Source organism: Lutjanus erythropterus, chromosome 11 (genome assembly GCF_056507025.1).
Source record: "Lutjanus erythropterus isolate fLutEry1 chromosome 11, fLutEry1.hap2, whole genome shotgun sequence".
NCBI classification, from domain to species: domain Eukaryota; kingdom Metazoa; phylum Chordata; class Actinopteri; order Lutjaniformes; family Lutjanidae; genus Lutjanus; species Lutjanus erythropterus.
The window spans coordinates 9,104,795-10,258,227 of NC_139327.1; the positions used below are offsets into that span (position 1 = coordinate 9,104,795).

Here is a 1,153,433-nt window from a genome sequence, read left to right on the forward strand (position 1 = left end):
GAGTGAAAGGGATGTCACACCCCAAATATTTCCACATTTTTAACAATGCAGTTAAAAAGTGTTCATCTTTCAATTCACTAGAAATTATATCCAGCTACAAAAAAATAGTCAGACAGCAGTTAGAATGGAGGTAAAGAGAGTCATTGCTATAAAGATGATACACCATTCAAGTCCTCTCGTTGCAACTGACCCTTCGCTCCAAACAGCAACTGTCCAGCAACTGTCCGTGTGTGGTGAATGGATTAAACTCTGTCTTCATCTGCCTGAACATAAGCTGCAAATGTTAGCATGTCTGGCTTAGTAATGCTAGCTTACTAGCTGCGGTAAGTTTACCCCCAGACAAACTTGTTAGATACCACTGCATTTGCATTTGTTCTTTGGGGCTTTGAGAAAGAGGATGTGGGCTGATGCAGAATCAAAGTGGGTCAACGACGATGTATCCCACTCTGGCTCGCTGTCTCAAGTTTAATCTGGGTTAGTTTAGCCCTTACCCTGGCTGTTTTTTACACTATCACATTCTGGCTGGTCTGGTTGGGTGACCTGTCTCAAGGTGTGCTGCACTAATTGAGTTCCTGTGCTTCCTTTTCCCACGAGTGTATTTCTGTCATCAATTGTGTAGATATACCTGCTGTATTTCATCATATATATTGCCCCAGTCTGCCAAGCCCAAACTACAAACTAGCTGTGCATATGTGTTACAATGTGATGTCACCACAAATAATGAAGTGTTTTTCTGTAGGTGTGACTTACTCCCTTCTGCATGCACTTCAGTCTTTTTGACTTTGCAGACCTTATACATGCACATAAAGCTATATAACACATTAAAGAAAAGTGAAAAACATAAAAAAACAGGATATGGTCTTTAATTGCAGTGAATTGCATTGCACTGTGGTTTGATTGCCTAAGGGTCTAGTCCATTTTAAGAACTTCAATGAAAGCATTTGGTCTCTGTCTGAGAACTTAAAAGCCAGAGCAGGATGGAATTCAGCTAAGCTAATGCAAATCTGTTACAATGTGATGTCACCACGTAATGGCACAAAGGATGGATTATAAACGAGGAATTTCAGGAGCAGTGTTTTCTGTAGGTAAGAGTTACTCCCTTTTGCAGGGACTCCAGTCTTTGTCACTTTGCAGACCTTCTACATGCACTAAAAGTCATATAAGACTTTAAAGAAAAGGGAACAACACAAAAAAGCATAATGTGGACTTTAATTCAGTGACTAACATTGCATTGTGATTTGATTTCTTAAGGGTCCACCCATTTTAAGAACTTGAATGAAAGCATTTAGTTTCTGTCTCAGAACTTAAAAGCCAGAGCAGGATGTGAATTCGGCTAAGCTCCGGGAGTCATGGTTAAAGCAAAACTCCACTCAATTAAATAAAATCCAATAAGCTCACTGAATAATGTATCACCTATGAAGCAGCTCTAGATCCCAGCTCCATGCATTCAGATGGTTTAAAATAGTTAATCTTTACATAATTATGCTTTATGCCATAGTTATTTCTCAGCCCTTCAAACATTTTTATTTGCATTTGTGTATCCCTGTATACATGTGTGTTTTGCTTTGTAACTGTGTCACTGCAGCAGTTTTGGCCCAGAGGCTTGTTCCTTTTGATATCATAAAAATACATGCACACACAAAAGACAGCTGTTGGAATTTCTTTTCGGATTTACACTGGGAGTGTCGCCGTTTCGAAGACTTTGTGTTCTGTCGCTCAAAGCACATTTATTGGCCTTGGATGAAAGCAGAGAGGACTGTGAAGGTTGATGGCTGTCAGCTCATTAATCATATTTTCAGGGGGGAGAGTCCTCTTGGAAGATGCTTCACTGTTCTGGCACGTCTCCGCACAAAGCAAATTCACTGCCTGAGAGATCGCGCGCAGGGCAAACCAATCTAAATACATCGAATCAGATTTTTTTTTCTTCCCCTCACATTGCCTCCGGTGGATTGAGACAATGAGAGTGACTCTCTGTGTGGATGCTCAGCAGGCTGTGAGGCTAATTTGGCCACAACACTGCATCTAAAGGTGTCAACAATCAGATTTTTACTCTCAAATGTCACACAGATTGTAGATGTGTTTGGACAGTATTACTGAATGACACCTGAATATGATTATTTTTGAGAGATAAAAGGGCTTACTGCAGTTACTTTAAGTGAATTGATTGTAGAAGGTAACAGGCCTTTATTTGAAGCAGGCTTGTATTAGAGGCATTTATTTCTAATTCTTTGTTTAATGAGTGTGATTAGTCATGTTATGGCCGGCAACGTGGACTGAGAGGCAGGAAGCAGCCCTTAGCACTGTCTACCCTTTCATAACATTCAACACAGGGGACAAGAATTCTAGTATAAAATACAGCTGGGGTTATGAAATGTAACAGCCACCTCGCTAATGGTTACAACTACAAACCAATATTTTAGTAACAAATTTCATTTTGACTTGCTTGCTTTTGTCCTGTAAGTTAATGGATTATGCCATTAATACAAACTCAGAACTTCCTGCATCAATTTCAGATTAAAAGCCCTCTAGTGTTTCAGTGCACAGTGCAAGTTTGTGAAGATGTGGTGGAAAAACTTACATTCAGCAATCATTGCTGATGTGCTTTCGTTCCGAAATAAATACATTTCATATACATTTTAAAAGCATGGTTTGCTGTGTTCTTTATCAGTTTATAATTGTAGATGTTACAAAAATTCACATGTTTTTGGAAATTTTGATCCAGGGGAGACACTAAATTTATCCTCTGGGTCTCGAGATGGAAAAAAAGTTGTTTTTTTTTTCTTTTTCAAGCTGAGTGAAAAGTGGAAATCTAACAAGATCTAGGCCTAATTGTGAATCGGAAAATGTGACATTTCTCTTTCAGTTCTGAAAAAAAAAAAAAGAGTATGGCAATAATGGCATGGTCATCCCAGAAAGTGGCAGAGCGAAATGAAACTGAATCTTGGTGAAATACTTGGTTTTAAAGGTTTTGTGACGTAGTGATTAGTAGGTGAATTGGCGAACACGCTTACAGTAGTCTGGCATTAGTGCTCCCTGTGCTTCCCTACTTGCCTCTGGCCTTTTCTGCAAAGATTGCATATAATTCTCTTCAGTAAAGACTGTCATTGAAGATGGAAATAAGATTTGACTTTTGCTAAAAAGCTTTCTACGACAGCTATCTGCACTTATTTATCTTTTTGATTACTCAGTTATGCCATGTCACTTGTCATACGTTAACATGTTGGCTTCCACTAAGGGGTAAGCATTGCAATAAAAGATATACATAGATAATATAAGAAGCAATAAAATACATGGTTTGTTCTGTTAGTGTGAACTTAAATATGTCCTTCCTCACTGCAGCTTTTTCTGTTCCCTGACACCAAAAACAGCAATGCTGTACTGATGGAGCAAACATTCATCTGTTCATAAATATGAAAGAATAATAATAATGAAGTACATGTATCAACTTGAGTTATATACACAGGCAGCGGTGTGATTTCTTTTAATAAATCATAAAGTTGCTCTCATAGGCAGCAGTTATTCTCTTACAATCATGTTATCTCATTATGAGTTTTAATCCTCTCTTTAAAAAAAAAAAAAGAACTTGTTTCAGACTGCTGCCACTCTCACTTACTCACAATTTTGAATTTCTGTTAAAGGTGTCATTTAGCCTGATCATATTTCTGTGGAAGGTGTCATTTAGCCTGATCAGTGACATTAATTATGCCTTCTTAATTAGCCACCCACGGTTTCTCCTGAACACTATAATATCAAACTTTCACAGATGCAAAGACGCACAATTTTACAAAAAAGAAAAGGAAGAAGTTCCCCTTAAGAGAGACCAGAGAGGATTCCTTCAGACAGACAGTAAGGGCTTATCACAGGCTGAACACTGCTTTAATTTAAACAGAGAAATGTGTGAACACATGCTTTTTAAAAATACACATGAAAATTAATACAGTACAAAACTGAGCAGTACAGTGAAAATAGCAAATGAGTTCTCTGAAATACCATCCAAATGTCTTATTTTTGTAATTTCACCAAGTTAGCAAGGTTCATCCTGTCTTTTATTTCATTTAGCTTTTTTTTTTTAGGATTTTGAGAATGAAGTGTTTTGTTCCACCAGGTACGGCTCTGTGACGTTAAATCTGCAGCACAGTGTTATTCCATCCTCCCCACGGCTTCAGGCGCCAGGATTTCAATTTTGGATGAGACAAAGTAATTTTAGACGGACATTTATTGACAGAAGTTCTCATTATTGAGAATTGGGACATAACTGTATTTTGAGGGGGTTTTGATTTTTACTCTTGTTGTTTGGAAAATAAATATAAAGATTAAACTCTTTATTAAACTTTTTTTTTATTAAATAAAGATATCAGCTCTGTCAGATGGACAACCTGATGGAGTCAACATCTTACAGAGTTCACATTTTTTATATCACAGCCTAGTTGTAGTGAGTAGCCATTTTATTTTTTTAAAGTTGTTCAGAGTTCTCTTAATGTTAATCAAAACATTTTCATTTTCAACCATAATTCTTATTTAGCTTTAATTTAAAAAGGCTACAGAGTCAACATGTTATGGTTGAGACACATCTAATAACAAAATTATTTAAAGAATTTGACAAAAATAGAAAGCTTGCAAGTGCTCAGGCAATATTCCCACCATTTTTAAAGCAGGAAGTGAGACAGGGGTCCTTAGAATAGCCAACCCTTTTTATGCCTGATTAAATCATGTTTTTGACTTGACAAAAATGTGGGACACAGCTTTAAAGGGCCAACATTTTCATGAAATCAATTTATGGTTTCCAATATGGTGGTCATAGAACATATATGATATCATGAGGGCAACTAGCATGTATGGTTGATTCTGATACTTTTAAAATATTTTTCTGAAACATTTTAATGCAGAGAGAGTTTATTATTTACCCATAACAGTTTGCATTCAGTACAGGTAGCACACACACGTACGTAGTATCTTATCCGTCATATATGTCCATATTTTTTGCTGTGGATTGTGCTGACCAGGCCTGTTTAGGCGGCACCCTCTGATCGTTAAAAAAAATACAAATAATAATAATAGTAATATACTAAAAAATTACTTCTTCAAATGAGAGACAGGATATGTAGGTCATTCATTGCTTCTGTCTGTCGTTAAAAGCACAGAGATGCTTCTTGTTTTAAAAAGTTTGAACTCAGTCTGTTTACACAGAGTTATTTTAGGAGGCAAACTGATTAAAAAAAAGAAGTTAAATGCCTCATTGTGTTTATTAAAACATCAAGCGACTTCTAATCTAGGATTACAAAGGTGCTCTGTTCTTTCTTTTGTACATAATGTTGCTTTTCCAATTGTGAAAACTAATAAAGTGGAGAAAAAAAATAAAAAGCTGCATTGTTTTACACATTTAAATTACTAATTTTAGTGGTCGGACAGGAAATATAAATGTCCAGCCATAAATCTGGCCTTTCTAAAAAAGTAATTGAATGATCTGGTTGCATTATTCTTTATTTAAATTGATTTCAGGGACACAGAGATCAACTACTAGACTGACTTTAAACAAGAGGTGTTGTCTCAACATCTGTGCTTTCAAGGCAAAATAGCAACAGTGAGACCAGGCAGGAATGTTCAGCTGTACACCTCTATATTTACCATCTCGCAACCATACACCTTCTCTTTCTCACTGCACTAAGACAAGCTTAAACGGCGTAACTCCTCATAACACGCACTCAACAGAACAAAATAAAACTCGCCTTTGTGTTCCGCTGATCCAATAATGCTAACTCTGGTTTGATCAAAATCACCTTTAACGCACCAGTGTGGAAGATTTAGGGGGATTTATTGTCAGAATATGTCATAAATGGAATATAATATTCAGAAATACGTTTTTCATTAATCGTCTGAAAATAAGAATCACTATGTTTGCATTACCTTTGATTGTACTGAAAGACACTGTGGTGTTTCTGCTGGAATTACAAGCGTTGTCAGGAGCACTGGTTCCCAAAATGGGTTCTGGGCTTCCATTAGTGGGGGCGGCAAAAATCACAGGGGGTCCCCGAGGCTTTGTCTGCTCTGAGGTTGTCAGAATTAGATCTGCACATGTTAACTAAAACCACAATTTGTACAAAAGTCTGTAAACCAAACTATTTAAAAAGATTGTTTTTTGGTTTTTCTTGGAGGCTGCTTAGTCATCCACACTTCTGTGAGCTCTCCAATTTTGTGATAATGAATCATTCTTGTTCTTTTGGTAAAGATAAGTGTGTATTAGCTACTCTGTTAAGTTGTTAAAGGAAAAAAAATGTTAAGCTTATACTAGAAATGACTAGAAAAGAGATATTTGGCCAAGGTAAAGGTTGGAAACAATGTTGAAATTGAAGTAAATTTGTGACAATGAGGCTTTCAATGAATGAATCACTTATTGTTTTGGTCTGTGTGTTCACATGCTTTTCTTTCTTTTCTCAGCTAGCTCCAAGGAAAAACAGGTTCAATTGGGAGTCTGTGATCCCTTGGGGGTCCTCAGAGTTACTGCAGGGGGGGCTATCAAATCATTGCTTGATAATAATTGCTTGATAAAGTTCCTTTTTTTTCTTTCAAAATTTAAAATGTCTAAAAACACACATTTAAATGAATCCAACATATTATTAGCAAAGATAAACTATTTTACTTGTAAAGAAAACTATTTAATTTACATTTAATTTACATAAGCTTGCTAACATACTAGATTACTTCGCTGTACCTATCCATAATGGTGAATTAGTTAGCTACATATCACTGTAACATAATGGACACAGCCATATTATTACTGGAAGTGTAGCTTGTAGACATTAATGTGAACCACAATGGATAGTTTTGTAACTTCACAAGCAAGAGATCCTGACTCCTCCATCTAAGAAACACCCCCAAAAGTGCAGAGGGTGAGGCTAACGTAGCTAACATTAGCCACGCTACTGATACAACTCTGGGTGAGCGCACACCTCAAAATATTCAATGCAGTGTATGTCGTAGCAGGTTTCCTGCTTTGTGTTTCTAACAGCTAAGAGGTCAGTAGCCTAAAGAACATTGCAGACTTGAGTGTACATGATCAGATCTGGCGGCAAAGTTGCAGCCACACCAAGTTGTCAGTGAAAGCAATGTGGAAATGCAAAAACATCTAATTGAGAATCTGGAAAATAGCGTTTGATCTGAACTGCAGTGTGGTTTCTTTTTAGCACAGATGTTCTTCTCTTTGGTTCTGATAAGCAGCGAGTTCTTCCTGCTCAGTTTCTCTCCTCTCCCCTCAGCTACAGTACACTCACAGTCCTGGGAGACAATCAGACAATCAAAAGATGTTTACCAGCCATTAAGAGCTTCTGCTCGCCTCGATGAGACGAAATGAGGAGAGCGGGAAAGAAATCAACAACTTTCGGAGACAGGTCCTTAATTGTTTTTACTCCATTTTGACATTAATTAGGTTGAAATATAGCGAGGAGAGCGTGAGGGAAGAGATGCCTCCAACTGGGAGTTAGGAGGTAGACGGCGAGACTTTTCTCCGGTGCTTAAACGTCTATCATGGGCCTCTAAGTGGGCGCTCTGCAACACAATACAGTACTTACCGTCTGACAATTAGCATTTACAGTAGATCTGCTGGCAGCTGAGCCTGGTTCTATCACCACAGGTATCTGAGCACAGTAATGAATGCTGGCCCGTCCATATCCAACAAGACATTTATTCACACACTACCAATTTGCTTTGCCAACTGTATTTTGGAGCAAATGGATATGCTGACTGACTTGTCTATACTGGCAGTTTTTTCCCGATTTAAGACATTTGTTCAACGTTAAAACATGTATTCAGAGCTATCGAGGATGGATGACTGAGCAAACTCAGCACTTGCATCCTCCTGGATCCTGCCCAAGGTTATGTTTAGGTTTAAGCTATTGTTGGTGTATGGAAAGATGGAGATAAAGGTGAAAGACTTACAAAATCAAGTTCCCCCCTGGCCTATATTGCTTATTGTTTTATTTATTTATTTATTTTGGTGAGAGTTGCAGAGCTTTGGGACAGTAACGGTAACGCTTCAGTTTCCAGATCCCATAATCTCATGGTAAATAGATGGTAAAGGCCAAGTAATATGTTTGACTTTTCTTAGAAAATGACCCCCAAATTTCATGGTTAAGTATGTTATAATTAGCAAGTACCATTTTCATGTGGTGGGTGGTTAGCTACCAGGTAACATTTCTCTGAAAGTTACCCGCAAATTATCCTCAGGTTTCATGGTGAATATGTGATGATTCACATGAAAACAACACTTGGAATTCGGGGTAATTTTCAGGTGAATTCAGAGAAATTTCAAATATGTTGCTTTGTATTTACCACCAACTATATGAAAATGGTACTTGATAATTATACCATACTCAACCATGAAATCTGGGGGTACTTTCTAATTAATTTCAAACCTGCTACTGCTGGACTAAATGCCACTTGGCTCATGGTGCTCAAATGGATGAACCATCTGTCAATCATGTCAAACACGTGCCAACTTAAGCCAATCAGATCAAACTCTTTGCGAGGCTGGCTGGGTTGGGAGAAGAGTGAAAACTCCTTTTCCGTAGAGAAAAGCCTTTAGTGCCGTTCTTTGCCCTTCCTTCAATGAAGAAATACTCTCCAGTTCTCATATAACTGATGCTATCACGGTGTCTATGCTCTCTCTCGTCAAGAAAGAGATGATTCGTATCCATGGATGCTTCTTGCTGTTGTCATACCTGCCAGTTGTCCCCCCTAGGGTGTTGACTGGCTGCACCACTTTTTGTACGGACGCAAACGCACAACCTGAAGCCTGGAAAGATGGATTCTGGTATGATCTCGCAGATCCAGCTGCCCCTCAAGGTAAGCTGAAACCATCAAAAAATACATTTGAAAAATTCAAAACCAGTGTCTCTTTCCAGAGAGCATGACCTGGTTACTCAAGGTGATCCACAGACCTTGTTGTGAGCAGTTTCATTCAGGAACTAATTTCTCTCTGCAGTAAAAGTTGAGTATGAACAAAGGACATTGGAATTACATGGTATAGTGTGAGGAAAAAAAAGTCAAAGTGCATCTTCATGAGCTCTACCTTAATAATCAAAAACAGCTTTCACCTCATCAAAACATATAGTTGAAAAGGCTATCATAACAAAGAATAACATGTTTGCTGCTAATGTCACATGCTAAAATGCTCAAAATGTCAATATTAGCATTATATCAGTTCATGTTTAGCAGATAATATTTGTAAGCATGCTGTCACTTATTAATCAGCACTAAATACAAAGTAAAGGTGAAGCTGATGGGTATTTATTGAGTTTTGCAGGTGTTAAGTTATAAACCAAAGTATCAGAAACATTGAAATTTGACCTGATGATGACGATCGATGAAAAGTCAGAGAATTGTCGAAGTAATTACCGCAGGCAGCATCAGCATCGAGCTTACGAGGCATTAGCCAGGAAAGCTTTTTTAATTCCCGACCACCAACAACTGTTGCTGTTGCCTGTGTGTGGATGTGGAGACACTGAAGGAGCAGGTGGATGATGTCCTCTAGTATACGAGCTCAGCCTGGACACAGAGCGTGTGACTCTGCTTCTGCTGTGCAGAAAAGGGAGATAGTGAAAACACCCGGAGCATTAAACTCAACTAAAACTGTGTAATGCACAAAGACAGAGATATCCATATGCATCTGTCAGATTTATAAAGTTGTATGTGTCTGATCCTGTTTTAGAAATTTCACTCATTGTGGGAACAAGCACGCATGTAGTTATCCATAAACTCATGTCTAAATCAACCATTTGCATATCAAAACTTGTGCCTGCTCCTGTGTTTCATCAGCAAGGTTCTCCGACAGCATCAAAACAGCTCTCATTATAGATACCAGTGGCTATTTATAGCTCCCGTGCCACTTATTCATGACAAGATTTGCCATCATTTATGATAAAACACTTTCCCGCCACTGACAAGATATTCCGGCAATCTGTGTTTTCACTGGGTAGGGGTAAGGACGGGGGGTGCTGTTATGGAGCTTGGGAAAAAGGTAAGGCAGTCCGGGGTCCAAAACAAACAAAGAACAAGATAATGCACAGGAAGCAACAGCATGTCTAATGGACCCCCACCTAGTGTTAAGTCTAGGTAGTGCAATTTTGTGTCTGTGTCTCACCTGGAACGGATCAGACGGCTGCAGCAGGAGGTGGTGACAAAATGTTGCAGTCAAGTCGGACAGTTTCTTTTAACTGAAAAAAATATACAGGAAATAACACAACCATCCTCTTAGATCACCTGTAGGCTATCGGTAGTTTGCAGACAATGTTCACAGCTGAAGAGTGCATGACGTCAGAGTAAGTCGGGCACAAATCTAACAGCCATGCATTGAGCGGCGATTGCCGGTGATTGATTCTGCACATGGCTGGCTCATCTCGCATGCACCTAATAGCGCATGTGACGGGAAGAAGTATTCTTCTTTCCCTCTTCTGTGACAAGATGGCTCTGTTCTACGAGAGGGAGCGTGCAAGTTAATCCACATCTTTAAGTTAATCCACATCTTTCCTGCATTTTCTGGCCTTCTGAGTGACAGTGGCAGTGAGTAGAATTTACTTTTATTTCTTGAAGTGCTGTATTTTTATGAGTGTTTATTTTGTTAGACTGGTGTAATTAGAAATGACTTTGTATCACAGTGACTTTTAGTGAGTAATTTGTACATAAAGTAGTTGCTAAAGTGTTTGCCTGTAGAAGGGAAATTAATATATATATTTGAATGTAATACAGTGTTAAATCCCTGTTCAAAAGTAATATTTACTTGTATATTATTTGACTATTTTGTAGTTTCACACTTTGTCTTTGACTTTGCCAAAGGTAGAAGAGGGAAGACACAATCATTTATGTGATTTATTGAGTTTGATATATGCTGTGATGTTATTTCAGACTTCCTCCTCTTTCATTCCTACCTGCCAGAGGTGATAAATAAGTGATAATTAGATGTTATAAGATACAAGCATGTACTAATTACTTGCTATATGTCGACGACAATTTTTCATTCTGAGCCCAATCTTAATGTCCTGATCTTCTTACCCAACAAAACTTGTTGAAAATAATCATTTAACTATCAAAGTCAAGATATCAAATCAAACACTAACCATCACAGAAACCAACAAATATCTTGGATTATTCCTCGATTCATATCTCATTTATCGAAATAATGTTCATAATTTAACAAAGAACTGAGTCAGGCCTGGTTGATTGTAACTGACTTTTTTTTTTTTTATCATGTTACCTTCTTCTCTCATTTTGTGCAGCTAATATTTACCAACCTGATATGATGATATTATTTCAAACACAAATCAAGGGAGTCAATGCTCAGGTCTCCTCCCTCATTAGGGCTTTTATTTATTTATTTTTTTATATATACAGTTTAAGTCGCCATATGGAAGTGAGACAGCAAAAAAATGTAAACCATGAAATCAGTTTTTCACTTAATTTTGTCTTGTATTTTTGCCTGAAATGTTTGTGGTTTTTACGAAACAGGTCTACATTCAACAGATTAAAAAAATGAATAAAATGAGCTAGAATAAAGCTTCTTGCATATAAAAACTGAAGTTCTTTCTTTTGATATATTCACTGTTTACATATTCATATTCACAAAATATTTTGGGGGTCTTGAAAGATAAGTGAATTTGATCAAAAATGCTGGTCCTGGCTGGCAACTGCAAAATAATACTCTGGTGGAGAAAAACTTTAAAAGGTTGATTAATGATTAATTTAGAGCACTCATATCAAAAGAGACTTTACAGAGTGCTTCTCAATTCAGGATGAAATGAATAGACCATGATAATAATAATACGTGAGCTGGCAAACAACCTAACCTTTTTTTTTTGTGAAGGCATCTTTATACATCTGGTCCCTGATTTCTGTCCTCACTGAATGTTGCCCCAAGAAATGCATATACTGACCTATACAGACAAAAACAAAAATCGAGCACAGAACACACTGATGTGTTGAATATTGTTTGTTTAATCAGGATTAAGTGTGAAACTATGGACAGAGTAACAGGGATATACAAATAAACGTGTCACTGTGCAATATCACACAAGGCTTAGCATAAGGGCTTTATGACATAATGCAGCACCATATGATTAATGAGCAATGTTTTAGGCTAAGTAATAAAACCAAGCAAAAATCACTTACATGCCAGTGTGACAAACTGTATGAATTTACTGTAAAAATATGATAATGCAATGTATTAAACAAAACAAAGATACTACCATAGTGAAAATTAAAATATAGTCAATTTCTTGCATGAGAAGATTCAGCCTCATGCATGAATGTTTTCTTACTTTTCTCTTTTTTCTTAAGCAAAGAAGAAAGAGGAAAACATGAACATCCTATGAGGGATTCATGAAATGTGCGCCAGCAGCCCAGTCTGTTCTTACCCACCTGAGTGTGTTGATTAATCGGGTTTGATCTTAAATTGGATGCATGTGTCAGGAAGTTTGCAGTAAGCATAAGGAAACTCCCCAGTAAATCCATATAAAGGCAGCAGAGTTAAGTGCCGCTTGCAAACAAGCAAAGCAACAAGCCGCTGACATCTGACAGGGAAAAAAAAGAAAGGAAAAGGAAATGACACCGACGGACAGCAAAAAGAAAAAAACTCTGAACAGACATTATAGTGATTTCTCTGTGGCTGAGGTGCAACAGGTGCAGCCATGTTCGTATCTCCCACGTTTTCATTAAGCAAATTACTTTTTCTTCATAATTATTCATATTTCACAGCAGAAAACACTTATGCTGTTGACTTTTGTGCGTACTGGCTTACGAGTGGTCTGGAGCACTCCTAAGGTTTGTTCTTACCTAAGAACAAATAGGAAATATTCATGTATTGATAAATGCCCAAAAAGTTATTAAAAGTATTTTCACAAAAAATTTAAAATCAGCTCTATGAATGCGAAAAATTAATGTATGCGGCCTGTTGACTCCACAGAGCTATAGATGGCAGGCAATTACCTTAGCTAACAAAGTATAAATTCAAGCATTGCAAACAAGGCAAAAAAGGCATGAAACTTTTTCCAGCAAATAATAATGCACTTATGTCACCTTTGTGCTACTTACATATGAAGCCATGTAAAATTCTGAAGAAGACAATGGCATTGGATCAAAGGCAGCAGTAAGATGTGGCTGACCCTGGCAAGGTGCTGAAGGGAAGTGATGCATGCCCTTCTTCTACTTCTTCTTCTTCTTCTTCTTCTACTTCTTCTTCTTCTTCTTCTTCTACTTCTTCTTCCTCTTGGTGTTTTATAGGAGTTGGCAAACAACATTATGTTGCATTACCACCACCAACTGGTATGGAGTGTGGATCCAGAATCTAATTTACAATTATTAATTCTGATTTAAAACAAAAGAAAATAAATAAAAACAAACCAACATATAAAGACAAATAAATAACGAAATAAAATCAATGTATATCCTCACTATCAGTTTAATGACTTCTTTGTAAAATGTCTCTTAAATTAAAACTCAACTTCATTTCTTTAAGGTTCAGTATAAATTCCCTCCTCTCAGCATCATATTTTGTACAGTGAAGTATTACATGTTCTACAGTTTCCTCTTGGTCACAAAATTCACATTTTCCTGGATTATCTTTCTTTACTTTAAATAATGTGCTGTATTCAGTCCTGTATGATGAAATCATAGCCGTGATATTACTGTTTCCTCTCTGCGGGATGTCGTCTTTCTCGTCACACTTACTTTTCTTTGAATTCTGCAAAACCATCTTCTCTCTTCTTCCCACTGTTTTTTTCCAACTTCCTTTTAACTTAATTGTGGTCTTCATTTCTGTTGCACTCAAGGGAACTGTTATGTCAGTATGATTCATGCTTGCAGCTTCCATTGCACACGTGTCAGTTGTTTCCATTTCCTCTGACTCCTGTATGTGCCGGTATCCATGCAAATGCCATGTTTGGTCCCATCATTGGAAAACATCCGGTCTGCTGACTGAATGGCTGTTACTGCTTTTCAAAGGTCTCACCTCTTCAATCTGCTGTGATGCCAACAATATTCTCTCCAGTATACACAGATAATCCATCACTGATTCTTTTGCAAAATGTAAGAACTACAAATGAAATACCAATTTTGTTAGATGAACTCTTTGAAGCATCTACATATTTGAGCATAATCATAGAAGTTATTTTCTTTGTAAGCCTTCATTAGCTGTGGGTTTTAAGTAAATCTCTTGTCTTTGTTGTTGTTATTTAGCAATGTGAGTTCAACATTTGGTTCAGGAAGTATCCAAGGTTGAATTATTGCGAGCGTACCGTTGGACCAATGTTTATTTCAGTTATTTCTAGTTATTTCACCTTCTTCTCAGTTGTCCATCCAAAACATTTTGTGTCTCTCTTCTCCTTTTCCCAGCAGGGCTTCAGTGTATCTTGTGTTAGATTGTGATGCACTTTCCTGTTTCAGGATTACAGAAGTAAAATACAAATAAAATACTCAGAACAGCCATTAGGGGAGGCAAATGCAGTACAGAACAGACCTGGCTCCGTAACACCTGATATTCCCTCAATGGTTGTACAGATAAACAAGTGTTTCAATTCAATCTCAGCCCCTGATGCTCTGGGGTTAGTCCCAGACCTTGCCAACTTCTAGAAATGCCCCTGGTTGTTACAATTCAACCTGAGGGGAAGATAAAATTTCACAGCAATCCATCCAACATTTGTGGTGATATTTCACTCAAAACTAAAAAAATATCAATTTGCTGCTGGTAGAATTCATCCTCTGGGACCATGAGAATCTGAACCAAGCCATTTAATATTACACAATACATACAGTATTTTCTTTTGGGATTCCTGTCCGTGCTTCCATTGTAACTCCACTGACTGCTAAATCCTGATTTTGTGTCCGAACATTTTCTTCTGCAGTGGATTTTAAAAGCACAGAAGATTTCAGCAAGTCACAACACTGACGCCATCATGTTGACGTAAACAGCGATGCTGAGCAACCACACAGAGAAATATTCATCATAGAGGAGGCCGAGGCTCATACTGCCCCATGCCTCAATAGAACGCCTCAACAACAGAGCCACAGCCTCAGGCTTTGGTCCAGGCTACCACCAGCTGTGCAGAGAGCAATCAATTAGGTCAGACTTCCTGAAACTGGTGACGATGAGTTCAATAAAAGTAATGAAATACTTATGAGAGGATGAACTGGACTGGCAATTGAGCATAAACATTTCTGAGTGATAAAAAAAAAACAATCCTTATGGTCATACTCATGAACATCCAATGGAGAACAACCAAAGTAAGTATTGATTTCTCTTTTTTTATTCTTTTCCCAAAAGACTTATGCAAAAGAGATGTGTTCTCTATCGGGCCTCAGGAGGATAGAGATATTCAAAAGTCTTGTGGCTGTGTAAAATATTTATAGCTGAAAACATCACGATTGCAGTAAAATAAACAAGACATGGAAACTTTAACAACACAAACATGGGCAGAAAAATAAAGAAAAAGACTTTTCTCAAGTTTGAGTCAGGTCACCTTACCAAGACGACCTCTGGCTACAACACTCTTCCTTACCAGCGAGCACAGTGCCTTTTCACACACAGCTGACCCTGGACTTTTACTGTGTCCACACAGTATCCAGAGTTCAGAGGTTGAGAACCAGATAGCAAGGTAGACAGACAAGTTTCAGAATGGAAGAAAAATATATTGATGTCGAAACTGAGGAAGGTACTCTTGGAAACTGTGCACAGGGTTAGGGCATACTGTACCTACGGCTTGTTGACTTTAGTCTGAACTATGGTTACAAAGTTTATTTGCGTGAACTCAAGTAGCTCACTGGTTGGATTGAGTTTTGGCAGAAGAGAGAAAAGTTTAACCACACTCAGATTCTTTAATTTAACTTAAGGTTCCCTCCAGACACTTTTCAAAGTATGCAAAAAAAATACTCAGCTATGATTAATATTTGGTTCAAAGATCCAGTGTGTAAGATTAATGGAGAGCTGTTGGCAGAATGTGTCAAAACTTTAATATAATCTTAATATTTTCATCAGTGTATTATCAACTAAAATTACAAATTGTTGTTTTTGGTATCTTAGAATGAGCCCTTTATATCTACAGAGGGTGTGGGTCTTTTTCCACAGATGCCACCATGTTTCTCTGCTGTAGTCCAGGATGGACAAACCAAGCACTGGCTCTACATGAGGACTTTGGTTTTTGGCCAGTTTCGTGGTCAGTGTAGGTTCTGCTATATGCTTGAAATGGGAGGGTGAGACAAGGTGTTTGCAATCTGCAAACACAACAAAGAAGATTATGATGTATCAGAATGGTAAGTGTAGTTAGAATCTTTTATTTTGTTGTTTATGAACTTGTAACTGACACAGCTAATGCTAACTATTGCTCGCTGCACTGACAAGTCTGCTCTGTGCCGGAGGCTTCAGGCAAAACTCTCCAGCTGCTCCTGGGGGATCCTGAGGCATTCGCAGGCCAAATAAGATATGTAATCCCTCCATTTCTAGGTTAACCCCAGAGTCTCCTCCCAGTTGGACGTACCCAGAAAACCTCCGATGGAAGGCACCCAGGAGGCATCCTGGTCAGATGCCCAAACCACCTCAGCTGGCTCCTTTCAACGCGACGGAGCAGCGGCTCTACCCTGGGCTCCCTCCAGGTGCCTTAGCTCCTCACACTATCTCTAAGGCTGAGCCCAGCCTCTCTATGGAAAAAAAACACATTTCTTATTTCACGTATGCGCAGTCTCATTCAAAACCCCAAGCTTATGGCCAAAGGTGAGCAATGCAACATAGACTGACTCGCACGCTGAAATCTTTGCCTGCTGGCTCAGTTCCCTTTTCAGTACAATGATCCATCATATTACTGCTGACCCTGCTGTCCAGAGTAACAGAATGTTCATATGTGATCAACACTGTCTAGTGTCACAATTTGATCTGAGTTTCCTGGGTTGCACTTGGTGGACTCATTTGCATTACATTAAGGTCAAGTTGTGATTAAGCTAATTCGGATACGGCAAGTGGTCTGTCAGCTCAGTGTGCAGTATCCATCATGTAGGTCTACTGCGCGGTGGGATCTCTGGCTCTCAATAGAAAATGAATAGGATTGGTTGATTTTGCATCCGTCAATGGATCTAGTGTGTCTGCACCATTGTACAGGGTTCAGCTGACCCTTCGCTAAGAAGGTTGGACAGCAATTATCCAATTATATATTAGCCACTGTAACTAGGGCCCCGCAGGCCTGTCCAGCTTTGCATTTCTCTACATATTGAGGCAGTGTGCATGAGGCTCTGAGAAGAGCGATACTCAGTATTTCATGAATCTGGATGGCAGCATTTTAGCTTAATCCTGGCTCCCCTCCTGGGGCAATCACAGTCCAGTTGGTCTAGCTGGGTAACTGTCTCAAGGTCCGCTGTGCTAATTGAATCCCTGCACTTCCTTTTCCCATGTTAATGGGTGAATGTCTGTAATCTATCATGTAAATGTCACACGTCACCATCTGACTAATGTTTGCTGAGATGTAAGCTAGCTTTGGTTAGTCTACTTTAGTCAGTTCTTAAGCATTAATGTTATACGTCATTCATGCAGCTGTTAGGTAACTTTACATATGCATTTTCACAGCATTCTTGTTTTAAAACGTCAGATGGAAAACTTTAGCGAAGGGTCAGTTATCTTAAACTTTGACCCAAAAGTTTTAAGCTGTTGACTAGTTGCAAAAATTGACAGTTCTGACCTTACATGGGATGGGGAGAGCCCAAAAGAAGAAAATGAGGCAGGCTGCATCCGATTTTACATAAACATGAATGAAACAAGCAAGAACCAATGGTAGCCTCTTAAAGAGTTACCATAAGTCACCAAGCCTATAGCTCCACCTGCTTTTTGATGACAAAAGACTGCATTTCGCACACAAAGGTCAAAGCATCCAAATACTCTCAATCCAGACATGCTAGGTGTGAACAGTCTTGTCTTGCTGCAAATTCTGAACAGATGGTTTTGCTTGTTTCAGTGTTTTGTCCTCAACTGTCTCCCTTCAATGATTTATCAGTTCCATTGATCTTAAGTGACGGTGTAATTAAACAGCACAGCCTTCAAAAAGCATGCAATCACATAGCCTGGGATGGCCTCAACTTGCATTTCTGTGTTTCCTCTGATTTTAGGGACACTAGCCTTTAGCATAAGGCAAAGAAAAATATGTTCTCTCTCCAACAGCATCACTATATTCAGTCTCTGGTGTATGGAGCAACTCTCAGCTGCAGAGAGCAGATGTTTGCATGAATTAAATATTTGTTGAGGCTGAAGTAGAGCGGTGGGGTAGCAACTGCAAAGCCATTTTTCTGTCACTGCTTAAAAAATGCAATAAAAAGCACAAAACCTGAAATGCTGTACATATTATAGACGTGCTTTACATTATTTATCACATAGTAAAGCATTGCCCCGGGTCACAAGCATCACTGCCAGTGACAAGCTCACAGTGGAAACCTCCAGATTTGTGTTACATGTATCATCTATACAGCAAATGAATGAGAGGAGGAAATTGCTTTTGCATGCAGCTCCAGTATGCAATTAACATTCATGGTGGAAGAAGAGAAACAGGTTCAGAGCGTTGTGGCAGACCCCCCGCTGTGCTTGTACATAATTGATGTACCAGAACCCTTAAAAATACACTGTGTTCGCTGCGTGTTGAAGACATACTGGTGTCATTTAGAGAGCTGCAGTTAGCGGTTGTTGGTAATGTAGCGGACAGACCACAATGAGCTCAGTCCAAGGTCAGGACTTCTGAGGGATCAGAAAATCAATAGGTTTGTCTTTTTTCTGGATCGGTGCCACTGTCGGCAACTCTGCTGTTTGTGCACAGTGGATAAGTCTGTTGGCAGTGCACTATAGCAAAAGATTTGATTTGTTTAGGTGTATAATTAGCCCAGTATCCCAGCATTTTTTAAAATAGTCACTAAATGTATATTGTATGCATTCATGTTCACAAATTATCAGTATTTTTTGTGACAGCACCAATTTCAAAGTAATAACAACAAATGTAAAAGGGAGCAGATCATACAAGAGACCAGGGTTCAATTCAGTGTGAAACCAATAATCAATGTTTAATTTTTTAAAGAAGTAGTTATTTTAACCCAAACCATGATCTTTTCCTCAATCTAATAAATCTCCTCAAGTTTTGATGCCTAAAACTAAGTATAACCAAACACTGCATATTTATTATTGCTAACTCAACAGAAGTATGACAAATAATACATGAAGTTGTCAAAAAATACTGACAGACACAAACTGCACTGAGACTCTCCTGGTAGGGTAGACTGGGGGCGGTTGCAACAGGCATAGTTGCAACAAGTCTAATTCCTCCAGTCAGGAGTTACATCCTCTTTCTACCAGGAAGAAACATTCAACACCTGCAACTGAATTTCTTGAAAAAAAAAATGTTGAATCTTTTTTTTTTGGTTAAATTCTAAGTGGAATAGTTAGCCTGTATAGCTAGCTTTTTTTTTTTTTTTTTAAATAAATACGTTTAATATTTTTTGCATTGCTAATGGTTCCATTCTTCATGTCTCCTGCTGAAATATTGACTGAATAGCATCTGTAACTAAATAAATATTATTAGAATATTATAAATATATGTTGCAACTGTAACCAGGGTTGGGGTCATCTGTAACATCTGGCTTCTTCCTTTAAAATACATATTGTGAACAATATATTATGTAATAATCTTCAAATGGTATGGGTAGTTAGCAGACAGATGTAAGTTCAGTAAATAAGGATTTGGTTGGTCTACTCCTCATAGTCTCTGACTAACTGAAAGAAATGTGAAAGGGGTTGCAGCTGTCCCCTGTCTCCCCTGCTGTACGTTCAACATGCATAAAACCTGAAAAATCACCAAAAACACCACACGATCTTAAGATACAACATTTTATTATTGTCAGTCTTAAATATGAGCACACACTTTTCATCAAGAAAATACATATGAACCAACAATCCTTTACAATGCAGGGAGTCGAATAGCATGATGTCCCCCTCCACTTGGGAACAATCCAATCTGAAGAGAGTCCTGTGAACTTGTAGCCAGGCAAAGGGCAGATTTTTATTCATGTGAATCATCCAAAATAAACCCCGACAGATCGTGAGACTACTTCATGCGTCTGCTATGATAAACCCCTGGTAGCTGAGACAAAGGTTTGACTTCTCATGTCAAACCAAAGTTCACATCCAAAAATGATCTCTTCTAGACTCCGATGCAAATCACACAAATGTCACAAAACACCTAAAAATTAATAGTACTATCTGGTAGGTGCAAAAACAAGCTCAGTCATTTTTCTGAAATTGTATCAAACTTTCCTCAAAGACTGCTCTCCTGCCTTGCACATATGGAGACAAAGAAAAGAAATTCGCCCATATTATTTTTTCCTCAACTCAGCCAACATTCCAACTGGGCCCGTGTTTGCTTGGGCTGAGAGAGAATATGAGTCCTGCAATCCGTATGCGGTCTTCAAACAGACAATGGAATTGGTCATATCAACATAAATATGCAGCGCTACTGCCAAAATATAAGCCTTCATGGGCTGTGATTTAGAATTGGCTGACTGGAGTCAGACAGAAACAGGGAAAGTTGTGTGTATCCAGGCCTTTCTCACTACAGTTTCCCTCACTGAACTTTTAGGGGTGGATCAGAAATATTTTACTAGTGTATTTCCAAGATCCTCTCCCCGGGTTGCTAGGTTTTATCATTATAAGTTTGGCTTGAATGGGACTTGCAGAGTGTCTTGCATATCCTTTTTAAAAGTCATGCTTGGTGGGAGTTTGGAGCATTTGCATTTGCTCTAATAAGACAGCACAGAGGCTGACTTTCTTAATGCCATGCAGAAAGAAACTGCAGCACGGCTGCCTACTGTTTGAAAGATGGTGACTTATTTTCAATTATGGAAGTTGCTTATTTTCCATTGAAATAGGTATGTCAACTCCTGCTGGGTTTAGTTTGCCCGACCGTGATGCATGTTATATGCGGCCGTTGGAAGCGTACAGCGTGGGGAGAAACAATCAATGTTAATTTTTTCTAACTTTTTTTTAACTGCTAAAGAGATTGGTTGCATAAGCAGGGTGTTACTGTATTTAGCAAAGAGCTGCAATCATCACACTGGGTGAGACTTCTACAGCTTTCAGTTTTATAATGCAGGATGAGTCCAGTTAACAACAGGACAGTATAAGGGCCAACTGAGAGCTTATTAGTTTTCTCAACTAAATGAGCCATAACATGGCAAATAGCTGTGTTGCGCAACACAAAACATCACACTGTCTTGCTAAATGTAATGTGATTGTGTTTATTTAACTGCTCTGCAAGCCAGCTTGTCTAACCTTGAGGCTACCAGTGCCCATACTGCATCAGGAACTCTGGTGCTAAGTAATACAAAAGGGCCTCAGGTCAGAAAACACTCCAAATTAAGCCTTTAAAGTGGCAGCCTGCATAGGTCGTCATCCTCCACATGCCTCCGCTTCGTACACGTTTGGAGCAGCGGGGATTTAAGAACAAGGAAACGAAGATGAGACTTTTTCTTTTAGCTGCACGCAGCTCAGACCAAGGCCAGAACTTAAGGAATATGATTTAACTGGATTTCCTGCAGCGATCAGACAGGTGCCAACTGCTCTCCACCTGCGTCCTCAGATCAGTTCAGGCCGCTCTCTGCCTCCGTGTGGCTCCTTCAGCTCGGCGCTGTGATCGCCGATCTCATCAGAGCTAATAAACAATATGCTCGTTTGATATCAACAATTAGCAGGGTTCCTCTTAATGATGCAGCTAAAGTCAGAGGATGAGTGTCTGTGATTCTCAGTGCAGCCTCAACTCTGAGTCGCTGCCATAGTGACCATATGGCGATGCTATTATTAGGCGGATTATTACATGAAGCCAGCTATACAACCACCTCCTTACCTCTGGTTACATGGGGGAAAAGCGATCATTTTCATTTCATCTACATATTATATTTTGACAGCAGCCTTGCCGGTCTGTAGAGATCTGTTCTAAAGGTAAGGGCTTGCATGGGTTTTTCCTCAGTGATAGTGTGCTTGGCTTGAGAAATGATGCTGTATATTTGATATGACTGAAAAAAAACAATACTACAATTACTTAAGACAAAGCAATAAACTGCAAACATTCAGCTGTCTGCACTGTCCTTTCAGAAAACTGTGGAGTGCTGTGAATCCTGACCATACAGCAATGTGGTTTATCAGAGGTTTGTGTGAATGAGCCTTGCACACAGTGCACACAGATACACATCCATGACCAGGTCTAAATACTGAGTGGTCGTTGACCCTTCGCTAAGCCCCTCCTCCAAACAGCAACTGTCCAATCATAGTTTAGACACCTGTTAAGATTTGCATTTCCTTACACACTGAAGCAGTGAGTGCGGGGTTTTAAGAAAAGCGATACCCGGTGAGTTTGGCGGGTAGCGTCTTTTTTGTAGTCTTTCAGACAACAGCAAAACAAAGCGATTAAACTTTGTCTTCATCTGCTCTAGCGTAAGCTTCAAACTTAAGCGTGTGCAGCTAACTAGCTTACTACCTGCAGTAACATTATCTCCAGCCAAACTTCACAAGGGTACACATACATATACTATGTGGGGGTGTTTGAGAAGAAAGATGTGGGCTGGTGCAGAAAGTAAGCCATCGATGCATTTCTCTCTGGCTCGTCTCTTTGGTCTGAGCCAGGTTAAGGTCCTCTGCGCTGAAGCTATCATATCAATATAATCATATTTCATCGCTCATCGCTTTCTGGGATTTTTCTTTAGCCTCTGACTAATGACATGACACTAGCATTAATGTTATATCATGCATGCAGGGTTCTTGTTTTAAAATGTATCAGATGGAAATATTAAAGTCAATTTGAGAGGAGTTTTAGCATTAGCTTGCAGTAGCCAGCCACACTTATGAAATCTGCTAGCGGGAGTCAGCGTTATAACAAACAAAATCCACAATGAAATACGCTTAATGTAAAAACCCCAGCAAAACTTGTAGCACATCGAACAACTTCATTCTCAGGCCAGTGCGTTTCAGCTTTGGCCTTCATCAGGGTCATCATACTACAAGTGCTGCAAGAGTTTTTTACAGTTCTTGAGCTGTTTTCTCTTGGGAGTTGGTGAAGCTGCGCCAGAAAGCCCTACTCTGTGAGCTAGAAATGAAAAACCTGCTTCTGTTTACTTCTCTGTGGAATCGAAGACCATGTATTTCAAAGATTACTGGCAATTTCAATGTTAAATCTGTCAGTGTTATTACTGTAAACTGCGTGCAGTTCAAGAATGGAAAGCTTGACAGATGTAGTAACAGTCACTAAGGTGGGCGGGGCTTGGCGAAGGGTCAGCTGCCGTACCGTTAAATAACTGGGCAAATCGCTGAACAGTTGCTCAGAGGTAGTAAAAAAGTAAAACCAATAAGCCAGTTTTTGTGTGTGCTTGGCTGTTATACAAAAGAAATGTAGGCAGAAATATACACTAAACTGTCTCAGCTCACTAGAATCTGTGGCGTGTGTGTGTGTGTGTTCTTGTGAGAGGCAGAAAGGAAGTGAGCTGTGTGTGTGTGTGTGTGTGTGCGTGTTGCTGATTGATATTTCCAGGCAAACTATTAAGCAAACATTTTCAACCTTCTAAATGAACTCAAAGCAATGAGGCTGTGATTGTTTGTACATTATTGACAGCACCACCACTTCAATGCAGACCCATCTGAAGGGATCCCAGCAGAGACCTCCCTGGGAGGTGATCTGACTTCAGTTCGTCTTAAATGTGGTTAATCTTGTGGCAAAATGACTGTGCATAACAGACGTGAGATCAGTGGCGCCATCCTTCAAGCCAGGATGGAATAATTACCGTGTAATTTCCAAACATCACTGTGCTGGAGATGAATAATAGTCTGCAGTGTCTGTCTCTCTCTCTTTGTCTCATGTGTGAAAACAAACCATGATTAGCCTGTCAGATTCAGCTGATGATTACCCTGATCAATTTCAATAATGGCCCTATCTGTTTCATGCTGTTTGGATTTGGATATCGGCTCTTTTTTCACACTGAGGAGCACAAACCTCGTTATCACTGAGGGCTACAGAGGGGCTGAGTTCAAAAGAAAAACCGAGGTGCGCCTTGTGGTCGAATCAAGACCTCACCAGAGCTGAGGCGAGAGAGGGGGAAAGATCTGGATTTACTTTTAATGGTATAGCTTTTATATTATTTGAAGTGGAGTTGTATGAGGTACTTATCCATGTTCAATGTACTACCCACAGTAGATGGTGGTCGGTACGCCTCCAGTTGGGAGAAGCAGCAGGTGTACCTGTGTAGGAAGTTAAGCAATGTACTACTGTGGACAGAGTCAGCAGCAAGGTGTATTTTAGCCACCAAAAAAATAAATAAATTGTGTAAGTGTACGCTATATTTAGAATATTTTCACCACTTTATCTTGCTGTCAGAGAGTCTTTTCCAATGGAAAACTGTTGTTTTATAAGCCAAACATTGCTCGCTCCAAACCAACCAGACTCCATTGACAAAACCAGCCATTTTGCCTTACAGATAATAAGAGTTGCTCCTGGTCTACTGCTGCCTCAATCAGTTTGGTAGTTTGTGTTATTGAGTGACTCTGGTGTTTTAAAAGGTTAGTTTGGATTAATCAAAGTCGCACAACAGCACAGACAAACTAACCAATCGAGCAGCAACTCATGTATTCTGAGAGATAAAATGACTGATTTTGTCAATGGAGTCTGGTGGCTTTGAAGTGATTGATATTTGGCTTATATAATATCAGTTTCCAACTGGAAAAAGCAGTCTTACAGCAAGGTAACACGGTGATAATATTCTAAATATAGCATACTCTTGCACTGATACAGATGTTGTTGATTAGATGGGCATTTTTGCATCTAAAATAAATTTTGCTGCTGACCCTGTCAGAGTTTTGGAGTATTTGAAGGGTCTAACGTTAAGAACAGAGGGTCTGTACAGATTGTAAATCCCCCTGAGACTAATGTAATTTTTGATTTTGGGATACATATAAGCGAAATTTGACTCAACTTGCTTGGCTCAGCTTGAAAGTGTGCAACACATTCCAAAGCTAAAACAGTATTAAGTATTTAGAATATATTACTTAACGTATTCTGTAATGGAATGGAATACATTTAAAAGTAACCTTCCCAAAACTGGACCCCGTCCACAGCAATGCTACCTTGCTTATGTCCTGGTACTCCTCTCTGCCTCTCCAAACACTGACTATAGATAAGTTCCTCTTTACAGCCTCACATGAAATAATCCAAACTCTTCCTTCAAGAGAGTAAAAGATGAATGTGAACTGAGCAGAGATCATCAGCTCTGTTGCTCTCCTCCCTTCGGGCCTGCTCTGTGTCGACTGAGCTCACATTAATTTAAAAATAACCATATGTGAAAAACACACTCAATCAGGGCTGTGGGTTCATAAGAAGCGCATCATTGCCCCGCCACTAAACAGACACACACACTAATTTGTTTAGAATCACTGTTCCTGTTTGATGTCGTGTTAATGGAATCCTGCAAATCCTTTCGCGCTGCGCACAATCCAATGATGTGGGGTGCAGTTATCGTGGAAACCAACAGTCGAGAGAGGCGTGATGTCTAAAAATTCCCTTCCGCGTTACAAAACCAGTAACCTAACACCAAACCTCGCTTTTTTTTTTTTTGTTTTTTGTCATCACTCTTTTCCGCTGCTGGGGGGGAACCTGAGTGTGCTCTGGCAGTTGGTATGAATTTGCCAACAGAAGAGACGTGAAAAAAGGATAAATTACTGGCTTTAATTCTCGCTGCCATGTTGTGAGAGGTTTCTGATTGTTGCATAAAATCCTCACGCTCGCAACCGGAGGTAACTGAGGTCCCATCTCATCTTTGCTGCCTCTCACCTGCCTCCGCGCTGATCTCTCTCCAGAAAAACACAACGCGACACACAAATATGATTTTTTTTTCTTTTTTTTTGCACACTTCCTGTCTTTTCCGATACTGCGAGCTATATATCAAGTGACAAGAACAGTTATAGCCTTTTTGCTTTGATCAATCTCGGTTATTGCAGTTGGCTTGCATACTGTGCAGTAAGCCTGCAATTCTTTTCAAAAAGAGCCGAAAATGTGATAAACCACATACTGTACATTTTGGTTTAAAGGTATCAATGAATTTAGATTTCTTTTTTCCAAATTTCCCCCATGTTGAACTCATATTAAAACACATTAAAACATGATTCCCCTCTTGTTTGTGAAAGGAAAACACTATGGAACAAGTGTCAATGTGTTTTGTTTGGTGTTAAAGGCATGGTATTATCTGAAGTGAGGTTGTATGAGGTACTCATCCATAGTCAGTGTTTTACCTATAGTAAATGGTGGTTGACACGTCCCCGGTTTGGAGAGGCAGCAGGAGTACTGGTGTAGGAAGCTAAGCAGTGTACTGCTGTGGACAGGGTCAGCAGCAAAATCTATTTTAGCCACCTAAAAAAAACGGTGTAAAGTGTAAATGTATATGCTGGACAACAACAAAAAAAACAGTATCAGGTTAAGTGCATGATAAGTTTAGAATATTTACATTGTTTTACCTTGCTGTCAGACAACCTTTTCAGATGGGAAACCGCTGTTATATAAGCCAGTATCACTCTCTCTTGCTCAACCAGACTCCACTGGCAAAATCAGTAATTTTACCTCACAGAAAATGAGAGTTTTTGGTCTACTGCTGCCTCCATCAGTTAGTTTGGTTTTGTAAATGTGTGACTGTGGTGAATCTCAAATAACCTTTTATAACACAGAAGTCACACAATAACACAAACAAACTAACTGATCAAGGTGGTGGTAGACTAGCAAGTCCTGTGTTCTGCAAGGTAAAATGACTTATTTTGCCTATGGAGTTTGGTTGGTTTGGAGAGAACACTATTCAGCTTACATAACGGTAGTTTCCAGTTGGAAATGGCTGTCTGGCAGCAAGATAAAGTGGTGAAAATATTCTAAGCATAAGGTACACTTAAACTGATATAGATTTTTTGTTGTTGACCGGTAGGTAATACACTGACTCTAACTTCCTCATACAACCCCCCCTCCAAATAATTCTAACAATTCCTTCAAGACTAGAAAAGAGAAATCATGTGAAGTACGGTGCTGTATAAACTGCTAAAGTCTTTGGGTTATTGGTGTCTAAATACATGCAAAAAGTGTTTATTTTCTATCCAGATGAGTTTACTGAGCTGTCTCCAACCCTCCTGTGCTGGTTTGGAACATGAACAGGAACATTTTTTTTTTCTCAAATAGCTGTGTCGTGTAGAGATGGCAAGATGTTCAAACAAGTAGCAACAGCATTCATAAATTTCCATTACTTAAGTCAGACATGAACTCCACACAAGCGGAGTAAACATTTCCTCCATTTTTAACTACTTAATTATGACATAATTATTCTTGACACCATTTTTGTGTACAACTGTACTGGTAAAGAAAGAAAAAGACAACAAAGACATAAAACTAGGATATTTGTTCTAAATAATTACAACTTCATTATTTTCCCTTCTCAAAAAATATTTAAAACTAAACATAATTGAAAAAAAAAATAAAATTAAAAGATTAGCATAACACAACTGCAAGTATATCACTATAATGCTGAGAACAAAAATACTTGAAGGTCAAAAACAATTCTGCTTTCAACAACCAGACTGAATGATAATTATTATACATTAAAATATGATAATACCAGGCTTTCAGCCTCAGGGTAACCTAAATTCCTTCTGCTTCACTGTCTCGGTTTGACTTTGAGGTATTTAACATTCACCTCTCGTACTCACTGTAAATTTGCCTTTTCCTGGAGTTGAGATGAATATGCAATGCGGTTTAAAATTAAGACAAATCAATTTGAATAAGAGACATCAGATTGAACAGAAATCTTTTTTTTTTTCCCGAGACATATACATAAAAAGAGACAACCCAGAATAATATAATTTAGAGAGAAAAATATCCAACATAATTCAATTAAAATGTGAAACATTTGTTACATCCTTGAAATCTAAAAAATCAACAGAAATCTTTGTTATGTACTTATTTAGTGGGTCAACATTATTACGTAGCAGGATACTTCATGCACTCACTGTGCATCAGTTTATGGTTCCAGTTGGGAAAAAAAAAATATCACACACACGCACGCACACGCATACACACACACATACACACACACAAAATACTTGTGTTCAAATCCATTCCTCTTCAAAATCGGAGCAGGAAGGGCAGAAGCGCTATGAAGAGGAGACAGGTGTGTGAGTGCACCCCCATCGCGCCGCCGCTGCCATCCTGAACTGCTCTCGGTCCTGACAGGGTTAAAAAAAAAAAAGGAAGAAAAAAACAGCAACTTAAGTTTCATGATGAAGATGTTTTTACCTTACTGTTAGCACGACTGGAGGGTAGTCATTAAATGAGCCTACTATGTGCTAATGACAATTCAGAGGCTCAAAGTAAAACCCTTCCACTAAGACTTGATTGCACCAAAAAAGATTCATTCAATCTGAGATTAGTTATAATCAGATTTTAGCAAAACTGGGTTCAAATGAGTATATCCAGATTTAAAATTAAGCAGGGCTCTGTTGCACAGTCAGAAAATAATCTCCTTTTTTGTAAATCCAAGTTTGATGTTAACTGAAATTAAATGAGATGAGTTTAAGCATTACATTGTTTTCTAGCTGGCTAAAAGGTTAACAAAGCATAACATAGTTTGCTAGCTAGCTAAAAAGTTAACAAAATGTTTAAAATTATTTGCTAAAAAGTTTGCAAATGCTAGCCTACTCATGATGGTTCCATGTAAGAAAGGATGCATAATGAATTCAATTGGCTTGAGTTTGTCCCTCAACTTTCTTTTTTTGCTCAATCCATGTATATGCATATGCAGCTATTTTAAAAGTTAGATTAAACCTCCTCTAGTGTAAGTTCAAAATTAATACTGGATCACATTTTAAGTCAGATTTAAAGCTTTGGTGCAGCAGAATTAAATTTAATTCTAGGCTTAGAGTAAAATCTTTAAACTGAGGCTTACATAATAAGTTTAACCATGATTTAATCAGGTTTAAAAAATGAATCCTTGTTGGTGCAACTCAGTGTCAATGTCTGACTTTGTGGTTACAGTGACTTGTACAGTGCAAACCAGTACTTTTGTTTGTATTGACACACAGAGTGACTTCACACTGTAAACTTCATGTCATGCAAATCAGTGTACATAGAGTGATTACATTCATCACAGTGATTACTGTTCATTGTTTAGAATTAATGGAAATGAGGAGGTGTGGAGGTTTTATTAGTGACATGGCATTAACATTGAGTTCATATGTGTGAAGTGTCTGAGACTGAGTGAATCTAGTTGCACTATGAGCCATGAAAGCTGTTACAGAATCTGTGGATGAAGTCTCCTCGACATTAGATTTACATGCAACTAATCTGCAATGGAGACAAGATGTGGAGAGAAATGTAATGAGGCCTGGAATACTTCTTTTTTTTTTTTTTTAAATCAACATAAATAGTAAACATTTTTAATGAACATGTCTGCCAAGTTGCAAAACATTCATACTGAATATATGTGGAAAATTCATTCACTTTAATGACCACAGAGCTAAGCTGCTGGAATTTGATAACGTGTGCTGATGTTAATGAATGCTTAAAATGTTCACTGGCAACATATTCCATTTACTGAAACATGATTCATGTTCTTTTTACTTGTGTGTTGGCATTAAGTGTCTGGTTGAGCTCTGAAAAAATAACACTGCCACTGAACATAATTCAGGGGACAATGAATTTCCCCACAAAATGCAATTTTTGTTGTGGTTTGTTGGGTGAAGTAAATTTGAATTGAAGCCAATTCCGTCTGATGCCAAAAAGAGATTACATCAGTAGTAGGGAGTACTTCAAGGTTATATTAGGATATAACCCTTTGTTCTAATGTGTGTCCCTAAAATATATGTTGATATCACTAGCAATATTTAGCATATGCAGCCAAATACACCTGTGTTGGTAAAATAGTTTATTTCAGATAAGTAGTATGTGGTTTTGTTTATGGTTTTTGTAACCTGCTAAAACATTTGTGATACAGTCAGTGAATAATTGATAAGCATCATGTTGTTAATACTCAGGCAGACATGGCTGGATATGGATGTGTAGTTTTTTCTTTTTTTGGATGATAATAATGGACGGAAGCAGGAAACGGGAAGCAATTTTTGCTGGCGACTATAAGTGATCATTAAATCACAATGATACATACAGTAAAAGCTTCCATTAGTGAGGCAGGGAATGAACCAGTGCTGCAGATAGCACCCATTTTTGACTGTTCCGATCAAAATGACATGGTCTGCAGCATCAAATGCTACAGTAAGGTTTAAAAGGATTAAAATTGAACGTTGCTCAGCATTTATTGCTCAAAGAAGGTCATTCTGTCTTTAACAAGGGCATTCTTAGTACTGACAACTGCTTTTAAAACCCACAAGGTTTTGCTAAAATGAAGCCCTTCCTTTCCTTTGGACAGCTGTAAGTCTGTCAGCAACCTTTAACGCTCACTTGTCCAGGTCTGACAAGAGCACAAAATTCTACTTATGGTACATAAAATATAAAATATGCGGACTAGTGTGATAGCACACATGTTGGAAGTATAATTTTCAGAATGTTGCAATTTTTACCAGAATTGCAGGAGAAAATTCTTCAATGAGGAGCCAGAAATAATCTAGGGCTCTATCTTACACCAAATGCAAAGCGACAACTGTCACTGCTAGTTACTAACCAACACACCAACACCCAGGCTGTGTAAGCTGCAAATATGCTTGCCCCCAATGGCATTTTGGTCTTAAAATGAGGTGTGCTCAGGTTAAGGCATTGCTATCTTGATGCAGCAGAAAGTGATTAACTATAGGCATGTTTTTGTTTGTCGATGGCGCTGTATTTTCCTGCTATTTGAAGGGCACGTTATTCAGAGGCAGGTTTTCAGTCATCTGCAGTTAATCCATGGGTCAAAAAAAAAATCGTCCCACATTAAGAGCAGATGGGTGAAATAGAGTGAGATGAGAGATGTTAAGAGAGATGTTGTGTACGTCTACATACAAGGCACAGCAGCAGTAACTTCACTGATTGTTTGAATTTCCCGACACATCAACAAGAATGGTCAGGATCTAAGGTAAATTATGTTCTGTGTTCTTCTACACACCCAAAAAGTGTCACACATAGAAATACAGTAAAACTGTTCAACTGTCTAAAAAATATTTCCCGTTTCCTAAATCCTGTCAAGTTTATAAATACAGTTTTTAGTTTTTTGTTTAGATAGTCATGATACTTGGAGCAGTGACATTACTTTGTGCATGTAAATATTTAAAAATGATCGCCTGAATGATCATTAAATCATCTATTAAATGATGTTGAGCTGCATAAGCTTTCCAGGTGATTTCTTATTTGTGTTGTGTTGATGTATGAGTGTTTTCTTTAACCATTTACTTCAGTGATTTCGAGAGGCTGTCTTCAATCAGTTGAATGTTTCCATCCACATAGTAAGAAGTCATGCTGGTGTGCCTCATGCATGAATGCACATAGCGTCTCTCTTAATGGGGAGCCCTACTTCACCCACCTTTAACCGAACCACAATTAATAAGAATGCTCATTTTTACGACCCGGCCCGCCCCGCCCTGAGATTAACTGCAGTAAACTGTGGTCAGTGCATCAATACAAGTGGGTCCTTGTGTTCACTTTTCCAGTGTGCATTTAAGGGGAATGGGAGATTGCATTATGACTGGTTTCATTCATGTTATGTCCCAAAATACACATATGATTAATAAAGAGACAAAATACAACTGGTGCCTTGCGCTTTACTTTGTATCCACATTATGCACTGTTTAACCAGCAAAAGTCAAGTTGGACACACCCCAAATACACTTGCCATGTACTTTAGACAATATACTATAGATCACCTGAAAAGGCCCCTAATGTGAATAATCAATCTTTCTAGTTTCATTTATCTAATAAAACTGGTTAACCTGATCCTTATTCGTTTGGCTACAATCTCGATAAATTCAAAATATATATCGGAGACACATGCTTTAGCCTATATTTTCCTTAGATTTAACAAAAATGCGAGGCACTGGCTCAGTAATGCACCTGTAGAATTCTAGTGTTACTAAGTGTTGCAGTGATTGAACTGCTTTCAGGAATCTACTGCTAAAGTACAATACATTTTTATGATGCAAAAACTGGAACACATTTTAATCGTGCTCATTTCAGGGATGAGGCAAGTTCCATCTAAATGAGCGCATTGTTATGAGGATTGAGGACAAATTTTAACTTTGAAGCCTGTAACACAATGACTACTCATTTCCCCTGGATTTCCATGAGTTCACCACAGTTTCCTTTGGGGCATCTATCCAATTACTCTGCCACAGTGGATTATCCCTAATCCTGCATATGGCTAATTAGAATAATGACGTTCACTCGTAGCCAAAATCAAAGCCAATAATACAATCGTGTTAATGGAGTGGGTTTGCTTACAAGATGCTGTAACCACCAGTCACAAGGACACACGAAATGACAGGGTGGGTGAGGTGTTTATCCCTGCAACATCACCACCCCACCTGCGTTTGCTTATCACGTTCATCACTAGTTTGCCGATACAAGAATCATGTCAGCCTTCAGTGAGGCTCTGCAGCTTTCTATGTTTGCTTTCACTATTTTCTGTAAGGTTGAAATACAGTAAACACAGGTACAAACAATCACACACAAGCACAAAAATTAGAACAATGAAACATGAAGAATACTTACAATGGGGGGGGAAAAAGCATGCAAAAATCAAAATGAAGCCACATCACACAGAGAGGCGGTTAGGGTTGCAAAGGAGAAAGATGAAACACGGTTAATGAAACAGGCTGCAATGACCATTTTCACAAAGATTCACATGACATTTGCTATGCCGTTCCTTTCGCCAAACAACAGCTTTAACACGTCAATTCATGAAGAGAACAAAGATTTGTTGAAATGTTACACTTTGACACGATCAAAGAGCCCGGAAATAATTTGTCTGTTCCGTGACACTGCAGTCCAGCTTCCGGTTTGTGAAAATGGCGATGTTTGTCATGTGCCAGCATGCAGTTAATGCTTTCGATCATCCATGACAGGTGAAGTGCATGCTGGTGCAGAATACTAACCTTGCAATAGCGTTGAGCTAGTGGGTTCAATTACCACTACACCAGGGGGAACAAATGGAACAGAGCAACATATCGGAAACAGAACAGCAACACATCATTGACAACACTTGTGAAAAGCATGAAAAGTAGGCTGCTGCTGCATGGACTTTCACATTGTGGCTGCACAGTTACATCCTTCAAACTGATAACAATGCCAACAGCCATTCATCAAAGTACAGGTGGTGGCAAAAGTCCATTTCAAAGCTGGAACACTACAGTATTCTAATTCTGACAAACACTAAGTGCTGATAAAGTGATAATCTGCAACATTCCTCACATCGGTGACATGTTTGGTTTGTGAGGGAGTGTAGTGGACGCCACTGGAATTGCAAATGCAGTTGACTCCCGCTGGCCCAAAAAAAAGCCTTTCTGATGTTGAATACGTATCAAAGTGATGGCTTTTTGTTATTCAGATGCTATGATGCTGTTGGTGCTCCTCTAGTGTCTGTTTTGTGTCTGTTCTGTTTAACGTAATGTAACATAACATATTAATCTTGCAACAGACAACTTTTCAACTCTGCCTCTAGCATTTCCAGGTGATGTTATTGTTTGTGCCGCTGTTGCGACATCAGATCACTTTCCAATTCCTCCAAGCTAAGTCTGGAGAAATGATTAATACTACTGGAAATAAGAGAAAAGAAATAAGCATGAAAGCCGCTAATGTAATGATGTGCATTGCATGGTAACAACATAACTTAAGTAATGTTAGCTTATTGTTTTGCATAAACAGGAGAGTACAGTGAGTGTTGGCATCAGGATGGAAGTGGAGCAACAAAAGTGTCAATTTGTTCATTAATTTCATCCAAAATGAAGATATAATTTTACCAGAAAAATCCAGCTCAGTGGCAGAAAGATAAAAGTAAAAAATGCTATTAAGGCCAGACATAAATAAAAAATGAAAAGAGGATTGTCAAAAAATAAAGTCAAAATGTCGAGAAAGAGGTTGAAATGTCACAAATAAAAATTAACTAAATCTGAAGATTTCTTTTAAATCTTGCATACCGAGATTTTAGTCAAAATGTTGAGAATAAAGTCAAACTAAACCTTTTTTGAAGGTTTCTATGTCAAGAATAAAGTCGAAATGATGAAAAAAAAAGTTGAAATAAAGTCATCCTCTTCTTCTTTTTTTTTCTCATGCCTTACCCTAATACTCCTCTGTATGAAAGTGAGGCTTACAGGGATGCGAATGGTATTTTATAGCCATTACACTGTGCAATCAGCATTTATTTCATAATGAAAAGTTAAAGCAGAAAAGGTTTATTTCCATTTTAAAGAGAGTTCAACGTTGACTCTTTGGGTTCATACGGGACATGGACCCCAGACTCCTGAGTAAAAGTTTGAACCATCCATCCACCCCACCTCCTCCTCCTGATTCAACAGAACATTAAAACATAATTCCAGAGAGGGACCCCCAGAAATGACATCAGAGAGGTACCAACAGCATCACAGTTTGAAGCATGGGGACACTGACCGAGCTCTAATTAAACCAACGTGTTAAAATTGCCATCACGTTTACGTAAAGAGATGAATGTCTGAAATGGGCTGAAAACTTTTTCCCATTTACAATCGCTCAAAAGCAATCGCTGAAAAACGGTGAACACTTTTTTTTCTAAGCTTCACAAATGACTCTTAATATTAGCATAATTTGAGCCATCAGTTCCAATATCAATTAAAATGTATCCATGGGCAGTATCAGTAAATTCTTTTTATGCCTCTCATCTATGTGGGGAACCAGCAGGAAGTCAGCAGCCTGAGCCAGAGACGGACTCTGAGGCTCAAACTCTGCAGGCTCAAAAACCGCAGAAGCTTCACAACAGTTAAGGCGCATCAGGCATCACTGCAGGCACAGAATTATGTAGGTGTAATAATAAAATTGCATGAAAGCACACAGAGGCTTCTTTACGTATATTTACTCTACACAAGCACATAACTTTCTGTGTAATACAGTCTTCTCAGGCAGGAAAAGGCACTTATTTTTGAGAATTGGGAAAAAACTAGTATTTTGAGGGTCTTTTGATTTTTTTTCTCTTCAGTTATGCTGGAAAATGTATTGCAAAGGATCAAACTCTTGGCTATTAAACCTTGTAACGGGACAACCTCCTCTGTGATTTAGCCTAAATTGTTTCTTATAGCATTTTTTGCATCTGAGGATTTGAACTTTGTCAACTCCATCAGAGACACAAAAAGACAGCGACAAAAAGTCATAGATTATGATATAAATGGAAATGTTTGCAATAAATACAAGATTATTTAATAAGCTGTTTAATAGAAACGATTACATTTTTTGTTATAAGTTGTTTTAGTGATAAACAAATTGGGATCACTTAGAACACAATGAAGACACATCAGGTGCACTACAATACTTTTGTTGACATAAAGTAATTCCATAAATCCTAATGAACATATATTTAATGAATATGACATCCAAAACGTCTTTATGAGTTCTCTATGATGTCACAAACAGGGGCGTGTCCAGACTTTTTTTGACTGGGTGACCTAAGTGGGGCCTTAACTTTTGTTTTGTTGTTTTTTTTTGTATTTATTTTTTTTATTAAAATGAAAAAGTACTCATTTTAAACGCATTATTCAATTATTAAAGAGAGCTATCTACTCTACAGTTATAGATGTTAACTCTGTCAGAAGGAAAATCAACCATTTTATTTTTTAAAGTTGCTCAGAGTTCTCTTAATGCTAATCAAAATACACTTTTTTAAACCATAATTCTTTTTTAGCTTTGATTTAGAAGGGCTACAGAGTTGAGACACATCCGATAGCAATGTTATTGAATGAATTAGTCGTGAAATAGAAAGTTTACTAGTGCTCGAGCAGTATTTCCGTTTTTTCTTAAAGCAGGGAGTGAAGTGTTCCCTTACATTGTTTGGGAGACTCCAGCAGTGTTTTGCGGACTAATAAAATAAACCCAACCCTCAATTGGCATGAGGGTGAGTAGATAACGACTGAATTTTCATTTTTGGGTGAACTATCCCTTTAATATCTGATTAAATCATGTTTTTTTTGTAAAAATCTGACGTAGTTGACACAACTTTAAAGGGCCAACATTTTCATAAAAATATATATTTTAAAACAAAGATGATTATAAAATACGTTTTTATACCTATGTTATCAGTAGATATTGTTAGTTTTAGATTTTCAAGGCTTTTAACATTTTTAAATTGAAGTTGTGAATTCTGGACAGCTGTATTATCCGGCAAGTTTTGAAATAAAAAAAATAAAGCAAACCAAAACATTTAATGAATTATATATATTTCATATATATGAGTCATTAAATAATTTTTGGTAGGGCACGAGTTGTCCCAATTCTCAAGAATGGGTCGATAGAACAGTCAGAATGTAGAGTAATTCATACGAAAAAGAGTTGCAGATTATGACTTCTAGCTCAGACACTACAGCCGCATCTTAATTCTATGTCCTTTCCTGTAGTATAGAAATAAATGTAACAGATTCCTGTACTCACCATACAGGAGGAAGCTTGTGTTTGAGCTCCCAAGTTTGTTGATGGCGACACAGGTGTAGTTGCCGTAATCTCCGTCAGACACGTTAAAAAATGTCAGCTTGGACAGCGATCCGGTGTTCACAATCTCCATGCCATCAAAACCATTGAAGATCCTGAGAAAAGAAATGCATGAACAGACAGTGAATGCAACTCTAGGGCAATAAAAATAATTTAATCTGTAATTAGGACCAATTTTTAGTAAACTGAATGCCTGGCAGCTGATCAATAACCATCAATAGCTGTGAAAACTAAACGCCATTAAGCATACACACACACACATACACACACACACATCTTCCAGTGCCAATGTAAAAAATGCAAATGTAAAAGCCGTTACCTTCTGTCGTCTTTATACCACTCAAAATCTGCCTCAGGCACTGCATCAGCCTCGCACTCCAGCACTCCTCTCTGGCCCAGAGTGACTCCGACGTCTCTGCCCTCTGACACAGTTGGAGCATCTACAAGCAGGCAGCAACACATGAGAGCACTGGGATCAGGGCTACAAGGCAGCACAAGTCAAGGATATCAGGAGAGGGGTCATGGCGTTTGCTCCTCCTCAGAGGACTTTAATTCGTGGCTGTGATCTGCACCGCGACCACAAGTGAACGGAAATTAGGAGTTCAGACCATGTACAATATTCATATAGGCAAAACGGTCCTTCAGTTTTCTAACAAATTAGCCACAGCACGTCATAAGCTGTTAGAATATTTTATCAAAATATACTGGGGGACGAATATATGTGTTAGAAATATTGAGGGGGACCTGTCCGCTCCATCCCCGATAAAATCTGTGCCTATTCCATTTCTTTCAGTGCAAAAGTGGTTTCAAAAGAAAAGCAAATTCAAAAACATAATAACAGAAAATTGAATTAAAATTTTAACAAAAATTAAGAAAAAAGAAATACTCCATATTCCATTAACTCTTTATATTAAGGTGCTTGTAATTGGTGTTAGTTAATAGGTAATAAGGCCTTGTAAGATGCTTATCATCATTTATATGTATTCAAAACACTATGTCTTAGTTGTTAACAAGTGCTAATAACATGTTTATACTGAAATTATAAGGCAAAGGCAAAAAGCCTCAAAATACTCATAATCAGGTACCCCCAAAATTCATAGTTAACACTTAATGAGGGCATAATACAGGATTAAGCATCATTCACACTTTAGATCCAGTACCCTGAAAACACATAGTTAAATGTTAATAACTGCATTGTTAACCACTAACAACGACAGCGACAGATCCTATTGTGTATTTTGTAATTATACACAATTATAAGAAGAGGCTTTTATTAATATTCTTAAGCAGTGTTAACAAGTTTCTTATAAGCAATTACAAATGTTCATTATGCTGTTATTTACACTTATAAAGTCCTGACACACAACACCTATTACCCCTTTATTACCTATTAACTAACACTTATTCCAAGCACCTCAATATTAAGTGCTACCACAGAGGGTACAGCACTAATACTTTTCTTATTAGCAGGGTTTAAAGGATTGTTTAATTGTTTCTGATTAATGTCTGTGTTATTCTTTTTAATTAACAACTCAATGATATTCAGTTATTTAGCTAAAAAAAAATAAACGTATTAGTATCACGTTATATCAAAAAGATTTTTTGATGTTTTCACCTTATTACAACACACAAATGTATCACTTTATATCAAGAAACTTTTTCTTTCTAGAACACTGATATTTTCTTGTTATAACCTGATAACATACAGTATGTTGTTAAAACACGACATTATTACAGGTTTTGGCAAATTTGTTTGGTAAATGATTTAAATCATTAATCATCATGTATTTTTTTTCTGCCAATAGACTAATTGATAAATTGACTAATTGTTTATTCAAATACATTTAAATTTTTATTGTTCAGCTAAAGCAGTGGACTCACAGTTGACGGTGATGTCTACAGTCTGCACATCTGTGTCGATGTCGTTGACAGCTGTGCATTCGTACGTCCCCGCTCTCTGTCTGGTGATAGACGGGATTTCCAGGTACTCATCGTCTGATGCCAGGTCTCCTGTGAAAGGTCGCACACACAAAGTGGGAGAAAGTGGAGCTGGTCATTCAGAGTTGATGCAACAACTAAGTCAACAGCTGTGGTCTCAACTGACATTTCCACACTCTGCATCGCTGCTTGACCTCTGGGAAAGTAACTGTCACTCTGGTGCACCGACAGACCTGCATGAGCAAATTACAGTTTAAAAATGTTTCTCAAGACACAATTGCAAGAAATTTAGGGATGCAGGGATTTGAAGAGATTCAGAGAATCCTGACAAATCTCTGCACGTAAGTGGCAAGGCTGAAAACCAATATTGAATGCCTGTGATCTTTGACCCCTGAGGCGGCAGTGCATTAAAAACTGCATTAGAAACTTGCAGAATATGAAGGATTTTACTACACGGGCAATAAACAACACAAACATTGTCAGTAAACACAATTTGCTGCTGCACCTATAAATAGTTTGGACTCTATCATGCAAAGAGAAAGACGTATATATCAACAACATCCAGAAACACTGCAGACTTCTCTGGGGCTCAAGCTCATCTGAAATGGACTGATGAAAAGTGGAAAGTGTGCTGTGGTCTGACAAGTCCACATTTCAGAAATCATGGGCATCATGGCCTCCAGGCTAAAGAGGGGAAGGACCATCCAAATCGTTACCAGCGCTAACTTCAAAAAACAGCATCTGTGATGGTGTGGGGGTCTGTCAGTGCCCATGGCATCATGGGTAACTTTCACATTTGTGAGGATGACATTGATGGTGAAAAGCACGTACCAACAGCATGGCTTGATAGTAAACAGCGTGGCTATTAGAGTGGCCTACCTGCAGTCCAAACTGTTAAGCAACTGAATTTGTGTATAAAGCAAGAATGGGGAAGAATTTCGCTTTAAAAACTTTAAAAACTGGCATCCTCAGTTCCCAAATGTTGTTAAAGAAAAAGGTCATGGAAATCAGTGGAAAACTCCACTGCTCCTGTCCCAACGTTTTTTGAAAAATGTTGCAGGCGTCATTTATAAAATGAGTATATATTTACAAAAAACCCCAATAAAATTTAAACATTACATATCTTGTCTTTGTGCTGTTTCCAACTGAACAGACGTAAAGAAGGATTTGCAAATCATTGCATTGTGTTTTTATTTGCATTTTACAAAGCATCCCAGCTTTTTGGGAACTGGGGTTCTATGTTTTAATCAGAATTATTTATGACCTGCTAATTTCCAGAGTAAGGGATCAACAGATGATTGATCTATTATTGACAAATGGCAATGATGAATGGCATTTTTGTTTTGATTTTATTTCATATTTTTGTAAGTCATTTCTTGCCAATGTTGATTAACAGCAGTCTTCTGCATTTTTTTTTTTGGACAAATGTAGGACTGATTCCTGCAGCGATCTATTCTCTGTTTGAGAAAGAATCCATCCAAAAAACACCAGTCAATACTGTCTGGAGTGTGGCTTTAAAATATTTATAGTCTACATGAGTGACTGTGTCGATGAAATACCAGGTTATCTTGAAAATAAGGCATTTTTCAAGGAGCATATTCAAATTCGAGCATATTCAAACATAACGGTTAAAAGTAAGCAAAACTTTCCTTGTTTTTGCAAAACAACAAGACAGAAGTTCAGTCGTAACTCCAAAACAGAAATCAAAGATCCAAGTTCAGCAGGAAGCGGCGACAGATCCTGTAAATTCTCGCAGCAACCTGATCTGGTGCGACAGGCAAAATCCACACAGCTACACGTGTGTCAAAACTTACACGAGTAAATATCCTGACATGTGCCCGATTCTGTCTCCGTCTCTGTTGTTTCTTTCAGCACTTACAAAGAGCGGTTCTTGAGCTCCCTGACATCTTTCTGAGGACGTTACAACGCTTGGTGATTAGTGCTTTGTTAAGCCCCCACTCATTATCACTTGTCTGTCAGAACTTTCATATTCTGCTCGTTTGTGTGTACCCCTTAAGCCTGCGAGCTCACCAGGACTGCTGCTGAGATATGAGAATTTGAAGAGGGGGAAATGCCAGCCCCGCTACTTTTTCTTGTAACAATTTGACACGCTTGACAGAGACACTTAACACAGCACTCAATGTAAAGAACAAAAGACATAATTGACTTCAAGCTTCCTCCCAAGATGTTGGTAGGTGACAGTAATAAATTGCGCATGGATACACTTTACTGGGTTTAGACACATTAGTGAATTGCACCTGGGAAGGTTGTTCCGGAGAGAAGTCCTCGCTGACACGCCGATCACCTGACAAGGGGTATCAGGAGGACTCATAAAGGTGTGCAAGTTTCACTCTGTTCCTTTTCTGCTCAGAAGGGGATACTGGGTTTCTCCAATAGAGACGGCAGTGTCAGCTGAAGCCACGCCGTGATACTCTGAGGACAGCTGATCAAGACGGGGCTGCCAGCTGACGCGCCGTCTCAAAGTCCTCACATCAAGCTTCAGTTTTATGGCGAGTAGTGTCACTTTAGCAGCTGTCCTCCAGACTGACACATGGAATCAATGTTTCTTCAGAGTTCATCACCTCGAACATAAAAAACTTATAGCTTTACACTCATTCTTGAGAATTGGGACCAAACCGTATTTTGAGCAGGTTTTGATTTTTACTCTTCAATTATGCTGGAAAATATATTTCAAAAGATCAAACTCTTGGCTATTAAACCTTGTAACGGGCCAACCTCCTAGTGATTACATTTTTTATTAAGTAGATGTCTTGCAGAGTTGAGAAAATCTTTCTTTTTTTTTTCATTTCACAGCATAGATTTGGTGAGCAACAATTTTATTTTTTACAGTTGCTCAGAGTTCTCTAAGTGCTAATCAAAATACACATTTTTAAACCATAATTCATCTTATTTAGAAGGGCTATTGTTGAGACACATCTGATAATATTATTTATTTTTATTTATTTGTCAAAAATATTCCCACCTATTTAAACCAGGAAGTGAGACAGGGGTCCTTAGGGTATAGCTAACCCTTTTTATGCCTGATTAAATCATGTTTTTGTAAAAATCTGCCAGAGTTGACAAAAATCTGGGACATAACTTTAAAACTTTTTCACAAAAAAGCAATGATTATGATATGATGAATGAATGAATGAATATATGATACGATGATATGATGAACCCTACACCTATGTTATCAGTAGATGTTTTAGATTTTGAAGGCTTTTAACACATTTTCAAATAGTCTGAAGTTGTGCATTCTTGAGTGTTTTCTGGCACAGAGGAAGTTTAAACATTAAAAAAGTAAAGCAGACCAAAACATTATATGAATTACATATAATAAAATAAATAATGAAATCCATGAAAAAATTGGACATGTATACCATGAATAGTAATGTTTTAGATGGTTGCTGATGTTAAAAGCCTTGTTTTATTCGATCCATCCATCCATCTTCTTCCGCTTAACCAGGGTTGGGTCGTGGTGGCAGCACACTGAGCAGGGTATTCCACACGTCCCTCTCCCTAGCAATACTTTTCAGCTCCTCCTGGGGGATCTTGAGGTGTTCACATGGGATATGTAATCCTTCCAGTGAGTCCTGGGTGTAACCCTGGGGTTCTCCTCCCAGAACAGAAGGAACATGCCTTGAAAACCTCCAAGGGAAGGCGACCAGGAGGCATTCTGTTCAGATGCTCAAATCACCTCAGCCGGCTCCTTTTGATGCAAAGGAACAGCCGTTCTACGCCAAGCTCCCTCTGGATTTCCAAGCACCTCACTCTGTCTCTTAAGGTTGAGCTCAGCCACTGTACGAAGGAAACTCATTTCTGCTGCTTGTATCCGCAATCTCTTTCTTTCGGTCACTAGTCAAAGCTTGTGACCAAAGGTGGAAACTGGAATGTAGTTCGACTGGTTGATTGAAAACTTTCCCTTCTGGTTTAGCTCCAGTCCAGTAAAACGCCCTGCTGACAACGGCCAGTGAAAACATGTCTGACTTTGTGTAGTAATTGGTTGGTTATACAAGGATCAGGTGGCTCATACCATCGACTCAGGTACCCTATAACTCCAGCAGTACCTCCACAGGATCCCCCAGGGGACATGACTGTAAGCCTTCTCCAAGTCCACAAACCGCATGTAGACTGGATGGTCAAACTCCCTTGATCCCCCCTACAACCCTGCAAAGACAAAGAGCTGGTCCACTGTTCCACAACCAAGACAAAATCTCCATTGTTTCTCCTGAATCTGTGGTTTGACAATCGGTAGAGCCTCCTTTCCAGCGCCTGGAGTAAACTAAAGTTTCCTACACTGTATTGTAATGGAGGCACAGCACCTAGCATGAAATATAAAGTTCCTCTGCTAAGTAAAGAATTTATCAAACATATTGCTTTTATCTAATGCTTGGAGGAAAACTGGCAGATCAGCGTCACATGCATATATACGTACACATATATAGAAAGCAAAAGCAACGTATGTAATGCATGATATGTTTTTTTTAAACTGTCATCTTCCACATGAATAGATAAAGAGACAGGCTGCCTCAGGATCTCAGCTCAGCAGGTGATTGAGTTGTGTGTTAGCTTTGCAGGAACTAATCAAAGCAACATGTCACAGTGTTGAGGAAAAAGAAAACCCTGTCAGTTTGTAAAAGCTGGGAACAAATGGCTAAATCCACCATATTCAGGGGGGGATGTGAAACCCAGTTCCATTCTGGATCTTGTTCCAGGTTATAAAAATACATACTAATATCAGCTTAACAGTCAAGGCAAACTTTTTCCTTACTTTTCTTACTCTTTTTTATCTGCACTGTGCAAAACATTAGGTAGCAGGCTTCTCGTTTTTGTGCAACCGTCTGTTGATTTTGTCAGGTGAAACAATAACTGGCAGCTCATTATATGAGCTGTGGCTAATTAATGCCAACTCTGTGTTTAACTTGGCCTAACTCAACAATTAAACAAACTAAATTACACTCGCTGCAAGCCGGTGTCTGTACAAAAGAAAAAAACACCATTTTGTAACACTGCAGTCTTCTCTTGGGAGATGAACTCACTAATCAGGTCAATTTTAGTTGCAATCAACCAGTTAAACATCATGCATTTCATATTAATGTGTCGGGTACATTTTTAAAGCACCAGTGTGTGGGATATAGTTGCATCTAGTGGCGCGTTTGCAATCGCAAACACCTTGCCTCACCCTCCCCTTCCAAGCACATAAGAGAATCTATGCTGGCTGCAAAATTATGAAAAGCCATTTCAAGAGCCAGTGTTTGTTTGTCCATTGTGGGCTTCTGTAGAAATATGGCAGTGCAACACTGCAGGAAGAGGACCTAGAGCCTCATTAAGAAAAATTATGAAAAAAGTTCTTGTCCTATCTTAGCTTAAGTTTCCAACATGGGAAAAATTCTCTCTTTATATTACAGACACAGTTCCTAAACTGTGTCCTACCTGATCTCAGACCTCATATCTTATCTTATCTGAAGAATTCCTAAAAAACCTATAAACTTGATTCTTCAATCAGTACTCGTGCTGTCATGTCTTTATCTGTGTTTAAAATGTACACAAGGCGGGATGCTCCTGTAGCTCGGTTGGTGGAGCATCAGACCTCTGCAGCCGCCACTGGTTCGACTACCGCCTGTGGCCCTTTGCTCAACCCCCTCTTCTGTCTGCTCTTCAGCTGTTGCTATCCAATAAAGGCAAAAAAAAAAGTCCCCAAAGAAATGTCCACCAGACTGCCTGTATCCATGACAACAGCTGTCTCACTTGACTTGTCACTGGCTGGCTCGTGACTGGACAAGAAAGGACGGGCGTTCAATTTTAGCCTGATGAGTCAGAGGACTTAATTGTGTCTTAGAGGAGAGGAAACACCACTCATTTTTTATTTTTTTTGGGGGGGAACTTTTGAGAAGTTTTCTTGCCAGTTATCAACCCATGATAAGGATTTGACGGAGCATGTTGATCAAATTTTAAATTAATCATCTTGGCAGATCATACATACTCATTAATACACGGTCCGGGAAATTCAAAGCATCATCATAAGGTTTGAGTAGCCTCTCAGTCATGATATTTTATGTTTATGTTGGTCTCCATCTTCCCTGTCATTTCCATACAGGCCTGTCACCAGTGTTGCTGCCATTTCTGACAATTATTTTGAATTTAGGACAAGGTCTGTACCATCTTCACATAGGATTCTTGACTCAGGAAATTCTTTAGGTAGGATGCTTCTGTAAAAGCTAAATTCCTGTCATAAGATAAGATAGGATGTTTTCTAAATGCCCTCTGTAATTCCAAAAACCCTGAATGTCATCCTAAACTGAGATAATAGACGATTTCAGATTTAGGAAGTTTCTGCTCATTCTAAGGTAACAAAAACACAACAATTCTTATTTTCAGGTGACTATACAGTAATGACAACATACATCATACTTCATGAACTTATTATTATATAATATATTGCATTTATTTGAAAACAGGTCCCCCTAAATCAGACACAAAGGCCTTTAACTAACATTTCATAATTTCTGTCATCTCATTTTCAGCTTGTAGCAGTCTAAAGTGCTTCTGCCCTCTCAGCCAACAAACAGCGGCCACTGATTGAGTTTTAACGCTTCGGGTTTTAGTCATTATATGAATAGATTTAATTAGGAATTCGAAAATATTTGAAAGGATGCAGTGCTACAACACTGTCGGTCAGTGACTGCCACTAAACATTTCAATTTTACTTCCAGTTTTAAAACAAATAAATTGCAAGAAAGTATGTGTCTACTACTTTTGATATATGCAGCCCACATTCCAGTCCATTAACATACAGCAGTATATCATCCTATCCAAACACTGATAGAAAAACATGTTTTACAGAGGCTGACAAAGCTCTAGAATGATAATGTCACAAACAAATTCTTTTCAGATCTACTATCTGCTTATGGTAGGATCGGCACAAACAGTGAAAGATAAGTATTCATTTAGTCACTCAGTTTTGCATCATCAGTTTAATTCACAAGCCTTCACCTGCCCACGTACTGCACACCAGTACTCTATCTTCATCTGCAAGATTCTTTTAATCAGCAGGTGACCCTGGTGTTTATTCATTTTCCATTTCCTTCAGTCAGCGTTGGTTTCTTTTGTATCCATTACAATGATGATCCTTTAACCAAAATGAAGTACTCGTTTTAACAGCACGAAGTTTTTCCCTAAACCTAACTGAGACTTTTCGTGTCCAAACCTGATTAACCACAGCAACGATGGGGGGAGGTCATTCTTGAGGGCATGGACAAACTACATATTTTAAGGTTTAACTTGGAGCTAAGTTGGACTTCTTGATCATATTATGTCACCATCACCTTATGATTCAGTCAGTATTCTCCACACTATTTCTAAATGTATTCAAAAACCACTCAAAAAATACATGTGCATATTTCTCCATGGTTACTCCCAAATCATTTAACCAACCTCATCATTTGCATTTCCTCCTGAGGCCGCTCCGTAGTAAATCATGACCTCGCTGTCAAACACAGAGTACACCCCGTCATCATCATATTATTGTCTTTCAGAACGCACAATGCTCTTCCACCTCTGCCAGCTTCCAGGGCCTCGGCTGGCTCGGCATCAGACGTCGCAGCCAGGGATGCAGCGGTAAAAAAGGAAGTTGGGGTTTTTTGGAGGATGTTGGAAAAAAACTGCTGGTGGGTGTTCGCGCATGCCACAGCACTTTGATTTCATTGGCCTGCCAACACTGCTGTTGACTAAGGAGAGGGCAAGACATTAAGAGAGGAGAGGGCTGTGCTGTAGTGGAGGGGGGGCAAGTGAGGTTGTGTTCTGACCTGTTATGTAATGCTCAATAAAGAATGGACTCGAATTTGACTCAAACTTTTAAAAGCCGCAGGATGGTAAGTGAGTAAACCATAGGCTGTATAATAAACAGTGGACACAGATTCTCAGTCTGAAAAGTGAAGCCAATGAAGAGGCACCTTAAACCTGCATTCCTTCTAATGGCCAGCAGGGGGCGACTCCGCTAGCTGCAAAAAGAAGCCTGATTGAATGTAACCTTTGCAGCAAAATTACCCTACCTTAATCAAGCCTGAAAGTTGAACCTGACAAGGCCCAAGCGCAACAAAATTCTGTCCAAAAGTGACCCAAACCCAGCCCTCATTAGCATATATCTCAGCCCAAATCTGATTATTAACAAGCTCCTGCCACGCATCATAGGACAGGTGACAAAGAAAACAGACAGCCTATCTTCCCCTGATTAAATTATTTAGAGGAAGGATGGGTTATTAGGAATCATTCTACCGTTTGTAATGTTCTATATTTAAAAGAAAAAAGTCTACAGACTGTCTCAAAATGTCTGACGACAGAACATTTACACACTCTCACTCTCTTACACATTCAAATAAAATGCCCCTTGGCTAAACACTAGGCTAAAATATTCTCTGTTCACTGGATTGGTTCCTTAGGGTTATGATGTCATATACCCAGTCTGACTAAATGAGCTTTTTTGAGACTGCCTTTGCTCACTGCAGTTTCAAAACAAGACATGCTCAAACATGGAGCTTACTGCTTATTTCATTCCTGATATGTCTTGGAACACATCAAATACATCACATTGGCATGATAACAAAGTTACAAATGTGATTTTAATTGGAGGGGGTCTAAAAGCTCATGAACACAGCCAATTCGGAAGAACAACTTCTCAACTTAGTAAATGGGAAAGTCTGAAGAGCATGTGAATGCAAGATAAATCGTCAGTTTCCAGTCTTCTTCAATGCAGAACAATGCTCATTTTGTAAACTATGCTCTCATTTAAAGTAAGACAAACCATAAAACAGGGTATGCTTCAGGATGGGGCTACTTTGTGACCGAGGTCATTCTCAGCGTGTCAACGCACAGGGCGCATGAAACTCAGATCAAACCTTCAAACCAGGAGGTGTTGATCAAATACAGGTCAGTGTTCTGTTACTGCTTTCCCTATTTCTCGCCTCAGATGTTTTCAGAAACATATTTTAGTGATTATTTAGCTGTAATTCAGGAAGGTTTACGGCCCTTTGAACGAATGAGTCAAAACCAAGCATTGCCCAACTCACAGTGAGTCACACTGTTGTCTAAATTTTGTCATTTCTGGTTCCAAAAAACAAAATGGCAATGGCCTTAATAGTCTACTGGAAATTTCTTGGACCTAGTAATGGTGTGTCCTTCTATAGGCCTGGTGATTTAAAATGAACTTGGTTGCATAGAAATGCACATTGGGCACTTTGCAAAGTTAGCTTAATTAGCATAATTAGCTCAGATAAAATAAAGAATAAAAAAAGAAAAACCTTAAGACTAAAGAGTTCCCAGAGTTAAGTTTATTTTAATGTTAATGAACTACATAGAGGTTATAAAATACATTAAAAACATACTAGCCCCATTCTTGTGCCATTATTAGAATATAAATCATTAATAACAATGAAAAAAAATGAAAAAGGTCTTTATTAGTATGCTAGCAGTAACATAATAGTATCAAACTAAATCAGTTCTATTTAAGTTACTCATGTTGGCCAATCAATTCAAATTGAATAGTTAACTTGTTCTGAAAAGTGAATCAGGTAGCTAACCTTTAGCTAGGTGGCTATTAAGTTAACTAGCTAAACTAAGATTAACTCTTAGATCACCTTTCTATGTTCGCAAAAACATAGCTATTTCCAGTTTTGGGAATTGATTGGCTCATTCTGCTAATCAGATACATTTCCTAACATGCAATTCTTAGCAACCAAGTTGCTAGAGAGTTCATAGAAAACAACATTGCTGTTTTTCATAGGCCACATAGGGATTTCCAGTAGGTTTATAATGCCAGACTTGAGGCTTCAAAGCGGTAGTCCACAAACCAGTGGGTGGGCTTACAATTGGCATAAACCACCATAAAAACTCTATTTAAAAAGCCTTTGTATTTAAATTGTGTTCACCTCCTCACTTCAGCCCCAGTTGCATCTCTTCAAACCCATCATCTCATTTCCATAAACTCAACTGCACCATCACTCATTTAAATGTAAAGTGTTGCACCAGTACCGGGCATTATCTTGATGGTCTGTCCCCTCACGGCTGCAGTGCCGAGCCACTTCATAGTGCTGCTGCTGTCAGTTTGACCACCAGTCACCCAACTGTGCAGGAGAAGCCAATGAAAACAGCACACGCCATGCGCCAAAGAGCGCTGTTTAGCTTTACAAGAACTAGAAAGAGAACAAATGTTGTCTCAGCAGAAACAATGAGTTCACAGGACACTTCAGTGCCCACTACACAGCACTGCTCAACCTCTGAAAAACACACAAGGAAGCCCTCATTATAGCGTTCTTCCATTTTAATGGTAGCATCTGCAAACAATTCTCGTATTTTACAAGTTTCCACCTGAGGCAAATCACATTTTTCTTGCCTCTACAAGTGAGCTGCCTTTCTAATTTATGAGTCTTTGTTAAAGAGGACTGCCGGGTTTGTGACCAAGTCATTAGTGAGATAGTCCTGTGTCCTCCCGCACTGCCATCAAAGTGACACGGCGGGACTTTTGGGAGACCAGACCGGAGAAGGTGGTCGGGAGAAGAAAGCGAAAAGAGAGCGAGAGAGTCTCGGGAGAGGCCGGCACCAGATAATGTACCCTCTCTGTGTCCCTGAAATGCCATCCTCCAACTCAAGGGCAAAGAAGAAAATGGGGTAGAAAATGGAAAGGGAGGAAGATATTTGTGTGCAAGTGCAAGGGGAACAACTATGGAGAGGCGAGGGGAGGGGAAAAAAAGCAGGAGAGCAGATGCTTGAGGGATATAGGCATTTAAGGAGAGGGAGCAAGGGGGATATGGTGAGGTAGGATTTAAATTGATGAATCCAAGCAGGGGGAGAAAGAGAAGCAGAATGGCAGATAGGAGCTGTTAACAGACAGAAGAGCACACAGAGCGTGTGGGAGTGGAGATTGTGTTACCGGTGTTGTCTTGAGGGAAAGGTAGTCAAAGTGAAACGCGTTGAAGAAGAAGTGACAAAGCTTTTGTTACTCCGACAAACTGAGAGAGAAGCGCTTATTTAAAAGACGTTCGAGGAGACAATGAAGGAGAGCAGCCGCCTGCTGCTGCTGCTGCACTGCAGCTCCAGTCTTAAACTGTGGCTCTGCTGCTGCCGCCGCCGCCTCTCTGCGAGGTAAATATATAGATAGTTATTTTTCCGCCGATCATCAGCCTTCGGCGTATGAAATTTCTTAATGTGCCAGGCCTCCTTTGATGCATCATCCTCTTTGAAGGAAACAAACATAAAAGGGACGAGCGGAAAACAGAATCATAGAAATACAGTAGCACGGGGTCTTACGTATTGCCGCGATGCAGTGAGGCAGCTTTACTTCTATTGAAGAGGTTTGCCAGCGAAGAGAATCTGTTGTGACAGTGTGGCTGAGATTTGACCCGTCATAGCCTGCGTATTTCTGAGCACACAAGGAGAAATGAAAAGCATGGCTGCTGCTAATCTCTCAGGCCACAAGTCCATTTGTGTTTCAGATATATTACAGGAGAAACAGCTGTGTCTGAGAAGGGTACAGTACATAAGGGTTATTTCTGAAGGGCTGATGTTCTACACAGAACCATTTGCTTCTGAGGAACCTTTTTTTTTTTGAAGAAGTGTTCATTAATTTTTGTAAGACTAAAGGCTCCATTGAGAACCCTTTTCATCCAAAGAGCCCTTTTTAGAAGACATAAGATGAGGTTTTTAAGTAGAACCCCCTGTGTTGGTACTAGATAAAACCCTTGGAATTCAAAAGGATTCTCAATAGAACCCGTTGGGTATGTTCTAGATAAATTGCTTGGACTATACAGTTTTATTGGTAGAACCTCCTGGGTCAGTACTAGATAAAACCCTTGGAATATAAAAGGATACCCGGTAAAACCACCTGGGTGGGTTCTAGATGGAACCCTTGGAAGAGTAAAAGGTTATTGGTAGAACCCTCTTAGTGGGGTCTAGATAAAACCCTTAGAATGTAAAAGGGGTAGATAAAACCCATGAAATATAAAAGGTTCTTGGTGGGTTCTTGTTAGCACTTTTAAACGGTGGATGAAACCCACATAGAGCTTCCTGGGTGGAACAATTGCACCATAGACAGGCTCTCCTTTAAAGCCTCTCACAGGGGGCTCTAGCTGGATGGTTCTAGGTATAACCCTTTATGTTGGATTCTAGATAGAACCCTTTGGGTCAGTACTAGATAAAACTTTTGGAATATAAAAGGGTACTTGGTACAACCTCAAAGGTGGATTCTAGATGAAACCCTTGGAATAGAAAAAAGTTCTTAGTGGGTTCTAGCTAAACCCTGGGACTATAAAGGGGTTCTCCATACAACCCCCTCAGTTGGTACAAGATAAAACTCTTGGAATATAAAAGGATACAACCTTAGCAATATAAAAGGGTCTTGGTAGAACCTCCTGAGTGGGTTCTTGCGAGCACCCTTAAAAAGTGGAAAGATTCTGGATAGAACCCCCACAGAGGGTTCTGGGTGGAACAACTGCAGCATAGCAGGGTTCTCCTTTAGAACCTTTTGTAGGAGGTTCTGGGTGAAAAGGTTTATAGGTGGAACTCTCTTCCAGTGTTCCAAGTAGAACCTTTATAAAAGGCTCAACCATGAACCAAAAAGATTTTCTTATGGGGAAAAGCCAAAGAACACTTTGTGGTTCTGGCACCTTTATTTCTAAGGGTCAAATCTCTGCACAATGCTGGGAAGTTCCTTACATTCAATTCCAGCATATAAGTGAATTACCTTGCAGTATGTAAGTAAATGTGAGAAGATGAATCACTTTTCTCTTTCTGTTACTGTCAATAAAAAAGAACACACTCCTCTCGAGACTTGGACTGGATTTCCTTTCACTCTAATAAAAAGAAGTGATGACAACTAAGTCCTGTTAGCCTAGTTGGTTCAATAAAATAGAGAAATTGGTTTATAAATCATTGATGAAACTTCTGTTATAAAAGCAGCAACTGAAACTTGTGTTCGTCTTTGTAATTGTGTTTTTAAGTGTTAGTGCGTATCTATCCAGGGACAGCAGATGGAAAGTAGTGAGTGCATAAAATACCTGCTACAAAGCATCAAAGGAGTTTGAACAACAATTAGAATTCATTTAGAGAGAATTAGAGAACAGAAAAAAAAATCTTTTTATTTAATGTCTCAGCATTTAATAGCAAGGTGGTAGAGATTTGGTGAGACCAAACTTCTTTATGATACAAATATTTTTTGTTACAATTATACTGATACTATTTTTAAAATGGATATATAACTTTTCAAAATAATGGTTATAAAGTAAAAAAAAAGATTGGAAAATCACATGAGACGTACCACCATTAATAACAAATTTATTACAAAAGCAAATATGACTATAATTAAGGGAGCAATATGTAGCAATTGCTCATGCAAAATTAGTACAGCAGTCCAAACAGCAAGTTAGAGGCATAGATAGGTTAAAAATCCTTCCCAGAATCAAGGAAGCTCTGCAGGCTGCAGGAGCCCTGCAGGAACGCAGGACACACAAAACATCATAAACTGACAATAACAAGTGACAAGGCATCATCCACTGTAAGTGTATCAGCTGTTTATTACTGTCAACTGTTATTACTGTCAATGTAAAGTTATGGATGGATGCAGGGTGGTTTATTGTTTTATTGATACAAACATTATGCTTAAGTCCTGGAAACATTTGGAAGTGATGCAGCCACCCATGTTTTGCATTTATAGAATTTTATTATTGACAGTTTTTATTTTTTTAAAGGGATCGATACTAAATGAGTAGCTTGTGAGAATCAATGTAGTCCCACAGAATTGATCTGCCCATCACTAGAATGTGCATATAATTTAACAGGTGACATAAAAATGAACCATCTTTATGGTCAAGTCATCATGAACATTTATAGCCTTGCCATCATACAGCCCACGGTATATCCTATAAGATATGATGCATTATAGATTTCTTGATTAAATCTGTCTTCAAGCAGTAAGGAGCAGCACGGTGGATGTAGCAGAGAAGCTCTGATGTGTGGATGAGCAGCATACGGATTGTCTGGCAAGGTAGTGCAGCTATTACTCTTACTGCTGTGTACAAATGCATCAATCAAAGCAGAGAACATTGTGGGTATGTTGTCAAAAACTATAAATGACAAAAGAGCTCAGGTGTACTCTGTAGTTTTTGGGGGGGGTTTTTGGATCATTTTTCAGTTTCCCTTTCAGTTTGGTGGGGCTGTCTGGACATAAAACAACCAGGACTGAACACCCTCATACAGAAAATCTCATAAGGAAACACAAGCGTCTAAAATAAAGGAATAAAGTAAATTAAGAAACTTCAAGTTGGGCAGATAAGCAAAACAAATAAAGATCCAAAACCCAACTACCTCCTATGTCCTATATGCCTGTGGTTGCAGAAAAGACTAAAAAAATAATCAACAAATTAAAAAATCATGATTTACATGTACAATATGTACATAAAGCAGTTGTGTTTTGCTTTTAAATCTGTTAAAGGTCACTAGAACAAGTGAGGGACCAAGTGAATGAGGGGAGGAGAGACTGAGGAGAGATTAAAGTAACAATTTCAACTTTTCAGCAGCCTTTAGAAGAACTTGAATGGATTTTATTTTAGCTCCTTGTGTTCAGATACAAGAAGCTTTAAGTGACAAGACTTTGTGAAAAGACAGCTTCACTGATCTGTTCTGTGGAGTTTCATGTTTTAACCAGAGTGTTTTGGCAAACAAAACTCTCTTGTTAGGCAAAAAAGAGTTTTAGAGAACTAACTTGTGATGCAGTAATTGATGGTTATCATTGCGGGAGCGGAGGGCGACAGCAGGCTCGGAGAGGCTAATCTGGAGAAACGGGGAGATTCCTGGTGGGCGGGTTTGGTTGTTGGGCCACAAAGACCAATGAAAGAGTTGGTAAACAAAATCATTTTATGAATAGATGTGTAGGCTACACTGGCAGGAGCCCAGAAGGTTAAGATTAGTCATGTGATTGTTGACATAATTATGCTTTACCTATGACTCGACCACACTGTACACTGCCCCACATTGCACAATGCAGTGAGGGATACGTGTTGTAAGATGTGATGTTTGTGTTCGCATTGGCAACCGGCTGCATAGTGAAGTGAACTGTTCATGATGCAGCCACTTGTCTACGCGTGTTACTGCAAAACACCACTAGAGGGCACAACAGAGAACTCAGACCATAAACCATCAGTAAAAACAAAAGAAAGAAGAAAAGGATGTCAGTTTTTCCATCATCTTTTGCTGTGCACGAGTCTGTTTTCATTTATTTCGACATGTTTACCTGTTGCCAGCTGTTGCAGCAACGGTACATCGTAAAGATGAGGGTAGTTGCGGACTTGTTCAACCAGCCCGTCCTCAAAACTTTCCGCCATTGTTGTCGCAGGTGACGCATCTCCTGACCCCTGACCCTGTCACTGCATTCTGCCCCTACACTGCCACTATTGGTCATGTGTGCACTGCATCTTGCGGACACGTAGCGTTGATTTTTGAGGATGTGCACAACTGATTCTCCAAACGGGCGCAGAATACGCGAGGCAGATGTCATGCGTACCTGAACGCTTAGTTAAAAGCACGAGTATCTCTGCCCACAGACATAAAAAAGGTAGAAGGAGAAAGAGAAAAGGGGAAGCTGAAAAAGCCAGAGAGCAGTCAAATGAGCCAAACTCAGCAACTTGTGTGGTTGGTGGAGGAAGGTATGCTTGCTTTGGCTACAGTGCCAAGAGAGAAAAAAAATAAATAAATAAATAAATAAATAAATTAAAATGTGTATATATATATATATATATATATATATATATATATATATATATATATATATATATATACACATATATATATATATATATATATATATATATATATATATATATATATATATATACACACACAGTCATTAGGGGTACATTATGATGGATGAAAGTGTTGACTAAGGGAAGATTTTGACCTGTTCTTGAAGACTCAAAGTTACCCAGATCATTAGGAATCATCCAGAGGGAACCAGGAATTAGTGTTAATTTTGTCTTTTTCTTCTCAATATTTATGAAAAGCTAATGTAAAAGGAACATTATCATGGGATGTGAATGCATTTTAATCAAAAAAATTAGGACAAAAGCTAAGCAGGTGCCAAAATAAACCCTGCCGGGAAGATCTCAAATCATATTGATGTGCTGTTACGGTGCTTAAGTGATTCCTTTCACCTTCAAAAGGGTCAAAAAGGGAGCAATCTCCTACGACTACCAACTCCATCAACTCCAACTTCAAATGAATCTTTCCAAGCAGCCCGGCCTGTGCAAATCTGGAAAACTTTTATTGCTCCTGGGCCAAATTCAATCATGTGCATGTTCATTCCGGCTGCCTTAATGCACCGGGGCGTCGGCCGGCCGCCTGGGCTGACAAACTTTGCAGTCAGGTTGCGCGGTCTAGTGGGAGATACCGAGGATCACTTTTGATCCGCCACAAGCCCCTAAAGCCATCTATCTATCAAAGGTGAGGGGGAGCTGGGTCACGGCTGTGTGAGAGCCCCAGCCTCAGCCTGAAATCATCAATCTTTATGCACACACACACACACACGCAGACACACACACAGGATCTTTATTTATTTAATTCAGTCTTTTTAACACCCCGGAGTGCTTGCAATAGCTGGGCTCACACTGAATGGCCCCAGGCAGGAGGAGAGTTGCTCTGCAGCTGGGAGATACTGGAACAGAAGTTTGGACTACACCAAGTACTGGGACATTTTCTGCTCTGCTCTGCTGCTCTCTGAGTCACAGGGTGACAACTGAGCAGTGTGACTCTGAGGATTCTTACCAAGCTTGCTTATCAGGCTCAGTCGACTCCTGGAGATGAAACAGATAACTAAAAAATAGCCAGGATTCAGCACATTGAAAGTGAACAATTTGAAAGAAAAACAACCAAAACTGACGGAATAACTGTTGTCTTTTATCTTGCATGAGGAAAATCAAAACGACAGCTTCTCAAGCTGACGCTGGTCTATTTACATTTTCATCCCACACTAAACTAAAAGCCAATAGACATCCCTGAATTGTAGTTTTGTTGGTGCCTGCAAAAAAAACAGATCTTCACTATGAATTTCAATGCACTTCCTCAGATATGGATTTTAAACAGATAAATAAACATAAGCCACCAGTCACTGCATACATTTTGATCATGGAGAGTGCTGAGATGAGCACGGAATAAGGAATGCCTTTGAATGGAGCTGTCGCTCTGGAAAATGGCTTGTTTTACATAAAGATTCTCAATCAGTTTGGTGCTGCACAGAAACTCAGACTCAGTGTAAGTGTAGCCACATGCAGCACAATCACAGGGACACACACACACACCCTCAGCTATCTCACAGTGCACAGATGCACTGCAGAGATCAGAGTTTGTGATCTGAACTGTCTCTATAAAAGATTAGTTTTAAGGCCTTTGCTTTATTGGAAAACACACCATGAAAAAAGGAGAAAGATGCAAGAGAGATGCAAAGAAACCTGATTTAAACCACTGATGTCAGAAAATTTAAAGTCGCCAAGGCATCCTCTACACTGGCACCCTGTAATCTATAAGTTTTTTAGTCTCTTCTAGAAAGTAACACAGGTTCAGAGCAACAAAAACACCCACTATGCCTTATCATGGAGATTAAGAATAATATGCTCTGACTATTTGTGCTACTTTTCAAACGTCACTGGAATTCATTAATCAATTTTACATCTTATTTTTTCCTTTTGGATTAGGTGTTTACTTGCCTGTGTTTTTGTTACCTTAGAACAAATCAAACACTGGCTCTAGAAATGACATTTGCGTTGTTTTGTAACCATCAGCTGTCCTTAAACATTTGAAAAGGTGAGGGTGAGGCTGGGTGTTTGTAAGTACTGCTATTTGCTACTAAATCCTACACACAGATCCTTTAAACGTGCATTAAAATATGTATATTTTTAGAACAAAATACTAAGGATAGGAATCCATACATTCATTGCCTCTACTCGCTTATCCTGGAGAGATACAAACATTCATGCTCACATTAACAACTGCGGGGGTATTTAGAGTCACAACTCACAATCAGAAAGATCTTTATTGCCATTATACTCGGGTACAATGAGATTATGAATGGCTTCTCACTATGCATTCAAAAGATATAAAACACAAATAAAAGCAGAAGCAGACAACCAGCGGTAATAGCCCAGAATGAACAAATCAAACGCTGGCTCTAAAGAGATGTTTGCATGTTGTTGAGAGATGTTTGTTGCAAGTTTCACAGCCACTGTCGATTGCCCACATTTGAAAGGTGAGGGTGAGGCGGAGTGTTTGCAATTCCTAATATTGGGCCCTTTAAAAATCTGCAAAAAATATGTATATTATATATAGAAAATACTAAGGATAGGAATCCATACATGCATTTGCTGTACCAGAGTCAGAAAGAGCTTTAATGTTGTTAAACTTGTGTGCAAAGAAATTATGAATAACTTCTCCCTATGCATTACAAAAATATAAAACATAAATTAAATCAGAAGCAGACAAACAGTATAATAGCAGCTGTATTAAAATAGATTCAAACACAGATTCGATGGATTCAATTAACAACAAAATATGTTGTTAATACTGACGCTCTATAAAAACTGTATATGTTACTCCCATTTAGCATATAAATATATGTCAGTAATAGTTTGTAGTTTTCAAAATAAAACTTTATAATTTGGCCCATGGATGACTCAGCTTCCTCAATCTCCTTTCACATCAGAATGTATTTATAGGCAATTATAGCAGGCTGCACCTTCAGGAGGTCTGACAAGAAAACAGCTCTGTTGGACTCCACACACCAGAGCCAGGAAGTTAAAGCAGCAATGAAACCAGCTGTTGGATCCAGTTAATGAGATTTCGCACAGCAATTTCAACAATAGTTCCCTGAGATAGCTCAGCAGTTCGGTCCCATGCCTCAGAGACACATGTTGCCACCTCTGGCCCAGCAGCTGATTCTGTCAGACCTTTCACCAATTCACTGTTAGTCTAATTAAGAATAAAAATGACTAAAGTGTGTGGAAACTGCGCTCTCCTATAAAGCCTCTTTAGGTGCACTAGTCCAGTTCAATTCATGATATCATATTAGAGTGAGCTCATCATCATCTGTTGTTTTCATAGGCTATTGATTGTCTGCTCAAGAGAAAAAAAGCTTAATTAGACATTATTTTTGCTTACACATACGCTCATCTACAACCTCTGAGCACTGAAAGAGAAAATCAATGCCCACATCAATTTCATATAACCATGCAAGTGTCATTTTCTATAGACATGATGTAATCAAACAGATACTCAAACACTGCTAAATTGATTATGGGCTGTTATGTTGTATTTGCTGTCATTTCTTCTCGGTAACAGTACGAACCACTCACACTTCCCAGCTCAGCTGCCACTGTTCATTTGGCACAGTCAAGTGAATTTCTAAGCAATGCAATGTTAATTTGTGAAACTGTCAAAATCTTACCGACAGCAGTGAAACAGAAAGTAGATACAGTCAAACAGCAGGTCACTGAAATCACTGAACCATTGCTCTGATCATTGATTAGGTCCTTCAGAAAAACCAAGTTCAGTCAATTTCGTAACTACACTGGAGAAATAAATGATTTCATACTGAGTACTGAGAGTCTAAGGTGCATTACTGACAAATAATGTAGATAGATGGACAGAAAAAACAGGCATCAACACAAGCCTTAGATCATGAATCCATCGCTTTTCCAGACCAAGTAAATTTTGAGGGATGAGGAATGAGGTGACACATGCCTTACTGCCCATGGCTGTACAAGATAGCAAGTACGATCTCATATGATAATGACCACAATCATGTCATCTGGTTATCTTTGAATGCAAAGTGTTGATAGATGTTCTCAACGGCCAAGTACAGACTGAAAGGCCTCCATCACAGAGTGAGGTGGCGGTTTAAATACAGGTGCAAATTTTTAAGGCAGTCTCTCCACTTTCTGGAGAGCATCCATAGTGTTGCCCCCTTGGATGTTTTCCCCTCTTACTGCTTTTATAAATGCAATCATGGATTATATAATTTGGCATTTTGACAATAAAAAATTACAAAAAAAACTGTCAACTGTCAAAGTGAAAACATTTCTACAAAGTAATGTCAATTAAATAAAAATAATAATACAATTTAAGTGATTGCATAAATATTCACTCCCTTTAAAGTGACTGACCTAATTCAATAAAGGTTCAGCCAATTGGTGCTAGTAGTCTCAAAATTAGTGAAATGGAGATCACCTGAGTGCAGTGAATGTGTCTCAAGTGATTGTAGCATAAAGAAACTGTGTCTTGAAGGTCCAGTCCCTGGTTAATCAGTATGCCTGGCTACAATTACACCATGAAGACAAAAGAACACTCCAAGCAACTCCAAGAAAAGGTTACTGAAAAGTAAAAGTCAGGGGATGGATACAAAAAAAAAAAAAACAAGTCAGTGAACATCCCCTGGAGTTCATTTAAATCCATCATTAAGAAATGGAAGGAATATGGCACATGTGTAAACCCACCTAGAGCAGGCCGCCCTCATAAAGTGAGTGACAAGAAGGAAATTAGGGAGGGAGGCCACCAAGACACCTATGGCTACTCTGAAGGACTTACAAGCTCCAGGAGCTGAGATGGGAGAGATTCTGCATACAACAACTGTTGCCTCGGTTCTTTACCAGTCAAAGCTTTATGGGAGAGTGACAAAGAGAAAGACACTGTTGAAGAAAGCTCATTAAATCTCAACTAGAGTTCACCCAAAAGCATGGTCTATAGTCGAAGATAGGAAGAGGGTTCTATAGTGTAATGACACCAAAATGGAGCTTTTTGACCATCAAATTAGACGCTCTGTTTGGCAGACACCAAACACTGCACATCACCACAAACACACCATCCCCACTGTGAAGCATGGTGGTGGCAGCATCATGTTATGGGATGCTTCTCAGTTGCCACAATACAATGAAAGTAATCCTTATTTGCAGCCCTAGAGCAAACTGTTACCTTTAGGGCCCTGTAATTGTCCCTAGAGATAAGGCCTTGCAGTGGTCCCTGTGGATAAGACCTTGCAGGGGTCCCTAAAGAAAAGGCCTTGCAGGGGAATCTGATGATCAGGCCTTGAAAAGATCCCTGTAGATAAAGCCTTGCAGATGTCCCTTGAGATAAGGGCTTGCAGAGGTACCTGGAAATTAGACCTTGCAGTGGTCCCAAGAGCTAAGGCCACACAGAGGTTCCTAGAGATGAGACGTTGTAGTGATCCTTAGAGGAAAGGCCTTGCAGAGGTCCCAAGAGATAAGAACTTGCAGTGGTCCCAAGAGATAAGACCATGCAGAGGTTCCTAGAGATGAGGCGTTGTAGTGATGCCTCGAGGAAAGGCCTTGCAGAGGTCCCGAGAGATAAGAACTTGCAGTGGTCCCAAGAGATAAGACCATGCAGAGGTTCCTAGAGATGAGGCGTTGTAGTGATTCCTCAAGGAAAGGCCTTGCAGAGGTCCCTGGAGATAAGACCTTGCACTGGTCCCTCGAGCTAAGGCCTTAAAAGAGCTCCCTAGAGATACAGCCTTGCAGATGACCCTAGAGATGACAACCTAGTATATCCAGAAGCATATAGTGTCTCAGACCAGTTGGGACACAACAGATTACAACCTCTTGCAGAAAAGGATCGGTTTTGGTCCAGCTACTGGCTCAGTATGCTCCATGATTAGGCCCCAGCACCGGAGCTGACTGACCAAGAGCCAAGAGCAGAGTGGCAGCACATGTCAAGAGCAACTTAACATGTCATGAATTAACTTTTGAGCCTTTGTTTCAAGCCAAACATCTGGAATGCACAACACCATCAAACATCAAATATAATATCAGCTGCAATATGATCAATGTCTATATAATTAGGGTGAAAAGTATTAACATTCTAAAAGTTGAAAGCCCAAAACAAAGGTGTGAGGTGGAGCATAAAGAATGTGAGAAGTGGGAGGCGATGGTTTCTAATGAACAAACTAATGTTATGTTTATCCACACGAAGCAGCAGGCCAAAATTCACCAGGGATACGATGCATCACCGCCTTTCAATGAGTCAGCAGTCCTCACTCCTCTGACTCCCTGCTGGTAAACACTCCATCTCCGCATCAAACCATTATTACAGCTGCCATATGAGTATAAAAAAAAAAAAACCTTGCATACTCACCATCCTTTGACAATAATATTACACAATAACAACAAAATTTTGCACCTTTCGAACAAAACACAGCAGTAGGCTATGTCATATGTTCAGTACCCTTTCGTAAGAACTGTCAGGAACTGGTTGACAGTATATTAATATCTGGCATTTTATTTTGCTAATGTAATGGTCTGCAGAGTGTCAGCCACTGCTCTGCAACGCTCTTATCCGAGGGCACAACACATACCCACTCACTGGGATCATGAGTGTGCTGAGCTGGGTGAGGAGTGAGAGGTAAACAGCCTGCAGAGCCAGACTCTTTGCACTCTTTGCACATGGTAAATTAAGGATTTAATTTGACCAAACCAGAGTTAGTGATTGTTGGAAGAGTGGACAGACTAACAAAGATTGTTTAGATGAGTTTTACATTTTTTCCTGTCGTATTTGAATGGAGAGTTTTTTACAAGGATTTAACAAGCCAAATAAGCTGGTTTTCATTCGGTAAAAGAGAGGACGACAGATAAATCAGGCTCTAGTGGAACGCTAAGATTCAGTAAATTAGGGGTATTGATTCTTTCACAAAATATTAACGCAATGAAAGTTTGGATAAATAATCATCAGTAATTTGGATATAGTTACTAAGTGGGTGAGGGCAAATAATCAAACTGTTAGAACAGTCTGGTAAGTTCAAAAATTAGATACTTTACCATAATGTGGTCTTTAAAACCAGGAAAAGACAACACTCATTATATGACAATATCCAAAATCTAAGATAATAAGTTGTCTCTCATGTCACAATACTGATATAATATTAATATGTTCCCCAATCCTAATACTACCACCACCATTAAGATGCCATATTTGCAGTTTGACTTCTGTTTGTTGTACTGCTGAAGGACAGAAAAGACAGCAGGGTTGAGCCGATGATCCCTTTCCTTATGAAATTTAAGTCCAAGGTGGACAAGTGGGGAAAGTGTCCACCTCACACAGTAATCTTAAATGTAGGGGGGGTTGTTACCAGGCTACAGGGCAAACACCTTCCACTTTTCTAGCAGTTGGGAAACAGTAGACAGGACTTTCTTGAGAAGCTGCAGCATTGATTAACTGACACTCTTTAATCTGTACGGTACATTTACTGCCACATTGACATCTTACTGCCAACCTTTTTCCTTCCCTCTGAATGCCCTTCATAACAGTGCACTTGCATGGGGATTTAAAATCCTCACAAGTAGTAGGAGAAAGTATGTTGCACTCCTTCATCTCCCCTCGACATTTTTATGGATAAGCCATAAAATACTGCAATGTTTTTTTATGTAGTAATGACAGGACAATGAGCAGGTGTCTGCAGCATCTTTTCATGCTGGAAGCCAACGATAGAGGATCCACAGTCTGGTGGGAGAGGCAGTGGTTAGATGTCTATCCCTGGCTGAGACGACAAAGCACAGAAATAGATGGTAATGTGTGTAGGAAGCCTGTTTTTGGCCAAGAAAGATATGCAACACAACAACAGCATGCATGATCTAGGCTGCTAAGAACATACAGTAACAGAGGGGATGCTAGACATTGTTGGGACTAATGTTCACCTTGGGCTTTAAGTGCAGATGGAGTACTTGGTGTTAAATATATCTTAGCTCTCCAGTGAACTAATATGATATCTTTAAAAGGCTCCAAGATAGGTCTGTACTTCCAGGCCACACTAAACACTGATATAGTTTGACATTCCCTATAATAAAGTCAGTGCCACCAAAGGAGCAATTGAATGGATTGCCATTGAATTCTGTATAGACATTCATGCTGCCCAAGGGATGAATCTTGATGACTTTGGTGCTCCCCTGACTTTTTCTCTAGCGCCATCAGCAGTTTGACACTTGTGGGTCAGAAAGAAATGCCTCAACACTTGTTGGATGGATGCAATCCAACCATGCCATTTGGGGCAGCCATTCACGGTCTGTTTGGTTTGTTTCACAATTTATAATAGCTTGCAATCATTCACAACTATTGCACACAATAACACCAGTGCTGCTCATTTGACTTATATGTATTAGACTTACTTACTATAGGCACCTTGGACAGATCCAGTTTCCAGCTCATTCCTGTTAACTTTACCCTTGCAAATATTAGCTTGTTCCTCCCAGGGCCAGGTCTACAAGAGGAGTGCTTTTTCCACAATCTCACTGACAACTGACTGTAGTGTCAGATGTCCCGTGTAATGGAAGGTACTACAAACTGACTGACAATCGCAAGACCATCTCCAAATATGATCCATTCCATGACATTTCTCCAGATATGCTATTCTGAGTGTCTGTCATACAGTTCAACTCTTCTCCGCTTCTTCTAGTGGTGTGTCTATCCAAAGTAAGAGGAACAGTGAAAAATGTGTACTGTTCTGTCTTCCCAGAGCTCTGACATATTCAGATGCTTGTTAAAAATACTGTGGTGTTGTTTTCTGTCATCGCTCCATAATTTATAAATAAAGGAAAATGACAAAGCCAAGGAGAAAAGAATAATCCACTAAATCCACTAAGCTTTTAACAAAATTGAGTCCAATGTGTTTTAACTGCTGGACATTAATACAGCATAACAGAAGATAAAGGAAAAGGTGAAATGAGAACACTGCTGGAGTTAAACATATTTGTAGATAATCCTTTAATATACTGTATAGTTAACAAGCTTGATTGATTAAACATAATTGAGGGCCAACTGAACATAGAACTAACTCTTTCTCTTCCACATGTCAACAGTAGTTGCTTGATATTAAGACGGCAACTTCACCACTAGGTGTCATTTGTGACATGTGAGTGGATGAATGACATGGCATTTATTGCATATCGGACTCATGACATCAATCCAAACAAAAACATTACATTACAATACATTAGAAACACCAATAAACATTATTAACATTTGCTTTTTGTAACATAAAAATGAACATAAAAAAATAAACTATCAGCAATGCATCATAGGAAATTGTGCAAGTGAGAGCAATCTCTTAGCCTATCAGCTGCACATGTGAATATCACATACAAGAATCCTACAGCGCCCACCAATGTTTAAGGACGCCATTACAGATGTCACATTTCACAAACTACACAAGCTTTCCAGGCTGAAGGTCAGTTTCAATCAAATGTATTCTTACTACTACTATTACTACTACTACTAATAACAATAACAATAATAATAATAATAATAATAATAATAATAATTATTATTATTATTATTATTATTGTTATTGTTATTGTTATTGTTTGTTTGTAATGTTTCTTTTCAGAAACATTATGTATGGTAATTGGTAATTGTCATTTTAGTACTGGTTTATAGTTTCAACCACAGCTGAACCACAGCTTGACTAATGTTTTAATGAATTCTTGTTCCCTGTAATGAATGTCATTAAAAGGTCGGCATTGCTGTAAGCTACTTGTGTCTAGGAATGTTCCAATATTATTTTTTCCTTCCTGATACCAAGTCCAATACCAAACTATGCATGCATCAGCCAATATCGAGTACCATTTCAATACCAGTGTGTTAATAGACATATATGTTTGATTATTTTTTTAACAAGTGTATAGTCACAAACCTGTATGGATAAGATATGATTGCTACCATTGTTGTATGGCCTGGCTCAGGTTAAACCTTTTGTACATGAACAAATACAAACTGAATGACAGAACATGACTTGTACACACTGGGGGACAAAAATGGCATATGGGACACTGGAGGGAAGTAGCAGGGTCCAGTTTCGAGCTAGTCCTAGAGCTAGGGTTAGGGTTATTTGCATGGTATTGCATCAGTGTATGCATCAGACTTGAATACTCACCAAATACCAGCATTTTAGTCTTTATTGAAGGCATTTAACAATCTGGTATCAGTAGCAGAACAACCCTACTTGTGTCTATGTTTACAGTATCAGAATGTAAATTATGGAGTCAGTCAGCATAAAATTATACCCGTTTTAACTCAGCAACCAGACCAGACCAGCAAAACTGGAATCTGACCTGACGCTAAACATTATAGGTGTCTTTACTGCAATACTTTTACGTAAGCGTACTATTCTTTGTCCTTTGTAATAATGTAGCGGTTAAGACTCCAGTCTCTAACGGGAGTCACAAATATTCTGCTGCACAACTACACTGCAGCACTACAAGAGCTCCCCCTGTTAGATCTTCCCACCCCAGTTGGCAGGGTTTCCTGCTGTCTAAAGGTAATATACTGTACCAGAAGAAGTGTTACTGCATTCTTGGCTTAGTATGCTAGGCATACAGCAGCAGTGTAGAAACCTGAGACAGAGCTGAACAATGTGCTCTAACGCTCGCTCATTAAACATAAAGTTTTATTAGTTGCTGGAAACTGTATGTCAGTCAAACAGTGGTGGGCAATGTCATTAACTTGTTGAACACCAAGAATTTATGATGTACAGCGACATGGGCAACATAAATATTGATGTTCATCTGGTGGACCGAGCAGTGAATCTGTTGTTCATGCAGAGGCTGCAGGGTGCTGTTACTGATAAATGCTGCACAGATGACAGAGGAGCCTATGGGACCTGAATCACAGTCTGACAACACAAGTCAACAAGAAGATACTCCAATCTCTATAACAACCGTCTCAACGGTGTCACAGTGTTTGTAGATATCAAGGTCCCCAGGTTTTTGAGTCTTTGCCCTAAAGAGTGCGACTGGTAGCAGGCGACAGCCTTCTCTCATGAAAACAAAAGACAGACAACAAAGCAGTCCAACAACACTGGTGATAGCTCTCCCAGTTTGGTCTACTCGGTTCTGCGTTTTGCAGTTTAACAAACTGGAGCCAATCAGTGCCTCCTCTCCCTGCTTATCTCCTTACAGACAGGTCAGTCACACTTGTGTCATATTAACATTTCAATTCCCAGATTCCTGCCTCAACACAAAGGCCGGCGCAGATGAAAGCACAAAAGCTCTGGCTTTTAAATGTAATTCATTATAAATGCAAGCATGTTGCCTGATAAGGTGAAGCAAGGACACAGTGGGATACTGAAATAACAGCTCGCACTTGGTTTCCTTCAGACTTCAATAAAGAATAATTAAATAAATGCCATTGAGCACGCACAATGCAGCTAACCCGATTTTGGACATACTTGCCGTGGCATGCTTGTATATCCACAATGCTCCACACTGTGTTAATGTTCTCCGCATTAATCCTGTCATTCAAAGCCCCTCCACAACATTTACATCCATCCTATTATCCTAATTAATTAGTCCAATAACAACAGGGTCAGTTTATTTTCCCACAAACAATTACGTTGTAATGATGATCTGGAAACAGGTAATGATGGGTAATAAGTGGAGCGAGGAATCCACCAGGGGTCAAACAAAGTCAAAGATGCAGTGATAAACACAGAGGGGTGAGGGGAAGAGAGACAGGCAGAGAAGGACGGCTGGGAAACGTGATAGAGTTGAGAGTGAATATAGCAGAAGACTGGTCCGTAGCTGATTGACTTATTTACAGACAAGTTACCTGAAGAAGAGATGAGTTTCCAGCTGATGGAAGGCTCTGGTTTACCACTGGCTTGGCACATCAGGGTGACGTTGTGGCCTTCATTTACCACAATATCTCTCGACAGGTTGATGATTTTCGGTGGTACTGTGAAGGAAAATGAAAAATGGGAAAATTTAATAAAGAGGAACTCCAATTTTACACATCAAGCTCAGTTTACTTGTCGTGAGAAGTGCTACTCTGCATATGAAAACAAGTGTAGAGGCCGTTTTGAGATGGCAATTTTATAACAGAAAAGCTGCGTTATAAAGCAGGTGAGGAGTCTGATAGACATGGACATTTACCAGCCAGGGGAAACTTAACGAAATCTAATGAAGAGCAATGATCGTGGCAAGTGTAAGATCCAGCAATTTTCAAGCTTAAAGGGAGAGTTCAACCCCAAAATAAAAAATACATATATTTCCTCTGGCTTGTCGTGTTATTTATTCATAGACTGTTTAAGCATGAACCTGCTAAAACAAAGGCATTGCAGGAACGTTGCTGCAACAGAATTTTAGTGATCTTATGAGTTGCTGGAACATCACATGTGACGCTGTAGCAAACCACCAAATGAAAGTTATATTGCATGCAATGTCCTTACTAAGACAGGGTCATTGCCAGAACATTATGTTTTAAGTGTAATGTTGCAGTAATGCTGTTGCAACTTAAAGTTTTAAGGGTAATGTTGCAGTAACTTTGCTGTAAAATAACATTTTAAATGTAATGTTGCAGTAAAGTAATTTTAGTAAAGTAATTTTGCTGCAGCATAACATTTTGAATGTAATGTGGAAATGTTACATATCACCTTTAGTGTTCGCCTGCAATGTTGTGCTGTGGTCCTAGTAGTATTTGTTCATAAGATATACTGAAGTAGCAGATCACATGACATGGTTAGGGTACATTTGAATAAAGAATACAAGATGTTTGGTGTGAAGGACTATGACTCACTCTGTATTGAGTGTTTCATCAGACTGACTGTTACTTCGGGGCTTTAACTGAGTGCATACAGTAGATTGCTGCTTTCTCTCCTGCTCTGCTCCATGCTTGACTGTTACAGTGCGTAACCACCGTCTCTGCTTCTCACAGCAGTTGGCTTTATGTTGTTTTTCAGTTTCATTCCCTCGTGGTGAATATCAGGTATTGTACTGTAGCTGTGCCTTTTGTGCACATATGATGTACTGTGACGCGTCCTTGCACGGTGAGGTGTGGACTGGTTATTGATTTCTCATCCAGTTTGTGTAGTGTGTGCAGACCCATTTTGTTTCCCTTTCTTTTACACAATTTAAGTAATCGTGATGTAAGAAAACATACCACAAAGATTTTTTTCTCATAAAGGTAGTTGTTTATGTTCTATAAAATGTCCCTTGCAGTCGTAAGTAATCAACTGTAGTGTCTTGCCTTAAAAGTCGATGGAAGGTGAAGGATCGTAAACGTCATATGGATTGTAAAATTTTCAATTTACAAATGTTGGTTTTGGCTACAAAAAGTGTACCTTTGTCAACCAGTGACCTACATGACTTAATTTTTAGAATATATGTGACAATGCCCAACACTGTCAAAAGCTATGCGTATATATACCCATATTTTATACCCATAATTTATTTTATCTTCTACAGAAAAATTAAAATGCTTCATAAGGCAAATTACGCTCTTTGTTTAAGTATCTGGCCCACAACTGTTTCAATTCACTCTACCTGCTTTTGTAACATTGTTTTTGGCAACATAAGGCAGCTTTTTTCTGTGAAACTGCTCTCATTAACCCAGTGTACACTACCTGCTCAACACCAAACAGCAGACAGACACAGTTAGAGGTGCGCTGGTAAACACAGTGGAGCATTTAGCAGCTAAAGAGCCAGATATTTCCCCCAGGAGTTGGTGGAGACCAAAAACAGAGAAGAAAGAGAGTAAATATTGGACTTTGTTTTTGCGATGTGGACACAAAGACGACTCCTGATGAATGAGAACATGTCCCTTGGTGTGGACATAGGGTCAATATTTTCCACCAAAAGCACATTGCTAGGCGTCAATTTGGTAATGAACCACAACAAACATTTTTTAACTGTTCAGTGGGTAAATCTTGACTGTGGAGATGAGTTAAAACACATGACATGAACATGCTTACATGTCATGAGAGACATGCTGCACTTTGCATCCTTTCCTTCTGCATCATTACTGGCAAATAAGATGCATACTGCTGCCTCAATTTTGAAGGTCTCCCAAAGGCCTGGTGGTCTGACCTGTACTGGATCTAGCTGTTTGTGGAAGTCAGATCAAAGAAATCCAGGGTGGTGCAGAGAGTCCACTTACTCATGGGACCTGACAATGGATTTAGGCTGATCATGTGGCACACAGGACTCACTCAATGCTCTGTTTCTTGATGGTTGAAAATGAGAAGAAGAATAAGTCCCATTGTCCCACAGAAGGGAAATGGGTTAAAATGTTGGCTACGAAAGGCTTAAAATTAATATACACTTCAAAAATCTTAATTTACTATAGATAAGACTCTCATAAATAAAAAACAACAATATATCCAGATAAATTTGATCACTTCAGCCCCTTACTGCCACAAAATGTCTTTGAAAAGACAGAAAATGAGCTCTGTTGGCCACAACCCCTGTGTGTGTTGCATTAATGAAAAGCCCAGGATGTCCTTTTTTGAGGACAAATAAACTACACGCATGGTGTTTGAAAAAAAATGAACAAAAACGTTAACGCTGCAGGTTAAAAATGTTCATGGGTATTAAGTTTAAAGGAACAGCGCAACCCTGGGAAGAGGACCTGCTCCCTCTGCAGATAATAAATGGTTCATTCTAAAGTAATTGAAACACAATTTCAGGTAATTATGCACCAATGAAAACATGAATATTATATTATTATAATTTCTGCCATATCCTGCTAATGAATCCTTTATATACTTCACTAAAGTATTAACATTTTTTCTTTCATGTTGTCTCAAATTGAATTGAGAGAAAAAAAAAGCAAAAACAGAAAATGAAGATGCTTATGAAGATAATTTAAAAAAAGAAAAAAAAAAGATGACGATATAATGAAATGATCTAAAGTCTGCACTCACCCTCTACTTTATTAGGTACACCTGTTAATGCAAATATCAAATCAGCCAATCACATGGCAGCAACTCAATGCATTTGAGCACATAGACATGGTCAAGACAACCTGGTGAAGTTCAAAAAGGGAATCAGAAAGGTGATTTAAGTGACTTTGAACGTGACGTGGTCATTGGTACCAGATGGGCTGGTCTGAGTATTTCAGAAACTGCTGATCTACTGGGATTTTTATGCACAACCATCTCTCATCTCAAAAGAGAAAATATCCAGTGAGAGGCAGTTTTCTGGGTGAAAATGTCTTGTTGATGTCAGAGGTCAGAGGAGAACGGCCAGACTGGTTCGAGACGATAGAAAGGCAACAGAAATTCAAATAACCAGTCGTTACAACCAAGGTCTGCAGAAGACCATCTCTGAACGCACAACACGTCGAACCTTGAAGCAGGTGGACTTCAGAAGGAGAAGACCACACAGGGTCTCACTCCTGTCAGCTAAGAACAGGAAACTGAGGCTACAATTCACACAGGCTCACCAAAATTGGACAATAGAAGATTGGAAAAACATTGCCTGCTCGATTTCTGCTGTGACATTCAGATGGTAGTGTCACAATTTGGCGAAAACGACATGAAAGCATGGATCCTACCTGCCTTGTCTCAACTGTTCAGGCTGGTGGTGGCATAAAGGCATGGGGGATATTTTCTTGGCACACTTTGGACTCCTTAGTACCAACTGAGCATCCTTTAAATGCCACAGTCTACCTGAGTGTTATTGCTGACCATGTCCATTCCTTTATAACCACAGTGTGCCCATCTTCTGATGGAGACTTCATGCAGGAAAACACACCATGTCACAAAGCTCAAATCATCTCAAACTGGTTTCTTGAGCATGACAGTGAGTTCACTGGACTTCAGATGTGCAGCCGACAAATCTGCAGCAACTGTGTGATACTACCATGTCAATATGGACCAAAATCTCAGAGTTATGTTTCCAGCATTAGTTGAATATATGCCATGAAGAATTAAGGCAGTTATGAAGGCAAAAGGGGGTCCAACTCAGTACAAGCAAAGTGGTCGGTGAGTGTATACCAATTGCAATCTGGGTACTTTTCAAGTGTCAGGCGACTACACCTTCAGTGTGCTGCTGGCAGGTAGAGAAGAGATGACGCAGTTGAAGGAGAGCCAGCCCCAGAGAACCAGGAGCTGGTCCCTCTGGGAGAAGGTTTGCAGCAAGAGCTCTATGTTGGCATTCTGCTGCGAAAGTTAAAAGCTTCATGCCCATTTAAATGTGAATGAATCACTGATGAGCGCTAGTGATGTGTAGAGGAGGAATAAGTCATATTTTGGTAGAGCTGTTACATTTTAGAAACAAGGAAAAGGCGTCAGTCACATTCATTTATGAGACAATCCTCATTCCTTCTCCCCACTGACGGATGCAAAGCAGTTTCTAATGAATAATGCAGGCACTTCACCAGAGCAATTGTTTTTGAATGTATAAGGATATGAATTACACCCTACAACTAAACAGATTGCCTTTAAACAGCACAAACACAATATCCTCGCACAAATCGATAAAGGGAAACGATGTTTATATGAAAAAGGAATCAGTGTCATGTTTAATTCACCCCGCGTTGTGACGTAATGTTTTAATCCCCCGCGGACGAGTAAAGCTTTTTGTTTGCGAGCTCTGAATCCAACAAGCAGACAGAGATGGGAGATGCTCTTTCCTTCCTGACGCCAGTGGAAATGAAGTCCACGCAAACTGTTTAGCCAGCACTTTGGGTTCATTTCAGGTCACCGAAGCACTCGGAGCAGAGCACACACCGCTGACCAAACTGTTAATTCACCTGCAGCAACTTTGCTGTGTTGTACACAGACCACACAATTATTTCCTATCTTTAGTATCATTACTCTATCCAAATACTTGCCTTAAATGATCAGGTTAAGCAGAACACTCCTGTCAAAAACGCTGAATTATAATGCTGTTAGTTCAGATTTCTCTTTTAAAATTCTAAGCAAATTAGAGCATATTTAAATGGATGCATCATTTGTATAATTCAAACACTATTTCACAGAAATTGTAACACAAGAAAATACTGCCTTGATGCAAGTAATCTACTTGGAAGTTTCACTGTGATTTTTTTTTTTTTTTTTTTTATCAAGCAGTAGTGTCTTGCCTTAAAAGCTGATGGAAGGTGAAGGATTGTAAAATTTTTAATTTACAAATGCTCCTTTTGGCTACAAAAAGTGCCCCTCTGTCAGCCAGTAACCTACATGACTTCATTTTTAGAATATATGTGAAAACAGTAAATGTCAAAAACTTATAACTATATATTCCTTATATAACGCCTATTTTTTTTACATGGCTATAATAGACAATGTATCAAATGAAAATGTAAAAAAACGGTGTTTCATGAGGTAAATTAGCAGCTGACAGAGCTGTTCCACCCACATCTGTTTTAATTCACTCTGCCTGCTTTTCTACTTTTCTGGCTGTTTTTAGCAACATAAGGCAGCTTTTTTTCTATGAAACAGCTCTCATAATAAACCCACTGTACACTACCTGCTCAGCACCAAACAGCAGACTGACACAGAGATGCACTGGTAAACATACTGGAGCATTTAGCAGCTAAAGAGCCAGATATTTTCCCCAGGAGTTGGTGGAGACCAAAAACAGAGAAAAAAAGAGAGTGAATATTGGACTTTGTTTTTGCGATGTGGACACAAAGACGACTAATGATAAGTTTGCCATATCGACTTTATAGGTTATAATGTGTCAGTGTTATGTATACGGTTAAAAGTCTGAGGACGATCCTTTTTTTGTTTTGATTTTTAAACTTTCTGCTTCCTTGCTTTAGCTGCTCTAACAAATTCTAAGAAGTATCTGAATGAGCTAAGCTTGAAATAATGACCAAGTGAGGCAAGGCGGAGCTAAATATCTACATTCAAGCAGGGCTGGGCAATAAATCAATATAACATCATATGCAAGTATGTCATAAGTGTTGTCTTTTCCAGGTTTTAAAGGCTGCATTACAGTAAAGTGATGTACTAAACTTACCACACTGTTCTAGCTGTTCTATTCTTTCTTCTTACCCACATAGTCATTATCAGTGTTGAGCAGTAATGCATCATGCAGTAATATATTACTGAAACATTATTACTGTACCCTATAATAACAACTTCCAAAACAGTAACTATATTACAAGTAACTTTGAGTTACTTTGGGACCTATAGGCTATCTTATGATGAGTTATATGTGTGGCACATCAGGTCATGTCAGCTGGTAGTAAAGAGCTACACAAAGACAAAAACAACCTTTTCCACTGGCACTTTTTGCCATTGCGAGCCAAACCATACCACGCCGAATCGCATTTCTCTCATCACTTTCCCCATCTGCATACGCATGCACACACACACTTTTTAAAGGAGTTATAAGTAAAAAGCAACTTATTACACTTTCTGAGTAACTTGCCCAGCACTGGTCATTATACACTACACAATACTGATGATTACATGTTAAAAATCTCTTTCTGTTCTTATTTTGTGAAAGCACAATCCTTACATTATTTTTGCAATATCACCAAATATCTATATCCAGGAATTTGGTCAAACATATTGTGATAGTTCAGCTACAGGCCTACACTCAGGTAAAAACACAGTGAACTGGAGAGGAGCTCTGAATGGGACATGTTGAGCTTGTAGCTGCTGGTTGATGTTTGTGTTAGGGATTGGAAGGAGTTCAACGGCGCTTTCCGAACACTGTGAAGGCTCGCACCTCTTAACTGCCTCAGCAGTTTTTAAAAATTCTACGGCAGAAAAGTTGGTGTAGCCATAAAGCCTCGAAAGAAAAGCTTTTGTGTAGGGCTTTGACACCTTATTAGCCTGGATCAGCATTATTGACAGCAGCGTTACAGCTCTGTCTTGGATTTAATGTCAGCCTGCACGGTGCCAAAATGAGGCTCTGCGAGCGATATCCAGAACAACACTGGAGACATGTTCAGACTGAACCCCTGCGCAAGGCACGGCATATCTGATGAACTTCTCACGGTGCTTTGTAATCTAAAAATCTTATTTCCCTCAAACAAACACAAAGAATCTCTGAACTGGCTGAGATCATTTCACCTGTTTCCAATGTTTCACTTGTTAAGAGCTCCTCCTGGATGTCTGCACCAGTAGTGAATTGATTCAAAATAAATTCTTAAAACACAATTACTTGTATTGTGTTTGCACATTCTGCTGTATAAACTAGACCTGCAAAAACGTATTGATTTCTTAGCAGCCAGACAATTTTATGGCTACCAGTCTTTTTCTCAAGGCAGGCTGCTTAATCAAGCTGTCTCCTCAATGAATTATTGGACAAAGATGCTCTCGGGCAACCGCCTTAACTATCCACAGCACATGAGAGTGATGGTGCTGTGAGAGGGGGTTAAAATAAGCAATCTTTCAGTAACCTATCTGGATAAAAAGAGTTTCATTTCCAGGTTCATTGTGCTTACATGTAGCACTAACCAAGCAAAAGGAGAACCGTTTTCTAAGGCAATTCACATGGATCAAAGCAAGCTGTAAGGAAACAAAACTATTTCAAGTACTGTAGATGATGTCAAACAGTCTCAGTGTTAAACTTTATACAGCAATTTTTGGAGCACAGAGCAAATTGCCTCTGAGCAAGCAAAGGATGGATCTATAATACGGAGCACTTTGTTCAGGGAAAATATTACCAGCTCCAGTGGGAATGCTGCTGCAAGCTGGAGACAGGTGGTTACAGTCAGGAGTGTAAACCAGCACGCGTGGACGCAGTCGTCGCCGTGACCTTTGGATTTTTATGAATCACTCTAGTAGAAAAGTAAAGTAGTTCTGGTGGATTCTACTGCAGAAAGAAAGTAGGTTCCTGCATGAAACTGCTCACAGCAAGATCTGTGGATTATCTTGAATAAGCAGGTCATGACTTTTGGAAAGAGACGCTGGTTCTGAATTTTTCAAATATACTTTTTTGGTGCTTTGAGCACCACCAGCCGAGTACCATTTAGTCCCTTTATATCTCTTTTTATCTCAATCTAGATAGATAAATAGCACTACAGGCCAAGGAAAAAAAACATACTTTTGATTTTGGGGTGAACTGTCCATTAGTCAAAAAGTTTAGATTTTTGAGTTCATTTTACTAAAATATATGTTGATGTTGAATGAAAAGCAGCAATTTCCTGTGTTTTTACCGACTTATTATTTTCTTGTACACACAGTTTAGTGAAAATTAGTCAAAACATTGCAAACACAGCATTGCAGATTTCCCAACATGCTTGTGAGTTTCATATTTTTTAAAAATGTTTATTCAATTTAAATTGATATAGCCTAATTATTCTAAGTTAAACTGCAACACATACATTAATAGTGGTAATAATGGTTGTAAAAATATGTATTCAATGTTTTTATTTTCATATGACATGTGGTCAATTTCTTGTTCAACATAATTAATAATTTGTATTCACATAACATAACAAAAACAAATTTTTACAAGTGGTGCAGTTTTATCCTGAACACTTTTTTCTTTCTTAACTTAAAACTGCTACAATTTCCTGTTTTTTAAGGTGATAGTTTGAAGAAAACATATATGAAGGAAGCTTGATGCGTGTCTGATATATTTTTCAGGTAAGTCATGATTGAACCATGATGAAGGTTAGTATTGAATCCATTCCCAACTCTCCTACACTCAAAATGTAATACATTCACTAGGAGCACTTTCACATATTGTCTTTGTGTCAATGTTGGAACAAAGTGTCTCCAACAGGAGCAGCTGCAGCTGGAAGTCATCTGTGAGACGTGAAGAATGGATCAAATGGAAAATGTTAAAGGAAATCAATTTGGTTCAACTTAATATCTTAAGCTTATTGAACATGATCTCTCAAGTTAACTTGACTTGACTTTATTGTTTTTTACAAAACTCAAATAAGACTTTAAACTAATTATTCAAGCTGAGTTCAGTTAACTTACATTTTTAAGTTGAGTCAGCTCAAAATTATGTTTAAGTTGATCAGAATTGGCATTTACAGTGGTAATATCATACTTGATGAACTTATAATTGTAATATTAAAATACTAAGTTACATTAGCCCTAATTGATTTGACTAATTTATTCAATCTAAGTTCAGTTAACTTTAACTTCAGTCAGATCGAAATTATTTACCACAGACAAGAAAGTTCTTGTGTGCAAGCCATTTCAGCTAAATCTTTTAGTTGAGCAGAACTGGGGTTTACAGTGGTAATATAATAATAATAATAATAATGTTAAAATGCTTTCAAGTTACATAAGCCCTAACTAACAGTGTTAACACATGGTGAGTGAAGTTGAAAATATGACATGTTTTATTCCCTGTAAGACACATTCATCTGTGTTAGATGCACAGTGAAGCTCTCATGAATTTGACTGTATCACTTCACAGATGAATGCATTTTTTTTAAAAGCAGCGATTCAGTTTAAATTGATTTTCAGCTGGATATTATGTCCCCACTGATCCAACGGTTGTTGTGATTTCTGCTGCAAGGAGACACTTCATTGCAGTTCAGAGTAAACAAGGTCCTCTTGTGCACAGCTCAGAATACGCTTTACATAATAGAATAGAATAGAAAAAAAACAGATGGAAAACACACAAATAAGCTGCTTTTTTGTGCAACTCTTCCTCAAGGAAAAAAAAAGAAATGTAAAAAGAAAAAGATTAAATCAGAGCGTGCAAGTGCTGTTAGGGCATATTTAAGCATGATTTTAATGTAGATACTTATGTTGTTGATTTTATGTAGATTATTGTTGATTTATCACTGAGAAACTCCCAGATATTTTTCAAAACAGGAAACAAAAAGATTTAAATATTTATGATATAACAGTGTAAATAATTCCATGACTATATTCCAGCTTCATTATGTAAATGCACAAATGCCCTCCTTTATTTTCTCTTCAATATTTTTTAGATAAATTTATCAAATGCATCTTTCCCAGCTGCTGGTTGAGCTTTATTATTTTGAAAAGAGATAATATTTCCTTTTTGTGATTATGTGAATGTCAACATGGAGAACATCAGTACATCAGTGTTGATAATGTTGTACAGATCAATGCTGATCAAAAAACATATATCAGACTATGACCTTGAGCTTTGAATAATTTAGACAATGCCCCTAAAGAACAGTTTGAACATATTAAGAACATTCATAAATACACCTTAAAAGATAGGTTAGACTGAAGCTAATTAAACAGTATGAACTAACTTAGTTGCCTAAGTTAGTTACCCACTGGATTTCTCAAGCTAATACAGTTTTAACACCAAAATTAGCGCGTATATGCAAGTTTTTTAATTGCAAAACACATTAAAAAAAATAAATAAATTGGCAATGTGTGCTGGAAAGCCTTGTGTGTGCACGCGAGCAGGGAGAAAGAGGTTTTTAAATGTTATTGTAGGTTTAGTCCTCAGTACTTTTGTAGCTTCTAACTGAATGTCTGTGGTTTGAAGTTTAGTTTCTCTCTTCCATCCATGTTTGTGCTTTCTGGTATCCGGTGTTGTGCAAGTTCAAACTTAAAAAGCTGAAAGATCAGTTTACACAGGTTAAAAGATCGATTTCATGTTCATAGTTCATTTTGAATTTTGAATGGAGTTAACAGTTCAGTGGACAGTTTTTTTTTTTTTTATCTAATCAGAGAGAGTGGAGTCTTTATAATGATGGCATGCTAAGTGGTGCATGATATTCATGTTTTATGAGCCAAGTCCCATGATTACTCACCAACAACAATTCACAACAATTTGAGGATGTTTCACACTGCAGCAGACAGCAAACTTCAACACCAGCATACTGTTAAAATTTCCAACTGGAGACTCGAAATTCTGACTTTCCCCTGCAAATTGAACGCTCCATAATACATGAGAACTGCAGGGCGATGACGAGTGAGACGAGACAGAGGAGAAGAGTGAATATAACACGCATCTATCGTCTGTTTATCATTGTAACAAATTCTATTCGTCAGTGTCGTTCATACACTTCATGCTGCATGATCAACCAAAGTTTTTACACCACACTGACATTTCTGTCCATAATCGCACGCTCTGTCTCTCTGTCTCTGCTGCGATCTCACTTTTTTTAATCAGCTGACAATTTGAGCACTGTCATCTCTCTCATAAGGTTCACGTTCATTAGCTGCAAACAATGAACGTCACTCTTTTAGCACATTCAAGTACAACACCGGTAACTGCTTTTCTTTACTTTCACGTTCGTTGTCAGCTGATAGGAGTCGTCTTAAGTTGTTGATGATGACAACCCACCATTATTTTAAATGTCAAATCAACGTTGGGCTTTTGTTGTAAAGGATTATTTGAATGTGTTTGCAGATGCTCAACTGAAGACAAGTGGATCTGCAGTAAATACACACCTTCACGTGTCAAACTCTACTGTACTGGGCTGATGCAGCGAGTCAAACTGAGTCAAGCCAAGCAGCACATGTATCAAAAAGTGGAAAAGGAATTGCTGAAGTTACCATCAGAGATGATAAACCTTCATGGCAAAAACATCTGTGTCCACCTGATGTCATGTTTCCAGAAGCAGAGTGTATAAATACCCTGCACAGTCATTTAATTCAGGATTGAATGTCAGTTGTACTCTTTCCCATCGAAGACAAAACCCAGATGTTACTGGGGCGTTAGTGAGCTTTTTTCCGGTGTAAAAGGGGCTTATCTCAGACTGCTGAAGCCCAACAGTGTGGATTCTGTCCCCATCTCTCCCACTGCAGTCACATTAGAGCAACTCTATCACCAAATAAAAGAACGCTGATGTCAGTTGACTCTGCAAAACCCCAGATTACGCTCAATGACAGTGTTATTTGTATGTCAGATGCCAATGCCTCACTTCAATAACTGAGCATGGGAATTTGTCTGGTTAAGGTTAGACAACATGATTACTTGGGTAAGGTAAGGGATAGATCCTGCACTGTAAGAATAGTCTGTGCAAATACAGGCAAATGTATCCTGTTGCTATGAAGGAATTTTATATATTGATTTTTGACAGGCACTTTAACCTTATTTTAGAAAATGCATTGCATTGTGGGAGCAAGAACATCCTCAAGGTGCTAAAAGTGAAAGGGAAGTGGCCATTACACACTCAAAGTCAAAGTTTCATTTGGATTTTGGGTATGGAGTGACCTTTTCTCATACATCTGTGGTAAAAAAAAAAAAACAATTCAACATTACATTTTTGTGAACTTAAGTGATTTATGTAGTGCCAGTATTGTTTTAGTTACAAAAAGTTGCTCAACTTTTGTCAACCGGTGTGTCAATAATGTTACAAGCACGGTATATCATTTAAAGCCATTTTGGGACTCTAATGCAAGTTTTGTATTTGGAAATGATTGCTAACTTGAAACTTTCCCTTCCATTGACCAGATTTTCCAGCAGTTGCTGTTTTCACTGCCAAGGGTAGAGGACACTCTGACAAAAGCTGTCACAAGAAGACAAGAACCATCGGAATTCAGCAGCAGCAGAAGAAGAAGATGATGCCACACTGGTATCACACACACAAAGTGATAAACAAAAGTAAACAGTGGTGTTGATATTCTGCTTAAACATGTCTGTCACAAAAACACTGCTTTCTCAGTATTTTTTCTGAAAAATACATTTTTTGATGCAACTAACCATCATTCAAGTGCTGATAAAAAAAAAAAGAATGATGCCAGAACAAAATGTTTTTGTGTCTGAAACTATCAGATCTGTTCTTACTTTTGATATGATCAGTGTTAACATATTCCTAGAACTGAATACTCTGTGGGTGTTGAATTTTGTCAAAAACAGTGGCGAGGGAAGAGTTAACTAAAAATACACTGGTAGTTTTCTACCAGGACATTAAAAGATTCTCTTTTCTTACAGTGGTATGACAGTCAGACTTGTTATACATGCATTCATCAATCCATTGCACACACTAAACTTCTGACAAAGGACACAGAATGGCAACAAATGTTAGCATTGCATGACAAGTAAAATCTTCTAATATGTACAGAAGTTCTCAGATGCGAAGCCAAGGTACGTTTGCGTCATTCACACTTTTAACTTCTGGTCTGTTTGTGTTCATTAAGCCCAAACAGCCAGTGTTGAGACGTCAGCCGTAACCCTGTCTGGGGAAGCATTCCTGCGTTTTTGCGTTTGAGCTCAGGCCCTGAATGATCTCGATACTCAGCAGAAACCGTTGTTGACTCTCGCTGCCCACTTCTTTCGGTTATTTCCTCTTACATCCATCTCTTTCCATCTTTACTCTCATCTCTGAATGCTTCTAAAGCAGATTGATAAAGCTCCAGGATTTTTTTTTTTTTTTTGTTGAAACATTTTCAGCTCATGTCTTTCTATCAATTCATGCCACCTTGGTCAAAGTCGTATCTAATTGTGTCTTTCCATTGACTTTTGAAAAATCACACCACATCTAAAATTGGCTTTGCGTTCTGCCTGAACACACAGGTATACTGAGCTGCATTACAAAAGGATCACTTTATGGCTGGTGTGGAGAGGAGGGATGAATATAATGGTCACAACAAGTAACTCTTTCAATGTAGGTATGGGTGTGTGATTAATGTATCAAAGTGGACATAAACCACAGTTTTTACACTGTATAATATTTATTTACAGCAGTAGTTCCCAAACTTTTTAGGCACATCCCCAACAGGCTGACACACCCACAATCCCCCACACCGTCAAAACATAGCCACTATTTACAGGCTTGGGGCTTGGGGAGTGATGGTTTACATGTAACAGGATTAGGTAAAATGGATTTTAGAAAAAAAGGTCATTTTATTCCATTAGAATTACAGATTAAAAAAAAGATGGATTCAGATTACAGATACAGAGAATATTATTCAGGAGAGTCGTATTGACCAGAGGTGGGGAATTACCCTCCATTTCCTCCAGCAAATTGAATCCTAAACCCTGTATTTGACTAAAATACAGACTTTGCTCATCCAGTGCAAATGTGCTGCACAAAACACAGATGTGGGAGGGTAATTTATAAATTACACAAGATCCCCTGGTAATACTAGTCCCATGTGAACGGGGCTTATGTTGCATTATTAGCTGTGCATTATTATTTGCGGCGACATAATGGCATTTTGGTCTTTTTGAGGTTCTTAAAACTAGTATGATAGGCTCACCATCCTCCCTCGCCATCCTCAGCCTGACCTCTGCCCATGCAATACACACATTATATTAGCATTAACATTCTGATGTGACTACCTTTATGGACACATTTTAGAGTGAACTGTCCCTTTAAATAATGATACTCACATTCAGACACTGCTCACATCATAAAAACACATCAAGACGTCTCAAGACATATAAATAACACATGTCTCAGGACATCAGAGGACATAGCTGAAGGCTGCTGAAGACTGTAACGATTTATTCTGGATGTCTGTCTCTTATTCGGTTTTCCTGAATAAATATTGCCTTATCCCTTTTTTTTTCCCTTCGCTCCTGACAGATCTGTCCAAGAATCTTTTTGTCATTTCCATTTCAAAGTAACAAGGACACATCTGTATTATGACATTTGAGGATCATCAACTAAAAGCGTATGAATGGAGTGTCAGCAGTGCTTTAACTTGTTTTAGTCACATCAGACTTGTTTGTAAGACAAAATCTCTATGAATAATTTATTGGATGTCAGCTTAATCCCCATTTACCCTTCATGAATGACAAAAGCATACAGCGAGTGTGTCAGCGTCATTTCTGTTCAGCTGTGGTGTAAGAGGCCAAGGCTGAACCTCTGTTTGTGGAAGAAAAACAAAAGGTGGAGTTTCAGATTTATTCAATGCAACCTGTCAGGCTGTGAAATTGTGGAACGCTTTTGTGGTAAAATTGCTGATTATAATACACTGTGAACAAAGTGGAATACTGTTCATACAGTAATCCTTGTTTGCTCTGGAACTGTGATGTTTTTAAGTCAAATATGTACTTATAAACCCAAACTTGTTGCTATATTAAAATTGAACAAATGAAAAATGCATCTAATGTATTGCTCATGACCTAAAGTTGGACTGCTACAAGCAATTCAACAGAATGTTTAATCTAAATAAATTAATTACAGGGTGTCCACTTGCACCTGGCTGAGAATAGTCACACAACAGCTATTTTGCTATTTAAACCTAGTTATTAGGTTTAGCTATAAAGAGTGACAACACATCTGTAGAGAGGAGGTTGTGGTGGATGAGGTTGGGTTGGGATGGGTTAAACACTCTCTTAAACCCTAGTGTAAATAGCCACATCAGCTATTTACACCCCATGTTTCTTATATAAACTCAGGTGTAAATAGCCACATCAGCTGTTAACATCCTGTGTGCAAATAGTATTGTTGGCTATGGACACCTGGGTGCTTGTCTCTCCCATGTTAGGCTATATAAATAGCTACATCAGCTATTTACACCCTATGTGCAAATAACATCCTGGGTTACAGACAGTGTTGGACAGTAACAAAGTACATTTACTTGATTACTGTACTTAAGTACATTTTTTGAGTATCTGTACTTTACTTGAGTATTTGTTTTTTTGGAAACTTCTGACTTTCACTCCACTACAAATGCTGTCATTTAATTTTTAAGCAAACACACATTCTGGATTTGAAAGACTTGCTCATAAACTGCAGTAAATGAAAAATAAAAATCCTTATTGTTATTTTGACTTTAATACTCACAGGCCTACTACATTTATAATTTTAGAATAAACTGCATAATAGTTGTGGATTAGATTTCAGCTTTCAGAGATAGTTATTCATTATTTAATTATTACAAAAATGAATAATACCAGAATGGAAAGACTTGCATTTACAACCGAAATGCCGATGTGTCTTGAGAAGACAGTGAGTTTGAAATCCCTACCCTTCTTTACTGGGCATTGTGCATATTGAGAGTGCATATAAAGTATATATGTTTGTGTGAATGTGTATATGTGTTGAGCCATCACATTTGTATTCTCTGGCCTCCATTTCACAGAAAGCATGTAAAATTTCCTCATAACAGAGGTGTACCTTTACATCATCTCTGAGGGAGCACTGCAGTGCTTCAGTCAACTCGCAGACTATTGTAATGATACAGTTTACCCACCATGTGGGCGGTGGAATGTTACAGCATCTGTCAAAAGCAATATGTGGCAGTGCAATAATACAACAATTTTGCTTGAAATACAGACATGCTGATACAAAAAAAAATGTGAGGCAGTAAAACATGTAGAATTGCTGTAGAAAAATTCTAACAACTAGAGAAGGCAATTTATGAAGAAACTGCAGGTGTGAATGCTAGCTGTTGAAAACCTGATGCTAAACTGCATTGCCACCCTGAAAAATGAATAATATAATGATTGAATGACGTGAAATGTTTTAATATTTGTTGAAAGGCTGACAATAAACTGAACTGCTGTTGAATTTTGCAAATGATGCATGTATGATGTGGAATATTTGATATTTGTTGAAAAGCTGATGGTAACTGCTGTTGAATAATACCAAGTATGTGGGAATTATTTAGAATATGTTAATGTTTGGTGAAAGGCTGACACTAAACTGAATTGCTTCACTCCTCCCGAGTTTCCAGTTAAGATACAGTTACTGTCTGAGGCTCTTATTTTAAAAACAGTGGTAGGAGGTGGTCCTGGGATTTTTTTTTTTTTTTTCATAACAATCACAAGTGGACCTTAGGTTAAGAAACGTAGAGAACCCCTGGGGTGAGTATCACTGAATCAAAAAAAGAAGTGTTTCATGCGTGTGTTCAGATTTGACCGAGTTATGACTCAGAGAAGGAGTGCAGATTTTGAACCACATCACAGCCGTCAGGCAACTGCAGCTGCTGACCATGTGAATGGGCCAAGTCTAACTATAAAAATATATATATATATATATATATTTCCAGCATGTACCTGCTCCTTTCACCTCATGCCAACGGGTGTTTTGTCCTCAGATAACATTTCAAATTAATAACTTGACAGAATTATCTGTTCCATATTACCTCAGCTGTACAGCTGTATTGAGCTGAACACAGTGAAACTGCTGCTCTTGCTGCATCTGTCTCCTCACCTTTTCACCTTGGACATTTGTCCTTTAACCCACACTAATATGCTGTATGCTATATCTGACCAGCGAGAAATTCCAAAGGAATGCTAATGCTGCTCCATGCATATAACACGCATGCATGATAACACGTTAAGCGTAACTTCTGTAAGCTTTGCATATGATGGAGGCTTTTGATGTTTTTCTCCCCTGTGGTGGCCGAGGATACAGACCCAGGGGTGGCAAGGTGTGAGCTCTGTCTGTACTTGTAATACCATTTGTGCTTAATGTGCAACCTTTTACTATGCGCCGAGAGAAGAAGAAAAAAGGTCGCGTTTTAGCTCCACTTCCTATGTTACTGCATGCTGTTTACAAGGTTCATTATTACACGTAAGGTCAGCTCAATATATCTGAATTATTAATGTTAAAATACCCTCTGCTCCAAGTGGACAGACTGCTAAACCAAACTCCATTCGAAAAGCAGCTGTTTTATTGTAGGGCAAATTTTTTTCACAGTAAAAACCCACTTACACCAGTGCTAAGGCTCTTTTCTGATTCCCTTTGATGTATAGACACAATCAGCACACATGTCATTTACTTAGTAACATCCTTAACAAACCCATGACTACTGGATGTACATATATTGACTGGACCAGCACTACAGCGCTTGTTTTCATCCCACAACATTTAAGTGATGTATGCAGTTCAGACCACTGCGCAGGAAAGACAGGGTGGGACATAAACAAAACCCTCAAGATGTTTATGTGAAGTCGGCTTTAAATGTATGTTTTTATTTACATAATTTATTTAGAAATTATTTTTTCCAGATGGGATGGCTGGCGTTGTGTTTTTCAGAAGTGGTGAGAGAGTATGAAGCATCTGTGTGCATCTGTTTGGGAGTATAATTGAACCTTGAACCTACACAAGGACGACAAGTCCTCCACAGTATGTTGATGGGTTGTTTATAACTGTCAGTTGCCTGTCGATGTAAAGCTAAGCCAGTTATTATGAAAACAGAAGTCCAAATGAGTTCAGTCACTGCCTGTCTCACTGCCTGCCAAACTCTGTTAACATATTGCTCAACTGAACCATCATAAACATTTACTCCCTCTAAGAGATTATTAATGATTTCCTACGACTCATAAACAGACACTTGCTCATTCAGCGGACATTCAGCATCAACTTTAGCTCCATATAAAATAAATAAACACGAAATGGGCACTGCGGCCAAACCAAAAACAGATGTTCCACACCAGAATGGAATTTCAAAGGAGAACATACAGGGTGCAACATTGTTGTCGGAGAAGCCAGTATTTTATTTCAGCATGTTTTCTTACTCTGGGATGACATATCATGGTCATTTCATGATGTAGTGCAGGAATTAAATTACATATTTGTCCTTCAAATCTCCATTGAAGCCCATTTCTGCCACATAATTCAGCATACCTTCAAGAGTTATATTGGTGCACATTAATACAATTCTGACTGATTTCTGCTGTCGCCTTGTGTTTTCATCATATGGTAGTTAGGTAGATATATAAGGATGTACTGATACTGATACAAGCATCCGGTATCTGTCCGATACTGTCATCACATACCCATATTCATACTCATAAAACTACTCCGATACCCCACATCATGAAAAGAAACCGTATGACACATGCAAACATCCAACACGACGTAGAGTTCACAAAGTTTGCTAATGGTCACTCTTCTTTTTTTGTTCCTGCCGTCATTATCAGGGAGACTCGCTGTCATCAACAACAAGTCCGTGTAAAACTGAAACAACCTCATAAAGTGCACCTGTAGACTGCAGCCAGTTTCTGTCCAGCGTGCATAAACTAGTTCACTGCCTTGACTAATTGATCCAAAGACGAATAGAAAACACGGCTGCCACCGGTCTTCTTTTCTTGGTAATAAGCTGCAACAACTTCTCTTTATATACTCTTCTTTATTTTCTTTTTCATCTTCAACAAAACGGCATGACAACACAGTGTACCCAACTTCACTGTTTGGAGTTCACAGCAGGGTAAACAAAACTGTGTGAACACACAAGGTACCACACTCATACCTGTCCCCCCTAAACAATGGCAGGTAGGAACTAATTAGCTCTTAGAAAAGAGGGACATGAAGAAGAAACTTAAAATCTACACCTGTGAATGTGTAATTAAAGTACTAGTTAAAATGCTGTAAATGATGTTGAAATAATTATCACATGTACCACTATTTGTAACAATAAACTTTAGTCTGCAAGTCCATAATAATGTTGTGTAATTATTATACTGAAATATATCATGTACACGTTAAACTGCACAGCTTAATAAGGAACACAAAATTAATAAAGTTACTTCAAATAACCCAACAATGTAAAGTGTACAGTAACTATGGTTACACTAGCAGCAGGAAACAGCAACATTTTGATTTTTGATTGACACAAAATTGTGTACAAATTACAGAAATAAATTGGCAACATTATATTAGTATTTATTTCTTGGATAAAAATATATAAACTGTTTTAATTATACAGTTAATTAAATAATCTTGTATTAAATGCAAGAAAAAACATTAAACATTTTCTACATGTGTTATATTAGAGACTTTTTGTGTGTCTCAGCCACAAAAAATGTGATTTAATAAAATAAAATTTAAATCACCAGGAAGCTGACCTGATACAAGGTTTAATAGCCAAGACTTTGATATTTCAAAATATATTTTCCCAGAAAAGTTAAAGAGTGAAGAAATCAAAACCCTTCAAACTACAGTTTTGTCCCAATTTTCAAGAATGAGTGATATTTCCTTCAAAACACTTCACTCTCTTAGCTAACGATCTAGCTGAGATAAGGTCAGCTTGTTGAAAAGTTTTGCAGTTTTCACAATAACAACTCCTGAAGAGCTTTGTGCGGATGTCTAGACTCAGGACCGACAAAGACAAGCAAACAGAAAGCTCTCCTTCAGATAGAGCTTCACCCACCCACTGCAAACATGTGTCAGCGACACAGCCAGTTTATCTATTGTGGTCCGTTAGACACTAAAGTATGAGATTTCTCTCGAGGGTTCTCAAACATTCATTGAGCACAAGGACACAGTTTCATAATCCTGGAAGACAAAACAGCCAGATAAACATCTGCTGTATTTTACACATCTTTGACAGGAGAAATGAAGGGAACAAAGGTATCAGAGTCATACCACAATCGTCAGAGATGGTAGAAATACACACATTCTGTACTCAAGAAGAAGTACAGATATATGTGTAAAAAAGAAAAAAAAAAGAATGGTAAAAGTAGAGGAAGTCAACTTCTTTACTGCAGTAAAAGTGGAAAAACTACAGGCTCTGAACTCAAAGTATAAAAGTAGAAAGAAACCCTCTGGTGGACATTTCAACCAGCTGCTTTTGGACATAGCTAAAGGAACCTCACCTTTTTTCTGAAGTCAAGTCTCCCTCTCTGTCTGTTTCGTCATTTACATTGTTTTTGCCTTGTTACATCTTTTATGTCAATTTTGTTGGTACATCTTGGTACATCGTGCATCTCATTTTTGTCTTGTTGTGTCTTTCATGTCATTTTCATCTGGTTACATCTTTTTCATCTTGTTACATCTTTTACGTTGTTTTTTTCCTATTACATCTTGTTACGTCTTTTCTGTCGTTTTCAATTTGTTACATCTTTTTTAATGTTGTTTCTTTTACATTGTTTTTGTTTTGTTGTGTCATTTTTGTATTGTTATGTCTCTGTCTTGTTGCATCTTTTATGTCGCTTTCATCTTGTTACATCTTTTTCAACTTTTTATCATTTATGTTGTTTTTGTCTTATGTGTTTTATGTTGTTTTTGACTTGTTATGTCTGTTGCATCATTTTTGTGTTATTACATCTTTTACAAAATATTTGTTTCGTTACATTTTTCACATCATTTTGATCTTGTGATGTTGTTTTGGTTTTGTTACATCATTTATGTCGGTTTGTCTTTCCTATGTTTTGTCTTTTCTATGTTTTATCCATTTAAGGTGAAAAATCTCTGGATGTTGAGAAGGCGATGTGTAGCAATGCAAAATAAAAATAATCAATTATTCTCCTCAAATGCATTAAAACTTAAGTAATATGCCTGTTGTATTTATTTTTTTAAGAAAATATAAGGAGTCAAAAGTGCAGATATTTGTTTTATGATGTAAGGAGTAAAAGTAAAAAGCTGTTAGAAAAATAAGTACTCAATACTCAAGTACAGATACCTGAAAATGCTACTTTAGTACAGTAGCTAAGTATGTGTCACACTTCACTGTCTTTCAGCTGGATAACCAGAGGTTCAAACCTGTGTGTAAGCACACACTCACCTGGCTGAGGTGCTCTCATCCAACAACTAAATCTCTATCAGCTCTGACACTGCTGCTCTGTCTGACCCTGATCTCTGAACTCCCACAGAGTGGACCAGCTTCCTACAGGGACTGATTGAGTATCACATATTAATAGTAGGAACAAAACCTATACTGTCCACATGGATCAGAGTTTATCCAAACAGCTCGGCGCGGACGCTCCGGCAGCAGGATTACCAAGTTTACTGTAGCTGTGATGAAAGGATTCATCAATGCGCCAGACAAACATCTCTCTCATTATGGAGAATTTCCCGAATGGATACAGAAAGAGGAACAAAGGCTTTCATCTCAGGTGTACAAAATCACAGTGATGACAGTCATGTCATTTATTTTAATGAAGCTGTCGAGAGAATTTACGTTAAAAGCTGCAATTATAGTGGAATTTAAATACAAGTAAAAAAAAATCAGGCATTTTTCAACTTAAAAAGAGATGATTCTACCAGTGTGATACAAATGTGGAAGTGAGTGTTTGTAATATACAGTACTGTAATTATTGTAAGAATGTGTATAGCAGTCCTTTTATTGGTTTATAAAGCCCTTAAATGTCTTAGTCCTATCTATTAATCAGATTTGCTATTATCCCATTAATCATCTAGAACCCTCAGGTCTTCTAGTGGTCTAGTCTTCTAGTCTTTTATCACTAGAAGTGCCAGAATTCCACAACTATTGAAAGACCCATAAGCAATCATTTTGACCTTTGACTTCCATACTCTATTATTTTTCTATTTATCTGTTCAAACATGAAATGACACCAAAATATACATTTTGTCAGAATGATCTATATATTTATCAACATGCATGCCTTCACATTTATCTAACTGTAATGATTGCATATATTCACAGCAGCATATTTCTGTAGGATAATAACATCAGTGATCTGATTCAAATTTTAGATTAATCTAGAATTACTCAGAGTGAAAAACAGTTAAATGTATTTCATAAGATTATAAACATGTTATTTTATTATCAATAGTAACAGATTTCCACCTAGAACATCACAAAAAATAAAAATGAGTACAAAAGCTTTGAGAGAGCTTTGATACAAACATTCAGTGAGTTATAGCCGTCCCTGGTCTCCCATACTTTTTTTTTTTTTCAATTGAGTCAAAATTATAAATTATTTGTATTTTAATGTCAGGAAATTGGAAACTGAGACCACTTGTGAAGTTTTATTGACAGAGATAGACAGTTGCTAAGCAACCAAGATGCATCTCCAGCTGTCCAAACAATATCACAGTGGCAATTTCCTTTGGTCGATATGACCACCTATGGCCAAAATAGGTTAAAAAAAATGATTACATTTTCTTTGCCTTTTGTGTAATTTAGACATAATTATTTTAAATGAAAGTACAGCCACAAATAAAGGGAAAGTCATGTTGTTTTATTGTGTGAAAAGCGCTCTAATTGATTGATTTTATGACAAGGAATGACAAAGTCCACACATGGTGGAGGACATGGGATGGATCGATGTCAAGCACAAGACTTTCACCCAGGAGACCGGGTACAGGTCCTGTGTGGTACAAAAATTAAATGCAGAATTAGTTCTAAGTAACTTAGAGTTTTGTTATTGACGTGACGTCACAACGTTGTTATTTTAACCTAAACCACGATCTTCTCCTCACCCTAACCCAGTAGTTTCTGTGCCTAAACCTAACCAAACTGGAATCATTTCACAACAAGAGCTACGTGTGTCACACGAGTTATGTCATCACCCATGTGGCGTCATTTCCGTTAAGTGACACAAGTAACAAATTTATTTTAACCCAAAACGACAATCTCTTCCTAAACCTAACCAAGCAGTTTTTGTGCCTAAACCTAACCAAACTATGACAGGTTTATAATGTAAACCACATGTGTAAGACCATGTGAGTTATGTCACATGACCTAAATAATATAATTAAGGTCTGGTAAGTCTGTCACTACCAGTATTCTCCACCAGTAATATGTTTTGGGCGTTTTGGTATGAGGATGTGTTTGATCTGTCTTAAGCATAAGTAGCACATATTAGCTCAGGGGGCTCCTTGACTTTTTTAACTATATTACATGACCGTCCTGTCAAACCCTGTTCAAAAGTCTGGGAGTTCAATAATGTTCTGCTTGACAGTCTATATGAAAAAATAGTCGGGTAAAGCACAAGTTGACGGTATTTGATTTGAGTTCTGGCTTCTCTTTGGTGCACATTTCCAGTAATCTCTACAATTTTTTTTTTATAGGCACTTGGTGGGTTTCAGCAAAATAAGTAATGTAAGATTACATGAGAGAAGAGTGGATGAGTCCACAATATATCTGCTTTTAAAGACAATAAAGCTGCAGGCATCGCTATATAAATTGAGTGCAGTCTGTGGAGAATATCTGCAATGACAATAACAATATTATATACTGAATGTACTGCATGAGGGTGAACTAATATAACCATCCAGATGCGCCCAAGGGCTACAGTGGCCATCACATACAGTATATGGCTCATAATGTTTGATTTCTATTGTTTTATTTTTGACAAAACAGATTGTGATGTTTGTGTTTATTTTGATTAGACCATTTTAAAGAAATGGGTGCAAATCTAATAATCTCAACTCATGGTCCACTGACTGAGCTTTCAAATGCTCTGCGTCCTCTCACAGCAGAAAACACAACACCATGTGGGTGCATGGAGACAAAAAAAACAGGTGAGAATTGTGAATGTGAATCTCAGTATAGTTCAGTAAAAATAGGGAAATAATGAAAAGGATGCATGTTAATTATCCATGAAAGCAAGAAAGGGTTAAATGTAAGGCCACATATTCTACACTGGCAATCCACTAAAAGCGTTAAATGTGAACGTCATGGTGGAATGGAAATGTCAGGGGATCATTAAAGTCATTAGGCTTTAACCTGTGAACTGTTAATGTCTGTTCAACACTTCCTGCCAGTCCATCCAGCACATGTTGACATATTTCACAGGGTAAGTGAAAACGGTGACACGCTGGCACAGCGGCGCCCTGAATCACCGGTCCAAGACCCCTCAGTCTTTTTTTTGTTGTTGTTGTTGTTGTTTTTCATTTTTTTTTGTCAGTCAGTGTCTAGTGTCCTGCTGGGGACATTTCAGTCCCCAGTAGCAGGGTCAGAAGTAGCAGCTCCCTGGTGCGACCCTTTTGGCTGCACACGTGACCCTGCGCCCAAGCATCACGTTCTAGATCAAGCCGGGGCCGTTATATAATAAAGAGCTTTAACCAAATCACATTTCCTCTTGTAGAACTTGTCCACTGTACCTTATGTACCCAACTAGAGTTGATGATAAGTGTCCTGATGACTGTTACTTGGATTCAGTGGGACACTTGAAAAAGTCACATCAAGAAATTTAATAACGGAATAATACATTTGAAAATAAACACTACCACTAAGTTTAGAGAAAGATAGTTATCTTTGTATAATTGTGTTTTTCAGAGTCAGAGTTTGAGTCCATATAATTTAATTAACTGTAATTACATTTATAGATATTGTATTCTGCTCTGTAATTTAGATCTGTAGATCTGTATGGCGCTCCTTGCATCCAGTTAATGTGAGTTATGATTAAAATTGGCGGAGTGATATGTAAGATGTGAGATGCCACTTTTGTTGTAAGTGTTCAGTTGTCCTACGTTATTATTGAGACATTAAAGTAGATCGAGTTACACAGACAAAGCTGTCTCTGTGCTCTTGCTGTACCCACAGCCCTTCAATAGTTTCATTCAATAACAAGTCAGTTTATAGTTGAGACAGAGAGAGAAGCTTGTCTTATGATATCTAAACTTTTTATTCCATTTAAAATTCCTAAAGTCCTCTTGAAGGCTACAAGATTAATTTGGATCAATTTAGTTTTTTCAAGATTAATTTTATGGCCTGAAATTTTAGAAAAATCCTGTATGATCTCCATTGCCTCTGGAAGAGTTAGGGTTAAATATTAAATATTCATTAAATATAAAATCAGAAAATAAACTCAATTTATATTTCTCTTTATCAACATTTATGTAACTCTCTTCCTCCATTTTCTGAGCTAAAGGTTCATTTGCCAACACAAATGTGCAATGTTGTAAAGTGCCCCGTCTTAATGTATCTCAGATAAAGTTCCATTGACATAACTGAAATTTGAACTGAAATATTTTTGTGGCAACATTTTCATTAAAAAAATATATTTTAAAACGATGATTATAATGACACATTTGTATACCTATGTTATCAACAGTTATTGTTAATTTTAGATTTTTAAGGCTTTTAAAACACTTTTTATTGTTTGAAGTGGTGAATAATTGTCCGGGACAAGAGTGTTTTCTGACACAGAGAAAGTTTAGAAATTCAAAAAAAATAAAAAAGACCAAAACATTTAATAAATTAACATATACTGTATATAACCCCTTAAAGACCCCTTAAAAACCCCTCATTAGAGTGTATAAATAATTTTTTTAAGTTTTTCTTGGTGGGACATGGTTTGGGTGAGAATGGGTGTTAAACATGTTTATCCAAATGGGCCACCAGGTCATTAACATCTAAACAGTTTTGGAACATAAATGAGCTCAGTTTAATGAATAGCAACCAGCCGATTGTTGACATTTTAATATGAGGGTGGCAGCTGAAGGCTGAAAGCCGAAAGCTTGCAGAGCTCCAAAATGGAATGTGTTGATCCTCTGGAGCAACTCTGTGCTTCATTTTATGGAAATGTGCCATGATATTCTTGCAGTGATTTTTTATTTTTTTTTGGCTTGGTGGTGGCACTGTTGAAAAGGTCACTGGGTCAACAACATCATTATGAATCATTCTCTGGGGTCATAAATTCTTTCATGGCATTCTGTTGCTCGTTGACATATCTTGCTCTGGACCAAAGCGCTGGATAAACCAATAGACTGACATCATTATCATCCTCTGGCTCCGCCACGAGACTGCCAAAGTCTGTTTTTTTTTATATTGACTCCACAATACAGTAAGCAAGTGTTTTGATAAACAAGGTTTGTGTGTGGGCTGAGAAAATAGAAAACTTGTAATAGACCATCCTGGAGGGCTTTTCTTTCTACACCACCTGCTACAGGACTCGAAGACGGGCTTCAGTCAGATGGCAAATACTTTCATTCCCTTTGTTGTCTAGTAGAGAGAGGCAGCAGCAGCACATACAGTCACCTTACACATTGTATTGTAGTCTTTACTGTTCAAGTATTTCCTGCCTGCCTCAGTGAATCTACTTTTCTCCTGCTTCTGCCGTCGCCAAGGCAACAGTAAGTTAAGACCATATTTAAGTTTTCACTCATTGTTTGAGCTTATTTGCTGTTTTGGGGTGTGGGAAGATGTTTATACGCAGATCACGTGCACGTAGCTGTGGTTGCAGGTATCCTTCAGCTTGCGTTGAGAAGACACGCAGCATTCAACCAAACAAGTAACAAGCAGTCAGAAATCCTATAACACATTTATGAGAGGAAAGAAAGCCGTGACCCTGTTCACACAGCATCGAGCAATTCTGCTGGAGAGCGTATTAGTAGAAACCCAATGCATCTGCTGCTATGCATTTTTAAAGGTGTTAGACTCTGATGTAATTTGAAAAAAAAAGTAGAAAAATACTAAGAATAGTGTACACAGCCTCATTCTTTTTTTCCCCAATACAATATTTTTTGATTCTGACGCAAGGCAGGTAGTGTGTTTTAATGTTCCATAAGTAAAAGGGCTCTATTGTCCGCCCGGCGCAAAGTGGCGCACAGTGCAACGCAGCTGTCATTGCTATTTTTTGACTGTCACATTTGTCATTTTCACGCCCAACGCCCACGTTGAGCAGCAAATGTACTTGGGCCCATTTGTGCATGCATGGTGTTAAAATGAGGTGTGGTCGGGCACGTCGTTGTTGCATTGCTATATTGTTGCAGCACAAAGTGTTTGCCCTGCTGACCAACAAAAACCTGGTCTAAAGTCAATGGTGTTTTTTTGCTATTTTCTTGCTATTTAAAGGACGCATTATTCAAAAAGAAAGATGTGCCAACATAGGTGGGTTTACACCGTGCTGACACGCTGTTTCTAGAGCACTGCAATTATTCCAAGGGTCACACAAAATAACATTCTGATTCAAGAAGATGGGTTGCAGGTGGGAGAAGTAGCGCAAGGCATCTGCCCAGTAGAGAGACAGTGCACATTTACGCACAAGGCACAGCAACTGTAACTTGCAACAACTGTTTAAAGTCGACAGGATCGGTCAAGATCTAATAATTGTGTGTTCTTCACACATCTTGTCAAAGTTCATACAGTGCAATTGTTTGTAGCAAAGCATCCTGACTTCCATAAAAACTGTATTAAAAAAAAATCCCTCCGTCAAGTTTAAGACTATAGCTCGTAGTTTTACTGCTTAAATAATATTTAATAATAACACATGGAGCAGTAACATTACTGTATGCACAAAATCGTTCAAAGTGACTGAAAGCAGCCTCTTTAGTCATTAAATCATCTTTAAAATTATGTCGAGCAATGCAGGTGGTTTCTTTACTGTGTGTTGCACTGATGTCTGAGTGTTTTCTTTAACGATTTACTTTCAATAATATACTAATTCTCTATGTCCACAGTAATATCACAGCAGTGATGGTGCTGCTTCTCATGCGTAAATCCACACAGGGAGATGCTTCACCTTATTTCATCCACCTGCAACCCATCAAAAATATGAATTTTATTTGACCTGGCCTGAGCTGCATATTAACCACAGTGCATGTATCACTACAAGTGGGACGTCTCAGCATCTCCGTCCAATTCTCCAGAATTGAACAGGGATGCACACGTGGCTCTTAAAGGGAATGGGAGATGACACTCCAATTAGTTTCATTCCTGTTAGGCCTAAAACACACCTGTGATTAATTATAAGACTAAACACAACTCCATCACAGCTTACACCTTACTTTGTTCCTAGATTATGTGCTGTTTGAATAGCAAAATAGAGCTGGACACACTTTAAACACACTTGCACCATTCACTTTAGACCACCGTCTAAAGATGACCTAAATAGCACACACACAGGGATTCTGTGGCATAAATTCTATCTTAAAATATAAGAATTAAAATAAAATATGTTTCAGGCCTTTGCAGACTTTGAAAGGTAAACCCGGACACCAAGGAACCAGAATCATCACCGGTATCACACACCTGGAGACACTCCGTCGATTATGAATTGAAGTCTATCAGTATGGACGATGACATTTGCAGCCCACTTTCATATATTCAATCTGAAAATCTCTGAACTGCCGTCTGGTCTCAGGTCGTCTTCGGACATCGTTTGTGCGACATTAATCATTCAGCTGACATTCTATCCAATAAAACAACACCGTTGCAATATTCTTTGCGGGGTTTATTAATACAAGCAGTGGAGAAGTTGAGAATTAATTTTGGTGATTCAAATGGCACTGTGGTGTCGCTACCACATTGTCATCACAGATGTCTTATTTTCACATGATAATTTATTCAAAATTCACTTCGATTTCTTTTTTTTTTGTAATGTGTATAGATCATAATTAAATTACCCTCAAACTGAGACACCACCTAGATGAATGTATTCATGTATGCAGAGTCTTATAAAGTCATATTGTGCTGTCACTGCTCTATGGAAAAAGATTATTTTGCTTTTATGGAGTGTAAATTAACCAGCAGCTCTAATGACATGAAAGTGAAAGCGGCTTCATAAGCACCGTGATGTCAAGTTTTGTGAAGGAGATAAGTGCTTGTTTGTGCTTTTAAAGAGCGCTCATTATATAGAACTGGCTCTCCTCCCTCCCTTTTACAGTATTTGATCAGAGGGTCTTGATGGCTCTCCAGCGTGAGCAGTCAGTCCCTGGAACTGTGCCTGATCACAATGACTCATCTGATGTAGAGCAGCAGCATCTGATTCACATGACTTCATAGATTATTTACGAGACATTAGATCTCAGTGGAGAGTTAGTTTAGAGAACCTTGAACTGGAATATTTAAAGTTTAATCACATCAGTTCCTAGAATTTATGCAAGGAAACAATAAACACGCATCAGTTTACCTCACTGAAATCCTTCTGTTTTGCTTGATTATGGGTCTGTTTCATTTGTTTTATGTGTTGTCTTAACCCATTAATTTCCACAGTGGGATTTTATAATTCCCTTTTGCCGCAATTAAAATTCTAGCTGAGCGAGCACAAATCTATTGAAATGTTTAAACTTGGTTTCCTCCGTATCCTTTTTTGAGTCTGTAATCCCATAGCAATCATTGGAAGCTGGAGATAAACTGATGCATCCACGATTTCTTTGCGAGAAATGATAAAATTAACAATGAAAAATCATAAAATGAGTAATCCCAGGTAATTAAAGACTTGATATTGTATGATTATATCAAATGCTCCATGCCATTAGATTCAAAATAACTTCAATTTCAATAATATGTGCTGTAATCCAGTGTAAATCTGATATTTATTTTTGTGAATTTTTATGTTTTTAAAAGAAAATCAAATTTGTCTACCAATTGACCCTTCGCTAAGCCCCACCTCCAAACAGCCACTGTCCAATCATAGCTTAGCAACCGTAACTAGAGCTGGTAAGCTTTCCATTTCCCTACGTGTTGATGCAGTGTGCAGGAGGCTCTGAGAGGAGCCTTCATGAGTCTGGAGAGTGACGTCTTTTGTGTGGTCTCTCGAAAATGTGAAACACAAGAGCATGCATGTGGTGAATGGATTAAACTCTGTCTTCATCTGCTCTAACAGAAGCTGCAAATGTTAGCATGTCCAGCTAAATAACACTAGCTTACTAGCTGCAGTAACTTTGCCTCCAGTCAAACTTTTTAGATACCATTGCATCTGCATTTGTTCTGTGGGGGTCTGAGGAGGAGGATGTGGGCTGATGAAGAATCAAAGTGGGTTGACCATGATGCATCTCACTTTGGCTCGCTGTCTCAGGTCTAAGTCGAGTTAGCTTAGCTCTTATCCCAGCTCTCTTCTGCAATCATGGTCTGGCTCGTCAGGCTGGGTGACCTGTCTCCAAGTCCTTTTCCCACGTTAATGAGGGTATTTCGGTCATCTGTCACGTAGTCATACCTGCCTTCTTTCACCATCCGACCAATGTTTGCTGAGATGTAAGCTAGCTTTAGCCTCAGGCTTTGTGTTACCTGGAGACTTACTTTTCTTCAAGGACTTAGTAGTAGCTTACATCACCCACCTACACTTATAAAATCCGCTTGTGAGTCATTATTTTAGCCGACAAAATCCACTGTCGTCAGCTAGAAATGAGAAGCTGCTTTTATTCACGTCTCTGAGGATTCAAAGACTTTGTGTTTCAACAATTACTCACAATTTCTATGTTGAATCTGCCACAGTTATCAGTGTAGACTGCATAAATGCAGTGCGAGAATGGAAAGATCAGTAACTAAGGAGGGCGGAGCTTAGAAAAGGGTCATTTAAGCCGTGACAAATCAAAGTCAAGAAGTTCTTAACACATTGTGTAATCACCTCTAACAGAAGAAAATATGTGTGGCCTTTCTTTAATATACTAAATATTGCCATTAAGTCGTTAATGGGTTAAATTTGTTCAAAAAAAGTGAATAAGAGAAAAACCTCTGCTCAGACCTCTGATTTGTTCATACCCATGTTTGTCAAGAGTGAGGACTGTACCCATAATTTGTTGTGTATTCCACAAGATCAGTCTTCGGAATAAGGGAAAATGAGGAAGTCAGAAAAGTTATTTTATACAGCACCTTTCTAGATAAGCTCAGAAAACACTTTACAATAAAAGACAAAAGAAAGGCATAAAATGGGGAAACAACATAAAAGTAACAGCAAGTGTTTTTAATGGTGTCCACTGCAAAGGCACAGTCTACTTTAGTTTTGAGGCTGGAGCGAGGAACACGCAACAAATCCTGGTCAGAGGACCTGAGAGATGTGCCGCTGATAAACGGCTGCAGCAGCTCTGATAATGCAGAGTTCTTAAGGTGATCCTTTGAATCTCGAATTGGATTCTGAGTCAGTGTAACACCCTTTCCTTAACCGCACGCAAGTGTCAGCGTTGCATCGCGTCACATGTCCACGCCGAATCCGTTTGAACATGCGGCACACAAGATGATCAAACGTTTAACTGACTTTATCGATAGTTTCATTACGTTGAGAATATTGCTGTCAGCTGTCAGACCACATGAGCGCTCCCTCTGTCTGTCTCTGTCTGACTGCTGCGGATCAGAGTCTGCAACATCAAAAACTTACCGGAAAGGACACCTCTTACTCTGTCTGGTCAGGGCCAGACACTTTAGTGACGATTGGACCTTCAGTCACTTAAAAAAAAACTGCAAATATTTTATTTATTTCATTCCCTCACCGAGAGAAAAAAAACAAGAGGTGGAGGATCACTCCAGAGCGCTCCAGCAGCACCTGGGTTTAATCAAACCGCATACAGGGTGGGAAATTAGGATCAACCACCAGCAAATATGAAAGTGAGTAGATTTCAGATTTCAGACACAGACACTGATGATGATTTTGAACATTTATCTGTCTGGCTGGTAGATGCTGACATTTTAGTAAGTTAATTTCTCATCCTACGATACTGATCAGCTGGTGATGTAAGCATTCAAATGAAAGGTGGGTGAGTGCCTGCCCACATGTTTGTACTTTTTAAACGGAAACACAGGTTTTATATTGTGATATTTAGATGTTTGCTAATGGAAATGGCATACAGTTTAGCCAGCAGCAAGGAGCTGGGTATCAGCGAGGGTAATTTACCATGATAGGCATTTAGATTTTTCTTCCAATGCCAGCGACAGGAATAAGTAGAAACACACTGTGTTGTAAACAGAAACACACTGTCACTGACCCTTGGTCACGTCACATGCAGTTAGGACAACATCAGTTACTGGGGAAGCCTCTCAGGGCTTCACTGTTTAGCAAAAGATGGAAAAAAAAAAGTCATCAGGACTATTGGGATTCTTAAAGTGGGTTTTTAGAAGAAGAGAAAAATAAATATTATTAGATTGTCCTTAGCATTAACATTATGTAAGTCCCCCCTTTTGAACTGTAGTGACCCCTGTGTCAGCACTAGTCAAAGTGCTCTTCAGCAAGAAGCCTGCAGGCGTGTGCATCTGCTCACTGCTGCACCTGTGACCCGACCTGCTGCTACACTGCATACGAATGTGCACGACTTAAAGGAACACACACGGCAACTAATTGGGAGCTGCAGTGAAATTAAGATGCAGTATGTCTTTATTACTTGGCTCTTAGTGATATTTTTCTGTTGAGGATAAAGCAACTGTTTTCCATCTATTTGGAAATAACAGGCATGTTTGTTTGGATTCTGTGGTATATAATGGGCAGGTAGTTCAAATAAAATCAGTAATCACACGAGAATAGGAGATAATGGGCGCCCCCCCACTCGTGTGCTGAACCCTGAGTACCAGCTGGTCTCCTTAGGCAGGCTCTCCACATCCAAACAATTCAGTCTGCTGGTCCATTACAGCCAAAAGCAGCAGCCTGAGGTCTGAGGGTTGCGACATAAACTCTTGTTCTGCATGTTTTAATGTGTATCTAAGCATAATGCTGATCCACTGTTGTTGAACTGTTGGGTCTCTGTAAATAATATTAGAAAGATTACAGTCCAGACCTTCTCTATATGGAAAGTGCCCTGAGATAACTTCTGTTATGATGTGGCATAAAGTCTTATAGAAATAAAATTGACTTGCTTTGACTTGGAATGCTTGGCAGCAGATCTACACAGCACCAAAACACTCTGATGCTGGGTAGAAGACTTATCATGTCAGAGCTTAAAAGTGCTTACCGCTTCACTGCCCATGACCCTGTGATAGTATCCCCTGGTGTCCTGCAGATCTGCTGACTGACAGTTAAGAGAATATTCTCCAGACTTTCTGGCTGGTGGTGTATGGCAATGGACTGCATTATGCCTTTTGGCAATAAAATGTCGGTATGTTCATTTATTTACGGTGTTTTAATCTGCTTGACCCTCATCAAGCGTATGGATGAACATCACAACAGTCTCACATATGCGTGTGAGCGTAAACATAAATGCTGGCAACATAATCAGATCAGAGGACTGGATTTATTGGGAATAAACACCTTGAGCAAGTACACACACACACAAACTGCCAAACAGGTGACTGTGCAAGGGAGACATTTTCTTTAAAAACATTAGAAAAATATTATAGTTTCTGAAGTTATCAGCATCCATCAATAAACTCAAGAACATTACAACATCCACATAACTCTTAACTGTCCAAAGGACAAAGAATTAAATCAAATTATGGACAAAAGAGTGAAGGAGGGATCGCTTTCATGAATGTACTTATTTTTTCATCACAACACAGTTTCTATGCAATAAAAGAATATCAAGTAGATAAGGGAAAATAAGAAAGAGGGGAAATTGCTTATACATGTAATTATCTGATTGTCAGTGTGTGTTCACTCAAAGTGTTTCCTTTAACTAAAATCTTTTCCTCTGACTGGATAAAGTCCGCTAGTTCTTACAACATAACTGATGGTGGCCTATATCTCATAAAAGTTGAGCAGACTAGGGGCCCTTATCTTCTTCTTCACATAGCGCAGCACAACTGTCATTGCTTCTGACCTACGCAGTTGACATTTCCACACCCATGTTGTGTAAGTGGCAAACACACTTGTATGAATCTGTGTACCCATGAACACATTGGTCTTAAGATGCACATTGTTGGCACATTGCTATCTTGAGGCAGCAAAAAGCGACTTCACCACTGACCAACTGGATTAAAATGAATGCACAGTAGTTACCACTTAACAATTTACTTTTATAATTAGAGAGGCTGCTTTCAGTAAATTTAAATGGCCGTAGCCTAATGTCATTGTTCCAGATATTGTTAATATTAAAGCAGAAAATGATATACAGCTGCTGTGAATGTATAAAAAGCGCACACATCTCTCCTCATCTGAGACACTTCAGTCTATTTCAATCCCCTGCAACCCATGCACTATTAATCATAAGGTTAATTTTTATGACCTGGCCCAAGCAATCAGCAGATTAACTGCAGTACCTGTGGTTTTAATTGTGTTCCCGTTATCATGACAAGTGGGTCATTTCAGCATCTCTGTTTGTGTCTTGAATCTGCCATTTAAATACCAAAGTGCACAAGACAGGAACACCTGATTTTTTTTTTTGTTGTTGTTTTTTTAAAGGAATGGGCGACATACTGATTGGTTTAATTCATGTTATGCCCAAAACACACCTACGATTAATCATAAGACTAAGTACAACCTATTTGCACCTTACTTTGCACCAGATTATGCACCGTTTAAATATCAGAGTGGAGAAATGCATTTGCACAATGTGCTATAGACTGTGGTTTAAATAGAGGCCTTGGAGTTTTTTTTATTTATTTATTTTTTTTAATTTAAGTTGTTATTTGTATAAAGACGTGATGACAACTAAGATGAGTTGTATTAATTTGCATATGTGAATGTATGCAGAACCATACACAGTGAAACATAATGTGAGATATTTGTGTTCCTGCCAGCAGATGTATTTTCAAGAGAAGGTGTTGTGATTTTGTGTGAAAGAAGGTATAAAATATGACAGCTTGATCTTGTTGTCAGTTCCATCAAAACATATAGAATAGTGAAGGTGTAAGCTATAGATGTAATCATGAAAACAAGGTTGAGCTTTGGTCAGATTTACAAGAATACGAACTAACGTGCAGTTTCTCCTCTGCTGTCTCAATTAAAGGTGTTGCTTGAAAATTAGACATGCTGTCTGGATTTATGGTCATCATGGGAATAAAAATAAACACCACATGTCAGGAGGCTGACAGCTCACATAAGGGTGCAAGTGGCAATGAGTGAGATTTTAAATTTGTACAAAATAAAATGAACAGACAGACATTATGCTTTGAAGAAACCAAAATGAGCTCACTGCTTTCCTAAATTCAATAAAAAGTTCATTTGCTTGAGGAAGAGATTCACTTTTGATCAGTCCAGAAGTTATAAATAAAAGAAATCCTAAGTCAGTTAATGGAAATGTGCTTTTAAAATGCAGGTTGTGTCGGTTGAACACCATTCTGTGTTATTAGTGTTGCACTTTTGTTGTTTGGCATCGTGTTGCAGAGAAAACTGAGGGCACAAGAAATCCAAACTTGGCCATTTTATAATATATTATCTGTTTCTTTATCTCCCATGAAGCTGAGGATGGCGTCTTATGAGCAGCACTTTATGCTACACGGATCATCTGCATATCAAATTGGTCGCATTAAACTGCCCCATTATGCTATGTGTATACAGCACAGTGCATCTCTATGAGGACGCTATCGCAACTCCGCACATCATTTTAGCCAAAGCATCTAAACATCTGGTACTCCCCATTAACCTCACCTAACAGACTGAATGAGGAACACACTCCCCTCCCTCTCCTTGAGCAAGGCATTTAGCCTCTAATTGCTCCAGTGGAGCAATGATCGAGGAAATGAGATTGAAGAAAGAGAGAGAGCTCACGTCTGCTTTTACTCTCTGGTTTGTTCACTTATGCCCTCGTGTGCTGGTGCTCAGGAATAACACAAGCAGCAATAACACAGTGTAAATCAGCACCATTTGCATGTGTGTGAGTGTGATGCTGATGATTTTGTCTTATCACAGACTCACATGTTCATTACAGGGTTTTTATGTGCTGTGAGTCAGCAGGTAGTGCTTTCCTTTCTTTTTTTCGTAACAGTTAAGTATAATGCATTACAAGCACATTTATCTAACATTGTAATGCTTTTTTGAGGCTTGAAAAAACCCTTTATATATGTTTATAATCATACATGGCATGCAATGTTATATAATATTTACATACAAGATTTAGAAATAATATTAGAAGTGTTGGACATAATGTATTACAAGTTCAGCATTCATAATGCTTTATAGCTACATACCAAAGTGACAACAGTGCTTGAAAGAAGAATCTGGGCCCTGGGTTACATTTCACATTATAACTACTATAACTTTAGCCAGTTATAATGACACATAGAGAGCTGCTCTAATGTATCATAACAGATCATAAATTCTAAGTGTCTGAAATGGAATAATGCCTTATAAACATATAGCATGACTTTGTGAGCTTTAAGTTTAAAGCACTGTATAAGGTTATTAGCAAATGTATAATGCTACAACACAAATGTGAGGGATCTAAATGTTGTCATACCTTATGAATGCATTATAATGTCTTATGAATGTACCTGTAATTACATACTCACATGCTCATTAGCAGGTTTGAATGTGCTGTGAGTCAGAAGACAGTGTTTGGTTTGTATTTTTTGTAACCCTTTCCATGAAGGTCACATCTATAATGCATTTTAAGAACATTCATAAAGCATTATAATATATTTATAAGGCTTTGAAAAAAATCTATAAATGCTCATAATAATGCATGACAACACTGAATTTATGACAAGGTTGATAAAGTGTTGTGAGTGGTGGACAATGTATTATATGCTTAGGATTCATAATGCTTTATACCTCCATGCCAAACAATAAGGCATGGAATGTGCATTTATGAGTCCTGAGTTAAACAGCACATTATGATTACCATAAATCTTGTCATGCATAATTTTAAACATTTATAAAGCATCTTACAAAGCCTTATAGATGCATTAAAATGTCTTATGAATGTACTCATGATTACAGACTGGCATGTTCATTAGCAGGTTTGAATGTGCTGTCACTCAGATTGTAGAGGTTTTTTTTCTGTAACCCTTCCTATGAAGGTCACATCTATAATGCATTATGAGCACATTCATAAGAATTATAATGTAGCTTAAAAAAACTATTATTTACAACGTAAGTTATACTATACTTATACACTATAAATGTGAATTATAATGCATGACAACCAATGACCGACCAAAGTTTCATAAAGTGTTATAGGTGGTGGACATAATATATTTTAAGTTCAGTATTCATAATGCTTTATAGAATAGTGTTTGAAAGAATGTGGGTCCTTGGTTACAGTGCATATTATGGTTGCCATAACGAACCAGTTATAGACACACAGAGAAGTGCTCTAACACATCATAACAGATTATAAATTGTAAGTATCCGAAATTGAGTAATGTCTTATAAACATCAATAATGTGTTATAGCTTGACTTTGTGAGCTTCAAGTAAAGAAACAACAGTGCTTAAAGTTTTTAGCAACTGCATGATACTACAGCACAATTATGATGATCTGTCTTGTCATACATGAGCATAAACATTTATGAACAGTTTTATAAAGCCTTATGAATTTATTATAATGTCGTATGAACATATTCATTGCTGATCATACACTGAAAAGAAATAGCACTTAAATTCTCTCAGGCAGTTTTTAAAAGACCATAAGAATGCTTTTCATCATTTAGCAGTATAGCAGCAGCAGCAGCGGTAACTGTAACAGCAGCAGCAGTATATTTATATATGTTACCTTGGACGAGGATGTGCACTGAAGTGGTTCTCGGTCGACTGCTCGTCTGGACTGCACACACATACTGCCCCTCATCTGTCATGTCCACGTTTTCAATCTTGATGGTAAACTCCTCTTGATTAAGGGTCACCAGACTCACTCTGGGGTCCACCGACCATTTGTCTTCTCCAGCATACAGTATACTTGACCGGTTTAGCCATGCTGTATGTGTGACAACGTCCCCCTGTGCACACCTGTGAAAAGACAGAAATAGCGTAAAAATAGAGCTTTCACTAACGTGGACTCATCGTTGTTTTAAGATTAACTGAAGTACTCATATAATGGACATATATGTCACGTTTACATCCAGTATTGTTGCTTGTCATAATGTAAAAATCAAGCCAAATAAACAATTCAAGTGCCATGTTTGTCAAACATAACAATTACCTCCCTCCCTTACAGTAGATTAGAACTGTTTATTGTTCATTGTATATTTCTAAATGATTTTTTTGTGTCTGGCTTGGGTGGACAATCATCACACTGATTAGCAAACCTTCAACCAGAGAGGAGGAACTAATCAGTGAAAGCAGCTGGTGTAGTGTTGCAGGCTGCAGACTCTGGGCTCTCCACGACACACAGCTTTCACAGCTGCAGGAAAGGCTCACTCATACTTCTTAAGTTTGAAAGTGTACCAATACACAGTGTAGTGGATCGGGCATGAGGCAGCTGAACATGCTTATTCTGAGATAAGTCTGAAAGAGCCAGAATCCATAACTACTAGAATGCCCATGAGCAGTCATTCTGACCTTTTGACCAAACTCTATTATCTCTCATGATGAATACCAGACTGAGATTTATGCATTATTCTGTTTTGTAAATGTAAAATTTGTCAAATTTATTGATATATTTTTCAATAAGCATGCAATTGTGTGTAGTAAACTGAATAGTTTGCATATATTCACAGCAGTATCTTTCTGTAGGATAACAACCATCAGTGATCTGATTCAAATTGTTCATAAATCTGGAATTATACAAAGCACTTAAATGTATTTTATAAGATTTTAAATGTATTATTTTAGCATTATAATAACAAATTTCCACCTATAATTAACACAAAAAATATTCATGCCCCTGGGAAAAGGCTGGAAACACGTACAAAAATAAAACCCCAGAAAGTTGGAAACATTGCTAATTAAGGGTAAATTAGAGAGCTTTAACACAAACATTCAGTGAGTTAGTTTCTGTTGGTCAATAGGACCGCCTATGGCCATAATAGGTAAAAATGATCACATTTCTTTGACCTTTGTGTAATTTATAGAATATATATATATATATATATATATATATATATATATATATATATATATATATATATATATATATATATATATATATATATATATATATTTATATATACATATAAAAATTGCATGACACTTAGGAAAAATCAGGTACCAGCAGGATTGTATTTTTTAGTCCTACAAAGTTAATGCACATACAAATTTGAAAACAGGCTAAGTGAGAAACTTGACTTGCTGTCAGGGCACAGGATAACAGGCAGGACGGACAAAAACAACACATGTACAAACAATCAAAGTACAGACAGACAAGAAGAACAGAAATGTCTCTTATACAGAATTCAATAACAACACAGCCTTCAGTCAGTAACATGCCAAAGTACATGTGCCAATCTAGCAGGGTTGTTGCACAAGGCACAAAGGAGATTTTATTTTTACTGCACTTGAACCAAGGTACACAAAATCTGCAGCCTGAGGAAAGGGTTGCAAACTCATCATGAAGAGGGTGGTTTTTGCAGTCTAATATGGACGTGGCTGGTCAAGGATGTCTGAGGGACACCTATCACTCTACAGGCCACCTTGACAATATGGCTCAGGTTATTTTTTATCCCTGAAGTTCAAGTTATCATATCGGACAATCATAGAAAAGGTGAGAGCTGATTCAATAAATGACCAAAAAAGTTGGTACAAAAATGAGTATAGCAGTCAAAATAGTGAACTGGAGCCATATGTTTATGTTCCTGTTTATAATAAAATCTGTGGTTGAAGCGAGTTGCTTTCACTGCCCTCTCCTCCCTATACATGGCAGAGACAGGCAGGCTGCAGAAGCTCTGCAGGAGCTCTGCAGGAGGTCTGAAGGAGTGCAGGAGGTGCATAACCTCATAATTTGGCAATAACAAGACAGGATGAGTCCTCTGCTATAAGCTGATCGGATGATTATGATTGTCAATTGTCTGTCAATGCAAAGCTAAGCTGTTATCCTGAAAACAAAAGCCCATTGCTCTGAAATAACACACTCTGGATGAGTTAAGTGGTTGCATCTCACTGTATGCCAAACTCCATTGACATTTTGCTCAATTTAACAGTTAGAAGCACCTACGCCTTCTACAAGATGATTAATGATTTCTTACAACTCATGAACAGACACTTACTCATTCTGCAAAAAAATCTGCATTAATTTGAACTCATATTAATGTGAAACAGATGTACAAAACAGCTATTCTGCCATTATATGGTAGAATCTGTTCTGCATGTACAATTGTTGCCAATTTTATTATATTATTATGGATTTTTTTTTGTTTGTTTTATAACCAAGAACAAAAGTACCATGAAACAAAATATATCATGGCATCAGTTAGCTAATGCATTGTTTATCTTCTTCTGTTTCATTTATAAATAGAAGAAGGCTGTGCTGCTGAAATTTGTTCAAAGATTATCCAAAGATACATCAGTTTGTCATGGTCAGCCATTGTTTTTTGTGTACATTTGGTGTCATGCACCTGAAACACTTGGAGGTTGGAGTTTGTAAATTTCAACTGGGAAATTCTGGCCGAAAACTTTGACGGGAATACAGCCTAATACCATCAGACACCAAATCATCTTTATTACAATTTTGAAAGGCAATAATAAGGGTCATTGTACAATATGAAGCATAATTGCAGTTCTCAGTTCGCTCATAAGAAGGAAGACATTTTTAATGTATCACAATATTCTGAAGTACAACATGGGAATATTAATAGCATTTGAGCTGTCAGCAATCATGTTAACAGCTCGCTTGGAATATTGACAATTTTTCAATAAGCTTGCTAAGTAGACACATTGTACATATGCAAATTCAGCTCTCAAGCAGTCATCAGGTTTCTTTTGTTGATCTGCCCACACACTCGGCTTGTGACATTCAAAAGTGATTGAGACAATGAGCCGAAAGCTGCACTCCTGTGCTCTGCCGCAACCGTAACAGATTGGTTTCACCAGTGACAACACGCCGCTTTGATACAGGTGCCGGGTCACCGATCTTTGACTGTTTCCACGGAGCAACACATCTGCTGTATTTTCACGACAAATCTTTCGGATCCCGCTGAGAAAACACTGACAGAGCCGTAGGAAAAAAAAAAAAAAAGTCACTTACAAGAGAGTGTGCCAATGGAAGAAAATCATACTTAGTATAAACTGTGCTTTTGGCTGCCAAATGCCTGTTTATCATCTGGCTTTATTTAACGTTCAAGCAGCCTAATTTCGAGACGTACAGAAGCTCAGGGCATTTCGGCATTAACAGTTGAGAATGGTGGCGATGTAACAGGAGCTCTGCAGCTGAAAGACTCTCAGCTCCATTTACGCTGTCAGAGCTTTTGTTACAGCATCAGTCACTTCCACTTCAGTGGCGGCAGGAGGGTCAATGGCATCCTTGGGGCATTTGTGGTGCTATGGTGGGGAAAGAAGACGAAAAACTGCTGTGCAGTGTGTGTGTGTGTGTTTGTGTGGAATCAATACACGGGAGCAACAGCCTTCAAAAATAATGGATCACAGTGTATGTGAGAAGGTGAAGGATCAATTTACAATGACAAAGTGGATTCAAAGTAGGGTTTTCATTCCTAATGGCTACAGTTAATTAATTTCTCTGAGCTGAATGCACTCTGCACTGGTCTATGCTAACCTCTATAAATAACAGAGCAAACAGTGCTATATTTTACATATCCGTTTTATATATTGCTGTATGTAAGTCATTATTGGGTCTTTGGTGTCTATCCATCTTATCTTACACCAAACAGTACATTGTCTGAACTGTGCTGTCCTTGTAACTTTACTTTTAAATAAATGTAATACCGCTGGCATGTCAGTTAAAGAGATTAGTTGAAGTGAGGTTGTGTGAGGTACTACAGTGGATGGTGGTCGACCGGCCCCCAGTTTGGAGAAGCAGCAGGAGAACCGGTGTAGGAAGCTAAGCAATGTGCTGGTCAGCGACAAGACATACTTTAGACACCTAAAATTTGAGTGAACACTAGATTTAGAATATTTCCACCGCTTTACCTTGCAGTAAGACAGCCTTTTCTGACAGGAAACTGCGGTTATATAAATCAAATATCGCTCTCTAAAAATCCAACCAAACTTCATTGGTAAAATCAGTAATTTTACCTTGCAGAACACTGGACTTGCTGGTCTACTGCTGCCTTGACTCGTTTTTTATTTTGTTACTGTGTGACTTTGGTGCTTTAAAAGGTTCATTGGCTTTACAAAAGTCACAAAACAACTCAAACAAACTAATTGATCAATGCAGCGATAGACCAACTACTATCTTGTTATGGGAGGTAAAATTACTGTTTTTTAAAATGGGGTTTGGTTGAGCAAGAGATAATAATATTTGGCTTTTAGAACAGAGGCTGTCTGTCTGAAAAGGCTGTCTGATGGCAAGGTAACACAGTGAATATATTCTATGTATATTGCATAAACTGGCCCTGTCCACAGCAGTACATTGCTTAGCTTCCTGCACCAGTACTCCTCCTGCTTCTCCAAACTGGAGGCACGTCAGCCACCATCTACTGTAGTAGATGTACTATTTAATTTAAAAAAAAAAAGAGAGAGAATTTAAAGAGTAACTTATTTCAGACCAGAACCACCACACCTATCAGTGATACTGGGTGTCGCCAAAGGTGTAACAGACTCGAGAGGGCAGCAACACGCCACTTTCATCCTGGTGTTGAGTTCCTGTTTGAGGTTTCCTGCAGATTTACAAGGACACAGGTTTGCATGTACACAGATGCTCACTCAAGTATAAAAACTGTAAGCTGAAACTTTTCTTGGAAGAGGTCCAACACACACATACACACACACAGACACACACACACACAACCTCTTTGGTGAGTGGCATCTCTACTGTCAGCCTAAATGTCCTTGTTAGACCATTACCTTGAATGACATGTTGTCATCAACACAGAAGGGGAAGCTATTTTTGATTGTTGAATCAACTTGTCCCCACATCACCGCTAAAACACAGGAAACAGGGAGCACTGATGCGCATGAACTCAAGGTTTCTATTCTATTCTAAAAAAAAAAGCATAGAATCCAGAAAAATACTGAACTCAAATAAATAGTGAATGCATGCAACATATTGATAGTCCATCTCATTCCATTTATGAATTGTGCCATTTATTTTCTAACTACGTTTCCTAGTCTGTTCTCTACGCCCCCATGTTTGAGTTGAACAGTCTTCATTTTTAAAACAGTCTTCATTTTTAATGAAGGAAGCAAAAAAGAGCGGAAATTTACCATGGCAACAGTGGAAAATATTTAACGTATGGTAGAACTATTATTATTATTTTTATCAATACATCGCATTTGTGAAAAAAAGACTAAAAAAAAGCGTGAAGTGGGAAAGAGCATCCTGAAGTTAGGATGCATCATTATCACGATCACTTCTGACTAAGGGCTAGAGAGCAACAGAAACTAGGACTAAATTGGTGTGCAAGATTTAACAAAAAAAGTCGTGATGATGTGACTTCTGAAGAACTCAGCAGCCCTCATGTTTACTCGCCAGCCTTGAAGGTCGAGACCGCGGTCAGCGCCTCCTGCAGAAACACAGCCTTCAGTGGTTTTCCTTTAATTTGAGAGGGTCAGTGACACAGTTGAAGGTATCCTGGCACCGTGTTTACACTGCCGTCCAATTTCCAATTCATGAGAAACTCGGTGCAGTCGTGTTGTGTGAGTGGGAGTGCTACCTCTTTGAGTGCGATGAAAGAGTACAAAACAAGCCATAAGATATGAGATTGCAGTTGCTGGTCTTTTGATGGTCATTAAATGAGGAGAAAAGAGGAGGGACGAGGGAGTAAAAGCAGCTGCAGAGCCTCTTTTGTTGAGTTTTGTGGGGCGCACTACATTAGCAAAGTTTCTCAGTCACATCTCTGCATGAGTGTCTATACTTTCTCTTCTGCACTTATATTCTGACAAATAACCGTTCCAAAAGGGTTCTTCCTGAAAGACAACTGAGGTTCCGCCCAGAACCATTTGCTTCTGGAGAATCCTATTCTGAAAAAGGGGTTCATCAAAAGTTCTTCGTAAGACTAAGGTTTACACTGTTTCATCCAAAGAACCCTTTTTAGAAGAAAGAGTTCTTCAAGGACTTTGTTAAGCATTTTTGTATCATTACATTATAAGGTTGTTAGTAGAACCCCCTGAGTGTGTTCTACATAAAACACTGGCATATATTTATATAGATATCTTCAGAACCCCCTGACTGGGTTCTACATAAAACCCTAAGACTACAGAAGGGTTCTCGGTAGAATCCCATGAGTGTGTTCGACATAAAACCCCTGAAATATACAAGGGTTCTCTGGAGAACCTCCTGATTGGGTTCTACATAAACCCATCAGAATATAAAAAGGTTCTAAGTAGAACCCCTGATTGGGTTCTACATTTTACCCTAAAATGTTTCCAGTAGAACCCCCTGGGTGGGTTCTAGATAAAACCATTGTGATATTAAAAGTTCTTGGTGGAACTCCCTAGGCGGATTCTTGTTGGAACCTTGGGTGTAAAGGTTCTAAATAGCACCCCCAGAGACGGTTCTCAGTGGAGTTATTGCACCCAAGAGAGGTTCTCTGTAGAACCTCTTATAGGGAGTTATCGGTGAAACCTGTGACAGTTGGTTCTAGGTATAACCCTTTATGTTTGGTTTTAGGTAGAACTCTCTGAAAGGGTTCCAGGTTAAATCTTTATAAAAAGATTCTTCCAGGGACCAAAAAGAGTTCTCCTATGGATGCAAGGCAAAGAACCCATTCTGGTTCCAGTAAGCACCTTTATTTGTAAGAGTGTAGTGTTCCGTCCCTGACACCAAATATTTAATACTAGAAGTCAAAATGTTGAGCAGCTAATTGGAATGATCCTCTTCAGTATATATTTTTAGAACCATATTGAAAAGAAAATCTGGTTGACTTGGGTTGTTATTGTAATAAAAACTATATGCCTCACCAGCCAAATCCCCCCAGAGAGCAACGAGAAGAAAAACGTAGGGATAAATATTTTACATACCATATATTCCCCCCCTTATCGCTCCCGCACAGATGGCAAACAAAATTTAATCCCAAAAAAATTGTCAATCCTCTCAAAAGCATGAAAGGAGGTATATACGGGAGGGAAAGGGGAGAGATGCGAGATTGGGAGGTGAAACTGTAACCGTAAGCAAACAAGCTTCTCCACTCTCCTCCCCGCGTGCTGTCTGACAGCAATGTGTGGATCATTAAAAATACATGACACCTGTTGCTCCACAATTAGATGTCGCCAGTGGACTTTGTTTACACTGTGGATCACTTGAGTTAATGTTTAATACTGTGTCATCAGTGGCTTTGCTTCCAGGAACACAAGCCTCATCGCTTTCAACACGCGGTCCCTGAAGAGATTAACATTACCTTTAATGACTCACAGACACTTCAGCTGAAGATGCTCTGTGCTTTTAACTTCCAAAACAAAAGAAAAAAACATATTATTTTCCCCGTTTCCCTGTTAATGCATACCTTAATGGGATATATGGGATCACAAAATGCTTGACAGAAAAAAAAATCTAAATTATGTGATTGAATATGATGTGTTTTTTCAAGAATTGCATAAGATAAGTTTAGGGTTAATAAGCTCATAAATTGCTCTTTTAATGGTCAAACTTTTTCTAACCTGCCTGTAGTCTCTGTAGGGTGATTTAGTGTGATAATAATTAAGTATTAATGTGTGTTCTCTATCTTTCCACTTACATGTGCTATTTATCCACTCAGACAGTTTTGGTGTGAGTTGCACAGTTTTGGAGATATTGGCTGTAGAGATGTCTGTCTTCGTTATATAATGTGACTAAATGGCACTTGGCTTGTGGTGCTTAAAGCACCCAAAAAAAAAAAAAAAAAAAAAAAATACATTTGAAAAATTCAACAGTGTCTCTTTCCAGAAATCATGAGCAAGTAAATCAAAATAATCGACAGATCTTGTTGTGAGCAGCTTCATGAAGGACCTACTTTCCTTTTTCTGCTCCCATTCTATTAGAAAGAAACTAGTTCGTACATGAAACTGCTCACAGCAAGATCCTTGGACTATCTTGAGTAACAAGGTCATGATTTATGGAAAGAGGCATTGCTGTCCAAGTTTTTAAATGTATGTTTTAGGTGATCTAAGCACCAAAAGCCAAGTGCCAGGCAGACGTCTCTACAGCTGATGTCTCCAAAATTGTGCATCCAAAACAAACCAAAACTATGCTGGTATATGTTGTATAACTCTATATGTAGAGTTATGATCTAACTCGGTGTCCTTGGGGTGGGTCAACGTCATTTACTAGTGTTATTCTACAACAGGAAATTTATTTGGAACAATCCTATTAAATAAAACAAGATTAACACTAATAAATTTAGTGTATTACAGTTATTATTCATTGATCAGGGTTGGGTTTGACCTCATTTAATTGGGTTGGTGGAACTAATTTTCTAGTGGTAAAAGTAAATTAATTTGATCCAATGCAACTAATTTAAGTTGGCCCAACAAAGTTGCTTAATAGTGGGGAGGGGAAGCCATTTAATCACATGGAAAATTCTTTTATTCAAAGAATAATTTTGGAGTTTTAAGTTTAACTTAGGCCTACTTTAAAAAAAGTACAACACAAGTTTACATTCATTTGTTTTCACATCTGGCACTAACTGATGCATTTGTGTTCTTCTGAGCTCTCTTTTTTAACATACCTCAACATGCATTTCAATACTATTGGTATGTTGGCTCCACTTTTAACATCCACTGACCACATCACATCATTTAACAGCACTTGTATCATACACCAAACACGCTGTGCAGACAAACGTAGTCAATGTACACTAGCCAGCATGTGATTAATTTGCTGCTCTGAGGAGTTGAAAGAAGAGTTCAGCTACAACATAGTCTTGCAATAGCAAGTCAAGTCTTCTCTCCACAGCACTTAGCTGGAGAAAGGTCTGGCTCAACACACTGATATTCTGCTATAAAGGACAAAAGGTCCTGCCTTGTCATCATCTTGGACAGCGCTGGGCCCTGGATGCTGACCAGTTTCCCTTGCAAAATACCACCGGGAGGAGCTTGTTTTGGTGGAACATTTGCACGCTGGGGGGCAAGTTGCAAAATCCTTGCAAAAGGAAAGGAAACAGCTGCTAGCTTGTTTACGTTTGCACCATTAGCGTCCCTGGTGCTAATTTGTCATTTTCAGCTTGTACGTTGCTGTTGTTCCCTGGGGGCTTTGAAAACGTAGATAGCAGATGCCGCAATGCCGACTGAACCCTAGCAACAAAAGGCAGACTTTTACACGAAGTGTGCATCCAGTGAGTCAGACTAGCTACAAAACTACCCATAGCCTTTAAATTAATAGGGGCTTGTCTCATAGTATTTAGTGGGTCCACTGCTTTTGTTGAGCAGCACAAAACTAAAGCCAGTGTTACTGTAGCTCAGTTAGAAAGCAACATTTCAAGCAAAAACTGAAAATAGAACTGCTAGTCAGTCATTTAAATATGTGGTCGAATCAGTAATTTGTCCAAACATTTACATGGGGCACTGTTCAGAAAAAGAAGGAACATTGAAGAAGAAAAAAAAAGATACCAAAGGATACCATGTGTAAGTGAGAATCTAAAAAGTTCTGAATGACTTCACAGCTGACTTCTCAACACACTGACTAAATTCCTTTAGAAGAAGCAAATGCATGATCTAATTAACAATTATTAGACTTCTTTTGGGGTTTTAACATCTGAGTGTTTCATGCCGTATCTCCCTGTTCAAGTTTCAGAGCAAAACAATGAGAAAAAGTTGGTGAATCACATTACTGTCATGCCTGCAGCTTAAACCTGGACACGACTCCTCGACTTGAGCAGGTCGCAGACATGCTATTATAGGAAATGAGACAAGAAAAATGAAACGCTGCACACAACAAGACTAATTAGCTGACAAGTTTGTAATTATAGATTCAAAGAGTTCATCAGCTCAGTTTTTTTTTCTATGTCCTCAGAAGCTTCTTCTATAGCTTTCAGACATGCACCTCATTACATGAACCGCGATCGCAATTAACATGTCAGGCTCATGGCTGTAACCACTGGAGTCACTTTTAAGCAAAACTCATATATAGGTCAGACCTGAAACATTTATGTATCACTTTCACAGATCAAATGTGCTGCATACAGCATGTGACCTAAAAGAATTTATGCAAGTCTAACAGTCTGTCAATCAGTGCTTGTGCATGTTTGGCTATAAAAAAAAAAAACAAAAAAAAACAGAATTCTTAAATGAATAATGAAAAAGAAAAGAAACTGTCAGGAGATTCACTGAAACAAGAGAGGGTGATCGCCACTTGTGCTCATGATAATAATTGACAAAAGCTTAAAAAATATATTCCTGAAAACCTTGAAACATGAAAAACTGTAGAGGTCAGAAGTTAGATGCTCTACTTTGAGCTCTCAAAGCGCATACAGTAGAGCAATTAGCATGATGGTTTGTTAGTGCTGGCATGAGCTTGGAGCCCAGCCACCCTCCATTATATACTTTACACACAGCCTCTGAGTGAGCTATACACAGAATCATCATTATCAACAGAGATAAAATAAAACACAAAAATGCTTTCATGACATACTTATTGGAGAGGTAATGAGTAAGTTATTGTTGATTGTATCACAGCAGAAAATAATTAGAAAATACTTGTTAGAGTTTCCTCAACTAGCAGAGAAGCCTAGCTTGTTTTTTTTTTATTTGAAACAATGCCGTCAAGAGACACCACATGGGAAAGGTGGATGACACAAATGTCACGGTGAAGGAATATCTTTGTTAAGTTGCGTTAAATTGCCTGTTTGTCGTGTTTTTACATAACTTTAAATTTTGGCCACCAAAATTGCAGTTTGGCTACCAGATTTTGGGGTCTTTGTTACCTTGCGAGGCAGCTGGATTCACAAGGTCATCACCAGAGAATTCATGTTGCCCATGTTCAAGTTATCATTTTGTGCCCACTCCAAAGGTTGCGCAGCCAATCAGCGTCCTAGGTTTGACTACTGGCAGCTACGGGGGTGGTTTTGGGTGTTGCAACAGCAAGAAGCATCCAAGACAACCTTGATCTGATTGGTTGAAATTAGCCTGTGTTAAATGTGATAGACAGATGGTTCATCAAAACACCTGCTAAGTGTTTTTTTAAGTGCCTGCCCTTTTCCAAACAGCTTCTAAGGACAACTTCCCAGATAGAGACAGAGACAGGAACTTTGTGCATAAGAGGAGCAGTTTATCTGACAAATAAAAAGCCAGAGTAATAATGAGCAACCTCCTTTTATACTCTCATCTGTGTATGTGTGTGTGTGTGTATTTGCATGTGCATGTGCTTAAGCATGTATGTGTGCGTGCGTGTCTGTCCTTGATTGAACCCAGATTTTTCCTCAAGTGGTCATTTCTGAGAATCCCGTCCTCAGATACTTCATTGTTTTGGTGTTCCAAAGAACCCTATTGCGCCACAGATGTTCATACACAGAAAGAACAACACTGTTTGTGTTAGAAAATGAAAGCATTATAAAATATATTTATGAGACATATGTTGACACTACCATATAACAAACCATTTGTGTGGCCAGGTGTTTTCTATATTGGAAACACTTCAGACAAGCGGTGCTCAGTCTTATCCACTGCGGCTGACAGTCCTGCAGGTTTCGTTCGAGCCATCTGATCAAGAAGTGTTCTACAGCCCGGCTGTCACGTCAAGAAAACGAACCCCCTACTAGTCCAGGCCCGACTGCACCTGAACTCTCTGCAGTGAGGAACAGGACTGAGATCCACCGACGGACAACATATCAAAGTTACTGCTCGCAACTCGAGCCAAAACTTTGCTGCGTGGTGTCATAAGACTGTCAGATGCCTCACAGTCTGTTTCCATTTGAATGACCTGTCAAAGCACATCAGAAAGTGCTTTGGGCTTTCTGATGTGGTGTGGCACTGGAGATTGAAATGTGGTGGGATGATATATGCTTTTGTTTATTGTCCATTTCATAATTTTTTCATTTTTTTTCCCAGGATATAATGTAAAGATAAAATACAGAGTTAAACATGAGTCTTCTCTAAATGATTGTGGCAGCAGACGGAAAAGATTTAACTCTATTTTCTGCAAGAGTAACCCCAGACAGAATGTTTCTTGCAGTGCAATCAGAACAAATGAGGAATATATGGTCTGTTAAAAGTTTTGCCAGATTTTCCGCAGTGTTTCAGGGTAATTTTCTGCCAGCAAATTATTTAGAAAAGCAGAAACTAAAAGAAAGAAAAAAAATGACAGTAATTGATGATATTACACAAGTGCAATTACTCTACTCTGAATATTTCATAAATGTGAAAGGTGTGACTTTTAACTGAATAAATGATATAATAAGTGGCCTCCAGTAAAATACTTATCGTATTCCAATACGGGTCGTGTGCTGTCTTGCATAGAACACAAATTAATTAAAAAGTTACTTATCACTAATGTGCATCAGAGTGACGCAGTGTTTACCAATCTCAGAACATACTTTTTTTAAAAAAAGATACAATTGTGCTGAAGTTATTCCATGCAGACACATGCAGACTGCTATTCACATTATGTATGTTCCACTGTGATGAGTACAAGTCATTCCTGTTGCCTTAAGAGCCTTGAGGTAAGAGTCATACACTCACAGTACTACAGTTTAGGTAACACTTTATTTGAAGGGTTGTGCATAAGAGTAAAATTACACCTGTCACAAATATCAAGGAGTCTCTATCAATGTTTAGAGCTGTTATCATTGAGTGTTATTCATTCAGTTATGTCATTTTTATGACATTGTTTGAGATGTCTTTGTTATGACAACTTGACATCGATAATTAGGTCTGCAATGGCATGTTTATGACATATGGTTATGTCTTGATCAGCGTCATGTTGTCATAGAAACACTGAGGTTATGTTATCTTGGTTTATGTCAAGTTGTCATAGCAAAGACATTAACAGGTTTTGTTTTCATGGTTAATATTAAGCTGTCATAACAAAGACGTTGATGGGTTATGTTATGGTTAATGTCAAGTTGTCATAAAGACATTAACAGGTTATGTTATTGTGATTAATATCAAGCTGTCAAAACAAAGATATGGACAGGTTAAGTTATCTTGCTCAATGTCAAGTTGTCATAAAACAGACACTGACAGGTTATATCGTAGCGGTTGATGTCAAGGTGTCATAACAAAGACAGTGACAGGTTATGCCATTGTGGTTCATTTGAAGACGTCATAACAAAGACATTGACAGGTTATGATTTTGTGATTAAAATAAAGCTGTAATAACAAAGACACGGACAAGTTGTGGTGTCGTGGTTAATGTCAAGTAGTCATAACAGGCATTGTCAGGTTATGCTCTGAGGTTGTCGTGAAAGAGGCATCTCAAACAATGTCAACTTTGCATTAAAAATGAGACCTTTGACCAAACTAACACTAAATGACAATAGTCGTAAACATTCATAAAGACTCCTTCGCGTTCGTATCATGTCATGGTTATAAAGGTGTTATGTCAACCATATGCACAACCCTTCAAATAAAGTGATACAGAATTTTAACACCCCACAGAAGACTATACTATGCTATGATGCTTTGTGCAAAAACGTAGTCAGTTATCATCATCATCTTGTTTCTGCTATTTGCATTCAATTTGATGCATATTAAAAAAATACACTACAGAATTATTGTCTAGATGAATATGTAATATGTACATAAATAGCTGTATATATTGTTTCATTATATTTTATCTAATATATTCTTCTCTATTCTGAATTTAATGATCTGTATATGTTCTAATTGTGTGTAGCATAAAGGGACAATGACCTTAATTTTATTGTGCAACCCTGTGCTGTATAAATGCTAATAAATGATACTTTGATACCTTGAAAATTATCTCAGTAACAAACATCCTCTTACGAGAGAAGTATTTGTATTCATTTACCATGTTTAATGCACTCTCATGTCATTCCATATAAGAAAGGTCAGTAAAAAGATGAATATAGCAGAATTATATGTCCATCCTCACTCCCTTGACCCACAATAACAGACCTCTCAAGTGAATAATTAAATTCTGTTCATGACACAACACGCCTTGTGTAGCCTCAAGTGAAAGAACTGAATCACTGCAAAATAACCCACATCTAAAAGTATTGCTATAGGTAAGAGAGCCAGTAAAACTGATCTTACTCAAGTTCACTCATTTTACAGCCTCTTAAATGCAAATATTACCACACAGAGGACAGAGTGACATTCAAATCAGAAATTAATCCAGTAATGGTTTGCTCATCGTGGTTGACACAGAAATAACCAGCTTTAGCTTTGTAGTTCTGAGTGTGTGTCCCTGCGCTGTGAGTAAGTGTTCATGTTTTCCATGTCTGTGTTGAACAAAGCAGATAAACAAGCTGTCACAACCGGATGGAAAAAAGAGCCACTTGAGCTGCCTAATGTCTCGCCATAATCACAATGATATATTAAGCCTCACCAGTTTTGCTGATGGGGCCATTAATTAGCCCAATCCATGCATTCATTAGGGAAACATTTCTGTGTCAACATACTCGTCCCCACGTAACATGTGGGTGGAATAAATCTGCTCTCCCTATCTTCAAGATCTACAGTGGTGTTCTCACTAGGACGGCTCTACTGTTCATTTTCTGACAGATAGACAGACAGACAGACAGAGAGACAAAGATGGCCATGACATGCGTCATAAGGAGGTAAGATAGTGAATATCTTAGTAGCTGTGTGTACAGGGGCTTCACTGTTTGCTTCGTATTTCTTTTTGGCTGTGCTTGTTAAGCTTTGAAGCACGCTGTGTAACACTTTATATTACGGTGCTTGTAATAAGTGTTGGTCAATAGGTAATAAGGTCTTTATAAGATTCTTACTATTATTAATACATGTAAATGAGAATACATAAGAGTTTAAAATAGTATAATATAAGTGTTTATTGTTATATTATAACACATGTATAAGCAGTCTTATAAGAAAAATTGTTAACAGTTTAAAAACTGGTTAAGAATGTAAGTTTCTCATAATTGTTTATAATAACATTACAAACACATTTATATAGGTCAACTAACTAACCTATTACATCACTGTGAAACTTTTTCTTAAGGTTTTGTTGATGCTTTATTAAAATCTATACATACTTATTTATGCATTTATTAGCATTTAACTGAGCATTTTGGGTGCCAGATCTTAAGTATGAACAATGCTTATTAAGGTTAATTAATCATTTATTATGCACTCATTAATAGTTGACAACAGATTTTGGGGGTGCAGGATCTATAGTGTAAACAGTGCTTATTAAGGTTAATTAATCTTTTATTACGCACTTATTAACAATTAAGACATTTGGGGGTGCTGCATTAAAAGGGTGAACAGTTCTTATTAAGGTTAATTACACCTTTATTATGCACTTATTAACAATGGATGTTGGGGTACTGGATCTAAAGTGTGAACAGCGCTTATTAAAGTTAATTAATTAAGTCTTTTTTTTATGCACTTAAGAGTTAACTGCGATTTTTCTAATTTTTAACATTTGATTTTTTCCTCTGCTAAGAACTAATAATAAAGCATGTAGAAATCTTAATAAAGCAAGAACAAAAGCTCAGTTAAGGTTAATGTGTTTGAAATGCTATTATACAATTCTAAGAAACTCATGAGGCTTTTATTAACATTCTTAAGCACTCTATAAACAGTTTTCTTATATATAGGTGCTTATAAATGTATCATAATCTCACAATAAACATGTTTATTATGCTATTATTAACAATTATATAGTCTAATTAACACATGTTAATGCTAATCTGGTAAGGGCCTTATTACCTATTAACTATGTATTATTACAAACACCTTAATATAAAATGTTGTTGTTCCCCGAGTTTGTCTTCAAGGCAGCTTTTCTCCCAAGACTTGGTACCAATTTAAAGACTTACTTACTTGTATGTTCCCTGGGAGGAAACAGTGCCTCAAAGGCTTACAGTAAGTCAGGGACTGAATGTCTCCTGTGCACAAATTGCATGAAAGACTATAACATGATTGCCTGCAGCTTTACTCTGCAAGATGTGCGCTGATATGTATTGTGTGGCTATTTATAGGTAGGTGTGGGCATGGGTGTAGTGGGAGGTAAATCCAAGTAAATTCAGTTCATCTACCTCTTTCAAATGAGGGCGAGTGTAATCATCTATTTTCAGATCAACAATATCAATCACGCCAATTATAGTTTACCGGACTCTGTATTTGTATTGTATGGGGTAAATCCTCCTGATCAGAGGTGGGTATAAGAACCACCACACCTCTGGATTCAGCTGTTTCTCTTAGAAATTAATCCTATATATCACTTATTTGCAAAAGTAAATGTGGTTAATTAGGCCTAACATATCTGGCAAGTCACAAAATGTTGATACTGATACTAATTAGTGTTTACTGTTGTTGTATTCCATTTGTTTTCAACCAGAGCCTTGGAATACAATCCCTGCTTACATGCCTAAAGCCTCATACAAAATCCTTTCTTTCGCTTTATTAGGGCTGCAACTAACCATTATTTTCATTATCGCCTGATCAATTAATCTTTTTGTCATCACAATTTCCCACAGCCAAAAGTGACTTTATCTTCAAATTGCTTCTTTTGTCCAACCAAGAGTCCAAAACCCAAAGACTCTTCATTTATTGTCATAAATAACAAAAGAAAAACAGCAAATTCCTCACATTTTAGAAGCTGGAATCAGCAAATGTGTGACATTTTTGCTGGAAATAACTGACCTGATTAATCAATTATCAAAATAGCTGATGATTAATTCTATTTCAACCGACTCATTGTTGCATTTCTACTTTCTATGGTAATCTTTAGGCACTAACAGCACTTGCGTAGGGTTACACAAAGGTGGTAGTTACAGTATCACATAAACAAAGCCTCACTTACAGTAATAAGATAACGTCCTATATGGTACAGTCTAAAGAAGCAAAGCTAAAGTGAATTGTATCATGGGGCCGTGTGAAGGTCACGCAGTGTGAGATACATTAAAAAGATTGCTTAAACTGCCGCTGGCTTATCTCCAGTCTCTTTAGCTGAGCGTTGGCTCGAGGACTGAATGAGGATGCGTTTGTTTTGGACTCCGGGCATCTGAACCTCCTTCCAAACGGCAGACATGCCAAGTCATGGTCGAGATGGAGGGAATGACAAACGACAGTCAATGACAATCTGTTGTGTCTGTCAGGGTAGAGGTCCTCTCCAGTCAGCCAGGTGTGTAAACTATATTGTGCAGCTACGCTGCTATTTCATCATTAGTATTGTGACACTGTTTGTCTGCAAAGGACACTTTTCCTTCCTCTCCTGTCATCCTGATCGTTATTTAAGTGTTTGAGTTTATTTAAATAAATGGTTTATTACACCTACCCTTCACACAACGCAAAATTACCATCTATGTGAACAAAGTAACTTTGTATTCAGTTTCTATAATGCACCACACTTTAATCGTACAAGCCCACAGTTGTGAAACTGCAACATGCAGTTGAAACTGTCTAGTACCTGAATTGTATCATTGTAAGATTTTTTTGAAGGGAGATTTTCATAGTGTAAGACACCACATTCCAACTTCTATTCCCCAGCTCTTCTGGACCAGTTTCAACACTTTTACAAGTAGGGGTATGAAATATTCATACACTTGAGTATAGTGACATATGTTTTGCGATACTGTATCGATTCTTAAAAACACTGTTGGTGATATTGTGATACATTGCAAAGATTTGTGGCAGCGGTTCATTTTGTGTTTCGTGTTTAAACCCCTGGTCACTACACTCTAAAATAAATAAATAAATAAATAAATTGTTGAGATGACTTAAGGCAATGCACTGTAATAGATATGAGTTTGAGATTTGAGCCCAACTCAAACTTTTAAGTTTTGAAATATTTTTTTTTAATGTATTTTTTTGACCGATAATCTTCAAAAGAAAAATTTGGTCACAGTGAGCTGCCAACCTGATTTACCTTTTTATGTATGCATATATAGAATTATAATTTTAACATTTACTTTCACTTCAATGAATTGACTCAGTATTTTTTTTAAATACTATGGTTTGAGTTTGTAAAATTCACAGCTTTAAGTTTATCTAAAGAAAAAAAAAGCAAATTATCTCAACAAAAGATCAGTAGCTGGTAAAACTTTTTCAAAACTTAAGAATTGGAGTTGGGCCCAAAACTCAAAAATCTATCATGGTGCATTGCCTTGAAATTTTGAGTTTTCTCAACTTTTTCATTAGGGCAGCACGGTGGTGCAGTGGTTAGCACTGTCGCCTCACACCAAGAAGGTCCTGAGTTTGATCCCCCAGCTCCCTGGCTGGGGCGGGGCCTTTCTGTGTGGAGTTTGCATGTTTTCCCCGTGTCTGCGTGGGTTCTCTCCGGGTTCTCCGGCTTTCTCCCACAGTCCAAAGACATGCATGTTAGGTTAATTGGTGACTCTAAATTGCCCGTAGGTGTGAATGTGAGTGTGACTGGTTGTCTGTCTATGTGTCAGCCCTTAGATGAACTGGTGACTTGTCCAGGGTGAACCCCGCCTCTTGCCCAATGTCAGCTGGGATAGACTCCAGCAGCCTGTGACCCTTACGGACTAAGCGGTTACAGAAAATGAATGAACTTTTTCATTTTTACAATATAGTGCTGTTTTTCATTGGCTGCTACAGGATTACACTCACTCCGCACATTCACTCAGTCAAGCCTTACATTACAGTATATGCACTCAAACTTGTAAAAAAAAAAAAAAACTAACCCATTTGAAAATTAGTCACCATCATTTCAATTGTTTGGAAGACTCTGCAACGCTGTTTCCTGTGAAACTCCAGCAGTGTTTTGTGGACTAAAAAGCCTTGAACCCTCAATCAGCATGAGGGTGAGTAGATAAAGACTGAATTTTCATCGGTGGGTGAACTACCCCTTTAAATGCAGTGTCAAAATGAGATCGGTGAATCTTAATTTAAAAAGAGCCGGTGAGATGAGCCTCCTCCAGCACCCTCTGTGTCACACATTCTCTCTCAGTTCTTCCTACGGTATTAATCATATTCACAAACATGAATAATTAGCTTGCTGTCGCTGGACCTTGACAGTGAGAATAAGCAGAGAACGGATGAAGAGGAGAGTGTCACCCACAGAAACTCAGACAGGAAGGACAGAGAAAACACAGAACTGGACGCACTTTGATAAATGATAAATGCACCTGGGAGGTAGAGTCCACAAACAAGTGAAGACGCAGACACAAATAGAGAATAAACAAAAATCATATATTACTACTTTAATTGACTCTCTCGGGTGTCTCAGGATCCAAAGCAAACGTCCTCCTCCACGCATCCAAGAGCAGCTTCAGACTTTGCATTTCTGCGATAAAATCACATCTTAATGTGTCAGAAATGATTAACTTAACCGTGCGGCCCCACAGGAGTAACATATGTGAACTCTTTAACTGAGCAGTAATTCCACTTCACAAGCAGCAGCAGTCTACTCTTTATTTAGTCTATGCAGCCATGATTAAGAGCCCAAACACTTGAGAGTAATAAATAGTTGTAATATATAAGCCTGGACACCTTCCAGGGAGCATTACTCTCTCAAACAGTCAACTCATCACTTGCTGCGCTGCATCCTCGTAGTGTAACCGCCGCTGAGCCGTTTATACAACTGCTGCGCTGCCCCATGTCGCCAGTTACCCCACATTTGCAGTTAGTTACCTGTGTCAGCTCAGCTCAGAGTGGTGATTGAGCCACAATGTGAAAGAGACCGTTGTGCTGAACGAGGCTTCAGTACGAATTACATTTTGTTTATCGGGTCGTGATTTTTTTTTTTTTTTTTGCAGGCGCCGGGGAGGCTGATTGAGGAAAGGTCTGACTGTGTCAAAGAGAGTGATTCTGTGGCAGCACCATGATGTAATTGCACATTTCTGTGGTGTTGTGCTGTTTGTCGAGGTATTTTGAACCACCTAAAAGCCTGCTGAAAAATGTACACTGTAAACCCAAATAAGTTAGCAGTATTAAAAATAATTTAGGTGACTGTTTTTTTTGAGTTTGAGTTGATAAACTTAAAAGTTGGAGGTTAAATATCAGAGCTTAAATATCATTAGCATTACATGCACTCATTGATTACAGCTCAATTTAAATGGTTGATTAATCCAACTCAAATATTTTCAGTAAATGCAACTCAGGATTTTCATTCATTGCAACCAGTTAACACTGCAAAGATGAGAAACTGAAGTCAAAATTTCAACACAACTTTCTTCAACAGGCTTTTAAAATTTTGGGCACAACTCAAACTCTTTAGTTTTACCAACTAATAATGTTTTGTTGAGATAATTTACCTTTCTTCTTCTTCAGTGAAACTAGAATCCTTGATCTTTAGAAACCAAACATAAATAAATTCATTAATTAATAGAATTTGCATTACAAAAAAATTGTTGAGTAAACTTGTGGAAGTGAAAGTGAAAAAGTTTTACCAAGTAATATTCAGATAATTTACTTGTCTTCTTTAGACAAACAAGAATCATTGTGTTTTAGAAACCAAGTATAAAAAGAAAATTATTTCTTGTTCAATAAAGTTCCTATAAAGTTCTCTACTTATTACAGTTTATTAATGTGAGCATTTGGTTTTACAGTGTTGGATTTTGTGTATGCAAGAAATCAAGTGGATCAACTTCAGCTGTACTTCATCGCTGAAACCTTACAGAAGGGTTGTGTTCCAATTAATCCGAACAATTACGTGTTAGTTCAACCTGTGACAGCCTTGATCCTGAATACCCGACATATCTGAATGCTTTCACTTCTTTTATTGTGTTCATTCCAGGTTGGACCGACTCGCAAAATAAAGTTTTGAATTCTAAATGAAATATCTAAAGCAACACATGCCACCAAAGGTTACATTCAAACACGAGCGCTACAAAAAAAGTGTTACAGATTTAACCTTGTAGTTCAAATTTTTGTATTGTTCAGTTACTTTGAAAGCTGTTGACTGGGTGACGAGGCGGTGAATTCAATACTCCGAGTCTTGATATAAAACTAACAATGAAGTAAAGACAGAAGAATAAGTTTGAAGAGCTTGAAAAGGGACAATAATCAGTGCGCGTCTAGAATTTGAGTAATGCGTCACACTATTGCTGAAAAAGCTTGCAACAGAAGTAGAGGCAGTGTGGGAAAGATGTGTGGACATCTGCACAGATGTGGCACATTATTATATTTACAGCAACAGCTGAGACTTCCAACTAGCTGCAGTGGCAAGTAAACTGAGACAACACTCCTGCTTTTTATTGTGCTTCGATTATCTCTGAAGGGTGGAGGCATAAATGCATTTAGATACTATTTCAAGATTACAATCTTATAGGGACAGTTCATCCCAAAATAAAAAAAAAAAAAAACAGAACATATTTTTCTTCTGGTCTCTAGTGCAATACTTCAATAAAGTTGGAAGATTTATGACAAATCCATAAGAAAATAAAAGAACTGAAGTAGCAGAGACTGATATGGCCTGACTTTTAATCCCTTTATGGGTCAAGCTCCAGATGGGGCACTCTGGATCCTACCTTCCTCATGTCACAATAAAATGGATATCATCTTTTGAAAGTTTATCTCTGCTGGTAAATATACTTTCAACTCCACCCCTTCAGTTTTTGACATAGGTTTTCTGTTTGAAAAAAGAAGAAGATTCAAACTGAAATCTTATGGCCATGATGCCACAAATGCATAATTTTCTTGAGCTTTAAAATAAAAATCCCTCTTCATGCAACAGATGACATTACACAGGCTGAGCAGCAGCAGTGCTCCCCTTTAAAACATATTCAGAACAGTAAGTATTTCCCTTTGTGGTGTATGATCAAAATTCATACTGTTATACTGTATAGCAGCAGACAGAACAAAACACATTGTCCCAAACTAATTCCACCCACTCTCTCTACATTAATCACTAGTCAGATTTGTTGTGGTGCCTGTGTGGACTTCCTTATGTGGATGTTTTCTTTTGTTAAAATCATGATGAATTTATAAGAACTGATCGTCTATTTTTTTCTAATCATATGGCTAAAGTATACAATAAAAACAAGGGTTCATAAGCTTTAAGACCCTTGTGGTCACAGATAGAGCTGCAAATAATGATTGTTTTCATTATCAATAAATGTGCAGATTATTTTTTTCTAATTAAAATTTAAAGATTAACCTATAAAATAAAAAAGTGACATCACAATTTATCAAAAGTCTTAAAGGGACAGTTCACCTCAAAATCAAAAATACATATTTTCCCTGGCCAGTGATGCTGTGTATCCATCTAGATGTTTTTGGCGTGAGTGGCACAGTTTTGGAGATATTGCCCCAAGAAATGTCTGCCCTCTCTCCAGCATAATGGGACTAAATGGCACTCAAAAAAAAAAAAAAAAAAAAAAAGTACAGTTAGAAATTTCAAAACCAGTGTCTCTTTCCAAAAATCATGACCCAGTTACCTAAGAGATTCCACACACCTTGTTGTGAGAAGTTTTATGTAGGAACTACTTTCTTTCTGGTAAAAAAGTAAGTAGTCGCAGTAGATTATAAAGTAAATACAGTCGATTCTACTTCAGAATATCCACTGGATAAAGCAGATTGATTTTGGGGTTAACTGTCCCTGTTTTACTTGAAAAGTGACCAAAACTATTATATGATTATCAAAATAGTCTGCAATTATTTTTCTTTCAGTCAACTAATTGAATAATTGGCCAGTAGTTGCAGCTACCGATGACTTTTTCCTGTTTTGATAATGTACAATATGCTCTTCCAGACTCTGATAATAGAATAAAAAACATTTTACCAGGAGTTTGATGATCAAAGTTGCTGCCACCCTTCTCTGATGAAGTGTTAGCACATTCAAATACTGCATACATGTTCGATAATAACCTGCCGTGTGTTGTAGTGTCACCTGCTGTATGCTTGAGCCAAATCAAATCAGACCTCTTACATAGTGTATAAGTCCTGTGATCTGGGCCCGTCCTTTGAACACATAGGGACATGCCCTTTAATTCTAGATGATACTAAGCAGGCCTGTTATCATCTTATTGAGAGATAAGCTGTCTGAGCTAATTTCCATTCGACTCATTGCTTATGCAGAATGAGTTGGCTCAATATATGTGCATCTTTAGAGCAACGGCCTGTTCATAGTTACATAGTTTGAGGGAGCGGGTAATATAAAAGAAGCATTCAAATGGGACAAAATAGTGAATAAACAAGAAGAAGAAAAAGCATATTATGTCAGTAATGATGATAATGTCCAGTAATAATAGTAGTAATAGAAGGGGTGGAAGGAACTAATTACAAATACTCAAATTACTGTAATTAAGTCTTTTTAGCTTAAAATGAGTTTAAAAAAAAACATGTTTGTGTTTTGTCAATTATCAATCATTATGATCTAAGCATTTGCAACTGTCAGCGAAGAAAAATGCGTAAAATGTGCAACCCTAGTTTGGAAAAGAACAGTGCAGGAGCTGGATGTAAATAAGAGTGAAGATTTGATTGAATGCTACCATTGATGATTTAAAAAGTAACTAATACTCTGAGTGAAAAATATACTTTGTACTTTACTAAAGCATTTTTCTAACACCACTCGTAATATGGATGGATGTATAAAGGATGCACAATTTAAGCAATTTGTTGCAAGATATGGCTCTTGCATCAATTCAATCTGAATGCACTTATTGTGAGTCACTTTGGATAAAAGTGTCTGACAAAACAATATAATGTAATGTAGTAAGTGCACACTTTAAAAGCAAACTAAATGTTTCAAAATGTTGGAGGGACATTTATGTACTGTCAGCAAACACATCAGAAAACAGGACAGAATGCAACAGAATGTTAAACTTATTTTAAACTAGAACTGATAGGTGCAGTCACAGTGAATAAAATGAAGGTAGAAAGTATTGAACTGAAGTGGACCAACATTCAGTGTGTTGTGGATGATTTTGCAGGGAGCAAAGGGCCTGTTTGGGACAGAACCTTTAGGCATCCATTCATGCCCAGGGACCCATTGTCTCAAAATTCACCCATGACCACCCGGCTGCTCCAGTTTATCTCCCCACAGCTTGGAGAGGTCGCTCATGGGTCATGTGGCAGAGTCATATTTTGCTTCTTCTCGTCCTCGGGGGGGACCCTTAAACAAGACGAGGAAACACTTGTTTGGGGAGTACAAGATTCGTCCCAGAAGGAGGTTTCAGCCGGCTCGGAGCAATCGACATGTCCAAGAAATATCAACACACAAGGCGCCCACTGTGTTTCCCCACTGTGTCCTGGACTGACACATGAAAATAGGCCAGTTAGACCCCCACCACCTCCCCCTCCCTCCCTCCCTCCCTCCCGCCACCACCCTGTGTTTTCACAAAGCTGAAAGGGAGCGAGGACACAAGCTGGTGGGACGTGGCCAGCAGCTCCTCTGATGATAATCGAAGCTCAGTGTCTGAGAAAAGTGTATGAGCTTTGCTTAATTGAGCTGGACACAAAGCTAAGCCAGGGATAAAAGTACCCCTGTGAATAATATTAACGCTCTCACAGCTCCACACATCAGGCCAAATTTGCCGGAGCACTCTCTTCCACTTGTCTTGTCTAAACGTTTCCGCACAGCGTTACTGTAAATGCAATAAATCAGGGAGCACAGGACTTCCATCCCCCCCCGCAACAAAACCACAGAAAATGAAAGAGGCTCATTTAAAGTATTAGGTTTGCTAATGGCCTGGATGTGAACATTTTTCAGTCTTGGGACGTGCAGCGAGTAGCCCGGTCCACGCGAGGGGAATCACTGGCTTCATTTATCAGCCCCGCTCCGGCCAAAATTCATTAAAAGTCCGATACTTATCTCCAGCGCAGCTCTGTCTTGTCTGATGAAAAGAGACAAAACTTTCAAGACCGCGAGTCGTGAGACACGAGTCTCACAATGTCATCAAGAAAAACATCCTTCTGCAGCAAAGGCAGTTAATAGAATTTACAGTAGACAATGCACGACAGGATTTTATAACTTCTAAAAGACCTTTCATGCATTCTTTGAGTTCACAACTCGGACTCTGAAGTAGCAGACTTCTGACTATATCACAGAGATGGGGGGCTTTGTTCTTTGGTTTGTAGCTTTGGGAGACAAAGTCATGTTCACATGTGCACTGTCTGAACCGTCTACTCTGTGATCACAGCAATAACATACAGAATATTAATTTTTTTAATGTTTGTTTTATAGAGCGAAGAGACTCAGATCAAACAGATCTTTTCTTAACTCTACCTCAGAGTTTTTCAGTCTGATGCCTTTATATGGAGTCTTTAGTCTTTATATGGATCTTTTTAAATATTTTATAGTTGCAGAAAACAAAAAAAAGTTTTTTTGTTTACATAAGAGTTACATAAATCATCTAACTGAAGAAAGCCAACTGTAGCCTGGTTACTTAAGTGAATGTAAATGCACTGTTTAAGTATCCAGTATATACATCATTTCATAGTGAATTCAGATAAAAACTCAGGTATACATCCTGTCTCTGATGCATTAAAATCTGAAAGGATGCAGTAAACAAAAGGATGTTCATTATCATGTGCAACCTTATTTGTATTACATTTAATGTTATGTTCTAAAATCATGCGCAATATTACTTTTCATCAATAGTCATTTCTATTACACTAAATATCATGAGCAACATTATATCATGGGTTATATTATGTTAATTATCATGTGCAATATTACTTTTCCTTATCGTGCTATTTTGACATTCATTATCTGGTGCAATATATTTTCTTTATATTACTTTTTTTAACCATAACCCTTATACACTTTATATTTTATATTTCACTTATCTGTAATCCTGTATTGTTGTTAAACTTATGTTATTGTAATTTACTGCAATCTGGCACAAACATTTCCTTTGGGGTTAATAAAATTCTATCTTATATTATATTATATTATATTAAATTATGTTGTACTGTCTTACCGATGCTTTCAGGGGACAGACCTTGTTTTTTCAAGTAAATATCAGTTAATATGTGATACAGGAAATGACTAAAGACAAAATGCCTCCAAACTGCTCGTCTGGTATAATCCAAGTCTTCTGAAGCCCTGACAAGCCAAGATAACTTGAAAGACAGTCATTTGCACCATGTTTTTTAGTTTTTTAAATCTTCACTGTAAATCCCTGGCATGGAGCCACATTCATGTATCTATACACACCGTCTGAGGTGTATCTGGTGTGACAGTGTGCGAGCGCAAGTGAACAGTATATCAGGGATTTAGGAGACCTGCATTATTATTGTAAAAATATATAAGTATTTAAGGTTAATTTACTCAAAGCAGTAATTGTGCATTGTAAAATACACAGAATTATAACTGAATAACACAAGTTTAATGCTACAATTTGTCAAAAAAACACAAATTTAATTAGGAAGCAACTCAATTATCCAGGAACCCACTCAGATGGCCAAATGTTGGTCCCAGGGACTCACTACTTTGAAAACCCATCAACATCACCACTCACCTATTGCTAAGCTTCCCAAAATCAGAGTTGCTGCATCCTGCACTAAACTTTCTAACAGTTTGCTTTGTATCCAGTTCTGCTTTTCAGTGCTGCACAGAAATATCCTTTTTCTTTGTCGGGCGGAACGAGCTCCATGACAATACGTAGACATGCACGGCGCCTGCACTGTCCAGAAGTTAATACCCGTTGGCTTACTGACTTTAGACCAAACCAGGAAATAAAGAGCTTCAATTTTGAGGAAAGAAAAAAATATAGGAGCAATAAACAGCCTCTGATGCCATTTCTAAGAGCAGATAGTGACCCAAAACACCTTTTGCTAGAAATACACAATGTTCCTGTGCCTTTAAAGCCAATACTCACAATTTTAGCTTCCAATACATCTTTTACTTCCTTACTACAAATATACTGTGCATATCTTAAGCCCTGCTCCACACAGCCATATGAGCTGTGTACAATATTGACAGCTAATAACACAGAGGATATATAGTGTGTTATGCAAGAGGGTGAGTTCACACACACAGTACAAAGTGACAGTTTTATTGTTTTGACATATATTCCCTCTGTACTACTCTCAGCAGTAGAACGTTGGCTTTAGTATCATCACTTGTCAAAATAACATTTTGTCTGTCTCTTTTCCGACAAAAACTTGGACAAATCTCAGGATATCAGCTGCTACCAGCCAAACATGTATCATTTCATTCAGCTGTATTCATTAGAAACCTTGAAATACCTCAAAACAGAGCCTCAAAACTGCAAATAACTGAGGAAAAAAAAAAAAAAAATCAATAGCTATGTTCTGAATTTGAACACTTCACCAGAGGAAAACGAGTGTCAGATTAATGCATCACCTCCAAACCACTGGACTCCGGACATCTACACAGACGCGTAGAAATGAAAGGTGCCTTTTGCAAATAATACCCGCCAGCTTTCTATCTACTTATTCAGTCACACAGTTCAAGGAGAGTTGTGGGACTGGAAAAAAACAAAATGTGGGATCACGTCATGCCGGGGCATTTTAAGACCTTCAAATGTTTCCTCATGACCCGTCAAGAGCACATGCCAAATATCATTCAGCTCAACTGTGACTGCTGATGACTCTGTAGTTTTGTCCCCAGCTCTATGTGTACTCAGAAGAACATTCTGAAAGACACAGACATTGTCACATTATTTTTTTCTGATGTTCTGCATATTCCAGGCATTTGTGAAAGAAAACTGCAAAAGAATCACTGTATGAATGGTATGGAAATAATGCAATATGAACCAATGCCCTTACAATCTGTTTGCTTCAGAACATCACGTCCTGTGTGGGCAGAAATACAGATATTTCACAAAAGGCTTTATTTGAATTAATAAGTTTAAGTAATGTCATGTTGCTTACACTTATCATTGCATTTTTATGTATTCATTTGCAAGAACTCAATTTGTGCAGGAAGGGGAAAATACTATACTATACTAAAAAGACTAAAATATTAAAACCAGTTTAATAAATTTAATAAATAAAAGATTTAACTGTCCTCACCAGAAAAAATGGCCATGAAGGTCATCAGTGCATGTAGCTTATTACGACCCATATTTACATTTATGTTAGGCAGCGTCCTCCTGTCACCATGCTCATTACGAGGAAGTAATATAAAGAGTGAAATCGTCTGCATATGAAGGAAGTTGGGATGATGAATGGGTCAAAGACAAGATGTTCACCAAGGAGACTGGATTTTGTGTGGCTCATTTAAAGTTAAGTTACTAAATTCAGATTGAATCATATGACTTACATCACCTCACTTAGATCACTCACATCATATGACTTATGAAACACAGCATACACACAGATAAATGAAGGCGCTAATGGGAACAATAAATGGTTTTTCGGAGTGATACAACAGAAGGACCATGTTTACTTCCGAAAAGAGCCTTTTAACAAGAGGTTCTTTACAGAAGTGCCATCAATAAACTGTTCTTTGAGGCACCATGTCTGATGCTCCAAAGAAGTTTTGCAAAAGTAGGTTCTTTAAGGGAACATGTTTATGAAAGTTATATGTGGACGATAACTTTTAAATGGCTCTTTTTTTTTCCAAAATAAATGGTGATTTGGACATTTCAAATTAAATTATTATGGGTAAGGTGAAAGACAAATACATAAACACTGACATGACATTCCTTTTTAAAGGCCACCTAAAACCAACTTGTTTGTTTGTGACATTCAGTCTTTGCATTTTTTAGCCAGCACCTTTGTCAGTCAGGGAGAAACAGGCCAACTCAACAGAGAAAACCCAGGCAAACAGGGATTTAAATCCACAACCTTCTAGCTATGAGATTAAAAAAAGCTAACTACTGCACCACAGATCACTTCATTCAGTGACAGACAAGAACGGTATTACAAGAAAAGTCAGCTTCAGAGAAGCACAAAGTAAGTCCATTGACCAAAGAAGAAGGAACATAGAGCCCTAAAACTTTAAAATAACACACGGATCCAAACTGAAAAATCAAGAAACGCTGAAGGAATTTGTGAGCTACAGACACACTGTCATACAGACATCGTTATATATTCCATGCAAAACATGAAATGTTTCTGCAGGGTTCAAAGCTAAAATATTTTGAGACCTTTTAAATGCCACATATACCCCATCAAATAACTTCAACAAAATGAAGAACCTTTTGTACTTCAAAAGAACCACATTAAGTAGACAAAGAACCATCCCCTAACCAAAGAGGTTCCCCAGAGGAAGAACCACTACTTTTCTGAGTGGACTTATTTTAACACAGACATGATCTTTTCCTCAAACCTAACCAAACCGTTTTATGTTTACCACATTTTTAACATCACATGACTTACATAATGTACTTCGTTTAACCAGGTATGTTGAATTAGTTGAATCTTTAAGTGCATTAAGTTTTTTCAAGTCAGTGTTTGGCAGTGTTTTATATCGAACGTGCCCCACCACCTCTGAAGTAAAGAGAGCCTCTTCAACCGTAACCTGAAGAAAATTATTACACCGACACGTATACGATGAGTGTTTAATGCATGATTTAACATTTGAGATGTTTTAATCTTCACAACACCGAATGAGTCAAGAGCTGTAAACACAACATCAAGAAGCCAGCTCGTTTAATGAGCAGTTTTGGTCGTCTCTCATCCACAGATGCAGAAGAAAATCAAACCAAACATTATTCCAGTGTGTGACATCATGTTGCACTTAAAATGCACTTGTATTGATCCTCCCTGGAGGTCGGAGCAGCAGAGATCTGACAAAGAAATAGCCCGCTACGAGCTTCGGTTGCAACTGCAGCTTGGATTCAATCGTCATAAATAATTAAAAGTGGCCATTAGAAACACAGAAAGGAGATGATGCATCTGCTTACAATAAACAATCTTTTTTTTCTAGGTTGTAAGGGGAAGAGTGGGGCTCGCTTATAGCCTAAATGTGCCTCTTAAAAGGTCATGTAGTCCCTTTGATCGCACTCGCGTTGCTTATCTTCTCCAGGATGTTTGCTACACCATCCCTCCCGGGAATATTTGACTGTACTCCAAATCTATGTATGAGTGGGAAATAAAGGGAAGTGAGGAATGTGCCTATACTTTTGAAACACTGTGTTTAGCAGATTCTTACTAGGGTAGATGGTTTTTTCATTGTTCATTAATTTTTTGTTTTCAGGAAAATATCACTCTACAGTATATATACACATACACTGACAAGGCAAAACATTACAACCACTACCAGATGTGGGAATAATATTGATCATCTCATCACAGTGACACCTGTCAAGGGGTGAGATGTATTAGGCAGCGAGTGAACAGTCAGCTCTTCAAGTTGATGTGTTCAAAGCAGGAAAAATGGGCAGCTGAAGTGTATAAGCGACCTTGACAAAGGCCAAATTGTGTTGGCTAGACGACTGGGTCAGAGCATCTCCAAAACAGCAGGTCTTTTGGGGTGCTCCCAGCATGCAATGGTTAGTACTTATCAAAAGTGGCCCAAGGACGGACAGCCAGTGAACCGGCGACAGGTCACGGGTGGCCAAGGCTCATTAATGTGCGCGGGGAGCGAAGGCTCTCCCGTCTGGTCCAATTGCATGGAAGAGCTACTGTGGCAAAAATTGCTGAAAAAGTTCATACTAGTGATAGTAAAAAGGTGTAAGAACACACAGAGCTGCATGGGGCTGCGTAGCTGCAGACTGGTCAGAGTGCCTATGCTGACCCCTGTCCTCCACCAAAAGAACTACAATGGAAAAAGGTGACCTGGTGCTGACAAGGTGTTGACTGGACATTATAATTTCCCAGATCTCAATCGAGCTGTCATAGGATGTCCTGAAACAACAAGTTTGATCCATGGAGGCCCCACCTCACAACTTACAGGACTTGAAGGATCTGCTGAGACCATCTTGGAGTCAGATACCACAGGACTTGTGGAGTCCATGCCTCAATGGATTAGAGCTTTTTTGGCTGCACAAGGGGGACCTACACAATATCACAAGATTAGGCAGGTGGTTTTAATGGTGTGACTGATTGATGTACATATAACAGTTTTTATTAGGGTTGCATTGATGAAAGCTGACAGTCATCACTGACACTTCTACTATCGTAACGTTGTGATTTAAAAGCCTGTCTGTATTTTAACATGTAGGAGAGAAAATAAAAAGAAGCTGTTGCTGCTGATCATTTGCACTAATGTTATGTCTCCATGTCCGTCCTGTTTATTATTTTCGTATTAAATGTGACTAGTTAGGCAATTCCAAGACACTTGGTTACATTGGTGGCAACTGTGTATCTTTTCTTTTTGGTGTGTTTCCTTCGATCATGTCATTGTTATTTGCACTAGTTTAGCTTCCTTAGTGTAGCTAGCAGCTAACTTTGTTTTAGCCCTCAGAGGCTGAACGTAATTAAGCTTCAGACTTGTGGTGTGGACATGAAGACCCTTTTAAGATGTCACAGGGGGTAATACTTTTAATCCCAGGATGGCGAAGACATGGCTTGCACTACTCTGGCTGCAACTGGCTTACCCTGATTATCTTACCCTAACCCCAACCAATCACACTCCTCACGCCTAAACCAAACCAACCCAAACGACCCAAACCAACAACGACAAGAAGTACTAGCCAATCAGAAAGACAGTAGGGCAGGTCATGCCTCCGTCATCCTGGAGTTTATCTGCCTGCTCCCTTCACTGGCGATGGAAGCCAGAATTTTCTCGGCTGAGTGGGACATTTGGAAGTTGCATAAGAGCAAAAAGAAGATCGTTCATCCAACAATATCATATTGAATCACCATGACAACAAAAGTCTATTCCTTTAACAAATGTCTCTATATTTAATTTTTTATTGCACACGTAACCTTCATCTATTGTATTATTACACAAGGAACAACCAAATACAGACTGATCCTGTACTCTACATTTTTTTGTGACTGTGTCTCGACAAATGTTTTTTTTTCCAACAATCCCACTTTGCAAGCATGGTCCATCCACATGTGTGCAACATTTTCGCCATACAAAAAAAAACTGTTGGTTCTGCATCACTGCATGTGGTTTTGTAAATGGTCTGCTACCGCCTGCCTCAAAATTCAGACGGGTTCGCTGTATCATCGACACCGGAGCCCAGAGTAAATTTAGTGTGGATGGAGATAAATGAAAAGAATGATTCCTACAATATGGGCTGGCTAGCCATCCTCAATCTCCAATTCTCTCTAGTCTGGCACACAGAAACAGTCAGTGGCAAAGGCTAAGTGGATAGTTGGGTCTAATGGCCTGGTGATCCTATAAATAATAGCTACACAGTTTCCTCCCCATTGATCACACAGCCTTGGCTGACTGATACTGTGGGTTGGTGTATGTTGGATGGAGCTGACCTAAGAGCATGCTTGGCTGCCTTTCCCTCCACATGCTTCTGGTGCATGATCTATCAAACTGGGGGCCTGTACACCTCGGAAAAATGACACAGCCTAATTGGCTGCTATGAGAGGCCCATCACTTAAGGCCAGCGTGGAAGAGGGGGAGAGGACTGACTCTGGACAAGGTTAACTAACTCCACTGCTAAATCTCTGGCCTTGAAAAGTTTTCTTGGCTTTAAAAAAGACTATAACGTGTGAAGTGTATTTCAGAGATAATACTTTAACATGAGAGGTTCAGGCCCGACACTTTTGGCGCAACAAAGAGAGAAAGCCCTTCAGATGACTGACTTTCATTAAACTGGTGAAAAGATTCCCTCATCAAAAAGAGCTTTAGCTTTTTTTTCCCACGGACATCTTAATTTGCTCACATGGGTCAGGTGTCGGGGTCGGAGGCCCTTGCACAAATCTATCCGAGGTCCGGTGATTTCCATTTAGAAATCACAGGGGTTGAGGAGGCAGAAGGGCAAAGGCCACACGCTCGTTTTTAAGTACCACAGTGTGTGTCCTTCAGGGTGGGGAGAACGCAGCAGGGCGTGACTGTGGGGAAGGCTTCACATTGAAAGAAAGTGGAATATTAATCTGATTTATCTGCTTGTCTTAGTCACATGTCACAAAGGAAGGAAAATTAGAGCAAAACATTGAATATTTTTAGGTGCTATGATTTTTTGACATTTTTCTACAGGCTCATCCTACAAGATTTTTCTGACACAAAAGATTTAAGTAGCTAAAGGGCAGAGATTTATTGATTTCAGTTATATTTCCCCTTATCTTCTTTCTCATTGCTGACGTTGTGTTAGAAGCAAGTGTTTTCCGAGTACTAAGAGTCACTGTCATCTTATGAGCGAAAGGGAAGCTCACTTAAACTGAAAGGTGCAAAGGCACTGCAACCCTGGGATGATACTAATAAAGACAAAGGAAACAAGCCATCACTGATATACAGACTGCAGTTAAAACCACTGATGCTAAAGTAGATCAATGTAAAATTATGTTTGAAGCTTTAAGTGATTGCCACGCCTAGTATTTTGACTTTATTATACTAGTTAAGTTTATCGTACTAGTCTATTATACTTTATAATAGCCGTTTGACTGTAACATAAAGTCCCCCTGCTCTCCAGAAAAGTATTACACCAAACACCTTTTAAGAAATAAGACATAAACAATGTGTCTGCAAAAATACAAGTCTTCTTATCAGATCAGCATTGATATAATCCAGAGAGAGAGGGAGAGAGAGAAAGAGTGCATCAGAAAAAATACTGTCCTTATAAAGTACTGGTACAGAAAATGTCACTGAACACTGTCTAGTTTTGCTGCAAGACATTTTCAGACAGGACAGTAAAGACTGAACTGAACTGAGGTCTGACATGAGTCTTAGATTTTGAATATCAGTGTATTGTAATGGCATGAGTCTTTTCCTGTTTTTAAAGGCTGCATTTCAATAAAATTATGTCATTTTCTAAACTCACTAAACTGCTCCAGTTATATAGCCATAGTATTACATAGCTTAGTTAAATACTTGATTCTGATTGGTCACATATAGCACTCTAAGATCTGTTATTTCTATATAGCAGATGGAATAACAGATGGTTGCTATGACAAACACATCGTTGCTATGGATGCAGCTCTGGATGAGCCTATGTGTCAAACTGCTGACTTTTTTGGTAATAACCATGTAATAAGCAGAATAATTTACAGTGAGCAGGTCATTATTGTGAAATAAACTCTGCAACATCCTGCCAGGGTTTATTTCACAATAATGACTTGCTCACTGTACATTATCCCTAACTTACTATTGATTATTTATCAGAATTCTCATTGTGTCAATATTCATTCGCATAATAGTCTGTCTCTTGTCTTACTGGTTGCAGTATTACAGCGTTCACTATCTATACTTTCAGCAACCTCCAAGCTGCAACATAGAAGCTGAAAATGGCAAATTGGTGCCTGGGACACTGATGGTAAACAAGCTAGCAGGAATTACTTTTTCTTTAGCAGTGACATAACCATTATAATGCCAGAACTTGCCCTCTGAAGTGCAAATGTTCCAATGTTCTGCAGAGGCACCGCCGCTGCATCCTGGGCTTTAGCGCCAGCCAAAGATGTTTGTGATTGTTTTAAAGAAATGTAAATAGCGCAGGGTGTTTTTTCACAGTCACAGTCAGTCTAGTTTTGCTGAGAACCATGCACACTATAAGGAAGGAGATATTGAATCTATTGATGAAGTGCTGCGCTGTTTACTTAAGCTGTCTGGCTTCTGCAACGGATACGCCAGTACCAATACCAGCATCGGGTATCAATCCAATACTGTCCTCATGTACTCGTACTCATAAAACTAGTCCACCTGATACCACTTTATGAAAAGCAGCCACTCAACACAAGCAGTCTGATAAAACATCTAAAGAACCAACACAATGCAGCGTTCAAAGACTTTGCTAATGCTTATCTTCTTTTCTTGGCGAGAGACTCGTTGTCCTCAACATCATCAGCTAATGACTGCATCGATTTTGGCGACTGTCCATAAAATTGCTTTAACAGTCCGTGTAAAAAACTGAAACAAACTCACAGAGTGCACCTGGAGACCGCAGCCGCTGTCCAATAAGCCCCACCGGGCGTAAGCTGGGCGAATGCCTTGGCTAATGAATTCAAACTTAAGTGCATCCTTGCTGCAATCTTGTGCAGGGAAATTAAAAGAAAGACGTTCTGCTATGCATACGTGCTGCAGTGTGTCCCAGGCTTGACCGCTTTCAATGAGAAAATCCTTTACTTTGTTTTAAGGAGACAATGGCCAATTTAAAACAAGGCATTCTAACAGGACATCCCCAGCACTGGCTGTTGGACCTTGGCATAGTTCCTGTACTGTTTATATCCCCAAATGCCCCAGCTGGGAACAGGGGTAAATTTGGAGCAAATAGAGCATGATTATTCCCCCAAAGTAAGAGAAAGACTAATAATAGCAATTTAAAAAATATGTTAACATTAACCTTCTTCATGTTGCACTATTTACATCACTGAGACTCAGAATGATCCACCATCAGAATGATCTGAGAGGGATACATACACTGATTTCACCAAACCCAGGCTATTATATGAAAACGTAAGTCTAATGGAGCACAGAATGACATATTAACACTTTTTGCTCTTATACCAGCGACCTTTAATGAAGACTAATTGTACTGCTGTTGCAGTGATCTGGAGATACAGAGATTTGTTATTAGTTCATATTTGGACGGCACATTCTTCCCTCCATGAGGGGAGAATCACAACGCTGCAGCGAACAATAGCCTTCAGTACAGTTACAGCTGAATAGAAAAGCAGTCTGTTGTGTACAGACTCATTTAATGTCCATAACAAAGAAACAGTGCCGGATTCCTGCTGATTTAAGAGTCATACGCGTAGGCTTTGCTTTCACCTACACTACATCTGTTTGGAAGTCAGGCAGCCTGAAGACAAAATGTTCCACCACATATGCAGCTCACTGTGCTATTATTTGTCTCCAAAAGGCATTTTTAAGACTAGTACTTGTCCGCTCACATGTAATGCACGGGCCTGAAAGCCTTGTTTTAATAACAAGTACACTTTATTGGCTTCACATACCAAGTGATTTTAAAATAATGATAACATGCTGCTTGTTTTGCAGGCTGTCATGGAAGGAGGTGAGTGTCTGTGTGTGTGGAATATCAAAAAACAATATAAAACATAGTTTACCATGTCTAATGAGAGTGTTAAGGTCAGGTGGAAAAAAAGAGGAGAGTAGAAAGATTTTCTTTTTTTACTTTGAAATTCAAAAATGGAGTCAAACTTGTTTTTGAGAATTAAGTTGAAATACAGCTTATTCTTGACCTCTGGACTTGTTTCTCAACATTTCGACTTTATGCTCAACTTTTCAACTTAATTCTTAAAATGCAAAATTAAAAAGAAAATCGTCCTTCCCTCATGCTTTTTCCTTTAGGCCTGGCCTTACGCTTTCGTACTGGACACAGGCTTTGTACTGCTGAAAGAGTTCTGAAACATGCTTGGAAAAAAAGATTGTTCACTGGAGTCAAGGGTACAGTATGGTTTAGAAATGAAGTCAAAAACACTTTGTATGTGCATATGAATACAGTTTCTAAAGCGTTCAATGCGCTCAAACGTTTGCACATTAAAAGCAGCATATTAACATTAAAACAGAATATGTTAGTGCCAACTTTACTTCACTTAGCAATTTGTGTTACCTCAGAACCTCTTGACTCAGTGAATTGTGGACTGTCATACAAGTCTGGAACGAGGTCATGGCCAGGACCTTAGTTTGCAGTCCACAATGCTTATCTGCAGAGTATGAGACAAAATTTTTAATTGCTGAATGGGACATCTTGTCTCGCTTTTTTCCTGCCGAATGATAAGCTAATTATTGGATTGGTCCTGCCATTCGATGTAATATGAATAGATTGAAATGAGTAATGTCCTCTTATGCCTGTCATACTCTAAGGGTGGAGATATGACGTCTGCCTTGCATATCCTGTGTCCATTTGGTGCGTTGGTTGTGCATATCCTTAAAGATTAACACTACACGTCCGCAAGATGCAATACACACATGACCGATAGGGGCAGTGTAGGGGCAGAATGCAGTGATAGGGTCAGGGGTCAGTATATACATCACCAGCAGCAACAATGGCGTAAAGTTTTGGCGACAGGCTCATTGAACAAGTCTGCAACTACCCTCATCTTTATGACGTATTGCTGCCGCTACACAGCGACAAACATGCCGACAGATAAGTTTAGTTTTGGGAGGTCGATGTTGAAACATGTCAAAATACACAGGCTCAAGACTGCTATGTACATGCATGGTGGAAACCCAGAATTCCTTTTCTTCTCTCTTTTGTTTTTATGGGCGGTTTGTGGTGTGTGGAGTGTGTCTGCACTGTGGCACCCGGTTGACGCACGGTCGTACAGCAAGTATACCTCCAACTTAAAAGATTTTGAACAGCCTTCTAAAAGTCTTCAGTCTGACACCCTCTCACATTTAAAGGCAATTTGTCAGATGTCACTGAGTTTTCAGTCACAGACTGAGATTTTACAAAGTCTGGGAGACTTACAGGGTTTCTATCTATAAGGCTACAAGAGTATTTTGCTCTTGTCTTGTATTTTTTTGGTAATAAGTTGATGCATTTATTTCCCAGTAACTGAACAACTGATTCTTTTTCCTTTGTTAATGTATTGTTTGACGTTTTTACATATTTCCCTCAAATCAAATCAAAGCAAGTACTATATCATAACTTTAAAAATTTAATATCCATAAATCAAAATTATTTTTTTTTTGAAAAATACATGAATCTGATAGCATATTCCAAAAACAAGAAAGCCGTTAAAACATTAAATATATATTCCCACACATTTTTACAGTGTGAGCTGATTAATGATGTCTGTCTGTTCTGATACATATAATATATAAAAGGTAGACACAGAACTACAAGGACATTATAGGATATTTGAAGTAAAAAAAATCTACAAAAAGAAGGACAAGATCAAATGAATTATTTGCATATTTACAAGATCAAACTAACTTTTAAAACATTTACAATATCAAATAAATTAATTAATAAATAATTTACCATATCAAACTAATTATCTCCACACTGTTTTTGTAATTCTTTTGCTTTTTTTTTTTTTTTTATATGCCACTTCTGTGACTCCACATAGGAACACCCAAGATCTGCAGAGAAAGAGGGAGAGAAGCTCAGACAAACTATTTACAACCTTTAGGATCCTAATCCAGAGATATTAAGTGAGAGAAGCTCACTTGCGCTTCACGTGCAAATAAAGTTTCAGAAAGTTGCTACAAAAACTGGACTCCCTCTCCTGCAGCGACCATGCTCCGTCGTAATGGGGCAAAAAACTGTCTAAAGACAGCTCTTTTTGGACCACCTTACACCAAACAATCGGGATGACAGGAGCGCACCTCAACTCCTAATTTTACTCCGACGTTGGAACTGTGTCTGCGACAGAGGGATCGCTTCCAAAGTCGTTAGGTGTACAGCTGGCATTAATTATTACCAAAGAGTAAAGGTGCAGCATCCCTCAATGACTGTTCAGCCACAAACTGTGCAGCCAAAACCCACTCAAGTTCACTTTTCATCCAAGACTGCCCAAGGATATAAATTCTGTCAGACTGAAAAGTGTATAAAATGTTGCGTAAGACATCTAGAAACAAATTCTATCCATAAAAACATGGATATTTCACTTAGTGTAAACAGCATCTAGCTTTAATGCAGAGCTGGAATAATCTGACACAATACAGTATTTGATATGAGAAATCAAAGGGAAAAACCTGGATGTTAAAGGGCTAATCTCTCAGCTACAGTCACAGATGCAATCTTAGAAAAGTTAATTAAGATTATGCGTGTCCTTACGTCTCAGTTCTTCTCAAATATACACTCTGGAATATGAAGTCTCGGCTCCCCGTTTGCATGTCTGAGATTTTTACAAATATTAAAAGCACATCTAAAGGAAGCTCAGGGCTTTTCATCTCCTGCAGCTCAAAGAGGAAACAAACCGAGAGCAGCAGACCCTGATATTTGGTCACTGAATATTAAATATCAATGAATGAAATGTGATCCATGCACAGATCTTCCGTCCTCTCAAAATGTGCAATGAAAGAACCGGGCTTTATCAAGCACGATGTATGAAGGGCTGCTGCGCTGACTCAGAGAACGTCTGTGTACAAAGAACACAAGGGTCTTTTAGAATATGATAACACAACCTTTAGGTTATGTCTTTTGTTTGGCTGCAAATTCAATCCGATGTCCTCAAATTCACTTTAAAATTGAGTGCAGTCAGGGGCGGTACTAGAGGGGGACCAATGCCCCTGTAACACTGAGTTTGCCTCCCCGTGCCCCCCAGTCCAAGAGACTACAATAATAATAAGAAAATTATTGTTTAGTTGCAATGATATGGCGCTGAAACCCTGTCACTGAAAAACAACCCGATCCTAGCATGATTGTGACCTTTATCACCATGATAACAAAAATAAATATGTGGTAAAGGTTGTAAAAACGTTGTAGTGATCAACCAAATTATGCCAAAATAAATGATAAGAAATATAATAATCTGTTCTTTTTTTTTCACTCGCCTACACATTACCAGCCCTGACAGCCAGTGACATGGCTCTGATTTACCCACTTTTAGCTGAGTTATGATGAGTCACATCATATCACATCATGGCCCCTACAACTTCACAGTGAAAACAGCAATTGACAAGATATCTCAAGATCCATACACTGATCTCAACATGAGACTCAAAATAAAATCGGCCGGCAAATTAAACAAGCCTAAAGGACAGGTGACATACAATAATATTTGAAGTGCTGAAATCACAAGAAATGCACAACAGTTAACAAACTTTTCAGACTCCTACGGGATCATTTATGAAAGTTACAAGAAGGAAATCAAGTGAGCAAAGTAGAGAAGGAGGTATTGATACAGTGGAGCTTAGGTGGCATCTCTTCAGAAGTCATTATCACTTAGTTATCACTACTGTGACCTCGTAATAATTACTTTTCACCTTTCCAACTTTAAAATCAGCCAGAAAAGCTTGGCACTACAGAAAAAAGATGAGAGAGGCATTAAAGGCAGCACAATAGGCCAGCATATAAGTGGTAGTGGAACGTTTAAAGAGGATTATGAGCAATGTAGAGCCTTTGGATCTAAAATTGCAGCCTCATTCAGTCTGATAATTGCCATCAGGCATTCGGCTCCGACTAACACTTCGCATTTAGGAGAGGAAATGGAATTCTGGCAGTCAACCTCAAATCTACTGTACATGAGAGGGGTGTTTTTCTAGTTCAGAAACCATGATGTTCCAACAATCCTACCAATTCAATTAACCAAATGTTATAACAGGAAAGCAATTTCTCTCATTTGCTGTTTGAAGTATCACGAAAAAATAAATTTAGAAATTAAAAAGGGGAACAAAATAATCTCAAAAACTTTCTGACTTTAAATATTGTAAATATCAACCATGTCCCTAGTTTGGGGCCCCACGCTACAAACTATGATGCTGTAGGTACCCCTCTAGTGTACGTTTTTCACATGCTGTGCTCCATGGTCAAGTTAACAATAAAACATTTAACATCCAGGTAAGCTTTAAAAATAAAGGCAAAAACCTTCTTAAATTTAGGCATCAAAAATACCTGGTTAGATTGAGGAAAAAATAATGTTTTAGGTTAAAATAAGTATGTCAGTTTTGTTCGTGCAAGGCTCACATTAGTAATGTTATGCAATGTCTGGGTAGATCTTCAAAATAAAGGCACAAAAGCTATTTAGTTAGGTTTAGTCAACAAAATTCTTTGTTAGATTGAGGAAAAGATCATGGTTTGGGTTAAAGCACAAAAACTATTCGGTTAGGTTTAGGCAATGGAAATTCTTGGTATGGGTTTAGGAAATATCATGGTTTGAGTTAAAAAAAAGATAAAAATATGTCGATTTTGCAAATGCAGGTTTCTGTGGTCAAGTTAGCTATGATAAATGTACAATGTCTGGGAATACTTTCAAAATAAAGGCAAAAAAAAAACTACTTGGGAAGGTTTAAGCAACAAAACTACTTGGTGAGGTTTAGGAAAGGGTCATGGTTTTGGTTGCAATGAGTATGTTACTTTTGCACATGCAGGGCTCTGCAGTCAATTTAGCATTAATAAATATGCAACATCTGGATAGATTTTCAAAATAAAGGCACAAAAACAATTTAGTTAAGTTAATGAATAGATCACGGTGTGGATAAAAACAATGATGTCAGTTTTGCACATGTAGGGCTCTGTGGTCAAGTTAGCTACAATGAATATACAATATCTGGGCAGACTTTCAAAATAAAGGTAAGGTTTGGACAAAAAATACTATTACTAAACTAAGGTTTAGGAAAGTTCATGTTTGTGCAAAATGAGTATGTTAGGTTTGTAAGTTAACATATGTAAAGTAACAAACATAAGTTGTGCTACATACATGAGCTGATGTAAATATGTCACTTATGTATGTTGTTTAAGTTAAAGTCAATGGAGTCAATGTTGACTATTTGTTTTACATGGGACATGAATCCCAGTCTCCAGGATGAAAGTCCTGTCCTGTGCTTCCATCCAATGGACTTTCCCACTCTTTTCTATGCCACCTTACTTTGACGGCACCCAAATATAACGCTTGAAGGGCGCCTCCAGAAAATGACCCTAGAGGGTCACCTACAGCATTGTTCTTTGAAGCATAGGGGCACTGACCAAACTGCCATATTTGGCGCATTAGGAGTGATAACGAGCTGCAAAGAGACACCAAGAAAAATAAATGCCGCTGGTCTCCATTCATCCTTGTGTTTTACATTATGACCTCATTACCCAGCAGTCCATTATGGAGGAAGAGTTCAAACAAACAAGCAAGCAAGCAAACAAAAGGGCTGCTGGCACATCGTATCGTCAGGGATTCCACAACTCTCTGTTGTAATTACCCAGCATTCAGCCGCCTCTCGCGCACTGCTCCGCCTCTCCGCCGCCCTGACTAGCGCTTCCTGAATAGTAATATAGAATCTGGGTCAGTACCAGGTATTGATAATGCCATATGCAGTTTAAATTAGTCTGGGTGGATGCTAATCAATAGTGCACAATTGTCAGGCCTTTACAGTCACCCCTGGCCCCTGCTGATGAACATCGATTCAGACTTAAGTGGAGCTAAAAGCCGAGGGAGAAGAGCAATGGTATCTGGGGCGGGTAAACAAAACTCCCAGAGAATAAACATGGAGGGATGGGGAAGAGTGCGTGCATTTATCTGTCTTACAGCAGCGTGTTCCATTATTACGAGAATCAAAGGGAAGCAGGCAGCTGCGGGGATGGGCAGCAGGCAGCTTTCTAGGCCACAGCAGACACACAAAAGGAGTGGGTGGCTTTGTTTAGTGTTTTTTTCGAAATTCACTTTATTTGTTACCTTATCTGGCAAAGATGGATACAAATGAAGGGACAACTGGTGCATGTCAGTGGTGACAGCAGGATGAAATGAATGACACACAATGGGAGCAAGTAATAGCATGATTAAAGCTTATCATGCTTTTAGATTTACAGCTGGCTGTCAGCGATGCCGTATCACAGAGATGAGAGTTGTCCATGTGCTACTGATCACTTCTACACTTCTACAAGTCCACATTTAAGAAGAGGCAGGCAAGTACTACCAACAACATGCTTTCTCTCGCCTCTTTAATTAGAGGAAAAACCTGTAATAGTAATAGTAATATATCAGTGATCAAAGACATATTTGCTTCACTCGACATGAACACTCTTCTGGACTGTAATAACTGTTTTGTATGTTTGTTTCACTTTAATCACAGTTCAAATCAAAGCAGAATTTTTACCGAATGAGTGAGTGTCTGTTTATGACTTCTAAGAAATCATTCATAATCTTGTAGAAGGCGTAGATGTTTATAACTGTTAAATTCAGCAAAATGTTAATGGAGTTTGGCAGGCAGTAAAACAAGCAGCCACTAAAGTTATCGTCTAGAGCGCGTTTTATCCGAGCAGTGGGTGTTTGCTTTTAGGATATGGGGCTTACCTTCATATCGACAGACAACTGACAGTTATAAACAGCTGATTAACTCACAGTGGAGGACTCGTTATCACTTATTATAGTCAGTTTACTGTGTGAGGTTGCACACATCCTGCGCTCCTGCAGAGCTCCTGCAGCCTGCCTGTCTCTGCCATGTCTGGGGAGGAGGGGGGATTGGAGAACAACTTGCTTCAACCATAGATTGTATATTACACAGGAGCACAACCTATTTCATATACAGTCTATGGCTTCAACTTTCTATTTGGACTGCTGTACTCATTTTTGCATATGCAAATTCTACATATTGCTCCTTTAACTATTGGCTCACTTAAATGAGGTGCACAAGTAGTTAAAAAATCATATTGGAATCATTTTCACACTCAGAAGGAATGATAGTTTTGCACCACAATTTTCATTTCAACGACAAAAACTATTAAAATGATAATGATGTGAAATTTGTTGGGGCTTGTACCAAACAAACATGTTTCCTTATAGATTTGCAGGCCAGGGCATCTCTGCAGCACTACGGTACTTTATTATAATGCTGTTTTGTCACACATTTTTCCTTTATCAAAAAATTGCAGCTTCTGCGATTTGGATACTGTGATTTTGATAATATTTCGATTAACTGTGCAGCCCTAACCTGAATCCCACAGAAAAAGATGATTTTTTTTTTTTGGTATCTTGTCATGCAATAGTTGTTTTATTTGAGATTTCTGCCTCCACCCCGGTACAATGGAGGTTGAGGTGGAGGTGGTGTTCACAGCATTGAAAAATCGCTTTTAAAAAATGCAAGAGCAACATCTTCGAGAAACAGTGTCCCCATTATAATCAACAGATGCTGCTCTGATAACTTTTTACTGGAACTACTTTCTATGGAAGAACTAGTTCCTATGAAAACAGTTTCTGTTGTTCTTCCAGGCTGTTGTCGAAAGGAGCTGTTGTGTTATTTTTCAGTGCTGTGAGCAACACTAATGAATCACATCCATTTTTATAGCAGCGGAGGCAGACATCTCAGTATCTGTTTTAACCAACCGGGTTTTACTGTGTTGGCTGGTCAAAACACACACACGGGCTCGTGGGTGGCGGTGCTGTGCACTGGAGCAAGCATTGTCTGCGGCGCACAGTCCCTCCCCCTCTGTATCCTGTGCATGTCATGTTTTACTGAATATTCTGTTGAGACGCTTAATACTGAAAATGTAGTGTCTCATTGTGTTTTTTATAAAACATGCTCAGATACAGACTGTGTCAGGTGTGTGTGTGCTGTTACCTTGGCATTAAAGGCACATTATGCAGGATTTTCCACAAAACAACCTACCACAAAGACTTATACAATAATAATAATCCCTCTCAATCATCACCCACGACCCAAAAGAAGGGTGTCACACCCCGTCTTCTAATGTTGTTATTATTTTGCTGTGATCAGGATGCTTTCCTACCTCGAAACTAGGGTTGAGTACCAAACTTAGTGACCAAATTTGTGCTGCATTTTGATATCTGAGATCACATCTGGGTGAGGGAATAATAGAGTATAGAGAAAGGGAGAAAGGCAGACTGGTGTTAGTGCATCTAGAGCAGCTTGTTCATGTCAGAGAGTGAAGTAAGTGAGTCAGAACAAGAGTGAGAGAAAAGCCATCACAAGTGTGGTTAAACTTTCCAAAACTCAGCAAAGACAACACTTGCTGAGGTCTATGTAATGTGAAATGAAAGCTGGCGAGGTCAACACATCTAACAAAACACATTATACAGTGTAACTTAAAAGCTATACAGTGCACTGTTTTCATAGCCTGAAAGCTAAATCCCCCGCAGCAGCTGTAGCTAACATTAGCATGCCCGTAGGCAGCGTCTAAACAGTGTAATTTAACCCTCAGGGTACAACAAAACTTTACGTTAGGCATAACCAACTTCATCGACAGCTTCAGGTGATTAATTTGCTTGCTGGATAAGTTGTTTTTTGAGATAACTTAGCTGTTTTATTATGTTAACTGCCTTGGTTGGATTTGCATTTTTACACTTTGAGATATTTAGTATGTCCAAAAATCAATATTTGTGACTTGCAGACTATGGGGAAATTTTACAGCGGGAAGCACAGTAGTGCTAACGATGACAACATCAACATAACAGGAAGGAAATCAGGTGTCACAGGAAACAGTGACGCCCTGGTGACTGACTGACAGGCTGCAGGAAGTGGGAGGGACTTCGCTTTGTATGGTGTGTAAAATGCTTAAAATAACTAATAAAATATTTGATATAAATAACAATATCGAAAGTGAGAAATTCTGACTCATTTTTTACAACTGAGATTTCATTTTAAAACAGTGTCGTTGAGCACCGGCACCGAATTCCAGAAACTGGTATTGGTATCATATCAACCCTACTCAGGACGTTAATATTTGACATTCTGAGAATCTTGTGGATGTGGACTGTCCAGCACTGTGAAGGAAAGAGAGCAGACTGTGATACATCATTTGTGTAATTTTAACATCAATTTCCATGCATTTCAATACAATGGATATTTATATGATTATTTTTGCATATGATGGGCCCAATCCACCTCATTATCATATAAACTCTGCTTCCATAAGTAGGAGTGAATCATTTTAAGTCCCTCCTCCATGCTGATTTACTAATGCATCTCTTCAACATACAGATCTATTAGAATGGATGTAGACAGCTCTCCTGCCAGATGTTGACCCATTTAATACAAAACAACTGTGGATACTCAAGTATTGTAGCTCACAGAAACCTAAAATTAGATGCAGGCACCAGCGCGATGCTTAATAAATACAGTCCAAAGTGTTTGTTTGATTGCTAGCTGCTGGTGTTAGTCATTTAACCAGAGCAGCAGAGCAGCAGCTGTTCCTTCATGCATCACTTTGGCAGGCAGAAGCTTCACAATTGGCAGTTCCATTTATATTGTAAACATGACTAATTTCTTGATCTGTTTTCAATATGCCAAAGCTCTGCCCTTTGAGAGGTGAACAATTTGTTATTGTGTGTGCGTGTTTCTTTTCCGCTAAGTAAAAGCCAACATTTATCTGAACTCCATATCCCACGCGACCCGGGGCGCCGCTATCACCATGAAGGATTGATTATGATATGGCGGCAAGTTGCACTCGGTGCCTCGGGCTCATTGGATCCACCGGTGAAGAGAAAGCTGTTGTTCTGGCCATTGAGATTGGAGACAGGGATGGTCTAGAGGGCCAAAGTGTGCAGACAGCTGATAGTGTGCAGCAGAGTGAGGAAAGAGTAATGTCATCGGCGGACTGAATCTCCTGCAAGGTCCACAACTGATTCTACATGTTGGATTTTATACAAAAATATATATAATATAGACAAAACTTGTAGCTTGTATCCTGTTGTAAATTATTACAAAATTGTAAATTATTTTTTCTCAAAAACAAGACTACATTTCCCATAAACCTTACAGTTTACTGTCACAAACATCTTTATCTCTGTTTGTTTTAAAGGAACACCTCCCTGCTGTTGTTTCTGTGCTGTAAGCCAAACCAGCTGATGTCCTGCCAGATGTGACCTTGTGGCTCACAGTGCAAAACACACATGAAAGCTGCCAGTCCTCTGAGTGATGCTTTCCTTTGTTTATGGTAATTAATGTCCTGTCTCAAACTTATGTGACAATGATTTATTGCTCTAAAATCTCCTCAGAGCATTTTTACTCTCCACCGTATGCTTTTTCCTTGTTTGTATAAGAGGATCATGTTGTATTTCTTACACAAATATCACTATTAATTGTGCAACACGACAGAATAGGTTGAATGCCAGCGACTCTGAAAGCAACATCTATGACCAGTGGAGAGTTCTGGCAGGAACTGAACTTTAACACGTGGTTAAAGGTGTAAAATGGTTGGAGTTTGGTTAGGTTTAGTCACAGAAACTGCTTGAATCCCTGTTTTGTTAGTTTACCGCCATCTCAGAAGGCACATTCACAACAAAATGGACTGCAGCTCACTTAAGTCTGAACCGATTAACGTGATACTGGTTACTTGTCAGCATTAAATTCAATTGCTAGAGGCGGTCTAAACTAGAAATGCACTGATTAAAATTTTCTTGGCCAATTCCGATTTCCGATTTTTTTTTTTTAGGGTCTGACCTGCCAATTCCGATTTTGGCGGATTCTGATTTTCAGTCTTTCTAAGAACTATAATTGACAGAATTCACAAATATTTTTGCAACTTTTCTTTTACAATTAAATTGGATGTTCATAATAAAACACTGACAATTAAATATTCATTAAATACTATTTTACATTTTCTCCAAAAGTCCTCCAGGTTACAGCCAAGCCTTATTATATTAAGATTATGTACTAGAGGGAACACGATCTGGCGAGATCTCATGGAATCTTGTGAGATTTTGCAGGATGTGATTTCACATGATCTCATGTGGAAGCAGATGTACTGCAGTAAAGCTTTGCAGTGAGGAAAGCAGAAGCACAAGTTAAACGAGTCTGGGTGAGAAAATGATTGAGGAGACGCATCAACACAGACTGTTTATTCTTCAGCCAGAAGAGGAGGTGAGATTTTAACTGTCCCTCTGTGAAGAGCAGCCTGCCGCTGGCTAACATTAGCCTGAAGTGCTAGAAAGTTTACAGCTGTTCTGCAACATTGTCAGCCGCTCATCTGCTGCGTCTCCTTGTAGACTGCCTGTCTTCTCTCTATTCTGTTCTTGGAATCTATCGCTGACACTGACTTCACGCAAGCATAGATTTCTATATCTATCTTGTTGGAAAGACACTTGGTTTCTTGTAAATAAATCACAAAATGTTCTAAAATGATTACCAAAGTAGTGGGCTGTCAAGGCCCTGCGGGTGGGCCTTGAAAGGTTCTGAAAAATAAATAGAAATAAATAAATTTAAATGTTCTAAATAATTAAAAATGTTCAAATTTAGAAGTTTGTACTTTCTATGCATCTTACAGAAAACAGACTATACTGTACAAGGACACTTCATTAAAAACTTTGGAAATCTCTGCTGGTTGCATCTGGCAGTTGGGGTGGCATTGCAGTAGGTGCTTTACCATCTGTCACCTGGCAGAGGTCTGCACTCTCTTGAGTGACCTTTTCCAGTTGTTCCTTCTTCCTCTGCTTAAGGACTATGGTCAGGAAACACAGGGGAGACTCTTTCGCTGCTCCACGGCTCAGTCCGCAGCCATAACTTTGAGGTTAACCCCGTCACCGTACTCAACTGCTGCTAAACAAAGCGTGGGACCTCTGCTTGGTTGTTGAACTGTAGCATTTAGTTTGTGACAAGCTGTAGGTCACACAGAACATTCACTGTTATATTAATGCCTTGCTGCTAACCTGACTCTGCCCACCAGCTTGCCTTTCTCTTGCCTCTGCACACTCACCACGCACATATGTTTTTCTAAAAGTACACAATTTTCCTACAGTATTTCAATTACATCTGTTTTTACTGAAGCCGTAGTGGTGGAACTGACCAGAGGCGGTAAGATAGGATATTACCACAACATTCAAATCACAATATAGTGTTACTGTGATTTTTTAAATATTTTGAGCATTGTAATAACATATACTGCATTTCATTACCTTTTTTCAACTAAACTACAAGTGTCACCAAAGGAAGCTGTCAGCATCTTTTGACATCCATCATCCATTTCCAACCACTTATCCGAAATTGGGGCATAGAGTTAACAGTTCCAGCAGGGGACCCCAGACATCCCTTTTCCTGACTACAAGAACCAGCTCTGACCAGGGGATCCCGAGGCATTCCCAGGCCAGGGCAGAGATATAATCCTAGCTCTTGGTCTGCCATGTGGCCTCCTCCCAGCTGGACGTGCCTAGAACACCTCCTTCCCGAACCACCTCGACTGGCTTCCTTTCTATGAAAAGGAGCAGCGCCTCTACTCCGAGTTCCTCACGGATGACTGAGCTTCTCACCCTATCCTTAAGAGAGATGCCAGCCACCCTCCTAAGAAAACCCAATTGAGCTGCTTGTATCCGTAATCTCATTCTCTCAAGCTTTGCCCTCTGGCTAAGCTCTCTTTTCGTCAAAACGGTGCGGTAAAGCCGATGCAATACCGCTCCCGCTGCTCTGATTCTCCGGGCCATCTCACGCTCCATTGTCCCCTCACTCCAGAACAAGACCTGGTGATACTTGAACTCCCTCACTTGGGTAAGGACACATTCTCTACTCAGAGTAGACAATCCACCAGCTTCCTGCTGAGAACCATGGACTCAGACTTAGAGGTGCTGATCCTCATCCCAGCCACTTCACCCTCGGATGCAAACCGATCTAGTGAGTGCTAGAGGTCACAGACCGATCATCTTTTCAATGTTGTTGATTATGTATAAATACAATATCACACAAAATATTTTGATGCCATGCTCTATCATTTCTCCCCAACCCCTAATACCAATAACAATACAATAAAGTTGACTAGATCTGATATTTCTCTGATATTTTATCTGATTTCAAAAACTTCCTGGACTTTCTGGTACTTTACACTGGAAACTTGTGGCTAATTATTTTGCCAAAAGCTGATGCCGATTTGAAGTCTGTTTGGAATGAGGCCACACAAAGCTGACTGACAATGATTGGTGGTTTGCACTTATGGTGAGATGTGATTTGTTGTAGTTTCAGGTGCAATATTAGACCTAAAATGCCTGATCCAAAGCAGATTTCAGGTTAATTAGAGGGTCAGTTCAGCCACAGAAGATTTTTATTATTTTGTCCATCCACAGCCTGTTGAAGCCTAGTAAGAAAATGATTAAAACCTGCCTAGCATACATCTCCTCACCCCAACATCTACTCTTGTATTGTTTGCCTGAGCTTCAGTCGCATCATCAGTTCCGTCCTGCAGCCCGTGATGAAGTGCTTCTCACTTCACTCTGCTCCGTTTCCAGACTGAACGATGGCTGACCACAGAGTAGCTGACAGGCAGCGCTTTAAAGTTTTGCTTCGCGTGACAGCTAACGCGGCTAAATGCAAAGAATGTAGAGAAATGACTTCCTGAAAGGCAGACGACAGCGCAGAAATGACAAAGCGTTTGTTTGAGCAGGGGAGGATGCTGCGCTGCCTTTCTGACACGCCGCAGTCACTCACATTCGGAAACACAGCAGAGTGTGGCTCACACTCAGGTAATCCCATCTCACTCTCCACATTACTGACTGAAATGAGTTTGTGCTGTAATGTAGCATTACTTGCAAGTAAATCACTTCATATATTCCACATGGACAGGATTCTTTGCTCCTGCTGCTTCTTTCAGCTATAGTTTCCCTCATCAATGAAACCCAAAACTCATTTAAAACAGCAACAAAGAGACAAGGCAGTGAAAGAATGTCTCCTCATTTAAAAGAATAAGATTATTGTGAAGGATAGTCATCCATTTAGTGCAGATGAATCATTCATTTCAAGACAGAAAATTACTGATCCTTTTCATTGTTATTCATTGAGGCTAATTTGGTGCAGATCTTAAAAGAGATTTCCATCTTTTATGAATAGAGCAGTTGAAACTGAAGAGCACAAAACAGACAGCTGACAATGTTAGAGATATTGTTTCATAGAAGCAGCTCCCTTTTCACAGGACAGACTTTACATATATACATACATATGTATGGGATGAACACTTATCTGCCTGTTCAATACTATCAAGATACTTACTGATATAATATGTACTGTGATTCTTAAAGGGATAGTTCGCCCAAAACTGAAAATTCAGCCATTATCTACTCAACATCATGCCGATCGAGGGTCAGCACACACCACACACACCAAGTTCAGACTGTGTGGACGTGACCTTGAGCTGAGAATCTATAGTGAAGATTCAGGCTAAAAACATGGTGTAAATGTCATCTTTCAAGTCAACTTGGGTTATTAGGGCTTTAGGAGACTTAGATTACACCATTATGGTCAGGTCACCATTCACTTCCATTGATTAGGAGATTCTGTAATGCTGTTTTCTTGTGAAACTCCATCAGTACTCCGTCAACTAAAAAACTAAACACAACCTTCAACCGGCATGAGGATGAGTAGATAATGACTGAATCTTCATTTCTGGGTGAGCTATTCCTAAAATTCAATATTACAATTTATTGTATTTTTTGTTCATTTTTTTAACAGTAAAGCATGTGAAAAAGTTGAATCATACATTTCTTGAGATTGTATAACATAATTCATATCTCTAAAAACAATGCACATGGCATGTCAGTATTATTGTTACACTGCATATAAAAGTGATAAATAAAATAGCTTTTGAAGTCAAATGCTACATTCAAGCTGCTGCCATAAAAAAACAGAGAGAAAGATTGAGTTTGCAATGTGAAGTTGAGCATGACAGCATGACACGGGTGGATTTTCACTCCTGTCCTGCCCCACACCCGCAGAAATATTCCCGTCCCATCCCAATCCCAACTATCCAGTCAATTGCCTACAAAGGGAACTATTGCTATTACGATTCCTGCTCACAAATGATCCCGTTGATTTATTATTTTTTTTCCTGTCCCATCTCAGTCCTGTGATCACTAGTGAACTTGACTGATTCTCATCCCCTGAGAATCCCACAGGAATCCTTTTTTTTTTTCCGGGGATTCCCGAAAAAATGTAAGCCTCTATTTCCACAGGGCTGAAGAAATATATGCCTCTAAGTCTGAGCACATGTGTTGTTTTATGTTAAACGTGAAGTAAAATGGATCCTTAATTTCCATTAGCGCATTAATGGGAATTCCCATTTTGTGTTAGCATCGAGCTAATGGACTAAGTGCATGTGATTTATATACTTAAAAAATCCATTCCGTAATCAAAACAACGATTAAGAAATATATATACACATAATGTGTATATGTATTTTTATGTATGTATGTGTATTTATTTCTATTTTTCTATTTCTATTTGTCATTGTTATTCACGGTTTATTCATGGTTATGTATAATTATTACCCTACTCTAACCCTAACTGACTGAAAGTTTATTTTGGACAAAAAAGTTTATTGTAAAACTATCCTAGATCCCAGGGATCATTGCAAACGTGTGTTTGTTTATATATTCTATATTCTGTAATAAGAATATTTGCTGATATATCAATATCCAAAGTTTTAAACTCCTTAATTTTGGTATTGGCATCAGTCACCAAAATCCAATATCAGGTCAGACTCCAACAACAACAACAACAAATTTTAGCAGCTCATAATTTAGAAGTGCTACTAAACACTGTTGTTACAATGTTTGGATTTATTAACTGATATAAACATAAAGATGTCAGGTTTGATCACTTCCCCGGGACTCCTCTGGCAAGGTGTTGGAGCAGCTGGATCCATCTGAATGAATCGCTCTTCACAACAAGCACAAATTAAAATGAAGGTCAGAACACGCGGGGTGATGACTTGTTTTATCTTTACCATTTTATATCAATCCACCTCGCACTGATCAAAGTTTTTATGCCGTCTGGAGGAGGCTCCTTAAAAAATCCTGAATGTCATCGTAATAGATAATACATAACCGCCCCTGTCAGTGAAATTACTGTTATTAAACCCTCTCAGGCAAGGGTAAACTACGGCAACAGATTTACATTCACTGCTGCTGCAGCATGAAACCTCCAGATCTCGGCAGATGACATTTTTTGAAGAAGCAACAACAAGCAGCCCTGACAGCTTGACAACCATGAAGTTTTCAGTCAATCCGGCGGGTTTCTGAAGCGGTCAGAGACCTTCCTGAACCCACAGAGGGTCTGCAAACCTGGAAGCTCGAGGCACGTGTTCTCTTTGTCTTCTTTCCATTTACATTCTTTATGTTACTGCTGCACTGCCGGCGTTTGGAGTTTGCAGGAAGATTTGGCAACACTTCAGTGGAAAATTCTACATAGAGTGACACTGTTATCATCCAGCTGTTGTCCTGATCATCCAATCAGGACACAGGTCAAGTCGACCTCCTATTGAACCACAATCTCTTACCAAGATAAAACAAAAACATCTTATTTTCACAGTCCACTAATTGTATCACAAGGAAAAGAATATTTATATATTTCTAATTATTATTCAGCATTTATAATCATAACATAATCATACCAATCATAAAATAAACTAAAATATCTTTAGCTTTATATAGTAATCCAAAAAAAAAAGTATTCATTGTTTCACCCAGAAGGACACCTTTAACAGTTAAAGGCGCCATATTTTACAAGTCCTCCTACGTCTATTTCCTGCTTCACACATTTGCTGCTTTTTTATCTGTTTCACATCATCTTATGTGTAATATTTTAGGAGATTTAGACTCTTGGTTGGACAAAACAAGTAATTTAAAGATGTCTATGGAACCCATCAACTGACATAATGTAAAAAGGTTATGAGATCAGAAATATAGCAAAATGTGTAATTTAATAAATAATACTGTTTGTGAAGTATCTAAAAGTGTAAAAAGAAATATAGAGATTTTACTTTAAGCTCCAATCAGTTGGTAAAAAGAACCAAAAAGCTTTTAATTTATTTTCCTTTACCACCAATCATATTATTAAAAAAAACTAAATGGATTTAATTACTTAGTTTATTTATTCTCACTACTGAAACAGCATCTTGATAAGTGGTTTACACTCCTGTTGAAGTTCTTCTTACAAACTTTTATCATGTTGTCTCATCAGTTCTTGTCGTGTTTGCACGCAGCACAACACCTACTCTTATACAGTGTGTAGGGGATGTTACCTATGCAAATAACAAACATTAGGCCACACCCCTTCAGTTTAGGGTCAAGTGGGACTCATTATTCAGCACATCTGGGTCAGAGCACATTTGGGTGCTTAAGAACTGAATTTGGCTTCTCTTATTTTTTCTCTCAACAGAAAATTAAGAGAAAATATGAGAGGATATAAGAGAATGTTGCTGCACAAGGCCCATTGTGTTGCAAAAGCAAATACTGCAGGAAAACATGAAATACATCTGTTAACATTGTGCTTATACAGTCACAATTATTAGAATATATCACAATATAGTTATCACAATATAAATTTAATTCCCAGAAGAGGATTAACTAATTTTTCTCCTAACTTTCTGCCTTTCACTGGCCGTGGGAATTAGTTTCGCTGTGTAGGACGAAATCTGCTGCTTGTGATCACCTTGCGGCTGCATGACGGCAAATATCTGACCAGCTTTACAACATAAAGTTCAACATGAAGATCTGACTGCAGAGCAGGAGTTGCAAACATTGTTCACCTAGTTAGTCTAAGTGATGTCCCATGGTCCAGGCGCCAAACAAAGATCCAGCTCTAGGGAACTTCCTCCCCCTCACTGTCAGGTCAGCTCAGGCTGCACCACAGGTTTTTATAAGTTTGCTGCTTGCAACTCCTGTTGGGTTTATCTGTGTTTGAATTTTGTTTTGTTTGTTACACTGCTTTTATTCTTGAATATCTGTCCGTTTTATAAATTGTTTTTTTTTAATTGCTATTTTAAGCTGTGTACTTTCTGCAATAAATTGCTTTTAAGGCTGAATATCTGTTTTCATTTATAACTTGTATTTTACTCACTTTAGTAACTGTGAAACACTTTGAAACAGCTGCTTTGAAAATTGCTGTATAAATAAATCTTACTTTCTTACTTACACACTTACTTACTCACAGTCCCGTTTTCTACTACATGGATTTATTGGGTAACAAATTAAATATTCCAAATTCTGTGATTAGTAAAATATATATGTTACATACTTTGATTAAAATATGTGTTTTAATTCATGCTGCTAAATCAGATCAATTCCGTAACAATGAATTAAAATGGTCATGTTTAATGATTGTGACTAGGCTCTCTCTTTTCATACCTTCCTGACGTCTTACAAAGGTAAACCATATTATGATGGTGTTTGTGTAAAACTTTACTCCTCAGCAGATAGTACTACTTCAAAGCAGGTGTGGCTGGTAGTCATAGCAATGCTATTCCCACAGTTGAGGAACAACAGATGCTCAGTAGTTCTGCTTCAGTCTGAGAAGCTGCAGCTTTTATTCACGTACAAAACTGAAACCTGAACTGTACATTTACTGCCAGGCCGACAACTTCACAGCTCACTCAGTACATCACTCTCTCACTCAACTAAAGAAACACACTCACTGCAGTAGCTTCCCTGACCAGTCAGAAGTCTGCAGGTTTTATCATCAGATGTAAATCCAAAACACTCCAAAAGGCAAAGGTTTTTTTTTAACTAGCTAGTCCTATAATTTTTTTACCCAGACACGACACTGCTTTGTCCACAAGTGGAGAGACTGACCTCTGCTGACACGTGTTGCAAACAACAACATATTATCTCAATGCAGCAAAGAGGAGCGTCTGTGTTTTTGTCGATATTGAAAAGCATACTGATTTCTTAAACACACGACAGAAACACACAGTTTCAGAGACAAAAAACAGAAGTAGAGCCCAACCAATATAGAAGTTGCCCAGTATTGACCTGATAATGGCCTATCACTGATATTTTGGTATCAGTGTGTATGTTTACAGATATGTGAACTTTTTTTTTTTTTTTTACAGACTATATAATGCACAAAACATTGTTTGGCATGATTTAGCACATTAGAAAATATCTTTCTAAGTAACTTTACATGGTCATACTGGTGCAAAATCAGTCAAGAATCAACATAGAAAAGTTTTTATTTCTCCAGCTAAAAAAAAATCACTACATCAGCCACCATATTGGATGATGTAGTAAGGTCAATAAAGTCAATTTCAGTCCAGTTTTCTTCAGGAACACTTGAGCACATTCTGAGATTTGGCCACCGACAGCAATCACTCTGCAACGGTGGCTTAACTGCAGCTTTCAGAAAAATCCACCATCATCCCCTGTTAGAAACATACATGAAACTGTCATCTTTATCAAGGCAGAGACCTTATAATCACATTGATGGAAACCGCAACTCAAATATAGGTTTGACTCATCATCTGTGATGCACTGCACAAAACCTAGTGCAAAATTACACAATACGTTCTACTGAAGATGTTCTCTCAAGCTCAGTTAGATTTCTTTAAAAATTAAGAGTCCTGACATCAAGTGATTTAGTGGATGTCAGGTAAACTGCAGTGTCTTACTGAGGAGAAAACAGAGCGCGTAGCAGCTCAGATGCAAACGTGAACTCAGTCGACACTGATATTTCTCTGCTAGTCTGGTTATGTGAGAAAAGGCTGCTTTATTTTTTTTTATGAGCTGGTTGTGTAACTACAGCATGACAGCTGACAGCGGCTGTAAAATAAGATAAAGAGAGCAGGAGAAGAAGAACTTGTGGGGAGAGACAGCCAAAGAAAGACATTTTACAACCTGCACTTAAAATATTGCATTGCTGATGTCCTTATTGATATGCAACACCGAGGCTCCTGGAGTCTCCCACGGAGGAGTTTGGGTGCTGTGTACTGTAATGACAGAGTGTGTTAACTGTTCCTCTCTTCGACCTGCACTGCCACACAGTGACGAGAAGGAACTGAGCAGAAATACTTTGTTACTGTACTTAAGTAGATTTTTCAGATTTCTGTACTTTACACACTTTAACATAAATGGCTGTACTTTGTACTCCTTACATTTTCAAAACAGGCTTGTACCCTTAGTTTTAATGTGGAAAACAACATATAAAGGCATAACAGGACAAAAACGACACAGAATGAAAATGACTAACAAGACGGAAACGGAGCAAAAGTTGTAACAAGATGAAATGATGCAACGATACATAACAAGATGAAAAATGACGTAACAAGACAAAAACTGATGTAACAAAACCTTACAATAGGAAAATGGCGCAAGACAAAAGTGAAGTAGAAAACATAACAAGACAAATGATGTGACAAGATGAAAACAACAAAAGACTTAAGAAGATGAACACAACTAACAACTGAAAACACTGTAAAAGACAAAACAATAAAAAAGGAGTAACAAGACAAAAGTGATAGAAAGATGATGTAAGATGTAACAAAAATTATGTAAAAGACCTAAAAAGATCAACACAACTAACAAGACCAAAACAGCATAAAAGACGAAACAAGGTGAAAACAACAACGATATATAACAAGATGACAAAATTACGTAAAAGACATAAGACGAAAATGAAGCAACAATGCATAACAAGACAAAACTGACTTAAAAGACGTAACAAGACTAGAATGTTGTAACAAAATCTAGCAATATAAAATGATTTAACAAGACAAAACAATGTAAAACATGCAACAACGAACAAGATGAAAACAGTGTAAAAGATGTAACAAGACGAAAATGACCCAGCCTTACATAACAGGGTGAAAAACTATATAAAGGACATAACATGACAAGAAACCTGTAACAATATATAACACAAAACCTACAAAAAAGATGTAACAAGCCAAAAATGATGTAACAAAACCTAACAATACAGGAACAATGTAAGAAGTTGTAACAAGACAAACATGGTGTAGAAAATGTAACAAGACAAAAAACACAAAAAAGACATGACAAGATGAAAATGATAGAAATGATGTAACAAGACGTTACAGAACATAACAAGATGAAAATGATGTAAATGTAACAACACAAAAAATCACCATAAAAGGCAACATGACAAAACAGACAGCAAGGGAGACTCTGGTGGAGAAAAGGTGAGCTTCAGTTAGCTTTGCACAGAAACAGTCAGTAGAAATCTCCTTCCGAGTTTTTAACTTTTATACTTTGAGTACATTTCAGAGCCTGTACTTTTTCACTTTTGCTGCAGTAAAAAAGTCGAATCAGTACCTCTACTTTTTTTAAAACAAGTATCTGTACTTCTACTTGTATATAGAATCTGTGTACTTTTGTCACCTCTGCTGGCAGCCACTCTCTGTGCCATGTAACTGCAGGATTTTACTAAACATTACATCTGCCCTCATCCCTGAGTGAATTTCGGGCAAAATGATGCTAAACAAACCAGTTGTCGAACACTGATGTACACAATGAGCTGTGCAGGCTTTTCTGTTTCGCCGGCAATGCTAAAGATTAAGGAAGATGGAACTGATGCTGCTAAATTGTCGTGTTTATAAGCTCCTGAATGGCTTTTATCATTCAGAGGCTCTCCCACTATGGTCATAATTGAATCGCTCCCCTTTTGTCATGTGCACGGTTTATCTGCCTGTGGGGAAACACAGCTCTGACAACCATTTTGCTACATCCCACTTGCCATTGCCTGATTGTGGGATTAAATTAAGACATAATTAAATTATGATTGCTGGTGTACTTAACTCACAAACCTCAGCAAAAAACATGCCCACGCAGACACACAGGAAGGTAGCACTGCTGAGTGATTTCACTTGTCTTCAATTAAGACTTTTTTTTCCCAGAAGCATTTGAAAATGATGTGTCCTTCCTTTAGAGAGACAGTTCACACCAAAATCTTTTTTTTTTTTTCCCCTTGCCTGCAGTGCTTTTTATCCATCCAGTTTTGGTGTGAGCTGCAGAGTTTTGGAGATGTTGGCTGGAGAGATGTCTGCCTTCTCTCCAGTATAATGGGACTACATAACACTCAGCTTGTGGTCCTCAAAGCACTAATAAAAGACATTACCAGTGTCTCTTCCCAAAAATCATGACTTGGTTACTCAAAATAATCCACACACGAGCAGTTTCATGAAGGAACTACTTTCTTTCTAATAGTAACCTTCTTTCTCCTTAGTGGAAAGAAAATAGTTCCTATAGATTCTAAAGTAGATCCACTAGATCTACTGCAAAAAAAAAGTACTAATAGACCCCATGAACCGATGTATGAAGAGCTACAGAGCCTTGCCCAGAGGAGGGGAACCAGAGCACTCTCCTAGAGCCAGACCTGGGGGGCGGGAGCTCACCAGTGAGCGTCTGGTGGCCGGGCTTTGTGGCACGGGGCTCAGCCAGACACATCACAAGAAAGACAACATGGGGCTGCTGCCCTGCGGGGGTACATCACTAGCAAAGACTGGCATTAGGGCTGGGTGCTGTGCAAACAAGAGGGTGACACAGGAGTGGATTTTCACTCCGGTCCCACTCCTGCAAAAATATTCCTGTCCCGTCCGAATCCCCTGACAGGGTGAAAAAAAACTGATGCAACACAGCATACACAAGACAAAACTGATGTAAAAGATGTAATGAGACAAAAATGATTAAACAAAACCTAACAATACAAAAACAATTTAACAAGATGTACAAAGACAAAAATGAAGTAGAAAATGTAACAAGACGAAATAATGTAATAAATGTAACAAGATGAACACGACTAACAAGACGAAAGCAGCATGTAAAAAGTAAAATCTGCCTCTATGAAAATGACTCAACAATACATAACAAGACAAAACAAATCATGTGAAGGATGTAACAGGACAAAAAACAATGTAAGAAAACAAAATTCACATAAAAGACTATTAAGACAAAAATGATGTAACAAACCTAATAATATGAAAACGACATAACAATATGTAACAAGACAAAAATGCAGCAGAACGAGACAAAACAATGTAAAAGACACAACAAGATGAACATGACTAACAAGACAAAAGTGACAGGTAAAATATAATGACAAAAAAAAGACGTAAAAGGACAGTACATAGTATATGACAAAATCATGTAAAGGACAAGATGAAAACTAGGGATGTTCCTGGAGACTAATTTCCCTGTTAATTGAATGAAAAATTTAATTTAGACTAGTCGACTAGTCTAACAGTAAATAAACACTCAAAATGAGCACAATTTATTAATTGATAACGTTAAACTCTGCCAAATCATATTTTAAATGCCACTGAATGCGTGACTTTGCGCTGTGAAATAAAAATAGTACACATTAACCTACAAAACATGACAGCTCACTAAATGCTTCACCTTTTCAGACTGAAGAGGATCAGTCTCTGTGGGTAAACAACCCGGAGCTGATGTTAGCCGCCATCTTGCTACACAGTGTGGCTAACGTTAGCAGCTTATTCTGTCACAGTCTACATTCAATGTTATTTCCATTTTCTAGATAGAAAACACTGCCAAACTGCCAAAAAAATTATCACAACTAAAGTGTCTCAGATGAAAAAATGCCGCACCTCTAAAGAGCTCCCAGTTGGACATTTCCAGAAAAGTGCCTGGTGTTTCCAGCTGGGGGAAACAGTCAGTCCATAAAGAGTTAATATGAGCAGAATTTGTGATAATCAGAGCTTTTAATATTTGCATTTTACTCACATGACCTCCAGTCACATGAAGTGTTTGAGTGCAGTTCACAGCTCGTGAAATATGTACTCTACAATTCAAACAGAGGTGCTTCTGCAGCCGAACCTCTGTCAAACTTTCTACCCAACTCTGTTCTGTGTCTCAGCAGTTCCAGTTCAGTCAGCCATCACTAACATCTCCTAATGTCTGCTGTCTGATTGTTAAATTGAACTCACGGCACTTATATTCAACTTGCAGTCACAGTTTCGTCAGTTCCCAAAGCTTTGTCAGTCCCCTAATCACTGACTTTCTTCTCCCTCCAAGTCTGTGACTGACTGCAAATGAGCTGCGGTAAATACGGCATCAAAATATTGACGTTTTGATTGAGAGAACATGATTTGACTCGGCTTAAAGGCGGCAAAAAAATCATGTCATACACCCACAGCAGACGAATCCTCGGCAGCAATCAAAAGCTCATGCAGCCTGACAAATTAAAGCTTCTTGAGAGGTCCTGAATAGTGCTTTGATTTCTTCTCCAATCCCACACAAGCAATTTAGCATGTATACTGTGGGCTGAACATCAATTCCAAGTGACAGCAAAAGTAGCACTGCGTATACAAGTCAATATAAACCAATATTAATATTGGGCGGATTTCTGATTTGTGGTCAGGAAAAAAAAATTGTCGACATTTGGAGTCTGTGTTCCAATCACAGTCGTATTGTATGTGCTGTTATGTAAAAAAAAAAAAAAAAGACTAAAAATGTTAGCTTGCATGATAAAATCACTTGGTTCTGCCCTATAATTCCCCACACAGAAACAAAGGAGCAAAAAAATTCAAATAAACTGTAGGAGGAGGAGGAGGAGAACTTTTTATGACTTCTGTGACTTCTATAACTCATTATTTGACATAAGCAATTATTCCAAGCAGAGTATTTTTATGTCTGAAAGCATCTCTGGAGGGGACCATAAATGTTATTGATAAAAATGAAGGTTAAAAAACAAGTTTTCAGGGGCAAAATTTGACTAGTTCTGCCTGTGTGGTGCATCCTGTATGTGCTACCAGAGTGAAATACTGTATGTCAAGTGATGCAAAATGATATGATATATGTCCCAGACAGAATAAACAACAGATGTTTGAACATGCATCATTACCCGATGCGGTATGTTGCCCGTTTCTGGGGGGGAAAATAGAGTAAAAAATTTAGGAAACAACACAACAACACTACAATAATTAACCCCTCTGGCACAACAAAATCTTTATGTCTATGCTCAAGCTTAACAGGTTATTATATTTCAAACATTTAATAAAATGTGTTGTTTCCATCTGTCGACACATCAGGGGTCGACCGATATGTTTTCTGTTTTTTTTTTTGTTTTTGTTTTTCTTCTGGACTGATGCAGATTATTATTAATCAAGGAAACTGAGAACTGGGAACTGATTTACAGTTGCAGTAAAAATGAGAATCTTGTGTAGAGCCAGTCAGTTAATTTCAGATTCAAATCAATTTCCTTGATTACTGATATGCCATGAAAAAAAACACATGGCTCGACCCCCTTGTCTAAAAATTTAGAATAACACAAACTCCCACAAAAAACTTTGTTGAAAAAACTTTTTAACATTCAACCAACCAATCAGTGGTGGTGACTGATCTGTCAGGCTCTACAACTTTGAACATATTTCTAAAATTGTTGTCGACAACAAGATGTGCTGTCAAAATGGACGACTGCAATAGTAAAGTTAGAGAGACTGCAGGTGTGAAAGGTTTGGCAAAGATTGAACGCAAAGGCGGAACATATGACAGGGTAAGAAGTAGGGTTGGGCCAATTGATGATGTTGTCATCCATCGCAGATCTACAACTGCGCCCTCTTCCATGGTAACATCCTGATGTAAAAGCTACCCTCTGGTCCACACCGGTGCCAGGATCCAAAATAAAGACCCGTCAGGCGCCAAATGTGGGTAGATTCTTGTAAAATCTTGTTACCGAAGAGCAATTTATCAAAATAAATGGAGTGTCTGGAACTATAGAACTAACGAATAAGGAGCATCAGCCAGAGAGTGCAAAAAAGAAAGCATTGCTTTATTCTAATTATTAATATCGTAGCTCCTTGCACCTGATCCTATAGGAAAAACTATGTAATTAATCACACTATTTACTGCTTAGTAAAGCAAGTTTTAATTTAGGTTCAAACATAAAATTTACTCACAAATGCACCACCTTTTTTAATGGGTTTATTGCTGAAGCATTTATCAGTTATGACAGAAATGCAACAATGATATCATCGTCCACTGTCATGTCTCACTGTGGACATTGTCATATGCCAGTTTGGTAGATATCGGCCAACCCTAGAAGCTTTATTAGAATAAACTAAAGAAAAGCCTAATATTATTAACAATGCCAAAAAGTTAGAGACTTTCTGTGGTGGTTAATCCTGAGGGCTTTTTACACCTGAAAGTCAGAACCAAAGTTCATGTTTTTCTTACATTGTAATTGGTCTGAAAGTTTGAACCGTCCCAAAAAATGTTTTCACACTAGAAATGATCTGAACCATGGTCTGATTTGATCCCATCAAAGACACCCTCTTTTGGTCGACTGACTGATCCGTGTTCTGGGGGTAAGGTTTCACAACTGTAATTTTGGTGTTGATCAAACCGGTCTGAAAGTTTGCAGCACACGCGGCAGGTGTGAAAGCACCCTCAGGGTCCTTAAGGCCTTTTGAGTTGTGTATATAGATGGAATTATTGTCGTGACTGCCTCAGTCCTTAAACGCACCTTCCACCTTCAATGCAAGGGCCATAACCATTAGCAGTTTGATATTCTCCTTCCATAACACCATCACTATGAAAGTGGAATAACAGTCACAGCGAGGTGATGAGTGCAGCCTGTCAGCTTTCATAAAGCGGGAGCAGAACTACAGAGGCTCATTGTCCCTCAGGGATTCTCCAAAGCCTTTCAAAAGATTAATATCATATTCAATGTAGTAGTCATTTCTCATATGTAGTTTAAAGGCAACATATAATTCACTGTCCAGACTCATACAACTCACCTGGGCTGATGTGTTCTTGTCTAAAGTAAGAGATCGAGACATACTGTGGATATTTTATGCTGGGAGATGAAAGAATTCCCCCACACATCTTATTAAATTATGAGCTTCAGGATTTTTTTTTCTCAACACATGAATAAACTCCTGTATTATAAACAACACTAAGTCTAATTGTCACAGATCACAGCTTTCCTATTTCTGTGCTATGATTAAAATACTCTGCTTTAAGGTTTTATTGTTAGTCTTATTCTTATTATTTTGGCTGACAATAAAAAAAAAGTGCTTCACACCTTTTTTTTTTTTTTCTGATTGGAAATTACAAGCTGACACGGGGATTGGATTGGAACTTTCTGACTCACTGTGTTTGGCACAGAGCCTAAATTAATACAGATGACATTTCTAATTCAAGCAATGCCTTGAGTGTTAATAATAACATATCGATCGTGCAGGGGTCTTCATTGTGTCTACTGATGGCATCAATAGATATTGGAATCTCAACATCAAAAAAAAAAAAAAAATCAGGACACTAAGAGATTGGATGCAGCATAACAAAATGTTGTTGCAAATCTGACATCTAAGTTTGGCTCACTTTAAGGATGAAGATCCAAGACCAGAAAACACTTTAGTAAGTTGATACTTACATGACAGTCATTACCTGAGTGTAAGTGCAATGAAAGCTTCCCAAACACAGTAATCTGTTAATGCAATTTGTCTAAAAGCAAAGACAGACAAATGTCTGATTCATTCAGACAAAAATATCTATGTCTTTTAAACGATGCCAACCTAACAGTGATGAGGATGCCAGAAGCTCTTGCTGCTGGGTTTTATCATGCGTCCCTGATGACAAAATGCAATTCTTTCAACATTCGGACCTGACCTTTCCACTTTTACTTTCATTCAAACGGAACCAGGAAAGGACTCAAAACATTAATTAGTCGATCGAAAAAAATTAATTGGAATTTTGAAATACAATCATCATTTTTCAAACAATCACTGGCTCCAGTATCCTAAATGTGAGGATTTGCTGCTTTGCTTTGTCCTTTATGATAATAAATGAAGAGTCTCTGGGTCTTGGACGGTTCGTTGGACAATAGCTTTGGGCAGCTGGATAAATATATTGGCGATTTGCGACTGGCTGAGTCCACTGCCAGTTCTTTTTTTGGAAGGGCGTTTTATGATGAGTTAACTAGGCAATTAAGCTTGAAAAGAGAGCAACTTGAACTCTGTCTGGTTGTTTTTGTCCATTTCTTGATATTTTATACGTTTATTTTGTTCATTTATTGGACAAAGCGAAGGTATGTAGCAAAGACATGTTGCCTAGCAAACTTTAAGACATTTTGTAGCTGTAATTGTAATGTACTTGTTTCATTTTGGATCAATTTAAGTCTTCAAAATGTTTTGTTGTCATTTGTACAGGATGCACTTTCTCTCCTCTCCTCTGCTCTCTCACAACACACAGACACAGAGTGGAGCATGGGAGAAACAGGTGAAGTGAGGATAATGTTATTCTAGTTGATGACAACTCATTACATGACTCTAAGTGCAATAAAAGCTTCCCAACAACAGTAATTTATTAATGTAGTCCGTCTAAAAGCAAAGATAGACCAACGGCAACCGAAATTCAGTCCAAAATATCTATCTATCCTCTGGGGCCATGTGTTTCAAAACCTATAATCTAGATCATAATTATCCAGATTTTGTTATCTTGTAGGTTTGGTCCAGGTTTTTCAAGTAATTTTCTGACAGGATAATTCTGATTCAGATATCACAAGATCAGCACTCAACACATAGGCCGGAATTACAGATTTACTGGGGCTGGTTATAACCATCTCTGTGGTCTAACTGTAGCACTTTGGGTTTGTGAAAAGTGCTGCATAAATGTTTTATGTAAATGTATTATTTTTTTAGTAAACTAATTTTTCACCAGATCATTTCTCATTGATCTGATCCATCTGGCTGCAGTGCCGCCATTTGTATGTCAGGGCCATTGACCTGGGTCTTTCATCACAGTGAGGAACTTTGTGTTTTTTTATTGATAATATGTAGTGAGATACAGGCCAGAATGTTGCACACTGCACTTTCAGAGGGACAAATATTACATTTTGTTTAAGCATTTACCCATTTTGATTGAACTGAGACTTATGTGGATATTGTTTTGCCTTTATCTGTTACTTTATTGTGCAAGAACTGAATACAAGAATGATAAAAATACACCGTGTGTCCTACATGTCTCTATATTCACCTTGAATCCATGCTGAATCCTTCTGGTGGGATCAGGATCATCCTGACTTTTAGCATTAAAATGATCCTAATCGGCACCTGGAAACAACAGTTGATCTGGGAAGGACTGGATTACCAAAATCCATATCCCAGTTTTGTAGGATCAGAATCACATCTCCTGGTTTTTGAGCTACCCAATTCTGAGATTTAACCCTATGTGGATAATTCTGATCGAGATTAAAGGTTTTGAAATACTGGTCCCTGGTGACAATGCCAGAAGCTGGGTTTTATCACGTGTTCCTGGTGCAAAAATGCCATTCTTTCAACATCTGGACTGAACCTTTTCACTTTTACTTCCAAGCAAACAGAACTAGAAGTGCACTCAAAACATCAATTGGTCAACTGAAAGAAAATTAATTGCAATTTCAAGAACGGATCAAACAAAAATGTCAAACAGTTGCTGGTTCCTGCTCTTAAATGCGACTTTCTTTGTCCTTTACGAAAGCAAATGAAGAGACTTTGGGTCCTGGACTTCTGGTTGGACAATTGGGTTGGGCAACTGGATGAATATATCTACTACTGGCAACCGGGGGTTGGGGCTGCACCCACGTGAGGAAATAATTGCTGGTTGTGTGGCTGACGTGGTTGCTTAGAAAACTGGACAAAAGACTTTGAGCTCTTGGAAAATCGTGATAATGTTTTGACATTTCATAGACTAAAAAAAATCAATTCATTAATCATGGAAATATCAGCAGATCAATCGATGTTGCGTTGCAGCCCTAGTATGAAAAACAAATAGTCTATAGAACCTGCAGCCAATGCATCTTTAAACTTATTGACCACCAGTCTATCACAAGTGATTTAGTTCCAATAAAACAAATTCCTTTGCTCGAGGGATTCATATCAAGGTTTAATTAGGCAACATATCATCTACAATAAACCTCAGCAGGCTTTTGAATATGATCCTATCATGTGCACATCATATAATGAGCCACTAGAGCAAAATCGAGTTTAAAAAGTCATTTAAGCATCAAACATGCGCAAGAACAATAAAACAGTGTGTGTGCAACATGCCCTCAGGTCGCTGCATTCACTGTCCTGACAGTGGAGCCCATACACTCCAGCAAAGCTCCTCTCCAGCAGTCTGCCAAGTGCATTAGCAAGCACAGCTGGTAGTGTGCTGTGTTCTGCCTGTGAGCTGGAAGAGGAATAGATTTCCCTCCATTTCTAAATTATACAAATCACTTTATTTAAAAAATATTATATGGTAGATTTAGTGCTCACGTTGCCCCAGCGACTCTTTTGAGAATAATCAGTTAGCCTGAATTAAATGATTTTTCACAATTACACATGTGAATCGAAGGTTTGTCTAATTTTTGCGATGAGCACAAGGCCTTCATGAGTGACTGATGGGTTAATTAAGGCTCTGGGTAAACAGGTAAACACTGTGAATCTGTGAACCACACGTTTGAAAGGTAACTTCAGCTGCCCTCGTCTGCAGTAATTTCACAGAGAATTGTCTCCACATGCTAATTCTACCCTTTAATACTTCTCTCTCAGTTTCATCCCTCTTTTTTAATAAGCTTGAAATTAAAACGGCAGCACATGCTGGCCCATTTTTACAGGAGGAGCGATAAGACCCAACAATGCAAAGCGAGAGGAGTCAGGGGGTTACATCAAACAACAGCCGTATCAAAGCAGGAGGTGTAAAGGCGCATACCATGGGTGTGAGGACTGAACCAGAGGTTAACTAGATGCTGCATCACTCCTGTTCCAAATCACTGTTTCATTACATTCTGGTACAGCATCCTCACGTGGAAATTACACCGACACACTCCTCTGGGATTTTTCTTAAAACCTGCAGAGATACTGTATGTCTGAAGACAGGAGCAAGCCAAAAGAGGGCACACATGCAACACTCTACCAAAAGACTGAAAAAAATATTGAAAATTAGCAAATTATTATTATTTTTTTTTACCTTTTAAGCATCTAAAAGGGACGCTGGGGCGGCACGGTGGCGCATTGGTTAGGTCCTGAGTTCAAATCCCCCAGCCGGCTGGGTGGCTCAGGAGTTTGTGGCTGGGGCAGGGCCTTTCTGTACTGCTGTCCATCTAGATAATAGTTGGAGATATCGCTGTAGAGATGTCTGCCTGCTCTCCAATACAATCAGACTAAAGGTCACCTGGTTTGTGGTGCTCAAATGCAACATTGAATTTACAGAAGATTGGCAAAAAAACCAAAAAAAAACAAGCAAATAAATGTGCATGTCCATCCACTACCATAATGCTAATATTAAAAAGTTGAGGGTGCTAATTGTCCAGTCTGGTGTCATTAAACCATCGCAAAAGAGGAGGGTGCGACAAGATGGCATAATTCAAACTAGAAGAGCGCACTCAGTGGAGTGTAGATCCCTGCCAGACAAGGACCTGCCAACATTAGCATGACCTCGAAGATCTCAAACTGAAGCAGTCGTTGATCACTTGTGGCCCCTAGTGGCTGGTTAAGAAGAGAGAGAAGTCAGCTGTCAATGGTCGTATAAATCAGAGCAGTCAAAAAACTATAATGACAGCCTCACAGCTGTATGTCTCCACCAACCAGTCAAGTTACAGTTTTCATCCATGTCTGTCCGGACTCATAATGTCTGGAGTGAAGCTTTGAAGGAATTTAATTAAAGTAAGTATTAAGTGTACTTTTTGGAAAAATGGAAGTTCTCACAATACATGTATAATTCCAGTGAATTATTTCCAGTGTCTTCACTTACAGACTATTTTTACAGAGGAGGACAGAGGACTGATAGAGAGCTGAACATTATGTCACAGTGAAGTTGACCCTTGACCTTTTGGATCATTAGCATTTTAATTCTTGAGTTATGGCCAAAAAATGTGTTGAGTGAGGTCAGAGTGACCTTGACATTTGACCACCAAAATTCAATCATTTTATCTTTGAGTCCGAGTGAACATTTTTGCCAAGTTTGAAGAAATTCCCTCAAGGTGCTGTTGAGATATCGTGTTCACGAAGCATGGGATGACCTGAAAACATAATGCCTTCGGTTATAAAAACATAAAGGCATGAAAGTCATTTTAAAAAAGGTTTTCATGAATTCTGAATCAGAGAGGTCTTTCAGCATGCAGTCATGAATGTGCATAAATAAAAAGAGTCTGATCGGTCCAGCAGTATTGGAAATTAGCTCCAGACAAGTTGTAGGTCCAGTGATCACACACACACACACACACACACACACACACACACACACACACACACACACACACACACACACTCACTCACTCACTCATGCAGAAATGGATACAATTACTTGATCAGGATAATAATAATATTAATATGTGCCTGACAAAGCTCAAACGTTATGTTTAATTCATGCACTTGGCTTCACATTCCCTTGTTTTTGGAATCTAATCATTTTGCAAAATAATGGTGGTCAGCTGAAATAATTATGATCAGAGGATCATGTAATAATTGCAACAAGCCTACTCAGTGCTCTCAATTATTCTAGACAAAACACTGAGACACATTTACCAGCTTATTGTCAAACTAATTTTAAATATTACAGAACTTCACTACAAGGGGCAGCTGTGTCAAGAATATTAAATTTAAACGGCAGCCCCTCACTACAAGGAAAATCATTCACGAGCGTATTAACTGTGTTCTAACATAATAAAACACACACTGTAAGGACTGCAGATGTTAATTGTCCCACTTCACATCAAATATGACTAATTCTTTGCAAAGTCATGAGCAGGAAAGTTTTTTTTTTGTTTTCTTATCATTTACAGTAAAATCCAGCTAATTTGTGTCCCCATTATGTTTATCACTCTCTGTGGCTTGATGTTTTTAAAATGCTGCAACTGTTCCGTTCCAGATAATTCTGTCTGACGTGTGTAAACGGCGATAATGCTCAATAGCGACTTGATAGCCTCGTTTTCCGAGGCGATTCAGACTTTTTGTGCTGTCCTCAAATTTATTTCAACTTTTCCTAAGTTCCCTTTTTTCGACTGCTGACTGGACTGCGGCCAAGCTGGCATTCAGTTGAAGGCTGCTGTGAGAAATGTGTCTGACCACAGGACTCTGCAAATTATGATAACAGTGATAAAATAATTTGATACCATTGTGAAACTGTTTTCACTCCCACTGCTGTTATTAATGCTCAGTCCACTGTCCACAGGCTATCGGGGTCTCTGTGGACCAAATCAGACTGTCGTCATGCAGTGCACTGGTGATAATGGCAGGATAATGATCTGTCATTACTACCATGAAATAAGATGATAATGGACACTGTTGTTAGGGTGTTGTTGTTGTTCAGTGATATCAGTGTGCCAGGTTGCAGACGTGTCGTGAAAAGAGGCAAATATGGAAATTTTGTTCAGATGATGCTTAGATATCAACACCAAGAAAATAAGAGTGTGTCACAATAATTGAAAAACCTTGAAAAACATTTTAATGACTCATCGACAACTGCTAGGCTAAAAGCAAAGCTTACCTAGCTTGTTGCTAGTTACATTTTTCCCATTTTTTTATCTTAAACCTGAGCATTATTTCTAATATGTGATGATGTGCTAATGTTAAGTTTAATAAGAGATGAAGGTTCCTTCGTCTGCGTAGTCGTCAAATTGTTGCGTTCAATGACCACGAGTAAACAAATGAGAGACGCAAACTTCACTGCAAAATTGATGTTAACTCACTCAATTCTGAGGTGATTTAAATCAAATTTGGTTTGTCACAAACCTGAGAGGCTGAACATGACAGTGTTTACTTGTTGGGATTAAATTCAGTCACTGGGGGCGGTCGAATCAGCTCTGTGCCAAAACATGAAGCTTCTGAATGACTTCCACTGGGACATGAAGGCTCTGAGCGATGACAAGACAACAAGTGTACATATTTATTTATTTTTTTATTTCACTTTTGATGAGTTTCTCCATGTAGATGTATATTTCAAAATCTAATATATTATTGTAAAGCCATCTGGTTCCTTGTAATATTCTAAATAAATAAGAGTATTTAAATACAGAAGTTTGGACTCATCTTCCAGTTCATATTTCTTTATTATATTGTGTTTAATCTTTGCACTTCATAGATTTCTTTGATTTGTATGTTGTTTTATACTGTTGTAAAGCATTTTGTGGCTCATATCTGTGAAAAATGCAACATAAATACATTTCTTCTTCTTCTGTTGTTTCCTTATTAAGTTTATCCTGTTAGATGAACCCATGAAGCTCAGTTAAAAGTTCATTACACTATTCGATCATCTTAAAGAAAACTGAGACTTTCTTATGCAAAAACACTTTGTTTACATCTATAAAAGAAAACTTACAGTACACTATGGACGAATTTAACTGCTATTGTCACTTGTTATCTTTTGGGATGATTTTTGTCATTTTGTTTTGCTAATTTAATCATCTGCATGAGTGAGAGCTGCTGCTGCATGATGCCTTCCCACTGAACACACCCACTGAGCATGAGTGAGAGGAAAAAAGCCATATTCTCACATCTCACTTGTAGAATTATGGATTCATTTCAACCAAACCACAGCTGATGATTGTTGGAACAGTGGAAAGTGAAGCAAGGTATTTTTTTTTTCTAACGTTTTAGTTAGTTTCTCTTGAGTTAACAAGGCAATTAACCTTCTTCAAAAGAGAGAAACTTGTCATCAGAAGGTGCAAGGTTGTATTTTAATATGTAATAAAAGAAATAGGTATGAGAATATATTCTTTCTTGACATTCTGTGTGATCATTTTGTTTATTTATTGGATGTAGTATAACCATAATAGAATACAAAAAGGAAATCTTCAAAATTTGCAAATCTCCGCTCATTGCATCTGGCAGTTTTAATGGCATTGCAGTAGGTGCTTCACAGAGGAGATCTGCACTGAGTGACTTCTTCTAGTTTTCAGTGTTCTACAGGACTAAGATACCTGAGAGAAGCCAATTAGAGGACTGTAATTTCTGAATCTCAGTAAACCAAAGATTAATATAATGATAACTTACAGGAAATTATTCAGGGACAAAAAAAAAAGGCAAAGAGTGACAGCAGCACCAAAGCTGCAAACAAAATGATCAGCAGCGGGCTGGTTCATGCATAGTACCTTAAGAATAAGGCAGCACAGTGGTGTGTATTTATTAAGGACCACAGATAAGAATCTACAGACCACAATAAAAAGGACATACGGTGGAGAGTGGACTGATCAGTGATCTGAACACTGAAGGAATGGTTCAGGCAGTAATGATTGGCAGAGGCAATCCAGCAGGATAATAAGCAGCAGCTGAAAACAGGATTTGGAGCTCCCAGTAAAAACTGCACAAGACAGCTATCAGGGATAATTTTTGTAATTTTGTGTGACCGCTCCAAAGCTTCTTTTCTATGTAAGAGAGACAGGAGGTTAATGAAAAAGTCCTAATCTTTTCCCTATATAATTGAAAGAGCGGAAGGTATCACTTCCAATAAAGTATGATAATGGAGACCCGGACATGCAGCTGGGTCCTCCGTGACCTTCTCACCACTCTGTTTTTATCATCCGAGCTGTGGTTAAGGTTACAACATTTGTTCGGCAGGAAGAGCAGCTCTGCCCCGCGCTGTTATTGGCCTTTCAGCGGAGCCTGTCAGCAGCGGCACGCTGTCACCGCCTGAGGAAGACGTGACCCACCCCGCGCTGCTCTGTGTGGTTCTGTCATGGATGGCCAAGAAATTAAAATGTTAATACTCGCTTGATGTCATCTTTCATATTCCAGTTCTCTGTCTCCATCTCTTGATATCGTGGTGCCATCAGAACCTGGAATGACGCAGACTTATAAGGCTGCCAAAGTCCAGAGTTGTGTCCTTGCGAGTCCGACTTGTCTTGAAAAACGGTCCACTCGCACTGCTGCAATTTAAGCTTCATAATACCAATCCCTGCTGGAATTAATCATGCATTCTTTTTTTAAATCACCAGATAAGTGCCTTCTAACTACCCAGGTTTTGGCAAACATGGTCCCTAAACTTGCATCCAGAACTCAGTTCAATCCCTGTGCATCACTTTAAAAAAACTGCACTGGGGGGGACAAAAATGTCTGTGTTGAAAATCAGCCAAAAAATATTATTATCAGTCCTAATAATAAGTGGCAAGTGTTCATTCATTTAACCTTTTAAAAGCTAGTTTGTATATTATACCATTTTTGTTGCTTTTTGTGAAAAAAGGTGGCAAAAAGTTAAATTAAATTAAATTAATCCATAAACTGATTGCAAAGACGATTCTTTTAGGGTGAGGTCAATGTCAGTGACAACACATCAAATCATTTTTGGATGCATTCATATATTTCAGTGGTACAGTTGGAACACTGCATTATATTTGGGCCAAATACATGGAAATGGCCTCGATCTGGTGGAAAACAGTAAAAACTACAATTTTGAAGCCATTGGTCCAGAATGACGGCCTAAAACAGAGGGATGCATGCTTCATATTTTGGCAGAGGGAAGTTTTAATGGGTTTCGTATGTACTGCGTATTGGAACTGGGGTTGACATTTCAAAATAAGGAAAAAAAAAAATCAACAAATCTTTGGAAAATGAATGCCATATGCATTAAAACTTAAATATAAAAAAATGGAAAAAGACAAAAATATCCCTAGTGATGAACAGTGGTTAACATATCACATTAATAATGTTCTTTAATCTTGTTTTAAGACTCATCTGTACAGGTTGGCACTCTGGTTATAATCTACATTTACTGTGCCCTCTTGTATCATCGTCAGGGTTTGATGTTTCATCGTGTTACATAAAGTGCTCTCTTACTTTGACCTCCCTGCACCCCAATCATCCTCCACAATCCAGGGCAGGACCACTGCTGTTAGCTGGCTGAACATATAAGCTGAATCGAATTAGTCAAACTACAGATCGGCTGTTATATGGTCAAAGCACTGTAAATAATTTAGTGTTCACCAGAGTGTTGCGTCTGTCGGTCAATAAACGATACAGCATCATTTTCCAGCCTGTTTCGTTGTAGCTGCAGTAGACAGCAGTTGAGAACTGACTGACAGCTCGCAGTAGCAGATAAGAGTAACAGAGTTGTACTTTTAAGAACATCCCATTCATACTTTATCACTTTAATCGATCTCTCTGAACGTTATGTAGCAGCTTGACCTGTCAGAACATTAGAGAACGTACCGTCAGCTCAGCAGCCTGAATATAGATGATATCTGACATTAGGGCTGCAACTAATGGTTATTTTCATTATTGATTCATCTGCTTTAGTTATCATTAACCCTATAAAAAGCTGAAACATTGCAAAAAAAAAATGCTCATCGCAATTTCTCAAAGCTATAAATTGCTTCTTTTGTCCAACCAACAGTCCAAAACCTAAAACCTCTTCATTTACTGTCATAAATGACAAAAAGAAGCAGCAAATCCTAACATCTACAAATTGCAAGCAGACAACATTTGACATTTTTAGCTTGAAACATGACTGAAAAGATTAATCTACAATGCATTATCAAAATAGTTGTCGGTTCATTATATTTGGATTGACTAAATGATTAATCGACTAATCTTATTAGCTTCAACTGCTGGGTGTAAACAGTTTGTCATCAAATAAAAATGAGATTATAATGTATAGAATAAAGCAGTTGACCAGTCATGCTCTGAAAAGTACAACATAACCCAATTTTCACTTTTCAGTTTCACTAATTAATACAATTTCCATCTAAACAACATGTTACTGGCTAATATAATCATGTGTTGTATTGTAATGTGCATAAATTAATGGGATTATAGCAGCCACCCTGCTCCCTGAATATGTCACCACTAAACATTATGCCACTTTTGAATGTAATGAAAAAAGTCATTTTCATATGACATAAAATGGGATACTTGTAATGAGTTACTAAAAATAGATAAATATACAGTATACTGTATATTAAATATGTAGCTATTATCACTAAATGTGAGCTACAGTACATTGTTTTCTGGCTACAGATGGACTTTGTTTAAAGTTCTTTAAAGTTCACAAATAACTTTTTTATTACTGATAAAATTAGTGGTAGTAGTAATTGAAATTTGTGGTTTTAATTAATTTTACAGGAAAAATGCACACATACATATATATAGAGTCTGACATTCATGGCATAATCACTACATTTGAGACATATCTTTGATGTAATATGTTAAGGATATGTTATGCTACTCAGCAATATGTATGCTAGGGCTGCACCTAATGATTATTTTCACTTTTCATTAATCTGTTGATTATTGTCTCGATTAATTGATTAGTTGTTTAGTCTTTAAATTGTGAAAAATGTTGATCAGTGTTTTCCAAAGCCCAAGGTGATGTCCTCAAATGTCTTCTTTTGCCCACGACTCAAAGATATTCAGTTTACTGTCATAGAGGAGTAAAGAAACCAATAAATATTCCCACTTAAGAAGATGAAATCAGAGAATTTTGGCTTTCTTTTCTTATTCAAACTGGTTAATCAATTATGAAAATAGTTAGGGAATAAATTAATAATAAATTCATCACCGCAGCTCTAACCTCTACATGTTTGACGACGCTTTTTTATTGTAAGAGAAGTGTTTTGATGCAATTTGCATGGTGAGGTTAAAGAAAGTGTCCAACTCTCCACCTCCGCTAAATACCAAATTAACCCAGAGAGGATTAAAGTGGCTTTGTGTTTGTTGGAGCTGCTGCAACTTGCACCTTCTCCTTTGTTCTCGTCCAGATCCTCGGTTGGCAAATAAACTTCAGAGATATCCATCTGTCCTCACTGTTCTTTTCTGTGTTAAATGTCAAACATAGACACACTCTTGAGAAATACTCCTTTTTTTTTCCTGTCCCTACACAATAAGAGCCTGAATACAAATCAAACCGGCATCTGCGCAGGAAATTAAATTGTAAACTCGTACTGTTCGCGGCATAATCAAAGCTAAATATACATGAAACAACCTGTAGCCTTGTATAGAATGTAATCTACATTTGTCATGGAAAAATGAGGCAGTGCAATTTTCAAAGGGAGGCATAACGAAGCATAACGTTTCTCATTTATAATTATTTGATTATCTCTCTGGCTGCTTCATCAGTGTTCTGCACCGCTGGGCTTCTGCACAGACGCTACGGCGGAAAACGCTGCATTTCAGATAGGTGGTGGAAAACTACTGTGCAATTAATGATATTGCTCTAAAAATACAGCGATTCAAGAGTCCTTCAGACTTAACCAGACACCACAGTTCGATAACAATATCAGTGGGAATTTATTTGAATTGTCGTATGGCTGAGGAGAACGCTTTCATCACTTTGTCTGTTAGTGTGTGAAATGTCACCCTGGGATTGTGCTTCTAAAATTGGCTCTGAGGCTGAGTCATTGAAGGGAACAGAAGAGCTGCTGTTGTCAAACTGCACTTCAAAATAGGCGTCAGTCCTTTTAGGCTACAGTACACTTCAAATGCATTCAGACTCCTGCTGGAGAAGAAACAAGGACTGTGTAAAAAGCACAGGCTGAGAGTGGACCTGAGTTACCAGCACAGCGTTTTCCTAAAATAAAACAAAAAAACACTTTAACTGGGAGCTGACCTGCCCAGTGGGTATTAATCAGCTGCTCTGAGTGAGGTACTGTCTGAAAGACCAGATGGAGGAATCATGGGAGGTTTTTATTTTTTTGGAGTTGTACTGCTTTGACATCAGCTGGTCTGCTGTAGCAGCCAACCCTGTTAAGAAAGCAACCTGCAGCAACTTTCAGTTCTTTAAATGTTCATTCAAGAAATAGAGACACATTATTTATGCTAACAGACACTTTTTCACTTGAATTAAGTGAAGTACCTGAACAGCTAACACAGACTGATGTGTTAGCTGATGACTATACTCTATATTTGATACAGGGCTTATACACCAGATGGCTTCCTCCGCAGAACCATCTGGAAAGTTGTTCTTAGAAATTGTTTGGAAAAAGGCAGGCACTTTCAAAAAGAAAAAAAAACTTGGCAGGTGATTGGATGAACCATCTGTCTATCATGTTTAACCTATGAAATCAAACTCTTCAGTGCCTTTCATTGTTCTTCTTTCAATTTGTAGTCCTCCCTTAGGGGGAGCTCATAGCGACGCTGCCTCCACAGCTGGGAAACAACACACACGCACAGGAGCTCTGCTTCACTTTTGAGAAGCTGCAGCTTTTATTCACTTACGACTTCAACTCTAAACTGTACATTCACTGCCACTGCTCAACTTTTCCTCCACGCTGCGCACATTTATTCCTGCCACCACAGACTGTAATTAGTCTGCCACTTGCTCTATCACGCTCGCTACAGTTACACACTCATTATGATACATTATTTGACTAGTTAGTCCTGTACGTTTATACCCCAGATGCCATGTTTCTCAACTCAGCTACACTGCATCACAGAGAGTGAACCCTGGTGGCATTTGCTGCACACTACAATACAGGATCTCCCTATCAGTTTAATAGAAAGAGGAGCATTTTTATTTATGACAATGTAGAAAATCATACCGTCAGGAAGTAGACATACGTTATTGATCCCTAGGGGAAATTATTATTTTTTTTATATAACCCACACATACATCAGAGAGATGTATGTTTACATATAGTTGGGCGCCTTGAGCAGGCAGGTTTAGTGCCTTGCTGAAGGGCACCTCAGTGGTGCTCAGGAAATGAACTGGCACCTCTTCAGCTACCAGTCCACACTTTGTCTGTGGGACTTGAACTGGCGACCCCTCTGTTTCTCAGCCAAGTCCTTATGGACCGACCTACTGCCATTCCAATGCCAATACTGAAATATCTTTATACTTCCTAAGCCCACTAATATGGAGGTGGTATCAAAGCCTTAAAAACTAGCAACACAAATTTTAAATGAATTCTCAAAGGGACAAGAAGCCAACATAAAGATGCTAAAATCGGTGAAATTTGCTCTCTTAATTGTTTTTAGTTAGAACTGTGGCAGCTGCATTTTGTAATGGTATTACTGATCCAGTTAAAAGCATTGCAACTGTCCAGACAAGAGAAAACCAATGCATTGCTCTATTTCTTTGCATCAGGAAGAGCAAGATCTGGTCTGACTGCAATATCCATCAGGTGTGAAAATGCAGATTTACTGATAGTTAGTTTTCCTTAAATCATCACTGGATTTAGTCTGTTTTGCCAGAATCTTTAGTCCAGAAATGTGAGAGCAGTGTTAGCAAACTTCAATTCTGTGTGTCTCTGCTGTGTTAAGAGCATGTGTTTTACAGTGTTTTCTGCAATATTTTTTTTGTATTTCAGGGTATGAGGAAAAACCTCAAATTGCCCCCAACCCCTTTAGATCCCATCAGATCTCCGTGAGTCACATACAAACTGACGCAGCATCAAAACATGAGTCACGCGTGAGGACGTGAGACGTGACGCGGCGCCGCCTCCATCCGGAGCGAGGCAGCTGGCCGATTGCAGCGGATTATTATCCGCTTGCTCGAGGCCTCGGAGACCTAATTCCACAAAATGATGACAGTAACCATGCATGAGGTCATCATGAGCAGTAGAACGACGAACGCCAAGAGAGCAGATCAGCAGCTGCACTCAGAGAGCATGAACACAGCCTTCACTGTCTTCTTTACAGAAGCTTTAGCAGCTCTGAGGAGGAGCAGACTGGAGGTTCTGCTTCAGAAATGACACGGCTGTGAATAATATTATGATTCATTGAAGTTAGTACTTTAATTAGCACTTTGTTTCAGAGCGAGAACATAAAAAATGTCCTGTTGCCTGTGATTAAATACCATATGTACAAATGTGTGCTTTTTATTAGGCTTTTAGGTGTTTTTCAGCGCTGTCTGTGTGGGTGTGTATATAGCAGCACATAATAAATACAAAAAAGGAGAAAAAGGGAAGCGATCACAAATTAATGGACACAGATTTGTTTTTGTAAACTGGTACACACTTCTGCTCTCAGCTGTCCACAGTTTGGGAACCAAACTAGCAGGAGTTGCCAGGTTATCACGCTCACATAATTGATGCTAAAATCATCTTTAAAAACGGTGTAATATTACTGTAAAGAAACAGCTTGATACAAGCTGTGATGTTAAAGAAAAAGCTACAGTACCACCATGTAATCAGTAAGTTCAAATCCTATAAAAATTAAAAATTCAAGCAATTTCCTTAATTCATTGTAGGACATGTAAACGTGTGTTCTGTGAGTCATTGCAAAAATGTCCTGTGTTGTATTAAATGTCGTATTACATTAATAATATTTTCTGGTTTCTTTACTCCGCTCTGACAGTAAACTGAATACCTTTGGGTTGTGAGCAACACAAGACATTTGAGGACATCATCTTAGGCTTTAGGACACACCAGTTGACATTTTCAAAATAATTGACTGGTTAATCAACTATGAAAATAATTCTTAGTTGCAGCCCTAATTCACACCCAAAGAAGGAGGCGCATCACTCACAAACTTAATTACTTGAGTTTTGATTTTGTCTCCGGTGCGCCGAGCGCATCACCAGGACTGCGCTGCCCCGCGTCCAGGACGTCGATGCCAGGCGGTGCAGGCCCAGGGCAAACCGGATCATCAGTGACATTCACCACCCCAGACACAAACTGTTTCAGTAGCTGTCCTCTGGCAAGCGTCTCCGCTCCAACATGCCAAAAAGTGAGAGACAGAGAAGAAGCTTCTTCCCACAGGCCCTACAGATCATAAACTCTGATGGAAAAAAAAGACGCACAACACAATCCCTGCACCTTTATGCTCATATCATTATGCTGTACCTACTCTTACCCTGCTTTCATTTTATTTTATTAATTAACATAAGACTTCTGTGAGATTGTGTTTTTCTTTGTATGCACCTCTATTATCATTATTTTTTTGATATATTGTATATTGTATATTATATTGTTATTCTGCCACTTTTCTTGTACGTATTACTTTATTTCCTCTTTACATTCGATATTTGTACAGTTATCAGAGTTGTTGTAATCTCATTTCACTCAAGTGACAAACACACATCTTGAACCTAGCATTGTAGTGTCCATAACCGTGTTTCCATCCAAACAGGATGTCACAAATTTGAACCAAATTTCAAGTTATGTGGCAAAAGAAAATGACACTGAATGCTTGATTCCCTCCACCATTAATGTAGCGCCAGTTCTCCAGTTGGAGTTTATCCGGTTTGTACCAGAGCAGAAGAAGACGGCACAACAAGATGACGTAATTAAAAGACCACCAGCTGAACCTTAAACTGTGAGGAACAATGTAGAAAACAGGATGGAAACATTTCTGTTGTTTTAATGTGGGGAAGGTTCCATCAGATCATGTTTGTATTATAGAGTCATGGGGTCAATAAGGAGACTAAACAACTGATCAGTCATGTGAGTCACATGGTCACTATGTCAGAACTTATTTAGGAAGTGCTCCCATCTCCCATTAAGTGCATTAAGTCTTTTTTGAAAAGGGAAAATCCTCTTCAAGTGAGCCAAATACAGGACATTTTGCCATTTCCATCAACCTTTTCTAATGGGAAATAAATTGATGGACACAGTTATTGATGCTCCCTGGCCACTCACAGCAGCTTGTTCTGTTGAAGGTAGTAGTGTGCATGGTCCTCCGTGTAGGTAGCTAACTAAGTAGCCACCAGACAACAACCAGATGTGATTTTTGCAGTGTCCACTTTTCATTTATGGATGGCAGGGGACAGTGTCTCCAGATGCAAAAAACTGTTGTCTGTTCTTACCCGTCAAAATAAAAGCCCCAGTCTGTGTCGCTGCACTACCACCTGCTCGATCAGTGTGGTGCTGACGTCATCAGTTGCTCTTCAAACAGGGTTTTGTTTATGGAAATGTCAAAATGGTCATGCATTCTTTATTTTGGAATTACTGATCCTATATTATACAGCAATATTTATGGTGATTACAGTAAATATGAAAATTATCATACATATGGCAACACTGGCAGTGGATGAGGTTTATTTATTCTGCATCTGAGACCCTCACAGATGGTCAGCTTGCCAGTAATATACTCTCTTAGCTGTGGATAAATATAATTTTGCAAAAAAAATTGACATTCCAATTTGACTGTAGACAAATGTAATAAATGTAAACAAAACATCACCATGGGATGACTAGATGTTATAAGTATTGGCTGACTGGTTATTGAAAGTGAAAACAAGTGGTATTGTTAAATCCCTCTGCTACAGTGCCTCTTGAAAGCAGCAGCACCCGTTGGAATACTGCTGATGGTGTCAAATGCCAAACTTCATCTAAACTCTGCAGCCTCTCTGTGGACTCCAGTTCACTTTCTTCTGCAGACTCTTCATGATTTCCATATTTCTGAGGCAAATGTTCTGGCTGCCATTCTTTTTACCGTCTGAAGCTGTACAGGCTGATTCACTGTAACTCTTCCACCATTATTTCTAGTCTGAGAACTGACTCTTTTATGATTTCAACCTCACACCGCATTACACGAATAAACACCTCAGAAAAAAGACGTGAAATGAAAAAGTGAAAATTATAGGGTAATTGTAGAGAAATGCAGGAGACAATGAGATGACAAGAAAATCCATGAACTTTATGTCAGCTTACGTTTGAACAGACACATGCAGAGGCCTTAAATAACTTCAAAGAGAGGAGAAACATAACGGTGGTGGAATAACACAAAGTTAATTCCTCATTTAGCCAGTGTCTGCTTCTACTAACAAAAGCTCTTATGAGACATCAAGAGCAATAAAGCCCTCTGTATTTCAGCATATCACCTGAAACAACTTCTCAAACACACAAAAAAAAGAAGAAGATGAGATGAGTCAGAGTCACAGCTCTTCATTTTCACTCTTATTCAAAGATGACGATCCATGATTTGTCTTTTGTGTCACATCCATGCCTCATGCCTTAATTCACCTATGGAGTGACATTTCAAACTTGATGTAGAGGCTGTTTACACCTGGTATTAACATGTGTCTGGAGTGATCCGATCACAAGTTGACAGCTCTAAGTAGAGGTGTGAATGCACCACAGATGCACTGAAATGCAATCGCTCAGTGCACAGCAGTGTGTTTCCAGTGTGTGTCCGTGGCCGCATTGATCGACTGCCTACTCGACTGTCCTGCAGGGTGTTTTTTTTTATTGTTTTGTTTGGGCTGTCTTACCTGTCAAAATTAGCAGCAGATGTTTGTGAACATACTGTCTGTTTCAGCTGATTTCACCATTCAACTAGAGACTTTCTGAGTGAGGAGAAACTTAATAAACCTTAAGAAACGGATATGGCAAATTCTTAATCGTTTGTGTCTTCTTGTAAATTCCGCATTAAATGCAACAAATTAAGTAGTTTCTTTCCTTGTAAAAAACTGTGGCTACACCTGTCTACCTGCTGACATTTAACAGAACACACCATTTCAACTGATTTCACCATCTACACTAAATTTATGAAAGAAAACAACATTTAATTTACAGTAAACCTGTACAATCTTACCAATACATTCAACAGTAACTAATATAGCAGCTAATATAGGCTGTTTCTTAATCACCTGTCCAAAAATACCCCACATTTTCTTTTAAAAAGTGGATAATTTTGTGAGTTGCTGTAGCTCAATTAAATAAAAGAAGGAAAAGGGAGACGATCACAAAATAATTAGCATGTTCAGACTTTTTTGTAATCTAGGACACATTTTGATCTCAGGTGTCCACAGTTTGGGCACCAAATTAGCAGCAGTTGTCAGATCCAAAAGTCAACTTTAAAGAACACACATAGATAATCCTGCTCACATCTTTTATGATAAAACCTTACTAAAAGTCTAATATTGCAATACTGCTTATGGATTGTCATTGTCTGAAATGTCTTAACACAACTAGAGATATTATAGGGATACGTAGAGTACCACAGCATAAACAGTATGTGTAAATCCTAGAGGGAAACATTTTAAGCAATTTCTTTTATTCGTTATTGTACATGTAAATAATATATAGTCAATAAAATATTGAAAAAAAAGTCATGCAACAGAAAGAAATTTTTTCATATGTCTTTGTACATTTCACATGGAGCAACACATTGGATTTACAGCCACAGAGGGGGCTACATAGCTCAGAAAGTCAGTATCTTTAGTTTTGATGTTGTCTCCAATTTCAGCGTCAGTAGCCGTTTCCATCCAAAAGTAGGCTATCGCAAATTTGAAACGAATTTCAAGTAAGTCGGCAAAAGGAAATGCGAGCGAATGCTTGTTTCCATCCACTGCCTTTATGCAATTTTTAGGAGCTGGTCCACTGAGATTGAGTTTGCAGTCAGAGAATCATGAACTTAATTGACGTCCAGTACATCCACATAAAACAGCTGTCAGATTTCCTTTTGTTTCAGCTCCCTTACCTGTCAAAATAAGCAGCTGATGTTTTTTAAGCCAAGCTTGAAAAAATACACCAGATTTCCTTTTAAAAATTGTGCAATTTTGTGAGTTGTTGGCTTAGAATAAACTTTATAATTTGAAATGCTGTTTTATTTGGGCCTTCTTGCACATTTGACAAATATTATACAATAAGTCTGTTCTATTGTGTGTGTTGGCTGTATTGTTGGGCTGTTGGTTGCAAACAACTGTGCATTAGGTCTTTGCAAATGGAAATGATGTAGCTATGTGTTTATTTGCATACAGAGTAGGGAAGTGAGATCCGGTCACAAGTGGTCACCGAGCCGCATTCAGAGATGCATCCTGCTGCCAGCTGTGAGCTGATGTACTCAGAGCAGTCCAGCTGTGAGGAGTTAACAGGGCTCCGGGAAGGAGATTTGAGGCGGTTTTCAAAAAGCAATAAAATTTAGCTTTACAAAAAAAAAAAAAAAAAAAAAATCTTAATCATTTCAGTGGTTGTTTTCAGGTATTTTCAGCTTTTCTCTTTTATTAAAGTTTTGGCCTCAGTGGAATGTTACTGCAGTGTGGAGTGGCCATGCCATCCATTTCATCGGGAGCTCAATACTCAATACACAAGCCAGTGATGAGATTTCCATCAGCAACAAAAAGGTGTCATGGCAGATAATAGAGAAAGTGACTCAAGATTGAATAGGTACAAAAAATAAATAAAAAAAAAAACATGTTTTTTTTAAATGCTCAGTGCTAAACTGAACACGGCAAACTTAGGCAGCAGCCTTTACAACGCAGGCAGAGATGGATGCATAGAGACGCAGAACTGAATAGACAGATAGAGATAAACAGGCAGACAGACAGATAAAAAAAAAACAGTAGTTTGCAAAATAACCTTGATTCAGAGTTAGTTCTCTTCAGTGTGGGTGAATATTTTACTCCTGCAACACTGGAATGCCAGACCTTTCAGCTCCAGGTCAAATTATCACTGATTTACTGCTATTGATCAATAATAACACCAAACCCCTGAAGACAAATTATGCCTATTATGAGCTCTGGGGCAGTAATAATGCTTTCTTATTTCCTCGCTCACATCTTAAAATAGAATCCCAGTTCCTAAATCCATTTTTCCACCTATTGAAACAGGTTTATTAACATGCAGTAGTAACATAAAGCTGAAATGGTTTGTCAACTGCAGCCATCAAACACGCATTATCATTGTCAGTAGTCATCTAAGAGAGATTACATTCAGTTAAGGCACGTTCATTCTCGTGTTTGGAATGTAAACCAAGGCTCTGTCACACTAACACAAAGACGGCAAAAAATAAATGTGTCTGAAGTCATTTTGCACCGAATACTTATCACCTGTGTTATCTTTACACACTCAAGTCTGTGATGTACCAGAGTACTTTGTATGCTGAACGCTTCCTCTTTAGACAGACTCATCTGTATAATCATTTTCAGCACAGAAATGTATTCAATGTGTACAGGTTTCAGTAAACATTACTGTCATAAAGCCTGGAGGGGATCATGTAATTGCTTCTGTGTGTGCGTGATCGCTGGGCGTACAGTTTGTCCGGAGCTAAGCTTGAATACTACTGGAACAATCAGCCTGATTTTCTGTATGCACATTACTGACTGATGCTGAAGGACCACTGTGATTCAGAATGACTTTTTCTATGACTTCTATGCCTTTTTGTTTCTTGATGATCATGGGCATTATGTTTCCAGGTCATCCCATCCTTCTGAACGCAGTATCTCAAGAACGCCTTGAAGGAATTTCTTCAAACTTGACACAAAAGTTCACTTGGACTCGGGGATGATCTGATCAGATTTTGGTGGTCAGAGGTAGAAGGTCGAGGTCATGGTGTTGTGTGAATCAGTGGGTTAACAATGTGCGTGTGAAAAGGGGCTAAGTCATCCCTGGGTCAACTCTTATCCCAGGTCTTAAGATAGCCTCAGACTATATATGCAGTGTGAAAGAACCATTTGAAAGCCCCATTTTAGCACTGGCATCTTTGTTACGCTAAATTCAGGGTTTGCCCACTTTGGAATGTAGCCTGTGGCTGCAAAGGTTCTAAGAATGCTTTTAGCCCTGGGTGAAGTGCGGTTTAAAGCACTCTAGGTGGCTATAGTTGCCTCTGGCTGTAGTGAATTCAACAGCTGCATCTCTGAGTGTGCAAAAAGAAATAAGCTTGGTGAAAGATTGGTGAAAATTTAGGTTTTTGTTAACAAATACCAAAACCAACAACAAATTTATTCTAACAAGTGTTTTCTTTGTATCCGAACTGTCCAAGTCATGGAGCACCACTGTACATCAAAAAATTACACTGGGTGACATGTTCCTTTATTGGGATTAGCCCTGGCACTAGTATTTATTTTGAGGCAATCCCACATAAACCATTCTGCTCCCTGCAATACTCGCTAGAGCATCAAATGTGGATTAATGCCCTGCTGAAAACAGTCAGGAACAAATGGACAATTTCCACCAGTTTGACCAACGTTTGTTAGAAACTACAGTGGCTAGCTGTTTAAGGACATTGCTGGGCCTTTTTAAAAAAATAATCAACAATGTGAGTTGCTTTAAATACACATCCTCAGTAGGCACTAATGAGAAGAAAGTACTGAGAGATATATCTTTTAATGGAATTTCTTTTGACAATGAAAAAATTGTACAGCCAACCTTGAATCTTTAACTTGCTTCTGTCAAGGGAAACTCAAGGCCGTCCTCACAGACAAAAGACAACAGTGACAAACTATTGAAACTTGCATATCAAATTAATTTAGTAGACTTTTTTCTGACATGTATCATGCAGCGATGCACATAATAATGACTATCAACTCTTAAAGGGAGAGGCAGAAGTAGTGTGACATTGTTCCACTTGAAAAAAATTCTCAAGTACAAGAAAGGTGATTTGCAATATAACACCTTCGTACAGCAAACCTAAAGCTGATGGCAGGAGATCTATAGAGAATTTCTTGACTGTTGTGACAGTGATGGTTCAGCCTGATACAACGCTGGAGAGTTTGCAGGCTCAAGATGTCAAAATGAGCCACCCAACGGTCAGCGTAAAGAAATGACAGTTTTTCATTGATGTCTCCCAGCTACGCTGAAATTCAAAACTGTTCTTAACTGCGCTGGTCGCCACATGCATTATCGTAAGAGGTCTTTCAAGGTATCTGACATCTGGAAACAGCAGCTCAAAGTTGCTGAACAGCGAGTCTGCCATAGAAACCCGTGGAGGCACAACGTCAGCGGGCACGGACGGATCTGTTAATGAATTCATCTCAGGGAAGCGCTGAGAATAGAAACATTTGCTGTGTCAAAGCGGCTTCAAAGGTAAAGACACCTTTTGTCACTGTAAATATTTGAGTCTAAATCATCATAGCTGTGTTCCTCTGGGTCAGCTCCACTACTGCTGTGACGAGATGATAGAACTTTTATATCCGTGCTAATCAGCACCTGATTATTTAAAGGCACACCTGATGGCAATCAAGCACCGAGTGAACCTGATGAAGCCACACATAGCTCGCGACTTTTTACTTTTAATGCAGCCTGTTAATAAAACAGCTTCTGTCTTAGTATTGTGGTGTGTGCTGGAGCTTTAATTTTTTTTTTTTGGTAGACTGATTTGGGATTTGGCAGGGCCGTGCTGCATAAAAACTACAGCCAACACCAGCCACAGATACAGAGAAGACTGTGTTTTACTATGTTTTGCGGCTTGGGGTGTAAGGCTGCACAATTAAATATGCCATATATATTATAAAAATTGCAACATGGCTGAGTACAATGAGGAAAATGTGCATTATAATGAAATACTCTAGTGCTGCAGAGATGCACTTGCTTTCAAATCATGCTTGTTTGGCTCAGACCTTGAAACATGTCACATCACCACAACTTTAATAATATATTTTCAGTGAAAACTGTAGTGCAAAAATGATCACTCCCACTATGTAAATGTAAAACTTTCCACTTTATTATGTAATAACACTCACATTATGAAATATGATACGAGGTGATATTAAGTTTGCCTTCTATTCTGGGTGTGAAAATAGCTCAGTGTCCATTAGTCTGACTCTTAGACACAAGGACAGAAAATATACAGTCACAGCTTAAGCACTGCATTACTGCTATATCTTTTATGTCAGTTAAATGTAGTATCATAATTAACTGTAAATCACACAAATCAAATTGTTTTAATATGAATAACTGGTTAAAAGACTTCACACACACACACACACACACACATGCCCGCCATCTGTTATGTTCTGTTTGATTTTGTATAGCTTCATTGTCTAACAGTATGTACCCTATATGTAGGAGTTTTGTCCTCTGCCATGTCAATTCAAAATTAAAATAAATAATAAAATTATAAATTGATATAATAAAGTATACTACATTATTAATAAACCAATAAAAAATCTTTACTACTACTTTCTATACTACATAATAAGCAACCAAAATGAATGTCCTAATTCATAAAAATAATAAGATTCCAACATTATTTTATGCATGCTAGCATGAATCATACTGACTCAAAATTCAATTTAAAGTTTGTTAGAGAATTTGTTCAGTAGATTAGTAGTAATTTTCATTGGCAAAAGCTACACCAGGTGTCAGTGTATTCCTTAGTTTAACAGAAAATGTAATTAACTATGATTTTATTTTTCAAAAGATGTGCATATACCGTTTTTCCAAATAAACCCTCAAGCTAACTGGCTGATAATGATGAAGCAAAATCTACACTGAGGTAATCCTCTATACATTCTTTACATCTTGATGAAGTGTAGAAAATCATTACACATATGAAGAGAGACGTTGATTTGACAGTTGGTGTCACTGTTCATGACATGAAACTATATTTCCTGTGTGCATACCTTATCTTTTGTTTGCGCGTCACAGCTATGGGGGAAAATAATGGAAACGTCACACAAGCACATCCAGTTGAAAAACAGACACTTAGCATGAAGCTAGCACTTGACCTTGGCGATGAGATCAGGTATCGCTCAAATGAAAATGCCGACATGCTTGACTTCGCTGCCCGCCAACCACAGTCCTGCCGCCGATAAATAATTCTCAGATGTACACTTGGAGCCCGCCCGCCTGAATTACACTTTCCAACTGATAAATGGTTCCAATGTGAAGAACTGCAAACTGCACCTTGGTGCAGCAGAGGGAGAGAAAAAAAAATGATTCTCTGCAAAGACAGATGCCTCATACATATTTAAACACAGGTAGAACGAGGAGAACAAGAGGTGAGAGCTAACCCTCTGGTGGATCCCAAATTATTCCAACTAATGTAAGGTTCTCGCTCGGAAAATATTTAGATAATGAAACAGAGAACAGAGGAGCAGTTACAGAGCAGAAAGAGAAACAATGTCTGGCCTTCCTCAACAGAATACAAAGACACCAATAGCCTGTGATATTTAACATGATTTTTTTTCTTTCTTACTAACCTACAACGCACACTTTTACTACTCATAACTGTCCACTTCTTCTAAGATTAATCCCACACCAAAAGCGATTCCTGGTTTTGTAGAAAATACAGCAAGGTTAAAGGGGAAATCTGTAATATATTTACTGAAATTAATCATAAAACAACCACAGTGTGTGATTATAGATCAAGGAAACATGTTAAGTTTAAATGCTTTATATTACTGGAATTAGTCCTGGAATAACTGCTTTTACATGCCCTCAGGGCAACCCTTTCACATTAATTAGAGTTCAAATTTAATGCTGAATGTTTGCTGAATGAGTTAGCGTTTGTTTATGAGTTGTAAGAAATCATAAATAATTTTGTAGAAGGAGTAGGTGTTTACAGTTAAACTGAGCAAAGTGTTACTGGAGTTTTGCAGCGAGACAGGCAGCTACTTGACTCGAAGTGTGAAGTGTTATTTTCAGAGCAGTGGGCTTTAGGTTTTCAGGACAACGGGCTTAACTTTACATTGAAAGACAATTGGCAGCTGATCAGCTACAGCAGAGGACCCACCCTCGCTTGATTTTGTGTATTTATGATGTTGCACGTCTTGCACTCCTGCAGCCTGCTGGAGCCTCCCCAAATCTCGAGAGGAGGTGGCAGGGGGAAACAACTTGCTTCAACCATAGATGATATATTAAATAGCATTTCAACCTAATTAATGTAGCGTCATTGGCTCCAGCACACTACTGAGATTTTTGTACTAATTTCTGCACATGCAATCGCTACATATTGCTCCTTTAAATACACTCATGATGAAATGTGCCACATGTTGGGTGAGCACACATTGAAGTGATATACTATCAAGCAAACTAACTGGCCTTTATGGCAGTTAACACCATGCAGTAGCCTTGATCCAACCTGTCTTTGAGCTGCCTTTAAATCCTGCTCTCGTCCAAGCAAAAAGCAGATACTTGGCTGTTTGTCCTGGCCTTATATCTACATTGTACCTACTAGCCTTACAACTAGTTACATCAGAAAACTTTTCCACACCATTCTCTGACCTAATGCACCTCTAAACAGTTCTTGAATCCTACCCACACCCAAGCAAAAAGTAGATACTAGTCTTATATCTATATTCAGCTTATATAACCAGTTGAATCCACCGGGCATGGCATGTCTGCGCCACGGTTTCGATCCAGCCTTCACACGACTGCAGCCCGGACAAGCAGCCTTTCAGAAGCATTTCAGCACCAGAGCGTTTTGCCCACTACACCATGTTGATTTGCTCAGATTTGGTTGATTTCGTCCTCTTTCCTTGCTTTTTATGCTTCTACCATGGATACACAGGTAATGCAGTTAAATAGTTTCTTTTCTGTCTGTCTTTATGATCGCAATGTGCACAGGGTCTTTGATTTTGAAAATCGATGGGCTTGCTTTGCTTATTCTGCGTCTGACTTCCTGCCTGGTCGATCTTTTCTGTGCAGATTGACGCAATATCCTTCAAGAATAGACGTACATGCGTATTTGAAGCAAAGCAGAGAGTTGGCTCTGGGACGTGCCAAGCGCTGCTGGTAGAATCGCAAGCATTCAGTAGAATGGGAGCAATCACCTCCAGCTGACATGGCGCAGCCATAACGCGTCATAACCATAACACGATGTTGCCGTGTCTGGTGGAATCAAGCCGTCATCCAACTTTTCTACTACAGCAGAAAGAAAGTAGTTCCAGTAGATTCTGCTGTGGAAAGAAAACAATTCCTGCGTGAAACTGCTCAGAACAAGGTCTGTAGATTGTCTTGAGTACCTGGATCATGATTTCTGGAAAGAGACATTGCTGTTGAGGTTTTTAGATGTATTTGTTTGACACTTTGAGCACCTCAAGCTGAGTGCAGTCCAGCTCTGTTATATGCAGGAGAACACAGACATCATTCTAAAACCTGACAACTCTCACTGAAGAAATCTAGATGGATAAAAAGCACTACAGGTGAGAGGAGTGTGTACTTTTAGTTTTGGGGTGAACTGTCCCATTAATCTACTCTCATTTCCAGTCCCTCCTTATAATATGAAAGTGGACCAGATCATAATTCTGTTTAACTCCCTATTGCTTCAACAGATTTGATGTTTTCTGATTCCTTTGTGAATTTTCCCCATAAAACATCTGTGATATCAAACTCAGAACTGAAGCAGTGCACAGTCAGCAGTTTGCTTGTTTTTGATGTATTTCCCCAGAAGAGGTATGTAGGTGGAAAAACTCACGTAATGAACTGTTAATGCAGCAAATGAGAAAGAGTGCAGAGTTTGCAGAAGCGAGATGTTCTGACAACGATGAGAGAGCGGCGAGGGCATCGATGATTAGAAGCATTCTGCTGGGGCATCTGGGCCCTCATCATCATCTTCATCAGACACTCAGTTGGTGTCTCAAGAGCCTCTGTGATGTGGAAATGCCTAGATTGATTTTTTTGCTTGTCAACTCTCCCTTTTTACTGCCACCTCCTTGAGAGATGCTTGACTCAACAAAAGACTCACATGGTACTCAGATCTGAGGGCTTCATTTGCGCAGAGTGTCAATAAAGATGTTTGTAACAAATTGTGTTGGGGATCGTTAAGTTAATCTGAGGTGCCCTCGCTCTTCACAAACTTTAGTGACTTTCAAGAACATAATTAAACTGAATGGTATTTGAATTTAGAACAAGGTTCCCACATAAGCTGGTAAAGAACAAGCTCACATATAGTAGCTGTTAATTGGAAAAATGTAGTAGAAGTGATGTAAATAGAAACTGAATTATTATGACTGTAGGTTTGCCATCTGGTGAGGCACTAATTTGATTAATTCAACATTTATACATGCGTGCAAGCGTTAGTGATCAAGGAACCCGCAGCTTCTCCGCAGGTAACCTCTAATGCACATTCATGACTGTATGCTGAAGGACCCCTGTCATTAAGATATTTTAAAAAACACTTTTTTTTATTTTCCCGAAGGCCATTTGCAACTTCAGTAACTCACACCAAAAAAATCTAGATGAATAAACAGTACTACAGGCCAGGGGGGGGATATGTATTTTTGATTTTAAGTCATATTTGTTCACATACAGCTCACAGCTTGCAGTTCCAAAAGAGTCTTCTACAGCAGAAAACACTTCACATGTACAGCACGTGTCAGACCAGCCCTGCATCAGCTCTTACTCAGCCGCACAACACGACTGCAGCTGGACTCATTTACATGTGTACTCTTTGTAAATAGTCCATTAAATTAAAAAATTGCAGTGACACAAAAGTTGGCTTCTGTGATGCTAATTTGAAGCAGGCTCACAAATTATCCCCAACAGACACTTTTAACATCTTATAACTGAAAAAGGATTTTGCTACAAGGGAACCGAACAATACATCTAACAAAGTAGGAATTGTCTGAAGTAAAACAGTTAAAAATGGGCTTAGAAGCCTAAAATGATCAGTTCAGCAGGGATAGTCACAAGTTGTTCTGCCTGAATTATGTGCTAAATACAAATTCAGTCTAATCTAAAACAAAACAGTGATTCATATGGTAACACTTTACATTAAGGTGCTTGTAATAAGTGTTTGTTAACAGATATGAAGACCCGCTAAGATTTTGTTATGTATATATTATTTGTTTCTATTGTGAAAGAAAGACAAAAAGACATTTATAAGCACTCGTGGGAAAACTGTTCACAGATCATAGACTCCTTAAGAATGTTAATAAGAGACTTACACTTGTTTATAATAGCATTAAAGACACATTTATAGAGTTTAACTAACTTATTATATCATTGTTAACCCTTTACAAGGTTTTTCTTGTTGCTTTAGTTTTCTACATATTTTATAATGTATTTATTAGCAGTTAACTATTCAGTTATTAACAGTGAACTACACATTTTGAAGGTACTGGATTTAAAGTGTGAACAGCACTTATCATGGTTAATTAATCCTTTATTATGTACTTATTAACAGTAAACTATGTAGTTTTAGGGTACCAGATCTAAAGTGTAAACAGCGCATATTAAGGTTAATAAATCCTTTATTATGCACTTATTAACCATCAACGATGCATTTTAGGGCCCCTGGATCTAAAGTGTGAACAGGGCTTGTTAAGGTGGATTAATCCTTCATCATGCACAGCTACAGAGAGAAAGTAAAGGGCGAGAGAACCCAGGACACATTATCAGTCTGAATATGAAGCATGTTCTCTACCAGATGAGCTACTGAGGAAGTCCATTAATGTCAAATTCTGTTTATTATGCTATTATTAACAATTACACAGTCTTATTAACACATATTAATGTTAACAAACATTTTATAAGGTCCGTATTACCTATTAACTAATGCTTATTACAAGTACTTTAATATAAAGTGTTACCATTCATATGAGTATGTATTTATGTATGTATGTTTTATAACTCTTATGACAAGACAAAATAAAAGTATTTACAAAAATAGCTGTAGGGTTATCTTCCTGTTTCTGCACTACACAACACCAACAATCCATTTGGGTAAATGTAACCAGGGCCACTAGTTATGAAACACCAGTACTCTGAGTCTCCATTAGCAATATCTTCCCCCTGCAGCAACCTTCAGTCTGAGACATATTTACAGCTTCTTGTTCATAATATAAATGATGCTTCTAACTGCCACAGTTATTGAGCTACAGTAGCATATCATCCTGCTATGTTGTCTCTTCATCACTGCCCCTAAAGTAATTCCACTGCAATTATAGTAGGTTGTGACACTTTTGAAGCGGGTTTAATGACACGGTCAAGTTTGGTCAAGGCAGCGTGGAATTTAAAAAAGAAAAAAAAATTAAATTCCCTCTGCTGAGAAAAAAAGAAGACTTGTAAATGGGAAAGTTCACACAACATTTCACACTTCTTTCCCCTATCCATCAAGTGACTCAACCACACTCTTAGAAACAAAGGCTTATCCACACGGGAGAACCCTATTTGGTCCTTGGTAGAACCATTTCTAACCCCTTTCAGAGCCTTCTACCAAGAACCCAGCATAATGGGTTTTACATAGAACCATACGTGAAAGGAAAGAAGGCACCCCCCTATGAGAAGTTGTATGGTGCCCTTTTTCACAAATCCAGATCCATTCAATATTCTTGGAACCTTGGTACATTCTAGTGAACCGGTCTGTGTTTCCACCAGTTTGAGACATAACAACTAACATCTGTAATGTTGGTGTAACTTAAAATCTTATCTGGTTGCATCCGGCAGTTGTGGTGGCATTGCAGTAGGTGCTTCACCATCTGTTGCCTAGCGGGGATCTGCACTCTATTGAGTGACCTCTTCTAGTTTAACCTCTTCTAGTGGATAACCACAGGAATCTTCAGTGGAATGCTAGTCTCAGCTAACCCGTCCCCCAGACACTACGACATTACAACAGCAATCCTGTCTGACCCCTTTGCTGGGTCTTTGTTTTTCCATGCACAACTCATGAACACACCAAAATCGGGACAACAGAAATGCGATTATCCCAGGGCATGTGGATGCACTCTTACTGCTGCATGATATTCTCAACATGAAACTCTTCATAAAGTCAGTCTAACTTTTGACCACCTGGGCAGTTACAGTCGTCAGTCACTGTCTATGTTGCTGTGTGCATGACATGAACCACTGTGCAGCACACTGTGCAAATTTGATCAACACATAAACAGATTTATCTGATACTGATCAGCCGCTTCCCGGTCACTGCCGATCAGGCAGAATACTGGCTGATTTCAGTCTGCATCCAATCAAGCGGTACATTTTTAGTATGTTGCAGCAAACCAGGGCTATTTAACTTAAATAGGAAGTGAGCAAAACAGGAAAAATCACTCAGGGTTCACAGACCACACAGAATACATGATCAATTGATGACTATGAATAATTATTACAGTATAATGTTAATAAATGTATTCTTTACTTGGCCAAAAAAGCTGATTCTGATCCTCAGAGCTCAGGAACCTGGCAGAAAACTAGCCATAATGTGACTTGCAGTGCCTCTTCACTTTATATTATTTAATTGAAGCAATGCATTTGTTTTACAATAAACACAGCAATTTATTAGTTTTCGCAATCAATGAACTTTACACCTCTTAAGCTTCAAGTGAGTATTTTGAAGTTTGTGTTTAGCTTCTTTTGTGTTGAATGTCGAGTAGGTTTGATCCAGATCATATTGTCTGTGGTTTGATGTCTCAAAGTAGCTCAGAGATATGTACCTTTTATTTATCATGTCACACATATGCCAGACAGGCTCTTTGGATCCATAGAAAATTCAAAAGGGCCACATCCAGCCCACGAGCCGCTAGTTGACTAGGTCTGCAATAAACTGTAAATTGCCAAGAGAATAAAAAATCACCCTCTCAAATTTATTTCATAGTGTATATTAGCTTAATAATGTGTACTTTATGTACTTTAAAAACCCTGCTGTTCTGGCTGGTACAGGATAATTGCAGAAAAACATTTTCTTAAGTGCAAAACAACAAACCCGTCTATGTAAAAAAGAAAAAAAAATATTTTCCTGCCGTTTTAAACAGATTATAATAACACTCACTAATGGCATTCACAGGGAGCGCTGACAAAAAGCACAAGAAACAACATCTCAGAGTTAGCTTTCCTCAGCCTCCCTCTGTCTCTCTGTCTCTCTCTCTCTCTCTCTCTCTCTCTCTCTCACACACACACACACACACACACTGACGGACAGGTACAGCCATCAGAGACATGCTTCCACTCCACTGACATTGACAGCTTGTCAAACTGTGGACCGGGTCTGAGAGGACACACCTTGCAATCAGCCCAGCATGCGAAAGTGAGGAATCAGAATGCATTATGGGAGACCACGCTGACAGAGACACTGAGCTGGTCCCTGATCCACCCCACGGACAACATCAATTATTAAAATATTAATTATAAATATGAAGACTTGCATCAAGTGTCAGCCTGCACTTTGTGTGTGTTTCATGTCTTTGTCCTGTGTGAAGCTCTGAATCAAACTGTATTGATTGAAATGATGTTGTGTGAATCTATCAAAGCTGCAGAGCTGAGCAGGAATCAGGAGTTTGTTTTTGAAGACATCTGTGAGCAGAAACTAGAAAGTAATGATACAAAAAACTCACAGTACGATAATACTATCTCGATAATAAATCTCATGTGTACAACATGCTTTGTCTGTATGAAATTTGTTTTTCCTTTTAATGAGGGATGTCAATGATTAATCGTCAACTGATTAATTGCCATTAAGAACTAAATAAATTAAAACTGTATTTTATCTGATAATTAGTAGTATGGAAATGGGAGAAACTGTGCCTCATTCCACTTTGTTTTGTCTGGCAGAGCCATTTGTTCAATGACAAAACTTGAAATTCAACTTGAAATGAGAATGAAAACAAATTAAAATGAGGAAAAAATAAGAAAGTGTATTTTGTTTATTCAAGTTCAGTTTCAACTGTTTATTCGTAATTTCCAAGCAGAGTATATAGGAATGAAATTGCACTTTTCATAGCCAAAGGAAGAATATAGAAATATAAAAAAGGAAACAATAACAAAACATCTTGCACACAGGAAAAAAAAATATTGGTAGTGTTTTCCAGGGGTGGAAGTAACTAATTACAAATACTCATATTACTATAATGAAGTAGTTTTGGGGGGATATTTGTACTTTTAAGAGTAGATTTTCAAGTCTGTACCTTTACTTGTACTAGATTACAAGATCTACTCTACTTAGTTACATTTAAAATAATAATTAAGTACAATTTGAATTAATATCCAAACCTTTCATCTACATTTTAGTAGCCAATCAGGTAATCTGATCACAAATGATAGTAATGAAACACTGCAGCAGCACACATTTGGATGTTAATGATTAATCACTGATTGATTAATTGCCACTAAGAATTTAACCAATTAAAAATCTATTCATGGACATTTAATCAATAGTCATGGCAGTAATTGTACCTCATTTAACACTGTTTCATCTGGCAGAGACATTTGATGAATGAGGAAACTTAAACTTACATTTAAATGCTAAAAAAAAACAGAAATAAAATAAAATGAGGAAAAAAACATGTTTTGTATCATTTAAATTATTACTGACTAATTGATTGTTAGTGTTTTCAACTATTAGCTAAGGAAAATGCACAAAATTTGCAACCCTAGTTTGGAGAGGTGACTGTGACATCACAGTTAAAAGTAACTAATACTTGTAATTGAGTAATAATTTAGCAATGTAACAGTAACAGTACTTGAGTAGTGACTTTCAATACTCTTTACAACTGGTGTTTTCAGCTGTTAAGGAAACTGGACAAAATTTGCAATTCAACTTATAACTTTACTCTGTATTTCAGTGACTAATTGCACATTTATAGAATAAGTCTATATCTTATTTATGCACATTTATGTATATGTACATTTGCATTTATTGTATATGTATACTTATTTTGGATTCTACCTCTATTTCATTTTATCTTTTACTACATTTCCCGTTGTGCTGCTACTTTTCATGCTGCTGTGTCAAATCAATAAAGGCACAACTTATCTTACTTAATCTTATCTTAGTGCTTCTGCTTCCCTTCTTTAGTACAATAAAATAAAAGTAGCAGCCACGACCTAAGCACGCCAAAAATGAAATGCTTTGGCAACGGATGCTTGAATTATGTATGTACAAACTGAAAAACAAAAACTATGCAGTCCTTTTTTATAATGAAATAAAACAGTTAACCGTCTAATATCACGCTAGATAGATTATCTATTAGAGATATCAAGATATTCTATATCTTCTTATATCCCTTGAAACCAGTCATTTTTTCTGTCAAATCCACAGCTCGTGCACACAAATTATTTTATTTGTTCCTTCTGATTCGACTGCAGACAGAGGTTACTGTGGTGAGTCACGGCATCCTGTGACTAATTGTTCTGCTTTGCAGGATAAAGCTTGACTGATGTTCCACAGGTGTTATTTTCACTTCTTGATCAGATAATAAATGCTAAGTGACTCCATTTGCTTCTTAGGTCAGTGCTTTGCAAAGTGCGAGTAGCAATTTGGGGTTCAGTGTTTTTGCCCAAGGACACTTTTGGGCTTCTGGTGCCTCATAAGCTGCACTCCACTCCAGGAGCCTCCTGGTTTAATAAAGGCTGCGGCTGGAATAATTAGACAATTAGTTAACCTAGACAAAAAACTTTATTATGACAATAGATTAATTTAAATATGACACACAAATGACAAATAATCTCTGGTTCATAGGGAGCTTTTTCCTGCAGTTTTGGATTGTTGGTCGCACAAAACAAGAGATTTGATAACATCGTCCAGGACATTCTCCACTATTTTCTAATATTGTATGGATTAAACAATTAATTGATCAATCAAGAAAATAATCAACTTTAATTCTACGGACTGGCAGAGCCAAGAGGTCTACTTCAATTCATTCAAATTTTCATTGCGTTGTCAATCAATTTCTTTCTGATGGCTTCATTTTGATGATGGAATAAAGAGGAAAGTGTTGACAGTAACATGAGAAATATTATAAAACAACAGAAAAATAATATGTACAATATGACAGTAATGAAAAAGCTGTGCAGATTGTGCTGGAATGTGCAAAAGTTTACAGAATTAAGTATGAAGAATGTAGCGCATGATACATACAGTTAATGTGGCATCTGTTTCTGTTTTAATTGGCTCTTTTTAAAAGCAGAAGTGTACCGGTGTCCCCAGTCAAAAGCACAACATTTGTCTCTGCAGTTTTAACAGATGGAACAATTTACTGAGTTCATGTTCATGTCATTAAGGAAAGAGAAGACACAGATGTAGAGACACAGATTTTGTTTTTAATTTCGGGGGGTTGGTTGGGCTGGGTTTTGGTTTTGGAATTGTCTATTTTTGTATTTCTGAATTATTATTTTTTTAATCTTTGTGATTGTAAATATTCTTATGGTATTTTGGCAACACTGTTCTTCATTATGGTCAAGCCAGTAAAGCTATTTGAACTGGGATTTGATTTCCTCATGTGCTGTGAGTTGACAACCCCAAATGTTGCTCTTCCTGAGGTAAGCTGATGGTGTGTGTGGGGGGGGGAAAGCACATGTAATGATTTTTGAGGCTGCAGAAAAAGAAGGCGAGATAAAACACAAATAATGTTTAGTTGAAATTACTCAAAACTAAATGATTTTACCTGGTTTACCCGATGAAGGTCTGAGGACTGAAATGTTGTATCCTTAATAAAGTTTATTCAAGTAAAAGACAGTGAGCGAGCATTCTCTCCTCTCTTGGACATGGATTTTCCTCCTACACACCTGACCACAAGAAACTAAAGGTGTGCATGAACTTCTAATTCTAGTATTGAAAACTAAATGATGCCAGATAAGGTCATTTTGACCCTTTTCAAATGCATATGTGCAATAACTTTGTTGGTATCTTTATTTTCAATTTTTACACACAGAAATATATATATAAATTACACAAAAGGCAAAGAAAATGTGATCATTTTTACCTATTTTTCACCATAGGCGGTCATACTGACCACAATGACATGCAGAGTTGGAGATGCATCTTGGTTGCTTAGCAACTATAATTGTCTATATCAATAAAACTTCACAAATTGTCTCAATTTCCAATTTCCCACAATTACCATTACAAGTAATTAGTTAATTAGATACAATTAAAAGTAAAGTAGGGGAGACCAGGGCCTGTTGAAACACACCCTTACTTATTACAAATGGCAATATAACCAATTTTTTTTTGAGTTTATGTTTTAACTCATATCCAGCCTTTTCCTACAGGCTACAATGATTTTTGGTGATGGTTCCAGGCGAAAATGTGTTATTACAAATGTTAAAATAACATGTCTATAATCTTATAAAAAAGAGAAAAGTAAATTTTTTTTGTTTAACAATATACGTAAATCAACTACCAACACCTATCTTTCCTAAAATGATAATAATAATACTTTTTTTCAGGTTAAATTAATTACAGGACCAACTTTACAATAATGGGTGTTACAATAAAGTACTACTACTTACAGTAATTTATTTTTGGAGTACCTGAGGACCACAGTCAATAGTCCTTGTATGCATATGTTACATATGTTGGTTGAATGAGGATAAATCAATAATGAAAATAGTTGCAGCTCCAGTTGTGGCTCACAGAATAGCCCGAAACTTTCTCAACATTCTCTGGAAATGTAACAGTCCCCAGAGGATTCAGCATACCATCATCATGAACGCCCACACACGTATTTGTTCTTGAAATATTGACTTTAAAGTAGGCTGTACATGAAATGGGACGAAGCTATTACCTGGACACAATGGGAAGGAACTGTGCAAGCAAGTCCTGTTATGTGCGAAACTATGTAGAACTTTGGTTTCGAACGACAGTTTTTCACAAACATTTGGGCAGAAACTTGCAGGAAAATGATCGATTTTAAATGACGTTGTGCTTCACAAAGTCTACAGCAGAATACCAACATGAATTTGCTTGGCATTCAGAGAACTCACTACATTCTTTGTCATGCTGTGCTTACCTGCTCGTTGCTGCCATATTTTTACTTAGGTTGTTTTCCAACAAAAAAAAAAAAAAAAGAAAAAAAAGAAGACAGATACTTTTGAAGGAAGCAGGCTGAACTAAACTGCTCTCTAGGACTGTCTGTATTTCATTTCATTGTGCATTACAAGGATGAATGGAAACACCAGGAGAGAATCTCTCCCTGAATGAAGCCGAAGCTGCTGCAGCTCTACACCTGCACCGCTATAGTGTGTTCCACGGTGATACAGGCGCTCTCAGACATGACCACGGATCCTGTGAAGAAAAGTCATGGTGAGCGGGAAGAGCCCAGCCTCAGCTGCTCTGCAGAGCTCCCCGCTGCATTAGCAGTGAAGAATTTCTTAATCTCCAGTACAGTAGATCTGTGCTCCCCACTATAGAATCACACATCTGAGCGCTTTAGGTAAGTGAGGTGAACCGCTGCTCAGGGGAAGATAATCTGCTTTGAATACCACCTGATTTGACTTTATCCTCAGGAAGATACCTAGCTTTGCCTCTCTATTTGGTTAATAGAGCAGAGATGCCCGGGAGGAACAGAGCGTATTCTTGTTGCAGCTTGGAAACAAATCATTGGCTTATGAACTGCCCTAAATATAATAAGGAGCACTGTACATAAATGGTATGTGTGAGTATCCAAGTTGATCTGCGACAAGCTTGGCATTTGGGAACAATCAATTCAAGAAAAGAAAGCAAAATAGATATTTTTTAGGGTTTCACTGAGCACTCAGCAACACAACACTCTACTCTTCATATCACCTATAAAGTTAGTCCTTGCTCTCATCTAGTTAAAGTAGAAAACTTTAACTGTAATTTAACATAATATGATGTGTCATCAGAGATTAAGGAAAACTGTTAAGTTGAAGTACTCACTTCTGTGGCAACAACACTGCAGCCACGGTGTCCTTTGAAACTTCTATTCGGGCCGGAATAACTGTTTTTGCTAGCCCATTTTGCTTTAATGAGAGCTCAAATGGATGCAGAATTTCCGCCGAGTGAGTTAATGTCGATTTATGAGTTGGAAGAAATCACTAACAGTCTCGCAGAAGGCACAGATTTTTATAACTCTTAAATTGAGAAAAATGTTAATGGAGTTTGGCAGGCAGTGAGATGGGCAGCCACTTACTTTAATACTCCTAGCATTCTTTGATTTAATTCGACATGTGATTGGCAGCTTCAACCCAAACAGTCTGTGGTCTGGTTGAGTTGAGCACGGTGCATTTGACAAAGTTGACAGTAAGTGCATAAAATGTGGAAGGATCATTTCAGGAATGGTATATGCAATAATTTTAAACAATACCCAGCTGTTCTCGTTTGACAGTACAGTATTCTAGACAAAATAAAAACTTCCTGCACCCATTTCAAATTAAAAGCCCCCTATTGTTTCATTTTTTAACAAGACTTTTATTATGAAACATTTGCAGGAATGCCATTGACTTGCCACTCCTCTCATTCACTCATAATGCCGAATGTTTACTGACGAAGTGTGTCTGTTTATGAGTCGTAAAAAAATCATTAATAATTTTGTAGAAGGAGCAGACATTTATAACGGTTTAATTTAAAAAAAAACAAACTCCAGAGTGTGTATTTTCAGAGCAGTGGGCTTTTGCTCTCAGGATAAAGGGGTTACTTTTACATTGACGGACAACTGTTATAAACAGCTGATCAGTTGCGTTCGTCTTGCGCTCCTGCAGCCTGCCTAAGCTTCTTCATGTATGGAGAGGAGGCAACGGCGGAAAACAACTCCCTTCAACCACAGATTGTATATTAAATATGATTTCAACTATGTTAACTTGATCTGGTTGACATGTGTCATGGATCATGTTGAATTCAGTGAGAAGAGAGTCTGAAACATTTTTATTTATTATGAAATTATTCCATTCATCCACATGTGACATTGACAATCCCAGTGTGCTGGGTAGAAACTACATTTGAATGAATAATATTTACAAAATTCCCACTTCCCTAATACGTTTCGGCAAGTAAATTATTTTCTACACACACTCTCATTACATCCTGGGTTAAATTATGAATTGAAAAACAATATATCAAAAATGTTGACACAAATATTTACATATTGCTGCCAAAATGACTCATCGTCAGTCAGTTTCTTGGCAGTCCACTAATAATTGAGTTTTAATTGGTCTCTATGCAATATGAATACAAAATACATTGGTCTAATTGTGTTACTGATGCACATCAACTAAAGACTAAGACATGAAGAAAAGACAGAGAAACATGAATGTAATTTCAATATACCACATGTTCTGTTATGGACGTAATGGACGTAAAGTGTTTGGTTCAGAGGGTGGTGGTGTTAAATGAAATGTCAGTGGGACTCGACAAACCAAACTGTTGGACGGACAGACAAGACTGACAGACATCCTCATCTTTAGCCCCTAGAATTAGCAGTGGAGTAGAACTTCTCTGATGGGGGTAAAAACCTCATGACCATGTTTCCCCAAGTTTGATTTAACACGCTGAGCGTATTACATGTCCACACAGCCTTAGTTAAATTGCCTGTCAAATAAATCTTGCTCTTTTACGATGGTAAATAACGCTCGGTACCTGTTGTTGACCTTGTCCTACCGCCCTCTCCCCAACACATGCACACACACACACACATACTCATATCCACTCTTCCCATCACCCATAACCCTCAGCAGAGTACACTGAGTTCATCGCATCCAATATCTGCATTGACCTCTGTAGTGAAATGAAACAGGAAGCGCTCACACAGAAATGACAGTCAGTTCATGCAGCAACCTTGCAACCTTACAGTATAGCCCTGTGAGTATGCAGAGACTTTGTTTTTAATAAATGAAAAAACTAAATGATACTTAAGATAATGTATTATTTTACTGCACACTAAAAGTTAAAGTTCCCATGACCTGGCAAGTGGAGTGCTTATCACTTATGCATATTAGGTATTTCCTGTAAAAGCAGGCAGCTATGGAGGGACTTGTCTGGGATATGGATTGGCATTGACCCCCCAGTCCATGGACGTGTTAAGGAAAACAGTCCTACTTGCGCCTTCAGTGAGCTCTGTTCCCAACAGCCAGAACAGGGCTGAAAAACACACCGATGGAGGCAACAGTAGAAGACAGTACTGAGATTCTAGTGGGGAGGCCAAAAGGGTTTAGACTTCCCGTGTAGCCCCTCCCCTCCAAGAGTTTCAATAATAAAAATCATCACTTTCTTGTAATGACATGGTGCTGACACCATGTTATTGAAAAACTATACTACTGTAAACCTGAATAAGTTAGCAGTACTCAATCAGTTGAGTTTATAAACTCAAAAGTTGGAGGTTAGCAGAATTTAAATATTTGGAGTTACTGTTACATTTAAACTTTGACTGCAGTGAAATTAAAATTATTGATTTGACCAACTCAAATACTTTCAGTAAATGCAAAAGTTAATAATTGTATTATTTTCATAATTTTTAAGTCAATAGAACTTTTAAACAAATTTTACTTTGTCACTACTTATTATTCATTTGAGCATTTGGTTTTAAAGTGTTCCACTAATTGTGTTTTGTGTGCGATGACTTTGTTTACTACCCAGGTAGAATTTGCCCCTCTGACAAAACAGCTGGCTCCAGCCTGGCTCCACAAATAAAACTGGTCTAGAACTACCGGTGCTGAGATGTTTTTTTTTTTTATTTCTGGGTTCCTGGGGCTGAGTTAGCAACAAGTAAAGCTACCTTTCCATCTGGAAACTCTGTAAATCAATTAATGAGGGACAGGGGAGGAGGTGGGGTGGGGGGATGAATATATCGTCAATTGCTAGTTAAAATCGATGGCCCTTTGGAAAAATTTGAACATATCACCTGACCCTAGATAACACCCAGGCCTAGTTATTACTGTTTTATTGCACTGCATTGTTTACCAGTTCCTGTAACTGTAAGCACATGTCCTGATGCCAGAATATTTCAGCTCTACGTCAGAATGCTTGCAGGGTTGGGCAATGTTAACCAAACTGGCAAATGACGGTGAAATGTTCACAGTGAAATAATGATATCGTTGTTGGTTCTCCAAGAGACTCTGCTTTGGCACTTACATGTCCGTAACTTAGTTGGGTTAAAAAGAAGAATAATAAACATGACATGGAGACATAGCCAATTATTTTAGAGCAAAACTTGAGCGACAACTTCCTGGCAACTGGAGACACAAAGCTTTTAAATCACAATTTTACAATGGTAGAAGGCTCAGTGCTCAATGGCTGTAGCCACTGAGATGGATGATGCTATCGTCCATTGGTCCAACCCTAAATGCTTATCCTGTTTCTAATCATAACATTAAACCTGAGTCCTAACTCTTAAATAACCTTCACTGAACCGAATCTTAATCCCAGACTTCAAGTAACCACTTGTAGAAGTGAGGACAGGCAAAACGCTCCCACTCTGTTGGATATCCCCACTTGTGTATACTTGTGAGGACAGTTTTCAGATATAACCACCACCGGCACACACACACACACACACACACACACACACACACACACACACACACACACACACACACACAGGCAGGCAGACAGTGTCTGATCAGCCATGAAGAGTGTGTTGGAGTTTTTCGCCCGGAGCCCTGCCTGTTCTCACTCCACTCTGCCCGTCTCACTTTGAAGTGTAAAGTCAGTAAAAACTTATTTTAGCCAGAGGAGGTGTTTGTTGGGCACAATTACCGCTGAAGAATAAATAAAGCTCTTTGTTTTCCACCTAAAGACCGGCTGTCTTCTTAGCGAAAGCAGAGGAGAGGTGTTCACATCAATCGGACGCGCTCACTCGATCACTCATTTGTTCCCACCAATCGCTCATGGGAGGGAGAGCTGCCAGATCAGCTTCAGTGTGTGTTTACTACTGATGCTGCGGTTTATCATCCAATGACACGTTTATGGAACCCTTCACAGATGCAAAAACATATGCATCTGGAAGTGCAAGTGTTTTTTTTTTTACTTTTCATTTTCGGAACTTGCATTACTTCTGCTACCAAACTCTGAAGAAAGTAAGTTTTCATAAGGTGTTTTGATTGCTGGAAACTGAAATAAAATGGACTGGGTATCGTTAAGTCCCACACTGGCCAGCAGACATTGTGTTCCTGTGTGTGTGTTTGGTTGTCTGAAGGAATAAACTCAACCTGTACCTCTCAAAGGTCCAATTCAGCACAATCCACATCTCAGACAACGTGTCCTCAGATAGCTTGTTTTATCCCACAAACAGTCCAAAACACAAAGATGTCAAATTCGCTATCAAACAAATTGAGAATCCTCACAACAGACAAGTAAAAACAAAGAAATGTTTGGTATTTTTTGCTGGAAAAATTATAAATTGTGATAAATAACCAAGGGGTGGGGCAAAATATTTGATTCATAGGTGCATCATGATGCGGACGTGGAAGATTCTGAATTGATTCGTAAAGGTCAAAAATCGATTTTCTGAATGTTAATTAACATGATGTTGATGGAGCAAAAACGGCGGAACTCAGCTGTGAGGGCAGCGCAGCGCCTGGACTGTCTACAGCGCTCACACGCCAGCGTTATCAGAAGCTAACAGGGAGATTTACTTCATTTTCTCAAAAGGCAGCGGTTGCAATCATGTTTTAATTTTGCGTTTCAAGATGAAGGTGAAGTGTATTGTGAATGCTATTTACCATCGCCCAGAGACGGTAAGTCGTTCCCGGAGCGGAGCAGCGATCAGCTGCAGCAAACGGGAGCGGCTAAGCGACGCACACCGCCGCAACAACTTCAACCAACTCTGTGATGAAAAGAAATCCCTCTCTAGTCTGATTCACCGTAAAAACTCTGCCTTTCCTCAGAGCTCACGGTGCAGCAGAGAGGCTGCTCTCCCACTGCTGGAGACTTAGTGTAACGTTAATAACACCACACACACCGAAACACTCCACCTCCACCTCATTTTATTATCCTCATACAGGCAGGGGGCTGCAGGAGCCTTTCGAACTGATTAATTCATTAATTAAAGCAGTTAATTAAATAAAAAAGGCTGTAGACCATTTAATTGCCAGTTATGTTTCATACTGTATTCCAGGGAAACTGGAGCAAGAGAAAATGAAAATTGTGCCCCCCTTTCTATTCAGTCAAAAATAACTTCTGTGGCAAACAGACAAAAAGATTCCACCCCTAAATGTATCATATGCATCATGTTTACTTCTAAACTGGGCTACCTCCTGAGTTTTGCTGAGGATAACTAAACGTGAGCAGCTGCAGATAAATAAAATCCAACCGGTGCCCCATGGCTTAGAAATTTAGGATTTTGATGCATCAAGATGCATCAAGAATCGTTTCATCATCAAATCATTGCCCTCTGAATCATAATCTATACCGATCGCGAGATACCCAGAGATTCCTGCCCTTACAAGTTATGATAAGTGAAGTAATGTGCTAAAACAAACAAACAAACAAACAAAAAAAGGAGCTAATACAGCATATGTACTGTTAAGCCAACCTAAATAATTGCAGAGGAAATCCTTTCACAACAGCACCCCATTAAAAATTAGGCTACTTGATTTGTCAAATAATTGATCAATTTCCTGCCGATAACGAGCCAATCAGCTCCAAACTGTAAATTAAAGTCTAGTCGACTTTTATTTATACAGCCCAGTATCCCAAATTACAATTTGCCTGAGGGGGCTTTACAGTTTCTTTGTTGAATTCCATACTTTGAGCCCTAATTATCCTACAAGTTTAAAACCATTAGCTCTAGGCTACTTATCTTTGCGTCTTTGGTGCAATTAACGTGGATTTTGATCCAGTGTTTTCAGATGATTGCTCAAACCTTTTTTCCCAGAGGAACTATTTGTTTGTTCGTACTTTAAGAGACAATCAATCTCATATCTTTGCAGATTTTATGACCTCTATGGGAGCTCTCTATATTGCACTGTGCCGCCAGTCTGGTCCGCCAAAGCAATGGTGAGGTATATCCATAACTAATCCTTGTGTTGGTAAACAGCTCGTGTGTGTGTGTGTGTGTGTGTGTGTGTGTGTGTGTGTGTGTGTGTGTGTGTGTGTGTGTGCGCATGAGCACGGTTGCCCTGCAGTATTGATATCTTGGCGCTAAAGGGGAGGTGGAGCAGAGAATCTTTTAAGCACATAATCCCGAGCACTCCACCTCTCTCCCACCCATCTCCTCGTCTAATACCCAGACAGGACTGGAGCCCTCCTTAACTCGACGAGACGCTGCTGCAGAGCTGCGCTCCTGCTGCCCACGGGTCAGTCTGTTTACTGCAATCACACATCGAAATGAGGCCTACTTTAACCACGCTGCTGGCACAAGCACAGCGAGCCCTGAAATGTTCAATATTAAATAAATAAATAAATATTTCTTGATCTCATTTCATTTTCAGATGCATACTGATATGAATACATAAAGTCAAAAATATAAAAATCAATTCATCATGATGAAATGGTATTTCATTAGTCTTATTTTCATAATAACAGAGTTTTACTGGGGTTAATTAAATATTTGATTTCACTGTAGAATATTAAAAAACAAACTTTTATAGCAAACTCTTTCAGATTTTATTTGCATAATGGCACATTAAAAGTGGAGTCAGCTGTCAAGTGTAATAAATCCCTGCTAATCCTTATCTTTAGTACCTCTTTTGACTTTCTGATTCAGAATAACTTTGGCATTGGTTCACAAGAGCTAACTCATTATTGTTGTTGAGCCTGCTGTGAAGCTGAGGGTCAGGCTGAACGATATGAAAAAATAAAAAATCTTATTTCAGTTATTTTGACAGATGCTACAGCTGCAATATGAGTTCCAGTTTCAATGGGAATATTTAATTATTTTCATTTTCACTGAAAAACAATAGATAATAATTGTGATTTTTGCATGGGCCTGTGCACTGTAAAAAAAACTTAAAAATGTTGAGTGCCAGTAGAATTTTTTTTTTTCTTTTATTAACTGCAGAATTCTCAATTAATGAGGGAAATGAGGTCCTAAAAAACACAAATATTTTAAGATTGGAAAAAAAGGTTTTATTTTTTCACTATATTGAGTTTACTGAACATCAAATAATGGGTTTTTATACTTCCTATATATACTAATTCCATACTCATAAACTGTATTATTAAGTTCTATTAACTGATTGCAGTGAGAGAATGAACTGCACTGAACTGCACTTAATATTTTTTAATTTAACTGTAATAAAAGATCACACGTGACACTAGCCTCCAACTTTTGAGCACTCAAAAAAATTATGGGAACTGATTGCTTCATTTTTTTTGAGTACTGCTAACTTATCTGGGTTAACAGTGTACCACATTTGCGATTTACACTTGTGCATTTTTTGATTTTGATAATATTTCGATGAATTGTTCAGATCTAGCTGAGGGTAAGGGTGAGGCCTCAACTAACTGATTATTTTCATCACTGAATAATCTGCCAATTATTCAAAACATTCTGAAAAATGCTCATCCCAATTACTCAGACCACAAAGTGACTCCTTAAAAGTTGCTTCTTTTGTCCAACCAACAGTGCAAAACCCAAAGACTCTTCATTTACTGTCCTAACTGACAAAGAAAAACAGCAAATCCTCAAATTTAAAGCTGGAACCAGCAACTCCTTTTCTTTTGATCTACTAATAACCGACTAACTGTTGGAGTTCTAGGTGAGGGGGCATGTTAGTGGCAGAAAAGTGAGGGCAGAGGCATTGGTCACAACACAGAAAACATAATAAAAACAAGAAGCTGCATCATGAAAAGTCATATGAAATGTAATTTGTGACAAAAAGTGTCACTGGAAAAATACATATTTTTCCCCTGGCCTGTAGTGCTATTTATCCAGTAGCAGAATCTACTGGAACTACTTGCTTTTCTACCAGACAGAAAGTAGTTCCTACATGAAACTGCTCACAACAAGGTCTGTGGATTATGTTGTCTGTAAAGAGACTCTGGTTTTGTAGTTTTCAAATGTTTTTTCTTCTTTGGGTGCTTTGAGCACCACAGGCTGAGTGCCATTTAGTCCAATTACATTGGAGGGAAGGCAGACATCTTGATTTCTCCTAGGCTGCAGCTCACACCAAACCGCACTACAGCCCAGGGGAAAAATATGTATTTTTGATTTTGGAGTGAACGGCCCCTTTAATGATGAACTCAGTAGCACACGACAGGGGCAGGTTTTATTTCAGAACATCAGAAATAACTTTAAAACAACAACTTTTACATGGAACAGTTTATTTGGAGGCTTGAGCTCTTGAAATGACTGAAACATCAGCCTCAGCGCGGTTATTTGGACCGCAGCTCTATCAGAAGATTATTAACTTTACAGAATTGGTAGCAGAAAGCTTCAAATTGCTGGGGGTTAAGGCTATAAAAATCCATCTGCGCAAGCCAACCTGCCCAGTTCTCATTTCAAAATTCCTGGATAGCCGAAAAATGAATGTTCACACAAGGGCACTTGTCCAATCAGCCACACTTCATTACAGTGGCTTTGTAATTTCCTGGACACCATTCAAGGCGGAATTAAATCACTTCAAAGCAAGACAAGTGTAAGAGGGGAGACGGAGGGAAAAAAAAAAAAAAAAAAAGATATCTTCCAGAAATTACTGACGATGAAGCGCCACTGTTCCACAGTTCAGCAAGTCCTCACTCTGTAATCCACAGGAGATATGAGATTATTCCCATCAACAATACGGAGAGCCTGTAAATGTAGGCCAAGCTCTTTCCCAGAACATCTGCACGAGCTAATGCCATGAAGTACAACACCAGACAGCTACTCCTTGGTCTTTTTCCATTAAGATTTGTTGATGAAATGTGTGATTGCAGCACCTGACACGACCTCACAGTTCTCAGCCTGCTGCCTTTTAGCTGTGGGACGCCTAATTATACAAGTCAGTCTGATTTGATAAATCGCACTGAAATTAATGACCTTTTCAGCCTGTTTCAAATTACTTTAACTTGCTGAAGTTGGAAAACTGCATCTTTAATATCGGCTGCATTATAACCCAGCTCCAAATAAGTACAAATGTTATCATCAAAATTCAGTTTAAACCTGAAATTCATCAAATTAAAGGAGCAAGATTATATCAAATACAGAATGACAGAAACTTTCTTCTATAAAGGACTTTCTTGCCAATTCATCATCAAGTAGAGGTCACCCCACATCATTTGCTCCACACGACTGTCTGTAGAATTTGGGTGACAAAGGACAAACCGACATTAAGTGTCATGTCATTCAGTGTTCCACCACTTTGCCATGTTTTCTAATTAACCCCTCAGATGTTTGGTAAAGGTGTCCCACAAAGATCAATATTAAGAAGTCAAATTATCTGAATATGTACTGGAAACAAAATCTGTTTCTGGCATACTAAATACAGTTGCATGGGTATTGGAACACACCCAGGCCCGCTGACTGGTGAGCATAGTGTAGCATTTAGCAGCTAAAAAAACAGATGTTTATTTTGGGAGGGGGGTGGAGACCAAAAACAGAGCAAAAAGAGGGTGAACACTGCACTTAGATTCACCAGGTGGACACAAAAACCACAACAAATGAATGGTGGGCGCATAAATATGAAATGGTTTGTTAATATTAACATAAAATATGATGATACGTTTATGTTCATTCACAATTTTCCTGCTACCCTGACACTTGCCAAAAAATTGATTTAAGGTTCTCCTTACAAACGTTTTTAATAATGTCTGTGTGATGGCTGCTTTGTGTGACTGACTCGTCTTGATGTGACGTTATACTGATGTAATTTGTCCTCTCTTGTCAAAGGGATCTTAAACTCGATAAAACTTCCAGAATAAATAGAGCTCAGCCATGAACCTGTCAGTATCTGTACGTTCTGAATGTCAAAATACATCTGTGCCATTTTGATAACATAGTGATAAAGGAAGTAAAAACTATGTGAATATCTCAGGAAGAACTACATTAACCAGAGCCGGAGCAATATATGATACTGGCCTATCACACCAAATATCAGCCTACAATCTGTATCGGTGTATATGTTGTCCAACAATGAAATGAACATAATGCAGTTTGTTTTTATCTTGACATTTTTATAAGTAGCAGGGATGATTAAACTTGTTCCATGGAGAACAAAGCCGCACTCTGTTCTGAGTGTTCTAAGTAACATTACCATAAAGGCTCAGAATTACAAAACTTTTTACAAAATATGTTTTGTTCTAAATGAAGAAGTGCACCTGAGGAGTGTTTCACACACTCAAAGACGCAAAAAATCTTTCTGGAGCTCAAATTCAGCCTGCACAAAATTACAAAATTAAAATGCACAGAGCACTGATAATAATGACAAATGTGTTCTTTTCAGCACCCATGGCAAAATAAATAAATACAGATGCAAAAACTGATCGGTGGAACTCGCAGGAAGCTACGATGGTTGTTCAAATTTGTGGAAAAGTTGCGGAGTTTGGACAAAATTGCAATGTTGCACGGAATTCATGGATATCGGCTGAATTCGCGTGAACTGTTGCGATCGCAACTTCACAACTTCTTGGAGTGACAGTATAATGTCCTATGACAAATTAAAAAAACAGCTGAGTATTGCATTTGGGCAGGTATAATCATCACTCATCTTTAACTGTTACAATTTTCAAAAGTTTTTAAAGGATGTGACATTAAAGTTTGACAACAAGTCATGACAAAAAATAGTATTTTTCACAACTTCATATGAAATAAATAACACTATGAAATTAAGCGTCAACCAAAAGAGATAAATCTCTCTAATATCAATCGCATATTGTTCAACTTTTTTTTCATGTCACACCATAGGACACATTTACAGCGCATGAATGAATTGACATTTTTTACTTAATGGTGTTTTACCAAAAAAAAAAAGGATTTCTTACAGCATATTGGTCAACTTCCCATATATAAAGAATATCAGCCTCTATATTGATAGTGGAATATTTTTGCTCCCTAATTTCAGTATCAACATCAGCCCCAAAACTCCAATATCAGTCAACCCTTAAATCGACTCTCTAACAATCCCCCTAATCCTGAATGATTTATGACTGTGCATGTTTATGCTCGTTTTACTGACAACACAGACAGATTTCAGTCTCTCTTTACCACTCAGGCTGTGTGACAAATGCAAAAGAGAAAAGGCAAAAAAAAAAAATCCATCTACCACTGCCTAATTAAATGAGAAAAAAATACTCTCAGCTATATTACAGCTCTATTAGAAAGGACCCTATAAAACCTTGTTAACTGATGAAATTGTATTTTGATCCTATTCTGGTGTCACTCAGGCTATCAGTGCCTCTTTATTTTGACGTTGAAAACCCCCTTTCTGGGACAGTACCGCTGAAGACAATAAGTGAAAACGTGGGACTGATGGACAGCGGCCTGGCTAGACGACGCAAGGTGAAAGAAAATGGAATTACAAAGAGAATCGTTAGCATCCCTCTGTGAAATCAAATTATCAGCTTTCCAATCTTAGCCCGTGGCATATGAGGAATGAAATGAAATGTAGCTTTCAAAAAAAAAAAGAGAGAGAGAGAGAGCTACTTGAGCTCAGAGCACGGACTGGATAGAAAAATCTTCACAGCTGACAGCAGAGCTCTGGACACTGATGGCTCCATTCACAATAAACAAGCTGGAAGCCACGTGCAAGAATACAAACTCATACATTTGTCGAGCAGACATTTCTACATGCAAACTAAATACCAAAGCAATTAAAAGCTCGGAATAGAAGCCCCCCATCCCTGGAACATTTAACCTGAAACCTGCGTGCATTCATCAGCCAGCGAGGAGAGAAAAGAATAAATGTTAACATGATGTGTCTCTGAGAACGGCGTGCTCTGTGCAGGTAGATAAGTGTCTCAGGAGGCTGTCGGCCCACCTCGGCCACTGTGGTGACATTCATTAATCGCAGTCTCAGGAGGCGGCATGTCTCTTTTGTCTCTCTTTTTTTTTTTTTTTTTTTTCCATTTGAGTGGAGAATTAATGCTCTTCTTCTTTAGTCCAGTTATAGCCTGTTTGATGTGAGGCGCCGCTGACGATTCGTTAACATACATGACAACAACAGAGTCTTACAAAGGTCAGCCTTCCACTGTCAGTGTGATAAATATAAATGCTCCATCTTGCTTATAAAGAAATCTTACATTATATTAGTATGCATTTGACTGCAGTCTTTACATTCCACGGAGACACTCATCAGCCAGGACCAAAAGAAGGAGCTGATAAACAGAATTATGGAGGAGACAAAGAAAAGCAGACGCTTTGAATCAAAGGACAGCACAGGAAGAATTTCCCTTTATCGTTACGCTTTGAAAGGTTTTACTCTACAAGGCTATATACACAACAAATACCTTCATTCCATTTCAATCAAACAGATACTTTCCTCAAACTTGCAGTAATCATATCTCTCATAGAGTCTGCTAATAAAATGTGTCTTGGGTGATCAGATCACGAGTGGCGAGCGCTGAACCAAGACGCATTGTGATCCAATCACTTGCAGAGATGGTCCTTGACTCATTTGACCACTAGAGCTCCAAATAACGATTATTTTCATAGTCAGTTAATCAGTCGATTATTTTCTTGATCGATCAATTAAGAGTTGTTTGCCTATAAAATGGAAGAAAATGGTGAATAATTTCGATCAGTGTTTCCCAGATCGCAAGATGACGTCCTCAAATGCCTCGTTTTGGCCACAACCCAAAAATTTTCTGTTTACTGTCTGAGAATACTAAAGAAACCAGAACATTCTCACTTTTAAGAAGCTGGATCAGGAAATTTTGAATTGTTTTTTTTTTAAATACTCAAACCAATTAATCAATTATGAAAACAGTTGGTCATTAAGTTAATAACCTATTAATAATTAATTACTTGATCAGTTGTTGCAGCTCTAGTAAGCAGTAATGTGTCACAGGCCACACTGAAGGGCCACCTACATATCTGTCCTTTGTGTAACTGAGGCACAAACTCATTTGAGCGCCAGTGGCATCACATATCTACGTACAAAATGAGAAGAATAAGCCACAAAAACAAGTAAAATGTTTTCTCGTGGATGGAGTTCATATGGACAGCGCTGTCTGATGTGCTACAGCTGATCTGACTCAAGTCTTAGGGTGCGTTCCGATTGTTCCCTGTGAAGTGGACTGCAGGGTATTCAGCCATGGTAAGCAACTGGAACGAACCATTCTTAGCTGATTAATCGGCCGAGTATTATCCTGATTAATCAATTCATAGTTGTTTACTTTAAAGTGCCAGAAAATGGTGAAAAATATCGATCAGCGTTTTCCAAAGACTAAGATGACGTCCTTAAATGTCCTGTTTTACTCACAGCCCAAAGATATTCAGTTTACTGTCAGAGAGGAGTAAAGAAACCAAGTCACATTTAAGAAACTGCAATCACAGAAAGACATTTTTTCTTAAAAAAATAAAATAAAATTACTCAAACCAATTAATTGATTGTAAAAATAGTTGGCAATTCACTTAATAACTGATTAATCATTGCAGCTCTGTTGGTAAGTAAGATTCCAAACTACAAAGACCAAAACATGCTCAGTTCAAAGACAAACTGTGAACTGTGTAGGGAAAAACTGAATAACAGCTCTTCACTTTGCAGGAAGCTGACAAGCAATATTACCCATCAGTCATTGCACCAAAATCAAACAGAAGAGTTTTATATGTTTTTTTTTTTATATTTTATATTCATTTTTTAATTTAAAATGATTCATTTATTTAATTAAAACCTCATTAGAAATTTAATAGTATATAATATGCAATCATATTTAATGTAATCAATCATATTCATCAATCATAATTGCTTTAATTAATGAATTAAGTTTTATATATACAATATAATAATATAAAATAATCTAATATATATTTTTTATATATTTATTTATTTTTATATAATTTACATTATCTCTGTAAGTGCTGTCATTGTAACTAATGGCCCCAGTCATAATTATCAAGTAAAACAAATACATAGCAACTGTCTGTAAATGACAGTATACATCTTGTTAATTAATCAAATCACATTTATTTTCATATATTTCAATAGACAGTTCAGTTTTGTAATGTATCAGCTTTATTTGTTGTGTTTCATACAATATTTTATTTCAGTTATGTAAAATTTCCAGTGATCAGAGAAATGATGTGTGTGCTGGCGATGCTGCAGGGCGTTCCAAACAGAGGAATTTTGTCCCTTGACTGAACTTTCATTGTGGACAGATAGCTTTCCTTGTTACTGAAGTAACCATTAACTCCTGCTATCTGTCGACACCATGAGCTAATTAGCGAAGTTAGCCATGCAGCTAGCCGTCCTATTAGCTGACTCCGTCCAGACATTGTCAAAGGGCTGTCAAAAGTATCAATGCTTAAAAAGCTTTAGTAGCGCGTCCAAGTCCCCAGGTTAGTTCAGTTTGTATTGTGGTGCCTGAAATTTGGCAAAACCAGACAGTGTTCAGTTCTGCACGAGCTTTGTGTGCAAAAAAACAAAACAAAACACAAACAAACCACATTACATTAGGTCTCGCCATTGCATCTGGCACACCGGGACCCTGGATCCACATTTTTGATTTGGCATAGGCTTTTTATGCTGGATGCCCTCCCTGACACAACCCTCCTCATTAATCCGGGCTTGGGACCAGCAATTTAGGATTGCACTGGCTGGGGAGCAAACTGGGGTACAGTGTCTTGCCCAAGAATGCTACGACATGTGGCCAGGGTGGCGCTAGAACTGCCAACTCTACGATCCACAGACATCCTGCTATATTATGGCCTGATGAGGAGGTTCAATAAAGCCAATAAAACTTTATTCAAGCTTCAAAACTAGATGTTTCCCATATTGTAAGGCGTCATTACATCTTGCACTGAATTCCTTGTCTGAATGGAAATGTAGAGTCAATAACTGAAAATAGTTCATAATTTACTTTTGCTCAGTCAATCAGACAGAAACACATTGCCCATGTCTGTGTGCAATCAAACTGAATCACAGTTTGATAAAAAATACATTTTCTTTAGACGCTCCCTGCTTCTAGTTACATAAAATGTAATCAACAGCTGCATTTTGTTCGAACATCTAACTAGAATCTTGTATCTTGCTCATGCCCTGGATTCTCACATACGCTCCACACTGAATGCTGTCACACTGCTGTGTGCTGCACTCTCTCCACAGGAGGCTTCAGCAGCGGATCGACTGGGGAGTCGGAGCTCAGATCACATTGCGATAAACTGATAATTAGTTATTTATACGTCATCTGCACAAATCAGGCCACAGCGCTAACAACAATGCAAGCGCAAAGGGAAATGGCAGCTCTGACTTTCTTTAATTTAAAATGTGATACCACCCTCAGTTTTGGCAGTTGTCAAAAAGGGCAGTGGGGAGCTTGTTAGCACAGAGCCCAGCAGGGGTGGCGAGTCCCACATCTACAACATCATTTGTGCCAGAGCAGCGCAATACATCCAAATTTCCCTGGGACTATAAAGGTAATACAAATTGGCTCAGCTAGCTGATGGAGGGTGGCCTCCCAGCATCACGTACATACTGCTAATACTCTGGGCTTTTAACCTTGCTTTTTATTTCCCATGTGCTTCAAATGTGCTGTTGAATTTTCATGCTCTGTTTCTCTTTTATTTTTTTCTGTTTTGTAACCGCACCACTCTGTGAAAAACTTAAGTAATCACTTTTTTTTTTCTTTTAAAGTGCTATATAGAAACAGCAGACAGAATAAAGATAAGTCGGCAGTGAATGTTGAAGACAATTAGACGCTGTCCTGGGTGGTCTTGATTAGCTGGCAGGTAGCCTCTAACTCAGGTACTGGACAGTCCGTTGTCCCACTTATTGTACAGAACTGGCTGCAGCTTGTCTCAAGGGTATATGGAGTAAAAGAAAAAACAACTGATCCTTGGCAACGGCAATGCATGCAGATTCTGTGGCTTCAAACTTCGCTACATTTTTTTATTTTCTGCTTTATTGCTGAAACCGAGCTCACCTATGACAGAAACGCACTCGTGGGTGTTGGAAAAGGAAGCATGGGGTTTGGATTAAAGAGCAGCAAATCTTGAGACGATGGACAAATGCAGTTGGCATCTTTCGACCACCCAGTCGGACCAACTACCGCCTCGGGTTGTGTGAACGTCCCGGGAGGAGTGGAGGAAAGCGGGGATAAGAGCCACGCTAACCCAGCATGGACTTCAAGGCTGCTCCTGGCTAATGTCCAGTCAGGGAAAAAAAAAAACTGATGAAATGGAAACTCAAGCTGGCCAAGAAATGGAAAATCAGAGTCTGTTGTGCCACCACAGAGAGACCAGCTCCACAACAACATCACAGATTAAGCACTCAACAGGAGGACCGTGTTCTGAGCCGACAGAGGGTAAGATTCCAGCAGTGTGAGGTGGACTGTGTTTACATCGATGATAGGGTTGGGTATCATTTGGGTTTGTTCCGATATTGGTGCTAAAATGTTACTTTTAAAACAGTGCAAATGCCTAAACTGTGCCTGAACCAATACTTTTTTTTAAAAAAAGGAAGCACAAAATGACAGTCGAGAACAGCATTTTTCATTGCTAAATTTGAAACTGAACGATATATTAACTCTTAACAGTTTCAAATGTACTTAAATGTAAACAAATATTAAATGCATAACAAAACTACATAAAAAATTTGCTATTTCAATACACAGCTCACACATGGGGCACCAAAACGAGGCACCATAATCCGTGTTGTGAGTCAGTCCCGCCGGTTTTTGCCATATGGTTTGGTCCCAACCCTAACTGATGCTGCTTTGTGCAAAAATGCAGTCAAAGTTGGACAGTTTTTCCCAGGTGTTCAACTCTTTAAGTGAAGATGTCGACTATATTATCGTCGCTGTCTTGTTGCTGCTGTTTTACATTTAACTTGTCACTGGCTGCCTGTTTCACGTCCAAGCTAGCAACTTACATGAAAATGGTAAGTTAGCACTAGGTGGCTAATGGTACGAATGTTAACAATTTGGCAGGTCTTACCTTTCCTTTAACAGAGATTTAGCCATTTTAATGCCTCATCTAACCATGTGCAAATGTTCCACCAAAACAACTACTGTTACCCGGCAACACTATTTTGCAGGGGCACCCCTGCTGCATCTTGGGCTCTGCACCAATCATGATTCATGACTGGTTTAAAGAAATACAAAAAAGCCAGAGTGATTTTTTTGCCTGTAGCAGAATAATAACGCATGGAGCGAGACCTTTCTCCAGCACTGAGCACCGTGGAGATGCATTCAACCAAATGCAAATTCAAAATATGCACTACGGAATTATTTCCTGGGTGCATACGTGTATATGTATATAATTGTCTTGTTGCAAATAATTTCATACTATATCCTATTCTACTATAAATTTAATTTTCTGTACATATGTTCTATGTCTGTGTAGCATGAAGGAATGACAACTTTCCATTTCACGTGCAACTTTGTCTTGTATAATGATAACTAAATTATATTGATACTTATTAGTGCTGCTGGAAATCCCAGTTGTCTTGTAGCTTGAACAAATGCACTATTCCCTACTGTCACAGCCATGCAAAACTGATCTGTGCTATTACTGAAATCAAAATGAGACACAGGCCTCAAATGAAGACAGTTCAGGTATCACAACTGCCTGCTTACTCAGCAACTGCAGTTGTTATCCATCGTCTCGATCCCTTCCATGTTTGAGACCTAAAGAGCCTGACTAGATGGACAAATCATGAGCTGCAGAAGAGCGAATTTATTTTGAAGCAGCCGCCACAGACAGCTGGACAGTATTACAAGTTGCGCGTCCAGCCCCGTAGCACCACACGCTTTAGATTCAAATGCCTTTTCGACCCATGTGACTGTGTGAGTGGGCACTCACCAACAAGATGAAAGCAAAGACCGGCCGCAGAATGTGTGAATCAATTTCAGACTGAAACAGCCATTACTGCTCGGCCTGCACGATTGATGCGCATCTTGGCAAGTTCAGACTTGCCAGTCCCATTGACCTGCGTGGGGATGAACAGTGGAGTAATAATGGCACTGCATGCCAATTTAGAGAGCAAAATTGCAATGTGTTTTCCATCTACAATACAAGCTCTATTTTGTAGGCTGTATAGTAATATGCAATTGATCAGAAAAAATAATGAGCAGCAGAAACGTGGGATTGTTACTGACGTGCTCTCTGACTGCTACCGACTTACAGCCTGCAATTATGGACATGGCAGTGTGCTGTGTTGTCTGTTCGTCAAGGGGTCAACAGTGAAAGCTGACAGTCAGCAGAGTACAGTAATCAACTGGAACCGTCAAGTACTTGAACAAGAGTCTACTAATACTACAGTTCCTCATGTGCTTACAGTGTGATTATTTAACATTTCTATTCATGATTATTCAAGAATAAATATAAAAAGTCTTGCCTAAAGGGATAGTTTGGATTATGTGAAGTGGGGCTGTATGAGGTATTCATCAATAGTTATATAATAGTGTATTAGCTATAGTTGATGGTGGTCAGCACTCCTCTTTTTAGAAGAAGCATAGTGGGGCACCAGTAGGAAGCTAAGCATTGTACTGCTGTGGACAGGGTCAGCAGAAATATGTATTTTAGCCGCCTAAAAAAAACATTATCAGTTTAAGTGTACATTGTATTTGGAATGTTTCCACCACTTTATTTTGCAGCCAGTCAGCCTTTTTCAACAGGAAACAGCCATTACATGTAAGCCAAATATCGCTCTGGGCCCCGTTTCCCAGAGCCTTCGTAGGGCTACATGCGTCCTGAGTTGTATTTTAAGGTCTCCTTTAAGGTTGCAGGCTGTTTCCCAGAGTTGGGACAACCTTAAGGGAGACCTTAAAATACAACTTACGACGCACGTAGTGCTACAAAGGCTCTGGGAAACAGGGCCCTGTCCAATTATACCAGACTCCGCAGGCAAAATCAGTAATTTTACCTTGCAGGATATGGGAATTGCTAGTCTACAGTTGTCTTAATCTGTTACTCTATTTGCATTAATATGTGAGTTAGGTGAGTCCAGACTAACTTTTTAAAACACCAAAGTCACCCAATAACATAAAAGAAGTATCAGATTGAGGCAGCGGTAGACCAGCAACTCCTTTATTCTGCTAGATAAAATTACTGATTTCGCCTATGGAGTCTGGCAGGTTTCAAAACAGTGATATTTAACTTGATCTTTAGAGTGCTTTCACCACTTTACATTGCTGTAAGACAATATTTTCTGATTAGAAACCACTATTATAAGTCTAAAAACCAGACTTCCTTGGCAAAAACTGTAATTTTACTCCACAGAATATAGGAATTGCTGGTCTACAGCTGCCTTGATTGTTTAGTTTGTTTGTGTTATTGCATGACTTGGCTGTTTTACAGGGTTAGCTCAGATTCACAGGAGTCACACAGTAACACAAACAAACTAACGGATCGAGGCGGCAGTAAACCAGCAACTCATTGACTGCTGGGTAAAATTACTGATTTCCTCTGTGGAGTCTGGTTTGGACAGAGCATAATTTGGCTTCCATAACTGCAATATCCAGTCAGAAAAGGCTGTCTAAGTAAATATAAATAAATATAAATGTAGTCTAAATAAAACGCTTTCTACACCAGTACTCCCCTGGTGCCTCTCCAAACTGGGCACATGTCGTCTACCGTCCATCTACCGTACATAATACACTGACTATGGATAAGTACCTCGTACAACCCTACTTCAAAAAATGTGTACTATCCCTTTTAGATAGGTGAGTATAAATTACACAGATATTCATCCAAATGCAGCTTCCTTCTGCCACCTTCCTCCAACGCCCTCCCACCACTAAAGCCTGCCGCCTCCTCTGCAGGCTTTTTAAGGCCACTTCAAAGGACGTGAATTAATCAGAGCAGATCTGTAAAGGCACTAGAGTTTTTTTTTTTTTTTACCTCACCCCTGACTGTGTCCCAGTAGGCTGTTAACAATGTTTAAGCTGAAAACCAATGCAATACATCGCATTCATAAAACATTTATAAAGTGAATTGGCCCCCTGTCAGCCTGACACAGGTAATTATCAGTGTTAGCATGCTGTTAGACAGGGATTCTTCCATAGAAAAGAACCCAGATCAGCACACTGCTGACCCTGTCTCATTCGGTTTGTCTTGCTGAGCTGTTGTTGGAATCCTGAGCAGTAACAAAGTCTCATCCCCTCGCTGTGTGAGCTCACAGTAAATGAAGCAACAGCCGAGTTGAGCTCCGGCTCACCTGCTGGAACCCAAAGGACCCCTGGAGATCCACAGACACCAGTTTACAAATCAGTGCGAGGCAACAAAAGAATTCCAAATGTCCACGTTCTGAGATACAACATGTTGTGTTATCACAGATATTTGGTCAGAAATGATATCAGATAAGACTTTGGGTCATGATTAGCTTTTAACTAATCATGCCTCAATATAGAGACGTAATATTGCAATAAAAAAAAATTGTCTCAATACCGTACCTGACAATACATACTGTTACATTACATGGTTAATTATTTTAAAAGGACTGCTGACAGCTGTATTGTTTTTGTTGTGCAAACTTTGCATTTTCCTTAAGTGACAGCTAACAATTGAACGCATCTTTTTTTTGTCTGTTTTGTTTATATTCTTGTTGTTTTTGTCTTTTTTTTCATTTTAAGGTGAGGTATAAGCTTCCTTAGTCAATAAGTGGCTCTGCCAGACAAAACAATGTCAAATGAGGCACAACTGCCTCATCTATACTATTGATTAATACATTTTTAACCTCGTAAATTCTTTGTGGTGATTTATCAATTAATGACTAATCATTAACATCCCAATTTAAAAGGAAAAACACATTTTATTAAAAAAAAAAAACTGTACAAATGAGATTTATTGTTCAATAATGGAGAATTTTTCTTTGTCTTTAATGTTATATTTTATATCTTTATCATGGTATTTTTGTACTGTGAGCTTTTGGTATTGTTACATCTCTACTCTGTACCACTTCTTCCAGTCTGATGGCGTACTTCAAAGTCGAGTATCTGCTGATACCAATGTGCTTTTATTCCTCTCTGAAACAACTAAGTTGTTAATAATACATCTGTATGGATGCTCTTTGCTTAACCTCTCCGTCTAAAAACATTGTGCTCAAACTTTTCTACTCCCATGAAGGAAGAGAAACACAGTCTGCAACATGACTCAACACTGCTGCTTCTTTTGATTTCAGCCTTTTCCCACAGAACTTTTAGCAGCATTTTTGATTGGTTAGCACCAGCCAAGCATTCAAAATGAAATTTGGTGGATGAAAGCATAAATTGCACACATCTGTTTTGCTTTATTCGTCCTTGGGTGCACGCAGCTGACATGACAGCAGGCTGCTGACAGGTCTCACTCATGTTCTAGCTGCTGTTACTGTGACACCTCTCTTTACAGGGTGTTGCTCGAAGTTTAGTTAATCATTTAATTGAGAGTTCGCACTTTTCTTTCCCCAGTCCAATTGAGTGACTTTGCCCAGCACGCCAGATACCGATGCCGAGTACCAGACCGGTGCATCCCTCCTTTTGCAGCACTGTGGATGGGTGGTGTAAGAGCCTGTTAAACTGTTAGCCAGAGATTACTGATATGCACGCTGTACTGGGTAGATCTCCTATTGTTATACCACCTATTCATGAAAACATTTGATGTACTGTATGCCAGCTTTCAGGACAAGAAAGTGATTCAGGAAATGCTGATTTTAAGATTTCTTGCATGGTCATCAATTTGGCTGATTTGCTCATTTCTAAACCCATTGCCAAGGAAACAGGACACAGCTCTTTGAAAGCTCTGATTGGACACAGTAACCTCAGCCTTTGCGTCATCGGAGTATTTTTGCAGTTGACCGGAGAGTTTTCATTCTGACCTCGAGCAAAAATACTGAAAATTACAGTCAACGGGAAAAGCCTGAAGAAAATGTCAATCATGGTGTCAGGAAGACAGCCTCAGACAGACTCCCCTGTCACTTCTTGTAAACTCATTCCAACAGTCACACATGTGTACAACTTGAATGCAACACCATAGCTGTTAACACTGCTCCCGTGCCCTCCGCCTCCCACGCACACCACACCTTGGTATCGAAGCAAATCCCTTCCTTTGGCCACTGTGATTATTGCTCATGTTACAGTGGACATTCCCGACAGCACTTGAAAGCATCATAAATCCTTCTATGTCCAGTAAGCCTCTGAAGGCGCAGAGAGGAGGGGAAAGGTCACCACAGACAATCTCCCATCTCGGGGAATTGCTAGTCAATCCATTTGTACACCAGTACTATTTATTGTAGGGGAGAGCGGGGTCTCTTGTGTCACTTTTTGCTTTTGCTTCAGTTTCTCAGCACATCACAGTCACTTATTTTCCATGTTAAATTAAGTCATACATTCTTATGCACAAATATATCATCTTGAGATTTTTACTTCTCACTTTAATATAGAGTTATAAATGGTTGAGTACAGAAAGTGTACTTGAGAAGTTACTCCATCTCCGGGTAAGTTGTCACACCGATTTGGGGTAAATTGTCACATTTTTCAACAAAGAAGAAAATGTATAAAAGCAGAGGCCTTCTCCACTAATTTTGGCAGGGGAAACTCTGATTTATTTACACAGATCTTTTGTATTTAACTATTTTCCAGCTTTAGCTGCCTCACTGCCCTTTACTTTTCCTTAGCATTATGCCATTGTTGCTCTTTCAGTTATAATTTCAAACCATTTTAACAGGCTCCTCTTCCTTTTATTTGCATATTATTACAAAAATATACTTTATTATTAAAAATCAATCAACTAATTTTGTTTAATATGCACCTACTGTGTATTTTAACCACTTTTGGCCAAATTATTGTATTTATTTTACATAATTACTACTTCTAATATTGTGTGAGGCAGTACATCAACACACTTTCTTTTTTTTTTTACATGTTGCATAGCAACCAGCAACTTTAGCAACTTGAAAAGTCGGGTTCTGCATGGCTGTACCTTGATATTGCATATTGGGGCAAATTGTCACATAAGACAAAAACAAGCATGAGGCCTTCCACATGGCTTGTTTTCTGCTTTTGAATAAATAATAAGTCATAAAAATAAACTCTTCAGTCTGGTGGTACAGCAGTGGATACCTCTGTATCTCTTGCCAGGTGGCAGCAGGGTGAACAGGCTGTGGCTGGGGTTGGTACTGTCTTTTACTATTCTCCCACTTCCTCCTTTTTCAGCACTGCTAGGGTAGCTTAGCTTCATTTTGCAACAGTCTGTGCACCCAACCAAGCTTTTTCTTTACTGCTGTCTTGCTGAATCATCTCCATGTAAGATCATTGAACAATACAAGTCAGTGAGAGATATTTTACATTCTGATGTCTTTGCAGCATATAGATTTTTAGAAAGACATAATGAGCAAAAAGTGAAAAAAAAACTGTCTTAACCATAAGTTTATAGAGTGTTTTATGGGGTCCTTGGTAGCTTGGGGCCTAAGGCGACTGGCGATGTTGCCTGATGCGAAGTCCTCCCCTGCCCCAGAATGACATACTTGTGCTATCGCGAGCTATACCATAATCTAGTTTTAGTTTAGGACTTTGATTTAGGTATCAAAATACACGTCTTCTCTTCTGTATTCTGTGCCAAAATAAAGTAATTGAAAATACTTACTAATCAGAGTTTTATAATATAAATATTGCAGGTTTTTTTCTTTTATGATTGAAACTATGAAAACTGTTTTCACTTCTGATTACAGTGATATTCATTGCATATCAAGATGACTTCTAAATAATGAGTTCCACCTACATCTGATTTTATCAGATAGTTCCCTCTAGTGTTGGATATATAACCTGTGTGACAACTTACCCGTGCGACATGATGCCCCACTCTCCCCTATGTGTTTCTTTTTTTTTTTACCCCCTTTTTCACCTGCAGCATCCTCCCTCCCCTCAGTCCTCAACACAGACTCTTCCTCTCCTCCCTGAAACACACTTTTTTTTCCCTCCACCACCTTTAGTTCTGCACCGTCACACAACAATTAAAAGCACTAAGTCTGTGGTTAACAGCTGCTGCAGATTAGCAGAGTATCGCTTCTGGATTGAGTGTTTTCCAGAGACTAATCCTCTAAAATCCCTCTTTTTTTTTCCAACGGCGGGAACACGATAAAACAGACAACACTTCAGTCAGGTTTCTGTTTCTCAGCACACTAAATACTTCAATTACCAGAGCCTGCAGGCAGCAGCAGCAGGCAGCAGGCAGCAGCCTCAACTTTGGGAACAGAATGGGGAAAACAGCAGCAGCAGCAGGAGGAGAGGATCTATAAAAAGCAGCGTGTTGACTCACCTGAGGAGGACCGTCTCTCCTTGTCGGACGGTGATGTTGTCCATCACTTTGTTGTCGGACTGAGAATCCCCTTGGCTGCGGACCGGCAACCCTGCAGGCACAAGAAGCAAAATCCTCAGAGAGACCAGAACTGTGCATTTGGAAAAAGCGACAAAGTATCCGCGGAGAGACATCGTCTTCAGTCTGAAGAACAAGAAAAAAAAACAAATCCCACAGCGAGACAATGAGGCGCTGTTCGTCCCGTTCAACGGTCCCGTGGAGATTATTTACCCCCAGTTCATTAGTCTTAATCCAAATCTTCTCGCCAGGTATCCGCGGTGTGCAGGGGAGGAGAGACACTCGACCCTATCCCTATCTGACTGACTGCACTGTAAAACATCCACTGTTTATTGTGTTTCAAAAAGGAAAAGAAAAAAAATAATCCCTTCCTCCTCTGTTTGTCGGGTCCGGCGGCGGTTTAACCAAGTTTTTAAAAACAAGAAGTCATAAACGTGGGGGGAAAAAAATCCCCAAATCCTTAATCTGCAGCCGATATAACCCTAAATAACAAGCGAACTACAAAAAGACCCGAGAATCATAATCCAAAGAAAAGACAGTTTGCGATGATTTGCATCGCTTGACAGTGAGTTGTTAGTCTGTGTCGGTGCTCTGTCTGTATTATTATGAGCACTTTGCGTCTGTCTACGTCACAGACGGACAGTCGGGGTAGTGGTGAGAACACAATGGATTCACATTTGCGTTATCATATACCCCGTGAAAAGAGAAAAAACGAAAAATTAATAATGTAGGCAGTGGTAGAGGGTCCTAACAATGATTTACAGATTATTTGAAATGAACTATGCCTCTGGCGCACAGAGATGCGCAGTATTTCAATTAAATGTATTTAAAATACATATTTAATTGCATGAGTATTTTGTAATTAAAACTTTGCTTGGGCAAAAGTAACATGTAATTTGTAAGAAAATACTTTGAGAGCTTTTATTTGTTTGTTTATTTGAAATACTCAAAATACATGATATAATATATTAGGTTTAAACTGGTTTAACTGGTTAAAAACTTGCTGCCTCTAAGATCTCCTGATTGGCCGCTTCAGATCTACCCACTGAGCAAAGATACATCCAAATGATGTCTTTTGAAGGTCTTCTCATGAGTGGAAAAGACATCCACCGAGGAGCTGGAATTTAAGTTTTTATGACGTTTTCTGAACCAGGGCTGTCTCTAGTTTTTTGGGGGCCATGTGCAAGATACTGTTTGGGGCCCCTGTTTCGTGAAAAGGTATGTTGGGGGTATGCATTTAACATTTAAATGCATCAATCATGTTGCTCTTTAAGAGGATCTGTGAAAAACTCAACATCTCTTTTGCTCTCAAATTAAAGTCAAACGTCTCTTATACAATTTCCCAATTTATCTAATTCAGGCTACTTATTTTACACTGCAAAAATGGCACACATGGCATGTGACGGTGTCCTTGCTGACCTACATTACACTGCTCTGGGCCCCTTTGATGACTTCTGGGGCCCTATTAACCACATAGTCTGCAAGTAGCGAGAGACAGCCCTGTTCTGAACATCCGATATTGTTGTCAAAGGATGTTAGCTCTAATTTAGGACATAAGATTACTCTCTCGTGTTCATGCTGTCCAGTAATAATAAATATTTTAATTAACTGTTTTTAATATTTTTTTTGTTTGATTAATCACAAATAAAAAAAATCCTCAGATGATGTCCCCTCAAATATTGAACTGCATGTCAACATCCAAAAGAACCTGCTCTGAACAGATTTACACATACGGTGCTGGACTGACCGACGCACTAACTATAGAAATGATCTGGACGTCTTGCAGATATTTTATGTTTGCTGGGTATGATGTGGGACATGAGCAGAGCTCATCTCTTCAAATGGGGGTCAGGTCATACCCATATTAAGGTTACTAAATGCCTCAAATGTGAAAAAAAAAGTTTGTATAGGATTTATTTTGTATTTTCAAATTATAAATGACTTCCGTATCAGTATTTTGTACCCCTCACCCCCAGTGAAAACATGAACATAAACGTGAACATGAACATGAAAGAATACCTACACTATTGTGCGTGATGGCAGTATGCAACCTCAAAAAGTAATGATTGCAATATGACATTAAACAGAAAGAAGAAAGCAACCTTGCACGGTTGATATCCCTGCAGTAGCCAGAAGGGAAAAGGTCTTTTTCTTTACATCACAATAGACAATTTGACCATAAAATTGATGCAGAAAAGGCACAAAGCTGGGCATAAACACTCACCAGAATGCAGGAAATGAAACAAACCCCATGCCCTTGATCTTTTAGAATACATTTCTATGTTATGAAATCCACCACATGCTTTGAACAGTGTTTATCATAAAAAAAATGGACGTCAACCAATGCAGAAACCTACAGAAAATGGTCTGGAAGCATCTGTAATAGGACTGCAACTAATCCATGTATTTTCTTTTATCGATTTGTGTGTGTTCTCTGAGGTGTTAGAAAATAGTAAAACATGCAGGCTATATTATAATTTCCAAAATCTGATATATTCAGATTGTTTGTTTTTGTCCAACCGACAGTTCAGCCCCGCCAAAAGAATGTAGCCAGTTGGATGGACCCAGTCGTCTCGTTTGCACACGACGACTGGACCAACTCATGGATTCATAAATAGATCCAAGATGAAACTACACAACGGCAGGACTCAGAAGGCACAATTATCCATCTTCTGCTTCAGCACCATGGACAGCACCATGGATTTATCAATACAGAAGCCCAGTTAGTATACAGATATTTCAGAGCCATGGTCGGGGTCATAGAGTCTAACTTGCACAAACTTCTGTCAGATACAGGATCAATGAGTCAGGCAGACTAGACTAACATATTCAACTAAACAACCCCTCTGCCTCTGAAATCTCTCTGCTGCTGGGAGATGGAGAGGAGGGGTGCCATTCCTCCTCAGACTACTTACTGAATGTTTTAAAACATTATCCAAGATCAAGACAAACTGCAAAAATTCTCTTAAAACATAATTTAAATGATTAACCAATCCTCAAAATAGTTGCTGTTTAATTTTCCATTGATCAGCTAAATGAGGACTAATCTCAAATACTCTCTCTGAATCTGTATTAACACAGAATAAAATGAATATGAAAAACAAATGCCACAAAAAAAGTAATTAATCATGCAAACTGCTTCTCTAATTATGCAAATGTTTGCATTTTTTTTTTTTTTACCATGGAAATCCTTTCTTTTAGCTAATTTACAATCTGCATGATGTGAAAACCAGAACAGTCACTGTGATTTAAATGGGGACTACATAACTCCTGAAAGAAAAAAATGACTCATTCTTTCCTTTACAAATGAAAAGTTTAAAATTCATAAAGCAGTAAAGGACACTCTTGTTGAATGCTTGAGCCTGAATGGCTGCTTTGTGTTATATTTATCAGGGACATAACTGAGATTACTGAATGAGTTGTTTGACTCTTCTCTACTTATGCGACGATTTCACTGCATTTGAGAACTGACCATTATCCCTATAACTGCGGCCGCAGTGGCTGCGGTCCAGCAAAAGTTACAGATGAAGTCTCACAATAAGGCTCGTTTTGTAACAGGCCCTCATCAGCTGAATAGGCCCTTTTCATGGTGGATATTCTGACGTGCGACAGTAGGAAATGCACAATGAATCATGGCTGAATCCCATTTAGCTGCATCAGCTTCAGGGCCACAATATTATTCATGTTGAACAGAACAGACCCATCATTAATGTTAACTGTTACACCTGTTTTTCCTACTGTGACAAGTGAAAATGTCTGCTGAGAAAAATGCCTGTCAAGGAACACTGTGGATCCTTTGCAGGTGGAGACGTGGAACCATGTGACCAAACAGGGTTCTAAAGGTACAGCTCAGTCTTAAGGGTTCTTAGTGATATATCACTGACAGTGAATACAAATTTATAATGTATGAATGTAGAAATAGTAATACAGTTACTCTAAGTTATAGTGGGAGTTATATAGAGACCACTTTATTCCAACACTGTAAATGTACTCCTGAGATAGAACATAAAAGCATGCATAGCTATGCTAAGATGAGTGGTAGTTGAATTGAAGCAGGCATTTATGTCAGATAACTCTGTCAAGGAGCTCTATGACCCAAGCTGTACTGCTGTGGACAACGCTGCCATGAAATATGTACACTGGTTATTCATATCTCTATTCTATTATTGACAAAAATGATTTTTCTGGGAAAAAAAAAACTTAGTATGGCTGAAATTCTTAACTTTTGTGTCATTCACACACATCATATTATGTTTTATGGCTTGCATTTTCATTCCCAATTCCTGTTCATGTTCAGTCTGAGACCATGTTGCTTGTAATAGAGGCAGCTGCTAGCCTGAGATGAGCCTGTTTAACATTTACAGATTCATGTTGTGATGTCTCTCCACTGATGGAGTTAAAGAGGGGGTGGGGATGCAACTATGATCGATAAACTATGACAGCAAGCATGAAGTGTCCTCTAGAGTGCCCTTCCAGTTGAGAAAACATGATGAAGTGTCCTTTAGATTGTCCTTCCAGTGGACAAAATGTGATAAAGTGCCTTTGAGAGTGCCCTTCAAGTGGAGAAAACGTTAAGTCTCCTCTAGAGTGCCTTTCCAGTGGACAAAAAGTGAAGTGCCCTCTACAGTGCCCTCCCAGGGGAGAAAACATGATAAAGTGCCTCTAGAGTGCCCTTCCACTGGACACAACACAATAAATTGCTTTTAAGACTGCCCTTCGAGTGCACAAAACTTTAAGTGTCCCCTAGAGTGCCCTTTGAGTGGACAAAACATGATGAGTGCCCTCCTAGCAGAGAAAACATGAGAAAATGCCTCTGGAGTGTCCTTCCAGTGGACAAAACATGATATAGTGCATCACGACTTTCATCGCACTGGTGCCCCACCGCCCCTGCCCCTCAGCCAGCCTGAGTGCACCAGTGTGAGTCTCCTTTTATATCTGTCAGGTATTTGTGCATGGTGCCTTAGACTCTCTGTGGCTCTCTCAGCACAACCAATGCTTGATTAGTCTGATTTCATTTTAATAACCTCTGAGGATTCTGTCATCTACAGTTCATAAAGTAGGCAACAAAGAAACTTTGGTGGTATAAAACGGGTTAAAAATCTGAAAACAGGCTGAACCTTTTTTCCCTGAAACAACTGGATCGTGACAGTGTCCCATTTTTAGAATGCTGATGTCAAAGTGGCACAAGGGCCCCAGAAAGACAGCATTCGGGCGTAAAACCAGGCAACATGAAGAACAGAGGCTCATTCGCACAACCTCTGTGATCTGTGTTCATTCCAGCTCAACTGTGCCGCCTGCTCTCAGATTTACACAACACAGCCGCAGACCAACACTGGCAACACCACCTCTGATTTGATACATGTACCAACATAAACAACACATACTGTAAACGGGTGTAAGCTGTGCATCCGGATGATGTTGAGAAAAAGGAGAAGGAGACCAAATGGTTGTCATGGCAGCACTTGGGAACAGCACAAGAGTGAGGTGTTGTGCTTCATTATATGTGTATTATAACCAAGGTGTGATGCTGTACACGAGAAACAGAAAGTGACTGCGGTGTATGGCTTATAATTGAAGAGACATTTCTAAGACAGTGAGTCACAGTCTCTATATAGGGTCTTTGTTTCATACCCATATGCTGCAGCAATTCCAGTTTCATTCTAAAATAACTGCACCAGCCTGGAGGCTTGTAAGCTTATCTGCTGTACTGTAAACAGAAGATGAGCCATATTCCATCAAGTCTGTCATGTAAATTGTAAAACTTTGAGGCTCTAACATCAACTTTATTGTCACATACACAGTTACACAGAGTACAGTGTCCAGCGAGATTCAGTCTCTACTTTTAACCCATCATCATACTAGGAGACGATGGGGACAAACTTCAGTTCTAAGCCAGTGACTTGACAGGAGAATTAACTTAGCATAAATGATTTTGATAATGGGGGTGGAATCCACACAAGTGAGGGAAGAACATGCAACGTTCGCACAGACAGACCGTACCCGGACCGGGATTTGAAACCTGGACCTTCTTGCTGTGAGGCAACAGTGCAGCGTCAACAACCCTGATATTAACACTCCAAATGATCAAGAACACCAAAATCAACACTCCACAATATCAAGAACCCTCATGTCAACACTCCAAATTACCAAGAACCCTAACATCAACACTCCAAATGATCAAGAACCCCGGTACCAACATTCAAAACAATCAAGAACCCCAATATCAACAGTCTAAATGATCAGGCACCTCAATATCAACACTCCAACTAATTAAGAACCTCAATATGAACACTCCAAATGATCTAGAACCCCAATATCAACACTCCAAAATAGAAATAACTCTGATATCAACATTCCAAATCATAAAGAACCCCAATATGAACACTACAAACTCCAACATCAACACTCAAAGTAAGCGTAAGTAAGTGGTCTGGAGGATTCATCTCTTCATCATCGTCATGCAACTATGTTAATGATATGTAATTGTTCAGGCCATTGCTTGATCTTATTTTTAGTTTGGTTTGTTTGTTTGTTTTGTTTTTGTTTTTTTTTAATTTATGGGTTAATTTAACAGGGATAATGCACATTAATTAAGTCATAAATGTGACAGAAAGGCTGTTTTACATCTTTAGTTCCTGCACAAATGTTTCAAAGTCACCTTAAAAACAGAACGCAAGACTAAAATGACAAAGTTGATCATTTGTAAGCATGCAGAGCAACAATAAAAAGAAAAGAGAATATTAATGTCATAGCATTATACTACATTGTCAGGCACAGTTTATAACATGCAACAAGGAGACACAAAATACAATACATGCAAAGCAGTGTAATCAATATTAATGTTAATATGGGTTTATGATATAGTGTTGCTTTATTAGACTTTAACTGAAACATGCACGTACAGTGAGTGAACCACACAAATCATCCTGACTTGATAAAGGCAAAACAGCTATGTAAGACAAGCATGCGGGGACATGAGGACAGACTGGCGATAGTGATAGCTGACAGCAAGTTCACAGAGCAGACAGACTGAGGACAGCAGGTGCAATTGATTTTTAGTGCTGACAGAGCTGAGTGCTGATTAACCATGTCTTTAAATGAGCCCTAAATAAACTTCTCGAATAGTTTGCTGGTATGGAGTTCTATGCTGGTGCAGCTTTAACAGAGAACATGTGCTGAATAAAAGCACCTTTTCTCGGTGGAGCATGGAGAAGTCAAGCCATATATAATCTTGTAAATAAGACAAACATCTACATATTTAATCAAACTCAGCCAGTTAGACTTTTTTTAATAATGGACATTGATTTACTAATTTCTTTTCGAGCATTCTGAGTGTTTGTTTGTAGAAAGACTGTGCCAGTTTTACAGTTGTGTTGCTCACCTGTGACCATATTGTTAAACAGTTAATGACATGGGAAACGACCATAGAATGCATGTATATCTTTGCTGCCTCTGTTGACATGAAATGTCGAATGAACCTGAAATTTCGAAAGATTGAATTTCACCCACTTACAGACCTTTTTCACCTTGGACTTGAGAGAAAGGTTAGAATCAATCAGAACTCCGAGGTGCAGTACTTGCATTCTGATATGACCTGTGGCCTCTCCCGATACAAACAGATCTGGCTCTACTCTCGAAGAACTGTTTGTTTTGGTGAAAAACACGAATGCTGCTTTGGACAGATTTAGTTGTGAACAACATTCCTTTTCATGTTGCTGTTAGGTGAACTCTGGAGTTTGTAAGTTCATGAGCAACTTGTGCCATACTGCTACCGTGTACTGCATAGAAATGGTGTCATACATATACATTTGGATATTGGTGTGATGACGCTCCAATGGAAAATCTTTTACATGTAATGTAAATAAAAGTGGGCCCAGGATACATCTTTGTGGAACACCTGAGGCCAAACAGTAAGACGCTGACTGCACATTCTGGACTCGGACGTACTGACACTAATTTAACAGCAAACAAATTTGCTTTAATTATGCTGTTAGATGAACCACTCAGTTTGTGAGTGAGCAACTTGTGTTTTGTCATAGACATATTTGGATGTTGGTGTGAGGATGTACAGATGGCAAATCATGTAAATAGCAGTGGGGTATAAGGTATATTATTTAGACATAAGAATTACATGATTAACAGTGTCAAATCCTTTCTTAAAGATTTTGTAAAGCAACAATGTTATTAACCACCCAGCCAAATGATTTTTTAGAAAAGAATTGGGTTAATCATGAAAAAAGAGCAGCTTTTTCTGCTCTGAAATGCTGGAGGTGCGTCTTAGTGTCAAACACCACTACGACCTTAGAACCACCAGAAACACGCACTGTCCATTCAGCAGCTTTATTGGACATGTCTAGACATGTTTGAGCCACCAGAGCCAGAGGACGGTGACAGGATGCTATCTTTTTTTTTCTTCTTCTGTGTCAAGGTGTTGGAACTGAAGTGAGCTGAAGTGAACTGCTGGGCTGGTTTGGGCCAAGAGGGTTGCTGAAGGTACGTTTGTAACTTATTGGTAGGGAGATTGAGTAGGCGTATGGTGTAGTTCATGTGACGGTTAGTGGGGCTTATATTGTGTCGGGGGACCACATCTCCAGCATGTCACCAAGCCATGATTCAGGTCCACCCAAAAAATCCTGAACAAAGACAACATTTGATGATCTAACTTTCTAACATATATAATAAGTTTGGAAGAAAAACTCCCTTTTCTCTCCTGTGCACAGACTTTAAGGTCAAGGAACACAGTTTTGAAAACACCACCTTTATCCAGACTGACTGATTTTTTTCTGCTGAACAGTTGGCTGTCCCAGTTGAGTAATTGGCTTTGGCACAAAATTGCATTGCATGGCAAATGAGCTAGTTTTCAGATGGCAAATGATTTACTCACTTACCAATTTTTCTGCAATGAATGTTAATAGACATGTAATATCTCCACTCTTTGTGTTGCCAAACACTTGAAAATATTCCCTGAAAAATGGAGAGTTTTGTAATTCGGTAACAGGAGTGGTTAGTGTTGTGCTGAGCTCTGAAAGCATAGCCGCATCCATGTCAATATAACCATCGCTCTGGATGGTTGAAGAGATCGGACCATGGTCATGTCAGCTGCCTCTACTTCAGCTGCTTTGTTTCTTTGGTAGCTCTCTACTTTAATTCAAGCAGGTTCCCTTCTTTATTGTGATCTCCTGTTAGGTTTGTTTTTTTTAACCGGTCGGATCATTTTAGAATCACCTTTTGTCAAAAAAAAAAAAAAAATCTTTCTAAGTTTTTCTAAGCCTGTTCACCACCTTCCTCCTTATCATAGCAAAGAGGTGCCTGTCACTGCTCATTTTAGTTTGGATCACAGATTTTTTAAGACCTTGTTCTTTTATCAGTTTCAGAATACCTGCATTTATGCAAGGGAATATGTCTGTTATTCCTGCACCTAATTTTTTTTTTTTTCAGAATGTTTGACAGTATTCCTCAAGGTCTAATCCCAACAGCAGATCATCCTATTTAATCTGATAATCTGTGCTCCAGTCCTTTGTTTTATGGGGATTTTAAATGACTCCCTGAAAAAAAAAGGCTAAATCACTTAAAGTTAGTTTTCTGTCTAACAGAGTCAAATTGTGGTAGGTAAGAACAATCAAAACAGAATAGTTTAAAGTTATCTCAGGTCTATTACTAAATATTACATCAATTTAAACTCTAGTGGGAGTATTTTTCTTGTGGGCCCACTGAGGTCAAAGTTATCTGTTATCTGTGTGAGTTTCTTTGCAGATAATTTGTCATCTCGGTCGGTGTCAAAATCTCCCACAATAATGAATTTTTTGAAATTGCATTATTTAAAAACAACCTCACCTCTCTGCTTGGTGCATGCAAATAAATCACAGAGAAAGAAAGGACAAAAACACAAACACATAAATCTGTCATGAACTTTCCTAATTTGTGTTCATGTGGGACTTAACGGCCCTTAGAATTGATAGGGAAGACGGACTTTCTGAGCCCATAAATATATTACATTAATATCATGTTTTGTGTGATTAAATTACAAGGGTTAGATGAGTTGTTTAATCTGACAAAAACAAGCAAAAGATCTGAGACAAACAGTGCACTTTCAATGGCCGATCTCTCTACCTGCAAGATTTAAGCCTTTTCTTTCTTTTTTCATTTCCTCCTCCTCTGTTTTTTCATTGACACGGAAACTGAGTGCTGTTTACCAGACAGCTTAAGTGCACTGCTGAGTCAAAATGATGCTGAGACGACTGAGCTTTTGTTTTCACAAGTTATGACTCCGCTGCCCATGAAAATAATTCCAATACAAAGTTTAGCTCGCTTAAGTTTATCTTCAACTTTGTTTGCTGCCACTATGCTAAAGCATCGGCTCACACACTGGACAAGGCTGTCTTCTTGAGACAAATAGATTGTTTTGTTATTGATCTACTCATCAGATATCAGCTTTGTGAGCACTGAGCCACTGTACCTAGTATCACAGTACCCACTGACTGTTACTGTCGGAAACTGGAAACATTGCAGGGCGGCAACTGCTGTAAGCCCCAAGGGCCCCATACAACACATCATAATCTCATGGTACATAAAGTTTCTTTTCTTTTCTTTTGACTTTTTGCTAATTTATTATGATTTTCTAAAGGTTCATACACTAAAGTGGCATCACAATTGATGTGTCCCAGGGTTTCCCCATTAACTTGGACTCCATGATTTTACTGTATATCTGTGAAAAATGATCCAGCAAGACTCAACAAATGGCGTTGTGTTTTGTCCTGAAAAGGAAGATACCAGTACCCACCACAGCCACAGCCTGTTCACCCTGCTGTTGTCTGGCTAGAGATACAGAAGTATCTGCTGCTGTACCATCAAACTACAGGACAGTTTCTTTCCTCAGGCTGTGGGAAAAAAAAGGAAGCGATGGGAGGATACTAAAAGATAATATCCACCCCAGCTATAGCCTATTCACCTTTCTGACAACTGAAAAGAGAGACAGAAGTATCTTTTGTCATACAATCAGACTACAGAACAGCTTCTTTCCTCAGGCAGTGAGAAAAAGGAAGAAGTGGGAGCATACTAAAAGACAATATCCATTCCAGCCTTTGCCTGTTTACTTTGCTGACATTGGTACAGATACAGATGTATCTGCTGCTGTGTCACCAGGCCACAGCCTATTCACTCTGGTGATATCTGGAAAGAGATACAGAAGTATCTACTGCCATAAAACAGCCTGTTCATCCTGCTGATGTCTGGAAAGAGACACAGATCAATCTGCTGTTGAACCACCAGATAACAGAACAGCTTCTTTCCTCAGGCTGTGACACTGCTTAATTCACCTACAAACTGCATCAAAAATATTTTTTTTGACTTACTATTTATTCAAGGATTGAAAAAGAAGGAGAACAAGGGATGTGGAGGGCCCTATGTTTGTGTTTGCCTGAGGCCACAAAATGACTACAGCCACCCAGAGTTTCTTTACCTGGACTACCTTGTCATAATCACTCCAAATGCTGCATTTCTTCTCATTTAGTCTTGATATAGTAAATGGTAAACAAAAGTATTTTTTCAATAAAGAAGTAAAATACAAATCACAAGATGTGTTGTTTCTACTTTTGATCCATACATAGAATTCCTAATGTAATAAAATGTGTATGGCTGGAGACGCTGCCTCTATAATAATCACTAACGTTTATGCTTGCTTGGTTTAGCCTAATTACTGCAGGCTCTCTGTCCATCAGCAGCCTCATAGCAGCCTCCTGACATACAACAACTCCACTGAAAAAAAAAACTCAGCATGCAATTATTCACTCCTGTGCTCACGAATGCTTGCACCTTCCCTCATTTAATCCCAGCATTCACCAGTGCTTTTCAATACCCAATATTTCTGCCTCTCAGCACTTTTACCTCAGTTTGTCACACTGTGGAGGTAATGAAGTCATAAAAAATCAGAATCACAAGAGCTGCAATCGAAAACATATTACTCGTGAGTATACAATTTGATTTTTTTTATGGCAAACCGTTTTTTCATAATTTGCATACATTTTAACCAATTTAACAGTCATTAAAATCTGAAATAATCTACTTTATGTCCATGTTTCCTAATCTTTGGCTGCACATGGCAGGAATAATAATAAGTTCTAATCAGTTTGACTCTCAAGGTGCAAGTTAGTCATTTGTGTCTGTGCCTGAAAGGCCTCAACAAGCTCTGCCCGGCCAATAAATGTCAAAATCCATTATATGTGTTAATATGACAACCTGCATTCATTATTAGATGGAATTCAAAGCCTTTATGACTTGAGAGCACTTGACCACTTTTCTCCAAAAGCAAAAAAAACTGTCTCATGTTCTCTCAACTGCAGACTAGGGACGTGAAAACATGTCATGTTTAGTTTGCAGCAACATTATATGGATAATCTGGATAATGTACTGTACTGATTCCCTCCCCACCAGCTCTTAACAGCATGTTATGAGGCCAGGGGAAGTGGGTGTGCTTCAGGCTTGACAGCATCTGAGCTATTTTATAGTCCAGATCTTGAAAGCGAGAGAATGAGATGTCACCACCCAGAACAACGAGCCTCCAGGCAGCACATTCCCAGGAAGCTATACAGTCACGTCACTTGACTCGCTCGGAGCTCTGCGGCTCATAATCGAGCCTCCACCTCCACACAGACTATAAATGCCGCCGCTCTGCAACCCTCTCCATCTCACCTGAATGAAGTTGTCAAGTAAATGAATGAGCGAAGTGAAGCCTCCTGTAGTGGCATCTAATGTTCTCCATCTGAAACACCTGTTTAGTCAATCACTCACTATTGCCATTTGGATCAAAGCATGATAAGTCAGTAGATTAGAGATGGCATGTCACCTGAACACATGAAAAGAAAGGTCAAATATACAGGGTTATTTATCGCATATAATTCTTCAATTCTGGTGAGAGTCACCTGATTATAATTTAAAGATCCCCTCCAAACAAAGACGTGTTTTTCTCATGTTTACATCTCCTAAAATGTGGGGTCTTGACTATACTGAGCACAGTTTGCCACTGGAGAGGTGTTTTCACTGAGATGCAACAAATTCAAAATTGCTGTACTGCAGGCAAAGAAACCTGAAAGCACAGAGTGGACAGAGGGCAAGAGTTAGCATTAGCTGCGTTAGCCACTGTCAGTTACAAGCTACCAAAAAACAAACACTGGTAAAAGATGCTAACTACACTTATCATTCTGATGGGGAATGTCTGGAGGGAAACTTTACAGAAAAGGCGGTTTTAGAGAGTAGAACTGCAAAATATCACAGTTGGGTGGAAACCTAGTCTGTCCGAAACCTTTACTTTTCAGCAAGGGTGGGCATTTCATGCCACGGTTGGTGGGGACAATAAACGTCACCCAGTTGGAGCCACGACGACAGGGCGGGGGATTCATGAGTTGGTTCACTTGTGCAGAGCAAATGAAATGAACTGGGAAACTTACTTTTCATTACCACCACTTTTCTTTTGTTGCCTGTTGTTGCAAAGTCACAGAGTGACAGAGACACAGAGTGTCCCCATAACTAAAGTAAAAGCTGTCCTACCTGAGGCACTGGGCTGCTGCCAGAGAAGTGCTGACTGACATTATACCATGCATGATTTATGGGAATAAATCACAATATAATGGTGGTCTGAATACCTCACTTGACTTGTCACTATTATTATTGCTTGAAACAATTAGGTAATTCCTGGGTATTTGTAGGAACATGTCCCTACTGTCCCTCCCCAATTCTATGCACTTGCTAAATAAAAGAAACAAATAGGCAGAAAGCATTCTTGCAGAAAGCCCCAAAGAGTAACTTCTGTACAGCACTTCATTTAAAAAGGAGGTGGGGCAGACTTTTGTTTAAAGTTTTAGTAACAAATGGAATTACAAGGTTTTAATCACAAGCTCTTTTACTTTTCATTGGTTAAATAGCTGTAAAACCCACATACAGGCGGTTGACCAATGATGTTGATTTATGAAAAAATACAAATAAAAATGAAATATGGAGTTACAAGTTTTCTCCATCATAGCAACAAAATTAAATCTTAGGGCCCAATTTGGTTTATTTTATGAACAGCCATGTGTTTGATGATGCTAAAGCTGCACTAATCAATATTTTTATGTTAATGTCATGTAACGATGGATGAAATGATTATGTATCCCATGGCCCACATATGAAGCTGAAGGTGAAGATTGATTTTATTGTTACGTAGACAATCGTACAGAGTACAATGTACAGTGACATTAAGTCTCTGCATTTAAACCTTTATTCGAAGCAGAGGGCAGCTACTATTCAGTGCCCTCGTCAACCTCAGTTTTAAGCCAGAGCCTTGGTCAGGGCCGCTGACTGGAGAATCAATCTAACATGCATATTTTTGATGGTGGTGGAAACCAGAGCATCTGGACCAAACTCATGCAAGCATGGAGAGAACATGCAAACTCCACATGGAAAGGCTATGCTCAAATTGAGATTTAAACCAAGAGACAACATCAGAAGTCCTGATATCAACACTGCAAAATGTCAAACTTCCTGATATTAACACTGTAAAATATCAAGAACCCAAATATCAACACTCCAAATTACCAAGAACCCCAATATCAATATTGCAAAGTATATAGAACCCTTATATTAATACTCCAAAATAGCAGGAACCCCAGTCCCAACTCCCCAAGTCATCAAGAACCACAATATCATGACACCCATAATCAAGACAGACGCTTTTCTAAATCTGGCTTTTATCCAATGGCTGTGAAGAAAGCAGGGAAGGCTGTCTTCATGGGGCTCTGTCTGATCTGATCTGTCAATCAAACTGCGCACACAAAGGTCAAGCGCAGGTTAACCTGTCACCGTCTTTGTTACCCTCCTCCCGACGGGGAAGACTGCAAGTCACCACAAAGTCACAAGCTATGCGGAAAACATTTCACTTTACAAGTGTAACATCCTCATTTTTTTGGTGGGTTTAAAAAAAATAGGCTAAATAAAGACACTGTGAAAAGTGTGTCTGCGATAGCTGTCCCCAAAAGGAATGAAGTACTAATTGTGGGGTAAACAAAGACCACAAGAAGAGAAAGAGTGAAAATGAGCCCCCATCTACTTGATGATGATGTCTAAGTAAACTAATGGTAATCATGCGAGCCTAATGGGCTGGTTTGAATCAGAGGACCTCAGGGGGGAAAAGCTGGGTGAAGGTGGTAAGTGACACTGCTTCAAATACTGTCGAGGTGTCATTGAGCAAAGTGCTTAACCTCCTTCGACTCCGCTGGAGCAGGCTGGACAGCTTTCTGGCATGACCCGGTGTGAAGCAGTGCGTCGCTGTAAAAACACATTTACTCAGCACAGGCTCACTCTCTACCTTGAGGTAAGCTGACATTCTGATGGTGAAGCAGAAATTGGGTCTAAAAAAAAAACAAAAACATGAGATTCCAAATGAGCCTGAAGGCAACAAAGGACCTTTTATCTGTCGCAAATTGGGATGAACGACGGTGTTAGAAAGATCTACATGCAGAGCGTACGTGAGAAAGAGTGACAGATGAATGTCATCGATGTTCGGTGTGTCATGATGTCAATGCTCATCAACTCTCCATAGGACTGACATGCTAATTAGCATAATCACTTAAATGGCCACTTAGGCAATCCTCCACACATGTCAATCAAACTGTGATGGTAAATAAAAGAGCATACTACAGCGTACTCTCAGCAGAGGACAAGTGATGGGTCCAATGTGATGCTACACAGCAATCAAACCCATTAAAACGGATCATAAAAATCACTACTTTTCAGCATTGACCAACAACGACCGCCCAATCCAGTTACAAGATTAATTTATTGATCATTTTACAGCATATCTCATTCATAATGAAATGCTATTTGTAATTCCCTTTACGCTACTCACAAAAACAATATAAAATTATATACAGTAAATGGGTGAAAAGAATAATAAGCCATAAAAACAAGCAGAAAATGTGGAAATGCTGAAGATGAATTTAGGAGGCAGTGGATCACTCTGTATCACAGAAGTGTAGACTGGAGTGGCAAATTTGATGACTTCAGATTGGACTTGCAACCCAACTTAGACTTAAACACCAATGACTCATGACTTAACTTGGACTTGAGCCTCCTGGCTTGAAAATACTTTCTACCTTCCCCTCAGTCAAAAAGATTAAAAGTCTGATTTTCAAAAAGTGTGAATCCACAAATAAATTCATTTCCCCTTATTTCCTTAATCTGTGTTAACACTATGAATTCCTATCGGTCAACACTTAATTCCCCTGATTCATTTTGTTTGTTTGAGTCCAACAGCATCCAATCAATTTCCAGGACAGAACTGTGAAGAACTAACACTGTAAAAGCTCCAGGTGGAAAAAATAATTTACACCAAAGACAATGTTGTTCACGTACAAAAACTGAGAGTTGGTCAACAAAACTTAATTGCAGGGTGAAAATTCCAGATGGAGATGCGACAACTTCCACTTTTGGACAACACTGACGTCTGTTGTTAAAATGATAAGATGTTTTAGTCTATTCAGTCTAAAATATATTGCCAAAATTTAACACATTGACAAAGCTGATAGAAAACTTTAGTGAAAACGCTCCACCGTGAGTTGGAATGTTGCAACTTGCTGTTTAATCTACCATTTATAACATGCCAATGTTGTCCAAATTATCCAGTAGTTGCTGAAATATTGTGTATATCAGTGATTATGCTAATTATTTACATTTCCCAACACAAACGGGTTAGCATCAGGCAGTTGCATAAGGCTGGGGACCCATGTGTGACCTCTCTGACATAAAGCTTTAGGGTACTCAACATTTCAAATTGCTGGCAGGCAGACCATTTGATTAAGAACTCATTATGACTTGTTTAGGACTTGCAAATTAAAGTTGGACTTCAGCTATAACATGAACTGCCATCTCCAGAAGTTCTCTGATGTAGCCATTGTTGGATGTGTATCAGAGGGGAACGGACAGGAATACAGGTGGGTCCTGACTTTGTTAGCTGGTGTGAACTCAGCTTCCTTCATCAATGGCAGTAAAAAAAAAAAAAAAAGGAGTTAGTGATAGACATCCACAGGAAGACGCCCCAGACTGCACCAGTGAACATGTGGGTTTTGGACATTGAGATGGTTGGAGAGTACTAATACCCAGGTGTTCACCTCAACAACAAAGTGGACTGGACTACCAATGCGGATGTCCTGTACAAAAACCCTTCTACACAGTGGTCTGCTGGGGCTGTGGACGCACTGAGACTCAACAAGCTGGTCAAAAGGGCCAGGTCTGTCCTAGACTGTCCTCTGGATTCCATCGAGGAAGTGGGCGAGAGGAGGATGTTCGCCAAGTGGACATCAATCACGGACAACACCTCTCACCCCCTGCATGAGACTGTAGGTGCACTAAGCAGCTCCCTCAGCAGCAGACTGCTGCACCCACGGTGTAAGAAGGAACGCAACCACAGGTCCTTATCCTAGTGGCTGTCAAATTGTTTAATAACACTGTTCTTAAGTCTGTCACATCACTCATTACGCACAACAATCAGCTGATTTGCACTATTTTCTGTCTCGGGTTGTATAATGCATTTACTAATATTTACACATATGCTCTTACTCTGTTACACATTTCAAACTAAATATGCATATTATTATATACTACATGTTACATATCTTTTTATTTTTACACTAACCAATAATATCTTCATACTGTGAATCATTCTGTGAATCTTTGCTGCTTGAATTCTTATCTTACTTTACCTTACCTTACCTTACCTCATCTTACCTAATCTTATCCTTAAGACTTCAGACTTGACTTGGAACTTGACTTGGAACTTGACTTGGGACTTGGGTACAAAGCCTTGAAACTTACATTTGACTTGGGCCCACCTCTGGAAGTCATTTCTTAACTTCTTAACTATGGTTTGGAACTGCTGATCTAGAAAGGTAACATATGCCAGTCATTCCCAAAGACTGGGTTGGGACCCACAGGTGGGTCATAGGAGATTTTATTTGGGTCACCAAATAAATAAAAGACAATGGAAGAAATGCAGCGAATTTAGGATTTAAATTGTGTAGTGTTTTACTGATGAGAGTAAAAAATGAGAGCCTGTTAATTCTTTCAAAATGCACTTATTTTGTCTCATTTATGAAGCAAGCTAAAATGTCCCATATTTTTTTTTTTCTTGATGAGAAGAAATAAAACTAAAAAGATGGCCAGGATAATATATTCTGATGCCATAATGGCAGCAAATGTTTAATTATGCACAAATTAACTTCTTCTCACGATTTATTGCTAGGCCCTAAATTGGGTCACAGTTGTAAAAACAGGGTCCCCAGAAAAAAAAGTTTGGGAAACACTGACATATGCATAAATAATTACATATGCGGACGCAGGCTTTGTGGATGGGGTAACAAATGCATTACACAGCAACATCAACCATTCATGAATTGAGGATGGAGATCAGAGGATTGACCACAGAATACATGTTTTCTTTTGTGATTTTATAACCTGATTTTCAGCCATTTGCAGCTGAAATGCTCCACAAACTGAAAGTCAAAGCATCAACTGACTTCTATAAAAAAAATTCTCAGCATGCAGCCTTGCTTCGCATAGCTTATTGTTGCAGTGCAGCGATGTGACCATCCAATCACCCTGAAAAACAACAAGCTGTGAGTGTTGACCTTGACCAAATAACCATAGCTCAAGGGGCTCTCAGAAGCATCTCATAGTCTTCATTAGTTGTCATGGAAATGGCTCAGTAGTCATAGTCATGTCAGTAGACTTTCAAAGATGGTCTTTTGTGTCGGATGTGAAGGTCCTCCTATTGTTTCTTCAGTCATCAGTTGAATCATGGTCAATGACTTCGACCTTTTCGCAGTCGGTGCCATGATGCTGGTGTTGATGATCTAATGCTTTGATCTAGTGTTCACAAACAGCTGAGCCATCTCCATGACAACTGAACAATCTCCATCTCCACCAAATAGTAAACTAACCTTGAGTTGAGATCATCATGTTCTGTAATTGGAATGAATTCAGTGACCGTTTCCATGACTTTCACAACTAGAAATGACAGATTTGTACATGTGATTTGAATTGTCGATTGGATTTAGTTTGGAAGTTGTTGCCTGCACTAAGTTTACGATCAGTGTTTTGGCACAGTGAAGGGAGTGCTGCATTTTTACACCATATGGAAGAACTCCAGGTGGTCAAGTCTTGCAACATGCTTCATGTCAAAGTTGACTTTTTAGCTGTGACCAGGAGCCCTATAGTTTGCTCAGCTGGTTGGTTGGTTAGTTGGTCCATGGAAATTTCCCCAGTGTTTAGTGGTCACGGTCGTTGCCCTAGGAGGCTGGAATTTGGCATGGAGGTCAAGAATCTGTGTGTGAAAGTATGTATTTGTGTTAATGCCAATTGTCTAAAAGAGGAGATGGTAATGAGAGTGGCCTATCACAAAATGTGCATAACCTCCGAATGGATTCACATAAATCTTGTATTAAGACACTCCAGGTTTCAGCATTAATATTTGACAAATCTACTTGCCCAAAGTCAATTTTTTTCTGGCCCCTTCACAAATTGTTTTGTTTATTTATTATTTATTGCCACTTTGGTTGCCCTTGTAAAATTGTTTTATTTATTAGCAGTTATCAAATAACAGCAAAGACACAAAGATGCAACACAACCACACCAGTTTTTCCAAGTCCAAGGTGATGTCTTTCAATGCCTTATTTTGTCAGTCCCGAAGATATTCAGTTTAATATGATAACAGGTGGAGAAAAGCAGCAAATATAATATTTGAGAGGCTAAAAGCAACATTTTCAGCTATTTTTGCATGAAAAATTACTGCGATGATTAATTGATAATCATCATTTTATTTTTTTCACTTCTTTCCCAGTTTAGCAAGAGAATAGTCAGATTTTCTTGCCTGACTTGTCATTTTACTTTCTCCAGGCAAGCAGGCACTTATTTGTGGAGTCTTGCGCCCAGGCACACACAAAAAAGACACAATAATGACCACAGCTGCAACTTTCTAAGTATGAGATTGATTTATGCCATGGAGGTCAAGTGTTTGTGTGTGTGAATGGATTTATGTATGTATGTTGTTGCACCTATCGCTGATTTGCTCAGTGCTAATATTTTGTGAAATGGTTGGTCATGAGCCAAAGGACAGCTGATTAATTGTTCACACCAACTGGCAAAAACGGGGCGTGTCAGTCAGGATGATCAATAATAAAAAAGTGCGTCACTTCGAAACGGATTCCTGTAAAAAGTCTTGTACATAGATACAACTGCAACTTCCTATCTACTGAAACTGAAATACGCCATGGAGGTAAAATGTTTTGCAAATTCATGCTCGTTCTGTTTTAAACAAAGGCCGCAATCTCTCACAATCAAGTTCTGTAAATGCATATTGCTAGTAAATGGAATACATTTTCCCTAAATCTTTTGCAGATATGCTCAGAATGTATATTTTGTGACTTGGCAGAGACAGCACATTGATTAAGAATGTTTTCCTCATTATGTTAATAGAAAACATAATCCGCACAGAATTATGTTTCTCGCAAAACATATGTGCTGTAAGAACTCTGTCACAGATAAACATAATTTATAGGAGACGGCTCTGGCATATACTGCAGTGTAACTCCAGATTAACAAACATAGTCTTCTTTTTAAGGCAAAATAATTAATTAAGTGCTGTCAGTCTTTTTATCCACTTCCTGTCTACCTTCAGATATGGTTCCTCTTGAGAAAACAGCAAATATTTGGTGCCTTAATTAGCCCATGATGCTTCAGACAGCAGGATCCCTTCCTTTCTAATGTTCTAACCTGTTTTCTTGCAGACCTATCAATTAGGATTTTATATAACAAATCTCCTCTTTATTTTCAGTGAAAGCCTGGCATCATAACAGTGATTTTCAGACATAGTGCCTGTATTTATATAACAGGTGCTTTGCAATCTTTTCAAACACCATATTATCATAGAGGACTAAACTAGCTGAACGCTCTATAGACGATATTGCCACTGGTTGTCTAGACAACAAATGAATGCAAAGTGGAATAAGTTGTCGGATCGCCTGAAAAGGAACCCACATGCAGTTGGTGCTGAGAAAATGACATGAGCAAACTCAATACAGCATCCAGCAACAACAATCAGCAGCCTCAGCTCAGCTGCGGTCTGCAGCACCTTTCAAAGTGTAATTTACTCTTAACTCGGGAGCCACAGGCCAGATGTGCATGAAATGGATCATGCTGGTGCTCTGGACAGCGAGTTAAACGGTTATCTCTGCTGCTCTGCACTGTGATCCCTCTTGATGACTTCCAGATGGTCATCCTCCATCTTTAAGACTCTCTCTGTCCACAAGGGAAGCTGGGGTAATGAGGTCTTTGTCATTGGCATTAATGAAATATCACCTAGCAGACTGGAGGGAGCAAGGTGGCAGGAGAAGCGAGGTGGCGGGAGGATCTCAGTGAGGAAGCCAGCTGTAGGCTCGGGCAGTATCGAGGGATTATGGTATAGTAAGGTATTTAGAAATCCCAAAGATATGATTTTTAATACCATGAAAAATATAGGCACTCCTCTTTATGTTAAACTGATAACAGAGATGCTGTAATGAGGAAATATACCGCTGTTGTGCCATGCACGGTACGCACCACCAGAGATTAGTCTCTATTGGCCTGGGCAATGTCTACCAATGATGTCATCGCCAGTTTATCACTGCAGTCAACACCACTTGTTACTGCTACTCTAATAGCAACTTCCAAATGTGTCAGGGTGCTCACACATGATCAGCGCTAAAACTGCTCTGCGCTGGCTGTGCGATTATTTTCTGGAGTTGCCAGATGTACACTAATTACTTTATTTGTGGGTATGGACAGAAGGGTATGAAAGGGTATGAAGGACTGATTGTGTAGTTGGCTGCGATTGACAGAGCTGCTACTGTATTGATCACATGACCAAGCCTCAGTGTGAAATGGTGTACATGGCATAGTTTTGCCAATCCATTTAGTATCCTGGCCGCTTACCAGGCTGTATTAGTATATACAATAGTTTTTGTTAAAATCCCAGTACAATATTGCTGTATTTTCCATCTGGCAGTCAGTAACACATGGCGAAATGTCAGCAGTCAGACAGATTTGCAATTAGGCATATAGTTTACAAACTTAACTCAATCTAAAGCTAAAGTTTCCTTGGCTGTTTATGTACGCTGCAGATATACCATCCAGTGCTGCGCCTTGCTTACGCAAGACTCTGTGCCCTGATTTCAATGTGAGCCAAGAGCAAATTCCTTATTATCCGAAGGCAGCTTCAATCAGCAGAGAAAACTCTGACTCCCATCACCAGGAGAAGGGAGCAGCCCAATCAACTCTCATATCCCTGACAGGCGAGTGCCAGACATACATCCTCGTGCCAAGTTTGAGAGGGTCTTCATTGCTGTATCACATGTCCATAACTTTGCCATGTTCAGCCACTGAAGCTTGAAATGAAATTAGCCTGCTAGCTATACTGAGGAACTTAAGCTAATAATGCCTACAGACACAGATCTAATCAACAAGGGTACAACATCAAGTTTAATGTATGTGGTCCGTACGATGATCACACCAACTGAACTGTGGGCCACAATGCAAATCAGTATACAAGATATAAGATATATGAGCAGATACATCATCCATCTACACCACTGTATTGGTAAACACTGAAGCTAAGCAAGAATTGAGCCTTTGCAATAGTGGTATTTATGCATATATGGAAAAAATCCAAAGAAGAGGAGGAGGATGTGTGGCCAGATATGTCGAGGGAAAAGGTGTCAATTTGATTTAGCCTGAGGTAATGTTACACATTTGTAGTGTGCTGAGTAGGCTTGCGCTAAAATAGCATACATAAATGTACACTCATGCATTCCTATTGGTTGGTTAGAAGACATATGTTCTCAGAATTTTTTTTAAAAAGTGCTAACCAGAACCAAAAAGACTTGTCCCCTTAGGAGATTCCAAGAGTTTTATTTAGAATCCACTCAGGGAGATCTACTCAAGCACTTTTTTATATTCCAAAGGTTTTATCTAGACCCTATTGAGGCGGTTCAACTGAGAACCTTTTTACATGGTACTTAATCACACACTTGTTCTCTCCTGACTAGATCCTAGCTTGTGTTGTATCAGCTCTCAGATGTACGTCGCTTTGGAAAAAAGCATCTGCTGAATGAAAGAGTAAGATTGTAAGATTATGTTCCAAAGAACCTTTGATGAAACAGATAATTTAAACAGTACTTGACATATCCTTTCTTCAAAAATGGTTCTTCAGAAGCAAAGGGTTCTGGGTTGAACCTCAGTCCTTCAAGATGAACCCTTTTGGAACCCTTATTTCTAAGAGTGTAGGTTGTGGCACCAGTCACATTGTCAGATATTTATTGTAATTATCCGACAAGGACCACAAAAATGGCCATCTTTAAACCTTTCTTATAATAGAACAGCCCAATATCGCACAGTGTAAACCTAGCTGAAAAAAAAACAATAACCAAACATCATGGTTTAAAGACACACTATCAGCAGCCTGCAGAAAAGGTTTACAGTATAAAAAGAGTTTTTCTTCTAAACACATTATACATATTAGATCATAGTTGCTGAAAACGTGTTAAGACCGATAACTATGGAGTACTGACTTGTGGAGTTAGACCATTAAACTGTTGTCCCATGCCATAGCCATGTTCCCCAAACACTTTATAGGGCCCATGAACCGACTCTGGAACAACACCACGTCCCCCTGCCCTTAGCCTCCCTAATGGTTGGTTACAAACATACCACTTCAGCTCACTTCAGTTCCAACAAACCGACACTGAAGAAAAAAATACCATCCTGTCATGGTACTCTGGCTCTGGTGGCTCAAACAAGTCCGAACGTGTCCAATAAAGGTTTCGGGTCATTTTTGAGACCTCTTTTTATATACTTAGCGATCTTTTTGGCTGGGTGGTTAATAACACATTTCTGTGGTGGTACAAACTCAGAACACACATTTATTGTTGTTTTACACAAGCTTTAGTAAGAAAATAATAAACTGGACATGGGTGTGTAACATTAGCCTCTTTTTATTTTCTCAATGTAACTTCGCAAACAACTCCTGCCTCATGGCGACTCTGAGGAGACACACTACCTCAAATAGAGAAGTCTTTTAATTTATGAGGGTAGAGGGCTCAGAGGGTTTTTGTATAACTTTATACACCCAAGTGAAATGTCAGGATGATATGAAGGTATAAAAAAATAGATATAACCCAAGCCTTGTCAGCTGGACACCTCAACCTACTGCATGTGGGTCTCTGGAAAATCTTGATAATTTAAAATGCATGGTGAATTGCTCACACATTAATCACACACATTCCTCCTAGTGTAGAATTAAGCTCAGAGTATAATTGGATCTCGAGAGAGCCTGGTGAGAGAAAAAAAATGACAATGTGAATGTGTTTTTGCAAGAATTCCCTATTGTATGCAAGTGATTGCATGTCTTAGTAATTGTGCTGGAGCACTTGCAGATGCGCGGACGGAAAGCACTTGACTCTGGCTTTGGGCTCAATAATAATTACAATAATTAAGAGTGAACAAACAGTGGTGATAACAGCTGTGGGAGAGGCTCTGCGGTTGAGTGGCTGTGAAGCTGGCTGCTTGTGGTCTGGGAGAGGTTTTCCAATTGGCACCGAATCAGAGGACAATCGCGCCTGGAGGCCCGTGCTCTCGCCGCCCTCATCGCCAGCACTCACCAAGAGCAAGCATTTGCCAAGATCTTAATCACAGCCGGCCAGAGCAATCAATACCAGAGTGGCCTTTAGGTGTTCGACATCCCCAAGAGGAAGTGACCATTACTTTCTAATAAAGAGATTGATGCCGGCAAAGTCGTCTTCATCGCCCTTTGGCGTTGGCTTGCTGACTGCGAGGTGTGTTAAGTGCACTTTTGCAGTGACACGTCCCCGGCTAGATGGAAAAACACACTCAATCGAGACACGCAGGCAGCAGCATTTTCACAAACATCTCATTTTGTCCTTTTGTCTCCGTACGAGAGCTGAATATGGAAAGAAAATGGATTTGAGACCATGCATCATGCAGAATCATATCCATGTAAACAACTGCATGGTCACCCTGAGCAACGGTAACAAAAAAAAAATCTCACTTGGACTCGCTAATTCACACAGGTCAAAGCAATATGAGGCATAAACGCAGCATATGAAGAAAGCACTTTATCTTCAGATGTCTTAATAATGTGGAGAGCTTGGGAACAGCTCAGTAATTATTAATGGCAATGGTGTGGGCATGTTTGTTTATTCATCTCAGCACTTTTTTTTTTTTTTTTTCGAATGGGAGACACACACACACTGATACAACAGCTGGTTTAAAAGAGCTGCCCACCCCCTCTACACACACAAACACACACTTTGCTTCCCTTGAGTAGAGGCACTTTAATAAACACATTTTTTGCTGCTCTATGGAGTTTTTTCAGTAAAGCTTTATAAAAGTGTCAGCTTAAGGCAGAAAGGTGCACACATCTAATTATTATGTGGTTATATTCTTTTTGTTGACAAAATCAAGCCTCTGCGAGTTCTCCTACGGGAGTGGAAAAAGGAGCTTACTGTGACTAATAACACATTAACTGAAGAAATATGCAAAGCCTTGTGGCAACCCAAACTTTTCTTTTTTTTTTTTTTTTTTTTTTAGGCAGAGGGGGTTTCATGCATATTCAAGACGAGAAAGTTACTGAAACATGTGTGAAAATTACTGTACTGAACAGTGAGTCAGGCATTTTGCATGCTTTTGTTTATGACAATATCATAAGGCTGTGTCTGTTAGCGCAGAGAGACAGACGGGCGGCACTAATCAGTTCAGTTCGGTTTAACGCACAGCAGGGCTGCAACTACAGATCTGTCAATTATTTTCTTGATTAATCAATTAGTTGTTTGGTCCATAACATGTCAAACGGTGAAAAGTGTTAATCAGTGTTTCCCAAAGCCCAAGATGACTTCCTCAAATTTTATGTTTTAATAAATCAGTATTATTCTTTAAAATTTTGAAAAAAGAATGACAACAACCATAAACATTTTTTGTGTTCAGAACTAATGAAGACATATGATTATATACAGCATATAAGGGATAATCAATGAGTAGGTGTGTGTCAAACAGTTTGAGGGCACGACACAGACCATGGTCATTTGCCAACAATATGAAATAAAAGCATCTGGTGTGGTTTGGTTAAAGTTTTGCACTCAGAATCCAAAGTTATGAAGCAAGAGTTTACCATTGTCATGATGCATCAGCTTTGTTGCTACATAATTGAAGAACAGTTTGCTTTCTTGTAACTACCAAAAGTTCACTTTTTCCCTTCAGAACCATGTCTTTTTCAGAATATTCCTATAAAAAGGCTGCTGTGGATCATATAGAAGATGCCGCTTCTTCTCAACCATGTTAATTAGTCTCTTGCTGTCCCTTTCAACTGCTTTGATGAGGGGAAACAGAAATGTCAAGGATGTCACATCGATCTTCACCAGATAAAATAGGTTGAAGGTGCGTGAAACGTGGCTGAAACCATTTTTCCAAGCAAGCAACACATACCTCAGCCTGCTTGCTCACTCTTTGCACCGCCCTCAATTAAGTTGCAAGGTGTTAGGTGTTAGGAAGTGGTGTGAGCTTTGACAGCTGTGCTCCAATGTTGCTATGGTTACAAGTTTGGTAGTGGATGAATCTCAAGTGGTGATTAAACTTGAGCTGAATCACATGTGCATCAAACAGTTTTAGCTCACACCTGCTGGTCAATCAGGAAAGAGTATTCACCCAGACCATGGTAATAAATAGGTTATTTGTTAAACTTTCACAGGGATGATGGTTTCAATCACTCGTGATGAGGGAAGCAACCAATAAATGAATGTTTTGGTTCTGTAGTTTTTATAGAAGCCTGCTCCCATTGTAGTTGTGTAGTTTATTTAATATTAAAAATCCAGGATAAAACTGACAGACAGCAAGACATTTTCAAATCTTTCTGCTACTTCAGCACCACGGACAGCGCCATGGATTTAACAATGTAGTGTGTGCAATATACATTACATACCTATTATATGCAATACTGTGGTATCCATATAGCACGGTTAGACTACTGATATATTTGAGAGTCATGGTCGGGGTCACAGATTCTAACTTCAGTCAGATAAAGAATGAATGAGTCAGGCAGACTACACTAACATTTTCAACTACTCTGAAATCTTTCTGCTACTAGACCAACCTCGTCTCCCTCAAGACTGTTTTTCATTTGGAATCAATAACTGGCTTATGGACACTCAAGAAGACTAGCTACTGTCAAAAGTTAGATGAAAAGGTGGTGTACAGGCTACGTATTTATACAGTTGGCAAATGTAAGTATCACTCCACACTGTGAAAAAAAATAGCTGAGACAACTAAAGATTTCAAGGCAACATACTTTGAGTTTTGAGCCCAAGCCAAACTCTTATGATCTGAAATAAACTTGTCGCCCTGTAATCTTCAGTTGAGATCATTTACTATTCTCCTTTAGATAAACATGAAGCCTTGAGCAAACTGTGAACCTGATTTCTCACTATTTTGGTTCCTGAAAAAGAAATGGTTTTAACTTAAAATATTAAAATTTTAACCACAGTTTACTTCCACTTAAATCACTTGAACTGTTCAAATACAATTTTGGGTGTGGGGTTTCTAAAACTCAAACATTTAAGTTTATCTAAAGAAGAAAAGTAAATATTCTCAACTGAAGATTAAAGGTTGACATTTTTTTAAGTTTATTTCAAAACATATGAGTTTGGCTTGGGCTCAAAACTCCTATTAATAGCAGCATGTTGCCGTGAAATTTTGAGTTGTCTCGACTTTTACATAAACCTGCAAAAAGGTTTGTTAACAAGGTGGTTGGTATGATCGCATGTGTGTTATACTGTGTTCTAACATACATACACACCAATGATGGATGCTTCATAGGAGTAATAATCATTACACATTAATAAACACATTTACTTATAGTTTGTTGTAAACCATTTATTAATTTCTTTATATGCTGCTTGTCAATGCTTGTCTCCTCCTGTTGACTCTGAGGGTATAGTGTCAGTATTCTGCAGCACTTTAAGCTCAGACGGATAAAATATTGCTTTGGTGCCGGTGCAGCAGTGTGTGGTGCAGCAGTGTGTGGTTTTTGACCTTGACTACAGTTCACATAACACACTGTGTGCTATTAATGCCTTCCCCTCACATGATATATCTGATTGTTTATCTTCCACGGCGGCTCAGTGAGGGCCGGGTCGGCGTCCCTGGAACCTGCTGCCCAGTTGCAGGAGAAATTATGAACTCCAAATGCAACGCGCCATCAAAACAAACCGAGATGAATAGACCTTAACTGCCCCTTGATCCAGTACTGAGCGCGCAATACTTCACACAAACAGCTCCTCTGTTTACTGTTAGGTGATGTAACGTCACCACAGGTAGGCTCATAATGTCACCGTTGCTTAGTCAGGCTCTGACAGTCAAACAGAGTGTGGAAATGAAACATATGCAGAGATTTCAGTCTCTTACATTACAGTCAAACTGATATACAGAATAAGGAGAGAGGGGAAGGAGAGTGAAAATTGCAGTTGCAGCGTATGGATGATTCTGCATTTTTTATCATTTTCATATCATCTTATCACAGAGTGCTGCAGGGATGATGCATTTTTGTAGGCCAGCACAGAAGTTAGTATAGCCTTGGCCCCCCCTTTCAAAAAGCCAGTGGGATTTTTCGACTGGATTTTGGATTAGAGCAGAAGATAAGCTCTGGGGCCATAGGCGGGTTTACCATATGGCATAGGGGGGTCAACTGCCTGGGGCCCCATCTACTGAAGAGCCTCATGAATTTCTCTCAACTTTTCTTATTTATAGAACATTTTTTCTTTTTTTTCATGTTGTATTATTTGTTTGTTTTTGTCCTATTTCTTCTTTTATATCTTGGTCTACTTTGTATAATCTCATTTGCTGTTTATGTACTGTTCTGTACTCATTTGATTGCACAATAAAAAGATTTTTATTTTTTTTTCTAATCCTAAAAAAGCTGAAGGACAGAAATGTATTGACACTATCTGATGAATATATGTTATTTATCTCCCCCTTGGAGTTCATTTATTTATTTATTATTTGGTTTATGCTTCTTTGATTTGTTGTTAAATGTGTTTAAAATGATACACCTATTCTTTATTTGAAGATGTTGAATAATGGCTGGAAAAAGGTTATATATACCACAGCTATAGTGTTCAGGTCAACTGAAGTGAGTATTTCAACATAACATATTTCCTTGATCTCTGATGACACATCATGCTCATTTTATGTTTTATTACAGTGAATATATTACAGATTTCAGCTTTAATTAATGTGTTCATCACTTTACTGTCATAGGTGCAGCTGATTTTGACTTTTTAAAGAGTATGTTGCTGGGTAGTTTAATCTTAATTTTAATATAGTAATGGAGCATAATTTACTATTATTTCTATTTTAGATTGTTTATTTAGATTTTGTGTTTTATTTAACATTCAACATCATCTACTGCAACTGCAGTTTCACAACAGTGAAGAATCATCTGCCACTTTAATTAAATACTGTGACATGCTCTGGCTCGCCTGTCTCAGCAAGTTATGGCCGTTTTTGACTTTACTGCTAAAGGTGGATGCAAGCACAATAAAAAAAAAAGAGGTGTCAGCTCGAGGGCTGCAACAGCTCCACGCCTCCGGGTCAAGGTCATGGATTCATTTTTGCCTCGTGGCTTGCCTCAGCGCTCCGGATTGTCTTTTCCGCTCCGGCTTAAACTGTTGCATTTTTCGGTAGATTGGTGACAACTGGGCAAAACGCGGACATATGCACCCAAACAGCAGTCACAAACCCAGAAACCCCTGTGAACACTGGAAGTAAAAAAAAAGAAAAAAGGAAAGAAGTGCCAAATGAGAAACTGGGAATGAGATGATAGTAGGAGCATGGCAGCAGAGCACCCCAGACCACACACACACACACACACACACACACACACACACAAACCTCGACACTTCTAGGTTAGCCATCAATTCTTCTCTCCTATCTAAAGATGATACAGCTGCTGTGTTACTTGCATCTTGTGCAGTGGCAGAGGGGTCATTGAGATTAAATGCCAGCCTCAAACCTGCCTCTTAGTTGATGAGGCCTGTCAAGGCGGTGGGAGTGTGAGGGATTGTGCTGAAATAGAAGCACAAGTGTGTCAGATCCCCTCAGCCTGCCAACAAATACCATGGCTTTGTAGTGTGGAGTCAGGGCAGATGTTCCTCCAGCACTCTGGGCTCCTCAGCAGCGCTGGATGGTGCTGGTGCTCAGTACGATTAAGTGGTTAATTAAAATGGAAAGTATTCTGGTTAAGGGGCTTTGAATCAACAAGCATCTTTAATCAATCTTGATTGGTGCAATATGTTCCCACTGACTTTCACTCTGACTTGTACCCACAAATTGCAGGGCTTATTTAACAATTCTACATATTCCTTGACTTTTTTTATAAATTAATTTGATTTTACTGATTAAAAAAAGCTGCTGCCACACCTTGACTTTTGGTTCAGTTTTGGATGGTTAAGGCTTAGGTTAAACTGATTGAGCACTGATTGGGTGCATGATTTAGTACAAAAATTACAGTGACTAAGAAAGCGGCATTTGGTTTTTGCATAAATTAAATCATTTCTGGTGCGATCATGCAGGTCTGAGGCACAGTTAAGGGTAGGCTGTAATGTTCATGTTAGGTTGTTGATTTTTTTTGGTAACAGTTTACAATAATAGTACATTAATGTACAATTACACATTTAAGTTAAGTGATATGTCTAGCAATCATTTCCTGTTGGTGTTCATGTTAACCAATGCATTAATTTATACTTTATTTTAAGTGGAGTGTATTGGTTATGTGTTTCCTGTAAAACAGGCAGGTAGGGAGGGACTTGTTGCAGACATTGCCTGGTATTTTTTACAGTCACTGTTTGTTACACCCAGCTGCCATGCAGCTAAAGCAGTCCATGGATGTAACGCTATGAGGGAGAACGGTCCTGTCCTATTAGCTAACTCTTCCAAGACTGAGAGCTCCCTGAGAACACATCCAGACTAGAGCTGAACCAGCACACCAAGACCAACGGAGGCCAGTTTGATGACAGGGAACAGACGACTAACGCAGGGTTTGGCTCCTGACACACCAGGGCTGAATCAGATCTAACCAAGCTAATGGCAGTTAGCAGTTTGCTAACTTACTGTACGAAAGGCTCCCTGTGCAGTGACATCGCTGCTCCTCCTCGTCATCTGAGTGCGGGTCTACTCACCCCATTCAGATCAGTCTCCAGTGATAAGTGTTGTTCAGAGTTTTTCTTTATTCGCTATTCGTGTGCCTTGCCTGAATTGCCGGGTGCGTCCCTGAGGATAAGTATGTACACAAATATAGTTGATTTAGTTGATATTTAGTGTTGGGAAGCTGCACAGTGTGTGCTAGTGCCCACATGCTAGCATTAGCAATTAACATGCTAGCAGTTAGCATGCTAATAGTAGTGCTAAACAGATATTATATGCAACTGTATTGTTTCAACATTTTGATTAATAATGGAAATGAATGCACCCTCATTTATCTTTGTTGTGTTCACAGTACATGTGTCTTATTCCATCTATATAGGTGTAATTTGAGCATGTTATGTATGCTATAAGTGTGGTGCTGTGCTATGTCTCTCAGCCAAACATGTACTCTGTTGAAGAAATAGGAAAATAGTGGCTATATTAATACAGAGACAATGTTATACTGTCTTTATTATTTGCTGCAGACCATACACACACAAGAACACATTCAACTGTACACACTGGAAAATAAAGAAGGCTAAACAACACTCACCATCCAAGTCCAGCAGTACAGTTTTACCTGGTTATCACCAACACTTACTTCAGCAACAAGTAAAGCCATCTTTCCATGAAGAAACTCTGTACACAACCTCAGTGCTATATTCCCTCGGTCTCACAGGCTGTATTTGTCCCAGTGATCAGACATGTTTACAGCTGAGTGTGGTTCTTTTGGCCGCTAATGGCAGCTAACAGTTATGGTTAGCTACTTTCACGACATGTAAGACAGCGCTATCTGTCTACCAGGTTAGCTAAAGGTGAAGCAGAGGACATCAGAACCAGGAAATATTTTCTCCATAAAATATGATCCAGCTTCACCAAAATCAGTGAATAAGTTTCTAAAGTTGTGCTTTTGCACAGGGAGGCCCTCAAAAACACTGCCAGAAAGAATACAGAGCACGCCCCTGAGTGCAGGATGAGTCATCAACTTGTTTTGAATTGTTTTCAAGCCAAAGACAAACTCTGACATAACATAAAAATACCAAGATAATACTAGATACTACTGATGTACAGCACAAGACACGTGATAAAACACTCAAATATCATTTTTGACTTCATGGGAATTTTAATAGCTTTTAAGAATAATTATTATATTTGAATAACAGAATAATTAATATTAGTTAATACAGTAGGAAGCATTTAAGCATTAACTAACAGTTAATTATTACAACCATAAGCATTAAGTAACTGTTAAATACTTTAAGTGTTAAAGGTCTTGTTAACATTTATTAAGGGCTAATGCTAATGCTAATAAAGGTATTAAGTAATATTACTATGGTTGTTGAATTTGCTACTTAACATTATGAGAAAACTGCTTCATGCTTGTTAAATTAAGGGTAATTATTGTCCACTTATTAATTAATGCTGTTTGTTGTCTTTATTTAAAGGTTGAAAACATGCATCCAATGCATCAGATGCAGGTAACAGACATTTGTTTACACTTAATTAATGCTTATTAATTGTTAGTTAATGCTTATGACTGTATTAAGTATAATTTTAATAGCATCTCTAACTATTAAATAATGTATAAATTAATACTCTAGTCAACAAGAACACAATTAGTAAATGATTACATATTCGTTAACTTTTAATTAACTGTTAGTCAATGCTGTTAATGAATGTACTACCGACTTTTTTAGCTAAACCAAAACACCAACAGCTTCTGTCAAACCGTAACAAATTTGGATGAAGAATTATGGTATGAAATGCTAAAAATGAAACAGCTTAATTCCACCGTGACACAAGATTGATTATGTGTTGAAATCTGGGGCATGGTTCCTATATACTTTGAGAGGGTCACGCTCCCTCCACAATACTTAAAGATTGTCATTCCTCCCCCACTTTTTGCTGTGTCAGCCAGCTGTCATCATATACCCCCCCTCCGAACACCCCCAGAAATAATCCTCTTGCTCAGTCAAGCAGTGAAGGGCACCCGGACACCTCTAGACAGTCAGTCCGGATGCACATATGTAGTGCATTACTTTACTGCCTGTATGAGTGTGTGTGTGCAGATATGTGTATGTGTGCCATTGCCCTTCTCTATACCCTGCAGAATGGAAGTTTTGGAGAGTTTCCCAGTCAGTAGTGGGCCAACACCAGGTCCTCATTTTCAACCTTGTATTCATACATTTAAAAAGGACCAGTGTGTATGACTGAATGGCATCTAGTGGTGAGGTTGTAGATTGCAAGCAACGGTTGTGTAAAGAGAACCTACAGTGGCTGCAAAACATGAAAGACCCTCTCTAGAGCCAGTGTTTGCCTTGTCTGTTCAAGGCTTCTGTAGAAACATGGCGGTGCAACGTGACGGCCTCCGAGAAAAAGGACCTGCTTCCTCTATAGATAGACAGGAATCATTCAAGGTAACAATTCTTGATTTCAGATGATTACAAAACATACTTAATAATATTATATTCGATTTCTGCAAGATTCTGCCAATACATGACTATAAATCTACTTTTAATTTGCCAAGAAAGCAAGGGAATCTGTCTTACTTGATTTTAGAAATTAACAAAACTAACAGTCTGCAGTCTGTGAGGCTGGACCAGACACAGCTGTGCTTTGAGCTAAATGCTAACATGCATGCTGAGGTGCTTACAGTGACGGTGCTAACATAATAAGCTGAGACTGATACGAATGTTTTAGCATTGAATTAGCTTTGCAGGTATTTGATCATAAACTGATGTCTTGGACAAACTGAAATATTTACCTGATGATGGTCATTAGATGAAACATTAAGGGATCACTGAAGTCAGAGGATTTTTCCTCTAGGAACCTAAATATGTGACTGAGCTATTTCAGTCTGGACCACAAATGTCAATCTCACTGAGCTCATTTACACCTGGTATAAACATGCTTCTTGGGTGATCCAGTCACATGCAGACAGCTCTGATCAAGCCACAAATGAGACAAGAATTTGGTTGGAAAAAAGATGCCGCTGAAGCGCATCTGTACAAAAAACAACTTTATCACCGATTTTGGTGAAAGTGCACTACTTTTTATGGAGAAAATATTTTCTGGTTTTCCTTTTGATGTCCTCCGGTGGTTCAGCCTCAACCGTTGCTGATTTACAGAGCTTCTTGCGCTGCGTTCAAGACAATGTCGTAGGTCAGAGTTTCCCAGTTGAAGTTTCAAACTTCTGACCTCAAAGCGCTCTAGGAGCACGATGCCAAAAGTAAACAAAATAATGGCTGACCCTGGCAAATTGATCTGTTTCTTTGTCAAGTCTACACTCAACTGAGCCCTCAGCAGTGCAGCCTTCTTGCAGAAACAACACAGAGGAGGAAAAATTACACCATTAGACATTTAATTTCATGGCACTTAATAACAGCGGTGGCATATTCTGACATCGGTTTACATGAAGAACAGATTTTTACTATATGGTAATATATAGTATTATTTAAGGCTTCCATGAGTGCTGCCATTGTTGTGTGACATCAGACGGCTCTTCTATCATGTCGGACAAGTCAGAGTTGATTAATTTATTGCATTTATTTTGTATTTTTCAAAAAAAGTACATACTTTGACTTATGCATGCTGCCCAGGACACATTTGCATTCACACTACAAAAGATATGTGGTCAAATGCGTCCCAGACAACCTCGTCAAGTGGTTTAAATGATCGCATCACAACACGTCTTGGTGGTAGTTTGCACTTGTATTTCATAGGGCTGTGTATTGGCAAGAATCTAGTGATATGATACGTATCACAATACATGGGTTACAATACAATATACTGTGATATATTGTGATACTGTGAGCAAGGTGGTATATTGCTAGTTTTTTATTCGAATTTTAGGAAAACTGTCATACTATGAGTCTAAAGAACACAACCATACACCTGATACTTCAGTTCAAAATAGCTAGATAAGAACACTGCTATTTAGTGGTCGTGGGTTTAAACACCAAACAACATTAACCTCCACCACAAAGTTTTGCATGCATCAAAATATCTTGATAGAATTATTTAAGAATCAATACAGTACCACGAAACATGCCGCAAAACCTTTATATTTTCAACCTTTTTTTTTTACACCTTAGTATTTAGCACTGTCCACTTGTGATCTGATAAACCAAGACACATGTTAAGGCCAGGTGTGAACAGGCTCATTGTGGCTTTAAGCAAAAGTCAGGGTATCACGAGTCAGTAGGATTCATGCTGTGGGGATCATGAATGTCTGTAGGAAATTTCATGGCATATTTTAGTGGAACTGAGTGACTGACAGACCAATATTGCCATCCATTATACAATTAATTGCATGATGTTGGTTTGTTGATTTGTTTACTATTCTTGCAATCACATCCCACTCAATCAGCTGCAGCTCTGAGCTCAGACTGTCTTTCCTGATACATGTATGGACGGGAAATAACAGCCACTTTAATTCTGTTATTTATATGCAGGCTGGTCATCAAATTCATATTTCCAAAGTATATTGCACAGTAACCTATGTTCGTCCGTTGGTCCATCACCAGAATGTCCACAAAGAAGATGAGTGTTTCAATTTAAAACAATAACCTTCAAATTAAAACTTGCAGCATTATTTGCGCATTAATACAGTTTATGACTCCCCCCAGCTTCCTTGACATTTAGATTCTAAAATTGAAAGTGCAGTTTTATTGCTACCAGATGTTATCAATGGAGCCAAAACAAGAGAAAGGGCATCGCCTGGATTGGTGACATTTTCTTTCAAACTATTCAAAGTTGATTAAAGAAGGGCCCAGCTCCTGCTGATAGTGCTGTCGGTAAAAATATATGAGAGCTGTCCTTTATGTAATTGAATTAGCATCCGGAAAACAAATCTGGTTTATGATTTCAGTCGCACATAAAGCTGTTTCTATTCTGCATACATACATATGATGAGATTGGAAGTTAAAGGGACAGTTCACATATTTTACCTGTAGTGCTATTTATCTATCTAGATAGTTTTGGTGTGAGTTTCAGAGTTTTGGAGGCATTGACTGTAGAGATGTCTGCCTTCTCTGCAATACAATGCACCAAAGCACCCGAAAATTACATTTGAAAAACTGACTTACAAAAAAAATGACTCTTTTCAGAAGTTATAATCCAAGCACTCAAGATAATCCACACACCTTGTTGTGAGCAGCTTCATGTAGGAACTATTTTCTTTCTAGCAAACTACATCCGCCAACTGTCTGTATCACTGCACAGAAGGAAGCATTCATCTACTCATGGACAACTGGCTCATTGTTATGGCAGCTTAGAATATTAACATAAAAGGCAACTTAAATTAACATAAAAGCACTTGTCTTTGATCTTTGTCTGTCTGTAATTATCACCATAGTTATGTAATAAAATAATAAAAAATAAAATAATAACAAAAAAATAATAATGATAATGGTAATAATATTAAAAACTTCAAACTTATACAGTGCTGTACTATGTGTATACTATACATATTATATCATTATACACTGTACAGTATAATACACAATTACGCTCTGTAGTCTGGCTCAATGTCCCGCCTACAGCACAGCACATCTGATTGGTTAGAAGTCATGATCAATCAGCAGACACACTGTGTCACAGACGGGGTGAGACAGAGCTGCATCGGTGAGCAGAGAGGAGCTGTGGAGAAGTTAAGACAGCTGATATCATCAAAGTTTCAATAAACATCACAGTTTTATGATCTGTTTCTTTGGTGATAGCAGAGTTACATCAGTGAAAAAAGTTACGGTCTTGATTTCACTCAAGGCGATGTGACGGCTTTTAAATCAGAGATGTGCTGCACATCTCTGAGTGCACATCGAATCTTCAAACTTAACATCCACAACAAGTGGACACAAAACCTTTGGATAGAAAAAATACTCACAGTAAAACATCTGTCTAAATGAAAATGCACGATACATTTATGCTGCCTACAGGCATTAGACTCGGACGTCGCTTTGAGGTGGAGGCCTATCTTGGACAGGACGGCTTTGGTTTTATATCCCAATGCTGCAACGTTCAAACAGGTGAGAGGGTGGCCATCAAGGTTAACAAAAGTACCCCCAATGTTGTTTGTACCGCCAGAACAGAAATTGCCATTCTGAGGTGGCTACGTTGTTTGGATCCAGACACTTGTAATATTATCAAGTGGAACGGATTTTTCTTTGACAAGGAGCAAATATGTCTCAACTTCGAACTCCTTGATCAAAGCCTACGTGATTACTTACACGAGCATAATTACGGGGGACTTCCTATGACAGAGCTGAGACCAATTGTTCATCAGCTGACAACAGCCTTTTACCACCTGCACTCAATGGGAATTGCTCATGCGGACCTCAAACCAGACAATATTATGATTGTGGATCGTCAACAGCAGCCATTGAAGGTCAAGCTGATTGACTTTGGCCTGGCGCTGCCATAATCAGAATTCCAACCTGGTCTCAATATGGGGACCACCTGGTACAAGGCGCCAGAATTAATACTCCTTTTTGGGAGGCTATAGACGTGGTCTCTGGGCGTAACAATTGCAGAACTGTCAACAGGAAGACCCCTCTACGCTTGGGACACAGACTATGATGTTCTAAACTTCATAATAAAGACTCAAGGCCAGCCAGAGGATGAGGTGCTGGACCTGGGAAGCCGTACTCCCTTGTATTTCAAATCAGAAAACAACAGCCAGCAGCGCTGGAGATTCAAGATGCGAGAGGAGTTTGCAGAGGACACAGGCTACTATGGCATGGAATCGGAGGACTTTCTTAGCTGTCTTGATGAACTGGAGCAGCACATGGTGTGGGACACAGAGAGCCAGAGTGAGTGAGAGTGAGTAATTAAAAGGATGCTGACCCTGAACGCTGACGATCACATCACACCCCAGGAGGCTTTGCAGCATCCTTTCTTTGCTCAAAGCGTCCCACAGAGCTCCCACACTGCCGACTTGGACAATATTGAAGAAGCTGAAGATGTTGAAGAAGTTCAAGACAGTGAAGAGGAAACCCCTGACCCCAGTCAGCAGGGCTCTGGGAATCTGAGCACAGGCTCAGAAAACTACAGTGGTGCACCAGACAATGTTCACTGCAGGTTTGAGAGCTCCCCTGCTGACACCAGACCCCCAAGAAGGAACAGCGGAACACAGTGGCCAATCTTCATCAGATGAGACAGTAGAAAGGGAGAATTTTCATTGCAGGATTAAGCACCCTCTTTCCAACACCTGCAAAGAGCTACCAGAAGAAGGAAAACCAGAACCCAGTCAACAATGTTCTGGCTATCATACAGCAGGACCAACCAACAGACACTGCAGTGTCGAGGGCCCCCCTCCTGACATCTGGATTGAAATACCCGACCCTGTAGAAGCATCGGAACCCAGTCAACAATATTCTGGCTATCATAACGTTCATCCACCTGGATCAGAAAAGGACAGGATGTCCAGCCTAAGACCAGTGCTGACAGATGGTTATGGTGTCTTGTCAGATGGACTTCGGACACCGTCTATTACTACCTCCTCCTGCATGGCTGAGCGGCCACAAACCACCAATCCCCAAAGTAGGCCTCCACCCCCCCTTCCCCCTTAATCCAACAGATCACAACTTTCAGAGCCACCACCACCCCAGTGCTTACTCATGGTGGGAAGTGACTTGACTAGCACTGTCACCTTACAGCAAGTCTCTTTAACTACTTTCCGTCAGTTATGCTGGCTCACCAATTGTTACCACATTCAACAATTATTTACCCTTTTCGCTTTGATATTGAAAATAAATTGGCTTCACAAATCAATCGTGGCAAAGACCTAAAAAACTTTTCTTTCCTCAAGATGAATGCCATCAATAGACCTTTCTCACAGTGGGCATTTTGTGTTCCATTTAGGTGTCTATGAGCCACATCTGACAAGTCAAACTGTCCACTGTGAGAGACGTTCAGCCACACGGAAGCTCAGTGTTTTATCACTGGGGCCTCACACAGCAGTGGTCAGGGTTGGACTCCCAGCCTCAATCTATGCTGTATGGAGTTTCTATACTCCACCGTGTTGGCGTGGGTTTTCTCCGGGTGCTCCGGTTTTCTCCCATAACAAAAAAAAACCAACAAAAAAATCAAATAAAAACTAACTCTAACCAGCCCCTTCAGGTCTTGCATCGCATGCAACTGCGACAATTAAAACACCATCTACCACTTTTTCACTGGCCCCTTAGAAATGAATGAAATCCCTTCACATGGCAGACATCAACCCCTTTTTCACTGTGCCACCCTTCTTCACATCATGAGCAACTGCCATGATTAAATGACCATCTATCTATCTCCCCCCGACTTCTTTTAACATCTTGATACACACCACATTCATTCAAGCTCAGTGTTTTATCACTGTGGCCTCACACAGCAGTGGTCAGGGTTGGACTCCCAGCCTCAATCTATGTTGTATGGAGTTTCTACACTCCACCGTGTTGGCGTGGGTTTTCTCCGGGTGCTCCGGTTTTCTCCCATAACAAAAAAAATAAAAAAAATAAAATAAAATGAAATAAATAAATAAATAAATAAATAAAATAAAATTTTTAAAAAAAATTAAAAAATGTTTCTTGTATGTTGTGTTTTAAATAGTGATAAATACTAAGCTCAAGTTGACTCTAAAAAGAAATGTTGGCTTGTGTGCATTAAAGCTGACAAACCCCTGGGCTGAGCATGCTGCTCATTAGCTGAACTCTTTTTAAGATTCTTTGTCTGATAATTCCATTTTATGGCAACTTTTTCCCACAGGAGTTTCTGACACTGAGTCATGGTCTCACAGACAGAACATGCATGTGCAGCTGCAGTAGTACACTAGTAGAACAGCCAGTAGGAACACCTGTTTGAGAAGACCTGTGACTGGTTTAAATCTACCGTCTAAAGCAGGCGTCCCTAACTGGCGGACCGTGGTCTGAGTCTGGACCCACACGCCGTCCTATATGGACCCGGACCTATAACCAATAAATTATTAAGAGATTTTAAATTTTGATGGGATGCTTCTATTTTAACTGGCGTGACTTTTCTAGTCTTTCCGACGCTGGTTTAGCTGATCAGGAAACAAACAGACCAACTGCAGAGAAGCTGTGTGTGGAGGAGACTGTTGTTAATGACGGAGTTTATTACAACAGAAACTAACGTGATGGTTAATGACATCAACACCAACCAGATGCACTTATAAAATTAAACAATTGTATAAAGAGGCCTAAACGTAAAACAGGAGAGTCTGTGTTTCTCTGTGAGAAACTTTCAGATCTTCTCACAGCAGAGTGAACAGGTGAGGGAGGAGAGGAGGACAGACTGATCACTAATCAATCACTGATTAAACTGATTATTAGACTGATTAAAAAATAAAAATGACAAAATTGGTGACAAACCAAACCTGGGTGTCCACACAAATAAAGTATTTGTGTAAAACACCGCAGAGTGAAACATTGTGCTGTTTACAGACAGTCTGCTGTCTGTAGTTTGACAGAGAGACAGAGAGGGTCGTGTCTAGAAGGGAACCCTAGACCTGCAAAAGATCGCGCGAGTTTGATTATTTTAGTAGAAATAACGAACACAAATCTCGCGAGAGTTGTGCAAATAAAGAGTTACCTTCTAGACACGACCAAAAAAGGTGCAAAAAATGAAAATCATGTCGTGGTGTCAATGTTTTTAATGTGGCGGGCCGCCATAAATAAAACACTATTCACTGATCCACAGAGAGTCACTGAAACACTGATCACTGACCTGCTGTGATGGAAAAAATACTCACATTCTTTATTTAGGTATTTTTACATTGTGGTGTTAGTGTTTTTACTTAATTACAATTTAAATATTTTGCATGTTATTGTTTCCTTTTTTGAAAAATCAACATTTTTATTGCTGTTGTTGTACTTTAATGGTATTCTTATTGTTATTTTTTGATGACTAAATACAGACCTGCAAACTCATAAGAGGAGAAAAAGGAGTCATGCTGGTAAACCAGAAATCTGTCCTCTGGGGGTCTGGGAGAGTCTGTCCTGCTCCAGAAGAAAAATGTTGTGATTTTAACATGTTAACAAAACATTCTGGTTTTGTATATTACCATTTTTCTTAAATAAAACAAAAGTAATGTAATAGAAAAAAATGCAGAACACACAATATTTCTTATCTGATTACTTGATTAATCGGCAGAATAATCAATAGATTATGCTTTAACTTTACTGGTTTGACCCACTTGAGATCAAATTGTTCTGTATGTGGCCCCTGAACCAAAATGAGTTTGACACCCCTGATATACACGTTGATACAACTACGACACTACTTCAGTATATATCACTGTAAATCATAACACAAGTTAGACATTATGATGTTCCAGACCTTTGCTTTAGGAAATTTTCTCTAACTGGACCTCTTTGAATTTTAGTTGAATACTCCTGGAGTAGAGCCATATTTTGCTCATTGAACTGCGCTTTCTGGCTGTCTGACAGCAAGATAAGGCAGAGAAAATATTCTAAATAGAGCGCGCACTAAAGCTGATATTGATATATTTAGATGGACCTTTTTTAAGTGGCAGAAATACCTTTTGTTGCGAACCACAGCAGCTCATTGCTCAGCTTCCCTTCTGCTGCCCTTCTCTGCTTCTCCATACTGGGGACACGGTGACTGTTTCTTTAAATTATGATTGTAATGCTCCAGCAGAAAATCTTCAGTTTTTAGATAAGCTATTTTATAAACAACAATGACGAGGTCAGGGGTGAGAAGAAGGCGACAGCAGCCAGACAATGCTCACGTACCCCTCGTACGCTCAGATAAGTGTCAGCAAATAAATAAGAGCTGAGCAGAGATTAAGAGCAGACAGCAGGTTTTTATTGGAAAGATAAACTAAACAACAGGCTACAGTAATTGCCTGATTCACTGCCACAGCTGATTGGCTGCTCTACTTTTGACACACTATAGTGCTTTATGGTTGGCTGTGGTAGCTATCTTAATGCTCAGATGTATTCTCTTTAGTCATCTTTAATGGGCTCTAAATTTATCTGCGCTGTGTGGTGTCCTTGGGTGTTCACACGCCATCTGGGTGAAGCAACGCAGTCTGCTGCAAATGACATTTCCTTTTTTTTTTTTTTAAAAAAAAAAAGAAAAAGTAAATAAAAGAAATCAACACTAGCTTATCCAACTGTTACACTTTTACACCTTCACAGCTTAATTTATTTCCTTAACAAGGCGACTGTAAACATGCCATACTCTAAAAATGATGCAGTGTCCCTTGGGGCCCTGCAGTAACAAATGTTAGCCCATAATTATAACGTCCCTGTCAGGTCATTCAGTGTGATTCTGTTGAAATAAGGATTATATATCAATTTATATAAATGAATAAACTGATGCTGCATTTCCTCCTGTGTGCCAGAACTGTGTTTTCTCATTTTAAAAGCCTCACTTAACAGAACACTCATAGAAATTGGGGTTCCAAAAAGGTTCTTCCTAAACAGATACGGTTCTACCCAGAACCATTTGGTTTCGAAGAACCCTTTTTTGAAGAAAAGGTTCTTTGTAAGTATAAAGATTCCATTAAGAACCTTTTTTATCCAAAGAGCCTTTTTTTTTTGAAAGAAAGAGTTCATTAAGGATTGTTGAAATCCTTAAACATTTTCATGAAGGGTTCTTCATAGTATGGGTTCTTGATTGAATCCCCTGGGTGGGTTCTGGATAAAAAAGGGTTCTCAGAAGAGCCTCCTAGGTTGGTTCTATAAAACCTTGAGAATATAGAAGGGTTCTCAGTAGAACCTCCTGGATGGGTCACAGATAAAATCTTTGGAATATTGAAGGGTTCCCAGTAAAACCTCCTGGATCAGTTCTAGATAAAACCTTTGGAATATTAAAAGGGTTCTCAGTAGAACCTCCTGGGTGGGTTCTAGATAAAACCTTTGGAATATAAAATGGTTCTCAGTAGAACTCCGTGGGTGGCTTCTAAATAAAACCTTTGGAATATAAAAAGGTTCTCACCAGAACCCTCTGGGTGGGTTCTCGATAAAATATTTGGAATAGAAATGGGCTCTTGGAAGAACCTCCTGGATGGTTTCTTGTTAGGACCCAGAAGGTGGAAAGTTTCTTATAGAATCCCTAGAGAGGGTTCTGGGTGGAACCATTACACTATAGGAAGGTTCTCTGTAGAACCTCTCATAGAAGGTTCTGCATGAAAACTTTCTGAAATGGTTCTATGTATAACCCTTTGTGCTGGGTTTCAAGTAGAACCCTCTGAAAAGGTTTCAAATGGAACCATTATAAAAGTTTCTACAAGCAACCAAAAATGGTTCTCCTATAGGGACAAGCCAAAGAAGCCCTTATGGTTCTAGCTAGGACTTTTATTTCTAAGAACATATAATGGATCGTTCTCCTTATGTTTATGCTAAAACTGAACTGCATTATTAGTCTAACAGCACTGTGTTAAATATGTATGAACAAATGAATAAACATCCAGACAAGAGTCCATTAATTCCACTGTACCTGTGTTAATGAACCAAACTCTTGTCTCTTCAGCAGGACACAACACACAGTACTCGAAGTAGAAACCAGGTTTGAAACAAAAAAAAACTGTTTAAAATTCTACTGATACGCGCACAAACACTCCCACCCTCCTCTTCACGCTCCTCTCTGTCTGCCCTGGTTACTACAGACAGTGTTTGTGCACATGAAGAGCAGAGCTGTGACCCAACTCAAGTGTAGCTGCTGTAAGCCAATACTTATGTAATATGTAACATGTAGTGTGTGATATACTGGTAGTGCTCAAAAGATTTTATGCTTCAGTCAGAGGAGTAAATATTAGTTCTCACATGAAAACAGTAAATAATGAGGCTACTGAAACGAAAGTCTGTTTTTAGATTCATTACATAATGCAACTATTTTGCATCTCTTTTTAACTCTGTAACTCCTGACACATCAAATAACTGCCAAAATATTACAGCCTATTTGACAGATAATAAAAAATAAATAATTAAATAAAATAAAATTAAAATAAAAGATAAGTTGAGCATTCATTAAATCTCATTAATCACAATAGTTTTTATTTTAGAAACAAAACAAATATTATTTATTTATTATTATAAACTTATAACATTTCACTTATTTTGGTTCTCTTTTTTTCCCCACGCTGGATCATTTTTATGTCACACTGTGGTGGCCAAAAACATTATAATCAATATAATCTGAATTGGTCGATGTAACGTACGAGCCAAGGAATTGATTTAATTAAAAACAATTAAAACTACAGTTTTTACCACGTGCTAAGTTGCTAATAATTGTTTGCAACATCCATGTGAGTATAATGAGAGCAGGTTGCATTTATGTGTCTCAGTTTCCACTCTAAATTTATCTTAAGATGACTTTTTATTTAGTTTATTTAACAGTGTATTTGTGATTGTGGTGAAATAATGCAGGTAGCATCATAAAAGTCAATATAATAATGAGTGAGGGATTCACAAAGAAATTATCTTATATCTCTTTTGTGTCAAATCTGATACACACATTTTCAACATGATTTTACTATAAAATAGGGCACAGAATATTAAGGATTATAGGATTTTTTACTAAATTAAATATTCATATTGAAATATTAGTAACAGTATAATGTATTCTTACTGTAACTTTTTCAAAATTAGCAAAGATTTCCCTGTCAAAAATATACAAATCACTATGTGAAGGCAGCCATGTTGGATTTTGCACTCAAAGCCTGGCTGCCTACATGACTGCTGCACACAACAGGATTTTCAGTAGTTAAAATCGTGGTAACTCTGCACATAGTTTTAGTCTTCATTAAAAGACACATAAACCAAAATAAAGCATCTGATTCATTTTCAAGCCCATGTTCAGTCAATGCCAGAAGCCTTTTTTTTTTATAAAACGGATAGTTCTGGTCCTTATTTATGATTGGCTGAGCCATGTTCAGAGCTCTTGTAAAAAAAAAAAACTCTGAATGAAAACCTGTAACCTTCACATTACATCAGGATTCCTGCACCAAACAAATGAGTGGCTAAAAGAGATAAAGAAAGAAAGAAAAAAGAGAAAAGAGACAAGACACTGAAATGAATGAGGAGCTGAAAAAGTAGAAACAAAGGCAGGACTGTTAAACAAACTAGTTGGGGATAACGTGTTATCAAGGAACGCAAGTATTCAGATTACTTTTTTGTTGTAACAAATAACATAAGCCATTCGTTTTTCAATTCAAGTGCTCAATTATTGAGTGAAGTTTTTGTAAAGGCAATCTGTTACAACTTTCACAACTGCAAGAAGTAGCGCTGCTCGCAACTGTCACCCGAAGAAACTGAGAATGACCTTTTGCCTTTACAGACAGAGCAGACACTGGAATTGCTGAATCTTTCTTCAAGCCAATACTCCAACACCATCGACCGTGCCTGCTGAGAGGTTTTTAGCCTGGGAAATCTTGTTAGATGAACCGACTATCTGAAAAACTTCCCCTGCATTGTGAAAGAGTAAACTGGACAGAACATTGGCTTGGTGAGTCTGCATGATTTGAAAAGCCAAGACACAACAAGCTGTAACAGACAAAGCAGGCGACTTTTTTACTTTTACACTTTGAGTGCATTTCAGGGCCTAAACTTTTTACTTTTATTTGCGTAAAGAAGTTGAATCAGTACTTCTGCTTTTACCAGAGTCTTTTTTTGCGCAATGCTGTCATTCAATGAATGCACAAAAAAAAAGGAAAAACACAAATAAGCCTGACATGCATGGAGGAGAAATCATGTTAGTGACAAATTGTATCTACAATCTTCCCGGTGCCAATCTACAACAAGAGAAGACACTGGAGCAAGTATATCCTTCTTCTTGCACCATGCAATTAAAAAACATCTTGCAGAACAACGCTGCAGAAGCAAAGAGGAGTGCTAACATAATGGAAGACCATTTCAGCGTTTTCACAGTTAATGGCAAAACCCAGATAAATGCTGACAATCATCCTGGTCTTAAGCATGCTTTCCACTGCGTCTGTGTGTTGCTTTGCAACCGTTCTGCAAAATGTCACTTAAGAACTATAGCTTGGAGGAAGAATGATTGTTTGTTACTGATTACATTTTTGCATTTTTCTTTGCTGTGTGTTTATTTTATGAAATCTTGCCAGGCATGTGTAGTAAAGGTGTTAAAAAAGCAATGGACGATGAGTTAAGTGGTTGCCTGCCAAACTCCATTAGCATTTTTCTTAATTTAACATTTCTAAACATCATTGCCTTCTATAAAATCATTAATGATTTATTACAACTCACAAACAGACACATACTCAATCATCAAAAAAATCTGCATTAATTTGAACTCTGATTAATATTAAATGGACACTCAAAACACATATTCTGGTCCAGAATGGAGATTTCAAAGGCATCACAGCTGTAGCCTTCATGTCGAGTGAAGGGAGTATTTTGACTTGTGTTTCCTTGATCTCTAATGACTCATTGTGGTCATTTTATGATTTATTACAGTAAATATACTACAGATTTCTCCTTTAAGCATGCTGTAATCGGCATGTGTTGTAACTGAGCATAATTCTTCATTTTGCATTCTGCCTGGCAGAAACTGAAAGCTGTCCATTAATGCATTAGGGTTGTGGTCGTGAGAAAATAATAAAATTTGCATGACCTGGCCAGATGATTTCATCTTACTTACTTCATACAATGTTTTCATGACTTGAAATATCCAAATGCAAATCTTAAACAATCAATGACTGATCAATGGAGCTGCTGCACCATAACTATAACAGTTTGGGGAGCAAATCTGTGTTTTTGCACCCCCACTTTTTTTTTTACTTTGCTATGTGTATTAAGATTTTTAGCTATGCCAAGGCAAAATCAAACATCACAAATAAAACCCAAAATGCTCTGCAATCAATCATCTGTCAGGTAGTCATGACACCCACTCTGAGCTGAATAAAGACCAAACAGGAACGAGCAAACTGGGTAGTTACTTTGGTAACGGCCAAAAAAGCTCCTCAAATACAGTCACACACACACGATAGATGGTGAATTCGCAGTGTTATGAGTCAGCATTGAATTCAGCATGTATCTGATCTACCAACCAGCACTTATTTTAGTGAGACATAATTTCTGAAACTGTTCGCCTCTCAATCTCATGGTCTTCTCCCTCTAAAACAGTGCAACTAACGGAGGCTGCTCACAAGTTGAGGAAAAAAAAATCCAAAATGTACAGTTTGTATAGAAATGCAGTTTGTTTTACTGACCTGCACTGATGCCGAATTAACAAGAACACAGTTAACATTTAACAGCTTTTATCTTGTGTTTCTGGAGTGATGTGTTTTTATAGACATGTCAGGAACTGTTTATATGTCATATTTCTTAAAGGGAGTTTGGTGCAATATTTTCTCCAGACCTTCCTGTCCTCTTACACTGCCAATTCAAACTGATAATATGTATATTTTTTAACATTTTGTCACCACTACAGAAACACAAGATAACTGGTAAAGTATAAGAAGGTTGTCTGATACTGATTGTTGTCAGTTCCTAGTTTGATTAATGGTTTAATAATATATGCACTGATTACTGACAGTGGCTGATCAGGCTAATTATCAGCTAATTGTACTCAGTATCTAAAACCAGTAAACAGTAAATGGTTGCCTTTTGAGAGCAAATATCTAAAAGTACACAACAAAACCTAATATTTACATATATATAACAGTGCAATGTACACTGAGGTGTTATTTAAATGAAAAATGTCCTGCCATACTTAACATACCTGGTCATACTAATTATGCATCGAATCACATGATGACATTTCCTGATCTGGCTGGCTTTTGATTATGCAATCAAAAACGGAGAATCCACAGCACATATGGAAAAAGACAGTCGAAGAGAAAAATAAATCAACAAGAATAAAACTGTGCTGTATTCTTCTAATAACTCACCCTAATAACAACCCTTGACGGCTCCAGGCTTTTATTTATTTATCTTACGTCACCGCAATTTGCTGAAATTATCTGTAATTATTACCTTGCGGTAACTTTCTGTGGATTTGAAGGCGACTTGGCGGCCTTAAATTATGTGGTAGGAAATGTTGAGCAGCGAGAGGCCACAGCAACGCCTCCTCTTTAGCTCTCTGCCTAATCACCGAGACCCTCGACAGCAGAGCATAGAGACGCTCGGCTTTAACAAGCTCCGACTGTAACATTTGCAGCTTTCACTTAAAAAGGCTTGTCATCAAGGATATTCTCCCAGACAAAACATATCTCAGCATAATCGCTCCCTAAACAAAATGTGACAACACCGAGTCTTCTGTTTCATTTGCGTCCCTTCTCTGGCTTCCTTTTACCCTGTTACAGATTGCATATGACATGCAGCCCCCTCCATTACCACACATACAGAGACACGCACAATCCAAAACAATTACAGCAGAGGCGGGTTGGGAAAATTGCCATGCTGAAAGGAAAACAAAGTAAAAGCAACCAGTTTGATCAAATTTTGACTGTAGACATTATTGTGATGCATCTACAGGACTGGCTTCTTTTTTCTTAACAACACACCTCAGATTTGCAGGGAAATGCCAAATTTTGACTAAAACTGGACAGGGATTCATTTTTAATCCCAATTAAGCTATGGTTTAATTTTAAGTTATGTTGCACCTTTTCAACTATCTCCAAAATTAAGAAAGATAACATTAAACCTCACTTTAAACCTTTGGTAAGTTTTTACTCTAAACCAAGATGAAATAATTCTGTGGCACCAAAACTTTAAAGTCAAACTTAAACTATTGACTTTAAACTAACACTCGAAGGGGTTTAAATTATAAAATGGCAGCTTTTGGAAGATGGATTGAGCAAAATAACAGTTTCCAGTTGATTTTTATGATGCGTCTCTTTCTTTTCCTCCAGTTGATCCTTTAAAACAGTCCAACACTTCTTTTGTCCTTCACTGTGCTGTTGTCAATGATTTGACTTTACCGCTCCAATAATTTGGCCAACAGGTTTTCCTCTGTGAAGAAATCAGAGCTTCTCTCGAGTCATCATCATCATCATCAGCAGCAGCAGCAGTAGCAGTAGGCTAACTTATTGGCTACCCAGAAACAATGTTAAGTTTTGTCAACTTTTTAGCTAACTAGCAAATAATGTAACATTTTGTTAACCACTTAACTAGCTAACAACGTAACATTTTGTTAATTTTTATCTGGCTAACAAACAATGTAATGTTTTGTAAATTTTTTTTTAGCTAATTATCAAACAATGTAATATATTGTTACCTTATTAGCTAACTAACTATGTAACCTTTGCTAATCATTAAATAGCTAGCAAACAATGTAACTTGTTGACTTTTTTAGCTAGCTAAAAATGTAAACTTTTGTTAATTTTTAACAAGCTGATAAAAGATGTTGTTGTCAACTTTTTAGCTAACTAAAAAACAATGTAACATTTTGTTAACCTCATAGCTAGCTAACAACATAACATTTTACTAATCTTTTTCTAGCTAGCAAACAATGTAACATTTTGTTAACTTCTTAGTTGTAATAATGTAAAATTTTTCTGATCTATATCTAACTAGTAAACAATATAACTTTTTATTAACTTTATAGCTAGCTAAAAATGTAAGACTTTGCAAATTTTTATCTCACTAGCAAACGACATAATGTTTTGTTTATTTTTTAGCAAACAATGTAAAATTTAGTTAATTTTTATCTAACTAATGAATAATGTTCTATCTCTGGTTTCCCACTTATAATCTCAGGTTTTTCCAGCCTTATCAAAATCACAAACAAAACAAAAACGAAACACTAATAACACAAAAAATGTGCTAAAAAAAGAAAATAATTACAATTAATAATTAAAGTAAACGAATAACTAGCAAAGGAAAATACTACCAATCCAATTTAAATAAAGCAAACAAATAGAACAATACTAATTATTATTAATAAAACAACAACTAAATACTAACAATAAACCAATAACTGGTCCACTGAACATTAAATGAATGTTTGTTTGTGTAACCCAGTTTAAGGCTGTCTAGGAGGAGGAGGACATTCCTAACCGCCTTCATTTCTCCTTATCTTATTGGTATATAGTTCTATATAGGGAATAACCTTAACCCTAACCCATGAAGGAGCAGTAATATGATTGCATCCTGTGATTGGCAGTCAGTCCGTACTGTAAAACACAAGCATGAGCCCAGGAACATCCTTTACAAACAGGCTGAGAGCTGCAAAAAAAAGCCCAGATATGCATGTAGGGCTGATAAACTGGGGGAACTTTTACTACAGCATGTAATTAAATTCTTCCAGTGAAAAATAAAGATAAGGATTCCATTAGCCCCTTAAAACATTCCGGGATAATGAATTTTTGTGGTTGATGGAGCACCTCATGTGGGACAGGTGGGATTTACTCCCAGGCTCGGCTTGGCAGTGCGGCAGACAGGCGCTGCACCCAACCGCGGGAGCCAGCGACGACATTTGATGCACCATTGGCACCAGAGGCAAATGAGATTACGGCGGGGGGAATGGAATTGACTCTCTCCTTGACAGATTTACAGATCCCCACTGGATAGAATACAGGCGAAAAGGCTGTAAAACCCATCATCTGTGGGGTGAATTACACACGGCTTGGAACAACTTGTTTGGTTTAGGAAATCCACACACCCGCCTCCGTTGATTTACCTGCACCCACTGCCCCCCTCGCTCCTCACCCACCCTCCTGGGGAGCGTGCATGGGTGGTGGTGTTTCTGCTCCAGCTGTGATTCGGGGATCTCATCTTTTCATCAGTTTGTTAAATGGCTGTGCCGAGCTGTCCTTGGCCTTTGATCTATTAGCTGCTTACAATAGAATAATTCCACACTGTATTAATAACAGGACCTGGAAGAGCATCGATTTCTCTGTTGGCCAAACAGATACAATCTGAATATGAGCGTGTAAGACCGCTGGCGGCTCCCGGTCCCAGAGCAATAACACGTGGAGGTCAAATAAAGCTGCACAGTCGATTCCACAATAAAAGCCTCTTCACTCCACTTTGGGAATTCTGAGACAAACTATAAAGACGCCCTATCAAATATTTATCTCTCAGCTCATGTTGCAGTCAATCCATCACCTTGATCTCTGTTATATTGATACACACATCCACACTTCTGCTTTCAAAAGGCAGGCTGTGTACTGAAACTGAGGTTGGACTGATGTCAAAATTTTCTAACCAACATGATACTGAGCTAAATACCAGATCAGTCCAGTAATGCCGGATTTTACCACTATGTGTCAAATACAAGCCCATGGCTGTGCTCGGAATCACATGCTAGCATGCTGCCTACTACATACTCAATCAGTATATACTGCATACTTTAAATCAGGGATACTCAACTTTCTTTGCCTGGGTAAGTAAATAAACCAGGCCAGGCTGTTTTTTTCCGTTTGAAATTGGTCACCATTCACTTACACTGGGCCACATGCAAGAACATTTTCATACGAACACGCCACGTGAGATTCAATAAACGCTTGTAACTTCAGTAAACTGTGTATATTCTCCACCTGCGCGTATTTGAGTGCACGTGCACGAGATTTGGAAATTACCATAATTAACGCCTCATTAATAATAATAATATGGCTGTGCTTCCTGCCTCACATGCCGGGAAGTGTTCATTCATGAAAATGGCATCAAAGAAAAAAGAAGAACTTTACGAGTTTGGACTTTGACGTCCTGCTTTCAGAGATCCATAAAGGAAAATATGTCATTTTAACAGTGTAATGAAAATAACAGTGTGGAATCAAAAGACCTGCTAAAGCAAAGAAATGGGAAAACTGAGTGCTGTTAATGCCATGTTACTTGAGGGTCAGCCTGTCACTGAAATAAAAGAAGAAATGTCTCATTATGCAGGTGGTTTTGGAGGAAAAAAAAACAACTTGCCACAGCCACAGTAAGGAGCAATCAATGACTGCAACCAGAGAAAGTGGCATAAGGGTGAGTAGATAATAACTGAATTTTCATTTTTGGGTGAACTGTCCCTTTAAGCAATTTGTCCCCTGTGCATCACATGACTATCACAATCAAAAAGAGGTTTGGTGCTCTGACTGGACTGACAAACTACCTCGCCAACACAGCAAACAGATGTGATAAGCGTTAGCAACATAGCATAGTTAGCATCTAACTGACCCAACCTGAATTAAAACATCCAGTTTGTATAGAGAAGAAGCTGAGCTCCAGCTGGGCACAAATGCAAAATTCCAGTCCCACTTCTCTGTCAGCACACAGCTCCACACAAATGATTTCAGCTGCATTCGCAGCCCAGTCAGTGTAGATCATAAAACGTCAACATGTTGTACAGTGGCAGATTTGCAGTTATGGGATAATATGTCTTTAAGGATCTGGGACTGCATTCACAAGCATTTTAAGAAAAACTCTCAGAGAGCCGAAAAATGTCTAGCAAAGAGCCGTAGCTTAGGAGTGATTCAAGAAAACTCTCTCTGTTTTATCTTTGTGAGGAGGTGTAGCTATGACTCATGCTTTTAATGTGAATGAATGGATGTGATTGATTCATCTGGAAAAGACACAAAACAGAAAAGAAATACACTCTTCGTGAAAATGGGCACAGATTGGACAGTAAAATCAACAGAATTTAGTCTCTATTAAGAAATGGTATAATTATGAATTCTATTTCACAACATCTGTGTTGAATAAATTTCAAGCCAGACTTTAAAGCTAGTCACGACAAAGTTAAAAACGTTGTTGTACTTGCCCAGCAGCCTTTTCACACGCTGACAGTTATTATATTTGTTCATTATTATTTAACATGCTGGTAAATTTAGTACTTAATGTATTTGATATTAACAGGGGACGCCCGTTGTGTCCATGAATGCTGTTTAATTTTCTTTTGTAAAAAACTTTTTAAACTTGCTGCATAATTATAGTTAATTATTGTTGTTGTTATTATTATTATTATTCTTATTGTGAGCCCAGAGGGGTGTAACTACGAAGTGAGATTAATGGGTTAGCGAGGTATGTTGAGTCTGTCATGTTAGAAATAAGGCATTAAGATGGCATTCAGTCGATCAGTAATTTTCTGACAGCATTCTTCGTCTTCTGCCTAATTTGCAGCAACAGTGATGCTTTTTGAGGTAATATATTTTGCATATTTTCCACAGCTCTTAATTATAACAGCTTGATCATTTTGACTGAAGTGGGCGGCTCGCGATCACTTTATTTTGTGCAGAAGGAGAGTCAAAATGACGCAACAAGCGCTCCTTTTTATGTGAGCGCACAGAGAGCCTAAAGAAGACGGCCTCGGTTAACAAAGGAAGTTGATAAACCACCGTCGTGATACCCTTTTATCTCTGACTGGGGGTTCAGGTTTTGTCGAGCCAGATCATGCAAAGAACGCGTGGCTTGAGCTTCCTTCTTATTATAGCCCTCATCTCTAATGAGATCGATGGTTGAAGAATACTTCTCCTTCTTCTGTGTTTTTCTGCCACTTTCTCCTCTGTTTAAGAAACTCTTCAGCCTGCTAAAAGTCCTTCACCCTGCTCCTAACAGTCTCTTGGAGATCTTTTAACTTTTATCTTTACTAGAATCAACTCTTAACTTTATTTATTGATTTATTTACTTATTTATTAATTTAACAGGGACAGTGCACAGCTACTAGCTATAAGCTAATTTTCATCTGTAGTCTCTGGGCAGGAAACAGAGAATAATGTCTCTGATAAGAGACTAAAGAGATTATAGACTAAAAAGATTATATAAGAACATAATTACAAGATAGGACATATTCATGAAACAACACAGTTAAGATATTTCATGATATTAGATCAAGTGTTTGAGTTTATGTGTGATGTTCACATGACTGTGTTGATTTTAGCCATGATTTCATCTTGAATTTAAAACCAACAAAGCTGTTGCGCTCTCTTATTTCACTTGGTGCTGAGTTCCAGTAGTTTAAGGGGAAATTCTTAGCAAACATCATAAATTACAGAAGGATACTTTTTTCTTTTTTAGGAATTTCATCTCGAGGAGACTTTGTGAATCCACCCCCTGATTCTGTATGATCATCACATCTGCTCCACGCACAAGAACCAACTGATCTCAAACTTATGATACATTAATTACCAAAATCACAGAACTGCAGCGTGAAGCATGTTTATTACCTTGATCTTTTGATAAAAGGAGAAAAAAAAAAGTTCTATTAATTGAATTAATTGAACAAAATGTGAAAGAAACACCGTCACAAAAACATCCAGGAGTGCATTATTCATGACATTGATTAAAAAATGTTTTGCCTCAGTTTTTTTTTTTTTTTTTTTTTTTCAGGCGAACTGAATGCTTAAATGAGTGCGAGCTTTTTTCATCAAAGATACTGACGGGGGGTGTTAGGTACAGAGGAAGCAGCAGCAGTAATCAACAAAACAATGACAGATTGTTGTCATTGTCTATGACTATGGGATTCATAATAATTCACAGAATGCATAATTCATAATGCATGCACTCATTACAATTATACTATTTCAATCAAATTCCCTTGATTCAGGGGATTTCCAACAAAGGGCCACATGCTTTTGGAAATGTTGTCCCGCCTAAACAAATTTCAGATATGAAAGAACAATCTTTTTTTTTTTTTTATAATAATAATAATACTGGAATTAAATCAACTAATTAAATGTTGCGACGGCCAACTTCGCCACAAAAGCTGCGTTTCTGAGCAAGTGTGGCAATCTTATACGTATTTAGATTTAAAAACTGACCTGCTTTGAGTATGGATTGGATTATCTGGTGCTGAATGTATAAGACTAAATTTAAATATCACTCGCCTGGTAATAATTAGAAATGTTATCTTGTAGTTATTTTTAGCCACGAACAAGAGAAATGCCCATAATCCTCCAGCATGCTCCAACACTCATCTTAAGCTCTGAAGTTTTGAGACAAAAACAATACATCCAATATCTGAAAGACAGACTAATTAAGAACAATAAAAAAATATATGTAAATTATTGTGCATGACTTGTAAATAAAAGATAAACATACATAAACAACAGCTTACCTGGCCTTAACTATGTTAAATAGGTCACATGACGTAACTCACCTGACATTACAGGCGTGATATACCTTTAAAATGGTCACACTTTAGTTAGGTTTAGGCACAAACTACTTAGGTTTTGGAAAAGATTGTTGTTTGAGTTTAAATAACTAGGGTAGGGCGATCAGATTTTGCAGGCCTCTCTGACTCTTAGAACAGATTCTTCAAATATCTTAGAATTCAACATTTTACAGGATCTCTTTTAAAGAAGAATGAGATCCGTTTGAAATTGTCAGAGTTGGAAAATACATTGGTCTCTGTCATGTCTCTCAAGGGTGTAATCTCAAAGGTATGTCACTCTGACTCCTATGTGCAGGGTTGGGGGGGTTACTTTAAAAATGTAATCCAATACAGTCACTAATTACATGTTAAAATATGTAGTCAGTAACTTAATCCAAGTATCACAGCGTTTTTAGGGCGGCAACTAATGATTATTTTCATCATCATCGATTAATCGGTTTGTTATTTTCTCAATTAACCAATGAGATCTTTGTTCTATGAAAAAATCCAACTCAAATTTTTTTATTCTAATGTCAGAAACCAGAGAATATTCACATTTAAGAAGCTGAATTAAGCTGACTAATGGATCATCAAAATAGATGCAGATTAATTTAATGGTTGATTAATAATAGATTCACTGTTGCTAAGAGTTTTAAGTTCGTTGTTATGTTGTGTTTATAATTCTTTTAATAATTTTTGGCTAAAAAGTGTGTCTTGCTGTGATGATCTGCTCTGCAGGTCCCCTCAGCTGACATGTGGTTATCACAGATATCTGCTCGTCTCCCTCTGGAGAAACTGACTTATTGATCTCAGTAATAAATTGGACAGATTCTGGCGACTTTGGACACCCCTGCACTCTTTCCTTCAGAAACTCTGACTCATGTATTCCTGGAAGGCGATAATTGATTTTTTTTCCATCTGTTGGTGCTACCATACAATTTATTTACTTACTGCAATACTTTTTCACAGTTTATGTCAATAAATATACTCTCTAGTTTAACTTTAAAGAAAAAATACTACAGCATTTGTCCTTGTTGGGGTGAGATTTTTCTCTTTTGCATTTATATTATGTTATACTTACGGTTTTATTTTTTGTTGTGTTGTTTATGTTGGATGGATCTGTTTGTTTGTTTATATGTTATATTTGAAAACCAATTGAAAAACAACTTAAAAAAACTAATTACACATGATGAAAGTGATGTCACTCATGCAATGACATAACACATGTGACACATGTAATTTATACTGTAAAACGGTTGCAGTTTGGTTAGAATTAGGCAATAAAACTCCTTGGTTACTTTTATAGAGTTAAGTAAAAGATCCTGGTTTGGGTTGACATAACTACATTACGTGAGGTTGGTCGCACAACAAATGTGACATCTATAATAACATTTTAAATTACTCAAAACCTTATAAAGCTCTACATTTTACTTTTTGATCCACACAGGACTCAAACCTCGGTTTCCTGAGTGAAAATCCTGTGCTTGTCACACTTTTAACTGGACTGTAAGTGTGCCATACCGATGCCACAACATACCTGACAATCCTTTCCAGTACAGTATTGTGGAATGTTAACATGATCTCAGTTCCCACACCAAACAGTCTGAGTCTGCAGAGAAGCTGAAGTCTCTGAGCAGCCAGACTACAATGGCTACAGCTCTGTGGTTGGTCTATATTCCTCCAACTAGAGGATCCATTGTTTAAAAATTGATAGAGTCTGACACCATACAGGTTTTCCATATGTGGATTTCTCCAAGAAGAAGAACACCAATCTTACTTTAAATCAGGGGTTCCCAAAGTTTTAGATGCACATCAGACAAAGGACCCTCGGTGTAAGAGGAATATTTTATTTGTTGTCTTAGTTTTGAAGTCTTTAGAGTCAGTTAATCAATTAAAACAGCCAACCCTATTTCTTCCTTTGTTGTTGTTCCAGCATCCAAAAAAGTTAAAAATATTCTATTTCTTCTTTTCCTGTGGACCTCCTATAACCCTCTTAAGGACCCGTTGTTCCCCCAACCCCAGAAAAACTGCTGCTTTAAGTAATTTAATTCCTTAGTTTTGACTATTAATTGCCTTTGAATTAAATTAACCTTGCACATATGTACTGCACTTCTGTAGTGCCCAAGGGAATAAATTTAGTCAGAGCAGGCAGAGCAGCTGCACAGGGGCCCGTGGGGTGGGGAGAAGGCCCTGCAGCAATGTCTTGAGCAGAGAACAGCTCCTTTTGAATGACTCAGACTCCCATCTCAGAATAAACTTGTTTTCAAACAGGGAATTCAAATGGTGCCATATGTATGTAACCGGACACAGCAGGAGGTTTGTTACAGAGAACCATCTGGAAAGTCCTCCTTAGAAACTGTTTGGAAAAGGGCAGGCACTTTCAAAAGGTGATTGGATGAACCATCTGTCTATCACATCTAATAAAGGCTAACTTTACATCAAATCGGATCAACAACCCACATGACATAGTAGGAGAGTTTCTTTGGGAGGCAGTTGAATTAGTGAGATCATATGAGAATCCTTCAGTTCCATGTAACAACCCGTCTAGCGTGTCTGGTCGCCACTTGGTAAATCAAACTCCTGCCAAAGACGGTCGGGAGAAGAGTGAAACATCTCTTCCATGGAGAAAAGCCTTCAGTGCCTTTCTTTTCTCTTCTTTCAATGAAGAAATACTCTCCAGTTCTGATAAAAACTGATGCTATCACAGCATCTACGCTAGCCTCTTCAGCAGCCGCCATTGTTTGTTTGAGTCGTCACGCCTAAAACCACGCCTGTAGATGCCAGTTGTCCCTCCTAGGATGCTGATTGGCTGCACCACTTTTGGTGTGGACACAAACAAATAACCTGAAGCCCTGGAAAGCTCTGGTACAGGCAAATGTTCGTCATGGTTTTCTTTCCTTTTTTATAAAATAGTCAGTTGCAATCTATAACAAAATGATGGTATGTGCTTATTCTACATAAACTATAAAAACACTACTCAGTTGAATGAGCTGTGTACATCTAGACTGTAGTTTAGTCTTTCTGCCTTCTTTCCACTCACATGCTCACTTTGCCTGCTGTCCATTGTGTTATCAGCTGTTCTATCAGCTGGTTACCTCTATCCAATAGCACAGTGACACACCATCGTGAGCCTATCATCTTGCTGCCATCCCTCTTTGCCTGTAGTCCTTCCTGAGGCTGGTTTTCGCCCCATCCACTGCCGAGTCTTTCATTCATCAGCCTCATCAGTCCCAGGGTCGTCAGCTACCACCACCACCACCAGTGTCTGGACTCCATGGGGGGGATTTATCTTGCTGCTGCACGGGGCAGGCGCCCTCGATTACAAAATCTCCCTGCAGAGTCTAAGCGGCAAAGACCCTCTGTCAAGCCTAATAATCACATATCATAAAAATATATTTGAACTTCATTTACTTGTCTCTCTTGGTTGAAATATTCATACACCGAAGGCAGAGGCTGCCGTGCAAGGTGTTCATCAGAGGGAGTAAATAATGTTCATTCACTCGCACACTCACAGCCTTTGGGAGCAATTTGTGATGTCTTGCCCAAGGACACTTTGACATGTGAACTGGACGACCTGGGGATCGAACAGCTGATCATCTGATTAATGGACAACTCACTCTACCACTGAGCCACAGCTGCCCCTGACAAGAATAACCCAAAATTCCTTGAAATCACTTTTTTTTTTGGTCTTATATCAAGACTAGACATCATGACTGTTTAACCTTTTAACAGGCTGCATGATTGATCCATTTGCAATCAAATTGTAAAAAGTTTCCAAGAGTTTCCAATGATGATTATATCCACTCAGCAGAAATGTTGTAAAAAGATCTTGTGGTCAAAAAGCTGAGAAAAAAACAAAAGTTGACTGGTATGAGGCTGCTCTTCAGATATGATGATATGCAAGTAATTTTAGTGCCTAAACCTAACCAAACTGTGACTGTTTCATAGTTTGGTCATAGTCAGTTTGGTTTTAAAAAGGTTCTCTGATTTTGTCAGATATAGTCAGAAAAGGGAAATTTGTGCTTGAGTATCAGACGCCAAGGGGTCTTGATAAATCATCAGTATGTGGCAAGTTTGGATTAGAATGTGTTGCCAAATCTGTGCCTGCTGCAGCATTTTGGGTTGTTTTAAAAGTAACTAAGTACATTACATAGTGTATTGAATAATTAAGTGCGAGTAAAAGTACAGTACCAAAATAAATTAATTACAGTTAATATAGTATTTGTAATTAGTTACTTCCATCCCCAGTTACTATAAGAAAATGTTTTTTTCATGTATTTATTTATTTTAATATACAGATTGAAGATTTAATATTTTTAATATATTTTACTCTCTCTTTTACTGTTTTACATGAAAAAGTTTAGTTAAAAAATAAAAGCCTAATTCTTGCTCGGTCATACCCAGAATCACCCCAAATTCTCCGAGATGTGATGTATTGACCTCCTGATTCAGTCTTCTGAGACAAAAAAAAGAAAAAAGAAAAGAAAACAGAAAAGTTGCTATGTGCGAAGTCACGCATAATACAATCAGTAACACAGTTTCACCAGAGAAACTTTTTTTTGCCAACGTATTAGTTCGTGTGCCTGTTAAAGAGTTAAAAACCTGTATCAAGTGAACTGCGCTGACAGCCAAATGAATCACATCTGAATAAAAAATAAACTTTAAATAAGCAAAATTAATAGGGCATTGTGGCATCAAATTTAATATACAGCATTGGTTATGTTTCACTGACCTGCTGGCCTCTGGTTCTTTATACCAAAGAGAAGCTGCCAAAGATAAAGTCTGGTTGTTTCTCTTTGGAGAGTTTGTTCAAGCTGTTACAGTTCACGCTCCTCTCTTCTACAGTCTCTTAATAGTCTTCAAATCACTGCCTGAAAATAGTGTGGGCAGCCAAAGTCTACATTCTTGTAGTGTCGTCTAATGCGGCCGCTTCTGCATTTGTTTGTTCTTTCTTAACTTTCTTCTATGTGCCCTGAACTGCTGTGCTTCATCTAAGAGCTTCTCTTCCCGTCTCAAAGAGCAGTTTGCCTCTGAGGTCAGAGGTTTTCTCCTCGGCTTGTCAGAAGAGCCGGTTGTAGAAGTGGTTGCGAGCGAGTTTCCACCCTTCCAGTGGCAGCCACTGCCACGAATTTAGACTGATTTAACTCCATTTACAGTGCAAGGACAACACCGTTTCAGCTTTTGTGCCATTAAAGATATAGAATTACTCAGAGCAACAAACAGTTAGATGTATTTTAACCTATTTTTAACATTATAATAACAGATTTCTACCTAGAAACACCACAAACCAGGAAACCAGGACAAAAATAAAACCAAAAAAAGATGGATGTAGGGATGTAATTTATAATAAGACAAACATTCAGTGAGTTATGCTGAAGCTGCTGATACAAAAAGTGGTACAACCGTCCCTGGTCTCCCCTACTTTATTTTTAATTGAGTTTAATTAATTAATTATTTGTATTTTAATGTCGGGAAATTGGAAACCACTTGTGAAATTTTATTGACAGAGACAATGATAGTTGTTAAGCAACCAAGGTTCATCTCCAACTGTGCAAAAACAAACAATATAACAGTGGCAATTTCTGTGTGGTCAGTATGACGACCTATGGCCAAACAGGTAAAAATGATCACATTTTCTTTGCCTTTTGTGTAATTTCTATTTAAAAAAACATTTTAAATGAAATACAGGCACTTTTAGGAAAAGTCAGGAACCAGCAGCATTGTATTTTTTAATTCAACAAAGTTTTGCACTTAGAAATTTGAAAACTGTCAAACTGACTGCACCTCAGGTGTTCTGTTGTTATTAAGATATTTCTGTGGTGTGACAAACTCAGAACACATATTTATCGTTGTTTTACATGATCTTTAACAGATTTGGCAGAATTTCCGCGACATTCAACCGAGCAACATGCAGCGACGGAGAAAAAAAGAGGTTTTGTAGGAGCTAAATAGGCTGCCTTTCCAAGCAATCAGCATGTTTGTTTACAGTGGGCCTATGAACAATGATTTAGTCATTTTTGAAATGGCATAAGTGGCCACTTTAACTAGTAGACAGCTCTTGTGTATGGCAAAATCAAGTCATAATTGGATATTTTTCATGAAAGCATGATAAAAGAAAGTTATATATTTATTGAAGTTAAAAGCAAATCACATAAAAAGGTGTGTGCTCAACATCAGACATGAAACAATAGGCACAATACAGCTCTTTCACACTGTAGAGTGCTTCCAATGGGCTGTCCTGCCATTAAACAAACACATAATTACAGGTCTGATACATCAACAGAGCTGCTACCAATTTCCTGTCATTACTTCATTGATCCACGGCTCTCTAGCTCAACATGAACTTCACATTTAACCACCTTTCCAGAATTGATCCGAGCCACAGAGCTGTCAGCGATCACCTCTCATATGAAGGCATTTACCCATAAACAAATACCACCCCCCCCCCACTCCGCAATGATGGCGCTGATGATTGCCAAGCAATAGCTGTATTAAAGCGCAATCTAACCTTTTTTTAAACTGAGAGCTTTGAATAAATAAAGCAGATGCTGCATAATGAGCAGGTTTGCATTGACGGGGGAAATGAACACTGAGCTCTCAGACAGCGATCGAGGAAGATGGACGGATGCATTTTACTCTCACTGGGAAAATATTGATTCTTCCTTAAACCTCATATATAAATATTCTACCAAAGCCAAAAGAAAAAAAAGATATTGTGTGTGCAAATCTTAGTCCAAAATAATATGTGAGATAGCAGTAATTTTGATATTGTCAAGGGGACAATTTTGTCATTTGTCAACATTGTCAAGGAAGTGAGAATAACAGCAATATTGTGGAATACAGAGCGTGTGCAGGCTGAGGGAAAGTTATCTTGTTGCTATGAAATTACAAGTGTGGAGAAGACTGGGGCAGAGCTGGGGGACAGAGCTGACGGACAGCTGCTGAGAGCCAGGGAGCTTTTGGGGGAGAGAGCCGGGGACAGACCGGAGCTCCTAGCGGAAGAAACACAGCAGTCACACTGATTTTACACTGATGCCGACTCCTTTACCGGCAAGAGGAAAACTCAAGTTTGTTTTTTTAAACTTTTGGGATTAAAAAGTGGATTTAAGGTCGCCCTTGCTTCCCAACCTGTCTGCAGCAGCGACCCACGGAGGAGCTGACCGCGTTGGACTGTTTACTGTAAGCTAATTAGCCTCTCTGTCCATGCTGACTGCCGACCGGAGGAGAAATGTATTTTAAACTTTTTTTGTGGACGTACAGCGAGAAGAGATACAAGAGGGACAAAAAGAAAGAACTGGCTTTTTTAGTGAGCGCCCTCAGAGGCTGAAACACAAACGCACAAATGAAGGGGAATTGGATTAGAATAGCACACCCCACTTTTAACTGTATAATTACTAGAATGTGTACCTTGGCTTACACACATAAAAAGTTCTGGGAAAAGACTCTTTTATTTTAAGATGTTTACCACTCTGACTCTAAGCCAGTTCTGTAGAATGGGCTGTATTTTTATCATTGCAAGAAGTGCATCTCATGCCGCGAGTTAACCATAACCGTTAGCGCCCTGATCGAAAAGCAGTCAGACTAATTAAAGCTGTTCTGTTGAATGGGCCCTTTCGGTGAGGAAGGTGTCGATCATGAACACAGCAGTGGGGGTTTGGAGACCAGAGAGACAGACTTATCCTGACAGGGAGCTATAGTCCCAGCTAACACGAGAGACTACAACAAAGGCCCAGCCAAACGTTCCAGTCAAATATTTGTGACAGTGGCACTTAAGTCGGGGTCTGGCATGCAGAACAGCAGAGATGGAGCTGTACCAGGAGAGCTGCGGTCTGTTATAATTCAAATGGGTCTAACACTTGAGAAAGAAAAGAGAAAAGAGACTTTGTCACCATTCACACAGTCAGTTATTAAGTGCAGATTGTAGCAATTTCCCCACAGAAACAGGCCCTTTCAGGTGTCAAAGGGAAGGAGCTAAATGCAGTAAAGGGGCATTAGTCTTAGAAATAAGGACAAACTAATGAGGGTTCGTCAAATACCACTGCAGTCCCTTATAAAAGACCTTGCTATGAAGGTTTGAAGGTGTAATGTTCCCTTGGGATAGTTCTGTCAAATACTCACGTGGACATAGAAAATGAGGTTGCCATCACTGGGATGAATTAGGCCAGCTTAAAAAAATGAGTTACAAATTGGAGAAGAAACGGTCATAAACTTATTGTGACCTGCAGATAAGTTGTGTGAGGCAGACTAAAGCTGCAGTACGTTACTGTACTTCATTTTCCTGTTTTAAATGCAGGGTTGGGTAGTAATGGATTACATGTAATTGGGATTACGTAACCAGATTACAAAAAATAAGTGTCAGAACAATGTATAATTAGATTGTAGTTACATTGACAGGGACTGCTTGATTCTATTTTTCATTACTTCTGTCTTTAAACTCTGGCATCTGATAACTAATGATCACTCAACTAATAAAAAGTGCATCTGACATACAAGGTTTCTTAAACAGGTGCTCCACAAAAACAGAACCATTTGCAAAAATGCATTTTATAAAATGTTTGGAGATGTTCAAACAGAAAAGAGAATATTTGTGGCCATGTGCAGCTTTTTACGTAAAGTGCAATATTTTCAAAGTTTGATTTTGAAGAAACCAAAAACATATTCAAAAATATTCTGATTAGGTTACATATTTTGTAATGTAATGGATTACAATTTGCCATGTACTTTGTATTCAGTAACTGACTACATTTCAAAGTAATATGGCCCAACCCTGTTTAATTACAGTGTTGTGCAAGTTTGTGCGTTTCACAAGTGCTCGCTCAAAGTTCAGTTCACAACATGGACATATATAAAATATCACAGAGAGTCACAGAGCCACTGTGAGTCTCAGTGTGGTGGCCCTCGCCATCGCCATCTTGCCTCACTTTTGGCTAATCCAAAACTGAGCAAAGAGGTGGACTGTGAGTGGAGCTGGGTTGACTAAACAAAGTGGCTACCTAACAGCTAGCCACCTGTGCAGACACCAACATGTCACTCAAAGCAGGCGCATCCTTAATTTTGCAGAACTTTAAGGCTTGATATAATTTAAACGGGTAAGTTGTATAGAAATTCAGTCCTGTAAATTAGGAAATTAGCTATAGAGAGCAAAACCGATACAGCAGGCTGTAAACAGGTTTATTTCTGCTCTTAAATTGGGCATTTTACCATGGGGGTCTATTGCGACTGTTGAAGACAGCCTCAAGTGGCCATGAATTTTGAAGTCAGTTCATAGTCTCAAAAGAAAGTCCTTTACGAAATGTTGTGAGCTTTTGCTGCAAGCTCTCATGGTCTTACCCTTTGTAATAAATGTGTTTGTGATTATTGCTCATATTTACCCAGACTGGTTGAATGCTTCAGCTCAGTTTGGCTGTGGCTGATGTGCATAAAGATTTGTATTTCCATTGGAATCTGTACTGAATTTGTTCATAAAACTCCTTCAAATATTTATATGAACTTACTTTAGCAGTCACAGCTGTGACTGAATTGCAAGTTGCACTAACCATCCTATACTGACAGTTCATTAGTTGCAAACAGATGCGTTCAGTTCACTGTGCACTAAAAACACGAGTATGTTCAGGAACAGGAACTTTATTGGACATGTCCAGGCATGTCTGAGCCACCAGAGCCAGAGGTTGGTGACAGGATGACATTTTTTTCTTCTGTGTCAGGTTGTTGGAACTGAAGTGAGCTGAAGTGAACTGCCAGGCTGATTTGGACTGAGAGAGTCACTGAAGGTGCCATTGAAACTAATCGTATGAGGGTGTGGGTTGGGGCAATGTCATTAGTGTGTCAGTTCGTGAGGCTAATATAGTGTTGGGGGACCATGGCTCCATCATGTCCCCGGGCCATGTTTCAGAACCACAGAAATGGTGAACAACAGTTTAACAGTCTAACTCCACACCTCAGTGCTACATAGTACCCAGTCTTTTCACATTTTCAGCAACTGTTTTCTAGCATGTATGTGTTTAGATGTAAAACACACTTTTCTTTTACACAGACTTTAAAATCAACGATTTTTTCAACATAATTAAGATATGTCTCAGTGCCTTGACAGACAGTCTTTCCATTTAATTTGCATTTCTGCAATGAGATAGAACTCATGTCCTCAAAGACTTGAATGCTGCAATGACTAAAATGCTCAGTGGTAAACTTAATCCCCATTTTGTCTATAGCTTACATTATTGCACTACTTGTCAAAAGAGCAGCACAGTTAGACTACTAATTTACAAATTTGTATTGCAAGAGTGACAGACAGACTGGTCTATTGTACTGCAGAAGGTTGCTGCTGAATGCAGCAGAATAAATTATTATGAAACCAACATATGCCATATATTTGTTCAGTATTTGTGGTCCTCGGATATTCTCTCCTCTGTTTTGTAATGCAAAATAGATCCCAAATAATCCCTGTGCCTCTCTTCATTCTCACCTACCTCCTTCATATTAATTAACTCAGCAAACAAGAATTGACTAGACAAACACAGACAGGCCTCTTAGCAAAATGGCAAATACCAGGGACTTGCACACATGCACAATTTTGCCCTCGTAAAGTGAGGCAAAGTGCTGGATATGTAAGAGCAAATCAGATCAATCTTCATTAAAAATGCCTTTTCAGGTTTGTGCCCAAAGTGGCATCTCGAGAGGGCATCTTTAGATCACCGCAGAGGAGCTTGAGCAGGTGAGCCTTAATGCGTGTCTCTATGTTTAAAGTTCAAACAAAGCATCGGAGTCCCCGCTGACCTCCCGCTGGATTCCGCTATATTCTGATAAATCACAGACCCTCCCAATGAGATGCTCTCCTTGGATTTTCAAAGAACAGAAGGTAAATGCTGATGTGCAGAGTTGTACCGGTGTGCTTATTGCACGGCTCGTGTCAAGGCCGGGCATTTTCCCTAAACAGCAGAATGGCTTCGAGCTGAATGTGAGAGCACCAAGGCCTCGGAGCTAAAAGCATAAATGCTGGCACAACACTGCTGCATTACATTGTGTCAAAAAGGTATGACCTATCAACAACAATGCGAATGAGTGTCCGTTTCTATAAGCAGACAGCAATGTTGGCAAATACTAATAATGTGAGCATACAGGCCCCTGAGCAATGGAGCATCTGCACTCTTGAGGAAGACTTGAGGAAGCAAACGTGTGCTTTTGCAAACCCACTTTTGAATTCAGCTTTGCTATTTTATTTGGGGTGAAATCTTTGCCACAACAGCAAAGAAACATAAAATCAAACATGCTTAATATTATCAGAAGTTATGTGCACTCTCTCCAGAGACAAACCAGGTAGTGACATAACAGCAGAATAAACTGTCACGTTCACATGATAGATGGAGAAATATCAGTGTTATGAGTCACAAAAGATAAAATATATGTTCTGGCGTAACGTAACTGGCCACCAAATATGACACCTGAAGAAAAACCAAGAATAGCACATCATATAATTCCCATGGCTTTGTTTTATTAGTTCTGATTACTTAAAAAAACGTAAATATTGTTTGGTAATATCAAACATAGACAATTAAAACTTAAAAACATTTTTACATGACCCTTAAGATGTGACCCTGTGTGACAGGAAAAGGAGAAAGTTGACCGATGTACCAAGTTTGCTCAACTGTTATAAGACCACAGAGCGAAAAGGGGGCAGGACTTATGAAAGATGAACTGTAGTGAGAAGAATTCACCTTTGTAATGGTTTGCCTCACGAGTCCAATCCAAAAAGTAAAGTTTGTGTGAAAACACAGTTTATCTTTGTGGATGATATTGACTGACAAGAAGACTGTTGACATATGATGCCCTTTTTCTTGTGTTTCTGTGGTTATATAATCTACACCCGTTAAACTAGGTCAGATAAATAATGAATATCACATAATTTAAATCCCATTGCTTTGTTTTATTCGTTCTGATTACTTTTTAAAAAATAATCATAAATATTGTGTGGCAATATCAAAGAGAACTGAAGCTTAAAAACATTGAATCTATTTTTCATGACCTCTCAAGGTCCACCTGCAGGGCCTTCATGGCCCACACTTTGGGAATTACTGTATAAATGGAATAATACTGTGTGTATTGATTCATTGGTCACGATGGAAGACTCTATATTGGCGGTAAATGGCACTTTCAGGTGTAGCATCCCCCTGATTATGAGGATTTTAATGTTTTCTCTTGAATATTTAGTCCCGGTAGTAAGACAAGACAAAATGCAAGTGCTGCAGATTTTGTATTGCTCGTAAATGAAAGCTAAATGGTTTGTGACACCCTCCTCCACAACAAAACAACCTCCTTCCCTTCCCTACCAGAAACAACCTCTAATTTCATACTACAGTCCACCATATTGCGTCAGGGGCCACTGGGGTCAGCAGTGTCTGTCTCGCTCTGTTGCCTGTTGTTGATAAGCAGCTTCAAATATCTCCAGCAGGGAGAAATGTTACCCTTGCTTTTTCCTGTTTCTGCTCGAATTGATCTGGCGGCACAAGTTGGCAGGATGATCAAGTGGCTCGTTAAGCAGAAGAGGAATTAGGTCTGAGTGTGTCAGATAGGAGAAAGTCGCGGCTGCCCCCGGGGCGTCTGTGTGGTTTCCCATCGCATGACACCTGTGCTTTGGAAAGGAGCTGTGCCTTGTACCCCCGCCCCCCCCCGCTACCCGCCGGGACATCTTTTCTCAAAGGCAACTGGGACAACGAGCGAGCATTCAATGGATATTGTGAGGAAAATTGAGCTCTGCACCTAAAGACATATACGCTTGGAAAAAAGGTCAATTTTTGCATGAGAAAATATGCAGAAGTCCTAGAGGGAGAAAAGATTCACTTATACACTGTAAAAATAAAGTATTTGTTTTAACTTAAAAGAGTTAGTGTTCAGGGTGCTTTAACATTTTAAGTTGCCCGGATTTGAAAAAAAGTTGTGTCAATCTTGTAATGATTCATGAAACAAGGACAACATGTGAAACTGCTCCCAGTGAATTTATTACATTTTGAGAATATAATTCAATACTACACTGCAAAAAATGTATTTCATTCATAGTCGACATAATGTTTTAAATGAGTCTTGTTCATCCGTCTGCTTTAGTGATTGCAGTCTACGTGGATTAAAACAACTTGAAATGACCCCGTTCCCTTACCTTGCTTTTCTTATTTCAGTAAAAGCACATCAATTTGGTTTCTCTTGGTACTGTGCGTCTGATGTCATCCCTTTCCCAGATTTTTGCCCTGCAGTTGAACCACCACTTTTTCTTGGTGACTCAGAACAAAAGTAAGTTTAATTCAAGATAAAATTATATCTTGTGATCAAATATTGCCAGATACATGGTCCATGTGCATTGTTTTAATTGTGTTCCCATAAACTTACTGAACCAAACTAGCTATACTTAGGGCTAACATTAGTAATTATATTAATTAGTAAACTAAAATAACACACGACATGTTACTATTTTTTTTTTCCTGAAACCATACTATTAGGTTGTTAAGGAGCAGTATTGTACTTTTGAGTAAAGCAAATAATTGAGTTGGAAAAAATTAAGGTTATTATTGCAAACTGTTGATTTGATAACAATCTGGGCCGCGTTTCCCAGAGCCTTCGTAGGGCTATGTGAGTCGTAACTCTGGGAAACACCCTGGGAGACCTTAAAATAAGAACATCTGACTTAAAGCCACTGCTCAAAGCTCAAACTTGTCAAAAAATACTTCATTCATTTATACCAATTGAAGTAATCTCTTTAAGTCGACCCAATAATTCTATTTATCCACTGTAACCTTCATCATGGTTTGCATTATTATGAAGAAGTAACAGACCTATCTTAAAGGAACTTATCTTAAAAGAGACACAACGGAAGTTTTCAGCATATGTTTTCTCTGAAGTACAAAAAAGAAGAGTAACAGGAGAATTTTAAGTCTGAATGCATGCTGGGAAAACTGCTTGGAGGCTGACTGTGTTTCTTTAGAAACTTCAATGCGCTGATTGAACTCTGGACTGTAGATTGATTCAGCTCATCATTTCAAGATTTAAAACTTGAAGAAGTTTTTATAAGTGTTTTGGAAATAAATACAGTGTTTTTACAGTGCAGAGGCACTGTAGCCATGAACCTTGGCTCCTTCTCCGTCTGTTTCCCAGCTAACTCTTAAGGGTTAAAAGAAAAGCAGAAAAATACGAAGGGGAGGGGGGATTAATACAAGATTAATACCGAGCTACACAGCAGGTCACAGGTCTCCAGCATCCTCTGTAAGACTCATAGAACTCGATTTCGAGGAGAGAACTCGTCTGCAGGTACTCCCGTTCAGAAGGCAACATCCATTATTTCTCCTCCCGCCGTTATTGGTAACATTAACTGTATGGTCTGTACTCATCTGCTATCTCCCAACACAGATACTGAAACAAATTCTCCCGGCAATAAAAACATCAGTAGGACTTTCTCTTTTCTAAGTGCAACAATTGCCAGGGCGATAGCACCACTGTGTTAGGAGTGAAATAAACAGACATCAGTGTTAGTGAAGAAATGCTGTATGGGAGAGCTACCTCGCCAAGCAGTCTCCACTGAATATTTGGAGAATAATTACTCTGTTCACTTTTCGAGCATCAGGGCCAGAGCTGCGCTGTAAATACACTTGCTACATAATTGCCCGTCTTGAAAAGGAATATTTCTGAAGTATTTGGCAAATAAACACAATGGTCTCTCTTTGAAGCGGGCCCTACTTGGCGTTAACTGTGACACACATAGGCTCGCGCGAGAGGGAAAAGACGTGGCCAGACAGCGAGGACAACAATCCCAGAGTGTTCTTCCAGCTATCTGCCCTCAGATACGGACACAGAGGCAGGGGATGGCCAGCAGAGTCTGGTGCACAGCCATCCGCGCTCTCTGACAGCCTGTCTGATGTCGGCCCAAGATCCACAAAGGGTGAAGAGGCCCTCAGCAGATGGGGGAAATCTAGCTCTTGGAGTGCAAATGCTGCTTGAAGCAACCCAAGTTTTACAGAAGTTATACAACTCATTAACTCACCTAAAAGAGCTTAAACACCAAGACAATCTAGATCAGCATTTTCCAAACTTAGGATGGTGACCCAAATTGGTTCATGGACACATTTTTAATGTGTTGCCACGTGACCCTTCACTAAGCCCCGTCCTCCTCAGTTACTGTTGCTACACCTGTCGAGCAATTGTTGAAACACAACTCAGATTCCACAGACAAGAACACCTCTCATTTCTAGCTGATGATTGTGGATTTTGTTGGCTAAAATTATGACTCTTGCTTGCAGATTTCATAAGTGTAATTAGCTAATGCAAGCTAATGCTAATGCTTTAACTCCTTGAGTCAACTGAGAAGTCCATCTCCAAATGACTTTTTAACATTTCCATCAGACACATTTTAAAACAAGAAACCTGTAAAAGTGTATTAAATGTACAAGATAAAAGCTGGGATAAGAGCTAAGCTAACCTGGTTCAGACCTATTACAGCAAGCCAGAGAGATGCATCATTATCAGCCCAGTTTGATTCTGCACCCACACACCTTCCTCCTCTAACCCCTGTATAACAAATGCAAATGCAGTGTTATCAAACACGTTTGGCCGGAGCTAACGTTACTGCAGCTAGTAAGCAAGTGTTAGCAACACGCTAACGGTGGCATCTTGTTCTAGAACAGATAAAGGCAACGTTTAATCCATTTCCCATGCTTGTGCCTGAAAAACTGAGTAGTGCTCATCTTAGAGTCCCATGCACAGCACTTCAACATGCAGAGAAATGCAAAGCTTGACAGGCCTGTGGCACTTTAGTTACGGTTGCTAATGTATGATTGGACAGATGCTATTCACAGGAGGGACTGGTGGAGTGAAATGCATACCGCATTTCTTCAAATAATGACCGGGGCCTTTATTTACCTGAACTGCAGCAGACTTGTATTAGAGGAAGGTATTTACTTGTAATTTCCTCTGTTTGATGAGAGTAATTACTCATAATGTGGCGAGGCAGAGCAGAATGAAAGACAAGAAATTGCTCTTAGCAAACACCAACCCTAGTGACATTCAAAACAGGAGACAAGAACTGTAAAACATAGTAGCAGACGGGGTCAAGAAATATAACAGCCACCTCACTAATGGCTATCACTCTAAACCAGCACAAAAATGACAACCAAGCCACTTTACAATCACTAACACCCACTAACATCTGGCCTATGTCTTCATGGACTATGACTTTTTTTTGTAGTACTGTGACAATACATGCCATGATATTACATAGTTAATTATTTCATTTTACCATTTTTGTTTTATTTTGACTGTTAGTGACTCTGCATTTTTTTGTATCAAAGAAATAAAAGAAGAAGAAGGCATACTTTATTAATCCCTGAGGGGAAATTACATTTTTCACTCTGCTGTAATTAAGAACATACATAAACAGGCCCGAAATACACACACATGCACGAACAGGACCTACAGACATGCATTGGAGAGATGTCAGAGCGAGGGGGCTGCACACATACATATATATACATATAGTCAGGCACCCTGAGGAGCTGGGGGCTTGGTGCTTTGCTCAAGGGCACCTCAGCAGTGCCCAGGAGGTGACCTGGCACTTCCCCAGCTACCAGTCCACACTCCGTACTTTGGTCCATGTGGGACTTGAACTTGTGACCCTTTGGTTCCTAAGCTTCTGCCGCGCAATTTGTACATATATATAGTTCAAGCATTTCTTGCCAATTCATTTTCTGCATGCTTATGTCAAGGAAAAATACAGTTGCAAATTTTATGTATTTTCTTCTTCTTTCTTTTCCTTTCCTTAAACTTTAACCTTTGATCTTTACTAGGGCACAAAATGCACATTTTTCTCCTCTGATCCTTCATTTTCAGTTTTATTCTTGTTTACTTTCTCTTTTATTTCATTTTAAGTTTGAGTCTCAGTATTCAATCAAACAAAAAAATGTACACAGGACATTTATTACTCAATAGATGACACTTTTTCAAGTTACAATTGTTCTTGATTTTTTGATAACTGTGGTATTATTGTAAAGTGAGTCTTTGGTATCATTACATCCCTACTTGGCTGCGATTTCCTCATGAGTTGAACCACAGTTATGGGCTTGCCAGAATGTGTACTAATAATACTGTACCAATGGAGAAACTGCTTATATTTCCTCCAGCATTCGAATGCAGCCACAGGGCATAATGAGGGATTCTTCCCCAGCACCTCAGGAGAGACTCAATAACAGCAATTTGTAATAGATATGTTAGATTGTTTTGTAAGGTTAAGTGTTTACTGTTGTCTAAATGCCACTATTACTCATGCTAGTGTTTGCTAGAGTGTTAGAAAAAACCTAGCCAATGTCCTGTGGGTGCACCAGTGGGAGCGTATCCTACATCTGATTTTAATGTCCTATTTAAAATCAGTGACAGATTTAGGCCAAAATTCTATCACCTTTGCACACTCCTGTGATAAAGGTTTTTAGAAGAAGTTTTTTTTTCAGCCAACATTGCTTTACATTAGAGAACAAAACAAAGCAACTTATTATTTACTATTTATTTATCATTTATATCTTCAGAACAGCAATTTCCGTGCAATAATTCAGCAGTTTAATAATTATTTACTAGTGCAATACACTGGTTACACTGACATCTTTACTGCATTTATTTATTTATAGTGTGCATTTCAGCAACCCTATACTCTTACTCTTGCATTTAACACACGTATTATATCCTCCATCTTCACCATTGTTGATTTTTTACACTGTTGTAGATGTACATGTACTGACATTTTCTCATTGTTAAAATACTTACTTTTATTTATTTTTTCTTATACTTTCTATATGCCCATATATACTTATTTTCTTGAATGGGAGCAACTGTAAACCAGCAAATTTCCCCCTTGAGATCAATAAAATATATCTGATCTGATTCTGACGTGATTCTGAATATTAAGTTCCATATGAAGTACATGGACAACTGAGCCTTTCAACTGTGTTTCTTTTTGATTTAAACATTTGATTGACCTTTGTTCACTTAATTTCACTTAACAAATGTAGAAATGTACAGTGGCTACTTTGATTAATTTCAATTTATGCGTTTCAGTTCTCATTCATTTAGCTCAGCACATGGCCACATGCGGTTGCTGAATGGCCCCTATTCTTTGTCTGGCAGAGTATTATCCTGTGGACCTGTCCTCATAATTAAAGCTGCGAGAAAGCCTGATAATGGTGCAATGAATTAATAACTTTAAATAACCCACTGGAACTTGATATGCCATTTGAAATGGCCCTGAGAATGATTTTTTTTAAAGGTTACTAGAGAGTTCAGACATAGAAAATTAGAATATGCAGCAGAATCCAACAGTTCACTGAATGAGGTCCACTGTATGCTCTGTAGTCTGAAAATTCATAATAATAGAAGTTATGCCTTTGCCTTTGTGTATAGTGTATTCCCACATTACTTACACAATAGGCTGAATATAATAACTCTTGCACACTGGCACAACAGGAAGAGTCAAAAACAAATTTAATATTTAATTCTAAACCATATTCTCCTCAGGATTCAGCCAGCATGGCAGACAATATGCCAGCTCTTTTTTTTTGTGCTACTAGCTAACAAATATAAATTTCACTGCATGGGGTAGGCACTTAATCTTAGTAGATGGGAAATGATGAGAGCCAAATGAGCCATTATACTGTATAATGGTTGTAACCATGAGCATATCAACATCATGGCTGCTCAGATTATCTGCCTGACAAGGACTAATGGAACGGTTCAAGGGCAGTGCAATTAAAAAGATATTATCATGAGCTTCAGGTATATAAGTCAAATCTGAATGAGCATGCAAAGTATGCAAATATGACTGTGCTAAGCATTTATTAAAAAAACATTGCGGAATAAGAAATAGAAATATGTAGCGGAATTGCAGCAATTATTCTCCACCAAATATCCTAAGATGTTATTTAAAGCTACCAACTCACTAAATTAGTCATTACCAAAGACTTGAAATTCCTCCGAAACCAATAAACTCAACCCATTATGCATTAAATGAGGGAGAGAAAGAAGGGAAAAAGCGATTTAGTCCGTCCATAATTTGGCATACATGTGGCGAACTATCAAGGATACATTTCAATCCCCGGAGCGTACACATCGTCAGTAGTCATTACAGGGCGAATTTCCTGGGAGAGGTCACACATGTTGCAGAGATAACAAGCTCTCCTCGCTGTCCCCAGCAGTAATAATGCATAAACCACAGAGCATCTACCTCTGGGTACCGCAACTGATACCCGACACTGGGCTTTTTATTTCCAGCTTTAGAGGAGAAAAAGACACTGCAATCCTTGTTTGACAAGGAAAGCAGCTTAGGCTGTCAAAGCTCCACGGCATCACACGCATAACATCCATCTTTTATTACTCGCAGTCGCAGGGAAGGAGAAGACTTTGTGTTACTTCTCAATACACTAAATACATGCTCCTTTTCCCATAACCTTGGCCCAATTTATTTCTTTCTCCCTGCTTTGCTGGCTCCTGGCATTTCAGATGGGGTGAGCCGGGTCACGGTAGTGCTCAATTAAAAATATGAAGTCATGTGCAATCTCTCTGCAATCGATCCAAAAACAAAGTCAGCCCAAGGTGACGTCCGACGCCCCCCAAGTTGTGTTTCATAATCACGCTGGTCTTTTTCTGAGCTGATAACAGCTCCTTCCAAGTCAGTGAGCTGGCTTGATCTCTGACAGAACCCTCAGTAACGGGGGCACCCCTTTACAACAGTTGTTAAAGTGACCGTTCGCCTCGATATCACAAATACATATTTTTCCTCAGGCCTGCAGTGCCATTTATCCATCTACCACTTTCATGCATGGATTATGACAACTTTTATTTTCCCTAATAAGTGTTTTTATTCCTCTTTAGGCATGAAAAACAAACAAACTAAAAAACCCAACTGAACTTCTTTTTTTAAAAAAACAAAATTTTCAAGCAGTTTTTCACATCTGCTCAGGTGGACAGTAGGCGTTTGAGTTGAGTTTATTTTATAATTGTATTATTTTTATTTATAATGCAGTTAAACCAAAGTTGTTACATATTCAATCTTGATGTTTTATTATGCACTGAACTGAGCTCTACAATACATAAAGACACTAACTGTAACAAATAACACACAAAATATAGTTTTTGTTGCAAAAACTGCTAATTCCATTCTAATAACATAAATCAATTTATTTACAGGCAATGTATTTTTAAGTGGAAGTAACAGTATGAATGGTAGTTAAAACAGAGCCAGTGATGCATGATGTCTAATTTGGTTTGCAAATGATTAATCATAATTTCCTCCAAACAAAAAAATCAATACTTGGGATTTTTTACAGCTCATTTCACAGCTCATTACTTGATGTCAAAATATTTTATTTACCTGCAAGGGTCTCCTACTATAGAAGGACCGGCAAGATATTCCTGAGCTGCTCAGTGGTTCTGGCCTTCTGTCGACCATCTTGGTTTTAAGAAAATTATGTTGCAATTACAACGACTTGCCAGTGGTTGGCGGTGTGTGAGATGATGTAGTAGCGTCCACTGTGTTGGCTGGTGTGCAACTATACCATCAAAACTCATGCATATATTTCTTTTATGAGCTGCCCACTGTAATGACCACGATTCATGTAAGAGCTCGGTCTGAGTTGCAGATTTTTTTTTTTTTTGAGATATCAGTCGTGGAGATCTCAAGGTAAGGTATTTGACTTGTGCTGCTTAAAGCACAAAAACTCAACAGTGTCTTTCCAGAAGTCATGACCCGGTTACTCAAGATCATCCACACACCTTGTTGTGAGCAGTTTCATTTAGGAACTACTTTCTTTCTGGTAGAAGGAAAGTAGTTCCGGGAGATACTACTGCAGAAAGAAAGGTGTTCCTACATGAAACTGCTCACAACAAAGTCTGTGGATTATCTTAAGTAACAGTGTCATGATTTCTGGAAAGAGATGCTGTTTTTTAAATGTAATTTACTGGGGCTTCAAGCAGAACAAGCTGAGTGCCTTTTAGTCCAATTAAATTTGATTGAAAGCAGTGCTCTCAGTGACTGATGCCTCCCAAAGACTGCTTATAAAATAGCACTACAGGCCAGGCATAACATGCATTTTTGATTTTGGGGTGAACTGTCCCTTTAAAATCCATTTAACCTTCGCGTCTATTGCGTTTAAGTTTCTTTTTCTTCATTTTTAGTCTTTTGGACGTGCACTTCTGGACTTGTATATTTTTGCTCTACATTACTTGAAAACGATTTGAAGTCCGTTGCATAGCGGGCTTTTTTGAGGGTTTCTTTTGAAGAGATCAAAGAAAAATATGTCATCAGCATGAGAGACGTGGACCGGTGCACGTTGCAGGGTGGCTGGGCGCGGTAAGCCTCGGATTCCTGATGGATCACAGGAGCCGAGGTGAAGCGCTTGTCCCCTCCAGACACATCTAACACCACAGCCACTGCCTCAGTCGCTAATTGAATTTGATGTTCCTTACTCGGTAAAGGTTTCCCGCCACTGATAGATACCAGTCCAGCCTCTTCCTCTGCCATCTAAACTCAGAGCGGGAGCCCATTTACATGAAACAGATCCCCCTATACATGGTTATTAGACGATCCGCAGAGTGAAGGTGGGTGAGTCAAGGTGACAGAGAGACAGAATTACAAATTCAAGGTGCATAGCAACACAGGCGGCCATTTCGCAGATGAAGAACTTCTTGTATGTCAGAAAGTCATCAGGGGCTGTTGCTGCTGCTGCTGTGGCGATGGATCGCTGAACGCAGCCATGCAGAGGAAAGTCACCTGCACTAAGTAACAAGTCCAGGAGCTTCAAAGGTCATTGGGACGGAGTGGCACACTAGTGAGGACAGATGGATGTGATGCTGAGGTTTATTGCTTTATCATTAAAGCAAAGAAAAAAGAAACTTACCGCTGGAAAGCAGTTAAAAATGGTTGCACTTTATTGACAGTACACTAATAAGACTTAACAAGCTGTACTTTGTATTAAATAAGATAAAAACTAGAAATAATGTGTTTTATTAGACAGTAGTTATACCAAAATTAGACACCGTACACCTAACGGTACACTAATAAGAGTTAACAAGCCATACTCTGTAACAAATAACACAAAACTAGACATAATTTGTTTAATTATACAGCAGTTACACCCTAATTAGACACCACATACCTAGCAGTAAACTAATGAGACCTAACCAGCCATACTTTGTATCAAACTAGACAAATATGTTCTTCGCTCTAAAGTAACAGACTCTTATTAGATTTCAATAGAGGGACACATTACAACAACATTACGACAAAACTGCACTATAAACTAAATTAAATACACCCTTATTAGATTTAATTAAAGGGTAATTAAGGCACATTACAACAGAACTGTACTGCAAACTAAAGTGTATTAATTACATCCGCATTAGACTTAATAAGAGGTAATGAAGGACATATTATAACTGAACTGCACTGCAAACTAAAGTGTATTACTTATAACATTATTAGATTTAATTATAGGGTAATTAGGGTATAACAGCACAACTGTACTGTAAACTAAAGTGTACTATTTCCCAATGTTAGTGCCATATTAGACTGTATTATTAGTGTAATTAGGGAGAGATTAGAATGGAACTGTACTGTAAACTAAACCGTGTATTTTCCCACTGTTAGACCCTAAGCAGACTTTCATATATCGTAATTAGGGAGACACTTCAACAAAACTTTACTGTTAACTAAAGTATTATGTTTCCCACTGTCAGACAAAATTGTACTATCAGCTAAAGTGAAAATGCATATCTGCTTTTTGCACACTGTTTTTTCACACACTTTACTTGGTAGATCTTGTTCACTTTAGTTCACAGTACAGTTCTGTTGTAATGTGTCCCAAATTACCATCTTAGAAAGTCTAATAAGGGTCTAACAGTGGGGAAATAATATTAGAACAGAACTGTACCGTAAACTTAAGTATGTGTCCCTAATCACCTTTACTTTATTAGTAAAGACTTGGATAATGGTCTAATAAGGCTCTAATATATGATAAAGATCATATTATTTCTAGTTTTTGTCAATTTTGATAAAAAGTACAGCTTAATAATGTATTATAAAATAAAATACAGTCTAAAATAATGTAATTATGACATTCTGTGATAAGTGAAAACACACTGAATCTCATGCAGTTTCCTGAATTTGAAATCTGCCCTCTGTAATATATCTCTTAGAGCATTGGATGCTGCGAGTCTTGTTGGTAAAATGCAGCACAGCAGTGCACTGTGAACTCTCGTGTTGTCTCATATTCAACTTTTGGCTTTGGAATCAGGATAATGTCTCACTTCTCCTTTCCAAAATCGCTGGATTAACATATTAATACTCCATGACATTTGCTCTTTCTCCTGTTTTGCCAATAGCGGATCATTTTGTTCCACCATTCAACCGTAATTACTGTGAAATCATTCTGTTACATGAAAGAAAGAGCCCTGAGGCATGGCGCCTTTGTTCAGCATTTACATAACAGCTCCTCATTACAATCTCCAACTGTAAATCAGAAATTCCTCATGTCTACACAGACCACAGCCACTGAGGAATTCATCAATACCCTGTAGCTTGTTGTGCTTAGAATTCTGATTTCAAACAAATATTCAATTATGAAATGAGACACACCATATGGCACAGTGGGCTGCAGACGGTCCCCATAATGCTGCTGCCTATGATCCACACAACATGTTATATCACGAATCCTCACTATGGACCACTTAGTTTCTCCGAGCTAATATTGGCTCATTTTAACCTCTTTTATTGTAAAGAGGTCAAACAATGATTGGCCACCGAACTGGTTTGCTCTAGACTTTCCTGTGTTGTCGCACGCTCTTGATCTGTTTAACTGGTCTTGACAAGCAGACACAGATTAGCGGTGGACCAGTTTCTTTGAAGGCAGAAAACTGGATTTACCAACAATGGCTCAGGCTGTTGCCAAAGATCCTCAACGGCCACCGACCAAGCTTTGGTTGTGGTTTCACCGCTGCAGGCTACGAGTATCAAAGCCACAATTTCTTTTGGAAGTGGTAACACTGTACTCACCGAGTCAGAAGCAAAGGCAAAAAAGGAAAGGTTCTGCAAACCTTGACATCACTTACCTGAAAGAAAAAAGAAAGCAAATGGTTAAATTATTACCAAAACCCCTTAAATCATGGTTCTGTACACACATTTTCTCTGATTTTGTAATGTGAGTATTACAAACTGTGTCTTGTTTTAGCCTGGTATGGTTTGGAATTCCCTCGATATTGGATGATTCATCGCCTCAAGATTTACATCCAGTGCCAGTGTTCGGTGCCAATGCTGGAAAAAAATGTGTCCTTAATGTATCAAGGTGCAAAAGTAAGGTCAAGTAGTGAATGGATGTGTAGCACGTCAGGCTTTCGTCCAAGTGACCAGAGTTCACACCCCATCACAGACCCACAAACTACATTTTCCTTTTTATTAACTGTAACTACAGCCATTCCCTGACCTTAAAGGGACAGTTCACTCAAACTCAAAAATCCATATTTTTCCTCTTACCCGTGATATTAACTATCTACAGTTTTTTTTGGTGTGAATTGCAGAGTTTGGAGAGTTCTCTCCAATATAATATGGCACTGGGCTTGTGGTGCTCAGAGTACCCAAGAAATAAATTTGAGAAACTTTACGCCAGTGTGTCTTTCCAAAGATCGTGACCTGCTCGCTCAAGATTATCCACAGACCTTGTTGTGAGCAGTTTCAAATACAATAGGAACTACTTTTTCTGTAGTAGATTCTACCAGTCTTTCTAATAAAAAGGAAATAGTTCCTACATGAAACTGCTCAAGACAAGGTTATTGGATTATCTGGAGTAACTGGGTCATGATTTTTGGAAAGAGACACTGGTTTTGAGTTTTTCAAAATGTTTTTTTTTTTTTTTTTCAAGTGCTGTGAGCACCACAAGCTGAGTGCTATCTAGTACCATTAAGTTGGAGAGAAGGCAGACATCTATACCACCAATATCTCCAAAAACTCTGTAATGAAATAAACTTAAATTTGCCATTGCCACAATTTTTCCTTCATGTTCAAGCGGCTACATGGACCTTTTGATGCCTCTGTGGATGAAAAACCACATAACCACAAAATATGTTATCAATATAAAATTCTCCAGATAAAAATCTCCTCCTACTTCTCTTTGACATAACACTCACTGTGACTTTGCCCAGGAAAATGTAAGGCTCTTCCAGTCTGCATAAGGTAAATTGTTTCATCTGATTTCAAGGAGAATGCGACCCAGTGGCAGCCATTAAGAACAACTTTATAGAAATAGCCAATCTTCTCGCAAATGGTTTTGTTTGCTTATGTGGGTCATATAGAGGCATCAGTATTAAACTGTGACCATTTCATAGCCAGTTAATAACTCCTTGTGGTGCGTTTAACCATGCATATTTGCCATTTGTCAACCCCGTCTTTTGAAAAATTACATTTATATGTTTCTAAATTGTTAAATAAATAAAGAAGTTGTCACAGGCAGGGTTTTATTGAGTGAAAAGTGAGTTTAATAAAGTGAATGAGGCGCATCATTCATCTGCCATGGGATTTGCAGTAAGATGGGTGGGATGGATAGTAGGTGTACAAAGTGCAGAATATTGACATGAGGGTTTGCATCCTGGGATAATGTGTGGTGAGGTTTAGGCAACAAAACAACTTTAGCTAAGGTTAGGGGAAAATCACAGTTTTGGTTAAATCATGTTGTGTTTCGTGATTCAAGTCACTGCTGACCTCGTCTGTATCACAGCAGACCACCATCTTTCCCTAACAAGTGCTGTGAGAACCTGAACCAGGGTTCTGCAACCTGCAGCCCCTGAGCCACATGTGGCTCCTCTGCAACCTCTTCAGTGGCTTTGATAAAAAATTATATGGAAATGAATAACACTTTTTCTCATTTTGATTTTCAGTAATCGTTGTTGTAGGGCTAAAGTAGGGTTCCAAATAAACACTATTTAAATCGATCACTGGTGACATTAACAATCAATGAATTGATTAATTATTATTTTTAAAAAAATACACATTTTGCTTAAACCAACAATACAAATGCTTTTTTAAAATTTCGTCTGACAACATTACATTGTCTATGAAACATATAAAGATTTAAAGGCCTACATATTTACATATATTTACCTGCATATACTTGAATATCAGCTAACATGTGGAGCGTGCTTATCAAAATAATCTTCATTATATTTCAAATCTTTATTTGATAGTAGGCTCATGACTGATTCATTGATCACTGGTTAATTGTTATCATTCCTGATCTAAAGTATCTTACATTTTCCAATTGTAAAACTGTGCAGTCTATAGCTGCATGATAGCCTTCGTCTACATCTCAGTACTTTTTCCGCTAATTTTTTTCCCGCTTGTCTTGAACCAAAAAAAAGCCTGGGATTTTCCTCTGAGACTTTTCTCTAATAGTTGTGGATCCAGATTAATTTTTTATTCTTTGTTTGGTCAAAAGTGGCTTTTTGTATACTAAAGTTGCTGACTCCTGCCCTAAACATTACCATAAAAAGGTTTAATAATTCTACAGTCAATTTGAGTGGATACTATATTTTTGACTGAACATTTTACTCTTACATTCAGCATCAACATTCTTGCAACTTGCTATTAATTAACAGCATTCACCATTCTTTCAAAATGTATTTGCCGTTTGAAATTAGTTATGAATAAACGTAATTTCAGGGTTGTATTCGCAGAGAATTTAAAAAAATGTTGGCATTGGATGTAACTGAGGGTTTTGCTGATTTGTCCAGTGTCAGTGTTCCTCTTTGGTGATAGGGTTGTCTGATTGTCTGCCTGCTGATATTTCTCGCCCCCTTGGGTTTTTGTTGCAGTGTCATTGTGTTCCCAGTGCTCAACATTTTGCCTTGTGAGTATCACAACCCAAATAATGGCTAAAATGTGTCCTTTAAAACGAGCAACATCAATATTGATTTTTGGAAAATGTTACTAAATTATTTTGATAAGGTACTGTAAGGAGAATTTAGACTTGAACTTGCCATATGAAAACTCAGACTGGCAGGGAAACACAGAAATACAGTTCCTCTTTGCCCTCACTGCAACACACAAAGAGACAGAGCACACACACACACACACAAAACACATTTCTGCAGCTCACAGTCGGCACTGGTGCCGGACGTCTCGGTTCCATACAGTGTTTGTGACAGTGACATGACAGCATTCTTTTATGACTCCCTTATATTCCCCTACAGTGACAGCGGGGGAATGGAGAGAGCTGCCAGGAATCATGGAGAGGACTCCCTGTCAAGCGTTACCCTGAGGCTTCCCCTCCCTCATGTCAAGATAGATAACCACTAGAACCTCATGGGAAGCAGAGAGAGAGAGATCGAAAGAGAGAGACAGATGGAGAAAAACACAGACAGACAAAAAAAGTGCAACAGAAAAGAAAAAAAAAGCCTGCTTTCCATGAAAGCCAGATTATGTCATTTCCTCAAGATGAGATATTGTGCCCTAAATGTCATTTCCCATGCAAAAATGAATAAAAATAAGATGGAAATTTGGAGATAAGAGTGTTGTATTTGCATCCCGTCTTTGTGGTGCTAGCGACAGTTAATGGTAACTTTTTAATAGCTGTCAGCATGTCCTTGACTGTGTATTGAGAATTATATCCCCTGCCATATAAATAAAGGCTTTAATCTTTTAAGTGAATGAGAAACTCTAATGGAGGGAAATTCAATGGTTGTAGTAAACCCATGTCCCTGAATGTATTGGCAAAGTCTTAAAAAAAGACATTTTATTACTTTACTGAAGACTTTACAGAAAACCTCTGATAGAGTTTCTTTTTTGCGTGAACAAAGCATTACTTACACATTTTTGGTTAAAATTTATTCTTTAAGGATTTATAAATATGAAATATATGTAACTCATGAAATGTTTCGGTTTGCTTGAATTTTTTAAATTTCTAAACTTGCTCTGTGCCCAAGAAGACCCTTGTCCCAGACAATGGAAATGTTGACCCTTCAGAGATGACATGATTTACACATGATTTAATCAGGTATAAAAATGGTTAGCTTTATCCTAAGGAACACTGTCTCACTTCCCGATTTCAAAAAAGGTGGGAAAACTGCTCAAGAACTGGTAAACTTTCTATTTTTCAACAAAGTCATTAAATAATATAATGCAAACTCCGTAGTCCTTCTAAATCAAAGCTAAATAAGAATTATGGTTTAAAAATGTGTATTTTGATTAGCAGTAAGAGAATAAAAAAAATAGTCACTAGGAGGCTGGCCAGCTACAAGGTTTAATAGCCAAGAGTTTTAGCGTTAAAAATATGTTTGCTAACACAGGAGTAAAACTCTAAACCCCTTCAAAATATGGTTTTGTTCCAATTCCCAAGAATGAGTGAAATATGTCTTCATTTATGGTCACAAGCACATAAACAGTAACCAGACATCATCCTTAGAAACTGTTTAGAAAAGGACAGGTAATTAAAAAAAAAAAAAAAAAAAAAAAAAACACTTGGCAGGTGACTGGATGACCCCTCTGTCCAACTCATGTAACACACTTTTATCAATCACATCAAACCTGCCAAAATGGATTGTCGCCTGTTCTTATGTTCTGGCAAATCCAGCTGCCTCGCAAGGTAACATAAACTGTTATTACAACATTTGCATTCTGTGTTTAACGATCAAAGTCAGCTGCATGCCAAACGGTGGTAAGAAAAAAGAAACTTGTCCATAATTGTTTTTAAAATAAACAAAATATGCAAAAGACAGGGAGAGGATGGTTTAACCCAAAATTTAAGAGAGGATTACAGAATTGCACAAATACACCAATTCCATTCAGCATTACTGCTGGCAAATGTTTGCAGATATTTGTTTGGCCATTATCAGGCAACCAAACTATCAATTTCAGTTACATTACCCTGAGCACCAAAGAGCCATCTGAATATCACATGGAAAAACAGGAACTATCCATTCAGTTTGCCTCTGTCCTCGTTGCCAAACAGCAAACGGGTCAATAACCCATCATTATAGAGCTTCACACTTCGCTGGCTGCAAATTGACTGCCTGAAGGATTAAGGAGAAAGGCGATGATGCCAATGCTGGAGATGAGACAACATTGCTCATCTTCTCTACCTACTAAAAAAACCCAGGGTGCTCTGAAAATACTGGAGTTTGGCTAAAGAAGGAGAAGGCAGCGTGACAGGACATAATCCTGTCACCCAAGGTATTGTTGGCGTAATGGGAGGGCATAGACTTACTTGGATCGATGTCCAGTCAATGTACACCAGAAAGTAGAGCAAAGTAATAAGTGGATTAAGGTCGCTTTTGAATTGTGGGTTTCAATTGTCCTTGATAACATTTTTATACATTTTCTTGTGTGTTTGGTATGTGAGCACACTTTATGAGGAATACATTATAATACTTTACAAAAGATTAGTTGTAAGGTGCTTACAGCAAACACTGTGAGGCTGCTTTCAATGACCTACATGTTTTTACATTTACATGAGATCTCTTGACTCTTTACTGTTCTTCATATGTTTTTCATACTTTCTCTTTGCTAGGTTCATATCTATTACAAATGCTAAATAAATTTTTTATTTTATGTTAGGGGCAGTCTCTGGTGGTGTCCTTTTAGCTTAGTGCCAAGCCTAGCCTAGCCTATTAGATTAGCCTCTATTTACCCACATGTAATACAACCTTGCTAATAGGGATGTTCTTGAAGACTAATTCCCGCATACAAGAACTCCAAGGTGGTCAACAAAAAAAGTAAATTACAGTATGCAAATCATATAGGTCAAAAATTACAGATGGACAACAACTTTTGGAGTGGCACAAAGAACCTTTATTCCAAGTTTCCAACTCCAAGATTAGGACATGGGACTTGACTTGGAACTTGTCAGAATTGATTTGGGACTTGACTCTGGACTTTTCAGTCTTGATCTGACCCTGACTTGAGTTATGACTTGAATTTATTGAAGGATACCCCCTTGAGATGTAGCATCTCATTTTCGAGGGGGTCCTATAAGCACAAATACAGTAAAAGAAAAGAGCATACAAACAAAACAGCCTTACATAACAAACATACACAATAAATACATAAACATTAATAAACATCTTGCTCACCCTCTCCACAACCCACCCATACCCCTACCCAAAGCTAATGCACAAGAGAACTGAAATTAGATATCATGACCAAAAGCAATCATATCAACGCTGAGGAATTTTCAGTTACTAGAAATTAAAAACATGAGCAGGTTGATTTTAGAAGAGAATATAACAAAGTCCTGAAGCAGCATAAAGAGGTAATAGATCTAAAAAAAAAAAAAAAAGAGGAAGATTATTCCAATCAGATGGAGCTTTGTGTTGACTTGAGCTGGAACTTGTAAGTATTGACTTAAGGCTTGACTCAAGACTTGTCAGTATTGAGTAGGGACTTTTCAGTCTTGACTGAGAACTTGACTTGCAACTTCTCACTATGAACTTGGGACTTGCCTGTCTTGATGTAGTGCTTGACTTGAGACTTGACTTGGGGTCGGTAAGTTACGAGGGTTTGTGTTTTGTCTGTTGTGTCTTTGCAAATAGTGGCTAGAGCAGTTAGAACAGATTCTCTCTGTTAACATTACATTGAAATGTTAGGCATTCCAGATAACTTCAGTAACAGGCTTGATAGCAGGACTGTTAGTGATAGTGCTAGCATAGTCTGATGCAGAGTTTAGTTCTGTTGAGCGGTGTAGGAAGGCTTGTAACCAGTTATGTGGCATAGCTAGTCTGCATTCACCTCTCCCAACGGCAATCCTGTAAACCTTTCCAGCCCTGTCGGTTGCCCTGTTGGCCTGTGTGCCTCATTTATCCCAGCAGACAGGATGAAACAATGCATGCTAGTAATAGGGGACTCCATTACCCAGTAAGCTAGATTAGCATTGCCAGTCTGTTCACTGCATAGCTGGAGCCGGAGTTTCCAACACAGAGGCTGATTGTAAGAATCAGGGAACACAAGCACACAACATCAGTAGCTTAAGCAACATCAAAATCCACATCAGAATCCGAAACATACGGATGAAGCAGAGATTCACAAAAGCAAGCTCAGCAAGGACATTTAGATTTAAAGATGAGACTGCATCAACTGATTGTCTCTGGTACCCATGATGGATAATGATGAGATGCACAGTAGTCTGACTTAATTGAATTGCTGGCTTGTTTTTGTAGTGAAAGTTACTGGAATAGAATAAGTGTCTTTTCCTATTATGCCCACTTCCTGTGGAACAACCTTTCTGTTGACATCACACAGTCAGACTCATATGAGGCCTTTAAATCCAGACTTATAGTTCATCTTTTTGCCTTAACTTTCTGTTTGTTTGCTTAATCTTTGATTACATCAGGTCTTGCTCAACGCACAGCAACTTAAGAAAACACATAAACATAGACAAAGACCAATTAAGAAAGCATCTTAATCAAATTGACAACACATGCACAGCATTTAGAAGAGACGCTGCAAACACAAACAACACAGCCTAATATAGAAACACACAAAGTAAACACCAAGTGTTTGCCAAAGACACTAAAGAGTGCTGATCGCGGCTTGGACACGCTGTGGTTTGTGGCTCAGGAAGTTGCTGAAGTCAGGTTTGTGTGTCATCTGTTCATTGTTTTTCTGTCTTTATTTCTCTGTTTCTTTCCCCTCTCACTCTCTTTGTCCTCTTCGTCCTCGTCCTCGTCCTCTCTCCTCACTCAGGCGTCTCTGTGCCGCACCATCAGCTGTGCTGAGACCTCTCCAACACCTGGCTGTCGGTGCCTCGTTCCAGATGTTTTGGATCTGGATCTTTGTCCTCCAGGAGGTTCAGCCTCTCCTCTTGTCTCTTTGTTTTTGTATTTTTATCTTTTTTTCTCCTCTCTGTGTGAGCAGCGTATGCCCTTCCTATCTGTTAACAATCTATCTAACATTTTGTCATCCTGATTATCCAGACTGAATGCAAATCATATGTTACCCATTTTTAAAAACGGGGACAAATCATAAGAAAAAATACTCCAATTCCACTTCAGTTTTTTTGGTTAAAATGTATTGTTTAAGTATATATATTTGGTTTATATTTTCATAATTATGAAACGTGCCAGAAAACAAATTCTTTGACAAAAACATGATTTAATCAGGCATAAAAAGGGTTAGCTATACCCTAAGGACCCCTGTCTCACTTGCTGGTTTAAAAGAGGTGGGAATACTGCTCAAGCACTGGTAAGCTTTCTATTTTTGGACAAATTTGTTAAATAATATTGGTATCAGATGTGTCTCAACCATAACATGCCAACTCTGAAGCCCTTCTAAATCAAAGCTAAATAAGAATTAGGGTTTAAAAATGTGTATTTTGATTAGCTTTCGGAGAACTCTGAGCAACTTTAAAAAAAATAAAATGGCTCCTTACTACAACTACGCTGTGAATATAATAAATCGAACATGACAAGATGTCAGATTTTCCATCTGACGGCGTTGACTTGCAACATCGCAGATCAAAGCATATATGTCAAACCAATCATATGTTAATTCCAGAGGAAATTTAATTCAAAGCAGTGGAACTAATTGTATGAAATGTTAATTTGACTAGTTTATCCGACATATCAAGGGTTCACAAAAACATATATTTCCATTTAGATTTACTTTGCCAAACCTTGTTTTTTGTGTACTCCAGTGAATATACTGTGCTATATTGATATTGAAAAAATATTCTTATTAATATTGTATGTTAATTTCATTAAATTAGCCTTTTTCTAGTTTGATCATGTATAAAATAAGATGTCTATGTTGAAACATCAGCTGTTAGCAGCTTCAGTCATGAGAAATCAGTATCTTTCCTTACAGAATAGTCTCAGCGGATCCTTGACTGTAATACCAGCATTATGATTCCATATAACTCAAAGTACAGTCCTCATATGTGTTCATGATTACAGAAAATGTGTTCATTACATCGTGGAATGAAGAGGCAGCCCAACATCACAGACAGGGTCAAAGAGCAGCTGACAGCTGTTGATCTCTGTGCAACCGTATGATTACAAATCCTAAACTCCTCCTTTTCTGTCATTTTTCTCTTTCTTTGCACAGATCCAAAGAAAAGTGTTGATGTGGGGGAGGGGGGAGTTGGAAGAAGCAGAAATATTTCATTTGGGAGAGAAAATGTGAAAGAAAAGTAATGTCAGTCAGCATATCCCTCGGGAAGTCGGAGGGAGTGGCAGCGGTTGGAGGCAGACGGGAGCTGTTTCTGATTCGCTGATACGGTTTTATTATCTCTTTGAGTCCCGAACAAGGTGCTGGCTGGCTGACTGGGCTGCTTGGCGGTATAGCCGGGGCTGATGGGGCTAATGGAATTCGAATGCCGGGGCCTCATCTCTCAGTTGTGATGGCTGGTTGACAGGTCCTGATGGATCGCTGGAGCTGAAGGCTCGCCTGACAGTCACGCTCGGCTGATGAATTGTGAAATGAGACAGACATACAAAAGCTGTGGGCAGCCCAGACCTGGAGTGACCCCCCCCTCTCCATCCCCCACCCTCCCCCTCCTCCCTGGTCAACCGGTATGACAGTGAGCGCTGCGACGCTCGCATCCATCTTCCAACCTGACTGAGGTAATGTGGGCGGCTCTGCTGGGCGCCATGGAGACACATCGCCCAGCCTTGGGACCTGGCCAAGTTTTGAAGTCTTTTAATGACGGACTGTGGGCATCTATCACCCTGACATTTCTCCTGAATGTAGTGCTTGCAGTGTATCCCCCTAAAGAAACCTCTGACAGGAGTGTATTATCTGTTTCACACAAGCATCTACATCAGGAGCTGAGCCAAAATGGCTCCAGTTCTCGCAGTTGAGAAAACTGAGGCAGAAGCAGGGAGTCAAGTCACAAATTTAATTACTTTAGACTTGACTGAACAAATCAAAAAGTACTTGCAACTTGACTTGGACTGTACTGCCCGGGTTTTTTGACTTGAAAATACTCTATACCTTCTCCCAAGCCCAAAGACTATAAAGTTATTTTAAAAGTGTGAATCTACCAATGAATTCATTTCCTTTAATTTCCTGAATCAGCTAACATTAATGCTAATTCTGAAAGTGTGCAGAGAACTTGAGGGTGAGACTATCATTTAAAGGTTTTATGTTGAAGAGCTCATTATGACTAGAAACTCCAAAATTAGGACTTGTACAGTCTTGACTTTGGATTTGTCAGTTTTGATTTTGTACTTCAGTCAAGACCTTCCTATCTTGAGTTAGTATTTGACTTGATTCGGGTCTTGTTACTGTTGACTTGGGACTTGCCTGTCTTGACTTGGGACTTGATTCAGGACTTTCCAGTTTGAAGATAGGACTTGACTTGAGACTTGTACAGTCTTGACTTAGGACATGAATCTGGACTTTCTTGTCTTGAGTTAGGACTTGACTTGGCGCTCATCAATCATGACTTGTGACTTGACTTGGGACTTAAAAAATCTTGAGACTTGTGACCTGCAAAACAATGACTTGGCGCCTCCTCTGGTTAGAGGAATCATCATTTAGCGGCAACAGATGATCTCAAAGCAGAACCCAACATGACGGCTCGGTAATGAATCTTACGAGGCCTAAATTGATTGAGAAGAAAAACATTGGACGAGGAGACAGAGAGGACTCAAACATGATAGTTATTAAAACACAGAGGCAGAGAGCGAGTCCACCAGAGGGCTGTCTACAGCAATAATTACAGAGTCTCCCATCATAATCATAAAAGACATAATTTAACAGTTTGATGGTGTTGTTTTTATTAGCCAATCTGAGCAGATGGCAGCTGAAGCATCCGGGATGTTTTTTCAGGCTGAGGGCCGAGGATTAATGGAAATAAGCAGAGAGCTGGGGGATGTCAAGAAAACTGCTGCCTGTGGACATTAAAATGACTTATTGCATGTTTATATGACTGCATATTTCTTCCTGTTTAATTATGGCTCTCCTTCCTTCCTCCTGCCTCTCTGTGTTAATCAGCACGCTGACACCTTTGGATATTTACCTGACCTGGTCAAATTTCTCAAGGAGCTCAGGTAACGCTGCACCTTTCTGATGTTAAGAGCTCTCCTGAGTGTTTACCATGTCTCGCCATCTCTCCTTCACATGTGGCATTTATTTTAACTGCTTCCCCGAGTCCTTCCCTCGCAACTAATTGATATCCGATGTTTTAGGCATAATTTTCCTCGTGTGATTTCTATGAGGCTGTGATGATGATCAAGTCTTCTATTATCCTCTAGAGAGGTTGATATCAAAGAGTGCAGAGTTATAAGTAAACAAGATGAATGGGAGCACTCAAACGTTGCCTACCTGCCTTCGGAGCAGTTGAGTTTTATGAAGCTTTTTTCGTGAAGTGAAACCCCAAGGTTTATTCTCACATCATCAACATCAGGCAAGAATAGATGTTTTGAAGTTAACCTTGATTTCGTGTTTTTTTTTTTTCTTCTTTTTCTCTCCTCAGTCTGAAGTGAATGCGCGCTGAGATAAAATAAAATCCATCATAAATTGAGCTTCATTTTGTGCTAAAAAATTTGGCAGCGCTTCTGCAAAAGTCAAACCACTGATGCAACATCTTTAACCTCTCTGTTTTCTTGCAGATTTACACATCCATGAATAAATACATTAATGCCTAATGTTTGGCCTTTAGGTTAAATTCTTAACAAGAAATCGTGTCCAGTAAATATGTGTGCATGCAGATTATGAGTAGACATATTTTTTATGAGAGATAATGTAATTCTAAACGTATTTTGCAGATGCTAATTTGTCAGAGCTGCAAAAGTTAATAAATCATTTGTCAAATAATTTGATAATCAATTAATCGGTGGGAGTAATTTCTTCAGAAAAAAAGTAAAATGCCATGGCAGGTTAGCAAATCTAGTGAATCACTTGCCAGATCTCACAAGTGTAAAAAAAAAATAAACACAGTTTTTGCAGAGTCCAACCTTCTGATGGTAGTAATCCTTCTGCCATCACCTTCCACTGCTGCCTGAGAGTGTGGCTTCAGTGCCATGAAGCTCATGGATTGAAAATGGATTGGTGGAGCAACCTTTAAGTTGAAATGCCATGGTAGCTGCTATACATTAGCCCCGTGGGGCCAGCAGTTGCCAATTCCAATGCTGAGCTTGTTGTTACAAATGTGGCTACAGACAGGGCAGCACAGCCTGGCTGTAATTTAGACTTTTATTTGTGTGATTTTCATTAGGTTCTTAGATGCAAAGTATCTGCTGTAACATGTACACACTCACTCACTCATATGAGTCCATCTCTGGGAGAAGGAGGTGGGATTGTCTTCCCATTTTTGATATGTAAGAATGTGTGTTGCTTCAAATCTTTGATATACTATCCTTGTAAATTAATGTAGACAGATGAAACATAACAATTAAGTCTTTATTGTGTGATAGTTTGTGGGGCTTATATAGTGTTGAGGGACACATGGCTCTGGCACATCACCGAGCCTTGTTTCAGGTCTGTCCAAAAAATCCAGAGAAATCATAACAGTTTAACAGTTTAACTCCACAAATAAGTACCACATTGTTCTTAGTCTTTTGACATGTTTTCAGCAACTATTTTCACACATATATAATATGTTTAGAAGAAAAACTCCCTTTTTCCTGCTATGACAACTGGTACTGTTCTGTTTTGTCTTTGTGATCAGACAGACAAAATGAACACAGAGTCGGGACAGAAGGCTCAAGCCATATGTGCATCTCAAATGACCCTTAAGTTTTACTAGCATAATTATGTTTTATACATTATCTTTTTTTTATGAAATTAGCAGTTGCTTGACTCAATGTAGGTTGTTTGCCTGAAAATATTACATATGTATGTAAAAAAAAAAAAAACCTCTGAGGAAAAGAGTGAAAAGTGAAAAATGACAAGTCTCCCTGACTGATGCTCTGTTCATGATTCATGGTCAAGGTTTTTGATCCGCGCTTGAAAGATGAGTTTTACCCACATTTAACTTCTTGGAAGAGGAGTCAGCCTCCACTCAAACACTACGTGCGATTTCATAAGGACAGGGAAATAGAAAGTTGCAGCAGTTTTGGCCGCTGACCTCAGTGATCATAAAATGGCAAAAAGCACCGTGTTCTTTAAATGAAAGGAAATGAGTAAATGAAGCCACAAAACAAAAGCCCACTGAGCTCCGGCATTACAAAATCATTGGTTTCCCCCACCGGAGGGCGTACTCATTTTTGTGAGATTAATGAGATCACAGGTGCGCAGTAATCCACAGTTTTACAACGCACACACACCATTAGAAATGTGTTTATCCAAGGATCCAGCATGTAGTACAGGCAGCCGCTACACCGACCTTTCTGTGCTGAGCAGAAAGAAAATTCCTTGACACTGAATGTTTTCCAGAGGAATTCAGATTCCGCCTTTGCATCATGATGTTATCACACCAAATTGATCTACCACAGCAGCAGCTAGTGAATCGGTTACCTTGAGGTGTCATCCACGCTCTGAGCCCACGATATAGAACAGCTGTGATCCGTGTGAGGCATCAGGAGCCGAGCGGCAGCAGAGTCTGGTTTAAACGGAAGGAGGCGACTAAAAAAACAGGTGGGCTGTCATTTGCTCACATTTATAGGTTGAGTGCCTTGATCTCGCCTGAACTGCTCTTTCATCAACATGTAGCTTTCATCTGATAAAACACGGCTGTAGATCTTGTTCTCTGTCAGCAAATCTTCAACAGCGTTCAAGTTAGCTGAGTAAATGAAAAGAGGGAAGAATTCCTCACTTGAGCTGATGAAAATTTCATGAAATATACAGGAAAAGGGAAATACAAGAAGGCAACTGGGAAACATGGCTGTTTCTGATCAAACCTACTATAACCCTTCATCTGCATAACAGCAAAACGATTTTTTTTTTTTTTTTTTACCTTTTTTATACATCTTTTGTTGTTTTTGTGTTGGTACTTTTTTCCATCATTTATGTCTCATTATGTCTTTTACATAGGTTTTGTATTGTTATATTTTTATCTTGTTACATCTTTTTTGTAGTTTTGTCTTGTAATGTCATTTTTGTCTTATGTGATTTTGACTTGTTGCTCCTTTTACATCATTTATGTCTTGTTAGGTATTTTAGATAATTTTTGTCTCTTTTACCCCGTTTTTGTCTTATCTCTTATTACGATTGTTATGTCTTTGAGTTAGGACCTGACTTGGGACTTCTAAATAACGATTTGGTACTTAAATCATGACTTGTTGGTTTTGACTTTAGACTTAACTCGGAACTTGTCAGTGTTGATTTGGGACTTCAATTGAGACATCCATGTCTTAAGCAAGGTCTTGACTTGGGATTCGTGGGTATTGATTTGGGATTTGTCTCGGGACCTGTCAATCTTGACTTGGGACTTTACAGTTTAAAGATAAGACTTGACTTCGGACTTGAATTTCCTCTTCTGAGTTAGGAACGTACTTGTCAGTCTTATCTCTTGTCACGCTTGTTATGTCTTTTATGTTGTGTTTGTCCTGTTACATCTTTGACATCGGTTTTATCTTGTTATGTTTATGTCTTTTGTTGTTAAAATCGATTTTGTCTTGCCACATTTTATACGTCATTTTTACATTGGTTTGGTCTTGTTCTCTCTTTTATACAAATTTTGTCTTGTTAAGTCTTTGATGTAGTTTTGTATTGTTATGTCGTCTTTTACATCCATTTCATCCTGCTGCAATTTTAACATTGTTTTTGTCTTGTAACATCTTTTACACTTTTTTTTATCTTCCTACATCTTTTCTGTTATTTTATTCTTGTTACATCTTTTATGTAGTTTTTCACATTTGTACATCTGTCATCATCATGTGCACTGATGGACACACCAAGGAATTGTCTTTTCTGTGTGTTACTGACCCATATATTTAGGTTGAAATCAGTCTTAATGTTAGGAAGGCAGCATGCAATGATGCAAAATAACAATAATCAATAATTCCTCTCAAAAGCATTAAAACTAGAAAGTACAGATATTTGTTAAGTAAAAAGTTGTCAGAAAAATATATACACAAGACAAGTACAGATCCCTGTCAGTAAGTATTTGTACTTAGTTGCTTCCCACTTCTGGTGATTGTCATACCTCATCTGTCAGCAAAATTTCTGGGAACAGGATTTGTTATTTGCTACAACTCATCCAGACTGCCTGTCCTGGTTTCACAGCTGCTCTCACCTGATCAACCCCGTGTGCAAATAAGGAAGGACAAATCTGCATCGATGTCTGATGAGGACAGGACTGGGATGGGACGGGACGGGACGGTGGGAGAATGATATCTTTATAAGAGGATTTGTCAGAGAGGGTTTCTTCAGTACGAGGACAGGAGAGGCTGCAAAGACACATGCCCTCCATCCAGGCACAATTAATGAGGATCATCTGCTCTCAAAAAGTCCGGGGACAAGGATGAGGACATTTAATACCCGAGAAGGAAAGGGAGAGTTTAAAGGCTCTGATGATGAGTCATGCCTGGGGAAGAGGGCACGCACACTCACCTACCAACAACCCTTCGACACACACTGCAGACAGATCAGAGAACATGAGGAAATGAGGAAGAGCTCTGAGTCTTTTCCAAAAAAAATCCCTTAGGCGCTCACCCAAAACCTGAGGAAAATTACTTGAGAGGTTGCAGAGTTCAGAGCCATTTATAGAATCCCTAAAATTAGAATGTTTACATGCCCACTAGAAACCTGATCATAATTTGGGACATGACATATTTTTTAACACTTCGTTGTTCTTATTCTGTACACATGATGAAAATACTGTCACAGTTTATGGTGCAGGTATGTCTGACTTCTCCAAAACTGGATGCTCACTGAGGCATAATAGGGTCATTGGGTCATGGAGGTTGAGGAAGAGGTTCAGATGAAAATAAAGCTGGCTTTAGGGGAGAGAAAACGAGAAAGCTAAAAGCTTTCCGGCCCATTTTGCATGCAGTTTTGAGACTTCGGCTCATAAGCTCCTGTCAACTGTCGCACAAAGTGTCCAGATTCTGTATCAGACCAGCCTGTAAAAGTAACAGCTGTGCAACATCAGTCAGACTTTCCTCTGCACTGAAAACTGATGAAAAGTTATTGAAGATGAGTCTTGCTGCATGTCTGCAAATCTGCATCATGAGATCGCTGACAATATCTGAATTTGATTATTATAATGCAAGATCTAAACTGAGATGTGGACTCGAGTCACATTGGACACGTAAACATTTACAAATTTGATGACTGCAGACTGGGCTTGAAAAAGACTTGAAATTCGATTTGAAAATACTTGATACCATCCCCCAAGCCCAAAGATGAAAAAGTCTGTTATATAAAAACTGTGAATCCACAAATCACTTAATTCTCTCTCATGTCCTGAATCAACTAACATTAACACTATTTATTCCCAGCCAGCTTACACTTAATTCTCCAGATCCACCTTGGTTAAACCAGTCCAACAGCATCCAATCAAATTACAGGAGAGAACCATGAAGAACGTTGCGTAACAATACATGACTACAATCCAGTTGGAAAAAAATGACACCAGAGATAACTTTGTTCACAAACAAAAACTGCAGTGTGCAACACAAAAACAAACAAACTGCAGTATGAAAAACCTGCAGGTCGAAAATTACAGGTGGAGATGCAACAACTTGCGACTTCATTCAACATTTGAAGCTGTACAAAGATGGGTAAGTTAAAGCTACTTTGGAAGGGACAGTTCACCCTAAAATACACCTACAACATACACATTTTCCCCTTGGCTTGTAGTGCTATCTATCCATCTAGATTTTTTAGGGTGAGATGCAAAGTTTTGGAGATATCGGTCATAGAGATGTCTGCCTTCTCTCCAAGATAATGGGACTAAATGGCTCTCAGCTTGTGGTGCTCAAAGCGAGAAATAAGTACATTTGAAGTCCATCTACACACTTTGCTGTGAGTAGAAACCACTACTACTAAACAACTTTAGAATTTACAGGAAATACTTTTTTATTCTGGAAAGAAAGTAGTTCCTACACAAAACTAGGCCTGTGGATTATCTTGAGTAACTGGGTCATGATTTTTGCAAAGGCTGGTTTTAAAATTTTCTAATGTATTTCTTTGGTGCTCAGCTCACACCAAAAGTATCCAGATGGATAAATAGCACTACAGGACAGGGCACAATATGTGTTTTTGATTTTGGAGTGAAGTGTTCCTTTAATATAGTTAGCAGGCTAATGCTTAGCTAACATTACAGCACGGTAAAAGCTAAGTAACTTTGTAAAGAAATGAGTCTGGCAACAGAGTTACATAATGACTTGTTTAGGACTTCAAACTGAAAGTTTAGCACTTGGGACGTAATTTAGGACTTGTAATTCTTGACTTGGAACTCAGGACTTAAGCCCTAAGACTTGAGAGGTAATTCTGTTTTGCAAAACAATGTCTTGGTCCCACCTCTGGTGGTGACTAAGCTATAGTGGTGTGACATTTGCGGTAAGTTGTGTCAATCAAGTGGGAGGTGTGCAGACATGAGGGCAAATGAAGCTGTCACGTCTCATCACTTCTTTGTATTGTGGAAAATGTCAGTCAGGTTTCGTGGCTGGTGTCCAGGATTCTGTTTGAACAAGATGGGCATACAGAAGAGAAACCAGATCTTGTGGGGTGTATTAGAAAAGCTACGCAGCAGGAGATTAAAGCCCCTGAAACTTGGTTTCAAAACGTCTATATCTATATTATATCTAACTACAGTAAAAATCTCAATTAACCTACAGTGAAATAGATCAGCACTTCTTTGCAACGTATTTGGTTCTAAAAGCTTGGTGACATAAACACTACTAGCCAGTCAAGTTGCAGAAGAGAACCATGAAGAACATTACATATTGTTACATTACTGACATCTGCCTGGAAAAAATGATACCAAAGATAACTTTGTTCATGAACAAAAACTTCTCTTCTTAAATAGGTTTTCATCCAAATGTAACGACCTCTTACAATCCTGTGTTTAAAAATTGTTTTTAAAAGGTATAGTCCTACCAATTACAACACAATGCTCTATTTTTTAAATTTTGAAAAAAGAAATTGTAGCTCCATAATACCTGTTATCTCTGGAGAATCGTGAAAATTTAAAAAACATAAAAAAAAAAATCAAAAGTGGGCTACACACAAAAGAAAACATTGTATATTTAAAATACTCCTCAAGCAGCTGATTCAAACTAAGGTCCTGTCTGTCACTGAGCAGATAACCAATAATAAGACTCGAAATTTATGACCTGACTCAGGACCTGAGTGCAAAGACCTGAGACCTAACGATGACTTGCGAAACAATGAGCTTACGACTCTAAAAGAAGTGGTGTGACATTTGCAGTAACTTGTGTCCATCAAGTTGGAAAATATCACATTACTGCAAACATTTGGGTGCTATTCTTATCTGCTCAGAAGTCTATACCTGTTCATTGCTGAATAATGTATTCATATATGTTTACCATCCTAGTTTAAATGCACAAATACTTCAAACACCAACAAGATTACGCCAAAAACCTGATTATGTATGGAACCATAGTATAAATCTCAAATTGACAGAAAGTCTTATTCTCATTTCCTGCGCTTACACTTCTCAACTAAGTGCAAAAACATCCCATCTTCCACTGAAGGTCTCTGCAATGTGGAAGCACGGGCATCTATGCAAAACCAATTAATGCCGCCTGGAGCTAGGTATTCAAAACGTTGTGTTTGCTTCGAAATCACAGGATCGAGGTTCATACCATTGTGTACCTAAGTCTCCCCCAACTGTGAGCAGCCCACCCCAGAGGGATCAATTAAAAACTTGATGCATAATCTGTACGAGCACTGAAGAAAGACACAGAGAACAGTGTGGATATTCATGAAGAGAACTCGAGTGGGTGGCGGCGGTGATGGGGGTGGGTGGTGGGATGAGGAAAGCTCGTCGTGTCTCTTTTGCCTCTTTTCTGTCTCTCACTGAGACCTAACAAACTGGCACCTTTCGCGGAAATGCGAAGGGGCAAAGGACACTGCTGACTGATGTAAACACGCTGTTACATTCCTTCAAATGAGCTCCTATTCCATTTGCAAATTGCGAAGAAATCATTTCTATTCAACACAAAGAATTGATACCCTGCCATTTCAATTTCCGCAGCAATTTCACTCTATATGTTGACCCTTTGAACAGACCTCAAACCCTATTAGCTTGGTTTGTTAGCTTGTCTCAGGAAGAGAAGCATATCCATGAAAACTTTGGCAATCTTTTTAAGCAGCTGCTGCTGTCAAACTGAGGCTTCTGAAGGATTCACTTAGTTCTGCATTGGCTATCCACATCCAATAGCAGCCAAAGATGCAACACACGAGCAACTCCTGTGATTTCACAGTTGTTCAGATAAGCAAGTGGAAATACACACAAAATATCTCACCCCGCGCGCTGTTTGGAGATGCTGGCTTGTTTGCAGGAGGTCCTTTCAAGACAGATTTGCCTCCAGCAAACTAGAACACAATGCAGAGGTGTGACTAATTTCAGAAATCACACCGTACCTGCGGAGCGTGGCAAACGTGGACAAACAATGAGACCGGAGTGGACGTTTCCAGACGAGAGAGAGATAGAGAGAGAAAAGATTGTGTGTGGAGAGTCTGTTCAGCAGTCGAGCACCCACTCTGATGAATCAGAATTCACTCTAAGTGGATGCAGACAATGCTGCTGCTTCAAACTAGTCCAAGTGGACATGCTGAACTATAAAATTATGGTCAGCATGTCAGCTTGACCTGCAGACGTGAGGGCAAATGAAGCTGTCACGTCTCATCACTTCTTTGGATTGTGGAAAATTTCAGTCAGATTTCTTTGGCTGGTCACCAAGATTCTGTTTTCAACAAGATGGGCATGCAGAAGAGAAACCAAAACCTGTGTGTTGTATAAGAAAAGCTACGTCCAATAAGACCTTAGAAAAGCATCACAAAGAGGTTAAAAATCTAAAATTGTAAAAATCTAAATTAAGGGCTTGTCACATTGGAAAAAGTTACAGTGACTTAAATCCAGTAGGCTAAATCAGATACAATTCCATTCAATTAATGTATTTTGTAAATGGTTGCTGATAATCATGGATTCTTGAGAATTGGGACAAACCATGTCCTAACAAAAAGCAAACAAACAAAAAGAAAACAGAAAGTCAGTTTTATTAATTACAACTCTCTAATTCCAATTTTTAGGAGAAATTTGTTTTTAAAGGATTTATAATTCATGAAATGTTTTCCACAGCCTCAAACACTTAAAAAAATTTATTAAAAGCCTTCAAAATCTAAAACTAACTCTACGCACAGCTAACATAGGTGTAAAAATGTGCCATTATAATCATCTTTGTTTTAAAATATATTTGTATAAAAATGTTGGCCCTTTAAAGTATTGTGAAAAAAATGATTTAGCAAATTCATGAACTAATATTGCAGCAGATGTGTCTTAATCCTGACATATTAACTCTGTAGCCCTTCTAAATCAAAGCTAAATAAGAATCATGGTTTAAAAATTGTGTGTTTTGATTAGCATTCAGAGATCTCTGAACAACTTTAAAAAATAAAATGCCTGGTCACCATGACTGTGCTGTGAAATGAATAAATGTAACATTTTGTGAACTCTGAAAGACGGCAGCTCCGTCAGATTTTCCATCTGACTGAGTTGATGTCTACATTTAATAAAAAATTTAATCCCTACGTTCTTGGCCTGTTACAAGGTTTAATAGAGTTTGATCTTTTAAAATATATATTCCAGCATAATTGAAGAGTAAAACTCAAAAGCCTAGTTTTGCCCAAATTCTCCAGATTGAGTTATTACTAAAGTATCTAAACTAGACATGAGACATGGGGACTACTTAAAGAGCTTGTTGGTGGAAATTCTCCCCTTGCTGACATTTTGTTCACTCTTTTATATAATTTGAAATGAATAAATCTTTCTGTGCCACCAAGCAAGCTAATAGTCATTTAGCAAACTCATTAACTTCCTTAGTTATCTTAGTTCATTTGCAAAATTAAACATTTGCACAGATTCATGTTGTCCTCGCAGGGGAATCCACTATTTCTTTAAAAAAATTAAATTTACATTATGCAAGTTCTGTAACTTGAGGTCTCTCACATTAAAACAATAACAAAAGATGTAGTTTGATGATGTTGTGAAGTAGTGTGGGACCCTGGGAGTTGTTGTCTTCATTGGTACACAACCAGCATTGTAGATGAAAATCTATTTGTGGTGACTCAGACACAAGTCATGTTGACAGGCGAGGTAATGTATTAAAATTTCATTCGTTTTACATTTAGTCACATTTATCGACAATCGCTCCCTCGCTCTCTGAGGCCTTTCTCCGAAATTAGAGCAACTAGTGGCTAGTAGGGAACACACCTTTACCTTGAATAAATTATTGAATTCTCTGGGTTTGACCAGTGTTGGAAACATTTCAGATAATGTAAGTGTTCAGCTCATTAAAATACATACAAATGTAAGGGGGGAATGTTACATTAGCTGCATCAGATTGTTACATAATTTACATTGACTTTAAATCTGCTTCATCAGGACTGAAAGTGCTGTTTGATGTGACATGACTGACCAGGCAACAAACAATCCCTCAACTGCCATCAGATTTTGATTCAAGAGTTACTAAATTCGGTTTGGTGCAGGCAGGATCCCACCCACTTCAAATCAGTGAAAGGAGCAGACAAAAACACAAAAAAGGATATCTCTCATGTGAAACATCCAAGACTGTTTGGAATTTGTCAGATTATTTTGTGTTCATGTAGGACCCACTGATGAAGAGGCCGACTGAGCAAAAAGGATGTCAGGATCCTTAAACTGCAGCCAACTAGACTTTTTTTTGTCATTCTGGGCTTAATTCCTTAAGGTCAAATCTCCAGGTTGCACAGCCATAATGCTCCTGTAATTACAGTAAATACAACTGCACACAGATCTGATGAATGCATGAACAAGCACACGTTTCTGTCTCACCATTCCTGTCTTCCTATCACGTGGGGTATTAATTTAAATACCACTGTCTTAAAACATTATGGAGACGTAGTGGTTGCATGAAAATATCATTTTCTTCTTATTTATATGCTAAATAATGCAGAAAGGTGAGCAGGAATTAAATCAGATCATCTATGAATTATAGTGGGAGGAGACAAGACAGAACTCCAGTGACACTCCGTGTGCCTTGTTAACATCGTAAAACTAAAAGACACTGTTCCTGGTGAAAAAAAATTTGATTTTAATATACCTTCTCAATAGGGCCATATGCTAGTCCTGTTATTGCTGTGTGGGTGCGAAGCAGCACAATTCAGCAGTCTACCACCCACAGTTTCCTTGAGAAATATGAAAAGAATGCTATTAACAAGAAGCATAACAAAATATGGCAAATGAAAAACAGTTTATTTTATGTGCCCACCGTACCTTATCATCATTCTGCAAATGAACGTGTTGAAGGTAACAAAATCATCTTACAGTGATTTTATTAGCAATTTGTGCAAAAATTAAAAGATTGGTTTTGTTTCAGTTAATTACAAGAAGCAAGTTAAATTGGTTTTCATCCAGAGTAACAACCTCGAAATCACTCAACTACAAAGAAAAACTGTGCCGCCAACCTTTCTGCTTTGCTTTCCTGTAATGTGGATTTTAAACTGTAAGCTAGAAAGATGAAACTTTGCAGGAAACGTCCATTTATGACCACATTCCACTAATCCCTAACCTCCAACTTACAAAGCAATTATTTCCTCATTTTCTTGGCATTTGGTGCAATGTTAAGGTGTTTTCCTCTAAACACTGCTCTGTGTAGAAAGCAGCTGCTGATTGAGATCAAGAGTAAAGACCAGCTTGATGCTGTTATAGTGCAGCACCACCAGGTCGAACCGCCGCATGTGCAGCATGCTACAAAACCAGAATACAGCCGATGTTGCAGTAAACTGCATATGCGGGCATATGTTGGATATTCCCCAAGAACCCATGTGGATTCCCAGGAGTTCTGGCAGGCTGATCTGCTGCAGGGGAGTTAGCCAGCTGCGGCTCAGCCATATGTTTTGATGTCACTGAAGGGAATGCCCTCCTGGTGTACCACACATGGATGATGGAGATGGTACAAAACATCCCAAATTCATTCTCATTGCATTCAATAAGTGTTTACATAGCAGTTATAGATGCTTCATAAGATAAGTTAGATACATACATTAGTATACACCTAAAAATTTCTCTGTATCTGCTTACACATACGTTATGTGTTATAAACCATTAATTGTCCATATAGATGATAAATAAGAGGGTTAAAGTTAATGTTGCCTGATTCTCACTATGCAGCACACGATTTGATTGAACATACAGGTGCATTTATAAATCCTGAAAAATGTGTCTTTCTGATTCCTTTCTTTCTGATGACACTCTGTATAAATGAGGGCATATTACAGTCAAGAACTGCAGCAAAGTATTGAGCCCAAGGCACACCAAAGAGTGAGCTAAAATCTCAAAGCACACCTGTAGTCAAACCCATGAAAATAAAGCTCTATAACCAGCTTAATCGATGGAGGCAACAAGTAGCCTGCTAGCCAGTCAGATTGTGGATGGGAAAAAATATGCATCAATCGATCAGGCCCTTAGATGTGAACCACTCACCATTTTCTCACCATATGGCATTTTGTATAGCTGTATATTGAAATAACACAATGTATGATTGTCAAAAATCCCAAGACACACCAGGTCTTACATCACATCATACCAGTCTGCCTCATCACACTGTTTGGGTATAGTCTTTGTCTAAAGTATAGTCTTCATTTAAAGTAGTCTTTGTCTAAATTATAGTGTATGCCTAAAGTACAATCTTTAAATAAAGTATTATAGTCTTCATCTAGTCTTTGTTTAAGGTATAGCCCTTGTCTTAATTATAGTCTTTGTATGAAGTATGGTCTTTATCTAAAGGATACTCCGTCTAAATTATGGCTTCTGTCTAAATTACAGTCTTTGTCAAAAGTATGGTCTTTGTCTAAAGTATGGCTTATATCTAAAGTGACATCTCTGGCTAAGTTATAGTCTTTATCTAAATTATAGTCTTTGTCTAAAGTATAGTCTTTGTCTGAAGTATGTAAATAATTATAATCTTTGTCTAAAGCATAGTCTTTGTTGACAGTATTTATTTCATCTCCAGCATATTTTTCATCTGCAGTATTTTCTTTGTCTACAATACAGACTTCTTCGACAGTATGTTCTTCGTTTACAGCATATTCTTGTTTTTTTTTTTTTTTACCGACCCGTTGTTAACTAAGTTATTAAGCGCCTCCTGATCTCAGCAGTCAAATTAATGGGAAAAAAATGTTTCCCTGTATAGTACACACTAGACTGCTGACAGAACACAAAGACCTGTCTCCATAAAAACTAGAATTACGAATATTCTCCCGTGAGCTGTGTTGCTGCCCACCGCACATGTCTGAATGCTGACTCAAGCTTGTGTTACACCGTCCAACTGAGGAGGGGATTTCATAGGTGCTACTTTTCTGGTCAGCAACGTGTCCATCTGAAGCTTTTTTTATATAAGTACATGGAGGCACAAAGCCCCAGCAGCGCGTCTGTGCAGCCTCCACTGAGCTTCTCAGAAACATTATTAGGCCTGAGAGGTAAGTGTCCTCAGCTAGTCTGAGGGCCTTTTGGCCGGCAAACCTCCTGCTGTCACTGTTTGGTATGCAGAAGCTGAGATGCATGTTGTTCATCTGCGGCTCCCTTGCTGCCTGGAAAGCTCTCCTCTGTCTCACTCTCTCTCTCCAGGCTAATTGACTGTAATGAAATTGCCGGAGACAATCTTGAGAGCAGACTTAATTGATAAAGGGAATCATGGAAATGGAAAAAAAAAGAAGAGAAGGTGACAGAATGTGGAGGCTTTTGGAGAGTCCTGATGACATTTCTCTCTATCTCTGTGAAAATAATTGCATCTGCTGCTGTGCATATGAGATTGGAGGCGTTGAGGGCAGCATGGGGATAGTGGTGTTGACTGTAGGGGTAGTGATGGTGTATGTGTATCTGCTGAAATCTCCCTCAGCAAACAGGAAAGAATTTTAAGCAAACAGCAAGATTTCAACCATGAGAAAATGACAGCTGTTTAACTTATAATAGATCCTGTAACCCCACCGTCATCTGATACATTTTTTAAAATTAATCTCCTCTCATTGTCAAGTGATTATCATGGGCATCCTGCTGTGAGAAACATTATTTAAAATGCACATGCAGCGAAGACTGTGAGGATGCAGCAAAATGACCCCCTGCTGTTACAGTAAGATATATGCTGTGTTTGTATATACGATGTACGATGCAGAGCCCCTGAGAAGTGATTGCAAAGACACCGGAACACTCAGCAGATATGATGTCTTGCTGTAGCAATCTAGTAGTCACATGCAGCGCTGAAAGAATTAGATGATGAGTTCAGTTTCCCAACCTGGAGGTCGTGGCTCCGACTTGGGGTCGGAATTCATTAAAAATACATAAAAATACAGAAGCGAAGAGTGGTCATACAGAGGAAAAAATGCATATTGAGGGCACCTTTTTACTACACAGAGGGCTCAAAATGCTTTTTGCGCGAGCACAAGATACAGTTTGTTCTGAGTGGACTACATTGGTGAGCTCTTGATGAGCAGTTTGGCACCATGCCATTAGTGTATGAATGTGTGTATGTATGAGCGAATGCTCACATGTAGGGTAAAGTGCTTTAAGTGGCCAGAAGACTGAAGGTGCTGTACAAGTCAGGCCTGGTTCCACAACAAAATGAGTGGGGGTGCACTATGTATAGTGCATAGCGATCAAAAATAGTGTAGGTGTTACGGTCTGAGTGTGGTCCCTGATGAACATATTATGCAGGAACACGGTTAAAAAAAAAAAAATGTTAATAAATCCACAGCTTCTTAGCAGTGCCATGTCAGAGTTCACTGCAAAGTGATTTAGTAGGTTAGCTAGTGCACACAATTGCACAAGGGTTCATGGGTAGCCTTTTGTCAGTACTGTGTAAATCAAATGTTTGTTTGTTTTTACAATAACAACACCAACAACAAGAAAAACTCTGTGGAAGACCACTGGACTAAACTATAAAGTCAATGATCATAATTAAGCCTACGTTGAATGCATAGGAAGGCTATCGGCACAAAACTACAGCACATCTTAACAGTGTGCACGAAAACAAAGACAGTGTTAGCTATCCCTTAAATGAGAGCGATGTGCCACCTGTTTACATATGCTATTAAACCTTTTCTAAATCATTCAGTGACCCATTGCCTGTGGCCTTGCTCTGTTCCACTTCGTACATAATTAACAATTTAAATAATACAGTTAAATTAACCATGGTCATGCCTTAACCTTGGAAATTTACTCTAATTTTTGGTTTCATTTCTGCTGTTTTTAAATAGCCCTAATACGCCTTTAGAGCAGAGGGCTGGCAAAAGCTATGATTGTCTGGCAAGCTGTCAGAAAATGGTCTGTTTGAAGCAAACTGGTATGTTCAGCAGGGTGGGCAGACTGTGTGTTGGTAGCGAGTTTGAGAGCTCGATGTAGTAAAACGTGGCCTTGATATTTTTTTCTCTCTATGGCTGCTCTAGGGCATCTAATAAATCCACAAATGTTATTTTTTATTTCATCTCAAATCTTTGATTTTTTCTAGTGAAACACCGTACATCTTTACCTTTTCAGCCTTCTATACATTTTAAATGAAACAATCCAGGATAATCAATTTTTAATTTAATTCCTCACTCTTACTGCAGCTATCTAAGGTACATAGAGAGAAGCATTTAATAGAAGGCACTGACAAATTTACTGGAAAAAAAAAGGTCAGACACCTGCCAGTTGCCATGGCTACTAACACTTGACATATGCTAATGTGTTAGCAAGGGGCAATACAAGGGACACATGCATCATGTTGGTGTCTATGTTCTCTTCACTTACTCTTTCCCAGACGAGCTAATCTCCCATAAACTCAGTATATTCCTTTAACAGCTTCACCGACAGCGGCAACATTCCACTTTTCATCCGTGGCTAGCTCTGCTCGTGAATAAGGTCAACACAAAGGGCTAGATGCTGCCAATGTGGTGGCTGCATGAACATCTGTGATGAGGAGCTGCCGCAGTTGGCAGGAGCGGATGCCAGCTGTGTGGACCCATGGATCTGCCTGTCCCACCGGAGGGCCGGGCCACAATGCTGTGCCGCACAGCAGAATTGCAAAGCGAGCTGACTGTCATCTCATCAAAATATCACTTTGCTGCCATGCAAGCTGCTCGCTGCCAACACCTGGGCTCCTCGGTGCTCAGGGAATAAAGGGAAGAGAAACACAACCGCGTCAGCCAATGGCAGCTTTTAACAAGCCAAGTGGACTTGAGAAAAGTTTGGAATAACACTTGGCATTGTCAGACAGCCCGGCTAAAGTTCAGTTTTTATGTGACACTGAATGAAGAATGAAGCAGTGGGGTGTTGTTAGGGGTTATTAAGGCTGAAAGCACAGACAGATGATGGATTTTGTGCATTCTGACAAGCACTCAAATGTAATTACATATTAGGAAGACTGCTACATGTTCAAATTACTCCTTTCTAAATGGAACAATGTTCAAATGCAATTTTTGTTGTGGAGAAAAAGGGGGGGGGGGGGGGAGGAAAAAAACATCTCAATCGGGACCAGAGTGCTGATTATGTGGAGTGCTGAGATTGCCCTCATCTTTTCAGCGGATGCAAGAAATCATCACCACTGTACTATCAACTCTCCATACATCACGGCCTCACAGAGAATGAAGTGCGATGGCTCACCTTAAGGGCCATTAAACGCAGCTAAGTGATTGCCACCCGGAAGTCATTCATTTTCAACAAGAAACGAACAGGCAGGAGAGGAGCCGCAGGCGGTCTGACGGTCGGCGCAGGGCTCGCTCATCAAACTGAAACACTCACACTGCGGAGTTGTTAGAAAGGACTTTGCTTGACCGCTGAAAGTGACAGCTCTGACTTTTCAGCTACGGTGGCGGGCAAGTGGAATCTTGCTGTGTGGTTTCCATGAATTATAACACCATCACTGAAATTATGGCAGAAATTTGCACAGTGAGGTGAGTGGGTTCATGAACCAACAAATGTTAAAAATGTATTGTGTGTCAAGTTGGTACAATACCAGAATATTAAACTTTGATACAACACTAGTATAAGAAAACATCTGATACCTTGGCAAAAAGGAAAAAAGCCCCAGGCAAGCAAGATAGGATAATTATTTATTTTATTTTTATTTTTTTAATTAAAAACCTGCACACAGTGCTGGTATTAAAAAGTCACAGAACAAAGTCTGGTTTTGTTGTGCTGCAAGCAAAATTTCAGGCAGAACCAAGGACAGAGTATTGGGTAGGGACAGTAGGGACATGTCCCTGAAAATAATTTTGATCAAACAATTAAAATACAGCTGCTGTCGTCTGTTGGTGTCTAGTCAACATTAGTTAGCGAGATTCAGTATCGTGGCAAAGCACCTGTGCTAATTACAGACGAAAGCTTTATGCCTCATTTCAGTTTGGTCCATCTTAACATTGTGATTTAAAAGACCTCTGTATTTGAGGTAGTTTGTCCCCTCTGAGTTGCCATTCAGTTGTTCTCATTGTTCTCATGTTTCTCATTTTCTTGTTAAAGACGACTAAGACAAGTGGTGCAGAGATGAAGACCCAAGCAATGGCATCATGTCTCACTGTAGATATTGTGATATTAAATCACCCAACCCTTTTTACTGCCAGAATACTTAATAAATGAATTAAGTGACTTGAGACCAATGTCTTTAATTGTTGCCATCAGGGAGAAAGACAGAAATATAACCAAATTTATTATTTAGTAATTTATTTCCATACATTCTGTAATCTCGGTCAGCCCTCCTCTGGCAGCAGCACAGTGTCTCTCCATCTCCCGTCTCGCAGTTACTAGTAACATTTAAAAAAAAAAAAAAAAACTGAATTACTTTACCTATTACTGCTTCAATTCACTTAATAATGCACACATAGCTATATTATGGTAGTGCAGCTGTCTTATTGTATTTTGTTGTAGCTGTATCATATTTATTGTAGCTACATTAATTTATTTTAGCAATATCAGCTATTTTTTAGTGTAGATATAATGTGGCAAACCAATTCATGAACCCCCTTTATCATAGCTCCAGCTGGGACATGTTTATTGTCCCCTCCAAGTGTGACATGAAATACCTGCCGTTGGGTAGGGCAATAAAGACTGAACTGAACTGATGTTGGTACTTTCAATATTATTGAATGTTGGTTTTCTATCATTTTAAACATGTGGTATACTTTTTACACTCTTAATTGTATGCATGCTATTCTCTTTTGTAATAGTGAGGATTTTCTAGGTGCTTCAGATTGCTGAGAGTAGATTACTAGTTGATTTGACAGGGACTAGTAACCATGGCTCAGTTGGTAAAGCATTTGCCCAATGTAAAGTGGCCATGGATTTACCATGTTTTATTCATTCAAAATTAGAAAAAGGCAATATACAATCATAACCAACAGATATAACACAATCCGCTCGGCCAAAAAAACGTGTAAGATCAGGTAAGATGACTAGATCCTGGTCTTTCAATTTCTCAGCACACCCACAAACCAATACCAGGCTCCTTAACTCCCAATTACACGAGCGGTGGACAACTCCAAGTAAATAACATCAAGAAATATGAGAATCCAGTTACTCACTGAGAGCTTCTCGGGGTGTTTTCGCCTCGTAGCAACCAATTTCTTGGCTGCGGCAAGGCCGGCCAGAATAAGTCCTCTCTGGTAGATGCCAGCAGCTGAGATAAATCGTTCAGGAGGAAGGCAGTTTACAGATACGGGCTCAGTCCAACACCTGTGGTTACTAATGATAATGGCAGGTATGTGTTTATACTGGTGGTTTTAGAGGTTAACAGCTACTCTGTCAGGGATGAAACAGAAGAAGAGCAACAGGTGAACCAATTTATACTTCATCTAAGAGGAAAGGTAACAGGACTTGCTTGAGGTTCTTGAAGATGTTTCATTTCTCATCTGAAAGGCTTATTTGAGCTGAGATGTGAAACCTATTCAAGAACCTCAAGCAAGTCCAGTTATCTTCATATAGCTGCTGGGGATACAATGACCTGGATCTGAGAATCTTCACAGAATTTACAGCTTGCCTACTGCCAGAAACATCAAAATTTGACAAATTTGCAAAACCATGGATAGATAGTGCCAACAGAGTACAAATTTCCACTTTCTACAACATTTGCACATTGCACCAATGGTATTGATAAGGTTAGGGAAAGATCAGCGCAAATAAGCTATGGTTAGGGTTAGACAACAAAGATACTTGATTAGTGTTAGAGAGAGACTGTGGTTTGGGTTAAAAAAAAGAACAAGATTAGCAAGGTTTGTGTCAGGATTTGAACTGTCCACCACCTTGCCCTTAACACTTTTCTTCTGCCTTGCTGGTGGGCGCTACTTCTTGCATTTGCAATGAATGTTGACACTGAATTGTCGAAAATAAAAATGAATTCTGTGTACACTGGGCTGGTCAATGGCACTCCTACACAAACTGTTGAGTCTTAAAACAAGGTGATGACTGAATCCTCTCAGGCGACAAAGTCATCCAACACAGATGACTGAATGTCTTCCGCATTACAAGAAATCCAGGCACATTCCAGGTTTTGTTTGCATAATTTGAGGTTGGATTTCATGACAACTTGAATTGCATAATGTACATACAATGAATAGCAGTTGCTGAAAAAAATCCCAGCCATAGATAGTATCAAGAAAAGTGGTTTTATGTAGGAAAGTCTTCAGGTTTCTAACTTTAAGAAACAGACTGTTATCCTGGCATTACATGGTTTGCCTGTCAGTTTTACAGTTGATGTAAGATTATACTGATTGCTCTGAAGACTCGTCCGGGCCTCGCTCCGAGCTACATCTCACACCTTTGAACCCACCAGGAGCCAGAGTGCAGCCTGAGGACCCAAGGCTGCGCTCTGTCGGCTGTTCATAAGTACAGACTAAAGACAGCAGGTGACCTGGCATCAGCTGTGAGGGCCCCAAGGCTTCAGAATGACCTGCCTGAGGTGAGGATTCTTAGACTTGTGTTATCAGTTAAATAACTTCTCAAACCCGTGTGAACAGAAAGGTCTTGTCAGACTTTGACTACATATTTTTTTCACATTTTTATATCTGTCTCCTCTGTATGTGAGCCTGCCTCTGAAAGTTTGATGAAATAAAAAAAGATCCAGAGTCATTATAATGAGAAACTTTCTAGAAATAACTAAACTATCTTAAGACACTAAGTCCTTATTCTGAGATTAGTAAGTCATTATTTCAAGATAAACCACTGTATTAAGTTAAGGAAGTCACCATTTCAAGATAAGTTTTTTTTTTTAAATAAGCAGGGCAATATTTCAAGATAAGAATAGTCATTATTTCAAGATAAGTCTTTATTTTGATAGAAGTCAGTCAGTATTTGAAGATAAGTCAATCATATTTTCAAGATGATAAGTCATAATTTTGAATTTGTCATTATAAAGACTTACAGGATCTTATTTCATCCCACTGGCAGAAATGGGCTTCCATTACTCTCTGATGGCCTGGCAGTATATTCATGATTTAATTCTACCCAGGCCCTTTGAATCCTTCCCAACTTGTCACTTACTCTGGCTTTCCATCACACTACACAGCGACTTTTTAGTACAAGCAGTGAGCTGAGGATCCAGAAGTGAAAAAAAAAAACATTATTTTGTAAAAATGTGCAACATCATAGAGGATATAAAAATAGAAGAGGTAATATCTGGGACGAGCGAAAACAAAATCTAAGCCCTGCAGATTGACATTCATTATCATGAAAGCAACTGAAGCTTTTTGTAGCTCATAAACAATGTCATGGTGGGTGTGGGACCCACAATGCATCTTTACACTCTGGGAAGAATTAAGCCTCCTCAGTTTGATAAGACAGCTCATCAAATGTGCTCAGAGTGGATGTGGTTCTTAGATGCAGATTTTAGAGAGACTCTTCGCTTCTAAAGTTGAGGAGATTTGAGACAAGCAGCTGCATCTTAAACACACTGTGCATGCTTGATTGTAAAATCGAGCCAGCGCAAAGACAATAGCATCTCTTTATATCCATCCAGAGCCACGGTTGCAGCAGCTAGCTGAGCAGCCACATGGGGTTAAACAATGGGGCTGTAAACCCAAATGATCATCGTCGAGTAATGGACGCCACTGCCATCCCAGATGTGGCTCTGCTGGGTGGCGAGAAGCAACTGGGTCAGAGGCAAAGGGGGTGCGATGATCAGATACTGTGGGGAGGAAATTAGACAAGTTCAGACGTTGGCTTGGTCCACTGGGTCCTTTTGGAGCAAGGAGGGGAGGAGTGTTCAAGGATGCTAGTTAGAGTGATGGAAATGGCTCTGTGATCCTCCATTATCTGTCTTCCTTTCCTCATAATGTACCTTTCCCTCTGCCCCATCGATTGCGGCCACTGGATGTTGTCATTAAATCAATTCCTCCTGGAGGAGAAATGGTTTGTGTATGAACAGTCCTTGCCCTTACTATCAATGACAGCACTAGCAGCTGCATTGAAATGGATAAGGATGAAACCAGAGACAACTGGAGTGCACGGAGCAGGAAATTTATTTTCTGCTTGCTCGAGCCATTCTATTAGGCATGCATGTTTGTTTCCAAATAGGACCGCGTGCCACATGCACGTGGGCCGCCAAGCACAATATTATCTGACAGTCACTTATTCTTCCCCTTTTCAGGGATGAAAGTAATTTCAGAAACATTGTATCCCCCAAACATAAAAATCCACTGAGGTAGGGCTTTTTTTATGTTTGTGAAAGAACAACTTTGAAGTGCCACAGCAATATGACGGCAGGAGGAGATGTGGAATTTTGATGGGCGACACACTTTCTATAAGCCCAATAATTTGCTCCTGCCTTTTCACAGTGGCCTAAATGGCTGCTGCCCTATGATCAAAATGCTTTTAACGTATGACACAGATTACTTGAGGCTTCCAGTAATGGCAGAGTACTTTTAACCCTACCGAGCACCGTCGCTGCAGTCACGTACACTTATGTTCTTCAAGTCTTAAATGCACTTGCTCTTAAACGCATTTCAAAAGCGGCATTAGAACTAGCTACAGTCATTACCTCTGTACTTCAAGTATCTTAAAGGGATAGTTCATATATTTTGAAGTGGCGTTGTATTCTCAACCATAGTCACTACATCACCTACAGTAGATGGTAGTCGGCACGTCCCAGTTAGGGGAAGCAGGAGGACAGATTTTAGTGTCGGCATGCGCTATATTTGTCCTGGGAGATATTATATTGATATTGTGATATGAAGGGTTCAGTCAGATTATTTACTTAGTTTTGTAGTATGTAACATATTCAACGGCATTATAAAAACATATGTAATCAACCCTGAATACTTTTGGATTACTTCAAAATCAAACATTAAAAGTATTGCATCTTATACTAAAAATATATATATATATATCAAGACACAACTAGTTCCACAAATATTCTTTTCAATGCAAAGAAAATGCACAGGGTTATTTTTTGTGGGGCACTTGTCTCAGAAACCCTGTATGTCAGATATGGTTTTCATGAGTTAATAGAGCAACTGACATTTATATTGAATATAAATTCATTTGTTGGTCACATTCTCGATTAATCGGTTAGTTGTTTGGTCCATACAATGTCAGAAAAATGTTGATCACTGTTTCCTAAAGATATTAAGCTTGCTGTCAGACAGCAGTAAAGAAATCAGAAAATATTTACATTTGAGAAGCTGAAATTTGGTGAAATTTTTCATAAAAATTGACTCAAAACAATTACCAATTACCAAAATAGTTGTTTAATCAACTAATTGATACAGTTTTACACGTTAACATGAAAAAACTTTATTAATTTTACAATTGCCGTATTTTAAAGATGTAATCATGTAACCTGTGAAAATATAACTAATCTAATTACACATTTTTAAAATGTAAGGTGGGCTGATTAAAGTTGCTTTAATCCAGATTACAATGTAATCCACTACTCAACTATGGTGATATGAGACTAGATATCATGTTAGATTCTGGATATCGTTATAGCATATGTCATATCTGGTTTTGAAGGCTGCATTACCATGAAGTGATGCCATTTTTCTGAACTTAACAGACTATTTTAGCTGTTGTATTGTTTGCTTTTACCATTTAGTCATTAAATCCAGATTACTGATCATTATTTATGGGAAATTTTATTGTGTTCATATTTTGTCAAAGCATCACTAGTCACAATATTGCTGCAATATCAGTATCAAAGGTATTTGGTCAAAAAATATTGTGATTAATTTTGTCCTCATCACACAGCCCTACTTTGAAATAAATACATGTTTACACTATTTGACAATTTCTGGCATATATATATATATATACATATATATATTGTATTTCAGAATAGCTTAAAAATAGAGATATAATTTATTAGCCAAATCACCCAGCTCTACACTATATTTAGAATATTTTCACTGCTTTATATTGCCATCTGACAGTCTTTTCTGACAAGAAACAGTCATTATATAAGCCAAATGTTGTCCTCTCCAAAACAGAGCTGCAATGATTAATCAGTTACTATATTAATCACCCACTACTTTGATAAAATGATCTGATTTCAGCTTCTTAACTGTGATTATTTTCTGGTTTCTTTGCTCCTATCTGACAGTAAACTGAAAATATTTGGGTTGTGAACAAAACAAGACATTTGAGAATGTCATCTTGGGCTTCGGGAAACTTTTTTCATCATTTTCTGACATTTTATAGACCAAACAACTAATCGATTAAACAAGAGAATGAAATGAAATAATAATTAGTTGCATCCCTACTCCAAAGGCACCAGATTCGATTGGCAAAATCGGTCATTTTAACTCACAGAACATGGGAATTGCTCCTCTAACTCTGCATCAATCAGTTAGTTTGTGGTATTGTGGGACATCGGTAGTTTAAAAGGTTAGTTTGACTTTACTAAAGTCACACAATAACACTAACAAACTAACCGATTGAGGCAGTGGTAGATTGGCAACTCCCATGTTCTGTGAGGTAAAATTACAGTCTTTTCTCAAGGACTCTGATTAGTTCAGAGAGAGCGATATTTGGCTTATATAACTTAAGTTTCCCAATGGAAAAGACTGTCTCACAGCAAGGTAAAGCAGTGAAATTATTCAAAATATAGCAACTTAAACTGATATCGATTTTTTTTTTAGGTGGCTAAAATACATTCTGCTGCTGATGATATCCACAGCAGCACCAGTGCTCCTGCTGCATCCCATAACTGGAAGTGTGTCGACCGCCATCTACTGTAGGTAATAAGATAATATTAGCACACTTCATCTAAGATGAACTATGCCTTTAAGGATTAATTCAAGAACTTATATTCACAGTGATCCAGACAGCAGCACCCACATTAGACAGAACACCTCTCTGAAAAAGAAGATGTCATTCAACGTGGAACTGCAACATCTTCTCTACGGTTTTCTAACATCTTGTCATGAAATCCCAATAGGAACATTTCATTTTCTCCCACCGCAATACATCATCAACTTATTTGACACAGTGAAAACAGCAGAGCGGGTATGTCAGTCTGTACAGAATCAGTGTGATACTCATGACATCTACAACTGATTTCCTCTGTCTTCCTACTTCACCGAGTCCTCTTTTTTCCCCTCACTGCATATGTCGGGAGAGAGCAACAAATACAGTAGAGCTCTTCTGCCACCAAGTGGGCAACTGCATCCAAGCTCAGATTAAAAAAAAAATGCACATTCACACACACGTGCCTTTGATAGACACACACACAGAGAAATCTAATTTGGCAGGATCATTGTGCAAAGTCACCCCTTTTTAAATCTTAATATGGCCAGCAGTAAGAAATACCTGAAGCACCCTGGCGAGGTGCGTCGGGGCAGACACAAAGCCTCACACAGGAGGCGGCCAGATTAGACAGGCTTTTGTTTCGCCGTGAAAACTTAAAGTTTCACTGACTGTGTCCAATTTGCTCACTCTGACACCCCCCCCCCCCCTTTGCTTTTAATTAGCGCGTCTCAGGGGGACCCTTATCAGTAATGGACTACTCTCCTTATGAGGTTGTTATTAAGTCGTTTTCCTACAGGCTGATAGACTCACAGCCACCTATGGCATGTAGGCTGATAATACCGAACCTCAGTTAATTCCTATTCCTTTTCTGCCCCTAAAGGTGGACTCAGAGGTTTTTAATTCCCAGCCAAACAGCGCATGTAGATAGTCATGCTGTCAGAAGAACAAGGAGGTGTGTGTGTGTGTTGCAAGGGGGGGAGGCTGGATGCTGATGAAGATTAGGTGAGGAAGAGTAATGGGTTTTGCTCCTTTGCAGAGTGAGGTCTTGTTCTAATAAGTGAAGGAGGGGATGCTCAGGATGGCTCCCTTGGCCTTTCAGAGACCTGGCTGGCTGGCTCGTGGGGTGGTATGATGTGCTCTAATGAATGGGACTTGAAGTGAATGGGTGCTTTCAGGGATGGAGGAGAGGCAATCTAGGGTGGGAGGGTTCTGCCTCAGGGCCGACGTGGCGGGGAGGCCATTTGGTGACGGAGGATCATGCTCAGAATTTGAGATTTAGAGAGTGGATCTCAGCGCTGAGAGGACCTGACTAATGTGAGCAGCATTTTTTTTTAACGTTTGTGTCAGTAAGTGGTGTATGTGTGACCTGTTTTTTTTTATGTCAAAGCTTTGAATTCAGTCTGAAATCATTATGGTGGGTCCTTTCAATGGTTCTCTTTATGATTTGAAAGGTGATATTGACATACAACAAAGACCACCCGCAACACCCACACAGGATGTATCTATTAACAGTATATACCATGCATAGGATGCAGTGAAGTGGCTGAGGTCAACCTTGAGCTCTTCAGAATAATGTACACAATAAACAGTGATTTTTAGAGGGAAAAATGGATGAATGGGAGAAAGATGGAACTGTAAAGCATAGATGTATTCTCCTGTGTGTGTCTGATTATCAACAAAAATTAAAATTATTTAAAGGAGCAATATGAAGCCATCGCATGGGCACAAATGAACACTTCAGTCCAAAAAACGAGTTGGAGCCATAGACAGTGTATCAAATACGTTAAATTTATTACATTTTATTAAATCTTATTTATCTATTCTACTGTTATCATTGATCTTACTCTGGATTCTAGTATTTTATGTATTAGTTAACCTCAGTTACTTGTTCTTTTCATTATTGTTTGCACATGTGCTGTCCTCCTTATGTACAAATATCCTAAACAATGCAATAAACACAGTCAAATAAATTGGCTGTTACCCTGTGTAATATATTATCTGTTGCTGAAGAATGAGAGACAGGCAGGCTGCAGGAGTTCTGCAGGAGCTCTGCAGGAGCTTTGCAGGAATGCAGGATGAGTGGAACCTCATAAATTGACAGGCGATGATGAATCATTCACTGTATTTGATCAGCTGTTTCTAACTGCCACTTGTACATTTAATTTTAACTCTGATCAATGTGAAACAGACATACAAAACAGTTTATCTGTCCCGGAATGGAAACTTTAGAGGGCGACCCCGTGGCCGCAGCGTTAATGTCAAGTGAAGCAACTATTTCTCTGATGTGTGATGACACATTTCTCCTTCAGAAATGCACTACTGAGTCAGCCACTCTGTAGTCTAGCTCAATGTCCCACCCACAGTACTATCTGATTGTTAATTAGGCTACTTTATGTATACTGCTGGGTAGCTCAGTCTCTAATAATACATCATAATTGTCCATAATAGTTGATTTCAGGGATGAAAGGATTGCCAGTCAAGACGATAAACTAAGCTAAGTTAAGCTAAAGTAAACTAAAAAAAAAAGATAAGATTGAAGAAGACAGAATTTTATTAATCCCAAAGGACGTTTTGTAGCATAAAAACAATAGAGTAATGACTATTAAATACATAATGAGTAAATGAAAAAGTTTGGAAAGTACAAAGCGCTATTCAGCTTGATATTGAAATTAAAACTATTCTGAGGGAAGTACATTATTGCCACAGTATGACCCTGGAGCTCCTTGCTAATTCATTAGACTCATTTAAAAATGAATACAGATTTAACTCAAATTATGGTTCAAATTAAATTATGAAGGTACCTTTAATATGAAGATAATACAACAAAATGTTTTGCTGTGGGGAGATTTACAGGCCAAAATCAGGAACCAGCACGGAACTGAAGGGACAGAACTCACAACAACACCATAATATACAGGCTACAAGCTAAAGGCAACAGAATGCAGAACTTATCAGCAAAAATATTTGATTATTAGATCCTCACTTACATATGAACAAAATCCAAAACAGGAGCATGCTATATCTTGGAGTAAACCACCTCTCAGGGCGGGCACTGTGCTGGAAGCTAACAAACTACAGCTCTTAGTCCAACTACAGGTGCAGTCCATCAAATCAATGAGCCAGTGATTTAAAAAATAAAACAACTATGATGAAGAGGTTTGAGTGGTCGGGTCTAATAAATCACCCTTTACAATGCCCAGTTCATTTCATTTAGAAACAGTTTCTGTACAGACGAGCACACGTGGGAAACTACACTGAAAACTTTACCTCTTCAGAGAAGCTGAGCTGTCTGTCAGCATGTAACGTGTGTGGGTGGAAACTCATCACGGTGCTCCAGCTGACCACATAATGGTCAACAATCATATGCAATTATGATAGACTGTTTTTTTCTCCCCCTCAGAGGCTGGATCCAGCTTCCGCCTTGACCTGCGGTACTGACTCGTCTTGCTCAAACAAAGGGTTAAACTGAGCTGAGACGTTCTCAGTCTCTGCAGGAACGCTATTGATGTTCAGCAGCCATAAACAGCCAGTACTGACAGCATGTTTTGTGCAATGGATGCTGCAGTTCAACTCCAACAACATCAACAACAACAATTTCTACAGCATATACAGTGCGCTCGCTTGGGGTCTGACTAATAAAGCTATTTCAGAGCCCACTGCAGTCTAGATGGATAAACAGCACTGCGGGTAAGAGGAAAAAAAATATATTTTTCCCAATTTTGGGGTGAACTGTCCCTTTAAGTGTGTGCATTTCAAGACAATCAGTACAGCTTTCCTCCAGCATTGTCTTCTTGTTAAGGTGGAACGGCGTCTGAGACAGCATTTTTAAGGCTTACTGAACTGTGTACATTACTCCTTCAAATTGACAGTAAACACATCATCTGGCTTCCTCCCCATCCACAAATAGCCTGGCAATCCATTTTTGATGATGATGCTGCAGTACCAGCCAAGCTCAGCGCTGCCTTCCTAACGCCTGCGTGTGCTTCCTGGATACATTTGTAATCGAGTTTAATTATGCTTGTACTGTAGCTGTGGGTTGATACAATGCTTTGGTAAGCACAGCATTGTTCTATATTTGTTTTCTGTCTGTAAATACTGTCAAAAAAAGACCAAAACCAACAATGTGTTAGTCCATCTCTCAATTCTTGAAATGCAAATCTTTAAAAATGTCTAAAAGTATAGTTTCAACTGCTGATTATTGTTATTTCTAGCGAATGTGAATTTAAAAGCATTTGCTGGGGACTATTTTCAGAGGTGGATTAATATATTTAGTGCTCTTGTCGGTATTTTGGGCAACAGGGCGGTATGTGGGATTAACTGAAAAGAATCAGTGTGTGTTCCAGGAATGAGAGTCACGAATTACATTTCCTCTTGTTATGCTTTGAGAATAAATGAGCAAAGAAGCTGAAAGTATAGCAGAGTGTGGGAGAATTTGCAGTGAACAAGACCTGCAGGACATCGAACACCAGACAGGTGAGACCAACAAGAAATTCACTCACATCGATGAAACTCAACAGCTCCTGCCTTGCCTAGAAAAATAACAGATAACATTAAGATAATATTCAGACTTGCTGACAGAAGTATGTCACACCATTGCAGCAAGCACGGCTGAAAGTGAAAGCGACACTGCCACTGGCTCCACGGTGGAGGAGTTCCAAAAAGGGGAGTGGCTTCAGCTGTGCGGAAGTGGTTTGATTACAGAATATCAGATGTACAACATAAAATACAGTGATAATTAGTAGGTAATTTCACCATCTCAAGCAAAAACAACCAGCTGAATACGAGCCAAAAATCCCACAAGGAGAGCTCAAGCATTCTTCAGTATTTTGTAATACCATTAAAAATATTATCATCACAGAAACATCCTGACTATTGTGATAATATTTTGTATTTATGATGGGTCATTTCGCCCACCACTAATATACAGTATCAGGCTTTTGATCAAAGGTGGGAAGTAACTAAGAACAAATACTTTGTAACAGTATTTAAGTAGCTTTTTCAGGTATCTGTGATTTATTTGAGTATTTACTTTTCGGAGAAGTTTTTACTTTACCTCCTACATGTTAACACAAGTAAAAATAGAATTGTTACTTTAGATTTAAGGAATTTAAGGGGAATTAATCTTTTTTTTAATAATTGCATGCTGCCACATGTAGAAAAGCTGATTCCTTGGCCATCCATCAGTGCATATCACACACGACATATTTACGAAAGAATGACGTAACAAGAAAAGACATAACAATGACGTGACAAGATGTAACAAGACAAAAATGACCAAACAAGATAAAAACAACCAAAAAGACATAGCAAGATGAAAACAATGTGACAAGATGAAAAAACGTAAAAAGATGTAACATGACAAAAATGTAACAAGGAGTAAAAGATGTAACAAGGCATAAGAAGACGGAAACAATGTAACATGATGAAAATGATGTAACAACAAAACAAAACAAAAAGAAAAAACAAGATGAAAACAACCTAAAAGTATGCAAAAAGACAAAAAATGATGTACAAAATAGAAAAGGACAAAACTTGCAGGACAAAAATTATGTGACAAAACGTAACAAGACAAAAAAGATGTAACAAAACTGATGTAGCAAGAAAAAAACAACATAGCAAAACTTAAAGGACGAAAACAATGTAGCAAAACATAAGACTAAAACAGAGTAAAAGGCTTTACAAGATGAAACAGACAAGAGAGGAGGACTCGACCACGGAGAAAAGGTTACATGAGAAACATGTTATTGTTTAGAAAAGACGATGGACGTTTACAGCAGGATGGCCTTCCAAAAAAATCACAAGGTCAAACACTAACATCGTTCCACAGCAGCTACACTGACAAGGCTGCCCAAAAATGTCTGCACACATTTTTTTTGTTGATCAGCCTTGTGAGTGCAGACATTATCTGATGCCAATTTTCTCAAAAAGACCAAGAATTGGCCCGAGTAATCAATTTATCAATATTCTTTTATTATTTCACAAAACTTTTCTGTAGTTTGCAGCTTTGAAAAGTTGTCAACAAAAGCATCAAGAGCCACAGAGAGTCTGATTATGTACTGATTGCCATACAAACAGAGATTTTAGAACCATTACCTGGACCAACAGCACCGAGACGACGAAAAAGAAATCTTAGGAACTTTCTATAACGTTCGAAGTATAACTCGGCTCATCTGCTCAGCTTTAATAGCCACTGTCTCTGAAATCTACCACTCCAGTTTCACATATTACCCACTGGGGCTGTTGTCTGTTGTCTGTTCCCACCCAGTCTGTACTGAACTCTGTCTGAACTGAACTGGCTTCATGTTCAAGCTGCATGTGCAGCTTGTAAAAAAAAAACCAAAAAGGGGGGGAAAAAAAGGAGAACACAGGCACAGCAAACACAAGCTTTCAGCTCGAGTAAGACCAGAGAGGATCCCACGGCGACCAGCTAACGGGCCACTGGATGAAACTGAAGATGGATCCGCAGGGTCTGATTAGCCGATGCCGAAACTGGGACTGAGTGCTCTGCTGGCAGAGGATGGATAAACTGAGTGCTCCGTCTCAATTAAATGTGGATATGATGTGTCCTCTCCACATTTGAATAAAGAACAAATCACATGGTGTCAGCACTGAGTGATTAAAATTTAAATGAGATGTTTGAATTAGAATAACTGAATCAATATTGAGATGCTATGACACTGACAATGAGACAAAGAGAGGCTGGCATAAAAGGTTTTTTTTTTTTTTTTTTTTCACTCTGTCGCTATTCTGCCAATCATTAAATATGAAAATTTCTCCTTCATCCCAGAGAGACTTTGTGGAGACAGAAGCTGTAATGATTCGTTCGCTTGTCCCAGGCCTGATGGATGCTAATAGTCTCCACGTCATTGAACTCCACTAACCGGACCTGTTTCTCTCAGGCGAAAAGTAGCTGGTGGTTTAAGAAAACTTCAGAGTTTTCACTATGATGATGCATGATGGGAGCTCTAAGTGTTACAAACTTTCCAATGCCTCCCACAATGCTAACCCACTATACATCTTCATAACCATAAGCTGCTCCCTCAAGCTGAGGCTCCTCACATGAACAAGCAGTTAATTTAGTGGAAGACTGCAAAGCAGTGTGAGTACATCTTGTATTCAGCTTATCACACTCACACTGCAACAAATATCCATCAGAACGAGCCGTTTCTTTCTTTCTTTTAAATCTCTGTCTTTTAGCTTAGATTGTGGAAACTCATTCTGGAAGGGAAAAAAAGACAAAGATTCCACTTATTTCCAGATCATTTACATAGAAACTTGATATATGAAGTGGAAAAGAGGTGAAACAGATGAAAACAACACTGGACAGTACTTTTTTTTGGGAGATTTTGGGAAACAAAACCTGTTATTTGACTTAATTTAATATACATTTATTTCCTTCATTTGGACAACATTTAGAATTTCTTTTATGAGTAGTTTGTTTAGTTTATTTGGTTAATTTTATGGTTTGTTTTGTGAGAACTGGACAGCTGGTTTAAATAGGCAGGCATGTATAGGACCAGCATGCACTTGGAAGGGTCTATGGTTTAACAGGCAGAATGAGCCATCCCAGTACTAAAAGTATTTTTTATTTTATACATTATGTGCATGCTATTATTACAAGTACTGAACACTATGCTGACATAAACATCCCACAATGCAGTGCAGTAGTGATGACAACAACAACACAACAGACAATGGCAGACAAGCTAGCTAGCTAGCTAGCAGCCAAGACAGCTCTAGCATAACATAAGCCTCGGTTTAAACGTAGTTAAGGTTTCACAGGGTTTCACTCGCTAGGTCTAGTGTATTTTTCAAAATCAATTTGTCGTTGGTACAAGATGTCAACATAGACCAGGGGTCTGCAACTTTCACTTAAAAAAAGAGCCATTTTTTGCCAAAGATACAAACTTAAAGTCTGTCTGTCTTTGGATTTGGCTTCCACAGCCAGCTTAGAAAGACTTAAGTAAAGCAAACAAAATTTTAAATTAAATTGAGGTCCTGAGTTCGAATGAGTGGCTGGGGCAGGGCCTTTCTGTGCAGAGTTTGCATGTTCTCCCCGTGTCTGTATGGGTTCACTCTGGGTTCTCCGGCTTCTTCCCACAGTCCAAAGACATGCATGCTAAGTTAATTGGTGACTCTAAATTGCCCATAGGTGTGAATGTGAGTGTGAGTGGTTGTCTGTCTATGTGTCAGCCCTTAGATGAACTGGCGACTTGTCCAGGGTGAACCCTGCCTCTCGCTCAATGTCAGCTGGGATAGACTCCAGCAGCCTGTGACCCTTACGGAATAAGCAGTTACAGAAAATGAATGATTGGGGTATGATGCACATTTTAGTTGACAAAGTATCTATATTTTTTAAAATTTGGTGTATGGGCTACACATATTTACAATCACAGAATCTAAGAATCACTTTAGGCCTACAACAATGATATGAAAGTTAAAATCTTTAATAACCGTTATTTATTTCGGTATGATTTTTTTGTCAAAAGCCATATGAGGAGCCACTGAAGAGGGGCAAAAGAGCTGCAGATTGCAGACCCCTGGCATAGACATACTGTATAGACATAGATGCCACACTGACCACTTCGGCCTCTTGCCACGATACGAAAATGTTGACGCCATATTGGACCAGGTGAGACTGGCCTGTGATCAAATACACAGGACCAGGAGAGCTGTGGTTTTTTTTTCCCAAAAAAAAGCAATAAGTATCATTTACCTTTCTCAGCTGATTTCAGTGAGTCATTTTATAGTCAAGGGTTTATGATCCACATGTAGCAGGGGGAAAATTTGTTTTTTTCAGTTAAGTCTTACCCCAATATTATGGTGACGTTGTTATAATGAATCAAATATGCAGTGAACACCTTGTCCAAAAATATACAATAGTAGCACACAGTACACATACTGGGGACTGCGTGCCCTACATCTCTATGGTGCATCAGTGGCTGCTTGATTTGAAGTTTAATTTTGCTTATGAATCAATAACTACTCCAATCATTATTATGTCTGGTGTGCATTAGACCCAGATTGTTTTCCTGTTTACATTACTGTCTTATTATCAGCCTGTCAATCATCTTTAAAGCAGATTTAATTGCACTAACCTGTATGAAAGGTGCACATCAAGTTTGATTGATTAAAGTGACAAAAAGTACAAAAACAAAAAGTCCACTGTCAACTGAGAACATGAGCATTCCCAGCTCCAGGATCCAAACCAATCACTGTAATCATGTCCTCATACTACATGCAGGCCTGGCCTAACTGTTGACTAATCATTGGAATTGCTGGTGAGACTGAAATACTGCAAACCTCGAACAAATCAAACACGGCAAATCATGCCGCAGCACGTTCACATAATGCTCCATTAATTCAGAGAGTGACAGAGCTCACGTCAGGCTGATTTTTCTCTATCTGCGCAAACGCCTGCAAACATACAGTATGATTCACAATCATGTCAGAGAGCCTGAGTGAAATGACACTGTATTGATCAGTCATTGATTAATGGAATATGCAAACCGAATGGACGCTGAAATAACACTCATTTTTCCTGCTTCATTCCCAGACAGTCCTGTTTGTGCTCCTGCGATGAAGATAAATAGCGTTGCCTTTGCCCAGCAGAGACAGAAGATGGGGCTGGTGCTCTATAAGAAATATCTCCAGCTTTGTCAGAGCCACTTTCCTGCAGAGTTTCAAACAGTAATTGTGTTTTTTTGGCCCCAGCATTCAATCAAAGCCTATCAGAGTCTGTGACAGGCAATAACAGTCTGCAGACTATAACCAACGGTCAAATTCTGCTGTTTTTGTAAGGGAGGCCTGAATGGATCTCCCTATCACATGATAACTAGACTTAAAAAAACAGCATCTATTCGGCGGTGTCAGATAGCTGCAGGGGGCCGGAGGGTGCTGTCTAATCCATATGTACATTATGAATAAAAGAATGGGTGCACGCACTCTTTTGCTCTCGCTCTCACCATCTTTTTGTTGGGTGAGGGAAGACAAACAGCATTTATTAACATAAAATTCAGCTTACAGAACGGTGCCCTGGAGGAACTGGTAAGTAAATATTCCAATAAACAGACACTTTGAAGTTTGGTACGTGTGGAGATGAGAAGCAGGAGAGCAAGAGGATGGAGGCTGAATTGTAAATACATGTGTTTTTCTAAGTGTGGGCGTCAGCTGTGAGCCCAGCGTGACTATGTTCATATGAAAAACACCATGAAAGACAACAAACAGGTATCTTTTTCTAAAGTTAGACGGTCTATTAAAACACAGGTACCTGCTCTTCTGGTGGCTTACAGCATTAACAGTCAAGTCTTTTAGGGCAAGTCCAAGTCACGTCTCAAGTCTTGGATTAAAATTCAGGTTTCCATTCTTTAAGGACAAGTTCCACTTAAGCCTCAAGTCATTTTGAAACAATGTAAGTCCCATGTCTGTCAGAGCAAGTATCAAGTCAATTCAGATTAGTCTAAGTTATTCAAAACAAGTTAGAGTCTCAAGTATTGTATTAGTAAGATTCAAGTCCCTGGGGACAAGTCCAAGCCAAGTCTCAAGTCATTTGAAACAAATCCAGTTAATGTCTCAAGTCAGTTCAGAGACTTTAATTAATTGTCAAGTTATTGCAATAGTAAGTCTCAGATCAAGTCTCAAGTCCTTAAGGACAAGTCCAACACAAGTCTCAAGTTGGTCAGAGCAAGTCTGACAAGTCCCAGTTAAGTCTCAAGTAATTTGAAACAAATCCAGGTAAAGTATCAAGTCAGTCAGGATGAATCTCGAGTCAACTCAGAATCAAATTACTCAGGTTACTCAAAACAAGTAAAGTCTCCAGTAGCTAAGTCTCAGGTCCTTAAGTAGGTCAGAGCGAGTCTCTAGTTGTAAATAAAGTGTTGCTGTATTTGTCTGTTGTTCTTTGATTTTACCAAGTCAGAACTGTTTTCATGCCTTAAGCTCTTATCGTGTCTCTAAAGTCTGTCTCGAGTGTACAGATCTGGAACTAAAGCCTTCTGCATATTGGGGATGTTTCTTTCCATCCACGGCTGAAACTGTACACCATTCAGTTTAATCCACTATTGTACTGTCAAAATTACACTATTTCTATTCAACCATTTGAGGGCCATTCATTGCAACATTACAGTATTTTATGTCTATGCGGCTCACAGCTACGCAACTATGTGAACAATTTGTCTATTGAAGTGAACTCGACATAAAGCATTCACTGCATATCCACCTCCAATCCAACTTCATCCCCTTCAGCCCAGCCACAGGCTGAATCTCAAGCTTCCCCACTTTTTTTTCTTTAATGGTTCCAAGTTATTCGAATGGATATAAATGTTTTTGCCGCACCATTGAGCAAGCTGAAAAGCGGTGATGGAAATGGCTTTAAAAAAGAGAAGAAAAAGTGTTCCTCATGATGCCTCTGCCAAGACTAGCTGTGCTCTCTGCTGTCTTTTATCACCTGAATGCTGGTCGGTCGGAAAAGCCATCTGAGGGCACGAATATCTTCATACAGGAGTCACATCAACATGACTCATGCCAGTAACAGGTTGGTGCCCTCTTGAGGAAGAGGGATGCAACATGAATCCCCAGAATTATTTAAATATATTGTGAAAATTCTGTGAAAAAAAGGTTTTCTTTGAAGTACAAATATTTTTTGTGCTTGTTTGAGTGTATGCTCAATGACCTCTCATGGTGGCGGTGGTGAGTCACAATTTTTTAAAAAACCTTGACACCTAAAAACATTTTATTGACTGCTCTGCTTTGTGATCAACTACTGCTTCAGTCTGGAAACTACACACCATATGAGAGGCTGTTATTTGGCTGTAAGGGAGCTAGGAGGGACACTTGAGTGAGATTTTACTCCCTTGCCAGGGAGGACTTTTATTTTGTACGGTGTGTTACAACAAAATGTTCTCAATAAATAATAATGTTTATTTGAGATGTTCGGACTTAACATCCCATTTATTGTTTCCTTATTAAGTTTATACAGTTATTTACATCTTAGATGAACCCAGGGCAGTCGGTTACAATACCCTTCATGTAAAACATACATCCAGGTTTGAGAACTTACACTACTTACATAACTATAAACACAAAAATTTTGCAAATCTCCAGTGGTTGCATCTGGCAGCTGTGGTTGCATTGCAGCAGGTGCTTCAGTATCTGTTGCCTCACAGAGACCTGCACACTCTTTTAGTTGTTTATAAGCTTCCCATGGTTATTACAGGTTAATTATTATATTATTATAATTTTATTATAGGTTTTATAGGTTGTTTGGATATTGGACATTGGTCACCTTACTTGCACAATACCTGATGTGTTTAGTCAGATAATGGACACTATATACACTAGAAACTAAGTTATAGTATAACTAAGTGTTCGCTTTGTGCATCAGCAGCAGAGTTGCAGCACAGAGTAGTAACGGCTAAATTCCAGAAGTCCGTATTACCACTGTGCCACATCAGCTAGAGATGATCACAGCCATTCTCGCAAGGGTGAGCAATGCTTGCGATTTCACCAGCAGCACCTCGGCATGTCCCAGAAACAGTTCTCCGCTTCGCTTCCAATATGCACCAAGTCTATTTTTGATGGATGCCAATTAGCACAGAGCAGATTGAATAGGCAGGAAGTGAGATGCAAGAAAAGGCAGGGAGAATCCAGTTAATTTTCAAAATAAAAGACCCAGTGCAGACTCATGATCTTAAAGACAGACAGAAACGAAACTGTTTAACCATGTAGCCTGCTTATCCATGGTAGAAGCACAAGGAGCAAAGAAAGAGAACCTAATCAACAAAATCTGAGCAAGTAAACGTGATCAGGGAGGCAAAACGCTCTGCTGCTGAAATGCCTCTGAAACACTGCTGGTGGGGCTTGCAGCCATGCGGAGGACAGATCAGAACCGTGGCGCAGACTGTGATCTGTGGAATCAGTACGTAAGAGTCAGATTTCAAATGTAATGCTGTAGACCACAGTGAGATTAGTTTTCAGTTGGATATTTGACAGCAATTCACTCCAGATCAGAAAGAGTCTAATATCCAACTTTAAAGTAACTTCACAGCAGTACACTGTAGGTTAATCACAGAGGTTTCTTACTGACACCTGGATATGGTTGCACAGACTGAAATCTGCTATAAAGGCAAGTACACAGAGCTCCAGTATGACCAAACAGGCATGATTCCCCCGCAGACACACAAAAAAGTACTGTTGTTCAGTACATTAGCATGAAGGTGTTAGCTAGTGCTAATTTTGTATTTTAATTGTGTTTTTTTTTTCATGCAAATAATGTGAATGTTGATACTATTTTTCCAAACCTATATGCATCCATTGATCAACATATGAAGCATATAAATAAAACCTTCACATCAACAGCAACATTTCTCTGAGCGATATTGTAGCTTTTACTTATTTATTTAGTTTTGGACCAAGGTCAAATTTTCTGAAGTTGTTTTATTTGATGATTGTTCAAAACATTCAACATGGCGAATCACTTGTTTCACACGTTTCAAACTCCAATTTATATGATAAAAGGGGGAATAAACCACAGAGGCAACAACTTCAAAGACAATGTGTGGAGAGGAATAGCAAATGCTCACCGAGTTCTCCACTCTGTCTCTTATTGGCTGTGCCCAGGTGTGTTGTTTATTTCTTCTTTTCATCAAGTAAAAGAAGCCCTAGGTCATGTCCACTTGATGTTGATTACATCTTTTTCACTGCAGTGTGATTTATTTTAGAAGACTGATAAGTTAATTGAAAAATCGTACACGCTTGATGCTAATAGTCAGGTGGGTTGAAATTTTGCCTCTGAAATATTTGCAATTTTGCGTTGTCTATCCATGTCGCTGTTTGTGCGTAAAGCCCTTAATGCTCCATTGGCTAAACCAAGCTAGCCTTACAACTCGCATGTACTTAATGTTAGAGTTACCTGACAACAGCTACAGTTGCTGAAGTCAGTGTGAGGGAGGTTTGATAGACCCGCAACTCCAAACTTAATAATGAACCAACCTTCTAATCGTTTGTTTCGTCCATAGTGAAGGGAAGCTCTAAATATGCAACTTTAAAAATGAAAGTAAGCGCTCTAACAAACATCATCACTCATATCTTCTCTTGTCCGGTGTAATCAGTAACACCACTTTTGTCATCAGTTTATTACATAATTAATTAATTGGTAAATTTCCTCACCCTAATATCAGTGTTTGGAGACCTGCAATACTCAGCAACTCAGCAGAGTAAGTCCTTCGAGTTTGTGGTCAAATTAGGAATGTCATTACTTGTCATGACTTATTTCATGTGTCAAAATAGATTATACAGCCTGGGCCCCGTTTCCCAGAGCCTTCGGAGCGCTACGTGCGTCGTAAGTTGTATTTTAAGGTCTCCCTTAAGGTTGTCCCAACTCTGGGAAACAGCCTGTAACCTTAAGGGAGACCTTAAAATACAACTTACGACGCATGTAGTGCTCCGAAGGCTCTGGAAAACGGGGCCCTGTTCAGTTATACAACACTCATCACGTCATATATTCATTTATATGTAGGACACTGACTGCACAATGTAGTAGCCTGAATCTATCACAGTGTGCTCTCAGAGGTGGCCTGCTGGTGACGAACCTTTCACTCGCTCTTAAAATAGCACTCTCTTAGTGTTACACTGACCTAGAGCATCTACTCATTGTGTTTATAAGTAGTGGTATTAAAGGCTGGAGTGTTTGTATGTGCGTGGATGGGGTGGGGGGTGGTGGAGCATCAGTGGCATGGTCTGGGTAAAATAGTCCAGGGACATTTTTTTTTTTTTTTTCCGTTCCCGATTCCTACAAATGTTGCCCATGGAAAACTTCACACCCAGTGGCAAAACAAGCTGTAGCGAGTGTAAATGACTGCAGTGAAAATGGCCTTGCGTATAAATTCGCATGTCTCCCTTTATTTGCCTGTCACTGAATCAGACACAGATTACGGCAGTCCGGCGAGATAAGAATACTTTTTCAAACACAACGGGGGAGTTTTGGGCAAGTGAAACCCATTACTCTCAGTTCCCACAGGGGCTGCTTCTCTGGACGTCGCGTGCCGTCCGTCTGCTGCGTCTTTCAAACACTGCTGCTCCACAAAGATGCACACAAGATGTGGTAAGAAGCACTAAAAGAGGTTTTTCTGAGGTAATACAGGGTTGCCAACACTAATGCGGCTGGCTTTTCACGCTTTTAGCCTTTGCCTCACACTCTCCTGTCTCCAAAGCAGCAGATGATGATACCCTGAAGAGGATGATGGATTTTTAAAAAGTAGAATTATGATTGATCCAGTGAAAAGGGGAAGAAACTTGAAGTAGGGATTTGATTTACTCCAGAAAGTATAGGCAAAGACAGTCTAGACAAACTGCTGGACCTGATACATATAAATGAATAAAAAGTCTCTGCTCTGCATTCACTGGTGCTCCAGTCTTATCATAGGTCAACTGCTGGAGGTATAAATAAGTCTTGCTCTGGATTTACAGAACTACACAGCGCTTTGATGTTACATTTAATGCCACCATGCCTACAAACAATCTCAACCCAAAACTTAATATCTTTTTTTTTTGGTACAATTGCTGGGAACCAAAATGGATTTATGTGTTTGTGATCAGTCTTGCATTGCCCCCCCCCCCCCCCCCGACTCAGCCGAATTTCTGCCCATATTCACACGTGGCGACGGAGCGAACCGTTGCCTTCGATTCATCTCCCGCTGATCTCGCAGCTTATCAACACACACGATTTACTGAATAATTTCAAGAGGTGCATTCCTGCCTTCCACAGAGTTGTGTGAGCAGGATCGAAGGCCACGCTCTGGCTCAGTGACCAGATTTGTGCTGTGTCGAGCGAACGCGGCGAGGCTGGATGTAATTGCAGGACATATTATCAATATTTTTTTTTAATGGAATCACACACTGCTTGGGAAGTGGCACTCTGATGCAAAAACAAATACTTTTTTCACACAATTCATCTCTTGAACAGTGAGAATCAGATTATGGTTTCAGTAAATATGACATATTCAATATATTGAATGTTTCTACTGTATGTTTCTTCCTTTCTTCCACTGGTAAAAGACTAGTAAATTCATCAAACGTGCAAAACAACAGTTTCCTATCAGAGATATACATATAAAACTGAACAGAGGTGGAATGTAACTAATTAAAACAATATACTGAGGTATTTTATACTTAAGTGCTTCTGACTTCTGCTACTTTAAACTTTATAATGCTCTGATAAATTAAGAAAATTAAGTAAAAAGTATAATTATTTTACAGAATAAGCTTTTCATTCAGTCCTATCAGCTTCTACACAGAAGCATCGATGATGCAGTTTAGCCTCTAATGTAGATCTCAAAATGTTGTTTTCTTTAAAAAGTTGAAAATGTCTGCCAAGAAAATCCCAAATGTGTTCAATCAATGCATTCTCTTCACAATTCCTGCGCAGAAACAAACCTTATTCTTACTAATTTCAGAGAGCTGATTTTATTTTATTTTAGAAACTGATTTCAATTGTCGTTCTTTTTTCAGGAGGACCAATATAGAAATACCAGTGGCGGATGACTAAAGTACGCTGCACCAACACATTGGCTCAATTAAAAACAGTGCATGCTTACGTATAAAACTACACAGCAAAGCCAAAGAAAATAATATATTCCTTTCTATCTATAGACCCTTTTACATGCTGCGTCATCGAAAAAGCTGCATGCGCATTTTGGCAACAGAAGTCTCCCTGACTCATCCAGATGAATTACAAGCTGCAAATGTTGAATTAAATGTTTTACCTATGCCAAAAACACCAAAAATGTCTAGTTGTTGCATGTATGGTATGTCAGAATCAATATTCCACTGGTCGACTTAAGTCTTACAGAGTTGAGACAGGACAGTGTCTTTGGCTGCAAGCTTTTAAACGTGTTGACTGGACTGAGGACGCGATCAAAACTGCTCCTGTTTTCATGCCCACTGACAAGTTGTTGCTTGACAAGCCTTACTTCTTTTGGAAAACTGCACACGCAGCTTGCTCATTGTTTGAAAACTGTAAAATGCACCTTGAACTGTTTAGTATTTAATTTTACTAGAAATCTGACCCACAATCTTGTTGTACAAATACCTACAGACATTCCATTTATTACATCAATCCACATACTAACACTCACAACATTCATGCTTAAATATATGACAGGACTGACTTGATTTGAGCTCTTCTGGAAGTCTGTTCAACTCTACCATGACCAAGTACAGAAAAATAGATCATTAAACAGATCATTAAACCTACATGGAACAATGTCTGCAGCCCTGCCTCCAGTTAAATAGCTATGTGAGTCCCTCACTAACATAAAAAATTCTCATAAAAAAGTATGTTTTCTACTGTCAACCATGTCAATTCCTTCAATAATTAGCTGATTTAAAGAAACAACTCATTCTCGTTTGCACTCTGATTATTCATTACAGTTTATCATTATTTCCACTACAGTTGTCTTTACAGTTTGTCTGTGTTTTAGTCACTTTTGAGAACACTGCAAAACTGCTGCTAATTACCCATCCTGTGGATAAAATAGTACTTGTACATCTGTTATGTCTGTATTTGTACTGTTCATTCTATTTGCATTAGAATTATCCATTGCCATTCATATTTTTATCACAGGTGTCATTTAGGCTTGGGGTGGTATAAAGGTCAGCGCAGCTCAGCAAACAAACAAAACTTTTATGAGAAGAAGAAGAAACATGCCATCTTGCGGGTTAAAGTTTCATGAATAATTAGTAAAAAAAAAGAAAAATGCCCGTTTTGGATTATGCTGGATTTAGTCCCGAGGATAAAGGTAAGCTAACAAACAGCATTTCATCGTGAATGTCTGACTTTAGCGGAGGGATTGGTGCCACTATGTCGATTTGCTCCGCCTACAGTGTGGAATACTAAGTGGAGTACAATGTAGTTTAGCAGTTTTACACAAGTTTTGCACAAATACTGCCTAATACTGTATTCCCTGTATTCTTACCTGGTAAAAGGTAAGAAAAAGGTAAGAAAAAATGGAGCATTGTTTTTGATTTTGCCACTTGTTTCAATAAACTTATATTTAGGACTCAAATATTTTTTTATAAGACTGGAGTTTTGTAGATTAAACTGCTTACATCGCTGTATTTCTACTTTTACTTTATATATACTTTTTCCATCTTTGCAGTTGAGAAATGAAGCATTAAATATGAGTAAATGAATTACTGAGTTGCTAATAAGATCTCAGGCCCACATTGTGCACCAAGGTGTGGAATCTATTGATTTACAGCACCAAGTGTGATTGCTTTACAGAGTACAAGCAGGAGGACACTGTTCTTCCACTGCAACAGCTCTACTGTTTCCACACATGGAAGGTGGAAGGATGGAAAGGCTATTAAAAATATAACCTCGAACACATTTCTCTTCTTTAGTAATGGGATGGGATTTTTCACATTATTACTATCAATCTGGACCATGTCTGAGTACGATTGCCCCCCGCCACAATCAGTTTTCACATAAGTAATGTTTTCTAATGTTGTTGCTGTGGTGTCGAAAAGCTTGCCAATCACAGGATCCCAGTAGCAGTCCACTTCCTTGTTTAGGCCAAGGAAAATTACTTTTTTCAAACTTTTGAACTTATAGTTTCCTTGGTTTAGGTTTGGTTAGTTGTTACACTATATCGAGACCACCTTTTTCCTGATGTTCAAGCCTCCTAAAGACAAATGACTATTTATAGAAGATATGGCATAAATTAGAAACACTGATACAGAAGCTACAGTGTTATAGCTAATGTGGCTATTTACACATGGCAGAGAAAAAACATGATTTTTTTGGTAACCTAACCAAGTATGGACTCAAACCAGTCTGTCAGGTGAGAGTCCTGAATTGAATCTACCCATCCACTATCCTGTCCTCTCTTTACAGAGACTTTATAGCTACAGAAGGAGGTCAGGTATAAATAGCTGAATAGCTGCTCTGTGAATATTTTCACCCAGGTGCAAATAGTCACCCAGTTTACATAATTCTAGTTAAGGGAAAGTCAGGAGTTTTGAATGTTTCTATTAACAGCATTGACAGTAACTGTTAGTGAAAAGTTATCAAGTCTCATTCTTGAGAACCGGGACAAATCATGTCCTACCAAAAAAAAGGTAGAGTTGCTGTGTTCCAGAAAAGAATTCACTGAAAACTATTTAAAAATGTGTAAAAGCCTTTAAAACTTGGTGTACAACTTTAAAATGTTTTTTTTAATAAAAATATTGCCCCAGATTTCAGATTTTTACAAAAACATGATTTAATCAGGGATAAAAAGGGTTAGCTATACCCTAAGGACCCCGTCTCACATCCTGGTTCTAAAAAGGCGGGAACACTGCTCAAGCACTGGTAAACTTTTGATTTTTTGACTAATTGATTAAATTATTTTGCTACCAGATATGTCTTAACCATAACATGTCAACTCTGTCACCCTCCTAAATCAAAGCTAAATAAAGATTTAAAAATCTGTATTTTGTTAAGCATTAAGAGAACTCTGAGTAAACAGCTGCTCACTACGACTATTCTGTGAAAATGTAACATTTTGTCAACTCTGTAAGATGTGAGATTGTCAGATTTTCAATCTGACAGCGTTGATGTCTACATTTCATAGAAAATCGAATCACTAGGATCTCTTCAATATATTTTCTAGCAAAATAAAAATAATAAAAAAAAAACACATTTTTGTCCCAGTTCTCAAGAATGAATGTCTTAAAGAGTTATATGATGCTCCAGACTATCAGGCAACAACATAAAACCATTCAACTGCTGTATGAGCAGATGTCCTGTAACAACACAGCAGCAGAAGAAAAAGGAAAACTTGTTGTTTTACTCCCAATTTTCTTGCCGATTTAGCTGTTGCCACCTCCCACTGTGAACCACAGTCGCCACGGTTTCTGGCTCCTCTGTCAGCGTGTGGACTTCACTGTTAATCCTGATCACTCTGAGCTGCCAGTTGCTCTTTGTCACCTGTCGAGTTTACCGTTTTCTCACCTGCAAACACAGCAAATTGCTGGATGTGCCTCGGCTGGCAGCTGGATCCGGGTCTCTGCGGTGGTGGATGATTGTTTTCCCTTCTGCCATGAGGAAACAACTACACCCTCATGCAGTGAATAACCAAATTTAGATATCACAGAGGTTGAGAAAGAGGTTGAGACATGATACCTAGTGGCTAGAGTCTGACAGACAGGTAATTGTCTGTACCCAGCTAGAGCCTAAAGGAGCTCTGTGTCTGTCTGAAAGTGCGGCAGTAAATATTTACTAACGCTATAAATATAACAAATGTATTTGTGTTCCAGTTTCCCAAATGACATGTGCTATTTAGCAGCGGTGACAAAAACAATGAGATGTGGGCTAAATTTAAATAGGCCACAGGGAAATTACAGGTTGCACCTCTGCGGTACGAAAAGTCAACTTTTCTCTCCCGATCGCCGAACAAAAGCCGTCCTCTCCAACAATAAACCGTCACCACTACTAAAGGCCACGCTCATATTTGTATTTGCTCGCTGACAGGATGATGTATGTGTCATTAAGACGCGGCTACACGATTAAACTGTGTCAAATTAGAGAGACAATAACAATGGGAGGCACGTGGGAGCAAGAGACTCGACATGCCGGTCCATTAACCCTCCCTCCTCCACCCTAAAGCTCTGAGCCACTTACCCAAGCTGTTGCTAAGCTACAAAAGCTACGAGAGCAGGGGGGGGTTCTGAGGCGGTAAGGAGCATTGTTCTGTAAAGTCTCGTCCATTGATCTGTCAGGGAATTTTAAATATACTGTACATAAATACAATGTGTCTGTGCAAAGATAAGATCAGCCGACTGAGCAGCAGAGCTGCTGAGACATAAAGAATCCTCGGAGGCAAAGATCTGACCTGTGAGGGATGACTGCAGTGACATTTTCACCAAGATATTGCAGAAGATGTCGTGCTTGTGCTCTCTATAGTTATATATGACTCACAGCGCTTACATAAGCATTTGTATAGTTTTCAAAAAACAAGTCATAGCAGGATGCTAGGTATCGTGCCGACATCCGCCACTGGGGACTCAAACAACCTGGGAGTCAAGAGCAGGACTGGGATGACAAGAGTGGGATTATACAGAGTAAATGACTGTACACTTGAACCCAACTTGATCTATAAACAGAAGGACAGCAGCCTCCTCCAAACACTACAAGTTGATTAAAGTGCTACAGCATGAAAATGTTACTCAACATTAGTCTGCAATCCGGGTCTGACCGAGTCTTCAAAAACAACAATACTGCAGCCAAGAATACAGATTTTGTGCTACTTCATATTTGTAACAAAGAGATATGATTTTTGCTGGGCTTTAAACAGCCTGTCCTCACCAGAAAAAACTACTGTTTGTGTCCCATGAGAAAATAAAAGTCAATGCTAACTGACTTTAACTGATGTACCTAAGGCAACTTGCGTTACGTCCTTAACTTAGGTCGTGCATAAAGTAACTTTGAAACATCTGAAAACAAGGCTAGACAAGTTTTTGCTTTTAAAGAGCCTAAAATATAAGAAAGACTCTCACAAGACAGTGTGAGACATACTTTATTTATCCCTGGAGGAAATTACATATTGTCACTCTGTTGTTATTTTACAATCACAGGCCCGAAATACACACAGGCACAAACAGGACCTGTAGACATGCATTAATGGAGAAAAGCCAGAGCGAGGGGGCTTCACACATGCATATAGTTAGGTGCCCTGAGCAGTTAGGGGTTCAGTGTCTTGCAGTGCCTCAAAGGCACCTTGAATTATCCTTTTAATAAAGTTGTCACATTATAACCAATGCAATATGTGTTATATAATATATAATTTAATACTGTGAGTTCTCTATTATAACAAGAAAAGACTATATCTTATAACATAATAAATTTATATGTACAGTGTATACAGTACCAGTCAAAAGTTTCACATTTCATTTTACGTTTTTTCTTCATTATTACTATTTTATCTTTTTTTTTTTTACATTGCAGATTATTACTGGAGAAATCGAAACTATGAAATATGGAATTATATGTAATTATGTAGGACACAAAACATTTGAAAACAAGGCAAATTTATGGTTTTGCTTTTAAAGAACCTAAACTATAAAAGACTCTCACACACTGTCTTCTGCATGCACAGTCAAAGATCTAATAACATCGTTATTAAACTGAACATACCTGTGGCCCAATCACACACACAAACTTTAAATCTTTAACAAAAGACATTTTCAGTTTGGTTAAGTTAGTTTAACACAGAAACTTTCTTAGAAGTTAAAACAAACAAACAAATAATAATATAAAATAGAATATAAATATGTTAAAAAAAAAAATTATAAAACGTCATGATCTTTACCTCTTTGCTACCTCATTTATCTACTGCAGACCATCAAGACTCTGCTGCTGCATCCATCACATTCTATCTTTGCAACGACCTCCAAAGATCTGGTTACAGTGCAATTTTGTCACCCAGATGTTGAATCTCATATTCATGACTGATCCAAATATAACGGCTATGTTATGACTGGACCTTTATAGCATCATACTGTAAAAGAAATGACTAGACTTATTAATTTGCATTTGAATTTTCTTAGCTGTCTATCTGCATTATCCGCACCAAACAGCACATCAAATCCATGCCACATCTCATTATAGGCACATAAATGGAAATATTACTGAATTATATATACTCTGAATTAAAGCAGGATTGGCTTGTCAGTTTCAGCAGGTTGTACATGCTCATAGTATTAACTACATTAATGAGGTTCCCACATGCATCATTCAGTGCATATGGTCTACTGCATATACAGGCAGTGTATGGATTTAACATTCCCATAATTCACATGCAAAAAAACTCTAGATAGTTTAGTTTAAGGGCAAAACCACAGGCTAATATTTCCCATCTCCGCTGTCACCTTGAACATCTACAAGGCTGCAGGTTACAGGACAGTTGAAATGACATATATTACTGTCATCATTGTGACTGCATAAGGTGTCTTTAGCCAGCTGTGCAGGGATCCAAAAGAAAAAAATCGAATTTAATTTAAGCCTACAGGATCAACATATTTGAGACGTCCAAGTGTAAATGTGAAAATGTGTTTTTTAAAGATTCTTCAGTGGTTGAGCAACACTGTGCAGATTGTCCGCACCACCGCTGCAGGCGAGGAATACCCAGCGAGCATTTCAAACACAGACACATGCTGTGACCAATAAACTCCAAATAATGTTACACTGTACAAGGAGCAGACTGCTCATCTCAGTCCAGACGGCTGCTTTATTATATTAATACGAAAGCAGATACTTTATTAATCCCCCCGGGGGTGGAAACTGAGTGTCCATACACAGGACACACAACAGGCAAAAAAAAAAAAAAGAAAAATAGACATCTAAAGGCAGAAAAATATAAAGGGAGAGCACAGTGGTGAAATGAATGGAGCAACATCAACGTCAACATATTCGTGGATACCACAATCCTCAGTACAACCACCTTCCTATTCAACATCAACATCATTGTCATCATTCATTGTTATCATTCAGTTGTGCAATACTTGCTTCATATGTGCAATGTTGAGTCTGTGTACTGTTTATATCTATTATATACAATGTTCCTATTTTTAAATAGACTCTTGTTTCTATTCAGATATTTTCATCTTTCTTTGTCTATTGTTCCTATTTTTATTTTCCTGTTTATATTCCTATTTTTAAGTTTCTCCTGTTTATATTGCTCCTATATTTATATTTCCTCTTGTTTATATTCCTTGTTTACTTCCTATATTTATTTATTTTTTTATTGATGCTCTTTCTGTTTTGCTTTTTGACTTTGTTGCTGTAACACTACAAATTGTTTTAGGTCTCATAAGGAAATATTTTATCTTATCTTATCAACAGTGACAGTCAGCGACAATGATCATTTAAAAGAAAAAAACTTCACTGTAGCAGGTACAGTTTATTATATTTTATTCTCATACAATAGTTTTAAGCTCAGAATAACTATTGGCTGTTAATTTTACAACACTGAGCCTCTGCTTTCAAACAGTGTGAGCATGATGATTTTTCTATTATCCCTGCCCCACATGCTCTATATCAATATATGTGTGTGTCCTGCTGAGCAGAGAGCCGAGATTTATCACCAGACTCTGACAAATATTAGCAAAACAACTGATGACAAAACACATTCTGAACTGCGCTGATTGCACAGACAGGGGACAAACGCATTAGGGGGGCTTCTTCGGAAAACACTGTAAAAGACAGGCAGCAACAATTTGACAATGATGCTACGAGTGCTGCATTTTTCAGACACACCACACAGACTTTCATGGGCTTAATGAATGAATGAACATTTGCCTGGTAATGTCATATGAGAAAAATATAGGCTCTGCCTCAGCCTCACACTGTAATTTTACACTTTAAAATATCTCACAACTTTTGTAATTTTTACCTTTGACCAATTATGCAAACTAATGTCTGATTCACAGTATATGTTCAAGTATATTTATTTCCAAGGGGTGGCAATGATCTGTTACTAAGTATCACATTGGTCTGACGCGGATCAAAATCACTGGATAAAAAAGTATAAAAAATATAATCTGGAATAATCCATTATCCTAAATTATTACATAAATGCTTAAAGTTCGTGTAAAGGAACAGTAAACGTGTTCTGAGTCAGGTTGTTGGAACTGAAGTGAGCTGAAGTGAACTGCTGGACTGATTTGGACTGAGAGAGTCACTGAAGTGACCGTGAGGTGGGAGGGGTTATTGTATATAGTGTCGGAGGAACCGTGGGTCCGGCACGTCACCGACCCATGTTTCAGGTCAAAAAATCCTGAGCAGCTCTTGGTCTTTTCACATGTTTTTTCGACATGTTTTTTCTGACATGTGTTCAGAAGAAAAAGAATTCCACAGACTTTAACTAAACTTTGCGCGACATGCTGTAAAGAGAGAGGATGCCGGGAGTTGCAGAGACGAGCAGCATGTGTCATGTGAACAGCAGCTGGAAAGTGAAAGACCTGTCATCATGTCAGCTGTTTGGAAATATTTTAAACCATGTGCACATGAAACGGTGGTATTGAGCCCTAGTTTTTCCACATCATACATTTTATACATGGTTTACATTTTTGTTTATCCTCTCCTTGAGTAATTTTCTCCAACTTTAAGTGCAATCAAGTGTCATTTACCACTCATACATAATATGCAATAACTCATAACATCATATACATCTATGAATAGTGTATATGATGGAACAGTGGCATTAGAATCTGCCACCAAATTTGAACAGTCTTGGAGGCCATGTCCCCAGATCCCCCAAGGTACTTTTTCTCATTTCCTGGCAATTTCATATCCTTGTGGAAACCCCTGCTTATTGTCAACCAAAACAAGTATGAAGTTAATTTAAATGAATGTGCCATTTTTACAAAAAGATCCAGGGACTAACTTCAGACAGCTATAAATGTCAGCTCTTTATCATCCTGCATTTAAATTGCTTTTCCCTGTTCTGCAGTCTTTTGTGTCAGCATCAAAGCCAAAATACACTCGTTTTCTATATTTAAATGCACGCTCCAGGCATTAAAATTTGTCGATCGTTACAGGCTTCTAAAGTATGTGTGCCACGTGCCACCTTACGTGCGCCCCTTCTCCGAAAGGTCAGCAAGCCGTGCTCTGCGCTCAGGTAAACACTGATAAAGCCTCAGCATTCAGACGCGGTCAAAAGTAGATGGATGGAGCAGATTAATCTAAGAATCTCTCAGAAAACTTCAAACCTCGGTGTCTGCAGTCACGCCGCGGTGATCAATGAGTCATCCTTGTAAAATTTGTATCAACACATCTCGCCCCGCATTGTGCTGTCTGTTTGATAAAGACGGTTGAGCACCTGAAAGACTTGAAATGTCCAAAGAAAAAGTGAATAAAGGAGGTGAATGAGAGATGCAATGAAAACTTTGAGAGATAGGAATGTGAAGGAGTCATTTTCCAGTGAGTAGCTATTCTGCCCCCACCTCTTCTCCTCTTCAAATGTCCTTGGGCTGTCATACAATTTTGCTTTTGCAGCCACTGCAGAGGAGTTTGTAATGTGCTTCATTTTCCTCTAGAGGACAGTAGAGCTGCAAATAATTCAAGATTGCTGAGCCCAGGAGTGCTCTGTCAAGTGGCTACTGCTTGCATCTTTCTTGTTTTCTCATCCTCACATTACCCATTTAAGAATGTACCTCCCAAATTGTCCATCAGGAAGATTGACCTTGAATTTTTCTTTGAATTTTTGTGTCATCGCCTTCTTCAGTGACACTGAGGATGTCTTAGAAATCAGCCCACCCACAAAGCAGCTCATTCCTCAACTCACACAGGGTGGAGTCTATGAGAAGATCAAAAGAATCAAAGACGGAGATGGAGAATGACTCATTTTCACAACAGCTTCTGAGAGTCTGCACTGTTCCCTGTTTGCAGCAACATACCACCGCCAGCATTAGCTTGCTTGCTAATGTTGTGCTACCAGTTTTCTATTAATCCACCCCACAATAGGAGGGCAAGGGCGCCGGTCTTAATTCTGTGCCTCTGCCCTCTACAAACTGAGAGGATTATTGCGGCGCTCTGCAAAGGTTCACCCGACGCCAAACCAAAGAAAGGTGACAAGACAGAAGGACAAAAAAAAAAAAAAGAAGAGAGAAAAAACAGTCTGTCAGTCAGTTTTATTCCTTCTAAAGACAAGAAAATGGGAAAGCTCAAAGGATGCATTTGTTCAGTGACAGTGGAGAAAGACCAGGAGACGCTACAAGCGAAGGGATCAATTTTCTCCCCTAAGGGCTTGCGCGGTGTCCCCAGCTAAATGCAGAAAGATTGTTAGAGTGGAGGGCTGGAATAGCTGTATTTTGCCATCTGAAAGAGAGCTAGATGGAAAAGGCCGCCGAGGCTTAAGTATGGATATTCGCCTCGAAAGCAGAGGAGTAGATGACATAAGCAGGGCTTAATTTGTGCTGGACGCAGCCAGAAGGAGAATCACACATCATTCAGCTCTTTTCAGGCTCTGAGGCCCCTCACAAGTAATAATCACATTTATATAAATCCTCAGACAGCTAACCTGTGCTATCATCCCTTTGCTCTCCTTGCATACATCACGCCTGCTGATTTCCTGTCTGCATTGTGCTCATAGTTGATTTGGGCGCACTAAAGCGCACACTGGCAAACAGTGAAGGAGGTTCATAATATATAACTATAGAGTCTGACCCTCTCATAAGGTCTGGGGGAACTCATGCCCATCAGACTAGAGCTGGTGTTGCTGATATGTGCTTTGCCAAGGTTCAACACCAACATGATTATTTGTTCCTTTAGATTCTTTGGCATATGAAATAGTCAAATGTTGCTCACTGCAGAGCCAAATGGGTGGTGCTTGACTTAGTCCTGTTCCACCTCACTGGACCGAGTCCAGTTCCAACACTTGGGGGTGTTTGCTAATTCTGCATCAAATAAAAGACTTTCTTGCTTTCTTTATTTTTTAATGACACTGCTGGAGCATCAGAGGCTGCTCGCTGCAGAGCCAATGGGTGGACCTTATCCTAGTCCAGCTCCACCTCTGGGCAAACCCCCTGGAGGAGCGCCAGGGCTGAAGCCAATTTGACATAGTTGCCACAGTGTGTAATGACAATGGGCACCAGAAGTGGGCTCAGCAGCCTGCCAGTGAACATGGCTGGACCAAACACAGTCTCTGAAACCGAGATCCAGTACAAGTGATATAGAGCTTAACTGCTGCCAACTGCTAAGTCAGCTAGATGCATAGCTAACTAGCTAACACCACTACAGTTAGCAGCAGTTAGCACTTAACTACTTTTGCAACAAGTAAAGCTATCTGTCCATCAGGAAACTTAAATCACCTCTGTACTGTATTTTCTGTCCCTGAGGCTATTTTTGGTCCTGGACCAGATGTGATCTGTGGGAGACTGACTCCCCTCCTTGGCACAGCTGGACCATCGACTGTTTATAGATGGACTCCATTTCCTCACTTTCTCCCACTGTATAAAAATGAAGCCAAAATACCCCTGATTCAAGTGCTGTGTGAACTACCTAAAATGACATAAAACATATTTTAGAAAAAAATATTTGATGTGTACTTAGCCCATCTCCTATCTGCTAAAATGGAGGGTGGGATTAACTTAAAATAGACTAACAGCCTATTCAGAAAAAAAATACCAATTAATTAAGTTGGTCAGTTAAACCACTTCCAGATCCTCCATTAAAGTTAATTAAAGTGTACATCAATAACGTCATGTTACTAATGGTCTGTTCATAACACCGTGTGAGCCTACACAAGTCAACTTTAACACAAAGCCCTAATTTGGCGGCGCTTGTCGATGTACTTCAGATCCATTAATTCAAACTGAGTTCTGCAGCAGCAGCACAAGCACAGCGTTGTCTCAAAACACTGGCCTGTGTATGCACTGGCACGAGGCAGGAGCTTCTAATCTTTGACATGGCACATCAGCATGGAGATTATCTGTGTCTGATGTCCTTATGTTAAACAGCGATCTCACAAGTGTTCTGAAACCTGCACACTGCCTCCCGTCCCAGCGGATTATCTCCCTCTCTGTACTCCAGCACCTTGTGATTTATAAGTAAATTAAGCATAGAACATAAAGTGCAGATTTGACACAAAATGGAGAGTTTGTTGGCAGTTGAAGAAATACACAGATGTTTTGAGAGCTTGTGTTAATCTTTTTAGCATACAGTCAGCAAGTGCAGATGAGGGGGAAGGTTAATTAATGATATGTAACTGGCAGGTCAATTATACAAACAGCAAAAACGGAATAATAATCAATTCAAACTGTGTTATTTGATTAACATTTTGTTTTCGAGCCATAAACATATTGTAGGAAAAATGTAGAAAATGTTGCTAAGATATCTGGATATAATCACTTAAAGGATCAGCCTGGCAAGTTTTATCCTCATACTGTGAGTCTTTGCCTGCACATAATTCCACAAACATCCTGATTCCTTTGTGCCTGTAAGTTCAGCATTGTACAAAAACGGCAAACAGTGCTCATTGCCGGCTAGCTACCATTATGTTGGTGCTACTGAAGTGTCAGTTTACTAAGCCTACTCAAACTGCTAACATGACCATTAAAGAAGAACATAACACAAAATGCGGACTATGAATAAAACAAACCGCAATAGAAATTCAGGCATGAATACAAGCAGGAGTTGGGAGAATCTGACACATCTAAGGATATAATGTGCTGTGGCATGTGCCGCCAGTTTCCTCAACTACAGCCAAGAAGTCTAGCTTTGGTTTCATCAGAAATAATGCCTTCAGGAAACACCACATCACAAGTCATGGGAAAAATGAACAACAAAAGTGTTAAAGTTAAGGAAGGATGTATTAAAATGTATTTTCTGTATTGTTCTTACGCAAGTTTAAATTTGGAGCACCAAAAATATACTTTGGCTACCATATTTAGGGGCTTGATGGCCTTTGGAAGCAATGCCAAAAAAAATACCTTCCTTCCTACCCTTGTATTTGTGAGTCATTTTGAAAGTTTTACATCTTCACTGAGACCTAATGGGCTTCAGGCTGGGTTTTTTATGGATTTGTTGACAACCAGAAAAGACGAGAACAATGACAGTCTTATCCTTGAATGACTCACTTCGGTGTCACACTTAAGTGTTTGCATCTTAATAAACAGAGATGAATAGGGTGTCACAACTTTCATCAGATATTGCATAAGCTGACAGGTGGGCCAAACTCCCAAAACGTTCAGTCTTTTAATTATAGACCTTCAACGTTTTCCATCATGAAAGCAATTAAACACTCAGTCAAACAAGGGTCTGGTATAAACAGGATGTAATGTAAATGTAATGTGCTCTGCTGTTGAAACACTTTTCCATTCTGTATAAATGTGTGTGGACCTTGATAAATGAATCCCAGTGTGGCTGTTGTGTGTATCTAGATGAAGAGTGGGGGACTGCGCCACTCTGATACCAGCCTACTGTACTGCAGCCTTATTAATATAATGGAACTGAAAGCAATTGCAATTTATGTAAGCAACGAACAAGTTATAAATATTATGAAAGTCTATAAAGAAGATTGACTACAGTGCATTTTATTGTACCTTAATCTAAAAATGTTATCATCATGAGTGAAGTACCTTTAATTAGCTTATTATGCTAAGCACTGTGCAATTGAAACGGAGTGTCTGGTGTAAACACTTATTGAATTTCAAGTACAATGGAAGTGAGTGGAGGCAATCGGCTGCGAGAGTGAGAACGCTGTATTCTGAGGCCAGGCTGCAGAGATCAGCTTACTGCAAATGAAAGTTATTCTTCATCTTAACCAAGAGTGGGCAATAAATACAAAGGAAGTCAATGGTCATTGATTTCAGTACATCTTAGTAATCAAACCTCAAATGCTACCATAGTGAGCGCCACTAAATATGACTAGTTAAAGGGAGAGTTCAGATTATTTCATGAGGGGTTGTTGGAGATATACTCATTGATAGGCAATGTTTTTATTACCTACAGTAGATGACTCTAAGCAATATATTGCTGTTGACAGGGCCAGCACTGAAAAAATCAATCAGTTCAAGTGTACACTACATTCAGAATATTTTCACTGCTTTCATTTGGCATCAGACAGACTTTTCTGGTGGAAATCTGCGCCAATATTAGCCAAATATCACTCTCTCAAAACCAACCAAACTCCATACACAAAACGAGTCATTTTAAATCACAGAACACAGGATCTGCTGGTCTACTGCTGCCTCAATGTGTTTTTTGTGTCCTTGTGTGAGTTAAGTGTTTTAAGTTTGGATTCACTAAAGTCACACAACAACACAAACAACTTAAAAGATCAGGGCAGCGGTAGACCAGTATCTCCCGTGGCCTGCAAGGTAAAATGACTGATTTTGCCTATGGAGTTTGGTTAGTTTGGAGAGAGCAGTATTTGGCTTATACAACAGCAGTTTACCATCAGAAAAGTTGGTCTGATGGCAAAGCAAAGCAGTGACAATATTCTAAATATAGCATACATTTAAACATTGATTTTTTTAGGTGGACCTTTAAGTGCCTGAACTACGTTTTGCTTCTGACCATGTCCACAGCAGCATTGCTTAGCTTCCATGCTAGTGCCCCTCTTAGCTTCTCCTGACTGGGGACATGCGAACCAGCATCTACCGTAGGTAATTAACTGACTATCGATATGTATATCTCATCAACGCCACGTTAAATAATTCAAACTAACTCTTTAAAGATAGGGGCTTCTTAGTGGAAATAAATCCAGTGATACACAGGATTTTCCCATTCTTTACTAAAAAATACCACTAAAAAGGAGAGCTACAATCTTTCCAAATACTAATCATGTCATTACTGCACTTACTGTACTGTCACTTATTACAGACGGTAATGTGGCAGATTTTCCTTTATTCAAACAGCCAGAGAGAACGTCTCTGAAGCAGCTGTACGGTATCTACCCGCGGAAAGACGTGACTGTCTTGTGCAGAGGTAGCAAAACAATTACCATCACGCCTGCTGATCTCTCATGTTAATGCTGAGAGAGTTAGATAATGAAAGAACGAAGCCGTCCATTAATTGCAATGTATATTTAGAATTCAGACTCTTCAGATGCTGTCACGGTGACTACCTGACACTCTGATTAATCTGTCAAAGAAAGTTGATTCTTGTCCTAATTGATTTTTCAGAAACCAAAGAAACAGCAATGTTGGAAATCCTCCTCCCTCCCTCTGTTCGTCCCAAGGCTGATACACTGACTTGCAGCCAGTAGCACAACTAAATTCACCTGCATCTTAACAGGATTTACAGCACACATACACACAATAATATGTACTTTGTATTCATTCACCTGCATATCAGTACAGAACATAAGGTAGACTCAATTAAAGCCAGCAGCTCACTCAAAATGCACCAGTCTAAACCACAAATAAGAGACACATTTAATCTCTAATATTTAATAGAAATAAAGCCTAAGAGACAATTGACAGCAAGCTATGGTGTCACATCCATAGCTTATATAAAGACTTCATTAGCATAAATTAATCATCTTACCTCACGTAATATCATTAACATCCAATACATTGGTCATTTTGCTCTCAATTGCATATGAGAAAGTTGCCTTGCAGCATTTGTGTCATATTAGTCCCCAGCTTTTTAATTTTTAATAAAAACTGATTGTCCTCCAAAACATGACTGTATCGCCCCAGTTTATATACTCTGCGTCTACAGTTGCTTTTATCTGGATCAAACAGCTATAACATGGAATTACACATAACGTCATGTCGGTGGTAACAGCAAAGATGAGTTAAAAGGTGCAGCATTTCTTTTTCCATTTTCTTCCTGACCTTTTCCCCGCCGCCTCTTCGCTTTTTCTTTCTGTCTTGATTTCATTTGATTATTTCCCACTTGACCTCTGACTTGAATGGATGGATGGATCCACTTGGAGGGGTTGGGGGGAGATGACTTTTACATCTGCCTCACAGTATAGTTTGGTGCAGTAAAGGGAAGCTACTTCCAGCATCTATACTAGGAAAAGTGAATAAACCTCCCTCCGTCAGGGTTAATGAACGCGTGTGACAGAGGAGTCCAAATGCGCAAATTGTCATCTAAAGGAGTCACCCGCTAGACAGACCTCTGACTTCTTCACTAGCAGTAAAAAAAAAATATGGAAATGAAGAGCTGAACCGGCTCCAGCGCTGCTGGAGAAGTGTGGCACTGAGAGCAGGAGGAGAAACATTTGGCATTTCTAAAGGGACCGGAAGCCAGTGGATATTTATTCACAGTGTCACAACAGCACAGATGTTTCTTCCCAACTCGGATGGGCTACATTAGCATCAACTTACTACACAAATTACAAACCAGATACTGTAAGAGTCATTTAGGTTGCCTTCAGTACAGTGGTGGAAGAAGCAGAGTATATTTTACTTAATTAAATGTAGCAAGACCGCAGTTTAGAAACATTCTCTCACAAGTTAAAGTATTGCAGGTAGATACAAAGTGTTACTTAGTAAAAGTAAATAAGTATTAGTAGAAAAATATACTGTAAGTACCAAAAGTAAAAGTATCCATTATGGATATTAAATTTCCAAATTATGAACATTATGTATGAGGATTATAATTACTGATATATTCATTTGTGCACTCTGGAATCTTAACCTATAATAATCAGTCCCTCCAGGAAGTTGCGATATTGCAGTCGCAACAATTAACACAAACTCAGGCAATCCTCCGCCTTGCAATTTTGTCCAATCACTGTACTTTCCTGCATGTTCCAGAAATCATAGCAGTCCCCCATGCTGAAATCATATATGTATGTCTCAATGAACAACTCAATGTTTTTATTATATACTATGTTGTAATATTTTTCTTTCTATATTTTGTCATGGTTAGTAAAGAGGTCCATCATTGTTACTGGCAATTTTTAAAATTCTGGAGGGACTGAATAATACGTCCTAAGATATTTGTTGATTATATTTTGTGTTATTATCTGAATTTGCAAAGTAACTGCTAACTGGAGTTATCAAATGAATGTAGTGCAATAAAAGTAGTACACTGTTTAAAAAAAAAAAAGTCAGATGGAAATGTGGTTTTATTTATTCAAGTTAATTGAATTTGAAGTTTGTAGTATTTATTTTCAGAACGCTTCAAAACTTAGAAACATGAGTTCCTCTAACTTGAGAAAGTTGAAATAATGAGTTGAATGAATGTACCGTACTCAATAAATTAAGCTTCTAAAGTAAAATGAACAGACTTCCTAGCATGCAGTTAAAACTCTCAAGATCCATGCGCCTTTAATACATTTTAAGATAAGTCATGGTTGTTATTTTTGACACTAATGAGAACACTGTGAAAATGATGAAAGTCCTACAGGAGCAGCAGCTGGAAGCTTGAATGACGAAATAACTCTTCAAACTAAAAAAAAAAAAAAAAAACAAGGAAATGAGAAAGGACGTCAAATGTATTTGTAATGTTTGTCAGTGTGACTGAAGACTTGTTGGTTCAACTTAATATCTTTAGCTTATTGAACATGTGTTCTCAAATACAACTGAATTAATATTAAGTGTATCTGACCAGAAAAGTTTGTTTTGAATCATTACAAAATTACCTGGTCATTTCAAATTCAGTCAAGTTAAAATTTAAGGCAGCCTAGACTAACTTCCATAAGTTGAAACAAATAGTTTATTTCCACGGTGTATATTTGCCTCTGAGTTGAAGTATAAAGCAGTATTAAATGGAAATACTCAAGTAAAGTACCTCAAAATTCCACTCAAATACAGTGCTTGAGTAAATGTACTTAGTTACTCTCCACCACTGCTTCGGCATAAGCTAATGTAGCTACAACGAAAGACTTTTAAGTCCATTTCAGAGAGAAGTTCCTTGTTTCACAGTGATAGCAGACACTAGACCTCTTTATCAATCCGTCTAGCTGCCAGTGACATAAAACTGTTTAAACGTTGCAAATTTACCAGACTCCTCTGCAACAGTACATCCTGTCATGTTATATAAGATAATGAATGCTAAGAGTTGTATAACACCCACTCAATGCATGGCAAATGAAATAACTCAGCGCTGTGGCTTCCTCCTGCAAGACAACACAGCGAGATCATTACATCAATCCAAATCTGGGGGAAGACAGATTGTCTGTGTCAGCTGTGCAAATCTGTCAGAGGGAACACCTCAGCCCCGGTCGAGCGAGCCTTGGGAATCCGGAGCGAGACCGAGACCGAGAGGGAAAAATCTATTTATTTGTGTGTGTTGTTCCCACTCGGGATGGACAGAGTCACCTCCAGCAGATCCGCTGCTGATGTGGTCATACCTGTCTGCAGCGAGCAGGCCGTCCCCAGTGATGCCCCTTCGATCAATTCCACATCCATCGCTCAGGTGGGTTAAACTACAATTGATTTGTGGGATGAGATTTTCTTGTCCTTTTTTTAACCTTTTCCATCCAGCAGAAGTGGAGAATAATGAAGTACAAATACTTAAGGTATCTTTACTTTACTTGAGTATTTATTTTTCTGACAACTTTTTACTTTTACTCCCCACTTTTTAATCCAAATGTCCGTACTTTCTACTCCTCACATTTCCAATAGAGGCTCGTTACTTTAGTTTTGATGCATTTGAGGGGAATTACCGATTACTTTTATTGTGTCATTGTGCACCATCATTCATAACATCAACCAACCTAAATGGATGAAACAGTACCAAGATGATTCTTGTGTATCCTCGGTGTATCCATCAGTACATATCAAACACGACAGAGGAAACAAGAAGAAAACAATGTAACAGACGTAAATAAATCTAACAAGACAAAAAGGACAAAAGTGACAAAAAAGTAACAAGTTGAATAAACTCAACATAACAATGAAAACTATGTAACGAGACCAAAAAAGTTAAAGACAAAGGGCACATAAAAGACAGAAGATGTAAATCGCATAAAAGTAACAATGTAACAAGGTGAAAACAACATAAAAGATGTAATGAGACAAAAAAAAAAAGGCGTTAAAGACATAATGGCGAAAATAACATTAAAGACGAAACAAGATGACAAAGACATAAGGACAAAAATGTGATAAGACATAATGATGAAAATAACGAAACAAGCCTAGAGTGACATAAGTCAAATTAACCAAACGAAAAAAACGTGAAAGACATAAGAAAAAAAGATGTAAAACACGTAACAAGATGAAAATCACATTAAAGACAAAACAGAAACAACAAAACAAGATGAAAACAATGACAAAGAAGTAGCTAGATAAGAACTTGACTGGACAAAAACAACATAAAAGATGAAACAAAACGCAAACAATGTAAAAACATAACAAGATGGAAAACTATGAAAAATCCGTATCAAGATAAAAACTTAACAAAACAAAAACAACGTAAGACTTTGGACAGAAGGGCTGAATTTTACTTTTGTACTTTGAGTACAATTCAGAGCCTGTACTTTTTCACTTTTACTTGAGTAAAGAAGCTGAATCAGTACTTCTACTTTTACCAGAGAGTTTTCTTTTTTACACAAGTACGTGTACTTGTAAAAAGATAAAGAACGTGTGTACTTTGACCATCTCTGCTGTCCATATAGACTGCAGGCAGATAAGCTAGTCAGCGATCATTTCAGGACTACGTTTAATTTTTCATATCTAAGGAAGTGCAGGAAACCTAGAAATGCTTTTTCAGTAGAGCAGATAAAATAAATGAACTCCTTTGATAAAGTTAAGAACATTCCTCCATGTGGCAGGGATTCAAGGCCTCAGGAAGCAAATCACATTACATTCTCCTCTCAATTATACTATCCAACATCTTGAGAGAGACGTGCGTTTTTCAGAGAAATGCTGTCAAAGGCTGTGTGGCACGGGCTATGTGAGGTACGTGTGAGTGCTTACTAACCTGGACACTCACTTGTTGTAGTGATGCTCATTCTGTCACGGCCACTCTGATGTACTCTTTATTGGGTGATAAAAGTATATGTGTATATTTGCAGGTATAGGGCAGGAGGTGATATGGTCATTTGCTTAGAATAAACAGAAGAGCAGTATTGACTTAAAGTGTTCCAGCAACAAGGAAGTGCTTTGACTCTGTCTTGTCACTTCTCGTCTGCACTGAAACTTGGAATGTGTTACGTTGTGGAGGTGGACGTCTGCTGCCTGGCATCACCTTGTGTCTGCAGTTTAACAAATATCTGACCAGTTTCACAATGTATCACACTGTGTTAAGGACTGCCAGAGCTGCAAGAAAACAAGAGCCTGAGAGACGCAGCCAAACATCGAAGCTATTTAGTTATACACTAATGAATTCTCCTGCAGAAAGGATTAGCAAGCTAGATTCAGTGTGTGTGTATATGTATATGTATATGTACAGATACATACATACATTAGGGGTATCATGATTTCAATTCTAAATTGAAAATAGGTGGAAATGAGTGAAATTGAGATCAAAAGCAATTCTTGGCTTGTGTTTTAAGAAAAAAGATACGACACAGTGAAGTATCACAATTCTTTGATTGACCCTTGCTATCAACTACCATTGTTTTAATGCATACTCATCCTGACTTGTCAAATACCGTAAATTTGTCTGTGTCTCATACTGGCGCACAAGGTCCCCTTTAGTTTCTCTATGAGGCTTACTGAGGCGTCCATTCTGGGATAGCGAACACAATTCACAGCTTTTCAGTAACTATTATGCGTATCCATGTCATGTTACAGCTGACTAAAGTAACCTAACATAAAGAAGTTTTCTGTGACTGTGGCAATGTGCTGGCACAGCGAGAGACTTCCCACAACAAACCTGCTAATCTATGTCACATGCTGGAGTTCAGGTTACCCATAAGGCCACCCTCCTTAAAAGAAGGCTGCTGGCTTTGAGAGAAATCAAGCTGTTGCTGTAAAGTATCCTTCTGCCATTTAAAAAAAGGAGCAATATGTAGCCATTGCGTGTTCAAAAATAAGTACAGCAGTTCAAATAGCAAGTTGGAGCTATAGAGTGTATGTTGAGTGTATGTATACCATCTGTGGTTGAGGACAGTTCTCGCCACACGCCCCCTCCTCCCGAGACATGGCGCAGACAGGCAGGCTGCAGGAGCTCTGCAGGAGCGCAGGACGCGCGCAACCTCGCGAACTGACAATAACAAGCGACGACGAGTCCTCCACTGGAGTTCAATCAGTTGTTTATAACTGTCAGTTGTCTGTCAATGTAAGGAAGAGCCTGTCATCCTGAAAACAAAAGCTCACTGCTCTGAAATAACACACTCTGGATGATGAGTTAAGTGTCTGTATGTCTCACTGACTGCCAAAATTCATTAACATTTTGCACAATTTAACAGGTATAAACATCTACACCTCCTACAAGATTATTAATGATTCGTTACGACTCATAAACAGACACTTACTTATTCAGCAACAATTCTGCATTAATTTAAACTCATAACATGTTTGCTAGATCTCTGATGACGCATCTTGGTCATTTTATTATTACAGTAAATATATTACAGATGCCTCCTTTAAACTCTATGACCTTGCTTAAAGGGCTGTGATGGTTATTTAACACTTGACAACCTATCTTTTTAAAGAAGAATTAAAAAAATGGAAATGCCAGGACATAAAAACCAATTATGTGATGAATATTTATATAAGAGCCTGAGCTAAACAAGCCGTCTACCAAATCACAACTAGCTGCAGATTTCATAACCAATCAAGGTTGACAGTTAAGTTAATCAGAGCATCCAAAGAGCTGTTGCATCACTGCAATGCGTCACTGATGAGACTTTAAGCGCTGCTGTCAAACATGAATGCAAGGTGTTCAATAACGGTAAGAAAGAAACAAAGAAACAGATAAAAGCTGCAAGATAAACAGAAGACTAAGGACATATAGTGGTAGCTGCAGCCAGACAGTTTCTCATAAAGAAGAATTAAAGCCTCAGGTCACAAAAGCCCTGACCTTATTAACAGCGATTAACCCCCTTGTTTTGTTTTCAGCTAAAACCTTTTATCTTTCAATATCTTCTTTGCAGGAAACCACGCGTGTTCAGGCTGCCTGTAGGATATTTTTCTTCCCCTCCATGTTTGCCGAGGGGAAGCCGGGCTGCTCCTGCAAACACGCTCAGCTACATAAAAGGCAGCATGGACACACAGGGAAATGTATACACTCAATCACATGTACAGTACACACTGGGGATACAGGGTGATAAATTGGGACGATTTTGTCCGTTTATTAAAAATCCAATAGCGGCCAGTCAATACCATCTATCTCTGATGCTGTGACCGTCTGTACGGCTCTCCATGAAACATGTCTCTACTTCCCCTCAGGGAATACAAAGGGAGGAACTACGCCAGCATATTCATGTGGTACCAGAAAACATGCATGGATGACTTTATTGTCTGTGCTTTTATCCAACCCTGCAGTCTCCAATAAAATGATACTCATGTATGACTAATTTCTATCACTTTTGTTCCATGTTTTGTATCAAATGTCTCCCACATTATGTTTTTCTTTAATCATTATAATGATGAAATTGTTATACCGAATAGAGATATGAAAATATTCACTGCCAACACAAAATGTTCACATTGAACATATCTGCAAAACAGCCTGAAGCGGTAAAACTAATTATTTTTTAAGAAGCAAAGAGCAAATAAATATGCAAATGCAAAATTTCCAAAAAAAAAAAGAATCAATTAGCAGACTCTTGAAACTCGCTTGAGCTGTTTAATCCATCACAGTGAACATCAATCAATTTTTGTCAACGGTACATTATCATGAAGGAGTAATGCTGTGCACACTTTTAAACTCAATCTCAGTTTACAATTAATAGGAAATTATGTTCACTTTACCAAACTCACACCGAGTTTCAGGTCTGCTGAGGGATTTTCACAGTCAAAGAATTGCTGTCTGGAACAGTGAACGCAACGGAAATCTAAAAAAAAAAAAAATGATAATGAATTCCAGGTGGATTTAGTAGAACTTTTTTGAAAGGCAAAGAGAGCAACGAGAATTCATAATTTATTTATCCATGTTCCGCTGTAATATGGATGTGATGCAGTGTTTGTAATTACTGCTTAAAAACAAAAAACTTGTTAAGAATGTGTGAAACTGTTGCTTGATCAAAATGTAACTTTATTCATACAGGCCAGAAATAATATTCAGGGAGTATCTATCTATATCTGTTAACCAATGAAATTATCTGTATCTGTACTTGGAATGGGTGGGACTTAAATTGGACGTGGTTGATGCCTAAACTGGAAGTGGGAGTGGGTAACCAGAAGTTTCTTGATTTAAACCTGAATTTGATATGTGTTGATCAGAGGTTGATATAGTTATTGTTACAAAACTACGGAAGAGACTCAAAATTGAGTTTTTGAGCAATATTTGTGATCGCAGAGTAACATTTCACTCTGATGATACTTGTACATTATTCATACTGGATATTCATTCGGTACGGTCTAATACGGTCTAATTTATTTCTCCAGTCCTTATTTGTTTATATTTGGCTGTTATTTATTATGTATTTGACTGTATGTATAGAAATACCTATAGCCTTGCAGTCTTGTGCCCTTGCTGATAGTGAACATGTCACAGTATGTACACAACTGAAGTCTGCAATTTCAGAGGGTACACATTTGGATTCAGCCCCTGTGAAAGCTTTGTTTTTCTTCCAAAGCATGCTGCTGCCATGTCAGTCCCTTGCAAAATGTCAAAAGATAAATGTTGCAGCCTCAGTGGAGAGTTTGGGTTGTCCACGGTGGCTGCGGCCCCATGAAAATGTTGTAATCTCATGGAAACAATCAAACAACTATGAATTCTTGTAGTATTCAGCAACTAAAATCCAAAAATACTGGTATATTTAGACTTATCCATTCTTGAGAATTTAAATAAATCATGTTCTACGAAAAAACCTTTAAAATTATTTAGATCAACGCTCTAATTCCATTTTATTAGTGAAAATATTGTCTTTAAGAATGTATATATATGAAATAGATGTTATTTATGAAGTGTTTTAAACTTGCTCTGTGCAAGAAAACGCCCTTGTCCCAGGCAAGAGAATTTCAAACAATTTAAAAATGTGTTAAAAGCCTTCAAAGTCTAAAGCTAACAATACCTACTGATAACATGGATATAGAAATGTGCTATTATAATCATCTTAGTTTGTAATATGTGTGTCATGAAAATGTTGGCCCCTGAATGTTGTGTCCCCTGTCTGACCTCCTGGTATAAAAAGGCGGGAATACTGCTCTGAATGAAGCACTGGTAAACTTTCTATTTTCTGATGAATTCATAAAGTAATGTGATCAGATGTGTCTCAGCTTAACATATCAACTCTGTAGCCCCTTTTGAATCAAAGTTAAATAAGAATTATGGTTTAAAAATGTGTATTTTGATCAGCAAGAGAACTCTGAGCAGCCTTAACAAATAAAAGGGCTGCTCTATACGACTATGCTGTGAAAAGGAAAATTAAACATTTTGTCAGCGCTGTAAGACGTCAGCTCCTTCAGATTGTCCAAATGACGGAGTTGATGCCTATATTTAATAAAAAGTTTAACCACAAAGAGGCTGGCTTTTGTAATATGTTATAAGAGTAAGAGTAAAAATCAAAACCACCTCAAAATACAGTTTTGTCACAGTTCTCAAGAATGAACAGACTGAAAAGCACTAGCTGCACCCACACTCATGAGCTACCGTACACATTCCTTCCCCTGTTGATGGCCAGTCGTCTGTCTGGCCTGGATAACAGCGTGTGTGATATTCAGTGCAAATCACACGGCGAGCGTCTGAGTGCCTGAGGGCCCCCTGACCTTGGGAAGTGAGCTATGGAAGCAAACAGCAGCTGATGACTCTATTGAACCCAATCGAGGCGGAGGGAGACGCTCTTTAGAGGCGCCGGCCGGCCAGCTGCTGCTGAATAACAGGGCGCGCGGCAATAAAGACACACAGAGCTGCTTTATCCACAACCTGTCACGAGCAGAGCTTTAACTACCAGCCTCAGGTAACACAGGCGCAGAGTGAGCAGTGAGGAAATCGGGAAACTTCTTCGTATTACCTTTTTGACAATTTAACTTTTATCTTCTTTTTTTTTTGCAACAACAAGAATTCAAAGTGATGGAACAGTGACAGTGTCCTCTTTCTTTTTTTTTTTTGGTCCGGTTTATCCCAAAAATAACGGCTTTGCTTTTGAAGCTACCCAGTGTGCACCCTGTGCTGTTGCATGGCAGCTGAATATATTCAACTGTAATACCTTTCTTGTGCTACTTAGATTTAGAAGCAAACATAGATCAATATGTCCTTGTCTGGCAGATAAAATTGGGAGCATGAGTGGAGAAATGCTATTTGCTCCGTGAAAGCTATTGGAGAATGCACCCAAGTAAAGAGAGAGAGAGAAAGGAGCGATAACATGCACACTCACATCATCAGCGGGCATATTTTCGGTCTAACACGTCGGCTTGGTCATTAAAAAACAAAACCCTGAATGGTACATGAGCAGATGAGATTTTCTGCAATGCTGGCTATTCATGGTTTATTCAGGTTGACACGTATCACGCTGGAATTAAGCTACTGTGATGCGTGCTGAGGCCATCTAGAAAAAACATAAGAACTAATGGAATATAATCTCCCTCTGCAAGTTACAATACCATTCCGCTCTCTCCCATCAGAATAAAGCAATCTGCGCATAATGGAGCGTGCTGGAGCCAACAGCATTAGTGAGAATTTGATTCCTTTCTCAGACTTTTCCACATCGATCATCCACAATCCACACTGTCCTGCTCGGTAACCATTGCTTTTCTTCAAACTCCCTAGCCTCTTTTTTTCTTATGGTCTATTTATTGCAATGTCCTCATAGTGTGACAACAAGCACTCAACCGGACTGTCTTTTGAGGACTCAGAGAAAGGTTGATTAGCTGAAAATGGCCTCCTTAAGCCAATGATAAAGAAGGTGAAAGCGAAGAGTGGCCAACTTGAGTACATGTTCCTGTTATCGTGTTAGAAATTACACTAATATTAGTTTTGAGGTAGGAGTTGGTTTGACCTTTAAAGGTAAAAAGGTCTGTGGTCAGTCGTGTGTAGACTCACGAGTCATTCTCTTAATGCCTCCATCACAACCTGTCACCAGAAAATATGCGTGGCTGGACAGAAATGCAAGAAACTTATTCTAGTGGACGCTGTAAACATGATAGGGGAAGAGGAAGGACTGAAATCCTTAAAATGTTGTTATGGACGTGATATCCGCTGTGTCACTTCTGTCATAAGACATACCCTAAACCACGATCTTTCCTAACCCTAACCAAGTAGTTTTACTGTCTAAATTTAACCAATCTTCAACCAATGTACAACGCAAACTATGCGTATCACGTAAGTTATGTTATCCCATGTATGACCACTTCTGTCAAGTGACACGTAACAAAGTTCTTTTAACCCAAACCACAATCTTTTCATAACCCTAACCAAGTAGATTTTATGCTTAAATCAAACCAAAGTGCGACTATTTTACAACATAAACCACGTGTATAATGTCATGTGAGTTATATCACATGACCCATGTGACGTAGCTAAGGTCCGGTAATTCTGCTGCTGTCAATACTCTCCATCTTTAATATATGTTATTTGAGGAGTAATTGACAATTGACCTGTTCTGGAGTTTAGGTATGAGGATGTGTTGTCATATCCATAAAGACTGAGGACAATCTCCCAGCATTCATTGCTAAAACTGGGTGGAAACATCAAAAGAGGTTTAAAAAAGAACTGTGGTGCATCATATCGTGTCCTCGCTTCTGAGGAGAATGGGAGGCGAGCATCATTTCCAAGGCATATCTATGAAAAAATGTTACGGGCATAGGTTTGTTTACAGCTATACCTCCCACTGTTCTAGCAACAACCTTGCATTTACAAATCCCCAGATGATCAGTAGGTGGCAGGATCTCTGATTGTCTGGTATCTGAGACTAGTCCTGTGTGGAATCATGGCATTGCAACACATTCTCACTTCCAACAAGTTAAATATGGCAGCTTGGTCAGTGGACTGATGCTTCAAACTACAATGCTGCAAGTAACCCTCTTATGTCAGTGTTGCACATGCAGAAGGAAGTTGTACCATTGTATGAGTGCTGCATGCTTTTAAAAAGAAGCCAATGCTGACTATTGGTTTCACAAGGGGCACGAACCCCTGTCCCCTGTGTGAAAGTCCTGTTTGTGTTTGACTTGTCTGTCCACCACACCTGCTCCATATGTGGTCTATCTTGCTCTTTATACTACATCAACTGACTTTGACAGCACATAAAAACACATCGCCAGAGGGACGCCTCCAGCAATGACGCTCCAGGGGTACCTACAGTTTCAAAGTTTGAATCACAGACACTGACCAGGCTGCCATGTTTAACAGGTTGGGAACATAGACTGTATAAAACATGGACATAGACTCTGTAACATGATCCATAGGTTTCTGGAGACCCCTTGAAAACCTTAATGCGGTGGCTGGCTGTTGGCATCACCTGAATTCATTTAACTTCTGCCTAATCCAAAAATTGGCAGAGTGTGGATGGAGCTGAAGCAGCTGAATTAAGTGGCTACCTAGCAGCTAGCCATCTGTGACAGCACCCACCTGTCACTCAAAGCAGCCACTCCCTGAATTATGCACAAGCCTTAGCCTAAATATAATTTAAACAGCTGGGTTAGAGAAAAAAAAAAATCACCCCCTGTACAGCTGTCTGGAACAGGGAAGTAGAAACCAAAACCATTTTTCTTACTGGGGCTGTAAACATGGTTTTTCTGTTGTAAAACTGGGAATTTTGAAGTAGGGGTCTATGGAGCGAGCAAGTGGCCACTCAAAGCACTTAAACATTGGCTTCATTTATGAGACCAGGAGGTTTGCCGGCTGGTTGAGAGTAAGAACAGGCTGGGCGTTACCATGACACTGTTCATCTTTATTGATTACTGGGCAGAGAAGATTCTGTGAACTAACCTCTTACAACAAGGCAAAAACAAGTTACACATACTTACAAGTCTAAAATCAATGTCCCACATCCTTAAAGAATTAAGTCAGGTCCCGGATCATTTGGAGGTGGGAACAAGTAACAACTGTGGCAGGCCATCTGTCTCACAAAAACTTATAGAACACAAGGCATCATTTCCCCTGTGTTCATTTCATACTCTTCATCCAAATCACATCTACATCCTATTTCATGCTTCGCAATTACCAACAATCTGTCCAAGACCATAGCAACCCAAAAGGATGAGGTGAGGTATACCTCATTAGAAAGGGTGCTGCCTCATCCATTAGCAGCAGCTACAGAAGCAAAGATTCATCACTGAACAGGAAAAATGGGCCCCAAGTTTCCCCGTAATTAATTTCTGTCCAAGAATGTATACTCCGCTTTTGGACCACGCCAACTGGACAGACAAATGAGTCCAATTTATTCCTATTAAATGGGCTCTGCTGTGGGGGGCGGGGTCCGCGCCATATGGCAGTCGGGGTACGCTGTGACATGAAGCACACAGCCGCAGTCGGCACAGCTGTTTAAGGAAGGAGGCAGACGGATACCTGGCTGCTTTCCCCAAATGGCTACATGGACGTGCTCCATTTGCTTTAGAATGCGAGCGTGTGCACTGGATGTGTCGCAGAAGTGTGAGTGTGCTCAGATGTTTGGGTGTATTTCTGATGTTTAAGTCTGGCTAGACAATTTGCATTCGATTGGCTTTGATTTGTAAACTGTTGCAGGCTGTCAAATATATTTTTATATAAATATATGATCATATGGGCAAAATGTATTTACTCAAAATGATGAACTCAATGATATGTACAATATATGCAAAATTAAAGTGTTTTTCATAAATAATTAAGATGTGGGACCAAGTCATAAGTAAGTCTTTGCAATCAAATCCCAAGTCAAGAGAGGCAAATCCTGAGTGAGGTCCCAAGTCAAGAGAGACAAGTCGCAAGTCAAAAGAGGTAAATCCCAAGTTTAGTCCCACGTCAAGACTAACAAATCCCAAATCACAAGTAAGTCTCAAGTCTTTGCACTCAAGTCCCAAGTCAAGACAGGCAAATCCTGAATGAGGTCCTGAGTCAAGGAGTCAAGGGAGGAGTGATGTGGAGTCCCATCTCAAGAACAGCAAGTCCCAAATCCCAAGTCAAGAAAGACAAGGCCTGAGTCAAGTCCCAGGTCAAGAAAAGGAAAATCCTAAGTCAAGTCAAGACTGACCAGTCCCATGTCACAAGTAAGCCTCAAGTCTTTGGACTTAAGTCCCAAGACCTAAATTTTGAGTTCTGACTCATAAACAAATCATATCAGTGAGTTTTTAGCATCACTGATTTACAAAGTTACTTAACTGTTAAGCTGTTAGCTCAGCTTTAGTTCACAAACTATGTTAATATTAGCCCTGACTTACCACTCTTTGTGCAACTAAAGATTTTGAACAAAATTTGCTGCAAAAGTTGCTGCGTCTCCGTTTGTAATTTTTGAGCATTTGCACACACCAACACATTTTTTGTGGCCTGTCTTGTAGCTTTTTCACACGTTTTTTCCAACTGGAGCTCAATAAACATGGCATTAGTTCTTTGAGGTTTTCTCCTGTAACTTGATTGGATGCTGGTGGATCGGTTGAAACAAAGTGGATCTGGGGAATTAAATGTCGACTTGCTGAGAATTAATAGCAATGTAAGTTGATTCAGCAAGTCATAAATTATTGCTGTTAAAGTCTGTTGCAAAGTTTTGTTTTGATTTTGTCAAGTTAAGTCTAAAGTGATCCAAATATTTGACTCAAGTCCACATCTTTGATTATTAGTAATACTGAGGACTATTATTGTGTTGAAATAATATTATCAAGAAAACAACTTGCATTTCTCCTCTCACTTAACATGAGTTTTTAAACACAAATAACACACAGCTCTCATATACTCACACAACAGCGAGAACCTTCTAACATGTTCTTGACTGTAGTTTTTATTGATGTGTTTGCTTAATGAGCTCCTGTTTTTCTTGTTCTCCCTGTCAAAACATGTCTACTGCTGCAACACAAAGTGCACTGCATGTGATTTTGTTGTCTGCATAAATCTTGCAAACCTGAACCATGAGCAGCTCCATAATCAGACCGAACTGCAGTTTCATTTCACTTCACACATTAAGCCTGACATCGTGTTTGTGTTTGTTTTGCACTAACCAAGTGACGAGTAATGTGTTGCTGCCACGAATGCTGCCGTAGTGAATGCTACAGTAAGAACAGTTAACGTTTTGCACAGCAGTCAGGGAAATGTGCCAACTTAAGACTTAATATTTCTGTAAAACAATGAACCATAAGTTGTGTCTTTAGAAGTGGGTATGCTCTTAATTAATGTCCTTTTTGTTAAAGGTGGCCCGTGCAGCAAAGTATAAACTCTCTGTGTTACAATCAGTGACTGTGGTATATTTAGTTCACTCGAGTTCCCGCTTGAATTGAGGGAGTAACGATCTTTATGAAATTAACATTAGCCACAGAAGAGGTGTAGATGTCCCACAGAGTATCCGGTGAGACAACTAGATAATTACGCTTGTTGAAAAAATTCACAGCACTCAGGAGGGCAACAATTATGAAAAGCCTTTTTTTTTGAAGATGTAGCTATTTACAGGCTTGAGAGGGTTACTTTAAAAATGTATTCCGATACGGCTTCTAAGAGGTCACTTAGTAGAGTGCAGATCCCCGCCAGACTACTGCAATGCCACCGCAGCTGTCAGGTGCAACCAGCAGAGATCTGCAAAAGTTCTGTGAATATTAACATGACGCCCAAATATGTTGTCCTGAGCTAGAACAAAATATCAAACTGGAGCAGTTGCTAATCACTTGCGGCCCCTAGAGGTCACTTAAGAAGAGTGAGAAGTCAGCTGTCAATGATTGTATAAAACATAGAAGTCAAAAAATAGAATTACTGCCTCACAGCTGTATGTCTCCACCAACTAGTCAAGTTACAGTTTACATCCATGTCTGTCCAGACTCATGTAATGTATGTAGTGAAGACTTTGAAGGAATTTAATATGGAACGTACCACTATATTGACCTGTAACTTTGAAGGAATTTAATAAAAGGTGTTAAGTGTGGGAAGTTCTCACTATAAATGTGTGATTCCAGTAAATAATTCGCAATGAGAAACATGCTGTCCTCATTTAGAGACTATTTTTACAGAGGACAGAGGACTGATAGAGAGCTGAACATTATGATGTCACAGTGAAGTGGTTCTTTGATCTTTTGAAAATAAAATGTCATCACCTCGTCCTTTTATCCTATTAGATATTTGTGTGTAATTTTGTCATAAATAGTGTATGAAATCTGGAGTTATGGCCAAAAATGTGCTTGGTGAGGTCACTGTGACCTTTGACCACTGATTTAATCCGTTCATTTTTGAGTCCAAATGAACATTTGTGTCAAGTTTGAAGAAATTCCCTCAAGGCGTTGTGGAGATATCGCGTTCATGAAAATGGGATGACCTGAAAACATAATGCCTCAGTCATAAAAACATGGCAAACATAGGCATAAAAATCACTTTAAGAAAAGATTTTTGAAGGTTTTTTAAGAATTCTGAATCACTGAGGTCCTTCAGCATACAGTCATGAACGCGCACAAAAAAATTAGACTGATCGCTCCAGCGGAGTGCGAGATAAGCTGCAGACAAGATGTAGCTGCAGTCATCATGCACTCACTCACACATACACACAAGGCAAGATTACACGTTCCCCTCTGTCACAGGGGACTTAAAAGTGGGTATACGCAATGCCAGTTGAAAAATAAATGGTTATATTCTGTGTACCTGCATATTCCCTGCACTACACGGTCACTGGCTGTGTTGATCTCACTCGAGCCCGTTGCCACTTTTATGAAAATTTGTCCAACATAATTTTTCATGGATGTAGCTATTTTCTGGCTCTGGCTCAGGAAAATGACAAGCCCATTCCTTATCCCGTCTACAAAGCTCTTATTTTTTTTTCTGTAGTTTTCAGGGACACATCAGCAAACAAGACCAGACCTATCTGAACCGCTGAAAGATTAGAAATAGCGTAGGTCATAATGACCAACAGCAGAGCTGCCACAGCACTACAGCGTTTACTTTATGTTTGCGTCGATGATCGTAGCGTCTGCAGCCCTTTCCAGAAAAACTGCCTGCTTGCAATTTACCTTCCTTTAATAGGTTTCTTTCTCATTCCAACACGCCCTGAATAGAGATATTTAATTCAGTTTATCGCCCCCCTTCAAATTTCAATTAGTGCCTCTTAAACTGCAATACAAGATATTCCCAAACAGTGCACTTTTCATGCCATTTGCTGTTAAGTCAGCAAATCCCTGCTCGAGAATGCCTAATAAAGTGTTATGTGCTTCAGTAGAATTCACATGAAAATAGAAAAAACACTTTCTGTGAACTTCTCAAACACTGCAAACACTCAGACACTCAGACAAGTGCGCGGTTGCAGAAATAGACTCTGGAGGCTGAGAGCCAGTGAGCCCGGGATGCATCCGTGACCGCGGTGAGGATGATGATACGCAGAACATTAACAGACTTTGTCATCTGTTGTGCTCCACTGTTGCCTACATGAGATACGCCCACTCACTTTCTCTTTAGCTTTGACCTTGACAAATCCTCCTCTCAGAGAGATGACGGCAAATGAGCTCGAGTGCATGTGGATGTGTGACAATTAATTTCCTTGTATATTACGGCTATAAGTGCTAAGGCAAAGGAGGAAAAGAGCCCCTCACATAATTTGCCAGGAGTACCTGCCTTCTTTGTTATCTGTGATTGGAAAGGAGGCTCACGCGGCGCCCGTTAGACGATAGATTGCTCCGATGGAGTCACGGTGGCAGCCGTAGCGGTTGTTTAAAGGGCCATTCGGATGCAATCTGAGAGATTTCAGCCTGGATTTATGCCTCCCTTATTGCCGGAGCTCCTCGCTCCGGAGCTATGGTAAACGGAAATGAATTATTGTGTCAGGAAGCAGACTTTCCCCCCTTCTCCCTCGCAGCCAACAGGGCCCTGAGCTGAGCAGTCTGGCTGCTGCTGTGCATTTCATTAGCACTCTGCAGCACTTCACCTGCGCGTGTGAAGCCCATTAACACTGTCATTAGAGTAGCTCGCCTCGTGTCATGTTGAGGACAGAGGTGTCCCCTCGCTGAGAAAAAACAAAGGGAGATTTATTCAATCGCCATGCTGAGAATGATACAAAGTGTTGTGCCAACTGTTGGCTATTCTTTAACAAAATGACAGCTTGGCCGCTCACTTTTCAATTAAAGCGGAATTTTAATATATGCAAGAACAAAGTGTTGGCTTTTAAATATAGATGTAGGTGCTGACAGTGTGTCTGCAGATTTCAGCAGAGTTAATTTAAGTTTTTTTCAGACTTTTTAAAGGCCATTATAAATGCACTTTAAGACCTGTTTCATGTGCATACTGGCATACTGTGTGTAAAGTCCAGAACACCTCGACTTTTAATGCTGGTGTAGATCCAAACGCTGTGTGAACGTTGCTTAGATAATGCAGTCAAAAAAAAATTTAATCGCCATGAGACAGGGCCCTGAGTGTATTGTTCCCAACTAAGACGAATGCCATGAAAAAAACAAAAAAAGACACCTGAAAACACACCACCCCACAGTGTCTGTCAAGGTAATTATCAGTTGCGTAAGTTGATTGATTCATGTATGTATGTATGAAAAGTCAGTCATTATCTGCTCACCCTCATGCTGACTGAGCGACTGAGTTTAGTTTTTTAGTCCACAAAACACTGCTGGAGTTTCACAGGAAAACTCCCTACAGTTGAAAACTGGTCACCGTTCACCTCCATTGTTTTAGAGATTCTGCAATGCAAAATTTTTAGTACATTAAAAAATTAAAATGCCAAAATGAACACTGTTTAATACTTTAAGGACCTGTGGAAACCCTGCTAGATAAAAGCCCTTTTCAGACAAAGAGGAGAGACAGAGTAGTGGTGAGTTAAATATTCTGATAGGAAGAAGTCTGCATCATTGATGTACAGTGCCTGGCCAAGAAAAAGTCTCCACCTGGATTTAACCAAGAAAATAGATAAGAGCTTTCCATTGGATAATTAGTGCAGTGATTAATTTGGTTCAGCTGGCAACAAGTTATTGAACTCTGACTGATGCAGTGAGGAGCTTCTCATTTCTTAAACAACCATTTCAGAAGACATATCCTGTGGTCATGGAAAAAATGTTACTCTGTTTCAGAGTAGAACTCACAGCTATGTTTCATAGTGAAAGTAAGAGCAATGGAAAAAGGTCATGTGGTCTGATGAGTCTGGATTTACCCTGTTCCAGAGTGATGGGAGCATCAGGGTAAGAAGAGAGGCAGATGAAGTGATGGGAGCATGAGACATTATTTTCACACATGGATCGGCCACTACAGAGTCCAGACATTAACCCCACTGAGAATCTTTGGGATGTGTTGGAGAAGACTTTACGTAGCGGTCTGACTCTCCCATCATCAGTACAAGATCTTGGTGAGAAATTAATACAACTCTGAACAGAAATAAATGTTGTGACACTGCATCGAACTGATGCCATGGTGAATGCGTGCTGTAATCAAAGCTAAAGGTGGTCCAATGAAATATTAGAGTGTATGATATATATATTTTTTTTTTTTTTTCAGGCAAATTTTCCTGCCTGTTTTAAAAAGTCCAAAAGTGTTTGGACCCTCCTTCAATTCCTGTTTGCTCACACACTGTACGTTTGCTGTATATTCATGTATTCATCCACCTAGTGCAGTGGGTGTGAATGAAGAATGAAAGTAAAGGATGAGAATGTTGGTCAGATTATTAGCCTCTGAGTTTTTGTTTAACCTCTTTTGTCACGGTCAAACTCTGGGGATTTTTGTCCGACACGAGAAGAATCTCCTCAACAAATTAAAATGGGTTCTTTCATTCATTAATTTCCATTGTGCATAAATGATGAAGATTGAAATAATAAATTTGTTAAGGCAGAATTAAATGAGCATTTAATTTCTCTTCGTGTTTGACCTTGTGTTGCTGCGGATGCCTCCTGATGCTCAATTCAGAATTGTGTAATACTGAGTGTGTTACAGACATGTTACTACATCTGACCTTAGACTGCTGTGGTGATTTCTATGTGAAAGCAACCAAATTAATGTAGAGGGGTGTATGTCCAGCTCATTATCACTGCAGTTTGTTAAACAGTCACAAAATGTATATATCTATAGATTCATGTACATGTACACGAATTGTCAGTGTTCTTTATGACGGTCAGCACGACTTTCAAAGTAATAAGGATGAATGTAGTGTATGTATGGAGAATATCTGCTGAAGGAGGAGGTCAAATGGAGGACTTTGAGACACAGGAGACTGGAGTTCAGTACCTGTGTGGGACCAGTGTCCACCATGATCATTTCTGAAAACTAAGTAGCTTTTGTGCCTAAAGCCAATTTCTTTATTTTGAAAATGTAACCAGACATTGAATATTTAAAATATCCTGAGGACAATGGTGAATAATGCCCAATGTACACAGATCTAAACATTTAATTTCAAGACTTTTTTACAAACTCTGGTGAGACTGTGTTGGCATGTCTGAGCAGACATACATATATATCACTTATTCTTGAGAATTGCGACCAAACCTTATTTTTAGGGGGTTTTAATTTTTAGTCCTCAATTACGCTGTCTAAAACTTTTAATGGGCCAACCTCCGACTTGACAAAATGTTAAATTTTTTCACTTCACACCATAGTCATAGTGAGCAGCCATTTTATTTTTTGAAGTTGCTCAAAGTTCTCTTAATGCTAATCAAAATACACATTTTTAAACCATAATTCTTATTTAGCTATGATTTAGAAGGGCTACAGAGTTGATGTGTCATGGTTGAGACATATCTGATAGCAATATTATTTAATGGATTGTAGTGCTTGAGAAGTATTCCCGCCTTTTTTAAATCAGGAAGTGAGACAGGGGTCCTTAGGGTATAGCTTACCATTTTTTTTGCCTGATTAAATCATGTTTTCATTCAAATCCGACAGAGTTGAAGCAAATCTAGGACAAAAATTTTCTTTTCATTTTCAGAAAAATTTATTTTAAAATAAAAATGATTATAATAGCATAATTTTTACACCCATGTCATCAGAATTGCTAGTTTTAGATTCCGAAGGCTTTAAATTGTTAGAAGTTGTGAATTCTTGTCTGTGACAAGGCTGATCTGTTGTTCTGGCACAGAGAAATTAAAAAAGTGATCTACATATATTTCATACAGTATATATAAACCCTTAAAGGATACATTTTCACCAAAAAAATTGGAATTAGAGTGTTAGTAGAACAGGATTTGTCCCAATGCTCAAGCATGAAGTGGATATAGATATAGATGTAGTAAAACATTAAAAATTCAGGTGAGGCAATGTCCACAAAAAAGCCTGGAAATGGCCTTTAATGACATTTACATCCCCCTCTATATACTGTACATACAGCAGTTACAACATATAGATCAGGAAATAATGTAAAATAATCAACATACTGGCATAAAAAGTGCCCTAGAACATGTATGGTACCACTCCCATGCTGAGTGATGGATTTTCTGAGTGGACTGAAAAGCCTCTGTATAAATGGAGTTATAATAGCCTAGGAAAAAAAATGCAATTCAATTTTATTTGTCAGAGCATTTTGAGGCATGAGTTAGAAATTCTTTTAATCCAGCGGGCGCTGGGTTCAAGGGCACGGGAAGCCAGCCAGCAGCAAGGTCAAGCAGAAAGAGAACTAGATGCCAAATTGCCATTGTGCATTGTTTAAATCTGTACCTGTCAGGAGCGTCCTGATGCGAGGCAGCTCTCCTGCAGAGCTCGCTGGATAAACACTCGGAGCCAAAGAGCAAGAAAAACACGGCAATCAGAACTTCCAGCCAAGAAACTCATTTCGCTTTCACGTCTTTGTTAAAATGCGACCGCACACACAGCAAGACGGGAGACTGGAAACGACGCAGGAGGCGTTGATTCCTCTGAGCCGTCAATAAAAATCGATATGTTTTTACAGAAACGTTCAGCTTTAATTTGAGTGATCTGAGCTATAGAACATCGTATCTGGGACAAATAAACTCAGATGACAGGACGAAATTCATAAAGAATCTTAGAGGACGTCTGCAGTAGATCAAACTTTGTTTGAGAATAATGCAGCAGCACAGACAAAAAGGGAACTGATGTTTTCTTCACAACATGTCTGTCTGTTTGCCTTTCTATCAATAACCAGCCTCAAAACAGACAAATATTGCATTATTAAAATGTCACTGGAGCTCAGTTAATATAGTTTAGCTCCTGGCGTGTCATGTGAAGAATGATAGAATAAATACCTGCACATTCAGGGTATTTGTCTCCTTGCCAGCTGACAGGGACCATACTTAAACCTTTTGTCACATGCTCATTACTCAAAAAAGAACAGGCCTCATGTTTAGTACTCCCTTTGCACTGTGGTACTTTTCACCCCATTTTAATCATTAATCAGCCACAGAGCAGAGCTTTACAATGAAGCCCGTTTGTTTTCACTTCAAAAAGACTACCTGCCATACCTGCCGCAGCACCCCAGCATTACAGCTGAGAGCCACTCATTCGGGACCAAATTATAGCCTGCATGTATCGACTGAATTCTGTGTCGGAACAAATTTCAACACCTTTAATTAATAGCTGCCTGCGCAGACCCATTCCTGGCATTGTATCTCAGCAACAAGATGTCTCCAAAAAGTCAATATCAGCAAAGGAGATGCATCAGGAGATCGCTGAGCTGAAGAAAACATAAATTGGTCACATCACACGGGACTGGGCGCGCCGAGCTCACGCAATGATCTGAGGCGGGGTTGGACGCTCATCGATACGTGGGCGGTAACCTTAAGATACATAACCAGCTCTGAATCTCATTTGCTTGTTTGTGATATTGTTTTATTCTCCTTCACTGATGTTACAGATGAAGTGATTTTTTTCCCCACGCATTTATGACACCATGTAGCCCACCCTGAGCTCTGCTCATTATCTGATACAAATTGAGAAGTGAACACATTTCAGCATTAAATCACAGAGAATAGCCTCTTAAATAGCCGTTGTCAGTGATGTTTGAAGGAGATGATAGCTCTGGTGGGTTCATTCACTGGTGGACTTGTTCGAAACAACGCTGCAAAGGTGCCCTTTTTGTAGATAAAACATGATGTGGTGTCCTCTAGGGTGTTTTCCAGTGGAGAATATGTGATGCAGTGCTGTCTGGGGTAGCCTACCAACACAGAAAATATGACGTAGTGCCCCCAATGTTGCCTTCCAGCTGAGGAAACGGAATAAAGCTCCTTGTAGGGTGCTGATAAAAAATTGAGAAATTGCCCCCTGGGGTGCCTTCTAGCAGACGAAACAGGATTAAGTGCCCTCTAGGGTGCCCTTAAGGTGAAGAAATTGTGATTAAGTTCCTTCTAGAATGCTCTAGTAGTCAAGAAAATGTGTTGAGGTGCCACCTAGGGCGCCCTGTCAGTGGAGAAAACATGATCAAGTTCCCGGTGCTCTTCCAGTTGAGAAAACAACAAGGTGAATTGCCCTTTCGGGTGCTCACGCAATGCAGAAAACATGATGAAGTGCTCTCTAGGGTGCATTCTGGTAGAAAAAATGTGATTAAGTGCCCTCCAGGGTGCCTATTCAATGCACAAAATATGATGAAGTGGTTTTCTTTAATATGAGTAGCTTCCAGTGGAGAATCTATGATGAGAAAATGTAATAGGGCCCTCTAGGGTGCCCTCCAGTGAAGAAAACATGATAAAGTACCCTGTAGGGTGCCCTTCCCATGGACAAAACATGACAACATGCCTTCTAATGTGCTTTCCAGTGGAGAAAATGTGATTAAGTGTGCTGTAGGATGCTGTTCCAGTGTAGAAAACATGATGGAGAATCTTTGGATGTCTTCCGAGTTTCCTCCAGGGTGCTCTTTCAGTGATGATAACATGGTGAAGTGTCCTGTAGTGCGCCCATCCAAATCACAAAAACATGATGATTTTTATCTAATTTATCATTTTCATCAGAAGTGGGACTTCGGTTACAAAAGGGCTGAGAACCCCTGCACCAGAGGGGACTTAATCACATTTTCTCCAATGGAAGATCACCCAAGAGGGCAGTGCATCATGTTTTAACTTTTAAAAGGACACCCACTGGGGGCACGCCATCACATTTGCTGTATTTGTGCACATGCTACAGGGCTTGTAATCACATTTTTTCCATTAAAAGAAGGCACTTTATCATGTTTTCTGCATTGGTAGGGTCCCAAACAAAGAGGGCTTAGACTTTGGGGTCCAATGTCAAAAGAAAATGTGCTGCACTGCCCTGTGGAGTCCCCATCCAGTGGAGAAAACATGATGTAATGCCATATGGGCACACAGCATGCTAGAAAATGTTGCCTCTATGTGCCTTAAAATTGCACAACAAACAAAACAGTTGCAACTGGACTGGTGTGTCTCAGGTCATGTGACATTAGCGGGGGCGTGTCCTCTCAATGGCGGGACTCAGAGCCTTCAGAGCAGCCGCACGTTTCTTCAGCTCCTTCATCACCTGCAGACCGAGAGCTCTGACGGGCTGCAGACTGACCTGGGTCCTGCTGGGACCGGGGCTGGGACCCGGAGGAGGGTCCACCGGGTCCTGCTCAGTTGTGACCCCTTGACTTGCGTATCTACTCTTTATGATTGTCAGCTTAGCGGAATACGGTTGAGATGAAAGGACTCGCTGACGAACCCAGCTACATCATCGAACTCCTGGAGGGAGGAGTGACCCTTAAAGACGTCACTGACAGACTACAAAAATTAAGTTTAATTCACTTAAAAATAAAATATGTACATTTTTATGTTAAGCTGATGATAAACGATGAGTTGATCTCACTAAATTTCTATATGATTTTTTACAGTGTAGGTGGTTTAGCACTGCAGGAACTGTTCCACCAGGAATGCATCACAACCTGCACTGGTGCTCCACCACATGCAGCTGGTGCCCTTTTTACTTTTACTTTTACATTCCTGACCCTCAGACAGCCTGCATCCACCACCGGGCTCAGCATTGCCAAAGCAACACGTATTTATAATATTGTTGCCAGCAGCCAAAATGTATTCAGATGTCCACACTGTACTGAAGGCTTATCTTGCAGACCACACAAGATGGTATGAAAATATTGTTTGCTGGAGCGAGATCATACAATGGCAGCGATGCACCATTCTGCAATCCCTACATCTCCTCCAGTAAAGCAGCAATGTCAACACCAAGCTAAGTGAAGGACACACCTGCTGAGAATTCCATGCCTTCTGCTCCACTGTGTTTCACTTTAAAGTGGCACATTAAGGAGCCCTAAAGGGGCTCACCTCATTTTTATGGCACATATATTTGGATACATTTATGACCCCAACCTTCAGCCCTGGAGCTTTGGGGCGGCTTTTGATGTGAAGACGTCTCATAAACTCTGATGTCCCTCTTCAGCCAGTATTGAGCCCACTTAATAGCAGAGGAACAAAACAAACAAAAAGCAAACTGATTTGCCTCTTGCTGGTGGCGCATCTATTTTCCATTTAGCAGATTTTTTGGTGAGTGTGTGTGTGTGTGTGTGTGTGTGTGTGTGTGTGTGTGTGTGTGTGTGTGTGTGTGTGTGTGTTCGTGCGCCTCGTGTGTGTGTCTGCTGCATGCAGCAGATGGAGAGAGAGAATTATCTGAATACCAGTATGGAAATGTGATAAATATTCCTGGAAATGAAATCATCTAAAGCTTTCCAACACTGCAAGTCTAATTAGGAGATGGTAATTAATCACATGTTGCTATGCTTGTTCTGAATAATGAGACCCCCAAAAAGTGTAATTTATGAATCTGAGTGGGACTAAGTGCTCTGTTTATTATTGATCACTGACATAACTTGCTGATCACCCCAAAGGATAATCCTCAGAGAGGATAAAAAGGAGAAATATTAGATTATCTTCCACCCTTTCTTCTCAAGAATTCCCATTTTTATGAGCTTATAGGACACTTCCAAGGAAAAATAATCTACTGTGTTGTCTTTCTTCCCCCCTATGAACGCTGAGCTTAAAGCGAACGCGGCGCGTTATGAAATTTTAATTAAGCTCCAGCTGATAAAACAATATGTTGATATCACATCATCAAATGGCATATGCTAATTGCGTATTCCCGGACTTCATTAAAAACTCTGCTACAGTAATTCCAAACAAAGTTGTGGCGGCGCTTCATCAGGGCAGCTTCCTCAGGGGCCTGGTGTAATTGTATCATCAAGTGCAGCAAGTCGTCTTATCCACAGTTTCACTGCACCTCGTTGGGGGACGCTCCGAGCTCCTCTCTGATAAGAGCAAGACTCCTCCTGAATGGAGGCATTGAGGAACACTGATGTAGAACTGTTGCGGAGGAGAGAAACTAGGCAGCGCGGCCTCCACAGGATCGTTGGCTTCTTCACGGCAAGATGGAGAGTCCTGCAAGAACGTGACAAGATCTGTTGTGCCTTAAAGTGTAGAAAATAAAATAATGACTGCATCTGCAGGGGGAGATTGGACTGTAGGTTAATACCAATATCTGAACTGTTATTAATGTGCTGAGATTTCTGGCTTTCTAAAGTCTAATCTCTGATTGCGAACAGAAATGTGATTATTGGATGTTTTTGCAGCAGCTGTATCACCAGGCAAAAACATCAATATAAAATGATCCTGCAAAACCCAAGATTACAACTTTTTTCTTTCTTTTTTTTTTCACATCCAATGCCACAGTTTTTAAAAACCATATCTGCTCATGGCCGCTGCATCACTGATGATGTTAAAGCCTCTGGAAGCGCGGCTAAAAATGCATATATTCCAGAGGTGGGGGACTTGGGTCAATGACTTAAGTCAGACTTAAAGGGTTAGATCACCCAAACATGAAAACTCGGTTATTATCTACACACTCTCATGCCAATCGAAGGTTGGGTTTAGTTTTTTGGTCCACAAAACACTGCAGAAGTTTCACAGGAAAACAGTGCTGCAGAATCTCCCAAACAATGGAAGCGAATGCCGACCAGTTTTCAAAAACAACCAAAAGAAAACACAAAATGCCCCCCGGCATCATACCCCCCGTAGCGAAATGAAATATCTGCTGGCACAGAAACTAAGCTATGTACTACTGTTGAAAGGGTCAGCAGCAAAATGTATTTTAGCCACCCCCCGCCACAAAAAAAAAAAAAAAATCAATATCAGTTTAAGTGTACACTATATTTAAAACATTTTCACCACTCAATTTTGCCGTCAGACAGCCTTTTCTGACAGAGAACTGAAGCTGCCATCTACGCTCGCTTCAAAGCCACCAGGAATCCTTTGACAAAAGCGGTAATTTTACCTCACAGCATGCTGGAGATGCTTGACAACCACTGGCACCGTCAATTAGTTTTGTTTGAGTTACTCTGTGTGTGTGTTTTAACACGTTAGTTTGGATTCCAAACTCAAGTTACTTGCTGTGGATCGAAGTAGCGATAAAAGCAGCAACTCCCGTGTTCTGCGAGGTAAAATAGCTGTTTTTTGTTTTTTTTGTCAGCGGTTTCAGTACCTGTTGCTGAGCTGGCTCAGACTCAGAGAGGCAGATTAATTGGGAGCAGACAGGTTTTGTTCCCATCTGAGTGGGACAACTGACAAGGATTCTTTTATGGTTTGCTCATGGAAACACACCAAATGCAAACCCACTATCAGGACAGTGTACAAAACCTTCAGACAATATTTAGAATATGGATTAAAATTAATTTCTAATGCATTTTAGATGCTTACTAATAAGTACATTATACCTTCACTTACATAGTCCAAAGGCTATTATGGATTTGCTTGTCCTAAAGATTGCAGTTATGTTTAATAAAAAGGTCGACATTGATTGCTGGTCTGTGACAGAACATGCACTCTGAGCCTCTGTATCAAAGTCTGACTCTCTTCACATCCATCCAGCACCCCGACATCCACCGCCGTCTCTGTCCACCGTGCTACATCCATGTCTACGGTACACAGAAACTGAGGAGCTGAGCTGTGTTGCAGTTACAAGCCACAGTAGCTCAAAATGATGGAAGTAGTGAGAGGCGTAAGGATTAAACAAAAACACCTTGTCCCGATTGTACAATCGAATCTAATTCTAGCTGTCTTTTTTTTCTGAGAGGAAATTACTAAATGGAACATACTTAAAAAGCAGGCGGACTAAAACTGCTTGATTTTCGAGTGAGGTTTGGTTGATGGAAAGTATTATCCCACAATGCAACACACAAAAGAGAGCCACTCACAGTTGGAAAAACAGACAAAGAAAAAAAAAAGAGGAGCGTGGTGCGACAGCTCCAACAATTTGCTCAGATAACAAAAAATAAATGAATAAATCCAAAGGGGAAAAAAAAGCTGCTTATTATTCAGTCTGTAAATGGAAAGTGGCAGCAATGTTTCAATGTCACAGTTTGATTAAAGTCCTTCAGTGCGTTGTTCTTACAATAATAGTGTTTGTACAAAACAATAAAGGACATTTATTTCTCGTATATTGCCTGTAATGACTAAAAGCAGCTCATTGTCAGCTGCAGTGCATCATGACATTAGTGTGCAGCAGATAATGAACTGACACAGACCGTCAGCATATGCATGTATAAGCTCCTGTTAGTATAAAATTGATAAATACGTTTGATGTTTACCTGAGTATATAAGGCAATTACTGTGGTATGAATACAATCAGTGTATGGAATCTCAACATGAAGTGTTAAAAGGGGAACCATGTATTTGTCATTTCTTCATCAATGCAGTAGAGGTCACATATTACTCGTACCTACACTATAACTCGAGAAAATCACAGGTGCCATATAGTACATAACACCCAAATTCAAACCTGAAAAAAAACTTTACAAATGTTTAAAGGGACTGTTCAGATTTTTCTGAGGTACTTATCCATATTCAGTGTATTATCTTCAGTAGGTGGCGGTCTGCATGACCCCGGTTTGGAGAAGCAGCAGGTGAGGGACGGTGGACAGGGTCAGCAACAAAGTGTGTTTTAGTCACCTAAAATTAAGTTTCAATGTAGACTAGATTTAAGTGTTAGCTATATCCAGAATATTTTTTCAAAGCTTTACCTACATTACCTTTATATCCCTTTTTTTAAACCAAACTCCATAGTCGAAACCAGTCATTTTTCCTCTCAGAACAGGGGAGTTTCTGGTCACTGCCTCTATCTGTTTGTGAGTTTGTGTTATTGTGTGACTTCTGTGTTTTAAAGAATTAGTTCTAAGTCACACAATAACACAAACAAACTAACTGATCGAGGCAGCGGTAGACCTGCAACCCCTGTGTTCTCTGAGGTAAAATTGCTGTTTTTTATCAAAGGAGTCTGGTGGCTTTGGAGAGAGCGGTTTAACAAGCAATATTATTGAAAATATTCTAAATACAGCACTAATATTAAGTTTTGTAGATGAGCCTTTTTTTGATAGCTGTAGGTAATACACTGATTACAGTGTCACGTGTCATACAACCAGGGGTATTTCCAGACTTTTGTGACTGGGATGACCCAAGCGGGGCACCGACTTATGCATGAATTTACCATTTCTCATCTCATCTTATCTACTTTAATTGCTAACCTCACAGTTTATAACCATTTCTTACATTCCTGTCTTCCAATCACATCACAACAAGGTAGCACAATACAATTATAATATAATAATAATATAAAAGCTTAACTTAATTGTCAAGTCCTCAAAAAGAAATTGCACCTCTATTGTAAATCTTTCCTCAGGCTATGAGACTCCTAAATTCATCCACTACAGTCATGAAAAAAAAATTGTTTTGTTTATTTATTATTTAAATAAATGAACCTTGTAAAAATTAAAAGTAGGCTGCGCACAGCTATCCAGCCCAACTATCCCTTTAACGAATGATCATTTCCAGTGTTTACTGCATGCTCTTATAAGCTTCACATTTCGCACACTGAGGTATAATGCACAAAAGATCAAACTATTACTTACTGTTTAAATTTAAACAGTTTGTCAGCAATTTAGCAATTTAAAATAGATGCCCCGGAGGCAGTCGTTTGCCATTTAATGTACAAACACATAAGTCCTCCAGCGTGAGTGGCACTACCTGTATTTATCCAGGTGAATAAGTTCATTAAATTGAAAAATGCTAACAAGCTGTTGACAGTATGTGGGACAGTAGCAGTCACTTTAATTGTTTCAGGGTAATTAGATGCTATTTTCCCCACACTCAGCTCATTTATGTATTCAGTGATCCATTAGCATTTCTGTGCTGCTCTTAGGAAGACGTAGTGGGAAGGCCGGCGGCATTTCTAAGCACTGAGATAGTGTTGTTACATTTAAAGGAGTATAAGGTGTTCTCATTTGAACTCTGCAGCAGACCAGGTGCACTGTTCCTCCTTTAATACACAATGCAATGCCATCAAGCCCTATAGATAAGCTACGGAAAGTAGTGTTTACTCTGCAAACTCTGAATTCAGTTCAATTTAAAAAAAAACATATTGACTTTATTGTCTTCTGCCACAATAACTTGGACTTGTGGCCCAAGATAAGAATTATAAATCACAGTAAACAATAAAACACAACGGCCTGACATTGCTTGGAGGTGAGGCTTTACTGTAGTGCTTGTGAATCTTTATTTACTATCAGCCTGGGTGGCGAAAATCTGTGTGGGCTGCCATTAAAGGTGTTTCAATATGCTGTTTACCCCATCTCCCCATTTAATTAACTGTCATTGATTTGTGTTGACTAGGTGCGTTTTATGTACCTTTTCTCCTCTTGTAATTTCACCATGTTTCCACACTGAGTGATTGGTGCACACCCAAATTAATCTTGAATTTAAGAGCCATCTTCTCACTCCCAGAACCCCCCCCCCCCCCCCCCCAAGCAGAATGCAACAGCTAAAATTTGTTTGTTTTCCACCAGGCTCAGACTGAGCAAATGCAAACTACCAATAATTTTCATTAGCAACGCCCGGGTTGCAAGTGCCCTTGCGCCCTCTTGATAGGATATCTTATTAAAATTAAGTTAATGGATTGCTCGTGATTTATTAATGCCTTCCACTGGCCAGATTTTCGAATATAAATGGAGAGGCGACCTGAATTTTCATTTAGCTCTCTGATAAACGTAGGAAATGTGCAATTTGGAAGACAATTAAGCATTATCAGTGCGAGACCATCATGTAGACTCTAAATGCCACAGAGGGAGTCAGACAGCCCAGAAACGAGCACAGAGATCCCCGTTACAGGATATGGACCCAAATGATATTCACGCCTTTTACGCGATCGATTGCCCAAGTACCATATATGTAGAAGGAAACACCACCTGACTCAACACTAGAGCTGTGATTTTAGTTCAGTTAAAGCAGAAATTTGTCTATATTTTTATTATATATACATAGAAATATGTATCTACACACATGTATATGTAGCACCTATTTCTGAAAACTGGGACAAATTGTGCCTTCAAACTATAGATGAAAATATGAACAGATACAGAGTAGTGAAGTCCCTCCACTTCTGGTCCAATCATCTCCTACCAAAAAAACCCATAAAACTGATTTGACTGTCCACAGTCGAACAGACAAACCCCTGCCAAAGTACTGTTGTAGTTCTGCCAACAGTAGGTGTCTCCAGGACCACGTTTTGCCATGATGTCAGAAATACACACATATTCACAAGGGGAAAACAAAACCATCCACACTGTACACCCAAAGTTGCAACAACTTACTGATTTATGGTAATTAATGCATCATCATGGAAACGACATTTGATGAAAACTCACAAGCTTCTACATTTAGTATCATCGAGGTCTTTGGACTTTGTTGATCATTTATGAGGGGGGTGTGGTTAATATGTGAACATAAACCCTTCATTCTGATCTCAACTACACACCTGTCAAGTTTCGTAACTGCATCTTGCAAGGTTGTGTTGCAGTCATATTGATGAAACCGGTCCACAGACAGACATCTACACACACACCAATATTCAATTAGGATGAAATACAAATATACAAAAAGTTATGATTGAACTTTTAAATTACTATATCAATACTTTGTGAGCACTGATTTCCGAGTAGAGAGGCAAACTCTATACCCTAAAGGATTCCTTAACGCAAACCCACAGTTCGACTGAGTTCATGCAGTTGCCAGATGGTGGGAACTATTAAATTGTGACACATCAAAGACCCAAATTGATTGAAACTTTTTTTTTCTCACCCAAACTCCGGGAACTCTGCCTCTGATTGGCTAGTACTTGTTGCCACTGTTGGTTAGGCTGGTTATGGAGTCTATTTTTCATGGATATGATTACAGGTGTTGCCTCTAGATGTTGGCTTGCCCTTTGGTGTACCTTGGGCGCCGAAAGTGTGAAAACCACTGATCTAGCACCACAACCTGTCATGAAGACACACACGCACAGAGATTCAGAAGGTGAAAATAATACCAGCAACATGCTGTCACAGCTGGTAAAGATAGCTCATCACTTAGTGATAAATTGGATTTATTCACAACTAATTGATCACGCTGTGGAAAAAGTGTTAGCGCAAGGTGTTTCTTCTTGTTTTGTTTTGTTTTTTTTGTGTGTGTATGTGTGTGTGTGATCAGAGGTGTGTTGCAGAGAACAGCAGGAAGGCATTCACTTGTTCCTTGCACTGGCAGCAGGTGCCGCTTGGAGACAGTGGGCAGGAGATGGCCATCTGATAACGTCTTGGCGGCCTGGTAGCCAGCACTGTGTGGACCGGTACCAGTTTGCATCCTGATCATTCACTGTGAACAAATCACTGATCTTTCTGGCATCAAATCCGCACACACACACACATACACAGAGTACCAGGCAAAGCAGCCAACATCATAAAAACACCCTGCACATGCTCAGACCCATTGTATTATAGTTCCAGGTCTATGCATTACAATGCAATGCAGGACTTTAACTTGTAATACAGTATTTCAATAGTGTGGAATTACTACTTTTAATCAAGTAAATTATCTGACAAGTTCCTCCATCACTGGTTATCTGGGTGCTTACCAATTTAATACAGTATGAGTTGTCTTACACAGTCACAGCTGTATTCTGTTGCTTTGCTCAAGGACACAACGGCAGTTCGATCACAACCGAGCACTTTTCCTTCACCTCCTTCACATTGATCATTTCATACCGTGGTGAGCCTTCCAGCAGGTTTCCGTAACCTTCGGGCTAAATCCACAGAAGACGTGATATGTTACATACCAACACTGCAGCGATTTCTCATTATGTTTAATGTCATCCCGTGCTGCCAAGCGCCTTCCTCATGCCTGCCATGTCCGCGAGTGAGAAACATATTAGTACATGTAATGGGAGTGGGAACTCCAATGAGGTATGAAGTGGGAGGTAAAAAGACCAGCAGTTATAAGATTAAGTCCTAATTTAATCAAATACATTCATTGATTTAATAATGAAAGTCTGTAATATTCATATGACTAAGAACAACCAAATAATTGCATTTGAGTCAAGTGGTCATTTATCTTTACAGTATGTCATAGTTGAAGGATGGCAGATGGTAAAAGACTCTAATTTTCTTTATCACCAAATATAGAGCTATTAGTGGCACAGGGAGAGATGGAAATGATATCCTTCCATGAATTAGATTCATTATAAACCACACATTCTTGGGAACCGGGACAAATTACGTCCTATCAAAAAAAGAAAAAAAAAACAATAAAATACAATTTAGTGTGTTTTGTCAGTCAGTGTTTAGTTTTTATCTCTAAACTTGCTCTGTCCCAGAAAACACCCTTGTCCAAGACATGTATTCACAATTTTACAAATGTGTTAAAAGCCTTCAAAATCTAAAACTAACTACACCTACTGATAAATGTGCTATTATAATTAACTTAGGTTTAAAATAGTTTTTTTTATGAAAATTTTAGCCCTTTAAAGTTGAGACTGTCAGATTTTTACAAAAACATGATTTAATCAGGCATTAAAAAAAAGGGTTTAGCTATACCCTAAGGACCCCTGTCTCACTTCCTGGTTTAAAAAAAGTCGGGAATACTGCTCAAAGACTGGTAAACATTCTATTTTTCGACAAATTAATTAGATAACATTGCTATCAGATGTGTCTCAACCATAACAAGTGGACGCTACAGCCATTCTGAAAAAGAATTATGGTTTAAAAATCTGTGTTTTGATTAGCATTAAGAGAACTCTGAGCAACTTTAAAAAATAAAATGGCTGCTCACTGTGACTATAAGCTATAACACCTAAACTCCATCAGATAAGATTTAATAAAAATATTTAATTATTAGGAGGTTGGCCTGTTATAAGGTTTAGCCAAGAGTTTGGTCTCTTAAAACATATTTTCCAGCATAACTGTAGAAAAAAATCTAGTTTTGTCCAAATATGACTGCTTAATATGTAGATTTAAAAAATAGAATATACTGTATAATAATATTAGTCAGTAATAGTGAAAATACACTAGAATATAGAAACTAATGTTGCTGAAAGTGCTCTTTATTCACTGGCCATTTGCTATCTATTCATATTTATTTCATTATCCTGCATTTTGCATAAAATTGAAAGCTTTCCTGAGATGACTAAATAAGCAGACCTGTCTGTGTTGATGTGCCAAATCTGCTGGAGCTCCCTCCTAATGCCTGTCAAATGTGGCCCACCTGTGCTCACTTAGTCATCCTCCAAAGACCGGGCAACGGAGGCAAAGCATTTGCATCGACAACTGTAATAACGTTCGAACGAGAGAAACATAATCCGTCATTACCTAAAGATAAAAAATGGAACCTGTCAGCTTTTGTCTCTTCCAGCTTCCTTTCCTTTTACATTTTTAAAATAGGACTCTGCTGCAGACAACAAATGAGTGCAGCGCTGTAGGAGGACCTTCGGATGACTTTTTACATTTGTGTGCTACATGAAACAATGGCCTTCCAACAGCACAGTGTGCTTTGTTGTTGGAGCACAAAGGGCTGATTCAGAGCTTCACATGGACCAAAGGCAAACAAAACCAAGAGCTCGTAACTTAGCAGCCATCACTCCTGGCAAACATGAATATAAAACTGGCATACATGCATGCAGACGGAGATCAATGAGCTCTGCACAGACAACGTGATGACTGAGTGTTTGGCATGATGGTGGGCAGGCCATCAACATGACACTCCATTATCACCACTCTGTCTGTGATTATGAGTCAACTGACAGGCATTTACACCTTTAACATTTTTTATTCATAAATGGATAAAATCAGGCATTAATTACGCTCAACGTGACTCCTTTCATCAAATAATGACAGCGGCAAAGCATAAAGAATTTAAGATGATTCAACTCAGTTCACACATCATCCATCCATCTAGCCATCCATTAGCATCACTTGCTTGTCCTTCAGAGCAGCGTTTCACACATATATTGGCACAGACCTGTTTGCATGAGGTCGCTAATTGCTAATTGAGTAAAATGCAACAACATTTTATATGAAGGTGCTCAGCTTGTAATAAGCATTAAACAGGTAATAAGGCCCTTATAAGATACTTATTAACAATAAGAGGGGTCGTCCTGAGCTGGGACTCTGAATATGAAACATACTTTACCTTGTGAGCTACTGAGGGACTTCGTGAAGCCCAGCTCACCTCAGCTCAACTTTATTTATAAAGCACTTTTCATACAGGCAGCAGCTGTAACTGTCCAATAAAGGCAAAACTACTAATCGTTTTTAAAAAGAAGACGTCATGATTAACGAGTGAATAATAAAGGATTAATTACCGTAATAAGCTTAAAAGCACTGTTGACACTTTAGATCCAGTACCCCAAAAATGCATAGTTAACTGTTAATAAAGGATTAATTAACCTTAATAAGCATTTTGCACACGTTAGATCTGGCACCCCAAAAACTCATAGTTAACTGCTCGTAAATGCATAATAATATGTGCAGAAATCTTAATAAAGCGATAACAAAAGCTTGTTAAGAGTTAACAATGACATAATAGTTAAGTTAATTAAACTCAATACACTTGTTTGTAAGGGTATTATAAACAATCATAGGAGACTCATGTGGCTTTAATTAACATTCTAAAACAGTCTATGAACTGTTAACAAGTTTATTAAGTGCTATAATTAACACAAATGATTAATGAGACTATACTGTAGTCTCATTAACACATTTTTGTTAATAAGCATCTTATAAAGGCATTGTTGCTATTAACTAATGCTTATTACAAGCACATTATAATATAAAGTATTATCCTTATTTCCTTAAGTAGTGGCACGGGCCTTTATTTACCTGACCTGCACAAAGTAACAGACCTTTGTTTGAAGCAGCCTTTGATTTAAAATTCCCTTTCATAATTAGTATAATTAGTCATGTTGTGGCAGGCAGCGCAAAATTAAAGACAGAAAGCAGCTCTCAGCCACGCCACGCTGGAAATGACACTCAACAGAGGGGACAAGAACACTGAAACAGAGCTGCAAAATACAGCTGGTCTCAAGAAATTAAACAGCCACCTCACTAATGGTAAAAAAAATATAAAACAGCACAACAATGACAATTACCAAAACAACAGGTTATGAATAGTCAAAAGTAACACTGAAATTATGGAACATAAAAACAACAAATGAACCTGACAAACTACTAAGTCAAGCACTTTGCATGATTGGAAATGTGGTACGTCATGACAACATTTTAGTATAAAGCCTTTTCATTTTATTACACTGTTAATATTAACTCAACTCTGTTAACACAAACTCAAAGTCTGGCAACTTCTGCTTCAGAGGTTCACTGGGGGCTGTAGTCCATCCCAGCTGACATTGGGTGAGAGGCAGATTACACTGTGGACAGGTTCACCTGTCAGCCACATCGCTGACATACGGACATAATTTCACATTTTCATACCTACAAGCAATTTAGAGTCACAAATTAACTTAACCTGCATGTCTTTGGACTGTGGGAGGAAACTGGAACACCCAACAAAAACCCACACATGCAAACTCCACACAGAAAGGCCCCCGCTTCACGGTGGGTGCAAATCCAGATCTCTGAGCACCACCGTCCTGACCCCAATCTATCATATAAAGTATGTAATGTCTATTGGATTGGGGTTTTCACCTCCTCCGCTCTGGTGCTCAGCCCCGGAGCCCCTCAGGGCTGTGTGCTCAGCCCCCTCCTGTTCACGCTGCACACCCACGTCTGCAGCCCGCGACATGGAGAGAACTCTGCTGCGAAGTTCACAGATGACGCCGCCATCAACAGCTGGATTTCAAACAATGATGAGACTTTATATTGGGAGGAAATGAGCAGTCTTGCAGAATGGTGCACAGAAAACAATCTACTGCTCAACGCTGATTTTCGGTGAAGAGAGGCACAGACACACAGCCTGTCTACAGCAGTGGAGCTCAGGTGAAGCGGGTAAACAGTTTTAGTTTCCCAGAAATCATCATCACAGAGAACCTCTCACAGACATCACATCATGTCATGGGCGATTAAAACTGCCCAGATCATCATGGGTACCCATTTTTTGAAAATCAATGACACTGGGAAGGTGAGGTGATACAAAAAGACAGTCTGTTCACCCTGCTGCTATCCGGCAAGAGATACAGAAGTATCTGCTGCTATAGCACCACTTATTTATTCAACCAATCTACTGTATATAATCTTTACATATTTGTGATTAGCATTAAGGGAACTACAACAATCTTATTATGCAACCCTATGTTGTACAGTGATGCATAAATTGCCTTGTGCTTTGTATTTTGTTCTGTTGAATTTTTCTTTAAATTTATATGTTGTTAAAAGACACATTGAGGGCCTGTCTGTTTTTAATTCCATGCAGATCTACCATGTCTGTATTCTGTCAAGTAACAATTTCTGCAAATAACCCATCATATTGTGCTGAGCCCACGGTCATTTGATAATATGAATCAGCATGTCAGTAATTTTGTGTTTTTAGTTTTCAAGCATTACTTGTTTTACCAGCATTTTTTTTTTTTTTGAGGTCGAGATAATGGCGGCGGTGGAAATGATTTGCTTTGATACCATTTTGCATGCAAATTCCAAAGGCTCGTCTCAGCATGGAGACCCATTCAGAGATGATGTGAGCTCAAATCAGCAAATTTGAGTGAAACACAGACTTCATTAATCCTGTAAATGCGCCAAACAAAACACACATGGGACTAAAATCCAAAATCACAGGAGGTCCTTCACTGCAAAGACAAGGCTAAATTCTGGTTTCTGCTAATTTTTGACAATCCTCTCTGCTTATCCATAAAAGTAATATCCTTTAAAGAGGCAGTTCACTTCAAATTCAAAAATACATATTGTTCCCCTGGCCTGTAGAGCTGTTTATCCGTCTGGATATTTTTGGTGTGAGTTGCACAGTTTTGGAACTATCGGCTATAAAGGTGTCTGCCTTCTCTCCAGTATAATGAGACTAAATGGCACTCAGCTTGTGGTGCTCCAAGCACCAAAAAATACATCTGAAAAACTCAAAACCAGTGTCTCTTTCCGAATATCATGACCCAGTTACTCAAAATAATCCACACAGCTTGTTGTGTTCAGTTAAAGAACAGGGAATCCCAAAGTCTTGGCTGAGAAAAGGTGAATGATATCATGCACTCCATTTGACAGAGCATACAACAGTTTTTTTTATTTTCAAATTCAACCAGCAGCACCACGAAATGAGACAGGAAAGGTACCCATGTTTATTTTCAGCCAGGCAAAATATAAGAACAAAAATCTGTGTGTAGGATGTCATTTTAAAGCGGTTTTATATGTGTTTAAACACTTGTTTTGTTGTGCTGCAGCAAGCTTGCAAACTGTGTAAAATGGCAGTAAGGCAAGGTAGCAATACAGTGTAGTAAGTAAAAATATTAGTTCAACATATGTATTTTATTTTTCCCCTGGCTTGTAGAGTTAGATCTTTCTAGCAGAAATAAAGTAGTTCCAGTAGATTCTAAAGTGGTTATAGCGCAGAAAGAAAGTAGTTCCGACATGAAACTGGTCACAACAAAGTCTGTGGATTGTCTTCAGTGATAGGGTCGAAGAAACACTGGTTTTGAATTTTTCAGATTTATTTTTAGATGCTTTTAGCACCACAAGCAGAGTGCTATTTAGTCCCATTATACTGGAAGGTAGACATCTCTACAGACGATTTCTCCGAAACAACAAAACTATCTAGATGGATAAATAGCCCCACAGGCCAGAGGGAAAATTGATTTTGGCGTGAACTGTCCCTTTGAAGAGATAAGAGTGAATAAAAAGAGCTCAAGTAGAACAGATCGTAGTGTGAACATTTTATAAGCAAGCGTTAGATTATAAAAAATAAAAAGCTAAGATGAGATGTTTACATATTATTTTGTCCTCGCTCAGACCTGTAACTACCACACATACAAACACACACACAAGTGGCTTCTACCCAAGTCATTAAAAGCCACTCCGGAGTTCCAGAGGAGCTTATTCTTGTTATACTGTGATCACCTCAGAAATTGTCAGCACTTTTGCAGTAAACCTGTATCAGCTGTGGCTGCTTTTCACTTCTCCTCCGAGTTAAATTGATCCATTAGTGTAACCAATTGTTCGGAGAGTGCACTCATTCATTTCTCTGGTCTGCGGCAGTTACCGTTTCGAGGAGTGGGAAAGGCGACGAAATAAACATCACTCCACACTCTAAGGGACGCGCTAACTCGTTCTGGCGTCCTGTATTTTGCCCTCGCATATAAACGTTAAAACGGCCACGCGCCAAATTCGGTCAGGTGTGTCTGGTCAGAATTGACGGCACATTACCTCAAAATCGGGACCCGTGAGCTACAGAACACCTCTCTCTGGCGATGCATGATATTAGCTTACAGTAATATCCAGCATAATACATCACAGGAGAAGAGCTGGAGAGGCAACTCGGAGCAGCTTGTGACATGGTGACTTCGCTGCAGAACATGAAGGCCTCATCTTAAAACTCACTCGCTCTCTAAAAAAAAGTCCTTTGATAAAAGCATGAAATAGTAATAATAATTATAGAAATAGAGAAGATCAGTGCACAAGTGTCATTTGATTTCCAGTCAAGGAGGAATGAGAATTACAACATAAGCAGTGCAAACTACACAAATGAACATGACGATCATCCATATTCATGGCTTTGCGATGTTGCATTTCATTAACATCTACAAAAGCCGAAGATGAATTTTTGATCAAACTGCAACTGATTCCAAGGTGAAAGAGGCTGTGCCCATACCTATTCCTGCATAGCAGAGATACCTATACACAAAGAAAAAGAATCTTATTCTGTGCTCCCCTTGATAATAGCAGGGGAATGTGACAGCTTTTATTACAGTGAGACAGCTGATATGAAAGCCCAGTAAATATTTTGACATTGAACAGATGTGATGGAACAGTCGCACCAGCATTGAAATCCTGTGTAAATACAGCAGGGGAATATGCATAGCTGCTACCTGCATGATGCCGAGGAGGATGAACCAATGAAGTGTTTATGTAATGAGTTCACAAAGGGTTTGAAGAGAGTATGCTGTTAAAATCATGAGTTTTTAAAAGTTACTAAAATCATACACATTTGTTCAGGTTGAATTTGAACATCTCCTTGACATCACCGTCAATCAAACGCCCACTGGGAAGGCAGGCAAAGAATATCACACCCAAAAGTAAGAGCGAAACTAGGAGAGATCACTCAGCAGAGTGCAGATCTCTGCCAGGCAACAGATGGTGAAGCACCTACTGCAATGCCACCAAAACTGACAGATGCAACCAACGGGGATTTGCAAAATTACGCCTAAATTAGCATGACACTCACATAAGTTGTCCCGAGCTGAAACAAGATTTCAAACTGAGGCAGTTGTTGATCACTTGTGCCCCCTGGTTGCCGGTTAAGATGAGCGAGAAGTCAGCTGTCAATGGTCGTAGAAAACAGAGAAGTCAAAAAATAGAATCACTGCCTCACAGCTCACCAACCAGTCAGGTTCCAGTTTACATCCATGTCTGTCCAGACTTTGAAGGAACTGAATAAAAGTTAATTAGGTGTATTTTTTAGACAAAATGGAAGTTCTCACTATACATGTGTAACTATTTTTAAAGAGGAGGACAGAGGACTGATAGACAGCTGAACATTATGATGTCATAGTTGAGTTGACCTTTGGGATATAAAATGTTATCAGCTCATCACCATTTAATCTTATTAGATATTTGTGTGCCATTTGGTCAAAATTATCTTATGAATTGTTGAGTTATGGGAGGTCACAGTGACATCTGCCTTTGATCACCAAAACCTAATCAGTTAATTTGAGAGTCCAAGTGAACTGAGAGAGATACTGCGTTCACAAGAATGCAATGACCTGAAGACATAATGCCTCTGGCCATGAAAAACATGAAGGCATAAAAATAAGTAAATAAAAAAAGTTTTTCAAGAGTTCTAAATCACAGGCGTCCTTCAGCATACAGTCATGAATGCCACTTACACACATATTGAGTGGTCGCTTTTACAGCGTTTGTTTTCACCCAAAACATTGTGGTCATGGAATGTGACATGGCTGATTTCATCCATTCCCTTCAGAATACTTTGCACATTCCTGCACAAAACTATACAGCACTCTCATTTATATATTGCACATAGTTTCCTGAAGTTTTTCCATATTTTGTCAATTTGAGTCTGAGCTTGAGTATGTACTAAAAAAAAAAAAAAAAAAAAAAGGCAAATTCCTTTTCAGTGAAAACCTTGGCGAAAGAAAGTGATTTTTTTTTTTTTTACCTTTTGTTCAAGTATTTGTTAAGAGAAAATAAAAGTTTTATCACCTAGTCCTGATATGCTCTCAAGAATGCATGTTCCTGTGTCCTCCTCAGGATGTTTTTTAAGTCCAGATGCTGTTTGAAGACTGCCAGAATGCCTTCAGAGAGGTCTAAGCATAATTTGATCAGGTTACCAAATGCAATTATGCTTGATCTTATTTTGGGCGGTGCAGGATAGCGCGCAAATTCATTTATCTTGAGAAGTAGCCTACACAGCATGCTGGTGCACAGGTCAGCAGGTAGCTATGATGTGCGTTAAAGAGACATTATTTTATGGCCTTATTGTTGAAAGGAAAAGTTCCCGGTTCATTTCCTTTTCTAAATAAGAACATGAAACCATGTTGCTCAAATTTAGAGTAAAGAGTGCCACTGAAATCAAATGTTTTGCTCTGTTCCTGTCCTCATCTGATTTAATATCAAAGGACCAGTGTGTAAGATTCAGAGGTATGTTCAGGCACGGCACTGAACAGCCTTCCCCTCAATTCTACCTTTTCAAGCATGCAGGAGAAGCCACAGTGGCTGCTCCTTCAATGTAAAAGTGCAAAAGACCTTCTTTAAAGCCAGGGTATCTATTGTCTACTCAGGGATACTGCAGGAACCAAGGGCACTGAATTATTCTATCCCATTTTATGTTTGATTGCTTTATTTTGCTTAATGTCCTAGAGTGGATGGGAATGATTGAAAAATCTTTTTACAGTGAGCGTTGTGACCATGAACTCCTAGTTATAGTAGAATGCGGGGGTGCGGGATTAGAATGGCAGGAAATTTTTCATTTAATTAATACCTGAAAGTGCAATTCCCCGCAATTTAGAGCCTTCGGTCATGATCACTAAAGCTCTGTTTATATTGCGCTATTATGTACAGTACATTATAAAATATTAGTTTTTAATTGTGTTCTGTACTTTCAGCGGCGAGTGACAGATAAATGCAGACACACGACAACCACTTACTGCATACTGCTGTTAGAGGATGAGTACAATTAGCTGATAATTAGCCTGATCAGCCACTGTCAGTAACAAATACACACATTATTAAACCATTAATCAGACCAATAACTAGCAGCAGTCAACTTCAGACAACTTTATTATACTCAAGCAGTTACCTTGTTTTTCTCTAGTGTTGGGAAAACATTCAAAAATGTACATAGTAACAGTTGGAATTGAACTGTGCTGGAAAAAAAATAGAAATATGACATATTAATAAATCCTTACATGTCTGCAACAAGATTTAACTCTAGAAACAAAAGATAAAAGTCATCATATGTCTACAGTCTTCTTGTCAAGTCAGCATCAAGATGATCCATCAAGATCACTTGAAAACTTTATATTTTGGATTTTGACGTCTAAGTTTGCTGACAGCATCAGTTAGTAAGCTGTGCTTATAATACTTAATAATATTTAGCAAGAGAAAACAATGGGAATGAGAGGCAAACCGTTTCAAATATTAAGATTTCTTACTAAAATAAGTGCTGGTGGATCAGATACACGTCTAATTAAACACTGAAGCTTTACACTATTAATTCACCATCAATTTTTTTTTTTTTTTGTGTGTGTGTGTGTGTGTGTGTGTGTGTGTGTGTGAGAGAGAGAGAGAGAGAGAGAGAGAGAGAGAGAGAGAGAGAGACATCATTCGAGGAGTTTTGTTGAATTCCTGTTTGGTGCTGAAGAACAAAGTACAATCTGAACTTAGCTGCTTCCCACATTAAACTTTATTCGTTATTAATTCGATCTCCATGAGTGAATAAATGTGATGTTTCCAGATAATGCTTGTCTGCCTTAAAGCTATGCATTTATGCAGAGAAATGCAGAGAAATCTACAATTTCTTCAACGTAATAGTGCATTTCCTGATAGCTGTTGTATAGGGAAACACAGTATATGTTGCACGTGACCAAATGCAACCTGAATACAGCTTTAATATAACCTCATCTGTATACATGAGTCATGTCGGATAGATTTTGATCAGCTATGGTGGTTTTTGAACAGTGAAGACAACAACTCCCATGATCCCACAAATTGTCATGACATCAAACTACATCTTTGGTTCTCCAGCAGCAGCAGAACTTACCAACTGTGAGTGCAATAATGCAGTTTACACATTTTTGTAAATGCTCCTTTATTAAATCAGAGTTCTACTGAGTGAAACATGACACTGAATTTAGCAGAAGACCTCAGTAAAATATAAAAAGTCTGTTTTTACAGGTAATAAACATTGTAAGTGTTTGAAAACCAGTAAGTAAAGTAAAAGTGCTACTAAGGTGAGGCATCCTGATTAGGTTTCTTCTTTACCCTTAATATGTGGTGAGACAGAACTGTTACTGATGAACACAATGACAAAAATCAGACTAAAAGACCTGACTAAATGAATAAATCTGGACTAAAACAAAACAAAAAGCTTAAATGTGACTTTAAATTAACCACAATCATCAGTATTTTACTCAGACCGGTATCTCTGGTGGGTGCTGTGATCCACCACACCGTGCTGCGCTCACAGTGAAGTCTCAGGTCTTCTCCCCTCTTTAAAAGGGACAAGGGGCATCAAGGAGGTTCTCAGGAAAAACTATTGAAGTTTGCCTTTGTGCTCTCGGCCTTTCCTGTGTAGAGCTTGCATGTTCTCCCCGTTCTGTTGTGGGTTTACTCCGGGTGCTCCGGTTTCCTCCCACTTCAAAAGACATGCCCAACTCCAAACTCTGAATTATCTGGACTTCAGTAAATGCTGATTATTAAATATAATTCATGGCTGTGCATCTCTTTTGTCATCATTTACCCTCAGAGGCTGAATAAGAGTCAGAACACCTCTAGAAAGATTTGCTCGGTTAAAGGTAACAGAAATCCATCAAAAATAACGAGGAATTTGAAGTTGACACAACATTAAAGTGTTTTTTTCACATGTCCAGTTGGGCAAGTGTGTTGGAAATCTACTTGTCCGAGGTTAATTTTCACTATCTGCTGTATTAATTGTTTTATTTATTAGCGGTTATAAAATAACAACAAGGTAACTTGTGGACCTAGTAACTAGTATTTATTGAAATATGATATGCTGTGGTTACTTCGCGAGGCGGCTGGATCCGTGAAATCACAAGATCACGTGAGAATCCATCTTGCCAGGCTTCACATTATCCATTTGTGTCTGCACCAAAAGTACTGCCGCCAATCAGCATCCTATGAGGGACTACTGGTAGCTTCAGGCATGGTTTTAGGTAGCGTGGAAGGGACTCATTTCGAGCAAACAATGCACAACAACTGGAAAGCATTTCTTCATTGAAAGAAGAACAAAGAACGGCACTTTCTCGATGAAAGCGATGTTTTTGCTCTTCTCCCGACCAGCTACGGCAAAAGTTTGATCAGACTGGTTGAACTAAGCCTGTGTTTGACATGACAGACAGATGGTTCATCCAACCTGCCCTTTTCCAAACAGTTTCTAAGGACAACTTCTGAGATGGTTCTGTGTAACAAACTTACTTCTGTGACTACCTGACTTGCCTAAAAGCTGTGAAAACTGCAAAAGGTCCTATCTGAAGCCATGTCTGGTTTGTCCGTTATGGGCTACTGTAGAAACATGGCAGTGCAGCATGGCCTGCTAGACCCTCTGATAGACATAAACAGCTCAGTCTAAGGTAACAAAAACACTTATTTTCAGGTGATTACAGCCTAATGAAAACGTACTTATAAATATTATATTCCATTTCAGCCAGTAGATCCCTCTAAATCCTACACATCGGCCCTTTCGGTGCAGGCTGACAGCCTGATGAGTCTAAAATCCTATGATATGGTTAATACTCAGCTCTGACTTGTGGTTATCCCTTTATTTTCATGTAAACAGACATCTCAAAAAAATCATTTTTTTTCTTCTGCTCATTCTGAACGGCTGCGCCCGTGCACTCTACCCTCTCGCCGCACACTGGAGTAAGGCTCTGAACAGGCAGGGATTGAAAAGATGATTTAACACAGGAGCCCTCGCAAATGAAAGCGCTCAGCTCCGGTGTCACAAAGAGTGCAGCCTGCGTTGATCCTCTGCCTCTCATGTCGGGTGCCACAGCTCTCTCACCCTGTGTTTAATAAGGTATCTGGAGAATCGCCTGAAAATGTCTCTACATCCTTTAGTCCTCAGGTACTATTTAATCCGTAAATTAATGTTCTGCACAATCGAGTGGTGTCCTTGTCATCAGAAAGCATTCTTGCAAGTAACAGGTGAATGGATTCAATAGGAGGCCATGTGTGTCTAACAAATGTGTGTCATTTCAAGGTTGGGTAACATGGACTCCCAGGAATACAGCACACACTGTAACTATATCTCTATGATCACACTTCTAGAAGCACACACAGGCACAGTGTAATAAGGGTAAACTTGCATTATTCTCAAATATAATACCTTGGTTTTAGTAATAATAAAGTGTGTAATTATTCACAGTTAAGTGATGTATTCAGTTTAAAAAGTCAATGAAGAATCAGCTTACATATTCTGATAAGAAACAGCAGTATTATGAACAGACTCTGAATCATGCCTGAAAATTTTGGAATGGATGTATTTAATTATTAACCTCGCACATTTTAAAATTTTGGTAGCCAGTGCTGCCAATGTGAAAAAGTCATGATAGTGTGAAAGTTTCTCAGAATAATGACCTAGTATGTCAAAATTATGAGAAATGTTCTCAAAATAATTAGTTGGTATGTTAAAATAATGGCTTTATATCTCAAAATATAAAGTTATTCTGTCAAAATAACATCCTTCTGTCTCAAAATTATGAGAAATGTTCTCAAAATAATGAGTTAGTATGTCAAAATAATAACATAATATCAGAAAATAATGAGTTAGTATTCAAAATAATGAATTACTATATCAAAATAATGTCAAAAATAATGTTATTCTCTCAAAATAAAATCCTTGTATCCCAAAATAATGAGAAACCTTCACAAAATAATGACTTATTATTATCGATCTTATTATCTAATAATGAAATAATGTCTCCAAATAATGACTTTATAACTAAAATAATGACTTAGTATCCTAACATAATGACTTATTATTTCAAAATAAGAACTTATTATCTAAAATGAGTTACTATCTCAAAATACAGTTCTGTCAAAATAACACCCTATATGTCAAAATAATGAGATTTTCACAAAATATGTATCTCAAAATAATGTTATTGTGTCAAAATATGGACGTAATATATCAAAATAATGAGTTAGTATTTCATAATGATGGGAAATGTTTAATGAGGTGGTACATAAAAAAATGACTTCATATCTCAAAATAATCAGTTGGTATTTTAAAAAAACTGTCTGCAAATAATGACTTATCTCAAAATTATGACTTTAGCTCTTAAAATATAATGTTATTCTGTCAAAACAACATCCACTATCTCCAAATAATGAGACATGTTCCCAAAATAATGAGTTATAACATAACAAATCACTATCTCAAAATATTGTCAAAAATGATGTTATTCTGTAAAAACATCTTAATATCTCAAAATAATCAGAAACCTTCACATAATAATGACTTATCTCAAAATAAGGACTTAATAACTCAAAACAATGAGTTGCTATCTATGTGCTATTGTGTCAAAATATTGACTCAATATATCAAAACAATGACTCAGTTTTCATAATAATGAGAAATGTTCACAAACCAATGAGCTCATATGTCAAAAATACTAATGATCATGACAAATGATAAAGTTTAGAATGTTTCAGGATCTTTTTTTTATCCACAATGGCCAATATGGGCTTCCATACCAAACGGCCTGTGCCTGTTAAAATCTTTTTTTAAACCAGGTAAAGGTGCTTGCATTTTTAATTGGGGTTTATTGTCACTAAACCTGGCTTTCTTGCATGTTTATCTGTTTGCTCAAACAGTGCCCTCTCACAGAGGTTTACCACTTCACCTCCTGCCATGACAGTAAGCCACATTAGAAACCTGATGACCTGCAGACCATGAGGCGGCAACAGGTCAGTCGGAGACAGCCTGCTCCTCTACAAAACAAGCAGAAGGTGTGGGACACTGTTCCTCCTGTTTAACCTTCTTGTCAACAGGCAGATGGTCCTCACACCTCAAGACTCGCAGCACAAAAAACACGCCTTCAATGATCCGTTGTCCCTGACATGTTGAGTGGGACACGATGCCACTGCAGAGATTACCTCCACAATGCAGTGCATCCTGCTGAATAGATCACACATACTTTGCTTTAAAATGGCCTCTCACAAAGTATAAAAGAAAGACCCACGTACAGAGGTAGGGAATGTAACGTGCACGTCATTAGAAGAAGACCTTGAGGCTTGATTTTGTGTTGTGTTGTTTAACAGCAGATGTTATCTACTTTAATGTTTCCTTATCCGTCTTCGCTATTCAGCTCATTCCTGAGCTGCTGTCAAGGTTTCCGATGCCAAGTGCTGAGACACTTTATTTGTGTGAAGAGACGGAGCTCTAAACAGTCATTTCAGGAGAAGCTTTGAATGAGGAAATCTTGTGAATGTGCAAACAGAAGGGAGAACCTTGAATGCGAGTACAAAAGGGAAGACATTCAGACCTGAGGAGAGGTCAGTCAAAAGTGTAATGGCATATCAGTGACAAGTCACGTTCTTTTGTTCAAACTAGAATGGAAAATCAAACTAAACAAGTCTGAGTCGACAGGAGGGTTGTCAAACTCAGACCGGCTTGTGGCATCGCTGGTATTGTCATCATGTACAAGGGCCACTTCAACATTGAAGTGCTACAAGAAAGCTCAATATTTTCTGAAAATTTACTTTATATTACTATCATATTCACACATCATCACACATAAAAAAAAAATGCAAACAACAGTTTCTAGTCTTTTTTTTTTTTTTGCTTAACTGTGTATTGGACACAAACTCAGCAACTTCTGTCAATCTGAACTGGTCATTAAATCAGATGAAAATGCTGAGTATTGTGCGTTTGTTAATTGCCAACTTGTTTGGTATGAAACAAATAGAAAAAGTAATTAAATAAAAAAATGTGTGCTGGATTATATCAGATTTTTATATCAGATTTTGGACTTGTCACAGTCCGCAGGGAAGGCAAAACGGGAGCCGGAAATAGTCTACAGCCATGCGGGCAGCTCCATGAGGCTGTACTTAGGCACAGTGGTGCTTTGAGCTAAATGCTAACATTACCATGTTTAAGTGCTCTAAATGACAAGACTGCATACTGATGCTGGACAGGTAATTACCACATTCACCATCTGGACGTTACCATGGTAACAGCTGACTGACTAGCACTAAACACAAAGTAGGCTACAGCTGAGGCTGTTTGGGATGTCAAGTGCAAAAGTTTTCTTCTAAATGAAGAAATGCATTTGTAACCCCTAGATAGCATCCCTGGTCATATTAACAATATGCCAAAGAAAATAGATATTTTCTTCCTGTAAAACAAAATTAAGGGTGCTTACGCAGGCTTCTGGCAGCACAGAGCTAAGATTAATTTGTTAGCTACCTAGTCTCATGTGCTGTATTTAGATTTACCTGCCCGATTGACAGTGTATAGCTGTGTATGCCTGATGTTCAGTTAAGTTAATTTGATTCAGTTCCTGTAAGTTTTTTTCTGTTTTGTCAATAAAGCCATTTTTATCACTTGACCAACCTCAAAGTCTGCCTCTTACTTCAAACTCTGGCTACAAGTGTCTCACAACCAAATTCATAAAAAAGATCTGTCCTCTGGAGAAAATGGGAAACACTGTTGTCCCAATTCCCCAATACTACTGTATCTTTGAACTCTATAACCAAATCACACATATGTAGACTATTCTGTGTGATCTTTTGATAAATATATGTAATATTGAATGTAAAATTTTATTTCGGTTTGCTAAATCTTCTCTGAAACTGTTTCGAGCCCCTTGAGGAGGCCTGCTTCCCTGTTTTAAAATATGGCTATGTATGCCTGTCATGTCCAATAAAAATAAAAGCATAACATGCAGAAGGATTATCTCAGGATGGCTACTTCGCTGAACTTGCAGATGGTGGTTTTTTACCACACTGACAGCATTACTTCTGCAGTGCCGCTACTGCCAGCCCTTGCTTTCTACACCGAGTTTACCTTTGATAATTCATCAATTACCCTAAACAAATGTTTTCTCATTATGATTTATTTTATATAGACTTTGAAATCAAAGGGACACTGTAATAAAAGGTGTCCTGTTGCTGGAATGATTTAAATATAACAATCAACAGAAAAAATAGGTGTCATGCAGAGTCTAAAAAGTCTGCTGCTGCAGCTGCATGTGCATCATGTGAGCAGGGTTGTGTGGAGCTCGAACATGTTAACACGGCCGCCGAAATGAAAAGCAAGACAGATGCACATGCGTTGCTCACATAGGCAGGGTGTCGCATTCCTGGCAAGGTGAAGTGTCATTTTCCATTATGACTTAAAACCTGTCTTCAAAGCCCGGTATTAGCTCTGTGATGCAGCTTTGTAAAGTGTAACTGACAGCTTCACTCTCGCAGTGATGCCTCACTAGCTGTTTGAAGCTGACTCTCTATACACTGCTCACACTGAGCTGATGTTTACCAACTGTGATACCTTCTACCAAAGGGAGAGGAGAGGCCAAAGAACTGATGAGTCCGGCTCCTCTCTGGATGGTACGCTCATCAGCTACTGTTCAGGAGACTTATTCAGTCTTTAAATGTCAACTTGTCACTTCCTCTGAGGGATAAAGTGCTCGTACCAAACACGAGAATTTCACCGGGGCAAAAAGGCTGATTATACGCGGTCTCTTTTAATAAGGAGGGCATTTTCTTCTCTTCTGTTCTTATTACAGCCTCACCATTAAAATTAGCCCAGAATGGATGGCTGGACTTTTACATTAAGAGAAAATCTTGCCTGATGCAGCTTGAAGCATTTTCCTTTTTTTTTTTTTTTGTGCTACAACATAATATACAAAATCAAGATTCCTGAGCCGATCTCAGTGGATTTTAATGTTAGACTACTTGACCACTCATACATTTCCATCACCCGCTAGTGGATTTGTATGAGGGGAGCAGCTTCATCCGCATCCAAGTTACATTAAGCCAAATAGTAAGGTGCTTGTGTTACATTATCTACTGTATGCTGTGTTGTGGTTACTAAACCTGTATTTTTTCAAAATAAGGTTATGATAATATACTAAAAGTAAAGATTTTGCCTTGTGTAGACTGACTGAAATGTTCAATATAGTCTGAAAACTACAAAAGACTAACCATTTTATACTGAAACTAGACTAAAGTACGGTTTTCTTTGCCTAAGATAAGACTAAAATGTCCAGACTTTTGGTCAACTAAAAAAAACAAAGAACGGAATGATAAAATAGGGGAGAGCAGGGGTGAAAGCATTTTAGGGACAGTTGCAACACAGACCTTTTCTCTCGTAATTTGGAAGTTGTTGAAACAGGTTGTGAAAAGTAAAAAATACAAGTGCTTTCTTTTTTTTTAAGGTGCTGTTTTAAGTGCTGAAGATTGTAAATGTGTATTATCTGTTAGCCTATCAGTGAAGGTTTTATTTATCATGCTAGCCTAGCTCTGGCTAGCCAGTGTAAAGTTGACAGACACAGTCAAGAGATCAAAGTAACATAATGTTCCTTTTGTCTTCCTGTTATCACACGTTTCTTTGCTCATTATATTTGCAGGAAACGTCCAGGGTTAAGGTGAGGAAGACCAACAGATGTCTCATCAGTCCAGATATGCATGTCAGGCTGTTTTATGTAAGGGACAGTCTGTGAGAGGTGACTATACACTAAGGTGAGTTTGACTCATTGGACCAATTTTGCGACTTTTAAGATGATTAATTGATTTGATAGTAACATGGTCATTTTCTTGGAGGACTAACTGAAGGATTAATGAGTGTTATATTCTGGAAATATTAAGTATTTACTTGTTTTATGGTTGTTTTACCCAGCTGTCTCTGGGTGGAACCTCACCCCTTCCCGTCTGGAAGAACCCTTTTGGGACCCTTATTTCTAAGAGTGTTGCTCACGATGAAATGTGTGTGCCAAGAGGAAAATGTTGAAAAAAGTTACTTTCGTCCCCGCTCCCCCCTATGCTCCCAAGGACATGACTAAGACTAAATTATAAACTAGCTGACAAAACTGACACTGTGACAGTTTTTACATGCATCTTTATTAAAAAATACTCTGCTTTGCACAGCCTCCCATTCAGCTCCAGCCGACATGCTGCAGATAACAACCATGGAGACTGGTAATTCAGTCAGGACCACAGTGAATGAGAAGCCCAGATGAATCAGAACAGTAATATCAGGTTATGAACTTTTACAATCTGCACGAAACTCAAGTTATCATTTCACATTAACATGCACATTTGGAGTGCCTTAACTGTATTAAATGAGTGGAGGTTCCACTGGTGGTGTCTCAGCACTCCGGTCCTTCAGTGCGCTGTCTGTCTATCTGTCTGTCTGTCTGGCTGCTGCGTCAACCAGCTGAAATACTTCAGAGGAGGAATTTGCAGCTTTCACTTGCTTGTTTGAGCCGTGATGGCAGCAGTCCTCCAGCTGCCAGACTCTGATGTAGCTGCATTCACACCTCTCAGGCCCGACATTTTGTTTGATATCAGCAAAAAACGTGAACTTTTGCCGCATTGTGTTTTACTTGGCTGAACCATACCTATTGTGTTCCATTAAAGCTAATGCATCCACTCCCCTGCTCAGCCCTCGGTGAGCTCCACCGGGCTGTTGTGTCAGCCGGTGTGGTGAAACACTCGGCTGACTCCTGATGACATTAGAGACATATTTGTGCAGTCGGTATAGGGCTGACTCTACAGGTATGTCTTCTATTTTACACTGAGTGACAGCGAGGGGATAGAAGTATGCTAATGTGACATTATCCAGGGTGTACACTCTCTCAACACACCCACCCACCCACACACACATGCTCACATACACATCCAGATTAGGGTAGAGAAAGTGCTACTGATTAATCAACACTGCTCTTTTGCAACAAGCATTAAAGGCTTCTGTGTAAATGAGCAAGTTATTTCGGTAAAGTCTGAGGCATTTGCTTGACACGCTGCATACTTTCTCAGAGCAGAAATCATCTGGATCGTTTGTCATCATGCCAGCTTTGTAAATGCCATCGGCTTGGCTAGTATTCCTTAAACGTTCTGGTAGAGCAAGTTTGGAGTCCATATATCTTATTGAAAAATGTGGTGAACATAACTCAACCCGCTGAGCCATCTCCAACACTCGGTTTGGGTATGTGGCGCTAAAAAAAAAACCCATCTAGATGTAGCCGTGTCTTTAAATAGTACACTTTTTCAGCTCGTCTAGGAACAGGAAGTTAGAAACACAAAAGTCACTCATGAGGACAGTGTTTGGGGTTATTCAGGGGCGTGTCCAGACTTTTTTGACTGGGGTGGCCCAACTGGGGCACTGACGTATGCAGGGGTGGACATGTGTGTGCGTGCATGTGTGCATATCTACTTCAATTACATTACAGTATCTTACAACACAGTATCTTACATTCCTGTGTTTAATTTTTTTGTTTAAAAGATAAACGGTCCAACCAATCACAACACAACAAAGTGACACAATACAAATATAAAGCTGTCATACTTCAATCTTTTAGTCCTCAAAATTACACTTTACTTCCGTTGTACCTCTTTCCTTGGGAATCAGACTTCCACCATGACAGTTTTTTTTATGATTTATTATTTTTTGTTTATTATTTATTCACCCATTTCCTATATAGTTTTTTGTGTATGGTTATTGTCATTAGGATTAACCAGTGGTGGAAAGAGTACTATAAATCTGTACACAAGTACAAGTACTGTTACATTGCGAAAATATTACTCACATACAAGTAAAAGTACTGGTGTTATATACTTCAGTAAAAATACAAAGTATTCGTCTCAAAAACTACTCAGAGTATTAGTTACTTTTAACCGTTGATGTCATCATCACCTCTCCAAACTAGGTCTGCAAATGTTGTACATTTTCCTGAACCAGTAGTTGAAAACACTAACAACCAATTAATCATTAATAATTTATGAGATACTTTTTTCCTAATTTTCTTTTTTTTCTTTTTTTTCTCATTTTTGCCATTTTTTCTCATTTCATTTCATTTTCTCATATCACATGTCAAATGTCTTTGTTTTCATCGGCTCATTTGTGATCAGATCATCTGATTGGCTACAAAAATGCAAATGAAAGGTTTGGATATTCATTCAAATTGTACCCAGTACTCTGATTTACAAGCAGTACAAGCACCCCAAAAAACTACTTAAATACAGTCATTTGAGTATCTGTAATTAGTTACTTCCACCCCTGGAATTAACCTTGCAGAATTTAAAAGGTGGCCAGAAAATAACACACATTTAACATAGAGTTGCAAATTTTGTGCATTTTCCTTAACCAATAGTTGCAGACACTAATAAACAATTGATTGATTAATCATGAATAATTAATAAGATACAAAACTTCCATTCTTTTTCTCATTTTTATTTTTTCCTCCTCATTTTTTTCTCTTTTTGAGTCACAGTTTAAGTTTTCTTCATCAACAAATGAAAAACAATGTCAAATGAGGTGCAAATGAGTGCCATTTCTAGACTATTAATTAATAATCAGTCAATAAATTTTTGATCAGTTAAATGCTGAAGGTGATTAATCTATGAATGATTAATCGCTACCATTTAAAATTATTCGTCAAGCAGACTGTTCAGGCTAAAGCCCCTCTTCTTATGGCACAGGAAACATTCCTGGTGTTACTTTCAAAGATAAGCATACTGTATTTTTTTTGATTATTTATTATTGTCAGTATGATACATATTTTGTTATTCCATTTTATATATAAGCTGAAATGACTCTAAAATCATGCTCAACAAAATGGTTTGCTGATCATTTGAATAAAGGCAGAGATGTTAAGATAATAAAATTGAATTTTTCTATATTTGTTGGAGGGTATTTGTTGATGTATTTGATACTTTTATCATGAAGCAGCATCTCACCCACTTGAGGCCTGAATTTGAAAAAAAAAACGTGGTGGCTGTTAAAATAAAAAGCAGTGCCTGTTGACATTGTTGCCCCAAGGAAATAAAAAATGCAAAGAAAAAAAGTCCCATGGCTTTTAACAGGGTGAGGACATTAAAGAGTTAAGGATTAGCCACTTCCTGCATGTGACTGCCTGGACTGATAGACACGCCGGGTTTTGACTGTTGTGCTGTATCGCCACTGAGAGAGCTGCTCAGTATTCATGTCTTTTTTTTTTTTTGCCATCTCCCAGTCAATTCCACTCTAAGATCTTGTCTGTCTCAGAGCAGTGAGCACCTGTGTAGCACCGCTGCTCTAAATGGAGTGCCTGTCATAGGTGAAGTGCAGTCACCCTTCTTGTAGACACCTCTGCATGTGTTTGTGCGAGCGTGTGTGTCTGTGTGTGTGTGTGTGTGTGTGTGTTTTCGTGAGTACATCTGTACCTGCGTATGTATGTTCACATCTGACTGAGGCTTATGGCGGACGATTAACCACGTCTGGTAATTTGGCAAGAATTCACTCAATTAGCTTCTTCCCATTACGCTAACGAATCATTTCAACAGCATCGCCTTGCGCATTAGCATAATAGCAGTGCCAATGGAGCATACTGTATTAGAATGGAATGATTGTGTCTGTGTACTCAGATACCTGCCTCTCATTTTTTCTGCAGAGTTGTTTCTAGCAATTTCTCCTCGTTTGAATCTACATTGAATCAGCATGTAAGGATTTCAGCGCCAGACCTCCAGACACAATATTTACGGCTGTGGTAAGAACAATAGAGCAGGGGTTACAATGCTTCCTTTGTGCTGTGCAGCAGAGGCGTCTGACTCATGGCTCAATCATATTCTGATGCCGATATAAAGCAAAACAAAGTGCCCTTATTACATGTCCAGAAGCAGAGCCAAGGCAGCCTCTTTGACTGAGGAGGTCATATTGCCTGAGAGAAAACAGAAGCACAAGAAAGCACAGTACGGAGCTGCTTAAAAACTGAAGGCTGAGGAGAAGAAAGTGAAAACTGACATGTTCTGACATATTCTGAATCTCCCTGGCTGATTTAATGTTCAATAGCCTGTGTTAATGTGATATATTATTGAAGATATTTTTAGATTTTCCACCCGACACCGTTTTCCATTCATGTTGGCTTATGCAAATTGAAAAATGCAAAGCGTGATGTATGCATGGAAACAAGAGCGGTGCTTTTCAGTTGTTTTCAAATGATTCCACCATAACCAGCCAGCAGTAAAAACTGACCAGTGTCAGGCCGAACAGTACAATACAATAATGGCAGCTGTGAACTAAAGCAAAGAACTGAAGTGCTCAAGTAAGTAACCATTTGAAAAATTACCTATTTTGTCTTTCAAAACGGTTTCTCAAGTCTTCCGCCATCACTCCAAACCATTGCAATTACTCTGATAGAAGCAATTTTGTTGTGTTCAAAAAAACGGTGGCACAGAATTCAGTGTAAAATTAGACATAAAAGCTGAACAGAGAATGAAAAATTGAACTGATAATTACAGTCACTGTGTATGTCTAACTACACAAGGCCATTCCTTAAGAAATTGACATGTGAAAGCTAATGCCTGCATTGCCGGCCGGATAATACCAGTAATCTATGGAGGGAATGTTCCAAGTACTAGCGTTAAAAGTTCTAATTAGTGTGAATGGGATTGTTGTATAAAAGTTGAAGAGAAGCCGTAATGTATGTAAGATGTGGAACATTTTAAGGTTAGAAAGGGCATCTGAAAGTATAAATGAGTAGTTGGAAAAGTGGGAAATGCAAAATGCTAAATATAGTGTCAGCTAGAAGTGGAACTGAGGTTGAGGTCTGTCTGAAAAGTGACAGACTAATGAAAAAAAGTTCAAACTGGCCAGGCCAGCTTGCCAAACAGTACAGTGTGAGAACGGCTGCTGTAAACTACAGCAAGTAAACCTCAAGTGCGGTAAGCAACCATTTGAAAGTCCTGATCTTTCAAAACCATTTCTCAAGTCTTCATCGTCACCCCAAATCATTGCAATTACTATAATAGAAGCAATTGTCCAAAATTGGTGGCACAGAATTCAGTGTAAAATTAGACATAAAAGCTTAATAGAGAATGGCAAAATGGAAGTGCAAATTAAAATCGCTGTGTATGTATAACTAGACGAGGCAGGTTTAGAAGAAATCGCCGTGTTGAAGGCTGGATGCTGAAGAGCTGACGCATCGCATTGCTGGCTTTAGAGGCTGAATAATCTGTGAAGGATGTGGAATATTTTAAAGTTTGTTGAACTGCTGGCTTTAATTTGCATGAAAAAAAAGCATTTGAAGAAGTGTGGATATCTGGAAAAGTGCTAAAAAGGTTGAATCAAAGTGAATGGGATTGTTGAATAGAAGCTGAATGCTGTATGAAAGATGTGGAACATTTTAAGGTATGAGAGGGCGTCTGAAAGTATGAATAAGTAGTTGAAGAAGTGGGAAATGAATGAAGGATGCAAAATATGGTGTAAGCAGGAAACTGAACTGCATTGCTTAATTAATGGCTGGGAGCTTCAACATACCAACAGCAACATAATGAGTCTCTAAAGTACTGCATGCTGTATGCTATTATTGAGGACAATACATCAACACAAAACAGAAATTTGACAAATCATTGCATGGAACCTGCTGTTTGGTGACAATAAAAATCTGTTTGCCTGTTTTATGAATTCTAGAGGGTTTTCTTTACTCTGCATTACTGTGTTTTAGGTTGTTTAGTGAAAACAAGTGGGATCAACTGTTATGTAATGTTATGTAACCCCAGCTTCCTGGGTGAAAGTCCTGTGTTCGTTTGACCCATCCATCAACCCCACCCTCTCCATACACAGACTTTCTCACTCTTTGTACTGCTACACCTGATGTAGATAGGTTTGTGCGTCGCATCCAGTTACTAAAGAGTACTTTGTGTGTCCCTATGGGACACCAACGGGCGTGACAAAGCATCTGTAGTCAATAGAAATCATAAATGGAGTTAAAGTGCCTCCAGTGCCCTGAGTTCTTACCACTTTAGCAAGAGAAGCCCCAGTGATGAAATCCCTAATCTACAGTGTTTGTGCCATATTCTATATGAGTAAACACAGAGGCACGAAATATGTCACGGCATATTTGTGAAGACACGAGAGCCAGCAGCTAGAAATAGACAGTTCAAGAAAAGTCTAAATAAAATGGGAGGAAGTCACCAAAAACAAGTCAGCGTGTCCCATTACTGTTTGTCTGCCACATAAGAGCATGTTACAGAGGGTGAGCACATGATTAAGGGCATTAAATCTGGGTCTCTCCAGAATAAAAGCATAAAGGAATGACTAGGAGTGCATGAAATGTCATCAGGGTATCCAAATCACATCCTGCCGGAGCCAAGGTCTGTAATTAAAAACTCCAGGATTGTAGGAAACTACAGTAGCATGCCAGGTGGCAGCACAGCCACTGCTGGATGGATTCAGACTGAGATGTTCTCTGGGGTGACTGCTCATTAGTCATATAATATGATGTTTATTGCTCACTAGTAATTTTGAAGTCATGAATTACACAGTACTTGTTTTATTTTAAGTAACATTGTTCTTCAAGGGATGGAATACCAATCCTGAAAAGCTTTTTTGAGGGGAGAGGGGGAGACTGATGGCAGCACCAGGGTAGGGCGCTACATCTGTGATGACATCATGACGGCCTGAATCACAGGACTGAGGATGTTAAAAAGCCATAAAGCAGATTTCACAGGACCCTACATCAAGTCAGTGCTAAAAGATGTCTTCAGATTCGGAAATATTGCTGTGCGATGTGTTGTTATAAATAATTCAACACACATTCAAAATTCAAATATCAGCAACTATAGGAGAGGAAAGGCATAGAATTGGGTAGGGGATTCAGGGATTACTGAATGATCCCTTGCAATAATTTTGATCAAAACACTTAAAAAAAACCACTGTTGTCTGTCAGTGTGTAGTCAGTATTGATTACTGAGATTCAGTATTGTGATCTGTGTTAATTATAGATGTAAAGCAATGCATTTTCACTGTTTGAATGATTGCGTGGTCCCCTTTATATACCTCACACTGGTTTGATCCAGTGATTTTGATCCAAATCTATTGACTTATTTAAACCATCAGGAAAGTCAGGAATATACACAAATGTAGAGCTGCAACAATCAATTGATAATTAAATTAATCGCCAACTATTTTGATAATCGATTAATCGGTTTGAGGAATTTTTTAAGAAAAAAGTTATCTGATTTAAGCTTCTTAAATGTGACTATTTTTTGGGTTCTTTTGTCTTCTGTGACAGTAAACTGAATATCTTTGAGTTGTGGACAAAACAAGACATTTGAGGACGTCACCTTGGGCTTTGGGAAACACTGATCGACATTTTTCACATTTTTTTAAACATTTTATGGACCATACAAGGATTAATCAATTAACGAAGGGGAAAAATTAATCGACTATGAAAATAATCGTTGGCTGCAGCCCTGCACAAATATATGCAAATCTATTATTTTTTCATTTATTTCCATGCATGCTACAATCTCAGTCAGCACTCCTCTGGCAGCAGCACACTCTCTGATGGCAGCACTATATAAGGCCATATGCCGAATGTTCACTGAATGAGTTACTGTCTGTTCATGAGTTGTGAGAAACCATCAATTATCTTTTAGAAGGAGCAGATGTTTTTCAGTTAAATTGAGTAAAATGTTAATGGAGTTTGGCAGGTTGTGAGACAGACAGACAATGAACTCAAACTCCACATTGTCTTATTTCAGAGCAGCGAGCTTTTAGTTCATGGAATGTACAATAAATAAATTAAACAACAGGATATACATGTATTGACTGTAATCAATTTTATGGAAAATAATGATACAGGCAACAGGGAGCCATTCGTCTGCTTGCTATGAGCATGACCAATCTGAGGAGTCACTGTGAGCCTGTGTTGGTGCTTAGGTATTAATGTCTGAGGGCTGTGGAGATTTGTCTACCCCGTGCCCTCACAAGACACAATCCAATCCTCCATTAATTGCACTGATTGGTAGCTCATATTCAATTTGAACTCAATTAGGCTGCATGACACGCAGCCAGACGAAGTCAAACACAAAATGCAGTGACTTCACCTCAGAGCCTGTGGTTGCGGTGTCGACTGAGAGATGGCTGTGTTGATGCGGCGGGGACACGCACCGCGAGTGGTTGCCAATTAAAGCCAAGCAGTTAGAAGGCTACAAAAGAGGAGAGCCGGCTCATAATGAAGAGGCACGGCATCATTGGAGTAAGTTTTATGGTGATAATTTGTGCATCGCTAAATAATTTTTTAAACAATTAAGAGGCAACTTGAGCTGCAAAATGCTTTGGCTCAGTCATCAGAGAATGACCCAAGTTCATTACCAGCCTGCTCATCATTAGAAAGTTCCCACTTTGTTGGCAAGTTTTTAGATGAATACTAAACAAACTGCCAAATACTAAACGCTTAAAAAAAAAATTATATGAGAAGTTAAAATTTGTTATCTTCTAAAGTATTGATTGCTAATGTGGTGCTGACTGACAGAGATTATGTGACAGAATGGAATAGAATAGATTGTGTTATAAAATAAAAAAACAACATCTTTTGTTGAAGTAATGTTCTTTTCTTTTTTGAAACACTTTAATCTTTGCATTTGAGAAAAAAGCAATGAGTAAACTCATTAAAATGAATGTGAAAAAAGCTATTGTAGCTCACTCCTTTTATTACTCTTAGCAAAAGCAAAAGAACATATTTGGATTTCTTAAGGATATGGATGTTACCATCACCTATCTCTAATCTGTCTTGAAGTTCAGTGCCTGATGCTGTTTTTGCTACATTTTTCTTCCAATTTCAGTTTATTTCAATGAGAAAACCAAAGTTTACAAAGTTGTTTAGCTCAGTGAAATGATAAAAGGCCAGTGTCAGCTATCAGATAAAAGTTGATAGCGATGATGGACTAAGTATTTAGGATTTCCTAACCTGAGATAAGATAGGATGGAGTAAGAAAAGATTCCTAAAGGTAGTAACGATTTGCTTCTGTAATACCAAATTGGGAAAAATCCTATCTTAGACTCTCCCTATCTTAAGACTTCAGATAGGAAGTTTGTGTAATACAGCCCCTGGTGCTGCTTATATTGAATTAGACGTCTCTTTGTGAATTTCAATCATTGCTGCAGAAACTGTGAGCTCTCTGTCTCGTCTGGCTGCTGATGTTTTGGGGTATTTTTAGAATATTGATGTGTGAGTCTCATTAAGTTCTTGTTTTTGATTGCATGGTCTTAATTATTTGTATGGTTTAAGGAAGCTACTGGCTTCTTTTAAGTTGTATTTACGTTGTTGCTAGAATGAAACCTTTTCCATGACTGTATTAGACATTTTTATTAATGATTTATAATCTCATTTCTGTTCAGCTCTGATTTTGTGATATATCATGTGTTATCTGTTTAATAATGTTTGTCCCTAACTCCTTTTAATTACTTTTTATCTTGGCTGGGACACCATTAATTAAATTAAGAGTCGCTGGACTTTTTTTTATTTTTACCCAAATTAAGTCCGGGCACCTCTTACTGCACACTGCTAGCGCTAATGCCAGGGTTTTACTGTTCAGTGTATATCACACCTATGGTCCTTTTCCATACACAGAGCTGGCCTGGCTCGACTCGGTTGGACTTGGTCTGTCAGCCCAGCATAGCAGGGGTTTGCTTTTCCATTACAACAGGGATGCCCACTTAAAGGTGTGTCTTGAGAGTACACTCAAGTCAAGCAGCTGTATATTGGTGGATAAACCGTTTGTACACATCTCTGGAATAAACACACTGTTTCTTTAAAATCTTCATAATAAAAGTCCCCTGTTATTTTATTATTTAAACACTTTTATTATGAAGCAGCACAAACAGGAAATGTTTTCAGTCAGGGGTTGCATCAATAGTAACTTAAAGTGACTCTGTCACATCTGAAAGCCAAAATGAAATGGTAAAATAATGCAGATACCTGAAACTTCAAACAGTGATACAAAACATAGATCCTGTTTGAACCTACTAAAGTACTGAGAGCTGAATACAAAGAGACTTTAAGAAATGTCTTCCTCTCAGCTCTGCTGCACACGCGTGAGCTCAGTATCACAACACTCGTCATGTGTCGCCCACGTCCGGCAAGACGTCACCGCAGCCCACCTGGAGGCGGGACGGGCTGGTTTTGCCCCCACCCCAGAGTAGGTCCATCGCGCGCAGAGCTCAGCACAGCATGATGCACTGAAAGTCATAACGAAAATGCAATTCGATGCAGTGCGGTTTAGCTTAGCGCGGCCAAAAGTGCCTGTGGAAAAGACCCACTACAGTATAGGTGGTAGAAGCTGGGCTGAGCCTAACCCCTTCCTCGTGGACATACAGTAGAATTAAGGTGACAATAAACTTGCATTTGCTGTTGAAAAAATGTCCCAACAAATCCCAGTATTATTCAGTGCAGTCTTGCTCACTCTGCTAAACTCTACCTAAACTAACTAAACTAACAAACTAAAATAAAGGTATCCTATCTACTGTGTATCTCTTCACCTCTACAGGGATGCCCTGTCTGTGGCCGACATTACAATTACAACACACTGTTACTATATGAAACTAGATTTAGGGTGAATGATGCTCCAAATGAACATAATGCTAAATTTTGGCGAAGGAAAAATTGGCCTTTGACCTCTCACCTCAAGATATCTGGATGGAAATTCCTTCTGTGGCTACCCAAGAGTCTCCCTTTACAGACATGCCTAATTTATGCAAATCCCATGCAGTTTGGAGCAAAAAACATGCAGTTTTTTGGATGTAGTATGAATGTTATTTTCACCTATTCTGTTTCAATATTTCTGCATACTGGCTCCCTAAACAGCATTGGAATCTGACTGGAAACCTTCAAGCCATTTTCAAGCCAGATTTTGAAACTTGACACTTTTGTATAAAATGACCCATAGTGACCTCTAGGATAATCACAGCCTCTTGAAACTTCCCAACCACATTCAGAGTATGAATGGCTTTACTATGTGTACTCACCATAAGCGGGTCTCTGAGCCGGTGTTGTGCATGAACGCGCTAAAGAAGCAGCCTTCACTGAACACGCTCATATATTTGCTGAACGGTGATTTGAATGGATCAGTTTGCAAATGATGAACGTGAAAGTGAATGTGAGTGTTGCTCACTCCTGAGAGACAACACCGCTCACATTGTCAGCTGATTAAAACAAAGTGTGATCACAGCAGCAGAGAAAGTGCTAATAAGTGTCAATATGATATAAAAACTCTGGTTGATGATGCAGCATAAAGTGTGTGAACTACACTGCAGACTAGAATCTGTGCTACAGCGAGAAGCAGACAGATAGATTCGGGTTATATCTGCTCTTCACCTCCGTCTCATCACCCTCTTCATCTCAATGCAGTTCTCATGCATGATGGTGCGTTCAATTAACACTGGAAAGTCAGAATTTCAAGCTCCCAGTCAGAAATTTTAAAACAGCATGTTGGTGTTTAAGTTTGCTGTCTGCTGTGGTGTAAAAAGCTAGCAAATTGCTGCAAACTGTAGATCACAACTATAGATAAACGTATAGTCCTGGCCATTCAAATTAATAACAAAAACATACATATCTGTTAGGAGGAGGCTATATTCCTTTTTTCTTTTTTTTAAGGACAAAATGAAAGTGAACTCGTTCATTTTTGAGATTGCAAACTTTAAACTCAAAATTGTGAAGTATGAACATGAAATAGTTCATTCTAAGCTTTGAGAACTTAACTTTGAGCTTTTTAAATGTGAACTTGCACAACACTGGTCTGAGCAAAGGCCAGAACAGAAGTGCTCCCCATCAATTGCTGAAAAATGCAATTCTTACAGAAATCTCCAAATGTCAAATATTTTTGATCCCAGTTCCTTTTTCTACAGTGATCCTCAAGGTCTCCGTGTCTTAACGTGCAACATTGAAGGATTTTTGACAATTTTAGAAAATCTTCAGTGCTCAAAATACAGTTAAATTTTGCACCAAATCTATGATAGAGCATGACAATGGCCAGTATATTCTTCCGTGATAAGCCCTCACACCGGGGTTCAGCAACCTTTAGTAACAAAGGAGCCATTTTTGACAAAAAAAAAAAAATCTGTCTGAAGCCACAACTATTAAATGACACATTTTCCTCTGAGACTTTTTTTTGATTTGGCATCTATAGTTAGACTAAGGATACTTAAGACTAGCCACTGGCAAAAGTCAGAGGAAAAAGAGCTGAGACATAGAAGAGGGCTTCTATGACAAAAATATTAAAACATTTTTTAATTTGGTGTATTGGCTACAAATTTTTTACAATTGGAAAGTATTACATTACCGTCAGACCTACAACACTGACTAATAAACATGTAAAGAACGCCTTTCCTTTTCATTTTTGTCAAAGCTGGGGGCAGATCTAGAGGGGTGGCATGGGGAGGACTGTTTGTGATTAAATTAGCATTTTTAACTATTTGCCACCTCTTATAGTCTCCATGCCACCCTCTTGCCACCCCATGAATCTCTCCGTAGATCCGCCCCAGGTCAAAGCTACAGGGAGTTACAGGTTGCTACACTTTAGACTTTGACTAGACGCCTAAAGAAAACACATATTACAGATTTCTGACTTGAAAAACAGTACTGTGCTGCATCTCAACTTTATCTTCAGGTTCCAGATTTTAGATGGTGTATACACATGTACTGATGATCTGCTACCTCCCTCTAAAGTTCCCCTTTTCCTCTTAAAAATGACAAAATTGTGTCTGTAGGAAGGGGGAGGAGAGGAAGAGGTTAAGTTTCAACTGTGAAGAAAATTAAGAGCCACTAATTATTTTACAAGTAATTTCTTGCATCCTCATCACACAGAAAGAGAGGTCATATCCATTTCTAACAAGTTTCCAGGACAAGTTGGAAACCATCAAGGCCCCTGCTTCAGAGTAAACTTGATTTTTTCCCACTTCCAGCACTGTGCAAACTCACAGCAAAACTGCAAATTCGGCATGTCATCTGCTGCTGCAAACGGCTTGAGCCTCAGTACTTCCACAAAAGACAAAAATAGTGCACTTCACTGCGCAATCACGCACCAAAACCCCTGTCAGAACCACTGAAGTACTTCCAAAGAACCGCCATTGTAATCAAGATGTACCAAAAAAGAAAAAAAAAAAAGAAACAGTGTGTAATTTTCACCCATTTGATTTTCAGTCAGTGTGTGAGTGTTAAGCAGCGGCCCAGTCAGTATGAATGCTGGGTACTGTACCAGAGCTGGGTGTGTTGTTGAGTGCGATACCCCCAAGGCAGTCCACTTTCAATCAGCCCGAGCAATTTGTTTCACTTACCTAGAGAGAGAGAGAGAGAAAAGAGAAAAGAACAAACAATTAGATGATGCATTCAGAGCGTACGCCACATTAGCATGACGAGTGCATTCATTCATCCGCTCATTGTGATCTGCTTTGGCGCTGACTGGCCAAGAGGGACTCATACTTCGATTGAATTGAAATATCAGTCAGGATGTGATGGCATGTGACACGCGGCTATTTGAGCCTGAATAAACCGATCTGTACGTGTTAGAGAGGTTATTTAAAATGCAACGCGGCAAGCAGAAGGCAACAATATCCCCTGTGTCCTCCAACACCTCAGTCAAGGTCTTCAGTCAGACTTCAGTCAATTCATTTATCGATGATAATATCTTTGATAAACTTCAGAGTGGCATTTCAAGCAACTGAAATCTTCATCGCTGTTGCATTAAAAGGACCATCACTGGAAAAAATATACAGGAATTTAGTGGAATTAATCTTTTCTCATTAACATAAATATTCACAATTTATTCAAGTTAATTAAACATACAACCATTCATGAGAACTGGACAAATCATGTTATCTTTTAAGGATTTACATATATATATGAAATATATGTAATTTATGAAATGTTTTGGTTTGCATTAATTTGCATAATTTCTAAGCTTGCTCTGTGACAGAAAATGTGTGTGAAAAGTCGTCAGTCTAAAAGTAATACTGATGACATAGGTCTAAAAATGTGCTGTTATAATCACCTTTGTTTTAAAAATGATTTTTTATGAAAATGTTGGTGCTCTAAAGTTGTTCCCCTGGATTTCTGACAACATCTGTCAGATTTTGACAAAACACGATTTAATCAGGCATAATAAAGGATTAGCTATACCCTAAAGATCACTGTCTCACTTCCTGGTTTAAAAAAAGGCGGGGAAACTGCTGAAGCACTGGCAAAACAGCAAAAACTTGCTGTGTGTCCCTAACAAAGTTTAAGACCAATTTATTTGTTTTAACTTGCAGAAAAGTTTAAAGGTGACTGAATTTGTTGACCTAATTTTGCAATGATTCAAAACTAATAAACTTTTCTTGTCAAATAAACTTGATATGAATTTCACTGTAGTTGAGAAAACATGTTCAATAAGCTTAAGATATTAAGTTGAACCTACAACTCTTAAGTCACTCTGACAAAAAGTACAAACAAATTTGATTTTTTTTCAGTTTGAAGAGACAGTTTCTTCACTTCATTTTCAAGAACTTCCAGCTGCAGCTGCTCCCGTTGGAGACACTTTGTTCCAGAGACACTGCCTGAGACATCAGACTGTAGCTGTCCTATTTGGAGTTTTATTATCACACATTTAGTCACTGAAGATTAATAATGGGCCTGAGAAATGGCCATTTTTACTTGCACAATAGATGATCGACAGTCCTCGTGTTGCACACAGCAAAAAACTGCAAGCTTTCTCACATCATTCACAGCCTGATACAACAGCTCTGACCCACAAAAGATTCTGACAAAAATGCCAATACATGAGTCATCCAAAATCATCGGCAACCCCACCTTCCATCAATAAAATCCTTCTGCGAGAGAGCAAAAATGACCTGAGATCAGTTCACCACCTGCTCCGGCCGTTACCCTCTGCAGGGAGCTATAAATCACATCCCACCAAGACAAACAGCTTAAAAATAGGTTTTCCCCAACTGCAGTATGGACTCTGAACTCCTCAGCTCCTCAGTCAGCGAGTGTCCCTGAGTGATTCACACTACAGTGTGTGTAACATTCTCAGACACTTGCACACATATTGCGTTCATGAGCTTGTATTTGTGCAATGGTATTTATACAGTACTGGTAGAATTAGTTATCAGTTCTGTTGCACACGGTACTGTCCACGTCTGTGGTTGACATTATTCACATTCAGGCACTCAGGTTTACAGCAAAAGAAAGTCAAAGAAAGCCAAATTTTGGCGAGTGAGAAACTGGCATGACCTCTCACCTCAGGAATAATCAGGTGCACTACCATCATTCTATGTGCAATATGTATATTCCCGCCATGCAATGGTGTAAATTCAACTGCTGCATCATCTTATATTATATATACTGTTCCTATTATTATATTTCCCCTGCTTCTATATATTCCTGTTATCCACTTTGCTGCTGTAACACCATAAATGTCCTTGTTGTGAGACTAACAAAGGAATGTCTTATCTTATCTTAGGATATCTGAATGACAGTGGGCTCTGTGGATACCCATGAGTCTCCTCTATACATATGTGTCAACTTTATGCTAATCCCATGCATTTTTTTGCACACAGAATGAATCTTATTTTTGTCTATTCCAATGGTGTTTTTTCATATTTCTGCGTAATGGGGTCCATAAACTGGAATTTCATAAATTGGACATCGGAGACTCTTAGATTCAATAAGCCCAGTTGTATTGATTTGTGACTATGCTGGTCCCCATAGTAACCATTTCATTTAACTGGGACTATTTTTTGAGGCTTGACCTCACTGTATAAAATGACCTATAGTGACCTCCAGGATAATCACAGCCACAGGAACTTCAGAACCACAGACTAGAGACCTGGAGCATTCAGAGGATGGGTGATTTTTCTACTGACAGTAAAGGGGTCTGTCAACAATTCCCAGAACAGCAAGCACAGAAGAAAATTGGATCGCAAGCACAGAAGTGCATGTGATCCATCCAAAGCACAGAAGTGCTTGCGATCCAATCACCCAAAAAAAACAATTCTTACAGAAATCTCTAAATGTCAGAAGTTTTTTTTTTTTTTTATCCCAAATAAATGAATATGAATTTCTCTATGGCATGCATGTCAAACTCAAAGCCTGTGGGCCGAATCCGGCCCAGCACTTCATCTTATGTGGCCGGCGAGAGCTTGCAAAGAACACAATTTGCACAATGCAGTTCTAAGCAGTGTGACTTCAGTAAAGTGTAAACTACATGTCCCAACATCCCGACTTAGTTATCCCAGCATGTATAGCATACACTAGATAGCATCACAGTAGGGCAACCATAATGCTGATACTGCCCTGGATGAAATTGAGTTTGACCACCGTTCTATGGCATTCTTAAAGATCTTGGTGTCTTAATGTGCTATTTTGGAGAGATTTTTCAACATTCTTTTTAAAATTCAATTCTCAAATCATCAAAATCGTTCAGTTTTGCACCAAATCCGTGTGATAAATGGTATCGACCATAAATGCTGCTGCAACAACTTATGAGACATGATAGGGGATCATGAGAGTGGCCTTCATATACTTCCATCATAATGTACTAGGGCCTTATATACTCTGAACTTCCAAATTTTAAATTGGCTGGGCCATGAACCACTTGTTTTAAAGCTTTAATCCATAGTTTATATAAACAAAACAAATGTAAAAGGGTCAGTAGCAGTGACAAGAGTTATCACCTGATCCTCAACTCTTTGGAGTGTTTCAGTAGTCACTGATGCAAATGTTGGTTTAATGTAGGTGTTTAAAATTTGCATATTTCTCCTCAACTGACCAACAAAATCAGTTAAAAACCTCTGACTCTGCAGGCTGTTCCAGACTGAGGCACCACATACTCTGTATATTTGCACCACTGAGCATTTTTAGAGGATGTTTTGGACTTTTAGAGTTGGGAAGTGACCATTTTAACACTCCCAGTGGCTCATCGATTGGTCTGGGACACCCGGTATCAGGTTGGGCTTCATCGATTCTCAGAGAGGATGTCTTCAGACTTCTAAACTGAGCTTGTGAACCTTTGGGTTTGCGAGGCTGAGACTTCACAGCCGCACACATGATTTCACAATAGATTTAAATGTTATTCATCCCCTTGGCTTTATCTGTTCTCAATGTGAGTGAATATTTCTGGAGTTTGGTGTTTTTTCTTGGGCAACATCTTTACACAGCTGTGTATTTTCTTATTATCTGCGGCATACACACACAAATACACACAATAACTGGAGGTGTAATGGTTACTCACTCCGTCATGGGGTCATGCTCGAGGCAACCCTCCAGCTTTGCAGTAGTGTGTATCTGGCTATTTTTAACATTTATAATGGTGCGGCTTCAGTGTGCTGCAATAAGCAGCTTTCCTTGTGTCATATTGTTCAGGTTGCTACTGAAGACGGAAAACAGGAAAAAAAAGACATCTATATACTCTTTGGCTTCACACTTGATGTGATGCCATCCTCACAGCAACACAAACAAAAGGTTTAAGAGTTCACACACTCACGTTATTATATCACATGCTACTTTCATTTGTAGTCACTGAATTTACATAAAAAGCAGCTAGTTTGGTTTAGAGCTTGTTCATTAGCACCTGATAATGCACTGTTTTCTAAATGCCACGTAGCTGGTAGGTATCACTGAAGGCAGAGTCAGTAGGATTTATCTGAGCTGCTCCTAAATGCACCAGGACATCAAATACCAACATTTTCGGTTGGTGAAACATCCCAAGCAACAAAACAGAGAGATAAAACAAGGAAGTACAGGCTGAGGGCTGCAGGGCCTCTGCAGATACAGACACCACCACACACTGCTACATGGTCATAAGTAAAGATTCAAAGAGATTAAGTTAACTTTACATTGTTTTGGGTTTTTTCGGGGAAAATGTTGCAGATTATGCCGCCATTTCTGCTTGCTTTTGAGTCACCTGCTGCTGAGTCCTCTTCCTGGTCTAACAAAAGATGAGGCTGGGGGCGGAGCCTGGTTTTATGCAGAGGGGCCAAGCTAAAGACCGTACCAAGAGTTTTTAAGCATGGGGGGGTAGGGTTTCTTTATGTTTGGGCCTTTTCAGTAAAGTTGTGTTTTGCTGACCTGTTTTAATGGCCCTATAAGTCTGTTAATTAAGTTGGCTTTAGTTAGCTTTATTGGGAAAAAAAACAACTTTTTGAACTTGCCCATGCCACAAAACTTTCTCTGCCATAGCTTAGAATATCTGAGATAAAGACAATAAAGAAGTGGGCCTGTCTTAATAAATGGTTGAGGTGAAAGAGCTAAATGAACAATAAATAAATGTATCTTAAATCAAAATCAGAAAAACAGCAGCAGTCACTAATATCAAATGACTTTTGTTTCATAAGATGACATAGGATGGAATAAAAAATCTCTTAGAGCTGTTTCTCATTGCTGTGGGGTGTTCCTGGAGGAAGCTTTTCAAAAATCATAAACAAAGCATCCTGAATTACTACTGCTCCTTTTCCACTAGTCTCTGTGGTGGTACAGCTCCACTAACCAGTGATGGTGGGTGACTCGAATCACATGACTTGACTCAAATCTGACTCAAGTCACAAATCCGTGACAAACACTGACAGAAGAATCAGCTTGACTTTGACATGGCAACCTACTAGACAGCAGACCTCTCCAGTGACAGCAATAAAATATTATGTATTATATATTTTTGTCAACGACGGCATCTGCCGCTCAAATATCTGGGATACCAAAACATTCAACTTCATCTGTCACTACAAAATCCACAAAGACAGGTAATGTTACCTGTCCTAAAAAGTCAATTTAGTGGACAAACTTTCTTCTTCAACCACTTGCCACAGAGTGATGCAGCATCCATGACTCCTCTTTCAAAACAGAGAAATTTATGCTGGTTGTTTTTTTTGTGATACTACATTTTGTGTGATCATACACGGGCTGAATGTGTCCCTCTGAGAAAAAGAAAAGTGGACCTAGTCCCCCCCCCACCCTCACCCCCCAGTAAAACTGGTCTAGAACCATTACTTTCTGCGTATGTCTTTTTAGCTAATGTATTGACTGGTCAAACTTTAGCAAAAAAGCTAAAATTAAGTTTGACTTGACTCTGAATCAATAATGCATTTAATTGAGAAGACATATTGTCAATGTAAAATACAGTCGGGGGACTGATTTTCATATAACCAGTTAAATTATGCTGGCGCGCTACTGACTTACTTTGAATTGTGACTTGCTTGACCTGAGCAATGACTTGACTTTCTTTGCTTGACTTACAGCGGGAACTCGACTCGACCTGCTTGATTCTTACCACCGTAACTTGAGACTTGCACACGTGCGACTTACTCTCACCTCTGCTACTCTCTGGGGGTTCTGTATAATCTTGCTGCTTTTTTTTCGGAGCTTGAAACCAACAAAGCTTTAAAGCTGCTGTTTGACTCGTCCATTGTGTGTCTTGAAAAGGCAGTGGGCGCACTGCTGTTTGACGAATTAATGATCCTGATGAATGAAACACGTCTCCGACTGCGTGCACAGAAATAATGACAGCGGCTGCTTTGGACTGGGCCGCACTCAAGCATAAATTATCACACTGCTTCTATAGTTGATCATTGATGCATCGATTGGCTTGTGGCAGAGCTGAAAGAACACCGTTGATTCTGTGTGGTTATTTTTAGCCTGCTAGATTTTTTTTTTTTTTTTGTTCTTTGAGATTAAATCTGACTCTCCAAGTCTGCCTGTATTGTTGGTCCTGATGGAAATTGGACATCATCCTGATATAAAGACTCAAAAGTCAAATGCAGCCGCGGCTGGGCCCTTGAAGATTGTCAGATTACAGAAGCCCTCGTTGACTACTTGACAGTTTTGTCAAACGTGTAGAAAAAAAACACCTCCACCCACCTTCTGTTGCTTCACATAATCAGTGGGGAGAAGCTTGTGATGAGGTGAGTTGGAGGTAAAAGCATTATTATGCAGCAAGTATTAACAATTGCAGCTCTTTCATATAATTACGGTGTGATTAGACAGGAATCAAGTGTAATCAAATTTGCCATGCTGATTCTATTGTTACCAAGAGGCCACGGATGAATTTTCACTGTTCATATTGCCAAGGTCACAATTGATGATTACATAACAGATGATATTCTCTAACTGTCTGAATGCATTATGGTTACAAAGGTGAGGCAGTCCACACAGACGCAATTTGTAGGGTCAGACGAAACCCTTTGTGCTCATTTAAAGGAGCAATATGTAGCCATTGCAAATATGAGTCCAACAGTCCAAATAGTGTGTTGGATACATAGACTTTATTTTACATAGATTGTAGATCCAGTTTACTATAAGATGTATGGTTGAAGCAAGTAGTTTCCCCGCAGGAGCTCTGCAGGAGTGCAGAATGTGCGCAACCTTATTAATTGACAATAACAAGTGAGGACGAGTCCTCCAGCGTAAATTGATCAGCTGTTTATAGCGGTCAGCTGTCTGTCAGTTGAGCCTGTTTCGCTGAAAACAAAAGCCCACAGCTCTAATATAACACACCTTTTACCGTGAGTTAGGTGGCTGCCAAACTCCATTGCCATTTTCCTCAATTTAACAGTTATAAACATTTGCACTTTTTACAAGATTATTAATGGTTTCTTATGACTCATAAACAGACACTTACTCATTTGGCAAATATTCAGCATTAAAGGACAGTTCACCCTCAAATCAAAAATTCATATTTTTCCCCTGGCTTTTAGTGCTATGTGTTCATCTTGAAATTTTTGGATGTGAGATCCAGAGTTTTGCAGATATAAATGGCTCTCAGCTTGTGGTGCTCAAAGCAGAAAAAAAAAAACTTTGTTTCTGAAGTAGAATATACCAAAACTACTTTCTTCCCTTGTAGAACAAAAGTAGCTCCTACATGAAATTGGAGTAACCAAGTCATGATTTTTTCAGAAGAAAATACTGGTTTTGACTGCAAATCAAAAAAGAATGTAGTTCCAGTAGATTCCATTGCAGAAAAAAGCTGTTCCTACACGACACTGCTCACCACAAGTTGAGTGGATTATTTTGGTGATGATTTTTGGAAAGAGACACTGGTACTGAATTTTTTAAATGATTGTTGTTTTTTGCACAGTTTTTTTAATTTGAGCGCCACAGGTCAAGTGCCATTTAGTCCCATTACACTGGAGAGAAGACAGGCATCTTTATATGGCTGATGACTCCAAAACTCTGCAACTCACACCAAAACTATTTCGATTCATAAATAGCACTACAAGCCAGGGGAAAAATATGGTTTTTCTTTTTCATTTGAAAGTGAACTGTCCATTTAGTCTGACCTCTGATTAATTTGAAATGGACCTAAAAAAACAGTTATTCCAGTGCAAAACAGAAATTTCAAAGTGGGACACTGTGGCTCTAGTAAATATTTCACTTAACATGTTTCCTTGAACTCTGATGACACATTGTGGTCATTTTCTGATTTATTACAGTAAATATATTACAGATTTGTCTTACAGAAACATGCTGTGGGTTGTAATGCAAACAGCAGCTGCTCACATATGATGTGGTAGCCCATGAGTGGATCATGTGCACTGAACTAGCATTTTAAATCCCCCCATCTGTTCTTTGTTGACATTAACTCACTTGAGTAAATATTGTTTTTGCTGAATACATTCCCTCCATATGTCTGTATAAAGGCAGCGAGCTATGAGTAATTGCGTAGACAATCTACAGACTGCAGGAACAGGTGTTAATATATCTACTCCTAAACACTTGAAGTAATTGAGGCATGTTAAAACATTACCAGGATGAAATTACAATGACTCCACATTACAGCCCATACTGTTGCTGCATTACACTTTATGTTCTGCACCACTAAGGCAACAATGTAAGGACATAAAGGTGGCAGCGCTGCCTTAAGCTGAGGATGCAAAGAGAGCAAAGTTAAAGCAGTTGCTGTTGTTCACTTCACACTCAGACATTGTTGGGGAGTAACTAGTTACATGTAGATTAAATATGCAGTTAAATTACAATTATTAATCAATGGCGATTGTAAAGAGGTTACATGTGAATATATTTACAACATTCATTCTGTTGCTCTGCATGTTTCCCCCATGCAGGAACGCCTTTTTAGGCATATTTCCAACAAAAAGGGCCAGCTGAGCTGAGTTTGAGTGCAACACCATCAAGGGGCAGGATGATTTGACAGGCTCTATTCATTGGGCAGTATGCACTCCAATTTTTGAGTGTCATTTTTTGTCATCTGTCAAACAAATCGATGCACATTGCTTTCGGCGACCCGCCTGCAACCAGTCAACCGCATCAAGGCGGGTGGCCTGGTCACTGGACAAGAACGCCTTTCAATGCTGGAAATTCAAGAATGTTTTCCTTAAGAAACCAGAAAAGGGCTCTAACATTACTGTACAGTGTAAAGCGTGTGTGTTTGTTTGAACTGCTCAATGTCAAACCTGAGGAAACATCTACAGGTAAGGTTCAGGCTCAGCTGCATAACAAAGTGGGGAATTGCTAGTCAACCACTGCCTCGATCGGTTATTAAGTTTGTTTTATTGTGTGATTTCGGTAAATCATAACTTACCCTTAAAAACACCAAAGTCACACGTGTAATACAGGTTGAGGTAGTGACATGCAACTCCTGTGTTCCCTGAGGTAAAAATACTGCTTTATTTAAAGGAGTCTGGTTGCTTTGGAGAGAGCGATATTTGGCCTATATTACAGTGGTTTCAGAAAAGTCTGCCTGTTGGTAAGGTAAAGTGGTGAAAATGTTCCAAATATAGGGTACACTTAAACTTGGGTATTTAACACTAGAGCCCAAGGTGGTCATTTTGACCCTTTTCAAATTTATATGCGCAACAACTTTGTTGAATTAAAAAATACAATGCTGTTGTTATCTCACTTTTCCAAAAACTTTTTTTTAATATATCAATTAAACAAAAGGTTAAAAAAAAAGTGAATTAAAGAAAAAAATTCAGCCATAGGCATATTGACCCCTGTCATATTGTTACTTTTTGCACAGTTGGATGCATCTTGGTTGCTTAGCAACTATCATTGTCTCTGTCAATGTCTTATTTCTAGCCTTTTTCCACAGGCTATGATTATTTTTGTGATGGTTCTAGGTGGAAATTTGTTATGATTAATGTCATATAAATTAAATTAAAATGTTCACAATTCATGACATGGAGAAACACGTAGTTTCCAACTGTCAAAACATCAGAAGGAGCAGAGCACCTCACATTAAAGACATTATTATGAACACGTATATGAGTGACAAATTTAGTTTTGACAGGATGGATATTGAATTAAAGAGCTGGAGGGCTGTTGTTGGTAGCTGTGAGGGAGGCGCACATTAACAAATTCCACATAGAGACCCCGAAAGGTCAGAAACAGCCCCGCGAGGTATAAGAAGGAGAAGAGATAAGGACTCGTCTGCTAATTGCATATGCTGTTCAGGCTCAGTGAAAATGGGGCCTGACAGCTGTGAGATATTAAGCTTTGAGAGGGAGAGGGAGACGGCAGGTACTGTAGATTGAGAGACAGTTTAGATGGAGGGATAGAAGAGGAGGAGGAGGGAGGGCAGATCAACAGAGGAGAGGGGACAGGGATGAGTGATGAGAGTGACAGAGAGACCAGGCAATCATGATCACTGTCAGCCGGGAAAACGCTCTCCCCCGCTCTCCTATGTTTCCATTTTTAAATGCTCAGCTCGCTAAGAACAACCAGAAAAATGTTTTTGAATAATTGCAGCACTCTCTAAGACACCAATTAAAACAATCTAATAAAAAGATTACTTTGAACAGTGTTGGTGGGAGTGAGCTGAGTTTGGTCCTTGGTCCTCAGTTGAATTGCTGTAATTATACAACCACCTAAAAAAAGAAACAAGCAAACAAGTGGGCCTCCACAAATGAAGCATCCCTCAGTGAGTATCAGCAGTGCTGTGCCTGTTCACACTTAAAAAGAGCTGGCTCAAACTTCAGTTCAAAGAGATTACAATGAAGAAAAATGTATGTTAATAAGTCTCAATTTTGAATTAGAAGTCCACAGACCCAAAAATAAACTAGTTAATGTTCATGTTGTTTTTTCGTTTGTTTTTGGGTTTGTTTGTTTTGTTTTGTTTTTTTGGTGATGTACAGGTCACCCCAATGTGAAACATACATATTTTTTCCCCTGACCTAGATGGATAGTGCTGTTTATCCATCTAGACTGTTTTGGTGTGAGTTGCAGAGTTTTGGAGATATCAGCCACAGTCTGTATTCTCTCCAGTACGATGGGACAAAATGCTGCTCAAAGCACCAAAAAAATAAATTTGAAAAGTGCAAAACCAGCATCTTTTTCTAAAAATCATGACCCCATTACTCAAGATAATCCACACACCTTGTTGTGAGCGGTTTCACGTAGGAACTACTTTCTTTCTGCTGTAGAATCTACAAGAACTACTTTAGAATCTCCTGGAATTACTTTCCTACATGTAATTGCTCATAATGAGGTGTGTGGATTAACTTGAGTAACCAGATCATGATTTTTGGAAATAGGCACATTTTTCAAATGATTTTTTTCTTTGCTTTGAACACGACAAGCTGAATCCCATTCCCATTATACTGGAGAGAAAGCAGACACCTCGATGATATCAAAACTCTGCAACTCACATCGAAACAATCTAGGTGGATAAATAATTTCAAAGAGAACATCTCCTAACATGGACACTGGAGTCTATATAATGATGTCATACAGCAAACTGAAACACCTACATTTTGAAATTTCCAAACGGAAACTGACAATTCCAACTTCCCAGTCATATTGAATGTACCATAATGAATGAGAACTGCACTGAGATGAAGAGGGAGACTAGATGAAGATTTATCTGTCTGTTTGTCATTGTAACAGAGACTCCAGTCTGCAGTGTGGGTCTAATGATGTGTTCAGGCTACTGGTGACACAGCATCTGGCTACAAGTCATTTTCAACTGAAGCTGCCGACATAAAGCCAGGAACGGACGGCCGACACTTGTTGCTGTGTGTCAGGCGTGACTTGCTACAAATCAAAGTTGAGCTGGCCTCAACTTGACCATCTTGTAGCTGTGTCATCAGGAACGTGAACACACTGATACACGTCATGCTGCACGATCAAACAGTTTTTATATCACATCAACACTTGCGATCACACTTTTCTTAATCAGTCATGTCCATTAATTGCAGATGGATCCGTTCAGTTCACCGTATCTGATCTTGTTTTAGCCCTGAACTGCAGTGGCCTCCTGGCACCAGCATTCATTTCTCTGACATCACTGTGGCACAATATGCATCAACCTTTCCTGTGACGAGGTGAAACTGATGTGAGAAAATGAATAAGTGTGACTACATCTCAGAGTCGGTGTTGTTGATAAAGACGAGACAACAATGGATGTGTGAAAATACAAACTGAAAAAATCTTTTCACATTCCTGTTGCAAAAATAAATGAGATGAAAATACTCAATACCAGTCTTTATCTCAGCCTCCATTATCAACCATTTCTGTTCATCCCTTCATTATTTACAAGGGCTCTCTGCCACTACTGCAAACACGTTTCCTGTGTTGTCTATATGTAGCCAATCCAACTTCCAGTTTGAGTCAGTGCATACAACACCAATGGTACAGTGAATGATGTAATGTGATGGGAATGTCAGTTTTTTCCATAAGGTATCTGGTAATGAATCCAAGTATTGGATAAATCCAGAATTTAACCTGATAATAGCGTTGGAGGAAAGGAATTAGTTACACCAAAATCAAAAATACATACTTTTTCCATCTACCTGTAGTGCTATTATCCATCTACATCGTTTTGGTGTGAGTTTCCAAGTTTTGGAGAAATTGGACCTTCCTGAGAGCAGAATCATGTAGGAACCACCAACCGTTTCACTACACCAGAGGAAGTGCGCATCTACTGATGGAGTCAAAGCTCAGCGTGGTGACAGGGCGGGACGTGGCGTCCTCCTCACCTGAGCTGTGACCTCTCTTCCATGAGTAGATGCACGGTTCCCTCTGCACGGTGATTCGGTTGGTTGGCAGCAGTGGTGGACAAAGTACTCAACCCCAGTACTTGAGTCAAAGTATAGATACTCCTGGTCAAATATTACTCAACTACAAGTGAAAGCTGCTCAGTCAAAATTTTACTTGAGTTAAAGTACTAGAGTACTTGGTTTTAAAAATACTTAAGTATTCAAAAGTACATGTTTTTAAAAATACTTAAGTATTCAAAAGTACAAATTACAAAGTACATTTTCTAATATCAATACATGCTGTATTGTTTTCATGATGCATTTACAGAAGCTTGTAACTCTCTGAAACCATCTAATGATGCACTGACCTGCTTGTAGAACCACTCTGCTACACAAAGTCTATAGAAACACCTATGAAAACTTCAGCATAGAAATACAATCAAAAACAAAAAGAACAGTTATTGTCATTTTCTGATGTAACTGTATTAAAATCACTGCATAACATTAGATTGAAGATAACTGTGAGGAGTTCTCCAAGTCTGTTAAATAACTGAGATTTCTTTCTGTCTTCAGAGGCAGTATACACATGAATTATGTGGTATTTTTCACCCTGATAAAAACAATCCAACTTAAAAAGCTTCCTGGAATAATTAACAATTATAATAACATCTTGAGATTTAATTTTGTCTTTCTCCTGCCGTCACCATTGCTTGTGCTTGTTAGTGCGCCTGGACGTATTTCTGCTTTTACATCAGTCCCATTTGAGAGGAGCTACTGTGATTGGTTTCTTTCTGTGAGGAACACAGCATGTGACCAATTACATTTTAGAAAAGAAAAAACACCAACAGCTGACTGCAAATCTCAGTCAAAAAGTAACAACAACCTTGCTAGAAATGTAGTGGAGTCAAAAGTACAATATTTGTCTTTGAAATGTAGTGGAGTGAAAGTCAGAAGTTTCCAAAAAAAACAAATACTCAAGTAAAGTACAGATACTCAAAAAATATACTTAAGTACAGTACTCAAGTAAATGTACTTCGTTACTGTCCACCACTGGTTGGCAGATATGGCAAAAGTACCCACATTCTTTACTCAAGTAGAAATACTGATACTTGTGTCAAAAAAAAAGACTGGTAAAAGTATAAGTGTCCATTTTACTCAAGTAAAAGTTAAAAAGTACAAGCTCTGAAACATACATAAAAGTATAAAAGTGAAAAAAGTAGCTTTCTTTTATTTTGTTTTTGGTTGTTATGTCTTTTTCATCTTGTTAGGTCTCTTTTGTCCTCTTAAATGTTTTACGTTGCTTTTTACCTTGCTACATTTTATGTCATTACATCTTTTACATTGTTTTTCATCTTGTTACATCTTTTAAGTGTTTTTTGTTGTTGTTGTTGTTTGTTCTTTTTTGTCTTGTTACATCTTTTACTTAATTTTTCATCTTGTTTTGTGTTTGTTGTGCATATGTACTGCTGAATACACCAAGGAATTGTCTTTTCTATATGGTATTGTTCAATCCACTAATGCAAAATGAAAATAGTCTATACTTCCCCTCAAATGCAGTAGAAAGTACAGATAATTGTGTTAAAATGTAAGAAGTAAAAAGTTAGAAAAATAAATACTCAAGTAAAGTACAGAAATCTACTAGTATTTATACTTAGTGTCGTATAATATTTCTTGACACATTACATTCCAAACCACAGGTGTGAACCTCATGAATGTCATAAAATTTCATGACATTTAGTTTTGGGGGACATTAAAGTCATGACTGCAGCCCTCAAGCCATGCTGCTAGCATGACAAAAAAAAAAAAAAAATCAATTAATCATTCTCCAAATCATGTTTAAATCATTCATGATGCAAAAATGTTGATAGTTAACCCAGCCCTTTCAAATTCATTCATTCATTCATCCTTTATTTAAAACTTGAGAAATCATTGAGGGCATGTACTCATTTCCAAATTTGTCAAGAGAACAATTAAAACTGAATAAATAGGCACAAAATTTCCTGAATGCAGTGTTTGCATATGGGACTTTGAGCACTTTGAACCAATTAATTAAGAGTCAAATAGCCAAATGGGTTTGCTGCTTTTCTCCATTATTTATATATGACTTCAGGCTCTGATAAAATGTGATTTTTCCAATGGCATTTCCAGCATTTTCTCACATTTTATAAGGCTGAAAGATCAATCACTTAATTGAGATCATTAGTAGATACACTGATAACCAAAACCAAAATTGTAATGGACGTTTTCCTCAAAAAAAAAATATATGTAGTCAGTGTGAAAGAACCTCCAAAAATAGCCCTGTAGCATCAGTGTATTTTGCACTTAAGAGGTTGTCAGAATCTAATCAGCAGCAACTGTGATGCTAAACAGAGGAACAAATGAAGCAGCATATGGATGCTAAACCATAGTCCTGCACCAATCTGGCAACACACACATAAAGAACCACACACACACACACACACACAAAGGGAAAACAGCAGTCTGCCTCGTCATTACATTTACACGTGTGCATCAAAAGGAGCACCTCTCTGATGGAGATGTACAACAACACCTGCCGATTGTGAAAGACAAATCAAGTGACAGATCCCCTCTGCAGATGACAGATCCTCACTACAATGGGTATTGGCTTTATTACACAGGCCCCTGTTGAAACGCGGGCTGGAAATTAATTTTATGCCTGATTTAGTACATGTTGGTGCTTGAATGCACCTATGGCTGATATCATCAACATCAGAGCCACTTCATCTCGCTCCGAGTCTCACGACGTGAAAGAGGAAATAACAGTTTTTTCTTAAGGTGACATGGAGTCAGACGCTCAGACGAGTGGCGGGTTCAGCCTCATGAGCCTTTTCTCATACGGTAATTTGTCATACCAGGACACACAGCTTCCTGTATGTGTCATCGGTCTTTTAAGGAGGGCGAATGAGGGGAAAGAGATGGCACCAATCTCATCTGATGGGAACCTGATAACTTGGGCATTTCCATATTTATCCCCACCTGGTGTAAGCATGGAGGGGATCATGTGATAGGTTGTGTTTGTACTCAGTGACCTCTTGTAGTTGCAGTGACTCACATTTTTTGAAAACCCTTTTTTTTTTTTTTTTTTTTTACAATTCTCGACTCCTCATTCCTCTTAACCACAAAGTCATCAACAACTGCTAGGCTAAAAACAAGGCTTACCTCGCATATTGCAGGCCACATTTTGGTCTTTGCTTTTCAAAAACTGACATCCAAACAAAAGTTTGGTCTCATTTTACATCAGAGCATCTGCAGATTAATTCCGTATTCCATGGGTCTTCAACAAGGGGTCTGCAACCCTATAAGGGGTCCTCAGAGTTACTGCAAATTATTGTTTAATATGACTCTTTTTCTTTCAAGAATGAAAATACACAGTAACATAAATCCAATATATTATTAAGAAAGATAAATCATCCTACTTAAATCTTTTAATTTACACAACATTAACAAGAAGTTACTGATGAACACTTGCATAATCATGTGAGCTAGCTAACCTACTAAATCACTGAGTGGCACCTAATCATAATGGCTAACAAGTTAGCTACATGTAATGGAAACATATTGGCCAATTAGCTGTATTATTATCTTTAAAAATCAACGGCGAAAGTGAGGAGTAGAGGATGATGCTAAACACATCAAACATTAGTCGTGCTGCTGACTTAGCAGCTACAGGTAAATACAAAAGAAGAGTTAGCTAAGGGAACCATGACCTTAAAAAATGTTAAAGACCCCTGCCACACCCAATATGTTGTGATCCACTAGAGTTAGATATGATACAAGTTGAATAAATCTGTGCCTGCTATGCAATTCCACGGGCGTCATAATGGGGCGTTCATGGTCTGCTAGAAACAGAGATGCAGACTTTCCTGTAATTCTGTTTGTTATTATTGTGAAAAATTGAACATGATAGTGGTTAATTGTTGGACTTAAATTCAGTAACTGGGGGCAAACTAATCTCTATGTAAATCAGTCAGAATTTCATCATTTGTGAGTTTCTCTGAAAATATCAATTTCTATATCTGTTATATAATTGTAAAGCCACCTGGTTGCTCGTAATGTCCTAAATAAATAACTATGTTTAAATGGAGAATTTTGGATTTTACAACACCACTATTTCAATGAAGTGTTTTATGCATCTAAAAGTGATAGTTAACCCAAATATGAAAATTCAGTCATTATCTACTCGCCCTCATGCCGACTGAAGGTCAGAGTTAGTTTTTTAGTCCACAAAACACTGCTGGAGTTTCACAGTGTTGCAGAATCTTCCAAACAATTGAAGTGAATGGTGACCAGTTTTCAAATGGAAAAAAAAACAACTGAAAAATGCCTTTATGTGGCTCATCTGGTGAAATCCAAGTCCAAGTTGCAAATCTTCGCTGACTGTATGCAGCAGTTGTGGTGGCACTGCCATAGGTTTCTCACTATCTGTTGCCTGGTGGAGATCTGCAGTCTACAAGCTGAGCTCTTCTAGTTTAGTAAGGGATATATGTCCTGTTAGAGGTCAATAGCTTTCATCTTTTGAGTACTAAAGGTATTTAATGCTCTGGCTCCTTTTACTAGGGAGACTTGGTATTGATGTGTGCTTCTGTGTAAAATACAAAATAATCTGTAATAGTAGTTTGAGGGTTCTACTCTTTACAAGATTTGCCAAAAAGAACTCATCCAGCATGCAAACACACATGTGGGAGTCATTTTTAGCTCTTCTCTGTAGTGTACTTTCATTTGCAGCTTCAGATCTTTTGCAGAGCGTAGGAATTTCTTGTCTGCATATTAATGCTGTTTAATAGCAAAGGGGTACCTTTTCAGTTTAAACTGTGCATAAAAAGCAGTCTTAAGCTTTACAGGGGAAATGGAGCAATAGTCACACACTTTATTTTTCTAATATTCTTGTCAGATGATGTTTGAATTTCCAGAGCGGTGTTAGCTTTTTGTCACTGTATCATTCTTGGAGTGTACACATTGAAATTCAGATGAGAGTATATCATTCCCTGAATTAGGGGATCTGAGCCATAAATAAAAAATAGTTCAGTCTCATGGGAATTCAAAGCAGCTCATAAGAGACTCGGGTTGAGTTTCACACACCATTTGCAGTCAGTCAAGCAAATCTCTAGATGAAAGGTTAAATGATGACAGGTATCTTTCCCTCTTTGATTCCTTATAGCTCCAGTCGGCAGAGGAACTATAAAGGTCCTCTGTGTGAATTCAGATTGGAAATTTGCTTTGAGCTTATCAGTTTCACGTATATCTGAGACAGATTTTGGGGGCAAGGTGATGAAAACAATGTGTTCTCAACTTCAGAGCTTGACAGAGAAGAATATAGCTTTATATACAGGTAGTGTTTAGTCTTACAGTCCTTTAGATATCATCTACTTAACTTTAATTAGATCATTTTAAAACTTCTTTTGTTAATTTAAAATATGTCTGCTGCAGGCTTGGGGAGTAATGCATTATTAGTATTATTCTTAATTTTGGACAGTTAGAAATACAAAATATACAATCAGATTACAGATACATTTTGTAAAAACAGAGTATTTGCAGGGTAATTTAAATATAATTATAAATATACTTCCATGTGTAGTGCACACATATCAATGTCTCAGAACACCACTGGTCACAAAAACCATAGCAAATTTTTCAGTTGCCAAATCACTGTATTAGTATTAGCTACACAGAACAACTGCTAACATTAGCAACAAACACCAACCACTAATGTTAGCTACACAGGCCATCCACTCACATCAGCTAAACAGACCAACTGCTAATTTTAGCTACACACACCAACCACCAATGTTAGCTACATGGACATGCCGCTAATGTTAGCTACACAAAAAGACAGTTAGTTAGAGTGTCAATACTATTACTACAACTAAAACAAAATATTTTGCCAGTATACATGGAGGCGCAGTTTACTTGAAGTTTGATGGTGTAGGCCTACACTAAATGTGCATAATAACTGCTGGTAATCTAAATGTGCATGTGCACACAACAAAAGAGAGAATATCTAAACTGACAATAAACTTCAATTCAATCAATCAATCAATTTTGTTATTTAGGTAATTCAAAAGTAATGGAAGGCAAACAAGTTCCATTATTTTAATATTGTGATACTTGGATTAGGTGACTGGCAATTTTTTAAACAGGTAGTTAGTAAATGTACCAAATACATTTTTAAAATAACCCTCCCAGCCATGGTCTGCTGTGTCTTTGTATAGGCTTTATTTTGTAGCACATTAAACCAGTGAAAACAAACTCAGATGTATTCATCCGACTGCAGCCTTCTACCCATCACTTGTTCAGGGACGTCAGTGAACTACACACACCAGAGTTTCCTCTGTTCTCCTCACAGCCAAGGTTAAACTGAATGGAACATCCACTGCAGGTGATTAATGCGTGGAATAAATGTCAAGCTAACTTATTAGCCAGTCGAGAAATAATATGAACCTTTAACATGAAGGATGAGTCCATTCAGCTAATGCTACATATTAATGACTGGTGCACAAGCTCCGCACCACAGACCGAGAAAGATTCATGGAGGAACCTTTTTGACTTCCTTCTTTATTTATTCTTTATTGTAAGGAGAACAGTCTAGAGCGACTCTATATGAAAAGGGCCCTGAGATAACTTCTGTTATAATTTGGCACCATATAAATTAAACTGACTCGACTTGACTCTTTATGTATGAGCAACGGATTTGTTCTCATTTAGCACAAAAACTTATTTTATTGTTTTTTATCTCTGTTGAGGAGGTTATGTTTTTGTTGTCATTTGGTGAAGGTGGAACGCGGGCCAAGGGAAAAACCACTAATTTGTGGAGTGGATCTGAATCATAGGGCAGATAGGCCCACTCTAATTATTTCTCACTTTTGTTAACATTTCAAGATAAGGCATGGTACTGAAGTTCAAAAGTGACAGAACAGCCAGTTGTAGTAATTGGGTGACTTCATATCATATTCCACATTTATGGGTACCAGGAAGGGTAGCCTTCGCATGTAGCTGCTCAAATTTCATACAGAAAGCAAGCATTATAGAGAACAGACAATGTGGTCTCATGGGACAACCGCCGCAATCATGACATCACCACGTAAAATTGGGCATACCCCTATCAAATTATAACCAGTGTTGTTTGTCAGTGTCTAATCAGTGCTAGTTAGTGAGATTTGAATTTTGAAAGACTGTCTCCCCAAATGCCTGTTCTACCACCTACCTATAAACATGTCTTTTTACAGCCAAAATATTTAATATATGAATTAATTATACAAATTAAGTGACTTATTCCCATACACGCTGTTATCTTAATCAGCAGTCCTCTGGCAGCGCCACAGCATTTCTCCATCCTCTGGCTGGAGACTGACCTTGTATGTGTTTGGGGACACTCAAACTGTGTCTGTTGGTCTGAAACTTTGCAACAACAGGCAACAAAAGAAGAGAACAAGGTCAGGTGGTAGAGTAAACACTGTAGTTGCATCAAACTTTGCAGTGATTAGAAGAAGTAACCGAGTATGATTTGTCACCACAAAGGGAACTGAATCTCTTGCCATCTTTACTTCCCCCTATACAAACTGCTTTATTTGTTAGCGGTTATCTTCAGCAAGCCAAAAAGCCCCCTGGAGCCGTAGCCTAGCATAGCATCATACTTTGAGGAACTCCTAGAGAATTATTCCAGTCGACTTCAAATTGGGTCGGTGCAATCTGAAGACTTTTGTGAGTGTGTCCATGTCATGGCATTAGATTTCCTTGTTTTGCCGTAAAATAGGAAGTTTCACACCTCACACTGTTTCACCTTGTCACGTGAAATTCAGTGGGCACGTGTAATGTCCAGATGTACAAAAAAGCCTCTTAGAGTTTTGCAATTACCTCACTTTGTTCATGTTTCATACAAGCACTGGCATGGCCCAGACTGAGATGCTGTCAGCTGCTGATGACACACATTTTTCAGAAATTAGACATGCCTTTGTTAATAGACTTTGTTTTTTTATCTGCCTAATTGTTTAACTTGCAGCAAACTAGGCAATACATAGTTGAGGTTTCACCCACATCCTCTACTTTCACACTACTTATCCAAAATAATTGAAAAGCTTGTTTGCGGGTCATAATTTTTGTTATTACCCGCTGCTGTTTTCTCATCAGTGCTGATCAATAATGCACATGTGCAAATGTGCTGATCCAGCAGGTCAGTTTCTGGATTTACTAGCCGGATGTGGAATCTTGCTTGCCCTGGGCAATCCGGCAGTCTTTATGGATGAGCCCTGCCCTTATTCACATCCAAGTGTGAACTGCAATAAAGTCAAACAGATACATTAAAATAAGTGAAAGTCAGAACTTTACGCTTCAAGAGAACAGGAAATAATACTGACTGCGAAGTTTGCAGATTTGCATAACAAAGAGAGAACTATTGGCCTTGGTGTCCTTCTAGTTCTGAATATAACTAGCCAGTAATTCATGGCATTCAAACTTCACTTTGGAGTAAAAGTCTCTGTGGCGCAAACCTTCTTCACCTCAGAAGCCAGGAGCTGTTTATTCTCGCTCAACCTACATGTCGACTCATAATTGATTTTGTACATTTTCTCCTCAGAAACACCAGCACTTGAGGTGATTTTGACAATTAACTATGGAGTATCAAACCCAACTTTGTTAATATTTAATAAGCTTGTCAAAACCGAGTCATTTCCCTCACTGAGAGAAACACAGATACTGAGAAATGCTGATGACAAGTCAAATTAGGCTGAAACGCTGTTGATGAACAAAGGCAGGAAGCTGCGGCATTGTCTGTGATTATTATGATGTATGACACTGCACACACTGATGAAGAATCTCTTCCTTCGGTTGAGACGCATTTCCCTCTGCCTCCCCCTGGCTATATTTTATTCATGCTGGATCTACTGTACTTTCATCAAGCAATTACACCACTATTGTAATTTCACTGCATTCAATTAGCCCGCACCCTAGCAGTCTAAATCTGACCTCATACAGCCTCTCAGATCCTGCAGCCAATTGTCTTAAGCTGTCCTCTGTGGGTGTCTCAGAATGAAGTCACAGCTACCCATAATCCTTTAAGTCAGACGCATCTCTGAACCACAGCAGCAGATTATATCAAACAATTACAACTTTCAAGAATGTTTGATATCATCCCTTCAATCCAGCTCCACCATAACATTTGATGCCGCTTAATATCGTGTCCCGAGGGGAAGGAAATTAACTTCCATTAGAGGCTATTAGTACTTTAATATGCAATTGCTCATTACGAATTAAAAGTCAATTTCACAAAGAGGGTAGCAACATGCCTGCAATCTGTGCCTCGATACATTAAGAGCTCTAACTGCTCCGAGAGCAGCCGGGAAAACGTGGGCTTCTCAAGTCGGAGCCCGACGGACGGATCGATCTTTTGAATTTAACCGTTTCCCACAAGGTCACACGGCACATTGAGATCTTTGTTTATCCGTCTGAATTAAGACCTCCGTGAGCAACTTACTTTTTAATAAAAATCCAAATTCTCAGAGAGCGAGGGTAGCAGGACAAATTGTTGCAAGGGGCATTCAAGGGCAGAATTAAGTCCTTGATTTCTTTTCTCCTCTCTTGGTTGTTTCGGTTGAACGGGCAGGCTTTAGCTTCGCACAGATACAACCAAATTGCAGGGCACAGCCTAAAAATGTAGGAATGCAATTCAACAGTACAGGTGGTGTACGGTGAAGGTGTGAGGAGTGGATTTGGCATCTTCCTGTATTGTGGAGTCAACATTTTAGAATTGGAGAGCACTCCTCATGTAAGAGCTATGCTTTGTCAGGGAGCTGTGTGTGTCTAATTCATTTGTAATTATACAGTTTGATACTTAATTATTAGAAATTTATCAGAGGGTTGCACAGTGATATTTAGCAATGCTAGCACATTAAAGGGTGCAGCTACACTCTCAGAAATAAGGGTTCCAAGAGGGTTCTTCCTGAAGGGCTGAGGTTCTACCCTTTGGAAGAACCCTTTTTGAAGAAAGAGTACAAATTCTAATTCAGTTGTAGAAATCCTTAAACAGCTAATTCTTCAAGGGTTCTTTGTACTATACTATAAAAAGTTTCTCTGTAGAAACCCCGGGTTCTTAACAACACCCAGAAAGTGGAAAAGTTCTGTATAGAACCATTAGAGAGGGTTCTGGGTGGAATGATTATATCATAAAGAGGGTTCTCTGTGCCACCACTCACAGGCAGATCTGGGTGAAACCTTTCACAGATGGTTCTAGGTATAACCCTTTATATTTGGGTCTATTTAGAAAGAGTTCTAGTGAAACCTTTTTAAAAGATAGCAGGGTCCAAAAATGGTTCTCTTATGGGACAAGCTTGCCAGAGTGTGGTGTAAAACCTCACATAATAATCTTTATTTGTCCCATGACTCCACAGTTGCAGTTTTTCAATAAATACTGTAGGTGGGGGACTGAAGTCACATGACTTGATCTGAGTCAGATTCTAGCTGAAAATTTGAGGACTTGCTTGACTAAACCTGACAAAAGACTGGTCTTAACTTTGACTTGTTATTCATGACATGAAAATGATTGACTGAGACAGATGACTAGGAAGGACTTTGTTTGTTCTGTTTAATATTTGCAGTTTTCTAGGTATTGATGTTTTGTTTTTGAAACATGACTGGATCATTTCTAATTCAATGCATGCAAACCTGGCTACCCAGGACACAGCATACAAGCAGAGGCTAATGCACAAGGCAGCTGTCATGGAGGAGGCTAGTCCAAAAACAGAAAAAAATGGATTGAAAGTTGATGTTGGTGATGTTGGTAGCAAGAAAAGAAAAGCAGTATGCAAGGTCACCAGCTCAGAAATCAGTGACACAACCACCACAACATACAAGTCCATCCATCACAATGAAACCCACAAAGAAAGGTACCTGAATGTGTCTTTTTAATGAACTGGCAGGTCAAATGTTAACTAGAAGGCCAGCATTAAGTTTAAACCTAGACTTGGCTTCAGAGTTATTATACATTTTATTGAGAAAACACATAATTATTGTATTTAAGAAAAGGTGGGGACCCATTTGGGGTCTGGTTACAAGTTAGACTATGTGGGCACGTTAGCTAACACAGTTCTTTGAAATGGTTTAACCTTCTCGTGACATATCCTTTTCTCCTGTGTTTTAAATGTACAATAGGTTAGCTCTGCCACTAGGGGTCTCTCACATTCAAACAATAACAACAAATATTTATAATATACAAATATTTGGAATAATGTAAGTACACAACCCCCCAAAAATATGTAACATCTGTCTTGCATTTTATATATTTTTATGCAGAAAAAAGTGCCTCTTAAATGCCCCATTGGTTTGAACTGTGTACCTGCTCTGTTAAAATCATTTTCCTGCCAGGGCTGTTACAGCTGTGCAAAAAACATATCCGTTCAACAGCTAACATCATATGCTTATAATGCATCATGGTCACTGTTGGACTAGAATCTGAAATGGCTATAATTACAGAGCAGTGGAACGTGACGAGCCAACATGTCACACTAGTGGTGCTTTTAGTAGCAACAGTACCTAAAACCTAGCAGTAGTAAGTCGCCAAGTGCAACTCTCGCAAACCCACTCTCCATTGTTGTTCATTTTAGATGCTTGGTATTGATTGCTACATAATACGTTGAAAATTAATCTCAACTTTTCATGGTCACTGTCGAAACTGAGATAGATCATCACAGTTTGACATGACTTGAATTGACTTGCTTGACTTACAGCAGCGCCTCGATTAGCTTGATTCTCAGCACAGTAGCTTGGGATTTGGGACTCTGAGACTTGAGGGTTAGAACTTGTGACTTACTCCCACTTCTGATCAATACTTTACAACACATGACTCAATATTCTCTAGGCTTTTATTCCAAGGTGAATCATGCTCTAATAAAACATCTAAGCCTTATATCTCCTATGAAAAAAAAATCATTCACATTACTACACTTCTGACAAGACTACAAAACAACTCCAAATGACCTTTTCCAGCCAATATCAGGACCCAGTGCGCCACATTTTCCTGTACCTCAACATTTTGACAACTCAGCCCACACTCACAGGCAAGAAGCCATCTGCATTCCTGCTTTGCAATTACTGCACCCTATCCTCTTTTATCCTCTTATTTTTTCATCCTCTTTTCATATTATAATATGGATGAAAAGCTCATTTTCAATCAATTGATGTACTGACCTGGCTTCATAAGTCAAAAGAGACAGAATTGCTAACTCACTGCTCTTTGACTGCTTGGACTATCTCCTATTTATCCTGCTTCCAGACACACACAGTAGGTACATGATAAATTGGAATTCAGTCAACTTTGTGCCACTGAGAGCTGCGCTCTGTAGGTCATAATTACAGGCAGGGTTTCTCCATACCACTTACCTGCACTGCAGCAAGCTTTGATTATGTCTGTATTTCATACCGTCTTGTTTCAGACCCAATTTCTCATTTCTGACATTCATTAAATTGGCAGTAAAACAGGCCCATGGAGCTTCCTCACTTTACTGTCTTGTTTTTTTGGCTAAAACTTCCACATGTTTTTATTTTCTTTGTGCGATACTGCAGTAGATTACTTTCTTTGTCTGCTGTATACAGAAATAGTTACACTTACACTGCCAAAGGTGATCAAGCAAAAGTTTGAAATGACTTTGTAGACGCTTTAATAAAAAGTATCAGAGGTACTGTCAGGTAACAGACAGCGAGATGCAATCTATGCTGTCATGTTTATAGCAACATGTCACCACAGACTAGAGAAAAAACATGGTAAAACACAAGAATACTATATGTGACATCAACAGCAGGTTTCCTAAATGAAGCAACAACCACCGTGGCATAAATGTGCCCCAACCCAGTCTGGTATCTTAGGAATTACATTCATATTGGGTAATTTTGCATCTTATGAGGTACGTCCAATGCCATTATTCAGTAGCAGTGCTGCAAGTTTTTGTGTGCAATTAAAATAGACCCTTTAAACCTATCTGTAACCATTGTTTTTTCTAAACTTAACCATACTGTGGTTGCTATGCGCATTTATTAAGAATTTAAAAAATGTTAGCATTGGACATGAAAAAAAGAAAAGTATGTTATTATAAAACATTCTGTGGTGTATAGTCAAATTTGTACGTTGTCGTTGTTCTTGTTTGGCCAATTCCCTCAAACATTAAACTTAAACTTACATTAGCTGTTTTTTTATTTACACAGATAAACATTAGCATTCATTTGGAGTTGCTTTTGTGTCCACCTGACAAATTTCAGTCCAATAGGCTATTGTTATTCTCTTTTAGCTCTGTTTTGTTCTCCACCACCTAAATAGCTTGCATTTTTGCTGCTAAATTCTCCACCATGTTAACCAGCTAGTTGCTAACTTTGTTTGTCTTTGTCTGCTGATAGGAGCCTAACAGTTAGTGTGCATGGAGGATTTAGAGCGCTATTGTTGAAAACAGCTGCCTGCTTCAGGGCTGGGTGATAACTAGGAGGAGTTTATATTCTTTTTTTTTGTGTGGTTGTTTGTCTGTCAGCAGGTTCATGGAAAAAACACTGGCATGATTTTCAGGAAACTGGTGGGGGGGGAAAGGTGAACCGTGAGCCAAGGAATAACCCATTAGGCTTTAGAGAGGATCCGAAACATGGGGCAGATACACTTATTATTTTTACTTTTCTTTTTTGCAAGATAAGTCAGTTGTAACACAGGTGTCTATGGCAAAATGCATTTAATTTGTTGGCAAGTAACTGGTGTGCTCTGACTAAAAATAGGAGAAAACATAATGGCCACTTCAACCCCATCACTGTAAAAACAAATATAGCAGGTATATAAGAAATAGCACTGTCTAAATTACCTTTACTGTTCCCTAACAAAAATATGCCTATTTAAAAATCCTTTTTGGCTAGTATAACATTCTTTATCGCATGTTATAATTACTAAATTATTTGTGTGAGCTGAGCTCCTGTATAATGGGTATAGTAGAGGATGTTCATGTGTGTTAAATGATGCAGCTTCATCCTATTGTTTCATCTGTAGATATATTTGTAGTTTAACACATGTTTTCTGATTTCTACACAGTGTAACAGATACTACAGTTCTTTCACTATGTGTGTATTAAGGTGCTAAATCATGCTGAGTTGTGTGATAAGGTTTTTTTTTCTATATGCAGATTTATCTGACTCAAGTAAATGAACATCTAGTTTTTCATAACAACTGCCATGTTCATGGTGTTATTTCAGTCTAAGCATTTGATATTTGTACATGCTGCATGTACATAATAAAGTGTTTTCTGGTTTTCACAAATGTAGGCTGAATTAATGCCCAGCTGAGATGACGAGCCTTCAGGCAAAACCATATTTAGACATAATTTAAATAGTTTTGGAAATATATGCTGGTTGCACTTGCAGATTGAAATATCATAGAAGACTGAACTGTTGGCCGTGAAGAGGTCTGTGCTCTCAGACTCACTATGGGTGACATATTTCACATGCAAGTTGTCATTTGATCCAAAGTTAATAAAAAAATGTTTCCTATAGCCCCTTTGTCATGTTCCTAATTAAACAAACCACACAGGAGCTCATTAGAAGTGTAATTAGCCATTTAAAGTCAAACATCTTAAGGAGAAAAATGTACATTTATATTTAGAGTTAATTAATAGCTAAAATGAGCAAGCAAAGCCCCCGCACTCACTGAGAATAAAAGTTAAAGACAGCATCTGTAACTTTTAACTGCCCTATAGCACAAAATGTCTACAATATATCCACAGGGGTCGTCAGGATTGTTGTCAATACCAATGATTCAACTATTAGGTCTCCAGCTGCTGAGATCTGATTTTTGAGATTTTAAACTTTCAAGCTGACTTTTCAACCTGTACTCTTTTTTCACAACAAAAAAAAAAAAAAAATACAAAGAGGAAAAGAAAAGCACTTCATACACTGACTGGCATTTGCTCCAGAGTGCTGGGATGTGTACCAGAGATACCGAATGCTGACAGAGGTCGATGGAAGTCACGCATTACTTAATGCATCTTTAAAGTGCACAAGGAGTGTTGCATGTCATTTCCCGTCGTACACACAGACAGACTTGTTGACCCCATCATCTTTTCAAGGACGGTGCCTCTCGTATGAGTTCTCTTCACCGTGGAGCGGCAGAGAGGAGAGTGGGCATGGAGGAAGTGAGGCAATGACACCCTCGACGTTTTCACAATCATCCCGCACACCAGGCCAGAGAACAATGGAGTGGAACCAGCCACATTAGCACTGCTCTGACTCACAGTCATATCATTTGGTTCACATTTGCACTGGAAGCATTTTCTGGCTTTTATTTGCTGTGCATTACTGTTGTTTGATTTTTGACAGTGTATATTTGGATCATCTGGGAGGTTTATCATAGCTTTAACTGTTTTGGCTTGGCGGCGTTCCACAAGGGTGAAAAGCAGGGCTTGAAAAGAGGAGGCAAAGACGCAGACCCCTGTCTACATGAGTGGAGCTGTGGTGGAGCAGGTGAACAGTTTGAGGTTCCTGGGAATCAACATCACAGAGATCCTGTCACGGACATCACACATCTCCACCCTGGTAAGGAAGGCTCAGAAATGGCTGTATTTCTGAGGGGAACCTAAGACGGCAAAATTCCAATTCCACTGCCAAGTGCTTGTTAACGTCTACAGAGGAGCAGTAGAAAGCAACCTGACTGGAAAAATCACAAACCGCCATGGGACTCTGCAGCGGGGTCATCACTGGTACCCATCCACCGAGCATCACTGATATCAGGGGGGTGACATGCCTGCAGGGCCCAAAGAATACCAAAACCTGAAATAAACAGTGAGCCTTATAGTGAAAAGCCTCTTGACTGAGTCAGACAAACCAAACTAGGATTAAATTGTTTTATAACACCAACTCAGAGCTAACATGTTCAGACTAACCAACCTCTTGTGCAGCAGAAACAGTCTCATTTTAATCCGTGCTGCTGTCTGCACTAGCTCCCTGTGCCTTGCATCTCACGGGGGATAACTGTGTCCAAAATTGCTTATACATTTCAAGTCCATTTTTCAACAATGAGCGTGTAAATTGTATGCCCAGTAAAAAGGCACTGAGTACATATATTTATCTACATTTTCCAACCAGACAAAGCAGCTACGACAGGGGCCTGCAACCCTTATGATTAAAAGAGGCTTTTTAGCCAAAAAGAAAAAGAAAAAAAAATCTGTCTGGAGCCGCAACTATTAAGTTCTCTCTTTTCCCTGAAGGCCTATCTTTTGATTTGGCATAGCTAGTTTATCAAGACTCAAGAAGATTAGCTGTCATCACAATTTAGAAGAAAAGGCCCGAGCCATTGTCGTAGGCTATGAGGCACTTTTTTTTTATTTGGTGTATAGGCTCTATATTTTTACAGTAAATGGTTAATGTTTTGAAATAAACTTGACCTGTAATCTTTAGTTGAGATAATTTACTGACCTTGAATTTCTGTGTTTTAGAAACTCAAAAAAAAAACAAAAAAAAAAAAACTGTAATTCAAAATTTGGTCACAGTGAACTGTGAACCTCATTTGTCATTGTTTTGGTGCCTGATTGAAAATTGAAATTAAATTGAAAATATTTAAATTTTAACCATCATTCACTTTCGCATTCACTTTTACAGTTTTCAAAATCTATTGTGGTATGTTGCTTTGAAATTTTGAGTCTCAAATTTTTGATAAACCTACAACAATGATAAATGAAAAGAATGAAAGAAATAAACCATTAAGAAATAACCATTATTCATTTCCATATATTTTTTTTGCCAAAAGTACAGGGAGCCACTGGAGAGGAGCCAAAGAGTTGTATACGGCTCCAGAACCGGTGCTGGAACAAGGGTACTTCTTGAGCTTCTACAGTATTTGTTCATTGGCAAACTGTAACCTTCACTGTACATTTACTGCCACTAGACGTCACATACTTGCCACACTTTAATCTGTGATCTTCAACACCTGTCTGCTATGAGCGCAGCTACCAGCACTTTCTCTCTTCTGCTCAACCAACCTCATTATGCACACACAAAGCTTAGTTTATGCCATGATCATATGCATTTTGATGGGAAAACAGATCTGGAATATTCACACATATCAAAGGAAAACTGCACAGAGAGTGAAGAGTCTGTCTATGTCGGTTCTGCTTTGTCTGTGGTTTTCAGTGTGGCGTGAACGCTGTCGTCACACAAGCACTCACTCACATCTCTTCCGAATGTCTTAGCCTCTGCCAATGAGGATGCGAGACAGACGCAAGGATGGAGGAAAAATTACATTCTCGCTCAGCCCATTCTAATGAAATGAAATAATTTAGTCCTGAAAAAGACCTGACATCTGATCCTGCCATGCCAATACTGATTAAATATCTACAATACAACAATATGTGTGTCATGTGGCTGACAGAAATACTGTAACACCAATGAAGAATTAAAATGTATTTATTGCTGAAATACGTTGTAAAATAACAGATGGGAGGAAGCAGTAAAACAGCTATAAACGTCAAAATTAACAGCTTTAATAACTGCAAAAATTTCTGAATGAGCCACGATGCACCAAATGAGAGTGAAGACTGAGGAAAGAAAAGGCTTTTGGCTGGAAAACTGACAAAGTTGCAAACGTGTTTTTGTAATTCAATTATTAATCAGATGAAACAATGTCAACCCCTGCCACAGCCTGTTCACCCTGCTGCCGTCTGAGCGAGACAGAACTATCTGCTGCCGTACCACCAGACTACAGGGCAGCTTCTTTCCTCAGGCTGTGAGACTTCTCAACTCCTCCATCACACTCCATCATAAAAAAAAATATCTTGTGTAGCATGAAGGGACTACAACTTGTGCAACTCTGTGTTATAAGAATGACAATTAAATGAACCTTGAACGTTTTTTTGAACCTTGAACATATTTTATGAATAACATTAATAAAGTTAGTGCTATTTATTTGAGATTGTTGTGCAAGCTGCTACAGTATATTAAACCACTCCGAATACTTTGAAATAAAATGAGATAATTAGCATTTCCTTGAGAATAAAGTTCAGCTGGACTTTGCTCCTTACTTACTGAGCCCACAAATAATTACCCAAGTTCATTACAGGTGATTTCTTATCCCATATCTGATGCAACTGCTCCACTGTTGAAGATTTAAAATAGCAACACAGTCTGTATCCTTATGCTAATTAGCTTCAGGCAACAATACCATTATTGTCTTGTCAAAGAAACGTGTATTTCCACATACAGGGGGTCAAGAGAATATCACAAACAGCTTCCAATACTGCAAGACGCAGCCCAACATAACAGCTCTATAAGATACAGTATACCACTGTGAAGCTTAAAAAAAGACTATGATAAATTCCACATCTTTAGTCAGTGTTGATAATGTGACTTGTGATCGCCGTTCTTGGTCAATGTTTGCAGAATCGGTTTTGTTTGATTGGCTGTTTTTGCAGTTTCTCTGAGACCTCAGGTAAACCTGAGTTTTATATATTTTGTGGTTTGAAAAAGGTGGAAGAAATACATTAATAACACATGAACTAAAACAATAATAATTCACGAGTAACCTGCATGGATTTTCCACTTGCCCAGTTGTAGGTACAATCACATTATCTTCCTAATATCCCAGAACAGATGTGATATCACATTTAGGGCTGCAACTAACTGTTATTTTAATAATCAATTAATCTGTTGATTACTTTCTTGATAAATCAATTAGTTGTTTTATCCATTAAAATGGTGGAAAATATTGATTTCTGTCCAATGTGATGTCTTAAAATGTACAAATGTAGGATATTTAGTTTACATTCATAGAGGGTAAATAAAACAGATAATATTAACATTTGTGAAGCTGAAATCTGAGAATTGGGAAATTTATTTATTAAAAATTATTTCATTAATAATTGATTAGTTATTGCAGCTTTAATAACATTTTTGATGTGGCTAATAAATTGAAACAAACATGCAAGTAAATGAATTTTATCTAATATTCTTTTGAAATCCAAGGTGCAGTCTGAACGTGTCAGTTTTCAGTCTGTGACAGAAGATGTGTAGAGTTTCTGCTGTCCTAAACAGGAGCTTGTTCCAACATTGTGGAGCCAAGAATGCAAAGATCTGTGATTTTGTGGTGAGGCCAGTTGGCAGCTGCAGAGCAGAGTGGACGGGTTGGTGTATGGTTGGACCGTGTCCGGATCACAGTCTATAGAGTGATGCTACAGTCTGCAGTCTGGCAGTGTGATATTAGTGAGAAAACACCCCTGAATAATAGCTTATTCATGTCCAAACACGTGTTTCTATTGGCCAAAGGTGCACATTCACTTGGTCAAAGCTGAATAGATGTGAACTCTTGACCTGCAAATTGAGTTCCCTGGCCTCCACAACATTAAACACAAAATAATCTTGCCAAGGAAAGTAATGCATGCAGAAATGTCAGCAGTCAGATGGTGCTACCAGATTTGTGATTATGCATATAGTTTACAAACTTAGTTAAATCCAATGCTAAAGTTATCTTATCTGTTTATATATGCCAGGCAGACATGATGTATAGTGCTGCCCTTTGGCTCTACAAGTTTCTGTGCGCTACCTCACAATGAGTCAAGAGCAAATTTCTTATCATGTAGAGGCAACTTAAAGGAGCAGTATGTAGCTATTGTGCCTGCAAAACTGAGCCCAGCAGTCCAAATAGCAAGTTGGAGCCATGGACTGCATATTAAATACGTTGTAATCCAGTCTATGTTTGAAGAGTTGTTTACCCCAGTCCCCTCCTCCCCAGACATGGCAGAGACAGGCAGGCTGCCGAAGCTCCACAGCACACGACGCACACAATCTCATAAATTGACAGTAACAATTGAGCGCAAGTCCTCCAGTGTAAGTTGATCAGCTGTTAATAACTGTCAATTGTCTGCCAATGTAAAGTCAAGCCTGTTATCCTGAAAACAAAAGCCCACTGTTCTAAAGTAACACAGTATGGACGATGAAGTAAGTGGCTGCCTGTTTCATAACCTGCCAAACTCCATTAACATTTTGCTCGATTTAACAGTTATAAACATCTACTCCTTCTACAAGATTATAAGGGACTTCTTACAACTCATAAACAGACACTTACACATTTGGACAAAAAAATAATTAACATTAATTACACATTAATTTGAACACTGATTAATGTGAAACAGACATACAAAACAGTTATTCTGGTTCTGAATGGAAATTCCAAGGGTGGAGTTTTCATGTCAAATGAAGTTTAAATGTATTTCAACTTAACATGTTTCCTTAATCTTTGATGAGACACTGTGGTCATTTTACAATTTATTTATTGCAGGTTTCTCCTTTATGCATCCACAAGTAGAGGAACGGAGAGCGTTCAAATGATTTTCATCAGGGATTACATAAAAAGGTTGAAGGACCAGTGTGTAGGATTTAGTGGCATCTGCAGTGAGCTTGCAGACTGACACATAGCGGACTCCCTGGAAGACAGATGTCGGTGGATATAAACAATGATTCTTATTGTCAGGCGATTATACACAAATGAAAACATAATTTTAAATATTATATTCCATTTCTGCCATATTCTGCCAATAAATCCCTCTACATCTAACACACTGGACCATTAACTATTGGCCTTATTTCACTGATTGCTGACGGCTTCTGTATCAACTGTTATTCTGCACATAAAAAACCATTGGCAAACCAGCGAGAGGCTTTTATTGAAAGCGATGTAAAAAAGAGTTAAAACAACTTTGTTAGTGATGTGACTCAATAAAATATGGTCCACACAATATGACTTGGATCAGCAGATGAACACGGTGGAAGAGTACAATAGCAAACAGCCACAGTGAGCTGATGATGAGCTGCAGATGACTGTGCATCGTGCCAGACAGCACACCTCCAACACATCATTAACACCTTTTACCTTTCGACTTCGCCACGTAAGCACAGCAACAGCTCACGTCTCAGCTTGACAACAAAAGCATAAATTAGTTCACAGACATTCTGCTACGCCTTGTTGTGATTCATGACACAATCAACAGTGTTTATATAATTTTCTCCATCCTTTGCACCACAAGCGATACATCTGCAACACAAAAACTTCAAATTTACTTTCTTTCAAGTTACACTTTTTACAGAAAACACTGCAGCATCTCCTCAGCTATAGGTCAACACCCAAAATAGAGCTTCTGACCTGTTCACTGTTCATCCACGCATAAGAAAAGTATCCGCTGGTTTTAATGAGCCTGGTTCCCTGGGTGCTGCTAAATTAATGCTTTCTGGTTGCTGGGATAAAAAAAAAAGTTGAAGTGCCTCTGCTCTAATGCCCGACGGCAGTTGTAGCCCAGCTGGCTGCTGGGTGAACGCATTCATTCATAGCACCTTAACCACATACCCCAGAGGATGCTCACCTCTTGCCTCACACTAAATAAGCCTCGCTGTTCAGCCACTGCAAGCTAATAGCAAAACAGAAAGGTGACATCGCCCCCAGGCAGAAAAAATGACTGCTCTTTTTCAGAACACACCGTGGTAATCTGTCTTCCCAGCATTGCAAATCCATTCCCCAGGGGGCAGAGGAGTGGTGCAGCTATGTCTCCACACCTATGGGACCGATATCACTGACCAATCAACACATGGTCTTTCTTCCCTGCTTGCGGTGGTTGCACACGTCCCATTGATTGAGTCTTTGTCACACCATGTAACAGTGCATGCACTGTACCACAGGCATGACGTGATGTGAGAAAACTCTCGACAATTAGAAATAAGAGTTCCTGAAGGGCTGAGGTTCTACCCAAAATCATATGCCTCTGAAGAACCTTTTGTTAGGGTTAGTCAAGAATTCTAACGTGGCGTCCAAAATTACTTACTATGTACTACATGACAAAATGTGTTCTGCTTGTCAACATACTTTATACTTTTGAACATACTACTAAGTCAAATCAAGTCACTTCCTGAGAGCCTCTTTACCAGTTAGATGCATGTAACCATGGTAACATGTTCCAACGACACACAAATTTTAAAAATATATTAGGCCTAGCAAAGTGGAGCCTTACTTTCATTCAAACTGAAGTTACTGCTGCTTTGCATTGTGTGATATATTTGCCAGAGGAGTGTCCAGGGCTTGCCTACTGTAATATTTCACCAGAAATAGTATGCACCTCATGTGCTACTAGTTCCTAAGGGTTCCATTAAGAACCCTGTTCATCCAAAGAACCCTTTTGCAAAGATGGACTCTTCAAGGATTGTTGAAATCCTTGCACAACACTTTCGTCAACAGTAATTTGTACCATAATATAAAGGGGTTCTCAGTAGAAAAGAGAGTGCTCTGAGTGGGATCATTACACTATCAGAAAGGTCTTCAGTACATGGTCACAGAAGGACCTAGGTGTTTATGTTAAGTCTAAGGCTTTTCTTTTTACACCAGATTAGCTCTAGTTCTTGAACTGGTTCTGTTCAAGATTCTTGGAACCATGCTGCTAGCTAATGAAGCAGCCCGCATTTCCATCACTTTTGAGTGGAACCTTTGTAGTCAAGGATGTAATCACCAGAGTACATTGCACAATCCACAACGACCTGCAGAATATGACACATCCACTTTGGTCCCCATTTTTTGGTTCCAGCTGGAAACCAACCTTTCAGGCTCCGAACCAATTTATGTTTGATGGAAATGCTGAGAATGGTTAGAAAAATTTGGTGTTTTAACCATAATGGGGTCAATTCCATGTTGGTGGAAAAGGCCAATGAAAGTTCCAAGTGGGATCTTTATAAAAGCCCTTTTCCACCAAACTAACTCTGTTGAAGGGTCTTGGAACCTAGTTGCTTTCTAATGAAACAGCTTGCTTTCCACCAGTTTTGAACGAAACCACTGTAGTCAAGGATATCATCAACAGAGAACGTTAAACAGTCTGTATAATATGACATACCCACTTCGGTTCCCAAGGAAAACCTGCTACTTTTTGGCCCCAGCTGGGAACCAACTTCTCAGGCTCTGAACCAATATATTTTTTGGTGGAAGAACAGTTTTAAAATTTGGTGCTTCAGCTGGAACGGAGTTGGTGGAAAAAGGCCTCTGAAAGGGTCCCAAGTGGACCATTTATAAAAGGTTATACAAGCCGAAGAATCCTTTATGGTTTGTGTTAGCAACTTTATTTCTAAGAGTTTGGCTTTATGTCATCTGTGTATTCTGCTCTCCAGACTATCTCTGGTATATCTGTACCTTCTGGAGCGCTGACAGTGACTGTAAAACGAATGAGCTTCCTCTTCCAGTTAAGATGCATAAATAGCCTACTCATATCCAATTTCCTAAATCCTTCATGCGCACAGATATTATTGCAAGGAGAGAATTGTGACAAAGTGAAAGTTAAAGAGCTTTCTGCAACAGTAAGTAAGGGAAAGGACGTGCCAAATGTAAAATTCACTCAAAACTCTACAGTGTCTGTGCCCTGCAATCAATCAGCTGTATTTGCTTGTTTGTAAAGTCAGCTATACAATATAATTGAGAAATCAACAGGGGCGAGGGGGGGTCGATCTATTATTAGCCAGGATGGGTTGGAAAAACAACTTGACATTTGTGTATCCAAATTAGCTGACTTCTCAGCTCTGTCGCATTATTATTCAGGTGTTTGCTAAATAGCTAAACTTCCTGAATTTTGGCATTTGTGTGTCATCGCACCAGCAAGCCCACACTCGTTTAAACCTATTATACTGCAAGGTGAAAGACAAAGAAGAAGGAAATTGTTATAATAAGGGCTGTGCTGCAGAGCTATTATTTGTTCCATTAGGATTTATTTTCAGGTTAAGAGCACTGTAATGAAGGACAGTGTTTAACTGTGTAGAGCCATTACTTCAGGAATTATGCAGAACAAATTAAGAAATAATTTCAGTGTTTGGGAAGGATTCTCATGCTTACATCTTGCTTCACATCATCAGACAAGTGAGGACTGTGTGAGCTTAAAAATACCGCACTTTGACAGCATAGTGCTATATGCACGGCATGGCTGACATTATGTCCGTGCAAAAACCTGCTAAAAGCTCTGAGACATCCAACTTGGAGCTTAATGATACAAAAATGACCGGAAACTAAACAAACAAACTGGTTTTCAGACACTAAGCAAGTACAGAGATGCTGAAGCTGACAGTTCCTTCAAATGTTGCTACATTTTTGTTTTAATCACCTATCACCTGGGGCAGAAATACACTCAGGCATTAGGAAAGGAAGCGTTGGATTCAGCGGACCCTGAGACGATCAACAACGCACGCAGCCTCTTTCAACCACGCAGTCAGACAGACCAGCCGGCCAGACGCTCCAGGTGGAGAGCTGGGACCAGAGCCATTCTAACCAGGCCTGGACTTCAGGCTGCTCCAGGCTAGTCTTGGGGAAAATGAAATGAACTAAATGAAACTCAGGCTTTGATGTGCTAAAACACAGCCACAGTTCTCAGGCAATGTTTCCAAGATACGAAACCTTTGTTGTGAAGATGTCAACCATATTGTCATCACTATGTTGTTTACAATTAATCTAAAGCAAATTTTAAAAATGCACTGGAGAATCATTTTCTTGGGTGTATATGTGCATATAACTGTTATATTGATTTATTTTAGATTTTATCCTATCTTATTCTATTAATTCTATGTTTGCAGAAAAGCATGACGGGACTAAGCTGTTATTTGTTGTGTAACCCTGTGTTGTGTAATATTAAATAAATTACCTTGATAATTTAATGGTGTATTTATCTTAGCTTAGCTTAGCATAATGACTGAAAACTGGCTGGAACTACTCTGTCCAAAGCTCAAAGATGCTTGGTAATACCTCTACAGCTGAATTATATGCGCTGTTTTCATCTTTAAATAAATCTAAAAACAACAATTTGAGATTTTAGTTATGTGTGCAGAAGAAAGTAGTTTTGGTAGATTCTCAAGTAGTTCCGCTAGAGTCTACTGCAGAAAAAAAGGAGTTACTGCATGAAACTGCTCACAACAAGGCCTGTGGATTATCTTGAGAAACAGGGTCAGGATTCTTGGAAAGAGACACCAGTTACCTTTTAGTCCCATTATAATGGAGAGAAGGAAGACATTTCTACGGCCGATATCTCTGTAACTCTGCAGCTCACACCAAAACAATTTAGATGGATAAACAGCACTACAAGAAGCAGAAAAATGTGTACTTTTTATTTGTGGGTGAGTTAAAAAAAAATACGTCTCTTAGTCAGACTGTGGCACTGATAAGGGTATTCCTTAACTTCACCCTGGCCACACTTTCTATGCTAAGCTTAGCTAACCACATCCTGATTCTATCTTCTCTTATTAAATAAGCCTTTTTTCCCTAAAAAAAATTCCTGTTCCTTCAACTCCATGTCAAGACTAAAGCAGGATTAATCTCAAACTGCTACTCTGAGAGGACGCTTGTAATTTTAAAGACCCCTGTTTACGTTCTGGACCATAAGACGGTGAATTAATTGCTCTTGTGCCGGGTGAAGAAAATGGTGTTTGTGGGCTGAAGCCTTTGAAAACATTCCTCTGGGACTCAATTCGGCCCTTCAGTGGCGTACCATGTTTTCGCTTGACTGACTCTGCAGTGTGGTCAACCCCTAGTCCTGTCCCGGCTTTGTCTCCACATCATTAAAAGTGATACTGAGTGGCCATAACAGCTGGCCAAAGAAAAGCAATCAAAGTTAGTGGAGCAAGAAGGGCCTTTAAAAAGCTTCACATTTTGCACTATGCTTTGAAGAAATAATGCATAGAGCGGGAGCGCGATTAATTTTCAATCCTCGGGCTCTGTGCTCGGACGATAACAAAAGAGACTATATATAAATGACGGGTTTGCAAGTTGTTTGCCATCCCCTGAGTCCCTGCCTGTAAAATATCACACCTCGTCCTCTGTAACAAATGTAAAAGCAGCGGCAGCGAGATGAAAAACCCTCTGTAAATCAGACTGTGTGTGAGGCTTCTCTTCTTATTCATGATGATTGCAGCTTTGACCCGTGCTCGTCTCCTGCTGACAGCCACCTTATTCTAACTTCGCTGTTACTGATCTTAACGGCAGCGCGGTTGAAAGCGGGCTGAATATAACGCTGATGATTCAATTAAAAAGAGGCTCGGAGAGGAGCACGAGCCTGACCAAATCAAATGAATTTCTGAGACCGAGACTGAGCTCCGCGTGACAGTGTTTGGCGAGCGAAAACCTCTTTTTTTTTTAATGTGTGGCACAAATCCACAACCCCAACGAGTGATCAATAATTAAACAGATCTAAAATCCTTTACTAATTGCTTTTTATCGATCATATTCCAAACTTGTAATTATCTTGTGAGATATTTGCCAGAAGACATCTTGATCAAAATGAAAAGCGCAAATGAATAATTGCACAGGCTTAATTACCAAGCAACTGCTTTAACATTTATCATAAGTTTGTTAACTCTGTGATTACAAGAGAAAAAAGAGAGTATTACAAGAGAGAAACAGCTGATTGAAGGCAGCCAAGTGCAAGAAGTGTTTTTTTTATCAGTTTACTCTATGTGTGTATCAGTCTGGAGGTTTAAGCCTCTGAGGTGAGGGATCAGACTCCATAAGACCAGAGTTTAAAACAGCTGGATTCTTCTTTTAGCCAAGAACAAGCCCCTGTCTTGTTATAGATTGAGGGTCTAGGTGCCCTCGCAAATCCTGAAATTATTGTTTCCTTTAACCTCAAAATTGCAAATAAACCGCTGCTTTTTTTATTTTTTATTGATGTTTCACCCGAATCTACACTTGAACCAGCTCTTCCTGGTCATACAGTAAACTTTGGCGTCTTACATTGTTTTTCAAGCCTTTGGTGAAGCATTGGGAATGATCCACTCAGCCATTCTTGGAGCAGCTCCTTATCTGTTGACAATAAGTATGAAAAAATGGCCATTTTGTTTGGAGTGGTGATTGCAAAAAAAGTTAATCTTGAGAGTGTGGAGATTGGACTCTGTACCCACGTATGATTTGTGGCTGGGAAAAAAAAAAGGGCAAACACTCTGCATCTGGGGAGAGTGAGATCGTATAATGAAGATAGAGGAGGTGGGTTTGATGAGATCTGGGAACCTAAAGTGCTAAATGTTTTGCAGGGTAAGAACTAATGCTGGGGTCTTCAACTCAGAGTTACTGCAGGGGGCCCTCTAAAAAGTAAATTATGTTTAAAGGTAAACATTACCTTATTGTTGGCAAAAATAAATCAGCCTAATTGTATAAATACAAGAACAAAAAAACATTTAATGGTTAATGGCTACCTATGAATGCTCATGCAATCAGAACTAGCTAACCTACTAAATCAAAGTAATTAGCTACATATTATTGTAATATATTGGACAAATGCATAAAAGCTAATATGATGAGCCTGTTTTGAAAAGGATAGAAGTAAAAACTACAGATATTTGTGTTAAAATATAGAGTAAATGTAAGAAGTTGTCAAAGAAAGAAATACGCAAATAAAGTACAGACATACTACTTAAGTACAGTAACAAAGTATTTGTACTTTATGCCCCACCTCTGATTGTTAATACAACTTTTCTCTTCTTTTGTTTGTTCATATTCCTGCTGTGCTCTCAAAAACATATATATGTGTATATATATATATATATATATATATATATATATATATATATATATATATATATATATATACATATATATATATACATATATATATATATATATATATATATATATATATATATATATATATATATATATATATATCAATTACTCACCACTTAAATTTGGACTCATTTAATCCTATTTTAACAGTGTCCTTACAAAGGTCATGTCCGGGGCTGATTGGCACCAATTTTACCCAACAGTCTCTCTGTGGCGTCAAAGTTGGCTGAGCGCTGGTCCACCTTCAGCTATCGCCTGCCAAGCAATCACTGCCCTTAGTGGTGACTGATCTCAGCTAAGCAATGAATGATAACTCAATTTCCCCCTTTGAAGGGTCACAAACATCACGACAGGGATATGACCTTCAAGCCGGGGAGATAATGCTGAATTTTTCAAAAACCTCTTCAATTATTCATGACACTTTGCTCTCAAACATTTCCTTCACCAGCTTTCTTTCCCTTTTTTTCCCCCTACTCTGTTAGTGCTAGGTAGCTAAGCTCATTGGAAGCCACTTTTGTGAACTTGTTCTTTTATTCATCAGAGGATGTCCCCAACCACATTCTAATGCCGCTCAACGCAGCCCCAATGCAATTACATGACAAATATCTTAAAATGTACTCGGCAGCTCAGACAGCATGCTCATATGTGTGCGCATACACTCTCTCTGACACTCGCTCATAATCATATGCAGACGATGTACGATGCACACGTGTTTGATGCCGTCCGTCAGGGAAATAAAGAGCCATTATTCTTTGACAACCTTTGTGAAACTGAGAGTGTGGTTCCACAAAGAAGCACATGGAAACACATATTTTTTCATCTTGAATACACAAGTGCTCCACTGTCAGAGTCACCTGGCAGGTGCCGCTGCAGCTTTTCATTTCAAGCTTACCTTGAGCTCTGGGAGATGTATTGTCATTGTGTAGCAGATAGAAAGCCATCACAGACGAGCAATATCCCCGTTTCTTTTTAAGCTGTCACCATATTTGATGGTGAGCTGCCATCGCTGTGCTGTTTTTGCATCGCACTTCCAAGAGCTCAGCCGGCATCTCAACAATACGACCACTGATGTAACATGAGATTTCTTGGATGTGCTGTTGATGTACAGCATTGTCTGTTTCTTGTCTGTTCAGTCTTTTGTGGTTTTTGCTACACCAACTACGCTGTAAAAAAATGATACAGTAATTTAATGTAATCGACTATCATTTTCTCATTAACTTGACAATAATATAGAAGTTTTATTCATTTGTGTTGATCAAATTTCAAATTTTCAGTATTTACTTTCAGAAATTATAGTTCTTCTAGCTTGACATCTTTTGACTTGAAACGATGAGTTCAATGAATGTACTGTGCATAGTTCAGTCAACTTGTTAAATTACGTTTCTGCATTTTAAAGACAAAAAAGTTGAGAAAACTCAAAATTTCAAAGCAATGCACTGCAATAGATGTTTGAGTTTTAAACTCAACTCTTAAGTTTTACCAACTGCTAATCTCTTACTGAGATCATTTACTTTCCTTCTTCAGATAAACTTAAAACTTTGAGTTTTAGAAACCCCAAAAATGTATTAAAAATATTGAGTAAATTAATTTAATTGAATGTCAACGGTTAATTTTTTTTTTTTTTTTTTCAATTAAAACCATTTAATTTTCAGGCACACAAATAATGACAAATAAGGTTCAGAGCTCACTGTGACCAATTTTTTGAGTTTCTTAAACTCAAAGATCAAAATTTATCTGAAGAAAAGTAAAGTATTTAAACTACACAAGTCTGCAAAACTTTTCTGCAAAAATTAAGTGTCCAAACGCAGTATGTTGCCTAAAAATTTTGAGTTGTCTCAACTATTTTTTATAGTGTAAACTTGATCGGCGTCTTAGCAGACTTCCCAGCATGCATTGTGTAAGAGTTAAAACTCTCCTGACATGATTCTATTTTTATAGTTTAAAGAAAACATTGAAAACTTGCTGTGTGTCTCTAAAATACTCTAAGAGAAGTCATGGCTGCTTGTTTTCACAATGATGAAAACACTGCTAACATGTTTTCTCCAGTACAACTGAATTAATATCAAGTATATTTGGCTAGGAAAGTTGATTTGTTTTGAATCATTGCAAAATTATCTAGATGGATTTGGACAAACTTTCCTGCACTGAGGTGGGCGGACTGGCGCCGCTGATGTTTTGCAGATCAGGTGGCGTAAGTCAATTTTGATGTTTGAGTTATGAATGTGCTTTAATCTGCTCTGACCTCAACTAATGGCAAACATACCAATGCAGAGAATAATTTTTTAGTTTTTCTGCTGTTGCTGGAGAACACTGACCTCTCCCAAGATCACTTTTGCTTTCGCTTTCACTTTGACAAAATGAATTTCATCTAGTATAAACATGTAAATACACAAAATGATTAGATTTTAAATGCAGAGGTTGCACTCGGTGAGATTGATGTGTGTTTCTTACAAATAATCATAAAACTCTGCTTGAGGGATGTGTAAAATCTTCCTCTTTCAGCTGATTAAACAGGAATGAGATGTGCCATCCAATAGCTTCATAATTTCTGGCCCTGCTGTACAGTATGATGCACAACACTGCACCAAAGTTGTTTTGTGCCTCTGGTCACCAAAATGTAAAAACTTAGTCGAGAACCCTTGCCAGCATCAAGGGCCCCCAGTTTCACAAAATCAGAGCCACAAGTGTTCTGAAGAGAAGCTCACAGCTCTGATGAGCTGATTTTGCTCTAGTAATCACTTGACTAGCAAACATCTTTTACATGAAAAGATAAAAACAAAGGTCTTTCATTTTACCCATTATTATTCAGTCACTCTGCTTTTGTGTCCACAGTTTTCTTCAGTTTGTTACAGAATAACTTAAAGGGACAATTCGGCAGTTTTGCACATGAAGATCAGTTGACTAGTTCTGGTTAGAGCTACTCAGCCAGCACAGTTGTATAAAGTCTACAGCTGCAACAATTAGTCAAGTTGTTTGACAGAAAATTTCAGACAGTAATATTTTTGATGATTTCATAATGATTAAAATTATTTTTCAAGCTACATTTGCTTAACATTTTCTGCTCTCATTTGTCTGTTTTAGGTTAGTTGAATATTTCTTGGGTTTTGGACTGCTGTTTGGACAAATGACAATATTTGAATATTCACCATGGAAACTGTGATGGGCACCTCCACAGTTTTTGATGTTTTGTGAATCAAATTATTAGTTGAGAAAATAATCAGCATATTAATTGATAGTGGAGTTAATAGTTAGTTGCACTGTAGTACAGAAACATTTTAGAGGGAAACTGAGACAGTCAAATTTTAAAGGTGTCAGCATAGAGTAGCATTATGGGAAATGTAGGATCAAACATTTTTTTGTGTGTGTTTGACCTACATTGGGAACTAAATATCAGAATATCACCTTCAGTCATCAAACTTTTTGAGAGTGCAATAATAATTTGCTGGAGTGTCCCTTTAAGACCAGGCTGAAAAGCAGTGTTTCGCCACCCTCTCTGGTTGAAAGCCTGTTTCTCCTCAGACCACACCTGGCAGCAACCCGTAACCACACCCAACAGTGCCTTCATGTGGACCTGAAGTATCATCCTCAACATCGCTGCAGCAAGACTTACTTTTCCAGCATGTGTTCTGATACACTGCTGCAGTTCTCCAAAAAAGTAAAAGCAATCATCATGTCTGCTTATACTGTGCAGCACTTTATTTCATTTGCACTGCAAAAGGCTGTCACTGACTCAAACAAGTGTCAAGAGTTGAATTCTCTGTAAAAGGAGCAACAAAGGTGCATATTGCTGAGAGAAACTGATGTAAGGACTGGAGGATTTCACACAGTGTGCAAAAGGAACGGAGAAAAACAGAAACGGATGATTCTTACAAATGATGTTGTGCACAGCTACTTGAAGGTCAAATAAACAAGAAATAAATATACCTGTTGCAACAGCCTCATGCACTAGGACTGTGTTCGTACATCTGGTCACCAAACAATCTGTTACTCCCCAAGCCTGTGTGACGTACAAAACTTTGCATATCATTGCAGTAGGTGCTTCACCATGTGTTGTCTGGTGGAGATCTGCACTCGGCTGAATTACACTACTAGTTTACAGTAAAACATGCAACTTCTGCTGTTATTGTAAGCAGAGAAGGCCTGAACATGTAGAAAATTTTTAAGTGTCAGACTTCTGAAGCACATCTGCTGCTCACATCCCACTCTCACACACCTCCCTGTCTCTCTCATGCAGACACATTCATTTCACTCCACACATTACAGCAGAAAGACACTCTCTCTGTCTGAGCCTGTTTTGAAGCGGCCTGCGTTTGCCCGAGCCGCTGATTGACTGCGCCGAGGAGATCCTTGTCTCAATACTCCCCGTCAACTAGATCAAACAGGTAAATATTCTCATCCGGAGCCTCGCCGTGCCCCCCCTCCCGCCCCGTGAGCTCCGCCATCAGTCGGCCCCGGGTCCTTCGGCTTCTAACGTTTGACATAATAAGCTTCATCGCTGCTATGGCTCCTGTGATCATGACAATGGTAATGCCGGTGGTAATATGGTTTTATGAGGCCTCTCATCCTCCCATCTGCTCTGCTCTGCTCCTCAGCTCTGGCTGCCCAGGACTCCATCTGAACTCCCTCCCTTCGCCATCTGGCCTCTTCTGCTAATCCCTCCTTCGCCCCAACTTCCCCTCCCCCCGGCACAAGATATGACTGGTGTCTTAATGGGCTGAGTCTGCAGCTATTTTCCTAATTTCTGCTTGATTATGCAACTGATATGTGTTTCCTGTATGTTTTTGTAGATATTTTGGGATTACATATGCAACCTTATATACATAAAACTACTGTTCAATGTTAAAACTTATCTTTTTGGAAATATACATTCTGAATTTGATGCTTGCAACACATTTCAGGACAGGAAGAATGCAAGACCGATAAAGTTGTGCAATGCTCCAAAAATTGGGACATTCCACAGGTTATTGGTAACAGGTGACAGTATCACAATTGGTTATTAAATGGGCATCCTCAAAAGGCTCAGTTGTTCGCAAGCATAGATAGGGTGAGGTTCATCATTTTGTGAAAAACTGCATGGGGAAAAAGCCCAACAGAACAACATTTCTCAACACAAAGCTGCAAGACTTTAGGGATTTCACCACCTATAATCCATCCAGATAGCATTAATTGTTCATGACCTTTAACCCCTCAGGCAGCACTGCATTAAAAAAGTATTTAAAACCCACATAATTGCGTAAAGGGTACTACATGGGCTCAGAAACACTTTGGAAAAACATTGTCGGTAAACACAGTTTGTCGCTGCATCTACAAATGCAAGTTAAGACTCTAGAGAGAGAAAGACATCTATCAACAGCATCCAGGAAGACTGCAGACTTCGCTGAAGACGAGCTCATCTGATTTGGACTGACGCAAAGTCAAAAAGTGTAATGGGGTCTGACGAGTCCACATTTCAGATGTGTTGTTTCTTGGAAATCATGGACGTCGTTTCCTCTGAGCTAAAGAGGAAAAGGACCACCCAGATTGTTACCAGCACTAACTTCAAAAGCCAGCATCTGTGATGGTATGAGGGTGTGTTAGTGCCAATGGCATCATGGGTAACTCACATCTGTGACGGCCCCAGTAATGCTGAAAGGTACATACAGGTTTTTCAGCAACATATGCCGCCAACCACACAGCAAGACAACGTCAAGACAAATTCTGCTCATGTTCCAACAGCGTGACATTGTAGTATAAGAGTTCAGGTACTAGACTGACCTGCCTGCAGTCCAGACCTGTCTCCCATTGAAAATGTGTGGTGCATTATGAATCACAAAATACAAAAACAGAGACCCCAGGCTGTTGAGGACCTGAAGTGATATAATTTCACTATAAAAACTTCAACAGTTAGTGTCCTCAGTTCCCAAACACTTTAACTGTTGTTAAAATGAAAAGGCGCTGTAACACAGTGGTGAACATGTTCCTGTCCCAACTTTTTTGAAGCATGTTACAATGTGAGACACCAAGGGGCAGTGACAAAACATCTGTATGTGAGGTGCTGGAAATGGGACCAGGCTACCCAAAATCATCTGAGATGGACCGATGGAAACAGGAAAAGTGTGCTGTCTGCTTTGCAAATTGTTTTAGGAAATCATTGTCCTCTGGGCTTTTACACAGCATTCAAACTTTTTGTGGAATTCTGTAATTGTGTGACGCTGCACAGCCGAGATATTTCCTTGAGATGCTTTTTGTACCATGATAAACATGATAAGCGTCTGATAGCATTGCAGCCCTACTGTCAGGTAAATAAAAAACATTCTTAATGAAATATGAATATTGGTTTTATCTAATAATTAAACAAATTCACTGATCTAAAAATGTTAATTTTCTGAAACAAAAAACAAACCTAAGCAGGACTGACCTTGAATCAATTTAATAATAAGTATCTTTTTCAAAATTCAGCATAATGTAGAATTTTTACTATGAGTCTCTCAGTACTACACACACCAACACTGTTTATAACCTGCAAGTTTTATGCTCTCTCTTTTTGTTTTTTGTTTTTTTGTTTTTGGCGGGTGTTTTACATAGCCTGCCTTTGCTTGGAAATGTATTTACTGCAGCAATAACAATTCAGCTGTGGCAGTGGATGTTTTAATGAGCACATTGCTGGGGGGGGGCGTTGAAAGAAGCGGGTCCCGCTATGGATGGCAAGCCATGTATAGAATGACTTCATTAGGCGCCGAGCAGCCCGCCAAGTTACAGGATGCAAAAAGTTCGTTAATGTCTTTAATGAGAGTGGAAATACACATCCAGCGGTATTGACATGTGGAGTGATTGGTGAGCGAGTGGAGCATCTCAGAGTGACGACAGACACTTTTTCCTGCAGGGAGAGCTGAAGTACAGGAGGAAGTGAGTTTGGTGTTTAAAAAACAACTCAAATCCCTGTTCTTATGATGCGGATTAAGGAAGCAGAGATATTAAATGTCACTAATCTACATAATCAAGTCCTTACCTTGCTGATTATGCCTACAAATTTGATGTCACAGTCAATTTTTGTTGTTTTCCAAAATGAAAAACATCCATAAACATATTGGTAATCACAGTGCATCGTGTCAATACACGGCTTCTCAGTCTAATGATATGTGGAATAAAGTTCTGTTTTTAAAATGCAAAAGTTCCTATTCACCGTTTTCTCTTGATTTACAATATGAAAGGTATCCGTGAATAATCAGTTTCCTTTTGTAAAAAAGTCTGCATGACTGTTTGCTCGACAAGCCGCTGTCACAAACAGTCTGAGAGCATAAGCCACACAAACAAATCCCATATGACTAAATATATTTCAAAGCAAATGCAAGTGTTTGCCAAATACTGTAGATGCTCTTTTCCCCATGTCGCATGTGAGACACCAATAAACACTTTAAATGCTTGTCAGCCACGTGTGCACAGCCAACATGAAACTGATCAGCATGCATGGCTGTGCGACTGCAGCGTGCTGCATGAATCACACACTGATGTGTTATAATCACAGTGAATGGGCTTTTCAGTTTCAGACAGAGCAGATTAGATAAACACAGAAGACAGAGACGGATTAAAAAGGCAAATGACTGTCGTTTTTTTCATCCTTATTTTCTATTCATTTGGAATCATAATGAGAGCTAATAGATTTGTCCTGTTAACCTGGACTGTCAGAGTTCGTCCGTGGCGCCATGATGTCCATCAACAGACTAATTCAGGTTGGTCAGTCAAAGGTGAGACATTCCTCTGTATCTGTGTGCTGTCAGAGATCATTATGGTGTGGAGCATGTGAAAGAAACCACATCATTACGGAGCACAGATAGAATGTGAATTGTTACCAGAAGTGGGAAGTACAAATACTTCATTACAGTATTTAAGTAGAGTTTTCAGGTATCTGTACTTTACTTGAATAGTAATTTTTCTGACAAGTTTTTACTTTTACTTCCTACATTTGAAGACAAATATCTGTACTGTCTACTCCTTACATCTTCCTGTTTTAATGCTTTTGAGGTGAATTATTAGTTTTTATTTTACATCACTGCATGTTGCCTTTCCAACATCAAGACCAAACACAAGACCATTCCTTGTGTATCAGTCAGTGTATATCATGCATGACACAATGAGATGAAAACAACGTAAATGTGTTACAAAACAAAAATTACATAAGAAGAAAAAAGATGTAACAAGATGAAAAACAACGTAAACAAATGAAAAGGATGTAAAAGACATAAGATGTAAACTATATAACAAGACATAACAAAATGTAGCAAGACAAAAACAACATAACAAGACAAAAAAGATGCAACAAAAAATGCAACAAGTTGAAAAACATTATGACATAATGGAAAAAACATAAATGACATAGAAAACGCAAAAGATGTGACGACGGTAACAATGTAACCAGATGAAGAAGACATAACGAGACGAAACAACGTAACAACACGAAACAACGCAAAAACACGAAAAAGACACGACAAGACGAAACAGTGTAATAAGATGAAAACAATGTAATAAGACGAAAAAGATGTAATAACAAGACAAAACAACTTAACAAGAAGCAAAAGACATAATGAGACGAAGCAATGTAACAAGACGAAAAAGACATGACGAGTTGAAAACAACATAACAAGATGGAAACAACGTAACAAGATGGAAACATCGTACAAGACATAAGGAGAAAAGGTGAGGTTCAGTTAGCTTTACCCAGAAACAGAATCTTTCAGAGTTTTTTTTTTTTTTTTTTTACAGAAGTGTAAAAAAAACTGTACTTGTACTGGACAAGCAAAACGTTGTGGGGCAAGGGGAACAGTTAGGCTGGGCAGTATGACAAGCACAGCTTTGTGGGTGGGCCTAATGAGCCTGGGCCTGCCCACTTGTACAACTGGCCCGTCCTAAATGAGTGGGAGAGCATGTATTTTCATAACTTTTATTTTAAATTGTTAAAATTGACAGTTAAAAACATAATAACAACATAAAGTAAAAGACAGCATTTATTAGGGCTTCTATCATGAGTGATATCTGTACCAATCACAAAAGGTTACTTTTTGTTTTCAATAAATTTTGTCTCTGGAGGTATTGGAGGTGCCTGAGCAGCGGCAAGTTTCACATCTAGCTCGATGAAACTCAAACCATTTTTGGTGATTGGTGGAACAGTGGAAAGATGATCCAAGATGGTTTTGGTGAGTTTTATTTTCCATCTTGAGTTTGATTGAAGTGACGAGTGAAGGCACTTAAGTGTCTTAGTTCGGTGAATAAGAGAAACTTTGATTCAGATGGTGTTCGATTGCAAGGCGGCATGTAGAGCTGAACGTTGCCGCCTGTCTTTATTGTCTTCATGTTGCCCTGACAGCAGAGACTGTTCCTGTTGAGACAAGCACACTCAGCAGTCGATCTCTTTCTCTCTCTCTCTGTAATCAAACAAAGAATAATCCTGCCAGATCATCCAAACAAGATGGTGTTTCCCTAAATAGAATTAAAATGTCAGTGCTCTAAATGAATGAATGTATTGCCTACACAATCCCCAGCAAAAAATAAACATGATAGATATACTATGGTTCATTTGAGCAATGCATCTGCTTGTGCCACTTGCAATAAATACAAACTGTCGTGGGCGAAAAAAAAAAAAAAGCCCTCTGTTTTAGAAAAAGGTTTTTTAAAAAAAGGCATAAGCTGCACTAGTTGAGTCTTCCACAACAAATTAATAATTTCTGTTTTAGCAAAACTACCAGTTAGAAAATGTCAGAGGCAAACCCTATTAACCCTATTATTTCTTTCTAAAAATTTAAATCCTGCAGCTGTGCCTTGGGCATAGGGGTCCTTCCCCAGAATTTTCCATCTGATGGAGTTGATGTCTGTTGCTGATGGAGGGGACTTAACTCTCAGCTCTCTTTAATATTGAATAATGTGTTTGAAATGAATATTTTTTCAGTTTAATGAAGATAAAGTCAGTCAGTGCCCCACTTGGGCCACCCAGTCAAAAAAGTCTGAAAGCGCCCCTGTGTATGACATCAACGCATCACAGAGAAGTTTTTTTTCTCTTATATTCATTAAATATGTGTCCATTAGGATTTATAAGATGAGTGTACATCAACAACAAAAAAAGAAAATCATGGTACGCTATTGCATATTTCCTATATGTGTTATATTATATTACTGTGACTTTTTTGTGTCTGACGGCGTTGACCAAATTCTGCAAAAATGCTATTTACTGGAAAAATTAAATCACAAGGAGGTTGGCTCATTACAAAGTTTAACAGCCAAGAGACTGACATTTTAAAATGTATTTCCCCAGCTTAATTAAAGACTAAAAATCGAAACCCCGAGGATGAGTGATATATTCAAAAAAAATTTGGGGGGATTATTTAAGACTTCACTGAATCAGTTTTTGTGACTCAATTATCTCCCACTTTTTATCAGGGTAAATAGAGTTTGTTTATTAAGAGATTTTCATGTCAGTTATTTGGGCTGTCATGGTTATTGAAAATGACACCCACTTATTCACTCACTTCTACACTGCTGCCACTATTCTTGAAAAGGAGTTAGATATTGTCTGCTTCATCCAAACATATACATTAAAAGACAATCCACAATGCAAATGAAGATGGAGGACATGGATAATAAAACCATAGATGATAGGAACCTACAAACATGGTGATAGCTGTAATAGCTGCTCTGACTTCACATAGCAGTGTCTGCTCTATTGTCAATAAAAGCTCAGGCTGAGCAGTAACCTCTTCTGCAAACTGCTCAGCCTCCTTGAAAGCTCCATCATCACCACCAGCCTGAGTACATATTACTCCAGTAGGAATCACCACCTCTCTCCAAGTTCACCTCGTGGGTGCTCCCTGCCTCGACTGCAGTGACCGTCAGATCAGCCAACCTTTCATGAAGGCTAAACAACCAGATTGAAGGATGGCTTCAGCTGCTACTAGCCAACTATCCTGCAACTGTGCCTATATTTCTCTGATACAAATACAAAAGTGTGTGTAACTATTTGCATTTCATTTTCACAAGTTTGAAAAGGGAATTGATGCTCTACTAAGCACTTGGGCAACACAGTGTAGCTGCAGCCGACAGCTGCTCCAGCTCTGATGAGCAGCAGGGTGCTGCTGTGTGAGTGTTAGCTCTGATTTCATCCTGCAACTTTGACTTGTTATTACATTTGCTGAAGGTATTATTTTCAGTTTTCAGTTGGAGTTTGGTTTGTTTTAGGCAACAAAATTACTTGGTTAGGTCTAGGGAAAAAATAATGATTTGTCTCTGCCATGTGGCTCCAAATAGCCACACTGACTAAATACCCACAATGATCATTCCACCCTGCGTGCAAATATCCATATTGACATATTAGCTTTGCCATATTGCCATATTAGCTATTACACCCTATGTGCAAATAGCATCTGCCTAAAACAAAATTCCTTATTTATTTTTAAAAGCTCAAAATAATCAGAATCTGCATTTTTTTAATGCATGCAGTGTATGCAATAAGAGTGAAACCCACTCATGAGTGCATGTGTGTAAGATGCATTTTATTAATACATAAAAGCCATACATATTTTAAAACATGTCAAATATTTCTTTCTGTATTATATATCATATAACGAGGCTATCTCATACATTAGGGGGGTTCTGGGTATGTTTTCTATCTCATATGGGGTCCTTGGTTTAGGAAAAAAAAAAAAGAATAGATATAATTAACAGAATACATTTGACTCAAAACTCTGTAACTCACACCAAAAAAATCAAGGTGGATAAATAGTAATAAAAAAATAATAATATATAATATATAAAATAAAATGGGATGAGATGGGCATGATGCCTTTAAGAGATGTTATTGCGCTCTTCATAAACCACGTGGCAAAATAAAAAAACAACAACATAAAAACATCAACAAGGTGTGAGGAGCAACCAGAGCAGGATTACTGCAGCATTTACATGATGTTTCAGTGTCACTCACGATGTCACACATTAAACCCTGCCTATGAAGCTGACTCAGATTAGACAGACCAGACAGGAACTTCAAAAGAAAAGAACTTCGACTATGTTAATCCTCTGCAAGAAAAAAGAAGAAAAAAAAACAAGCAAACATTAACCCAAACACGATAAAAGCTCTCAACAAGCAGCCCCCTCCCACCCTTCCCATGCAAGATCAGTGCTCCTGCTAAAATGTGATGATGAACACATGCAGGGAAACATGGGGAATGTGTCGCCGCATACAAAGACGTTCTCTGACATCTCGATCGACATTTCCTGAAAGCGTAAAGAAAATCCACAAATATGCCATGAATAAAGAAATAAACATAATGTTTGTTCAACCAGTGGATCAAAGCAGAAGGCTGACATGGTCGCCCTTATTCACTCGGGAGTCTAATAATAGAGCAGTCCCTGTAATGTCTGCTTGCTTAAGCCAATAAAATGCTTTTTCACTCTGCCTCAAGTGAGGGCCGATAACTACTGTCATTTCGTCCTGAACCCAGCAGCAGCGTCTCTTTGAGCACTTTGTTAGACACTCTTTCCCTCCAGTTGCTTAATTTAAACATAATTACCCCTCTTTTTTGAATATTACTGAAGAGCAGCCCACATCTCTGCTGGGTGTCGGAGTTGCTTTCTGTTGCCTCGGTGCTAAAAGCATGAAGACAGACTGACTTTTGCTGCTGTGCTTAATTAGAAACCACTGGACACATGTTCAACAGATCTGCTTAAAATCCTATAATTCACCTCCATGACACATGAATTAACTAAATAAGTATGCAACACGTTTCCCCTCGCTGCAAGTTATTCAGCATGTTATTTTGTTATCATGCAGTGGTGGACTCAGGCTATCTGAGGGGCACCAGCGTGTCAAAAGTCATGATGCATTTAAAGTGAAATGGTTCTAGTCCCTGGTTTGGATTAAAACTGTTTTATTGTACAACTACTTTGACTCTTATAAAAACATTAAAGGGTACATTATCATGTTTTGTGTGCTAAAAGGGCACCTTCAAGGGCACTTCTTTACATTTTGTCCATTGGAAGGGCACTTTAACACATTTTGACCACTGGAAGGGACTTTAAAGGGCACTTCCTTACATTTTGTCCACTGGAAGGGAACTTTAGAGGGCACTTTATAGCATTTTGTCCACTAGAAAGGCATCCTGGAGGCCACTCTAACACATTTTATCCATAAGAAGGCACTTTAAAGGGCACTTCTTTACATTTTGTCCACTGGAATGGCACTCTAGAGGGCACTTTACCATGTCTTGTTGACTAGAAGGGCACTTTAGAGAGCATTTACTATTATTTGTCCACTGGACGGGCACTCTAGAGGGCACTTTACCATGTTTTGTTCAAGATAAGGGCACCTTGGAAGGCACTTTATCACATTTTGTCTACTAGAGGGACACTTTACCATATTTGGTCTACTGGAAGAGCACTTTAGACTGCATTTTAGCATGTATTGTTCACTAGAAGGGCACTTTAAAGGGCACTCATCATGTTTTATCCACCACAGAGCCATCCAAAATGACACTTTGCATCGTTTGTTTCAAAAATGGGAGTCAACCAGTGCTGTATTTCATATCATCCCTCACCTCTCACATTCAGTTGTCCTTTTTCTCCCATTTCCTGACACCTTTGCTTCATGACTTTGTCTGTCTGTCACTCTGCTCTCCTTTATCTCTTCCTCCTGCTCAGTCTTCAAGAGTTTTTGCTTAAGCTGAAAATATCTACATCACAGCAGTCACAATGTTAAAGGAGCCCTTGGTTAACATTTCTCTAAAAAAAAGAAATTCAAATTCTTGTAAGCTTGAACATTATCCAATAGTTGTTTTTTTTTTCTTGAACCAAGTGTCTCTAACACAATAATTAGGTCTGTATCCGAACATCCAACAGTGAAGGTTAGGGGTTACCATAAAGGTTTCCGAGCCTGAGAGCAGTGTGGTTTGGGCTGGGACCTTTGCCTTTTTGACCTCCTCTCCGTGGATCTCTGATCCACAGATCTGCATTCTCTTCTGTGGGTGTTGATGCTGCACCAGTAGTCACACACTGACCTCCCAAAAACCTGGTGGTAATTCTTTGTTTTATTAACTTATTTTGGTTTCTCTTTTAACACTAAAAATGCACATACAATTGGTTTCATTTCACATACTCAGTTATTAGCAATTTTTGACATCACAATTATCTAATGCACACATTAAGGTAAATTCCTTTGTCAGTTTTGCCATGTTGGAATTATTTAGTTGTCATAGAATTAGTTCAGCCTTCTTTGAGTTACCAGTTGCTGGCATGTCTCTCTTGGCCTACCAGTTCAGTCCCAATACTGGGGTAGAACTCCACTTCTACAGAACGTGGTCATCAACCAAAGTCAGCTTTGCAATGTCATCATGGTTGTTTGTCTCGCCCTCTATTAGTGAATTATACTTATAACTTGATATCTTGATAACTCCACTTCCAACTCTCCACACAGGAGGATCCATAACATCCATAACGTGGCTTATCAACTCCCAGCATCTATTGGTGGGCACAAGAAAATGCGTTTCATTTAGTCAGTCTGACCAGAAGCAAGGATAACACGTAATTTTACCAGCGATAGAAAAATGATTAACCACGAGGGGGACAGCAAAAGCAGATAGGGGGAAATCTATCCTCAGCAATTCACATTCTAAGCACAAGCTTAATAAGCCTCAATCAAATCAATAAACATTTAACTGATGGTTATGTGTAGACTAACCAGGCTGAAATATTCCCAGTCTGACAGTGATGGCTGAAACCTGTTTGAGTGCAGAGTCGTGTTCAGATTAACAGATGGATGTTACTGGCCAGTTTTGAATATTTTTATTCACTAAAACTAAGTGATCTCCTACAGTTTTAAGGTTACACTCCCTGCCTGACCCTTAGTAAAACCCATTCACTTGATGCCACTGATACAAAAGTTAGCTGTGATGCCTATTTGACATCAATCAAGATGTAGACTTAGTAAACCGTACAGTCTGACATCTTATGAACACCTTAAAGGAGAAGTCTGTAAAATATTTACTATAATAAATCATAAAATGACCACAATGTGTCATTAGAGATCAAGGAAATATGTTAAGTTGAACTAATCACTTCACTTGATATGAATGCTGCAGCCAGTGTCCCCCTTTGACACTGTTTTGTATGTCTGTTTCACATTAATGGCATTCAAATCAATGCAGAATTTTTGCTGAATGAGTGAGTGTCTGGTTGTGAGTTGTAACAAATCAGTAACGATTGTGTAGAAGGCGCAGAAGTTTATAACTGTTAAATTGAATAAAATGCTAATGGAGTTTGGCAGGCACTTAACTCATCGTCAAGAGTGTGTTATTTCAGAGCAGCAGGCTTTTGTTTTCTGGATAACAGGCTTGACTTTACACTGACAGACAACTGACAGTTATAAACCACTGATTGACTCAGAGTGGAGGACTCATCGCCACTTGTTAGTGTCAATTCACAAGGTCGCGCCCATCCTGCTGAGCTCCTCTAGCCTGCCTATCTCTGTCATGTCTGGGGAAGAGGGGGCTTGAAACAACTCGCTTTAACCATAGAGCATACAGTAAACAGGATTACAGCCTATTTAACATACAGTCTATGGGTCGTACTCACTATTCTGATTGCAGTGCTCGTTGGTTACATATTGCTCCTTTAAGCTGCTTTGAAAAATGGTTAGAGATGAATGCATCAGCTGTAGAAAGCAACAGTGGGATGTAAGCGCCACACTAGGGGTTGGCAGCTGCCTCCCATGCACCCCCATAGATCCGCCCCCTGCCGGAGGCCTAGAATTTCAGTGCACAGTAAGGGGCATCAAATATTTGTCTACATATTGGATCAGTATGAAGAAACAACTGACAGTCATCTCTAGACTGAAGCTTTCTCTGTGTAGTGTTATCTCTGTAGGTGTCACCTTGGTCAGGGTTAATAGGTTAACAGTATTCACTGACATTATCATAATAGGTGAAGGAGCAGCAGGCTGTGTCAAGGTCAACAGAAACTGCCTCTTACTGTTATTTATGAAGCGTTCTGTGATGCAAACCGTCCACAGAGAATGGTAATGGAAAATAAGTGGCAGCTACCCAGAAAACAGCATTCAAGGAAACGTCCATTCATTGTTTTTATCCACTTATTCCTCCTCACGGCCCGCAGGGACCGTAGCCCATCCCAGCACGAAGTGCATGGACAGCGGGGAGACATTTGAGACAGGCTGCCAGTCCATCACAGTGCTAACACGGACAGACAAACACTCACATTCCGATCTGTGAGCAACTTAAAGCCTGCAATCCACCTCACTTAAATGTCATCAGGGAGGGAATTTGCAGAAAAACCAAACAAATATCACACAGACGGGGCCGCCACAGTAACACAGTTTTACCAGGACATTTTGTTCAAACATAATAATGACAGGACAGATGCAGGGCTTAATGCAAGGTGCACATAAATCTCAATATCTGATGGACATAATTTAACAAACTTCAGATAAAATATAACAAAGTGAGACGACACTCTGTTCTGAGCTTCATGTAACAGTTGGCTACCACAGATGTGAAGCGTTAAGCGTCCCTTGATGGCATACATACATTCTGCACAAATTAATTAGTTCTACTAACCTAAACATGCTGAATGCCAGCAGAATTTTCTTTCTTTTGCTTAATTACAAAAGTAATCATTTTCAATGAATATGAACTTTACTAAGCATGAAATAATGACTTTTTATACTTAAAATCATTCAGTTTTGTTAACTTATTGCTATGAAAGGGGTGAATGAAAGTTCTAATTTGAATTGACTTAATCATTTTACTATTACTGTAATCAAAGAGTACATGTAGCACTAACTCCAAATATTTAAGCTCTGATAACCTGATTGCCTAAATTTTTTGAGTAGTGGTAACTTATTTGGGTTTGCAGCATCACCCATGAGCCAAGTAAACCATTTGCCCTTGCCACACATCTGCCACCCCTGTGCTCCCACTACAATCCTCCCTCCTTTAACCCAGTTTGCTCCATCAGTCAGTCAAACTTTATATCTTAAGATTATCTAGAAATATATAAATGAAAAATTGTAGATAATATGACACTGATCTTTGGCTGTGCTGCCTAGTAATTAATTCAGTGAATGAGTTCATTCAATATTGAATGAATAGTTAATTTTAATCCATTGCTCTCCATCTTGCATTACTCAAAGGTTGTAACTAAACCTTGACTGGGAGAGTAGATATTCATTATGTTGTTTTAAATTATGTGTATCTATGAGGAGTAATATGCCCATATATTGTCTGTGCTGGTCTCAGATGCTGGAAAAAGCTAGACGTGCATATGAACACATGCCAGCTGACATTTATCAAATGTATTAAATATGTATTTCATCATCACTTTTGTGAGGTACAAAGAACAACCCTGGAGGTGTTGCCTGGGTCCAGACCACAGCCTGGTATCATATCATGTAACAGCAGTTTCTCCATTGAAAAATGACCATTGAGTGCCACAGGGGCACTAATGATTAGCCAATCAGCATGAAGGAACAGCAGCTGTCAAGGGATCGCTATATACAAGGTAGACACTGCTATTTTATATCAGCTCAGGTTGAACTGTTATAGTTATTGAAAGGTTGTGTGTTGTTCCCTGCTTATGCAACTGCAAAGTTAGCATATTAGCAGCTACGAGCTAACTTGATCGCAGTCCGCATCCAAAAGAAAACGTGATCAGTCATCTGATGGGGTTTGTTACTCACTGCTTCCAAAGATGCACTTGTGTCAACTTAAAATGGTGTTAGAATCAGGTGGTGTTTGATTCATTGGTCTCTAGTGATCGGTTAGGGAAGACCTAATCCCCCTCTCCCAGGGAAGCAGTTACAGTGGAAGTAATCTCAGACTAAAGATGGAAATGGAGTGTAATGAGTTATCAGTTCAGCCTGATATCTGGCAAGTGGTTCACGAGCAAAAAAAGACACAGACAGACAACTGCCCAGCTAAATTAGCAAGACAGACAGACTAGAGAGAGAGAGAGATGCGCTGCAAGCTAGCACATCAACTCCAATCAAAATCAAACTTAAAGAGGAGACACAAGTTTACCTAATTGCTGTTCCCACAATTTTCTCTAATGTTGTTTTTTGCTTCTCCTTTCGTGAGCAGAAAGATAGTTCAGCTTCATCCTCTCATCAAAGTTGTGCCGATTAACACCCAATTTGAGACAGGAGTGAGACGGGGCGCTTGTGTAATTTGCAGGACCCTACATTACTTGCGTAGTGAGTGTACACTGCAAAAAATCATACAGGATCTTAGTGGAATCAACTAATCTAAATTTTAACTTTTAACTTAAATAAACTTAAAATTTCTATTATTTATTTTCAGAACTTATAATCATGAGTTCTTCCAACTTGAAGCCTTGAGGAAAAATGACTGTACTGTTCAGAGTTCAATCAACTCATTAAAGTTTTTAAAGAAACATGACAAGCATATTAGCAGACTTCCCAGCATGCATTGTTTGGGAGTTAAAACTCCCCCAAGAGCCTTCTTTTTTATAGTTTTAATGAAACGTATATGGTGAAATCTTGTGTCGTCTGCACAATAGCGCTGCAACTAATGCTTATATTTATTGTTGATTAATCTGTTGATAATTTTCTTGATTAATCGATTAGTTCTTTGGTCTTTAAAATGTCAGAAAATGTTGTTTTGCCCACAATCCAAAGAGTTTACTGTCATAAAGGAGAAACCAGAATGTTTTTTTCTTTAGTGAAACTGATTAATCAATTATCAAAATAGTTGAAGATTAATTCATAGATACTTGATTAATTGTTGCAGCTCTATTTCGCAGCAATGAAAAAAAATGCAAACTATGATGAGCGATATTGATGACTGATCAAGTGCCTGAAGGCTTAGACTTTCCATGAATTTTGAAATTTCAGATGTATTGTAGGATTGTTGGCTCAACTTAATATCTTAAACTTGTTGAACATGTTTTCTGAAGTACAGCTGCATTAATAACAAGTTTACCTGACTGGAAAATGTTATCTGTTTTGAATCATTACAAAATTACCTCAACTTATCTTTTAAAATTCAGTCAACTTGTTTTTATAAGGCAGCCCTGTTTCTAACCTTTACTGTGTTTAGGGCCGTCCATCTCTGTAGAGCTCCGGACAGCCACAGCCCAATGTAACCCCTGGATATATGGTTTATTGTTAGCCTGAGCCTCTGTGTGACCCTGGGTGCAAATCCTATGTGTAAATCCTCTGTTTGCCTGAAATTGGCTTTTCATTGATTCTGGGGATAGCACTCGGTTGGAGGTGGCCAACTGTGAGCTCGGTTGTGGCTAACAAGCACAGAAAGTCACAGCAAGAGCAGCAGAAAGTCTCTTAATTTGACATTTCTCTGTTCCTGTTGTCTTCTCCTTCGATGCTGGACTGAGAGACGGAGGAAGATGCCACTCAGGTACTGCAACATTGACCAGGATAAGCAACGAGAAAATGGACGGACTGGACCAACAACAAGAGACGCGGGAAGTAGGGCGAAATATTTGATTTGCAAGCATGTGATAGAGGGATGTATAAATAAACATGAAGTGAACTGACAAACTACAGACACGCTGTCTCGAGAAGTTACAAAATGTGTCTCTCCTCTATCAGTGGGGAGTGCAGCAGCTCAAGAGAGTGGATTTTCTCTCTGGCTTGTGCCACTGCTGTGGAAGAGAAACAAACACAGCAGCACACACACACACTGTAGCTTAATTCCCCTGTCCTCCTGCTGCCAGGCTGCAAGGTGAATCTAGATCGCAGGGCAAGTGATTTCCCTTTATTCAGCTGGCACTGGGGACTCCACGGTGGCCTTCAAACCAAAGGTTTACAAAGGAAAGAACAATACAGCAAAGGTAAGAGATCCCCAAGAGTGTTTTGCACTTTGGAGCACTGTGCACAAGTGCTGTTCGCCTTTGTTCACGTATTTAATATTTATGTGTGGTTCAAGGGGAGCGTGTGTATCATATCATCTTTAAGAGCAAGAGCCAGTCCGGTCTGGTCTGTGGCGCTCCAGAGACATGGACATGAATATCTATTGGACATCCTTTTTTTCCGGGGAATGTTATAAACACCTCTGTGAGACAGTATGGCTGTTGGGGTTGTGTAAGGCTACATTAGTGCTGTATGGTCAACGGTGTTCACCATGTTTTCCATAGAAACTGCTGTTTTCTGTTGTTGTTTCTTACTTGTTTTGAGAGCCCATGAAGCTCAATCATACACCACAATCATTACACACCTCTCATGTGTGGACCTGCTCTGGAACCATAAATGAAATAAATAATAACCACAACATATATTTATCTTCTGAAGAATAAAACAAGTGCTGCTAGAATGATTCAAATCTTAACTAGGTCTTTCCAACCAAGCAATATCCAATCCAGCCCCTCATAAACACACTTTGAGTATTGGGTAACTTATTTGAAGGGGTGTTCATAAGACTGACATAACAAAATCATAACCATGACATGACGCCTGCCATGAACCTGAATGTTTATGACTTTTGTCATTCGGTCATTTTTAATGTGAAGTTGACATCGTTTGAGATTTCTGCTATGACAACTTGATATTTACCATGATAACACCAAGACAACAGTGACTTTTCTTATGACAACTTGACGTTAACTGTGACCACAATGTCTTTTTTTTTGACAATTTGACATTAGCCATCACCACAATGTCTTTGTTATGACAACTAGACATCAAACATGACAACACCAAGACAATTATGTCCTTGTTACGACAACTTGACAGTAACCATGACAACAGCAAGACAACAATGTCCTTGTCATGACACCTTGACATAAATCATGACCACAGTGTCTTGGTTATGACAACTTGAAATTGACCCTGGCAATAATCTCTGTTATCATAACCTGACATTAACCACAACAACACTAAGACAAAGTTGTTGTTATGACAGTGTGACATAACCATGACGACACCAAGACAACTGTGTCTTTCATATTACAAGTTGACATTAACCATGGCCAGGTCTTTGTTATTTCAACTTCACACTCACCAAGAGAACCATGTCTTTATTATTACGATTAACATTAATCAAGACATATCATCAAATCATAAACATTCATAAAGACTCCTTCACGGTAATGTCAGTCTCACGTACACTCCGTCAAATAAGCTGTTCCTGAATATTATAATGTTGTATTCTATATCCTGGAGGTGTGAATTATTTTCCTTAAATTCTAACTTTACTTTTATTTGACCTGTACTGACAAAATCTTCATTTTAATAACTATCATTAGTTTTTTTGCATTTTATAATGATGTGAAAAGCGAAGTCATAGTCTTAAAAATGTCTGCATATTGACAGACATTATTACACACTTAATGAGAGTCACAAAATAGCGGAGATAATCAGGCTAAAAGCAGAAGATAACACCCTTCCTAACTGACATGGCAGCTGTTTAATATTTAATGAAAAAGGGCTCTTGTGTTATTTCTGGTCTCACAGTATTCTGAAATAGAGCATGTATACAGTCGTCTGCGCTAATATAAAAAAGAACCTCCTCATATCCTTTGAAAACCAGGTTAAACCAAAGTCAAACACACTGACATGATCAACAGGCTCTTCTCACCGTCACTGTTTAGAAATGTCAAGACCTCGTGATATCTTACGTGAAAAATGTCAAGTAAACTCTACACTCATTCATGTATCAGTAGTGTGTATACTTACCTATGCATTAATGTCACCATCTCTGCTATAACCTGAATAACCACTCATTTAAACACTGCTCCACTCCCCTTGGTGCTATTTATGTCAACATTAACAACAGTTATGTCTACATTTACAGCAGTTTACACCTATTATATTGATCCTCTTGTTGTAATTGTGCACAGTATTGCAAATTCTCTACAGCTGTTAATGATATCTCTTACAGGAGTTACATTTACTGCAGTTTCAACTATTTTTAACTTTTTTTTTTTAGCTTTGCACTATCTTAGTAACTTTGCACAGCCTGGTGCTGCCTGCCAACATCTTGTGTGACCCAGACCCATATAACCTACTGGGACCAACCCAAAAGTCTTACAAAGCTGCACAAGTGCACTTTATGTAGTATTGTGTAGGTTTATGTGGTTTATTGTGTTGTTTTATGTGGCACCACGATGTGTTAGAGTTGAAATCACAATAAAGACAGTCTACAGTCGACTGTGAAGTCTCACAGTACATAGGAGATCATATCAGAGGTTGAAGACAATGAACATTTGACAGAACTATCAGCGCCTGCATTAATATAATAGCTGCTATTGTCTGCAGTGGGTCTTCATTTGTGAATGTGGGCGCTGGAAATCATGAGACCATACAGGGTCACTGTCAGTTGATTAATTCACAGTCAGACATCAAATCCTATCTTTGTCCAAGGATTTTTCTACCTTATTCTACGGTTAAAGAGCAAATTCACCACTTTAAATATGGATGTCCAGACAGCCTTAATGTAAAGTCTACCTACACCATTCAGTACCACATAGTTCTCAGTCTTCTCACATGTTTTCAGCAGCTAGGTTCTAACACGTATAATGTGTTTAGTGCTGAGTATTGGAACTCAATACTTTTAAGGAATTGATTGAAATAACACAGTAGCAAGTAGTATTGAAACTTCTCCAGTCAATTGATACCTGCATTCAATCATTCTGGTACCCACATCTTGAAAAAATGACTATTTATATGGCTTTGTGTCAGCCAATCACTGCAAGCATTATTCAGAACCTTCAAAAAGAAATATCGAATGAAGTACTCCATTAGTATCGTTATCACTGTAAGAGTACTGGTATTGGTACTGGTACCATAATTCTTTAAATGATACCCAGTCCTAAATGTGTTCAGAAGAAAAACTCCCTTTTTCCTTTACCCAGATTTTAATTGTTGTTGTCATTTCTTGTCTGGAATCATTTTTTAAGAAAATATGGTCAAACCCTCTGATTTCATCTACTCAAATGTGAATATTTTCTGTTTTATTTTGTTCTCTATTACAGCAAACTTATTAGGCTGCGGACCAAATGACACATTTGGGGACATCACCATGGACTTTGGGAAACACTGGTCAACATTTTTCACCATTTTGGACCAAATGATTAACTGATTAACTGGAAAATAATCAACAGAATAATCGATAATTAAAAGAATCATTAGTTGCGGTCCTAGTGGGTATACACAGCAACATGGGCGTGACCATCAGAAGCTCTTGTGCAGTGCATTCTGGTACATGTAGGCACTGCCAGCACAGGTCTATGATCAACTGAACTCAGCTTTCTTGGCCAGTATCACACACACTGAGGAATTTATTGCTTTGATTGACTGCACTTGCCATCAACACTGATCATACATCCACATGAGAAGTGGTGAATTTTCCCTTTAAGGTATGGCCGCGGTTAAGGAACTAGTTAAAGTCAGAGAAAGGTTGAGGTTACGGCTAATGAAAAGGTTGCTGTTATGTAAATTGGGTGTCTGTGATATGATGTGATGTGAACAGCCTCCTACATGGAAGCCAGACATGCTGCTCGCCTACTCAAAATGCTGTTGTTATGACAACTTGACATTTGCCCTGACAACGCCAAGACAACAGTGTCTTTGTTATGACAACTTGACATTAACCATCACAATAATGTCTTTGTCATTATAACTTGGTATTAACCATGGCCACGATGTCTTTTTTATGACAATATGGCATTAACCGTGACCACAATGTCTTTGTTACAACACCTTGACATTAACCATGGCAACACCAAGACAACGATGTCTCTGTTATAACAACTAGACATTAACCAGTGCACACTTAAGTGACTCACAAAATAGCAGAGATAATCAGCCTAAAAGCAGAAGACAACATGCTTTCTATTGACATGGCAGCTACAATATTTTTAATGTTATTATAGTAGGAATACTTAATATTTAATGAAAAACGGCTCTTGAATTTTTTATTATTTTGGCCTGAGCTCAAAGTATTCTAAAATAGAGCATGTATACAGCCATCTACACTAATATAAAACAGAAACTTCTCTTATCCTTTTGAAAACGAGGTTAAACCAAAATCAAATACTGACATGATCAACAGGCTCTCTGGACTGAAAATTGGACCACCCACATTTAGGAGGAATTTATTGCTTCAGTTGGCCACAGTTGACATCAACAGTGACTGGACATCCACATGAGAAGTGGTGAATTTTTCCTTTAAGGTACGGCCTTGGCGAAGCAACTAAAACGCTTAGTTAAAGTCAGGAAAAGGTCGAGGTTACGGTTAATGAAAAGGTGGATGTTATGTAAATTGAGGTCTGCGATGCAATGTGAACTTCAGCCTCCTACATGAAAGCCAGACATGCTGCACGCCTACTCAGAATGCATTTAGAAAAAGATGCATTCTGGGTCACAGCCGGCAATGGCTGATGGTCTCCTCAGTGATGATCGTGAAATTAATGCAGTAATGATTCACTGATGTAGAAACTCTACAAACATGAGTGATCAGGGCTGAGGATGGAGCAAGGAGCTTGCGTAAAAACCTGAGTTATGAAAAGAAAACGTACTTGTTGCTTAACTTGTTGAACTCCTCAAAATCCCTTTCATACTCCCATCTTTTTTCTATTCCATTCCAAACCAGCACCCAGTAATCATTTTCCCTTAAATAGAAGCCATGCAATTGTACATTCCCCCCTGACCCAGTTTCCTGACATTTTCTAAAGAAGCCTTCACAGCGTGAGTTCTGTCTCCCATGAATTTTTCCTCAAATGCAATTTATATCATATACACTCAGGCCAGCACGGTTGGTTACATTTGAAAACCAGCCTGCAGCTACTGAACCCTTTTGACAGAGATCCCTTTAAGAAGTGCTTTGGCCCCAAATGCTGAGGCCAGTGTACCCCAGAGGAAATGGATGAGACAGATGCATTGTTCATCACAGAATGCTTTTCAGCATGCTGTCAATTCTACATGTGGAGCTGACGGTGGTGCACCGGTGTAGCACACATGCACTTTGCCAGGGAACCTTGGCCCACTTCGGCTGTTATCCAGAGCACTTCAATGAGTTTACGTAATTGAGGACTGTGGAACTTCTGACTAAAAAGGCCTCTGAAAAAGTCCTCTTGAACAGCCAAAGATTGGCAGAAGATGAGATGAATAAACTAAGTGCTTAACTGTAGATTGTTGATGCCTTAGGGGCTATTAAATCACAAGTTTAAATAGAAAACGGAATCAAAAGTGTCAAAAATCAACTCTTTGAATATCATTTCCTCTAAATGAAAGCTGAACATGCCTAATGAAGTCATTAAAAACCTACAACATCTCAGATAAAACAACCTTTGCACCTGCAGTTTGGGGATTTGACAGGAGGAATAATAAGACATGTGGTGTGTGTTAGTGAACAACAAAGATTTTTTTGACAGCTTAAACACACTAACGATTAGGTCACATAAAGTCTGCAACAGGCATGAACGATTTAAGAATGATAATCGCTCAACCTTCAAACCAGGAGACGTGCTTACCGAGCTGCATTTATGCTATTTTAAAGAGCGTGCATATTTAATGTTTGTTATCTGCGGTGCAAGGTTTCTGTATTTTCTATTCCAACACCTTTCACTCACAGAGGAGAGTGAAGAAATGCTTTGTTACATTTTATTTGGGCTTGCTGCCTCTGGCTGTACACAGTGGTGTACCAGAGCATGGCTCACTGCTGATAAGCACCTATGCATTTCCTTCAGTATATCACATATCTGTGGCCGAGCTCTCACCGCAGCAGGGTGTGTTGGTGCCTACTTCAACTCTGCAGAAAGACTTTGAATTCTGCAATAGCAATGGTCCACCAGTGTTTTGGGGGCCCAATGCAAAATGTCATTTGGGGGCCCCGAGCCCTCTGAAGGTGGTCTAGATGCATGCATTTAACATTACATGCATGTATCATGGTGCACCTTAGATGGAAAGGAAAAACAAATCTCAAGCTGATCCCAGCAATTTAAACCTACAAAATGCTAATGAATGGGAAACACTGGGGCTCCTCTGCATCAAGAAAATCATGAAAACCTACAGAATTTATAGAATCTGCATTATTACAACTGCCAAAATCAAACAAAATGTTAAGAACAAATTTGGTTTCCACTCCACCTCTATATGCGGACTGTCTCGCTCTTTATACTGACATGACTTTGACAGCACTTCAAAACATAACCCGAGAGGGTCGCGGCCAGAAATGAGGTACCTGTGGTGTCATCGTTTGAAGCACAGGGGCACTGACCAAGAGAACGGGGCTGCTATTGCCTGTCTGTCCTTCCTGAAGAGTGATCTCTCCTCTGTTGCTCTACCTCAGGTTTCTTCCATTTCCCTGTGGCTTTTTAGGTTTTTCATTATCTGAATCAAGCGTCTAGGGTAGGTTTAGGGAGCTGTAAACTGTGCAGATTGTAAAGCCCAAGGAGAGGCAAATTTGTGGTACTGGGCTATATAAATAAACTTGACTTTAAAACACACAAAAAACCACCTCTTACGGTTATTAGTTGTGGAGAAACTTGTGTGTGTAAATCCTGTTATCACACAACACTGCATTACTTGCTAGAATGCTCTCAGATGCATGAGGAATACTGTTGCCTTGTTTTGGCTTCATTGTCAACTAATTTGGATGCAAAACCGCACCGACTGTGGAGTTAAAGTGCAGACTCTAACACGAATGTTGTTCCACTTGTATCAAAGCTATAAGTGAAAGGTTATATGAAATGAAACAATTGTGTGCGCAGGCTGTCGGCTGCACCCACTAAACCTAAAACACACAGAGCTTTCTCCAGGTCATACTCTCGTTCCTGACTTTATGCATGTCAATGCAGCTTCATCAGGATTCAGCTCTGCTCACGCTTGGCTTCAGCTCCTCCGTATGAACAACACTGTTGGTCAGATGACAGCTAACAAACAGAGCTCCAGTTTCAAGTCATTTTTCTGTTGCTTTCTTCACTTGTTTTATATTCAGCAGTGCTGCAAATACTTAGCAAACTTTAATTAAGTAAGAAAAACTAACCAGAGGATGATCAATTCATAACATGCTGAGAGCAACACAGACCAAACCAATCATCCAGGAGGTAGGCCCATGCCAAATGGGGCTACTTCCTGGATGGTTTCAAAGAATAGCTTGGGAAGCAGCTGTGTGCTGCTCTTGATGTGGGGACAGATAATCAGACGTGCATTTGCCAAACCAACAAAGGCTGAGCTTTTCAAAGCGGTCTGATATTGAATCCAATACCTGACCTGACGGGTTACACCAGATTTTAACACTGCATGTTAGATGTGACTCAGCTGCTAATAAATGGAGCATAATGAGAGTCCATGAATTAGAGTGGAGTCGAGTTTTCTGTCCAAGGTCTCTGTCCATTGAAATCCTGGAGGACTTTTAATTTGAAATATACAGAGGAAGCTGCCGATTTCCAGGGACAGGGTTATATAAGAGTTATACTGGAAAGGGAAAATAATGGGGTCACTGTTTATTAATTTATTTCACAAACTAGTCACCACCATCTGCTTAGCTGTGATGTATACTGCACTTAAGAGTGTTGTAGCAACCACCCACATTTCCCATCACAAGTGTTGGAACACAGCAAACAGTGACTTAACAAACTCCTCAGTGGCGTAGAAGGTTAATATACGTTCCAAAATGCAACTGTTTTTGCATTTGTTTTTTAACTTTTTGTTTAGTTATTGTAAAGTGTGTGTTCAGAACACAGTGGCTTGTGATGTTAATGTTCACTTTAGTTGATTTTTAGAAATTCCCTGTAATGAACCTGTGATAAACATCATTAAAGGGTCGACATTGCTGGGATCTACTTGTCTCTATGTTTTTTTTTCTTTATCCTTGAAGTCTTTTCTCTTGTAAAACTAAAAAATACATGAGGCATTTCTTTTCATATACTTTGCACTTAATTACATGCATGTTTAGATGCAATTTTGATGGTACTACAAAAGTCTTCATTATTTGAATGATCATTGTGCACATGCACACAACAGCAGCAAAGTTGCGAATATTGCAGCATTAAGAATACTATTCATTTTTTTGTATTGATCCTACTGATGCTAGTACTGACACTTTGTATTAGTAGTATTGTTTCCTTAGTGATCAATTCACCCACCCTTATTTTGGGGGGGGGGGGGGGGGGGGGGGTGGAATAGGCTCACTGTTGCCCTCTGGCTTCAAGTGGCAGTAATATTCCCATTACAGCGTAAAGCACCACAATTAGACCAAAAAGACACGGCACTGGAAAACTGACTTGGACCAGAGAAGCAAAGCTGAGATTTATGTTTCATCTGAACTGTTTTTATACAATACTTTTACTTTTAAAATACTCCCCATCTCTGATTCAGAGCAGCACAAAGCTGCTTCCCTGAGCTTTTCTATGGAACCATTGAGGGAAAATTATCATTGAAGATTCACTTGTCATGAGAAGGCAAATTACGCTTTTTTTTAACACTTCGGTTTTAATACGGATCTAACAATCAACTGATCAATATGCAGTGGCATAGCTTATCAAAATAAAAGCCCACATTTAGCCAGCGATGAACATTATATTCACTCAACCATGTCTCAACATCACTATAATCATCTAGTGTGTAATGATCCCTCTTGCTATCAGCTCAGCCTGTACAGCTGAAATAACTTAAGCCAGGGCTACTGGAGCACAGCCCATACAAAGTGCCACTTGCTCCCAGTGCAGCTGATTGGAAGGATTTGCGTCTAAAAACTTGGCCACTACACCAAAACTACTCCAACTCCAACACTTTGTTAGCGAGCTCAGAAAGCGACAGACGGAGGCAAAAAAACGGGGCCCTCAGCACTGTCGCGGCTGCACTTAGAGAGATGAAGTGACAGTAACTGGCAAGCCACTTAGGAAACTCACATGCAAAACAATCCTCAGACAGCACCAAATATAAATCCGGAGAGCTGAAGAGCTTTGAGTGTGGAAGGTGAGAGACACAGGCACAGACAGAGGGAGATTATCGCTGGATGGATAGATGGACAGATAGACAGACTGGATAAGGAGGAGGAGGGGTAAAGGAACCTATTTCCGGAGGGCTGCAGAGCTTTTTAATTCTGGCTTTTCTGACTTTTCTGTGAGAGAGCCTTCCGCTTCTTGGTCATCACTTAAAGCCATCTTTCAGCAGGGATTTGGACAGCGATGCCTCTTGGCAGGCCCAGTAAACCCTGGCTAAACTGCCACTGGCATTGAGCTCCGAATGCGTTTCACTTGACCCTGAACACACAAGTTGAGTTTCGCTTTTTATTTATGTGACACACTGCAACAACACATGCTAAGACACAGCAGACATTACTACTACACATTCCCGTGTATCCCATCTGACACACAGCTATACAGTCACATGCTCTATGGAATTTATTTAACGTATATACACAACAAGTGATGCAACATAACACTTCTGGCATGAGATTGTATCTTCACAGACTGCAATCATGATATGATATCAGTCTGTTCAAGCCAGACAGGAAGCACAAACCCAACAACACAGCATGCTGTTCACTTGTATTTTCATTTCAAGGGGTCTGGGCATTTGAAGATGTGACAGCTCCTGACATATCTACTCATTTCATAAAGATTTTGTAGTTGTGTCTGTAGATAATTTTCCTGAATGGCTTCCAATCAAACCAAAAGCTACAAAGTTCACATGTAACTGTTGTTCCAGCTGTATTTATGTATGTACATTTTAGTGTGAAGCAGGTCCAGACTACGCATTAAATTTCTGTCCTGTCTATTTTGCGGAAACTGTTGCATGTTTGCCATCTGAGAATATTAGATCTACAATGGACTGGGTGTTAATGACATTTTAAAGGACCAGTGTGGAGGATTTACTGGCATGAAGTGGTGAGCTTGCAGATTGCAACCGACTCGCCTCACCCTCCAGCTCCAAGTGTGTAGAAGAACCTACATTAGCTACAAAACTTGTGAAAAATAAAATAAAGCATTGGACTTTAATATGGGAGGCCACTATTTTTTTTTTCAGTTCCCAACTGACAGTCAACATTATTTTTTTTTATTGACCCTTCCTAAGTCCCACCCATTTTTGCTCCATGGTCCAATAAACGGTGAGCGTGCCTGCTACCCTGTAGAACCTTGGCCAGCTTTCTCTTTTCCTGTTTTTCTTAAGTTACTTAATGTTGTCAAGATGTAAGCTAACTAACTAATGACTGATTTATATATGCTGGCATTTAACTAGAATTTTGCTAACATTGCAAATATATGTTGCTTTTATACATCCTATAAAATAGAAGGAAATTTTGTATTTCTTTTCAACATAGACAAGCCTGGAACATAGCATGTCTAAGGACCGGGGTATCAAGCTTACTCTACTGTTAACGGAGAACAGAGCAAACAGAGGCAGGGCTTTTAAAGGGTCAATTAAACATGACCACAACTGTTTGCAAAATTATAGTTATTATTGAAACCACTGACAGTGAAATCCCCTAAACTAAAAGGACTGGTCTGTAGGCTTTAGTGGCATCTGGTAGTGAGTGTGCCACGATGTCTCACCCTCCCCTATGATGAATATTGTGTTCCATTTCTGCCATATTCTGCCAATAGAATCCCTGTAAATCTTATACACTGGTCCTTTAACTAAATGCTGTGCCTATTTTAACCCAAATCATGATCTTTCCTTATGTCATTCTGGAGGACGTGACCAAACAAAGCATTTCATTGTTTAAATTTAAAAACATCCATCCAGTCGTCCAAAAATTAACGTTCTTGTTTAGCAGCGGGGATGGACGACACATATGGCACGTAAAGATCTGCAAATCACTAGACTGTTCTCAAGGCAATGACATAACTCCAAAAAATGATTTGCTTTTCTATTAAAAAAGAAGATGCAGACACCAGGCAATTACTTCAAGGTAATGAAATGTGAATGAATGTTACACTTTCTTTGCATTTTTGGACCTTGTAAACAAGCATACCCCACTGCAAGATTAGAAAACTGGGTCATAAATTCAGTTTTATAGTTATGGCTAAAATAATTGTTTAGTCGTGGAACATCTAGCTGCTGTTTTCTTTTGTGGTCCAGCTTTTATCTGTGCAGCACGCAAATACAACTGGGTTATGTTAAGCTCACGGACACATAGACAAACTAACATGAGCAAGAATACAAGTACAGTACCTTCCTTACTGGAGGTGATAAGAAGAAAGACATGAGGTGAAGTGCAGCGCATTTTACTCTACATAATACAATACAACCACACACTACTGTCTGAGCTCCACTGCAAAATCTGACGGCAGTTCTGTAGTATAAAAGAGAGAAAGACACTGCACCAGCATCGTGCATACATACAGCATACGCAAATGAACAGAAAATGAGTGCGACCGGTCTAAAGTGGCACTAAACATCCCCCACAGCAGAAGACTTTAGAAAGGTGCCGTGTTTCCACCGAATCAATTGCTTCAGCACCTTGTGTCTCCTCCAGCTTGTAGGAGGACACTTCTTGTTTGTTTGCAAATGTAAAAAAACTGACAAGGCTGTACCACAGCACAGCCTGTGCTGCTGAATATTTCCATTTTAATTTTAACAAGTTGTGAGATGCGAGTTTGCTCAAGCTATGCCCAGCTACACATGGGGCACAGTAATGTGTCACACCATCTGCTCTCCGCTCAGCTGAAATCCATGCAGCGGATGAAAGCATCCCGCGCATGTAAACTCGAGAGTTTATTTTTTCCTCCTTTTGTTAAACTTGTACCATACCTCTATTCCCAGTGTTTAACCTGCAGATGAAAACTTATTTTCTACTTTGAAAACTTGGAAACGAGCCCATATGGAATTCATTTGACAGGATCAGTATTGGATATGCTTGAGTGGGTCCTAAAGAAACAGTATCAGGCTTAAGGTTTCGGAGCTTAAAATGAATGAGAGGAATTGCGAATTGATAAAGGATTCTTGGTGAGAAGGAATGAACTAGAATGACAATTGGAATTTTCCCTAATTCCACATACTGATATACCTTCACTGAAATGTCAACATTCCTTGAAAATCAGCTCTCTAGAATATAGCGAAATGTTGGTAAAGTTTCATAGAAACTTCCTTCTCATTTTAAGTTCAGGAATCTTAACTTGTCTTTCTTCATCTTATCCTAAATGCTCAATCCAACACCATCTGTTACATACTAGCCAAGCTAATTTTCCTAACTTGCTGGACTAAACAACTTCATAATCTTCTTCTTTTTTCTCATTTAAACATACAGAAATACAAAACAAATGGAGCAAAAACAATGACAGATACTTAGCTTCATACAAAGGAGCTGACATGCATCATATAGCATGCGTCAAGTTCTATGGCCCCAATAGGAAATGTTGCGCTGCAGCGTGTCAACCATATGCTGCATACTGCACTTAGCTCAAGATGTTTCTCAAACTTGCATCCATGAGCACTGGAATGCACCAGGAACGCACCTGAATGCCCCGCCGTATGGGTCGTCCTGCATGGGTCCAACTTTGCAAACACGCCCCCACCCCCGAAGCTGAGATCCAGAACTGACCTGTTACCCGCAAATCCGCACCCACCCGCAACTGTGAATATAAGCCCTGCGACCCAGCTTGCACTTACTTATGACTGAACGCACATTCAAAGTCACTCATTTGTGTTCTCAGCTGTGTGCTTCTGCAGTTGTTGATGTGTTTCCATAGTGACAACAAGCCTTGCTTGTGTTTATCAAAGGCTAATACTCTTTGAAACTTTTTACAAGCAGCAAAGCCACCGACAACTTTATTCTCACAGTCTTTGACTGCACCAAAAACCTCACAAACGTCCGATGATGTATTCGCTAGCCTTTATCATTGTCAAAGTAAACAGTGACATCTGGCAGGACATGGGTCAAAGGTTGTGTCACAGGCTCTCAGAATAAAATCCTGCTGGCTGATTAGGCTTGATATAACTATATTAGTGGATATAAATGTTTATGCAATCATTTGCACTTTGATTTTCACCAGGGGAAAAAAGAAAAATATTATTGTATCCTATGTGTTTTATTATGGTTCTCTTCTTGTCTGCTGCCACTCCACAGTTATTTAATTTTTTACCTGTGCCCACACTCGTGAATTATATAAATATATTTTTTTACCTGTTACACAACATTTTTTTGGGTCACCCACTGGATAATGGATCGGATACCCCTCGGCATCTGATACATAAGGTACCCTTTAGAGGCTATGAGACGCTGCCAGAAAGCCTTTTTCACGTGTGGTTAATGGTGTGAAATGGTTGCAAGGTGGCTGGATTTAGACAAGAAAAATACTTGGGTAGGAAAGTTTTGGGTTAAAATAGATGTGGCACATTATGTATGAGTGAAACGAGTAGCAAGGTGAATGTCATGATGCAAGTCACCTGACTGACACTTTTCCTATCTTAAGTTAGAATAGGAACAATGGTCTGGTCTTTTTCTCTTGAAACTTGCAAACAAGCCTGTTAACCCCCTAAATATAGCTTAAAAACATGCACAACTCATTTTCATTGTACATATTTAGTCAGACTTTGTAGTACAAGATACCATAAATAATTTCAGTGTTATAAAAATTAATTCCAGAATTTACTTTGTCAACAAATCATTAGAGGGCTGTGAACTGTGAAGAAGGTAAATGCAGTATTAATGCGCACTAGAGACTGAGTCTTGATCACAGCTTGATATTCATTGAGATGTAATAGGCTTGAGATATTTTGATTTATTTTATTTCATCAGATGATGCATTGTTCGAACAGTTTGAGAATATTGTGTTAATTAATAATGCAGGGCATAAAAAAGTCAAGAGAACATCAAACTCAAGTATTTTTATCACAATTAGGACGGGGATATTTTTGAGTTATTTAATAAAGTGCTTTGCTGCATGCAAAAACAGATACTAGTGGCTATTGACAGTGTAAATGTGTGTGTTTGTGTATGTGTGGGAGCAGGGATCAATACCAGTGCAGATGCTGTTATTTGTTGTGACTGCCTGAGAGATGGCAACAAATAAATAAATAATAACTATAATTACACAACTCGACGGACTACAAGTAAAAAATTCTCCATACAGCACGGAAAAACAGACAGCAAAGCAGGATCTGTGAACTTTGAGGGCTTTGAACATGCAGTCGCCACACACTAACAGAAATCAAGGCATGTGAAGGTCTCGCCTAAAGCTATAGTATGTGCGCTTCCCCAAGGCAATTAGAAAAATAACACAAATAGAAAACTATGTTCTGAAACTATTGACAAGGAAAAGATATAACACATACAGCGCTGGAATCCAAAGCGCTATGGACCCTTTCAGGCTTCTTAAAATCGATATAATAAAGCACTAAAGCCCTCTGACTGCAAACTGTTATTGGAAGGCTGAAATGTCTTTTAAACTCCAACTGATGCAAAAATAAAAAGCAAATGGACGAAGGACAGCCCTTAAGCCAAAGGAAAGCAATGATTTTTTTAAGACTAAGGACAAATGGAATTAAGGCAAGGACAAATGGAATAGAAAGGACTGAGCATTCGTCCTTTCCTTGAGACAATATTTTTTAAGCGTGACTATTGAAAACTACTTATTTTATGTCCCATAGTGCTGTAAGTTCTATAGTTTTTTATGGGAAACCATTCAGTCATTTTTCTTAGGCATTAAACCATTATAGATTTTCCAGCTTTCTGATATTTTTAGAAAACATGAGGGGTCACTGGTGGAAATGTTTGGTCTTCATTCCTTTGCAGTGAGAATGTTCAATAAATAAAAAGTGCTCATTTAATTGAGAGGTTTTCTAAGACATGAGGAGAGCATAAATTAGTTGGTTAATTGCATGGTTATCTCACATAGATAAATGCCTATCTTCACAAAAGAACAGCATCTTTCCTGTAATAATAATAATTCAATATTTTCTGACATGAAATGTAGAGTCCCTCGGGGCTCTGTTCTTGGCCCTCCTTTGTTCTCCAGTTATGTGCCATTACAGCATAATTTTTCACTGCTGAAGATACTCAGCTGTTTGTACCTGTAAAGGCTTTTCCTGCTCCTAAATCATGATAAAACTGAGATGCTGGTAAGTAGCCCTGCCTGTCATTAGCCCTTCTTATCAACTGCATGGTTTCTCAAAGTTTAAAAAGCCAAAAGTCTTGGTGCTTTGATCAGCACATTAAAGAAACCACCAAGATTACCCTTTTCCACATATGCAACATGGCTAAAATTTGGTCTTTTATGTCCATGGCTGATCCATCCATCTGTCCAGACTATATAACAGTAATAATTTGCCATCTGATCTGCCACATGTTGGTACCAAAAGCCTTCAAATGGTTCAGAATGCTTCAGCTCGACTCTTGAGTAAACCAGGAAAATTAAACCATATTACACCAACGTTCGCTTCACTTCGTTGGCTCCATATCCATGTCAGATCAGACTTTACGGCGTTCCTGACGACTTATAAAATTGTAAATGATTTGGCTCCTTCATGTCTGTCTGATCTCATTATACCTTGTATCCCACCCCGTGCGCTACCCTCTCAGAAGACATGGCTCCCGTCAGTCCCCAGAGTTAAAAAGAAGTCGGCCAGCTGCGGGGCCTTTCCCTATCGCGCCCCTTTCCTCTGAAATAACCTTCCGTTCGATATCAGACGCTCTGACTCTGTTGAGGCCTTTAAATCTCAATGAAAAAAGTCATCTTTTCACCCGAACTTTCAATTACTGCCTTTGATACCTCAGGCCTTGCGTGGGTCAGTCTCAGTCTCAATCAATCCATGAACTTCAGTACTTATGGTCCAATGTTTACCCTGCTGAGAAGAAATTAACACACAAATGGAACTCTCTGATAATCGCTGAATTTCAGTCATGCCTAGAAGGGATTCCCAGATCTACAAGACCCTAGATCTTACAAAAGAGATCATTTTAACCCAAACTATGATCTTTTCTTAACCCTAACCAGGTGGTTTTTATCCCTAAATCTAACCAGATTGTAACTACAGTGTTTTTGTTTGTGTTTCCCACAAGCCACTGAGTTCTGTACATCTCTCTTTCTCTTCTTCTTCATCTCTTTTTCTAGTTTCCACCTTCCTCTCCTTTCACTCAGCCTTCTCAGGACTGGCCATCCAGGAACCTCTCTTTCTCTCCCACTCCCTCTCTCCTGGCTGTCCTTGCCTCATCCAAGACGTTTGGATCTGGATTATCGTCCCTCAGGAGATTCAGCCTCTCCTCTCGTTTCCCACTCTCTCCCTAGTTTGCATGCTGGCCTGCCTCTCTCTCCCTCCGTGTGGTTGTCTGCCTCTCCTATCTGTGTGAATGCTGCGCTGCCTCCTCTGTGTTTGTGTGGCCTGTCCTCCTTCCAGGTCTCCATGGTTGAGAGGAGGTTGTGTGGCTTGGGTCCTACCTATCTGGCAACACACCGAAGCTTCTCGACATCCTCTTGGATCCATAATCTTTACTTATGTTTTACAATCTGCTTATATTCTTTTTTGTCATCAAAATTTACAGAGCCTATATTGTGACTGTATGTTTACTCCGGATTTTTATTTCTGATTTATTCTGTACACATATATGCATGTCTGTTCATCCTGGGAGAAGTAACCTTCTTCTGTTGCTTTTCCTGAGTTTTCATCCATTTTGTCACTCATTAAAGGGGTTTTTAGGGATGTTTTTCCTTATCTGAGCTGAGTGTCTAACAACAGAGGGTACTGTGTGCTGCACAGATTGTAAAGCCCCTTGAGGCAAATTGTGATTTGTAGCTCTGGGCTGTATGCCCTGACACAGTTGCATGCACTTCAAGAATTCATTTTTTTCAACACAACATATATCATCATATTACTTATACTATACTGTATATGCTCTCAGAACGTTTTTATGCTTTCTGTTCATAACACCCGGACAGAAACTGGAAAAAGAGCTTTGGGGTATCCTGTACCCTCTGTGTGGAATTTGTTGCAGCATGACTTGAAATTCAAAGAGCTCGTCTCCTTAAATGCTTTTAAATCCAAAATGAAAGCCTTAGAAACAGATTCCATTGGATGATTCCACTGGATTTTAAGTAGCTGGGTTGCACAACTGACTCGTAGAAAGTTCTGTTTTATTGCAAATTTCGATGCTTGTTAATTGTATTTTGTCTCCCTGTGTGTCTCTGTCTGCAACTTCTTGTTGTTGCTGCTGGCTGTCATGACCAGGTCACCCTTGAAATTGAAAAAGAGATTCTTAATCTCAATGGGACTCACCTGGTTAATTAAAAGTTACAATAAAATAAAACAAAAAACAATATATTTTGCTTGGTTTCTAAGACCTTTAGAGTTAAAATAAAAACATAATTCTGTCAATTTGTCATACAGTGCTGTCTTTGAATAAATGTTCAGTCCCATAAATCTGTCATTTCTCACATCACCTTTCGTGTTACTTTTTATAGGCGTTATTCCTTTTGTAATGTAAAATTAAGCAAATTTTTACATCTCAGTACTGGACCATTGTTATTTACAGTATCTGTCTGTGATTTACCATCCCTTTTTAAAAAAAAAATTATTATGACCATGAAGAAACATTTCATTTCAGTTTAATGTAATACGCACAGGTAGAAACTGTTAATATAGATTATTGCACTGCTTTGTTAAATACTTGATTCTGATTGGTCAATTTCAGCATTTGAAGGTCTGTTTTTTCTGTATAGTAGATCATAGGACAGACCGTTGCTATGGACACAGTGCTGATCACAAACTCTGGAGGAGCAATAAAGTAATTTTTAAATCCATAAACTAATTTTTAAATTAATATTTTGTGTTAGCATTATTATTATTATTATTATTATTATTAATGGTAAGTGACCATGTAATATGCGGGATAATGTATAATAAGCAGGTCATTATTGTGATTTATTTCACAAGAATGACCTGCTCACTTTATATTATCCCTTACAACAACAATTTACAGTAATTCACTGTTAATGTAAATTACAGCTGTGACACTAAAATAACAGTATAATGTTGGCATCAACAGCTGCCAGTGACTTGACTTGATAATGGAGAGCTGGAGTGTTGGAGGCTTTTTTTTACTAACAAAAGTTTGTGTGAGCATAAAGTGAAATGCAGACTCTGAATTTGACTTGTCACGAAACAAATGGTGATAGAGCGTCTACAAGACCAGGAGAGACTCGAGCTGCAAACAGGCTGCAAGAGAAGCTTGGCGGAGGTGAGAAAGGCCGCTGACTTGGTATGTGATGCACGTTTAAGCTCTTGTGGATAAGCTAAATACCTCTGATTTGTGTGGAATCTTCAAAAACCTGAGCATTACAAGCCTTGTGGTGAGGAAGGCACGCTCTCATGGAACAAGTGCTTCACCTATAACCAACCCAGACTGCTCTTGCTTCAGTGTTAGTGGAATCATGGCCGCTGGGAAATGAAGGTGTGTGGAGCTGTACATCTGACTACCCACATGGCAAAGTGAGGCTAAATACATTTAAGATGGGAGGTGACTGGGGACAGAGGGGAAGGAGAGGTGACTTAGCAGCACCACATGAGGCGGTTGGCGGCAGGGTTAAGAATAAATTGTATTTAGCGGTGTGAAGAATCCAGACTGAGATATGTAGACTGTTTTTACCCTCTGAGCAAAATGTAAAGCCATGATATCTCACTTGAAACATTCCAAATCAGCACAAATTCAGCAGATTTACCACTCACATATCATTTTAAAGCCTGAAAAAATGTATTTTCCCTGAGAACCTGAGAATGTGCACTTCCCATTCTCACCTGCCAATCAGTCAAGACCCTCTGGATAATAATTTGACCAGGTGGGTTGTGATTTCGTGCTCCCAGCAAAGCAAACAAAAAGCAGAGGAAAAGAAAAACATCAGCGCCGGCTTATGAAATTCTTCCCAAACCTAATATTCAGCTTTAAGATGGAGCATATGAGGCATGTGAGCTCGCCCTGTTCAGATGAGTTAATTCGTCATTGGGAAAATTCTGACAGCTGTGTGGTAAGAGATTTCCTCTGACAATCTCCGACTAAAAATAAATATGAATCTGTGGCCCCTGAGACGGAGATGGGTTCATTTGAAAGAATTAAAAACAGATTCAAGACAGGTTGGAGGCTGCTCGGTCCCATAATGAGACACTGCAGCATCTCCTATACCACGTTTGATCAGCACGGGGGTAGCATCGCAATGTCCATGGTAAAGAAACATGCTGCATTTGCTGTTGGGACCGAGGCTTTGTAGAGCCAAGACCACCAAACTGGGGATGTTGGGAAGTCAGAGAACTAATTGGGTTATAAATTGAACAAATAAACATCCAACATGCCTGACAGTGGGTGTTTTTATGCTTGCCATATGGGTAATAATCTGCATGTAATAATGTCACAGTGGGACCGCAAAGTTTTATTAGATCCTTGTCAACTTGCCATCCCAGCTAACCAATTAAATTATATTTCCACGGTGAGACAACAATGTGATCGTGTGAGCAAAGTTTCATTTTCTCAGCTGCAATAATCATCAGCTATAATTTAATGTAATCAGCTGTAATTATACAAGTTCTGCAAATGATCTCACACGCATAGGCTCGCTCGTGTGAGAAAAGCATACAAAACTATTGTTAAATTTTGGTGTCATGTTGGATGATTTATGTAATTAACTGCAACAGACCATGAAGCACCTACTGCAATGCCATCTCCACTGCTCGATACAACTAGCAGAGATTTGCAAAGTTTTGAGGTTTTTTTTGTATAATCTAAGTTTTCTTATGTAGATGTATGCAAGCTTTTTAATAGAGTGTTTTTTTTTTTCAGTCATCTTTCAGTTATCAGTTATCTTTCAAATCTATAGGTTAGTGTCACTATGGGACTAAAAGGCAGGGCAAGGGAGGCAATCGTCTTGGATGAAAACATGATAAAGTGCCCTATAGGGTGTTCATCTTGTATTGTAAACTTTAGTAGGTCATAACATACCAGGTATGGAATTTATCTGCAGAAACTCTGGTTTAAGATGAGACCAAACATGTGTACATCAGTTTTTGAACCATGATGAAGACCTTGCAACAGACAAGGTAAGCGTTTTTTAGCCTAGCAATTGTTCATCACTTGCAGCTATCAGTATAAAATGAAGCAGTAAATGAAATAGATTTTTCAAGGTTTTCCAAAAATTGTGACTCACAGCAACCACAAGAGATTATTCAGCATACAGTCATAAATGTGCAGAAAAAATATAAGGATGATGTGTCCAGTACTATGTGAGACTAGCTGTGGACAAGCTTCAGCCCCGCTGGTGATTTAGAGATACCACATTTATTCTAGAGCAGCTTTACAAAAGTGGATCTACACAGGACTCTGGCCATTTACATTTCACAAAATCTCCTATCAGTAACGCCATCACCACAAAATAAATGTGTTTTCAGCAACAGTAACATGAAAACTTCCATGGCGCAGTTCAGAGTAGACTTCATGCTGCTCATGAGTGGAACACGGGACTTTGATCAGTACACAACACCGTCAAGGTACAATAAAGGATTACATGGCTCAGGCATTACTGGAGGCATAACATCAGTTGTTGCAGCCTTAATAAGTCATGTTCAACTCGTGTCCACAAACTGAGGACAGCAGCGACTACAGTGTGAAACCAAAGAGACACGTTTATCATATTTCCATAAAGAAACAGTCAACAGCTGGCCTCAAACCGCCTCCGCAAACAGTCAGCAGCTGAGTCAATTCGCACACAGATCGACAGAGGGTGGGAAGGTGGCAGATTTATTCTAAAATCTGTGTAAAACGCCTTTAAAAAAAGAAAGAATCACCACATTAATATGATCTGAGTACACAATATACAATTAGGGTTAATTTTTAGGATTCTGTGTTAATACACAGCAAATTACTCCTCAAATATGCTTATTATCATTGACACTAATCTAAGTTTGAAATCTTTTATTCATGTAGTATTTGTAGGCAAAAAGTTTTGCAATAGTCACATGAAAGCTGAACACTTTGCATCAAGTGGGAAACGACCATGAGATGTTGTTGCATCTTCAACTGACAAATCAGGAATGTACATTAGTGTCATTCAGCAGCACCATTAAGCATCATGTGTTGATTGAGACGTGTGTGAGGTGTGTGTGTGTTGGTAACCTTTATATTCCAGCTGCTGCTCCATCAGTTAGAGCTCCTGCAGCAGCTATCAGTGCCATTCCACTGGCAGATTGATTTACCCATTTCACATTTGTGGCCAGTCCAAACTACTTTGGAAATGTTTGCTTAACAGAAGTCTCTCTGTTTGCTGATGAAGCAGGTTTGGTCTCTTTGCATGTTTTATTTATTTAGGTTCTTATATTGCTGGGCTAGTTCATAGTACCTGGCCGTGGTCTTTCTCCTGAGGGTGGAGCGCTACTAGAGTGCTTGTTGTGTGTGTGTTTACCGCAATTATTTCTCATATCCCTCTGTGGTACAGTGTTGCTTCTGTGGGTTACATACCCATTTTTGGCCTTCTGCACTTACATACTCTGACACACCAGATGTTCTCTGCGGGTGTAAAGCTGCGTTTCCATCCTACTACAAGGAACTAAAAGGCTCCTTCAGCCTGTTCCACTACGGTCTACAGACCTACAAAGATTAAGTAAATTATTCCACTGACATATGAAAATACCCACTTTTCATCCTCAGTATAAACGCTTAATAAGGCCTGTGCTTGTCATCATTGGTCCAACTGTCTTATGCTTTCTTCTGTAATTCCATGTTAGCAGCCATGGTGGAAAGAATACTGAATATCTGTACTCAAGTACAAGTACTGTTATTTTCATCTGTTATATCCTGGTTTTCATTGGCCAGTTTGTGATCAGATTGCCTTACTGGCTACAAAAATGCAGATGAATAATAAACCAGGCTGTAATCAGTACTCAATTATGATTTTAAAAGTAACTAACTAGATGACATAGTGTAATGCACACTTAAGTATGAATAAAAGTACCGACTTGAAAATCTCCTCATAAAAATACAAGTGCCCCCCCAAAAAACTACCTAATTACAATTTGATTTGAGTATTTGTAGGTACTTCCACTCCTGGTTAGCAGTGTTTTAATTTGTCACATGACTCTCTGTTTGATTCTTTTTTTTTGCTTCCTCACATGATTCAGCTCCATCATCTCTTTCCACAAAAGCTGAAAATGTCTTTTTCTGTCATTTTACAATCTGGAAAAACTGATTTACAGTAAGATGAGTGGTGTTTAAATGATCGGCGCAGTTTGTTTAATAACTGATTGGTGGAAAACCGATAAAATGCAAATGTTGACTTGAAGTAACAACATGCCATTGTGAATTCCCACCATGCCTTTTTTTGGTATTGTGAATTTAAGTTCATATACTGTTCAAAAGCACAACAGTCATCATAATTATATCTATTTTTAGCACCGTACAGTCTACTACAACAGCGCACTTTGTAAATCCTCTCTGCAGAGCACATGCTTCCATTTACAAATTGAAAACAACATTATTCAACCTCTCTTCAAAAAAAGAGAGTGGAATTAGCACTTGTTGATGTCAACGAGAATGAAGTCGTGAGGAAGACAAGGAGTTGTTATAGCAACGCTGCAGGGAGAGTGAGAGAGTGAGGGTGTGAATGAGGACAATGACGGTGAAGGTGCAGTGACAGGTATTACCAATATATGATAGGGTGTAACCATTGATAACCATTTGATTTTAGCTGAACTCACTAAGCAGTGAGCCAACGACGGCAGGAGAGTGTGACAACATATGTCTGCAAAGACACACTGGGAACTGAAAACCATTTAAATGTGGTAGAAATGATCAGTCACTGAAATGTGACTCACTGTCCTGCTTTGAGGAGGGTTATGATAGTTTTGTTGAAATATGCTGATACTCTTTGATTTGTACGTGCCTATAGGCTCCTCCACACAGGTACAACAATGCCTGAATGTCCAGACAAACAAACTTATAAAAAGAGTGTGTTATTGTCATGTACTTGCTTTTGTGTGTATGATCACTGGATGTTCAGCTTGTATGCAGTTAATCCTACTACTGGATTGATCAGCCTTTTTTTTTCTTTTTTCTTTTATGTAATAATTTTTTTTTTTGGTGCACATTCATGACTGTATGCTGAAGGCCCTTTGTGATTCAGAATTCTTAAAAAAAAACCTTCAAAAAAAAACCCAAAACATTTCTTATTACTTTTAAGCCTTTATGTTTTTATGGCCAGAGGCATTATCATTTCAAGTCATCCAGTTCTTGTGAATGCAATATCTCAAGAATGCCTTGAAAGAATTTCTTCAAAACTTGACACAAATGTTCACTTTGACCCAAAGATGAACTGATTAGATATTGATAGTCAAATATCAAAGATCGTAGTGACCTCACTAAACACATTTTTGACCATAACTCAAGATTTCATAGCCTAATTATGACAAAATTTAGTACAAATATCTAATAGGATAACAGGATGAGGTGATTATATTTTATATCCAAATGTTTAAAGGTCACTCAGCTTTCTATCAGTCTTCTGTCCTCCTCTGTAAAAATAGTCTCTAAGTGAAGACAGCATGTTTCTCACTGGAAATATTTACACTTAACAGCTTTTATTAAATTCCGTCCAAGTTACGTGTCAATATAGTGGTAAATTCAATTCAATATTAAACATTAATATTAGTGGAAGTTTACAAATCACCACTGGTTGCATCTGGCAGTTGTGATGGCATTGCAGTAGGTGCTTCACCATCTGTTGCCTGGCAGGGATCTGCACTCTAATGAGTGACCTCTTCTTTTCCAGTTTCATGTGGCATAAATTGTTCTTTTAATTATCTGTACTTGGTTTATTTTATGACAAAAATCATCACAATATGAAACATGGAAGTTGAAAATGTGACATCTTGCTCTGCATGCATGTTTACCAGCTTTGTTACAAGCAGTTTTATCTGGTCACCATGTTTGTTGTTTGGCCTTTGTCATGATGGAGACAGCTGTTTCTTGAATGCTCACAGATGGGAAGCATGTCACAACAACTAAGGCAGTTTTTTCTAATTAATAATACATAAAAATAACTCCACATGAGCATGCCGTAGCCCAACGGTAAGCTATGTCATTACATATGTTTCACCTATAAGGGAAAGCGTTCCCATCAAGCATCAACATAAGCTTTTCTAAATGCACCACATCTAACTAAAGTAAGTCAAACTCGATAAAATATTCTCTTGAGCTCACTCAGGGTCAGGGCTGCGGTTAAAGAACAACCACTGCTGCATTGACAAACTCATATAAGAGAGCTCCGTGCTGCACCTCGCAACTGCTTCCAAGATGAGATTCTGCAATCTAATCAAAGCTGGCAGTGCATCCCTCTGTTGTTTTGGGAGCCAAGTGGGTGACAACAATCCCCATGCTTCTTCAAGTGTTCTTGACCGGCGGGGAGCGGAGCGGTGTTACCCAGGGTCATATGTTACAAGACAGCCGACAAGTCATTTTGTAATATATGGCTGCAATTTAATCCATTTCCAGGTGAGGACCATGCGTTGACCTCATTTACTGGAAGGGTCCTCAGGATGGCAAACACACATTCCACATCAAATAAGGAATGTAAGACGTCCAGCATAATAATAAGGCCTGAGGCGAATTGACAAAAGGAATGAGGTCCTTGCTATCAGCTCGTAAATGACTAACGATTAGCTTATAATTGCCTTGTACCTGAAAAAAGTTTCAAAGAGCAAAAACTTACTTTCGCTAAGATCCTTGAAATATATTTAATGTCTTAGCAGCAGCCGTGCAGAGACAGAGTGGAGCAGGCTGCTCGAGTTTGGCTTGCTAAGCTTGAAATCACGCCAGTCTGAATTTCCCTATGGCAACATGGGAAGGATTTATTAAAAAATGATAATCCTTGGCATTATCCAAGTGACCTGCTCATCCTGATAACTTAATAAGCAGAATATGTGATATGCTTTTAGACACCTTGTGAAGTCGTATTATTTGCTGATAGGCTCCCGTGGAGATTTTCACCTGACCCTTACATCTCATACAGAAGTAAAGACTTTTTCGTTTATTACAAGATACTTTCACTCTCTTCTTTTCCTCCCAAATGTCTGTTCTAACTCATGCTATGGATTATAATGACAAGAAAGGCTGTCAAACACTGTTCGCATCAGGTATAAAATTCTTAGAAAGGAGGACTTTAAAGGAAAGTAATAATTATTTATAGTCAGTGTATCACCTACAGTAGATGGCGGTCGACACGCCCCCAGTTTGGAGAAGCACAGAAGAGCACCAGGGAAACTAAGCAATGTACAAAATGCATTTCAGACACCTAAAAAAAATCAATATCAGTTTAAGTGTACACTATATTTAGAATATAACAGTAATTTTACCTCAAAGAACACCAGAGTTGCTAGAATACTGCTGCCTCAATCTGTTAAGTTTGTTTGTTTTATTGAGAGAAAATTGCCAATTTCACCTGTGGAGTTTGGTTGGTGTGGACGGAGTGATAGTTGGCGTATATAATGGCAGTTTCCTGTCAGAAAAAGCTGATTTGGGTGAAAAATGTTGAAAATGATTTTTTTAGGTGGACCCTTTTTTTCCAATGGGAAAATGCTGTTACATAAGCTAAGCATCACTGTCGCTAAAGCAAGCAGACTCTACTGCTGCCTTGAACTGTTGTTTTATTTGCGTTATTGTGTGACCTCTGTGTTTCAAAAGATGTATAAGAATATTCTGAAAATGTTCTTTTAATTTTTCCCAGACATTTTCTGCTCCTGTGTAGTAATTCTGTCATCATCACACAAGACCAACTAAAGTAGAAGTCAATGAGTAGAAAGGTTAAGTTATCTCCTACCTTACAAAACATTTACTATATTGTAAAATTTACAATATTACTTTAAGAAAGAAGTCTGAGACAGATTAGTTAATACTGAAGCTGCTCTACTATGTTTTACACTTTGCAAAGTCACCCAGTAGGCCAGATTGGACCTTTTGGTGAGCCAGTTCTATGTATGGTTTGTCTTCTACTGTAGAAACATGGTCGTGCAACATGCCTATTTCCTCTATAGATAAAAAGGGCTCATTCTAAGGTAACAAAAACACAATGATTCTTATTTTTAGGTGATTATATGTTAATGAAACCACATTTTTTGAATATTATGCTCGATTTCTGCCATATTCTGCCAATAGATCCCCCTGAATCTCACACCATGGATCAGTTAAGATTCACAAAAGTCACAAAAACTAACTATCCTTTTAAGGACTTTTTTGCATACTCAGCAGGAACTGAAAGTGATAGTGAGTTTGGATCTTTAACACTGTTTGCTGTGGTGTTACTGTAGTTCATTGATGTGCTCGCCTAATTCATTCTAGCAGGTCAATTCTCAGTTAGATCATTAAGATGGAAAGGCAAAGTAATCTGCACAACACTAATGGCAATTCAATCATGAGGACGGAGACAGAGAGTGATCTATATGCTACAACATAATTCTCGCTGCTGTGGGAGAAGAAAGCTGTAATGACGCAGAGGAAACCCTATTGAGAAAATGAGGCCAGTCTGACCCTAAATGTTCCAGATCATAATGAAAAAAAACAAAACATCTGCCCTTCATACACTGTGCAGCTGAGACGTGGGAGTGAGTCTCCTTGTGCAGTTCACAATAGCTGTTCATCAGGAGGGTTTTTGTGTTTTGTGTGCATGCCCGCATGAACACAAGCATTGTCCTTACACGTAAAAAGGTCAAGCTAATTTTACAAACAATGTCCTGATAGATCCACTGCTGGTCATGCTTCAACTGTTCCTTTTCCTCTGTCTTCCTACATAACCCGGCACAATAGAAAATGAGAGGGATTGTGATTGTCATTGGATTCTTGGTCAATGAGCGTTTCTGTCCTTTTTTCTTTTGAAGCTGCCCCACAGGCACAACAAAGTAACCTGTGTTCCCACACTGCTTTAATATGTTTACAGAATTGCTACAGTGGGTTTATAGACCCTGAAATCCACCACTGCTTTCATACTATAGACACCTAATGCAGTGGGTGTGTTTTATGATTACTACTTTCATGTTCTTTCACTGGAACCTAAAAAACGGTGATGGAGGAACGTTTGAATTGAAGTCACAGGTGCTGCCATGTTTGAAAAAATGCAACAAAAGTGCCTTTTTAAATACCCATATGGTAGGTACAACATGATAAAATGCCCTCTAAGGTGCCCCAGTGTCCAAGACAATGTGATAAAGTGTCATCTACGGTGCTCTTCTAATGGACATAACATGGTAAGGTGCCCTCTAGTGGGCAAAACATGGTATAGTTCCCTCTTAGGTTCCCATTTAGTGGACGAAAGCTGGTCAAGTGCCCTCTAGAGTGAGCTTCCATTGGAGAAAATAGTTCCCTGTGTGTTCTTACGATATGATACAATATGGTACAATATGAAATGATACGATACGATATGATACTATACGATACAGTTTCACCATAATTGTTATATCATGATTTTGGCATGCAGGTGCCCCACCACATACAGCCAGTACCCTTTTTATTTTTCACCTCTGCCTCAAAGACAATCTGCCACAGTCCTATTTTTTAAGATTTCAGTCATTAACAGCACATTTTATTTCTTTACTTTTATTTAACCAGGTTTTTCAGTTGTGATCAAGGTTCTCCTTTACAAGTGACACCTGGCCAAGAGTAGCAGCAACACAGAGTTTCATCTGTAAATTCACAGGCAGAAACATCGATCTGACTGGCATTAAAATGAGCTGATGAAATATTTCCACACAGGCTGTGGCTTTTAACAAAGCTTTAAAATCATTCAGGGTTCCGATGTTTTGAACTTTAAGGTCATTCTGTAGATTGTTCCATGCATTAGGTGCCATTAAATTTGGCCAAGAATGGCTTTATAAATAGAAACATACCAATGGCTAAGGAGCCGAGCATGCAAAACAGACCAGTTCATATGATACACAATGATGAATAAGATGCCCACAGTTTGTAATGACTCTAAGCAACCCATGATACATGCTATCCAGCATGTGAGGACATTGAGCAGTGGAATTCATGAACAACACATCTCCATGATAAAAGGTTTCACACAGAACAAAAAGCAAGCAAGCTAAAAAAAAAAAAGAAAAAGAAAAAAGCAAGACTTGTTTCTATAGTTTCCAAGAAATAGCTTCACCTTTTTTGTAACACACTGGATATGCACCTTACAAAACAAGTGGTCACAAATTAAGACATCAATTGACCATTTTTAGCAACAGTTTTCTTGGGCAACGTTGATCTTACTGTTTTTGAAGTACATTGTACATAAATAGTATGACATAAGGAAAATACTTATGCACAGTTCAGTGCATTCAGCTCTACCTTCACAGCCATGACTCTGCTCTCTCTCTCACACTAACCAAAGGAAGCCTCTTGGTTTTGTTATTTTGCTGTTAAATTGCAAGCCACACCCAGACGAAGCTGACACAGTGTTTCTGCCATTGACCTCACACAAAATAAAATCAAGAAAGAAAAGAAAATCTCAATTCAATCATGATGACCAACTTCCTAAATACAAAGGCTCTGCAGTTGCAGTTGCTTCGCAACACAATGGTTAATCTACCAGCAGGCCCAATTAAGTAATTAACATGATTTATTACTTTTCCAAATCCCTCGCTCTAAATCATGGTCAGGGGACCTTTGGTTTTAGGCTATTTTAACTGACTGTAGGAAGACACTGCAGTGACTTTGTGTTTTTCTTCCGTAGCAGCAAACACAACACACTTTGAGTTACTGATATGCAGTGGCCTGAGCTCCTATACACATTTAACAGTATAGTTATTTAACTCAAGCACTTTTTTCTGAGTCTGTGTGCTGGTACGAGACTCACTGACACTTCCTACAAGAGCCTCACTTACCCACAAGGCCTTTCCCAAAAGCTACACCTTTTTTTCCCTTCTTTGAATCATGGGGGACCCATCTTTGTCTTTGGGGGCTGCATAAAACCCAATGCCCCCCCATGGATGTCGCCAGTGATCACTGTTGATCACTGCTCCCACCAAAAGTGAATGGAGTTTCGTATAACATCCCTGTTGTTGAGTATCATCAGCTCACTGCTACTGATGTGTGTTTCAAGATACTCACTATGATGTTGACACACAGAAACCACAACAGGATGACTTTTGCACTATTTTCCTTGACACAGCTATGAGTTCATCTTTGATATTACCACATACAGAATCTACAATGAGGGTATAATCCACTTTGAGGCTCTAAACCCAACCTGACATCCATTAAGTGGTGTGATCACACACCGCAGGTATCACCTCTGTCAACATGTGAGCATATGTACCACATGCAGGGAGTGATATCTACCGCGTGGATTAAGACAAATTAGCCAGCGCTCGTTATTTCTCGAATGCTTCTGTCTGGAGCCGAGATAATTCCTCTGAAAAGTGCTTCGTCCCCCGCAGTTTGCAAAACACGGGCTGCATATTTTTCAGCTGGCGAAAATCCCCATGTGTAGGACAGGGTTTCATGTGAAACTTCAACTTTCACTTTGTGTTTTCTCATTGCATGCAAATGATTTCAGGCGGCGGGGATCCTTTCATGCAGGCGCTGTTTACTCGTGAAATAAGCGTGCCACAGCGCGTGCTCTATTGTTTTCTTGATGCATCCTCTCGCCACTAAAGCATATTGATTGAGACTGAGGTCTTGGAAATTCTTGGTAGGGGACGAGGCACTCCAGAGATGCAGTGGGGTAACAATGAATAACGAGCAGGTGGCACACAGAGCAGCTTGCTCAACGCCAGTCAAATAATTGGTGGTGCTTGAGCGGAAGAGGGAGGGAGTGGAGACAAAAAACGAGTGTAACAGGAACAGTGGTATTACAGTAGTTATTTGAATCCCCCCAATGAGTCCCATTCCGCACAGATGAAAAAATCCTGAGGGGAAGTCACATTGTTTGTTATGCCCTGCAAACCCCCAGCAGGCCCCACACAATGCATATTAACATCACTTTCAAACAGAATGGAAGACGAGAAAATAGGAGGAGTCTTTCATCTGCTGAAGCTCAGCCAGGCTGTGTACATAAGCTATGAGCTGTGCTATCTGTGCCACTGTCCTGATGAACCAGGCTCTGGCTCGTGTTTCAGCCAACACTGCATTGATTTCTTCTGGTTTCTGCTTTGAATTCACAAGTCAAGGGAGGATTAATTATTTGCGAAAACACCTGACTGAATAAATTACATTTAAGGGGCAGTTCACCCTAAATACTGATTTCGCCTCTAACCTGTAGTGCTACTTACCCATCTAAACAGTTTAGGTGTCAGATACTGAGCTTTGGTCAAACCAGCCATAGAGACTTCTGCCATCTCTCCAATATAATGGAACTAAATGTTGACTACACGTTGAAAAAGAAAACTCAAAAACTCAACAGCAATGTGTCTTTCCAGAAATTATGACCTGGTTGCTAAAATTAATCCATAAACCTTGCTGTGAGCAGTTTCATCTAGGAAGTATTTTCTTTTCACCGAACTACATCTGCCAACTGCAACGCCATGCAGAAGGAGGGATGCCATTAACGTTTCCATCCTGCGCCATCGCGAGCACAAGCCTCTCATCCATGAGTCGATGCACGCTCCCATCTGCACAGTGGTACAGTTTGATGTAAGTAGTCTGGTAGAAAGAGGTCAAGTTGAGTCAGTTTAATTTTGTATAGCGCCAAATTCCAGTAGTTCCCACTGTGAGCAAGGAGTAAGGCAACAGCGGCAAGGAAAAACTTTCTTTTAACAGAACCAGACTCTATGGTGGGCGGCCATCTGTCAAAACTTTTTACAAGGTCCGTGGATTATCTTGAGTAATTTGGCCACGATTTCTGGAAAGAGATATTGTTGCTGAGTTTTTCAAATGTATTTTTTTTGCAATCTAGTTCTATTATATAGAGGAGAAGGCAGACATCTCTATGGCTGATATCACCAAAACTCTGCAACTCACACTAAAACTATCTACATGGATAAGCAGCACTACAGGTAAGAGGAAAACGTATGTATTTTTTTCATTTTGGGGTGAACTTTCCCTTTAATATGAAGAGAGACTGAAGCCAAAATACTAGTTCTCCACCACTGACAGATCCAACCGGTCAGAGCTCTTTCTGCAGCACTATCACAGCTTGAGCTGCAAAAGTAGCACAGCCACATTTGGAGCGTGTTCCATATCTCTGCATGCTGGGCCAGTGGTGGGTCAGGATACATTTATGGGTCAAGATGCAAAAGAGGGTGCAGCGAAGAATAAAACGGGTCTCGTAAATTTCATGGAACTCTATGGTATTGTAAGGCAATGCATGCCAAAATGTAGAATAGCAGTTTCACAAAGGGTGTACTGAAGAAAAGAAGGATGAATGTGGAGAGTATTTTGAACATTCAAGTTCTGAGCAGGGCTGAATTAGCCTTTTACTGAGTCCTGGGGCAAAAATGATTCACTATAGAGCAGCTCAAATCATTTCATTACTGGATTAATTAACATATTTGATCATGTTGTGGTGTGATATCTGTACTGCACTCATCTTTGCTTTTACCCACACATCTGTATTGTTGCACTACTGTCTGCTTTTTGCTGCTAACTCAGACAACTGAGTTTTTTCCCAACTGACTGCTGTCAGTCACTGTAAGACAAGTTCATGCAGTCTATATTGCTCATACTTGTCACTTAATTACTATTTTATTTCAGCTATTTTTATTGCTACTATTATACTGTTTGACCCTGTTGTTTACACTGTTTGGTCTTACTTTTTATATTATTTAGTGTCTGATAGCACTGTGGAAGTCACAAACGTAATCTTGTTGTCGCTGTTTGGCACAAACCTCGTATATTGCCTTTTTTTTTTCAAAAATCAATGCTATTGTGTCTATTGTCTTTGGATTTTTACAAATATTTAACCATTAAAAAGTAAAAAAAATGCAACTAACTTTGACTAAGCAGCATTCAATTAGTTTTAAATGTTTTTTTTTCTTTTTCATTTCCTGAGAAGCACCAGTTATCAAACTACAAGGTCTCTGCCTGATTTGATTTTATTCTATTCTTCTAAATCAACCAGCATATTGTCCCGCTTCAGGTTCACCATGTCACATATCGTTATTATCTGATTAAACACAAACCGCTCGAAGAATAAGTTTATGTAAAACTATTGAAATATTGCCTGTTTTAAAACAAGATTTTGAGATTCTAAAAGTAGCTCTATACCGAATAGTGTGAAGTTTTGTTCATAACATCAACATTCACAGTCTAAATCTAAGTCTTTATTCTATTTCAACTAGTATTTCTGCACATTATTATAATAGAGTCAGAAATTTTATATACCAGTCAAAAGTTTGGACACATCTTCTCATTCGATGCTTTTTCTTTACTTTTTATTTTTCCACACCGTCGATTAATACTTGACACATTAAAACTATGAAATATATACAATTATATGGAATTATGTAGCAAGCAAATTGTGTAAACAAGGTAAAATGTGTTTAATATTTTTCATTTGTTTACACAATTTGCAATTTTTTTTAGCCTTTTACCGTTGACCCGTGGTCTTCTCCTGCACACCTGTCGACTTACAAGTGTGAAAAAGTTTTCTGCTCTTTGATATTTTTTTTAGATTCTATAGACACTTTAAATAAATAAAAAACAATGAATGACACCCATTACGGGATGCATATTTGGGTATAATATACAGTGTGTTCTATATATACAGAACAATGTTGGTATACGATTCAAATTTACAATTTGTTTCTTAACAAAGAGGATCTATTCTCTTCTCCCAGAAGACTGCATCAAAGACATAAACTGGAACTCCTCCGAATGTGATTATAACAACTGACACCTAATAACGTTTGCTCCCATTATTACAAACCTGGAGCAGCGCTATAGCAAAAGTTATTTCACCTGTTTAGATTTCTTACACCTGAGGAGTTTCATTTAATAGCACTGAACCAGATAATGCTGTATGTGAGTATGAAGCAGGTCCTGTGTCTAAGTGCTGTACTGTATATAATGTCAAACATTTCAACATTAGACATGTTTTTCTTCTTTATAGCTTGTGACGCAGTAGGAGTAATGCATTTGAATTTCAATTTGAATGTGTTTTCTTTTAATGATGATGCTTAATTAGAGCCCTTTGAAATTGACTTCTCACATAACTGCAGATCACTTCATATAGCAGTGATGGATTATGCAGAGCTAAATTGCCTTCCTGTATTATCAAGCACCTGTTAAAAACTTCATTTTGAGAAATGCAGGTGAATGTAAATCATCCATGTGGTCGTTTGTTTGCTTTTCTTTGTTTATCATCCCCCATTTTTTCTGAGTTGGTCTCCTCCAGCTGTTTCGGCTGTTTATGACAATGAGTTTTTTGGCTTGGCGCTGAGCGAGAATTGGATTTCATATGGATCTCCAACGTTAATGCTCTTGTGAAAAAATCATAAGTGGAGATTAAACGCAGTATAATAAATAACCCATGCTCTCTCTATCCTATCCTGTGTCGTCATCTGTGTGTGGTTTTTCACATTGAGCTGTTGTGTGCGAGAAGTGCACATCTGTTGCTTATTGAACATCTGGGCTTATTTGCATATTAATGAATAATTATGTTAATTTGATTGTCATTGGCCCCAGCAATGTGAAAGATTAAAGATCTACCCAAGCGAGAAAACTCCACTTTCTCCTATTACTAAGACTGCTTTTGGCTCTCTTATTTAAGATAATGAGTGAAAAACAATTGGAGGTCCTGCCAGGTGAACCATTTTACAGCATCAGCAGAAGAAGAATGAATGAAAATTCAAATTGCACTGTCTGCGTCGTGATGAAACAGGTTTTAGATTACTGACTCAGTTAAGGGTTTGTGTACACTACGTCTAAAGCTTTGTTCAACGTGTTTGAAGACAGACACTTTACACACGGATAAAGGCAAAGTTAAGTTTTCTGCAGAGATGGGAAGTAACTAAGTACAAATACTTAGTTACTATACTTGAGCAGATTTTTCAGGTGTCTGTACTTGAGCGTTGATTTCTCTGAGAACTCTTTACTTTTACTTCCTACATCTGAACACAAATATCCGTCCTTTCTGCTCCTTACGTTTCAATTCAGGGTAATTATTGATTATTTTTAGCTTGCATCACTGAACGTAGCCTTCCTGGCATCAAGACTGATTTCAACCTAAATGGATGAGACAGTTCCACAGAGGAAAAAATGATTCCTTGGTGTATCCACCACTGCATATTATGTATGCCAGACATGACAAGACAAAAAAACTACATAAAAGATGTGACAAGATGAAAAAGATGTAACAAGACATAATCGACGTAACAAGAAAAACGTACATAAAAGACGTAATGAGGTGAAATTGACGTAAAAGATTTAACAAGATGAAAATGCCATAAAAGACATAACAAGATAAAAACAACATAAAAGGTGTGACAAAACAAAAATTACATAAAAGACGCAACAAGACAAAAACTATGTAAAAGAAGCAACAAGACAAAAATGGCGTAACGACAAAAATAATGTGAAAGACATTACAACAAAAATGAAATAACAAGGTGAAGATGTGACAAGACAAAAAAGACGTAAATGACATAACAAGAAAAAACAACATAAAAGACATATGGTGAAATTGACATAAAAGATGTAACAAAATGAAAATAACACAAGACAAAAACTATGTAAAAGAAGTAACAAAGATGTAACAAGATCTTAGACAAAAACGATGCAACGAGACAAAAATGTGAAATACACAATAAGCTGAAAATTCCATACAAAAACGTAACAAAATAAAAAACAACGTAAAAGTCTTTTTACTTTTATACTTTGAGTACTTTTCAGAGCTTGTACTTTTTCCACTTTTACTTGAGTAAAAAAGTTAAATCAGTACTTCGACTTTTACCTTTTTTAGACAAATATCTGTACTTCTACTTGAGTAAAGACTGCGTATACTTTTGACGCCTCTGGTCATTTAATGTACATAAAAAAAAACAAAAAAAAACAGAGGTAGTCATGATACACTAACTGAAACGTGCCTTTGCATCTCGATAGCAGTTGTGTGTGGGCTTATATAGAAAATAACATAAGCTGGGTATTTTGATGCATGTTGCATGCTCCTAGCGTATGTTGCCCTTGATCCTCTTACCTCTGCCTAACCCTTCCTCTCAAGTGTCTAAAAAATATATGATTAGCGAGGCAGTCAGATGACAGCAGCCTTGTTTAGGCACAACAATGCCGAAGCCCGTCTCAAACACACAGCATTCAGATCAGAGCCTGTTTACACCTGGTAATAACATGTGTCCTGGGTGATCCGATCACAAGTGGACAGCTCTAAGTACATGTGTGAAGGCTCAGCTGACATCCTGCAAGTCCACATAAAACAGCTGTCTGATTTCCATTTGGTTCACTGTAATGCAAATGACATGTCTGAGCTCTCTCACCTGCCAAGATAAGCAGCAGATGTTTGTGAACACACTGTCTGTTTGAGCTGATTTTCCCATTGCACTAGTAACCACAATATCCACAGATTCCTTTAAAAAAAATAGCTTTTTGAAAAGTTTTGAGACTTTGAGAAAGTTAAACTTTACAAAAGAGCTGTGACAAATCCTTCATCATTTATGCCTTCTCATAAATTAAGTTGTTTATTTCCCTTTAATGAACACTGTGTCATTTTGTTGCAGCTTTGTTGTACTGGTGGTGTCTAGTTGAGAACTTTTGACAGGGCCGAGGTCAACTAATGTCCCACAGGGTTCATATGGCAGCCATCTTGAATTTATGTCCACATGAATGGTGAAAAACAATTTTCAGAACTCCTGAACCAGACAAAATACATAGAAACACAAATAAACCCATTTTTTTCAAACGATATTGAAACAGGAATCAAACGAAAAGGTCACTGACATGATGAAATCACTCTTTTATTTCTTGTTTCCTCTTTTATTTCCATGCCATATTCGATGATTTTAATTCCACATTTACTGTAATTCAATATTCATAGATTTTTATTTTATATATTCTGACTTTTTTTTCCCATATTCTCAGGCATTTTTAGTCCATATTCTATAACTTTCATTCCATGTTCTTTATTAACATCCATTTAATTATCTTGCAAATGATATAAGAGAATAAAACCATTTCCTTTGGCTAATGTAAACTGTAAACTATTGTGACACAAAATAGCAAACTTTACATTGCAAGCCTAAAATGTGTCATCCTCCTATTTTTCTCCAATAAGAAGTGTTTTTACCATGTCAGTGACATTTCCATTTGATTCTTGGTCAATACTGTATGAAAAAGTGGGTTCATTTGTGAAAAGCTGCCTACTATAAATTCTTAATTATTTGGGCCTTCTTCTAAATTTGGCAAATGTTACAGTTATTTCTTTATTTATAAAAAAAAAAAAACATGGTGTCCATTTGTCCCAGCGTGTTGGCAAATACTGCTGGGCTGCTGGTAAAACCAACCATCATCTTTGCAAATACAAATGATGTTGCTACTTGTTCATTTGCATATTGCATATTGAAGTGAGAGCCAATCGCGAGTGCTCATGTGATGCACACGTGGGGACGCATGTGGAGACGCCGTCCGCTTGTAAAATTTAATTCCAGGCGCAAACAGCCTCAATGATACACTGCCGTTGCTTACAGTGGAGCAATCTATTATATAGCTGTTTTTAAAAATGTGCAGATTGTGATTTCAAATATTTCTGTGGGGTGGATTTCTTCTGGAAGTAACCTCGCTGCAGATTAAACTTCAGCAGGCATTGTAGTTCACTTACTATAATACTGTCAAGTAAAACGCACTTGCTGACTGAAAACTATAGCAACATATAGCAAGAACTATATTCATATTGGACAGGTCTGCAACATGCTGGCAGGAAGTTGCATTTATTAACCATAACTATGATCTTTTCCAAACCCTTAAATGAGTATGTTAGTTTCCTAACCCTATCCATTCATCTAGATTGTTGTTGCTTAGCCGAGTTTTAACTATTCATAGTAAGGTGAGCTTTAGGGTTGGGCGATATGTTCCCACCCTGCAGTTTCAGCTGGGAGATGTGTGCAAGTGGTGAGTTGCTCAGTCAAGTACTCTATGTATGTTTGCTACGTATATTCACTACATCCAGTAAGTACAGAAGATAAACGCACAAAGTGTCAAGAAATGAAATCTTCTCACACCTATTTTCCTTAATAAACAGAAAAATACAACCGTACACCTTCTGATTTCAAGTTTCTTTCTTTAACTGAACTAAGAGAAGTTTAATTGCCTTCATCCCAAAACAACACACTTCACAGAGGAACAAAGTAAAACTCATCAAAAGCATCTTGGTCAGTCTTTCCACTGTTGCACCAATCACCAGCTCTGGTTTGGTTGAAATAAACCCTTGATTCAGAGTTAGATATAAATATTTTAGCTCTACATGCTGTTTTCCTCTCACTCGTTCTTTAGCTCAGTGGGTGTGTACTGTACTGCAGAATTAGTCCATTGCTGAGAAGCATCTCTCACTATTTCTTTGGAAGCAAGCCATTAAATTAACAAAATCAAATGACAAAATTCGCCCCAAAAGATCCCCCAAAACAACCCAGCAACCAGCAACGGACCGGTATATTCATCCAATTGCCCAAGCCTTAAACTTTTTACATTTCAAGTTTTTTTGCCACCTAACTTGTCCCTCCTAAGTGCCACGCTCTCTGTTTGTTTGCATTCTGTGTCATCCATGATGCAACATTACGTTGTTGAAGCACAATCTGAGGCAGAAGAATGCAAATATGGAGAGCAGATAAACATGTCAGAAGTTTACCAGGAGGGATTCCTGTACATACATCAAACGCTGACTCGGCCAACCCGAATGCACAGGAATGCCCATGGGAGGCCCTGGCATTCATTCCAGGAATATTTTACAGCCAAACAAGGTTATAGTCTTGCACAGAGCCATCCAAAACAGATGGGAATATAAGCAGCGGTGAGTTTTAATTGATCACATGTTGCTGCGAGCGCACAGCTCATCTTACAGTAAAACAGCAATCTTGGAATTTATATGTTGCCTGCATTTCTCCAGTGCTGGCAATTAATATTTAACTCAACCAATGAGATTATTCGTGCCACAAGGGAAGCTCGTCCAGGATAAATCATTTTCACGAGTGAAACACCAGTCTCCAATCAAATCTTTGCCTACCTTCGGACTCCCTTGATTGGATTTGCATTAAATTTGGTTTTATAATCTTTAGCAAATTTGCCCAAAGATATAAACATTTATGCAATTCACCACACTCATCATGATGAATCAGAGGTTACTGTATGTTACTGTGGAAGAACTACATGGCCTGGAACCAGGTTTGCTATTTCACTGAAGCTTTTCTGGTAAGAATAACCAAGATAAACGAGCAGTGAAATAATAATCAGGTGAATACAGGGCATTTCAGCCAGTAATCATGACTGATTCTACCAGCTGTTAGGGAACAGATATTCTTCTCAATTGTTCAAAGTGAACAGCTGTGAAAAGTTACAAATACATCGGACCACTGGAGTAAAAAACTTTAGGCAACACACCCTGTGGGCAGACTATTTCTTCCAGCAGATGAGGACCAATGCAATATATATAAAGAACAACCAGTATTTTGAAAATTCTGTGTATGAGAAATCTAAACTGCTTGTAGGAGAAACAGCTTTTAGTAGAATGTAGAGACTTTAGTGATTTATAAGCTTGAGATCTGTTGAACATTTACATTTAATTGAATGCATTCAGTCTTTATCCATATTGATTCAAGGAAGTATTTTTTTAAGAGGATTCGTTGGATATTCTTGCAACATGTTCTCACTCCCAACTCATCGAAAAGGGCAGCTTGGTCAGTAGTCATACACCTCCAACTATGATACTGTAAGTATTCTTCTAGTGTCACTTTTGCACATGCAGGGCTCCGTGGTCAAAATCTAACCTAAACCTAAATCTCTTTAAAATACGTCAGTGTTGACTTTTGGTTTCACATGAGACATGAAACCAGGCCTGCTGAGTAAAAATTGTTGTTATGTTTGATCCAACCATCCACCCTACCACCTCCGGATACTGAATTTCTCACTCTTTATAGATAGAAATGACACCACAGGGATACCGCTGCATCAAAACTCAAAGCATCTGGGCACTGAACAAGCTGCTGTATTTGACGTGTGGGGATTGAGAACCGACTGACTCTTACTGCACTATTACAGACCGCCCTGCTGCAACTTAGGCAGCTTAACAAACTGCAAACCTCTAATCAGTCCATTGATCATCACTGAGACAGTATTCGTTGATAGTAAGTGTTTGCTGAAGAGAGCCACAGCTTGTAATAACAGCCCTGAGACGTGTGAATAATATGAAAGCAGTTATGTAATATTCCTTTTCCCCAAACTCTGAGATTGAATAACCATAGGCTTCTGTCTGTCAGTTCATTTATCAAGCGACACAAAGTTACTTTCTGAATCATATGTTTTGCCAAAATGTTGTAAACTCATTAAAGTTGAGCTGCTAAACAAATGTATGCTGTAACCAATTTCCTGTTGTCAGGAAAGACAAATGTAAGATTGATGGCAGTGATGATGTCACTCATTATTTTTAGCTGACTGAAGGAGGAGAAAATGAGAACATTTTTACCAGTTCAGTGTTCTAAATTAAAACTACTCCTAATCATGCAGCCTTAACCTTGATATAGTTTTATTTTCCTGATTAATTAAAGTACAGCATTTTAATCTTGTAGCTGGTCCAAACAGAGCAAATTCTAACTAGTTACTGTACTGTAGCATAACAATATAAATGCATCAAATTTTACACAATGATCATATATTCTGTATGTAAATTTTAAAGCCCTTGTACATCTGCAGTCCATCAACACAGTGTCTTTTCAGCTATGTGTTTACTGTAATGAATCATAATTGACCACGATGTGTCAAGGGAACACTTCACTTGAAATGAGTGCTACAGCCATAATATCCCCCTTGGAAATTTCCATCCTGGACCGGAATAACTGTTATTTGTATGTCGATTTCATGTTAATTAGAGTTCAAATTAATGCAGAATTTTCAAAGAATGTGTAAGTGTCTGTTTATGAGTCGTAAGAAATCATTAATAATCATATAGAAGTGGTAGATGTTTATAACTGTTAAATTGAGAAAAATATTAATGAAGTTTGGCAGGCAGTGAGACATATAAACACTTAACTCATCATCCAGTGTGTGTTTTCAGTGCAGTGCGTTTTTGATTTCAAGATTTTAACTTTACATTGGCAGACAAATGACAGTTATAAACAGCTGATCAACCTATGGTGGAGGACACGTCCATGCTTGTTATTGTCAGTTTACGAATTTGCGTGCATCCTGCGCTCCTGCAGAGCTTCCGCAGTCTGCCCACCTCACAGTCTTCAACCCTAGATCGTACATTAAACAGGGTTGCAACCCATTTAATATACAGTCTATGGCTCAAACTCACTATTTGTACTGCTGTTCTAATTTTTACATGTGCAACGGGTACATGGTGCTCCTTTAAGGAGGGACCACTTAGCCCATTTCCATTCTTATTAGTCCAAAGAATTTGCTCCCCCTTACACCTGACTACAGGTCTGAACAGCCAGAGTAGCTAGTAGCTGTCAAATAAATGTAGTGGAGTAAAAGTACAGTATCTCATCAAGCAAAGACTCCACCATAACTGTCCCCACTACAGACTGGGAAAAAGATATATAGATTAATATTGATGCAACCTTCTGGAAACAAATTTGCAGTACCATCTTCTCAATGACCAGGTTACAGCTCATCCAATATGAGACCACAGCACAGAACACACATAACTCAACACAGAATGTTCTTTCCCAGACACCAACATATGTCCCCGGTGCACTCTCAGCACCACGGAAAAACTGCCTCTCACTCTTGTTTTCAGTCAGCATGGTTTTGTAGACCAACGCAAAACTGTCGGAATAACGTAACCACTCCCAGTCATCTCATTTCCCAAATTCTGGGTCACAACATTCGTCCCTCATCAGCCGCCTACGTGAGTACCAAAATGCCATACCTATCACCTTGACCGCAACGTCAAGGCCGCAACTCTTCGATTTGTTGGCAGAACATCTCTCAGTGGAGAAAATCATCACATCTAACAAAAATCAAACAGCTAAGTGTCATGACACCTGGGCCTCCTCTCTAAAAACTCTGAATCTGCAAGTGAACTAAAGTCTCAAATCCTTTTTTTCCTTTTCATTTAGTTTCTCTATATATCAGGCTACCCACAGAGTCATAAAAAAAGTATTGAATTAAAAAGTCTAAAATTATGAATCCTGAATCCTGTTACGTTTATATTCTTGGCTTTTGCTGTTGTACAAACATTACTGTTGCTGCTATAGAAACAACATTAAGTTAATTTTAAAATATTAAACTCAATTTATACTTTTCAAAACTACTAGATTTTTTTTTAGAAAAAGCAAATATTTAGTAATGAAAAAGAGCCTAAAAGTGTCGTTTTTAAAGTGCCAGCAGAATCCAATATATGAGTGGGTTAAGCCTATTCCAGGCAATATGAATATGAGATTATAATGATTTACTAAAGTCAAATATGTGGTAAATAATTGTTTCCCGGGGCTTAAAACCCATATTGATTTTTCATTATATTTTTATTACTTTTGCTAATAGGGTTGTGAAGTTGTTTAATTCAAAAGTGGTATTAAAAAGGTGTTAAAAAGTCTTGAATTTCACTTGAAGAACCCTGGAGGTACCCTGGTTTACAGTATACATAACGATGCATCCTCATGTTGTACATCAAGACTTGTTTTTTTGGCAGCACCTTTTCTATAAATGCACAAACTGAATTTTTAAAGAAAGTATGATGTCTCCTTTCGGAGTGTAGTCGAGTTGAAGTATAAAGTTGATCAGTGCAGTGCTTGTGTAAATGTCTGCAGTTATTTTCCATCACCGTAATTTCATTCAAAACACTTGTATGCTGATTTTCATAAACATATAGCCAGTCCCAAGCATGCAGTACGCAGAAGTGATTGTACTGATATTTGCATTAACACAGGTTATTTTCATTTATTTAAAGCTACTACAAGAAATTTTCATGTTTTGCTTATTTTAGAGCCCAATGTGGACAAAAGTGGTAGTGCTTCCTTCACCATAAACACAAAATAATGTAACGTCCAATTTAAAAAAAAACTATGAAAATAAAATTCTCCCTCTTAATTTTAGTAGACTTTAGTAGTAACGTACTACTAACTGTAGCTGGGGAAATGTAAACATGGGTTTGTTTCTGATTTCAAGGAGAATCCAACAGTGGCAGAAATGAAAAATAATTAGCTGATCCTCTGGCTGATGGTCCTGTTCATACAGAGGGATCAGTAATAAATTGAGACTGTTTCATAACTTGTTAAACTCTCCTTGTAGTAGCTTTAAAGCTATAATATGTAACATTTCCACATTGAAATGTCACTAGACTCATGTTATATATTTTGTTGAGTTGTTATCGCAAATGTTTCCAACAGTTGTCAGCCAGAGAAACTGGTAATTTTCTCAAGGTAAAAGTGTGTTTTCTGCTAGCTTTTGCTCGCTAGTTGCTAAAACTGGGAAAAGTATATGTCCGGATATGTCGGACAAACAAGATTTCTGCTGAGTCATGTCAGATACTTTTTTTTTTATCGGGTATGGCGGATGTTTAACAGTGAAGACAACAGCTCCCATGATCCCACACTCCTTCATGATATTATCAAACTGCTTCTTTTGTAATTTTTTAAAATGTAAAATAGACCTCTAGTGGCTGAATTTACATACTGTGTGTTTAAAATAAGTTGCTTCGTACAGCAAAACACCATGCTCTTCAGTTTATTCACTGGAGGCTTCCTAGAGAGAAAAATGACTTCAATATTTATGTTATTTCACAACCAAATGTTTCAGAAGATGAACTATTTAGTAGCATTCCTGGATGTAAGTTGTCTTGATATGAAACCTAAACTTGATTGTTGACCTTAAAAATACTCATATAAACAGACTCGGAGCAGTGCTGCTGGCCACTGGGAGCTACCCAGTGCCCACTATATCCACATCCTCCAACTGTTATCCACTGCTCAGCTCCGCCAGAGAATTTCAGGGTTAAATGCTTCAAGGCATTTACTGACTCATTTTTCCCACCTACATTTTCCTGACTGTTGCGGTGGGCAAAAGTTACATCATAATGTAAAGCTTCAATTATTCATATAGTATGAATGTTGTATGCTGAATAAAAGTGCTTCTGCTCAGCCGCTCGATGCAGAGAGATGCAGCCTGTCTTATATACTAGGCTCCCAGCACAATGTGAGCTTAACTGGGGGTACATGCAGTGGTAATGACTATCCATCCCTCTGGGCCACTGTCCTCAAATGTGTGTTTATTAAAAATTCATAATTCTTATTTCACCTCATATTTGCTCTGTTTGTTGTGCAGAGCTCGGTACAGATCTGCAAACATGCAAACAACACTTTTTTTTCAGAGTATAATACAGCAGCTGCTGTGATATCTGAGAAGCTAGAATGCGTAGGAATGAAATGTATTGATTTCACTTATTTCTGTGGGATTTAAAAGAAACCGGGAATAAGGGATGCTTTGTGAAAGAGTACTCATGGCCACTGCACACAAATACACAGATATACTGAGAATACACACGTATTTTTCAGCCTGCGTTGCATAAACCCAATTCTAAATGCCTTCTGATGTGCGTCATTCAGAAGTATGCTGCAAGCAGGTATGGGAATCAAGAACCGGTTCCAGTTGAGAACCAATTTCAAATTATCCTTTCTATTGGAATCGTATGCCTCCAGGCTTATCAGCTCCTTTTAGTGATGGCAGCTTTTTTTTTTTGTGTCAGTTGGACATTCTAAAATAAAGACATCAAACCCATGTCTATGCTGCCAGAAACCTGCGTGAAGGAGTCATGACAGAGAGGATTTTTTTCCTACTTTGTTTCTACACTGTTCAGACCCATAACAGAAATAAGAAAACTGTTGTGTAGGTGCTGAAAACTAGTGCAGGCCTATTTTTTTGCAAACAGAAAACTGATCAGGAATCAGTGTGGGGATCGATAATGACACAGCAGAGCAGAATCAGTAATGCAGCTGGTATCAATAAGTAATAATAAGTCGTATCAGTTTCTATCACTATGCAAGCCTTTTCTTTAACTAGGAAGACAAAGGCATGATCCGCCCTACTCTGTCTGACTGGCTAGAACTTGTTGCCTTCATAAATTGGGTCAGAATAAGTTTGACTATCAGGGTAAGCCAATCAGGGGCAGAGTGGGGCGGTCAAGACTTCACTTCGCCATCCTACGACAACAAATATCACCTGAAAAACTAATTTTGTTTGCCTCATGTTGAACATATCTTTGTGTAATGTTAATGTTATAATGGTGGCACTTACGGATGTAAAAATATAATATAATAATTATAACAATAATATATAATACAATATATAATGCATTCATTTGTCTTGTTAATTCTAGATAATATTCAGGCAGTTTTTCATCATGATTTTAAGCAATTACTGGGCTGGAAAACATCAAACCAATCTGGCAGCAGTGGGCATTTTATCCTTTGCTGGATAGGTTTCTTTAAAAAAAATAAATAAATTAAGGGTATACCCACTTCTCCAGGCACCATTACACAGCTGTTTATAACATCTGGTTAGCAGTGCAGTAGCTGATTAGAAAATAAATATGCCTAAGTGCTTTTAAGGTGTGGTTGTGTTGACACTGATGTTTTTTTCATGGTGGTAGAGGGGAGAGTTATGTGGTGGAGGATCTAGACTCCCGGGCACTGCGTCTATAATTCCTCGCTGCAGCCCTGCGTAGAAGTGCGGCGTTGAAAAAGAGCCTAGTCTAGTCTAAAATCTCTACTCAGCGTTCCCTGGATAAATAAAGGCTGAAAAAGAAATTGCTGTATGCATTTATTTGCTGCTCTCTCGGGGTCGGGTGTAATGGGAAGCAATAAAGATCTCATTCATTCATTTATCACTGGTGGGAAGATTGACCTCGTTGCTTTGCTCTGAGGGCTCGGGGGTGTGGACCAAGTCGAATGGAAGCATTGATGCAGATTTCACTCGCTGCTTGAAGGTTTCTGATTTTGCCTTCAGCCGAACCTCACACAAATACCAAACATTTTTTAACATCTGCCACAATTTCCGCAGTTTCATAAAAGCACCTGTGAAATGCAAGATTTCCAGTCTTTACCAAAAGAGAATTAATGTTTGGACAGAGAAGTTTTGTTCAAGGTAGTTCTGGCTTGTTTGTTCAGCATGATGCAACTCACACTGCTTATTGAAGTCAGCTGCTGTTGCTGTTCCTCACGCGGCCTCAGACAGTACTTTAATAGCACTGCGTGTTGTGGGATGGCATAAGAATATGGCAAGAATGAAAATATAACTGACATCTTTTTCCCGGCGCCGGGATCTGGACAGTGGATTAAGATAATGTCACATCTATAAGACAAATCCCTTCCCCCTCACTGCTGTGGCGTGGCAATGCAATTTGAACTTTCTTTCATGGTGGAAGAATTGAAAGAACATTTTCCTCTCCCTCCAGCAGTGTTCTGGGAAGGGAGCAGCTGTCGATGCAGAGATGAAAGTTGAAGGTTTTCCTTTCTAAATGCTAAAAAAATCCACTTTTTAAAAAACAAAAAAGGCTACACCTGATATTAACCGCTCTCCGCTTCCAAGATATTACTGTCAGACATAGGCATTCTTTCAAAATGTATTTAAAATGAGTATTTAATTACTATTTAGTTTGTATTTTGTTTGGCAGCAAAAAAATTAGATGGAATTTGTAACAAAATACTTGAAAAGCTTGTAGTTGTGTGTCTGCATTGTGTTGGTTTAATAGGAAGAACTCTCTTTAAGATAAAAGATAGAACTTTATTATTAAATTTATGTTTGACCAGTGGTACTGTTTTCTGTCATTTTGCTTCTTGGAGAACTTATAAATGTACTTATTTAAACTGCACTTACATTTGTCATTCTTGGAAAAGGCATCTGCTAAATATCCAGTCCTATTGTCATCTGAAACAACAAGTGCATCATCGAGGCTTAATCAGTCAGTTTCTCCAAGTTGCATTTCAAATGGCTGTTCAGTCAGGCAGTCAGTGGTCACTTTGGCTAACAGAAATCACCCAGAATGCACCCCTGAACGTGCAGCGTCCCACCTCCGAGATCTCCTGATTGATCACAAATGTGGAAATTAGAGCTCATCTCATCTCATCAGTGCAGCAGGTCAGAGTGAAAATAGCCTATAGCTATTACTTTGTTGGAAATATAGTGTTAGGTGACAAAAATACTGATCTTGTACACCCCCTGACTATCCAGAGCAGGAGACTAGAAGTATTTTCTCATATCAGTATTTTGTATTTTGAAATGTGTGATAAGCGTGTATTTGAAACAAGTTAGTCAGACTCAAGGCATGACTTTGATGACTTTAGACTCGACCTGACAAAATCAAAACAGAGCAGTGCAACTCGTCTTGGACTTGGACAAATAACTCATGACTGAGACTTGAGCCTTTTGACTTGAAAATACTTGATACCGTCCTCCCAATCTATAGCTCTTTTATTTCCTGAATCAACCATGAAGAACTAATGCTACGTTACTGAGCTCCAGTTTAAAAAAAAAAAATAAATCAAAGGTATTTTCATTTGTGTACAAAAACTATGCTGGCGGATGCACAACAACTTCCAACTTTGTCCAGTATTTAAAGTCAAGACTCTGACACTGGGTATCGATATTCAATACCCTTAAAGTATCACCTGAAATTACCCAGTACCAAATAGTTTCAAAACTACTCAAGTCAAATACCTGCATTAAATACTTTTGGTACCCAGATCTTTAAAAAAGAATACTCTTTGTATTGTTTTACTCGCAGCTAATCACTACAAGCATTCTTCAAAAAGAAGATATTTTAAATAAAGGTATCAAATGAAGTACTCGATTAGTATCAGTATCACTTTGAGGGTACTGGTATTGGTACAGGTATTGAAATTTCTTTGGCAATACCCAGCTCCACAAGACTCAGGCATTACACCTGGAGAAAAGTGCAGTATGACTTCTTTAGGACTCAAAACTCAAAGTTTAGGACTTGGGGTTTGTCAGTCTTGACTTGGAGTTTGACTTGGGACTTGGGTGCAAAGACTTGAGGCTTACTTGTGGCTAGCAAAACACCAACTTGGTCCCACCTCTACTGTGGATAAAATTTCATACAACAGTGTTTCATAAACCAGGTGTTATAATATATAACAAACCAGGTATAACTTTTAGTATAATTTTTCTGACCTAAAAATTGACGTAGGGTTTGTTTGTTCTTTCAGTGTGTGTCTGAGTACATATTGTGTGTTTCTGAGTGTGCTGTCATCGCTGCACTAAGAAGATTCCCTTTGATCATGTATACTAAGGACTTCCAAATTTCCATTGTTTGCAGGCAGGATATCAAAGCTTTCTTAGTGTGATACGGAGTGTTTTTTAAGGGCAGCCACTGCGGAATACAGAAATAAGTGAGTAATAGACATTCATCCTAAAGCATAAAAATAACCAGACAAAAAGAGAAATCTAATTTCCTTATAACAAATTATATCTGTCACTAAAAAGGTATGTCTTGTTCTATTTCTCTGCTCTTGACATTGAGAGGTTAGGCTGTTGGTAAATTGAATAAACCTGGTTTATTTCCAGCACAGACTGAGACCATGAACTGAGATGCATTGAATTTCCAATGTGTCCCACAGATCTCATGCTGCATTTGCACAGACGAGACAGAGAAATGTTTCCAGTGTTTTGTGATTCATTCTATGATACTGAGAGACCTCTGGGTCATTCCGCAGAAACGAGCAAAGAAATGAACCTGAAAGGGGACCTGGAGTACTATAAAGCCTCTGAGGTGGAACATCATTCGTCAGAACAGGAGCCTTCCTGCGCCTTTCATTTTTTTCCCCCTCCCGTTTTTGTTGTCTTCCATTTAGCCAGTGATGCTGTGTTGCTTTCAAACTCCAGTGTCAGAGAGACAGAAAACATGGACTTCCAACATGTGCTCCGTCATCCCTCCTGCAGGCTCTCTATCACTCAGCCAGGCCGTTCGATTGGCTGCGTGTTCGATACAACCAGGGGGTGTGTGCGCGCATTCGTATGACATTGTAGCATGTGCATCAGCCGGTGCCGAACTCATTTGGCATGATGTGCAGCAGCCTAATCTCCTTCTTAACACCCTTGCAGTGTGATGGCAACCCCTCCTGCCACCGCCGCCGCCGCCACTTTAAACCTAGATAAGTGTATCAGCGCAGCCAGGAGGATGAATCCCCAGCCTGCCAAGAACACAAGCTTGCCTCTCTCATCAATCAATTTGACAAGGCCAGCCACAGAGCAGAGCCTTCCGGCAACCTGCCCCTCCCCTCACCCTCCACCCCGGCAGCCCCCCGCAGCCCCGTCCTCCTCCGATCCATTTCTGAAAGTGCTGCACCACCCTGCTGTACTGTAGCACGACAAACGTGCTGAAGGAGAAGGAAAACAGGAAGGGTGGAGGTAAAAAGAAGGTCCAGAGTGAGAGTTTACACAGCTTTTATAAAGTGGATGTTAGTGACCTCGCAGAAGGGGAAGGAAGAGAAGGTTAAAGACTTGAGGAGCCAAGAAAAATGTCCCGCAAACGGAACCACTGTCCGGAAACACAGTGGCAGCCACCTGGTCACAACCTTTTTCATTATTACAGCTAAAAATACACTTTTTTCACCATTTTAGGTGAGAAATAGGCAATATAGTAACAGCATTTGATCAGTACTGCCAAAAGATGGGAAGTAACTGAATACAAATACTCAGTTACTGTACTTAAATAGATTTTTGAGGTATCTGTAGTTTACTTGAGTATTTCTTTTTGTGACAATCTTTTACTCCCTATGTTTTAATACAAATACCTGTACTGTCTACTCCTTACATTTTCAAAATAGGCTTGTTTTAATGCGAGACGGAAACAGCGTTAAAAGACGTAACTTGACAATGTAACAAGATTAAAATAACATTGGATGAAAACGACTAAAAGACGTAACAAGATGAAACAATTCAAAAGGTGTAGCAAGATGAAAATGACAGAACAAAACAAAAATGTCGCAAAAGACATAACAAGACAAAAACAACGTAACAATACATAAAGATGAAAATGGTGTAAAAGATGTAACAAGACCAATATCATGTGACAAGATGAAAATTCCATAAAAGACATAGCAGCCCATAACAAGACAAAAATGATGTAACAAGATGAAAACTATGTAACAGTGCAATGTGTGAGATGTAATAAGATAAAAACTTTACGGGACATTATAAGACAAAAATGACATAAAAGATGTCACACTACAAAACAGACAGAGAGGGAGACTAGACTGCGGAGAAAAGGTGAGGTATGGATAGCTTGCACAAAAACAGACGATAAAAGTGTCCTTTAGAGGGCGACTTTTTACTTTTATATTTTAAGTACATTTTAGGGCCTATACTCTTTCACTTTTTCTTGAGAAAAGAAGTGCTTCTACTTTAACCAGAGTCGATTTTTATCTAAGCATCTGTACTTCTACTTGAGTAAAGAATGTGTGTACTTTCACCAACTTTGACACTGCCTAGTTTGACAGTTTGGTCTGAGTTTCATGAAGAAGAAGGAAACAGGAGGGTGGATGGAGAAATATACACAACGAACATTTACACAGCTTTCATGAAGTGGATGTCAGTGACCTTGCATAAAGGGATGGAAGAGAAAGTTAAAAGCTCATGGAGCCATGAAACATGGCCCATGAATGGAACTCCTGTCAGGAAAATCACAATGCCGGCTGCCCGGTCGCAATCTTTCTCATATTACAGTGAACGAGTACACTGAAATATGTTTCAAAAACTATTTCAAGCAGTAGACTAGGTTTGACAGTTCGATCAGTTTTTCACGAGCAGAAGTCAAACAGGATGGGTGGAAGAATAAAGAAGATCCACCAGTAAGAGTTTACACTGCTTTCATAGAGTAGAAGTCAATGACCTCACAGAAAGAGAAGGAAGAAGAGGTTTAACACTTGCGGAGCCATGAAAAATAGCCCGTAAATGGAATTGCTGTCTGGAAACGCAATGCTGGCTGCCTGGTTACAATCGTTCTTTTATTACAGCCAAAAAGAGCACTAAAATGTATTTCAGAAACCATTTTAGACAAGAAATAAGCAATGTAGTAACAGAATATTCATTCATATTTTTGTTTGACAGTTTGATTTGAGTTTTGATCAGAGAGCAGAAGGAAAAAAAAGGAAGGATGGATGAAAAAAGAAGGTCCACAAGTAAGAGCTTACAAAGCCTTCATAAAGTGGAAGTCAGTGACCTCACAGGAAGGGAAGGAAGAAGAGGTTAAAGACTTGAGGAGCCATGAAAAATGGCCCGTGAACAGGACCGCTGTCGACCCTGTTGCATGCTGGGGACGGTTGAGTGCTGAGCGTGCCTCTCAGCTTGTGAAGCGTGCTGTTGCAGGATGCTGTTTGCTGCGACTGGGTCTGTGCGGTGACAGAGAGGCAGACAACCCAAACTGAGAGTGATAACAAGACACGCTGACTAGAGCGACACACAGGCACACTGTATCTGATCCTCGGTTTCACCCCTTTGTGCAGCAGCGAGGAGTTTTTCTGGACGGGCGCTGGGATTCTATCAGCCGTCCTGTGATATTTGCTCAAGTAGAGACATCACAGATACGTGCACCTTTGGGTAGATATGAATCCAGGATGAAACTGCTATCAGATTGCATTAGATCCGGTGTATTTATTTTGACTGCTCCGGAGTTTTAAAACTCTAGGGCTGGATGAGATGAGAGTACACATCTGTAGAAGATGAAACTGCATCACACAGAGGAGACTGCTGGCAGGACTGTGTGCTTTGGTACCCACAGATGATTCAGAGCATCTGGCTGTAGCAGCAATATAGCGCAGGAGTTACCTAACAATCAATGAGAGGATGAGAATTCTCCGGGGCCCTGTACTACAAAGCAGTGGGGGCTGGCGATGTAACTTCAGCAATAACCCTGAGTTTTCAGTTGTTCATTTCTTTCCGGGATACATCGCCATGGTAACCTATGCTGGATGCCTAATCTGTTCAGGCGCAGGTTATGCTCAAGATAAGAGATCAATATGCATAAAAGCACCACCTACTGACCAATCAATGCTCTCTGAAAATCAATGGTGCTGGAGAAGAAGATTCCAGAGCTCGGTGCACAAATCACGAGACAAAGGGAAAAAATGTAAAAAATAAAGTTTCATTTATAGGCTAAAATGTCCTGTATTGTTTTCTCAATGAGAGGAAATAAAACCAACAAGATGGCTGGTTGACTCAGCCTAAACAAATTTATCTCTCATTTATAAAGTATTTAAAATGTGTATATGTTTTATACATGGGATCATATTAGGTGATTCTGATGCGGAAATAGCGGAAAAAATGGTCAGAAATGTTCATTTAAACACAAATGAACTTTTCCCAAAATTTATTGATAAGGTCTATTTTCAAATGGGTCATGATGGCATGTCATTTTTAAAAAGTGGGTCTCTAGAAAAGAAGTTTGGCAAACAAACAAGTGAACAAAACATAATGAAGTCTTGTATAGGCTGCCCTGCATGCTAGAAAATTAGTTGGCCTGTATGTGCCCCTAAATGGCTAAATATTTAGTGTTCCCTGTGTGTTTTTATTTCAGAGGGTAGTTGCTATTGTACTTTAATAACTTTAACTTTAACGCAATAAAAAGTTTTAATCTACACAAGGGATCGCAACAACTTCACCATGAATGCATCAGAAATTCAATGTATATGTCCTGAAGCTTTTGTAGCAACATGTCCTTTGGGCAAGTGGCAGAAATATTTTCTTTTCATTGCTGAAATTAATAAATCATAAGAGATTTGGACAATCGTGTTACACCAAAATACTCCTGTCTTGGTAAGGTTTAGGAGGCAGAGCTTTTATTTGTAGAGGAGTCTTTCGAAAGCGGGGCTGGTACTTTTGCTGAAGGGACATAACCTGTGAGTGTGAGTCTACTGGGTTTATGGTTAAAGTGAGTTTTTCCAGTGTGTGAGGAGTAGTTACGTGACTTTATTCAGACACAAAGAGTGTAGATCACCTCAGGTCACAGTATAACGGTTACTGAAAGGCTGTTTGCTGCCACAGAAAAGAAATAAGTCCCTTTTTATGTAACGTTTCTGCAGCGTTTTCTTGGTCCAGACAGTGAACAGCTAGTTTGCTAGTTAGCAGCTATGAGTCAGGCTAAAGGCAATTTTAAAAGCCTAAATACATTTCGGAGCTGCATGATCGATTGCCTTTTCTCTTAAGATCTTTTCCACCGTGGCAAAAAAAAAAAATTTCCACACTCATAGCTGTTAGCGAGTTAGCTTTGAGCTCAGTGGAACAGACAGCACCTCACTGGCCAGTTTTAGGTGGCTGGAGGAACCTTGTAGGACAAAAATAAAACAGTCGCTCATTATTCCTCGCCTTTTGCTGGGACGCCGATGTAAATAAGAACTTTCCTGGTTACATAAAGGTAAAATGTGAATTAAAAAATGAATTCCTTTGCACAGTGCACCTGGTACAGAAATAGAAACGTCACTTTTTTCCACATAATTTGCCCAAACCACCATCGTGTGACCACTTAGCATAATTGCTTTTGTTTGGTTTAGTGAAGCCGGATAACCAAGTGATACCCTGGGTATGTTGATCTTGCCTCAGTGCAGGCTCCCAGGACATACAGCTGAAAAGACCAATAAATAACATATGTAATCTCCATAAGAGCAAACATGGTCCGATTCTCCTTGAACACACAGAGTGAGCAAACTCAGACGGATAACATAAGTTGAGGCTGGGATTCATACCAAGACAAGCATGCAAAACCAAATGTAAACATACTATAGCATATCTACATGTCTGCCAAGCACAGCATTCACTGCCTGGCAGCCCAGCTAATATCATAATCCCTACACAGGCAAATGGCTCCTAATCTGCCAATCATGGCTGCAGCTGGGTGACAGCACAATGCACAGCTAATAATCCTCCACTAATGTGTTTGTGTATTAATAATTCACATTCATTCCTGGGGGCTGCAGACTAATCTTTATTGCAGCCACTTCCACAGATGTAAGACAACACACACACACACACACACACACACACACACACACACACATACACACACACACACACACACACACACACACACACATACACACACACACACACACACACACACAAACACAAGGGGGTTAGAGATGGGTCATAAAATACAAACATTGCTTCATGGAGATTAGTGTTTACTATCATCATTTGGATGTTAAAGTTTACTTGAAGTAATTCTCGAGAGTGTAAGAACTGTATGTGGACATTCAGAGGCTTAATTAAGGTTCAGTGTGGGAACAGTTTTAACTGCGCATCGGTGGATCACAAGGACAGAAAAATGGCTAGAATGACAATTTTGCTTCATTAACGTCCTTTACAAAAAATGCACGGTTGTATGATGATGGTAATAGATGGCATTTTCAGTTTCTCCACGGGACTTTCCACGGTACAAAAGTGTACAAGGGTACAACAAACTAACAGCTGCACGGTACAATTTCACATCACACTTGTAATAAGCAGTGAAGTGCATAAATAAATAAAAAGTAGCATGGATGTCTGGCATCACAGACAGCAACTAAAAAACAGAACATTTATTCCCACACTCACTCATCATCTCTGCACTGATTTATTAAAAAGTGCAGATGTTTCGGTCACAAGGAACTTTCTCAAGGCATGGCAACCATAAAGTGACAATAGCGCTTAAATACAGCTCATAACTGCACAATCCACAGCTGTGTTGGGAGGCATCTCTGTGGTCACATACAACAGCCCACTCATTTAAAATCCTCAACTACAACAAAATATTTAGCATCCACAAACTTCATAATATTGCTAAATAGAGAGAAAAAAAAATAAATGAATGAAATAAAATAATTTAAAAATGTATACTAAAATAAAATAAATGAAAAAAGAATTCTGATTCCCTGCACCATGAAATAGACCAGTGGTGTGCATGCTGCCTCCTGATAAAATACAGTATACTCTCAAATGAAAAATAAGAATATTGGTTCTACTGAACTGAGGGACAGTGGAATTAATGAAGCTGTAAATTAATAGTCTTGGATTATATGCACTGGCATCTCTGTGATATGTGGACATAATTTATTTTTAACATCTGCATTCAGTTGTCAGACAGTGGTGGACTCAGAGGGGAGGCAGGGAGGAGGGCTGCCCCACACAGTGGCCTGGTGTTAAAAAAAAAAAAAGAAAACACATCAAAACTGCCCTGTGGGTTGCCTTTGTGGAGTGTAAAACATGATAAACGTCCCTCTAGTATGCCCTTCCAGTGGACAGACTGTGGTAAAGTGCCTTCTTATGCGCCCCTCTTTCTTGTAATTACAGAAGTGTAATAGTTTTGTACTTTAAGGTACATAAAAAGAATCGAAACCAGGGACATTTTCAACATACATGCATCATGACTTTCAGCGCACTGGTGCCCTTTTTAGTTTTTTGCCCTTGCCTCTCAGACAGCTTGAATCCACCACTGTTGTCAGCTGTAACACTTGCAGAAAGTGGTCAGAATAACTCTAAACTATATTATTAATGTAGCGGCTGAAGAATTGACACTTCACCTCTGAAACACTGATGTTACACAGAGACTGGACATCATATCTGGGGGATAATATCAGTAAATTTGAGTGAAATACAGACTTAGCTGTGTGAATGCGTTGCACCAAACACAGACATGAGGCTAATTTTTGAGCCACACGAGGTAATATTAGTCCCAAGTGAATAGGGCTCTCTCCAACTTCAAGGCTTACTGCTTGTCTTAAGCACACATGACTAGTATTACCTGGGGACCTCGAGTAATTTGTAATAATCGCAGAGGTCATCTGTAAACTTATGTGGCTCTGCCATGTCTGTAATTTGTAAAGTAAAAAAGTGCACCACAAAATTGCCAAACAAATTTCACCAAACACAGAGGACACCAGATTTTTGTGCGCAGCTTTTTTCTGCCTTATGACAAATATGAAGGCTGCTCAGGCAATTATAAATTAAAGTTTTGACAGCATTTTAAGCACAAAGTCAGAAGGTGAATTTTGCTAGACAGCATGCAAAACCTTTGCTAATGTGTAATTACTTTATTTTTCATATTCTCATGGGGAGGTCATAATTTTCTTCAACACATTCCATGTAATGCAAGCCAGTGACTCCGAGTCAATATCAAGAATTATTACAACACTTTCCAGAGCGCTTAGAGGTTATGACCTGGACCATTTGCTGAATTATATTAGCTGCCTTGACAGCTGCTACGGCCCACTGTCTAATTTTGCAGGTGAACCAGAACATTTCTCTCAAAAACTGCAGCTGAACTTCGTTAGCTCACACTTGGAATGAAGAAAGGCTGTCTGACTCCTGTCTGAGCTTTCTGCCACAGCGGATCCACACTGACACCCCTCTGCACTGATATTACACCAAACACTACAGCAACACGTAGAAACTCTTATAGCAAGCTATCAAAGGCATTCAATCTGTTTTCTCAGAGCAGAGCTGTTCTGCTATCAAACTGATTTAAAGGTATAGTTCACACAAATATGAATTATCTGCTCACCCTGCTGATTGAAGGTTGTGTTTAGTTTTTGTAAATCCACAAAACACTGCTGTTGTTTTTGAGGAAAACAGCATTTCAGAATCTCTCAAATAATTTAGGTGAATGGTGACCAGTTTTCAAACGCAAAAAAAGCCTAACCACAATAAAACATAAAATTCCTCCATACTGCTTGTCTGGTGTAATCAGTCCACTAAAGCTAAGACATGCTAAGTTGAAATCATTCACGCCATGTTTTTGGCCTAAACCTTCACTGTAGATCCTTAGTTTGGAGCTACACCCAGTGTTGTTGTTTTTTCACATTTGAGAACTAGTCATCATTCACTTACATTATCATGGAGATTTTGCAACTCGGTTTTCCTGTGAAACTTCAGCAGTGTTTTGTGGAATAAAAAAAAACTAAACCTGAGCTTCAGTCGGCATGAGGGTGAGTGGATGATGACTGAGTTATCATTTTTGGGTGAACTATCCCTTTAAATTTTTTTGCTAATTTGACTGTTTTTGATGAAATCTTCCTCTGACAGAGAAAATTAACAAAACAAATGCTGGATTGGATTTAGTTGCGGATACTCAATATTAAAAGATTCCAATAAAACATAAAAAGACCATCACTACTTTTAACTGAGCTCTGTGTGTTAGTCACTTCAAACAAAGGCTCTGGCTTCAGGGGCCAGATCCCTTTGGCCCCTTGGCTTGTGACAATGACTTTATGTATGTATTTATGTATGCTTGTCACTGTTACACTCCACAAGTGTAAGCCCTGTGGAAGCAATGGTGATTTAACATATAGAATAAAGAACATCAATCAGTCCCCACTGCATCAGAGAGTTGTATGAAGTAGAAAAAAGAAATCATCTCGCTCAACCAGATCAGTATGTGCACTACGCTGCTCTTATTTAGTTTCCAGTTTCTAAATTAAGCACAGGGGGAAATGTGTAGACATTTGGGCTTTGTCCTCCTCTGAGTTTAATAGTCCCTCTGTCTCATGACTGCGTCCTTTTAACTTTTCCCCCAATAATGATTGTCAGTCTACTTAATACCAACCTCACTGAAGAGCTCACAGGAGCCCTTCCAACATTAAATCCCATAAGTACATACACAAAAATGATTCTTACATGCACGATACTAATGTGAGTCATTAATGTCAGTCCAGAGTCCAGGATTTAGTGACATCTAGCAACGAGCTAACACCACTAGAGCTGAGACGATTAATCGAATAATCAACTATTAATTCATTAATTATCATTTTACTTATTAAATAAATCACCAACTATTTTGATAATTGGTTTGAGTGATTTTTGAAGAAGAAAAAGTCAAAATTCTCTGATTCCAGGTTCTTAAATGTGATTATTATCTTGTTTCTTTACTCCACTATGACAGTAGACTGAATATCTTTGGATTGCGGTCAAAATAAGTACATCTCAAGACCTCACTTTGAGTTCTGGGAAATACCGATCAACAGTTTTCACCATTTTCTGACATTTTCTAAACCAAACAACTAATCAATTAATCGAGAAAATGACTGACAGATTAATCGACTATAAAAATAATCATTAGCTGTAGCCCTAAGCACCACATCACACTCTCTCCTTCCACGTGTAGATATAAAGGGCTCATTCTAAGGTAACAAAAACCCTATGATCCATATTTTCAGGTGATTATATATTAATGAAGACACACTAATGAATATTCTATTTCATTTCTACCATATGCTGCCAATGAACTCCCATTGATCTTACACACTCATCCTTAAATTGTACTTTTTTAATAATGCCCTGTGGCAACATTTAAAGGATCAGGTTTTAGCAATGAGCTTGCAGATTGCAAACCGCTCTTCTCACTCTCCCCATTCAAGATTGTAGGAAAACCTAAGGTGGCCAAGAAAAAAAAGTCTGTATCTAGAACCAGTGTTTGGTTTGTCCATTCTGGGCTACTGAATGATTTTAAAGTCTTTTGTCACCCACTGGTATAGACCACATTTAAAACAAATACATCTCTATTTGATGGAGAAACATAGAGTCAGCAGACCTGTAAACTGAGGTCACTTTGTGTTTTATACTGATAAATGTGTGGTAAAAGGAAATTCTTTTCCTTCCTAACATTGAACACTCTTTTTAAAAGTCAAATCCAATATTAGTCCGCTGATTAATCCAATAGCGCAGCCATTACTGTAAGTACAGAGAAACGATAGAACTCCATTTGGACAGTCCTTAGTGTATTTTATGATTTATGGGCGCTGAAATTCCGAGTATGGTTCCGTTTTTGAAGGCAATTTCTCAGAGTTTCACAGGATGATGGAATTCTCTGATGGCAAGGCTGCAGATGTGCCAGTCTTAGAGAAGTTGTTTCATATGGAAAAACATTGATTTTCTTTTTCTCTTTCGGTGGGTATAAACTTTGAAAACGCTCTAAGTCAAGTATGCTACCTCGCCTGGAATGCTGCTGTATAGATTCAGACATCATCTAAAGCATTTCCTCATTCTTCTCTCATGTTCTCCTGCTTGTGATGAGTTTGGATGAGTGTAGGCTTTATGTAATACCTGCCATAACAAACTTTCTGCACTTTCCTTCCTCCAGAAAGAGACACCTTCTGAGCTCTGCTCACCTAAATCCCTGAGCAGTTTGCATTTGGATATAATATTTACATAATTACTCTGAGAGACACTAAGCTAGATCAAAAACGTTGCAAGAATTATGATAATTTGAATTATCATCTCTTTTTTTGCTGGAACAAACAGCAGGTTTTTTCCAGATTCATTTTAACTGTAAACCATGTGGGTGCCTTCAGGGGCATTTCTAGAGAGTGGGAATGGAGGTGCACTGGCCATATACTCAAATATGATTGCTTATTTGTCCAGTGGGAGGCGGGACCTTAGTTTTCACCCAGTGTTTGATAAGTATTTTAAATATGCACTGTTTTCTTTTGTAAGTATCCTACTTTTATTTTTTTTACAAGGTTAATTTAGCATACTTAATAAATTAATAAATGATTCAAATAATAAATCATTCAAATAAAAGTTTTTTTCAGATGGAGTGCAGAAGATTAATGTAAGAGTCTAACAGCCTGTATGTGTGTATGCATAATGGAGGTACAATTTCCTTTTAAGGACTCAAAGAATAAAGTATCTAGCTTTGAAATTTAAATCTTAAAGACAGGAATAAGACATTTTAAGATACTGTACTGTTAATTAAAGTAGATGTGGGAAATGGTATATTAATGTGCGCGTGTGTGTGTACATGCACACGCTTAATGCTACCTCTGCCCCACGTGGGCCACCCCTGTGTGAATTCACACGCTCGGAACTGACTTCCAAAGTAAAAACCACTCCCCATGCTTAAGCGTGCATTTGTCAACGTGTGCGACACAGCAGTGCTGCTAATGTTGGAGCAATATCACCAGGACCTCGGGAGAGGTATGTCTAACATTACAGCCGACAGTCAAACAAGTTCCTTCGGCGGCATGCTGGGAAAATGCAATGATCATCCATTCTGGCCTGAGAAAGGAAATAGCCCCGCCATGTCTCGCAATGCATCAGGGCAGCAGCGTTTGTGAAAAGCAGCAGGAAAATATAATATGTGTTTGAAAGAGTCCCAGCTGGGCAAATAACAGTGCATTGTGTTAAACGAGTACTTTGGTGGTGGCTGAAACCCCCCAGTGGATGTGTTGACATTGATTTGGTGCGGTGCCTTCAGGGAGCACCCTCAGCCAGGCATTTGTGACTATTCAGCACAGCACTCACACTGCGGCACGACTCGCAGCAAGGTGAGGCGGCTGAATGACAATACACACTTTTCCATTACAGCATTTTCATACGGAGGAGAAACGAACAGGTGTCATGTTGACTGACCCCAACATAAAACACGGACAAGAACAAATGAAAGACAGCGAAAAAGGACACAAGGACACACAGAGTTGTCTTTGTGGGAATGATGAGATGGCTGTACTTCATGCTGTCCTGTGGCCTCTGAATGTGGTTGAGTGTCTCTCCATGACAACTCACAGAGACTGAATTGTCTAGTTTGTATGTTAAGATGGGGAAAGGAAGAAAACGCTGCCAGAGCGTTGCAGTCCTGTAAAGTTAAACAAATAAAATTGCTGCTTAATCATTTCACGTGTTCTACTTCAAAATTATGATAGTGGATGATGATGGGGATAATGTGCTGCAAAGTAACTTGTGATAACACCGTAACAGGTAATGTAAGCCTGTGTGGTTACAATTTTACCGTATTTCCACTACTGTCTGAAGAATTAAGCCAATAATTTAGTGCCCTAAAATCTGGTTTCTTTCTAATGGCCAGCAGGGGGAAACTAAAGTGGTTGCAAAGAGAAGTAGATTGCATGTACTCTTATGGCAAAATGAGCTTAATTCTCACTTAATTTATGACCCAAGTTAATTGCGTCCTATAAGTTTATGGTCTCAACATCCGGCTTCATAATCAAAGAAAGTTTTTATATCACATTGACACTTCTGTCCATATTCACACGCATATCTCTGTCACTCATCCTGAGCTCTCTCTTTCTCTAAGATAAACTTAATTGATCCCACACCGGGGAAATTCACATTGATGATATGACTGTCTTTAATTTTATCAAGCATCATGAGAACATAACTAAAAGGAGAAATCTGTCATATCTTTACTGTAATAAATCATAAAATGGTTCTGATGTATCATCAGAGATCAAGGAAACATGTTAAGTTAGAATACTCGTTTCACTTGACATGAACCCTGCAGCTGGAGTGTCCCCTTTGAAATTTCCAATTTGGGACTGGAATAACTGTTTTGTTAGTCTGTTTCACGTTAATTAGAGTTCAAATCAATGCTGAATGTTTGCCGAATGAGTAAATGTCTGTTTAGCAGTCGTAAGAAATCTTGTAGAAGGCGTAGATGTTTATGTTACTATTAAATTGAGCAAAATGTTAATGGAGTTTGGCAAGCAGTGAGACAGACAGCCACTTAAGTAACTGTCCAGAGTATTTTTCAGAGTAGTGGGCTTGACTTTATATTGTCAGACAGCTGACAGTTATAAACAGTTGATCAACTTGCAGCGTTGGCATCCTTGTCGTTCGTTATTGTCAGTTTACAAGGCCGCACTCATCCAGCGCTCCTGCAGAGCTCCTGCAGCCTGCCTGTCTCTGCTGTGTCTGGGGAAGAGGGGATGGTTGGAAACAACTTATTTCAACCACAGATTGTATATTAACAGGATTTCCACTTAATATAAAGTCTATGGTCATAATTTGGACATCTGTACACATTTTTGTGCACGTGATGGCTTCATATTGCTCCTTTAAAAAGGGAGAAGAAAAGGGAGACTGACAGAACGAAGGAGGCATGAATATCCTTTTTATGGATATACTTGGTGTCCCTGCACTTGAATAAAAAGAGTATGACTTCTAATGATGCATTCAGTTTCATCAGCTGTACTGTAAATATCTGATGTCCCACTACATTTCTGTCAAAAGGAAGAGAACAAAAAAATGCAGGACTGTAGATGTCTGAGTCAGTTCTAGCAGGCGGCCTCGTAAATGGTGCATTACGCAGGCACTTAGACCAATTTCAAAGCTGAGCTATTGCAAGCGAATGCAGACAGATGTAACCAATGTGCTTTTGGTTAGAACGAGTGATGGGCGAGGAGGAGAGGAGGAGGAGGGCACGTAGAAGTGATGGAGACAAAGCGAGGGACGAAAGATCTGGAGAAAGAAAAAAAAGGGGGGGGGGGGATTGGCTGATTGATGGCAGCCTATGAGCGCTGTTAGAATTTCCATCAATGCGGCTGCAGCAACTCTGATGTATCTTCGCCCTCCGGTCGCGGGCGTCGGACCCACACCCACACCAGCCTCCACTAGAGGAAATGAATGCAACCTGTCTGCAACTTATCACTCCTGCTTAAAAGGACAGCGTAAAGCAGCAAGATAAAGGTCCTGTTGTGTAATGTGGGGACAGATGTAATAACAGATGAGTCAGCATATGGCAATTGCAGACAGGAGACGGGGGGCTCTTGTAGGTGGGTGGGGGACCATAAAGTGCTTTGTAATGGTGGCCAGTGGCTTTCTGGCTCACCTTCCAAGGGCTCATAACTAAAAATAACCCAGCCAAGAACCTTTTGTTTATGCATTTATGGCTTAAACATTTAAAGGGACAGTCAACCCCAAAATCAAAAATACATGTTTTTCACATAGTCAAAAGAAGGCCATGGGTGAAAGTAGGCCAGCCGGCTGGTGCAGTCTGGTACTATGTTCCACCAAAAGATCAAGTGCCAGTATACAGTATCAGGAAGAGGTTACGACTGACTGCCGAACCCCACATACAACAACCTGTCACATTTCCCAAAAAAACTACTGATAGCAAGCAGGTTCACGCCTAAAGGTCCAGTTTCTGAATTGAACCAAGGCAAGATGATACACTGTGTCAGTTTTCCAACTGGTAGTCCAAACTTTTAAATACAGGTCACAACAGTGACAGTCACTGGATAAAAAGACAACGGACATCCCAGTTTCTGGATATTGTTCATCATGGAGCACTGTCAGGTTCTGTTCATGCTGGTTCATGTTGATTTGGAGCACATATCAACACACTTTAAGGACCACGCATATGAACGTCTCGTAAATAAGTCCAGGTTTGTCCCCAGCCAGCCCATATTCTGGTAGAAAACATGCTGCAAGTTCACCAGTCACCAAAACAGGAAATGTTTTTTTAACCAATGAAATGACACACACAATGGTACATTTCTGGGATTGGTTTGAATGGTGAATGGTGTTTGAATGTGAAATGAATTGCTCCAGAGTTGACTTGACCTGTTTGGCCCGCCCCTCTGTTTGGTCAAGCGTTCACACAATCCCCACAGTACAACACCAAGGGGCATAAATGCTCCAGGCTTCGGTTCAACCCCAGGCCGGCATTAACACACCCTTATAAATGGCTTCTAAATCGTTTCAGTGTGTTTGTGGCCAGTACAGACCTGTGATTTTTTAAATCATGTTGGATCTCCAAAACTTTCTTGCTGACTAACGTCAACTTCAGCTGTCTGATATTGAGGCAGGGGGACTTGGGCTGGCAGATGTTTCCCGGCAAAATTTCCAAGAAAAATTACAAACAAAATACGTTGTGATGTTTCATGATGTTCAGTTTTATCCCAGCAACACGGACAGTGGGTCAAACATATGCAACTCCCATGGCTTGGCAGTGCGGGTATGCATCTTAACTCCCTAAACACACACAGTGCCTGGAAGGTTGCGTTTGATTTATTGTACTTAAGATTTTTTTTTTTACAACCAAACCAACACCAAAGTATTTTGCTTTGATGGAAAGAAAATGCTTAAAAGTTCTCCTCCACTTTAATGTGCATGTGAGAGACACTTGATACATTTTACTCATCATCTCTTCTATTATTTATGCACCAAAAGTTCTGAAAATTCCAAAACAGATACTTGTAAAATGTTCAACAGTCGGTGAATTTGGTTGTAATTCTTCTAACTACAACTAAAACAAATTGTATTGATTTTGACCATTTTTTGCAAATGATTATGTAGCGCTTAGACCATTTAAATAAATCTTTTGCTATACATGAGGTTCGCTCTACAGCATACAGTGTTTGAAAAATGAATGTATGTTCAGGGAGGCATGAAGCTCAGAGCAGTAGGAGAACAATATTAAGCGACGAAGGTTGGAGTGGCATCACTTGCATCAACTTCAATCTACTCTCACCGGTGGAGGAGAAAACTCAGCACCTTACACTAAAATAATCTAGATGGATAAACAGTATTTCAGATAAAAGGAAAAATATCACTAATTCTTGACAACTGGAACAAATCATGTCTTACCAAACAAAAATGTTAACGTCTTTCTCTTTACTATATGAACTATATGTCATTTATGAAACATTTTGGTTTGCTTTAAACAGCCTTGTCCCAGACAAAAAATCACAACTTTAGACAGTTAAAAATGTGTTTAACTTACGTCCTGGTGAGGTGGGAATACTGTTGAAGCACTGGTAAACTTTCTGTTTTTTGACAAATTATTTAAATAATATTGCTATCAGATCAATCTCAACCATAACCATGTGTATTTTAGTGAAATCTGATCAACTTAAAAAAAAAAAGGATACTCATTACGACTATGCAGTAAAATGAAAAAAAAAAAAAAAACATTTTGTCAACTCCACAAGATGTCCTGTTAAAAGGTTTAATAGCCATCAGTTTGATCTTTTAAAATATAATTTTCCAGCATGATTGAGGAGTAAAAATCAAAACCCTCTCAAAATATGGGTTTGTCTAAAGAACGAGTGCTGTATTTTTGATGTCGGGGTGAACTGTCCCTTTAATGACGCGACAAGAGCAGATTAAGTTTTCATTCAAAGACTTTCAATCATCTCCCAAATGGATCCATGATGAAGTGAATTCACATCAGTGGATTCTCAGGCACGGTCTCACACACACACACACACACACACACACACACACACACACACACACACACACACACACACACACTTATTCAAGGTAAAATGCTCATATTTTGATATTAATTATCAACTAATATCTGGCCAGTTAAGCATTGAGGCAGTGCAGAAACACAAGACAATCATTTTTGTTGGCAGCCATGAAAACAGGCAGCCAATCAAGAGCCTTTTTGATATGAAGCCACAGTTTTGCTTTGCTTTGATTGGCTCACAATCAGAGGCTGAACGCAGTGGTCAGAAGGGAAAAAGTTTAAGAACAAGACCGGGAGCCCCAAGGCCAAAAACTTTAAATCACTGAGGCATTATAATGAAAAAAAAAAAAAAAAAAAGTTAGAAAAACCAGTGGAAAAAGTTAGCAGCTCGTGTGGCAGGTGACACTATTGATTTATCTGCCAAAGACACATTTTGTCGACATTTGGCGAGCACTGATTTCAGTCCCCGGTGGAGGGTGTATTGCAGGACACTTTTAGAAAGTTGTGGCTGCAGTGCAGAAGTCCTGAAAACACCATGAGGAGAAAACAAGAGAAGGAAGGCCACATCCCGTTGCCCTCTCTCTGCCTTTGGCTTCCACACACCCCACCGTTCCCCTCTCCTCCCCCCAGCCCCGTGTAACCCTTCCACCTCTACTGTTATTTTGCCCAGCAGGGCTCTTAATACTTAATGTTGATGCACCGGCAAGACCCCTGGGAACATTGTAGGCCGACACACACACACTCACACACCCACATACACATACGCAGGCTACATCCCTCGCTGAGCAAATAAAGGTGTTCTGGAGCCTTTTTCTCAAATGACAGGTGACAGTGCTATTCAGGGGGGGTGCAGCCCATGACATTGTCCCTTTTGTCCCCAAGCCAAGTGAAAGGGATGGGAGGGAAGAGGAGGGAGAGGCGGGTGGGGGGAGGTGAGTTACATCTTCCACAGGCTTCTCTAACCAACAGACCGATGATAGGTAGATAGAGGACAGCGTGACATGGGCGGGGACGTGCACAAGGTTTGCATTTTAATCTTGCAATTTAATCTGAGCCAAAGATTAACAGTAGATGTCCTTAGAGTGTTCGCAGCGCTCTTTTCTTTCTCTTAGGAAGAGGAGCTCTGACTGGCAAATTTTCAGATCCTGGCCATTAAGAGGCCACGGCAACATGTTTGCAAATGTGGCCCACAGATTTTTGCTCAGCGTAAAATTTGGTTGATATACTTCAGGAGCACCTCAAATATGGCTTAGTCAGGTTGGTCTGCTTGGTTGATTTCTCTTTAAGAAGCTAATTAACCATTTACCATGACCTTTTCTTAAACCTACCCAAGCAGATTTTTATATCTTTATTTGGAACATCTACCTGAATATCAAAAAAATAAACACTTAAACAAACATCAGCGTGATCAGAACTACCTAAAACATCTTTGAGAAAAACTTACTTGATATGTACTGCGATGTTTTAGTTTGTAATATTTCAAGTTCACTAAAATGGATGGGGCTGGGTTTATGGCCTATACTGCAGCCAGGCAGCAGGGGGCAATCAAGATTCTTTGGCTTCATTTTTGGGGAGCTGTCATGTCATCTTTTTCCACATATATCAAGGGACTCAGCCTTCAGTAAGTCACTCTACTCCAATCTACTTAACAGCTCCTTTTATTTTTATTTTGTTGATTTCTGTTAACATTAGGAACATGCGGTGAGTGTAAATGTTGTCTGGAGGTCAGAATAAATTATCATAATAAAAGACAAACTCAGTTCTTTTGGGAAAGGTTGTTTGTGCCTGTCTATAAACACACTGCACTCGCTCCTCTCTTGTGCTGGGTCATGGATGTGGTTGGGTCAAACACTTAGCACTGAGGTTGCTCCCTCACAGAATTACAGATGGGACTAAAAACGGCTAGTCTATGTATTCTGCACAAAAAAATCCAAACATTTACTGATTAAAGCTTCTTCAATGTGATGATTTTCTTTTCTTATTTTTCAGTACTGGGTTCTGAGTGTCAGATAAAATGAGCGATCTGAATACATCATCTTGCCTTTTAAATTTATAGTAGGGTTTTTCACTATTTTTGACAACTTATAGACAAAACGACTTGTCAAGATAATAACTGGCAGCATTAATCAATAATGAAAATAATGAGCAGGCCTACGCATTTTTGCAAGATAATATTTATGTATTACAAGACCACTGTAAATTAATTCAGGTAAGAATCACTGCACAATAATCTTCCATCCAAAATACCAACATTAGTAAAAAAGAACAAGTCCTTGCTCTGAGATTCTTTGTTCCAAGTGACCCACGGTGAGTAAAGACCACCCACAGCACTGACCGGCAACAGGAGCCTGGCAACAAGAAAGTGTTGCAGAGCTTCACCTCCCGGTGAGACCCAGTAATACTTGCTTGAGGATACTAGTATGGCACTTGTATTTTTCTCCACCTTCTGCTTGATCAACCAGCCAGACTGCTTGCTTTGATCTAGCAACCCCCTGCAGCAACTAACCAGACACCCCAAACAGTTCTCTCCCCGCTGGGCTGACTGGCTCTAACTGGTGCAGACCATAATTTCACCTGGTTGTAAATAACTTCTATAGACCTGCAATCATTTGCTCGCCAGTGTTACCAAAAACAAAAACACCCTTGAATTTCCAAATTATTTAAATAGTCATAAATAGTTATTAATAACATACATTATATATTAATAACAACAGGGAGTTTTTTTCCTTCCTAGCCAATATCCTTAATTTGATTGTCCTGGAGCAGGATTTCCCAAACTTAGGATAGCGGCCAAAAATGGGTCAGACACCAAGCATCTGCGCCTTCTACAAGAATATTGATGATTTCTTGCGAGGCATAAACAGACACTCGCTCATTTGGAGAAAATTCTGCATTAATTTGAACCCTGATTAATGTGAAACGGACGCACTAAACAGTTATTCTCGCACGGAATGGAAATTTCAAAGGGGGACACCGCGGTTGTAGTGTTCACAACAGTAGAAGAAAGTATTTCAGCATAACATGTTTCCTTGATCTCTGATGACACATAACGGTCATTTTATCATTTATTATAATAAATAGATCACAGATTTCTCCTTTAAATTCATTTAACCAATCAGAATCATCAAGGAGGGGACTAGATTGCTTACTACCTGACTTATGATATTAAGTCTTGGGACCAAATTAAAAAAAAGTGAGCATTCTCTGGTTTGGGTCTACCTGTCAGATCTCAGGCGATAAACTGTATGTATCTGACTGATATGTCCCTCTGTCTTTCAAGGCTCAGAGTAGGTTAGAAGATAAAAACACCTCATTCTGAACAGGTCAACAGATAAAGGCAGCTGATTTATAATAGGTTGACAGATAAAATCAGCTGATTGAGAAAAGGTGAACAGATAAAGAACAGTGCAGCAGCTCGGGCTTAATAAAACAGAATGGCAATTAGTGTGCAGAGCCAAGTCTCCTCTTTTAAAGCAAAGCTGTTCTGTCTATAAAACTTAGCTAATAGCAACATTTCACATCAGGACACTTTTGTCCTGCTGCCAGCACAGTTTCATGTTGTGCCAAGATGTGTGTCATTAAAGCATCAATAACGGGACGGCTCCAAATTCTCGTTCTAAAACAAGTGCTGGATGTTCAATCCAGATTCTACAGATATTAATATTGGTGCACCCCTCAGTCGCCTCACAGTCACTCAAAATGTTGGCCACTATATGGACCAAATACACAGAGGTGGGAAAAGTCCATATATCTTGTACTCAAGTATAAGTACAGAGACTTGTGTCTTTACTGAAGTAAAAGTGAAAAAATTAAATATAATCAAAGTATGAAAGTCAAAAGTTACCTTCTGAATGTAATTTCTACCAGCAAAGCCAGCTGAACCTCACCTTTTCTCAGTCGAGCCTCCCTGCTCTTGTCTGCTTACTTTTGTTAGAATTTTTTCATCTTGGTACGTTGCTTTTATGTGTTTTTTTCTTTCTTTTTTTTTTTTTTTTGTATTGTTACATCTTTCGTGTCCTGTTAGTTTTTCATCTTGGTACATCTCTGTTGTTTTTGTCTTGTTCTATTTTTCAGTCTTGTTGTATCTTTTATGTTGTTTTCATCTTGTTATGTCTTTTACACAGTTTTTAGTGTTTTTCATCCTGTTTGTTTTTTTGTCTTGTTACATCAGTCGTTTTTCATCTTATGTGTTTTTTGTCTTCTTACATCTTTTGTGTTTTGCTAATTGTTTTTGTCTTGCTACATCTTTTACGTCATTTTTGTCCTGTTACATCTTTTATGTTATTTTTAGTCTTGTTACATCCTTTTATGTCTTGTTATATCTTTTATGTAATTTTTTGCCTTGTTACCTTTTTTTTTACGTTGTTGTTGTCTTGTTACATCTTTTGTGTCTTCTTGCATCTTTTACATCACTTCCTGTCTTGTTACATATGTCACACTTGATATAGACTGATGAACAAGTAATTACGTTTTTCTTTGTGTTATTGTCCCGTTCATTTTGCCCGAAGTCGGTCTTGATGTTGGGAAGGCGGTGCACAATGACACAAAATTAAAACCGATCAATAATTCCCCTCAAATTCATGAAAACTAAAGTAATGAGCCTGTTTTTAAAATATAACGAGTAGAAAATATTGTACCATTTGAACATTTGAAAGTAAAAATTTGTCAAAAAAAAAAACCTCAAGTACAGATACCAAAAAAACCAAAGAACATTTAAGTACAATAAGAAAGAATTTGTATTTAGTTACTTGCAAATAAATCATCTCTCCAGCTGAAATGCTCCTTCTGAGTTTCTTTCTGTAGTCAATTTATGTTCCCCTTTGTGCTTTCACACCACATCAGGCTTTGTAGGGCTGCTCTGCCACTATGGAGATGCCCTAATCTGGCGCTAAGAGTTCAAGCAGTCTTAATCATGCTCATGAAATTATATAACCATGTTTCATTTGAGGCAGAAAATCACCCACATGCCTCCCCAGAGGCTCCGGGCCCCAGATACACACCAGTTGATTGTTTAGATAATGAAGAGCCTTGCATATGTCTCAGCAGAGGAAGGATCTTTGATGAGGTAATAGAATACTGAGCGAATGGCCAAGCAATACCACCAAGCTCCCAAACAATGTACAAGGACAGATAAGGTTTTATACATGAGGCTGTTGGAGCTGAACGCCCAGAAGAATATGAAACATGTAGCTTATCAAGAACATAATTTTAAAAAATAAATAGCAATTGTCTTTTTATTATTCCATTTATTTTGTGATCGCTTGCAAGAAACTGTCCTACTGAGATTCAGCTCCAAAGCTGATCATCATATACAGTATGTCCCTGCCAAAAGTTATTACTGTTTGAGTGTATGAAAGGAAAAAAAAAAATTAAAAATTACTGCATGGTTGTCACCAACGCACGCACACACACTCAAGACCACAAGCAGCATCTCCTGTGGTTAACTTGGTTGAATTTCATCTTTCATCTTTTATTCATTATTTGTGTCTCAGTCAAAGTCCTGTCATTTCACACTGAGGGTGTTTGGTTTTAATCTTTTTATCAACAGAAAAACTTCACTGCATTTAGACTCCAAAGAATGTTGAAATATTGAATCAAAATTTTGAAAAAATAAGAAATAAATTCAGACACACTGTAAAAGTGCCGCTGTATTTGAGTGCTAACTGGTCCACCCTCGAGCCAGTGTCCTTTTTAGCCTGTATACAGCACTTCCTCTACCACTGCTTGTAGAGGGTCCACCCCCAGGAAAGTATAAATATTTTATGTATGTTAAGCTATTTATGCAGTTTATATGCACTCATTACATTTCATCTCAGTGTGAGAGTCTTAACAGCGTTTTGCTGTCATGTACGGTTATAGTATTTCTCTTCTATCCTCCGTTTCACCCACACAGAGTGGAGCAGAGAAAAGACAGGTGAGTGACTGAGAAAACTCAAAAAATCCTATACTTACAGAGAGGGCTCAAGAGCAAAAATCGAAAATAAAAAAAGGAAAGCAAAGTCCAAAATGCATGAAAACCCAAAACACAGAAAAACACAAGGGAGAACACTGGGACACTTGACTACAATGGCTGAAGACAAACTAGCAACTAAGGAGGGAAAGACACAGGATAAAATATACTGTGAGGGCAACAATGGGCAGGTGAAAGTGATCAGAAATCTAAAGGATGGGGAAATAACAGGAAAAAGATATACCAGGGAAGACATACCAGAATAAAACAGGAAGAGACTACACAAAACCCAAAGAATGTGACAGATGTTGCATTACGTTCACAACGAAGAAAAAGACCTCGCACTCAAACTTTTTTCGCTCTTATTTTCCTCATTAAGCAGAAGAATACAACTGATCATGTTCTGAATTCAGGTTTTTCCCCTATACCAAACCAAGATGAGCTTTAACTGCCTCGTTGTTAACACGAGACATTAAGACCTAAGTCCAACTCAACAGACAGAAACAAAGTCAAACTCACTAAAAGCATCTTGGTTAGTCTTTCCTCTGTTATAACAATAACCAGTTCTGGTTTGGTCAAAATAAACCCTTAATTTACTGGTTTAGATATGAAAATATTCTGTCTCTACAGGCTTTTTTTTTGCCTCTCACTAGATCTTGTGGCCAGCGGGTGTGTACCATTGAATGCTGAATGAGAGTGGGTCTTGGAGCAAAGGCAGTCAATCATGGAGATCACTGTCATGTCATCCAAAAATAAAACAGCAAACAGCCTTATAAATAGCCTTTCAAATACAAAATTGCTTAATAGCAACCAGTCAATGGTAACTTTGATACTAAGCAAAATAACCCAGTAACAAGTTGAATCAAAACTTCACATGACACCTGCATTCAATTCATTTTGTACCCAGATCCTGAAAAAAAACCCATTTGTATGGTTTCCGCCAATTAGATGCAACCTGATGGCTGTATTACACACCTGATGAAAATAAATCCATAAAAGAAAAGATTATTTCAGGAATGTTTCCATTCATGACAGGTGTTGAATGAAATAATAAAAAAAAAAGGTTATCAAATAAAATACTCTGTTGGTATCACTTTAAGGGTACTTGTGTGTTCTCGAGGCAAGTTGGCCTTGTGTACTGTGATTAATTTGGCATGCAGTTAACACACTAGTCATAATTTTGTTTTACTCAGCTCCTGGCATTTGCTCCTGCTGTGCTTCACTACTATTTGGAACAAGGAAATAACAGGAGTCACAGGGGCACCAGCTTTAAAAGTAACATGTTCTCTCTTTAAGTAAGTGCTGTTAGAAATGTTCGGATTCACGGGTGAATGGATTCGATTCTCAGTTCTGATCCAATTCTGATATATGAATTATTATGTATCTGCAGATACATTACTATACCGATACCACTACTCTGTTTTCTTGATGTTTATCATCATTATTATTATTAACATCAGCAGTAGTAAGATTACATGCTGACGTTTATCTTCAGTCTGGAAAGCTTGTGTAGTTTGTGTAATGTAACCTGTTTAATGGTATCCTTCACCCATTGTTACATGCTCGTGGATTCTATCTTGCGACATTCATATGTGCAGTTAATAAGCTGGAAGATGCCTCTCATTTGCATAATATCCCATGATGCATTTCTGCGAATTCAAGTTTGCTATTTCATGTCCCAAAATGCAAATGTTGCTCTTTGTTAGTGCGTGCAATGTGTTTGTTCAGAACGTGGTGGTTTGTGGTGATTGTCAGCATTGTGCTGGTTTATTGTTACACCACAAGTGAGACGTCTAGTACATTTCTCCAGCTGCATCGTAGCACAGCAATTTGGAAAATGTCTCCCTGATATTACATGTAAATGCAGAGAAGAAGTGGAAAACATGATTCAGTTCTCAATTTACACTGCTTAGCATAGTATTTACAAATATAAAATGTGGTAAACACGTGGCGTGGTGGAATTCAGATCATAATGTGGTTCAGTGGCACATGTGCAATACTTAATGAATTAATATCAGATATCATTATTGGATTGAATTGATCCCTTCTCTGAGTGCTGTGTGGTGGATCTAATTTATGCAGATTTAAAGAGCAGTTCATGTGGATGTAGAAAAGTAACTGATAAATATTACACTGGCATGTAAGCAAAGATACTTTAAAATGTCAGAGTTGAGAATGGAATTTGGTGTGGTGGTAAGTGATAAAATGAGGACGCCCCCCGCCCGCCCCCAGGAGCAGTCATCCTAGTGGAAACACTGTGTATACAAGCGTATGTGTGCCCGTGGATGGTTTTTCAGCCATGTGTTTCAGGCCTTGATGATAAGAGGACGCCTACCATGGAGGTGTGAGGCCAATACCCTGACAGGTGAGGAGGATTTACAGCCACTGTGTAGTCGTGAACTGTCAGCTCTGCTCTGCATTTCATAGTCACAGCACAGAAACAAGCCTGATGTCAATATGCAATATACACAGACAGAATGTGCTTGTTGAAATCTTAAGTTTTTTGGCTCATGAATCCTCAATGTCAGTCTGGGGAAACAACTCAAAAAGGAAAGAAAACCAGAGACTTCTTTCCCAAATGGTGCCTGACAGTTAGTCTTACTGTAGATTCTGTAAGGTTGCCTAGGATTACCTCTTACAAACAGACTACTAGGCTATGCATTAGGACTCCCTGGAACACAAACAAATATGCACACTCACTCTCTTCCCCATCTTCCAGCGAAGGCCAGAGCAGCAGGTAATATTCAAGACACACGTTGATGGAATACACTGGTCATACCACTTGAGCTGTCTGGCGGAAATCACAAAAATGGCCATGTATTGTTTGAGGCACCGAATGGTCTCTATAATCAGTCCATTCAGTTTGTTTGAGAAATGAAAAACAAAGTAATCACAGGCTTATTTCGATCAGAAAATCCAAGCTCTCAGTGTATGAAAACTGTGTATTTGATACCCAACTATTAGCCACTGATGATACTGGCTCAGTGCATCCAAATAACAAGTGGTATCATATATTTATCATCTCCACAAGCGATGTGTGAGTGTCTGTTCCGTCCACAGCTAATCTCACATGTAACTAACCCTAAGGATTGGACTTAGGACTTCTTGTGGTTGTGGTGATTCACAATTTCTGAAAAACCTATTTTATTGACTGCTCGGCTTTAATACTGACTGCTGGCACCTCAATCCTCTTAACTAGTGGTATGGGGCAACAAGTCATCAACAACTGTGAGGCTAAAAACAAGGCTTACCTAGTCTTTTGCAGGCTTTGTTATGGCTCAGAAACTCACATCCATACAAAAGCTTTGTCTCATCTGAAACCGTGGCATCTGCACATTAATTCCATACCTTATATGTTATGATCCACTAAAGCTGGACACAATATGAGATGAATCCCCATGTCTGCAAGATTGCTATAATAGAGAGGCCAGGATCTGCTAGTAAACAAATACAATGTGTAGTGAGAGATGCAGACTTAACAACAAAATTGACTGTAACTCACTTAATTCTGAACTGATTTGAATGAAATTTGGTTTGTTACAAGCGTAATAAACTGAACATGATCGTGGTTACTTGTGCTTGTGTACTTGCACTATGGCCAAACATGAACTCTCTGAACAGACACAACTTCCACTTGGACATGCAGGCTCTGACCTGTGAATGAACAACATCAAGTGTAAATTATTTAGAATTTCAGCTTTTGTCTGTTTCTCCAAAAAAGTAGATTTCTGTATCTATTTTATTGTTGTAAGGCCTCCTGGCTGCTTGTAATATTCTAAATAAATAATAAAATGTTCTAAATAAATAATAAATCCATTGAGGTTTAACCATGCAGGTGCGTATCCTGCCTACAAAGCCAAATTGATGAATTAAAACCTCTGGTTTCTGGTACATCTGGTCAGTCTTCACTTTGATGAACAAAAGACTTGATGAGTCTCAGTTGTTCGTACTTGAATATATGAGGTTAATAATATGCATGTCTGTGCACAGAGAATTTATTGGTACAGTGTGTACACAAGGATTCAGTTTAAATATACAATAGAAACACTGTTTTATATCACAAGTTTTACATCATACAGAATCACGTATCAGCAGGACGCTGTACAGGAGGGAGCTGCATTACATGAGCAACAATGTCAATGTCACAAAAGCTGTTAGGACTCCGTCCAAGGCCTAAAAATATCTGTAGCTCCAGACACCCAGAGTCTACATAGCAAGTGTGAATGAACATTTAAATTGAGAAGTTTGGCCTTATCATCCTCTTTATTGTTACTTATTAAATTTATACAGTTAGGTTAACTAAGAACACTTGGGTAGAATACCATTACACTATTCTGTGCATTTTAACAGTACTGATACAATACTATATTAAAACACTTTTTTAAAAAACTTAAAAAAAAATACATTATACCATACAAAAAAGTCTCTTGATACTGTAAATTTATCTGTGGAAGCTCTGCCTCCACCCCAATACATACACTGTGACTGAAACCACATCTATGGTGCTCAAATCATGATAGAAAATTACATCTTAAAAAAATGCTTCTTTTCAAAATTAGTTTTCCCATTCGTCTGGAAGATCTCACAGAACACAGTGAACAAAAACAAGTCCAGAAAGTAGTTCATATGAGTGTTCTTCAGAGTGAGGTCTGTGGATTATCCTGAGTAACTGGGACAATGCTCATGGAGAGAATTTTCTTTATCCAATGCTGTGAACACCACAAGTGAAATTATAGACTGGTGGCACAAATCTCAGAGACAGATGGGAACAGAAAACCAAAACCAGCTGCATGGATAGTAACAGTTTACCTCTGCTGAAGGACAAGGGGAGTTTTTCTTCTGAACACATCATACGTGTTAGAAAATAGTTGCTGAAAATGTGTAAAGACTGAGAACAATGTAGTACTGAATTGTGGAGTTTAGACCGTTAAATTGTTGTTCCCAATTTCTATGTTCAGGTTTTTTTGGGCGGCACTGAATGTGCCACAAAGTCAAAATCAGCCCAACAGTTCACTTTAGCTCACTTCGGTTCCAACGACCAGACACAACAGAAAGAAACGTACCATCCTGTCACCGTCCTCTGGCTCTATGTCCAGTAAAGCTGCTATGGAGTATCTATGTTTCAGGTTGTTGTGTTTCAGGTCATAGCGGTGTTTGACACTGAGACACCTGAGTGGACATGCCCCCAGAAAACTGCTCATTTTTTCATGATTTTATACTTTTTTTTTTGGCAGGGTGGTTAATAACACATTTCTGTGGTGTGACAAACTCAGAATACACATTTATTGTTGCTTTATATTATCTTTAAGCCCAGGCTAGTGGGCATCCAGACTGTCACTGTCCTGACACTGACATTATCGTGCAATTTTTAAAGACTGAATTATGTATAATGTAGCAAAAGCCTCCACTAACGAGACCCATCATTTATCCAGGTTTTGTCAGAGCTGGATCAATATTTTAGAAACCTGTGCGAATGTGAAACCAGCCCAAAAATGAGCACTAATCCATATTCCCCGCCCTCTTACACTCATCTTAACAGCAGAGAAACACCGACAGGAGCTGAAGCAGAGAACGCGGTCCAAAAACCTCACCTTTACAAAAAGGAAAGGCACTCATTCATTTACTTTATGAGGACAGAGTAGGGATGTGATGATGGATTGTTCAATCTTTGTAATATACTTTGTTAAAGAAGACTGATGGTATTGGCTTGAGAAGGTAAGTGTTTCTCCTTCCCACTTCCCCTAGTCCAATAAACGTTGCGAATACCTGGAGGGCTGTTCCTCATAATGACACATTACCTGCTGTAATATTGGCACCACATGGATGCCATTTCAATTTCTCTGTGATCACATGACAAAGTGTTTAGAGGGTAATCATGACTTTCCCATTTTCTCTTTGGTCGAAATGTTTCGAATGTGATCCTAGTGGAGCTACAAAGGTGACGGTATACAGTGTTTTCATGGCTGGGTGTAAGGTGATGGAGAACTCCAGCTGAGAGAGTGGCTCAGTGGAAACATTGAGGTTGCTACATATAAATGTTTTATTTGGCATTCAAACATCAAGAAATCATTATGGTATTAATTCTGAGAGTTCTTTATCATGTAAAACGAGTCTGTTAGGATTCACAGCTTTACGAGCCTCCACACAGCTTCTTCCATTATGCACCATGGAGTGTGATTTAGTAAGAAATCAAGTTGATAGCTTAAATTTGAGTATAAATTTCAAAGGTAACCGGTGGAGCAAGTGAAAGTGCTATGTAAAAATTACTTGACTAAGGTTTATCTTATCTTAGGACGACACGGTGGAGAGTTGTAGCAGAGGTGGTAACAAGTCATTGTTCTGAAGTATTTCCCAATCCTTTGCAGTCAGGTCCCAAGTCCAGTCCTGAGTTAAGGCAGACAAGTCTGAAGTCAGTTCCAAAGGTAAGACTGAGGGTTCTAAACTTTGAGTTTCGAGCATACTTGCCCACCAAATTTTCCCAGAGGACATTTCACTGTCTTCTCCTGGTTTCCTCCCGGGGGCACAATTTAATGAGCTTATAGCCATTTCTAAAATGCTTATTTTCTACTTTATTGTAATCAAAATTGAAATAATACTGCTAGGTAAAACAAAATGCTGTGGCCCTATTGTGTTTAGCTAATAATTGTCCATTATAAGCATCTGCAGGCACTTGTTCACAAAATAAATTGGGCATTGCTGCTTTTGTTATTAACATTCTTTAAAAGTCACCAGAATGCAGGAAAAAAGAGCTGCAAAAGTGCTTTGAGGGGGATCACCCCAGACCATCTATTTTTGACGTTTCACATCTTAAAAAAGTCATAATGAAACAGAGACTTTCCAGCCTCGCTGATTTACAAAGCTACTTCGCTGTGAGGCAAATGTTAGCAAAGCATTCACAAGGAGTTTCACAAAGTTCTTTGCACTACTTCAAATTTTGAACATTATTTAAAGTTGCATCTCTGTAATTTCCGACCTGCATGTTTTGTGCACTGCAGTTTGGTATTTGTTCACCACCTTGTAGTTTTTATACGTTAATGAAATTATCTTTGGTATCTTTTTTTCCAGCCGTCTCTCAGCCTTAGCACTAACGGTTCTCTCCTGCAACTTGTTTGGATGCTGCCAGACTGGTTGAAACAAAGAGGATCTGGGGAATTAAGTGTTGACTTGCTGAGAATGAACATTAGATGATTCAGGAAATGAAGGGAAATGAAGAGATTTGTGGATTCACAGTTTTTAAATAACAGATTTTTAGTCTTTGGCTCAGGGGAAGTGATATTTTTTTCCTAAGATGGCAGCAGAATGACTTGTCCTACTCGACTCGACTTTCTATTCTTTGTACAACTTCAAATGTAAAATGATGTAATTTTTGACCCGCACATTTTGCATACTGCACTTCAAGTCAGTCAAGTCACAGATGTTAAATTCCAAGTTGAAATGCAAGTCCTTTCTGATTTTATCAAGTCTGGCTTGCATCTAAATCATGTGACTCCAAATGAGCCCACTTTGGGTTTTAGTGCAAACAGGGTGTAACAAAACTACGGAAGTGTAAATAGTAAATGATTTTTTTCTGTTGTCAGTTGCTTTTTCAAGAGCAGGCTTGAGGGCCTCTGCTGAGTGGAAAAGACTGCTTTATATGATCAAAGTGAACAAGAGGGGAAAAATGGGAAAACTGCGAGAGAAAAGATGGGAAGGATGACACACAGTTGGGCCGACAAAGTGCCAAACTTCGCTCAGCAGAGAACATGGAATCCGGCTTAGCTTCCTGAGCCACCATGACACCTCTTGAACGGTGTGGATGAGAAGTCAGTGAAGAGACAAAGTAGGAGTCTGGTAAAAAAAATAAAAAATAAAATAAAGCATCACATTTTCAACTAATGAGTACTGTAAATGCATTTAGGATTACTAAACTTCCTAAAATTCCTTGTTCAGGAGGTTTTGAAATCTGAGCCTAAAGTCTGAATTCATATGCTGTAATACCCCAAGAACATGCAAAACACCACCAACGGTGCTGATTCAGTTATTAATCACGATTAAAGCTCCTCTGAATAATTTAAGGCAGCCTTGCATGCTTCGGTCCAGTGTTAACAGATATGAAAGACCACTTTATTCTCGTCAATCTGCAGTGAATTGCCGCCATTATTAGTGCTATGAATGTCATTTTCAAGGACATCATGCAGCCTGCTTCAGCATGGTGGGCACATGAAAAGCATGTGGGTGGAGTGTACAGGATTCTTAATGAGGTCCAGGGACAGTCTCCTGCGGAGGAGAAAGAAGTGCTTTGTTACTTGGTTCCAAACTGCGTTTTTCAGAAAGGATCTGACAAATTTACAAGGTTAGCGAGACGTCTAAGAAGTACGTAGAGCTGATCATCTGACGCATCAGAAGGTCATGTTTTAATTCACGTTCCTCAATGGAACTGAATCGAAGTGTGTATCAGTTAGTGGGAAAGGAGGGCTTCAGGTTAATGGTGCCTTGACACTTAAGAATCAGCTTTTGTCGCACTGTCTACACAGCACAACTGACGCCAGATGAAAACACTTCTAAACTTTTCATGAGACTTTTCATAATAAATCCTTATTCTTTCCATTTATCTGATACTGAAGCTTTTCAGAAGTAATATCATCGAAGGGAAGATCTGTGTATGTGCAACCCGCTGGTGGACTTATAAGGGCGGGTAGATGTTCACCCCCTTGTACCCCCATGTTCTAAAAAGCGACTCCAAAAAGTGCCCCCGTGGATGCCTCTATGGTAGATAAAATGCAATAAAGGATGCCCTTCTAGTGAACAAAATGTGGTAAAGTACCTTCTAAGGTGCTCTTCCATTGGCAAATCAGAATAAAATGCTCTCTGGGATGTCCATCTTGGGGACAAAACATGATAAAGTACCTTATATCTACATGCTCTTAAGTAGTTAAATAGTTCCTTATGTGTTTTACAATAAAACAATTCTCATATAAACCAGGAATGGGAACTTTTTCAGCTTAATAAATGCCTGACGATTTTTGCCTCGCTGTTGCCGCACCACAAAGAAGCTGGTACTCTTTATTTTTTCGCCCCTGCCTGTCAGACAGTCCACCACCGGTGCAACGTTAGGATTTTGTATAATTGAATAAGGAAATGTGTCTGTTTTGTTCAGCACTGACACAAGCACAATCTTTTCACTATAACTTCATTGTCAAGCTAATCAGCTTCTTATCATATACAGATCTGAGATGGAGAGCTGGCAATTAAACTAAGAGAAAGATATGCATTTTTCTTCTTGAATCTCAGCTCCTGCCTACTCTCTTCTTTCATCTGCTTTTCTTTTCATCACGAGGCACTGAAGTAGCCAAAGGAGTCTGGTGTTATAAGTTCATTCCCTTTACTGTTGTCACTTGTTAAAAAGTTAGCGGATCATCTTTTCTTTTAACTGCAGAGCTTATCCCACTAATGCTAACACAAATCCTTGGTTGTGCTTGGATTCTATAATGAAACATAACATCAAAGAAAATTATAGTCATGGGTAGTTTACTGAAACATTTAATTAAAAGACACAATTTATGTGATACTGTGTTTTTAAAGGGATAGTTTGGATTATTTGAACTAGGGTTTTATGAGGTACTAATGAAGAGTCAGTGTATTACCTACAGTAGATGGTGGCCAGCTTGCCCCCAGTTTGGAGAGGAAGAGAGGGGCACCAGTCCAGAGGTTAAACAGTGTACTGCTGAGGATGTCAAATATCAGTGTATGTTAAATTTAGAATATTTTCACTGCTTTACTTTGCCATCAGACAGCCTTTTCAAGGGGGAAAGCACTAGTATTTAAGCGAAATATCACTTTCTGCAAAACAACCAAACTCCATGGATAAAACCTGTCATTTTACCTCGCAGAATACAGGAGTTGCTGGTCTACCACTGCCTCTGTCTGTTAGTGTGTTTGTGTTACTGTGCAACTTGGGTAAATCCAAACTAACCTTTCAAAACACCAAATACACACAATTACACAAACTAACTAACAGATAAAGGCAGGGACAGACCAGTATCTCCTGTGTTCTGTGAGGTAAAATTTCTGATTTCACCTATGGAGTTTGGCTGATTTGGAGAGAGTGATATTTGGCTATTATAACACTGGTTTCCTCTCAGAAAGGGCTGTTTGACAGCAAAGTAAAACAAGTCAAATCTTCTAAATGTAGTGTACACTTTAACTGATATTGATTTTTTTTTAGGTATGTTTTGCTAACCCTCAATGCTTCTCCAAAGTCGGAGTGTGCCAAGCATCATCTACTGTAATAAACTGACTAGCAATAAGTATCCATACAACTCCACTTTAAATAGTCTGAATGATCCCTTTAAGTAATTTTTTTAATTGTATAATTCAGTCTTTGTGAGCCACAGCAGAGGGAGAAAAATCGCAAACTCCTGTTAGGAGAAAATACAAATTTTACAATTTGGCAGGTCTCGCCAGGTCGCACTGGGCAATATTCTGAGCTCTTTCACAGACCTAAATTATTGCTTTGTGAAACATTCAAACTGTGTTTTGGAAGGCTTTCTGTACTGTGCCAGTGTTTTCTCCTAAGAAGATAATGGGTGTTTTGACACACCTCTCCCTGTGGCGGAGCTGGAGTTGGTCTCCATTAGCAGAGGAGCAGAGCCCCCGGGAGAGCTGACAGTTGGGGGTGCTGGGTTGTTTGACAGGGTTATCAGTAGGCGGCCTGCAGCAGTCCCTCCGCGCTCATACAGATACACTGGCTTATTACAAATGAAAAGCAGCAGAAGGCGAGTATGAGCGAGAAACATTCAAGAAGGTTGAGAAAAAGGCAATGGGATTGTCGGGTTGTTAGTTTGCCAAGTCTTATAGGAAGAATTCTACAAAGTGTGTATACACATACAGTATGTTTGTATTAGTGTGTGGGGGGATCCATTGCAATGTGCATGAGAAAAAGAGAAAAGCTATCACTGTACTTGAGCAGCACATTTTGTGCAAGCTCCAACAATACTCTGCGTCATAGTCACAGTACAAAACTACATGAATAACACAGTATATTACCAAACCCATTAACCTTAAAGCAGGGGGTCTCAACCTGGGGGTCGGGAACCCAGAGGGGTCGCAAGATAATTTCTGGGGGTCTCAGGATGATTGTGGAGAATGAAATAAAATATTGTAGCGAGCAGCACAGAATGAGAGTCAGGAAACAGCTCTCAGCAGCATCAGTCTCTTAATGGGAGTCAACATGAGGGACAAGCACTCAAAAATATGTTAAATTAAAAACAATAAACTAGCACGAAAATGACAATATCCAAAATAAACCACTACATTCTGAACAGACACAAACACTAACAAAAAGTAACATGTGCATTTAGGGTGCCATTTATATTCAGGTGCTTGTAATGAGCAAAATAGGTAATAAGGCTGTTATAAGATGCTTATTAACATTACTATGTGTTAATAAGACTGTATACGTGTTGATAATGGCATAAATAATAATATAAATTACTTTATACCCAACAAAATCTTGAAGACTTGCATCTCGACTTGAAATTTAACAGCAATGACTCCTGACTGGACAAGCGTATTATTTTAAAAGCGTGTCATGAATGATTCATTTCCTGCAATGTTAACACTTTTCTTTCTCACCAAGTTGACATTTAATTCCCCAAATCCATTTTGTTTCAGCCAATCCACCAGCATCCAATCAAGTTGCAGGAGAGAAGCATGAAGAGCAAATGTTACCTTATTGAGCTCCAGCTGGAAGAAAATTATACCAAAGATAATTTCAGTCACATTCAAAAACCATGAGAAGTATGCAGTATGCAAAACATGCAGATCAAAAAGTACAGATGGACAAACTCCCAAGTTAGTCTGACATTTGAAGTTGCAGGCTCTGTTGTTAAAATGGCATTACATTTGGTGAAGAGCCATCATGACTTGTTTAGGACTTGAAATTTAAAGTTTTGGACTTGACCCTAGACTTACCTTCCTTGACTTGGAACTTGAGTGCAAAGACTAGTATCATGTGATGTGATTAGTTGCAGGAAAAAAGTAGTGACAGAGTATTATGTTATTGTAAGAGAGTAAGAAGATTTGTGGAGGACTGTGTTTTCTGAGTAACTTCCCAAAGACTGCCTCAAACTCTCAGGTATTTAGGCACTTGCACAATAAGAGACCTGAAACCGAACAGCAGGGATCTAATTGAATACCAGATAAACTACAGGGCAAGAAACCGGTGTAAAGTATTCTCGCCCTGTGGTCCTGTTCAGCATACTTGCATGTCTGTATCCTTATTAGGCACAGACAGACTACCTGCAGTCCTGAGGTGACACACAAGCACTGGCCGCTGCCATGTCCACTCATGTCTCGTCCCGTTCAGCCCTCCACCTTTGTTTTATATTCTGTGGGCAACACACTGGGAAATACGGGCAGCCCAAAGGTGTCTGTGCGATCAGCGCTGACTTCTGTTTGAGGATCAAACCTTGAGATTATATCCCCGGAGGACAAAAGAGAGAGGGCCAAGAGAAGGGAAGGCGTATTGACAGCAAGAAGTTTCTGTCTATCCTGCCTTTGGATTCTTTCTTCAAAAAGACACTAAAAGTGAGATAAAATCTTATCATCAGCCAGTAAATAATCAGAGGTGGCAAAAATACACACATTCTTTACTCAAGCAAAAGTACAGACATTTCTTAAAAAGACTGGTAAAAGTAAAAGTACTGATTCAACTTCTTTACTAAAGCAAAAGTGAAAAAGTATATAAGTACAAAGACGTCCTCTGACGGACATTTCTACTGGTTGTTTCTGTGCAAAGCTAACTGAACCTCACATTTTCTCCGCTGGTGTGTCTCCCTCTCGTCTGTTTTGTCTTGTTACATTTTCACATCTTTCTTTTTTTTTTTACCCCTTTTTCCACCTTCTTATGCTTCTTAAGTCTTTTTACGTACTTTACATCTTATTATACTTTTACGTCTTTTCCATGTTGTTACTCAAGTACACATACCTGGAAAATATACTGAAGTAAAGTTTTTGTACTTTGTTACTTTCCGCGTCTGTAAATAATAGAGTATCCGTGAGTGTCATTTTATGTGTGTGTCCAGGGGAGATGTGTTGGGCACTATTTGATTATCAGCATTGTTATTTTATGCCTACCTGCTCACTGTAAGGTAATTTTTCATTTTTCACATGTCGATTATAACACAATCAATCTTGACAGTGACAGGCAGGGCACACTTTTGCTGAATACAGTGTGGCGGTGCCCCCCGCACAGGCACATACACACATGCACTCAGCTGTCAGTTCATATTCAGCGACGTGACACTTCAGCCTATCTCGTTCATGACACAGCATTGATTGATAGGTAGCCTCCTGGCCCTCTGTTTGTTTTGCTGTTGTGTGTACGTCGCTCGGGCAGATCCTCATCTCTCCCGGTCGCCGCTATCTCCAGCTCCCCTCGCTCTCTCTCATTTGTGTGATGCTAGCTTTGGCACGCGAGGAAAGCCTCTGACGGCACGGTGCTAACCGATGCCAGGCTAATCGCCAGACACGATGCCAGCCTTCACAACTTATCATCCCTGCTCTACTCCTCAACACTTGAACTGCAGCTGACTGATCTGCTGGCTGACTGCAGCCAAAATGTGTGTCTCTGTGTGTGGTACATCAGATTTTTGACACTTTGTCAATCGTGATATGAAAAAGACAGAACTATGATAGAATTAGAAAGCAAACTGTGGCTGGAACAAGGTACTGTGCATTGACTGCACCCTATTTATTGTCTTTTCTGAAGCTTTACCAGTGATAAAGGCAGTGCCAGTAAAGCTCTGATTTCTGGGCCTCCCACTATTTTCTGCTCTGATTCATGATCCTCTCATTGTGCTTGAGGAAACATCTGTAAACATTCCTATCTCTGAGAATGTTGGTCTCAGTCTTTCAGGTACACCAAACCACAGAACTCCACAAATCAAAAAGTGTTAGAGTTTGTGATCTTCAGAAACGTGACCGTTTTACCAACTTGAAAACCACCAGCCGATTCCATATGTAGGCAGCTGGCAGGATGTTGTCATTCATCTCCTAGCAACAGTGACAGATGGGAAATGGTGTATTCCAAATCAATTAAACATACAGATTAACTGATATGGCACACACCACCAGGATGATAAGTATGTGGCAGCAGGGGAACATGGACATGAACATGGTAACAGCTCAGTCAGAACCCCACTAAGGCATCTGTACTTTAGTTTTCCGACAACTTTTCTCTTTCACTCCCTACATTTTAACACAAATATCTGTACTTTCTAGTCCTTACATTTTCAAAACAGGCTTACACTAGTTTTAATGCATTTGAGGGCAATTAGTGATTATTTTTATTTTGCATCACTGCACACCACCATCCCAACATCAAGACTGATTTCAACCTAAATGGATGGAACAAGAACAAAAGACAATTCTCTGGAGAATCCACCAGTGCATACCACACATTATGCAACAAGACAGTTACAAGACATAACAAGGTGAAAATGATAAGAGATGTAAATAGATGAAAGTATTAAGAGAAGGTGGGGTTCAGTTAGCTGTTCACAGAAACAGACAGTAGAAATGTCCAAAGAAGTTGAACCAGTACTTCTACTTTTACCAAAGTCTTTTTTTTACACAATTATCTGTCAGTCCATACAACCTCGAGGGGCAACAGCAAGGCAGCTACAATACATGCTCCCTTTGCCCCAACTAAGGAATCTTGAAGCACTAAGCAGCTGCCCAAAAGACCTTGAAAGAAGGCTGCTAATATGGTTGGGCAAACAAATTGGATGTACAATTGCATTTTTCTGTTTAACATGGAAAAATGCGTAAGATATTTCCTTTATTGATATTTTGTGCATATTTTGTTTATTTATTCGATGTAGCAAACTTGCTGCTCGCTCACGTCTCCCAGCCTTTGCAAAAATATCTACAATGGTAAAACGACTGCTTTTTATGTGGTGTCTTTCTAATCTATTGACCACTAAGGGCGGAGATATACTTGCTTTTAACTACTACCAACAAACCCTCATCTTAACAACGTATAAACAGCGACAAACACGCCTGCCGCAACAGCTGGCGACAGATAAGTTCAGTTTTGGAGGTCAACATTGAAACATGTTAAAATAAATGAAAACAGGCTTGAGACCACTATGTACATGCACGGTGAAATTTGATGGAGAACCAGAACTCCTTTTCTTGTTTCTTTTGTTTTTACGGGTGGTTTAGGATCTCAGTTGTGTGTTGTTCCCTCTAGTGGTGTTTACAGATAAGCGGCCACATTGTTTACAGGTAGCTTCACTACACAGCCAGTTGTCTATGCAAACACATGGTCAAACAGCAAATATATCTCCATCCTAAAAGGGCTTTACAGCTACATATTACATTCACCCATCCATACATACAATCAAACACAATCACACACTGAAGGGACAGCCTTCGGGGGAAAATAGGGGTTCAGTATCTTGCACAAGGACATGTCGTCATTTGGACTGGAATCGGAGATAAGAGCACTGATCTTCTGATAAGTGGATGACCCGCTCTACGTCTTGAGGCATAGCCAGTTGTTGGGCCTACAGTGGCCATTTGGAAAAATTCAGCAGATTGGCCAACTCTGGCTGCTAAGGCTGGTGAAATTACAGGAGGCTGAAAGCAGAGGCACAGCACATCATATCAGCCATCGACAGCGGCAAGAACCTCCTCCCAGCCCACTGAGGAAGCATATCGTTTTCTGAAAACCAGTCCAAACACCAATCCAAGATGTCACCCCGCCTCCGCTCTACAGAGACTGACTGGCAGCTGTGGCAGCTCAACTTCCCTGACACCATTACACCAGTATCACTGAGGCCTGATGCTGTCCTATTGTCAGAAGACTCAGACCTGGGTAGATGGGCTCAAGAAAGCCCATATGAGGAAGAGAGCCAGAGCTGGCGGAGCAGTGTCAGAGGCACGCGTGGAGATTCTCCTGCGTACCCACAGAGGTCGGATGAGAAGGCTTTTCTGGCTGCTCGCTCTGCAAAGCATTCACAAGGCTGGGCATCAAACAGGCTGCTGAAAGAGCCTCCAGATGGCTGCAGATCAGAAGGAGTGATCCGTGGGGTAGTGCTGCATGGGACGCAAGTCAGGGGCTGATAAACCCTGGCTTGGTCACCTGTATACAAGTGTCTGATGTTGAAAGATCCGACAAACCCAGTGACCCAAAGTTACACTGATTACGTGTTCCGGTGTACCTTAGAGTGTATCTCAGGTTTCTATGAAGTTTAAAGACATCACATCCATATTACTAAATTATCTTTTGAGTCTGCGAGCACCAGCTACACACAAAAGGTTTGTATCAGCAGCAGTATGCCTTTTATCTACCAGTCACACAATACTGCCTTTCTATCAATTGCTTTCGGTATAGTTCCTTTGAAACCTATACCTACATGTACCTAAACCCTAGATCTGTCTAGACAGTACTCATAAATATAGCCAGGGTTGTTACTGGGGATTTGGGACTAAGCTCTTTAAAAAAAACTGCTGTAAAAAAGCAGGAGACTTTGGGAAATCCTACATCAGAGCACAGACGATGAGACGGCAATGGTAGCTCTGATTCTCTCTGACCAGTTAGTGTTCTGCAGTGTTTTAACGCCACCTTTTAGCTTCAGCTCAGCTCACTTGGGACCTCACCAGAGGGTTAGTAGAAAAGATGGGATGGAATGGAGTGGTTCTACTGGGATCGTCCACCATTTTTGCCAATGGAAACAGAAAAGTAATCTAATATATAACAAACGGAACTGAACTGAAACCCTGCGTGACTCAATCCATTTTTTTAGACTGCCTTTGCTTACTGAGGTTTCAAAACAAGAAATGCTCAGACATGGTGACACTGCTTATTTTGCTCCTCATATGTCTTGTAACACGTGAAAAACATCACATGGACTTGTTCTTAAGGTGAAAAACGTGGTTTCCACTGGAGGGGGTCTTTAAGTAAAGCTAAGTTTGTGCAACTGCCAGGACAACTTTGTTTGTGTTTTTTGGCTTGATTTATTAAATGAACAAGAAGCTGAAAACAAGAAAAAAAAATCCAAGGCTCTCTGACTGCTAAGGATAATAAAAAAGCCTTTCACTCAGCATAGCAGGATGTTGGCTCAACAACTCAATGAAGCCTTTTTGCTTGTTGGGTTTTACTTCAAAAAACACTTGTTGCTCACAAAGCAAAAGTACACTGCGGCTTTTGTTTTTCTTTCCTTTTTTAAGGTGAGCACAAAAATGGGTTTAGGAAATAAAGGTATATAGTTCTCAAACTACACCGAAAAGCAAGTACTTCAGAAATTAACACAAATGAACTAAAGTTCTTTCAAATCAAGTTAACAAGTTGTATGAATACAATTGCTTTAAGACAGATATAACAAACTTAAAAATGAACGGTTTGCATTAATGCAACTTAAATTTAAGGCATGTCAACTTTTCATTTTTCCAGATTAATTATTTGCTTCACCTCAAAGTAAAACACTGCCACTCAACAACCTCATAGTAAGGCTCCAGGAAAGGTATTTTTCTAGTAATTTTAGTGTGTTATTTTAGTTTGTTAAATATTGTTAATGTAACGTTAACATGACTTAACATTATCTTGGCATAATGATAGCTAGTTGGTTCGAAAACAACACAATTTAACCAGTTCAGGTGGACAATTTTATATCTCACATAATATATTATTTGATCGCAAAATATAAATTTGCCTTGCATTAGACTTATCTTCTTCTTGAAAGACCTAACTGACACACTTTTACTGAAACAAAAGAGCAGGTTAGGGAAACGACGAAATTTCAAGTTGTTATAATCCACAAAAGTAGACTGCCATCACTAAAGCAGAAAGCTGAATGAGACTCATTTAAAATATTACATTTCTTCGGCTATTAATGAAATACACATAGTGTGTAAGTTATCAAAAAAAGGTATACTCTCTGAATGTGAGGAGGTGACTACACATTGCCACACCCAGACTTACTAACTTATAAATACCAAAATGTACATGTGTGAAAAGAAAGAGCAATTTGAAGGCTATTTTTCTCCTACTTAAGGCTGATAATATTTGATTTTAATATTGTAGCCATGTACAATCAATCCAATATCAAACTGAACGTAGTGATACCGCTGGAGTGCAGTAATTATATCTAGAGGGCTTCAAACAACATGATGGCTCCTCACCACTGGGCTGAAAACATCAAGCATACCCTCAAAGAGCCTAATTTACAATCATAGCGCGGATGCTCTCAGCAGCAGTGTATTGTGAAAAACCGAGTAATCTCCCTCGATCCCTGTCCAGTATGAAAAAGCACAAGGCAACAGGAACATCAGCCTACTGATGCAGAGAAATAGGCCTCGCTGAGACAACTTGAATTCCAATGTCCGAAGTCTAATGCCCCTTGAGGAGCAGGGATGGAGCGGAGGCATTTATGAACAACTATCTGTGTTTAGTGAACTCCCGGGCAGCAGGACAGCTCAGCACGACAGACTCAAACAGACACAGCTCTTTGCTAATGAGCCTTATAATCAAAAGCAAATAGTAAATCAGATCATAAATCTCACTGGCTTAATTGCAGTGAATGCTCAGTCTTTCATACCACAAGGTCAGTTTACAAAAGGTATTGAATTTCACAAGTATTGGTGTTCTATTAGCTTTAACAGCTTAAAATGACAGTGTTTAAAACGTATGGCATAAATTGACAGTATTCTTTGCAGTCAGTCGAGCTGAAGACATCAGGGATTTCATCCTTTCAGAAGGAGCCATTTCTCTGCAATTAATTCTTGTCGAAAAGGAAAAGAACTCTTCACAGAAGCTGCAGTAGAAAACAGACCATAGATCATAGCAAAAAAATGAAGCCTTACAGTTAAAGTTTCTCAAATTTTTATTGGAACTTTGTGAGTCTGTGTTCACAAATCACCTTGAACATTTCATTATGCACTGCTTTCACCTGACACACACAGGAATAAATGTCTTCTCCAGGAAATATCCCCTCAAAACACCTTGTACCTTGCAGGCCTTACTGTCACATGCATGTCTTCTTATTTAGGGAATTTAGGGAATAATACCCAACCTAAAGGACAGATGTTCCTGGTTTCTGTGGGTTTCACAATTTAGATTTATGTTTGCTGTTGAAATTTTCAAATATGTTGAATACTGATATTGATATTGAAAACACCTGAAACCCCCAGCTGCACTGTAGCGCAGAGATTTGAAATACCACCATCAGTTTTGCCCGTTCCACATTCACATATTTTTAGGCTTTGGTGTTTATTTGAAGTGGCAAATTGTGTTGCACTTGTGACATGTTTTTCCACTGAAAATTATTTCTCCAAAATACTAATAATCCGTCACCTGTGATCTTGCAGAGTGTATGTGAGACTAACTGGTGAGTTGAGACACTGATGATATCATAGAAAGACAAATTAGAGAGAGCTCCATTATGACAATAATCCCTGAGAGGTTTGAATGAGTCCATAATGTAACGGTTATGGAGCACTTGGAGTGATACATGATGATTCAGCTGTGGGTGTCATGCATTGCACTGCAGAAGCTGTGCACACATTTTGCTCCAGAAAACCCTGTGCTGTGGAACATCTTCTTAGGTGTGAGCGCCTACAGGGAAGGTTCACGGTGAAAGATTTACAGCCCGGGGTCCATCAAACAGTGGCTTTGCTGTCCATCTTACTGGCAGCTTGTTGTCATGACTGCACACTGCACGGGCAGATTCATGACTTCTTTTGTGGAGGAGGGAGGGACACGAAGCGTGAATTGGTTGCGGTGCTTTCGACAAGTTGCCTTAATGTCCCACTTTGAATTGCTAGATATTGAACCACTGGCTGAAATCCCAAGTGGCCAGGGACATCCTTGTGGCTCAACCACTTAGTGCAAATTACTGTGTACACAGTACTACTCAGCTTCTAATCCTACCCCATGGCTGTGTTTTCTGTATCTCTTAATTGCAGTGCCACAAAACCATATGAAAAGGCCTGACAGACCATTAAAAAATACTGGACATGCTTACTGTGTCCCCATGCAAAAATCCATTCAGAATCCAGGAAAAGAATCTGGGATTGTTAACTGTGAGTCTTTTGGTTTCTTTCTGCTGTTATCAAGTAGCTGGTTCACTAACTCCAGCCAAGCCTTTCGATCCTTATAGCAATGTTCATGATACAAGGCTTAGCTTGAAGTTCACCCACTCTTGAGAATTGGGACAAATCATGTCCCACCAAAAAAAAAAAAGAACATTAAAAAATATGAATACCAGTACTCTCCATTTTTGGTGACATATTTGTCTTTAAGGATTTATATGAAGTATATGTAATTTGTGAATAATTCAATTTCTAAACTTGCTCTGTGCCAGAAAACACGTTCTTCTTCTTCCCAGACAGGAATTCAGTACTTCTGCAATTAAAACAACACCTACTGGTGACATAGGAGTAAAGAAGTGCTAGTATAATTATCTGTGTTTTAATATCTATTTTTCTATGAAAAAACTGGCCCTTTAAAGTTGTGTCCCAGATTTCCTTCAACATGCTTTAATCACGTATAAAGAGGATTAGCTATACCCTAAGGACCCTTGTCTCACTTCCTGGTTTCAAAAAAGGCGGGAATACTGCTCAAGCTTTCTATTTTTCGACAACTTCATTAAACAATATTGCTATCAGATTTGTCTCAACTATAACATGTCAACTCAGCAGCCCTTCTAAATCAAAGCTAAATAAGAATTATGGTTTAAAAATGTGCGTTGTGATTAACATTAGGAGAACTCTGAGCAACTTTAAAAATAGAATGGCTGCTCACTCCGACTATGCTGTGAGATCAAATAATTTAACATTTTGTCAACTCTGTAAGACGCCGGCATCTACATTTAATAAAAAATGTAATCACTAGGAGGTTAAGGCTTATAAGGATTAATAGCCAAGGATTTGATGTTTTAAAATATATTCCCCTAGCTTTATTGAAAAGGAAAAATCAAACTGCTTCAAAATTGTCCCAAATCTCTCATATTAGTGAGAGTTATGCCTTACAATACGCACTTTATTTGAATCCATGAATCCTTCAGTGTATAAAACCCTGTTGATAACAGTGTTGGTATCATTTTTGTAGTTTTGACCAGTATTTCTATTGGTTAGTATAACCCTGTACTCACCAAAGCAATTGCTAAAAACTGCTAGAAACTCAACCAGACAGGCTTTAAAGGAACCAATAATTTATCCACGTTTATTCTGACATCAAACTGAAAGTGAGTAAATGTACAGGAAAGCTGCACACTACTGCAGTAAGTGCGATGGGTCAAAGTTGAATCAGGAGGTCGGTGCATGACTTTGACTGAGCTCAGGCTTTGTTTATAACCTGTCTGACTGTCAGATTCTGTTTCTTGGTCAGTCTGGTGTATTCTTAGCAATGTCAGCAGCTTCCCAGATCTCAGCAATTAACTCAGCAGCTTATTAAGTTATTAGCTCCACCAGGCGTAAGCCTGCAGTGCTTGACCTACTGTCCGTTCTGTTAGCAGTTAATCTTGCATACTACTGGACCTCTCATAGTTGTGATGAAAACTCTATAAATAACTTCTGTTATACCAACCGCTGACTCCTCCTTCCTCTTAACCAGCAGGTAGGGCTGCAAGTCATAAACAAGTGCTAGGCTAAAAACAAGACACACTGTTGCAGGTCACATTTCGGTCTTTGACATGTCTCAAAAGCTGAAAGTTTGGTTTCATCGTAAACTGGAGCATCTGTAGATTAATTCCATACCTGATACGCTATGATCTACTAAAGTTAGGCACAGTACGACATTAATAAATACCGTTTTTTCTTATCCTTGTGGCCATCTTGACTGTAAGGGAGCTGCTATGCGTCTGCAGCAACGACATATATGAGAAATGGACAACATCACAGCTCCACAAAAGTGAAGCCAAAGCATCTCGCTCGCCCCTTGGTGGCTGGCTACAGTACAAGTTTTACATCCTGCTTTCACACATTAATAGACAGCACATGAGCCAAACTAAAACACCAAAACGCACATCAAATAAACTGGTCTGCACAGGTGCCATATTGGTGCAATCAGGGTTCACTAGTAAACAAACACAGCACTATGGGAGCGATCTTATCTGCACTTTGCCAAACCATTAAGCTTCTGCATTGCCACAAACACAGACTCTGACTTGTCAAAATCAAGTGTCAATTATTTAAGATGTGAGCACAAATGTAGATTTCTGTTACATCTATCTAATATATTGTTGTAAGGAAGCCAGGTTGTTTGTAATGTTCTAAATAGGAAACTAAAACTTCTAAATAAATAATAAAATGATTTAAGTAAAGAACAAAATGTTCTAATTACATAACAACATTTGAATTGAAAAGTTTGGGCTTATCGTCCCATTTATTGTTTGAAGTTGATACAGATAGTTGTTACAATACCATTACACTATTCTATGCATCCTAAAGAAAACTGAGACAATACTGTACAAAAACACATTACTGACAACTCTGCATACATCTTGGGGCTGTCAGAAAATACCAGTATTTTTAAAGTATCTCAATATTATGTTTTGTGATACTGAAACTGACACATGTAAAGATTTGTGGCAGTGATGTTATTATGTTTATTGACTGTTCTGATTGCACAAAAAAACACCAATTTTTTGACTCGTTTTTATATATGTAGCAGTGTGTTTTTTATACTATGACAGGGTTCCTAAAATTAGATTACAAAATAGCAATATATCATCTTTCTCGGTCACACAATATATCCAAATATACTGAATTGTAAACAATGCATCTTGATACTTACCATATCGGCAAGTTATTGCCAATACACAGCTAATTCATCTAGATTAGAAAACTTACACATTAGGATAAAAACTTCTGCAAATCTCCACTGCTTGCATCTGACAGTTGTAATGGCATTGCAGTAGGTGCTTCACTACCTGTTGCCTGGTGCAGATCAGCACTCTATTGAGTGAATTCCTCTAGTTTTTTTTGTTTTTGTTTTAATGGCCATAACTACAAAAAAAACCCCATAATACTCAGGTTGAGAAAATCCCTTTACTCTTCCAAAATATTCTAATATTCCCAATGTCTTCATGACATGTCTGTGATCAGATCTTCAAGACACTGGGACAGGACTCTGTGTACAAAGCTGCCTTACAATCCCTGACGTAAGAAGCACAGTGCCTCATTTTAACCGTAGAACATTACAGCTCATACTGCACGTTCTCTGAGCTTCACATTTCAACAGTTAGGCTAATGTAAGTTTTTGATCCCTCCCGGGCAGTGAAAGATTTTAAGTAATTCAGCCTCCTCACCTCACCATATAATTATTTCACACGACAAACAGCACTGGTGCGTCTCTCTTCTTTTATTGAAATATGTGGTACAGTTCCTCTCCTCCTCCTCCTCCTCCTCCTCCTCCTCCTTTTGCTTCCTAAGGTTTTAAAAGACGTCTTAGGATATTTTTACGGTAATAATCCCATTAGAATGAGGTGAGCGCTTAATTACTGCATATTTTTAGAGGCCTCCTGGGATATCCCACTGTGGTGGCAGGGCTATTTGAGACAGTGCAATACCGTTGCTGATAACTCTGTTGAAAAACTGCTCAGTCTTTAATCTCCTCATTAAGCATAAAACTAACTGCTCTCACTCCAGCCGTCGATACAGGCTAGAATATTAAGCATGGAAGCAGGTTCTGGTTTTGAAATGATTAATAACAGCTGGAACTCTGCTCCACCGCCGTGATTTAGTCCTTACTTTGGATAATTTTTCGACAAATCATAGCTTTGAAGCGTTTAAGGTGAAACGAGTTGCACTGCCTCTCCAGTCAAGCCTCTGTGAACTTGATTCTTTTCTCTGGTTGACAGCGGGGAGGGCGTGAGGGGGAGGGGGAGCCAAACAAAGCAGAGGCTCACAAGGGTTTCATTTTGTTGCAAAGCGCGCATGCAGCAGACAAACATACTGATGGCTTGAACCATGATTAAGCTCACTCATCGCTAAATGCGGCTGCAAGCAGTGAGTCAGAAAATAATATTATGGCGGGTGTGGGTCGGGGGCAGGGGGGCGGGGTTAGTCACAGTGCAGGGGTTTTTGAGCTAGAGGTCAATTAGGTATGCTAAATAGTCTGGGCATCAGTTCTCCCCGCCGCTGATCTGTATTCAGCGCCCGACTCCTCGGCTGATCTCGAAGTCTCCCTGCATTCCCCGCTCTGAGGATAACACGGAGTGAGTGGGGGGAGGTGGCAGGGGGGGCGAAAAGGAGGAGAGTGTTCTTTTATCCTCTGTGGCTTAATGGGGAAAAAGAGACAATATTCCCCTCCCATGTTAGCTCTCCTCAATGAAGCGCACATTAAGTCAGTGTTGGAGGTGCGAGGGAAATAAACGGCTGGCAGCTGGAATGGGATGGAGAAAGGTCAACAACGTGTCACACAGTCAATCTATCAGGCAAAGCCGAGCGACTTGTTCAATCCCGCATCGCAGCAGCCGCGGAATTTGTGCACAGACAGAAGGAATGTGACTATAAACACTGGCCATGATTCCCCATTACTCTGCTGAGGCTCTGTGATAGGGCACAGGAGAGGAAACAGTGTTGACAAGAGGCTGTAAATGCTTCTCCTGTTGTTATTCACTCAGGCAAAAGGCAACGCAAATGTGGGCTCCCCCCTGTGCTGGCAAACAGGAAATGGACATTGCTTCTCACATTACAAGAGCGACAGAAACAATTCAAATTTGTATGTATGATCTGTAATCATACATCAAAAGCAGCGCCTTCCATTTATTTCCCCAGGCGGAGGTAAAATTAGCTATTACCTTGTTTTCCATATTCTATTTTTTCATAAACCACTGGTCCAATATGCTCAGGTTTGGGGACTCGTCTTCAATTTGGAGCTATTTAGCCAAGTGATGGGTGTAATTTGTTTCCCCCGTCAAGTTGCCATTTGCATTTAAATTCATCATTACCAGCCATGTTTTGCGGAGATTTCCCCAGATCGTAGGTGTCAGGACACTCCAGCAACTTGATGCAAACGGCCCATTATGAGTCCCGCAGAACAATTCTCATTCTTTTGCCAAAGAACACAGGGGGCTTTTTTTAATCCGGGAGGTGGGCTTCCCCTTAGGTGAGCGACTGCAGAAAGAGGATGACCCGCAACACATCCTGGATCACCCGACTGCCTGTGCTCTGACTTTGCCTCTTGTGAGAATTGAGTGATAAGTATGCGACTTGTGAAACAGGCGTAATTCTGCAATCACCAAATGAGGAGAGGCTCCCTGTGAGGAAGAGAGCCAGCCCTTACATTTTAACGCCTAACAATACCACTTGCATTGGAAGGCACTTCTCTCGAGTGCGGACTTATGTCAGAGGAACGCGAGCACAGAAATGAGAGATTAAATCGAGAGCACATGATTGTGAATTCAGAACTTCAGGAGCAAAGGCCCGAAAACTATTCCTGTGTGGGAGCCAGTGTGGTTTCTGTTTTTATATAGAGCATTAAAATATTGTGCACATGCTGCAAGTATGATGGTAAAAGATTGTTGTGAGCAGATAATTTGTAAATACTGTAATGACACTGTAATGTCAAAACATATCTAAACACATACAACTTATATTATTGTAAATATACACAAGTATTTATTATAAATACATATATCATTGTAAAAGGTTGTGACTAGCTAAGGTGTAAATACAAATAAAATGCATATATAGTAACATATTGCATTGTGTGAAAGAAGAAGGACACTAGAGAACAGCAATTCCCACACAGAGATCTCGGGTTCGACAGTCACTGTGTGACATTAACGCTGGTCCAGGATATTGAATTAAGGCCACAGGCAGCACAGTGGTGCAGAGGTGCATGCTGGTCCCATAACCTTTTGGGTCGATGGAACAGACCATCCTCTGTAATGCTTATGTGGTCATTAAAATTTCATGTAATCTTTGTTTTTGTTATCATAAAACCACAGCTTAGTATCTCCCCTGGAGTCTAACGGTGTGGGGCGTTGCTACAGGGAGCAGCAGCCTCCATGCAAAGCCATTTCTGCAAACACTAACTTTACAGAAACACAGGGAGGTGCTTGCACAGAATAAGCTTCACCTTAACAAACCCTGGATGAGGAAATGCAGCTGGCTTATGAAGAAACACAGCAGTTCACCTTCTGTAAACCGGCTGTTTCCTTACCACTCATTTAATTCTCATGATCTCAGCTCGGCTATGTGCATTTATCTCCATCATGACTTGGGAAAGATTTTAATCAATGCCACCGCACAGATCTGTGGGAGGGGAGGAAAACAAGCCTGTGGTTCAGATTGTGTTGCATGGGCCGACTCCTGGCAGTTTAGAAGAGAGCAGAGATTAAAAGTTTATACAGTTTCTCTGGGAGCAGACTTTGGCACGGGTGAGCCCAACCTGAGCAGGTTTTCTGTCATGTTTTACTTGATATAACTTTTGGCTGCAGAAGCACGGATCCTGTTCAAAGTGCAATGGCCTTTCAAGGGTTTAGTGTGGAGCTCCTTCACATAGATCTAAATCTTGATTTAAGAAAGTCCACAAGCCGATTTTTCTGCATTTGGGAAGACATGCATTGATCTTGTTTTGGTATTGGAGTAATTTTTCACCAGACCCATAAACTAAAACAAAAATAGTGATACTGCAATGCGACTGATCAATAATTACCTCATCTAAGACCTTTGAATGATATAAGAGGGTTTCATCTCTTCATACCAGACACATACACACTGTATGTGTCAGCTTCTTTAAACTTTGAAAATTATAGGGAAACAACACATTACAGACTTCACACTTCCTTTAATAATACTGAATTCAAACATCAATAATGACAGACTTTTACTCCATAGTCAAATGCCAAATACACTGGCTCCTGCATTTCACATAATGCAATGTAACAACAACTAAAGTATATCTAAATAATCAATGTAAACATCTACTAATTTCATAGTAGACAAGAATCCTAAGCTATTAAGACATCATTACTTCAATAAATATAAAATTTATCAGAACTATTCAACACATCATAAACAAAGACGTAACACAACAATCAACCAATGAAACATTTAATAAGACAGAATTATCGCCATCTGTTAACGCAAAGAATATTATTTTGCAAGCCTGTCCTCAAGTGTGTTGTCACTAGGGGCATCAAAGTTAGGGATTTTCAAAAAATAAAAATAATACAAATAAAAAATACAATAAAATATACATATTTATCCCCTGGCCTGTAGTTTTGGAGATAGCGGCCGTAAACATGTCGGCCTTCTCTCCAATATAACGGGACTGGTACTTGACGTGGTGCTCAAAGTGCTGAAAAAAATACATTTGAAAAATTCAAAACCAGTATCAAAAACTTTCAAAAACTCATGACCCAGATACTCAAGATAATCCACAGACTTTGTTGTGAGGAGTTTCACATAGGAACAACTTTCTCTATAGTAGAAAAGACAGTAGTTCCTTGCAGGTTGTAAACACCTCACCTACGGTGGTGAGGAAACTCACATAAAACATAAAAAACTTGAAAGGCCCAAACTAGAGCCAGTGTTCTGGGCTACTGTAGAAATATGTCACTACAACATGGTGGCCTTTGTGGAAGAGGACCCGCTCCCTCTGTAGATATAAAGATATAAACAGATCCCCATAAATCTCACACACTGGCCCTTTAAAACGTTTTAGAGATAGAGAGATATTCTACAAACAAACAGGAGTTGGACTAAACTTTCTTGGCTGAGATAATAAGAGACCTGTTGCAGCCTTTATTGTTGTGTTGAATTGTCACCTTCACATCCCACAAAGTGGGCAGCCAACACTATTTTCACATTCAAAGATGTGCAATAGAATAGCAGCGAATACCATAATTCACTTTATTTGGCCTGTTTTTTACTCTAATTACTGTGAGAGCAGAGAGACGTGCGGATGCTCACACACATTGTGAAACTGAACATCATAATTGGACGGTGAAGGCGCTGTCCTTAGAAGAGATGTGTGCTTAAAAATACATTTCCATTTACAAACTCAGAATAACTTTGAAAATAAAATCAGCATGTGAAAGCAAATGGTAGAAACCCAATTTTCCCTTAATTTTCATGTGTTGACATGAGTTCACTGTGAGCAGTAACTCATTTTCTCAGGTTTCTGAAACTTCTATTTGTATAGATGCGTTTGTATTTGGAATACCAATGTGAGATTATTCTTATTGGGAGGTATTTTTAGACGGCTCAAGAGCCTGAATCCAGCAAACGTTTATGCACCAGAAAGTCGGAATTAAAAATGTAAAAGTATTCAAATGTTTGTTGGAGGGAGGTTGATGCGTCTCTCATCTTAAAATCCCATAAGTCTTCCATCTGGTGAAGTAATTAAATGGAAAGACTAATCCGTGAGTTTAGATTTCATAATAACAGAGGGATTCTGGCCTGATAGCGGCAAATAAATGGTAACATATCTTTGATGTATTGGTAATAAAATTTGAATGGATGTCATATAATACTGTCAAATGTGCTTCATAACACAGAGTCAATGACGACCAGCAGAAATAGACCCATTCTTTCCGAGGAAAACTGTGTCTTCTGTCCTCTGTTGGCTTCGGACTGATTTATGGCCCACTCGGGCAACGCCATTAAACGATCATCCTTCTACAGAACAGGACCATATGGACACTTGTATTAAGGACAGCAGCACACATCATATAATAATTATGGGTGTTTGGCATTTCTTCATTTTATAGCACCATGTTATATTAAACATCCATCTAAAGCCCAATTCAAACTGCTGTTTCAATAAGCTGCCCTCAGTGTGAAGGGAAACATAACTCAATTGAATATTTCCAAAAGTATTATCCCACCAGTATCTCTGGGACAATTCAATTATCATTTGTGAACTGAGTCCACACTCAATGAGGACATCTGAGCCAGACAATTAAGACTTTGATCTGTGATGTCATCAATTAAAAGCCTGGAGTTGGCACATTTATAATGAAAGGGTATTATGAAGACTGAGTTTATTTAAGACTTTACATCTAAATGAGTTCTGGTTTCATAGAAGTGATTAGTTCTGAGCCAGAAACTGTCTGAAGCAAAATCTACCATCGTAAGGACATTTTCATATTTGTTTCCGATCTGTTCCATTGATTCTCACTAACAGCTTCATGCACTGGTGATCGGGGCTCTAAATTAACTTTATTCTTTTGTGTCCCACAGCTGCCCAAAAATCCTCTTTCAACTGTCCCAGACTTAACAACCATTGTCCCAAACTGAAGCTCTCTTTTTAATTGCTGCTCATTAAACCTTTCTTTTAGACAACTACAACAGGTTGTATGCAATGACACTTTCATACACTGTTCATTTGATGATAGGTAAGAGAACATGTCCTGACAATCACCAATATGGTGCAGTTAAATGAACACGTGTAACTTTTCTGGCACAGATATTAGGACAAAGCGACCTTGAATAACTCAATTTTGCATGTACACACAGAGCCACATGTTACATACTTTGCTGCACTTCCCAAAGATGCAACATGTGGGAAAAAATGCTGATCTCTATAAGCAGATATCTGCATATCAGTGCAGAATCTGTAGCCATATCAGAATGCACATAAAAGCTCAGTCGTCATCAAACGACTGCCAGTGGGTTCAGGGACTGGAAAAGCCTTAATGACTAACTTTACATTTATGTTCATATGATGAACTTACATGTTACACAGATGTTTACTGATGATCTTGGTCTTTGTGTGTGTGTGTGTGTGTTGTACATTGAGGGCTATTTTAGGGCTTTTTAATGTATGTATGTTATGTAAGTGTATGGTGATATGTGATAAACGTGTGGTAATGAGCATGATACATGTTGTGTCTGTAGTAGAGATGTGTGCAGTTAGTCAACTACACTCTTAAACATTGCCACCCTTGCTAGACGGCACCAGAAATACTAGTTGGTTATACTGTTTAGCAATAATTAATTGATGCACAATGCCAGTTAACTGTTGCCTCTAAGATGTTATGCAGCCACCCACCACTAGTCAGTGCTGTGGCCCCATCAGACAGCATATGCTGTGAGTGCGTATGCCCCGATAGCCCATGTAAAATCCGGGTGTTTTTATCAGCAAAGTCAGACAGATGACAGCTTGTAACACCAGCCTGGTTTGGCAGGGTTTTAATTTAGAAAATGGAAATGATGTTGAATGTAGACAGTGACAGAATAAACTGGTATATAATCTCTTGACTGGAGCAACATGTGACAACATTCAGCACAGACACGGACATTAACCTGCAAGGAGAGCAGCTGCTGCTGCTAGCACTACTAACGTTAGCCACACTGTGTAGCAGGCTGGCAGCTAACATCAGGTCTGGCTCTTTTACCTGCCGACACTGTGATCTTGTTTAATCTAAAAAAGGTGAAGCATTTACTGAGCTGTTGTCATGTTTTTTGGGTTAATGTGTAATGTTAGTATTGCACAGCGCAAAGCGACATGCATTTCAGCAGCATTTAAAATACAGTTCGGCGACTGTAGACTGTGATTAACAGCTTCAAATCACTCTTAATAAACACAGTATTTTTTCAGACAATGTTAAACATTATCAATTAATAAATTGTGTTCAATTTTAACTGCATTCTGAGTGTTTATTTACTGCTAGACTAGTTGACTAATCTAAATTAAGTTTTTCGTTTGACTGACAGGGAAATTAGTTGCCAGGAACATCTTTAGTATGTAGATATGTGTGTGTGTGTGTGTGTGTGTGTGTGTGTGTGTGTATACATTACTTATTTATTATGCATGTCAGTTGGGACATTTATTTTTTAAAAGTAGATTGGACTTTTATTCATTTGTCAACTGTGGGCATGAATACAAATAAACTCAACTAAGCATTTTGTGGGGCAAATGAAAATTCAGACATATGTTTAGCTATACAGGTTAGTGGGCTTGTGTCATGACAATACACCTACTTGAGTAAGTGACCATGAATGACTGAATGAGGCAGTGGTCATTTACATTCAGGAATGTTAATACTGTAGGTAGGTTTAACTGTTTTTCAGGATATAAAATGTCCATTCAGAATCCTAATATGAGGTCAGTTTATCCAAATAATGCTTATTTGACATATTTGTAATAAAAAGTTTCTCTGCTGTCCCAGAAATGTACTAGACACTATGTCTTTGTCCAAGGTGCTATTTTTATTGTCCCTGGGACAACAGGGCATCTTCCATTTAAAGCGCTGCTGGTAATATTTATTTCTCAGTGTGTAGCATTTATTTCTAAATTTACATTTACAGCAAAATTTGCATAGTGAAAGGGTACTGACATTTCAATTTAATAAAATCTGATTAGTTTGCCTTCCTTGCAGGCACCTTATATTTCCAATCAGTCTGGCTGAAGTAAAGGAGGAACAATCCAATAAATGCAAATGGTACTACAGGCCAACACAAGTTCAGTTTCTAAAGACAATGCAGAGAACTCAGAAACGTATCCTCCAAATACGTTCCCAGACAAATGCTTTAACAGATAGGGCACCGTGCTGTACACACTCACTGCAGTTTGTCTTGGATACAGACACAGAGGTAAATTTTGCAAATGATCAGCAGACTGATTTACAATCATGACTCAACCAAAGTTTCAGATGTGATCATCTCAGTTCATTGAGGCAGGAGAGATAATCCCTGGTAAAGCACTGTTCAGCTCCCTGATCCAGCAGCTGAGACTGGACTGACATAACTTAACAGTGTATACAGTGTATGAATGCATAAAGATGAGACACTGCAGTACGGAGTATGGAAATAAGCTTTTCATGACCACACGAGCCGTCTATGAGCACATAAGGTTCCTGACGTTCCTCCCTCCATTTATCTTGTTTGTAGTTCTCTCAGACTCATTTTTCATTCTTCTTCTGGCTTTTTTTTTTCAAACCCTCCTTTGACAAGTTGCTGGAAACTCATCAAAACTCCTGACTCCTGTCGAGCCACATCCATCACGGATCCCCGCTGGTCTGGCTTAGTGCCTCTGCAAAGCAGCCAGGTAAGGAGTGCTGGATGTGGAGGCGGCGAGGTGGGTCAAAGGGTCACGAGATTTAACAAGAAGTATCTGAGAGCTGAGAGCCAGAGAAGGCAGGGGCAAAGAAAAACCACCAGTGATTTTTTTTTTCTTTTATTTGTGTCTGCGCGTGGTCATTTAGTCTGCGGTGTCAAGAGTCATTGAGCGTATGCTATCACTGCACTGAGGACTGTGTTAAAAGCAGGTCAGGTGATGCATGACAAAAAAAAGTGTGTGTGTGGTTGCTTTTATGTTTGTCTTTGAATAAAGGGACTCTGCACTTCTTAAATGTACATGACAAAAACTACAGCTGAACATTTTTTAAAAAAAATATGTAATTACTATTATTTTGATGATGTTAGAGGAAATGATCATTTTCACATCAAAATCATTGAAAAGCATATAAAATGATCGTGGTGTGATTTTTTTTGCAGGGATTTGTACTAAACAAAGATCTTTTCTTTAAGAATATAAGAGGAAGACAATATTTAATTTAAAATGTTATTCTGACACACATTGCACCTTTAATAAATACAGCACCTCCTGCCATCTGAAAATTGTAGCAGGTTAAGTTTTTGGTTTTTGAGTTCAGTTTTGACTTTTGAGTTCATTATAACAAAATCCATAAAGCTGATATGGCCTAATTAGTTCAAAACCAATTAACAGTGCACTGTGCACTTAGCATATGCTTTAATAGTTGAATGCATAGAATAATGCATGAATGAATAGCTTATTATTTTCTTATACACATAATTTAGTGCTGCATGTTATCAGTCTTCCCAGCATGCATTGTGTGAGGGTAAAAACAGCTGTAGCTGTTAGTTCTTTGTGTGAAATGAAGAAGTGATCCTTCAAACCGAGGAGTTAAATCTGTTTGTCAGTGTGACTGAGCAGTTGTTGGTTCAACTTAATATATTAAGCTTACTGAACATATTTTGTCAAGTTCAGTTAACTTAATTGGTTTTACAAAACTCAATTAAGACTTAAAACGGATTATTCAATCGAAGTTCTGTTAACATTTTGAAGTTGAAGCAGCTCAAAATGATTTACAGTGCACATGTGTGAAAACTGTTTGAAATTTAATTTTAAGCTGAGTGAGTGAATTGGTGTTTACAGTGCAGTGAACAACCTCTCAATTAAAATCAACAACATCTGACAAAATCAGAAGATTTTTTAATTGATTCTGTATTTTCAGATGAAACATTTCATCACTTTTCAATTTGCTTCCGCATGCAGTCTTGATAAATTAATAAAAATGCAGATGCACAAATTGTGAACAGCAGAAAAGGATGGGAATAATAATTAAAGACAACAGCTCCACAAAGGTCCTCTCGTTCCATAACATAGGCCAGTGCATCTGGCTTAGTCATGAAGTAAACAAGTAGAACAAATAATGTTATTAACGGGGAGCATTGATTATTACTTTATCTAATTAGTGCTGCTGTGCTGCGGCAGCATGCACCTAGATAACAGCTTACAGCTAAGTGTTTGTGTGTCTCTCTGTAACAGAAGATGCAGTCATTGCAGAAATAATGCTTTGCGATTACACCAAAGCCCTATTTTCTGCAGAGCATTGATCTATACTTACCGTTGACACTGAATCACTGAGCCCTTGTAGCAGGGTCGGAAGCACAATATTTGTATCTACAATTTCCTCTAATCATTGGTTTTTGAGAGCAAAGCTACAGATCTGCCACTCACGCTGCCTCCCCCTCCTAAGAGCCTCCCGTCTCTTCTCCTGAGACTTGGCAATCCACTGAAAGATCCCTTGGGTGTTGCAAATGAACCCTGCTGTTACCCCAAATGCAAAAAAAGCCTGCGGCTATAGAAGTGAATCACTCTTTGAATTCAGCATCTCATCTCTTTTTCTTTGTGCTGTGCTTTACCCTCCTCTATTTTTGGGTCCTAATTAGGCTCAAGAGGTACCAAGAGGTACAGGAGTTATTATATACAGGAAAAAATTTGGAGTTTTTCCAAATGGTAACCAGGAAGAGAGAGGAGGAGCAGGGGAGGAAAAAAAAAAACATACATCAAAAATCCTATCTGAAAATATTTTGACATTTCGGAATTCCCCAGAAATCAAGCAGCGTTTTTTTCCCCCCTCCGACTTTGGTAAGAGGTTCAAAAAAAGAAGTGACTTTCAACATAAAGCGTGAAATGTACAGCTTTCAAGTCATCTGTCACAAACTTTAGCTCAAAAATTCAAAAGAAAAATCTGAGAAAGTTCAATTTGACAGCCCAATTTCAAGTCAGAAATCACACGCTTCAAGATGCAGCCCAGGAGTTGTGCTTGTGCTTAAATTACGCCAAGGAAGTCATGTCAGCTAATGACAGACTACGTGTGCGATCATACAGACATACATATTTAATGAGGATCCCAAATCATCTAATGGCTATACACTCAGGAGGGAGAGGACACTTTGTTGCTTTGAAATCAGAGTAAATCTGCAGCTTGATGTTCCTGCAACACTTCAAACCTCCTCCTCCTCCTCCTCCTCCTAGATTCCCAATGCAGTTTGTGAAGTGGGACTCTTTTATCCCATATGCTTCTTTAATTCAAATTCTTTGTGGCTTATGGTTTGGCTGCCACTCAGTGAATAAGATATAAGTGAAAATACAGCTCTATAGAGACAGTACAACATGCTAACCTGCAGCACTGTATATACCTCCATCCTGGAAACTTGTTACAAAGCAAAGAACAGATTTCCAGAGAAGTGCTGATTGACTCCCAGCATGAATTCTAAGGGTTTTCAAAAAGCCCATTTCCTTGGGATGGCCCCGACATGTGAATGAAGCCCCACACAGTCAGGTGTGATAAAAGAAACCACTCCTGCCGCTAATTTATCTGAATAACTCTCCTGACTTTGGGTGCTTGCTATGAGTAATGTATGTTAGGAGAATTATCAGCGGTGCATGCAAACCTTGTGAGTAGGTGTATTACATAGACGAAGGCTGATAAGTGGAAGATACAGAAGAGTAATTAACATCACAGCTGAGTGCTCGCATAATTCATACAATCTGCAGGAGAATCCTGCAGTCAAAACGAGGCACACATCTATGATTTATCTTGAGCAAATTATAAAATCCAATCAAAATATCATACTTTTGTTCACATTGGTAAAACCTGATTAACATGAGGTCATATTGAAATATGTAGATTTAACTGTCCTTGAAGCTGCTGTCAGCTCTTTACACTCAAAACTACAGCACCAATAATAATTAATGGTGCTATGAGTGACACAGAGGGCTGTGACGACAACCACACTGCCGCAATACTGCGGTCACGTGATGCTTGGTGTGGTAATACACCAAAGGATCAGCACTATCACACACAAGTGAGGAACATCACCTCTGATTGGTCAACAGACTCAACCCAAGGCATCTTTGGATTGCCTATGGGCAGCTGACAACATGCTAATGTCTAGTTTAATGTTAGCCTTTCCTACATCAGGGCTAACCCTGTCACTGTTTCAGCAGTTGGGAAACAACAGACAACACTGTTGCCTGAACTGTACATTTACTGCCAGGTTGACAACTTTGTGTTATGTTAAGTTTCTACTCCTATTAGCAGCATTGTCATGGTGCATGCTCTCTCTCACTTAAACACCACCAACACTTATGTATTGTCCTATTCCATGCCATGATATGCTAATGATAGTATGCTTCAATTAAGTCCAATAAAATGCAATTAAGGAATTTGCAGTAAGCCGCCATCCCACGGTAATGTTGCTTTGTCATTATGGTAAGAAAAAATGAAATGAAATCAAATGACACATTGACAAATCATTAGTTTGTTAGTTTTAAAACATAAGTGTGAATATTTCAGACATACAAGCCCTTGAGCAAGAACATCAATAGCTTCTAGCAGTATCTACAACATTTTTATCTAATATAATGTATTATTGGCCAGACAGCTCTACATTACAAAACAATAATTATTTAGTTATTCAGTTAGTGTTATATTAGTCCAGCTTTAAAGTTTGAATCTCACAGTACTCAATTTTTATATGCAAAGCTATTATCTATGCACACTACAACCACAGGAATCTGGTTTAATCTATTATAATAAAACATTTTCAGCATTTATTAAGTAGGTTGAGATTCCAGTTTGTGACTTCATAAATAAACCTTTGTGGCTGCAGCCTAAGGTTTCAGCCTCTCGGAGGCTGCAAGCTGCTCCAAAGGAACAAATTATATACTGCCAATTAGAGCTGGGCAGTATGGGCAAAATCAAATAACATTTTTGGTGCTGTCACAAAAAATTAATATATGAGATTTTTGCTAAATAATCATCACTAATGTAGATATAATGACCTACTGGGTAAATGCAAATAACAGAACAGAACAGTCTGCTAAGTTCAGAAAAGTATGTCACTTTACTGTAATGTAGCCTTTAAAAACAGGAGCAGACAAAACTTATGCTTTATCCTGTAACAAGATCCAATATCTAAGACCATGCCAAGTTGATATCACTGAATTGCCCCTGTGTCAGCAAAATCATTAGGAATTTTAGGGTTATAAAAATGTAAAATGAAACATAATCTAGCAAATTTGGCAAAAATTAGGCATTCAACATAGTACAATTCAGAACAGACAACCTGTTTCAAGCTCCACTCTCCGTTTGTGTTTTTGTTCTCTCATGCTTCTGTTTCCTTGGGGTGTACATCAGAGAAGCCCCTGGCTGGTCTAACCGCATTGGCATTGTGGTCAGGAAAGCATCACAGCAGCTCTTTATCCTCTGCAGACTGAGCACGTTCATGCATGGACTCCATGATACTTCTACAGAAAGAAGCAACTTTCTGGCACTGTGGCTAGAAACCAAGGCGCTGCAATGTGCGATGAAAGCAACACACTGGGACTGATCAGTCCTCCACAGGATTGTTCAGACCACTGCAGCCACAGGATCCGGGTGAAAAGTAGGGAAGCCCAGATTAATCAGCTGCTGAATGTTTCTGCAAAAACGTGCGATCAGCAGAACTGGAGTGATGCTTTATAGCCGTTGATCGTGAAAATTGATCTATGACAACTTTTTGCTGAGTAGGTGATAGTACAAATTCAACACTTCCTGCATCCATTTCAAATCAAAGCCCTCTAGCATATCATCGGACAAAGACTCTTATTTTGTACGATGATTTTGAATGGGTCACCTGCGACAGATGGCGGTAAAATTTGGTGTTACCGTTACGGTTTGGCTTGATATCAAACTGACCTACAATATACTGCTACACCAGCTGCTATAAAAAAACAAACAAACAAAAAAAAGGTATTGGCAGTGCATCAGACAATATGGCTCATGGACGATGGGTAATCGTATTAGTGGCAAAAAAAAAAAAAAAAAAAACGTGATCGGGGCATCCATAGGAAAAGCCAGCCTCCCACTCATGTACAGTTCATTCTTTTACCATCTGACAAATAGTAATGGAGCACAGCAGCACAACACACTAAGCCATCAGGCTCCTGAACGCCTCACTCAACCCACTGTAGCAAGCCTGTGCATACCGTCACGTACAGCACAGCCATAGCTACACATTGCTAATTACCACGTAACAGACTGCAATGCAACACTTTCTACTGAGCCACATGCCATTATACTGACAACACTAACAGATGGCATTACTTAACCAACTCTATACATAATGCAAACAGTATGCAGACACATTATACTATCCAATTTTATCTACCTCATGATAATAGCCCCTTTACCTGTAGGTTTAACCTTGTTCGTAACCTCGTGCAGAAACCATATACTGTGCACAGCTTGAGTGCTCTTACATACATTTTATTCAGTCCTATAGGATTATCACAAGTTGAAGCCTGTCTGCAGACAGACACAAGTACAGTAACACAGAGGTCTGTGGCTGCAGGATGTTAATGCAGTATTTGATCAATCATATGAATGTGGTTGCCAGTTCTGCTAATGCTGCTTGCGTTTTCAGGCAGCCTTCTGAAATGACCCCTTCGTGGCTTTTGAGCTTATTGTAAATTCTCCGAACCTGTTTTAGTCCTGAGTTGGGCCAAAATAATCGACACCCAAGTAGAAAAAGACAGCTGGATCAATACAATTAAGCAACTCAGACTACAGGAGTAATTTGCTGAGAGGTGGTGTATAAGGCTATGACCTGAACTCTCCTGCTGTTCATTGGACACATTTACTACAGAGGCATTTTAAAGCTAATGACATTATTTGTCCTCCTGTTTCCTTTTCTTCTCATCTCAGTTTGGAAGTGACCTCCAGAGAAAGTTTGAAGACACACACACACACATACACACACACCTGTCCTGAAATACTAATACAGTACACACACTCAGGTAATAATGGACCAATATCAGACAGGGTGGTACACTGAATTAAAATGCTACCTCATATGATCCAGCCACATTATAATGCAGTCTGCACATTATGGTGAACAATAATCTTCACTAAGTCATCACACTGTCTTTCCCAAGATTGGAAAATCAATGCTATTTCAATACTGAGAGCCTCTTTGCTATTCAAGGAGCACAGAACCTTTATTTTGACAGTTTTGTATGGAAATCAGTTTCTAGTCTGTAACAAAATGAATTAGTCCTGTTTTATTTAACAACACAAAAAAGAAATTGTTCTTCTTCTCACCTCAGATAATCTTTTATCATGTGTTGGTGCACTAATTAACGGTAACTCTGGATTATAATTGTAAACTTATTGAGATCATACTGTTGTCTAAAAGCATATGTTTCAGGTCAAGAGTAAGGCAGAGTTTGACGGTGAAGACTGCCCGACACCTCCCAACTGACAGCTTCCAATAACACGATGGGAGTGGGCCTCTAATTACTAATATTTACTTCTGGGACAAATTTGAAATTCATGCACATCTGGAGCAGTGACCTGCGCCGACACGCATCCATATGCTGCGTGCAGACTGACCTCAGAGCAGTAAGTGACAAGCAGCAAGGTTACAATGAAGAGCAGTGGAGGAGAGTTGGTCGGCTGATTAATGGGTTAACCTGAAAAGGTCTTGTTACAGTTAATGAAGAACTGAGGGATAATATACATAAAAGAAAAAACACAAAAGAAGAAAACTTTACTTAATTGGGAGATCACAGCACTGACACGCCAAAAGCACCCACAGTGGATACAGATAATACTGGCTTAGGAAATGTATCCTAAAATAACAGCAGGGTGTGTTCACACTTGAAGGGTCGAGCCAATGCTTTATTACATTGTCTACATTTTATCAAGGTAGTTTTGGTTTCACACTGCAATAATGTGAAAGCATAAAAGAACTATAAGCTTTACTTTCTGATCCAAAATCATAGCTAAGAAATAAATATATTCTGTTGAGAACAACATGGACATAAAACAGTATTAAACAAACAGAAAGCAGTTTAATAAAGAAGAGTGGAAGAAATTCACAAAACTACAAATTCTAGATATTGAAGAGAATTTAATTGGAAATTCTATTCACATGAGTGGTGTCAAATTGTGGCGAGACAAAGGCAAAACATTCACACATTTTCTTCTTCTGTCCTGTATTAAAATTACTTTCGTATTCTGTTACAGTAGCTATTATGACTATTTTTAAAATAAAAATAAAAATCATTTAATCCCATGTATGTTATTCTAGGAAAATCTCCACCAGAGCTATTACAGGAAAAAAAACAACAAATGAGGAGATGAAGCACAAAAGGCAGTGGTTTAAGTGGATGAGTAATGAGGCCTTTAATGAATTTAATAATTCATTTATGAAATTAAATACACTCACTATATCAAAATAAATTACAAAAGGACAGAGGTAGATCTTGAGAAAAGATACAGACATGCTTAGAGTAATAGTGTCTGTTTCTCTTAGTGGAGAAGTTTATTTTGTTTCTTTCTTGATTTTGGTTAAATTAACTGTTACGTATGTCAAGTGACAGAAGTAACTCAACATAACTCACATGACACACGTAGTTTAGTTTGTAAAATGGTCAAAGTTTGGTTTGGTTTGGTCAATACATCTACTTGGTTAGGTTGAGGAAAAGATTGCAGTTTGGGTTAATATAACTACACCATGTTTACTTTTTTGTTCCACAAGACTCAAACTCCGATATTCTGGGTGAAAGTCCTGCACTTAACTATGTTATGTATGCCATGTGACTTCAAATACTCTTCTGTCATGTTCGACCAACACACTTGAGGTGAGGACGGACTGTTTTAGGCAGTTGGCACCCTGTGCCACCCCTCTAGATCTGTCCCTGGTCAGACCAAAGTTCAGCTGTTTGGTGTAGACAGTTCTCTAGGGGAGGTTTCACATCTGTAATTTTGGTTTGGACCAAACTGGAAAGTCTGAAAGTCTGGACTGATCACGGTAGGTGTGAAGGCATGCTTAAAATCTAAGCAATTTTCAAAATTATATGTATAAAAACAGGTTTCTTTACTTTTCTGTGTAACTTCATAGGCTGTGACTGTTTGGGTTTTGCTGTGATATGAAGTGAGTCGGTAATCATCACTTTAATGTACTACAAGCAGAACATGGCGGCTAAATGAACCAACAGAAACTTAATTGAAGTTTGTTGAAGTTTGGTTAAACAAGCATGTGAATATAATTTCTTGGATAAGAACAAACAGTCACTGCTGAAAATCTTCTGCCTAGATGAAGCTTCAGTAGTAGGAGTATGCATGTGTCTTGTGTGCTCTACGCTCAACAATAGTTTGTTCATAATTGCTGTGCTAGCATTTCAAATCAAAGTTAGGTTGTGTAAGTTACAGTAAGGGCACAGCATAAAAAAATCTGCCACCCCGCAGCAAGTTTTGTTCTCTAAAGCCTGTAATTTCTTTCATTTTTGTAAGCGCAGATACTTAAAAGCACTTGGCTCTATGGCCTCAGCCTGCACTGTTAGAGAAGTTTCTCATTATTATTAAGAAACTTTGTGGAGTTCAGCATGCACGGCTGTCACATCCAAACCACCATATATTGTATTATTAAGTAACAATAGTTGAAACGGCCACAATTGTCTGTTTTCCTCAACTTTCTTCCTCTTAAGTCATTAATTACAGACCAGAGAGGGGTGAAGGCAAATAGCAGCAGCAGGCTTTTAACTAAGCTGACTTTGAAGTTTATCATTATTTGTGAAATCTGTTGACATGTGACTTACAGCATGTCACTACATGAAAGCAAAATGCAGCATAATGACAGACATCCCAGTATTTTATATGAAAAGAATGGATAAGTGAGTGAGCCAACAAAATGTGCACAGTAAAAACTCCTTTAATGACAACCCTTCAGGTTCAAGCCTGCGTTTTCGGTGCTGTTATCCACACAAATATGCTGTCAATAGCTGTTGCTATTATGTGTTATTTGAAGAGCAAATGTGTTTAACAAAATGAGCTATTTTGCAGGGTTTTTTTTTTGTAGGATAGGTACTCGTGTGTCTAGTGTTGTAAAAGGTTAGTTTTCACCAAAGTGACAGAATAACAGAAACAAACTAACATATTGAAGCAGCGGTAGACCAGCAAATCAAAATTTGCAGTTTCTTATTTCCCACAAAGTAAAACAGTAAAATTAAATATAACTTACCCATAAACTGATATAGATCATTTGGCGGCCAAAATCAGAATCAGAATCAAAAACAGTTTGTTGATCCTTGGGGAGAAATTGGTTACATCACATGTGCTTCCATTCAAGAATAGAAAAATATCTAAGCTTGGAGAAATGATAAGAATAGAAACTAGAAAATATTAATTATGTAAAAATGTATACACTCTTCTACAATACATAACAAAATATATAAAACAAGAAGTGTGTAAAGAAATATGTGCCTTATTCTACAACATACGCCAGCAATATATAAATATAAAAAGCAAAAACATATAAGAAGAAAAGGGAAAAATCATGTACAAAAATGAACATCATGCTACAATGGCATAGTACAGTGTAAAAAGCAATGTAGGTTTTGCACAGGAGAGTTTTTGAACATTATTATTATAATGACATCGATTCTTTTGTCTTATTGGACAATGAAACAATATTTGCTGATATCACAAATTCTGCCACATTATGATTTCGATTCAACTAAACCAAGAGGCCTGCGATGCCCATTTAATACAATCAGTTACAGAAGAAGCTGTCACCCCTTTATTTTCTGCTTTTTGCCATAAAAAAAAAACTACACACAAATAATGAGTTTTTGCACAGAATTATTGCAATGACAAAATGAAGTTGACCTCATCCAGAGCAGTACATTGCTGAGCTTCCAACGCCTCTTGGCTCTTAAAGGTGTGCTGACCACCATCTACTGTGGGTAACACACTAACTATGACTAAGGACCTCATTCAACCCCACATCAAATAATGTGAACTATCCCTTTAAATTTAAAGGAAAGCCTAGGAAAGAGGAAAAGTTCGGGGACAAAGAATTAGGCCAGAGAGCCATGAAAGAATGAGGATGTCACTTCTTGTTAATGGATGTAATTGTTCATATTTCATATTTGCAGCAGTGTTGTTACTGACAGAAGCACACTTTGAAATCTTTTAAAAAAAACTTGCGACCCAAACATTTCACAGGCTGGTGAAACTCAGTTAGATGTTTCCCCTGTAGCCTTCATTACACTGAATGTCACAACCATGTGCTCACAGATCAGAAAAGTTTATTCTGAGGCCTACTTGCATATTCTTCAAGGCTGTGATGGAGTTGTATATTCCCGTCCTGACACTGAGGACACAGCTGAGATAGCCTGTGTGCTGCATGTGTGAAGCTCCAGTGTGCCAGGGCGTGACCTATATCTGTTAGAGTTTGATGTCTGTTCTTAATTATTGATTATTATAAGAATTTAACAGGAATTGGTAAAGGATGGGAGTCAACATGTGAATGATTGATTATGTGGATGGCCTAATTCCTTATAAATCCTGTCATGCACAGTGAGACACTGAAGTGGAGCGTGCAGCTCTCTGTCTCTCTGAAGACGAAGTGTGAGAAAAACTGCAACACACTGAATTTCTTCATGGCAATCGCATTGATGTGTTTGGGTGATTTAACATGAACAAATGAAGTTTTTTTTTTCTGGCAGCAACATCTGTTGCCCGTCACTGTGGCTTAAGACTTGAGATGTCTTTAATTGTCTTTATTTATGGCTATGTGAGAGGCAGAGTTTATTTTCAGCTGAACTTTTATGTTTTGCAAATTTTCTGAGTGAGGATCGGAGGAGTTGATGAGCAGAGGTGTAAATCACAAGTTTCATAATGATACAATGCTGTATTGATTCTTTGGAGAATGACACAATATTTGCTGATATCACAAATTCTGCCACATTATGATTTCGATTTGACTAAATTAAGAGGCCTGTGATCGATAAGAGACCATATCAGGTGCCCGTTTAATACAATCAGTTACAGAAGAAGCTGTCACTCCTTTGTCTCGCTACTCCTTCCTTTGTTGTGTGCAATTGATTGATTGATGAGGTCTTGGTGTTGAGACTTATTAATTTCTATATTGTATATCATTCTTTATCTTAATTTATTATATCTGTACTCTGATTACGTCTGTTTTATAACTATAATGGGACACAGTTTGTACCCAGATTACGTAATCCCATTACATGTAATCCATTACTCCACAAACCTGCTCATAAAGCATGGCTTAACAACAACAGGAACACTTAACAAAAGTATGCATTTCAGCTCAATAATAACCGTCAAGGTTCATAGACAAAATTATCATTATAAGCTTAAACCTTTGGAATTTTACATAATGCATAAATTAGCCTAGCGGTTAGCAGACTTCTCCTCTCCTCATAGTTGAATAAATTATGTGTGTGTTTACACTTCTTCTTACTTGCCGCTGGTTTAAGTCTGTCAGAAAACCACAGTTGAATTTCAGCCTAACACTGATAAAACAGAGCAGCTCATATTGTCGTAGTGAGAGCAACAAGCTAACCTAGTGGACCGCCGAGTCAGATGCCAGGTTCGTCATGTTTTCCTGAGTATTTTATCCTATAACAGCATTGTTTGCATGCGGCATGTGTTTTGTCTCTTGACCCACCTTTTTTTATCCCCCCCACCCAAAATCCAACACTGCTGATTTATTCCCAAGAGGGAAGTAAATAAAAGCATTGTCTTTTCCTTGGCAGCTTGCCATTATCTGTCTTGTGCTGCACTGTTTGAATGTTTAGGAAGGAGGAGCACTTGGACAGAAACACTGACACGGACATGCCATGGGAATTTCAAAATAAAAGCATATCTTAATGATGATATGAATTGATGTTTTCACTTTGCATCAACATTATTGGAATGAATGATTAGCAAACTGTCCCTACAAATGAGCTGCAACAATAATAATACTCCAATATTATTATCGCATAACAGAAAAATAAAATCCCTTTTTTTCTTTTTTCTTGTACTTACTTACAGCTTGGACTAAATATAAAGGGGCACTTTTTTGCCAGTTTTTTCACACATAAAAAACCATCATGTATTTATCAATTCCAAATATTCCACCTTCAGTAGAAGGTGAAAAGGTGTTTCACTCTGGAAGTAGGTTCTTTAGTCGCCATTAATTTTCCATGAATGCAAAGTGAATATTTGTGGTGCAAATCCACCAGCTGTTCTATTTTCTTTCTGGGACACAGAGCCTAACCAACCACATTTTATTTAGAATAATGAAACCCACTGTTTCCACTCACTGCCGACTGTATACTGTGAACTGTATGTGTATACATTGTGCAGAATTTGAGGGATGAGGCTCGACCTGCTGAAATAAGACCTGACCTGCATGACCAGTAATCACATGTGGGCTCGGAGCTGCTGCTGAGCAGTGAAGGCGAAAGCTGTGGGCACCAGGATACTGCCGGGGCGCGCAACTGCCAGGGGGAATCAATAAATGATGAAAATAAATGAAAACGCATTGACACGTGCAGATTGCAGAGGCAAAAACACCCTCTATGTTTTCAATGGATTATGCTCACTTGTGTTTGTGCTCAGACCAACTCGTTGGCAGTGGATAACACTCAAACCTTTCAAAAACTCTGCACTTGACACACTGCTGGTCCAGCTGGATAACTCCATTTATTATTTAAATCATCCAGTACATTACCAGAAAATGCCCATGTTTGATCTGCATAACGATAACTAGCCAATCTCCAAACCCCCTTTTCTACTTTGCTTGTTTAGCAACTAAAGCAAAATTCCAGACCATGTTTTCCACTGGAGAAATAAAGATTTATATTTTTAGAGTTGCAACAATCAATTGATTATTGAATTCATTGTCAACTACTGTGATAAACAGTTTGAGTATTTTGTTTTATGAAAAAAAATGTCTGATTGAAACTGATTTCAGCTTCTTAAATGTGAATATTATTTAGTCTTTTATTACCATAAACTGAATATATTTGGGTTGTGGACAAAGCAAGGTATTTGAAGACATTATCTTGGGCTTTGGGAAACACTGATCAACATTTTTCACCATTTTCTGAGATTTTATACCAAAAAACTAATCATTTAATCCAGAAAATATTCAACAGATTAATCAATGATAGTTACAGCTTTAGAGATTTTGCATACAGACTTGTTCAGGTACATTAGCACAGAGCCGCAGAGCTTAAAGGTACTATGCAGGATTTGTTGGTATAAACACACCATTCAGAGTTAGTCCCTCCTCCTCAGCTCAACAGGCCAATAAGAGACATAGAGCAGTGGTACCTAAAACATTTTATTCTGATTGTTTCACAGCAGTTTGTGTGTGTGTGTGTGTAGCACAGTCCCACCCTCAGTCAAGTAAACACACAGACCTGCAGTTATTTATACATCCGTGAAATAGATAGCAACGAAGACAGTGATGTAAGCTGGGTACTATGTTTTTATCAAGTCTACCCGAGTTACAATTTTCTCAGTCAAATTGAATATATATCTATATGTAAAACATTTTACTGAAGTGCCAGATTTCTGACCAGGGTTCAGTGGGATACTCTGTTAAAGTTAAAGCCTGAATCATACTCCTCAATGGATGTCCCAAGATAATATGCGCTAACTATGCTAACGATGGATCGGAAATCTAATACACATCAAAGAAACACCAGAGATGATATTGTATTAAGTTCCTGTGTGCTGTAAAATCACTAATTCTAAGCAGCTGTCCAAGTACAGGATGTATTGATTTGTATATTCAGTTCAAGCCTTTAGGCTCAGGGTCCAGGTCTGCAGCTGTCTGTACTCATTGCAGGCATGTTCAGTAAGTTGACAGGACAACTTGATGCAGTGGAATGATTTTACCTCAGTCTACACGTGAACTCGGTTTTACATAGTCTGAAACAATTTTACAGACAGTTGCCAAAGTCACTGTGGTCATTAGCGGATGATGTTGAGAACAATGATAATGACGGGGCTGAAGAGGGTAAGTATTAACAAACTCATGGAACTCTGCAACATGTTGGTTCTTTAGATGTTTTATCAAATTGTGTGTGTTGAGTGGCTTCCTTTTATGACATGGTACTGGGTGTGAGGTATCGGAGTAAATTCATGAGTATGAGTACATGAGGGCAGTATCGGACCAATACCCAATGTTGGTATTGGCATCGGTGAGTCCCTTTAAAGATTTATTAGTCCCTGATTGATGAGTCTGACCAGACTGGCTGCTAAAGAGCTAAATAAGAAACTACAGACAGATAACAGGGTCTCTGCAAATGCAGACCCCACTGCACACTTCTAATGGGTCATAAGGGAGTATTTTTGTGTGTGTCTATGCATTGTTGTTTTAGGAAAATCCTGCATAGTATGCCTTTAAATATATTTATCAGCTTATATTTAGTTTTCACAGCTAAACCTGGCAGCACCGACAGCTGCAGCAGCAGTTTTCTGCCTGCCTGTAGGCTGTTAGTCACCTTTTCAGTGTTGATCCAAGTATGCAGCAGTCCAACATGCTAATTGACTCCAGAGTATGAATGGAAAATAATTAACTTAGTTTTGAGGTAATTGTGTGAATTATTTTTCTTTCGAACCTGACCTAGAGTTGATTTAATGACTTGTTCATCATTTAAAGACTTCACATAGAGTTATTACAAAGGGCAATAACTATGTGCATCGATCAAAAGTCACAAAATGAGACACAAAAGCCTATTCTAAGTGACCGAAGACCTAAAGAGACATTCCATTTTTAATCTTCTAAGAGAAGTGGCCTTTGTGAAAGAGCATCTGAGTATAGTACAACACAAAGCACTGGGCATGTAAGCTGCCACTTGACTTAATCCAACGTCTCGCAACAAAATACCACAGATGATGAGTACAAGGGAGCCATCATCAGCGTATTGAAAGATGGAAGCTTGTTGCTTGTAGAAATGTCTTTTTCTCTCCCTTTGACAGATTAATGGAAAAAAAAGCAAAGCCAGAAAGTGTGATGAAAGTGAAAGTGAATCCCCCCCACCAATCCTCCTCAGCTCCACCACTCCCTTCCCAAATTTAAGAGCCTTAGCATTCACAGCCAAGGGTTGAGCTCACATCTATGTTAATGGCATTTCAAAGTGAATCGGAAGTGTCATGGAGCCTCTGAAGATTAAGAAAGAAGGAAAGCCATCTCTGACATGGACTGAATCAAAGTTCGGCGTGATCTTCAGCAGAATAGGTGAAGATGCACTTTATGGGATGAAAACTGACATTTCAATCGGATCAACACCTATCATGTCACATTCACAGTTCTTAACACTTTTTTGTGAATAAGGGATATGTTAGAATTTGTTGTGTGGAGCTGTTTTCAGGCTTATTGGTTTGCTTTCAAATCCCATAACTGCTTATTCTTGTTGATGATTACATTTTATCCACTCTATCTATTGTACATTTAAAGTCTGTGTAAAGGAAAAAGGAAGTTTTTCCCCTAAACATGTTAGAAAATAGTTGCAGAAAGCATGTGAAAAGACTAAGAACTATGTAGGACTGAATTGTGGAGTTACACTCTTAAACTGTCGTTCACAGTTTGTGTGTTGAGGATTTTGGGGCTGACCTGAAACATGGCTCGGTGACGCGACGGAGCCATGGTCCACAAACAACACCACCTTCTCCTCCCCTCACCGAGTCAGTTACAAACGTACCTTCAGTGACTCTCTCAGACCAAACCAGCCCAGCAGTTCACTTCAGTTCACTTCAGTTCCAACAAGCCGATACAGAAGAAAAAAAAATCCTGTCACCGTCCTCATGGTGTATGGGAAAAAAACTGTTCCTGGTATACAGAAAAAAACTCCCTGCCTTGTTTCGATTTCTTTAAGCTAATCACAATTGTCTTGGGTGGAGCTAAAGTCAGGATGCAAACAATGGTGCTGCTGAAAAACAGTGTCAAGAGGACACTTGTTTTGGTGGAGTATTTGCGGGAGGCGAGCTCTGGCATTAACTGCATCACTCGTTATAGCTGATAGCTTGTTTTCGTTGGTACCATCAATTTTCTGTTTTCAGCATGTAGGTTGTAGCTCTTAAGTTTTTTGTTGTTTCCCGGTGGCTTTGAAAAACATAGATGCCCCATTGCTTCTTGGAACAAGTGACTAATGGCAGGACTTACACCAGAGTGCATAAAGTGGGTCAGACTTGACTGTGTTAGATATGATAGACAGATGGTTCATCCAATCACCTGCCAGGTGTTTTATGAAAATGCTCACCCTTTTCCAAACAGTTTCCAAGGACAACTTCCCAGATGGCTCTGTGTAACAAACCACCTGGTGTGTCAGGCTACATTTTTGCATCACAAATTTCATTTTCACTGAAAACAAGTATTAAAATCATTATAATGAACATTTGTTGGGGTACTAAACAAAGATGTTTTCTTTTTCCTGTAGGCCTGGTCATCTGTGTAGCACCTTGGGTCTTCATTACTTTTCTTTAAGAAAACATTGCAGCTTCTACAATTTAGATATTGCACATGACCATATTGCGATTTTGATTCATCCTCCTCCTCATCTAAACCACTCATTCCCAGTTATTTAGCATTTTTCCAAAGCAAAAAGCAATTAAATATCTGTCTGTCTCTCTGTCTCAGCTTGGACTGTCACATTTATGAATCCTCCCATCCAAGAGACTGGAGCTAAATTAGCGCCTACAAAAATGTCATTTGTAACCCAAAAATGTGTCAGCTATTATTATCAAAGTATTACAGTGTGTTGCAACAGCCCACTAATAAAACAAATACAAACCACTGCTATTAGTCTGCATTTTGAAAAGGCCAACACACAACATAGAGACAGGATGTTAGTTGGGTTTCATCATGTTGATTCTAGACATGACAGCACTCTAGGTACCAATGCACAGTGGGATGCTGGGTTTGGACTCCACTCATCTCTGTCTTGTCTCTTAATGACAGTTTGAGGCTGTCATTATGAAGCCAGACATAAGTTCCACAAAGAAACACTAAAAGGAATAGATAATTTCCAGCAAACTCTTTTTTTTCCCTCTCTTCTTTCATCCCAGCTACTTTCAGTTTGAAAGGAAAATTTTTAACAATACTTTGAAGGGATGATTTTACCCCTGTCTTCACATGGCCACATCAATTTCAGCTGACCTAACTTGAATTCTTGTATAACTCCAGAAATACTCTTAAATGAGGATGAAGTCAAAAAGAAAATACAGGCTCTGATGTGCACAAAATGTCAAAAAAGTTGTTAGTTCTCTAACACCCCCCATGAAGCTGATTGGCAAACTGAACAGAGTACCACACTCCGCAACTGGATGTTGGACTTGCTCACAAACAGACCCCAGAAAGTTCAAATTGACAGTCTCACCTCCTCCACTCTTGCACTCAACACCGGAGCCCCCCAGGGCTGTGTGCTCAGCCTACTCCTGTTCACATTTGCCACCCACAACTGCACTGACACCGCCATCATCTGCTGGATTTCAAACTATGATGAGACTTCATGTTGGGAAGAAACGGCCTTGCAGATGGTACACAGAAAACAAAATTAATGCTTAACATCAGCAAAAACAAGTAGCCGATTGTTGATTTTCAGAGAAAGGAGGCAAAGTTGCACACCTGCATCTACATCAGTGGAGCTGAGGTGGAACAGGTGAACAGTTTCAGGGGAATCGACATCATGTGACAGGACTTAGAGTTTTCATAAGAAAAATAAATGTGAAACTGACACAAGCACTGGCACAAGAATTATTTTTAATGAACTATGAACAAATAAACTGATCTGTTGATGGTTCACTTGGCCAACACTGAGGACACCTAACTGAAAAAACAGAGCCTGAAAGAACCATCTTCAATTTGCACAACTTATTATTCTTAGTGCTCATCTCTGAAAATGATAAATGGGCTCAAGTTCGGTCTGATGAATACTATCCCAAGTTATGTTACAATAATTAATATATGGATAGAATAATATAATAGTGGCTACCTCATTATTAATCAAGTGATGGGTTTTGCCTAGTATAACAATATTCTGGGTCATTGTTGTGGCTTTTGTGGTGTGAATGATGAATAAATCTACCTTATACCTTGTATAATACTAACCTTAGCCAGATGTGTTAGCAATTAACTAACTTTCACACATCACAATGTAGAAAGTTAGTCATGAGAAAACTTTGCAACTGCACATATTTACATAATGTGTGTTAAAAAAAAACTCTTTCAGCATAGGAAAAAAAAACTGAAGCCTGAAACCTCTGACTGTTAATCAATTCAAATCCCCACAAAAGCACAGGTAAATCCAGTCTGCATAAATCTGACAGACTCCACTATCACAGCTCCTGATCCTCAGTGAATCTTTCCTACTGAGTCGACCTGACTTCCTACATTAAGACATAACAGCCCTCAGACAACCCTGATCAATGGATTGATTACATAACAGTGAACACAGCATCATCTTTGGAAATAATTGCATTTTAATGTGTTACATTCGCACCAGACAAAAGGAAATTGTTTGCTGCTTCTGTCTAGGGTATGTTTTGGCGTCGGCATACACACACACAAAAAAAAAGTTATTTAAAATCTCCAGCAGAGTCGCTTTTCAACCTGGGAACAATGCTGTAATAACAGGGAAGGAATGAGGGAAGTAGTTCACAGATCTCCAGAATCAGAATATTAATGATACTTTGAAGCCCCCAGCTAGCAACAATGATGTATGAATTCAATATGCTCAGATAATTCCCTTAGCTAAAGCCCAATGGATAAAGCAGAAGGCATATGCAGTTACATTTATTTGTTCAATGAAGTGCCACCCTGAAACAGGGCTGCGGAAAGCAAACAGCCAGAAAGACAAAAAGTCATTAGCCAGTTAATAATGCCATGATAACCATCTGTGTTGTGGGAATATTTTTCTAATCCATATCACAGTTTAGTGGTGGCCCCCTCTAGAGAACAAAACTGTCTCCTTTCTCATTCTCTGCAGCCTTTGTTCTCAGGCTGATATATATCTTATTTAACAGTTGATGATTATTTCTGCGAGCATATAGCGGATTTTTATTAATATTTCTTCCCCTAGTTTAGAGACACTTCTTACTGTCCTATTTCAGTATACTCACTGCAACATTAAAACTGGAAAAAGTTGGGAAATATAATCTTTTCAGTGGCAGTAGCGGCATTGTCATTCCCGAAAGCAAAGAGATTGCATCAAACCTGCTTTAAAATTACAAAGTATTGAAACTACGGCCGGCCGAGGCTTTTATATAATATATAAATGCCAGTTCAAATGTTATGCTACTCTCCACTGGGAAAATAAATAAAGAAAATAAAGAACAAACTGTGCAGAATTTACAACAGCTGCCTCAGAACAACCAGCTGGCCCTTAAATGTCAGAAACAATCAGATTCAACCTGTCATACGCAACAAGACATGCAGGGCCTTTGACTTATACTAAAAAGGACAGACTGGTGCTGTAAGAGCCCCGACACGCAAACACTGAATCAAACTTCACTGGGCAAATGAAAAATATTACACTTACAACACTGCCAAGCATGAGCGAGCCTGAAGTGGGTGATTTTAATGTTGCTGAAGTGTGTTGCCTTCCATACTGAGGGCTGTTACACTATCTCCATAATGGGAAAAGGGCCTAAAGGTGGCATTTGATATGCAGGGGAAGGTGAACAAGACCAGAATTACCTGACACAGCTTGTCCTCCAGACCTGAGGGGAACAGCGTTAAAGCTAATTATTTTCAGGCTAATCGCCAGTCGCAGTGATTTACTTCCCCAAAATACGAGGAAAAATGACACAGTTTAGACCTTCAAAACTGTTGCAAATGTGCAGAGAAGGAGAGAGCGTGGAGGTTAAAGCCCGCATTACTCAACAAACACACTCAGTAAGCCTGTTAGGACTGAGGCTCCTCAAACATGCAGTGACGAGGACATAAAGCTTAACTGCTTTTCAAAAATGCAACAGTGAGCAATAAAAAATACATATTTGTTTCCTCTAACCCACAGTGCTATTTATCCATATAGACAGCTGTGGTGAGTGTTTGGCTGTAGAGATGTCTGTCTTCTCTCCAGTATAATGGAAATAGATGGCACTTTGGTGCACTAAGCACAAAAAAATAAACAGAAATCATGACCTGGGGTGTATTCCATCAAGGCTGATTAAAAAAAAAAAATAACTGAAAAAGCTGGGCTTGACTTCAACTCAAAGTTTAAGCCTCTATACTAACACAATTTAACCTGGTCTGGTCAACACTAACTCAAGTCAGAGGCAATGGAAACACTCTAACTTCTTGCATGAAATCTAATATATTAATAATTAGTGCACATATACATGTTTCTCATAGCAAAAGATGAAATGTTACAATTGCTCCTGGTCTCCCCCATCTTTGAATATTGGGTTAGTATCTCAGAATAATGAGAAACTTTCTGAAAATAATGACTTAATATCTCAAATGACTTAATATCTTACAATACTCACTTAGTATGCAAGTAATCTTGAGACAGTTTCTCATTATTTTGAGATGTATAGTCAATATCAGTATTTAAAATACAGAATACTAAGTTCCCCCTCCTATCCTTTAGTGTGTTATATAGCTTTTTTTGTGCCCTAGAAGTAAGTAAGCAAAGTTTATTTATGTAGCACCTGTCACAGACACAAGTCACAAAGTACTTCAAAGTCAAAGAAATCAATTCAATTAGAGTCAAATTAATAAAACAAAGATAAAACAGAAGATAGAATATACAAAGGGAACAGACATAAGGTCCGAGATTAAAACATAAAATAACATATGCTCCCAAAATGACTCTCTGAACAGACAGGCTTTGAGCTGCTTTTTAAAAGACTCCACAGAGTCCAAAGATCTCAAGCTTATTGGGAGAATATTTCAAAGCTTATAGAGGCTGCCGACTGGAGAAAAATCACCCCGAGTCTCAAAACTTGTCTGAGGTACACTGAGAAACCCCCGATGAGACTCTGGAAGACCTAAGTGCTCAGCGAGCAGTGTGGGCATGCAGAAGGTCAACAATACACAGTGGAGTCTGACCATGTAGGGTTCCATAAGTGAGCACCAAGGCTTTAAAATAAATTCTAACATTTACAGGAAGCCAGTGCAAAGAGGTTGAAACAGGTGTAATATGTGAACATCTGTTAGACTGTGTTAAGAGCCCAGCAGATGCATTTTAGATGGATTGTATAATGAGGATTTATTAAGGCTGGTGAATAGAAAATAGAGTATTCAATTTATTTAGTCTGGCAATATTTAACAGAAAGAAGCATGGTTGGGTCAGTGTCCTAATATAAGTACCAGAACTACTGGACTGATTAAAATCACGCCAAGACTAGGCAGACTAGATCGACAAGATGAAGACGAGGCACCAAGGTCAAAACTTAATTTTGATCAACTTTTAACTTCAGAAATTATTCGCCATCCAGTTCCATTGCATTTAAACATTTGTGCATAAAACAGGCACAGAAAAGCTGATGAAGTTCATCGGGTTTAAATGACAAATACAACTGGATGTTGAGGGATGAAGTTGTTGCTGAAATGACTAATTATCTGTCCTAGTAGCAGCATGTAAACAAAGAAACACTAAATGTGGACTAAATGTAAACATCATCATGAGAAATACAGCTTGACTGTCGCTGTAACTTACTAAAGTAACAATTCACAAAATCTAAATGCAGACTTGAAAAGAAAGATGGATGTATGCTGCGTTTTACTCTTAGGTGCTGTGTTTAGCACTGGGGTCTAAAAAAGAGGCAGAGCAACTGACTTCACAGTTGCTTTCACCTCCATCCAGTGAAATCCCAGTCAAGCCATCAGGTATTTTAAGTGGTGTAACTGGGGAAACTGGGCGTGCTTTTCATGATAGAAACAGATCATGAGATTGAGGTGCTTATTACAATTTTTCAATATCTGCTGTCTTGACTTTAACACACAACTTTGCTCAGCTCACAGGTGCAGCTCTGTGTCTCTGTCTTCAGTGTTGATTGGCTGTGACTTGGGACACTGAGAAAAGTAATATTATTATAATATAATAGTGTATTTCGCAGGGCAACCCCCCCCCACCCCCACACAACAGACACCATGCCAACAGGGTCCCCACACAGAAATTGAAGTTGTAGATATCTGATTTCTTTACACCTCCCCGACAGTAAATCTTTGGGTTGTGGACAAAACAAGACATTTGGGGATTACATTGTGGATTTTGGAAAACACTGATCAACGTCTTTCACCATTTTTTGACATTTTATGGACCAAACAACTAATTGATTACTTGTGACAATGATCGTGAGATTAGTCAACAATGAAAATAATCAAAAACAGGTCCAAACGTTGCGTGTGCTCCACGTTTGGATGTTTCGAGGGAATGATTAAGAGATTAATCTGTTAACTGTCCCTTTAACTATACAATTATTCTAACAATTTCATTTCTGTCAGATCACCAGTCCAACACCTCAGTGCATTAGCAACAACTAATGCAGGAATAAGAGGAATTAATCTACTGCAGAGTGGTACCACAGTGCTTCACAGTCATCACATGGCAACATGTTTTTAATCAGCATATTAATAAAACGGTGGGCTCTAAATCTCTGCTCATGGGAGACCGAGAGATTTCTAAATCCTTGCATCTGTGATTTACAGCTGGGAGTTGTTAAGAACATCTCTTGAATATCAACACTGTACAACAGAGGCGTCTCGCCTCACATGCTCCTCCTTTTTATCTGCCATACTCGTATTAATCCCACTCTAATCCTCAGCTAAATTTTAAAAGTCCAATGTCCTTCGCTGCAGGATTCCGCCAAGGAAGACCATTATACTCCTCTTTGTTCACTTAAGCTCTGCTCAGAGTGAACCGATGGCCACTCTTAGATGGAAAAAAGTTTCTGGATCTTCTTTTCTGAAAGTCTCATATCCTCAGAGATCCCTCAAAGTGATTTCATACACCGGCTTTACTTTGAAGGCAGCCATGAGGAAGATTTTATGATATTGTGTGTGTACATAGAAAGTGGCTGGAATGTGAGAGCAGCAGCAGGTTTCAACAAATAACATTAAATAATAAAAAAAATCATAGTCAACATGAGTCATATTCTGGGCATAAACAGGTGCCTTTGAAAGCTTTGAATAAATGTAAAAATGAAAGACAAAATGATGGATCCTCCAATTCCAAAATCCACCACTCAGAAGTCACATGTGCTGGATGTTTTGTGTTGCAATCATAAATGAGTGTCAGATTACAATGTTTTCCCCATGTGGCACCTGGTCTTCACTGTCCCAATTTGCCAGGCTTTTGAAAGGGAGAGGCATATTTCACAGGAGGTCTGCTATCCTGCTGAAATGAGATTTTTTTCCTCACTGGGATTCTACACCCACTGAAATAATTACAATTTTTCTAGGGCACTGATGTATCTTTTTTTTTTTTTTTCTGCTTTGCATAGGACAGGCAGAGACTTCCCTCGTGAACAGGGTGCAGAGTGGAAACCTGAGTCCGGGGGTCACTGTGGCATTCATTTATCTTGCTAGCACTGCTGGCTATGATGAGCCCCAGCTCCGGCTGATACTGTAGAAACCTACTGCATCCCAGATTCTCTCTGCTAAAATTCCTTCAAGCTGCAGTATGCAAGGTCTTTATGTAAGAGGTGAATTATCACCCAGAATCACAATGTGTGGCTGGAACACAGAACACTGTCTCGTCCTTGCTAATTCAAACACTGAGGAATGACAACATCTGCATATTTGTCACATCTGTGTTAAAAAAAGAAAAAAACAAAACTGCTCCTATTTTATTTCAAATTTTTTTGGTATAGTAATCATCAGCCTTATTTAGACAGCCAGCCCAAATCTGTTTTGAGGCACATCCAGATTGATTTTAGAAAGTCTGGGCAGCTTAAAAAAAACACATGAAATACATTTTTTGCAAAACAGATCCAAGCCACATTTGGAGGTGGAATAAAAAAATATTTCAGTTCCTGGACTAAACTTGAGTTTGGCTAGGCACACATATGTAAGGGATTCTCTTTTAAAACATGGTCATGGGCATGGACCAGCAAACAAACAAGCAAGCAAACAAACTTCGACACGTTTCAGCATTGGGTTTTCATCGGGAGGAATGCGATTCCAATTGGATTTCTACAGGCGCGTCTCAGTCTTGATGCTCAAAATCGTACTCCGAAGTGATGCTTTGCATCACCTGCAACCTGACACACGATGATCACGTCAAATCCAGAGTGGCTGAGTACCGCAACATTCTAGGGCTGGACTTCGTTCAAAACTGTTCAATACCGGTGCAGATACAACAATACAACAACTTTTAACCATACCGGCTTTAAAAAAATCCACCTCAAGAAAAAGAAACTTGCATCACTCACTTCTAAGGAGGAAGCTGTTCAAAGAACTGGGAGCAGCAGGAGAAGTTGTTTTTACTGTCACTACTCAAACTACATAACTTGAATAAACTGAAGAAACTGCTAAAATATTTGTATAATATTAGACTATATAAAAATATATAAATAGGCTGTGTGATGTCTGTGGTGCTGGGAAACGGTGGCAGAGTGAGACTTCTTACTTTCTCTGGGTTTAAGAGCAGCTGTGTGCCGAGGCTTTAATCTCGATGGACAATGTGGTGAATGGACATCACCGACGAGCTAACAGGTTAGCCACCCTAGCCAGCAAAATGTTCACTTAGTAGTCTGTGCAGATAAGCAGCTGGCAGTCAAAACACAACAATGATCCACCTCTCTGAGTGAAACATTAACGTAGTGTTTTAACCGCAAGCCTCCATGACATGTAACATTACAGAACCAATCAGCAGCATTATTAGATCTTGGTACAAACATGCTGCATGCTTAATGGCTCACTGACACTGATGAGATTCACTCGTTGGTTACTGAAATTTGGTAATGAATGACAAGGCATTTTTCACTACTCAGCAGGATCAGAGGAATTCAGTCGGTGCCCTTAAAGTTTCAAGATTCTGCAGCATATGTAGTTAGTGACACCTGAGTTGTTACCACAGCAACGCATGCATCAGGTTGGTGATGCCTGGACACACAAGTCCAATCTGATCACTTGCAAATAACAGAGTGGACAGTCTGTCTTAAAGAGGAACAAAGACAAACAAATCTGATTTTCCTGCAGTCTGGTCAAAGCCATAGTTTGCGGAGTAATATTGATTTGTGAACGTTTGGTTATACTACAGTATTTTTGGAGGGGATGGTGGTTTTATTCCAAGAATATTTTGCGCATGTTAACTTGCAATACATCAAATAAATCTTTTCATCTTTTTTTTGGGCAGTTACAATGATTTTTTATTTGAAAAGTTTGCCAGTGGATCGTGTTTATGTCCTATCTGGAAATGACTGTATGGCAATAAAACACACATTATGCTTCTCAAGAAATACATGTTTGTCACTCTTTGTGATTACTGCTGTATGCTTGATGTTGCTGAGAATGTAATGTAATATAATAGCTGACTCTCACATCAAGTATTTGAAACTTTTCTTCCACAGATGAACACAGTGGAGCAGCAGACTCTGCAGCATGAACCAATAACAAAACTTTGACAATAACAACAGCATGGTGTTCACTGTGATGGACTATATATTTCAAATAAGTCTCAAGACTCTGCAAGTTGATTTTATATTTTGCACAGAAATGAACAATAGCTGACTGATAATAATGAAAAAAAAGCTTTTTTGAGTCTCAAACCCATGGCACGCTTTGAAAAATGCTAAAAAGTAACAACAGTATATGTGATATTCAGGAAATATGCAATAAGACTGCAGAATTACTGACATAAGCTTTTACATGGTGGGGCTGCTGGTTGTTAACAGCTTAAATGTCACTGTGATTGACAGTAAGTGCCATTTGTTGTGGTTTAGTCTGAACAATGAGCCACCTGTAAAGCCGAACCTTTCACTCTCCTACTGCAAAAGTCTAGAAGGAATTTTCTAAATTATGCATCAGAGGTCATTTCATGATCCACCTTTGGTGCACCGAAGATCAATACATCATTTTCTTGTGAGATTAATGTCTGTAATATGCCACAATGCTGCTAACCTTACGGTCTGCATGGAGGCTCTGTGGTGAATGCTTATGAGCAAGAAGGCACATGTTGTGTAAGGGCTGTAAAAATGACAAAGACATAAATGCACGCCTGAAAGACAATGTCATTTCAGAACATTAATATTTGACTCACACCCACATCAATCTTATATGTTTAATGTTCAGTCACATTAATATTGACAAAGGGCTGAGCAAGATATATACCATTCCTTATAATTCAGCAAAAAGAAAGATAATTCAACAGAACAACAAACTACAATAAAGCCTCAAAAATGACCTTAGAGTTGAATCAATGCCTCTGTGGCACAATGTCAGCAAAAAGTATAGAAATATGTCTATAAAAAGAATAGTCTTCGAAAAAAGGCAAGATTTAGCTAATAAACCAGTGTTGTCCCATACTGCCTAAAATGCTGAATAAGGTATCAGCAACTATTCTGTCTATGTGCAGAACCGATTTTTGTTTTTCTAGCACTGGTATCAGTTCAAAACTCTGTATCAGCTGTTGGACAAACTTCAGTTATTGAAAATGGTACCAGGAAGTGGTGTTGGGTTGGCTTCTGATTTTTATGGCCTAATCTGGTTACGTTAACTTACACTGGTTTGATTTTATGCTAACTGTCTGCACTGGCATTTGTTTTAAGGTAAAACAAAACAAGACAGAAACTAGCTTTAACAGAAACTCAAGGCACCATCAATCCATCAGTGATGTGCAAATCACAGCTGCACCTACTCATGGTTAATACAGCACAAAAAATGACAGTTACCAACACAGTAACAGGACTTGCATTTGTATAGAGCTCTTCTAGACTTCCAATGACTCAAAGCACTTTTTCACCCATTGACACACACACATTCGCTAATGCAAGGTGTCCTTAGAAGCTAAGACGTTCACACACTGAGGGATATGCCTTTGGGAGTAATTCGGGGTTCAGTATCTTGCCAAATTATAGCTCGACATCCAAACTCAAGGACCCGAGGATCGAACTCCCAAACTAGTCAACGACCCACTCTACCCACTGAGTAGTTTGTTAGGTTTGCTTGTGTGTTTGAGAACTAGTAGGCCTCATGGGAACTGCAGCATGTTTGATACATATGTTAGTGAAATAGCTGCATAGCTAAATGGTGCGTTCCATTTGAACTGGGAACTCAGAGATCCTGCCTCCCAGTTTTCCCAAATTTCCGATTTGGAAAGTTGAGTGAACCTCACCAACACCTTCACGCATCTACAGTGGTAAAGCTGTTCATTAGCACTTGTTTCTCATTAAAACAGTTTTACACATAGCGCTGCCTGTGGACATATTGCTACACAAAATGTTGTGGAATGTGTTGTTATCAGGATCAAAAAAGTTTTTTCTGACTTGCACTGGAACACGGTTAACTTGGGTGTGATATCATTCCCAGGTCCGACTTCCAGCCTCGGAGGTAAAATTGAACACACCAGTAGGCTGTCGCTACAGTCAATTACGTAGCAGATGGAAAGGTAAGTATGGGCCTTGTTTTGATCAGCTCCCACATGCTATGTTAACGTTACCGCAGTTCATTCTTAAATCTTTAATTGTGAAACTGTCACAAGAACGACTTGAAGAATGACTTGCACTCTATTTCATTACATCTCTATTACATCTCTACTAATAAACTGTCCAGTGGATTAAAACATTATTTCAAATTTTGACCATGGCTGGTAGAAAATCAGAATAAAACTTTTTCAAACTCTAGCTTGAACATGGAGGCACCACAGTGTGTCTCTATTTTCCTGATCAATTTTCTAAACTAATGGAATTCTCAAATTATCTATCTATTGGGATGGTCCAGAAATATTTCTGTCTCAATGAGACGCCAGGATTACATGAACTAAAATTGACTCTTGGGGGTTTAACAGCATTCCTAATTTGTTGGGTTTTGGGTTTAGTTAATGGGTTTTGTATTATGGGGCATATGGGGCCTAGAGGCAGTGAACACTGATGAGGCTCTGTCCTTGCTTTGGAGAATAGTTTTTAGACTTTCCCACTATGCGCAGCCAAAGCATGCAACATTTATTTGATATCAGCGCTGGACTGCTTCCTCACTGCCACCAATACAAACCAAAAAAGCTCAGAGATGAAATTACTTTCTGAACGACAGCGAAGTCCAAATATGGAAGCCATCTGAGCTCCCCACAGACAGAAACACAACTGACACAGACGCTGTGGTCTTAATGCCAGCTACATCCGTCCTCTGCTACCTTCTGCTGATCGAGGCAGCCAAAGGATTTAGCAATTATCTGCTGAAGATAACCTAGCATCAAGAAATTCATTTCATTTCATCAAGCAATTTGTATTCTCCCCAGTAAGTCGCTGCTCGAGTCTGTTCAAAACCAGCCCAGGATTAGATTAAGAAATTGACTGCTGCGGGAACTTTTCAACGCCTCTGTTTTGGTTACGTTTCCAGGGCTGTGTGCTTCTCACATTGGTTCACGGATAAAAAACGAGAACCTCACCCTAATCCGTTTAGAAACCCACCCAAGTATTGGATAGTAAGAGATACTGCTCCTATTTTCTAATGCTGCATATCACATAAGGATCTTTGTGCCGTTTAATTAAGGTGAGCACCTACATAGTGAGCTAATCTGCATGCTAGAGGGGAGAGGGTTAGTGCAGGCTGGTGTTTTCTATCACCTCCAGGGTACATGATAGGATATTGTCCTATTCCAACTGCCCTCTAAAACATCACTGACAATGATCAGACCAATCTGCATCCAGGAGTATAATGTGCAGCTTCCACAGCTGCCACAGAAAGAAAATGGAAACAATATGAGGAGGTCAGAGAAAGTGTTTCAAAAAAAATATACTTAAAGCTTAATTTGTTTTATTCAATGACTGCTGCAGATTATATTTTACATTTCAATTTGTAGTTTGCAAATGTCAGACATCTCATTTACAAAGAAATAATATTACTAATTTTCACCACGCAGCGCAAACGGGCCTTTTCACTTGAAGGTAGGGTTGTTCTGAAACAGATACCAGTATCATAAAACGCCTCTGATACAGCCCAGAACGCTGGACCGAGTATCACGAGCCCCAAAATGGGACTCTGCTGATTCCCACAAGTGTCCTTTATACCTTTGAAAAAAGCTGAGCCAGGACGCACAACAATGATATCACATCCATACAGGGTTAGCAGACGTACAGCTCATGGTACTGAAATTGGGTAGGAAAGAAATTCTACATATTTTCTGAACATCTCTACTAGACAGATGTTGGACCTCTGCTTAGGTTTGTACACTAAACATCTTTCAAAAAAGAAATATTTGGTAACACTTTCTGTGATGCCCATGTCTATAATGCACTAGTGTGCATTATAAACATACATATGATGCATTGTACTCTGCTTATAACATTTATAATTATATAAGCACTCATAAATATGTGTATTTGTAAAAATCATATCACATGATTAAGTTTTATGATACTTGACCTTATAATTGCTGGTCACTCACTGACATTTTTGGCAAGTATTGTAGTACATTATAAGTGTCATAGTTGTAATACATTGTAACCACCTTATAATACATTATTACGGTGGCCGACAAGTGCAAACGCGCTGCATATACAGACAGGGGCTGCAAATACAGAAACGCCTGCATATAAGAAAACAGATGCAAAAGGAAAACGCTGCAAATACAGAAACGCGCTGCAAATGAGAAAACAAATGCAAAACGAAAACGCCGCATATACAGTCACACAACGGAAGTGCTCCAGGCCTCTAGGGGCAGTGCTGAGCTTTCCCCCGAGAGACAGACAACGGACGAATCATGTAAATCAGCTGCACTTTCATAATACAGTAAAAGGTGAGGGCCACATGTGGAAAAAAGAAAGAAAGAAAGAAAAAGGAAAAAGAATACGTACTTTTTCATGCAGCCTCTCCCGCCTCCAATTTTCCTCTCACCAATAACTTTCTACTTCTCAAGAAGGCCTATTCCTCTCCTCCGCAGGTTGATTCGTCCGTTGTCTGTCTCTCGGGGGAAAGCTCAGCACTGCCCCTAGAGGCCTGGAGCACTTCCGTTGTGTGACTGTATATGCAGCGTTTTCGTTTTGCATTTGTTTTCTCATTTGCAGCGCGTTTCTGTGTATGCAGCGTTTTCTTTTTGCATTTGTTTTCTCATTTGCAGCGCGTTTCTGTATTTGCAGCGTTTTCGTTTTGCATCTGTTTTCCTATATGCAGCGCATTTCTGTATTTGCAGCACGTTTCTGTTTATGCAGCGCGATTCTGTATTTGCAGCGCCTGTCTGTATATGCAGCGCGTTTGCACTTGTCGGCCACCATACATTATAAACACAGTTATAATGCATGGTTATTGGGTGCTTTAACTAAAGTAATGTAATTCCTGAGGTATACGTTACATCTTAAGTTGTTATAAGCGGTCATTGTTTGCTTTTAGCAAAGCGACCAAGTGACCAAGCGATTATAGAATGCTTTAAAATGTGTTATGATTGTTTTAAGACATTATAAAAATGATGTATCCTCATAACTATAATTGTAGATTGTTATAAGCACACACTATAAGTATATTTATGATGCAATATAATGCATTATAGACATGGATGTCAAAGGAAGTCTTAAACTCAGAAATATGTGGCTCATTCACAATGCTTCCTTTGAATTTTAAGACATATCAGTGATCTTGTAGGACAGTATATCACTGGCACTCTGTGATGCAATTACATTAATTTTTAAGAATAGTTCTCAAGAACTGAGTGCATTGTTTCAGTATGTATCAAAGGCAGCCATTAGTAATAAGGATGAGAGAAAATAAAGAGATGAGTGTCTATCTGCTCCAACCTTCCTCTGATGCTATCTGCTCTGCTCTAATTATGACAGGGACAATGAGAAGCCGGGGGAGATTGCCACTGACATAAATTTATTTCTCTGCCCGCCTCTTGTCTGCAGATCGCCTTTCCTCTGCCATCTTGGAGGCTCCCCTCACAAACGAGCCTATTCATAATCCAGCCGATCGCAATCTCGCTTCTTCTTTTTTTTTTTTTTCCAATACAGTTTCCTCCTCTGTTATGACATCAATTCATCTCCGCCTCTAAACCTTCCTCTGGGGGGTTACGAGCAGGAACGAGCGGCGGGGATTCTGAAGATGAGACGTGGAAAAAACTTTTTAAAAGTCAGTTTAGATGCAGCTTCGTCAAACGGGAACAAAAGCTTAAGTGGATGTAGAAGCTGACAAAATATGCAACACAAATTTGACAGCGTCTCTATTGCAAAGTGTGTCGAAGACACTGGTGGAGGCAGGGAGCTGCTCTGTGAAACCGTTTTCTGTCTTTCAGTGTCGGAACATAAACCGCCGCAGCTCACTCATGCCGAACTGCTTCATTTGCTAGTCTGATGCATATAAGCACAGACCTCTGAAGCACTTGCTGATCTTAGGTCCCTGCAGTGAGTGGTCTGTGGAGTACCGGCAGCACTTAATGTAGCGTCCATTGAGAACCAGCTTTCAGCGGATGAGATGCAGTCTGCTGTGACCCGGACCACTGAGGCCCCAGGGAGCAAGCGGCAATTTCCACAAGGTCAACAGTTAAAGAAATAACTAGGACGACCAACACAGAGCAAAAAGCTGAACGAGTGCTCGACATTCAGCCGGCTGTCTTCCCAAAGCCATTTTCCCACCGGCTTGTCACTCACCAGTGTGTCCATCATTGAGTTTTTCAATCGAGAACGACAGGAGGAGGGAAGTGAAAGGACAAGATATGACCTCCAGAGAGTACTGTGTTTGAAACGGGGCTTGTGATGGAGCGGCTCGATGTTCACAGAATTAAACACTGCAGTGACTGTCGCACCGAGGTGGAGAACGCAGCATGTCATCTGTGGCTTCATTCTGTGATGGTGGTGTTACCAGCTTTGAGGCACCAGCAGCACTAGAAACAGGCCTCATCTGGAGAAATGAAAGCACTGGTTGTTTGTTCAAAAGACTCGAAATGACATGTTACATGTTCACGACAAACAGCCTCTCAGGGTCGATTAAATAAAGACGGCACTCTCCAGAAAAACAACAGCATTAGCCATTTGTTCAACAAGGTTAGCATGACCTATGTTCAGTTGCAGAGCAGGAAGTATTGCAGCATTCTTACTCTGACGTGAAAAGTCTGACAGGGTGGATGGGTGGCTGTACAAGATCTGACTTCAGTGCTGGAGTACCATTCCCTACAGTAGTTTCTTTTACCAATGGCCACAATGTTTCTGTTACAGTCATTTGTTGCAGAATGACTTGAAACTCAAGGAACTGGTTTCGCTAAATGCTGTTAAACCCAAATTGAAAGACTTAGAGGCAGATTCCACAGGATCCTGATGCTTTCAACGTGCCTGGTTTCACAAACCGACTCTTTCATTGCAAATTGCAATGCTTGTTAATTATATTTTGGCTCCCTTTGTGCCTCTGTCCACAACTTTGTGTTGTTGCTGCTGACTGTCATGGCCAGGTCTCCCTTGAAAAACAGATTCTCAATTTCAGTGGGACTCACCTGACTAGATACAGGCTCAATAAAAGAAATAAAAGAGAAACAGACTGTTTCTTAGTTTAGGAATGAGGTTTGTTATGTATCACTGGTACTGTTATCACTCATTACACCACAACCACTGCTGTTACTGCATTGCAAAAACAATTTGAAAACTGATTATAGCTCAAATTTCACTTTCCATGAGCTGCATAGTCATGGAAATGAATACGCATCTGGTTTTATTTACAGAACCACTATGATTACTGTTTAGCCTTCTATGCTCAGCCCTTTTAACATTTAATCATTAGGGCTAAGTAGCAGCAATCAAGTCTCTGCAGTGGAAATTACATTTCTACATGTCAAAATATCATTTTGACATGTCAAAATGTTAATTTCATATATCTGTAAAGCAAATTTTACATGTTACAATATATTCAATTCTATTTTCACATGTAGAAATTACATTTCAACAAGTCAAAACTGATTTGCAGACAGCATAAATTTAACTCCAGTCATTTTTCACCAGTTGAATCAGAATACTGTGTCGCAACACACATCTCTACAACTGATCTTTAAAGCAGTATAAAGACAGTCAAATGTGCAACACTTTGTGGAGGGAAACCGCCAAGAATTTGGAAAAACTGTGTGTTAGAGGAGCGACTGAGCGACTGTGCATGCATTTAACACGTCCTCCAAGCAGACTGATGCTGGTGCCATAAAGTAGTATAAGTAGTATAAATAGAACTACTTCTGTTTACTACTCAGAGTTTTGGTTTTCCAGAACCAAACTTTCCCTTTTATCTCCTGGTTAAAGTGCAGTGATGTATTTGTCTGCAGAAGGCAGATGATTTCAATGAAAAAGCTCTAAAAACCCACTATGCACAACCTACCAAGCATCAAACAGCAGACTGGGAAACTTAGTGATGAGCTGACGGACGCAGTATAGAATTTAGCAGCTAAAGAGCCACATATATTCCTCAGGAGTTGGTGGAGACCAAAACCAGAGCTAAAAGACAGTGAATTTTAGACTCGGATAAATATTGTCCTGTGTCTGACATAGTGAACTTGTTAGCGAACAGTTACTTATTACACATGCAGCAACTGGAAAGGTCAAAATTTGTTATGTTAAACCAAAATGTCTACTGTTGCAGGTTTAACTGAAGTGATTTTGTTGCCTAAACCTGACCACAGACGAGACTGTCCAGGACTGGACATGAAACCCGGTCTACGCGGCAAAGTCCTGCACTCTATGTGACTGTCACCTACAGCGACTCCTCCCCATGGTCGCGCTTTATTTTCACATTATTTCCCTTACACTGAAAGCAATTCCGGGGAGAAATTACATTTCTCTCAAAACATAATTTGCAAAACAAATTTAAAGGAGACAGGGTTGGTTTTTGAGTATATCAGAGTCTCCATCCTGACACTGTTGGGAAATTGAATGTAGGCAATCTGTTAAAAAGTGCATCCTTTTATATGCCACAGCACTGCCCATTGTCCAGCAGGCTATTTGTGGATGACTGCACAAGTAGCTACTGGGCTCAGAGATTGTTACCATCTACTTTAAATTACTGCAAATAACTGCCACAACCACAGTACCACTAATACTACTGCTTCTGCTATAAGTCTAAGTATTTTTCCACTGCATGGGTTTAGCAGCGGTGGCCGCTCCTATGGGATAATATTCAATCTCATAAACAGATGCTTTCAGGTGCTTCTTTTTCTCCGCAAAAAAACACTCTTTCTCATCAGCTATGCAGCGGCGTGAATACAGATCTGTTATGGAAATCAGAGACTTATCTGAAGTTTGCAAGCAAAGTGGCGACACAAGTGAAGTTTCAGGCTATATTTTCCAGTTCATTTACATTCAGAGCAACCTCTTATGTGCTGAATAACAATACAATTAGTTCTGTAATCAGCTTCCATTTTTGTGTCTTTTGTAGGTGACTTTAACTGCCACTTTTCCACATTTAGTGCTTCTGCCAGTGGGACGATCTGCATTTCTTTTATCTCTATTCAAATAAGAGAAAAATCTTATTTACATTATTACCTTTATGTCTGGTGTGTTTATTGTGACAGTGGAGGCTTTCAACAGTAATAGATGTGCAGGCTTGACGTAGGAGGAAGCTGCTGCTACAAATGTACTTAGTGCTATATTATTATTATTATTATTATTATTATTATTATTATTATTATCATTATTATTTAGTATATTAGTTTATTTGTAAGGGACAAGTACAGAAAACATTGACAGATGCAGAAGCATCATCTGATGTACAGCGTAAAAAAATAAAGTATTAGTTAAGGAGACATATGTAAGACATTTACTGTAATAAATTATAAAATGACCACAACGTGTCATCAGAGATCGAGGAAACATGTTAAGTTGCTCTCTTCACTTGACATGAACGGTACATCTGCAGTGGTCCCTCTTTGAAATTTCTGTTCCAGCCCAGAATAACTGTTTTGTTTGCCTGTTTCACACTAATCAGAGTTCAAATTAATGCTGAATTTTTGCCAAATGAGTAAGTGTCTGTTTATGAGTTATAAAAAAATCAATAAGATCTTGCAGAAGTCATAGATAAATTAAACTGATAAGTTAAATTGAGCAAAATGTTAATGGAGTTTGGCAGTGAGACATGCAGCCATTTAACTCATCATGCAGAGTGTGTTATTTCAGAGCAGTGGGCTTTTCTTTTCAGAATAACGGGCTTAATTTTACATTTACAGACAATTAACAGTTGTAAACAACTGATCAACTTAGGGTGGAGGACTCATTGTTGCTTGTTATTGTTAATTTATGATGTTGCCCGCCCTGCACTCCAGCAGATTACAGCCTATTTAATATACAGTCTATGACTCCAACCCACTATTAGGGTTGTTGTACTCATTTTTGCACTCATTGGCTCCATATTGCTCCTATAATGAGCTGATTTAAGGTAGAAGATGTTTCTGTATAAATAAATTAACTTTAATTGATAAAACTTGTATATGTGTTAAGTTAATGAGAAAACATTACTTGATTCCACTGAATTCCTGGATGAAATATATATTTTTTTACAGTGCCTAAATGTGTTTATAGCTGAAGGTAATTTCTCTCCCCTGATGGGCACAGACAGTTCAAGTAATCATTAAATGAATAGCAGTAATACTGTTTCACCACCTACTCACACAAGGCCATAAGTTAAAGTTTAAAATAGCATCATAAGACTCAGCAGAAAGCAGGAATAAATGCATTCATGATAAAACAGAGTGCTACAGATATCATCCGGCTTGTCATACGATGCCTCACAGGCAGAGTCCTCCACTATCTTAGGCTTCAAGCGTGCCCTTCTGCCTTTCTCCATCCCCCGGCAGCTTTGGAGCTGACATGGACCACCCCTTTCCTCTGACAAATATCAATTACAGGCTTGGCTGAGGCGAATTGCTGAGAGCTCAGGCTCCGGTGGGATCTCATTGTGCATTGGATTGCCTGACTCTCACCATTGGTAAGGATCTGTAGAAGCATGGCCCTGCCTGTCTCCATGCTAAGCCCTGACACATCCTTTATAGCAGTTTGACCCTGACTGACATGGCTGTGAACCCCGGGGGAGATCAAGCGCTCGTTTGATAGCGCTCAGCCTACATTTGTTACATAACACACTGATGTTCTTGGGTTTCTTTCTAAGATGGAAATTTAGTGGAAATAACTACTTAAGATATATTTCACTAGCAGATATGTGCTGTCTTTTACAGCTGTCAGTGCATCACTCTGTCTTCCACTTGACTGCTGATGATAACATGAATCACAGTTTAGCATTTACTTTCCAGTCTCTCATATGAATAAACAGATAAAACCAAACTTTTAACATGTACATGACTAACGGTGTATTTCCCAATTCTTCAGGTGAATGGCTAGCCATAGCCACTAATGTGCATATGCATGTGCAATATGGTTTCTTTCCCTCATCATATTCCAGGCTCATTTATATTACACCAAAGTCTGACATACTCTGTACCCTCAGGCTATATGTAAAACCACTTCATGTGAGACCATAACAGCTTAATAGCCACAGATTACTTTGTAATTTGAAAATTTTAAATATTTTTGTGCCCAAGAAAATTATACTAAAGAAGCTTGTGTAATACAGGGGTCACATAGACATTATGAAGCATGTGCTTCAGAATATGTTGCAATTCATGTTTTGCAATACATAACTGATACAGTTCATCTGTAAAGGCTGAGGGCCCTTAATCTTCTCATTCAGTCATTCAACCTTTTATTTTTAAGACACTGAGGCATGGATCTCATTTAAATGCAGTGGAGAATCTTATCAATGTCATCATGAATGTACAAAAACCCTGAGAAGCAAGTAAAATCCATTCTCCATGTCTGATATGACTTGTTTTTTCTTCTATGTTTAAGAGTAAAGGAACATAAAGATTTTTCAAGGTAGTATTCATTTATGGAGAACCAAAGGGGGCAAAGAGGGGAAAAAATGGCCACCCCAGAAACTAGCCCGTACACACAAGAAAGTCGCTTAGGTACCTGAACCGCAGTTACAACCGCAGGTGCTGTGGTTAATCTGCGGGTCGGACGGGTTGAATCATTCTGATTAATAGCGGCTGGGGTGTAGGTGGGTAAAATATGGTTTGGAATACATTTGTGATGTGCAGACGGCCTTCGAATTCATCCAAATCTGTATGTACGCATGAATCATCCACCCACCACAGGAGAGTTTCTCATGAACGCCAGATAGTTTCTGGTGCACACCAAAAACTTAAAGATTTTTTTTGCCCATGTCTCCACAGGGACTCTGTATTAATTATAAAATAAATCAATAAAAATAATAGTTCCTTATTTTTCCCTTTTGTGAAACAAGTAGGGGAAAAAAAGAAAGACAGAAAAAAAAAAAATCATTTTGCCAGGATCTGTGAAAACTGGGGTACACAGGGTGGTGGCGCACTTCAGCCTTGTGTGGCCAAAATGAATGTTACAGCAACAAACACTTAGAAAAATGATCCTGGAAAAAAAAAAAAAAAATCACCTGCCAAAACCTTTTAGAAAGATTACCTGGCCACCTGTCCCTGAGTCATAAACACATGAGCAAAAAACAATTTATATCAGACTTAGAACATGGATCACTAGAGTCATTTTACATCACTCTCTGGTCTTCCGTATGAACGTATCCATCACCATTTAATAGACAGCAACCAGGTTAGAAGAAGAGAAAGAGAAGAATAGACAGGACAGTGATGATCAGCTGTAATATTACCTGAACAGAGACTTAATATCAAGTATTCCACCCCTGTTCCTTCTCAGAAAAAGAAATTAAGCATATATATATTCAGTTATGCTGATGTAATAAAGTTCTGAGAGTAATCACGCCCAGTTGTTATCAGCTACTCTAACAGACGGCTGCAGAGGGCAGAGCTCCAGTAACACCACCTGCAAACAGTGTGTTGTGTTGTGCGAGGAAGTAATGCATCTGTGCAGGCCGTGACAATGCGGGGAAACGGGGACCCTGTGTGCTGCTCTTGAAGGGCATCTGTTTTGTGCTGAGTGTGCAGCAACCATTACTGAAAGGTCAACACAGCCTCTTAGCGGGAGAGCTGTTGAGATATCTCTATCACTCAGCTGTCCTGCCGGCGATTATCTCACTCAAATATCATGAGTCGTAAAGTGCGTTACGTGCGATCTTATGAGAGATGTCCTTGTCGGCTGAAGTTGTGATCCACCGCATAAAACGCTTGCAAACTTTGGAAAGGTTACATCTATCAAGGTGTCCTGGGTCTCACTTTGTTGTGGCAACATATGCAGCACACTTCAGCTTAAAAAAAAAAAGAAATCCAGGCCAGGTCCATCAGTTCCTGGGCCCTGCTCTCAAACACACTTTTTTTGAGGAAGAGGAAGGAGAGGAGAGTGGAGAGTGAGGCAGCTAAGACTTTCTTCATGATGAATGGATGTGGTGCTCCGCCGCCGGGCGCAGCAGCCTGAACCTACAATGAGAAAATATCAGCACAGCTGCTTATTTTGATCCCTCGCCTCGGTGACCGACAGTGTCACTTCCTGCATTACCAAGAGTTTGTTATGTAGCCTCTAAGTTAGAGTAGCCGTGCACTCCCTCTCCACGGCTGCGCCTTGCACCCCCTCTAGCCGTGACATATTTTGCTAGCGTGTTTGTTCTGGCAGCTTGAAGCAGGAGCGTCTTCCAGTGAGACCGCTGTGATATCCTTTGACATTAGCACTGCAAACATGCATTGGCAGCTGGGTATTCATTTGAATTTCCCTGCAGTAATAGCTGGAACACAGAGGGGACACTTCTTCAGGCGCTTTAGATTAACGAGCACTGTTCATTTGTTTAAGTTCTTTATTGATGCAAATTTAGATAACAGCTCAATTACGGTGCTGCAGCGGCGACTCATTTATGTATACAATGAGGCTCAAGTGGGGTCTGACAGTTTTGCTACCCTAGGTGTGATTTCACCATAATAGCTTTTATAGTATTACCAACTATAATACTTAAGCAGTTATATGCAGCAACAGATCAAGACCTGATAGACTGACAGAGCTAAAACAGATAAGAATAGGCTTTGAAGGGCCTTATGGATATATGTACACCTGGTATATGTAAAATTCAAGTTAAGTAGGATTACAGCTGTATACTGAGATCATCATATAGTGTGGTATGAAAACTGACAGTTATTATACTATGTACATTAGATTATCTACAGTACTGTGTTCCGTGTGTGTGTTGTTTTCTACAGTGTTGTGTTAAATTAATCACCAACTATTTTGATAATCAATTAATCGTTTGTGTATTTTTTTCTGTCTGAAAGCTGGTCACCATTGACTTCTATTGTTTGGGAGATTCTGCAACTCTGTTTTCTTGTAAAACTCCAGTTGAGTTTTGTGGACTAAAAAAAGTAAACCTGTCCTTCAACCAGCATGACGGTGAGTAGATAATGGCTGAATTTTCTTTTTTGGGTGACCTATTCCTTTAAATCACAATAAATCTCAAATAACCTTACATACCCCAAAGTCAAAACATTTAAGTATCATCATAGATCATCGTAAGCATCACCCTACACTGAATACGTCTACCCCCGGAGACCTGAATGTTTGAATAAATAGAGTAAGTGTCAATACATCTGTGAGCATCTGTTATAGTTCAAATGGTAAAATGAAGGATAAAATACAATGACTTACTTTATCACAGAATATTCTTCAACAAAAACAGTGAAAATGCAAAGACACTTTTAGTCACTTTAGACATTTTAAATCCAAGCTTTGCAGAAAAAGGAAATGTAATTTATGATATTTAGCTAGTACCCATCTTCAGAGTTCTGGAGGTTAAGAAAAGATTAAGATACTACTGTCTGGTTGATGATGCATTGAGCAGCTTCAGGTGATCATCAATCTCAGCAGTCCTCTGAATGGGTGGAAAATTGAGGCAGCCTCTGTGTTTGTATATATATGGAAATGTTTTGATGCCGTCTACATACCTGATGAAGGTCGGTTAGACTGAAACGTGGATATTTAATAAACATCGCAGAAAGTGAGACAGTGTGCGGGAGTTTCTCTCATTGTCTTGAAGCTGCATGTTCCTCTGACGCACCTGTCTCACCTTCAGGTGTGCAGAGTTTTGTTTTTTTTTTCAAATAAAGATTATGTAATACCATATATCGTCATACCACAGAGTAAAGAAAGCACTGAATAGCAAGAATATTATCATGAAAATATTTCACACCATCTTCCCTATCTTTGAGGTGTTACAGCATCATCATATCCTAATGTTCAGCTAAAGCCAGATAATAATATTATCCTAGTCATTATCTTAATCAGCCAATCAAACTCAGACAAACAATAAAGAAGAGGAAATTTGCAGATATAACTTGCAGCTGTTACAAATTACCAGCATTTGATTGGTGTACTATTCAATTAAAAAATGCCATAATGATCTGTACTTTTTAGCCCTGTTAGCACCATTACTCTACAGGTTACAATGTAGAGGGAGAGTAACTATATGCACATCACGTAAGTGCAAGACTGTCAAAAAACAACATCAAAGAAAACAGGTAATGCCTACACAAGTACTCCATGTCCAAAAGTTTAATAATGACAGCGTTTCAATCCCACTTTGGATCCTCGTCAGGTCAGAATGTTTGAACAACAAAAACTGAACCCATACTTATACATCCTGCACCTCAATAGGCTGGCAAGCTGTGTGAGGACAGTTGTGGTTAATGGTAGGTTTTTCAGGTTAGATCTCAGAGAAGAGGAGGTCATAAATATCCTCTTATATCTTCAAACTCCAGACTCTCACACCCAGAGGTCTGAATCAGGAGTATGAGATAAAATATTCCCTCTAAAATAAAAATGGTGGTAGTATCATGATGACTATATAAATATGTGTTCCAGATCCTGACACACATATCTGTAAAGATGTTAGTTTTAATAATAGGACTGCCTTTTCTTCCGTGCTGTAATGTGATCTGGCCAATCATTTATAGAGGACTGTTACCCAGGTTCTGTAAATGAATTTGATATTTTTTTTAAAATATACAACAATCTCCATCTGTGCAGCCTTACTAGATTTAACCAGAAAACTTAGGCATTTACACAAAATTAAATCACCAGTAAATAAAAAGAACTATTGAGACTATGGTGTGCGCCAAGCACAACATCATGGGTGTCTTTGATTTGATTCACTTTGCATGCCCGCGGGGTGGTGCATTAATTGATTATGGTATATATTTTTAATGCAGCCCAAGATGCAATAGTGCTCATCTTAACTATCACGCATAATGATGTAATTATCCTGAATTTTATTGCCTCGTTGTGCATTTTTTGTTCTGTTCTCAAACCGGCCCAGGTGCGACCGCACTCCTCATGCACATTTATGTCATGTATCTGCTGAGTGTCTCTGGACGTGGAGCTCTGTGGAGCTCTGCTCTCCTGCTGCTGCAACACACACCAGCAGCTTCTTCTCTGCTGGGGCTGCTGATTTAACACCTTTATTCTGCTTCTTTGTCACACTGTTTATCATGACCTTCTCATGTGACTTTTGTTATCATTGTGACAGATGCAACTAGAAAAGTAGCAAAGTACAACACTGAGATAAAAAAAAGATGCTTAATTGCAAGTAAAATAACTGATTTCTTTTTTAAATATTCAGAATACGAGTTCACAAAAGCAGTTTTGTTTCATCAGCAAGAGCAAATGTGACTCATTACTGCTAACACATCCTCACTGTGATCTGGCAATTCACAACAACGATCGCTTCACTGTAACCTGCAAGTCCACCTCAGCGAGTCTGGACCTGCCCGCAGTGGTGGGAGTCATGCCCCCTCCTACAATGGCAATCTTGGCCCTGGTAATAGAAAAAGGATGCACCTCAGCACACTGTTACATAAAAAAGCTCCTGTCCAGGCTGCCTTAAAATTTCAAGCTGGGAGATAATTTTGTAACGATTCAAAACAAACTTTTCTAGTCATAAACTTCATATCAATTCAGTTGTACTTGAGAAAACATGTTCAACAAGCTCAACAAGTCACTGAGGATTACACACAAATTTGATTTCAAATTTGACTGAAATCATTTATCTTAAAGTGTATCAGAGACAACCAGCAAGTTTTCATGTTTTCTTCAAACTATTAAAAGAAATGGTCTCAGGATAGTTTTAACTCCCAAACAATGCATGCTGGGAATGCTGCTATGCTGATCATGTTACTTAAACTGAATTGAATGATTTGACTGAACTCTGCACGGCACATTCATTCAACTCAACATTTCAAGTCAAAAGACTTCAAGTTAGAAAAACTCATGTTTATAATGTCTGAAAATAACCACAATTTTTTTTTTATTTTAAATAATTTGAATAAATAAATAAAAGATTAGTTGATTCTACTAATTTCCCCCATGATTTTTTTTTACCCTGTAGTAGTTGCATTTCTGCTGTCTATATTATTAAAATTAACAAAAGTTAGCATGCTAACACACTGAACTAACGTCGGCTTGTTAGCATTGTCATTGTAAGCATGTTGACATTAGCATATAGCTCAAACTAACACCGTGCCTCAGTGCAGCCTCACAGAGCCTTTAACATGACTGTAAACTGTCCTGTTAGAAAAAGATTGCAAGAAATCTAAACTGTGTTTACTGAACACCATATGCTCAGAGTGTAAGTCCTGCAGCCTCCTACTTCTAATAAAAACTTGGTAGTACATCTTCAAAAATAACAGATGGTTTTGTTATATTTATTAAAATGTGATGATTTTAGGCCAATAGTTGCACATGCAGACATTTACTTGATTAGCAGGATAGCAGCAGCATTAATATATTTAATGAAGGCACTGAACTTGGCAAGGGATTGTCTTATGGGCATGTCAGCCCAGGGCTCAAGGACTGTAATTGGAAACAGACAGATAAAGCCTGCTAAGACTAACAAAAGAAGCTTTATTTTTTCCTGTAGCGCCACCAAATTACAATTGACTGTGTTGGGTTTTACATCCCAGCGGGGATTAGAGGTCATCTGTTACCACACATTTCAATAGTGGGTGTTGGGAGCATTTGTAAATGAGGACATTGAACTTAGTAACCGCATCCTAATGGAATACCCAGGGATCCTTGCTGTTTTTGCCACCAGCTTCTTTGTGCTGCAGTAATTTTATTATTTCTCTTTTCTTTCCACCTTAAACTATAGACCACAATAAGAGCACACACTAGATTTTACTGTCATGATCATGGGTGACATTTCCACACAGTCATAATGAAACAGTACAAAACCACAGTTCAAAACTGAAACCTATCTATTTTCCTACATTTTATAAATTTTGTTTTCAGAATTTGTTAAGGTTAAATTAATTTTCATTTCATTTTTCATTGCCCCACCTGAAAGAAACAGAATATTTTATTATTTATCATATATTTATGTTAAGTCTCCACACACACTCACACAGAGCAGACCAAAGCAGAGAGAAGACAGGTAGTGAACTACACGCTGATGTCACAAAGGATCCAGAGCTTTGTGTTTTCAGCTGAGCTAAAACAGATCAGTGATGCTATTTTGCCCTCATTGTTCTCAGTGAAGTTTGCTGGAGGTGATTTAATGCAGCTTGGTGTATTATATATGGAGTGAGCAGCACTGCACCAAACTCTGCTTAAAAAAATCACCTCTTTAATGCTACATTGCTCGTCAGTAACCAGTAACATGCTAACTTAGGAGCAGGGCTGCACAATTAATAGAAATTTTATCGAAATTGCAATATGGCTTTCTGCAAATTTCAAATTGCAGTAGGTGCAATATTTGTTAAAGGGAGAATGAGTGTAAAAAGAACTTGTCCTACAAATCAGATTCTCAAAACATCTTCATTTGGGACAGATTCCTGCAAAAAACAACAACAAAAAAAAAAAACACCATAGTCATTGTAACATCTTTTTCAATCAAAATGAGAATAATAATTTAAAATTATCAATACCTCTAATATCACAAATCATAACGGAATCACATTATCAGTCAAAATAATCACAATTAGGTTTTTTCTTCAAAAACATTCAGCCCTCCTCAGGAAGCAAGTTGACTCTGCAATTAACACACCAGTCATAATTTTTGAAAACTCTTGCTCTTGGCACTTGGAGTGCCATTTAGTCCCATCTTATAGGAGAGAAGGCAGACATTTCTATGGTTGATATCTCCAAAACTCTGCCAACTCACACTAAAAAAATCTGGATGGATAAACAGCTCTGCAGACCATGGGAAAAAAAACATATAAAAATGTATTTTGATTTTGAGGTGAACTGTCTATTTAAATAAGTACTGTGCAGTGGATCTAATTAATGCCAATGTGAAGAGTGGTTCATGTGGATTTGAAAAAGTAACTCTTAATATGTACTTCAGTGACTCTACATTGGCATGCAAGCAAAGAAATGTAAGTGTTCAAATTGAGAATGGAATTTGGTGTGGTGGTTACAAAGCTTAGCCGAAATAGGGTTACATTTGTTCAATTCAATGAACTGAATCACAAACACTATACTTACAATACTGGAGCCAGTTAAATGGAGGCTCTCCAAACTGCACTGACTCGATAGATTTTTAAATGTTAGAAGTGCCATTAAGGATCAAATCCAGCCTTGATGCTTTTACAAGACATTGTACAAAACTTCCTTTAAAAAAGGACCAGTTTTACAAAACTAGCCACCCAAACAAAGCCTGTGTTTACAGACAAAGGGACATTTTAATTCATACCATAACAATAACTCAGGAGTTAAATAAACGTCTGCTTAAGCAGAGATTTACTCTCCTTTGAACAGTTTGTCAAGCTCATTCATTTCCAGAGGGTTCATGGCTATCGCACAATATCCAGAGTGCTACCTGGGGAGTAAAATAATTGGACGACGCTCATCAGGTGAGACTCTAAATGGGATCTGTCTGTAGTAATTGCGTTTATTCGATTAGTCCTTTAATGCTCATTGCTCTTATTGTGCCGTCTTTGGCATTTTGCATTGTTTTTGCAACTTCATTTCAAGCTGAATACCTCTCAGATTTGATTAGTTTTTTTGTTTGTTCTTCGGCTTAAACTGCTGGAGTCACAATCTCATTAAAGTCGACATTAATACAATGCATGTGCATGAGCATACGCACATACCAGCATGCACACAAAGGCTGTTTGTCTCCTTGTTAATCGAGCGGATTCACAGCCACTGGCCATCATAACTGATGACACTCCAACCTGATGAGCTTCTTAGAGCCAGAGATACCACACCTCAAATTAAACCTCAGCTGCTACATGTTTTTAAATTACCTTGTTACTGCTTTCTGATGTTTTTTTAATACTTATAATCTTTTATTTATCAAGATGTAATCTTGTACTTTTGGAAATAGTGGAAATAGTACAATAATCACTTAGATGACAGTTTGAATCCAGCCAAACAATGCATGCACATAAAAATACAGTTGAGTGATAGAGACGGTCTGGTTTGTGCTTCAGGCGATGTGTCATGTCTGATATCTCAAGTCATGTCTAGTCATTGAAAAGTCACTGGAGAAAGAGAATAGCTCTTATAAAACCTAATATGAAGCAGAGAATCATTTTCAGCCTTTCAGAGAGCTCTTGTTTTTGCAGTAAAGATACAATGAAAATAGAGTTTAATATTATATGAAGAATGGTTCAACACGAAATGCACATGTTCATCTTCTTATAAACCTTTACAAGACGGATGCATGATCCGAATCTTTGCAGGCAGTGGCAGCTGATACTCATCCCCAAACTCCCGCTGATTTGTCCCACTTTGTCATCTGATGATGAGTTGTTTTTTTTTTTTTGTTTTTTTTTTCGAACAGCAGCCACAAGGTTGAATCCAAGGTGATACTTCTTCAAGTGCTGCATCTGTATTCCCTGTACTGTGGTCATTCTCCATCAAAGTGGCTCGATGGTGAAGCAATTCACAGTGTGAGAGGGCCAGAGGGAGTCTGGAAGCTCAGTGTGCCAAAAAGGCAGTTGTGCAAACCGTCACTAGCAACCCAATTGCGCTTATCTGCTCAGTGATGGCCTGCCTAAAGCAAGATCTGCACGAATCTATACAACTAAAACTAAAAGTATTTCTTAAAGGTCCAGTGTGACAGATTTTTGGGGGGACAGTTATTGTCAGAATATGGCACAGATGGACTTAAAAATTTACAAGAATGTATAATAACCTGAAAATAGGAATTGCTGTGTTTTTGTTACCTTAGAATGACCTCTTTATAACTGCAGAGAGAGCAGGTCTTCTTCCACGTTGCAGTGCCATGTTTCTACAGTAACCCAGAGGGACAAACAAAACACTGGCTCCAGATACAGCCTTTCATGTTTTTCACAAGTTTCGTGGCTGCTGTAGTTTCTCCGACATGCTCAGAAGGTGATAATGAGGTGAGGTGTCTGTTAGGACTGAATGATTTTGAAAAATATATAATGGCAGTCATTTTGACTGACACTTCAACTGCAATATGATTTAAAATATTACAGGGAATGAACATTTTTACACCATTATTCTCCTTTTCATGGAAAAACAATGATTATGGTGTCATTTTTATGGGGATCTGTTCGAAGCAAAGATGTTTTCTTAAGTTTGTAGAATGAGATGTGCAGGGATGGGTATCATTAGGTTTTTATCGATATTCCCGATGCTTCTTTTTAATACCAGTACTACTCGATGCAAAAAATAAAGACACGTAAAGATGTGAAAAGATTTAGCAGTCTTTAAAGTGGTGTAACTGGTAACTGGGTTAAGGGCTAAAATGACAATAGCTGGCCTAGTCCACCTTAAAGGTCAGTCCATCTTAAGTGAGCCTGTATCGAAGTTGTCACTAACTGAAGAGCAGACCTCCTTGGGTCTTGAGGTTTTCTAGCATTTATGCTGTACTGCTACGTTCACAGCTGAGCAAAACTCAGCTTGTCACTAAAATGGGATTAGCTGATTCACCTTAAAGGTCAGTCCACCTTAAGTGAACCTAGGTCAAAGCTGTCGCGAACATCAACACTAACCTCCTTCAGCAGCATGCAAGACACTGAAAATTGGACTGGATCTTGAGGAGTTGTGGCATTTATTCACCAAGAAATAGCCTAAACTGTACACACATCATCACGAACACACACTCTCTCTCTCTCCCTCTGTGTCTCTCTCCACTGCACACTCACTAACGGCTGCGTTAGAACAAATTAATGTTACATAAATACCAACAGCAGAACTGTTTGTCCAGGAGCTTATTAATATTTCTGTACAGTCCAATCAGGAACTGCTGCTAATTTAGTTACGGCTCACAACACCCAACCCTAATGAAGTGAAAGCCAAGACATGTCTGCAACACGAAAACTTTAATGTTATTTTGACTCACATTTTGCTTCTCCTGCATGAAAACTGCACCATGCCATATTGTGATTTCAGTAATATTTCAGTTAGTTCAGTCTTCAACCTGCAAACTCAGATCTTTCACACTGGTACTTTAACAGGCACGCAACACTTTCTTGAGCGAAACTCTTGATTAAAGGGAGAATCTGGAAGCTGCAGGCTATTCTTAATCATCTTCTACCAGCACCAACACTGCAGCACACGAAGGTGCAGGGTTACAGTAGTGTGGTGTCTTAAAACGTACATAACATTTTAACACACGACACATTCCATATATTCAACCACATGCAAATATGAAACCATGAGGGCAGTTCATGCAGTCTATCTTCCTCTCTGTGAAAAAAACTTTTGACCCAATTACATCATTTTTTAGAACAATGGTTTACATCAAATTGCGCACCCTATATTACAATGTCATGAATAATTTATGCAAACACACAGAGATGTAATCTGCATCTCTAACACGATTAATGCACCACCAAAGTGGGAACCTATTCATATCCATTTATCCATTTACCAGTGACAGAAAGACACAGTTGAGAGCGATTTACTGCAATGCAACCTATTTGTATAATCCACTTCTTCCCCACAGCTTAGAGGGTGAATAGCACAAACATATTGACAGAACACCTCATACTTCATGCACTTCATGCATATCCACCAGTTAAATAGATGTTTTGTCAGAGACAGCCTATGTGAAGCATCTGCTCAATCACTGCAATATTTGCCGACAACCGAGGGGGCAAAACGGCTGTTCCCATGATGCACTGTGACTCGTACACCTTGACACAAACAGCTCTGGATGGAGCAGAGTGCTGCCATCCCCTGTGTCACGCCTTCAGCATCCAGTTAACTGAACTGGTGAGATCAAAGCGGGGGGGGGGGGGGGGGACCCCAGCCAGTGCCAAACCAAACTGAAAAGTCCTCCGGTGAAGAAATCTTGCCCACGGGATTTCTGAGACACAGACATTTATGAGACCATTAACCTTGTCAAGACAGTTAAAATAGATGGCGGGACATAAAATGAGGAGGATCCCTGAAATGGCTGAAAGGAGTGAGGCGGTAAGGAAAGATGCTCGACAAACAAAGATAAATGTCTGCTTGTGGCTGGATGTTTACAAAGGGAAGAGATAACTTTAGAAAGTTTAGGTGACATTCATAAAATTGTGCAGGTCATATCCAGCCCTGATGGAAGCGCTGTTTGCGAAGGTGTATTGATACTCTCCGTGGTATCTGAGGACTCATCGGGCAACTGACACCGCTGGACAAATAAGATAGAAAAGCACCAAGCCCCGCTGATGAATCTGCAGCTGATGAGTTTCTACAGTTTTCCTTGTGAACTATAAAAAGCACAGATGCAATAATATCCACTGGCATATATGAGACAGCACATTGTTTTGAGCAATTATACCTCCTAGTTTCCATGGCTGCACTGTTTCCCAAAACAACCATTATCTCATGCTCTCATTTCCTGTGAATGTCAATATGCCTTCTTGGTGAAGCAATCAGTGAATCACTGGAGTACCTCTTTGAATTTGAGTAGAACAAATGAACTACAGAGAAATCATTACACTTATGGTTTCCTTTATTGGGGTAAGGGGCGGGGCGTCATCATCTAATTTCAACGCTGAATAACTGCTGAAATTTGTAGTTTAATTATTGGAGCAAATAATGAGCAATGATAAAGAGCATGCAGGCAGACCACAAGGATCTGTCCATTTATTCTTATTAGCGCCAGTGAGAACATTCTCAGATTCAAACCTAGGAAGTAATTATTAGCTTCACAGGGTGGCTTAATATTGATGGACAACATCTGAGAGCTCTCTTGAAACCAAAAAATCGCCTTTGTTGTTGTTGTTGTTGCAGAAAATGAGCAGCATTCGTCATACAGTACTGACACTATCAATCTGCAAGTAAGGAGTAGATGAGTCCATGTCCATTGCAATGAATGACAGCTGAAGCAACAATGTCTCCTAGAAATTATGTCTGTATATTACTAAATTTTTCTCAGAGTTTGACATTAAATGTGGCCTGATGACCCATGGCCACCACCAAAGTAACTCTGTGGCCACCAATTATTCTATGTAAGTGAGGAAGTTTTATTCCCATACTGCGAGCCTTTGGCAACACAATGATACAGCTCCACAAACATCCCGATTGCATTGCATCTTTTTGTTCAGCATTCTTACAAAAACAGTACTCATTGCAGCTAGCTACTGATATGTTGGGGCTACAGAAGTCTGGGTTGAACGGGCCTACTCAAACTTTTAAAGCAATATTTACAGAAGAACCACAAGGCGGGCTATGAAAAAAAAAACGAACCGATATAAAAGTTTAAGAGCGAATGGGACTCGCCAAGAAGTTTAGCTTGTTTTTCTTCAGAAACACATCACAATTCATAGGAAAAGTGGAGAACAGTTAAGGCTGTGTTGAGTTGTGTTAAACTGCCTCTTCTGTATTGTTTTTACATAGGTTTACATTTGACCATCAGATCTAGGGTTTGAAGGTGCATGGGGCCAGTGCTTAAAAATATTGGAATATATTACTGGTTTTCATAATTACATCTTGGTCACAACGTAATTATTCACTGGATTATGTTCCCAGATGGCATTTCATTGAGATAATACATTTATACAATTTACTAGATTCACAAGGAGGTGGTTGGCGGCCACATAATATGCAAGACTTCAACATCACAGTGTGCATCAGACAAATAGGGTTTGGGAAAGATTGGTGTATTGACTTAGGATTAGGCAACAAAAGCATTTTGTTTAAAGGAAGCGAACAAACAGCATTTCGTCATTAAAAAAATCTTATGTCTCAAGTGACTGCTGACATTTGAACAATGCTGTAGTCGCTATGATTGGATAGTGTACTGTAAGTACTGTTGTAGTACTTGATCAGTTTTAGCCTCGAGACCTGTCTCAAGAGCACTTTTTGAAAATCTTGGTTTGGTGTCGGAATCAGCCTCTTTTTTAGTTGGTCTTGTCTCAGTGTCAGACAAAGAAAGCCAAAGACTGTGGATTTTATTTCAAGACCGGTCAAGACCTTAACTATATATATCACTAAATTGCCTGTCATTACTGTGATTGCTTCAAATGCATCCAGTAACTTGACCAATTTGGTCGCCTCACTTGACATGAAAGTGAATGCTGGAGACAGGAGAAGAAGCTGTCAGACAATGTCTTTTGTAACAAACTTTGGCTGCCTAAACCACCGACAGTTCATCTGCAAAAGACTGTCAAAATACACACAGCAGTGTGTAAATTCTGCAATGCAACACTGACTGAGAAGACTTTTAGCAGCACTAAAAGGAAGTATAAAAAAAGGTGAGCTAAGCGTAAGAGACACTAGGAAAGCTTGTTAGCTAACATTATGTTTGTGCATGTGATATGTTAATAATGTATAGTTAGGCCAGCACAGACCTGCATCAACATTTGCTAATGTCAGTTCTGACCTTAAATGCTACATGTCCCTCTCTTGAGTGACAGAGCTGTGACAGAGATGTAACACCATTTGGTCTTGACTCAGCCTTGTCCCGCCTTGGTCTTGGTCTTGTCTCAGTCTCAACGCACTCTACACTTGGTTTTGAATACAACACTGATTGCCTACTTTGGCAGAATACAAATGAATACACTACAGGTGAACATACTGATTCAGAATCAACTTTTTTGCAAGTTGCCAGGTACACTGATCAACAACTTTTCCTTTTATATTAGAAAATGTATTTCGGTTGCCACTGCATTCCCCTCAAAATGCATCTGCAATTGGATATTGGTTGTATATAAATGTAATTTCTTGGAGGCAGAGCTGGCTGAAGAGGATTTTAGACATCCCAGGATGTATGGAAATTCAGTCTCCTTGAAGCCCACTGTTACACAGAGTTAAGGGTATTCTCTGCTATAATACCTCTATGAGCTGGCTCCTTTATTCTTTACTTCCCTGGGCCTTGGACAGTGAAGGGGAGAGAACTGACAGTATCTCCTTGCTACTATCTAACCACCCACCCTGCTTTGACCTTTCCATTAATAATAGGCTTTCAGTAAGGGCTTGCACTGCGCAATCTGGAAGGCTCCTCCAAATGGTGTACAGCAAAGGGCTTTGGCCAATGCTTCAGAGAGATTGGCCGGAGTGGGAAAATTAGCTTCTTCTTGCACTATTCCCCCAAAGCCCAGCAATCCTCAACACAGACATTAAAAGTTTCAGGTGACTGAGGAGCCCGAGAACATGAAATAGGACAGGCAATTCAGCGGGAATGGGGGTCCTGGCATCTTTGAATGGATTACATTCACTACAGTACTCTGGATTTTTGGTTAAAGCCAACACCTCGGGCTTATACCAGCAAACAGTTTGGAATTTCATTGTATACCGTCTGCATGATAGAGTGTTACACATTACGACACACACATTTGCACATTAACAGTGGTTGAAATGGCTGCCTCTGTGCTGTTATTCAGTCGCATTGATTTGAGCAGTGGCTTGCTGTCTTTCTGGCTGGAAACGCCAATAGCGTCTGCATAAACTAATGCTGCTGCACATAGTGCTGTACATTTGCACTAATTCGCACAAAGTAAAATCTGAGCAAACTGTGAGGGATTTATCATGAAAGGTTAAAAAGAATGTACCTGCAATGGCCGACCACCTACCACCCTAACTTGCCACTGTTCTAGTGAAACACTATGCAGTCACTCATTCTTGAGAACAGGGACAAAACTGTATTTTGAGGGGGTTTGATTTTTATTCTTCAATTATACTGGAAAATATATTTTGAAAAATCAAAGTCTTTGTTATTAAAGCTTGTAATGGGTCGACCTCCCAGTGATTAAATGTAGATGTGGACTAACTTGTTTTAGCATCAATAACAGAAGTGAAAACTGCTGAACTGCAGCAACTCTTAATGTTCGACCATTGTTTTTTTAACATAAGTAAATTGACCTTAGGCAGCTGTATAGTTTTTTCTTTGTTTTCTGTGATAGTTGATTATATTTGGGTTGTAGTCTAAAGGTCAGTCAAAAAAAGCTATCTGAATATATGAAATTGCCTTTGAGGAAATTGTGATGGTCATTTTTGACAATTTTCTGATATTTCATAGGAAGAGAAGAAGAAAAGGAGAAACTAATCAGTAATAGGAATAATCTTTAGCCGCAGTTGCACAAGGGAAAGGTAAAAGGTAAAGGCCAACTTTATTGTGATCATACAGAGTACAATTATACAGTCAAATTCATTTACTGTATTTATCCCATCCTATTAGGAGCAGTGGGCAGCTCTTCCACTCCCCATGCAGGCATGCAAGAGAGAGGCTGTGTCCCAACAGGGATTCGAACCCACGTGACGCTGTTCAGCATTTATCAAGCTGATAAAGATTTTATTTCAGACATGTTAAAGAAAAAATACAAAAAGTAACAAACTAGCAAAAGTATCAAATAAACTCAACAGCAATAATTCAGCAGAAATAAATCATTTATATCTGAAAAGGAGCTGGAGGAAATGATACCTATACTTATCAAGTCCTACCCCTTTCTATAGTCTGAAATGCTTGACTATTCTTATTCTCTGCCTGAACTTTTACCAAACACAACTCAATCAAATGTTAACGTTCATAACACAGCAAGAGCAAAGACGCAGAACAAAATCAACAAAACAGCACAAATCAAAATCAACAACTCATCCTGTCCTTTCTTACTTTGCTGGTTCCCTTGTCTGATCATCCATCCCATACGCATTCAGTGTGTTATTTTTAAGCATTCCTTTAATATTCAACGTTGCACATGTTTCCATTTTGTCATTTTATTCTATAGAGCAACTCCTTCGATTTGAATGCAGCGGCTTTTAGTGTTGCTCCTCACTGGTTTCTTTTATTAACAGTAGAATTCCTCTCAGATTGTGTTGACTGTCTCTCATTTGAATCAGCTTCTGGATACTGCTGCAGGTTAATAACTGATTTTTGCTTTATTCATTATTTGACTTGTTTTAAGGTCGACCAGGTCTTTAAAATTTTGGTGCTTCAAATTTGATAAAGAGTGGGCTGGTTGATTCTCTGTAGGTGGTTTTATTTAAAATTCTTACAGCTCTTTTTTTGCAGGATGAACATTGGATTAGTGTTTGTTTTACAAGTATTTGCATTCACTTACACACAATAGGTCATGCATGGAAGATTTAGTATATTTCTAACTTTATATAATGTTGAAATTGATTTAGAAATTTTAGTTGTAGTACTGATGACTTGTTTTGTTATTGAAAACAGCTTGTAGCATTGCTCATATTTGATTAAATAAATATATTTTTGCAAGAGGTAAAAACATTGCTGCTAAGTAAAGCTCCTGTTGCCATCTCATTCTTTCATTGAACAACATTGAAAACACCTTGGTACAGCAGCCTTTTCCAACTTAGTGTTGTTTCTTTGCTTATGAAAACTTTTTTTTCTTTCACTTCTAAGTTTGTTTATCACAATGAAAGGTTCTGAGTGTGGAGTAGGATGTTTTAAAAAAACCTCAGGTCACAGTTCCAAACATCAACTGAGCTGTGATAGAACAATGCGGCAAGAGCAAGCGCAATCATGCTTGTTTATCTTATAGGGTGCTGCTTTTGAGCAGTGGAACCTTAATATCTAACCTACTCCTGGCCAAATGTAATCCAATTTTATGCGTGACATGACATTCAACACATGCCGCATCCCCAAACATCCTGACAGCAGCGTCAAGGTGCTGCCAAAATTGAAAAATGATGGAGGTAGAAACCATAAATGTCACAGCACGTAAAACCTTGTTCCCTGACTTCTCACAATAGATGATACTTTGTGTATGAAATGTAAATTTCCACCTGCGCTATGCATGATATTAACCTCCGAAAACCCAGGTACGTACAACCTGACAAGGCACCTTGCTTTGTTTGTGCTACAATTTCCACTGATTCCAGTTATGTCTCCATTGCATTTCAGTCAGCTGAAGCCTGTTTTTGTTTTTCTGTCGTAATTAGGTGCAAGATTCTTTCAATTTTCTAGAACTAGAAGCAATATTTTACATGGATGCTTACTTTTTAATTTAGTAAACAGATCAGAAAACATCATTACTGTCTCGACGTGGAGACAGCTTGATGGAACTGAAAGAAAAACCTCATTTTTCTTTGTACATTTTGAGTTAATCTTTCCAACATCTCAATTTCAAAAACGTAAGAAAGCCCATTCCCATCAGTGTCATGAAAAGAAACAGGTTCTGCGAGTCATTATAATGAGAGTCGTTCTGAAAATAATGGTAGTATCTCAAAATAATGACTGACTTATCGCAAAACAATGAGAAATATGAATGTTACACTATGTTGAACACTGCAATAAAAAATGTCTCAACACTGTGATGATATCTACCATGATATTATATGGTGTATTATTTCATTATTTTTATTTTATATTATAAAAGGACTGCTACTGACTGCATGCATGTTTAAGTTTTATATTAAGTAAGTTGTACAAACACAAATCAAGCATTCATGGCAATTTTTTGCACATGCTTGGGGCGCTACTGCCTACTTTTATTTATTCTTTTATTTGATTCTATTTTACAGAAGGAAAGCAGAAGCACTTAAAAAAGTGTGTTACCTTGAGTTTTTTATATCGTTACATCTCTAATTAGATTAAGAAAAAAGTTAGCAACCAGATCTTTTTTTTATTTTGAGAAAGTTTGTCTTTATTTTGATAACCTAAGATTTTTTTGGATAAACAATTGTTATTTTGATAAACAGTCATTATTTTGTTGAACCAAGTCACTACGCTGATAAACTAAGTAATTACTTTGACAAAGTTTTTCATTGTAATGACATTGAGGATCTTTTTTTCCATCATATTGGCAGAGATGGGCTTCCATATATGATCAGTCTTGAACATGTTTGGTGTTTTTTTTCTTCACCTCATGTTCTAGGCTTCTACAAATTGAAGCTGAAAGCAAGCGTTGAATATTGTGTCCGACGTGGTCATCCATCACTGGTTCTTCGAACTACTTTCAAAGAGGCACCTCAACTTTTTGTGCCCGGGTTTTGTGTTCATACAGAAAGTGTTTGCAGCTCTCGTCACCAGAAGCGAGGGCTTGTTAATTCAGGTTCATTATTGAAGGGCTAAATAGGGAGAAGGAGAAGACATTAATCACCCAGCGTCTGCAAGAGTGGGTCTGTGGATGGCTTAATGGCACATTGTCAAACCAGAGTGCCTCCCTCTACCCGGCATTTATCAGACGAACAAGCAGAGTGCCTGATGAGGATATGCACTATAAGTGGGAGCCTCTTTTGCCTTTATGAATCCTCTGAGTGATCATTGAGCAAAATATTAAATTATGTCACGGAAGGCTGGAGTGACAGGAGGTAATCATGCTGCCTGAATGATATGTAATTGTTTTCTGAATTGTAATTATAGGGTGAGAGAAAACATTGGCCTACTGTAATTAACGGTGAAGAACAAAGTTTTTCAGTGGAAAATTGGAATTCTCTGGGGATGTGAGCCCATAATATGAGTACGAAGACAGAGCAGTGTGTGGAGAAAGCAAACCAGCGCTGAGGTTTTATGAGGCAGAACAACACAGGCCTTAACATTATGAGTGTTTATCCAAACTGTGTATAGGGATGATGAATATGGGTAATTCCACACAAAGGTAGAGCTCATTCTCAAAGTGCCAGCGAGGGCCAAGAAGTTAACTGCATGGTTACACGATCATATTGTTTTATCTTCAAGCCAGCAACATCGACTACAGGCCACTGTGTATGGCTTCTTGGACTAGCAGTTGATATTGTTATAGTTGGTTTTCTTTTGTCTTTTCAAATTCTTGAATATTGTTGGGGTAGAACTAGACAAGCGTGCTGCTTCTTACTACTCCTTTTCGGTAAACTGACATGCAAGACGGTTTGTTACACAGAACCATCCGGGAAGCCATCCATAGAAACTGTTTGGAAAAGGGCTGGGTAACCCATCTGTCGTGTCTAACACAGGCTAACTTCAACTAATCAGATCAACTCACTGAACCAAAGCCAAAGCTGCCCAGAGGTAGAGCGAAAATATCTCTTTTTCTGCCGATAAAAGCCTTCAGTGCCACTCGTTTCTCTTCTTTCAATGATGACGTACTCTCCAATTCTGATATAACTGAAGCTATCCCAGTATCTATGCTAGCATCTTCAACAGCCGGCATCGCTTGTTCGAGACCACGCCAGTAGCTGCCAATAGTCCCTCAGAGGACGCTGATTGGCTGGCATTACCGCTGGTGCGGACACAAATGGATAGCTTGGAGCCTGGCGAGATGGATTCTTGCATCATCTTGTGATTTTATCATTCTTGTAAATTTTATTATATTTTTTGGAAAAAATAAAAAATAAATCAATAAATATGTAGCCATTGTATGTGCAAAAAGAGTACAGCAGTTCAAATTGCGAGTTGGAGCCACAGACTATTAAATAGGTTGTAATTCTGTTTAATATAGGATCTATGGTTGAAGCAAATTCTTGCCCTCCGTCCCCTCCTCCTCAGACATGGCAGAGACAGGCAGGCTGCAGCAACTCTGCAGGAGCGCAGGATGAACACGCATTCATAAATTAACAATAACAAGTGACAATGAGTCCTCCACTGTAAGTTGATCAGCTGTTTAGAACTTTCAGCTGCCTGTCAATGTGTAAAGTTAACCCTATTATCCTGAAAACAAAAGCCCACTGCTCTGGGGTAATGAGTTAAGTGGCTGCCTGTATCACTGCCCGCCAAACTCCATTAACATTTTACTCAGTTTAACAGTTGTAAACATCTACGCCTTTTGCAAGATTATCAATAATTCAATGAGGGTGTTGCATATTGGGTATAGAACAACTTGAAAGTTATCACCTGTTGTAGAAGAATATTGTTGAGTTTGCAGATTTTTTTGTAGAATTTTTAAAATCTACCTATATAGAAATTAATGTGATATCGTGACGATTTTAGCATCTAATTATTAAAAATGCTGTATTGAAAGAACAAGAAAGTAACGACTTTCCCATTTTTAAAAACCTTTGCAGGCATTTGTGTGTAGATTTCTACCTTTACAACATGCACTTGCAGAATGCACTGTGAAATCCCTGTTGACGCCCACACGCAATTAATCATCACAGTTTATACAAGGTGAAAGGTATGAGCATCACTTATATTATGGGTGTAAGCTGAGAACGTATTTCTGTTTGTTTTATTGGAGGATGTGTACTAAAGGAATACTTTATATAGTTAGCAGGATTATTAATAATGCTGTAGGTTAATAACAGAGATTATAGTTGATGTATGCAGCATCAGAGACACATGGTGTCCATTCCTCCCTCAGTAGCCTCTGATTTAGTCTATTGGAAAACCCCTCACGTCCTGTCAGCGGGGTTCCTGTGGGCAGAGCTGTGTCTCACATCTCAGTGTTCACAGATGCATCTCTCCCATGGTGTGGTGAGGCGGGGGGGGACATGCTTAACGCATGATGTGGGGGGACGGTGGGCTGCTCACGTCTCTGCATAAAGGCGCTGGAGCTGCTCACCGGATGGAAGGTGATTCAATATTTCACTCTGCTGCTGGAGAATCATCACCTTTTGATCCGTACAGACAACACAACAGCAGCAGCTTACATTAATAGCTGAGGAGAAGTGCGCTCAGCTCAGCTTCAGACAGCCATTGTGCTGGACATGCACGCACTTACTCTCCTCGCGGCACATGGAGAGCCCTTTCCTGCTCTGCTCTGTGCTGGACTCTCAGCTCCACTTCTCACAGCAGCAGTAGGCATTATGTTTTTTTTTTTTTCTCCCCAGTGTCATTTCCTCTTAGTGAACAGTGTAGAATTTCTGTACCACCTGTGCACACTGATCATTGCACTGTGATGCACTGACAGAATATGGACTGGTTGTTGATTTCTCTTGGCGTGTCTATGTGTTTGTTCTTGTGACTACTGGACAGACCCACAGCATCTCAGCTGTGGGCCTCGCTGGATTTCTTTAACTAGCCGAAGAAAAAGCTAATTACAAGCCGATTGTTCTGTCTCAGCCCAGTTTATACACAACAAGAGACCAAGGTGGGGCCCACGTTACTCCAGATTGTGTGAGCGTAGGTGCAGTCCCCTGAGGCTATCGCTAGCGTATCAATCCCTTCTCGCATCCACGCAGCACTGAAGAATCCACACCCATGTACTACACAGATCTCACTTTGGTCTCTCACTGCATATAATTTGGACTGAAACCAGACATTTTTTGGCTAGTGAAAGGAACTCAGTCGGGCCCACAGCTTTGAGGGCGGTGCCTGTACCCACAGAATCTGGAGTTTGGGTAAGAATTGCTCAGGGGATGGGAGGTATTTCCCCCTCTCTGCTTACACCCTTGGAATAACACAATAAATCTGGTTCCATAGTTGTCCCTGCCACTGTCATGTATCAGTAGTAACCAGCTTAATAGTGATGTTTGTTAGATATTGAAAGTGAAGACCAGTATGAAACTGTAACAAAGTATTCTCGTGCACAGAAAAAGTCACAATATTAATTTTCTATTACATTATATGAAAATAGTATTGAGAATAATGGCTACTTTCTTCATCTTTTTGTTTTAAGGCAGTTGGCACTCATCTTAAGGGTCCATTACTGCAACGCCCCCTGTTTTTTGTTTTGTTTTGTTTTTTATGTATCACATGCTGGTTACAGTACAGTATGCACCTACTCATTCTGAAAGTGCAGTGGCTGATGGGGAAGCTCTCAGTTGTCTAATGCAATCACTCACTCACTCAGGAGGTCAGGGACAGATTTTCAGGTTTATAGGACTGACCTGCTGTGCTGCTGCCCAGCCAAAAACATAGACATGCCACATCTCAGACTACATGTCACTTTTGACTTTTTAACTATTTAACCCACACCACCATTTTCCCTAAACTTAAAAAAAAAACAACTTTATTTGCCTAAACAGAACATGTTAACAGTTACTATGAACATCTTGTATGAATCATTTGTATCTTTCTGAAAACATATATGTTGTTACAAATTAGCAGCATATAAAGTTGATATATATAAAGTTTAGCAGTCAGGGTTGATTTACGAAGCATTTCCCCCCACAGGCTATTGAATAAGGATTAGGAGGTAAATTTGAAATGTTGATTTATGACACAAATACAGTGATTTCACACTGTTCTACTTGCACAAATGGAGGCCAAAGAGTCAGTAAATCAGCTTCAGGAAAGTAAAACAAATGCAGACTGAGGATTTTTTCCTTTTCTGTGTTTATCCATGGTGTGAGCTGCAGAGTTTTGGAGATATCAACCATATGTCCAGATGTCTGCCTTCTCTCCAATGTAATTAAACTAGATGGCACTAGTCCTGTGGTGCTCAAAGTGCCAAAAAAAATACATTTGTAAACCTCAGCAGCGATGTCTTTTTCAAGAAATCATAACCCGGTTGCTCAAGATGATCCACAGGGCTTGTTGTGAGCAGTTTCATGTAGGAACTACTTTCTTTCTGTAGTAGAATCTACCAGAACTACTTAAAAACCTACCAAAACTACTTTCTTTCTAACAGAAAGAAAGTAGTTTTTTTCTAATAGAAAGAAAGTAGTCCTTAATTTGTTGTTGTTCTTAACAACGTTTGTGAATTACATTGAGTCATGATTTTTGGAAACAGACGCTGCTTTGGAGTTTTTCAAATGTATTTTTTGGTGCTTTGACCACCCAAGCCAAGTCCCATGGAGTCCCATTAGGCTGGAGAGAAGGCAGACATCTCTGCAGCCAATATCTCCAAAACTCTGCAACTCACATCAAAAAGATCCAGATAGATAAACAGAACTACAGGCAAGGGGGAAAATATGTATCTATATAGATATTTGATTTTAGGGTGAACTGTCCCTCTAAATTAGGCCTGAGTAATATGGACAAAAACAAATACCGTAATATTTTTTTAGCAACATTATAGGGTTAACTATTGTTGCTTTCATTAAATATTAACACAGTCAGGTTTTTAATAATCATCAGTGATATGGAGATAGTGACTAAGTGGGCAAATTAAATAATATAACAGCTAGAACAGTCTGAGACATTCAGAAAATGACATTATTTTAAAACCAGGAAAAGACAACACTTATGACACATCACCATAATATGATATCCAAAATCTAAGATGATATCTAGTCTTGATACATTTACCCATCCCAAGGTTAAACAGCAGCATTCACATTGTAAGCAAGAAATGAAGGGTGTAGTGGAAATTAGTGGAAAACATTTTGAGAAATACTAAGAATACCAGGGGGGTGAGATAAAGGCAGCCACCTTTTGATTTGGCAGGTCAATAAATTAGTAAAGTATAATCTGTTAAATTGCAATGATTTGCAGATTTAACACAGCTGAACTCTAAATAACCTTCCAAAAATCTGTTTGTAACTTTCATATTAGTTTTCCTATTGTGCATGCCCAATTCAAGGCGGTCTGTGATGGCCATATGCTAATCAACATAATTGGCTTTGTAGGACCTTGTACTAACTGACAATTAATACCACTGCCATAACCTGCAAAAGGGAATTTAAAACAGCATGAAAGCGTCACATAGCCCGCACTTCAAAGCCCAGCACACACGGACTAAGTTGATAGAAGCAGCGTGTGTGAAGTCTGGTTAGGGGGGAAGGAGGCAGGAAGGCTCAAAGGAATGCTGATATCCACCTTTTGGTTGGCAGCCCAAATCTGAGCCCTGGTCGCTTCAGGCTATTGGGAAGAGGAGCCATGCGAAACAGCATGGAGCATAGTAATCATAACTCTCCCGCTCGCTCCTGCCTTGCTCCATCCCATTTTGCCTTTTCATTCTCGTTGCTCTCGTACTTCCCCCCCTTTTCCTCCGCTCTCCCACATCCTTTATCTCCTGCATCTCGTCCCTTTCTCTCCTTTTCTTCTCCTCCAATGCCTCTGTTTCTCGCCGGCCTCCCTCTAGAGTGGTCCTATAAGCACCCAGCGAGCTGCTCTTTCCCTCTCTTTCCTCTGAAGGCAGACATATAAAAAAGCAGCTTTATTTTTCTTAGGAATAAATAGGTTGGGTCCCCTGTGTGAGACAAACAAATCAGCGTGAAACACAGATGGGCTCTGTATCATGTGAAATAATATCATGTTTGTGGGCTTTTGGAAGGAATGCTTCCTCTTTTTACCCCTTTTACCAACTCATTCTTCCTCCTACAAAAAAGATTAGCCCTGTCATTGAAACTGTCCTTCCTTTATGTAAACAACTGGGCATGATGTATCAACTGACCTTTATTTACTTTAGGGGTGGAGACATACTTGCCACCCTTGAGACCTCAAAAATAGGGGGGATTTCAAAACCACAGTTGGGGTAACCTTGCCAAACAGCTGGATTCTCAAGATCACATGAGAATTCATCTTGCCAGGCTTCAAGTTATCTACTTGTATCTGCACATTCAGCATCCTAGGAGAGGCTACTGGCTGCTATGGGCGTGGTTTTAGGTGTGACGACAGCTAGAAGCGTTCATGCAGTGGCTTGTCTTGACATACAATAGCGGCTCCTAAAAAAGGTGAGCGTGGCAATAGCATCAATTATATTAGAAAAGAAGAGGTTTTCTTTTAATAAAAGAGGAGAAATTGGTTGAACTTAGCTTGTCTTAGACATGATAGACAGAAGGTTCATCCAATCAGCTGCCAAGTGTTTTTGATTATTGCCTGCCCTTTTCCAAACAGTGTTTAAGGACGACTTCGCAGATGGTTATGAGTAGCAAACCATCCAGCATGTCAGGTTAGTCTCCTACTGTTTTTTCCAAAAACTTTCTAGAAATATTGCCACTTTCTAGAAACAATGTCATTTTCTAGAAATGGCCTCACTTTTCAAGTAAGTCCTCACTTTCTAAACATCCTCACTTTGTAGAAACATCCTCACTTTGTAGAAACATCCTCAAACGTTGCCTCTGTCTTGAAACACCCTCGCTTTCCAAAAATCCCCTAACTTTCTAGACACATCTCGCATTTTTAATCTCTCTCATACTGTATTGAAAACACTATTGTGATTTCTTGATACATGAAAAAATTGGTGGCAATGGTTCATTTCCTGTTGAGTTTAAACTACTGTCCGCTAGATAGCAATGTTAATGCATATGGTGGTGTGTTCCTTATACTCTGACAGTTTTCCTAAAATTAGATTAATAAAATAGCAACATATCACCTTGCTTACAAGGAGCATATCTTATCGCTACATTCTTGCCGACACACAGCCCTACTTTGTATCATGCAAAAGAACATGATGTTTGTGGGCTACCGCTTCCTTTTCACCTCTTTTACCAACCTCCTTCACCATCTCACTGTCTCACCTCTACAGCTGCAATAAATAAATTGGTCGTGTCATTGATACTGCCCATCCTTTCTCAATGCAAACAACTGGCATGCTGTATCGACTAGCTTGTATTTCTTTAGGGGTGGAGAGAGGATGTTATATTGTAGTAATAAAGCTATCCCTTGGGGAGGGAAATCTCATCATATATAACCTAGTAATTACTTTTCAAAGTCATGCGGTGTGGGAGATCAATAATGTTAGAGTTTCTCTGGGTATTAAGAAACAAATGGCACCTCCACCAGGACTTCTGCCTCTGACCTTTGAGTCATTACCATTCTGTATTTTATGGGTAGTGAGTTATATCACAGCCCAAATAAATGACTTTGCAGCACACAGGCAACAAATGAGTCCTCCATGACACAACGTAATATCTATTTACGTCTTTAATCAAAGGTATATTGCCACTTTTGATTGGATATTGGTTATCATACAGCATGTGTCCAGCTGTACAAGAGCAGTGAGGAAGAAGTCATGCTGGTTTGTCATGATGAAAAGTTGTCAAACAATCAAGGCCGTTTAATTTTGTGTCCTCTGGTTTGATCACATTCAAAAGCAGATTCCAGTGAATATAATGAGTCAATTTTCTGTTGAAAAAAACAAAAAAAAAACAAAGCCACTGTCCTCACAGCCAATTACATGGCCGCTTTTTCCTTCCAAGCTTTCTAGCCTCGACCTTTCTAACCTCTCTCTTGAGGACGGGGAAAATCAGTGAGCTTGCCAAGAGCACAGCGAATGTTATTTACCAGTCCATCAAGTGTTAAACGCGTTCCATCGGCCCACTCATGGCGAATCAGCTCGGCATGTGGAAGCCTCCGCTGAAGGACAGCTGACTGTGGGATACCATTTTACCCGTTCAATAACACACACACACACACAGATGCACACCCGCCCGACCAAATGCAAGGCACACATAGTGAAGCAGAAGGTTAAGAAGACACATGAGCACAAAACACTGATGTACACTGACACACATAACAATACGCATTTGTGAGTCCAGGATTGGCTTGTTAAATGACTCCAGTGTTGATGTGGTGGGAGAAAATCTACATGCAGCGCAATATCGATTTGTATTCTTGCCATATTATGTGTAAATCAGAATTTCAAATGAATTGCAATCACTTTTTTGTACATTTGGCATTTGGTACTTTTATCGGTTAAGCCATGGCTTTGACAGTTCTGATTTTTCATGCCTCTTCATTATTATTGTTATTTGTCTTATGCCGCAGGTCAAATTGCTGTGAGCTGGAATGAGCTAGAAACATGAAACTAGACAATAACTGGACATGATGTGCGTGTGCTTCCCAGGAAACATGAGCCCAATCGACTAGACTGTAGAGCCGTAATTAACGCCCAAATATGATATTTTGGAAAGGCCATGCCCCTCAGACCTTAAGTACAATTGACTTGAAACTGGACACACAAGTACAGCTCAATGTGCGCCACAAAAAAATCCTCTTGGATGGATCTGATTGCTATCAAATTGTCTGTGGATCATCATTGGACCAAACTTATAGGCTTGCCTTGGGCGGATGGCTGCCCACCATACATCAGACCAGCAATACTTCATCCAGCCCGAGTTGGCAAGGCTGTGCCCCCTTCTGGAGGAAAACTAACAGTTTCATATCATGGGAGAGATAGGAAAATGCCAAAAAGCTGCTGTGTAGCAGGTTGTAAAACAAATTAACACACAAATCCATCATGATCGTTCCTCGTCCATCCTGGACAGGAAATGAAAAATGGTAATTGTTACTACTTATGGAGAGCTAACATTAGCTTAAGTGTGAGGCTGGTGGAGTTGAGTCATAACATTATAATACAGCAGCCTCAGACTGTTGTGTCTGACCAAATCTCAGTCTAGCTTAGATCAGCATCTGTATTGGCAGGTTTTGTTATTTACAGACAACATTAAGCCTAACAATACCTGGTAATTCAATATTAGCATTGCCTGGCCACTGTGTTGGCTCACTGACGCACTTGGAAGAGGGAAGACTGACTGACCTGAATTTATGAAGGTATCGCAAACGCTCAGATTCAGGCAAGGTCACAGACTAATGTTTAAACATGTTGTTTGACTAAACAGAAATTCATATGAGCTTTAAAAATTGTAATCCCAAAACACAGAAAACTGCATTGTTGTCTATTGGACCTTCTGTTTTCTATGCCCTAAAAGGGGGCACGGACTGACGTTTTGGCAAAACACCCTTATGTGCCAGTCTGATGAGTCAGGTTCTGCTTGATGTTTCTGACTGTTAAAAGGAACTTTTTCCTCACCCCTGACTCTTGGTGGGAACTATTGGGTCTCTGTAAATAATATCATTAAGACTAAAGGCTAAACCTGCTGTATGAAAAGAGTGGCCTGGGATAACTCTCATTGAAGATAATTACAAATTGGCTTCACTTATTTAAGGCTGTACAAAACTTGTTGATATCTTTTTATTTTTCAAGATGTTGACCAATGAACTTCACAAAGTGGAGGGCTTAGCAGAAAAACTGTGGCCATGTGAGTGTGTTTTGAAAAATGCCTACGAAAGTATTTTGAGCCTGACCCACTGGTGGGACCAAAACTGCCAAAAACCTGTAGGCTACCTGAAAACCCAGTGGACAGAATTTCACCAATTTTGACATTTGTGCTCTGGCGGCAAGTATTAACCAAAATCTTAAGATCTGTATTGACTGGTGCAAGTGGGCGTGGCCTATCACATATTTGCTTATAACTCAAGATGCCTTTGAACAATCCTGATTAAACTCACTCGAGCCATCAGCCTGTTGAACATACTGAGTTTTGTTCAAATCTGATGAAGAGGAGACAAATTTATTGGAACGCTGCAGGCTTTTTCATCCCTGTCAGATGTCAGCTATAACCCATAATTAATTCACTATACACTACTAACTGACATTATTATTATTATATATTATTACTGTGTAATAACTCATCATTGAAACAATCTGTACAATAATTAAACTGTGCGCTGCAATTTGTTCATGATATTTACATTTCTTTTAGAATAAGGTGACTTCTTTTTTGTATATTTTGTTACATTACTGTTTTTTTGTTTTGTTTTGTTTTGTAGTAGAATGTACATATTTCTACACACTACTTATTTTCTATTATTTAAAAATATCTGTATGCATATATATTGTCTGATTTTGAATGGAAGCATCTGTAACGTAACCACTTTCCCCTGAGGAAGTATTTCTGACCCTGATGTTTCTGATTTGTGATGAGGAAAGAAAAGTGTGATTGGTTTCACTCCTTTAAACAGAAGTAAACTCGCCAAAGTGACTTTGCTCAGCGTTGCAGAGCCTGAAAACCCCTCGCTGCTGCTCGCGGCTTTAATTCTGGCTGATTGAGCTGCTTCCTTGTGTTACGCAAAAGGGCTTGAGCCTGCAAATTGCTGCTTACTGTATTTATAAATGTCTTTGTTTTTTTTTCTGAGCTGGCATCAGCATAAATCATTTTAAAGAAGTTCTCTTTTCTGTATCTGTCAGGCCCGGTTGCTAGGGCTGCACGATTAATCAAAATATTATCAAAATTGCAATATGGCCAAGCACAATATCCAAATCACAAAAGCTGCAATTATTTGATAAAGAAAAAAATGTGTGACAAAACAGCATCATAATGAAGCGCTGTGGTGCTGCAGCGATACAGTGGCCCACAAATCTTGTTCTCCAGATGTAAGAAAACATGTTTGTTTGGTACAGAGCCCAACAAAAACAGTTAAAATGAAAATTGTGGTGCAAAAATAATCCTTCCCACTAACTGAGAATCATATCACAATCACAATATCTGTCACAATAATCCGAATGTGATTTCTTTACTATTGTGCGGTCCAGGTCGCTGCGTCTGTTTTTGTCTCAACTACAGAAACAACATGAATCAAAATGCAGAAAAATAGTCACCTGGCAGGGGACCATCTGAACAACCAGATAGCATGTGCCACTCTAAGCAGGATGGTCAGATAAACCCTGCTGTATAAATCACTGGCTTCAATGGAATAGAATGAGCAGACACAACCCTGTTTACTTTACTCCACCTGATCCACCCCGACTCCCATGACATTACGAGCACGTACTGTAGAAACAATTTAATATGCCGCAAGCGTCTGAGCTGCTCTCATTTCTTCATGAGACCATACACATCCAGAGCACATCGATATCAACCCCCTGCAAACACGCACTGAACTCTGCATCAGGTTCTCACCACCTTCCAACATGTTGATTCCATTGTAATAAGGCGTCTGTCCATCTCGCCGTAAACATGCAAACCGCACCACCGGTGTGTCATTGCCGAGAAGGTGAGGGATCCCCTCCTGGGCCAGTCAAGTGATATCTTAAAAGTCTCAACAAAGGAGCGATGGGGGGGGAGCAGGTAGCACCGGGCGAGAGGACGTTATCGGCATGATGCAGTAAGCACCTCTCTGCAGCCTCCTCTGAACGGCTTTAATTTTTCTTTACTCTGACAGGCACCAGGAGAGCACACAGAGATCCATGACCTCAGCTTGCCTGCTGAACTAGGGGGAGATGTGTTTGTTTGTGTGCTTGTGTGTGTGGCAGTGAGGATAATTTAAGGACACGCTGGAGGAGCTACTGTTGCTATGTGCACAGTGTCTGCTTGTTGCATACAGATGCCCTCAGTCTGATGCCAGTAATCCAGTTCCTTTAGTCTGAGAGGGGGAAACGACAAACACTGGATTCATTAGGCTTGGATTGCATTAACCACAACTAGAGATCATAATGATCATACTGTATGTAGACATCCCAATAATCTCCTTCTATTTTCCTTCTTTCTCTCTGTCTTTCAAGTATGAAATTACACAGCCCCGTTTTCAATTTGTCCAGCTAATCCCGCTTTATTCCACTGTGCAGTGAGCCGCTGGCCAACCTTCTGAGCAAGAACTGTATTTCAAGGGCTTTCCAAGATAATGACAAGAGATTGTATTTTTGATAGAGGGGATTTCACTCTATATTCTTCTTCACATTGGTAAACAAACCTAGGTCATGTCACACTGTGCAGAACAGCTCATCGTTCAAGCTGCTCTTTTGAAATGTGAAGGAAAGAGGGCATGCCTCAGTTTGGTCGAGGCATCGCATAGCCAGACCTTTCTCCAGTGCTGCACACATTATCATTTTGCTATAGGGGAAAAAGAAACCGCTCCAGCTTGTTTGTATTTCTTTAAAGCAATTACAATAATTTTCAGTGGTGTAAAGCCCAAGATGCGATGGCACGCATGCAAAATAGTGTTGGGGGGGGGGGTTGTTTGAACATGGGAAGGACAGCCTCGGTATTAAACTTGCTAAATCCCTGCAAAAGAAAAGGGGACAGCTGCCTGTTTGTGTAACACTAGTGACCAGGTTAGAATTCGGGTAACTTGTCATTTTCAGCTTGTAGGCTTATCCCCACAGTCTACATCTGGTGAGTCCAACTAGTTTGGTCAGAAAAGTAAAAAATGGACTAAAGATCAAGAAATAAATTATTTTTGAGGGGATGTGTAGTTAGTAGACATGAATGGAGGAAAGAAACATGATCAACATAGATTTGGGGGACAAATCCACGGTGAAGACAGCCATACTAGTTCACAAATGTGAATCAGTCTAGTACCTGTTCATTTTTGATTTCCAAGGGGCTTTATCAATGCCTGCAAGCCAGAATGCCTATGGATGCAACTGGATGGACCTAAACACAATCTGAGCAGGGAAACGAAACCAACAACAAATCAAAGTAAGGATGTATGTGACGTAGCGCTGCTTGGTCCTGGTCACGGCCTTTCTTGTATTACAGCTAAACAGAACACTAAACTATGTTTCTGAAAGCATCAGGGCAAGAAATAAGTAATGCATTAACAATTAGTTTCACAGTCGCCTCAGTTTTGGGAGCATGAGCCACTGGACTGAACAGACCTGCTGACTTGACGCAACTGGGTAGAACAGCAAAATATGTGACATGTGACTTTTCCCATCTGGACTGGTGATGCTCCTCTGTATATTACTGTATAGAACCTGCCCCATATTAAATAAAGAGTAGTGATTGGCCTGACTGGATCCAAGGCTGGTGGAATTCTGTCTAAATGGAAGTGGGCAGCAGATGTATGCCAAATGAAACATGAGCCTGGGAAATTCGGCTGGCTCCCAGGCTAAGGCGAAGACATTATTTCATTTAATAACTGCGTATTCACATAATTTTGTCATGTTATAATCATCCTCAAGCAACAGGCCTTGAGTGACCAACCCAAACCTGCAGGTGCAGTTCAGATCATTAACTTTATTCTAGAGAGAAAAGATCAACTACCCATCCTGTCACTGTCAGCAAGAATTTATAATCTCTTTGACAGGATGTATCTTTAGACACTTGATAAGAATCACCTGTGGATGTCCAGCAGTGGCAGACTAAGGCCATCTGAGGGGCAGGAGCAAAAAAATAAATAAAAAGGGCACAAGCTGGATGCAGTGAGGCACTAGTGCACCGTAAGTTGTAATGCACTTTATCACGATTTGTCCTTTCGAAGGGCATCCTAGTGGGCACTTTATTACAATTTCTCCACTCGAAGGGCACTCTAGGGGGCATTTTATCACATTACCTCTCACAGTGGGCAGCTAATCCCTGAATTCTGCTTGGTAAAGTATAAAATAATAACAAATAACCCCGCTCCGGAACACACACAAATCTTGAAGATTGGGGGCTTTCCTGAATGTTGAGTCTGTGGGGTACCAATTCAAAAGATAATAATATGGTAATTCTGTGACTTTTGCCTCTTCATAAACGCTGATGTTGATGGGAAAAGGGAACATAAAATGACACTAAAATGTAACCCTATATGCTAATACGGTGCTACTTGCCAGCAGTTTCATCAGAATGTCGGAAGGACATAATTGAGGAAAATGTAAAAGCTGTTGACAGAACGCAGGGCAGACAAAGCTTTTTTATGGATTGGAAAAGCCTTTGGACTCATATTTTACATTGCTGGCTACTTGGCAGCCGTTGTCTGTGGCGTAAGTGGATCTATCCCACATAAAAGAACTGACAGAGAGAGCGAGGGACATTGTGTGAATTTTTTCAACAAGAGATGGGGCAGCGGGGGGAAAATGCTGTCGGCCGGCCAGCACAGCGGGCCTTGGTTAGGTGAGAGAAAAAAAAAAGTGCTTACTCTCCAAACAGAGTGGCCTCTATTAGATTTGCTGGATGAAGTCTGCTCATCTATGTGTCTTGTAATAGGATTACAACATTTGCTGCTCCCCGCTGATGCAGACAGATGCTCTCCTGGTTTGCACACTGCCAATTTCAATATTATCTTTCATATTTTTCTTAGGGTTAAGCTGGTCTCTCTTATTTGATGACCATTTCATAATAAAAGGTAATATCAGGATGTCTATTTAGTCAGTAAACAACAACCTACCAACACGCTTAAATAAAGAGTATTTGCCAAAACAAGACAGACACCTCATATCACCAGGGTTTGATATTCTGCAAATTTGCATTCACTGCAATAAACACTTCTTCATTGTCAAGAAATGTTCCATTGCTATTAACACCTGATCAAATGACTGCGTAATGTGAAAGCAGCCGCTCGATGCAGAGAATTATCACCCGACTCGGCACTTTCCTTAAGCTTTACGGAGCATTTTAGCCTCTTTCAGCTCAACGTTTTGTTTTTATTGCCTGTGACCACACTGTTGTGGGTCACTCTTATGTTGACATCTACCTGGTTTCCAGCAGCAGCAGGCAGCTGTTTTCAGTGAAAGAGCTCTGAGAACCCGCTGTGCACCACCTGCTCAGCACCAAACAGCAGACAGACAGTTATCAGGTGAACATAGTGGAGCATTTATCAGCTTAAAGCCAGATATTTCCCTCAGAAGATGGTGGAGACCAAAATCAGTGCAAAAAGGAGAATGAAAATTGGACTTACATCGGTCAGATTGTCAGTGACACTGATCCAAATGAATGATAATGTTGCTCTGCATTTGCTGCATGTGAAAATAAGCAACAGTTTGCTGACCCATTCACTTTAACAGCTGAATAAAATATCACTGATGGGTTGAAAGCTTATCCTGCCTCAAGTTGTGAAACAGAGTAATTAATGCTGTTTGAAGTATTTTTCACTATTTGACAGTTAAATCAATTTAAAATTTCTAGTTTTTTTCAGACCACTTCAGAGGTTATACACATGATTTGTTGTGACCTGAAGCATTTTGAGTCAAATGGATGTACTGCTCTGAGTTCACCAGACTCATTAAAGTAAGTTTCTCAAAAAACATGATGAGCATATGAGCTGGATTCCCAGCATGCATTGTTAGAAAGTTAAACCTTCCCATAGCCCATTCTGCTTTGCTGTTTAAAGACAGTGTACATGATGGAAACTTGCTGTAGGTCTTTAATACACATTAAAATGAAAACACTGCTGAGTATGATTAAGGTTAGTATTGAATTAAACCCGTTCCTGTACAACTTAATATATATTCAACCTGTTTTCTTAACTTCCATTAAGTTAACCCAATTGGTTTTACCTTTTCATATCTCAAAGAGGACTTTGAACTTAGCAGGGGATCTTATAATTTCCAACAATTTACAGTGTTCTGCATACAAATATATCAAGGTGAATCATGGAGTACAATCCACTACCTGTGTCAATTTCTCTTGTTATATAAGATGAAGAAGCTTTGAATCTTTAATGCTATTGAAAGTACTGCATGTGTCTTTGATAGAGAATATAAAGCTGGAGAGAGCTGGTGTGTGTTTATGTCAGGAATATGTGCAACGGTCACCATAACCAAAACTTAATGAGAATTCTCTCTCCCAACCTTGTGACTTTTTGCTGTCTTGCAATATCGGAGAAAGCAAAAGCTTTCTAACTTCAGAAGACTCACATAATCACCTGTGTGCAGTTTCTCCTTGAGCCTGAGCAAATAAATACGTTTCTATAAGTGTTTTTACTTATCACATAACCACCAGAATGAAGCTTCTTTTTGAAATAAAATGAATGTTTCTCAAATATTCTGAAGTTCAAAAGTGGAAACATTAACCTTGGTAGAGGTGGGCTTACTTCTAAAGCTGACCACTGAATACCTTTAAAGAAATGTCCTCTGCACCACTTTCAAAAGTCACCTGAGCTTTTGCATTCTTCTAGTCTGCAAGGACTAAGACTACGGGTGGTTATCATTTAAATGTTTCATTTGTAGAATCTTTCAAGGTTTTTGCAAAGTACCACAATCATCAGGGGTGACTTTAGGACACAATGGTTCTCCAGAAATCTCTTTTAATATTTTATCATAGTGCTAACAGCAATTGTATATATTAACACTTGCTTTTAAAATGATGACTTGTAGCAATTCTAATAAAAGATATCTACAATTCATTTCTCACTAGTCAAAATGTTCATTCTTGACTTCAGCAATTTGTTTCTTACTTTTAGAAATGTTCATTGTATATATCTTTAAATTAATTGCTCATTAACTTTTACCACTGACTTCTATTAAAACTCAATTGCAGACGTCTGTAATTAAATTTCAACATTTATTATTTTGACTCGTAAATCTAATGAATAATATCTACACCTCAGTTCTCACTAGTGAAAACTGTTGATAGCAGTAAAGCAGCTCTTATAGTGGCGATGTTGACATAATTGTTCTTACAGATACCAGATAAACAGATATCATAAATGGAATTCTAGATATCTAAAATTCAATTCTGACTACTCAAAATTAAATTATTGATCCATCTGCTTGAAATTCTATTCTAGTAAGAATGTAATTTCAGATATCTAGAACTGCATTCAGATATCTGAAATACAAATGATAATAATAATAATAATAATAATAATAATAATAATAATAATAATAATAATTTATGCATCTAACATCTTACAGTTCATTTTATAACTATCCAGAATTGAATGTTAGACATTTAAGATGGAATTTGATATTGTCTATAATTAAATTTAAGATACCTTTAATGTAAACATATACAGTATATTGCAATATGTCAAAATTGTTTTACAGATATCTTAAATTAACATTTCAACATGTCCAAATGTTATTTCCACAGGGAGAAACTAAATTGCTACTAGTCAGCCCTGCTGATTAAATGTTAAAAGGGCTTGCCATCTAAGTCCTTGTTCATTATTTCAGCACCACCTTCACAGAAAAGGCTACATCCTGAGAGAGAAAAATGGGGCAGTTCAGTGTCTCCACCTGGGCTGAATGAAAAAATAGCTCTCCTGAAGAACAAGTGCTTACTGAGTTACTCCGAGCTGGTGTTGGAAATGGAGAAACTCTGGGATGTTGCTGGCACCATTTACCTCAACATGTTCTGATAATTGGTGATATCGATCTGGGACCCTCTGCAAGAAAAAAGTACCAACCTTCAGCATCCTGCCCTGATGAGGACTGTGTTTACCGTTCTGCACGTTTGACAGTTTTCTCCTTCATTCTCGGAGTGCTGTTCACTGGGTGAAGCCCTTTTATGTTGGTTAACAGTGGAAAACGCTGGATTAGTCAGAGTGCATGAAGGACTCGAGGGCTGTACCCAACCCAAGAATTTACTCAGCTGAATTGAATTTGACTGTACGATACAAAGATTCAACTATTCAAGGTTTTTTGTTTGTTTTTTTCAGTTCAGCGACTACCTGAATTTTGCACGTCGGCCGATACAATGCAAGGGCTGTGATGATAACCACATAACTGTAACACCGCGGTCCTGTGATGCCTACTGCGTGGTTGAGCTCATTACCGTCTTCACAAAGAAAGGTCACATGCAAGTCAGAAACACAGCCTCTGATTGGTTGACAAGTCAGGAACACCTCTGAGAGCTCAACAGGCTCGACTCACGGTATCTTGGGCCAGTGAGTGTCTAACGACATGACTCGAACTCGAACCACTGATTTTTTTGGTGGTAGGCCTGAATAACTTGTCTGACTGCCACCCCTAACCATACCAGCCCATTCTCAATCCTAAGATACTTCAGTGTAAAAACATTCTCATCACGAGTTGCGACGTGAAAGTCTGAAACTGGAGGAGGTACGATGGATGGATGGATCCAACAAAGACAGGACTTTCAACCTCAATGCCAGGGTTCATGTAAAAAAAAAATGTCTAAAACTTTAAGTTACATAATGTTACATGTGTCACATGACATTTAGGGCTGAGTATCATTTAAACAACTACAACAGCAGTGTCAATACCAGTGCCTCCAATTAAATACTTAATTTGATTTTTTTCTACTTCAATACTTTTGAACCTTTTGGTGGCATCTCGGCATGCTGTACTGCTAACTCCGTCAAATGTGTCATGCTCGACATCACCATCACAGACGGTTTGTAGCTGCCAACTTGGGCTGCAGTAGTGGACCAATCGCATGAGGCATTACAGTAATGTTTAAAGTGACTGACTGTAAGCAAAGTCATGGAACAAATAGTCATTGGGTTATTTCGGTCGATACAGGTACTGATACCAAGCTCTAGTGACATATGTAATTTATGTAACATATGTAATAATTTGAACCTAAACCATGATAATTTCCTTAAACTAATAAAGAAGTCTTTCTGCTTAGACCTTCCAAAACTTTCACAATGTGAAAAGAGGTTGGTCATAAATACACTGGGAAATTAAAAAATAACTAACCAACTTTGTCCACTGCAGATATTGTATGTTTGACAATGTATGTATAAGGCCCGCTCCATCACAAACAGACACAATGAAAGTTAACACCTGAGGCAACATGCTGTTCAGCTCTCATCTGACCTGAAGAGAGCTCTGTGTGTGTGCGCATGTGTGTGTTTGGTCAGCGTGCATGGCCAGAACGCAGCATCAGTTGGAAAAAAACAACCCAAACAAAGCCCTTCAATCCCAAAAACAAGAAAAAGAGAACAGCAGGTTTCTATTCAGGCTTGACAAAGACAGCATGTGTGCATGTGTGAACACAATGAGAAAATATTGATCATATTATGCACTTTTCTCCAGCATTTGTGAAAATGAAATAATAGCTGTTATTTCAGAAATGATAAAGAGGCTGTAATGTTATTCTACCCTGTACTTTAGTTTTTTCTACAGTCTGGGAATTCAGCGGGCAGACAATCCCTGCTTATTATGCTTTATTATATCATTATTTAAAACGTGTGGTATTTGCTAAACAAAATATTTACACCAATGCAAGAATCTCCAGTGTCTCATTTTCAGTGCTGGGAGACTTATTTCAGAGGCATTTTCAGCAGAATGCGTGAGATAGCAGGATTGATCTGATGCTGAGATTGTAATTACCGACAGAAAAACAAACTGGCTGGCTCTCCCTCCTCTCGTCTGTATCTAAACAAGATAATCTCCTGTTTCAAACATGACATTACCACAGCCTGCGAACATCCTTCAGTGACCTCCCACACTGCTTTAAGACTTAAAACACGACTCGCGATGGCAGAGAGCCCCTGAAGATGACCCCTACTGCTTCACCTGCCCTTTCTCTTACATATTTTCCCTTCCTCTCTCCTCCCCTGCTACCATACAGCTAAATGTGTTAAATTAATGGGACAAAGACAGACACACTGACCTCTGATTGTCTTTACTTTAATGTCTCTACAATACTCAAGACAATTAAGTTCGATTTTCAGCACTGTCTGACCTTAAAATTTATTCATTTAAGCTTTTTTAAAACCTTTTCTTCACAATATAAACATCAATCAAATCAATTTACAAAATGAAAAACAAAAGAATACATATTTACAACCAAAGGGAGAAAGGTCATATAATTAAAGAACAGTGCAAATAGAAAAGACACCACACGTTTGCCACGTTTCATTCAGTGCGTTTCACCCTTTGAATAAACTGCTATAGATCACTGGGTCCCAAGCTGGGGTCAGAGGCCCCCCTAAGGGGGGTGGCAAAAGTCAAGGAGGGTCCCCAAGGCCTTGTCTGCTCAGAGGTCTTCAAAATTGGATTTGAGCACAGGGTGACCCGATACAAATGGGTGAAATTCACAGCAGGGGAGTTGTGGGAATATATAGAATAATTTAGAGTAACATCAGACTGTATTTAATGTACTTTAATTTGTTATTAATATTATGTAGATCAGTTACAGATTCTGAGGATGATATGAAGCACAGAGGCTATGTTTACAAGACATATGGATAATTATGCAGAGGTGACCGGTATGTTACAGCCATTTTAATCATCTTTTCCACAGCTAAGATTGTCATTACCTGCAGGAGCTCACAGATGCAGTTTTTAGATATTTATTGTCACAAATTCCTCTGGCAGTGGCGGCCACTTTCTCTGATTCAGAACAGGTCAAATGACATCAATCAAACAATCTGCTGTTTACGATAGCAATCAGTGCAACAGACAAGTGAAACATATTAACAATACTCATATATTTTAAAAAAAGGAAACAAGGACAATTTTCAAAAGCAGGAATTATAGCCCACAGAAGTGATTTGATCAGAATATTTTCATGGATTCATTCATTCATTGTTTCATTTTCAGGACTAACAGGATGGGCTTCAGGATTTGGGACTTTCCTGATTTTTTCAGGATGCCTGGTCACCCTGTATGAACATGACCAACTATGCAAAAGTCGGCTACTTAGTAGGTCACACCTCTCGAGCTCTGCGATAATGAATCATTATTGTTCTTTTGGTCAGGATGATAAGCCGCTCTGTTGTGTTGTTAAAATAAAAATCATCACTTAAATCACATGTGTAGTTATTTTTTACCCAAACCATGATCTTTTCCTTGCTGTAACCAAGTAGTTTTATACATAAACCTAACCAAAATGTGACCATTTCAGCAACTAAACCATGTGTGTAATGTCACATGTTGTATAGGTATGAGGATGTATTGGTCAGACCATGCAACAGTGACAGTAATCATGTCACGTCCATATCGTGTTAGTAATATACAGCTGTTCATAAATAATAATATATATATTTTTAACGCACTATTATCGGAATTGGTATCGGGAAGAAAAAAACGGTACCGTGCTACCTCCAAGTTCAGTGTTAATTAATGGAAACTAGTAATGGCACTAATGTTGCCACAAATAATGATGAGGGAACTCATAATGCACTTTAAATTCAGGAAACATTTATCTCGAATGTAGAAGCTGGCAGTACGTGGTGTCGAATAAATATCTGTCCAGGCTTTGTCAAATGCAAATGCAAAATGTATCTGTAAACAGTATGTGTTGTTATCAGGGCACTTTTTAAGACCTTTTGTATGTAATTGTGTTTTTTCTGTGTGTATAACAAGCTGCTCCAACAAATAGCTCCTACTGGGATTAATAAAGCCGTATTGTATTGTAGGAAACTGCATTCAGACTAAAACTTTAATTAATTCTAATAAATGTAAAGCTTCTACATATGGGAAGCATTTTATCAAATGCTGTACATGGGTGGGCGGTAAAAAAAAAAAAAAAAAAATACAACTTATAAGCAGCCATGTTTTTTTCATAGGTTTCTGGAACTTGATGACCTGAAACCGTAGAGGTGGGAATTTGCAATTTCCTACTTTGAACAAGGCGCAGCATTAGATCTGGTGGGTCCACTGCTCCTTATCTAATAAAGCAATTGTCTGTCTGGGACAAGACCGAAGTGGGGAGGGGAGGCACAGAGGGGGAGAGAGAATATTGATGGCCAAGCTTCCACCTCTGGCTTGAGCCGGGAAACAGACAGAGGAGTGATTGCCAGGCACTACACTAAAGCCACTTCTACTTTATCCCCTTGATGGAAGCCGGTGACATGACTTTACAAATTCACTGCGAGAGGGTCCAGGCTTTACCAATAACATGCAGTGGCTGTGCTGGAAGATCTCATCATATCTGGGAGGATGATATGACTTTCTCGAGCTTATAATGTGATTTTAGTAATGCAGATTTGCCCCTGCACAGTTCCGCCTGTGTAGGATTTGATGTGAAAGCCAGAATGATGCAGTGATTCATGTGAGCACGTAGGCGGGAGAGCCACTTAAGAGAAATCCTAATCACAAGCCTCCCCTCCGGCTTGCTGCAGGGGGTTTGTGGGGGATTTAAAATCACAACCACTTAGGAGTTACTGTTAATTAACTTTACAACTAACTTGCTTGGCTTAGTTAAGCACATGCAAACAGCCCTACCTCACAAGTAGCCCACATAAAACCCCCACAAAACAAAAGGATCACCATTTTAGCCATAATTGTGCCCCATCATTATTAAAGTGCCCCATTATATTTTACAATGAAAACGTGACATAGACACAAAAGCATGTAGCACACCAGACAGGAGCTACAGAGTTTGCTAAGTGACGAAACCACACAGAGAACAGAATTAGAACCAGTACAGACAGTGTTTGAGTTGAATAAATGTAAATTTGTCATGCTGATGGTGTCTCACTCGGAATAAAATTTATTTTTATTTGGTGAATAAATTAAATCTAAGTGGAAATTTGGTAAAAATCAAAGGGATAGTTTGGATTATTTCATGTGGGGTTGTATGAGATACTTATCCATAGTCAGTGCATTACCTTCAGTAAGTGGGAGTCAGCACACGTCCAATTTAAAGAAGAAGAGACAAGTACCAGTATGGAAGCTTGGCAATGTACTGTGGACAGGGTCAGCAACTAAATGTCTTTCAGTCACTTAAAAAAGGTCCACCTAAAAAAGTCAATTATCAGTTAAGTGTACACTATATTTTCACTGCTTTACCTTGCTGTTAGACAGCCTTTTCTGATGAGAAACCCTAGTTACATAAGCCAAACACTGTTTTCTCCAAACCAACCAAACTCCATAGGCAAAATCAGCCATTTTACCTCTCAGAACATGGGAGTTGCTGGGGCTGTCTCTGCCTCAACCAGTTAGTTTGTTTGTATTACTGTCTGACTTTGGTGAATCCAACCTACCCGTTTAAACCACCAAAGTCACACAATAACACTAACTAACTAACTAACAGATCAAGGCAGCGGTAGAACAGAAACTTCAGTGTTCTATGAGGTAAAAGGCCTGATTTCACCTATGTGGACTGGCTGGTTTGGAGAAAGTGGTATTCATCAGTTTCCAATCAGAAAGGGCTGTCCGACAGCAAGGTTAGGGGGTGAAAATATTCGAAATATAGTGTACACTTAAATTGATATTGATTTTAACTGGACCTTTTTAAGTAGCTAGAATATGGTTTTTCAGGCTCTACTGTAGGTAATACACTGACTATCAATAAGTACCCCATATAACCCCACATCAAATAATCCAACATTTTATCAGCACCAAAATCACCAAAACATCTGTTTGTTGAGTACATGATACTTCAGAATCGATATTCCAGTGGTCGATATAAGTTGCACAAACTTCCGACAGGATTATGACCATTTCAGAGCAACCAGTGGCGTCTATGGCTATAAGCTATTAAATGTGTTGACTGGACTGAGGACGTGATCAAAACTGCTCGTGTTTGCAGCGCCCCACTGATAAGCTGTTGTAATCCGCCGTACTTCCGTTGCCAAGATGCGGCTTTCTCATTTCTCATTGTTTACAAAAAAAGGGTCTATTTGTTTTTCCCAGTTCAAATGAATACATATGCTGCAAGACTACCACTGACAAATGTATAGGTTACGCCCTGTAACAGGCATCCATATTGGAACTGTTGCTACTTATATTGAGCCATCACAAAGTACAAGTGAAATCGATAGTAGGAGCAGAACTCATTTGACTTCTACTTAATAGAGCAAACATTAAGGGCTGTAGCGTAGAGGCAGCTGTCTGAACAATGAGGGACAATGAAATTGGTTGGCACTGGGAAAAGTATTTCCAATAAATAGAGCCACATTAAACACTTTTCAAGACCAACTCTTAAGAAGACAAGCATGAAGGCCTCCCTATCATTACCTGATTGCAGTCTATCTGTTCTGACCTTGAGTTCTTAATGACGTCCTCTTTTTTTGCTCAGGTTGGAGAGTCTAAAAGGTCAAACATGTCGGAGTCTGGCCTTAATAATAAGCCTGTCTGAGGGATCCTCAAGCACTGGTTCTGTCTCTTCTCGCCAAGGGCAATGGGGTGATTATTTTCATCTATTTAGTGGGCCGAGCTGGGTGAGCTTCCAGCATGATACTAGTGAACTCAAATCTAGATGCATAATTAACACCACAATAAAACTACCTCCAGACTTCCAGATCTTATAAAAGAGAACAGCCGTGATATATTAGCAGTTTTAATTCATTAAAGGCTGAAGGGGCAGATTTGATCAAAGATGGAGTTTGTATTTACAACTTTAGGTACAACGTGAGGCAACTACAAATTATGTCTTAGACAACAGTACAGGTGTTTACACTAGTGGCCAACTGATATGAGTTTTTCAATGGCTGATGATGATATTTAGAGAGCAGGGAGGACCATGTCTGATATTTAATGTCAATATCAAAAAATGAAAAGTCAGCATAATTTCATTTTTCCATGCACATGACAAAAGGGATGTAATACCAAAAAAATCAAGGTACAGATATATGAAAGCAGGCTGTCAAGAAGCAACATCATTCAGTTGCATTATTTCCACAGTATATCGTATCCTGTATAATGACAGGAAAAACAAAGGGGTGGGTGGAAAAAAAAAACAAATATAGCATATATAGCAGTATTCTCTGTCAATATTGTACTGATACACTGACAGAAATACTAGATTAATACAATTTAAGTAAAATTAAAGTAAATTTAAGCTACTATTTAAGTAGCATGATCATATTGTATTGTGAGGTAATTATCACAACAATATTGTATCATGATAATATCGTATTGTGACTTAAGTAGTATGATAATATTGTATCGTGACTGAGTATTGTGCTAATATTGCACCCTGATAATATTGTGGTAATATTGTGGGGCTTGTCATATTTCCCACCCCTGATAAATACTCTACTCTGATATTCAATTTTCAGTACTTTACGCTGAGATATGGAAGTTGGACAAAAACCTCAAAAAGTCACTCTGTTCATCTGTTGTCACTTGTCGAGCAGTCCTACAGCATTTCATTGTTCTGTCACTTCCTGCCATCCCTGAGCCACACAGACAGTACAGTGAGGGCCTGTGATGCATTTGTAACAGTTTGGGTTTTTGTGGCAATTTTGGCTTTATTTGAAGTCTGACAGCCGACTGTGACAGAAGACAGGGAGAAAAGTAGGATGAGGGCCGATATGGTTACACCGTGTGCTTCTTAGACCACTGATCCACTTAGATGTCCAAACAATTTGTAATCAAACCAGAATGATGAAACCATGGATCATATCATGTGTAAATACTCCGACAGGAAATTCCTTTCCCGATCCTTCCTCGGTTCATGGACCATGTCGCAATTTTTTTCATTTTTATGCAGACAAATAGAGTTTCCATCAAAATGATTGCTGGAATTGCTTTGCACAGTGCAGGCGGTGCTGCCAAAACTGGCTCAACTTGCAGAAACTTTTAGCCTAAGGTACAGTAAATGTAAGGTTGTGATCTTGCAGAAGCATGTGTGTTTATTTTCATGCTCATTAAAACATTTGCGTTTTAACTCTTTTCTCCCTGTGCGGAGGCGAACGTACACTCTTAGAAATAAAGGTGCTAACTAGAAAAATACAGGGCTTTTTGGTTTGCCCTCACTGGAGAATCCTTTTTTGGTTCATGGTAGAACCTTCCAACACTTTCAGAGAGTTCTACCTAGAACCCGATATAAAGGATTATACCTAGAACAATCAGTGAAAGGCTCCACCCAGAACCCGTCTCTGGAGGTTCTATCAAGAACCTTTCCACCTTCTAAGGGTGCCAACAAGAACCCACCCAGAGGTTCTACTGAGTACCTTTTAATATTCCAAGGATAATTTAGAATACACTGGGGGTGTTCTACAGAGAACCTATTTATTTTCCAAAGGTTTTATTTAAAACACACTAAGGATGACAAACAGAACCCACCCAGGAGGTTCTACAGAGAACATTTTTACGTTCTAAAGGTTTTACCTAAAACCAACCAATGGGGTTCTATTGAGAACCTTTTTATATTACAAGGTGTTCCATTTAGAACCCACCAAGGGGGTTCTACTGAAAAACATGGAACCGCCCTTGTTACAGTTTAAGCACCCAGTTTTGAACAGTTACAAAAAATTCCACCAAAAATAGCCTGTTTCGGAAACTGGGTTCCAGCTGGAACCAAATAATGGCAGGTTTTCCTTGGGAACCAAAGTGAGCATGTCATATTCTACAAGTTCTTGTAAATTGTGCACAAGAACCTGCAGAATGATACCCTTGATTACAACGATTCCATTCAACCCTTATTTCTTAGAGTGTACCGTGTGGATCGAAATGCTTTACCTTAAAATCAAGGCACTCAAAAGAGATATATAGCATTTATTGGTGTTTATTTGCCCTCTGAGGGGTAGAGATGACCTAAACCATGACAATATAATACAGACCTCCACATATTGGCTTAATGTTTGTTGACCACGATATTGGTTTTCTTGCTGTAATCCCTTGCTTTCCTTTTGTCCCTGTCCTCCTCTCTTCTTGTGTTTCTGCAGCTTTTGACAGTGAGGCATGCCATTAGAAAAATAACATAACAGACCTGAGATTAAAAAGAGTTTTTCTCTCAATTTCGTGCACAGAAAAACATCTCTCACCGGACTGTTTACAAGAAATACATTTCCATACACAAATTGCTGTTGAACACCGCTTCTTGCCTTCTAATTCCAGTAATTTTGTATAGATCACACCTTCACACACTACATATTTCACATTGAATGTACAAGTCTCCTGGGATGCCAGATACACCACAAACACTGGGACCGCAATAACTGCAGATATTATACAGTATTGATTGTAATATTGCAATTTTTTTTCCCCATAAGAAGGCCTCATCTGAATTACTCACTTCGGTCAGGCAGAAATCTGACAATGAGTCAGAGCAAACGAGCCCAAGGTTTATGAAAAAAAGGGCCTTAGCATCTCTTTGCATACTAATGGCAATATTATTTCCCAGTGCTTGTGGTACCTAGTTGTAGAGCAAAAAGAACCCCTGTGAAAACAACTTCCAAGAGGCCCACCATCTGGCGGGAGAGATACAGCGTGTCAGGATTTTCAAAGAGGTGCTGGTAGAAAATGCTATGAGACAGGAATGATTCATTTCAGTCTCACACTTCCCAGAATTTCCTGATTTAGATATTATTTTAACCTCTCAGCTCCACCACCCCAACACTGTGTCAGCCTATTGATGATCCCAGTGTGGGCTTGCCTTATTTTAGAACACTCTGTACATACCAATGAACTTGTCCACCGTATCTGCTTTGCGTGGGAGTGCGTACACCGCGCGGGGAACAAGCGGCACAAAAAGCATGCACCATGAGGATGCATTACGCCGTTTATGATAAGACTATGTGCCGTTCTGAATGGGTTTCAGCTGACAGTTGCTGATAGGGAGACATAGGAATGCAAGCCTATTGTGGGAGGAAATCAGACACGCCGAAACCTTTAGCCAATCAGCCTTAATACAGCAACAAGCAGCACAGCTATTACCATGAGAGCAAATAAGCCTCTGTCAATCTCTAGTATTGAGCATGATGAACACAAAAGGAGAGTGCCTCCGCCTTTTTCCCCCCCGTGCTGTCTGGGACACTCAAGCAGAAAAAAATTATGGATGGCGCCGGCTGGTGTCCACCTTCCCAGAGGGCATTACCAATGCATGGCCTTCAGAATAGCCGCAGGCAAGCCTAAAGGATATGACTGTCCCAATCTGAGACAGTTCAGATCAGATTCTGCATCAGCCTTTTCTGAAAGTTATTTTAAATATCCTTGTGAATAAATTACTGGATCAGATTTATCAATTTTTTTTTACCCCACTTTCAGAAAGAAATCCAGGGATTCCTCAAGAGAGAGCCGAGAAGACAGACGAGAGCTTCGGCTTTGTATGTGCTGAGTCCCTCATACCATCACACGAGTCCATAAATCCTTTATTGTACATCTCTGAAGTAATCGCAGACTGTCTTACTGTACTGCACAGTCAGTGAAAGTCATATGGAGTGTGAGGACTCATACATGTATGCCTACGATTGTTCCATTAAACTTTATTATAGGCTCTGAGAATTGATAACCTAGTATTTTTCCACGGGTTTTGCACTCGTCAGTGTTTGTGATTCACAGCAGAAGTGGAAAATTGTACTGTGCTGTTTGGCCAAAACTCTGTTTAGATGTGTCTTTTCTGAAACAATCCAGTCAGAGCGCAGACGGATGGTGTAGAAAGCAGACTCTACCAGAGTCAACCAGCACTTGGATTGAGGTTAATGACAAAATTGTTGGAAAAGAAAAAAGAAAAAAAAATGTTACACCAAGCTGTTTCAATTGTACCAAATTGCATGCAGTAAGAGGCAGAAGCAGATACAGAGCGGATGGCATGAAACACAAGTGAAGACTTAAATACTGTGAATGTATGCTTTACACAATTTCATGAATAACTCATTCAACAGCTGCATTTACAGCTAAATTTAAAAAAATAAATAAATAAATAAATGGGTTGGAACATATCTAACACTAATTTTGGGAAACAAGGCACACTATGAAAAATTAAAGAACTTCTATTCAATGATAAGCCACCCTGCTGTGGATAATGAATAGGGTTGCCCAGTACCAACATGGGTACTGAAAATGCCTCAAATCAGGCTTTCAGGTCGAGTGGCTCTATCCACAGTACTAAAGGGAACGCAGCAGGACTTAATTCTAGCATGTTAAATTTGCATTTAACCTTTTGTTTTGTTACATATGATCACATCTCATGTGTGTCCGGACGAGGACAAAGAAATGACTACCAGTGCTGCGGGACGCCACCTTTCCTTCTCCAAGTGAGGAAATAGAGGCAGTCTGCATAATCATTTTTTAAGCACTTGAAGATCAGATCAACACTAAAACAATGATAAAGTTACTGTTTATATAAACTGAGTTTGCTGGCTGTGACAAAAGCAAAAATATAAGGGCTTTTTCTAGTTCAACAAAAAAAAGATCTTACTCTTCAACAAAAAGGTCTCTCACTGTAATTCACTGTAATTATTCTCCATAATTTTGTCAAACATCTGCATGCATGCACACATCATATGGTGCGCTCTGGTACTTAAACAAACAGCACTACACCTCTGCTTATACGGATATTACAACATATGCCCTCTGGTTGTTCTATATGGCTGAAATTCTGGAATATTACTGGCCACATTGGCCTTAAAAAAAAAGAGTCTAGCATGAACTCTGCCTCAGATATTGAATGCTGGTGTCAGCAAGGATGAGAGTCCAATTCGACCCACCTGTGTATTCATACTACAATACATACATATTTGAGGTCTGCATTATTGCCATGGCGAGCTTGTTTTTCTTTTTTTGTAACCAGAAGTGACCCACTTGCTATGCCTCTATCCCGACTGAATCTGATTGGGAACTCAAGGACACACTGTGGTCGTGACTTGTCCGTCATACACTAGCCCCGTCCTGAAGCATCTTCTTTATGATCTATTTTAGTTTAAAGAGGACTGTAATTTACTAAATGAACACCATGCTGTATTAAAGAAGACTTGAAGCAATCGAGACCATAAACTCATTAGGAAACTGTTTACTAAGGTCATAAATCAAGTGAGAAGTAGGCTTATTTTGTCAAGCTTAAATATGAGCTTCTTATTAGCAACCAGTGGAGTCGCCCCTCACTGGTCATTAGAAAGAGTGCAGTTTAATGCAGTCTGCACTGGATATAGAAAGATATCAGGTTGCAGGGCTGACGGCTGGAGAATTTTAATACATAGCACAACCATATTAAACAGTGCATGTTGCAGAGGCACACTGCTGAACATGAGTTATAAACACTCTTTTCAGGTTGGTGACCTTGAAACTAAGAAGAGACAGAAAACAGCAGGTAGTTTAACTTCATCAAATGCGTGCAGGTGCATCGACTCTGACAGTGACAGCTACTGTGTGTAATGCAATTTGACTCTGAATTTGCATGCTAATTAAAAGACTATACCAACATTTTGAGAGTTTCAACCAAAGGTCACCTAAACGGTTAAAGAAAGAAAGGAAGGAAAGCTAGTTCAAATTACTGCGGGGAACTTATTTCAGCTCTTTCAACTGCGTGGTGCATAGTGTTAGGATGTAAGACAGACTGTTTTTGGTTGACTGGAGGGGATCATAAATCCTCTAACCAGTGGCTAAGGTAACTTTCAGAATTTAAGGTAAAAGCTGATAAATACATCCACAAACACTGTATTTTTCAGGCAGATCTCAATTCAAATAAAGGCCTCTCCATTGTAGAGTCCTTACACCTCACCCTCATTTTTGTACTTGGTACACACACACACACACACTCACAAATCTCACTATGCTGCAAAAACGAACAGAATATTTAACTCATTATCACATGAAAAAAGCATTGTTAGTTTACATCATTATCATAAAACTGTGCCAACTTTAAAAAATAAGCTAAAATGTAGATAATATAAGACCTAATATTAGCATTTTACACTCTATTCAAACATCCTTTATTGAAACTTTAACAAAAACACTATTCAGTGAATAGTTGACCGTCAGCGTCTTTCAAAGGAGCTTTGTGAGACTTTCTTCCACTGCTCTATGTCTCCGTGCCTCTGCCTGTGCTCTTTACAGGAATCAGACACTGTAAACAATGTGCTGCACCCAATATGAAGCTTCATTTGTAAAGCTACATTAACCTTCACTAACCACAGTCAACAATTAGTCTATTACAGCGTTAAGCAACTATGAGCATGGTATCTATTTTGCAATGTTAAAAAAGTCAGTGATGAACAGTTTGAATAGTGTGGCCATGAATACATGAATAAAAGCTAATTAGCAGATTGATAATTACCAATTTAGAACAAAGCGGTCACACAGCTTAACCTTTGTTTCAGGCAAACATGCTAACCAACCCTACTGTCTAAACAAATTACACTTCTTATAATGAATGTTAGAAAAAAAGAGTGAGAGAGTTTAGGATTTTTTTTTCTAAACTCCAGCCTTGATGCAATAAACACAACAAATATGCAAGAAAAACAGCAGCAGCAGTGGCAAAAAACACACACATATTTTCACTCCTTTGCCAAGAGGTAGATAAGAAGAATGATGTCACTCATGTGTATGGTAAATATAAAGAAACAAGTTTTTTATACCTTAGTTTAGCATAAAGAGTGAAAGCAGCTGGCTGGACTCTTCTACCAACGCCGCTAAAGATCACTAATTAACCAGTTATATCTTATTTGATTAATATGTACAAAAAACAAAGTATAAAAACTGTTTTATAGCAAGTTAGATGGTGGAAGTATTTCTTGACTGGGCCATGGAATTGCTGGAGTCTTGGCTGGTTTTCTGGCAACCTCAAGGTGACAGCATGACTCCAGAAAGTCACTTTGTCTGGTCAGGAAGTCCAGCACAGACAATGTGTTAATTAAACCCATTTTACACTGGAGGAAAAATCCACTAACATCTGGCTTTTTTTTGTGTGTTTTTTTGACTCTGCAGAAGTAAAGGGTATTTGTCAGCTCCAGCTCTGATCGGCAGTAATGGAAACATGACACCAGGGTAGACACACTCATTTTCAGCGGGAGGCACTGGAGGGTTGTTTCATCCTTCTGAAACTCTTTGTCATCAATGCCACAAATTTTATCCATCTCCTTGCGGGCTGCGTTCCAACATTGTTCCAAATTAGACAGCCTTGAGTTTGAAAGACAGACTGAAGTAAATAAGTAACCACCATAACATTATCTTCATTCTGCATTCTACTGTTTGCTAACCCTGTCAATGAGAAAGGAGTCAATTGCCTATTTTTAGTAGGTTTACCCGCTATGAAAAATCCTGCATATAAACACTGATTTTGGTGTGAAAACTGGTATGCTGCTGGAGTATTTTTTTAACCTCTGGACAGAGCCAGCTTTGTTGTTCCCTCCTGTTTCCAGTCTTTATGCTAAGTTAAGCTAATGCCCTGCTGGCTGCGACTTCAAATTTCAGTCCCTCCAGGAAGTTGCCATTTTGCGATCGCAACCATTAATGCAAATTCAACCACTCCATATGAATTCTGCACAATTTTGTCCAATCACGGCAGCTTTTCCACAAATTTGATCTTCATAGCTTCGCACGAGTTCCACTTATCATAGCCGTCCATCGCACATGTCATACATGTAGCCTATGTCTAAATGAACCAACTCAATGTTTTATTCATCATTCTTTTGAATTTTTATTTTTTTGTCCTTGTTAGTGACATTTTTCAATGGTCTGTGCACTTTTTTGACTGGGTTGAAGCTCCAAAAAGATTTGGTTTCTTTGGGGAATACCCTCCATGTGCACTTCATTTACAAATAAAACACGCTGAGTTAATCTTGTTAATCCTTAACCTTAACCTTTGGTAACATTACTTAGAGCACTTTTAGAACAGAGTGCGTTTTTATTGTCCCTACAACAAGTAATTTCCACTTACTCTCACAATTTCATTGTAAAAGATGACTAAAAAAATTGCAACAAGCATCACAATGTTTTAGAAAAGCTGATGTGAAAGCCATTTTAGGCTGCAGCTATCCCCCAAAAAGCCTGTGAAATCCTGGAGGGACTGATATTTAACATGCAGACTTGAGTATTAATCTTCTTGTCTAAGTCTTACCAAAAAAGAAAATAAGCTTCATTTCCAAATATTTTTTTGGGGGAAAGAAATTGTAAACTAATATTTGGACAGAAGCCAACATTTCCAGGCTGGAAATTTGTGAAAATCAAGGATTCTGGCACTTTTTCACTTCATGACAGTTGATTGACTGAACAATGAAACACAAAAATAATCAACAGATTAATTGATAATTAAACTCAGCATCCTTTTCAGGCAAGACAGGCACTTCAAACTCAGAGAGCACTCTGCATGTCACTGCTGAATGAGGAGATTTTCCGTTCAACCTGGCAACACATTAAAAAGAAAGAAAAGCCCTGAAGGTCAGATGTGAAGATTCTATCGCTCCTGTCATTGCTGGTGGCAGTGTTTCACCTACAGACATATCCACATCAGACATGATGCCACGAGCAGAATACACACTCCACTCTCTCGGCATTAATCTGTCTACATTCACCCTCCTCCAGCACGCTCCTGCTTTCATTGTTAGCTGCTAAAAACTTAATTAAGCTGTTAAGAAATGTAGAATAGATCGGAGATTTGGGGAAAAGAGAGTATCTAGATCACACTGGGTGTGTGAGCGCACAGTGTGCAATTAATACACTGCAAAACAAAGAGATGAAAGAGAAGACAGGCTGCAAGAAGGAGTCTCTTATTGGTCTTTTGCTGCCTCTCGACAGATGGCTGCAGGTAAGCCAGAGGAGTAGGTGGAGCAGTTGGAGGCCAATATTGAGGCTGGATTTTAGATTGCATCTGCTAAGTGGCCAAATAAACTAAGTCACCCATTTAAAGGAGAATACACAGCTCCCCGTGTCTCGAGGATGGATGTCCTTCACATGTCTTTCAGAGAAAGAGTCAGTTATGAAATGTTTGGTTCAAAATATTTCTGTTTGCAAAAGAAAATATGCAAAAATCCTTATGGGTGAGTTGTTTTTCAGCTGTGAGTCAATCACAGGAGGCAGGTATGAAATATTAAAAACATGTTGTGATCTTACTGTGGAACAAAAACACAGAGGAAAAAAGGAGGAATTAATTGTGAGGCAGCGCTGGTTGGCTGGTCAGTAAAACCCGACTGATGTAAGTCTGCCTCTGCTCTTAACATTCTCCACTGCAGCGCTCTCTTATTCTCTGAAATTGGATGTGTGTTTCGCTTTGTTTTTTCTCAACAACACACTTGAAACCTGGCTGATACAGTTGAACGCACATAGCACAATATGTGAGTGAGAAGAACAGGTTACGGGTCAACAACAGCTTATATGTTGTGTCTTAAGCTGTGGCCAACTAAACTTATTTTTCTTCTGAATCCGAGACAGTTATGTTTATACAATATGGTGATGAGAAATGATGAAAAACAATGAAACCAGTCATAAGATAAAAAACAGCGAGATAATAATACAAATACTACATGCAAATACATGTTTGTATTTGTAATTTCATGAAAGCATACACTGAATGGCACTTAGTCAGCCTCCTTAGGGAGCTAATATGGTCAAATTATTGCTTTTCTGGAGTGGTGACACAAACTGATGCAAGTAAATTCAGCAGTGAAGAACACAAGCGATAACGGTGTCCAGAGCTGTTTTCACAAAACGATCTCCTGAGAATCAGGTCAGGACATTGTTTGAATTTGCCCTTTCACACATGCAGGAGATTGTCCTTGTCAGACGTCTTCTCACATGTTGGAAATACTCTGTGTTGTGTAGGCGAAGGGCAGCAGCTGCAGACCATGCAGGAGGAGGAGGAGGACTCATTCATAATGATGAGTGTATTTGTGTTGATATCAATACTACATTATCACTGGCCCCCGAAAGATGATGATTCGTGTCATCAATCTACTTTTTGTCAATTGAATCAATGAACTTTTGTTTTTCCGCTGGGTCATTGTGCATAGAGCAATGCAGGAACAACAGCATGGAAAGCTGTAACATACGGCTCGGGGGCCAATGGCAGTGCTCAGAAACATTTTGCATGCATTATATTTTAATCATCCACAGTTCATTTAAGGGCTGGGCGATGCATCGATTGTATTTGTCGTATCTGGGTATAAATTAATGTGCTGTATAATGGATGACCATTGTCATATTTGAGCCACACAGTGTGTAGATCAGCTCAGATCGCAGGATAATAGTTACCGAGCTGCTTCATAAAAAGCTAACCTAGCTAGCTGGAAGCTAAGGGTAATTGTGATTTTTTTTCACTGTGGTGACAAAAAATACTTTGAGAACCCTTGCTGTAAACTTAAACTTCACCTCAGCCAGCAGAAAAGACGCTCCATGGTGTGCTGGGATGAACTATGAGCAGGATGCACACTTGTACTTTCTCTGACAGTAGGGAAATCTGATTTAAGTAATAAATAAATAAAAGAGATATACAGGAAAGCAGAGAGTGTATGAAGCAGCTGCACACCGTATAACGCCATCAACATGTCTACTCACTCGCTCCCTCGTCATGTGAGCCTGTCACACACAGGCTCACATGACGAGGGAAGGTTAAACACATTAACCACCCGGTCCATCAGACTCTGACATTTGCGTTCTCACATACAGATAATATCTAGATAAGTTCAGGGTTGCAGTGCATATGTGAAAAGGGTTTAAGATGGCCTGTATGCATGTCCACCAGCACTAAAACATGTGGCATATCAGTACACCATGCTAACCACAAAATGTTTACCGCTATCTTGCTTTCATCAGGCTGGTGTATGTAGCTGCTCTGTTCTCTCAGTATTTTATCTTGAGATATGAAATGCTGAGTGAACAGCTATTTACAACCTGTAGCAGTCCTACACCTGAAAGTTCTGTCATACCAGGATTTATTGTTTTGTTTTGTTTTTTTTCCACTGGAACACAATGGCAGAAAAATATACTGGGAACACTGCAAAAGTTATATTTCAGATGATCTGATCATGTTTATTATAGCTTGGCAAAGTTCAGTGACACAGCTTCTACAGGTCTGATAACTTGTGGCTGGTTGGATGTAATTTGGCATGATTCATTCTGAATTTCCCTTCTATTGAATATACCTCAGTATTGCATCCTGATCTAATTTCATGCAGTGGCCCTCGGTCCTTAATGACCAAAATTCTTCTGATGTCATGCTAACAGAAGTTATCTTGCAGGTACTTAAGTCTGTGCTATTATCTACCCCCCTGCAGCTAAATCAAGAATCATTTTCCTTCATCAAACTGAGACGCTGTAGATGTGAAATTAAAATGGATTTTTTATATTCCAGGGCCGTGTGACTCTGTTTCCAACTAGATGTCTTCACTATACAATAATCATAATGATTCATTCTTATAAAGCTATTACAAGTCCATTTGTGGTCCAATTTAGATGTAACTTCATGTGTAATATCAAAATCTAAAGCCAGATAGAAGGATATATATATTTATTTATTTAAAGCCCCCCTTGGCTCAGTTGTCTTTTGCTTATTGTTACATCAGTTGGATGTTTGAGCAGAATGACATCATTCATGTGCAGAGCTTGGGAGACTGTTCCTCTTCATCTACTGAGGAGGAAAGTTTGTCTGTGCTCACTTTAATCTGGGCGTATAAACAGGATTTTGTAACATCTCAACTAGTTTGGAAGCCAATCAAAGTCCAGTTAGTAACTTGGCAACACGTTCTCACTCCCATCCTGTCAAATACGGCAGCTTGGTCAGTGGCCCTATGCTTCAAATTACGAAGCTCCATGCACCCCTCTAGCATCAGTTTTGCATACGCAGGGCTTCATGGTCAAATTAGCTATGCAACATCTATGTAGAATTTCAAAATAAAGCTTGCTGAGTGACATTTCACATTTTATGAGTTTTGGATGGAAAGGAAAAGGACAAAGTCAGCTGGTCTTTGTCATGATGGTATCTTCATCTAGTGTTGTAGAACCAGAGATTGGTCTTGGACTCAGTCGTCAAGACCACTTTTTTGAAAGTCTTTTTTGAAACATCTCAAATATTTGCCTATTCATATTTCTAGATTTAAATTAAGGAGAATGCATAGATAAATTCTGAACTTTTTTGTGGGAGAACAGCAAATTAGAAATAAGTAAATTTTTTGACAGTCCAGAGTATTTTCCAATGAGGCTGACCGATGCCTCAAATCCTGTGGAAACGATGGGTTTGGTATGCAGCTAGGTCATTTGCAGACTAAACTTTGTAGCCTCTCATGCTGTTTTGTGTTGCTCTGTGTACAATGACGCAGCAGGAGAAGAAGGTCTGATGCTTCGACTGACGGCATGAGGTTAGAGCGACCCGTGGTGAGTTTGTTCAGATGGTTCATAATTTTGCAGCAGAATGAAATAATAACTGGATCACACAAAGAACGGCTCGGTTATTTTTGAGGATAATAGCTGCTAATACATTGCAGGCAGATGTCATGTGTACAGCTTGCAAGCAGCGCTGCATTAGTTATCCCAGTGAGGCTACTTTAGTTTTTGTGTTTTCTCTTCACAGCCACCGAAAAAAGGGGAACACTGTGAGGTTTGCTCCAGTTCAAAACCAGTGTCACATAATACAACTGCTTAACTGGCTGCATGTCTTTCCCAGTTAGTGTGGTCAATGACATTTGGAAAAAAGCTTTTTGTTACAGAATGGGATGTTGTTCTCTCATACCAGGTGGAATAATGAGCAGTACTACTATGAAATTTATTGAGTGTCTTGGCCTTGGTTTAATGGCACAATCACAAAGTAGTCACTGATTTTATGACTATTTTAATTGCACTCCCATTTTGGAATTGTAGGATTCCTGCAGATTTGGAAACTGTCCAAGGAGCCTTTTTTTAAAGCAGGGCTTGATCATTAAAGCTTATTTTCACTCTGAAAGCATGCATTGGTTTTCCAGGACAAATACTGTCGTTTCTAACCCCCACAAGATTTCCACATTATGAGAAAGCAAAACAAAGTTATTTTTTCAATTTGGGACAATGGCCTAAATGAGTAGCGTGTTATAGCGACACTATGGAAATGGCTTAGCAGAAATCACAGCAATGGGATTTTGATTAATGAGAAACATTCATTTTTGTATTGACCATTTAAAAGACTATTAAGATTGCCACTCAAGCGTTAAGCATTAATTATAAGGCAGGCCTACATAAGCTTCCATGAAATTTAATGAGCATTGTAAAGTCTGAAGTAATGCAAGGAGCTTTGTAGAGAATTAGGTTGTAAATGAAGTCCTGAAACAACAGTCACATTCAACTTTTCCTGCTAAGTTTGCTCTCAGTTCACATACTAATGATATGTTCAGCTCTTTTTTCTGAGAAAACATGTTTCTTATATACACTCAATGCTCCCACGTTCTCATAATAGAGCGGATTTCAGCTTTGGTGAGCTCCGAGTGGAGAGTCACATCCTCAAACAACAGCAAAGACGTGTGTGTGACGTTCACCTCGGCATTTGATGGTCACTCCCCTGCATGCATGTTACAGTACCGTAACAAATAAAACCAGCCCGTCCTAATCCAGAAAACAGGTGTATAGGTTGTCTATACAAGCAGCTTATTACGACCCATAAGTACATATGTAAGGTAATGACCTCTAGTGGCCACAGTAATTATGACGTGAGCAAAGGAGGAAATCAGGTGATGTAGCATTAAAATTGAGAACTCTTGTCTGAGGAAGTGGTTTGGGTGGATGGTTGGGTCCAACAATCACAGGACTTATGAGATCACAGTCATGTCCTAAAAGTCAACACTGACTTATTTCAAGTTTTATGTTACTTACATCTTTTGTTTCACAACAGAACACAACATAATGTGAGTAATGTAACGTAACATAACTGGAGACCAGTGTTCAAGTGTGGAAAGTCAGAATTGACTCATTTAAAGTTTTTATGTTACGTTTCCTTTTCATGATGTGACCTTTTGTTGCGTTATCTTACGTTACTTATCTAAAGTGCAGGACTTTAGCTCAGGAGACTAGGGTTTGAGTCCGAAAAGTCAACAGTGATTCATTTAAAGTGTTATGTTATGTTAAGTAACAAGCACAGGACTTTTACCCATGAAACCAGGGTTTGAGTCTGAAAAATCAATGCTGACTAATTTAAATTTTTAAGTTACTTACATAACATATGTAACTTCCGTCATGTGACTTTTCATCACACTTGTCACATATATTTTAACCCAAACTATAATCTTAAATTTCATTTTGGTGCCTGAACCTATCCAAACTGCTGTTGTTTCAAAATGTTAATCACATGTCATGACTTAGGCCGTATGATATATATTAAGGTCTGAGCCGCCTGTCTGATACTCTACTGGTCATGTATGTAATTTTGAGAGTCACTGGCAATAAATTCTGTTGTTTAGGTATGAGGCAGAATAAAACATCTCTTTTTAACATTTACACATTATCCGAGATTAGATTGTTGACAGCAGTTGGCAGCATCTGTGGCATTTAAAAGAAATGAGGGGGAAAAAAATCTTTCTTGAATTTCTTACCTCATGCTGATGTAAAACCCAGATAAAATGGTCTCCTGACAATTTTTGTAAAACCATGTCAGAGTCATTAGGAGAATTGAATTAGAGCAGTTGCAGCACAGTCAGGTGTTAAAGCTGCTGTAGGTCATCAGCGATGCTTCACCACCGGGAAGCCCAAACAGACTGAACGTGGCACATTCACCGGTCCATGCGTTCGCTGTGATCAGTCTGTTAAATGGGTTCATCTTAGACAGCTGCTGCTGATGTGATTGCAATTAAAAAGCTACTTCAGTGCAGACTCACGACCACGACACATCAGCCCAGATGCAAAGACGCACCATTTCTCAGATACCAATTGGGGATGCAAGCTAGTCTGATCATTCTGTCTATACTTTAATACAGTGGGCCTCCTTTTCTGACCAATATGCCATAAATATTCATGAACACAGGGTGAGCCTATAGAGACCATGTCCTTTGTTTCTTCCTCTGAATCGCTCAGGACTGAAACATGACTGCCATAACATCCATAATATGGAAATCCTACTACAACATCCTGGTTAAATTTTCATGAGTTTACATATCCTGAACGTGAACCTGCAAATTCATGCACTCATGAACAACAAACAGAAACACAAAGGGTCTTAAGGCTCATAACTCCTCTCTGCTGTCTTTGTTATCAGGTCTATGCAACAATGTGAAAGCCTGTGGGTCCTTCCAGGGGTGCTTTAACAGCTGTATTGATCTGTTAACTTTGCATTCATCAATCACAAGGTTAGGGGGAACGATTCAGATAACATCGGCATGCTCCGTCCTCCCCCAGTGGGAAATTTAGAATTAATACCTCTATCTCCTAAAGCATTCTCCTTCCATTGGGAAGACTGTGTCACCTCAGTTTACAGATCATTTCAGCAGCAGTGTTGTCATAATACCACAATACTTGAGAACACAATTACACTAATTTGACACTCAATAACTAATAGATCAGAAATAGAATGTCCAGTAGGTTTGTGTTGACTTTTGGGACTTGCATCCGAGCCTCCTGGGTGAAAGTGCTGCATCTAACACGTTACATTACATTACGTTATGTTATTTTCATGTTTCATTAAGTTAGTAAAAAAAAAAGAAAACAATTTCCATTATGTTATGTAATTAACTTAAAATTTTAAATAAGTCATTGTTGACTTTTAGGACTTGAACCCTAATCTCCTAAATCCTAAATTATGTTACATTACGTTTCGTGACGTAACATTACATTACGTTTCACAACATCACATTATGTTACATTGCGTTACGTCCTCCCCCAGCGGGAAATTAAGAATTAATACCTCTGTATCCTGATGCATTCTCCTTCTTTTGAAAAGACTGTCTTCCCAAGTAGTAGTCTTGTCATGATGCCACGATACTTCAGACTGAAATGATATGGATTGGATCCTCAACAACTACAAGATCAGAAGCAGAAAGTCCACTAGGGACCCTGTGCGTACAGTATTCTGTTACAAAACCATGAGACCCACAAAATACTTTTGCAATAAAAACTATTTAATTTGATTTTGTACATATCAGGGCAAATTGCTGCTCTCTGGTTATATTTATTTGGTCAAATGCTAATATATTATTATCTATTACCTGCCCTGCACAATGTCTATGTATTATTTTACTTTGAAAACGACAAATCGTAATTCTATTAACAGGCAATTTTCAATTTAACATTTTGCCAGAAACACAATTACTTTTTTTCTTCTCAGTCAGGGTCATTATGTTCCAAAAGCCACAGTAGTTTAGAAGTGACATGAATTGTAGCTTGTAGTGGTACTCGTCCTATGTTGGGCAACATTGTGAAATTTGCATGTATTAGGGCATTTGGGGAATTTGCAGTGTTGTGTGGGAAGGACCAGGAAGAGCGGAGCGACAGAGCCACTGCTCACCGACAGACAGCTGCTGTGCTCCGGGGAGCTCTGGAGGATAGAGCCGGGGGCAGAGCTAGAGCTCCAGAAGGAATACGTACCACCCCAAGTCACATCGGATACTGCTCTGATCTGATGTACTTCATGAACTTACAAAGGGGAGAAGGGAAAAAAGGAGAGACTGGAGAGAAATAGCAGCAAGAACCGGAGTCTCTTGAGTGTGCAGTTCAGAGAATTAAGGATTTAATTCAACTAAACCAGGGCTGGCGATTGTTGGAACAGTGGAAAGACGAAATAAGACACGAAATAAGAGTTTAAATTTGCTTTTCTGTTGATGCTGAAGTGAGTTATACAATAAGTTAACAAGGCAATTATAAGTACAGTTGGGTACCACTCACATTTGGTGAGTGAGTACAGTACTGATACTGATACTGGTTCCTGGATGGGTACCTTTTTTCGGTACTTCTCTTTCTCTCTGTAATAACAAAAATGTGATTTCAATTTTTGAAATTCAGTTCAAACTTCTTAATTTCAACATTGTTATTTATTTTAACTATTTTGTCATTTATATTTAACTATTTTGTCATTTATTTACACCATTTTACTCATCACACAAAATAAAACACCTCCTTCTCCTGTCTCAAACCTGTCTTGACAACCTCCAGTCACCAGAGCAACGCTGCTGTAATATCTCCCCGGTGACAGTTCCCAAATATTACTTTCATACTGAGGTTCCCAACATACAAATAGATCTCACTTCTGTGGAGGATTTAGCTTTCAGGCTATGAAAACGGTGCACTTTTTAGCTTTTAGATGAACTGTACTTTGCGTTTATTATACATGTTGCCTTCCCCAGCTTTGCATTTCACATTGCTAATGTAATTCAGTCTGTATCCTTAAAAGTACTGAGTTCACCACCCTACCCTAAATATAAGTGCATCTTAGTTTGGTAAAAGAGAGAAATTTCAAATCAGTAGATGTACTTTTTTATTTTTCTGATTGATAAGGAAAATTGTAATGTATTGTAATATTATTTCCTTTCTTGACACTTAGTGAGTTTACTGGACATAGCAAACTTGCCGCTCACGCACATCTTCCAACCCTGCAGGACAATTCCAATACCAAACTGTATTTAAACAAAAAGGCATAGAAAAAGCACCTTAATTTCCATATACCGTACAACTCTACTCTGTCAACACACAGAAACAATAATGACATGACGGGATGGCGAGCCACTCACAGTTTCGGAGTTGGCCGAACAACTTTGCAGCTCAACTCAGCTCAAAAAAATGACAACTATATCTTTAATGAAGCTTCTTTCTCTCAGGAGGCTGCTTCCTATTAACACTCTCTCAGATTCCACCACAAAGGCCTCTGCCAAGGGGCTTCCAGCACAATCAATGATAGCACTAATTGAAATATTATCTCTCGTGCTTCACACAAATGCCCAGGCAAGCCCTCAATAATTGCGCATAGATTATTCCACACACCATGTGCTTTCTAACCACTAACTCTGCCATCTGCTCCGGAATTACAACCATACCGCTGCACTGGTTAAGCGCCCCCTGCACACAGCAACTCCCAAACTGTGAGATGCCTCACTGCTATTAGTGCATGAGGGCTGGCCGAGTCTCCAGTGGCCATCTTATCAGTGTCGATGTCAAGGATCTGGGCAGGTGATGGTGGAAGATTGATGTGGGTATCTACCGCCTGCCCACCTAAATTATATATCTGTTTGCCTCCCTCGAGATTTCAAATCAGATAAAAAGAACATACGGAAGATTTAGTTTGCTCCTGCAACCCCGGGAAGTGTGCACAATCAAGTGGGTGAAGAACAGTCACAGAAACAGGTTGATTGTATCAGGCAGGAGAGGGATATGTGGCACACAATAAGTGGAAACTATTTACCACTCAAGACACGAGAAGTACAGGTAGGGTGATTATAATACAGACAATGGAATTCCCATATAAAGGCCAGGTCATTCTGAGCAGGAGGAAAAGGAAAAAAAAAAGGGGGGGAAACAAAAGAGTAATTAGATTCAAACAGCAAGCTCATTTTGTTCATCACAGAGTTCAAGCTGGGGATATCATTCATTATTTAGACTGTGCCCCTTTTGTTTCTTGCCAGATAAATTGTTGGTTCAACTTATTTCATTATCCTCTGGCCACTCAGTCTGGCTGCTTCCTTCCTTCTCTCTTGATTTCCGGGATCCTGAAATAGGCCGCCAAAATACCATTTTCTGCATGACAACCCAAGTTTTCATGTGCAGCCCCATAACACTCTAACTCCCACGGCGCAGGCATCGGCTAGGGGCTTCAATCAAAAACACGACTGCAGTGGCTCCGGTGTCCGGCGGCCAACACTGCAACACTGTGGCTTGATGTTCTGGGCTTCTCCCAACTGCTCCAACATGTGTGAGCTCTGATGAAGGAGTTCTGGCCAAGCTGAAACAGGCAGGAACACTTAGTGCTCAGACTTTGCTGGCAAAATGTAAAGTGAAGGTTTAAACTAGAGTTACCGCCTCGTGGTTGTATGCCTCCACCAAGCAGTCAAGTTGCAGTTCATGACTCGTATATGGACTAAAGACTTTGAAGGAATTTAATAAAAGGTGTCACCCATTCTTGAGAATTTGGACAAATTATTGCCACTACTACACTCCAAGTACAATTTTTGATGAACATTTATTCTTTAAGGATTCATATACAGTATATGAAATATAATTGTATGTTATATATAAAATGTTTAGGTTTGCATTAATTGTATTTACTTTGTAAACTTGCTCTGTGCCAAAAAACACCCTTGTCCCAGTCAAGACGTGACAATTTCAAATAATTACAAAATGTGTTAAAGGCCTTCAAAGTCTAAGACTAACAATACCTACTGATAATATAGGTATAAAAATGTGGATGAAGGTTGCACTGGGACAGCGTGTTTGTGTATTTTGGTCATTTCCGACTGAGATGTGATGGCTCTCTGGAACACATTACTTTAATTTTTGGGGGTTTTGAAACTCCTGGTTCATGTGCAGCAAGTTCAGTGACCTGACAAATCAAAGTGTGCCTTTTCTCTCATTACAGGTCTGGAACAAATAGCTTGCTGTGAGCAAAATGGCAAAGAGGCTTAACACATGACCTGTAGAAAGTTAGAGAGACACATGCAAGGTGGTGTAAAGAATGCAGCAAAGAATAATAAGACAGAAGATTCACAGTTTTTGTCTTTCATTTAACAATGAACGCAACTGGGGTCACAGAACTTTACAATTCCTGTCAGGGATCATGTTTATGGCTCCACGCTGGTGACAGCCACGGCCGGAGGCATTCTGTTTTCGTGTTGTCGCCCCCCCTTTTTTTATGCAATATCTCAGGAACGCCTGGGGGGATTTTCCTCAAATTTGGCACAAATGTCCGCTTGGACTCGAGGATGGAGTGATTATAAATTGGTGTTCAAAGGTCACTGTGACCTCACATCTGTCCCATTCTTTTGAACGCAACACATCAGGAACGCCTTGAGGGAATTTCTTCAAATTTGGCACAAATGTCCAGTTGGACTCAAGGATGACCTGATTACAGTGTGGTGGTCAAAGGTCACTGTGACCTCACAAAACATGTTTCTGGCCATAACTCAAATACCCACACACTGACTGTGACAAAATTTCACACAAATATCTGCTAGGATTAAGTGGTGATGATCATCATGTGTCATTGCATCAGTCCTCTGTACTGTGTAAAAACCATTATACATGTGATATCTTCCATTTTACCAAAAAAATACACTATGTACCACTCATTCTGGAGAATTGGGACAAAGCAATATTTTGAGGAGTTTTGATTTTTTGTCTCTTTAATCATGCTGGGTTATATTTTAAAAGATCAAACTCTTGGCTGTTAAGCCTGAGGCCAACTTTGTAGTAATTTAATTTTTCGTTTAAATAGCTTTTTTGTTTTCTGGCAACTTCATCAGACACACAAAATGTTTTATTTACTCTATGACTTCAGTTCAGTTAACAGGCAACTAATGGAGTTGATGTCATATACATGGGTGTGTCCATACTTGTTTGACTGGGTGGCCCAAGTGAGCATTGACTTTTTTTAAATTTATTTATTTAGTTTTATTAAATTGACAAAAGTAATTATTTCAAACACATTATTCAATCATTCAATTATTAAAGGCAATAACAAAAACTAAAAAGTCATGTCACCTCCGTCAGCATGGACATCAGTTCCATCAGATGGAAAATCTAACAAAGTTGTCGTCTCACAGTTTCCATCTGACAGAGATGACATCTACATTACAAGGTTTAACAAACAAGAGTTTGACCTTTTAAAATATTTCCCAGCATAATTGAAGAGTAAAAGTCAAAACCTCTTCAAAAAATGGTTGTCAAGTAGCAGTAGAAGTAAAACACTTCTTAGTTCCTCTTGTCTTAACGTTACGTTAGAGTGGAAGAGTCAATGGCTGAAGACAGATTACAACACTGCCTTGAACCTTTGCATATAAACTAATAATTGAACCAGTGTTTTTACGCTCAATACACTATCACCAACCATAATCTAGCAATACTCAAGTGTATAAATATTTTCTTACACCTAATGAAAAGACACAAAAGAAGCTCTTAAAATACAAATATCTGTAGGAAAAGTGTTTTCAGGAACCAGTGAACAGAACATGGTGGCAAAAGCCTTCTAATGCTGTAATTGAGTAAATTCAGTTTAGCTTTGGTACAATTAGTGCTTCACTTTAAACATTTGCAGTAATATTTTATTATATTTTGTCCAAAATTGTGGTTAAAGTTTGACATTGATTCAGTCTGTTCTATAATTCTTTTTAGAGGTCACGAGTCTGCTGTCTCCTCCTGGAGGATAAAGGAATTATCATTCTGATTACATTTCCACAAACATAAATTTACAATAAGATTTAAATTATGCAAATAAGATGCAGAAAGTGGCCATAAAATCCATAACTTGCAGCTGCATATACTGTAACTGCTTCATAAAGAATGCTGCTAACAAACAAGAGTAACTTGTGAACTGCCTGGAATCTTCGCCTTTCAGCGATTTCCTCTTTACTTCAGCTCCTCTAAACTCTTCAGAAATTTAGTTCCTTTGTGTCAAAAGTCAAAAAACATCGGAGGAGTTTGAAACTCTGAGTGCTTCATGTAACACTTGGAAACAGCCTTTGGCATTCCCTCACCCTAAAGGACACAATACTGTATATACATCCAGCAGTGTTTCTAGAAAGATGCTTACTTGGAAATAAACGGAACAGAGTGCGAGCTGTGAGTTTCTCAAGGAGCTCGGCAGCATTCCTCTGACACGACAACCTGGTGAATGGACACAGTCTGAAGTCACTATCCCCGTTGCTTATTAATCAGCCCTCCCTGGCAAGGTCCCTTTTGGCCACCAAAGTCACATGACCACTTCACTGGGACTTGGCAAACCACATTGGGGAGGAAAAGCTTCTCAAAAAGCTTCGCCTTTACTTTTATGCAACTGTAGGTATTGCTACATCGTGATGACGGGGCATTATTTGATATCCAGGAAGTGAAAGTATAGCTGTGTGCAAACTAAGGGCTTTATTCAGCACATTTCCATCACCTGCAGTATGAGAAATAAACAAAAACTGATTCAGACGGCATTTTCTGCCCATGACAGATTTACCCGTCAATGTTTATCTGCATTTCAAATATCAACATCTCAGAAGTTTCCTCCAGGAGAAAGTCTGTCTGTGTCCTTCTACCTGTAGGTCTCTCATCATGTCTTACGTTAGGTTATTACTGTATGCTCTACCTTTCACTCCTAATTATATTCAAGAAATATGTTTTCCTCAGCATCTCCTGAGATTTGTTGTTTTCCTTCTTTGTCTGCTGAATTGTCAATGCCACACACACTGCAGCCTCACTCCTGAAAGCCTTCAGTGAAAATTCCAGTGCTGCAAATTGATTGTTGACCCACACTGAGTGTGAGTAAATCAATCAGGCTTCCATTAAACTCTTAGAACAAACTTTCCCCAACCCAGAAATGATTCATTTGTGATATGAACCTGTGAAAATACAAAACACACACAAACAAAAAAGCATTACTGAATACAGAAATAGAATGCAATGCGGAAATTGCTTTCCACCGCAGGAATGAAAAAGACAACTGGATAACAATTACCTCCAATTTGCAATTTGCTTTTTCAGAAAACAAACAGGGCCTCTTGTTGTTTCCATGAAAGAGGAAAAGTGGCAGTTTCACATCTGTGGAGCAACGATTCTCCGTTACAGACACTCATCATGCTATAATGTGCCTAATTTCCTTAATATTACATTACAAGTTTAATGGGAAAAGCTTCCCGTCCAGGCCGACCTCTTGATTACAGCTGTGGAACAACAATATAAAAGTAGCTCTTGGTGATCAATCTTTCATTTCTGGGTCTATATTGCTGCCAGGGCCTATATTTTTCTTATTTCATGGATGTCACGTCCAGATATTTCCAACTCATACAGAAGAAGCAGAAATAGCAATTTTACCTGTAACAGCAGACTCAACAGACCAGAATGCAATGCAGCCGTGAGACAGGTTCTATTTTTGGATACAGGGAACGTAAGAAAAACAGAATTGGTGGCTTGCGATTGTGTGCTTCCACCAACCAGTGAAGTTCCAGTTTACATCCATGTCTGTCCAGACTCTTATACGTAGTAAAGACTGTGAAGGAATTTAATGATACTAAGTGTTTGGGGTTTATTTGCAAAATGGAAGTTATCACTGTATTGACTTATGTTTCCTGTGAATAATTTCTAGTGAAAAATATGCTGTTTTTATTTTAAAGACAATATGTAGACAAACAAAACCGTTATATAGGTCTGGAACGTTTCAAACGGGGACACCGCAGCTGTAGTGTTTATGTAAAGTGACACAAGTTTATCTACTTAACATGTTTCCTTGATCTCTGACACATCATGGTCATTTTACTATTTATTACAATCAATATATCACAGATTTGTCCTTTATAGACTATTTCTACAGAGGAGTACAGAGGACTGACAGAGCTGAACATTATGATATCACTTCGTCCTTGAGTCCAAGTGGATGTTTGTGTAATTTTAAGAAACTACTCCAAGGAGATTTTAAGCTACTGCCTTGACAAGAATGGGACTTGAGGTCACAGCGACCTTGACCCTTGACCACTGAAATCTTGTCAGTTCATCCTGGAGTCCAGGTCTGAAGAAATTCCCTCAAAGAGTTCTTCCGGTATCATACTCAAAAGAATATGACAGCGGGAAAACATAATGCCTCCAGGCACAGCTGTTGCTGGCACGGAGGCATAAAAGACACCCTCTCTTTCTCATTTCCATTACTATGTTTATAGCTGTGTCCAACCACAGGGCTGTCACTTTGTATTCCAAAACGTAAAATACTGGGTCTGTGGTTATCTGTCTAACTTGAAAAGTCACATAATATTAGAGAAACAAGCTCTACCGTCTACTTCAGTAAGGGGGCCCAAAGAAAGTGTCATCCTGGCCTATAGTTCACCCTGTAACTACTTTGTAAAATGCAACTGCCTTGTTCAATAATTCCCACCGGAAAGAGCCATCAGCAACCATCAGCAGTAATCCTGAGGCATCCATCAGCTCAGATCATACAGGCTGGGCCCTGCATTCAGCTGCACGGTGTCACCGTCCTAGAGGACAGTTCAACTGGGGTCACGGCTCGGAACACTAATCAGCTAACTGTGTAGCCCTGGCCTTGTAGAGGGGCCCTGTGTACCAAAATCACTGTGGTTTATATTGTGCTATTTCTAGAACTGTTGCGCAGCCCTACTACATGTGTGTGTGTGTGTAGAATAAATTATTCATGGGAAAACAGCATCAATTACTTACTGTTGTTGAATCAGTTGTGATTAGACTGGTACAGTTCAGATAAATAAAAAAAAACATGTTCACCTGTTAATAAGTTATCAGATATGGTGCTAATTAATTTTATGTTCAACTTTTTAAATCTGTCACAGAAGTGTGATATAAACAGTAGGACATCAAAGAATATGTCAAGAAAATCATGACATGAGAAAGCAGAGAAAATAAAAAGGGAAGAAATACAGAGGAAAAAACAAAAGAAGAACTTGACGTCAAGAGAAGCAGCTGTTGTGCAAAGTTGAATTACTGCTATGAAGAAAACTGGGGTATGTGTCTTCATATGTCTGCATGCATAAAGGCGAGTGCATTGATATGCGGTGGAGGTGTGAGGGAGGCTGTGCATTGTGTGACAATGACAATAAGAGAGTTGAGCTGTACTACATAACAAAAGAAGAAGAAAGAACAATGGTCAATACCACAATACCATCACCACTCTAAGTCCATTTCTCTTGTTACCTTATGATAATAATAATAGTACTGATAATGCCCAGCAGCAGAGTGACATGAGGTGGAGGGATCTCCCAGGAGAGCAGCCTCAGGCTCCCAGTCCAGACCTCAAACAGCACAGGGAGCTCCAGAGGACGGTCTAAACTGAGGTCAGCCCTGACTCTGTTTATTCATGATTATGTTTATTATAATCATTATTATTACTACTTTTTTAAACGAGGGATCAACCACTGCCAATCTCTCTTGGGCTGAACCCAGACCCATAAAAGAAGGCTTACCCGCAGCAAATATACAACACCTTGTCTTGCCTAACAACGCCCTCAGCTGAAAATCTCATCTAAAATCACTGTAAACCACGGCCTCTTGGGGCTTACTGCTTATAGGCTCGCTCCAGTTCAGAGACGACTTCACTCAGGGCTGTTTTCAACTTACTGGTGGCTGAAAAAGACAATAAATCCATAACACATGCAGTGCACAGAAACCAATTGAATGAGATCATCAATAATCAAGCTTGGGAAGTTAACAGAGTACATGTAACAGGACTATGTAATTAAGATACAAAAAAGCAACTATTCCATTACAATAACAGAAAAAAACAAGGAGTAATCAGATTACAAATATGTTTAGTAAAAATGGGGATTATATTTTGTCTTCAGGAAGACAAGTCAATTAATAAACGTAGCAACGAACATAAAACATTAAATTAGGCTAAAGAATTTCACCATATTTTTTTATGAGGTAATCCAAAACTAATGGAAAGTAATCAAGTTGCATTACTTTAATATTGTAGCACTTGGATTAGATAACTGACCATATTTTATTACAGGAAATTACTAATTTTATTGGAATACATTTTAAAGTAACCCTCCCAACCCTGTCAATAATGATACACTACATTTGTAGATCATGCGGCACTTGAGATTGTATAACTGTACAAATTAACTACCTATCATCTGCTAAAACAATTCGCAAAATAAGTGTCCCAGGGTTCATCTGTCTTTATTAGATCTTCCATCTGATGCAGGGGGGTTGAAATATCCAAATCTTTATTGGTATTATTTGGCAGCACAGTTAAGTAACTATAATGTTCTATTTTTCTACTGGAGAGATAGCGTCCATGGATGGATACTGAATCGTGCTTTACCCAGTTACCATTACATTCATACCTGTATTCACATGAGCTAAAATACCTGAGAGCAAACACTGCCAACCCTATAGATTTTAATAGCATATTGACTTTATGAAAAGTTGAAGATGTTTCAACAAAAGGCACCTGATATACCTAAAAAGACAGCTAACCAAACATTACTTATCGCATCTCGACCGTCTTCTTTCTTACCGCTTCAGCTGTAGAACCTTTGAACTGGTAGTCTATAGCTGGGCTCAATGAGTTGCTCCTTCTGCTCTGTCTCCTCTCTGCTGCCAGTGCCTTCAGGCTCATCAGGCTGAGATGATTGACTGGTAACGGCGCCAAATGAATAATTTGTTATTTTAAAACATTTGGCAGCACCAGCCTCAAGGGATATCAAGCTCTTATCTCTGTGCTTTTCAGCACCACCTTTACATTTTTTTCCCCTCTCTTTTTGTTTGTCCTTCCTGCTAAACTCAACTATTCATCCAAATGTTTTAAATGTACCAACACAGATGGGAGAGGGGTGGGATCCGGGTAAAGTAAGTTAGAATGGACTGGGATCAAAAGTAGGGAGACAGGCTGACAGTCGTAATATATATCAACCACATTGGACTGGCAGTCGACATGCCTGGGCCAGTCAGCCACACAGCACATGGGTAATTTTATTTAAGTGGGGCCTGGAGTTATTTAGAAATACATGTATTTTGCATTGCATTGGCCACAATTGATAACTGGCCCAATGGGAAAACTCCAGGTGCTCCAGTCCGTCACCGCACTGATTGCATACATACCCTTCCTGGATTCCAACTGAAAGCTCAAAGCTAAAGAAATCTTTAATCCCTGGGTCCTGTGAAACATCTAACCTGATATGCCAGATGAAATGTTACACAGAAACATATGGGAAGTCCTGGAAACTGTTTGGAAAAGGACAGACACTTTCAAAAAAAGAAATACAATCTATGTAATCCTGCGATAACAGACAATCAGAGGTTGCAACGTAGTTGTTTCAACACCAGAGAGTAAAGCCACTAACAAACTACACCCTTTACATTTTTTCAAGGTCACACCCAACCAGAAACAATACTCGCCTCCCATCGGTAGTAAGCACACAATGCCAATGCCCCAGTGTGATGGAGCACACTAAAGACTTTGGATTGGTTCAATAATGGAGGTTTTTTTCAGCTCTTTATTTGTTTCCTAAAATGGGGGGATTGTCCTCAATCTCTATTGAGTGTTCAGAGACAGACTTGTGAGTCTACCATTTATCACAGCCTGACTTCAACCAATCAGAACAACTTAACATAGGATGTTTGCCAAAGCCGATCAAAAACATATTTTCTATTGAGAAAAGCTTCAGTACTCTTCTTTGCTCCTCTTCCAACAAGGAAATGCTCTCCACTCCTGATATAACTGATGGTATAGCAACATCGATGCTAACCTCATAGGAGTCACAATTGTTGTTTTAACTGATTTCACACACAAACCACTACCTACCAGTAGTTCCTTACAGAATGCTGATTGGTCCGAACCACAGTGCTTCAACCAAAGCCACAATAGCTTGAAGCCTGGAAAAAATGGATTCTCGTGAACACGTTTTCTGGCTAATCCAGTTGCCTCGCAGGGTCAGTGAATAACAATGTCTTTTCCACACTGTAGTTTAGGGTTACAGGTTTGACTTTTAACAGTGACAGGCCAACAATAAACAAACTGTAGCTCACAGCTGTATGCGACTGGTTCTTTGGGGTGCATTCTGGACAGTGTGATACCTTGCTACCAGGGGTAAAGGCAGATCCATTCCAATGCTTCGTGTCCAAACAGACATATCAATACATCTTAATGTAGCTGTGTCTGAGGGTGAACTCTTGCTCTCCAGCCGAGAAGCCACCTGGCTTTAATAGCATTTCATGGCAAATTTACGTGACATTCATTTATCACGTTTTGATATCAAGCCACTGTACACAGGTGGCAATATCTACCTGCCATTGTCGGCCATCTGCCTGCTATTCCTCTACATTCTGCTCCCAGGCTTTATGCAGACTGTGCACTGGGAGATGGACAAAGACATTTTTTTACAGCGACAGCTCTGCCTCTTTTGCCTTGAGATCCCTACTGAGTAGCTGTAGCCCTGCGATAAGAAGAGAACCCACTCTACCCATCAACAATGATCTCAATGTCTTTAACAAAAGGCTGCATACAACGAGCACACCACGGCTCCCATACCACCAGCCCTATCAATCTCCGCTCTCTTAGCTGGTCATCCAATAACAGCTGTTGCTCCAAATTTCGTTCTAACCGACTATAATTCTCGTCTTTGGCTGACACGGGCTGATGGACGAAGGACAAGGGCACAATACACAGGCCTGCGAGGGTCTCGGCCAAAAAAACCACAAGAGTTTGTGCTGCATCCTGGCAACACAGCCGGCACTGTCTTCTCCCAGCCACATACAGAGAAAGAGGGAGGGAGGCAGCCCGCTTAGACAATGAGGCTGCCTCATTACCAGTGTTTATCTTAAGCTGGATTAATACTCCAGAAAGAAACGCTGTTCTTTTCTTTGTTCGGAGAAGAACATGTGCTACTTCTTTAGGGGCAGTTTGATATTGGGATGTTTCACTGTGTTCTTGAGTTTTTGTTGTTGTTGTTGTTGTTGTCGTAGTTTGCATTTTTTTGCAACTTCTTTTCCCTCCAGCCGAACAACCCAACGCCCACTGATGTCAGCATTTGATTGTTTCCCACCTACCCTTCACATGTTCGAGTCTGCTCATTTGGTTGTCGTGGAAGATGATCAACTGTTGGGGTTCAGATCCTTCCTGCTTTCAGCCAGGAAAAAATTCTGCTACTTGCATATTCAATCGTCTGACAGAAACAGTCAGACCAGCTGCAGAGAAGCAGGAGCTCCTCTTTGTCTGAGCTGCCTCACCTTACAGAAAACATGAACAGATCTGTACAGCTGATTCCAGGCACACACTCTTTGTACTGCTGCTTTTTTTATGTGACTCTGATGTCAAGTGTGAATCAGTTCTGTCATGGTGAATGCATACAGCTGTCTGTGCCAAACGTATTAAATGGTAGAAAATAATGTTAGACTGCATGCAGTGAAGGATACTGTGAAGCTGACCTTGACATATTCACACATATTTTCCATTTGCACAAGAGAAAGCCGAAAGAAAGCATGACACTATGATCTACCATCTAAGATGTCAATAGTCTCCTGGAAAGCTGCACGGCAACTGCGGTTCATGCAGATGCTGTGGCCCTAACTCGTTCAAACTTTGCTACATTTTTGTTTTAATCTGTTATTTTTTGGCTTTATTGCTATGACACGTGTCACCTATGATAGAAAAACACTCAGGCATTGTAAAAAGGAGGCGTGGGTATTGGATAAAAGAGCTGCAGATCCCGAGATGATCAGCTGGATGCTCCACCATGGGCCACGCCAGGGAGGAACGAGGAGAGTGGCGATGAGAGAACTCAAACAGTCATTTCTAGAAGGGAACCTCTAATCTTAGATTTGCTAAATTCTCACAAGATTTGTACACGTTGAACAAACTAATTATGTTTTATAATGTGATAACACTGGGTGCTTAGGTTTAGAGACAAAAACACTTTGTTAAGGTTAAGGACAGACCATAGTTTAGAGAAAAAAGATTATTCTCGCAAGATCTTTTACAGGTCTAGGGTTCCCTTCAAGACACAACCATGCTAACTCAGCTTCAATTTAAGGCTGCTCCTGGCTAATGTCCGGCAAGGAAATGAAACTAACAAAATGGGCTGGTCAAGCAACAGGAAACCACAGACAGTTGTGCCCACATTTGACTGGTAGGACAAGGAGAGGAGGTTTTTACATCAGTGATGCTTGGTGGTCAAACACAGTCAAAGTTTATGAATAGTATTTCCCAGATGTTAAACTTTTTATGTGAATATGTCAACCATACTTGCTTGAACGGCAGCAAAAACGACCACTAACAAACCTAGGAATCCTACATTTTTTGAAGGACACACCTTACCAAAACAATTCTTGACCCTTATTGTCCTCAGTAGTAAGCACACAATGTCATCGCCCCAAAATGAAGGGCCGTCCAAAAGACTAGAAAGAAGACTAAAGATTGGTTTACAGTTTTTTAAAAGTCCCTAATTGTTTCCACATATCTTATTCTATTCTGAATTTAATTATTTAATTATTTATTATTTTATATTATATTTAATGTGAAGGAACAACAGCTTTCTTTTTGTTGTGCAACTCTGTTTTGTTAATGATAATAAATTACTTGATACCCTGAAATTATTGCAACATAAAGAAGAAACAAAAAAACAGAATGCTGCAAAATACACCAAGAGCAAACTGAACTGATCTTCATTTTGGACAAAGCCTCCCACCCTCTCTCCAGTGAGCTGACGCAGCCCCACAGCAATTTTAGCCCGCGGCTCATCCCCTCGAGGTGCACCGAGAAGCGCTTCAAGCACTTATTCGTGTCGACTGCCATCCAGATGTACAGTGTTTCCTGCCACAGTGGCTGCAGCCTCAGCCAGCTGAGCCAGGTGCCTCTCTCTGTCTCTATCAATCGCTCCGGATTGTTTCTCTCTGCTCCTGTGATCTGCCCCGCTCTCGACATCCACCCCCACCAACCTGGATGGTTCTGACCTGCAGAGTCCTCTGTGTATTCCTCTACACATCTGTATATGAGCCCAAATGGCATTATCTCTCTTATGAGCAGTCTCGAAGTGCACAAGCTGCTTCCATGTGTGATTATAATCAGATCAGACCATAAGAGTAGCTACTGTAACAGCTACTTTCCATTTTAAAAATAGACCCACAGTCCTGCATGCTAAAACAATGATGACACATACTTGGCAGCTAAACCCATATTGATACAAAGGGGTCTGAACTGAGGAATGGAAAAGAAGTCGTTATAATTACTTACACTATAAGAAACGTTCACTTTGCAATGTCACTGCGGTTTAGTACTGATTAGAGCTGTGCTGATTCGTTGATTTAATCAATTATGCCTTGTCAACTGAAAGAAATTTAACTCCAAACTATTCTGATAATCAATTAATCATTTTTCAAGAAAAAAAAAAACATTGACTAGTTCCAGCTTCTTAAATGTTAAAATGTTGCTTTTCTTTGTCATTTATAAGAGGAAATGAAGAGTCTTTGGGTTCTGGAGTGTTGGTTGGACAAACTTTGAAGAAAATAATCAAAACATTAATCAATAATGAAAATAATCATTAGCTGCAGCTGTAGCTCTGTTGGCTGGTTCTATTTTTTTGTATTTTCTGATTCCTGGTTTGTCTATTCACCTTCTTTTTAGCAAAGAACAATGTAGAAAATATTAAAGTGACATTTTTTTTCTAGCAAGCTTTTCATTTTTTTACGCCTGCTGACTGACACTTTTGCCAGTTAAAATGACAAACATTGCCAGCACCGATTAACCTTAATTCTGTAAGTAACATGCCCAAAGGCCAGGCTGTTGTTGGCCAAAGATCATCTGTCTGAAAAAAAGAAGAAAAACTTACTCAAAATGAGATGTCTCGACTGAATGGCACTTCTGTTTTCCATTCCATGTTTCTGCTTTCACAGACAACAAAAGGCGATTAGATTACAGATCTCAATTGAATGTTTTTATTCATAATCTAAGTTACCATTATTTGCAAACCTTAAAAACTAAATCTAATTAGGTTCAATAAAGGATTTGAAAGGATTCTGTTTCGACAAGCACATTCTCAACCCTATACATGAAACCTTTTCAAGCCTTTTATTGTGAGAGGCAGTGATGTGTTCATGTGCTGCTGCTACGTCAGAAAAAGAAAAACAAATCGGGATAACATAAAAAGTTTTTTTTGTTATAATAAGATTTTTTCATGTTATAACAAGAGTTTTCATATTACATTTTACAAACTTGTGTTATAACCAGAAACTTCTCATTATAACAACATACTATTTGTCTTGTTAGAACGGGAAAAGATTCACGTTCCAGCATGATAACTTACTATTATAACAAAAAACTTTTATTGTTCTAACAACATATTTGTCTTGTCGTGATATGACATGTTCAATGTTAAAACATGATAACTAATTTTTATATTTTTCTAGAATGCGACTACAATGCGACATTAAAGTCATTTTATCATGTTAATTGTCATTAAACATTTCATGTTAAAACAATAAGTTGTCATGTTTTATTACATGGTGTTGTTAAATACTTTTACTTCTGCACAGCAGAGCGTTGCTATGTGTAACACGCCGTTGCTATGGAAACAGTTCTGATCGTAGACTCCGGCAGAGCAGTAAGATAATTTTTAAAGTAATATTTCGAGTAATTTGGTTTTTTGTCAGGTCCAAGCCTAAGATGACATCTTCAAATGTCTTGTTTTACTCACTTTACCAAAAAATATTGAACATTTAAGAAGCTGAAATCAGAGAATTTTTACTGTTTCTTTAAAAAACAAAAACTCTCACACTGATTGATTATTAAAATAGTTGGTGATTAATTTAATAATCAGTGAATCATTGCAGCTCCAGTGTCAAAAGCTATGGTGTGTTCTTCATTGTAACTGTCTGTTATACACAGTGAAGGTCTATACAGAAATAACAGATGTTAAGAATGCTGAAATTGACCAATCAGCATCAAGCATTTAACAAAGTCATGTAATAATACAAGATAAATGCTATATTGTTATAAAGAGAAAAGTTTCTTTCTATAAAGTCACAAGTTTCTTTGTTCTGGTGCAATACACTGCTCTATGTACTGTATGTCTGCTCACCTGTAAATCTGCCTTCATCTTTATTATTCATTTATTTTCCACCACATGTTCTTTTGCTGTGTTTATCCAGTCTGATCTATATTAGCCTTGTCCTTATCTGTGCCCCGTGCTGTTGCTGCAATGACCCAGTTTCCCTATGGGGACCATTTAAATTTCATCTAATCTAATCTAACATATCTCAGATTCTGCAAGAGATCTGCTGATATGCAAATGACTTCAGCACAATCTTGGTGCTGTCTAGAGAACGGATTGGACTTGAAATGGGGGGTAAAGGGACAATTTCTCCAGGTGTATTAAAAGCAGACATTTTTAATAGTGTAGCAGTATGGCACAAAACAAAACGTTATCTCCCAGGCTGCCTGTTCCACCAGTAATTTGTGTATTTTTCAAAATGTTGTCAGGTATGCAGAGGTTTTCTTTCTCTTGACACCATTCCCTGCCTGCAAAATAATGACTATACTAGTATGCAAGATAAGTAATGATATTTGGTATTAACAGTGACAGTATGCGCTGAATTTTATTAAGTAGAGGGTTAAAACAAGCTCTCTCTGGTCTACTAAACCACACAGAGTGAGTCACTTGATTAATTCCATCGTTTTCTTACCAGTGACATATCTCAAATGTATAATTAGGTTGAAAAGTGCGCCGCAGTTTTCTCAGAGCTTTACAGTATATGCTGATTCTGTTCCACATAACATGAGTTTAGCAGTGGAGCTCATAGCTTTCAGTGCAAACTTCATTCAGTGCTGATGATGGTATTTGACACAAAGAATAAAAGCAGTTATTTTATATTTGCTGGCGTTAGTCTGAAGGCAGAATTTTGAAGCATGCATAAATGTAACAAACTCATTATCAAGCCTGTGACCTTTTTTAAATATGCATCTTTACAGTGTTTAAATTATATCTTGGCTATAATGGGAGCCCTATTTTTCAGGGGTGGGAGTATAAACACAATGCTGTAATTTCTCATTTCGATATGATACCTTGAAAAATATCAATATTCTATACCACAGGGAAAATTAGACTCAACACTGAGGGCATTAAATTTGCGATTTTTATCAAAAGATAAATATCACAATGCTATTAGGATTACGGATATAACAAACAACATGCGTGATGAGAAGAAGACAGCGAGAAAGTGCAGTTGGTACAGGAGTATTGATACTGCAAAAAGTAGTACTGAAAGCATTTCAAATATTCAGTATCAATATTTATCAGTATATCAATATGTTTGACTACAGCAGAGGGTGTAAAGTAAAGCATTTCAGTCGCAATGCAAATACACCATCGCACAACATATGTTCATTCCAAAGACAGCGTACAGCGCAAATCATGTGTCATCACACAACCAGTACTCCCCCACGCATGGGTGGTCACAACAGGAGTAGACGGCACTGACACAACTTATCATGAACTGTGAGCCTCTTATTAATTTCAGGAACCTAAATACACAAGAAAATATAAAGTAATACAGATAAGAAAAAATATATTTTAGGGCTCCCTCTCAATTTCTCAAATAAGGCTTTCTGGGTAGTTCAAGTCTCTTTCAGGGGAACCAAGCTCCCCACAGCTCCCCCCACATTTCCAACCCTGCATCTTTTTTTTCTAGTACTTTATGCAAGAATATTCAGCTGCACGTTCTTTTTTTTTCTGTGCAGGGGTTTGACTTTTCACATAGTAAATGGGCTGGGCTGGACTTTGGTCCTGGAGCTTTTGGTGCAGCAGAAGACACAGCTATGAAGATCAAAGAGGCTGCTGGCTACATGAAACAGTGCTGATGAGGAAAAATGCTCCTCCATCCTTCCTAAAGCCACTGATTCATCCACTTTGAACCATTTATTTATGTAAATGTTCACCTCTGAAAACAAGGGTCATTATCAAAGGACAAGGGAGATTAAAGCTCGACTGATACTCCATGTTTGGCGTTGATGCCAATACCGATATTAGGGAGTGAAAAATTCTGATATCAATATATCAGACGATATTCTTACAGAATGTACACATTAACACACATTTTTTGCGATGATCCCTCAAAAGTGGTTAACACCTGTGACAAAGAAATGTAATCGAAGCAGGAAACTTTACAGTTCAACAATAAACTTTATTGTCCAAAATGATATCAGGGCACTGAAACAGTATTTTTTTTACTGGCATTTTTAATAATTATAAATTCTAAATAACTAATATTGGGTCAATAATATCGGTCGGCTGATATATTGGTCAGGCTCTAGACTTCTGAGTCCCTATTTCATTTTAAAGCCAGGCTGATACATCAGTCAGCTATATCGGTCTACACAGATATGAGTGTATATGTTGTCAGAATTTTTAAATATATTTTCTACAGAAAATACAGATCATTTTTATTTAGTTTTTAGTTTTTACTTTTATAAGTTTTATAAGCATCATTTTATGCAAATTTGATCCTTAAATTCAGGCTGCAACTAATGATCAGTTTCACTGTTGATTCATCTTTGGATTATTTTCTCAAGTCATCAATTAGTTGTTTGGTCTATAAAATGTCAGACAATTGTGAAAAATGTCAATGAGTTTTTCCCAAAGACCAAGATGATGTCCTAAAGTGTTTTGTATTGCCCACAAACCAAAGATATTGAGTTTACTGTCAGATAAGAGAAAAGAAACCAGAAAATATTCACATTTAAGAAGCTGAAATCAGAGAATTTTTACATATTTCCCCTCATAAATACCAGCCTTGGTATCAATTTATAATTTATATAAATTTATAAATAAAGAATATCAGCCAATATAGCGATGTCAGAACTTGTTTTTTACAACCTAATATCATTATTGGCACCCAAAAAATCCAGTATCAGTCAGGCTGTAGTTGTTGCAGACTGCTGGTAGCGCCTGAAGAAGAATAAATGTAAATACACAATAGGTTGATTGGAGCTTATAAAGGTGAAGTTTTCATTTTGCTCAGGTGGCCTTTCTTTGCATATTTTTAAGCTCACCTCTCCATCTAGCCACTGTCTAGTTGTTATTGGATTGCATTTTTAATGTCAGGTGTAAACAAGGTCAGAAAGAGACTGAGCTGCTTCACTGCTCTCCCCTCCAGCACCAGTACCAGCAGCAGCAGCACAGCCCTCTTGTCTGCCTGCTCGCCTGCCCAGAGAATACATGGCTTAACTTGGATGACCTGACCACGCAGTCGATGTGGATTAAGAACTAATACTTAATCAACTTTGCGGCAAAGACCTCCCGTCCGTGAGATTTACCATGCGTCAAGATGATCCGCGGGCACAAGAACAAGGAGCCACAGGCGCAAAAAAAAGGACAAGTGCTCAATTTTAACCGCAGGTGCATCCAAAGAAAAAGCTTAAAGACTGAAGCATGATGAACAGCATATTAGTTCCGATTCTTTCTTTTTTTTTCATTTGCAAAAGTGCACAACCAAAGCAAAACTAATACAGCAGAGAATTAGTATCTCACATTGACAGGATTAAAGTTTCGGAGAAAAGACTGCAGCCTAATATAACTGGTGTAAAAATACATTGAGAGTATCCACTCGGATACTTAGAGAGTCAAGCCACTGGCACCAAGACAGCTCAACTGCACTTCACTAATCGCTTAATTTAAGCTGCGGCTTAGATGACAGGCAGCATCCTGATGTCAAATGTTGGCGCAAACACTGCCCGCGGCGTGCACACAGACAACTGCTCAACTGACAAGCAGTCACACACAAACAGAGTCGGGCACAGCGATAACAAGTGCTCCCAGGAGAAATAAATCCATCACTTACCTTGCTCCATCAGCAGGATGGTCATGCCGACCAGCATAGCCCAGTACAGAGGGTTCTTCATGTTTCTCGGGGTGTTGTTAGTCTGCTGTGTGAGGTGTTCTGGGAAAAATAGCCTGTGAGTGTCTGAAAATCCCGAAAAGTGCTTTTCTTCAAGTCCCCGCTCCTCCTGTCTGACTGTACAGCATCCACCAACGCAGCGCTCCACAAAGTCCCTCCTTCAACTGTGAGGTTATTGGCAGCGGGGCTGAAGGCAAGCTCGCGCCAATCAAACACACCGCTTCCTGTTTTGCTTGTCAAAGTAAAGTACGCCTACAGCTGTTCGGTTATTCCTGTGGTACCCGAGCGGTAGCGGCGCTTTTATTTTGAAGATAAATCCAAGCAGCTTCCTGTCCTGAGCTGATTGTTTGTAGCTAGCTTAGCTCGAAGCGGCTGTTAGCGCCGACTTCTTGTGGAGGCGCTGCCGTCCGCAGTCCGTCAATATGTTGCTGATGAAAAGCAGCTTGTGTACTCATTATCGTCCTCTGTTTGTCTTAATTCCGCTTATTAAGCAAAGAATAAAACATGGAAAGCAGAGGAGCGAGCAAAAAGAGCAAATTCTTTGCAACTCAGGATTTTTCATACTTTTCAGGGGGTTGCCTTAAAAGACCTTTTTACAGCAGCCACTTTGACATGAAATAGTGGTGTAAATATAACAAATTCCAGAAAAATGTAATGTGTGCGGTAATTACGGTTACAATAGAATAAAGCACCTGTGAGATATGACAAAAAGTATTCCTCCATTATCTGCTGGCACCCCAGTTGGTAGAATAGACCTTCTTCACAGCAGACATATTGATATGAAAGTATCAGCACAGGTGTTACCAGTGACACTAATTAAGGTTCTGTTCCATTCAGGTCACACAGAGTCAGGGTGCTGCTGTTGTACAGGTTGGCTCACTGGAACAGCTCTGCTCCACTAAATGGAATTGGAACTTAATTAGAGTCATTGGTAACACCTGTGTGTACCCAACCATTTCATATCAATATGGCTGCCTGATAAAGGTCTGTCCTACCAACTGGGATGAGACTCTAGAGGTATACTTTTTTTCATATCGCACGCGTGCTTCATTCAGTTGCAATTACTGTGCGTGTTAGATTTTTTTGGTTAAGTTTATGACTTAAATTATTATGCTAATTTGTGTTTCTTTCTGTTTGGTTTAATTTACTGTGTATATTTGATATTTCAGAAGGAATAATTCGGGAATAATAAAAAAGCAGTATTATGTACCAATACAAAATTAAAGGAGAAATCTGTAATATATTGACTGGAATAAATCATAAAATGACCATAATTTGAAATTTCTTCTTCCAGACTGGAATAACTGTTTTAGTTTGCCTGGTGTGACACTAATTTGAGTTAAAATTGATGCCGAAATGTTCGCTGAATGAGTAAGTGTCTGGTTATGAGTTGTAAGAAATCAGAGCATTTGCTTTTGTTGCTTTTGTTTTCAGGATAAAAGCCTTCACGAGCCCCTCCAGTGAAAATCATGGGTTTTTTTTTACCTTGCTAACATGTCCATTTGGTGTTTTTCATGTATATATCAGGAGCGAAATAAGCAGTAAATGTCATGTCTGAGCATTTCTTGTTTTGAAACTGCAGTGACAGGGACAAACCTAAGGAACCAATCCCTTTAATTGAGGAGGTGGTAGATACCATTAGCAACAATGCTGAGCCCACAGGAGAAGAAGCTGGTTGTAGCTAGTTACCATGATTAGCTAGTAAAAGAAAGGAGAAGTCGGAGGAGAGGGTGAAGACTATTTGCATATTCATGAACCCTTGACCAGTAAATGAAGGTGTAGAGCAATATGTAAGCAATTTTAATAATAATTTATTACATCTCACAGAGCATTTTGTATTCTTTAAAACATGGCTGGAGGTGGACTTTAACTTTACACTGACAAACAATTGACAGTTATAAACAGCTGATCAGCTTTCAGTGGAGTATTCGTCCTGTTGTCAGTTTATGAGGTTGCGTGCGCCTTGCCAAGGGGAACAACTCACTTCAAACCATAGATCGTATATTAAAGAAGGACTTCAATCTATTTAATTATACTGTCTCAACTCTAACTTACTATTTGGACTGCAGTGCTCATTTTTGCAAGCACAATAATTGCAACATATTGCCCCTTTAAGTTTGCTGCTACATGCAATAACTATTTAATTATCACTTTCAGCAATTTATACAATTATTATACTATTTCTATCTACATTTTACTGCATAGTATTAAGTTGTCACTTTGCGCCTCCTGACAATGAGTTAATTAGTTCCTACCAGCCATTGTGTAGGAGGGACAGGTTTGAGTGTAACATAGTAAAGTGCCATGTGCAAACAGTAGAGTGAAAAGCCTGGGAGAAAGGTTGGGTGCACTGCAGTTTTTTTTTCCATATTGGTGTTAATAAAAAGAAGAATAAAAAAGAGAAAAAAAAGAAAACCCAGAAAGTCTGGAAAACACTAACTAATGCTGGAAATATACTTGCTTTTAGCTACACATTTGCATATGCATCCCGACGCTTCATGGCTGCCTTGTGTATCCTGCGTCAATTTGGAGTGATGGTTGTGTGTGTCATCAGAAATTAATGCTACGTATCTGCAAACGCACGGTTAAACAGCAAGTGTATCTCCAGCCTAAGAAAAGAAGGTTATACTACAATTTTTCACGTTGTCAATCAGTTTGTTTCTATAACGTATCCATATCTTTGTTATCACTTTCTGTTTTATTAAGTACTTTTTAAATAACTACTGGGGCTTTGAGAGACCTCAGTCAAAAGCACCCAATTTGGCCTATGCATTTTTAATAGGTGGAACAGGGGAGCTGCCGTTTTTTTTTTTTTTTTTATAACGTTACATTTCTCAGCCAGTTTCAGTGAGTCATGTTATATTCAAGGTCCAATATGCTGATGTGTCACAGCAACAGGCCGCAGCTGTCAGTGTAGCGTCTATGTATATTTGACTGCGAGGGGCCCTCTGTCAGTCATTTTAAAGGAGACAGACACTGTTGCAACAGACGCAGGTTTCCTCATGTGCTCTGTCTGTTTTTATTTCATACAATCTGCAAATTGTAACTTTCCTAACATAACAATAATAATCAGTTTTTTTTTCTTCTAGAAATAAGTTCACATTTTGCCATGGTGGTTATTTTACTCGTGGGCTCCTACGGACCACAGTTGGCAGTCCATGTTAAACGGTAGGAAGAGGGTTAAACAAAGCAAAAGATTGGCAGCCTAAGCGTTTACAAAAAGAGAGCAATTTCTGTGTGACTCAGGATCTTCACAGGCTGATCGTTTGAGGATTTTTCATAGTTTCCAGTTTTTTAGTTTCCAGCAGTGAAAAGGAAGGTTTATTAGCTGGGCTAATTTTGGGTTGAACTGCTCCACAGTGCTTCACTTCAAAAGGTCACAAGCCAAACTGATTGTGTATCAGTTCAGATGTCTGCAGTTTGGAGCTGGAAAACAGCTGAAAAATCTTGCCTTCATCATTTCAGTTGATATTTATAATTATTGATAATTTTTAATGACCTATTTTGAATAAAGACCAGGAGGGAAAAGGTTGAATTAACCACCTCACTTTGAATTTCAAGAGACAGTACCCATCAATACCAAAAATACATATTTTTCCTCTTCTTATTTCTTATCAGATATCTGCTGTAGAGATTTCTGCCTTCTCTCCAGTATAATGGAACTAGATGGCACTTGGCTTGTGGTGCTCAAAGCACCAGAAAATACATTTGAAAAACTTGAGCAATGTCTCTTTCCATTAATCATGACCCAGAAGGCAGACATCTCTATCACCAATATAAAACTCTGCAACTCACACCAAAACAATCTACATGGATAAAAAGCACTCCAGGCCAGAGGGAAAATATGTATATTTGATTTTGGGGTGAACTGTCCCCGTAAAAACTTTTTTAACAAGGCACACAATCATTTTAAAATGCATGAATAAATAAATTTACACAAATAAATTTAAATAAATAAGGATAAATGAATGCTCTCACCTTGATACACTTAAATACTGGCAAGGTGACCTGTTCTTTTTTGCTGACAATTTTCTCACCATCTGCATTTATTTTCTCACACTGTTTGTTGTGTCACATGTTGATAGCATCGCTGGACAACACACGTGTTAAATGATTGGCTGTTTGCGTGTCATTCATAGCACGCTTCATTATCAAGGGATATGACAGGCTGTTTATGAGCCGGAGCGCATTCATTATGTGCTTTTGGTTTGCATTGATTGCATTCAAGTGAAAGTATTGTACTACATACTGTTCAGTCAAGTGGCTGAGTCCTGAACTCACCCCTGTTCTGTTAGATATTCACTTGTTATTAGCAATCGCAGCAGAGCAGACTTAACATTCGAGAAACAAATACAATAAAAAAAATAATGCAATTGTGTGTTCAGCTCAGCATCAGCCTCCTGCACAAATTTACCTTCACTGATCAAATGCCACAGTCTCAGAATTGACTGTAAAAGCAAATAGCAGAGCAGTTGCTCCACATACAGAAGAAATCCTGATTTATTCTTCAGTTAAGTCCATGTTTTGCTGATGTTAATAACAAGTAACTACTGGTGACACATTTAAAGGACAGCAGAAGGGAATAAAGAATAACATCAGATTGTTTTTCTGTTGCCATCAATGCTCGCAAAATAAAAGTTCTAAACTTAAGAGTCCAGCCGTCAAGGGATATCTCTGCCTGTAATAAACTAGAAACAGCTCACAGAAACACAGAGACAATCCATCACCAACTAAGTGAATTGAATTAGCATTTTCTTTTCTTAGCAATGTGACTCCATCAAACCAGAGTCACTGCACTGCCACTTTTATCAAAGCAAAAGTTGCCTCTCTTCTGTCATTTAGTCCAACATCAGACATGACAGACTTAAACATGCTATTTATATGCTCCATTCATCACATAACAGATTTTATAAAATACAAGAGGAGGTCACAGGCAACAGATGGCGACGCACCTTCTGCAAAGCCACCACAACTGCCACCGGAGACCTGCAAAGTTCAGACAACATTAACATGACGCTCACATACGTTGTCCCAAGCTGAAACAAGATTTCAAACTGTAGCAGTTGTTGGTCACTTGTGGCCCCTAGTAGCGGTTAAGAAGAGTGAGAGGTCAGCTGTGAATAGTCGTATAAAACAGAGAAGTCAAAAAATAGAATTACTGCCTCACAGCTGTATGTCTCCACAAACCAGTCGAGTTACAGTTTAAATCCATGTCTGTCCAGACTCATATAAAGTCTGTAGTGAAGACTCTGAAGGAATTTAATATAGAACTTACCACTATATTAATCCGTCTTCACTTAAAGACTTTTTTTTCAGAGGACAGAGGACTGATAGAAAGCTGAACATTACGATGTCACAGAGAAGTTGACCTTTGACCTTTTGGATATAAAATCACTCATTGATATAAAATCACTCATTGTTTGTGTGAAACATCATGTTCACAAGAATGGGATGACCTGAAAACATGAAAATGTAAGGGCATAAAATCATTTTTATCTTAAATCCTGAATCAAAGAGATTGTCTTCAGTTGTATTCGAGAGCTGCGGACAAGATGTAAGTCCACTGATCTCACGCACACAAAGAAACGATTGCACGATCCCCTCCCGACCTTCGCCTGACGAGGTATAATTATGAGTTTGAACTAAACTAAAGTAAGGCTAGTTTTTCAAAGTATGATGGTCAGTGTCCTGGTTGCATGAGGAGGAATCCTTATACAGTGTTAATCTAATCAGTGTTGTCCAACAGGACACTTCAAGTCAGGAGTAATGCTGTGTGTCAGCTGACAGCTACAACACCCATGTCACAGCATGTCACAGCATGTCACAGCATGTCACAGCATGTCACAGCATGTCACTGTATGTCACTGTATGTCACTGTAGTGATGACCTACTGTATTTAAATGAGTGCAAGCGTACAGTCAGTCCTCAGCTGTCTTTTCTCCTGCTGCTGTCTATAATAGTTGTGATTCTGCTCTGTGTATCTGCACCCTGGAGACTCTTTATTTTTCTGATTTAAATCCCATCGGGGAGATTATTTGCAATGCTCCCTGAGCTTATGTGCACTCGATCAATGTGTAGTACAGAGTATTTGATATGAGAATGGAGTTTGTACTGTATGCAGTCACTGAGATATAAATACAATGGAGTTCTATGGGATCTTAAAGCCTCTGGAAACTCAAATCCACAATAGGCTCTAACTGTGTAGTTTTCACGTCTCATATACATAATAGTAAGCATCTAAAAAGTATTGGACACTAGATTTAATCCAAATTCAAAATCTTGTCCTTAAGGTTTTTGCTCACTTTCCCGATACTGGGTTTGATTTTGGCTTGCTTGTGCTTGGACATTTATTATGAAAATTAGACAATTAATTCCACAAACCAATTATTTAAAAAGTCCACATCAGTTGCTTAGTTAACTTTGTCGTCACACAGCCGAAGCCATTGATTATGCTCTTCTTACAGCCACCAAGACTCCTTTGAAAATGCAGTCATTTTACCTAAATTAAAACACACAGTAACACAAACTAAAAGATTGTGTTACTGTGTGTATTAACGCACTGGTTTGGGTCTGAACTAATGCTACTTGCTCCTGTGTTCTGTGAGGTAAAATGACTGCATTTTCAAAGGAGTCTTGACTCCAGTGATCTGCAAAATAAAATTACAGTTTTTTGCTTTGGTGGCTGTGAAGAGAGCACAGATGGTGGCTTCCGTTTCAGACAGCCTTTTCTGATGGAAAAGTAAAGCTGTAATAATGTTCTAAATATATAGTATACTTAAGCTGATATTGACTGTTTCAGGTAGTGCTATTTTTTTAAGGTGGATAAAATATGATTTTTCTGCTGACTCTGTCTACAGCAGCCCACACAGCAGTGCGTGCTCAATCAAAGGACCTGCATCTTGGTCGGCGCTAATCTCGCATACTACTGAACTGATCAGCCTAATTTTTTGTGCACATTCATGACTGTTTGCTGAAGGACCTCTGTGATTCATAATTTCGGATAAACCTTGAAAATCCTTTTTCTTTTTTTCTTTTTTTTTTATGGTTTCACGTCAGCAGCAGCCATGGCCACAGGCATTATGTTTTCAGGTCATGAGACTCTTGTGAAGGCGGCATCTCAAGAACACCTTGAGGGAATTTGGATGAAAGGTCAACTCCATTTCAACTACATATATTCACATTCACTACATACATTAGACAGACATGGATGTAAACAGTAACTTGACTGCTTCGATCTGAAATCTTGTTTCAGCTTGGGACAACATATATGGCGGTCATGTTGAACTTTGCAAATCTGCTGGTTGCATCTGGCAGTTGTGCTGACATTGCAGTAGGTGCTTCATCACCTGTTGCCTGGTGGGGATGTACACTCTACTGAGTGATCTTTTCTAATTCAAGCAAGTTTTGTATACAGGCTTTTGTATGAATTGTGATTTTAGTGTGTCGCTTGTTGACATGTGAAAATCAAATTTTGACAACCTTAGGGCAGACAAAGCCTTCAGGACCTTCTGTGACTTTTGCTGTCACCATTAAGGGGGTCCCAGACTCCAGGGTGGGAATCAATGGTCTAAATAGCAAAATGTGCTGTTTTTAACCAGGTCTTCTAATAGTTCTAATAGCTTTCACTCATATATTTGAGGAGGCTTAATGAGAGACTCAACTTCGATATCATATATGGATTCTTACCATTTCAAACCACAGCTCCAGAGGCTTTAGTGTTTTAAACAGCTATCAGTGTGAAGAAAGACACAGATCAAATATGTATTTAAAACAGTTACATGGACCTTTCATTTTGTGTTGATCTCTGCAGCCTGTGTGGACTGATGAGCACCATCGCCATGGGGCATTAAAGTCTTGACATAGCTAGCACATGCATTTATTTTGGAAGTGAAAGTGAAAGAAAGACACAATTTATTTTCAATACTATTTTTGTGGGAAACCAAAGCCTGGTCATAAACAGGTTTGCGATCACTGTCCATTTCAGCATTTTAGGTTCCGCAGTCAATTCTTTTCTTTTTCTCTTTGCTGTTCCTGCCCTGGTATCACCCACAACCACAAAATATGTTGTCACAAATTAAATTCTCTAAAGAAAAATCTACTTCTGCTCTTTTTTTCCTGGAAAAATGTAAACATATGCTCTTCTGGTCTGGGTGCCATAAATTGTTTTGTCTGATTCTGCAGAGAATCAGACAGGATGGGCATTAGGAATAAAGGGTATGTGCTATTATGAGGTGACTTTCCCACTGGGATACACCCCCTCCATTGGACTGAATGATAAAACATCCTGCAACATGGCTGGTTTTTAGTAGAGAAACAATGAAACCAGGAGTAAAACAAACAACTGTCTGCATAAATTAAATGCAGTTGGACACAACAGTGATCCTTACGACTTAACAAAGACACAGTGGTTCATAGACACTGACATTTGGACAGGAATCAGGTTTCCTTACATTTATATGTACCTGATTTCAACATCGGGGAAGTACACAAAGCAAAGAAGGAGTACAAATGCCAGGTCACCCGGTCATTACGTTACTTCAGAGTAGAGTTTGATGGCGAAACTAAAATGCCAAAGATGCCAAAGGATATTCTGGTTGTATGTAGGGACAGGTGTCTGCAGATATTTTTATTTTATAATATTATTGGAAAGACATGTTTCCATGCAGCAGTGATGAGGGCGTACAAGGCATGATTGTAGTACAGAATATACATGAAATAGGCTAAATATTCAGTTCAAGTAACATTAGTGAATTCAATATATAATTCAAGGTATGACTTTGCCTCAAACTCCAACATACCTGACACACAATATGGCAACTGCAAATCCAAGTTTCAGTGCCTTCGGTTGTTTTTGGGTGTAATCGCAGGGACTCCGCCTACTGTGACATCACACGCACACCCTCTATAACTACATAGAAATAGCCTGTCTTCTTGCTGATGGTCTTGTTTTTTTGTGTAGGTCATATAGAGGCATCACAAAAACTGAGACCAGTAACCAATGAAAAAAGTTCCTTTTTCACAAATAACTAAATAAATATACAAATGTCTACAGCATCGTTATACTATATTGTTGTACAGGAAGAATGACAAAAATGACAGTCAATGTCTCCAGTCAGACACATTGATATAGCTGGTATAGTCTGCAGAGGACACACTAATGCAGCGGCCACTACTGCTGAAGATTCACCATCTACAATTCTGTTACTTGATTGCCTACATTTTGCAGCAGGTTACTAATAATTTAAGTGCATTCAAATGATCAATGATTAAGAACTTAAGAATTTAGTCTGAATTTAGTCTCTCTTCCTTTTATAGTATCCATCTACAGCTGCCAGGGCCAAACTAGCCTTAAAACATGTCCTCAAGTCTCATTCATACAGCCTGATGCACTGGATTTTGGAGGCCAATGTCATACAGCGAGTCGTCTCTCAATGAAAAATTGTTCATCAGTGAAGCCATTAATTTTTTTTTTTTCGCAGCACTTATATTCAAGTTCACGTTGAAGACTATTTTGAAAACATCACATTTACGAGCATGCCCTTGTGAAAATGTGCTCCCAGTTAATAACTCGTCTTTCAGTAAAACCTTTAATTTTCCTGTAATTCGTCGTGTTTTAACCTTTGTTTGCACACACCCACATGCACACATGAAATTAAATTTGAAGCTCAGTTGTGTAATTGGACCCTTTTTTAATAACATATTGAGGAGCTTGTTGCAGCAGAATGGGCATAATTAATTGATGCTTCTGAGCTCCTCTGCCTGTGTTCATGTGGAGTGTGCAGTGCTGTGCAGTCACTACTTGGGTCTAAAAGTACATCATGAATCCAAGTTTGTGCATGACATTGTTTTACGATTACTTTTAATGCTGGCAATATGCAGCCTGGCTACCTGAGGAACAATGAAAGACAACAAAAGAAGCATCTCACCCTTTAAAGAAACATTCTGCTCCAACATTTGTTGTTTTTTTTTTTGTTTTTTTGGACGTCAGAAAAATACTTTTTGCTCTAGCGGTCCAGACTGTTCATCAGATCTTCTTCTTTCATGAGGCAGGAGATTAGAAATGACTTCAAATGCAAATGATTCAACAAGTCATTCAAACTTGAGGAGAAAAAAAACATGCTTGTTATTTCCTTCTAAAACAAGATCTATGATAAGCTCTGGCTCCGTTTTGGGGAAAAATAATACGCCTGTTTTAGGTTAGAGAGAACAATGCTGACTGTTGGTAAGAAACAAGATGCAAGCAGAGAACAGATGTTATCCCTGTGAGAACTCGCTGTATTATAAATGTCATGCGCTTCCATCTTGGCCAGCATTTAAAGCATTTAAAAAACATGTTCCAAATACAGAAAACACTACAAAATACACAAATGCAGCTCAGGTGACAATGGAATCAGTTTCCAGAGGAAATTTGAATTTGAAATTCAAGGTACCAGTAGTATTATTTCCTTTTTAAGCACCTTTATATGTCCAGTCTACATCTCAAGTGGCAATATTGCACTTTATATTCCACTACTTTCATCTGACAGATTTAGTTACTACTTACTTTTCAGATTACAATTTTTATCCTGTCCCTGTGCAGTCAAAACCATGTCCACACTTACTGATTTTTATTTTGAATGTTCCTTTACAATAGGTTCCAGACTGCCCTAAAATGCAACGTTTTCAAAGTTGTTTTCAAAGTGTACACAAGACGCCCACCACTGTCTTCATTCGACCACTCTGCTAGTTAACTAGCCAACTAGCTAAAAACTTAAAACCTTTGCCTGGCACTCAGAAATCTCTGTGGCATTAATCGCTGAAAGTTGAGGCCACTGAAGGACATCACAGGGAAGACCAGAAAATATATTCTCCATGAAAAATAACCCAGCTTCACCAAAATCAGTGAATAAAGTTGTGTTTCATACGGTAATCAGTGAGGCCCGGCAGCCAATAATCCGCTCTGCGGTGTCTGTCGTTGCAGAGCGGAGCTCACGCATCTCAAGCACGGGTTGTGGCCCTCAGCAGGTTTCCAGGAAGTTGGCCAATCAGAGGAAATTGGGCTTTTAGTGTGGGAGACCTTGGAGACACAGGCGCTAAAACGGCTTGTTTCAGAGAGTGGGTGAAGACAGGGGCTGCACAAAGGATAAGGATGTTTTTGAAATGTGAATCATACATAGCTGCTCTAATGGAACCCCAGAATGAAAATGTAGATGAGCATTACAGGCCCTCTAGAATCATCTGGAAAATGCATCATCATAAGGCTGAAAACATTTTAGAGACTCAGGTTGCCCACAGGACAGCCATGCTACAAATGTGATGATCCTATAGACCATGATGCATTGCTGTAGATTAAAGCAACAGCATAATGAGCTCAACCACACACAGCTAATAAAATAAAATACAACACACACAGTAATGCAGCAGTAATATTAACCCAAAAACATCTGACATAATAGTAAAATACTGACAGGGACCATTTTTTTATATAATGACAAAGTATTACTGTTGATACTTTAACATTTTGCTGATAATATTCCATACTTTGACTTAAATTTCACCTTGTGGTGTCAGTACTTTTACTGAAGTAAAGTATCTGAATACTTCCTCCACCACTGTGAGCATCGCTTGTTGTCTCTGTGGTTTGTGACACATGAAGTTATGAAGTTAAGTCCAATCTGTGCATTTCATCCAATCCAGAAAATGGTAAAGCAGGCCAAATTTCTTGCAGTGTTTTGTAAGCTTTTAAAATGTAAATGACTCCCTTTGTTTTTTCTTGGCGTGGGTAATCTAATAAACAAGTCTCATTTTGTTATTTCTGTTATTTTGTTTTGTACCGTTGTCTGATCAGCAGTATGCACTCACCTCACAGGAGCATGCAGATACAAACAAAAGGTCTTTAAAGCATTTTTGAAACTGAAAATTTAAGGCACAGTTCACCCCAAAATCAAAAATACATATTTTTCCCTTGACCTGTAGCACTGTTTTCCCATCTAGACAGCTTTAGTGTGTGAGTTGCAGAGTTGTAGAGATATCAGCCACAGCGATGTCTGCCTTCTCTGGCACTTCTCTGAGCGTCTGAGTGCCAGTTTGTGGCACAGCAATTAAATACATTTGAAAAATTCAAAACCAGAGTCTCTCTCCAAAAATCATAACCCAGTTAATCAAGATAATCCAGACACTTTGTTTCATGCAGAAAGTAGAAAGAAAGTAGTAGATTGTCAAGTAGTTTCAGGCGATTCTAATGCAGAAAAAAAAGTGGCTCCTACATTAAACGACTAACAAAAATGTCTGTAGTTCATTTTTGTAAAGATATGCCAGTTTTGAATTTTTTAAATATATTCTTTTGGTGCTTTGTGCACCACAAGCTGAGTACCATGTAGTCTTATTATACAGAAGAGAAGGCAGACATCTGTAATTCCCAAACTCTGCAACTCACACCAAACAAATCTAGATGGATAAACACCACTACAGGCCAGTGGAAAATTATTTGGTTTTGATTTTGGAGGGAACTGTTCCTTTAACGCAAACTTCAAGGCATTAAGAAAACTTTAATTCTAAATTAACTTTAAATTACTGTTAATTAGAGATAATAAGCAGGTTCATCAGTGAAGGCAGACAGACTGCAGCTTATTATGAATGTAGGAGTGCACATTAGCATCAGTGAGTAAGACTTCCTGCATTAAACCTCACCAGTGAAATGATTTCTCATTTCTCATTCGATAATTACTGCCACAAAGAACTTTGCTCAAACAAAAATGTTGTTTTTTTAAAACTTGAACTAGATATCAGCTGATACTGCAGTTAACATTATAGACCATGAAGGTCTGTAAAGGCCTCTTTTCTCTCCACGCTGTACAAACATGCTACAAAGGAGGAAGATGGTTTTATGGACTGCACTCCACTGATAAAACTAGGGCATGGACTAAATCCACAGCATTTTGAGGGGGATTAAGGGGCTTGCATACCCACTGTTCAAACAAATTAGCTCTGAACTGATGCAAAGCCCCCTTGTTGTAGTGTTAACTTAGCCCTACAGGACATTCGGTCCTGAAAGTTACACATTTTCATGGAGTCAGAGGGATCAAATAAATATTAAAGCCATCTGCCCTGAGGAAACTAAACTTATACTAATGAATGAAACATTGAATTGATCCCAATAATGTTTTTATACATTTATAATAGAAAACAGAGAAAGGACAAGAGAATAAGTGAAGAAAATAAGGCTTTGCATGTAGCACCATGTGTGGATGTGATCATGCACCATATGGAATGCAGATGTGCTGCAGGTTTGCAGTATGATTATTTTTAGATATGTTAAGTTAAGAGACAATAAGATTTTTGCTGTTCTGAAATGACCAGTATAAATCTGATCGGCTACAGTCTGATGGTTCTGGCCTTGGAAAGGAAATATTTTATTTTTGAAAAAATAAAGACTGACATACTCACAATGGTGTAGGACAGTGTTACAATTACAGTAAGTCACCCAGATCACATTCTTTCTTCAACCATAAAGCAGGTGATGAAGCTGTAGTGCTACTAGACTATTTTACTTTTATAGCTAGTCATTTGTGTGTGTGGGGGGGGGGTGGGGTGGGGTGGGGTGTGCACTTGCTCTCTGCATCAGTCTAATATACAAACATGTACATACTATACATAAACTGCAGAACTTTTACTTTTTTGAATCTGTATTAGGTTACATCACTTGCCCAAAAATCAAACTTTAGATTTTTACATTTATATTTGATGTTATATTATTAATGTAATGTTAATATTAAAATTCATCTAAAAAAATCAACCTACAGGTGTTCAAAATAAATACCTAATGGGATATAAAATAAAACAATACCAACAGATGATGTTTTACTGCTTTAACCAGCTGTCTGAAGCCTGGAAAATACAACCAACATGTAGAGCTTCTCTACAATACTAGAAGAGTCCAGATCCCCACCATGCAACAATGTGGTGAAGCACCTACTGCAATGTCATCACAACTGCCAGATGCAACAAGCAGAGATTTGCAAAGTTCCTCCAACGTTAACATGACCCCATGATATCAAAGGCTTTGAAGGAATTTAATGTGGAACTTACCATTATATCTGTAACTTTGACAGAACTTAATAAAAGTGGGTTTTTTGGCAGTTCTCACTATAAATGTGTGATTCCAGTGAATCATTTCCAGTGAGAAACATGCTGTCTTCACTTAGAGACCATTTTTACAGAGGACAGAGGACAGACAGAGAGCTGAACATTATGATGCCACAGTGAAGTTGACCTTTGACCTTTTGGATAGAAAATGTCATCACCTCATCACTTTATCCTATTAGAAATTTGTGGGCAACTTTGTCATAATTAGCATACTAAATCTTGTGTAATGGCCAAAAATGTCTTTAGTGAGGTCACTCTGACCTTTGACCACCAAAATCTAATCAGTTCATTTTTATATCGCATTCACACAAATGGGATGACCTGACACCATAATGTCTGCGGCCACAGCTGTTTGGCCATTAAAAAAAAAAAAAAAAAAGATTTCTCAAAAATCTTTCTAAATTGGGAATCACAGAGGTCTTTTAACATACAGTCATGAATGTGCACAAAAAGTTAGGCTGGTCAGTCCAGTGGTATATGAGTTTAGCTGCAGGTCTGTTGATCACTTACACACACACACACACACACACACACACATCCACACAAGCAATCACATGATCCCCTACAACAAATCTAACCTTACATTAATGTCACTATAATATCTATAATACAAAGAGACTTTATCTTCTGTTTTATTATTTTTATTCTATTTATCTAGACATGACTGGATGTGTCTTTTATGGCTGCGTGCTTCTTTCATTTGTTTTGTTTTCTTATTAATTATTCTGTGTGGACAACAGTGATGACCAGGCTGTAAAGAGGTACTGAACTGTGCAGCGTTGCATACGCTATAACACAGGGAACACAGGTTAATATTTCTGAGTGGTCTAAGTGGTGAGAGTGATTTATTTTTCATGTTTTGTTTTTTTAACTGCATTGAACTGCACTGTGATTGGCGTTCGGCTGTTTAAGAGCGATGAAATGATGATCCCGATGTATATTCCTGCTCTTTGCACGGTGCCCTGCAACATGAACCAAAGCAGGTGTCCTAGGAGATGCCCACACGGTTCAATAGTCCAACACCTACAACTTTGCCTCTGTTGCTGCACCGTTGAAACAGGACTTAAAGTGCTATACCAGCTGTGTTTTTGTTGTACGTTTGCTGTGTAGTCATATGTCCCTGCATGCTGTAAGCACACCTTGCCACCTAACATCTGTTATGTTTGACCACTAAATTGTAGCATGAGGCGCTTGCTAGTGTCGCCTATGTGTGCATGAGGCCTACATCACTCTATATCACTGGGTGCAATGACACAGTTACAGTGGTGAATATAATAAAACCACAACATGGTCCGATCACTTATATGATACTTCCTTCCAGTGTAGTAATAGTGAGATCAACAGATGAACCCCAACGCTGAACTTTAAGTCAAACACATCTACATCAGGAAACTGGTTAACTCTGTTGGATCAAGCAGAAATCTGGAAATTGTTGCAAAATTTTACACAAATGTTCATGTTCAATTACAACTTGCTATTAAACCTCCTGGACTTACTCTACACTAGGACAGCACTCCAATTTGACTTGTTAATATTGCCACATGTTCAGATGACCCATCACAGTTTGCTAATTACTGATTAGAGGACGCTCTGTTTAACTAAGCTGTTTCTTAGACTTTGATTCTTGCTAAAACCAAAGGGCCTGATGTTCTCCCTTCTTCTCTTTTTACTCACATCAAAAAAGCTGGCTCATACTAATATGTTTGAGCAATGAATACAAATTAGCAAACACCTTATACTTGAAATGATTAAATTAACTGAGTGAAAATAAGTAAAGACGCTATTTAAAATTGTATGGTGGTTGAATCATTTACACCAGACGAAACTTAGGGTCTTGTATCTGTTTTTATTGGGTCACCAAATGGCAGAGTAACATGCATATATTGTGTTTCCTTTACTTACCTCAACTGCAAACAGAGATTCAGTTAGAAGCTATAAAAGCACTAAGGGGTGAACACATTGTTTAAAACCCTTTTCTCTCTGCTCTCCCACACAAACGTGAGTTGAAATGTCACAACACATGCTATTTTAAGGGTGAGAAAGCCCCTCCAGTTTCTCTTTTGGGTCTAGAGCTGAAACCGTTTGGGATCGGCTGATTTAGACTGTACAGTAACTACCAACAACTGCAGTTCACTGACGTTCATTCATTTCACTGCCTGCAGCTGGCCGGCAAGAACTAGTTCATTCTGAAGGTTGATGTAATATCAATTCAGGTTTACACGCTACAGTATATCTCAATTTTTCACTGAGAATCAAAATACCCCACGTCTTAGAGCAAACAAAAAATTTAACTCTACATAAACACTTCACTACTGGAGTTAAAACAAAAATGTTGAGATTGTTGAAATATTTGTAAGGACTATTTCGTAGAACCTTGACATTTGGAGGGTCAAATTATCACATATAACAGACGCTAAACTAAAAAAGAATACTGATAAATATTTCACTTGTTCTTGAGAATTGGTACAAAATTGTAGTTTCAGGGTGTTCTGATTTTTACTCTTCAGTTATGCTGGAAATTAAAACTCCTAGCTATTAAACTTTCTAACACACCAACCTCCTGATGATTTTTTTATTAAATGTAGACATCAATGGCGGCGCTGACGCCTTAGAGAGTTGATAAAAAGTTAAATGTTTTCATTTCACATCACAGTCATAGAGAGCAGCCTTTGTATTTGTTAAGGTTCCACAGAGTTCTCTTAATGCTGATCAAAAGCCACATTTTAAAACATTTTTCTTATTTAGCTTTGATTTAGAAGGGCTACAGTGTTGGCATATTATGGTTGACACACATCTGATAGAAATATTATTTAATGAATCTGTCAAAAAGTAGAAAGTTTACCAGTGCTTGAACAGTATTCCCACATTTTTTAAACCCAGAAAGTGAGACAAGGGTCCTTAGGGTATAGCTAACACTTTTTATGCCTGATTAAATCAGATTTTTTTGTAAAAATCTGATGGAAATCTGGGACACAACTTTAAAGGGTCAACATTGTCTTCAAATATCAATTTTAAAACAAAGATGATTATAATAGTACATTTTTAAACCTTCTCTCCTTCTCCTCTTATCAGTAGGTATTGTTAGTTTTAGACTTTGGATGTTTCTTAACACATTTTTAAATTGTCTGAAGTTGTGAATTCGTCCCAGTTCACAAGAATGAGTAATTTTCAATCTCAGTCGACCTGTAATCAGAAATCCAGCCAGGGTCGGCTCACGTTATGTCATATGTGCTGGGTATTTACAGCTGTAAAGGGCTTTCTATCCAGGAGTTAATGGGAAGTCTTTAACAACTTAACAAAGGAAACAAAATCAAAATAGGAGGAAAACACGCCTGAGGGTACAATACTACATGACTCCAGCCCTACATTTGTCAAATCAACATTTAAACTGATTCAGTATCCATCAGAATGACGAATGCTTTTGCGCGAGCTGCCCTGCACAGAATGTTCCAACACCTGCCTGTTAAATTAAACGGAGGCCGAGCCAATTTCTGCAAGATTGAATCCAGACAGAAGCTGACGATCCTTTTATTAATTCATTGTGTAGTAATTGGCCACTTCTGTGCCAACATTTACATGCTCATTTCTGTTGAGTGTTGTTGATTATCCAGTTCATTACTACATGATTCACACCTGTGCTTTAAATTCAATGAATCGCACACTGAGTCATTGTTGTGAGGACAGCTGGGCATCTTTCTATCATCATCCCATGATGGAAAAATCCATACAGGGCTGAGTTTGAAAGGAAAGTTGGAAGTTTGAAATCAAGTGACTAATTGCCACAGTGGTTTTTCAGTTGGTCCAGTATTGATGGAGAGCGATGCAGCCGAAAATCGATGCATCCTTTGCAAACAATGCTATCATCACTGTTCACATACTTAAAAGCATCCTTTAAGCTAGCATGGATGTTAAGCAATATATCCACTAGAGGGCGCCAGTTGCAGTTAAAAGTTACCGGAACAAGAAGAAGAAGATTCAAAAGTTTCTGAAAGAAGTAGAGAAGTATTTCACTTTTCAACTGTTTGATGATGAATTTCATTTTGAATACTTTTGGATTCTCAAAATGTCGTGTCTTGCTTGAACTGTTGGCTACACTTTCCTGTGGTACTGCTTGGTTTTGTCCATATCCGTAAGCTTCCAGAGAACATTTAAGAGTATTTTGGGGGCCTTATTTGATAGGGACAGCTGAAGAGCAGACCGGAAAAGGGGGTAGAAAGAGGGGATTAACTGCAGTGAAGGCAGCCGCTGCAGAGGACTGATAGTCTCTGTTCATGTGGCATATGCTCTACCAACTGAGCAACAGGGGCACCAGAATCTGATCTTTTCAATTCTGATTTGGTCCACTTTCATATCTGGTCCTGTTGCAGTGCAACCTCGGTGTGAACAGTCACATCGGAAGTCATGCAACTTTTACATCACCGTGGAGAGGCTGACAGATGTAGTTCAAGGTGAATCTCTGTCATGTGTTTCTGTGAAGTCATTCACATCATGACCCCACCACTCCTGGCTCCTCATCCACACACACCTCCATACAGATGTAGAGGTCACCTCCGCAAAAAATTCCTGTCTTGTCGCAAGGAGTGCCTCTAGTCCCATCCCGTTCTCATCAATCCACGTTCCACATATCATGCACTGGTCAGGTGGGCGCCACCAGCCACCAGAGCAGACAGGAGAGAATTAAAAAATAATTAAAAAAGACAACAGAATGACTCAAAATACAGACAAGAGTGTTTATTCATATTAGAACTACACTTAGACTTAAAGCTATAGTTCTTATAATTCCTCCCTCCTGATTTTTTTTTCCTGTCCCGTTTTAGTCCACTGATGAATAGTGACTACCATCCCTCAGGAATTCACTGCCAAACTACATCCACTAAAGTGCTTGTTTTTGCCACTGACAGGCTCAGATTGTTATTCCAAGAGTCTGACAACATTATCGGCGAGGATCCCTACAGAGATTTAAAAAAAAAAAAAAAAAAAAAAAAAAGATTAAGATACATTTTGTTTAACCTGAAAATGTGAAAATATTGTGAGAGAAGGAAGAGGAATATTAGACATCAGTATAACAGTGGGAGAAATGGTGTGTACAGGCAGAATATTTTCATATCTAACGCAGTGAAATAAGGGTTCATTTTGACCAAACTGGAGCTGGTGATTGTTGGAACAGTGGAAAGACGAACCACAACAGTTTAGGTGACTTATTGCATTCCTGTTAGGTCTGAATGAGAATGTTAAAATGACAGTTTTGCAAAGGGAGCCTGGTTAGTTGGTAAGAGCAATAAAACAGCTGTTTCTGGTTTAACAAAAACTTTTATCTCTGTATGGATCCTGTCCACAACACTGTCAGACACTTAGAATAACAATCAGACAAACAGAAAATTAGAGTTCAAGTTGAAAAATAACAAAACGTCCCCTTAATAGCTGTCAGATACAGTCAGTCAGAACTACTTTTTTTGTGGGTCATTGTGTTACACTGCTTTACAGCCCAGTCACATATCACGCTGTCTATTAGCTGTTTGAAGAAGAACACGGCACTCCGGTGCTCCGTAAACTGTCACCACATCCATGCTTTGGTAACATGCCGTCCTTCAAAGACTTTCCAGCTCTTTAGTCAGCGTCGTCACAAACAGCTTTCATTTGTATGCTTGCTTACTTTGGTCCCAGAGCTCTTTCAAAACACTCATAAGCATCTGTCACGAGCGCCGGCCTCATTCCCACATGAACCAATCCTTCAAAGTTCCTAAATGTTCCTGAGAAATCGACTGATGTTTCACACGGACCACTGGCAGGGATGGAGCAGCGATTTTCAAAGGGATCAAATAATACTGAGTTCAAAACATGTAACATTATGTAACATTATGTCCTTTAACCCAAGATACTATAGTCACAGTTTCAAAACTGACTTTTCACCGTTCACCAAAAACATAAGTATGCTCAATGGACAACACTGTTTGAGCATGTTCATGAGCAACGAGTATTTATTTTTCTTACAACTTTTTACTTTTACTCCCTACATTTAAAACACATTTCTGTGCTTTCTGTTCCTTATATTTTATAACAGGCTTGCGACTTTAGTTTGAATGCAACATCAAGACTGATTTCAACCTAAATGGATGGACAGTAACACGTACAAATGACAATTTCTTGGACTAGATGTAAACAACTTAACAAGATGTAACAGGACAAAATAGAATGGAATAAAAAATATGTTATTGTCCACTATTTGTGTGCAAATAGCAGAAATTTGTCTTTGCTCGCAAGTGCAGAAAATGGCATTAAAAACACAAAATATCACATCCAAACAAAGTACTTTAAAAACACTTACATGTTGGCACTATAGACACTACATGAAAAAGAGCACCAGGTGCTGGATGGACTGAGTTGAGGTTAGGAGAAACAGTAAATAGATGTAAAGTGCTGAGTGCTGAGGTAGTAGGCTGACTACGAAAGGTCCCTGTCCTTACTGATTAAGATAATATATGGCAACAGAAATAAATGATTTTCTGTAGATGTTTTTCTTTCCACGGGTACCTTTGCTCTGTTGGCAGTAGCTGGAAGTAGTGATTTAGAGGACGGCTGTGGTCATCTAAAATTTTGCTACTTGGATGTTGGACTGTTCTGCAGTGGTGACAGGACAGTTGGGTTTGTTTGCCAGCCTGAAATTGATCTGCCCAGTTTAACTACTTTGGAAAGCTTTGTCTTGCTTTTGACACTTAGGTGCTCAAACCAGGGCACAGGATTAAAAGTGAGTATACTTTCAATTAGGGATTGATATACGTTGTTTAAAGTGCACTGGCTGACAGAAACAACATAAAATGTAACAAGGTGAAAATTATGTAAAGACGTAACAAGATGAGTATGATATAAACAAGGTGAAAATAATCAAGAAAATGATGAAATAAGACATAAAAATACAAACATGACATAGAAAGGCACAACAAGATTAAAACAATGTAAAAGATGTAACATGACAAGAATGACATAAAACACGACAAGACACAAACAATGCAACAAGAGCCAACAAGATGAAAAGGACATAAATGATATAACTGGACAAAAATGACGTAGCAACAAGATTAAAGTGAGGTGAAAGATGGAACAAGGTGAAACAGACAGAGAGGGCGACTCAAACGCGAAGAAAAGGTAAGGTTCAGTTAGCTTTGCATACTTTTTACTTTTATACTTGTCAGAGCCTGTACTTTTTCACTTTTACTACAGTAAAGAAGTCGAATACCAGGGTCTTTTTTTAAACTCATGTATCTGTACTTTTAGTTGAGTGAAGAGCCTGTGTACTTTTGCCACCTCTGGTTTTCACACATTTTTAGACAGTTTCATTTCATATCATGAAAAAGTAGGAAGGTTGGAATCACGATTGCAGCACCCATAACTCCTGGCGGTGCGACGTGCCTGACCTGGCCTAAACCTGGGTAAAGATGCATGCTCATCTCTATGAAGACACAGCTCCAGGAAGAAGTGGAGTCTTTAAATTGCAAAGAATTATGATGCTCGGATGTATGCAAGAAATCAAATCAATAGCATCTGAGCTGGCCTCCCGCGGGGGATGAAATGTGTCTGCCCTTGAGAAGACACAGCTCCCCCTCAAAACAGCGGCCTGATGCCGTATAATAACTCTCCCTCTCAAACATTTCGAGCCCTTTTGGATGGTAGATTTGTCATGGCTCTCGGTGGCCATGGAGGCCGTACACACTGATTTGTGAAAGAACATTAATTTGTTCACGAGCCAGCGCGTCCAGCCCGCTCCCTTCAAGAAAACTCAGACCAATAAAAGAATTCATTTTGTTCGATCTCTTCCCTCTGTTTGCCTTGGATGTCTGCTTCTCTCCGTTCTTCAAGGTGAAGCACCTCCTCAGTGATGTTGCCGTTGATAAATAGCTTCCAAGCATCTTTTGATGAGACGGTAAAATGCCCTGCTAGAGATATCGAAGGGCTCCTCAATATGTTATGGATGGCGAGCTCCCCAGCTATCACTTGCTTCAATTACTGGAGCCGCGGGAAGGAGTCAATAAAATGCTCGCTTTCCTGAATCTGGCACAAGTTATGAATGTGTCCTTCAGGTTCAGGTGCCTTGTTCAGAAGACCAGAGCTTTTACTGCACTTTTATACAGACACCACTGATGTGAGTGTTGGTTCAGTCTGCAGACAGAGTCAAGAAGGTCAAGACGTTTTGAGAACAACAAAGAGCAGAAAACTGCCCTGACTTTTGCCTTCAGTGAAAGTTTTATGATCAATATCTGTCTAATATATTCGGTTACCAGAATTGTGAAATAACTGCAAGTACAAATATTTTGTTATTGCACTTAAGTAGATTTTAGTAATTGTATTTTACTTGAGTATTTATGTAACTTTTTACTTTTACTCCCTGCATTTTAAAGCAAACATTCTGCTCCTTATATTTTCAAAACAGGCTTGTTACTTACGTTTTAAGGCATTGCAGGGAAATTATTAATTGTTTTGATTTTGAATCATTGCTCATTGCCTTCCCAACGTCAGGACTAGACAAAGAGAAAAGCCAATTTCTTTGTGTATCCATCAGTGAATATCACACAAAACAAATACAGGTAGACAAAAACTCTGTAAGAGGTAACAAGAGGAAAATGACAAAACAAGATTACATATAAGACATAAGATGACATAAGATGAAAACAGTGTAACAAGACAAAAAAGCACATAACGAGACCAAAAATGATGTAACAAGACAAAAACAAGATGAAAAAGACATACCAAGACATAACAGGACAAAAACAACGCAACAAAACATAATAAGAAATAACAAGATGTAACAAGACAAAAAGATACAACAAGATGAAAACGATGTAAACAATGTAACAGGATGAAAACAACATAAATAGATGTAACTGACGTAGCAAGACGAAAACAAGGTAAAAGCACAAAAGCGATGTAACGACAAGAAGCTGAAAACAAGACATAAGAAGCTTTTTAGTTACCACCTTTTTTGTCACCACCGCAAGTTACAAAAGTCAGCAATCCAATTCTAATAAAACAGGTTTGATGAACAAGTTATGATCACTTGGGCTCTGACAGACTTCATGTAACCAAGTTACATACTCAGGATACACAAAAAGAGGCTATACAGACTACATAAATAGTTCTGGTAGATTCTACTTCAAAAAGAAAGTAGTTCCTACATGAAATTGCTCACAACAAGGTCTGTGGATTATCTTGAGTAACCAGGACATGATTTTTGGAAAGAGACACTGGTTTTGTATTTTCCAGATGTATTTTTTGATGCTTTGAGCAGCATAAGCTGAGTGCCATTTAGTCTCATTATACTGGAGAGAAGGCAGACATCTCTGTAGCTGTTATCTCCAAAACTCTGCAACTCACACAAAAATAAACTAGATGGATAAACAGCACTACAGGTCAGGGGAAAATATGCCCTTTTGGGCTGTTATAGGAGAAGCACTGATATATTTTTCCACATCAAACATTTTATCCACGGTTTATATTTTTGGTTATTCTGTCACTGAGTCATTTTCTCTGCCTTTGTGTGCAACACAGTAAACGTTCACTCTTAAATCATACTGCTGCTGCTGCCCATGGGCAAACCCATTAAAATATGCAATAATTAACATCAGTGTATATGATGGAATACTGGCATTAAAATGTAAACGGTAAATGGACTGCATTTATATAGCGCTTGTCTAGTCTTCCAGCTTGTCTAGGCTTTGTCTGGGTAGCAGGTCGGGTGGGGCTACCTGGAGTACTCCATGCCGAGGCATCAGGCCTTGTGCTGGAAGAGCCACAGTACTTGTACATACGGATATTTGCCGCCATGCATAACGATGATTCCTGATGATTTTCAAATTGTTTGTGACAAATTTAATCAGTCAAAATAGGATCACATGTAGTGGATGCTGTTGCAATGAGTTACTGCCCGTGGACCCTCCTAACTGACTGTTCCATATCCTTGTGGAAAGTCCCGGCCTGTGCCTTCATTTAGTCTCCTGTGGGACGGCAAAATATTTACTGCTGCACTCTGCAGGAGTGAGGGATACTAATGATGTTTTAAAATGTCAGGCCTGCAGCAATGGAGTTAAAAGACAGAATAACTTCCACATCAGAATTCAGGAAGAAAACAAGTGCGCAGAGACACTTCAGTACCCACAATTGATACATATACCTGCACAATTCAGTCAATAGTAAATCATTACAAATGCATACAGCTACCTGCATACACATTCACTTCTGTTGCAAATTAATCTCGAAAACGGTTGAATAAAAATGTATTTTTTCATTAATACTGAGTTCCTTTGAATTTTAAGCTGGTCCTCACACTCTGATTTGTTCTGCACCCACCACTTTTACTTTTGTAATCTGCTGTGTTAATTTGAATAACAGTGGGTATCACTGTCAGCCCTGAAAGCTCCGAGCAGTTTTGTAATTTACATGCATAAGTGTTCCCGACTTGCTCAACGGAAGGCAGTGGGGTTTCTGAAAAATCTGTCAGTCATCAAGTCTTTAGTGTCAACACCACACCCATCAAGCTAAAACCTGTCTGGACTTTTATTTCTTACTTCACTCGGCTCCCTCTGTTCTCCGAGATCCTGCTTTCATTTTTATTTTAGCAACATTTTTTTTATGTTTGCTGCGATGCTTGTGTACTGCACTTCTCAGAGATCAGCTGTCAGTCACTGCGAGGCTACCAAGTAACATGACAAAATAATTAAATGCTTAAATATGCTGCCCCCAACAACAAAACCAAGAAGAAAAGATCATAATTAATCAATTTCACCCGCAAAAAGAGTAACCTCTGCAATTAGTCATTAGTCATACAATGCAAATTAATTTCCAGCAGAACAGTGTGTTTGGCAGAAAGCATGAAGGAACAGAATTATGAATTTTCACCGCAAAAATCCATCCATGAAGACACAATATTCAAAGCTGTGTCTGGAAACAAAATAAGAAAATAAAACCTAGTGAGAAACAGGCTGGTGAGAAGAATACACAGCTCTCTACACAGGAATTAGTTTTGCTTAATGAACGCCTGCTCAGTCACACAACATGGTGGATCACCAGGCACTCTATACTGACAAGGCAATTTTTGTTTAGTCCTTGAATGAGACATGTTGTAACCTCTATGAATAACACAGTCAGAAGTTTACCCATGGTGCACTCCTCTGTCTCCTCTCTTTGCCTGCTCAGGACTTTTTCTCTGTTTGATGTCTGCATTTACAACCAGTGTGATGCACTGACTCACAGTGGCTTTAGGTTGTGTCCTTGCACAAAGTAAAACTTAGAATATCAGAGCAGGAACAGGTTGGAACGGATAAAAGTTGGGGTTTTCAAAGTGCAGCTCACAGGCCGGTGGAACATTTGTCGTGTCATGAAATGCATGCATTATATTTTAATTAGGCATGCACCAGTCTTCATGCTGAAAACCAGCCAGTTCAGGTCTCTAGCTGGTTTTCAGCATGACTGACCCTGACTGGTGACTGGCTGATTCTGATTCCGTACCGATCATATTCACACACACGCTCCATACCACGGTCACATCACGCATGCAGTGACACACACACTAACATCACAGCCACAATGGCAAGAAAATAACAGTCGGTGCATCTCTAGATTTAATCATTTCAATTTCAATACTTTGACTTCAGTGAGCTAATGTTTGAGTCCATGCATTTAATGCATTAAAAACATAGGACTGAGTAGCAACATATAGGCTAATTTTATTCCTAAAGTATGGGAAATTAAGTAAACTAGATATATTATATATATATTTCAGCAATATTTAGTTGTTGTGGGGTGTAGTGGGTGGTAAACCCAAGTAAACTCAGTTTATCCACCTCTTTAAAATGAGACTGAGGGTTTATGTTTTTTCTCAATTAACTGTATCAATCAAATCGATCAAAGTATCAATCTATATTGACCACTACACCCCTGATTTAGTTAGAGTTTATAATGTTACAATGTTATGATGGTCAATTGGAACACTCAGTGGACAACAAAGAGAGAAACCCATCACAGGAAAAACACTGTGTGGTTCAGAATAAATGGAAGCTTCAGGAAAAATGAAGTAACTCAAGCAACTTCATCAGATCTCAGGATCGCCTTATCTGCAAAACAGGTGTCCAATGAATTTTTAATGTTGAACACCATTCATCATGAGACCAATCATAAATTCCTGCAACAAGTCAGTTCAGTTTTCCAGCACGACCCTCAGTTAAATGCTGAGGCAGTCTTCAAAATTTTAAGAACTCCAAGATTAAAGGTACAATATGAAGGTCATTTACATATGTATTAATCACTTCGTGTTGCTAATGTGTGAACAGATTGTAAGGCAAGTTAAAACATGAGACCTTCCCTATAAATGATTTCTATGTAAAGGCCTCAGGAAGAGTTTTCTGTGAAAATCCAAAGGATGTGACATTTCCAAGTGCCACAATAGCTGACATTAGCTTAGAAATGAAGTCCGCTAATGTCAAAAAACACCCAGCACCCAACACAACACAAAGTCCAAATAAGTCCATAGTCAATGCTAACATTACCAAAGACACTGACACCAAGTCAGTGTTTATGTCTTGTAACCTTGACCACAGTTGTTTCCTAACCAAAATGCCTATTTTAATGACTTATTAACTGGAAAACAATGAAACCACAGCATTCAGCCTTGACTTGTCTAAGTTCAAGTTTGATAACAGGACCACAGAAAATTCATATTTACACATGCAGGGTATGTCTCAGGCTTTTTTCCCCCAAAAAAAGGCCATTTGAAGACCCCCAAAAAGACCCAGAGTACATAGAATAAACACATTATGGTGCTTTTTACCTTCTTGAAACTAAACTTGCATATAAAGGCATCAAAACAAGTGCTATGGTGGAAAAACATATAGTTCATATTAAAAGCAACTCAGAGCAAACTATTTAACTATTTTGAAATGGCTCAGGGCTGTGTTCGGTGTTGATAATGAACTGTATCTTTTATATTAATCTGTAACTTTATTCACTCAGTGCTGTACGTCCATGTTGTTTATGCTGTTCTTACCATTGCAACCTGTATGCTGCATGCATTTTACACTGTAACACATCAGGTTTTAGACACTGCCACCACAATATTAGCCCACAATTCATCACATGGCAATTCAGAAAAGGTGACCAACAGTAGAAGTGTGCTATACAGAGGGCACTCTATATAGTGCCCTCTGTATAGTGCACTTATTAGGATATAGGTGATAATAATGGCCAAATCTCTAGTGAAGACCATTTGGCCATTATTTGGACTTTATATCGTGTGTGTCTGGCCCACGGCAGCCTGATCGATTTTTCACGTTCCCCCTGAAAAATAATTGTCCACCCCTGTCTTAGAAGCAGAAGAGTCCACTAACGTCAAAAAACAACCAGAATCACACCGAGTCCAAAGTCAAAATTGACATTACTCCAAAGTGGGGTTGCAAATTGTTAGCACTTTTCTTATCTGATCACTGGTAATATTAGGGATCAATTAATCTATTAGTCATTATTTAAAAAAGATAAAAATGTGCTTATACCAAACAAGATAAAATGTCCCCCCCCCCCCCCCCCCCCAAGTCAAGCCTAATTTAGCCTATGAAACATAGACAGGAAGAGCTACATATACTTGAATATTGGATAACAATTAATCATCAGTTAATCATTATTATCTCAGCAGCAATGCATGCAAAATATATTGCAACACTGTGTTTTTAGTTAGCTGATGTCAGCTCAATACAGAACTCTAATATCACAAGGACTCAGTAGTTAAAGGACAAGTAAAGAGCTTGTTTAATCATCATGACATGCTTAGTGTGAGACAGGTAGTGGCTTATGGAATACAGCTCAGCAGCTGAGATGAATGCAACCCTGTGGTCATACTGGTGGTTTTGCATGTTTCATTTCAGTAAAATCACACTGATATCACTGGTAAACATTTTAAAAGCTAAGCAAGTGTTTTTTAGCTTCATTTCCTACCTTCCAGGTGGGTTCTGGTGTCAGGTAACGTCAGCTGGAAATCCATCACAATGAACATTTGATGGCATTTGAGTTTTTTCCCCAGTGGCCTTGTTGTCACATGGTGGAACAGCTGCAAGCAGGAACTCTTACTTTTGGTGCTTTCAGGGACAATTTGACGTGTGAAATAGCAGAGATGGCTGCTGAATTGCAACATTTAAAATTTAGTCAACAACTATCAAACCAACATGATCCTGTTCAGACATTATTACTGCAGGTCCTACAGACACAATTTCCCAACAACATAAACATGTAACTCATCATTTCCTTGCTTTGTGGCAGTAAGTTTCTGGATGTGTGACTGTCCCTGAATGCACCATCAAACAATATTTGAGTGACAGCTGCAGCAATCTTACTTTGTTCTTTTTGTTCTTCATTTCACTTTTTATACTTACAATTATCATTCTTTTTCTTCTTTGCGACTTTCTTTTTAGATTCCATCTACTCACACATTTTTGCAGACGGATGCATCATTCCCATTTTCATATAAAGCACAGAATCTCATCGTTGCTATTACTTTTTTTTTTTTTTAGATCTGTTACAGTTATTAAAATATGAATATTTTACAATAATAATTTTTTAAAGGCTGTCTATGGAAATGTGCATATATTCAACAAAATCTCAACTATACTTGCCAATTATATATGTAAAGTCATCATGTTGGGTACTGATGTGCCCTATGGAGATTCACTGAACATATTAAGACATTCAATAGAACCGCCATGTGGTTAATTTAACATTTTAGCTAACAGCTCATGAACTGTTGGGAGTAGAAGAAATATTTTGTACATTTTGTTTTTATTTTGTTTTTTTATGTAGACATGGATCGCTTCTTTTTGCACGTTTAATTTAATCTTCACCAAACTCAGTGCATACCATAGCAAAAATGAGTTGCGTTTTGGATATCACTTACCGTTTGCAACTGTAATTATTAAACTTTTTGGAGGCGTGGCCTGATCCACTTAATGGGCCATAACTCTTCAATGGTAAATTGTATTGTAACCAAAGTTGTGAATATTGTACATACAACCACAGCGCATGAATGTATAACATTTCATAGATTTCTACCCACAGAGGGCGCTGCAGTAACAGTTAATAAAATACCATCATATCTCCTCAATTTTTTATTCAATTACCATGGAGGCTGTGCCAGTAACAACAGTAACATGACAATAACAAAGTAAACATTTTAAAGGGACAGTTCACCCCAAAATAAAAAATACATATTTTTCCCCTGGTATTTCGATATGTGCTGCAGAGTTTTGGAGATATCGTCTGTACAGATGTCTGCCTTGTCTCCAATGTAATCAGACTATATGCCACTCAGTTTGTGGTGCTCAGTATAAGCCATAGGCCTTGTTGTGAGCAGTTCCATGCAGGAACAACCTAAAGAAAATAGTAAATGAGATCAGTTCTTCTGCAGAGAGAAAGTAGGTATGTAGATTGTAGTGTGTAACTGAGTCATACTTTTTGGAAAGAAACACTTTTGTTTTTTGTGCCTTGCCATGGAGAAAAAGCAGACATCTCTACAGCCAACATCTCCAAAACTCTGCAACTCACAGAAAAAAAAATCTAGATAGATAAACAGCATTACAGGCCAGGGGGAAAATATGTATTTTGACCTGTCCTTTGAAATTGCTTTAAATTTTTTTCCCTCATGCCAGGTAGCAGCAGTGCAGCTTCACAGTATGACAGCCTTTCCCTTGATAACCACAGTGATTGATTCATCTGTATTTCAGTGAATGAATGCATGTGATATCATATATCATATAGTGACAACATGTTATCACATGTAAAATGTAATAAAGAAGTGTAGAAATGTAATAAAGAAGTGTAGAAGACACCATCAGAACTTCAGATGTAAAGCTTTCATGACTGACTCACCATTGTGGCATATGAATTGGTAACAGAACAAAACAGATGTTTATTTCTGTGGAAATATTATGAATTATTAGTTTTAATTGGGCCCTTGCATTCCCTTCACACTCTTCTAGTCACTCTGCTGGTGTCTATCAAACAGTTCATTTGTGAGGCCACCAGATACATTATTGATGCACTATTAGTACCACTCTGCTTTGAAAAACACAGCCATCTCAGTAGATAAATATGCAACGAAAGAAATCATTAAGCAGCTTGGCCAAGCTTGACTGCCACGAAGTTCAGCAAAGTGCAACAGCAGTCAAGCCCATGTGTCTATAAAATCCCCCGGATCAATTGAAGAAATCAGAGACAAATCCCAACAGGACTGGCACGGCTGTTTGGCAAAAAGTAAGTCACTGGAGTGAAATTGATTATTTGACAATCCTGCTTAACTCCGCACGTCAAGCCAAGCCTTATGGATTATCATTACACTCATGGACAATCACTCACACAAACAGTGTGCCGGCCAGCCCAAAGATCAGTAACAGTTATGTCTAGCACAGCAGATAACACAGGACCGGTGGCCAACAATCTGATCTCTACATGTCGAATTAATCACCAACAACCAGCTTAATCCACAATATCAGCCTTCTTCCAGCCTCTCCGCTGCACACGGCACATTCAGAGCTGTTTGAACAATTAACTTGCTATCTTTCATTTGAGCCTACATAGAACTGTTGTATAAGCCTCCCCCACTTTACCTCGCCCACTCTCACACAATCTATATTGCTACTGAGACTGTCAAAAAATGTGAGCAGTTGGCTGGGGTACCAGAATCCTCAACATTATACTGTTTTTTTTTAATTAACATATGAAACAGTTGAATGGCAATTATGCATTCATCTAAATGTGTCTATTTTAATGTAATTCAAAGTCAGCTACTCAGTAATGGGAGGGGAGGGACCTTCTCTCAACAGGCATTCAGAAAAAGTCATTATGGGAGAAATGTGTACAAAAACAAAGCTATCGGATGTGAGGCTTTATAAATGAGATTGTCAATTTATAAGAGTATTGTTGTTGCAATATTCAAATCAAAACTTCAGCCAGCACTCAGTCGAAGTGCAAGAAAAAAAAAAACTGCAACATATTTGATTTTCAGGCTGTCAGCAGAATCAGGTGTTTCAGCGAATGTCCAGTGACAACATGTGTTTATGTTCATGTGACAAAGCCGCCTAGCAAACATAGAAACCACGACTGTTGCTCATCAAGAGCAAAGGAGGGGACAGCGTGACATTGTTATTGAGCCACAGAGTCCACAGAGGGAGGAGGTCAGGGTGGATGGATGGGACGACAAAACACCTGACTTTGACACAGGAGACAGCTGTCTGCTTCCTGTTTTCTACCAAGTTGAAGATGATGTCCTTTAGCCTTTTTAACACACTTGTTCCCTAACTTTAAAGGCTAACTTTAGCAATTTTCAACCCTGACATTTAGATTTTTTTAATTACTCTTTTCCTTATAAACTTCCAGCACCATTGTAGTACAAAATATAAGCCAGACATGCAAAACTAAACAAAAACTAAAAGCAAATCCCACAGCACAGCATGATAGGACAACCACCTTCACAACACACAACACCCCACATGATATAACTGAAGGCTTTTCTGTCACGCATTACTTATCTAATAGTCCCCCCTTGATAAATTGGAGGAAGCTACCCCATGTGTCAGGACATTTCAGCACAGAATCTTTCATTTTTGCCAGCAGTAACTCAACTGAGGCTGTAACTTTGCCTTGTTTTTGTGTCTTTGTGACTAATGACAACTAGTCCGCAATTTTTTGAAACAGGTCCAGCATTGAATGGCAACTGGGCATCATCAAAGTACGTCCAGTTGTCCAATAAAGGTGCTTGTTTTGCCACCGACAGGCTCAAATAGTTGTTCTAAGTATCTGACGACGTTATAGAAAGGATGCCTACAGAGACAGAGCTCTGTTTTAACAGTAAGATCCAATTTACCTCTCTTGCCAAACTAACCAGACTCAATTTTCAGGAACAGTCATTTTATCCTCATAAAACACACTTCAGACTTGACAGAAAGACAATTAAACTCATCAAACACATCTCGGTTCATATTTCCGCTGCTCCAACAATCGCCAGCTCTGGTTTGGCTGAAATAAACCTTTGATTCACAGAATTAGATGTAAAAAGACCAGGAGAGGAGTGAGAAGGGGGTTGGATATCTTTCAGCGAAGTAACCAACAAAATGATCATTCTCACATTAACCAAATTGCAACCGCACCTTAACTACATTTTGGAAAGCTCTACTAAAAGATATCTTCCTGAGAGTCAGTTTGGAAAACGCTTATGTGCTGTAGTAGTGAGCAGTTATAAACAGCACACAGTATTTTGCTGTTTAATTCAAAAGACTTTGTTGTTTTCTGTTACTTTACAGCTACTTGGTCTGTCTGATACACATAATTAGACCATACACACAGGCAGGGGTGGAAACAGTACTGAAAATCTGTACTCAAGTACAAGTACTGTTACATTACTAAAATGTTACTCAATTACAAGTAAAAGTACTGATGTTACTGATGTTCTAAAAATACAAAGTATTTGTCTCAAAAAACTACTTACTTACTTTTTGACGTTTAATACAGTATCAATAGCAGCACAATCAAAGGGAATTTCTGTTTCTCCAAGGCTTCAGTCTTTATTACTTCCACCTCCTGCTTTGTTCTGCTCAGTGTTGACTGTCACCTCTCCAAAATAGGGTAGCAAATTTTTGTGCAATCCTTACTCCAAACCTGTGCTGCTGCAGTGTTTAGTTTTCATCCATATGTCCTGGTTTTCATTGGCCTGATCATGTTTTGGGTTAAAATAAGTATGTGATGTTACATACATCACATGTGAAGCAATTCGTGAGACAAAAGTCACAGGATGCACCCAATGTTAATGAACCTTAAATCTTTGGCTTGGCAACAGACACAAGGTCCTCCTGGGTGAAAGTCCTGTGTTTGCTTGACCCATCCATACACCCCACATCCTCCATGCACATACTTTCTTGCTCTGTATACTATGATGAAAGCCCGGCTTGTTGCCAAGGGGCATTCCAAAGCAACCCTATTTGTTGACTTGGGAATGAGAATGTACTGAAACTACAGCATTTTATACTTTAGTCTTATGAGACCCTTAACATGATCAGCGTTGCTGCTCCTTGTTCTCCAGTATCAAAATGTAACAGCAGAGACCCAGTAGGTTGGATGTGATCGTTAGCTCTGGAAGTCAAGTGAAAGGTGTCAGGTTGGGGCCCGTCTGCTCAGTGAACCATCGATTTCATTTCTGACTCCACTCATTTGGTCCTCTGTGTGAAGATCCTGCCTCCATGCATATTTCAGCTGTCTCCACTGATGCTGTCTTTCTTATAGTAAGTCAGCCTCACCTGCCATGACAGTCACAGAACAGACAGAGGCATATATTTCATTCAGCAGCATTCAAAACTGAAAAATAAAATAGCCCCTGCACCTCTTATGATTCATGCCTGCGGGCCTCCCAGAGAGTAAATTGCACCGTGTCAAATTATTTGCTTGTATGCCAGAAAATAGCAACCAGATATATATTCTAGCAATTCTTCCAGCAGCATTGCTATAGAACGAACAATTGTTACAATATTTCAGCATTCTGGTAACCACACTGAAATCTAGCTGGAGAAAAAGGGCTCGGATGATTTTCAACAGACTAGTTTTGTTGCGAGCAGTGAGAAAGAGAGCAAAAGATGAATATGCCAGAGGCTCCAACTCCGGGGACCTGGGGGGGAAGAGGATGGCATATTTAATGCCAGCATTTTCATGCATTTTTATTCACCAGCAGCATCTCTTGTATTGCATACAAAAGCGACCCCCCAGTCATATTAATCCACATGTAAATTTCAGTGTCAGTTTTCTTTCATAGGGACTGCGCAGGGATTTGCGATGACTCCGGGAAGAGAATGGCAGATGTGAGTGTAGGGAACTGTAAAAAATATGTGGGTGTTGGGGCTTAAAGTAAGGGAAATCCCACAACCATGAGCCGCGTAATGTTTAAGTTGTACAGTTTAAGATGTACGATGCACCTGAGATGGCAGGTGGGGATGGGAGGGATGGTGTGGCGTTGGGAGCAGTGCTGTGAAAGTACTGCAGAGCAAAGCAGAGCAGAAAGCCTGCTGCCTGCTAATGAAGCCCCGAATTGCGTTTGATGAGCTGACGGCTGCCGCCTTCACGCGCTTGAACGTTCTCCAGTCATAGTTAATCTTTTTCATGGTAAATGACGCTTCTGCCCGAGAGATGGATGAATGGCCTGACTTTTTCTGACATTTATTTGTGTTGCCGTTTGGCATGATAATCACCGCTGGCCATCTGATAGGGTAGTTGTCAAATCAGACCTCACTAACCGCAAGGTCAAGTAAGGAAGGGTTTCATCTCGCTGTGCGCAATCGTGTTCATCTCAAAGCTTCAGCTTCATGTCTAATTAGCTGGTAAATACTCTGATTGCAAGAGCAGACGGCAGTGGCTGACTCAGGCTGTCTGAGGGGCAGGGGTGAAAAAAGGGCACCAGCTGTTTGCAGAGGGGCACTGAAGGAAACACCTTCAATCCATGGTTCAGATCAAAATTGTGTGACTTAAAGTACAACTACTACATCTCTATAATAAAAACACACAGGTGCAGGCGTTGCATCATGTTTACATCACTGAAAAGGCCTCCACTACAAGGACACTCTAGAGGGCACTTAATCTTATTTTGTCCACTACAAGGACACTTTAAAAGGCACCTTACCACATTTTATCTACTGCAAGGACACTGTAAAGGACACTGTGCCACATTTTATCTAACACAAGGACACCCTAGAGAGCATTTTACCACATTGTACCTACTACAAGGACACTCTTAGGGGCATTTTACCGCATCTTACCCACTACAAGGACACACTAGAGGGCACTTTACCATTTTTTTTTTTACTACAAGGGCACTTTAGAGGGCACTTTACCACGTTTTGTCCATTGGAAGGGCATTGGAACAGCCTGGATACATTTTTTATCTACCGTAAGAGGCATCCAAGACTCTTTTGTGCTGTATTTTTCAAACATGGGGGCACCAGGGGGGCAATCACCAGTGGTGGATGTTAAGAACACAGACAGCTCAACAGTGTTCAAGTTTTAGCAAGCCCGAACAAGAGATTAGTTGACACTGCCAGCTTTGTTCATATAAGCACAGCAGATCACAACAGGGACTAAGGGACCAAGTTCAATAAAACTCATCTTGTCATCTTACTGTGTGTGTAAGTCATTGTTGTGGTGAGGACAGCACAAGCTCCTAAATGAAAGGTAATAATAATCAGTTTAAAACAGGATATAAATGCTGCCTTTCCTATGTCCTCAGGCATCAGGTTGCCTCAGAGGCTCAGGACCCAGTGGCTAATAGACATTCAAACATATCATCAAACTAGGGCTTTGATTGTAGAGCCGAAGGCAAGAAACCTACAGTTTACTCATTTCAAAAGGAGCTAAAAAGAGAAGTAATATACAGTAGATTTGGGTCTATCCACATCTCACTTAAAAGTTTAAAAATATTAATTTACGATGATTTCTCATTTGGATTCTTGTGAAGAGCCCCGGTGCTCTATTCTAAAGGGAATGTGAAGATGAATACAGGGTGAAAACAAAGCAAGTATAGTAAACAGACTTTTTGTTTTAACATCTAATGTTCAGTATAGTTTTGTTCTTCATCGTCCTCTATTTGTTCCTCTTTTCTTTCTTCTTTGTCTACCTTAAGATCATTTGCACCTGAGATGATGCACATTTGTATTCAAGTGACAGATTTTATTTGATCCCCACCATTAATGCAACAAAGGCAAATATACTGTCACTGTTATTAATTTAAGTCCAAATCACAAATTACAAATTTATCTCCAAGGACACAGACTATCCTTAGATCCCAACACCTCTTTCCTCAGGAGGAAGGGGATGGATCTGTCTTCCAGCAAAGACATGCAATAGATGTTATGTGTACAGATTATACAGAAATAACAACAGTAAATTAATATGGAGACACAGAATAACATTATGAGGTAGATAGATTTTAATAAACACTATATGAAGAATAAATGACGGTTAGAGCCAGACATTCTCCTCTGTACCACAGAGACCTGAAAAGAGGACGGACTACAAACATGTAAGACAGATTCAAAGACACCATTCAAACAGACAGACAGAGACAAGGACAGCTCAATTGTGATCTCCTTTAATTTTCACAATGTTCTTTTCTATGAAAAAGCTTTCTTGCTTTTTTTTCACTATTTCTCTCGCAAGGCTGATTCAACCTGATAACATTCTAGGTTGGTCATGCATGCGAGAGAAGTTAGCCTTCAGGCTTTCTGCTGGAGAGGTCTTTAACGGGTCTATTTGATCCTAAACCACAGCCGTTTTCTTAATCCTAGCCCAGAAATTTCCTTAATATCACTGGTCATTCTTTAAAGCACCATCAGGCCAAACTTACATTATTGTTAGAGGTTTACTGTTAAAACATGCAAAGAAGAAGAATGCACAGTTCTAAAGAGCTCTATAGATGTGTGTGCCAAATTAGGAGTTTTTCAAATAGCAATATGTCCAGACTTAAAAGAGCAATATGTTACAACTACCGTCCAAAAATTAGTTCTGCAGTCCAAATAGCGCGATGGAGCCATAGTTGGTGTATCAAATAGGTTGATATCCTATTTAATATACATATGCTTCCCCACACCCCCTCCTCCCCAGACTCAAGGAAGCTCAGGCAGGCTGCAGTAGTGCAAGACATTGCCTGCAACATCGTGAATTGACAATAACAAGTGAAGGACAAGTCCTCCACTGTAAGTTGATCAGCTGTTTAGAACTGTCACTTGTCTGTCTATGTAAAGTTAAGCCTGTTATCCTGAAAACAAAAGCCCACTGCTCTGAAATAACTTGGGATGATGAGTTAAATAGCAGTCTGTCTCAATGCCTGCCAGACTCCATCATATTGCTGAATTTAAACATTATAAACATCTACTCTTTTTAAAAATCAGAACAACTTATAAACACATAGTCATTCAGCAAATATTCAGCATTAATTTGTACTCAAATTAATGTTAAACTGGCAAACAATAACACAAGTTATGGGCTAGAATAGACATTTGTTTTTTATTGTCGTTTATTGTCAGAGAAGCAAGTATTCCAACTTTACATTTTTCCTTAAACTCTTCATTCATTCATTCATTCATTCATTCATTGTCCGTAACCGCTTATCCTTGAAGGGTCATGGGGGGCTGGAGCCTATCCCAGCTGACACTGGGCAGGGTTCACCATGGACAAGTCACCAGTTCATCGCAGGGCTGACACATAGAGACAGACAACCACTCACTCTCACATTTACACCTACAGGCAATTTAGAGTCGCTAATTAAGCTATTAAACTGCATGTCTTCAGACTGTGGGAGGAAGACGGAGTACCCAGAGAGAACCTACGCGGACATGAGGAGAACATGCAAACTCTGCACCGAAAGGCCCTGCTCCAGCCACAAACTCAGGACCTTCTTGCTGTGAGGCAGCAGTGCTCATCACTGTGCCACCATGCTGCATGATTATGATTTATTACAATAAAAATATTAGCTGATTTCTCCTCTAAAATATAATATATGTATGGTTTATGTATCCTGGGGGTTACAGTCCTTTTCTTTAGAAAGAATGTCTTTTTAAGGATGATTTTATATCTTCTTGTTTAAAATAATGAATCACATTTTCAAAACTTTGATAATCAAGCAATGAAAGTCTGTATCCTGGAGGATACATTGTCCAGACAGGGGTATAAAACAGGGACAATCACTCACAGGTTCTGTTTTGAGCCCTATACTCTACAGATAATCAATAATACTTCCATTGCCATTGGGGAACCACAGGGAAGATGGTTGGATCAAAACAATAATAAGATGATTTATTTATAACTCATTGTTTATTCAAAGGTTATATTTGTTTCCAGCATTCAAAACATTTGTATAACCATTGTTCAGTGTTTTTCACAGTTGAAAATATTTTATACAAAACACAACAAAGTATTGTTTGTATTATTCATAAAATGTTCTAAAAGTTGGCACATGAACAATTAAAAAAAGGGAAATGCAAAATGTTGAATTCATGCCAAAAACTGGCAATGTAGCTCACGATATAAATTGGAAACTGAAGATCACATTTTGAGAAAAAAAAAAATGTTATTTCAGCCAAGAAACATAAGAAAATAGAAAATAATTATCTTTCCAAAATATTTATATGTGCTTGCCCGTTTAAGGGTCAAGATGTGGAGCTTTAAAAAAAAAGACAATAAATCATGCAAAAGCAGTGTGTTACATAATTTTCAGATCAGTTAGGTTTTGAGTCTTTTGGTGACTGAATAATGATCCATATTTCTAATATACGCCTCAGAAAAAGCTACAGTCTTGCACATTTATTGGAAGACAATATGAAAGTGTCAGTGCTATTCCATTAGCTCAGTTCTCCATATAAATATAACCCTGTATGTTCAGTTGATGGAATGAAAGCAATAGCTCATCTGAAAAACTGGTAATTCATAAGCTGAGAACAAACTTGCACTCAGTGACGAGTCTTTGCATCAGTGGCTGTAAACCCGTGCCGGGCAAGATTAAACACGGTGTGGTCACTGTCAGACTACTGATGGTATGGAAAGTGAACGGAGGGTGAATGGAAAGTCAGAAAATTGGATGGAAATGAGAAGCATAGATATGATTCATTATGGAGCATGAATAAGATTAAATGCTGGCTAAGGAAGTGTTTTGACTGAGGAGAATAAATGGTGGACAGTTGGAGGTCAAATGAAACACTGATGGATCTGATGCATATGTGATGGCTGGGTGGAGCCATTCCAACACCATTTAACTAACCTTGGTGAGTTCACAGCCACTTTGGAGCATCAGTTCAAATCAAAGTTGCCCACAAATTCCATATAACTTTGGCACTATTCAGACTTATTAAATTGTGCCCCCACTTATACTGTTCATCTTTGTGATCAATAATTAAGTTGTCCCTGCTAGTCACATACTGCACCACTCAATGGAGCCATTAACAAAGGCTTCTCTGTTCAGAGCAGAGTATTACGATGTGCATAATGGTCCACTGAATCCTAATGCAGGGACAACTCAGATCTACATGCAGCAAATGAAAGTAGAGCAGCGTTAGAAAAGCCTCCACCAACAGGGGGGATAATGGAAAAAGCGACGGCGTTTCAGACTGAGCATTCAGCAGTACGAGGAACCAAAAGCTAATAGAGCTGCTACAACTTTCCCTTTGTCATGATTTTAAGTTCGCCTCCAGCCATGTTTCCTCTCTGACTACTCTGCAGGTTTTTCCCCTGCAATATCTAGAAGTAAAAAATATACAAAATCATCCAGTGTAAAACAGGAATCCATCCAGTTATCACTTCAGATCAAAATGACCAGTTCCCTCAAGTGAAGTTTGCTTTGTTTTCACTCAAAGGTAAACCTGCGGTGGAGCCGGGCTCCGATTAATCTCTGCAAACACATATCTGCATATGAATGCACAATCTATCAGCAAGGGACAAGATTTTGCTATCAGAAGCGTTCTGCTTTCCATTTGTAGTCTGAGTAGTATTAATAGGTTATAATAATAATAAACTTTAATTTTATAGCACCTTTCATAACACAGAATGCAGCTCAAAGTGCTTCACGAGAGAAAGAAATCAATAACACAGGTATTAAAAACCAAGCAGGGAAAATGATAAAATAATAAAGCTCAAAATAGATTTAAAAAGTAGAATAATACCAGTAATAAAAACAAGTCAGTTAGGTAAAAAAAATATATGTATAGCTATAAAGCCAATGCCAATAATGTCAGAAAAAAGTGGAATTAAATGTATTTTGGTTTATTTGAAGCTTTTTATCTATATTCATATGCACATGTCTTTTTATGGAGGATTAGCCGAAAAGTCATGTGTCATCCATTCTTACGTCTCAAGTTGATAATTGGACTGTAAACAGTGACCAGCGAACAGAAGAGGAAGCCTTGGAAGTCTTGCCATCACTCAGACATCAGCTCGCCACACCAGAAGTCCCAGAACATTGACCCCTAGAGGCTAAATTGTTATTGTGCAATATGTCATGAGTTCTGAGACTGGGATGTGACCAAAACTGGGACTGATTTAAATCTCTGCAGTTATATACCTCTAGTATCTGTGTTATCACTTGTAAATTGACAGATTGAACAGCTCAGAGTGCTACATGTAAACCACAATATCTTAATGGTTCGGTGTGTAAGATTTAGGGGGGTAATTGGCAGAATGTGTCACATAGGGAACATAATATTGATAAGTATGTTCTCATTAATATATAATCACCTTGTGGTGGTGTATTTTTCTTGTTGGTGAAGTTAATATGGTTTTAAAGGCCTTGTGTAATTCAATTATATTTTAACTAAGAAATCCCTGAATATATTGATGGAGTGAAATGTGTGAATGACCAGTAGGGGGAGCTATTACTGAACCCCACCCCACTCCCAGGGGACGCAGAGCCACTGCGGGGGGTGGGGGGGGTGGGGGGGGCGGAGTACCAGGGGAGAAATAAAGAGTCAAACAAAGTTGAATAAATATGATATGATTTTTTTTTTTTTATCAATTCCATCCTCAATTATTGTAATAAAAAAAAAAAAAAAATGTAGGGTGAAACGGGGGCATGCCAGAAAATGTTTAGGAACCACTGGGCTATGGTGTATTAGGACAGTGGTTCCCAACCTTTTTGCCTACTTGTATCTAAGGAAAGCTGAGCCCCCCCCCATCCCAAACACAGACTTTTGTTTAAATTGCAGCATTTGTAAAGGTTTGAAAAGTGCCTGGTTTTTGGATAAAGTGCTTGGAACTGCTTGAAATTGCACTCACATTATTTTCATAATAAATTGCTACCCGACTGAATTAGTTGGTTAACTTAACAAAGAAATAAAATCATTTATCAATTCATTTCAAAATAAGAATTTAATTGATTAAAAAAATGCATTAACTGATATTAATCAGCAAACTAGAAATGGCATTAACTGCACCTCATTTGACATTGTTTCATCTGGCGGAGTCATTCATTGAATAATGAAACCACAACATTGAAATGAGAAAAAAATATAAATGATTAATTAAGTAGTCATTTGTAAGCATTTTCAACTCCTGGTTGAGGAAAATGCACAAAATGCATCACCCTCATAGGAAGTTAAGTCTACTTACAGAAAAGTGACACATTTTGAAGCATCAAACCTTCCATCACAAAACATAATTTGGTTGATAATAGCAAAATAACATCTGATTTAATGCGATGAAGAGGTGATCATTTTGTATATAAATATGTCATTTATCAGCTGTAAGGTGCTGGAAAATGTTTGAAAAATGCTTCAATTTGACTTTGGAAAAGCTGTAGAAATTGTGATTTTAGTTAACATGTGCAAAACAAAGTAGACAAAGTCTTGGGGACCAGCTGTGATTTCTGGCACCCTCTTAAGGGGGGCCCAGACCCCAGGTTGGGAACAATGTATTAGGACACAGAATTAATGGTACAATAAAATCCATTTTGATGAACGGTGTCAAATACAATGGTGTCAAACCCTGGATTTGTGATATAGGATGAAGCCTTAGAAAACTGATAGAATTTCAGCTCCGCACTGAGGAGAGTTCAAGACTCCTGAACACTTTCTCTTCAGCGTGCTCTGTTCAGACCAGCCCTCAGTTGACTTCAGTTCTCACTGAATAAAGTTGGACTGGACTGTTTTTTTCTTTTCTGGAGGACCTGAGGACTACGACCTGTCTGAAGGTTTTTCTGAATAAATAAAAATAATAATAAAAAAACCTGAAAATAAGAATCACTTTGGGTCTTTTGACATAGTAATGGGTTATTATATCCCAATGTTTTAATGTTTCAGCTTTGACATTTCTTTTTTTCAATTCCATTAAAATTAAAGAATTTAATTTATTTAGATTGTTTGTTTCAGTGAGCTAAAGCTATTATTTTAATGTGTGATATTTCACTGGTCTGCTAAGGTAACAGCTATCAATGGACAAATACGGTTTATATGCTATAAATAATAATATTCCTGCCTCTCTGACAAGGTCTCTGCCAGTCATCTTTGTCTCTGTGTCAGAGTGTGGATACTGTGCCATCCCCTCCTTCTCCTCCTTTTCTATCACAGCTCTCACTTCTCTTTCTTGTGCTGTTTTATGTGTTTGAATAAAGTTGTAGCGAACAGCTTTCCTAAAAGCACAACATGGACGAGAGAAAAACAAACTGCTCCCTTTTCTGGCATTGATCCTGCTGACGCCAAGACTCTAACAGAAGATGCAGTATCGGAAGTATTGATCCGCTCTCCCCTAGTGACGAGTTGTTGGAACTGAAGTGAGCTGAAGTGAACTACCAGGCTGATTTAGACTGAGAGAGTTAGGGAGGGTGAGGGGAGTGGGCAGCGGTGTCATTCATGTGTTGGTTCATGGGGCTTTTATAGTGTTGGGGGACCATGGCTCTGGCATGTCACTGAGCCATGTTTCAGGCCCGCCCAAAAAATCCTGAGCACAGAAATCCTGAACAACAGTTTAATAGTTTTACTCTACAGTTAAGTACGACACAGTTCTCAGACTTTTCATGTTTTCAGCAACTATTTTCTAATGTGTATAATGTGTTCAGAAGAAAAACTTTCATCCTTCACAGGGATTTTAATGTTTTCTTCTTGATTGCCAGTTCGAAAGTCTAATCTCACTCATCTCACTTGATAAATTGCTTTTATTCTTTAACAAACTCCCCCTAAGCAGAGCTATATATTGTATCTGGTGTGCAAATAAATCCACTTCGGAGCCGCTTTTATCAAATTAGAGCATCGCACAGGGTACCAGTGTTTCCACCGAGACAAAGACCAGTCCAATACTGTTTCTCTCATCAGATCCCACCATAACACTAAACAGAGTTTGCTGCTATACGCCCACAGGAGCAGTCAGTGGAGCTGATTAGAAAACTGTCTGATGAGGGTGAAGGATGAGCCTCTAGACCTCCATCATGTGGATAGAGCCTGCAGACGAATCCACTAAACTTCATAAACAAACCCAATCAATCGCAACGATGAGACCGACTGAGTGAGCGTGCGAAGGGGGAGACTGGGAGCTGTTTTCCATTCAAGGCCTTGAATATGGAGGATGGGATAACATTTCTGACCAGGCATTAATGTAGTGAGAAAAAGTGAACAATCAAAGATTATGAAATACAGGGATCTGGGAAGAGAAACAGAACTTCAGACAGCAGAGCTAAAGAACCAGGTGTGACTCAGACGGGTAAAGAGGTCTGGGTGTAAGTCATATGTCAAAGATTTAATCAGATTGGTATTTTAAAAGATATTGATGCTGATTCACAATCACAACATCAAAAATGACAGCTTGACTTTGATTCTAAAATGATGGTTGAATCACTTTTTTGCAGCCTCCCTCGCATGGTTCAGCTCCATCATCTCTCACCACAAAAATGGTTTGAAAACGTCCTTTTCTGTTAATTTAGAATCTGGAAAAAAAGACAGATGACTAATGTTTAATTTTATAATGAAGTCATTAAAAACTGCTAAAATCAAAATGTTGCCTTGCAGTAACACCATACCCTTATGGATTCCCACCATGATGTTTTTCGTGCTGTGTTTTTAGGTTTCTATTCATCGTATTAATAACTTTTTAAATTTTATTTGGACTCATAAGCAGTGAGCAGCGACACAACAAATTTTTGCAACATACTGTCTGTCAGGAAAGTCACACACTAGGAAACAGAAAAGAAGCATTTAAATTGATCAAACACTGAAATGTGACTCACTGTCTTGTTTTGAAGAGGGTCTGATAGTTTAGTTTGATTGACTGTCGATGTAAAGTTTGCTGAAATATGCTCACACTCTTTAACACGTTAATTTCAAAAGGCGGTTCCACAGTGGTTCAATGTTGCCCAAAGGTAACTTCCAGACAAATGAACTGTGTTTTTCAGTTTCAAATGGTATTAATTTTTTAACTGTATCTATTACTGCTGTAGTAAATGTTATCCAATTTTTTAAAGTTTTTTATTTACCAGCTAACATCATATGACCAAGGACGTAGGAATTAGTTTAACATTGGGGGAGGGGGGGCACATATCGGAAACCTGACAGATCCATAAATAGTTTGAGCAGAAATATGTCATAAATTAACTACACTGCAAAACATTCACAAAATGCTATATGATGTTTTAGTTTCGTTCTTCTTTTTTCAAATGTTTCCTGGAAAAACAGTGTTGTACACACCTATATTAATGCATGTATAATATATGTATGTATATGTTTTATGATCTTAAGACGTGGGCTAACCACCCAGAAAAATCTCTTCTCCCTCTTCCTCATGAACAAAATGGCTTGAGTCTTTAAAGCATAATGATTATGTCATTCCAGGGCTGTACTCTTACTTTATCAGGTGGCAGCACTGGTACTAACAAGCTAAATATTTCAGCAGCACAAAGACAAATTTAGTAGCACACACAGGTGCACGGTTTAACATGTTTTATTGGTCAAAATCCATTTGACATTGTTCAAAAATGCATTTACTCATACACTGTCAACTCTGTTTATGGCATAATCTAACCCTTACAGTAAAAGTTTTCACTAATTTATTTTAAGACCTCACCTCAAGCCCTGTACCATCCTCTCTTTTTCCTGTCTCCTTTGTGCTGCTGCATTGCTGCTCCTAAACATACAAAATGACTTCAGAGATGCAGGTTTAAGGTTCAGCTCCTGAGCATAAAGGTGGACCATTAAAAAAAAAAAAAAAACTAAACGGGAAAAAATCCACTTATTGGTCACTATGGAGTAGCATTTCACCTTATAAATGTGCAGAAATAATGAAATAATTATTGAAAATTTATCTTTAAAAAATCAACTTGACATCAGTCCTCACCTGTTCTCCTTTCTGGATCTATTATAATCAGTAATATGATTTTTAAACCTTACCTCACACTCTGAAGCTCCACCTGGCTCTCCTATCTCTTCCCTGAATGGATTACACTTCTTCTCATGATAAAACTGTTTATGTTTAAAAAGTAATAACAGGCTAATACATATTTCACTAATCAATTTAAGACCTCACCTGAGCTTCATCAGTCTCTGCACCTTTCATTGCTTTAACTGCCTCACTACTCTGTCATTCTCCTGATAAGACATTATTGCACATAATATCTAATATAATGTCATACATGCTGATAAATGGTCCAATATGATTGGGTGTTGTCTTTGTGTTGTGTAACTGTTACTCACACTGATGTTACTCTTTTTAAAAAACAAAGTCCTGCTGCTTTTCTTTGGTGGTGACGTTGTGCTGAAATGAGATGACAAAACATTTTGGCGAGCGTTGACGTTACTTGGGAACACTGACAAAGTTAGTTAAATAATGGACGAGTGACCATCCCAGGATTAACATGACTTAACTCAAAAGATATGGTTTCTAAATATGAATGTAAACTAACAACAAGACGTTATAAACAAGACATATTCATGACAACGTTCCCTACAGACCGTTTTAACTCGTTCAAAAGAGTTTCAGTCATCAGACCGTCTGCTGTCACCTGTCTCCTGCCTCCCAGTCGGGACAGTGACATGATGCTGTGTTGTACTTTCAAAATAAAAGCACATGAGTTAATGATTTCTAAACCAAATATTTTTCTCCTCCGCGGTATACTTTTTGGGTGGGACAAATGCGCCTGTCTCCAATATTGGAGGGGACATGCCCCCCCGGTTCCGGCGCCTATGCATATGACAAATTTGCCTCATAGGGATTTTTGTACAGCATTCAACACCCTGAATCCTCAGTTCCTACCAAACTGGCCGCGAGCAAATCAGTGTTCAGATCCAGAAGTCAGACTCTGCTCTCGGAACATGTATGTATGAGTACTTAATATGATATTAATATGATATAATATTATTATTATATTAAGATTAGCTGACCTTCCAAGTTTAACACTAGTTCAGTCAGACAACTCACATTATTGAATGTTTATTTCAGCAGCAGAACATATTTAGAGTTTGGAATCTAGGCTCCGCCTTCATCACCCTCCTCTCTGTTCGTTTATCTTTTTAAAAATGACATAACTGCAAAATGTACATTTTGTGAAATTTCTTTATCTTTTTATCAATATCCATGCCATCACATATCATAAACTGTAATGACTGCATATATTCACAGCAGTATTTTTCTGTAAGATCATAACCATCAGTGATCTGATTCAAATTTGAGCTTTAATCTACAATTACTCAGAGCAAGAAACAGTTAATGTATTTTATGAGATGATAGACATCAGTAATAACAAATTTCCTCCTAGAACCATCACAACAAATAGCCTATGGGAAAAGGCTGGAAGCGAGTACAAAAGTAAAACCAAAAAAAAGTAGTAAACACTGCTATTTGTAGTAAGTGAGGGTACTTTCTTTAAAAACTTGAGACCTTTAATACAAAAATTCAACGAGTTACAGGTGCTAAGACAAAAAGGGTTACAACTGTCCCTGGTCTCCCCTACTTTTTTTGTCTTATTTATCTTTTAATATGAGAAAACTGGAAATCCAGACTACTTTTAAGTTTTATTGACAGAGACAATGATCGAGATAAAATGCATCTCCAACTGTACAAAAAGTAACAATATAAAAGTGGTAATTTTTGTGTGGTCAATATGATTGTGGCTGAAATGGGTAAAAATGATCATATTCTTTACTTTCTGTGTAATTTGTGTAAAACATAATTTACAGTTAAAGTACAGATGCTTTTAGGAAAGGTGAGGTACCAGCAGCATGCCATTTTTTAATTCAACAAAGTTACTGCACATATACATTTGAAAATGCGATATTATTATAGTCACCAGAGCCTGGAGGAAAAAGTAAAAGACAGCAGCATCTGAACTCACACAGCAGTGCTGAATATGGATTAAGATCCTGTTACTACACTGCTTTTTCTCATCTAAAACATTTTCAGAAACATATTTTAGTGCACGGTTTAGCTGTAATATGAGACAGTCACAAGGATGCTGTGTTGAAAATAGACACAGCGGACAGAGAGAGACTCACATACACACTCATATGCACTAACAGAGGAGCTGTGGATAACATCACACGCAGAGGGAGTGTGACTTCATTCTTTGCTCAGGATGCCATTACTCCACAATATCTTTACTTAGCAAACAGGTGTTTGCTAGTGAGACTGCATGCTGTGTATTGCACCTTTAACACTCTTGTTTGTTGGGAGGAGGAAATAGTGTTTCAGTGTTTTCTTAAACTCAACCAAGTGATTTTTTCCCCCCTTTTTTTGGCAACACTGATTTGAAGCCGTTTTTGAAAGCACTGACAAACACCGCTATCCTGCTGACAGAGGCATCAGATCAGAAAATCTAGTATGAGTCATTCTGGAAAGCAATAATAAACCATGTATTTTCTCATAGAAAGGCAAACGTTTTTCAGACACTCTCGGGCAGAGCGAGTAGAGAGGATATATAAGCCTTTACTTTGTCAGGCATATTGGTTTAAAACAGTTTGCGTTTTAATCCAGTATGCCGAAATAAAAGCTTTTCATGTGACTTATCTTTTATCTTTGACCAGGTTTTCTTAAAAATGAACAAAAAGTTATTAACTTTTTCCCACATCCTTCTACTCTCATCCATCTCCTTTCATCCCGCATCCCATATCCCTTTGCCCTCATCCCTCAGTCCCTCAAACCCTGACCCCTTCCCTCCATCCCACATCCCCCCTCCAGACCCCTACCTCATCATCAACGTGCTCCTCCATCCTTACTAACCAATCAACTGTTCAAATGCATATCTATGTTGGTGTGAATATTTCCTTGTGTTTATATTCCTATATACTTCTATTTACATACTCATTATTTACATACTCTAAACACAACCACAACCCCCCCCCCCCCCCCCCCCCCCCCGCCATTCATACCATTCATATTTTTCCAGAAATTTGGTCTAATGCAGCACGTCAGAAGGGGCATGACTTCACCTCTCTACAGCTGCTGAAAATCTGACATGACTCAGGCAGAAATCATGATCATGGGCAGGGTAATATTAAAGTTTTATTCATGTTGGGTCACGTTTGCTGACTTCCTTCCTCATCTCCTGATGTAACCAATGTATTCTGGGTTTTCCTAGAAGCGACAGCAACTAGTAACTATTGATCGCAACTGCTAGCAGAACATACACCATTACCTTGAATGAGATTTGTGATAATAAGTAAGTACACAGCGCAGCAAAAATATTAACATAAATCTAGTGTTTTAGACATTTTAACGTTGAAATGTTACATATTGTACCTTCAAGAGAACATTAATGGGACCGGCACCCCCAAATCAAAAATACTTAGTTTTGGAAATGGCACTTGTGCTCAAAGGACCAAAATAATCCACAGACCTTGTTGTGAGCAGTTTTATGTAGGAACTATTTCCTCGATTCCTAGATTCTAACAGAAATACATTAAAATCTACCAGAACCATTTCTTTCTAAAAGAAAGAAAATGGATTCTGGACAGAGACACTGGTTTTGAATTTTTCCAATCTATTTTTAGTGCTTTGAGCACCATTAGCCATCTAGTCCCATTACATCAGAGAGAAGCCAGACATCTCTGTGGCTGATATCTCCAAACTCTGCAACTCACACCAAAATGATCAAGATGGATAAAAAGCACTGCAGGCCAGGGGACAAATATGTAGTTGAATTTGGAGTGAACTGTCCCTTTAAGGCTCCCAGACTTACTACCCATGAAATTGACTGAGCACTTGGCCTCTCCATTTTTTATTTTTTATTCTTTATTTTGTCATTTAATTTGGAGAACTTGTTGGACAGATGCCTCGCTCTGATGTTTGATTATCAGTGTGATGGTCATGACTTGATGAGAAAAACTTCAAACTTAATTTTCCTTTCATTTGCTTTTTAGATTTGTCATTAAACTTGTTAACAGGAAACACAGTTCAGTCTTTGGCTTGGCATATGATAACTTAACTATTATTTCACCTGCTACAGCAGCTCTGCCTCCAAGAAATAACTGACCACCTAATCACCCCCGACACCCTGCACACCCACACATGTACGAGACAAACCAATTTTCACCAGGATTGCCTCATTTCTATGCAAACGGAAACTTCTGCCAACAGAATAATTTGAAAGATGCTACAATCACATTAAAATTCGACATGCACTGACTTTAACAGCACTGTAGTCAACTCCCAAATATGGAACATTTATGTGTAGATACAATATATGTATAGTAGTTGACTGGTTGAATGCGTGAGTGGCTGAACGCATGTGTTTTCCATGCATTAAGTAGGTGTGTGAAGTTATGTGTGTGGGGGCTAATGAGACAGCTTTGTGCAGCAGACCAGAATTGGGTTCAAACAGACTGGCTGGGAGAATGTGAGTGAGAGAAGTGGGTGAATAGTGTTCTCTTTTCTCACAGCGGCTGGGCTCCAATTTCGACACTGTTGAGGAAAGACTGTGAACAGTGTCATTACTGTGACAGAAAGAAAGAAAGAAAGAAAGAAAGAAAGAAAGAAAGAAAGAAAGAAAGCTCGTTCTTCAGTGTTTGGCTTTCATGTTGCATACATGAACTGAAGGTCCCCTCATCTTCCTCAGGAGAGTGGACTGATGATATTTCAATCCCCCCCTGTTAAAGTTTTACTAATAATGGAAAAGGTTAGGAAGAACACCGGTAACACTTTCCATGAGGGTCATGTCTATAATGCATTATAAATACAAACTCTTTATAAATGTTTATGTATGACACCTTATAAAAAGGTTTATAAAGTATTAGAAGTGGACCTAATGTATTACAAGTTCTGCATTCAAAATGCTTTATAGCTCAATGCCAAAATGACAACGTTTTCAGAAATATAGAATTTATAATGTGTTAGAGCAGCTCTCTAAGTCTCTTTGTAACTGGCAAAACTGGTTGTCATTATGTGCCGTGTAACCTAGAACTTGGATTCTTTTTTCAAACGCTGTTGTCACTTCGGCACACGGTTATATAGCTCTATGAATACTGAACTTATAATACATTACGGCTAACACTCCTAATACTTTATATAAACCATGTTATAAAGTGTTGTGCATGGTTATAAATATATATGAAACTTTCATAAAGCCCTATGCTGTAAATGGATTCTAATGACTTCTGAATGCAATTTATAAACCTAGTTATAAGGTGTCATATATAGTCATTTATAAAGAGTTTTATAAAGCTTAATAAATGTATTATAATGTCTTATGAATACACCTATAATGCATTATAAACATGACAGGTAAAGTTCCCTATGACTCTTTATAAGTGGCTAAAGTGGTGATTATAATATGCTGTGCAACCCAGGACTCAGATTCTTCTTTCAAACACTGATGTCACTTTGAAATGGAGGAATAAAGCATTATGATTGCTGAACTCATAACACATTAACTTGTTATAATTTAGCATGTATGATTATAAGCATTCTTCTTTCAAACACTGTGTTGGTTTCATTTCACTTAAAGGTCACAGTCATGCTATAGTGGATTATTGATATTTATTCTTCTTTCAAATACTGTTGTCACTTTGGCATGGAGTTATAAAGCATTACGAATGCTGAACTTATAATACGTTAGATGCACCACTTCTAATGCTTTATAAACCTTGTTATAAGGTGTAATGCAGGTTTAACATATTTATAGAGTTTCATAGAGCCTTATAAAGTGATTCTAATGCCTTATGAATGTCATTATAATGCATTATGGACATGACGTTACCAAAAATGGAGTATTTTCTATGAAAATCATGTCTATATAATATGCAATGATAGCTTAGGTTCTCTATTTGTCTGTCATAAAATTGAGTAGGGTTAATGCATGGTTATAAACATCTATAAAGAGTTTTATAAAGCCTTATTAATGCATTATAATGCCTTTAGAATGCACTTACAATGCATTATGCACTTGACATTACCAGAAAGGTAACACTTTCTATGAAGGTCATGTTTACATTATATGCAATGATACATTAAGTTTTCTATGTGTCTTTATAACCGGCTAAATTTCTGGTAGTTTTAAAGTGCTGTGCAACCCATGACTCCATGATTCCATGTGTTCAATGTCTACCACTTTTGCTACTTTATAAACTTTGTTATGAGTTGTCCCACATGATTATAAACATGTATAAAGCCTTGTAAATGCATTACAATGTCTTATGAATGTGCCTAGAGTGTATTTTGACCTGACCTTCATGGAAACTCTTACCAAAATATTGTTCAACCTCTCCTGAAAGATTTTGTTTACAATTTATAATCCCATAAAGCAGCACTCAGAGCTATAAAATGATAGAAAGTCCTCTTTATTGAATCCTATTCTCCTGTCATAAAACTAAAATGGCTGCCACTTTTATTTATCTGAAACATAACTGCCATAAAATTGAGTAGTGTTTCATGTCTGAATGCCGTGTGCCACACAGTGAGAACAGACTATACAATAGGCAGCAGTATTTAGTATAACAGTGGGGCCTTGGCCATCGGGAGGACTGAGATAATTTCCCGTTCAGCCTGCTGAATGAGACGATGCAGAGAGAGAAAGCACTGTGGTAATCTGTCTTTCCTGCGCCAAGCCATTTGTGAAAATAATTTAAGAGAAGGACCTGCGGTGATAATCATTCCTTATTTGACTACTGATGAGCCACACCACATTTAGGAGGGGGGGGGGGGTGTTTATTTATCTCTATAAACCAAGGTGTCAAGCAGGATTTAACACAGGAGACTGCCCTTCATGAGCTCACCAGGAGTCCATTTTTAAAGGCTGCTTTTTAAGTTATGTTCTCTATGTGCGTCTTCAGAATCGGTTGTTGTTCAGCAAAGACAATAGCGTGCAGGACTAGCACACAGTCTTACGTGGTGAAAATTATAAAAATGAGTAATGAGGACTGTACAGATGGAACTAGTCAGAAACAGAGGAGGTATTACAGCTTTCAGGTCCTGCAGTAGCTAAGAAGTAAAATCATGTATAAAGTTGAGGGTAGTTTTATGTAAGTGCCAAAGCTCAGGTGTTTCTTAACAAGATTAAGCCTAGAGCCACACAAGCAGCTGTGTGGCTGTGCTGAGGTACAATGGTGCATTGAGCTAAATGCTGAATGCATGCTAATATGCTCACAGTAACAAGTACAGGTACAGCTGATGCTGATGGGAATATCGTTAGTTTTGGAGGTTTTTGATCACCAGACGAAGGAAAATTTTAATGTGATCATGGTGCTAGCTTAGCCTGGCATCATAGTCCTCTCAGTGCATTGTCATTGGACATTATCAGCGCACACAGACAGATACTATTGCATAGACCTACAACCAGTCAGGGCAACAAAACGTGACCTTGGTCTGTTTTCAATCAGTGCAAAAAATGGCAGCTTGTTTGAAAGCTGGACATGTTGCGTTGAATGGACCTGCTGACTGGAGACTCAGTCAATCAAACTGAACCTGCTCCATATTAAATAAAGGTTGTGATTGGCCCCGCCAGAGCAATGGCTGGTGAAAGTCCCTCTCAATGGAGGATTTGCCAGAGCAAATGAAAAACGTGGGTTTGGCATATTTGTCTGTGCCCAGCTGCATAAAGCACTTATGCTAAGGTTTTCCTTTCTCATCTAAGGTTGAAAATGAGCTTAAAATCACCGTGAAGATTTCCTTAGGAGGTGAAAAGTGAGGGTATCACCAAGATAAGTAGGATTCATCCTCTGGACACCATGAATGTCTGTAATAAATTTCATTGCAGTCCATTCAGTGGTTGTTGAAATCTCAGTAACTTATCTTTCAGGGTTGGTAGAATGTGTGAAGCTGCACCTGGTGAAGGCTGTCAACAGGCAATCATGCATTTTTTTTTTTTTTTTTTTTTTGTGACTCTGGTATTACCATAATGCCAAAAATTGATGCATTCCCATTTTTCTGAATCTTTTTGGAATCATTTACCTGAGTCTTTCGAATACAGGTAATATAGCACTGTGGCTGTGAATGGCTAGTTTTTCTGGTTGATCAGCCTCATAAGACCACCTGCCACTTACATGACATGTTTCTCAGTTCCTCTCTTCCCCGTCACTTCTCTCATGCAATAAAACTTTCACTGGCCTTCTCACCAGTGAGGAAAACAAGACGAAGTTGGGCCTCGGGGTGGGAGGAGTTAGAGAGGACCTGGACTTAAAGATAGATGATGTGAGGAAGCGATGCAGTGCTGAGCAGTAGAATTTGGACCTGGATCAGTCGTGAGTCATTGAGTTCGCTCAACTGCCGCAGGAAGAAATCTTTTGTTGAGTTTTCTTGATTAAACAGATGATGTTCTCATTTATGGGTGCTGGTGGTGTCGGATACTTAAAAAGTCTATGACTCTGCTGAAGTCACAACTGAGCAACTTTAGCTGTGCCAAGCACCTTTTTGACCTCAGACTTCCAAACTCAAAAATCACAAGTTGACCTAACCTAGCCTTGTTTTCTCAGGGGCAGTCCAGCTCTCACAACGGCACCCCTACAGTTTCAGTGCAATTCACTTTTATAACAGTGTTGTAAATATTGACAATGCATTTGTTATGATTACATTCATGGGCACCTAGTTATAGTTAAAAGTGGAGGTGCAAGATTAGTGACAGACAAGGTTACAAAATATTAAAAAATATACATATTATCAGAGTTAAATAAAGCTCCCTGCACTCTCCAGTGAAACTCTCATGCCTCTCAAACTCCTTTTAAGAAATATGACATATTATCAATTCCTTGTGTGTCCAGAAAAACCACATAACTCTAGAAACACAAGATAAGAGGCTTAAGATAAGAGATTAGTGGGAGTGGACAGAGGGAATGAAACTGTTTCAAAACTCAAGATTTGTCATTACAATAAGTGCTGGTTGGTGGATCAGAATTAAACGTGCAGATTTAAACACAACTTGTAATGCTGTTAATTCACCATCTTTCACATGTTTGATGGTATATGACAATTTCTTTGGCCATTAACTACACAGTTTGCTGATTCCTTTTTGGTGCTGGACAGAGCACACCCACACCCATCACCAATTTCCGATCCAGAATAGCTCAAATGTTCAAAATTGTCAAAGTTGTATGGCCAAAAAGCGGGGATGCAAAAGCACACGGTTGCTTCCCCAAGTGGTCGTTTGCTGCTCCATTTGCTCCATTGTTCAGATGCTTGTGATTACATTAATAAAAAACTAGTGAGCCAACAACTAACACAGTTAAACCAACCAACCAACAACCAACCAACTTATCCCAGTTTGTTGACTATTGCTGCTGCTTTGTCGTTGCCCCTTACCATCTCATACCGTGCATCATGAAACAGTTTTCGGTTTAGGCACCAAAGCTAGTTAGGTAGGTTTGGGAAAAGACCACTTTTGGGGTTGAAATAACCATGTTGTCTTATGTATGCCAAGTAACATCAGTTAAGCAACTCAAAAGATTAAAGTCACATGATGCAAGTCAATATATCTGTAAAACTTTTCAATCGTGTTTTGTTTTCACATGGGACATGAACCCCACTCTCCTGGGTAAAAGTCCTGTGTTTGTTTGAACCATCCATCTCATCTCCTCTAGATCTTGACTTTCTCAAAGGCCTGGTGTGTCTCATTCAGCTGTTAACGTGTCTGTATGAGTCGTCGAGGGGCATGACAAAACATCAGTATTTGAGGACTTGGGAATGAGAACAGGCTTGCTAAACATCAAGAAAGTGCAACAGAACAAGCCATTGAAAGCCTGCTAATATTACTGACAAGTCTAACAGCAAAAAAGACAGCATACCATCTGTCTGTCAGCCTGTTATTTCAAGAAACACTTATCAATGGCTACAGCCGAAGTACCAGGAGTTAACAAGCCACCATTGCTGCAATGGTGTCTCCCTACAGTATAAGTGTGAATGAATGCAAGCTGTCATAAGAAGTTTATAATTTCCTTTTACACTTACTTTTTATATAACATTACTTTTGACAACAATGATAGGAACTCGGGACGAACCTGTACAGTTCGGCTGCTCCAACAGTCATGTCAAATTTCAACTTTGGAGAAAAAAAGGAATGCAAAATACACAAACCTTTACTTCATGAAGGGAGCTGCTGTCTAAGACCAAATACTCTAACACTAACCTACAGAGACTCACTTAGTGTGCAGAGGGTCATGATGTATCATAGTGGATCAAAAATATTAACAGAAAGGAACTTTGGTCCTGAAAATCTTCAATACCTGATGAAACGTGAATTCATATATATTTTTAATGTATATATTACACAAATCTCCATCACTTAAATGTGATGGAGGTATTTTTTTCTTCTCCATGATCTATTTCTAGCTATTGTCACAACCAACATCTAACTACATTGAAAATTTGAAGAATGTTGATATCGCCATCCCAAAAGGTACCTTCATCAGTTACTGGGGGCCGCTGTTTAACGTCGTCAATCCATTTATCCATCTTCCACGGTCAGCAGGTAACAGCAGTGTCTAGAAGAGAACCCCAGACCCACAAGATCTTGCGAGAATCTCACAAATTTTGAGTTGCCTTCTAGACATAACCAGCAGACACCGAGAGAGACGGACATGACGTGTCACTGCAGTAATGGCGGCGCCACCAAATGGCGGAACACACAAAGAGGTTGCCGAATTTGTTTATAAGCAGTCTGTCATTTACTCTTGTCCCGCTCCTGCTCCATTGTCTGCTTGCCTGGCACCAGCATTCCCTCCACCTGGTGGCCTAAAGCTCCTGTGCTACCAGTATAAACAGTATAACACTCTCCCAGTGCTCTGTGCCCATTCCAGGCAGTTGAGCTAAGCTTACCACAATCAGCTTCATTTAGCAGCAGTTTACTTCACAGTCCACCAGGAAGCTCTGTAAATCACAGTTGACTTGAGGTGGAGCAGCTGGAGGACATCAGAGGGGAAACCAGAAAAGATTTTCTTCATAAAATATGATCCAGTTTCACTGACATAGCTGGTGGTGTGTGATTTAGCACTGTGAAGCGTGTCATGACCTGGACAACAAAGTTACACAGTGTGAGAACATGTGTACGGAGAGCAGAGAGAGAGATGACAGAGGCATCATTCATCTTATTATAGGTCAGTGTGGCATCAAATTATTTTGAAGCTGTTATTTTAAGGTAGAACAGTTACATAATGTTGCTGTAAAGAGAAAATTAATTTCTCTTTTGTTCCCATTCTTATTCTTTGTGACTTTGGTTTGCTTTTGCAACTCTGTGCTTTAGACTGACAAGACAAGTTTTGTCAAGGTTTTTTTTTTTAAACTAATCTCTATGGAAGGACGAGCAAATGGGTTTGTGCAGACGTCAGCCTCGCACGCCACAGTTTGGATATATATTGATCTCCGGCTTCAGTCTGTCTTCTACAAGTGCCTTTAGTCACTGGTGATGAGACCTCCGGGGCGCTGCTATCCTCCAAACTTAAATTTTGACGGACAGCTGGCAGGAGGTACAGTCACTGATGTATAAGGAAGCTCACATCCATGATGTACAGTACAGGACATGAGCTCCAGGCTTGGAAGTGAACTGCTTCATCCAGGTCTGATCCTGGATTTGATCTCCAGCTTCAGTCAGAGTCTGGGTGAGCTCACATACATTCTGTCCTGAGACATGCAGGTTTACTGCAGAATTGCAAATGTATATGTGAGTGTATGCAGAGTTCTCCCTGCAGTGGACAGTCCAGAGTCTTCATGAAAGGTACATGAAGCAGGTAAATCAATGTATAAATGTAGCAAGCTTCAAGAGCAATAAAAATAAGCCCTCAGGTAGAGAAGGTCTTTCATAATTGGCATCCCAGGGTTACTCATTTCATCCACTTTCCTCACTGTGTCTGTGTGTGTGTGTGTGTGTGTGTGTGTGTGTGTGTGTGTGTGTGTGTGTACAGCAGAGGGCTTTGTCAAAACACTCTCTGTAAGATAACCACACTTAGATTATCTTTCGTTACTACAGCCGTTTGCCTTCATTTGTCATGTTGCATTATTTATAGATCCCTTTTCATGCAGCAAGGTGTGCTTTTTGTGTGTATGGAGTGTGTGAGGTAAAATGGGGCTGGGGGGATGGGGGGGGGTATCCTATATCCTCTTTGTTAACAAGAGAAACATTTCTGCCGTCTCGCCTCACTCGGGGTTTCCGTTGTGTTGTGCAGAAACACTGCCAGGGTTGTTGTCTTGTAATGTTTGAAACACGTTTAAAAAGCCTAATGAGATGCCTCATTTAACTCTGTCTGTGTCTGGAAGGAGTGGAATATGATCTCTCTGACTGCAGTAACAAATTCTAGTCTTTTCTATTGTATTAGCATAACAAGGCAAGAGTCTCTGTTTATGCATTTATTTATTTATATCTCACAGGTCTGAGTATGTGAAGCTCTGTGCAGGATTTTTCTTGCTGTTATTTTATTATGCTCAGCATAAAATATCCACTCTGATTCACTAATTTAGCCTGTTATTTACATGAAGTAAAAGAGTTTATGTCGACTCTGATAATGTACTAATGAGCATCGGTGTCCAGTTCATTCTGTTTGTGGTTCTGTTTGAATTACATTGTGTTTTTTTTTTCGCTTCCACAATTTTTGCTTCCCTGCTTTATCTTTATTAATTCAGTGCACTGCCTCTTTTATTTGCTGATGACACATCATACAGCCTCACATTAAAAGTTTCGGTACTATATCCGAGAAAACAAATGAAGCGCTATCATCCATTTAAAAAATTGTTTCAGGTGAATAAACTCTCTCTATATTAAAAAGAAAAAAAAAAAACATTTTATGATAGGCCTATTTTGTGACAAAAATAAAGAGTACAAAAATGAAAAAACCAAAGTACTCATAGACTGAAATTATTCAGGTTTCTCACACTGAAGGAGATAGATGTAGTAATTGTGTGTGCAAAAATGAGTCCTGCAGTCCAAACAGCGAGGTGGAGCTATAGACTGAATATAAAGTAGGTTGAAATTCTAATTAATATTTGATCTATGCTTGAAGTGAGTTATTCCCCCACCCTCCACCCCCTCCTCCCTAGACTTCAGGAAGCTCAGGCAGGCCGCAGGAACACTGCAGGAGTGCAGGACAAGTGCAGCATCGTAAATTGACTGTTTACTGTTTACTGCTGTCACTTGTCTCTTAATGTAAAGTTAAGCCTGTTATCCTTGAAACAAAAGCCCACTGCTCTGGAATTAAACCACTCTGGACTCTGAGTGAGTGAAGTAGCTGCCTGCCAAACTCCATTAACAGTTTGCTCAATTTAACAGCCATGAACATCTATGCCTTCTGCAAGATTAATTATTATTTCTTATAACACATAAACATACACTCACTCATCTGGCAAACTTTCACCATTAATTTGAACTCTGATTAACATGAGGACACAGCGACTATAGTGTTGTTATCAGATATATATATACATATATATATATATATATATATATATATATATATATATATATATATATATATTTCAACTTAACATATTTCCTTATCTCTGATGACACAGTGTGGTCATTTTATGATGTATTACAGCAAATATATTACAGATTTCTCCTTTAAATTATTGCTGTAGGAGTCATAGTTGATGAAAAATTTATATGGAAATACCATATTGAATTTGTCTGTAAAAATCCTATCAAGTCAATATGTATTTTGAGTTCATTCCTGTATTTTTTCTTAATTTATCCTCACGCTGTCAAAACTGTATTTGAGCAGTTGCTGCAATAATGTAATAATAATAAATCATACAGCTTTCTGTTTTAGTGATGGCAGTCTGCTTCTGTGGATTAAAACAACTTGAAATTACATCATGTTCCCTTAACCTGCTGTTCTTAGTTCAGTACAAACGTGTCAGGTGTTGGGTTTCTCTTTCTATTGTGTTTTGATCTAATGATGTCCACGTCTTTTCCAGATTTCTTCTCTGCAGTCTGACTCGACATTTTCATTTGGTGACTAGAGAAGAAGAGGTGCGGCATGTCAGAACAGTGGTTAGCACTGCTGCCTCACAGGAAGAAGGTCCTGAGTTCAAATCCCCCAGCCAGCTGGAGCGCTGGGGAGTTTGTAGCCGGGGCACGGCCTCTCTGTGCGGAGTTTGCATGTTCTCCTCATGGGTTCTCTCTGGGGTCTCTGGCTTCCTCCCACAGTCCAAAGGTTAATAGGTTAATTGGTGACTCTAAATTGCCCATGTGAGAGTGAGTGGCTGTCTGTCTCTATGTGTCAGCCATGCAATGAACTGGTGACTTGCAGTTATATTTATTATGTGCAACAAACTAAAATAACACATTAAGTTCCTATAAAATAATAGTTTTCCTGAAACCATAGTAGGTTGTTAAGGAGCGGTTCTGACATTTGGATGAAACAAATAATTGAGTTGGAAAATGGAAAACTCTTAAGTTGACTTGAATCTGAATTTAAGCTGCATTAATGCAAGATTGATGATTTGGAGGCAATAAGATTATTAAGTACATCTGACTTGAAGCAATTGTGTTCATTTAACTGGAAAAAGTTAATCCATTTCTGTTATTCCAACATTTCTCTTTTTTCAGTGTATATTACTTATTGTAACACGGTTTGGGCTGCCATGCATCACACTTATTTCCCACAAGATTTTGCTCATCCAAAAGAAATTTTTGAGAGTGATTAGTTTTGTTAAAAGATGTGACTCATCTTCCTCAGAGATTCAGTCATATTCTACAAGACACTCTAAGGACTTTCATTTACCATGTAGCACACTATTCCTTAATCGATATACATTGAAATACACCATCTCTTTACTTCCATCAGCATCATTATTTAAAAAAAACATCTGAGAAGATCCCTAATTAGCAAAGGAGATACTTCATTTCACAGGTCCTGCATTTCGTGATAAGTAATTCTCAACAACTGGGAAGAAAGACTCTCCGTCTAATCTTATTTCTTAAAATCTTCTTTTTTTATATATATATATAGAAGCTGTTGTCACCCAGTTCACTCACAGGAGGGAGACAGCAGACTCCATCATGTTCAAAGATTTGAGCTGTGCGCCCTCTGCTGCCTCTTATTGAAACAGCACCTCTGAAGAGGTTTTATCATATGATCATCCTCATCCATCAGCAGCCAAATTACAACAAACGCCTTTGTGTAGCTGTGGGATTATGAGAGAGGAGACACACCTGTGCCTGCAGTGACTGGCAGGAATCAATTGTCCCCCTCCATTTTTGCATAATGTCCCACTGATCTGCTTGTAATGTGAATGTTGTGCATGTTGGTAAATTGTCAAATGTGCTGATGGGATCACAGAAGGTGGCTTTACTGTGGCTCCTGTGTCAATCTTTGCACTTGAAATGGAGTCTTGTCATTTCGCATGATCTGTGCTCCACTGCTTATAACCTTTCTTCTGCACTTTCTCCTCAGATTTGATGTGAAAGTTATTTAACAGCAGCAGCGAGTGATTGTGAAGGAGGAATCTGCGTGCATACATTTAGCCGAGGCCTCTCGAGGGTATTTTTCTTGCACTTTAGGAGCAGCTTGGAGTTAATGGTTGCTGTGAGGCAGGCATTACCTAAAATAATGACTCGCAAATGGGTTGAAATAGTAAACAGTATATCAAATGAAAGGAGACAGAGAGACATGAGGAGATGAGGTAAAAGCTTTGTAACAACAGAATGATGCTGTCTGATTCACAGGGGAAATTATGGCTGAAATGCCCTCTAAGCTGAGGCTGAAGTTATTAGCGTTGTTTTGGATGTTTTGGCTGTGATTGGCACCATGCAGGAGCTCAGAGAAGAAATTTAAAAAAGGAAAAAATCTGTGAAGAAGAATTTTTATCTTTCTGTCATGTGTTTTTCCTCTTCCTGAGCACACAGTTATACACACTGCCCCTGCTACTAACAATTGTTGTAATTGAATGTCAAAAATGGTGAAAAATTCTCAAAACAGTTTCCCAGAGCCCAAAGCAGTGGTTGACTCAGGCTGTCTGAAGGGTAGGGACAAAAAAAAAAATAAGAAAAGAGCTGTATGCGGTGTCACCATCATGCCAAAAGATGCACTTTTTCCACATTTTCTACTGGAATGGCACTCTAAAGGACACTTGATCATGTTTTGTCCACTGGAAGGACACTCAAGGGCAGTTTGTTACATTTTGTCCACTGGAAAGACACCCTAGAGGGCACTTGATCACTTTTTGTCCATCAGAAAGACACTCTGGAGGACACTTTATTACCTTTTGTCCACTGGATGGACACCCTATAACGCACAGTGGCCCAAAGTGACATTGTTTAAGAAGCTGGAACCAGCAAATGTTTGACATTTTTGCTGAAACGATTAATCAGTTGTTGATGATTAATTCTCCTTTAATCAAGTATTAGATTAATGAATAGATTAAGTACTGCGGCTCTAGTACATACGCAAACCCACTGTTCTCCCAGAAAGAAATCTCTGAAGAAATTCAGCAGATTTTAAAACATTATTTCTGCGCCATCTGTTTTCCTGTTTTTCTTTTCCAAACCACTTACATCAGGATAAGCTATAGGAAAAAAGAGGGATTAGAGGAAGTGATTAGATATAGCTTTAATGACCACCTGGAGGACTTGCTGCAGCTGCGCAGGAAAGAACATCAGTGAGAAGAAGAGAAGCACAGAACTACAGAGGAGGATTAAAACAATAATTACATTAAGAGACATACCGAAGATATTACGATAATGTCCCATCAGAGACAGTTTTATAGGCATGTGAGGATGTGAAGAATGCAGTGTTAGCCAGTGCTGAATGTTGAGACACATTCAACAACTATACAGACATATTCTCAGTGCCAGTTTATTAGGTACACCTGTGCAAATACAACAAGTCAACCATAGAGTCTATGATGTCAGTAATGTTCATGGTGTTGTATTGAACTACATTATACTGAGAGGTGTAGTGGTGGAAAGAAAGTACTCTTACTCCAAGGTACTTGTACTTTACTTGACTATTTCCATTTCGTTCACTTTTACCTCTTCTCTGCTACAATTCATACATTTCAGAGGAAAATATTGTAGGTTTTATTCCACTACATTTATTTGACAGCTGTATTTACTAGTTGCTCTTCAATCGAAGATTCTACATTAAGAACACATGGTCATTCTATCAAATATAATAACAATAATAATAATAACAACAATAATAATAATAATAATAATAATAATAATAATAATAATAAATGTCATTTGACCCTACATCAAGTCTTAGATGTCTGTAAGTTGTTTTTCTAATCTAAAATTTAATTTTGAGAATTATTTGGATTTCAGAGAGATCAAATTATCCAATATTTTATTAAGAATCAAATATAAGAGATGAAGTAGGGGAAAAAGTACAGGAGAAACTTTTTTTCCCCTCCTTCTTTTCTTGGCTTTACCCATTAATTATCTCACGACCCCTCAGGTTTATTTGGTGACCTGCTGGAGGGGCCCGACCTTTTGGTTGGGAAAATCTGGACTAAACTACAGAACTTCACTGTATGAGATAATTATAGCTCCACTGACCATGACTAGCATGCTGTTTCATCAGTATTAATAATCTAATAATGTGAAATATAATAACATATGATTTGCAGGCTAAGTACTTTTGATACTTTAAATATACTTTATTATAATACCTCTGTGCTGAATGACTGGATTTATACATCACAGTATTGGTACTTAAATAAAAGATCTAAGTACCAGAAACATGCAGGTGGTGCAGAGGTCAAACTGAAGAAGAAGAAGGCAACACAACATTGTGCTCTGATCCCAGATCAGCAGCCTTGCAGTCATTTCACTGTATGTGAGTTACATAAACAACTCACACTGACCTGCGTTCAACTTTTAAAGCTATGTGAATGTTTTCATCTGCACCATAAAGTTACAAAACAAACAAACAAAAAAGAAATTATGAGAGATACAAAGCTGTTTTGACCAACCTGTAAAAGCCAATTTGGGCCTCGGCAGAGATCTGATCTGATCGCTGGACTCGGAGCTCTCAGCAATTCTAATGGTGCAACATTCTGAGCGAACAGATCTTCATCGTGGATTGTCAAATCACCATCCCAAAGCAGACACAAACACATTCATCATTCAGGTGATAGTGATCTGCTTGATTGAGAGGCGGTCTGCTTATAAAGATGGACCAATCAGAGATAATTTCGTTCCAGTATCATTGGTAGCACCTGTGTTTACACTACTATGTAATATTGATATGGCTGCATGAAATAAAGGTGTATTATCTGTTTTATTATTGCCTTCCATTTGTTTTTTTTTTTATCTAGACCACTTTGGGGTTTTGTTTTTTCATCGACCTGCCTGGGGTCAGACTCTGGTTTATTTACCTTTTCCTTTTCCATACACCTGCCAGCCAGATTGATATGTAATAGTGAGTTAAACACAGGCGTTACCAATGATAATCAATAAGGACTCAATCCAATTACTGTACCAGAGTCTTTCCAGTATATGTAGATATAGACAGGCAACTGTATGAAATATTCTTGTACTGAAATGTTATCAATATTATACATAAATATTTAACAGTTTAGCTCTTGGTAGCATGTGTGTGTTTGCCTGTATAACAGAGCGCTTAAAGTGATCGGTGTCAGTCTGGGGCCAAACCCCAGGACCCGAGACCTGTACAGGTTTGGGTCCACATTCGTCACCATGACAGCAAGTGGACTTTGAAGCTGAAATAGCTGAAATATGAGTGGGTTAGCCATGCTTACAATCAGCAAGAGAGAAAAACTAGAAAACCTGAATGTATTTTAATAATTTTCTTGGCGAGGAGGATGGATTATATGCGTTACAGCCAGGCACAGGGGAGAAGACATTACATTAGGTAAGACACAAAGTTTTGTTTTACAACTTGTAAATGTGAAATCAATGCCGAATGGGTCTGTGTCTCACAGCTAGGAACGTGTCCGACATTTATCAGTTATGCTCAGTTCCAGCTGTCAAATAATAAATGGGTCAGGCTTGGTTCTGGGTAGTACCTCTGTGGGGTTTTTTGAGTTTGTGCAGAGATTTTTAGACCTGTGAAAACCTCGACTGTGCTAGGCTCTATGCTTTGGCTTGCTTCTACCTCACTTTATGTACAACAAACACTGGAACTGTCAGAACTCTTAGAATTCGGGTTTGGACCCAAACTGATGCAGGTCAATGATTTAACTGCAAAAATCAAGAAAACAACCCAAAGAAAATAAAGAAGGCAGGCAGGTACAGAGAGCATGGGTCAATGAAATAGGTGACAGACTTCAACACAACTGATGAACGGACAAGGAGCAAAGGATGAGGGCTGGTAAATGTAGTGAGTGGCTGATGAGGGAGGTGGGTAGACGAGGAAGGGAGACTCAGTTGAGAGTTGGGAGTGATTGCAATGCAGATGGACGTGATGGGATATGGATAAAAGTCTGTTGGAATGTGTACAACAGTTATTTGGATGAACCACTGAACGCCAGTGTTGTCTGATCTGACCGATATAATCACACATTTCATTTGTAGAATGTGTTACTGTCTCTTGGCTTGAGCTCAGAGATGCAACAATATTGCATTCTTCTTTTCCATGAGCTGGCTGTTACATATGTCTGGGAAAACTTCACCAAAAACACATTTTTTAAAAACGATTTCGAAACCTCTCCCCAATGAATCATAATGCTCCTGACCCCACTTGCATTTCTGGAGTGCAGAAGAAGAAGTGCCCTTTAAAAGATCATTTTTATGGCCTTTCTCTTTTATTAACACTTCATACGGGGGAAAAAAAAATAGAGAATGGGCGGGAGGGATAGACGGATGTGACAACCCACAAAGGTTCCAGGCCAATTTTGAAACATTTAGAGGATTTTGCCCTGCCCTTTTCAGATGCTGTGCAAGCCATTGCATTGGAATGTGTTATATGCAGACTCCATGCTGCTGAGAAGAAAACATAAACTGTGCAGAGAGTGCACAGTATAGAAAAACAAACATCTAATGCAAAGCAGATCTTGTGCATTACGATGCAGCTGCTGTAGTAAAGATTTAAATTATCTTTAAATTGTTCACAGTGGAATCAATATACATGAAGCAGGTCAGATCAAAAAGATTTTTGGTGTAAAATGAAGGTGATGAAGGTGCTGCTGCTTGCCCACCAGCATCTCACAGAGGAATGTTTGATGGATCCCGACATGTGGACTCTGTGAGAGGAGCGGCCTTCTTTGTATTCTGTCCGAGCAGCCAGGTTGGATCCGCTGATTCAATAGGCACCAATTTTCAAGGTGCTTAGAGGCTTTTCTTATGATGCCCTGCTGTGTCCATCTATTTACACAGAGAACAGGCCGACGCTTCATTGCCTGAGTGAAATTGCTGAAAGGCGTCAAGAAAGTAACCAGAACTTTCTGCGAAAATGTAATAGGAACTTTACAGTGGGTGAGCTTTTTGCTGCCCAATGGCACAAAACAGCACCAGCATTACACCAGCAGACATCTCATCTATAACAAGTTGTTTTGCATGCAGCAGCTTTTGACTAAACATTTCTTTTTAAGTAAGCTGTGGTCAAACACCTGAGAGCTACTGCTGATGTTGTTGTTGCTGTTCCCACTGGTCACCAACAGAGGTCAATAAAAACCAGTCAAACATGATTCACCTCAAGTGATTTCCCTCAAAAGGACACACTGCAGCTCTACAATGACCCGGACTATGACTTCATGTTCATCAGACTCACAAGACCAGCAAAGACCATCATTAATAATGATAAGAGGAAAAAGAAAAAGATGAAGAGGAATGAAAGTATTAAAAACTTTGCAGCACTTTTCAAAAGCCTCATAAAACAATCTCAAACAAAACATAGAGTAAAAAGCATATTAAAGAAAACATTTACATAAAATATATTCTATATATTTTATTATATATGCATTATTGCACATGAAAAGCATAAAATGTTAAGAGTGAAGAGTGCAAGTTTTAATATTTTGGCAAAAACACTCATTCAAAGTTACATGAGAAGGGTGATACCGCTGTGTTTTCTATTATGCCTACAGGCAGGATTAAACCACAAGTTGATGTTTTTACAATTCCACTATGTATTTATTAAATAAATGAGACATAATATGCTAAATAGTCAAATTTAGAGATGGTGGTAAGCAGAATGTGTGTTATATTGAGTATTGATTTTCTCATGTAGCACTTGGCAAGAAAGAGAATAAGCATGTCTCCCAAAATGCATATTAATAAATAGAATTAGCAGACTAAGAAAAAGTCATTACAAGGGGGTTTTTTTTGCCCTTACCCAGGGGTGAAGCAGCAATTTAAATAATGCTAAAAATCAAAATGCATTTCTACATTTCATCATATGCAAATAATATTCAGTTCAAACTGTACAATGTAGCATCATGCCTGTCATATTCATATTCACCAGCATTCAACAAAGTATTGAGCAAATTTCCATTTTGACTGGTTTTGTACACCTGTTTCTTGTTAATTAGAGTTCAAACGAATGTCGAATGTTCTGTGAATAAGTTAGTGTCTGTTTATGAGTCGTAAAAAATCATTAATAATCTTTTAGAAGGAGTAGATGCTTATAACAGTTAAATTGAGCAAAATGTTAATGGAGTCTGGCAGGCAGAGGGCAGGCAGTCACTCCCTCCACCTCTGTGTTATTTCAGAGCAGTGGGCTTTTGTTTTCAGGATAACAGGCTTCACTTTAAATTGACAGACAACTGACAGTTGTAAACAGCTGATCAACCTCCAGTGTAGGACTCCGACGCTTGTTATTGTCAAATTACAATGTTGCTCTTGTCTTGCAACCCCGCAGTGTTCCTGCAGAGTCTGGGGAGGAAATCAAACAACTGTCTTTGACCATAGACTGAATATTAAATAGTATTACAACCTATTTCATATACAGTCTGTGTTTCCAACTCACTATTTGGACTGATGTAGTCATTTTGGGTGCTCGACTATTACATATAGCTCCTATAACACATCATATTTTTTTCTAAACGCATCTTACCATCTGTGTTCAGCTTGAATCAGAGCAATCTATCTTTTTTATTGTTTCCAGATGAGTCAGATTCACAGACCTTTTTCACAGCATTTTGACATCACAGCAGCACAAGTGGAACTATTGTCATAAAGTTAGTGATGTCTCTGTTCCAGCAATTAAAGCAATTAATGACGGTTTGATCATTCAAAACATTTGTGGTAAGAAATCTCAATTCAACTTCTTCTTTTGCTGTTCCGCAGTACCAAAGCAGCAGCATTATGTAAAGTTTTCAGTTTATTTCTGCACCCTGGCCTGCCCTGTCCTCCACCCTGTCCTGATTTATACTATCCTCCATCTCTCATCTCTCCAGCCTGACTCAGCCCCGCTGTTCTCTTCGGCCCACTTTCCACACAGCCTCTGTGTGTAATCTCATTATCGACTTGCCAGTGGAAAAGGGATTTATTTAATGTATTTGAGGAACAAACCACCAGCAGCTTAAAAACACTGTCTCCGGGGGTTCAGGGTGCTGTCTGCTGTTTTTGCATTCTTTCGCTAAACCGTTTCGAGCCAGAAGCTAAGTCTGCTTGACTCCCATCATGTTCAGATCTGATGCCGCTGTAGCTGCCAGCAGTAAGTCATCACAGGGAGACGGATGAAACCTGGAGGAAGAAATATGAAGTGATTAACTCGTAGTCACTTTTTTCCCCCTCAGTCAGTTCAGAGAACCTGCCAAAGACTCCCATAATGCTGCAGTCTGCTCTCATCAGAGGTTTTAAGCATCTATTTCACATAAAGGAGAAGAAATGACACATGCTCTTTATGCAAGCCAACTGAAGCTGGAGTGAAAGTTTGATTGGACTGTGTGTGTTGGTTGATAGTGAGGGGTTAACGGGTGAAAGGTCTGCTTGTTTCCAGACTCCAGTCTCAGCCGGATCTGCAGCAAAGCAGATCACTGCAGAGAAGCCTTGACTAAGGGGATTTGAAGCAGAGGCACTGCACGGATATCTTATCCCTGTGCTCTTAAACTGGAATCCTAATTGGCCCATCTGTGTTCTCAAACATGCATTTGTGGATCCATCGTGTTGTTACAGTCGGTGAGAACGTGAACTTTTGCTTCTTAAAGTCGCAGCATTTTATCAAATCGACTGACAGTAATGAAGATCCAGCCAAGCGATAAACAGGTCGGCTGGATCGCAACACTTTCCAGAGGAAACTCCCAGGATGACAGTGATGTGCTTTATGCAGCAGAGAGAGAAGTGGAGCATGAGCAGTAGTGCTGGTTAAACAAAACAAGACAGAAAATCAGTAGAAGAAGACACCACAGTGCCTCTGATGGACAGATAATCTCTGGGAAGTGCCATGCGGTAAAGATGAAACTACAAAAAAAGACCACTCTGAATGCTCTTTCAGAAAATGAGTCTATAAGTCTCTGAATGAATGCAGATTAATAGTGTTTTAACAGAAATGAAAACTATTATTCTTTTGTGTATGACATGTCTTTCTATGGAAGTCCACTTCACCAACGTGATGACAAAACCAAAGATCCTGTAAGTCATTTTAATGACTATACCGATGGAATAATGGCTTAGTATCTGAGAACAATGACTTAGTATCTGAGTCATTAAACAGTAAAAAAAGAAAGAAAGAAAAAAGATGCATACCTGCTAACACTCCAGTTTTTTCTCCAAGTTTCTCCTGTATTTCATGGCCGCCTCCCTGTGCTTTCCCGTTTTATTGTTTCTCCTGGGAAAAATTTGTGTGGCCCTCAAACGTTATTATGAATAAAACTAATCAATTGATCTATAGGTTTGCCTGGTTCAGGGTGGAAACGCATGCATTGCACCCTTCAGTTTCATACTTTGCACCCTCAGTTGAAATCTGAATAGTAAATGCAAAGCATGAGGTGTTAGGTCTTAGGTTAGGTTGTTGTGTCTCCATGCGCACCTCTGAAACAGCATGCTGGACCAGGTAACCAGATGTCTACATTATTTTTTTAAAAAAGAAAACACAGAATATCAGTTAACCAGAGGTCTGCAGAGGTGTGTGGAGGTCTGTATGGTTATAACGTATCAGCCTGATGATGATGATGTTGTGATTTCATGAAAGTAAACACAATTATCTGCTGTGCATACCAGCGCTGCACTCTGACATGACACTTCTCAGAGCCAGACACTTAATTTAATTTAATTTTCAAAATGGCAGAAATGGATTATTATTTTCTGAAGCAATGAGGGAGTAGCTCTTCCTCCACGGAGGCTGTCATGTTGCACCACAGTGTTTCTAGACCAGACTAGACAAGCCGAACACTGGCTCTAGATATGGTCTTTCACATTTTCCTCGAGGACCATACATTCCTGAAAGGAGAAGGTGAGTGTTTGCAATCTGCAGGCTCACTGCAAAATCCTGTACATTGGCCCTGTAAGTCAAACTCAAACTCAAAAGTTTTGAAAGAAACTTTAAAAAAAAGTTTTGCAGACCAGAGTTGAGATAATTTAGTTTTTTCCCCCAAAATGTTAGGTTTCACAACTCACTCTGGACACTCTATACAGAGTTTTTTAATTCTAAAACCCAAAGATTCAAGTTTTCCTAAAGAAGAAACGTAAGTGATCTCAACAAAAGATTATAGGTCGGCCAAACTTTCATTAGCTCATCTAAGTTTGACTTAAAATTAATTCAAAAAGTTGTCTTCAAATTATGAGTTTTCTCAATTTTTTTAAAGTGTATTTTGTGAAAGTTATATTTTGCGATCCTAGCTCATTATTTCAAAATTCTGTATAATGAGTCATTATTTTGAGACCGTCACTATTTTAAGAATGTTTTTCATCATTTTGAGATAGAAATTCATTATTTTGAGAAAGTTTCTTATTATCATGACTTTCACAGGATCTTTTTTTTCTATCACATTAGTGGAAATGGGTTTCCATTCTAACTGAAGTGTTAAATGTCACTTTCACTTCCCTGATAAACAGAAAAAAAACTGCTTTGACTAAAAATTGATATTCTTCAGCATTAAGAAACAATCTGCATGGACTGAAATGGGTTAACAGTTCCCTTTTAATGTCTCCAATCCAATGATTTTGAATGTTTAACCATAAATAAATAAAAATAAGTACAAGCGGTTGGCAATAATAACTGTCCTGCAATGAAATAGCTCCTCTGCGATCTGAATCCTGCAATCCCCCAATGGTGCTTTAAAAGAAATCCTTATCCATTCTTCACACTGCAGTGAAAGACATTATCATTTTATGATGATGTACAAACTGTTTCACTGCCGCACCACAGCCATAAAAATTCTGTATGAAGTGTTGGAAACTTTAACATAACAGCAGAAAACCCTGTTTGTGCACTTCTGATGACAATAAAATGGCATCTGCATTTTAATTCAGGATCACCCAGAAGAGCATTTAGAAAACAACTGACTCCTGTAAAACTGAAGCTGAAGGTATAATGACACACTCATATATGTATATGTAGATGTAGATGTATATACTGTATATGTATATGTATGTACAGCCACTGAAGAGGAGTGGGCCAACATCCCAAAGGCCACAATCAACAACCTGACCAACTCCACATGAAGGACATGTGTCAATGCTAATCTATAGTCCTAGTCTATAGTCCATGTCACGTGAATTTCATCACAACTCTTTTTTTTTTTTTTGTATAGGCCTAAAGGTTTCCGGTTCAATTCCCCGACCGGCAGGATAAATCTGGGTGGGGAAAGTGAAAGGCAGCACTTGGCCCTCCCTCATTACCACCACTGAGGTGCCCTTGAGCAATGCTCTTTACCCCAACTGCTCCAGTGGAGCTGCTCAGTGGCCGGCAGACGAGACTGTGGTGTGGTTGTACTGTGCAGCTTCCAGGTGTGAATGTGTAACTGTGTGAACGTGATGAGGGCGTTCCTGCAAAAGAGAGCATCGCTCTCAGTGTACCTACCCTGAATAAATAAAGGTTTTAAAAAAATCACACACTATAAAGGAAGACAAGTACTAAGCAGTGAACAACATTCAAAATCATGCAAACTAGATAAAAGAAACAACCCAAGACATAATTTACAAAATAAAATAATTGGGGTCTTATGGGATTAGATTTCTGTTTCCATTTGGCCATAACATGAATACCCTTAATAATTTCAATAAATTCTTGTAATATGGGTTGTTTGTGAACTGTAACATTAACTTAGTTTAAAGACTGTAAGGGGCAAACAAGAGACTGACATCTGACAGCTGATGAATGTCATAAAATACATGGATTAAAAACAAGAGCACTTTTCTTGTATACTTTTGTTCAAATAATCCTTGTTTAGCACTGTAGATGGTCGCTGACGATTTGCTGTCACACTTCAGTACAGTAATGTCACATATTGACAATGTATAGTTTCTGATTGACCTACTAGTTTCAGGGATGTTTAAACGTTGAAGACTGTTTGCTCTATTCCAGCTGGTCAGTGAATCTGGATTTCACTTGTTCCAGTTCCACTGATTTCACACCAGAGGGCACTCCTGCTAAAGCTTTGAAGATTGATGGACCCAGCGTACACTGATGGTGTACATATATCTAGAACCAGGTCTGCTATTGATCATTCTGTGTGTTCTCCAAAAAACTCACTCATGTCTGTTCTTTTATATGTACAATATATTGGACAGTATAATACAGTCAACCCCCTCAAGCCTTGAGTCTACAACAGATCCAGTAACCTTAAATCAGACATTTCATTTACATTTAAGGTAACAGAGGACTGAATGTTGATTCAATGGACCATAAAATGATTTTACTTCACTGTTTTATAGTACAGATGAAACTGCTAACCAGGAGAGAAGACTATCAATCAGGGAGGAGAAAATTCTTGTCATCTTATGTGTAATTAATTTTATTTTGTCTTGGTATTCAGCATACAGCAGGCATTTTCTCCAGTGAAAACACCCACACAGCATCTGGAATACAGTGTTTACACTTGTAAATCAGAAGTTCACTCGTAGGCTACAATGACACAAACAAGTTAGATGAGAAGAGAAACTGTAGTCATTTCATTTGAACTGGAAGGTATACAGTATGTATATGATTTATGTCTAACAAAACCCAGATGCAAAAACCTAATTTCCAAAATATTAACATGATCTAAGATTTTAAAAAATGAATTTGTACATTAAATTTAGGTGAAAATAAATATTAAACATTATTGAATTACTTATGAGAAATAAAATTCTTATAATAGCAGTTGAGTGTGGTGAAAATCTTTTTAAAGGACCGAGCATCATGTGACAGAGGCAGGAAAAGACCAACAGAAGAAAACTACCTCTGAAATCTTCAGGAAACTCAGTCTGAGCATGTAAATACATTTTATTGGAAGATTAGAACAGTAAATCTTATTTTTGCAGAGAGGAGGTTCATATGAGTCCTGAAAGCAAATTTAAATGCAGTTAGATTTAAATTCCATTTCTTCTCAGTTTGAAACCTTTTGTTATCTTGGCACTGTGATTTTTAAGAACCTCTCCTAAAATAACCTTTCTTAAATCCTTCTCTATGTCAGATCTTTATTTAAAAGTCACCCATCACTCATAATGGTCCAAGCTCATACTGTAGGTTGGTTAAAATATATATACTGTATATATGTATAAATGATTGAAGTTTCTCTTATGATGTGTATATGATGATTTGTCTGTTGCAGACTGACAGATTGACCATGACTCTCCCTATTCTGTTCCAAGTGGCATATATGCTGAAAAAATTCAGCTGTTTGAGTGTTAATTTCAAACACCACAAATCACTGATAGTAACTGTGCCACTGACTTCAGAGTCATTAATATGAGCTGCTGAAATAACATAAATTATAATAAATAATGTAATGTTATGCATTGCCATTTTTGCTTTGGCAGAGCAGATGGATTTAAATGAGTCAAAGATGAGAATAAACCAATCACAATGTTTCACTGTGAAAACAAAAACGTTGAGAAAACTTCAAGGCATTATACTGCAATAGACTTTTGAGTTTTGAGCCCAACTCTAATTCTTTTGAAAAAACTTTTAATAATCTTTTGTTGAGATAATGTACTCTTCTTCTTCAGAAACTCAAATAAAATAGTTTTTAAAGAATTATTGGGAAATTAATTGACGTGGAAGTGAATGATGGTAAAAAAATTTTTAATATTTTCAGTTAAAACCATTTAATTTTCAGGCACCAAAATAATGTCAGTTCAGGTTCATAGATCACTGTGAATAATTTTTCTTTCTTTCCTTCTTTCTTTCTTTATTTATTTGAGTTTCTAAACCTCAAAGATTCAAGTTTATTTAAACAAAAAAAGGTCAATTTTAAGTCGGGAAAACATTTTAAAGTTTATTTCAAAACTTAAGAGGCTGAGTTTGGCTCTAAATTCAAACATCTACGTTGCCTTGACATTTTGAGTTGTCTTAACTACTTTTTACAATGTCCTTTACAAAAACTTCTGGACATAAACCCTCTGCCTCAGCTAATTTAATGTCAGCAACATACTGAGTATTTTCTTTTTTCATGATTTTATTGCAGAGTGCAGGCATTTTATTTATCTAAAACACATGTTGGATGCTTTCACTAATATTAGGCTGGAGACCTAATTTATCTGTTTGGCCACAGACTACAGAAAATCACAGCTTGAGTTACCTGAAACTAGCAGTTTCGGCAGTGAGGTGATGTTGTTGGGTAGACTTGTTTTATCAAAGATGCAGCAAAGCAGCACAGTTACAAATATGGCAGCTGTTACAATTACGGCTGAAAATGACAACATAAATGAACACATTCTCTGATTTTATGTTTCCACCATTCAAATGAACTGCCAGCTGTTCACCTGAAAGTGACCATTGTTGTTACCACGATGTCCGCTAAAACAGTTTCAAATTAATTGTTCAACCCAGTGGGTTATGGCAGACGACAAACCTCCAGGAGCCCTTTCTGTTTGGTTTAGTCCATCGTATTAGCATCAGTGGACAGCCACTGGTGAAACCCAGGCCAAAGTAAAGGAAGCTTATTTGTCTATGAGTTTATGCTTAGTGAAATATGAAATATAGCTAGTTGTTAGTATGCATAATTCACTCTGGATGCTTGACATACTTTGAGGTTTCTCCAAAGCAGCGTGTTGACTGTGTAGACAAAATCTCTCTGGAAACCAACCACAGATTTCTTTTACACTGAGGACACTGGGGACATGTCCCCACCACTTATTGAAATGGCAGTTTAACTTAACATCCAAAGATGATGATAAGTTTACTCCTTCAGTTATTTCTGTGTTATCATATTTTAGGGCATTGATGTATTCCATAATTACTTGTTAAAACTGTAGTTAGTAAACTCATCAATGTATCACAATATTAAAGTAACAAAACTTGATCACTTTTGGATTACCTCAATACCACATATGGTGAAATTGTTGAGCCTAATAGATTGTTTTTGTTGTTGTTTATTATTGGTCCAGCTATAGTGATAATAATATACACTTAAATGAACTGCTGTGGACACAGTTCAGCAGTAGTAGTATTGAAAGGTTAGTCAGCTAACTGGATTTTTTTTAGCCAATGTTAGCAGTTGGTCTGTGTAGCTCATGTTAGCAGTTGGTTTGTGTAGCTAGTGTTAGCGGTTGGCAACATTAAAAATGTATTTTAAAATTGTTATCCTGCTTATAACCCCACTTTACTAAAGTATCTGTAATCTCATTACACCTTTTTCTGTAACTGTAATGTATTACAGTCACTTTTTTCTGTATCCTAATTACTTAATCCTGTTACATCTAATCTGTTACTCTCTAATGCTGGAAATATACTTGCTTTTAACTACGCGTTCTCATACGCATCCCTACGCATCCCTACGCTTCATGGCTGCCTCGCGTATCCTGCGTCCATTTGGAGCGATGGTTGTGCGCGTCCTCAGAAATTAACGCTACGCATACGCGAACGCAAACGCATGGTTAAACAGCAAGTATATCTCCAGCCTAAGTCTGTTGATGGATATTACTGTCACTGAGCTGATTGACATGCACTGGTGCTTTCTATAGTAGATGTGACACTGTGTTCTTTGGTGATTAACACAAAAGCATTTTCATATTGTTGACTCTGTAGTAGCCTATTCCCTATGCCCTTTTGATGTGCACTGTGCAATTTTTTGCATAATTACCTACTTAACCAACATAACACTATAACGCTACCTAAAATCACATATGCTGAAAACTATTTAAAGACTAGATTCTCAAATTATGGTACAAGTACCACTGGTAATACGTGAATTCCCTCTAGTGGTATGAAATATTTTTAAAGAATTAAATAAATTCTTTTCACAACATGTAATAATACCAAAATACTACAAAATTTGAGTGAAAATACATAAAATTTGAGATCACTGAAGTGCAGTAGAAAATACGTTTTGTCTTCTTGTATTTTTTTTTCAATATCATCCTGCTACATTGTCATATTCATGTACGTAACATATACCATCCAGTCGTAATAAGCTAAACTGCACAGCAAGGTAGGGCAGAGGTTGAATGAAGAAGCTGACAAAGAATTGTTATGAAGAGGAGTGCAGATTAGAAGGAGAATATTTCATGCAGCTGTGTTGAAAATCAACTGCACAACAGGGAACTCAGCGCAACCGCTAGTGGCTACTTAAGAAGCGCCAGCGAAGTTCGCACAGCAGCTGCTAGCACCAAACAGTGCAAAACACTAAGGTGGTGCTTGGTGCTCAATATTTTGCGAGGTGGTACACAGTGTAAAAAGTCAGGAATGTTTTTTCATCTGGCCTCTTATGTGATGCCCTTGAAACCATCACAAACACCTCTTAGCAAGTTTATCACTGACAACTGTGGCTGAGTATGTGTAAACATGCATACAATACCTCTTTTGTTTGGCCTGATTCTGATTATGATAAGCTGTGTTACAATAAAAGAAGGCTCCATTATTGTTATTGTTCACATAAAATGTCTGCGAGCTGATGTATTCATGGAAAAAGTGTATTTTTTTGTGTGTATTATTTTTCTCCCAGCTGTGAGGCTGATTGTCAAAGGAGCATAGCAACCTATCTGCATCCTCCTTAAGAGCCGGAAACAGTTCATGTAAAAAGGGTCTGTAATGTGCAGCACAGACAGGCTGGGCTATGATGGTGGAAGGGGGTCGTCTACAGTTTTGGTGGCGGGGTTGAGATGCATTAGAGCGGACTAAGAGAGCACTTAACAATGCTGAGGGGGGCCAGTCTGAACGTCTCGGAATAAGAGCACAAAAGCAGAAGAAGTGGTGTTTCAGTGCTGTTCCTGCCCTCTGTGGTAAGATTTATAGTGCCTTTTCTGTCAGATTGATGACATAAAGTGATCAGTATCCAACAGGACCCATATGCTCGAGGGCATTTAGTGTGGAGGCAGGCTAGGAGCAGCCACAGTTAGCCACACAGGTTTTAATCCCCGGCTTTTACAGTGGACACACATCACCCAGGCCTCGCTTGAGGTGAGTGTGCCGTCGGCCGAGGCTCATCGGCCGAGCCACTCCAGTCTGGCCCGTGATAGACAGCTCTGTTCATCCCCATGTGAGTGTCTGCTGCCTGTATCGACTCCCCTCCAACGCATAATTCCATTAATCAGTTCAATTTCCCTGTGGGCAGTGGTTTATTTCCGTCATCAAATGCCTGATGAAATCTTTAGACGCTGCGTATTAGGGAACAATCCCTACAAATAGCTGATAGTGTTAACCAGTCACAAGCTGCGCCGAGGCATCGCTCAGCTCTAATTTGAAGGGGAGTGAGGTGATAATGCGATGTGTCATCCTTTTGTGGGCGTGCATTAATGGCGCCAGCCAAGATGGCAATTGATGGCAAATCAACTTCTTCCAGCGGGAAGGGAACAGAGGAGGGAGGGAGGGCTCAGGGCGGAGGAGAGCGAAAGAACATTGACTGGCAAACTGCAGAGCCACAGCGGCCTTTAATCCATTACTTCTCCTGATGGGGAAGGTTTACTGCATCTCAGCCGTAGATGGCATGTGCATTTCTCTCTCTCTCTGTCTCTGGCTGAGCGGCTTGTTACTATGAGAGGCTGATGTGTGCTGTCCACAATAAATGTGTTTAATTCACTCCTGTCTTCTCCGTTTGTTTTTTTGTAGTTGGCAAGTCTGTATGTCTCTGACAGGGCTGGATGAATATACTACCTTGGAAAATACTTTTTACACTGATACAACCTCATTTTCCCCCTTCAGCATTCAGTATTAAACCACCTGGATGCTCATTGAACTCCTCCTTCAGGTTAGTTTAGACATTCATAAACCACCAACAGTGAACACAACCATTAGGGATGGGATTCGTAAGGATTTTATTAATATCACAATTGATATCAAAACTACATATCGATACCATGTCAATGCCATATCGATTCTCTTATCAATACTACTTTCCACAACTTGATGCAAAAATGAAAGACATGACATGAAGGGCTGAGGTCATCTCCCTAGTTGGAAATATTGACACCCAGCAACACAGAATGAGTTCTTTCTGGTCGTCAGGATAGGTCACATCAAGCATACACTACCTAGCAGTTAGGAGTTTATGCTACGCTAACTATACACTACAAAGAAAACCTGACATGACTTTCTCCCTCTAAAAGCTAATACTAGCCACTGAAGCTACAATGCTTGTGAACATTTAGCCCTGTCGGCCATGACTGAAGAGTGTAAAGAATGCAGTTATGCAACATCAAACCTAATCAGCTAATGCTGGCAGTTTCATCATCATTAGGGGACAATGAGGAGTTTGAAAATCCAAGCTACAAATTAACATTACAGAGATACTGATAGCAGCACTGTCTTTCAAAATTTTGGTAATGACCGACTCTCAGTGCCCATCTCTAACAACTGCCCTCACACTGCCTGATGAATTCTTCTCTTGATACACTAGATGCATTCAGGCACAGTATTGATTGTAGGTCAAAAGCAGCAAAGGTTTGTTGTCAGTATTTTACAAGCAAGAGGAAATTCACAGAAATGTTGACACATTTGACTCCCAGAACTAAATCCCAAAATTGCCTCCTGCTCTTGGCCCAAAATGCATCGACATCACCAGTCAGTCAATCAATATCAAGTGATAATAGCAGTGATCTGCTGTAGTATAGCAGCAAGATAACTAGCTGCCTCTCAGCAGACCACATTAATCTAACTGTAACAAACCAAGGGCATACTCTTAGTTATCCTTGGGTTTCTTGGGCTATTGAGCTGACATCTTTTTCATGATGAGGCCTAGTGGTGTTGTACTCTATCAGTCCAGGTCTCGAGACCACTTTTTGAAGGACAAAGAGGACTTAGGATTTATTTCAAGACCAATCAAAACCACACCTGCAGGGACATCACGAAGCAGTGTGAGCATTATCTGATTCATTTGTTAACATTTTTCCTGTTATTGGATCTAAAACGTCCTGTTTCAAAAGCAACCAATAACATGACTCAGTTCTAATTTGACATTTTTTTATTACTGTTAGTTACTGTTAGCTGTCAGTCCTCCCCGTCTCCCTTCACACACACTCCAAGAAAGTTAATATTTGAGATTATTTTATGGGTAAAGAAGGCATAAGGCAAGGTGATGCTGGTAAAGCTGGCTATGTCTTCACACCTCACCCAAAGCAAACATTTACTATATCAGTATACTGTACCTTTCAGGGTGCTAGTTTCAGTTGTTTTCCAGCTATTTGCCACCTAGCAAGGTGGCAAACAGCTAAATAAGCCACCCAAACACACATTAGAAGATACAACTCACAAAACTCAAGGTCCATATTAAGTTTCTAGCATTCACAGTGTTTACTACTTATACTCCACTGTTCTGACAAGCAGCAAAGCATTGTTTTCCCTTTTAGTCTACAACAACCCACTCAAAAGCTGAGTTTCTCCTGATACCGTGTAAATAATCACCAACTAGTGATTTATGAGAGGAGATTTCTATCTTCGTGAGACTAACAGAGGCCAGGATCTTTGCAGCTCCAGGGTGCACTGTGCATTTGGAGGCTGTGTTTTATTGTGTGGGCAGCATATCATTTTAAGTGATTCATACCTCTCCAAAGGCCCCTTATCTAGCAGCCACCCAAACAACCTCAATGGTATTTTCATCATAACTGCTGCAGCAGCTGCCATCTGTTTGCTCGGCGTATCCACCTCCCAGCTGGGTCATCACACAGCGGCGACGGCACTGAGATACCATTTGTACACATTTTTTCACAGTAAGACACACAAGCTATTGTCCTTATCTCAAGTGAATGTTAGAGGTTGTTGTACTTCACCTGATTATTAGCATTTCACCTACTTCACTACATTTATTTCACAGCTACATCAATCAATGTCTGTATTGGCATATATTAGCCATTAACTTCGGCTATAATAATATCTGATTTAACAGATTATATCAAAGTATTTAATTTGACATAACCAATTTTCTTAGGAAAACTGCTCCATAAAAGCCAATGACAAACAAGAGAAATAGGTGATTATCAGTTATGAGATGCAAAAACTATATCCATATCATGTATCCCTGATCAGTAATAATTGAATCTAATATCCAAATATACTAATCCAATGTTCAATGTGCTTTTACCAAGTTTTGAATGAGGGTGTTTTACAACTCCTTGCAGCTCCTTTTACTTGCAGGAGAAGTAGTGGCGTGAGATAGTTATTATGGTCCCCAGTTATTATGAGGCCCTATTGCACACCAGTTTATAGTTATGAAACACACACAGAGACACCATTAGGCATATATACAATATATATTTTACTGACAGTGTCTTGGATTTTACAGTCAAATTTGTCAGTCTTGACAGATTTAGCTAAAAATCTAATGGACAGCATTAGCATGCATTAGCATGCATTTTACCCAGCAATCATCACTGCATATCTGTATAAAATACCCAAGAAAATAATAAATTATTAATTTAATTGAATAGTTTTATAGTTTACTTATAGTTTTTACAAACATATATTTTTGTTGCTACTGTCTACATCACCAAAAACAAAACCATGATAGATATGGGTCTGCCTTTTTGAGGGTGTACAGGCTCTGAAATGTATTCAAATTATAAAAATAAAGTTTAGCTGAGTAGCAGAGCTAACTGAACCTCACCTTTTTGTTGAGTCTCCCTCAAATGTAACTTCATGAGGATTTCTCCATGGGTGCAGAGTCGATACGAGATGTCAGAACTAGAATAGCATCCTGCTTCATACACATGCACACTTAGTAAGGCACACATTTAACAACTGTGTCCACTGAAATCATTATCTGTGTTCTGTGTTCAAATTTTAAATATACATTCAATCATTTTATTATGTACTCAGTGTTATTGTGGTCTTAAATTTTAGATATACAGCTTATATTTTACATTTTTAGAAATCTGCTTCTGACCTATATTCTATGCAGCACCCTATTACAGATATGCATTCATCAGATATCTAAAAAACATCGATAATTCTTAGTCACATACTGACATGTAAAAGCTTCCTAAAATGATTGCCTATGAGTAAATAAATATATTTTACAGGCACTTTGCCAAACTAACAACCTTGATGGAATCCATTTCCAAAACATTCTCAAGCAGGTAAGAATTTATGATCATCCATTTCCAAAAACATTTCAACGTTTCAAGCATTTCAAAAGCTGAGTATAAACACCTAAGCATATGCACACACACACACACATTCACACACTCACAATACAGACACGCGCGCACAAACGCACGCACACATGCTCACACTCACACACACACAGACTTACGGTTATGACCTATTGACCTACATATACACCATCCCATTTATTCTTAATACTCAAACTACAGTTGAGTATTTTTATGAATCTAACTTCTTGAGATTGTGTAGACAACTGGGCTTAACTTTTTATAAGGATTTATTGTCATTTTTACATTTTTTGAAACTATCAAGTTTAGGAGGGTTCCATCAGAGCTGTGTGTATGTGGAGAAACATGTTTGTTTATGATGTGAATTTGGTTTGATTGTTTAGGAAATTTCTTACGTACTTGTTTGCTTGCATCATAGTAGACAACAAGTACGGTGGCGGAGTGTTACGGTGTAAGTTTTGAGGAAAGACAAGAGCTTGTGGTTAAAACTTCCTGCAAGTGCAGAGCAGGTGGCTCACGTTGTACTGACACGTGGGGTCAGATGAGTGTCATGAACTTATTTGAACTTTTGAACTGGTTTTGTCTGGTAGATGTGCTGCCACTGAATATCTGCTGTGGTGAAGCGACGGGACCAGATATGAAAGGAAGTGCCTAGTAATTATTGGGGCTTTTTGGGGATTTTTCGTAAACTTCACACCTACAGAGATACTGTGGTGGAAAATCTGAAAATTAAGACAGACACCATGACCAAGATTGGCTTTGTGGTGTTTTAATAGAGCTTTGCAAAGGATCAGTACATAGTCACACAGAAAGTGTAAAAGGAACTGATAATGAGTCAAGAATGTAAATCTGTCTTATAGGGTTAGGAGGTGAAGGAGGTTGGGTCAGGATGGTGTGCTGGTGGAAGAGAGTCGGGATGTGATTGTGTTATCAGAACTTGTTCTTCCAAAGGGAGAACAGCTGTGTGTTCAAGGACGAGTAACCAGTTAGTGCCTGACAGAACATGAGAAGTAACTATGAGGAACAACAGTGACCAGTTTGGCGTATAATTTTCCCACTACAATACAAACTGTGTTCTCGCGCTTTGCTTTGACCTCGTGCACGGATAAGACAATCAGAGTTCTAATTTTTTGGCTTCCTTTTAGAAATTGAAGTTTTATAGTTGCCCGAGGAGCACAATAATTCAAGGTTTATATTGAGTTCTTTGTGTGATATAAATTCCAATTTGTGACTGTTCAATTGATCAAGAAAAAAATTAGATTGAGAGGTCTGAAATAACAGCATGTAAAACCAAACCAGTTCATCTTTTTCTGCATTATTTTTGTTATAGTGGATAAGTGACATTGTAAGAGTAACATTGAGTGAATAAAAACAAGTGCAAACTTGAGAAGACTTGGTATCTGGATTTCTTTTTTGGGAGTACCATAAGAACCACATGAAGGAGTTTATTCTTCACAGGACGCCGCATGGCCCCCGAGAGGTAAGCTGTAGTGCATCCACACCACGGCACACATGACTATATAGTTTTTGATATGTGTACATATTTTTGTAGACCATGGACTGTGGTTTATAAACATAAGTGCACTTTTTGCAATTTTGAGGAGCATTAGGAATTAATTAGTTCTCAAACTAAATTTCAATTCAGCAAATTTAGATTGCTCCAGTTATAATTTAACTGGGTGATTTTGTTTCTGGTATCAAGGATTTAAATAGGTTAAAGATTTGACTAAACTTTAAGTCCTAATAACTAAGGGATAAGACTGAATCTACTCTAGCAACTCAATACCTGTAGAAACAGACAGACGTAATTTCTGACTAAAATTTAGTTCTTTGATTTAGGAATAAATCCAAATCTAATAAATAATGCAATTTAACATTTTTAAGAAATTAAAAGCAACTCAAACTTAAACTAACATCATTTAAACAATTTTTGATTTAAGTTTTATAAAACTAAATCTGGTAAATTTCCCTAAGGATTCTCTAGATGGAGGCACCGTGGCAGGTTTGTGAGCCTCATGCGAACTGCCTCTTGTAACCGGTGGCAAAAGTAAAAGAGTGTGCACCTTAGGGAGCCTTCGATGAGCTTCACGGTGAGGCCAGTGGGTAGTATCACATAAAAGGGCCCACCTTCGCCCCTCTCCTGTTCCCATAGCTTTAATGCCTCGGGGTTCATACGTTGTCTCAAGCCAGAAACAAGGCCAGTGAGCAGAGGTCAAGTTGTGTAGGGGACCCATGGTGGCAACCGGACAAAGGACAGAGAAACTAGCCGTAATTTTTCTGGGGGCTAAGGCCCACTAGCATAGTCCACCAATCCGTGAGTGCTGCAGGCAGCAGATTAATGAACGTGCCGTTGCTGGCGGGAAAGTCTCAGTTTCGTGCACTTCTGAGGACAGCCTGCTTCTAAAAACTCTATCTGGAAAGGGATTTCCTGCTACGTAAAATACAGTCCCCGGGGGGCAAAAACAGTGTTCAAACGTCCCGTCCCTTCCACTATTTGGGGGGCTTTCTTCAATTTAAACTAAAGTAACAAACTCGTTTTGTAAAAGTAATGAGTAATATAGATATATGTGTTAAAATGTATGGAGTAAAAGTAAAAAGTTCCCAGAAAAAGAAATACAAGTAAAGTACAGATATCTGAAAAAAAAAGTACAGTAACAATGTAACTGTGCTTAGTTACTTCCCATCTCTGTTGGTAGGACAATTTATCTTTTAAATTAACATTTTAAAGACAAGAATACAAGAAACTTTAAGACATTTTAATGTTACTAATTAAAGTAGATATGAGGAGCATAAGTTAATGCTATCGGACGCTTCATGCACTTCATGCCACCGCTGCATGTCGAGTGCCACCCAGTCAAAAAAGTCTGGAAATGCGCCTGTCACACCATTGCCTTTCTCATACCGACATGGCCTGGATCTTGGAATGTTGCATCTGAGGTTTTGTGATGAGGATTTATATATCTGACCTGTTCGGATAAAAAGTCTGGAACATCTTCCCGTAAAGAACACATAAGTCATGTTTGATTGATAACTGAAATTCATCAGGAATACCAGATTTACCACACCAGCTCAAAGCAAACAAAGCCAACAAAAGCAATTCACTTAATAACTCTGCCTACTAAACTTGACAATACATCTGATTATTAATAAATAAAAGCATATAGAGTTGACTCAGAATATATGATAGAATATGTATAGTTTGTGACTCCTTAGGTCCATATTTTCCAGCTCACATGGTTGAAAATACTTTACATAGATGCCAGTATCCTGATGAAATGAAGCCTCCTACATCTGTTCTTTGTGATTAGAATTGGACAAGTCCAATCACAGAGAAATGGGACAACAAACTCTCAGAGCTTCCGGCAATTGGACCTTAATATCGGCATTAATACATACACAGCGTCTTATCACAAAGACCCACACTTCACACAGCTACCTGCAGCCTTTCCAACGTACACACTAGCACCTTATTTCCCTACGAGAGGCGTCTTTATAATAGCCAATTGTTTCTCCATCACAAGCAACGCACAAACCTCCGCCAATAAAGGAATCTATGAGTAACCCTATGCACATTTCATCACACAGCTGCACTGAGTGTTCCCGCAGAATGCCATCGCTGATAGGCAGGCTTCACAGATGAAGAATGGAAGTAATATGCGAGGGTCCTGCCCTTAATTTGTACATACATTCTTGTGCATTTACACAAAAAGCAGGCGGGGAGCTGTGCTAAGATTGTCCTCCGCAATGAGAAAGGCAACAGCTGTTCATTTGATGCCGCCTGCACCTTTGTTGACCCCATTTCCGTCTGCGCGGTCGCTGAGACAGTGGAGAAATTAGTTGTATTACCCGCTCCCTACCGCGGCAGGTCTAGCTGTGATTCTGCCCAGATTCTGTCCATTACAGTGGCCCCTCTGTCTGATTAGCCCCAACACACTCACTAACATGCCAAATCACTGGCTCGCCCGGCCACTGCGAACCTCCACTCACTGACAAACAGACGAAGAAAAACAGCAGCTCCACGGCAGATAGGCAGCAGTGTGGATGACAAATGTGCTTACTTAAATGCAGACAGCAAAACGAAGTTGTTTTGTTCCAGACAAAATGTCTGGAACACCACAAATCTAATTGGCAGTGCTTTCACACCGATAATTTGAAAGTAAAACAACATATTAAGACATTTATGGAATCTCACAGCTGTGTGTTATATCTTTCAGGATAATATCTGGTCTGAATCTTTATTTTCTAAAGGGATAGCTCACCCCAAAATGAAAAATACATGTTTGTCCTCAGGCTGCAGTTCTATTTATCCATCTAGACAGTTTTGGTGTGAGTTGTAGAGGTTTGGAGATATTCGCTGTAGAGATGTCTGCCTTATCTCCAATATAATAGAACTAAATGACACTTTTAAATGGCACAAAGAAAGAAAGAAGAAAGTAGTTCCTACATGAAGCTGCTCACAAAATAAGTCTGTGGATTATCTTGAGTAACCAGGTCATGATTTTTGGAAAGAGACAATAGGTTTGAATCTTTCAGATGCATTTTTGGCACTTTGAGCACCACAAGCCAAGTGCCATCTAGTCCCATTACATCGCAGAGAAGGCAAACACCTCTTCAGATGATATCTCCAAAACTCTGCAGCTCACACCAAAACTATCTAGATGGATAAACAGAACTACAGGCTGGGCTTAAAATATGTATTTTGGATTTTGGGGTAAACTGTCCATTTGAAACAGGGATGAACTGTTTAATAACTCTAATAGCTCTTTGAATACATCATTCAAGCGTTATCAAGCTGAATAAGAGTTTCCAGAACAACTGAAATTATTTTGCAAAGTCAATAAAGTGACAGGTTTAGATCATAACCTAAGCAGCAGTTGCAAACCTTTGTTCTTCAGAGACACCTTTCCTATCATTAAGTAAAGTGATGACAACAGAAATATTTCACATTATACTGAATGCATAACAATAACAGTATCTAACAACTGTACAGTTTGCTCAAACAGTAAACAATAACTGCAGGAAGTTTGTGTAAAACAATTGATTTGAATGAATTTTGAGCAGATGATTTCCTGTGAATGATGTTTTTTTTTTTAGGCTTCTTTTTTGACAGATTCTGTTTTCTTCTTCCTGACATTTGGCCAATGTTCTAACACTTTCTTGGCTGTTTTATCTGCACATGTTTCTGATGCAGGATGAGGCCGTTTAGCAGAGAGTGAGTGTTCAGGTCTTCACAGTGTCTTCATCCTGTCAGATTTCTTGTAAATTATATTTTCAGTGATAATCTAAACTTAAACATAATCATTTCAATACATTGTAGTTGCACACATGAAATGCTGTTTTTTTTCCCTTCTTGATACACCTTTAAATCAAGTAGGCCTCTCAGACCACCATGGAGCTTTGGTGAGTCCTTGTAGGGGTCGAGACCCCCTGGGTTGGGAACCAGTGACCTAATGCATCAGTTCTGATTCCAAGAGCGTCATGTCTGCTGTCCAGAGTGCTGATCCTGAGGCAGTCTGGAGCACTCACAGCAGGTTAGACTCTGTGTTAACGTTCTGTCTGCTCGGTTTTGGAGCTGCCTTGTCGAGCTTTAGATCAGTCAGTCCTGCTTCTTCTAGTATCTTTGTCATTATGTCTGAGTTTAATTGTAGTGAACAATCACTGTCAGACACATTTAGTTAGTCCATCTCCTTCTCTTGTTTTGAGTCCACATTACATTTTTGAATGCTGTCTTTCTATGCTTGAGCCAAATTCACAAGCATTACAGCAGTGATGCTCTTATAATCTTTCCTGTTGTAGGTCTGCAGTGTTTGTCCCTAGAGTAGAAGACATGTCAGTCAATTTGAGAGTGGCAAAGAATGCTAATCCATGAAAGACCCTCTCGTTAACATTTTGTTCACAGATGAAACCTTGGATTATTGCTAGCATTGCAATGGTATGGTTTCACTCTATTAAGGTATATACTATTGCACTGTGTATTATTAGGATTATTTTCAGTCACCACGACCCTTAAGGCAATCCAAACAGAGGGGGTCTCTTTTGGTTGAACAAACACCATTTTGTAATTTCATAAAATATTATATCCTGGCAGATTTGAAACCATTTTAATAATGGAAGCATGTGTAAAATTTCTCTCTAAAGAAAAAAAAAAGAAGAAGAAACCTACAAATCTCACTTTTGAACAAAAGAAAATAGGAGTAAGAAAGGAGAGGGACCTTTAAAAAATCTCTTAAATGCTTTACAGAAATAAATAAATCATCATGTAGAATTCAATATTGTAGATAAGCAAATGTGCATGCTATGATAAATTTTCATAGCAGGGTATACTGTGAGGCAGTACACCACTGCATCCCTAATGATGCCTGGAGCTCAAGAAACACAAATTCAAATGCATCATTGTCATGAACTTAATAATATGATCATTTCAAATAATTTGATTAAGTCCAGTACTATCTTGTAAATTTGTTGGGTTCATCAGTTGATTCATAGCTTTAAGCAAAAAAGGTTTCACAAACTTCACAACTTTCTGCATATTGTCCATTAAGAAAATATTCGTAAACATATTTTTAGACATACTGTGTATGATCATCCACTCCATGTATGTTAACTTCCAAAACACTTGACTCATTTCTGATTCTGATTTTAGAAATATCACATACATGTAATTAATGAAGCAAATTTGAGGTAGTCAGAATTTCAGTAGTAAGTTGTTTTTGTTTTTTTAATGCATGAGATTCTTTCATCTATTTCAAAGAAATAGTTTATCAGTAGGCATACAACAAGGTAAAATATATGAATATATAATCAGTCATTATTTACAGATAACCTTTAGCGTAAATACTGTACAGAATGTTTACATTATAAATGTGTACCTCTAATTACAATGCAATTATGAATATTATTTATGATTTAATTATGTACAATATAGGAAATGTAATTGCCTGACTACCATAACACAGCAGTGAAAGGTTCAGAGACTGCATTGCTTTTACTGAATACAGCAGCAACAGTTTGTAGTGATAAATGCAGCATTTGGTGAGTGAAATAATCCACTAATAAATACAGTGATGACTTTACCGTAAAGTCCCTCTAAAGGATAAGTGTGTGCAGCTAATGGATGGATGGATGGAAAATAAAGCAAAGTGAGGTGCTGACATGCTGCACATTTGAAATGTTCCGTGGTGACTCTGCTGTGTCTGTGCTGCACTGGAAACAGAGAGAAAAGAGCTGGTGGAGAAGGTCGTGGGGGTCGAGGGGGGTCACGTCCCAGCATGTTGACAGTATATTATGGAAACAGCTTTCATTTTGTTCCATGGCTGACATTATTCATACTACATTATTATGATTATTACCACTATTTTCAAGAAAAACCCATGCGGACTCTGCAAATTACACGTAGGACTGCAGCACAGAGTGTATGGCCTCCACCTCGGTGTACCCCCCATCCATTTTTATTGACTTTATGCACAAGAGACATTTTAACTGAAATACCCTTTTTTAATATTCACTCCCAACACAACAGCAGCCTAAGTCCTATCGATTGTGGCTGAATTAAAAGTACCTGATGCAGGGCGTCTCTAATCCGCAGGCTCTTTTAAGAGTCACCTGGTCTGACAAATGGGCCCTTTTAAAGGAGTATAATGTGTTCTTAAATTATTTTATTGATGGGAGGGGGACAGCCACTCCAGGTACCCATACAAACGGACTTAACACGCTGTGAAAGGGTCAATTTGGCCTCCATTTTCCATTTCTTCGTTATCTGCATTTAGAGTCATGCTGAGAGGCTCGACGTGAGCTGGGATGGGCTTTGAGGAGGTTTGGCAAATTTCAGCATTTGAGAGGTTCTTCCACTGCACTAGAAATGTGCTAATAGTTTGTGTTTGCTGTGTTATGTGTTTGTAGCTGATGTCGTTGTGCTTGATTGTTTTGACCTCACAGAATTGTCCTATATATAGATGCATAGATATCTATATGTATCTATATCTTTATTTATTCCACAGGAGAGGGACAAGGCCTTAACACACTATAGCCTTTTTCATTCACTGGAACCTGAGCTGAGCACAAATACATCTAAAAATATCTTGTCACAAATTACAAATATTTGCACATCAAATATATGAAAATAAAATACAACATACTGGTATGAGAAAATGTTTTGAATTAAAATACAAGTAAAGGGTAATTTGAAAATACAAAACTATATTCTGTCATTCTTTAATAATGCTGGGGAAATATATTTAAACCTGGTAACAAGACAGACTTTTTCAAGACTTGTGGCCCAAGTGTGGCACTGACCTATTTTTATTTATAAACTACTTATCTATTTACTTATATATTTGTTTATTTTTCACTAAATTGGAAAAAAGTACTAATGTCAAACACATTATTCAAATATTAAAAAACATCTGAGATTTATGTAACCTCCCCCATAGAGATGTTAACTCCTTCAGATCCAATGATCAGAAAATCTAATGGAGTTGACAAAAGGTTACATTTTTTTTATTTCACGACATCGTCGAAGTGAGCATCCATTTTTTTTTTTTTAAAGTTGCTTAGAGATAAGCTTAATGCTAATCAAGATGAATATTTTTAAACCATAAAACCATAGGGCTACAGAGTTGATATGTTGTGGTTAAAACACATCGGATAGCAATATTATTTAATTAATTTGTCTAAAAATAGAAAGTTTACCTGTGCTTGAGCAGTATTGCTGCCTTTTTTCAAACCAGGAAGTGAGACTGGGGTCCTTAGGGTAGAGCTTAACTGATTTTAAAACAAAGATGATTATAATAGCATTAACATTTTATACCTATATTATCAGTAGGTATTGTTAGTTTATAATTTTGAAGGCTTTTAACACATTCTTCAGTTGTCAGAAGTTGTGAATTCTTGTATGGGACATGGGTGTTTTCTGGCACAGAGCAAATTTAGTTTAGTTTAGTTTCTTAAGAATACCTGCTATATAAAACAAATTTCTTCAACCCTGGACAATGTAAATATGAGACACCTGAAACAGTTAAAGTGATGTTTGGCCCCCTCGGTCCTCCCTGGCACAGAAACAATCTTTCCTCTCCTGCAGCAGGTTAACACATGACACAAAGCTTCTCAGCCCTCCCCGCGTTCGTAAGTCTAACAAATCCGCTCAGAGAAGCAGCCTCACGCGGCGGCCCGGCCTGCCAGAGTGACGTTTTGTCTTTCATAAGCCTGCCAATTTCCTCTGAAAATGAATGATTAATGCTGAATGGAGGAGAAAAGGTGTGTAACGCTTTTCAAATCAGCAGACTCTGTAAAAGGGAGAGCGCTAATTACATTGCTGTTTGTATGACCTCTGCTTAAGTGCATGAAAGCCTCCTGCAAACGACAGGTGAAATTGCATTTTCAAGTAACATTTTAAAGGTCCATGTGGGCACTCTGCTTAATAAAGCCATTTGTAAATGACTCCTCTTTTAGACTCCATTAGGACGTGCAGCGAGGAACATTTCGTCATAGGATTCAGAGTCAATAAGCATGTAATCAGGACGTCCAGAGAATGTAGCAACCAGTGAAGGGGATAATTAATGAGATTGCCTTATGAACTGCTTAATTACTGACTGTTGGCCTCCTCAATTGTCCCTCCAAGTGCTGCATTTGTTCCCCAGTTGCCATTATGCCCTGATTGACAGAGGTGGCAACCACAGGAGAGAATCAAGACATCTGAGGGGATATTAATTGGCTATTTACACACGGTAACCAGGCGGAGAATTACTGTGACCGGTAATTAATATGTCTGAAGAGGAGAGGTCAGGCTGCAGTGAATACTAAGCTCTGCACTGTAAATATGATGTGCAGGGGGTCAGAAATGTAAGTCTGTAAATACATAGCAGATATTTAGCTAGATATGATATGTTGTTTTCACAAAATGTTTGTTTGAATCGAAAAGATTTAATGTTTACAGACACTGCTGCGTGTACACATCTGCTAATACACAGTCACTGAGAAATTAGACAGGTGATATTAAAATAGCTAAACACAAGATGTTTTCCCAAACTCTTCCATGCCAAAACGCACCAAATATCATTAGTTTATGGTCAGGGCTCCCCTTTTGTAAGGTGTCTTTAAAAACCTATTGACAATACTATGGCAACTGTAAAAAAAAAAAAAAAAAAAAAAGAGCATATTATCGCTGTCTAATGAAAACCACTTATCTCCACAATGTCAGCTTTTCACGAGCTAAGAAAAACAGTCATGTTCTCAGCTGTACATTTTTCACCCCTGATCCAGTGGCATTTTAAATGGTTTGTTTGGCTTAAAAATTACATTAAATTAAATTGTTTTTCTCAGCATATAAAGGAGCACTCCCCATTTTCTCCTTATTATACTGAAAAGAATGTATGAATATGATCAATATTAAACATAAAAATATAATAATTTGAATCTTATTTCTTTTTTTTTTGTGTGAGTACCATTCTCCCCTTAAATTTGCTGAGGCCTCCCTGGTGCCCCCTGGTGGCTCCCAAGGCCTCAGCATCTACTTCTAGTTTTATAGTATATACCTATAAATGAAAAATATATAAATAGTGCAAAATTAGTCTGGTACTGCAAATGATGTATGAACAAAGTATATAGGTATTGTATGATAAGTATTATATGCATAATAAGTAAAGCCAGACAGATATATCAGTTGGCCGGATATTAGCAGCGGTTATATAATTATATCAGTCTTAAATGGCATTGTTGAATATGTTGTCCAATGTGCGCTAATATTTTTACAGCACATGATGCAGATGGGTTTTGTTTGTTTGTTTGTTTAGTTTTATAATTTAATATGCAGCATTTTATGTATATTTAATACTTTTGTACACTAAAAACAATGAGTTATATATAAAATAATTAAAAGAGAATAGCATAAAATATAACAATATAAAAGCACAAAAAACATATAGTAATACTATAGTACTGATACGTACGTATGTATGTATATATATATATATATATGTATATATATATATATATATATATATATGGAAATAAAAATTACAACGTAATGGAGCGATGTTCACACACACATGCGTGGACACACATTTGCCTCCTTGTTTGATCATTTGCTTAATACCCAGGAAGGATGGAGAACAAGTAGTGAGACTTATGAGAGGGGTTAAAGGGGGTTAAAGCATGTGAGAGTCAGAGAGGAGAACCAGTCCCAGGTTTCCGAGTGTGTGTGTGTGTGTGTGTGTGTGTGTGTGTGTGTGTGTGTGTGTGTGTATTTTGGGTGTGAAAGGGGGGGGCCCAGGGTTATTCAGAACCACATGAGTCCCTGCACCTCCGGGGTCCAGGTCCAAGCTTTGTATATCCTGTCCAGAAAAAGCGGAAAACACTGTGCGTTCACAGGGGTGGGACTCACAAACAGCCAACACCCCCTCCCCACCTCTGCCCAGTGAAAAACACACACACATACACAGCCTGTTAATGGGTGTGTGTGTCCGCTGACCCGTTCTGACCTGTCCTTTCTGAAGGCAACAAAGGTGGGAGTGAAAGAGGCGTGAGATCACACACATTTAAATCAACTGGATGAGTGCTCTTATTCATGCGATACCACGGGGACAACACTGACAATGTCCTCAGTGTTCACTGCGTCCATATGAGACAAGGACGGGCTGACGAGGCTGTAGTCCCACTGACACTCTGCTCGTCACATTAAACCATTGTTTTACAATGTGTGGACTGTCATTAGCTCAATACCTGCTGTGCAAACTGAAGTGATTGACTGATTGATTATCAGTCTGTGACTGTCCTCAGCCTCAGTCTGTCCACTTCTTCTAAATAGAATTAGTATGTAATAATACAGTACTTTGTGTCTTACATTGTTTAACATAGAAAATGCACAGACAGTAAAAGATGTTCCTGAAGAAAGTCACATTTGTTCCAAAAATATGTAAATCATCAAATAGCGGTTTCAGGTTTACATGTACTATATATGTTGCACGCATTTTTAACAATTAATATTTTATTGCTTCATAATTATTACTCAGGAATATTAGGCTAAATAAAGAAAAAAGACATTATGGAATAAATAATTGTACAGGTAAATTGTGCTAAATATATAAATGAACCAACAATCTGTGACATAATCGAAGAAATGATTAAAACTCAATTCATTACTTTGAATTATTACATGGCTTTGCTTAATATTCAATTCTTATTGGTCAATTACAGCATTGTAAGGTCTGTTATTTCTGTGTAACAGACTGTTGTTATGAAGAACAGACCATTGCTATGGACACAGTTCTGATCATAGACCCTGGAGGAGCAACAAAATCATTGTTGAATCACTAAAATCATTTTAAAATTAATAATTTGTGTCAAATTATTGATCTTTTTTCTTATATACATAAACATGGTACAAGCAGGATAATGTAACTTAAGTATGATTCTAGACCTGCATCATCCTGTTGGGATGTATTTCACAATAATGACCTGCTCACTGTACATTATCCCTCATATATTCATTTCATATTCATTTTGTCAATTTCATAATTTTTGTGATCTTTTGCAAAAGTCTGTTTTGACTTCATAATGCTGATTTTGCCTGGAACATTTTATTTCACAATGTCACCGTTCATGACTGTGGCTGTATTGGACATTCCAGTGTGTGAATGTGATCGGAGTCGAAAAAGAGAGGCTTCCTCCCACTGCAGTTTCCCTGAATAAATAAATAAATAAATAAATTAATTAATTAATTAATTAATTAATAAGTGAATATTATTATCAATAGCCCCCTCATGTTTCAGCCAGTCACATACCTCATGATGGATTTTGGGTTCCTAGACATGAGACTCATCACTTCCCTTTCTTTCGCAAAGCAAATCAGCTCCTGGAAATTTAAGTCACTTTCACTCAGAATGATAATAATAGTAATAGTATCGTCTGCATAAAAAAAATTGCTATAAGTGTAAGTAGCAGAGGTCAGGGTAGGGTACAGATTCCTGATTTAAAAAAAGCCTCCTCAAGCACTGGTAAACCTCTTATTTAGGCAAATTCATAATATTGCTATCAGATATGTCTCAACCATAATATATCAACTCTGTAGCCCTTCTAAGGAAAAGCTAAATAAGAATCATCGTTTTATCAGATTTTCTGTCAGATGGAGTTTATGTTTAGGTTTATAAAAAGTGTAATCACTTGGAGGTTGGCCCGTTACAAGGTTTAATCGCCAAGAGTTTGATCTTTTGAAATATATTTCCCAGCATAATTGAGGGGTAAAAATCAAAACTCTCCAGTTCAGTCTTATTATCACTTCCTCTCTATAACAGAGAGCAGCTTTTTCACATTGATCCAAAGTGCTACATGGTCACTTGTCAGAAACACCTGCTTAGTGGGTCAGAAAGTCTAAAAAGCACAGAGAGCGAGATGCATTTTCAGATTTATCCATGTAAGCGTGAACATTGCCTTAGTTCTACTCTCCTAATTTCAGAGCCCACCCTCCCAGAGACAGGAAGTGGCGGCCTCGGGGGGTGGCGTGCTGCTTGAATGGCAGCGTTTGCTCTTGGAGTCGGAGTCCCTGGCTGCTGCGCGAATCCCTGCTGGAGCGGCCGAACAGGCCTAAGCCCCTCTTTTCTCGCTGCCCTCCCTGCGGATTAAATGGCTTTCGCTCGCCTCTTTTTCCTGCGCTTGCTGCCGACGGGAGAGGCATTTCACTTCTCCTTCTTCCTCTTCCCATCGCCTGAGCAGATGAGGGAGCAGTTTTCTGTTTTTCTTCTTGCTCACTTGGAAGGAGCAAATGACCAGCGAGAACTCAATTAGCAACATGTCCCTCTCCGCCGGGGGTCCGAGGCGCGGCTTGTACTGCCCGCATCAGAGATCAACCGGCCTAAGTGAAGTGACAGCAAGCGAGAGAAAAGGGTAAACCAAGTGTGTGTGGGGGGGAGTGGGCGGCATCTGCCCCCATACAGATTTGCTTAATTGGGTTTGACTCCCACAATTACAGGGTAATAATGGCCTTTTCAGCCGGGCCATGTCGAAGTGAAAGGCGGTTGCTCCGCGCAGCCGCATGCTGTCAGATGGTTTATAGCAGAGACACAGAGAGGGGAGAGGGAGATGGGGGGAATTGGCAATGGACTTTGGTTAAGCAGTGGTTATTGAGTCTTTGATAGGACTCCAGGAGGCCAGGGCAGCAACAATGACAGAATTAATGGGCAAGGCACGATGAGAATGTCAGGCCAGCGGGGGGCTCCTGTGGCCTTTGAGCTGCCTTCTGACGCCTCTGTGATTGTGCTCTCCACAACACTGTGAAAAGGCTTGACCTGTTTGATGGTGGATCTGCTCCTGAATGCATTTTTTTTTTTTTTTTTTTACAAGCTATTGTGTTCATCATAGCGCAATGCCCCGGAGTTTATCTCTGAATGAGTGAGCAACGCAATGAGGCCACCATCAAGTGGACGTCATTCTGCTAATGCGTATACAGACAGTTGTCTCATAATGACATTTTCAAAATGAGGTGAAATACTCAAGAAAATTGGCATGATGGCAAACGATGCTACCTTAAATCTTCATTATAAGGCAATAATAACCTTCTGTAAAGATTCCTGTGAAGGTTGGAAATGGCAGCACTGTAAGACAACCAGGTCAACATAGAATTTGAAGAAGCCTAATTTCAGCCAATTATAGATTTCCTTTAACAAGTCATGCACACCGAGCCTTATGTAATGCACTGGAAGAAGAAATGGAGATACTCCTCCACAAAGCAAAATGGCCAACCAGACAAGGTAACAATGTTTGAGCTAAGTCAGCTAATACTAATTCAGCCAGTAACACTAAAGCCACTCTTTACTCAAACATGTCTGCCACAGGCGTGTCTAGAGGGGGGGCTAACTTTAGTTTGAACCAACTGACGAGGTCCAGTGTGTAAGATTTAGGAAGATCTATTGGCAGAGTATGGCAGAAATGGAATATAATATTCATAAGTATGTTTTAATTAGTGTAATATTATCTGAAAATAAGAACTGCTGTGTTTTTGTATCTTTGCATCTACAGAGGGAGCGACTCCTCACCATGTTGCACTGCCATGTCTCTACAGTAGCCCAGAATGCACAAACCAAACACTGGCTCTGTGATACAACCACAAGTCTCACAGCTACTGTAGTTTGTCCTACACGCTTGGAAGGGGAGAGTGAGATTATGTGTTTGCAATCTGCAAGCTCACCACTAGATGGCACTAAATCCTATACACTGGTACTTAAATGTGCATTGCTTTCTTTTTATGCAGCCTACTTTAAAAAGGTTAATTAATTTATTGTTGTATAATGAGATGCTGATTGTAGTTTCCTTTTTGCTACTGACAAAAACAACAAACACATAAATATATACTAAATACCATACGCCAAAATAATAATAATAATAAAAATGTAGGTGTCTCCACAGAATGGAGGTACAGTTTCGTCTTCTTCAAGAAAAATGATGAAGGCTTTGTACTATATGTGTTTGGTATTGCTGTGTTGTGATTGGTAGGACTATTAATCTTTTAAATAATATATGACACTGTAAGATACTGATCTGACAAATACTGCACTGATGCACTCTACTGATGTCTGCATGAAAATCTTATTCGACATCAGTTTAACATATTTTCAAATGTATATGTACAATAACTTTGTTGAATTAAAAATACAATGCTGCTGATACCTGGCTTTTCCTAAAACTGACTATTTCATTTAAAATGTCTTTTATATAAATAACACAAAATGCAAAGAAAATGCAATCATGTTGGGTTATGGTGACCAACAGAAATGGCCACGGTTAGTTTTTGCACAGATGGAGACGAATCTTGGTTGCTTAGCAACTATCGTTGTCTCTGTCAATAAAACTTCACAGGTGGCCTCAGTTTCCAATTTGTATATAGATCACATTTGATTTACATTACATTACATTAAGACAAATAATTAATTAATTAGCATCATTTTTTTTTCAAAGTAGGTGGGACTGGTGACAGTTGTAACACTTTCTGTCTCTGCACCTGTAACTTTTGCTCTGAAGCTCTCAAATTTCAAAACAAAGCACCCTTAATTATTAAAAAATAGCAATGTTTCCGATTATTATTATTATTTTTTTGTATGAGATGGTTTTCAGTGAAATTTTATTATTAATTTGATTAAGTGAGGAAAATTTAAATAATCTTATTGTCAATTTGTGTTTCAACCACAAACAGGCTGGAGATTGAGTGTGAGTAACGGCAACTTTAATTACTGACTTTGCTATTAGTTATTTCAATGGATAATATAACTAGTCATTGACATACACTGACAGGGGTCTAGTTATCGGGAATCTACAAGATTTTATTCTCCTTTTCAATGTTTTTTTTTTTTTTTTTTTTGGTTTATACAGTGTAAAGGGAAATTTTGACTGTCTATGTGTGTAATATTTGTGCATTTTGGTAAGAAGTAGAACTGTGTTTCAGAAAATACACAAACAAAGAAATATGCTCTGTCCATAAAGCATCAGTGTGTATAAGACAGCATGCCACTCTTTGTACACAGGAATAAAAACAAAATCCACAGGTCTGACACACACACAAACACACACACACACACACACACACACACACACACACACACACACACACACACACACACACACAAAAGTTTCCAGTGTGGGCCAACTTGTATGGACTTTAAAGCACCCTGCTGTCAGTCATGATTAGCTGTAACGATGGGCCCATTTTGACACTTCAGAATCAAGTCTTGGCAAATAGCCCTGGGAAGAGGAGCCACATGCTACGAGATGGCTTTTCCCTGATATAATTTGTGGCTGCAAATTACAAAACAGAGGCAGAAATAATGTGTAAAGTCAAGTTTGGTGAGGGAGAAAATGGAAAAATTTAGGGCTGTGTGCCACTCTAATGGATATCCTTGTGGCTGGGAGAAAATGGGACTCAATAATATGTCCTTAATGTCTGCCAGCGCTGTTTCAGGGAACGTATCAGAAGAAATGTCCCCTGCCATTTCTGCAAGCAATCACTTAATGGGACGGGCAAATCTCAACAAAATGGATGTACTGATCTATTTCTGGGCTTGACAGATGGAATGAATCTGCGGCTCACGGAAGACAAAAAAGAAAAAGGTAGAAGGCAAAGAAAAGAACAGGCAACAAACAAGAAAAGATAAAAACAAGCCTTTCACGATTCATTCAGCCACAGCGGCAGCATGCCTGCCATGTTTGTGTGTGGCTTAAGTGCAGACACTGACAGGAATTTCAATTATTTAATTAGGGAGGGAAAATGAAAAGACTTAAGTGTTGTGATTTCTGCAGTCTTTCATAGATCAATCTAATGTGCGCTCACATTGGAAATCAACCAAGATGGAAGAGGGGCAAGTGAAGTAGCGTCTTCCTAAATCACGCAATTAAAATGGCAAATTAGTTTCTTGATATATTCATTTAAGTGGTTAAGTGGAAATGTTTCTCTCCCCGTCCACGCCGCTGTCTCATGGGTGGGTGTGGAGAGGCAGCGCCATCCACATGCTCTTATGATTAGAGCCGCCGTTCATTTGCTGAGAAAACGCTGAAAGCACTTGCTGCACAAATTAGCCATTTGAAGGCTTGAAAATTCAATTCCGAGGAGTTGATTTAAGCATTTAGGCAAAGCGTGGCTGGGACGTAAAGATTTAGAAGCATTTTGCCCACTAATGTCGATAACTTTCAGAGGCCATTATAGGTTTTTGTGGCCTTGTGCCTCGTGAAAGAGAGAGCTGGCATATACCAGCATTTCACACTTTTTGCCTTCACACCTTTATTCTCTCATGATCTATAGGCTGCTTCCTCTACAACAGATGTGTTGTTGTTATAATGTAGACATTTTCTCTATAATGAAAGGTCATCATACGCTCAACCTGTTCAATTAGCGTGAAGATGGATCGAAGCTCCTGATTGATCGGACAGGATCTGTTAGTGGGGACCAGGAGGGAGTGTATATGAAGAAAATGGAGTGAGGCACTGAATTTACTGAGTGTAGAAACCTGTAATACAATGAAAAATATAAATAGAGTAAACAGAAATTAAATGATCACAGGTAGTTCTGCACAATTAATTGAAGAATTATCAAAATCACAATATGCAAAGTGTAATATCCATATCACAGAAGCAGCAATTTTTGATAAAGGAAAACTGTGTGACGTACCAGAAATTATAATGTACTGTACTTATAAGTACTGTAGTGCTGCAGAGATGCCCTGACCTACAATTATTGTTCTCTAGATGTAAGAAAACTTTCTTTGGTACAAATGTCACATCATCATGATTTCATTTTCCTTTATTTTTTCAGTAAAATTGAAAATTGCAATGCAAAAATTATATTTCCAGCTAACCATGAATCATATCGTAATCACAGTGTCTGTCAAAATACTCATAATATGATATTTTTAACCATATTGTGCATCTCTAACTCCAGGAATTGGACTGAGGATATATAAACAAAACATGCATGTGATGATCAGCTCTCCACGCAGAGTTTTCATGTACTGTGACTGTAAATATAAGACTTTTATCCAGCTGTGAATTTATCTGTCCACACATATTTTGAAAATAGAGATTTTATTTTTGAATAAAAAATAATAATATTGTTCATGCATCTGTCACAGTTTTCAAGAAATAATGCTGAATGTTTGTGCTTATTGGAAAAATTGATTTTAAGGATCACAAATCCCAGTGATCACTAAAGCATGAACATATTTATATTTTGGTCATATCTCACATCTCTGACTGATGGAACACAACACTGATTCCACCTGCGTTCAGTTCAGGGAAGTTTTCCAAATTCTTGTTGGCAGCACTCAGTGGAACAGCAGTCATGATACTCCACTATAAAACAACAGCTTTAAAGCTATGATGTGCCATTTGTTTCCTTCAGTCTTCAGTTGTGAAAGAATATTCATCATGTTTTAATCATGTTTATTTCAATGCACATACTGTAAACCCTCACTGTGTTTTTGTGAGAAACTCCGTCAGTCAGTCATGATCCACAAAAATTCGCCAGCCTTTGACGGCCACAGTTTTCACCCTAAGAGGGTCAAATCTGGCATGATGTGTTAGTGGTCATTACCAATATATGAACTTAAGAGTGTCCCAGCTCTGTCTATCAGGTAAGGGCTCCATGGCCTGAAAAATGTTGTTAACCCCTGCTTTAATGTATATTAAAAGTTGTATAAAGTAACAATAAATGTGTGTTCTGAGTTTGTCACACCACAGACACATGTTATTAACCACCCAGCCAAATTTGATTGATTAAAAAATTGTAATTACAATCAGGTCTCAAAATCATGAAACAAAAAGAGCAGTTTTCTCTGCTCTGAAACACTGGGGGCGTGTCCACTCTGCTGTCTCAGTGTCAAACACCACTACAACCTGAAACATGGACGCTCCATCTAGCAGCTTTATTGGACATGTCCACACATGTTTGAGCCACCAGAGCCAGAGGACGGTGACAGGATGGTATTTTTTTTTCTTATGTATCGGGTTGTTGGACCTGAAGTGAGCTGAAGTGAACTGCTGGGCTGACATCTAACTCCACAATTCATTACTACATAAGTCTCAGTCCTTTCACAGTTTCAGTAACTATTTTCAAACACATATCGTGTGTGTAGATGTTAGGTTACATTGCACTTAGGGTTAGGGGAACACACAGGGTAACAGATACATTGTTATCACCAAAATGCCACTGAATCACCTTTTTGCTTAACCACCGTAACATATAGTTAGATTGTCGTAATCCTGTAACGATAGCATTAAGTGATGAGTTCTTCAGTGAGACAAAGCTTTACACAAAGTGACATGAGAGTATGTGGATGATCAAGGTTGGACAGGAAGTCCACATGAACAGACCCATGTGCGGGAGGACTTCAGACGTGCCTCAGCTTACTAACTTCAGCACAACAATGCAGGCACGCCACGCCGGCCACACACTCTTTGTAATTACTCTCGTCACATTACCCTCCCGAGGGCTGCGTGAGCTCCTTACCCACCCATGATACCACATAAATGTGGACTTTCCATAACAAAATTAATCTCTGAAAAGCTGGATGGATTCAAGAAAACATGGATTTGCTCTTCTGTCACAGAGGCATATTGTCCACTTTGATGGTGCATGGGAGGATATCAAATGCCCTCCTGGCTGCCACACTCCAGATGGAAGAAAATAGGCTGTGGTCTATAAAAATGAAGTTAGATGTAAGTACAGCACTCAAATCTCGGGGAGAAAAAATGCTTTTTCTGGGGCATTTTGTTGTTGTCAATTGGTCTGAGCAACTTGCTGTAATGCAGGTAATGGAGCTACTCTTCTCCTTTCATCTTCGGGGTTTGTGCGTGTGTGTGTGCGTGTCTGCGCGCGCGTGTGTGTGCGCGTCAAAGCAAAGGGAGGCTTGGCTGGATGTGGGAAAGAGGCACAACAGGAGGAAATACAGCCAGATGATGGTCAGAATGAAGGAAACATCACGTCAGAGCGCGCTGAAGGGATGTGTGCTGCTTCTTCAAACATCTGCTGCCTCCATTTACCTTCAGTGCTGCCAATTCTCAAGTATTTCAGCCAGACAGCGTAGTTATATTATACAGCATTGTAACAAATGAATGAGAACGAATGTCTCGATTTCCAAAGTTATCAGTGAAAAAACGATGAGCAGAATCCTTCACACCTGACAAACCACAGGCATCTCATGTCCACATTTTGTCTACTTGACTACAATAACCTGTCCTTATCTTATCATTCCCTCACCAAATAACACGAAAAATAACACAAACACTGCATCTTATTCAGAACTGACAGTCAACACACACACACTGTCACAAATATCCAACTCTTGCTAACACTTTCTATGCTGCCAATGTAGATTATTTTCTGTTTTTCTTATAACATGTATAATTATAGTTACAAGCACTCATACATATTCCTTCATTATAAGGCATTTTATAATAAATGTAAGGTCAAACATCACAATACCTCATAATGGGATCAGAGTGTATAATAATACTTGTAATATATTCTAATCATTTTATAATGCATTGTAATCACTATTATAATACATTCCAGTGTCATTATATGTGGTCATTGGGTGCTTTAAAGACCCCCACCAGTAAATATCAGGTTTTTAACCTCTGTAAAAATGTCCGTGTGGTGTTTTTTTATGTGTTAGAAGACATATCAGGAGCAAAATAAGCAAAAAATATCTGAGCATTTCCTGCTTTGAAACTGCTGTGAGTAATGGCAGTCTCAAACAAACAAAAAAAGAAAAATGGAAATCAATTCATAAATGAAACCGTACATATAAATGAAACATTAGTTCTGGATCATGAGCAGTTCACACTGGAATATGTTTTTGGCCACATTTCAAAAATAGTGTGAACAGCTAAACAAAACAAAAAAAGATCTCAAAGATCTGAGCACTAAGGCTTGCAGTGTGAACGTACCCTCATTTACTGATTCAATGAGAATTAAGAGATGAAATTATGCTTAAAGAATTTCAAAAAGCTATAAATGTTTTTGCTTTTGGGGAGAAGTTATCTATGACTAAAACTACGGCACAATAGTCACAAGATAAACTGTCACAAGAGCATGTAGTTGTTTAGATCATCTTCTATTTGATACACAGCTCACTGGTAGCACTGTGACATTTTCCTGATACAGGATCTTCATCTGCTGTTTCAAAGTTTTAAATTTTATATGTTTTGTGATTAGTATACAGAAAAGTGAATAATACTGGTTAAAATATAAAGTTTACCTAATAACTTGTATACATCCAGTATGTGGTAATATTACTTCATTTCTGTACATGTAACAAAAATCAAATGGAAGAAATTTATAAAAAAAAGTGTAGCCATAGAGTGTCAAAGGTTCACTCTTAACAGGCATATCAAGCCTTAATGAGACTTTTTTTTAACAGTGTAACAATGTTTGCTTTTATAAAAAGGCAGAAATCAAGCGCAGAGCTGATTTAATGCCTGGCTTGCCCTCCACTAAAGCCACTGTAGCCCTCTACTTTCAATCAAAACCATGCAGTCATCAGTATTACTTCAGCTTGCCAAGCTTTGGCCATTTCTGTTTTTTCAGCAGATTCCCAAACCACAAAACTGGTGGGTGCTGATTGGCCGGTGGCCGGCCTGGCCTATTGTCTCAGCGCTGTGTTTGTTGTAGCCCCACTTTCCACCTATTCACCCCGTCAAACGCTAGTGCTATTAGCCTGCTGGAAATCTGCCTGTCTTGGCATTATAGGATCTTGTTGTATTTTGTCAGGTAACCCTGTCTTCATAAACGTCTTCATAAAAGGGGTTGATTAAGGTAAGATCGCACTGAATGTTGTCCAATAAGTGTTGGTGTTCATTTCATTATCAGTCTTTTTATTTGTTTCTTATTTCTTTGTGCTGTTTTCTCCACGTGGAGACACAGCTGCAGCTCTGAGAGTCCACTGGGGATGCTGCAAATATTAACCATCGCTGTATCACAAAATGTACACACCTGTTTTTGTCTCACATTATTGTCTTTTAAAGTGTCTTTATATATAAGTCTCAGAACTCCCATGGACACAAACCTTTTCACTCTGCAGGCAATTAGGCACAAGTCTGGTGACGGTGATGGAAAAGACATTAAAACTCTGTAAGAAAGAATGAAAAATAGAGACGAGAAATGAAAACCTTATTCTACAGAATAAGCACCGCCAGAAAAAGAAAAATGTATAACATGAAAAGCTTACTGTCATAAAAACAGGAAAGAGAGAATTTTTTTTTTTTACAACATCCAAAATTATCACATTGTTATGACAATATACTATTTATCTTGTTAGAATGTGAAACATTTCATATTATAACATCATAACTTGTATTGTTATATCTCCTAATATGTCATCACATTATAACATTATCATGGTATAACGTGATAACATATTGTTATAACAGGAATCTTTTCTTGTTATAGCAATATTGGCGAGTATTTATTTTGTTATAACCTGAAGCATTTCACATTATAATGTGAGAATTTATTGTTATAACAAGAAACTTTTTTTGTTATAACAGTGAAGGCTACTGTTTATCTTGTTATAACCTGAAGCATTTATTTTAGAACATGCCAACTAATATTTTTATATTATGTTGTTATAAAGAAAATATATAATAAAAAAAAAAGATTCACATTATAACAAGATGCATAGTATGGTGTCATAAAAATGAAAGTTCCTGAATGTGATATTTTTGCTCGTCATAATAATGTGAAGATATCTTGTTATAATGTGATGATTTATTGTTATAACAAAGAAACATGTCTTGTTATAACAATATGGGTTACTATTTATCTTGTTATAATGTGAAAAGTTCCATGTTATAATGTGATAACTTATATTGTCATAACCTGTGAAGTTAAAAAGTTATCAAGAAAAGTTACAACTTGATAAGTTTGGATTTTGTTATAACATAAAGATATCTTACCATAATAATGTTAACATATATTGTTATAATACATCATTATAAAAATATAAATTATCACGTAACAATATAAGTTATCATGCTGTAACATGAACTTTTTGAGTTATAATATGATACAAGAACATTATACAAATATCTTGTTATAATGTGACAAGTTTGTAAATCATAACAATGTGAAGACATCTTGTTACAACCTGAAAAACTTATTATTAATAGCAATAAACTTTTCTGTTATAATGTGATTTAAAAAAAAAAAGGTTACTCTTTATCTTGTTTTAATGTGAAACATCTCATGTTATAATGTAATAACTATAAGTTATTACATTATAATATTACAGTTATAGTAGTTATTTACTTACTTTTGACATCATAACAACACACATGGAATACTCTTATAACAATAAGATTTCTCATTATAACATGCTAACTTATATTGTCATAATGCATTGTTCTAAAACAATGTTATCACATTTAACAATATAAATAATCATGTTATGACATTATGACACTTAGAAAACATGCTGTTATGACAATAAACTTTTCACATTATAACATGATACGGATCAGTTTTTCTTCCGTTGGCGTGCAGTCGTACACTGCTGTATTATTCTAACCTGATCACCAGATAGACATTGTTGAACAAGGGGAGAGGATTTGTATCATTGAAACGACTGCAAAACAAACATGCACAGTATTTCTCTTCATACTGATAGGTCCATTTTCTCAGGCGTTTTTCAGGTATATGAGACATTTGAAGTGTGAGTTGAAGACTTTCTGGGGAAAAGGTTGAGTGATGTGATTGTGTGATTGAGAGGAAGCAGTCAGACTCGAGGTCAGTGCCTGTCACAGCCAAGGCCTCTGTCTGAATGAAGAGAAAATTAACTCTAACTGCTTGTTTCAGGGGGTTTTATCCAAGGTAGGAAGAAAATGACTGCTGAGGAAAATATTAAATCCAACTGGCTGACTGATTATTAGATAAAATAATTAGATTTTTCTATACTGCACTGACTGTGCTTGGGGATCAAATGGATTAAAAAAGTGCTCTGATTCAGATTGAGACAGCTGCTGGATGTTGCCGGAGAGGATGGTCAGAGGGAAATGTGATCCAGCGGAAATACAGAGCTCTTCACTGAATACACAGAGCTCTTCAACGAGCATCCCGTTCAGGTTTCAGACATAACAAGATATATCTATCTATCATCCTTTCCCCACCCAAAAAAACCCATGACAGCTCTCCATGAGACGGAGAGGACGGCCGCAGGATATTGCATCCAGGTGGAACAATGAGCAATACATGTATCAAGTATCAAAGCATCGCTGGACTCGATAGACGCTGGGTGTGTGTGTGTCTGTGTGTGTGCACTGGGGTGGGTGGGGGTGTATGTAAAGCCCATCTTCAGGGACTGATCTCCAAGAGAACAAAGTGGAGCGCGCGCACACAGGCGACCCCGCAGCTCAATCCAGTGGAAATAATATGTTCATTACAACGCAATTACTGACACTTACACCCTCTCTCCCTCAAGTGTGTGTGTGTGTCTGTGCGAGGTGGGGAGAGGAGGGGGCTCTGCCACTGACCGCTGATGCTAAGTGACCTTATGTTCCTCTGTGTGTATATGTGTGTCTGCAGGTGCAGGATGTACAGCTTTATGGGTGGAGGGTTGTTTTGTGCAGGCGTGGGGAACATCCTCCTGATCGTTTCCACAGCAACCGATTACTGGATGCAGTATCGGCAGTCCAGCAACTACATGCACCAGGGCCTGTGGCGCTACTGTATGCCGGGGAAGTGCTTCCCTCACAATGACAGCATTGGTAAGTGAAGTCAAAGGGGGCTCATGTAGATGACTGGGAAACTGCAAACGCTCAGTTAGATCTACAAATAATCCTGAAAGGTGGAGCGAATCATTCATTGGCTGAGATAAAGCTCAAAGGGAGGAGCTAGAAGGGCTTTTCACACTGCACTTAGCCCTGTGCTAACAGCATTCTTAGAACCTTTTTAGCCTCTTTTCACGCTGAATATTCTTAGCCATGGGCTAACAAGCTCTTGGATAGGATCATGTTTCTCAGTGGGGCTGGTATTGCAACAATTCACACAAATTAAATCAATCTCTATAAATCCTGCACCAACTTGCAATTTTGACATTGTAGCTTCCTGTGAGTTCCATCTTAGTTCCCCACACAAACATTATTTACAGACAGTGCACAATGTGAGATCATTCTTAGCCTCGGGATAAGTGCAGTGTGAGAAGCCCTACAATGTCACATCCCAAAGTCTTTGTCCAAGTTCTAAGACATTAGCCTAGGGCTTGCTGGCCCTGCTCTAGAGCAGGGTTATCACCTGAAAATTGACTAAATGCAGTGCCAGAGGGTGTCAGTATGAAACAGGGCTAAATGCTCCGACAGGTGCTTAACCCAGGGCTAGTAGAAATGCAGTGTGAACGGTGTAGCCCTGAGATCAGGTTAACGGTGTGTGTGGTTGTGAAAAAGGGTCAAGTTGTCCCAGCATTAATTCTTAACACAGGGCTAAGGAACACCCTGCGAAAAGCCCTACAGATTCAGCTTTTTTCAAAGTGTCATAAGATATTGAGAAAAGTTAACAAAGTTGTGATCTTGTTAATTCTGTGTTCTATAATTTGTAGCTGTCAAAAACATACTTTGAAAAATGAGAACCCTATTTTCCATTACAAATCCTGTGTAGTTTTATTTAATAATAAATAAAATGCTGCAATACATGATTTTTCAGTTTTAGTTATTTCATTTTTTGTTTGCTTTGTTTTTTTTTTTGGGGAGTTAGGTTTTACTGAGGTCAAAATAGTATAATGCTGCAATTCAGTTTACCATCATCTTTTCAGCAAACTTTAAAATATTTAATATATTTCGTATTTCATTAATGGTATTATTCAGCTTTTAAAATCAGCAGTAGTTTGTCAGGTTTTCAGCATCCATCAGGCACAACACAGTTTCTTCAGAAATTGCTTTCTCTAGTTTTTTACCATTCTTCATCATATTGGCTTGTTAACATGGCCTGAACAGGGTCACATTCATTCACCTCTGTTGACCTGCACTGACCCCAGCAGTGACTCCTACTGACCTCTGACCTTGTCCACAGCACACTTAGACGCCACCCGTGCCCTCATGATCCTCTCTCTTTTGGCCTGTTTCATTGGCATCATCATCGGCATCATGGCCTTCATCCATTACTCCTCCTTTGACAGGTTTGACAAAACCTTTGCTGCAGGCATATTGTTTTTCATCTCATGTAAGTTCACTTCTATTCTTCCTCTACTCTGTTGGTTTGGTTTAAGCTGTAATTTGGGAAACACTGTCTGTGACTCCCATGTTTATAATGCATTATAATGCCTTGTAGCACACTTGTCTTATACTGTGTTTGTAGTAATGCATAATTATATTTATAAGCACTCATAAATATCCATGTTTTATAAAAATAATCATAACACATTAATTTATTTGTTTAACAGGTCATAACAGAAACTGAGTTGAATAACTGATGTGTGACTGTTTCCCCCCCGAAAAATATACTTATATATTATGACTCATTCTTCAGAATAGGAACAAAACTGTATTTTTAGGGGTTTTTGATTTTCACTTTTAAATTATGCTGGAAAAATATATTTTAAAAGGTCAGACTCTTGGCTATTAACCCTTGTAACTGGCCAGTAGTGATTCATTTTTTATTCATTCATTTTTTATTCTTTTTTTTATTTTTTATTTTTCAGCCGAGGTCTATAACTTTGTCAACTCTGTCTGACCCACAAAAAGTTATAGTATTAGAATATAAAACATGTTGGAAATGTTTAATGGTTTTTGTTGCACTAAATACAAAATAATCTACCTGTCTAGACTTTTTGACTCGGTAGCCCAAGTGGGGCACTGACTTTATGTTTTGTTTAGTTTTTTGTTGTTTAATTTAAAACAGTTCATAATTTACATTTATTTCATATATAAAGTCATTAAATAATAGATTTTAACAAACTGGAATTAGAGTGTTGTTATTTATAGATTTTAATTTTGGTAAAAAAAAAAAAAATTTGGGAGATATTTGTCACACAAGAATGGTTGTTATAATTATTTTATAATGCATTTATAATGCATAATAGTTCCATTATAATGCATTATAACACTAATTATAGTGCATTATAAAAGGAAGAAGATACTAAGATCCTTGCCAAAATATGTCAGTGAGTATTAACTCACTGAAAATACTTTTTAATGTGTTGTTATTATTATTGTTATAAAGCATTATAAATATTTATGAACACAATATAATGCATTATAAGTATGTTTATAATCCATTGTAGACATCGGTGTCTATTATCAGCACAGTTTCACAACAAAGTCTTCATTCATGACTGAGAAGATTCATTAAGTTGTGTTTTTAACCGCTTTATTTTGGATAATTTGTAGTGGATTTTATTTAGTATAAGTCATATAATTTGGTGTTATTCAAGTCAATATGGTCACTACAAGAACGTAACTTTAGCGATTTTCCATGAGCAGTCAGTAGTAATGGTTGCCCTTGTGTACAGTCTTTCAGAAACATTTCTTCACGTGTTCATATTCCTTTTTTTATTCCCTGCTCAGGCTTTTTAGTGTTTCTAGCGATGGCAGTGTACACGGGTGTGACTATTAACTACTATGGGAAACGCTATGGAAACTGGAGGTTCTCCTGGTCCTATATCATTGGCTGGGTGTCAGTGGTGCTCACCTTCTTTTCAGGTAAACATGAAGCCCGACAAACCAAACTGCATCAGGTCTCCTCTCTTTCACAAAGAGACCATCAAATCCCTTCACAGTAACATTTAACATCATTTTCTTCTAAATGTTAAGTTCTTTTCAAACTACTGTGTAACCTTGAGTGAGTTCCTGGATAAGCAACTAATGCACTCAGTGAAGAGAAGATAAAACCACTGCCTGCAGAACATATCATATATGAAGTCATGGTTCAAACTGCTCTCTCTATATATAAGGTTACACTGGGGCAATATGGACAGAATCAATTATCACAATATTTTTGCCCAAATACCTCAATACTCATATTTATCAATATTATGACAAAATTGCATGGATGACTGTTGGTGTTTTCACAATATTAACACAATGAGATTTTTGATAGACAATCCACCCATTCTTTATAATTGAAAGAAAACAATATTTTAGGGAGTTTTGAATTTTACTGCTGGAAAAATATATTTTCAAAGATCAAATTCTTGTTATAACAAATGAAAACATTTCATAAATTACATACTTAGAATTACATACTATATTTCATATGTATAAATCCTTATAGAATAAACTTTCACCAAAACAATAGAATTAGAGTGTCAGTAGTAATCTTTTTTTTTTAAGTTATTTGGAAAGGCATGATTTGTTCCAATTCTCCAGAATGGCTGTGATATAATGATGAAGTGGGTTAAGTCTGGAAAGTTCAGAAAATAACATCACTGTACTGTAATACAGTCTTTAAAACCAGGAAAAGACCATACAGCGATTTAAGGATATCTAAAACCTAAGACCATTCCTCCTCTCATATCATGATATATCAATTTATTACGCAGACCTATTTTAGACTCCATCATGCAGTACCTTTTGCAGTACAGCATATTTCATTGTACAATGTGCAATGACAACAAAGGCACTCTAATCTTTTTAAAATTCAAAAGTATAGCAGATACAATTATAGTCACTTACATACTGTACTGTCAAGTCCTCAACTAAGTCAATTGTATCCATACTCTATGTGCACTATGTGTTATAAAGGAAACAAAAAGTACAGAGAGTAAGTAAATCTTGCTGAGCAGAAAACAGTCAAAGCATACATGCGTTAAGCCATAGCCAAGCAGCTGGATCAATGATGTGACATTATCAGTAAGTGATGCTTGTAGTAAGTGCTCATCTCTGAATCCTCCACCATGCTGTGCACTGCCTGCTGTTCAGCTGCTTTTCACTATACTGAATATGAAAATGGAGGCAAGCAGCATCCATATGCTGAAAATACCAGGATGATGTTAAACTGCTCTGCTGCTGAGACTGAAAATACCAGCAGAATGACATAGCAGGAGAACTATGATGACTAATAAATAAGTGAAGGAAAACAGCAACATCATTTATATCTATGATATTTTTCATGATGTGCATTCATTCATTAGATGCCATATAACCAGCACATGTAGCCTGTAGCATAAAATTGCAGCTATAGAGATTTTGCATGCACTATAAAAGTTTTTCAGCATAGCGGAGAGCCTTAAAGGGACAGTTCACCCAAAAATCAATTTTCCTCTTATCTGTAGTGCTATTTATCCATATACATTTTTTGGTATGAGTTGCAGAGTTTTGGAGATAGAGCGATTGAGATGTCTGGCATTTGGTATGTGGTGCTCAAAGCACCAAAACAATAGGTTCAAAAAACTGTAAATCAGTGTCTCTTTCCAAAAATCATGACCTGGTTACTTAAGATAATCTAGAGACCTTGTTGTGAGCAGTTTCATCTAGGAACTACTTTCTTTCTCTTCTTTAATATAGGGACTACTTCTGGTAGAATTGACTGCAGAAAAAAAGTAGTGCCAACATGAAACTGCTGCAACAACAAAGCTGTTCCACAAAGTCATACACAACAAACATAAAGAACTTGTTTCAGTGTCTCGGAATGATTTAAGATGTCAGTTTACCATTTTTTAATGAGTAAAAAACATTGATTTACTAGTGCGTCAGAGCCCAAAAATAGCAATTAACCATTGCAGGTACTGCTGTTGAATTAAAATGACACAATTCACCCATAGTCATACATACTGTGTCAATAAACAACATATATAAAACTGAAAAGCATACACCCCCACAAATTCACTACATCACAATATTTTTCTTTTGATGTCATTAAAATTTAAATTATTCATAATAAGATTCATGTAGTCCGAGTTAAATTTCCTGCCAGATTACACAGATGTAACCTCTCTTCTCTTCCCTCCAGGTATCTTCTATCTGTGTGCCTACAGGATGCATGAATGCCCCAGGAGTGCTACCTCTCATTAGAAGACATAAAGCATCATCCAGAAATGAGCCTCGTTGGATTATGATCCTGAGCGCTGCACCGAGGCTGCTTGTATAGGTCCTCACCACCAAAACGGATGCAGAGCTGACCTCTGGATCACCAGTGATCAAAGTTTAAATGGTTTCAATAAAAGATTGGTGAAAACGTGACTCTTCTTTTACATCCACATACGCTGTGCACATTTTACTGGTGTCAGGGTTTTTATTCTTGACTGGGAATGTTTTTAGAGGCTGGCCAGCAGGTTTTATGCCACTAGTAGTGACATAACTTTATTATACTGTGTGCTCATAACTTTAAAGAGTTATTAACCTTAATCCTACTGACTGGAGCACACTCAGGCCTAAGGGGTACCTTTTGTCAAATCTGACAGGTGCTTATTCCAATATTTCATGACTTTATCCATCAGTTCGTTCCTGATGACTTCATATTATTGTTTCTGTTTCACCTTTAATTAGTACTGGGTTCCAGTCAAACGCATCATATTCTATACAGGTTTAATAGATGGACTTCTTTATTAATTGAGATCATGTTTGCTGTGTGTCTTAAAGTATCACACACTGTCACAGAGGACTCATTTTGAAGGAGACGGGCACAGATACAGCAGACAGCAGATTTCCTCATGTGCTCTCTTCATTTATATATGCAAATTAACTGTAACTCTCCTAAAACAATGATAATAATCTCTTTTTATTGCATTGATTACATAACTAATAGGCCTGTTATTTTGAGAATAAACAAGTTAACATTTTGCTGTGATGGCTGTTTCTTCAGTAGTTTATTCTTGGGCAGTGGTGTAGATACGATGGGCTCCAGATAGGCTAACCCTGTTGATTTGACAGCATCAACAAAAATATTACCCAGCAAACATCGCTGTATATTTATTCTGTATATGATGGAAAGACAAAAGGAAATAAGAAACTGCTTTAGTTGAATAGTTTATGCAAGAAAAAAAATAAACTAAATATTGTTTTGACTATTTAAAATAAAGAAAAAGAAAAGTACGGTGGGGATGAGTTGGCCTTTTTGGGGGCATATAAAGTTAAACTTACTTAAATAAATTGAATGTATTTGTGTCTTGTTTGAACACAGGTGTATGTATTTCTAAGGTGGAAATCTGAATCGCTTGCCCCCACTGGGCCCCACTTCAACTGCAGCACCAGTACTGTGTATTTACGCCCCTGTTCTTGGATTTGTAGTCCTTGCTGTACAAAGCAGCTAATCTGTTGTGCAAAATTAAATGAAGAACTGTCTGCATTGAAAAACCACAATGACACTATATGAAAAATGTAGAGGTAGAGTCAACAGGATTTGTCTGAGCTGTTTGTAAAGGCATCAGAACATCAAATACCAACAGCCCCAGCAGGAAAACAATGAGGAAAAAATATGGAAATGCAGGCAGAGGACTGCAGGGTCTCTGCAGACACAGACATCACTACACACTTCTACTGGGTCAGAAGTGATGATTGAAAAAGAACACACCATTTAAGTCTCATTTTTTTCTTTATAAAAAAAAATGTTGCAGATTATACCTTTAAGAAAAATTTTATTTTAAGAAAAATCTCATCAAAAAGTTTATTTTTTCATGATGGGTTGCTATGATGTCTAATTTGATGCATAAAAGAAAAGGACAACCAAATCAACTTTTCCAGAAAATTGTGGTCAAATATAACGGAGTCACACAAAGCAAAAGACACAGTTTGTTTTCCTAAAAAACTGCTCATCCACAGAGACAAAGCCAGGATATTAGAGACACTGGGGTTTGTGGTGCAAGACCACCACAATTACTGTATTATTTGAATACTTCAATGTTTATTATTTTAATTATTTGTTCCTTTTGCTGTCCAGTTAAATTTCTCTAGATTTTATTTCCCAACATGTCCCTGTCCTGGGAAAAAAAAAATCAGCATACTGACATTACATTTTCAGATAGTTTAGTGGGTTTTCCATTGATTATTCATGCAAAGACACTGGAGAATTTTCTCAACCCATATATAACCCATAAAAACCCAGTGGCACAGATATGCAAGAAATAATATTATGAGGGGGGAATAGTCCATACCTTAATTTGTTATTTATTGGGCTAAAAAAAAAACTAATCAAATTAAATGCATTAAGTACTGGAATCAACCTGTAAAATAAACATAAGTGTAGAATGCAAACTTCCTCCAGGTTCCTAAACATCCAAGTTTCCATTAAGAAAAGCAGGAGACATGACCTCAGTGTCTTCAGTGGTAGCCACAGCCCTGCTCACCCATATTTACGAGAGAAATATTTTTTTGGGGGAAAAAATGTAGATATACTGTGTAATGTGGATAGACCTTCTTCTGCACTACATGACTGTGTGTTACCAGATGACTGGAGTGAAGCAGAGAAGCTCTGTCAGTCACTGCTTTGCACACTGTAATCTGAGTGTTAGCCAGTACACCACTGCAAACCTCTGATCCAAACGTGCCACTTAACGCAGTGACGCACTGGCTGGCCGGCTCAAATTTTTTACTTAATGAAATGGCCACAGAAAGCCGCTTAACCGCGGCTCGAGAACGGATCCTTAAGACGATTTCATCACCATTTGTTTCATTTACTTTCTAATTTCCCCCTAAAAGCAACTTGTTATCCTGGTGCGCTCCATAAAAGGGATTGACGCGCAGCCAGGTGCAGCAGGGTTACCTCCATCTGCTTTAAAAGCTGCTTTTTCTTCTGCTGCTGGTCTTCAACTTCACCTCACACATGAAACACAAAGAACAAAAGAAATACAGTTTAGATGGAGCTCTGACTCCTGGAATCATCGTTCTCTTCCAAACCTGCCAAAGAAAATTCTGTTCATTGTCTCCTGAATGACTTTGGTGGAAACATATTTGACAGAACGTGCAAAATAAGAAAGATGTAAGGGCTTGTTAGAAGATTGTGCACTGGGGTCTGGTGCTGTAGAGGTACTGGATTTGGGGGGCTAATATCAAAACTAATATTAATAATATCCGACATAGATGCATCAGTGGATAAAGCAAGGGTCCCTCAAATGTGCTTATCAAACACATGTAACAAAGATATGTGATGGAGAAAGCATATTTTACAGATTAACAATAAACTTTATTCTTTATTCTCCAAACTTTCACTGGTATTAAATAAACTCTATATATATACACAATTGGACACATATATTCCAATACTGAAACAGAGAACAGATAGATGTAATGATAGGCCAGTACTGAGCCAGTAATATCAGCCTGCTGGCTGTACTTTATATACTGCTGAGTAGAACAATTTATAAAAAATACATCATGTTCTATCAGATGATTTATATTTTATATTAATGATCAGAATCTCCAATATAACTAGTAACTGAAGTTTTTCAAATAAATGTAATAGATTAAAAAGTACAATAGCTTATTGGTTTCCAATATGTGATGGAATAGAAGTATAAGTAACTCAAAACTGTGCAGTACTTGAGTAAATGTACTTAGTTACTTTCCACCACTGCTTTGGCCTACAGATAAAAATAGAGCTTTTGATATGCATCGTTTATTTGCCTTTGTGGTGTTTTTACTATAGTCGGCTATATAGTGAGTATATAGTGAGCTAGTAAAATGTATATTTGAACATTTACGAGTCTATAATATATATTTTTTTATTTTGGCATGAATCCCATGATTTTATGTAACTTTTCGATTTGTCCTGTAGTGGAAACGAATGAAACAATCGGCATTTTGGACGCTGATACTAATGAAGCCCAAAGTAAATGTGATACGCCAATACGCCAGTCCAACCTATACATCCGTCTGTCTCTGTTGTGCACACACTGCAGCTGTAGTCCTGCTGGAGTCCTTACTGAGTCTTGATCGGGTAGAATAACGTAAAGTCCCTGTCGTACCAGAAGCTGTATGATTTGCAACCACCCCACTGTGCTGATTTGCATTTTGAGCGCTCACGTCCATTTAAGACGAACCTATGCAAACTAATGCAGCGGAAGAGAAGAGAACAGCGCTTTCCAGCGTAACTGATTCCCACTAATTAATTTGTTCTGCCTCCATCTGATCAGATGGAAATCCTGTCCTCCAGCCCCAGGATTACAACTTCCGCTCTGACTTCTCCCTTAATTGCCTAATAGCATTGCAGCGTGAATTCTGCCTACATTAAGACACTTTCACATTAAGCGGCCTGATTGGAAATGTGATGACAACACCATATCAACAAATTACAGCGCACCGCTTTCTTTCGCAAATGGGCACAGGAGCGGCACTTGTACTCTCCCAGATTTTAATACCCACAATTACAGCCAATTTGCGCGGAATTACTAGACAGACCTGCAGCAGAACAATCCTCCTGTGACACAGGCTACATCACTTGATTCAAAAAGTAGCTGCTAACATGAAGGAAGAGTGCACAAGTTCTCCACACACACACACGCATACACACAGTGTGTGTGCTCACATGTTCAACTTTCAACACAAGGCAATCTAAAGTTTTCTGTCCAAGTCCATCAGCGGCATGAGGGACTTAAACAAAGTCATTACACAACTGTTATAATAAGAATGGAAAAGTTACAAATCACTAATGAATACAATCACATAATAAATAGAAAAACTATTTGGTAACACTGTCTATGATGCATTACAAACATACTTAAAATGCGTGATATTGTGCTTATAACATCGTATAATTATAGTTAATGCATTAATACATATTATAATGACTTATAAGGTCAATACTTAATAATTGCTGGTTGTCCACTGACATTTTATTTACCAAGGGTCATAATGTATTATATTTCTCATTGTTGTACACACTGTTGTAATACATTATATTTGTTATACATTATAAATTATACTATATTATTATACATTTCATAATGCATTATAATCCCTGTGGCTTATAATGTTATTATAAACAATGTTTTTATGGGGAAACACTACATTACTTAAATGTAAATGTCCATCATTCAGTTGTTGATCATGAAAAAGTTTCTAAATCTCTGTTATGACCTGTTACACAAATAAACCAATTTTACAACGTCTTGTGTTCTTGCAGATTTAATGAGCTTCACTTCAGTTAAAGCAAACAATGAGCACTTAGAGTGACTTATAACCAGGTTGTTTTGTTATTATTTTATAACACATTATAAATATTTATGAGTGCTTATAGCTCTAATTATGCATTGCTATAAGCACAGTATGATGCAAAGTAAGTATAATGCATTATAACACATAGACATGGATGTCCGAGTGTTACCAAATAGTTTAATATTCTACAGTATTATGAATATTTATGAGTAATTATGCATTACTAAAAGCACAGTATAACAGTTTAAGTATGTTTATAATACATTATGATGCATTATAGACAAGGGTGTTAACAAATATTTTAGATGGGCTGAAAAAAAATACGAAGAAAATTAATAAAATACACCTGTGTCAATGAGTGTTTTAGCAGCCATGTGCAGTAACATATATACTACGGGGAACACTGCAGCAGTAACACCATGAAGCCAAATGACACAAATGACTCACTGTTGCACACTGACACATATTAAAAACTACATGCTAAGGTATCACAGACAACTGGACTTGCTTAGCTTCTTGAGGTTGTTTCAGAGCTGAAGAAATGTCTTGGATGAAAGATGAAAAAATCCTATAATCCTTAATGGATAACATTACCTGAAGGACTGAGGATCTTCACAGACATCAAAAGCTATAATTAATAATTACAGTATAATCAAACTAACCAAGTACATTTGTGCATAAGTACAATTTTGAGGTACTACTACTTCACTTAAGTATTTCTATTGTATGCTACTCCACTACATTATTGAAACCAGTGTTGTACTTTTTACTCCACTACACTTATTTGGCAGCTGTAATTACTAGTTACTTACTTACACACTTTGAAGATTCACATTACTAACACCAAAATAAATCAAAAACATGATATATTAGTGACTCTACTCAGCAGTATGTAAAGATAAACTAGAGCTAGATAGATATATCAGTTGGCTGATATTATTGGCCCAATATTGGCCTGTCACAGCTATATCTGCTTGCTGCCTGTTTCAGTATTGGCATAATGCAGATTATTATTATTATTATTATTATTATTATTATTATTATTATTATTATTATTATTAGAGGCATCATTGTGTGTATATTTGTTCCTTTTCCATAATTCAAGCTTAATATAGATTTTTCTTCTGCCTGTTTTTTTTTAATTTTCTAGTTCTTTGTAAATAAAAATACCAGTGAAAAGTTGCTTACTTGCCTCTGTGCCTCATATATACATACACACACAAGAATATCAGATGATATATGGATGTCAGAATTTTTTTTGTTTGTTTGTTTGTTTGTTTTGTTTTTGTTTGTTTATTCCCTAATATTGGTATCTGCATCAGCCAAAAAAAATCCACCAACACTCAGGCTCGAGTGTAAAGCAGCTGAAATGAGCTCCACCATTACCAGCTGCAACATAAAAGAGATTAACATATTAATGCATCACTAATTATAATCCAGTTATATAATAAATGTGATTCTAAAATTAAGCATTCTACATAATGATGAGTACTTTTTGACACTTGAATCTTGTCTTATTAGCACACTTTGCGTATATTTTAATGCCAGTACTTTTATACTTTAACTTAAGTAAGATTCTAAATGCAGGACTTTTACTTGTTTTGTTTTTTTTGTTTTTTTTTACACTGTTATTTAAATATAAGATCTGAGTACTTCTTCTTTTTCCATCACTGGGACAAAGCCACTTTTAACTCACTACTAAACAGAAATAAAGTTACGAACTGCTGAAAAAATAAGTTTCAATGAAGAATAAAAAAAATTTTATTTACGCACATTTTTTGTTTAAGGCACCATCAGATATATAGGCTTGAAATGGCTCTTAGATTTTCCTTCCAACAATGTTAAACAGCAAAAAGTAACAGTCATACCAATATAAGGGTTTTTCAGCACCATGGCGAGCGCCCGACTGCACCGACAGACAGGCCTAATGAGCAAAGACACGCTTTGGATTTTTATGTACATCTTCCCTGTATTCATAATTAACGAAATGTAACACTTAATGTGCTAATATTTGAGTTGGGAAACTGAATTTTAGGCTAAATAACGAATATTAGCCATGAGGAAATGCATGGTTGCTAGGCAACCACATAAGCACGGCTGCGAGCGCCGATTCTCGGTCGGATTTTCGGTGGCCGTTCAACTGACCGTGGTGCGTTCACAGGTGCGCCGCATTTCTGGAAACTGTTTGCTTTTTTCACCAGCCTCAAAACCATCTCATCCAATCAGAGGCGAGAGCCGGCCCCCCACCTCTCCCCTCCGCCCAGACGCAGCTCTAATTGGCTGATGCGCAAATCAATTTCCCCAATCCGCTCGCGTGTGTGAATAAATAGTTGTTGGAAATGTGCCCTCCCACTGATATCTATGTAACCATTGAGCGGGCGCACACAGTGGCTGCATTAAGCCTGGAGAGCCGGAGAGAAGAGAGAGCACATAGATGCTGCTGCAGGTGTGAAGGCTGGAAAACAACAAACACAAACTAGCACCATGAGTATGAACTACGCGTCTGCGGCGCCCACGCAGAGGTCCACGTCGTTCTTCATCGAGGACATCTTACTGCACAAACCCAAGCCGCTCAGAGAGGTCATCCCCGCGCCCTTCTGCAGCACGCTGGCGTCCAGGATGCCCATCCTGGAGTACGGATACCCGCTGATGCCCACCCCGATACTGGCTCCGCATCCGCACCACCCGCTGCACAAGCCAGAGCACCACCAGTACTTCTTCACCTCTGGTAAGAGACAGCAGGGACATGAGACAGAGGACAGGCCTGAGGGAAACTTCTGACAGCAGCCTGCTACCTGTTGCTGGAGTCTATTGGCTATAAACGCTGTTTAATAATAAAAAAAAAAAAAATCACTTTTGGACTTATTCATATTGGAAAACTGTTGTCAGTGCTATTTATAAATTTATGGAATTGCAAAAGCCCATATTATAGGAATGTGTATGAGAATATGACATCATCTGCAGTGAGAGACGGGTTGACATAAATTCTCTCACGTGCAAAATAAAGGAAAAGTGAATAACCTTGTTCATGTAGTTTATTCAGTTCTCATTTACTGCATAAAATGAAAAAATATATATTTTTTAAAAGGCAATTGTTGCATTAAATTATTCTGTAAATAATGAGGCGAGACTGCCTTTACATTCAGCAAAATTATGTGGGTAAAAGAAATGATCAAACTATAAATCACTAAACGCCTGTTGATTCAGACTGCATGCTTTTAAGAGTTTTATTTAGATATTTGTTGTTCTTTTTATTGTTTAAGTTGCCATTTAAAATCATTGTTTCGTGCCCTGCAGGGATGCAGATGCCGGCTCTGTTCCAGCACCACGCAGAGTTACCGGGGAAGCACTGCAGACGCAGGAAGGCCCGGACGGTCTTCTCAGACTCCCAGCTGTCCGGCCTGGAGAAGAGGTTCGAGATCCAGAGGTACCTGTCCACGCCGGAGAGAGTGGAGCTGGCCACGGCGCTCAGCCTGTCCGAGACACAGGTACACACACACACTCACACACACACACACCTGGAAATGAAATGTACCAATGTATGATGCCTTGAATGTGGATCCTTGGTTTATTCATTCCAGCCCAAAGATTACATACCACATAAATACAAAAGAAAAATCCAAGAACAGACTCATAAATCGATATAAAAAAATAATAAACAATAAATAAATAAACAACATAACAATAAACAACATAAACATCGAGCAAGTGTTATAAGAGCAATACACGTTGTGCTGTTTATGCGTAATTCTGAATATATTCTAATAATATATGAATATACACAAAAAAAAGCTGATATTTCAAAATCATTCTATTTCAGTGTTGTTTAAGGCTATATAAAAACCTAAAAATACAAATAATTTTCGCTTTAAATTGTGGGATTAAAAGATTTCTTTTGTGGGGAAGAAAATTTATTTACAGAGACATTTTAAAAAACAACAGCTGAGCAAACAACAAAAACAATGAAAACAAACGTTAAGGAAACATACAAGCAGAACAGGATCCTCGTTCTAACTCACGCCCCTGTTACACATCTCCAGGTAAAGACGTGGTTTCAGAACCGGCGGATGAAGCACAAGAAGCAGCTGAGGAAGGCGCAGGACGAGAGGAAGACTCCCGGGGAGCTGGAGAGGACCGCGGACAACTCGAGCGAGAGCGAGCTGACGGAGAAGAGCGGCGCGGAGGAGCTGAAACACGGCCTGGAGGCGGACTACCTGCTGGAGGAGAACGACGACGACGACGACGACGACGACGTGGACATCGAGGACGACATTTGCTCCCCGGATCATCTACTATAGTAGGCTGCACGTTGTTTTATACCAGAGCAGCGACTGTAAATACACTGTAAATAATACTGACTTTTTCTTTTCCATCCGTTAATACAAATATATAAGTTACTGTTTAACTGTACACAATACAATGTTAATATTTATTTAAACATGCAAAATGGGCCCAGTGATTTTTTTTATATAATTGCCCATTTCCCTCTGTGTATAGACTATGAAAATTTGCGCGTTGTTATGTCTGACCAGAAAGAATATATCTCGCTATCATTATTATTACTATTATTATTATTATTATTGTCGTTATTATATAAAATTTCTATTTTATTTTGAAATGTCAATCTTATGTCTTCTTTATTTTATTTTAATCTGCATAAATGATTATAAATAACCTAATCGACGCTCCATGCTATCCCATCCTTTTGCACTTTTATTCCAAAAGAAATTTCTTTTTTAAAATCGTTTTCTTATTTTTAATTTTGTCTACTTCTTGTTACATTTTATTTGTCCATATTGTTGGAAGTTTTGTAAATCAATGAAGACACTGCGCTTCACTGGCATTTATATTTTTGTCTGTAAATATATAAATATAGTATATAAATGATGAATCGGTTGTCGGCTCCGTTTGTTCTATTTGCCCTCTTTTTTTTTTCTTTCTTTCATTCCCATAGCTCAGTTGAGCGGGAATGATCCAGAAACGTCTGGAAAATAATCACATAAATGAAGCATTAATGTGCTATTTTTGTTGCACATGTCAGAAGTCAAACGGCTCTGTCCTCTGGCTGCTGCAGCACTTTGATTAGGAGCCGCTCTCCTCAGCATGGAGCGCAGTTTCGAGAGCGAGGCTGCTTGTTCTCTCCTGCATGGTGGTCGCATCCCGCTGCGCGTTAAACCAACAAACACAAACGCAAGAGACAGACAGCAGGACAGCTGCCAAACGCCTCCAGCAGACTGACTGCCTGTCAATAAGATAAGTTTTATGTTTTCCTCACTGAACAAATTATCTATAATAATTTCCATACAGAATATAGTGAAATAACAGCATTCTAATGTGAGAATGAAATGAAGCTGTTAAATGATCTTTGATAAAGGGTAGATTTTTTGTTTATCTGGGGAGATTGAATTCTATAAAGTATGAGAACAACATTCAGCTTTTTCTAATATTTATACATTTTTGCATTGCTAAGAATACTCAAGCTTGTGGCACATGGACCAGTGTTAAAGGTTTGCTGGATGTGCTGGTTGTTTTCAAGAAAATCAGTCAGTCATGGAAATTTCTGTAGTACAAGAAATATTTCATTTTTCAGAATAAAATGGTATAGTGGGACCAATATGTTGGACTCCTCTGCTTACGGCAGGAATGTGTTTCTGCATGTAAAATATCTGGCTCAGGCACAGTGATGCTGAAATGATAAAATCCAGTGACGTCTTATTTTTCATGAAAATGTTTCTTTGTCATTTATTTTGAGTCACCACATTATTTTTGCCTACAAACATGACAATTCAGTATGTTAGGAAATAAAATATTCTGAAGGTATATGTATCCATTTAATGTGCACTTTGAGCTAAAACAAATCTTTCATATATTCACTGTGTTTGGTGCAGAATATGGCCATTTCATTAAAATAAGAAAATCATCAGTCGTCCAAATTGCAGAAATGAGCACATATTTATTCCACATTTCATTTTGTACCATTCAGAGACAACTTTCTGAGTGAACACGAGCAAAAAAAGAAATCCAGTAAAAAGATTCGACATCATTTTTAGCCCATGTTGATATTTTTCGTATCAGTGAAAAATAGTAATAATAATAAAAAAGAAGATTTCTCCGAGGGTCCTGTTGTGTAATTTGGTTAATCATAACTATATGATAATTAATATGGTGGATACAAAAGACATGAATTTAAGTTTTTAGTGATATTTCATTAACACACTGATAAAGTACTTTACCACTAGTTCAAATTTCATTCAAATAACCCTTAAATAATCTTGATTAACAGATGTCCAGCATATTGACAAGCATTAAATCCACTTTGCCACACTTGACTGTGTCCTCTGGTCCACAGACAAACCCACTGTGAGACTGCAGGTCTATGAAGCAGATTCATAAAAAAAACAAAAACAAAATAAAACTGTCTCTTCCTGAGAGTGTTGTAGGAAACTATTTCTTGTTAATTTATTATAATAATAGAGGTGGGAGAGGAAAGTATTTACTGTCTAATTATTAATTAGATAACACTTTGTGTAACATTTAGGGATGTAAAAATATACAGAATATAACAATAGCACAATAAAAAAAAGTCTCAGTACTGTGACAATATAAAGAGAGAAAGAAGAAGCACTTTAAGTTAAAAAGAAAAACAAATTTACACATCAGTTTTTACGATTTAATTGAAAAATGAAACTATTTTTAAAGTGATTTTTTTGTTTTCAAATATGATAAATATCCTATCATGGACTTTTTATCTTGGCATTATTTTACCTTGGTTTTTGGTACTGTTACATCTGATGTAAGAGCCACACAGTAACAGATGTATTTCAGAATCATGAAACAGCTCGTATTAAATTGTTTTAATACAAGCTGCATCTCTCACTGGGCTGTCCTCTCTTGTCCTTCGTCCTGGATTCACAGTCCCTTTCCTGCCTTTTGAAAAGCAATTTATGTCATCATCAAAATGTGATTGTGATTAACAGGCAGCGGGGAGAAAAACTACGCGGAGAATAGGCCATGCAGAAGGTGATCAATTAAAAGATTAAGCGTTTTGCAACACATGGACACATCTGCATTTGAGCCTAATAGCAGGGCCATCAGCTCATTTTCAGGAAGCCTGCCGCCTACTGAAAGCGTGCTTCTCACATCAAAGCCTCCACGTCTGCCTTTGCTTCCCAATGGGCAGAAAGGGATGCTAATTTGGCCCCCTTCATGTATAGCGGTGAAAGGCTCCTTCAATTAACTGGATTTCAATGGCAAAAAACGAGTAGGTGGGACCTAAAAAAGATGCAAAGAGACTCAGTCTGGATAGACAGGGTTTCTCATTACATTAAAAAGGGCTCAGTCATTTGTTTCCAACCGCGCATCTGAGGACTTAACACTAAAAACACAGAGCTTCAAAGAGTCCATGATGGGTTAAATAGAGACTATAATCTAATTAAAATATTGCACAGAGGTAAATCGTGCTTTGATAATGATCTGAGGGTTCAATTAGTAAAATGAGCTGCTTGAGAGTGTTTTGTGTTGGCGGGGGTTTCTACTATAAGAACATGGCCACAACACGTAGGACTACGAGCAAATCAGTGTCATCTGTCATTGAGCAGGATTTCCTCTACTGGATACCAGAAAAACAACAAGGAGTGTGTGCATTATTCTACTTCTGTTAAACAGTGTATGAGCAGGTGTAATGTGCTGACAGGGGACAAAAAATGTGGTTAAAATAACAACCTGTCTCTTCCGTACAACAGTGTGGCCATCAGTCAGTGGTCTGGGATAGGTTAAAATGGACTCTATAATCAAAACGAAAAAGTGCTGTTGGTGATTCTATGACTTGACAAACACTTCATTTTATCAAGGTCAGTAACTTCAGTGATGTTTGTCTCTTCCTCGCAAAAAAACAAAGTCAGAGAGACCCTGTTTAATATCTGTGTATTGAGCAGGTACATACAGTTATGTCTGGTCATGTTGTGTAAATAATATTGCATATGAGTGCAAATGCTAAAATCAATGTAATGCACCAAATCTACATTGCATACAAAGTTTCTAATATTAAAGGTAAAACTGGACTTTTAATGAGGATGTCCAGTCAGTCATGATGGTAAATGTAGTCAGCTGAAGCAGTAAATTCCTCAGTGCTGCTATACTGACGGAGAAAGATGAGTTCTCCTGCTGCAAAATCTGCTGAAAATCTTCCTGAATTCAGTGATGTCACAGTGATGTCGTTGGTGTTAAGGATGAACTATATACTATTAGGGCTGTGTATTGGCAAGAATCTGGTGATGGAATACATATGTGGATATATATACAGCTATATGCTATAATATAGCATATATTATGATACATTGCCATTTTTTAAATCTAATTTTAGGAAGATTGTCATAGTATAAAGAATCCACCACCATATGCAAAACATTTGAGTTATAAAAGTTATTTTTTTTATGCAATCAGAACAGGGAGGAGACAACAACACTGCTATTTAGCTGTCGTGGGTTTAAACAACAAAAAATGAACCACTGTCATAAATGTCTGCATGCAACAAAATATCCAGATACACTGTTCTGAGAATTGATACAAATTATAATATTGCAATACTTGGTATTTTCAATATTTTCTTACACCCCTACAGGTTATGGGGCCGTTTAGATGTTGCATCTTGTGTGAACAATCATTATTTTAAATAGAGATGCACAACAAGCACGCTGAAAATTGATAGTGAAGCCGTTGTGGTGCACATTTGTAGCGACAGGCTTGTTTTTCAGGTGCATTTTTCAAATGTGGCACACTGCAGGTCATGTGACAAGAATTAACGCATCAGTTCCACAGCACTTCTCTCACGCTTTCCATCCAAAGATGTCACAGCATCTGGCTGAAAGGTAAGTCAAACTGAAGATGGAAGAGCAGCTAATTATATTCACTTAGGGAACCTGGAGCTGTACGACCTGTCAGCTTCTTACACCAACAGAAGGAACGATGCCTAGAGATCAGCTCAGAACTCTGGATAATTGGTGAGCGTGATGATATGTTGATGTTACATTACTAGTTGTAATGGTTAATGGTTGTGCTAGCTAGCGCATCATCATGCGCACCAGTGCATACCAGGGTATTCCCGAATGATTTTGACCAGTTGATTGCTTTGTAACTGCAGACACAAGAGAAACACAACCTGCCAAGCTCCTTGGATTAAAAAGATGAAAGCAGCACAGCTGGCACTTTCCACGTTTTTTTAGAAGCAACATCTGAATGACTTCTATTTCAGCTTGAATTTGTTGTCTCCTCTGGATAGCAAGGGAGCATGCTACGCTATGTTCTGGCCAACACAGAAATAGCTGTAGGCTAGAGTGATGGTAGACTGAAGCACAGTCAGAAACTTGCATGCTATACATTATGGCTGCGATTAATAATTGTTTTCTTTGTCGATTAATCTAATCGATTATTTTCTCAATTATTTGGTCTATTTGGTCTGTAAAATTTCAGAAAATGGTGAAAAATGTTGATCAGTGTTTCACAAAGCGAAAAGATATTTAGTTTACTGTTATAGAGGAGTAAAGAAATCAGAAAATATTCACATTTAAGAAGTTATCAGAAAATTTAGACTTTTTCCTTAAAAAATTACTCAAGCGAATCAATTGATTATCAAAATAGTTGGTGATTAATTTAATAACTGATTAATAATCGATTAATCACTTAATTGTTGCATTCTGACACAGCTCTACAAAAAGAACTCAGCTTTCTTTGTCAATACAGCAGCACTGAGGAATTTATTGCTTCATCTGACAACATTTACCATCAATAACTGGACGTTCACATGTTAAGTGGTGAATTTTAGCTTTAGCATGAGATTCAGGTTACTGTTCAGGTTAAGATAAAGGTTACTGTGTGTGTGTTTGTATAAATATATCATTAAAAGAGGAGGAACTGACTCACTATTAAGAGCTACAGCAGCCACTATTCATGTTAGCAGATTGTCAAGACTAACAGGTTGGAATTAACAAAGCCTGACAACAGTCATCTCACAGTGCGACAATTCATTTCCTCCATTAGGAAAAGTATTCAGCTCATCTTAATCAACCTGTTCCCTTTCAAAAACATATCAGATAGTACTTGCATACGCTTCTTTTATATGGTTCCTACAAATATAAGGTTTTGTAACAATGGATAATATAAAGAGTGGCTTGTTTTCACTGATGCCAAGCTTTCTTAAGGTCTAACCACACATTCTGCCTAGCTGTGGTACGCAGAGACTGCAAAAACTATAACTGATTTTTGAGGGCTGCTTTATACAGTATGTTGTGATGCAATTTGGGTATCCATCATGTTTGCATATGGAGAAGATAAAATTAAGATAATATTAGAACGTCATATTTTGCATTTGCCATATATCATAGCAATTTCCAGTGCAATTGTTATGACCAAGAATGTGCATCACTCTCTTTGCGAGAGAGCAGAATTAAACATGATTAATCAAAGAGGAAAAGCACAACACTGCTGGATCATGCTTGACACTACCATCATCGTTAACACATACAGGCAAAGGTAAGAAGACACATAATCATACAAACACATTAGATAGAGTTATTCAGAAACTGCTGATTTCTTTTTTAAGATACACTTCAAGAAGTCAGGGTCTCACCAGTTAATTTTACTTTTTCTATGGGATTCGTGAGTCCAGTACCTGCCAAGATTTAAGCAGGTACATATCGAAGCTTCAGAATGACCATTGTAAACCTACTGGTGGCATGTCTCTGGCCTCTACAGTCAAAATAAACACTAGATACAATCTGTATATTCTTGATATTGGTGTGATCCATTCCAGAAGGCCAGACATTAAGAGAAACAAAGATAAGTGTCCAGACTTGAGCTTTGGAGAAGTGCAACATAAGCTATTAGCTAGAACTGAAATTACACAGAGAAGCATGCAAAAGGTAAAAAAAAAAATGCTTTCTCTGCTTGACAAGAGTGTTCATAAAACCTAATATCTCTACACAACATGACACAATGTCATCATGAAACAGCACCTTCTACCTGTGCAGTCTAGTAGACACACAATATTAACAGTGACCCAGGCACTGACTGATGCTTTTCACAGAGATGATCTTTACTTACCTTTAGGTAATTATTTTGAGAAATGTGTGAAATGTATGTAGTAATTATTTGTTGATGTGTCACTAGGCCTTACAAATGTAACAAGGCACCAAGATGTGCCTACATCTTGGAGTACAAATATCTATAAGAACACGGGTTCCATGGACTGTTTACATTGACTGCACCTTGCTTCAGACAGCGTGTACTTTTCTGAAAGAGAGAGCCACAGCCTTCTTTTCTTCTTCATGTCGTTTTCTGAGGACTTCCAGTGCGGCTGCCTGGGACACGTCCAAACCCTCCAAGCACGGACCATGCTCAGTGCAGCCTTCAGACCGCTGTTTCTGTCTCTGTTTAGGTTGAGATGGTACCGGGGGTTTGGCGATGGTCTTAGCATATTCCAAGGCCTGAGATTGAGAGAGACAGAGATAGAGACATCCATGTTTTTTTAATATTCTCACATCCATCCATCCATCGTGACCTTTCCAATGCATTGGCTGTGCTTCCATAATTTACAGTACACAGGTACACACCATGGTTGTATAACTTCACTGACACATTAAAGTACAATAATAAGTAAATATTCATAGTTCATTGTCATAGTTGATCAAGTTGGCCAAGTTATAGACAGTGAATATTAACTGCAGGGGAGGAAGAAAAAATGGATCCTCTTAAGTGAATCCTGAATTGATTTTTTGATAGCTTAATTGATTTATATATACACATACATATGTGTATATATACATGAATAACTAGCACTTAGTCCATTAGCTCGATGCTAATGTATAATGGGGATAACTACTGACACGCTGTCATAAATTAGCATCACGATCACAATAATATTATCTTGAACGGATCCATTTGCTACAACATGTGTGCTCAGACTTGAGGTCATATTATTCTTCTTTATTGTGAATCAAAATAACAGCTGCTGATTTCATATTGTTAACTCAATCTATTACTCTGGCTTCACTCCACACTGACCAGCTACAGCAACTTCAAAGGGTCAAAACTCAAACTCAAAATTCCTAAGAGGAAATACAGCTACTACTTGGGATAGACACTGTCCACCAGGAGAGGGGAGCACATATATCAATATTTTGATTTTATTTATTGTTTACTACTTGATGAGTAGGAACAGCTAGATGTAGAAGATTAAAAAGTATATATTTTTAATTCATTCTATTCTACATTACCAGTTGTATATGCAGTCAGGTCTGGGGTTTGGAGGGACAGTTTACAAGATTAGTCTCAGATGTAAAATATGTCAACTTCATGCTGTGAGCAGTTTTTAGGGTCTCTATTCATTTTGGCCAAACACCCTATTTTATTTATCATTATTTTATGGCACAAGCTTGATGAAAAAGAACAGCTAAATGTAGCAGTTAATTTCAAAAAGTATTTTATTTACTTTTGTATGCAGTACAGCAATGATGTTGCTGAAATAAAAGTCAGAAAGACTAACTGATGTGCATTGTTTCTGGAAATATGAATTATGTTATACAATCTCAAAGTATATGATTCAACTTTATCACATTATCTAGTGTTAAAAAAGCAAAAAAAAAACCTGCAATAAATCATAATATCAAATTGCTGTACTTACAAATCACAATACATGTATATGTGTATCCCTAATTAATTGATTGTTAAATTATTCCTGACAATGACAATAGATGTGTTTCTGTCACATTCCATCACAGTATGAGGTAACTTTATGATTAAAAGCTGTTTCTATTAGTCAATAAGCCAATGATCCTATCATAGAATATATGCACCCTGTGATATATTTAAGACTTTAGGTTTTCAGATCTGCATTTATGTGCACGCTCTGACAGTATCATAGAAAGGATCGCCACCAGACTATACAGAAACATTTTATCACCACCATCGTCATTCAAACTGGAAAGAACCAAGAAAGCCCACCAAAAAACACTTTGGTTCATCTCTCCAGTGTTCTAACAATCACCAACTCTGGTTATTTGGTCAAGATAAACCCTTAATTTACTGTGTTTGATGTGAAAATATTCTGGCTGAACGCACCATTTCTTCATGCTACTTCTCTGATGTCTGATCTCCCTCTCGCTCCTCTCTCAATATTTTCACATCTAACTCTGTGAATTAAAGGTCCAGTATGTCAGATTTAGGATGATTTATTGTCAGAACTGTCAGAGTTTCAATTTGTTTCTGTCAAGTTTGAATGTGTGCGAAAAGGACTGTTTCTGTAAATGGAGTCAGGTGTGTTTGGAAAGAATGATAAATCGTCTGTTTCTGGTTAAACAAAAAGGATCTTAAGTTGCGTTTTCACTGCAGGGACTTTCCCCAGGGACCAGGAACCTTTGTAGGAACTCAGTGTGCATCCACCTTCGGGACTAGGGTCTAAATGAAATCCTGGTGGCATTTTTCTACCTCCATAAAAAGTTTCAAAGTACAGCAACATTGGAGACTTAGAGTGCTGAATATTTCTGATTGGTCAAATATTTGCAACATTTTGTTTAAGCCACTATTTTCAAAAATCTGCAGTTGCAACTGGTTTGTGTTTTGTTCACTGTGCTTTGATACATCCACATGAAGTTGCAGAAGAAACCATTCGATAGACAGACCAACAACAACTAAAATTCAGGTCTCATTGAGCATTTATGTGAACTGGAAACAGCTACCCTGTAATCATAAGGTCGCTTTATATGGCATCAATTATATAGCATGTGTAAAAACAGCCATTGCCTTTTCAGACGTCAATGGACTAATTTGCTCAATCTACATGGGTCAAAAACCACAGTGGAAACACAGACAGCAGTAGACTGAAGGAACCTTTCAGCCCCTGGAAAAGTAGTTCCTGGGACTAAAAGTTCCTGCTACATTGGGTGAAAACATGGCTTTACAAAACAAACAAAAAGCTAACAAAAACAGGCTGAAAAACATTGAAATATTCATCATTCATCAAGTATTTTGCTGTAATAAATCATCATGTTTTGCATTTTGCTAACTAGCTGCATGAGACCAGTTATCCAACAGGCCGGCCTGGTTCAGGCTTTGAAGAACAGGTCTTGGGACCATCTAGTGACATTCTCCTTCATGTCATTTTGTTTAGTCACAACTTGTCTCTCAAATACCCACAAGCACATGTCTGTTCTGAAAGAGACATGTGCTAGAGTTCACACACATACACACACAAATACAAACACACACACCTTCATCCTGGGAACTTTCTTGTCAGTGCCTTCCAGGTCCTTGGCCGGCAGAAATGGAATCCTACTTATCTTTTTGTTCTGCTCACGGATCACATTTGAATACAGCTTCTGTCGTTTCATTTTCTCAGCATGATGATGGTGAAAGAGTGAGAGAGAAGAGAGGGAGAGGGAGAGAAACAGAAGCAGATTATAAAGGGTGGTTTAATTAACTGAGCCATTTCTCTCTTAAGGCCCTTCTCTTTGTGTTTCCCCTCGGCAGAGCCTCTCCACGCAGACCAAAAAAACCCCAAACACAGCAAGCCATTCAGCGAGCCTATCAACATTTACACATATCATTCACTAATAGGCTCGGCCCTGGAGATGCACAGGGCTCAATCTAGTGTAAATTGGCCAAACATGCTCACTTTTTACAACTGGGGATTAACAAAAGATATATCAAAGCACAAAGAGCACTTAACTTCTTAGGGGTGCTCTCATTTGCTTTGTAAATGGATTTTTATCAGTGGAACAGCAGAGGAGCCTTTAAATTAGGCACTCGGACAATTGGGAGAGGGTCAGTGGACAGACAATGACTAGTGGTCATCAGAATTTAAGCACGTAGACTGACTGAAAGACAGATAATCATGTTTGTCCAAACAATTCCTAATCTCACATTTTTGTCCGTGTGAGTCACTCCTTATAGCTGATACTGCCCAACAGCAAATTGACATAACATCCTGATGTAGGAAAACCTTTGTGTTTCTCTGTACCATCTTCTATTTCTTTCCTAGAAAATCGTTAAAAGGTCAGAGAGGTTCTCAAACATCAAGAGCAGAAACATGTGGACACTACATATTGTAATCTACAGATGGATCTCTGCCTCATATTAGTGAAAAGCTCTCATAAGATGGATAAATGCATGTAAAAACATAGCAGAGAGCTGACATGAAGCTACGAGGGCAGATGTGTCCCTGCTTATTAGCTTCTCTCTGCCCAAAATGACTCCTATCCTATCACACTAACTTGAACTCTTAATCAACACTACAGTTCACTTCAACTGTCTGTTTTGAGCTTATTTATTGTTTGTCAAGAGAAACATTTTTGGTGCCCTCTTGCTAGGAAAATTGGTAAGTAAGAGATTTTATTGGATGTGTGACTGCTCTGGAAGTTTTCCACCTAAACAAGAATAGAATTTCATGGAAAACACAACCAGATCTCAGCTACTCTATTAGCAGCTGCACGCCAAAATACGGGATATGGTACCTGCCAAAATGGTGAGAGTATTAAATCCAAACTGTATTCACCAACAGTCCACAAAACATTTTCAATTCATAACCATGTGGATCATTTCGAGAAGAAAATGACAGGTCTGTTCATCCATTGCAACAAAATCATAGCTCAGTCCACATTTAGCCAAGCATCTCAATTTAAGTGGACCATGAGAGTTTGCCTAGAATATAATACAGGGTTCCTACACATTTTCCAATTCTATACTTTTCCAGGCTCAGACGTCTCTGTAGATTTTTCAGACCATATTTGACCTCTAGCTTTCTTTTCCCATTTGGAATTCTTTGAAAATCAGGCTTTAGACTTTGGGATTGTCAGGCCAACCTCTGGAAAACTTGCATTTACCCACTGCAGCCATCACATCCTAGGCAAAAAAGTTTGACAATGTTCCATGAATATGTCTGCCCAAAGAGGCAAGAAAAAAAAAGTGCCCCTACTCGTATTATTTTCTCTTAATATATTCAATAAATATTATTTTTCTGCTGATATGACAATGACATTGCAGGTCAGTACTTACTGTCTTTTCAATGGCTTTGTAGTCAGGACCCAGGCCTCGCAGGTTTATATCTGATTTCAGCTGCTTGTAGTCTTTAAGACTGTATGCCTGAGACAGACAGAGAAAGAGACAGACAGAGGTTCAAGTCTTGGAAGTTGACAATCACCAGATTCAATCTGGATCAAGTGACACTTTTGATTACTTAATTTGAAGCAGACTTTTCTTGTACTGAACTCAATTTGTTTTGATGGCTGTCAAAATGGCACCGTGGCACAAACAATAAACTCCCGACTGCAATTTGGATCCATTTTGATGTCTCTCATTGGACTCAAATGGCGCATTGAGAAAAAAAATCTCTAATAATACACCAAATAATAGACAAATGCCTGGCAGACAGCATAGAGAGCCAGAGCCCCACTATGAGTGACACTGTCTTCACACTGTAAAATCAAACATTATAGTGCAGTGGGCTCTGCAGCACCATTAGTGCAGGAAAAAACTCCTTAATTGGATGGAAATTTTTACTACTGCTGATAAACTGTACATGGATGAGACATCTGTTTTTACTCAACTACAATATAAACATACATATAAACATATAAACACCATGGCCACAAAAATTCACTCTCTGGCCACCAAGCATTCCATGTAGGTGGAGCAAGTTTAATTCCCACACTGTGAGCCTTCACCAACACGATGTCACAGCTCCACAAAACATCTGAAACATCTTTTAGTTTAACATTCGATAAAAATAGTCAACAGTGCTGGTTAAACACTGATACATCGGGCAACTGAAGCCTGGATTTGCTAAGCCTTCTAAACTGCTTACATGATTCTTACAAAAGACCCAAGGACACAAAAGGCAGACGATGAAAAAACAAAAGGACAACAAAAATGTAGGAGGGAATGGAAGTAGGAGTTTAAGTGGCAAGAATTTCCTCAACTAGCCGAGAGGTCTGGCTTGTTTTTCATCGGAAACAATGTTTTAAAAAAAATGGCACATCATAATTCAGGGCTCAACAATATGGCTGATCTTGCCCAGGGCAGGTAAGGTGCCATGCCAGGCAAATAAATCTAGCAACTCACTTGCCCAACCAGGAAAAGTGATAAAAAGAAGTTAAACTATAAGTTATTTTGATAAGTGATTAAATTAATAAAGCGATTATTGTCCATGCAAAAATGGCAGAAATAATATTGAATATGTTTGGATTTTAGACAAGGTTTTTAAATGACTCATTTTAACAGAATAAGACATTTAATATTAGTGTCTATTTTGCGTACTGTTTATGGAGAAATATCTGACAAAAATAAAAGTCTCAGAGGAACTTCCTTGGGACAACATCTGATCAAATGGCACACGGTGACCTGTGCTTCTGTTTGGGGGGTCCTTGACATGATGAAGCCTGATTCTATTCTACTCTATTCATGCTCACATGCCACACACATGCCAAACAACCAGTGAGTGTTTTGATCTTCCAATGATTTCACTGTACTTCACATGATTACATGTGACAAATAAAACTTGACTGATTGATTGATTCATGTATTCTGCAGTGTGATGTCTTTTTCTGTGGATCTTTAAGGTACATTTCTGTCTTTGTGAGTGGTGTCCTTGTGGTGTGAGTGGTCTAGAGTTCTTCTCCGCCAAGGACCCCTTACAAGACAGAAAATATACCAGGGCCCCCCAAATGTACGTCCCTGACATAGCCTTTTTGTACACTCCTACAGTCAGTTATGGGAAAGAATACAAAAGTGTATAAGAAAGATATTAGACATGCATTAAAAGTATTTGCCACTACTACATGTCATTAATGGGTGACGTATGAGGGTGCTTGACTGAGGACGATTTATATATTACGCATTCTCTGTGCAAATTATTTTTTTAAGGATTTACTGTGTGTTTGAAATATATATTTTTTGTGTTTTGGTTTGCTTTATACATTTTTATTTCTAAACTCTGTGCAAAAAATACCCTTGTCCCAAAAGGAATCTACAACTTCAATCAATTTAAAAATGTGTTAAAAGCTTTCAAAATCTGAAACTACCAATACTTACTAACTTCTACAAGTGTGATATTATTATCATCTTTGTTTTAAAAATATTTTTTATGAAAATGTTGGCCCTTTAAAGTTGTCACAGATTTCTGTCAACTCCATCAGATCGAAAATCTACATTTGGTAAAAAAATGTAATCACTATCAGGCTGGCTTGTTAGAAGGTTTAACAGCCAAGAGTTGGATCTTTTAAAATATATTTTCATAACTGAAGAGTAAAAATCAAAACCTCCTCAAAATACTGGCACCTATTTGAGAACCATTGATCTAAATCGTGCTTAACTACTCAGTTTACTGCAGAAATCTATGATAGTTCACATTATTTTGTGTGTTTTTTTTCCTAGGGAAGACCATTCTTCAGTTCACACAAGCAGTGTATAGAGTAGTAACAGCACATTGGTTTTTAAAGCTTTGCCTTTGCACCACATAAAGCTGAACATACAGTGGTTCTGATGTGATATTGAAGTACTTTTCTCATGGTCATTGATGCAAAGGCACAAAGAGATGTACTGTATAGCCGTTCCTTTGCAGGTGCTAGTGATGGTGTGTGTGTGTGTGTGTGTGTGTGTGTGTGTGCCCATGGGTGCATACAATCCACATGCTGCCCCAGACAAAAGAGAGCTAATCATTCCAGATTGTACTGGCTGCTTTTTTCGGAAGGAGGATTTCAGTTTGCCTTAGCCACTGGCCATGGACACAACAGGGTACCTTTCTTTCAGAGCCCTCTCCCCTCTTTCTCCCGCCCCTAAGTCATGCTCATCTGCTTTCATGCCCAGCCGCTGCAGCCAGACTGCTTTACAAATTGAGCCTGTAATCTCGTCAGACATGATGGCTAACATGGTGGGAGAGATGGGAGGTCAAGGGGTGGGGAGTGCTGGGCACCACAGGAGGACTATGTGAGGGCTCCAACGTGAATACAACTCTAAGCACTTAATCATATGTTCTTGCCTTTCTTGAAGCCATCTAACTGAATTGTTAGTTGTTAACCGGTATGAAAGCATATAGTACTTTGTACTCTTACCAATATAGTCATTTCCTTTCTCACATTAATGTAACAACAGATATGATACATTATACATATAATTTGTCTGCTTATATAGTATATATTCTTCCAATTTTTATATTTCCTCTCGTTTATATTGCTGTAATACTGCAAATTTCCCTGGTGCTAACAAAGGAATATCTTATCTTAATCAATCTGTGTGTATTCATGCCTGAATTTCCTTGTTTATAACTGGCATCTCATGCTGTCTAGGACATTTTGGATGTGCAGGGTATCATCTGAGAGCAGGTTGTTACTACTGTATCAGGTGAGGCATCAGAGAGGCAGCAGGGAGCCAGAATATTTTCACATGCTAAATTCAGTAGATATCTCAACACAATACATAGACATCTTTGACATGACCTCAAACTTGTTACTTCTTCACGTTCTGTTAATAATGTTAGTTCATTTACTAATGTGTTCGATAAAAAGTCTGACCACATCTTACACATTGCATCTTTAAAGCAAGGCCTCATTGTTTAAAATATAAATCAGCCCTTCTTAGGATTATGGAAAAGTCATGTCAAAATCAATACAAATCAAAAGCCTAATTCCATTTTTTGGTGAAAACCTGATTTACATTATATTTATATGATTTATATATGTGAAAGAAATGTAATTTATAAAATGTTTTGGTTTACTTTAATTTTTTTTCCAAACTTGCTCTGTGCTAAAAATCACCCAAACAAGAATTCACAACCTCCAACAATTAAAAAATATATTAAAATCTAAAACTAACAATACCTACTGATAACATAAACGTATAAACGTGCTATTATAATCATCTTCATCAATCATCAGTTGATTTGTTATGAAAATGTTGGCCTTTTATAGTTGTGTCCCAGATTTCTGCCAACTCCGTCAAATTTTTACAAAAATATGATTTAATCAGGCATAAAATGGGTTGGCTATACGCTAGGAACCCCTGTCTCACTTCCTGGTTTGAAATAGGCAGGAATACTGCTCAAGCACTGATGGACAGACTTCCTGTTTTTTGACAAATTAATTAAATAATATTGCTCGAAGTCCATCGCCCTTCTAAATCAAAGCTAAATAAGAATTATGGTTTAAAATGTGCAGTTTGATTAGCATGCAGAGAACACTGAGCAACTTTAATAATTTTGTCAACTCTGTAAGACATCAACTGCATCAGATTTTTACATCTGATGGACTTGATGTCTGCATTTAATAAAAAAAATTAATAGCTAGGAGGCTGGCCTGTTACAAGGTTTAACAGTCAAGAGTTTGATCCTTTAAATTATATTTGTGAGCATAATTGAAGAGTAAAACTCAAACCCTCTAAAAAAAAATACAGCTTTGTCCCAATTTTAAAGAATGAGTACAATATTTTAAAGTTTGTTTGCAGTCAGTTTACACTAGTACTGGTGATAGATTCACCAGTGAGACCTAACTAGTACAGCATGACGAAGTTCTGTGACCTTTATTTAAAAATATGCCTTGTACAGTGATTTAGTAACTGTTTACCAGATCTACATTTGACTTAACAAACAAGTACTTCCTGAAGCCAAGGCATAAATCCTAATATGGTTAGATTGTCTCTGCAGCTAGCTTGGAAAAGGCAGGAGGGCTGAGTCACTTTCAGGATCCACCTGCACAACTCAGCCTGACAAACCAAAGCAGAGGGAGAAAAAAAACAACAACAGCCAAATCATTAAATGCAAATGGGCATCTTTAGTGGCCCTGCGCCTCACAGACTCTCTCCCTTTTAATCATCTTATCCTCTAACACATCTTCAAATGGCTTTTCAGAGCCTGCGGTTTATATAGTCATCATCTTATAGCAATTAAGTGTATCTTAGTGGAGCTAGACAATTAACCTGATGTTTTGTGCCCTTAGTCACCAGAACACTCCTGCTGGATTAAGCAGTCCCTGCATGGACACAGCTGAGGGGATTATGTGGGACTTCAAAGGGGCATTTATTTGTGTAACCTCTCGTGGACGTGGGGATTAAAGGGGAATGCCACTCAATTGTAGAATTCATGTGTCACTTTTGTTAGGTGAAACTGCATAATGAGTTTTATTTTTCTAACTTGAATGTGATTATTCAGCATGTGTTGAGTGAGTTTTGTGGTCCTGTTTAGATTCAGCTGAAAAACCTGTGCATGTAGTTTGAGCAAATAGTTGTTTTAATGTGAGACATCCCAGATTAGACGCCAGACACACACATATATAATAATACACAGAATATGACCGTTCTACACAACCTTGTAAGTGACTCTCGTCCTCAGCTGCTTCTGTTTCTCCATCTGAACCAGGTAGCCATCTGAGCTGCTTCTATGGATGGGGCTCAGCTCAGGCTCCTTTTCTGTCATTGGCTGTCCTATAGGGGGCAGAAGTGTGTAGGAGCCCAGTGTTGAAGTGGTAGTGGGCATCCTGGGGAGGATTTGTGGAAATTGCTCACTGTGAAACTCATTTTGACTCCACTCCTGGTCCTCCGCTTCACAAGATAATGGCCACTTCAATGCAGTTGTTCTGAAACACAAAATTATTAGTAGATAAATAATGAGGGGTTAAATGATAATCAGGATTATTCATATTATTTTATATGTTGCCTGTATTTTTATTCATTTCCATAGGGTGTTTTAGACATATTTTTCAACTCATTTTCTTTGTTTCAGTATTTTGTCAATTGTCTATTATTTGTCTAGTATCTCACTGTTGTGTTGTGATTGCTACTTCACAGCCAAGACAAATTTCTCTGGGACTGAACATTGTTGAAAACATTCAAGATAATGTAAGTACACAACTCAACAAAAATAAATAACACAGGTGTAGCATTTTTAGTAATTGTAATGCAAAAATGTTATACATTCTAGCTTAAAGACAGTTCACCCAAAGTAAAAAGTACATATTTGTCCCTGGCTTGTAGTGCTGTTTTTATTAGTTTTGGAGATATTGGTCGTAGAGATGTCTGCCCTCTTCCCAATATATGGGAGTAGACTGGGTCATGATTTTTGGAAAGACATAGAGGTTTTAAATTTTTCAAATGTATTTTTCAGACTCTTTGAGCACCTCAAGCAGAGTGCCATCTGGTTCCATTATGTTGGAGAGAAGGCCGATATCTCCAAAACTATGCAACTCAAACCAAAAAATCTGGATGGATAACTTGCACTACAGGCCAGGAGAAAATTTTTGATTTAGGGGTGAAGTGTCCCTTTAACATGAAACTAACATATCATTAGCTAAGATAAATCTGCCTATTCGTAAAGAAAACCCCAAACATTTAATTTAGGAAGCACTGACAAAAACTAGATAACCGACTAAATCACTGTGCAGCACCTTTCTATTACAGTGAATTAGTTATCTACATATTATTGAAACATATTGACCAATTAGCTGTATTATTATCCCAAGTGTACACACTCTCTGAGCCACAATGGACCATCTTGTAACTTCCCGAACAAGAGACTCTGACAGACCCTCCACCTCAGAAACTATCGGCAATAAGTGCAGAGGGTGAAGCTAACACAACTAACATTAGCAATGGTACATCTGCAAACCAGAGAAGTCCCAAAAATGTTCAATGCTATATACGTAATAGACGGCCCCTGTTCTGTATCTCTGTCAGATAAGGGGTCTATGGCCTGAAAAATGTTGAAGACTCCAGGATTTTGTTGTTCTTTAAACATATTTGATCTGTTTTCTTCTATTCAGAAGTTGCTCTTATTTGATGCCATAGTGAGATTCTTAAGATATATGATTCTCAGTATTGGTCAGCAAAAAAAACAAAAAAAACATTAAAAATGGTTCACCTTTGCCATTGTTTGGGGTTACTCTCCAGGTTTCTGTGGTGAAGTTGTGTATTTAGCCATTTCTGAGTCATGTGAGAGGACTTTCCTTGAGTGGTTTGTTGATTTCCAGGGGACAATGCAAGTTCAACGTCAGATGCAGGGCTCCAATAAGGACAACCATGAAGAGATGCTACATTGATGACAGCATCCTGTCCTTTCTGCTGGAGGATCGGAAGAAGTTGGGATGAGGTGTTGAGGTTGATGTTGAGGTGGATGGTTGGGGGCAGAGGCTGCGATGAAGTCGCCTTCAGAGGTTTGGGATGAGTTGCAGCGGCTCGTCTTGCTAATGGGGAGCTCAGACAGTCTCCCCGCTCAGCTCTGACCCCCGGGGCAGGGGGCTGCTGCTGCTTTTGGGGGGGGTTGAGGTATTCTTTCCGCTGGGCTTTCTTCCCTTTGCTGATCTGGGTGACCTGGGGTTAGAGGAGGATTAACAGTGTGAGGATACAATTTGTCATTGATGTAGAGTGTCAGAGGAAGATTATAGCATGTCTTTCTACAAAAAAATGTCAAGCCCAAACAGAAATTAAGCAGGCAATAACAGAAAGATTCTGCTGCCTTCAAATAAACTCCAAATATGAGTGTAATTGTGCTATTGTCATATTCAAAGGCTGCAGTGTGAGCGCTGATATTTTTAACTCCTCTGCATTTCTGTGAGATATGCTAACTTTCAAAGTATAGCTTGGCCTATTTCTGAAGGTGCTGTGGAGCACAAAGCATCAACTCTAAATCTTCCCATTTACACCACAAACACAACAACAGATAAACATGAGCTCTGGAAGAGAGGCGCAATTCTTTCCCAAGTGGAAGAGGGGCTGGTGCTCTTCTTCGCATGATTCTCACCAAATTATTTAGCGGGAGGTCTATGAGCCTCTGTCTCCTGCATCTAATGCCGCTGATTTAGCAAACACCAGCTTTGCCCATTCCAGTGGGAAAATATTCACACCACTCTCTGCTTGGCAGCATTAAGGTGGCTGCTCAAGTGCTCAAAATAATAATGCTTCTCCAATCCTCTCTGTTTTCACTCTGGCTCCTCTTTTTATTTCTTTAAATCGGTTCTGGCAAGCCCCAGTGCTAGAACACCATCAGTGATTGTGTCCATGTTTCAGGATGTCTACATGTATCAGCAAGTAAAATCTCAGATGTTGTAAGATTCTTTTTTCCCCCATCATTTAATTAAATATAGGGCAAACCAAAACAAACATACAATGATAAAACATAAGCACACTCTTCTGAGTAAATACATGTATTGTCAATTAATAGTTATAATTACGACAAAATTACAATAACTATTTGGATTAAAAACCATTGGTCCAAATACACTGAAAATGTTATTTGTCCATAAGGATATTAATCACTACAATTGTCCAATCTATTTAGACCATGGGTTATTATTGTGGTTCTTATATTGTAGTTCTTAAATGTCAAAAAAGTAAAAAATATTCATCACCATTTCCAAGAGGCCAATGTCACATCTTCAAATTATTTCTTTTGTCCAACGACCAGTCCAAAACCTAAAGACTCTTCATTTACTGTCATACATGACAAAGAAAAACAGCAAATCTTTAAGAAGCGGAAACCAGCAAATATTTGACATTTTTGCTTGAAAAATAAGTGAGGCAATTATCAATAATCAAAATAGTTGACAACTAATTTTCTTTCAGCTGACTCATTATTGCAACTCTAATGGATTTCCTATAAGTAAGTAAATATCATCCTTTATTATTTAGCCTGCAGACAGTCTGTTGTCACAATGACACAAGTAAACGTCCTCACTGACCCATTTATTGATATTCTGAATCGGAAATGTGTGAAAGACGGCATGATGAGAATCACCAGTTCAAGTAGATGATGTGACGACATGAACGAGACTTGATTTGAGATTAACAACTAAACAGAATTGCTGGAGAGTTAAAATTATGGAGAAAGAAATCCACAGAATCTGAAGTGTTTGCAGGTTAGAACTATGGTTAGCTTCTCCATGCCATCCAGACAGATGCTACAGTGGTGATCAGGGCACAAAGTTCGCAAACAAGAATAGCAAAAACCTAAATTACTGCAACAGAATCACAGAGACAGTCTAATTCAACCAAGCTGATTTAGTAAAAGATTAAATGTATCATATTGCATTTTGAATTAACAGCATTCAATAAATAAATACTTAAGATCTTCCCAAGCATATTTTAAAACTATTTAATACTCAATCTTACTCAATGAAGAGTTTCATTGATTAGAATTATGATATTTTAAAAAACATTTATTGGTTCATTTATTTACTTATTTGTTCATTCATTCATTTTTAGACAGGGCTTCATTATAGCCTGCATTTATTTTATGATAAGTGATCCTTACTTATTTACACAAACTATTCCCTTTCCACTAACAGTTTTATTATACTATCATATTGAAGGCCTAGGCTACAGCTATTCTTGTTCTTGTTTCATATTAGGCCGGCTCTATATTTTCTATTATTTATATTTCATATATATTAAATTTCCAAATCCACATTTTATGTATGCATTAAGAGTGGAATACACTCTCTGAAAATGGTGAAATTATTAATACTTGTCTAATAGCTTTCTAATATATTTCTCTTGTGTTGTTCTTTCATACAACTCAGTATAAGTTTTGAAAAAAAATAGACTATGTCCTCTATCTGGTAAGGGGTTCTTGGCTGAGAAACAGGAAATTAAAAGCCAGGGTGATAAACTTCCTACTGGACAGGAGCAAGGTGGCCCTTGCTGGAACTTAGGCAATTCATCCTCCAAATGCTTCCAATACTGCAGGACAAACTAGACTTCACTATATCTCATACTATTGTTTGGGCTGACATGTCAACCAAGTGAAAAGAACAGGGGGGTCCTACCCTCAACTGTTGTGCTCCCTGGAGCCACCTCAGCTTGGGGTCTGAATTGTCCTCTTGACTCTCTTTGCTGTCCGTCTCCTGAAGAGGTTCATGCACCTTTAGACAGATAACAAAGAGAAAGCAACATGCTGATACAGAAGAATGTTGAAAGAAGCTTTCTTTATATTTTCTCTGTCTATACTGTCAAAGTGCAGCCTTTACTAAAGCCCATTAAAACCTATACAACTGCACCTACTCAGACGTATCAATACTGCATCCATTTCTATCAATGCCTGTCCTCTTCGACCACGTCATATTACATCAATTTACTGTTCCAGTTGCTCCTAAAGTACCCGTTTGTGCCATGGAAATATGTTGTGTTAATGCTGTAATGAAAATCATTTAGTCAACTTCAAGACTCCCCTCAGCGGCAGAGGACCATCTGAGTGGATCAATGATATTGACAGGCTGAAGACTTTCACTGAATGCCACTAATTCTGTGAGCCTGAATAGGTGAATGTCACAAGGAATGAGTGGATCCAGTTGTAACACATCCATCAATAAGTGTGTTTGTGATTGCATCTGATAGGCTGAGAAGCTACTGAGAAAAATTCAGGGCACTGCTGAACCTTCTTTCAATGTGTGAGCTGTATGCTCCTTGCCTAGAGCTGGGTTAGGGTTAGTCTGTTTTATATGTTTAGGATTTTCAGAAATTCTTTGCTTTGACAATATTTATAATGTAACGTCATGAAATAAAGTCATTTGAATTTGAATTTGAAAGAAAGGTCGTACATAAAACTGCTTACAACAAGGTCTGTGGATTATCTTGATCAACTGGGTCAAATGTATTTTTTGGGACTTTGAGCACCACAAACCAAATGCCATCTTGTTCCATTATATGTCTCCGGACAATATCTCAAATCTTGACAACTCACATCAAAACCATCTAGACCGATCTAGCACTTCAGGTAAGAGTAAAAAAATATGTATTTTTGAATTTGAGGTGAACTGCCCTTTAAGTGAACCAAATGGAAGAATCTTTTTGAAATGACAGAAAGACTTTGGTTGGCGTTTCAGATGATCAGTGAGGAGAAAGCAGTTGTTTGAAGCTCAGGTGTCAGTGACTACTGTATGTCCAGCACACTCACAGACACACAAACACTTTGCTCTCACCTTTACCCATTCCCCCTGCCATTGCCTTTTGTCCCCCATTATAAACATCCCAATCAGTTGGAGCAAATGATCATGGCTGTATTGCATTTTGAGCATGGTAAGCTGTGTAATATCTTTTCTACTAAATTGGGAGGCCCGTAATTGCTTCTCTGCGAGACGATGTCACAACAAAGTCGGACAATTGCAGCTAGCTGTATTACCTCCTGTACCCGGGAAACATCTGCTTTTCGCAATGAAGACTTCAAAGGATCTGTGGATCTTGAATTGCATTTAGCTGCTATTGTGGCCAGCCCAGGTAATCTTGATTAGGTGTTTAGACTGAGGCAGGGTATACAGTGGCAGAGAGCTCCCCAGAGCTTTGGACTAAAGCTATTAAAAGATTGTACATTATGTTCCCCTGGCTTTGAAGTGAGGGCCTGCGAGAGGAGAAGGGACTCTAAGGGGTGAGTGCAATAGCAGAAGATTGATCTGCTACTTCTGTCTTTATCAAAGGAGGCCCGAGCCCCAATGAAGCCAATCATTGCTACCGCCACTCTGCCACTTGGCTGGGCTAAACATTTGCTGCATTAGGAAATTGTGTACATTTAATAACATGTCTAATTATCACAAGTTGCCTTCAGATGGCAGTTCTCTTCAAAAGACCAAATGGGGTATTTTAAAAGGGCCTGGTAACAACTGGCTTGTCTGGACTCATATTGATTTGTGAAACTGATGCGATTTGGACATGGAGTGCTGCTATCTTTTAGCAACGTGCTACAGACAAGAAAGGGCAGGAGGATGTAGAACAAGCTTTTTGTCAGATGTATGGTTATCCTCATTATGAAAAGTTTTTTGTTTGTTTTTTTAGGATGCGTCTCTCTGAGACCTTTAATATTTCTTTTTCCAAAAATCATATACTGAAGGAAGAAGATAAAATTCTCATATGTTGCTTCTTTGATCTTCAATATTTCATTTCGTGTGTGTGAAAATGAACAGCTCTATTCCAAAACAAGAGGCCAGAGAACAAAACTCCAATATAACAATGAAACATCACCACAAGATATTGTCTTAATAACTCCCTACATTTGATTTCAGTTCAAAATTTACCATGAACACTTGTTGCTGTTTCACTTAATTCAGTCTCTTATTCAATAATTTAGAGCTGCAATGAGACATAGATAATATGTGGCGGCAAAACAAGACATTTGAGGACGTCATCTCGGGCTTTGAGAAAAAATTATCAACATTCTTCACCATTTTCTGACATTACAAACCTACAATAATTATACAATGATGCAGGTCATGAATTTCCATGGCAATGATCTGCTCATGTTCACATATCAGTTCATCAAGAATGAACTGTCCAAGTTAATACAAATCTCATATGTTTAGGGCTGCAACTAATGATTCTTTTATTTAGTGATTAATCTGCCAATTATTTTCATGATTAATTGATCAACATTTTAATGTATAAAAAGTCAAAAAGTCTTCATCTACTGTCATAAATGACAAAGAAGAGCCACAAATCCTCATATGCTGGAATCAGCAAATGTTTATTTTTTTTTTATTTTCTTTCAATTGATCAACTAATCATTGCAGCTATACATATATTCATTCTGCTTTGGGGTGGATAGTCACTGTAAGCATGTTTATCACAATGCTGCTATGAATCACACTTTTTACATAGATTTCTGTTTCTAAAATATGGTTAAAAATACTTTGCTTTAAATGTAGAGCTGCAATGATTAATTGGTTATTAAATTAATTACCAACTATTTTGATAATCAATTAATCAGTTTGAGTAATTCTTTAATTTTATTTTTTTTAAAAAGTCAAAATTCTCAGATTTCTCAGCTTCTAAAATGTGAATTTTTTTTTTACTCCCCTCTGACAGTAAACTTGAAAATCTTTGGGTTGTGGGCAAAACAGGACATTTGAGGACATCATCTTGGGCTATGGGAAACATTAATCAACATTTTTCACCATTTTCTTTTTTTCTTACATTGTAAAGCAAAGAAGTATTGAGAAATCAAATAATTGAGAAACTAACTGACCAATTAATCTACTATGAAAATAATCATTGCTTGCAGCCCTGTTTAAGTCCGTTCTGATAAGCTTTGTTGATATGTTGTACTGTTATCGTACCATACCCAATTCATAGATTAATCCTCAAACAGACTACATGCAAATTGGTGCCCCCTTCTTTTATGCCCTATGTCCCCCATTAAGTGAGACACGTCTTTGGGGAGAAAGGGCAATGGAAAACTAATAAGCGAATTCAGAGGGAAAATGACAAAACACAAGAGTTCAGGAGAGGGAAAGGCTCTGGCTCTGTTTACCATTGCACAAAGCTAACGGCTCTTGACTATGTAAATGGTGATGATATGAGACATTGTAGAGGGCTGGGGCTCAGATGGGTGAAGAAGGTTGGGGGTATTATAGCCAGCAAACAGTCTTGTGGCCCGACAAATGGGGAATGCGGGCCATCCCGACCAATTATGCCACTGTGCCAGGTGCAGGGACGTCTAAGAGCCTATTGGTAACCATGCGTCTCTGATGTTCTTGTTGTACACATCAACTCATAATAAGCACCGCATAGCCAGACATGGCTCTTTTCATATGGTGGAGGAGAAGGCAGATGAAAACAGCGATGCTCCTCTGCCAAATTAATTTCCCTGACTGGGTCAGAGCAAACATCCTAGGATATTCTCTTAGTTGTTGTCTGAGATAACAATAAAAGGCATATAGATACCAATAATACCCCCAAATGAGCATAAGCTTGGCTCATGCAGAAGGCAAAAAAAATAGAAAAAAGAAGCAAACAATCCTGGCTTATATTGTGCTCATGAGAAAAGCTGCATTCATGCAACTGCTTTCAAGAGTAAATACACTGACACTTGGCTACTTTTCGTATCACCTGAGTGCACAATGAATACAAATCTGTAGAAAATATAAAGAAACAACAGCCCTGCAGCTGACCTCTTTGTTTAAAACATCTTAATGCTGTAGATTCAATAGATAGAGTTCTCTGTCCAACACCAAACAATGACCTGACCACAGGAGGTTACCAACCACAAAAACTACTAACTAACAAAGTGTAAACTGTAAAAAAAAAAAGTTTAAACTAAGTTTAAAAGACTAATATTTAATATTTATTCCAATATTTTCTGTAGTCTGCACTCAGTCAAACCTAATCTAAAGTCATGGAAGTATAACAAAAGCTCAGCTGCCCAAGAATCATTATCAATGCTAGTGCAGCTCCTGGTGTCCGTTTCTGTAATTGCAGCCTCTTTCCAGAGAGGACCTGCCAACCAGTGACCATTATAGGACTGTCTGAGAGCCTGCTGTTACATTTCAAAGATCAATTCTCTTTTTAACCATAAGCAGCAGATACTATTGGCTGTAATTTTTATACACACCTTATTCACATTCTGTGGGATGCCCTGCTTAACTGTATGCGCTGTCACATAGGAGCCACACTTGGATGTGTTGCGGCCCAGGGTTATTTTGTTGCGTTTCACTATGTCCTCTGTGAGTCTTTCTAGCTTTTTGTTTGACAAAACACTAAGACTTGGCGATGCAGATGTGCTCATGTGTTGTGTTTGGGTGGCTCCTCCTTGTATGTGTCTCATTTCTTGTTGGTAGCAGTTTCTAGGTTCTTGGATGTACATGGCATGTACATCCTTTGTCAGCTCAGGAGACCTGCGAATATTCTCAGCAGCACTGTCACAGCTCTTTTCACTCTGCTTTCTCACTCCTCTCTCTGAAGTGTTGTCACTTTCATTTTCAGTGAAAATGCTGGGTGGCCTTGAAACGTCAGCCTCTGGTGATCTAAGTTGTAAAGCGTAGTTGTGACAGTGGGGAAATGTTACCGAGTTATCCTGACCATCTTGCGGGTGTAGGCGGTATGGCTGTTCAGACTGACTGCCAGCCATATGAGGAATCACAACAGCTGGGCTTGTGTCAGTGATGTATCTATATTCTCCTTTCATTATCAGTCCCTGTCTGTCACCAGATGCCTGACCCGATTTCTCTTGAGAGATTTGGTGATATTCCTCAATGGAAACAAGTGGACTGCCATTGAAGCGGCCAGCTCCCTTCAGGTTGGTCCTCCAGTTGGGGTCATAGCGCAGATCATGGTAGGTATCATCAGAGAGCAGCCCACTGCAAAGTTCAACAAAGACAATAGCAATAAAGATATGTTCAGCACAACTGATCTGAGACTGATATCAGCATAATTAAGACAGAGCTGCACCAACAAACATCAATTTAATCTAGATCTAATCAGAGTTCAGCAAAACTAGGTTTAAAATGAGTAAACCCAGATTAAAACCTAGCTAATCTCCATTTAGTAAATCCACGTTTATTAATGTAAACCAAAATTTGAGTTCAATCAATATGGATATGCTTGCTTACCCAAATTTAAATGAATGATAAATTTGAGTGCTGTGGGACAAATGTAAAACATTCCTTCATAAATCATCATATGTTTGCTAGCTGGCTAAAAAGTTAACAAAAACGTTGCCTGTTTACTTGCTAGCTAACACATTACTTAGCCTAGTTAGCCTATTCATAAAGACTTGGCAGAGAAGCTCTAATTTATCCTCCTTTGAAAAGAAATAGTTGGCCAAATGATTGGAGCAATACAGCCAAATAATAAATTAAAAAACAAACAACAGCACAGTGAGGAAAACAGAGACTGTCTGGCAGCAACTGGTGGACTGTTTTATTGAATTGGAAAAAAATGAAGTATTAGTTTAAATTTAAAACTGGAACCCATTTTAGGCTAGAGTTAAAAGTTTAGGTGCAACAGAACTGGTAAAGTAAATCCGGGTTTAGGGTGAAAACTAAACTGGGTTTTAAATAAAGTATAATAAAAAAATTTCATTACATTGAAGATAGTTTAAAAGTTTGGTGCAACATAATTTAAAGTTAAACCATGATTTAATCAAGTTTAAAAGAATCTGTGTTGGTGCAACCCAGCCTAATCATCAAAAAACATGTCCATATATGTCTTAGTATGTAAGAGTCTTGATCATAATGTTAGTAATTGATTTAATTGTTGGTAAACAGCTTTATTAATGACATTTCCACATCCAAAGGAGATTTTACAGACACCTGAATGCCACATACGCCTGTAGTGGAGGTCAAAGGAATAAGAGGCATTACACCATTATTAGAATGATGATGTCCTCAAACAGAGAGAGCTAGGCCTTATCAGAGACTTCTGAAATTGAAACAGATGAGGGGGATTATGAGCCTGTATTTACAGATAATTTTCGTATTTTCACCTCCAGGCTCACTAATGAGAGTGTATTTGAGAGCTACTAGCGGGGGAATGGTTCACAAACGGCAATTTTCAGCTTATGAAATGGCTTGAAAATTGCAGGCTAAAATGCTCTTTCTGATGGTGATGAAAAGATCTCATTAAAATAAATAGCAGAGAGCCTCTTTGTTGTGCTTACTGGGAGGACGAGGGGAGCCTAATTCTCCTGCCGTGATGCTGTGCGTCGAGGGGGGCGGGGGGGGTTGCCTAGGTGTAGGGCCCTTCACTTCGATGAGGCCAAAAGGGTAAGGGATGTCTCTCTAATGACTCAGACTCAAACAAGTTGGAGAATGCATTATAGACAACATGCAGCTGGGCGTGATGCCTCTAACACTGGCAAAACACTGCAGCCTATTATTTCTTACCCAAGATACAGACACCTAAATACAAAAGCCAGTGAAATATTGTGACAAACACTGAATGGGAAAATGAAAAAACTGGTCATACGGATGATACTCAAATATCCTGCTGCAGTATTTGGAGTGAGATAGGTGTAAAATATAGTGAGGAGGGATGAATGGAGTTGTTTAAATAGGAATCTTTTGCCTGAATGAGGAATGCCCATTGGGTTTGTAAACTATGCAATGGCAATGTATGAAAAGGCTTACCCACTTTGAGGAGGCAGTAGAGGACTATGAGAACATGATGATGGGAATGGGACTGTGTGCGCTGCCTTCGGCTCTATGAAATGGAGCCTTTTGTGAGAATATGTCATGGTCATTTTCCTCTGAAACAATGTCGTTTGGAAGCGGACCCACACTTGGTGGGCATCAATCTGCACGGGTTAATGATGGTAAAATGGAGGATGCCCCTTTTCTATTTTGGAGGGAAATGACAATCAGACGGCGTCTGGAGGAAAAGAGGAGGAAACAACGGTACGAGTCGACAAGAGTGCCAAAGCAGACGTGGTGTTGTGTCTCGCCATAGATGCCTGCCTCTGCTCCATGAAAAGAGAGAAAGAGAGATCTCCTTTACAGCAACAATGATCCTTGTTAATGGAGCACGAGTGACCACTTATTGTGATCCACCCAAACAAAACAAAAATCTCATTTCCGTCAAATGAAAGCCGTTATTCTGAAAGCACATGAATTAGGCCATTCTCACAACAATGTAGCATGGGTGCCTGCATCTCATTAAATAACTGACACCACCTCATTGTTAAGTGATGAATGAAGGCTATTTATCTTTTATAATCTGCATGCTGTTTAAAAGTAAAAGGTTTGATTGCTGTTGCGATTCTCCTCGTTGTGTTTCATCTAAGCAGCACTATTATCTGCTTAATTTTAATTAATTTGTCACAGACAGTGAAAGTGACAGTTCAGTTCAATAGGCAAATTGAACAAGGTCGGCCACAGTCTCATCCTGTTGAATTGCTTATCTAATGCCACATGTTTAGAAAATAATTGTGACACACAAGGCTACACATAATGTGATCAATCAGATTTCTTCCACAACACTGTCTATACACTTTTCATCTATATAACTACCCAATGTGAAAAAAGTTTTCATCAAAACATAAGAAATCGTTCTTTTGATTTTTCTTTCTTTAAAAACTTTTCTCCCTAAGACATAAAGACTGCAGGTTTAGTTTGAACAGTCAGTTCATAGCAACTGTGGCTAAATTCAATTACTGCCCTCTGCTGGCCAAATAGCATATCTGTACTAGAATTAGTCATAGTCTAGAGTCATTTCAAGGATAAGTCTGGCAATATTCTTTATTTTTATTATTGTCAAAAAATTTGATTAAAGGACAAAAATAACAAGTGTGCATCGAAAGCATGATATATCAATAAGCCACACTATTGCACTACAGACATTACCAGTCCCACATACACCATCCTAGTGCCGTAAATACCTGCTACTGCACCAAATTCCCCAAACAAATGCACTCTTTACTCCTGCAATGATTTATTGACTGGACTGATTGAAAGAAAATTGATTGGCAACTATTTTGATAATTGATTTGTAATCATTTATCAAATTCAGTAATTTAATAATTATACTAATTTAATTGTTTCAGTGATTTTTTGAAGCAAAAATGTCAAATAAGTTGCCGGTTCAAGCTTCTTAAAGGGACAGGTCATCTCAAAAGCAAAGATATATGTTTTCCGCTGGGCCTGTAGTGCTATTTATCCATTTAGATTTTTTTGGTGTGAGTTGCAGTTTTTATCGGACATAAACACCAAAAAATTACATTTGAAAAATTCAAAATCATGACCTGGTTACTCAAGATAATCCACAGATCTTATCATGAGCAGTTTCAGGTGTGAACTACTTTCTTTCTACAGCAGAATCTACCGGAACCACAGTAGAATCTCCCAGACATGAAATTGCTCACAACAGCATGTGTGAATTATCTTGAGTAACTGAGTCATGATTTTTGGGAAAGAGACACTGGTTTGTAAAAGTTTAGCAGCCAATTAAAATAATATTCATCAAACGGCCTTATTATAAACAAACTATTGTTGTTGTTATTAGTATTTATTCATTCATTTATTCTCCGTCACCTTTTTTCTTTATATTTTTAATGATTTTGCATTAGTCTGCACTTTGTGTGCCTTGACTATCCTGAGTTGTTTGTAATGTGATCTGATTCAATATCGTATCTGACACCCCAAGTTCAAAGCATTTTTCATCATAGAGAAAGCCTTTTACTTTTCAACAGTTCTACAGGGAATTGCTGTTTTTGGCATGTAACAGTATGCCTGACATAATCAGAAATTGTTTTAGGCCTCTAAATATATTGAACCAGTACTGTTATTACAGAGGCATGTATGTTCAACCAACTGTATATAAAGTATGAAAAGTATTTACTGGGCAGTAAAATGTTCCCTGTCAGTGTTTTACATTGTATCTCATGCTTTTGGATTAACATTCCTGCTGTGTTAATGCGTTTGTTGCATTTTACTACTGTAGATGTTTTGTCCTGTAGATTGAGTACTACAGGACCAGCGCTATCCGGTTCCATTATATTAAAGAGAAGGCAGACACTTCCAGCCAATATATCGAAAACTCTGCAACTCACACCAAAATAGTATAGACGGATAAATAGAATAATTTTCTTAACACATAAAGGAAAACTTCATTCTACAGTTTATCACAAGAACTCAAAATCCACACATCTGGAGATACATGGTTTTCACTGGGGGTGATTGATTGAGAGGGATTTTTTTTTATGAGTCTATGCACTGGGAAAACCCTACATAGTTTGCATTTAAGTACAACACTTGAGTAAATGTACTTGGCAACACCAAATGAGTCGCTAATTGTCTGACAAACAGAATTTGTGTAACTTACCTTGTTCTTTCTCTTTCATCTAATTGTGTATCCACATATTCAGTCTGTAGCAGGGCGGGGTTCCTCATGCCATGGGGGTGTGCTACTATCTCTAAGCTATCATAAACCTGAAAGTCTTCAGTGTCATCATCATTTATATCTTCACCCTCTGCACTCCTTGGCTGTAATTTGTCAGCATTCTCCTCCTCAGGGAGTATGTATTTATTTTGATCGATACGCATGTGTAGCTGCTGCTGGTAAGCCCTCTCCTGGGCCAAGCTCTCTGTGTCGGACTGCACAGAGTCCCATGGCTGGGCCGGAACAGCTTGTCTCAGAGAAGGATGGTCCTCTTGCCTTGTCATCTTTTTATGTTTGATTCCTTTATGCATGTTTGTATTGTAGGTGCACAGTCTGTGTCATGAAGATGATGATCTATGTGAACAAACAAAGAAAAAAACTTTATTGAACAACATAAACAGCATATTGTAAACACTGATGAGCATTCTTGTATTTATTTCATGGTGGCTCTGAACTTCACTTTTTTGTCTGGCAGAAGGGCAGGTCTAAGATAAATTGTGAAGCATCACAAATGGCACAATATTCCAGCAGGCATATCTGCTGTATGTACACTGATTCCTTTAAAAGGACAATTCACCCCAAAAACAAAAATATGTATTTTACCCCTGGCTTGTAGTGTTATTATCTATTAAAAACCTGCTCTGGTGTGAGTTGCCTAGTTATGGCAATATCAGCTGTATAGGTGTCTGCCCTTTCTCCAGTATAATGGGATTAAACTCAGCTTGTGGTGCTTAAAGCATCAAAAAATACATCTGAAATTTTGAAACCAGTGTCTCTTTCCCAACATCATGACCCAGTTAGTTACTGAAGATAGTCCACAGACCTTCTTGTAAGCAATTTGATGTAGGAACTTACTTTCTTTCTGCAATAGAACGTACTGGAACGACTTCCTTTTTAATAGACAAAGTAGTTCCTACATGAAACTGCTCACAGCAAGGTCTGTGGATTATCTTAAATAACCAGGTCATGATTTTTGGAAAGAAAAACTGGTTTTGAATTTTTCAATAGTATTTTTTTTTTTCTTCTTTTGGTGCTTTGAGCACCACTAGCCAAGTGCCATTTAGTCCCATTATATTGGAGAGAAGGCTGCAGCTTGGGTAGCTGAGAGTGCTCCATAGCTGATATCTCAAAAACTCTGTCACTCACAGAAGTCACTGAATGCCTACAGTAAACATGTGTCAGCACTGTCTCCAGAATGAGAACACTGGCAGTCTTTTGAGGCTTATTTTATACACAAACTAGTGTTCAAATAACTTGCTTTAGTGACCCTAAATTAATTACAGCCATTAAAATATTACTGATTACACCCGTGCTTGAAAAATCAAAATGTCAGAAGGTTGAATAAAGCTAATAGTACACAAATGCTGATTTATCTGCCATTCCAGCAGTGTTTTGTGAACTAACAAAACTAAACCGACCTTCAATTGGCATGAGGGTGAGTAGATAATGACTGAATTTTCATTTTTCGGTGAACTATCCCTTTAATTTGTGTGACTGGGAACACCTGCCCTTATACCACTTCACGTCAAAATGGCTGCAGTGAAAAGTGTCTATTCCAAACTAACTACATCATCATAGTATTCTCAGGACACCTGTTCTTAGTATTTCATATCAATATGGCTGCCGCGAATAAGGTTTGTTAAGTTACATCACCCAAAGTAGTCAACTACTGACAGGCTACTGAGATTTGAATATAGTTAAGCTACCATCCAACTAGCTTACAGCTAGATGTGGGATAGTTAAAGTAGTAATTGTACTAGTCTACATGCACCCCAACACTGCTAGCTACATGGTTACATTGCTAGTGGCTAAACTGAAGTGAAATCAAAGCACTCATCGCTCTGCAGGCTCTCCAGACGCCTCACTAACCATACAAGTGAAATAACTTTAAGAGAAATTTTGTGAGAAGAATTTTTCCAGTGAAGCTCTCAAACCAAAGAAGAAAATTAATATTCTCTGATACGATTTGCCGTTTGTCTGTTAAGTGGGAAATGGTAACGTCGCACACTGTCTATTGACTTTTGCCAGCATAAAAGCCAACCTACCTGACAGTTAGCTTTGTAGCTATTTTCTCCAAACGACGCTCGCGCCGAGGATAAAACAAAAGAAAAACCAAAGGTCAAACCACGTACGTAAACATAACGTTGCATTTAATGTTTTTACAGTGACAATAATGATAACACTAAACTACGTCGTATTAACATTCAGAGTAAAAAAGTGAACTCGCTCAGGAACTCACCTGTTTTTCTCCTGCCAATACTCCACAGCAATGCAACCATGGGAACGCCGACGCATACGTGCTGCCTTCAGGTGCTCCTCAAAAAAGCTCCGACTTTCAGCTACTGCGGTCACATATACACTTTTGACATTTTTCCACAGCCAGAAAAAGGTGTAAGATTATAAATAGCTTTAAAAATTAATAGTGACTGCGCCTCGCTTGCCTTTTCCCTCAAAGAATGCATTCTAGCAAGCAAGCGCAATACCAGATCCCTAAATGGGATGTGGCCATGTTATTAGCGGTGTACTGGTCATGCTCATATCCGTCATGCATTTGTGTGGTAGTGGTAGATTTTCTAGTTTTTTGTGTTGTCTTAAACTGTCAGAGTATTTATTTTAAATATTTTTACTATCCTAAACTTGATACATACGATCAGTTCTATTTGCCACACTGATAGCTCTGTCCCGCAAAATACTGCAGTGACTTGTTTATAGACCAACAGACAAAACTTCTTTGACCAGTAGATGTCGCTATATAAACATCCATTTATAACCAAGTCACTTCATTACCAGGTTCATGTATTTACTATGCATGGTTTCTCTTTGGAAACGTTAGATTCCTGGTAATTTTGTACCTTAGCAAAAATCACCTTGAAATATCTCAGTCCCATTGTGGATGAGGCAAGTACAAGATTCCCTAGTTATTTGCAGGCATGTCATTACCAATTATAATACACAGTGCTCCTTTGATACCGTATTTTACACTTTGTTAAATGGCTTTGACTGGAAGGCAAGATCATTTTATTGTATATTAAACTTAACTGTACAGATCACAACATTTTTATCTTTCATTTCTAAACAGTTAAACTATTCAAGTTAGAGTTTACAAATAGCCAGCCATAGCAATCACAGTACAGTCTTTATAGTTACTTAGGACTGTTTATCCCATTTTAACACAACTACCAAGTTGCTTGATGAAGTTGAAGGACAGACAGAGGGTTACAAGATTTTATTGTCAAGGCTTTGACATCTCAGTATACAAAACACTTAACCAGACATGAACTGACAGCTCAACTGTGCCAACAAGTTGTTCCCAGGTGTCACAAACAATGCAATAAATGTGATCCCTGAACCCTGTATTTATTTTTTTAATTACGCTCTTTAGCTTGTTGGAACTTGTGCTATAAGAGGGTTACTTTCTTAGAAAACATCTTTCAGGAGTAGCAGCTGAAGTGATGGAATGTTTAGTCAACCTCCTCGATGGTTGGGCCAGAGGATCCACCACCAGGAGCTGCACCACCAGCACCAGGGAAGCCACCACCCATGCCCTCAGGCATACCGCCAGGCATGCCACCAGCACTCTGGTACAACTTAGTGATGATGGGGTTGCACACCTTCTCCAGCTCCTTCTGTTGATGCTCATATTCATCCTTCTCAGCAGTCTGCAAAACAAGGAGATTTTAGTGTTCAGGTAGATTCTAGCCATCACGTACAAAACAAAAAGCTGGAATTCAATATATTTACCTGGTTCTTGTCCAACCAGCTGATGACCTCGTTGCATTTGTCCAGAATCTTCTGCTTGTCGTCGTCACTGATCTTGCCAGCAAGTTTTTCATCCTCCACAGTGGACTTCATGTTGAAAGCATATGACTCCAGGCCATTCTTGGCAGACACCTTGTCACGCTGGACATCATCTTCAGCCTTGTACTTCTCAGCTTCCTGAACCATGCGCTCAATGTCCTCCTTACTGAGACGACCTGGAGGCAAATTGCAAGGTCAAACACTGCAGTACAGTACAGTAAGGATTTGAGACTGCTCCAATTCAAACTCAAAACTCACCCTTGTCATTGGTGATGGTGATCTTGTTCTCCTTGCCAGTGCTCTTGTCTACAGCAGAGACATTCATGATGCCGTTGGCATCAATATCGAATGTCACCTCAATCTGAGGGACACCGCGAGGAGCAGGAGGGATGCCTGTCAGCTCAAACTTGCCCAGTAGATTGTTGTCCTTTGTCATGGCACGCTCACCCTCATAAACCTGTTGGTTGTACAGTATGCAGTGTTACTATTACTCAAACAGAGATTCACTAGATATTGAATTAACATTTGCTAGAGCTATGAATGGACCCTTCCCTAAGGCCCTTTGATTTCCTGCACTTGGATATGCTACATGCTTGCTCATCTTAATAAAACCATATTTTGAAGATAGTTTAAAGATGTTGCTGAAGGACCTGAAAAAGCAGCATACAGTCACAGCTCAAGTAAGACAATGTTATCAAAGACTAGTTCATCTACATCAGTTATTAGCTACTTAATAACTGAGTGTTTTGCTCTGTAGCAATAACTGTCAGCAAAACACTAGCCAACATTAAAATCAGTCTTTGGCCTGTCAGCTAGCATTTTGCGCAGATTAGCCAAGTTAAGACATCCCCCAGCAACATTTTCCTATTAACACAGACATGCCTGGCACATAAAAGTACAGAAAACTGGAAAGGGGAAGGTTGACAGCAGTTCCACAAGTGCCAAGCTTGCTCAACTACTTTTCAAGAGCACAACAAAAAGGGGCAGGACTTAGGAAACAACCACCCAAACAACTAAATCCCATCCAGCAGGGTCCTCACCTGGATGAGCACACCAGGCTGGTTATCAGAGTAGGTGGTGAAGGTCTGGGTCTGCTTGGTAGGAATGGTGGTGTTACGTTTGATCAGGACAGTCATGACACCTCCAGCGGTCTCAATACCCAGGGACAGAGGGGTGACATCCAGAAGCAGCAGGTCCTGCACATTCTCAGACTTGTCACCAGACAGGATGGCAGCCTGGACAGCTGTTGAGAAGGGGGACTTCATTAGATTGACAGGCAATGACATTTAACAAATTAAAAAAATCTCTTAAACTAATGAGTGAATGTGTTTGGTTAAGAAACTAGACACATACCAGCTCCGTAAGCGACAGCTTCATCTGGATTGATGCTCTTGTTGAGCTCCTTTCCGTTGAAGAAGTCCTGGAGCAGCTTCTGGATCTTGGGGATACGGGTGGAGCCACCAACCAACACGATGTCATGAATCTGCCCTTTGTCCATCTTGGCATCACGGAGTGACTTCTCCACAGGGTCCAAGGTGCCACGGAACAGGTCAGCGTTGAGCTCCTCAAAGCGAGCCCTGGTGATTGAGGTGTAGAAGTCGACTCCCTCATACAGAGAGTCGATTTCGATGCTGGCCTGGGTGCTGGAAGACAGGGTGCGCTTTGCCCTCTCACAAGCGGTGCGCAGACGACGGACAGCTCTCTTGTTGTCGCTGATGTCCTTCTTGTACTTGCGCTTGAACTCTCCGATGAAGTGGTTGACCATGCGGTTGTCGAAGTCTTCCCCACCAAGATGAGTGTCTCCAGCAGTGGACTTGACCTCAAAGATACCATCCTCAATGGTCAAGATGGACACATCGAAGGTGCCTCCACCAAGATCAAAGATGAGAACGTTCCTTTCAGACCCGACCTAGAATTAAATTAGTGTTAACATTTTTCAGTACTACCAAATCATGATCAACTCTCTCAATTTATTACGTAGTGACATCAAGTATAACTGGAATTTACCTTCTTGTCCAACCCATAAGCAATGGCAGCAGCAGTTGGCTCATTGATGATACGCAGAACGTTCAGGCCAGAGATGGTTCCAGCATCCTTAGTGGCCTGGCGCTGAGAGTCGTTGAAGTAGGCGGGTACCGTAATTACAGCATTGTTGACAGTCTTGAAGGAAATGAGCACAGAATTAGCACAGGTTTACATCAAAATGTGAAGCGTTTTTATGAAGAGTTATACAAAATAACTTACTTTTCCGAGGTAGGCTTCAGCAATCTCCTTCATCTTTGTCAGCACCATAGATGAGATCTCCTCTGGGTAGAAGGTCTTAGACTCCCCCTTGTACTCAACTTGAACCTTGGGGCGGGTGTTGTCATTGATGACATTAAATGGCCAGTGCTTCATATCGGACTGTACAACTGTGTCGTCAAACCTGCGGCCAATCAGTCGTTTGGCATCTGCAAAAAAGAGGCAAGGTTTTAGAAACCGCAAGATATGTTCTACTGTGAGCTTCCATTAAGAACATCACTCAGACATCCAAGGAAGGATTTGGGCCATCTTTGGTCTTTCAACCTCTGGTGGAAACTACGAATGGCAGGAAAAGCGTCATCATAGTGATTAAGTACTTTAACAAAGTCTTCAAGACATTTTAAGGTTTTACGTTTTGTGTCAATCTTGCCTTGAGTTCAAGAGGGTTAAAATTTGAACAGCCATCTATTCAGAGGGGACAGCCACTTAAAGGGACACATTACCCAAAATGAAAATTCAGTCATCTACTCACCCTCATGCCAATTGAGGGTTGGGTTTATTTTTTAGTCTACAAAACACTACTGGAGAGTCAGAGGAAAAACTGCATTGTAGAATCTCCCAAATAATGCAAGGGAATGATGACCAGTTTTCAAATGTAAAATGCACAAATTGCATCCATACTGCTTGCCTGGCGTACTCCCAAGTCTCGTCAAATCCTGACATGCTGTTTGCACACCACCACAACACAGACAGTTCTGACAGTGTACATGTGCACCTGGCTTCAAGCCAAGGTGCTACAGTGAAGATTCAGGCTAAAAACATGTAAATAACAGTTTTACAACTTGGCATGTCAGGCCTTTAGGGAACTTTAATCACACTAGAAAAGATAAGACACATTCATATTCCATTTTTATATTTGAAAACTTGTCATTCACACCATTGTTTGAAAGATTCCTCAGCATTGTTTTCCTGTGAAACTCCAGCAGTGCTTTCTGGAATACAAAAAAGAAATCCAACCTTCCATCGTATGAGGTACATGACTGAATTTTGATTTTATGTGAACTATCCCTTTAATGCAAGCACGTATGGTTGCACTGGGTGCTCAACTGATTAAATTTATAACAAATCACTTTATAAAAATGTTGCATGTTTTTTGCAGATCAGTCTGACAAGATTGACACAAGAACTCCATATCACCATTAAATACTACAAATTTAGTATCTTACCGAAGACTGTGTTGGTGGGGTTCATGGCAACCTGATTCTTGGCTGCATCACCAATCAGCCTCTCACTGTCTGTGAAAGCCACATAGCTGGGTGTGGTCCTGTTGCCCTGATCATTGGCAATGATTTCAACTTTGCCATGCTGGAACACACCAACACAGGAATAGGTGGTCCCCAGATCAATACCGACTGCTGGTCCCTTCGACATGTTTCCTAAAGAAATAAAAAAAAGTTGGTTATTCAGCTCCTGAATTCAGTGCGACTTTTTCCTACAGCTCAAAACTTCTACCAGCCCAAACCTCTAGCCCATGACACTCATACAAATACCGGTTTAGAGTACTGCAGTTACACCCTTCTAAGTCATAATGACAAATTAGTCATATTTGGATTTGGTTATTTATACAGTTAATAAGTGTCTAGTGTCTCATCTGTTATTCCAAAAGTTGCACATTAGCCAAAACACACTAGAAGCTTGTGTCATTTCTTTCTGAAGTTGAATAATGCAAACAAATCTCCTGCACTTCTGCATTTTTTTTAAGGCACTCTAATCTTTAAATGACTCAGTTGACCAATCGACATATTTAGCCATCATCATAATAAACTTCTAATAAATTAGTCTAATAAGACTAATTAAGGTTTCATTCCATTCAGGTCAAGCAGAGTCAGGGTGCTGCTATTGTGCATGTTGCTTCAAAGATTCTGCTACATTAAATGGAACATGACCTTGATTAGAATCATTATAACACGTATGTTTATCTGATTACTTCATTTCAATGTGGCGATTGAGAACAAGGTCTACAGCCACCACCCTGCAAAGGCTCTGTCAAAGCCTGCTGCCAATTCTGGTCATGTGACCGAGACATCACGTTTCCCACAAACAGAAGCCAAACTTCACTTCCTTCTTCTTTAGATCATTTAAACGTAATGTTGCTTATTTTATCATCTCTAACACGAAAGTAATAAATAAATTAAAACATCGCCGCGGAGATTCCAAACCAATAAAACAGTTCGACCTAACAGTCAGACGGACTGCAGCTGAAATGAGGAAGCATGGCGATAAGCTCTTGTTCTGAAAGGAAATAACCGGAAGTGTGTTCACTGCAGCTAGCGTGACACACTGGGTGTTCGAGAACATTCGGGAACGTCTCAGAATCCCCACCCCCACCCTCCCCACTCTGCTAGGTTGCTAACGGTAAGTGAGGACAGCTGTCACACGCACGTCAGTAAACTAATCTACATTGTTGGCATGAATGCATCGTTTCTATTCAGCTCCAATTATTTAAAACCAAACGTTTATTTCATATATCTCCAAAATGCAGTGAGTAAGCAAAATAAAGGTTCCAAGACGCAATTGAAGCGACCATGAGGGATGCCGGTAGTTAATATTTTAGTCATTCCGAGTTGCATTGAAATATATACATATTTGGATTTATAAAAGAATAACTTACCGAATTTTTGAGCCGAGGATGACTTGAGATGTTGGGCTGGGATGGACAACGCCGAGGCCGACTTGCCCTTACCGGTATGAGAAGGGAAAGGAGGACAGTCTGCTATCGGAACCTTATATATGACCGGCAAAGCAGCCAATCAGACATCGAAGCTTCGAGTCTTTCCTCAACCGTCAACCAATGGCGCCTCGTATCTTCAGTCACGTTAGTCGTCATTTCCTGTTTCAGTGTCAGTCTTTCATAATCGACCGCATGGCTTAGGACGAAAGCTTTGTCCGGAGACACAAGATATAGTTCGACAAAAGGCCCTTTCATCCAACGTTTTATATCTATGTGAAGTATTTATGTGTATATTTAGAGAATCCATTGAGTTATACTCTTATTTTTATAGAGGAATCATCGAGGAAGTTTAAATAAATACCAGGCAGGATTAGACATGGACAAACTGGGATCTAACTACCAGTAGTTTTTGAACACTGAACGGATTATGATGTAAATATTTTTGTACCTCTTATTTTGTACTGCAGTTTTAAATGAATACATATTGCATTGTAAATAGTACATTACAATTATCTTTTCAATCACTTGTTTAAGTGGAATATGATCATGTCATGCATTTCATTGGGTTTCTGTTTCTGTAAAAAGCTATTTGTAGCGAAAAGGCTCCTTAATGGTTCATGGTAGGATATGTGACCATTTTCTGGTTTCTTTACTCCTCTCTGATAGTAAACTGAATATCTTTGTGTTATGAGCAAAACAAGACATTTTAGGATGTCATTTTAAGCTTAGGGAAACACTGACTGACATTTCACACAATTTTCTGACATAAGTAAACAACTATTCCATTAATCAACTACATAAATTATTGTCTGTTGCAGCCCTAAACATTATATTAGATATTAGAAGTCACGTCATATGGAAAAGGTCACAGAAGATACAGATAGTATGCAAAAACATAATAAATATTTCCCTTAAACATCACTCATCCATTTTCAAAGACAGCATGCCATTGTATTCTAGCAAAATATAATTTATTTGTACATGTAAACACAAAATATACACAGTATTTATATGGTACAATACAGTACTACAATCATAAGCATTATGCTACAGTCTTCTCTGTGTAAACATATACATTTTTTGTTACCAGTGCAATAAAAAAAAAATCTAAAATCTAAAAATCTGTGAGCATGATAACAGTGCTGATATTATAAATGCTGTATTTTACAGATTGTTATAGTTCTGTCTCCTTTATGGCAGATTTGGCTGGAGTTTGTCCCAGGGTTTGAGGTTGAGAAGTCTGCTCTTTATTTACAGTCTCTGTTGCTGCCATGGCAGCCGTGTTTGTCGCTGAGGTCATTACCGGTGTTTCTTCAACAACGTACTGTGTGAATGCTGTGTTGAAGAACCCTGTGAGAGAGAAAGCATTTTACAGTCAGTGATTCAGTACAGAAAAACAGTCAGTACATTTCTGTGTTTCTTCAGGTCAGAAGCCTTATAGTGCTGAATCATCGGCCTACCTCTTCGCCTTTGTCCTTGGGCGTTCCTCTCTTCCTGGCTTGATTTAGATTTACTGCTCTCCTCAGATGGATCAGAGTCTTCATTCTCTGTAACAATAAAAACTGTAAGAGGTTTTCTTTAAACACATTTCAAAAACAAAGTACCTCCGGCTTTGTGGTGTAACTAAAATCCCACAATAAGAAAGTCTATGTATAGTTTACTGTTCATTTAATCATTTTCCAGCAATAGGGAGGGGTGGAGGAAGTAGAAGCGCTCACTCATTCTTGAGAATTGTAACAAAACCGTATTTTAAGGATGTTTTCATTTTCACTCTTCAGCTAGAAAACATGTTTTAAAACCTTGTAATGGGCCAACCTTGTCATTACAAAATATTTTACTTTACGTAGATGTCAGCTCTGTCAGATGGAAAATCTGACAGAGCTGACATCCCTCAAAGTTGACAAAAAGTTCAATTTTTTCATTTCACAGCATAGTTGTAGTGAGCAGCCATTTCATCATTTAATCAGTTCATTTTTTAAAGTTGTTCAGAGTTCTCTTAATAATATAATATAATTCCTATTTAGGTTTGATTTAGAAGGGTTAGGGAGTTGACATGTTATGATTGAGACAAATGTGATAGCAATTTTATTTAAAGAATTTGTCAAAAAAAAAAAAATAATAAAAAAATAGAAACCTTACCACTACTTGAACAGTAATCCTTTAAGGTACAGCTAACCTTTTTTATGCCTGATTAAATCATGTTTTTGTAAAAGAAATCTATGGAGCTGACAGAAATCTGCAACTTTAAAAGGCCAATGTTTTCATTAAAAATGATTTTCAAAAAAGTATGATTATAATAGTAGCACATTTTTATACCTATGTCATCAGTAGGTATTGCTAAATAAGTGTGTTTTCTGGCACAGAGAAACTTTTTGTTTTTTACATGATTTGTCCCCATTCAAGAATGGGTGTACTAATACATTTTTAAAAAATAAAAAAGTTACAGGTACATGTCCTGCATTGAAAATGTTTCTTAAGGCAAATTATATAATTATATTCAGGAAAATGTACTTAAATATTCACAGTTAAAGTACCCAATTCAGAAAAATGTCCCACATGACTGTTCTACTATTTTATCTGATTTTGTTAGATTATTATGACTTGTGCATTGATGATCGTATTATTGTAGTTGGCTGAGGTGGATTTCATTTTGAACTATTTTGTGTTGGACTGCAACTAATGATTATTAACATTATGGATTAATCTACTGATTGTTTTCTCCATGAATCTATACATTTTTTTGATATGTATGAGCCAGAGCCCAAAATGACAACTTCACAATGTTTGTTTTGTCCAGTAGACAATCCAAACCTGAACATTATTTGTTGGAAAAAGCAGCAAATCCTGTCATCTTTGAGGCCAGAACCATAAAATACTTTTACATAAAAAATGACAATTATCAAAAAAGTTACCAAGTAATTTTCTGTCAATCAAGTAACTATTTCAGCTGTATTTACTGTATATATACTGTTGCCTAGTTTAATTTATAACAAATAAAAAATAAATGTATGACCGTAACTGAAATTCAGACTAACAGCTGCTTCAGTCTGATGTTGTTGGTTTCACAGTGAATGACTCTGGTGTGCTCACCTCTCTTCCAGATAATGTGAGCTCTCCTCAGCTTGATGGCAAAAAAGATGACCACCACCAGGAGACAGAGGATCAGAAATGTGACCAGGAAGACCAGCAAAGATGAACTTCCTTCACTTCCTGTCCGTTTATTGGGGTCATTGAAGCTTCCTGGGAATGGACAACAAAACCTCCATCATTTTTATGACCTATTTTACTATGTGAAAAGGCAGTTATCTTTTTGTCTCAGACATGCAGACACTGGTGCATAGACGTGGATTTACCTGTTGCGTTTCCCTCTGTGTGGTTGAAGGATGTGATCTCTGTTGTTTCGGAGACAGATGTCCAACCTTTAAGCAATTATCAAGAGGGAAGATAATTAGCACAGGCTTCAATTAGCTGCTGCAGCCTGAGCTGACCTGTTTTCTGAATGGAAAAACTCAACTGCAATTGTTCTAACTTGCCACTAGATGGCATGAGACATATTTTTCCAGAATAGTTCTGCATATAATGTGACAAACTGGATATCATACCTGTGGTGCTTGTTGCATTGCTGTGGGTGCCATTCCTCTTCCAGTTGGAGCCTGATGATACAGAGGTTTTTGAGTTATATACACAAATTAAGACATTTTGATGAATAAGGCTGATTAGAAAATAGAAAAGAGAAAAGGTTCATTTTCTGAAGAAAACTATTTCATTTTTGCGTCTCTGAAGCATAAAGTTCTGTGTGAATTATAGAGTCAGAACTGATTTATCTCTGAATAATTGTTCAATTGACACTAACTTAGCACTTAAGTCTTTCACAATGGAATATCAAATCATTGCTGTCGGAAAAGCTCTTCACCCGCTTGAAGCCTCACAGTTCCACCCTCAGAATTTATGAATACACTTTAACATGACTTAGTTTCAGACTTTACTGTGAGACTTCCGTTACAGGAAACAGACTGTGGTATCACAAACACAGTGTGAACGGCTGATCTGAATACATTGTGAAAGCTGAGATACCTGTAGTTTCCATATACATTTAATATACAAACCAACGTATTATGTAGTGTGGGGTGAACCCATTGAAAGTTAATTTATCCACATCATTACTTATAGCGTAAACTAGACTATACTTTCCTTTTTTAGATACTGTACTATTCATGTATTATTGAATGCAATTTTGTCTATGAATATGAAAACTTGCATGCTATAATTTACTATTTGAACTGATGTGACATTTATTCTACCATCCAATATGAATAATATCTAAATAAGTTTTATTAAATGTCTAAAAGTTGACAGTAAAAGCCCATGTGCCACAAAGATCATATAAAAATGAAATCAGTTTGACTCACCAGTGGTGTTGAGATGTGAGTCTGTGGATGTATCAGGGCTCAGAGGGAATCCTGTGGGTTCTGTGGCTGTTCTTGGTTCATTGGTAGAGAACAGCTGATCGGAGGGAACAGTTATAGAGCCCTCTGATGAAGACCCATCCACGTCTGTGGTTGCGAGGTGGAACACTGTCGTGCTGCCATGTTTGAACCAGCCGGTTGTCTTTGTCGTCACCTCAGCTGACCCCTGAGTCTGAGCTGTGGGCGCTCTAGTTGTTGTAATGCGGTGGTACTTTGATGCTGTGAGAGAGAGGGGGTTTACTTTGTTAATAAGCAGGAACACACTCGATTCATGGAAAACCAAAGTGAGAATCATGCTGACATTTAAACAATTTGCAAAGGCGACGTCTGTTTTTTTTATTAGAATACAGGAAACTAGACTATTTACAACACACAGAAAGAGGAAATAATGGCTGATTTTTTTGGTCGGTCAAGTTTCACAGCCTGGTGCTGTGGACAGTAAGTGTCATAGAGCACATGATAAAAAACCTTCCCAGTGCTTTCCCTCTTTGTGACGACACAACTACGTCTTCTTCTGTTCCTCAAATATCAGCCTTTTAGCAGAAGTACGTGAAGTAAACAAGTTTCTGTCAACACCAGGGCCATTTTTACTCATTTTCTTTGCTGGTGAATATCTGATACAGGCTTTTCTGAAATTATAATCACTAAAATTCAAGCAGGGAGAGTATGAGACAGAGACAGACATCATTCTTTTCAGATGAAATGAATTCTACTCACAGTCTCGTCCAACTTTGGCAAAGTCCATCAGAGTGTGTGAGTGCAGAGCTGGATGGCGGATGAGGCATTTCACAGTGACTTTGTTCTCCACAGACTGGAGTCTTAACATCGCCCTTGAGATGAATTTTTTACCTTCATGTAGGAACTGGGGATGAGCTGTGGAATGGGACAGATGACATTAGTATCAGCTCCTAAGCAAGTGTACCAGTTTGTATCACACTGTAAAAATAAACAGTTTTAACTTAAGAAGTTAGTTCCCAGGCTGCCTTAAAATTGGAAGTTGACTAAATTTAAAAACATAGGTTGAGGTCATTTTATAATGATTCAAACAAATAAACTAAGATGTTAAGTTTAAGTTGAACCAAAAAGTATTCAATCACACTGATGAACATTACAAACTAATTTGATGTCCATTTATACTTTCTCACTTTGAAGAGATAAATAACTTCCAGCTGTTCCTGTTGAAACGACTGTGTACATTCAGCATTGGAAAAAAATAAAATGCCTTTAAGTGTAATGGTGTAGGACTGAATTCAATTCTAACTTCCACCATGGCTCAAAAGTGTTTCTGTTATTGTGAAAACAAGTAACCATGGCTTCTCTTAAAGTCTATTAGAGAAGCACAGCAAGTTTTCATCATATATGTTTTCTTCAGACTATAAAAAACAGGGATTGCGGGAGAGTTTCACACAATGCCTGCTGGGAAGGCTCCTAATAATTTTTTTTTAGAAACTTAATTTAATGAGTAGATTGAACTCAAAGTCAGAAAGCACCAAGTTAGAAGAACTCATGTTTATGAGTTGTGAAGTTCTCTGGAAAATATATTCTAGAAATTTTAATTTTAATTAAGTTGATTAAACAAAACTTGATTTACATCAGCAGGCACAGAGTGGGCTCTTCTCTTGATGTCACTACCTCCCACAGTGACAGTAATCTTTACCCACGTTTGGTGGGTTGCTGGTTTGGCAGATGTTATTTCAAGCCCTGAAAACAGCCACAACCTTTAAAATTCTTTTAATGATGGAGATCAGTAGTTCAGACTGTGTCTGATAAATATCAGTCATGTTTTTTATCAAAGCCACAACAGTGGCATATTATGATGCACAGCGCTTTGCACAAAACTCCTGGATAAAATAAAACATACTTAATCAGAGGGTTGCTTCATCTACAGCTGCAATGATTAATCAATTAATTGATTTTTTTTAATCTAGCTTTTTAAATGTGAATATTTTTTCTTTAGTGCTATCTGACAGTGAACTTTTTTACCATTTTTGGACATTTTATAGACCAAACAACTACTCGATTAATCAAGAAAATAATTGACAGATTAATCAACTGTGAAAATAATCATCAGCTGCAGCTCTAGTTTCATCTCTCTAAAAATAACTGTGCCATCAGTCATAGTGTCACAAGACAAAAATGCTCTATCAAAAGAGAGCTGAGTGCAGAGCAGCTTCTATAAGTAGTAACGTTGTTGCGGAGGTTAGCAGAGCACAAGATAGCACATGCAGCTTTCTAATGAGTCTAATTTATATATCTTTGCATCCATATCTCTCTTTGCTTCACTTCTTCTTTACAATGTAGCCTTTTTTTCCATTTATTCTAAGCTCACAGCTTCAATTGTCACCAACTTACCAATAATTTCAGGCCCCTGATCCAGTTTCCAGAAGATTTGGGGAGGATAGTGGTTCGCCTCAGCTGTGCACCTTATGTCAAACCTTTCTTTATGCTTTGTCCTTGTCACCTGGGGATCATCTTTAAAATAATCAACAGAGCAAATGTTATTACATTACTACGAAATACTCATCCAACTAACAGTTAGGGCTGGGTATCTGTACTACATAACTTTAAGGTGTCAGTTGAAATAACCCAGTACCAAGTCGTATCGAAAGTTCTCCACTCAAAAGATACCTGCAAATAGAGTACCAAATTTTAGGGAAAAAAAAGACTATTTGTATGATTTTGCTTGTAGCCAATCGCTGCAAGCGTTCTACTCTTTAATGCAGCATGTGACTACTGTAGCTACAGCTTGCAGCTGCATGCAGTCTGTGGTGAAGAAGTCGAGTGTCGTGTATTTGATGGAGCTGGTAGTTCCACATGCTGAGATGCCAACCAAACCTCTCAGTGTATGGCAGTTAACAAAAGGTATCGAATGGAGGACTCTGGTATACTACTGGTATTGGTACTTGTAATTTTTTTAAACGATACCCAGCCCAACTAACAAGTCAAAGGTCATGATAACTTAGTAAAGTTATAGTAAAGTTTATGACTGTGGCAGTGAAGTTATTAAATTATTGGCAACATATCTTTGGAAGCTTCAACACTAACATAATCTGTGAGCCAGTCAACTACAACATCACACTCACTTATCACCGTCAGCTCCACTATCTTGTCTGTGACGTGGTTGTCGTAGTGAGTGCACGTATAGTTGCCTCCATCTTTGAAGGTGACATCAGAAATTCTGATGGTGAATTCTCTGTCAGACAGTGTTTTGAGGCTGATGCGCTTGTCCCTTAAACCTGCAGACACAACAGGGAAAATGATGAGCTGTTAAATAAAAGGATGTACGAGAGACTGCGTGAGCAATTGTGCAGCCACTTATACATCTATTGAAGTGATTGAAGAAGAAGATATGTTACCTTCACCTTTCTGGCGTTGGTAGAACAGAACATATCCTTCAGGGTTCTTCCACTCCACGCTGGTGTGGTGAGGATTGGTGATTGGGCAGCTCAAGTCCACTGCCTGACCTTTTTTCACAGTCACACGCTGCCACAGCGCATGTGAAACTGCAATTCCAAAAAAAAAGGAACTTTGAAAATTCGCACTGAGACAACGATGACATTTCCATGTCAGACAGTTTGATAATACATGTAACATTCAGTAAAATGGCACCTATTCCAGTCAGCTACTCTCACTACCCTTCACAAACACATGAACAACTGTCTTTGGTCTATTAAAGGGACAGTTCACACCAAAATCAAAAATCCACATTTTTCCTCTTACCTGTAGTGTTATTCATCCATCTGGATAGTTTTGGTGTGAGTTGCAGAGTTTTGGAGATATCGACCGTAGAGATGTTTGCCTTCTCTCCACTGCAATGGGACTACATTGCATTGCTCAAAACATTAAAAAATGCATTTGAAAAATTCAAAATCAGTGTCCCTTTCCAGAAATCATGACCCGATTATTCAGAATAATCCACAGACATTGTTGTGAGCAGTTACATGTAGGGACTACTTTCCTCCTAGCGGGAAAAAAAGTGGTTTCAATAGATTCTTAAATAGCAATAGTAGAGTCTACCCTGAAAGAAAGAAGCCCCTACATGAAACTGTCTGTGGATCTGTGGATAATTTTGAGTGACTGAGTCATGAATTTTGGAAGAGACATTGGTTTTGAATTATACATTTTTTGGTGCATTTAGCACCACAAGCCAAATGCCATTTAGTCCCATTATATAGAAGAGGAGGCAGACATCTCTACAGGTGATCATTTCAAACTCTGTCACTCACACCAAAAAAATCTAGATGGATAAACAGCACTATAGGCCAGGTGTGAAATTATGTGGTTTTGATTCTGGGGTGAACTGTCCCTTTAAAACGTCCGTTTTAGAGCAGTGCAAGTGTGTTTCACCCCCTCACACAGAAGTGTCCACAGTTGAAGCCCTGTTTCTCACAGTTTGACTCATCTATTCCTGTGTCACTGGCCTGTGTGTGTGTGTGTGTGTGTGTGTGTGTGTGTTGTGGAGGTGGTGTGAGAGGGGAAAAAACAGCTCTTCACCTTATTGCTACAAAAGTAGCAGCCCCCCGTCACACATATATTGACAGGATGTAATGTGGTCAGTAGTTTCACGGTGAAAGAGAAAGTAAGAAAGTATAAACACGTAGTGGGTTGTTCATGGGGGCCTTTGGGTGCTTTTTTTTCCCCTACAAGGTGAGAATGACGAGCAGCTTGGAAAACACAACTGTGGGGGCACACCGACGCCAGTGGAGAGGGCAGTGGGCTTCAAGATGAAGAGGTCAAGAAGACGTTTTCACACATGTGGGCAGTTTATAAGATATGACATTACTTTACCTGAACACTGGAACAAATGTCAAACCACAGAAAATGACTTAGATGTGTAATTTTACATCATGACATGTTTTTGAGGTTTTCTCAAGACTTTAGTCACTTTGATTTACCTGCACTTTACTTGTGAATTTCCATTTTTATGGAACTTTATACTTCTACACCTCAGAAAATATCTCAAATATCATATATTATACTCCACTGAATTTTCTGACAGCTTTGGTTACTTTTCAAATTATAATTTTTCACGCCCCTCCCAAACTCTTTCAAGCCCCTCTGGACGGATGTAAAATGCATCACAAAACTGAAAACAGGCTGTTTTTCTGACTTTTTTAGAATTATGTGGTTCTCAAGGACAGCCACACTCCAAACATACGACTATAGACCATGATGCATTGCTGTAGCTGAAACTAGTACCAACAGTTTATAAATGAGTTCAAATGAGGTCAACTTTCAGCTTCTACAGTAGTAAAATGTAATAAACACATCAATGCAGCAGTAATACTAATCCAAAGACATCTGATATATATATATATATATATATATATATATATATATATATATATATATATATATATATATATATATATATATATATACATACATGAATACTTTTTCTTTTCATGCAGTATATATTCATATATAAACATGGATGCATGCATACAAATACTGTCCCTGAATGTGGCAGAATTAAATGTGCAAAATAATAACAAATAGATGATAAAAAATGAAATAAAACATGGGGAAAGTGGATATGAAAGCTTTACAGACAAAACATCCAAGGTAAGTAACTAAGTACATTTACCCAAGTACTGTACTTCAGTACATTTTTGAGGTACTTGTACTTTTCTTGAGCATTCATTTTCTGCTTCTTCATACTTCTACTTAACCACATTTCAAATGTACTTTTTACTCCACTACATTTTTTGATGACTTAAGTTACTTGTTACTTTATAGATTGATTCATAACACAAAATGCAATTAGTATCTAAATTGTGATGTAGCATTGTGGATGAAGATAAAACTGAGTTCATCATTTGGTGAAATTCATAAGATATCCAGCAGTAAATTAGCTCTACATTTATCAGCTGCAGCATTACAGTGATGAACACATTAATGCACCGATAAGTACAATCCATCTCTACTATATATAATTCTTAAATGGGCCATTCTGTATAAAGAGTGCTTTTACTTTTGATACGTTTAAATATATTCTGATGCAGGTACATTTGTACTTTTACACTTTTACTTAAGTAAAACATCTAAGTACTTCTTCCACCAGTGTGAAACTTATAGAAATAAGTAAATACATAAGTATATAATAAAGTGCAACCACTTGATTCGTCAGACACATCAAAGTTTGCAGTTTCCCCCAGTAAACCATCAGATTTTCAAACATCAAGACTTGGTTTCTAATGATCAGACTCAGTAGATCATTTCATATCTACTTTTCATAACAGTCTGCCACTCAAAAAGTACTGAAGGCAAAGTACTCACCCTGTATGAGTAACATGAAGAAGCAGAGCTGCAGCTTGTGTTCCATCTTTGTCTCTAACTCACACTCACTCTCTGCCTCGCTTCCTCATCTCTGCATCTATTTGTACTCTGCTGAGGGACCTTCCGTGACATCACAGCCTGTGGTTTCCACACACTTTTAATTCAAGGGATTCTCATGTGATACCGACAGAAAAAGTACAAGGTTAATAGTTCAGGTTTTCACACATATTATCTCCAGTTTTATTTTTAAACTGAAAGTTGTAGTTATGCTACCCAACAATGAATTTAATGGAAAAAGATGAAAACATTTTCAGTACATTTTCGGTGCCTAACCCTAAAATGGTTTCTGTGTTCTGGGGTTTACAATCATTTGACAGGCTGTGGGGGGAGGGGCATTAAGCTGCTAAAATTTCAGGTGATTTCATGACAAAATTCAAAATATATACTCATGATTTGCATTAAAATCTAAGATGGCAGCATACATGGACAAAGACACTAACCATGAATATGTGTATTATTTGTATTATTTTGTGTGTGTGTATTATTTTGTCATGTTTATCGCATATTTGTGGGATTTTGTTTTATAAAATGTGTTTTTAAGGATGAATTTATATGTTCTTGTTGAAAAATTATTTCAGGACTTTAATAATCAGGCACTGAATATCTTTATCCTGGAAGACACACTGCCAAGACGATGGGATAATCACTCTCAGATATATTTATGTTACGACGCCTATATTCTCGATAATATGAAGGTGAAAAAGATTGATTACTCTTTATTTTACTCTTATTTGTGTTATTGATGTATTCCCCAGTATAAATGGTTTCACAGAATCACTCTCTGCAGTTTCTACAGTTCAAGAAAGAGAAAGGTGATTTTGGGGAACCACCAAGAAGATTGTAGTATTAAAACAGGAAGAAGATTTTTTTTTTTTTTTTTTCGGTTATAAATGTTAAGAGCTCATTGTTTATTGAAAGATTACATTTGTTTCCAGTGTCTTAAATATAGAGGAATAACTACTGTCTACTGTTTTTTTTACTATTTTACTATCAAAAGTTGGCACATGATCTATTGAAAAACAGGAAATTGTTAAATTTATATCCTAAACAGAAAATGGATTTCAGGGGTTTCACAGTGTAAATGGGAAACTAAAGGTCATCATCATTTAATGGCATTAACATTTTAAAGTCTTTGTAAAGGAGTTTTTCTTCTGAACACATTATACTTGTTAGAAAATAGTTGCTGAAAACAAATGTGACAAGGCTGAGAAATATGTAGCACTGAATTGTGGAGTCTGACCATTAAACTGTTGTTCATCTTTTCTGTGTTCAGGATTTTTTGTGTGGACGTGAAACATGGTTCGATCGTTTCTGTGGCGTGGCAAATTCAAAACACACATTTATTGTTGCTTTACAACATCTTTAAATAGCGGAGGTGGAAGTAACTAATTACAAATACTCAAATTACTGCAATTATGTAGTTTTTTGGGTACTTATACTTTTAAAAGTAAGTTTTCAAGTCTGTACTTGTACTTAAGTCTGCATTATAAGATGTAACTTACTTAGTTACTTTTAAAGTCATAGTTGAGTACTGAGTACAATTTGAATCAATATACAAAACTTTCATCTGCACTTTAGTAGCCAATCGGGTTACTTGATTACAAATGGGCCAATGAAAACAATGACATGGAAAACAAAACAAAATGCTGTGGCGCACACATTTGATCAATCATTAATCAATTATTTTCCGTTCAGAATTTAACCAATAAAAAATGTATTCATTGATATTTAATCAATAGTCATGGTAGTACTTGCACTTCATTTGATGTTTTTTTATTGGGTGAAAAAAGTGAAAAAAAAATACAAGTTTTTTATCTTAGAAATTATTAATCATTAATCAATTGTTAGAGTTTTCAACTACTGGTTCAGGAAAACACACAAGAATTTGCAGCCCTAGTTTGGAGAGGTGATGATGACATCAGCAGTTGAATACTCTGAGTAGTTTTTCAATGAATACTTATTATTACTTAAGCATATTTGTAACACCAGTACTTTCACTTGTGACTGAGTAATATTTTAACAATGTAAACAGTACTTGTACTTGACTACTGATTTTCAGTACTCTTTCCACCACTGTAAAATAGTAACTTTTGTGCTTTTTCTGCTATCAGAAGTCAACATGTTGTTTGTGAGACAGGTCAGTTTAGTTTCCGCAGCACATATATGATAAATCTATGGATAAAGCTGAATGCTCGGAACATTTTCAGGGTGCTTGAACCAACCACCATTGAACCTCAGGTCAGAGGGATGTAAGTTTAACCACCACCACCCCAGGATGTCATTGAGGTAAGCTGCTGCTTCCTGAGCGGAGGTCTGCTGAGCTAAATACCACCTCTGTGAGCTGCAAAGTCGTGTGAAAGCAGAGTCGTGAAGAGAGAAATGCAAAGCGACAATCAAAAAGTATAAATATATCTCATGTTGGGTATAATGTTGGCCATGGTGGTGTGGATCTAATGACACCTGATTTGACTGTTATACGTCCATTGACCCTACTGAATGAATGACTGAGTAAATGAATGAACGAATGACCCTGCTGGTGGGTTTAGTAGGCCTCTGGCCCATATATAGGACAGATGTGTGAAATCAAGTCAAAGCCGTCTATGGTACACTGTTACCTTGAGGTGACATATTAATTTTGTCCCTTTACACTCACATAATACATCTTTAATTGTGATGGAACACTTTAAAAAAGAGGCAGGACCCTAAAGAAACTAATATCAGTGTTTTAATTTGTCACAGGACTCTCTGGAGGTTATGTTGAATCACTTTTTTGCAGCCTTCTTCACATGGTTCAACTCCATCTCTCTCCATAAAGTTGGTCTGAAAACATATTTTTCTGTCATTTTACAATCTAGAAAAATGGATTCACATTAATAGATGAGTAACATTTCATTTTTAATTATTTAATGTACTCAGCATTTGATAATTAAGTTATGGAAAACTATTAAAATGTAAATGTTGCCACTGTACCATTATGGATTCCTACATGACATTTTTGATGTTGTATATTTAGGTTTATATACTGTTCAAACAATATAAGACAGAGTGTAAAATGCATTTTATTTTACTTTAGCTCACATGCAGTGAGATGCAGAGATGACAGCAACATAACAAATGTCTGCAACATCCTGTCTGTCAGGAAAATCAGACACCCGGAAACTGAAAACAAGCATTTAAATGTAACACAAATGATCAAACACTGAAATGTGACTCACTTTCTTGTTTTGAGGAAGGTTATGATGACTTGTTAACACATTCATGGCTACAGGCTGTTCCACAACAACAATTTTGTCTGATGGTACAGTCCAGACAACCAAACTTATGAAAAGAGTTCATTTTTAATGTTTTTCAAATTCAAATGAAATACATGTTAAACTGGTGGGGAAATGTAATATTTTCCATAACTGTTTAATTCAAATTTTAAACAGTAACTCTCTTTGTCATTCCTTATCATTGGTACTGTGCTGTTTTAAGATAACACACCTTAAAGTTTACTCTAAAGGAGTATTTTTTTTTTTTAAAAAATGTCTGCAAATGATCTTTTCTTGGTCTATTTTATAACAAAAAATAACAAACCATTATGGATTTTTTTTTTTAGCAGCTAGCATCATAATGCGTAGCACCACCATGAGGTTGCCCGTCACAATGTGTCTATTTATCTTTTTTACATTTTCAGGGTCAATGTGCATCAATCAACATCACTATAAAAGTTGCCAGTACCAGCCTAAATAGTCATTTTCAACATTCAGTGGATTGTCATGAACTTTGGTGCACATTCATGGTGCTAAGCCTCCCTCCATCCTCCCCTCAAGTCTGACTGAAGTTTCAGCTTCTGGGGCTGAAAAGTGAAGCCAACATCGAATGGCCACTTGACTCCAAAACATATTTACAGCCTGGGTAGCTGCTAGATCGGTGCTAGAGGCTAACATTTTTGGGGGATTTCCATGGGATTTCTGTGGGATGGAAGTCAATTACGCTATTTATCACAGGACTGGGACGGGAAAGGAAAAAAGTCACCAGAAGCGGGAAGAAGCAGGAATCATTATAACAATGACTCAGTTTTTGCAGGCAGTTGATGGGAGCCATTCTTCCAGAATTGGGATGGGACAGGAATTTCTGTCATGGGATTAGATGGGACAGGAGTATTTTTGTGGGAGTGGGACGGGAGCAAAGTGAAAATCCTCTACCATGTCACACTGTCAGAAATCATGACCTGGTCACTCAAAATAATCCACAGACCTTGTTGTGAGCAGTTTCACACAGGAACTACTTTCCTTCTGAACTGGAACTACTTTAAAATCTACCAGATCTTATTTCTTTCTACTAGGAACACTTTTCAAATGTTTATTTATTTATTGTGCGCTTTAAGCGCCACAAGCCAAGTGACTTTTTATTCCATTAGAAGGCAGACGTGATTGACAAGTAGCACTACAGACCAGGGAAAAAAACATTCTCATTTTTGGGTGAACTGTCCCATTAAGGCACACCAGACACTAACTTTTGAATGATAGGATACCAACAAACAGCATGCTATATATTAATTATCTGAGTCAGTTGTTCTTAAACCAATGTAGCTGTTCAATTTTAGGCTAAATACCCATTAAATAAATAAAATAATATGATTACAGTGGTATAGTCTGCGCTTGTAATAGATAGATTTAATGAAGTACTAATGCAGCAGCACAGTGCAGTTGTTGCTTGACTTGTGAAGGAGTCAGTCACTGATACTTATTTGTTTGCACCTCTCGTCTGTACCCCACCTATACATCAACTTTCTCCAGCTATTTATGTCCCTAATCTCCCTTTATTCTGAGAGTTTTCCATGCCAGCCAATCAGAAGGCGACGGCTCAAAGGGAACGTGAAGACTGATCCAGAATGTGCTGGAAGCTCACTGCTGTTCTGCAAGCTGATTGGCTCACGTACCACCGAAGCTTGTACAGAGGCAGTGAGGCCGGCATCCTCTGCTAGTGCTCATTTGCTGTAGGAGAGAGGCAGATTGCAGCTGGCCAGAGATACAGCATCATCCAGGTAGGACCACAATATCTCTAGACAGGATGATTAATGGTTGTTCTCAGACAGGCTTTATATTTGCACTTATGATTCTTACTGCCAAATAACACTGTCAACACATCTTAGCAGGTGATTTGATACTAAATAGTGAGTTTATAGTGACATTACTAATGTGTTTCTTCATTTCTATAACAATAACTTTTCAATAATATCTATATTTGCCTACTTTATTCCTGAAATATAATCTTATCATGATAATCATGAAGTAGATCATTTGTATTTCAGACACTGATAAACTGCATTAAACTGGCTTTACTTTGAGAATACTTGGCTCAGCCTCACCAATCCATGCAGCTCAGCACAGAGATGTGGGATCAGCTGGATACTGCAGCAGAGTAACTTTATCCTGCAGTCACTCACAGGAGGTGGGGGGAGGAATGAGTGCCTTCCTCTCCCACATGGTCCAAGGATCAGCAGTTTGAATAGCAGACCAGCATGATGCTGCAGAATGCTCTCTGGTGTCGGGGCGTGCGCATGCACACACACACACACACACACACACACACACACACACACACACACACACACAAACTTTGCTGCAGACTGCACAAAAAACAAAACATGTACTTCATCAACTATTACACAAAAAGTGTAGAATGCTTGAGACATTTTGCAGAAATTCCTGATTGATGTATGCACCCACAGACTTTTACAAATGGTCTTTTTAAACAGTTGCCACCTTCCACACTATGCCAGCTACAGTTTATTGTGTTTCAACAGTCTAAGATGGCTGCCTTCCACTGACATCTGATCCAGGGCAGACACCAGGCTATTCTATTACACTACATTATACCTCTCACCTGAAAAGTGAACAAGGCCATCATAGTTTGGGTTTAAGAAAATTTGGTACATTTAATGCTCACCATGCCCTAATTAAAGGTACATAAGAAAAACAATGATGATCATATAGTGTTTACCAGATGTGGAATAAGTATTCTTATCCTGTAAAAGTAAAAGTAAAAGTACTACTGTCACTCTGTAAAAATACTCCACTACAAGTAAAAGTCCTGCATTCAAAACCTTACTTAAAGGTAAAATTAGTAGGATTTGGTCAAGTACCAGGACTTCAAAGGCCGACAATTTGGGTTGGTCCTGAGCGTCCTGAGCATAACAACGCAATGAGAAAATCGGGAAATACAGGCAGAGGGCTGTAGGGTCTCTACAGATGCAGCCACCATCACACACTTGTAGTCCGTTATAAGAGAAGACTGAGAAGAATTATGTTTACACAAGTCTATACATGATTTTTTTAGGAAACGTTGCATATTATGTTTAAATTAAAGTATGTAAGTATTATGTGCTCAAAAGTGAAAGCAAACATTGTACAGCAAAATGTTCCCTGTCAGTGTTTTACTATTATATCTGAAGTTCCTGGATTAGTGTTGCATATATAATACACTGCATTAATGTGCATGTTGCATTGTACTACTGTTGATGTTTAAGGATGAGCTTTTTTGTTGCCCACTTTAATCTACAGTAGAGCTTTTTACAGGCAGAGACTGTGGGCTTCCCCAGACAAAGCTTAGTAAAAGATGCCCCCAATAGTGTACTTGGAATTCCTTGATGTCTACGGAAGTGATTGCATTATTTGATCCTTAGACGCTCAACAGCTGAGTCAAAATAGCCTAATAGTGCTGTTTGACGGAACTGAAAGTGGGAAAACCTGTAACTTTCCCCAGAACTACTGTATGTCTGAAGTATGTCTCAAACCAAATCACACACATGTAGGCCATTCTATGTCACCTTTTGATGGTGTAATACCTAATATATTTTCATTTCCATTCACTGAGCCTCCCCTTGTTTGGAGTCTCCCTGGGGAGCAATTCCTCATATTCTATAGGATAATCATATGTTTGTAAGAGTTACTAGTTACTGTTCTGTGAGAACCACATATCTCTCTAATCTTTAGAATAATATCAACTATGCATTGTTTTACTTTCTCAGAGCAACCATGTCTAAAGGGGCAGCAGTTGGCATTGATCTGGGAACCACCTACTCCTGTGTTGGTGTGTTCCAGCATGGCAAAGTTGAAATCATCGCCAACGATCAGGGCAACAGGACCACACCCAGCTACGTGGCCTTCACAGACAGTGAGAGGCTGATCGGCGATGCAGCCAAGAATCAGGTTGCTATGAACCCCACCAACACAGTCTTCGGTAAAATTACAGCAGTACTATGAAATATTAATTTATCCCAAAGATTTTGCGCTATAACAGACAGATCACTGAGTGAATAAATTAATTATTTAGTGATATGAAGTGAAAATGTAAATTAACAAGAACTATATGTAAAAAAATGCAAATTTTTATATTTCTTTCCATTTTTCAATTGTAGACGCTAAACGTTTGATTGGTCGACGATTTGAGGACCCAGTAGTTCAGTCTGATATGAAGCACTGGCCATTCAATATAATCAGTGACAGTGGACGCCCCAAAGTGGAGGTTGAATACAAAGGTGAAACCAAAACCTTCTACCCAGAAGAAATCTCCTCTATGGTGCTGACAAAAATGAAAGAGATTGCTGAAGCCTACCTTGGGAAGGTAAGTTTACAGAATAATAACATGTTGAGAAACTGTGTCCAGTACTACCACAGTTTACTTCAAACTCTCTTCATTTTGTCAGTCTGTGTCGAATGCTGTGATCACAGTACCTGCATACTTCAATGACTCTCAACGCCAAGCAACCAAAGATGCTGGAACCATCTCGGGTCTAAATGTGTTGAGAATAATCAATGAGCCCACTGCAGCAGCTATCGCTTATGGCCTGGACAAGAAGGTGAGATTTAGGTCAAAACAGATGTACCATGATTTACATCCACCACCACCTGTGCAACTGTGCTCAAATTTCAATTATATTCCAGGTTGGGTCTGAAAGGAATGTTCTCATCTTTGATCTTGGTGGAGGCACCTTCGATGTGTCCATCTTGACCATTGAGGACGGTATCTTTGAGGTCAAGTCCACTGCTGGAGACACTCATCTTGGTGGGGAAGACTTCGACAACCGCATGGTCAACCACTTCATCGCAGAGTTCAAGCGCAAGTACAAGAAGGACATCAGCGACAACAAGAGAGCTGTCCGTCGTCTGCGCACCGCTTGTGAGAGGGCAAAGCGCACCCTGTCTTCCAGCACCCAGGCCAGCATCGAAATCGACTCTCTGTATGAGGGAGTCGACTTCTACACCTCAATCACCAGGGCTCGCTTTGAGGAGCTCAACGCTGACCTGTTCCGTGGCACCTTGGACCCTGTGGAGAAGTCACTCCGTGATGCCAAGATGGACAAATCTCAGATTCATGACATTGTGTTGGTCGGTGGCTCCACCCGTATCCCCAAGATCCAGAAACTGCTCCAGGATTTCTTCAACGGAAAGGAGCTCAACAAGAGCATCAATCCAGATGAAGCTGTCGCGTATGGAGCTGGTAAGTTTCTAGCTTAAGCTGGTCATACACTGGAGGAGTGTACAAATGTTGTTTTATTCCAACTCCTACTGTAAGTTACTTGCAATGTAAAACCAAAGCTCACAACTATGTGCTCACATTGTATGGTCCAATCAACAAGACACAACCTGAGTGCTCTCACTAGATGTGTAAAATATAAAATAAAACAGCCCATCAGTCTGGTTATTGACAATTGTCAATACAAGTTTGTCTGAAAGCTCTGAGGCAGGTATAAGTTAGTTTGGTAGCAATGTGGCTAACAAGACAGAAACTGTGCACTCCTGTGTGCTGATATAGACTTGCAGGTGGCAAGGAAGATGTAGACAGTATGACTTGTTCACTTTAAAGAGACAATTGTAGGTAAGCTATGTCTTACTGTTCACATGTTCTGTCCACATGACATGTCATGTTACCACTTCGCATAGGTGCAGTCAACTCATGGCTCTGCTTCAACTGTTCCAGAGTCTGACAACGGCCAAAATTCCTCCTCTGATGGCCTTTCGAGAGCAGTTGCTTGGTCCTCGCTCCCCCTGCACACTGCATGGCAACCGACACCTAATGACGCTGCTTGGTCTGACTCTAAAATAAGTCATGTGGCTCAAAAGTCGGGTCAAAACAAGTTTAAATCATGCAATATATTTCCAGCTTTACCAAAATATATTCACCCAATTGAAAGATATATTTTTCAAGTGAAGATTATTGTGTTGAATGTATGAAAAATGTCCATTGCCTATCTCCTTTAAAATCTAACCACTCACTCATATTTCCAGCTGTCCAGGCTGCCATCCTGTCTGGTGACAAGTCTGAGAACGTGCAGGACCTGCTGCTTCTGGACGTCACCCCTCTGTCCCTGGGTATTGAGACTGCTGGAGGTGTCATGACCGTCCTGATCAAACGTAACACCACCATTCCTACCAAGCAGACCCAGACCTTCACCACCTACTCTGATAACCAGCCTGGTGTGCTCATCCAGGTGAGGACCCTATTGGACAGGATTCTGTTTTTAGGGCAGTTGATGTTTCCTAAGCCCTACCCCTTTTTGCTGTGTGCTCCAATAGCTATTGAGCAAGCTTGGTACTTGTGGAACTGCAGACAACTTTATCCTTTCCCATTTTCTGTACTTTGATATGTTATATCCCAGGCACGCTTATGTTAAAAAGAAAATCACATTTTAAAAAAGTTTTAAAAAATGATGCTGTTGTCATCTTATGTTAGCTAATGTTGTCAAAATGCTAGCTAACTGGCAACCCAAAGATTAATATAGAAGTTGGCTACTTAGCTGGCGTTTTGCTGACAGTAATGTTTTGCTACAGAGCAAAAACACTTAGTAACTATCTAGCTAACAATTGATGTAGATTATCTAGCGTTTGCCAACATTAACTTACATAAGATGTGACAGTATGTCACTTTTACAGGTCCTCCAGCAACACCTTTTAACTATCTTCAAAATGTGGTTTTCTTTTCAACATAGACGTGCCGAGGATGTACCATATCTAAGTACAGGAGACCAAAGAGCCTTAGGAAGGGTCAATTTGTAGTTTTAGCAAATGTTAAATAAATATCCAGTGCATGTCTGGGATGTTTGAGTAATGGAAGTAACACTACATACTGTACAACCAACAGGTTTATGAGGGTGAGCGTGCCATGACAAAGGACAACAATCTACTGGGCAAGTTTGAGCTGACAGGCATCCCTCCTGCTCCTCGTGGTGTCCCTCAGATTGAGGTGACATTCGATATTGATGCCAATGGAATCCTTAATGTCTCTGCTGTAGACAAGAGCACTGGCAAGGAGAACAAGATCACCATCACCAATGACAAGGGTAAGACAAAGGGTAGAATTGCTGCTTAATTACAACACAGCTGCAACACATTAAATGCTTATCTGGCCTGTCTAATGCCAGGTCGTCTCAGTAAGGAGGACATTGAGCGCATGGTTCAGGAAGCTGAGAAGTACAAGGCTGAAGATGATGTCCAGCGTGACAAGGTGTCTGCCAAGAATGGCCTGGAGTCATATGCTTTCAACATGAAGTCCACTGTGGAGGATGAAAAACTTGCTGGCAAGATCAGTGACGACGACAAGCAGAAGATTCTGGACAAATGCAACGAGGTCATCAGCTGGTTGGACAAGAACCAGGTGAGAATTGTTGTTAATAAATGCAAGAAACATAAGTTTAGGAATGTGAATGATGTTTTTCCTTCCACTTTCCTGTGGCTCCACTGGCTTAGCTGCATGTCTATTCTCTGCATTAGTTGTGATGCACTTTTTCATGTTTTGTCCACTTTCAGGGCACTTTAGAGGGGATTTTACCATGTTTTGTCCACTCAAGGGTCACTCCAGAGGGTACCTTATCATATTTTGACTACTGGAGGGGCACTATAAATTAATTTACAGATAACAAATCCTTGGTAGGGTGGGGTCTACACATACAAACAAATAAATGAAAGTAAGTAAGTTAATTTACTCAAGTGCTGCATTAGGAACAAATCTGAGCTACTTTATACTTATTTATACTTCTACTTCATTACCTCTCAGAGGCAACAATGTACTTTCTACTTGACTACATTTGTCCAACAGCTTTACTAGTCACTTTACAGATTACAATTTTTTATACCCTTCCTGTCCAGTATAAAAATCATGTATTTCCACGTGTGTTGATTCTGAATGTTTCTCGAACCAGACTGCAGAAAAGGATGAATATGAACATCAGCAGCAGGAGCTGGAGAAGGTGTGTAACCCCATCATCACCAAGCTGTACCAGAGTGCTGGTGGCATGCCGGGCGGGATGCCCGGTGGGATGCCGGGAGGCTTCCCCGGAGCTGGAGGCGCACCTACAGGCGGAGGATCCTCCGGACCAACCATCGAGGAGGTCGATTAATCAGAGTCTAGTTTGCTCACGTCTGAATACTAAAAAAGCATGAACATTCCTACAGTGAACATATGAAGACTGTGAAGAAAACACCGGCTGTGCATTCTGTGTCATGTTTGAGATCAGAGGAGTTAATGATGACTGAAGCATGTGTATTCAGGTGTTGTTTCTAACGTCTCCTGCTGCTTTTTGCTCATGTAATGAACACATGTAAAGGTGAACATTTTTTGGAGTTCAGAAAATCAGAACATTTTACATCAATATTAATGTAATATATGTATAATGAAAAAATCTATGATGATTAAAATATGGCTGCTGTCTTTTTGTGTCTGGAGGCAACACGACATACTGTACAGCTGGGTGAATTAGAGAAAAGATCAATTAGACAGTATCAATGTATCGAGACAAATATAGTTGTTATCTGTATTCTTATCAATATTGTATCTAACACTAATATACATTAACACAGTGGTCCCCAACCCCCCTGAGGGGTCACCTAAACTTCATAGACATGTTGTGAGGCCCTTATGACAATAAGGGATGTATCTTTTATTTATTTATTTATTGTCATATATATAGCCCTACACTGGAGAGGATAAGGGCATGGTGAAGATCTGAATACAAGCTACATTCACAGAGGCTTCATTATCTGTTAAACAGCTTCATCCTGCATTAGAAAAGTACAAACCAAAGAGCTGATAGGACAATGGCCGAGTGTCAAGAAAACACTATTACAAAAAAGAAGCCTATTAAGTGAGCATCATTGTTAAAAATAAAAACAAACCAAAAAAAACAAACATACAAAGACAAATCTGAAAACTCATCTTTGATGCAACATTCACAGAAAATCACCTGCTCAGAATTCATCCAGCTCACTCTTTTTACACAACCGTCCTGCAGTTATTGTGTCCACTATTTGGTTTAATTGTACAGTTTATCAGTTGTTCTGTACTGTTATCGTAATTGACTATAATATGAAATATCTATAAAATATGTCATTTAGTCAGGGGTCGCCAGTTTAATTAATGATACAAAAGGGTTATCTTAAGGATAAAGGTTGAAAACCACTGCATTAGCAATAAAACTCTTATCTCCTAATAATATGATTTATAGAGACCTAATAGTTCCCATAATGAGCAAGCACCGAGACAACAGTGGCAAGGAAGAACTTCTTTTTAATAGGCAGAAACCTCAAGCAGATCCAGACCCTTTATTATAGTTATCTTTTGTTACACAGAATTTTCTTGTAGTTACAGTATTTGCTAAAGGGAAGTCAGTCAGTGTTGAAGCAATAAATTCCTCTGGGCTGCTATACTGAGCAAGAAAGCTAAGTTCTACCACTCACAGGGCTTGCAGACAGTGCCTACATGTACCAGGATGCACTGCAGGCAAGCTTCTGACACCCAAGCCCATGTTTCCATGTATCACAACCCAGCGAAGAGCTATGACTTTGTTGGCCAAAATATAACTTTAAGTGACAAAAATACTCATCTATCTAAACAGTTTCTATGGTTGCCACTGAAAATCTATAAGCCACCACCTGAGCAAAGCCTTAGGATTTGGATTTTCATCTGCTCATCTGTGGATTTCAATTTGTTTCAGATTGTGAAGCAGAGCAGAGAGGCTGAATATGAAGAAAATAACAGATCTGAGACAGATCTGAAAAGCTTCTCCCAGCTTCTGTCAGGCAGATGAGAGATAGTAGGGATTTTAACTAATGCCAATTTATTTTGATTCTGTGGCCAGAACAAATAAATGCAACGAAAATCATCTGGTAATGCCTCATGAATGAGAGAAAAGAGGCCCAGATTTGCATTCCAATTTATGTTTGACCCCACATTTACAATTCCAGCCCAACATTTTGCAGCTGACTCAGCTCAGTTTGAAAAACTTGAACATGAAATAAACTATGCAGATTTCCAAAGGGTCTGCTGCAGCCCCCTAGTGGGCCACGATGGTACTGCAGGTGGGCCAAGAGAGGTTATTAAAAATAAAGTTTTTGATTTTATATTTTGTGACTAAGTTGGAAGTTAAATTTAAGACATTTTAAGACCTTTTTCAGTACCACTCAGAATAAAATGTAATGCCAGCTTTATGACCATACAGGCTAGTATTACAGATAAAATGGAAAATCATTATTTACCAAGTGAATTTAGTAAATCATTATAATAGTTACATTCATATTGCCTGGAATCAGCTTAACCCACTCATATTTTGGATTCTGCTACCACAGCAATTTTAGGTTCTTTTTTTTCTAATTGCTTTTTAAAAATACATTATTTTCAAAAAATTCAGAACACAATTGGAATATTTTAAATATAATTAAATGTCTTCGGAGCAACAACAGTATTGTTTACAACAGCAAAGTCTCTATATAACCTCATTAATATCTGACTGCAAACAAATCTAAAAAATATCAATATAATGAAAATAATGAGTAAAGTTCATAAAGAACGATGACAACAGACACCGGTCAGTAACTTCATCCTGTCCTTTGTCCTCCTCTGATGTGATTCATGGCCTGTAAGAACCACTGACAGAGAGAGGAAGCTTTGTCTCATCCTGCAGGGACGTTAACAAGAAACTGACAAATTTTACTCTACTGAGTGCACTTTTCAAGTTTATGATGTTACAGTATTTATAAAATCCTACCCAAAGACAAGAAAGAGACCTTTGCTTACAAAATGCAAGACTTTATAAATGAAATTTAAAAGTTTTAAGGCCTTAATTTTAGATTTTTAAATTCAATACTTTTAAAGGGATAGTTTTTATCTACTCACCCTCATGCCAATTCAAGGTTGGGTTTAGGTTTTTAGTCTGCAAAACATTGCTGGCGTTTCACAGGAAAACAGCACTGCAGAATCTCCCAAACAGCTGTTCACACTGTCTGAACTTGGTGTGTGGGGTGTGACAGTGTGCATGCACAAGTGAATAGCATGTCAGGGCTTTAGGAGACTTAGATTATGCCAGACAAGTAGTAAGGAGGCTTTTTTTTTTCATTGGTCTATATGTTTGAAAACTGATGATTCGTGTCAGTTGGAGATTCTGCATCACTGTTCTCCTGTGAAACTCCAGCACTCCGACTAATTGGCATAACACTGGGTGAATAAATAATGACTGAATTTTCAGTTTTTGGGTGAACTATCCCTTTAAGATTGGGACTGGCCATTGGTGGAAAGAGTACTGAAAATCTGTACTCAAGTACAAGATATTCTTGTCAAAAACTACTCAGAGTACTAGTTACTTTTTAATTATTAGTCAAATAACTTCTGCTTCTCCAAACTAGGGTTGCAAATTTTGTGCATTTTCCTTCACTGATGGTTGAAAACAAACAATTAATCATTAATCATTTTTACGATACAAAACACACTTTTTTTTTTTTCTCATTTTCAGTTTTTTGTTTTTATCTCTTTTTTGTCATTTTAAGCCAGACCACCAGACATTACTGACATTTCTAGACTATTGCTTAAACACTGATTAATACAAGTTAATTAATTTAATTCATAGAAGCGATAGAACCTGTGCTGCTGCAGTGTTTTGTTTTTTTTATGTCCTGTTTTCATTGGCCTGTTTGCAGTCAGATTACCTAAGTGGCCACAAAAAATACAGATGAAAGGTTTGGATATTAATTCAAATTGTACTCAGTACTCAACTATGATTTTAAAAGTAACTAAGTAGATTACACAGTGAAATGCATACATAAGTACAGTTAAAAGAACAGACTTAAAAATCTACTAATAAAAGTGCAAGTACACAAAAAAGCTCCTTAATTACAGTAATTTGAGTATTTGTAATTAGTTACTTCCACCCCTGGGAATGGATGTATTAGCGACTGTCAACATATCAAAAAGAAATGTATGTAAAAAATGTGCCTGCAACTTCAGAATCCACCAATTCCACGTTGGCTCACTGTCGGTAGGATTTGTCTGAGCTGTTCGTAAACGCATCAGGATATCAAACACAAACGTTTTGGGTTGGTCAAACATCCTGAGCACTGCAAAACAATGAGAAAAAACAAGGAAATACAGGATGAAGGTGGAGTCTGCAGATAAACACACCACCTCGCGCTTCAACTGGGTCATAAGTGTTTGAACTGAAAGGGAAAGCAAGAGCTTATCAAATATGATGTTTTAAACCACCCAAAAGTTTATACAAGTACAGCTGAGAAATTATTAACTGACTAGTTAAATGGCAGAAAATTAATGCTTATTTTAATAATGGCTTATGTCATTTTTCATCTAAAAACAAGTGAAGACTTGTTCAAAATGAGCTCCACCTCGACCAGCCACAACAGAAAGATCCTGATTTTACATTAATGACTGAGTCTCAATCGTCTAATGAGATCACAGGGGACGTTCTACTGCATCCAGTACTTTTACTTTGAATACTTTAAGTACATTATCCTGATTATACTTAAACACTCTTATTGAAGTAATGTTTTCAATGCAGAGTGACAGAGTACTTATTATCACAGTGTGGTATTCGTACTTTTACTTAAGCAAAGGATCTGAATACTTCCTAAACCACTGGTCAGGACTCACTATGACATTCCCAAAGGCTCCTAACCTCAGCTGTAGCAGTGAATAAAAAAATGACCATGAGCTACAAACAACCATCATGAACCAGAACTGTATCAGTCTGTAGCAAAACACTGTTTGTCATTTTTTCTTCAAGAACTGTCATTCATAATTTCTCTACAAAAAAGGTAAATCCTCCCAAAGTTGATGAACTGCGCCTTGTGTAACATGAAATTCAAAATTTGGTTCCAATTTAGAGACTACCCTTATAAACGATTTAGAATTAGGACAACAATTGGGTTAAAACACATTATAAACCATTAATAAGCTGTTACAAGACATTAGATTAAAAAGGGCAGCGTGACCTGTTGCTTGCCAAATAATGAGCCCACATTTATCTGTACTGTAAAGCCTCAGATCTCACTGTTACTGAGCTCACTTTGTCCCCTCCATCAGCAGCATTTATACCTGTCAGCTTCAGCACGTATACGTGAAGTAGTTATTGCATTTCACCACCGTCAGGATATCTTAATGGTTAGTAAGATAGTAAGATAGATAGTTAGATAGTAAGTTTCATTTAGCATTAAATTAACATATCAAAGGATCAGATTCTTACACTAGGGCTTTGAAAATAAAGTTTACCTCGACATTTTCAGCATGCTATCAGCAGACTTCCACATTATTGTTACAAACTGATACGACAATATCAGGTTATTATGAACAGTCAATATTAAAGCAGTATATTTTTCTAGGATCTGATGATACTGGATTTTTTTTTTTTTTTTTAATACCAATATTAGAGAGTAAAATGATTCAATATATTGAAAGAATATACAAAATACAGATTCTAAACATATTTTTTCAAAGTGATTAACACTTGTTACAAAGATATAGAATGGAGGCAGTAACAATAAATTCTAAATTATATTAGGGCACTGACACAGTAAACTTCAGTACTGGTATTTTTAATAACTATAAATAAAAAAAAAATATAGCAAAATATGCTAATTACATGGCCTTGTTAAATACTCTATTCTCATTTGTCAATTATGACATTCTAAGGTTTGTTATTTCTGAATAGCAAACTGTTGCTATGAACCCAGTTCTGACCATAAACTCTGGAGGAGCATAAATATTTTTCATATCAAGAAAATTCATTTTAAATAGATATATTCGTTTTAAAATTCATGTTAAATTTGTTTTTTAGTAAGTAGCTGTGTAATGAGCGAGAACGTACAGTTAGTTTGCTGTTATTGCAGGACACCAATACATAATACCTGAATTAAGAAAAACTATGAAATGTAAACTGAACACATCCTTTAAAGTGAACAAATAAAAACAATTTGGACGTCCTCTAAACAGCAGCCCCTGCGGCACCTCTCACCCATACACACAAAAAACTAGTTTGTGAAGAAAAGTTATTCAAAAATTTCAATAATTGTTGAAGGGCACTGCCGTGGCGTGGTGGCGAATTTTGATGTCTCGCCATGAAACGCGAAATTGCTGTAACTTTGGTGTTAATAGTCCGATCTTCACCTAATTTCACGTTTGATAATACTCTGGCCCCCAAGACTACTACATGACAATACTATGTGACAGCCATAGCGCCCCCTGCTGGCCACAGGATATGTCATGTGTTAGACTTTAGGGTGCTGATCTAAGCACACTGACCATATCAAACTCAATTCTGGGTAGACAGTCCTTAAGACCTTGGTTATGCTTTATTGTGAAGCTCATGATGCATTGTCAAACAACGTTGCGGCAAAGGTCGATGTTTCGCCAAAACGCAGGAAGTGGCATTAACTTCTGACTACTTCATTGAATCTGCCTGAAACTTCACATGATCGATAACAGTCTAGGTCTGAACATATGAGTTTCGTCAATGGGCGTGGCTAAACACCCTTTTAACAGCAGCCCCCATAGCACATTTCACCAACATGGATGAAAATTGGTACACACGCAACATGCCTAGACGCACATAAAGTCTCAAACCCATAAGCTAAACCCACCAGGAAGTCAGCCATTTTGAATTTCATGGTCGCATTTTGACAAACTTTAAAACAATTGTGTACCATCTAGACTACTTTGTGATCAAAACTTATTTACAGAGCTGGTAAGTGATGAACAGCATGGCTGTGGCAGCAAATTTTGATGTCTCGCCACGAAACACTAAATTGCTGTAACTTTGGGGTAAATGATCTGATCTGCACCAGACTTAACAGTTTGGTTAACTTAACCAGTGGCGACAGGAAGTGATAAAATGCTTTCCTAGGGTGTTTGGCCCAGTGGTGCAGGGGGCCATTCAATGCTGCTTGCAGCTTTAATTAAAACTGACTTACCTAATTTAGTTAATAAATTAATTATAAACCATTTACTGAAGCATTAACAAGGTACTCTTATTATAAAACTGTGCCAAGAATTCTAATAATTCAATTCATTTTCAACAAAAGAGTGCTTACTGCTTATATAAATATACAACATGCAAAATCTACACAAACTGCACCACATCCCAGCAGAGCTGCAGGCCGTTCATGCGCCTCTGAGCCGTTTGTTCTCTGACAAAGGGCAGCCGCAGAGTCCCCGGATGAAAACAACAACCATTCAGACTGAGTGTATTGCCCTGTTCCAAAAGGCTGCAGGACATTTATTGAAACAACACGACATAAAACAATACAACAATTTAGCACGTTTTGTAGCAGCAAACTAAAAACACCCCTCCCCTCAGATTTGGTCCACATTAACTACTGATCTTTCCTCATCGGCCTTCATCCTCCTCCTCCTCAGCCTCAGAGCGCCTCCATTTTCCAACAGAGCCACAACACACAGCAGTTTATGAACAGTCCCGATGAAAAGCGAGTGTCATTGTAGAAACAGCAACACTGAACACGGCCCCTTCTTTAAAGATAGTATTTATCCAAAAAACGAACACCGATATGAAAAGTGGCCCGGTTCTGTCCCGGCTCTGCGGGGCTGCGGCTGGGGAGTCTTTACTTGCTCTTAGCGGGTTTCTCCGTCTTCTTGGGCAGGAGGACAGCCTGGATGTTGGGAAGCACTCCACCCTGAGCAATGGTCACTCCTCCAAGCAGCTTGTTGAGCTCCTCGTCGTTACGCACGGCCAGCTGGAGGTGCCGCGGGATGATCCTGGTCTTCTTGTTGTCTCTGGCCGCGTTGCCCGCCAGCTCCAGGATTTCAGCGGTCAGATACTCCAGCACGGCCGCAAGATACACCGGAGCCCCGGCGCCGACGCGCTCCGCGTAGTTGCCTTTGCGCAGTAGCCTGTGAACACGACCCACCGGGAACTGCAGTCCGGCCCGAGAGGAGCGGGACTTGGCCTTTGCTCGGGCTTTGCCTCCGGTTTTCCCTCTGCCAGACATGATGGATTATACTGTGGTATTTGGTTAAATGAACACACTGTGAGGGAAGAGCTGAACCTTTACGTAATGGATTTGTGCGTAAAAGTATATAAACCACATAGGCTTCACCGATTGGTGGAGACTAACTGGAACGCACGAGCCAATGGTGCAGCGCGTCTCTGCGTAATTTCTGTCCTCTAGTGTGAGATGCGCCAATCACAGACAGGGAACAGCACACACTGATTTGCACAGCCATGTTATAAGAGGGGGTCCGATGATGGGGCGGTAACTGAGCTCTGTCCTTTCCTGCTGTCTCACTGACGTCCATACTGAAGACAAAATGCCTGATCCCGCAAAATCTGCCCCTGCGCCAAAGAAAGGCTCCAAAAAGGCCGTGACCAAAACCCAAAAGAAAGGGGACAAGAAGCGGCGCAAGAGCAGGAAGGAGAGCTACGCCATCTATGTGTACAAGGTGCTGAAGCAGGTGCACCCAGACACCGGGATCTCCTCCAAGGCCATGGGCATCATGAACTCGTTTGTTAACGACATCTTCGAACGCATTGCCGGAGAGGCGTCTCGCCTGGCGCACTACAACAAGAGATCCACCATCACGTCCAGGGAGATCCAGACCGCTGTCCGCCTGCTGCTGCCCGGTGAGCTGGCCAAGCACGCCGTGTCCGAGGGCACTAAGGCCGTCACCAAGTACACCAGCTCTAAATAGACCCGGTCAGAGGAGAGGGGGACTACAGTCACCGAATCACTCTGTGTCGGTGTTTCTTACTAAAACTGCGTTTGTGATTTTGCACCAGTATTGAAGAGAATGATGCACCAGTGTTGAAGAGAATGATGCACCAGTATTAAAAAGAATGATGCCAACTGAACCCAGGCCTTATGCTGCTGAACGTCTTGAGATTCATTGAACTGTAGCTGCCATTTTGTTTTAACTCAGTGTTTGATTTTTTTGAGCTGTGTAACGTTTTTAACTAATAATTTATTAAATTCAGATTGAATGTAAGTCGGTGCTCTTAACCTGTGGGAGTCTTTGCTTTGCACCATTGTGATAAAACTGATTTGTATACATGCACCTTAGAAAATGAGCAACAGACTCAGCTGTATGTGATGGCACAGTCCAAATTAAAGCTGTGATTTACTGCCAGTGAGCAGTTTTGATTCTACCTGCAGTCTGAAATTCATTTTCTTTCATCGGCTCCTGAGACAGGTGGGGAAAACACACAAGTGTTCCTGTGGATGACGGAGTAGAGCGACATCAAATGGTAGCTGGAGCTGTGGGGAATGTGTACAGGTGCATGTACACTCACTGGGGTTTATGAAGTGGCTCTGGTGTTTTGTTTTTTGTTGTTTGTTTTTTTTTCCTATAAATATCCTTCAAACTTTACCTGATAAAATGGGGTATTAGTGGCAGTGGACAAAGTATTTAGATCCTTTAGTTAAGTCAAAGCACTAAAACCACAATGTAAAAATTCTCCTTTACAATTAGGCTAAATGTCCTATGTTTAAAATGTACGTGAAGTATTAGAATTAAAAGTCGGGGAGACCAGGGACAATGGTGACACAATTCCTCCAATTAAAGGTCCAGTTGTAACACTGTTACAACTTGTTACAACTGTTGTCAAAAGTTTCGGTAAGAAAAAAAAATCACTAAATCTGAATGTAAAATTACTTTTAACTCAAAAGAATCTAGTTGCTACTAAGAGAGTTGCCTAGTCCTCCACAAAAAAGACTTGCTTTGAATGCATGTAATGCCTGGCATCTAAAATAATTAAATAAAATAAATTCAGTTTGAATGTAAGTTGGTGCTCTGAAGCTGTGAGAGTCTCTTTGCTTTGCACCATTGTGATAAAACTGATTTGTATATATGCACCTCAGAAAATGAGCAACAGCCTCAGCTGTATGTGACGGCAAAGTCTGAAGTAAAGCTTACTGCAGTTAGCAGTTTTCATCCTACCTTATTATGGAGAACGTGCACAGGTGCATGTACACTCACCAGGGTTACCATGGGGCAGGTAGTCATAATTTCAGTGTTTACTAGTCAAACTTAAAACCAAGCATTTCATCCAGTGTGGTTCAGTTACCCACAGTAAGCCTTTGTTGTGTGGGAGTTCAACAAAGGCTGACTAATTTATGGAAATCACAATACTGCAATTTTCAAATGGCGGGAGTCAAAGGCGAAATGTATCAAAGCTCTTAAAATGAAATATAGAGCTGCAGAGATGTCCTGGCCTGCACATCATATTCTACAGCTTTAAGAAAGCACACAAAATTCACTATCATTTTAATTTGTTTTTCATTAAAAATGAGAAAAATTATGTAACTATTAATATTTCATATTGCAAATCATATCCCAATATCAGTCAAAATAATCACAGTTAGATATTTTTTGAAAACCATTCAGCTGTAGTGGGAGCTCAAAGTTCTGATGTTTTTTTCTGTAAATATCTTTCAGACTTCACCTGATTATATGAGGTATAAAAGTGGCAGTGGTGGAGTAAGTATTTCAATCCATCACTGAATTAAAAGTTATAATACCACACTGTAAAAAATACTTAATTAGAAATAAAAGTCTGCATTTAAAACGTTACCTTAATAAAAGTATGTACAATGAGTAAAATGTAAAATAAATAAATAAAAAATAAAAGTAGGGGAGCCCGGGGACAATTGTGACACACACAAATCCTCCAATTAGACAGAAGCTGAGTAATGACACGCAAGGGCCGTCCTCACCGAGGACTGAATAGAGGCATATAGTCTTTACTGCTGTATGCTGATGTTTAAGTTTGAGCATTTTAACTACCTTATAGGCCACTGTTGGCTAGTTTATTCTACAGCAATGCATCATGGTCTATAAGACAATCAAATGTCTGTAACATCACTGTCCTATGAGAACCATGTATCTCTAAAAGGTCAAAACACAGCCCTTTTTTCTTTGTGGATTAAAAAAGAGCATTTGCCTCTGGGACAGTGACAGTGTCACACCACCGATTACAACTCAAAACTAATGCAAGATGGAAATTAGTAGGTTGATAGTGACTAATTATTGATTAAATATTAAATTAAATACTAATTATTAAATATTAAATCAATTAAATGACTAATTACCAGACAGCAGAGCCAAAGCTCAGTGTTGTGTTTTTGTTTTGTTTTTTCTACACTTTATATATTCTAAAATTTCTTATTAATTTTAATGTCAGTATTCACTTATCTTTGTGCGTCATTCTGTTCTATATAGATCTACTTATTCTTTGACCAACAGAGGGACTGTAGAGGAAGCACTGGGGTGTGACTGTGTGGCAGATGGTTTACGTGGCTCTCTGGTCAGTTCGGGGGGCCCCTTAGTAGAATTTTGCGTAGGGCCCCATGGAGGTCAGGACCGGCTCCGCCTACAATATTTTTCTTCTGCTGTCTAAAGTTTAGATGACTGTGAATTCAAACGAACGTCAATTTTATGTTGAGGTTACTGGTTAAAAAATTAACATGAACTATGCTAATATAGGTGTTGCTATCTAGCATACAAGATTTTACCATCCCTGCAAGATCAGGGGCAGTTTTAACACCCGAATCACAAGGCCTAATACAAGCACCATGTTTGCCTGTGTTGACACACTTTTCTGTAAGAAATTTTAACTAAATTTAAATGTAAAATTACTTTTAACTCAATTTAAATAATTAAAATCTAGTTATCACCAGCTGCCCAGTCCTCTGCAAAACTCTGCATACGATGCCTGACATCTAAAGGAATTTATCGGATCAGAGCTAAGGGGAGCTCAGCTTACCTGAAAAGGACATGAGCTCCCCCGAAAGCCTAATTGAGAGGAGATCTAAAACGTTATGGTCCTAAAATAAATAATAATAGTAAAAATATGGCAATGTGTGTTTATTCATACATTATATGTATCTTCACTAATTAATCCAATGCTGTGTGCCACGCTGACTGCTGCACTGTCTGTGGTTCTGAACTGGAGCAGAGTTGATTGATAGACAGAGAGAACATGTTACTTACTTTGGTTCCTGTTTGTGTTTTTTTTATTGCAAATTGAACTTTTGGTCTGAATTCCACTTTCACGCTTATAATAATCCACAGAGAGAAGAGAAACGACAGTGAGCAGAGAGAGTGTGAGAGAGAGATGCACACAGCAAAAAAAAAAAAAAAGAAACTGTTTCTGTGTGCTTATGACACTTTATGAAGTTCTCCCATGTAAAAACAAATGTGAGTTTATTTTTATTTAAGAACCTTCCACATTACATGCAGAAAGACCCGATTACAATCTTGATTATTCATTAAGGTGTGTGTATGAGAAGCAGAAAAACGTTGCTTGTGTCCCCCTGCTGATTTTCATGATTTTGTTTATTGTTTTTTGCTCTGATTAACAGTAACATGATTTTCATTTGGCCATGCTGATGCGTACTTCCATGTATGGCACGTTTTAGAGGCTGTGCACACTGGAAAATACGGCTCACCCGAAAGCTGCAGTGTAATTTGAGCCCTGATACTAAAACAGCAATATGATGACTTTGAGGTGTGCTTTTATTTGAGATACTCTAGGTTAATATGACTTAATTGACCCCAACCACTGTTACAACTGATTTCTTGCATAAACTTCATTGTCATAGTCTTGTCCTTATTAGTAGAAACATACCAATTGTAACATTAATTAGTTTATATATATGTTTCCTATATCAGAATCGTATTTCAAGTCGTCTGTGAGTTATGAAAGAAAATGTGAAAATGTTACAATTGCCCCCAGTTCCCCCTACTGATTTGTGTACATGTGACTTAGAAAATGAGCAACAGACTCAGGTGTGCAAGATGACACAGTGCAGTGACATTAAAGTCGTGATTTACTAACACTGAGTAGTTTTAATTCTGCTTGCAGTCTGAAATTAATTTTCTTTCATCAACAAGTCAGACAGGTGGAGAAAACACAGAATTAATGCCTGTGAGTGCTGCAGTACACTGACACCAGATGGTAGGTGGTTACGGGGAACGTGTGCACGTGCATGTAGGCTAATCTCACTGGGGTAATTACAGGGCAGGTACTCATAATCTGGCATTCAGCATTCAGTCTGGTGTGGATCCTTCAATAACCAGGAGCTCAAGTTTCTGCTGTTTTTTTTCCCCTAAATAGCTTTCACACTTAAACTGTTAATATCTCTATAATTTAGTCTCATTCAGCTTTCTGCTTTTGTAATATCAATTTTTTTTTGATTATAACAACGTGAAGTTACACCTTGTTCCCTTAATTATTGTCATTTCAGTTAAAGTTGGTCAGTTCGGTTTCCCTTAGTATTGTACGTCTGATGTCTTTTCCAGAGTTTTCCCCCCAATTGTACGGCTGTCATTTTCTCTTGGTGACAGGGAGAGAAAGTCTAACAGAATACAAAGTTATATTTTGTCAAATAATCAAATAAGGTTATAAACAGAGTTAGAAGTCAAAAACATTTAAGATGACTTATCTTCATTTTTAGTTGCATTAATGCAAACTGTTGACTTGAAAGCAATCACATTATTAAGTAAGCAAATGTGGTCATTTAATGTAAAAAAAAAAAAAAAAAAAAAAAAACTTAATTTATTGTGTGTCACCAATTGAAGCATTTTTTTAAAAGTGATCCAACAATTCTTTTTTTGAGTGTAAGCTACAGATCTATTAATATGGCATTTTAATGTTTGATGTTGTCTAATATGACCTATGATACATACTTTTGAGTACATTAATCTACACAGTGTCATATTTTATAAATTTGCAATAGTTTCCTTAACAAAAGTACAAAAACTGCTCGACTGTAGTCATGGCTGTACTGACTGACAGAGGGGGTTTACATTCTACAATTAAGAACTTTTTCCACCAGTTTGACTCACTATATTTAAATCTGACTGTAGGCCAGAAAAATAAATAAGTGTTAGATTCAGCATTTCTCCTGTGTGGGTCAGGCTTTGGAACTGCATTTAGACTGGGAAATAAAATGGTAAAGTTTTCAGGTAAAGTTGAGTTGAGTTGAGTAAGGTGTGTTTAGTTTATGAACAGGTCTTGATTTACATGAAAATCTAAATTATTCTGCTTAATAAAATGTGTTGTCATCTTGTACACTTAGTGTCCTTACTTTTTCAGTAAAGAAACAAAATATGATGGGATCTAATTTCACATATTGTGATTTCAATATTTACAACAGTGATGCAGTTAATGAATGAAATTCTTAATAGATGTAATAGATGTCTATATGATTAAGGACATGGTTGACATATGTGACTAATGTTCAACAGAAGCAGGACAGTGTGTTTGTGATATCATGCAGATCCTGTTACTGCAGTGTACAATGAAAGGAGCAGCTCCAATTCTGAATTAACTGGATATCGAGGTTGTTCTGCCTTCAGGTGATGGAAACAGAAACCAAAGAGAGCATGTTGGAGAGGGAATATCACATACTGCATTTAAGAGATAGCTGGATTATTTGAGATGTGGTTATTTGAGGTAGTTATCCATAATCAGTGTGTTACCTACAGTAGATGGTGGTCAATCATCCAGTTTGGAGAAGCAGCAGGAGAACTGGAGTAGGAAGCTCAGCAATGTACCTGCTGTGGACAGGGTCAGCAGCAAAATGTGTTTTAGACACATCACTATCAGTTTAAGTGTACATTACATTTAGAATATTTTTTTTTACTACATTTACCTTGCTGTCCTTCAGCAGAAACAGTAATTTTGTTTGTCTACCACTGCCTTGATCTGATTCTTTGTGTTATTGTGTGACTTTGGTGGATGATTGCAAAAGTCAATCATACAAGTACAAAGAGACACAAAAAACAACAGATACATAAAACTATGACCAGGAAATAAAAATTGACTACGAGCAGATAGAAAAACTACCATGGAAGGGGTAAAAAGACAACGAAGTGGCACAATATGATAACAAGTACCAGAAAGTACCACAAAGGGACATGAAACCACCAAGAAGACAAAAAACTCTCACAAGGAGACCGAAATGACTATAAAGAGGGACATACTGAGTACAATGAGACACAAAGATACCAACATGACATCAAAGTACTGAAAAGAGACATAAAACTAGCAAAAGGAGACAAAAACAACTATGAGACACAAAACTACCACAAAGAGACACAAAACTATGACAATGACAAAAAAGTACAACAGAGACATAAAACCTACCACAAGAGACACAAACAACTGCAAACAGAGACAAAACTATTACAAAGACAGACAAGCAAGTACAAACACACAAAATGATGACAATGACACAGAAATACCACAAGCAGATACAAAATGACTACAAAGCAACCCAATATGACCACAGTAACAGACACAAAACTACCACATGGAGAAATTAAAGTACCACAAGGAAACACAAAACCACCACAAAGAGACAAAAATGCGACAATGACACAAAAGTACAACAAAGAAAAGTAAAACTACCACGAGGAGGCAAAAATGACCACAAGGAGACGAAATCATAATGGGGGACAAAACAAAGACAGACAAAATGACAACAGTGACATAAAATTACCTCAAGGAGACACAAGTCGACGACAAAGACAAAATGTGTCTCCTTAAATCTGAGTGCGCTCCTCTACAGGAGGGGTGGGGGAGCTTTTATATGTCAGTAGTCAGCGGCCGATTAGAAGTCCATGTGTACACTTAAACTGTTATTGATTTTTTTAGGTGTCTAAAATACTAATATATAATTTATCATTTTAATTTATAATTTTGCTTTTGACCCTGTCCACAGCAGTACATTGCTTAACTTCTTCTTCTACTGGGCTGAATCCCACTTTAAAAAACTCAAACTATCCCTTTAATACAGCTACTGTCAGCATCATACTGAGGCTGGTTCAAGTTCAAAGTCTTTGCTGAAGATGTGAGCATGTTAGTGTTTGCTAATCTACTTATGGACCAGAGAGAAACATTTTTCAAAAATGGATCAAATGTTGTAACCATCTGTAACATATGGATTTATAGGTCAGAAAGTTCTCCACAGGAAATATTTTGCGATGACTGTATCATCTGCTCCAGATCTGAGTGAACCAATCATGATTCATCAGAGAGGAATTTCACGTGACACAGAAACATCCATATGTTGTGTTTGTGCCAACATTACACCCCCCTTTAGCACTTTAGCATCCAGGATTAAGAAAAAGTGGATCTCTGAAGTCACTGTACCTGTTACTAATAACCCACTCAGATGCACTTATGGCTGCTGAATGGGAGAAAGGACAGACAGGACACCTACTTAATGCTAATCTGTGTGTAAGCTCATCTCCACTCTATTGTTGGGATCAGGACTCTGGGTTCCTGCAGGGGATCTGGGGGGGATTCGAGGTTCAGGTGACAGTTGTCTGAGGTTTTGTTTGGCAGGGCGTGCCTTTCTCTTCAAGTGTGAGATGGTGCGCAGGAGACCTAATTTCTGAACAAAAGGTGGTAGCCCCTGGCAGAAGTGGGGGGATGTGACTTAAAAACAGCACTTCAGTGGAGCAGAATTCATAATGTGGCCTTTTTTAGGTGCTCTTGCGTAAAAAAGGCTGAAACAATGAAGCACGTAGCCTATTAACACGTTGGTTATGTAATGTCTTCAGGGTAGGTTGATCTAAGGTATTGCAGATATTTAGGGTTATTGTAGTTTTCTACAGGCCTGTTAGTTGTATTTTAAGGGTTGCACCAACAAAGATTAATTTTTATCTAAGATTAGTTTTAATCAGAGTTCAGCAAGACTAGGTTTGAATTGAGTAAATCCAAATTTAGAATTAATCAGAGCTCTGTTGCACAACTAAAAATAATCTCTGCATTTAGTAAATCCAAGTTTAGAGATTTAAACCAAAATTAAAATGTTTAATCTGTATATGTAGATGCTATACATGAATAAAAAATAAATTCAAATGTTGTCAGAACCTAGCAAGTTTAAAATTGGGTGGGGTGGGAGTTTAGTTTTCTCTGTATTCCTTAACAAAAAATAACATTATTACTAGTTAGCTAAAAAGGTAATAAAAAAGTTAAATTATTTGCTAGTTAGCTAAAAAAAAAAAATGAGTAAAAAGTTATTGTTTACTAGCTAGCTAAAAAATATATATATATATAATTGTTGCTAGCTAACTAAGAGTTAACAAAACCACACATCATTTTGCTAGATAGCTAAAAAGTTGGCAAAATATTCCCTTGTTTGCTAGCCAGTGACAAAGTTAACAAAACATTTCATTGTTTGCCAGCTAGCAGAAAACATCAGTTAGCCTAGTTAGCCTACAGCTCAACAGCAAATCTTTAATGTAATGTAAGTTAAGACTTAAAGATAAAATGAGGTTTAAAGAGAGGTTTAAATTTAATCATTCTTAATTTTAAGCTATTGCCAAAGCTTGATGCAATATAATTTAAAGTTAAACCATGATTTAATAGGGTATAACTTTTTAAAAAATAATCCTTGTTGATGCCACCAAGCCTGTCTATTTGTGTAAAATTAATCTGTCTCCAACCAACTTAAGAAAAGTCTTCAAATAACTTTATTTAAAGTAACAATGCATATAAAGTAATAATCAGTGTAAAAGAATAATAAAAGCTATATAGCTACACTGATCTTGAGAAGATTTCCTTATCATCTCTTTCAACAATAATCCATCTCTAGAGACATGTTTTACAAAAGCGATGTCAGTTGAGGTCATTGCTTTAATGACAGGTTAAATTTATAGCCCTTTAACTACATGATACAGTGTTCCACCAGGCTGACGATGCTCCACATAGGTTCATCTATTGTTCCATGTGTGTCAGATGATCCAAGCAGCTTGTGTTGCTCTCTTACCTTTCCCTTTCTTCTCACTGGGCTTCCTGTGAACTCATTTTAGCTGGAAAGGAGGCCAGTATAAATCTGAAGTCATGAAGGGGAAAGTAGACACACAGCAGACATACTGAGGAGGGGCGACACGGTGGCCATCAAGGTAAGAAACAACTCTCTGAAAGTTTTGACTGAAAGGGAAATCTTATAGCATGCAGTACTGTGTTTTTTATTGGTAATAGGATGAACTGATTAGATTTCTTTTATCTACCAGCTCTAACTCTAATTGGATTTTGATACAGCACACTGTCATCCCTAAAAAGTCAGTACTGCTGCTTAATATTCTCACTAAATTTTAGTCTCTATTCTTTTCTTAAATGTCTCATCTTACTGCAAGGCTTTCAGCTAAAAACAAACCTAAGGAATAATTTTGATACCGCTGACGCATCAGGCTGTCCTCCAGGATGGGTTACTGTGACACATTCAGAGCAATGAACAGATAAGCCCAATATCACAGAATATATTGCACCCAGTGATGCTACAGGAAGCTGATTTAGAGAAAAATGTGCAAATGAAGAACTTGTCTATACCTTTGACATCAGACACTCCAAATTGTTGAGACTGACATCATGTTTAAATCACTTGTAGGACTCAGATATAATTAAACTGCTACTGATTAACATCATATGTATTCTTCCTGCAGATGTTCTGTGTGAGGACTTAATTTCTGATTTATATGACAGTGTTCACATGAACCTTCACAGAACCTTTTTTTTTTTTTTTTACAGATTTTAAAAGCTGTTTTCTGAGGCATGATGTCTCTAATTGATTTTTTCTACATTTCTGCAGTAATGGAAAGTAACAATCCATGTAGATTTTTTTGTTGTGAGTTGCAGAGTTTTGGAGATATTGGCAGTCTCCAGATTGATAAACAAAACTACAAGTAAGGAAAAAACATGTATTTTTGATTTTGTGAGTGAACTTTCCTTTTAATCATCTCACGTCCCCTTAGATCTATCTTGTGACCCTTTGGATTGGCTACTAAACTAGCTAATTGTATATAAATTAGTTAAAACTAGCCCCACCTTGAGCAGTTTCAACAGATAAAGGGGTGGTTACACATTGATGCATCAGTTTTAATGAATAATTATGCCATAAATCAGGCATAGGAGGAATCTTACCACTGAACAAGAACTTTTACTTCTGGTAATATATAAGGACATTATGTTGATAATACAGGTGGAGTATTAGTTTGAGTATGTCTTCCACCACTGCACTCTGGGATGATCAGTCATGGAGTTGGTGTTCTTGTCCATTCCATTGTGTTTCTCAGCTCTATAACATGATCCAGTAGAGAGGAGATCATGTCCCCCTCCGATGTCTGTCATCTGTTTGTCTCTTCGCAGTTTGAAGACAATGTGGCTGGCCCTTCTTACGTATCAGCTTGCCACACTCCTCCTCGCCCAAGGTCAAAATGCCTGCATCGGACACTCCACATTCAGAAGTCCAGGTCAGTGAGGCTATCAGAGCTCATTCTCTCATCCTTTTCATCCACCTGCTGCTCTGATGTCCCCTCCTTCCCCTCCTACCCCCACCCGTCTTCCTTTCAGTGCCCTCTCTCTCTCTCTCTCTCTCTACAACTCAGTGAGCGTCATCACATTGGCAGCCTGGCTACATGAGGAGCGTGTCTTTTGTGTTACACTTTCAGAGATGACAGAGTTTGGAGCTTGTTGTTGACTGATGGAGTTACACATTACATTGTAGAGTAAAAGAAGCTGAATTAAGATATTAATTTCCTGCAGGTGCATTCCTTTAAGCAAAAAATGTTTGGAAATGGAATTAATATCCTCTACTGCATGCTGGTATAGCTGATCATTGTCTTGGTGTTTTGCATTGATAATGAATAGCTGATGTTATCAGGCTAAGGTGAACACAGCTGCAAGATGGGATAACTTTGATATCATGACACATTCATCTAAAAAAATTAAACTGATCAATAAAATTAACCGAAATTCAATACTAACCATCATAGTATTTATTATTGTATTATATTATTGTGAGACACACAGCTTTCAAACATCATGTCTTCTTCGAACTATAAAAAAAACATCCCAGGAGAGTTTTAATTCTCAAATTATGCATGCTGGGAAGTCTACTAATATGCTACAGCTTCACTTTGAAAATAAATGTTGGGTGCGTGTGTGTGTGTGTGTGTGTGTGTGTGCATACATGATCAATGAATCTAGCTTGTCCGCAGATAATCTTGTATACCACTGGACCGATCAGCCTCATATTTTTTTGTCCACATCCATGACTGTACGCTGAAGGACCTCTGTGAATCTCAGTTCTTAAGAAAACCTTGAAAAACCCTTTTGGGGCTCCACACTGGCGACAGCTGTGGCCATAGGCACTACATTTACAGGTCATCAGATTCTTGTGAATGTGATATTTCAAGAATGCCTATAGGGAATCTCTTCAAATTTGGGACAAATGTTCACTTGGACTCAAAGATGAAGATTTTTGTGGTCAAAGGTCAAGATTACTTTGACCTCACTAAACACATTTTTGTCCATAACTCAAGAATTCATATACTAATTAGTTACATTTTGCTAAAAATATATAGTTTTATTAAATTCCTTCAAAGTTACAGGTCAATATGGTGGTAAATTCCATATTAAATTCCTTTAAAGTCTTCACTACATATATTATATGAGTCTGGACAGACATGGATGTAAAGTGTGACTTGGCTGGTTGGTGGAGACATACAGCTGTGAGGCAGTAATTTTTTGACTTCTCTGTTTTATTTGACTATTGACAGCTGACTTCTCACTTTTCTGTACTGGCCACGAGGGATTGCAAGTGATCAACAACTGCTTCAGTTTGAAATCTTGTTTCAGCTTGGGACAACATATGTGGGGTTCATGTTATTGTTGCCGTAACTTTAGAAATTTCTGCCGGTTTCATCTGGCAATTATGGTGCCATTGCAGTAGGTGTTTCACTATCTGTTGCCTGGCAGGCATCTCCACCCTACTGAGTGACATCCTCTAGTTTTAGAAGAAATTGACCTCATGTCATTGGAAAATACACACACTGTGTGTAAAAATGGGTGGAGGGCCCTTTTAAAAGGTCAGGTCTATCCATCAGTGACAGTGACTCATGTTCCAAACTCCTAAAGGTTGATTCTGGTCTCATTCTCACTCTCTTCAGCTCAATCAGACATCGAGGTGGTCTGTGGTTCTCAGTCTGTGGACCTCCGGATTCTCCTGTGTCCCATCCACTTCAATGGATACAACGAGTCACTGCTGTCCCTCAACTCACAGCACTCCAACCAGCAATGTAAAGGGACCCCTGACTGGACGGCAGACCCGCCTGTTGTCAGATTCAACTTCTCCATCACAGAGGAAGGGATCTCTGCCTGCTCCAGCCAGCTGACGGTAGGTTACTGGAGCTTCCAGCACATGACGCTCACTCACACAGAAAACAGACTCCTACTCAACAAACTGGACCTGTTTTTCCTCACAGGTCACTGAGGAGGCAGGAACCGGAGTGTTTGCAGACTTCTCAAACATCCAGTTCATCACCATCTCAGGCAGGGTCTGCTCTGAGGATCCCGGCTCAGGAGCCATTACCTACCACCAAGAGGTGATGTACCGGTTCTCCTGCCGCTACCCACTGCAGTACCTGGTCAACAATACTCAGATGAGCGTGTAAGTGCCATTTGCAGTTTAAAAATGCACACTTAAAGGGATAGTTCAGATTATTAAACGTGAGGGTTGTATTACCTACAGTAGATGGTAGGCCAGTTTGGAGAAGCAGCAGGAGTACTGACCGGAAAGCACTGTTATATGAGCTAAATAGCACTCTCTGCAAAGCAACCAGACTCCTTTGACAAAAACAATAATTTTATCTCACAGAACATGGGAGTTGCTAGTCTCCACTGCAGTTTGATTGTGCTGTCGTGTGACTTTGATGTCTTAAAGGGTTAATTTGAATTCACCAAAGTAACACAATACAGATCAGACCAGCAATCTTGTGCAAAGTAAAAGTAGAAGTACTCTGCAAAGTAAAATTACTGTTTTAGCCAAATGAATCTGTCTGTTATATCCACACTACTAGGTTTTGGTTTTAAAAAACATACGATTTGCTACGTTTCCATCCACTGTCCACACTACTGGAAATGCTGTAGGCCCCATTTCAGTTTTAAAATTGAAACTGGGTTGCATTTCAGTCTGGGTGGGCAGAAACAGAGACCTGTGGAAACAATGATGCAGACAACAGGACGCACTTCCTGATTGGTCAGTCACTACGTATCATTCCCTGATTCATCATACCATGAGCTTACAGACACTGTGAGGCTGGCTGTCACTTGATCGCTTCACTTTTACACACTTTTATTTAATTTTAATGCTCATTAAAAGCTCATGTTTAGTTCGTAATTTATCTTCATCTGCCTTTTAATCTGAGCCTGTGTTAATCCACACTGGACGTTGCCGTCAGCTAAGTCAACAGCCACGGCCGCCAGTGAGCATTATATCTAATGTTACTGTTGCTGGTATTTTACCAAGAAAAGAGATGTTCATCCATTCTGTGGTGAAGGTGAACAACGGACTGACAACCTATCTACAGTTCAGCATCACTCTTGGACTTGCTGGGTCTGATTCCAGCAGTTCTGAGACACTGACCGCTGCAGTGTGGATACCACGACACAGCTAATGGAGCTAACAACTTACAAAGTTAAGGCGGAGATGTACTTGCTTTTAACTACACGTTCACATACGCATCCCTACGCATCCCTACGCTTCATGGCTGCCTCGCGTACCCTGCGTCCATTTGGAGCAATGGTTGTGCACGTCCTCAGAAATTAACGCTACGCATACGCAAAAGCATGGTTAAACAGCAAGTATATCACCGGCCTTAGCATGCACATTGCATTACCTGAGCGATGAGGGAAGACCCTGGAAAACTGCTGATGTGTCTAAATCATCTCCTTTGTGTGTGTGTGTGTGAGTGTGTGTAGACTTGTTTTGATCCACCAGTGTTTGAAAGTTTACTACTGTATGTTAGCCACTAGCTTTGGTTAGCTTCTTGTTAGTGTGTGTTCTGCCACTGTCTTTAGACACAAACAGACATTGTAAATGCAATGATGCTAAAGAGAGACAAAGAACACAATGTAATTGATAATGTTTCAATAAAAATAGCTTTATGTGAAGAGCAGTCACGTTTCCCTGTCTCATTATTTTCTTTCCATATCCTGGTGTGACTGCTTCCTGTTTACACTGGCATGCGCAAGCCCAGTGTACATGAATGGTCATGTGATATGCACTTTCAGTCATGATTTATTCCTGAAACAGTGCTAAAACAGCGATGCGGATATAGATCTTTTTCATTTTAAAATGTCGTTTTAAACCTAAAATCATAATAGCATGGATGAAACTTCCTACACTCTGGTTCTCCTGCTGCTTCCCCAAACATCCAGACCAACATTTACTTTAGGTAATACAATCAAATGAAATGGACAGCATCATACATGCATACATGGGAAATGCACTCAGTTCTGGATAGTAAGGGTTAAGTCACATTTCTGATTTGTTATATTAAAACTTGCTTGCATGAACAGAAGTTGACTGCAGATGAATGAACCTCAGCTCAGCTTGACTATATGTATATGTGTATGTACAGTATCGTGTTATTATTGTCATGTACTGCCCTCCTCACACCACCACGTATATGAATACACAGCATACTTTTTGCATACAGACATACAAAGACACATTTTCATATCAAGAACTCCACACTTTACTCTGAAGATCACAATAGCTGTTATCTCTTGATATCAATGTTTACTTCTTTCCACCTTTTCTACCTTTCATTTGAAAATGAAGAGTAGAGTAGTAGTAAGAAAAAGTCTTATCAAATTTGGTTGTGCGAGAGGTGTCTGTTACATCACTGTGTCTAGTTACAGTTACGGTGCTTGAATCTCACCTGGTGCGTTGTTCCCTTGTGTATCAGGTGAAAGATGACCTGTTTGTTGACGACCTGGGTTTTTCCAGTTACAACTTCCAGCTGCTGACAGAACATTTTCTTGTCCAACAGGTCCGGGGTCAGCCTAGTTGTGAACGACAATAATGGGAGTTTCATCAGTACACTCAGCATGCGACTCTACTCGGTAAGACTGACAAGAACACGCCAATCTTGGATACAGTGAAGGATATATTACACTGGCATAACAGGACTGTTTGTCTGAGGCTTCCCCATCACTGCAAGAGGGAAATGGCATGAGAGAAATTTCGGGATTCTCAGAAAACTCTGTCTAAACATCCCTCGAATGAAGCAGTCCTCAAAGCTATTAAGTAGGAGTTCCATGTTGTGTACCATGGACACATTCAAAGTGTTCAAAAGACTCATCAGACCCTTGGATTATACTCCAAAGTGGACGTGTACTTGGACAGCTGTGGACACTACAGACATGTAATAGTTGTGTTAATGCTGGTTTCTGGACTCTGCTTGGAGGACGCATTCCAAACATGCACAGACATTTTCTATAGCTTTTTGTTGTGCAGTGGCCCTAAACTGGTTTTATGTTTTCCATGTCTGTTGAGTGCACAAGGGTCTGCTTATGCCCATGAGCTGGAAATTTCATCAGGGTGAACATGTAGGCTCTGTGTCAACATTCATGTTCAACCAATTTTGTTATGTGTCACTAGGCTGATCATCTAGACGTTCTTCTCTACATGTGTGTATTGGGTCCTCCAGACAGACCTCATAGATTAGTATAGATATGGTATAGCATTTTTCGGGATTCAATTTCGCCATTCATTACAGCACTGGGAAGGGGTAGGAAGAAAAAAATCCATGGGGGTGGGCAAGAGTGGGAATCATAATAACGATAGGTAAATTTTTCATATATAAAAAAGTATGTATTGTTCCTTGTGGGCTGTGGATTGATGGGAACAGGATGGAACGGGAATCATTCTTCCTGGACTGTGACGGGGTGGGAGCACGTTTATGGGAGTGGGACAGGACAGGAGTGAAAATCCACTCTTATGTCACTCTCTATTGTGGACATGTCTGTTTGGAATTATAATCCAGCCTTAAATCTAACCTTGGTCACAGCAAATTGGACATGCATGGATGTCTGCACAGAGCCTACAGGTGCATCTTCTACTGGAGGATGCAGGAAACATAATCCAGACTTGTGGAGTCAACAGAAAGCTGCTTTGATTTCAATTACAGGAAAAAAAGACTCTTGCAAAAGAAAGAGTGACACAAAACAAAGGAACTGATTTTACATATCAGCAGTATTTAGGACCAAACTGGGACAATTTTCCCTTTCAGATGTCTTCCAAGTACGACACATGTATTTAAATAAATGAAACCATTTACAATGACAAGTTGTAAAGCTGCAGGCTTACCACAAGATACCACTAAATCCTACACATCGTTAAGGGACACTTTTTGAACTGGCTAATGATGAAAATTATATTTTTACAAACACTAATTCTATGGCTATGTCTCATGTAGCCCAGACAACAATTTTAGCGGTATGACCCGTCCTGTGGCCCTCCCCTTGTATGGAGGGATTTAAATTGATGCTGGAACTTAAAGCCCTCTGTCACAATGACTGACATGTGTCAATCTAAACATCCTTTCCTCTCTTCTCTTTGGGCCTGAAGGACAACAGCTACTCCTCCATGTTGCAGATCCCTCCAGGAGGCCTGGAGCTAAAGACCAGGATCTTTGTAGAAGTGAAGGCATCCAACCTCACTAACAGGTACCTCTGACTTCACACAGGATTTAGCAGCTAAAATATACTGACTGCATGATTTTTATTCTTAAATAAAGAATATACTGATATTTCAATCCCAAATATCAGACAAAAATTATTGACATTCTTTCTTGTGCATGTTAACCCAGGGATACCCACTTGGCATGACCTTAAGGTGTACTTTTTCCAAAACTCTATTTGTACCAGTATGTACAGCAAAGATTCTTAAGCCCCAGTCAATATAATTTCACCCGAAAAATGAAAAAATAGTAACTGGCCAAAAACCAAATCTTCTCCATGCAGATTCAATGTGCTCTTGGACCGGTGTTACGCCACAGCCTCGCCTTTTCCCGTCAACACCACATTCCATGATCTCTTTGTTGGGTGAGTTATCAGTTTACAGAAATGAAAAATTAAGCAACATGAGTTTTATCAACTGAAATTTCCCAGTTTACAAAAGTACAATACAATAGGTTAACTATAAATCTTCTCAGTGGATGCTCCAGAGATGAAGACTCTGAGTCAGACTTTAATTTTGATGATTCAAGACTCTACTTGACAAAATCATAAAAGACTTCCAATTTGATTTTGACACCAGTGACTTGTGACTTCGCTTAGACTTGAGCCTTTTGACTTAAAAATACTTGATATCCTTTCCTAAGCCCAAATATTTAAAAGTCAGTGATATCTGAAAAGTTTGAATCCATTAATCAATACATTTCCCTTCATTTCCTGAATCAGCTAACGTTAACACAACTCATTCTCAGCAGCAATTCCCAGCATCCAGTCAACCTGCAGGAGAGAACCATGAAGAACTAACGTACTGAGCTCAAGTTGGAAAAATGATAGCAAAGATAATTTTGTCCATGTACAAAAACTACAAGTGGATCAAGACAAAATGAACTGCAGCATTCAAAATGTGCAGGTCAAAATTTACAGTCGTGGAAAATTCCAACTTTCTTCAACATTTGAAGTTCCACAAAGAACGATAAGTCAAGGCTAATATTAACATAGTTAGCAAGCTTAGGGTGAAGTGAAGTAACTTTTTTAAGTCAATGATTGTTGAAACCCACTGTTATATTATGGCTTTTTTAGGACTCAAAACTTGGGACTTGACTGTCTTCACATAGGATTTGGGAGCAAAGGCTTGAGTTTTAGGCCTACTTACGACTTGCAAAGCAATGACTTGGTCACACCTGTGGTTATTAGTCTCTAGTGGTAAAAAGACCTCTGTCCCAGGCCTATTCTAAATCTAAAGGTGTTTGACTGAAACTTGGGACAAAACTCTGAAGAACAGGACCAAAAAAATCACTGTCTGTCCTCTTCAAGGTGTAACCGTGATGGCCAGACAGTGATGGGAATCAACGGTGAGAAGCAGGAAGCCCGCTTCTCCTTTGAGGCTTTCCGCTTTGTCCATGGCATGGAAACAACTCTCTCCACCTACTATGTTCACTGTGCCACCAGGCTCTGTGTGAACTCCTACTGCCCCACCATACATCAGGTCAGATTCTGCCTCCAGCTGCAACACGTATCATAGATGCAAACTTTTCACCAGAAGTCCAATGCCACGAGACGTTTGCATTGGATGTAAAGTGTGCAGTGCAGATTTGTCCAATATGGACATAACTGCTTGGGATACTGGGATGCACAAATGATATCATGCTGTGAATCTAGTTTCAATGTACAGTACTTCTATTTGCATGGAAATCAGAAGTGTTTATTTTGACTGTTATCACAATTTTTCTGTCTAGCATATTTTATTTTTTCAGTAAAACTGTCCTAATCAAACTGACAATCACCTGCAGAACTGCACCACTGGCAACTCCAGAAGGCGCCGCAGCACTAACGATGACCAGGGCACCACAGTGAGCGACATGGCCACCGTCACCTCTGGTCCAATCACTATCCGCCACGACACCGGTGAGCATGTGAATGGTCTTTAATGACTCAAAATTCAGATATACTCAAGGGACAAAGACTGAGTAATACATGTGCTGAATACATGAACTGATGGTTACTTTTGTTCTCTTTCAGGGCATCTGATGGCACCTGGAGGTATGCATACACTGCTAACATGAGTTCAACATCATTTGGTTACTGACTTGTGACAGAAATAGTTGAGTAATAAATTAACTAGAAGGGCACTCAGTGTGTGGACCTCTGTCAAGGATGAATAGTCCAGCCTTCTATGACAGTGTTTCCCAACCCTGGTCCTCAAGGCACACTGTCCTGCATGTTTTAGATGTTTCTCTGCTCCAACACACCTGATTCAAATGATCAGGTTGTTTTCAGGCTTCTGCAGAGGCTTGATGACGAGCTGATCATTTGAATCAGGTGTGTTAGAGCAGGGAAACATCTAAAACATGCAGGGCAGTGTGCCTTGAGGACCAGGGTTGGGAAACACTGTTCTATGATATGCAAATCTTCCTTGTCCCAAGCTACATCCTTCACCTATTTTCATAAAAGTTTGGCAAGTAGTTTTTCCATTATCTTGCTGACAGACAAACTAACAAGCTGGACCAAAAACAAAACCCCAGAAAGGTAAAAAGAAGGGTTGAAGTTCAAACCCTGGCTCCTCTCACCTTGGCAAAGCTGGGCAATCACTGTTTTGGTTCACTCACTGCTCTCATAGTATCATTTTTGGCCCCAGCAGGCAGCTGAAACCAACAAACCAGCCAACAAAATTAGATACTAGCTGGTGAACATTCACTGCTGTGTAAAGACATCAGTATGCTTCAGCCAAAGAGTTTGTCTATTGGTAGAACAGAGTCTGAAACCCCCTCACTACACACCTTTCCAATGTTGGAAATGCCATTCAACATTTTTTGCATTTTTCTGAAACTAACGCTCCAGCAAGCACTCCCCCTTCACACAGTGTTTGAAGCATACTGAAGCCTTTTGAAGGAGCCGGTTGAGGCAGTTCATCTGATCAGAATATCTACCCTGTGGAAGTTGGAGAACATACAGTACCTGGGGAAAGATAAGGCCTGATTTATCTGCCAACCAAAACCTGACAAGATGACAAAAATGAACAGACACCAGGATCTTAAGTTATCATGAGTCAACATGACAGACACCTTTCCTGTGTTCGTGTGTATGCTCAGGGAAACCAAATAAATAAATAAATGCTGTACAGAAATACATTTCCATCATGCTCATCACTATATGAAGTGTACATTGCTCTGTATGGTCTAATCCTTTGTGTCTCCTTCCCTCCCAGGTCCTCAGCGGACTCACGTGGACAGCAGCGTGCTGGCTGTTTCAGTCGTAGCCGGCGTCGTCGGGGTCATCTGCCTCTCTCTGGTGGCTTTCATTGGTTATCACATGTACAACTCTAATATCACTTTTGGAAAGACAATTTTGTCCTGATTTTGCCCTGTTTCTTTCACTCATACAGTATGGCTTACAATACATGAAGGATTGTGATAAATAAGTGTCAGTTGGTATGCACTGCATGGTTGTGTTATTATACTGTGTACAATAGGGGCTCCTAAAATAAGCTTAAAAGAGGGAGGATACCAAAGTTGTTTCTTCTATTCTGTTAGTTGCTTTTATTTTGCTTGGAAGAAGATTAAAAGTAAACCGGACGTATGAAAGAGTCTCATATTTACTGTTGGGTTTCACTGATATCACTTTAATCCTCTCCTGCCAACAAGCCAGACAGAAAGTTCAGCACTGTACACGCACTTATATCTACCATATACATTACAGCCTTGCACACGGCTTCTGGTTTTTGTATTCATTTTATAAGAGGAAGTAACTGAGTACAAATACCTTGTTATTGTACTAAAATAGATTTTTTAGGTATCTGTACTTTACTTACTTTATTTCTCTGACAACCTTTTACTTTTACTCCCTACATTTCAATACAAACATCTGTACTTTCTGCTCATTACATTTTCAAAACATATTTTTATACTCTGATATTGGGGAATGGAACTGAGGGCATTGATTATTTATTCCTTACTAAAACGGGGTGATAGGCACTGTAGCTCACATTAAGTTTTTATATTCTTACTTTATATATTTTTGATCTACTTTTATATCCATTAAAGGGCCAACAGTTTTTGTATTTCTACTGCTGCTGAAGGTGTTTGGTAAAAAATATAAAAGCTTATTATTTATGGTGAATTTTTATGGTGTTTGTTACAGTCCTTGTAAAACTGATGTGGAAAGCTACAACACTGTACTTTTATATTGGTATTTTTAATAAAATTGTATTATTTTGTCTGCGTGTTTCATACTTTTGATGACTGGTCATGGGAGGTGGTCGCCCACCCTACATACTGTTGGACACAGTATGATGTCAGGCCTCATTCTGTGACAGGGCTGCAGGCAGGAGCCAAACTTGCATTTGCTCAGTGATGGAAAGTAACTAAATTTACTTAAGTGTAACTTTGAGGTACTTTTAGTTTTACAGTATACTTACAACCTACATTTCAAATGGAAAAACTGCACTCCACTACAATAATCTGAAAGCCTTTCCGATTAAGAGCCTATATTAAAAAACACAATATTAAGCAATGCAATAAAGTAAATACAAAAATAGATTAAACCGCTTGTTCCCAACTTTTTCAAAAAAGGCACAAAAAAAGAGCCTTAGAGCCTGTTGTGACATTTCAGAGGTCTATGCACCATTTCCAGTTCCAATGACATATGAAGTGGACAGTACACTTGTACAGTTATAATTAGACTTTCTGTCCACCTTCTTATGCTTGTATTTTAAATGTAATTAAGTAACCAAACTAGAATTACTGCATCACGGTCATATGCGTCCACCAACCAGAAGAGCTGTCCTTTACATGCATATCTGTCCAGATGCATAATATAGTGAAGACTTCAATAAAAAAGTAGAAATTAATTAAAAGTATTGTGTGTATTTTTTGGCAAAATCAAAATTCTCACTATATTGACATGTGAGATTCCAGTGAATAATTTCCAATGAGGAACATGCTGTCTTCAGTTACAGACTATTTTTACAGAGGAGGACTGAGGACTGATACATGATGATGTCACAGTGAAGTTGACCTTTTGGATATAAAATGTAATCACTTCATCACTAAATATACTATATGGATTTTGACCTTTGACCTTTAACCACCTAAATCTAATCAGTTTATCAGGTTAATCATCAGTTTAATTTGTAGAAATTCCCAAGGCGCTCTTGAGATACTGCATTCAGCCCGGTCAGAGGTCAGGTACATCTAAAGAACAGCGGCACCTTAGGATCAAATAAGCATGTAAATACATCAGCAACATAACATCCAAATTAAAAACAAAAAAGATTTTTATTAACAGTTTAGAAACACAACATTGTTTTCATCACCCATTCCTCGCTTTGCATTTCTTTCTTCCCTCCCTTCAAATCCATGAAGTGCTGCACACGCAAGAAGTACACAGCTGACCCAGAGTCCGGATCCTTGAAGTCCACCACCTCCCACCCCCCTCCCCGCTCTAACAGAAACATGGAGCCTACATCCGAGCGAGCACCACAGGGCATGTTGAGGTAAAGAGCAGTGACGACACCGACACACCACCTCTCTACGACGTTTAGCAGCTTATGACACTTTGAAAACGTGGGGTTTGACCACTTTCACCGAAACACATTCAAGGTTGTACTGGCGTCAGTAGAATTCATTTTAGTTCGTCCAGCTGGACCAGAGGGATGATGGGAGGCAGATGCATGGATACAATGTTAAATCATCTCTATTTGGCTGCTCAGTTTTATAACTAATTCTCTGTGTGCGCATACAGGAGCACCTGAGCAGTCAATCACCAACACTAACTCTTACATGATAGATGTGCTTGATTTTTGCACTGTCAGGAGAGGTTATCATGACTCTACACAACCAATAATTAGAACAAAAACACAACTTGAACTTCGGGGGGTGTGTTATGTCTTTTTGCCATGTTTTCTAGTAATAGTTACAAAATACGTGGGCAAATAAATTCTGGATTAGAGCAAAATGAAAAGTTTTATTCACAGAGAATCCTCCAAAATAGAGCTGCAATGATTAGTTGATTAATAGATCAGAAGAAAATTCTTTGCCAACTATTTTATAATAGATTCGTCCTTGCAGTCATTTTTAGTGCTGCAACAAGTGATTTTTTTTTTTATTATTATAAATGAATCTGATGATTGCTTGAGATTAATCAATTAGCGTATAAAATGTCAAAAATTTTTTGAAAAATGCTCATCACAATTTCCCAGCAGTCAAAGTGACATCTTCAGATTTCTCCCTTTGTCCAACCAACAGCACAAAACCCCAAAGACGCTTCATTTTCTGTCAGAAATGACAAAGAAAAGTAGCAAAACCTCAAATTTGAGAAGCTGAGAGCTGCAATTGTTTGATATTTCTGCCTGAAAAATGACTGAAATGATTAATCAGTTAACAAAATAGTTGGCGATTCATTATATTTTGATCAAGTAATCGATTAATCGACTAATTGCTGCAGAGCTAGTCATTTTTCCAAGCTAAAATGTCAAATATTTGCTGGTTGCAGCTTCTTAACTGTGAGGAATCTGCTGCTTTTCTTTGTCATTTATGACAGTAAATTAAGAGTCTTTGGGTGTTGGACTGTAGGTTGAACAAAACAGGCAGTTAATTTTTTGACAGTTTTAGACTACATGATTAATAAATAATGAAAATAATCATTGGTTGCAACTCTACTCCAAAAGACTCCGATCCACCCCTCACTCTCCGCTGTGGCCAACACCATGAAGTAGTGCACATACTCAGTGGCTAAAACATGCAGGCGTTTGGACAAAACATAACACAGCTGAGGATACGGTGCAGAGGACAAAGCAGGAAATGAAATGTTCAGGAATGACAAACCAGAGTATAACAGTGCTCGTCCTTGTCAAACATCCAGACAGTTACTTGGATATGGCCGAGCGCCGCTCACTTTTGTGTCGGCAGCGATGTGATCATTTGTAGGACGTGCGCAAATATTCTGTCTTCTGTCGGGCTTTGTTTTTTGTCGAACTGCTTCTTCTTCTTGGTGTTTAAGTGTCCGTTGCTTACAGAATCCATGAAAGACAGAACAGCAAGAGGAAAGGGGCACAAGATGAGTGGTCTCCGACTGTTATCCAATCAGCTTCCAGCAGTTCAATAAACAGGGACATTAAAGACCAAATAAAAAAAGAAAAAAAAAAGAAAGAAAAAAAAAACAGAGTGAGAAGGAACTTGAACATTTATACACTGTCAATAAATAGTGATTTGTTTTCCCCAGTTCCAGCTGTTATAATTCATCCTCTATGTGGTTTTCATGTTGGGCCCTCTCTGTTGGTCCTGGAAATGAGGACAGAGAGGGACAGAGTGAATACTGTGTCTAGGTGGAGTGACGTCAGCTCAGTTGATTAGTACAGAGAAGCGTACGCTCTGTAGCGAGCATGTTGCTGAGTAACTCCATCCTATGTTTACTAATTTCATAAGACACACACACACACACACACAGAAAGCTGTTGCCATAGTAAAGCCTGGTTAGTTGAGACTGAATCACTGTGATGTATGAGAAGGCCTTGACTGGAGGGAGAAGAAGAATGCAGAGCTGTCTTTAAAGCTGATGTTAAAATACCCATCATGTCAGGACTGATTGGGACGCTTGACCAAGCCATTTTAAAAGCCATTACAATCATTTGTAAGGCATCAAATTATTTGCATGTTCTATAGCGATGCCTGGCCAATTACATTTCACATGTAACAAGTCAGTAGAACAATGAACTTCAGCTTTACGTCAGTTTCAGCACCAGTGACGAAGGAGACAGCTGCTTTCTTCTACTATTACACAGTTCAGGCAGTGAAACCATGTTTTTCATAAAAGATGCTCCTTTGAATGAGAAGAGAAGCTAATGCAACCTTTTAATCTCATAAATCAGATCACATTATTCTGCAGGTTTTATTACTTTTGAACAAGTGCAACATCAGACATTTCAATTTTATGACATTTTGATTTATGTTATTCGTTGTGATCACATACTTTACCTGTAGTGCTGTTTATCCATCTAGATTGTTTTTGTGTGAGTTGCAGAGTTTTGGAGATATTAGCCTTCTCTTCAATATGAGACTAAATGACAACTCAACCTGGTAACTTAACATAATCCACAGACCTTTTTGTTAGCAGTTTCATGTGGGAACTACGTTCTGTCTACCAAACTACACCAGCCAACATCACCACACAGAAGGAAGTGTGCTTTACACTTCAGCAAACAAAAACACTTTTTGCTTAGCAACTTAAAGGCAGACAAAGACACTGGAGAGAAAAGGACACAAGGGCACAGATGCTGGTACTGAAATAATCATGAATATTAATATAAAATAGATAAGGTTGCCATTAATGTTTACATCCCACACTGTCACAAGCACAAGCCCCCAGTCCATGAGTGGATGCACACTTCCCTCTGTGCCGTGATACAGCTGGCAGGTCAGTCTAAATGCAGAACAATCTAGATGGATAAATAGCACGATAAACCAGAGGAAAATATGTACTTTTGATTCTGGGCTGAACTGTCCCTTTAAGTATTACCATTATATGTTCCTTTATGCTCCTTATATGAGAATTAAATTAATCAACTTTATTTTTTTGAGATGCAAATTACCAGAGCTGCTGTACAGATCAACTTTATTGATTTTATTTGTAGACCATGAAAAACACATTGACTTCCACAGGTTCTCTCAGGACTTAAGGAAAAGGTGTGAAGCTTTTAAAGGGATAGTTAACCCAAAAATGAAAATTCTGTCATTATCTTCACTCCCTCATGCTGATTGAAGGTCGGATTTAGTTTCTTTAGTTAACAGGAAAACAGTTAAGGTGAATGGTGACCAGTTTTTAAACAGAAAAACAACTGGAAAAAACCAATGTCCCCACACTGCTTGCCTGGTGTAATCCAAGTCATCTAAAGCCCCGACATGCTGTTCACTTGCATGCGTTCAGATGGTGTGCGCACATGTGAACGTGGCTCCAAGCTGAGGATGTACAGTGAAGATTTAGGCTAAAAACATGGTGTAAATTACATATTTCAAGTCAACTTGGCATGCTGGGCTTTAGGAGACTGGGATTACACCAAATGAGCAGTATGGAGATTTGTAAACTGGTCACCATTCACTTAAATTGTTTGCTGGAGTTTCACAGGAAAACAGCATTGCAAAATCTTGCAGTGTTTTGTGGACTAAATAAACTAAACCAGACCTTCAATTAGCATGAGAATGAGTAGCTAATGAGTGAATTTTCATTTCTGGGTAAACTATCCCTTTAAAGCTGACTGTAGCAGCTGGAGTTCATTACAGATCATGTGACAGTTCTAACTCTGAGTTGGCACCCTGCAGGATGAACGAGCTTGTGTTAAGGCCATCATTCACTGACTCACACCTCATCTGGATTTAACACAGTTTCTGGACAAAGTAACACACTGACTGACAATCCATTACAAGAGTCCTGCAGTTATCTAATATAGTGTAATATTAGTGTTGAGGCTGTGTGTGTCAGTCAGGAGTTCAGTCTGAGCCTGGAGTTTAGTGTTGTGTTGGATCACAATTAATGTGTTCCAATTATTTTGTCCACCCCCCCTAAAGTTCTCCGTCATCAACACCAACAGGTTTGGCAGACCGACCTGTAGTTGTTGTTTCTTCTGTGGACTGTGATTGGCTGTCTGTGTCTGTGTGTACAGTGCTCTCGTCAGTGGGTGGGGCTTCACCCGGCGGCACCTCATCTGGACTTTCTGTATCTGAGGAAAAAAAACAGACAGGAGAGGTTATTCAAGCCTTATTACAATTCTCATTCTGTTTCCTGTTCAATAACAGTCAGATGTGAGTGTCTGTTTAACCCACCAGTCTTTGTGTCTGTGCTCTCCTCTGTGGGAGGGATGACCTTCTCCTCCGTCGTGTTGTTGGCCTTGCCGCTCTTCTCAGAGTTTGTGCCGTTCTTGGCTTTGGCTTTGGCCTTTGGCTTGGCGAACTTGGCTTTGTTGAGCAGGTAGTTGACCTCTCGGTCCAGCAGAGCCAGCTTAGATTCAATGTCTTTGGACAGGAGGATAGGACGCTCCTTTGGAGAACGTTTCTCTTGCTCTGCTACTGTCTCATTCTTCCATGTCTGCAGCAAACAGAGACGTTTAAATGTCAGTCACAATGTCGGTGTCATCAGGGTTATACATGAGAGCAGGCATACGTCACTCTGGACCCAAGGACCCACAACTCCTCCAGCCAAATCATTTTGGAAATCCAAATAAGAAAATATTAAATGGAAGTCTGGTTAAATTTTTAATAAAACATATTGTGTTACTAACAGGATTAATGAAGTATCCTATAAAATTATACATTTAATTTATCTGGTTAACCTGTTTGGTTTTTTGTAAAAATGAAGTTGGAAGAATTTGTCATTTATTTTATGAATGTATTTGATTTGAGTTATTTTGGTTACATGTAGAACACTTCTTTAAAACACTGACTGATTCATGTTCAGTTAGAAAAACTCTAATTCTGAAGTATTTTCACAGCTTCACCACTGACTTGGGTTTTTTATAAAATAGACATCTGTGACTCACTGAATACTTTGTTTGTTAGTACATAACTGTATATTGTTTCTCTACTTGTCTTGTCTGTTTTGTTCTGTTTCTTTTTTGTTAACTTGTTTGAATGTGATGTGTTAATTGCCAGAAATGGTACGAAAAAAAAATCGTTCTTCATTTTCCTGACAGTAGAATGGGCACAAAGTAGTGGCATCATGCCTAAAAGCTTTTTCCAGGTTAAATGAGTTTTATGAATTTTGATTTCACTTTATCTGTCATGCAAGAGGAAGATTGTGCTTAATGTGTTTCCCATTTTCACTGCTGGAGTCACATAAAGGGATGTTTAGAGATGTTCAAATTGATAAATGTGATAAACTACAAGAATTTGGGAAAATAAAAACTTATTTGATGATTATAGCCAGACTTACACTGACATTATGCCTACTTTTGAGTCCATATTTATTTGATAGTGACCGTGATGTTAAAGCTTTTGCATGTTAAACAACAAAAATAGTTTATGATTTTCTTTACTTCTCCAAAAAGTGAAAGACAGTAAAAGAAGAGCTCTGTGGTTTCAGGTCAGGGCAGAGAGAAAGAAAGGTTACCATTTAACTGTGTGAGACTGAGAGAAAGAAGCTCCTATATGAAACTGCTCACAACAAGGTGTGTGGATTGTCTTGAGCAACCAGGTCATGATTTTTGGACAGAGACACTGGTTTTGAGTTTTCAGATGTATTTTTTGGTGATTTGAGCACCATGACATTGTCATTGTCATTTAGTCCCAGTATACTCGAAAGAAGGCAGCCATCTCTACGATCCAAAGTTCTGCAGCTCACACTAAAACTAACTAGAGGGATAAACAGCACTACAGGCCAGGGGAAAAATATGGATTTTTGATTTTGAGGTGAACTGCTCCATTCATCCCTGACTGGCCATAGGATTTAGGGTCCTAATAGCTAAACGGCAGTATGGTGTTCTTATTTCATGCTATTAAAGGGAATTTGCATTTACTGCCAGAGGGGCTGCTTTCACCTAAATATTGGTGGGAACATGACACAAGGGCAAAGTATCCAGATGTGCTGCTCTCACTTATCTCAGCTTAAGCTAGAAAGATCTAAAGAAAATCACTACTGAGTTGCATTACTGCTAGAAACTAAAAGTCAGGAAATCTTGGCCTCCACTGCTTCAGTTTTAACTTCTCTATTTTTTCTGCGAGGGCTCTTTGAAGATACTACTCCAAAAATAAGCTACAATCATCTGCAGTATTTGATGACAATGTGACAACATTAACCACCTACCATTGTTTCGTTGATCACTTTTTCCAACGTATTCAGCTCAACTTCAGTGAAGATTTGGTCGTCCTCTGGAATCAGTTTGGCACTCCTTTGAAAGAAAAAGAACAATTAGTCAATACAAAACTATTCAGCCACCACAAATCCCTTGTTTCTCTAGCCGCTTCACTCCTTCCTTTCCACACTCACTTCAGGAAGAAGCTGGAGGTGTTGAGCATGCTCTCCAGGGCGGCCAGGCGGTCAGGCCACTTGCGTCTCTCCTCCACTCTGAAGAACATGTCCTTGCACAGGGCCTTGAGCTGAGACAGCTTCTCTCTCAGCTGTTTGGTAGTGGCTGCATAGCCGTCCTCATCCATCCACTCCGACACCTTGCTCAGCTTGGATGAAATCTGCTCCTTCTCTTCCTCCGACACCACCAGCTGGTAATCATCCTGGTAAAGCTTGTCCTGGACAAGGAACGCAAATATGGTGTGTTTGTGAAGTTAAAGGAACATTATGTAACAATTGTGCATGCAAAAATTAGTACAGCAGTACAAATAATAAGTTGGCGCCACAGACTGTTTATTAAATAGGTTGTAATCCTGTTAAATATAATATCTATGGTTGAAATGAGTTCAGAAATCTTCTGTCTTACCTGAGTCTCAAATATAAAAGCTTCCAGACTGTTGAGTGTCTTTTCTCTCTCCTGTTTGGCCAAATCTCTGTCTGTCAGATCCTTCAGCCTGAAAAGATACATGTGTTTTAGATGATAAAACTGAGAACCAAACAAAATAAAGTGAAAAAGAAATAAAAGGTGCTAATTTACTTCTTCTTAGAAGAAGTGACATCCTCCTCAGTGGGGTTAAGGACATCATGGATAACGAGAGCCACTGTGATTTCTTCAGAGATCTTGCTCTTTTTCTGAGGTTTTGCCTTCTTCTCCGCGTCCTTCTCTGCCTCGGCGTTTCCAGACTTCTCTCCCTCCTTTTCATCCTTTTGACAGCAGAAACGTGCTCACTTTCAATAACACAGTCTACATAAGCTTTGAATTCACATCAAAGTGTTCCTTAGGGCGCCCCTACAGCTCAGTTGGTAGGGCATGTGCACCAGTCCTCTGCAGCGGCTGCCGGTTCGATTCCCGCCTGCCGCATATTTGCTGCATGTCATCCCCTCTCTTTCCCCCCCCTTTCCTGTCATGTCTTCAGCTGTTCTATCTAAATAAAGGCAAAAAGCCCCCAAAAGTGTTCCTCAGAGAGATGACGTCTGACAGATCTTACCTTGGCGTCAGTCTTGCTGCCTGCCTCCTCAGTCTTCTCCTGACTTTTCTCTTCACCTGTACTTTTCTCTGCATCATCCTGCTTCTCCTTGGCGGCCTCGTCCTTCGGGGCCTCTTCTTTACCTTCCTCGTCCTTGCCGTCTTTTCCAGACTCTGGAGGCACTTCCTCCTCGTCCTGGATGAAAAAAGTCTATGTTAGCTACCATCTCAGGCCATGACAGTGTTCATACAGTGAGCTCATAAAGGCCTTTTTTTGTTTCTTAGGGAACATTCTTGGCAACTGGGACAAAACCATAATTTGAGTCTTTGATTTAGAAGGGCTACAGCGTTAACATGTTCAGAGACACATCTGATAGCAATAATATTAAATTAATTTGTCAAAAAATAGAAAGTTTACCAGTGCTTAAGCAGTATTCCTGCCTTTTATTAAACCAGGAAGTGAGACAGTGGTCTTGAGGACATAGCAATCCTTTTTATGCCTGATTAAATGTTTTGGTAAAAATCTGATCGATTGATTTTAAAACAAAGATGATTATAATTGCCTATTTATACCTATGTTATCAGTAGGTCGATTTTGAGGACTTGTAACAATTTTTTAAATTGTTTTAGGTTGTGAACTCTTGTCTGAGACAAGAGTGTTTTCTAGCACAGAATAAGTTTAGAATTTTTAAAAAATTAAAGCAAACCAAAACATTTCATAAATTACATTTATATCATATATAGAAATCCTGACATAATAATATTTCATCCAAAAAATTGCAGTTCTGAGTGGTTGGTATAATCATTTTTTTTAGAGTTTTTTTGGTAGGACATGATTTGTCCTGATTCTCAAGAATGAGTGATAGAATTGCAGGTACCTGGACAGGTTCAGTCACATTTGGGGCAGGTTCTGATGATCCTCCTCCAAACAAGGTGGAAATTGTGTTACCCAGTTCTGAAAGACAGCAAATTGTTAGTTATGTAATAATGACCCCACTAAACAAGAATACCAGTTGCAGTATTACATGATTCGGTAATTCATATAACATTTAAAACATGCAGTACTTTCAAAGTGTTACTCCTGAATCTTGTCCTAAAAGCTGCTACAAAGCAACTTTCAACCTGCTGCTGATCATCTAACAGTACTGTTCCTGTATCTTGAATCACAGTGTCTCTGTGTGTGTAGAGGCATACGTGATTATTCTGTGATAACCCTGCACTTTTATCAGCACAAGTCTTGCAGCCTGCAGAGGGCTCCAGGACTTACTGAAGCAAAGATGCATACATACATAAAGAGCAGCAAAGCAGCTGTAGACAACAGATACTGTAGGAATCAACCATATTCATTTAGAGATTGATGCAAACTGCTTTCGCGTGACATTATTATTGTTATTATATTCTATTTATTTTTCATGCAGATTGAAATGCATCTACTGGTTCACTTACAGTTTAAGCATTATGCAGAACTGCTGAGCATTTGCTCAAAGTATTTAGTTTTCTCCTGCTGAACAGGTGACTTTTCACTGAGAATAGATGTCTCAGAAACACGACTAGGACCCAACTTTCACCAAAATACCAACAACTTGCTTTGTGCTGTCTCATTTGAATGAACCTCCCATCTGTTTGTTTGCACTGTGCACTAGACAACAAAATACCACACAGATGGGCAAAACACGATTTGAGGTCAGGAAAAAAAAAAACTGTCAGAGCACTGTTTGTATCACCTCCATGAAAACAGGGCCTGAAGTTTTAGATTATAGATTCTAGACACCTGAGGTTACAGGCCTGTTTGTAAAACCTACTAGTCAACGTTGATTCCTCTTCTTTCTCCTCCACTATAGTTTCAAAGACAGACTCCACCTGTGGATGAAAATTACAACAATGAAATGTAAGTTTGATTGACGGCTTATTTAAGTAAATCAATAAAACAAAGGATTATATAGTTCAAAATGTATCCCTCCTTCATCTTTCAGCTGCAGCTTTCTACTGCAGGTATGTGATGAACACACTGACACAGCTTGAGCGTTTCATTGTATTGTTTGAGTTGATTCACTTGGGGCATCATGTTATATTTTACCCAAATATTAAAAAACAAATGCATTGTAAATGTATTGTTTTATTTGAACTTTAAGCAGGTTATTATGGGATTAGGTTCCCATAAATCCTCCAATGATCGTTTTTCACTTTTATTAATCTCCTTACAGTTAAGCACATTATCTTGGAGTCAAGTGTTCTGGCTTTGATTTCAGTCTGAACCAATAAGTCTGACAAAACAGAATGTAAAATACTGTGTCCTTACAAAAAGGATCTACCAGTTACTGGTTTGATTGTGTGAAGGTTCAACAGGAAAGATGAATTAATCAAACACTGTAACTGACCCGATCCAGCAGGAGAACTCCGCTCTCATCCATGTTGAAATGGGCTTTGATGCCTTTGGACTCAGCGTCCGTGTGCTTCTGAAAGCTGCTGCCTACTCCAGACAGTTTGACTGTGGTCAGGTTCAGAGAGCCAAACACACTGCAGAACACAACCAGCAGGAAGAGGAGAGAACAGGGTTAATATTCAAATGCACTCAAATCATGACAACTCAGAAGGATCACACATTTGACCTTCTTTGAAAGCAAAAAAAGCAGCTCTCTAACCTGATGTCATCCTGACTCAGGAAGCTGAGGTCGCCGTAGTTGATGTCAAAATTGAAGTCGGAGCTGTAGCGGTTGAATGTGATGACCTTGCGCTGGGGGTATGGCGCCATCCTCTGGAAGAGGACACGTTTGTTGTGTTTGAGGGTTTTGACGCCCTCTTCCTCCGTCTCACGAGTGAATTCCACCTGATGGGATAAAAAACACAAGGCTAATGTCAACATCTAATTTTGCAACTGTTAACAAATCAGGGTGTCCTATTTTAAGTAGTCATATTTAGTCCTGCTAAAAAATTCTTTACAACAGTGTTCATATGAAGTGGAAAACATCAGCAAAACTTTTGGAAAACTCCAATGATTCCCTTGGGTGCTGTAATTTAAATGCGTCTCCAGCAGCAGGAGGCAGTGGACAACCTGCACTGACCTGAATGGGGAAGACAGCAGCGTCTCGGACCAGGAAAGGTTTGACCTTGAAGGCTTTGCTGAGGACGGCGGCCTGGTACACGGCGCCCATGGCTGCTGCCTCATCTGCATTGATGTTCTTCCCCAGCTCCTCTCTGCATGCAGAAACACATAATGTCAGGTATTCTCCATCTGGACAACCCTGCTGAACTAAAACGTGTCTCTTATGAAGAATGTAGTTCTTTATTAGAAAAGTCATTCAGATGAGCCCAAGATGTCACTTACTTGCCAACAGCTTTGAGCAGCACCTCTTGGACCTTGGGGACTCGGGTGGCACCACCAACTAAAATTACCTGCTCAATTTCCTCCTGTTGGCACAAATATAAAAAAAATCAGATTCACAGCAGTAAAGCAAACATCCAGTTGTTTATACTCACTGCTTATTTTAGTTAAGTTAGTTAAGGAAGAACTACAGGCTATTTCAGCTTAGATTTCTAGTTTCCTCCTCTGGGTAGCCGGGAGACATGCAAGATGAGTATTTTTGTCATGTAGCACTATTTTTTGGCCAACAAAGTAACAGCAATAGGCCAGGGTGGTGATTCTGGTACATGCAGGCGCTGTCTGCACAGCTCTGAGAGTAGGAACTCCGCTTTCTTGGTCAATATAACATCTACTCATTTTGTCACAGTGGGTCTAACATGTACTCAGATGATGCAGATTTACATTAATAACACTGATTGTATATTTTTCAATAAACATTTAAGTAAGCAAAGGAAAACAAATAAATCAGCAACAACAATGAATAAGAATGCAAATGAAGGTTGCAACCAGTACAAGTAGGCTAAACCCACAACCAGCGTTGAGGGTATCACACTACAAAATGACACACTAGAGTACTTTTTTGCTGTAACAAGTAACAGAATGTGTTAGTTTTGCAATTCAAGCAGTCAGTTATTTAGCTATGTTTTCAAAAAACAATCTTTTTATTATATTTATCTATAATTTCTTTTCTAGTTTTCTCTATCTAGTCTGTCATACTTTCTTGTATCCTGCTGCTGCAGCGACCTGTAGCCACATCTCCCCACAGGGATCATTAAAGTTTCATCTTCTCCTGTTATGTGGGACAACCAAGCCGCACCTGATAAAAACATGTAAAGTTGTGCGACAGGAATACTGACCAGCTTCATTTCTGCGGCAGTGAGGGCGTCCTGCACCGGGCGAGGCACTCTTTGGAAAAGATCGGCACACAGCTCCTCAAACTCAGTCCTGGTCACCTTTGCTTTGAAATCAATGTCATCCATCAAACCCTCCACCTAAAAAAAAAAAAAAAAAAATTCCAACACATTTCTCACTGAAACAGTTCTGCATCCACGATGATCTGGACAGAGTATGATCTGTACTGTAACATTTCTAAGTCCAGAGTAATGTGAATTTATCATTTAAAACCAGTCTTAACATTTTAAGAACTTGACAGAACTGTATGTTATGTAACTTAGATGCACAACTGGTAGGATGGACCGAGGGTTGCAGCTTCTCGCTCATGGACTCACCTGGGCCGTGAATTCCACATTTGCACTGAGCACCGTCTTGAGCCTCTGGGCCTCTTTGAGGAGCTTTGCCATTGCCCGGTGGTTCTCCCTCACGTCTTTCTTGGTCTTCTTCTGTTCATTGAACAGTTTAGCGAGGTGATCCCGCAGCCGCAGGTCCATCTCAAAGCCCCCCAGCCCACGGTCAAACCTGCGGCCAGAACAAGAGAAGAACACCTGAGTATGAGGGCTGAATTACCAGTTTTAAAATCTTTGGAGAATATTTACAATAAAATGAAATAATAATTCTGGTTTCAGAATGTTTGGAAGGCTGGTTTTGAATTTTTCAAAACAATCTAGATGGATAAATAGCACTAAAGCCAGGGGGAAAATACGGATTTTTGATTTGGGGCTGAACTGTCCCTTTAAGACATACTAATTAATGTGAAAAATCATTCAAACTTCAAAGATAAAAGTAATTTTTGTAATGCTCCCTGTCGTTAGTGTATTTAGGTCAGTGTGAAATGTGTGTACGCTTTCTGAGTGAGGACTGTTGTCAGTGTTTTGCTTGAACAAGCTTCTTTTGAACAGTCTTGTTTGAAGTGATTTGGAGGTTTGAGTGAGATTAACTATTTGGCCAAGGAGAGCTTTATAAAAGTGGCTTCAGTATTGGCTGATGCTTGTTAGCAGTTGAGAAAACTGTAACAGATTAGCCAGATGTATTTGGACCTGACTCAGGTTAGGCACATTTTAACCGGGTTAGATCACCATGTTGACCACAGCTAACGTACTCCAGACCAGATTCAGTTCAGAGAAACAGATCAAAACGTGTCAACAACACGCCTACTCACCAGTCAGCACATTCAAAAACAGAGACAAAAGTACTGAGTTTACATTATCGTGACAAATAATACAGAGCTCAGCGTCATTTTTCAGATATCAGGACATAATAATCATGCAAAGCAGAGCCTCTAATAAACAGAAAGAGACTTTTCCACACTAATAGACAACTCTATGCTAAGTGGAAGATCCGCTCTACCTCTGGAGACACAGCCTTCATATATACACACTACGTCACTGGATGTCCCACTGGTATCACCATTTAATTTCATGTCACATTAAATACTGATGATGTGCTGTGATTGTAATTAAGAACTCTTTCACATTATCAGCTCTGAGCTGGATATCAAAACAGAGTTATCAGATCCAGTTTATAATCAGCTTCCTGATGCCTGTTATCCAGGATCAGTGAAGCCAGAGACACACAAAGTTAACTATGCTTTATGGTACAGGCACCTGCATAACAGGGATTTCATCCTCTTATCTTGAAACCACACTTATGACACTCTCTACTCTTTTAACAAGTAATTATCTAATATGACATGAAATCAAACGGTTAAAATTACTACACATTATGTTATATCTGCCTGTCCACAAAACACATGGTAACAAGTGCTGTGTACAAAAACCATCATCTAGGAGGCAGCCTATCATCTGTTAATGTCAGCAAGCAACCTACTTCAACTGAAGATCGATATCTCAGCAGGGTGTGTGTGTGTGTGTGTGTGTGTATGTGTGTGTGTGTGTGTGTGGTCTGTTTTCTGTGTGTGTCTTCCTGTTTTCTGAGTTTCACACAGGATGAGTAGGTCAAAAGAAAGAATCTACAAACACATACTGGATTCTTATTATAAGATACATGAAGCCTGACTGCCAGGCTAATAATATGTACACAGATCAGACTAAAACTCGCTTGTTCGCTGGCTCAGTACAATAGGTAGCATGTGTAGTCTTTTTATTTACAGTGCTGTCTAATTGTTAAGAATTACCTCTGCATACCTGTTGTTGCTAACAGCAGCTAGCAACATTTGGTTGCATTTGTTGAGTCAGGATGTGGGCATGAGACGGCTGTGGAATAACTGGCTGCTAACAATTACACTGTCACAAAAAAGGCCATTATGAAATAAAACAGACTTCTGAAAAGGGTATTTTGATATAAAAATGTCCCATAAATTATGAAAAATAAGGATGAAACTAATTTGGTAACATTTTATTTGAAGGAGTATGCAGAAGGCCTTGGCTTGTTGTAGCATAGTGGTCTTGCAGACAAGTGCAGATGGTCACAATAAATTGGTGGTGCAGAGATGTCCGCACAGAGCCTGCCCTACATGACACGACACTGTCATAACGTGACATGACACCTGACATGAACAGATAGGAGTCCTCTGTTTCATGTGAACTTCTCCAGCTTGCAAAGTGCTCTTTGATTTGGCAGAGACCTATTTACATTTTTTTGTATAAAAACAGGAATCAAGGGAGGGACTTGAGCAGGTACTGATTGGTGTTTATAGTCAAAAAACTCATTCCAGCTTCTTTAACATGAATATTTGTTCGTTCCTTCACTCCTCCAGGACAGTGAACTGAATATCTTTGGATTCTGGGCAAAACGAGACATTTGAGGACGTTTATCCTACACTTTGAGAGACACATATAGCTAGACGTTAATTATTATACAGCTGAACACTGATAAGTAGGCCTGCTATGGCATGTTTATTTTTTTGGTTAATGTTTACTTGTCATAAGACATCTCAAACAATGCCAACAGTCAAATATGTATAAAGATCATTTATGTTCATGACAGGTGTCATGGCATGGTTTCTTCTCTGTTAAAGTGTTCCTATAAGTTTTGATAATAATTAAGGGTTCTAAAAAGTTATTGAATGTTTTTTTCTGTGCATTTGTACATGTCTATATTCATATACTTTTTATGTCTTATTTATGTAATATTTGAGGCACCTTATACACGACTAATGACAAACGTTTTGACACATTTAAAAAGCTTTTTGGGCCAGGCCTGATCTTGTCAGACCACTGCCATTAGACAGACTCAACACTTCGCTGGCATAAACATTTTCCATGGACTCACCCGACACCTCTGATCTGTAGCTGGGGCTGCGTGCCAGACTCCTTGGTTTTGACTGTCTGATAAGAGACGATGGTGGCTGTTGTGCTGCCTGCTCCCATATCATAAAACATGATATTCTGAAAGAGAACAAGGTCAGACTTTGAACAATTTGTTGTCCCTTATCTGTTTTCTTACTCAGTTATGCATGGTCATTATTAATCAAACTGTTAATATAGCTTAAATATAAAGCTGCTTTAAACAGTCTGAACAATAGCAAGTACAAGATTCTTACCAAGTACTCCTCTATGACATGGTAAAATTCATTTAAGAATAAATTTGTCAATATTCTTTATTTTTGGTATTGTCAACAAATCCCTTAATTACACCAAACCCAACAATGTGTTAGGCCATCTCTCATTTACTTCTGACTTCCTTTCCCTGTCTGTGACTCTCACTTCCAATCCCACTGGTTCCTACAACGGGTAACGATACTCAAAACTACAGTACAATAATACCACAATAAAAAGTCCACAACACAATTTATTGTGCTATTAAAAACCAATTAAAAATGATAACTTGAAAATTTGTCCTTCATTAAATAAATAAAATTTGTTTTTACTTTTCCCTGGAAGTGTTCCTGCTTTCCTTCTTTCATAAAATAAACATAGCAATCATGACCTAGGAAGGTACAAAAAATTGGCATAAGTTGTCTTTGGCAATAGGCCTTTTTCACAGCAGCCATTTGGACATGAAATAGTAAAAACAGGTGTTTCCAATAATCGTAATCAAGGTCCTGTTCTGTTTTGATACCAAAATTTCGTATCAATATGGTTGCTGTGCTCTGAATTATGTCTGTGCAGCTGCAAAATAGAAATAATGCAACAGTCAGTGGCAGTCCCTCTTTATAAAATAGAATAAAACTAATAAAATAAAATATTTAAACAAATAATATCACGGTAAATATCATCATCATCATCCAGTACAGTATCGAAATATTTCCTTTATTGCAATATCACAATATTTGATATATTGTTACACCCCTAGCTCCTACTGATGATGTAAATCTGAAATCTGAATTTTCTGGGACTATTTTCAGTGGCGGAATAATCTATACTTGGTGATCTAGTGAGTATTGGGTGCAGCAGGGCTGTTCAGAGGGATTCAGACAAAATAAACTACAGGGTGTGTGCAGGAGGATGTCAGCCAGACAACAGACATTTCAGGCTTTGATACACACAGTACTTATAAAGATCTTTTCATTGTTACCTTGGGTCTGCACAGGGGATTTGTTGACACTAAGATAATAATAGAACACAACAGACTGATTATTTAACTCGTGTGTTCGAGACTAATGCAGGGTGTGCACCTTAGCTGTGTTGTCGATATCTTTCCTCCTGAAGACCCCGTAGTTCAAGGCCACGGCAGTGTTGTCGTTGATGAGCTGCAGGACCTTTAGACCCGCCATCTGTGCAGCCTGCAGGACCGCCCTGCGCTCTGCCTGGTTGAAGAAGGCCGGGACGGTGATCACTGTGTCTTTGATTGGTTGTTCTGGGAGTCAGATAAATTAGGTTGAGGAGGAGGGAAAAAAAATTTATATTCCACGTATTCCAAGATGCTGTACATTGATGCATCTCCTTACACCAGCAGACTGACCTGCAAAGTCCTGAGCTAGTCCACAGGAGTAATTGAGCACCATCCCGAGCAGCTCCTCAGGTGTGTATTGCATTTCTCTGCTCGGAAACAAGCACATGACAGACACGTTACATGTCCCCATTTAGAACAGAACTGTGTTTTTTTTATATACTCTATTGTTATTGTTTTAGCAGGTGGTACTCTGGCATGACGTTTCGATGACAACACGCTCCTAAGGATAGTAACAGTACCTCATCGTCTGTCATGTTATGAGAAAAGATCTGTGATGATCAGTAAGGAATGTGTTTTCAGATGTGAAAATCATGAACATCTGCATCTGATATAATTGTATATACACTGTGTAGAGACTAAAAGATATTAAAAAAAACCCATGTCACTTTTGAGATGCTACTTTAAAGACTCTATATTACACATTAGTATGACATGTATGCATTTCTTGTATAATGGGAAATTGAAAAATAAATAAACAAAGAGACTCACTCTGAGTTTTTAAAGTACGCAGTGCCTCTGACTGGGTCCTCCTGCAGCTGGTGTTCAGGGAAACGTTTCTGGTAGACCCCCACCTGCAGATTGCTGTGCTTTTTGCCCAGAAGGCTTTGGAGGTGTCTATAAACAGTTTTGGGGTTCTTCACAGACTGAAATGGACACAATATTTATGACCTTTAATATACATATAGGGAAAAGGTCATTTCAATGTTTGAAGCCTCCATGGACTGTGCAAATGATGATATTCATTACATTAAGTTGATATTCTATCAAACTCAACTGAGAACATTTGAGAAGAATACCTACCACTCCTAGTGCACTGTCTCCAAACAGTCTTTCATTTTCCTTGAGACATACAGCTGTGGGTGTTTTCCTCCTCGACTCCCTGAAGAAAAAGACAACAGACATGGTGTCCAGCTCGGAAATGTCATTTCATGCTGTGGTTGTTTCACTCGGGCCTTGTTCAGACTGCCAGCACAAATCTGTTTTTTGGTAAATCCAGACTGTTTTTTTTGAAAGTCCAGGCTTAAAATTAAGGATGTCCTGTTGTCCCAGGCACAATAAAAATGGCACCTGGGACACAAAGATATGTGTCTGAGAAAATTCTGGGACAGTAGAGAAACGTTATTCTTAGAAATGGAACTGTTTTATTTGATCTGAATTTAGTCTCTTCTTTGTGTGTTTGAGGTTTGTATTCCCTGTCTGTTGTGTTTTTTTTGTTTCAACTGTAACTGGTGTGCTGTAGGGGTGTAACAATTCACTCATGTGTCCGATGCATCGGACTTTAATACGTTAGATACGAGTGCATTGGTTCAGACGGCCTGCATTGGTAAAAAGCTGAACATGAATCGGAAACAAATCGATGCAGCACTAGCGTATAGATACATCTTGTTAGGATGCGCATACGATTAATTTTTGGATCAGGGAGCTGCCACTGTAACTTCCCTCCGTCTTCTCCCTCCCGCTGTCTCTGCCTGCACCGCTCTCGCTGGACGCCTGCTGCCGCACTCACAAAAACAAGCGCTCCTTCCTCCCTCTCCTATGTCTCCTCTTCATTTGCTCAAAACAGACCGCGCTGAAAACAGCAACAGAAGTGACACTATACCGCGTCGCACCACAAAACTTTCATAATGCTCAAGTGTAGAAGTTTGGGTTTTATAAGAAAGATGAGAAACGCTGCTGCAGATCATTTATGCAAAACGTGTCTGACAGCAGAGAACAGAGACACGAGTCTGACCCACAGAGACGTCATGTCACTGTGAGAGCAGGAAACACTTCACTGTTCCTCCACACTAATCTAAACCACGGCACTCTTCATATGAAACAGAGCAGCACATCATCTTACTGCAAAAATACTGATATTTTAAACAGTTTTTAAAGTTTCTCATTTATCTCATTTACACATGAGACTCAAAATAAGATAGAAACATCACTGTAATGTCTCCTCCTCTCTGTCTCTACTGTTACTATATTTAGTAAAACTATCAGGATTTTTTGGCAACTAACAGCACTCTACAGATGTAGCATTAATTGAATCAAAATGTAATGACTGACACACTGCATTGTCTTGTATTGCGTCGTATCACATCGTATTGTGACAGAGCTGAATCGTATCAAACTGAATCGTTGGCCACTTAAAGATTTATAAAATATATCAAATCGTTGAACATGTATTGAGATACGTATCTACTTGTCTCAGTCAGTGAGATACACACCCCTCGTGGCTGTTTTGGCCAGGCCTCCCCCAAAAGTGAGATTTAATCTGAAGGGGCTTTATGCTATGTCGCACAGATGCTTACTGCCATGTTGTTTAAATAAACAGTGTTTACTATGTATGTTCAAAGTGAGCGTTTCATCACTGTAAACTGACCAGAAACATTTGTACTTGCACTGCAGTTTGCAATGATTTATTTAATACTGATCAAACAGTGAGAAATAAAGAAGAAACTGTAGCTCAACTGATGACTAAAATAATAATGAATACTGATTGAGGCCAAACACCTACATGCGGGGTGATTTTAATGTTTTATTCAGATTTAAATGCAGAGAACATGAGTCAATGAAGTGATGCGAGTTACTGAAACAAAGTTCTTAAATTATATTTATTATATTAATAAGGACATAATATATGGAACATTGTGACATCACAATAAAAAAAATGGTCTTAATACTGTACAGGACTGTTACAATAGCTACTATATTAATAGTTAATAATTTTATCTTATTATTTGTATCTTATTTTATAAAAAGAACTGCTTCTGACTGCTGCATTGGTTGTGTTTTGAAGTTGTACAAACATAATTCAGACATTCCTTGCCAATGATAACTCACACTTAATTTTTGCACATGTTTAGGTCATGGTGGCTACTTTCATTTTATTTTATTAATCAAGGAAAAAAGGAGCTGTTTAAATTAAAAGGAAAAGGGATTTTTATACAAATAAAAAAATGTTGAACACATTATTATTTACTAAAGGGCATATTTTCAAGTCAACATTTTTCTTTGTTTTTAATATCACAATAAATATCGTATCACAGACTACTTACTGAGGTATTATTGTGCTGTGAGTTTTTGGTATTGTTACATTCTTAATATTAGAATGAAAACAAGAAATGAGTTTAGGACATCGGTTGTTATAGTTGTTAAGACATTTGCAGGCCACTGAAGAATAAAAGGTTTGTTTTGAGCTCTTTTTCAAGTCACCAGAGCAGTTTCTAATGCCTATGTTTTACAACAACCAAAACAAACAGGTTGGTGATGTCTGGACACAGATCCAATCTGATCACTTGCAAATGACAGTCTGTCTTAATTTGCTTCTGATTTGAGAAACAAATCTTATTTGCCAGCAGTCTGAACACAGCCTTACATCTGTATGATGTGATTGTCCAATAATTTAGTGAAGAACACTGTGCACGCTCAGTTATACTCACTTGTTTAGAACAATCTCCATTGGCACACCAGGTTTCACTATTGCCATTTTCATCCACTCACTGCCCAGGTCGACTGACATGACAGCTACAGTCACTGCAAATACACACAGACATGTGTTACATAAAGCTGTTGAGACACACAGGTAAACAGCAAAGATCCTTAGGTGAAGCAGAGCTCCATTATTGACCCAGCTTATCTATTTCAAAGATTGATCAATAATAGTAGAACAGTATGTATTCAGTGTTGTAAAACTAGGCTGATGCTAAACAAGTCAGCCTGTCTTTACCAGTTAAAACTTTTTTGGTTGACAACATTGTTCACCACAATAACCAGATTGTTTTATTTACTAACAGGTATCAATAAGAACAAAGCCTTCAGTGTCTTGATTTATGTCTCATTTTGTTTAAAAGACAAAGATATTCAGTCTAATGTGATAATAAATGAAGAAAAGCTGGAAATTTCCATACGTGAGAGGCAGAAAACAGCATGAAAAATTATTTTAATGATTATTCTAATATATTTAAATTAATCCTTTTTTTACAACCTTTTGGTCGGGCAAGTGAGTTGCCAGATTTACTTGACCAACAAGGCCTTTTACTTGCCCTGAATAAGCCTTATTGTTGAGCTCTGATACTGGTGGATCAGATTACCTGTATGAGATGGCAACATCGCCAGAACAAGACAGAAAAGGGCAACCAGCGCCAGCGTCCTGCCCCCCATGATGAGCTGTGAAAATGAATAAATTAAACATTCATGTGAAAACAATAGAATCAACTGAATGCATTTTCCAACATCATTTTTTCCTTTCTGATACCTGATCAGCCAATGCAGAGTGCTGATCCAATACTGGTGTATTATCTCGGGGTAAATGAATTCTGTGGTATCAGATTGTTGTATAAACACACCAATACCAGCATTTTAGTCAGAATCTGAGGCATTTTCCGATACTGGTATCAGTATTGTTACGACCCTAGGTCCTCACATTGTCCCAGTGTGTCAAAGCCTCAGCTTTGAAATTTCTCATCAATACCAAACACCTTTTATCTCTTGCTCATCTTTGTCCATCCACCTGCACCGTGCAGATGCTTTTTGTCCAAGGGTGTTGCTTGTCCCTTTCATTCAGCATGTGGGAGCAGGTGCATCCCCTATGAGGAACAAGATGACCTCCCACTTGAAAAGCCAAACCTGCTTTTTTTGCTGCTACAATGAACCTTGATTTTTTGACAGAGATATCTGCATTATCATACATTGTCTTTTGATAAATCACTGTTTATGTCTCCTCTTCAGTGGTAATGTGGCTGTGATCTGATCACTGTGCCACTGCCAGGTACTGCCATGGCCTTCGCCCAAGGATATGTAAATCATGTAATGCTCCTGATCCCACCCACAGAGGTGTGGACAGGTTCCAAACACGTGGCATTAATATCATTGTCAAGCTTTGATGTTGGCTAAAGCTTTGATATCTACAAGAGACCACTGTGCACTCAGAGGAAAGTGTGTGTGTTTCATTCTCAACAGGCATAATACACCACCTACTGTGGCCAGACCTTCAAATGCACAGTGAGAACACCAAGATCCAACACACTGTTTGCGTTTAATGGAGAGAACAACAGGCATAGATCTGCAGAGAAAGTTCTAGCTCCTGTGAGGCAGTGACGCATGAATGCAAGATGGAAGCACAACTCAAATACTCATCATTATCAAAGAATAAGAAAAGCTCTAATCTTTTACATTCTGAACATCACCTGGTTGATCTGGCTGAAGTGAGAGGACAACTTGGTGATGTGTATTAGCTATACAGCTAAGTTAGATACAACAACTACTGTTTAGCTTTAACCGTTACCCGTTCAGTTCAAACACAGCTGGACAGTGAGGACCTTCTGTGGACCTTTGAAAATTAAAAGCAGGCACTATTCAGCTGGCAAAAAGAGCTGGAAGAGAAGTTGACAGCTGCTGTTAGCTAGCAGCCTGTCTGACAAGCATCAATATGAAGCATGATTGACACAGTGCTGTGTGCTGGGGTGAACTTACCTCTCCTCAGCCGGTTCTAACGGAATTGTAAAAGGGCTACCGACAGACTGAACCTCCCCGGGCCGGTTCTGGAGTGACTGCTCCTAGTTTAGGCTGAATTCGGAACCTCTTTGTTGTCACACTCGGTAGTTTTCAGTTCCTCTTATCACCGGCTTCTCTCAGCGGTCGGGCCCGGAACGCGGCGTCACCTCATTGGATCCACTGAAGCCGCTGCTGGGAGAGAAGCTAACGGCAAGTTAACAGCAAGCTAACATACTGTTTCCGGTAAGAGATTCAGCGTAAAACACACAGCAGCCAAACAGACAAGGATTCAGAGTTAGTTTTCTATATTTTTATATCAATTGTCATTTATTTATTTATTTTATTTTACTTCGTTGTCGTTTTTATTTATTTTTTTTTTTTCAGCTCAGTTTAGATTCAGTTTGTTTTTCTTTTTTTTGGGTGGGGGGTGTCCTCATTTCAGTTTAGTTTTTTAAAATTAGTATTATTATTACTATTGCTACAATATAAATTATTATTTTGAAATATCTATATAGATATAGATATAGATATAGATATAGATTTATTTTTATTACCATAATTATTATTTGTTGTGAATGACTCACATTCATGTTGACATCTCAGTCTTGACAATTTAATCAAATTGACAAGACTAAAAGAAATGTGGATAGTTCTCTTAGTTTGGAGAGCACTTAAAAATCAAAAATAGCTGTGAATATTCTCAAAGTAAAATTTTATTACCTAACTGAGGCCCAATTTTAGTGAAATTGTTGTTAAAGGGCTAGAATGTTTCAATTTCTTTTTCTAGCAATATCTGTGCACTTATTTTGAAGGGCTGACCCCCATACGTCCGGTACTTAACTCCGACTGTCTTGGCGCATGCCGCAACAAGCAGCAGTGACCCTGCGATCCAGAGCCCTCCCACCTCGCTCCACGCACTGCCCCGTGATTGGTCCACGTGAGGTGAGTGACGCCGAAAAACGATTTCTGGCCACATTCAATTGGTCCACGTCCAGATATTGGGCGTAACTTGAATGACGACATTTCCAGGTAAAAGTCGGAGGAAACCACATGCTCCTTAAAATTAATAGATTTAATCAATTGTTTATTTACTCACTTTATTTTGAGCGAACTCAGTGTAACTATAATAAATACTGTATGTTGTTTACTTTTGCATTGAAAGTTATTGTAATTTTGTAAATATATGTTTACCGTATAAAGCATGTCTCAGAGTGTACATAGGTATTCTGAAATTGACATTTTTCTGCACTATGTTCAGGAAAAGAGGTGAAAACATTTCTGACAAATAACAGTATCTTAAATCTATCTTTTTTAAAGCTGTAAGTGGATGTAGAATTATGTTATTAAAAATCCACTTTTAAAAAGTTAACATATGAGTTGTATTAATATATCAGATTAATATGTGTTTCCATGGAATTTAAAAGGACTGAAAGGAGAATCAAAGTCTCAAAAGCCTCTCTGGATGTGACTTAATAATGGAGGAAAATAAATGTTTTGGTGCAAAAATTCTGCCATCAAAACCACAAAGGACAACAAGTCTGCATGATTAAAGCAACGGGAAAAGCCAGACCTGCATGGAGGTGTCCTGGCGTCCAGTAACCCAGTGAAAGTTGGAATCGCAGTTTCATGTGCCAGTGTGTTTCTGAAGCTGAAAACAGGGTTGAAGAGGGGTACATAGTAAAGATAGGTACATCAATTGATCATTTTCTTGATTAATCGATCAGTTGTTTGGTCAATAAAATGTCAGAAAACTGTGAAAATTGTTGATCATTGTTTCCCAAACTCTAAGGTGATGTCCACGACCCAAAGATATTCAGTGAACTGACACTGAGGACTACAGAAATCAGAAAATAATCACATTTAAGGAAGCTGAGGTTGGAAAATTTTGACTTTTTCTTCTTTAAAATTTACTCAAAACTAGACCCAGACTGACACATTCAGCCAATATTTTTGGCTCAATATTGGCCAGCACAGCTATATCGGTAATAGTGTATATGCCATCCTATATTTTTTTTACACAATATAATGTAGATTGTTTGTTACATTTATAGGCAGCATTATGTATGTATCATGTATACTTAATGCTTTTGCTGAAGTCCAGCTGTTGTATTTGTGTTTTTTATTTAAAGTTATTTATAATAATTAAAAATATCAGTTAAAGTTTACTGTTTCAATGCCCTGATGTAATTTTGGATTTCATATGTGAAGAATATCTGCCAATATATGGCTGTCAGAATTTTTTTCCCTCCTGATATCAGTATCAGCCCAAACAATCCAGAATCAGCCAGGCTTTACTCAAAACAATTAATGATTATCAAAATAACTGGCAATTAATTTAATAATCACAAATAATCCCTTAGTTGACTGATCGGTACTGCTCTAATAGAAATGTAACGTGATGGGATTATATGACACACTATATGTACTTTTAAAGGGTCGCACTAGCAGATGACACAATCTGCAAAAATTCATCAAGAAAATGCACTTAATGACTTTATTCACAATTTGAATCAAGTTAAACAGACAAATAATTTCATTAATCACAGACTGGTGAACTGTTTCTGATATGTGCAACATTACATCATGAGTACAAGCAAACACACTGAAGCTGAATTCTCCAGGTGTTAAGCCAGCCAGGTTTTAGGACACAGTATTACATGTTTTAACCTAAAGTACATTTATACAGTCAGTCCCCAGAGTATCACGACTGACTGGGAACACAACTGTGCAAATAGGTCCATCACAGGTACTAAAAGCTGCAGCTGTGTTTGCTGCTAAATAAAGTGGCATCCCATGCAGCAGAGCATGTGGTGGAGAGCCGGTGCTGATGTGAAGCTGACAGACACAAAGCACCTGCTCAGGGTGGATTCAGACCATCGTCACAAACTGAGGCCTCTAGCAGTTTCTCTTGGTGTGGATCAGAAGGTCTCTCTGCAGGTTCACTTCTAGACTCCCGACAGTCTTGCTGCCAGGCGGGTCAGTGACCAGAGTTAGTTTGTTAAACACTCCTCGGCCAAAGTAGTCAGCCACGACAGAGAAACCATCGTTAGAGCTGCGTAACTGAAAATCAGAGAGAAGACATGAGAAACTGCTTAGTTAAGTAAAGAAAATATAACATGATCACACATGATTCTTAAAGGGAGTTTGGTGTAATATTTTCCCCAGAGAGCATGGGGAGCTTTCATACTGCTAGTACGTACTGCTAGTAGTTTTTTAATGTTTTGTCACAACTACAGAAATATTAGGTGACTGCTAAGGTTGACTGCTGTTAATTATTGGTTTGATTACTGGTTTATTAATGTGTGTGTTGATTACTGACAGTGGCTGATCAGGATAATTATCAGCTAATTGTATTCGCTTTCTATCTGCAGTATGCAGTAAATGGTTGCCCTTTGTGAGCAATTATCTGTCGCACACTGCTGAAAGTACACAACACAATGAAACACTGGTGTTTTTACATACAATAGTGCAATATAAAGTGAGCTTTATCGTGAAAGAGCAGCTCTGTTGGTCATGATTGAACACGCTATATTGCAGAAAACCACACTTTCAAGTGTTAGATTAAAATTGCCTAATTTCTACTAGAATTAGGTGTCCATGGTAGAAAGCAGATTATTGGATGAGATTAACACAGATAAGTAGTAAGTAGTAAACTCAGGTATTGTTACCTGTCTGTTGAAGTGGTCATGCAGGTCACGTTTCTGGTCCTGTGCACGCAGCATGTCCATGACTTTGCGGTTCTCTGGAGTACACGTTGGGCACTCGGCCTCACTCTCAGCATAGCTTTCGAAGCAGTGCTGGTGGAAGGAGTGGCTGCACAGGAAATGAACCGAGGGCAGCTCCAGGGGGCTGTTACACATGTTACACTTGGTCTTCTGGAATATCTTGGCACTGTGGTGGAAATATCGGAGAAAAGATTAACATTCATATAAATACATGTACTGTCATGCCATTCATATGAGCCTGTTTACACGTGGTGTCAACATGTGTCTTAGGTGATCTGATCACAAGTGGACAGCTCAAAGTACAGATGTGAATGCACCCAGGACGTATTGAGGATGCATTGAGATGTGATCACTCAGACCACATTCTTTCAGCAGTGTGTACGCAAATGTGTCCTGAGCCACATTTAAGGACGGCCTACTCAACTGACGTCCTGTTAAATCCACACCAAACAGCTGTCTGATTTACATTTAGTTCATTGTAATGCAAATTACATGTTTGGGCTGTTTGTTTTAACTGATGTCCACACTGAAATAATAATGGCAACATCCACAGACACCACCGCCAAGTCTTAAGAGTTACTGAGTGAGGAGAAACTTAAACTTTGTGAAATGGCAAATTCTTAATTATGTGCAACATTAAGGTCTTCTTTCCTTGTAATAAGGACAGTCAATACAGTAAACAGAAACAAATACAAACTGTTTTAGGGTTGCAAATCATAAGCACTTTCCCTAATTGATCATTGGTAATATGAATGATCAATTAATCATTATTTTTTTAAAACATACAAAAAATATTAATTTTGCTTCTACCCTCTCAATCAAATTATTTCCAAAACAACAGCTTGCATATTTCTGACAACATTACATATAAAGATGTAAAGACCTACATATAAAACACATCTACTTGAATATCAGATAACACATGGAGCATGAAAATAATTCTAATAATAATTTTGGATCTTTATTTGATAGTAGATTGATTAAATTTTGCTTGATCAATCAAATTCTAATCATCTGATAAATTCTGTGGGTTGCTGACTCAGAGGAAAATTAATTTTTTGGCCTTCTTGTAACTTTGGCAAATACAGGAAGTTATTTCTCTCTTTGTGCGAAGAACATTGTGTCTGTTTGTTCAGCATTTTGGTTATTACTATTGGGCCGCCAGTTAAAAACAACACATTTGGTCTTTGTGTACAGAAATGATTATTCACATGTAGAGGAGAGAAGTGAGATCCGATCACAAGCGGCCACTCGAGACGCATGTGGAGATACTTTCTAGCGCCAGGTGTAAACAAGCACTAAGACTTCTGCAGGTCACTTCAGCACAAATTGTTTATCTCTCCCTTCCTGCCACTCCCATGCCCCTGAGCTACAGTGGCTTTAACTGACAGCTGCTGCTCAACACCAGAGCCCCTGAGGGTTGTTTGCTCATCTCCCTCCTGTTTACGCTGCAACCCCCAACATGGAGAGAATTCTGTTGTGAAGTTTGCAGATGGCCGCACCATCATCAACAAAATTTCCATACGTGATAAGACTTCACATCGGGATGAAGTCAAGAGAGAGTGTGGACCACAGTGTGGTACACAGAAAACTACTGCTCAGTGTTAGCAAAACCAAAATGCTTTCTCAATTTCAGAGAAAGGAGGTAAAAATACACACCCCTGTCAACATCAGTGGAGCTGAGATGGAGCAGATGAACGGTTTTAGGTCCCTGAAAATTAACAAGGGTGAGGTGGCTGCACAGAGCCCAAAGGATACTTAAAGACAACACCCACCCCAGCCAGTCTGTTCACCCTGCTACCATCTGGTAAGAGATACACAAATATCCACTGTTGTACCATCAGAGTACACAGCAGCGTCTTCCTTCAGGCTGAGAGACTACTCGATTCATCCTCAGCTCTCCACCATGTAAAATAGTTTATTTGTATTGATTAAACCAATCAACTGTATACAAATATTGTTTTTTTTTGTAGGTAGCAAAAAGGGAACTACAACTTAATTTTGCCAGACAACTCTGTGTTGTATGATGGTAAATAAATCTACCTTGTAACTTGAAGCAATCATAAAAGTCAGAAAAATGAGTATGACAGGATGTAAAAATAAAGAAACTGATAGATCTGGTGGAGTTTATCAAAACAACACTTGGGAATGGGGAATTTGTATCCTGGCTGTTGGAGAGTTTATTTCATGTAAAATCTATCTTTCATGCGACCCACCTGGTTTTGAGCTCCTGGATCTCGGAGCGGAGGTGAGCAGTTTCTTCGCGGTATTGGTGGATTTTGCGTTCATCGTCCTCTATCTGCTGGCTCTCCCTCTGCAGCTTGTTGATGAGGTAGTCCTTGATGACGGAGAGAGTGGCTGTCGAGTTGTGTGCCAGTGTCTGCACCACTACGGTAGATCATGAAAAGAAGAATTATGGATGTGATGCTGTGCTTCTTTTCAAACAACATCCTACTGATGCTACGAGATCACATTCTTAATCTTCTTTGGATCTGATTCTAATAATTTAGATCAAAATCCAAACAAACATGAATGAAGCTCACCAAGTAACGGAGGCATCAGGTTGTTCTGGTCGATGTGATGTAGGACCTCACTGATGTAGGCTTTACAGTCCTCTTCTTTTCTAGCAAAGTATCCTAGCGCCTGCTCCCAAAGGCACCCCTCTTGGTCTCCGAAGCGTTTGCAGGCCTCTATCACTTTTCCGTATTCCTCATTCTGCATGTGGTAGTGCATTATCTGCTGGTACCTGCACACAAATCATGTCCAATTTATCCACACTTACAACATTCATATTTTATCTAGGTTAGATAAAATCTGTCAGGTTAACAGGTAGAGAAACTGAAATGGAAATGAAAAAAACAAAACAATTTTCATATATACATCTTTCTCTCACACACACTTATGAGTTGACAGAGGCTTCACTGGCCTTAATAAAAATAATTAAAGTATATGTGCCGATTGGTGATTAGCCCTGCTGTGCATTTAGAGAGGTTTCCGGTGGAGTGGCCTGTCTGCCTGCTGAGCCCTGGTAATCAACACAAGTGATGAGTCAATTTTAAATCCTTTACAAGTCAATTATCTGTCATTTTTTCATGGATCTGACACCTCATGTCTGTGTTCTCCATATGCCTCCTCACCAAAGGTTTGCTCTGTGCTTCATAAGATTAGTTAACATTATGTATATGATTTGGATAGTGATATTAAAGATAATAATGTTGAAGGAAACATGCTGTGTGTATTGTAGCACCAAGCACAGATACACAAACTTTTAAAAAGGGAGGGAATTCCTTTTTTTCAGTTCAGCTCCACACTCAACTCTAGCGGGACCAAGGATCGCGTAGGGATCATCCCCCAAGGTTCGGCACGCATGTGATCCACATCTACAATGTAGACTACATGTAACCACCATAGTGTGGAACACACTTTTACTGTCACTGTTACTTTTACAAAAGTTACAGAACCTGCAATCTTAATGCAGAGTTAATGCAGAGACTGGATGGATGTGCACTGTGTTTTACAGCGGAGTATGAAAAAAGGAAGGATTTATAAACCATCACATCATCTCAAATATCGGCCTAGTTTGTTTTACCAGTAAGACTCACTGTAATGCCTTTCGTTGTCATCTGTGATGTGAAAACACCAGTTTTCAACACAGTTACAGAAAGTAAAAGCGTACATCTTGCTCATAGTTCAGGCATGAAATCCCAGAGCCATTCTGGCGTCACGCTGCCCTCTGTTCCTGTTACCCTTGTTCTTCCATCACAGTTAGTTTTGTGGTGATTTAGACTTGGTTTGCTGAGTTTACAGCCTGTTGTGCTGTTGCATTGCTCTGTGTATAATGACACATCTAAAAAACAATCTAAAACTACCAACCACTTTACATTTTTTTACCGTGTGTTGTCTCAAGAATTTTTGTTTAATAAGTGTAAATAACTGCTCAACTGGAGAAATCTCAGTCACATTCAGGCACTGGACTGTGTCCCTCACTTACAGTTTTCCTTTCTCATAAAGGTAGAGGACGCCTTCTTTGAAGTTGTGCATCTGGCAGAGGACCAGAGCCTTATCAAACACAGTGTGGTCACTCCTCAGCAGGGACACAGCTTCTCCCTGCAGGACCTTCTTTCTCTGTCAAACATATGCATCAGAAAAAGGTCAAATGATTTTTCACTTTTTAAACAAAATATTCAAATTTCCTGAGTGACATAATCACGCAGCAATCTCTGTCTACTAAAAGCTGTTATACATTTATAATCTGTGTGGTTTGGACTGACCTCGGGGTCCTGTTCGTGCGCCCAGTCCTGCAGTCGGAGCTCCAGCAGGGTGTCGTACACACCCTGAGGAGAACGGGGCTCCACCTCTATCATGTGCTCCAGGAAGGCCTTCAGCTCCCGAGGGTTATTGGCAAAGATTGGGATGAACTCTTCAGAGTTTGCCTTCAACCAAAACATATATGGAGAGTCATTTAGAAGAAATATTCATCTTCTGATCACATGATGACTTGGTTGATTCAAGACCACAGGGTTGTTCCAATATCACATGATAATAATGACAGGAGTTCAACACCGTCTTAAACACAACAGACTGACCTTGTTGGTCCGACCCCTGTCCAGGCTGTCTTTTTCAGCAGAGTCGCCGCTCGGTTGGTAGTTGGTGCATAAGCCCTTCAGGAGTAGCGTGGTGCCTTCAGGAACATGGTGCATCAGAGTCTTGCCGTAACGTTTCATGTTGCTCTCTGCTTGCTCAAAAGGCAGACGTCCGATGTACCGCAGCCCCTCCTGATAGTTCTGGGATTTGGAAGGAAGCACAGTGACGCTCTTTTCAGATGCAAAAAGACATGATGGTTCATCTTGGGCTGACTGTGGGAGTGGAAATGATGCTCATGCATGTGTGCCCAGTTCCACAGTGACTGATATTTATAAACAGAATCATGCGTATGTGTGATGTTATAAACCTGATGAAATGAATGCATATTTCTGAGAAAGCAGCAGAGGAAAAAAATATATTGTTTTTTAGATTACTTTTATCTTCTATTTTACTCTCTATTGATCATTTCAAATCATATTTGTGTTCGTTTATATTGTCTTTTTATATTGCCTTGTGTTTCTTTTATGTCTGCCTTAATGCTGTTATCAATCACAAAGCACTTTGAATTGCCTTTCTGTTGAAAGGTGCTATACAAATAAATTTGCCTTGCCATGCCCAACCTATCTGCTGACAACTGCTGAAAAGTTATTGAAGATGAACCTCCCTGAGTGTCTAAATTTAAAATGATCTGCCCCTCCGTGTTTTTAACCTTTAGCCTATTTACTGCCTCTTCACACTTCTGCCATCAGGCAAACAGTACAAGAGTTTGAAATGCAGGAATTTAAGACTCAAAGACAGTTTCTACCCCCAGGCCATAAGGATGATGAACACCTCCAAGCCACTGCCCCTGCCCTCTTCCACATACACAAACAAAGGGCTCAAGGTAACTTTGTACCTACTAGACAGTATGTTTTGCACTGACCTCCTGCCCCACATCAACTACCAAGCATAGAACAATATGCACAGCTTGATTATCTTACACTCATACTGTTTTTTTTTTATATCGCACATCCTGTTTTTATACTGCACATATGTTCAGTAGTAGCAGCAGTTTTTTATTTTCTAAACCTATGGTTCTAGTATATTTTAATATTTGTACACCAGGTAGAGAGGAGTAAGAATTTCAGTGCATTGATAACTTGTTTACTTTTGTATATGACAAAAAAACATTTGAATCCTTTGAATTTTTGGTACATTTTGTCAAAGCTGCATCATGGACAGTCCCACAGCTCTGGTAAGTAGAAGTTCCTGTTCATAATGTATCGACAACAAGAGCTTTATAAGCTGCTCCTTTATTCTATTATTTCTAAACAGATTTCTGGACATTTGTTCTTGATGGATATAATGTTATAATGTTATGTTATAATGTTTGTGTGTTTAGATTTGACTCAAGAGGAAGTGCTGTGACATTTGTGGCACATTGTAACAGGGGAAAAAAACAATAAACATTATCTGTTCATATCAAAATCATGTATTTGTTTATATTAGGGATGAACAATGTGAATTGTTTTTGCCTATACCAACAACCGATAATTACCTGTTTCTGAATGAATAAGAGGAACCAATAATTTCACATTTTTGTACAAAAAAGTCAGTATAATCTGTGGTGTGTGCATTCCTAAGGCCAAGAAAAGCTCAGATGGTTGATTTGATATTCTACTGCTCTGACTGAACCAAATCTGACATCACTGTTACAATGTTCTGACTCTTCAAAAGTTTGTTTTTCTCATAAAGTTCACCAAAAAACCTTCACCAATATACTTTAGCTTTTATAGAGCATTTTGTCTAAGGATTCAAATGAAATGCTTTGACATAATCTGTCAAATCAGATATCATTATTGGCAATATTTATTGGCTAATATACATGATAACGATATAGATGCCCTTATAGTTATAACACATCCTTAGTTTATATCTCTAGCAGGTGCCTTCTTTAGAAGTAGTAGACCAATTCAGGTGACAAGGAGGAGCTTATAAGGTCAGACACACTGAATATTTCAAAAAGGGCACCAGTACCTCCTGTCAGCCAGTTAAGATATTTAATAAGGAACAAGTGGGTGATGATCTACAAACATCTGTATAAATTAACAAAATTTTTTTTACCTTGAGGTCTTCCAGCTGGATCTTCAGGTACCATTCATGGTGCATGTGCTTCTCAGCCAAGAATACAGCGTGGCTGTGGTAACCGGCCTGCCGGAGAACCTTGATGGCGATCTCAACATCAAAGTGGACCTCACTTTCACTGCTCTGTTCAAATATAGTGCAGGAGGACAAAGGCGTTAGGAAATAGCAGCCATTAGTGACCAGTTCATTATGACATTAGGATTTAAATAATGTGTTTTCTTATTTTATATTTTATCCATCTGTATTCATCAGCGAACCCTCCATCCACAGCAAAAGTCACCTTAATGAACTCCTCCAGCTTGGAACTGTCCTTCAGCTTGGTGTAACAGTTGAGCAGCAGTGTGGTGTGGTCAGCGTTGGCCAGTGACTGTCTGTGCAGGGCCTGCAGATATGCTGTCAGGTTGTGGATCCTCTGAGCGTCCAGGAACTTCCTGATGACGTACGATGGCTCCAGTTTTCCAATGGTGCTGTGGGAAAATACAGTGATGTTTTTTAGAGTGGTTTTATTGATCAGTGGACAGACTGATCAGCAATAAATCTTCCAAAGCAGGGTGATTATAGAGCAAAAGGTTAAAGTGCTACATGAAAATGAACAGAGAACACCAAATCATCATGACAGCACTGTAATACTTCTATATGGTGTAAGAGTAAATAAAATGTTCAAAAATTAGTCAAACACAGCAAAATATCATAGTCCAATCTAAGACAACAATAACAGTTAAAGCCACTGTGTGTAATTGTAGAATTACCGAATGTACTGCTGGATGGCGCCGTCATGGTCTCCCTTCATGTAAAGATGATCACCGTACTGTCTGAAGATCTCGGACAGTCCATCACTGTCCAGGTGTTGGCTCTTTGCCAGGTTTATGGCCATCACAAACAAGTTCTTCTTAAACAGCATCTGAGAAAACAAACAAGGAGGTGACAACCTGCTACCTGAACCACAGAAAAGTTAGTCAGTGAACAGATTTATAAAAGTTAAATTTTTTTTTTAATTTTTTAATACTGTTCCTTAAACTAGTTCTGAATCATCAGTTCCAGGTGCTTCTCACTGGACCAGGGGTCTACAACTTTTACTATCAAAAGAAGATCAAGAGCCATTTAAGGCCAAAAAAGAAAAAAAATGTGTCTTGAACCACAACTATTGAATTCTCTATTTTTCTTATGTGGATTCGGCATCCATAGCTAATCAAGGGAGGTTTAAGACTAAGCGCTGACAAAATTTAGAGGAAAATGTGCTGAGCCATAGACGTATGCATATGCTATGACACATATTTTAGTTGGAAAAATATTCCTTTTTTATTCAGTGTATAGGCTCCAAATCTTTATAATTGGAGAATGTGAAAATTAAACTAATTAATTAAAAATTAATGCAGGAAAAAAAATAATTTCCACATAATTTTTGGAAGTCACAGGGAGCCACAGGAGAGGGACAAAAGAGCCGCAGGTTGTTGACTCCTGCTCTGGACTCACCTCCAGTTTGGTCTGCGTGTCTTTCTCCTGAAGAACAAACACTTTTCCATCTCTGGTCAGGATGTAGAAGGAGCCCCACTCTGCCACCACATCGATGACATCATCAAAAGAGGCACTGTAGGCGATGAACTTGTTATCCAGATCATAGACGGTCAACAGCTGTTTGTCTGATGAGGAACTCTCCCTGCTGCCAAACTCTGTCCTAAGGATAAAAGAAACAGTCAACAATCAGAACACTGGGTTTTCGGTCAGACTTTGATAAGCTGCTATTAACTGCTGGACTAAAACATGGGATGAAAACACATAAATTTCAGCTTGTGACATCATATATTTAAATACTAGCACAGCTGGACCTGTGTCACTGTCCTAAGTCAGGAAAAACTCAAGCATGTTTGCACTTGTGGTAACATCCCTGAAGGTGACACACTGCATCTCAAGACAAGAAAGCTTTGTTTATGTTTGTGTTACCAGTGTGAGGGTGCCCACACCAAACCTACAAGTTTGAAGTTTTTTTTATTTGCTGTTTTGTTGAATACACAAGTTCAAACAGGCAGCAGTAGAACTATATATTAGTCATTACAAGACAACTGAGAACATGATTGCCATAGAAAATGAAAAAAGCAAATAACAAAAGTAATAAGAAGTAAAGTCATGAATTTTTACAACTGTCCACAAGGTGCACAAGGGTCCGCTGGGGTTGGTGACATAAATTTCATCCTCAGAGATTTAGGTTGATGGGTTTATAGGGCTGGCCACACTTTGCTGTGGTCCAGCCAAAGAAGAGACACAAATTTACTCTAATTGTGTTTTTGTAACACCACAACTGCTTCCTTGTGTTGAGCCTGCTGTAAAGTTACTCCATGAGGCATCTTTAATTTGCCGCAATATTTTTACTGCTGTCACTGAAGGTTTTTATTATCTGTCTCTCACTGTTTGGTCCTACCTGTAGTCTCTCTCCCTGTGTGTCTGATAATACAGATTGCACCTGGTTTTTCCTCAGACATTACATTTCACACACAGTTTCTTCTGCTGCAGTGGTCAGTCAGTAATAAGATATCAGGTGCCTTGGTTTCCCTGACCAGGAGCACTCTAAAAACAGATATAACAGGAACCCAAAGATGTTTTTATCAAGTTGTGGCCTTTTAGTGAATGCATAGAAACTTAATTTGATTGCGGAACACCTCAAGAAGTAAATTCTTACTAAATATCCCGCTTGATCTGTAGAATGCATGTCTTTACATATTTTACTTTCAACTTAAAATATCATTACCATGTGAGCATGTAAAAGAGGCACATAAACACAGCCCCAATCTGGTCACTGAACTTGCTCCACCATTATTTTATCCCTCAATACATGTTCATTTATTCTTTCAGTGTTGTCCTTACTTGTTGGGTGATTTTGCATCTCTGATGAGTAGAAACAAATATCCGCGGTGCCAGTGGGCCAACAGCTTGTGTCCATCGAAGGCGAAGCAGGGCCCTCGTTCATCGGGCTGGTACAGATACACACATTCATCACCAGCCACTATGAACTGAGAATCCTGGGAGGGATCTGCCAGGGAGGAGCAGCGCAGCGCACATCCGTGTGTATCCAGCTCGATTTTAGGATATTCCTTGATGGACAGGGTGTAGCACTGAGCAAGAAGAGACAACAAGGCAGAGGACAGAAGTTCAGACCTCTAAAACAGATAATAATCATAGATAAACCTCATACCATCGGGACGATACAGTCATCTAAAGGTTGAGAAAATAATTTGATTCTCTTTAAAACTTACAGGATAAACTGAAAAATTATCCTCAGTGAATAGCAAAATGTCCAGTATTTTAGACACTGAAAAAAACAATCAACAAGTGTTGAAGTGTACACTATATTTAGGATATTTTAAGCACTTTACCTTGATGTCAGACAGCCTTTATCAATGGGAAAATGCCATTAAAAAAGCCAAAAATCGCTCTCTCTCCACACTAACCAAACTCCATGGGTGAAATCAGCAAGTTTACCTCACGTAACACAGGAGATGCTGGTTTACCACTGCCTTGATCAGTTACTTTGGTTGTGGGATTGTGTGACTTCAGCGAACCCAAACTAACTTTATTAAAACACCAAAGTCACAAAATAACACAAACACACTAAGCGATTGAGGCAGCACTAAACCAGCAACACCCCTGGTGTGTGAGGAAAAAGCAGGTAGCGTATGTATAACGTGCTCTTAAACTGATAACATTTTTTAAGTGTCTAAAATGCATTTTGCTGCTGACCCTGTCCACAGCAATACATTGCTTAGCTTCCTACAGCAGTACTCCTGCTTCTGCTTCTCCAAACTGGGCATGCTGACCACCATCTATTGTAGGTAATACACTGACTATGGATAAGAACCTCATACAACCATGCTTCAAATAATCTGAGCTGTCATTAAAGCTGAGGGGAAGGTTCTGGAAGAGTTGGCAGCATTTATATTCACTGTGAACCCCAGTATTATAGAAGTGACCAGACTTACATGGACTTTCTCCAGAGTGGCGACAAACAGATGTGTGACCTTAGCCACCTGGCGGAAAGCGAGGCCTGTGACTGGGCTGGTTCCTTCGTGCAGAGTCAGAGTTTTACTGTGACGATCTCTGGTGATGTCACCTTTGGTCAAAACCACACTGCCATCTGTGAAGCCTGTTGGAAAAGAAAATACCCATTAGAAAATGCCAAACAGAGATCAGTGAGTCAGTGTCAGAAAGCAGACCCTGTCTTTGCGTCTTACCGATGGCCATGAAGTTGAGGTTTTCATGCACACTGAGGCAGGACACTTCAGTGGGTTTGTTGCCAGGAATAGCAGGGAAAATCCTGGTGCAGAGAGGATTTCCACTGTCTCTTTTATCAAGGTTCCACACCTTTACCTGAAACAGTAGTGGTCCATTAAATCACCAACACAACCTGTCCTTAAGGCTTCTCTGAAGAACTGCACACTTACCAGAGGGTTTATCCCATGTTCATCCTGCCCCACTGATACTAGGATGCTGTGCTGCTTCAGCTGGTAAAGATGTGTCACCCGCAACTTGTAGGCCTGAAAAGACGTCAGCTGCAGGGAGCGCGTCATAAGCCAGATCTTCCCTTCCATATGTAAGAATATGGAGGTTAAGGACACATATGTATAGTTCTTGTAAGAGATGCAGTGCACAGGGTATTCAAGAGTGGTCATTCTTGTCATAGTTTTAGATATGAGAATCAAGGCTTGACTGTCAATCACTGAAAACTTACCAATTTAAACAAATTCTTTTCAATTCTAACTAATTATATAGTGTAATATTTCTGTAAGATATTGTTGTATGAAAGCTTTAGTTGTACTTTATATATTTTATATCAAATATACACTTTTGTTATGAAAGCAGGACTTGTAGTGAAGTATTTTCACAGTGTGGTATCAGTACTTCTTCTGAAGTAACTAAAGGATCTGAATACTTCTCCAACCACTGCAGGTAGTGGACTGTAGTGTTATCAACAGTCGTCATTCAGCATCTTATTACACTTCAGTGTGTAAAATGTAGACGAAATGGAAAGTAGCCCCTAACAACACATGAAGTCTAAGGTTAAGTCATTTCTTTCAGGTATTTCTTGTAGACCAGCAAGTTCACTTTAAATTGAATGATTTTCAAACAGAGTTTGGTGTGAAGCTGTTTCCAATAGCAGAGAACGTATCCTGACTCTACCGTCCAGTCTTCAGATAAGTGCTTCTGATTATTATAAAGGTGAAGTTATTAATTTCTAAGAAAGGTACAAAAATACCTCCGTTTGACGTTTGTCTTTACATTTGCTGAGATGAGGCTAATGTTAGCATCAGCTGTCAGTGAGCTAGCATAACATTAGCTAGGCTAACAGTTAGTCTAGCTGTTAAAGGATATCTCCCAGAACAATGTGACCCCGGCCGGAGTCACAGGCTGATATTCCGCTCGGAAGAACAAAATTTTTGCCATTGTCCACCGGGTCCTTCACCGTGTCTTTATCAAAAAAGACAAATTTCCTCCACTGTAAGAACGCTGCCATTTTGTTAGCGTTAGCACGTTAGCTTTACCAGGGCGTCGTCATGTGATCCAGAAGTCATGTGACAAACGGCTTCAACCACTGTCATACAGACGTAAAAGTTTCTACACAGTCAGTGGCGTTAATTGCCACTGAAGAATATTATTTGTTTACTGACGAACCTGTGTCTGTTAACAACCAGTGACCAATATTTACACATGTTCTTATTTACTGTATTTTGTTCTGATGTTTGGTTTTGATGTTCCCTTCATCCAAAACATCTTTCTCCTATTGAAAACAATGGGCCTTTTTCACAGCAGCCATTTTGACATAGCCTGATATCACTTTTCCAGAAGTAAATAAACTCAGTGGAGTTGATTCAAAGGTTTAGAACAGACAAATTCCGACATGAAATAGTAGCGTAGACACAGACCAATCATACTAATTAAGATCCATTCCATTCAGGTCAAACAGAGTCAGGTTTGTGCATGCTGGCTCACTAAATGGAACAGGACCTTAATTAGAATCATTAGTAACACCTCTGTTGACCCAACTATTTTATTTTAACATGGCTGTATATATAGCTGTATAAAAGCAGTGATGGAATTAATTAAGGAAGGTAGCTTTCATTTGCTCAAGAAGTACAAATTTTGAGGTCAGTGTTGTCAGAGGTTATCTGCCCAGTTGGGCTGATTTGAGTCACATTATGTAGGATTAAATGTGTTTGGGCAGTTGGACAGAATTTGGGCTGGGTTACCATGAGTTGGGCTGTTTTATACATTAAATTCATAAATAAATAAATTCATTCATAAATTGTGTTCCTCAGTTGTGTGAACACATATCAACAAAACTGATATTAAATAATTTGTATCCATTCTGTGGCTATCAGATCTATTCTTATAGAAACCTCTTGTAAAATCACAACATTATTTGTTGGCTTTTTGATAGAATGGGATTTTGCATATTTCTTTTCACCTGCTTCATGGCATGTATATGTGGTGGGTACACTTTAATCTGGCATATTCTCAAGGGTTGTTGCAATTAACCAAGTTAATTTCTTTGTTTTTAAGGCAGAGGGCGGAAAAGGCTAATATTTTATAGTTGCATTGTACAAAGTAACCCATCTGCGTTCTAGCTCACTTATTGTTGTTTTAATATTTAATATGATCGTGGGCATCAGAAACTTGCACACAGGGCAACATGGTACATGTAGGCACTGCTGGTGCAACTCGGCAAGCAGGAGAATTCATCTTTGTTGGTCGGTATAGCAGCACTCAGAAATGTATTTCTTCAAGAAACTTCATCAACCATCAACAATGACTGTATAGCCACATGAAAATTGGTGAATTTTCCCTTTAGTAAAAGGCCTGGATGGTTACTTTCTCCACCACTGAATTAAAGTAACCTTAATCTAAAACAGTGCTTCTGAAATGTATAAAGACTCTAATTCCAGTTTTGGTGAAAATGTATTTTTAAAGATTTATACATATGAAACGTAATTTATGAAATGTTTTGGATTACTCTCATTTTTGTAATTTCTAAACTTGCTCTGTGCCAGAAAACCCATAAAAAGGGTTAGCTATACCACAAGGACCCCTGTCTCACTTCCTAGTTTAAATAAGGTGAGAATACTGCTCAAACACTGGTAAACTTTCTATTTTTCAACAAATTCATTAAGTAATATTGCTATCAGATGTGTCTCAACAATAACATGTCGACTCTATAGCCCTTTTAAATCAAAGCTAAATAAGAATTATGGTGTAGAAATGATTAATTTGATTAACATTAAGAGAACTCTGAGTAACTGTAAAAAATAAAATGGCTGCTTGTTACAACTATGCATATAACAACAAGAACAAAACACATGCAAACAACAAGATGTTAACAATAACTTGAAAATTTTGAGTGTGCCTGATGCTCGCTGCTGACTAGTATCATCACCATATTGCCAGCAGTATTAATAGCAGTAGATGTATCATTGAGGTTGTGTGTGTCTGTGTGTGCACATGCATGCGCTGTCACACACGTGTGTATGTATGCAAGTGTGTGTGTCTCTGTGTATGTGCATGCATTATCATGTGTGTTTGTGTTTGTATGGGTGAGAATGTATGTCAGTAAAAGTCCCCTTACACATAGAAAGAACAGCTTGTGTGTGTGTGTGTGTGTGTATGAGAATATATAATATATATAACTGTCAAAAAACAGCTTTAGATCAATCCACCAATCAGAAGACAGGACTGGCCTCAGGTTGGTGAAACTGGCCAATCACCTGTATGTTACAGCACAGAAAACTTTGAATAGTGAAAGGACTGAAAGAGAGAAAGAATTTAACCTGAAGCAGATCAAGGTTTGAATTTATGAACAGTTGAAATAGACCGCAGACAAAAATGTCAAAATTGGACACAGAAAGACAAAGACAGATAGAAACAGGCAGACAGGCAGATAGGCAGACAGAGTGACAGAGAGAGAGAGAGAGAGAGAGAGAGAGAGAGAGAGAGAGAGAGAGAGAGAGAGAGAGAGAGAGAGACTGTTCAAACCTTGAGCTGCTTCAGGTGTAATTGTCTCTGTATGAGGTTTTAACAGCAAAGAACTCAGGTTGGTGAAATTGGCCAATCACCTGTGAGCAACGGCACAGCGAAATTTGAATACTGAGATGACGTAATTGCTGTTGGTTTATTCAGCCAATTGCCTGTGTGCAACGGTACATTCAATTTTAAATATTCTAAAAAGAGTCAAAAGCTGAGACCACAGACCTCTCAAACTACAGCTGTTTAATGAAACAGTAATTGCTACAGCTAAACACTGCATGTGGTGAGTGAGAGGACGGGTTGCCGAATGTGATGGTACATTATATATAGTGTACCTGTACGTCAGGCACACTGAACTAACAGATCGGGGTCATGGCAGATGAGCAACAATGATGGTCTGTAAGTTAAAATGACAGATTTTGTCAATGAAGTGTAGTGGCTTTGGAGAGAGATATATCTGGCTAATATAACAGCAGTTTCCTGTCATAAAAAATCTGGGATCAGGATGTCCGATACAAACAGCTCAGACCTGAAACACTAAAAACAAAAACTGAAGGAGCTTTATACTGCAGACAGGATTGTTTTTCTTTGTAAAACATTTTTTTAAAAAATCTGTAATGTGCAGAAGACTCTGTCATACTGGTATACTCGTGTAGTTTTTCCAGAGGTTTTTGTGTGTTTGTAGCGTGTTGGAAGTTTGCATGTTGTGTCTGTACAGACAAACTGACTCATGCAATCAACATGTTGATATCAACAATCCAAACGTAGTGCAGTGGGAAACACTTTTATTTTACAGGTTGGGATCAGTTCATTCACTCTGATTGAAATTATTTCAAAGTCTTTATTTAGAAGTGATTAACAAGAAGCACAAAACTGCACCTAAAAACTGCAATATCTGAAGAGAGAATCAGCAACAGAAAGGCAATGATTGCAAGATGAAATCAGCAATATGGATTTGACTTGGCTTTCACATGAAGTGATTCTGGCCTGCAGCTCCGCTCACTCAGCTGTCCTACATATGAAGTGGTCTCTGTTGAAGTTTTCTGAATGTAACGTGTTTGCTGTTGTTCTGTTTCTTCTTCATGTATGGTTATGCTGCTTCACTTCATGACCATTGTTTACTGAGTGATGCACTTCAGATATTTATTCAAGATCAAATATTTAATTAATGAAATAATTTAGTTCGATTTTGAGACCTGTTTCCAAAGGAAAGATTAAAACACTCTAAGAAAGAGCTTGCCGGTGTCTCTGGTTAATTGGCTTAAGAAGTAAAATCACCACTCAGTGGTTTTGAGGCCCCAGGTTTCATCAACACAACAGAAAGATTGAAAGGCTCCCATAGAGAGGCTTGTGGTATCTGTGATTCACTGCCTTAGGTAGATAGATCACTACTTCAAAGTTCAAGGACCCTGGTTTGATCCTTGGCTTAGTTCTGAGACCTGTTTCCAAAGGAAAGAGTGAAAAGCTCTAAGAAAGAGTCTTCATGTGATTCATTGACTTAGGAAGGTAGATCACTGTTTTCAAGTTCTGAAGAACCAGGTTCAGTCCTTGGGTTAGTTTTGATCTGAAGTTGATGTAGAGAGACAGCTCAAGAGGATGACCTGTTAAGATTTCAACTGAGTTCAACTCAGTGTTGGTTTGAATCCTGCTTGAGGACATGTGTTGTCTTTAAAGACACCAGCAGAGCAACGCCCCCTACAGGCTGCTCTGGTTCACTGTGTATGTCGTGGATATTAAAAAAGATTCAAGATTGATTTGTCATTTTTATTTCATTTTGAGTGCAAATTAAATATAAAACTTAGTATTCTGATTTTGCTTTGATTTTGTTTGCACCTGAATCATCAGTTATTTTTCCACTGTGCTGCCTTCAAAATCCCTAAAAAATAAATATGAAAAAAAATCTTAATGTTTAATGATGGTTGTTAGGTTTATAAGATCAATTAATTGATTAGTTGAATTTTGAACATAGATACGATGATTTTGTGGTAAATCAACTTTTATTTTACATATGGCCAATAAGAAACAGACGCAAAAAAAAAAATCCTATTCTAAAATAATTTTTAATACTTTCCATGAAATAACCCATATCAACTGTACTTTTGCATATTGATAAGGGGAAATAGTCCATGTAACAGTGTGGCCATAACAGTTATGCAAATATTATATGCGTTTATTTTCATTTTGTATTGTGTTATATTTTTTTCTAGAATTAATTCATCTAAAATTCGATTTAAATTAAACTTGAAAGGCCTAATTGCTATATTTATGTTTTTTAAAAATAAATAAATAAAAACAAGCATGATGAAACGATTCTCGAAGATCATACAATTTTGTCCAGTTAGTTTGAAGATCAATGATATTTTGACAAGAGTACCCGTCTGCAGAGAAGATGGCAGACAAGGGCGCTGCCATAGCTCTACTCCATACCGGAAGTCACAACCGGAAGTTGATCTTCTTTCGTGTATATTATTCGCCATTCTCCATACTACATAATTTAATAGTTAATCGACTCTAAGTCTTTTCATGACTTTATACAGTATGTAAAACTGAGATGTTAGCACATATCACACATAACATTCACACTAGAAAATAACAATCACCTTCACATTAGGATGGTTAATTGTAATTTATGTTGAGTGTAAAAAAGGAGGCCAGCACTGGTGGTAATACAGTGTAAGGAATGTATTGTCCAGATATTATGCAGGATCTTTTTATTAACCTTTATTAGCAAATTTACAAAACAAATTGGCATAGTACAGTGTGGTACATAATTAATTAATAAATAATTAATGTCATAGTAATAAAATAAAGTTGTATAAAATAAATAACAAAAAAATGTCCATAAATAAATAAAAGAAATTTAAAAAAATTCAGTAGGGAATAAGAGCATAGAGCTAGGAGTTCTCTGTAAGGTTAAGATCCTCTGCTAACTTACAAAGTTTCATTGCATTAAAACACAAATCTGGAGAAAAAGTTTCTTTCTGAGACTTCAGGTCCAAAAGTTTCAGGCTACTAGCAGACAGCTATAACTGGATTATTCTGATATTGACAAAAGAAAAGTACAGTGTGAAGACATGGATGAAGTGAAGAAACTCATCGTCCTCAGTTTTGGTTCTGAAACTCTGCACTCATCTGTGAAGAGAAGAAGAAAAAGGACAACAGGTTATTAAATTAATTTGTGACTATCTTTCTTTACAAACTACAGAGAAACTAAGTATAGAATATTGTGCTGTGAACTGTAGACAGACAAGTTACGTTACGAGCACCACATGCAGCAAAGACACAAAGTCATGCATCATTTCATATTAATATCACCGCTGCAGATAATTATTTCCCACAAACCAATGAGATGCATCAAATCTGTACTTGATACGGCAACATTTGACATTTAAACTTTGCAGCCCTGATTAAATATACATTCATGCTGTAAAGGTGATGTGATGTAACATCATGTGAAATAAAACAGAAACTGCTGTTAACTTGTGTCTGTTTCAACCAGGGGTGGAGGTAACTAATTACAAATACCAGCGGTGGAAAGAGTACTGAAAATATGTACTCAAGTACAAGTACTAATACATTGCTAAAATATTACTCAATTACAAGTAAAAGTACTGGTGTTATAAAAATACTTAAGTAAAAGTACAAAGTATTCATCAAAAAAAACTACTCAGGGTATTAGTTACTTTTAACCGATGATGTCACCATCACCTCTCCAGACTAGGGCTATACATTTTTTGTGTTTTGCTTTATCAATAGTTAAAACTCTGACAATCATTTAATCATTAATAATTGATTAGATGCAAAAAAAAAGTGTTTTTTTTCCTAGTTTCTCTTTCCTTATTCAGAAAATGTCTTCAGCAGACAAAACAAAGCTAGATGAGGTGCAGTTACTGCTACGACTATTGATTAAATATCCATGATTACATTTTTAACTGGTTAAATTCTTAACAATAAATCAATTAAAGATCAGTCATTAACAAACTATTTAGTTACAGTAATTTGAGTATTTGTAATTAATTACTTCCACCCCTGACAAGTACTCAAATTACTGTAATTAAATAGTTTTTTGAGTACTTGTACTTTCATGAGTACATTTTCAACTCAGTACTTTTACTGGTACTTAAGTATTCATTACACTATGTAATCCTCTTAGTTACTTTTTAAAATCTGAGTACAATTTTAATTAATATCCAAACCTTTAATCTGCATGTTAGTAGCCAATCAAGTGATCTGATCACAAACAAGCCAATGAAAACCAGGACATATGGATGAAAAACAAAACACTGCAGCAGCACGATGAATACATTAATCGATAAATGGCCATTGAGAATTTAAACAATTACAAATGTATTCATGGATATTTAATCAATCAGTCAGAAATGGCACTGCACCTCATTTGACATTGTTTTGTCTGGTGCAGGCTTTTGTTAAATAAAGAAACTTAAAACTTAAAATGACAAAGAAATGACCAAAAAACACATCTTATAAATTATTAATGATTAATCAATTGTTGGCATTTTCAACTATTAATCTATCGGTTAAGGAAAACACACAAAATTTGCAACCCGAGTTGGAGGAGGTGACGCTGACCCCTGAGCAGAAGTCAATTTCTAACACCAGTACTATAACCTGTAATTGGGTGTGAATGCTTGCAGCATTCCTATGTGCAACCCTATGTTCTTCCACTACCAAAATTCTTTATTTTTATTATTTTTATTATTAAAAAGCTTTGGCTTTTTAACTAATATTCAAATATTTTACATAATTCAAATATTGATTTATTGTCAGCGCAGCTATTCAGAGCAGTTTCAGCATTCCCATTCAGTGCAGAGCAACAGGTTAAAGTTGCATCTACCTCAGTGCCAAAGTCGTCAAATCCTGAAATCAGATTGCTGGCCTGAAAGCAGAGCGAGACGAAAAACACAGAGAAAGACAGACAGACAGACAGATTTACATCAAATGTGATTCTGGACAGCAGCAGTGTCTCAGTATGAAGTGTTACTCACCACAGTGTCCATGTCTCTGGGACTGACGTGCTGCGCCAGAGCCTTGTAGTCATCAGGAGACACTGGCATCATGTTGTCCTTGCAGTCTGGACGGATGTCTGGACCAAAGGTACAGAAAAAACACCTACATTAACTCTGATCAATCAATCAATAACTAAATCTATCATGTTGGGATCTTAATTGTGTTTCAGGGACTGATGCAGACACTTCTGAGACAGATATGAGCTCTGTCTTCATGTAGCCTGTCCTCTCTGGGTTCTCCACATCCATGGGCTCTGGAGCTGGAGGTAATTAAACTGAAAGATGCTGTTTGATTCAGATTCTTTATGAGATATATACCATACTTTAAAAATACTTTGAGTAAAAGTACATTTGTGTCAGCAGGTTTTATTTAAAGTATCAAAAGTAAAAGTGCTTATGATGCAGAAAAAACTGACTTATTTTTACTACTATAGCTGCAGCTGCAACTGTCAGTTATTCTTTTGATTACTTGATTAGTTGTTTGATTCATAAAATGTCAGAAAATAGTTCAAAAGTGTGTTTTTCCAAAGTCCAAGATGAAATCCTCAGTTGTCTTGTTCTAGATATTCAGTCTACTGTCAGAGAGGAGAAGAGAAACCAGAAAATACTCACATTTAAGAAGAAATAACAAAACTCAAACTTAAAAACAACTGTAAAAATAGTTGGTCACTAATTATTAATGGATTAGCAGCTCTAATGTCTATATAGTTATTATTCTTAATGTCTGCCACTGGGTCAGATAAATTTTTGAAATCAGATGAAACAGACCTGTCTGTCCATTTTTACTGACAAACTTACAGTGAGTAGTTCATGAGAAGTAGGAGATTTTTTATCTAGATTAGATTTAGATTATGGTTGTTATGGTGGAAACTCTACCACTTTGTCCACAGGGGGCTCCAAAATCAACAAAATATGAAAGTTCCTTGTTGTAGTTTTAAGTAAAATCAGTAATACCAATAATATGTACTTAAAGTATGGAAATTAAAAATAAAATAATAATAATTTTGTTATTTTAAACTACATTTACAAGTGAGCTGTTGTTTCCACTGTAAATGTTACAGTGGAAACAAAGAAACAAACAAACTTTTTATTATTATTTTTATTTAACTATTTTGAATATTGATTAATTGTACTTCAACTCTTTGTAGTGTCTTTGAAAATACTTCAGTAAGTTTATGTACAGGAGCAGTTTTACAACAGATTGTGAATAAATGTAATAAAGTTAAAAAAAAATTTTTGCCTTTGAAACGTGGAGAAGAAGAATCATAAAAATACAAGCAGTCAAGTATTGTACTTAAGCAGTGTGTGCAGGCGTGCAACTTCCTCTCTGAGGGTTTGGGGTAGTACTTCCCGAAGGCCTTGTCTTTTGGGATGTCGGGGTAGAGGAAGCGGAGCGGGTTCTTGGGGATGTTTTCGGTGGCCATCACCTTGTAGGTGCAGATGATGTCGGGCAGGGAGACGGCGGTCAGCAGAAGACCGGCTTGTCTGGGTTCCAAAATGACAGATATTACAAACTCAAGTTCAAACAGTGGAAAAATTCAAAACTTGACTCTGCTTTTGGATATTTTTACTTTTCCAAATGTGCTGAATTTCGCAAATCAAAATGAGTAATCCTTATTATAAGCTGACATGAGTGACTGATGGTGTGCTCACTGTGGACGTGGTGTTGGATCCAGGTGAAGGTGATGCTCCGTCTCTGCTGCTCTCACTGAACCTGAGCAGGAAGGTCCCGGGACACTTGTCGCTCAGCAGAGACTTCTCCCTCTCCTTGCTGATGAAGCCCATGATGGAGCTGCACACAGACGACAAAGACATTCACAAATCCATCTGGACCTCTGGGAAATGGTCACCACTCACTCTGAAAATCACAAAACACAAAAACGCTGCTCAGCCATCGTTCCACAGGGGAAGCAGGTGTCTTTTAATCACATCCAGGATTCCTTCCATCCACAGCTAGAAGGGAAAAGCTTCTCATTGGCACTTTGATGCAGGACAAAAGACACAGATGTTTAGCTGAGAAAAGATGAAGTAACTGTACAGATACCACTTCTGAAAAAAGTAAAAGAAATACAATTTGTCTTAATTTTTGTTTAGATTTCTAGTATTATGTTAGTATGCACCGACATGCCACAGCAAATTCCTTGTAAACCTACTTTGGCAATAAACCCATTTCTGATTTTGACATTTTCATAACCTGGCTGACTGAGTCTCACCTTGCAGAACTTGGTCCAGGGAATGAGTCCCTCTGGGTTCCTCTGGGCTTTGGCTCCTGCAGAGAAACATTCAGGTTTACATTAAACAGGCCTTAAAACATCTGCAGCTATCAGAGGGGTTTATTTTGCATCTTGTTGCATTTTTGTTTTTTTTGCGTGTGATCGTACCCAGCAGTTTGTCGGCCAGCATGTTGAGCTGCTCCTGGTTCAGGCCTCGCTTGGTGATGGAGGAGAACTGCCAGCTGAGACCACTTCACTGGAGGAGGAGTGAGGAAGAACTTCAGATTCTGAAGATGACAAGAGATAAGAAATCTTAACACACCTGACTGATACTGGATTTCTGAAGTCAACCGAGATATTTGCAATTGATACAAAAAAGTTTCGCTTATTTATCCAACAATTTTTCCATAAATAAGTGACACATAGAAACATTTGCAACAACCTTAATTTTAGTTATATAAATATACAGAATTGCACTTTCTGTAAAACCTTTTCTACAGTTATGATTCCAGACTTTCCCTCTACCTCCTTACACTCAGAGGCACCGTAAAGAAGCTAAAGATGAATCTGACTGATAGCATTTCATACATCTTCTATAGATGATGTGATGGTTTTAGCTCACCTTAGGCTCAATGGTCAGCATGTTGTACCACAGGATGGAGGCCCAGCCGCTGGGCAGCTGACACACAACTGAGATGACCACAACAAGGAGAGACATGGCCTACAACAACAACAACAACAACACATGGAAATAAGATGTTAACAATAACTTGAAAATTTTGAGTGTGCCTGATGCTCGCTGCTGACTAGTATCCACACCATAATGCCAACAGTATTAATAGCAGTAGATGTATCATTGAGGTTGCGTGTGTCTGTGTGCACATGCATGCGCTGTCGCGTGCATGTGTGAATGTACATGAGTGTGTGTGTCTCTGTGTATGGAAGTAAAAGATAGAAAGAACAGATAGAAAGAACAGCTTTTGTGTGTGTGTGTGTGTGTGTGTATATATATATATAAAGTTTATAAAATGTAAAAATTGGACACTTCAGGTGTAATTCTCTCTGTGGGAGGTTTAAACAGCCAAAAAGCAGCTTTAGGTCAATCCATCAATCAGAAGACAGGACCTGCCTGCGATTGGTGAAACTGGCCAATCGTCTGTATGTTACAGCACAGAGAAAGTTGAATACTGAAAGGACCAAAACAAAGAATTAAAGAAAGAATTTAACCTGAAGTAGCCAAGGTTTGAATTTATGAACAGTTGAAATAGACCGCAGTCTAAAGTGTCAAAATTGGACACAGAAAGACAAGACAGACAGAAGCAGACAGATAGGCAGACAGAGTGACAGAGACAGAAAGACAGTCTTTTTAAACTGTTAATAATTTCAAACCTTGAGCTGCTTCAGGTGTAATTGTCTCTGTATGAGGTTTTAACTGCTAAGAACTCAGGTTGCTGAAATTGGCCAATCACCTGTGAGCAACGGCACAGTCAATGTTAAATGCTCCAAAGAAAGGCAAAGAATTGAGACAATATATCTCTCCAACTCCAGCTGTTTAATGAAACACCGTAATTGCTACAGCTAAAAACCGCATACAGTGAGTGAGAGGACAGGTTGCCGAATGCGATGGTGCAAATTTTATTTCTGTGGTGTGAAAAATGAGGCCACCACCACGATGGAAAAAACTGGAATCATCTGCTTTCTTCCAGAAATTTTGGCTCTCGCTTAACATGAGAGTGAATGGGGCAGTTTGTTGAACTTGTTATCCCTTTAGACCTCAGCCAACCAAAACCATTTTGTCCGTTTGCTTCGGCAGTCACACCTTTGCGACCGGCACGGCTTTTCCTACAATCTGATGTCCAATGTGTAGATGTTGAGAGAACAACATCCACACATTGTACAAGGATTAATAGCTTGTTTGATCTTTTAAAATATATTTTCCCACATAAATGAAGAATAAAAATCAAAAACCCAACAAAAGACAGTTTTGTCCCAGTTCTTATGAATGAATGATACTATACAGACAAAATGTTAAGTTAATATTTTCTAAAAATCAGTGTTGCAGTCTGAAAACTTTGTCCCACCATCATAAAACAACCCTGTAAAGAGATAATGACCCGTGTCCAGTCCAGCTGCAGCTTCATATTACTGCTCAATAAGCAACAAAATCTTGTCACACAGATGCACAGATGTAATAGATGTTATTTTAATAGGTGTTCAAGAAGTAATAGTTGCATCAGCAAACAGTGTTATGACATAAGAGTTGTGGGTGGGGTCGGGTACAGAGGGCGGGTGGGTGGCTGAGGGATCCCTCACTAAGCAGGGGTTCCAGTAAGGCAAGGCTGCATTTAACAACTGGGCTGTAACAATCAAAAAACATATCAGTCATGATGATTAACAATAAGATAAATTAGATTAAGCACATGTTGTACAAACTATCAGAGGAAAGAGACTTCAAAGATCTGATCTAACCTCTTCTTCACAAAAAAAAAGGAAGCCATGATCTACATTCCAGTAAAGGGTAGATAACTTTATACACGTTCATGTATAAATGGATGCATATTCAGTTGTATATTTTATTGTTTTTTTTTTATTCAGCTAAACCTATAAAAAGGAACAGTAATAAATAAGTTGAAACTCAAGCATTCAATTGTTCTATCTGATTGCAGGAGCGTCCCTGTTTTATAAACTGTCCTGAACAGACTTTCACTTTTACTGCAAAGGAAAAAAGAAGTAGCAAACCAGGGAAAGCTATCGTCCTGCCTGTCAAAATGCAAGAATCTCTCAGTTATCATCAGTCTCATGGATGCTCACATGGTACAGCAAGTCCTTTGGACTTAAAACCTCCACACGTTTACGTTGAGTTCGTAGCGCAGCAGCTATCCTGTCATGAGAATTGTTGGTTGTAACGAACTATGCACCTAAGGAACAGTATACCATCATAGCATACATACAGTACAATCAAGACTGAATTAGAAAAATACAGGTACAAAATGATTACATTCAAGAAGACAGTACTAGCACAAAAGGGTATTATAGTCATTTAGGTAAGTAATATAGGAATTTCAACTTTATAGAAGCGTTTTCTAGATAGAAAAAGTGAGGGGATGGGGAGATGACAGTATTATGGCTGTTTGGTACATGTGTGGATTTGTTATTGACTGGATTCTCGCATATATAATAGTTAAAATGCATAATTTTCCATAGCGAGGGTAAAAATTATATTTTTTTTTTTTCAAAGACCATGATCATTTTGGTTTGGGTCATAAGGTGCAAATACTGTATATTAAAAGAGGCATTGAGTGGTGCCCTTTTGTTGCACTTCATTCCAACTCTGGGCTCAAACACCGAGGAGATCCCATTAGATACACAGGATGAATTGTGCTGATATTGTTACCTGAAGATTTACACACCTAGAAAATGCAGTGCAACTGTTATACTAGCCTTCTTTAAAAAAAAAAAAAAAAGAAAAAAAAAGAAAGAAAAAAAAAGAAAAAGAGGACTTCCATGTGAATATACCTTTCCCTTTTCTTTGGCAAATGTCAATAAACTCACTTGCTATAAGCAAATATATCTCTATTTGGGGGGAAGACAATTTCTTTGTCTTTGCAAAGAACTACACTGATGTGCACCAGTGGAAGAACTATACAGTTTACTGCTTGGATGACATCATCCTCGATGTAACTTCTCTCATATCTGAAAAAATATATATACCGTTTATTATTAGGATTATCGTAAAGCATTAACTGGGAAACTTTTACAGTTAGTTTGTTAGATTTTAAGGACAAATTTAGAGAAGAAGAATAGATTTGTTGCATGTACGACACTATTTGCACACAAGGGCCTACACAAGCCAAACATTATTACCATGTAACAATGCCTTGATTTAGGAAAAATACTATTTCAAGACGTATGAGTTCTCTAAGACCCATTCATTTCTTATTAGTCTGTCCTTTCATTCAGTGTCCAAGAGCACTCATCTTAACACGTGTCCAAGGGAAGGTGATGCAGTCGCAGTCAAATACACCTCCAGAGGTGAGAAGGCAAGCTCACTGTCTAGAAGACGGTGCATTTTATCTCAGTGCCTGTTTGCTTAGCAGGTAAGCATAGATGCATCGTCTGTGAGCTCGATCTTTTTTAGACAACATTCTTGATCCAGTAAACTTGACCTCAGGAAAAATCATTGAAGCTCATAAAGAGGACCTAGTTAAAACAACATCATAAATGCACACACGTTAACAGAAGAATGATCAAAGAGAAAACTATCAAAGTTAAAGATGTGATTGAATCTAAAATGTGATAAATTAAGTATTGGTCTACACAGAGGAAGAAAGGGCTGCTGGGTAAGGAGGTGAGGGATATTGCTGGGGAGTTCGTAGCTCTAAGTTAACCTCCGTTAGCCTGTGGCAGCTCTTCCAGGTTCCACCAACCTTTGGGAAGACAACAAAGCCTGCAGCTTCACTGCATCCATCCTTATTTCTCCTCATGACTACAGCTGATACACTGTAAACAAAAGTATGGCCGAGACAGAGGCGTGGAAAAGGAATGATTCTGACCCAACATTACAAAATAAAAGCCAAAAATAAAGAACACACAGTCGCATCTAAATATAAATACTTCTAAAAATCAAAACATTGGTTACATGTGACCTCTGAGTAGACCATTACTTGGCAATAAAATCTCAAAAGGCCGATAGCAAACAAATGGGGAAATTATTGTCAAATGCCTTGTCTCCATTAGCTCTAAGAGGAACAACAGCATAGCATGATAACATGGTTTAATTTGACACAATGAATCATTTTATTTTTTATTTATTTTTTATTATGTTGAAATTTTTACTTTGTTTCTGCATAATATCAGAAAAAAATAATCTTTGATTTCTTTATTCTTTTTTTAATTGCTCATTTTATGAGATGAATAAAACAATTTCTTAAAAAAATAATCAATTTAGATTGACAAACTTCCAATCTTTTACATTTGGAGATTGTGGCTGGCTTTAGCCAGGTTAGAAGACATTAAAGGAATAGTTCAGATTATTAAATGAGGTACTTATTGATAATCAGTGTATAACCTACAGTAGATGCCAGTCCACACACCCTCAGTTTGGAGAAACAGAGACTGTTGTGGACAGTGTAAGCAATAAATGTATTAAAGCTACCTAAACAAAAGAAAAGAAACATTAGTTTAAGTGTACGCAATATTTAGAATATTTGCACCACTTGCCTTGCTCTCACACAGCCCTTTTGGTGGGAAACTGCCATTATATAAACCAAATTTCACTCTCTCCAAACCAACCAAACACTATTTGGTAAATCAGTGATTTTACCTGACAGAACACAGGAGTTGCTGGTATACTGCTGCCATGATCAGTTAGTTTGTTTGTGTAACTGTGTGACTTCAGTGAATCCAAACTAACCTTTTAAAACACCAAAGTCACACAATAACACAAACAAACTAACAGACTGAGGCAGCAATAGACCATCGACTCCCACGTTCTGCACAGCAAAATTACTAATTTCGCCTATGGAGTTTGGTTGGTTTGAAGGGTGATACTTAGCTTATGTAAGAGTAGTTGTCTGACAGCAAGGGAAAGTAGTGAAAATACAGCATACACTTTAAATGATGTTGATATTTTTCAGTGACTAAATTATGTTTGCTGCTGACCCTGTCCACAGCAGTCCACTGTCCACTTTGCTTACCAGTGCTGGTACTCCTCTCTGCTTCTCCAAACTGGGGGCATGTCAATCGCCATCTACTGCAAGTAATACACTGACTACTGATAAGTACCTCATATAAACCCATATTAAACAATCCAAACTGTCCCTTTAAAGACACTATAGAGAGGCTATAGTGCACAAAGACTGTGACCGGTGGAGACAAGGCATTTTATTACCCTTCCAGGAGCCACTCAAACTTCAGCTACAAATTAGTGCAGTGTTTACGTCATAAACACACAAAAAAAACACCTATTCCATGAAATAAGTTGCACACAAGGAATCAACCTTTCTAACTGCTACGCAAACTGCAATAAGATCAAGTATTGACAAAAAACTGCATTTCACTATTCAAAAATGTTTACGGACTTTAGGACTGTGATGGCATCAAGCGAAGAAGCTGGTTGAGGGCTTTGTGGAGGCAAAGCGGGTCTAGGTGGGAGGGTTAAGGCTATATTTGAATCACTTTCACGCAAGCTCCCCATCACAAGAAGCAGTTTTTAAGCCGAACTACTGTCTGATAGGGACACTGTGGACCTACTACTCAAGGATGGACAGGACAAACAGACACCCTCAGCTATAGTCGACTCTAGTTCAGATGCAAGGGTAAGCACAAGTCTACTCTTACACATTCAGTCTAACATGATTATTTGCAGCTACCACATACTGTTTTACAGTAGCATCATCTTAATGCACATATCAAATACTCAACCATGATTTCTGCGCAGTTTGAGTACACCAAGTTAGTGTACTGCAGGGAAACACTAAGCAAGTAGTAGGTAATGGAAGTTTATCCATCGTGATCATTTACCCTGGTTAAAGTCATTTGGGTTGAAGCTGGAAGGAATGGAAGGGATAGAGCTATTCAAATACAGAGGTATTCTACCAGAGGTGGAGGGAACTCTTCAGTAGGCGTGTGTGTGAGGTAAAAAGGTAACAGAAAGCTGTGTTCGTCTACAAAACGAATGCAGTGTTGGGTTCTTTCCCTACCTAAAATGCTAGTTTTAAATCGTAAGACCTTAAAAATTGCCTCTATTTGACAAAACGGTGTGAGATAAACCCATGACAACCATCTGTATAAGGGAAGCCATGCACTGGGGGGCAGCTTGGTTCTTCCACAGGCCCTAACAGAGCATCTAAAGGGGGGTGAGAGGAGTTCAGAAAGGCATCCTCCTCAAACCAAAGGAAGGCTTCAGGGGGAAACACTGAGATAGTGAGGAGCAGGGAGGAGGAGAGGGACTCTGTCCTCCACCATGAACCCGAGCTCAAGCAAATTCACCACAAGGGGGAAGGTGGAGTCTGTCCAAAGCTTCCTGATCAAGTCTCCCTTTAACGTGGGGTTACCACTGAGGAAAGTAAAGCTCCACTGCCAACGTCCATGTTGTGGCTTCTCAGAACAGCGACAGAGTCTCACTGGTCAGCGCAGGAGATGAGGACCGGAGTCTGGGTGAGCTCTTTCTTCTGACTGTCAGCCAAGCCTCTCTGGCCTCTGAAACAGGAAAGTAAACAAGATTGTGTGAACACAGTGTGTGTGTTCCCGCTTTGGTGGTCCACATAGCCCTTACAAGTGACGTAAGAATAAATCTGCTCGCACGAGTGGTTCCTGCTTGAGACTCAGTGTAAAAGATCTGAGATATGACATTGTAAAGGGAGCTGAGGGTTTTTGACAGTTGCATTTAGGTTTGACAGCAATCAAAATTATAAAATGGACAATTTTACATTTGGGTGCAACAGATGTTAATGTTCTGTTTAAAAAGAAAATAAAAGTAATTGGCAGAGATATTAAAAAGATAATTTCTTCTTGCAAAAATTACTGGATAATTAAAACTAATCAAACCTGTTGAATATCAAAATATTACTTTATTAACAAAATAACAACACATTTTTGATTACATACGTAGAGAATCCAGAATAACCTATGGACTGTGCATATCAGAAAAACTTTTGCAAACTAAGCCAAGTAATGTCACTAGTATTTTGCAAAAATATTTCCACAACGTATCACATCTATTGTTTGTTTCTGGGTTACTTGTGAATTGGCATGAATAAGATTAGATGAAAATCACACATTATATCAACCACAGCATATGTTATAATCTAGTAAGCAGTGTTGTGTGGGAGCTGTGTTGTGTCTCTACCTGTGAACGTTCTCCATGGCTGCCACCTCAGCGAGGGCTGCCAGGCTGAAGAAAGCAGGTAGCTCCTGCGGTACGGTGCTCCTCTCTGCCTCCTCTGCTCGGGGATTACTGTAGCACCCTTTATCATTGCATAAATTCTGTTGGGGTAATGGCTTCTTATCCTGTTCCTGGTTCAGGTCCCTAGGTTTGTCCTCTGTTAAACAAATCAAAACAATAAAACACGTCAATTCTCGGTACCACCATTAAATCTTGTGTTAGTGTTGTTAACAGAGCATCATCTTCTTTTCCTTTTTCTTTAGATACATCAAATATTAATACTTTCACTAAAAAAAACATGAAGAGACAGGACATCAGCATGTGCCATGCTTAGTACATCTTCATAGTAACTACAGTGGTTATTTAAATTCTACTCAGTATCTATATGCTTAAGTAGGTATTAAAAGTAACTTAGTGCAGTGACAGGAGTATTTTCTGTTACCTCCCATTCAAACAGAAGGAAATGATAAGCAAAATGTAAATATAAGATCAGAAATATTGATTTTAGTTTCTTTAATCTGCTTATGGATAAGTTAATTTTTAAAACTGTCTGGACAAAATTCAAATGGTTTGTAACTTCAACCAAACCTGTGGTTTTGTGTTGAAGGTGTCACTGTTTAGGACTGGGCAGAGGCACTTCCTGTCTGGGTTTGTCTCTAGCTAGTGAGCTCTCAGTTCCACATGAATGAAAACAGCTACATGCAGCTCACAAAGGAAGAGTGAACTGGTTGAGTAGCAGAAAACTTATCTTTCAACTGATGACATAAATTCAGGGAGACCAAGTTATGGAGTATAAATTTTGTCATTACTAATTTACAAACTATTAAATTTAAAGCACTAACATGTGTAAATGTGTTAAATTCTGCTTAAACCTTTATACATGAGACAGATACAGACAGATATTCTTAATCTAACTGATCAATTTACTGGTAAATTAATCAATATTTTATCACTCACCCTCGACTGGAGACACACTACCATCAGCTGTGCGCACCAAGTGTGTGATCTTGGTCTTCCTGGCCTTCCTCTTCTGACTACCAACTAGCATCTCCATATTAGCGGTGCCCTGGACATCTGGGCACATTATGGCAATGGGGGCACATGATTTGGCTTTTGAAGCTGAGTCCAGCGTGCTGGAATCACTATGTACCACTGCGAAGGAGAGAAGAGTCAGAATAGATTTCAATAATGTTGCCTTTATTTTTTTGTCTAGTATCATTGTGATTTATTCAGCTTAAAGTACTTTGTTTGCACACAGGCCTCAACAGGTAAGTCTCAATCAATAGTTCTTATGAAGAGTTTTCTTTCTTGAAAACACAAACAGTGCAAGCTGAAATGTGACTGTAGCACAGAAATTACAGTACAGAGTACACATATTATTAATTTACGAAATTATTCTTTTGGGCATTTCAGCAATAAACTACATATTCAAAGTAGGGTTGTCATAATACCATAATTTTAAACTTCAATAGAAGTATTAAAAAGTGACACTCAGTAACTCTTTCAATACAACGGTAAAAAGGGGAAAAAAGAAAAAGTCACTGAACTCTGTCTGCTCTTTCAGGCATGCCAATATTGACTGAACTGAACTCCCAGTCTTGAATGAGCACATAGATAATTTTTTAATAGTTTTGGTGATTTCAGTACTATTAAATATTAGTATTGTATTGGTTTGAAATGTGGTATTGAAAAGTATCGATACTTCAATATTTTTGACAATGTTAATTCAAAGTGTTGCACAGAAAATGTAGTAATGGGTAAGTAAGAGAAATCTGTCAAATACCTTTGAAAATAGAGATGCCCAGATCAATTGGTTGCCAACCATTATTGGCTAATATTCAGTAAAAATATGCAATCAGGATTAACGCTTTTGTGTTGCCAATCATGCAATCATGCACTTCACCCCTGACATGTCAGTGCCCCTCGTAAACATAAACTGAATCCAAAACACGTTATGCAGGCTTGATGAAGTTGATGGCACTGCTGTTTTTAAAATAGCAAACTACAGTATATCAAAACATCTGTTTAAATACTGCCACACAACTGTTATATAGCTCCTATGACAATTCTAAAAAATGATTCGTATTGGTTGAGTATCAGCCAAATGGCTCACGATCAGCAATCAGGATCAGCAGCTAACATGATCGGGGCATCCCTATCTGAACGTGTTCACATTCCTGCTTTATAATGCACAAACATCAACATTCTAGTTCACCTTTGTCCACTGCACCTGGTTTGTCCTTTTTGTGTTTGTGCTTCCTAACAATCTTGTGGAATGAAGTCTTTTTCTGAGATGGAGATGGCCCTGATATAGCAAAAAAACAAAGAAAAAAAGAGCATGGAAATGCTATGTTATGGAGAGAACTGGTCCTGAACAGCACAAGAGTGGAAAACATGACTCTACAAACAGGTGCAGAGTGGGCTATGGATGAGATGGGGGGGTATTAAACAACAGTCATTGTGTTCATTAAGTGAAGAAATCTTTCATTTCGTTCTTACCCTTTGCAGTTTTAGAGACGTCCTCTTGGACAGTGGAGCTGTCTGTCTTCTTCTTCTTTGCCACAGCAGTCCCCTTCTTATCAAATGTCAGTGGGCTGTACTGTGGCAGGCTGTTAAACTTGCGCTCAAACTCCTCCTCCAGTTTCCCGAGGCTGGCAAGTGAAGTTCACAGTTTACGTAGTTGAACACATAATCAACAGCCTAACCTAACCTTTACAACAAAGCAGATGCTTCTTGAGTAAGGAAGCTGTTGTACATGAAATATGATGTTAATATGCTTTGCACAGTACTGACCTTAAGAAAATTTTAAAGATTTGGGGGTCTGTACCAAACAAACATGCTTTCTTTTAGGCCAGAACATCTCTGCAACACTATATCACTTCATTATAATCCCGTTTTTCCAAAAAACTGCAATTTAGTTCTGGTTCTGCAATTTGGATATTGCACTTTGCCATACTGCGATGTAGATAATATTGCAATTAACTGTGCAGCCCTAAACTCTACAGACAAAAACTCTGTTGCTGTTCATATGTGGAGGTTAATGCACCCCTATGTTAAAGGTTTTTCTTACAGTAATCCAGATAAAACATATTCTAGAGCTGATTTCTTTTTGGTATCTAAGGCATGTTACAGAGCTTGAGAAAATAGCTAGTATATCTGATATAACAGATTCATATGGAACTTTATTAGATTTTTTCCATACTGTGTTTAATACAAGGTACATACACAGAAGTATGAAAAAAAAAGAACCAAGAGGGAAGAATTCTAAAAGTGACCCACTGTATCTCTACTCTGGAAAATGACTGTACTACAAGCACAGTAACCAGAGGAGACCTGACTCACCCCTGTGAAGACTCATCTTTGGACTTGGACTTTTTCAGCTTCTTGGGGTTATTGGGTCCCATCTGAGAAACAGTCCAGCTGTCATCACTCCAGTTTGCATCATGATCAGAAACACGGAAAGCACCTCTTTTACCTGCGCAGGACCAACAGGAAAAGATCTTTCTTTAATATGCATTAATCACACAACATGAATGTATGAATCAGTTTGCCCTTGAATCAAGATGGGTACCTCGGTCAATATTTGCTCTCAGCGATGTCAGCATTCCCTCAGAAACAAGGGTTTTATACAAGGCTCCTTTACAGCTGCGCTCTGACTTCCTGAAGCCGCGGCTCTCCGTGTTGGACTCACAGGTCCCCTCACTAGACCTGTCCTTCCCCTTGTCCTCCTCTTTGAGCTTTGAGGGGCTGCAGGGGGAGTGGTGGGGTTCTGCCACGCTGCCCTGAGGGTCTGTGCTTCCTATACTGGTTTCTTCTGCTTCAGTCTTGGGACTAACGTCTGCCATTTCTTCCTTCATCTCCACCTCAGAGGAGCTGTGCTGTCCACACTGTCCGTTGTCCTCCACCATGTCCTCCTCTCTGTCTTTAACGAAGGTCTTGACTTTGGGCTTACTCTTCTTTTTGGGCACAGTAGAGTTTGCACCACCAGCACTGCTCTGAATCTTCTTCTTGGGCTTCTCCTCTGCGTCCTTCCAGGCCCCTTTGGCCACCGCCTCGATCGTACTGAAGACGCTGTCCACATTTGACTCTGTGTGGTTACACTTCTTGCTGATCTTCTTTGCTGAGCAGGAGATCTCATCATTATCATTTGCCTTGGCTGCCTCTTTCTTCTTGCTCTTGTTTTTGACACGTGCATTTTGGCTGCTGAGTGGTGGGGGAATGGCATCAGTGGAGGTAGAAGTGACGGAGGAGAGCGCAGGTAAGAGGGCAGATGCGTGAGAGGAGGGAGGACAGTCTTCAGTGTCTGTTTTCTCGTCCTTGATCTCTGGCTTGACTGTAGTCTGCTGGACAGTGGCTGGAGAGGAGCTGTCCTCAGGCTGAGACTCCACTGTGTCCATCTTTCCAGCTTCAGATGCCAAGCACATCTGCAGATACAACAAAAAAAAACTCCATGTTGAACTTTTTTTTTTTAAATAACAACAGTTTAAGTTCCTGATGAATACATTTCTTATTTCTACATTTAATATCTTTCTTTTTTCTACACCAGGCTCGACACTGACTTTTAAAGTGATCATCAGCCTAGCAACCAGGCATCAGCTTTTGGTTGCCGAAACTGAAAATATGGTTGCCATTTTTATATTTTGAGTAATTAAGATACTATACACTTATATGTCTGCATAATGAAATAAAATGTGGCATAAAAGACAGCTGTGAAAAACAAAGTACCTAAAACTTGTACTTAAGTACAGTAATTGTTCTTTCATAAATAAAATAGGCAGAAGAATTCTGAGGACTTGATATCAAACTGAGAGGACTCCACTGATCTGAATATGAGAAGCTGCAGCATGCTCATTTTTAAGAACATGCCATTAAATATAGAGTCAGTAGGATTTGTCCGAGTTGATCGTAAACACATCAGAAGGTCAAATACTAACAGTTTTGGGTTGGTGAAATGTCCCAAGCAGCAAAATAATGAGATACAAACTCCACCATCATAAATGATGACTGAAAGGGATTATACAATCTGAGTCTATACATTGTTTTTTTTAGGAAAATGTTGCAGATTACACCTTTAAACTAGGGAGAGAGGGAGACAGAGACAGAAAATATGGACAGATGTGTCGACTTGAGAGAGAGCAGAGATCCAGCCAGAGACTTTGAGAGTCTTTAAGATCAATTCATAATTTTGTTCGAAGCCTTGTGCTGATCAATTATCAAATATCAAACAATTTGACGTTATTATAACAGAATGGTTACATATGAAGTAGCTAATTTCTTTTATTTCTAACCACAATTTTATAAAAACAATATAGCAAATGCCTGTGTATTTTTTCATTAAACTAAATATAAATGTCTTTGTCTGCTTAGAAGTAAACAGACACTCATACCAGGAATCATAATAATGATAATAATGTTGAAAAAACACACCTATGTAACATACTAAAATTAGACATTAATCCCAAAGTGTAACTGTAAATTAGACTATGATGAGTTAAAAGAGCAAACATCACCCAAAAGTAAAAAGCTGAGATTTAACCAAATTTAAATGCTTTTTAGTGAACTGGTCAATTTAAAAGAACAGTGTTTTACAGGACTTTTACTTCAGCCCAACAGAGTTTGTGTAATGTTGGTTCTATGGGGGCGATGATGGCCACATCAGGTTAATGACAGCTCAGCAGACTGGTGTAAGATCTGGCAGCAAACATCCCAAAAACAACATATAATGTCACCACCAACATACAGACATCATTTTGTTTACCAAGTCACCTTTTCAAAACCAAACAAGTCCAGGCTAGACAGAATGATTTATCTCCTGCATACCACTGGTTGGCAGTTTTTCAAAATGGTTGCCAATGCCAACTTTAACTGTCAAGCCCTTTACACTGACCAGAAATCTCTACTAACGTCAGTTTCTCTATCTTTTTCTAATAATCTTGCTTTCACTCTTGCTTTATTACTCCTATTGATAACAATAAATTTACTTAACAATGTGCCCTTAACATATCTTTCTTTTGTAATTTGATATTTATATAGACTTTTATATGGGTCTACTGATAGCATCGTTATCGCATTGTTAAATGAAAAAATGTCATAGTTAAGACTTCCCATCACTGAATGTAACAAAACACAAATGTTTGCATTCAGCTAACATACACTGTTTTCTAGTTTTAGCTCTTTCTGCACTCATAAACAGGGAAACCTTGTCAGCTTTGTCACATTTCTACCACCTTTCAGTCTCTAAGGTAAAAGATAACTGATGGTAAGGATAACTGTTACAGTCCACTCAGGTGAATCAGATGCTTTCATAGTTTAACACTCTCACCAGTTATTCTATAAAGCTGTGATGTGCAACTTAAGATGAACTATGTGTGGACTGAAAAAAGCCTTACCTCAGCCAGCTGGAAGAGAGCAGACTGTCTGCATGGTTTTCCTTCAGGTGCCGCAGAGAGAGATGACTGTGAACACACAGGAACACATGCTTTTGTCACCTGTTGTGTTTTTGATGTCATCACACTGTTAATATTTATCCATTAATATTTGCTTTCTGCGATCAAAGAAAAAGAAAAGATGGAACCTATAGGGCCTGTACCACGAAGCCAGTTCAGTTTAGTCTGGCTCTCTTTAAGGTAGCTGGCTTCATTGACCCTGACTGGTATCATGAAGCTGGTTATAAACTGGCTCTGCTAACTTTTAGTTTTCCATTAAGGGTACGATCACAATTAAGTAAGAGTTGTTAATTACAAGTGGTATAATCAGAATCATGAATTAAGTACTTAATATGAGATGAGATGAGATGGAAAGCAAAAATCAGAGCATAAAGAGACATTCAACAAGTTGAAATGTAAATAATATAACCGCATAACTTGATTAGAGTGTAGAAACACTAGAAATAATGTCTGACTTCTTAAAAGCAAGGCTAAGGCTATAAAAAAGTGTGTGAACTGTTATATATGTCTTGAATAGAGTGAGTGTTTTTGCCTTTTTCCTTTGCCTGATGATGAACAAACAATTATAATGAAGCAAAAAGTTCAAAGTAATGTAATACTGTTTCTGCTGCCAATGCAGGGAGGAGAAGAAAAGAAGCAGTTCATCCCTGATGAGGTCCATCTGACTGAAATGTAGCATTTATAATGTCAGAGCTAATTAACAGTCTGGGTTTATTTTCTTGACTACAGGCAAGATACTTTTAAATTTTAAAGTCACTTTGTGATATTTTGAGCTGAAGTGATGGATTCAGAGTGTAAAATCATCAACACTGTCAGGAATCCTATCAGGATTAAAGGAACCTTGTGCAATTAAAATGCAGCTGTCATCTACAGAACAGCTCAGTTTGTATGTCAGCAATGGTTTTAAATTGTCTGTGCATATTAACAATACCATCATGAATCAAAGTGGCTGGAAAGGATGTAGATATAGTCCATCTTGGAATATGATAACTCAGTAATAATCATGAATTGAAATGCATTCCTACCTCTGCCAGTGGGGAAAGGGCAGACTTGACCCTGCTTTCAGTAATGTCAGGCACTCTGTTCGGTATCGTCCCAGACAACATCTGTAGATTGACACGGAGGAAGCAAAAACAAGTCACTTCTGCTGTAAGTTCTTCAATCACAAATCAGTGTTAAAGGAACAGTGTGTAGGATTTCCGGGTATATAATGGTGAGGTTGTGGATTGCAACCAACTGAATACCCTCACTCACAATAGCCTCACTCTCCTCCTTCAAACATGTAGGAGAACCTACAGTGGCAGACTCAGGGAAAGAGGAGCTGTTCTCTCTGTAGATATAAAGGGCTCATTCTACGGTAACATAAACACAATGGTCTTTATTTTCAGGTGATTATACAGTAATTAAAATATACTTATGAATATTATATTTCATTTACTTTGCTTTAGACCTTTAGAGTGTGTTATTTTTAGAAACAAATGTCACAAGCCATTAATTTGCAATTGCTTAAAAAAACACTCATTATACAGAAGGGCCCACTTCAGAATAACATATAATATGATATTAGATTTTAATTGATGTGTGAACACGTAAGCATCACTTTAATGTTGCAGCTGGTAAGGGCATGACCAATTTTACAGGCCGATTCCCTCTGTATTCCTTTTTGGGTTTTTCCAATGCAGACACCCATTCATCTGATGGTAAAAATTGGTGATATAAGATACAGCATTGATGCCCTCTCATCTGCTCACGCAACCTATGGTTACAAATATAAAACTATTTAACTCAATCTGCTTTGACATGATTGCCTCCTAATTCAATTATTATCGGGGTGTGGGTGCATTCTGGGACATGTAGTTTATGGATACTGTACTCCTTCCATAATGTAGCATTTAACTATATAACAACATTTATATTCTTTGCAAGCTCTTGCGGGCCACATAAAATGAGGTATGAGCCCAGATTCAGCCCACGGGCCTCAAGTTTGACACCGAACTTAGGGGTAGATACGAGCAACATCATCATACAGAAACCTTTGTCAGGATTGTGGGAAAGACCAGAGAAAAAGCATTTTGACACAAAAACACATTAAAAAATTTGAACTGGATTTGAATACATAAGGAAGACTAAAGGAAATCTATATAATGATACAAGAACTTTAAATAAATAAATAAATAAATAAATAAATAAATAAATAAATAAATAAATAAATAAAGGACCCACCCTTTCACTGCTCAACATGTTGCTTGGCAGCTTCAGCCATAGTAATATATCATAATTTATTTGTTGATTATGCTGTATTTTCTATTAATAATTGGACCATGTGAAGTAACTAGTAAAGCTGTGATTTCATAAAATGGAAATTTTTATCTTTCTCTGTCTACACAGACCAAATCCACCACCTCAAGCATGTGGTCTAAAATACCCAGAGTATCGGGGGAAGATGAGTACAGTCTCAGAACACACCTCTTCCTCATCCCCTGGAAAGGAGCTCCCTTCACTGGCTGTGTCAGGTAAACTAGGTTTAGTGCTGGAAGGGATCTAGAGAGGGAACAATGCTGCTGTTATTCCATATGTTAAATAAAATAAATAAAAATAAAAAGAGAAAATTCAGAAGCATAATGTCAAAAAAAACAAAAAACATTTTTTTGTGCTACAGATAGAACAAACAGCAGTGATTATTCTTTGAGGCCATCTACTGGAGAGGTGGTGCATTACAAGAACAGTGACCTACCTCTCTGTTTGTGAGGGCATGTTCCCCAGCTAACAGCAGCATGCTAAGGCCTCCCATCTTTGTAGGATCTGACAAAGAATGAGAGTATTTACAAAAACAATTTCTTATGTTGTCCCTAAACTAGCTACTAACAGTGTTTTACTCTACTCACCTGCCATGGCAAAGTTTAACTGTGGCATGCTGTCAGTTTTGGGCACTTTTTTGGCAGTGGTGGAGTCCTTGGTTGAATTGGAAGAGAAGGACCAAACTTTTTTGCGGGGGTTGCTGACTGGCGGACAGGTAGGGCTCTTGACTGGTTTGCTGGTGGTGGGACACCACTTGTAGCCCGGGTTTGCCTTCATAAAGGCATCCTTGTACTGAAAGAACATCCAGAATTAACTTGGGTACAAGCAAAGTCCAAGTTCTCATGGTTTCAAATCATGAAACCTGAAGCATTTCTCTTTAACATCAAACACTGATGCCAAAACAATGACAGAACAATTAAAGTTCAAGCATCTTTAGTTATTATTCATCAAGCATTTAATAGTGAAAAATGCAGCTAATCTGCTTCATCAGGACTGTGTGGGTGTGGTTTGATCCAATTTGATTGACAGTGGCCTGGAAACAAACAAACAACCCACCAACTGTCATTTAGCTGCATGAAATCACTCCCTCATTCACTACTGTCATATGACAGACATTCAATAGTGTCTATTATATGAGGAGTTCAGACACATATGAATCATTGTCATTTTGCATCATTACTGACAGGTGTAGTGTTGCACGACTGTCATTTTTGGATCCATCAAATGTGATCAGGGTTTTCCCTGCCTATCTAACTCAAAGACGAGCCGTCTTTGTATTACTGGCTGCCTTCTTTGTTGAAAATTCCCACAAAAACGTAAAGGCTTTTTTGTTTACGCCAAAACTATTGTTCCTTTTAACTGCTTTGATGTGCTCACACCAAAAGCGTGCATGTTACATGTGGCATTCGAGTGTGGAGGCAGGGGGAATGACACATTCACAACTTCAAGGTAATCGTGAGGCAAACAAATGTGTTTGTAATGAAAACTAGATTAGCTTAAGTTACAGAAGTAAATAGGACTAGATATCAAACCTGAGCTGACAGCTGAGAGTTGACAGATCCTTTAGAAACCATGTATACACATCAGCGTGGGTATTTTCCCTGATTAACAGGTCAAAAATAAAAAGTCCAGAATCATTATTGTACGAGACCCCTTCTTTTCTATGGATGACAGCAGCCTTACACCACGTCACTGTCTTGAGAATGCCCACAGCAACCATTTGGGTGAAAATAAACACACAAAAAAGAAACAAGTTGTATGTGTGTCTACTGTGAACACTTCAATACAGATTAGTGAATGATGTTACCAAATAAATGACTTGTGTGTAGTTGTGCCTGTGGATCAAAGCGAATCAGAGAAGGTCTAAATTTACAGTGAAAAAAAATGTTCTCACCATAAAATAGCTGCTTTTAGAATGGAGTTTGGTTCAGCAGCAGCAAAACAACTAAATTCAGGGTTTTAAACAATATAAAAAGTGACAGATGTCTGAAATTGATTACCTGAAGATTCAATAAGGTAGTTGTATGTCAGGTTTGTCTGCTTTGATGGAAGCAGACTGAAAGGACCTTATTTCTTTAGGTTTTTCTATATATGTTACCAATCATTTATTGGCAAAGGCATAGCATCGCTCACCTGACTGGCTAGAGGATTTTGGCTCCTAGTAGCTAAACAGTGATATGGTTTTCTTATTTTATGCATTTAAACTGGCAAAGACCTGGGAATTTGTATTTACCGCCAGTCAAACTAGAGTAGTTGTTTTCATCCAAAAGTGGCTGGGGGCATGATGCAGAAGCAATGTACTCTGATACTCTGTACGCTGCTGCCATCTATACTTTCCATGTCATGTGACCATGAATGTATTATAATGAACTCAACAGAACTAGATACAAAGCTGGCACCTATTCAGTCTAATATGAACTGCTCAGCTGGTGCATAAGCCAAAAAAGTTTTCTAACTTCCGGGTGTTTCCCCCTTGCCCCTTCCCACGCTGCCCCTAGACTTTTCATTATGATGACATCACAAATTTTTAAATCGCTTTTCTCTGCCTCCATGGATCAAAATTTTTTTTTATAGAGAGTCATCATTAACCTTGCAGTTCTGGGCGTCCTGTCAAAAGTTTTACAGATGTCATATTTATAATGGTGGGTTATGGGGAAATGGTTTTTGGTTCATAGGGGAAGTTTTTGCTGTAATACTGCGAGTGGCCACTGGAGGCAAACCTGAGTAGCAATGCCCTGTCTAGGTTTAGTTTCCCCTCAACATTATTGTACAGCAGCACTGTCGCTGCATCCAGGGCTGAGCACAGAAGACATTTGTGATTGGTTTTGGTTGGCTTAAAGTAATACAAACAAGGCTGAGCGCTGTGGAGAGAGGTCTGGCTATGCAAGACTACATCTATGCATGTGACCCAGTGACTGAATATCAGTGCCATATTGTTTTACTACACTTGGAAAATAGGACACATCCCATTCTATTGGATTTGAGTGCTTCTTTGATTTAATATTAATATTTTTATGGAAAATTCATTAATTTGACTTTTCTCACTGAAGTGTAGGTCACTCTAAAGGTGTGCTCCCAAACTGTGTACACCATGAATGCCACAAACTCAACACTTTTATGAGAGAGAGTTAAAAATAAGTCAGAGAGCAGTGTCACCTCCTTGGCCATGTCAGTATATTTCTGCTTCTCTTTGGGCTCCAGCACAGCCCACCAGTCAGCCAGGATCTTGGTGGCCCCTCGGTTGTCCAGGCGGGGGTGTTCCTGCCGCACCAGGGAACGGTGGCGTTTGCAGAAGAGGAGGAAGGCATTCATTGGCCGCCGTGCCCGCTGTTCATTCGAGTCCTCCTCCGCCTCCTCTGTTGTGCTTCCACACTGCACCTGCGAGCCCTGTTCCTGGCCACACAGCACTGGCTGCTGAGGACACATTCAGAAACTGTTAGATGCAATGCTCCACCTTGTTTTCTGTCCCTGAAAGACCTGTTGTTAAGATCACAGACAGGAGTGATTAAGTAACCCATTAAGACATAAAACGAATTTACCTTCTCCAGCTCCTCTTCATCTTCCTCTTCTTCCTCCTCAGAGAAATCCAGAGCCTTTTTGGAGAGAAGTGGGTGCCACTGCAGGCATTTGCGTTTGGGGCGCTTGCCAGTGACCTCCCCTGCAACAGGTGGCTCCTTACCCCTTCCTCCACCCTTCATGGTACTACCGCACCTAAAAAACAAGAGATTGGTCACACCATAAGCCATGTGACCATATGAAAACATTCATCCCAACACAAACGTTATCTAAGGGAAGAGGAGATACCTGCTGCCGAAACAGTGTGTGAGTACAGTACAGTAATTACAGTAATGTGCATGACCTGACCAGAACATTTAGTAACTTCAAGCAGGTTTGTAAATTAGGTATGGAAACTGATAGGAATGTTAGAAATCACATTTTTGCTAAAACTGGACTTCTGTTGTTGTTGTCTCTTTAGCATTCCCACTGTTGGTTGGACCTGGTTGTGTCTATTGGCCAGTGATTTCTCCGCATAGCTGTGATATTTTTAACATTGCTGGGGAGCATTTGTTTATTACAGTTAATGAATGATGGACTTAAGTTGTATGACCATGAACTGTAAGAGAGGTTTTCTGTCATTCCTGACGAGTCCTTAGACTAGGTTGCACCAACAAAGATTAATTAGATTCTAATAAGAGTTTAGCAAAACTAGGTTTGAAGTGAGCAAATCCAGATTTATAACTTACCTTTATAGGCAAAACTCTGTTTTCAAAAACTAAGTCTGTGGGCAAAGCTTGTCCCCCTTAGTTGCTCAATTAATTATTTGATCCCATACACACTCAACATATAGCTTAATATTGCTGTTGGACACAGATTCAGACAACACCAAATACATAAAAAGGTCTGTCCAAATGCATTAGTGTCTGACTCTGGCAAAGTAATAAAACAGTAAAATTCCCTAATACTGTATCTTTACTACTACCTCTACTACCAAATCACATTCGTTAGGCTATTCTATGTGACCTTATTTTGGTAATGGATGTAATTTTTTTTTCCCATTCACTAAACCTCCCCTGAATCTGTTTGGAGTTGGTACCCCCCTGCAGAGGCCCACCCCCCACTTTGAAAACATCTGCTGTAAATTAAAGGATGTTGATGTAAACCCAAATTAATCAGAATTTAATCTGTATGGAGATGCTTGCTTACCTGGGTTAACATAAATGAAAAATACATTTGAGCGCTGTCAGGACCTAGTAAGTATAACCGAGGGGGGAACTTTCTGCTGCTATGTATTCCTTAACAAAATGTTATATTGCATCACATTTTAGCCAGCTAAAAGTTAAAAAGTTACACTGTTTGCTGGCTAGCTAAAAAGTTACAAAACATTACACTGTTTGGTAACTAGCTTAAAAGTTAATTAGCCTACTCATGATGGCAGAGAAGCTCTAATTTCTCCTTCACTAACAAAAAAATCCAGTGATACTGGATCACATTTTAAATTTGAGTTATAAGTTTTGATGCATTAGAACCTGAGTTTAGAATAAAAATCAACTGATATTTAAAGAGGCTTAAATCTTAATTTTAAGCTAGATTCTATGTATATATCTTATACATGTTTAGATGCTTTAAATAAATTAGTTACTGTTTTATAACATGCATATTGTTCACAATATTACAATAACTATCCATTCAAGTCAACAGATACACCAACTAACACTGTTTGAGCTGTGTTTTATGAATAAACTTGTCTTAGTTTGATAAAAGAGAGAATGAAGTGAATACAGAAGGTGTACAGTTTATTACAGACAATAGGTGTAAAAATATTCATTTTCTATGAGTTTCTTTTGTTTATTTATTAGACAGAAAAAAAGTTCAGAGAGTTTGTTAAAGTAGCAACCTTGCTGCTCGCACACATCTCCTTGCTAAAACTATGGGGGGACTGGGCTACTGTCATTTGAGGTAATCTGAGACAGGACGGGCCGGGGCTAGCTGGTTAGCATGCTAGCTTCGGTAGAAATCTCTACAACACAATACATAGACGTCTGTGATATAACGTCATAACTGTTACTTCTTCGTTCCGCTGACGTTGTTTGTTTCTGAATTCTGGTCATATTTTACATGTATAAACTGAAAATACAAGCACCCAATGTCATAGCCTGGTGAATACTGGAAACTAAACGTGAAGGCAGGAAATAAAATAGAGGAAATTCTAATCCAACTGGATCGCTTCTAAATATGAATTAGATTAGATGATTAGACTATTTCGATAACTGATTAATTGTCAAAATAATTTTTCATACAAAATGGCAGAAAACACTGTTTGCAGCCTCTTAAAATATGGAGATTTCCCACTGTTTATTATCATGTTACACTGAATAACTTTTGATTTTAGACAGACAAAATGAGACATGTAAAGACATCACCTTAGCCTGGGATGGACATTTTTCACTATTTTTGGACATTTTTTAGACAATGAAGCCCTCAATTAAACATGACGAACTTTAGTCTTTTTTTTATTTGATAATCGTTAATAAATTACCAAGTACCACTTGATGAACCCTGACAGTACAGACACCTTTATAAAAAATAATTAGCACAATTAATTGGCTTCTAGCTGTAGTAAAAGACTTTATAAATACCAAAATGTGGGATGATCCTCGATATCTGGCAGAAACAAATTAAGGTTCAGTGTTATAAAAGTAGGCTTCATTTCAACCTCAAAGTCTCTTTAAACTTCTGAATTGCAGTTTCTGTCTATATTTGGTTTAAATGAACTCGAGCAAGGGAGCAAGTGAAGAAGCCAAATGATCCCCCCACTGACCATCATTTCATTAGCCTTAATTTACTATACTAATTTTCTCCCTTAACTTGCCTTTGAGGATCCCCCCTACTGTGGGACCCATGAGTAACATGAAGCAGGGCTGCAAAGGATGGTCATTTATAGCCGTGGACTTAGTATTGACTTAAATATTGAATTAGACACCACCCACCATCATATTGTGCTCTGTGAGAACACAGACCAGCTCTGAAATACTGATTAGAAGAACTGATTCAAAATCATTACAATAAAAGACCATTCTAATTATTTTCATCTTTGCCTTATTATCCTAAACACTCCAGTGCTCTTATTCTGATGCAGCGACTGCACAGAAGGAGCTGCTGCAGTCACCAGGGTTTGGGACATTTTTGGCACGTTGTTAAAGGATCAATCTGAAATATTTCCAAGTACAATGGTTAAAGAATAAGCAGTCACTCTGAGCCAGTAAGGCGTATCTCTACATGGAAACAATACCATCTATTAATAACATAAACTATAGTGGAAAGAATTCAGGCAAGATAAATGACGTTTGGAAAAGAGAAAAGAGCAACTACAATTATTTTAACACTATGGTAAAAATCAAGTTGAATTTTAATTAGACATAAACTGTTGTTTTATAAAATTATGTTGGGGTCAAAAATATGAAAGCAGAAGCATCATGGGAATCTTTTTCCTCAAACTCATGCCTTCAAAGTTAAGACAAAGTTGTACTGCCACACTAAAAGAAAATGTTTAAAATACTTGTAGTGTATTTTATGGTATATGATATATATTGGGGAAAAAAGATTGCATTGAGGTTAGTCTCACATAGCCAAGTGAGAAAGGTCTTGCTCCACATTTGAAAATTCTGTTACAGAGGGAGAAAACACCCTGGCTTGTTTGCATTTGTTTAAACCAATCACAAATGTCTTGGGCAGCACAAAGCCCAGGATAAAGTGATGGTGCCCCTGCAAAATAATGTTGGGGGATGACTTGTTTTGGTGGAACATTTACACGTCAGGACATGAGCTAAGGCGGTAAAATGACTACATCACTGCAAAAGAAAAGCTAACAGTCGCTAGCTTGTTTACTTTCGTACCGTTAGCGTTCCAGGCACTAATACGCCATTTTCAGCATGTAGGTTGCAGCACAGAGCTTGCTGTTGTTGTTGTTCTCCCAGGGACTTTGAAAATGCAGACAGCGGATGCCACAATGCCGACCAGGCAAGTAATATGCCATGTCAGGCTAGTAAATTCAGTAACTAACTTGCCCGACTAGGCAAGTGATAAAACAGGACTATTGTGATCATCAATTAATTGATAAGTAATTTTTCATGCCAAAATGGCAGAAAATGCTGTTTTCAGCCTCTCAAATATGGAGATTTGCATCATATTAAACTGAATATCTTTGGTTATGGACTGAACAAACAAGATATTTAAAGACATCACCATGGATTTTGAGAAACTAGGCTAGGCATTTTACACTCTTTTCTGACATTTTATAAACATTACCAACCTGGCTTAAACATGACAACTAACTTGAATCATTTGATAACCAGTAATAGACAAGCCAGTTTATACAGGGGCAGATAAAAACTGACTTGAGCCAGTAGATTACTGACCCAGTGTAAAAAAAACAAGACATTAACATTGAACCCTGATACCCAGAGTGCAACTGGTCAGTCAGACTACATTAAGGTTTATGACAGAGATTTTACAATTAGACTGATGTGATTAGAGTAATATAAAATACACCTTAAACTGTGTTTTTCACATAGAAAAATTGAGGTCCTTCAGAATATATGTGACTTCTAAATTCAACTATAATTGTATCTTTAATCACCGTTATAAAATTCTTCAAGGGTTTTGTATTTGGAGCTGCTGGTTTTCATATGACATCACCGAGTGAAGTGTCACACCACCATAATTTTCCTATCCAATAAATAGGCTTTATTACATAGTGGCAGTAATGTACCTGCCATGGACACTGTATTTTTGTTACATTGTGGGAATTTTTGAGGGAACTATTTAAAGCACACATTTCTACTGAGAATTCAGACTCTGATAAAAAGGTGGAGGGGGATTGTGGGCACTAGGTAGCAAGTAGGGAGTGACACAGCCCACAATATTGTTCCGTTAGTAAGAAAATCAGTGGTTCCTTCCTTTTGCATTGTTTGAATTTAAAGCAAATACACAACCATTACAGGTCCCAGTGGGTATAAAACGTCAAGGGACCCAACGAGAAGAAGAAAACTTTGTGCGACTGATGATTTAAATCTGATTGATAGAGTGCAGAGAAAATATGCTTACTATTATTGTTGCTGACAAATGAGCAACAAGCTCTTCTCTTATTGGTCACTACAAGCCGCACGAGATCATTAACGGACTGACTTTGTGCTTTGTTAGACTTTTCCTTTGCAAGTTTTATTTTCTTTGACTCTTTCTTGTTACCACAAAGCTGTACATAAAGAATTATGAGAATATATGACTCCTTCATAACTAGAATGGTGACACCACAGTCCAATCATTGGATTTGCTGTATGAGCAGCAGAAGCATATTCCATTGTTGTACTAATTAGTGATCCAGCATAACAATGTCAAAAATGTCTAAGTAAGTTAAGAAAAGTAAACTTTCCCCTGTCCTCGTCTCACCTTGATGCACTGCATCAAAAATATTAGGGATGCAAGATATTGGATTTTTGCTGATATCCAATAGGCCAGCATTTTACAAATAATTTTGGCTGCTTGCCAATACCAATAACATATTTTTCCAACAAATTGCAGAGAACATTGTCTCTACAGCTGAATAATTAACACATTATTATACCAATTTGATGCCCTACTGCATTTAAACTACTGCTGACAGGTTTTTGTTCTCTGGTGTCTGTTTCTCTTTTTTTCTTCACAAATTCATCATAACGATCAGGATGACATCTCCTAACATAGCATCATTTGGCTCCTTCTTACATGGCCAATGTGCTTAGAAATCTTTATAAGTAGTTATGTTGTTATCCGTGTCAGACTATTCAAAAAAACTCCACACACACACATACTCACGTTGTTTGCACATAATTAAAGTATCATCTCATCCACCTGTCATATCTGCCAAAATGCTCATTTCAGGCAGATACCAATTAGCATAGTGCATTATTGCCACCATATTGGCCTATCACAGCTATATTGGTCTTTATTCTTTATTGATATCAACATATATGCTAACCAATATGTGCCGATATGATTTTTTTTTTTTTAAATAACTGAACACAATGCAGACTGTTTTTATTTGTTAGCTTTATGGGCAGCATGTCCTATGAATTTTCTTAATTCAGGTTTGACGTATCATAAATTTTGCTTTATTGGTGTTTATCTATTTATAGTTATTTATAATTGTTAAAAAAAAGTTTACTGTTTCAGTGCTCATCATTTTGAACAGTAATTTTAAATGTTAAACTGTAAAATAACGAGCCTCCATTACATAATTCTGTCACAAGTGTTCACCACTTATGAGGAATCATTGCAAAAAATGTGTGTTATGTATATATTCTATATTCTGTATATTATACTCTGTATAAAGAATATCGGCCAGTGTATCAACATCTGAATTCTTTTACTTTTGAATATTGGTCTCGGCCCCAAAAATCCAGTATCAGTTGGGTCCTTGATTATTAACCGATTATGGCCTATCACAGCTATATTAGTCAATATATACAGCTTATATGTTGTGTGATATGCACAGATATGAGAACTTTTTCTGACAGAACATAATTCAGATTTTTATTTTTTGGTTTGTTTTTGTTGTTGTTTTATGCTTGATTCTGTTTTTTAATTCAAACTTAATAAATATTATTTGATTTTATCATTTTAGGTCATGTACTGTATTTTTTGTTCCATTTGTGTTCTTTTTTATTATACTTATTTAATATGACTATAAATACAAGAGAAAATTCATTGTTTCAGTGCCCTGATGTCATTTGAGACAATAAAGTTTAAAAATATGATCAAGTTTGTCATGAAGTATTCTTTTAATATCTATGTTTTAATATCTTTGCTTGATAACCACATTCAAGGGATCATTGCAATGTTAGCTTACATATATATATACATATATAATATGCATATATTTTTCGGTGTTGGTCGAGCTCTAATACCAACATTTAATTTTAAAGCCTTTATAGTCTGATACCAATGACATGTAGATATTATCTAGGATCCCTCAAAATCATGCACCCTATCACAGCTGTATTCGGTTATTATTAGCTGCAGAATATTTTTTATACACTTATAAAAATCAGCTAAATTACTGAACATTGATAATTAAGCATTTCTCTATATTTCCTTTATTTGTTCTTATTTTTCAACATGTTTGCACTTCTTCTGATATCTACTAAACACGACACAAATGAAATTAGCAATCAATGAATGAATGACTGAATGACTGTATTCTTCTGGACATCACACAGACCCGATGCCAGTGTTTGCATGTATGGATGTCGAGTGGAAAACAGGGATACTTACTGAAGAAAAAACTATGGAAATGCTGTATGAGGGATGAAGATGAATCTGCCACAGCCTTTGTCATGCAATGACGATGACCTATAAAATACAAGACACTGCTCTCAGTCATGCGTTACACTGTCATCGTCTCTGCAACAATTTTCCAACAACATGAGCTCGGCTCGGGCTGCAGGAAAAATGTGTGCACAGAAGCAACTTTAACAGAGCATTATTGAGTGACACTGCATAGCACAAGACCTCGTCGGCTTCAAAGTACGGTGGGACATTTTGTCTGATCTGATTACCGATCACTTCAATCGTGCAGTCGATCCGCCCTTGTGGCCAAAACCAAAACATGTAGGCCGAAACCCTGCGACCACTGGATGCATTTCACACAGCGTTAAACAGCCTAAATGAAGCAGGCACGGTGCAGGGAGTGTGTCGCTGCGCAGAGGTTCAGTTCTCAGGTGAAACTGCTGATGCCCGATCGGACTGCCCGTCTGTGTCGGGAGTGAAGTCTTGAGCTACTGTAACGAGCTTCACAATAACATCACAAAAATGTGTGCGAATAAACGATCTCTGTGCCTACCTAGCCGTGATCCTACCTCCACGGCACACACTCTCATCTCCGTGCAAAATGTCGATCTGAGCTCTGACAAGACAGACAAGCCGAATGAGAGTCCATCTTGCTTTGGTTTGGAGGAGAAAAGCCAAGTACAGTACAGTCAGTAGTGGGGATATTTCACTCCTGTCAAACTCTGCGATGACAATGTCGTCGAAATGTCTCCCACTCCGCGGGAAAAAACATCCACATTCATTAATTAAACTGGGGATTTTCTGTGCAGCCACACGCATCTGTGGCCAGTGTTTTGCTGGCCAGTAGCTCCATTTTCTAGCACTGTTACTAGGAATAAAAGTAGCTAGTTAGCCTGCTAGCTGCACAGCCTGCTAACTGGACGTGTCACGGTTTTAACATGCAATGGTTTCCAACACAGAGTAAGCTTCTCTAAGATTAAACTCACACACTGAATTGTGCTCACAGTAGTTGTTTGTGCTGTTGAACTGTTGGTTTCCATACGAGGCAGGTTTGTGTGTGTGCATTTGATGCGGATAGGAAGAGGGGGGGAGTCATACCACCTCAGTGAGGAACAGTTGCTCTGCCATGTATTTAACACGGCGATTCAAACAGGAGTGAAGACATATTCAAGCAGCACAGTCTCAGTGACAGCACCGTGTGCTGTGTAATACTGCTCCTCAATGAAATGTCGATGGGAGACGGACACATTGAAAAGGGAACAGGCAGCAGGCGGACATCATGTCCACAGCAGCGATAATAACAATTTTTCAGAGTGACTGACTGAGAGGTGGAGAAAACCGCGACCGGGTTCTAACAGGACTCGAATAACCGCACAGCTTCTCTGTCATGACCGCGTCCTGCCCGTGTGCACGTACCTCTGATCTCCTGCTCAGGTACCGAGGGGGCCCGCTCATCATTGGTGCCGTCCACCTTTTTAACTTATTGACACATCATAACAGTTCAGCACTGGCTGTACTCAACACAGCTGCGTCAAGACAGCCCGAGTGAGGAAGGAGGAAACCGGAAACACTGGCATTTGTCACCAAAATAAAAAACTTTTGCACTTCAAGAAACTTCACCTTTTTTTTAGGAAAAAAAAAATCTGACAACGTGATGAAAAAAAGATCCTGCAACTCATTAAATGAGACATTTTCTCAAAATAACGACTTATATATTAACTAATTATTTTACTTTAATTCTTTATTTGGCAATAATAACTCGTTGTATTAGCATGTTAATTCATTATTTTGCAATACTAACTCATTTTATGATAATACTTACTTTGTTATATTAACATCATTTTGTGAAAGTAACTCATTATTTCACAATAATAACATCATTTTGCAATAATGATTATTTAGGCAATAATAACTCATTATTTTGAGAAAGTTAAGTAATTATTTTGTGACACTAACTCATTATTTGCAATACTAACTCATTCTTTTGAGATACTAACTCATTATTTGAAGATTTGGAGTTTGTCATTATAATGGCTTACAGAATCTTCTTTTTTCTATAACATTGGTGGACACTGGCCTCTATGCTGTAGAACTGGAATCTGTCAAGACAGCAGATATTCCTCTAAGTCAGCAAACATTATAAATCTGTGTCATTTCACTATATTCTGATTATTATTATATATTAGTAGACTGTACAATACATGCATGCATCTCAATAAGACATTGTCTTCAACTTAACTATATTAGCAACTAGCAAAGCAAAAATCTGTTATAGTTACAGTCAACTTAATATTGGGACTCCAGTCAAAAAATTACTATTGAGCCCTGATGCTCCTATTGCCTCCATGTTCAGAATACTAAACTTGATAGCTCCATTATATGACACCAGTGCTACAATCCTGGAAGAGTACTACCTGGCTCACTTTGTATTGATACTGATACTGTACTCCAGTGCAATATCAAACACTGTACTGAAAGTTCCAACATTAGTTACTAATTTGCTGATACATGGAGCCAATTGAGACACTTTCAGAGCCCACTGGGGGTCTGTGGCCCTTGTTGGTAAATTCCAGCCTTAAGTAATAATCAGGGGTGAGAGTGGTAAGTACTGTAGTTTGGGTATGGTGTTGTTGCACACACACATTTGTGCCCATACATTATGGCACAATGCCACAGCTCAGTGACCACAGTTGTCATTTAAATGTATTCACCTGCTGTTTGATTGTGATCACCTGTGATTTGTAACAAAGATGTTTGTGATCCAATGCTATTAAGTTTCCTTGAAATTTACAGGTCTATTTCCTGTGATGTAGTCCAGATGTTTTTTAACTACTATAAGAAAAAGGTTTAAATACAGGTAGTTTAGGGTAGTTAAGATGTAGTTTAAGTATCTTTCATTGTGAAGTAGCTAGTAGTTTGATAAACTCCACTTTTAAAATAGTTTACCTAAATCTGATAAAAAATCAAACACTGCACACTAGAGCTGTAACTAAGTTATTTTTATTGTTCAACGAACTTAATTATTTTTTCGTTTTCAAGTATATTGCAGTCTTTAAAGTTTTCAATTTTTGTATAGATTAAATTTATACATAAAAAGACAGAAATTAAATGACACAAACTCACCCCAACAATAACAAGTGAATAACAATAATAGTAATACTAAAATAATAAGAGAAAAAAGGCAATACGAAAAATATTAATATTTTTCTAACAATTGCACTGAGTATTTTTTTTATCAATTAATCAATTAGCTGTTTGACCTATAAAATGTCAGAAAATTCTAAAAAGAAATATCAGTGACATCCTCAACAACCCAAAGAGGTAAAGAAACCAGAAAATATTCACATTTAAGAAGCTGAAATCAGAGAATTTTCACTTTTTTCTAAATAAATTACTCAAAACAATTAATCAATTATCAAATTAGTTCCCAGCTAATTTAATAATTAATTGTTATTCGATTAATGGATTATTCGTTGCAGCTCTATTGGCCACTGAGTATTTGCATGAAATATTATCTGCATCCAGCCTCAATTCAAGATTTATTTTGACAATACAAAGCGGAAGTTCTATCTGTGATTCTGTCTAACTTGAAACTGGTACAGAAACGCAGCACTTCGCTAGATGATGAATGTTACTGTCGGCGAAGGCGACACATTAAACGACCTCAGCCCTCAGAAATAACACCGTATCGCGGTGATTCTGGCACAAACACACACTTGTTCAGTCACATAATGCCATAAAATTCACTTTCGTTTTCCTCGAGGTGGGAGAAAATTCTCATCTCAGCTATATCCCTCCCCTCCCCCGGTCTGCAAAGTGCTCAGACCCAGAATGGCCTGTACTCGCTAACAACATCCCTGACTGAACTTTATCTTTCAGCTCCGTCCGACTGTCAAAGGTCACCGAAAAGCTGCGGGACACATGAGAAACAGCCGATAAATAACCCGTAAACGCTGCTTACAATCATTCTCAGTTGAGTGACTACTTGTTAGAAGCTTCCTGGGTGTTTGTGCGCGTGATAACTGATAAAAAATGTTCCAGAAAAGTGTAACGGCCGTTTAACAGCACATACCTGTCAGGAGAAACGTAGTCAACGAGTAGCTAGTAGCTTAAATCTTCTTTTAAAGCTTCAGCCGTGAAATTATCAACAGTTTTGCAGCATACTGTACACATTGAAGATATCCACCCCGTCATGTAATGCTGAACGTGAGTGGACAGGACTTTTGATGGACAGTTTGGTGGAACCAATGAGAAGCGACGTTATATTCTAGTGTTTTGAGATTAGTGTAACGTCCTCAAATTTAATGTTCAGGACACGTGCGGTATATTGAGGCCGAAACAATACAAAGTAACGATGATATATAAACTTAATGTGTGTCTGTAGTACTCAGTAGTAGAACTGCTGTGGTCTTGTGGTATTTCATGATGTATTTGTGATCTCCTTCCAGTCTTTTGGGCACTACAGGGTTTTCTTTGGAGGAGACAGAGAAGTACTCAGGTCTTTTATGAATGTAAAAGTGGCAGTTCCACAGTGTAGAAATACTCTGTAATGAGTGTCAGCCCTGCATGCATAATGTTACTTATTGGGACAGTTCATCTCAAAGTCAAAAATTCATATTTTTTTCTTATGTTTTTGTTTTTTGTGTGAGTTTTGGAGGTTTTGGCTGTATAGACGTCTGTCTTCTCTCCAGTCTAATAGAGCTCAATAGAGAGGTGAATCCATGTTCTGAACAGAGAATTTAGATTATTAATCATAATTTTGTACGCATCCAAGGTCATACTCGCAAACTCGCAACCCTGAGACCTCAAAAAAAGAAAGGATTGACTTTGTTTCCTGCATTCTGGAGACCTTTAAAGAATGAAAATAACAAAACAAGAAGTGCCCTGCAACAGTACTCTCAGGAAAGAATACTGAATAATTTGACCCTCTGGTGTGCCCAGCCCCCGAAAGACCATGTGTACTTTTAAAACTTTGTTAAAGAAACAAGAATTATTCTTTCCAGTAAATGTGGACTGGTGTATCTGTATTCTTATGTGACTGAAAACAGTACGCTGTTAGAGTCAATGTCATTGAGAAGTACTACAATCCACAATCCTAAAGTCCAACAGCAATGTCTCCGACTGGCAGAGCTCGCTGTTACCAAGGAAATGTTTACCTCCCCTGCAAACGGGTAGTTACACTCTAGTTGCCACAGTGAATATCATTTATATAGACACACAACACATTTAATCAGATTTTCCAATTATTTGTACTTTGAGTATTTATTTATCTGACAATGTTTTACTTTTACTCCCTACATCTGAACACAAATATCTGTACTTTCTACTCCCTACAGGCTTCTTACTTTAGTTTTAACACACCTAAGAATAATTATTGACCAATTTTATTTTGAGTCATAGTGTGCCACCCTTCCAACATCAAGACTGATTTCAACATAAATGGATGGAACAATAACACATAGAAAAGATGATTTCTTGGTGTATCCATCAGTGCATTTCATGCACAAACAGAACATAACATAATGAAAAGATGTAAAAGTAAAAGATGTAACAAGACAAAAAAAGTTCAAAGATGTAACAAAATGAAAAAAGTTACAACCATGAGAAAAAGTCAAAAAAGACATAAGATGAAAAAGACATTAAAAGATAAAAAAAAAAAAAGCCATAGCAAAACCAAAAATGTCAGAAAAGACATAAAAAGATGAAACAGAGTGAGACTCAACCATGGAGAAAAGGTGAGGGTCAGTTAGCTTTACCCTTAAATGTTCTTCACTTTTTACCTTTATCCTTTGAGTACATTTCAGAGCCTGTACTTTTTTTATTTTTACACCCACAAAGAAGTCGAATTAGTACTTCCAGAGTCGTTTTATACATGAGTATCTGTTCTTCTACTTGAATGAAGAATGTGTTCTTCTACCACCTCTGCATAAAACCAACTGCAACACATTACATAATACTGTTATACAGTGTAAACATAAAAATGACCAAAGTTAAATTTAAGAAGTGTTATCATTCACAGTGGTTTATGACATGATTAGTTACTTCACTCTTAAAATAATTATGTTCACAGTCTTGTAACTTCGCATTTTTATTCATTTCCAATCCTTTTTTTTTTTTTTTGCTCCAAATCAAATGTTTTATGGTCATCTCATAGTTGGTTTGCTTGGCTCCAGGACTAAATATTGGGCACTTAATTTATTTGCTGATTATATTTTGATTAATTTGAATCTGCAAAATAACTTACAGTATCAAATAAATGTATTGGAGTAAAACGTACAATATTTTTCTCTGAAATGAAGTGAAGTATAAAGTAGCATATACACCACTGAGAAGAGATAGTAAAGAGGACTTGTTAACTTGCAAGTTTGACACATTTTGTCTGTGAGCAGCCTGTCTGTTGATTGATTGTATCAGGTAATCAGGATGAGGCATCAACTGAATACTTAAATTGAAAAAGCCTAGATGATCACAGTGATGACATACTGTAGGTTGCAGAACTTAATTTAAAAGGAACAGTCAGTGATATAATGAGACTAAATGACACTAGTCCTGTGACCCTCAAGGCTCACAAAAGCCTGTGGATTATTTTGAGTAACCTGGTCATGATTTCTGGAAACAGACACTGCTGTTGATGATTATAAAATATACCAAATAAATGATTGAATGAAACCTTTACCACCCTTCGGGAGATTTGTTTTGCACAAAGAGGCTGAAAGAAGATCAACATGATAGCACAGGAAACTGATTATTAATAAAGGACATCAAGTGAAAGTTCAAGAAAGTGCCAAATTCAGAGCATGTGCTCAGAGGTTGTTAAGCAGCTGAATACTGTGTGGGACAAAGGGTGCAATGCCTGTTTTAGTCCTCATCCTGGGCACCTTTAACCTGACATGCCAGATGGTTCGTTACACACAACCAGCCATGGGCTAACTTCAACCAATCAGATCAAACACTTATCAAAGCCAGTTTGAAGAGGAGCGAAAACATATTTTCCATGGAGAAAAGTCGCCTGTGCTGTCCTTCGTTCTTCTTTCAAAGGAGCTGCCATCATTTGTTCAATATGAGAAAAGTCCATTGACACTTCTTGCTGTTGTCACACCTAAAACAAAGCCTGTAGCTGCCAGTTGTCCCTCCTAGGATGCTGACTGGTTGTGCCACTTTTGGTGCGGACATAAACACATAACTTGGCAAGATGGATTCTCGCGTGATCTTGCGAAGCCAGCTGCCCTGCAAAGTAAGAGCACTTTCACCCTGAAGATAAGATCATGTGTGTAATATTGCACATTGGTTTTCCAGTTATCTTTCCACCAAGTTATGCCACCATCTTGTCCAGTTTGTTCTTATTTTGTTGAGACAACAGACTTTTTTGACATGAAATGGTAGTGTAAACACAGGAGTTACCAGTGATACTATTAAGATTCTGTTCTAGTTAGGTCAAACAGAGTCAGGGTGCTGCTATTGTGCATCTTGGCTCACTGGAAAGGCTCTGCTACACTAAACTAAACAGAACATTTATTAGTATCATTGGTAATATCTATGTTTAACCTACAATGTCATATCAATATGGCTGCCATGAAAAAGTTCAGTATATTCTGAATGAAAATCATGTAAAACAATATCAGTACTAACAGACATTTAAGGAAGTGTAGGATTTAGTGGCATCTTGCACAAGTTTGCAGATTGCAAACTCTGCCTCTGTAGACATTTATTAGATAGACGCTTCATTGACCACTTCTGCCGGTTGCTGCCACTATATTGGTCCTGTCAAGACTGGCATGTAAAACAATGCACTGATGGGTGCTGTGTGTCTTGTGGATTAAAAAGCACTGCAGTGTTAACATTTCTCAACCTGTTTCAATGATTCATGCTATATTCAAAGGCCTGTGATCTCCATGGAGCAGGAGAAAGTTTTAGATTCTAAACCCTTGAAAATAAAATCACTGAAAGTGGTTGAGAAATGTGAATATTTTAGTGGAGGTAAACATTGTGGTGTGTATGTATATCTTATCCAAGTAACAACACAGTGGAATAGTTAACACTTGCTGTATTATCAACTTTCATAACCGTTCTCATGATCGGTGAGGGAAGCAGAGCACTGATGGAGTGAAATCTACCTCGCCAGGTTAACAAAAAGCATCTTCACCTTCATCTTCAGCAGCATTTCACCACGCTTTCACACAGGTGAGCAAAAGTACACAATTCTTCACTCAAGCAAAAGTGCAGATACCTGTATAAAAAAAAAGACTGGTAAAAGTAGAGGCACTGATTCAACTTCTTTACTGCAGTAAAAGTGGAAAGTAGAGGCTCTGAAATGTACCCAGTGTATAAAAGTAAAAAGTCGCGCTCTGAAGGACATTTCTACTGACAGTGTAACTAAAGCAAAACTTTTTTCCACGAGAATCTCCCTCTACGTTTCATGGTTACATTGTTCTCATCATGTTATGTCTTATGTCTTATGTCTTATGTCTTTTCAGTCATTCTCGTCTTATGTCTTGTTATGTCTTGTCTTATGTTTTTTATGTTGTTTTTGTCTTGTTACATCTTGTCTTTTTTTCATCTTGCCATGTCTTATGTCTTGCTATTTTGTCGTTTCATCTGTTGTGTGTGATATGTACTGACGGATAGACCAAAGAATCATCTTTTCTATGGATTATTGTTCCATACATTTAAGTTTAAATCACATGCACAATGATGCAAAACAAAATCACCATTAAGCCCCCTCAAATGCATTATATATATATATGTGTGTGTGTGTGTGTGTGTGTGTGTGTGTGTGTGTGTGTGTGTGTGTGTGTGTGTGTGTGTGTGTTTAAATGTGCAAAGTAAAAGTTGTCAGAAAAATAAAAAACCCAAGTAAAGCACAGATACCTGAAAATTCTACACAAATTCTACAAGTACAGTAACAAATTATGGGTACTTAGTTACTTCCCACTTCTGCAGGTTTAACTTATTTGGTTGTATCACATACATAGCATAAGGTAGCCCAGTTGTGTTGTTGTTGTGTTGTTTAACTTTGCACAATGAACTGTCTGCATAGCTTATAAAAAATATACTAAAATGCGACATGAAGAAGGTTGAGGACATGATTTTCCTTGACAAGACTGTGTCTGTGCGTTGTTATGAAACCATTTAAACTGATTGGAACTTTTCACATCAATCCTCTTGTGATGTACACTCAATATCTGTATGCTACATTCCAAGTTACCATTATGAATGATGTAAAATTGCTCATATTCTGAATATTTTTATTTGTGTATCATGATATAATATTGATTAGTGCAATGCTGAAGTAAATATGTGCAAAGTATTGGATTAGGGTTGTGCTAACATTATTTAATTGAGATCATCCAACCAGTCAGTCCTTGTGTTTGTCCAGATTGAGCCTGTTTGTTTCCTTTATTTTGTCAAACCACCTCTCCTCCTTTGCCTTTTTGTTCCACTTCTCTCAGTAAGGAATCATGCACTTGATTTATACCAGGTACATTCATGTTTTTTTTTTTCTTGTTCTGTTTGTATTTGTTGTCGCTGTGTACTCAGTAGTCAGTTGCTGTCAGTGGTGGACAAAGTACACAACCCCAGTACTTGAGTCAAAGCTTAGATACTCCTGGTCAAATTTTACTCAACTACAAATGAAAGTTGCTCAGTCAAAATTTTAAGTTAGAGTACTTGCTTTTGAAAATACTTAAGTATTCAAAAGTACAAATTACAAAGTACATTTTCTAATGTCAATACATTGCTGTATTGTTTTCACACGCTTGTAGATCCACTCTGCTACACAAAACCTATAGAAACACCTAGAAAAACTTCAGCATAGAAATGAAATCAAAAACAAAAAGGACAGTTATTGTCATTTTCTATTTTTGTGGTATTATGTGGTATTTTTCACCGCGATAAAAGCAATCCAACATTAAAAGCCAACCTGAAATTATTTCTCTTTTTCTAATTATACTAACATCTTGAGATTTAATTTTGTCTTTCTCCTGCTGTCACCATTACCACATTAAGTGTGAATGAAAGAGGGAGAGCTTGCTTGCTCTTGTTACAGAGCGCGCCTGGATGACGTATTTCTGCTTTTCCATTAATCCCAGTTGAGAGGAGCTACTGTGATTGGTTTCCGTCTGTGATGAACACAGCGTGTGGCCAATTACATTTTAGAAAAGACAAAACAGCAACAGCTGACTTCAAAGCTGTGCTTAACCTAAAAGTAACAAGTAACAACAACCTTCCTAGAAATGTAGTGGAGGCAAAAAGTACAATATTTGTCTTTGAAATGTAGTGGAGTGAAAGTCTGAAGTTTCCAAAAACAATCATATACTTAAGTAAGGTACAGATACTCAAAAAATGTACTTAAGTGCAATACTCAAGTAAATGTACTTTGTTACTGTCCACCACTGGTTGCTGTAAACAAGACGAATATAAACAAAGATGTGTGAACTAAAATGGTGGACGCCACTACCCAGAATGCAATGTGCCATGATATTGTTGCCTATTCTCTGTGTCAGGGCCCTGGTATACTCCTGTTTCACAGCAGACATGATTTGAAATAGTATGGAACAAAAGCTTAACACCTGTATTGACCTGACTGTTTCCAGAGATGAGAAATAAGCACAAATACTTCATTACTATACTTCAGTAAATTCTTTTTAAGTATTTGTACTTGACTATTTAATTTTATGACAACATTTTACTTTTATGTACTTTCTACTCATCACATTTTCAGAACAGGCTTGTAACTTTAGCTATAATGCAACATAAAAGGGTGCAACAATAAGGATATGATGTAACAAGATGAGACAAGAAGAAAATGACGTAAAAGACTTAAGACAAAAACAGTGTAACAAGACCAAAATGACAAAAGATGTAGCAGGATAAATATGTAACAAAACTAAAACAATGTAACAAGATGGAAATTACATAAGATGAAAAAAGATGTAAAATATGTAACAATACAAAAAGTATCTGCTCTTCAATTTGAGTACAGAATGTGTGCCACCTCTGACTATTTCATATCAAAATGTCTGCTGTGAAAAAGGTCTCTTGTTCATGCTGGCTCATTAGCTAGCTTACTGGAACACTTGAATAGAAAGGAGCCATTGTTAATGTCATTACTAGCACCTCTGCTTTTCCTACTCTGACCAGTAAGAATGTCTGCTGTGGTTCCAGCGGGGCCCGACAGTACAGCAAGAGGACCTGGCAGACAGCACCGCACATATTCACCAGCAGATGGCAAACAACAACGCATGAAGGAGCTCCAGCAAAGTGAAACATTTGAGGTGAGACAGGAACTGTTAACACTCAACTGACTGAGAAACATGAAGTTGTGTTAATGGCGTTGGGAAAAGAGGAAATGGGATAATTCAGTCTGTGCACGCTAGAGGCCATGTTTGTGGCCTCCTGTTGGCTCAGACAAACAGCGTTTAAGGTTTTAAATGTGCCGCAGAGATCCGGGTTATCCTCAACGCTGCTTTCAAAAAGGTGGAGAGGGAAAAAAGGAACACAAGTGAAGTTAATCACAAAGTCACGACCTTCAACCATACTCCAAATAACATGGTATCACAGCTCAGTAGTGTCTTACCATGCTTCCCGTCCATTTCAAGGTGATTTCACTTGGTCTGGTCATTATCTAATTGAATGCAGGTCTGTGGTGGTCAAGTTCCTGATTGGCTGCAGCACCTCCTTCATAGGACGTCTCCCCTGTTGCCTCTCTGGTCTCGGTGGTGTGCTGTCAGTGGTAAAACAGGTGCCGTGCCTGCACTTCCTTGTTTGCCACAGTGCTGACTGATTTATTTGTGTGTGAGGGCCTGTAAATGTGATTTAGGAGGCTTGAGAGCTTTCATGTGCAGGTCGAGTTATCAATGATACTTTTTTCTAAACCAGTGTGTTTAGTTTGCATATCTTAATTCAAGTACTCAGGGATTCAAAGACAATTATCATTGTACACAGGGTTGTACAATAAAATAAGAGCTTTAATTCCTTCCTAATACACACAAAATACAACATATGTGAAGCTAATGAATTAAATAGAATAAATAGGGTGAAAATATATAACTAAATACATGTATACACCCAGGAAACTATTATAATATAGTGCATTTGTTATATTTGCGTCAGGTTGAATGCAACAAGATTGTGATTATAATATGGCTGACATCCTCACATTAAAAGCTCGACATCTGGGAACCACTGTCCATCAGCTGTTCAGCATCAGTCAACTGCTGAATATTTTTATACTGTCAATCAGTGAGAAGCAGGTTGAAAAACAGGAAGTGTCTTCTCAGCATTTACACCTGCAGGAGCTCCTCTTGTGCTCATAAATTTGGTTTTTGGTTTAAAAGGTGCCTGAGAAATGTTTGATTTTGGCTGAAAGTGAACGATGAAAGGACATCTTTGACATTTGGACCAAATTGGACAGACTAAACATGGTCCAAATGTCAATTTTTTTTTGTGCTATATTTGGACCAAATCCAACAGACTAAACACAGTCCAAATTTCAACAACTATTTTTGGGCTACACTTGGACGGCAGACTAAACGCAGCCCAATTTTCAACGTCTATTTTTGAACTTAGTAAAGGTCACGTTGGACTGATCAGATTTAGCTCAAAACTTTGAAATGATGATGGGTGCTTGGTGGGTTATGAGTGAAACTATATACAATTCAGCCAACAGATATGTACAGTAAGGGGGTGGAGGTGTGCACCGTGCCCACAGGCCTCTGTGTTCAATACATACTGAGTTACACTTCCCATAGACACTAAGTAAGACTGAACTGATGGTGTGTTGAATGTCCAGATAACGTGCCAGGTTCTTCTTCTGGTATCCATTGTAGAAAGCACGTAGGTGTTATGTCTCCGACATATGCTGCACTCTCTCTTTGCACCAGCTCTCTGACATGTCTGCGCTTAGCAACAACTCCTCAAAGTGAGAAATCTGTTTCTCCCATTTTGACCCTGGTTACATATTCTTTCACCTCTCCTGACAGGGCTGTCAGGAGAGGTGGCCAGCAGCAGAATAAATGCTGATATGGTTCGGAAGTGGTGTTCTGCAGTAAAGCTGTGTTGGTTCAACACCGGGCTGAAGCCAGTGTATTACAGTTTTTTTTTAATCCTCGTTACATTGTTAAGTGTGGAGAATTTTGAATGGCAGCCAAACTTACATTTGGTGGCTGTTGGCCAGAACTTAAAATAACTTCTACCTTAAAACTACTGAAAAATCATCACATCACGTCATTTCACATGGAACCTGAAGATTAATTTGAGATGCAGCACAGCACCACATTTAAAGGTTTTCTGGTCATAAATCTGTAACAAACATTGGAAGTATATGATGGCCGTTCTCACGCTCTGTCACGACTCAAAGCTGTTGCAGCAGTTTTTGAGTCTATACCGTTTATTACACAGATTTGGTGCAAAACTTAACCATTTCTGACCACACAAGCATAGATAAAAATGGTCAAAAGTCCCTCCAAAATACCTCTTTAAGACCACAGAAGAATTCATGCTGTGATTTGGCATCATAACCTTTTGACATTTGGATGGCGAACACTTCTGTTCTGGTGATTGCTCAGAAATCTCAAGCTCATTGGCCATGTTTCACTAAATGATCTCACCACAATCAACACACATCACACATGAAAACAACTGGGCTCACTGAGTCTCAGCTTTACAATCAGATCCAATTATTATATAATATTACAACACTGTTTATGGCCCAGTATGCAGGAATATTTAATAGAATATATGCCAAAATAAAACATTTAGACTGCACGCAAGTGTGTTTTTTTCCCCAAACCTCATGGGATTAACATAAACTGGGCATGTCTGTAAAGGAGAGACTTGTGGGTACCCAGAGAACCCATTTTTAGTTAGATATCTTGAGGTGAGAGGTCGAGGGACCGCTTTGAAAATGGCTATCCCAGAATTATCCTCACCAAAACTTTGCCTAACATTGTCGTGTTATTTAACCTCCAAGGATAACATGGTTGGTACCAGTGGACTCTTTAGGTATTCTAGTTTCATATGATACCAGTATATTCACTCTCACTTTAACACTGATCCAGCTACAGCCTCTGAGAGAGAGCGATGTCAGCTGGGACGTTGATGTCCTCTCTGAGTTGAAAAGGTTAAAACATGTTTGCATGCTTCTCCACCAAAACCTGTGAACACATTCAGAATAACACTACATGATTCTATTAGTGTCACTATTAATGTTATATTGTCGTTTCCTGGCTGGCTCTCTTGCTTGTACAGCAAGTAATCAGTCCACCTCAGTGTGCAGCTCTAAAGGTCAGTCAGGTTGAACTTTGCACGAGGCTGAACTGGATGCTGAGGAGTGAAGAATGTACGGGGGGAGTTATCATGTCACTGTGAAAGATAGTAAAGAGGCCTGGCACAGTTTTAATATGACCTATTTACAGTCAGGAAATATCTTAATCTTAACTAATGTATGATTGGCTGAAATTATGCAAATTATGCAATCACTATGTTCACTGTAAAAATTTAAAAGTTGAGAAAACTCAAAATCTAAAGGCAACATACTCCAATAGATTGTGGAGTTTTGAGGCCAACTCAAATTATTAATTTTTGAAAAAGTTTTACCAACTATTAGTCTTTTTTTGAGATCATTTACTACAATTATTTTTTTAGATTATCCTAAATGTATTATTATTATTGTGCAATTTATGTTGTTCATTCATCATTGTGACTTACAACATGGACCTTCTGCAACATGATGTATGTAATCAACTACAAAGAAAGACAAGTACAAAACAAACAGCAGAAAAAAAAGAACAAAAAAGAAAGATAGGTGAAGAAAGACTGGGAGCAGACTGGGATGAACATCTTTACATCTTTTATTAATTTACTTTAAACAACCAATCTGCTTACTTGTAGCTTTAAAGAAAATGTCAACTTCTCCATAAGAAAAATATCCTTAATAATTTCAATAAATTAATGCAATATAGATTATTATACAGTTCTGGCTGTAAACATTTTCTAGTTATGGCTTTCTTACTTACAGGCAGAAATGTTTTAAATAAATGTGTCTTTTTAAGACCATGTTTTCAGGTAACCGTCCTAAGTATAATACATCAAAACCTTAATATTAAGCACAGTCTCAGCTAACATATCTATAAAAAGTATATCCTGACAAAAGGAATGAATGACATTGCAGTCCCCAAAAATATGATATGATACTGATATGATCAGTGTTCACGCAGCCACATTGTCTCCAGCACTTCGAGACATCTGTAAAATGTTTTTGTGTTTTAATGTGTAGATTGTTTTATGGATCATAAATCCGTAAAGTCTAGAAACAATTTGTGTCAGGCTTTGTGATCCATATAAATACAGTCATTATCCCTTTCTTTAGAATTACTTCTGTATGTCCACCTTTTATTTCTCGACAGAAGTGGTTTCTCATTTGTAAATATCTAAAGAAGTCCTTGTTTTTTTTTTTTGGTCCAAACTTTTATAGAGTTTGAGGTTCCCCATTGGTCATAAAGGCACAGTGGCGAGTGAGCCCCCTTGTGGCCCAAATCTTGAATCTGCTGTCCAAAGAAAGGCTAAACATAGGGACACCAGATAAACTATTTTCAGTGGAAATCATTGAAGGACAAATCAGGTTCACACCTTTTTTTTTTTTTTTTTTTAAGAGTTTCTAAAACTCAAAGATTCAAGTTTATCAAGTAAATAATCTCTCAAAACCCAACTCTAAGAATGTTACTATGATCAAAATAGACAAGCAAATTTCATCTGAAACCATGACGAACTGAAGCCACTGTACCACTTAACAAATTAATTTCTTCAGCCTAAAACTAAAGTCTTTAGATATTTATAACTGAGACACTTTCAAACACAAGGACGATAAATCCCACAGGAGCAGAGAAATGATTGATAAATTCACAAATGGGGAATGATAATTGAAAGGTCAAAGGACAAAATTGTGGAGGACAAATATATAATCATTTCCACATATCATGCTCTACTGGGAAGACATATATTGAGCGCTTAGAGAGACGTACCATCCAGACAACCCTCAGGAGCCACAGATCACCTTGTCGGGGGTAAAACCTGAAGACAGAGAGGGAAGAGCTGCAATTTATTATTTATTACTTATTGCAGATCAAACCGCAGCACTGAAATGTATTCAGATTAATTGATCAAAGCCTGAGACACCCACATACATTTTGTGGACCCAAAGGATGTGGGATATTTATGTGATGGAGCAGATAACTTACTCTACAAGATAACAAATGAACACATCTGATAAGACATGGAGTTCCACAATCAGCCTGATAACTTTACTGACTTAACTTTTATTTGTTATGATCCAAACAGTTTAGTATCTGTATGTGTTGTTTTTAGTTTCACTTTAGTATTTCTTTTTTTTTTTTTTTTTTTTTTAAATCTAATTATGCTGTCCTTGATCTTCTGTCATTATGACATTTTACAAAGTTGTAATGAATGATATTCTCTGACTGAAATTAAAAATAAAGTTCTTTTTATAAAAAGAAACCACAAAAGGGTCTGATTAAAAGGATCACCTGTGTGTTAGATGTGAAGGATCCAGTAACACTCACCATCTGAGCTCTTATGAAGGGAACATGCACTCCTCAGCAGCAGTACATTGATGCCCTCTTGTGGTTTGGTGACGACAGTCTACAACATGTGGTATTCAGTTTATAGGGAGATTCTAATTTTCAAATACTCAATATGACAAAGTACATTTATACACAGTGGTGGACAGTAACGAAGTACATTTACTTGAGTACTGTACTGAAGTACATTTTTTGAGTATCTGTACTTTACTTGAGTATTTGTTTTTTTTTGGAAACTTCTGACTTTCACTCCACTACATTTCAAAGACAAATATTGTACTTTTGACTCCACTACATTTCTAGCAAGGTTGTTTTTACTTTTTGACTGAGCTTTGCAGTCAGCTGTTGCTGTTTTTTCTTTTCTAAAATGCAATTGGTCACATGCTGTGTTCCTCACAGAAAGAAACCAATCACAGTAGCTCCTCTAAAATGGGACTGATGTAAAAGCAGAAATACGTCCAGGCGCTCTGTAACAAGAACAAGCAAACTCTCCCTCTTTCATTCAAACAAAAAGTGGTAATGGTGACGGCAGGAGAAAGACAAAATTAAATCTCAAGTTGTTATTATAATTGTTAATTATTCCAGGTAGCTTTTAAAGTTGGATTGTTTTTATCAGGGTGAAAAATACCACATAATTCATGTGTATACTGCCTCTGAAGACAGAAAGAAATCTCAGTTATTTAACAGACTTGGAGAAATCCTTACAGTTATCTTCAATCTAATGTTATGCAGTGATTTTAATACAGTTACATCAGAAAATGACAATAACTGTTCTTTTTGTTTTTGATTGTATTTCTATGCTGAAGTTTTTATAGGTGTTTCTATAGACTGTGTAGCAGAGTGGTTCTACAAGCAGGTCAGTGCATCATTAGATGGTTTCAGAGAGTTACAAGCTTCTGTAAGTATTTTTAAAAAACATGTACTTTTGAATACTTAAGTATTTTTAAAACCAAGTACTCTAGTACTTTAACTCAAGTAAAATTTTGACTGAGCAGCTTTCACTTGTAGTTGAGTAATATTTGACCAGGAGTATCTATACTTTGACTCAAGTACTGGGGCTGAGTACTTTGTCCACCACTTTTTATACATGCAACTTTCATCCAAATTTATATCAATCACTCATTCTTGAGAAATTTTAAGAACTTTTTACTCTTCAACTGCGCTGGAAAATGTGTTTTAAAAGATCAATCTCTTGGTTATTAAACCATCTAATGGCCAACCTCTAGTGATTACATTTTTTATTAAATGTAGGTGTCAGCTTGATGTCGTACAGAGTTGACAAAATGTTACATTTGTCATGGTGAGCAGCCATTTTATTTTTTTTTAGCTTTGATTTAGAGGGGCTGCAGAGTTGACATGTTACGGTTGAGACACATCTGATAGCAATATTATTTAATGAATTTGTCAGAGAAAAAAAAAGGGGTCCTTTGGATATAGCTAACCCTTTTATGCCTGATTAAATCATGTTTTTGTAAAAATCGGAGGGCGCTGATGGAAATCTGGGACACAACTTTAAAAGGCCAACATTTTTATAAAAAAACATTTTAAAACAATTATTATAGCACATTTTTATACCTATGTTATCAGTAGCTATTGTTAGTTTCAAATTATTTATATTTCACATATATAAATCCATAATGAATACATTTTCACATGCCAAAAAAAAAAAGAAGAAGGAATTAAAGTGTTGGTGTTAAGCAAAACATCAGTCTTTGCTCATCTCCTCTCCATGACTGAATTTAAAGGGAATTAAACATCCACTTCTGCAGTGCTGGAAGCAAACTTAAAGAAAAGTAAGAGCACTTAATCCTTTGACTCATTTCACCAACAGACTGGTAAAAATGCTAGGAAGTGCAAATCACTTGGCATATTATTAGTTTTATTAATTGAATAAATGTCTTTTTGGTCTAAATAAATGTCAAACACATACCTGTGTTGTCAGCATACTGGTTTTTATTGATCTAAAGGCCCAGGGCCCGTCCAGCTGGTCCATCTGGTTGTGGTGCTGTCAGCGGCAGGTCAGGGTCACCTGACAGATCACCTCTTCTTTTGCAGTGAGGAACTTTGTGATGCCGATGCGAGAATTCATGCTTTTTGTGGTTTTGCATGCAGTAGTTGAGGCACCCTTTTCTGTACGCTGTTTAAGGCGTTCAGTGGTGCTCGATAGTTCTTCCCTGAGCACAGTCTCAGTCTCAGTCTCAGTCTCACTTCTGTAACTGTCAAATTCACAGGAATAGCAGGAGGACAGATGTGGAGAAGACAAACAGAGCTTCTGAAATTTAGTATCAGGCAGGCAGACAGTTAACAGGTTACAGAAACAAAAATCCAGAGTACAAAGCAAAGTCAAGCGGGCAGCAAGCAAACAAGACAAAGTGACACTGGACAAAGGATCTGGGCTGGTATGAATGAGGTGCAGGTGAGAAGAGGAGCTGGGAATCTCAGGTGAGGGGAATGAGTTGATTGGTCAGATGGGAGTAGCGGGACCAAGAGAAAAGTCTGAGGACGTCTGGTGGATGAATTGAAAAAGTGACTGACATTGACAGTGCAATGTGCACCCTTTAGCTATATTTTCTCTTTTTTTCTGTTGTAGACGGTGAACAATGGGTGTCATTGTGTTCAGGCTTGGGGAGGACTTGGGGAGGACTTGGGGAGGAAAGATTTTAAAAAAATTAGTCCAAATGTGAAGGGCAGGGATGAACATTTTTCAGACATTTCATGTACCAAATAATTAATGGATTAATTTAGAAAATAGACTGATTAATTGATCAAAAAGTAAAACAAAGTAATGTGCTTACTTTACTTAAATATTGAGATACATTACTGACTACATTTTTTTTTGATTGTGTTGGAATGGTCCCTCATTAGAATAACTGCTTTGAAGACTCCACAATTGACCCTTCGTTAAGCACCGCCCTCCTTAGTTGCTGTTGCTATGCCTGCCAAACTTTCCGTTCCTTGCAGTGATAACAGTGGCAGATTTAACATCAAAATTGGGAGTAATTGTTGAAACATGAGGTCTGCGATTCTTTAAAGATGTATAACCACAGACGTAATAACAGACGTAATAACGTGGGAAAAGGAAACACAGCGGACTTAGACCCAGCTGGACAGTGATTGCAGTGATTGCTCATCAGCCCACATGCTCCTCATTTAGAGTTCTTCTAATTTTCTTCCCCATCTACAGTGTGAGACGGCTGGAGTAAAGAATCATACCAGTCACTTCAGTCACAGTGTAAAAATGTTTAAAAAAAAAAAAAAAAGTAAACCACCAACATAAACCACAGTATTCTGAACAAACACATTACAAACACTAACAAAACAGAAACATTTGCATTTTGGGACATAAAATATCAAACTTCAATTTTCAGTAATGCATCAGGGCATAATCATGAAAATGAGGGCTGTCTCTCAGCCTATCAGCTACTCATGTGAATGTCACAAGCCAGAGTCCTACAGCGCCCCACAGTGACTGAAGGCTGCCATCACTCAAGTTACATTACATTCTCCAGACTAAAGTGGTGCTGAGAAACCATGAACGCTGACTTCAGTGGCCTCCATGTTTACTATCATACCGACAACACGCTATGTGTAAAGACTTTGTTGTTGTTCTTTTGCACATACACATCAGGTCAGGACCGCAAACACATGACACACTGGAATCTGATATAGGTCATTTTTTAAAAGTTAGTGTGAACAGCTGAGCAAAAAAATCTGATCTTGAGCACGAAGGTTTGCAGTGTGAACGTAGCTTTTGCCACGATGACATCGTCTTCATGGGGCTCACAGAAGTTGAGTCTGATCAGACTCTGTCTTCATCCAAATCCTCTGCTGCTGAACCACCTCTGCAAACTCGCATGAAGGCCACAGCCAGGAAGCTGGAGACAGCTGATGTCCCAGGTGACGGCTGACCGAGACAGACAGAGACGAGATAATTGACGCAAACAGTGGCGGATTAAGGTGGCTATGGGCCCCCCCTTACTCATCATACTTTACCAGCAAAAAAAGTAATTTAGTGCCATGTGTAAAAGTGAGCTGAATATTACTCAGCCCACACACACACACACACGCTCATGGAGACAGCCTTTACTTAACGTGACCCAGGCCACATCATGCTCCCCACATCTACCCAATTATCTGCTTAATGGGACAGTTCACCCCCAATTAATAAATACATATTCTTCCCTTTGCCTGTAGTGCTGTTTATCCCTCTAGATAGTTTTAGTGTGAGTTGCAGAGGCACTCTTGTGAATATTATATTAAATTTCTGCCATGTTCTGCCAATAGATTCCCCTAGATCTGACACACTGGACCTTCAAACATATATTCTATGGCATAAAATAACAGCACAATCATAACTGTCAGTTATAAGTTGTGAATTGGGAATTAATACCGACAAGGAAATATGCTCCGTGTTTTAACCACAACATATTGCTTGGACACCACCTCTTACAACAGTGTTTTTATTTAAGTTTAAAATAGACACAAGTCTGATTGAATGATTCAAATCTGCAGGTTGATCATGTCTGAAAACACAGCAGGTACCCCGATGCTTCAGTTGTGTTGAATATTGCACATCCACAGGAAACAGAAGACTGTTGCAACATGCATAGGTCAAACATCCTTTACATTTCCACACAAACATCCCCACTGGCCTGTTTCATCATGAAATATCATGTGTTACAATGTTCACAATGACTTTGGAAGTACTGTTATTAAGTTTAGCATTAGTATCAAGCCAGTATGAAGACAAATTTCTGTTTACAGCTCATCATATTGCTGGCCAAAAACACATGGGTCAAAATATTGAGGTGCCTCATCATAAAATGTTTGTTTTGTTGCCACAGAAATGCTCATTTTTTTAAAAGATAAAATCACATAATATAAAATATCTCTTCAGCCTTTAACTCTATCAGTACAAGGCATCAACACTCTTAGTATAATGACATTTACCTTAGATTTGATTCAGCCGTCTTGCACTCAAGTTTACATGTGAAGGAGGATTAAATAAAATGTTCTATTATATTCAAAGGAAAAGTACATTTATAAGCTTTAATTACTGATATACAGTAAACCTTCTCTGTTAAGGCAAGTGGTGACCAATACGTTATGGAAAATTTGCAAAAGAATGATGGCAGATGTCCTGAAACATATTGCAAAAATAAAAGGAAACACTAGTGTCGTTGACACACATCAGTGCGGAAAATATTTGTTCCTCCATAAGCCACAAACCTCAACCAATTTATGACAAGGGACAACAAGGGGAAAGATTAGGGAAGAAGAAGTGCATTCACACGAGAAAAAAAAAAAGACTGTTCAGTTTTGAATTAATGAGATAGTTTTTCATGTAATCATTCATTCAGAAAAACAGCATTTTTCTACAGATTTTTTTTTTTTAAATTAATTCAGGAAAACCGCTGTAAATTTTTTAGAAAATCAGAGCCAATTTTTTTCTTCTATGAAAAATGATCTCATTAATTTAGGAAAACTGAACAAAAAAAAATCCCTATATTTTCACGAAAATGATCTTGTTAATCCAGAAAAACAGAGCTGTTTTTTTTTTTTGTTTTTTCTTTACATGAAAAATTATCTTGATAGTTCAGAAAAACAGGGCCGGATATTTTTCTCAAGTGAATGCAACACACTTCTGTACAATATGATTCTATCTGTACACAAAAACATCATCTTCATTCTCAAAGTACACACTCGTCTCAGAAATCACGGCGAGCGTTCTAAGTGCTATCAGCTACTACAGGTACAGTATGTGGTCCATACAAACGGGTCAGGGTGCAGTCTTCTCACGTTTCACTGTGCCATCCTACACTAAGAATCAGTGGATTTCATTTATATTTGCTTTAAAAATGGTAGTAATTACTGGTATCATACAGTGCCTATTTTTCGTTAGCAAAAACAATGAATAAGTGCACTTTTGAAATGTCCCATTGATTAGAAACATACCTGCATTTAATGTCACTACTATATTTACTTGATAACAGGTTGGGTGAAACATGCTGTCTAAATCAAAGAGCAGGAATACTACTGTAGAATATATATCACTCACAGATTGTTGTCATGGGAATCTAACGACCAATGGCATTGCAGTTAAACAGAACAGGAAGGTTATCACACTGGTAGATGCATTAGTCATTCCAAGTGCTTTAAGTACATTAAATGGATTTTTTATTTTTTTCATTTTTAACAAAGCGAGGTACTATATTGTATGCCCTTTCAAACAAGGCAAGCCACTGGTGAGTAAACTAGAAGTAGTGGATATATCGTATCGTGCTGGGTCAGTTAAGCGTCTGCTCAGGACATCAGAGGGCTCATCCACCTCGAAAAACTAACGCTAATAAATCTGAAGTAGCCTTATTCAGTCCTCCTGACTCTCTGCAGCTGATTCATGATAGTCCTTGTTATCCTATCAGGTGTTCTGCCCAGCGTTTAAAGGTTCTTAAATCAGATCTGGCTTGGGGAAGTGAGTTAAAAGGGTTGTTCAGTCATGATTTCAGAAACATCTGTAAGATTGTAATTTTCTCACGGAAACTTAAATAAAGTCATCCCTGATTGTACCTAATAAAACAACTTTCTGTTTTAACAAGAGGCAGGAGATATGATCAGCTAAAGCTGTGTTTCCACCTAAAACACCAGGAACTTTGAATGAATTATGTATAAAAACAGCCATTACCTTTTCATACTTCAGTGGACTCATTTGCCCTAATCTTTGCAGATCTTTACACCATTGTGGAAAAACAGGCAACAACAGGTTGAAGGAACCTTTTACAGTAGTTCCTTGAAAAGCAGTTCCAGGGAGTAAAAGTTCCAGGTATTTTTGGTGGAAACATGCTAGAAACGTCTCCCTCAGCCAGTTGTTGTCTGTTTCCAGTGTGGTCTGAAGACCCATAAAGATTAGGCAAATTAGTCTGCTGACATATGAAAAACAACCAGTTTTTGCACAAAATCTTTGCGCATGACTACACAATAATGGTGACACCATATAAAGCGATGGACAGTTCCAAATGCGCAATAAGACATGGACTTTGTTGTCTGTTCATCTGTCATATGCTTGCTTCTGGAACTCCCTGTTGACTAGACCAATCAGAAAAGTCTAGAGTAAAAAATCCCAGTAGTTCCTCCAAAGGTTTTCCTGGGGAAAGTTCCTGTGGTGGAAACGTGTCTTAATGTTCACTGATAGTCCACCTGGGGTTAATAGTGTTTTAAGTCACCATGACTAATACTGTACATTGTTCCCATAATCAGTATGTTTAAATGTTTACATTTTCATATCTAATGATTAACGGATAGGTGAACATTTTTTCAAGACCGTCTCTCTAGTCGGTTTCCCGTACAAAAAATGAAACAGGCTTTTGTACCAGACATCGAGAGACCCCTTAGTAAACTTCAATACAGAAAATTAGACAAATCAATCTTTAGTTTAAAATCTTTGTGTTGTGTCACTATGACACCTATGCAGCTCAACAGGGAAACGCTGTCTGGACATTGTTTAGAAATTGTATATGCTTTGAAGAGAAGCCTCAGCTCACTGGGACTATAAATTCAATCATTATTATCAAACCTTTCTGGTTAAGACTTTGGAACGGCCTGCCTGAGGAGAACAAGCCACCTGAATCAGTATTCTAGTTTAGAATAAAGCTGGAAAACTCACCTTTTCAGTCTTTCAAATTCTTAATGACTCCATAATGTTGCTACTTCAACTTGTACGGACGCCGAGAATGGCTGCACTTACTTACTTACTTACTTACTTAATAATCGTGAGAATTATTTTATTATCTCAAGATAACAAAGCTTGTTTTCTCGAGATAACAAGATAAATTAACTCCTTGTCCGGCCATTCCTGGCTTCTGTAATTTTATGCAATTTTTGTGTCTACTTTATTTTTTAATGTTCTGCTTTTGCTTGTTTTGCCTGTTCTGCCAGATATTTTTAACCTTTCAAAAAGTATTGGTCCTCTGTTTTTAGTCTCACTCTCTACTATCCTGCGATTAGTTTCAAAAGACAAAAATGTGTTTCACTATTAAACTTAATCACTACTTTGACCACCCTCTCTACTCCAAGTCTACAAAACACTGTGAACATCAAACGTCTCTTTCATATTAATATTCCCACCCATCCTAACACAGTCACAACATACTACATCACTCAAATAAAATATGCTCTGTAAATGACCTTTTAATCAAAGTTATTATATTTTCAATAAATAATTCTGTGCTTTTGTGCCCTCTAGCAATTTAAGTAGCAAAATATAGTGTTACATCCCGATAGCAGCTTTCTCCCTTTACTTCTCATTGTCAATGCAACAGCTGGATGAGAAATGTCTGATTTTAAGTAAAAAAAAAAAACAACAACATGAAAATCTTACAGTGAATAATTCATGTCCCTCACACATCCTCAGAAATAAATACAGTAATCGAAGGAAGAAGTGACAATGTAAACAGACACAAAGCAGAGCTGTGTTCAGACAGATGCTAAATCAGACAGAACATCAAACTTGTCGATTATTTGCTCGTTGCTGCAGGGTGGAGGGAGGGGGATGGGATTGGGGGGGGGGGGGGGGGGGGGGGGTCACAGTTGGAGTACCTACTTTCCTTCCTATGTTAGCGAAGCAAAGAAATCTGCACTGTGTATGCCGCCTCCAGTCTGCCGATGTGGACACATACCCCATATTTATTTAATTTCATTACATTTCTTTTTCCTTTTTGTTCAAATAAAAATCAACAAATATACAAACGGTTCATGTTTCAAGACCTAAATTTCCTAACACTTTGTGGTTTACATTCAGGAACATTCATGTTGAGTGAAAAAAAAAATGAAGCAATAACCAAACAAAAGAGAAGAGAAAATAAAAAAACCAAAACATATTCACAAGAATTCTTTATGAAGACTATTCATCGCCATACAGTTATCATATGTTACAGCTTATTACTAGTTTCTAGCAGTCCAGACTCCCTTCCAGGGTGATGAGTTATTATAGTTTCTCCTTCGAGGGGATCCAGATATAGGGTCCTGAATGTTCCTCTATGACCTGTTTGCAGTGGTTATAAATGTCCTCTAAGGTGTCTCCTTGAACCAGGGCTGCAAAGCAAATGGAACTCTTTATTTATGGTGGAAGTTTGTAGGTACATTCAATTAACATCATTACAGTCACACAACATGCACATTTTCACACGTGAAGGCTCAGAGCTGTCACATGTTTAAAGCCCCCATGTGTGAGACTTGTCATCTCTGATCTGTTGTGGAAAAGTAAAAAAGACCCTGTGGAGGCGCTCACTCAGTATTTGACACTTTAGTTTCTACAAACAAAATGTTAAATATGCTATTATCACATAATAAACTGACACACAGGGGCTTTGACATTGGCTTATCTTGCTAGATAAAATAATTCCACATTTTTAAAATTTATATTTGAATGTTTTAATAAAAGTTGGAGTTAAAAATTAGGACAATAACTTTAAACAACTGCACTAAAAGTCAACATTTTTACGCATGCTGGAATCTTAAAAAATAAATAAATAAATGAATATTAGAATCGTAAGTCAAATCCTCCCTTGATTCTGTTACAAAACTGTTATTTCACACTAATATTCACTGACATGTATGTCTACACTTGTATGTGAGAGGAGTGCCATAAAAAAAGAATAAATCTCTATTTATTCATATATTTATTTTTGCAGATTTATTTCTGTAGATATTTAAAAATATATTTCTACCGTATCATGTCATTTATTTATTTATATCACTCTACGTTCTTTATTGTTTGCCCTATTGCTTTTGTTGTTCAATGAAAGATCCAGGAGCCAAGTTATCAATCAGCTGTACATGCATGTGTGTGTATATACATAAAATAAGTAAGGCATATTATATAATATATAAAAATAAATATTTATATATATCATTGTATATACAGAAATACACAGAAATAAACAAAAACATGAGAAAATAAATGAAAATGCTTGTAATTATTCTTTCATAGTTTGTTGTTGTCTATATTTCTACATTTATTCATTCTTTTATTTATTCCTCTTCATATCTCCATGTTGTTTTCTTATTCTTTTACAGATTTTTTTTTTTTATTGCGCTCCTATAACTCCATACACTGACAGTCTGGATGGGACTGGTAGTTCTGTCATCTGCATGCGTCCATGTGAGCACACCTTCCTCACTCTTTCTGTTCTAGGATCAGTTGGAAGCAGAGACCTCATGTTTGATTAAGGAGCTGGTCTGCCGTCCTCACATACTGTGTTTGAGCACAGAGATTCTTTTGTGTTTGTGCTTTTATTAACATCATACCTGTGAAGAATTCACCAAACTCCTGCTCCAGCTTCATCGCCCTGTCAAATGTCTTCTTGGCTTGTTCCTCTGTCAGTCTCTTATTCATGTCCCTGCACGGGGACAGAGGACAAAACATCGAAAACATAGATTTCTGTCTCAGATTTTAATTTCAACTTCAACTGTGAACTAAATTTACGTTAATTGAAGTTCCCCCATCTAGCATTTATAAGGAGTAGAGTAACAACAAAAATGATTCAAATGCTTTATAACACGCTATAATATCACTTCTATGTAGATATAAAGACATTTTAAGTATTTATTAATGTACAACATTTGTCTACAATGCTGACTTGTGCTTATAACTGCATTGCAGTGCATTATAAAACGTTTATTTATAAATGTTAAACAGGAGAGTTAAAGTGTTGCCAAATTCCAAGTCCTTCATTGACATTAAACAAAATGTGCAGTAAATATGTAGGTTGGGGTGGATTGTAGCATTACAAAAGAAATATTATTCAAAGGAAACTTGTGGGAATGTTCTGTAATAAAAGACAAAACGAGTACTCACATTAATGAATCAATTGATTTGGGTTTGATGAAGATGGCGATGGGATAAAGTTGTGCTACTTGTAGTCGTTTGATGGCGTTTCCAGACACATCCAGAATGCAGTGTTTACCCTGAGAATTTACAAGAGACGGATGCACCGCTTAAAACCACACACACTCATCTCTCAGGTTATATCAGAGCTGCACTATGCGAGATTTTTAAATCTTAAATCTCATATAGTGTCAATTTTAACTAACGTAAAAGTTCCATCCAGAGAAAGATGGTAGAGCTTTTCTTTCCTTTGGTATAGAAACCACACAGCAGCTGTGAAATGTACAGTCTTACACCAGACCTCTACACGTTTACATGTGTACTTCTATGTGTTGCAGCTAACATGCAGCTTCTGTGATCGAGTAAAGCGTCTCACCCTCTCAGCCACGTATTTTACAGACTGGACACTGGTTCCGTACAGGTTATCATTGTACTGTCCCGCCTCGATGAACTTGTGCTCTTGGATGTCCTTCTCCATCTGCTCTCTGGACATCACAAAGTGGTAGTCCCGCCCGTCCACCTCGTAGTCCCTCTTCGGCCGAGTGGTATCTTTGGCGCAAAGAGGACAAGAAGCTCTTTACTATTTAGTCATTAACATCAGATGTTTAACCTTCAAAGAGGAGCTCGCTCAAGTCTAAAAGATATGCAGCAATGCTCTACACAAATATTAACACTGTACGTCATTGTCTAATTAGCTGGGACACCTTGGGAACCTCCTTTCCACACCACTGATACTGTCAGGGCCAATTCTTTAATCACAGATACAATCACTTTACTGGTAGATTTATTAATTTAGGAGAGCCCCCTGCTGCTCTGTGCTGTAAAACCTGACCACAGTGGCAAACAGAGTTCAGTCTGTTGTTTAAGCAAGTACATTTACCCATGTACTGTCCTTTCAATGTATCACTTTACTACTTTATACTTCTAGTCCACTACAGTTAGAGGTAAATGTACTTTTTACTCCAGTTGTCTGACACATTTAGTTACTACTAGTTCCTTGTCATATTTCCTGAAAAGCTAATAAAAAAATGATTTTTGGATTGTGACTTCTTATTAAAAATCAGTGTTTAGTTGAGGCCACTTGTCATGTTTCAGATGTTCCATCAAAGAGACGTTTCCCCTCTAAACTTTTCACAGGGTTTGAAGGAGGAATATGTAGCGATTGCACATCTAAAGATAAGTACAGCAGTCCAAATGAGTTGGAACTATAGACTATATATTAAATAGCTCCCACAGGCTGCAGGAGCTCCACAGGAGTGCAACAGGCCTCGAAAATTGACAATAACAAGCGAGCGTGAGTCCTCCACTGTAAGCTGATCAGCTGTTTATAAATGTCAATTTCCTGTAAAGTTAGGCCCGTTATCCTGTAAACAAAAGCCCACTGCTCTCAAGTAACACACTCTGCACAATGAGTTAAGTGTCTGCCTGTATCACTGCCTGCCAAACTCCATCAACATTTTGCTCAATTTAACAGTTATGAACATCTACTCCTTCTACAACATTGTTAATGCTTTCTTACGACTCATAAACAGACACTTACTCATTTGACAACATACAGCATTCATCTGAAGTCTAATTAATGTGAATCAGACGTACAAAACAGTTTTTCCGGCCCAGAATATAATTTTCAAAGGGGGACACTGCAGCTGCAGCGTTGCTGTCTGAGAAGTGAATATTTCAACTGAACATGTTTCCTTATCTCTGATGGCACATTGTGGTTATTTTATGATTTATTACAGTAAATATTACAGTAAATATCCTTTAAGTATCCAATATTTCACAAAGATTAGAGAAAAGTCCAAAAAATGGCAACAAATTTGTGTATCAGCACTTGCTTTTACTTGTTTCCTCTCCCATTAATCATCCCACGACCTCTCAGATTTCTCTGGTGAGCCTCTTAGGTTGGCACAAAACTGCCTAACTGTATATCAGGAAGTTAAAATCATGAATCATCAGTAATGATTTAATTCTGTCTCTAATATAGTGAATCTGTTTCCAACAATGAGCACTTGTACTTTAAGTACATTTAACTGATGATGCTTTACATTTTATAGGATCATATTTTCACATTGTGGTATTGATACTTTTACTTAATCTAAGGATCTGAGTACTTCTGTATACTGAATGTGAATCTAACTATGGTACACGCTTACCTCTAAAGATATCCACTCACATGTTTAAGAGCTGCTCATGAAATTTGCACAAAAGAGCAAATGGGAAAACTAAACGTTGTCACATGTATTTTTCCCCATTCATGGATGGCACCTTCACTGGCTTTTGGTATTTTATCTATTAGGTAAAACATGGAGGGAAAAGGGATGGCTGCTCCACTTGTGTGTTATGAAAACCAGAATGTTCTTTGAGCTTTTGTAAATAAGGAATTCCTAATTTTTTCATTGTTAGTATATAATGTGCATCCAATTTTGCGCAAATTTCACTGGATATCTTTACAGAAGAGAGGATGGCTGATAATGAATGCTTCTAATAAGTGTACTATCATCTAAACACTAGTGTCCCTACCACTGACAACTTTAATCTGGTTCTACACAAACAGATATTCAAAAGGAGTAAAAGGAGTCAAGTGTTTATGGGGACAAATAACTTCAAGAGTCACTTTCTAAAGACAGGGATGAATCAAATTCAGCTTATGGGCTCACTTACCTTGGTGCCCTGAACTGTTGGCAGCTTTATATGGTTTAAAGGTACATCGAAATAAAAGAGATGGTAAATCAAAACATGCAAAATTAAAACTGCTTTGGCTGATGAAGAACATGTTACACAAATCACAGAGGAGCGGATGATCCTGTTAGGATGATGAGCCAAAATGGGATTATAGTTATGATATTAGAGGAAAAGGGTTTTTTAGCCACAAATAAGCAGTATTAAAAAAAAAAGTAAATGATCTATGTCAGTTTTCTCAACTACCATATCAAGTTTATCTATCAAGTTTCAGATAAACTTGTTTTTCATTTAATTAAAGCATAGTAAATGCATTCTGTGTAACAATGTGTACTGCATTCAACTTTCTTTTTTGTGCAATTTGTTTCAAGTCTTCCACAGACCGTCAGAGATATAAAGCGAAGACTTTGGTACATGAGACTGGAGGACACTGGCGTAAAGAGTTGATGATGTTGGTGTGCAATGAAACGTAAAACATTACGTGGACTCCACAGTGGAAATGATCACGGTCATGACTAATGGATCAGTGGGTAAACACATCGATATACACAATCATTTCACCACTTCTACTCATTGTCATTATCATCATATCATGACACAAATATTATGTAATGGCTGTAATTTTACATATTTTTTGTTTCACTTAAAATCCAGCTGTGTTTCCATGATCTACTTACGTGGCACACAAGAGCCAAACTTGTCTGGGAACTCTGATATCAGGTCATCATTAATTCTGTCCTTCATCGGCCCGAGGATGATGACGGGTCTGGCATAATTAACTGGAAAGAAGAACAAACACTGACTGCACCTCTTAAACAAATCTTCTGAAGTTCATTTTCATGTGCTGAGACTTCAAAAATGCATTACAAGAATCCTGTATATTTTATATAAACAGAAATATGAAAGCATGGATAACAAGGTGTGGACAATAGTGGACCAAAGTCGATGTCAGTCCTGCTGAGCACTGCATCATGTGTGACACAAACAAACTACAAGCATCCAAAATGACCACAGGTGTCCAAATGCACCGTACGCGTGAGCAATACATTAACACACTGTAGTTCATATGTTGAGCGCTGCTTAATGATACACTAACGGGAAAATGAAAACTTACTTTCTTGCCGCAGCACAGGTTCATATGAGAGAATCACGTCGTCTTGACTCCCTGGTGGGTGGACAGTGAGAAATATTAGTATGCTATCTGGACAAATACTCAAAAGCAACATGCCACACGTGCATGAAAGCATATATCACAGAACAGGACTGTTATATTTGGTCGATCTTACTAATGTTCTCCACAGACGTGTATACAGCTCATGATGAATAAATTCATCACATGGTACACTGTCACAATTTAAACTGAATCAAAGAATTAATCAAAATTTTATTCACTTTGAAACATTTATTGATATTTTGACCTTAAGTTTAGCATCCCCTACTTCTCCAGCTATCCAACTGAATTAATTCAGGAAACTTCAAACAATTTGGCATAAAACCGAATATGAGATTTAAAGATAACTGGCGAAAAAGTAAACTACGCTGGTTTTAAGTTACCTGATGTTTCAGTAACTTCGCTGTACAGACATTTAGCAAATCATTTCATTTTCTGCTGAACAAAAGTGATGCTCTATCTCAGCTCATGGGGATGTTAAGTGCATTTATAGTGGTTTCAATGAGAAATTCTGACATGAAGTTTTTTGAAAAACACTAAAGTATTTCACCTTCAGAAAAGATGCCAACTCTGCTAGTGGGTAAGGGCTCTTAAATCAACCTGAAGGTCTATGTCTGTTTCCTAAACGGCCGAAATGTTCACTCTAACAGTAAATGACGATTTAAAGATAACTTACAAAGACAACAGACACAATTGTGACATGCTGCAAAATTCTCAAACTGACATGCTCTTAAGCGTAGACAAAAACATTACAGCTGTTTATGTCAGTGTCATGCAAACATGCATTGAACATCATCAACATGTGAAGAATGGAGTCAGTACAGGGTGCAGTTATTGAAAAAAAAAGTCTGTTCAGCATGCTAATGTAAGTTTGTTAGGCTCCGGAGCAGAAGAGTCACTGTGGTGGCTCATTAACCAGAGTGTGAAAACCCTCCAGGCGGTCTTTAGTGTCAGTGCTGCTTCACCCACACCCACATGTGACGGTCTGACGCGGCATCTTCACACACTGTAAACCCCGATTCACCCATGACACATCATTTTATTGTAGCGTCCACACATATGTTCAGGACTGTCAAAATGACATGAAAACTTCAGGCTGACATATTTTTATCAACAAGTCTTGATTTTTTTTTTATTATTTGTGTGATTGTGTTAAATTAACTAAAAAACGGTTGTACAAATATGTACTCAACGTTTTTATGTTTATATAAGATGTGGTCACTTTCTTGCTGTGATCAGTTGTTTGCTGAACACAAAATGTTTCACTTTCTAAACATAAAACTGCATCAATTCCCTGTTGCATTTTTACTGACATTTTTTTTCTTGTACTCAGAATTCAGTAAAAATGATTCAAACTAACAAAATGAAGAGCTGACTCTTCAAACTGAGAAAATTAAGCATTGAACATGTTTTCTCAAGTTCAGTTAACTTAAATCAATTGGTTTAAAAAAAAACTCAAATAAGACCTTAAACTAATTATTCAACCTAAGTTCAGTTAACTTGCATTTTTAAGTTGAAGTAACTTAAAATTATTTATAGTGGGGTTGTTTAATAGCTGTTTAAGGTCAAACTATATAAAGCAGGGAGATAAGTAATTTAAATCAGCCTCTGTAAGCATATTAAAATAATGAAACTAAACATCTCATTCTCTTCAGACTTAATTTTTGATCAATCCTAGTTCACAAAAAACTAAAAAGTGTAAGAAATCCTTACATGACTGTCATTGCTCTATCAGATATACTATTAGATATAAAAACAACAATAGTTTGCAAGACCACCCAGCAAGTGGCACCTTTTACCCAAAAACAAACCAAACCTAAATGCCTCTGATGAGTTTAGTGACGCTGCTTCACCCCTTGTGACAAAGTTAACAGACTTCAAACTGAGCAACAAGACAAATCCAGCAGATGCAGCATGCAACAGTGCAGGGTGGGGGGTCAGGGGATAAGACAGACTTGAGGAATCATTCCTAGACCAACTTACTGAATGTCTTTGTCCCATACCCATCATCACCTATCCCCAGGATGTCCTATTAGCCGTCCAGAGAGAGCCAGAACAAAAGAAAGAGGAAGGAGGACAGCCGCAACATAAGCAAGAGGTCTGAGGACAGAGCTGTGGATCTGTGTCTGTCCAGACACTGAGCAGCCAGCAGGGAGAGCCAAATACAACCTGATAACACACAGTCAGGCTGAGACTGAACCTAAATGATCTCTGAAGTGAAACTGGGTCGTACAACATCACCATATGGGGACGAATCACAGGAAAATGAACAGCTTTGACTTTGGCTTCTCTCCTGCTGACTGATCAGCGTCCAAGCCAGAACATCTCTGACTGTGATCCAACAGGAAGAGAAGGAAAACAAAGACGACAGGAACAAGAGATCACGAGAGGCCTCTGTCCCTGAAATCCACCTGTAAATCCCCTGTCATGTGACCTACACTGACTCACTGCGTGGAGGTACATGTGTGTCTGTGAGCTTTACTTACGGTCTGAATCACTGCCATCCTGCTCACCCTCTTTGTTCTTGTAGAATGGGAACTTTCGTGTAAAGATGAAATTCTTTTTACGTTTGTCATTGAATGACTGTGAAGGGAGAGAGAGCACGGGGCAAACAGGTACATCTGTCACGATCATGCAGACAAAACAACCACTGAGCAAAGTGGGATGTCAAGAAGTTCTGACAGTGAAAAATGAATATCTGTTTCTTACAGATCCCGTGGGCTGTTCAATGTGTCTGTGTTTTCACTCGACTATAAGATAGATTTCTTTTTATCAAAGTAGGTCACAATTAACAGTGACCACAATGATGCTCTAATCTATTTCCAGTTAGACCCCTTGGAAATTATTTTTAAAGATAAAATGATTAGAAGAACATTATAACAAGTATTTAATTGTTTAAGCAAAAAGGACAAACATACTGGTTCCATCCACTAAAGTGTGAGAATTTTCTGCTTTTCTCTGTTTTATATTATCATAAATGTAGTAACTTAGATTTTTGGACTGTTGATCAGACAAAAAGAAACAATGTTACAATGTGCCATGTTTTGTTTTGTTTTTTTTAACTTTTTTTTCTTTTCACTGTTTTATGGAAGTGAGAAAAAAGGAATCTGGTGATCCATTTTATAGGTCTGCTCTAAATTGTTTTCTATTTTTGTGTTTATGACTCGAGAACAGCTGAAAAATAAATTTTGCCAGGACAATAAAAAAAATGTTTTGGCAGGTTACAAAAAAGTGTCACAGCTGATTTTAGTGGCAATTAAAACACATTTTGAGCAAAACAAAAGACATGATGGTAATGTTGCATAACTTGCTAACACACAATATATGCACCTTGTGTTTAAAGTGCATGGATAATTTAGTCATCTAGAAGAAAACATGAATACTTTTAGTCCATCAAGGAATAGTGGTGCACTTCAGCCTCTTGTGGCCACATTGAATGTTACAACAACAAACACTTGGAGAATGGTTCATTCATTCATTCACAGCATCAGTCCTGAAAATAGTATTTAATCTAAATCCATGTTTAGATTTATTAAATGACATGATACATTTCCCATTAGATCTAAACATGCTGAATATTAATTACTATAACGCAGTTTGCAAAGAAATGTATGCTTTTATTTTGGAAAAGCAAATCCCCCTCTGACTTCTGAGGTGTTCCTGGACCAGTTATCACAGTTCCTACCATTAGAGAGACCAATCTTGGAAAAAAAAAAATCATGGACATATTTGTCAAGAACTCTGGTCCCCACTATTTCTCTTAGTTTTTAAAGAACAGATCAATAGTGGACATTTTCTGGACTTTTTGGACCTGGACTTCTATGGTTTACAGCTTTCATATACACCATAAATTATGGACTATTTTTGTGTAGTTCTAAGTATTCTTTTTTGTTGTTGACTTTTCCTTTTCTTGTCTTTATTTGCTCCTTAGCTTGCTTGTCTGTCTGTTTTGTTTACTTGTGTGTATGGAAGTGGAGGGATGGGATAAGAAATCAAACTTAGAAAAATGATCATGACAAAAAAAAAATTCTCTTGCCAAAACTATTTTCAGACTTGTGTCACAGCCAAACAAAAAGGAACTTGTCCTTTAGTTTTTCTAGGAACACATCCTTCATGTTTTTTTTTACCTGTCAAAACTTATGTCTTGTGTCCTTTTTTTCAATAACACAGAAAAGACAACAATTTAGATCAGACTTAGAAAATGGATGACCAGAATTTCTTTCTCATATTACAGACTAAACAAATAATTAAAAAAAGAATTAGTTGTCTAGCTTTTGTTGATAGTAAATGGCTTGACTGAACAGCAACTGCTGTCTTTTTCTTTCTTTTATAACACATTTTATTGTCTGAATTGAACTTTTGCAGAAGCTAAAAACATTTTGTAAAATATACACCGAGCTCTGTTATCTGGGGGATAATGCTGTAGGTTGCAGTACTTCTTGACATGCCACAGTTGCGTCAGAGACATTTAAAGTAAAAGCAAGGTGAGAAAAGAGTTACAGACATCATGCTATGACAGAAGTAACATAAGTGGGGCTTAGTCAGAGAAGAGATTGTCATGAGCACAAAAAAACATGCAGTGATGGAAAGAAAAGATGAAACTTGAGGATGAGAGTTCAGATAATGTATATGCTGTCTGTATCATAATCTAAAGACAAAACTCTGACGTTTATGTGTAATATTTGTATAGCTATTGTACAGTTTTCATGCAGAGTGTCATACTATCTACTCCTTATTAAAAATGAAAATGTTAGACCTGCTATGATGGTTTTAGCTTGAAGCTGGTGGAATATACTTGCACTTTTAATGTAGGTGTATAAATGAAAAATCTGCATGAATAGTGAGACATGTAGATATTACAATATTATGTAAAACTTCAAAAGTAAATTATGAATGAACATCAAACTACAGTGAGAACAACAGAGCTACAGAACCAACATGTGACAGTAAACATGATGGTACCACAGGAAGTCATACAGTCACTGTGAGGATTTGAAGATGAACAGGAGGTTTGTGGGTCTATCTGAGCTACAATATGACTCATCTAATTAATGTGGTAATATAAATTGCCACTTTGTAGCTCTCATAAAGTCACTTACCCCTTTAGAGTCAAATGACCCTGGCTTGGCATTGAATTTCACAGTCTTTAGACGCGCCCGCTCTTTCCTTTCCACCCTGCCAAGCAAAGAGCCGTATCAGTCAGTCATTAACCAGATAGAGGAAATGAAATTACTCACCCTGACAGTAAGCTCAGCTACTAAAGGTTTTGAAAACTCTGGCTGAGGACAAGTCAAAAACACTTGTTCTCTAAGTGTCTTAGCATTTCTATTCTCCTCAGTCATTGCTGTAAACTTTGTATGAACATTTGGTTCCAAAACTTTTCCAGTTCCATACCTAAAAGAGAAAACTGGAGGCTCACTTGGACCCAAACATACAAAAATACACCATGCATTGTCATGAGATCTACACTTGTTTCAAAATGTATCTGAAATGTATTTATTTCATTATAAAAGCATATCACAACAGTAAGTTTCTCATCATCTCAAAACAAACTTTGGGAAACTTGCGCTGTCCAATAAAAAACTAGCGGGCTTTTAAATTGAAACAGATACAGGAAGAGTTTGTAATGAGACTATAATGCAGTAACTTTAATGAACAAACAGGAGTGGATCAGCATGGGACTACACACTTAAATACTCTAGTGGGAGCCCACATTTCCCATCACTCCTAGTGCTTGTCCTAGGCCTGTCTCTAATACAAGCCTGCTTCAAATAGAGGCCTTTCACCTTCTGCAGTTGAGGTAAATAATGTCCACTGTCAAGAAAAACGATATTTTTTTCTCATCCATTTCTTTTTATTATGTTTAAGCACCAATAATTAAAATTTTCTAATGTGTCCTATTTTTCTTCTCACATTAAGAGACAGGAGGAGGCTGCTGCTTTGTTTTCATGTTTGTTTGCTCATCAAATACTTTGGTTGGTTTGGTTTTCTTAAAAAAACGTTATAAAAGAAGGACACGCACATCCCCGAGGCTCAATGAGTTGGGTGCTGGATCACAAAATATCAAACGCGTAAAAAGAGAAAAAAGGCAGGATCCGCACACCAAAAGAGCTCCCATACGAAAATTTATTAATGTGATGTTTTGAGCTGAACACTTTTTGTGTGCAGATCCTGCTTTTTTTTCTCTTTTTATGGTTTGGTTTTCTTGTCATGCTGAAACTTTGTATGTTGACTGTTTCATCTGTTTAAAATTTATACATACAGTACATATTCTGTAAATATATATTTTATATTTTTTCATATTTTATTTTTATTTCTTTATTTTGAAATTGTAAATATAATTCTTACAGTGCTTTGGCAATACTGTATTTCATTATGGCCATGGCAATAAAGAAATCTGAATGACCAAATAAAAACTGGTCCCTAAGACCCTAAAACTGGGAAACACAAATGTTGAGGTATATCAATATGTTGTCAATGAGCTCTCTAATATGTGCTTGCATGTATGTACTGGATCCACCTTTATTCAGATGTGTGGACTGCTGTTTGATCTGAGTCAAGTCTTCCTGATGAAGGCAAGTGCTGATTTATTTTAATGTGTCAGCCCATATTTAGTGAAGGCTTTTTGTTTTAAACCATCCACTGGAGGTCTGGGATTGAATTTCTTATTCCACACCCTAGTAATGGGTGAGGGCATACTTTAAAATTTTTCTCCTTCTTCTTTTTAAAATCATTATTTTTTCCCTCTATGATCACCAGTGTGTGTGGGGAACACCAGAGGCGCTCCCTTTGTCATCCTGTGTCCTCTTAAACTGTGGAGTTTACTGATAAACTGCTGTCTGTGTCTCAAAAGACGTTCCCTCCAGCTCGTTCATGGAAGCACTATCATGTGACTAATGATTGTACCTCTTTTAGGGCAATCAATATTATCCTCACTAATCATTTTCAGACATCTAGAACTTCCTCATTCAGAAACAGATATCTCTCCAGTGCTCACCGTCTCTTGCTGGGGATGACACCCATTTCCTCACTGTCGCCGTGCGGGGTGACACGGCGTGCCTGCCACCACTCATCATCCGAGGCGTTGATGACGTGGAGGATGTCCCCGTACCTGAAGCTGAGCCCTTGGCTGGGGAGGCCGCTGTCTTTTGACCTCTCATAGTCAAACAGTGCCCTGTTTGGTGGATGATAGCAGGATTATCAGGATTAACATTGCAAATACATTGATCCATTTCTTTCGCTGTCATACCTCCATGTGAGGTCTTTTATAATTCTGCAGAGAGAAACTAGAAGCACAGCATTACCAGGTCAGAGAATAGTGACTGCTGCTCCACGGGGGTTACTATAATAAGAAATGTTCTTCTGTTTCAGTCACAGATCTCAAACCTGTTTTTACGCTAACATGTATGTGTGCGTCCAATCTTTACATTACTTCAGTCCACACAACCTGTTACATAAAGACATATCATTGTGGCATTATTCTTCTCAGTCCTCTGTATAAAAGGTAAAAAACAAAACCTTTTAAAATACAGTATTCATACCATTTTGCCTGGAATAAACTGGTGTGGACATGTGAGGACATTTGGGACACGGAATGGACGGCTTCTTATTTCCTCAAAATTTTCTGACTTTAGCTTGAACATCCAAAACTAGGGTAAAATCCAAAAGAGACCAACCTCACATAGAGTGATCTCTTTTGATTGGTTCGCAGGGATCCCGACCCAGAGCTCATGCTGTGGTTCATCATCTGTTCCCGCAGGTCATGGATTTTGGCCTCAAAACGCCCGTACTCTGCAAGACAAGATTAGAACAAATCAAGCCTGACAGCCAGGTCTGCATTCAGACTCCAGTGCATCCTGGGAGAGAGGAGGAGGTCAACCTACTGATGCTATCAAAACTGAAAGTGTTCCCTATTAAGAAAAAGAGAGTTTACTTGAATTCTTGATTACCTTCACTATAATAAAAGTAATGCAGATGATGAACAAGAGAGGAAAGAAAGTGTAGTTGAGGTAAATTTCCACTCAAAATGTTTTATTCTATAGTATTTTCATTGTGGGTTCCACACAGAGCACTGGATGCCCATTTCCATTACTTAGGCACATAGATACATACAGTAGAGATACATACATCTACAGTCAATATAGACAATATTAGGTTTTCAAAATCATGTAATAATGCTCCCAATATCATGTGCAGCTGTGCTTTTTAAAACATCATGTGCAGTGTTACATTTTATTACTTTTCAACATCATTGCCAATGCAACTTTTCCGTTTATTTTGCTTTACCCATTTTACTTTACTTCTCTTTATATTTATCTTTATATTCATTGCTTTATTGTTTTTATTCTCATGTTACTCTTAGTTTGGAGCAGTGTTTGGCACAGGACATCCTTCAGAATTAAATAAGTTCTATTTTATCTGATCTTTCTCTTAAAATATACCACCAAAGTCCATTACATTTCCTTCAGTCATGTAAAAGTACATGCCAAACTGTATGTACTGAACACATTTGTTTGTTTTTGTAAGTGACTACAAGCCTGTGACATAAACTGATGTTTAAACAGCAGTTATAAAATTAACACCCTCACATGTTCACAAAAAAAGAGGCAATCTCACATGTTGCTGCATGGACAGAAACGTCCTCTATTAGACCGAGAATAGACAAACCTACAGATCATTTATTTTGTCTTGTTGACACTGATGCACTCAGCGTGACCCAGTGAGTGACGTCTGCAGCCATGAACCGAGTTGCTCTTGGCAAAGTAAAAGAGGATGTCAGAATGTGAAAAGCCATCACTCCGTTGACAAGTCTGTTTTCCTGACAGTGCAGTTAGTATGAGGATGATAAAACTGATAACTGGAGGCATGGCTGGCTAATCTGTCACTTAAAGAACACCGACCAGTGAAGAGACGTGACATGTTCTGTCATGACACAAACAACCATACATGGATTATAGAAATAAAAGCAAGAAAAGATAAGATACACTGAAAATATAGCTAAAAATACTACTGTAAATATGTTGCAGCGTTTCTTTCAGTGTTATCTAAGACAACCGTGTGTTTTTTTCCAGCTATCACTGCCACATTTCCATCAAAATGTTCCATACTTTCTCTGATACTGATGTAAAGAAATAACACTGAGCTTATACAACTGAAATCTCATACTGAATAACTGCCCACAAACAACATGAAAAATCACATTCTCATTTTGGCAAAAGTAATTCCTGTATTATTTGCCTTAAATTTGAAACAGCTGTCCATCTAACCCTGAAACCGGTCTCACATACCTGTCTGCATGTTCACTCTGATGTTCTATCTTCTCCGGCTATCATCTGTTTTGTTCTTAAATTGCGTTCCTTCCCCTCGCGCTGCTTGTCTGTGTCTCTACACTCGGTCCTGTTCTGTGCTCAGTGCAGCAGCACTATAAGCAGAGAGAGGGAAACACCTCTCTCTCTCCTGTGGCTGCTCATAAGCAGCATGGGGCGGAGACAAGTGCCAAAAGACGCACTAAACAGAATAACTGGTTTTAAACCAGTGCACAGGGGTGGAGGCTGATTACTGGATTCAGATCCTTTATTTAAAAGTACTGATACCATACTATAAAAATACTCCACTACAAATCCTGCATTCAAAACTGTTCAAGTAAAAGTACTATTATCAGAGAATATACTTAAAATACGAAGTTTAAGTAGTCATTGTGCCATAAAACGGTCCCTGTCAATATTATTTTAATTAATTGTTCAAAAGAAAATTAGTTGCTGAATATTTTTATATTCAATTATTTTTTTCAGTCATTTTTCAAGCATAAATTTCAGGATTTGGTGCTTTAGTTGGTCATTTATTTTGGACTGTTGGTTGGACAAAAGAAGCAGCCTGAAGACATCACATTGGACATTTTATAGACTAAGTGATCGATCACAAAATTAATGAAAATAATTGTGAGTTGCAGTCCTATTGGATGGATTAATGAATAAGATCATTATTTGTTTGTAGCATGGCTGTCCTGTGAGAACTGCATCTGTAAAAGTCAATTTTCATGGTGTCAAAAAAAATACATGATGATGAGGATGCATTTTCCAGCTGATTCTGGGGGATTTATAAAGATTTTTTTTTTTTTTTTAGCAGAAGAAGGGGGTAGAATTCAAATTTCAACTTTGAAGATATATGCTTTTCATTGGGAGGGGTATGAAAAATTGTAATCTGAGTAACTACAAACTAAAGCTGTCAGACAAATGTAGAGGAGTAAAAGCTACAATATGTGCCTCTGTGATGAAATGGAGAAGAATTGGACCTATAAAGCTGCATAAAATGGAAATACTCTGCTAAAATATCTTGAATTACTACTTAAGTACAATATATGAGTAAATGTAGTTAGTTTCATTCCACCACTGGAAGGGCATGTTTGCTTTGTTGACACCTCTGCCTTTTACATCCGATCAAGACACATCTGTACTTAACAAATTTGCCATTTTGCAGCCATTTTGACATAAAATAGTTGTGTAAACACAGGTATTACCAATGATACTAATTAAGGTTCAGTTCCATTCATGACAAACAGAGTCAGGGTGCTGCTCTTGTACATGCAAGGCTCTGCTACACTAAATGGAACAGGACCATAATTAGTATCATATCATTCATATCAATATAGATGCAGTGAAAAAGGTTTATGAACAGAAGAAGGAGGACATATTGCACATTAAACTGTTGAACTTGACATGTATCCCTGGTGTTATCCAGCCATGCATCCAGTGTAGTCTGGCATTCATTTGTTGAGGTTATGAGATATTCACTGCAGACATTTCTGCCTCAGTCCCAACACAATGGAAGTGACTGGGATTTCATTGTTTTTGGGTTCACCCCAATGATGTCCCTGTCTGTTTCCCCGTCCCTTCCCTCGAGCCACGTTTCTGCTCTCCCAGTCCCTTCGGTGCTATTCTTCACTTGTCCACCAGATGCCTCACTGTGTTGTAAGCTCCTGTAGCCCCTGTCTGATCACTCAGCCCCAATTTCAATCCAGCTCCTACACGCTTCCCTTACCCACTCTCACTTCATCTGCACGTTTGCATGGATGAGAGCAGCCACACATCATGTACTATGACCTCATCCCTCTTTGGGTGAAAACATGCGCGATAAAAGCAGCCAGTCAGAATGTGTGTCTGAGGCAAACCCTTCATCACAGGTTAGTTAGTGATGTCACTGAATAAATGCCCAATTGTGTCTGTAGCTCAAAGTAAATCAGGTGGTGATGGTGGGACTGAAGTTTTTACTGTAAAAAAATACAGCCCATCATAAAAAAAAGCTGTTTTTAGGATGGAGTTTGGTTCAACACCACCAAGAGAGCAAAATAAAGTGTCTTAACAAACTAAAAAACGACAGATATACATGACCTGAAGATTCAACAAGGTAGCTATATGTCAGGTTTGTCCACTTTGATGGAGGCAGACTGAAAGGACCTCTATTTCTTTATTTTTTTCTATGTAATGACACTGACTGTCGATCCTCAAAGACACAACACAACTGGTCACCTGATGAGCCTGGGCTCCTAAAAGCTAAACAGCCATACAGTTTCTTATTTTATGCATTTATGCATTTAGTGATGTTTCAAATCAGTCAGCCTTAAGGGCGAGTGGGTTCTAAAACCACATCGAAGCAGGCTTTCCTACCACGCTCCTCTCAGGTGCAGCACCTGTTCAGTGTCTGGGATGGAGGTAACGCCACAAAAGTAATGAGTTACTTTTCCTAAAACAAAAGACATTTTTCGTGCCCACATGACAGAATGACATGATGAAAAAATGTTCAACAAAGCAGAGATGTTGCCAAAGAAGCGTGGTTTTGATCTATTGAATCATTTGTCCTTTCACAAGCTTGCCATGCCATGAATGTAATGAGTGTCACGTCATTGCCACTTACATCTTTGTCAATGCTATTTATGAGATTATCATTTTAATATTTATTTAAGTACGATATCCATCTTCTGAATGCTCCTGTTCCAGTCACAGAAAAGTGACTGAGTGTGATTCCACACTGAGTGTGTAGGGGCCGGATTGGAACTGAGCCAGAATCACTGACCTGCACTGTCAATCTCTGTCATCTGCATTTGGATCCATCCCCTGCTACCTTGCACCCACCGCCCATGACAGACAACTTACACTCTAAATAAACAGCCAGAGGCAGTCTCATGGTTACTGTGGATAATCCTCAGACTTCACTGTGTGCAGTTTTTACTATTATCTGCCTTTGGAAGCAATAATGTTGGAAAACACCTCCCACTGAAATCCGTTGAAAGCTGAACTCAACTTTTAGCGCATGCATGTAATGAAACAAACATACTTAATAAAACTGTTAGTCTCAGCTGCAATAGATGAGTAACTGTGTGTACGGGCATTCTTAAAAAGAGCACAACATTTTAGTACATTTTCAAAGAGGAAGAAGAAAGGACAGTGTCTGAAGGGTCACGACCTGGGAACACAGGAACGACAGGTCAAGTCAGGGTGGGGTTAAAAAGTGCATGTGCAGTGCAGGAGTCAAACAGGCTGGGAGAGGAGAGGATGAGGAGTGCTTCAGTGGGTCAAACGTTTGGTGAAGAGGAGTGAACAGACTGTCTGTGATCACATTCACTCAGTGGCTCTCACTGGGCAGAGCACTGGTGAATGATGCTAAAGCTCAGAGCAGCCACAGGTGCCAACGGCACAAACCTGGTGCAGGAGAGTGGGCCCGTCGCGGTGAGCATAGAGCAAGTTCTGATGGGTAAGAAGAGAAAGCAGTGGTTAGTGCCGGAGGGCTTTAGAGCCCAGTTAGTCCGCTTTAAGATGTCACCTGAGGCGGGAACGAGGCAGACAGCAGGATAAGTGAGATTGGAGCGTTCCATGAAACTGATTTCTTTATCACTCCTAAAATAAGGATGTTCACACGTAAAAGTCCAGCTGCTCAAACCAAACCATTGATACTCAGTTTTCCAGCTGGTCCAATTTATGTTCTCAACACAAGTCATGTGTTGAAAATGTTGCTTGATTATTGGTCATACTGTCGGTGGGTTAAAAAACAACAAAAGACAGTTTCCATCTGGATATTGTTCATCAAGGAAGATCATCAGGTCCTGTTCATGTTGGTGCTTATCTGGAGACTTGCAGCAGACTTTAGACGACTACGCACTACTAATGTCTCATAAGATAGCAGATTTTGTTTTTAGATCAATTATTTATTGGTATAATGTAGAAAACACCAACCAAATGGAAAAATTCAAGTCTGGCTGTATAAGCCAAGGAAGAAGCAGTGTGAACTCTGGACCAAAGAACCGCCCTCTGATCCAACTCGCAGACATGGTCTTTGGACCGCTATTTATTCTGGTGTGAAAAACAATGGAACCAGTCACAGAAGTGTACCATCATGTGCGTCATTTCATTCTTCAATCTGACTGTTTTGGTGACTGAACTTGTAGCACGTTTGTTATCAAAATGCGATTGGCAGACGACAAACCTGGACTCACGATGAAGTGAGAATTGTCTGCATTATTAAATCTAACGATACAAAACATTCATATTCAGGGTCCTCTAAAGTCTGCTGATATGCACTCCAGATCAAATCCAACATGAACAGAACTCGACAGTGTTCCATGATGAATGATAATCAGGTAGAACCTGAAGCATTTGTTGTCTTTTTTTCTCACTGACTGTATGACAAATAATCAAACAAAATTTCCACCACATGGCTTGTGTTTACAATTTCTGAACTTTTTTGATGTTTGCTGTTGTGAACACAAAGCAGGCCAGTTGGAAACTTAAGGGCTTCAGATTAAACTTGATGTCAAGTCACATATGTTCTCTCCTGATCGTTGCCACAGTACTGAGGTGTCTCCTGTGAGATGGAGCAAAGTCAGCCTGAGCTTCTGGATTATAAAATCTGCATCAGCTCTCAACATTTTAAAAAATAGGTCATGTTTGAGCAGCAAAAGCAATCTAACACAAGACCAGTCTCTTGTGGCGGTTGTTGCCAACAGTCTTGGCTGAGGTCTGACTGATGTTCTCAGCAGAAATCAAGAGATGTAAAAATAAACTTTGACATAAAATATAAAGCTTTTGACTTGAATGTTTTAGATATGAGAAAAAAATCAATAGTTTTGAAGCAAACGCCCACCACAGCTCTCGCTATAAGGGTCTGGACAGTTTTTGAGTTTGGCACCTCTGAGACATTGAGAGGTCTCTGACCGTGAGTCACTGTCTCTGCAGCCCTCGAGTAGATAGTACTGCTGCTGACCTTAATCAGAGGAGGCATGTCACCAGTCAAAGCTGTCCGATCCAATATATGTTAACTTACGGAAGGTTGGCAGACCGTCTTTGGTAGATCTGAATTAGCATCAACATGCCCTGCATGGCATATTACAAATTACATGCTGATGCTACAGGACAAAGAAACCACAAACCAGTTTAAAACAAACAGAATGTTGTTGATCAGATAAGATGATATCATTATAACCTTACAACTTTCTGTCAGTAAGAAAACTTAAAATCATTTCTTGGCCTTTTAAAAGACCATAGACTAGTTCCAGCAAAGCCAGTTTTTAATGTATGACACATAACTACACTATTTAAAGAGAGTAAAGAAAGACTAACTCTAAAGAAGACTGTGAAAAACAAAAAGAGCTGATGGACACTTTCACTGAGGCTCATGGAGCTCTGAAAGTGAAATCTAACAGAAGTAGTTCAGTTAAAGTGTTACCTTAAAGATCCAGTGTGTAGGATTTCTGTGAGATTTACAAGGATTTACTGGCAGAATGTGGCAGAAATGGAATATAATATTCATATGTTTTTATTAGTGTACAAACACCTGGGGTTCCTTTAATCAAGATCAAGATCACAATTATACATTTTGTGTCATTTAATATCCCAGATATGGTAGGTAGGTTTTTTCCTGTTTTTTCAAATGTAAATGACAGAATCTAGATTTTTTTCATATTCACTTATCTGCATTAGCACACAGAGACCAGAAATTCAGAATTTTCTGGGGATATATTGTTAGCACTTTGAGTTTATGAAAAGTGCTGTAATACTGCTGCTACTACTACTACTACAACTACTACTAATCAATTAATCCTATCTGGATAATTCTGATCTAGTTTAAAGCGTTTAAAAACTAGCCTCAGAAAATAAGAATTGCTGTGTTTTTGTTACCATACAATGAGCCCTTTATATCTACAGAGGGAGTGGGTCCTCTTCCACAAAGCCATGTTGAACCACCATGTTTCTACAGTAGCCCAAAATGGACAAACCAAACACTGCCTCCAGAGAGGGCTTTTGTGTTTTCTACAAGTTTCATGGCCACTGTAGTTTCTCCTACACACTTGGAAGGGGAGGGCGAGGTAAGGGGCATGCATTTAGTTGCAATCTACAACCTCGCCACTAGATCCCACCAAACCCTACACACTGGTCCTTTAACTCACATCGCATAAGAGAAATGTATACAAGTCCATTCAGTGCTTGTAGTCATGTGTGACGTGATTAAGGGACAAAAGAAACCTTGGGAACTTTCATATTTTGTGGATTTGGGAGATTTTGGAGAACCCTGCAAAAGTGGTAGTGTTTCCACCGACATAACCACAAAATATAATGTCTAAAATAAAGTTAGACAAATAAAAAGCTCCTTCACTTTGGTTAACGTACTACTTACTGTAACTTTGCCTAGAAAAGAATCTGACAAAGTGGCAGCCATTAAGAACGACATTATAGAAACAGCCAATTGTCTTGCAGATGGTCTTGTTTGTATGTCATATAGACTGTTTCAGAACAAGTTAAAAACTTGGTGTAGTATGTTTAAGCAGTACATTTTTGCAGTCATTAGGCTAGCAAACAAACCTGTCTTTCTCTGAGTTGAGACCCTGAAACAGAGTTTCTCATGCTACATAAATCCCCTCAAATTGGTGGATGGTGATGGTGGCAGAGCTGCCTGACAGGTCAATTAACACTGCCTCTTATTTCAATATTTAACATTTAAGTTAATGAAAAGATTTTAAACATGGAATCCATAAGAAGGATGGTTTTCCTCCAAGTTTATGAGGATAACAATCCTAAAGGGACAGTGCGTCACAATATTCTTGTAGGCTCTTGTATTATTTATCTGTTGTCCACGATACTGTGTATCGGCTGTGGTCATTTTGATCTCTATCATTTTTTGCTTCCAGTTCTTAATTCTTTATTTACCATCTGTGAAAAGATCTGTTCAGCAGAACTTGAAAGCAGAGGTGTGCGACTTGAGTCACATGACTTGACTTAAGGAGACTTAGAAGGAACAGTTCACCCAAAAATCAAAAGTACATATTTTCCCCTCTGCTCTGTAGTGCTATTTATCCACCTAGACAGTTTTGGTGTGAGCTGTAGAATTGTGGAGATGTTGGCTCTAGAGATGTCTGTCATCTCTACAGTATAATGGAACTAAATGGCACTCGGCTTGTGTTGTTCAACGCACCAACAGTTGGAAAAAAATTGTATTCAAATATTATGGTTAAATGACAGGGAAGAACGTTAGACAAATATGTTGACAGGCCAAGGAAAAGTAGTCAGATTTTTTTGTTTCATACTTCTGTTTTTACTTCACAGTCTTTTACAGCTGTATTATAATTTCAGAGCCACCCTCTCTATTGTTATTATTTAAGGAGGCTTGTTATTGATTGCCACACAATTTCAACTTGTGTGATGTAAGGTGAAACCAATTTTAGTTAATGTTGAAAATAAAACTCATCTTTTCATGACCACTGTCTTTAAAAGATTTAAATGTGGGACTTTCTTGAGACTTTAAGGTTAAGACTTTCTTGTGATTTGCACATTGGTGACTTCCTCCAGCCTCTGAAGTGTTTGGTACTGATGTGTGAATAAAGTTAGCAGTGAACCATAAGGTGGCCTGATTAGAGTCCAGCCACTTAGCGGGAAGAGGAGACCTGCCCAGCACAGTGCTCTGTGTGTGTGTGCTGCGTAGCAGGATGATTGTGTGTTTTCACAGCAACTGGTTTGTGCTGACTCACCTTCAGGTCTGTACTGGGCGATGATGGTGACCACCTGTCCAGCTCCTTTCAGCGCTGCTGCTGCTTGTTCATGTGTCGCTCCTCGCAGGTCAATGCCATTTACCTGTTTCAACAACAAGGAACATTCACTGAATCGTTTTAATGGAATTTATCTTTTACTGGACACACTGGCACAATGACTTGCAACACAAATGAACTTTCATTTCACACCAGGAGCCTCATTTATAAAAATGCCTTAGCGTTGTACTTGAACTTAGTCTTAAGATTATTTCTGACAGTGTGCTTCTGACAGTTTGATTTATAAAAGATACTGAGAATTAAAAACTTTGCTTGTGTTGGTTCTGAGAAGAAAATTTTACAGAAGAAAACTTAAGCATGAAATATTTATAAATTTCAACTTCGTGACAGCAGCTGCCTTACAACTTTCCCTTTTATAATGCAGCACAAATGAGGGTTTCTTCAGGAACCTTGTACAACAGAAAGTTTAGAAAAATCATAATTTCAAGGCAGCTGTCTTCACAAAATATTTGAATTTTGTATCAAACTCAAACTCTTAAATTTTGAAATAAACTTAAAAAAAGTTTTTCCAACCTATAATCTTTGGTTGACATAATTAACATTTGTTCTTAGATAAACATGAATCTTTGAGTTTTGGCAAAAAAAAACATTCAATTGCAATCATTTGATTTTAACACACTAAAATAATGATAAATCTGACTTTTGAAATACAGATTCGAAGTTTATCTAAAACAGAAAGTAAATTAAATCAATAAAAGATTATAGGTCAGCGAAACTTTTTTGAGTTTATTTTTAGTGAAGACAGATGCCTTGAAAATATGAGTTGTCTCAGCTTTCTTGGAAGATGAGATCACAGTGACGGTGTAGGAGATTGAAGCCTGGAAAAATGCATTATTCAGTGGACTAAACAGTAAGGTGACAAAGACAAACATGGAGTTTAGGAGTGCGTCACTATTAATTCCTCACACCTTTATTTGATTATTCTTATCACACTGTTCATAAAGTTAATGCAGCGCTCACTGCAGGGTCCAATACTCCGACATAAGCAGAAGAAAATGGCTTAAGTCAAGTTGAGACTTTGCTTAGAGATAAGATCATTTCCATGTATACTTGGTTTTTTACTTAAGGCTTAAGATCAAATTTGATCCCAAGTCCATTTCATTAATGAGGACCTAGATCAACTTTCACATGATGTGAAGAGGGCTGGGCTCCATTTAATACAATCTTCTTAAAGAGGGAAATCCAAGGATGGCTCTGTTTCTGTGTAGCTTTACTCAAGAGGATTAACACAGTTTTACACTTTTATCTCGGACACACGTCTCCTCCGTTCACAGTTTGTGTGCCGTCCTTCTGTCTCGGGCCAACTGTGGCCGTGGCAACAGACCAAAGAGCCTCAGGTGCGAGTATAAAAAAAGCCACAGTAGACATATATAGGTGTGTGTGTGTGTAGAGACAGAGGATTGCATGGTCAAATATGTGGGGACAGAGAGGGGAAGTTATTGTTAGATTTGAAAACCAGGCCACTGTTGGAATATTAACTGCCTGCTTTCATCAAGGCAGAGTGACGTGCTGATTGGACGCAAATTAACAGGCAGACAGTGCCATGTTGATTTAACAACCTGCAGGCTATACAATACAGCAACACTACAATGAAATGACACAGTGTAATCTGCTGCACAGTGTGCTATTAGTGTGGGAGGCAAACTGTTACAATTAACTATAATGAGGCAGAACAATCACTTTCTCCAGCTACTGACACTAAGACCACTACTGTGTAGTCTGTTCATCATCTCCGTAAGTCATCATTAAATCTTATTATATGTGTGTTTTTAAGTGGATAGTTCAGATTACTTGAAGTGGGGTTGAATGAGGTGCTGATCCACAGTCAGTGTATTACCTACAGTAGATGGTGGTTGACACGCCCTCAGTTTAGAGAAGCAGCAGAGAACCACCGTAGGAAGTGAAGCAACACACTGCTGTGTCAGTTGTGTGCAACAGTTTAAATTTAAGTGTGCGACAAGAAACCACTGTTGCATAAGACAAATCTCACTCCAAAGACACCAGACTCCTTCGGCAAAAACAGTAATTTTACTTTGCAGAAGACGGGAGTTGCTGGTCTGCCTCTGCCTCAATCTGTTAGTTTGTTTGTGTTGTTGTGTGACTTTGGTGCTTTAAAAGGTAAGCTTGGATTCACAGAGTCCTAAAGCAACACAAACAAACTAAATGACTGCAGCAGCAGCAGACCAGCAATACCGGTCTTCTGCTAGATAAAACCACCATTCTTGTAGAAGGAGTTTGGTGGCTTTGCAGAGAGTGATATTTGACTCATATAATATTGGTTTTCTTTCATAAAAGGCTGTCTGACAAAAAAGTAAGGCAGTGAAATGATCCTAAATAGACTATACACTTCAATCGATTTAGATTTTCTGGGCAGTACATTGCTTAGCTTCCAATACTGGTACTTTTGCTGCTTCTCCAAACTGAGGGTATCGATGTAATAATAATCTGAACTACCCCTTTAAACCTAAGATTATAAACCACTGCTTTCATAGAAGTAGATGCAGACTAAGTCAAGTAATTACTATTCTACAGTGTGAAAACATAAAACTGTTATTGCCCACACTGGGCAATAATGACCAGGGAAATGTAGTTGTGCGAGTTTGCATTTTTTCAGCTTTCTTCAAACTGATTTCACCTGGATTTTTAAATGATGGAATGAACAAACTAGGTCATAACACTTCATGCATCTTAATATTATTTTACATGATGAGAAACTGCACAGATAAGGTCAAACATCATTCTACATTTTACACTGTTTTATACAATCTGAATGACCACACTGAGGTACAGAGCTCAGGTATGATAACGTCAAACATGGGATTTCCTCAGAGGAAATCAAATGAGTGTGAAAACACATTTCAAGGTCAAAATGGTGAGGACTTTAACTACATTCTTGTTGTCTGTGGTCAGGACTTTATCACACATTTCATTCAGAATACTGTGTCTTTGGTTAGTTAACATTGCAGAGACACAGTATCATTTCATGCAGATGCTCTTCTGATTATTCTTTGGTGGTTTGAATCTGTGTGCAGGAAACTCTGCATCAGCTCTTTACTGTTTAAGTGATAAGCAACATCTTTTTTTCACTCCACGGCAAATACACACTCATTTTTTATTGCAAAGTAAGTTTTCATTTTCTGTACAATTAGCTGTGGCATGTAGGTGCATAACAACAAACAGTATTAAGAATATAAATAAAGATTAAGGCAAGTAATGTTGGTTAAAAACAGCATAAATCAAAAATAGAGAATAGACAATAACACTAACAACAAAAATCTACAAACAGTAGAAGCAATATCTACAAGGGTAACTATTATTTAAAGCTGTTATAACTTCTGTATATTGAAACATCTCACCCATATAGACTGGAGGACTACCAGTTTGGCCATTAGTCTGAATCTTAGTGAGAAGATTCCAAAATAAATGTCACTTGATTTATGGCTGCTGTTTTTTTCACCACTGATTATTCATTGATAAATTTTTCAATTAAATTGTCAGAAAATAGTGAAAATTCTTGTCACAATTTTTAGAGATCAAGGTGAAGTGCTAAAATGGATTGTTTTGTCCAGGTTTTACATTACTTAAAGCATTAATTGTTATCAAAGTTGATAGACTGATTCATTTTCTGTTGATTGACTAATTGATAAATTACCTAATCATGTGGAATTATGTCACATCTTAGGTGACTCTTAGCTGTAATGTAAGTAACCACCAGTAGAGGTCAACTGTAATTCCAACCAGTTATTTTTCTAACTCAATGGGTCATACAGTGTCACATGATGAATCCAAGAGATAACAGAATGGGGGGTCCAGGGACCAGGAGGTAGCTGTGGCTCAGGGCGGAGCGGTTCGTACACTGGTTCATTCCCTGGCTCCTCTGGTCTGCATGCCAAAGACACAGAACCCCAAACTGCCCCAGACGGCGGTGCTCTTTGTTTGTGAATGTATGGGTGAATGTGACGTGTAGTTGCAAAGCATTTTGACAAAACAGTCCTGGAGTTTCACAGCAAAACAACGTTGCAGAATCTCGCAAACAATTGAAGTGAATGGTGACCAGTTTTCAAACAGAAAAATGTAAAATGTCTCCATACCGCTCATCTGGTGTAATTCAACTCTACTAAAACCTGACAAGCCAAGCTGACTTGAAAGATGTCATTTACAACATTTTTTTAGCCTAAACCTTCTGATGGTGCACGGCATGCAGCGAACGGAATGTTCTGGGAGGCTTGGATTACACAAAACAAGCAGAATAGAGGTATTTTATGTTTTTTCTGTTGTTTTTTTGTACATTTGAAAACTGGTCATCAATCACTGACATTGTTTGAGAGATTCTGCAACACTGTTTTCCTGTGAAACTCCAGCCTGACCTCCAATCTGCATGAGGGTAAGGAGAGAATGACTAAATTGACTAAAAAACTATCCCTTTAAGGGTAATGATATTGGCACTGGTGTCACATTTTTTTTTAAAAAATAGCCAGCCCTATAAAGGACACAATGTCAAAAGACTCTGAATGGGAACCGCAGGAATATGATGCAACCTCTGAAGCCGAGAAGCGTTTTAATAAATTTCTAGTAACTACCACTGACACACCACAGCTCTCAGTAGTAATACTGGAGAAATGCTGCAGGAAGGTTGTCCATGTTTGGCCCTGAAAATGAATCTAGGCCAGTGGGACTATTACACTCTCTATTAATATGCTGGAACACACAGCCAGAGCAGAACATTTCAAAAGTAGAGACCCAGCCTTTGTTCTATCAGTTTATCACTTCTGATAGAAAGATCATGTAACAGGTAAGCAGATTGTTAACATTTGTATGTAAGGAGTTTGCATTTACTTATTTAAGGCTGTTATACTCATGAGACAAAACACAATTTATAATCTCACTTACTTTTGAAAATGTTCCAACATAATGTGTCTCTTACATGTCTAAAGTCAGGCTCACTCACCGATAAGATCTGGTCACCTCGCCTCAGCTCCCCGCTCAGGTCAGCAGGCCCTCCCGCCAGGATGAAGGAGACGAAGATGCCCTCGCCGTCCTCGCCGCCCACGATGTTGAAGCCCAGGCCCGTGGAGCCTTTGTGGAGCACCACCTTCCTGGGTTCCCTGTACAGACAGTTGAGATAGTACATGAGCTCGGGGGAGTCGCTTGGTTTCAGCATCTTCAGGTCGGTCGACAGAGGACGGAGAAGTGGACAACAATTGCGCGGTGCGTCGACAAGAGCCTCAGCGATGCTCTGCTCGGGCTACGGAGCTCAAAGACTGCTGGAGCTCCACAGGGGGATGGTGCTCTACTTAGGATCACTGTCCCCAATTCAGGTCTGACGGAAAAGGAAGCTCGTCACATGCTTTCTTTCTCTGTCTCTCTCACACACACCAGGATACATGCATGAGATGTGTGCAAACATATAGTTAAGGATACCTGCTCCCTGTAGGGTTGTTGTAACATTTTTAGGGTACAGACTTAAATAGAGACATACTTGAGGTCATAGAGACTCATTTTATGAAAATTTGCATCCCGGCATCCTTTATGAATATATTAATTAGCTGCATTAGTACCTACATGTTCATGGAGAGACCACAGAAAGAGTGAAACCTCCCACATGATGACAGTGATCATTCATCCACAGTGTCAAACAGAACTAATACTAATAAAAACCTAAATACTGAAATCAGACTACTTTGCAGTTTCCATTTTATTCTCTGCTCACTATATTTATTATCAAGTTACATCTGACATAACTGAAAGCAGCCACACATGAACCCTCCAGTGGACAACCAGGCACACCAATGTCACCGTGAATGTCAGCAGCATACTGCCATCTGCTGGCGGATGCATTAACTACATGAGCATGAAGATGCAAAGCACCTTATGCCAGTTGTTCTCAAGCTTTGTTCAATAATGTCCCTACTTTGCAGCATTTTTTTTTACAGTCAACTTCCCCTCCACAAAAAACTCCACATGATGTTTCACTGTCAAAAAAAACAGCAAAGAAACATCAGAGGTTCCTGTGTTAACAGAAACTTTATAAAACAAGCCAGCGTTCTGTACAAACACACAGTGTTTTGTGCTTAACTGTAACACATCATCTAGTTAGTGACAGCACCCTCTCTATAAATTCTAACATAGAAAACAGGCGGAATAAACTCATCCACTACAACAGGCTGATTCAGGCATTTCTAATGGAGCACAGATAACCTGATCCAATTTCCCTCTGCCATTTTCAACCATCTTAGCAAACCTGCACATTTCATGACAAAAACATCTACTGATCACGCTGCAGTGCAGTTTTGATGCCCTACAGAATGAATTGACATTTTGTCTCAGTTATAAATAGAGTAAGCAGAGTTTGTTGAGAGCTGCTGAGGGGCAGATAAAGGAAATCATTCATGCAAAGAGCAGAATGTGGACAGAATTGTTTCTTTGTCACGTGCATATCATACCTACACGTAGCACAATGTGAATAAACCCTCTCATAGTCTATGATCATTCACTGGAGAACAGGCATTTGCTGGTTTGTTGTTTCCGTGTTATTATAGCTGACACCTAATCAACCCCCTACAGTAAACGCATGATTAATCATGGAACATTATAAGCATGAATAATAGGTTACAATAAGTTACCTGCATTTGCAAAACAACAGTTAACTTTGGTGTTTCAACTTCATTTTGTTCCTGATACTTAATTCAGAACAATATCTCTGCTGCTCATCTGCCAAGACACCTAATGTATGCAGCCCAGATGTACAACCCAAATTAAAAAAAAAAAAAAATTGGGACGTTGTGTTCATAAATACAGAATGAATCATTTTCAACTTGTATTCAACTGAACACGGTACAAAGAAATTTAATGCTCAAACCGAAGCAAGAAAAGTTGTGGAATGCTCAAAAGCACCTGTTTGGAACATTCCACAGGTAAACAGGTTAACTAGTGACTGGTGACTGTGTCATGGTTGGGTATAAACAGGGCATTTTGAAAGGTTCAATTGTTCACAAGCATGGATGGGGTGAGGTTCACCACTTCATGGGCAAATAGTCCAACAGTTTAAGAACAACATCTGCAGGAATTTAAGGATTTCACCACCAACAATCCATAATATCAGAGAATCCAGAGTTTTACACAAAGTTCCAACTCTTTTGGAACTGGGTTGTACATCTAAGGTGCAGAGTTAGAATCCGGTTCAAACTGGATAATGAATCTTTGGCTGGATTTGTACAAGTGAACTGAAATTAATGTCTTATTAAACTGGTTTGGTTTGCAAGCAAAGTGTTGTGTTTGTAAGAAATAGTTTGAGTACACCAAAGTGCAAAAATATTCTTTGCAGTTGTTTTATAGTTTGAATTGTATTAGCAGAGCCATTGTGTATGATGAGGACAACTCTGTCTAATACAAGCAGGTTGTGCACGAACATGCACATCACAACCTGCAAAAACTGAACTCTCTAAGCCCAAAATCACAAATTCACCTCTCGGGCTTTACAATCTGCACATCATATGACAGGCCTGTTCAACCAGGAGCCTGTGGAACAGATGCGGCCCCTTGGAATATTTCTTTGGCTCCCAAGAGGCTGCCTTCAATTCAGGCAAGCATGTGTGTGATATGATACATTAAATCAAGCAACATATCTCTGAGTTAAACCGTAGACTGTGTGATCTGAGCCAATATGGTATTTTAGATCTTTTTAAAGGACCTATGCGCTGTATTAGCTGCAATAAGATTACACGGCAACTGCCATGTCTCATATTGCACACACACAGAAACTCACATTAGCTAAGCAAACAACAAGCTATTAAAATGTCTCTTTCGAAGTTAAAGAAACGTAAAGTTGATTGTGAAAGCTGTCAATTCCAGATGTCTTCTGATAGCCGCCACAAGTAATAAATAAGTGTATTTATTTATGTGTGTTTTCTATCAGGGGAATATATCTATGGACATTATGCTGTTGTTATAACAGTTATTTGTAGTCAAGTATTCCCTGTGGTCCATGACCCCTCAGTGATTTTCTTATTTTCAACTTTTTTGAATCACCTCTGCATTCTTTATGATTGGGTGGGTTGGACGTCATTGACAACTCACAGACCTCCAGTCTACTTCTGTACCCTTCACCATGTCGGCTCTGGCAGTTAGCAGCTACGCTCCTCCAAGTGCCTGCAGGTTTTAACAGATCTGGGGAAAAGTACTCATATATTAATATACTGTATTAATCATTTAAATGTCTTTTTTGGTAGGACGTGATTTGTCCCAGTTCTCAAGAACATCTATAACAGAGCGTTCATAAAAATCCAATCTGTTTCACATATTGATTAAATAAAATATTATCGGAGAGGAATAGTGATATACCCAAGTTGAAAAGCAACCACTCTTTCTTAAGAGATGGATCTTCCTGCCCTTTTTAAGGTGGCTGCTTATTTAATTTAGCACTACAGTTCATTTAAAGCTCAGGTGGGCTTTGCCGAGAGCTCATCTCGGCTGCTAAATGACTCAATCTTAAAGCTGTCAATATTGGCTCCTTATTTCACGGCCCCTCAGTGCTCCTCTGGTTGCCCAGAGTCCCAGAGATGTGATTCACCGTATATTGGATCGCTCATAGGAATGATGCACTTATAACTCATTTTTACTCCATTCACTGGAGACTAAAACGAATCTGTGAGGGAACTGCGTTACCATGGTAACAGCAAAAACCAGGAAAAGTCGGTTTAAAGGGTAAAGTTAAACAGTAAGAAGTGTGTTTTGTGTCATTCACACATGCAGAGCAATAAAATGTGTTTGGATATAGCAGGCCAGGCAGCAACATGCACACACGCACTTATTCACTAACTTATGTATCAAAGGGACAGTTCACCACAAAATAAAAAATACAGATTTTTACCCGGGCTTGTGGTGCTATTATTTGCCTAGATAGTTTTGGTGTGAGGTGCAGAGTTTTTGAGATATCAGCTGTTGAGATGTCTGCCTTCTCTCCGTATAATGGCACAAAAATGGCACTCAGCTTGTGGTGCACCAAAAAAAAAAATACATTTGAAAAATTCTAAACTTTGTACTAGAAAAAAGGTAGTTTTATGAGATTCTAAAGTAGTTCCTAGATCTACATCTAGTTTCTAGACTCACCTGCACTCACTCACTCACTCACAGCAATATCTGTGGATCACCTTCAGTAACTGGGTAATGGTAGTTTTGAATTCTCCAGATCTAAGTTTTGGTGCTTTGAGCACCACAAGTCAAGTTTAGGTCCATTATATTGGAGAGAAGGCAGACATCTCTAGGGCTGATATCTCCAAAACTCTGCAACTCACACCAAAATTATCCAGATGGATGAACAGTACTATGGACCAGGGGAAAAATATGTATTTTTGATTTTGTGGTGAACTGTCCCTTTAAGTTATATGTTATAAAATAGATAATAGCATTATGTTATTCTAAATCAAACACAGATTTCAGTGAGTGCATGTACAAAGACAGAGAGGTAGCACAGTATGTGGTCAGGTTCAGGCTCTGGTAGGAGGTTAAAGATCAAGCTTGAAAGCTTGTTATAGTCAAAGTGACTACAACAAGCAAGGTCAGCATGCAGCAGCCTCTGCAGTGTCACATTTACGACCGAATCAATCCACGACTCTCCGTTTCCACTTGGGTGCTTCCCATTTGGCTAACACGCTCTCTGCTTCTCTAATTCATGCCTCCTCCTCACAATCTCAGCGCCACCAATCAGGGGAGCGAGACAGAGACGAGAGGATGGAGGGATTTTAGTCTCCAAACGGGACATCCTTGCTCACTCCAACATCATTCTGAGGAGATGGCAGCACACCATCTCCTTTGTCCTCTGATGTTTAGAAATGATTTAAAGAAAAACACCTGAAATCTGATGATTGCTGCTCCAGCACATCATTACAGATCTAATGGTGCGTCAGAGAAATTACACTGATAGACAATTAAAATTTGTTAATGAAGAGAACAGACATGAGGGAACAATAACATCTGCTCTAAATGCACAAAATACTTTTCAGGCTCTGTGCCAGGTTGCATAAAACCACTTAGGCCAAGGCTGCCCTCAGATTTTCATCTAAGGATGCCTTAGACATAAAAATGAGTTACATTAGATCAACAAATGGATTTCCTTAGTATGACTGCACACTTTCATTTTTTAAATGTTTGCCTTTAGCCATTTAAGCATGGTGTGTATTTCACTGACCTATTGCACATACATATAAACAGTCTGAATAACATTAACATTATACATTACACATGTAAATGCAAATTGTATATTCACAGATATTGTATATATTATTCTATTTGATCTTATTTATTCTTATTTTATTTCTTACTACGTTTCTGCTTGCACTGCTTCTTTTTCTGCTGCTGTGTCAAATTGAATTTTCCTTATCCTCTTATCTCATCTGTTCCTTTATGCATTGCTTGAAGGTCTTTAGTAACCATTTTAAAGGACCTATAAAAGCGAAATAATTTGTGGAACATCAGACAATGGTTGAAATTTATGGTGACTGAAGAGGAGGAGGAGACATCCAGACACATCTTTCAGGACAGTGAAAACCCAGTGGACACTATGAGAGATGTGCAACTTGTTATGGAGAATAAACTGACTGTCAGTTTGCACTGGCAACTTTGCAACTAGTTAGCGAATGTTAACATAACTCTGTCTCATACTGATGTTAGCTACATCGTGTACTGAAACTCACCAGTTTTTGTTGACTTCTTGCTGTCACGGTAATGTTTTCATATCTCTTCATGACTCATCTATGGTCCATTTCACAGCAGATTCCTCACATTGACTTTGTCAGTTACTCTGTACCACATCTTTTGCATGTGTGTACTTGTTACGGCTGCTGGATTAAAGTGATTTTGGATTATGTGCTTGCTCGTTCCATATTCTTTAAAGAGACCATGATTTTCATCTTCTGTCCTGTTTGGTTTTCTTTTTGTTTTTGTATTTTCTTTATTGTCCATTTTGGAAAAGCTAGCTAACACTGAAAATGATGCAGGAAAGTAACATTAAAGGATGATAACATGAGTGAAGTGTAACCATGGTAACAGAAATGCACAGATGCTGTATTATGACATCCTAAGAGGCTTTATGCAATGAACCTCTCAGCTTAGAGAAATATTTTTCACACAGGACAAACTTGAGTTTGAAACTTGCGGTAGTTTATGCAACCAGGCACAGGATGATATTACAGGATCAATACTATCGACTGTGCAGCTGTGTAGGGCAAATATTTGGACTTCATTTTTCCTAAATGAGCCAAGATGCACTTGAAACAGAAAATATGAAAATAAGAAGAGAATAAAAGCTTTTAGAATAAAAAGGCAGACTTGTCAAAAAGTTTTTTATGATTCATTCAATGAATAAACATGAATAATGCTGCTATTAGTGGTGCAGCTGTAAATTAAAGGGACAGCTCATGGCAAAATCAAAAATACATATTTTTCCCTTGTAGTGCTATTTATCCATCTAGATTTTTTTTTGGTGTGAGCTGCAAAAATTTAGAGATATCAGTTGTAGAGATGTCTATCTTCTCTCCAGTGTAGTAGGACTAAATGGCACCTGGCCTGAGGTGCTGAAAGGACCAAAAACTACATTTGAAAGAATCAACAGCTATGTGTCTTTCCAAAAATCATAACCTGGTTATTTGAGATAATCAGCAGACCTTGTTGTGAGCAGTTTAATGTAGGAACTACTTTCTTTCTGCAGCAGGATCTAACCTAACTACTTTAGAGTCTAGCAGAATTTTTTTGTCCACTAAAAAGAAATTAGTTCCTACATGAAACTGCTCACAACAAGGTCTGTGGATTATCTTGAGTAATCAGGTCATGATTTTTAGAAAAAGATACTGGCTCTGAGCTTGTGGTGCTTTGAGCACATTATAAAGGAGAGAAAGCAGACATCTCTACGGCTGATATCTCTAAAATTTTGCAGCTCACACCAAAGAATATAAATGGATAAATTGCACTACAGGCCAGTGTAAAAATATGTGTTTTTGATTTTGGGGTGAACTGTTTCTTTAAAATGACATACACATTAACGCATCAATATTTAAAATCAAATAATATAATATATATTTTTCTGCAACTGACCTTTCTGCGTGAGTACTTTTGGTATTTAAAGTATATGTATGTTGGTACTAATACTTAATAATATATATATATATAAGTATTATAATAATACTTAGTAATTTTGAATACCTGACTGTTTTACTTGTACCGCTGGATAAAAGTGTCATTGTGTTGGTGGTAGATGAAGCTAAGTCAGAGCCGTGAAGAGAGAGGAGGGGAATGGAGGGAAGAAATGCATGCTGGTCTGAGAAAACAACACCAGTGTGTGGCTGCTGTGGACTCAAACAAGTGAGAAACTGAACACACGAGAGAAAAGCAGGTGATTATAAAGGACGATATGGGAGCATCATGGCATGCCATTTACATGGTGGGATGGGACACAGGGTGGGATGGGACACAGGGTGGGATGGGACACAGGGTGGGTGGGTGTTGGTGGTGGTGATGGCAGTGGCGGTGGCGGTGGTGGAAAGTACCTGGTGAAGTCCGAGTCAGGGAACAGGCTTAAGTGATAGTTTGGGAGGGGGGCGGAGTGGAGGAGGCTTTTGTCACACTCCACTGGGGAATAGTGTCGGGGGGAGGGTGCTTTGTCACATAGTTTGTTCACAGTGCTGTAAACTGGCTCAGGAGGCCTACAGTGGAGTGAGAGACAAGAGCAGAGAGGTTAGTGTCCGGAGACAGAGGAGGGGACGAAGGGTCTGTCTGTGAGGGATCAACAAACATGATGGAGACACACAGGTGAAAGACAGGGTGACTAAAACAGAAATAAAGCAGGATGAGACGCAGATGTAGAGACAGCAGGAGGACAGACTGCTGTATGGTGTCGATGGTATATGGTTCTGATCAAAGCACAAAGGTCAGAGAGCCGGCATGCTTTACATCAAGGAAAGGCACTCGTGCTAACCCAGAATTACACCATTTATTCAACAACAGAGATGAGAAGTAACTATGTACAAATACAAATACTTTGTTACTGTACTTCAGTAGCATTTTCAAGCATCTGTACTTTAGTATTTATCTTTCTGATGACTTTTTATTTTTACTCCCTGTATTTGAACACAAATTCTGTGCTTTCAGCTCCTCACAGTTTCAAAACAGGCTTGTTGCTTAAGTTTTAATGCATTTGATGGAAATTATTGATTATTTCCATTTTGTGTTACTGCATGCCGCCTTCTCAATATCAAGACCAATTTCAACCTGGAACAATAACAAATAGAGAAGACGATTCACTTGTGTATTTTCAGTGCATATCACACATGAAGATGAAACCCATGTGAAAAATGTAACAAAACCAAAATTACACTAAAAAAATGACAATACAAAAATGAGGAGACAAATATAACAAAACAAATATCACGTCAAAGATGTGACGCAAAAACGATGTAAAAGACGAAAAAAGATGTAAAAACTGAATGAAACGGTCTGTAAAGCAAAACATTCCAAAAATTACGTTAGACTAAAATGGCGTGAAAGATATAACAAAACAAAGACTTAAAATACATAACAAGATGAAGAAGACGCAACAAGATGAAAAAGATGTCAAAGATGAAACAGACAGAGGGAGACTCGACCACAGAGGAAAGGTGAGGTTCAGCTAGCTTTCTACGGCTCAGTTAGCTTTTCACAGTTGAAAAGTTCAGAGGTCTTCAACCCGCAGAGCTTCTCTGAGTCTGTGGAGGACGGGGTGGGAGGGGAAACATCTCGCTTCCACCATAGTTCAGAAATTAAACAGGATTTCAACCAATGTAATACACAATAATTCACCATTTGGACTGCAGTACTTATTTTTGCATGCACAGTTGCTACAAATTGCTTCTTTAACATTAACATCTAAAACCCTAAATTATTTATTTCAGTTTTAAGAAATCTCATTGGTATGCAGCGAGCTGATCTTAGAGCTCTTTAAATTTTGTACTTTATTCGGTTTAGGGAATCTTTTACCATAGACATAGCAATAGTACAGTTATGGATAGAATATGGATAGTGTTTATTACTTGTGATGACTTACTATATACGCTAAGTATGTTAAAGACAGATTATGTGCTACTGTGACCAAATGAGATAATTAAAGGAAAATGGTAAACCCTAATACGCACTCTAATGGTAGAACAAGTAGACAAGAGTCTTTCTTTGATTGAATGAATGAATGAATGAATAAGATCTATCCTTTAGTATTATTAATACTTTTTTTATCTTTTGATTCCAGTCTTTGAGGTTGAGTTTGTGTCATTTAATTTCTGTCTTTTTATTTATTTAAACTATTTTATTTAATTTAAACTATACAAACACAATGAACTTGTCTAGAATGATGAACTTTCAAAAAGCAACAATAAAAAAAATAGAGTAGTGAAGACGTCAGTGAACTGCCTTAGTAATGTCAGTTAAACAGCAATTCACATCTAAAGTTTGGTCACATTTGTAGACATAAGTGGTCATACCAGAACAAGTAATGGTGTCACAGCAAAATCCCTGAGTGTATTGGACTGAGCAAGGGTGTGTTTCATTGCTTATTAATTCAATTTTTTATTTGTAAGAGAAGGATTGCGTTATTTTCTCTTTCAAATTGCGCATTCCTGCTTTAATGTGCTTGTATGCTCATCAACAGAGTAATCCATTGGAGACACTCTTTAAGAACAAACTTATTTGGACAGGGAATAATAATATTATAATAATCTACAGTATGCATTGTAGCTTTTATAAAGTCATTCATCATATTTTTTTTAGATGACAGAATCCCTGAGGAGAAAGACTGAAGCAGAAACCTTTCTCATAACATTTAATTGAGCATCCAATATTAAATGGAAAAGGGCTTGTGCTGCATGCAAGTGCCATGATGTCATTTTTATTTCCAGCCATTCCTTGCAACAAAAAACGTGATGAGAAAACATGCAGGAGCGTGCAGCAAGTGACTGAGTGCATAATCAGATCTCACCTCAACTGGAAGTGCTGGGAATCAAACCTGTGACCCTCCCCATCATCTAGCGAGGGATTTCTAATAGGATGGAAAAAGTGAACTTTGATAATCAGCCAGTGATAATAACTGTACTTTAGAATTAAAATTCTGCTACTTACATTTTTGAAACATTTAGACACTGATCACAGAAACACTTGGAGGCATGCCACACAGACACAAGTGAAAACTGAAAAAGCCACATCCCTGAAAGTACTGAAGTCAGGGATTTAGAGTCATCAACAACATCATCACGAAACATCAGAGTGTGTTAGCTATCACACACACAGAGTGCGCCTGCATGGAGAGGCAGTACTAATCTGCTACAGACTGACAGACACAGACACAGACACAGACACACACACACACACACACACACACACACACAGCACATTCATATTGCTTGCTAAACATTCAGTGAACACGTGCACATCTGCTGTCTGTGACCTGATGTGGATTCAAGTGAGTTAACTAGAGCTTGCAGAGCAGTATGGGAGTTTGGAGAGGACTAATTTATGAATAATGTGTGAGTTTGAGACACAGCTGTGTGTGTGTGTGTGTGTGTGTGTGTGTGTGTGTGTGTGTGTGTGTGTGTGTGTGTGTGTGTGTTCGTGTGTAGTCTGCTGATGTGAGGCCTGTACTCAGGCTTTTGGAACAGGATTATGTAACTTTAGATAACTCTATTCCATTACAGTCACAGAAAAAGAAGACGTAATCAGATTACAGATACTCTTAGTAAAAATGGGGATTATTAGCAGGATTACAATTTTAACATACATTTTAAAATAAAGAACTCAACATCTAATTTAAATAACATTTACAGTCTGACCAGCCGCTAACATTAGCTACACAAACCAACCGCTAACGTTAGCAACGCAGACCAAACACTAATTTTAGCTATACAGAAATACTTCTACAACTGCTACATGTGTATAATTACTGCTATTAAACTAAACATGCATTTGCACATAACTAATGAAGAAACAGCTGGACAAGCAATTAACTAACTATAAGGATGAACAATTTCACCATACTTGGTATTGACTTGATCCAAAAGTAACAGAAAGTAATATTGTGACACTTAGATTAGATTATTGACTACATTTTTTTAACAGGTAATTAGTAATTGTATCAGAGTGCATTTTTATATCACCCCTCCCAAATCTGCTGGTTGTCATACTTCTACTGCAGATCAGACAGGATGGATATATTGCAGGCCTTGTCTACACACTAGCTCAAATACACACATATACACACACACACTGTCAAACGGACTTGAGTCGTGATGTCATTGTTCGGCCTGCCCTGAGCATCCTGCCACCTACACACTCCTCTCCTCCTCATCCATCTCCTCCTTTCTTCCCCTCTGTTGTTGTGTGTTTGCATCCCGTTCACAAACATGAAAACATCTTGAGCAGCTCTGTCCCCTCCGGCTGACTGTAGTTGGAGAAGGAAATGTAGACCTGCAGCTATCTGCTATCATCATGATACCAGCTACACTACAGTCCTGCTTGACAGTTAAACATAAAAAAAAAAACAGATAGTACTTATAAAGCATAAAATAAAGAACTAAATAGAAACTGAGTGGGTTTACCCTCCAATGCATCTGGTGGTATGACCTTCACTTTAAGCAAGGGTGTTCCACTGATCATATTTCAACATGACCGAACAACATGGCAGTGCTATCAAAGAAAATATTAGCATAAATGTCAGGGACTCCCTACAAACTTGGTATTTGACCCAGGGGCAGTGCCTTGTAAGTGTTGCGTGAATGCTGTTGGCTTGCATTGGATCATCTTGGATAAACTAGCAAAACCGTAACCTAAAAAGTCCTTTATTATCAGGCGTAAGCTGGAAGGCGATAATGTAATTGCTTCAGTGTGTGCGTGATGACTGGAACTACAGCTTGTCTGCAATTAATCTTGAATACTACTGGACCGATCAGCCTAATTTTTTTTGCGCACATTCATGACTGTATGCTGAAGGACCTCTGTGAGGTCCTTGTTGCCTCCATTGGTTAGGATGGTTATAGAGGCTGAGGCATGCTGAGGCATGCATATAAATACAGGTGTACCTTGAGTCCACCAGTACTGAATGTCTCAGGACACCAAACAAAACGAGGTCACTTCATTCCTGTACAGTGTTTTTCTTCAGACAGCAGGAAAGTGTGAGGTGGCTGAACAGTGCAGGGTTGTCAGAGTTCAGAGATCAGAAATGTAAATGATGTCTTATATTCAACTGGAGAGAGTGGACGAAAAAACATGCCTAGAACCATCTCTTTTGTACCAGCTGTTATTGTGCTTTGATTCCTGGATTCTGTGCACGCACCGAGTCTCAGTAATGACCCACTGGTGAGATGCAGAAGCCGGAGAGGTCTGGACAGTTGGCTTCGTTTCTCTTGCTGAATCATTCATACCGCAATGAGCTGAGCTGAGGCAGCCAGTCAGTTCACATCAGACCAAAATGCAGTGACCTTGTAAGGACCCGTAGGTGCCATTTAGAGTCTGGAAGGGGACTGTGCAGCTGGCCTGTGTGGGCACGGTTCATCTCTCTTTTTCTTTTATTCATTAGCCTTTAACTTTTGGACTTTGGATGTTTGAAAGTACAGTAACTTTGTGCATTTCTAAATTTCTTTTCAAACTAGAAGGCAGTTGTAATGCCACACAGCAGTCAGAGAAGTGCCTCAGTGTCACAGAAAACAACAGGATCTGAAACACAGTGCTGTTTCTACCTCCACTTTCAGAACACAAACTGCTTCACTCCAAATTGTTATGAGTGCAGGGTATCTAGGGTAAGTAAGACAGTGTTTCCCCTACCATGCCTTGAAGGGGAGGGTGCAATGGGCCTTCATGCCCTTCCTAAAGGAAGCAAAATATTTTAACCTTCAGTCTGAAATTCTGTTTTAAAAATCATTTATTTAATTAATATAAGAGAAATTTGGTGTTATCAGAGACTGTGAGAATGCTATTGTCAGTGGCTTTAATGGTAGTAAAAAGTAGTTAGACACTGTCGCCGAGGAAACTCATGGACAGCTGCAGGAGCACAGTTTTCCAAGAACACAACAGAGTGACTGTGTGTGTGTGTTTAATCACAGGTCAGGTCACAGGATGTATTAACAGGTCTGGGAAGCTCCGGATTTGACTTGGAGATAATTGCGGGTAACCAGCTGGTTCTGGCACCGAGTTGTGTGGGTGCAGATTAGCAAAACCTGACCCGTGCAGAACTCTATCTGCTGTTACAAATGCAGAAGTCACTGATGATGTAGATTCTAATATTACTGCTACAAGGTTTGTGCAGCACAATAGCTGTTCTCTCTGTATTTCATGATGTTGCACTGTCTACTTGATGTTAAGTTTGTGTCTTATACTGCTGTAATGTTGGTAAAGACACAGTAATTAACATTTATGGAACTGACTAGTTGAACAGCAGACATTTTGACATGTCAGAACAGAAAACTAACAGGTGTATTAATGATTGTTGCGTTCCACTTACATGCTGGCTCACTGTCACACGCTTAATGGCATGGAGTCGTAAATATTGTTATGAAGGTCACCCGTGTTTTTCTGCTCTGACAAGTCCAAATGTCTGCTGTGCAAAGCAGTCCATTTGTTGTGCCAAGTGTTATGCTAACTGTTGAGCCAAGGTCGTGATGATGAGGGTGCCACAGCACCCCCTTTCAGGTGGTAGGGGACCTGCACAACGACAGTGTTAAAATAATAAAATACATTTGTTTGCATAAGCTTCATTTAGTTTTTGGTATTTTAATTTCAGTTCCAGATTTTTAGTCAGGTTGAAAATTACACTGAAGCTCCATGGCACATTAAAATGACCCAAATGGATCAGAATCAACAACTGACAGCAGCACCAGCAGCACACATAATGAAAGCCCAATATCTCTGCACACTCTGTGCCAGTAGAGCAGAGAGTGAACATTTATCACACAAGTGGAGAGGAGGAGACATGATGAACAGTTCCATCAGTGTGAATCCTGAAAACAATGACACTTCTGGAGTATTAGCATAAGGTAACAATTTTTTATATTTACTGCCACTATACAGTAGCCCTTAATGCATATTAGCCTATTATGAACTATAAGCCTGATGATCTGATGCCTTTGCTTTGCCTGTAATACTAACTTTGTCGTAGTTGTTATTCTGGTTTTCCTATATGAGTCAGCATTGTGTGTGCAGCCTATATTTTATGTATACTTTCTTACATGATTATTATACCTTTCATAAACAAATAAGCTTTGGTACTGTTAAGCTTATCACACTATACAACTTATTTTTATGGGCCATACTCATGTAAGAAAACATGCAACACACATTTTACAGCATAAATCATTTATACAGAGCATTTTCTTATGGGTGAAACTGCATATTGCGTGTTCCCTTCAACACCCCCCACTTAAAACATGTTCCCATGGCTGTAAGCCTAGCTAGCTCGTCCTGTATTACTGCACACATATGCATGTAATTGTTTCTTTTGAATTATTCTGTACACATTTCCAGTCTGCAAGTAAAAGAGCTTAAAATGAAGGCCAGTTTTTCAACAACCAGTTTCAGAAGTACAATGCCCAACATGTTATTTACCAACGTGTTTTGATTAAGAACAATTTCTGACTTTTCACTGGATATGTTTTATCAGTTATTACAGAGAGTGAGGGTCCACCTGGCTTTGTTAACATTCACCGTTTGTTCTAACTACACGTGTAGAACACAGTGAACAAGAGAGACTGTGTTACCGTCAGAGAGTGCAACACTTTAGCTCAGCAAGGTAATCTCAAAGGCTATTAGAGATGCACCTTGGCCAAGAGCAAACAGTAAACCTCTTAACTCCAAAGAGAATGGACGACTAATCCTTCACTCAACAAAGCTTAACACAGGGGTCCTTCAGTTATCCTCTCAAATGAGCTTTTGTTATCACTCTGCTGCAATATTCCTCCACCAGTCTTTGGTTTGCAAATGGAATATGACAACACATTGTTCTTACCACAACATGCAATAACAACCTCATCTAATAGAGAGATGCAGTGTGTATTCATTTGTTTTGTTTGATATCAAGCACTTTTCCTTACCGTGCTGCCTTAAAATCTGCCATTTTTCAAATGGTGTGACATATAACCAATAAACAGACCAGCTGAGGCTGACACATAGACCAGATCTTGTGTTTGACAAGCAGCAGGGGAACATCCGCCCGTGGCAACATCCGCTGAGCACAAAGACAAAAGCTTTACTCTCGCATCTGACTTGATAGGAAATCTGGTCCACTTGGTCCGGAGCCGCGTGGCAGCTTGCTTTGGGATTAGGTGTTGGGGCAGCTGAGGCGGGGAGCCTCTAGTGTTTGGCTGTGACTCGCTGCAATAAGACATGTTAAGCTTTCTGCTGTTTGGACTGGGAGCAGCTGTTTAAAAGAAGCCAACAGGTAGAAAACTACATAAGGAAAAGTGAAAAAGAGAGTGCTAAAAACAGCAGGCTGCCAAAGAATAAAATGGAACGTTTAGACCTCATGGAAGTTCTGAGAATGAGTTTTGTTTCCATGTCTACTGATCATTAAAGCTACTACAAGAAACTTTCAAATTCTGTTGGTTCTGGAGGCCTTTTCTTGCTTCTTATTAACTGGCCAATGCACTACTCACTGTACCTTTGTCAAGGAAAATGCAAACTCAAGTGTGTTTCTTCTGATTTCAAGGAGAATCTGACCCAGTGGAAGGCATTAAGAATAACTAAATGGAAACAGCTGATTTTCTCACGGATGGTCTGCGTAACTTTTGCAGGTCATATAGAGACATCCATGATAAACTGAGACGGAGACAGCTTTGGGAACCAAAAAAGTTAGGAAATATGTCACTAAAATACTTTGATTTTTATTTTAGATTTCTGTGGAAAAACTTTAGTTTTTAAAAATATGTCTAGGCCTGTACACTTTTGCAGCTCTCCTACTGTAAATGCTCTAAACTTTCCTTGCATAGTTTAAATTCCTCAACCCAACCACGGATATGTGCCACACCTGCCAACATTAAAATTTCAAAAAATTTATGATGATAATGATGATATAGCAGGCCAATAAATTATCCCAATAATGGCAACGTAAAAATAACCAGATTGCTATTTTTTGTGAGAAAGGATGCCTGCTGCTCAACCTCAATGAGCATTGACGTCACACAGGGAGAGCTGCATGCACAGCTGACGCAGGAGAGCAGAGGAGCAAATTGGGACGCTGCTGAGTTGTTTTCTGCATGTTGTGTGTCAATGAAATGAAATTTAAGTTGTTGTTGTGGTTCCTTTAATGTTTCCATGCTGCATTTATTTACTTTTCTTATTTGTAGATAACCCGTTTTAGCATTTTTGCCTTCATTTCCTATAAATTACTCAGTTCAGTTGATGGCACTGCATAGTCACTATTTTGTTAGTTTTATCAACATCCCACAGTTGTAGTATCTTTCGTCTGTCTACTTAGTTGGCCTTTTTCTTTGAGTTATATTTGCTTTATCACTGTGAAAGTAAGTTCACATTCATGTTTATTCTTATATGTGTATATAGTATATTCTAATTTTTCTTTTTTAGACCACACATCCAGTCAAATTACATACTCAACCTGGTAAGTGTCCCACCATTTCATATATATGTCTACAATAAATGTCCTGTACAGTGGGTCCTTTTTCCTGTCCTGATTCTTGTACTGGAATCAGCATCCATATCTACCAACCCAAACCAATTCATTTTCCAAAGGCCCTGCCTTTTTTACATATTTATTCATATTTATGTTATGTCAACACATCAATTTAGCTGTCACCTAATGTTAAGTTATCTGGCCTGTCTGCCTGCACAGCAGCTATGCACATGCCCCTTGAACTAGGTTGTAGGTTGCCAAGCTGTGGTGATAGATGGGTTGAAATTTTGCATATTGTGTGCAAATTGTGTTTTATAGACAATATTGTAACTTGGATGGCATCATACGAACATACAAAACTTATGGATCCATGTCCGACGATTAGCTATCGTAACGTTTGAAGGCCATGCAACTTATTGGAGTTCCCTGAGAGATACAGTAACATGGGGGGACGGAGGGAGATGACCTTGAAATACAGGAGGAACCAGGGAAAAGTTAGGTCTGTACTGTAAATAAAGGAATTTCAAGAAAGTAAAAAAAAAAAAAAAAGCTTTGTCTCTGTGAAGTTTCATTTTTGTTAAAAGTAAAACTAATCTTGTCAAGCAAGTTCTGCATTAGACAAGTAACCTGATTTTAAGAAAATATGACTAACTTTGTCTTAAGCTAATATTGAGCTACACTAAACCAGCAACAGACTACAACAATAGTTTGTTTAATATCCCAGCAGAGGAACATTATTGTTTTTCTTATTTCAAGAGAAAGATCATTTCCACATCTTCTCAATTTAAGAATCTTATGAAATGGCACCAACTAAAGTTTAAATTAATCTTTGTTAATTTGTTATTTAAGCAAATTATGGGAGTTTCAAGAGAGACACATCAAAACTGGAGGGCAGTGGGAGATGGCCTTGAAATACAGAAGAAAACCAGGAGAAACAGGAGTGTTGGCAGGTCTGGTTTGTGCAATGAGTCAGCTAAAATGATATATCCTGTTTTCTATGGTTGCTTTCAAAAATGGGGAAAAAGAACCCAACAGAGCACCGATCAAACAACAAGACAACATGTGTCTGTGCCACTGAGGCCACATCAATACCACAGAACCAGGCAGGGTGAGGCAGAGACACTGTTTTCTATCAAAGTCTTTCTCTGCACATCACATTTCAGCGTGTCATTGATTGTGCTGCTGCTGGACCTGAGGCAGCCTTCACTCTAACAACATCATTTCCTCTGACAACCAGCATCGCCACAGCCTTTCTAAAGAACGGCTTGTTCCACCAACACCAAAACACAACAGAAGTTCTATGGTACTGTTGTGTTTAATTATAAAGTAATTACTAGGTGCAGCAGCGGTCTCGAGGTGTCCATCACGGCGGCAATAAACAACACGCTGTCCAGACAGGAATCATAAAAAGATACATTAAGTCACAAACACAACACAGCACAACACAAACACAGGACTACAGCAGACCAGTGGTTTTCAAATCACTGTTTCTGGGGACCCTCAATTTCCTAAGCACTTGTTTTAGTAAATGTGATAAGAATATAATTTTGTAGATCCTGAATTTCCTTTATCATCCCAGATGTCTTTTTTTTGAAAAACACTGCAGGGCAAACTGTGATCCGAACACAGACACAGATCAGTGGGGACAGAGGGGGGACACAGGAGGAGTGGGGTGGACAAAGCTTCTACCTGTAGTTCTAGTAGTCTGGTAGGAAGGGAGGTAATTACCGTAAGAAGGAAAAACCATCCAACCTGTTTATATCCTCTTCCCCCAGTAAGTGCTTAGGGAGGGGGGAATAACTCCCGGGGGAGATGGGTGGGAGACCAGACTTGTACTCCAGAGTGCCACTGTTGACGGGGGAAGAGATATGATTTTCCATGGCTGGGGAGAACGCTGTGGAGGAAGAGAGAGAGAGTAAAATGGCTGCTGCATAAACAGACAGACTGGCTGAAAAAAATTCCAAAATTTAAATGAAATATTACAACACACTTTGTATTACTAGTTGTCAGTATCTTTTACTTCAATTCAGCTTCAAAATACATTAATTTGGTGCCTTTTTGTAGTCTTTCAAATATGTGAAACACAAGAGCACACATGTGGTGAACTGATTCAACTTTGTCTTTATCTGTTCTAACGTAAGCTGCAAACGTTAGCATGTCCGGCTAACTAACGCTAGCCTATTAGCTGCAGTAACTTTATCTCCAGCCGAACTTGTTAGATACCACAGCACCTGCATTTGTTATGTGGGGGATTTGGGGGGGTGCGCTGATGCAGAATCAAAGTGGGTCGATGAAGATGCATCTCACTCTGGCCCGCTGTCTCAGGCCTAAGCTGAGTTAGCTTAGCTCTTAACCTGGCTATCTTCTGCGATCGCGGTCTGGCTGGGTGACCTGTCTCAAGGTCCGCTGCACTAACTGAGTGCCTGTGCTTCTGTTTCCCCACGCTAATGAGTGTATTTCTGTCATCTGTCATGTAGCTATACCTGCTGTATTTCACCATCCGACCAATGTTTGCTGAGATGTAAGATAACTTTAGCCTCAGTCCTTTAGCATTAGAATTATATTGTATGCAGCTGCTAGTCAACATTACATTTACACTTTCACAGGGTTCTTGCCAAATGTAGACATTAAAATGTCAGCTGGAGACTTCTCAGCTGACAAGTCGAGTTAGCATTAGCTTTCATCAGCCAGCTACACTTATGAAATCTGCTTGTGAGTCATTATTTTAGCTGTCAAAGTCCACGGTCGTCACCTAAAAATGAGAATCTACTTTTGTTAACTTCTTTAAGGAACCACAGACCTAGTTTTTCAACAGTTACTCTAAACTTTGATGTCACTGTAAACTGCATCAGTGCGGTGCAAGAATGGAAAGTTTGGCAGGCGTAGCAACAGTAACTACAACAACAACAACAACAGTTAGAATATACTGGGCAGAAGTAGAAAAAGTAAAAAAAAGTAAAAATACTAGAAAAATTCTAAGAATTTAAATATTTACAAGTTAAGCAATCGCAAGAAGAAACAGAAAGTGTAAAGATACCAAGGCACAGATAAACGAAAACTGTAACAATAATGCGAACTGCAGTGGAAAATTATCGTGCAAATAAAATGAATAATGCAACTACAGATGTAACAGATGTACAGGTAATATTTCATCCACAGTATGAGGAATTAATGTTCTTAAAAGTGGCTTAAAAACACAGAAATTATAAGGATGTCAAGGCACAAATAAAGATGATGATAATATATACTGCAATGGAAGTAGTAGAGCAAAGTCTTGGAAAGTGGAGCAGACGAAGTAACACCACTTGTGAAGAAATGTCTGCAAAATTATTTAGGTGTCCTTATTGTTGGTCCCTGGTGAATATGAGAGTAGGTCTATTGGACTTGGATCCATCAGGCAGACAAAAACACGACCTTGAATGAATGCTAATGTTGCTCTGTTTCTGTTGGACACGTACAGTTTGTTTGCTAATACGTGATCAGTGATTCACAGTCACGCTCTCAGTTATGGATTCAGTGCACAGAGATCTCAGGTATAATAATGAGCAGACGGTGAGGAAAAAAAAAACAGCCTTAAACATCTTTTACATTCACTGAATATGCTCTCTGCTGTGTGTTTGATTTTGTAACGACACATCAGTTCAAACAGAAGAGGTGAGGACTTACAGTGTGTGATATCAGGAGGCCCATAGGGATCTGATAGGTAGACATTGGTGGGCTTCCCCACCTTTAAGTAAACCACGTCTGACGTGTTCTTCAGGATGGCCACAGCCTCTTCATGGGACACCTCCTCCAGACTGTAGTTGTTCACCTGTCCACAGACACAGACACAGATACAGATACTGTCCCTGTTGTCCGGTGAGGAGTTTCAGAGGCTGCCCTGTGTTTTCTTGCTGCTCCGGTTAGATTAGTCCAGCGTGCTCCCTGCCTTCAGGAGACTGGATTATGACAGATGGTGTTCGGGTGAGAACACGACAGGAGGAAGGTAATTAAATTAAGCGCTGGTTAAGCAAGAGGGATGCCCTCCTCAGGAGAGAGCTTGCTGTTACACTACTGAGCCGGTAGGCTGCCTCTTTATTCCTTTCAAAATGTGTGCCAGAGACTAATTTTATCTCTTAATTATCATTAAGACTGAAGATACAGGAAGGATGTTGTCAGCTGAAAGCACAGTGTCTCATTAATCTACTGCTGGTTAACAGAGTGTACACAGAGTAACCTGATTCATGGACTCACCATTAGTGTCTTGGATATCTGTCTCTGTAATAGCAACAATTGTATTACATGATCAAGATGCTCAACAGGTTGTTTGTTATTGTGATGTGATCACGAAAGATTCTGACCAATGACTGGGTGAGACTCAACTTCCCATTGTTATAATTTACACATCATATGCAAAAAAAGCTATAGAATAAATATGCTTTTTTTTGTAAAACACTCATTCTTGAGTTTTACTCTTCAATTATGCTGGAAAATATATTTAAAAAGAACTCAAACTCTTGGCTACCAAACCTTGTAACAGGCCAACCTCATTGTGATTTATTTTTTTATTAACAGTAGCATAGTCACAGCATAGTTATAGTGAGCAGCCACTTTATTATTTTAAGATACTCAGAGTTCTCTTAATGTTAATCAAAATACACATTTTTAAACCACAATTCTTATTTAGCTTTGATTTAGAAGGGCTGCAGAGTTGACATATTATGGTTGAGATGCATATGATAGCAATATTATTAAATAAATTTGTTGAAAAACATAAAGTTTACCAGTGCTTGAGCAGTATTACTGCCTTTTTTAAACCAGGAAATGAGACAGGGATCCTTTGGGTATAGCTAACACTTTTTATGCCAATTAAATTCTGTTTTTGTAAAAATCTGACTGTGTTGATGAAAATCTAGGACACGACTTTAAAGGGACAAGATTTTCATAAAAATCTATTTTAAAACAAAGATGATTACAGTGGCACCTTTTCTTACCTACTGTATGTTATCAGTAGGTATTAGTTTTAGATTTTAAAGGCGTCTAACACATTTTTAAATTTGAAATTGTGAATTCTTATCTGGGACAAGGCTGTTTTGTGGCACACAGCAAGTTTAGAAATAAAAAAATAAAGCCAAACAATAACCAATCCATAAATTACATGTACTTCATACGTTTAAATCCCTAAAAAAATAAATTGAATAAAGTCACAGACTAAGACTTTGCACAGACTGGAGCTCTTTCATGGTCACTATTTACAAGACTACAACTAGATTATTTTGGTCTTGTCCCCACTCCATTAATTTATGGCAAGATATCCATACATTAATTTCCCAATATATTGATTCTGAATTTTTAAAAACTTGAATCTTAACCATCTTTTGTAATTTTTGAAAATGAAGTCAAACTATACATCAGTTCAATCAAAACACTGAATTTATAGTCCCTTAATAATAATTTTACATTATGGCCTGACTCCAGCAAGACTCTCATGATTTTACTCCAACACTGATAATGGCGTAAGGCCAGCATTAAGTGACTCGAAATGTGATGGTACAGTGACCTTAATCCAATTCCGCGACACCTCAACAGCCTCAAATGATCTTAGAGTTAAATAAACTTCTCCCAGACACAGAGTCAACAACAGTTCTAACAGGGCTGATTATCTGTACCTGATAATGAAATAAACCAGCACCAAGTAGTGCATTCACAACTACAGCAGTTTAATCTGATAGATATATCATCACAACTGTCTTAAATACAACCACTAAAGGGTTAACCACCGTGGGCGGGACCAGTCTGTAGGTAGGTGAAATAGCAGAGTCACCGGTTGGCTCTGAGAAGCTGTTTACAAATGAGCTGTGATCTCATTGGACTAAACCCTCAGAGGGATAACAGGTGTCTTACCTTCTCTTAAATGCCTAAAATTCTATTAAAACCACAGATGAACATCGAGTCTACAATGATGCACAATGTCAACTCGTCTCTGAAATTCCCAGTACCAAGTAATTTTGAAACCTCTCCAGATAAATTATACATGCATTCAATGCTTTTTGTAACCAAATCTAAAAAAATGACTATTTGTATGCTTTGTCTTGCAGCAAATCACATTTTGATTTAATGTGACATCTGATTAGCTCACTACTGCAGATAGAGGCCACCAAAATGTTCAAAAATGTGACTTCACTTCATGCCTGTGGCGCCTGATTAAATTCAATATATAAAATGCTGAAGGATTATTTCAGGAATGATGGGTAAATGAAGCTGAAAAAGGAAGGTATCAAATGAAGTACTCTGTTGGTGTTGGTATCACTTTAAGCTGCTATTGGTACTGGCGTAATTTTTTAAATGAACCCAGCCCAAAATTCAAAGCTCTGCAAAGATCATGTTCAGTATTTTGACTGCATTACAACAGTCAGGTTCATTGAAGAAATTACTGCATTTCCATAAGAAATAATCTCAAAAAATATAGTTGAATTATCAACCAATATAAATATAATATCTCTCTCTCTCTCTCTATATATATATATAAATATATATATATATATATATATAGATATACATATATATATATATATATGTATGTAGATAAAATATCTTCCTAAAGGCTCTTAAACTTAAACTTATGTTCATACTCACCATTAGCAACCTGTCTCCAACTTGTAGCCTCCCATCCTTCTGCGCCGCCCCGCCGTCGATAATCTTGGTGACATATATGCTGTTGTCACCGGGGATGTGCTGGTTTCCAACTCCACCAGCAATACTGAAGCCGAGCCCTGTGTGTGTGTTTGTATATATGGAAGGAGATGGTTAGTTTCTGTGTTGCGTGTATGAAAGATTTATATTGACCATCTGACAGTAACACCAACATATGATGATGTGTACTATGATATATAGTGTGTCTCTATGCACATGAAAGTTTTCTGGAAAGGTTTTACAGTAAACTGAGGAGCTGCAGGTGCAAGCCCACCTTTTGGTCCTTTGACGAGTTTGATCTCGATGATGGTCTCCAGCATCGGTCTGCGGCGCCGCACATACAGCCGTACAATAGAGCCTGCGACCTTCAGGGCTTCCACCGCCTTACTGTGAGACACCTCAGACACGTCTGCATCGTTCACCCGCAGGATGCAGTCGTTTACTCTGCAGGAGGAACAGTGTGGGTCAGTGGTGATAATTATCGGTAATAACTGAGAGCGAGGCTGCACTCACACTATTTCATTATTCAAAAACAGTCGGCGTATGGCCTAAGCCCTTTTAACATTTAATCAGCAGCAGTAATAGAAATTGTAGACATCAACAATTACTTTTCGTTAGAATTCAAAGCCGACAAATCCATAATTTAATTCTGACTAGTAGGAATTCTAATTAAAGATATCTACAGTTCATTTCTCACCAGTCAAAATGTTATTTTTGACGTCAACAATGAATTTCTTACTTGTGGAAAAGTCTATTGTAGATACCTGTAAATCGTGAGCTTTTATTAATTCAATCCTCACTATGTTCACTGTAGATATCGACAATTGTTTTTACATCAGATATCATAAATGGAGCTCTAGATTTCTAAAGATAAATTCTGACCAGTCAAAGTTAAATGTAATGTCAGAATGTCATTTCAGATAACTGTCAAAAATGTCAAAATGCCATCTCCATTAGTGAAAACTAAATCACTAGTAGTCAGGCGTACCGATTAAATGTTCAAAGGACTTGCCATAGACGGCATGTTTAAGTGTGAGAAGAGGCGGATGAAGAGCAGCAGCCACTTTGGGAAAAGTGTTCAATCTGAAGTTTAAAGGAGTCAAGCTGTATCTAAAGCTGCGAAACTTCAGCTTTTATAGAATGATGTTGATTATTACAACATTCATCCATATCTATAATTATTATTAAGATCCAAGCTTCTTTTGAGGTTTTCAAGTGAAGCTTTGAATGTCAAATGAAAACCTGAAAACCCCTAGAACAAAATCCTATTAAATCAACTTTAATTTCGTCAACATGAGTGTAATTTATGGTGCTGTTAGACCACAGCGTTGTGCCTCCCTTTGTGTGCAGCAGACCAGACTACAACCAGTTTTCACTGCAGAGAAAATGTTGAAAGGCTGAACACCAACAAATATTTACCGAAGCAGAACATTTCATCAGATAAAAACATTGTGAATTTCTGAGATGATCACATGTATCTTGCTGGCTTGTTGTCTTGCTTGGAATTCTTGGAAATGTTTGGATCACACAGGTTGGAAACAGTCCTACACAGCCACCACTGGACTTCTGTGATACAGGATATGGTGTTTTCACAAACAATGACTAAGTGGGTAAAAGCAAATAACAGAACAGCTAGACCAGTCTGGTAAGTTCAGATAATTACTAGGGCTGCACAATTAATCCAAATTTTACTGAAATCACAACACGTCTTTCTGCAAATTTTCAAATGGCAGGAGGTGCAATATTTGTTAAACAAATGTGTGTCAAAAACTTTTAAATAAATGAATGTTGTGAGGCAGAGATGTCCTGTCCTACATAGTAGATTGTACAGACTTTTTTTTTTAAAATATCTTCCTGCAAAAATCACACTACAGTCATTTTGACATGTTTTTCAATCACAATGAGAACAATGATGTAAAAATTACCATTATGTCTAATATCACAAATCAAATCACAATTGCATTATCAGTCAAAATCACTCAGGACTAATAATTAAATCACTTTACTGTAATGCTGCCTTTAAAACCAGGAAAAAAAAACAGCTTCAAATTTTTCAGTACAGCTCTAAAACCAACACAGAACAGCTTAAATTGAAAAACATACCGACAGTTTTACACTACAGTCAGTCCCAAGTTCTATTTTTAGCATTTCGGGCACACACACATCTGATGACAGAGTTGACTGTGCGTGGTTGTTGGCAGTCGATCTTGTTTACTTGGAGTTGTGACCCATGTGTTCGAACATGAGTTTAGATTGCATAATATGCACATTATGTATACGTGTGTCTGTGATGTGTGACAGAGAGACAGAGTTAGATAGATGATGAGGTGCTTTGTACATGCGAGCGAGCACATGGGTGTGTAAAAATCAGAATCAGCGAGCGGCTCAGTTTAAATTCCCCCTGAGGTGTCGACCAAAACATCCATGCCCTGGCACTCAAGGACACAAGTCTCCTGAGGCTGCTCATAGGGACCAGCTGGGGCCCAGCACACACACACACACACACACACACACACACACACACACACACACACACACACACACACACACACACACACACACGCTATATCCCACTGAATCCCATGCATACACACACACCCACTGGGAACCAGAGTGAAGAAATGTCTTCTGACACAAAAAATATTATGGTTAAATCTTTAAAGCTTTATTTTTTTCTGTTTTAAGTCCAGATGTAACAGCATTTCAGGACTATCTAGCCTCCATGATGTATTTCAGAGTGAGACAGGACAGGCAGGCAGGACATAATGTTGGGAGGAATTTGATTTAAATGTAAGTGAATGGACCAGACTGTTGCTAACTAGCTAACTAATGAATTTTAGCTCTTTACCACTAAAGGTTGAAGGCTGATGGGTGGATGTCATGATATCATTGGATGAAACTGGTTAGTTTAAGCCCACATAACCACGTCTTCTTTTGTTTTAGCAAAAGGAGATATGATTAGATTTTGATATGTGGACACAAAGAAGTGGATTTTTGTTTTGTTTTTTTTGGGGGGGGGGCATATTGTTAAATAGACACACAATGTGACATGAACAGGTAAAGTTTATCTATACTATCTGTATTAAGGATACAGACATATTATAATCATCATAATTCAGTACCAGTACACATTAATATGGTGTACCTACAATATGTCGTTATTTTGAAGTTAAAGTTTAAGTAGGTAACAGAGGAACTTTTGTTGGTGATCACTAAATGAAAATTGCTAACAGTAATGAAAAGTTCTTGCACAGTTACAGGCTGCCTAAAATATCCCTACATCAAGTTTTTTTTCCAGATGTTTTTTTCAAGTCCAAGACTCATAAGGAATCATCAGTCCAATTTTTAAAGTCTAAATTAGCACGAGTCTCTGGAGGCAATAAATGATAATAATAATAAATGAAATCCTGTCACTTACAGGATGGTTTCCCATTTTTATCAGATCCAACATGACAGAACCCCACTGAACACAACAGGACTTAAACAGATGTGGGCAGATAACTTGAATGTAGACCTAAACTAAAATGCTACTGATGTTTCGCCTCTTTATAATCATTGTAAGTCGAAGACTAGTAGCTCATTGGAAAAACATTTTCAAGGTGCATTTTCAATCTTTTTAAGCACCTTACAGCTGTATTAAACAACATGTTTCACACTTTATATATATGCTCAAAATGATTAAGCCCTATTTTATTTGTTCATCACATGAAACCAGACCTTATTGTGCTATAAGCAACCAAAATTATGTTTTGCAAAAAAAAATCTGCAGTCGGGAGACAAATTAAAACAAAACACAACAAAGCTTCATGTTTAAAAATGTGTCACCTGTATGTTAGTATACTTGACAGCCAACATAACATGACTGAACCAAAATGAAACAATCACTCAAACAATCAGTGGACAAATAACTTCAATTTCAAGAAAACCCACATGCAAAGTGTCAAGTGAGGCTTGAGCAGAGTCATCGTTTCATGTGAGAGGCAAAGGCAATTAGGCTTCCTCTGAAAAATGTTATTTCTTTTCTTTATTTCTTTATCTAAAAAGTGAAATATTCAGACAGAGAGCAATTTATTATGCGAGTAATGTATTTACAGTTTCAAGCAGTTTCAAGCACTTTATCCAATATTAAAGCACTTTCAAAACTTGAAAACACTACATTAAAATTCAAGCATTTTTTTCCAATTTCTTTTCTTTTTTTTCATCATTTTCAAGTATTTCCAACACCTGCAAGAACTCTGACTTCTGCCAGTAAATTTGAATAAATGGTTGTATTGTTTAAAATGCTCAAGTCAACTTGCAAAATGTGCAATTTGGACTAAGTACCCACATATGATTTTTATATTACATGCCAAGAGACTTCGCTTCTATAATGACGATAGAGGCAGTGTGTTTAAAATGATCTTGGACCCTGTATTGATTGAGTTTTTTTTTTTTTTTATCAGATAGTTTTATAGGAATCTTTCAGAGATGGGATGGTGGGTAAATTGTGGCTTTAGCCCTGACTACATCTCTGCTTTTACCTCTCGACAACAACATCCTCCACGAGAAACACCTGAAACGCTGCAGGCGCTCCCTGAGGCCGAGCCGGTGCATTAAGTATGCTTAGTGCTCTGCTGCAGTGTCCCAGAGCAGCGACAGGAAGTGTGTCTGGCTTCTGTAATGTTATAGAAAACCAAATCCCTATCAGGCCTCTTTCCTCGCACAGATTAGACTTCCCCTCCATCCATAATGCATTAGTCTCGCTGCCCACCTTGGAGTGGGTGACCATCAATTAGGCTAAGTGTGATTTATGCCCGGCCCGCCTGCGTCTGAGATCTGCTCGAGATTGACTGTGTACATGCATTATGCTCCTCTCCAGCATCTGTGATCTGACAGTAATGCTCCAGAGCTGCAGCTTGGAAAAAGAACAGGGGCTGGCCTGCAACCAAAACCACCATTTCCATCACTGCTACTATAGAAAGAAGTGAGGGGGGGGGCTTTCGATACGGAAAAGACAGCTACGATTTCGCTAAAATCTGTCTCTTTTTTCCTTGTCTTGTGTTGTTATAGTCACATCATACAACACATACAAGTACATCACCAATATAATACCAATATAATATTAAAGACGCCATAATTAACATGAACTTTCATGTCCAAGATGTGACAAAAGAAATCGATCAGTTGGTAACACAAAAAACAACAAACATACACAAATAATAAGAATTATTACTTTAATGTCAAAATATCAAGATTCTAGTTTCCTTTTTTCTTGGTAAATAGTTCAGAAATGTTTCCAAAAACAAGAAATAGTATCAAAGTACCAACTATTTGATAGTCAGTCCACTACTGTGACCACTGTTGGCAAAAGTAGTAGATCTTCAATGGATAACAAAACATTTCCATGTGCTAGATCAACATACATTTTAATGGAGCTAAGGGTGGGCGGTACGCCGGCTTTGTCACTGTCACCAGTGTCATGTTCTGCCACAACATGAATTTTGCAATACCATCATTACCATGATAAATGTTTTAGCACATTCAAACTGATGTGCTTTACAGTGACTGTGATAACATGCAGGTAGAGGGCTACACATGTACTCACAGAGTGGAATTACATCCAGTAACTAATATTTTCCTTTCTAATGCCAACTTCAGTACAACATGCAGATTGTGAAATAGGAAGATGTGGAGGGTAATGTGACGAGCAAAGCACGCAACATTTATTTGTGCTTTGCTTTTATGACTTTAATTAATAGGACAGCTGAAAATATGACAGGAAAGGAGGAGAGAGAGTGGGGGAATGACATGCAGCAAAGGGTCGTAGGTGGGAGTCAAACCCACAGCCGCTGCGCAAGGCTCACAGCCTCAGTATGTGGACAAATCCTCTGCCAACTGAGCTACGAGGCCACTACTTCAGACCGCTTTCTCGACAAGAATCAGTGCAGCCTCACTTCAAAACTGAAGCACAAGGATCAATCAACACAGACTTGAAACTTGAAAGCTGCTAGTTTTGTCTTGTTTTTGCAGGTTAGCCTGTTGACACACCAAACTGCTGATGGTCAGGCTATGGCTCTCAAGTTTCACACTAAAGTAAAAGTATTCATGTTTATTTCTAAACTAGCCATGACACAAGGTGTTAAGTACAATTTAGGCAGTGTTTTCCCTCAAGTTAGCCTTTCACTGCAGTAGAGTGATGAATGAGCTGAGCTTGTGTCTTAGCCACTTTGATAAACTACTGTAGCAAAGGATCTGATGGGCTGCATCCACACCCCCTCTGTTTATTTAATAAGGCTGTTACAGATGGTGAGACACACAGAACATTTTAGTATTAGTATTTGGACTATCAGAGCTCAGCAAGTGCTGATACTGCAGAGAACTGAAGGTTAAATATTATGAGTTTTAATTAAAAGGCTAGAGGCTCAAAAACAGCTGCTGAAATAAACAGCAAATGATTTGTTACCCTGGAGATTAAATAAACACAAGTTTACTGATTATTTTTAACATGCATGCTACTGTACAGAAAAGTTGAAAAAGAACCATAACTTATTAATACCGATAAGATGAGTTTGCAGGATCCACAAGTTTTAGACTCTAAGACACATCAAAATGCATGAGACACCAGACACCAGAGGAATGATACTGTGGTATAATATCTCAAATAGTTTCCTCTGAAAGATGTCTGAGGGTAGATTATCCAGTGCAGCGGCGGAGGAGTCAGCAGTGATATATCCAGTCTCCAGTGAGTGGTGAGAGATTATCTTTAAGTCCTCCTCTTAAAGCAGATTTCTTTTCTGATGTTTTTTGATAGTTTCTCAAAACATTTTTTTCCCCTGTCAGGTCTGAAACTTTTCTGGTTATCTGTAGTTATTAAAAAGCTGTGTGTGCATGTGTGTGTGTGTCTCTGTGTGTGTGTGTGTGTGTGTGTGTGAGTGTGTCTAAGTGACTGACCTCAGGCGTCCATCCTCTGCTGCAGCTCCTCCAGGGATGATCTTGGTGATGAAGATGCCGGGGTCATCACCGATGTGCGGGTTATCTGTCCCTCCGGCGATGCTGAAGCCCAGCCCTGAGTTACCCTGCAGCCATGGAAAGAGTGAGTGAGTCAGTCAACAGGACTTATTCTCTATGTAGTGTGACAAAACGCCAACAACACATCAGCTGCAAGTTTCTAACACAGTCTGAGGACTATTATCTTATCTTATTATGGAAACAGTCTGCAGATGTAACAGAGGAAACAACCTGCTGCTGTTAGAATCTCAATGGACAGAACTCAGTACAGTTTACTGTTACATTGGAGTTAATGTTAATGTTGATGCAAGAATTATATATAATTATAGATAGCCTTTATCAGGGGTGGAAGTAACTAATTACAGATACTTAAATTACTGTAATTAAGTAGTTTTTGTGTACTCTCACTTTTATGAGTAGATTTTCAAGTCTGTACTTTAACTCCTACTTAACTCATAATTGACCCTTTGCTAAACCCCACGTCCAAATAGAAACTGTCCAATCATAGCTTAGCAACCGTAACTAGTGATGCTAAGCTATCCATTTCTCCACATGTTGAAGGTGTGCAGGAAGATCTGAGAAGAGCGATACTCTCAATGGTGACGTCTTTTTTGTTGTCTGTCAAAAATGTGACACATGAGAGCACACATGTGGGGACGGGTTAAACTCTGCACTAACATAAACTACAAACATTAGCATGTCTGGCTAACTAGCACTAGCATAATAGCTGCAGTTACTTTAACGCTTATCCTTACAGTTTTAATTTTAAAGTTATATCTTTAATAACAGTCTAAACTTTAGAAACAGTCATTTTCTTAATCTTCTTCATCTTGTAGGAAAAGCTGTGCCGGTCGCAGAGGTGTGACCGCTGAAGCAAATGGACAAACGGTTTGGGCTGAGCAGGGTCTAAAAGGACAACGAGTCCAACCAGCCACCCCATTCGCTCCCATGTTAAGCGAGAGCCACCATTTCTGGAAGAAAGCAGATGATCCCTGTTTTTTCCATCGCACTACTGGCCTCATTTTTCACACCACAGAAATAAAATTTACACCTTCGTGTTCAGCATCTCGTCCTCTCGCTTACTGTATGCAGTTTTTAACAGTAGCAATTACATTTTTTTCGTTAAAAACAGCTGGAGTTTGAGTGGTACGTTTTCTCAATTCTTTCCTTTGTTTGGAGTATTTAAAATTGAATGTGCCATTGCTCGCAGGCGATTGGCTGCTTTGACCAACAGGCTGAAACTGACCAATCGCCTGTGTGTTACAGAACATTCAAATATGAATTCTGAGAGGACCTTAGTAGTTAAAGTTCTTAGTAGTTAAAACCTCATGCAGAGACAATTAAGGGGCCTTCACATGACAAGAAAATTGCTCTTCGCTCACCGCCAAGACGGGCGCAGAGGCACTGAGTGGATGCAGTGGAGCTCAGGTATACGTCATCAACAAGTGCGAGCTATTCACCGTTGCTAGGCAACACCAAACGACACTTGTCACTCCGGAAAGAAAAAGGACGAGGAGGAAAAAGCTAACTAATTAATGAAAACTAAACATTGTTTGTACATTGTTACATACAAAGTATCTAAATTTGTATGAGAAGAAGGCTCTTGCAGTAGCGATTCAAAACAGGCGGGAGCGAAAAAATCAATCTAAAAGGGTCTGGGTGCATGAAACATTGTTGAATCGCTATGGACAAGGGGAATTTAACTTGGTCAGAGAGCTACGGAGTCACGATGAGAGGTTCCAGTCATACTGTAGGTTGGACAAGAATCAGTTTGATGTCCTCCTGCAGAAGATAAAACCTCTCATCACCAAAACATAGACATAGGATTCCACCGTCCTGTCTCTCCAGACGAACGGTTGGCCATCTGTTTAAGGTAAGATTGTTTGGTCTGTTTGACAATGAAAATATATTGACATATTTATTTACAGTTTTATTTTTTAAAATCATTGCATGGATTATAGTAAATAGCATATTATTGCAAATTTATTTTAATATGTTTTATTTATTGTTTTCACTGCGATTATTGACTGAGCTGTTGATATGTTCAATACACATCAGGGTGGGAAATAGGCACCAGCGAAATGCTGGTAGAATATTAAAGGGGTATGCTTCAGACTCAAAATAATAAGAGAAGATACATCCTTATTAGTACCACAGCAGGGACAATTTCAGTGTACTACACCAGCAAAGAGGATAGCAAAAATGTGAAGAAGCATTAATAAAAAATACAAAATTAAATTTGATTTTAGATGTACACCTTTTAAAAGTAAATGATTTACTCTGACACAAGCACACATTCACTTTATTCTTTTTCTATTTCTTATTATGTGTATTTTGTATTTGTTAATTTGGGGTATTTTTTTATTTATTGTATTGTTATAACTTCACTGAGAGATTTCCAAGATTTCTACTTCTCTTGTAACTTGTACCTATTATCCTGTTAATATGGCTTATAACCTTTCTTTGTGCCCCTTATAGGTACCTTGCCACTGGGGATTCTTACTCCAGCATTGCCTCCAGCTACCGTGATGGAGTTTCCACAGTGGCAACAATTGTTCCCAGTGTTGCCACAGCAATTTGGGAGAGTCTAGTGGGGGAATACATGCCCCTCCCCAAAAAGGAAGATTGGCAGGCGATTGCCAGTGAATTCCTGGTCACAGTTCTACAACTACAAAGGGACATTCGCCATTGGCTGTGGTCGATGCCAGGTACCGGTTCCGGGTGGTAGATGTTGGTGCCTATGGAAGGAACAGCAATAGAGGCACACTTGCTGTCTCCCCTTTTGGAAAGGCTCTCCAGGCAGGCTGGATCTTCCCAAGGACCTTCCTCTCCCGAGTGCTGAACACCTTGGTCCAGCACCACATGTGTTTGTGGGGGATGAGGCCTTTCCTTTGTGCAAGGACCTCCTTCGCCCTTCTCCAGGATGTCAGCTCTCAAGACAGCAGCGTGTCTTCAACTACCGGCTGTCCCGTGCCAGGCGGATAGTTGAGAATGCGTTTGGGATCCTGGCAGCACAGTGCCTTCCAGAACATCCCCAAAGTGGGAAGCAATAATGCAGCCGCGACAGCACTCTCTGTTAGAGAGAAATATGCCACATATTTTTCCTCTCCTGCAGGCGAAGTACCATGGCAACACAGTCTGCTGTAGTGGGGACCCTGTACCCTGGCCCAAAAATTATACGGGTTGAAATGATACATCAATCTGCATCAATACAGTTGAGGTCAGAAGTTTACATACACTTGTACAGAGCATGTTTATCATGGCAATTTTGAGTTTCCAGTGTCTCCTATAACATTTAATTTTTTATGATGGAATGATTGAAATGTGTCCTTGTTACAAAAAACCAATCATGCATTTTGGTTCTTTCATAATCTTATTATCGCTCCTCTGGAAATATGATAAAATCTGCTGGGTCAAAATATACTTACAGCAATGCTAATATTTGGTTAAAATCCCCTCGGCCTTTTTCACCTCAATTAGCCATCCACAAGCCTCTGGTTTTATCTTTGTCTGCTCCTCTTGACAGAATTAGTGCAGTTCAAATAACTGATGCTGCTATGTGCAGAAGAGCGATAATAAGATTATGAAAGTATCAAAATGCATGATTGTTTTTTTTTGTGAGAAATACTCATGTGTTTCAATCATTCCATAATAGAAAATCAAGAGTTATAGGAATCAGCTAAACTAATGTTAGCATTATAATTAGCCTAACGAGAACTTAACGGTAGTTCATAAACTCTGCCTAATCACAAACCTGGTAGCCCAGATCATTTCACCAAGCAATACTCTTCTTGCCTAGATCGTGGTATGATTTTAACGTAGTGTTATAGAGCTTGGGGAACTTGGAAACACAGAGAATCAGTTTTTCTTCCACTGTCTCTCCGTCCTCTGTTTGTGCGTGTCGCTTGTGGCTACATCACATTCAGCTGTTATCTCATTGGTTGCACTTTGAAAGGTCAGCGGCAAACAAGGTCAAAGTTCAAATAATTTGAACTTTGACCTTGTTTGCCAAATAAAATAATTTGAACTTTGGGCGCAGCAGCAGATCCGAGTCTCTCGAGGACGGGAGGATACAGGACGGTCATTTTGCTATTGGGACAGTAGTGTACTTGATGATGTCACCATCTCAGCTCATCTTGGCTTACCCACTTCCAGTTATTTTCACCATTAACGTATATTTGAAATAAAACAAAATATGATATAAAACACAACCCTCTATCTTGTTGTTTAAATGTGAGGAAAACAAATTATATCTTGTTTTACTACTATAGAGATATCAGAGCCAGCGGCCAATTTCAAAAGGTCATGCCGGGATAAGGCTGTTTTTAGTGGGTTAACATGAATGCTAACAGCCCGGTCATCTTGCTAGCTGGCGAGGTATGCTGGCCGACCCGTTAGCAGGACGACACATCTCCGAAAATGTCGGAGCAAATTTTATACTACGCACTACTGTGATGAATCGACCAAAGATTCTAAGTTTTAATGTCTACATTCTCACATAAAATAATCTTAAAATTGCATTCCGTGGTACTAAAACAGTAGTATTTCGACACTTGTAACTTAAAGTTGTGGGTCCTCTCCTCTGCCATTGTTGCTACGAAATGCATTCTGGGATACGTGGCTGCCCCATGTCCACACAAGTCACCACCCGATGCATCCTCGATATAACAGGCGGGGCAAGAACACATCCGGGTATTTGACTGTACTTGGTGAGATGCAGACTTTTGAATTGGAACAGTACTTGGACTGAGACTGATGACGTTTCTCAAGTACACAAGAACACAAGTACAGAGAAGAACACATATTGAGAAACGGCTTGTGTCTCTGTCTAAAATTGAATGTGCCACTGCTCACAGGCGATTGGCTGATTTAACCAACAACAGTTAGGTCCTCTCGGTATTCAAATTTGAATGTTCTGTAACACACAGGCGATTGGTCAATTTCACCAGCCTGAGTCCTTAGCAGTTAAAACCTCATACAGAGACAAATGACAAAAGCAGCTATTCAGTGTGACATCAGCTTTATAACTAATATTCACATACTCTGCAAAATTCAAACATGATATTTTCAAAGCAGCTATTCATTGTGGCATCAGCTTATTAAGAAACATTTAAATGTTCCACATGATTCAAACATCATTATTTATATACAGCCAGCTATTCAGTGTGGCGTCAGTCTTTCAACCAACATTCAAACATTCAAATCTTTCAGACTTCATTTTATTCGAGGCAGTGTTGCAGTTTGGCTTCAGCTTGCGGCATTCACACCCACAATTTCTTCAGAAATTGCTTCTCTAGTTTTAGAAAAGTTCTTTACAACCCTTAAAATCAAAAGGATTTCTTGACCCCTGTGAAACTTTAGAGAGGTCTGGAAGTCAACACATGTTGTCCCTCTCCATGATGGTGGTGATAAAAATTATCTCGATAACTGAACTCCAGTAGAAGTTAAACCATTACATTCAACCACCTAGTCTGACTTCTCAGGTGTTACAGCTGACTCATGTGGGTTGGACGAGCGTCCTGTAGTCGGCCTGTGGCAGCTGTTAGTTTACTGGTTATTGTGACAATAGTTACACTATTCTGAGGATCAGGATTTGCAATTTAAAGCCGCGTTTCCAGTCAAAGCACCCAGAATGTTGTAGTTTCAGGAGCTACTTTTCAATTAACTAAAAAGTTCCTTCAGCCGGTTGTTGTCTGTGTTTCTCTCTGTGGCCTACAGACCCGAGAAGATGAGGCAAATGAGCCTGCTGACACATGAAAAATGCAGTCATTTTTGCGTGTGACTATAAAATAATGATGACGCCATGTAAAGCAAACGCAAGCGTTATTATTTGTCCTCAGCATAAATGCTTAATAAGGCCTGAACTTAATTTAGACCTTGGCCCCTGCGGTGCAAAGTTCCTCCAAAGATTCTCCGTAGCTGGACAAAGTTCCTGCGGTGATAAAACAGCTATATTTGTGTGTTTATTTCCCGCTTAAAAACAAATATGTGGATGCAGTTTTTCATTTAATTAATTTCTAATTTTTCAAAACAGCTGAACGACACAATCTTTCCATGTATCCCCTAGCAACGGGAGATTCACCCCACAGCGTACGAGTACCATTGGTTGGGAATCACTGACACGTAAGATATTATAAAATTTGTTCACTGTCACACAGCACTGTACAAACAAGTTAAAGACACCCTTGCAAGTCATTGCCTTTTGAGTATGACATTCCTTTCCTGATGTTGACTTTTAATTCTATTGAAAAATAACAATTTCTTTAAAAGTCAATCAAATATTGATGCATGATTTAACAGCATGGTCTCATAATGTCCCTGCTCTCAGTATGATTATAAAGTCTTACGAGGTGTTAAGTCTTCCATTACAGAATGGCTCTGCCATTATTCTGTAAGTGCAGGTCACAGCCTCTCTCTGCCTCTTTGTTATCATGACTGTACTATGAAATATTGTATTTATAAGGCAGCAGGATGGCACCGCATCTTTCAGAGCAGGAGCTCTGCACTTTGTCGGCTCTGCAAATAAAATCCCTGGGATGCACACCCACAAAATGAAAGTCAAGCTTTGATTAAATTGTTGGCTTATGGGAATAGCAGCTTCTCTTGATTACAAAACCCACTGAGCGTCCCTGCAGGGCCTGAAACACTGAGTCAAAAAACCTTGTTCAGCTCTCTTGGCAATGACTCCAGAGAACCAGACTCAGGCCTGAGTCTGAGCTCAGAGACTACACAGGATGGGTTTGGCCATCATCTGATAGCTGCTGAAAAATATGGAGGTTCTGGAGTTATGAATGACCGTCTATATTCAGTCTGATCCAGGGTTCTTACACCTTTTTATGAAGTCAAATTCAAGCACATTTCAAGCATTTTCAAGGTGCATTTTCAAGCTTTTCCAGCATCTTAAAGCAGACATAATACAGACATAATTATACACATTTACATGCTCAAAATGTTTAAATCAGATGTTATTGTGCTATAAACAACTAAAATGATGTTTCATGACAGAATCCTACAGAAGGGCTGTCTGTAAGTAGACTTGGCATCCTATCAGAACTGCAACAATTAATCAATTAATCAGATATTAATCAATTGTTAAATTTATCTCCAACTATTTTGATAACTGATGAACCGAGTAATTTTTTAAGAAAAAAAGTCAAAATTCTCTGATTTCAGCCTCTTAAATGTGGATATTTTCTGGATTCTTTACTCTTCTCTGACAGTAAACTGAATATCTTTGAGCTGTGGAAACACTGATCGACATTTTAAAAAAAAATTCCTGACATTTTATAGACCAAACAACAAATTAATTAGTAGAGAAAAAGATTAACAGATAAATTGAATGAAAATAACTAGATTGTGACACGATTAATTAACTGATTACATGGTTTGAGTCATTTTTAAGAAAAGAAATGATCTGGTTTCAGCTTCTTAAATTTTAATACTTTCTGCTTTGCTTTGATTCTGCTTTTATTACTTTATCTAAAAAGCAAACTATTCAGTCAGACAGAGATTTATTGTGAAAGTAATGCAATCACAATTTCAAGCAGTTTCAAGCACTTTATCCAAAATCCTTGTACTTTTCAAACCTTGAAAACACTTGATTAAAATTCAAGCATTTTCAAGGATTTCCAGCACCTGAAAGAATCCTGCTTATCTCTCTGCTCACTGGTTAGCTGGTGTTGTTCACCATTACTGTTGGTCTGAGTTGGTTTCTGCTCCTGATCGTATCGGAGCTGTCAGAACTCCCTCCACTCTGCGCCACTTGACCAATATTTCCATCTCAGTGATTTGCAGATTCATTTTCGAGTTAATGCCGACTGAGCTGCATCTGCTTTAGCACACAAATCGTTGTAAAGTGTTGTGTGGGGTGCTGCTGTTTCATGCTTGCTAAATGCATGAATTAACTTCGATGAGTCAGATGGGGAGGTGTAAAATTTGACATTATTTTTATGTTGCATTTAGGGTTTATGATCTCGTAAATTCTTTCATGATGTTTATACATGGAACAAGCTATTTTAGGAGCAGTTTAATTCTTGTTATTGCTTTCATAGACGCCTGAGCAACAGAGCAAACAGAGCAGCTGCACCCCCACTATTAGACTTGCAAACTCGTGCTTTTGCAGCCCCAGTTTTTCATCATACAGCTTTTCTATTTTTAAACATTTGAGCTGGAGCAAGGCAAAATCTTTGCCGTCACGTTAAAAGCAAACAAACACACACAGCGTTCAATCATTTGTAAAGTGGTCATAAAACTGTAAAACTCAGACCGAGCTGTTTTAAGTCGGTCTAGATCTCGTCTGAACGTTCCAATAAAATCAAAAATGTGCTCTCTCCAGCACCAAACACGAATACCGATACCGTCACAAACACAATTGACAGTGAATTAACACCGTTACAGTCTGTTAAAGTCAGTGTGTAACTGATCCACCAACCAGCAGTTATTTTAACAAAAAAAAAAATCATTTTTGAAACAGTTCTCCTCTTATTCCCACTATCCTATCCTACTAAAATTGCAGAGCTAAACAACAAGGGCTTTTCAAGGCAACAAAATCCAAATTATAAAAATATAACGGAAATATGGGGCATCTTTATGGATTATATTGATGCCAACTTGATAAGAAGACTGTTGACATGCGATGCCTTTTACCCTCTGACTCTCGAGTCAGCATTACTAATATTTCATATTTTTTGAAGGGACTTTGGTGTAATATATTCCCAGAGAGAAGAGAGAGCTTTAGTTTAATTTAAACCGCTCATACGTATTTAATTATATATATGATTTTTTTTTTTAAACATTTTGTCGTGACTATAAAACAATAGGTAACTGGTTAATGTATGGTAAGTTTGTCTGACGGACTGCTGTTAGTTACAGGTTTTTACTATAGTTATATATTTTTAACAATGTGTATTGATTAATCAGTATTCCTACACCTTACAGCTGTGGTAAAATATTTATATACACCTCTATATACACTTTCACTTCTTAATCCTCAGATGTCGCTATGCTATATATAACCAAAATTATGTTTTGTGATAGAATTCTACAGAATGGTGACAAATTCAAGAGAACAAAACATGTTTAATGCTTCAAAATGTGCCATGCTCTCTTTAAAGCGAACTATTCGGTGATATAATTAATTATGAATGAAAGGTAATCACAGTTTCACAAAGTTTCAAGCACTTTATCCAAAATCCATGCACTTATCAAACCTTGAAGATGCCGCATTAAAAGTCAAGCGTTTTCAAGGATTTCCAGCACTTGTACGAACTCTAATTACTGACAGTGGTTGATCAGGCTAATTATCAGCTAACTGTGCCACCTTTCTAACAGCAGTATGAAGTAAATGGTTGCCCTGTGTGTGTGTTTATCTGCCAATCACTGCTGAAAATACAGAACTAATATTTCTATAAATAATAGTGCAATGTAAACTGAGCTTTATGGTGAAAGAGAAGTTTATTAAAGGCTCTATTTGCACAAAATGGCTTAAATCAAAATCTTCCTGCCATACAAATCTTGCAACTGTACTTTTAACTATAACAAGATGCCAATGATTGCTTTAATGCGTACTGATTATTTTAATTGTCAATTAGTCTGATGATTATTTTCTCGATTAATCGATCAGTTGTTTGGTCTATTAAATGTCAGATAATTGTGAAAAATGTCAGTCAAGTCCAAGATGACATCCTCAAATGACTTCTTTAGCCACAATGCAAAGATATGCAGTTTATTGTCATTGGTGATTAATTTAATAATCGATTTTTAATGTATATTAATAGCTGATCCATTGCTGCAGCTCTAAAATGAAGCCATAACTACATGTTAGTTTGGGCACAAAAAGTCCTAATTGATCGATTATAATTCATGCCAGGAGAATGAAAGTTCTTTCACACCCATTTTAAGCAGAAGCACACGATCCATACACAGATCACTGAACCACACACACACACCGTAGATCCTCTGTCAGACAGCGGGGATGTTTTAACATCCCTCTATCACCGCCTTGCATCTGAAGTTAAAGCCTTCAGGAGACCGTTTCACTGCAGCGCCGTGCCGAGGCACGTTCTCACAGACACATTCTCTGAGGTTAAACACACTGCAGCTGTGGGATGTAAGATACTCACCCGCTCTAGAGTGATTTCCTCAAACTCATATTCAATTTCTGTGCCGTTGACCTGAGGAAACAGAAAACAGATTGAGTCCTTCAAACGTTGTTTCGAAATGAAAAGACATGCCAGTGCTGTTCAGTTATTATACTGACTTATATTCACAGAGGGTGATGTTAAGGATTTGGCTCTACACAAAAGCAGAGTCTACAGACTGGAATCAAAGGTGACAGGTCTTTTCCAGGGCCACTTGCACTTTGTAAGTGCTAAATAGGCCCCACCTCAAGGGAAGCTATTTAAGGTGACGGTTAATCAACATTTCTGCTACATGGAGGTTAGCTGCAGAGGAGTCAGTCTCATCCTGGATCTCACTGAGATGATTAATTAGCAGCGAGCGCTTCCGTCATTATGCATTCATACAGGAATAGCACTCGAGCAGCATATGAGATGCTGCATATCATATTCCCAGTTGGGCATCATTTATGAGCAGCATCAGATGTTATTATCAGAACTTCATCTGATTGAGGAGGCGAGACAGACCTGAAGACTGAATAAACATCAGCAGTGACAGAGACGACAGAGTTTACTTGATACGACTGCACTGGAAACCACATTTTTTATGACTCAGTTTTTATTTTATTTTAATTACATTTTTCTTTAATTTAACTGAACTGTATTTCTCATGCTCATTATCATCTCATTGACATTTCTATCTATCACCCATTCTTAAGAATTGGAACAAATCATCAAAAAAACTTGTGAATATCAACACTCTAATTTCAGTTTTTTGATGAAAATTCATGTATATATATGAAATATATGTAATTTATGAAGGTATAAAATGTGCTGTCCAGATTTCCATCAACTCTGTCAGAAAACATGATTTAATCAGGCATAAATAGGTTTAGCTATACCCTAAGGACCCTGTCTCACTTCCTGGTTTAAAAAGGTGGGAATTAGATTAGGGGTGTGTGTGATTAGTCGACTATAGGATTAAACATCACCACCCTCACTAGTTGGCACCAGAAATACTGTGGCTTAAACAGTGTAATGCTTGTTAACTGTTGTGATTGAGATGTTATGCAGCCGGTCACCACTAGTTGGGGCTGTGGCCCCATCAGATGACAGACCCTCTCTCCCAGCGGTTATGCCCCAATGGCCCATGCAACCCTGGATGTTTTTTATCAGTAAAGTCAGACATGACAGCTTGTAAAACCAGCTCTGTCTGGCAGTGTTTTGAGATAGAAAATGGAAATAAGTTGAATACATCCTGTGTCAGAAGCTGCTAGCGCTGCTAACGTTAGCCACACTGTGTAGCTGGCTGGCAGCTAATGTCAGTTCTGGGTAAACGATGTTGTTAACCCACAGACACCGCAATCCTGAAAAGGTGAAGCATTTAGTGAGTTGTTGTCATGTTTTGTGGGTTAATATGTAATATTTGTATTGTACAGCACAATACGAATGCCATAAAAAAAAAAGTGCCACATTTCACAAGCAATTAAAATATGATTTGGCGATTATAGACTGTGATTAACAGCTTAATATGTCTCTTAATACAAACAGTACTTTTTTCAGACAGTGTTTAACATTACCAGTTAATAAGTTGTGTTCAATTTGAACTTCTTTGTGAGTGTTTTACTTCTATTAGACTAGTGGAGTACTCTAAATTACATTTTTTGTTTAACTGACAGGGAAATTATTTGCCAGGAACATCCCTAGTGGGAATACTGCTCAAGCTCTGGTAAACTTTCTATTTTTAGACAAATTCATTAATAATATTGCAAGCTAAATAAGAATTATGTTTTAAAAATGTGTATTTAGATTAACATTAAGAGAACTCTGGGCAACTTTAAATAAAAAATAAATAATACAGAAAAATAAAATGGCTGCTCACTATGACTATGCTGTGAATGAGAAAATGTAAGATGTTGTCAACTCCATAAGACGTCAATTCTGTCAGATTTTCCATCTGATGGAACTGATGGCTACGTTTAATAAAAAAAAATCAGCAGGAGGTTGGCCAATTGCAAGGTTTAATAGCCAAGAGTTGTATCTTTTAAAACACAAAGCGGTTGCAATATTCATCTGTAGTTACAGTTTTAGTCCTTGGTGTGGACGGCCCATACGTCAAGGCTCAAGGCATGGATACCAAGTCAAAGTCAAGTCGGGTCTTTAATTAATTAATTAATTAATTTTTTTGAGTAGAAGCAAATTATGTAAACAGCATTTGTACAGCAGTGTTTCTTCTTTTTGATCCATATAAGCAGTAGATCATTTTGAAAGGTTTCCACTGTGAATGATTTAGTCTCTTGAGTTTATGGTCAAAACTCTATGATATGACCGAGTGTTGTCTGGCAGAAAAAAAAAGGCAACAGTCTCTGGATGAGACAGATGCCCTCCTGTCTTCATTTCTTCACAAATCAGAAAACATCTTTAGCTAGTATCACAACTGCCAGCTGTGACAATTTTATGGTGGAAGATACACCCACTCCTGGAGGCAAATCCCTGTTTGAGCAGCATTTGTTATTTATTCATCGTCTGCTCTGCATCACAGCTTCATTTATTAGTTTTGATGTGAAATACTGTGAAAAGAACTCGAGGTGAAGGTCTTTAGAAAGTCTTGGCTGGTCTTTTATTCATGACAAACATCAATAATTCAGCAGTGCGACCTCATTTGTTTAACTAAGATAAGTTACACAATCAAACTGTACTAATACACCGCACATAATGTCTCACCTCACACTCAGCAGCAGAGCAGGAAGAGAAAGACTGATTCTTTGTTTTAATGTGCTCCTGCTCTCTTTACTCTGCTGCAGGAATTGATCTTCCACTCGAAAAGACTAATAGGTGCATTAAAAAAAAGACACAAAAATTCAGACTCACATAAGGAACTGACTCCAGAGTGTCTGTGTTGACGATGATCGGGGCAGGACTGGCCTGTAAGACACACAAAGAGAGAGAGAAGTGGGGAGAAAAGGGTGAGACTTAGCGATAGAGAGACTCTCAGGCTCACCACTGTCCTACTTTCCATAAATGTATCCAGGGGACAAGCTTGTGGATCTCTGTATCATCAACAATTTAACAGACTTCCATTTGCTGGATGGTAGCAGAAACTCCCCTCTCACACACACACAGCACTCTGAGACGGTTATTATAGCTGAATGGCTTTGACAAGAAAGAGGGATGAGAACAAGGTAGTAAACGAGTGGATGTAGTAAGTTTGTATCATGCAGATGTGCGATTTTACACCTTAGTGAAAGAAGAGACACCAGAGCATTGTACTTATAAAGTAGAAAATAAACCGGCCTGTTGACTCCTGTGGACCATTATGGCCATTGACTGTTGTCAATAAAGATTCATTTGAAAGCCCTGAGTCAGGTGGAAAGAGATCTTGCAAGAGGGATCGTTTTAACCCAAACCATGATCTTTCCCTGACCCTAACCAAGTGTTTTCGGTCCCAGATCTTAACCACAGCACTGTTACATTATAAAACAGAATTAGTTTGGACAATGTCCACAACAGGGATTGACGTTTTTCCAGGAATCCTGCGGGACACAAGATTCTCGCGGAATGGGAGCCAATTTAATCACAGGACTGGGACGGGACAGGACAAAAAGTCAACAGGCACTGGCAGGAGCAGGAATCAATCAACAACAATAGGTCACATTTTTTCAGGCACTTGACTGTGGACTGACGGGAGCGTGATGGGATGAAAGTTATTCATCTGAAATTGGGATGGAAGTAGATTTTTTTTAACTCTGTCATGGGATTGGGACAGGTTACAAGTATTTTTGTGGTAGTGAGATGGGAGAGGAGAGGAATGAAAAATCTAGAATCAAGAAACAGTGCTCACAAATCTTGGGTTGCCTTCCACACATGACCGTGGAAATTTGCTTGCCAGCAATAATGATAACAAGTCAGAAACATGCTGCCTTGATCATCTGTGCCTTCCTATTGACATATATAGACATGGACAACATGACAGCACCCGAAAAGGGAAGCCAACGCATCTCTATCGCCCCCTGGTTGCTGGCTGCAGTACATAAACCACACTCTCTTCATTTTAATACATAGCACAAGGGCCAAATTAAAACAACAAAGTACATGTCAAATAAATATTTCTCAAATATGTTTTTTTTGGTCATTTTAGGCTCTTATCACGTTGATGGTTGGTCAAGTGTGTTTAAATGAGTTATTCAGTTCTATAAAAAGGGTGTTTCATGTCATGATTGACAGCTGAGCTCTGCTTGTGATGTAGCTGGGTGTGTGGGCGGGACTATGAAAGTGCAGCTTCAACCCTGAACCCTAACGCACACACTGTGGCTCCAAATGATGTGTCCAGCGCAAGATGGCAGGTCTTGTGTCCAGAAGATTTTGGCTTAATTTTTGTACAGTGGAAGGAAGAGGAGAGGGAATTGGAGGGAAGCTAGCTACGTTCTGCTGTCACACTCTGCTTGATCCTTTGTGTAGCTGCAGTGACGAAAAAAAGGCTCTGATCACAAGGAACTGACTCCTGGCTCTGCTTCAACTGTGTGAGAACCTGACAACGAGGGATGGGCTGATGAATGATCCCATCATTGATCGCTGACAGTCATCATCACTGAGCCCCAAACCACTGTAACATGAACGTGAAGTTCTGTTTTTGACAAGTTTTTATGACACCTTCATTATTCTATAACTGAACCTGAACTGTTCCTTTTCTGCAGGCCACAATTTTGATATTTTGTTTGTTTTGTTTTAGTGTTTCTTTCAATCCTCCTGTTATTATTATTGTTTCTTTAGCTAAGCTTGCTCTGTGTAGCTAGCCAGTTATCTTTGTTCCAGGTTTTGGACATGTGGAGTGGAAAAGAAGTCCAGTTTAAACTCTGCCCTTCTCCCATCAATGATGTCATCATCCATCAAGGATGTTTCACTTGGGACATGGTCACATGCCAACGTCAACACCCAGTGACACCCAACAAAGCTGGAATTCAGTCAGACTCTTTTGCATCTCAAAAATCGTGTCAGTAACGGGCTCAAATCGTACAGCACACGTCCAGCTTTGCAGCTTTCAAGTTCAAGATGTCTTTCCTCTGCACCTGTTATGGCTCTGCTACACTGCTCTCCTGTCTGTGTTATATATTGGAAATGTGACCTCCAGTCAGGTGATAATATTGCAGTCATAAACTGCGCGGTGTGAAAATGAAAGCAGTGTCGCACACTGCACACTAAATGCTTCTCCTGATGGCCTGTAGAGGAGAGCAGATGGTTAAAGGCAGAACCCCTGAGAGAGAGAGACAGAGAGTGAGAGACAGAGGCATGCTGTGTTTTGGCCACACCATGAGAGGGATGAGCGAACATCAGATTAACAGCAGCTCAGTTTACACTACGTAAACAATGAGCCTGATGTATGAGACTTCAGAAGAGGAGGATGCTCAAGGATGCAGGGTTTGGAGATTCCTTTGAAATCTGTCCTTTGATTTTGTCCCCAGAAGATGAATAGAACTCAAGGACAATAAAAAAAAAGGAAGGGCTAATCATCCTCCTGTGAATAATTACAATAAAAAAGAATGTAATGCATATTAAGCAGTGTAACATATTGTGTGCAAAAGATGAAAGAAGCACCAGCATAACTGAACATCTTTGAATTTCAGAACAAATATGGTCACAGACCCTATGGTGGAAACATATTTCACATGTGGCCTTATCATCATCACAAACACACACACTCACACACACACACACAGATTGATGTCATGGTATTGTGTAGTTTGAGGGCACCTTACAGACTGCATAGCCGCTGTGCGTCTGACTGACATGATGCTGCGAAAGACGGGACGCTTTGCTTGGTCATCAGTCCGGTGACAACACGTGTCATCAGCAAGAGACTCAGCCTGTCCACTCATGTCTCCATCACCACTATCATACAGCTGAGACTACAGCTTACATGACCTGACTGTACTCTATGGCACTGACTGTTTCTGTAGATCATTGGGAGATGAGCATTTATGTTTTTATTTAAAAAAAAAAAATCTTCAAGAGTAAATAATGCAGTTAATGCCCTGTATCATGTTATGTCTGTAATACTGCATCACTGATCACTCATGGCTGCATGTAAGAGGATCTGTTATGACTCGAATCAGTTTGCATTAATAATGACGTACATTTCATACATTAATATTCATTTTAATTGATTTAACTAAGACGATTTAACTCAGAACAGACATTTTCTGTTATGAGTTACATTGATGTTTGTATACATTGTTGTCTTTTACTGTGTTTTCCTCATCATAACTGCATGTAGGAGTCAGAGATTTCCAAGTCAAATCTCAAGTCTTTGGTCATCAGTCCAACTCAAGTCTCCAGTCTCTTATGCTTGTAATGAATTTTTTATCATCTACTGCGTGCCATCTGGTTGGCTTAGAACATCTGATAACTATTGGGAAGAGTGGGGTAAGATGAGCCAACTTTTAGACAAACAGTGTAATACACGTTTAGAAATAAATTATACCTGATGTGCAGAAATAATTCAAACAAATATGGTTTTTTTTGTGTGTGTGTGTTTAAAATAATACATCTACTCCCATGTGCTTCCATCCATCACAGCCTGATAGAAATGAGGGGTCAACTTACTCACTGGCTTTTCTTACTTTTACTTTTTCCTACTCTCCCATATCAAAGAAATTCAAAGCATGTACTGTATTATCATCACATCTTTAACTATTAGGATACAATATCAGAACTGATTAATTTTTTAGTATATGATCATTCAAAGAGGCTACTGCAGTATGACATTGTGCCAAGCCATTATGTTATGCATAATGGTACATCACAGAACCCAATATGTGACCCCAGTCACGCAGCTCAGTAGAATAACCAACATTCTCCAAGTCACAGACTCGAGTCCCAGGTGCTTTTTGGCTGTATGTATCCTACCTGCTCCCTTTTTTAATATAACAAACACAAACACACCCTTTTTAAACATTTTTGTTGTGCTGCAGGTAGCAGTCAAACTGGCAGCCACTGCAGAGGACGGGGGCGCACGCTTTACCACGAACACACCCTTTAACATCAACAATATCGGCGAAGAAAAAAATATATACGTATATATAAAACAGAAAAATCTCACTCCAAACCAACAATGGCTGTGGTGTACATATATAATGTATATGTATACATAAATTGTACAAGAATGACAGTAAATAAATAAACAGTAAAAACAGATAAAGTATTCCATAAAGTAATGCCCTTCAAACACAGTTTCTGTCAGAATGAATCCAGAGGTTTCAAAAGTCTTCAGTCTCTATGATTGAGATCATAAGTCAGTTTCTCCAGTTTCTCCTCATTTGGAAATTAAAGTTAAATTTGATTTAATTAAAAAAAAAAAAAAAAAAAAAAGAGCATCCAAGTAAAAACACATCACTAGATGTGCTGTTTGACTGTGATCAGTGCAGCTCAGTTACACATCAGTAAAGAGCTCCGACCATAACAGCTGTAGTCAAACCAAAATAACTGAATGAACAATAAATTAAACCACTAAGCAAACAAAAAAACACTCCACAGGCCAAACTAAACAAGCAACATGTCACAGTGATTATTAGTCTGAGGAAGACTTCACCAGCGTCTCCAGCACACTTTTAATTACCACAAATTATCATCATTTTTAAGTCAAATGAATAATGCAGTGTGTGTATCCCTAAAATACTTCCATCATCACGTCTTCAAGCCTGGTCTGATTGTGCTCTCCAAGTGAGCTCAAATCAATTAATCAGTAGAATAGTGAATACAAATTAGATCCAAACCGGAATCGGGGATACTTAACATAAGTAGTCACCAGGCTTGGGGAGTACTGGAATATATGCAACAGAGGTAAGTAATTAGGATATGAAGAAAGTGAGCAAAAGTGAGCAGCACAGAGTTAGAGCAGGGAAGGAGCCCCTTCATGTCAATCAATATCAGTGACAAGCACTCAAAAGTATGTAAAACAGAGCTCCAGGGCTGCAACTAATGATTATTTTCATAGTAGATTAATTGGTTGATTATTTTCTCCATTAATCAATAAATAGATGACATCCTCAAAACTCTTTCCTTTCTACAACCCAAAGACATTCAGTTTACTGTCACAGAGGAGTAAAGAAACTAAAGAAAATATTCCACAGTGTTCTGAACAGACACATTTCAGACACTAACAAAACCTAACATTTGAATTTTGGAACACAAAAAAAGCAAACTAAACAAAACACTCAGTCCAGCACTACAGGCATGAGGGGAAATATGGGCCATTTTGAAGTGGGTAATAGTTTTTACATTACATAGCCTGTATTTTGCCTTAAAATAAACTGCATTTAGTGTTTGTGAGAGTCAGAGAGTGTTTGCACATGAGAAGTTAGAGGACGTTACGGTTGGGTGATGTCTACTGCTGTGGCATATGATGATGCCCACAATCTAACATCACTTTTATATGTTCCTCTCAGAAAATGAGCCAAGGCCAATGAGTCTAAGGATGAAAAATTACTTAATCACATCTTCTTCTTTTTTTTTTAAGTAAATACTGAAAACGGGTCTCAGACTATAGTTTTAACTGGATTTTTTTTTCAGTGAACAAGAAAATTGTAATGCAAAACTGATCATTACTACTGATTGCAGTTGCAATCACAATCGCAGTTCTAGTTACAATATGACTTTTTTACCAAATCGTGCGGCCCTAATGTCAGCAGCGGAACTGCTTCATCGCAACCTGAAATTTTTAAGCTCAAGATGTCACAGTGGTAGAGGGCTCAGTGGTTGATTACTGTCAGCCACCAGCCTACCCCTATTGGACAATAAACTCTCTCATTTTGACATTTTTGTGCCTCAGTGTTGTGCTTAACCAAGCAGCGAGCCAATTTTGCTAGCTATCACATGGAATGACTTCTGTGGTGAGATGGTTTCTCATATAAAGCATTCCAACAGGAGACCGGATAGGAAATAGACACTCAAAAAGCCGTGGATTTATTTTCTGCTTCAACATCATTGATACATTTGGTTCAAAATGTGGACTCAGTATGCATCAAGTGAGGAAAACATATCAGAAAGAGAAAGCAAAGTTAATTTCTTGCAAACTTCTGATTCAGTTCTGAAAAGTGGAATCAGAATAACAACAAAAATGTAGGTAAGGAGACTCCACGATTACCACCGGTGTTTCACACAGTGGTTGAGAACCACTGAGCTAGCTGACCCGTCAAAACTACGATTACTGCTACTACACCTGAAAAATACTCTGGAACAGTAGGTGGTGATTCTGGTGATCAGGATGGTGTATGTTTGTAAAAACGGCTTCAGACTGGAATAAGTTTACGACGGTTAAATAAGTTTAGTTTACTTGAAATTTGAGTACATTTAAATTTGCACAATTTCCAAAATTAACGCTAATCTAAATGTGCATTCATGCATAACAAAGGAAGGATCAACTACAATTAATAAATAACAAATATAAAATATTATATATCAAGTCACATTATTTTAGTAGTGTGATACCTGGATTAGGTTACAGACTACATTATTGTAATAGTTAATAAGTGATTGTATTGGAATACATTGCTAAAGGAACCCTCCAAACCTTGGTAATCGCTTTTTAGTGGATGTTTATTGGAAGGAGACAGAGTGAAGTCATGTGACTGTAAATTCAATGTGTGATCTTTTTTTTCTGGGTTTATTTAAGGTCTTCGGTTGCTCCAGTTTACTTTTGCCTCTGTTCTCCACCCCATGAAAACTCATTATTCATTATGTTAATACCCGGATAGAAAGTCTCATCATTTAACTGTAGCTGGCTTATCCGAAACTGAATAACGATGCGGTTATTTCTCTACAGCAATTTCCAGCATTCAGCATGTATTTAATGTAGTAATTGTACCAAACGTTCACATTTATTTATAGACATTTTCCCCATTTAACACAAATGTCCCCCCAGTTTGTCTCTTCGGGACATTAATATGCAGCATCTCCCAGCTTAGTCCTTAAGCATTTCACATTCATGTGAATTATTGAATTAGTGTGGCTCAGTCTGAATGGTGTGTGAGTGTGAACATCACAGAGACAGACCGACTGACTCAGTGAATTCAACAAAAAGAGAAAGATTACAGTTGGCCGCCTGTGCAGGATGGCGGAGCCAGAAACTGATTGAAGGAAAATGGTGTTTGTGAGTGGAATGATGAGAGGGATTAAGACGCCGCTGCTCGCCGTGCACGGACGCTAATCGTGTGAATGAATTCAGAGCCGTTCTCAGGGAGAGCGCACAGCACATTCAGACAGAGCAATGTAACGGCGTGTGAAGCCCGCAGGTAATCCTTTTACTATCACAACAATTAAAAATACTCATTTATGTGCCACGCGTTTCTGTTCAAACACAAGCAAAGACCCTCACATCACATATATTCACTCTTACATGTGCACTGCTGCTCTGTAATGCAGGTTGAGTTCAGAAAGGACAACGATTTTCTTTCTCCAACAGAAACAGCCTTTTGGAACAATTACAGAAGGACAGAAACAGAGAAAAGGAAGCTCCAATAATCCAGTTACAGCAGAGCTGCAACGATTAATTGATTCGTCGATCAAAAGAAAACTAATTGCTGACTATTTTGATAATCGTTTCATTGTTGAGTCTTTTGGTTTTGAACTGTTGGTTGGGCAAGGGAAGCAGATAAACAAATAAAGGCAGACTAATCGATAATGAAAATAATCAATAGTTGCAGCCCAAATTGTAGGTCATAAGGATGTGCCTTTAATTTTAGGGTTTATCACACCAGCATATTTTTCCAGTCATTCCCAATAAGGAAAAAGCATATGAGGCACATGTGACCAGCTACAGAAAAAGCACTGCGCCCAGCAACTGTTTTTCAGAGAGCTCAGACTTTTTGTGCGTCCGCTCCGTGTGCTTCTATTTGTAAATCTTGGACCTTTTCCAAAAGGTGCTTTTGTCATCTGTTTTTTTTACAGACAACCAATTATATTATTAGATAGGATATTTGTCACAGTCACTTTAATCTTCAACAGTATAGCACTACTTATTGTGCAAAAATATTCAACATAAATGTTTACTTCTTTCTGATAGAGTGGAAGAGAATCAGAACACTGACATGAATCTTTGCACGAAAACTATGAAATAAAAATCGCAATAGAGTGTTTATGAAAATCCATACAGTATCACAAAACATAATATCACATAATAGTGCATCGATATTTTCACAAACCAACAGGATGTGTTTTTATCACCCTACACTTTTTTTTCAGGGACCCACTTTTTAAAAATGACAAACCATTGCGATCCATTTCACAATAAGCCTTATCAATAAATCTTGGGAATTAAAGAGTGATCAGTCACTTCAGTTAAAATTAGCATGAATGAACATTCCAGACCATTTTTACTGCCATATATTATCTTCAAGTGTGTTGCTGAAAATACATACGTACGTTAAATATTCTACAAATGACAATCTACAAATTAATTCCAGCACTCCCCAGTGCCCTGCCCGTACTTTTCTGCAAGAAAAGAAAAAACTTAATGGACACACTCTCTGATTCACGTCACTGGATGCTTTCTAAAAAAGACGAAGGTGCTAAAAAAATGATAGCTCCTTGATTGCTTCGTGCATTTTCACTTCCTTGCACTTCTCTGCCCTACAGTACCCACGGATCCCACTGCCACTCTGAATCCACATGTATGCACACACAGACCCCCGAGAGGTAATGGCCACTCAACTGTGCACATAAATACCATGCTTAACTGCACTTAGGCTTATTTCTCTTCTTGTTCATGCATCCTAACATGGCCACGTGATTAACTGCCTCCAACAACACATTAAGCCTGCGCTTGATATGTTAAGAGGCTTTCATGGAGCTATGAACTATACCACTGGTAATATCACAGGCTAATAATAGTGAATTATCAATTATAATTCTGCCAGCACAAAAAAAATACATTCACAGTTCAAAGCTATATAGTGTAATGAATGCAGAGTGTTAATCAGGTCAGCTCTCTGGTGATGTCAGGCCAGATGCCCTCCTACATGGATACTTTCTCATGTTTATCATCCAGCTGAAACATGTAAACTGAACCCTGAGTGCACATGTTGTGTAGTTTGTCTTTTCTTTTGAACTTATTGAGCCGAGGAGAACAGAAATAACACATTCAGCAGCTAAAACAAGGTGTAAAACCCTTACTTCTGCAGTGAAAAGCGTCGGGAGCTGCAGAGCGGCGACGCAGCTTCGCATACTTCAGATGTTACAGAGTGAGCTGCTTGTATGTCTTCAGTCGACTCTTGTGCTCATATTGAGTTTTGCTCAATAATTCAGCGGCAACTCCATGTATAGTGGCTCATGAAAACAGGAGAGCGTATCAATAATTCACTGACACCTCATGTAAAAATAGTCAACAACACAACGTGAACGTGGAGGCTTTAGATGTACGGCGAGAGTGACAGGAAAAGAGACAGAGGACAGTGATGGTAGGGGACAAATAAGCTGAGACCTGAAATGTGACTGCTCGGAGCGGAGGGTCATGTGCCCATATTTCTGGCTGGCAGAGATAGTATTGATGGATTCCTCTGAGTCTAATTGGAAATAATGAATCATCATTTATCTTCAAGTGGAGCAAAGGAAAGTAATGATGAAGGACAACCGATTTTGGCGTTGACAGATATTACCAAGACAAATGAGCGCAGGTTCAGCTCAGGCTGTCAGAAAGTGATTCTGACATTAAAGGGACAGTTGGATTAATTGAAGCGAGGTTGTATGAGGTTCTTACCCATAGTCACTGCATTACCTACATTAGATGGCTGTTGACACGCCCCCAGTTTGGAGAATCAGAGATGAGAACCAACACTGAAGCTAAGCAATATACTGGACTGTACAACAGATTTTAGACACCTAACAAATCAATATCAGTTCAAGTGTATGCTATATTTAGAATACTTTGCACCACTTTACCTTGATGTCAGAAAGCCTTTTCTGATGGGAAACCACTGTTATACAAGCCAAATATCACTCTTTTCAAAACAACAAGACTCCTTTGGCAAAAAGAGTAATTTTACTTTGCAGAACATGGGAATTGCTGGTTATACCGCTGTGTAATTTCTATAAACAAATATCTGTATATGAAAAAAATTGTATCCTTTGCCTAAAGATATTTGTTTATAAAGATTAAGGAGTGGTAGAACAGCACATCCCATGTTCTTCAAAATAAGTAGAATACTTTTTTGCAAAAGGAATCTGGTTGCTTTAGAGAGAGCACTATCTGGCTTATTTAATGACAGTTTCCCATCAGAAAAAGCTTCTGATAGCAAGGTAAAGTAGTGAAAATATTCTACATATATAATGTGCAGTTAAAGGAGCAATATGTAGCCACTGTGAATGCAAAAATTAGTACTGCAGTCCAAACAGCAAGTTGGAGCTACAGACTCTATATTAAATTGGTTGTAATCCTGTTTAATATTGAATAAAGGCAGGCTGCAGGAGCTCTGCAGGAGCTCCGCAGGAGTGCAGGATATGTGCAACCCTGTAAATTGACAATAATAAGTGAGGACGAGTCCCCCACTGTGAGCTGATCAGTTGTTTATAACTGTCAGTTGTCTGTCAGTGTAAAGTTAAGCCTGTTATCCTGAAAACAAAATCCTACTGCTCTGAAATAACACACTCTGGATGATGAGTTAAGCGGTTGCCTGTCTCGTTGCCTGCCAAACTCCATTAACAATTTGGTCAATTTAACAGTTATAAACATCTACACCTTCTACAGGTTTATTAATATTTGTTGTGAGTCATAAACAGACGCTTACTCATTCAGGAAAATTTCAAATATAATTTGAACTCTAACATGAAACTGACGCACAATATGGTTATGGCGGTGCAGAATGGAATTTTCAAAAGCTGTAGTGTTCATGTAAGATGAAGCAAATATTTCAACTTAACACTTTCCCTTGATCGCTGATTCTCCTTTAAACTGATACTGATTGTTTTATGTGTCTAAAAAACATTTTGCTGCTGACCCTGTTCACAGCAATACATTGTTTAGCTTCCTACACCGGCACTCCTACTGCTTCTTCAAGCTCAGGGCATGTTGACCGCCATTTTCTGACTATGGATGAGTACCTCATACAATCCCACCTCAAAAAAACAGACGTTCATATTTGGCATTTCCATTATAAATATGGCTTTATACTTTATCACATCCACCGGCTGCCTGAAAAATGCCTGCTTTTAGTATGATTGTATTTTCCCTCTATCTCCTCCTGTATTCATGGGGTCCCTGCGTTCCAGCTTGTACTCATTGTCCAGCTCCCCATATTTCAAAGACAGAGAACAGGTAATGCTGCTCCCCCCGCTCTCTCCCTGCAATCTCCCTCTCCCTCAGCTCCGTGATGGATGGCCTCCCATTACCTCCCACCGGCCTCGCCTAAGGTAATTTTGCTCGTGCTATGGTTGCATAAACACGACATATCCCAACAATTAAATCCACAATCATCATTTGCTTTCACAGTACACTGCATACACAAAACAGGTGTAATTCCTGAAGGACAGCACTTACTGATCAGTCATTAAGGCCCCGTTAACTCTCCAGTTTCATCTCATGTGAAAATAAAGCTCCACTTTGCTCTGTTAATAACAATCAGCCAAAAAAGAAACAGATGTTAGACATTTTTTATACATTTACAGCCAATGTCTCTCTACCACACAATGAAGCTTCTTTAAAGGCAATAAAGGGTAAAACACTGTCCTCCATAACACATCAAACATATACTGTAATGTCAATAATGAGGTGAGTCCTGCTCATGGAGCTTTTCACTGAGAGAATATTGAGACCCAGACATCCACAGATGAACATTGTGCCATCACCATTACAGCTGCACACTATTCAGTAAAACCAAAAACATATGGGAGAACATTTGTTTGTGAAAAAAAGGAGTTTGAAGAGATGAGTATTTTGCGAAAAAAAAAAAAATACACACAGCCCATGTTGGTTTGGTTTCTACACTATCAATAGTGATTGGGTATGAATGTTTTCTTATTTTCTCTTATATTTTTATTTAAACAAAGTAAAAGGAAAACACAAAAATCCTAGGATTCATGAAACACGCACTGACAGCCCAATCAGTTCTTACGCACCGGCGCATATCGATCACATTTGATCTTAAATTGGATGTGCGTGACAAAAAGTAGAAGTCCATATAAGGGAAGCAGACTGAAGTGCCGTGTGCAAACCACAACCCAACAAGCCACTGACTACAACGAAAACAATGCAGAAATGCCACTGGACAGCAAAAAAACAGGAAGCTTTTCTATCGGACATGAGAAGAGCCGCCATGTTTAAGACTCTGTACACCACGTAATCCAGGAAACTGGATTCACTTTGGCACTAACTGCAGAAGTTTGAGAAGCACACAGTGGGTCAGTGGTGTCCACAGCTGTCCATGTATGTGTCCGTTTGGGAGTAATCCAGTTTTTATACCAGTTAAACAGTGGACTGGGATATGTCACACCTACAAATTATTTCTGGAAGACCAGGAAACTGGTAGCGGTGAGTACCTGATGCAGATGAGGTGGATTAGATTGTTATTTCTCTGATCTAAGTTGAAGCTCCAGAACGTCACTCAGGTTTTGAAGAATCTTTCTCAGTAACCTGATCATCTTTAAGTGTAAATATTTAAATTACTAAATGAGCAAATAGTTTTATAACATTTTTCAGAAAATAAATGCGTTTTTCCTCATCATTTCACAGCACAAAATGTGATTTGGCTTTTGTGTGCAATGGCTCAGGTGTGGTCGAGGTCACTCTTAGAATTGATCAGTGCAAGAATAACTTTTAAACTCTTTGCACAAACAATTTAAGATCACATCTGCTCGTACAAACAATTCATGCATGAGGCCCAATGTTTTTCATGATGAAATCATTGCTAGCTGATGTGACTTTTGAGCTTCTGTAAACTGATAAAATCACCTAACACAATATATTGGTCGATGCTAGCTTACTGCAGCTCTATCTGTGTCAGCATTAGGGGATGAATACTTGATCCAAGTCTGACGGGACCTGTCGGGATTGACAAATGATGTTTGGGTTTGGTCACTTCAGGTTCCAGTTCATTGCTGGGGTTTGTCATTTATGTGAAAACAAATGAACACGATGCATGTCCTGTTTCAGGCTGTAAATATTCATGTATCATGTAATAAACCATGATGGCTGGATGATGTCAATAGTTCAGTTAACAATTGTTACACCTGAGTTCAAGACAATATTTATCACGATATTAAAAAACTAAAAAAAATTTACTTTATTGAGAAATGAGGGGGCAACATTTCTGTTCATACACAATTATTTTTTCCTTTTAACTGAAAGTGCTTCTGCTGTCCTTCTTTAAAAAAAATAAAGTAAAAGTAGCAGCCACAACCTAAGCATGTGCAAAAAATGGCATGGTTGTCTTTGGCTATGAATTCTTGAATTATGTATAATTGCAAACAACAACAACAACAACAAGGCAAAATAAAAATAATAAAATAAAATATGTAATATCATGGTATATATTGTCACAGTCTGGTACAGCATTGAGATATTTCATTATTATGATATTGCAATATCTGATAGAATTGGATCCCTAATTACTGCTGATGATGTAGTATCATTATCGTTTCATTTTAAACTCTCAAATATCAATACTGCCCCATAAAAAACAGTATCTGTCAGGCTATTAATGCCAAATTCTTCTTTCATTTATTCAACATCGAATCCCAGCTTCCAATGGGGCAGAAGTTTTTACATCAACAAACTAAGTACAAACAGCTGCAGATGAAAAACTGCAAATGGAAAAGATTTCATGAAGCTTTCATAACAAGTTCAGTCGCTGTTGTCAATCTGCAAAAGAGCATAGCCAAACAGAAATGTATTCATCTGTATTAATCAGTTTCTGATTTCGTAAGTCTGTTCCTTTAATAAAATATTTCAAGAGGAGAGTGCAGCCAATGAGATCCCACTGAGCAGAATGTCTTCTCAGCTCTCGAGAATCTTTATTCTCTGTCTTCTCAACACATAATTCTGCTCTGGCAGTCAGATGCAGATTAGCATCTTGGTTCATTGCTCTGATTTTTCGATGAAATGAACTCATAGCAGACCCTGTCGACCCAGTCACCCTTGAAATCAATTTCATCAGTGCAATCAAAATTTCCTGATTTTCTTCCATATTTGGGAACTACTGGGTGTGTGCCTAATAAACAATAACAGCTAAGACGGTGAGTGCCAAGTATTGGCAAAGGCACAGATCCACCATGTGTCCTTGAGCTTTGATTTGTAGATGTTTTTGCTCTTTAGCAGCGCTCTTCCTCATGTTTGGCACACAGCACATGTACAGGGGGGGCTGCCAAGGCTGTTCACATTACAAGGTTCTGTGACTGATGGACCCATGATTCAGTCCCCCACCTCTTTTAAGGCTAACATATGTTGCTAATTGGAATTCCTAAGCGCATTTGAAATGGTTGTCTGTTTTGCTTCCTCTGGAAACACAACTTAGTTATACTGCAGTGCTTTATCATGTGCTGTTTTTATTCTTTTGTCCCTTGATTTCTCTTGAGTAAATGATGTGAAAGTTTAAGATAACAGGCACAGTGCCGAGTGTCTTTCAAAAAACGCAAACCTTAGTCTAGTCACACAAAAAATTAATCAATTTTGACTTATGATCTCAAGGAACTTTTCATACAAAGCAGGTGTACACGGTACTCTTCATATTATTTACAGAGACCCAACAATTTCCAACAAGAGCAAGCAGGTGACAGTGGTGAGAAAAAAAGAGTTTAGAATCTCTAAACACCCTAGAAACACTGATACATTCATTTAAGTCAACAACATAAACAGTGCTTGATAGTTGCCATGTGCAAAAATTCTCACTGCTAATCTCTGGACATGATATGACATAAAGCAACTATACAGAAGCCTGGGTCAGAAACTGACAAAGCAAAAATATGAGACCATGAATGAGGTTATTAAGTCGATAAAACAGGTCTATAACCTCTTAACGGGCCTGAACAGGAGAGTCTGCCATCTTCCGGATCCACCATTAAAAAAAACATACTGACTACATTTCTCCTCTGTGGCTGTGCTGAGGTTTGAAGCCTCAAACTAAAACTTTATGCACAGTATAATATGCGTGTGTTGGCTTTTCAACATTAAAAGCTGCGGGAATAAGTGTTCAGTTACAACTCTTTTCCAAGAACTTCTCGTCACTTCACAAATCTGATTTGTTTATTTGTTTGATGCATGACAGAATGTTCCTAACGTTGCTCTAAATTAAATTCAGAAAGCAATGAAACAACAAATTCATCAGTACCATAAAAAATGCTCAACTAATCAATTTCCTGGTCAGATGACATGTGCATTCAATTCTTTTGCACTCAGACCTTAAAAAAATGACTATTTGTATGATTTGGGTTGCAGCCAATCACTACCAGTGTGTCAATGCGCTTGGCCCACTACCCCCAACAGCTACAGCCTGAACAGTCTGTGGTGTATTTTCAGCTGACAGGTCAGTGTGTTGAGATCATATTAAAGAAGCAATATGCAGCCATTCCACGTTTAAAAATTAGTACAGCAGTCCAACTAGTGAGTCGGAGCCAGAGACTGTATTAAACAGGTTGAAATCCAATTTAATACACAATCTGGATCGAGGGAGTTGTTGCCCCCTGCCCCCTCCTTCTCAGACCGGGAAAGCTTGGCCTGACTGCAGGAGCTCTTCAGGAGCACAACATCGTAAATTGACAATAACAAGTGAGGATGAGTCCTCCAGCGTAAGACGATCAGCTATTCATAATTGTCAGTCGTCTGTCAATGTAAATTTAAACTTGTTATCTTGAAAATGAAACCTCACTGCTCTGAAAATGCACAGTCTGGACTTGAGTTAAATGGCTGCCTGTTTCACTGCCTGCCAAACTCCATTAACATTTTGCTCGATTTAACAGTTCTAAACATCTTTGTCCTCTACAAGATTGTTAATGGTTTCTTATGACTCGAAAAAAAGACATACTCATTCAGTGAGCATTCTGCATTAATTTAAACACTAATTAATGTGAAACAAGTAAACAAAAACAGTTAATCTTCTTAAATTTCAGTGTGAAGTGTGAGACCACTGCTGGAGCTGTTGAGTATTTCAACATAACATGTTTACTTGATCTGGGATGACATATCGTGGTCATTTTATGATGTATTACAGTAAATATATTACTTAAACTTAATTTGAATGTCTATATATATATAGGCTCAATATCTTAAACATGAAAATAAAAATGAAACCATTAATTTTAACAGTTTCATCAACACATCTACCTTATTTACAGAAAAGCAGACAATCACTATTCCATCTGCAGTTTGTTACAGTCTCCACTGAAAATGAATCTAATCAAGTTAGGATAAGACGGGTTTGAATCAAAGTTTTACAGGCTGACTCCTTTAAAGCTGCTCAGTATGGAAAAGAGGAACCTCCAACATACTGCAATGACAGAAGCCAACACTGACCAAGAGATGCATTCCTCCAACAAGAGCTGCAACAGTTAATCGATTATTAAACTAATCGTCAACTATTTTGATAATCAGTTAAATAGTCAGAGTAATTCTTTAAGAAAAAAAAAGTCAAAAGTCTGTGATTTCAGCTTCTTAAATGTTAATATCTTCTATTTTTTCTTACCCCCCTATGACAGTAAACTGGATATCTCTGGGTTGTGGACAAAACAAGACATTTGTGGACGTTGTCTTGGGTTTTGGGGAACACTGATCAACATTTTTGCACCATTTTCTGAGATTTAATAGACCAAACTACTAATCGATTAATCAAGAACATCAACAGATTAATCCACAATGAAAATAATCGCCCTACATCCAACATTTGTTTCCTTCATCAAAAAGTAAACCAACAAAACCTCCTTCATCATAACTGACCATTCTACATTAACACTCAAGAAGTGACAAACAGAGACTAAACAGCCCGACAGCTCCTCATGGACACTCACTATCTGCTGATGTCTTCTGATAATCACAGAGTTTTACCTGATAGGGCTCCTGCCAGCTCTGGACACAGCCACACTCAGAGGGCCACAGGTCACAGCTCCCCCCCTTGGCTCTCACTGCTGCCAATCGGCTGGGGCTCCTGGACACACTGTCCAAATGCCAGGCTGCCATACGGCCGCCCCTCCGGGGCAGGGTGGCACCACCAGGGACAGATCCGTAATGGTAACGCTGGCAAGGATGATGGTGCTGATGGTGGTGGTGATTGTTGGGGTGCTGATGGTGCCAGCTGAAGGAGCATGGCACCTCCCCACAGTCCCCCCTTCCATCCAGCTCCGCAAAGCAACTCTGCTGTTTGCTCAGGTAAGCAGTCATGCTGCTGCCGCCACGCACCGCTAACCTCTGCTCACTTCAACACTTCAACACTTCTTCTTCTTCTTTTTCTTTTTCTTCTTTCTGTTGTGTTCCTCTGCTGTGGGTTACTGGTTCAGTCATCAAACACAGGACACGCTGCTGCTGATGTATGAGCCGCTCGCTCTGGCAAAATGAATGATGAATGAAGCGACCGGCTGGCTGGCTGACTGGCTGCTGGAGCTGTACAGGCTACATAGGGCGCGCGTGTGTGTGTGTATGTGTGTGAATGTGTGTGTCAGAGCTTCTGGAGTGGGAGAACGATAAATGAGAGAGAGAGAGAGAGAGAAAGGGGAGGGAGGAGAGAGATAGAAACGGATAGAGTGAGATACTGGATGAGAGGGAAATAGAGTGAGAGGGAGGAGTGAGAGGGATGGTGGGGGGGAATGGGGAGATGAATAAGAGAGGATGATGGGAAGGAGAGAGGCAGATAGGAACAGCAGGAGATAGAGGGAGAGAGTTGTCTGTGCGTTGGCTGCCAGCCCTCTGTCAATAAATGACTCAACTGGCAGTGCTGCTTGACAGCATCCGCACCTCCAGGCACAAACAATTGATGGTCGGGCTGCTGGGTATTGGAGGCAATGGGAGCTTGAACTACAAATCCCTGGACTGCCTCTATGGCAGTGGCCAGATCTGAAGGGTCAACGGAAAGAAGCTTTTCTTTGAGAATTTAAGTGTTCTAGTTTTGGGCTTTGGAAACAAAGCTTCGGGTCACCGCTTCTGTACTTAATGATGCACAAATTAATTTCTGTCTATATCAAAACAATGGATCAAATCTATGTGTAATGTGAAAAGATCATGTTTAGGAACTGAGGTCACTATTTTTTGAAATTCTGAAAGCATCTGCTTGATATGTGACTTCAGGTGCTCAACAGTCTGGGGTCTCTGTTGTCATATTTTGTGCTTCATGATGCTCCACACATTTTCAGTGGGAGACAGGTCTGCACTGCAGGCAGGTCAGTCTAGTACCTGAGCTCTTCTACTAACAAGCCACACTGTTGTGACATGTGCAGAATGTGTCTTGTCATTGTCTTGCTGATATAAGCAGGGACGTCTCTGAAAAAGACGCCACCTGGATGGCAGCATATGTTGCTCCAAAACCTGTACATACCTTTCTGCATTAATGGGGCTTTCACAGATGTGACAGTTACCCACAATGCCATGGGCACTAACACACCCCCATACCATCACAGGTGCTGGCTTTTGAAGTTAGCACTCATAATAATCTGGATGGTCCTTTTCCTCTGATACAACACCCATGATTTCAGACAACAATCTGAAATGTGGACTCGTCAGACCACAGAACATTTTTCTACTTTGTCTCAGTCCATCTAAGATGAGTTCAGGCCCAGAGAAGTCTGCAGCATTTCTGGATGTTGTTGATAGAAGTCTTTCTCTATGCATGGTAGTACTCCTGAGCCCATTCAGTGTATCCATTATACTTTTTTGGCATTGGGGTTTTGGTATCAGATGATTATCACCAAGCTCTGCTGTTCCCTTCTAACCTGGGAACCAGGTGAATGAGCAATCTCACGTTTCATTTGCTGTGGCAGATATGTCTGGGCCCCTTCAGACAGTTCAGACAGTTTTCCACCCGTCCTGATGCTTGTTGGGCCAATCACAACTGTTAGCCTATTTCTCACCTCAACCTCATCAGCTCAACCCCCATTAGCCTCAGGCATCTGCTGGCAGTAAAAGTCTGCAGGAACAAACAACAGACATACTCAGGAAGTGGTGGAGACCAAAACAGAGCTAAAACTGACAGCCCACATTCACAGGCACCAGTAATGCTCTGGGGTAGTATACACGTGTTGTTCAAACTTTAAACAGTTGAGGGAAGTGGGTCCACCAGTACAATTTTACAAAAACGTAAATACACACATATCATGCAATTAGTTATACTCTTACTCACATCCAAATGTGAACTGACTGAAATAAGCTCCATCAAAAACATTAAGGAAATATGTTCAAGCATCAAAGCACTTGCACTTGCAGATTTGCATATTATAATAGAGTGAACTATTGTCCTTGTTGGAGTTCTGTGAGTGCCCTTCTAGTTCTTCATGCCACAGTGGATTCCCGCCCTTTCTTTCTAGATCTTCTGCTTCTCCAAGGAAGGGGTTAAAAGTGCAACCAATCCTCCAAGCCACTGATTCTCACATCGATCCAAACCTTCCGAACTCAATCTCACAGCTGAGGAGCACGGTGAAATGAAAGCATGTGTTGTTAGGCATTAAAGTTACTGGAAGCATGCTGATTCAATGTGATCAGAAACTGCATTTCTTGACTCCCACCTCCCCCACTCCCTCAGTCAGATGGAATCAGGGTCACGGGGCTTTTAGTTGCGAGCAAACGATGCTAAAACATCCGGCTGCTTCAGCATCAACATCAAGGGGAAACGAGCTGTATGCCTCACAGTGTCTCAAACACACAGATGTACACACTGTGTATATTCTGGATTCTCATGATGTCACCACGACCGTGTTACAATAAGAGGTTGGCTATAGAGAGATTTGTAGTTTTTCTTTCCCACACAGTGCTGCCATCACATGGTCTGCTGTGTGATGCTTTAGTGTGTGTGTATGTGTGTGGGCGTTATCATTACCCATTCCATCTACCACAGGCGACAGCCACAAAACAGTCAGTGATGGAGAATAATACCTCATCAGAGCTGACTGAGGCAGCGAGCAGCATGCCCTCGTAGGAGAGGGAGCATCAGTGGGCAGCCTGAGTGTGTGTGTGTGTGTGTGTGTGTGTGTGTGTGTGTGTGTGTGTGCTATGGGAGATGGAGAGTGCATGTGGGTAGCAGGGGGCATGGTTGGATGGATGACTGGTCAGTTAGAAAAAAATGCACAAATCAACAAACGCAGAGGTCTCAGGTCAGTTGCCATTTTAACATCCACCCTTCACTCTTCCATGTGTTTACACGTTTGCCCACACGTCTCATTTCATTTACGATGGGATGTTGCTGTGTTTTTGATCACAGCCCCATTTAAAGATGGAGGATGGTCAGCATTAAAGGCTGAGTTATAACCAGCTGTCAAGATACAATATGACCTTTAGATTTATATTTACAATATGATCAGACATTAAAGAAACCTACAGTAGCTGGGTTTCAGAGGTATTCTGCGATCCATGACCTTTATTGGCATTTATCAGGCGCACCATCATCCTGAAACAATATCCTAACCTGAAACCTCATCATCACGCTCCACCCCCCGTTGCCTATCTCCTTGAATTTGAGCGATTTGAGAAAATCATGAAATGCCAACGGAAGATGCAGATGGAAACCAAACCAACCAGAAATTTGTTTTTAAAAATTGGAGTCTCAGGCTCCAAATGAACTTTTTCTTACTCAAGGACTTCACAACCATTGCCCAATATCTTGTTTTTGCTCTGAAACTTCTGCACATAAAACCTTCTCTTTAAGGTATAATCTGCAGCTTTTATCAATAAATAAATAAAATCACAATGTATAGACTCATATAAACACAATTTCTTTCAATCATCACTTATAACCCACTAGAGGAGCGTGGTGGTTTGTATCTGCAGACACAATCTGCCGACTGCCTGTATTTCCTTCCTGATGATTTTACGAATAGCTTGGAAAAATCCTAGTAACTGTACCTTAAAGTCAAGTACAACAGGTTGTACACAATCCCATACATTTTAACAGTGCAATTATTATTACACTTTCATACACTGCACATGTAATTTAAGATAACACACCTACTGACAATAACTAAATGCAACTTCTCTGGCAGAGATATTAGGACAAAGCAACCTTGAATAAGTCTGCATGTTAACATTTTTACAATATGCATTTTTACTGACACAGAGCCAAATGTCACATACCTCACTCTGCTTACCAAGATAAAAAATACTAATGTCTATAAACAGATATCTGTGTATGAATGCAGAATGTGGAGGCATATGGAAAAATACAAAAACAGCACAAAGATGCAACAAGAAAGTATCCATTTAGACTCCTAGTATGTGGTATATTTATCTAAATAAGTTTCTCTGCTGTCCCAGAATTGTCCCAGACACAGTATCTATGTGTCTCAGGCAAGGCTGTCTAAAGTATAAATACTTAAATACTTTTCAATGACACATTGTTTAAAACAATACAATACTAGCATTTAATAGTATCAAACATACCAAGGCTATAAAAAAAAACCCCAAATAGATCGAAGTGCTCGATCAAGACCTTGTATCAGTTCAGTCTTGCCTGAAATTTGACAGTGTTCAGTGACTTTTCAGTAGCAGCACTGTGTGCAGGTTGCTAATTTTCGAAATATCGTACTTTGTGTGTCGAGGACTTTCTTTATCTTTTTCTTTTCATGCAGTATTGAAAAAAGGTGTCACATATCTTTTTTTATGCTAGAAGTTTAAAATCTTGTATCGTGACAACGCTAGTCCCAGGTGCTATTTTTATTGTCTGGGACAATGGGAGAACCTTAATATCAAGTGCTGCCAGCAGTGCCTACATGTACCATGATGCACTGCATGAGAGCTTCTGATGTCCTTGTCCATGATGCTGTGTATCACCACTGTAGATCATAACCATTATTTTGTGGGCCAAAACCTAGTGCCAGGAGAGAAAAATACTCATCTGAGACTTTACATTCAAACAGAAAGAGCCTGTAGTTTTTCCTTAACGCCAACAACATCACTGTGACATCACTGCATACGGGAAGATCAACGGGTTTTGCAACAGGAGAACTTGCTTGGACGGACTATTTGCCATCAACACTGAGACATCTATCTTTTCTTTGAATTTATAAACATTTCAACTTGACCAACAAAAAAAAGGTTCCCTGGTGAAATATGAAATACAGATACAAATGATCATATACTGCAAGGGAATATTTCCTCCACACTGGAGGCCAAAATTAAAAAGTTCATGATAACACATTTTATTATTAGAGGCTCAAGCTATTCTAAGGAAACACTAATATGAAATAATTAGTTGTTGGATGTTTGGATGCTGGAGGTTTGGTATTCAGTGCAGGCTTGTGTTTGCCCCTTCATGCTGTGCTGTGTTTCTATTTATAGTTTGTGGAATAAATTCATAAATATATTCATTGATTCATCTCTTACATTAACTTATTTGCTTCCATTAAAGTCCACAGTACAAGCACAAGCTAGTGTGGAGTCAGACGTGCTGTTAGTGACTCATGCAGAAATCTGTTAGCTTTTGTTACACTTCTAATCCTCCTCTCTGCACGGACTGATGCTATCAGCTCTGTTATATTGTGTTAGAAGGTAATTACACCCCAACAAAGTGAGTCCTATAATACTGCCGCTTTTTAATCCCTGCCTTTCCAAAAGCTAGATCCCACAAAGCTGACCCTATGATCAGTGATTTTTTTTATTAATATTCATCGCATCCCCCTCACAAAGACCTCCCTTGCTCTCACTGATTCAGTAGGTTTTGTTCAGTCAGATATTTCAAGTTGAAATGACTACTGCTTGCACTACTATGAGATAAACTCTGACACAGTAATTCAGAAGCTGGCCCTCGGTTTAAATGAGCTTTTCTTGAGTTTTTACTCTGCCTCTTAGGGAGCTCAGGCTACACCAGGCGCCATTCGATTTGAGCCTCTATACCCCTTGTGCAGTATGTGACAGTCTGATGCTTCTCCTTATCTATTTCACCATACAAGAACACTTGCCTCGACTTAAAGGGACAGAAAAATACGTTTGAAACCGACATCTCTTTCCACAAATCATGACCCAGTTAGTCAAGATAATCCACACACCTTGTTGTGAGCAGTTTGATGTGTGGAGTAACCAGGTCATGATTTCAGAAAAGAGACACAGCTATTTGAGTTTTTCCTCAAATATACATACAAATAAGTACCATATAGTCCCATTATATTAGAGAGAAGGTGGACATCCCTACGGCCGATATCTCCAACACTCTGCAGCTCAGAAATGTTTTTAATGGGTCATCAATTGACAGAGTGAAATAAATTAATGTATTCCCTTAAATAGGGCGCAGGGCATTTATTTACCACAACTCAGCTCATGCAGATGTTTATGTTTAATTCCCTGTGTTTGATAAATCATAGTGTTGTGGGAATCAGCTCTCAGCAATTTGAGCCCTAATGTCATTCAACATCGGAGACAAGAACTCTAAACATAGTCGTAAAATACAGCAAGTAATGTAAGAGTCACCGCTCTAATGGCTATAAACCAGCACAATAAAGACAATCAGGCAGCCAGCATAAACCACCATGTTCTGAACATCTTACAAGCACTACCACAGAGTAAAATTTGTATTCTGGAACATAAAGCAGCAAACCTGACAAACAACTCAATCTGGCACAAAGCATGATGGGAAATGTGGGTTGTTACTACAGAATTTTAGCAGGAAGTCTTGTTTTGATCCACTCATGTTTGCCCTGTTAGACTTACTGTTGTTACAGTTAATACAAACTCAACACTTCCTGTATATGTTTCAAATTAAAAGCCCTGCAGCATTTTAGTAGCCAGTACAAGTTCATTATGAGGTGGTGAGACAGTTAACATTACACTCTGTTTTCTATCAGTAGTTTATAAATGTAAATGTATGATGATGATGATGTATTTTTGCAAGTTTGGGTCCTGAGGAGGCACCAAATTTCTGTTTTGGGTTCTGAGCTGAAAAAGTTTGTGAACCTCTGACATGTAGTGACAGATGTTTCTGTTTTTCCAATACAAAAACAAAAGCAAACAGTAAAAAAAACACCAGGATTATTATATAAAGGCACATGCATATGTGTGTGTTGCTTGTAAGTGCAGGTAGCTTATTCTGACTGATATGTCCTTGAAATCCTTGAGTCCTGTGTGGAACAAAAACTAAACAGTTATTTTATGTTTTTGAGTAACTTAAAATGTCCTTATGGACATGACGTCCGTTGCGTCACTTCCGTCACATGTGTGACATCACTTCATGTCATGTCACATGCATAACATAGTTATTCTAATCCAAACCACAATCTTTTCCTAAACCATGTACTTTTTGTGCCTAAACCGAGTTTTGTGGTTATGCAAGTGATGTCACTTCTGTCATGTGACATATTGTATATAGTTATTTTAACCTGGACTATTTCCTAACCCTAACCCAGTATTTTTTATTGCCGGAGCTTATCCATGAAGTTTTTGTGCTTAGACTGTGTGACTGTGACTCTTTTACAACGTAAACTGGACGCATAATGCTATGTGAGTTATGTCACATGACCTATACAACAGAGTTAAGGTCTGGTAAGCCTGTCGCTCCTAGTAATCTCCACCAGTAACATATGTAATTTTGGGAATAACTGACAGTTGACCTATTCTGGTGTTTAGGTATGAGGATGTGTTGTAAATCACATCTAACTACATTTTAACAGTTATAATGTAGGTTATTGTTGACTGGCTGTTGACTGGATCATTTCTGTAAAAGACTACGTATATATATATATATATAAAAAAAAAAAAGTACTGCCTGCTTCAATTCCATAGCAGTGGACTGGAGCTGCTCAGGAGAGAAAACAAGCAAGAGGCCACAGAGGAGAAACACAAAGGTGAAACCATGTGAAAAATAACAGGTATCACACTGTTGCTCCTGTTGCTTGTGTTGTGGCACTGAACAGAGAGCTCTCTGAGACTGTTAACATGTATGTCATGCTGCACAGTCCAATCAACTCTGTGTGTGTGTGTGTGTGTGTGTGTGTGTGTGTGTGTGTGTGTGTGTGTGTGCATGCTGTCTCAAGCAAACATGTGTGTTTTGCGCCTGCATGTGTGTGTGTGTGTGTGTTTCATTGTCACTCCACTCAGATACCATTTGACCCTTGACACAAACTGGGGATGAGCCAATCAAAATCTGACAGGTCATTTAGTGTGTCGGTGCCACTTGATTGAACAGCTCTCAGCCACTCAGGCCTCTGTCGCCAAGGAACACAATCTTCTCCGTGCCGAGGAGGAGAACTCGAGGAAGGAAAGTTGAATTGCCTTAATGGGCCATTTTTCCCTCCTGCGCCGCCTGTTTTTCATTGGTGGAGTGAGATTACAGTCAGGGCACAAAGCATGATTAACCAGTTAGGGGCCCACGCTAATGGGAAAAAAAAAATTTACAGGCCGTTTTAATCAAAATGTGTAAGGATATGGATAAGGTTTAACTCAACAGTGCAAATTAACAGTGGTGCCAGAAACAACGGTTTTATGGAGACATGATGACTTTTCCACCTGACATTAAAACATATTCATCTATTATGATGACAGTTGGTAAAAAATGTATTCTTGTCATGAAACAGACCATAAAAATGAACATAATTTGAAGAAATTTAAAATATATGTTTTTTTTTTTTTGGATAAAATTTAGGGTGCATTACCTTAAAGCAACACTGTACCATAAAGTAAATAAAGGAATGAAAAGAGAGTTATTGTTTCAAATTTAAACAAAATGTATTATCATATTAATGAAAAATATTCAGTTGCCTCAGCAGTTTAAGATTAATGCCATTTGATATTGAAAAACATTAAAAAAAGAAGACTTTTCATAAGCTTCTTTGTCTGGATGTTACTTTCAGACAACACTGTACCACTGCGGAACAGCCTTCAGAAATGAACGTGTTAGAGAGTGAGCATATTTAAACAAATGTACCTCAAAACTCTGTCAAACCAAACTATCAGAACCTTCCTCAAAACAAGACAGTAAGTCACATTTCAGTGTTTGATCATTTGTGTTACATTTAAACGCTTCTTTTCAGTTTCCTGGTGTGTGTCTTTCTTTACGTACAGGGTGGTGCAACGGTTTATTGTGTTGCTGCCATCTTTGGCTCACTGCTTATGAGTTAAAGCGAAATAAAACAGTTACCAATGCTTTTCACACCTTGTCTTATATTGGCTGAACAGTATATCAACTTGATGGAACAGAACTGTGTGAGGACGGCTGCGAAAAAGTGACCTCCAGAGAGTCATGTGACAACTTAAAAAAATGCTGTTAGTTTCTTTAGGGTCCTGCCTCTTTTTTAAAGTATTGCCCCATAACTGAGGGTGTACTGTGTGAGTGTAAAGGGTATGTTACCTAGAGACAGCAATGTAACATAGAGGGATATAAGAAGAAGTGTAAAATCCACATGGAAACAGATTGAAAGACACAGTCATCCAGTAATCAAAACGATCTCTCTGGTCTGGCAGGTCTATTTGGACACATTAACAACTAAATGTAAAAGCAATGATATTTGTTAATTCTAACTTGAAGGAAATCTTGAATCTGACACAGAAACAACTTGGTTTTAGCTGCCTGTGAACTGAAGTTAGATTGAAACTTTGTCTAAGGAAACAAATCATTTCATATATGCACTGAATCTTATGTAATACATCCATCTTACCACATGGGGGCACTTAGAGTTCAGCTTCAAACTGTGCGCCTGACTAACTAGCAGCACTTAAGGAGCATCCTTGAGAAATCCGCAACTCTTTAGACAAACAAGTCACATAGTAATCTGTTTCCATGTAGGGGAGGACAGGTAGATTTAGACATGCAGCAGCCTTTTCTTACTGACCTGAATGCAGACTTATAACACTTGTCAGTGTAGTTTTTTGTGATCCACCCAGTCACTGCCTGATAACTGGTGTGCAAGTTTAACACAGACTCGAACAAATCAAATTGTAATTCTGAAAACATTCTGAACTAAATATTTGATCAAAGTCAGATGTGACTCAGGGATGGACGGACCATCTGTGGGCCGGTTGGCCTGTCTGTCACAGCGGCAACACTCATACAAAAATGTGGTTTAATCCTGCATCAGACTCCATGCAGGTGTGTGTTTGTGTGTGTGTTTGTGTGTGTGTGTGTGTGTGTGTGTGTGTGTGTGTGTGTGGCTGACTTATGAACTGATTTCACTCCCCATCCATCTCGACTTTGGCAGATTGTGCCTTTGTTTGGCGAGCTGACAATGACAGACTGACTGTTCTGGGCATTAACTGTGAGTGAGTCAACATAACAAACTGACATTATGCTGCATTGAGCAATATATACACTCAGTGCTGATGGTTACATGGGTGGGCATTCACGCACCCATCTGCACTGGTCAAACTACATAATATACAATGTTTGTATGTGTGACAATTACCACGGTACGTATAGAAATGTGGTGCAAGCATTATACATACGCATTCGAACTTTGTTCACATGCATGTAACTTTGAGCCTAGTAATGTTGTGTGACACTTTTGATTCACTTAAGTTTGTCATGGCCGCTGAATAAAGGCATTTAAAACTACAATAAATACATATAACTATATTTATCTATTTTATCGATACTGCTTATCAATACTTGTCAGATATCTTGATATTGTCTTTTATTGCGGTTTTTATTTGCTTTTTTGATACTGGACCATGGGAAAAAGCTGAATTAAACACTCGTAAAGACTGTACATCATGAGTCATATCTATGAAAATACTGCACATCACATGTCAGTCAATCTTTGAGTTTTATTTCAGCAGCAGCACTGCTATGCTGCATATAAAAGTAGTAAATCATATATTTTTTTGAAGTAAACAACTTGAACAGCTGTTTCTGCTCATCAAATTAGTGCCATTAGAAAGCAATAAATAAAACAAGATGTTAGCCCAAACTGAAAACTGCACACAGCACAAAGAGCTTTTAATTAGCACTCCTTCACACGTGAAATCTTGATACAAACTGTGGTAACCGTGAGAGAATAGTTGACCTGGTTCACCTAAAAGGAGAACTTGTTGCTAACTTCAGAACTAACCCCTTTGGTTCTTGAGGAGTTGTAGCGTTTATTCGCAGACTAACAGCCTAAACTGTACACACATTGCACTGCTGTGTTCACAGCTATGATGTCACACTTTCTGTCTCTCTCAAATGCACACTCACTAATGAGAGTGTTAGAGCAAATTAATGCTATGTAAAGACTAACAGCAGCAATGTTTGTCCAGGAGCTAAAAAAAAAAAAGAAAAAGAAAAAAAAAATCAGTAATGACCAATCAGAAAGGGGTACCGGTATCGGAGTCGTTACCAGGAATACCCATCCTTGCATGTTACGTTGCGTTCATATTTTAATCGGGGGTTCTGATAGAAAAGTTTCACAGGCTTTAAATGTTTATAAAACACATGATTTTTCTTATACTGGCCATTTTTGCAACTCCTTTATTCAACACTCTGCTTCAGCTCTTGCCCACCTTCCCCTCGCGTAACTTGTGATCCCAGCATTTCTAATTTATACCACTTCCACATTCAGCAGAACTTTCAAAAATTTTAGAGTCATTTTAGACTTCTGTCAGCCCTGTATTCAATTACCAGAATATCTATCTTCCACAATAGCACCTAGCCTGAAGCAATCCACATCTTAAATGCTTCATTGGTTTTATAAGCAAGCATTTGAACTTGTCACTTTAAGGCCACGGGCCACATGATTGCATTAATTGTATTTATTGTGTAACAGTATGTTTTTGTGTACATTTCCTTTATACACTGTGTGGCTATATATTGTTGAGTAATATATTTACTGTTGTTGTGTTTTATGCTGCTATTGGGCACACCGAAAAACAAATTCTAAATAAACTATAACGTTGTTATGGCAATAAATGATTGAATCTTGAATATTTGACACGTTTAATGAATGAGGCACATGTTGGCTTTGCAAAACTGCGAGATGTCATTTAAAGTCATGCTGCGTCATCTGATACACAAATCTATTAAAGTATGCACACACACACACACACACACACACACACACACACACAGAGAGAGAGAGAGAGAGAGAGAGAGAGAGAGAGAGAGAGGAACTGACACCGCAGTGTCTCACAAATCAAAATTTGGAACAGGGGATCCCAAAGGCAAGAACTGAGAACCTTTGATCTAGCTGTTCAAACTGCCACAAAACTGTCATGTTCTGACATTTAACCCTTTAACTCCTGTTTAACTGATAGAACAGTGATGAAAAAGACAGTCACCAGTGCAGCACAGGAGACGGAGACACAGTCACTTCTGGAAGGTTCTGCATTGACGTTCTAGCTTTTTCCATTTTTCTTGTTTGTCATCACTCGTTCGCTCTTGCAGTTTTGCACTTGTATGCTGACTTATAATTGAGTCTAAAATCATTCAGCTCTCTGCGCCTACAGTTAACTAATACAAAAAACCTCTCTTGAATTAGAATTAGCAGCAGTAAAGTCAATCACACACACTGTGATAACTTTGCTTGATGGCCTAATAAACACTGCTGCTTCACAGTCCACCACAATATATTTAGTATCTAATATTTAATAAAAAATATTGACATAGAGCAATGCAGCTGAATCCCAATAAAAGCCTAAAATGTCTCTGGTAAGAAAACCACACAAACTAAACAATGAAGACAAGGGACAACCTGTTTTTACATCAACATCGACCACTGCGCAGCAAAGCTACTGCCAAAGATATAAATGGAGGGAAACTGGTTTGCTCCTTAAAGACAAACCAACTTATATCAACTGTCCACTCACTGTCAGAACGCTGTTGTAGTAACAGAGGAAACGGCGGTAACCAGCAGTTTTATCACCACTAATCTGACAATGATGCAGAGCGGTGTGAGAGTATTTGGACAGTGACACATTATTCTGGCTTCGTACTCCAGAACACTGGATATGAAAATAAACAGTGACTTGAGGACTGGCAGGTTAAACTTTAGCTTTTGTCAAGGTGTTAACTTCTGTTGCAACAGTGTGCAGCAGGACATTACCTGTATTGTGTTTTAGTTCTCTACGTTCTTTCATTAAGTAAAGCACCGGGTATCATGAAAAGCACTCTTTAAATAAAAGATATTAATATAATTATTAACCTTTTAATAATGGATATTGTAGTGTTTTTTTTTTTAATTAATCTGCCTTGTCAGTGTAACTAATCATTTAGTATGAACCTTTCCATGGGCAGATATACTTCTGTCATATTTGAGACATATAATATTAATACTAAATTGGCTTGAATGTAAAGCTCACTTTAAAAAAAATAAAAGGCATCAAACCTGATAGTGGGCAAGACTGGGTTTAAGGGTTCAGACTGATGTGTTAAAAGTTTTCCATATTCTAAGTATCATATTCATTTATTTATTCTAAAGAATTACTCTTCCACAAAATACATGTCAAACTATTACAACAAATAATTTACATTGCAAAACGTTACATTAAAGGGTGGGTCCATTATTGTTTATTTTTTGGAAGGTTTCAAATCAGTCTGTAGCTGTATTGTCTACCAAACTATCAAATTTTAGTAAGTTTAGCATCAAAATGTGTTTTATCCCAGCCACTTCTAAAGATGTTTTCTGCACGATGACGTTGCTACTCAGAGGCTGAAGGAGGGGAAGGCATCAGCGCTCTAACTCTTGTTTTTGCTAACAGCTGAGTGGGCAATTTCATTTGAATAACCCAGAAAAGAACGCAGTTAGAGTCGCCATTTAACAAGAATATCACACTGATCAGTACCAGTTTTCAGAGCCCTGCCATGAACAACAATCACCAGGAAAACTTCCACACGGAGGGAAAAAAAAGGACTAAATGTCCCATCAACAGTTAGAAGCTTTGTTCCCTCCTCAATATCCAACCACATCAAAGTAGTTTCAAACACCAGAGCATCCAGGGGACTGGTTTCCCCATCATTACAGCCCATCATTCCACCAGCTGAAACACCTCCATCTATAATAGACTGTACTCTAGCATGTACTGCACACTGGGGAACACTACACAGTCAATTATGAAGTGAAAAAATAGATTCATGTGAAACATAGGTCCTTATTCTCCCTCTGCACTACTCTATGCAACCAGAGAAGCCCTGGTTTAAACCCCAACCACCAGTGGAAACTGGAAGATACGGGAAGCATTAAACCATAAAGTTTTTTTTTATCATGCCATTAATGACACAACCCACAGAACAGTGGAAATAAACTCAGTGAAACCTGAAAAAAATCTGTTTGTCGATGTGACAGATCACCAGAAAACTACCCCATTTACTGATACAAGTAAAGTCTAATAGGAAAAATATTCTATCTAATGAATTCCATAAATTTAAGGAACGTCTTGGAAAGCTACATTTCTAATTACACTGCATATAAAAACAGGAACAGGCTGTGAAGTCAGAGGAGCGTTGGACGGTTTCATTATTGTTGCATATGTAGCTGGTCTCTCAGGGTGTTTAAACCTAACAGTGAAGGATCTGGTGGCAGAGTCATTAAGGAGCTATCTTTGTTTAGTCAAGATTAAAATAGCTGTGCCCTAAGAGCCTGCTGCCTTTTGCTCTTTTCATGTGACTTGATGTTGTACTTCTTCTGCGTCTGCATCTTGTTTGTCTTGATGCTGCTTTCTTGGCCAGGTTGCCCTTGAAGAGGAGTCTTAATCTCAGTGGGATTCAAAAGTCTGTGTAAAGGGAAAAAAATGGTTTTTCTTCCAAACACCTTACACATGTAAAGAAATAGTTCCTGAAAACATGTGAAAAGAGTGACTGCAGTGAATTGAGTTAGACTGTTAAATTGTTGTTCATGATTTCTGTGTTCAGAATTTTTTGGGCGGACCTGAAACACGGCTCGGTGACGTGCAGGATCCAAGGTCCCCCAACACTATACACCCCGCCCCTCACCCTCCCTGACGGTCAGTTACGGATGCATCTTCACCGACTCTCTCAGTCCAAATCAACCCAGCAGTTCACTTCAGCTCACTTCAGTTCCCAACAACCCAAAAATACCATCTTGTCATCATCCTTTGGCTCTGGTGGCTCAAACGTGTCAGGACATGTCCAACAAAGACTTTAAATAGAGATTCAATAAATTAAACCTGTGTGCTAGTATCCAGGGCTCAATGATAAGGATTGCATGGGGAAAGTGAAATTTCATGTTGAACTAGTAAATCTAGCAACTCACATGTCCGATCAGGCAAGTAGTAAAATAAAACACCTTGTTTTTTCCAGACCTGATGATGGAAGCGGCTGTTCAGAGTTGCACATTTGCAGTACTGATCAGGCACTTGTGAAACAATGACAGTGGCTCAATACAATGTTTACTGAAGGGCAAGCAAGCATTTCAGTTATCCTGGAAACAGGAGTTCAGCTGGGTGGCATTAGAGAATTTGGACAAAGCTCCAACTATGTTTTGTGCAGTTTGTTGCAGTTTTGAGAGCAAGTTTTTTCACCACGGTTCAATCAAGTTTCTGAAAAACGTTGCTGGAGTGCTACAACATGAGTAGACAGTATCTCACTTGCATGGCAGCTAAGAGGGCTGCCAATGATCCCTCGTCTGGGGCCTTGCTGGCGCTTGTATGAAACTTGAACGCTGAGGCAAGTAATAGCAAAACTGATTATCACAGTGTATCATATTTTCACTTTGTATACCAGTGCATTTGCTCTTCAACACAAGAATGGGACCTGACCTGGGTAAGCAGTATCATACTGCTACGTGAAGGAATTATTTAACAACCCGCAAATAATAAAATATTTTTTAGAGGGGAGAGTAAAAAGTGACTTTGGGCTGGCAGATTTATGACCCACTTGCCGGACCGGCAAGTGAAAAATTAATACACTGGTATGGCCAATGTGTCACATCAATTAGGTAAAGGGCTCGAGAGAAAGATGCAAAAAAAACCTGCACATTCTAAAAGTAAATGGGGATGTAATCAGCATCAAAGCCTCTGGCAGGCACAAGCTTTCTAACCTGTGATTCGTCCTCAGTGCCACCGTGTCTCTTCTTCAGCTTCTCTGACAGGGTCTGTTTCCACTTGCAGATAGTAACTAATGAAGGCCATTTCACTGGGCTCAAGTTGAGATTGAGCCCCATACTGAGGCTCCCCAGGTCAGGGGCCCAGCCCCGCAGGACGTCCATGGACAGTCTCTTCTTGAGGGTCCCCAGGCCCTCGATACGTGGCGGAGACAGGAGGTTGGGGACACTTCCGCCATGGAGAGTGTAGCCCACGGATGAGGTGTCGATGACGCTGCCCCACCGTCGTTTGGCCATGAAGCTCATCTTGACGCTGGTTTTGTACTTGACAGAGGTCGCCAAGCAGAGAGACGGCTTCTACAAACAACCAGGCATCCTCTTTCAGTTAAGACATCCCAGTGACGAAAACAAGTTCAGTTATTTCCCACAACATCTTTCGAGGTAAAATAATCCATGGATCAGCTACACCTCCAGATACCAGCTTATCCTGTTTTCAAAACCAACTTCTCATCCATGAGCCGGAGTTTGTGTGGATTAGAGGCTCCACACTGGACACATCTGCCCTCTCCACAGCTGTGCTTTGGTGCCACACAGTAGTGCATTCTTTACATGGGAGGACTTTAGAACAATGGATGTAGTGGAGCTGTCGACAGATGGGTGATATCGCTCTAGGGGGGTGTAAGCAAAGGGGAAACACTTGCGACACATACTCAATATATCTGATTGGGTGAGAGCTGCAGTGGCTGGGCCACAGACGTGGATCCGATTGGATTAGGCAGGGAAGAGTGCTGGGTGCTGGAGCCCACTGATATAAATCACATGGAGGCATAATTAATGCCTGGGGGAAGTTAGCTCTGTCAGGAAGCCAAAACTAGATTAGAGACAGATCAATGGAGCACGTCAGGAAAGAGGTGGAGCAACAGCGGCCCATGCCAAACAAACATACACCCATCCAAACAAACACACCATAATGAGCGAAAAAGCAAATGGAAACAACAACACAGTCGCTGCTGTGGGAGGTAAATCAAACACAATGCTGAACACTGGCTTGAGGCTAATTGAAAATTCTCAGAATAGAGTCGCTTTAACCTTTTGTCTCACTCTTTTGTGATTGGAGCAATCAGTGAGAAGAGGTTTCAGCCAGAAAAGAGAGTGATGAGCAGCTTCATCCACCTGTCTGTCTCCTCCTATTCTTCCTTCCCTCACTTAGCGTTCTGTCTCTTTCATTTGTTCATTTGTCAATGACCTCTTCCCTCGCTCGCAGCCCACCACCATCTCCCTCCCACACACCAGCCTCTCGTGTGTCTTCCTCATTTTCTCCTCGCCTGTCTTCCGGTGGATCAGGCTGCAGGAGGGTGTGCGGATGTTGGAACAACTCAGGCCTCAGGCCGGGGCTGCCTGGAAGCAGCGGCGCTCTCTGCTTCAGTGCTGGATGACTGCAGGATTAGACGTGCCTGGTGTGACACTGATAACAACTCACAGGTACACATAAAACAAGGTGGAGGGTGTAAGCAGAACGTGCAAACTGCTCTCTGCTCGCAGCAGATGTGTTGAGACAGACTTGAAAACTATAAGAAAGAGTCAAACAGAAAGTGCCCTCACACACCGCCATGTTTCTTTGTCACTCGGTTCTCCAGATGCTTGACACCGGCCCTCTCAAAAAGCCACTTGGCCATCATGCTAGTGGAGTGCACATCCATTATCAAGAGGAGCCGGTTCCCACGCAGCAAATGGCTGCTTTGCCACCAGCACATCGTGAGAGGAACAACCAACCACAGGGGAGGTAAAGAGAGGCAGAGAGATAGAGAGGGAGAGAGAGAGAGAGAGAGTGTGAGAGTGGGAATAGACTGAGTTAATCCATGAGAACAGAAGAGGCAGAACAGGAGGGAAAGAAAACTGGAAAAAGTGTCTCTAAAATGTCAAAACCCAATAAACAGATCCCAAAGGTTCAATCTTTATATGAAACAGAGAAAACTAAACAGCAACAAGCAAAGCTTTGATATTTTTTACAGAGTAATAAGTTACAAGTAACATACACGAGTACTTTACATATTCCTTTTTTCAACTGTACTTATACTTTTTACTCAAGCATACTTTTGAGCCAGAAATCTACTTTATACTTTGCTACATTTGTCATTTATACCCATAACAATAAGCCCCTGTCACCTGTCTTTTGATGACTCTGCCATAACGACTGAGCAAAACCAGGAACAAGAGGCAGCTTGCAGCGCCAATCCCTGAACAAGTCTGGCCACAGTTTCTATACCAAAATCTACAAAAACACAACAGTTAGATGATGAAATGTTTGGTTAGCCTTCAAAATGACAGTGAGATCTCTGCTTTTAAAAACTCCTCTTTTAAGTTAATTAAATATATCAAGTTTTGATAATTTCACTTAATCTTTGACTCCTCCATAAATGCCTACATAATTAGGTTCCTCTGGTGCTCAGTGACCTTGTGGTTCCACTTAGAGCTTCAGGCTCAGTAACAAGTGGAGCATCCGATGGAAATTGTAAGGTGCCCCTATGTAAATCCTGATCTGAACAAACAGCTTTTTTTGCCCGGGGAATAAACGTGTAATTCTTTACTTACAGAACTCAAATTGGATCCTGATTTTGATCACTTTAAACTCAAACTGAAACAGTTTTCGCAGAGGGATCAGTCATATAATCTGGTGCTGTACCCTATTATAGTTTGTGTCCTGTATTGTTCTCTGTGTTTTCTTGTTGTTTGTGTTTTGGATTGTCTCTTCTGTATTTGCTGCTGAGCCTTTTGTATCTTAAAGGTCCAGCACAGAACAGGCATCACAGATTATCTTAGGCTATAGATGTTGTGGTGTGTGGCATTATTTCATGCCACATACTGGTTCCTATACAGATAAACATTAAGATTAAGATGTAGACAGCTAGCTAACATTAGTTATGTTAATTTTGTAATGTAAACTTTGATGCTGCTGACATTACCTTATCTTACAGTTGGTGGTCTGTTGAGTTTTTAAAGTGGTGTGCTTTAGACATCAGTCCTGCCCCTTTTTGCTGTGTGCTCCAATAACATTTGAGGATGCTTGGTACCTCCGTCAAGTTCCTTGTTAGTAAGTACAGGAAACGAGAAAGTTGACTGAGGCACTAAGTTTGCTCAACTCTTTTTGGAGCACAGAGCAAAAATGGATGGGACTTAGGAAGGGTCAATTGTAGTACACAATAAAAATATTAAAATGTAAAGTTTGTATTTTGTACTTCATTAACTAGGTACTTTTTTTTACTTTTACTCAAGTAGGTTTATCAAGAGGTGATTACCATTTTTCATGTAAGTAATTGTACTTTTACTTGAGTATAGATTTTCAGTACTCTACCCACCACTGTTTATAGATAAAAAATTCAATTTCAGATTGATTCAGATTGAAATGGTAACAACCACTGTTCACAGTTTCTAACAAAGATTAGAAAGGAGCAGGCTGCTTCATGATTGCAACTGGCTGAGTGTGTTTGGAGAAGCTCTGTGGAAGCTCAGGTGATGCCGATGGTGAGTGCTATCCAAACATGACCCACACCATTCACAGCGTGACGGCGCCGCTTCAAATCAAACTCCCACGGACACAACAGTTAAACCCAGAATACAAGCATTCCAATTCATGTTGAGAGATGAGATTTTGCCACACTGTACAGGCAACGTCAGCAGTTTGTTTACACAAAGAGCCTTTCTCAGCAGATTACCGACTCCGCCTGCTCAAAGACGAAGCATACTGTAAGAGCGTTTGGGTACAGCAGCTCCCCACTCTGCTAATCATGCAGCGTGTGTTGTCTTCAGGTGCTCATCATAAATTAAGACTTGTGATTTTTGCAAGTCTCACTTTTGGCTTGTGGGACCTTCAAGGACTTTCTGCTGTAAAAAATGTATTCTGAGGTAATTAATTCGTAAAATGTTGCCAGTGTTCTGTCTCTGCAGCTCCAGTATTATACCAGCCCCCTCCCCTGTCATATTTATGTACTACTTTGTTGGCTTATTTATGTGGGCTCAATTTGTAATTACGATATCTCTGACAGCAGACAGCCACTCAACAGCTGTGGGGCTTGCTGTGATCTGGGCTAAGTCCTTTGAAATAAAGCAGAGTTTGCTGTGGACAGCTGTAGAGACAGATTAATTTGGGGTGTTTGGAGAGCGAGCTACCATTTGAAGTGGAGAGCCAGGTAGCCCTCAGTGGCTCTCAATCGCCCTGTGACAAAACGACGAAGAAGGGACAGACTGTGGCTCTCTCACAGTATAAACAGATACAATGATATATACAGCACTCAAGGGACTGCTGTGTCACACAAATAATTAGCAACTGACAACTGTTTGTTTCACTATAAAGGTTTTTAAGAGGATTTTAGGGGCTTTTTGCCTTTATTGGACAGCTGATAATGGACATGGGAAACACGGGTAGAGCTGGCACGCAACAAAGCCTCACTATTAAGAGAAGTAAAGCATCTATTGACTCTGAAATACAGCTTAATATTTGTCTGAAGGAGATAGTGAGGTTACTATCGGCATTAAAAAAATGAGGAGGATTTTAGATGTGAGTCATACTAAAGTTTAACAAGCAGAGGTCACTCAGCAGAGCGCAGATCTCCACCAGGCAACAGATGGTAGAACACCTGATGTCATCACAACCGCCAGATGCAAACAGTGGATGTTTGCAAAGGTTTGGATACAGTTTTTTGTGTAGTGTACTGTAAGTTGTATTATTGAGTGTTTTTATATAGTCTCACTTTTTTAAGATGCATAGAATAGTGTAATGGTATTCAAACTGAACATCATGTTTTCACCAAACTGTATAAACTTAAAAAAGAAACAATAAATGGACAGTAAGTCCAAACTTCATTTAAAATTGTTATTAAAAAGAAGCAAATGGGCTGCTTTCCAACAATATAACATCGTTGTTGGGCACAAACCTTGTATCTCCATACTTTGTCTTTTCAATTTTTTTCATAAATCAATGCTATTGGTCACCCTTTATGTCTGTCTGTGGGTTTTACAAATATTTAACCTTTGAAAATTATTAAAAAAGAGCTACTAACTTTGACCAAGCAGCTTTTGATTAGTTTAAAAACTTTATGAAAAGGCAGAGGGTGAAGGTTGGAGGGGGGCAACCTTGAAAAGTAACAGTTTTGGAGGTTTCGATAATTAATATAAAAATCTACATCTTTTGGGAGAAAGTCACAAAAGCTGAAATTCTGAATCATTTACATTTGATGTGGTCTATTCAGTCAGAGCATGCATTACCTAGTGTAAGTTGGGACAATGCAGAAGGTTCATGTTTTGGCATGGAGCTGATTACATCACCTCCAGTAACTGAATTTAATTTCAACAAGTAACCACTATCACATTCAAGTTTCAAAAGATGGTATCTGTACAATCAAATAGCTATTATGGGGACTAACATCTTCACACATGAATACAACTGAGTTCATTGAATTCACATAAAGAGGCACAATTTATTTCCAACTGTTGGAGGAACCCTAATATGTGGGACTATTCAAATACACCATTTAGAATAGGCCGAAAATGATCCATTTACTGCATATAAAAAACTGTATGGTTTTTGACCAAAATTGCATGCAATTCAGTAAAGTGGTCATGTCTATAAAGGGGAGACTCTGAGGTAACAATAGAACAACAGAATAGAAAAAAGGTCATGCCAGTTTTTCTTTCACAAAAATTTAGATTAACGGGGTGCCCCTGTGGCTCAGTTGGTGGGGCGTGCGCCCCATGTGCTGGGGCTGTTAAGCTCCGGTTTGACTCCCACCTGCGGCCCCTTAGCTGCAATAAAGGCAAAAGCCCCAAAAACGATCTTAAATTTAAAAAAAAAAGAGAGAGAGAAAAACTCTTAACTCTGGGGTGCTATTTAACCCTCTTCCTGACAAGCTGGCATGACACAGTACTAATGGAGGTCTTAAATCATTTAGTTTCACAGGATACAAGTATCTTCACTCTACCTTTAAAGTCTGCCTCATCCTCTGAAAGACGGACAGATATTTCTGATCTGTCTTCCATCAACTAAATATATATGACTGTGGAAATCAGTGTGTGTGTATGTATGTGTGCAATGCATATGGATGAGCAAAAGAGAGAAAGGAAAAAAGTGTGTGCTCAAAGCAGGCATGTGCTGGCAATCAGAGCAAAAGGATTAAAGTTTAGCAGAAAAGTTGTCTAGTAGCAGTAAATGTACAGTTTTCCCATGAAAACACTGCAGAAAAAGTTCAAAAAGTCCCTGTGTCTTTCTTACCAGCCCCTGGGTGAAGTGAAGAGATGGTTTGTGGGACATACTCTGCTTTGCCTCTAGGTTACAAAAAGTGGATGAAATACGTTTTCAGGGCCTTTTTAAAGGCCACCAGCCTTATGTTTACGTGCATATTGTCAAAAAAATAGACCCAGTCTATATAAACGCTTAAGCTCACATGTCCGTCTATCAGACGCAGCTGGGACGTAAGACACACGGAGCTGCTGGAGACAGCTGCACCTATAGAAATTAACATGTGTCTGTAACTTGAGCTGAGTGTAATAGAGCAACATGCAGTTGATACATAAGCACTTTAGCACTTAGCACTTTTTTGCATTTTAATTTGTTTCTGTCATTGTGCTGTCAATGTCAAATGCATAGTCAGGTGTCTCCTTTATGTTTCTAGGATGTTTTGTGTTAAGCAGCTGTCTAGCTTTGTGTCAATGTTTATGTTTCTGCAATATTTTTATCTTATTTGATATGAAGCAACGGTCTGCAGCACTGCGCCAAAGACAAATTTCCCTTTGTGGACAACAAAGTTTACTCTAACTCTTAATTGAGACATGCAACTGAAACTGTGTCTGACTTGAGGTCACACACACACATGAGCCACACAACCCACACAATCCCCTAACTTTCATAAGATTTACATTATTGCATAAAAAAAATGAATGTTTCCAAACTGCTGTCTTTTTAAGAAATGTTGAAGAAATGCAGGTAGTCTTTGTTTTTACTTCTAGTTAATTACGCCAGACCCGTCATCATCCTCGGGCCGATTAAGAAGAGAGTCAGAATTTATTTTGAATTGTTCATCGACAACAATGAAACATAAAAATGTGAAATTACAATCACATGAGACCAATATAGTCACTGTAGCCAACATGAGATCATTAAACAATAAGAAATGGTTGTGATGGTCATAACAGCTCATCACAGGAAGTCCATCATTTGGAGCTGTAGATATTGAATGACCCATCATTTATCCGCTCTTTGGTTATTTACTTTTCACCTCCTCTCAGGCTACGATCGTGAAACAGCTTCTAACAGAGGACAGCACCTACAATATGACTTTAAACTGGATACAAAAACGCCAGCATCATACTGTATAACCTGTTCCTGTCAGGCTGAACCCATCCTTTGCTTCATGTCAGCCTGTGACTCATTCCCTACCTCACCAGCAGTGCTTTGCTCATCTCACTGACCATAATATAACCTGATATCTGTGCTCCAATTTTAGATATAGCCCTTCAATTCTCTTTTTCCCCCCATTGCTTTGCCCTTTTGTTACCAAAATACGAGCACTACATGATAAATGTGCTCTGAATTGCTGTGAAACAGCTTTCAGCTGAGCCTCTGTGGGAGACTGCAGACAGACATGTACACAGATACTGTAGATAATAAGGTAATAAAATCACACAGCAAGCCAGCGTCTTTTAAGTTTCTATGCAATTTAAGTTGGTTTCAAATTATTTTAAAAAAATTTTGAGAGAAACTTTCTGCGGATGCTGTTACTGTAGAAAATTTAATACAAAAGTAACAGCCTACAGAGGAAATAAGATCTTTAAATCATTTATAGAAAGAGGAAATTAAAGAGGCTTTTTCTGTGAGGAGTTGACACATGGGTACATTTAGATGGGGCATGGATAGTGCAGATTCAGTAATTGAAAAGAGTTCTTTTCCAATTTGATTTTAAAGCACCGCTGCACAGACGTGTTCTGCTAAAGGTGAGGTGCGTGTTTTAATCGCAGCAGAATGATAAGTAGCGAGGAGGAAATGATTTGTCCTGGGAGAGGAAAGAAAAATAAAGGAAATATTACTGATACAGCAACAACATCTGATTCTACTGATACAGGAAATGACTTGAACACCAGCTCACTTTAGTCTCATCTTCTGTTTCATTCAATAGTTGAACTTCAGATTCAATAGCGGGGCTTTAGATCTCTATTATTTTCTGACCAAGGTCGAACAATATGATTTATTTTCCTTTGTCTTTTTCAAAGGGAGGAACAATTTACTGAACAGCTGATGCAAAGACATTGCAAAGACAACAAACCAATTACATTACTTTAAAAATACGACAAGCTAAATTGAATTCTTTACGACTCAAATACTTTCAAATACTGTATGTACATCCGTTCACTACAGATGTGTGACATCCTGCAACCTGCCAATCAAAAAATAAATTGCTTGATTTAAAATATCACACACAACACACAGCTCCAATTAGTGGCTTCCCAGCTGTGCTGAGGAGAGTCGACTCTCATGTGCCTCAGTCAGAGCTTTACGCACCGCTACTCATACACACATACAGCGCACATACTATATACATACACACTCACATACCCCCACAACTCCACTGTCAGTGTGCCACCACAGTCCAACAAGCAGGTCATTTACTAAACACTGACATCAGACTGGGTAAGAGTGCTACACACTCTGCACCTCAACAGGTACACACCTCAAGTCCTCATCATTTTAAGATGAATATGCATACGAACATGTACACACATAAAACAGCTCCAGTAGCAGTTTTCTTAGGGCGGGTTCTGTTTGCTGAATGGAATCAATGTTAGCCCTTTTCCACCGACATGGAACCAGCCCTGTTCCGATTCCCACACCTAATGTTGAACCAATCTGAACATTTTCAATGAAAAATACCAACCCAAAAAATAGCAGGTGTTCCTTGGTTCACTAGATAGCAATAAAGCTCCAGGAATCTTGAATGGAACTGGTTCAAGAACCAGAGCTAATGTGGTGGAAAAGGGCTCTGTGAGGATGACACATTGTTCCAGTTTTCCAGTTGATCCGGTTTGTGTCCAGATGTTGGAAGCATGGAAGTCATGGATGGAAATTTTGTTTGATTATTGGTCACACCGTCAGTGGGTAAAAAGACAACAAAATGCCTAGTTTCTATGTGGATTTAGTTCATCATGGAACATATGAATGTCTTGTAAGACAGTGACTATTAGATAATTTAATAATACTTTCTCCTTTCATTGTGAAATGTCCAGGTTTGTTTCCTGCCAGTCCACATTTTGGTAGGAAAAGCACTGCTAATTCACCAGTCACCAAAAAAGGATGAGAATACTTTTCTCTTCACCAACGAAATTAGGCATATGTTGGTACGCTTCTGTGATTGCTTTGAATGGTGTTCACATCAGAAATTAAATACTCGAGAGGTCACTTCACATTGCCAGTCTGGTGTTTCTTGCCAACCCAAATGAACCGCACCAAGAGGGTAATCGCTCCAAGGTTCAGTTCAACCAGACTTAACAAGGCGGGTGTGAACTAGAGTTGCAAATTTTGTGCATTTTACAGAAACTAAACCCGACCTTCAATTGCCATGAGGATGAGTAGATAATGACTGCATTTTCCTTTTTGGATGAATGATCCCTTTAACCCACTTCGTAATTATATCCACATTACTGATGCTTGTTTATCAAGAATCTCACTCTGTTAATGTTTTGTGAAAGCTTCAATAGTCATCCTTAATTTCAATAAATATCGATATATATTTGGTCAAAAATACTTTGATATTTGATTCTCTCCATTATCCTCCAGCCTTACTCGCGGGAAAAAGCATTTCATCCCCAGATATATTATATGGATGGTTTGACAATACAGAGTCTGAGTCATTTGCAAATTCATCATCTCAGTGCATTATGTCATTACTGCCCCCCTCCAACCTTCACCCTCTGCCTTTAGGTAAAATACAAACACTCTACTTCAGCACTCAGCCTCCACCACATCCCTTCCATATGCCACACACACACAAACATTCGTTGCTAAGCAGCACGCCGCTTTTTGTTTATGTGAATGTGGCCTTGGCTCACACACACTTCAGGGGATCGCAGATTACGTGCGTAGCTAGACTATAATCAGTAGGATTGATGCTGTAATTACTGGTGAGCCGGTCGACAGTGGAAGTTGTGAGATCACACGTGTGATGACAAAAGCAGGCTGAGTGCGTCAAAGTGTGACAAGAGAGACAAGAAAGGACGCAGAGGCATCGAGACGGTATTGTGGGTTTGTGGCTGAAAAACGCCAGCTGGATTCTGGTAGCGAATGACAATCTTTCTCCATTGATACATGGACAGAGGTATTCCATGATAGTTCAAGACTGTAGTTGTGCCGTTCAGCTTCCCCTGGCTGACAATAGAAGAATGCAGCCAAGGCAGGCAGCCTCCAGTGACCAAAAGCAGGTGAATGCCCTTGCCAGCTGGGCAGCTCTCATATGTAAATGAGTTCAAACTCTATAGAAGTGTAGGAATGATGCTGCAGGGAAACAGAGTGATCAACAGAATGATCAACCCTCCTGGGGAAAGGAGGTTTGACCAAGCTTGCCTAGTCTTTCACACCAAAAGGCAAGAGCACAGAGATTCTGTGTTTTAATGTAGGATTTGTAAGGCATTACCTGTCAGATAACTATAATATTACAGACTACTTGTTTTTAACTTGGTGTTCCCATTCTCTCTCATATATCTTCTGCCATGTTTGAGATTTTCTTGCCCACTCATTACAAAAAATGCTTCTCCTTCCTTCACTGAAATTGGTTCCACTATGTGGGCTCTTGGAAGATTAGCCAGTGAGCTATAAGAGATCTAAATAAATCAAATAACATCCACCTCTTGTTAATACCTGCACGTCACTGGAAGCATATCATAGAGTTCAGTACATTTAGGGGTCAAAAATTTTATTTATTTAAACATTGGTAATAAAACCTGCAGGGCTGCCCCCTAAAAGTCCTGACTGACTAAACCGTCAGTTGGTGAGAAGAGTCTCAGTCAGTCAACTCAAACCACATTTGGGAGCGGTGCCTTGTCCTTAGGCCTGGCAAGGGATTGTTTAAACACAGACGATTTCTCTTGAAGTCACTAGCGCACTGCTGCTAACTGTGCTAGTGGGCTCAGTTAGCGGGAATACAGTACCAAGGTGGTTTACAACAGCTACAACCTGGACTCTTGACTCTGGGCATTATGAAGACACGGCTGGTTCAGGCAAGGACAGAAATTGTGAAAAGGTTAGGGAGCGAGTTTGTAGCAAGTTAATTTATAAGTATACAACATCCATTGTGTTGATAGGTTTGCACATATTTTTTTTTGTGAAATTGGATTGCTCCATGGATGAAAAAATATAACAACTAGTTGACTAATGGATTGAACTGATGTCTACTAGTTGACAACCCCATAATCCTGACAGAAAACCAACAGAGATGGCCTTGCACATCTGGTAGGAGAGCAGGGCAGGAGCCTAAAGCCCCACGAGCAGCCCCTTGAGACATGCCATAATACAAAAGTGGTGGACAGGACAAGCTACAGACTGACATCTTGGAGCCTGACCAAGAGCTGGGTTTTAAGTTTTAAAGTTTGTTGTGAGAGTGGCACTACAGGAGAGGACTCACTCACTTGGGAGCATGAATGTACAGAGAAAACTTTATGGCAACTTGCCCTTTAGATTATGGGATGGCTTCTGTGCAAGGCTGATGTTTTACCCCGCCTGAAAGTGCTCAGTCAATGTCATTAGATCTGAATATTCCTTGTGGACAGGTGGAAATGTAGGAATGATAACTGTGTTAACAAAACACTTTATCTAAACGGTTTAGGCCAAATGTGTGAAATTTGGACCTGATGGTGGTGCTAAAGTGAAGATCAGAAACATTAGGTATTAGGTAAAGTTTTCTGTCCTTTGAAATGCTGTCGGTGTGTCCACTCCACTGTCTCAGTGTCAAACACAGCTACGACCTGAAAACGACCTGAAAGAAGGACGCTCCGTCTTACAGCTTTATTGGACATGTCCAGACATGTTTGAGCCACCAGAGCCAGAGGACGGTGACAGGATGGTATATTTTTCTTCTGTGTCGGGGAGGGTGAGAGGGGTGTGCTGGGTAGTCTGACTCAGCAGATTCACTGCAGGTATAGGCTTGCCGTTGGTTGCGTGGTTTCAGTTGGCATCCGCTTTCTACTTTTTAAAGCCCCTGAGAGACAACAACAACCTCCAAGATAGCAAACTACACACTCAAATGCCAAATTAGCACCTGGGTCACTAATGGCGCAAATGTTAACAAGCTAGCAGTTATTACCTTTTCTTTTGCAGAGATTGAGAGATTTTAATACCAGCGCTCACCTTCTGATGTGCAATTGTTCCACCAAAACAAGTTTCATTATTTTGCAGGGAAACTTGTCACTGCATCTTGGGCTTAGCTCCACACTAGACAATTGTGATTGGTTTAGAGAAATACTAACACGCCCTGATGGCAGAATGCATATGTGTGGATCCAGACCTTTCCTTATTGTTGAGTGCTGTGGAGAGAAGTCTGGCTATGCAAGGGGGGACCATGGTTCCCGCCATCAAGTCATATTTCAGGTCCCAAAAACAGAATTGTGAACAACAATTCGGTGTGACATAGTTCTCAGTCTTTTCACAACTATTATCTAACATGTACAGTATGTTTATGTACAATGTGTCCTTTACATAGACTTTAGGACATGTGTCCAGTAGCTGTTGAGAACTCTGGACTGACCATCATCACCAGCCCCTGGCCCTGCCTCCTGCAGGGCAAAAGTCTGACTAAGTGAATACATTTTACATTCCTATATTCAGCCACATTATATTTGTAGCCCTCAGGCAACACATCTTAACGCTTTTCAAAATGATTGTAAACAGCAATATTGAAAAAAATGAGTATCCATGGGCAACAGAGAAAAGCTCTCTGTCCTGTCAGTATAGTAAATCTGCAGTCAGGTTCATCCATCAGACGACTCCAGCGGGAGAATGTGCTTGTGAGAGCAGTGTCTGCAGTGTCAAAACTTGGCTGTGCTGAAGGCAGATGACTTAAAAAGATGTCGGTGAGGAGAACCGGCGCTCGGGGACAGAATGACTGGGATAGGCGGTGTGCTGCTGCCTAATGAGTTGAGATAGAGTGAGTTCCCCTGTACGTAGGCAGGGTCAAACCACAAGATTTTGGCTTTCCAAGCAGCAGGGTCTGTGTCCCTCGTCGTTCATTCTGCCTCTCAAATGAGGCAGAAAGGACGCAATTGAGCAAAGTCAACTAATTTACCCCCAAAGTCAAACACTAACACAGACGTCAACAACACTATTAATCAACAGGTGAATTGGAGTAGCACTACCTGCTGCAGCACCATCTAAATCATCATCCTGACTATAAAGAAGCAACAAAAGTCATGAACATCACTAAATCAAAGGATGTTTTAGTGAAGCTGAGCTCAGCAGATACAGATCGGCCACAAAATTGTACCTATTTTGTCAACCCAAGCAAATCAGTAAAGCAGTGGTGGACCTACCTTGTCTTTCAGCATTTTAGCTTTCCGACTATTCTGTACAAGTCGTCTCCCGAGCTTCTTGGCATACCAAATAGAGGCAAACATAACGGCAGGTGAAATAATAATGTTCTGTGGTCTGCACTGACAGCCCCAACGGCTCTAGCTGCTGCCCATCTGGAGTGCTCCTTTATCAGCAGACTGTAGCGCACAGCAAAAAAAAAAAAGAGAGAGGGAGGGAGGGAGGGAGGAAAGACGGGATGATGCTGAGGGAGGGAGAGCGTCTGCACAGCAAAGTCAGGTCTCCGTCAGCCACAAAGCAGAGGGGAGGGAGGGAGGAGGAGAGAGACGGAGGCAGAGAGAGGTTACGGCAGAGAAAGGGAGGAGGGACCAGGGTTTTCCACGTGGAAACAGCGTCTTAAGCACCAATTGAAACCTGCTAAGGGGTTGTCGGCAGCTCCCGGCTTCCAGAGGTGGGGGTGGGTGATGCTCTGCTCTTGCTACCTATGTCAGCAGCCACTCATCATCCTAAAGCCAACCATAAACAGCAAAAAGGAAAAACTTCCTGAGACGTCACAGTTTTGCCACAAAAGTGACGTGTTTCACAGAGGGAAGTATTCTTTCTTGAAGTTTAAATCTTTAAGATTTTACTCTTTAATGAAACCCATTTTAATGTTTATGAACATTTCTACAGCATTTTAACATATTTCTGTTCCCTAACAGTCTTTAAATACTGTAGCAATTTGCCTGTCTTACACTGGATCAAATTGCATAATGTCTTGCGCAATGAATTCACAGGAGGTGAAGCATGCACATTCTGGACATGATGTGAATAACAAAATCTGGTGCATGCACGAATTTCACCTAATGGGGAAGACAGCGTTTGATCAAGACTCTGTTAAAAGTCTATTAAAGAAACGGACAGTTTCGGTCCATGATTATGATTGGCTGAGTCACGATCGATGCTGCTGTAAAAACACACCTGTGACAGCATTACATCAGTATTGCTGCGCCAAAAAAAGAAGAAAAAAAAACTGTTTCAAATGTAAGGCTCTGTTGTGATTTTGTGTTTACTAGTCAGGCTAAGCATAGATGAGTAGTGGAAAGAGATGGATAGAATAAATGAGGAAGATACAAAACCAGAGACAGCAATGAGAGCAAACCAAGACACGTGTAACTGTTATCATTATATTGTTACGTAATTTGTTCATCTTTTCTTAGACCAGTGTCACATAATTGAGAATTCGTTAAAGTTATATTTGTCAGACATTACTTCATTTATCAAAAGTAATAGTGCTTTTATTTTGAAAGCTCAACTAAGTTACCTAAGAGTTTTTTTAGGCTGCTTTCACATCATCATGAGTGTTAAACAGCAGCACCGACAAGTAAACAACAAGCGTGGATAACTGTGCACCGGTGAAAAGTTAAACCCTTGTCATAACAGACTTTTAGTGTACACGATTCTCTACAGATTGAAGACTTTTCCCTATTAGCAGCATAGTTAGCATTGTTTGGCTGTATTTTACTTTGTTCAGTGTAACTTTACATGTTGTGTGTGCTTGTTTTTTTCTTGACACTGTGTGTGTGGATTCGGAGAGGAAGTTTAAAATAAACCAAGAAAGCCAGTGGTGTCTGTCTGTGCTTCAAGGATGGTCAAAAATATGTAACGCTATCTGCACAACCTGTCCAGAGTCAAACTTCAAAACTTCAACAACCGCACAATTAATGACATGAATGTAAACTGTAACTTGACTGGTTGGTGGAGACAAACAACTG

General features: G+C 38.7%; 14 protein-coding genes, 1 non-coding gene and 1 pseudogene across 48 annotated transcripts in view; 5 read left to right on the plus strand and 11 right to left on the minus strand.

The window, feature by feature from the left end:
• Nucleotides 1-27,125: 27,125 nt before the first annotated feature.
• ntm (neurotrimin) lies at nucleotides 27,126-719,539 on the minus strand. Of its 5 annotated transcripts, XM_084730699.1 has the most exons (9): nucleotides 719,337-719,539; nucleotides 229,114-229,204; nucleotides 104,135-104,367; nucleotides 66,279-66,404; nucleotides 38,586-38,714; nucleotides 37,024-37,144; nucleotides 36,648-36,799; nucleotides 33,134-33,169; nucleotides 27,126-28,285 (listed from the first exon to the last, which is right to left on the minus strand). In XM_084730699.1, exons 1-9 carry the CDS (start codon nucleotides 719,395-719,397, stop codon nucleotides 28,185-28,187), a joined length of 1,050 nt encoding a protein of 349 aa, XP_084586825.1. In that variant the 5' UTR covers nucleotides 719,398-719,539; the 3' UTR covers nucleotides 27,126-28,184. The 5 variants fall into 5 exon arrangements, with proteins under 5 accessions (XP_084586825.1, XP_084586824.1, XP_084586823.1 ...); XM_084730698.1 differs by lacking the exon at nucleotides 719,337-719,539 and having other exon boundaries at nucleotides 27,126-28,273; nucleotides 229,114-229,716; XM_084730697.1 differs by lacking the exon at nucleotides 719,337-719,539 and having other exon boundaries at nucleotides 229,114-229,715.
• Nucleotides 719,540-822,110: 102,571 nt separating this feature from the next.
• Nucleotides 822,111-830,613, plus strand: lim2.1 (lens intrinsic membrane protein 2.1). The gene is made up of 5 exons (XM_084730250.1): nucleotides 822,111-822,265; nucleotides 825,029-825,210; nucleotides 826,508-826,657; nucleotides 828,001-828,135; nucleotides 830,384-830,613. The coding sequence occupies exons 2-5, from the start codon at nucleotides 825,036-825,038 to the stop codon at nucleotides 830,443-830,445; spliced, it is 522 nt and encodes a 173-aa protein (XP_084586376.1). The 5' UTR covers nucleotides 822,111-822,265; nucleotides 825,029-825,035; the 3' UTR covers nucleotides 830,446-830,613.
• Nucleotides 830,614-837,894: 7,281 nt separating this feature from the next.
• On the plus strand, nucleotides 837,895-840,120 carry bsx (brain-specific homeobox). Its single transcript, XM_084730704.1, has 3 exons — nucleotides 837,895-838,249; nucleotides 838,819-839,009; nucleotides 839,562-840,120. The coding sequence occupies exons 1-3, from the start codon at nucleotides 838,006-838,008 to the stop codon at nucleotides 839,817-839,819; spliced, it is 693 nt and encodes a 230-aa protein (XP_084586830.1). The 5' UTR covers nucleotides 837,895-838,005; the 3' UTR covers nucleotides 839,820-840,120.
• Nucleotides 840,121-846,532: 6,412 nt separating this feature from the next.
• jhy (junctional cadherin complex regulator) lies at nucleotides 846,533-871,459 on the minus strand. The gene is made up of 8 exons (XM_084730707.1): nucleotides 871,069-871,459; nucleotides 865,865-866,609; nucleotides 861,315-861,410; nucleotides 858,413-858,861; nucleotides 856,865-857,132; nucleotides 851,567-851,652; nucleotides 849,783-849,912; nucleotides 846,533-847,001 (listed from the first exon to the last, which is right to left on the minus strand). The coding sequence occupies exons 1-8, from the start codon at nucleotides 871,434-871,436 to the stop codon at nucleotides 846,789-846,791; spliced, it is 2,355 nt and encodes a 784-aa protein (XP_084586833.1). The 5' UTR covers nucleotides 871,437-871,459; the 3' UTR covers nucleotides 846,533-846,788.
• A 2,877-nt stretch (nucleotides 871,460-874,336) lies between these two features.
• On the minus strand, nucleotides 874,337-879,991 carry LOC146318649 (heat shock cognate 70 kDa protein). Its single transcript, XM_084730708.1, has 9 exons — nucleotides 879,836-879,991; nucleotides 878,391-878,600; nucleotides 877,168-877,373; nucleotides 876,931-877,083; nucleotides 876,277-876,832; nucleotides 875,964-876,166; nucleotides 875,182-875,380; nucleotides 874,867-875,099; nucleotides 874,337-874,784 (listed from the first exon to the last, which is right to left on the minus strand). The coding sequence occupies exons 2-9, from the start codon at nucleotides 878,593-878,595 to the stop codon at nucleotides 874,587-874,589; spliced, it is 1,953 nt and encodes a 650-aa protein (XP_084586834.1). The 5' UTR covers nucleotides 878,596-878,600; nucleotides 879,836-879,991; the 3' UTR covers nucleotides 874,337-874,586.
• LOC146318650 (small nucleolar RNA SNORD14) lies at nucleotides 877,441-877,533 on the minus strand. Its single transcript, XR_014771606.1, has one exon. It is a non-coding gene; the product is annotated as a small nucleolar RNA SNORD14 (small nucleolar RNA).
• Nucleotides 879,992-880,829: 838 nt separating the features above from the next.
• Nucleotides 880,830-890,861, minus strand: crtam (cytotoxic and regulatory T cell molecule). Of its 3 annotated transcripts, none has more exons than XM_084730710.1 (11): nucleotides 890,641-890,861; nucleotides 887,724-887,864; nucleotides 887,445-887,597; nucleotides 886,714-886,833; nucleotides 885,079-885,234; nucleotides 884,305-884,580; nucleotides 883,498-883,548; nucleotides 883,249-883,314; nucleotides 882,986-883,135; nucleotides 881,356-881,457; nucleotides 880,830-881,245 (listed from the first exon to the last, which is right to left on the minus strand). In XM_084730710.1, exons 1-11 carry the CDS (start codon nucleotides 890,684-890,686, stop codon nucleotides 881,070-881,072), a joined length of 1,437 nt encoding a protein of 478 aa, XP_084586836.1. In that variant the 5' UTR covers nucleotides 890,687-890,861; the 3' UTR covers nucleotides 880,830-881,069. The 3 variants fall into 3 exon arrangements, with proteins under 3 accessions (XP_084586836.1, XP_084586835.1, XP_084586837.1); XM_084730709.1 differs by having other exon boundaries at nucleotides 887,718-887,864; nucleotides 890,641-890,858; XM_084730711.1 differs by lacking the exon at nucleotides 883,498-883,548 and having other exon boundaries at nucleotides 880,832-881,245; nucleotides 881,356-881,442; nucleotides 890,641-890,853.
• A 6,854-nt stretch (nucleotides 890,862-897,715) lies between these two features.
• On the plus strand, nucleotides 897,716-902,083 carry LOC146318652 (heat shock cognate 71 kDa protein). The gene is made up of 8 exons (XM_084730603.1): nucleotides 897,716-897,927; nucleotides 898,106-898,311; nucleotides 898,394-898,546; nucleotides 898,632-899,187; nucleotides 899,976-900,178; nucleotides 900,829-901,027; nucleotides 901,109-901,350; nucleotides 901,886-902,083. Exons 1-8 carry the CDS (start codon nucleotides 897,723-897,725, stop codon nucleotides 902,081-902,083), a joined length of 1,962 nt encoding a protein of 653 aa, XP_084586729.1. The 5' UTR covers nucleotides 897,716-897,722.
• Nucleotides 902,084-909,197: 7,114 nt separating this feature from the next.
• h2ax1 (H2A.X variant histone family member 1) lies at nucleotides 909,198-910,036 on the minus strand. Its single transcript, XM_084730712.1, has one exon. It carries the CDS (start codon nucleotides 909,963-909,965, stop codon nucleotides 909,579-909,581), a length of 387 nt encoding a protein of 128 aa, XP_084586838.1. The 5' UTR covers nucleotides 909,966-910,036; the 3' UTR covers nucleotides 909,198-909,578.
• Nucleotides 910,037-910,220: 184 nt separating this feature from the next.
• hist2h2l (histone 2, H2, like) lies at nucleotides 910,221-911,119 on the plus strand. Its single transcript, XM_084730713.1, has one exon. The coding sequence runs from the start codon at nucleotides 910,285-910,287 to the stop codon at nucleotides 910,663-910,665; it is 381 nt and encodes a 126-aa protein (XP_084586839.1). The 5' UTR covers nucleotides 910,221-910,284; the 3' UTR covers nucleotides 910,666-911,119.
• Nucleotides 911,120-919,615: 8,496 nt separating this feature from the next.
• LOC146318655 (zona pellucida-like domain-containing protein 1) lies at nucleotides 919,616-931,314 on the plus strand. The gene is made up of 11 exons (XM_084730263.1): nucleotides 919,616-919,890; nucleotides 921,134-921,237; nucleotides 922,936-923,162; nucleotides 923,251-923,435; nucleotides 925,822-925,894; nucleotides 927,402-927,499; nucleotides 927,797-927,877; nucleotides 928,823-928,994; nucleotides 929,299-929,413; nucleotides 929,528-929,548; nucleotides 930,714-931,314. Exons 2-11 carry the CDS (start codon nucleotides 921,144-921,146, stop codon nucleotides 930,860-930,862), a joined length of 1,215 nt encoding a protein of 404 aa, XP_084586389.1. The 5' UTR covers nucleotides 919,616-919,890; nucleotides 921,134-921,143; the 3' UTR covers nucleotides 930,863-931,314.
• A 1,448-nt stretch (nucleotides 931,315-932,762) lies between these two features.
• hyou1 (hypoxia up-regulated 1) lies at nucleotides 932,763-955,300 on the minus strand. The gene is made up of 24 exons (XM_084730714.1): nucleotides 955,093-955,300; nucleotides 953,712-953,787; nucleotides 953,061-953,154; nucleotides 950,437-950,515; nucleotides 950,125-950,279; nucleotides 949,645-949,721; nucleotides 949,358-949,539; nucleotides 948,013-948,128; nucleotides 945,114-945,300; nucleotides 944,742-944,876; nucleotides 943,849-943,931; nucleotides 943,586-943,718; nucleotides 943,166-943,350; nucleotides 942,902-943,040; nucleotides 942,326-942,383; nucleotides 941,402-941,478; nucleotides 940,546-940,719; nucleotides 940,095-940,261; nucleotides 939,924-940,011; nucleotides 939,479-939,735; nucleotides 939,296-939,380; nucleotides 937,321-937,582; nucleotides 937,104-937,217; nucleotides 932,763-934,785 (listed from the first exon to the last, which is right to left on the minus strand). The coding sequence occupies exons 2-24, from the start codon at nucleotides 953,779-953,781 to the stop codon at nucleotides 934,736-934,738; spliced, it is 2,967 nt and encodes a 988-aa protein (XP_084586840.1). The 5' UTR covers nucleotides 953,782-953,787; nucleotides 955,093-955,300; the 3' UTR covers nucleotides 932,763-934,735.
• Nucleotides 955,301-957,593: 2,293 nt separating this feature from the next.
• On the minus strand, nucleotides 957,594-971,086 carry vps11 (VPS11 core subunit of CORVET and HOPS complexes). The gene is made up of 16 exons (XM_084730715.1): nucleotides 970,908-971,086; nucleotides 969,980-970,128; nucleotides 969,770-969,905; nucleotides 969,518-969,681; nucleotides 968,406-968,653; nucleotides 967,020-967,221; nucleotides 966,296-966,447; nucleotides 965,827-966,013; nucleotides 965,526-965,669; nucleotides 963,425-963,622; nucleotides 963,110-963,271; nucleotides 962,830-962,963; nucleotides 961,382-961,584; nucleotides 961,055-961,226; nucleotides 958,782-959,004; nucleotides 957,594-958,173 (listed from the first exon to the last, which is right to left on the minus strand). Exons 1-16 carry the CDS (start codon nucleotides 971,047-971,049, stop codon nucleotides 958,009-958,011), a joined length of 2,781 nt encoding a protein of 926 aa, XP_084586841.1. The 5' UTR covers nucleotides 971,050-971,086; the 3' UTR covers nucleotides 957,594-958,008.
• A 5,335-nt stretch (nucleotides 971,087-976,421) lies between these two features.
• Nucleotides 976,422-981,511, minus strand: LOC146318658 (signal transducer and activator of transcription 1-alpha/beta-like; annotated as a pseudogene).
• A 1,469-nt stretch (nucleotides 981,512-982,980) lies between these two features.
• bbx (BBX high mobility group box domain containing) lies at nucleotides 982,981-1,012,447 on the minus strand. 5 transcript variants are annotated; one of them, XM_084730717.1, is made up of 16 exons: nucleotides 1,012,319-1,012,447; nucleotides 1,008,232-1,008,309; nucleotides 1,000,962-1,001,133; nucleotides 1,000,579-1,000,836; nucleotides 998,010-998,214; nucleotides 997,859-997,926; nucleotides 997,591-997,665; nucleotides 996,150-996,230; nucleotides 995,068-995,133; nucleotides 992,250-993,102; nucleotides 992,021-992,153; nucleotides 991,178-991,329; nucleotides 990,894-990,983; nucleotides 989,636-989,830; nucleotides 988,643-988,835; nucleotides 982,981-987,993 (listed from the first exon to the last, which is right to left on the minus strand). In XM_084730717.1, exons 3-16 carry the CDS (start codon nucleotides 1,001,118-1,001,120, stop codon nucleotides 987,915-987,917), a joined length of 2,607 nt encoding a protein of 868 aa, XP_084586843.1. In that variant the 5' UTR covers nucleotides 1,001,121-1,001,133; nucleotides 1,008,232-1,008,309; nucleotides 1,012,319-1,012,447; the 3' UTR covers nucleotides 982,981-987,914. The 5 variants fall into 5 exon arrangements, with proteins under 5 accessions (XP_084586843.1, XP_084586845.1, XP_084586846.1 ...); XM_084730719.1 differs by lacking the exon at nucleotides 1,012,319-1,012,447 and adding an exon at nucleotides 1,009,663-1,009,792 and having other exon boundaries at nucleotides 1,000,579-1,000,833; XM_084730720.1 differs by lacking the exon at nucleotides 1,012,319-1,012,447 and adding an exon at nucleotides 1,009,663-1,009,792 and having other exon boundaries at nucleotides 990,909-990,983.
• A 20,560-nt stretch (nucleotides 1,012,448-1,033,007) lies between these two features.
• The window catches only part of dlg2 (discs, large homolog 2 (Drosophila)), a 279,866-nt gene continuing 159,440 nt past the window's right edge, over nucleotides 1,033,008-1,153,433 (minus strand). For 5 of the 24 annotated variants that reach the window (XM_084730723.1, XM_084730728.1, XM_084730722.1 and 2 more), the window contains 23 exons: nucleotides 1,104,933-1,104,986; nucleotides 1,102,068-1,102,118; nucleotides 1,091,890-1,092,014; nucleotides 1,085,234-1,085,403; nucleotides 1,084,903-1,085,039; nucleotides 1,081,954-1,082,098; nucleotides 1,080,016-1,080,181; nucleotides 1,071,658-1,071,717; nucleotides 1,069,202-1,069,357; nucleotides 1,061,611-1,061,767; nucleotides 1,056,585-1,056,687; nucleotides 1,052,269-1,052,313; nucleotides 1,047,250-1,047,364; nucleotides 1,046,571-1,046,747; nucleotides 1,044,673-1,044,748; nucleotides 1,042,060-1,042,156; nucleotides 1,039,517-1,039,567; nucleotides 1,039,080-1,039,181; nucleotides 1,038,385-1,038,408; nucleotides 1,036,100-1,036,272; nucleotides 1,035,694-1,035,803; nucleotides 1,035,144-1,035,235; nucleotides 1,033,008-1,033,928 (listed from right to left, as the gene is read on the minus strand). In XM_084730723.1, the coding sequence (XP_084586849.1) occupies nucleotides 1,033,822-1,033,928; nucleotides 1,035,144-1,035,235; nucleotides 1,035,694-1,035,803; nucleotides 1,036,100-1,036,272; nucleotides 1,038,385-1,038,408; nucleotides 1,039,080-1,039,181; nucleotides 1,039,517-1,039,567; nucleotides 1,042,060-1,042,156; nucleotides 1,044,673-1,044,748; nucleotides 1,046,571-1,046,747; nucleotides 1,047,250-1,047,364; nucleotides 1,052,269-1,052,313; nucleotides 1,056,585-1,056,687; nucleotides 1,061,611-1,061,767; nucleotides 1,069,202-1,069,357; nucleotides 1,071,658-1,071,717; nucleotides 1,080,016-1,080,181; nucleotides 1,081,954-1,082,098; nucleotides 1,084,903-1,085,039; nucleotides 1,085,234-1,085,403; nucleotides 1,091,890-1,092,014; nucleotides 1,102,068-1,102,118; nucleotides 1,104,933-1,104,986 (2,493 nt within the window). In that variant the 3' untranslated portion in view covers nucleotides 1,033,008-1,033,821. Of the gene's footprint in view, nucleotides 1,033,929-1,035,143; nucleotides 1,035,236-1,035,693; nucleotides 1,035,804-1,036,099; nucleotides 1,036,273-1,038,384; nucleotides 1,038,409-1,039,079; nucleotides 1,039,182-1,039,516; nucleotides 1,039,568-1,041,556; nucleotides 1,041,603-1,042,059; nucleotides 1,042,157-1,044,672; nucleotides 1,044,749-1,046,570; nucleotides 1,046,748-1,047,249; nucleotides 1,047,365-1,052,268; nucleotides 1,052,314-1,056,584; nucleotides 1,056,688-1,061,610; nucleotides 1,061,768-1,069,201; nucleotides 1,069,358-1,071,657; nucleotides 1,071,718-1,080,015; nucleotides 1,080,182-1,081,953; nucleotides 1,082,099-1,084,902; nucleotides 1,085,040-1,085,233; nucleotides 1,085,404-1,091,889; nucleotides 1,092,015-1,102,067; nucleotides 1,102,119-1,104,932; nucleotides 1,104,987-1,122,078; nucleotides 1,122,441-1,138,118; nucleotides 1,138,720-1,153,433 lie in introns of those variants that run through there. The other 19 variants (XM_084730730.1, XM_084730724.1, XM_084730745.1 and 16 more) reach the window with 15 other exon arrangements.

Excerpts from the sequence above, each read along its gene's own strand:
- ntm (XM_084730697.1), bottom strand. The coding sequence starts at position 229,286 with ATGTCTCTCCGCGGATACTTTGTCGCTTTTTCCAAATGCACAGTTCTG. Across the intron at positions 104,368-229,113 it reads GGAGAGACGGTCCTCCTCAG|GTGTGCACAGGGGGACGTTG; the intron begins GTGAGTCAACAC and ends GTCTTTTCACAG. Across the intron at positions 38,715-66,278 it reads GAAACTCATCTCTTCTTCAG|GAGACCTGGCATCAGACGAT; the intron begins GTAACTTGTCTG and ends GACCTTTCACAG.
- lim2.1 (XM_084730250.1), top strand. The coding sequence starts at position 825,036 with ATGTACAGCTTTATGGGTGGAGGGTTGTTTTGTGCAGGCGTGGGGAAC. Across the intron at positions 825,211-826,507 it reads CCCTCACAATGACAGCATTG|CACACTTAGACGCCACCCGT; the intron begins GTAAGTGAAGTC and ends CCTTGTCCACAG. Across the intron at positions 828,136-830,383 it reads GGTGCTCACCTTCTTTTCAG|GTATCTTCTATCTGTGTGCC; the intron begins GTAAACATGAAG and ends TCTTCCCTCCAG.
- bsx (XM_084730704.1), top strand. The coding sequence starts at position 838,006 with ATGAGTATGAACTACGCGTCTGCGGCGCCCACGCAGAGGTCCACGTCG. Across the intron at positions 838,250-838,818 it reads CCAGTACTTCTTCACCTCTG|GGATGCAGATGCCGGCTCTG; the intron begins GTAAGAGACAGC and ends CGTGCCCTGCAG. Across the intron at positions 839,010-839,561 it reads TCAGCCTGTCCGAGACACAG|GTAAAGACGTGGTTTCAGAA; the intron begins GTACACACACAC and ends ACACATCTCCAG.
- jhy (XM_084730707.1), bottom strand. The coding sequence starts at position 871,436 with ATGCATAAAGGAATCAAACATAAAAAGATGACAAGGCAAGAGGACCAT. Across the intron at positions 861,411-865,864 it reads TCCCACAGAATGTGAATAAG|GTGCATGAACCTCTTCAGGA; the intron begins GTGTGTATAAAA and ends ATCTGTCTAAAG. Across the intron at positions 847,002-849,782 it reads AGAAAGTTCCCAGGATGAAG|GCCTTGGAATATGCTAAGAC; the intron begins GTGTGTGTGTTT and ends TCTCAATCTCAG.
- LOC146318649 (XM_084730708.1), bottom strand. The coding sequence starts at position 878,595 with ATGTCGAAGGGACCAGCAGTCGGTATTGATCTGGGGACCACCTATTCC. Across the intron at positions 875,381-875,963 it reads AGCCTGGTGTGCTCATCCAG|GTTTATGAGGGTGAGCGTGC; the intron begins GTGAGGACCCTG and ends TACAACCAACAG. Across the intron at positions 875,100-875,181 it reads CACCATCACCAATGACAAGG|GTCGTCTCAGTAAGGAGGAC; the intron begins GTGAGTTTTGAG and ends ATTTGCCTCCAG.
- crtam (XM_084730709.1), bottom strand. The coding sequence starts at position 890,686 with ATGGAACACAAGCTGCAGCTCTGCTTCTTCATGTTACTCATACAGG. Across the intron at positions 886,834-887,444 it reads AGTGGAGCTGACGGTGATAA|ATGATCCCCAGGTGACAAGG; the intron begins GTGAGTGTGATG and ends ATTATTTTAAAG. Across the intron at positions 881,458-882,985 it reads TCACATTATCTGGAAGAGAG|TTTTTATTGTTACAGAGAAT; the intron begins GTGAGCACACCA and ends AACCTCTTACAG.
- LOC146318652 (XM_084730603.1), top strand. The coding sequence starts at position 897,723 with ATGTCTAAAGGGGCAGCAGTTGGCATTGATCTGGGAACCACCTACTCC. Across the intron at positions 898,547-898,631 it reads CTTATGGCCTGGACAAGAAG|GTTGGGTCTGAAAGGAATGT; the intron begins GTGAGATTTAGG and ends ATTATATTCCAG. Across the intron at positions 899,188-899,975 it reads AGCTGTCGCGTATGGAGCTG|CTGTCCAGGCTGCCATCCTG; the intron begins GTAAGTTTCTAG and ends TCATATTTCCAG.
- h2ax1 (XM_084730712.1), bottom strand. The coding sequence starts at position 909,965 with ATGTCTGGCAGAGGGAAAACCGGAGGCAAAGCCCGAGCAAAGGCCAAG.
- hist2h2l (XM_084730713.1), top strand. The coding sequence starts at position 910,285 with ATGCCTGATCCCGCAAAATCTGCCCCTGCGCCAAAGAAAGGCTCCAAA.
- LOC146318655 (XM_084730263.1), top strand. The coding sequence starts at position 921,144 with ATGTGGCTGGCCCTTCTTACGTATCAGCTTGCCACACTCCTCCTCGCC. Across the intron at positions 923,163-923,250 it reads CCTGCTCCAGCCAGCTGACG|GTCACTGAGGAGGCAGGAAC; the intron begins GTAGGTTACTGG and ends TTTTCCTCACAG. Across the intron at positions 927,878-928,822 it reads TTCCATGATCTCTTTGTTGG|GTGTAACCGTGATGGCCAGA; the intron begins GTGAGTTATCAG and ends GTCCTCTTCAAG.
- hyou1 (XM_084730714.1), bottom strand. The coding sequence starts at position 953,781 with ATGGGGGGCAGGACGCTGGCGCTGGTTGCCCTTTTCTGTCTTGTTCTG. Across the intron at positions 950,516-953,060 it reads ATGGAGATTGTTCTAAACAA|GGAGTCGAGGAGGAAAACAC; the intron begins GTGAGTATAACT and ends CTTTTTCTTCAG. Across the intron at positions 943,041-943,165 it reads CTGAGTCAGGATGACATCAG|TGTGTTTGGCTCTCTGAACC; the intron begins GTTAGAGAGCTG and ends TGTGTTCTGCAG.
- vps11 (XM_084730715.1), bottom strand. The coding sequence starts at position 971,049 with ATGGCAGCGTTCTTACAGTGGAGGAAATTTGTCTTTTTTGATAAAGAC. Across the intron at positions 969,906-969,979 it reads AACATGGGATAAACCCTCTG|GTAAAGGTGTGGAACCTTGA; the intron begins GTAAGTGTGCAG and ends CTACTGTTTCAG. Across the intron at positions 965,670-965,826 it reads AGCTGGAGGAGTTCATTAAG|AGCAGTGAAAGTGAGGTCCA; the intron begins GTGACTTTTGCT and ends ATATTTGAACAG.
- bbx (XM_084730717.1), bottom strand. The coding sequence starts at position 1,001,120 with ATGAAGGGTGGAGGAAGGGGTAAGGAGCCACCTGTTGCAGGGGAGGTC. Across the intron at positions 1,000,837-1,000,961 it reads ATGAAGAGGAGCTGGAGAAG|CAGCCAGTGCTGTGTGGCCA; the intron begins GTAAATTCGTTT and ends ATGTGTCCTCAG. Across the intron at positions 996,231-997,590 it reads TTCCAGGGGATGAGGAAGAG|ATGTTGTCTGGGACGATACC; the intron begins GTGTGTTCTGAG and ends GTCAATCTACAG.